The sequence below is a fragment of the Phyllostomus hastatus genome, unplaced genomic scaffold (assembly GCF_019186645.2).
Source record: "Phyllostomus hastatus isolate PE091 unplaced genomic scaffold, TTU_PhHast_1.1 phas_contig_38, whole genome shotgun sequence".
In the NCBI taxonomy this organism is placed as follows: domain Eukaryota; kingdom Metazoa; phylum Chordata; class Mammalia; order Chiroptera; family Phyllostomidae; genus Phyllostomus; species Phyllostomus hastatus.
The window spans coordinates 11,292,402-12,445,834 of record NW_025333869.1 but is presented as its reverse complement, the minus strand read 5'-3'; the positions used below and the strand labels follow the sequence as shown (position 1 = coordinate 12,445,834).

Here is a 1,153,433-nt window from a genome sequence, read left to right as displayed (position 1 = left end):
GGAAATTTTTTCCCAGTTTTTTTTTTTGAGGTATAATAGATGAATAAAATTGTAAGATATTTAAAGCATCCAACACGATGATTTGATATATGTATATACTGTGAAAGGTTTCTTCTCATTAAATTAATTAACACATCCATCACTGAACATATTTACATTATTTTTGGTAAGAACATTTAATTGTTACTCTTTTAGGAATTTTAATTATACAATGCAGTGTTATTACTATACTCGTCATTTTATACATTAGATCCTCCTACCTTATTTGTCTTATAACTAAAGTTTTCATGCTTTGTTCTTTATTTCCATGTCTCTGGTTATATTTTGTTTGTTTGTTTTGTTGATTGGGTTCCACTTATAGATGATATCATATAGTATTTCTCTTTCACTGCCTGGCTTATTTCACTTAGCATACTGCTTTCCAGTTCCATCCATGCTGTCATAAAGAGTAGGAGCTCTTTCTTTCTTTCTACTGCATCATATTCCATTTTGTAAATGTGCCATAGTTTTTCAATCAACTCACTTACTAATGGGCACCTAGGTTGCTTCCAGCACTTGGCTATTGTAAGTTGTGGTGGCAGAAAAATGGAGACAATTGTACTTGAACAACAATAAAAAATATATAAATAAATAAATAATGTTTGTACACTTTTACCAGCCTCTCCCTATTTTCTCCACACTTAACCCCTGGCAAACAATCATCTATTCTCTATTTCTTCTCACATTTTTGTTTCAGACCTGTCTGTTTGCAAATAGCTTATATTATAGATTGTTTTTGTGTTTTGACTGTGAGGCATTACTCTAATAATTTGCATTATTTCTATAACCAATATGTTTTGGCTTACTTCAATTCTCTTATAATTTCTTACTGTCACTTTTGGTTTTCTTTCTTTATTTTTCACTCATGTAAGTGGTTTTGAAGTTGCACCTTTCATGGGTAAATCAAAACTGTGCTGAAACATTCTATTCAATTAAATAAAAATCCATTTTATTCAGATGGTGGATGAAAATCATGTCTGGGAATGTGCTAGTGGCCCAGTTTCCTCCCTCTAGGACCCCTCTTATCAGCCAATGAAATCACCACAAAAGTTCCTCACAGTACTTAGAAAAAAATGTCCTTCATTCTCAACCTCATTTCTTTTACCTTCCTTCACCTTTCTCCAGTCTATGTTATATGCCAGGTAATAGAGATTCATTATTATTTCAAACTGTTATTTTTTTTAAAAATTTAAATAACACAAAAGTTATAGTACAATGAACATCGGCATACTCTTTACCTAAATTAACCAAGTGGTAGCATTTTTCACATTTACATTTTATGTGTGTGCTGAATCATTTGATATATGTGTGTGGTATTTTAATGACCCTACATCTTTAAATACTTTATTTCAAATTTTCTAGGAACAAAAACATTATTTTCCATATAACAACAAAACAATGGACAAATAATGGAAAATTAATATTGATATATTTTTGTTACCTCATATACACCCCACATTTGAATGCTGCTAATTTTCCAAATGATGTCATTTAGACAAAATACAATCCAGTTATGTTTCCATCTCATGAGCACTCCCTAGCTAGCTGGCCAAAAGCAATATCAACAGCATTGGTACAAAACCATCCTAGGAGTTCTTATCACAGGACTTTTTCTTCCCCTTTTTTCCTGCTCTTTTATTATATCTATCTAAAGGAGATAGGTGTTAGCTGAACCTTTTTTGGTAATACTTTTATAATATACCTAAATCAAACTGTCCTGCTTTATGCCTTAAACTTACACTGTGATGTATATCAATTATTTCCCAGTATAACTAAAAACAATTAAAATAATAAGAATGTGTCACTTTTCATATAACAACAAAACAAGAAACAAATAATGGAAAACTAATATTGATATTAATATTAACATGCTTGATATGATGCACTAAAATACAATATAATCACTTCATTGCTATTCCTGCTCAAAATGCATAACATGAACTTAAATATGAGGGAACATCTGACAAAAATATGTTGAGTGAAATTCTACAAAATAACTGTCCTATGCTCTTTAAAAAATGCCAACATTAAGAAACACAGAAGATGAGGAACTAATACAGAATAAAAGAAATGTTGAGAGCCTGACAATTGAGTGCTTCACACAACCCTAAATGGGACTGAAGAAGAACAGCTCTAGAATAGAAGCTGAAAATCTATTTCTGTAAAGAGCCAGACAATAAATATTTTAGGCTTTATGGACCGTATGTTCTCTGTTGCAACTACTCAACTCTGTGGTTATAAAATGAAAGCAGCCATAGACAAATGTAAACAAATGGACATGGTTTTGTCCCAATAAAACTTATGGAAACAGATGGTAGGTAGAATGTATTTGCAAACCCCTGTTTTAATGGGGCTACTAGCAAAATTTGAATGTAAACAGAGGTTTATAGAATTTTATTTTATCAGTGTACAATTTTTTAAATTGATAACTGTGTAATAGTTATGTAAGAAAATGTCCTTCTTAGGAGCTGAGGAGATAGAGGAAAAGTTTAGATAGATGATGATAGACAGATAGATAGTAAATATATATTTTAATTTTTTCTTGTTATTCAGTTACAGTTATCCCCATTTTTCTCCCATTACTTTCCCCTGCCCTCCCCACCTCCCCACCTCCCACATTCAGTCCCTTCCTCCTGTTGTCTGTCCATGGGTTTTTATACATGTTTTTTGACTTGACCTTTCTCCTTCATTCCCCTACAGATTTTTAATCTGTATGTTTTTCTGTTTCTGATCCAGACTCCAATCTAGGACTATGTCTTCTATTCAGTCTTCTTTAATGGGCAGTGATTTCTCTTCTTGTTTTTCTCTTTCATGATTTTTGCATTTTTAAAGAGTCGAAATGTTTTTGTTTTTGGTTGGTTGGTTTGTTTTGCAGATTATTCTTTGACTTGTGTTGTCTCAGGATTAGAATCATGTTGTGCATTATTTGATAGAACTACTATAAAAACAATATTCTGTTCCATTCATCACATCACATATAATGTCAATTTTATTATAAGTAAGGTTAGAATTAATCACATAGTAAGTATTGGGTTTTCTGGATTTCCCCACTGTAAGGTAATTTGGTACATCATTCTTAATCTATTATTTTCATATCTATTTAAACAGCCCTCATATTAAGATCTGATATGTTCCTCTATTCATAGGAGTGTGTTTTATACACATAACACAAAAGAACCATTTGCTTTGTATTGGTTACCTTTGAACTCAAAAGAAGCTCATTAGATCTTCTTATAAAAAGAAGGGGAAAGGTCATCAAGAAACATGGATAAAGCACCTATGGACAAAGCCAAAGGCAGGTAGGATTGAGGGTGGGAGGTGGGGGTAGGTGGGGCAGCAGAGAGTGGTGGTGGGGCAAATGGAGACAACTGTACAGAAACAACAATAAAAAAATAAAAAAGAGTCAATATTTGTTCCTGCACATTAAAAAGTCCAACTTCTGAGGATATATCCAAAGGAAATCAAAACAGTAATTCAAAAGAACAGAAGCACCCCTATGTTCATTGCAGGGTTATTTACAGTCATCAAGATATGTTAGCAGCCCAAGTGTCTATCAGTAGATGAGTAGATAAAACAACTATAGGACATTTACACAATGGAATACTACCTGGCTGTACAAAAGAAGAAAATTTTACCCTTTGTCACAGTGTGGATGAACCTGGAGAACATTATGCTAAGTGAAATAAGTCAGTCAGAGAAAAACAAATACCATATGATTTCACTCATATGTGGAATCTAATGAGCTAACTAAACTAACAAGAAAAATAAAGACAGACTCATAGATAAAGAGCAGGATGACAGCTAAAATGGGGAAGGTTAGGGGGAGGAAGGATAAAACAAAAAGGAAAAGGACACAGACATGGACAACAAGGTGGTGATTGAGGGAGGAGGAGATATAAGGGGGCTAAATAGTAATGGAAAAATGCAATAAAAATAAATTTAAAGATACATTAAAATTTAAAAAATGATTTCCATTATATTTATACATAACAGTACAACACAGAGGTTGTGCCTCTTAATCATGTAGGTGGGCCTCTTGCAGAGTCCCTGTATGCTTATGAACACACTTCCTATTTAAAGGTTATTGTGCAAATACTAAATGACTACCACAGTTTTGTGTGAGGTGGTAGCTTTGATTCACAGAAATTTCAGGGCTGCTCTAATTTGCATTATAATTGGAAGGTTTTAATAAAACTTATACATTATAATAACCTAGATTTTTTAAAAAATGAACCTGAGTGTTAATATATTGATGTAGCAGAAACACTGCTAATTAAGTGTTCAGAAAACCAAAAATACCAAGTTTAAGGCTTTAAACATTTCAAATGATTTTAATAACTGAAAAGGTATAGGTTCAATCATAAATGTAACCCACCAAAATGATTTTCTTTGCTTTAGCTGCACATTTCACAAGACACTGATAAGAAAGTTAAGACCCGGGGAATTTTCATTTGGGTCAATCTCGGGCATACACATATCTGTCATCAGGTCTACTTTAATAACTCAGTATCCTTGCACAGTGATGGACATATGATGGGTTGCATGTGAAATGAATAAATTAATGAGTGCATTAAAAGAAGAGAAGGAGTGGGAGTCTTGAATTCAAACTTAGCAATGGGACTATGAGAAATAACACAAAAGGACACGCTCACCCACGGTGAAAAATGCCAAGCACCTTACAAATGCAGTGAATTATGAAAACTTTCAAACTTGCCACATTGAAGCTAAAATTAGAAATCATTTGGGGTTCCCTTGCCTGAATGAATGGAGTTTTCTAGTATATTGTGGCTTTGAAAACAAATATAACCAGATGAGTGAAAGGAAGGCAATTGCTGAAAGAGAGTTAACTCAGAAGCCAGTGTCCTCCCATTTTCCTTTGGAAGAGACAGAGATTTATAGAAGGATGTTTGTTCAAGATGTTCAATGGTTTCCTGTCTGGGTCTGTGTACAAAGCAGAAAATTATCATTTCCTATGGTTAGTGGAGGACACCAATTTATCTTTCTTCTCAAAGGCTACTCTTGACTGGAGGTGCAGAGAGTGAGCACACCTAATTTAGGCTCTTCCATCACTATCTTCATGGAAAGGGATTCAATAAATTCACCTTGGGAAAGTACCCAGCAGTGCATTTGCTTCCTATAGGAGGTTTTGTTGGCCACTGATCTCAGACCTGGGCCAGCAGAACCCTTGGGCAAAAATGAGTGTGGAAAGAATGGGAAAGGGTGCTGGGTTACAACCAGAGCACACAGTTGCCTAACAGGCTCTGAGGTCCGTGGGGCAGGATCAGTGTTGAGCAAAAATTAACTTGAGAAACCCAGCGCCACTTCAGCAAAAGCCGGGGAACCAAAGCTTCAAGCTGGAGCTGACTGTGACAAAGAAGAAAGATTAAGTGTGGCTGTTGCTTTGCTTTTGTTGTCCAGGCATATGTAAGTGGTTTTCATCCCAAGAGCATTGATTATTTCCCCAATGTCCACACCATTTCCTGTATTCCATGGAGGCCCAAGTCCCATTTGGGTAGCATTTCCCACTGTGGGTCTGGGAGGGGCCAGGGACTTTTGGCAACAACTGGTGGAAGGATATAAGAAAGATTTTCCAGCATGAAACTCCTGATAATAATGAGGATCCCTGCCCCCCAGGGAGTCTGTGCCACTTCCTCATTTCTGTCTATCTATCCTCCTTAACTATTCTCTCTTCCTCAAAAAACACACTAGCCTGGATAGCTACAGCCATTTCCATGTGCGTAATCTGCTTCTAGCCCAACTTTTCATCTAAGCTAACAAGACGAAGTGAAGTGAAACAACTTTACCTCGATCCTCAGTGATCTTGTGATTGAGTCTACATTCTATCTCTCTCCTCCCAGGGCTACTCACAACAGCCACTATATATCTGAGCCTTTCAGTTATCCTTAAATGGGTCCAGGATAATATTCACTTAAGCACCAGATGGATGTTTACTAACACAGGTCAGCCAGCAAGTCACCAAAGAGTTCCCCACCCTTTGCACCATCAATCCTTCTGTCAATCAATCAATCAATTAACTTTAATACATTAGTAAAACAAAATTTTCTGAAGGACATGTCTGTCTCTCAATCATTCCTTTTATACCCCTATCATTGGGGACATTTGAAACTTTTTTAATCTACCCCCAAGGATATGTTTATTGATTCTAGAGAGAGGAAAAGGGAGAGAAACATCAATGAGAGAAACATCAGTTAATTGCCTCCCATACACACCCCAAGTGGAGATCAAACCCACAACATACGTATATGCTCTGACCATGGATTGAACCAACAGCCTTTTAGTGTATGTAATGATGCTCCAAACAATTGAGTTAGCAAGCCAGGGCTGAAACTTTTTTTTTAAGCATGAAGGAGCAGGCATGAAAACCTTCAGAGGAACTTTCTTATTCATTGCCTAGGATAAGTTATTTTCCAGCCTATTATTCTATTCTTTTATAAAATTTATTTTTTTAAAAAGCAACAAAACTGTCTACGATCTGGTGCATAAAAATAGTTTTCCTCATTACCAATGAAACAAATTTTTAGAACTAGTTTTCAATTTGGCAATTTTAATTATGGACCTATTTCCAAATCTGATCAGAATACCTAAGACATATTAGACTTTGGCTTTATGTTTTATTCCAGGAGAAGTGTGTGTGGGGGGGAAGCCTGTTTTCATTTTTCTCAGAGTGCTTACTTAGCATAATGACAACCAAGAGCATTGGATTGGTGAGGGACATGGATAATTCAAACAGATTGGGATGCTGCCTTGAAGGGTTTAGAGACCCAGAAAGACACAGGCAGAACTGCAGACCAGAGGACAGCAAGGTGGAGGTCACCGAGCCTCCTCTAGGGAGGAAAGAATGGGAAATGAGTCAGAGACTCATGAATGTCAGAAATGATAGGGTGGGGGAGGGGAGGATTCAGTTTAAATCCTCTCCCCCACACCAACTCTGGATCTAGTGACATGGGTAGGAATGGGGAACATGTGACATGCGTGGAGTATTTCAGCTTCCTATGCCTCTGCAGATCACATTATCTGACAGGAAGTTCATTGCGTAAAAAAGCAGAACTTATTGGGGTAGGACATGTGGACCAAACTTTCTATGTATAGGGACTCTGGCCCCAGGGAAATGCCCAAACCAAGGAGCTGTGTACAGAAGACGAGACATGCAAAGCACTGAGACCAAGGCCTTGCATGGAGCACGTAATTAATAGGTATTTCTTGAATGAATAAAACAATGATTAGATGACTGGTTAAAGTTTATGTCCTTTGCAAATCCCAATTCCTACAGGCTCTGTGCTTTGGAGGCAAAGTAAAGATCAAAAGTGTTCCTGCTAATATAGTCAACCACTCCAGGGCTGAGAGTAAGTCTGAAATATCAGCCTACACCAACCAGATTCCCACTCACAGCACACTAATGGAGAAAGACAGGAAGCAGGGATAATAACTAAGCTTGGTCAAGAGTGCACTGTCTCCTAGGAACTCTTTCAAATATACTTCATGTCAACCTTTAAATCTTCACAATAAATCTGTACAGCATAGGCAAAAGTAGGTTTCCAGTTTTTTTATGAAAAAATAATACAGTAATTAATGAATAATATAAAAATAAATTCTGTGTTTTATATACTCAAAAATGTAAACCTACTTTTGCCTACCCCTTGTAATATAGACAGTTATTAACCCCACTAACAGAAGAGAAAATTGAAGCTCAGAAAAATTAAATAACTTTCTCAAGACATAACACTGGGACTGACCCCAATGATAGGAACAGTAGTCCAAATACTGTAACCAGTTAGAGTCTGGACAGGGGAAATGCATGGCTCACAGTCAGGTGGAAGGTGGTTTGTGCCTTAAGGCAATCCATTCAGTTTGGCAGGAAAACCCTGTCAGAGTCTGGATTTAAGGGACAAGAACTTCCCCTAAGAAGAGGCATGTGGCAGTGACTAGGCAGGAAATTGCAGCCCCAGAGAAGTGTGGCAAGCCAGAAAGCAAAACAAGAAATGAGGCAGAAGAACAAACATACTGGGGATACTTGGTGGAGATTAGTGAAAGCCTACAACCTACCACTAATAACAATGATCCAGGGTTAGGGCAGCAAAACAAATCCAGTCCTGCCTTCAAATGGCCTGGCCTGCTGAAACTCAAACAGCTTTATTCAGGGCCTCGATGGCTTGGATATAAAATTTCCAGGCCTCAAGGAGTCAGAGGGCACATGACTTTTGAGATCAGAACCCAACACAAATGTGCAAAGATAAGCACAAAAGCAAGTTGTCTGTTCCATGGAGGGGAGAACAGGTGGCAAGAAAGCAATGCTGGCAAGAGGCTGAGAAGAAATCCAGTATCCACGGTGGCCGTTCAAGCAGATCAAGAACAGACAAAAGCAGATGAGTGGCTTTAGTTTTCCAGAATATCTACAGGTAGGCAGCCAGGTGGTATCTATTGATTACTAGAAGTACAGGTGGAAAGACAGCTGGTAACAGGTGACTGTGGTTTACATGAGGTCCAGCAACTCACATATGAGGTCAGAGATTGCAGAGGCACAGGTGAATAGAGAGATAGCATCACAGGATGACCTGGCCATTAGATAACACTGTGGGATCTCATCAACGAGTACATGTATCCTCTACTCTTCAGATTCTCTTGTGTCCAAATCTAAGTATTGAATAAGGTTTGATGGATAGGAATTCTTACACAAGGGAAAAGGTCTTGTGGAGACTGGGTTTAGTGGAGTAGAGTATCCTGAAATTGGAAGGGCTGAGAAGAACCTAGATTCTAGGCCAGCGAATATAAGATTCCCAAACGAGTGTTATATGACATTTGCTTCATGAGGTTTTGGCTCTAGGGGAATGTCAAACAGGCTATAATGTCTGGACCCACTGAACAGCGGGTCTAGTTTCTAACTGAAGGTTCTAATTCTCTGTATGCCTATTCTCCACACTGCAAGTAGCCCCTCACAGAGAGGAGTGGGTCCAACCCAATAGAAAGTAATTACACCAGACACAAGAGGCTACTGTAGGGTTCCAAGGCATTTGTACTCCACCCTACATAGACTTCCAAGAAATTCTGATTTGTGAGAGTGATTAACTAAAGCCTCAGTTCCTAAAAGAGATTTTTCTAATTTCTATACAGCCAATGATAAGAAGGAATCAAACGGGGAAACTTCCCCACCACTGCACCCCATGCATGTGCACTTTCTCTGCCCTTGGGAATGGGGCCTCTGTCTCACACTTAGCATTTTTTTTTTCTTTACAGGAACACTACTTTTCTTGTTTTACCTGGCCATACCATTTTTTCCTATCAGGGAGGGTTCAGACACCCTTCCTCTCCTCCTCCACTAAACAAGCCTCTGCCTTCACTGTGCTCACTCTTCAGTCTCTCCCCAACCTCTGGAATAGACTGTAGACCACTCTGCAGAACCCTGAAATCCTAAGGAAGATGATAGAGCAAACAACAAGGCTGGGGGGCAGCACTGTGGTTTCAAGTGGCTTGACTAAGCCTGCTCCTGCTCAAACTCTTCAGCCTTACCTGGTCCCATGACTCCTTGCCACTCTCTCACATCTCTGCTCTCTTTCAGCTCTCCACATGAGTCTTCATCCCCCACCACCACACAGGGTCTCAGTACTTACACTCCTATCTGCTTGAAATAGTCCTCCCTTTCTTCTTCACTACCTTTGTTGTACCCTATATAGTTCAGCTCATTAGCTACTTCTTGTAATTAAGTAAATGCTCATGTAGAGCACCATGCCTGTACTTGTGACACTTGCAGTCATATACCCATTCATGTGGCTATTTGATTAGTGCCCATCTCCTTCCCTGAGAGGTAACTCCACCTATTTCAATCCCTGTAGCATCCAGCACAGGATATGATACTTTGTAGATGTCCAGTGAATACTCTTGAGTAGTCACATAAATAAGTGAATGTCCTTGAGGAATACACTAATAGCCCCAGACCTATATTTCCACATATGCAGAATGAAGATAATGAAAATGAGCTAACAGAGGGATTGTGGTGAGCATTAAATCTTGACGAGTCTATAAAGAGCATCACATGGTTCCTGGTATTTAATAGCATACCATACATCCAAATTCTCCTGTTTTCTTCTTCCCAATACCCAAGAGTTGTGAGGTCTCTCTACCCTGCCTAGTACTGAGAACACTGAACCTGATGTCAAATGCACCTATAGTGTGGACATGGCAATGCCTTCTCTCTCAAGCTTCACTTTTCTCACCTGTAAAATGGGAATTTTAATACTATTTACCTCATACAGATGCCATTAGTAATACATGGAGCAGTGCTTAGAACAGTCCCTGACATATGATAATCAGAAATTGATTGGTGTTGTTACTATATTTATCTTTATCACAGGAATTCAATTAGAAAATCATGGGAAAGGAATTATGAAAACTGGCCCAGAGTTTGCTGTATTCCAGATATTCTATTAGGCCCATACATCATTGAACCAGCTAGATGGCCACTTCCCCAGCCAGAAAAGAGGTCCTACAAAGCCAGGGGAACATCTCCACACTGTTTTGGCTACAGAATTGCCTTTTGTTATTTGGCTTCTCAGCCTTGTCATTTCAGCAAAGTACATTTTACTGAGATTTGAAAAAGCTCTCTTGATCACATTTCCACTTATTCTTCCTGAATACAGCTCTCTTTGAACCCTGCTAAGATTGGCAGTTGCATTTATCAATTCTCAAAGGACATCCAGAGTTTAAAGGAAAATACTGTCACTGTAGTTGGCTGTGTATTACTTAGAAAAGTGTTCATAGGGAACCAGCCTGCACTCTAGGTGAACAAGAAAAAAAATATTGCAAAGAATGAGCCAAGTATATGAACAAAGGCAGTGAAAAAAAAAAGAATTAAAAACATGTTTTAAAAGGAACACATACATGGAGAACAGGATGACAGCTGTTTGGGGGAAGGTCGGGGGTGGAGCAATTGAGCAAAAAAGAAAAAGGACTCATGAACATGGATAACAGTGAAGTGATTGTTGAGGGGAGGGGAGTTTAAAGGGCCTAAGGGTAATGTAAAAAGTGCAATAAAAATTAAAAAGGGCAGAAAAACAAAACAAAAAAATATTGTTACATTTACCTTGCAGGTTGCACTTTTTTAAAATAACATTACTCAAGGTACTCCTTTCAGTAGAAGTTCAAATGAATGGTGTCTCCAGGAATACATACTGTTTTAACACTTCTGCAATAGTGTTGCTCTAAAATGCTACTTTTGCAGTAATTTTGATAAAGAAATAGCTTCTAATTCCTTTTTTCTAATTTTATTTCAATCATTGTTCAAGTACAGTTTTCTGTACATTACTCCCATCCCAGCCCACCCACCCCTTCCTCTTCACCTCCCTCCCATTTTCACCCCACCCCCCTAGTTTTTTACAGTGACCAGAGGGGAGAGGGAAGGGAATTTTAGGGGAGAATGGAAAGGATTTGCAGGAACAAATATAAAGGACACATGGACAAGTTGCACTTTTAATCTAACAATGCATTTTTACTTAATATAATATAGCTACATGAACTCTTTAACATGAAATTAGGCAAACTGGAAATGTTTGATGAATGAATAACTTGCTTTTTATATAGGCAGAAACTGCAGGACAGCTCTAGTCTGTTCTTCTGGCATACTGTTATTTGTGCCCTACTATCCCATGAATTGAATAAATCATTTTGAATTTAAAAAAGGAACATACAGTTTTTGCCATCAGAGGATAGCCAGTATTTGAGTTCTTAAATAGAAGCAGGACCACCTTAATGGGGAGCACTAGGCAAAAGTCCATGCTAAAGTTAAGATTCTCCCAAGAGGTTTCTCCAAATAAGACATTACAAAGAAGAAGCTGGAGCTCCATTTAGGGAGCCCAACAGAAACTGGTTAGCCTCTGGCAGAGGGTCAGCAGCGTCAGACTGTCCATAAAACTTGTGCCTGTACATCCGTTAGAATACAAGGAATAGCTTAAAGAATCTCTGACCAACATATAGGACAGAGCAGGGAGAGACCAAGTAGGTCACTGGAAAGTCCTTGGAAAGGCTCTTATTGACAGCTCTGCCTTTAACGTGGACTTAACTTTGGGAGAAGTTTCTGTTCTGGGTCAATTAATGACCTTCCTTTGAGGAGTCTAGATTTAAGCACTGCCTTACCATAGCAGACATGGAATTTGTTTAGGTTCCATCTTATATTGGGGGAGTGGTGACCTGCTCTGCAAGCTGCATAGTCCACAGATTACAAAGACTTTAGTTGTTCTTCAGTATTAAATAGGGTCAAAGCAAAACATTGAGAGCACTGAACCATACATTAAGGAATGTATGGTAAGTAATTATATGCAGTTATTTTTGATGCACACACTCATCAAACTATAATTAATATACTTTGGGATTCTGTATTTGCTAATGATCATCCTTCAACATCAAATTAAAGAGATGCTTGATCCTCTTGGTCAGATATCTCCAAAGAAAATATTTTTCCTATTCATGTTTTCTTCCTTTTCTCTTATTCTCCCTTGTTCACTCCCTTTTCTATTTTCACTATTGCAGCCTGGAAAGTCACTGCAGCCTTTGGAACTATAGGGACCAGAGCTCAGATGCCTTCTATGCCGTCTATTAAGTACATAGCCTCTGGCAAGTTGTTAAATTCTCTGAGTCCATGTCCTCCACTAGAGAACCAGAACAACAATAATCACCCCCATAGCATTGGTACAGGATTAAATGTGATCTTAGAGGTAAAATACCTTAAAACATGCTTAGCAAGAGGGATGCATCTCCTTGCTTTTCTTCCCATATTCTGCTGCACTTTGGATTCATCTTGTATTTACTTCACAGCTTTACACTAAATAGAGAGAACTTTTCAACCTGTGCTTTCTCAAAGTTTGGATCTTAATTGGACTTTAATTTAGAACCTTCATCAACTATATAAAAAGCTCTAGTTACTGCTGTTCCTAATTTGCTGTTCTTCAAACATGTGTACTGCTTGAACTTCAAAAGCTATCTTCCTTAATTCTGAATTGAGTACTGGAAATTGGTTTGGCTTTCTCTTTTTTAATCTGCATTGTGTTGGAACAAGCTTTTGGATTTGCCAAGACTTTTCAAGGCAAAAGAATCACTCTCAAATTAAATACCTATTAAAAATTTTCCTCTAGTTGACAAAGTCATTGATTTTGTTACAGTTCCAAACATGGCCCTAGGTAGTTTAACCATCTCTTGGATTGCCATAGTGACATAGAAAAAGTAAGAAGGCACTTCTAGTCACACTGCTTTTGGACCTGAACACTCTTGTACTTAGAGCTGAGAACAGAGTCCATATGTTTGGAGTGGAATGGACAGGGCTTTGGAAATCAATCATTGTATTTGGCAGAGAAGTAGATCCCTGGCTGGTCAGGGCAGAATGCTCATATAATTGAAAGTTATTATGTTGACAAAAAGGGAAAGTGTAAGGGCATCTCATAATTACAAACAGATGTGCTTGAATAATGGCAACTGTCTTTCAGGGGCCCAACAGATTGATGTTTCAGTAGGGACTCATATCCCCAAAGGACAGAGATGTTTCAACACCCCTGATAACCCAAACATGGCAAACCAAAGTGATTGATCTATTTTCAGAGAAAACTATGCACAAGAAATCAGATGAGGCAGTGGGCAAAGAAAACTAGGCTTAGGAGCCAGATCAACAGTTTTAAATTGCCACATGTGAGGGGAATCCCCCCAAAATGGAATTATCTTCTGGAGGGTGGGTCCCTTGTAGTATAAGCTTCCCCCACCAGCTGAGTGTTCTAAGAACCCATCTGTATCAGTGAACCAGCTGGCATTGTTGTGAGAAGCTGCATTCAGCTTCAGTGAATATTGTTTGAAGACTCTTTCAATGCACGTGTTCATTTCATGGCAGGTGATTTCCTGTAAATCACCTCACTAAGTGTTCAGCAGTTTTTGACCAAAAATGGCATGGCCCCTGTGCCCCACCCTCCTTATTCACCTGATCTCACCCCAAGGTACTTTTTTTGTTTCCCCAGAGGCAAAAAGTCCTCAAACAGAAACATTTCCCAGTGTGGAAGAGGTGAAACAAAAAAAAGCAGAATCACTAAAAGGCAAAAAGTGACAATTTCAAAAACTGTTTTGAGCAGTGAAGAAAAGTCTCCATAGGTGTATTACACCAAATGGAGAGTACTTTGAAGGTAAGAATACCACTTAATACCTGTGTGACCTCACATAGCTATTTAAGCAGTTGATGCGTCAGTTTCCTTATCTCTAAAATGGCTAAATAATACCTGCCTCACAGAATTGTTAGTAAAAATTAGAATGTATATGTAAACTGTCTACCACATAACAGGCATACAATAGTTGCTAGTCCAAACAAAGGTACTCTGCTATTTGGTACTGACCCTCAGATTATCTGTTCCCCAGAGCACTTCGTTTTAAAACAGAAATCAAGACATACAACAGCTTAAAACTCTCTAACTGCTTCTTATTACATTTGAACAAATATCCAGGGTTCTCATTTTATAAAATTTGGCTCAGTTCTTAAGACACTCTGACCTCTTCTCCCAATTTCCACCTTTGAATGCCCTCCTCCTAAGACTCTCTCTTGATTCTTTAAGCATATGTCAAGCTTGTTCTACCAGGTGTTTGCATTTCTGGCTACTTCTCATCACTCACTTCCCAGCTTTAGAATAACTTAAAAGAGGTCTTCCTGGACTGCTGTCTTGGTTGGATTTTTTAAGAAACAGAGCCCAAGAAAGGGGTTTAAGAGCACAATTTATGTAAAGTATATGCTTAGGAAAACTTTTAGATGGGTAAGGATAGCAGGCAGGGAAAGAGGAAAAGAGAATAAGGATGAGGTCTTAGATGTGGTTTTAGGTAAAGTCTAGCTTGGACTGATCTATGCATTGTGATGGTGTGGGAAAGGAGGAGGGGGTAATCTGGAGCATAAATCAAGTTGGTCTGCCTTGAGGTAGGGAGCCAAGATTTTGTACTACCATAATCAGTAAGTCATTGGTTGCCTCACAGGTATATCCTACCTGCCAAGGACAATTCTCCTGAAAAGATTGTAGGTTTAAGCCACTAGCCACAAACTTATTCTCCAGCAGCTGAAATATGTGTGCACTGACTTGCAAATACGATCTAGCCAGGCATCAGTTCACCTGCCACCTAGACAGGCATCAGTTCACCTGGGTGACAGTTCACTTGTGCCCCCCCCCCCCACATTACCATCTATGCACTCTTACAGAAACCAAATTCAACTCTTTGGCTTAATTTTATTTTCTGATATTTTTCTTGCTTAATTATTTGTTGAGTTTTCTGTTTCCCAGACTAACATATAAGATTTTGAGAGCAGCAATCGTGTCTGTTTTGATCATGGATACATCCCTAGAACCTAGACCAAATGCAGGTTCAGTGAGTAAATGTTGATTGCCACTCACATTTATCTGCTGAAATGGGAAAAAAAGTTTATGTTCCAACAAAGAATGTGTCAAAAACAAAATGAGAAGACTGAATTGCCCTTGTCATAGTCAGCTGCTCTCTGGTGTTCCTTTGTTTCCCGTGCCATTTTTGTTTTCCAGCAGTGAAAATTTAACTGTGTCTTTTTTTTAAGCATTCAAAGAATTTCACTTAAGAACTGTGTTTTCTACAACAATGATAGCTGCCATCAGGGAGGCAAAGTCAGCTTTCAGCACCTATTCTGAAATACTTACAGAACATATTTGAAAAAAGGGAAAGGAAGGGAAAAACTGCACCTAGAAGCTTACCTTCACAGATTATTTAATATGACTTCCCCCAAAAGATATTCCCTAACAAGGTAATCTCTATTGAGGCCAAATTTTATGAATGATTTTCTACAGACAAAGTTACTCTCTGCCCAGCCCTCCCAGATCTTTCAGTATATCAAAGAACAATCTATTATGTGTGTTACTGTTGTCTCCTCTTCCCACTTTGTCTTTGGGGAAAAGAGGTTATAACCAAATAACAACATGTTAGAGGATTAATAGGATAATGAAATGTGTACCTCTGCCTCACACTGTGTCTATACAAACCAAACACACAGAGGCCCTGTTGAACAATAATGGCAGCCAACAGCTTTCATAGCAGCCTCTGTGAGAGTTCCAGCTTCCCATGGACCCTCCAATCACCAAAATGTGAAGATTGAGAAATTCTGGGCCAATTCATTAAGAAGCCTGGGACATGAGGAAAACAAAGCAATCCAGCTGTGTGAATAAAGGTACAAAGAAACAGTAATAAGGCCTGGAGCACTATGATATATAATAATCATATGCTATATGGAACATGTACAAAGAATCAAACATTATACTAAACAGTTTCAAACATTGTATCACTGGATTCTTAACACATGCTGTGACATACTGTGTTGCCACCATTCAAGGCCAGGCAGGTTCATAGTATTCATGAAGATGGAAAAATATTCACAGAGCCATTGGGATGTCTGGCATGCCTTTATTCACGGGTGGGCTAGCCACACATGCTGCAAGCTCATTGCCCCCAGCAGGGAGTCTCTACCTGTTTAAGTACTAGAGGGGAACAATGTCAGTAAGATGCCAGAAATTACATAATATAACATAATTCTGCACATGCGAGCCCACTTCATGTTGTGGGAACAGTTTATTGGACCCAGTCTCAAGGCTATGAGAACACTAGTTATCAGACCCCTCCAAGGCTATGGGAACACCGCTCCTCTCAGTTACCCAGACACCTGGGTCAGGAAGCCAGACTGCCTCCACTTACCATACAGATGCACAATACATGATCAAGAAACTGATATGCAGAGAGGATATGCAAGTTTTCCTATATCACACAGTTGGTTTGGTGGCAATTTATTATTTGTGTCTGTCTATCATGTATTTGCCATTATTCTGACCATAGTACCATGAGAAACCTTTCTTCAACTTTTAGTGCATGTTGTTTGGGAGGGACTGACCCCATTCCTTGACCTATGTCTGGCTAATTAAATTGTTCCATTATCCTGGTCATTTTGTGAATTCAGGATGGACACCTGGCCCTAGCCAGCCCAGTGAGACTCAGCTCCCAGATTAACCTGGAAATGTTAGCAAAGAAAATACCTCAGGAAAGATAAGTGTAGCTAATTAAGACCAACTTACCACCTCTAGGGAATTCCTTGGTGACAAAATGCTGACATGAAAGAAAATAAAGGCATGTTCCTGATGCCATAATTGTAGCACCTGCCTTGCACCAGTGCAAAAGTAGCTGCTATTCATGGGGCTTTTTAGGAAGCCAATATATTTTCTTTATTTCCTAAGACAGTTTAAAGTAGATTCCTCTCTCTATCAATCAGATGTGTCTCAACACAAATTAAATACATAATGGTTGACCTTGGATAATATCTAAATAATGACTGACCCCTCAATGTTTGCATACGTAGCTAGAATGCAGTTACACTCCAAGGAACATGCAGAAGAAAGGGATTGGATATTTAATATGCTTTTCCTTCTGAACCTTTGGCTATTTTAAATACAATCCTTATCCAGCTAGACCAGAGAAGAAAGAATGAGACTAGGAATACTCATTAAAACCCTAAAGGAATGTGGAGTTAGAATTAGACAGTACTTGGTTCAAATCTCATCTCTGATACTGCATATCAAATGACTCTGGAGAATTACTGAACCTCCCTGCACCTCAGTTTTCTCATCAGTACAATGTGAAGATAAAGCCTATCTCACAGGGTTATTTTGAGAAATAAATAGCAGTATGCATATAAAGTGGCCAGCCAGGGTAGTCTCTCTATAAATATTGAGTCCCCACTCCACCTCAGGTGCAACCTATTTGACTCTGACTCTGACTATTGAAGTTCAAGTGCTTAGGAGTACTCCACCCATGTCCAAACACAAATAATAATTCCTGGTTTTAGGACAAGTAAATGAGGAAAGTTGGGCTTAGTCTAAAGATTTCAATAACTGGGTAAATGTGTGCTTTATAGAATCTTCTTAAAGGGAAAGCATGTTTCTAAACAAAACCACTCCACCTGATAGAATATTTCATTTCAGCCAAATAACTGGTTATCTTTGCCACCTTGTCAAATGGCTGATTTGACTGCTTGTCTCTTCTCCTGAATAAAGATTGTCTGGATTGATCAAGCCAATGAGGTTTCTTGACAACTTGTAATAATAACAAGGTCACCCTTCATCTCCATGCTGGCCCTTGAATGGGGAACAGGCGTGCACAAGGTCACCTCCACTTTGAAGCATCTCTTAAAGTCAGTGACACATGGTAACGAAAAATCTAGTTAGAGTTGGGGTATAAATAATGCCTGGGAAAAAGTCTGAATTTACTTATTTCCTAAGTAATAGGGCTCTGCCTTTATCATCTTCCTGCTATGGAAAACCTATGAGGACAGTCAAGGGCCATGTGCACTACAGTAGGAGTAAAACTGCAACCAGGGGCGGGGTACAGATAGAGTTGTGGCCAGGTCTCAGGCTTGGCGGCAGTAATTAGAGCCCATTTACTTAACATGCATTTATTGGGGACACACTGTGTTCCAAGAAGTGTTCTGGGTGCTAGGATATAGATAAAATTTTCATCCTCATGGAGCTTAAAATTGATTGGGGGAAGACCAACAAAAATTTGTAAAATATGTAGTACTTTAGAAAATAGTAAGTACTGTGAAGAAAATAATAAAACAAGAAAGGGAAATAAGAATGATAGACACCAGAATGTAGGAGGTAAAAGTACAATTTAAAATAGGGTGTTTACTGAAGACCTCAGTGAAAAGGTGGCATTTTGGGGGAGAAAAAAAAAACAGAAAGAAAATGAAGAAAAGAAAAAAAATAACACCCACTGGATTTCTGGGGCAAGGGTGGTCTTCTGAAATAGTCTGTCTAGCATGTTGGAAGACGGCAAGAAGGAATCAAGGGGCAGAGTAGAAGGGCAGGAAGTGAAACCAGAGCTTGGGTGGGGTGTGATAGGGAAGGGAGGGGCTAGAATGATTGAGGCTATTCTTCCTCTTAAGGAAAGGGAGACATCAATAAACTTTGAGAAGTTTTCACTTACGTTTGAGTTGCTCTGTTGCTGCTCCTCTGAAAATAGACTCTTGAGACCCAGGGCGGGTGGGAAAGAAGACATGGGCAGACACATCAATAAGTATATATTACAATAATGTGCGTGGCCCATGAGAGTGACTTAAATCAGACTGCCGCAGTGGAAAGAATGAGGAATGGCCGACCTACATAATAACATTTTAGATTGTACTTGGGCCTCACTGAGGGATGAAGGCCCAAAAGGCCCAAAAAGAAGTTTAAAGAGTTACATAAAATTAACAGGGTCTCTCATATCAAGGGTCTTTAGGCAATTTAGCAGAGTGCCATGTTGGAATCATGGGCAAGAGTACACATTTATAATTCTTCAAGCCTTAAAAGTGAAGCAAAAGGAAATGAGGGAGTTAGGGGACATCTGTGAGAGTGTCATGGATCAGGAGCAAGACCAACAGTGGCGGCCAGTGTGTGAGGGATTAACAGAGCCCCATTTGAGGGCTAATGCACTTAGGAGGCAGAAAGGAGAGACCCCAGGGAGTCTCAATGGGTAAAACTGAAGTGTGTCTGAAGTGGACCACCTCTGACGAATAAGGTGGAAATGGGGTTGTCTCACCTGAGTTGACAGGCTGTGCTTTGTGTAGATAGAGGTGGTGTGAATTGGAAGGATGAGGGATGCCAAGGGATGACCTCATCAGTGTTTTCTTTTTGTGGCAAATTAACCAACATAAAAAGTGGCTCCTTTTCTTCCTGTGAATGACACTGATTGAAAATGATCCTCCCAAATTTCTTGCAAAAAAAAAAAGTAGACCAGCTCCAGGTGAGTGTGATTTCCCACCTCCCTGATGGGTGCTGAAAAGGGGTAAAGTTCATTCTTCACACTTCTTCTTCTGTAGCAGGAGGGCTGCACTCACCTCAAGGTGACACACATTTTTCTCTTGGACACAGTCCCCATTCCACTACAGTGAGAGCTCTACTGTAAATCTTCCAAAGTCTTCAGGCCATGTGGGGGAGCTTTGTCCACAGAGCCTCCCCCATCCTCCACAGATGAGAATAAGTCTACCAAGACGTGATCTGCTTGGGGAGGAAAGGTGGCCAATCTCTCACAGGAGAAGGACCAAGAGCCTTTTCCTCAATAACCTTTTTTTAAAAATCTTTTTAAAAAATATTTTATTTACTTTTTTAGAGACGGGAAGGGAGGGAGAAAGAGAGAGAAAGAAACATGAATGTATGGTTGCCTCTCATACGGCCCCCACTGGGGACCTGGCCTGCAGTCCAGGCATGTGCCCTGACTGGGAATCAAACCTGCAATGCTTTGGTTCATAGCCGGAGCTCAATTCACTGAGCTACGCCAGTCAGGGCTCCTCAGCAGCTTCTATTGGGTTCGTTTACTCAGGAATTCAGGTAAATCTCATTACTCATTGCCGGGAAGTAAGGATCAAATAACAAGGAACTCTGAGGGCCTATTTTGAATCAGGGTCAGATAGCTAAAGAGCTGTAAAACTTTGGGGAACAAACTTACTTCCTGTTTGGACCCTTATCATTTAATTGACAGCATTCTAAACAAAGCAGGTTTCACAGGATTTTACATATTCTTTCTTAGGTCTGATTGCCTGGGGAACCCGCCCTTTCCAGCACAGGGCTGCGCCACCCTCTGTCATTGTTTCAGGCTTAGGTGGAGCAAGGGAAGTAAGGCAACCAAGAGATTAGGAGATTTTATCACAGACAATGAGGACTCAGGCTACGTGGAAGCCGAGGGGCGAGAGTTCATCACCCCCTTTTGCTGTAGCCCCCAAAGTCCTTCCTTGAGGGCCTCCCATGTGATCGTGCCTGTCTTAAGTTGTTCCCCCCTTGGGGAATCTTACCTGTCATTGGCTAACCGACCAAGCATTGGGGACCAGGCAAGGTGAAGTGAAAGGAGCAGAAGCGGGGCTCCTGCCAGGGAGATAAGCTTCTGTCTCCTTGGTGACTTATGGTCCAAGGTCATTCCCTCAGCCTTAGCCTTGGCGGGGGTTACAGCTTCTGATACCAGGCAGGGTGGTTCCCAACAAGGCCAGAGCTCAACCCCTTGCAGAGGCCTGAATCCAAATGTGAAAGGAAATGAAGGAGAAAAGAGAGAGCTTCCTCACCTTAACCATTTCCCCTCAACCCAGCAACATCCCTATACTCCTCTTGTTTCATGGTGTATGACTCTCAAAACACCCCAGAGACAGTATCTTGAAGGTGACAATATAACTAAATTGAAAACAGTTAAGTGAGTTGACCCAAGTCATCCCCAGCCTAAGTTTCACATCCCAACATACTGATCATCCCAATTTACCCTGATGCCTTCATTGCAGTATCTAGGAAGGAGATATTGAACCTCTCCCTCTCTCTGGCTAAGCCACTGGAGAACATTGCACATGATGATGCTGCCCATGCTCCACCTGGCACAAGCCCACAGATTACTGAGGAGAGTGAATAGGGCAGGGGCTTATATTTTCTAGGCACATCCTTAGGGAAAGGTTTTATACTCAGTCTTTTACATACAAGATTTCATTTAGCCTTTGCCATAGCTCCATGAGGAAGATATTATTTCCATGAGGAATCTCAGAGTGTGTACTCAGCCCACAAGCAATTTTCTGGAAGGCAGGCCTAGCTCCCAGTATATTTCAAAATTTTATGTTCACTGGTGATTGAGTTCTGCAGAGACTTGTTTGTTTGGGTAAGGTCAAGGGCAACTCTGACAGCAAGAGTTACAGAAATTAAATTCAGAAAATCAGACTTGTTCAGAATACTGAGGTTCAAGGACTCTAAAAAGACATCCTGGGTTTGCTTCTCATGCTGATTTGTGGCCCAGGGCCGATTGTAACCTGCTCACTTTCAGTATTCAAGAGTGGCAAAACCTCACACACATTGCCTAGCCTTCTGGTTTCCTCAGCTATAACTATGTTGAGTATCAGGACTTGCTTCCTCACAGTTTTCTTGCAAGGACTAAAGGACACACTCTTTTACAGCATTTAGTATCATGTTTATTGTGTGCTGAATAAGTCTTAGCAGTAGTTCTTGTTTTTAAATAACCAGTACTGGTAAACACAGTCATTACGCTGTCAAAAGTTGCTCCCAGGATCACATTTATTTGGAATTGTTTAGAGTGACCATTGAAAGGAAGAAGTAAGAAGGCAGGAAAAGGAAAAGGAGACAGGAGAGAAAAGCTGTTGACAGTGCTTGAGAATGCTCATGGGACCCTGTGTGGGACTACATGTGAGAACACATGTGAACACAACTGGCTGCCAGCAGCCAGGATCAGCTTCTTAGGAGGTGACAGGGTCCAGAGGTGAGATGATGAGCATCCAGAACTGAGACAGTAATGATATAAAGGAGAGGAATAGGAGCCTTATCTTTTGTGCAAGGTCATTTTCTTTTGAAAAGTGTTAGAAGTCCAGAGCCCAGCCAAGCTTATGAGTGGTTGAGGAGTGATCTGGCTGAGAGACTTCACCTTTGTTTCTGCTTCATCAAGATGCCAAACCATCTCCTGTCTGACCAGCCAGCCCTCTACTGCAACATGTGCAGTGGGACAGGTTGCCTGGATATGTTTCTCATACAAATGAATTTTAAATGTTCTACTTGGCATTCCTCTCCCTTAACCCCTAGCCCTCACACACATGCTTCCACCCTTTCTGTAAAATCCTTTTCTGCTCTCATAGTTTTGAGAATCATTATTTCTATTGTGCTTTCTACAGAAAAAGACAAAAGAAAGAAGGCTAATCCTCAACTCAGGGTGGCTTCTAATTATCTTATTAAAATCATTTGAGTTCCATAAGCCTTTCAGTGGCCTCAGGACAATCTTAGTACTTTCTGATATCAATTTTAAGTGAAATTTTAATACCTGCTGATGAATGTGAGGTGAATGGAACTTTGCTTTCAAAATATATTTATCAAAACATGGTTATTATTTGCAAATAATTTCAGCTTTAAGAGGCTTGCAATGAGAAGGGGCAATTTGGAGTGTTTACCCTTCACAACTTGAACTGGTACAGATTTAGAAAACAGGAAGACTTGCTTGTTTTAACATATAAAATAACAAATTTTAAAAACTGCCTTTGTTGTCAGGCTCAAAGCAGCTCACCTTGCTCATTTGTCAAATTCATGATTCTTATTGCCAACAAAATGAGAGGAATAGGCAGAGGAAAAGGAAAAAGAAAATATTTATTTCAAAAGGGAACCATAAAGACAGAACCATCTGTTGTTGTTTTTTTTTTAACATAATCATCAATACTCCATCTCAGTGATGGTGGACAACACATCAGAAATTTGAGTAATTTTATGGCAGCCTCTTTAGATACTTCATATTTTATTTCATATTTTAAAGATTATATTTTTTTAGAGACAGGGGAAGGGAGAGACACATTGATGTGCAAGAGAAACATCAATCAGTTGCCTCTCACATGCCCCCAGTCAAGGACCTGGGCCACAACCCAGGCATGCGCCCTAACCAGGAATCAAACTGGTGATGCCTCAGTTCACAGGCTGGTACTCAACCCACTGTGCCACACCAGTGAGGGGAGATACATTATACTCTAGATACATCGTACTTTGAAGATTATCTAAGCAGATACAGGTTAAAGATGGAAAAGTAACATCATTAGAAGGTTCAGTAGTCCACAAAATAGACCACACTGAGAAACCCAGTTAAGTACCAGATGTGAATAACCCCTAAATCCGCCTTGCAAGAACATCATGATCCCATATTTCTTTGTGCAGCCTTGTCTCTTATCACTTCAATCCTTCTCTCTCAAGATTTGTGCTGACATCATATCAAGTTACATTGTTCACTTCCCCAAACCATTTTGTCCCTAATACTTCCAGGTTGTCTCTACTCATGCTTTCCACTCTCATCTCTATCCCTCAATCTTCCATCCCTTGTGCACCTAGCAAATTCAGCACAGATATGACCTTCTCTGTGAAATTTTTCCTGGCCCTACAAGTATCCTTAAGTTTGTCTTTATTGCTGTTTCTACCCAGCTCTGTTGAGCCTCAGTCATTGTCACACAATGGCAGAAAGAATAGTATAACAAAACATCCTGTCTTTATTTATTCCCAAGTATGCATTATTAAGGTTTATAAACTCCTGGGGTTTTCTTTTGTGCATATGGAGAAACTGAAGCAGAGAACTGTTTAGCATCAAGAAGTCAGGTACCAAAGAGAATGCAAGCTAAGATTTTAGTGTACTAGGCAATACTTACTTGCTGATTAACTATACTGACTAAGGCCAAAAGTAATTTTGTAAGAAACTGCCATACTGAACACAAATCAACACCAACATAGTGATTCCACTTAATGCAATTCCACAAACACATACCTGTCTCCTGCTAGGAGCCAGACACTACAGTGGCTGGCAGCTTGCGGATCTACCAAGAGCTCATTGAGGTGCTATAAATTGAATGAGGAAATAGATAAGCAACAAAATATCCCATTTGTTGTAAACACCAGTATATGGTGGGTTTTGTTTTGTTTTGTTTTCTGATAATGAGACCAACTGGATTTCTTGTATTTTTCATTCACAATCCCCAGTTATACCCCCTGGTGGGGCCCATAAAAAGTTCAATAGTCTATAATACAATAGTATAACCTGTTTTTCAAATGAGTATTCTTAGGCTATTCACTCCCTTTTTCCTCAAGCTATCTCTAATTGTATGAAACAACAGCCTTTCAGTTGTTTCCTGTTGTACAATGATGGCTTCCACATCCTGGACACTCTTTCCTAGACCCTTGTCTGGCAGTGTTACTGTCTGAATATGCTGGCCAGCTCTAGAGCCTGTGCCAGCTGTGGTCTGAACCATGCTCACTGTACCTTAACTATCACCGTTCTTTGTGTTGTAGCTATTTCCATAATCCATTTCATGATGGCACTGGCAGTTTTTTCCTGAAGGATTTGAACTGTGATCCAGCATATTACATATCTTCATATTAGAACCCTTTTCTATTCCTATCATGGAGAAATTTGGTAGAAATATCATCATTGTTTCTATAAGTCCATAATAAACAGGGAAAAAATATGTGCAGACTGTCTCATGAAAACATTTTTACTCTGAGTCATGGACGAAGGGTAGGGTATTAATGTAGAGTTTCCCAATATGTTTATTAAGAAATAAGGAAATTATTTATTTATTTTTAAAAAAGAAAGAAAGAAATGCCTCCATCTGCTGTCACCATTTCAGAAAAGGACAGGAATGTGCTCAGCTCTACCACCGTCAATGTGCTACATATCATGGTGCTGTAGCACACTCACAGCCAATATTTGTGAATAAATGAATGTAAAAATAAATATGATTTATAGTAAATGGGCTCTAGTGAGTTAAAAATTATCTCCAACAATTCTTTGGCTCAGTGTCTATTGATCTGGTTGCAAAAAATGTTCCATTTGTCAAGGGGCCATGACCAAGAGAACAGTTTACTGAACTTGTGTGACCTAGTTATTTGTCTTGAGCGACATGGTCTTCTAAATCCTGCATATACCCTGTCTTCCAGCAAGCTGTATATTCTAGTTCTGCAATCTTGATACACTACTACCACCAGCAGAATTCTCTGGTACCTCCCAATATCCACAGCTGTGAAAGCTCAGACATACCTGTAGTCATCCCAAGACTATGCATGCTACTGACTCAATGTCAGCTCTTCTTTTCTCAGCCCCAAATTGATTAACCCTAACCTTAGTCATCCCCAACTCCTGAATCTTCCACAACATTGCCTGTTAACATAGGCTCCTCCAACTCAAAAACCTTTAATGATTTGTCATTAAGCACAGAAAAAGCCCCAAGTCCTTAGACAAATATTAAAAGGCTTCCATAACCTTAAGGGTATATTTTTTTAATTTCAGTGTCTTTCAGTAGTTTGTCTTAATTCCCCTCTGGACTTCTCAATATCTACTTTACCTATTAGTAAGTGTTGCCTTCTTGCTTCTGCTAAAGAATGAGCTACATGCCTCCTTTACCCTAGCACAAAGCCCTGCAAATACTAATTCAAGTTACAACTATTAGACAAATAAATAGAATATGCAGGCACAGATAAATAAAGCTGCACCTTTACTCAACTACTCATACTGTGACCTGCCAGGGCACTTGGTACAATGTTAAGTACATCATCAGTACTCAACACATAGCATTTGAACAAAATAAGGATAGAAGATACCCCAGTTGGTGTGGCTCAGTGATTGAGTGCTGGCCTGTGAACCAAAGGGTCACCAGTTCTATTACCATTTTAGGGCACATGCCTGTGATGTGGGTGCCTGTGAGAGGCAACCACACATTGATGTTTCTCTCCCTTTCTTTCTCCCTCCTTTCCTCTCTCTAGAAAAATAAATAAATAAATCTTTTTTTTAAAAGAAAGGAAAGAAGATAGGAGGAAAGGAAGGTAGGTATAATGGATAAAGGAGGAATGAGCTCAAGGGAGGTCAGGATTTAAACTAAATGACAGTCCCATCAATTTAGATTTTTTCCATTGGGCCACAAGGCAAAGGTTGGGGTGGACAATACTAGAAGTGAGAGATTCAGATACTATGAATAAACTCTATCCACAATGAGTCAGGAAATGGGGTAATAAAGCCTCCAGACACAGGTTGTGGGAATCCCTGTCCTCAGCAAAGGAGAAAAAAACTGAATTTCTGAAGTAAAGGCAAGTGAAAGTCAAATGCAGAAGTGCCTGATGGCTTCCAACTGGCCCTTGTGTTTATGTGCTCTGTGTCCAGATAGTCTTCCATATGTGAGTTCTGCTAACCAATAATCCCAGACCAACATCAGATACTTGTTTTTAATCCCTCAAAGTTAACAGCCACACAAAAACAACAACTTTCCATAGACGGTTCTTCTAGAACTTCTTCATGATTTACTTTGGTGGTTTCTCAGAGTTTCAACATGTCCTCCTGCTCCATTTCTCCAGGACACCCAGTTTGTGACTTTACTATGATAATCCATCTTTCCCTTCTAGGCTTTGAACTAGTCACTTCCTCCCATAACTGTGGAAGTTTTAATTACTATAATGAATCTCTTATTCCACAGCAGTAGTGGATATCCTTTGTGACTGAGCCCTGACTAATAGAAATGAAGAGGCCTCTAACCCTCCAACCTTCTTTAAATAAGAAGCAGCCTGAGAAAGCTACTCCACTATTAATATTATCCATTTTTATATAAAAATAAACATATTAAAATGTATTCAGCATTTGTTTTAATCATATGTGGTAAGTCGGCAGACATAGAAACAATGGCCATGAAGGAAGAAGTTCATATTCACTGGTCCCTAAAGGCAGGAGAACTTCCATGGCATGAAGGGCCATATGGGGAAAGATAAGGGATGGTCAGAAGGCAGAGAAAGGTTAGAAGGGAGAGAATGACCCAAAGCCTTATTGGGTTTTTTGTAGAAAGGAATGTGTAAAGCAGGTAGCTATGGTGAGTAAGGCTGGAAGTAGATAATGTGAATAATTCTTGACGGGCTCTAGGCCATATTGGTGGTCCCAGGTTGTCCAGTGTCATGTTCTGGGTTGATTTAGGGCAGAGGAAGCATTTGCTTATTGTGTGTGATAGATAGTTTGATAAAGTAGATGTTTTGGGGTGTGGGCTCCAGATTGGTTATATCAAAGGCATATATAAGGAGAGAGGTTTACCATCTCTTGGCAATCTCTCCAGGATAAATATCCAAAATGCTAGACCATCAATACAGAAAATAAGAATATATAGTTAATATAGGAGAAATGACTCTATAAGGACCCACATGACAAAGCAAAGATCTGAGGAAAACCAAATCTAACAAAGCTAAGATCCAAAAAATTAAGATCTAGGGGAGTAAAACTGGGTTCTATTCAATATATATCCCTTGTCTTTAGACCAGGGGAAATTGTGACATGTGCCCGGGTAGATTTCAAAATTGTTGTGGAACAATGATCTTTATATGACTCATATTTCTCCTTTTTGTGAACATGAGTTTCCATTATAGTTGGCTATGCCTGTTCTACATTATAGCATGTTGGTTGTAGCTCTTTAATTTATAGACCATCAAGTCAAGGAAACCATGCTAAAGAACCCACCTCAAGAAATGATATACCAGGGTAAATTTCTCAAACACATTTGAACATGATTACATGACAAGATCTTGGACCTCATACCTAAATCTGAATGCTATCATTGAATTAGACTTTTGTACTTCCTGAGATGTGACAGAGTATATTTTGCATGGGAGGAGTGTAAATAATTAGTGGCCATGGGTGAAGTGTGAAAATTAAAGATGGTGTTTTTATTTGCACTCTCCCATCTACAGGTGAGACCTAGTATGCTCCCTTGAATCTGAGCTGGCCTTTGGACCTCCTTTGGTCATCAGAGTGTGGTGGAAGTAATCTTGTATAACTTGCAAATCTGCATTAAAAGAGCTTTTGTATACTAAGAGCACTTTCTCTTGAAGCCAAGTTGCTGCACTGTGAGAAGCTCAAGCAGTGTGAAGAGGTTGGCTAGAGGACCAGAAAGTTCTGTAGTTGCCAGCCCCAGCTGAGCTTTCAGCCAACAGTGCTAACAGATGTGAACCATTAAGTAACTCATCTCACTTTTCCCAGCCTAGTCAAGCCTACAGGTGATTGTAGTCTAAGCTAATGAAATGAGAGGCAAAAGCACCCTTACTATACGCAAACTGAAGTACAGAATTGTGAGAGATAATAAATAGTGGTTACTGTTATTAAAGTGTAAGGTAAATGAAAGCAGTCTGGCTTCCTCACCCAGGTGTCTGGGCAACTATGGGAAGCAGTTTCCCATAACCTTAAGAATGGGCCTAGTTCTGGCCAAGATGGAGGCATAGGTAAAAATCCTTCATGTCCTTGCACACCCAATAGGAGAATAACAACCAATCTAAAACCAATAAACAACCAGAAGTGCCAGAAAATCAAACTGCATGGAACTCAGACAACCACAGAATTAAAGAAACAGTCAAATAGAACAACCAGGCCAGTAAGGCAGCAGACAGAGAGAAACTGCAGTGAGGTGTGTTGGGAACCGCCCTGACTGGTATCAGAGGCTGAAACCCCCGCCTAAGCTAAGGCTAAGGGAACGCCCTTGGAACCGTAAGCCAGCAAGGAGACAAAAGCTTATCTCCCTGGCAGGAATGCTGCTTCTGCTGCTTTATTCATAACTGAACCCCCAAAAAGCTTGGTCGGTTAGCCAAAGACGGGTAAGATTCCCCACGGGGGAACGACCTAAGCCAGGCACGATCACTTTGGGAGGCCCCCCAAAAGAAGGACTTGGGGGGGGGGCTGCAGCAAAAGGGGGTGATGGACCCTCACTCCTCGGCTTTGGTAAAGTCTGAGTTCTCATCGTCTGGGAGAAAATCTCCTTATCTCTTGGTTACCTAGTTCCCTTGCTCCACCTAAGCCTGAAACAATGACAGGGTGGTACAGCTCGGTACTGAGAAGTGCGGATTTCCCAGGGTGATCAGGCCTAAGAAAGAACATGTATATTACTGTGAAACCTTCTTTGTTTAGAATGCTCTCAGTTGAATGAGAAGGGTCTTAGGAGGAAGTTAGTTCGTTCCTCAGTCTTACAGCTCTTTGACCCCCAACTCAATAGACAGGCAGAGTTCTTTGTTTTCTATAGTTCCTTACTTCCCCCTAATGAGTACTGTACTTTGCCTGAATTATTATGCAAAATGAGCCTAATAAAAGCAGGTATGGATGGTAAATCAGCGCGCTCCTCACTAGAAGGGGTGGCCATTTCGTCCCTACTTCTCCACAGAAACTAGTTTGTCTCTGTGCATGTTTTTTCTCGCGTGTTTATCGTCGAGCCATCCACAGCATTCCGTGGTCACCGCTGGCCGGTGACGCATGCGCAACAGAGGTGGAAGACCTTGGGGGCAGGGCTGGCTGTGGCAAGGTGGCAGGTTGCATGGGAGGGACTGATTTAAGAGTAAACTGAGACTCAGAGTTTGCTGTGGACTACAGAGATTGCTGCAGTGGGAGAAACTCCCAGTCTCACACAAGAGTTCATTGAAAAGTGGGCTAGAGATGAGCAAGGGAGCTGCATTATTCCCTTTCTGGCCCCTCCCCCACAAGCAGCTCCACAGCACAGCAAGGAGGGTTGCCCTGCACAGGTGAATACCTAAGACTCCTCCCCCTAACAACTTATCAGGAGCCCCAAACAAAGAAATAGGGCCAAAATGAAAGAAAAGAGCAAAACTTCAGAAAGAGAGCTAAGTGAGGAGGAGATAGCCAACCTATCTGATGGAGAATTTAAAGCCCTGGTCATCAAAATGCTCACAGAACTGATTGAGCTTGGCCGAAAAAATGAAAGAGCAAAGATACCCAAAATGAAATAAAGCAAAATATTCAGGGAACCATCAGTGACAGGAAGGAAACCGGAACTCAAATCAATGATTTGGAACAAAAGGAAGAAATAAACACCCAACTGGAACAGAATGAAGAAACAAGAATTCAAAAAAATGAAGAGAGGCTGAGGACTCTCTGGGACAACCTGAAACATTCCAATACCCGAATTATAAGGGTCCCAGAAGGAGAACAACAGCAAGAAATTGAAAACTTATTTGAACAAATAATGAAGAAAAACTTCCCCAATCTGGTGAAGGAAATAGACTTCCAGGAAGTACAGGAAGCCCAGAGAGTCCCAAAGAAGTTGGACCCAAAGAGGAATACACCAAGGCACAACATCTTTAAGTTACCCAAGATTAAATATAAAGAGAGAATCTTAAAAGCAGCAGGAGGGAAGGAAAGAGTTCCCTACAAAGGAGTTCCCATAAGGCTATCAGCTGATTTCTCAAAAGAAACATTACAGACAAAAGGGGCTGGAAAGAAGTATTTGAAGTCATGAAAGGCAAGGACCTACATCCCAGATTCCTCTATCCAGCAAAGCTATCATTTAGAATGGAAGGGCAGATAAAGTGCTTCCCAGATAAAATCAAGTTAAAGGAGTTCATCATCACCAAGCCTTTATTATATGAAATGTTAAAGAGACTTATCTAAGAAAACAAAGATAAAAAAATATGAACAGTAAAATGACAGCAAACTCACATCTATCAACAAATGAACCTAAAAAAATAAAAGAAAGAAAAACAAAAACTAAGTAAACAACTAGAACAGGAACAGAATCAGAGAAATGGACATCACATGGAGGGTTTTCATTCAGGAAGAGGAAGGGAAAAATGGGAGGAAAAGGTACAGAGAAGAAGAAGCATGATTGGTAGGCATTAAATAGAAAGGGAGAGGCCAAAAATGGTATAGGAAACAGAAAACTCAAAGAACTTATATGTACAACCCATGGACATGAACTAAGAAGCGTGAGAATGCTGGAGGGTTAGGGGGTTCAGGGTGGAGTGGGGATAAAGGGGGAAAATTAGGAAAACTGTAATAGCATAATCAATAAAATATAATTGAAAAAAGAAGTACAAATAGGTAGTTACACAATAGCCATGGAGATGTAGAGTACAGCATAAGAAATAAAGTAGCCAAAGAACCTACATGTGACCCATGGGCAGGAACAAGGGTGTGGGGATTGCCTGAGGGAGTATGGGGTGTTAGGTGGTGGGGGGAAAGGGGAAAAGTTGGGACAACTGTGATAGCATAATCAATAAAAAATAGCATAGTTAAAAAAAAAGAATGGGTCTGATAAGTACTTATCAGTAGTGTTCCCATGGCCTTGAGTGGGCTTGCATTCATAGTATGAAGCTCTGTTGCATAAGATCTGTTGGCATCCTGCGGGCTTTGCCTGTGCTCTAGTATTTAAGAAGATAGGAATTTCCCACTGGGTGCCATGACAGGTGCCACATAGGGGATAGGTGACATGCAGTGTGCCACATAGAGACATGCAAGGGGACATGCAGCTTGCAGTGTGTGTGGATCACCTACCCTTGAATAAAGGCATGTCAGACATCCCAACAGTTCCATGAATACTCTTCCATCTGCCCAAATACCATGAACCTGTTAGGCCTTGAATGATTGCAACACATAAACCATGGTTGACTGGGAATTACATAGCAATAGATAGCTGAAGCAACAAGAAAGCAGCAAACTTAGAAATGCTTCAAAACAATCTAAGTTATAGATCCCAGCCTATGATCTCAGGTTTTCCCACTACACATTTCTCTAAGAGACTACTTACCTCTACCCATCTCAAAACAAACCCCACCCCTACTTTCTTTAAAAGAAGGAGAGACACAAATCAAATCAGGCTTTTGAAAGCACACGTTAAATCTTTTCTCTATTTGAACAGAACTTTCTGTATTTAGGGAAGGTTTTTTTTCCAATTTCCTACATTAGCACAGACAAAGAAATACCTTTAAATAAAAATATTAAACTTTTGTTCAGAGATTGACAATCCTGGATAGAGTAGTAAGTAACAAGCATGCTATGGGCTCTAGTCACTCTGTTTTCTTTTCTGTTTTTATATTGCTACTGGAAAATCTACATAATAAAAAATATATATCTCCATACTCTTATACAAAAATTTTAAGTTTCCTGTTATAGATTGATGCCTCTGTGAATGAAGGGGTTGCATAATTTGTCTGGTTCTAGCTTCTCTGTTTTCATTTGTTATTGTATTGCTTTTGGCAAATCCACATATCATAAAAAAGGTTTTTGTGTCTGCTTGCCTGAAGCTTATTGATATCTTTCCAAAGTTGCCTAACACATGACTAAGATTATGCAGGAAAATCATCATGACTTGGGATCCGGATTGGGGCAAACTACTTTGACTGGTGCCCTTGAGCTCTTATATTCCTTAATCAGGTAAAGCAACTTAAGAGTTTGAGTTATATACACCAGTGAGTTGCTGAAATTGGTGAATAAAAATACAAGATAGCCAGTTAAATTTAAAGTTCAGATAAACAATAAATAACTTTAGTACAAATATACCCTATATAATATTTGGCCATATTTAAACAAAAGCATATTTTGTTAGATACTCTATATTTTACCTGACAATCCTGTTATATGTCTCAGTAAGGTATGAGTAGGGCAGGTATTTTACCTATGGTATACATTATTTTTAAAGTTGTGTCTCTTTTTCTGCTCTTGTGGGATCCACACTGATATGCTTTATCATGTAGCATAGAAAAGGTAATATAGAGTTCTGGGAATATTCCTAGCATTTCTTTGGCACATATAATACATATAAGTATGAAGGTTTCACATATGTTAAATCATGCAATCCTTTTCACAAGCCCAATCTCACCACTTGGCTATGAGAAAATGGACACTTAGAGAAGGGCTTACCCTGGGGCACATTGCAGGTATCTCAAGGCTTAGCTCTCTGACCAGAACTACCTGATTGCCAAGCACATATGCCCATAGCTTCACAATATGCTGATCATTAGTCAGGAAACTGGAGAGTGTGAGGAGGGAGTAAAGTTCTTGCTATTTTACTGTTACTCTTGTGCCTTTAGTGTGTTTCCTTGTTGCATGGCATTTAAGAGGCTTGTTTATAGCTATGTACTTTATTGAGGATAGATGATGGTAAGAGAGAATGAGGGAAGATGTGGAAAAGACATAAAATGTACCTCTTTTTTAAAACAGAAAGAGGAATATATCCTTGTCTGTGACTCAAACAGACCCTACCCACTTGGTCTTGTCCCATATAGGTGGCAACAGATCATTTTCTACAGACAGGGGGGAGGAGAGGGGGGGGATTGCTCTGCAGTAAACTTGCTGTTAAGTGATTCTGCTTGTCACTCAAATTCCAAGTGAAAGTCTATTTTTACATAAAAGGGCCCTTGACACAAAGTAGAAATAGTAGGACTCCCTTTCTGAAGCTTCGGAAGAGGTCTCTCTGTCTTAGAATATTGCAGGAGGGAACGAAGGGAGAAGAAAATGACACAGCACAATGTCAAGTAAATTATGGGCCCTGGAACTTTGTAGTTCTGACCTATGATGCTTGATGAGGAAGACAAGCTTTGGCAAGAAAAATTTAGAAATTTAATTATAAAATGATAGTGAAATATATCACCCCCATTGGAGGTTTTCTTTCCCAAAAGTAACAAGCCAAGACTTGGATCCAAGATGTTAGCAGATTGATATCTTTTTATGAAAGACTGATGTCTCTTAGCCAGGTTAAGTAACTCCAAACTTGGCTTCTATTTTCCATCACTCCTCTTCTTATACTTGAGAGCTCAGAATAAACCAGTCAGCATTTATCCTTGAGCCTGACCTAAATCATTTTCTGGAAAGGCGCTGACATGAAAGGAAAACCAATGGCCCAAAGCTGAGCAGAGCAAATGAATCACAAAATGATTTTGTCCCTGCTGAATCATGTGTCCCTGATGCAGTTGAGAACCAGGATAGAGAACAAGGTTCCTATATGGTCCTCAGCCATTCGGAGATGACATTCACTATCCTTTCCTTCCATGAATACACACTGCCTTATATTACCACCAGGATTAGGATTTGGGAATACTCACAGATGGCAAAAAAGCAAATTCACTAAATGTACATGTGCTTACATATTGATTCCCCCAAATAATTGTGGAAGTATCTCTTCTGCTTTCTGAAAGATATTTATTTGTATCTTCTGTGTGTATTTGTGAAATGGGAACTGGGATATTTCAATAGAGTTTCACAGGAATCCATGGCTCTCTGCATAGAAAAGTTGATAATTAAACTTTACTGCTTTAAAACACCTATATGAAGAATGATTTGATATTTTCACTAGATGAGAAACTCCCTTATTGTCTCATTTTAAGGCAGTTTTCAAGGTACAAATGAATTAATATTTTCAGTAGCAACTATATGCCCGGTAAATGCAGTGCAGAGATCTGACTGGCACGAGCCCTAGAGTCTCCTAATCCACTTTGTGATGTGAAGAAGAGTCCCTTTGTTTCACACATGACTTGACCTGGATTGAATAAGAGATCGCAAGCACATTATTCTAGGTCAATCATTGCCAGGGAATGACACAGGAAGTACATCTGAACAGGTCTAGCTGGTTCCAAAGCTATCCTTTCTGTTGCCTCTCCTTTGCTTCTAGGTTCATTGAAATCCAGTTTGTTCCTTTGCTATTGAACTGGTACCCTGCCCCTATCTTTACCACCTAGAACTGCCTGAGGGCCTTACCAAATCCATTTTGCTGTCCTCATCAAAAGCTGGAAGCATGGCAGAATTAACTCTGCCACCTCCAGGATTCCCCATTCATTGTTCTTCAGTGAGGCAATGCCATGTGTGTTGCATATACTGTTTTCTAGTTCCCTTCTGAGGCCATACCAGTCTCTAACATTGGTACCTGCTTTGTTAACTTATCCTTTTTTGGCTGCCTTACTCTTCTTATGCCATTTCTCCATCCCACTAGTAGTTCTTCTTAGATTATCTCTTATATTATAGCTTCATGGCCTAATTTTGAGGAAACTCCCAAAATGTGGTTTCAGAGATTGAGGGACTGAAGAAGTGTGGTGTGTTTGTGTGTGTACGTGTGTGTGTGATGAGAAGGGTAGGAGAGAGTGATAGTCTAAAACAAGAACTACTACTCCTGTCAGATTTATACTTTTTTATTTGTGAATATGATTTAAAACTACTTACCTTACATAGCTGTTGAAAGTATTTAATTGCATGATATATGAAAAGACGCTGCCCACAGTAGGTGCTCGAAAATGTTGAGCAATTGTAGAACTGAAAGGTCATGACCTTTGAGCTTCACCTATATTAAATACTTGGATGTAAACTCTGGGTCTGCCACTTTCTAGCTCTATGAGTTTGGGTAAATTGCTCATCTAAATGCCTTTATATGTGCAATGGGCATAAATATACACTCCCCACAAAGTGGTGCTGATGATTGAAGTGGACAAAGTGTTCAAAGTAGCTACAGACAGGACTGTAAACTCCCAGATTATGGGAGCACCTTTGCTCCTGTTTTTCCCACTTCTTCAAGGAGACAGATGGAGCCTCTGGGTAGTGTGGGTTTCCAACCTTCTTAGTCTTAATCTAGAAGGAATTAAAATCATGCTTACAATTTCTCTGAGTGATTAATAGGTGTTTCATGATGACTTTAGCACTTGGTAAAGGGTGAGTCACTCAATGATTAGCTGGGTTCCTCCATTAAAACCCAACCTCCAAGTATACTCTAATTACCCACAAATTTCTGTTGGGCTCTATAATGTAATTGCTATTCATGGTCCAATTAAGAGACAATTGCAAGCTGGAAAATATGTACATTGTTGCTTCAGTTTTGAAATTCATGCATCTTGGATCCTTAGTCTACTCTGGTCTGTAGGGTTCCATTATGGTGCAATGCCCCTGTTGCTACTATGAGGCTTGTGGGTCTACCTTCCCCTTTCTGGGCTCCTGCAGGAGAGCTGCTAGGCTAACAGCAGAGCCTCCACAGGGTCTGATGTTTTGCAATCTACATGGCAGAGGGACAGCTGAACAAGGGGGCTTGTCCTTTCTGGTGTGTTTAAGGCCTTGAAAGAAAATCATCAGGACTTTTTAGAGTTTAAGCTACCAGGGTGGGTAGAGATCTGCTAAAGTGGGAAAATGGCCATCCTATGAGGGAAGGCGGTTTGCAAATGCTTGGAAGAAAAGTAGGCCTGACTTAAGGGCCTGAGAATTCATGCACATCTGTGTTCAAATCCCTGTTCTATGTATAAAGGACACATGGACAAAGCCAAAGTGGGTAGGTTTGAGGGTGGGAGACAGGGATGGATGTGGCGAGAGGGAATGGTGGGGGGGAATGGAAACAACTGTGCTTGAACAACAAAAAGAAGGAAGGAAGGTAGGAAGGAAGGAAGGAAGGAAGGAAGGAAGGAAGGAAGGAAGGAAGGAAGGAAAAATTCCCTGTTCTACAAATCCCTGTGTTCCTACTGTTGTGCCATTGGCAAGATAGCTCTCAATATTCCAGTTTCTTACCTACTATAAATAGTAAAATTATAAGGATTAGATGAGATAATACATAGAAAGTACCTACACATAATAGTCTCTCAGTAAATGTTATCATTATCATCATCACCATCACCATTTCCACCCCCATACTACTTCTCTAACTTCTACATAATTGCCCTTTTCTGAGCACATAGCTGATAATGACAATGGTGGCTATGGAGCTCAACAAAGCTCTTAATATTGTTTAGTGTTAAGTGTCTATAAATAGCATTCTTTACTTAATACATCTCAGAGCATTCAATCTCTAGTATGTATGGTTAATATAAAATAAAAATTAGCAGCACAGAACATAGCGGTGAAGGGTATAGACTTTGAAGGCAGAGACATCTGGGTACAAAGGCCTGATTCTGCACTATCAGCCTATACATTCTCATTCTCTGCATCTATACAACATCTGTCCAGAAAGTCCAGGCATTGTTAATATAATGAGAATTGTTTGAAAAACATTGATGTAACCTGGTAGCCAAGGAGAATGGACTCAAATTCCTATCGATGAACAATGGTGACTTCACTGTATTAGTCAGTAGGGGTAACAGAAGCCATTGAGTGAGCATGTGTTTTGTGTGGCCATTGCATTCAAAATGACTGAGCAAGTAGAGCAATGAATCTACATCAAATTTTGTGTTAAGCTTGGACATTCCTCCACAGAAACTATTCAGATGATTCAGAAGGCCACAGCTGTGGGCTACTGTTGCGTAGCACCTTCACCATGACAACACACCCACTCGTGCATCATGTCTCATGAAGGGTTTTTTGGTGAAACATCAAATCACCCAGGTGACTCAGCCCCTAAACAGTCCAGATTCAGTGTCCTGCAACTCCTGGCTTTCCCCAAAACTAAAATCACCTTTGAAAGGGAAGAGATTTCAGGCCATCAGTGAGATTCAGGAAAATACAATGGAGAAGCTGATGGTGATTGGGAGAACTGTGTGACATCCCAAGGTGCTTACTTTGAAGGGGGCTGAGGTGTCATTGTCCTATGTACAATGTTTCTTATATTTTGTATCTTCTTCAGTAAATGTCTCTGTTTTTCATATTACATGACTAGATACCTTCTGGACAGACATTGTAAAATGGGAATAATAGTGCTTCTTTCATAGCTGTATATGTGACGATTAGATGAGATAATATATGAAAAGTGCTTACCACTGTATGTGTACTTAAACTTTCAGTAAAGGTTAAATCATAATTCTTATTCTTATTTTTATTTTTAAAGAGATGGAATCATACTATCTCATGGAAGTGGCCCCAAAACCTCTTTTTGGTAAATTTACTGAATCCTAAGAAGAGAATGAATATCTGCCCAGAAACTTCCTCTCAGAAAACCATAGTGTTATTACATAAAGTGGGAATGAATGCTTGGCGAGGGAAAACAAATTCCATTGTGTTTTCCATACATTTCATACTTCCAAGTAGATGCATAAGGACCATGAGGAAGAGGGACTCTTGTCTTGCCAATAATAGATCAATCAACTAATTCTTCATGAAGAAAGACACTTTTCTGAGGAGAAGTAGAATGGAATTTGCAAGTGGACAGGAATTTGGAATAAATTCAGAGTATGCCCAAGTAGGGACAAATGGAAACTGGCTGGATGATCAAACATTCTCCTAATCAACTAGAAACTGTCCCTTTGTCAGAAAGGATGGGGGCTTACTGAACTGTCCTTGTTCTGACAAGCATTGTATTGGATGCCATGTCCAACTTCCTGGGGTGGTTTTAGTTCCCTGTTCTTATTTTTAGAAAGAACCAGGAGTGTGGAATAAGTCATCTCCAAACACTGCCAAGTTTGCAGAGACATGGCCAAAGGTGTTCACCTTGCTGTAGAAGAATGCACCAAGAATCTACTTATATGCCCAGAGAAGTATGTTTAAGCATTCCCTCATCTTTCAGAACTCAAAAACCCAGATCCATAAATCTTATAGTCAAAGAGCATGTTCTTAAGCTGCTTTTCCCCTATTTTGCCAGAGAATTCATTTCATGCTGAACAGAATGGATCATTTTGCTATGAGTTTGGCCTCATGGTTCCCAATTTCCCATTGGCAAGGCATTATTCATTCACATGCTGGCCCATTTGTTTCCTCTGCAAATTTCCCAGAGACTTTTGCATGTAATGTTCATAGATTCTTTCCCATTTATGTTATTTCCTCTTGCATAACAATGAGCTGCCTGCTTTCATTTATTTTAATGATCCTCTGAATGGGGAAATATTTCCTTGTTTTGTCACACGTCTGAAGCTGACCTCATTTCAGAAGTAGAAATGGTCTGGCTTGATGATGACCTAGAAAGGGTCAGTCCCCACAATTTTTCAAGCTGGTGTCAAGCCTTCAACCAAAAAGGAGGGTATCAGAGGGAGGCAGGCTGGAGGAGGGTAAAGAGTGAAACTTTTGGAGTCAAATAGGCAAGAACATTGTTTATAGTTATGCCCCTTTCTCAATATCTGGAAAGTCATTTAACTGCTTTATGCCTCAGTTTCCTCGGCTGTACAATGGAGTTAATGCTTACAGATACAGGGCGATTGTAGTAAGGCTGTCAGTAATAACATGAGACCCCCAGAAATTATAAGTCAGATGCTCTGTCCATCCTGGTTTCCCCAGAGATGAACAAATGTCAGCAAATACCAACATCTCCAAATTATAAAGGACATTTAAAATAACCTGTTGTACTTATTTGTTTACATTTGTTTCTTTCTCTTCTAGATTGTGGGTTTCTTATAGGCAGGAGCTAGGTCTTATTTTCATTTGTATCCCCAGTAGTCACTAATCAGTAAATATTTATTGAACTAATGCAAATGCCAGCTATGTACTGAGGCTCAAACAAAGACAGTGGTCTCTATTACAAGAAACAGTTCAGCTTTGAATGGATGCCGTTTTAGTTTTGGTGGAGAAGGTGATAATCTGTTCCAACCAATGTCCTCGAAGAAGAAGCAGAACTTAGAAGCAGGGCCAGGGTAGGGAGATGGGGGTGGGGGTTAGTCCAGGGTTTTTTACCCACAGAAACCTGGGACTTCCTGGAGGGTTACAGTTTACAGTCTGAGAGAATGTGGGAGCAGAATTCTGAGGGGCTGGGCTGGGACAGACAAGACTGGTCATCTGGGAGAGAGGAGAGAGCACTGAGTAGACCCATGACTACTTATGCAATATGGGATTGAGCTATTTTACTGTGGCCCTTCTAGGAGTTTTGATAAGGAAAAAAATTCTTCACAGCAAAGGAGTTTTCCAGTCATTCCAGTGATTCAGGGGTTTCCTTGGAACCCCAGAGGAATCACAGTACATGAAGTCACTGTACTCTGAGCAAGTTCTCAAGATGCCTGACTGGGGTGAAAGGACAGGAGGCCCTGCTGGGCCACAGGGTTCTCATGTGCATACACAAAATGACAGGGGAAGTCATGTGTAGACCTGTCCAATCACTTTTCAAGAAACAGAAGCAAGCTGAATGGGACCACAAGCTTCCCATGATTCTCAATCACAGTACCCACACAGAGAACCCCTGTATTGTGGACCTCAGCACTCCCCTCAGTAAATGGCTGGGCTCCAAAAGCATCAGTGAACATGCCTCAGATATTCCTTTCTGACACCACAACAGATAGTAAAACCTGAGCAATGAGAGGAGGAAGGGAAATAGAAGTGGCAGGTAGGAATAGAGAGGAAAAAAATACGGAGGAAATCAGCCACAATAAAATGGCTTCTATGGTACAGCACATCCAGCTTCAGCCTAAATAGGTTTCCATTTACAAAGCCCAGTGAAGGGGAATTTATCTAAGTTATTATGAATGCTTTGCATAGAGGTACACCTTTGCTGGGAGTGCCTCTATGCACCAGAAGCCAGCTGCCCAACACAGCTTAGTAATGGGGGATGCTTAATAACTTTTCATTACCATCGTAGCTCCCATTGAAGCCAATGGGTGGGAATTACTTCCTTGCAGCCACTGAATCATTCAAGCTGCTGCCTCTCCTCTGATGATGCCCACAACTTAGCCTAGCAAATTCAGGCCTGCTATCTCCTGCTTTGTGGCTCCCTCCAGAGCAGCCAGACATTATCACCCAGTTACTGGGTCACATTCTATACAAGGAAACAGAGGTAATAAAAATAGTACCTCACATTTGAAAAATATTTTAAAATTGCCAAAGTGCTTTTCATACCTGTCATCTGGCTCAGTCTTCATAAGACCCTTCTCTGTGAAAGAGGACAATACCTTATTTGACAGTAAGGAGCATGTGTAGCAAAGTTACCTCCCCAACATCCTGCAACAGGTTCCCCAAAATCCTGCCTCCATGGTTTGTCTTCCTGAGTTTATAATCTGAAAGGAGATGGGGGTGAGGCACATCCTGTCTCCATGGAGGCTGCCTCCATTGTCCACGCACCTTCAGCCTCCAGTCTAATTGACTGCTGCATTCTGTTCATGGCTCCTCCTAAATATCTGTGTCACTGTGTGCCCCACCATTCTCTCCTGCTGCAGACTGCCAATGTCTTCCCCTTGCCCTCAGTCTTGCTCACCTCCACCCACTTCCCATGCTGCACACAAAAAAGAGTGAGATGACAGGTACTTTTCCTAAAACACAACTATGAACATGTCATATGGCTACCCAGTGGTTCCTGAGGACAATGTCTAGGGTGTGGCCTGGCCCACAGATCTGTTACTTGAACTCTCAAGCGTTGTCATTCATGCAACTCTGAATGCTCTGTGCCTCAGTGTTACTGACCTATGACCTTTCCAAATGTGCCCAGAAGGCTATGCCCCTCTGAGCTTTGCTCATACACTTGTCTTCCAGGCACTGGGGTAATTGTATAATTGTAATAATAATAACAGTAAGAAAAATAAGAGGATGATGGTGGTGATAATAAGTATATTTTTGATAGTTGACCACCATAGAATTTAACGTATATATCTATTAACATATTCACCCCATGGCATAGCCTACATGGAAAATATAGCCTCCTTCTCATTGTCCAGATCTCAAACCAAATGCTACCTCCTAGGGTGGCCTTCCCTGACAACCCTCCCTAAAATCATCTGCCCTTTTCATATCTTGCTGCCCTTGCCATTGTATTTTTATCTTGTCTCAGCTTATCTTATTCAGGCATCTGCATGGTAATGTCCTACCTCTAATCCCACTGCCACTAGCAAAGTGTGAGCTCCTTCAGAATAGGGACAGACTGTCAGGCTGTGGCCTTGTGCCTAGAACATGCCCACTGTCATGTTGTTATATGACTCAAGACCATTTGGTGACAAGGGACACAAGACACAAAGAACTTAATTAACATGCCCACGATCAGCCAGCTACCAAGGAAGTGGAGCCAAGAGCTGATTCAGGGTTTTCTGACCCTAAATCACCTTCTGGTTTCAAGGTCATAGGGGCCAGAAACTTGGTCTAATGTCCCTAAGACTCTATGTCTCAGTACACTCAGTACACAGTACACTGTGCACAAATACTCATATGCTCACTGTCCCCAGGAATTACTCTTGTCTTGGCATATAACCTGTCTTGTAATTGCCCATTCATGTATCTTTAAACTGTTATCACTTGACACCAAGGATTCTATATTGTTTACTGAGATACGTGTAGTTCTTGGCATACTAACTGAAATCAAGATAATGCTACATTTGCTGAATAACATATGGAGGAAATAATGTTTATCAGTGATCTTTGATTTAGTATTACTTTAGACAAGAGCTACTCAAAGGGTGGTCTCCTAGACCATTCCTGGGAACTTGTTAGAAATGCAGATTCTCAGACTCCAGACTCACTGAGTCAGAAACTCTAGGAAGTGGGGCTGACCATCTGGCATTTAAAAAGCCATCCAGGTGATTCTGACATAAGCTAAACTTTGAGAGTTGCTGCTTTATACCAAGGATTGACCCAATAAGCAAATTTAAGACAACTCTGGCTGAATTCCACATTCCCTTAGGTCATGTGGTCTCAGAGTTGAAGGCAGTATATGATGGCAGTATAAAACTCACCTAGACCCTGCTGGAAGAATCAGCTCCTGCTCACCCAGACTTGGCACAGACAGGCCCTTTGCTATGCAGTATCATGCTGACCTTCCTTGTATAAGAACCTCAAGCTCATTGGCTGGAGCACCAAGGGAAGGAGTCTTTCCTCTCCCTGAGATGCCCTTCCACCCTCCTCTACACCATTTGTGTCCAGGACACATCATCTCATCCTGGTTTTCTAGTATTCCAGATTCTTACCTGAACCTTAGCACTTCTTTAGCTGCATCTCTGACTTAATCTAGTATATCTTCCCAGAATGCCAAGCTGGCCCTCCCACTTCAGATTCTGCCAAATGTCCTGTTTTGTTTTATTAATTTATTTTCTCCATGATAAAGCGGATTCATATCACTACCCAGATTCCTGACACTGAGAACTACCACTACCCTCCTCCCATACCAGTACAGATTGCAATGGCCCTGAAGATAATGGGGTCATGCTAACTGTAATTTTTTTTCATAGTCAGGCGCCAGAACAATTTATTTCCCAGGGTCCTGTCTGCACTAAGCCTGGCTACTCTCTGGCACTGCACGTTTCCATAAAAACCTTAGCTTGCCTGAGGGCCGGGTGTTCAGGAGCAAGCCCTTTCCCAACAATCTTTTTTTTTAATTATTTTCATTCAAATTAACATTATTTTTTTAAGATTTTTATTTATTTATTTTTAGAGAGGGAAGGGAGGGAGATAGAGAGAGAGAGAGAAACATCAATGTGCGGTTGCTGGGGGTCATGGCCTGCAACTCAGGCATGTACCCTGACTGGGAATCGAACCTGCGACACTTTGGTTTGCAGCCCGCACTCAATCCACTGAGCTACACCAGCCAGGTCTCAACAATCTTTAAGTGTTAATCCAGCCTCACTCTCAATGATGGGAAGAAACTCACTACTTTCCAAAGTGGTCTGTTTCACCTTCCAACAGTTTTGGCTTTTGGAATTTCCTCTTATGACCACAATCTACTTCTCTTTAACTTCCTCCCGTGGCTTTTGGCTCTGTAGGCCCCTTTAGCCTACAAACCCCACTTCAATTTATTCACTGGGGACTCCCAAGTTATCACTGTTGCTTTAGTATGCTTAGTGCATTACCTGATTTGATCATTACTAACTATATTTTATCTTTAATGAAATGAAGCCTAAGAGAACCTGCACCAGTCACGGACTGCTACAAAACAGGCCACAATCTGTATTTCCAGGTTAAAGAAATACATCTCAGTGCTGATAAAAAAAAATGGAACAGGTCTGTGCAAATGTGTCAGTTACTGCCTGGAGCTCCCCAGAAGCTTAGCTCTGAGCAAATGAACATTCCTACCTAAGAATGGCTTTATATTATTTTTAGAAAACACTGGTGGAATTGCAAGCTTAAAGGGCATGTGAAAGCAAGTGAACTCACTCAGATCACTGCAGACATATTATGAGGACATGAGAGAGAAAGACTGCAAGGAGAGTGAAATGTCAGAGTAGGGAATGAGGAAGGTGAAGCTATGTTTCAGATGCTAGAAGTCCTGAGTACAACATAGCCCAAGTCAAGACTGTTAGTTCTACCATTTTGTATGGTAAAGCTCTCCATATGTATGAGCTCTTGTGGATTCCAGCCCTTTGGCCATATGGGACCTCAGTCACCTGATTAGTAAAACACTGCAAAAAGTCTGACTGAGCCATGCATCAGTAAGTTCCTGCCCCATTGGTTCATTAGGTTCGGAGACCATCTTGATTTCCAGGGATAAAACTGAAGTGCAGTCCCCTAAATATCTGGAATATTGTCATAAGTTCTGGAAGCAGACATATCTATATTCAAATCTTGGTTACTCATTAACTCTAAGACATTGGACAAATTATTTATTCTTTCTGAATCGCAAATTTCCTCTCTCTAAAATGTGTAAAATAATGTATACCAAAGACATATTTGGAAGAGAAAAAGAAGTAACATTTGTAAGGTGATATCAAATATTTTCATTAGTACTAAGTGGCAGGCTAAGCCTTTCCTGGTTTAACCACTTTTGCATCTATAGGGTTTCCTTATCACTGCATCCCAGAATCATGATGATGTTACCTGATTCTTTAGTCACATGATCTGGATTCAGGGTCCTGCTTCATTTTCTTCCATGCTCATTTCCTGGTGGCTGGCCCCAGGTACACTTTTCCTGCCTTCCTTTAAATCCAGATCTAGTGAACAAATGTTCCACCATCCCCAGTCAACACATTGGGACTCGCTCTTATTTTATGACTTAGATCAAACTTGACCCACCTACACTAGGCTGAGCTTCAATGACCCAATTTGATATTGTGATGAGAAATCTTAAAGGTTTAAAGTAGCAAAACACCAGTGGAAGGGGTGCTGACCTGTTTTCCTGCTAAAAGAATGTGCGTGCTGTTAAATTTTTGAGCTAAAGAATACGGTCTGATGCTACTTTGCTGAAGAGAGCTGGAAAACCAAGTTCCCACAACTTAGAGTTTGGTGAACCTGGCAAGGTGGGAGCTGAGTAGGAGGCAGAGACATCACAGGGCAGCTGAAAGCAGGAGATGAGGTATCCTTGGGAGCAGACTTGACATCCCAAACAAAGTATCTGTAGAGATTCCAGGTGAGACCTGGGATAATAACATGGGAAGGAATCATAAAGGAGGAAATAGAACTGTGAATGGGCACCATGCCTGAGCCTTGGGATAAGAGGTCATTCTTACATCCTGGGTTTCTCCTCAGACTGCTGTTGTATTTACATCTCTGCTCACATAGGAGTGTCCACCTGTATCTTGAAGTATGAGCTCCTAAAGTCTCTTTTTGACTTAGCCTGGTATTTTCATTCTGCCAGCACTATACCTGATAGAGAGATGCCAGTGTCCTAGGCACTGGTCTACCTGGAATGTTATGTGAAGTAGTTTAATTGAGTCATAGTGGCCAGGCCTGGGTTTAAGGATAAGTTCTACCACACACTACCTGAATGACTTCACAGCAAGTTTTTAGCATCTACAAATGTTTCTTCATTTGTAAAATGTTCACAATGTTAGATTAAATGAGAACATTAATGAAAATCACATAATGCATTCTGACCCACAATAGGATTATTAGATGTTTTTATCATCAATATGTGTTTACCTATAGTTTTAGAATAGGAACATCAATCAAAGTTATTATATTTTATACAGCTATGAATCATTTGTTAGGAAACTTTCCCATGGAAACTGTGTCAGATTCATGAGCAATAAAAGGAAACAAAGTGTGTTCACAAGGTCAAGGGATTTATGAATGCATAAGGGAAAAAAAGAAAAAATATGGTTATATAAAAAGTAAAGTGATACCTAGAGAAATAAATATAAAAATTTTATGTCTTTGAAGGAGGAAATGTGACTTATTTTTCATTTTTTTGTTGAAAGATTTTTATTTATTTTTTATTGTTGTTCAAGTACAATAGATTCCATTTTCCCTAATCACTCCCCAACCATCCCCACACACTACCCTTGATCCTACCCTCCTTTGGTTTGGTCCATGTGCCCTTTGTCTACCAAGTGGCTACTTTGTCTCAGGAACTATGCTAGAATCTTACAAACCTTATTTCCCATAATCTTCCCAACTACATTTCAGGATAGGTTCATTGTTATCACCATTTAATACTTGTGAGAACTGGGGCTCAGAAGGACCAGATGACTTTCCAAGAATCTCCAACTAGTAGATAACAAGAGGGATTTCATACTGTCTGACTCGTAAGTACTTCTCTTTCTGAAATACATCATTAACTTCAAAGAGAGAGAAAATAGAGAGGAAAGATGTTTACACTGGCCCTAGGGAAAAAATTGAATTACACTATTGCTGAACCTTTACACTGGGTTATATGAAAACTATAAGTAATTGTAGAAAAGAGGGGTAAGAGTCATGTGCATTGTTTTCCTCAAATGATAACTGAAAACCCAAGCATAGCTTCTCTCATCAGTGCTAAGTGTGAACAATATAAATTGTACCAGCAAAGTAACCTCATGTAGGATCTTTGATGGTTCAGTGAGGAAGCATCAAATGATGATTAATTGGAAATTGGCCCAGAATATCTTATGAATAAGTGGGCCATGGATTTTTTCTGAACTGAAATCCCAGAAAATGGATCATAGATAAAAGAATAATATAATAAATAAATAAATTTAAATAAAAACAAAGACTAAAATAATTTAGTTGGCAAGCATAAGAAATACAACCTTGTAGATAGAAGGTGAGAGGAGATACATTTACACAGCAGCTAGTGGGCCAGACATTGTGTTTGGTGTACAATGATTGGACTTTATACAGTAGAATATTGAGGTGGGATTACACTAGGCATGGATGAGGAAAAGGATTACCCAGGGAATTTGGTCTTGGTGCAATGAGGATATAATCAGGGAGTTGTCAGGGGTTCTTATATTGAGAAATCCTGCATGAAATGAAAACTGTATAGGAGCATGTGTCAGCACTTCATTCCTTTGTATTGCCAAACAATTTTGTGTAAACTAAGGAGCTGGGATAGAGAGATAGACTAGGTCCTGATGAAGCACTATTAACCTCTGAAACTAGGTGCATGTGAAGTTCTCCCATCCCTGCATTCTGGGGTTTTGTAAGCTATTGCATTTTCTCTTTGATTTAATTTGTCTGAGTTGGAGTTATGATTAGTTGTAACCAAAAGAGTTATTTTTTCCTTTTTGTTATTGTTTGCTTGCTTTTTAATTTTTTTCAATAACCAAAAGAGTTCTGACTAATGTGGAAGTAAACTCATTTTATATCTCCAGCAATGAGGACAATGCAGAGCACATAGTAGATGCTCAAAGATATTACTGGAATTAGTGAATAGTACGCTTGATCCTTACAAGCAATTATAAGCAATGACTCAGAAGTATTATGGCTACATTGAAAGAAATAAAAGTAGAATTTTTATCTCTTGATTTCAAATTTAGTTCTTCAGTTACTTTAGATGGACCTTTCTAATTAGAGGAAAACATTATTCCTCTATTATGTATAAGGTCTGTCCAGAATGTATCCAGTTATGTAGTATGAAAAACAGAGACATTTACTGAAGAAGATACAAAATACAAGAAACATTGTACATAGGACAATGACACCTCAGCCCCCTTCAAAGTAAGCACCTTGGGACGTCACACAGTTCTCCCAATCACCATCAGCTTCTCCATTGTATTTTCCTGAATCTCACTGATGGCCTGAAATCTCTTCCCTTTCAAAGGTGATTTTAGTTTTGGGGAAAGCCAGGAGTTGCAGGACACTGAATCTGGACTGTTTAGGGGCTGAGTCACCTGGGTGATTTGATGTTTCACCAAAAAACCCCTTCATGAGACATGATGCACGAGTGGGTGTGTTGTCATGATGAAGGTGCTACGCAACAGTAGCCCACAGCTGTGGCCTTCTGAATCATCTGAATAGTTTCTGTGGAGGAATGTCCAAGATTAACACAAAATTTGATGTAGATTCATTGCTCTACTTCCTCAATCATTTTGAATATGATGCCCACACTGTACACATGCTTACTCAATGGCATCTACCACCCCCACTGACCTACAGTAAAGTTGTCATTGTTCATGCATACACATTGGACTCCATTCTCCTTGGCTTCCAGGTTACATCACTGTTGCACAACACACTCATTACATTTCACAATGGCTGAGCTTTACCTAGAGAGACATCATATGTAGGGATGTTTCTTTTTTAAATACCTTCCTATGTTTTATGATTGAAAAATTTCTCCATAAGTACTTTTTCATCATAAGAGGTCCACCCACTCTACCGCACTCCTAATTCCATTCTCAATCACAGTGGGTATGTATACTAATTGACCTTCTTTTCTGCATTCAAATAAGGTTAATTAAGTATCAAGTTAATGATAATCTTTGAATTAAAAGTAACATTTATTTTGTTTTATTTTAATTGTTGTTGAAGTACAATTTTCTATCTTTTACTCACATCCCAATCCACCCACCCAGCCCTTCCCTCCTCCCTCCCATTTCCACCTGCCCCTAGTTTTTTATCCATGTGTCCTTTATACTTGTTCCTATAAACTCTTACCCCTTTTCCCCTGAAATTCCCTTCCCTCTCTCCTCTGAACTGTCAGCCTGTTCTCTATTTCAGTGTCTTTGGTCATATTTTGCTTGTTTCTCTGTTTTGTTGTTTAGGTTCCTGTTAAAGGTTAGATCATATGGTATTTGTCTTTCACCACCTGGCTTATTTCATTTAGCATAATGCTTTCCAGTTGCATCTATGCTGTTCCAAAGGGTAGGAGCTCCTTCTTTCTTTCTACTGCATAGAATTCCATTGTGTAAATGTACCATAGTTTTTGATCCACTCATTTACTGATGGGCACCTAGGTTGCTTCCAACACTTGGCTACTGTAAATTGTGCTGCTATGAACATTGGGATGCAAAGGTTCTTTTGGCTTGGTGTTTCAGGGTTCTTAGGATATAATCCTAGCAGTGCAATTTCTGGGCCAAAAGGCAGATCCATTTTTAGTTTTCTGAGAAAATTCCATACTGCTTTCCATAGTGGTTGAACCAGTCTGCAGTCCCGCCAACAGTGCACTAGGGTCCCCTTTTTTCCACAACCTCTCCAACACTTGTTGTTTGTTGCTTTATTTATGATGGCCATTCTGACTGGTGTAAAGTGGTATTTCATTGTGGTTTCAATTTGCATCTCTCTGATAGCTAGCAATATTGAGCATCTGTTCATTTGTCTCTGAATCATCTGTATGTCCTCATTGGAGAAGTGTCTGTTCAAGTCCTTTGCCCATGTTCTAATTGGGTTGCTTGTTTTCTTAGAGTAGAGCCATGTAAGTTCTTTATATATTTTGGAGATTAAACCCTTGTCTCAGGTATCACTGGTAAATGTGGTTTCCCATACAGTTGGTTCTTTTTTATTTTAATGATGTTTTCTTTAGCTATGCAGAAGGTTTTTATTTTCATGAGATCCCATTTGTTTAGTCTTTCCTTTATGTCCTTTGCTCTAAGGGACATATCAGTAAGAATGTTGATGCATGAAATATCTGAGATTTTATAGCCTATGTTTTCCTCTAGGACATTAATAGTGACATGGCTTATATTTAAATATTTTATCCACTGGGAATTTATTTGTGTGTATGGTGTAAGTTGGTAATCAAGTTTCATTTTTTTGCATGTAGCTGTCCACTTCTCCCACCACCATTTGTTGAAGAGGCTATTTTTACTTCATTTTACGCTGCTGCCCCCTTTGTCAAATATTAATTGACTGTAGAGACTTGGGTTTATTTCTGGTCTCTCTGTTTTGTTCCATTGGTCCATGTGCCTGTTTTCATGCCAATACCAGGCTGTTTTGATTACAGTGGTCTTGTAATACAATTTGGTATCAGGTATTGTAATCCCTCCTATTTTGTTCTTCTTTCTCAAAATTGCAGCAGCTATTTGGGGTCATTTATGGTTCCGTATACATTTTTGAAGTGTTTGTTCTATGTGTTTGAAATATGCCATTGGTACTTTAATAGGGATTGCATTGAATCTGTAAATTGCTTTGAGTGGTATGGGCATTTTGATGATGTTAATTATTCGGATCCATGAACATGGTATATGTTTCCATTTGTTTGCTTCTTCCTTGATTTCTTCAGTATTGTGTACTTTTCTGCATACAGGTCTTTTACATCCTTGATTAGATTTACTCCTAGGAATTTTATGTTCCTTTTTGCTATATCAAATGGAATTTTTTCTTGAGTTCTTCTTCTGCAGTTTCATGTTGGTATACAAAAATGCCTTTGATTTCTGGACATTGACTTTGTATCCCACTGTTTTACCCAATTCATTTATTAGGACGAGCAGTTTTTTGGCTGAGTCAATAGGATTTTCTCTATACACTATCATGTCATCTGCAAACAGTGACAGTTTTGTTTCCTCCTTTCTGATTTGGATGACTTTTATTTCCTTTCCTTGTCTGATCGCTGTGGCTAAAACTTCCAATAGTGTGTTGAATAGAAGTGGTGAAAGTGGACAACCTTGTCTTGTTCCTGATCTTGGTGGAAAAGATTTTAGTTTTTTCCCATTGAGTATGATGTTGGCAGTAGGTCTTTCATATATGGCATTTATTATATTGAGGAGTGCTCCCTCTATTCCCACTTTGCTGAGTGTTTTTATCATAAATGGGTGCTGTACCTTATGAAATGCTTTTTCTGCATCTATTGATATGATCATGTGGTTTTTGTCTTTGCTCTTGTTTCTGTGATGTATTACATTAACTCATTTTGGAATATTATACCATCCTTCCATCCCTGGGAAGAATCCCACTTGGTCATGGTGTATAACCTTTATAATGTATTGTTGCATGCTGTTTGCCAATATTGTGAGCGTCTATGCTCACCAGGGATGTTGGCCTGAAGCTTTCTTTCTTTGTTGTGTCTTTATCTGGTTTTGGGATTAGGATGATGCTGGCTTCATAAAAAGAGTTTTGGAGTCTTTCGGCATTCTGGATTTTTTGAAATAGTCTGTGAATGATAGGGGTTAGCTCTTCCTTAAATGCTTTGTAGAATTCTCCTGTGAAACCATCTGGACCAGAAATTTTGTGTGTTGGGAGTTTTTTTTATTACTGCTTCAATTTCATCTACTGTTATTGGTCTGTTCAGGCTTTCTGCTTATTCTTCATTGAGTTTTGGAAGATTATGTTTTTCTATAAATTTTTCCATTTCACCTACATTTTCAAATTTCTTGGCATACATTTCTTCATGTAATTTCTTACAATCCTTTGTATTTCTGTGGTGTCAGTTATAATCTCTCCTCCTCCATTTCTGATTGTGGGTTTTTTTTTTTTTTGGATCCTTTCTCTTTTTTCTTGATGAGGCTGCTTAAAGGTTTTTCGATTTTCTTTATCTTTTCAAAGAACCAGCTCTTGGATTCATTGATCCTTAGAATTCTGCTTTTAGTCTCTATATATTTTAATTCTGCCCTGATCTTGGTTATTTACTTCCTTCTACTTGCTCTAGGCTGTCTTTGTTGTTTTTCCTCTAGTTCTTGTAGGCATAGGGTTAGGTTCTTTGTTTGAAATGTTTTTCTTTTTTAGGTAGGCCTGTATCACTATGAACTTCCCTCTCAGGACTGTCTTTGCTGTGTCCCATAAGTTTTGGGTTATTGTGAGCTAATTTTCATTTGTTTCCAGAAACGTTTTGATTTCTTACCTTATTTCATTCTTCAATCCCCATGATTTTGAGTGTTTTGGGTTTCTTTCCTTGGTGTTGGTTTCTAGTTTTAGCCCCTTGTGGTCAGAGAAAATGCCTGGTATAATTTAAATTTTCTTGTATTTGTTGAGGTTTGCTTCATGTACTATCATGTGGTCTATTGTAAAAAATGTTCCATGTACATTTGAAAAGAATGTGTATTTTGCTTCTTTGGAATGAAGGGTTCTATATATATCAGTTAAGTTCATTTCCTATAGGGCATTGTTCAGTGCCACAATATCTTTGTTGATATTTTGTTTGGAAGATCTGTCCATTTTTTATGGTGGGGTGTTAAAATCCACTACTATAATTGTGTTGCTGTCAATATCTTTTTTGAAGTCCTGTGATATTGTCTTTATGTATTTGGGTGCTCCTATGTTGGTTGCATATATATTTATAATGTTTATGTCTTCTTGGTGGATTCTTCCCTTGAGTATTATGAAGTGACCTCTGGGTCTCTTCTTCTGGCCCTTTTTTGGAAGTCTATTTTGTCTGATATGAGTATTGCTACCCTGGCTTTTTTCCCCTGTTCATTTGCTTGGAATATTTGTTTCCAGCCCTTCTGTTTCTGTCTGTGCAGGTCTTTTGTCCTGAGGTGGGTCTCTTGATGGCAGCATTTGTGTGGTTCCTGCTTTCTTATCCATTCAGCTATTCTATGTCTTTTGATTGGAGCATTTAATCCATTTATGTTTAAGGTTATTATTGATAGGTACTTATTCATTGCCTTTTTTGTACCTGTGTTCCTCTCTTTCTCTCTCTTTTTCTTCCTTTCCTTAAAGCAGGCCCTTTAGCATCTCTTGAAGAGCTGGGTGGGTGTAAGTGTATTCTTTTAGACTTCTTTTGTCTGGGAATCTCCTCATTTGGACTTCTATCTTGATTGAGAGACTTGCTGGGTAAAGTAGCTTTGGCTGCAGGCCTCTGGTTCTCATTACTTGGAATATTTCTTGCCATTCTCTTCTGTCTTGGAGTGTTTCCACTGAGAAGTCAGCTGCTAACTTTATTGGGGCTCCCTTGTATGTGACTTCCTATTTCTCCCTTGCTGCTTTTAAGATTCTCTCTTTGTCTTGGTATTTTGCCATTTTAATTATGATATGTCTTGAAGTGAGCCTCTTTGGGTTCCTCTTGATTGGGACTCTATGTTTTTCTTAGATTTGTGGGACTTTTTCTCTCATCCAATTAGGGAAGTTTTTCATCATTACTTTTTCTAACTGGTTTTCTACCCCTTGCTCTTCTTCCTCTTCTGGTATCCCTACTATATAGATATTATTATGTTTCATATTGTCTTGCATTTCTCTTAAACCCTCTTCATTCTTTCTGAGCCTCTTTTCCTTTTCTTGCTCTTTCTGGTTTTTTTTTTTTCTACTTTGTCCTCTAGCTTGCTGATCCGATCTTCTGCTTCATCAATCCTGCTTTTCATTCCTTCTGCTGTGTTCTTCAGTTCAGAAATTATATTATTCATTTCCTCTTGGCCCTTGTTGATAGTTTCTAGTTCCTTTTTCATGTTGATATAGTTTGCAGTGAGTTCATTGGAGCTTCCCTGTATTTTCTGGTAGCTCATTATGAGCTCATTGATTTTCCTGACAATCATTGCTTTGAACTCAATATGTGATAGTTGAGTTGCCTCTATTTCACTTAGTGTTCTTTTTGAGGCTTCCTCCTTTCCTTTCATTTGGGGGTTGTTTCTTTGTCTTCCCATTATTTATGAGACTCTTCTTGTTAGCCTCAGCTTCTTAAATTGATCTGTTCTGGTTCCCTGAGTCTGTGGTGTGAACTTCTGTGGTAGAATACCTGTGAGATTCAGTGGTACAGTCTCCTTGGTCTCCCAGTCTCACTGGTCTTGGGCTGTCATTTAAATTGGCTCTGTGTTTGTCTTTGGGTTTTGATCGTTTTGGGGTCTTTCTTTGGTGATTCCTTCCTACCAGCTGGTTAAATGAGGGTCAGTCTGTCCACCACCTCTTCTCTTTTGTTGTGCTGGTAAGGGCAGGTTGTGTTGAAGCTGCTTCTTCCATGTGTATAAGGTTTTGAGGATTCTCTTTTGCTCTTGTTCAGTTGTTTGTACTGGGTATTGTCTCCACTGTTTAGTTGTATTTCCAGATAGGTCCTGGATTGAGGTTTGTGTGGTTTCTACTCCCTTCTTCACCTTCTATTATTGTCTGTTAGTGGTTCCTTTGTTGTTGGGTTTCCTCTTCCGATGGGTATCCTGGTGTTCCCACTTCCACCTACTCTTTTTTAGAAAGGATTGAAAGAAGATAAGACTCTTGTTGGGGAAGGAAGGATTGTGACTTGGATCTAGAAAGAAGTGAGGTTGTGGGAGGTCAGATTCTGAGGTAAGGTGAGAGTAAAGGATAGTAAATAGGTGTAGTATGTGAGAGAATAGAGTTAATCACTACAGTAATAGAGTTCAGGAAACCATGAAGTGGACTAAGTTCTGGAAGGGGTGTTGTGAAGTATTTACAATTGCATGGAAAAGCAATTATTTACAATAATATTATGGCAACAATCATATGACAGAATCTATGAGATCTAGATAACAAGAATAGAGACTACAGAACCTTTAGTAGTGTCTAATGGGACACAAGTGAAGTGAAGGACAGTAAATTAGCAATATACTATGAAAGAGATATCAGGAGAAACCTGTTAGGTTATACAATATAACCAGCATAGCAAAGCAGACTATACAGAAAGAAGAGGAATACAAAAATACTATTAAAATAAAAGATGTAAGAATAATGGAAAAAATAATAATAATACAAATATGCAATAACTTGCAGGTTTTCTGTAATAGCAGAGTGAAATCTGTCTCACTGTTGCAGGTGTTGTGATGCCCCTTCTTTGGGTTCAACTTTGGACTTGTCACAGTTCCAGGGGTTTTTTTGCTTGTTTTTGTTTTTTGGTCTCACTTGTAGGTATTTAAAAAAAGAGGCAGATGAAGGAAGGAAAGAGATAAAATTGAAGAAAGGAGGAATGCATAAAACAAGTAAGAAGGAAAGAGAGGAGAAAGAAATTGAAAAAGAAAAAAAAATTAAAATGGTTAAAAAATATAGAATAAAATTTAAAAGCTTCTTGGTTTCAAAGTGGCCATACCATTTTTCTGGTCTTGCTGGCTGAAGGAGTCTGAAGGCTGATTGGTATGGCTTTTCTTCTTTTCCAATTTGCACTCAGTCAGCCATTCAGCTGTGCACACCGTCTGGGGAGCTATTGCAGCACCTCTCCCCTGCGCCTTGGGTGTGGGATTCAGGCCTTTCCCCAGGGTTACCGCTGTGGGCTGGGGTGCAGGGGTGTTCTCCTGGGAGCGCCCTCTGCCAGGCTTCCTCACCCTTCCCAGTGCAATGGGGGTTCACAGGGTCTTCCACACAAGTACAACCTTCAGCGCAACTTCAGGAATGCTGCCTGGGTGGGTGGCAGAGAGGCAGGAGCGATTGCTGTAGAATTCCCCAAACAGTGTCTGTCTTTTCACTTTTTCTTTTTGAGAAATTCCTCCTACTCAAGCCTGACACTCCATACAGTAGCCTGGCCTCTTCCACAGCCCAATTCTCCAGCCAGACCCATGACCATGGGGGTCAGGGCCCATTGCAGGACTCTCAACTCTGCCAGTGTCCACAGACTTCAAGGGCGCTCACAGCCCCTGTGTGTTTGGTAGCAACTGGGTTTCTCCTGGTGCAAAAGTAACATTTTTATTTGCTTCAAAATAATACAAAGATCATATGGGAGGAGGTAATTTGTGATGTTAAGATAAAACAAAATAAACTGTGCTAATGGTTATAGCAGAATGGATACATGGAGGTTTCTCACTTTTCATATGTTTGACATACATTTACAAAATATACAAAAATCAAAATTAAATATTGTAAAATAATAAGGTGCACAGTGTAAAGAGCTGAAGAAAAAAGGAAAAATAAAATGCATAATATTCTTACTACCCTCAGTTTACCATAGTTAAGTGTATATTCTTATATTGTATACCTGTCCATCTTTGTTTATGTGTTGACAAACACAAACATTCACACAGAATTTGTATATTTTGTCTTTTACTTAATTAAATTTAGATAAAATTATACATTTTTAATCTGGAGTTTTTTCTGTTGTTGTTATTACTATTTGGGAGGAACAATCTCTATTTTTCCATGTTTCCATGTCAACATTTGATCTGTTTTATCTTAATAATGTTGCATTCATATTCAAATTGCTCTATCTTTAATAATTCATTGTTTACATACTTCCAATGCAAGACCAAATATTGCATTAAATTTTTATGACCTTTAAAACTCATAGAAAAGAACCCCACTTTATTGAGATTTAACAAATAATTCACCCATTTATGGTTAACAGTTTAGTGCTTTATACTATGTTCATAGAATTGTGCAACCAATACAACAATCTAATATTACAATAATTCCCAAAATTAGCAGTAACGTTCTATACCCACCTACTCCTCCAAGCCCTCAGCTAATGTCTATCTTTATATATTTACCTGTTCTAGAAATTTTATTTTTAAAAAAATTCACACAATATGTGGTCTTATGTGGTTGGCTTTCACTTAACATGTTTCCAAAGGTTACTTGTATTAGAGCATATTTCAGCACCTCATCCCTTCTTATTGCCAAATAATTTTGTTGTATAGATGTAACACATTTTGGTTATTCATTAATCAGCTTATAGTCATTTGAACTGTGTCCACTTTTTAAGTATTTATGAATAATGTTCTATGAACATTTGTGTCTAAGTTTTTGTGTGGACTTATGTTTTCTTTTGGATATATACATAGGAGTAAAGTTGTTGGGAATATGCTAACCCTACATTTAACATTTTCAGGAACAGCAAACTGTACAATGAAATGGGTAAAATATACGGTATGTGAATTATATCTCTATAAAGCTGTTAAAAATGTCAAATTATTTTCCTTCTAGGTCTGTTTTTAAATAGTTTAGCCTTACTAGTAAAATACTCTAGTGAGCTATTTCCACTCTGGCTGATTGGAACTATAAAGTATCCTACCTTGTGTGAGTTCTGACAGTTTCTCAGTTTTGCAGGTCCTTGGTCATTCTTTGCTTGGCTTTGTGGGGAATCATCCTATATATATGCACAGACAAGATTAAAAAAAACTATAAAAATTTCTGTTGTTTTTTCTCTCTGTGCCTTTCTCCTTTCTGGTATCTGCCTTAGAAATTCTAGCTGCCTCAGTCTCCTCCATGAATTCTTTTTTAAAAATAAGCCAAATATATAGCCTTTTATTTACATTTATTTTTATTAAATTTGTTGGGGTGACTGATATTGGTTAATAAAATTATATGTTTCAAGTGTGCATTTCTATGATACATTACCTACATATTGCATTGTGTGCCCACCACACAAAGTCACATCATCTTCTGTCACCATATATGTGCATCCCCTATCCTTTAGTATCCTCACTGCCCCTTTCCTTCTGGTAACCACCTTGCCATTGTCTGTGAATTTCAGTTTTATATTCTACATGAGTGAAATCATATGGTTACTAGCTTTTTCTGACTGGCTATTTTGTTCGGAACACTATTCTCAAGGTCTCTTTCAGAAAATTTAGATCAGATTAAGTATATTCTCTGGCCACAGAGCTTTGAAATTAGAAATCAACTGCAAAAAAAGAAACCTACAAATATATGGAGATTAAACAACATACTACTAAAAAATGACTGGGTCAAAGAAGAAATAAAAGGTGAGATCAAAAGATATAGAGAGACAAATGAGAGTAACAACACAACATATCAAAAGTTCTCAGTTGCAGCAAAAGCGGCAATAAGAGGTATCTTCATATCATTACAGTCCTGTCTCAAGAAACAAGAAAATCTCTAGTAAACAATCTAACATTACATCTTAAAGAACTATAAAAAGAAAAAGAAAACCAGCCCAAAAGCAGCAAAAAAAGGAAAAAATAAAACTTAGAGGGGAAATGAATAAAATAGAGAACAAGAAGACTACAAAACCATTAATTCAGTGGAGATCTACTCATTTTTCTGCCATTTGGGACAAGCTTTGATATGTATAGTGATACTGTTGTGAAGAAAGAAAGGAGCTTTGGACCACAGATGTGCAAAAGAATCCACAAAGAGACAGTTATGAATATTATGTGTGAGAAGAGGTCCAATATGGTGAAGGAGTAAGGGAAAGTCACACTAACCTCCTCCCAGGACCAATCTGGAATTACAACAAAATTGTAGAGAAATCATCTTGAATAACCAACTAATACTAGCTGGAGAGAAGCCTTAAAAACATGGGCAGACAGAAGAAAACACTTCAGTACAACATGACTGGTAGGAATTATGGAGGAGATGTGAAAGGGCTGGCTGGGCTCCCATGGGTAGCAGCTGAAGTCCCAGAGGGATAGGTCAGTAGCTGCGGGGTACTCCCTGCAAAGTGCAGGGCCAAAACCCCATGCTGGGCTCCCAAGCCAATAGCACCAGAAACAGAAAGGAACCCAGATAACAACCAGCTATGAAATATAGCAAGGGTTCTGTTGGCCAGGGAGAGACTGCTGGAGAGGCAGAGAGCCTTTTAAAGGGCCAAAACACAAAATTCCATTTGCAACCACTTACCCTGTGTGCTGGAAAAAGGTGAGAAGAGTGAAATAGAGACACTTGAGGAGCGTCTGGGGTTGGTGGCTCTTGGGATGAAATTGAGAGAATAGCGGTGACAACCCATGTGCTGATTTATCCCTCATACTGCAGAGACCATCTCTCTCAGGCAGAGCACCCCTCTCTGAATGGTGTCAGCCTGAGGGGAAGCAATGGCCCTGACCCCAGGAATTACCCTGAGCCACCCTGTAGTGCTTAAGTCTGACTACTGATCACAAATTGATTAATTAACAACTGATCAGTTTAGTGGCTGATTAGTTTAACATCTAAGGTGGAAAATACAAAGAGGCAGCCAGAATGGGAAGACAAAATAATAGACCCCAAATGAAAGAAGAGAAATTTCTGTAAGAACTAGATGAAATGGAAGTATGCAATTTATCAGATAGAGAGTTTAAAGTAATGACTATAAGGGTACTCAGCAGCATAAAAAAGACATAGAAACCATAAAAAAGGATCAGTCAGAAATAAAGAATACAATACCTGAGATAAGTAATGCACTGAAAAGAATGAACAGTAGGTTAGAAGAAGCAGAACATCAAATCAGGGTTTTGGAACACATGGTAGAAAAACAGTCAGGCAGAGAATCAAAAAGGAAAAAAAAATAATAAGTGAGCAGAGCTTGACACATCTCAGATAAAATGAAGTGTAACAACATCTGCATTATGGGAATACAAAGAGAGTGAGCAAGGGATTGAGAACTTTTTTGAAGAAATAATAGCCAAAAACTTCCCTAATCTGGTGAAAGAAAAGTCACACAGTCCAGAAAACTCAGAGTCCTAAATAAGTTGGACTCAAAGAAGCCTACACCAAGATGCACCATAATTAAAATGACAAGGCTTAAAGATAAGGAAAGAATTCTAACAGCCCCAAAAGAAATCAAGTAGATACCTACAAGGGTGTGCCAATTAGACAGTCATCTGATTACTCATCAGAAACTGACGCAGACACCAGACCGCAATGCCCGCAGCATCATGGATGAGACATGAGATAAATTCGCATGGACTACTGAGTCCTGTGGGAAAAAAAAGATGGCACAGCTACTCTCTCAAAGGAGAGCACCCTGATCCTTTTCTTCACAGGGTTTTTATTGGTTTTTAAATTGCACAGGAATACAGGTAAAGTTCATTAATCATTGTCAGGCAGTAAGGATCAAACAAACAGATAATGTTCAAAGAGCTAAAAGGGCTAACACTGAGTCAGGGTCTATCACTTAAAAAGTTACAAAACTTAAGAGACTAAACTCATTTCCTGCCCAGGCCTTTATAATCTAATTAAGGGCATCCTCAGTAAAGCATATTTCACAGGATTTTACATATCCTTTCTCAGGCCTGATCACCCCAGAAAGTCTGCAGTTCCCAGCACAGGGTTACACCACCCCTTGTAATTATTACAGGCTTGAGTCAGGCAGAGTAGACAAGACAGCCAAGAGATTGGAGACTTCTTGCTGGCAGATTGAGGACTCAGGCTTTGTCAAAGCTGAGGGGCAAGGGTCGATCACCCCCTCTTTTCATAGTCCCCCAAGTCCTTCCCTGGGGCCTCCACATGATCATGCCTGTCTTAGGTAGTTCCCCCCTTGGGGAATCTTACCTGTCATTGGCTAACTGATCAAGTGTTGGGGGCCAGGAAAGCAGCAGAAGTAGTGCTCCTGTCAGGGAAATAAGCTTGTCCTATTAGTGGCTTCTGGTCCAGAGGTCTTTCACTCAGCCTTAGCCATGGGGGGTTACAGCTCCTGAAACCAGGCAGGGCGGTTCCCAACAAGAAACATTTCAGTCCAGAAGGGAGTATCATAAAATATACAAAGTGATGAAAAGGAAGGACCTACAACCAAAGCTACTTTACCTATCAAGGTTATCATTTAAAATGAAAGGAGAAATAAGGAGCTTCTCAGACAAGAAAAAGGTAAAAGAATTTGTTAACAACAAACCAATGCTTCAACAAAAGTTAAAGGGCTTTAAGAAAAGAAGGAGAAGGAGAAGGGGGAGAGAAAGGGAAAGAAAGAGGAGGAGTAGAAGGAGAAGGATGAGAAAAAGGAGAAGGAGGAAGAGGAGGAGGAGAAGATAGAGGAAGAGAAGAAGAAAAACAGAGGAAAACAATCTAACAATAAAATGGCACTACATATGTATCTATCAATAATCACTTTAAATATAAATGCCTTAAATGCTCTGACCAAAAGACAGAGGGTAGGTGAATGGATAAGAAGACAACACCTATATATGTGCATCACTGAAAGACCCACCTCAGATTGAAAGGTACACACAGACTAAAAGTAAAAGTATGGAAAAAGTCATTTCATGCAAATGGAAAAGAAAAACAGCTGGGGCAGTGCTACTTATATCTGACATAATAACTTTAAAATCAAGGCTATAGTAAGAGACAAAGCAGGATGCTCCTTAATGAATGATAAAGGGAACAATCTATCAAGAGGATATAACCCTAGTAAATATTTATGTACCCAACATTATGAGCACTTAAATATGTAAAGCAAATCTTGATTAACATGAAAGGAAAGATTGACAGTGATATAGTCATAACTGGCAAATTTAACACTCCATTGACTTCAATGGATAGATCTTCCAGGAAGAAAATCAACAAGGAGATAGCAGCATTAAACAACACACAAGATCAAATGGATTTAATTGATATCTTCAGAACATGTCATGCCAAAGCAGCAGAATATACCTACTTTCAAGTGCACATGGAATGTTTTCTACAATAGACCACATGCTAGGACACAAAAGAATTCTCAATAAATTTAAGAAGATTGACATCATATCGAATATCTTCTGTGACCACAATGTTATAAAACTAGAAATCAATCACAAAAAGGACACTGAAAAACACACAAAGACATGGAAGCTAAATAACATGATATTAAACAATGAATGAATCAACAATGAGATCAAGGAAGAAATCAAAAGATACCTTGAAACAAATGAAAATGAGGACACAATAATCCAAAGTCTGTGGGACACTGGGAAAGCAATCCTAGTAGAGAAATTCATAGCATTACACCCATATCCTGGAAAACAAGAAATACCTCAAATAAACAATGTACCTTCACATTTAAAGGCACTTGAAAAAGAACAACAAAGCCCTCTGCTGCTATTTGTGCTAAATCATTTTGAGAAGCATAAAATACTCTTCACACATATAACACATATATGACTATATATAAACATTTACATAAATGTATACATATATGTGTATATGTATCTACAGTGGATTCATATCATTTCCTCCAATGTATTAAAAAAAATTTACAGGTACAACAGGAGACATTGAGCATTCATTTTCCACAGTGTAAAAAGGCACAGATATTTTCATCTATCTTAATTTTCTATGGTTCCTCAATGTCTAAACCTGAAAGAAAATGATGCATACACGATATAATCTATTGATTTGGGAGAAGGGGAAGAGGCACAGGTGTGAGAGAGAAGCACGGGTAGTTGGCCTCTTGTATGTACCTTAACTGGGGATTCAATCCACACCTAGAAGTCCTCTCAAGGCAAAGGATGTTGTGGCAGGGGCTGAACCCATCTGTCAGCCAGACAGAGGATAACTCCCATCAATAAACTGTCTCTCTCCCTTGGGTAGAGATGAAAACCCCTGGAGACAAATTCACCATCTTTTTTTCTCCCTTAGCAGGTCAAAGCACAAATTTTGTGTGTATGACTACCCAACTTGGGCCACAGTGAAGGGAGGGTGTTACAGTCTGGAGTCATGTGAGTAGAATATAGAATGTAAGGCACTGGGGAGAGTCTTGAAGGAGTAGTTCTGGGATTTTGGGAGCCCCAATATACCTAGGTTCCACAATAAACATCCCTCTTGATGTTAAATAACTCTTGAGAAGAGCTAGCCCTTCCCAGGGAAAAATCAATCACCTTACCCTATGAAATACCACTCCCCCCCACCCTCTGGAAATCCTTTCACCACAACATCTGTAAACTTGTTTGCTCCACTCACATCCTTTTTTTTTTTTTTTGCTCTATTGTAAATTTTGCTCTCTCTTGATGTTCTGTTGTTTGTTTGTTTGTTTCCTCTGCTTTCACTCCCATCCTTCATCTTAACCCTTGGTGAGGAAACTGCAACATAAACAGACTCAGAGGTCATCAGAGGCTGGTGGTAGGGTGAAGCCAATCCATACACTATCCTGGGAAACAGACCAGTACGCTCCTCTCCTGAGAGAGCTACAGAAACACTCTTCTGTGTGTTTCTAAACACACAAAATCTGGGCTCAGGAACCCTAATAGGGGCCCTGCCCTACCCAAAACAGGGAGATAATCCTAGAAAGACTCAGACTAGTGGTTCAGGGGAGGGAGAAAAAACTTACCATTTTCCTTTACATCTGAAAGGCATCTGCCATGGGAGATACAGGAATCACAGCTCATTGTTTCTTTGAGATGCCCTCCCAGAAATAGTCCGGTCTGTGACTAGGCTAAGATTGACAGCAGGCCAGCAGGCAGAGACAGACAGAGGTAGATCCTGTGGCAACTTGAAACATTTGCTGACACACACTTGGACCCAGTGCTGATAAAAGCTATCTTTGCAGAGCAGCTTGGCCCAACCTGAGAGCAGCCAAGTCCAGAGGAATTGTCCACAAATTGTGGATCTCCTGTAGCTTTAAAAACGTGTCTGAGGGACAGATATGTACAGCATCAGCAATTGGCTTATACCAGACCCAGACATCAGGAGAGTATCAAAGGGAGAAACCAGAAGTCAAGATCTAAACTGTGCTGAGACAAATCCATTTGGTTCTTTTTTCAATATCTTAGTTACTTTTCTTTTTCATAGCCATTTTATCTATACTTTGTTATCTATTTCTTCTCTTTCTCTTATTTGTAGTGCTCCAATTTTTCTTTCATATCTCCTTTTCTACTATTCTCTTAGAGTACTCCACTGTTTCCTTCTTTTCTCAATTTATTATTGTTGTTACCTTTACTGTGTTCCTTTTCCCCATTTTCCTCTTTCAATTCATCATGAGTAGTAACTCTCTTTCCTTTTCCACTCTCATAATCCCTTTTCTTTCTGTTGGTCTTCTCATATTCTTTTTCCCTTTCTCTTTTCCCTACTTTTCTATTTCTCTCTATGCTTTCCTTACTTTTTATTCTCTTATTATTGATATTGATGTGGTGGGCAGGTGATTTTGTTTGTTTTGGTGTTGTTTTGTGCTGTTTTGCTTTGTTCTCCCAGCACCTATACAACAGCATACAAGTGGTGGAGTTCGAGTCTCTTAGTGAGACAGATGGACAACAGTTCTCACCAATGAATGGGTCAGTAATAATCAGGACTCAAATACAGTAGAAGAGTCTACATAGCTCACACAGAACTCATTCATAGAACATCCAGATCAGGAGATCAAAGAGTCTGCACCACTGGGTCCCACAGGACTCCTAACACACAAGGCCACTCCACAAGGCATAGAGTCAAAGCATATCAATCTAATACATAGAAGCAAAAACAAAGAGATAACTAAAATGGGTAAAAATAGAAAAATCCTGAAACAAAAGAAAAAAAGGTATACCCAGAAGAAGACCTAAGGAAAATTGAGGCAAGCATCTTATCAAACATAGAGTTCAAAGTAATTGTTATGGGAATGCTCAAGGAACTTAGTGAGAGCTACAAAGAACTAAATGGGACCTACATCAGCATGAAAAAGTACATAGAAAACTTGAACAAGAACCAGATGGAAAATGAAGAATGCAATATCAGAAATGAAAAACACACTAGAAGGAATGAAGATCAGGCAAGATAAAGCAGAAGATTGAATCAGCAAGTTGGAAGACAGGGTGAAAAAAAACACACAGAACAACAAAATAAAAAGTCTCAGAAAGAATGAATTGAGTCTAAGGGAGCTTTGGGACAACATGATATAATATTTATATCATAGGGATACCAGAAGGATAATAAAAGGAGCAAGGAATAGAAAACCTGTTTAAAAAAATAATGATGGTAAACTTCCCTAACTTGGTGAGCGAAAAAGTCACACAAGTCCAAGAAGCATAGAGGGTCACAATCAAGATCAACCCAAAGGGGCCCATTCCAAAACACATTAAAATCAAAATGACAAAATTTTATATGAAGAGAGAATCTTAAAAGTAGCAATGGAGAAACAGCTAGTAACATACAAGAGCACTCTGATAAGGTCATCAGCTAATTTCTCAATAGAAATGTAAAAAGCCAGAAGGGGTTGTCAAGACATATTCCAAGTAATGAAAAGCAAGGACCTACAAACAAGACTACTCTGTCCAGCAAGTCTCTCATTTAAAGTGGAAGGTGAAATAAAGAGCTTTCTAGACAAAAGAAGGCTAAAAGAGTACACCTCCACCAAGCCAGCACTGCAAGAGATGCTAAAGGGACTGCTTTAAGAAGAAGAAATAAAAGAGAAAGAGAGTGAGGGAAAGAGAGGGAGAGAGAGAGAGAGAGAGAGAGAGAGAGAGAGAGAGAGAGAGAGAGAGAGAGATACAGGTACAAAGGGAAAATGGCAATGAATAAGTACCTATCAACAATAACTTTAAGTACAAATGGGTTAAATGCTCCAATCAAATGATGTAGGGTAGCTGAATGGATAAGAAAACATGATCCACAAGTATGCTGTGAACAAAAGATACACACAGTTTGAAAGTGAAGGGATGGGAAAAATATTGCACACAAATGGATATGAAAAAAAGAGCTGGGGTAGCAATACTTATATCAGACAAAATAGACTTAAAAACAAAGGCCATAACAAGAGACAAAGAAGCTCACTTCAAAATACTTAAGGGAGCACTCCAACAAGAATATATAACTCTTGTAAACATATATGCATCCAAGGTAGGTGCACCTAAATATAAAAGAAAATATTGGAGGATTTTAAGAAAGAGATAGATAGCAATACAGTCACTGTAGGAGATTTTAAAACCCTACTGTCAACAATGACTAGATCTTCCAAAGGAAAACAAGAACAACAAAAACTGTAGAATTGAATGATACTCTAGATCAAATGGACTTAATTGATATTTATAGAACATTTCACCCCAAGGAAACAAAACACACATTCTTCTCAAATGCTAATGGGTCATTCTTAAAGATAGACCACTTGGTAGGACACAAAACAAGCCTCAACAAATTCAAGAAAATTGAAATCATACCAAATACTTTGTTAGATCACAATGGCTTGGAACGAAAAACCAACCTCAAGAAAAAACTTAAAAACATCCGAATATAAGGAACCTGAATAACGCTTTTTAAAATAATGAATGGGTTAACAATGAGATCAAGAAATAAATTTAAAAAGATATCTGGAAACAAATGATAATGAATATATGACAAACTAAAACCTATGAGACAGAGCAAGGCTAGTACTGAGAGAAAAGTTCAAGAAAGACAGGCTTGTCTAAAGAAGGTATAAAAATCCCAAATAAACAATCTAACCCTACATCTAAAAGAACTGGAGGAAAAACAATAAACAAAGACCAGAGTCAGCAGAAGGCAGGAGATAAGTTCAGAGCAGAATTAAATGACATAGAGACAAAAGAAGAAGAAAAAAAACAATTCAAAGGAGCTGGTTTTTTTGAAATGATAAGCAAAATTGACAGTTAACCAGACACATCAAGAAAAAAGAGAGAGGACCCAAATAAATAAAATCAGAAATTAAAAAGGCAAGATTACAACTGGTACCACAGAAATACAAAGGATTATAAGAAATTACTATGAACAACTATATGCCAAGAAATTGGACACAGTGGGTGAAATGGATAAATATCTATAAATCATACAATCTTCCAAAACTGATACGGGAAGAAGTAGGAAACTCGAATAAGCCAATTACAACTAGCAAAATTGAAGTAGTAATAAAAAATATGGACACACAAAAACACAGGACCAGATGACTACACAGGCAAGTTTTGCCAAACTTTCAAAGAACAAATACTATTCCTCACAAACTATTCCAAAAAGTTCAGGAAGAAGGAAGACTCTCAAACTCTTTTTATAAGACCAGCTTACCCTAATCCTAAAACCAGGTAAAAATACAACAAAGAAAGAAAATTACAGGCCAATATCTCTGATGAACATAAATGAGAAAATCCTCAATAAAATACTAGCAAACTACAACCAACAATACATTAAAAAGATCATATACCATGAGCAAGTGAGATTTATTCCAGGGATGCAAGTATGGTACAATATTCACAAATCAATAAATGTGATACATCACATAAAGAAAATGAAAGAAAAAAGTCTCATGATCATATCAACAGATGCAGAAAAAGCATTTGACAAAAATCCAGCATCTATTTATAATAAAAAACACCCAGAAAAGTGGGAATAGAGGGAGTATACCTCAACATAATAAATACCATATATAAAAAACCTACTTTTAACATCATATTCAATGGGCAAAAACTAAAAGTGTTCCCTTTAAGGTCAGTAACAAGAGAAAGGCTACCACTCTCACCACTCTTATTTAATACAGCACTGGAACTTCTAGCCACAGCCATCAGAGAAGAAGAGGAAATGAAAAGCATCCAAATTGGAGAAGAGGAAGTAACGCTGTCATTAATAGTGAATGGCATGATAGTCTACACTGAAAATGTTGTAGGCTCCACCAAAAAACTACTCAATTTAATAAGTGAATACAGCAAAGTAGCAGGATACAAAGTCAAAATTCAGAAATCACTGACATTTTCATACACCAACGAGAACTATCAGAAAGAGAAACCAAGGAAAAAATCCCATTTACTATAGCAACAACAACAACAACAACAACAACAAAACAATAATAAACTACCTAGGATTATACTGAACCAAGCAGTAAAAATACCTGCACTTGAAAAACTATAGAACACTGAAGAAACAAATTAATGAGGATGCAAATAAATGGGAGCATATATCCTACTCATGGATTGGAAGATTTAACATCATCAAAATATCCATGCTACCCAAAGCAATCTATAGAGTCAATGCAATCCCTATTAAAATACCAATGTCATATTTTTCAGATCTAGAACAAATTCTTTAAAAATATATATAGAATCAGGTGGTGAAAGACAAATACCATATGATCTCAACTGTAAGTGGAACATAATCAACAAAGCAAACAAGCAAGCAAAATATAAACAAAGACATTGAAATTAAGAACAAACTGACAATAACCAGAGGGGAGGGGGTAAAGGGGTAATCAGGGAAAGAAGGGGAAGAGATGTCAAGGACATGTATAAAGGACCCATGGACAAAGCCAAAGGAAGGTAGGATTGGGGGTGGAAAGTGAGAGTGGGTGGGATGGAGGAAAGTGGTGGTGGGAAAATTGAGACAATTGCACTTGAACAACAATTAAATAAATAAAATTAATACCTCAGCAATCTTGAGAAAGAAGAGCAAAGTTGGAGGGATTAAAATTCCTGATATCAAACTATACTACAACTCTACTGTAATCAAAACTGTATGGTACTGACATAAAAACAGACACATAGATCAATGGAATACAATAGAGAGCCCAGAAATAAACCCAGATCTCTATGGTTAATTAATATTTGACAAAGGAGGCATGAAATTACAATGGAGTAAAAATAGCCTTTTCAATAAATGGTGTTGGGAGAATTGGAATTGTACATGCAAAAAAATAAATAAATAAAACTAGACTACCAACTTATGCCATACAGCAGAATAAACTGAAAATGGGTAAACAATTTAAATATAAGACATGGTACCATAAAAGTCCTACAGGAAAATTTAGGCAGCAATATTTCAGAAATCTCATGTGGTTATCTTTTTGTCAATATATCTCCTAGGGCAAAGGAAATAAAGGAAAAATAAACAACTGGGATTATATCAAATTAAAAAGCTTCTGTATGGCTAAAGAAACCATCATCAAGATGAAAAAGGAACTGACTTTATGGGAGAACATATTCGCCAATGTTACATTGGACAAGGGTTCAAATACCAAAATATACAATTCATGAAACTCAACACCAGGAAGACAAACAATCAAATCAACAAAAGGTCATATGATCTCACCTTTAAGTGGAGCCTAATCAACAAAACAGACAAGCAAACAAAATATAACCACAGACATGAAATTTAGAATAATGTGACAGTAACCAGAGGGGAGGGGGGATGGGATAATAGGGAAGAAAGGGTGAAGGTTTACACAAACAACTATAAAGGACACATAGACAAAACCAAGGGAGGTTGGAATCAGGGGAGTGAGGTGAGGGTGGCTGGGGCAGGGAGTAGTGCTGGGGGGAAAAGGCAGACAACAGTACTTGAACAATAACAAACAAAAAGAAAAGAAAAAGAAAATGTTCCATGTAAAACAAATAAATGGTCAGAGGACCTGAATAGACACCTTTCCAATGAGGATATACAGATGGTCAATAAACATATGAAAAGATTCTCCACATCACTAGCCATCACAGAGATGCAAATTAAAACCACAATAAGATATCATTTTCACACCTATCAGACTGGCTATCATTAATAAATCAACAAGTAAATGCTGGCGAGGGTGTAGACTAAAGGGAACCTTATTATACTGTTGGTGGGAATGTAGACTGGTGCAGCCACTGTGGAAAACAGTATGGAATTTCCTCAAAAAAATTAAAAATGGAACTGCCTTTTTACCTAGAGATCTCACTGTGGGGAATATACACTAAGAATCCTGAAACACAAATTCAAAAGAGCTTATGCACTCCATGTTTATAGCAACACTATTTACAATAGCCAAAAGTTGGAAACAGCCCAAGTGCTCATCAGTAAATGAATGGATTAACAAACTATGGCTCATCTACACAATGGAATACTAACAGTTGCCAGAGGAAAGAGGGTATAGGTGGGAATGGTGGAAAGAAGGGAAAGGGACTAGTCAAAGAACATGTATGAATGACCCATGGACATGGACAACAGGGTGGAGGTGGACTGTGGGAGCAGGGGTGGAGCAGGATGGGGGAGAGCAAAGGGGGAAAAACTGGGACAACAGTAACAACAAACAAGAATAATTATTTTAAAAGATAGAGACAAAATAATTAAATGTTTAATTTTAATATTTTATATATTAATCATAGATAAGATATTCTATAAATTAAGAAATCATACATTTTAGATATTGCTTTGTTCCACTTGATATTCATGGAACACCAAGTTAGACTTCCTGGGATTGAATCTCAGCTCTATAACTCAATAGTTGCGACCTCACACAAGTTTTATCACCTATAATGTGGTGAGAATAATGGTTGCTACTGTTAAGGTTGGGTGATGGTTATATGTGTGACAACAGCTTAGTATAAAGTAAGTGACAAATAAGTATTATCTATTACTGCTAGTTTATGTATGTGCATCTTACCTTCTAATGCCTTGGCTATCAAAATTATACATAGGAAATCACCTAACAAGCATCTTCACTTTTGTCTAACTTGTGTGAAATTCTTTTACAACTATAACATACTGCACTTAAATTTTTATTATAAGCAATAAATACCCATTTGCATCATTAAAAAATAAATAAATAGTTCTGCATTTCTTTAATTTTACTGTAAAAATTAGGTATTTTTAAATAAAACAAGACAGCACCAATTCCTATTTACCCAAAAGAAATTAAAAAAAAAACATGTTCACACAATAAACCTGTGCATGAATGTTTACAACATCTTTTTTTCTAATGCAGTAAGTCTGAAAAACCCCAAATTTCCTTTAAGGGGGAAAGGAATGAACAGAGAGTGGTTCATCATTACAATGGGGAGAAAAAGAGTGAAGTGTTGTTATACCCACAACTTAGACGTGTCTCAAATGAATTATGCCAAGTGAAGGAAGACAGACTCAAAAGACTACATATTATATAACTGTGTTTATATTACATTGTATAAAAGGCAAAATTATAGGGTAGAACATAGATGAGTCATTGCCAGGGCTGGGGATTGAAGAAGGAGTTCTCCAACAAAAAGAAATGGAGAATTTTTTGAGGTGTTAAAACTGTTTTATTCTTGTTTGTCATGGTGGTTACTAGGCTGTACATGTTTGTCAAAAATTATAGAATTATACACTAGTAAGAATAAATTTTATTCTTATTTAAAACATTTTATTATTAGATTTTATTAAAACATTAAATTTTATTCTTATTTAAAACATGTTTTGATAATTTGTTATAGTATAATTGGTTTCATTCTATTCATAATTACTTTATCACATGCATATAAAATTATTCTGAAATAAGATCTGTAAGCTTTATTGATGCGGACACTGGTCCACAGTATCCGCAGCATTGTGGATGAGATACAAGACAAATCACACAGACTACCAAATCCTGTGGAGGAAAAGGGATGGCATGGCCACTTTCTCAAGGGGAGAGCACCCCGACCCTTGCCTTGACAAGCTTTTATTGGCTTTCGAATAGCATGCCTCATAGAAGGTTTTCATTTATTATGCTTAGGTTTGCTTCAGGTAATTACTTTTTATAGATAGCAACAGAAGGGATGTTACTGATTACGTCTTACAGATTAACAAGGAAAAAATGTTGCAAATGTAAGGGAATGATAAGAATAATAGGTCTGGTTACACTTCAATCCTTGGGAGAATCAGCACAAACTTCAGGGAATTAAGTATAAAGGACACATGAACAAAAACAAGGGGGGTTGGAAATGGGAGGGAGGTGGGGAGGGCTAGTGGGTGGGCTGGGATGAGAGTAAAAGGCAGAAAACTGTACTTGAACAACAATTAAAATTTTAAAAAAAAGATATGCAGTAAGCATTTGATACCTCAACTCAGTGTGAAGGAGTTTTAGCAAGAGCAAGTCACAAAGCAGCCTAGTTATAATACTGGCCTGATTTCCCACGTAGAACCAATCCATGTGTTTGGCTCCTGCATGCCACAACACACCTATTGGGCTTTTCAATAGAGCTGAGCTACAATTGCCATCGCCAGGCAGATCAGTTCCCTCCATTTCATCAGTCCATGAAAGTGGTCCATGAGAGAAAAGATTAAGAACCTCTGAAGTATATGTTGTTACCTTTGGCTTCTGCATTTGGTGAATCTGAGCTCCCATCCTGTGAACCCTCTGTCAATCAAAAGCTCTGCTCACTCAGCTGTTACCAGGGATACAGATGGAGGTCAGAATGCGTGTGTGTGGAGGGTGCACAGACATTCCTGATGCAAATAGTCTGCTGCTGTGTGCTGCCCAAGTTCCTCCTCCAGGTCACCTCCCTCCTGATCCCTAGGAAGATGTCCACAGGCAGAGCATTCTGTTCTACACTTTGTGCTCCTATTTTCAGCCAGGTACATGGCCCATTAATCTTCAATATCTTCTTTGGTGTTTAATGGTATTAAGACAAATCTTTCTGTAATTTTTAAGCTAATCATTTGTTGTTACTGAAAAAATTCATTTGAAACATTGTCTGATATTGCATGGCCATGCTTTAAGGATATGTGAGATATCTTGTATTTTGCTTTTCAGTTACTGCGTAACATTTTGTATGAATTGATTCTTTTTAAGAGCAACAATGTGATATTCTTTTTTTAACATTTTTTACTGTTGTTCAAGTACAGTTTTCTGCTTTTTCCTCACATCCCTCCCCTCCACCCCACCTCCTCACCTCCCTCCCCTGTTTCCACCCCATGTTATTGTCCATGTGTACTTTTTAGTTGTTCACCTTTTTCCCCCATTATCCCATCCCCTCTCTTCTCTGGTCACTGCACTGTCAGCCTGTTCTCAGTTTCTGTCTCTTCAGTTATATTTTGTTTGCTTGTTTGTTTTGTTAATTAGTTTCCACTTAAAGATGAGATCATATGGTACTTGTCTTTCACTGCCTGTCTTATTTCACTTAGCATAATGCTCTCCAATTCCATCCATGCTGTCAAAAAGGGTAGGAGCTCCTTTCTACCTGCTGCATAGAATTCCATTATATAAATGTACCATAGTTTTCTTATCCACTCATTTACTGATAGGCACTTATGTGACTTTCAGCACTTGGCTAATGTGAATTGTGCTGCTGTGAACGTTGGGGTGCGTAGGTTCTTGTGGATTGGTGTTTCAGGGTTCTTAGGATACAATCCCAGCAGTGGAATTGCCAGGTCAAAAGGCAGTTCCATTTTTAGTTTTCTGAGGAAAGTCCATATAGTTTTCCAAAGTGATTGTACCAGTCTGCAATCCCACCAACAGTGCACTAGGTTCCCTTTTCACCACAACCTCTCCAACACCTTGTTTGTTGCTTTGTTTATGATGGCAATCTCAATGGTGCGATGTGGCATCTCATTGTGGTTTTACTTTGCATCTTTCTGATAGCTAGCAATACTGAGCATCTTGTCATATGTCTCTGGACCCTCTGTATGTCCTCCTTGGGGAAGTGTATGTTCAAGTCCTATGCCTACTTTTTAATTGGGTTGTTTGTCTTACTGGAGTGGAATCATATGAGTTCTTTATATATTTTGTAGATCAAACCCTTGTCAGAGATATCATTGGCAAAAAAGAGAACAGTTGGTTCTCTTTTCATTTTAATGCTGTTTTCTTTAGCCATGCAGAAGCTTTTCAATTTAATGAGATCCTATTTGTTTATTCTTTCCTTTATGTCCCTTGTTCTAAGGGACATATCAGTGAAAATATTGCTGCATGGAATATCTGAGATTTTCCTGCCTATGTTCTCCTTTAGGACTTTAATGGTTTCATGACTTACATTAAAGTTTTTACCCACCTTGAATTTATTTTTGTGTATGATGTAAGTTGGTGATCAAGTTTCATTTTTTTGCAAGTTACTGTCCAGTTCTCCCAACACCATTTGTTGAAGAGGCTTTTTTTACTCCATTTTATGCTGCTGTTCCCTTTGTCAAATATTAATTGACCATAGAGACTGGGGTTTATTTCTGGGCTCTCTGTTCTGTTCCATTGTTCTATGTATCTGTTTTTATGCCAGTACCAGGCTGTTTTGATTACAGTCGTCTTATAATATAGTTTGACATCAGGTATTGTGACCCCTCCTACTTTGCTCTTCTTCCTCAAAATTATTGCACCTATTTGGGGTTGTTTATGGTTCCATATACATTTTTGAAGTGTTTGTTCTATATCTGTGAAATATACCATTGGTACTTCAATAGGTATTGCATTGAATCTATGAATTGCTTTGAGTAGTATGGACATTTTAAAGATGTTAATTCCTCTGATCCATGAACAACGGTACATGTTTTCATTTGTTTGTGTCTTCCTTAATTTTTTTTTTCCTTCAGTGTCATGTAGCTTTCTAAGTACAGGGCTTTTACTTCCTTGGTTAGCTTTATCCCCAGGTATTTTATTTTTCTTGTTGCTATATCAAATGGGATTTTTTTTCCTGTTTTCTGTTTCTGATGTTTCATTGTTGGTATACAACAATGCCTTTGATTTCTGAATATTGAATTTGTACCTTGCTGTTTTGCCAAATTCATTTATTAGGTCGAGCAGTGTTTTGGTGGAGTCTATAGGATTTTCTATGTACACTATCATGTCATCTGTAAACAATGACAGTTTTGTTTCCTCCTTTCTGATTTGAATGCCTTTTATTTCCTTTTCCTGTCTGAGTACTGTGGCTAAGACTTCCAATACAATATTGAATAGAAGTGGAGAAAGTGGACAACCTTGTCTTGTTCCTGATCTTAGTGGGAAAGATTTTAGTTTTTTCCCATTGAGTATGATGTTGGCTATAGGTCTCTCATATATGGCCTTTATTATGTGGAGGAATGCTCCCTCTACTCCCACTTTGCATTTATGTTTTTATCATAAATGGGTTTTGTACCTTATCAAATGCTTTTTCCATATCTATCGATATGATCATGGGATTTTTGATTTTGCTTTTGTTTATGTGATGTATTATGTTTATTGATTTGTGAATATTGTACCATCCTTGCATTCCTGGGATGAATCCCACTTGGTCATGGTGTATGATCTTTTTAAAGTATTGCTGCATGCGGTTTGCCAAATTTTTTTTTTTTTGAGGAAATTACCTTCTACGTTCATCAAGGATATTGGCCTGAAGTTTTCTTTCTTTGTTGTGTCTTTATCTGGTTTTGGGGTTGGGATGATGCTGGCTTCATAAAAAGAGTTTGAAAGGCTTCCATCTTCTTGGATTTTTTGGAATAGTCTGTGAAGGATAGAGGTTAGCTCTTCCTTAAGTGCTTTGTAAAATTCTCCTGTGAAACCATCTGACCCACGGCTTTTGTTTGTCAGGAGTCTTTTGATTAGTGCCTCAATTTCATCAACTGTTATTGATCTGTTCAGGCTTTCTGCTTCTTTTTTATTGAGTTTTGGAAGATTATATTTTTCTAGAAATTTGTCCATTTCACCTAGGTTTTCAAATTTCTTAGCATATAGTTCTTTATAGTAATTTCTTGCATCCTTTGTAGTTCTGTGGAGTGGGTTGTAATCTCTCCTCTTTCATTTCTGATTGTGTTTATTTGGGTCCTCTCTCTTTTGTCCTTGATGAGTCTGTTTAAAGGCTTGTTGATTTTGTTTATCTTTTCAAAGAACCAGCTCCTGGATTTATTGATCCTTACAATTGTATCTTTAGTCTCTATGTTGATTAATTTTGCTCTAATCTTGGTTATTTCCTTACTTCTATTTGTTCTGGGCAGTTTTTGTTGTTGTTCCTCAAGTTCTTGTAGATAGAGGGTTAGGTTGTTTGTTTGAAATGTTTCTATCTTTTTTAGGTAGGCTTGTATCATTATGAACTTCCCTCTCAGGACTGCCTTCACTGTGTCCTATAAGCTTTGGTTTGTTGTGAGTTCATTTTCATTTGTTTCCAGAACTTTTTGATTTCTTCCTTGATCTTATCCTTAATCCCTTCATAGTTTAATAGCATGCTATTCAATCTCCATGAGTTTGAGTGTTTTTGAGTTTTTTCCTTGAGTTTGATTTCTAGTCCCAGTCCCTTGTGGTCTGAGAAAATGCTTGATATGATTTCAACTTTCTTGAATTTGTTGAGGCTTGTTTTGTGTCCTATCATACGATCTATCTTTGAAAATGTTCCATGTGCATTTGAAAAGAATGTGTATTTTGCTTCTTTTGGATCAAAGACTCTCTCTCTATATATATCAGTTGAGCTCATTTCATCTAGGACATTGTTCAATGCTGCGATATCTTTATTGATATTTTGTTTGGAAGATCTATCCATCTTTGACAGTGGGTGTTGAAATCCCAAACTATAATTGTGTTGCTCTCAATATCTTTCATGAAGTCCTCCAAGATTTTCTTTATGTATTTGTGTGCTCCTATGTTGGGTGCATTCATGTTTATAATTTTATGTCTTCTTGGTGGATTCTTCCATTGAGTATTATGAAGTGACCTTTTGGGTCTCTTTTTATGGCCTTTTTTTGGCAGTCTATTTTGTCTGATATGAGTATTGCTACCCCAGATTATTTTTCCTGTCCATTTGCTTGGAATATTTGTTTCCAGCCCTTTACTTTCAGTCTGTATAAGTCTTTGTCCTGAGGTGGGTCTCTTGTAGGCAGCATATGTGTAGGTCATGCTTTCTTATCAATTTGGCTACTCTATTTCTTTTGATTGGAGCATTTAATATGTGTTATTATTGATAGGTACTTATTCGTTGCCATTTTTTTGTACCTGTGTTCTTCTCTCTTGCTCTCTTTTCCTTCATTTCCTTAAAGCAGTTCTTTTAGCAACTCTTGCAGAGCTAGTTTGGTGGATGTGTATTCTTTTAGACTTCTTTTGTCTGGGAAGTTCCTTATTTATACTTCCATCTTAGTTGAGAGTCTTGCTGGATAAAGCAGCCTTGTTTGCAGGTCTCTGGTTCTCATTATTTGGAATATTTCATGCCATTCTCTTCTGGCTTGGAGTGTTTCCATTGAGAAGTCATCTTCCAGCCTTAGTGGGGCTCCCTTGTATGTTACTTCCTGTTTCTCCCTTGCTGCCTTTCAGAGTCTCTCCTTCTCTTGGAATTTTGCCATTTTAATTATAATGTGTCTTGAAGTAGGCCCTTTGGATTCTTGATCAGGACTCTGTGTGTTTCCTGGATTTCTGTGACTTTTTCTCTCATCAAATTAGGGGGGTTTTCCATCAGTACTTTTTCAAACAGGTCCCTTGATCCTCTTCTTTTCCTTCTGGTATCCCTACTATACAGATATTATTATGTTTCATGTTGTCTTGCATTTCTCTTAATCCCTTTTCATTCTTCCTGAGCCCCTTTTCCTTTTCTTGCTCTTTCTGGGTGTTTTTTTCTATTGTGTCCTCTAGCTCACTGATCTAGTCCTCTGCTTCATGTAGCCTGCTTTTGATTCCTTCTACTATGTTCTTCAGTTCAGAAATTGTATTCTTCATTCCTTCTTGGCCCTTGTTGATAGTTTCTATTTCTTTTTCATGTTGATATAGTTTTCAGTGAGTTCGTTGTAGTTTCCCTGTAGTTTTGGTAATTCTCTGTGAGCTCATTGAGCTTTCTGATAACCTTTGCTTTGAACTCAATATCTGATAGTTGACTTGCTTCTATTTCATTTAGGATTCTTTCTGAGGCTTCCTCATTTCCATTCATCTGGGGATTGTTTCTTTGTCTCCTCATTGTTTGTGAGATTCTTCTTGTTAGCCTCTGCTTCTTAAATTGTTTTGTTTTGACTCCTTGTGTTTCTCATTTGGATTTCTGTGGTAGAAGACTTGTGATATTCAATAGTACAGTCTCCTTGATCTCTTGAGCTCTCTGGTCTTGTGCTCTTGTTTATGTTGGCTCCCTGTATGTCTTTGAATTTTGACTGTTGTTGGGTCTTTCTTTGGTGGGTCTTACCCTCCAGCTGGTTAACTGAGAGTCCCTCTCTCCACCACATCTTGTATTCTGTTGTGCAGGTGTGGACAGGTGTGTTGAAGCTAATCTTCTGTCTGTACAAGGTTTTGAGGCTTCTCTCTTACCTTTGTTCAGTTGTTTATTCTGGGTAATTTCTCCACAATTTAGTTGTATTTCCAGATCAGCCCTGGGTGGTGGTTAGTGTGGCTTCCACTCCCTCCCTCACCTTCTTCCATTGTTATCTGTTGGTGGTTCCTTTGTTGGTGGTTTCCTCTTCCAGCAGGTATACTGGTGTTTATAACTCCCATCTATTCTTTTTTGTGATCATTTGGAGGGGGGAATGCAAAATGATTTAAGACAGCAGGAGTGTATTCTATGGTATTTAATGTACCAACCTGTAGGGAAGAGATAGGTATCCTTTGGATATGTGTAGTGTTAACTGTGATATTTCACCCAACTAGCCATTTTTTAGAAACGATAGAGAAAAGATAAGACTCTTCTTAGTGAAAGGGAAGGATTGTTAGTTTTATCCAGAAAGCAATGAGTTCATAGAGGTCAGATTATGAGGTAAAGTGGGAGTAAAGGATAGAATATAGGTGTAGAGTGTGAGATGATAGAGTTAACCACCACAGTAATAAAGTTCAGGAGACAGTGAAGTAAGCTAAGATTCGAGAGAGGTGCTGTGTAGTATTTACAATTGTATGCAACAGAAATTATTTACAGTAGTAATGGAGCAACAATCATATGACAGAATCTATGTGATCTGGATAAAAAGAATAGGAAGTACAGGACCTAAAGTAGTGTGCTATTGGAACACAAGTGTAGTGAAAGATGGAAAATTAAAAGTACACTATGAAAGAGAGAACAAAGGAAACCAGTCAATTTACGTAGAACAATTTAAAAAACCAAGCAAAGAAGACTAACAGAAAGAAGAGAAATTAAAATTATTAATAAAATAAAAGATGTAAGAGTAACGAAAAAATAATAATACAAGTATACAATAACTTGCAAGTTCTCTGGAGTAGAAAAGTGAAATTTGTCTCACTGTCTCATTTGTTGGGATGATCCCTTTTTGAGTCTAACTCTGGTATTTTCACAGCTCCATGTTTTATTGTCTCACTTGTGGGAATTAAAAAAAAAGAAGGAAGGAATAAGGAATAAAAAAAGAAAGAAGGAAAGAAAGGAAGGAGAAATTTTTAAAAACTTATTTTAAAAAAACCTTTCTGCTGACTTTAAACTGGCCAAGCCAGTTCTGCTCGTCTTCCTGGAAGCAGCAGGCTGAAGAGGGATTGGTTTCCCTTTTCTCCCTTCCCAAGCCACACTCTTCACAGTTGCCCAGCCTCCATCCCAGTTCCTGAGTTCACTGCTGGGCCTCCAGTGCCATTTTGTGCCCAGCCTACTCCTTCAGTCCACCATTTGTGCTGTCCTTGAGGTGTGCCAATTAGGGGCAACTTGCACACCACCTTCTCACTCTTTGCTGTCCCAGTTGCTAGGGACTCTCAGTGCCCATTCAGGGTAGTTCAGCCCCCACACTGAGTTAAGTCTTTCTGGGGATTGCTGAATCCCTGAGCCCTGAAACTCACCTCTGTGGGGTGTTTCCACCTTCCTCTTAGAGAGCCAGTCAACCCTGCAGGACCCTGGGCACAGGGACCGAGTGGGAGGTGCCTCAGGGGCAGTGGGGTCAGGTGCACAGTTCCCGGGGCTGCTGGTATGAGGGCTCAGCCTCCACTGCTGGGGAAAGATGGGCAACTGCCAGCTGTGGGATTGGGTGCACTGTCCTCTGTGGCTTCAGGTATGAGTGTAAAGTCAGGCAAGGTAGGGGTGCAGGAAGCGGGGGCAGCTGCTGTGGAGAATTCCCCAACAACCATGAGTGTCTCTTGTTTCTCTTTCTATTTTTGAAAAAATCCTCCTATTCAACCCCGCCATTCCAAACAAGCACCTGGCCTCTCACACAACCCCACTCTCCAACCAGACCCAGGACTGACTGGGTCAGGATCGGTCACTGCCCAACTCTTCCCAGCCAGTGTCCACAGTCTCAGTGGGTATACACCTCCCTTGTGGGTTTGCCATTTCATCCTTATTTTCCCCACCTCCCGTGACTTCAAGAATCCAGGTCCTTCCTGGTGCTGCTCAAACCTTGATTGGCAGGAGAGGGAGCCATTGACCTGTCTCTCTCCCTAGATTCCTGTAGCAGACCCAGTGGGCGACAGGCCTGGGGCTACAGCTGCCATGGTCCCCTTGCTTGTCCCAGGGGCCTTATTGTCCTGAAGCACACACCTTACTGTCTGATTTTTCAATGTCCTCTACAATTTTTTGGTCTCTAATCATCATATATGCTGGGATACCATTGGCTGTTCACTCTGTTCCTCAGAAGATCAGGTAGGTGTTTCACCTGTACTCAGGGAGAAATGGACTCCACTCCAACTTATCTTGCCTCCATCTTCTCCTCTGTGACAGTCCTTTAATCTTTACCTGAAATAATTGCAATAGTAGGAGTGTCAAACTCATTTTCACCAGAGGGCACATCAGCTTCATGGTTTCCTTCAAAGGGTCAAAAGTAATTTCAGGACTGTACAAATGTAACTATTCCTTAACAGTTAAGCGAGAGCTCGGCACTGCTGCCAGGTGGAAACAAGGTGCCAGACCAGATCGATGTGTCATTCTTTAAGTGAACATCAGTGATAGAGAGTGCAATAACCTCCATGAAGGGTTAAATCTCAGATAGACTCATATGGTTCTGAATATTCACCCAACTTCATTTTAATCTGATATTTCATTTCTAACTACATACCATGACCATTCAGAATAAAAATATTTTGTAAATCATGGTTAGAAATTTAAGATTGAAGTTTTATATATTATCTGATAATTATTTCTAAGCTGATTTGCAATTCTCTTTATCTATGGAGTTCTTAATTATACTTCCAGTCTAAATAGGAATTAAAGGCAAGTCTATGCTTTACAGGGCTTTTGTGAGGTACATAAATATGTTTTCATGTTGTACAGTGAAGTTGGGAAATTGGGAAACATCCTTTATCCAAGCATTTGCAAGACAGCATCATGACAATGAAGATTTAAGTACAAAGTTTTTACATTTATGATGTTACACTGAGACTGTAGTGAGGCAAAAGAAATCAGGAAAAAGAAAACAAAGAAGTTAAGAGGCCCAATACCCAAAGCCAGCCAGGAACCTTAAGGAGACAGATTATCAATCACATTTTGAAGATCTTTCTAGCACCCACAGTTACCCAAAGACAGAACTATCTCTTCTAGAGGTGGCTCTGAGGTCTTCAACACCCAAGTGCTCTGGCACAGGCAGCAAAGCCACTTCCTGGAGAGGTTTGACAGGTGATTCAATGTCAGGAGGCACAGTGGCCTTGAGGAATCCCTTCAACTCTAAGAATTTGTGAGTCTCTTATCCTGGAGTTCTTGACAATTTTTTGGTTTTATCATCTGAAGTACTCTGATTATATTTGATGGTATCAGATCTTCTTTCATCCCCTTAAAATGCAAAAGGTTGAGTTAATCATACTATTTAGTTCTATTTTTTCTTTTTTTCACATTATTTTCACATACAGTGTCTCCATTTTCCTCCTACCACTCCCCACACCCCAGCCATCCCTACTTCCCATCCTTAATCCTACCCCTCTTTGGTTTTGTCCACATGTCCTGAAAACCCTTCTGCATTTACCCCCATTATCCCCTCCCACCTCCCTTCTGGTTACAGTCAGTTTGTTCTTACTTTCAATGTCTCTGGTTATATTTTGCTTGCTTGTTTGTCTTGTTGATCAGTTTCCACTTATAGGTGAGATCATATGGTATTTGTCTTTCACTGCCTGGCTTACTTCTCTTAGCATAGTTCTTGATATATTATTCCCAAAGCTCGTCTCTTGTTTTTTTTTTTTTAATTCATTTACTTATCCATTTCTTCTTATCTCCACACAATTTGCTTTCATTTCCTTCTGCCACATTAGGCAAATTTTTAACATATTTCATGTATATCTTTCTGTTTATACAGAAAATGTATGTTTGCAACATAGGCATTTACTTTGCAAAATGCATACTGTTCTTTTACACACATACATTTTCAATTTACATTAATGATATTGTGCAGTATATCTTATTCTGTTTCTTTTTTCATCGAGTGCTCTGTCTATACTATCCAACCAGTGTGCTATGGTTGGTCCATTATTTCCAATTATGGTAGAGCTAGTTTTCCATGATGTGAATCATGTCATATTTTACCTAGCCACTGCCTCCACAAATAAAATAAACAGCCTTATCAGTGTTCTCTTGTAAGGTGGTAAATAAAGGCTTTGTCCTATGCATTAGTTTTGGGTTCTCCTAAAAATTATAACAAATAGAACATGTGTGTACATGTGTATGTATGTGTATTAAGAAATTTATTATAAGGAATTGACTCACATAACTATGGAAGCTGGTAAGTCCTAAGCATGACAGGGTGAGTTACAAATGGGAGACCCAAGGGAATCAAGGGCATAGTTCCGGACTGAAACAGCAGCAGGTTCAAGGGCCAGGAAGAATCAATGTTCAGTTCAGGTCCAAAGGCAGGAAAATTTTATATTCTCATTTGAAGGCCATCAAGCAAGAAAAAAATTCTCTTACTTAGGGAATGGTTAGTCTTTTTGTTCTAATCAGGCCTTCAACTAACTGGATGAAGACCACCCATATTATGGAGAGTAATTTGCTCTACTCAGTTTGTCAACTTAAATGTCAATCTCATCCAAAAATATCCTCACAAACAAATCCAGAATGTTTAACCAAATCTCTAATCAATTAAGTTAACACATAAAATTTTCACAGCATGTAAATCAAGGAGTGTGCATGCCAAACCATTCATGTGTATACTTAATTTGAACAGGTATTATCAGCTTACTCTCCAAGTTGGTAGACATAGTCTACTTCTACTCTCAGTGAATCAAAGTTCTTACTCCCAGTATTCTGAATCTCTGCTAACATTTAGCATCACCTAGCTGTTATCACCCAGCTTTCTAATTTTGCCAATTTACAAGTTTTAAAGAGCTATCTCATGTTATTTTAATTTGCTTTTTTATATTACTAATGAATTTGAGCAACTTGTCATATGCATGCTATCCAGTTTCCTCCCCTAAATTTTGTTTAAGATATTTAAATCTCCAATGTGCCTAAATTATCATGCCATTTTACATGGTATTTATTTGTGTTTTCTAAATTTTCTTGTGTAGTCTTACCTGTACTTGATCTTGTTATTCTTTTATTTATTTAGTTTTCACATTCAATTTTATTTTAATTATATATTTTTCTTCTTTAAAATGTATTTTATGAATATTATTATGCTATTACAGTTGTCCCATTTTTTTCTACCATTATTCCACTCTGCCTTGTACTCTCCCACCCACCATCATTCCTTCACCTTAGTTCATGTCTATGGATCACACGTATAAATTCTTCAACTTCTTCATTTCACATACTATTCTTAACTTCCCTGTCTATTTTGTACCTACCATTTATGCTTCTTATTCCCTGTACCTTTACCCCCATTCTCCCCTCTTCCCTTCTCCATTGATAACCCTCCTATCTCTATTTCTGTAAATCTCTCCCTGTTAACTTATTAGTTTTAGTTTGGGTTTTTTTTTCCCTTAGGTTTAGTTGTTGATAGTTGTGAGTTTGTTGTTATTTTACTGTTCAAGGTTTTGATCTTCTTTTTCTTAGATAAATCCCTTTAACATTTCATATAATAAGGGCTTGGTGATAATGAACTCCTTTAAGTTGACCTTATCTGGGAAGCACTTTATCTGCTCTTTCATTCTAATGATAGCTTTGCTGGATAGAGTAATCTTGGATGTAGGTTCTTGCCTTTCATGACTTTGAATGTTTCTTTCCAGCCCCTTCTTGCTTATAAGGTATCTTTTGAGAAATCAGCTGACAGTCTGATGGGAACTCCTTTGTAGCAAATTGTCTCCTTTTCTCTTGCTGCTTTTAAGATTCTCTCCTTATCTTTAATCTTGGCTAATGCAATTATGAAGGGCCTTGGTGGGCCAACTTTGCAATTCTCTGAGCTTCCTGGGCTTCCTGAAAGTGTATTTCTTTTGCCAGATTGGGGAGGTTCTCCTTAATTTTTCAAATAAGTTTTCCATGTCTTGCTCTTCCTCTTCTCCTTCTGGCACCCCTATGATTTGGATGTTGGAATGTTTAAAGATGTCCTAGAGATTCCTAAGTTACTACCCATTTTGGGGGTATTCTTATTTCTTCATCCTGTTCTTGTTGAATCTTTATTTCTTCCTTCTCGTCTAAACTATTTATGTGAGTCTTGGTTTCCTCCCCTTTCCTGTGCATTTTCCTTTATTTCACTTTTCATAGACTTCACTTTCCTCTGTTTTGTGACCATAGTCAACCATTTCTGTGAGCATCCTGATTACCAGTGTTTTGAACTCTGCATCTGAGAGGTTGGCTATTTCTTCTTTACTTAGTTTTATTTTTTCTGAAGCTTTGATCTGTTCTTTCATTTGGGCCATATATTTTTTTCTCAGTGCACTGATTACATAGTAAGGGGCAGAACCTTAGTTGTTCACCAGGGCAGGGCAACCCATGTCACTGCATTGTGGCACTGTATGTTGGTGGGGGGGGAGTCCAAGAGGGAACAATACTACTTGCTCGGCTCTTGGCCTGCTTTCAGTCACTTTCCCTGCTTCCCACAAGCTAATTGGGCCCTTTTGGTTCTGATTCCCTGGTGAGTGGGGTTGTGTATGTTCTAGGACCCTGTGGGTCTCTCCAATGAACTCTCCTGTGAGGCTGGGAGTTTCTCCTGCCACCCCAACCCCCACAGATTTTTTTCAGCCAGAGATTTTGAAGCTTCATGTTCCCACACTGTAACCTTGGGTTGCATGGTCTGTCTCAGTCCCCAGTTGTTCCTCCTGGTTTATCTGTATGCAAATGTGGGACCGCCCATTCTGCCACCTGCTGTCTTGCCTGCCTTGGCCCTCCAGCCATGATGTTGCTGCATGTCCTCTTTGCCCCAGCTGCCCATCTACATCTATCCTACAGGTCTGGACAAATATTTCTTTTTTCACTCCTTGGTTGTCAGACTTCCATAGAGTTTGATTTTCTTGTAGTTCTAGTTATTTTTTTATTTTTAAAATTTTTGTTGTCCTCCTTTTGGTTGTGCAAGGAGGCATTGTATATCTACCTGTGCCTCCATCTTGGCTGAAGTCTATTGTGTTTATTAGATTTCACATGTAAGTGGTATCATGTGGTATTTTTTTCCCGCTGACTGTCTTAATTCATTTAACATAATTTTCTTCAGGTCCATCCACACTGTTGCAAAATGTAAGAGTTTCTTCTTTTTACTGATGCTTAGTATTACATTGTGTAAGTGTGCCACAGCTTTTTTAGTCTACTCATATACTGATGGGCCCTTAGGCTGTTTCCCAATCTTGTCTATTGTAAATAGAGCTGCTATCAACATAAAGATGCATAGATACTTTTTGATATTGGTGTTTCAGAATCCTTGGGACATATTCCCAGAAGTGGAATCACTAGGTCAAAAGGGAGTTACTTTTTAAAGGATATCCCATATTGTTTTCAACAGTGGCTGTACCAGACTGCATCCCCACTAAAAGTTCACTAGAGCTCCCTTTTCTGCCCAACCTCTCCAACATTTGTTTGTTCATTTATTGAAGGGAACCATTCTGACAGATGTGAGGTGGCATCACATTGAGATTTTAATTTGCATTTGTCTGATGGTTAGTGATGTTGAACATTTCTTCATATGTCTATGGGCACTCTCTATATCCTTTATGGAGAAGTGTCTATTCATGTCTTTGCCCATTTTGTCATTGGGTTGTTTGTCTTCCTGGAATTGAGTTGTATTACATAGTTCTTTCTATATTTTGGAGATTAAACCCTTATCAGATATATCATTGGCAAAAATGTTATCCCATACAGTGGTTTCCCTATTTGTCTTGCTTATGGTTTCTTTAGCTCCACAAAAGCTTTTTAATTTGATGTAGTCCCATCTATTTATTTTCTGCATGTTTCCAGTGCCTTAAGAGATATATCAGCAAAAATATTTCTACATTGCATATCATCCAGATTGGAAAAGAAGAAGTAAAGCTGTCATTATTTGCTGATGACATATTATATACAGAAAACTGTAAAGACTCGACTAGAAAACTACTAGGCCTAATAAATTAATTTGACAAAGTGGCAGGATACAAAATTAATGTGCAGAAATTGATGGCATTGTTATACACCAAACATGAGCTATCAGAAGGAGAAACTTAGAAAACAATTTCATTTACCACTGCAACAACAAAAAATTAGGTACCTAGAAATAAATTTAACCAAGGAGGTAAAAGACCTGTACTCCAAAAACTATAGGTCACTGAAGAAAGAAAGATACAAATATTTGGAAGCATATGCCATGGTCATGGATTGGAGAAATTAACACCATTAAAATGGCTATTCTACCCAAAGCAATCTATACATTCAATGCAACTCTTATTAAAGTACCAGTGGCATAAGTCACAACACTAGAACAAACAGTCCAAAAATTTATGTGGAACCAAAACACCCCACATAGCCTCAGCATCTTATGAAAGAAGAACAAGGCTAGATGTATAAAAACTCTTGTTATCAAACTATACCACAAATCTGCTGTAATAAAAACAGCCTGGTATTGGCACAAGAACAGACATATAGATCAAGGGAACAGAACAGAGATTCCAGGAACAAACCTATGCCTGTATAAGAACTTGACATTTGACAAAGGGGCTAAAAACATACGATTGAGTAAAGATAGTCTCTTCAATAATTGGTGTTGCGAAAACTGGACTGGCACATGCAAAAAAAAATGAAAGTGGGCCACCAATTTACACCATACACAAAAAACCTTTATTGGAAAGGTTTAGATGCTAACATTCATTGGAATGCCTTTGGAGAAAATGACTTCAAAGATGCTGTAAAAATAAAGAATGCAGATACAGAAAGAGGGAGACAGAGAGAGAATATAAAATAATTTTTCTAACCAGACAGAAGTTATACAAAGAGACAACTGAAAAGAAAATTAATAGGACACTTCTAAATACATTAGATAAAAGAAAATGTGAAAATGACTATTGGAACAAAAACAAGAAAATAATTAAACTTAAACATGTAGACTATAAGTATAGACTTTATTTCAAGTTCAAAAGAAATTATTAAGTTAAACCCAAAGGTAGTAGAAGGAAGGACACAATGATGAATATAGCAAACATATTAAAATAAAAAATAAATTTATCATGTGCAAATAATCAAATGCAAAGTAATTTGAAAAGACTAAATTGATAAACTTCTAGAAGCAATGCATAAGCAAAAAATAAAAGGATGTAAAGCATAAACTCCATTGTTAGAGATGGAAACCATTCCAAGAGAATCCATAGTCACATTTAAAAGAGAACACCTTGAAAAATTTTCTGCCAAAATTTTGAAAAATGTGGTGAAATAATTTTGTAGAGAATACAGTTTAATCAGATAGATGAAAAATGCCATATATAACCTGCCTAGTCCTGTGTATACTAAATAAATGAAATCTCTAGGAGATATGTTATCCACAAAACATCCACACAACTACAGCACCTTCTGACATGACCACTGGCCTGCAGTGACTGCAGAACACTGTGGATGGCTCGTAGAAACACAAGAAAAACATACACAGAGACAACTGGGTCCTGTGAGGAAATAGGAACAAAATGGCCACTCTCTCTAGTGGATAGTGCCATGGCCACCCTCTCTAGTGGAGAGAGTGCCAAACCCCCACCTGAGGAGGCTTTTTATTAAGAATACAGACACAGTTTGTGGATTGACAGTCTGGCGGGGAAGATCAAAGGAATAGGTAATTTTCAAAGGTGCTGGTAAATATCCCACTGGGATTCTGGGCAGAGTTTGGGATTTTGTCACTTAAAAGGACTAAAGGACCTAAAAGGCTCTTCCTATTTCCTGCTTGAGCCTTCATATTCTAATTTAATAACATCCTCCAGCAAGCAGATCTCACAGGATCTTGCATATTCTATATCCCATGCCTGATTGTCCTGGGGGTCCACTGACTCTGGTGTGGACTGCACCACCCCTGTTATTTCTGCAGGCCTGAGTTGGGCAGAGGAGACAAAGGCAGCCAGGATACTTGGAATTCTTACAACTTAGAACAAGGACTCAGGCTTTGACAAAGCCGAGGGGGCAGGGGTTGATGTCCATCACCCTTTCATTTCCACAGCCCTGAGTCTCTTCCCTGAGACCTCCACATGATCATGCCTGTCTTAGGAAATTCCCCCTGTGGGAAATCTTACCCATAATTGGCTAACTGATCAAGCATAGGAGGCCAGGCACAGAACAGGCAACGGTCATGCCAGGGAAATAAGTTTTGTCTCCCTAGTGGCTCCTGGTTTGGAGGTCTCTCACTCAGCCTAAGTCACAGGGGGTTACAGCTTCCTGAGACCAGGCAGGGTGGACTCCAACACCTTCAGGTTGACAAATTAGACCAGGGAAACCCATCAAATTTATGAAAGAAATATGTTAAAAATATATAACTTGTCTAGGTAATAGAATAAGAGAGAAGTTTTCCTAACTCATTTTATGAGATCAGCATGACTTGATATAAAAGATGACAAGAAGTTTGCAAGAAAGGGAAACCTCTTCAATGGACATAAGTGCATAATACCCAAATGCTCATTATTAAATCAACTCCAGAGTTATATGAAAGCAAATGTACTCTTTTCACTTTTTTATTCCAGAAATTAACATTTTGTTTACCATATGAAAATCACTGTAATTTACCACATTTGTAAAATAAAAGAGATGCCATACACAACCACATTGAAAAGATATATAGGTTAAGGTTGGAAATATATTTTAAATTTAAAATTTTATTTTTCAAATACACTGGATGAATACAGCATAGTGGTGAGACAATGATATACTTTACAAAGTTGTCCCCAAATAGTTCAAGTACCCACCTGGGACCATAAATAGTTATTATAATTTATTGACTATATTCCTTATGCTATACTGGACTATAAGGGAGCCAAGTAACCTGGGTGATTTCATGTTTTGCCAAAAAACTCTGCATTACATTATGCATGGCTGGGAGCATTATCGTGATGAAGATGTCAATCACCAGTTGTCCATAGCTGTAGCCTTCTGAATCACCTAAATGTTTTCCATGGAGAAATATTCCCTGTGACCATTTTTGTAATTAATAATTTGTACCTCTTAATTAATTTACCTTTTTTATCCAATCACTCAACCCACTTCCATTCTGGTAACCATTAGTCTATTCTCTGTATCTGGGAGTTTGTTTTGATTTTGTTCATTTATTTTGTTCTTTAGATTCCACATATATGAGGTATGTCTGGAAAAAGTCCAGCCATTGTCAATATAATGAGAAAATTTTACATGACATTGATGTAACCTGGCAGCCAAGGAGAGTGGACTAGAATGTGCCTGTGTTTAACAATGACTGTACTAGTCAGTGAAGGTGGTAGATACTTGAGTGAGCACGTGTACTCTGTGCCCATTATATTCAAAATGACTGAGTGAGTAGAACAACAAATCTCCATCAAACTTGGCATTAACCTTGAACATTTCTCCATGGAAACTATACAAATGATTCAGAAGACTGCAGCTATGGGCAACTGGTGATTGGCATCTTCATCATGACAATGCTCCCACTCAGGCACCATGCCTTGTGCAGAGTTTTTTGGCTAAACATCAAATGACCCAATTGACTCAGCCCCACTGAAACCCAGATTTGGTGCCTTGCAATTTCTGTCTTTTCCCAAACTAACATCACCCGTGAAATGGAAGAGATTTCAGACCATTGATGAGATTCAAAAAAAAATACGATGGGGATGCTGATTGCAATTGGGAAAAAGGTGTAAGGTCCCAAGGTGCTTACTTTGAAGGGGACTGAGGCATCATTGTCCTATGTATCTTGTATCTTCTTCATAACTATCTCTATTTTCCATATTACATGACTGTATACCTTCTAGACAGACTTGTAAGTGAAATCATATGGTTTTGTCTTCCCCTGTCTGACTTTTTTCATTTAATATAACAGCATCCATGCCTTTGCAAATGGTAAGATTCCATTTTTTATATTCAAGTAATATTACATTGTACATATCACCAAAACATTTTTATCCAGTCATTCATTTATTAATAGGCACTGGGATTGCTTTCACATCTTGGTTATAGTAAATATCACTACAATAAATGCAGGGGTGCATATATTTTTTTAAATTAGTGTTTTGATTTGCATTGGATATAAACTGCAAAATAGGTTATAAGAGAGTTCCATTTTTACTACTATTCTGTTTTTGAGGAACCTCCATACTGTTTTCCATAGTGGCTGCACAAATTTTCAATCCAACCAACAGTATAAGAGGGCCTCCTTTTCCCAACATCCTTACCAATACTTGTTTTTTGATTTATTGATGACAGCCATTCAGACAGGTGTGAGATCATATCTCATTGTGATTTTAATTTGCATTTCTCTGATGATTAGTGATGTTGAGCATCTTTTCAAGTCTATTGGCCATCTGAATACCTATTTTGGAAAGTGTCTATTTAGGTCCTCTTGTTTATTGGGTTGGTTTTGGTGTTGAGTTGTTTGAGTTCTTTATAAATTTTGGATATTAATCCCTTCTCAGATGTGTTATTGATGAGTATGTTCTCTCATTCAGTGGGTTGTCTTTTCATTTTGTTGATGGCTTTTTTTGTTGTGTAACAATTATTTAGTTTGATGTAATCTCATTTGTTTACTTTTTCTATTTTTCCTTATACAAGAAAACTTATCAGAAAAAAAAACTCTAAGAAAAAGAGAGTTTATTGCCTGTGTTTACTTCTAGGAGCTTTGTAGTTTCAGGTCTTGCATTTAATTCTTTAGTCTGTTTTGAGTTTTTTCTTGTATATGGTATAAGGTGGTATTCTAGAGTCCTTTTTTTTTTTTGCATGTACTTGTCCAATTTTCCGATTGAAGAGACTTTCTTTATCCCATTGTATGTTCTTTTTTAGTTTGTCTATATGATAGTTCATAATTGATATACAAAAGTGCAATTAATTTCTGAATATTTATTGTATATCCTGCTATATTACTGATGCCACTTATCAGTTACAGTATATTTTGGTAAAATCTTTAGAGTTCTCTGCTTCTTGTATCATGTCATCTGTCATACATGATAGTTCCAGATCTTCTTTTCCAATTTGAATGCCTTTTATTTCTTGTCTGAATCTGTGGCTAGAACTTACAGTACTATGTGGAATAGAGTAGTAAAAGTGGACTTTCCTGTCTTGTTCCTGATCTTAAGAAAAACCCTTTAGTTTTTCCCAGTTGGTATGATGTTAGCTGTAGCTTTGTCATATATGGCCTTTATTACATTAAGGTATGTTTCCTCTTTTCCTTCTTTGCTAGTGATTTTTACCATATGGGTTCTGGATATTTTCAAATGCTTTTCCTATATCTGTTATTGTAGTCACATTATTTTTATCCTTTATTCTGTTTATGTGGTGTATCATATTAATTGATTTGTGAATATTGCACCAAAATTGCCTCCCAGGAATAAATCCCATTTGGTCATGTTGTATGCTTTTTTTTAATGTGTTGCCAAATTCAGTTTGCTAATTTTTTAAGGACATTTGTATCTATGACCATTAGATATATTGGCCTATAATTTTCTTTCATTTTAGTGTCTCTATCTGGTAGTTTTGAAATCAGGATAATGCTGGTCCCATAAAATGAGTTTGGCAGTCTTCCCTGCTCTTGAATTTTTGAAATTGTTAGAGAAATATAGGTGTTAGTTCTTCTTTAAATGTTTGGTCATATTTACTTATGAAACAATCTGGTCCCGGACTTTTGTTTATTGGGAGGTTATTTTTTTTATTATTACTCTTTCAATTTTGTTGGTTGTAATCAGTCTGTTCAGATTTTCTATTTCTTCTTGATTCAGTCTTGGAAGAATGTATGTTTCAAGGAATCCGTTTCTTTCTGATTGTCTATTTGTTGGCATATAATTGTTCATAATATTTTCTTATAATACTTTGTATTTTTGTGGTGTCAGTGGTTACTTCTCTTTCATTTATGATTTTATTTATTTAGGTCCTCTCTCTTTTTTTCTTAGTGAGTTTTGTTTATATCCGCTCTGGTCTTTAATATTTTCTTTCTTTTACTCACTTTGGAGTTTGTTTGTGTTCTTTTTCTAGTTCCTTTAGATGTAAGATTAGATTATTTATATGAGAGACTTATTTTGTTGAAGTAAGCCTGTATTGCCATGAAATTCCATCTTAGTGGGATTCTAGCTTTTACTCTGTGCTATAAATTTTATGTACCATGTTTTCATTTTTATTTGTTTCAAGGTATCCTCTATTTCTTCCTCGATAACATATTGATTACTTAGTAATTTGCTATCTAGCCTTTATATCTTTGTGTGTTTTTTATTTTTTTGTAAGTGTTCTAGTTTCTTACCATTATGGTCTGAGAAGATGCTTATTATGATTTCAATCTTCTTAAATTTACTGAGACTTATTTTGTGTCCTACCATGTAGCATATCTTAGAGTATGTTCCATGTACACTTGAAAATAATGCATATTCTGCCCCTTTGGGGTAAAATACTCTGAAGATATCAATTAAATTAATCTGATCTTATATGTCTTTAAGGCCACTGTTTCCTTGTTAATTTCTGCCTGGAAGATATGCCCACTGATGTCAATTGGGTGTTGGAGTCCCCTACTATGACTATCTAATTGTTGCTCTCTATCTATGCCCATCAAGATTAGCTTTACATATTTAGGTACTCTTATGTAAGGTACATAAATATATACAAGGGTTACATTCTCTTGTTAGATTGATCCATTTATTATTGTGTAATTTCTTTCTTTCTTTCCTTTCTCTCTTCTTTCTTTCTTTCTTCTTTTTTTCCCCATTGTTTTAAAGTCTATTTTGTCTGATATAAATATTGTTACCCCAGCTTTTTTTAAATTTTCATTTGCATGAAATATCTTTTTCCATCCTTTTACTCTCAGTCTTTGTGTGTCTTTTGATCTGAAGTGGGCCTCTTGTAGACAGTGTGTATATATATATATATCCACACACATACACACATGTATGTGTATGTAAATATGTATATGTGAATGCATGCACACACACGTGTGTGCACATGTGCATTCATGCATACACACATATACATGTGTGTATACATGCATATGTGTGTGGCTATATATATATATACATATATATGCTTTGTTTTCTTTTTTTAAGTTTTTTTTATTTTATTTTAATCATTGTTCAAGTACAGTTTTCTCCCTTTTATATGCTTTATTTTCTTATCAATTCAGTTACCCTACATCTTTTGTTAGAGCATTTAATCCATTTACAAGTAAAGTGATTATTGATAGGTATGCATTTTATTATATTTACTTATGTTCATTTTTTAAAGAAATTTCTTTAATATTTCTTGTAATCCTGCTTTGGTGGTGATAAATTTCTTTATTTTTTTTTCTGGGAAGCTCTTTATTTCTCCTTCAATTTTATTGTTTTTATTTTTCAAATGACATTATTATTATTATTATTATTATTATTATTATTATTATTGCTGTTGAGTGTTTGTATTATGAAAGTACTTAATGTAAAACAAGTACTTAATAGATTTTAAACTTCCCTACTATTTATATCTTTTTTAAAATTATATTTTACTGATTATGCTATTACACTTGTCTCAATTTTACCCCTCCACTCAGCACCCCCACTGCCTCAGGCAATCCCTACAACATTGTTCATGTCCATGGGTCATGCATATAAGTTCTTTAGCTACTCCATTTCCTTTACTGTATTTTAAATCCCCCTGGCTATTCTGAAACTATCAAATTGTACTTCTTAATCTCCTCACCTTTTCACCATTTCCCTATACCACCCTCCCATCTGGCAACAATCAAAACACTGTCTGTATCCATGATTCTGTCTCTGTTCTTATTGTTTGCTTGGTTTGTTTTTTAGATTCAATTGTTGATAGATATGTATTTATTGCCATTTTATTGTTCATAGTTTTTATCTTCTTATTTTTCTTAAGTCCCTTTAAAATTTCATATAATAGTGGTTTGGTGATGATGAACTCCTTTAGATTTACCTTGTCTGGAAGCACTTTATATGCCCTTTGATCACAAATGATAGCTTTACTGGATAGAGTAATCTAGGTTGTAGGTCCCTGCTTTTCATCTCTTTGAATACTTCTTGCCAATCCCTTTTATCCTGCAAAGGTTCTTTTGAGAAATCAACTGATAGTCTTATGGGAACTCCCCTGTAGGTAACAAACTTCTTTTCTCTTGGTGCTTTTAAGATTTTCTCTTTATCTTTAATCTTTGGCATTTTAATTATGATGTGTCTTGGAGTGGGCCTCTTTACACCCATCTTGTTTGGGACTGTGGCTTCTTGGACTTGCATGTCTATTTCCTTTTCCAAATTAGGGAAGTTTTCTTTCACTTTTTTTAATAGATTTCCAATTTCTTGCTTTTTCTATTTTCCTTCTGCTACCCCTATCATGAGAATGTTGGAATGTTTGAAGTTGTCCCAGAGGCTGCTTACACTATCCTCATTTTTTCTGCATTCTTTTTCTTCTTGTAGCTCTGATATTTTTTCTTATGTTACAAATCATTGATTTTATTCTCTGCTTCATCTGCTTTACTGTTGTTCCCCTGTAAATTGTTCTTTATTTCAGTTAGTGTATCCTTTGTTTCTGGCTGGATCTTCTTTATGCTGTTGAGGTCCTCACTAAGTTCCTTGAGCATCCTCATAAACGTGTTTTGAACTCTGTATCTGATTCTACTTATCTCCATGTTGCTTTGCTTTTTTTCTGGAGTTTTGATCTGTTCTTTCATTTGTGCCATGTTTCTTTGTGTCTGCATATTGGCAGCCTCCCTATGTTTGTTTCTAAATATTACATTCAACTTCTATGACTCCATGTCTTGATATTGTGGCCTAATGTAGTAGGTATCCTGTAAGGTTCAGTGGCATAGCCTCTCCTATTACCCAAGCTGTGTACTTGAGGTGCACCATTTGTGTTGGCTGAGTACACCCTCTTCTTGTAGCTGAGACTTGATTGCTGCTGGCAGGTAAATAAGAGGGATTTCCACAGGTCAATCTGTTGCAAGGAGTGACTTTGACCACCAACCTCCACCCTCCATGGAGGGTCAGCTACACAAGGGCATGGTGATGGTGTTCCAATGTGGTCTGTAGCTATCCACAGGGTTCAGAAGCTGTGGGGTTTCCCAGGTAACACAGGACAAGGTCAGTCCCTACTACCATTCTCTCTGGAACCACCATGCATGAGCTTTAAATCAATTTGAGATGGCTGCTACTTGTGCTGGGGTTGGAGATTCCTAGGTGAAGCCAAACTGTGAATCTCAGTTGACTACTGCTAGTGCCAGGCTTAAGACCACTTAGCAAGATACACAGGGCCTAGAGGACCACTGAAGTTGGCTATAGCTTGTTTGATAGGGTTTAGAAATTTGTGTAGCATAAGCCAAGACCAGCTATTCATATGGAAAAGCCATAGTTCACAGTTTTGGTGATCCCATAAGTTGGGTGGTATGAAGTCTCAGGGGATCTCCAGGGTGGTGCAAACCTGTTAGTCAGGTTGATGGAGTCTCAGATATGGCACCCACCTACCAGCTCTTTGGCTCCTTCAGGAGAAGGCTCAAAAAATGGACAATGGCCTCTGACTGCCTTTCACTCTGGGATAAATCTGTCCCCTAGCTCCTGCCTTGTTGCTGGACGTTCCTCCCTGTATGCCACTGGTACCTTTAACACTGCTACCCAAGTGCTAGAGCTCAGAGGTACTGAGTCTGAGTAAGTCTCTGTGTGGGTTCCCTAAGGGAAACTGCTTGGTGCTCCAGAAGTTTCTTCAGTCAACTCTATCCCTGTTGGTTTTTGCAGCCAAAAGTTATGGGGATTTATCTTTTTGCCATTGGAATCCTGGACTGGGGGACCTGATGTTGGGCTGGGACTCCTTGTTCCTAAGATATCCCTCCTGAATTTTTACCCACCACACATGTTTGTAGAACCATCTATTCCACGTTTCCACTCCTCCTACCTATCTGGATGTATATGTGTGTTTTTTTTTTAATTCCATAGTTGTCAGACTTCCATTCAACGTCATTCCTGTCAGTTCTGCACAATGGTTGTTACATATTTTAGTTGTAATTTTGATGTGGTTGTTCAAGGAGGCCAACTGTTTTTATCTATGCCCTTCTCCTTAACTTTTAAATGATAGCTTATTGGGTACAATAATCTTGGTTGTAGGTAATTGCTTTTCATTACTTTGAATATTTCATGCCAATCCCTTCTAGCCTGCAGAGTTTCTATTGAGAAATCACCCAACGATCTTATATTTATTTTTATTGTATTTTCCCATTACCATTGATCCCTATTAAATAACCCTCCATCTGATAATCAGCACACTGTTGTTCATGTCCATGAGTCCACTTTCCTTTTTGCTCAATACCTCCACCCCTAATCACCCTCACCTGAAGCTGTCAGCCTGCTCTCTCTCTCTCTCCAAGTCTGTCTCTGTTTTACTTCTTAGTTCAATGTATTCATTAGTTTTCACATATGAATGAAATCATATGGTATTTGTCTTTCTCTGATTGGCTTATTTCATTTAGTATAATGTTCTCTAGGTCCATCCATGCTATCACAAAGGGTAAAGCCTTTCTTTCTTTCTTTCTTTCTTTCTTTCTTTCTTTCTTTCTTTCTTTCTTTCTTTCTTTCTTTCTTTCTTTCTTTCTTTCTCCCTCTCCCTCTCTCTCTCTCTCTCTCTCTCTCTCTCTCTCTCTCTCTCTCTCTCTCTCTCTCTCTCTCTCTCTCTCTCTCTTCCTTTCCTTTCCTTTCCTTTTTCTTTCTTCTTCCTTTCTTTTACAGCTGAGAAGTACTCCATTGCATCGGTGTCCCATAGTTTTATTATTTACTCATCCACTGATGTGCACTTGGGCTGCTTGCATATGTTGGCAATTGTAAATAACACTATAGTGAACTAGTTAATTAAAAAATAAGCAAAGGACCTGAATAGAGGCTTCTTCAAAGAGGACCACAGATGGCCAGTAGACATATGAAAAGATGCTTGATGTCGTTAATCATCAGAGAAATACAAATTAAAGCAATGAGATATCACTTCACACCAGTCAGATGGCTATCACCAATAAATCAACAAACAACAAATGCTGGTGAGGATGTGGAGAAAGGGGAACACTTTTGCACTGTTGTGGAAATGCATAGTGGTGTAACCACTGCAGAAATCAGTATGGAGACACCTCAAAAATTAAAAAGGGAACTGTTTTATGAACCCTCCAAATCCACTTGTGGGAATTTATCCAAAGAAATCAAAACACTAATTTGTTGAACTCCTGACAGTCTCATGGGAGCTCACTTGTAGGTAGCTAATGTTTTTCTCTTGCTGCATAAGATTCTCTCTTTGTCTTTAGTTTTTGGCATTTAATTATAATGAATTCTGATGTGGGCCTCTTTAGGACTCTTTGTATTTCCAGTACGTGTGTGTCTTTTTCCATCACCAGGTTAGGGAAGAATTCAGTCATTGTTTCTTCAGATAGGTTCTCAATTTCTTGCTCTCTCTCTCTTCTCCTTTCCGTGTGCCTATGGTGCATATATTCTTACATTTGATGTTGTCCCAGAAGTCCGTTAAATTATCTTCTTTTTAATTTTTTCTTTTTGTTGTTTAATTTGGGTATTTTCTGCAGTGTTGTCTTTCAAATTGCTAATTTGATCTTGTGTTTCATATAATCTTCTCTTCCTTGTGGTGTATTCTTCATTTATGACTGGTTCTTTTTTATGGTTTTTATGTTGTTGTTTTTTGTGTTTACTATTTATTTTCTGAAGTTCTCACTGAGTATATCCCTTATTCTTCTAAGTTTCTTGAGCATCCTTATAACCATCGTTTTGAACTCTGCATCTGGTTGATTGCTTATCTACATTTCATTTTATTATTTTTCTGGGGATATCTCCTGTTCTTTTATTTGAAACATGTTTCTTTGTCTCTTTGTTTTGGCTGTCTCTCTGTACTTGTTTCTGTGCATTAGCTGGATCTGCTATTAGGTCTTCTAATTTTGGTAGAGTGGTCTTACTTAGTGCTCAGTGGCCCTGTCTCTCTCATCAGCTGAGCTGGGTGCTCTAGGTGTCCCTTGTGTGGTTTATGTGAGTCATCCTTTTGTAGTTGAGTCTTGCTATTGGCCCATCCATGGGTAAGGCTGACCATCAGGATGGTTTACTGTGAGGACTGACCCTAATAACCACAGTGTATGTGTTGCTGTGCAAGAGCTGACAGTGTGAAGAGAAATTTGTTCCAGCAGCATCTGGTTCTTGCTGAGATCTCTCTTTTTGGGAGCATCTTGTGGAATGAATTGGGTCCTGCTCTGATGTGGTTTGAAGCCAGCCATTGAGTGTGTTGGTTCTGGTTCTTTTTTGGGAGGGACTTCAGTGGAGATCTATATCAGACACTTCTGTGACCAGCCCTGGGTTACCTGTTAGGAACTACAAAGGGATCCACAATTGGTGGCTGCCTATGCTGGGTCTGGGTGCGTGCAAACAGGGCTAAGCTATGTACCTAGTTAAGATGCCTCCAGTACCAAACATGGGGCTGTTAAGCTAAAGGCCCAAGGCACAATGAGATCTTCTTCTACCTGTTTGCTACCCATTAGGCTCTGACAATGGAAGAGCTTCAGGCAGTATGTGAGTTGCATGAGGAAGGGTCTTAGTGAGTTAACAGGTAGGGGTGACTGGTGTTCCCCAGGGTAATACAAATTCAAAGTTGGTGCCTGCATTGGGTCTGAGGCCACCCAGCAAAGTATCAGGTTTTACCAGGTCAGCTGCCATCTTCCTGGGGCCTGAAAACCTTTTTGGGGAAGCAGGGCAAGGGAGTTCTCAGGGTAGAACTGGTGGAATTCATCAGAATAAAATAATTGAGATTTGACTACATGGGAGAACAAGAACCATGGCACTTATTAGGCTGTGAGAAGATGTCCCTCACCTTAAAGCCACACAACTAAGTATCTTCCTGTGTGTTTGTGGCACCTCCAGGCTTTCCAAGCTTTCCTGGAATTCTTCAAGTGTTGTTTTGTGTGTGTGTGTGTGTGTGTGTGTGTGTGTTTAAGAAAGACAGCAACACAGGCCCAGACTGGCTACCACCAGCAGCACATCCCACAGCTGTTTGTGAACTTGGCAGGGCTAGGTCTCAGGGAGTTGGCAGGGTATAGCTAGTACTCTTCCCCAATTTGATACTGTGGGGGTGGTGGAACCAACACAGGAATAGTGGTGTTGGTTGGACACTGGGGAAACACAGTCCTCATCCTAAAACCACACAACTTAGTCTCCACCTGTGTGTCTCTGGCTGCCCCTGACTTGCCTGGAATTACTGAAGAGTTTTTCAAAAAAGACTGAAATGTGGGCCCCAGCTGGTCTCCACCAGCAAATCCCAGAGCCATTGGGGAACTCAGCAGGGTGGGGCCTCAAGGAGTTGTCTCGGTGGAGCTGATGTATTTCCCCAAACTAATGCCTTCTAGAGGTAATTGTTTAATCCAGAAAAGGTGGTGTGTGTGGGCAGTGTGGGAAATGGACTTAACACAGGGACATTAGTGACTATTTTTCTTTTCCAGCCCTCTCCCCAAGGCCACACAATTTAGTCTCTCCCTCTGAGCAACCATTCCTTTGCTGGAGACCATGTGAGTGCCCAGAATGAAATTTTGCGTGCTGGCACTTTAAGAGGATACCTGGGTTTCCAGCAGTCTCCTATCTCATCCTGCAGACTGAACACCCATTGAATTTCACAGATAGATTTTATATGGGCTATTCTTCCTAGCACTGGTGCTCTAAGCTGTGGAACCCAGTGTATGGTTGAGACCCCTCACTCCACAAGGGGAACCTCTGCAGCTCAGATATCCCCTTAGATACTCAACCATCACACAGTGTCTGCTGGCCCTTTTTGTGTCTTTGCCCCTCCTTCCAGTCTCAATGTGGCTTCTGCAAATCCTTGGTTATAAGATTCTGTTCAGCTAGTTTTTGGATGGTTATCTAGGTTGATTGCTCTATAAATTAATTGTAATTTTTATGTGGTTCTGGGAGGAGATGAATGTGACTTCCACCTATTCCACCATCTTGGATCTGCCCCAGATTTAAGGGTAGAGAAAAATTTAATTAGTAAAATATAAAGGCTGCATGATCATGGGTATGTGCATGCACACACACACACACATACACACACACACACAGTCCCCTCATCAATTCTTTATTTCATGTGTATATTTTCAAAATCTTAGCAGAAAGAAAATTTAGATCCCTAAATTTTTTAGATGTTTTTAAAAACAATAATTTCAAATATGTAGTGGAAAGAAGAATCCACTTGACATAATAATGCAGATGTGGGGAGGTGTATTGTATTTAGTTAAACTTCTGGGTAAACTGCTACTTTACCCAGGGCAGAAGAGGAAACTCCAAGTGAAAGTGAGCTCATTTCCTCAGATGGAGTCCAGGGAAGTAAATCAAATCCAGAGCAACAATGCCCTGGAAGCATGTCAGAGTTCTTCTAACACTGAGGCTTATGCTGCAAGAGAACCTTCCTCTGAACCAGGCCAGGCTTATGTGATGACAGGTAAAATTTTCCTGTAACTTAAAAGCTACTATAGTAAACTGAGGAAGAGCTGCATGGTGAGGATACTGAAGACTAGACACCAGACCCTGTATCATCTCTGTAGACTGAAAACCAAAAACAATGTGAGTCATTAAGTCTGAGCATGTACAGTACAGTAGACAATTACCTCAGCAGATTGCTTCCCACCTGAACTTAAAATCTTGACATATGCAAAACTGAAAACCCAGACAGAACTCTGAGCAAGGGCAGTGGGTAGCCCTGACTTGACTATTGTTTTCATCTATAAGGTACTGAGATATCATGTCTCATTATAGAGAGAGAGGAAAAAAAGAAAGCTACACATTTCACAGGCCTAAGTTTGTAAATTGCTAAAGAAGCATTCTGGTCCCAAAGATCTAGGTATTAATTGTGGAGCAGATGGAATCACTGAACAACTTCAGGCTATAATCATACTTAGTAATGTGATCTGGGTCAAAGCATGGCCCTGGTGAGGAATAAGGATGTAGCTCAGCCTGTAGAGATGGGCTACAGTCTTTGGACCTGGGACATGAGTCCTGGTGCTAGGAATACCATGTAACATGGACTGTGAGAACTAACCCACTTTTATTCATGCAAATGATGTGGAAAATTTGCCTAATTTGAATTTTCAAATACATTTCGAATTAGCCTGACAAATAGGAAAGTCCCAGAGGTCTGTTGAGCTTTGAGTTTGGCCCCTAGAGAGCATTGCTTCTTATACTAGGGCCTAAGTGCTATCACTAGTCTTTAGCAACATCTGCCCTTCATTCCAGCACCTGCAGGGAACCTTCTACCAGCCCTGGGTTTAGAAAGGTTTCATTTCAGGGATACACTAAGTTGTTAAAAGTTGATTCTAGAAAACTATATTCATCAGGAGAAATAAGAACACTCCAGAAGTTATATAAACATCTATTCAGTATGCCGTGTACCTGCAACTAATATAATATTGTTAAAATATAGCTTAACCCTTCTTTTTATATCATTAATTATCAAAATATAGAAATCAGTGTTTCATTCTAAAAAAGGAATGGACCATATGTTGAGATTTAAATATAGAATATAATTTGCATGTCTTGCTCTCTCTTCCCTCCACATCTATCCCTTCTAGGTGGACATATTTTGTGTTTTCTCTGAACTTGGAAATAGAATGTTTGTGGTTCTGAAACTCCTCTTGTTTCCTTTTTTATGGGAACAGTATAGCATATACTTCTATTTTGGACAAAGACATTCTGTTATGAAAGTTTTGGGGAGAGAAAGGCCTGCAGCCCTTTGTCAGTACAGTATATGTTAGTATAAAAAAAGATTTTTTTCTGGGAAAAAGAAACAACGATGTGTTAGGTTTTAATTATTTAAGCAGTTGTGGCTGAGTACAGATGATGGTGCTGGGAATGTTATGGAAGCTGGATCTGTGGATGAGTAATTAAGTGGTGTGGTAAGAATCAATGTTGAGGTTTCTTCATAGGAGATAAAGGTGTGAAGGGGCAGTTTCTGTAGGTGTACTTCAGTGTGCTCACTAGAGAAGGCACTGACAAAGCAAATGATCTCCCATGTCTAAGACAGATGGAATGCTGCAGACTCGGGGATGGGTAGAGGGCTTCCACCATCCAAAACTGTGTCACCTCCTTGACAGGCCAACCTTATCTAAACAATAATTTCTCAAAAATTATGAGAATGCATTATGTTTTAACTCTTTGGGTTCTGGTTTATCTATTCATCCTTGGACAAAGAGTACAATGGAAAGTTCAAGGACTTTAGAATCAGACTGGGAAATTTGGGCACGCCACTTACCTGTGCTTCATTTTCTCCTTTTGTGTAATGGGAATGATACTTAATAATAATAATGTGATGTACAGATTAAACATGGGAAACACATAGCGTACACTCAGAAAGCAGAAGGCACAAAATATATGGAATATATGCTGGTTATATTTATTAAGAAAATACGATAGTTATCCTCTGAGAAAAACTCCAGCTATCCATCTGTGAGCATCATTCCTGACAACAATTTTTCATCATTGTAAGAAGGGTAACCATTCTCTTTTTTACCATTTATTTTATTAATCAACCAATTACAGGTCAAGATATACCATCTACTCATTCTTCTGTGGATAGCCTGCTGAATACAGCTATGTAATGTGTAATCTTTGGAAGTAATACCTAAGTGTAGGTTTCATTTAAGGACACACCACAGAATTGGTAGAAATCCAGGAATTAGATCTTCCATGGTTTAGGATAAAGCCCAAACTAAAGAAAATGAGAAAGAGAGAAGATACCTGTTGTGTTATATTCATACTTTTTAAAAAAACTGTTGCATAATTATATCACCTCAAAACTATATAGTTAGAACTTATAATTCTTATTATTGAAACTTTGAGCTTTAACAAATTTTAAATGTAAATAAATATTTTATGGCCTACTATGCTTATAAAACTAAGGCAAAAATGAAATATCATGAAGGTGCACCTTAAGTAACATTTTTTAAATTCATCATCTCCCATTTTACCACCATAGGCCAGAAGCTAAAGACAAAATTTCAGAGTTCTAGTTGCTTGCTATTGCTTGGCTATGAGTTTCCTTTTACTTATTCTTTTCTCTGTTAAGTCACAAAAAGGCTTCAGTAAATCATTTGAAATTTAATTTTTAACTCCTCATATGAGGATTTGTTTACTGGAGAGAGAGAGATCCATGTGAGAGAGAAACATTGATTGATAGATTGGTTGTCTTGTGTACAATCCCAGGCTGGGGACTGAACCTGCAACCTAGGCATATTCCCCGACAGGTATCAAACCTGCAACCTTTTGATGATGGGATGACATTCCTACCAATTCAGCCACCCAGTCACAGCTGAAATTTATTGTTTTTAAACATACCTTATTGAGGAACTATCAAGTAGTACTAATGTAGTTGCAATATCTGAGAACAATAGAGGCCTGTGCAGCTAATGGCAAGTATGAAATATCAAAGGCAGGGAAACAGGGCATACTTCCCCTTTACCAGTATCCTGAATCCTGGTCTGGGCAGAGCTCCTGCTTTAACTGGCATGGCCTATGGTGGAAGCGTGCTGGAAGCACCCAGCAGGAGACAGAGCCAGCTGAGGAAGATGCTAGATGCTGGAAGAGGTGTGTAGAAGAATGGATTCTTCCAGGGTGAAAGTAGGTAACACCCTTTGCTCAGATGATTGGAGCTGTAAACCTGACTCTACTGTAGACTAAAATTGTGTCTGTTTAAAGCTTCTGATCTGAAGGGACTGTGAGGCCACAGGGTTGGAGGCAAAGAAATTTCTGGTATCTGGTGAAAGTGAGAGGCACAGGCCTACATGAGAAGTTCTGAGTTGATATGAATGAGACTAGGAATTGAATCCAATCACAGGAAGAATGAAAGAACAGGGCTGAGTGACACCAACCCAAGATATAGACAGAAAGCCCATTAACAGACTGAAGGCTCATCAGCCAATTGCTCCTTGAAGTGTAGCACTGAGTGATGGGGTGCCCTTCAGGTTCCTCATGGCCTCATTCACTGCAGCAGGAATAGCTTGAGATACATAGCCAGTAGGGTGGACATCCACAGGCTCAGGGACTTGGTAGTAAACTTCTCCCTGCAGCTGGCAGAGCCCTGGGCCGGCTGAGGTAAACAGATTGTTCCTAGGCTCCCAAGACCTGAGACCAGGGTGTGGGGGCAAGTGGAGCAGCTTTTGCTTAAATGATAAGGAGTAGCCTTTGCCTCTTAATCTGATCTTTCACTTTCTTGCAACCTCATGGTACTTCTTTTGCTCAGATAAGACATTCATTCGAGGGTGCTGAAGATTATTTAGTGTCAGGAGAGTGGTATTTCTGATGATGAAGAGTTTCATGTAACTGCTAAGTATTATTATAATTAGGGAGCTAAGCAGATACATTTATCTTGCATCTACTAATTATATAGGGAAGCAAATTAATTTTCCCTATCTAAGCTCATTTTGCTTGTTGGTTATTTTTATTTCAAGTACAAGGAGAAAGTCTTATCTCTTTCAATATGGATTATATATGCTGTGCTCCTCTGTCCAGCCAATTTAGATAAAACTGTATCCACCCTAGAGAAATTTCATTTGGGGAGTGGTGGTGGGAGGAGGAGATAAGACTTTCTTGTCTGAGTGAGTTATAAATAGCAGACAAATAAATAGAAAATCTCAGCTGCTGTTGGGGGAAAAATGTGTCTGAGTTTTTTCTCCCATTCCTATATAATTAGCTTGAGTCACTGTCCTCCTGGCTGGGAGTGTGTGATGGGGAGGAGGAGGAGGTGTGGAGGAAGACAACCAAGCCAGGGGCTAGGGAAGGTGCTATTCTTCACTGACTTTTCTGGAGACAGGAGCTTCAGAACAAATGGGACACAAACAGCATTCTAGTCCTGGTTGGACAAGTCAGAAGGAAAAGAACACTATTGCTCAGTGGGATTCATAAACAAGACACTGTGGATATGTGTAGAAGATGTATAATACCTATAGTATCTTACTTCCCATTTGAGGACTCATTCTCCAGGAGGTTTAATTGCTGCCAATCTGTGAACTTACTATCACTTTTCCTTACATGTACCTTACAGGGCATGTTCACCTGGTTCTTGGTGGTGTCCATGCTGGCAAGATCTGAGGTAACCTCATTTCCCATCTGGCCTGTGCTCTTATTTTTAACACCTCTCCAAGACTGGCTCAATGTGAGTGAAACCTGCTCCATTCTGGGGTGTTACTAGACTGGGGTGTTACTCTTATGATCATAGGAAAGTATCGTATTTCTCTGAATATTTCTCCTTGTCTGTTACTCTGTGTTCTGCTATACATACAACACACACACTTAGGCAAAGGCATTCCAGCTCCTAGAGCCAGTAGGGACTCTACTGAACTGTCTCAGACCTGTTGCTTAAACATATCCCCACCTATTTCTGTCCCAGCTCTGCCCTGTGATGCTAGAGTACTGAGGCACTCAATTATAGGACCAGGATGAGGGTGAGGTGTCTAGTGCACACAACTTAAGGAAGTGCTGCTCATTTTTAGGAGCTGATTCCTCACTCAGAGTGACATGAAAGTAAGGACCTCCTTAAGTCACATGTCCTGAGTTCTCACTGGCCTCACCACAGTCAAGGCTCTGGTCCAGAAAATCCCCAGGCTTTATTCATAAAAACAGTGCTGGTTGGCTGAATCATAGCCCCCAAAGGTGGCTAGGTCTTGGAATTTTAAAATATATTATCTTAAACTGCTAAAACATCCTTGTAGATGTTGATTACTGAAAAATCTTGAGATAGAGGGATTATTCAAAAATATGTACTTGGACCCTAAATGTAATCACAGTGTGCTTATAAGAGAGTAATAGAAAGACATTTGACTACTACTGTCCTTGAACAGATAAAACAATGCCATGCTTTAGCAGAGAAAGGGGAATTGAAGAGTTTATGCTGTGGGCTTTGAAGTTGGATAAAGAAGACACTGGCCAACCTCAAGAATCTGGCAAGGCAAAGGAACAGATTGTAGTTGACAGCCATCTGAGGGACCATGGCCTCTTTGATTTTGCACCAAGAATTGTGAGAGAATAAATGTGTGTTCTCTTAAGCCACCAGTTTTATGGTAATGTATTACAGTAGCTATGGGAAATGAATCAGAAATCCAGCCCCTTCTACCCATGACTTCTCCAAAACTATCTGGATTTTTATCATTATGCCCCAAAACATGGAATAGAACAGAAGAACAAGAACTCTCAGATACACACACTGGAGCCTAACTCTTGCTTTCCCCTCAGATGCAAACTCCCCAAATTTTAGCCTATTGCTAGAGATTTGGCTTTTGCAACTCTAAAGCTCAGAATTCACACAGGTGGTGAAAGTGGAATGTCAGGGTAAGGGGGTAGTGATGAGGGTATCTTGGCAAATATTGCAACGTGCTTTATCTCTATGAAGGTAGTGAGAAAGTCACTTTATACATGAAGATATTTACCTATTGAGGTGTTTGGAATCACCCTGCCTGATATTAGAAGCTGTAACCCCCACCAAGGCTAAGGCTGAGGGAACGACCTTGGACTGTAAGCCACCAAGGAGACAAAAGCTTATCTCCCTGGCAGAAGCGCCATTTCTTCTCCTTTTACTTCACTCTACCTGGCCCCCAATACTTGGTTGGTTAGCCAGTGATGGGTAAGATTCCCCAAGGGGGGAATGACTTAAGACAGGCTTGATCATGTAGGAGGCCCCCAAGGAAGGACTTTGGGGGCTACAGCAAAAGGGGGTGATGGACCCCCTCAGCTTTGACAAAACCTGAGTCCTCATTGTCTGCAAGAAAATCTCCTAATCTCTTACCTGCCTTACTTCCCTTGCTCCACCTAAGCCTGAAACAATGACAGAGGGTGGTGCCGCCCTATGCTAGAAAGAGCGGGTTCCCCAGGTGATCAGGCCTAAGAAAGAATAAGTAAAATCCTGTGAAACCTGCTTTGTTTAGAATGCTCTCAATTAACTGATAACGGTCCAAGCAAGAAGTAAGTTTGTCCCTCAAAGTTTTATAGCTCTTTAGCTATCTGACCCTGATTCAAAATAGACCCTCAGAGTTCTTTGTTATCCATTGTTTGATCCTTACTTCCTGGCAATGATTAATGAGCTTTACCTGAATTCCTGTGTAAATGAACCCAATAAAATCCTGCTCGGGTGGGAGAGTGGGGTGTTCTCCACTATAGAGAGTAGCAATTTCGTACCTATTTCCCCACAGGACTCAGTTGTCTATGTGTATGTTTTTCTCGTGTTTCAAGGAGCATCTGCAGCCGCGATGGATACCACTGGCCTGGTATCCTCCACATTGAGACAGTCCAGTTCACCCTCAATATGCAAATAAGTAAACAGAGTATGAGAAAGTTATTTTGTTCTAATCTCATAGTTAATATAGTAAAAATTTCTCCTTCAAACCAGGAATTTAGAACCCCCTCCTGGAGTTTTGAGGATATGGAATTTAACATCTGCCACCCAAAATGTGCCCAGAACCAGAGAAAACAGAGCCCTGACAGCCACCAGTGAGGTAGCTTGTGTTCACATCTCCCCACCCCTGTTGGTTACCTGCAAGGTAAAATTAAAGCCCTTACCACCTCACAGGAAGTCCTCTAGGATATGGGCCCAGCTTTGCCCCATTGGGCACACTTGGTCTCCCATGATCATTGTATTGTTTCCCATGTTCTCCCCACAACCTCGGCACCAGGCTCTGCCACCAAGAGAGTCATGTGTTCACATATCCCTGGTTCTAGTTCATACACTTGTTTTTGTACATGCTCTCTTAATTTATTCTGCAAATGCTAAATCAAAAGTGCCCTCTCTGATTAAAGCTCCTCTGATACCCCTGGGAAAGAGTAAGGGTGACCTTTTTCATGATCCAGAGTTTATACCTGAAGCCCTATCTCACTGCTCTCTGATTGTTTATTTTCATTCTTCCTACAACAGAATCTGTATCTACAAATTCTATCATTTCTTTTAAGTAACTTTCCAAGTACTCAATACATAAAGGCCACTCAATAAATGTTTGTTCAATGAGGGAATGAACAAATACATAAGTATAACAAAGCACAATGTTATTATTGATAGAAAATTCTGGTATCTCCAAACAGTACAAATAGCTGGAAGTACATTTATCTTCATGATGAATTTCTGTGGCTATCATATGTGAGAGGACACACATACCATCCCTGACATCTGCAAAGCACATTGAGAAATCACAACCAGTCCCTTTTCCTGTAATCACATGTCTGCTAATTCAGAAATACTATTGTGTAGCATAAAATAATATGCTTTATTATTTTAATGTCATGACTCACCCTCCTCAACCATTTCCTGGGAGCTAATTTTAAATTTCTCTAGGTTAAATTATGGTTTTGCTACAAACATATTTTTTTCTTTTTTATTGTTATTCAACTGTCCCCCATTTCCACCCCACCACTCTCCCCTGTCCCACCCACCCCCACCTCCCTCACTCAATCCTCCCCCCACTTTGGCTTTGTCCATGGGTCTTTTATACACGTTTCTTAATGACCCTTCCCTTTTGTTCCTCTGTTATCCCCCTCCCCCACATTTCTATATTTTTTTGCAGTATTCCTGGGGTTAAGTTATGGGTTTGCTTTCCATATCCTTCTTTCTTTGGGTTTCAGTCCCTCAGAGGGTTGCATGGAGTTATGCCTGCATGTGACCAATACTGGCTTCCAATCTTTATTGAACCCTTCCACCAGATAGCTACTCACGAACATGTATGCATATATGTATATGTATATATGTATAGACATACATGAATATTCATGTATATATGCATGTATACATGCATGTGTATGTGTAAATGTGTATATACAGAGAGGTTAAATAAGTGACTCTTAAGCTGATGTGAGCCCCCAAGCACTAATCCTATATCTATTACATTTGGTCTCTCTAGTAGCTCTTGAGAAACTGGGATAATTATATATAAAATGCTGTCCCTTTTTGGTAGTGACATATGCTTTGCCAGGTACTTTCTGCTGCAGGAAGCAGAAACACACTTAAAGAAGCTTAAGGAAACAGGAGGTTGATAATAAGAGGAAGGAAAAGGGGAGGGTAAATAAACCCTTTTAGGGGTTTAAAGGAACGGGGAGGGGAAAGGCCCTTTAGATCTTTTGGATCTTCTATCTCTGTGCTTCTGGGCCACATTACCTGGTATCTCAGTGTAAACTGACTTTCTCTGAGGGCCTCCCAATCTCTCCCATTGTTGCTGTGTCATGGTGACACAGCAACATGCATGTGATGTGATGTGATGTGATGTGATTTGCATGTGATGTGATTTCAGCCAATAGTGGTACTACCTCTGGTCCCAATTCCACATACAATGCAGAGCAGCAGTCTAATGCATTTAAGGTTTATCAGAACAAAATATAACTGAGAGAGAAAGAATTAGCCTAGGCCCTATTTGCTGTATACAGGAGTAATTTCAAGGTCAGAGATGGTGACACATGTTCCATGGAAGACTCAGGCCTGAGAGGAATTAATCTGCATTTCTAATATAGGAGGTAAAAGTGCATGGTCCAACCATTTTGGCAAAAAAAAATTTTTTAATTTGAGAAAGGAGTTTTAAAATCACTCTGAATCTTTGATCCATACCACTGGTGGATCTGTAAGGCAAGAATGCTAAAGAATTCAGAAACAAATAGTCATAAAATGTTCAATTAAGCATTAACAAAAGTATAAAAGAAGGATAAATTCTAAATTCTAAGCAATAAAAAAACTATCACTAAAATTATAATATGCTTTCATTACATTACTTAACCATTTAAAATAAGTATGATGACCATCTGTTTAGTTTGAAAAATAAGATGCAAAATTGTATATACTGTAAAAATATAAAATATTCTAAGAACAAGCATAAATAAAATAAAACTTAACACATCAAAATGTTTGCATCTGGTGAGTTTGGTATATAGATCTATATTTTCCCCTTTTTTCTCTAAGTGATCATGTTTCATAAATTTTATATTATTAGTGTATATTATTTTATCCTAAAATAGACCTCAAGTCCTTTGACTTTCTAAGAAAACCTATGGCTTCTTCTTACATTTTAGCTTCTATATTGAGATTAGAACATAAACTTAGACATGTGAATAGAGGATGTAATAAGCAAAGTTATACTGATATGAGGTTTAAGAAGCTAATCTGGTATACTTCAATTTGTGGCAAGAAAAAAGTATCCTAAACAGCCTTAATTTTGCAAAATATCAATTAACCTTAGGCCTTTTTTAGATATGTTAATACTTTTTTGCCAGCTAAATGATGATTACTCAATCTGCTTGCCTCCAAAACCTCGTTAAGTCTTCTATTGAAGTCCTCACAAATCACAGCATCTGAGAAACACAGTCTGCTACATAATTGCAATAAACCTTAGAAAATGTCATCAACCCCTTGTTTCTTCCTGGGAAGGAAAAATTAATTACAGTTATTGTAGATTCATTAATATAGTGTACAGTAGTCACCAACCTTGCATAATTTTTAAGCTGGTGTCCAGAAAAGGCTGGTGATTATTTTGCCTTATAGCAATGCCTTCCCACCTCTTCTCCTGTCCCCATATACACTTCCCTGAAAAGCCAGACTTTTTTATGAGTGAATGCTTTACTTGCATACCCCATTTGGAAAGTGATGGTCAATACAGTAAATTTTAATACCATTGAAAAGCAAGACATGTTAATACAGTACTGTTAGAGGCCAAATCATACTTTTGCATCTCTCTGAAGCACACATAACACCCAGGCCACTGTAATTTGCAAAGTTTTAATTTATACATTCATGTAATCAATCATTTACTCAACAAACATTTGTATATTAGAGCTTAGGAGAGCTATGACAAACAACTAAAAACTATTAGAAAAACTATTATAACTATAAAGAAAATCTTGCATGCTGGTCTAGGTATTACTCTAGGTGCTGAGTGGATAGTAGTCAACTAGACAAAATCCTTGCCCTTGTGGAACTTAACATTGCAGTACAAAAGATACTATAAAGAAACATGCATACATAATATACATGGAATGTGTATGAGGTATATATGTGTGATGCATAAATATCATAATGTATACATATACATATATAATTGACATAATATGTGTAAACATGAATGTGCTTTTATGGGACCACACACTGTGGACACTCTGTGCTACTAGAATGGCTTTGGGAGTCATATAGACTTGAGTTTAAAACCTAGTTTAGTTAAGTACGAACTTCACAGACTTCAGCAAGTGACTTAACCTCTCTGAAGAATTCATTTAAAAATGAGCCAAAGACTTGAATAGACATCTTACCAAAAAAGATATACAGATGGTAAATAAACATTTGAAAGATGTCCAACATCAATGTCATTAGAGAATTGCAAATTAAAACAACAATAACAGATATATTCTAACAATACTCCTGTTAAAATGGAGAAAACAAACAAACAAACACAAATGCTGGTGAGGATGTGAAGCAACAGAAATTCTCATTCATTGCTAATGAGAATGCACAATGGTACAACTATATTGAAAGACGGTTTGGCATTTTTTTAAAAAACTAAACATATTCTCCCCATAATATGCATAATCAAGTTTCTTGGTATTCATACAAAGTAGTTAAATTTTATATCCACTCAAAAATCTGGTCATGGATGCTTATAGAGCTATATTCATAATTTTCAAAACTTAAATCAAGATGTTCAAGGTGAATGGTACATCCACACAATGGAATATTATTCAGTGCTAAAAAGAAATGAACTATCAAGCTACATAAAGTATGGATGAGCTTTAAATGCATATTACTAAGTGCAAGAAGCCAGTCTGACTATATCACATTCTGGAAAAAGCAAAACTATAAAGACAGTAAAAAAAAAAATCAGTGGTTGCACAGAAGGTTTTTAGGGCACTGAAACTCTTCTGTATGATACTACAGTGGTGGATATGTACCATTACATACAGTCAAAACCCAACACTGAAAGTCAACTCTAATGTAAACTATGTATATTGGGTGATTATAATGTTATGTGTTAGTGTAGGTTCATTGATTATAATAACATACCACTCTGGTGGGAGATGTTGATAAAAGAGAAGGGTATGTATAGAGGGGCAGGGAATATATGGAAATATATAGGAATATATGGTTCAATTTTGCTGTGAACCTAAAGCTACTCTAAAAATAAAATCTATTCAATAAAAAACAATTATTCACCTCCCATACTAATAAGGCAATAATAACAAATATTTATTTTGGTTATTATTTACTTATTTTGGTTACTTATTATAGACCAAGGTCAATGATTTCCATTTTCACATGAGGAAATTTATGTTCAGAATGGTTGAATCACTTGATTAAGGCCATGAAGCTAGTATTGAAGAGGTCCAGGGTTTAAAGTCTGTGTGAATCCCAAACCCATTCCAGGAACACACAATCTTCATGCTATGTGACACAATAGGAGCACATTAATCACATTAGTTAACAAAGAAATTAAAGCAGAAAAGTGACAGACAATACCCTATGCAAGATTCTCAGCATCTGAAGCCAGGCAAGATCTGACAAGTTGGAGTTGTACACACCAGAAGTACAAACTCCACCTGAGGTTTTATGCAATGCATGTACTGTGCCAGGTATTATTTTATTACTTCATTTAATAATAATAATGATCTGTGGTGAAGATGTAAGTATTCATTTAAGAGATGAAATAATTGAGATCCAAAATTTTGAAGTAATTTCCCAAAGGCCAAAGAGATGGTTATAGTAATGTTTGTCTTTGCTCACACCAAATTCTATGTTCTATTTTCCCTTGTTTAAATATTATTTGCACCTATATCACCCTGGCTGGTGTAGCTCAGTGGACTGAATGCAGGCTGTGAAGCAAAGGAACTCTTGTTCAATTCCCAGTCCGGGCACACGCCTGGGTTGCAGACCAGGTCCCCGGTTGGGGTCATGTGAGAGGCAACCACACATTGATGTTTCTCTCCCTCTCTTTATCCTTCCCTTCCCCTCTCTCTAAAAGTAAATAAATAAAATCTTTTTAAAAATAAATATTATTTGCACTTATAACAAATAATTATAACAATTTGATTACAACAAATTATCAGACACTTGTCCAAGGTACAAAAGAAATGAGATTTGTTCAAGGACACTGGAAGTTTAGATACAAAATGAAAGAAACAAGCCAAATGAGCAGAATTCTTACCTAGCACAAAATTTCCTATACTTATGTGTCCAGGCTGTGCTTATTTTTCTGATACCCCATGTGCTGGCTTAGGTATCCTTGGACACCTTATTGAGCAGAGCACCCAGATTTTCAATGGGTCCTCAAACTGCTCACTCTCTCTCAAAATTACCTGTATCATGGATTCTCTTGAATGGAAAAAATAATTGTAATTATTATTGTTTAAAAAATGTACACCTAGGTAACTTTCTTTCTTTATTGTTTTTTTTATTGTTTTTCAAGTACAGTTGTCTACATTTTACCCCCACCACTCCCCTGCCTCACCCATCCCCACCTCCCACCTTCAATCCTACTGCCCCTTTGGCTTTGTCCATGTGTTCTTTAAACATGTTCCTTGACAGCCTTTCCCCTCTCCTCCTCCATAAACTCCTTCCCCCATCCCTTCTGGCTACTGTCAGTTTAGTCTTCTTATTCATCATGGAAACTATAGAGCCCCTCTGAAAGATTGGCATGTCATTGCATAGGAAAATGGGAGTGTTTCAGCTGTTAAACTGTTCTTGAAAAATACTGGAAGTCATCTGCTGAAAGAGGCTTCAGTCAGGAAAACCAGTGGTCAATATCATTAGAAGAGACATGAAAGAGAAGGATTCACTGAAATGTTTAGGGGAAGCAAGTCTCTTTGGTTCCATGATAAGAACTTCCAGGATATTTCTCATTATCAAAGAAGACTCATAAGTGCTTTATAGATTTCAACCTGTGTACAAGTTTTTTAGGTGGGAAGGACTTTTCAAGAACACTCCCAACACATATACCGTGTTTCTATCTTCCAGTATTTAGGTTACTGAGATTTCTGATAGTCACTATTTTAAAATCAGTACTTCTGGTATTCTGATTTTCATTTTGATGGATCCCTATATGTAATAATTTTAATAATTAATGTTTCTCTTATTTGGGATTTCTAGTTTTGGAACTCAAAAATTTTTAGTATTTTTTAAAAGATCTCTTCATCTTAGTTACCTTTGGGGTCCTTCAAGTCCCTAGTTTAAATATATCACCTGCCTGCAAATATTCTTTCTCAGAACTTCTAGAAACATCTACAAACTAGGACAAATATAAGTCTAACTAACATTTTTAGTATTTGGTATTGAAAAATTATCAATAGACAGAATATTACCTCAAATATGTGCATGTTAAGGGCAAACTTCTCACTAAGTTTTTATTCTCCTTGTTTGACTATTGTGATAGAAGAGGTCAAATTTCCTAGACACCAGCACCTCTCAGCTTCACAGTGGAGCCTCCATCTGTCCCCAGGATACATATATCTCTAAGGAGTTTCTTTTAAAATATGGATTACCAGAGACTAAAGGTCTAACTATAGGGTTGACAAGTTGAACTCTAAACTACAGCATTTTGAATTTATTATTTTTGTCATCTCTTAAAAAATATTAGTATGGTGCTAGTGATCTATGACATAGTACAGATCTGACCACAGTACAAATATGACATATCTGACATAGTACAGATACGACATAGTACATATTCCTCCTCACTCTCTGACCTTGCTTATAAATTAGTGGGCTGAGTTGTGGTTCACTTAAAAGAGTTCAAGACTTTGGTATACATCAGAGTAGGCAGTTTTATATGCAGCAAAGACCACACAACCATTTGGCAGAATCTAGCTGTGTCCACATTTTTCACTGTCATTACTATGAAAATGTGCTGAAGTGGGCCATATTTAATTTTATAAAATGGAAAGTTCAAGACAATATTGTCCTTTATATGGCTTTCACCTTTCTTGATTTTGTATTACTCATTAAAGATAAGGAATATTTAGCAACTCTCTCCTTTGGGAGACCCCGAGAGTTGTCCCTAATCAAAATTATAGGTTGTCTTGCCTAGTTCAGGTTCTATTGCTATGGGATTGGTATAACTCTAATTCCTTGATCTGTTCCCATTTGGCCAAGACAAATGAGTTTGCATTTTTTATTTAAGAATGTGACAAAATCAAAAGTCACAATTGTAAATATAAGTATGCCACCTGAAAAAGATTTATTGCTATTGATGACAAAAGGGATATTTGTTTCCAAAGTACTAACTTTTTAGTTGTCAATCATGAATCAGGCCATAGCCACTGTTCAGCATATTGTCTGAATTGCCAGAGCACCCTGTTCTCTTGTACTCACATATGTTGTGGGTCCAAACAATTTATTCTCTTATTACAGAGAATTCAAAGAACTTATATGTACAACCCATGGACATGAACTAAGGGGGGAGGGGAATGCTGGAGGGTTCAGGGGTACAGTGTGTCAGGGGAATAAAGGGGGAAATTAGAAAAATTGTAATAGCATAATCAATACAATATACATTAAAAATAATTTGGGATTCTTGGATTTTCCCTTCTGGATCCCTTCTTGGATTTTCTAGAATAGTTTGACAAGGATTGGGGTTAGTTCTTCCTTAAATGCTTTGTAAAATTCTCCTGTGAAGCCACCCAGCCCAGGGTTTTTCTGTCCTGGGAATTTTTTGATTACTGCTTCAATTTCACTAGCTGTTACCAATGTATTCAGGCTTTCTGCCTCTTCTTTTCTCAGTTTTGGAGGATTAGAAATTTGTCCATTTCACCCTGTTTTCAAATTTCTTGACATATAGTTCTTCATATAAATTTCTTAAATCATTTGTATTTCTGTGGTATAGATTGAAATTTCTTCTCTTTCATTTCTAATTGTATTTATTTGGGCCCTCTCTCTATTTTTCTCAATGAGTCTGCTTAAAAGCTTCTCAGTTTTATCTTTTCAAAGAACCAGATCCTATATTTATTGATCCTTTGGTTCTTTTAGTCTCCATGTCATATAATTCTACTCTGATCTTCATTATTTCCTTTATCCTTTTCACTCTGGGTATTGTGTATTATTCTTCCTCCAGTTCTTGTAGATGCAGGATTAGATTGCTTATTGAAATTTTTCTATCTTCTTTAGGCAGGCCTGTATTGCTATGAACTTCCCTCTTAGGACTGCCTTTGCTTTATCCCATAGGTTCTGGACTGTTCTTTGTTTTCATTTTTTTCCAAAACTTTTTGATTTCTTCCTTGATCTCATTCTTTTTAAAAAATATTTTACTGTTGTTCAAATACAGTTGTCTACACTAACCCCCACCACTCCCTCCCACCCCAGCCATTACCACCTCTCTCCCTTGATTCTACCCCTGCTTGGTTTTTCCATGTGTCCTTCATAGTTGTGCCTCAAAACCCTTCCCCTCTTCCTCCCACCATTATCCCCTCCCACCTCACCTGTGGTTGCTGTCAGATTGTTCTTAATTTCAATGTATCTTTATATTTTGTTTGCTTGTTTCTTTTGTTGACTAGGTTCCACTTAAAGGTGAGATCATATGGTATTTGTCTTTCACTTCCTGGCTTATTTCACTTAGCATAATGCTCTACAGTTCCATCCATGCTGTCAAAAAGGGTAGGAGCTCCTTCTTTCTTTATGCTATGTACTATTCCATTGTGTAAATGTACTAGAGTTTTTTGATCCATTCATTTACTGATGCATACTTAAGTTGCTTCCAGCACTTGGCTATTGTGAATTGTGCTGCTATGAACATTGGGGTGCATAGGTTATTATGGATAGGTGTTTCCACTGCTGGGATTATATCCTAAGAACCTTGATCCTATTCTTAACCTATGGATTATTCAATAACATGTTACTCAGTCTCCATGCATTGGATTGCTTTTGAGTTTTTTTTCTTGAGGTTCCTTTTTAGTTTCAAGCTCTTGTGGTCCAAGAAAATAACTGATATGATTTTAATTTTCTTGGATTAGTTTAGGCTTGTTTCATGTCCTATCATATGGTCTATCTTTGAAAATATTCCATGTGCATTTGAAAAGAATACATATTTTTCTTCCTTGGGATGAAAAGTTATATATATATATATATCAGTTAAAACCATTTGATCTAGAGTGTCATTCAGTACCACAATATCCTTATTGATATTTTGTTTGGAAGAGCTGTCCATTGTTGACAGTAGGAGATCTCCTACTATGAGTGTGTTGCCACTGGTATCTTTCTTGATGACCTCCAATATTTTGCTTATATATTTGGGTGCTTCTATGTTGGCTGCATATATGTTTACAATGTTTATGTCTTCTTAATGGATTCTTCCCTTGAGTATTATGAAGTATCCTTCTGGGTCTCCTCTTATGACCTTTGTTTTGAAATGTTTTGTCCTTTGACCTTTGTTTTGAAATAAGTAATCCTATCCTGGCTTTTTTTTTTCTGTCACTTTCTTGGAATACTTTTTTCCATCCTTTCACTTTCAGCCTCTGTAGATCTTTTGTTCTGAGGTGGGTCTGCTGTAGGCAGCACATGGGCGGGTCATGTTTTCTTATCCACTCAGCATACCCTATGTCTTTTGATTGGAGCATGTAATCCATTTACATTTAAGGTTATTATTGATAGGAACTTATTCATTGCCATTTTTCCCTTTTATACCTGTGTTCCTCTCTCTCTCACTTTTTTTCCTCTTCTTAAAGCAGTCCCTTTATCATATCTTACAATGGTGGTTTGGTGAAAGTGTATACTTTTAGACTTCTTATGTCCAGAAAAGTCCCTATTTCACCATCTATTTTAAATGGGAGCCTTCTGGGTAGAGTAGTCTTTGTTGCAGGCCTTGGCTTTCATAACTGGTAATATTTCTTGACATTCCCTTCTGGCTTGTAGTGTTTCTGTTGAAAAATCAGACACTTGCCTTATTGTAGCTCCCTTGTATGTTGCTCAATATTTCTCCCTTGCTGAATGTTAGATTCTCTCTTTATCTTTAATGTTTGTTATTTTACTTATGATGTGTCTTGGAGCAGACCTCTTTGGGTTCATCTTGATTGGGATTCTCTGTTCTTTCTGCATTTACATGACTTTCCCCCTCTCCAAATTAGGGATGTTTTCTGTCATTTTTTAAACATTTTTAAAATTGTTGTTCAAGTACAGTTTTCTGCCTTTTGCCCCCAACCCTCCTCACCATCCCAGTCCTCCCCACCTCCCTCCCCTGTTTCCACCCCCCTTATTATTGTCCATGTGTCCTTTATAATTGTTCCTGTAAACCCTTCACTCTCTTACCCCATTATCCCTTCCCATCTCCTCTTTGGTCATTGTCAGCCTGTTCTCAATCCCAATGTCTTTGCCTTTACTTTGCTTGCTTGTTTTTTTGCTTGTTTGTTTTGTTGATTAGTTTCTGGTTAATGGTGAGATCATATGGTATTTTTTCAAATAGGTTTTCTATCCCTTGCTCCTTTTCTTTTCCTTCTGATATTCCTATGTGGCAAATGTTGTTACACTTCATATTGCCTTGATGTTCCCTTAAACTATCTCATTGTTTTTTAGTCTTTTTATGTTTTGTTGCTCTGCTTAGGTATCTCCTTCTACCTTGTCTTCCAAATCACTGATTCAATCCTTTACTTTATCTAGCCATCTTTTAATTTCTTCTAGTGTATTCTTTTATTGCAGATAGTATATTCTTCATTTATTCCTGGTTCTTGTTCATAGTTTCTACTTCTTTCTCATGTTGCTGTAGTTCCCACTAAGTTCCTTTTAGTTGTCACTGAGTTGCCTGAGCATCCTTATAACCAGTTTTTAAAATTCTATGTGTGATAGATTGCTTGTCTCAATTTCATTAGCTATTTTTCTAGGGATTTCTCCATTCCTTTTGATTGGGGATTCTTTCTTTGTCTTCCCCCTTTATGTGACTCTTTTTTTGTTGTTTCTGTGTCTCAGGATGCTCTGCTTTGCCTGCCTTACTTCATGGTGTGGACTTCTGTCATAAGAGTTCTCTGGGCCTCAGTGGTGCAGTCTCATTAATCTCCTGACCTGGGTGCTCTAAAGTTGACCTCTATTCAGTATGTGTTGGATTTTTATGTTGTATTTGGGCTTTGCTTGTTGGTGGTTCATTCACTGTTGTGTTCTCCCATTTAGCTGGCTGACTGGAAATCATATCTCCCACTGTGTCTTGCATGCTCTTGTATTGGTATTAGTTAACAAAGCTGTATCACCAACAAACCAAACACATAGCACCAAAATAACCCCCCTACCACATCATCAATATCAACAGCAATTGAGTAAAGATTAATAAAGGTGGAGAAAATTTAAGAATATCGTGAAATAGGAAATAAGGGATATGAGATGACTAAAAAAGGGAAAATGATTTTGAGTGAGAACAGGGAGGACAAAAAATAAGATTTGGGTATGGAAATGAGGAAAAGAGAAGGTAAGATATAAGTAAAACAGGGAGGGGCAACAGCAAAAAAAAAGGAGTAAGAGAAAGGAAGAGTGTCCTATGAGGTTTGAAGTAAAATTTAAAAAGCATTGAACCAATAGGAACAGTATTGCAGAAAAACCACAGCAAGATCAATAACAATGACAACTGATCAAATATTCATAAAGGTAGAAATGTAGTAAGAATGTTATACAAAAGATAAAAGTGAATAGGAGATGTCTACAGTAAAGAAAAATGATTTGAGAGGATGAGGGAATAAAACTAATAAGAGTAAGGAATAGAACCTATGGTAAGAAACAAAAAAAAAAGTAAAATAAACTCTTAAGGGCAGGGGGAGGGCAAAATGGAGTAAGACAGGGGGAGAGTACCCTATGAGATTTAAAGTACAAATAGTGAACAAATAGGAATTCCATTGGAGAAGAACAGAAATAACCATGATATTCTCACCCAATTAGCCATAATCAATAAAGGTTGAAAGGAAATAAGACTATTATAAGATGGGGGAAAATAATACTATTATAAGACAAAGCTGACTTAAGGAAGGAAAAATGCTTTTGCAAGGATAGATGGAGGAGAAATAGTAGGAGTAAGGAATAGAAACATGGCATAGCATGGGAGAAAATAAAGTTTACGACAACAATCAGAAAGATCAGGAAGAAGGCAAAGTGTAGTAAAACCAGGGAAGGGTGTTAAGTGAGATTTGAAATCATAATGTTGACAGGAGAGACTTAGTTCTTACTGATGCATGTAAAGAATTACAGATCAGAAAATCTATTACTGTAACCCCTCACCACACTTTGTTCTCTGTTATTAAAGTCTGTCCTGTAAAGAAAATGTAAGACCGTTTTTTTAAGGTGTGAACCCGCTGTCTTCTCAGATTGCTGGTCATCTGAATAAAGCGCCATTGAAGATTCAATGCCTGTCTCTGTTTATTGGATTTAGTATGTGAATGCCAGTGTCTTTTTTTGTTTTCATGGAGATTTCCCACCCTGGGATGGGAGGGAGTTTCTAGGATGCTCTCTCTGAGCAAGCTCTCCACTGATGCTGGTGCCTGGCAGCAGGCACCATGGCAACCAGGCTGCTGCTGGCACCCAGCTTATAAAATCTCATCAACTTCTATTTTGAAGTGTCCTCTGTACTCTTTGGCTTCCAAACTTCACATTAGCTAAGATTCAATTGACTACCCAGTTTGTTATTTTGAAAATCAGCTAAATGTCCAAATTTGGTGCAAGAGCAAGTGGACTCAGCTCCTACACACTTGACTGCCATCTTCTCTCTCTCTGAATGCATGGGTTTAATCATTGCTTTAATCAAAATTCTTAGCCCTGGCTGGAGTAGCTCAGTGGATTGAGAGCGGGCTGTGAACCAAAGCATTGCAGGTTTGATTCCCAGTTAGGGCACATGCCTAGGTTGCAGGCCATGACCCCCAGCAACCACACATTCATGTTTCTCTCTCTCTCTTTCTCCCTCCCTTCCCTCTCTAAAAAATAAATAAATAAGTTTTAAAACGAAGATTCTTGCTGATTTTCTTTCTTCTTACTCTTTTCAGTGACAAATGGTATGTTAATACCACCTATATTAATCTTAGCTATACCTGCGTGCTTTTCCTTTTTTATTGTTTTAGTTTCATTATTTATTTGTTTTGCATATTTTGAGGCTTTTGTGGGAGAACTGAGTCCCCCCAGAAAGATATGTTGAAGTCTTAACCCCTGGAACTTGTTAATGGACATTTATTTGGAAAAAAAGGTCTTTGCAGATAGGAGTAAAGAGGAGGTCATATTGGATTCATGTAGACCCTAATCCACAATGACTATCTTCATAAGAAGAGAAAATAGAGACATAGGAAGAAGACTGGTGCCACATGAAGATACAGATGCACACAGAGAGAATGTCATGTGATGATAGAGGTAGAGACCAGAGTGATGCAGTTTCAAACAAAGGAATTCTAAGGATTAACAGTCACCACCACAGGTTAGGAAGAGGCAAGGAAAGATTCCTTATTTTCAGAGGGGGACTGGCACTGCCAAAACCTTGATTTCAGACTTCTAGACAACAGAATTGTGAGGGAACAAGCTATTGGTGTTTTAAATCACTCAATTTGTTACAGTAGTCCTTGGAAATCAATAGAGAGTATATATTATTAGGTACATAGATATTTAAAGTTTGTATAATTTTTTGGTAGAATGAAACTTTTAGCATTCTTAATATACTAGTTTATCCAAGATTTTTGTCATAGAGTTGACTTTGATATTAATATTACTGTACCTATTTTCTTTTAAGTGTTTTTATGGTGTGTCTTTTTGCATCTGTTCACTTGCAAACTTTGTGTGTTCATTTACCTCCTATATCTTAAAAGATTTTTAAAAAATAAGCCCAATAATTTCTGTCACTTAATTGAATTATTTAGTTTTCTTACATTCAGTGTCAATTTTTGTATTTAATCTATCATCTTCTTATTTACTACTTAACCATCTCCTCATATTCTTTTTAATTTCCTTTTTTTCTTTAGGAATTATTATTGTTATTATTATTAATTACCATTCCCTGCATTTCGTTATTAGCTTCTTATCCTAGAAGATCTAACATGCATACATGCATTCTTGAATAAAATCCAAGGTAAACCAGTATCATTGATTATCTAAGCAAAGACATTATAGCACTATATCTATATTTAATCATCTCTTACCATACACACTTTTCTTTTAATTATTTGAATTATATATGTGTATATATGTACATATGTATATATGTATATATACCTATTAACTCCCATAATACATTATTATTATTATTTTAATAAACTTAGCATTCATTTATATTTATCTACATTTTACCCTTCCTATTATATTTATGCCTTTATATTTTCTTGTTTTTCTAACTGGGATAATTTTTTTCTTCTTCCTAAAAAAACTGATTTAGCTTGTTTTTTTAGTGTGTGTCTGTCAGTGATAAAGTGTCTCAGGTCTGTGTGTTTGTTTGTATTTGAAAATATTTTTATTTATGCTTTGTATCTGGAAGCTATTTGTATCAGGTATAAAATTCTAAATTGACAGAATTTTTTCTTTCAGCACTTTGAATATATTACAGTTGCCCTCACTCTTCCATTATTTATGTTGAAAAATTATCTTCTAGAGGTATTGCTATTACTTTAAATTAATACATTTCTCTGCCTCCAACTCCAAGCTACTTTTAAGATATTTTTCTTTGTCTTCGGATTGTAGTTTTACTATAATGAGCATATGTATAGTTTTAAAAGTACTTCTCCTGTTTCAGATTCAGCTTCATGAATATGCAACTTTATATTACTTGTGAATTTATGAAACATTCTAAACTATTATTAAAATATTGATCTTCCACATTTTATTTTTCATCTCTTTCTAGGAGTTGAATTGTGCATGTTACAACTTTTTACCATATTCCATATGCCTCTTACTCTTTTTTGTTTTTCCCTTGCTTTATTTCTCCATCTTTCAGTATGAATGAATAATTTATTCTGTTCTGTTTCTTTCAATGCTTGCTTCAGTTGTGACCAGTTTACTCTTAAACTCAAATGTGAGTTTTTAAATTCAGTTCTTTATTTGCATTTTAGGTTTTGTTTCTCCTTTTTTCCTGGCTGTATTAAAAGCCTATTTTCAGTGAGAGGTTTTCATGAAATCCTAGTGGCATTGATGGGAATCCATTACAGTTGGGTAAAGCAGACGGGAAAGAAATGAAAATCAAGTAATAATCAACTTTTGTAGGTGGCAGGAGTCTGGGCTAAGCCTAGCACAAAGCTGGAGGAGATCACACAATAAGAAGGCAGAGATATAATGCCTCTTTAATAGTCGTATCAGCAGAACATCAGAGAACACCCTCTCACTAGCTGCCCTCCAATAGGCTAATAAATATAGAGTAAATAATAACACTAAAATGGTAACTGTAGAACTGCAGGAGACAAATTCTTCTGGAGCACAGAACAAAGGGAATATTCAAAGCTAAGAAGAAATCAGACATTGAGAAATAACCTTTGGAAACCAAAAAATTACCCAAAAGAATTACCACATCTAAACCAAAAGAATTACCACAAAGGGATGAAACACTCTTCTGAGGCAAAACTATTTTGTTTCCTTATTGTGTTGGTGGTTACTTGAATCTAAACAGTAAAAAATACACCAAAAAGATCAGCTTTGCTGAATGGTAACTAAAAAAATAAAGAAAAAAAGAAAAACATTTTCTCACAAACAAAACCTAAGGTAATAAAGAGACTTATTCATCAAGAAATATTAACAGAAGTTCTTAAAGCAAAAGAAACATGATATTGTTTGGAAATTTAGACCTAGAAAATGAAATGTAGGTCATTGGAAATAGAGTATATAGTGGTGAAATAAAATTCATATTACTATTATTTACTTATTTAATTGCTATAGAAGATAATTGACATCATACAGTAATTTTAATTTAAATGCAGTGTGTTTATAGCAGGTGTAAAAGTAAAACACATGGTAATATCACAAAGGATGGGGGTTGGGAATATACTCTTGTACATACAAACCTTGTAGTTGATGTGAAGCAGTGTACTGTTGCTTGAAAGAAGACTCATATTAATTAAAGTGACTTTTTATAACTTTTTTTATTTTAATTGTTGTTCAAGTACAGTTTTCTGTCTTTTACTCCCATCCCAGTGCACCCCCCCCAGTGCTCCCCATCTCCCTCCCATTTCCACCCCCCCTAGTTTTTGTCCATGTGTCCTTTATACTTGTTCCTGTAAACCCTTCCACTTTTCCCCTGAAATTCCCTCCCCTCTCCACTTTGGTCATTGTCAGCCTGTTTTCTATTTCAGTGTCTTTGGTTATATTTTGCTTGTTTGTTTGTATTGTTGTTTAGGTTCCTGTCAAAGGTGATATCATATGGTATTTGTCTTTCACCACCTGGCTTATTTCACTCAGCATAATGCTTTCCAGTTTCATCCATGCTATCACAAAGCGTAGGGGTTCCTTCTTTCTTTCTGCTGCATAGAATTCCATTGTGTAAATGGACCATAGCTTTTTGATCCATTCATTTACTGATGGGCACCTAGGTTGCTTCCAACACTTGGCTATTGTAAATTGTGCTGCTATGAACATTGGGGTTCATAGGTTCTTTTAGATTGGTATTTCAGGGTTCTTAAGATATAATCCCAGCAGTGGGATTTCTGAGTCAAAGGGCAGATTCATTTTTAGTTTTCTGAGAAAATTCCATACTGTTTTCCATAGTGGTTGTACCAGTCTGCAGTCCCACCAACTAAAGTGAGTTTTTAATTAATATTGTAAACACTTGGGCCACCTGTAAGGATTTTAAATGGTATATAAATAAGTCAATGGAGGGAATAAAATTCTCAAATTACCTAACAGAAGTCAGAAAAAAAAGGGGAAAAAAGACAAATTGAATAAATAAAAACAGCAAATATGTTAGTAGATATTAATCACACTCTATCTATAATCACACTGAAGGTGAATGGTATAAACACCTTATTTAAAAGTTTTAAATTCTCTAATTGGACCTGACTATTGCTATCTACAAGATAGCAACTTAAATTTCAAAATATGTAGGTTAAGCCCTGGCTGGTGTAGCTCAGTGGATTGAGCGTGGGCTGGGAACCAAAGTGTCCCAGGTTCGATTCCCAGCCAGGGTACATTCCTGGGTTGCAGGCCATAACCCCAGCAACCACACATTGATGTTTCTCTCTCTCTCTCTCTCTCTCTCTCTCTCTCTCTGTCTCTCTCTCCCCATCCCTTCCCTCCCTAAAAATAAATAAATAAAATCTAAAAAAAATATATAGGTTCAAATTCAAAGAATGAGCCCTTGCTGATGCGGCTCAGGGAATTGATTGCTGGCCTGTGAACCAAAGGGCCCCCAGTTCGATTCTCAGTCAGGGTACATGCCTGAGTTGTGAACCAGGTCCCCAATAGGGGGCACATAAGAGGTAACCACACATTAATGTTTCTCTCCCTCTCTTTCTCCCTTCCCCTCTCTCTGAAAATAAATAAATAAGATATTTTTTAAAGGTCAAAAAATGAAAAAATATATCATGCAGATACAAGTCAAAAGAATGCTGGAAAATGATATTAATTTCACACAAACTAGACTTCAAATCAAGGGATGTTTTCAGGCACAAAGATGGACATAATTAATGGCAAAACAGTTGAATTCTTTGAGAAGATATACTAATCCTAAAAGTACATACATCTAACAACAGAGTTTCAAAATACTTGAGGAAAAATGAGTAGAACTGAAATGAGAGATAGACAAATCCATGATTAGCATTGGAGTCTTTCAACACTTCTCTTTCAGTTGATAGTACAAGTAGGCAGAAAATCAGTAGGTCCCAGCAACCCAAATTGTAATCTAGACTTTGACAAATGTTTCTAATTGCATTACAAGTGGATAACATAACCACACTAAACAGTGCATACAAAAAAAAAAAGGATATGACCTAATTACCTTTGGGAAACAATGATTTGAACCAGATATATCATGAGGCTAAAGACAAAAGAATTGTACATAAATACTGTATTTTAACTGGTCAATTTGTTTCTCACAGGGCTGTAGGTCAGTTATTCTAAAACTACTTTACATATACATTAGGTTTGGATTAAAATAATATGTATTTAGACAGTAAAAGCCAGGTTTTCACTGTATATATTTGTATATACATTGAAAATGTAACATTATATTATATAGTCACCTCCAATCCAATATCATCTATTCATTCCATTATTACCTCATTGCTTGTTTGTTATATCTTTCTCTGACAATATATGATGTTGGGAGCCTCCCTGCCTGGTTTCAGGAGCTGTAACCCCCCCATGGCTAAGGCTGAGTGACCAACCTTCAGACCATAAGCCGCTAAGGAGACAAAGCTTATCTCCCTGGCAGGGGTGCTGCTTCTGCTCCTTTTTCCATAACTGGCCCCCAATGTTTGATTAGTTAGCCAATGATGGGTAAGATTCCCCAAAGGGGAACTACCTAAGACAGGCATGATCACATGGAGGCCCCAGGAAAGGACTTGGGGAGCTATGGGGAAATCAGGTGATGGACCCTTGCCACTCGGCTTTGACAAAGCCTGAGTCCTCATTCTGTCTTCTCGAAGTCTCCTAATCTCTTGCCTGCCTTACTTCCCTGGCCTGACTTAATCCTGAAAGAATGACAGAGGGTGGTACAGCCCTGTGCTGGAAAGGGCAGGTTCCCTGGGTAATCAGGTCTGAGAAAGAATACATAAACTCCTGTGAAACCTGCTTTGCTAAGAATGCTTTTAATTAAATGATAAAAGCCCAAGCAGGAAATGAGTTTGTTATCTAAAGTTTTGTAGCCCTTTAGCTGATAGACCCTGATTCAGAATAGGCCCTCAGAGTTCTTTGTATGTTATCTATTGTTTGATCCTTACTACTTGGCAATGATTAATGAACTTTACCTGTATTCTTGTGCAAATTAAAAGCCAATAAAAAACCGGTGAAGGCAAGGATCGAGGTGCTCTCCTTTGAGAGCGTGGCCAGGATGCTCCAAGGCACTCTCCCCTTGAGAGGGTAGCCGTGCCATCCCTTTTCCTCCACAGGACTCAGTAGTCCATGTGAATGTATCTCATGTCTTATCCATAATGTCATGGACACTGCAGGCCAGTGTCTGCATCAATATATGTTATATACATATATGGCATATAATAAATAGATATAGTAAATTATATTCACATATAAGAGAGAAATACAATAGCTTGATCTGTACCATTTTGGACTTATTAAAGAAACAGACAAATTCAGTGCTTGAATGGGATTATAAAAATAAGTCTGGAGCACCTTTTGGTACCAGAGTTAAGAAAATGTTTTTAAAAAGAAGAAATATAAAAGCATAGGGGCATTCCAAAAATCAAAGTAACCAATTTGAAAAATCTCCCAGTGGCCAAAGTTAGAATTATTTGAGCAAGAAAATGAAAATTGATAGTATTGTGTTACAGCCCAAGGAATAAAATAAGTGTCCATAAGTCCATACTGATATAAACACATAACTAAATAAATAAATGAGTTGTAAAGGGTCACTTGTCCTTACAGAAAAATCTCAATTAATAAAAATAGAATAATGGATGAAATGGAAAGTCACCACTAGAGTGTCACAGTAATAATTGCAGCAAACAAAATTGACTGATAGATGATAAATTTAGTGAAAGAAACATTAAACAGAAATAGGACATTTTTGTATCTTCAAAGTATCTCTCATGAAATATTTATTTACTAGTATGAAGAATTTTACACATGTCCACAAATTCTTCAATGCTACTTCAAGATGGTTTAATCCTTCACCCCTTAGGCATGGGTCAGATTTAGTGAGTCACATCTAACACATAGAGTAAGGAAAGGGAAAAATAATAATGTTACAGAGAGATCCAACATTGTAAGGAGTGAGTGGAAGTTGTACTAACCTCCTACCAGGACCTGGAATTTCAACTAAATTGTGGAGAAATCATCTGTAACAAACAACTGAACAATAGTGAGAGAAAAGCTGTGTAACCATGGACAGACAGAAGAATCAGCTTCAGCACAACATGAGTGGTAGGGAATGTGGTAGAGACACAAAAGGCCTGACTTCATGCTCACAGGTGGCAGCTGAAGTGCTGGAGGGTTATTTAAGCAGCTGGTTGGATCTCCCTGAGAAGTGCAGGGTTGGAATCCTAAACTAGGATCTCCAGACTAGAACACCAGAGCCCAAAAGTACAGATATAGCATCCAGTGGCAAAAAGCTGCAGGGATTCTCTCTGCCAGAGATGAATGGCTGGAGACACAAAGAGCCATTTAAAGGGCCAACACATAAGTTTTCATTTGCAGCCATTTACCCTGGGCTCTGGCAAAGGGGAGGGGGACAGAATGAACTAGAGATATTTGAGGAAAGACTGGGGATGGAGGCTTTGGGGAGAGAACTGAAAGAGTAGTGGTCAGAATCCCAGTACTGAGTCATCCTTCATTTTGCCCAGGCAGAGCACTCTCCTCCGAGGGGCATCAGTCTGATGGAAACAATCCTCACCCCCAGGAGGGACTCCAGCCTCACCTATGTCTTAAGCCTGACTGCTGGGTGCAGAGTTACTAGATTAAGAACTGTAGGAATCAGCCAGAGATAGAAGATCCCTGGAAGTCTCAAACAGGCTGCCTAAGGTCAGACAGGGTCATCATTTGACATCACCAGAGGCAGATCCAGAAAGAAAAAATGGTGGTAAATACTAGATGCTACCAAGAAAATATCCATTGTAGTCTTCTCCATAATTAGTGATATTTTCTTTCCTGCATAGCTTTTAAAAAAATATTTTATTTACTTTTTTAGAGAGAGAGGAAGGGAGGGAGAAAGAGAGGGAGAGAAGAATCACTGTGTGGTTACCTCTCCCATGGCCCCCACCGGGGACCTGGCCTGCAACCCAGGCATGTGTCCCAGACTGGGAATCCAACCAGCGACCCTTTGGATCCCAAGCCATGCTCAATCCACTGATCTACACCAGCCAGGGCTCCTGCATATTTTTTAACATTCATTTCTTGTCCTTCCAGTTTGTGCATATTAAGTCCCTAGATTTTATACTATACTTTATTTCAATGCACATACTTTGCCCCTCCCTTCTCTCACCCCATTTACCTTCTTCTTTCCTCTTATTATTTTCATTTTAAATTTTGTTTTCTCTCTTGCTAAAACTTGTTTACATTCCATACTCTTACTATTTCTCCCCTGTCCAGCCTCTCAAAACCAATTATCTTGTCAATGGTCATCTCACATTCTTTGTTCTTCTCTTAAAATACCCATGTGCTCTCTCTACCTTTAGCAATTATTGCTCATTTGTTGTGGCTAGGGTAGTTGTTGTTGCGGTTTTTAAATTTTATCACTAGATCTTAACTAAGTTTATATTTCAAATCTGAAATTTTACCATTTCCCTCTCCTACTATTTTTTTAATCTCAAATTTACTTTTGCCCTGTCTTAGCCTTTTTTCTTTTTCCCTCTTTCATTATGCCCTTTTTTCCTTTCTTCCTTTTATCTTTTTATTTAATCTCAAATTTTAATTTTTCTTTCTGTTAGCCTGGTTTTCATTCCTCACTCTTAGTATTCCCTCTCCCTCTATTATCTCAAAGTCACTTCCCTTTTCTCTTGACATCTCTTAAGCTTTTCTTCCTTTATTTTTTCCTTATTATTCTCATCCCACCTATATTAATTAGCTCATTTGTTGTTGATAGTGCTGTGGTGGATATTTCTCTCCAATTTTGTTCTTATTTTTTAATTATTTATATATTTTTCTTTGTCTTACTATCTTTCACTTTATTTTATTTTATTTTATTTTGTTTAAATTGAATACTATATGCTTCCCTTCTCTTACTCCAGTCTGCCTTCTTCATTCCCTTCTTTATTTATGATGTAAATTTTACTTTCTCTCTTTGCATTACTGCAATTTCCTACTCTTATTAGTGCTCCTGTCTGTAACCTCTCAAAACCATTTTTCTTTCAGTAGTTCATCCCATATTCACTCTGCTTTCTTATAATATAGTCTTAATCTATTTACACCCTTATTAATACTGGTTGATTTGTCCTTGATAGTGGGATTGCAGGTGGGAGTTATTTTTGAGGGTATGTGTTTGTAACCTGGGCTTTGTGGTTTTAGTCTGGCAGCACTGGCACAACAGAATACAAGATGTGGTGGGTGGAGTGACCCTAGGTCAACCAACTGGAGGGAAGGACCCACCAAAGAATGGCCTGGCCATAATCAAAATCCAACTACATCCAGGGAGCCAACATAAATGGCATAAAGGGCACCCCAAGAACATCAAGTTTGGGAGATCAAGGAGACTGCACCACTGAATCTCATAAGCTTCCCACCATAGTTCACACCACAAAGTCAGAAAGTCAAAACAGATCAATTTAAGAAACAGAAGCAAACAAGAGGAGTCTCACAAACAATGGGAAGACAAAGAAACAATCCCCGATTGAAAGGATAATAGAATACTCAGAAAGAGTGCTAAATGAAATAGAGGCAAGCCAACTATCAGAGATTGAGTTCAAAACTATGGTTATAAGGGAGAGCAATAAGCTCAGTGAGAATTGCCAAAAAATACAGGGAAGCTACAAGGAAGTTACTGCAAATTATGCCTGCATGAAAAAAAACATAGCAACTATCAACAAAAGCCAGGAGGAAATGAAGAATATAATTTATGAGTTGAAGAACACAGTAAAAGGAATCAAAGGCAGGCTAGATGTAGCAAAGAATCAAATAAGTGAGCTGGAGAGCAAAGTAGACAACAATTCCCAGAAAAAAAACAAGAAAAGGAAAAAAAATTAAAAAAAACAACAACAAAAAAGAAGGGTTAAGAAAACTGCAGGACAACATGAAAAGTAATAATAGTCATATGATAGGGATACCAGAAGGAGAAGAAGAGGAGAAATAGATAGAAAACCTGTTTGAAAAAGTGAAACTGAAATCATCCATAACTTGATGGGAGAAAACGTCACACGAGTCCAGGAAGCACAGAGGGCCCCAATCAAGATAAACCCAAAGAGGCTCATTCCAAGACACATCATAATTAAAATGGCAAAATTCAAACACAAAGAGAGAACCTTAAAGGTAGCAAGGGAAAAGCAGGGATTAATATACAAGGGAGCTCCAATAAGGCTAGCAACTGAGTTCTCAGACAAACACTACAAGCCAGAAGGGAATGGCAAGACATATTTCAAGTAATGAAAAGTAAAGGCCAGCAACCAAGACTGCTCTACCCAGAGGGCTCTCATTTGAAATGGAAGTAGAAATGAGATTCCCAGACAAAAGAAAATAAAAGAATACACCTCCACCAAACTAGCATTGCAAGATATGCTAAAGGGACTGCTTTAAGAGGATGAAGAAAAAGAGTGGGACAGGAACACAGGTGCAAAGGGGAAAATGTCAATGCATAAATACCTGTCACTAATAACATTATTGTAAATGGATTAAATACTTCAATCAAAGGACATAGGGTAGCTGAATTAATACAAAAATATGTCTCACATATATGCTTCCTACAAGAGATCCACCTCAAAAAAAAAAAAAAAAAAGACATACAAGACTGAAAGTGAAGGGTTGGAAAAAATTATTCCAAGCAAATGACAGGAAAAAGAAGTTGGGGTAGCAATACTTATATAAGACAAAACAGACTTCAAAATAAAGGCATAAAAAGAGAAACATAATTACATTTCATAATACTCAAGAGAAGAATCTATCAAGAAGACATAAATTTTGTAAACATAGGCACCCAACATTGGAGCACCCAAATATATAAGGAAAATGTTGGAGGACTTCAAGAAGGATATCAATGGCAACACACTTATAGCATGGGGTCTTAAGACACCACTCTCAACAATGCACAGATCTTCCAAACAAAATATCAACAAGAATATTGAGGCACTGAACAACACTCTAGATAAAATGGTCTTAATTGATATATATAGAACCTTTCATCCCAAAAGAAGCAAAATACACATTTTTTAAAATTGCACATGGGATATTTTCAAAGGAAGACCACATGATAAGACACACAACAAGCCTCAAAAAATTCAAGAAAATTAAAACCATATCAAGCATTTTCTTGGACCACAAGAAAACTGGAAACAACCTAAAAGAAAAACCCTAAAAACATTCATATTCATGAAGATTGAATAGCATGCTATTAAATAAAGAATGGATTAACTATCACATAAAGGTAGAAGTCAAAAATTTTCTGGAAAAAAATGAAAATGAATGCAGAACAGCCCAGATTCTAAGGGACACAGCTAAAGCAGTCATGAGAGTGAAGTTCATAGAGATAAAGGCCTACCTAAAAAAGACAGAAACATTTCAAATAAACAATCATACCCTACATCTACAAGAACTGGAGGAACAACAACCATAAAGTCCAGAGTGAGTAGAAGGAAGGAAATAATCAAGATCATAATAGAATTATATGACACAGAGACTAAAAGAACAATTCAAAGGATCAATAAATACAGAACCTGGTTCTTTGAAAAGATAAACAAAATTGACAAGCCTTTAAGCAGGCTCATCAAGAAAAAAAGAGAGAGGATAGAAATAAATAAAATCAGAAATGAAACAGGAGAAATTATAACTGAAACCAAAGAAATACAGGGATTGTAAGAAATTACAATGAACTATGTGCCAAGAAATTTGAAAACCTGGGTGAAATGGACAAATCTCTAGATATATATAGTCTCCAAAACTGAATCAAGAAGAAGACTATCTGAACAGACAAAAAATAGCTAGTGAAATCAAAGCAATAATCAATAAAGTCCTGGCTAACAAAAGCCCTGGACAGGATGGTTTCACAGAAGAATTTTACAAAACATTTAAAGAAGAGCTCATACCTATCCTTCTCAAACTCATCCAAACAATTCAAAAAGAGGGAAGACTCCAAAACTCTTTCTTTAAGAGATTTTGCTTATTTATTTTTAAATGGAGAAAGGAGAGAGAAAGAGAGGGAGAGAAACATTCATGCTTGTTGACTCTCATGTGCTCCCCACTAGGGACATGTTTTACAACCATTCAGATGACATGATATTGTGTATAGAAAACCCTGTAAACTCCATCAAAAGATTGCTTGACCTAATAAGTGAATTTGGCAAAAACGGTGACAAAGTCAATATTCAGAAATTGAAGGCATTTTTGTACATCAACATAAAAATATCAGAAACAGAAATTAGGCAATAATCCCACTTGCTATAGTAATAACAAAAATAAAGTATCTAAATACATACCTCACCATGGAGGTAAAAGAACTATACACAGAGAACTATAGAACACTGAAGAATAAAATTAAAGAAGACACAAATAAATGGAAGCATATACTGTGTTCATGAACTATAGCAATTAACATCATCAAAATATCCATACTACCCAAAGCAATTTATAGATTAAATGCAATTTCTATTAAAATGTCAATGATGTATTTCACAGATATAGAACAAATATTTCAAAAATTTATGAAACCATGAATGACCCCAAATAGCCACAGCAATTTTGAGAAAGAAGAATAAAGTTGGAGAGATCACAATACTTGATATCAAACTATATTACAAGGCTGTTTTAACCAAAACAGTGTAGTACTAGCATGAGAACAGACACATAGATCAATGGAACAGAACAGAGAGCCCAGAAATAAACCAATGTATCTACAGCCAATTAATATTAAACAGCAGACAGGAGCATACAATGAAATAAAGATAGACTTTTCAGCAAATGTGTTGAGAGAATTGGAAAGGTACATACAAAAGCAAAATGAAATTGACCACCAAATTACACCATACACAAAATAAACTCAAGATAGATAAAAGACTTAAATGCATGTTGTGACACCATAAAAGTTCTAGGGAAGAACATAGGCAAAAAAAAAATTCTGACAGTCCACACAGCAATATTTTCACTGATATGTCTGCTAGAGCAAGGGACATAAAGGAAAGAATAAACAAATGGGACTTCATCAAATTAAAAAGCTTCTGCATGGCTAAAAATAATCAGAAAAATGCAAAATAAGCCAACTGCATGGAAAATTGTATTTGCCAATTATACCTTCTACAAAGGTTTGATCTGCAAAATATATAAATATCTCACATGAATCCACTGCAAGAAGACAAATAATCCAATTTAAAAAATGGGCAAAAGACCTGAACAGACACTTCTCCAAGGAGGACATACAGAGGACACATAGACATATGAAAGGATGCTCAGTATCACTAGCCAACAGAGAGATGCAAATCAAAATTATAATGAGATACCACTTACACATGTCAGAATGGCCATCATTAATAAACCAAAAAACAACAAGTGTTGGAAAGAATGTAGAGAAAAGGAAACCCTAATACACTGTTGTGGGAATGCAGACTGGTGCAGCCACTGTGGAAAACAGTATGGAATTTCCTCAGAAAACTAAAAAGAGAACTGCCTTTTGACCTGGAAATTGCACTGCTGGGATTATTCCCTAAGAATCTTGAAACTCCAATTCAAAAGAACCTATGCACCCCAGTATTCATAGCAGCAAAATTTACAATAGCAGTGATGAAAGCAACCCAAGTGCCCATCAGAGAATGAGTGGATCAAAAAACTGTGGTACATTTACACAATGTAATACTACACAGCAGAAAAAAGGAGGAACACCTACCCTTCAAGACACCATGAATGGGACTAGAGAGTATTATGCTAAGTGAAATCAGCGAGGTGGTGACAGAAAAATGACATATGATCTCACCAATAAGTGGAACCTAAATAACAAATCAATCAAATGAGATAAATAGAACCAGAGACATGGAAATAAAAAATAAACTGACAGTGACCAGAGGGCTTGGGGGAGGAGGATAATGGGGAAAGAAGGGAAAGTGTCAAGTCAAGGAATATGTATAAAGGACCCATGGACAAAGACACCAGGTTGGGGGAAGGATTGAATGTGGGAGTTGGGGTTGCATAGGGCAGGGGAAAGAAATGGGGGGCAGGGAATGGAAATAACTGTAATTGAACAACAATAAAAAATGAAAAATAGTTTGGATAGAGAAAGCTTGCAGAAAGGAATTTAATTAAATAGTCAATCAACATCACCTGTCATATCGATGTCACATGCTCCTGATAATAATGCATAATAAAAGTGCTATCACCTGCCCTGGCTGGTGTGGCTCAGTGATTTGAGTGCCAGCCTGCAAACCAAAGGGTCACCGGTTTGATTCACAGTCTAGGGCACATGTCTATTTTATGGGCCAGGTCCCCAATATGGGGTGCACAAGAGGCAACTACACATTGATGCTTTTCTCCCTCTCTTTCTTCTTTTTCCTCTCTAAAAATAAATAAATAAAATCTTTTTAAAAAAATGCTGTCACCTCTCAGATATTCTCAAAAATGTACAACCTCAGTCTAATAATGACAAACATCATACAAATATAAAGGATGGAACATGTTATAAAATATCTGGCCAGTAAATTTCAGAAGTGTCAAAGTCACCAAAGGAATAATTAAGGAATTATCACAGACAACTACATGCAATCTACAATGCAAGATTGGATCCTAGATTTAAAAAAACATTGGCATAAACACTGAGGAAATTTGATTAAAGTCTGCAGTTTAGTTATTAGTATGATTCTTGTGTTAATTTCTTAGTTTTGATGATTGAACCATGATTATGTAAGATAATAACATAAGGAGAAGTTGTATACAGGTTATACAGAAAGTATCTCTACAACTCTTCTCTAAGTCTGAAATTATCTTAAAAAATTAAAGAACTAAAGTGATGGGAGTCTAATAATACTTCACCTTGGAAATAAAGAACTCCTGGGTTGATGGCCTGTTTCATTGTCCCATTTTGAATTATTACTAAACTTCTTTCAACTTTAGTGGTTGCTATGAATTAACTGTACAGAAATTTTCTCCTCACTGAGCCACTGTTTTGTGTCATCCAAGTTGAAACAGATGCAATTTGTTATACCTTTTGGACCATCTGGATAGATTTTAGTTTCTGTAAATATGGATCATAAGTCTCACCAATTTAAAAATAAAGTCAGTCTTGCAGTCATTTTGTACATTTTACATGCCATTGTGCTGACTGTCTCACAAAACAGAGTACATTTTTTCTCCTAAATTGTTTAACAGTCATCTGTGTAATACATAGCACACATGCTATGTCTCACTAAAATAATTTTTATAAATATATACTGTATTGTATGTTTTATTGTTTGTATATGCCTTTTGCTTTACTTGTGATTTATCCTTCAATTAACATTTCCCAATACATATAGATAAATTCAGTGGCCTCTCTCTGTCTCCTTTTCTGAGGCTGGAAGAATCCCAAACACAATATATCCATGATAATATAAAAAGGATCTTCCCAAAATCTATTCCAAGGAATATTGTTATCTTAAGAAGACCCCAGATCAAAGTAACTCATGACAAATCAATAATAAAAATTCTGTATAATTTACTCTTTTCTTGGAAATTTCAAAGCCCATTAATTTCCCCTAAACTCTAATAATTAATTGACTTAGAGATTCCCAACTTAGTTTTTCATGTAATAACTATTAACTGTGGAAGCAACTTTGGAAATGATTGTACTGCAATAAATAATGTACCTTAAGGAACAAACTGGATTGTTGCAATCCCAAACTGGTTTATAGCTCACAGTGGCCAGTCCATGAATGAAAGTGCATTTCTGAGGCTGCAGCTGCATAGATAGATTAGATAGATACATAAAGGATAGATGGAGGGATGGAGAGATGATAGGTAGATTAGACAGATATATAAATAGGTAGGTATCCATGTAGATAGATAATAGATAGATGATAGATAGATAGATGATAGATAGATAGATAGATAGATAGATAGATAGATAAACTGTTTGGATATATCCCACAAGTACCCTACCAAATAAGGGGTAAGATATGGATGGGGGGGCACAAAGTAAAGTATTTGGGGTATGCCTTAGGGATGACATGAACAACAAAGCAAATAAAAATCAATGGGTAATATTTGCATAATATTTTATGGTGCTGATCAAATGTGCATCCATAAACAGTATCTTTTCTTTACCCATGTAAGCTCCAAATGGTAAGAATAATATCATAGTCACTACTGTATCATGAATGCTTAATAATGGCCTGGCAGAAACTTGGTTCACAGGGTCCTAGAGCATATACAAACCCACCCACCCAGGAATCAGCAGCAGAATGACCCAATTAGCTGTGAGTAGCAGGCGAAGAGACTAAAAGCCAGCCAAGAGCCTAGGAAAGGACACCATTTCTTCTCTGACCCCTCCCCCATAGTGCCACAATGCAGCGTGTGGGTTGCCTTGCCCTAGTGAATACATAAGACTCCTCCCCTTACTACATAACAGGTGCCTGAGTCAAAAAAAAAAAATATGGCCCAAATGAAAGAACAAATCAAAGCTCCAAAAATAGAACTAAGCAATGAAGAGATAGCCAAGCTATCAGATGAAGAGTTAAAAAAACTGGTAATCAGGATGCTCACAGATATCACTGAGTATGGTCACAAAATAGAGAAAAAAGTGAAGTCTATGAAAAGTGAGATAAAGGAAATTACACAGGAAACCCACAGTGAAGGGGAAGAAACCAAGACTCAAATAAATGGTTTGGACCAGAAGGAAGAAATAAAGATTCAACAAGAACAGGCTGAAGAAACAAGAATCCAGGAAAAATGGGAAGCAGCTTAGGAATCTTCAGGACACCTTCAAAGTTCCAATATCTGAATCACAGAGATGCCAGAAGGAGAAGAGGAAGAGCGAGAAATTGAAAACTTATTTAAAAACATAATGAAGAACTTTCCCAATGTGGCAAAGGACATAGACTCCCAGGAAATCCAGGAAGCTCAAAAAGTCCCAAAGAAGTTGGACCCAAGGAGAAACACACCAAGGCACTTCATAATTACATTAGCCAAGATTAAAGATAAGGAGAGAATCTGAAAAGCAGCAAGAGAAAAGGAGACAGTTACCTACAAAGGAGTTCCCATCAGACTATCAGCTGATTTCTTAAAAGAAACCTTGCAAGCAAGAAGGGGCTGAAAAGAAGTATTTGAAGTCGTGAAAGGCAAGGACCTACATCTAAGATTACTCTATCCAGTGAAACTATCATTTAGAATGGAAGGGCAGATAAAGTGCTTCCCAGATAAGGTGAAGTTAAATGTGTTCATCACCACCCAGGCCTTATTACATGAAATGTTAAAGAAACTTATCTAAGAAAAAGAAAATAAAAAATGTAAACAGTAAAATGACAACAAACTCACAACTATCAATACCTGAACCTACAAAAATGAAAGCAAACTAAATAAACAACTAGAACAGGAACAGAATCAGAGGAATGGAGATCACATGGAGGGTTATCAGCAGGGAGGTGGAATGGGGGAAAAGGTATAGGGAATAAGAAGCATAAATGATAAGTACAAAATAAACAGGGAGAGATTAAGAATAGAATAAGAAATGGAGAAGCCAAATAACTTACATGTATGACCCATGGATATGAACTAAGGTGGGGGACTGCTGGTGGGGGGAGGGGTGCAGGGTAAAGGTAAATAAAGAGGAGAAAAAGATGGGACAACAGTAATAGCACCATCAATAAAGTATATATTAAAAATAAATATGGTTTAAATAGATGAAATTTTCATTGTCGTTCAATTACTGTTGTTCCCATTTCCCCCCAATTGTTCTCCCTTGCCCTATTCACCTCCCCACCTTCCACATTCATTTTCCTCCCCCGTCTTGGTCCATGGGTCCTTTATACAATTTTCTTGACTTGACCCTGCCCCTTTTTTTCTCCATTATCCCCCTCTCTCCTCCCCTGTAGTCACTGTCAGTTTGTTCTCTATTTCCATGTCTCTGGTTCTATTTTGCTCTATTGTTTATTTTGTTGATTAGGTTCCACTTATAGATGAGATCATACGGTATTTGTCTTTTACCACCTGGCTTATTGATTTTCCAGAGTTGTATCTTCTAGCAAAGGTACATAAAAAGATGTGTTTTCAGTAATAATGACAATGATAAAATAATAATAACATTACGTTATGCACTGGAAATTTCAAAAGAATGGAGTTAGCAACAATAAACATAAAAATGTTTAAAAATTATAATATCCTTTAACTTCAAAAGTAAACACCCAGTGAAACAAGGTAAAAAATAGGAAAAATCTTCACATAAAGTGAGACGGTAGAAAGAAGATATAATGGTAATTTCAGAAGAAATCTTTAATTTATAATAAATTACAACAGCATCTATTGATTAATATGACATTTTTATGTAAAATATTATGTAAAATATAATTTCCATAGTGCACTAAAGATTTAAATTACCAAAGTTATTACAAAATGAAATAGAAAAACTGAAAAGCTATGTAACATGAAACAGTTGATAATTTTTTTTAAATGCTTCAAGTGAAGCCTCAGGCCTCATTGCTATAAAAACTAAATTTTAAAAAAAGCGTTTATTTTTAGAGAGAGTGGAAAGGAGGAGGGGGCAGAAAAACATCAATGTGTGGTTGCCTCTCACACATTTTCAACTGGGGATCTGGCCAATACCTCAGGCATGTTCACTGACTGGGAATCAAACCAGTGACTCTTTGGTTCACAGGCTGGAACTCAATCCACTGAACCACACCAGCCAAAGCTATAAAAACTAATAATTGCAAATATTCATCAGCAGGCAATTTCCATATAGCATGCCACGCTCTAAAACCCAGGAGATATTAAGGAAACCAATTTAATTTGTAAGGGAAATACAACCCCAATATTTTTTTAAAAATAGGATAAGTCAAACAGAAAACTATAGATCAATGCACATAGATTTTGAAAACCTCAATTGCTTCTTTCATCTTTACCTGAGGAGGACATGCTTATTGATTATATTTTTAGGTCTTTTTTCATTTTTTTAGTGTTGTTCAAGTACAGTTGTCTCTATTTTTGCCCCACCACTACCCATTGCTCCATCCATCTCCGCCTCCCACCCTCAATCCTATCCCCTTTGACTTTGTCTGTGTGTCCTTTATTATATATGTTCCTTGATGACTTTTCCCCTATTTTCCCCTATTATTCCTGTCCCCCCAACCCTTGATTCCTGTGAGTCTGTTTTTTATTTCACTGTCTCTGGTTATACTTTGCTTGCTTGTTTGTTTTGTTGATTAGGTTCCACTTAGAGGTGAGATCATATATTTTTAGGGTTTCCCCCCGGCCCCACAGGAAGTGAGGGGAAAATAGGTGGGATAGAAACATACATGTGAGAGAGAAGCATCAGATCAGTTTCCTCCCTTATGCACCCTGAGGACCAAACCCACAACCCAGGTGTGTGCCCCAATGGGAATGGAACACGTGACCCTTCAATTTACATGGCAACACTTCAACTAACTGAGAGCCATTCTGGCCAGGACATGGGAACCCTCAAATGTTTCTTAATAAAAGTTATTGGCTCACAAAAATAATTCCACCATAACCAAATAAGGTTCAATCTTTTAAACACAAACATAGTTAAATATTAGGAACTTTAATAAAACATCAGTTGGTCAAAGAAAAAAAAACAAAAAAATAAAATTCATCTCAATAGAAAACAAAAGCCTCATTAAAGTAGTTCTTTGTAATAAGTGGCATATTCTAAGAACCAATATTCAAAATGATAACTAACTGTGAAACAATAACTGTGTTTTCATAAACATGAGGAATCAAATATGGATGAATACTCTATTATGATTGCTATTTAATAGTCTCTTGGGTAATCAAGTTACTTGTAATAACAACAACAAAAATAGTGGTATTATCAAGACTCATTTCTTGAATATCCACTACTTTCCTGTTTTAGTTGTTATGTCCAGTATGTCATTAAAATGCCATATTTCTCTGAGGTTTATCGATGAAAAAACCAATGTGATGACTTTCCCAAAGTCTGGGAATCCAGGGTCAATACAGTCTTTGTGGAAAACTAATTCTATGACTTTTAGCAAAGGTAAATGGAGCAAAAACACCCAGATGATTCATAAGAGAAGTAGGAACTTATGAACATTATAAGCAAGAATATGAGAAAGTCCTTTACCAATAATCAAAGAAATGTACATTAAGGCTGTGATACATGTTTTCACTTATGAAACTGGCAAAATCTAAATAAGATAAATATCTAAGCCTAGGAAGAATAAGAAAAAGTATTTTCTCTTGTATAATGAAAGTAACAATGAAATGGACACAGAAAATGTCAAAATGTCAAGGAATAAAAATGACAATATGTGATAGAAGCATAAAAGGTTTTTAGGTCTTGACAGGATTAAATAAATTGTCCACTATTCAGAGGGGAAAATCTATTTTTAAATAGGTCCCCATGTATGTAGTTTCATAGTGGTGAAAGATAGAAAACAATCCATTGTCTCAATAATAGTGGTATGGTTGAATAAGTTATAGTCGATACACTTGAATATTACATTCAACTGTTTAAAGTATGTTTTCATAAACCATGCAAAGCACTGAAATACATTAATTTTAACTGAAAAAGGTGAAGATAGAATTAACATTTTGATTATAACGAAGATATTTGCACATAAAACCTACCATGATATTGATTATAAAACTATTAACCAGTGATGCCCTTGAGCTGTGCCTTCAGGGGGTTATTCAAAAGAAGAATGTAAAAAGCACCAGTCCTCTATACAATGTACATCTTTTTTTCATATCAACCTCTACCTACTAATGTTACTATAAAGGACTACTTCTATTTCAAAGCTGCAGCAGAACTCTGTTGATGCTGTTGATCATACAGTGACAGTATTTTCGCTTGAAGGAGAGCTGCACTTTCATCCAGTCATTGATGAGGAGTGGGAATCCAGCAGGTTGCAGTGCACATGGTAGGAAAACCAATCATTGTATGTGGCATGGCTTGAAAAAATGCTGAAAATTGAGATTAAGAACTTGCCCTGTTAGTGGGGATGCATATTGGTGCAGCCACTATGTAGTTAACTCAACAAATTAAAAATGGACCTGCTTCATGACCCATTTCCACTTCTGAAAATATTTCCAAAGAAACCTGAAATACGATCACTCCTATGTTCATTGCAGCATTGTTTAAAATAGCCAAGATCTGGATTACTACTGGACTGTAAAAAGGAAGGAAATCTTAACTTTTGCAACAGCATGGATGGACCTAGAGAGTATTATGCTAAATGAAATAAGTCAGTCAGAAAAACACAAATACCATATGTTTTCATTCATATATGGAATCTAATGAACAAAATAAACAAACAAACAACATAGAAACAAACTCATAGAGAAAAGACTGACAGCTGTCTAAAGAGAGGGGTTTAGGGTACTGGATGAATAGGTGAGTAGACTAAGAAAAAAAAATTATAGACACAGACAACAGCATGGTGATTACCAAAGAGATAGTAGAATAAGGGTTTAGAGGGAATAAATGGTGATAGAAGGAGACTTGATATCATGTGGTGAACACACAGTACAATTTACAGATGATGTGTTATAGAATCATATACCTGAAACCTACATAATTTTATTAACCAATGTCACCCATTCAGTTTAAAAAGACTTGAAAGAAAGTTCAGCAGCCCAGTGAAAATATGCCAACACAGAGCCCCAAAGAAGATCTCCATTACATGAAAAAAGATGAATTCAAATGGAACAATATTTTTATTAGTGATCTGATTAAAAGTGAATACCATTTTTTAAATACTGAGGCCAGTACTTGAGGACTGGCACCCATACAAAAAATAAGTAAAGATTAGCCTTTAGACACTAACTTTCCTGAGTGAAAGGATTTTTTATGTGTATTTTGTATAGAGGTGATTTGAATTATACAGATGGGGAGACCTGTTGTACGTGCATATGGGGGGATGTGTACCTATACACGTTTCTTCTTTTTAAGCAGTAGAACACATAAAAACAAAATGTGAGTTTGATGAAGAATGAGTTTCTGTTTGAATAGATGGAGGATTACAGCCATTGTGTTCTGGCATAAAAGTACATATGGCCCTACATTTTAGCCACAGTTGGTAAAATTTGGGCATATTGTATTCAAAGGTTTGGAATGTAAATATTTCAACATACAATGTTTTTGTTCCAGTTAGTGCTTTATAACTAACCACTACATTTTAAAATGTAGTGGTTTAAAACAGTAACATTTATTTTGCTCAGAAATCTTCAATTTGAGTATAGCTTGGGGAAAGTTGGCCCATATAAGCATCACCTAAAGTGGCCCCAAGGTAGAGGACTGTAAACATCTGAAAGCCTGCTTATTCATATGTCTCACAGTTATCGAGGTCTTCAACTCTTAATTTTCTCTCCACATGGTTTGTCCTTGAGACTTCTCCATGTGGTCTCTCCACATAAGTTAGCTTGAACTTCCTCACAGCACAATGTCTTCTTATCCAGAGAATGAGTGTCAGAGAAGCACAGAGAAAGAGAAAGAGAGAGAAAGGAGAAGAGAAAAGAGGGAAGAAGAGGCAGAGGGGGGAGGAAAGTGGAGTGGAAGCAAAGAGAGAAAGAAGAGACTAAGTAGAAGTCAGATTTCCTTTTGTGACCAACCTGAGAAGTCACAATGTCATGTCTACTGATTATTAGTTAAGGCAGTTGTAAAACTCATCTTTTGATGGAAGAGTGTCATTGTAGGAAGAGTGTGTGAGATCAGATAAACATTGATGCTCCCATCTTTACAAATTATCATCTCCCATACTCTACTCTCTGGCCACAATAATTCCCACCTGTCTCATATCCAAATTGCATGCATTCCTTATTTCAATAAGGCAGTATTTCAAAACACTGGTTTTTAGCATCCAAGTTATGTGTAGTTGCTAGTGAAGCTCCTCAGGTACATTTCTTAAGGACAATTTTTCAAGTAAAGTGTCTTTAAATCTAAAGATCTTTGAACTAAAATGGCATCATATACCCTTTACACACCCAACATACAATGGGGGAGCAGGCATTTGTTAACTGCTGTGGACTGTCCTGTTCAAACAAGAGACAAAGGGAGGCACACTGTAGCTACTATTCCAGTTCTGAAATCCAGCTGGACCATGATGCTGATATCCTAAACAGAGCCACTCCAAACACTTGCCAACAATTCTTAATGTTTGCCTTTTCATTTTCTAACCTCTTGATCCTATCAAGTTTTCATTCTTCACAACTGCTCCACCATAAGAAGCGACTGGTGTTTGTAGCTAGGTAGCTTTCCCAGAAGGCTTTCTGATAGTAGTAATTTAGACACCCAAAGGCCTATTTTCATTTTGTATTATCTTTCTCTTTCAGTATGAAGTGATATCACTCCTTTTAAATTTTGTGGATTGTTTGAATCAATTTATAATCAACTCTAATAGATAAGTGTTGCATCCATGAATATTTCAGAAAAGTTTTCCCTAGAATTTCTGTCAGTTGTATGACATGACCCTCATAAGGCCTTTTGTTGGGTGGAAGGGATCTTTCAGTCATGCCTTTTAACTGCCTGACTGATTCCCTCAAACACTATATCTTTCTGAGGGCTTAATAAAGCATATCTCAGTCCCATCCTGATTTTAATATTGTTCTTAAGCCCTTTCTTAGTTTGAAGCTAAGAATCCAAGATGAGCTGAAAATAAGAAGCAGTTGTATTGTTTAAACTCAGTAACCCCTGTTTTTTAAATATATTTAACAGTTACTTCTTTAGCTTATCTCTCTCTTCTTACATTTTATTATGGACAGATAAAAGTATTGTAATACCCTCAACAATTTACTTGGAAATTTCCCTAGCTAGATCATCCAGTTCATTAGGTGCATTTTCTACTTTACACATTATGACACTTAACAATGTTGCCAAACTTCCTGAAACTACTTAAAGTATCCCCTTTTCTTCAGTTTTCAACTATTCAATACATTTACTTACTTTCCTTTAAGGCCTCACCAATAGGCTCCAAAAGAACCATTATGCTTCTTCTAGGTTCTTCCAACTGCCTATCACTTAGTCAAAAAGCTACTATCATAATTTTAGGTTTTGCTTATGGACGAATACAACATCCAGCTACAAATATCTGTACCAATTAACTAGTGCTACATAGCCCAACCCAAAACTTAGAGACTTAAAACAATAATATTTAATTGAGGCATGAATCTGCAATCTGTGTGAGGCTCAGAAAAGACTGTCTTCACTCTGTCATCTGAGCAGCTCAAAACCTGGAGGCTGGTGTAGGAAACCATTCTGCATGGCATGGGACCAGCTCCCACTCAGAGATGCACAGGACTCACACCCACGGATAGGTTCTCCCATGGGGAATCAGGCCTGCAATATATGTAGGCTGCTTTGAGACTTGCTTTTGCTAAAAATCCCTCACCCTGAATTGAGACAGCAAGTGCTCGCCGTAACTTCCTAAAATCCATGCTAAAACTCCCCAGTATGGAGTGTAACCGGTTTAACTACTTTTCCCTTTTCATTTGCAAATATCCTTCTTCTATGATGTGATTAGCTTAATTGGCTCCTTTGTTTTCTGTAAAAGGTAACCACCTAAAGCCAACCTATGCATAGCAAATGAGCACCATCATGTAATATGCAGAAAAAAGAAATAAAGGCCTGTCATGGTGGAGGCCATGGCTTTTGGTTCCTCTTGAGAGTGAAGCTGCCCTCCCTTTTCCTCCACAGGACTCAGTAGTTCGTGTGAACGTCTCTCCCCCATCCACAATGTATTGGACCCCACGAGCCAGGGTCCACATCAGGCTGGAACCTCCTACCAGCTTGTTCACTCAGATGTCTGACATTTGATATTGGCTGTCAACTGGGGCCTTAGATTCTTTCTAGGCAGTCTCCAAATTGTCTAGCCTGGGCTTTTAAAGGGCATGGTGACTGGCTTCCTATGGAACACGCATCCCAAGACAAAAGGAAGGCCAAGCAGAAACTGTTTTGCATTTTATGACCTATCTATGATTGTCATGCATTGTCACTTCTGCCAATTCTCTTAGTTGTAGCTGTTACAAAGTTCTTCCCAGGTTCAATGGAAAGGAACATAGCCTAAACCTGTTAATGTAGGAATATTAACATTGCATTGTACAAGGAGTATGTGAGATGGAGTATATATGCGTATTGTTGTAGTCATCATTGGGAAATGCAACATGGACAGTCATTACTACAGATTATACATTTAGTCACCCTAAATACATCATTTTTATTCATTTACTATGCATTATTATAACAATCCCTAAACCAGGTGGCCCAACCAAATTCGATTTTGGGAAAAATCTGCACTGAATGTTTAATCAGTTATAACTTTGTCTAAATTTGTAACATATTAAAAATATAAAAACGAAGTTTGGAGAACACTTTAATGAAACTTCTCATGAAAGGATACTTCACTCAGGTTTATGATTCCCTCTTCTCTATTAAGTACCCATAAAAAAATGGGGAAGCCCTCCCAACCCCATCAGCCATGTTCATATTTTATGACTTTTCACCATCATGCAATTCTTATTGGTCCAAAACTGCATACCACATCCAAGATGAGCTGATCAGATTGTGAACTGAATCATGTTTATATTAACAATTGGACTGAAATTTGGTAAACTCCTGATATCAAAGAACTTGCTTTAGCCCTGGCTGGCATAGCTCAGTGGATTGAGCACGGGCTGCAAACCAAAGTGTCGCAGGTTCAATTCCCAGTCAGGGTACATGCCTCGGTTGCAGGCCATGTCCCCCAGCAACTGCACATTGATGTTTCTCTCTCTCTCTCTATCTCCCTCCCTTCCCTCTCTAAAAATAAATAAATAAAATCTTTATTTTTTAAAAAAAGAACTTGCTTTAGATAAGCTTTCATTGCTTCCTTTTATAATGTTTAATTCAAAGCTTTCTTTGAGACAGTAGAGACAGCAAAGTATAATTCATGCTTATATTAGTTATAATTGCTTAATACTACTTGAAACAAAATAACCTTTCTATATGTACATAGAGGTATATATACATACACACACATATATGTGCTATATATGTGTGTGTACAAATACGCATATACTTTTAATACCAAGTAAAAACAAATTTATAATTAAAATAAGTAGTCAAACTCTTACAGCCAGAAAAAATTACATATTCATAAGCCTTTATTATTATTGAAGGCTATGGAGTTAGCATATAGATTTATATCCTACCAAAGACAGCGATCTTGTTATAACTTTGGATATCAAATCAGACCTAGAAATGCCTTCAATAAATTCATACTTCAATTGCTATTGAGTGAGGAACAGTTGAATTGTGCATTTTCTTTGACAATATCATTCATTTCCAGAATTGCTTTCTCTCAGCCATGTTTCAAAATCAGGTCTGTTCTACTCCCATTTAAAAAACATCAATCACTGAAAGGTGCCATATTACCCGTTTTGATTTTTTTCAAGGTCATTGGCAATTGAAAGGTTCATTATACATTTAAGAGGCTCATCTCTTGTAAGGAATGACAATATTGCAGGCAATTTATTTTGCTTGTAAATTTGACATAATTATGGAATAACAGACCATGCACTTTAGAATTAGATGGATATAATATTAACCAGCATTGTAACTTTTGCCAAAGTCTTTAAATTTTGTAAGCTTCATATATGATTTGAAGATAATAGTGTCAATATAGTAATGTTTGTGTGTGGATTAAGTAAATAAAGTGTGAAGTGATCTAGATAATACCTTGTACTACATAATCTCTCACTAAAATTTAGCTTTATAAACACTCTTACTCCTTTTTTCGCTTTCTTCCTCCTTGGACCTAGAAACAAAAATAAGATTTGATCTCACCTTTGTGAGTACACAATGACTTTGATTTTCTTCCACAACAAGTGGAGTTGGGGGTGGGGAAGAATTTGGTAAACAAACAATATAATTTAGTAGGTGATATAATGGAGAAATCAACAAAAAGTATATAATCTCAGAACTGCAGGATATTTTGAATACCCAGAATACTACAAAAATATCCATTTAACTTTAAACTTATATGATGTGTATGAGTTTGTCTTGTGAAGAATGATGCTGAATGGGGGTAGGACTCCTGCTTGAAGGATCTAGTTTTAATCCAACTCTTAATACTTGTGTAAATCAAAGACTTGAGAAAGCTTCACTGCATTCTTCTCCCCTTCACTACAAAGGAAGAGCTAAGCAAGATCCTTTAGTTTAAAAAAAAAGTGGAGGATTGTACAAAATGAAAAAGGACTCATGAATATGGGAAAGAGCATGATGATTGCTGTGGTGAGGAGGGTATAAGGAGACTAAATGGTAATGGGAAAAAATACAATAAAGATTGGATTTAAAATAAAAAGGAATGGAAAATGGCCACTAGTTGTTAACTCTACTTCTACTTTAGTATATATATTTCAGAAGTAAAGGATATTTAACTTATGACTATATCTATTTTCATTTCTGGAAGACAGATTTTCATAGTATCTTTCTAAACATAGGGCATCTAATGGATTTTGTTTATTAAAATCAATAAATCCAAAGCACTTTGGTGTTTATTCAAGCCAATCTATTTTATCTTTCACTGTCTACTGAAAGAAACCATGTATCTTCTAGCGAGCAGGTGGATTTTGTCAATTCTTTGTGGTCCATTATCAGCCAGCCAAGACCCAAGGTCATTATTCTAGAGTGTCTGCTCTCTGGCAAAGTTCCCTCACCCTGATGAGGGCCTTTCAAGTTGGTAAATGGGCACAGACTATTTTGGGCTATATGAAATTCAATTCATCACCCTGTCCAATGTTCCCAGCTAGTCTTGACTGTGTCTGATCATTTGGCACTTTTAGCAGGTGAGTGGAGCTCCTCACTTTCTCTGGCACTTTATGAAGGTAAGATTGGTCAGCTGTGATTTTTTGGTATAGAGCAGTCAACTTCTGCCAAAGATTATATAACCCAGTCACTTCACCAAATGTCAGAACACTAACAAATAACCCCACATTGATATTTCTAATTCAAACACATTCATGTATATTGTTAAATTATTATTTACTAATGTTATAAATATTAATATAAGTAATTAAGACTTAATTGGGCTCTTTGGTTAACTCCATATTTTACCTTTTCATGTAATTTTTGGCTACTATCATTATTAATTCATTATTTGTGGTTTGTATCATTGAATTTTTCTTTCCAGCTTTTAAATAAAAAACTCAGTTCATTTATTCCTGAAATTTCTTATTTTTTTTATATTAAGGCCATAAATTATTCAATGTTTACTGGCTTTTTTATGTTTAGGTGCATCTTTGCTATAAGTTTTGAATAGCAATTTCCATTTTCATGTTTTCTCTAATTCAATTCTCTATGATTGTGTGTCTTATGTATGCTTTACTTTTCAGTGAGGGCAATTATTTGCTCCTAGTCTATTGTTAATTCTTAATTATATTGTGTTTTGTTTAACGGGTATAGATTACATGGAATCAAGTTTTATAATTTGTTAAGATCTCCTTTGGGTCTTAATACATAATCAATACTTTTTAAACCTTTTTTGATGTTGTTCAAGTACAGTTGTCTCCATTTTCCCCCCATCACTCTTCCCTACCCCAGCCATCCCCATTTCCCACCTTTGATCCTACCCTACTTTGGTTTTATATGTGAGTCCTTTATAGATGTTCCTGAAAACCCTTATCCCTTTTCCTCCCATTATCACCCCCCCACCTCCCCCTCTGGTTACTGTCAGTTTGTTCTTAATTTCAATGGCTCTGGTTATATTTTGCTTGATTGTTTGTTTTGTTGATTTAGCTTCCACTCATAGGTGAGATCATATGGTATTTATCTTTCACTAACTAGCTTATTTCACTTAGCATAATGCTCTCTTGTTCCATTCACGCTGTTACAAAGGGTAAGAACTCCTTCTTCTTTCTGCCACATAGTATTTCATCTTGTAAATGTACCATAGTTTTTGATCCATTAATTTTCTGATGGGCACTTAGGTTGCTTCCAGCAAGTGGCTATTGTAAATTGTGCTGCTATGAACAAGGTGGTGCATAAGTTCTTTCGAATTGGTGAATCAGGATTCTTAGGGTATATTCCCAGAAGTGAAATCAGTGGGTCAAAAGTTGGTACCATTTATAGTTTTTTGAGGAAATTTTATACTGTTTTCCACAGAGGCTGCACCAGTCTGCATTCCCACCAACAGTACATGAGGGTTCCTTTTTCTCCACAACCTCACCAGTACTTCTTATTTCTTGATTTATTAATGATTGCCACTCTGACAGGTATGAGGTGATATCTTATTGTGGTTTTAATTTGCATCTCTCTGATGGCTTTGGACGTTGAGCATCTTTTCATATGTCTATGGGCCATCTGTATATACTCCTTGGAGAAGTATCTATTCAGGTCCTTTACCCGTTTTTTAATTGAATTTGTTTGTCTTCCTGGTGTTGAGTCATATGAGATCTTCATATATTTTGTAGGTTAAACCATTGTTCAATATATCATTGAGAAATATGTTCTCCCATATAGTTAGTTCCCTTTTCATTTTGATGATGGTGTCTTCAGCTGTTCAAAAGCTGTTTAGTTAGATGTGGTCCCATTTGTTTATTATTTCTTTTATTTTCTTTGTCCTAGGAGATATATCAGCAAAAATATTTCTATGTAGGATATCTGAAATTTCACTGCCCATGTTTTTCTTTAGGACTTTCATGATGTCATAATTTATATTTAAGTCTTGTATGCATTTTGAGTTTATTCTGGTGTATGGTATAAGTTGCTGGTCTATTTTCATTTTTTTTTTTTTTGCATGTACAATTCCAGTTCTCCCAACACCATTTATTGAAGGGGGTATCCTTACTGTATTGTAAGCTCATGACCCCTCTGTCAAATATAATTGACCATGGAGACTTGGCTTTATTTCTGGGCTCTCTATTCTGTTCCATTGTTCTTTGTGGCAGTTCATGTGCCAGTACCAGGCTGTTTTGATTATAGTGACCTCTTAAGTATCATTTTATATCAGATATTGTGATCCCTCCAACTTTGTTCTTCTTTCTTAAGATTGCTGAGGCTATTTGGGGTCTGTTTGGTTCCATATAAATTTTTGAAATATTTTTTCTGTATCTGTGAAATATGCCATTGGTATTTTAATAGAAATTGCATTGAATCTATAAATTGCTTTCTGTAGTATGGACATTTTAATAATGTTAATTCTTCCAATCCATGAACATGGTATATGATTCCATTTATTTGTGTCTTCCTTAATTTATTTCTTCTTCAGTATTTTATAGTTTTCCAAGTGCAGCTATTTTTACTTCTTTGTTAGGTTTATCCCTAGGTATATGATTTTTCTTGTTGCTATAATAAATGGGATTTTTCCCTAGTTTCTCTTTCTGATAGTTCATTGTTGGTGTACAAAAAAGCCATCGACTTCTGAATATTGACAGTGTATCCAACTATTTTGCCAAATTCACATATTAGGTCAAGTAATTTTTTGGAGGAGTGTATCAGGTTTTCTAGGGACACTATCATGTTGTCTACAAATAATAACAGTTTTACTTCCTCCTCTCTAATTTTGATGCCTTTTTATTTTCTTCTCTGATCACTGTGACAATAACTTCCAATACTATGTTGAACAGAACTGGTGAAAGCAGACACTCTTGTCTTGTTTCTGATCTTAGAAAGATTTAATTTTTGCCCATTGAATGTGATGTTGGCTGTAGGTTTTTCATATGTGGCCTTTATTATGTTGAGGCATGCTCCCTCTATTCCCACTTTTATGAGTGTTTTTGTCATAAATGGGTGTTGTACTTTATCAAAGGCTTTTTCAGCATCTATTGATATATCATCATGTGATTTTTGTCCTTCATTTTGTTTATGTGGTGTATTACATTTATTGATTTGTGAACATTGTACCATCATTGCATCCTTCAGATGAATCCCTCTTGATCACGGTATATGATTTTTTTAATGGATTTCTGAATTGGGATTGCCAGTATTTTGTTGAGGATTTTGGTATCTATTTTCACCAGACATGCTGGCTTGTAGTTTTCTTTATTTGTTGTGTCCTTACCTGATTTTGGAATTAGGATTATATAGACCTTGTAAAAAGGGTTTAGGAGTCTTCACTCTTCTTGAATTTTTTAATAGTTTGAGAAGGAGAGGAATTAGTTTTTCCCTAAATATTTGTTAAAATTCACCTGTGAAGCCATCCAGTCCTGGACTTTTGTGTGCCAGGAGTTTTTTTTTATTACTACTTCAATTTCACTAGTTGTTATTGGTCTATTCAGGCTTTCTGCTTCTTCTTGATTCAGTTTTGGTTCACTGTATGTTTCTAGAAATTTATCTATTTCACCCTGGTTGTCCAGTATCTTAGCATGTAGTTTTTCATAGTAATTTCTTACAATCCTTGTATTTCTGTAGTATCACTTGTTACCCTTCCTCTATCATTTTTAATTTTATTTATTTGGGTCATCTCTCTTTTTTTCTTGATGAATCCACTTAAAGGTTTGGCAATTTTGTTTATCTTTGCACAGAATCAGCTGCTTGACTCATTGATCCTTTGAATTGTTCTACTAGTTGCTATATCATTTTACTCTGCCATGATCATGATTATTTCCTTCCTTCTACTTGCTTTGGGCATTATTTGTTGTTTCTCCAGCTCTTGTAGATGTAGAGTTAGGTTGTTTATTTGAGATTTTTCTATTATTTTTAGGCAGGCTTGTATTGTTATGAACTTTCTTAGCAGTACTGCCTTTGCTGTGTCCCATAGGTTTTGTGTTTCTGCTTGTTTTCATTTTTTTACAGATCCTTTTTTTTTCATTTCTTCCTTGATCTTATTATTAATCTATTAATTATTTAATAACGTGTTATTCAGTCTCCATGTGTTGAGCATTTTCAAGTTTTTTTTGAGATTGGTTTTCAGTTTCAGGCCCTTGTTGTCCAAGAAAATGTTTGAATGATTTCAATTTTTTTTAATTTGTTGAGTCTTGTTTTGTGTCCTACAATGTAGTCTATTTTTGAAAATGTTCCATGTGCATTTGAAAAGAATGCATAATTTGCTTCTTTGGGGTGAAAGTTTCTGTATGTATCACTAAGTCCATTTGATCCAGAGTGTTGTTCACTGACAAAATACCCTTGTTGATTATTTGGCAGATGTGTCGTGTATCCACTGTTGACAGTGGGGTGTTAAAATCCTCAATGATGACTGTGTTGTTGTCAATATTTTCCTTGAAGACCTCCAATATTTTCTTTATATATTTGGGTGCAATTCAATTAGGTGTGTATATGTTTACAATGGTTATATCCTCCTGTTGAGCTATTCCTTTAAGTATTATATAGTGACCTTCTTTGTCCTTTTTTATGGCCTTTGTTTTGAAGTCTATTTTGTCTAATATAAGTATTGCTACCCCAGCTTTTTTTTTCATATCCTTGTGCTTAGAATATTGTTGCTCATCCCTTTACTTTTAACCTGTGTAAATCTTTTGTTCTGAGGAGAGTCTTTTGTAGATAGAATATATGTGGGTCATGTTTTCTTATCCATTCAGCTACCCTTGTCTTTTGACTGGAGCATTCAATACATTTGTGTTTAAGATTATTATTGATAGATGCTGATTCATTGCCATTTTTCTGTGCCTGTGTTTCTCTCTCCCTATATCTCCTTCTGTATTTCTCTTTCTTCTACTTTTTATATCAGTCTTTTAGTACCTCTTGTACTGCTGGCTTGTTGGCAATGTACAAGGTGAAAGAGAGGTAAGACTTTTGTTAGAGGGGAGGATGATTGTGAGCTGAACCCAGAAAACAGAGCACTTTTGCAAGGTTGTATGATGAGATATAGTGAGAGTAAAGGATAGAAAGTAGGCATATTGTGAGAGAGAATAGAGATAACCACAATAATAATAATGCTCATGATTGAAGTGAACTGGCTAAGATCAGGGAGGGTTGTTGTGTAGTATGTACAATTGTGTGGAACAATAATTATTTACAATAGTACTGGAACAACAATAATATGAAAATAAATACATGATTTGGATAACCAGACTAGAAAGTGCCTGATCACGAGTTGTGTGTTATTGGAACACAGGTGAAGTAAAAGAAGGAAAATTAAAATGCAATATAGAGAGAATAAGGAAAACCAGGCAAACAATACAATTAAACAGAGAAATAAAATGAAGAAAACTAAACATAAAGAAGAGAAATTAAAAAACTAATAAGCTAAAAGTGGTAAAAAATAGTGAAAAGATAATAATAATACTAATAATAACTATTAGTTATACAATAATTAATTGTATAATTAATTATTAATTATACAATAATAATAATAATTTTATTGTTTATATAACAATAAAATGCCAGCTCTATGGGATAGCAAAGTGACATTTGTCTCAGTTTCTCAGTTTTTGGAGGTTAGCCTTGTTCTCGCCCTTTAGATGTGTCTCTGGGCCCTTTGTAATTCCATGTCTTATTGTCTCACTCAGGGGAAGGCAGGAAAAAAAGGGAAAAAAAGAGAGAGGATACAAAAATAAAATAAATAAATAAGCCTCCTGCCGACCTTAACTTATCCAAGGAGTTCTGCTAGTCTTCTTATATGCCACAGGAAGAGGTGGGCTGGGCTTCACTTTTCTCCCTTCCTATGGTTTTGGGAGGATGGGGACTAGGTCTGGGTCACAATTTCCTGGCCTCTGCTGGCCCAGGTCCTCTGTGACCTGCCAGGCTCAAATCAGCCACTCAGTCTCTGAGCACCCAGCATGAGTCAATCTCAAGTGCAGAGCCCAAGAAAAGCTGGGCATGTGCAGTTCTGCTCTGCTATTCAGTCTCTGGACACATGCAGCTGAAGTCTTCATTGCATGCCAGCTGTTGTGGAGAGTTCCTTAGGAAGCAGCTGCCCACCATTTTTAACAAGTGCATGGCTTTTCACACAGCCCAACTTTCCAGCCAGTCAGAGACTATCTGAATCAGGGTCCAACATGACCCAACTCCTCCCTTCTCCAGGTATCACCTGGCACCTCAATTTCTCTTGTGCCAGCATCCACAGTCCCATTGGATTTGTACCATCTCTGTATGTCTCCCACTTAGTCTCTATTCCCCCCAGTGACTTCCAGCATCTAGGTCCCTCCTGGTTCTGGGCTGCCCTCCCTGTTCTGGCAGGGGAGGGAGCTGGTGATCTAACTCTCCTCCCTATAACCTGCAGCAGGCACCAGGCCAGGAGTGCAGCAGCTTTGGTCCCCAACCAGGTCCCAATCTCCTCACCATTTGTTTTTCAATGTCTTCTGCAAATTTTTGCCTCCAAACTTCATATAAGCTGGGATTCTGTTGGCTGTTCACTCTGTTCCTCAGAAGATCAGCTAGGTGTTCCAGCTGGGCACAGGGAGAACTGGGCTCTGCCCCCACCTACCTCGCCACCATCTTCTGAAGCCCCAAATTATAACAGTTATTTTGAATTCTATGTCTGATAGATTGCTTGCCTCAATTTCATTTAACTCTCTTCCAGAGGATTCTTTCTTTCTTTTCAATTGGGGGGTCCTTTCTTTGTCTCACCACTTTAGGTGACTCCTTTTGTTTGTTTCAGTGTCTCAGGTTGTTCTTTGCCTGCCTGTCTTCATGGGATGGACTTCTGTGGTAGGAGTTCTGTGGGACTCAGTAGTGCAGTCTCTTTGATACCCTAACCTGGATGCTCTAGGGTTGCATTTTATTCAGTTTTTGTGGGCTCTCTTGTTGTATTTAGGTTTTGATTATAGGTAGCTCATTCATTGGTGAGTTCTCCCCTCCAGCTGGCTGACTGGGAGTCACAACCCTCTCAATATATTGACACCTTTGCATAGGTGCTGGTTAATAATGCAATACTACCCAGAACCAAACCCACACAAGCAAAAGCATCTCTCTACTACAGCAGCAATATTAACAGCAATTAAGCAAAGATGAATAAAGGCCAAGAGTAATTAAGAATATTACATGATAGGTAAAAGGGAATATGATTTGACTAAAAAAGAGAAAAATGGTTTTGAGTGGGAAGAGGGAGGAGAAATGGTAAGAGTAGGGAATAGAAACAATATTAAAAAAGGGACAAAATATAATTTAAAGCATAATTAAAACAGAGAACATTGATGTCAAAATTGCTTAAGAAAAAGAAGAGTATACTATGAGATTTGGAATAAAATTTAAAATGTGGTGAACCAAAGAGAATAAAATGGCAGAAAAAACACAATAGGGCCAATAACAATGACAGCTGAGCAAAGGTTAATAAAGGTGGAAAAAGGATAGGAATATTATACAAAAGAGAAAAGAGAGCCTGAGATGTCTACAGTAAAGAATAATGATTTTGCGAGGATGAGGGGAGGAAAAATAGTAAGAGTAAGGAATACAATTCAGGCTGAGAAAGGAGAAAAAAATTCCTAATTCAAATAATCAAGGGCAGAAGGAAGGCAAAATGGAGTAATACAGGGGATCATAACCTATGAGATTTTAAATTTAAAATAAATTGTGGACATATAGTATTAACCATGTTATCCATGCCAAACAAGCCACGATTTATAAAAGTGGGCAGGTAATAAGAATATTATAAAAAGGGGGAAAAGAATGGGAACAGACTACAGGAAGAAAGAATAGAGGGAAGAGAAATAGTAAGGGTAAAGAATAGGAACAAGGAGTAACATGGGGGAAAATAGAATTTACAATGAAATTAAGAAAGGGCAGGAAGAAGGCAAAATCAAGTAAGGAAAGGGTACAATGTGAGATTTGAAATAAAAACAAAATAAAAAATAACATTGTCTAAATAAAAAGAATAAAAAATAAAAGAAAAATAATGAATTAGTTGTAATACAATTGAAGCAAAAGAAGAAATATTAAAAGGTTGTGTGAAAGGAAGAAAAATCCCATAAATTCTGAAGAACAAGGTGAAATTCATCTCAGCAGTTTAGTGTTCATCTTCTGACTTCTCTTTCTGGTTCCACCTCTGATTTTTATTTTAATCAGCTCAAGGTCCTGGGGTAGATAATCCATCTCACAGCACAACCTGTATCTCCTTCACCTACCTCTAGAGGGAGCTTCTATTGCAATTAGGAGGGTGGGAGCCCTAGGTCTCCCCTGAGAGGCACTGGGAAAATTGGGAAAATTGTGGATGTGTTGCCCCTGCACCTGCAGCACCCACTGTGGTCTGTCCCAGCTTGTTTTCCAATAATGTGTAGATTTTTGGTGAATTAGCATTCCATTTCAAGGGAGGGGCCAATCTGTGTAAAAGGGTCAGCTCTTTCCTGCTTGGTGATGATGGCAGCTTTGTGTGCAAGTGAAGGCTGGATGCAACTCTGATTCCCCCTTAATGAACCCATTTCTGATCTCCCTGCTTTGCTGGCCTCAGTGAAATAGGGCCCTAGAAACCATTGTATTTTGTCTCCCTGAGAGAAGTTCAAAATGGAACCATTAGGTGTTCTTCTTTCTGTCTTTCTCTTGCAGAAATGCACTGTGCAGGAGGTTCTCGAGCCTGGCCTACCTGTTTTGCAGATCTTCCGTGTTGTGATGATTTCACTCTTGCAGGAGGTGGGGGCTGGGTGTGACCTTCCCTTCCTGGATATTCAATCTCTGCTAGGGAAGGAGGCTCTGTCTGGCTATAAATAATCTCAAGTACTCACCTCCCATTCCTCCAACTCCCAGCCCAATGCTGTCACATGCCGCGGCCAGCGAGGCAGTGGGTTCGAGACGCGCAGTGACGGACTGAAAAGAGAGAGCGACCAGTTGCTCTGGTGGCAAAAGGCAAGTTTATTGAAAACTCTTGTCATTATATAGTGAAATGTTCTAAAAAATAGAATGCTTGCTACACGAAGAGAGTCTTTGTTCAAGAAAGTTTACACACCCCTCCAGGTCACGTACAGAACATCCCGAGACATGACGAACATTCTGGTTTAGATTAACTCCAAGGACACGACGCATCGCCTCAAGGCTCCGGCACCTCCCTGTCCTTCTCTTGGGCACAATCCGATAGCAAACAAGGCCGGGGTGATGTCAGGTCACCTCCCCGAGGCCAAGGAACAGGCCCAAGCATCATTCTCACAATGCAGGACCCTAACTCTTGACCCCTTCCTGGGGGCTTGGTTCCCCACATCTCCCCCTTTCTTGTTTAGGACAAGGCAATAGGTGCCTCATGACTTTTATAATCCAATCTTTGTCTTTTTAAATCGAGGTATAGATTTTGGATGTGCCCAAGTAGATATCGCAAAATGCACGGAAGACAAAGCAGTAAGATAAGGACAACGACTCCGGTTCCTAGCCAATTGTACAAGAGTTGGTGAATGGAGGGAAAATAACCAGCTAAAGTGTTAAAGAATTTTTTCGGCATCTCGAGCAATGTCGACGTCCCAATGGGGGGGGGGCATTGACTAGATCCTGTATCTCTTTGTGCAAGGCGGCGAGGTCCAAAGAAGTGTTACAATTATGCCAGATTCCCGTCAGGTGATTCCGCACCTTATCCCAAGGGAATCGAGAAGAATTGTAAGGAAACGGGGTAACACAAATATGTGAGTATTGGAAGTGACATTTTAGAGAGGAGCGGACCTCGAGAGAGTTCAGTTCCTCTCCGACAACCCTTACGGTATCGTACAGAGCATTCAACTTCTGCTCTATTTTTTCGATCCCATTCCTCTTGGGTCTGAAATGCAACAGACACATTACGAGCTAGCTCGTTAACGAAGTCCGCGGTCTGAACCTCTTCTGTTAGTGCTATGGCGGCGGTGGCGGCCGTAGCTATAAGGGCAATTAAGGCAGATATTCCTGTAATGAGCATTCCTACGAACCGCTTTTGTGCGGGCCAACATTAAGTCATTAACCTTTTTGGATGATAGCAAAACCAGGGTCCTCATACCAAGGGGTGGAAAGGTTAACAGGTACAAAGGCAAAAGAAGGTTGTTTCAATACAGCAAATGAACTAACATTCATAGATAAATTAAGGCAGTTAGTTAGATAGCACTGATCACAGGTTAGGTTATATACAGTATTATGAGAGACCTGCAAGTCTCCAGCAATGAACGCGAAAGGGTCGGGTACACAAGCTATCACAGAAACATTCTTCTGATTTCCAGACCAAGAGATGGCGTCCTGGGCTCCTATGTGCATCCACTGGACCGCTCTCTTTGCTACGGTAATATACTGAAGAGAGGCCACAGCTTTCCACAACATAGTCTGATAGGTTCTATTGTTTTTGGTCCAAATTCCGTAGAGAAGATTTTTGAGGCCGCAACGAGCCGCTACGAAAGTCACTCCAGTCACAAACCCCTTGGTCGCAAACTGTTTGATTGAGATGGCAAATCCTCCAGGCCGGTCCCCATTGGCTGGGCGATGGGGTCCGACTTCTGCAAGTTGGAATGTCAGCAGGGGGGAGTTCCTACGCCAATCGTGGCGGAGGTATTGTTGCGTTTCAAATACAGCATATCAACACCCCAGTGAGTCCCATTACTAAAGTCACTGTCCCAGTCCTCATACCTCTGAATAAGAGTACAGTTTGCCAGGGGGTGGAGAAGCAAAGCGGCTGCGTCATAGATATGCCTGAATAATTGACCATCGCACTCACTGGTATCACGTGTCCGACGGAAGGGGTGCCCAGTACCTGGGTGTTGTTGACATAAACTGGAATGAACTCGTTGTCTTCCCAAGTGACTGGGTGCATGACGAACACAGCGTTCAGGCAGCCAACGAGGAGTCTCAGCGTCTGTAGGAAAAACACACACATACCCTCTTCCCCATACTAATACTGGGTCTGGGCCATGGCGTGACCCGTCAACGGGATCTCTCCAATAAACTTGTGGGTATTGACTCATACGTGGGCTCCAATGACGGTCAGCTGCAGAGCGCCCCTCGGCGTCTAGAGTGAGGAAATTTAAAACGAAAAGAGAATGGGCTAACAGTAATTTCGGGTTTCGGGGACCGAGGATCATACCATCTCCCCCCTTTTAGTTTAGTAAGCTGGTGTTTCAAAGTAAGATGGGCGCGTTCAACAAGTCCTTGGCCCTGTGGATTATAAGGGATACCGGTTTTGTGAATAATTCGAAAAGAGAGACAAAAATTGTGAAAAGTACGGCTGGTATAGGCGGGAGCATTATCAGTTTTCAGTACACGAGGGGTTCCTAAAATGGCAAAACAGGAAAGGAGGTGAAGAATAACGTTACGGGTATTTTCGCCGGGAAGAGCTGTAGCGCATAAAAAATGAGAACAGGTGTCAATCGTAACATGCAAATATTGAAGTTTTCCGAAGGAGGGAAGGTGGGTTACATCCATCTGCCAGAGATCGTTAGGGGCGAAGGCCCCTAGGGTTGACGCCAAAATGAGGAACAGGGGATAAGGGAGCACAGGAAGAGCATGACTTGACAATCTGTCGTGCGGCATCCTTGGTCAAGCGGAATTGATATCGTAACGAGCGGGCTGACTGATGGTGAAGGGCATGAGAATCCGTAGCTTGCTGTACCTGTGACAGATAGACTTGTGTATGAAGATCAGCAAAATGATTACCTTGCGCAAGAGGACCAGGGAGCTGGGAGTGACCTCGAATATGTCCGACAAAACAAGGGGAAGAACGAGATTGAAGGAGGGATTGAATTGTAAGGAATAATTGGAAAATAGTAGGGTTGTGAGTATGGATCAGAGGGACTGTTTCAAGGACAGATAAGGCACGAACGATATATTGACTGTCAGTGTAAAGATTGATTGCCTGCTGAAAAAAGCTCTAACGCGCGGGACACTGCATAGAGCTCAACTTCCTGTGCAGATGAAAAGGAGGTGGACCATACAAAAGTTTTATCAGGAGTAACTAAAGATGCTCTGCCATTAGAGGAGCCGTCAGTGAAGAGAGAAATGGCTCCTGCGATGGGGTCACTGACGACAACCTTAGGAAAAATGAAAGAGGCAACGTGCGCGAACTGTAGAATCTTGTCATGCGGGAGGTGATGAGCTATTTCACCTGCAAACCCTTCAAAGGCAAGAGTAAAGGAGTCATTAAAATTCATCAACCAAGAATATTGCTCTGCAGTATAGGGGATAATAATTGTGGGAGGATCCCTGCCTAGGACTTGTATAGATAATTTACGGCCTTGCTGAACGCGCTCCGCCACCAGGGTAGGGTAGGAAAGAAGGGCTTTCCGCGGGGTGGCAGAGCCATGGAGCCATTGCAAAACACTCTGTTGGTAGAGAACGCCTGTTGGTGTCAGCGAGGTGGGAATGATAATTAACTGCCAGGGCCGAGCGCGGCGACGGTCTCGGCTTCCTCGGCCCCGGGATGCGGCGAGCGCTGCTGCCGGGGGGCTGTAACACTCGGGAGGGCGGGCCCCCGCCCGACCCTCCCGCGAGGGGGGAACGAGACGGGGCCCCCCCAGCCACCTTCCCCGCCGGCCTTCCCAGCTGTCTCGGAGCCGGTCGAGGCGCACCGCCGCTGCGGAAATGCGCCCTGCGGCGGCCGGTCGCCGGCCGGGGGGCGGTCCCCCGGCGACCCCACCCCCGGCCCCGCCCGCCCAGCCCCACGCACCCGCCGGGTGGCGGGGGAGGGGAAGGGCGGGGGGAGGGACCGGGAGGCACGGGGAAGCGGGAAAGATCCGCCGGGCCGCCGGCACGGCGGGACCCGCCGCCGGGTTGAATCCTCCGGGCGGACTGCGCGGACCGCACCCGTTTACTTCTTAACGGTTTCACGCCCTCTTGAACTCGCTCATCCCTTAATTCTTTAAGCACAGACAATAATTCTTTCAGGGTTGGATCCGCCTCGCCGGCCGGCTTCTCATCCTCAGCCGAGGCGAGGAACACCTCCTGAGGGGGGGGGGTGATACGATGCTGTCTGCTCAGCAAGGTCCCCCCCCAATCAACTTCTGCTGGACCGGGAACCCGCGATTTCTCCGATAAGTTCACTTCTGACTGATCATAGTTCGGCGGTTCCCATTTTAGGGGGGTGCGGTCGGGCGGAGGTGGTGGGGAATATAGATTCTCCGCCGAGCGAGCAGCACGGAGACTGCCCCGCGTGCTGCGCTCCCACTTGGCAAGCTCAGAATCCCCCCTTAAGCAGTCTCGAACAAGAGACCAAAGAGAGAACGCATCTACAGGTGTCTTCTCAGGACCATTAGTTTGATAATGCTCTTTGATGCGCTCCCCCACTTTCTTCCACGTATCTATATTTATAGTCCCTTCTTCCGGAAACCACGGGCAAATCTGCTGAATGAAATCTACAAAGTGATGGATTTGCCCTTTCGACATGGAAATTCCCCGTCCCCTCAATAGGGAACATAATACCTGCTCAAAGAGTTCCCTCTCGGTAGAAAGTGAAACCCCCATTTTTATTAGCTCTCTTCGTCTACTCCCTGCTACTTTCGTTTTCTTTTTCTTTCGTGTACTTACTGGGCCCCTGTAGCAGCGGTCCTGTCAGGCTCTGCTGTCGTCAATCTCAGGACTCTGGTGGTCCCCCGAAGACCTCTGGTTCAGGTCCCTTGTTCGGGCGCCACTTGCCGCGGCCAGCGAGGCAGTGGGTTCGAGACGCGCAGTGACGGACTGAAAAGAGAGAGCGACCAGTTGCTCTGGTGGCAAAAGGCAAGTTTATTGAAAACTCTTGTCATTATATAGTGAAATGTTCTAAAAATAGAATGCTTGCTACACGAAGAGAGTCTTTGTTCAAGAAAGTTTACACACCCCTCCAGGTCACGTACAGAACATCCCGAGACATGACGAACATTCTGGTTTAGATTAACTCCAAGGACACGACGCATCGCCTCAAGGCTCCAGCACCTCCCTGTCCTTCTCTTGGGCACAATCCGATAGCAAACAAGGCCGGGGTGATGTCAGGTCACCTCCCCCGAGGCCAAGGAACAGGCCCAAGCATCATTCTCACAATGCAGGACCCTAACTCTTGACCCCTTCCTGGGGGCTTGGTTCCCCACAGTCACAGCAGTCAGAATCCCAAACTCACTACTCTGTGCATCCTCCTCCCTGTCTTTCTGATCTTTTTGCCCAGCTGCATTGAGTGGGAGCAAACTTCACTCTCAATCCTTTCCCCTTGCTGGCAGAGCAGTTGCATGGGGTTTCTGCCCAGCTTGCCTCAGCTCCCCTTTTTAAAAGTCTCTCTCGGTACTCCAATTGCAGCACTGAGTCAATGTCCAGCTTTATTTACACACTACCTCTCCAAAAAGCCCAAGGTCTCTCACTATCATGGTCTCTTCCCAGGTCTCTTCCCAGGTCTCTTTCCCAAGTCTCTCATGTGTTGCTTATAACAAGGATGCTATCATGGTTGACCAGCCTCCTCTGCCTGACCCATGTGCAGACAGAATCCCTGCCTCTTTCTGGCACTCTCCTACCGGGCATTTGTTGCTGTACCTATGGGTGTGCTGCTTGCTGTATGTACGTGTGTAGCCTGGATCTCCTGGACTTTGTGTATCCAAGTCACTTCTGGCCCAGGTCTGGGGATTCCCTTATGGGGAAAGGAGGGAGCCAGAAAGATATGATCTTTCACCAGGCTCTCCATAGCTGCAGGTGCCATGCATGTGCAATTTCTCCTTCCACCTATAAAATCACCTCATGGACCCTCATGAAATGTCTTCTGTATTCCTTGTCTTCCAAACTCCATATCAGCTAAGATTCTGTTGAATGTTCAATTTATTTTTCAGAAGATCAGCCAAGTGTCTGAGTTGAGTGCAAGAGCTAGTGGACTCAGCTTCTACCTACTTGGCTGCCATCTCTAAGATGTCCTGAAATAAATCTTTTAATTTATTTAAATATACCTCCATTGTCATTCCTAATGTTTTTTTTATTATCCCAGTCTCTTTATCTTTCCTAAATTGAGGTTGAATACAGTATATTACTGTAATGAATACTATAGGCAATAGTAAGTATTTTTATATCTAAATATATCTTAATATAGAATTATTATCACCAATATGTCCCTGAGAGCAAGGGACATAAATGAAAGAATAAGCACATGGGACTTAACCAAAATAAAAAGCTTCTACATAGCTTAAGAAAACATCAGCAACATGAAAAGAGAACCAACTCTATGGGAAAATATATTTGCCAATGATACCGTGGACAAGGGTTCAATCCCCAAAATATATAAAGAACTCACAGGAGTCCACTCCAGGAAGACAAACAATACAATTGAAAACTGGACAAAGGACCTGAACAGACACTTCTCCAAGGAGGACATATGGAGGACACATAAACATATAAAAGGATGCTCAGCATCACTAGCCAACACAAAGATGCAAATTAAAACCCCAATAAGATATCACCTCATACCTGTCAAAGTGGCCATCATAAGCAAAGCAACAAACAACAACTACTGGCAAGGCTGTGGAGAAAAGGGAACCCTAGTGGACTCTTGGTGGGAATGCAGACTGGTGCAGCAACTGTGGGAAACAGTATGGAATTTCCTCAGAAAACTGAAAATGAAACTGGCTCTTGACCCAGCAATTCTATTGCTGGAGTTATACCCTGAAACTCCTGAAATTCCAGTTCAAAAGAACCTATGCACCCCAATGTTCAGAGCAGCACAATTTACAATAACAGTAATGCAAGGAACCCAAGTACCCATCAGAATGAGTGGATCAAAAAACCATGGTACATTTACACAATGGAATTCTATGCAGCAGAAATAAAGAAGCTCCTACCCTTTGCAATAGCATGGATGGAACTGGAGAACATTGTGCTAAGTGAAATAAGCTAGGTAGTAAAAGACAAATACCATATGGTCTCACTTGTAAGTGGAACCTAATCAACAAAACAAGCAAGCAAACAAAATATAACCAGAGACATTGAAATACAGAACAAACTGACAGTAACCTGAGTGGAGGATGGAGGTGGATATGAGGGAAGAAGGGGAAGGATCATTGAAGAACATGCATAAAGGACCCATGGACAAAGCCAAAGGGTGGTAGGATTGAGGGTGGGAGGTGAGGGTTGGGTGGTGAAGGCAAAATGAGGATAACTGTACTTGAATAACAATTACATAAATAAATAAATAAACAGAACTTACAGTAAAAATACAGCATAAGAGTTTTATTTATGTATTTATTTATTTATTTAATATTTTTATTGATGTTTAAATACAGTTGTTTCCATTTTCCCACCACCACTTTCCCCTGCACTACCCATGCCCAGCACCTACCCTTAATCACCACCCATAGGCTCAGTTCATTGGTCCCTCATACATGTTCATTTACGTCCCTTTCCCTTCTTTCCCATGTTATTTTCCTCTCCTCTCCACTCCAGTTACTGTCAGTCTGTTGTTGATTTTAATATCTCTGGCTATATTTTGCTTGCCAGTTTGTTTTGTTAATTAGGTTCCATTTATAGGTGAGATAATATGCTGTATTTGTCTTTTATCATCTGGCTTACATCGCTTAGCTTAATACTTTCCAGTTCCATCCATGTTGTCTCGAAGGGTAGGAGCTCCTTCTTTCTGCTGCATAGTATTCCATTGTATAAATGGAGCATAGATTTTTGATCCATTCATGTACTGATGGGCACCCAGGCTGCTTCTAGCACTTGGCTATTGTAAATTGTGCTGCTATGAATATTGGGGTGCATATGTTCTTTTGAATTCATGTTTCAGGATTGATAAGGTATAAACCAAGCAGTGGAATTGATGGGTTAAAAGGTGATTCCATTCTTAGTTACTTGAGGAAATCCCATACTGTTTTCCACAGAGGTTGCACAAGTTTGCATTCCCACCAGCAGTGCATTAGCGTTCCTTTTTCTCCACAACCCCAAGCACTTATTGTTTGTTGATTTGTTTATGATGGCAATTCTGACTGTTGTGAGGTGGTATCTCATTGTGTTTTAATTTGCATCTCTTCATTGGTTAATGGTGTTGAACATCCTTTCATATGTCTCTGGGCCCTCTGTATCTTCTCCTTGAAGAAGTGTCTGTTCAACTCTTTTGCCCATTTTTTAATTGTGTTGTTTGTCTTCCTGGAGTGGAGTTGTGTGTGTTCTTTATATATTTTGAATATCAAACCCTTGTCCGAGATATCATTGGAAAATATATTTTCCCATAGAATTCGTTCCCTTTTCATGTTGCTAATGTTTTCTTTAGCCATGCAGAAGCTTTTAATTTTGATGAGGTCCCATTTATTTACTCTTTCCTTTATGTCCCTTGCTCTATGGGACATATCAGTGAAAATGTTGCTGCGTGGAATATCTGAAATTTTCCTGCAAACTTCCCCTCTAGACTTTTATAATATCATGACTTATATTTAAGTCTTTTATCCCTCTTGAGTTTATTTTGTGTATGGAGTAACTCGGTGGTTGAGTTTCATTTTTTTTTGCATATAGCTGTCCATATCTCCCAACACCATTTGTTGAAGAGGCTATTTTTATTCCATTTTATGTTTCTGCACCCTTTGTTGAATAATAATTGACCACAAAGACTTGGGTTTATTTCTGGGCTCTCTATTCTGTTCCACTGATCTATGTGTCTGTACTTATGCCAGCACCAGACTCTTTTGATTACCGTGACCTTGTAATATGGTTTGATATGAGGTATGCTGATCCCACATACTCTGTTCTTCTTTCTCAAAATTGAAGCAGCTATTTGGAGTCATTTATGGTTCCATGTAAATTTTTGAAGTGTTTGTTCTATATCTGCAAAATATGCCATTGGTAGTTTAATAGGGATTGTGTTGAATCTATAAATTGCTTCAGGTAGTATAGACATTTTGATGATGTTAATTCTTCCAGTCCATGAACATAGTATATGCTTCTATTATTTGTGTCTTCCTTAACTTCTTTCTTCAGTGATGTGTAGTTTACTGAATAGAGGTTTCTTGCCTCCCTGGTTATGTTTATTCTGAGGTATTTTTTTGTTGTTGTTGCTATAACAAATGAGAATTTTTCCTCATCTCTGTTTTTGATATTTCATTGTTGGTGTACAAAATTGCCTTTGATTTCTGAATATTGACTTTGTATCCCAGTTTTGCCAAATTCGTTTATTAGGTTGAGCAGTTTTTGGTAAAGTCTATAGGATCTTCTATGTACACTATTATGTCATCTGCAAACAATGACAGGGTTTTTTTTCCCTCTTTTCCTATTTGGATGTCTTTAATTTCCTTTTCCTGTATGATTGCTGTGGCTAAGACTCCCAATACTATGTTGAATAGAAGTGGTGAAAGTGGACATCCTTGTCTTGTTCCTGGTCTTAGTGGAAAAGATTTTAGTTTTTGCCCATTGAGTATGATGTTGGCTATAGGTCTCTCATATATGGCCATTATTATGTTGAGGAATGCTCCCTCTACTCCCACTTTGCTGAGTGTTTTTATCATAAATGGGTGTTGCACCTTATCAAATGCTCTTCTCCATTTATTGCTCAAGTGATATGATCAAGTGATTTTTGCCTTTTGTTTTGTTTATGTGAGGTATTATGTTTATTGATTTGTGAGTATTATACCATCCTTGCATTCCTGGGATGAATCCCACTTGGTCATGGTGTATGATCTTTTTAAAGCATTGGTGGGTCCATTGTGTCAATATATTTTTTTTTTGAGGATTTTATTGTCTACGTTCATCAGTGATTCTGGCTTGAAGTTTTCTTTCTTTGTTGTGTCTTTATCTGGTTTGGGGATTAGGATGATGCTGGCTTCATAAAAAAAGTTTGGGAGCCTCCCATATTCTTGGAGTTTTTGGAATAGTCTGTGAAGGATAAGGGTTAGCTCTTCCTAAAATGCTTTGTAGAATTCTGCTGTGAAACCATCTGGTCCAGGGCTTTGTGTGTTGGTATTTTTTTTTTTATTATTGCTTCAGTTTTGTCAGCTGTTATTGGCATTGGTCTGTTCAGGCTTTCTGCTTCTTATTCATTGATTTTTGGAAGATTATATTTTTTTTTAGAAATTTATCCATTTCACCTAGGCTTTCAAATACCTTGGCATATAGTTCTTTGTAGTAATTTCTTACAATTCTTTGTATTTCTGTAGTATCAGTTGTAATCTCTCCACTTTCATTTCTGATTGTGTTTATTTGGGTCTCTCTTTTTTTCTTGATGAGTCTGTTTAAAGGCTTGTTGATTTTGTTTATCTTTTCAAAGAACCAGCTCCTGGATTTATTGATCCTTACAATTGTATCTTTAGTGTCTGTGTTGATTAATTTTGCTCTGATCTTGGTTATTGCCTTCCTTCTACTTGCTGTGGGCTGTCTTTGTTGTTGTTCCTCATGTTCTTGTAGATGTAGGGTTAGGTTGTTTATCTGAAATGTTTCTATCTTTTTTAGGTAGGCCTGTATCACTATGAGTTTCCCTCTCAGGACTGCCTTTGCTGTGTCCCATAAGTTTTGGATTATTGTGAGTTCATTTGCATTTGTTTCCAGAAACTTTTTTATTTCCTCCTGGATCTCATTCTTAACACCTTCATAGTTTAATAGCATGATATTCAATTTCCATGAGTTTGAGTGTTTTTGAGTTTTTTCTTGAGGTTGGTTTCTAGTTTCAGTTCCTTGTGGTCAGAGAAGATGCTTTCTATGATTTCAATTTTCTTGAATTTGTTGAGACTTGTTTTGTGTTCTATCATGTGGCCTATCTTTGACAATATTCCAAGTGCATTTGAAAAGAATGTGTATTTTGCTTCTTTGGAATGAAAGATTACATATATATATATATATATATATATATATACACACACACACACACACACACACACACACACACATATATACACATATACATATATACATATATACACATATACATATATATACACACACATATATATACACATATACATATATATACACACATATATATATACACATATACATATATATACACACATATATATATACACATATACATATATATATAGTCATTTAAGTGCATTTGATCTAAGGCATTGTTCAATGCCACAATATCTTTGTTGATATTTTGTTTGGAAGATCTGTCCATTTTTGACAGTGGGGTGTTAAAATCTCCTAGTATGAGTTTGTTGCTGTCAATATCTTTTTCGAAGTCCTCCAAAATTATCCTTATGCATTTGGGTGTTCTTATGTTGGGTACATATACATTTATAATGTTTATGTCTTCTTGATGGATTCTTCCCTCGAGTATTATGAAGTGTCCTTCTGGGTCTCTTTTTATGGCCTTTGTTTTGAAGTCTATTTTGTCTGATATAAGCATTGCTACCCTGGCTTTTTTCCCCTGTCCATTAGCATGGGATATTTTTTCAAGCCCTTCATTTTCAGTCTGTGTAGGTGTTTTGTTCTGAGGTGGATCTCTTGTAGGCATAATATGTGTGGCTCATCTTTTCTCATGCATTCAGCTATCCTATTTCTATTGATTGGAGCATTTAATCCATTTACATTTAAGGTTATTATTGAGAGGTACTTATTCATTGCCATTTTACTCCCTTTGTACATTTGTTCGTTTCTCTCTCACTGCTTTACTTACTCTTTTTGCAGTCCCTTTAGTGTATCTTGCAGTGCTGCTTTGGTGGGGGTGTATTCTTTTAGACTTCTTTTCCCTGGGAAGCTCCTTATTTGGCCTTCCATTTTAATTGAGAGCCTTGCTGGATAGAGTAGTTTCAATTGCAGATCTCTGCTTTTCATTACTTGGAATATTTTTTGCCATTCTCTTCTGGCTTGTAATGTTTCTGTTGAGAAGTCATCTGCTAGCCTTGTTGGGGCTCCCTTGTTTGTTCCTTCCTGTTTCTCCCTTGTTGCCTTTAAGATTTTCTCTTTGTCTTTAAATTTTGCCATTTTAATTATGATGTGTCTTTCAGTGAGCCTTTTTGGCTTCTTCTTGATTAGGACTCTCTCTGCTTCCTGGACTTTTGCAGCTTTATCTCTCATGAAATTAGAGAAGCTTTCCATCACTAATTTGTCAAACAGGTTTTTTTATCCTTTGCTCTTCTTCTCCTTCTGGTATCCCAATTATATGGATATTATTCTTTCTCATGTTGTCCTGAATTTCCCTTACCCCTCTTCATTCTTTTTTCAGTCTTTTCCTCTCTTTCCTCCATTTTTTTGGACATTTTCTCTACTTTGCTCCCTGATGCAACCCTCTGCTTCATTGAGCCTGTTTTTTATTCCTTCTACTGTGTTCTTTAATTCTGAAATTGTATTCTTCATGTCTTCTTTGCCCTTGTTCATTATTTCTTTGTCTTCTTTTATGCTGATATAGTTTTATGAAGCTCCTCACAATTTCCCTGTAGTTTTCAGTAATTCACAGTGAACTCATTGAGCTTCCTTATAACCATTATTTTGAACTCAATATCTGATAGTCGACTTACATCTATTTCATTTAGCATTCTTCTGACGATTCCTCTTTTCCTTTAGATTGGGGTTGTTACTTTGTTCCCATTATTTGTGGGACCCCTCTTGTTTGCTTCTGTTTCTTAAATTGATCTGTTTTGACTTTCTGTCTTTGTGGTGTGAACACTTATGATTGGCAGCCTGTCAGATACAGTGGTGCAGTCTCCTTGATCACCTTAACTTTGTGTTCTTGGGATGTCCTTTATGCCTTTTATGCTGGTTTTCTGGATGTGATTGGGTTTTGGCTGTTGTTGGGTCATTCCTTCATGGGCCCTTTCCTGCCACTGGTTGACTAAGGGTCACTTCACCCACCATGTCTTGTGTGCTATTGTGCAGGTGCTGCTTGAACAAAACCACAGAGCCCAAGAAACAAACCCACACCTGCAATTATAATTCTCCCCACCACAATCCCACTATCAATAGCAAATAAACCAGTATTAATAAGGGTGTAATAAGATTAAGACTATTATAAGAAAAGGGAGTGGATATGAGATGACCTACTGAAAGAAAAATGATTTTGAGGGGGTAGAGGGAGGAGCACTAATAAGAGTTGGGAGTTGGAGCAATGGAAGGAAAGAAGGTAAAGTTTACCTCATGAATAAATAAAGGGAATGAAGAGTGTGGAATGGAGTATAAGAAGGGAAATGTAGAATATTGGTTTAAATAGAAATTAAAATAGTATAAAATAAAATGATAGGAAGAAAATATTAAATAATTAATAAAAATATAGGAGCCAAGTTGGAGAGAAATATTCACCAGAGTACTATCAGTAACAAATGAGCTAAAATTAATATAGGTGGTATGGGAATAAAAGGGAAAAAGAAACAAAGAAAAGTCTAAGAGATGTTTAGAAGAATGGGAAGTGTTTTGTAATGATAGAAGGAGAGGGAATACTAAGAGTGGGGAACAAAAACTAAACCAAGTGAGGGAAAAATTAAAATTTGGGATGTAAAGGAAAATAAAAAAGTAAACAAAGGAAATAAAAGGGCAGGATGAAAGGGAAATAGAAGAAAGACAAAAAAGAAAAGCAGGCTAAGATGGCATAATCAAAATTTGAGTTAAACAAAATAAAAGAGTAGGAGGGGTCCAGTAAAATTTGTTATTTGAAATACAGAATTAGTGAAGTTCCAGAGATAACCTTGAAAAAACAATGCAACAACTACCCTACCCACAACCAACTAGCAAAGTTTGTTATGGGTGTAGAGAGAACACGGGTATTTTAATAGTTTGGCTTAAAAGGATGTGAAATGATCCTTGACAAGAGAATTCATTTTGAGTATGTGGACAGGGGAAAAATAGTAAGAGTGTGAAATGGAAATAAGTTGTAGCTAGAGAGAAAATAAACTTTGAAATGAAAATATTTCAAGGAAAGAGAAAGGTAAGATGGGCTAAGAGAAGGGAGGGGCAAAATATGTGAATTGAAATACATTATAGTATAAAATCTAGTGACATTATATACAAATTTGCTGGACAAGAAATTAATGTTATAAAGCTATACAGGAAAGAAAATATCACAAATCATGAAGAAGACCACAGTGGCTTTCATATTGGTAGCCTCTTGTATTTACCACTGTCCCCCCGCCCCCTTTCTGGATCTGCCTCTGGTGATGTCAGATGTTGACCCTGTCTGACCTTAGGCAGCCTGTTAGATACTTCCAATGATCTGCTGTTACTGGCTGTCTCCTTCAATTGGTAATATGGCTCCTCTGTGCTCAGCAGTCAGGTTAAGTACCATAGGGCAGGGCTGAATCCCTCCTGCAGTGGGGGCTATTGTTTCCCCTCAGGTAGCTGCTGCTCAGAGGGCAGTAGTCTGCCTGAGTAGGATGATTGCTGCATATGGGAGTTGGCTCAGCACTGGATCCTGGTGGCTACTTTCTCAATTGTCTCCCCAAAGCTTCCAGCCCCAGTCTTTGTTCAAGTCTCTCTAGTCCACTCTGCCCCTCCTTTGCCAGTGATCTATTGTCTCTGGATGTCTCCTTTGGTTGTTTACCTGGTGACTACAACTCAGCAGTCAGGCTTAAGCACCAAAAGGCCAGGGCAGAAACCCTCCTGGGGTTGGGGCTATTGTTTCTCCTCAGGCTACTGCTGCTTAGAGGGGAGTGGTCTGCCGAACACGGAGGCTGCTGCCATCTGGTGGATGACTCAGTACCTGCATCCCTGCATCTACTTGGTCAGTTCTCTCCCCAAGGCTTCCATCCCCAGTTTCTCCTCATGCATCTTCAGTCCACTCTGTCCCTGCCTTTGCTTGAGCTCTGGGTAAGTGGCTGCAAATGAAAATTTGTGTGTTGGCTCTTTAAACATCCCTTGCATCTCCAACCGTCTATCTTTAGCGAAGAGCAAACCTGCTGCTTTTTCTACTGGTTGTTATCAGTGTACTTTTTGGGCTCTGGTATTCTAGGGGGAATCCTAGCTTAGGGTTTAGATCCCAATATTCTTTGAGGGATCCAACTAGCCACTTAATTATCCTGCTGGCACTACCACTTGTGGGTGCCCAGCTAGCCCTCTTGAGTCTCCACTGCACTCCATTTACCAGACCAGTTGTGCCAAAGCTGGTTCTGTATGTCCAAAGTTATATGCTTCTCTCTGGCTATTACTCAGTTTTTTGTTCCGGGTTGTTTATCCACAATTAAGTTGTAATTTCAAACTGGTACTGGGAGGAGGTCAATGTGATTTCCATTCACTCCTCTGCCATCTTCCTTCCTTTAAAAGTTATTTGAAAAGGTGCACCTATATAGGGTACTTACTATTAATGGGGTTTGCAAGACTGGAACTTCCTCTGGGTAAATGGTGAATGAATATGAAGGCCTAGTACATCACTTTAGACTTTATAAACACTGTAGCACTGCACTGCAGCATTACAACAGCTATGATGTCACTAGATTATAGGAATTTTTCAGCTCCATTATAATCTTACATGATTACCATTGTATACATAATCTCTTATTGACCAAAATATCATCATGCAATGCATGACTGTATTTTGTAAGCAAATACTCAATTTATTTTATTGGTTTTTAATAATAATAAAATCCAGTATAAATTTCCTATAGGTATACATGGGACAGAAAAATACTGTCCCATGTATTTTTGCATGTTCCTTTCTCCTTTTCAGATATTTTTAATTTTTTTGTTTTTTGTCATTAAATAAAATTTATTGGGTTATATTTACATTGCTCTCTCACCTAAATTAAGGCAAAAACTGAAAACAGGAAAAGCAAATCCCTGATAAGAGCCCCTAAAGAGTTCATAAACTATTGATTTAAAGCTCATAGATAATATGGTAAAGGCAGAAATTTCAGATTTGTGTAAAAATTCTTACAATTTAGGTAGATGTTTTCCTCAACCACTATAAGTCCTTACACCACAATATGAAGTTATGGTATTCTGAAATTTGTACCAACCATATAAAAACAAAAACAATGGACCATGAAAAAAATTTATGTGTTCTTCATGGCCAGAGGGAAAAAATATTTTTGAGTAACAAAAGGGTAACTCAGAGAACCTAACATTTTTCTGTATCCACTACTTCTCCTATCTTATAAATAAAAGTCAGTATGATCTTAACAGCAGAGAACACCCCTACCTGCCTCTTCTTTCTTTCTCTTTATTTAATCTTTATTATAATTTCCTTTACTATTTAGTTCCCTTATACACTGCTGCCTCTAGCAATCATCACACTATAGTCCATGTCCATGAATCCTTTTTCCTTTTTGCTCATTCCCTTCACTCCCTCAATTCCCCCACCATTAGATGTCATCCTGCTTTCCATCTATGAGTCTGACCCCGTTTTCCTTGTTAGTTCAGTTTCTTCATTAGATTCCACAGATGAGTAAAATTATATGATATTCACCTTTCTCTGACTGGCTTATTTCATTTAGCATAATGTTCTCCAGATCCATCCATACTGCTTCAAAGGGTAAAACTTTCTTTTTTATGGCCAAGTAGCATTCCATTGTGTAAATATCCCATAGGTGCTTTATCCACTCATCTGTTAATGGACACTTGGCAATTGTAAATAATGTTGCAATGAACATAGGGGTGCTTATGTTCTTTCAAATTAGGGTTTTGTGTTCCTTTGGGTACATTCCCAGAAGTGGAATTGCTGGGTCAAAAGGCAGATCCATTTAAAATTTTTTGAAGTATCTCCATATAGCTTTCCACAGTGGCTGCACCAGTCTGCATTCCCACTAACAGTGCAAAAGGGTTCCCCTTTATCCATATCCTCACCATCACTCATTGTTAGTTGACTTATTGATAATAGCCATTCTAACAGGTGTGACGTGATATCTCATTGTGGTTTCAATTTGCATTTCTCTGATGACTACTGACATTGAGCATATTTTCATATCTTTATTTGCCATCTGTATGTCCTCTTTAGAAAAGAGTCTATTCTGGTCCTCTGCCCATTTTTTTTAAATTGGATTGTTCGGGGATGGGGGTTGGTGTTGAGTTTTGCAAATTCTTCATAAATTTTGGATATTAACCCCTTATTAGATGTATTGGTGAATATGTTCTCCCATTCCATGAGTTGTCTTTTTTTTTCATGGTTTCCTTTGCTGTGCAAAACATTTTAAGTTTGATGCAATCCCATTTGTTTATTTTTTCATTTTTCCCTTGCCAGAGAGATATGTCTGATAAAATGTTGCTACAAGCAATGTCTAAGACATTGCTACCTATGTTTTCTTCTACAATCTTTATGGTTTCAGGTCTAACATGGATCAGTATTTGATCCATTTTGAATTTATTCTTATGTGTGGTGTAAGAAAGTGGTCTAGTTTCATTTTTCTCATGTATCTGCCCAATTTTCCCAATGTGATTTATTGATTAAACTATATTCACTCCATTCTCTGTGCTTACTTCCTTTGTTGAATATTAATTGACTATAAAGGTGTGGGCTTATTTCTGGGCTCTATCTGTTCCATTGTTATACGTGTCTGATTTTATGCCATGCTGTTTGATTACTATGGCCTTTTAATACAGTTTGATATTAGATAGTGTAATTCCTCCAACTTTGTTCTTCTTTCAGATCACTGTTCCTATGTGGGGCCTCTTGTGGTTCCATATAAATTTTTGAAATATTTGTTCTAGTTCTGTGAAATATGTCATTGGAATCTTTTTTTTTCTTTTTATTATTGTCCAGTTACTGTTGCCCAAATTTCTCCCCATCATTATTGGAATCTTGATAGAAATTGCATGGAATCATACATTGCTTAGGTAGTATGGATGTTAATTCTTCCCATCCATGAACATGGTATGTACTTCCACTTATTTGTATCTTTTTTCTTTTTCTCTCTTTGGTGTCTTAAAATTTTTAAGTACAGGTCTTTTACATCCTTGCTTAAGGTTATTTCTAGATTTTTTTTGTAGCAATTGTGCATAGGATTGTTTTCTTGATTTCCTTTCTTGTTAGTTCATTAATGGCATATGAAAATGCTCCTGATTTCTGGGTATTAATTTTGTATCCTGCTGCTTTGCTGAATTTATGTATCAGTTATAGCAGTCTTTTGGTAGAATCTTTGGAATTCTCTACATACAGCATCATGTCATTTGAAAATAATTACAGTTTTGTTTCTTCTTTTCCAATTTGGATACCTTTTTTTTTTCTACTTGTCTGACTGCTGTGGCTAGGACTTCCAGTACTATGCTGGAATAATAAAAGTGAAAGAAGACATCCTTATCTTATTCCTGATCTCAAGGGGAATGCTTGTAGATTTTGCCCATTGAGTATGATGCTGGCAGTGGGCTTGCCATATATGGTCTATATTATGTTTAGGTATGTTCCCCCTAATCCCACTTTCCTGAGAGTTCTTATTATAAATTGGCATCAGTTTTTATCAAATGCTGTTTCTACATCTATTGGTATGAACATATTGTTATCATTCATTTTGTTTATGTGGTGAATCACACTTTTTGATTTGTGAATGCTATACCAACCTTCCTGGAATAAATTCCACTTAATCATGGTGTGTGGTCTTTTTGATGCATTTCTGTATTCAGTTTGCTAATATTTTGTTGAGAATTTTAGCATCTATGTTCATCAGGTATATTGGCCAATAATTTTCTTTCTTTTCAGTATCTTTATCTTGTTTTGGAATTAGGATAATGCTGGCCTCATGAATGACTTTGGGAGTCTTCCCTCCTCTTTGATTTTATGAAACAGTTGAAAGGGAGAGGTATTAGTTCTTCTTGGAATGTTTGGTAAAATGTTTGAAGCCATCTGATCCAAGGCTTTTTTTGTTGGGAGTTTTTTTTATTACTGGTTCAATTTCGCTAGGTGTAATGTGTCAATTCAGATTCTCTGATCCTTCCTGATTTAGTTTTGGAAGACTATGTATCTAGGAATTTATCCGTTTCATCCAGGTTGTCTAGTTTATTGGTATATTCATAATACTTTCTTACAATCTTTTGTATTTCCTTGATGAAAATTTGTATTCTCATTATCCATTAATTCTTAAATCCTCATTTTCTTTTTTCCTTACCTTTTAGCTCCTCAGTTCTTTCCTCTCACTTTCCTCCAACACCTACCTATAGCCCTCTTCCTTCAACATCTCCTTTTCAAATCATCTCTCTTTCCCATCTCTTCCTGTCCATTAGATTCATCCCCTTTTCTCTTTTCCTTTATTCCATTTTTACCCACAATTCAAGAAGGCAAGAATCAGAAGTAGGAAGAAGACAGTGCAAGAATAATTGAGGTTTCTTTTCATACACTTTTATTTTTAAGAAAGAAATTTTACTGAGCTCCAATACTTGACTTGAGAAAATAATGAACATAAATAATATTCCAGCAAAAATCTATAGAGCAATAGCAACAATGCATGGCTCACAGTGGCCAAGCTGCATAAAAGCCTGACTTCAGCTGCAGTTTGCTTGCATCTACTGACTCTTGCTTTTACTGGAAAGTGCTCCTCTATGAAAGAGTTTCTCGGAGTGTAGCTGTTGAAATGAAAAGATCCACGTCAAGATGCACAACTGAATACATAGGATCAAAATTCTGCAAGTTTTCATTTTCTAAACAATATACTAAATATGAAAATTATACAAGTTAAATAAGGAAAACCAAGTGCCAAATATACTAATTTGGATGGTGACTATTGGAAAATTGCAGTCAAGTTTTACCTTTAATTATGAAATATTATGCAAACTTGAGTAACATTTGGATTTTTGTCAAGGAGTCAATCTGGGCAGAAGAGACATAAAAAGTTTTCAATCAACCCACCTTTTCATGATTCTTATTGTTTTCCCAGTAGTTTTAAAAACTGTATAAATTTTATGATTTTGAGAGGACCCTAGGCAAGAGGCTTGACATGGCACATTCCCAAAATGTCTATGGAGACTAGAAAAGGAACATAACTAAAATGGCTTATATTTTAATTCATATTTTGTGACCCAAGCATTAGATGGATAGAGAGCCAGAATGCTATACATGACATATTTTATCCATAATCACAAACACAGAGAATAAAAAAAAAATTAGGAGATGACCAGATTTTAACAAGCCAGTAATGAAAGTAAATATTCAAGAAAGGAGCTTATTGTGAAACAGGTAGTTGAAGATGAAGAGGCAATTGAAATTAATGTATTAAAAGGTATTCTAAAATGGGTGATTTTTGAGTCACATTAAAGGTGGTATTAGCATTCGCACAGAGAGAGTTGTTAGGGGACCTCTGGAAGTGTGGAATAAGCAGTACCTGAATATTAGCCAGGTACAATGAATTTCTGGTCTGTGGATTTGGCCTTGAAGATGAAATCATGATTGTAAACTATCATTAACACTTAAAATATCATCAATACTCCTCCCCATGACCCTTCATGACCTGTCCTTATCTATTTTTCCAGCTTCATCCCATACCATTAAGACCCTATTCATGTCATTTTAGTCATAGTGCTCCTCTTTCTGTTTCAGAAATACAATACTCTGAAATCTCACATTGATTCATTTGTTTGTATCTCATGTCAACAAAATATAAGCTCTTTGAATAGAAGAAACTGTGTTTCTTCTGATCATACACCCTATGTGTATTATAGCAGCCAACATATTATAACTTCTCAGGACATAATTGTTGATTGAAGGAATGAAGGCCATAATATAATATTGCATTTCCCATGACTAAAGACTAAAGCACAAGCTACATTCAAAGTTTTGAATGTAAACTTTTACTATAACATGAAAGAAAAACATATTATAGATTTTTTAATTCAAAGTCTATGATTATAGCCTTTTTTATTAAGGAAAATGTAAATGTCTTTTTCCTGTTTCCAAATTAATCCCTTTTCTGATTCCCACAGATGTTTATGAGTTTTTGTGTTCTCTTATCTGCTCACTTCCTTGTATTTTTCTGAAATTATGGAGTCGCAACTTCTGGTCTGTGCTAGCCTCGTATTAGTCTATATTCATCTGAGCAATGAATGGGCAGGTCACATCACCAAATAGCAAGCAGCCAGAGCTTGTCTTCAGCTCAAGAAGCAGCCACTGTGGAATGGGTCAGGCCCCCCAAAATACATTAGCAATTAGTTCTGGACCTCCAAGCACAACTTTATAAAAAGGACCTAGCATTGTATGATTCACAAAATCTCTTTCTAATTTTTTGGGGGGGATGATGTTTCTTTGAGGCCAATACATATTTAACTTAACCAATACTAGTGCCATTACCCCTAGTGAAGGAGAGCAATGTCCCCAGAGCTGGAGTGTATCTCCTCACAAGCACTAGTTATTTCCAGGGGCAAATCTACTTAATAAGTAGATAGTATTTATTTATCAAGGAAAAGAGAGACAGGGAGAGAATGAGGAGAGAAGAAGAGAAGAAGAAAAAGAAGGGACAGAGAGAAAAGAATGAAGGTGTGATGGCAAAGGAACAGGAAAAAAGGGGGATATAAAGAGAATGAAATGACAGACATAAAAATACAAAACAAGAGCATGTAAAATAAAAGATGAGAGTAATTTTTTTTTTTAATTTCATGAAGGAAGCTGCAAATGTCTTGGATTTCTGGGTTTCTCTTATTGGCTAGGTGGTGTTCATGAATGCTTCTTATCTTGATGTTTCTGTCTTTTTGTTATATACAGGGAGAGCTTGGGAATTCACCCAGAATTCTGATTTGCTTTAGGCACACACATTTTAGATAAGGGATTAGATGAAAGTATAAGTGATGACCTACATGAAGCCTTAAAGTTACTTTTCAGTTTTTCTCTAAGAATCTCAAGACCCTCCTCATACCTGAGAAAAGGCTTGTAGGAAAAATCCTTACCAGGTATTCGCCTAGGAAAGACAAGTACAAAGCTCCTCCATGGGGGTGGGGATCATACAATGAGGAAGACATTTAGTAGTAGACCTCAGGTGGTACTCTTTGAATAATTTACAATCCAACAGCTTATTGTGGTACCATGAAAAGAATGAGGTTGTCAAGTGATCGATACACCTGTGGGTGACTTGTGAGGTATGCTAGGTCTCTGCTCTCTGACTCTAGATACCATGTTTGAAAGAGACACACTGGGGATGACATGGATGAACAACAGAACAGTGACAGGCATTGGCCTTCCTAATGGTTCACCATCCTCTTAACCCAAAGTATGTTTCTAGGGGTTGATCATCAACAACATGGTGACCATGGGGAAAGCCAATTGGTTTACTATGATGAGAGCAACCACATCATTTATTATTCATATTAGAGTCTTTTGGGGGATGAGAAAGAGTGCTATTAATAATTAAACCAGAATGACAAATATATATAGGACCATTCTAGGCAAACAAGGATGCACAACAATGGTTCCTTAATTGATTACAGTGGATTAGATCAAAAGTTGGCACCAGACATAAGTCAAGCTAAACCAAGTCTTTCTCTATGCATTTGAGAACTAGTGGTAGGTAGGGCTTTCTTCTTCTTTTTGGTGGGTAAAGCTATTAAATGCCAACTTGTCAGTGGTTATGTTTCCCACAATGTGTCATGCAGAAACTAGGGGAATAGGTATCAGGTCAGAAAAAAAGAACCTGGAAAAGCACATGATATGCAAGTGTGGTACCAAGGTTCCTGCATCTCACCTCTATGAGGCTTCTTGTGCTCTTTTCTCCACATATCAACTTGCCTTTTGGAGAAGAGAAGAAAGTGGTGAAAGATATCAAAAAGACTGAGAATATATCCCAAAGATACTGACTTAACACTCACTAATAGTCACACTCACCTGGAATTTATACAAAAATGACCTCTAATTTAACTGAAGTGCTCTCTTATGTCCATCAATTCAATATTGAACAAAAATGTATTAAGAGCCTACTATGCTCCTATCTCTAAGATAAAGTGGTAAAATATAAACAGAACAGACAACTTCTCTGTGTTCATGCAGTTCACATTCTAGTTGGTTTGAAAATAGAAAATAAACAAATAGATAAATAATTCCAAATAAGGATAAATGTTAAGAAAATAAACAGGATAATGAAATGGAAAAAGTCAAGGTAGAGAATTTTTTTTTTTACTAAAGTGGTCAGAGTAGTCCTCTTTGAGAGGGTGACATTTGAACTGACATTTTGTTAATAGAAAGTATTATTTTAATTAGCTCTGCTGTGTGTTCAGACATGATAACATGTTTCAGACCCATTTCACAGTCTAAACAGGCATCTTCCTCTATACCTCTGATTCTTTATGTGTAGTTCTCACTAATGCCACCATCCAATTTACTTCCCAGCAGAAATCTCCCATTCCTTCTTTTTTTCACTTGAAACATTTGTCTACAAAATACTCTTGAATCTACCTCCAAAATATCTCATCAAATGTCAGGACATACGACAATAGCACCTGGGTTCAGTGCCCTTGTAAATGTTACAGGAAAAACACCCAGAAACTCAGTTCTCACCAACACAATAAACAATCAGTGAGCTTACTAGTGTGCAAGTGAAGTTTATTAGTGCTAAGTTTTAATGGAAAAGCAAAGGCAAAGGTGGCTAGAGCAGGGATGGCAAAAGCAGGGTGGCCAGGGCTCCCCGGTGTAGCAAAAAGGAGCCAAGAGGGCCAAGAGAGAGAGTTCTTTGTTCTGAGGACTTACATAGTTGGCGAGGTGAAAGTGAAGAAGTTACATATTGATTGACAGGTAAAGGTGCTGCCAGCTTTCTTGGGAGAAGGGACTACCCAAACATAGGTATGGGGTCTGATAATCTGAACCCTTGAGTTGTCCCAGACTATTTGTTCATTTTGTATACGTGATTGGAGGCAAGCAATTAATCAAAGCTGTTTTATGTGCCTTTCTTTGGTCACTGTAGTCCCCCTCCCTTTCCCCCTTCTAGGTCTTGAGGTGAATACACAATCTCAAGGTTTTCCTTTTCCTAGCTAGTGGAGATGATACACACAGTGTTTCAAGGGATTGCTCCCTGCACTATCATAGTTTACTTGTGCTGTTCAAACTGCCCAGCAGCCTTATCAGACCATACTCAGGACTACTGGGTCAACTGGTGAGCTTTTGCTTTTAGCCTCCTGTGTTAAGTTCTTTGTTAGATTGCAATGGTGAGGGCCCTGCATTTATTTGCCCTGTGACCACTCATTCCACCATAACAGATACCAAAATGCAGAAAACATTTTTATTTTCTTCACTACTGTATCTCTAGGGTCTTGCACAGTACCTGACACAAACAGGTTTCAACATGTTTTTGTTGATCAAAAGGACTTCTGATTATGGATATTACTTTAATCAATGTCCTATTTTCTATAGGATAAGAGCTAAGCAGTTTATGAAGGAATCCCAGCAAGTCTGTCCATCTTCCCTTACAACAACAGATACTCTAAAGCGACTGTTTTTATGCCTACCTTGTTCTTTCACAACCCAACACCTTTTAATACCAACTATGTTGTAATACTTAATCCATGTGAGAGAAAATTTGTTTTTATCTTGAGCATAAACATGGTCCCTTTTCTGAAGTCCTTTTTAAAAAATATATTTTCTTGATTATGCTATTACAGTTTTCCCATTCTTTTTTCTCCCTGTTATTCTCCTCCACACTATATACCCCCTCCCACCAGCATTCCTCCACTTTAGTTCATGTCCATGGGTTGTACATATAACATCTTTGGCTTCTCAATTTCCCATACTATTTTTAACCTCTATCTGTCTATTTTGTACCTACCATTTATGCTTCTTATTCCCTGTACTTATTCCCTCACTCTCCTCCCTCCCCCTCCTTACTGATAACCCTCCATGTGATTTCCATTTCTGTGATTCTGACCCTGTTTAGTTGTTTCCTTAGTTTTTTTGTTTCTAGCTTCAGTTGTTGATACCTGTGAGTTTGTTGTCATTTTACTGTTCAGTTTTTAAATATATTTTATTGATTATGCTATTACAATTGTCCAATTTCCCCCCTTCACTCCCCTGTACCCTGCATACCCTCTCCCACCCAGATTCCCCCCTTTAGTTCATGTCCATGTGTCATACTTGTAAGTTCTTTAGCTTCTACATTTCCCATACTATTCTTACCCTCCCTCTGTCTATTTTCTACCTACCATCTATGCTACTTATTCTCTGTACTTTTCCCCCCACTCTCATCCTCTCACTCCCCTGTTGCTAACCCTCCATGTGATCTCCATTTCTGTGGTTCTGTTCCTATTCTAATTGTTTGCTCAGTTTGTTTTGTGTTTGTTTTAGGCATGGTTGTTAATTATTGTGAATTTGCTGTCATTTTACTGTATGTTTTTTATCTTCTTTTTCTTAGATAAGTCCCTTCAACATTTCATATAATAAGGGCTTGGTGATGATGAACTCCTTTAACTTGACCTTATCTGAGAAGCACTTCATCTGTCCTTCCATTCTAAATGAAAGCTTTGCTGGATAGAGCAGTCTTGGATGTAGGTCTTTGCCTTTCATGCCTTTGCAATACTTCTTTCCAGCCCCTTCTTGCCTGTAAGGTCTCTTTTGAGAAATCAGCTGACAGTCTGATGGAAACTCCTCTGTAGGTGACTGTCTCCTTATCTCTTTCTCCTTCTAGGATTCTTTCCATCATTTTAATCTTGGCTAATGTAATTATGATGTTCCTTGGTGTGTTCCTCTTTGGGTCCAACTTCTTTGGGACTCTCTGAGCTTCCTGGACTTCCTGGAAGGCCATTTCTTTGCCAGATTGGGGAAGTTCTCCTTTATTATTTGTTCAAATAACTTTTCCACTTGTTGCTCTTCCTCTCCTCCTTCTGGTACCCCTATAATTCAGATGTTGGAATGTTTAAAGATGTCCTGGAGGTTTCTAAGCCTCTCCTCATTTTTTTGAATTCTGGTTTCTTCCTTCTTTTCTGTTTGGTTGTTTCTTTCTTTTTTCTTGTCCACTCCATTGATTTGAGTCCCAGTTCCTTCCCATCACTACTGGTTCCCTGTACATTTTCCTTTATTTCACTTAGCGTAGCCTTCATTTTTTTTTTTTTTTCATCTAATTTGTGACCAAAATCAACCAATTCTGTGAGCATCCTGATCACCAGTACTTTGAACTGTGCATCTGATAGGTTGGCTATCTCTTCATCATTTAGTTGTATTTTTTTCTGGAGCTTTGATCTGTTCTTTCCTTTGGGCCATTTTTTTTTGTCTTGATGTGCCTGTTAGATAGTGAGGGGAAGAGCTTTAGGTGTTCAGCAGGGTGGGGCAACCCAGTTCGCTGGGTTTTGATGCAGTATGTGGGGCAGGCATCCCAGAGTGAACAATGGCACTTGCTCCACTCTCTGCCAGATTTTAGTCACTTCTGCTGCTCCCCCAAAGCAAACTAGGCCCTTCCACTGCTGATTCCTCTGTGGGTTGGGTTGTGTACATTCTAGGACCCTGTGGGTCTCTCCAAGGAACTCTTCTGTGAGTTTGGAAGTCTCTTCAGGTACCTCAACCCCGAAGGTGTTTTCTTCATTTCTTTTATTTGAGTCCCAATACTTTTTAAAAATTATTTATTTATTTACTTATTAAATTTTATTTTAATTATTGTTGAAGTACAGTTTTCTGTCCTTTACTCCCACCCAGCCCACACACCCATCCCTCCCCACCTCCCTCTCATTTCCACCTCCCCCAGTTTTTGTCCATGTGTCCTTTATATTTGTTCCTGTAAACCTTTCACATTCTTTCCTGAAATTCCCCTGAAATTCCCTCCACTCTCCCCTCTGGTTGCTGTCATCCTGTTCTCTATTTCACAGCCTTTGGCTATATTTTGCATGCTTGTTTGTTTTGTTCTTTAGGTTCCTGTTAAAGGTGAGATCATATGGTATTTGTCTTTCACTGCCTTTCTTATTTTGCTTAACATAATGCTTTCCAGCTCCATCCATGCTGTCACAAAGAGTAGGGGTTCCTTCTTTCTTTCTGCTGCATAGAATTCCATTGTGTAAATGTACCATAGTTTTTTGATCCATTCATTTACTAATAGGCACCTAGGTTGCTTCCAGCAATTGGCTATTGTAAATTCTGCTGCTATGAACATTGGGGTGCATAGGGTCTTTTGGATTGGTATTTCAGGGTTCTTAGGATATAATCCCAGCAGTGGAATTTCTGGGTCAAAAGGCAGATCCATTTTTAGTTTTCTGAGGAAGTTCTATACTGTTTTCCATAGTGGTTGTACCAGTGTTCAGTCTCACCAACAGTGCAGTAGGGTCCCCTTTTCTCCACAACCTCTCCAACACTTGTTGTTTGTTGCTTTGTTTATGATGGCCATTCTGACTGGTGTGAAGTGGTATCTCATTGTGGTTTTAATTTGCTTCTCTTGATAGCTAGCAATATTGAGTATCTTTTCACGTGTCTCTGGATCCTCTGTGTGTCCTCCTTGGAGAAGTGTCAGTTCAAGTCCTTTGACCATTTCTTAAATCGGGTTGTTTGTCTTCTTAGAGTGGAGTCATGTGAGTTCTTTATATATTTTGGAGATTAAGCCCTTGTCTGAGGTATCATTGGCAAATGTGTTTTTCCATAAAGTTGGTTCTCTTTTTATTTTAATACTGTTTTCTTTAGTTGTGCAGAAGCTTTTTATTTTGATGAGATCCCATTTGTTTATTCTTTCCTTTATGTCTCTTACTCTAGGGGACAAGTCAGTAACAATGTTGCTGTGTGAAATATCTGAGATTTTCCTGCCTATGTTCTCCTCTAGGATTTTAATGGTGTCACATTTTATATTTAAGTCTTTTATCCACCTTGAATTTATTTTTGTATATGGTGTAAGTTGGTGCTCGAGTTTCATTTTTTTGCACATGGCTCTCCAGTTCTCCCAACACCATTTGTTCAAGAGGCTCCTTTTACTACATTTTATGCTGCTGTTCCCTTTGTCAAACATTAATTGACCATAGAGACATGGATTTATTTCTGGGCTCTCTGTTCTGTTCCATTGGTCTATGTGCCTGTTTTTATGCCAGTACCAGGCTGTTTTGATTACAGTGGCCATGTAATACAGTTTAGTATAAGGTATTGTAATGCCCCCTACTTACTCTTCTTTCTCAAAATTGCAGCATGTATTCAGGGTCGTTTATGGTTCCATATACATTTTTGAAGTGTTTGTTTTATGTCTGTGAAATACGCCATTGGTACTTTAATAGGAATTACATTGAATGTGTAAATTGCTTTGGGTAGTATGGACATTTTGATGATATTAATTCTTCCAGTCCATGAACACGGTATATGTTTCCATTTGTTTGTGTCTTCCTTGATTTCTTTCCTGAGTGTTATGTAGTTTTCTAACATAACATGTGTCTTGAGATGGGCCTCTTTGGGTTCCTCTTGATTGGGACTCTCTGTGTTTCCTGGATTTGTGTGATTTTTTCTCTCATCAAATTAGGGAAGTTTTCCTTCATTACTTTTTCAAATAGGTTTTCAATCCCTTGCTCTTCTTCTTCGCTTCCTGGTATCCCTATTATATGAATATTATTACGTTTCATATTGTCTTGCATTTCTCTTAATCCCTCTTCATTCTTTCTGAGCCTCTTTTCCTTTTCTTGCTCTTTCTGGGTGTTGTTTTCTACTTTGTCCTATAGCTCACTAATCCGATTTTCTGCTTCATCAATCCTGCTTTTTATTCCTTCTACTGTGCTCCTCAGTTCAGAAACGACATTCTTCACTTCTTCTTGGCCCTTTTTGAGAGTTTCTATTTCCTTTTTCATGTTTATATAGTTTGTAGTGAGATTGTTGTAGCTTCCCTCTAGTTTCTGATAGCTCATTGTGAGTTCATTGAACTTCCTGATAATCATTGGTTTGAACTCACTATCTGATAGTTGAGTTGCCTCTATTTCATTTAGCATTTTTCCTGAGGCTTCCTCCTTTCCCTTCAATTGGGAATTGTTTCTTTGTTTTCTCATTGTTCGTGGATTTCTTCTTATTAGCCTCTGTTTCTTAAATTGATCTGTTCTGGTTTCTTGTAATTATGGTATGAACTTCTGTGGTAGAATACTTGTGAGACTCAGTGGTGCAGTCTCCTTCATGTATCCTGGTGTTTGCAACTTCCCCCTACTCTTTTTTGTGATCAGTTGGAAGAGTAAGGCAAAATGGTTCAAGACTGCAAGACAGTATACTATGATATTTACATTAGCAGCCAGTAGAAAAGCAATGGGTTATCCCTTGGCTGCTTATAGTGTTAACCATAATCCTCCACCCCACTATCCATGTTTTAGAAAGGATGGAAAGAAGGTAAGACTCTTACTGGGGATGAAAGGATTGTTAGTTGGATCTAGCAAGCTGTGAGGCTGTGGGAGGTCAGATTCTAAGGTAGGATTGGAGTAAAAACTAGTAAATAGGAGTAGTGTGTAAAAGAATAGAGACAATCCCCACAATAGTATAGTTCAGGAAATTGCAAAGTGGGCTGAGATCAGGTAGGGGTATTGAGTAGTATTTACAATTGTATGAACTAGGTCTTATTTACAGTAATAGTAAAGCAACAGTCTTGTAGCAGAATTGATGAGGTCTAGATAACAAGGATAAAGATTATAGAACCTTGAGAGGTGTATTAATGGAACACAGATGAAGGATAGTAAATTATCATCACACTGTGACTGAGATACCAGGGGGAACCTATCAAATGACAGTATAACCAGCCAAGCAAAGAAGATTATACAGAAAGAAAAAAGAATACCAAAATACTATTAAAATAAAAAAAATGTCAGAAAAGTGAGAAAAAGATAATACAAATTTGCAGTAACTTGCAAGATCAAAAAAAAAGGAAAAAAAAGCAGAAGATGGAGTGCAGGAGATATAACTTTGAAGTGGAAGGAATAATACTAGGATGAATGGAAGAGAAACATAAGGGATTGAGAGATATAAAAATAATAAGAATTAAAAAAATAAAATGTCACTTAAAACACAAGATAAAATCAATCAACCAACAACAGCCAAAAAAACAAAACAAACAAAACAAAACAAAACAAAACAACCTCTTGTTGGTTTCTAACTTGCCATACCAGTTTTTCTGATCTTGCTGGCTTCAGCTGGCTGAGGGACATTTGAAATGCTTATCACTCTTCCCAGCCAAATCTCAGTAAGTCTCTCAGGTACTATCCCCAGGGCCAATCTGACTTTACCCTACAGGACCCTGGGCACTCCTGGGCATGCTGGCTCTCCAGAGCACACTGCAGTTGTCTCCCGGGGGTCCGGGGCCCTTGCAGGGCTCCTGCAACTTTTCAGTTTCAGGATGCATGCTCCCAGGATTGCAAGGAGACTTGCTCTTCCCCCAAATTACACCACAGCGAGCTCTATGATCTCAGGAATCACCCGTAACATTTTGGGATTCATGATGCCATCTCTGGGGATCGTAAAAGGGCATGCCCATCCACCAAATTTTTGAGTTTCGGGCTCTAGGAATGCTCTAAGCATCGCGTCCATTCCGGGTTCACAATGGGAGAGTCAGGATTCCCGAGGGGGTGCGCCCTTCCACAGTTCAGCACCGCAGGCTCCAGAAACCTGAGAACTCCCTCACCCTTTCCTGGATCGGGGCTGCGATGTCTGGGTTTTCCACAGATCCACACTCCCACTGGGCTAGGGGTGCGGGCGCACTTCCAGGCTGCCCCTGGTCATGCCGGCTGGAGGTACTCACTTCTCCCAAAGCTATGGGTGGGTCCTCACAGTCCCTGGGTGATTTTTTCCCAGTCCAACTGGCCTCTCTGTGCCTTCAAGCAATAAGGTCTCCCCTGGTGTTGCCCAACCCCATAGTCCGGGGAGGGAGCAGCGACTCCCCTCTCTTGGGTGCCCTGAGGCAGACCCGGGAGCACCGGGCCTGGGGACTGCAACCCCCCTGGTCCCCACACTGATCCCTGGGTCCCTTTTGTCCCGAAGCAGTCTCCTTACCATCTGGTTTTTCAATGATCGCTATAATTTTTGATGTCCTATTTTCAAAAATGTTTCAGTAACCTAGGCCACTTGCTCTGTTCCTCCACTGATCCGCTAGTTTCCCTCCTCTTCACAGATGCTGAGAATCACGCGGCCTTGAGTAAAGCCACCATCTTTCCCCCCTCTTATTCTCTATTTTTATAATCCCTATACTATGCAAACCATTTCAAAGTAGATTTATAAGATGAGAACTAATTTGCTCATGTCATTATGAAGCAAATATGACTTTGAATATCACAATAATGGTTAGGGCAAAAAATAACATTATACTCTAATCTGCTTATGATGATCAAAGCAAAATTCTCTTGTAAAGCTTATCTTAACCAACTTTATTTATCTACCACGACCAAACTGACTCATTCTCCAAATATAAGGCTTCTTTAACATAAGCACACTATAATAATGAAATTCAACTCTGTCTATGCTAGTTTGTTCATTTCTAAAGTAGAAATAATATCTCATACATATCCACCATGTTTTTAATAAATATTATAGTATGTGTCGTCCTTTAAAATAGTGCCTAACACTTATTAAATGCTATATAAATGTTAGCAATCATTATTGGTAGAGTAAATTAGAGTAAATTAGTCATAGTTGTAAACACTAATACATGCTATATAAGGCTAAAAGGCATGAATTAAAGGCATGTTCTGAATTAAATACCTGAAAAGGTATTTTTTTCATAGCTAGAAAGTGTTAAAATTGGATCTGAATGCTTGCAAGTACCTCTGTAGATGTTCACATTTGACTATTCAGTTACATTTTTCTTTCAGAGTAGAAGGGACTGAGCTTTAGAACTGAACTTCCCATTGACTATAATTATTTGGTAATTATTTGGTTTATTCCCCACATTATTATTATTAAATAATACTAATTTATAAAATTACTAATATGTGATATTATAAAGCAGTATTATATTTACATGTATTTTTGTACTGTGCACACATATATATCATTATGCAAACATAATTAGTATAATAAATAAAAGAATTGCAATGTAAAATATGTGAATAGATATTATATTACATAGACAATAGATAATAATAAAAATAAATAGAAACAATAAGATAAAAATAATATAACCAATGCTTATATTTTAAAATGTATTTTGCATAATATGCATAAAACCTCTTCACAGTAAATACTCTCATTAATAATAAAATTTTTAAAACAATGTGTTTTAATATGAATCATTACTTTTTAATATGTTTTTAAGTCTAGGTTATATAAAAATTCAAATCTCTGGTTTTAAGTTCAGTTTATTTTGATCCTGGGTTAAGTGGTTGTACTGTCTGAAAAACATGGATCACAAAGACTTATGAATCCAAAGGAAGAAGCTCATCATTAGTTATGTATAATTAATTGTAGTATTATTTTTCATCTCTGTTATGCAGTGTTATTTGCAGAAATTGAACTTGTATATTTCCATGATTCATGAAGTCTATCAGCAGTTCCTACACACTTATGAGAAAATATTTCATTTTGATATTTTAACAAATTTGCTCACCACCCATTGAAATTCTATAATTGGAATTTTTTTAAACATGGAGAAATTATAATCACATGTTTTGTGTGTATGTACCCATGTTCAGACACAATATCTTTTATGACTTTATTTCTTTAATTAACTTATTAAATATACTTACTTATTTTATGTTTTTAGTGCTTGCTTTTGGGTTTACAGTATGCAGCTTTAACTTAGCACAGTCTAGCTTCAAAAAACATTATAGCTTTTTACATGTTGTGTAATAACTTTAAAGCAGTACATTTTCATTTTCTCTCTCCTCACCTTTCTGCTATTGCTTTCATGCATTTTACCTCTACATATGTTATAAAATGCATAACATGTTTTTGCCTTAAATAGTCAATTATCTCATAAAGAAATTTTCATTAAACAAGAAAAATTATTTTATACTTACTCACATATTTGACCATTTCTAATATTTTCCATTATTTTATATAGATACAACTTCCATCTCATATAACTTTTTACTTCCGTTAGAAGAATTTCTTATAATGCAGGTCTGCTTCTTATAAATACTTTGAACTTCTATATGCCTCCTTCCCAAACAAAACATCTTCATTTTACCTTCATCATTATGGAATATCTTTTTGGACATAGACTTCCAGGTTGACAGTTTTGTTTTTTTTCATTAGAGTATTTTAAGGATGCTTCTCCACTGTTTTCTGCCTTATATTATTGATAAAGAGAAATCTATTTTTTTCCTTTAGAAGTTTATGTTTGTTGTCTTATCTAAGAAATGTTGCCTGATCCAGGTCACTAAGAATTAAATGTGAAGCACCAATCTATCAACTTTCTAGAAGAAAATATTGGAGAAAATCTTGTGCCTTGGGTTGCCTTTTCATTTTAAGTCCTTGCTATTCAGATAATGAAAAGTCAAGTTACAAATTCAGAGCAAATATTAGAACATAAATATCTTATCCAGAATACATAGCCAACATTTAAATGTAAATAAAGCAAGGAAACAATTTTTAATCAGGCAGATGATTTGAATAAAATTTTTACCAAAGAAGATATATGAATAGTAAATAAGCATGAAAAAAAGATTAACAACATAATTAAACATTAGGGAAATTAAAATCATGACCACAATGAGACACTGCTACTATATATTCACTAGAAATGTTGAACTTAAAAAGACCACAGCTGGATATTATTTGGGTTGCTTTCCCAGCTCTAGTGCCATAGGCTGGGGAGCCCAGCTTAGGGTTTAGACCCCACACTTCTCAGGGGGAACCCATGGCCACTGAAATATCTCTCCAGAACTTCAGCCGTCACCCATGGGAGCCCAACCAGCCCTCTCACCTCTGCACTCCCTACCAGTCTCTTAATGGTGAAGTGTTCTCTTCAGCCTGTCTAATTATAAGTCTTCTCTCCAGCTAGTGTTTAGTTGGCTATGCAGGATGATTTCTCCACCATTTGGTTGTAATTCCATATTGGTACTTGGAGGAGGTTAGTAAAGCTTCCACTTACTCCTCCACCATCAGACCCATAGACCAATGGAACAGAAAAGAGAGCCCAGAAATAAACCCACACCTCTACAGTCAATTAATATTTGACAGAGGAAGCAAGTACATATAATGGGCTAAATATAGTTTAATCAATAAATGGTGTTGGGAAAACTGGACAGATATGTGCAGAAAAATTAAACTAGACCACCCTCTTACACCACACAGAAGCATAAATTCAAAATGGATCAAAGACTTAAATGTTAGACCTGAAATCATAAATTTCATAGAAGAAAATATAGGCAACAAAATCTCAGACATTGCTGATAGCAATATTTTGTCAGATATATATTGCCAGGCAAGGGAAATAAACAAACAAACAAAAAATAAAAAAACAAATAGGACTTCATTAAATTAAAAAGTTTTTGTACAACAAAATAAAAAGGCAACCCACAGAATGGGAGAACATATTCACCAATACATCTAATAAGAGGTTAATATCCAAAATTTATCAAAAACTTGAAAAACTCAACACCAAAATAAATGAACAATCCAATAAAAAAAAATGGGCAAAGGACCTGAATAGACAATTTTCTAAAGAGGACATACAGATGGCAAATAAAGATATGAAAATATGCTCAATGTCACTAATCATCAGAGAAATGCAAATTGAAACCACAATGAGATATCACCTCACACCCATTAGAATGGCTATTGTCAATGAATCAACTAACAACAAGTGATGGTGAGGATATGGATAAAGGGGAACCTTTTTGCCCTGCTGGTGGGAATGCAGACTGGTACAACCACTGTGGAAAGCTATATGGAGATACTTCAAAAAATTTTAAATGGATCTGCCTTTTGACCCAGCAATTCCACTTCTAGGAATGTATCCAAAAGAACACAAAACACTAATTTGAAAGAACTTAAGCACCCCTATGTTCATTGCAGCATTATTTACAATTGTCAAGTGTCCATTCACAGATGAGTGGACAAAGCAACTATGGGATACTTACACAATGGAATGCTACTTGGCCATAAAAAATAAGAAAGTTTTATCCTTTAAAGCAGTATGGTAGGATGTGGAGAACATTATGCTAAGTGAAAATAAGCCAGTCAGAGAAAGACAAATGCCATATGATTTTACTCATATGTAGAATCTAATGAACAAATTGAACTAACAAGGAAAATGGAGTCAGGCTCATAGATAGAGAGCAGGATGACATCTAGTGGGAGGGTAAGTGGGTGGAGAGAATGAGCAAAAAAGAAAAAAGCCTCATGGAGGGCAGTGTGGTGATTGCTGGGGTTAGGGTGAATAAGAGGAATAAATGGTAATGGAAAAAATATAATAAAGATTTAATTAAATAAAACAAATGTAAAAAAGGCACTACAAAGTGTTAGAAATGGTCTCTAGTCACTTGCACTCTCCTATGTTGCTAATAGGAATGCAGTTTGATAGTTTCTTATGAAGTTAAGTATGTACTTGTAGTAGGATACCAAGGACTCCTATACTTCGATATTTATCTAAAAGAATAAAACTTATGTCCACTTAAAATCTTGCATACAAAAGTTTATAGAAGCCTTACTGAAAATAACCTAAAACTGGAATATTTCAAATTTTCATTCAAGTGGTGAGTAAACAAATTATAGCACATAGATATAGTAAAAGGAAATGGACCAATGACATGCAACCACATGAATAGAATTTCAAAAGCATTATTTTCAAAGAAATAAACCAATAGGAAAGATAATTTAAAATTACAAAAAGATATAAATTAACTTGTTGATATCAAACTCAAATTAGAGGAGAGAGACAGAAAGAAACAGAATGTAGCATAAAAAGTTTGAAGATATAATTTCAGAAATATTTTAAATTTGGTCACATGTAATAAAGAGTCTGACTCCATTATTTTTTAATCCTTACCTAAGGACGATTTTTTGGTGATTGCTTTTAGAGAGAGAAGAAGGGAGAAAATAAGGGAGAAAGGAAGGGAGAGAAACATCAATTGTTTGTCTCCCGTTGGTGTCCACATCAGGGATCAAACTCACAACATAGGTATGTGCTCTGACGAATTGAACCTGCAACCTTTCAATTTCCTGATGACTCTCCTAACAACTGAGCCATGCCAGCCAGGGCCTAACTCTATTTTTGATGTCTGATTGCTAATTGCTTTTACTCCCCTTCTTGTCTCATATCTGAGCAAACAAGGAAGCCATTACCCTCCTTTTGCATCAGTGGAAAGTTCAAGCAATGAACCACTAACTTGCACTCAGGAACATTCATCCTGGCTCTAAATCCTAACCACCATAAAAACCCTATGACAATATCCTTTTCCTGCTCTCTCAATCCATTTTAGAGCTGCTTGGGAAGCCTACCCTGCTTTCCTCAGAGAGCTTCATTATGTGAGTAATACATTTTTACATACTCTCTTGGTGTGTGTATATGGTGTTATTGGGCTTGAATTTGTACTATTTTTTTTAGGGTGGACTCCATCCCACTTTTGGGATAAGCAAAACATGACATCAAAACTTTACAAATGTAATTTCATTGAACTCCAAGCATGTTTGTAACACACACACACACTCACACTCTTAGGAATATTAGTTAACATGCAAAAACCAAAATGAAAGAGAAAACCTTAAGGCAACCAGAGAAACACAAAACAGCATATAGAGGAATAATGATTTGAATATCAATTATCATTTTATAAAAAATTATGGAGTTAAAAAAACAGTGAAAATATACCTTCAAATTAATGAGAGGGGAAAAAAAAGCTCAATTCTGTATCTTTAAAAGCACAAATAAAATACATTTTTATATAAAGAAAAATTAACAAAACTCATTGGTACTGGCCCAAACTATAAGAAATACCACAATTCAGAGGTAGGTGATATTAACATTTAGTGTTAAGTGATAACACACAGTATCATGTACAGATGATGCATTGCGGAATTGTGCACCTGAAGTCTATACAATTTTGTTAACCAATGTTACCCAATAAATTCAATAAAAACCCTGTCCCAGTGGATCAGTTGCTTGGAGCATCACCCTATAAAACAAAAGGTTGCAAATTTCTCTCTCTCTCTCTCTCTTTCATTTTATCTCTCTCCGTCCCTTTCTCTCTCTCTGAAAAGAAATGAACATATACTCAGGTGAGGATACAAAAATTTAGCATTTAGGATGCATCTAAACATCTTACAGTGCACAGGACAGCCCAGTTAAGAACAACCAGTTAAGAATATCAGGTGTGCAAATATTGAGTATTTAAGTTAAAATATTTATGAAGTGCAATTCTAATATAATTGACAAATGGACCAATAAAATAGACCAGTGATTTTCAACCATATGCCACAAAAAATTTAAAAACATGCAATACCTATTTAGTTACAGACATTGACAGTTTTCCCTTAGATGTCAAATTAGAAAATGATGACACACAATACAATAATAGCCATTCAGTGTAAAAATAATAAAAATTATACCTATTTTTGTCAGATGTCAAAAATATTTTTTGGTATACCACAGAATTTTAGTAATTTGTTTATGTGTGCCAAGAGAAGAAAAGGGTTGAAAATCACTGAAATAGACCAAATGACACAAAAATTTATCCACAGTTACATTTTTAACACTCACCAAAAACATTCATCAGGAAAAGAAAATTATGTTCAACAAATGGTTCTAGACTATCTGGATATCCCTTTAAGGAAAACAAAATGGACTTTACTGCCTACCTCCCACTATACACCCAATTAAGTTAAAGCATAGGTTTAAACATAAAAGTTCAAGCTAAACAATTTTTAATGGAAAACTTATTTTTGATTTAGGGATATTCATAGATAGGTCACAGAAAGTAGTAACACCAAATGAAAATTTGACAAATTAGATTTCATTGTTGTTTTAAAAGATCTGCTAATTAAAAAATACTGTTTAAATTACAGGAAAGCATAATCAGAGAGATCATTAAACAGTGTACTTGTAAATAACTGATCAATCAAAATAAAATAAGACAACACAAAGGAACATTAAAAATATTTGCAGTTAAATGATACAAAAACCACAGCACTTAAGATTAGGGGGATACTACTAAAGCAGTGTTTAAAGGGACAGTTATGGCTTTAGGGGCCTGTATTAGAAGAGAAGAAAGGTTCATTGAGCTAAACTTTGACCTATGAAACTAGAAAAATAGAAAAGTAAATACAAAGCAAGCAAAAGGAAGGAAATAATAGAAATTATACTGAAAATCAATTAAATGGAATACAGAAAATAAAAAAATCAATAAATCCAAATTTTTTCTTTTAAAATATAAACAAAATAGATAAGCCTGAACTGCCAAACTAAAACAGAGAAAACACCAATTATCAAAGTCAGGACTAAAAGAGTGAACATCACTACCAATCCTATGGAAATTAGACAACTTAGATGAAACACAAATAATTAGATACAAATTATCAACACAGGAAAAAATAAAAAATCTGAATAGACATTTAATAAGTCAATAAATTGAATTAATAATTGAAAATATTCTCACAGAAATAAGTTCATCCACCCGTGGGATCTATCAAATATTTAAAGAATGTTATTTTAAAAATAATACAAACTTTTCACAAATTGTTCCAAAAAATGGATCAGTTAAGGGAATGGTTCTTATTTTATTTTATCTGGCTAATATTAATTGTTATAGATAATAAAGCCAAAGATATGAGAATAAAGTGACAAACACAAAAATTTGTGAACTAAATCCAACAACACATAAAATGATCACACACCATAACCAAGTGAGATTTATGCTAGAAATGCAAGGTTACTTTAAAATCCAAAAAGCAGTTACTTTAATACACCACATGAATAGAATAAAGGATAAAGACTACCTAACCATCTTAACAGATACAGAAAACACATTTGACAAAAACCTATTTATGAACAAATCTCTCAACAAATTAAGAGTAAATAGGAATGCCCTGAACAGGACACTGAGCACCTAGCAGAGGTGTCCATCCCATGGCCATTGGGCATCATGTGTCCCAGAATGGCTATGAAGGCTATGAATGTGGCCCAACACAATATCGTAAATTAACTTAAAACTTTTTTTGCTCATCAGCTTTTGTTAGTGTTTGTGTATTTAATGTGTGGCCCAAGACAACTCTTCTTCTTCCAGGGTGGTCTGGAGAAACCAAGGGTTGGACATCCCTGGAGCTAATATCACATTCAATGATAAAAGATGAATATTATCTCCCAAGATCAAAAATAATGCAAGGATATCTGTTCTATCCATTTTACTCTATATTACACTGGAAGTTTTATCCAGTGTAATCACACTGAAATAACCCGCATTCAGATGGGAAAGGAGAAGTAAAACTGCCTTTATTTGTATGCATGGTCTCATATGTAAAAAATACAAAGAAATACACACATACAAAGACACACACACAAAACTACTAGGACTAATAAGAGAGATAAGCAATTTTACTGGGTTCAAAATCAATATATAAAAATAAAGTGTGTCTATATAATAACAATGAAAATTTTGAATATTAAATTAAGAAAACATTACTATTCACAAGAACATTATATACAACTTTGAAATAGGAAAATTTAATAATTTCATGTCACAGAAAACTATAAACATTGCTGAAAGAATTTAAAGACTGAATAAATTGAGTCATTCATGTTTATGGATTAGATGAATCAATATTATCAATATGGCCATTCTACCAAAATTGATATGTGCATTCAACACAACTTCTATCAAAATCTAGCAGCCTTTTAGGGAAGAATTATCAAGTTGATTGTAAAATTTAAATGAAAATTTAAATGAAAGGACCCAAACCAGCCAAATCAGTTTAAAGAGAAAAAAATAAGAACACTATGATGCAAATAACAGATTGTACTAAAATGGTTTAAATTGATACTGAATTTGTTCACACACACTTTATTTGTCACCCACACTTTTGTGACAAATAAATGTGAAAAAGGACAAATTCATGTCCAAATAACTTAATTCAATACATGTTTGTTGGGAATCTATTATAGGCTGGTTATTCTTCCAGTTGCTAGCATTACAGCAGTGAACCAAACAGACCAGATCCTTCAAGTAAGGAAATGAACAATAAGCAAATAAATAATAGTTATGTCAAATCATGGTAAGAGCAATGGAGAAAACTAAAGTCAAGGAAGAGATATGGAATATTATTTAAATAGAGTTGTCTGTAAAGCAGCACTTATAAAGAGATATTTGAGCATCAAGTTGAAGGAAATGAGAAAAGGTGACATCCAAATATGTGTGTTTGGAAGAGAAGTATTACAGGTAGAGGGTATTCAGACAAATGAAAAATCCCGGAGGTGAGAGTCTGCTATGGGCTAGAGAACAGGAAAAGATCACAGTGGCTCAAGCAGTGAGCAAGGAAACTTGTGGCTAATACATGATGAAAACATGATATACTTCCTAAACTACAGTTAAATCAAGCACTAAGAGTGAGTTTCAGAGAAAAATAGAAAGTATTCCAGAAACAATAGTTGATCTGGGTAATCAAAATTCAATGCCTTTCAATGCTGAAACCTAAGATTTGACAATTATGTTTGGTTTTATGAAAACTGTGTTACTACATGGGGAGTCCTTAACTTGGATGTTGACTCCGAGCAGTCAGTAGTTTCCAGGCATTGCCCTTAAGAACAGCAGGATACAAAGTCAATATTCAGAAATCAAAGGCATTTTTCTACACCGACAATAAAATATTAGAAAGGAAAATCAGGAAAAATATCACATTTGTTGTAGCAACAAGAAAAATAAAGTACCTAGGAATAAACCTAACCAAGGAGGCAAAAGACCTGTACTCAGAAAACTACACAACACTGAAGAAAGAAATTAAGGAAGACAAAAATACATGGAAGCATGTACCATGTTCATGGATTAGAAGAATTAACATCATCAAAATGTCCATGGTACCCAAAACAATTTATAGATTCAAAGAGATCCCTATTAAAATACCAATAACATATTTCACAGATACAGAACAAGCATTTCAAAAATTTATATGGAACCATAAATGACCCAAAATAGCTGCAGAAAGTTTGAGAAAGAATGACAAAGTGGGAGGGATCACACTACCTGACGTCAAATTATATTACAAGGTCATTTAAATCAAAACAGTCTGATATTGGCATAAGAGCACACACATAGATCAATGGAAAAGAATAGAGAGTCCAGAAATAAACCCATGTTTCCATGGTGAGTTAATATTCAATAAAGGGGGCAGAAGCATAAAATGGAGTAAAAATGACCTCTTCAACAAATGATGTTGGGGTATCTGGATAGCTACATGCAAAAAAATGAAACTCAGTCACCAACTTATACCACACACAAAAATAAATTCAAAGTGGATAAAAGACTTAAATATAAGTTGTAACACTACAAAAGTCCTTCAAGAGATCATAGGAAGAAAAATTTCAGACATTCGATGAAGCAACATCTTCATTGGTATATCCCCTAGAGCAAGGGACATAAAGGAAAGAATAAACAAATAGAACTTCATCAAGTTAAAAAGCTTCTGCACAGCTAAAGAAAACATCAACAAAATCAAAGGGGAATCAACCATGTGGGAAAATATGTTTGCAAATGATACCTCAGACAAGGGTTTGATCTCCAAAATATATAGAGAACTCACAGGAGTCCACTCTAAGAAGACAAACAATTCAATTAAAAACTTGGCAAAGGACCTGAACAGACACTTTTCCAAGAAGGACATACAGAGGACAGGGAGGCATATATAAGGATGCTCAGCATCACTAGCCATTAGAGAGATGCAAATTAAAATCACAATGAGATACCACTTCACACAAGTCAGAATGGCCATCATAAACAAATCAACAAACAAGAAGTGCTGGCAAGGTTGTGGAGAAAAGGGAACCCTGGTACACTGTTGGTGGGAATGCAGCCTCGTGCAGCCACTGTGGAAAACAGTGTGGAGTTTCCCCAGAAAACTATAAATGGAACTGCCTTTTGACCTGGCAATTCCACTGCTGGAATTATATCCTAAGAATCCTGAAACACCAATTCAAAAGAATCTATGCACCCCAATGTTCATGGCAGCACAATTTATAATAGCCAAGTATTGAAAGCAACCCAAGCGCCCATCAGAGAATGAATGGATCAAAAAACTATGGTACATTTACACGATGTAATACTACGCAGCAGAAAGAAAGAAAGAGCTCCTCCTACTCTTTGAGACAGCATGGGTGGAACTGGGAGCATTATGCTAAATGAAATAAGCCAGCAGATGAAAGACAAATACCATATGATCTCACCTATAAGTGGAACCTAATCAACAAAACAACAAGCAAGCAAAATATTACCCAAGACATTGAAATACAGAACAAACTGACAGGAACCAGAGGGGAAGAGGGAGGTGGATAATGGAGGAAAGAAGGGGAAGGGTCATCAAGGAACAGTATAAAGGACCCATGGACAAAGATAAAGGGGGATATGATTGAGGGTGGGAGGTAGGGGTGGGTGGAGCAGGAGAAAGTTGTGCTGGGTAAAAGGAACCTCCTAATAGGAGTCTATCATTTCCTGTTGCTCTTGGCAGTTCTGACCAATAAGGGAGATGGTGAGATGAGCCCCCACTGTTTGAGGATACACGCCATTAAGACTCTCTACACTTGTATCCTTGCTCTGTTTTTTAGTAGGCTGAGGCATTTTGGTTTGCACTAGTGAATAAGCAAGGAGAAAATATTTGATATAACATTCCCCTTGACAGTGCTGTTTTCATTGTAAATCATTCAATACACTGGTTTCTCAGTCTCTGAGCTTAATTAATGTGAGCATGATTATATTCTGGTGTTTCATTGCAAATTGTTGTTTATTTACCTGGTATCCATTTCCCTTCCTAATTGTTATCTCTTTCACAATATGAGAGGTCATCCCAACTCCTACTTTAGGACAATGGGCCTAACTGGTAACTCCCCACATATCAGCCCCTTCCAAGGGTTGTCTGGAGGCACTACAGGAATGCAGACTTGCAATAATACCCACATTTTCTGCTGGCATATAGTAGTTAGTTCAGAAATTTGGAAGATACCCATTTCAGTCCAATGAGACATAAGCGGATATATCTGAATGGGGTGAGAAGTTCTTTTTTTAAAAAATCCCCTTATCTTAAAAAAAAAGTCACTATACATTAAGGTCCATTCTTTAGCTGGGTGTTGTCAGATACAGAAGTGAAGCTTCAAATTTCTTCTTCTGGTTTCCTTCTAGCATTGAGTAGATACCATGAGGAAAATAGAGCCAAGAGAAAGGTTGAAAGATAGAGCTAACTAAGGTCCTGGTAAACAAAGAAGTGACCTAACTCAATAAATCTGTTTCTTAATATTAATCAGTCTGATTTTCTATTTCTGTTTTCTGTGGCTTAAAACATTCTAACAAATACAGGCTCTGACAAAATCAAATTTCTAGAATTGTGGATATTTGAATCTGATTCTGGAACACAGTGACTACTCTGTGACTTATCCTTGTGAAATTGTCTGCAGGTGCCAATCAACAAACCTAAATTAGCAAAACAAGTATAAGTAATAAAAAATGTTCAAAGTTAGTGTTGACAAGACTGGAGAAACGTGCACAGTTGCACATTGCTTTTAGCAGAGCAAATTGGTTCAGTCTTTCTAAGGAGAAATCGGTTACTATATAATAAAACCTTTAAGACTGATCGCAGTTTCGACCTAGAAATTCTAGTTCTGTGATTATAACCCAAAGAAATTCTCCTGAAAAAAAAATAAATAAAAATTTAGGTACTCATAGAAATACAATTGAAAATAGGGGAAAACAGCAAAACATGGAAAATAATCTAATTACCAAGTAACTGTAGAGGATGATAAATCAACATAAAGAAACACTTTGTTGCCTTTCCAAATAATGTGTTAGGACCATGTCCAAGTTGAAATGAATATGAAACAAAGTAAAAATGGAAACAGTAGAACACAAACTGATAAAAACATATTATTCTCTAGAACATCAGCCTTTGTATTCTCATAAACTATCAAATCAAATAATCTTTCTCGGGGGTGGGGAAGGTTACTGGCCTACACACACACACACACACCACTAGCTTCCAACAACACACACAATGCAACAATTCTAAGCAGCCCTGTGTGCCAGGCATTGAACTAAGCAATGGAGACAGAAAGAAGAGAAAGATAAATATGTATCTTTATAAACTTACAATGGAGTGTGGAGCACAGGAGATCAACATGAAAACACATAAATGAATAAAGTATTCAGGGTCATGGTAGAAATAAGAATGGCAATGGGAGTGTGTAACTGGGCAAATATTGCTCCTTTGGATTGGGTAGCAAGGGTACAACTCATCTAAGGAAAAGATATTTAAGTTGAGATTTGAAGAATGAAAATATCTTTTCAATGAACTAGGAGAAAAAATTGTACATAGGGCCACTAACAAACATGAAGGCCTGAGGTGAGGAAGATCTTAGTATGTGCCAGGAAAAGAAAGGGGATGAATGTGTCCAAAACATGTGATTTTCCAGAGAGGTATGTGTAGACTTCTGAGAAGAAGCAAGAAGCCAATCATGTGTGGCCTTCCCTGAATTTATATTAAGTGTAATAGAGGCCATCACATGGTTTTAAGCAGTGGAGGGAAATGATCTGATCCTTTTTTGGTTACCCAGAGTCAACTACAAATCTGAAAATATTTAGTGGAAAATTCCAGAAATTAGGCCCTGGCTGGCATAGCTCAGTGGATTGAGCACGGGCTGTGAACCAAAGTGTCACAGGTTTGATTCCCAGCCAGGGTACATGCCTGGGTTGCAGGCCATAACCCCTAGCAACCGCACATTGATGTTTCTCTCTCTCTCTCTATCTCCCTCCCTTCACTCTCTAAAAATAAATAAATAAAATCTTTAAAAAAAAGTTAGTTAAAAAAAGTATACTATAAAAAAAGAAAAAAGAAAATTCCAGAAATTAACAATTCATAAGTTTTTTAAATTTAAGTATATTTGGTATGCAATATTTTGTTGGCTATATTAGTTTTAGATGTACAATAATTTGACATTTTTATATATTACAAAGGTATAAAAAGATTTACCTTTTATACCCACTAATTCTAGTAATCAACTGTCATTGTATAAACTTATCACAATGTTGTTGACCATATTTCCCTTCCCGTCTTCATCCATCTCCATCCCTCCCTTTTACTAACCATGTTTTTGGTCTCTGTTTCTATAAATCTGTTTTTGCTTTATTCGTTTATTTGTTTTGTTCTTGGATTCCACATACAAGTGAGAACATACAATATTTGTCTTTCTCTGTCTGACTTATTACACTTAGCCTGATACCCTCTAGATTCATCCTTGTTGCAAATGTCAAGATGTCATTCTATTTTTAAAGGGATCACTCTAGCTTCTATGTAGAGTTAGTTTTAGGGGTCCACATTTGGAAGCAGGGAGATGATGAGGTAGCCACAATACAGTCCCAGTGAAACAAAATGGTGGCTTAGACTAGGGCAGCAATAATGGCACTTAGAGCAGCAGAGGCACCTTTTGGAGTAGTATCAATGGAACATATGAATGGATTCAAAATGGGTGCAGACAACGGGAGACTCACCAATGCCAAGCCCCAGAAACGTGAATTGAAATTCCTCCTATGTTACTTCCAGGGCAGAATGTGGAGTCTGGCGACATTTCTGATGAATAGTCCCATGTGATCTCCAAATGGAGTACAGAGGCAAGTGCTTTGTATCTAGGGCAATATAACCAGAAAACATATGATGAGAAGCATGAACTAAGACATGAAGCTAGCAGAGATTGGAATTGGGGAGTCAAAACCATGGATAAATAGGAGGACACAGGTACTCTGAGCCACAAGGAAGGAGCTGTGTTTCCTGCTATGGTAAGCAGAGACATAGGCTGAGGCAAGCTATTTGTCCTTGGACTAAAGTCCTTAATCAAGACTCCATCTCCAACCTTTGTGCTGAAAGCTTCCACACCTATACTTCAGACCCAGAACTCTTTCCAAAGACCTGGACTGAAATAGACAACTTCTCCTAGACATCTTTATCTGGCTGCCATACTGGCATCTGATTATCTTCATGTATATAAGACAATTAACATCTTTTATCACCTTCCACCAAATACTCCTCCTATGCACACAATTTTATTGAACAGGTATAAATAATTTTCATCTTGCTCTGCTAGATTTTTCTATTTCAAATAATATTAATGCCTGATGGACTTGTCACTTATGGACCACAATTGCTTCACAGTCCTCTCTGATTACAGGTCTTTTCTAGAAAGTAGAAGTCATTCTCTCCCATTTCCCATCATGAAAACGCATCCCTTTGTTACCTCCCACCATGTATCAACAGTTGCTTGTAGACTATCTCAACTTGCATCATTCATCTCTGTATTCCCAGAACCTGATAAGTGACTGAAACATATTAGATATTAGATGCTCAGTACCTATTTGCCAAATTGATGGAATCATGAAAATTTATCCACTAGAATGCAAGGACATGAGTCAAAAATGAAAAATCACATTTGGAAAATCACATTTGTGAGATAAATCATCCCAGGGATGGAGCTGCCCAAGAAGGAATTAGAGGAGGCTTTCATTGCAGTCATACCATAAAGATTCCTTATCCTGTGCAATATGGATCTTAGTGTACCCATTAGGGCTCAACCAGAGAAGTAAAATGATAGGGCTGTGAATATCCTGCAGAAGTCAGGATTCTTTGTGACAGAACTAAACACACACCTACCCCAGGGGTCAGAGAAGGAGAAGGTGGAATAGTTGCAGGCCCACACAGTGAGTGAGCTGATAAGACAATATGTGTGAGCTGCAAGATGACTGCTGCTTTGTTTCTGCCTCTAAGTCATCCAAGAATCTTCCTGTACCTGCCTCCCCAGCTGGAAACATAAAGAAAAGAGAGTTTGGGGGTATACAATTCAACCTAGCCAAGTTAGTTGACATCTTATTACAAAACAACCACACCCAGAAATGTTGATGCTAGAGTTAAGAAGAGGATCCTAAAGTTCTAATGTTTGATTAACTTTATTGGAGCTAGATACTTGATGCATCAAAATGATGTTAGATTTCCTGGGATAATTCCATGATCAGCTATCATTCATTAGATTTCCTAAGATAATTCCATGATCAGCTACCATTCTTAATAAGGGACACCAATCCTGGGCCTCACCTGAAACAGCTTCTATTAATCCTTATAAGCTGCTGAAAAGCAGGCTGAAGGTCAAGTCAAAGAGAACACTTCCTTCTAAAATGGAAAAGTTGAAGGCCTATAGGCCCTGTTTCAGAGAACAAGCCAGTGCTCCAAACACTGTGAAACAGGAATATCTAAGTCCAGTCCTACTAAGGATTTGCTTTATTATATTTATACTGAGGATTATTTTATCTATTAATTATAGGTAGATAGATGAATGGATAGATTTATATCTAATTATTTGCATAGCTCTGAGTATCCATACTATTAAAAAATAATAATTGCTCAAAACTATAGCCAATTAGAATTTCTCCTGTGTATATTTACACAGAGGACCTACCACATGAGATAAAATAGTGTCTTCAGCAATATTCTGACAGTACTCCCAATAATAAATTTGACAGGGCTAGTCAGCCCTTATAGTGTCCTTCAATTTAATCAAATGCCACCACACAAAAGCATAGTTTAATAAAGTGGTTTACAGGAGTCCAGTAGGATGTACCTGAACTAGAACAACATTTTAATATATTAAACAATGTGTTTCTTCAGATACTATTTTTTATTCCTTGGTCTTCCCCAGTTAAGCCTCAGAGAAGGTTATTATTAGAGCCTTTTAAAATTTCAAAAGCCTAATCCTGGGAAGACACAGGGCATCTTCCCTGTGTCTGCTCAGGAAAGAAAAAAAAGAAAAAAGCATGTTGCAGCAGAACATGGCTCCCACCTCCAGCCACATGCTAGACAAAGTGCCCCAGGTTATGAAGCAGAAAGAGGCTGAGAGTAATGGATGATAAAGTTGGGGTTGAGATGATCAGACCACAAGGAAACAAAGAGACAGAAGAGGAAACAATGAGTCAGTCAAAACAGACTAGGACATGCTGCAGCCATACCCTCTAAATATCAGAGGCTTAAATAACAATTTTATTGTTATTTTGCCATATATATATATGGATATATATATCTCTCTCCATATATAACATGCTTATCAAGGGTCATTTTTAGAACTCTGTTCATTCTAGTTATCCAGACCCTGAGCTAACAAGCACCTACCATCTTGAATGTGGCTAGTTGCCATATCAAAGGAAGAAAAATTTCTCTTCTGAACCTTAGAATTAATGCTCCAGTCTAGATAATATATTTCCCATCTGCTCCAAACTCACTGGCCAGAGCTGGTCATATAGCGCTGCACAATCTCAGTGGTCCAAAGGCACCATTCTAACATGCCTGGAAAGAGAGGAGAAGTGGCTGTCTGCAAGCAGCACTGATGACAAACCCAGTAAGCATCAAGAAATGTCCTGCCTCCATCTGAATAAGCATCGTGAAAGCACATCCCAAGCCTACTTGCCAGGAGTTCCTGTGATACTTAACTCCTGTGTCAACCTGACTAGCCTAAATGATGTTCAGGTAGCTTGTTAAACATTATTTCTGGATGTGTCTGTGAGGTTGTTTCTGGGAGAGATTAGCATTTGAATCAGTAGACTGGGTAATGATCTGCCTTTACTGATGCAGATGGGCATCATAAAATTTACTCAGGGTCTAAAGAGAACAAAAAGTCAGAGGAAGAGCATATTTTCTCTTTTTTTGAGCTGGAATATTTACTTCTCCTGCCCTAATATGTCTGAGTTCCTGATGTTCTCAGGCTTTCAGACTCTGGGACTTACACCAGTGGCTCTCCTGCTACTTGTGCCTTTGAACTCAAACTGAATTATGTCATCAGTGTTCCTGGTTTCTCAACTTGCAGATAGAAGACTGTGTGACTTAGCCTCCATAACACCAATTCTGAAGTTTGGTTCTGTTTCTCTGGAGAACCTGAATACTGTTTCTTTTGGGAAAATGTTGTATATTACCTACATGGAAGTGCTATTCTCAATCTCCTCCCCATTGTGACCCATAGGGCCCCTTAAGGACAGCAGTCAGCAAGTTGCTGACTGACTTTTAGGCAGGAGTTAAGTTCATCAGTCCTACATGATACTGCTCAGTTCTCTTCAAAAGTACCCAGGATTCTAAGTTATTCAAATGGGGGGGCGGGGGGTGAGGGCACTGTGGCAGTGATGAGAAAGAGAATGGTTATCTTAGGTGGAAATAGGTCCCCCCTTAGGTGAATTCCATTACTGTAGCTGTTATTCATTTATAAACATTAATTCAGAGTGGTCTTTATACCTCGATTTATGTGGTATCCAATGAGTCATTTTGTTATACTTTTTCATGAAAAAATATTCCAATCTTTAAATGATATGAAATGAGGTTATAGTAGTCCATTCCACAATTTTTTGTATTTCTAATAATTTTATGGTAAAATTGCAGCTGGTACTTTCTGTATGCACACAGGCCAGGTTGTGTGATAATGAAATGCATGAGCTTCAGTTAGGCAGATTTTAGTTAAATTCTGTCCCTAGAGAACCAGTGATGCCTCAGAGAATATATTTCATCTTTCTTAATTTTTCTCATCTAAAATGAGGACAGTTTTTATATCATAAGATTGGTGTCCCTTATCTTAAAATAGAGATATCATCTATATTACAGTGTTAACTGGAAGTTTAGTATTTATATATGTAATCTGATTGACACAGAGCATGGCACTTTGGACAAATTATTGTTACTGTTACATGATAGCTATTATATTTGTTAATATGCAAGATGTATACTGATTAGTTTCAACATTTATTCACTGCTAACATTAATGAAGTTTTACAGAGATTAATCAGATGTGGTTTAGCAACTCTTGGGATTCCCTATCTAGTGATGTTGGTTTGAGAAGAATGTAATACTATACTATGCAGAAAATGGGACACATAATGGAGATGAGCCCATATAGAGGAACAGGTGAGAGTGACAGTTACTGATAAAAGTGAATGAAGACAGGAGACTGATAATGACAAAAAGAAGACACTGAAATGTGAGTATATCCACTATGGAAGGGACAATGTATAGTTTAGAATTGATAAAGGAAAGAAATTATTAGAGACATTCAAGTTGTCTAAGTAATGTGGGAACAGACAGACATTATTTCAAATCTTTACAACAAAATAGGTAATTTGGGAGTTGAGGATATCCCTGAGACTCTGTGATATACCTAGAAGGTAGGAGTCCTAAAATCTATCTCACAATGTGTAGCATACAATAGGCGTTTAATAAGTGCATTTTTGTTATTTTTGAATTGGCTTTGTTAGACTATGAGCAGGTTAACAATGGGAAAGACATCATACATTAGGTATTAAATTTTTTTTAATCTTCACTGAGGATATGTTTTACTGACCTTAGAAAGGAAGGGAGAGAAAGAGAGAAGCATCCATGTGAGAGAGAAACATCAGTTGGCTGCCTCTCATATGTGCCCTTACCTGGGATCAAAACTGCACCCTAGGTATGTGCCCTGACCAGGAATTAAACCCATAAACTTTTGGTGTATGGGACAATGTTCCAAATAACTGAACCACCCAGCCAGGGCTAAAACTTTTATGAGTATTAATTTTTATTCTATAATAGTGCTTCTAAAACTTCACCTTTAAAATTAATCATATGTGTACTCAAATATTTAATGCCATGATGTTCACTCATCTCATCCTTACTTAGCAGAGCAAAAAACTGTAGAGTCTAAATATCAACCAACCCAGGTGTGCACATTTGGACAAGGAGGTGAGTGGGAAGGATTCCAGTAATTTATGGTACATTTGTTCAATAAAATACTGTGCAGACTTTAAAATTTAAGGCTTAAAATATTTAGTCAAATGAGATGTAAGACACTCTCCTCTTTCTGCCTCTATGAAACCATGTTCTCATTGTCCCCCCAACCCTAACACCCTGCCCTCTCCTTTTTCTGTCTTCTTCATTGATTTTTTTCTCTCCACAACTGCAGAACTCCTCACAGGGTCTTTGTTGATTTACACCCCATTCCTTCACTCTAGCAACCAGACCAGTGCTGAGGCAATGTTCCACCTTCATATCTCCAGTCTCAGCATCTCCTCAGAACTTCATATGAACAGAGCTAATAGCTTTCCTAAAAACTCTGCTTGAATGATTCATAGCATTTCAAAAAAAAAAACCAAATGCATAAAACAGATCTCTTGATTCCTCCCTTCCCCCCTTCCCCCTAAAGAAAGTAACTCAAAGTCTTTCCCCAACATGATCTGTATTAGTAAATATCACAAGAAACTTTGAAGATAGAACTGACACTCCCATCCAAGCCATGAGCATGACAATTGGTTTACTGCCACAATACCTCTCAGAGGCATGTACTTTTCTTCCTCTCTGCTGCTCTTGACACAGGACCAGCCTCACTGTCACTGCCTGGACTGCAGGAGCATCCTAAATTAGTCTCTGTGCTCCTGATGTGCCCCTACACCATGTTCCCCACACAGTAGTCAGAGCCATGTTTTATAACAGTTTATGAGATAACATAAACTTTCTTCCTTAAAATCCATTTGTGGGTTTCAGCTTTATATAAATTAAAATACTCCTGTGGCTCCCAAGGCCCTGGCCTCCCCTTCCAATTCATGTCTCTAATTTCATGACTTCCTAATTTCCCCTGCCTTGGCCACACTGCCCTCTCTCCTGTCCTTTGTGGATATCAAGTTCCTTCCTGCACAACAAGGCCTTTGGGTTTGGATTTCCTGTTGCTTCCACCTGGGACTCTCTTCTCATGGTCATTCCAATCTCTAATAGGTCTTAGGTGTGCCATCACCTGACTCTAGAATCCTGCTCCAGCATGGCTAGGCTTTTGGCCAGCACCAGATAGAAATCAGAATATTTGACTATTACACTCTGTGTACTATCAGCTCCAGGAGGTCATGGAACTGCTGATCCACAATGCATCACCAAATTCAGAAGGGCACCTTCACACAGGTGGCATCAGATGCACTTTATGAATGAATTATTAGTTAACGCTAAAAATCTGGTTTCTAACAGTACCACCCCATTACACCGGTAAAACAGTAAGTACAAAGTAAGTGTGTGCGGGTGTGTCTATGTGTGGACTGTGTGTGACTATGACATGAACTGAATGTGCGTGTGGGGAGGAGTGCGTATGTAAAGAGATTGGAAAGATTAACACCAAAACCATAACATTGGTTATTGCTGAAGAAGGTACAAAATTTTTAAATTTTTGTTTTCCTAAGATTCTGTACTACATATATTTCTTGAATAATAAGAAAAATGTTGTTTTTAAAGACATCAATTTTAAGTCAAAATTTTCAATAATCAGGGTCACCTAGCTAATCTCTGGAGGCTGTTGACAAACTACTGATTCCTGAGAATTCCTGTCTCAAACAGGCATAATGAGCATATCTTTGAGTTTGGCCGATTTGTTGATTTTAATTTGCTCAGGAGTGAATCCACTTCCTGAAGCCAAATTTCTTCCCCCCACATCTCCTTCTTAATAGAGTGAAAAGGTGCCAAATTCCTTATGCCTCTCTCGTTCAGGCTTTAAAAAAATTTTTTTGAAGAAAGATTGACCAAGATGAGAGGACAGAAAGGAGATAATGCCTTGAGCTTAATCCAACCTGCATTTTAACGGACTAGATACACCCCACTGAGATGATTACAGAAAACTGCCAGTCCTGCCTTGCCTTCTCCAGCTGAGACTCTCATCTTTCCAGCAGCAGGAGCTGGGCTGCCCCAATTCCCAGGGCAGTCAGGTAGCAGAACACTGAGTCACCCTCCCTGAGGGCTGACCTAGAACATGGAGTGCCAATGCTGATGTCCTGAGTCTTCATTCTGCAAGAAGCTCAGAATGCCCCCAGAGGGCTAGTATGGCCCAAGCTTCACATTGTCAGTTTCATCTAAAGATAATTACCTCCCCCACTTAATCACATCAGGAATATTTGAAGTTCACTGCAGGCTAACTCAGTTTGCCTCATGTGACTATGTAACTTTTTTAATTCTTCCTTCTGTAATATGCATAACATTTCCCTGCTCTTGATGAAATTAAAATTCTTTTTATCCTTAGGGCTCATCTCAAGTACCAGCCTTGTGGGAGCATACTGGATGGTGTCCTCCCTGACCTTTTTGTGTGCTCAACTTCCTAGGCCAGTGGAGACAGGTGGCCTTCTCACAGACACATTAGCAGTCACACATAGAAATTACCACCAACTAAGAATGAAGTGTCATGCCCTAACACACTGCCCAAGGTTGCTCTGCATGGCATAGCTCTTCCCACATCTCCCTGGAGCTCCACTCCCTAACATTCCACTCTTTCTACTTTCTCAAGTGTCCCATTCTCAATGACAGCCTTGGCCTGTCAGATGGGGGGACTTGTTTGGAAGTGATGGGTATGACTTGTGGCTAGACAATCAGCAACATTTGCTCTCTAGAATTTGGAATGACACACTGGGTAGCAGAAGCTCTCTGTGAAAATCATTCATTTCTCCACCAGTTCCCTCCCCCCTTTCTCTTGGCCAGAGGAGGGAAATTTGGCACTAAGGAAATAGTGTCTATTTACATATTTGACTCGTTCAGCACACTGAGTTTCCTGAAGGTAGAGACTTGTCTCCATTGTTTATCTGTCAACAGAAGGCTAGGGAGTATTCAGATACATTAAAGAGCAAAAAGGAGTTGACAGTCACTAGTGGCCCTTTCTGGAACCCAGACAACCCTAAGTTTCAGAGTGGGTCCTCAAGTTTCATCTTCCCAGCATATGAGATCATCTGCTTCATTTCTGTGACTCTGTGTGTAGGGAATGGAGCCCTTTTAAAGAGTCCTACATGTCCCTATGCCTGGCGTCATGGAAGTGAACCTCTGTCTTGTCCCCAGTGCTAAGATCCCTTCCATCACTGTGCATGCACGTACTTATGTGCATGTCCAGGTGTATGTGTGTGTATGAAGGGTGCTGCTACCTGAGAATCCCAGGTTTGCTGCCTAGACTCTAGTTATTGGCTGCCTGCATTTTAACCCTGCATTTAAATGTGTAGGCTCCCTGCCATGTTTTTTCCTAAGTCCCCAATGTTGACTGCTTCCCTGAAGCTAAAGACCATCATGAATTGACTTCTTTAAACATCCTCATTCTCTATAGGACAAAATTGTTTTTAGTATTAATCATGATAATAATAACCAGAAATTATTGACAATGAAAATTTTGCTTTGAACTTTAATTAATTATTAATTTCTGGAGATAATAAAACAACTTTATTTCATGTTTTAAAATTTAAACACAAAGTTCAACTAAATTCATTTGTTTAAATTACCCTTAATTTCTAACAGAACATTTAGACTAGATATATGGGGTAAACATATGGGTTAGAGATATGAATTGGAGTTGTAGCAAATATGAGCACAAATGATTTTGAACTTTTAAAACCTTACTCTTGTAGCTGAGGCAATGTGTGCCAGGGCCAAAAAAATAACTGGTGTTTCTCTAAATTAATTTCATTGTTAAATATAATATTTATTAAGGTCTAAGTAATAAAAATTCAATAACAACTAGATTAATTGCTTACCACTTAAATCACAAAGAGACTTTTTGGGGAATAAAATGTTATTACTGTAATTATTTGAAATCACTAGAGCATGAGAATAATATTGTTATGTGCTGGACTGTGTTTCTCAAAATTCTTATGTTGAAGTCCTAACCCGCAGTACATCAGAATGTGACTGTATTTTGGAGACAGGGCCTTTAAAGAGGTAAATTTAAAATGAAACCTTTAAAGTGGGCCCTAGTCCAATCTGACTGGTGTCCTTATAAGAAGAGGAAATGTGAATACACAAAGGGGACATCAGGGATGTGTGCTCTCAGAGCAAAGCCCAGGTGAGGACATGGCAAGAAGATGCTATCTGTAAGCCAAGTACAGAGGCCTCAGAAGAAACCAACCTTGCTGACTCCTTGATCTTGGACTTCCAAACTCCAGAACTGTGAGAAGTAAATTTCAGTTGTTTAAGCCATCAGTTTATGGCACTTTTCAATGGCAGCCCTAGAAAATTGATGTAAATATACAGCAGATACAGTTAGAAAGTTTCAGTATTGGTTTGAACTTCTCTCAGATAATGCAGCCCTGATTGCTACCCCAGATGGACTACACCTTCTGCTTCCCTCCTCAGAGTCTGCTTATCCCCTGAAGAGTTCAGCTGAGCCTCTATTCTCTCCAGGGTTTCCCTGGGTGCCCTTGCAGCCTCAACTGACAGGTCTGGTGCCAAGAAGAGGCCATCTCCTGCCCCTATCCAGGCTACAGGATACTATGAGTCCCTGATAAATCCAAAAAGATAACCAGCACATAAGTGTTCCCCAGAAGAAAATCCACCATAGCCACAGAGGGAAGGAAAGACATTTCCCAGAAAACATCCCCAGGATCCTGGTGGCTTGGGTGGATGTTCCATAGGACATGCCCATAGCAAGGACTCCAGAGCCATAGGCAGGCTCTTCACAGCTCTATTTCCACACAGGAGGTCACAATCACAGAAGCAAAGGCAGAATTTTCTATAGACATGTTCCTATACACAGACTTAGAGGAATAGACAGACCTTGTAGATAAAATGTCCTTATCTGCAATCACAAAAACACTTACAGATTTCTCTCAGATTTAAACTGAAGTGATCTTCTCAGACTGAAGTGATCTTTAGACACAGATGGGTATTAGAAAACACACTCTGGCTAGCAGATCAAAGAGGCCCAACAAATATTTCATTAAAGATGTCCTACAGAGATGACCTCCAAAGCTCAAGACAATGACACCCTAATGTCAGAGAGAGAAGCAAGGAGGCCACAGAGAGCAAGCCTCACAGAACCTCCATATAGATACCTGCCCCTCTATCTTCCCTCTTGGCCTACTACCCAGGTCTCTATCTGCCAAAAGATAGGGTACAAGACCCTTCAAAATCCTGTCCCTCTGCCATAAAACTTCAGGGTGCAGCCACAACATCTGGGTCTATTTCAGGGTGTTACAGAGCACACAGGGGGGACCTGGGACGATATACTATTATCGAAAGACGGCTCCGGGTCCGTTATGTCCGCCACCCGAGGAAAGATGTCTCTCAATCTCAGAGATTTGTGAAAAGGAAAGGAAATGTTTATTTAATGCTATACAAACTTCAAGTAGTGACCTAATGTCTTTATCAAAAATCCTAAAGTCCCTAAAAACACCCACAAACAGACACAGTCCTTCCTTCCTTCCCCCCTTTGCCCAGTCCAGAGTACCATATCTCAGGAAAGGAAATAGAAGTCCATGGCTCAGGCAGTCCTCTGGTTCTTCCCAGTTAGTACTCCATCTCGACTGGGAGACCTCCCTGGGTTCCCGGCACCCTCAGCTGAGTCGCCGGGATCTCTGCTAAAACCAGGTGGTGGTTCCTCCTTCTAAAGCTGAGGGGGGGGGGTCCCCACTCTGGCAAAGGCACGTGGTCCTCTCTCCCAGGGCCATGGGAGTCCCCACTCTGCAAGAGCCGCGTGGCTCTCTCTCTCAGGGCTGCAGGAAGGGAGAGTCCCCACTATGTCCAGGCCGCGTGGTTCTCTCTCTCAGGGCTGCCGTGTCTGGGTTTAAATCCCCCGCGCCAGTCTTCTTCTGCAGCCCCATTTCCGGCTCCTCCTACACTTGGGCACACTTGCCCTCAATCTGTTGTCTTCTCCAGCTTTTCTGGTTGCCATCGTGGGTCTGGGCAGGTGTGACCCCATGTCCTGGAGCCAATCTTCTCCCAGCTCCCACACAGGTGCTGTAACTCAGGGGACCTGCCCCCCAGGTTCCATCTTGAGGGGGAGGTCCCTTTCCATCCCCCTGGCCTTGAGCATGGCCATAGCTATTTAGCATATCTAAGTGACCAGCCAAAGGCTATAGGTATGCTGAATGACCATGCCATGGATTAGCTGCAAAGCTGCCCTGCATGCTCTTGCTCTGTGTGCCCCTTCCCCCAACTCACACCTGTGGGGGAAGGGGTGAAGACACCTTAAAATCTCCTGGACACCTTGAGTTCTGGACCCCATTTCAAATGCCTATTTGGGATCCTCCCTCTTGCTGCACCCTGTAACAAGGGTACTGTTCCCATGCCCCTGAGCATACATCGGAGGAAGTGAAGTCACTGTCACAGGTCTTGGTGCTGGGGCCATTTCATAAAGAACAAAGGTTTGCAGAGGACAGAGGAAGACCAGAAAACACACTAAAGTTGAGAGGGCCAGTGAGGCTTCCTCTGCAGCCTTTAACAAATTCCCTGCTTTCTTTTTAAGCAAGTATCACTTCTCTAATAAAACTGATTTGAATTAGGAATCTTACTGAGCCAAGTGAGAACTGAATGCTGAGAAAGGCAAAGGATAGAGAGTGAAACACCATTTAAGCAGGTGATTGCTGAACATCAAAAGGGGCTCACACCTTCAATTGCCCTCTCTTTTTCTCTCCTCCTCTCTCTCTTTTTTTTCTCTGTTCAGCCCCCAATAACTTAGCTACCTGCATCTGTACTCACCTGCTTGCTATCTCTCACTAATTCCAGCTGCTCTTTCACTGCTCCTGTACCCAAATCATCGTCCCTCCATTCCTTTCCCTGTCAATCTTTCTTTCTCCCTGCCCAGTGCTGCAGGGCAATAACCACACTTACAGTCTGGGTCATCATGCATCCATTGCGGGTCCCACTGCTGAGATCTTTCTAACAGGGAGTGGCTTGGGAGAGGTAACTGCCCCAAAGGGATCTCAGACAGCTTTCAATTATATATTCGGAACATCTGAGGGCAAGATGGAGGAGGGCCCAGCAGGTGGGAGGAGAGAGGGTTTCAGCTTCAATACCATGTAAGCATTGGAAATTTCTATCTGGCTCCTCATCACCTCTTCAACCTATTTTGAACAGACCTACAGTGATATAAAGGGTGAGATGGCCATGGGAGTAGGTATCTCCACAGAGAGAAGGGTTTTGTCACTGACATTGAGTTTAAAATTTCAGGAGCACAGTGGTAATATAAACAAGATCAACTTTCAGTCAGTTTTATTATTGTTTTTAAATTCTTTATAGACAGTATAACTCTTTACTGTGTATAAGACTCCCCCACTGCTGTCCACCAGGGCATTAGGGAACTTTCCTACTAGTAAACATAGCCAGTCCCTGTCTTAGGATCAGATTATTCAGATTGGTATGTCCTCACCCTAAGGTGTGGACAAATCATAGAGAAGCAAAAATTAAGAAGTCTCATGAGCAAGGAGAAAGGTAAGAGATCCTCTTCCCTTAGTACTACAGAAACCCTTCCAAAAAGAAAAAAAAAATAGTGCAAAGAGAGATAGCTAGTGGGATCTGGAGTTCACACTGCAGTAGCAAATATGGTTTCTCAGGTAAAACAGTGGTTTTCAAAACTTCACAGGTATTCATCTACTTACTTTCAGATCATTTCACTTGCCTTTTTTCATCAGGACCAATAAAGAATTCTGCTATGTGAATACTTAGGGTTTCACCCTCCTCTTCAGGGGGTCTGGGCTTTGCAAAAGAAAAGAAATCATAAAAACTAAGGACTGGAAGAGGTTGAAAGGACTGAAATTTAAAAAGGAGACCCAGTTTCTAATCCTGGCTCTCCCCCTCACTTAACTAGGTGACCATGGAAATTGTCTCCATCTTTTAGCTTGAAAGAAATGGGGACATAAATACTTGATTGGATCACCAGCAAGCAAGAAAATAATTGATGGGACATGTTAAAAATATATTCTATAATAGCAATTGAAGAAATTATCATCATCATCGTGCAAGATTCAGAATATCAAAGTTAGGTATTTTAAGGAATTAAACCTCAAAGGTTTATGAGTCTGATCTCCATAATGGAACCATGAGAAACCCAACAAGGAAAATTTAGTGTGAGGAAAATGGACTATGGTGTCAGAAAGACAGGTTTTCAAATCATGATATATTAGTGTAAACCTTGTTTTATTGTGCTTTGCTTTATTGTGCTTCTCAGGTATGATTTTTACAAATTGAAGGCAAGATCCTCCACCAGCAAAAAGATTATGACTGGCTTTATTGTGACACTTTCTTTATTATGAAGGTCTGGAACCAAAATCATATCTCCAGGATGTGCTATATAGTATTGTAATATCACTACATTTAGCATCAGTTGCCTTACTTGCATAAGGGAAATAACCCTTTTTTCACAATGGTGAAATAAAGAAATAAAAGTAAAGTAATTGTACCTCTTATTGTAGTATCCCGTAGTTTAGGTGGGATTTTTCCCATCCTACCTACAAGAGCTAGAGACCAAGTCTAAACCAGTCATTGCTCTTCATCTCTTTGGCCATAATGACTGGATCAAGTGTAGACATGTAACCTGACCTGATTCAATGAGTTACATGTACAAAACTTGCATTGAGAAAGAGACCATCCCCTTCTTCTTCCTGTTGTTTCTAGGAGGAAGATACTCTCTAAGTTTAGAACTGTGACTACTCTCTTGCCACCTCAAATGGAGAGTCACCTGAGCATGGAGGCAACACAAAGGGAAACAGAAGTGGAAGATCTGGAGATGTGTTCCAAATGACTGCATGTTGAGCCTAAGGGTCCAGCCATCTAATTCAGCTCTTCACTGGTATTTTCAGCTACATGAACCAATAGATTGATCCTCATCTTTTTCTTTTTTTAAGATACTTTAGTTTGGATTTCTCTTAATTGCAACAGAAAGAGAAACAAATAATAAAGTAATTAGTATAAAGAGTTAGCTATTGAAAGTGATAACCCCTAATATAATATTGAATGAATCATTGGAAGATGATGGAAACACCTCCATTCCTAGGTAGGAATTTGTCCACTTATATCATGAATATGTGAACCATGCAAGTTCACTTATATCCAACATTTTTATGTTTTACCTTTCTTTGTTTTTCATTTATCTTTGAGGGGGGAAAAGTGACCTAAGAAACATGTGTTTTCATTGTCAAAGGAATCAAAGAAAATTACCAACTACAAATCCACATTCATTTTACTTTTGCTTAGCTTCAGAGGTGTGCACCAGCTTTGTCCAAGCCTGCAGAGAGCAGGCCAGGACTCCAGGTGCTCCGGACTACTAGATTAGTACAGCTTGCCTTATGATGTCATTACCTCCCACAAGGACTGTCTTTAATGATGTTTATGTAGGGTCATGCTCTTCAGGCAAGGAGGAGCCTAGGCTTGGAATCTGTACTAAAGTCTGTGGGTCAGGGGAGGAGACCGGAAATAGGTCTGGTCTGTTCATTTATCTGAAGCTGAAGGGGAGCAATATGAATGAATGGACTATAACGGGCGAAATCAACCCCACATCCTAATTCTGAAGAGTTAATCAAAGAAAGGAAATCTCGCTGCTGATAGTAGTTTCCAGAGAAATCCCACAGGGGTCAGTGGATCCTTTGATGCTTTCCATTCACTTTCCTCAGTGCCCTGAAGGCAATGGATCAACAATGAAGGGGAGATGCTTCTAGGCCAGTGGAAGCAGACATTCTAGCCCAGCCATCCACGGGAAGACCCCTTTGGTTACCATGGAAACAGCTGTGCGAAGTGGAAGGAATGACATACTTTAACTTGGTTTAAATGCAAATTCTGCAGGTAATTAAGGGGCAAACCACAGTAAGTATACTACAGGAGATATATAGTCACTGGAAAGGTAATAAATGCTTGTCTTGAAATAGATATAATGAAAAATTTGACAATTTGTCTCAGTAAGCAATGCTGTCTTTAGAAAAACCTCAACCATTTCTATCTTCCTCTCCAGAGTTGGAAATTATCATTCTAGGGGTTTTTTTATTTCTTTTTTTCTTTTTATAATAAAAATTCAGGCTTACAGTGGTTTTAAAACTCTTCTCATTAGCAGGTGTCTCCTATCTTCCCTGGAGGCCTCACTGGAGCCTTTCATGAGCAAGGGTTCTATTAAGATTTCAGCTTCGATTTTCCTGTTGTTGAAGAATCAATTGATTTGAAGGGAAATTTTTCTCTATTGTTCATTTTCCCTCAGACCATTTTTTGGAGTAAATATGCATGGGGGCTCCTCAGTCAAGAAGCCCTGGGTGTATGGACCACCTGCCCCACCTGCCCCACCTGCCCCACCTGCCCCACCTGCCCCAGTGTGCCTCTACAGGCCTCCAGCACTTTCCCAAGTAATTGGGTAGCTCATCTCAACACACTCAAGTGAGAAAAAAGAGAGACCTATCAGGGCATATTTTGGCTGGGAATTAAAAGCTCCACAACTTGCTCACCTCTAGATGAAAGGTCTGAATCAAGTCTGAAATGGCAGCAGAGCAGGCCTGTGTGGCTGCACTTGAAAAAGACAGGAGCTTCTTAATTAGAGTTTCATTGCTTTTTGATGCATACATACCTAATGAGGGGCACTTGGCTCTGAGTGGAAGGGACTGTGATTGCTGAGAGAACAGCTTTCAGCAAAGTGGGCTCCCACCCCCACACTGCTTTGCACAGGTGTGATTCTTGCTTTCCCTTAGGCCTTTTTCAATGATAGCCTTGACCATTTTTTCTTACATTATTAAATCCACATTTTAAATTTCATATATGGAAGCTGGCTGTTTTAGAGTCAGCTTGAAGCAGTGGGATATTTAGAGTTGAACATGATAGTAGGGGTGAAAAGGAGTGTTTTGATTTTTAACTCTCTTTAGAAATATCATTATTTATATTTGCATAATTAAAATTTTAAAAGGAATCACAGGAACTAAGAAGTGAAAGCAATATTAGAGTTTATCTAGTCTGTGGTATCTTAATTTGGGGCCCATATATTAGTGTCAAGATAATCATAAAGATCTTGAAAAGTAGGATATTTCCTATTGCTGCCCTCGGGAACTAAAATGGATCTGTAACATAAAAAAAATAAAAAGATGAAGAACTAATGTTATATTATAAAGTGCAAACAAGTGGTCTCTGTTTATGAACTCCTGGATGAATGAATGACTAAAACTGTATGATTACAGTATTGCTAGTCCTCTGAAGACACTTTTCATTTAGTTCCATCTCATCTCTTCTCACCCCTATCAGGCAGACAGAGATAAATACATTACTAAATGAAAAGTGAAAAGGAAAACAAAATAACAAATTAGCGAGTAAACTGAAGATATGGATTTTGTTTTAGCATATCATTGATGCCCTTCTACAATCCTGAGAGTTTGGGACAAAAATACTGCTATCCACAAGGTACACTGTGGGTAGAAGAGTTGACATGGCGAAAACACAGATAAAAAACTGTAAATGCAATAGTCAGGGATGGCCTCAGCAATGATGTTTCCATTACCAAAATTACCAAACAATGTCTTGAATAGACAGATCTCAAAACTATGTGTATAGTTCATCCACAGGTCCATGCCCTTACTGGAAAAAGAAGCAGCTTCTGACAGAGTGGCACATGTGTCCTACCCAATGGGATTCTGAGCACCCCTGATGGAGCCTACAGGCTACCTCCAACAACAGGAGGGCAGGTTCGCCATCTCCAAGCACCCTAGAGATTTGCTTCAGATTTAGTTTTTCAACCTTTTAAAAAGTCTATTTCCCTAACATGATAGAAATTATTTAGTCAACCCTGAAGCAAGTAAGTGACATCTGTGTAATGAAGAAGTGTGAGAACCTACTGAATCTCTTTCTTACTAAAGCTGGCCCTACCATGGGCATGGATACATAGTCCAGCCTTTATGACCTGTGCAAGCACTGGGATGCCTGGGTTAAAGAACTTTTTTAGTAAAAGAAATGCACTGGTAATGTATCTGAAAGTGACCTGGTTAAAAACAAGTTCAGATAAGTAATTAAAAGGGAAGTTAATGATAAATGGAGACATGTAGTATGCCTTAATGACAAAGAGGTACATTATAAACCTAGCCTGTCTACAATCCAGTACCAAGATGAGGATGAAATAGTCAATGAAGGAGCTTTGGTTGGGGTGGGATAGGATGGGGTGAAGGCTTTTATTTACCTGCCCCTAAAAGACTGATCAAGTCCTAATAAAGAAGGACCTTGACTCAAAACCAGGAGAAACAAATGGAGAGCAGCTCTGGGAAGGACATTCTGTCACCTGTGTAAATGAGAGGTAGGTTAACTTTTGAGAGATGAGTATGTTTCCAGCTAGAGTGGATCAGCTGGAACTCCTAAAGTTCATTCAAGCACAGATCTTTAACCTCATCTCTACCTCAGTTTCATCATCTACCAGATGGGGATACTATAATTTCATTTTCCTAGTTGTTTTGTGGACCAAATAAAATATCACATGGAGAGATTTGATCCCATCACTTAATGGTAGTAAGTATTCAATGGAGGGTAGTCCACATCTTTCTCTATCTAGATATTTTGAAATAACCCCCAAAACACCACTGGAAAGCAGTGATTGAGAAGGATTGCTTTTGCATCTAAGCAAATTTTCTCTCTGGTGGCTCTAATTATAGTAAAAGGGTTTTTATTTTTATGACAAAAATTTTTCAATTACCTCTATTTGAAGATAAACTGGTAAAAATTCCAAAGAGATGACAGAGTGAGACGAATGTCATGGAATCTGTTCCCCCTAATGCTCATAATTATTAATATTAAATCATCTAATTCAAGGAGTTTTCAACAGCAACAGCAGTAGTAGCGACAATTATAAAGAATAACAACGGCTCATAGGAATGGAAAGAACATAACATTTTTCCTTTCAGCCATGTCACTTCCATAGCACTGGAGGGCTGTATCTGTATTCATCCATGCTTCCACATTGGTAGTGGTATCCCATACCAGGTTTGTGCCACTGCTGAGGATCTAAAAGTACATAGACCCCTGAGGAAGCATCAGGAGCAGCTCCCACCTCTCATCCACCTGCAGTCTAAATAGAGTTCCTACTGCATCCAGACAGTTATAAAGTCTTTGTGGCTTTCTCTTCTAGGCTTCCACAGCCACCTCTCCGGTCCTCTACTGTCTTTATTCCAGACAGTACTCTATGCTTCTGGTCACACTGGACAGATGAGTGAAAGAACTCAAGCCTCTACCTATTCTACTTTCTGCTTTTGGGTCTAGATAAGGGCATTACTAGACCCAAGGTATAAGAGAAAGAGAGAAAAGTGGTCTCTTTCATTACCTTCTGCTTTAGGACTAGACCCATGCAAGCTGGAGATGAGCTTTAAAGCTTACAAGAATAAAATCCTGTTCCTAATTCAAAGAATAAAATGGAGCAGCTGATCTTACAGAGAAAGTGTTTAGAAGAGATTGTGTTTGTTTTGGCATAACCTACTATCCCTGGAAATCATGGTGCTCTCCCCTAAGCCCTGTATCTTCAAAGACTCCTGGTAGCATGACTGAGAGCCAGATGTCTATGTCTTTGTGAGAGAAATGTGGGCCTCAAGATGCCTTGTCACAACTCTGAAGTCCTAGACTCCCACTGACTGCCTAGTGTCCCAGGGAGGACAGTGAAAAGAACCACCACAAGGACTGTGAAGGAAACAGGAACATCCCAAGTCTCAACTGTGATCTTTGAGAAGCCCTGCTTGTAGGGCATTGGCTGGTATTCAGGAACTTATATTTCAGGAGGGTTCCCACCATGTAGCCCATGCTGAGCACCTGTTTTCCTTCCGGAAATCTGAAATTTTAATACATTCCAGAGACAGGCTGCCTATATGATGAACCTCCAGTACAAATCTCTTCACTGAGTCTCTAATGAGCTTCCCTGATTGGCTACGCTTTACATGCTACTAGGGGAATTAAGTGTATCCTTTGTGATTCCAATGAGAGAGGACTCTGGAAGCTGGAAGCTTGGCTCTCCAAAATTTCACTTCATAGGCCTCTTTTTGCCAATTGTGTTTATAATCCTTTCACATATAATAAATCATAGACCTGTTAGTACTCCTGGAAAATTTAGTACCAAATCCCTCATCTTTCTACTCTACCATGATACTATATGAACTGATCTAACTGTCTCCATTTACATACATATAACAACCTTTAGGGTAACTCTATAAATTAAATTCTACATAAAGACAAGCTCAAGAACAGCATGGTAAAAGATGAAGGAACCAGAAAAAGTTTACCTCTAGGTTCCAGAACTATTGTATAGACATCTTAGGCAAGAGAGAAGCCTAGATGATTCTTGAAATCTCCACTTAAATGTTGAGCAGATACTCAACATTCTTCTTGAGCACCCTGGTGTTCCGTCAGGTCCTTGTGCATTCCTGCTGTGATGATAAAGAGCTTTATTGACCCCTTAAAGCATAGACATTTTTTTCCAGCTGTGCCATCTGGTTGTTTTTCTTTACAGACAATCATAAAAAGACTCATCTTTTGGGACATAAATGAAGCAGTGTGTGGGGGTGGGAGAGTCTATGTGTATTTATGTTTATCTGTTTATGTGATAGGCAGAGGAGTTATAGGGTGGGTGTGGCAGGGGAAGAGCACATGAAAAGCATTCTGACACATGAGAAAGATTAAGCCTCAGGTGTTTCCTGAGGTGCACTTGTACCAGTGCAAAGAAGGATCAGCCTCAGCCTCCTGCCTCACCACCGTTGCTGGGATCTCCCTACTGGAATAGCTTTGTTCCTGTTCTGAGAGCAAGTGAAGCCCAGGAAATCCAAGAAGTGGGATTCTCCTGCACCCATGCCTTTGCAAGTCAAAGCCAGGTGCCCCTGAGATGACAAAATGCTGTTGCCATTGGTATGGTCAAAACACAGTATTAGTATCTCTCAATCAACTGGCCATTATGATATCCTTTGCAAGAACAGATATTGTTAATATCTATCTAACAATGGGAATTGAAACACCATTTTTTTCTTAGAAATCTAACATTATAGATTCAAGGGACTCTCTAGAGATTATCTATGCCCATAACTCAGTCTGTATAATCAAAAATATCTCTGAAATATACAAAATATGTATCTGTATGTACAAGAATAGGCACTCAATAATGGGAATTAATTTTCTATAGGTCTCCAAGGAAGATGGCTCTTTGACCTTATTTCAGTTGATACCAAGTACTATTGAACATTTACTGCCTGTCAAGGCACACTGCTGATATTTGTTAGGTAGTTCTAAAAAGCAAGCAAACAAATAAACAAAAACCCCTGAAATTCAGACAGTATTGTAAGATGTTAAAGCAGTGAAATGGAATGATCATGGATTGACCACAAGTCAACCAGATTGAAAATTTGTGTTATTTCTCCTGTAGCAGAATTTCTAAACCTCAGCCTATTGACATTTGGGGCTAGGTAATGCTCTGTATGGAGACTGTCTGGTGCTTTGTATGGTGTTTAGCAGCATTCCTGGCCCCTACCACTATATGAAAGTAGCATTATGACAACCAAAACCTCCCAGACAACATCAAATATCCTCAAGGAGGGGAGATGAACCTCACTCCACCCATCCCACCTTCTGCTGAGAGCTGTATAGCAAGCTGCTTCTAAAACCTTAATACTCAAAGTGTGATCCAGGGACCAGCAGATTCTGTATCCATGTCATCTAAGAGCTTATTAAAAGTGCAGAATCTCATGCCTCTTCTGTCTTATTGAATCAGAATGTACATTTCAACAAGATCTGCATGATCTGAGTGCATGTTAAAGTTTGAGAGGTGCTATTCCAAGGTATCATGTAGTCAGTTGTTCCCCACAGATTCTCCTGGACAAATTCAGTCTCTGGAAGTGAGATTCCCAACAGAATATTCATAGTTTGAATCATATTGATTCAATCAAAGATTGAAAGATTTTTGTCAAAGGATCATAAATTTTATAACTGCCCTTGTTTATCACATTATTTTCCTAAAAGTAATTATACTGTGATAAGATAAGTAGGGGGTTAGGCTTGAATCAATTTGTTCATTAATTTATTTATTAACTATTATCAAGGAATTTTATTGTGCAGGACACTAGAGGTATGGTGTTTGCAGCAGGCTGGACTGCCATCTGGAAGCCCAGCCACTCTCCACAATGTCCAGCATGAATCTCAGCTGCTGGATGCACATATTTCTCTGCTTTTCTTTGACCTTAACCTATTGTTCACAGTCCATACAATTTGGAGAGTACAAACTGGATTCGTGTCTACATAGATGTCTACACAGATACCATTCCAGCAGTGCAGAAATCCATGGGAAGAGGATAGTGACTTTCGATCTGTCTATTCAGCTGCTCGAAATGTACAATAAGAGCCAGCCAATGACCTTAAGGTTAATGACTGATTCATATAGAGAAAGACTTAGTCCTCCATCCACTGTCCTGGAGAGGGTTTGGGTTTGAAAATCACAGTTGTTCCCTTTTCCCTATTATTAATTTGACAGAAACAGTTTGAGCATGGTACATTCACTATCTACTAATGCTATATGGTTTAAAAATGAAACCTAGAGTAAGGAGGGGGAAACTGTGTCCTTAGCATAATAAGGCCATTGTTATCATTTATTAAGCATTAAGGACAAAGATTAGGCTATTTAGGCCTCAGAACACACTTATTTTTATAAAAATTATTTTTTTATTTACAGCTAAGGTTGGACATTCCCCAAACCACTATCAATTTTCCTGTCCACAGTTCATTTAGAGTCAGCAGAACAAAGACAAGAGATCATTCTCTTCCTGCAGAAACTGGAGAATAAACTCTGAGGCTCCAAAACTTGTAAAACATAAGAGGACCTGAAGACTGAAAGGAATTACTGTCACAAAGCCAGAGGGAGAGTATACTTCAGGCACTTGGAGGCAGAACCATCAGACAGGGAAGGCTGCAAGGAAGAGGATCACAGGAAAAGAAGAGTAAGTGGGGAGGCCTAGGGAAGGAGGGATGCATTTCAGGAGTATGACAGTCCAGGGTTCCAGTGCCAGGAAAAGAAGTCACTGTAACCTCTGGCTGTGAAACTCCAGCTGGGATTATGGCTAAAGGAAATGGAGGGCTGCTAGAGCCCCAGTGTTCCTTTTAAAGGGCCCATGCACAGGCTTGCTTGGACTCACTTGCTCTGAGTTCTATCATTAGGGCAATAGATCAAAAGGCACCAAGGACTTACTGGGAGAAAATGAATTGTGTATCAGGACAAGGGCTGGAGGAGCAGATTTCTTTCAGACATAAGTGCTGACAAAGGCCATCATTTCCTTGCTGAGCCCTCACCCCACAAAGCCAACAGGCAGGTACCATATTTAAGTCTCCATCAACATAACAGAGTTGGCTCTACCAAACTGTGTTCACAGTTGATTCCATGAGAACCCACCCCACCCAATTTGTAGGGTCTACCCAAGCCATTTCCAGTGGCTCTTCCATACAAATGACCTGTCTTTGCTCATGCTGAAAACTTCCTTAAAATCCCAGAAACAAGCAGCATTTTGCCTCAATATCATCCATACTTATCACTAAGTTATCCCAGGTCTGGCACTAACAGCAGGCAGCCCAGGTTAAAAGCTTGGCTTCTTCTGGGTATGTCCATGTCTAGCACAAGTAGCAGCCATCTGAGGATCACTTTGTACCTTATTCCAGGTGCCTCTGGGCAGGGCACAAGCAGTGACCTTGCCTTGTACCTCCTGGGAAGCCCCAGAACCAGCACACCCAGTAAATAGCTTCAGACCATACCAAAGCACCATCCAACAACCTCCATGATAATACACTCCAGGGGAAGACTCAGCAAGCACTCGAGCTCTGCTGAATCAAGTCCTGCTTGGTATGTTCAGCTTCTGCACAGCAGATCCTCTACAGTGATGGTGGGTAGTCCTCACAGCTTGGTCAACCTGGAAGAAAAATCTCCCATTGACATGCCAACAACAATCAAGGCTCAACTACCACAAGAGGGTGTACACAGGCCACATGAGATAAAGGTATAATAAGGGCAACACCTGGAATGCTCAGCTCAGGTGATCGAAAGAATGTACCACTGGAACCTAGAAGACACATACAGCATAAGGCAACTCTACTAAGACCAGAAGATGTAACAGCTATGCCTAATACATAGAAACAAACACAAGGAGGAGACAAAGAAATGTGTCTCAAATGAAAGAATGAAACAAAACTCCAGAATGGAGACAAGTAATCTACCAGATGCAGAGTTCAAAATACTGGTTATAAGGATGTTCAATGAAATTAGTGAAAGAGTAGATGAACTTAGTGAGAACTTCAGCAACAATATAGGAAACAAAAATGGAGATAGAAAATATAAAAAAGAACCAGTCAGAAATGAAGAATGCTTTAACAGAAATGAAGAATACATTACAGGGAAACAACAGTAGAGTAGATAAAGCAGAAGATGAGATCAGCAGTTTGAAAGATAAAGAAGCATAAAACACCCAATTAGAACATCAAAAAAAATAAAATAAAAAAAGGATAATGTAAGAACTCTCTGGGGCAGCTTCAAGCACATCAACATTCACATCATGGGAGTGCCAGAAAAGTTCCCTAACCTGGTGAAGGAAATAAAGTCATAACTACAGGAATCACAGAGTCTCCAAACAAGATGAACCCAAAGAGACCCATGCCAAGAAATACCATAATTAAAATGGCAAAGGTTAAAAGACACAGTAAGTATCTTAAAAGCAACAAGAGAAAAACTTAGTTACCTACACAGGCACTCCCAAAAAACTGTCAGCTGATTTCTCAACAGAAATCTTTTAGGCCAGAAGGGATTGGCAAGAAATATTGAACATGATTAAAAGCAAGAACCTACAACCAAGATTACTCTACCCAGCAAAGCTATCATTTAGAATCAAAGGATAGACAGAGAGCTTCCAGACAAGAAAAAGCTAAAGGAGTTCATCATCACCTGTTCAGTATTATAAGAAATCACATAAAGAAGAAGAAAATGGCAATAAATACATATCTATAAACAACTACTTTAAATGCAAATGGATTAAATGCTCCAACCAAAAGACATACATTGAATGGATACCAGAACAAGTCCTGTATATATGCTGTCTGCAAGAGACTCACTTCAGATCAAAATACCTGCACAGACTGAAAGTGAAGGGATAAAGAAAGATATCTTATGAAAATGGAAATTTTTAAAAAGCTGGGTAGCAATTTATATCAGACAAAATAAAATTGAAAACAAAGGCTATAATGAAAGACATAGAAGGACCCAGCAATTCTATTACTGGGTATTTATCCAAAGAAACCCAAAACACTAAATAGAAAAAAAAATATGCATTCATATATCTACTGCCACATTATTTACAAAAACCAAGACATGGAAGCAAGTTATTTATCCATCAATAGATGAATGGATAAAGAAAAAGTGGTACATATGTACAATGGAATATGACTCAGCCATAAAAAAGAATGAAACCTTGCCATCTACAACAACATAGATGGACCTAGAGGGTATTATATTGAGTGGGACAAGTCAGACAGAGGAAAGCAAATGCCAGATGATTTTACTTATATGTGAAATCTAAAAAGTGAAATAAACAAACAATGAAAAGGAAACAGTCTCAAAGATACAGAAAACATTTTCACAGAGGCCAAATGGATAATAGATAAAATTAATAAAGGGAAATGGATAAAAAATATGAAGGGATAAAGAAGTACAAATTGATAGTTACAGAATAGTCATGGGAATGTAAAGTACAGCATAGGGAGTAGAGTCAAATATTGCAATAACTATGTATGTTGTCAAATGGGTACTAGATTTATCAGCATGAACACTTTATAAGTAATATGAATGTCTAATCACAGGGTTTTACAGCTAAACTAACATACTATTTTACATCAACTGTAATTGAAAAAATTAAAAATTATATAAAAATAAAAAAATTTTATTGGGCACCTATCTACCAGGCTATGTAGTTAACAGTAGGAATGCAAAGATGAGGAAATATCTCCATCTTGAGAGAATGTGATATATTGAAAAAAGTCAGAAGTGGGAACCAGCACACAGAAATGGGAATCTCCTTTTCAGTGCATAATACATGCTGGAATGAAGGTGCTAGAGATGTCACTGGCACAGGAAAGCCACTGTCCATATTTCTCATTTTTTGATAGTTAAAGACGGAGAGTCTTTGGTCATGCAGAGAAGATAAAAACTACTCTGTCTTGTAGTCATTTGGAAGTTTATTTGTTTCTTCTTTGTTTGGTTATTTGTTTCAATCTCATGATGCCAATTGCCATCAGGGGAGCAGATTGGGTCATGGCTCAAGTCTAGCTCAAAGTACTCCATTTCAGTGTATGTGTGTGTGTGTGTGTTGTATATGCATATACATATGTAGTTTAGATATGCACATATATATGTAAGTACATATATTTGTATATTAATCATCATGTAATGTGTATATTAAAATAATGAAAGAAACATAATAGATCCCTCCATATTGCGTAATCCCATTATAGTTCATGTTTAATCCCATCCTGGTTCAGGTTTCTTTCATTATTTTAATAACCATATTCCATATGGGTTGCTGGGGCATTATCCCCAGAAAGATGGGGGAAGTGGGCCTGAACTGTACATTTTACCACACTCTTTGACAATTTGTCTGTACTTGAGAGTCCCATCTGGGATCTAATTTGCCCATTTGAGGGCTTTAGGAAATTTTGAACTGTGGCATATGGATAAAGTAATTGGTTGGGTGGGGTTTTTTTATTTGTTTGTTTGTTTGTTTTAGTTAAGTAGAAACTATTAGTCTATTGGTATGGAGAAGAGAAACTCTTCCAAATTGAACATCAGTAGATGAGAGGGAGAAAAATCCATAGCATGGCCTGAAATCTAAGAGAAGTATAGGCAGAGCCTAAGATGAAAAACTTTGATGATCACAGGGTGATATTCTTTAACAGATAAGCAAATGATGACTGATACAGGGCAATGACACTGACCGATTCAAGGTAGATACATGTTAGCTGCCCAACACCTTTAGCATAGACATTAGCAGAGCCTCTCTACACCTGTCTGGAGCCATCCCAGCATGGATAAAATGCAATGGAATCAAAGGGAAGAATATAATATCTGAGAAGTCCATAATTATCTCAAAAGAAGTGACAATTACATCACCACTGTAACTGTTGCTAAGAAGAGATGACCCAATATGAGCAAAGGTAGATTTCAAATTGCCAATGCCTAAAAATTGTAACAGATGGTTTAGTTGGCACAACTAACCTTTTCCTTCCAATTAACTTCTGATGTTCTCAGGTGTCCTATACACTTTACTGGAGTTATGTCTTTTATCCAACATTTCCCACTTTCAATCTACTTTATCTTTACACAGCCTTTCCCTTCCAGGCCCCTGACTCACCTGTTACAATAAGAACAGTACCAGACTTGTCCTCATCTCCCCTCTGGGACCATCTTTTCTTCTTCCACACATCATTCAATTGCTCCACTTTGAACTATCCCTCTTCTCTTTTCCCTGTGTCCCAAACTCCTGGTACCTTTGCATAATAACTAAAATTCTCATGCAACTCTTAAGAGCTGGGCCTGGAATCAGAGGATTTCATACTTTATAGCCAAATTTTTTGAGATCAGTCACCTTTGCCATTTGAACTAGACTTTTACAAATAAGTAGGAATGTGTTGGGTGGAGAAAAGGAAGAGGGGCAGTGGAAGCAGTATGTTTAAAAGCACAGAGGTATGGGAACAGAGTGGGTTAGTAGGGGCTGAGGAAGTAGTAATGGCAATGAGGAGCTATGTCACAGGGCTTAGGGGAAGTAGTGGGTGATATAGCTGTAAAGTATAATTATGACATCCTAAAGAAAAAAGTCACTCAGAGGGCAACATAAAGAATGAACTGCAGGCAGGGAGACAAATAGAATGCTACTTAAATAATCCTGGGGTACCTGAAAAAAAAAAAACTGGCAAAGCAAGCTGGGCTTTAAGAAACACTTTTGAGATTAGAGCAGTCATATCTATAATAAAAGTTGTCAGTGGTTAAAGTGAAAGAGGACTTGAGAATGTTCCTAAGGCTATTAACTTGATTTAACTAACTCAACAAAAAAAAGGAGACTGCACTTTTTTTTTTTTAAGAATTGCCGTGAGATATTTAATGTCATCTCAGTCCTCCTCAATGCTAAAGATGTCCACTGGGACTGACACAGACTTGTTGAATGGTCAATATTTATGAAGTTTGGCCAAATCACCCAGCTGCAGTGACAATGACAGGTTGCACTGGAACTGGCTGGATTCCATTTCATTTGGGTCCTTTGCACCAGGGCTGTTGTCCTGCCTACAGGGATGCTGCCGGCAAGAAGCATCCCCAGACAGTTGCAAGGTTGTAAATTCTAGCAAGGCTATTCAATATTCATGTAATTACCCCAGAAAGCACTTTTGACATTTCATAAATACAGCAGAATATTTATCCTTTGTCTCTTACTCTCTGCTACCAAAGCATACATAGAAAAATAATCCCCAGGGATCCCTGTTGTCTGAAATGGCAATAGTTATTGAATCCATAAATTTGATGGATCAAAATCTTCCTTCTTTATTCCTTTCATAATTTACAAATGGAAGTGAGACTATATAAATGAAGCAGTCTGCTGCCCTGGATGCAGCACAACTATTCCGCAAAAAGGGCTGTCTCCTGCCAGCTCTGCTTGCACCTCCAGTCCCTTATGTTTTAGTGTCTTTTCAAAAAGGAGTCATGCAAACCTACAGATCCTAGACAGACTCATGGCCATGGCTCAGAGTCCTAAGCATGGAGGGCCCCAGGTGCCCAGGTGGCTATAGGCTAGGATGATTACAGCCTTGTTCTCCAGTCTCAGAAAGACCAAACATGAATGCAATTTCCCAAGGAGTCTGGGACTCTGCACATTGATTGAGAGGACTCTGACTTGCACACTGTACCCCCACTGAACACACAGCTCCCCAATACAGACTGAGGTCTTCAGCAGTGATAAATCATAGGGTATATTACCAAGAGAAGAAAGGATAAAAACACCTTGTGCAAACCCATCCCAGTCTTCTGTGAGTCAGAGCTGAAGACAGAACTTCTATATGAGAAAAGCTCAACCCACAGTTGGCTGGTGGTGCTCCAAACATAGACAACCTCTTCATGTGGGGATGGGGGGGTGGTGAGTGGCTCCTCCTCCCAGGCAGGGAAGGGGGTGTCTCTCCTCCATAGCCAGACAGGAAGTGATGACCTTCTCCATCATCAACAGGCTAATAAAAATTATATAGTACATGTACACAATCTAGGTATTTCTAAGTATTTTCCCCCAAAAGAAGTAGTTTTTCATAAGTGAACTAATAAGATCAGCAAACCAGAGAATTATTTTCAGAACTATGAATTATCTTGATCTACCTTAGTATCAAAGATAAATTCTCACTATGTAAAATGTGTTTTATATTAACACACATATACAATATGTATATATCGTTGTGATACATATGTATTGCATGCGCATATACAGGATCCAGCAGAAGTAAGGCCTGCTTCAGTGTGGTTGATAGGGTAATAATATGGGTATAATAATTTATAGTTTGAATTTGATAATTTCACCTAAAATACCATATGGCATGCTTGGGTACAGAATTACATGCTTATCATTTTGTAATGAAATATTTTGTAATAAAAAAGGGGCATTATTTGTGCCAGACTTCCTTGTATATGTCTAATATGGGCTTGTCTAAGTTGATGTACCTTTACATATGTGTATGTTCATATATATGTATATGCTTATATATGTAAATATATTTATAAACGTGTGTATGTGTAAATATAAACATGTGTGTATGTTTCTATACATACATATGAATATATGTATAAACATGTATATGTTTATATATAAGTATAATCCAAGAGAATGGTTTGCATGACATCCATGTAACCTTGCAGCCAAGCATAGTGGACTGGAATGCGCATGTGTGAATGATGATGACTTCACCAGCCATGTAATATGAAAATTAGGGACATTTATTGAAGAAGATACAAGATACAAGAAACATTGTACATAGGACAATGATGCCTCAGTTCTCTTTCAAGTAAGCACCTCTGTGCTTTTAGACACACTGCTTCCACTGCCCATTCTTCCTTTGTTCCACCCAACACATTCTTACTTACTTGTAAAAGTCTAGTTCAAATGGTTAAGGTGACTGATCTCATATTTATATTTATGTGTAAGTATAAACATGTATACATATATGTTTATAAATATATTTATACATATATGTATAATATATAATACATATCTATGTCTATATACATGTGTTTGTATAAGCATATGCATCTAAACATAAGCATGTGCACATGTTTATATGTATATAAACATACACACACATAAAACAAGATTTGTTTAGAAAAGCCCAGCCATTGTTAATATAACAAGAATGGTTTGCAGGGCATCGATGTAACCTGACAGCCAAGGACAGTGACTGCAATGAACAAGTGTGAACAATGGCAACTTCACTATACTAGTTAGTGGGGGCAATAGATGCCACTGAGTGAGCATATGTACTGTGTGGCTATCACATTCAAAATGACTGAGCAAGTAGAGCAATGAATCTGCATCAAATTATGCATTAAGCTTGAATATTCCTCCACAGAAACTATTTGGATGCCTCAGAAGGCTGCAGCTATGGGCAACTGACGATTCGCAGCTTCATCACAACATGCCTGCTCATGCATCACATCTCATGCAGAGTTTTTTGGCTGAAAACATCAAATCACCCAGTTGACTTAGCCCCCTACAGCACAGATTTGGCACCCTGTGACTTCTGGCTTTTCCTAAAATTCAAATCATCTTTGAAAGAGAAGAGATTTCAGACTATCAATGAGATTCTGCAAAATATGACAGGGTAGTTGATGGCAATTGGGAGAACTGTGTGAGGTCCCAAGGTGCCTACTTTGAAGGGGACTGAGACATCATTTTCCTATGTACAATATTTTTTGTATCTTATGTCTCCTTCAATAAATGTCTCTAATTTTCATATTACATGGCTGTGAAGTCATCATCATTCACACATGCGCATTCCAGTCCACTCTCCTTGGCTGCAAGGTTACGTGGATATCACACAACCCATTCTCATTATATTAACAATGGTTGGACTTTTTCCAGGCAGAACTTATAGATAGATAGATAGATAGATAGATAGATGATAGATATATACAATAGATATACAAACAATAGATTTAGATTATATATAGATATATAGATATAGATAGATATACATAGATATGTGAATGTATGTGAATCCTCGTAAATGTCCATACTATCCATGGCTGTGTATAACACCATTATGTATATTGGTATTTATCATTGTGTTTGTGTTATTATATATGCAAAGATATATGTGTACAGAAATGTGTATGCATGCAGAATGAATATGTGTGTATGTAGGTCTAAGTACTGTAGTTTAATAGTAGTTTATACTTAGTTTACATTTATCCATAGTTAAATATGTGGTAGCCACTACATTTTTTTACAACCATTATCTCAGTTTTTTCTCACATTGTCTTCAAAAATTTATAATACTTTCATTTTATTGGTGCAAAACATGAGGATCAGAGAGAGAGAGAAAGATTTATCCAGGATCACACAGGTACAAAAAGGCAAACCTGAGATTACATCAAAGTCCCCAGTATGTAGATTCAGTGCACCTAATATATGCTATATAAATATATATATCACAAATTTATATACTTATATGTGTTCATGCATGTTGTGTAAGGATGTGTGTGCATGCATATATGTATGAAAGGGCTCTCTACACAGAAATCTCTGTGCTCAGGGCCTTTGACAATGGCATGCAAACATTCCCCTTAGGCTCCTATGAGCCTCCACTAATTGATCCATTTAGTTCTCTAAGAGCCCTTCCTTCACCAAGCAGCATCTTCATGGGATACTTGTCTTTCTGTGTCTCCTTGGCCCATTTAAGTGCTGCTGCTGCAACAGCAAAAGCAATACTCAGTTGTGGAGCCAGCTACCCTGGCAAGGCCACCCAACTCTTCAAGCACATTCAGGAGGTCTGCAGAGCCAGGGTTTAGGAAGGCCTGGGCCTCCAAGCAATGAACTCCAACAATAGAGGAGTCCTTTCAGCTTGTTCTTATTCATGAAGAAAGGAGGCACCTTCAGATTAAACTGTGATCCCACTCTAAAGTGTTATGAGGCTCTGGAGCAAGTCACTAATGGTGTAATGGGATCGTCATATCTCCTACCCAAAATGGCTAACAGGAGAAAGTTAGATCAGAGATAAGTGTCTGGCTTGAGGCCGCACAGACCCAGTACCCTAAAAGCTAGTGTTCTCTCTGCTGAGGAGCTACTAAACCCTCAAGCAGGAGGATATTTTCTTGTTAATATTATTTATTTCAAACCAGTTCATTTTGTATGTAAGAACCTACTTTCACGCTACCTGTTCCACTCCCAGGTACAGATGATTGGAAGGGAGGGAGACTCTGAGCCAGCAGCCAATCTGCATGACAAACCAGTGAGAGTCAGGCTCCCAGGAATCTGAACTGAGGTGAAGTCCTAGCCTCTGTGGAGCATTTGATTGAGGATTCCACACATGCTGGGGTAGAAGAAGTTGTCTGCAAAGGAAGATAGAAATACTGCCAGAAAAAGAAGAATCAAGAGACCACGTGACCCTTAAAGAGCAGGCAGTTGACTCCTAACTTTCCAGTTCTGTTTGTTTCTTTCCAGACCTGGCTCCACACCTTGCTTTAGGTTCCTTAAGGTAACTGCAATATCCTTCTTTAAAAACCTCCCTTTTGTTCATAGCACTTGGAGTGTGTTTCTGTTCCTTGCTACTTAGTGATGCCTGAATTTAAAACGCTTAGCCTTTTCTGAGGCACCATGAGTTCTAGAACATTCCTAGCATTTTGTTTCACTATGTTGGAGACACACCAAGTCTGGCACCACTGTGTTTGATACTATCTAGTTTATGGGCTTAGGGAATTAAAGAGGCCATGGAAAACTTGAAAAGTCAGGGTATCTTAACATTGCTGAGAAAGAAAAATGGCCATGAAAATGTAATATAAAGTTAAAGATCCCAAATTTTAAAATTTCAAAATACCCCCAAAATCAGTCATTCTCATTTCTCTTGATGCAATAGCTGCACACTGTGTTCTAAAAAGACATAGTACCTGTAGATCTCATGGGAGACATGACATACATGTGTAGCCAAGAGTGGTAGCTGGTGTCTCTCTATTCTTTAATAGGAATAAAATTGGTTTAAAAGTTTATGCTATTTTGATTTTGAACTTTAATACTTCCCCTATACTTTTATGACTTCCTGAATGTTTTTGTTTTTGTCACCTAATTTATACTCTCTGTCCCAACACCTCCCCTTCTTCAGTGATTTACCACCTCTACCCTGAGCTGACCCCACCTTGGAACTCAGCCCCTGTCCCTTGATTTCTTGAAAACACCATTTGTGCTGGCTGTTTGGCTATGAAGTTGCCTTTCCTGAAGAGACGTGAGAGCACCGCACAGCCAAAAGCCTAAAACCAAGTGATAAGAAGCTGGTCCTCTTCTCAGCAATCTTGTAGGCCTCTCCCTACTTTCAACTTTCTGCTTGGTGGGATCTTTTCCACAGTTTCCTGTGCTTGCCTCTCCCTCATCCTCTCTCCAGGCTTGCTCCACTCTGCACCTCTTCTCTCTTGCACCCACTTTTCCTGTAATTACTCTACTGCATGTTTATTGCTACTTGATATACTCCAACCCATTCACACAATTCCAACAGGGCCTCCAATCATATTCAAAAAAGCCCATTAAGGTGTGTTTTTAAACAAGCATAATTTTCTCCCTGAGTAGAATTCTGCTCCCAACATGCAAAATAACATTATTTTCCTCCCTCTTGCACAGGCAATCAAAGCAAACAAGACCTTCTCCAAAAGATCAGGGACCTACTTCTGTCCATAATGTTCCTTGCAATTCTACCTCCTGGCACTTCTGTCTTGACAACCTCTCTGTCTGATTCAGAATGTCTTCACATACCCCAAAACAAAACTCAGGTCTGCATGGCCTGACTCCTTCCCATAGGCCTTTCCCTCTGCCTGGAATAGTTGACCTTTTCAACTGTCAAATTCCACCTCATCCTTTCTAAACTCAACGCAAATATCACCTTCTCTGTGATTTCTCCCCCAATTCCCTAGACTTAGCAGGAATCATATGGTTCCCTCCCTGAACTCCCTCACACTTGTATTTTCATCTCCAAAACAATCGCCCCTTGTATATCACAGTGCACAATCAGAAGAGCCAGTCTCTTTGATTTATATCTCTGCATATATTTTTAAAAGATTTTATTTATTTATTTTTAGAGAGGGAAGGGAGGGAGGGAGAGAGAGAGAGAGAGAGAGAGAGAGAAAGAAAGAAACAAACAAACATCAATGTGCGGTGGCTGGGGGTTATGGCCTGCAACCCAGGCACGTACCCTGGCTGGGAATCGAACCTGGGACACTTTGGTTCCCAGCCCGTGCTCAATCCACTGAGCTATGCCAGCCAGGGCTTTATCTCTGTATATTTTGTAACTGGAAAACAATCATTGCTCTGAAAGTATGATTTAAACAAATGTATAAATGGTGAGTAGGTGATGTGTATTTTGTGTTTACTGTATGATAGGAGGAAGTATTCTGAATGTCTTAAATGTACTAATTTAACTACCTATGTGTACTGCCTCACCACAACACTATAAATATTACTGGGTATTTTATATGTGAGTTTATTAAAGTTTATCAATGATAAAGAACTTATACAAGATCACTCAAGTATAAAGTGCTGGAGCTGAAATCTGAATCCAGCTTAGGCTCCTCACAATTATGGTGATCTCTAAGAAATGGAAATTTTGTTTGAGGGGGTTTGGAGGAGGGTGATAGAGGGGTTCTTCATGGACCATGATTTCAGGTTCACTCAACCATGCAGGAGACATTTACTAGGGGACTATGCTGATACTGTGCTAGAATCAAAGGATACAAAGGCAACTGTAATCTATAGTTGGGACTAATAGACTGTCCAAAGTCAAGCAGCTTTGGTAGAACTCCTCATTCATCTTTCAACTGGGGTAGGAACTACCTATCATAGATACTTTTTAGCCTTGCTGCTGTGTAATATAAAGAAGTAGAAAAACGCACACATACTCTCACATACACATAAAAATTACATGAGGCCTGGTAAATGCTACAAAGCCCTGAAGGTTCATGTAAGGCCACTAGTTGTAACAGGGACTTGAGGTATGCCTCAGTCACTCAGAAAAGTACCCCCGTGCTTTGGCTATCACCAAGGAACAGAAGGCCTAACAAGGGCCCAGAACCATGACTATGGGGCACTAATTGTGTTGGGATGGCCAGGTTGGGAGGAAGATGACTCTTTCCCTAATACTTTAATGTCATTTGTATTGTGTTCTCTTTGCCAAAATGTCAGCCTCTTTGCTAAAATTAAACTCTAAGTCCCTCATAGAAAGATCCCACTTCCATAAGCCAATATTGACATAAAGACATTGAGAAGCATGAGTAAAGACAGTTTATTTGCACCCATGGAAACAAGTGTCTATTGCTCTCATTTAGTGATAGAATTAACATCTAGTTGCCTGTGTGGGGCTTCTCTTATGAACACATGAAAGAATATGAGCATGCCTATGGGAGGACACATGAGAGAGAACATTACTCAGGGGTAAGTTGAGTGTTTTGGAGCTTCTTTTTCTAAATAGTCTTAAAAGTATTTATTTCTGATAGCATCAGTTAGCTATTGCTGCATAATAAACCACACCAACATTAATAACTTAAATAACAATCGGGTCTTATTTCTCAGGAGTCCACAGAATGGCTGTGGGGTTGGCCTATCTCAGATGGGCCTGCTTATGTACCTATGGCCAGCTGGCCAGCTGGCTAGGGCTTGCTGGTTTAAGATGGCATCCCTCAGGTTGACTCTGTTCCTTTCCATGTGTTTTTTCATTTTCCAGCAGGTTAGACCAGGCTTGTTCTCACAGCAGCAGTAAGAATTCAAGAGAAAAAGTAGAAGTGTCCAAGGACCCCTAAAACTTGGAACTGATATACTATCACTTCTGTCACTTTCTTGTGGCCAAAACAAGCTCCAAGGCCAACCCAGATTCCAGGGTAGGGACATGTATGTCATCTCCTGATGGAGAGAATTACAGAATCACATGGAAGTCAATCTACCACACTTCTCAGTGGTGAGAGGATAAACAGGTTAACTACCATTTAGTGAACATGTAAGACCCAACATTATTATTATTCTCACATTTATGATGAGACAACTCAGATTCAGATCAGTTAAGTAACTTGGCCAAGACTACAGAGCTAGAAATGAAGAAGTCTGAGGTTTGAAGAAACATTTACTTGACTCTAAAGCTTATGCTTTTCCCATTTTACTGAACGGGCTTAATGACACTTTACGCTCTGAAATACTCATGTGAAGAAGCACCTGTGCCTGGCTCTGGGTGTTTATGAGGAATGTGTGATAGGAGAAAGGACTAGCCCAGGCTCTGGGGAATAGGCAATGTCCAAGCAAAGACACTGGCACAATGGAAAGAAAAATGGTTTTAGAGTTAGACTCCCCTGGGTCTAAACAGCTATGAAACTCTTTCCTAATCTGCAAGGTGTTGATAGCAGATACTCTCTCAAAAGGCTGTGTAGACCACCTGATTTCAGATGCAGGCTCTACTACTGGGTGGGTATTTGACCTCAGGCAGGTTGTGCTGCTTCCATGTCCCAGTTTCTTCAGTTATGGAGTATGTATAATGAGGAGCCTGTCTCCCAAGGTTGTTGTAAAGATTACATGAATTAATATTTGCACAGCATTTAAAACACCTTGCACCAAATAAGTAATGTATAGTAACCAACATGCAACGATGTACATGGACCTATGGTGCCACAGAGTTACAAGGGACATATAATGTCAATGTGTTAAACCCTACATGTAGGGCCTGGTGAACAGCTGAGCATAGAATGAGTGCTTGGTAAATTATGCCTGCACCTTTAGGGTCTAGCAGACAAATGGGCTGAGATCAGAACCGTATCTAGAAAAGAGTCTGACCAAAGGCCCTCCTAAGGAGTCAGTGCTTCTGCCCAGCACAGAGGGCAGTGATAAAAGTGTGCTTCAAAGCTGTTTTACATGACATGCCTAGAGGTACCTTGTTTCTCTGAAGGGTATAAATGGCATGTTCTATGAAGGTATATAGCTCAGGGGATGCTCATGGGTAATTGTTGAAAACTAGGGGAAATAAAGTATTATTAGGAAGAAAGGTAGTCATTTCATATTCATACATACATACATACAAACATACACACACACCATTTCTGGAAAGAGTTGATGTCATGGGCTGAATTGTGTCCCCCAAAATTCACTCCTAACTACCAGTAGCTCAGAATATGACTAAATTTGGAGGTGGGACTTTAAAAGGCATCTAGGTTAAAATGATAGGTGGGTCTACATCAAATATGACCAGTGTCCTTATAAGAGATTAGTACATAAACACATAGACACACACCAATGGAAGACCACATGAGAACACATTAGAAGGTGGCTAACCACAAACCAAAGGGAAGCACTTAGAAGAAACCAAACCTGTCCACACCTTGATCCTGGACTTCTAGCCTCCAGAACTGTGAGAAACAACTTCTGTTGTTTAAGCTACTCTGGTTGTGACACTTGGTTGTGGTAGCCCAAGCAAACTAAGACAGTCAATAGTTGGCCATTAACTTTCAATAAAATTTAAGTAAAGAATCTGGGACTCCCACACACAGCCTGCTTTTCCTAGGACAGATGAGCTATGGATCCTTGAAGAAGGTGGAGGTGGGGTGGTTCATAGAACAGTGAAGGAAAATGCTGAGCTGGAAGCACATTTCTATCTTCTTCACCCTGCAAGGCCTTTCTGATGCAGCCACCCTGGTTCTGCCAGTTGAACCCTGTTTCTTCCCTTGGTCTGTGCTCATGATCAGCCTTTGGTTGCATTCTATATCCTGGGTTTTCCACTGTCACACCAGTCCTGCTCATCCCAAGTCTGCCTTATGCTCTTCTCTCAAAGGTCGCAAGCAGATGTGACAGGGACACACTCCCATGAATTACTCTCAGATCTCTGTTCTGTCCAGACATTTGGCCTGAATAAGCATAAGGATGGATTATCACGTGCATGTTACCCACAATACCTGCCAGTTCTGCAGACTCCCTTGGTTTGTAACTCATTTCACACTAACATGAACAAGTTGACATTTTTAAGGTTAATGACCCAGTTGCTTATAACACAGGTAGGGACCTGAAAGCCTGTGAAACAGCCTTTATTATGCTGTTCAGTGGCATCCGAGAAAACTAAGTTGTCATTTGTCACTGATATAACCATCTAAGATCCATGTCTTCCATCTAATTTGCACTCTGAAAAAATTTCCCAAGTCTTCTCACTTCAGCAAATGTCTTATGATTTTTAAAATAATGTACATCATGACACAACTTGTTGCAGATGCTGAAGGTGAGCTACAGACTTGCTGAAACTGAAGAAAATAAATAAATTGTTCTATACAGAATGGTCTGCAATGGGCAACAAAGAAATTATGCTGAGAATTTCTTTTTTTAATATATTTTATTGATTATGCTATTACAGTTGTCCCATTTCCCCCCCTTCACTCCCCTCCACCCTGTACACCCTCTTCCACCCATATCCCCCCCTTTAGTTCATGTCCATGTGTCATACTTATGAGTTCTTTAGCTTCTACATTTCCCATACTATTCCTACCCTCCCCATATCTATTTTCAACCTACATTCTATGCTACTTATTCTCTGTACCTTTTCCCCCTCTCTCCTCCTCCCACTCCCCTATTGCTAACCCTCCATGTGATCTCCATTTCTGTGGTTCTGTTCCTGTTCTAGTTGTTTGCTTACTTTCTTTTGGTTTTGCTTTAGGTGTGGTTGTTCATAATTGTGAGTTTGCTATCATTTTACTATACATGTTTTTTCTTTATCTTCTTTTCTTAGATAAGTCCCTTTAACATTTCATAAAATAAGGGCTTGGTGGTGATGAATTCCTTTAACTTGACCTTATCTGAGAAGCACTTTATCTGCCCTTCCATTCTAAATGAGAGCTTTGCTGGATAGAGTAATCTGGGATGTAGGTCCTTGTCTTTCATGACTTGGAATATTTCTTTCCAGCCCCTTCTTGCCTGTAAGGTCTCTTTTGAGAAATCAGCTGACAGTCTGATGGGAACTCCTTTGTAGGTGACTGTCCCCTTATCTCTTGCTGCTTCTAGTATTCTCTCCTTCATTTTTACCTTGGCTAATGTAATTATGATGTGCCTTGGTGTGTTTCTTCTTGGGTCCAACTTCTTTGGGGCTCTCTGTGCTTCTTGGATTTCTTTGAAGTCTATTCCCTTTGCAAGACTGGGGAAGTTCTCCTTTATTATTTCTTCAAATAACTTTTCCACTTGTTGCTCTTCCTCTTCTCCTTCTGGTACCCCTATAATTCGGATGTTGGAATGTTTAAAGATGTCCTGGAGGCTCCTAAGCTTCTCCTCATTTTTTTTTAATTCTTATTTCTTTATGTTTTCCTGCTTGGTTGTTTTTTGCTTCCTTCTGGTCCACTCTATTGTTTTGAGACCCAGTTTCCTTCCCATCACTATTGGATCTCCGTGCATCTTCCTTCATCTCTTTTATGGTAACCTGCATTTTTTCATGTAATTTGCGGCCCAAATCAACTAATTCTGTGAGCTTCCTGATCACCAGTGTTTTGAAATGTGCATCTGATAGATTGTCTATTTCTTGGTCACTCAAAAGGATGAGTCCTGGGGGACTGATTTGTTCTTCTGTTGGAGACATGTATCTCTCTGTCTCTCCTTTTTTTTTTCCCTGTCTGGTCGCTCTTGTTACAGTGAGGGGCGGAGCCTTAGGTGTTTACCTGGGCTGGGCACCCCAGTCGCTAGATTGTGATGTTGTATGTGGGGACTGGTGCAGGGGCAGGAGGGAACAATGGTGTTAGTTCCATTCTCCTGGGATCACAGTCCCTTCTCTGGGATCCTGGGTTGGGCACTCTGCCCTGGTCCACAATCGCTGCTTCACTGGGTCCGCCAGCTGCTGCTTGTGTACTCAGGGTCCACCACTTCGATCTTGCGCACCCTGGATGGCTTACGCACCGAGTTCGCACCGAGTTAGCACTGAGTTCTCCCCGATCAACATGCGCTGCTGCTGACCCGACCCACGCCCACCCGGCTCCACCCCTCCTACTGGTCTGGATGAACGGGTCTACTTCAACTTCTTGGCTGTCCGACTTCCATTCAGATAAATTCTCTGTCAGTCTGGGTGTTATTCTAGCTCTAAATTGTTGTTGTTCTAACCTTGGTTATGCATGGAGGTACGGTGCGTCCACCTATGCCTCCATCTTGCTGGAAGTCCTACCTACCTTGAGAATTTCTAACAAAGATAAATATCATGAATATTTTTGACCAGTTCTAATTAAAATTAGGAACTTTTCAATCACATTTTGAGCAACATATCACCAATTTTCTCATTTCTTTTTAATGTTAACAGGTTGTAAAATGTGGAGGTTTTCTTCAAGATCTCCTCCAAAACCTGACATCTCTGGAGAGTTAGTCCCTCTTCCTATCTGTAAGGTGGGTCCTGAGTCTATTCAGCCAACTTAGTATTGAAATAACCAGGCCACACTCAGTTCTTTAAAATGCCACCTCTTCATAGTCTGGGGACTCAGCTGCCCACCCATACCTTCTTAATGCAGAGGAGTATGCTGAATGTTATCTCCCTATTTGACTTTCCACTTTTGTTATGTTGATTTTATAAATTACAAAAAAGGAGGTATAGTAGTTCTAACACATTTAAAAATTGCAAAATTATAAATAAAAATATTAATATTTCAACTTCTTCCCACCTCCCAACCCCACTGAATTGAGATAATCAGCATTAGCCGTTGGATCTGTGTGTTTTGTTCTTTGTCTTTCCCTCTGATCATACAAGTGCTGTATGATTTGTACTGTTTTACAGAAGTGTCAGAATACTGTACTCACAGCTCTTCACCTTGATATGTTTTCATATAGTAACTCCTCGTGGCCATCCTTCTGATTCACACACATGTATCTCAACAAAGCATAAAATTTCATAGTGAGAGTATTCTGTGGATTATTCAACCATTCCCCCTTCTGATATATATTTAAATTGTTTTATCTTTATACTTTATTTTTGTTTTGTATACTGCAAATATTGCTGTGATAAACATCCTGTGATAGTACACATATGTTTTACTACTGTATGTTTTTACTATCAAATTCCTGAAGATGGAAATAGATGTTTTCAATTGCACTTAATACCCTGATATTACTTTTCTACAATGTTACAGCAATTTACAGATTGGTCAGCAATGTGTGCATATGTCCCCATATATAAATTCATTCAGATTTTATCCAGCTGGACAGCATATCAAGACGTAGGAATTTCTAACATATTCAGGAATTTAATTATTAGTCCCATATGAAGTTAGGATTTCCAGCTACAAATGTCTCCAAATTTTCTTTTAACATAAGCTAGATTAATTTGTATTCTTTCAGTTGCAGGTGAAAGAGATGTAACATTACATATCTGCAAGTAAAACATTATATATTTTGCTTTTTTATTATAGTATCAACTTTGTTCTTTAAAATGTGCCTTCACCCAACAATTCTGTAATTATTCTCCTAAATTCCCACTTAGAGTTTTTATGTTGGGTAGTTTTTTTGTTGTTGTTGGTATATTGGGTTAGATATTAGTATCCTAGTAGTTTAAGATTTTAAGATTTTTAAGATTTTTAAGATTTTAAGTAGTTTTAAGAGAGGAAAGAGACATTGAGCATGTTTTAAGGTCTGTATGACCCTCAATGCCCTGTACTCTATATTTCATATAAGAGAGGCATTTGTGGAAATATTAGTGGAAAAAAGAAAGAAGAGATGAAGGAAGGAAGGAAGGAAGGAAGGAAGGAAGGAAGGAAGGAAGGAAGGAAGGAAGGAAGGAAGGAAGGGAGGGAGATAACAAGGAAGAAAGAAAGTCAAGTGGAAAAGAAGGAAGGAGAGATGGAAATATCTGATCCTTTAGAATAAAACAAATTTTTGTTCTATATTACCCAGGATGGTGATATTTTCCCTGAGTCTAACATAGCTTTCATGTTTGTTAAGCCTGGAGAGGGAATAGGGAGGCAGTTGCCTCTACTGACAGTGAATATTCTGTAATTCACTTCTCTTTTCAAAAATTCTAAAATGGGAGTCTGACATATTTGAGTTTAAAATTCTGAACTGAATTTATTAGCTGATTTTTCTTGGAAAAGTTGACTAGCATTTCTGGACTCCTCCCTACAGTAAAATGCCGCTGGCAGCACCACCCTTAGAGGTTATCCATAAGGTTCCTGTGGGTTTACAAGGCAAAGGGCTGACACAGAGGACACAGTAAAGATGAACCCATGCCAACATTGTTCAGTCAGCCCTTCCCAACGTTGTTTGGTCAGATTTCTTTTGACTTGTCCATTCTACTACAGACATTTTCAGAAAGAGAAGACATTTGAGCTGGAGGAGGTTCCCACACAATGCACCTCCTTGCTCTCACTCTTTCCAAGCCCATATTTATTGGAGCCCACAATGTGGCCAGGTACTAAGCTGCCATCTCTGTGTTGTTGATTATTATCTAGAATTTGACATTCCTTCCATTTTTCTGGATCACAGGGCTCTTTGAGAAACTGATTTCAATCCTTACCTAAGGGAAAAGAAGTAATATAAAAGCTTCTCATAAGTATATGCACACAATTTTGGTGTAATGGACATCTCATGTAGAGCTCATCCTTAGATCTCAGTTAAGGCCTGGATCTGGAAAGTAGTAGGAATTAAGCAAATGTAGCCCACCCCTGCACCCTCAGTAGTTGATATTTTATCTCAAAATGCAAGCTTCCATGGTAGCAGCATGTTCACCAGCTGGCAACAGCCCATAAGAACCCCAAATTTGAACTTTAGGGCCTCACTCCACAATGTGGGTGGTAACACATATGTTGGTCCTGGCAGAGTGTCTGCCCATTCTTCATCAGTGAGGCCTGGATAGAAGATTTTGCCTGGATAGGGGGTTAGGGAAGTGCTCAAAGGTTTTTCACATACTCTCTTTTTTGCTCTCTTGGAAGTTTTTCAATTAGTCCAAGAAAATGCAAAGTGACTATCTATCTTTTGTAAGTGACTATCTATCTTATTTAAACCCCACAACAATGCTGAAAAGGAAGTTGTTGTTCTTTATTTCAGATTATGGATGTGAGAGTCTGAGAGAGAGTGTGACTTGATCAAGGTGACATCAGTAGGAGGAATCAAGAACCAAATCCAGGCTTAAGTCCTGTGCTTTAATAACCTATTGTAGTTTATCCAAGACCAGACTATGACAAATAGTCTAGTACTTAACAATCTAATAATAAAAGTAGGACACTAACCAAAGAGAATAAAGAAGCATCCATCCTCAAGAGTGCTTTCCTAAATATCCAGAGACATATCCTGAAGAAATGACATTAAGGCAAAATATGTGGGGCCTCACTGATAGGATGACTCCAGGAACAAGAATCTAAATGAATAAAACTGAGAGCAACTTTAGGAGTAGTATCAGTGAATTTTATCAGAGATGCCACATGCCCTGTATAAGCTCAATCATCAAAGAGTTGTTATGTGACTTCCTTCTCAGAGCTAGGCCTATGCTGGTGCTAGGGATGGAGAGATAAATAACACTTGGTCCTGGTCGCCAAGAACTCACAGTTTAATGAGGATCAGATAAATGCAACACAAAGCAATAATAAGGTGTCCATAAAGTTCTGTTGGGGATTAAAAGAACCAGTAATTGTGCCCAAAGGTGATCAAAATCCCCTACAAGGTGGTGATAGGACAGCTGGGTATGGGGGGGGGGGGAATGTAGCAGTTTGTTATGCAGAAAAGGGAAAAAACTCAAGCAATAATTCCTGAAATATCAGAGGCTTAACACAAGAAGCATTTACATTAGTTTATTTTTTATGTCCAATAAGGATCCGGGGTGGGATTGGGAGCATGGATGCTACTTCACACAGTCACTAAGGCACTGAGACTGAATAGGTGACCCCTAAAGTTATTGGGCAGGAGAAGAGACTACATAGAGGGAAAACACTGGATGTTGAATAAGTCAGTCCAGAAGTAACTTTATTCCCATTCCTATTTAATTGATTAGAAACAGTCATTGGACCCCACTCAAATAAAAAGAGTATTTTCCTCCAAGTACTCAAGAAAGAGGGAAGAACCAGAGCTGGATAAACACTGGCACTCTTCATCAATTTGTTTAGGAAAATGTGAATCATCTGATTCATTGGATCATAGCCACATGTTGTGAACATACCAGGACAGTGTGCACTGAACAAATGTTTTTGTATCATTTTTGTCTCTAGTTTCTGTAAAGCATTTTGCCCTAATAATTTGTTAGAAAAATTATATGAGTTTGTATAAGAAAAAGTAAACACTTAATATTTACTTTGGTGTTCAGACTCTCAGAAGGTCAATCAAGATAATCCAGAGCCTACTCTAAGGAAATGCAATGTGGGAAAGGGAGTATATGACAAATGAAGAAAATAATACAATTTTGAAAATCTTTTTTAAGATAATGGCTTGGCTGGGTTGCAGGCCATAACCCCCAGCAACCGCACATTGATGTTTCTCTCTCTCTCTCTCTATTTCTATCTCTCTCCCTTCCCTCTCTAAAAGTAAATAAATAAAATCTTTTAAAAAAAAGATAATGGCTTGGAAAAATGATTTCCCAGCTTTGTAACTCATTTCATCTTCTCTGAAGTCTGCAACAGACATCTCAACCTGATATCTGTCACTGCACCAGGAGACATTAGCACCTCTGTATCACTTCCTAGCTACACCTGGGCCTCCTCAGTCCAGCAGCCCTGCCTCTCTCATCACCACTCCTACCCCCAGCACACTGTTTTTTTCCCCCCCTGGTTTCTCCAAAAATGCCTTGTTCTTCCTGCATCCAGTGTTTTATGCTCTCAGCACTGTTACTATGGGGTACACATGCTCTCTCCTGGCCTGAATCATCTTTATAGTCTCTGCCTCATACTTTAGGATATTTTATCATTACTCTTTTCTGCATTGTCCTCTCATTTTATCACTGTATCTTTTCTTCCCTGCTTCTGTCCCTCAGGTCAAGAGTGGTACCTTAGAGAAACCATGCCATGCTGTCAGCAATCCCCATTTAATCATAGCAGGAACCTCCTAACCAGCCTCTCCACCCTCAAGCATGCTCCCTCTTGTCTATTCTTCCCACCTCAACCAGAACAGAAGCTACAACACAGTGGTTAAAGGTCTGGGCTCCACAGTCATACTCAAGTCTTAGTTATTTAACTGTTTTGGGCCTCAGTTTCTTCATCTGAAAGAAATATGGATGATAACCAGACCTATCACATTTAGTTGTTGTGATTACCAAATGTAATAACGTATAAAGCACTTAGCAGAGCTCTGATAAAAGTGAAAGTGTTTCATATATTTTAATCATCATGATCATCATCATCATCATCACCACAGACCTCCTATGCTCAGAACACCAGTTTTCCCAGCATTGTAAGTCTCCATGGCTCTATATACCACAAATTTAGGATGGAGATGATCTTGCTCTGAGGGCCCACCCACAGGACCCACACTGGCATGTCAGCCCCTGAGACTGACCATCATTTTTAGCATCATCACAATTGCAGCAGTGTTTAGGATCAGACTTTATAATATAGCATAGAAGACCATTCCTGGGAACTCACTCAGAATCCCACGCATGTAAGTCAAGCTGAGTTTGAAAACTGCAGGAGTAAGTAGGTGTCAGAAACAAGATGTAGGTACTCAGATATAACACAACAGTAAAACACCTCCACAGTGATTGTGAAGTAGAGTATACTGTCAAGACACCACATTTGCCCTGGCTGGTGTAGCTCAGTGGATTGAGTGTGGGCTGTGAACCAAAGTGTCACAGGTTCGATTCCCAGTCAGGGTACATGCCTGGGTTGCAGGCCATGACTCCCAGCAACTGCACATTGATGTTTCTCTCTCTCTCTCTTTCTCCCTCCCTTCCCTCTCTAAAAAAATAAATAAATAAAATCTTAAAAAAAAAGACACCACATTTTATCTCAGATATACAACTAACCTCAACCCCTCAGTCTGCAAAGCTTCCTGAATCCTTCTCTCCAGGATGGATAAAATTCCTAGTAAAACAAGATCCAGGAGAAAGTTTTAAATGCATATAATATATCACTGCATTTGCCAGAAACACGTGATTAACCAGAATTTCTTTTGTGTGCTTACTCCTTGTTCTGAGGATAGAACATGAACAGGAGTGACCAGGGCTCTGTTCTCATAGACTTGCCCTTCAGCAGGAAAGACAGATAATAAACCAGTAAAAACAAAAATAAGTAACAGAACTTTGGAAAATGGTAAGACCTAGAGATAAAATATAACAAGGTAATGGCTGGGGTGGGGGGAGTGGTAGGAGGGAAATAGAGACAACTTTACTTGAATAACAATAAAAATAATAATAAAAATGAGGTAATGAGATTGAGAAAGCTAGAGGGAGAGTGGGATTGTTCAAAAGGTGAAGTGGCAATGGGAAGGGGGCCACTGGGAGATGAAAATTATTGTTATCCAAAACTTGTGCGCACAGGATAAGGACACACAAAAACTGAGCAGTGTGGAGGGAAGGCACAAGTAATGTGTGTTGTTGATATAATCACTGGCCCGCAGTGTCCATGGCATTATGGATGAAATGAGACATTCACATGGACTACTGAGTCCGGTGGAGGAAAAGGGACAGCATGGCTTTTCTCTCAAGAGGAGCAAAAGCCTTGGCCCTTGCCATGACCGCCCTTTTTTGGGTTTCTTGGTACATTACATGATGGCCCTCATTTACTATGCACAGGTTAGCTTTAGGTGGTTACCTCTTACAGAAAACAAAGGAGCCAATGCTGCTAATCACATCACAGAAGAGGGATATTTGCAAATGAAAAAGCAAAAGTGGTTGAACCAGTTACACTCATCCTTGGAAGGTTTAGCATGGATTTTAGGAAGCTACTTTGTAGTACATGTCCTCAATTCAGGATGAGGGAGTTTTTTAACAAGGGCAAGACTCAAAGGGGCCTGGGCACATTGCAGGCCTGATTCCCCACAGGAGAACCTATCCATGGGCATGAGTCCTGTGCATCTCTGAGTGGGAACTGGGCCCACACCATGCAGATTAATCTCCTACATGTTGTCATTTAGAAGAAGCTCAGCAAAGTATGGGTGTTATTATGTCAGAATCAATTGGGTAGCCCAGGGACAGAACTGTTGGCCTGGGGAGGGAGGATAAAAGCCAGATGGTAACACCAACTGCAGGCACCTCCCCAAGAGAGGTCATATGAGTGAGCAAGTGGCAGCTGTCTCCTGCATAAAATATGGTGCTGCTGTTGCCTCTGATGCTGCCTGGACTGCCAGATTTTAGATGCATAGGGCTGGCTGGGAACTGAGGGGTCCATTTTTGCATTAAAGCACAGACAGGGTCCATTCTTATTCTGTTAGGTCGTAAATAAAAAGCCATTGATCTCAAAAGATGGGAGTCCTTGGCTTTTGGTGTGAACACATTGCCTGAGGACAGATGATTGTAGCTGCATAGGATAACTGAGAATAGAGGAATGTGGCCACCTCAGTAGATCAGAGCATGTTCTGGAGAGAAGCAGCTGGCAGCCGTCAGTGTGCTCCAGGAAGCTACATGAAAATGGCCAGGCTAGAACATCTGGTGAGGTCATCACTCAATCCAGACACCTTGGAGCTTTTTTCTCCCTCACTATTGTGCTCCTGCTGATGTCACAGATCAGAAAGGGCTACGGGGCCTAGGAAGCACAGGTTAACAAATATATGTTTACATGCAAGCACAAGAAACCCAGTTAGGGAAGGCCAGCAGGCAACCCACCTGGCCTTCAACTGCTTTTCTAAGAAGGTTTTCCAGTTTTCTGTGAACTGAGTCATAAGCAGCTCCATGAACTCTCAAGAGCTGTGAGGACGGACACACAGGGCTTTCCAAACCCTTCCCTTCTGCAAGGACAAAGATGCCACTTGAAATGTGTGGTTGAGATTTCAGGAGGGATGATTTCTAAAAGTGTGAGCCACTGTTTATAGCTCAGTGCGATTCTTTTCTGAAAAAGAACTGTAAAAATTTAATCTTGTCTCAAAAGTGCCTACACCCCCAAATAACTTTAAGAAGCATAGCTCTTACAGTTTCCCCAAGCCAGACATTACCTAGAGCCTGTGAATCACCTCTCAGGGGAGAAATATTTCTCCTGAAGGGACGTGAAGTGAAGAAGGGAAAAGGACACCACACCAGACCAAACACTGCATCAGCTGTTTCACACCAGTGTCTCATTCAATTATCCCCATTAGCTATAAGGTTGCATTATTTCCCCCAATTTGTAAACAAGGAAACCAAGGCCCCAAGCAGTTGAGCATATTTCCCAGGATGGAAACACACCATGACAAAAATTGAACCCAGAGTTGTCCCAGGATGGACACACACCATGACAAAATTTAAACCCAGAATTGTCCAATTCCAAACTGTGCTTTTCTCACCTCATCATAGTGATTCTTCCATTCAACTGGTACAGAGTAGATGGGCCTCAGGGTATGACCACATTAGTGCACCAGGTCCACACAGCCCCCCTCTCAACCCATAAGAATGTTTGCCTTCTTTAAAAACCTCTCCTGTCCTTGAGGTCCTAGCATGGGCTTCCACCCATTGCAGGTCCTTCTAAACCTATAAGTACCTAAATGGCTCAGTAAGTAATATTCTTTCTGGCATGAGATTTTAGCAAAGGAAACCCAAAAAACAGAGCTTTAATTTCATTTAAGTTCTCATTTACAGATAAGAGAATTGAAGCAGAACTTGCAAATGACCCATCCCAAATTATACTTTTTTTGGTGCCTTCACTTAGCCATACTGGAAAGGACATCTGGACTTGACTTGCCCAATGGAAATAGTTTCTTCCTTTTTGCATGCCTTGCCTTCTCTCACCCTTTCTAGAGTCTGGATGGAGCCTAGAGTGTCTTGTCTCACAGTGCAAGCATTATCTCTGGCCTTGCAACAAGGTAAATGGACAGTCATGGATTTCAAGTCAAATCAATCTGGACTGAATTCATCTCTGCCATGGCTGACCTATATGACCTTACATAAATGTCTTAACTTGTCTGACCCTCCGTCTCTTCTTATAGAAATGGAGAAAATATTTATTTTACTGGGTAGTTGTAGGATTCAATAAAATCAAGAATATAGAGCACCAAGTAGGTGTTTGATACATGGTAGATACTTCTTATTATATTCTGACAATACTCATGTTTGTGGCTGAGCTAGCAGAGCTAACCAGGACTCAGAGAGACTACACTGCTGGCCCCAAGTGTAATCTTTTGTCCCTGGGCTGGTCATGTGCTTTTCCTTTGCCAGTTGCTCTTATAAGAAGAACCAATTTCACACTTCCAGATAGATCCACATTCCAAACTGTGTTTGTTTTAAAATAATGAATAGTGGCATTATTATCCCCACTGTTTTCCTGGGTGCTCTGTGCTGAATTTCTTTTTAATTAATTTATTTTTTTCCACATTAGCAGAGCTTCACTGCAGCAGATAAACAGGGAAGTGCCTGAAATGAATACCGGGAGGGAAGGATGGCCCACCCCACCTATCTCCCAACTCTCAGTGAAACTTTCTCCAGAGGCTGCCTTCTGCTGCCCAGGAAAGTGGGCAAATGTTTCAGCAGGCTCTAAGAGCACTGGACATATAAGAAAGGAGGGAACAGCCAGGTCTCTGCCATCCCCTGCTTCTTCCTGACTCTCAGGTAACAGTCAACTGTGAGTCCTGTTGAGGAAGTCATAAAGGAACTGAGGGAAAGGCAAAATAGTATCGTGCATAAAACAAACCAACTAAAGCATCACCTGTGGCATTGAACATCAGGTAAACTTGAGTTGTTCAGATATGTGACAATGACAAGATGTGTTTATTCCAAAGATGTCAGTGATGCAATGCCCACTCAAAAATCACAAGCCAGAGGAGTCCTGGTTCAGTCATGTTGCTTTTATTTTTGTGACATCAAACTATATGCCACATCTCTACTTTCCTGATAGTGAGGGTGAGGTTGAGGGTCTTCTTCTTGCTTTCTATTCGTTTTCTTTGAGTGAATGGGGGGTAGGAAATTACATACAACCCTCCAGTTGGACAGGCATTAGTAATGGATATAGTCAAGTGCTGGGTTAAGGATTAGTAAATGTGTGCTATGAGCTGAATTGTGTCTCTGCAAATTCAGTCTTAACCCCCAGTACTTCAGAATGGGACTAAATTTGTAGATAGTCTTAGAGAGGTAATTAAGTTACAATGAGGTCATTAGGGTGGACTCTAACCCTATATGATTAATGCCTTATTATAAAAAGAGGAAATTTGGACAAAGGAACACACAGAAGGAAAACCATATGAAGACACAGAGAAGACCAGCATGTACAAGACAAGGAAAGAGGTGTCTGAACACACCAACCCTGCCAATGTCTTGATCTTGGACTTCAGCCTCCAGGCCTCTGAGAAAATATATTTGTGTTGTCTAAGCCACCCAGTCTGTGGTAAACAGTTTCCCAGCCTGGGAAAACTAATACAAATGCCATCTTCTTTGCCACACTGCAATGAAGGGCATGATTAGAGCAGCTCTGAATTTATCATGAGTCTGGTAATACAGGAAGACCATTCAGTTAATGCATCAAATGATATAGAGGTTTCCACCTGAAGGAGGGAGACATCCATCATACAACTTTAAATGTGTGCTCATCTTTGGACTACCATCCTGTGATATCTTCTACATGCGTATGGTTTTTAAAATTCTGGGATTATATTGCACAACTTAATCTTTACTTTTGTTAGATATTAATTTATTTCAAAGAAAATTTAATATATCTTGTGTTTATGAACCTTCTCTCAATTTTTTTGTGTTTAGCCCTGTGAGAGTTTGCCTCTCCTGCTTTTTTCTCAGCTGCCTTTCCTGGCATTTGTTTCATAGGAAAAATACTTCCCACCACTGGCACTACTCCACTTCTTCCTGCATGTGTGACCTTCCCATAACTGTAGAATGAAGTTCTGAAAGTCATTTAGGTTTTCAATTGGAGGAGGTTAGAGCTGGTTACCTGCCCAAGGTAAAAGATTCTCCCAGGTGTAGGTGAGAAATCTGAACTTATTCATTGTGGTTGGGGCTAAACTGTGTCATGAATAAAGTGCTGATTTGCCTAGCTTTGTATTATGCACACATATCTCCCATGAGGACCTGGCAGAAGGAGGTGACTTGTCAATGGCATCTGTAGCTGATTTGATTTTTCCTGGATTCTCTTCCAAATATCACAAAATATCAGCTGAATATCTTCAAATAACCCTGACATCCAACAGAGTAACAGCTATAACATAATTAACATTTTGCATCTGTTCAAAATCCCCAATAAAATAATCTCCAGCCAAGCTGAGGGATTCTGAGGATGCAGAGCTGAGCTTTTAGTGGTCTGTGCATTGATTGCTGTCTGTCCCATGTCATACATCAGCTGATAGAAACAGAGCTGCATCCACCTAATGAGACCCAGAAGAAGAAGCAAGGGAGAATGAAAGATTTTCCAGAAGCAATACCACTGTAATAATAAACATACCTAAACCCACATTTTGGTATGTGAATACAATCTCAACTACAAGGAAACAGGATTCTTTAGAAAACAGAGGTAATACAAAATAAACCTGGATCATTAGTCTGTCCCACAAAGTGACCAAGTGCCAATAAGGACATATTTTTTTATTGAGATATAATTCACATACCATAAAACTCACCATTTCAAAGTTCAAAAGTGTACAATCAAGTGGCATTTAGCGTATTTACAACATTGTGAGCAAATCACCACTATATAATTTAATAACATTGTAATCATCCCCCTCATAAAAAATGAAATCTATAGCAGTTACTCCTAATATGCCCTTCCTTCAGGCCCTGGCAAAAAGTAAACCACTTTTCTGTCTTTATGGGTTTGCCTATTCTGGATTTTTTTACAAGTGAAATTATATAACATATGGCCTTTTGTGGATGGCTTCTTTCACTTAGCATAGTGTTTTCAATATTTATACACAATATAGCATGTATCAGTACTTTATGGCTGATTTTCAATTAATAATATTTCATTATATTGATATATCTCTTTTATCTATTCACTAGTTGAGTTGTTTTCACTTTTTGGCTTCATAACTAATGCTGCTATGAACATTGATATACTTTTTTGTGTGTAAGCCTATGTTTCAATCTTCTTGGGTATATACCTAGGAGTAGAATTGCTGAGTCATATAGTAACTCTAGGTTTAAGTTTTTTAAAGATTTTATTTACTTATTTTTAGAGACAGGCAAAGGGAGGGAAAAAGAGAGAAATAGAAATATCAATATGGGAGGAAAACATCAACCAGTTGTCTCTCATACATGCCCCAACAGGGGACCAAACCCACAATGCAGGCATGTGCCCTGACCAGAATTGAACCAGTGACCTTTCACTTTGCAGGACAACACCCAACCAACTGAGTCACATGGGTCAAGACCAGTTTTAATTTTTTGGTAAGCATTTTGAGGATCCGCCAGACTGTTTTCCATAGCAGCTACATAATTTTACATTCTCATCTAATATGCATTAAGGTTGCATTTTCTCTATACTCTTGCTAATACTTGTTAATATCTGTCTTTTTAGATTAAAACCCAAAGAGTGAAGCTGTATTTAATTTTTATTTGATTTGCATTTCCCTAGGAACCAGTGGAATCAAACACGTTTTTCATGTATTTATTGCCCATTTCTACATCTTCTTTGAAGAAGTGTTTATTCAGAGACTTACCCATTTTTAAATTGGATTATTTATTTTTTGTTGAGTTATAAAAGTTCTTTATATCTTTTGGATACCATATCCTAATCTCATATAAAATTTCCCAATATTTCCTCTCATGTGAAGGGTTGTCTTTTCATTTTCTTAACATCTTTTGATTCACAAATTTCTACTTTTGATGAAGTTCAGTTCATCTGTATGTTCTTTTATTACAACATGCTTTTGGTGTCATATCATAGAAATTGTTTCCTAATCCAAAGTTGTAAAGACTTACCCCTATGTGTTTTTTGTAATAATTTTATAGTTTTAGATTTTATAGTTAGGCCTTTGATCCATTTTTTAGTTAGTTTTTCTAAATGGTGACAGGTAGTGTTTCAACTTTATTTTTTTGCATGTAGATATCCAGTTACCCCAGGATCTGTTTTTAAAAACAAAACAAAATAGCCCTAACTAGTGTAGCTCAGTTGGTTGGATGTCATCCCACAAAACAAAATGCTACTGGTTCGATTCCTAGTCAGGGCACATACCTGGGTTGTGGGTTCAGTCCAAGGTCAGGGCATATACAGGTATCAGAAGCAACAGACAGATGTTTCTCTCTCACATAGTTGCTTCCCTTTCTCTTTCTTACTCCCTCCTCCTCCTCTCTCAAAAAATAAGTAATAAATAAAAGCTTTAAAGTAAACTATTCTTTCCCCTAGTGAATTGTCTTGGTACTGTTATTGAAAATCAATTAACCACTAATTTGACTGTTTCTTTATGGACTCCCAATTCTCTTTCATTGATCTAGTATCTATATTTGTATTAATACCATTGTACAGAGTTGATTATTATAGCTTTGTAAGAAGTTTTGAAATCCAGAAGTGTGAGTTTTCCAACTTTGTCTTTCTTTTTCAAACTTATTTTGACTCTTCTGGTCTTGCATTTTCATATGAATTGTAGGATCTTCTGGTCATCTTTACAGAAAACAATCTGTTAGAATTTTGAAAAGTTTCAGCTTAAATCTTTTGATAAATTTGGAGAGTATTGCCATTTTCACAATAGTAAATCTTCCAATCCATGAACACAGGGAGCTTTTCTATCTATCAGGTTGGACAAAAAGCACATTTGGATTTTTTTCCATAAGATGGTTCTAGCACCATTTAGTTGCATTTTTAAAATATATTTTTTAATTTTAATTGTGTTTTTAAAATATATTTTATTGATTATGCTATTAGTTATCCCATTTTTACCCCTTAATTCCCCTCCACCCTACACACCCACTCCCACTTGCATTCCACCCCCCTTTAGTTCATGTCCATGGGTCATACATATAAATTCTTTGGCTTCTACATTTCCTATACTATTCTTAACCTCTCCCTATCTATTTTCTACCTACCATTTATACTACTTACTCCCTGTACCTTTCTCCCATTTTCCAATCTCCTTCCCCGCTGATACCTTCCATGTGATCTCCATTTCATAATTCTGTTCCTGTTCTAGTTGTTTGCTTAGTTTGTTTGTTTGATTTTTTAGGTTCAGTTGGTGATAGTTGTGAATTTTTTGTCATTTAACTGTTCATAGTTTTGATCTTCTTTTTCATAGATAAGTCCCTTTAATATTTCATATAATAAGAGCTTGGTGACAATGAACTCCTTTAACTTGACCTTATCTGGGAAGCACTATATCTTTCCTTCCATTCTAAGTGATAGCTTTGCTGGATAGAGTAATCTTGCATGTAGGTCCTTGCCTTTCATGACTTGGAATACTTCTTTCCAGCCCCTTCTTGCTTGTAAGGTCTCCTTTGAGAAATCAGCTGATAGTCTTATGGACATTCCTTTGGACGTTACTGTTTCCTTTTATCTTGCTGCTTTTAAGATTATCTCCTCATATTTAATCATGGGTAATGTAATTATGATGTGCCTTGATGTGTTCTTCCTTGGATCCAACTTCTTTGGGACTCTCTGGGCTTCCTGGACTTCCTTGAAGTCTATTTCCTTTGCCAGATTAGAGAAGTTCTTTTTCACTACTTTTTCAAATGAATTTTCAATGTCTTGTTCTTCTTCTTCTTCTCCTTCTGACATCTTTATGATTCAGATGTTGGAACATTTAAAGTTATCATGGAGATTCCCAAGGCTCTCCTCATTTTTCAAATTATTATTTCTTCATTCTATTATAGTCAAATGTTTATTTCTTCCTTCTGGTCCAAACCATTGATTTAAGTCCCAGTTTCTTTCCCTTCAGTGTTGGTTGCCTGTATATTTTCCTTTATTTCACTTTTCATAGCCTTCACTTTTTCCTCTATTTTGTAACTATACTCAACCAATTCTGTGAGCATCCTGATTACCAGTGTTTTGAACTGTGTACCTGATAGGTTGGCTATCTCTTCATTGCTTAGTAGTATTTTTTCTGGGGCTTTGATCTGTTCTTTCATTTGGGCCATTTTTTTTCTCAGCCTGCCTGTTATTTAGTAAGGGGTGGAGGCTTAGGTATTTGCCAGGGCAGGGAAAACCACTTTGCTGTGTTGTGGCACTGTCTATGAGGGAGGAGTCCTAGAGGCAACAATGCCACTTGCTCTGCTCTTGTCAGGCTTTCAGTCACTTCTCTGGATACCCATAAGCAAATTGAGCCCTTCTAGTGCTGATTCTTTAGTGGGTGGGTTTGTGTACATTCTAGGACTCTGTGTGTCTTTCCAATGAACTGTCCTGTGAGGCTGGGAGTTTCTCCCACCATAGCAACCCCCACAGGTTTTTTTCAGTCAGAGATTTTGAGGCTTCATTTCACCACACTGAAACCCTGGGTTGTATGATATGTCTCACTCCCCAGTTGTTCCTCCCTGTTTATCCACACACAAATGTGGGACTGCCTGCTCTACCAGCCATCACCTCACCTGTGAGTCCTCTCCACCTGCCTGCCCATCTCTGCTCCTCTTACTGGTCTGGATGAATGTTTCTTCTTTAACCTCTTGGTTGTTGGACTTCCATACATTTTGATTTTCTGTCAGTTCTGGTTGCTTTTTTTTTTTAATTTGTTGTCCTTCTTCTGGTTGTATGAGGATGCACAGTGTATCTACCTAAACCTCCATCTTGGCCAGAAGTCTCCACACTTAGTTATCTTTAACTTTATTCAAAACGATTTTGTCACATTGTATTGTGACAGCTGTTATATCAGAGTGCATTTTAAAAAAAACATCAAAATTGTAGAATTTTTGTGTAGCCATTTTAATATTGAATACAGAAGAAAATACACAACATTTTCCACATACTGTGTTTTATTATTCCAAGACAGGTAAAAACACAACTGGAATGCAAAAAAAAAAAAAGGTTTATGCATTGTGTGGAGAAGGTGCTGCAAATGATCAAGGGTGTCAAAAGTGGTTTGGAAAATTTCATGCTGGAGATTTCTTTCTGGAAGATGCTCCATGGTTGGGTAGACAGGTTGAGACTGATAGCAATTAGATATCAATTGAGAACAATCAATGTTATACCACCCAGGAGGCAGCCAACATATTCAAAACATCCAAATCAATAAAATTATTGGTGAAAATCATGAGGGATCTGGATGCTGGAAGTCACTGAGGGGAATAGGGACAAAGTGGGAAACACACAGAGTTGGTACACAGTGATCCCTCACTTATTGTGGAAGTTACATTCCAGAGACCCCCACAATAGGTGAAAATTTGCCACGTAGAGGTATTATATTTATTTTATTATTTATATATATTTTAAGGCTTTATAAACCCTTCCCACACTCCTATAAACCTTTCCCACTCTCTTGTTAACCTTTCCCACACTCTTACAAACACTTCATATGCTCTTAAACACTTTCTACACTCTTAAACCTACATAATTTTAACAACATATAAAATTCTATATGGGTACTCACCAATGAAGCATACTACAACTTGAATGATGAAGATATGAATTATTTAGATAGCTACTGATGGCAATGAAGGTGATGACTATGAGGTGAATGTACTGCACAGCTAAGAAGAGCATTACAGCTCTTCTGAAGGCACCACTTCATCAGGCGCTTCATCAGTTGGTGCAGTATCTTTGCCCTGGACCATAACTTCTATTTCCACTAAAGGCATAGGCATAACTGATCTCTTCATCCAAGTGATGAACATAGTTATGGGTAGTTGCTGGCACTGCTTTTTATCTGCAGAGACAGCTTCTCCATGTAGAGAAACACTCTTGAGTCCAAAGCATCTCTGAAATTTGTCAAACCAGCCCTTGCTGGCACTGAATGGGGTTGGTCTGGTGGGAGAAGCACTTGATAGTCCTGCTTCTGCGTTGTTGTCCTCGTCTTCACTCTCATCACCATTGTGAATGTCCTTGCATCCTGCAAAACTATCATAAAGTTTCTTGGCCTTTGTCTGGATGGTGTTGGTATCCAGCGAGATATTCTTCTTCCTGCAGTCATTTATCCACAGGGCCAATGCAGACTCCATTCTCACAATGATCTTATTGCAGGAAGTGACCACCCTCTTTGCAGTCTTGTTAAAAGTCATTGTTGCTGTAGACCTAATATTTTCATCTTTCTTTATGTAGCAAACAGTAGAATCATTGATCCCGTAATGGCAGCCTACAGTCACATAGCTTTTGCCTTCCTTTAACATGTCGAGAAGTTCCACCTTTTCTTTGATGGTAAGCATATTCCTCTGGTGCTTGAGTTCACTGCCAGAAGCCTAAGAAGTCACAGAATGTTTGGGTGGCATCATAGGGCTTGAAATAAATTTGAACTTCTACAAAAATTTTGCAAAAACACAACACTGCAGAGCAACACTATGAGCAGTGATCAGACATGGATGTGAAGCAGACAAGGAGAGATGCTGAAGGTATGGGAACATTGTGGGAGAGAAAACAGACTGATGCTATGGTCACTGAGCCAGTCAGTGCCCAGGATATAGAACACAGTGCTGTGGTTTGTCGCCTTCCATTCCATCAGCCAATAATGTGCCATGTACAATCTCACGCGGGCAAACTTGCACAAGGGGTAGTAGTGTGCTGCATTTCTTTGTATACAGTACTTCTTTGTGTATAGTACAGTATTCATCTGCTAATGAAATACACACTGTATTTTATTTCAATTTAATGTTCTTTTAATATGTTTGAACTAACATTTTTAATATTTTTATATTGTTTTAAATTTTTAGGCAAAAATAATTAAAATCATAAATATTATATAAATACCTATATACTGCAAAGTCCCTCAATATAGCAAAAACTCCACAATACAGAATTAGATATATATATTTTTAAAAACCCGTGATACAGTGAAGCTGCAATAAGTGAACTGTGATATAGCAAGGGATGACCGTACATCCATTGAGACTGTGGATGCTGGCACCAGAGAAACTGAAGTTCTGGGCTGGTGACATCTGGAGAAGGGAGGAAGTGCACTGTCTCAGACCCTGACCGTATTGTCTTCAGACTGGTTGGAAAGTTGGGCAGGGTAGAAAGCTGTGCACTTGTTAAGAACAGCAGGAAGCTGCTTTGTGAGGAACTCTCGAGCAGCAGCTGGCTTGCCTGCAGGTTGATTTAAACTGCACACCCAGAGATTGAGTGGTCAAGTGGACCGTACATCCAAACTTGTCTTGCACTGTATGCCCAGAGACTGGGTGACTGATTGGAGCCATGAGCCTGAGACTGAGTGGCTGATTGGAGCTTGGCAGCTCACGGAGGACCTGGGCCAGAGGCTGGGCAACAGTGAATATTGTGGCCCAGACCTGATCTCCATCCTCTCAAAACAATAGGAAGGATGAAAAGTGAAGCCCAGCCCCCCTCTTCCTGTGGCATCTCAGAAGACCAGCAGAACTTGCTAAACAGGTTTAAAGTCAGCAGGAGGATCATTATTTTTTCCTTCCTCTCTATTTTTTTCCTTTTTTTTTCTTCCCCCAAGTGAGACAATAAGACATGGAGTAACGGGGGAGCACAAGGCTAACACACAAAATTGAAAAACTGAGACAAATGTCACTTTGCTGTCCCATAGAGTTAGCATTTTATTGCTTATGTGTATTATTTTTTTATTATTTTTACTTTTTATTTCATTACTATTTTTTATTTCTCTTCCTCACATTTAGTTTTCTCTGTTTTATTTCTCTGTTTAATTGCATTGTTTGACTGGTTTTCCTGTTCTCTCTTTAATGTATTTTAATTTTCCTTCTTCCACTTCACTCATGTACCAATAACACACAACTCTTGATTGGGTACTTTCTATTCTGGTTTTCCAAATCATATATTTCTTGTGGTATTGTTTTTGTTCCAGTACTACTGTAAATAATTGTTGTTCCATGCAACTGTACATAATACACAGCAATCATCCCTGATCTTAGCCCACTTTACTTAATTCTTGAGCATTATTATTGTTATGCTTAACTCTGTTCTCTCTCACACTATGCCTACTTTCTATCCTTTACTCTAACACTCTAACTATATCTCATCATCAAACCTTACACAAGCCTCTGCTTTCTGGATTCAGATCACGATCCTCCTCCCCTCCAACAAGAGTCTTATCTATCTTTCACCTTTTATAAAAAGTGGCTAGTTGGGTGAAATATCACAGTTATCGCTATACTTATCCAAAGAACCTCCTATCTCTTCTCTACTTGCTGGTACTTTAAATCCCATAAAATACTCTACTGCTGTCTCTCTTTTTTTTTAGTATTCTTTCCTTTATTTAATAATTGAGGAAAATGTGTTTTTCAATTGTGTTCTCACATATTTTTTGCATGTTCAGTAGGCTTCGGTATTATCTAGATGAAGTTGATTTTTTATTTTGGTGGATATTTTTATTTTAGTTCTTGTTGCAGTACAATTTTCTCTCTTTTACTCCCATCCCAACCCACCCACCCAGCCCTCACCTCCTTCTTCCCATTTCCACCCACCCCTAGTTTTTATCCATATGTCCTTTACACTTGTTCCTGTAAACCCTTCTTTTTTTCACCTGAAATTCCCCTGAAATTCCCTCTCCTTTCCCCTCTGAACAGTCAGACTATTCTCTATGTCAGTGTCTTTGGTTATATTTTGCTGTTTCTTCATTTTGTTCTTTAGGTTCCTGTTAAAGGTGAGATCATATGGTATTTGTCTTTCACCAACTGGCATATTTTGCTTAGAATAATGATTTCCAGTTGCATCTATGCTGTTGCAAAGGGTAGGAGCTCCTTCTTTCTTTCTGCTACATAGAATTCCATTGTGTAACTGTACCATAGTTTTTTGACCTACTCATTAACTGATGGGCACTTGGGTTGCTTCCAGCACTTGGCTATTGTAAATTGTGCTGCTGTGAACATTAGGGTGCATAGGTTCTTTTGGATTGGTGTTTCCGGGTTCTTAGGATATAATCCCAGCAGTGGAATTTCTGGGTCAAAAAGCAGATCCATTTTTAGTTTTCTGAGGAAGTTCCATACTGTTTTCTGCAGTGGTTGTACCAGTCTGAAATCCCATCAACATTGCACTAGGGACCCCTTTTCTCTGCAGCCTCTCCAACACTTGATGTTTGTTGCTTTGTTTATGATGGCCATTCCGACTGGTGTGAAGTGGTATCTCATTGTGGTTTTAATTTGCTTTTCTCTGATAGCTAGCGATACTGAGCATCTTTTCATGTATCTCTGGATCCTCTGTATGTCCTCCTTGAAGAAGTGTCTGTTCAAATCCTTTACCCAGTTTTTAATTAGGTTGCTTGTCCTCTTAGAGTGGAGTCGTGTAAGTTCTTTATATATTTTGGAGATTAAACCCTTGTCTGAGGTATCATTGGCAAACATGTTTTCCCATACCGTTGGATCTCTTTTTATTTTAATACTGTTTTCTTTAGTTGTGTAGAAGCTTTTTGTTTTGATGAGATCCCATTGTTTATTTTTTCCTTTATGTCCCTTGCTCTGGGGGATATATCAGTAAAAATCTTGCTGCATGAAATATCTGATATTTTATTGCCTATGATCTCCTCTAGGACTTTAATGGTTTATATTTAAGTCTTTTACCACCTTGAATTTATTTTTCTGTATGGTGTAAGTTGATGCTAAAGTTTCATTTTTTGCACGTAGCTGTCCAGTTCTCCCAACACCATTTCTTGAAGAGACTGTTTTTACTCCATTTTATGTTACTGCCCCCTTTGTCAAATATTAATTGGCCATAGAGATTTGGGCTTATTTCTGGGCTCTTTGTTCTGTTCCATTGGTCCATGTGCCTGCTTTTATGCTACTACTAGGCTGTTTTGATTACAGTGGCTGTATAATACAGTTTGGTATCAGGTATTGTGATCCCTCCTACTTTGGTTTTCTTTCTCAAAATTGCAGCAGCTATTTGGGGTCGTTTATGGTTCCATGTAAATTTTTGAAGTGTTTGTTCTATGTCTGTGAAATATGCCATTGGTACTTTAATAGGTATTGCATTGAATCTGTAAATTACTGTGGGTAGTATGGACATTTTGATGATGTTAACTCTTCGAATCCATGAACATGGTTTTTGTTTCTAATTGTTTGTGTCTTCCTTGATTTCTTTCTTCAGTGTTGTGTAGTTTTCTGTATACAGGTCTTTTACTTCCTTGGTTAGACTTATTTCTAGGTATTTTTTTTTTTTGCTATATCAAATGGGATTTTTTCTTCATTTCTGCTTCTGCTGTTTTATTGTTGGTATACAAAAATGCCTTTGATTTCTGGATATTGATCTTGTATCCCACTGTTTTGCCAAATTCGTTTATTAGGTCAAGCAGTTTTTTGGCAGAGTCTACATGATTATCTATGTACACTATAATGTCATATGCAAACAATGTCATATGCAAACAATGACAGTTTTGTTTCCTCCTTTCCGATTTGGATGCCTTTTATTTCCTTTTCTTGTCTGATCACTGTGGCTAAAACTTCCAATACTGTATTGAATAAAAGTGGTAAAAATGGACAACCTTGTCTTGTTCCTGATCTTAGTAGAAAAGATTTTAGTTTTTGGCCATTGAGTATGATGTTGGCTGTAGGGTCTCATATATGGCCATTATTATGTTGATGAATGCTCCTCCTATTCCCATTTTGCTAAGTGCTTTTATCACAAACGGGTGCTGTACCTTATGAAATGCTTTTTCTGCATCTATTGATATGATCATGTGATTTTTGTCTTTGCTTTTGTTTCTGTGATGTATTACACTTACTGATTTGTGAATATTGAACCATCCTTGCATCCCTGGGATGAATCCCTCTTGATGATGGTGTATGACCTTTCAATGTATTGTTGGATGCAGTTTGCCAATATTTTGTTGAGGATTTTAGCATCTATGTTCATCAGTAATATTGGCCTGAAGTTTTCTTTCTTTGGTGTGTCTTTATATGGTTTTGTGATTAGGATGATGCTGGTTTCATAAAAAGAGTTTGGGACTCTTCCATCATTCTGGATTTTTTGGAATAGTCTGTGGAGGATAGGGGTTAGTTCATCCTTAAATGCTTTGTAGAATTCTCCTGTGAAACCATCGGGACCTGGACTTTTGTGTGTCAGGAGTTTTGTGATTACTGCTTCAATTTCATCTGCTGTTATTGGTCTGTTCAGGCTTTCTGCTTCTTTTTTATTGAGTTTTGGGAGATTATATTTTTCTAGAAATTTGTCCATTTCATCTAGGTTTTCAGATTTCTTGGCATACAGTTCTTCATAATAATTTCTTACAATCCTTTGTATTTCTGTGCAGTCAGTTGTAATCTCTCCTCTTTCATTTCTGATTGTGTTTATTTGGATCCTCTCTCTTTTTTTCTTGATGAGCCTGCTTAAAGTCTTATCAATTTTGTTTATCTTTTCAAAGAACCAGCTCCTGGATTCATGGATCCTTAGAATTGTGTTTTAGTCTCTATATCATTTAATTCTGCTCTGATCATGGTTATTTCCTTCCTTCTGCCTGCTCTGGGCTGTCTTTCTTGTTGTTCCTCGAGTTCTTTTAGATGTAGGGTTAGGTTGTTTGTTTGAAGTGTTTCTATCTTTTTAGGTAGACCTGTATCACTGTGAACTTCCCTCTCAGAGCTGCCTTCACTGTGTCCCATAAGTTTTGGCTTGTTGTGAGTTCATTTTCATTTGTTTCCAGAAACTTTTTGATTTCTCCCTTGATCTCATTTTGACCCATTCATTGCTTAATTGCATGTTATTCGATCTCCATGGTTTTGAGTGTTTCAGGTTTCTTCCCTTGTGGTTGGTTTCTAGTTTCAGTCCTTTGTGGTCAGATAAAATGCTTCATATAATTTCAATTTTCTTGAATTTTTTGAGGCTTGTTGTGTGTCCCATCATGTGGTCTATCTTTGAAAATGTTCCATGTGTGTTTGAAAAGAATGTGTATTTTGCTTCTTTTGGATGAAGGGCTCTGTATATATCAGTTAAGTCCATCTCCTCTAGGGCATTGTTCAATTCCACAATATCTTTGTTGATATTTTGTGTGGAAGATCTGTCCATTTTTTATAGTGGGGTGCTAAAATCCCCTAGTATGATTGTGTTGCTGTCAATATCTTTCTTAAAGTCCTCTAAGATTTTCTTTATGTATTTGGGTGCTCCTATATTGGGTGCATATATATTTATAATGCTTAAGTCTTCTTGGTGGAGTTTTCCCTTGAGTATTATGAAGTAACCTTCTGGGTATTTCTTTATGGACCTTTTTTTGAAGTCTATTTTGTCTGATATGACTATTGCTACCCTGGCTTTTTTCCCCTGTCCTTTTGCTTGGAAAATTTTTTTCCAGCCCTTCACTTTTAGTCTGAGTATACCTTTTGTCCTGAGGTGGGTCTCTTGTAGGCAACATATGTGTGCATCATGCTTCCTTATCCATTCAGCTATTCTATATATTTTGATTGGAGCATTTAATCTATTTACGTTGAAGGTTATTATTGATAGGTACTTATTCATTTCCACTTTCATATCTGTGTTCCTCTCTCTCTCTCTTTTCCTTCCTTTCCTTAATGCAGTCCCTTTAGCATCTCTTGCAGAGCAAGTTTGGTGGAGGTGTATTCTTTTAGACTTCTTTCCTCTGGGAAGCTTCTTATTTGGCCTTCTATCTTGATTGAGAGCCTTGCTGGGTAAAGTAGCCTTGGTTGCAGACCTCTGGTTCTCATTACTTGGAATATTTCTTGCCATTCTCTTCTGGCTTGGAGTGTTTCCATTGAGAAGTCAGCTGCCAACCTTATTGGGGCTCCCTTGTATGTTACTATCTGTTTCTCCCTTGCTGCTGTTAAGATTCTCTCTTTCTCTTGGTATTTTGCCATTTTAATTATGATATGTCTTGAAGTGGGCCTCTTTGGGTTCCTCTTGATTGGAACTCTCTGTGTTTCCTAGATTTGTGTGACTTTTTCTCTCATCAAATTGGGGGATTTTCCCATAATTACTTTTTTAAATAGGTTTTCTATCCTTTGCTCTTTTTCTTCTCCTTCTGGTATCCCTATTATACGGATATTATTATGTTTCATATTGTCTTGCATTTCTCTTAATCCTGCTTCATTCTTCCTGAGCCGCTTTCCCTTTTCTTGCTCTTTCTGGGTGTTTTCTTCTACTTTGTCCTCTAGCTCGCTGATCCAATCTTCTGCTTCATCAATCTTTCTTTCATTCCTTCTACTGTGTTCTTCAGTTCAGAAATTGAATTCTTCATTCCCTCTTGGCCCTTGTTGATAGTTTCTATTTCCTTTTTCATGTTGATATAGTTTTCAGTAAGCTCATTGTAGCTTCCCTGTAGTTCCTGATAGCTCATTATGAGCTCATTGAGCTTCCTGAGAATCATTGCTTTGAACTCATTATCTGATAGTTGAGTTGCCTCTATTTTATTTAGCATTCTTTCTGAGGCTTCCTCCTTTCCCTTCATTTGGTGATTGCTTCTTTGTCTTAGCATTTTGTGTGAGTCTCTTCTTGTTAGCCTCAGCTTCTTAAATTGATCTGTTCTAGCTCCCTGGGTTTGTGGTGTGAACTCTTGTGGTAGAATACCAGTGAGTTTCAGTGGTGCAGTTTACTTGATCTCCCGAGCTCACTGGTCTTGGGCTGTCATTTAAGTTGGCTCTGTGCATGTCTTTGGGTTTTAATTGTTGTTGGGTCTTTGCTTGGTGGGTCCTTCCCTCCAGGTGGTTAAATGAGGGTCAGTCTGTCCACCACCTCTTGTATTTTGTTGTGCTGGTGAGAGCAGGTTGTGTTGAAGCTGGTTCTTCCGTGTGTATAAGGTTTTGAGGATTCTCTCTTGCTCTTGTTCAGTTGTTTGTACTGGGTAGTGTCTCCACTGTTTAGTTGTATTTCCAGATAGGTCCTGGATTGAGGTTTGTGTGGTTTCCACTTCCCCCTTCACCTTCTTCTGTTGTATGTTAGTGGTTCCTTTGTTGTTGGGTTTCCTCTTCCAGTGGGTATCCTGGTATTCACCGCTTCCACCTACTCTTTTTTTTTTTTTGATCAGTTGGAGGGCGAAGGCAAAATGGTTTAAGACAGCAAGAGAGTATTCTATGATATTTACAGTAGCAGCCAGAAGAGAAGAGATAGGAGATACTTTGGCTATGTATAGTGTTAACCATGATCTTCCACTCAGCTAGCTGATTTTTAGAAAGGATGGAAAGAAGATAAGACTCTTGTTGGGGAAGGAAGGATTGTGAGTTGGATCTATAAAGCAGGGAGGTTGTGGGAGGTCAGATTCTGGGGTAAGGTGAGAGTAAAGGATAGTAAATAGGTGTAGTGTGTGAGAGAATAGAGTTAATCACTACAGTAATACAGTTCAGGAAACTTTGAAGTGGGCTAAGATCTGTGAAAAGTGTTGTGAAATATTTACAATTGCATGGAACAGCGATTATTTACAATAATATTAGAGCAACAATCATATGACAGAACCTATGTGATCTAAATAAGAAGAACAGGGAGTATAGAACCTTGAGCACTGTGCTAATGGGACACAGGTGAGGTTAAGCACAGTAAATTAGCAATACCCTATGAAGGAGATATCAGGGGAAACCTGTCAGGTGATACCATATAACCAGCCTAGCAAAGCAGACTATACAGAAAAAAGAGGAATACAGAAATACTATTAAAAAAAGATGTAAGAATAATGGAAAAATAATAATAATACAAATATGCAATAACTTGCAGGTTCTCTGTAATAGCAGAGCAAAATTTGTCTCACTGTCGCAGCTGTTGTGATGTCCTTTCTTTGGATTCAACTCTGGTCTTTCCACAGATCCAGATTTTTGTCTCACTTGTAGGTATTTAAAAAATAAATTAAAAAGGCAGATGAAGGAAGGAAGAAGAGACAAAATTGGAAGAAATAAAGGAGGAAGTAATAAAACAAGAAAGCTGGAAGAAGAGGAAAGAGAAATTAAATGAGAATAAAAATAATAAAACTTTTAAAATTCAGAATTGTTTAAAAAAATAGAATAAAATTTAAAAGTCTCTTAGTGTCAAAGTGGCCAAACCGGCCATTTTGTTCTTGCTGGCTGCAGCAGGGTGAGGGCTGATTGGTATGGCTTTTCTTCCTTCGGGATCTGCACTCGGTCAGACAGTTCTGGGGAGCTTGGCTCCTGGTCCCTGTGCCCTGGGTGTGGGAATCAGGTCTTTCTGCAGGGTTACTGCTGTGGACTGGAGTGTGGCAATGCACTCCCCCATGGGAGTGCACCCATGCACCCTTGGCCAGACTGTCTCACCCTTCCCAGTGCTATGGGGGTGCACAGGGACCTCCACACAAGCACAATCTTCTGTGCAAACTCTGGATCACTGCCTGGCTGGGTGACAGGGAGGCTGTCAATTGCTGTAGAAGAATTCCCCAAACAGTGTGTCTTTTCACTCCCTCTTGAGAAATTTCTCCTATTCAAGCCTGCTGTGCCATACTGTGGACTGGCTTCTCCCACAGCCCAACTCTCCAGCCAGACCAATGACCATGGGGTTCAGGGCTCATTTTGCAACCCAACCCCACTGGTGTCCACAGACTCTGAGGGTGCTCACAGCCCTTGTGTGTTTGCGAGCAACTTGGTTCCTCCCAGTGCCACTCAGACCCTGTTGGCTGGGGAGGGAGCAGTTGTCCCGGCTCTCTCCCAAGGACTCTGTGGCAAACCCAACAGCAGGCTCTGGGCCTGGGGCTGCAGCCCCACAACCCCGCACTGGTCCCTGGGACCCTACTGTGTTGCAGCACTCCTCTCACTGACTGTTTTTTTGGTTCCACCACAATCCTTGGTCCCCTATTTTTACATATGCTTAGGTATGTTGGTTGCTTGCTCCTCCACTCTGTAGACTGGCCAGGATTTTCTCCCATGTGCAGGGGGAAGCCAAATCTGATCCCTCCTACTCCACCACCATCTTCCTTCTCTCTCTTCTGTTGTCTTAATCCATTTTGCCTACCCGTTGCTACTGACCCCATGAAACAATAGGTGGGAGCTGCAAAGACCAGTACACCTGCTAGAGGAGAGAAACCACCAACAAAGGATCCACCAAAAGATAAAAACCCAAGTACAATAAGAGAGCCCACACATACAGAAGAAAGGGCAAATCTAGAGCATCCAGACAAGGAGACCAAAGAGACAACACCACTGAACCCCATAAAATTCTTATCATAGAAGTTCACCTCCAAAGACAGCTAGCAAAGAGAAACATCACAAAGAGCAAAAACAAACACAAAGATTCCCCTAAAAGGGGGAGACAAAAAAAGAACATATAATCAAAAGAAATGGAAGACTCCCACTAAAAAAAGCTAAGCAACATGGAGGTAATCAAACTATCAGATATAGAATTCAAAATAATGGTTATAAAGATGCCCAAGGAGCTCACAGACAACTACAAGAAACTAAGTGAGAACTACATCAGCATGAAAAATGAAATAGAAACTTTAAATGAATACCAGGAATAAATGAATAATAAAATGTCAGAAATAAAAAAAAAACACAGTGGAAGGAATTACAAGCAGATTGGATGAAACACATGATTGAATAAGGGAGCTGGATGACAAGGTAGAAAAAAACACCAAGAAACAGCAAGAAAAGGAAAAGAGATTCATAAAGAACAAAGAGGGGTTAAGGGAAATGCAGGACAACATGAAATGTAGTAATATCCATATACTAGGGATACCAGAAGGAGAAGAATAAGGGATAGAAAACCTATTTGAAAAAGTAACGATGGAAAACTTCCCTAATTTGATGAGAGAAAAAGTAACACAAATCCAGGAAACACAGAGAGTCCCAATCAAGAGGCACCCAAAGAGGCCCACTTCAAGATACATCATAGTTTAATGGCAAAATTCCAAGACAAAGAGAGAATCTTAAAGGCAGCAAGAAAGAAACAAGAAGTAACATATAGGGGAGCCCCAATAAAACTAGCAACTGACTTCTCAATGGAAATGCTACAAGCCAAAAAGGAATAACATGACATATTCCAAATAATCAGAACCAGAGGCCTACACCCAAGGCTACTTTAACCAGGAAGGCTCTCAATTAAGATGGAAAGCCAAATAAGAAGCTTTCCAGACAAAATAACTCTAAAAGAATACACCTCCACCAAACCACCCCCTCAAAAAATGCTAAAGGAATGGTTTTAAAAAAAGGAAGAAAAGGGGTGAGAGAGAAAGGAACACAGGTACAAGAAATGGCAATGAATAAGTACCTATCAATAATAACCTTAAATGTAAATGGATTAAGTTCTCCAGTCAAAAGACATAGAATAGCTGAATGGATAAGAAAGCATGACCCACACTTATGCTGCCTACAAGGGACCCACCCCAGGACAAAAGACTTACATAAACTGAAAGTGAAGGGCTGAAAAAAATATTCCAAGAAAACAGACAAGAAAAGAAAATCTGGGGTAGTAATACTCATATAAAACAAAATAGACTTCCAAAACAGGGCCATAAAAAGAAACCCAGAAGGTCACTTCATAATACTCAAGGGAAGAATCCACCAAGAAGACATAAACATTGTAAATATATATGCACCCAATATAGGAGCACCCAAATACATAAAGAAAATCTTGGAGGACTTCAAGAAATATATTGACAGTAACACAATCACAGTAGGGGATTTCAACATCCCACTGTCAAAAATGAATAGGTATTCCAAACAAAATATCAACAAAGATATTGTGGCATTGAACAATGTCCTAGATCAAATAGACTTAACTGATATATTTAGAGCCTTTCCTCCCAAAGAAGCAAATACACATTCTTTCAAAATGCACTAGGAACATTTTCAAAGATAGACCACATGATAGGACATAAAGCAAGCCTCAAAAAATTCAAGAAAATTGAAATCATAGAAAATATCTTCTTTGACTATAGGGACTGAACTGGAAATCAACCTCAAGGAAAAAACTCAAAAACACTCAAAATCATGGAGATTGAATAGCATACGATTAAATAATGAATGGGTCAAAATGAGATCAAGGGAGAATTCAAAAAGTTTCTGGAAACAAATGAAAATGAACTCACAACAAGCCAAAACTTATGGGACACAGTGAAGGCAGCTCTGAGAGGGAAGTTCATAGTGATACAGGCCTATCTAAAAATGATGGAAACATTTCAGATAAACAACCTAACCCTACATCTACAAGAACTGGATAAATAACAACAAACAAAACCCATAGGAAGTAAAAGGGATGAAATAACCATGATCAGAGCAGTATTAAATGACATAGAGACTAAAAGCACAAGTCTAAGGACCCCAAAACCAAGGAGCTGGTTCTTTGAAAAGATAAACAAAATCAGCAAGCTTTTAAGCAGACTCATCAAGAAAAAAAGAGAGAAGACCCAAATAAACTCAATCAGAAATGAAAGAGGAGAGATTACAACTGACTGCACAGAAATACAAAGGATTGTAAGAAATTATTATGAAGAACTGTATGCCAAGAAATTCAAAAACGTAGGTGAAATGAACACATTTCTAGAAAAATATAATCTTCCAAAACTCAATGAAGAATAAGCAGAAAGCCTGAACAGACCAATAACAGCAGATGAAATTGAAGCAGTAATTAAAAAACTCCTGACACACAAAAGCCTTGGACTGGACAGTTTCACAGGAGAATTCTACAAATCATTTAAGGATGAGCTAACCTATATTCTTCACAGACTATTCAAAAAAATTTAAGAAGATGGAAGACTCCCAAACTCTTTTCATGAAGCCAGAATCTTTCTAATCCCAAAACCAGAAAAAAACAAAACAAAGAAAAAAACTTCAGGCCAATATCACTGATGAACACAGATGGTAAAATCCTCAACAAAATATTGTCAATCACACCTAACAATACATTAAAAAGATCGTACACCATGACCAAATGGGATTCATCCCAGGGATGCAAGCACATTACAATATTTGTAAATCAATAATTATACTACATCACAGAAACAAAAGCAAAGACAAAAATCATATGATCACATTATTAGATGCAGAAAAAGCATTTCATAAAGTCAGCATCCATTTATGATAAAAAACACTCAGCAAAGTGGGAATACAGGGAGCATTCATCAACATAATAAAGGCCATATATGGGACACCTATAGTCTATTTCATATTCAATGGGCAAAAACTAAAAACTTTCTCACTAAGATTAAGAACAAGTCAAGATTGTCCACTTTTACTACTTCTATTCAACATAGTATTGGAAGTCCTAGCCACAGCAATGAGACAGGAAAAGGAAATAAAAGGCATCCAAATGAAAAAGCAGGAAACAAAATTGTCATTGTTTGCAGATAATATGATAGTGTACATAGAAAATCCTAGAGACTCTACCAAAAAAAAAATGCTCAACCTAATAAATGAATTTGACAAAACAGAGGGATACAAAGTCAATATTCAGAAATCAAAGGCATTGTTTTATACCAATAATGAAACATCAGAAACAGAAATCAGGGAAAAAATCCCATTTGATATAGCAACAAGAAAAGTAAAGTATCTAACAATAAACCTAATTAAGAAGGTAAAAGACCTGTACTCAGAAAACTACACAACACTGAAGAAAGAAATCAAGGAAGACACAAACAAATGGAAACATATACTGTGTTCATGGATTGGAAGAATTAACATCGTCAAAATGTCCATACTACCCAAAGCAATTTATAGATTCAACAGCGTTCCTATTAATGTACCAATGGCATGTTTCACAGATATAGAACACTTCAAAAATTTATATGGAACAATAAATGACCCAAAATAGCTGTAGCAATTTTGAGAAAGAAGAGCAAGGTAGGAGGGATCGCAATACCTGATATAAAACTGTATTACAAGGTCACTGTAATTAAAACCATCTGGTACTGACATAGGAACAGGCACATGGACCAATGGAACAGAACAGAGAGCCCAGAAATAAACCCAAGTCTATACAGTCAATTAATATTTGACAAAGGAAGCAGCAACATATAATGGAATAAAAATAGCCTCTTCAACAAATGGTGTTGGGAGATCTGGACAGCTACGTGCAAAAAAATGAAACCTGATCACCAACTTACACCATACACAAAAATAAATTCAAGGTGCATAAAAGACTTAAATGTAAGTCGTGACACCATAAAAAGTCCTTCAGGAGATCACAGGATGGAAAATCTCAGATATTTGATGCAGCAACATCTTTACTGATATGTCCCCTAGAGCAAGAGACATAAAGGACAACAAGAAACAAATAAGGTCTCATCAAAATATAAAGCTTCTGCACAACTAAAGAAAACAGTATTAAAAGAGAACCAACTATATGGCAAAACATATTTGCCAATGACACCTCAGAAAAGGATTTGATCACCAAAATATATAAAGAGCTCACACGACTCCACTCTAAGACAAGCAACCCAATTAAAAAATGGGCAAAGGACTTGAATAGACACTTCTTCAAGGTGGACATACAGAGGGGTCCAGAGACATATGACAAGATGCACAGAATCACTAGCCATCAGAGAGATGCAAATTAAAACCACAATGAGATACCACTTCACACTGGTGAGAATGGCCATCAGAAACAAAGCAACAAACAAGTGTTGGAGAGGATGCGGAGGAAAGGAAACCCTAGTGCACTGTTAGTGGGATTGCAGACTTGTGCAACCACTGTGGAAAACAGTATGGAATTTCCTCAGAAAACTAAAAATGGAACTGCCTTTTGATCTGGCAATTCCACTGCTAGGATTATATCCTAGGAACTCTGAAACATCAATCCAAAAGAACCTATACACCCCAATGTTCATAGCAGCACAATTTACAATAGCCAAGTGCTGGAAGTAACCTAAGTGCCCATCAGTAAATGAGTAAATCAAAAAACTATGGTACAGTTACACAATGGAATTCTATGCAGCAGAAAGAAAGAAGGAGCTCCTATCCTTTGTGACAGCATGGATGGAACTGGAGATAAGTAAAATAATCCAGGCAGTGAAAGACAAATATTATATGATCTCATCTTTAACTGGAATCTAATCAACAAAACAAACAAGCAAGCACAATATAACTAAAGACACTGTAATTGGGAACAAGCTGACAATAACCAGAAGAGAGAGGGGAGGGGGTAATGTGGGAAAAGTTTGAAGAGTTTACAAGGACAACTATAAAGGACACACTGACAATAACAAGAGGGGGTAGAAACAGGGGAGGGAGATGGGGAAGCCTGGGGTGGTGGGGAGGGATGGGGGAAAGGTTGAAAACTGTACTTAAACAATAAAAATCAAAAGTATTTTTAAAAAATTATTGGTGAAAATGTAAAATGTGTCTTTCATTTTACAGAGAAAAACTATACATACTTTTGGTCAACCTAATATTTAGATGTTCTTTAGTTTTTGTTTTTTAAATAGTTTCTTTTGCAATATTTTGTGGTCTTCACTATACTATTTTTACACCTCTTGTTAAATTTAAAACTATTTAATATTTTAATACTGTATTAATTTCATTTTAGATTATTATTAGAATATGTGCTGTATGGAAATACAAATAATTGTTATGTGTTGATTTTATATCCTGCCACATTTCTAAACTTATTTATTAGCTCTTATAAGCATTTTTGTGGATTATTTAGTATTTTCTATATTTAAAATCATGCCATCTGCCAACAGAGGTAGCTTTACTTCTTCCTTTTCAATATATATGCTGTCCATTTCATTTCTTACCCAATGATACTGGCTAGAACCTCTAGAACACTGATGAACAGTAGAATAAAGGACACCCTTATTTGGTCCTGACAACCTTTCACTATTAAGAATGATGTTTATCATAGGTTTCTCATAAATATCATTATTTGGAGTAAATTCTCTTCTGTTACCAATTTGTTATGTGTTTTTATGATGGAAGGGTCTTGAGTTTTTTCAAGCACTTTATTCTGCTTCTATTGAGATAAGCATGTGTTTTTACCTTCATCCTACTATTAATATGGTATATGACATTCATCGATGTTTATATGTTGAATCAACCTTGCATTCCTGGGTTAGATGCAAGGTGTACAATCCTTTTCACATAGTGCTTAATTCAGTTTACTAGTATTTTGTAGAGAATTTTTACATCTATATTTGTAAGAGACATAATTGTTTACTTTTTTCTTGTGATATCTTTCCTGATTTTGCTATCAAGATAATAATGGCCTCATATAATTAGTTAGAAAATATTCCTTCCTCTTTTACTTTTTTGGAAAAGTTTGAAAAAGACCAGTACATCAGTGTTAATTCATCCACAAATGTTTGGTAAAATGTACCAGTGAAGTCATATACTTCATGATAAAATTTTTTTTTATTACTGACTAAATCTGTTTACTTATTATTAGTCTATTCAGATTTTCTATTTTATGTAGAGTCAGTTTGTGTCTTTCTAGGAATTTGTTCATTTCACCAAGGTTATCTAATTTATTTGTACACAATCGTTCCATAATAAACTTCATTATTTCTTTAAGTTTGTTAGTAATTTTCCCTCTTCCATAGTACTATCCCCCTCTTCATGGTATATATTTAAGGGTCCTAAGAGCCAAACTGAAGGGCTCCTACTAGCCAATTCTGGTACAAATTGAGCACCAAATATATAATGACATAATGGGTTTCACCCATTAAAAAGAGTAAGAAATAATGAGTTTATATTAATATAACTAGTATAAGTAAATAAATAATTAAATTAGTAAATACAGGAGAAGGGAAAGTCTTTCTTACAGGAGCACACCAACTAAATATAGAGGGAATTATGAAGTTAGAAAATCTTCATTGATACTAAAACTAGTGATTTAATGTTTAATGGGGTAAATTATATTTATATGGTCTCAAAGTATCTTCTCAAAAACTTTTTTGTAAAAGAGAAGATAGTAATTTTACAGTTAAGAAACCTGGTGAACACCATGTTCATATTCAATTTATATCACTAATACTGGGGATAGGTAATTATGTGATTACTGATTTCATATTTTGAAGACAGTACAACACTCCTATTATTGCCAACAACAAAAACAACCTGAAAATAACTATGAAGAAACAGTAGACAAATACAAATTGATGGGCATTCTATAATGCCTGGAGTCTTCAAAAACATCAACATAAGCAACATAAAGACAATCTCAGAATTCTTTCATATTAAAATAGAATGAAGATTCATGACAATGAAATGCAATGCAAGGTCTTAGATTAGATACTGGACTGAGGGAAGTAACCTTGTAAATTACATTATGGGACCAGTGGATGTCACTTAACCATTCTGTCTCATTTTCCTGAACTGCCAAAAGGAGGTAAATCTATGCATCATCTCAAGTTATTAGTGTATGAAATGAGATATCATTGTAAAATACATAGTGTAAGACAAGACACTATAAATATTTAATACAAACTCATTGATAATGTAGTTTCTTTACCCTCCATAGCCCTCTTATTGTACTCCATGATTTATTCTTGTTAGGCTCATCCTAAAAATTTAATCTATGTTTACCACATAATTATAGCCTTAGGGTCAATTTTGCAACTCTCCTAAGCAATGTCAGGTTGCAAAAATTTTGTTTCTCATATTTGCTTCTAAATATGACTGCAAGAGGTGCAACTCTGACGCCTCTCTTTCTAGATTTACCCAGGCCTCCAGGCTATACGAGATGATAATGTTACAATTGCATTTCCATCTTACATACATACTGTGTGTGTGTGTGCATTCAGACTACATTTAAAATGGTAATTTGTTACTATGCAGAAACCTCTAGCTTCTTTTTTCTTCATTTTTTCCTCATAATACTTATTACACTTTAACATAGCATATGTGTTTAATAGGTTGCTTTGAGTATTTTCTTTCTACCCTGACTGAAATGTAGCATCCTTGAGGGCAGTTTGTATTGGCTGATTTTTCACTGACATATCCAGACAACATCTAAAACAGTACCTGACACTTCCTAGAGTCCTGATGATATTTGTGAATAATGAATTTTTCTTCATTTGTTAGCTTGATGCTCTTCTGCTGCCTTTGATGAAACCTGAGTGTCACACACAGCAGCCACCATGAGAACCTATGATAATTCATTATGCTGATTAGTATTTTTCAAACTCAGCTTTACCAATAAAAACTCAGAAGTTCATGAGATCATGTAGAATTAAAAAGACTTGGAACAAATTCCCTAAGATCCTGTTTGAGATACAAGAATTATAGAGAAAAGAGCAAACATTTGGGATTATGAGGAATATAAGAAAATGAAACATGTCAGAAAGTTTCTACTAAAAAAAGTAGATTACCTTGTTACCAAGATACATGGGATCACTGGACAGTGTCTTTATTTAAACATTAGGGACAAAAAGGAAATAGAAATGAAATGATTTTAAATGTGGGTGATGAACTGTGAGGGGTTAAAGTCAGTCTCAAATCAGATCTGATAATATAGTCTCTAAATAGCATTAAGTCCCCACAGTGATCTTTGATTTACAATGATGTGGGTTCTAATTATACTCTATAGTGTGATCCAGGAAAAAAAAAAGAATGCCAGAAAAACTAGAAATGTACATGTGTTTTCTAAGTGTTGGTGTGCAGGGCAGACACTGAGTTTTATAACCATGTGGGCTCTTTACAAACTTGTGGGAGTAAGAGGTTTGGAGATAGATAGCTCAGATTTGGAGGTGCTGGGAACATGCACTGTTCATTATACCATCTTCTTTGACATTCTGTACTGGGCAATATGACTGGACTTAATGTGTGATGGGAAATAGAATCATGGGTAAACCATTTACCAAGAGCAAAACTTGACCTTAAAATTTTAATTAATTTAATTTAATTTAATTTAATTTAAGTAATGGCCCATTCTAACCCATTTCAGTTTCCTGGGTAGGGAAGCCTATCTAAGCTTCCACCTCTAATAAAGAGTGACCTGATGAAAGAAAAGACAGGCCTACTCCAAAGTCATATATATCCAGCCTCAAAAATAACAACTGTATTGACCTAAGTGACTGTAGACTCTCAACTCCAGTATATTAAAATTGAATGTTTTGGAGAATGTCAGAGGAAAACAGCATTTCCCTGTGTTCACTTTGTTCATAGAAAGGGAGACTTTTATTTAACTTCCCTGAAGGAGAAAATATTGGAATCAATACTTTTGCCTCTTCTCTGAACACTTACATTTTTCTCTTTCTGCACTTAATTGGAGTCCAGGGTCCTCACTAGCTTAGAGAGAGCATTTAATTTGTTTCAAAACTGGAATCTGATGCCCCTGCTCTTACTTCCTGACATCTGAGTCTATGATAAGGACATTGGACTCTGTTTTCTCAAATCATACCTTAAAACATCAAGGCAAGCTTCTGCTCCTTATCCCCTGCTTCATATAAAAGAAAACCAGTGGCCCTATTTTGGCTTTACTTAACTATAACACCTATATTTAAGGATTACAGGTGTACCCCAAAAACACATCAGTCATGTACAGGGGTAAGCAAAAGTAGGTTTACAGTTGTGAGTACAGAAACATAGTTTATTCTTTATTATATATTAATAATTTTGTCATTTTCCATACAAATAACTGTAAACCTATTTTTGCCAATTCCTGTATATGCATATATCCATGCTTTTTGCTGTTACTTTGTTAGAAGTCAAGACAGAAGAAGATCATATCTTAGTTGCTCACCCTAACTTCAACAAAAACAATTGTATAATTCAAGCTTTCAGAGATTTCAAATCAAAATTTGGTATGCAGCAGTATTTTAATATCCAAAACACACCCCTATATATCGAATTTGTCTTCCATCAAGAATAGAATGAAGGACTTCCAGCCAAGATGGAGGCATAGGTAGACACACTGTGCCTCCTCCCACAAACAAATTAAGGACAACAAAAATTTAGAAACAAACAAACAAAAAAAACCAGACCTGACAGAAAATTGAACTGTATGGAAGTCTGACAACCAAGAAGTTAGACACATTCATCCAGTCTGGTAGGAGGGGCGGACTTGGGCAGCCAGGTAGAGTTGGGCGCTGGGCACAAAGGAGATGCAGCAGAGGCTTGTGGACTCAGGAGCACAAGGCAGTGGCTGAGGGACCATGGGCACAGGGTGGCAGTGGGCAGACCCACTGAGGCATGCAGGGTGGCTTGCTGACCGAGTAGTCCCACATTCGCACACAGACAAACCAGGCAAAGTTGGAGAGCAAGACATAGAGTACAGCCCAGGGCCCCAGCTCAGGGAAGTAAAGCCTCCAAAAACCAATTGAAAACACATGTGAGGGTTGAACTAGTGGGAGAGACTCCCAGACTCACAGGAGAGCTCCTTGGAGAGACCCACAGGGTCCTAGAATGTACACAAGCCCACCCATCTGGGAATTAGCACCAGAAAGTCCCAGTTTGTTTGGGGGAAGCTGCACAAGGGACTGAAATCCGAGAGAGAGTGGAGCAAGAGCCATTGTCCCCTCTCAGACCCCACCCCCACAGACTTCACAACTCAGAGACTGGGCTGACCTGCCCTGGTGAACATCCAAGGCTCCGCCTCTCATTCGTAACAGGCACGACAAGACAGAAAAAATGGCCCAAATGGAAGGATAGATCAAAGCTCCACAGCAAATACTTTTAAGCGATGAAGAGATATTCAACCTATCAGGTGCACAGTTCAAAGCACTGGTGATCAGGATGCTTACGGAATTGGCTGATTTTGGTCGCAAATTAAATGAAAAACTGAAGGCTACACTAAGTGAAATGAAGGAAAATTCACAGGGAACCAATAGTGATGGGAATAAAACTGGGACTCAAATCAATGGAATGGACCAGAAGGAAGAAAGGAACAACCAAACAGAAAAGAATGAAGAAACAAGAATTCAAAATAATGAGGAGAGGCTTAAGAACCTCCAGGACATCTTTAAATGTTCCAACATCTGAATTATAGGGGTACCAGAAGGAGAAGAGGAAGAGCCAGAAATTGAAAACTTATTTGAACAAATAATAAAGGAGAACTTCTCCAATCTGGAAAAGGAAATAGACTTCCAGGAAGTCCAGGAAGCTCAGAGAGTCCCAAAGAAGTTGGACCCAAGAAGGAACACACCCAGGCACATCATAATTACATTACCCAAGATTAAAATAAAGGAGAGAATTCTAGAAGTAGCAAGAGATAAGGGGACAGTCACCTACAAAGGAGTTCCCATCAGACTGTCAGCTGATTTCTCAAAAGAGACCTTACAGGCAAAAAGGGGCTGGAAAGAACTATTCCAAGTCATGAAAGGCAAGGATCTACATCCCAGATTGCTCTATCCAGCAAAGCTTTCATTGAGAATGGAAGGGCAGATAAAGTGCTTCTCAGATAAGGTCAAGTTAAAGGAGTTCATCATCACCAAGTCTTTATTATATGAAATGTTACAGGGGCTTATCTAAGAAAAAGAATATAAAAAACATGAACAGTAAAATGACAAAAAACTCAGAGTCATTAACAACCACACCCAAAACAAAACCAAAAACAAACGAAGCAAACAGCTAGAACAGGAACAGAACCACAGAAATGGAGATCACATGGAGGGTTAGCAACAGGAAAGTAGGAGGAGGAGAGAGGGGGGAAAGGTACAGAGAATAAGTAGCATAGATGGTAGGCAGAAAATAGACAGGGGGAGGGTAAGAATAGTATGGGAAATGTAGAAGCTAAAGAACTTATGACACATGGACATGAACTAAAGGGGGGAATGTAGGTGGGAGGGGGTGTGCAGGGTGGAAGGGAATGAAGGGGGGAAATGGGACAACTGTAATAGCATAATCAATAAAAGAAAATAAAAAGAAAAAAAATAGAATGAAGAGAGAATGAGGGAAAACCTAAGAAAGAGCTGGTAGAAGGTAAGACTGGTTGTCAGGAAACTTGATTATTTAGAGGAGTAATACTTCCTAGTCTTGCCTTGGCCAGGCCTGGAAGGGCATGTGTGGGCAAGCTGTTTAATTAATTGAATTTCACAAGTGCACTCACATTCCTGCTGACCTAAAGTGCCTTGTAAGAAAGGAAGCATCCCAAGAGGCCAAAGCAATGGTAAGACCAAGGCTAGCCACTGCTGTGAGCCTTTTTTTATCCAGCTCCTGGCTCAGAATAGCTTACCTTTTAGCTCCCCAGAGAGAGGCGCCACAGGCAAGGGAGGAAAAATTGTGTGGTGTTTAAGATACAGGCTGACCTCTGCTCCAAGATAAGGCCATCAACCTGCAGTAACCCTTTCCCTCTCAGGGCCACAGAGGCCTCAACTATAAAGAATATATTCTGAATACAGGAATTTTAAGTTCCTCCCAGCTGTAACACTGCACTTATCTAAGGGTTTGACGGTCAACTCAACCTTTCCTTTAGCATCAGTCCCCCATCCCCATTAAAATGCATAAATCCTGCCTCATTTATCCACTTAGTTATTAACCAAGGGAAGACACAGCTCTGCACCAGGCATCTTATGAGCCCCTACATAAGTTACTGTGTACAATCTTCAGAAAAATAATATAAGGGATAACTGAGTAGTCTTATTTTACTAATAAGAAGATAATAGCTCAATTCATTTAGAGGGCATCCAATGCTAACAAATTCATAAGAAAATGAGATTGAATTAAAATTTAAACTGTAAACTCCAAAGACAGGCTCTGTTTCCTCAGAACTCTTTTACCTGCACAAAAATTTAATTGCTTCTGTGACCATTCCCACAATGTCATTACTAAATGCATATTTATTAGTAAATGGCTGTCTAAATGAGTATGTGATTTACTGAGTAATATTTATTAGAGCATTTGTTCAGTGAGCATAAACATTATTGCTGATAATATTTCTTGCCAACAAATTCTGACTTCTTCAAATAATATTTCTAAGTATATTCTGCATGACCTTCATTTATTCATACATTCATGCATTTTCTTTAAAAAAAATGGTACCTACAAGATGCTAGGCACTGTGCCAGGTATTGGTCCAAAGAAAAAATACTCCCTGAATACACAGCACATACTCTCTTGTGGAAGGACAGCCCAAATTAAATGAATATGGAGAAGTCACAAGAGGGCTCTGTGCTCTGAGAGAAAGTTGCCCTGGGAACTGAGAGTGTGTCCTGGACAAACAGCTCAGGTTTTCCTGCTTGCATGTTGGTTCAGCTGAGACTTAACAGGATGTGCATGTATTAACCAGGTGAGGGGGGCCAAGAGTGCAATCAGTCTGTGCAGCAGACAGCACATGCACAGGTGCTTCAGTGGGAAGGAACATGGTCCACTGCAGAAAGAGAAAGAAAACTACAGAGGCTGAGATGAGCCTAAGAGAAGGCTGAGGTCCACACTTCACTAGAGCCTTCTAATACTCATACCTATAGAAATTTCTATACTCACACTCATCAAGACCTACTTCAAGCACCCTTTCTCTGGGGAGCTCCTTCTTGACAGGCTGATCCTTCCATTCATGGTCTGCAGCTCACTCACACCATCTTCCAGGACATTACATTGTGTAATTTTCTCTGGGTTCAACCTCAGTGATGTCTCTTTTTTCTTCTGCAGAATTATCATTAGTGCACAAACATACCGTAATATTCCCTGTCTTAAAAACCTACTTCACTGATAGTCACAATTTCTTAAAAATTGCCATGATGCTTCTCTTTTTCTTCTTATAGATAAAATTCTTTTTAAATTTGTCTGCACAAGCAATTCCTCACATCTCCTCTCTCTTTTTCTCTTTCTCTCCCTCTCTCCCTATCTCTCTCTCTCAATACATACACAGGCACAATTTTTTAATTGGAAAACACAGGGTGGGGTAAAAGTAGGTGTATAGTTTTTCATATGTAAAATAATATAATAATTAATAAATAATACAACAAGAATAAACTGTTTCACATACTCACAACTGTAAACCTACTTTTGCCTACTCTTGTTTATCACACAGTTTCAAAAATACAACAACCAATTAACTGCCACCCAGGTGAAAAATAGAACAATAGAATGCTGTCAGCACCTCTGAGCCTCCCCTTCGCTCTTCTCAATTCTTCCCTCTCTACCCTTCAAAGTTAACTATTTTTACTTTTACTTAAGCACTCCCTTAGTTTACTATGTAGCTTAGCCACCTAGACTTATATCCTTAAATGCCATAGTTCAGCTTGCCAGATATTTTAAATTTATATTAACAATTTTAACACCTAGTTTCTTTCTATCAACAATGTGTCTGTGAGACTCACCTAGTTATTGCACAAAGCTATAATTTATACATTTTCATCATTAAAGTTTTACATTATATAAACATGTTTCTTTATCCATTCTATTTTGATAGACTTGAACTTTTCACATCTTAGGACTCTTAAAAATAATGTTGCTATGACCAACCTTGCACATGGATATTGGTACATACCTACAGACTTTTTTTGAATGTGCAGATAGATATAAAAGTGAGGAATATAGGCTTTATATATCTTCAGCTTTAATGGATAATGCCAAATGTTTCTCAATATATTTACCCTAACTTATACTTCTACTAGGAGTGTATAAGAGTTTCTTCTGTTCCACATCATATTTTTCAGCATTCTCTTTCTTTTTCTGTTAGCCATTCTGGTGAGTAAAGTGTTGTATTATACTGTAATTTAAATTTACATTTATCTGCTTATCATAAAGTTGGACACTTCTAAAAATGTATTTATTGACCAATTGTACAAAAACTTTGGTAAAATATTAGTTCAGTTTTTTCACTCATATTTCTATTGGGTAGTCGTTTTTCTTAATGAACTAGTTATACATTCTATATGTGAGTCCTTTGCTGGTTATATGGGCTGCAAATATGTTCTTTCACTCTGTAGCTTTGTTTTTTTTTTTCTTTCTTAAGAGTGTATTTTGTTAAACAACATGCTTAACTTTAATACTTTCCTATTTTTTAATATTTTCCTTTATACTTACAGATATTTATGTACTATTTTTCAAAGTTTTTTCTATACCAAGATTGCGAGCATATTTTTAAACATTATCTTCCAGAAGATTTATTGTTTTGAATTTATATATAGATTTATAACCCTTCTGAAATTGATCTTTGTATTTTTGTACTTTGAAATTTGTTGAAATTTCCTTTACCACCCAGAATGTAACTAGAGTTGGTAAATGTTTCGTGTATACTTAAAAGTAATGTTTTTTTCTGTGTCTTTTGGGAGCAGTGGTCTATACATAACATATTCTGTCAGATTTGATAATCATTTTGTTCAAGTCTTATATATGCTTGCTGATTATTTTGCCTGTTTCTTTTATCAGTTCTGAGAGAGGCATGTTAAAACTTCCAGATATGCCTTAGATTAGTCTATTTCTCTTTGTACTTCTGTCAGAAGTACTGACAGAAGTACAAAGAGAAATAGACTAATCTATTTAGTCTTTGTCTATTTAGTCTTTGTCTATTTAGTCTTAGTCTTTGTCTATTTAGTCTTTAGTCTTTGACTAAATCTCTGTTATTAAGACCTGCATATTAGAATTGACAGTTAAGCTATTAGCATTATGAAATGTCTCTCCCTAATTATCTCCGGGCCTAAACATTTTCTTGAACTTATACATCCAACTGTCCACTCAATAGCCCTACTTGATGATCTAATGGGCATCTCAAATATTACATATCTGAAACAGAAGTCCTAATCTTTCCTCTTAAACTTCCTTTTTCTCTTGATTCCTGCCTTTTAACAAATAGCACTGCCATTATTCCAGTTACTCAATTTACAAACTTAGAAACATTTCATGATTTCTCCCTTTTCCCCCCAAATTTACTAGGTTAAACCCAACATATTAACCAAGCTATGATCTTTGTAATTTCCAAGTCTGTAAGATGTTACTTTACCTGTAAAATGACCCATTTAACAATTCTGAACTCTAGAATTATAAAATAATAAATCTGTACCCTTTTAAGTCACTAAGTTTGTGGTAATTTTTTTAAGGTTGGTATCATAGATATTTTATTTTCCTTTTCTGGACATGTTTAAGTTTTAACTTTTTTAAAGTATATTTTATTGATTATGCTACTACAGTTGTCCCATATTTTTCTCCCCCTAATCCTCTTCTAACCTGCACTCCCCCTCCTTTGAGTATCCGCACCCCACAAATTTGTGGTGCTTTATTAGAATAGCAGTAGAAAACTAACATACTGACATTCCCAGGAATCTAAACTGATATGTAATTTTTCATGGTCTGCAATCATAAGAAATGACTCTTTTTAAGGAACACTTTCCAAGGACTCAAGTCCCTGGATGCTAACTGGGGTTTGCCTTAGAAAACCAGGTAAATATTTACACATTAACTTTAGAATTTAAAGCAATAAAAAGGGGAGGAATTTGATTCCACAAAAATTATGTATTTGCAACACTTAGCCATGAATTGCTAAATTAGAAATAAAATTCAAATTTTCTTTTGTCCCCATTAATGTTCTTTTTTTCTGCTGGCTTTTATTTACTCAACCTCTGTGTATTATTCCAAATCAGCTAAGACCAATCAGTTTGAAGATTTAATTCCTTTCTAGAACTATTGATTTATCATTTATATTAGAGGGCAAAAATTAATAGTTAAAGTGTTGGGGGGGTGTGTGGGCAGGACAGAGGAGAGCCATGGGGGAAAATGGGGACAACTGTAATTGAACAACAATAAAATTATTTTTTTAAATAACAAATGAAATATTTTTTTAATTAAAAAATAAATTTTAAAAATGTAGTTCATGGAATAGAGAATTTCTAGTGATTTATTTATTTAGCCATTTATGTAATTCATAATCTATGTATTTATTCATTCATTTACCAAGCAATTATTGAGTGGTAAGGATATGAAAGTTATAGAGATTGAACATGGGATTGACTAAGGAAAACAAGAGGTCTCACAGAATTTTCATTCTAGAATGAGAAAACAGATAATAAACACCCAAAGTAAATAATAAAGTGCCAAGTAGTGACAATGACCATTACTGTGATAGAAACTACTGGGGGCTTGAAGTGGTCATAAGAGGCTCTATGAGGAAATAATATCTAAGTGTATGTCTCAATGAAAAGAAGGATCCAGTCACAGGGAAAGAGTTTTCCAGGTAGAGGGGAGATCACGTGTTGCAGGGTACTATGTGATCAAATGGGTTTAATTTGCACTGTGGAATGCAATGCACAGGGTAAGACAGACATGGTCATAAATTATGATTTTATTATAAAATGGGTATGTAATTATAAGCATGTTACTTATCTGATTCAATTTTTTACCTCTAAAATGGGATAATAAAACATACTCCAATGAATTGTGGTAAAGAATAAATTAGATAAAACTTGTGGAAATGCTTAGCATATATTATAGAGGAAATACATTCTGTTTTCTTTTCCTTTAAAATATAAATCAAATCATGCTTAGTCTGATGCAATTCTTTATTTGAAAGACACCCCCTGAGTCTCAAAGGGGCATAGGGGAGTGCAGTCAGAGAAGACCCAGGAAAGTCTATTTGCAACTGAGAAGAGAGATTAAATGATGAAGCTAAGGAAACATCCCCACTCAGAAAAGACAGAGCATTGAAATGAAAAATACTTACAAAAATAGTGTGGCTATGCTGATCTGGTGATCAACATCAGAGAGAAAAGGTATAATTTGTAGAGCATCCAACTCTCATTTGTCCATTTAGGAACAATGTCCTCCATTTGATTATTTTCCCAAACCAACTAATTAAAAATGCCTTTGCCCAGTGAGAGACTATGATTGACAGCACCCTGTCTTAAACTTACAGCTGTTAAACAGTGTGTTTCCTTTATTCTAACATTTTCACTTATAATGGATGAGTTGTCGTCACTCTGTGAAATTATCTAAGCAAAACCTATGCCCTCTCTAGGCTCTTTGGGATAATAAGCACCAAGCCCTCACTAGTGAGCAGGCTAAGGGCAGCCAGAGTGGAGATGGGGTCAATGGCTTAATACCAAGAGCTTACAATGGTGTGTGTCAAGCACCATCAGGAGGTGCAGCCACTAGGCTAGCTGCAGGAAACCTAGCAGTTATTCCTAGGAAGAGTGCCCAAAGCAGTTCCCTAGAGGAGGCAGAGAAACCCAGACTCCAAGGGGGCAAATGAAGATATTAAACATCTGTCATGTGCCAGGTTCTTCACAGGGGATTATCAGGAATGCACATTTCAGCAAGAAATGCTATCTTTCTCCAAAGATCAGACATTTTTATCTTATGATTATTGCTCAATGATTGCAGTTTATCCTACATCCTCACAACCCACTGGAACTGACGTTCCCATTGCCCAGAGTATTTACATCTTAGACTCTCGCAAGGGCAAGTCCTTGACCTTCTTTATCTTGGGTAACATGATAAATAAAATACCATTTTCTTGCCATTGTTTTTCTGTTCTGTATTAGTCCCCATTCTCAGGTCTTTGTCTATGTCTATTCCTTAGATACTCTAGTTTCCTGAGACTGCTTTTGAGTCTCTTCTGTTCTCTCTTTGCATGTTCCTGCTGGCAATACCAACCACACTCAGGACACCAGCTACCAACCAAACACTGAACATTCTTTCTGGAAAAAATGTGTTCTCCAACTCAAAATTCAGACATGTGCATGGGTTTTGAATAGACAAATGAGCATAGATATAAAATCTCTTGGCAACTCAGGTCATCAAATGGATAAATTATATCACCTGGCTACCTTACAATGCAAACACAAACATCACAAACACAAGTGATTATAATGAATCTAGAGCCACTTTATCTAAATTTCTACTTATCTCCAAATAAGGCAACAATTTTACAATTTGAAACAGCACAAGTCCTGATCCCATGATAAGGAAAAGCATACTAACTCAAACATTGACTGGCATCTCCTAGCTTTTTGATAACTTGTTAAGGTTGCCTAGATCCCCATCCCATATTTTGTAAAACAAATTTCAAAGATTATATTTATTTATTTTTAGAGAGAAAGAGGAAGGGAGGGAGAAAGAGATGGAGAGAAACATTAATGTGTGCTTGCATTTCACACACCCACTACTGGGGACCTGACTTGCAATCCAGGCATGTGCCCTGACTGGAAATCAAACCAGTGACCCTTTGTTTTGCAGGCCCATGCTCAATCTACTGAGCCACACCATCCAGCACTATTTTGTAAGACTTTTAGCTTTGTCAGACACTGTTTTTAAATATACAAGAGACAGATTATCATGATGACCTTTGGCATTGATTTCAGCTGCTACTGGATTTAAATAACTTCTGGGTTACTTTCTATAAATACTGTTTCCAGCTCCATAGCATGTATCTATGAAGAACATTCTCTTAGATTCTCTCTCTCTCAACACACACATACATGCACACCTTCATTCTTAGATGTGGATTTTACTGACAGTTGTGTTTGTATATTACAGACTTTGAGAAAATTGGTTGTAGATGGTAATGGAGACATTAAGGAAAGTTTTAACCTAGCAACATGCAAAACAATAGACATCTCTGTTTTTAAATGTTTTTCTTTTAGAGATTTCCTATTCAGATAAAATGTAGACTAGTTGCTCTTTGATTCTTCTCACTAAAAACCATAACTCCTGGAAATAATGCAAGAGCCAATCAAGAAGAACTCTGAAAGGTGGAAAGAGAAAGTCATACTGATTAAGGAACCCAGAACTAAAGGAAGATTATTGTAGTGTAAATGGAGGCAGTCTGGCTTCCCCACCCAGGTGCCTGGGTAACTAAGAGGAGCAGTGTTCCCGTAGCCTTGGAGGGGCCTGATAAGTAGTGTTCTCATAGCCTTGAAACTGGGTCCAATAAACTGTTCCCATAACATGAAGTGGGCTTGCATGCACAAAATTATGCTATGTTACGTAATGTTCTGGCATTTTTCTGGCTTTGTTTGCCTCTAGTATTTAAACAAGTAGGGGATTCTCACTGGGGTGATGATGAGAGACACATGCATGGGGACAGGTGCCACAATGGGTGCCACACTGGAGAGGAAGGGCCATGATGTGTGACATACAGGGAGACATGCAGCTTGCAGTGTGTGTGGCTCACCCACCCATGAATAAAGGCATGGCAGACATCCCAACAGCTCTGTGAATATTATTTCATCTGCGTGAATACCATAGACCTGCCCAGCCTTGAAGGGTCACAACACAATCATAAAGGCAGGTCACCTTAGCCCACCCAATAATGGAAAGCAATTTAGATCCAGTTTTTTCAAACCCCCAACCTACCAACAGAAAGCAGCATGGGTAAGATCATTTCTCTGCCAGACTGAGTGAGAGTCAGGTGAGTTTGAAAACAAAGTATATCATGCTATATAAGCAGCCTGGTCTGGGAAGCGCTCTTCATTCCTCTGGGCTTTGGATTCCCTTTGCCCATCTAGAGGCACCAGGCAGCCCTGCCTGCAGAAACCACTCCAGCTCCCCAGGAAGTACCAGCAGAAATTAATGAGAGTCCCACCAAACAGGATAAACCAAGCATACCAAAATAATACTGCAAATGTACTGACAAATGGAATTGTCTTTGAAACCAAAGTAGTACAAAACCTGGATGCTAAATCTAAACAGGGAGACTGTCTGCTGAAATGAGGTTTACATAGGGTTAGAACTTGATACAGGGTGCAGCCAAGAGGGGGGCCCCTAATAGGGATTTAGAATGGGGTCCATAATTCAAGGTTTCCAGGAAATATTAGGATGTCCTAACCCCTTCCCCCTGCAGGTGTGAGTTGGGGGAAGGGACACATGGAGCAGGAACATGCAGGGCTGTTTTGTACAGCCACAGCTTTGCAGCTAATCCATGGCATGGTCATTTAACATAACTATAGCCCTTGGCTGATTGCCGAGATATGTTAAATAGCTGTGGCCATGCTCTGAGCCAGGGAGATGGAAGGAACTTCCCCCCAAGATGTAACTGGGGGGCAGATCCCCAGAGTTATAGTACCTGCGTGGGAGCTTGGAGAAGATTGGCTCCATGACATGGGTCTACCTCTGCCAAGACTCAGGATGGAAGCCCTGTAAACTTGGAATAATAACAGGAATGCTGGCAGGTGTAACTGATTGTAGGAGGAGTTGGAAATGGAAGTACACAGGAAGATTGGTACAGGGATATATACCCAGACACAACAGCCATTAGAAAGAGAGCCACACGCTTCTGGCAGAATGGGGACCCCCACAGCTTTAGGAGAGGGAACCACCATGCAGCTTAGCAGAGAATCGCCACTCAGCTTTGGCAGAGTGGTGACCCCCACCTCGCAGTTTTGTGGGGAGATCCACATAGTTTTGCCAGAGTGCAGACACCTGCAGCTTTAGTGGAGAGAAGAATCATGCAGTTTTGGCCAGAGTGGGGACCCCTGCAGCTTTGGTAGAAGAGGACCACACAGCTTTGAGGTGCTCCCTTTGACCACGTGGGTTGGGAAGAAGGAGAGACTTCGTCTGGAAGAAGGGTGAAAGAACTCTTGCCAGTAGGCCATGAGAAAGTGCCACAGGGCTAATTAAAGATCCTGCCTGGACAGCAATACAGCTAACGGTGTCAGGAGCCTGGATCCCAGATGTTTGCTTCTTTTCCTGAGTTACAGTACCCCGAATTGGAGCAGTGGGAGAAGGAAGTACTTTGGGTGTCTATGGGTATCCTAAAGGACTTTGATATTTTAATGAAGACATTAGGTCACTACTTTAAGTCTGATAGCATTAAATAAAGATTCCCTTTCCTTTTCACAAATCTCTGGCATTGAGAGATGTCTTTCCTATAAGGTGGCAAACATAATGAACCTAGTATGGGTTTCTTTCAGTAACAGTCTACTGTCCTCACCCCCCTTGGGCCCAGCCTGTGCTCTGTAACAAACTCACATGACTTCACTCAAGAAAGGCAAACAGTGCAACTAAAAATGAACAAAGGACCTTCTCCTAGAACATAGTTCTTCTAGAAATTACAGAGGGCTCAGAGACATATGAAAGAATGCTCAGCATCACTAGACATCAGAGAGATGCAAATTAAAAACCACAGTGCGATACCATTTCACACGGGTCAGAATGGCCATCATAATCAAATCAACAAACATGTGATGATAAGGTTATGGAGAAAAGGGAACCCTAGTACACTGTTGGTGGCCATGCAGACTGGAGCAGTCACTGTGGAAAACAGTACAGAATTTCTTCAGAAAACTAAAAATTTAACAGCCTTTTGACCTGGTAATTCCACTGCTGGGATTATATCCCAAGAATCCTGAAACACCAATTCAAAAGAACCTCTGCACCCCAATGTTCACAGCAACACAATTTATAATAGTCAAGTGCTGTAAGTGACCTAAGTGCCCAGCAGTATCTTGCTGGATAGAGTAATCTCATTTGCTGGCCTTTGCTTTTCATTACTTGGAATATTTCTTGATATTTCCTTCTTGCTTGTAATGTTTCTGTTCAGAAGTCAGCTTCTAGCCTTATCGGAGCTACATTGTATGTTACTTCCTGTTTCTCCCTTGCTGCCTTTCAGATTCTCTCCTTGTCTTGGAATTTTAACATTTTCATTATAATGTGTCCTGAAGTGGGCCTCTTTGGGTTCCTCTTGATTGGGACTCTCTGTGTTTCCTGGATTTGTGTGATTTTCTCTCATCAAATTAGGGAAGTTTTCCATCATTACTTTTTCAAACAGGTTTTCTACCCCTTGCTCCTCTTCTTCTCCTTCTGGTATCCCTACTATATGGATATTATTATGTTTCATATTGTCTTGCATTTCTCTTAATCCCTCTTCATTATTCCTGAGCCTCTTTTCCTTCTCTTGCTCTTTCTGGGTGTTTTTTTCTATTTTGTCCTCTAGCTCACTGATCTGGTCCTCTGCTTCATGTAGCCTGCTTTTGATTCCTTCTACTATGTTCTTCAGTTCAGAAATTGTATTCTTCATTCCCTCTTGGCCCTTGTTGATAGTTTCTATTTCATTTTTCATGTTGATATAGTTTTCAGTGAGTTCATTGTAGTTTCCCTGTAGTTTTGGTAATTCTCTGTGAGCTCATTGAGCTTCCTGATAACCTTTGCTTTGAACTCAATATCTGATAGTTGAATTGCTTCTATTTCATTTAGCATTCTTTCTGAGGCTTCCTTCTTTCCTTTCATCTGGGGATTGTTTCTTTGTTTTCCCATTGTTTGTGAATGTCTTCTTGTTAGCCTCTGCTTCTTAAACTGGTCTGTTCTGACTCCCTGAGTTTGTGGTGTAAACTTCTATGGTAGGAGACCTGTGAGATTCAGTGGTGCAATCTCCTTGATCTCCTGAACTTGCTACTCTTGGAATGCCATTTATGTTGGCTCTCTGGATACAATTGGGTTTTGATTGTTGTTGGGTCATTCTTTGGTGGGTACTTCTCTCCAGCTAGTTGACTGAGAGTCACTCTGCCCACCACATCTTGTATGCTGTTCTTCAGGTACTGCCAGAACAAAACCACAAAGCCCAAGGAACAAACCCACCTCTGAAAAAATATCTCCCTCCCTGCAATCTCAGTATCAACAGCAAATGAACTAGAATTAATAAGGGTATAAAGAGATTAAGACTATTATAAGAAAAGAGAGAAATAACCCATGATATAAATTCTAGTGACTTAATAGTATCAAACTTGCTTACCAAGCAATGAATGTTAAAAAGCTGTTCAGGAAAGAAAATATCAGTAATCATGGAGATGACCACAGTGGATTTTGTGTCAGTAGCCTTTAGGATTTACCATTGTTTTTTGTTTCTGAGTCTGCCTCTGGTGAAATTAGATGTTCACCCTGTTTGACCTTAGGCAGAGTACTCTGCGACTGCCAGAGATCTGCTGTCTTTGGTTTTCTCCTTCAGTTGTTAATCTAGTCACTCTGCACTCAGCAGTCAGGCTTAAATCCCATAGGGCATGATAGAATTCCTCCTGGGATTGGGGCTATTGTTTCCCCTCAGGCTGCTGCCACTCAGGGGAAAGTGGTCTGCCTGAGCATGATGGCTGCCACTGTTTGGGGGCTGACTCAGCACTGGGATCCTGGCAGCTGCTCTCTCAGTTCTGTCCTTAAAGCTTCCATCCTCAGTCTCTCCTTAGTTTTCTGCAGCCCACTCTGCTCCCTCCTTTGCCTGAACCCTGAGTAAGTGACAGCACATGAAAATTTGTGTGTTGGCCCTTTAAACGGCTCTTTGCATCTCTAGCAGTCCATCTCTAGCAGAGACCAACCCTGCTGCTTTTCACCACCAGTTGTTATCTGTATACTTCCTGGGCTCTGGTATTCTAGGCTTAGGATCCCAGCTTAGGGTTTAGACCCCACTCTTCTTAGGGGGATCCAAAAGGCTGCTTAATTATCCCACTGGTGCTGCCACCTGTGGGTGCCCAGCCAGCCCTCTCAAGTCTCCACTGCACTCCTTAGGAGTCTCCACAACTCCTTCGATTGTGCCAAAGCTGGTTCTTCTGTCTGTCTGAGACTGTAAGACTTCTCTCTCACTAATGTTTCATTGTTTGTTCTGGGTAATTTCTCCACAATTTAGTTCTAATTCCAGATTGATCCTGGGAGGAGGCTTCCACTAGTGTCATCCTAGTGTGGCTTCCACTCACTCCTCTGCCATCCTCCCATGTTGTTTTGAGTGAGGTAATAATTTAACTTAGCACCACAGCTGAGCAATGTGGTGCTAAAATTTACAGTTCATTTCAGAAGTCAATAGACTATACAAAGCCACATTTAGAAATAACAGAGAAGATGACGTATCACCTGGAGATGCTAGACCTTGAGTTGGATACAGTGAATAATATGACATCTTGTTTTCCCTTTTGTCTCATGAAATTGCTAATGTATGCAAGTTAAATAAGGGAGATATTGACTGTGCATGTATTACATCTATTTGCTTTCATACCTATACTCTGACCAGAGTCCAGAAAGATGCAATGTGAGGGCATGAACTAGGAAGAAGCAGAACCATGGACAGACAGAAAGAGAGTTTTCAATAATGGGAGGAGGATTGAAGAGAAAAAGCCAAGATTATAATTTCAATAATTTGTCAGGGCAATAGCAGACCATCAGTAACTGAGCAATTACTGAATAGCTCTTACAAAAACTCTGATGGACATTCTAATCAGGATAGATTAAGACCAGAAAAAGCATGGGCATGATGTGCTGAGACAGAGAAGGCTGGGCTGTGTGTGCTGTCAGAGGGAGGGATCATCATGGTGGGATGGAGAAAGCATGGACTTTGGAGTCAGGAAAGTTTACATTGGATTAAAAAATTAATCACTCTGTCAGTGTTTGCCTTACTTGCCTGGATTTTGATTTTTTTATGCTCAGATGAGAATGTTGTGAGTTCATACAAGGATGTGAATTGTGCAACTGCTGGCTTATGAAATTTCAGTATAAGTGAGAGTTGGCTTGATTAGTAGGAGCAGTTAGGGGACTGCCTTAACAAGACACAGGACTCTTTCACTTGAAATCTAGGCACTTAAGAACAAATTGAGAGAGTGATGGGGAACTAGAGGTGAAGCTCCTTTCAGTCACATACAGAGGTTTGTCTCAGTCCTTGAAAAATGACAAAGGAATTAGGTTTTTTAGACAATGGGAACCTATAGGGGCTAAGTTTTGGAAACTTATATGTTTCCAAACTCTATATGTTAAAAGAATTATGTTAGCTAAATTACCAGGTAATATTAGAAGCACACAGAAAGATATTTTCAACATTCTTTAGGTAAAAGGAAAGGCTTCAGAGAACAATTGACATGTGAGCTGGATCCTGAAAGTTACAGAGTTTCAGGAGGTGCAAAAAGTAAGGGCTGTGGGTGTTCAAGGTTGAGGGAACAGATGGTGCAAAAGCCAAAATATAAAGCACACAATACTGATTTCAAGAACTGCAAATGGTTCTCTTGGTCAGACCCCTTCCTCCATTCCCTCCTCCCAGGCATGAACACTAAGGAGGGGTAGGGATGACAAGGAATAGGTTAAATCTGGAGAAGTAGTTTGGAACTAGTTGCCCCTTGACTAACCCCAGCCAATGCTCCAGCTCAGGGAGTATTTAGAAATCCACAGGGCTTAAGCTGTGAAGCCACTGCTCTCTGTCACAGGCTTGCCACTGGCCTTGTCAACAGCACTCACTGTTGGTGTATGTGTGTGGCCTCTGATGCTAAAACAAGAACATGTTTCTCCCACTGCTTTTCCCTGTCTCTACAAAGTGGTCCAGATACCTCCCCATTATCCTTTTTCCATATAAGGGAGAAACACAAAAAGAAGTGGCTTGTAAAGAATGATGTCATGCCACAGACATGTCAGATGTTATCCTGGAGACATGCCAGATGTTATCCTGAAGACATGCCACATAAACAGCATGCTTTCTGACCTGTTTCACTCCAGAGCATCAGGGGAGGGAAATGCTTGGAGGACACTGAGGGATTGCAAAGAAGGGCAGGAAAGAGAAGGATTTGGAAAAGGTGCTGGGGGCGAGGTGGGGCAGGGGTCATGAGGGCACTGTCAGCTGATACATTTTTCCTTTTGCTTTTCTGTTCATTTCCAAATTCATCGCATTGTCACATACCCAGCACATCCTCTAAGGTCTATGATGACTATTTCTAAATATATTACCTATTTTTCTGGTCACTTTTCTTTCAATCCCATTTGACAAAGTTTACCCAACTTCATCCCAAATCCAGGAACTATGCTAAGAATTGGAATATAAAAGAAAATAAGTCATGCATTTCATTCTCATGAGACTCACAATCTAATGAGGAAGAACATCACATGATGCAGCCTGGTAATAAGGGACTGTCACGACAACATGCCCTGGGTGGTGTGGGTCAGTGGATTGAGTACTGGCCTGCAAACCTAAGGGTTGCCAGTTCAGTTCCCAGTCAGGGCATATGCCTAAGTTGCAGGCCAGATCCCCAGTAGGGGGCATGAGAGAGGCAACCACACATTGATGTTTCTCTCCTTCTCTTTCTCCCTCCCTTCTCCTCTCTAAAAAAATAAATAAAATAAGTTTTTTATAAAAGTACAGCCAGGACAAGAAAAGACTGAAGCATAGCAGGTGGAGCAGATATAGAAAAGGGAGTCTGGGGGCTCAGGGCAAGGCTTATTTGCCCTGAGGAGGTGCTTCCTGGACTGGACACTTAAAGATAAATAGGAAGTGTATAAACAAAGTATTAATAACTTTATGGATAATGATAATTGCTCTTCATAGATGGGTCATATATTATTTATGTGAAATAACACTGTATCAATGTAAACATAACTGCTCTAATATGAAGAGAAATAAATGGAACTATAATCAAATTAGGAAACTAAACCAATTCTCTAAATCTTTAACATACCAAATAGGCAAGAATAAATGAATTCGAGGGATAAACTGAATAATACAGTAAATAAAGTTAATTTGCCAAATGTATGTATTTTGTACTCTACTTTCTTTTTAAATGACCACAGGGTTCTGGGAACAAGATAAAACATAGTATTAAATTCTAAACACACAGACCCTTTGTACAATTGAGTTAAATGACCAAGGCAATATTAAAATATTGTATTAAATTAAGATAATTTACATTATAAATAATTTAAATTATATTAAAATAAAACAAATTAAAATTAATACCTTTATGAAAGCCTTTATAAATATCAGTAAGAGAAACAACATCTTGAATTTAATTAAGGGTTAAAAGATAAATACATGAATTTTGAGAATGAGAAAGCAGGCCCAACTAAAGACAAAATTAACTAATATTTTAAGGACTTTTGTATATAGGTTTATGAAGGAGCCTAGTTGCATAGTTTTTTTTTTCAATAATATATGTGTCGGGTTTTAGACTCAGGATAATGCTAGATTTATATGAGGAAGGCGGCATCTCCTTTCCCTCTGGTTTCTGTAAAAGTTCTTAAGACTGGAATTTTTTCTGCCTTCAGTGCTTGATAGAATTCATGGGTGACACCACATGAGCCTGGAAATTGTTTGTGTCTCTTGTAAAGAGCATGGGGGTGCATCCTGCTTTTTTTCAGTTTGAGAAGCTCTGACTTTTAATCAATATTTAGTTCATTTACATTTTTTGTGGCTATTCCTGTGGTTGGTTGAAATCCACAATTGTGCTATTCATTTCCACTTGTGCCTTTTGTTGTTCTTTTCCTCCCCTTTTTCCTTATTGAGGGAGAGGGGTGAAGAGGATTTGTTGACTACTGTACAATAATATCTTGTATTTCATCTCTTCTTACAAGACCTCTTTTGTTACTTTGTTAGCAGTTGCTCTAGAGCTGATAAGATGCATTTTTCAATTTCAATAACTACCGAGATTACTATTGTACCACTTCACCTTTGACACTTTTCACTTGTGATGTTACAACTTTTCACTTCACTCTTCACACCTCCCATGTATCACCTTTCAAATGGAATTAACTAAAGAACAGTATGATTTTATTTACATAACCACTTTCTCTAGTACCCTGTCCTTTTGTTTTCATTTAAATTATAAATCCTTCCTTATGATGTTATTATTATTACTTAAAAGCCAATTAATATTTATAAGAATTATAAGTAGAAAAAAGTGCATAGTCTTTTGTGTTTAACTGTTAATTTTCCATTTCTGTTGCCTTTCTTTACTTCTTAGGTATCTGACTGAGTTTTTGTCTGACATCATTTCCTTTTGGCTTTAAGGATGTTATTTAGAATATCTTCTATTACAGATCTGCTGGGAACATATTCTCTCAGTTTTGGCTTATCAGATTTCTCTATTCAGCCACATTTTTTAGAGATGTTTTTTAGTTTGCATAGAATCTGATGGACTGACACCCCCCTGCCACCAACCAGTATCCTGAGGATGTCATTCTGTTGTATTCTGGCCTTCTGTCTTCATGATGAGAAGTGAATGGTCCATCTCACTTTGATTACCATGTGCATAACAAGACTTTTCTTTCCACTGTATGCTTTCAAGATTTCCCCTTACTTTTGGTTTTAGTAAATTGACTATGATATACATGAAGTGGTTTCCCCTGTGTTTATCCTGCTTGTAGTTCATTGAGCTTGTATCTGTTAGCCACTTTTTCATCACATTTTGTAACTTTTAAGCCACTATATTTCAAGTATTTTTCTATGTTATTATTAGTCTCTTCTTCTGAAAATCATATTATATATATATATATGTCAGACTATATGATATTGGTCAACATATCCCTGAGGTTCTGTTGAATTTTTAATTTTTATTTTATCTCATCTTCAGATTAGATGGCTTATATTTATCTGGAGTCAAGTCCACTGCTTAATTTCTTTTCTCCAACTCAAGTCTGTTAATATCTCCATGCAATGAATTTTTCATATCAGTCAATTCCAAAATTTGTATTTTGCTATTTTTTATGGTTTCCATTTCTCTGAGGAGACTCCTGATCTCTTCACTCAATAAGATATTTTTTTAATTATTTGAACATTTTTTTAAGTTCTTGGAACACTTTCATAGAAGCTGTTTTAAAGTTTTGGTTGCTTTCTGCTAAATCCTTAGTAAGAGATACCATGTGGTCAGTATCTATTGATGTTTCCCCCTTTACTGTGTGTCACATTTTCTTAGTTCTATCCAGATTCAGTAGTTTTATTTTGTTTGTTTTGCTTTTTTTAATACAGGACATGGTTGTGTTAAGTTGTATGGACTTTAGATCCTGTTATCTGCTTCTGAAGAGTATTGGCTTTTGTTTGAGTAGGTAGCTTGAATACTGTCTGCTCATTTTGGAAATGAGTAAGTTTGTTTTACCTGTTATTATGGAAGATCTGTTGAAAGCCAAACCTGTTCTCCTAGACTCTCAAATTTGCAAGACTCCACCTCCAATCTTGTTCTCTCCTCAGAATCTTGTTAAGTTTGCTTTTAGACTTTGTTAGAGTGGTCTAAGGTAGGTCTTACTTGAGAATGCAATTCTTCCTGGGGAGGGAAGGCCTTTATGTTGTGTTTTTCCAGATGCTTCCAAGTAACCCTGAGCACTGCTTGAACTGTCATGTCTGCTCCATTGTCCATCTTGTAGCAGCTACCTCTTTCTTCTAAGTGGTAATCTTACTTTACAAGTACACAACCTTCACTCTTAATGGCAACTCATGAGAACACAAGGGGAAACCCCTGCTCATCCTTCTTCCCTCTAATATCTGCTATCAAATTGCAATATCTTTAACTACCTCAAATCTCAATATCTTCCTTCTCTGAACAGTGATACTGCTGTTTTCTCTTTGGACTGCAGCTCACTGCAGTGCTGGTACAAACGTATCCACTGGTAGAGACCTGAGCTGTGATAATAGGTTGCTTAATGAATTACCATTCTTTTCTAGGTGCTGTGTTGCTTTGGCTGAAAGATTACCTCATATATTTTGTCCAGTTTCATGTTTTTGGCAAAAGGGGCATAATGCCAGTTTCTGTGTCATTGTCAGAGCAGAAGTTCCATATATATATATATATATATATATATATATATATATATATATATATATGATATATTTTTCTATTTTAACCATGTCAGGTTGGTGGCATTGAATATATTCACATTATTATGCAACCATGACCATCATTATCCATCTTCAGAACATTTTCACTTTTCCAAACTGAAACTCTATATTCATTGAACAACTGTTTAATTTTCATTCTCCCCAGCCCCTTGCAACCACTATTGTACCTTATATATTTGAATACTCAAGGTATCTCATATAAGTAGGATCATATAGTATTTGTCCTTTGGTGACTGCATTATTTTACTTGGAATAATACCTTCAAAGTTCATCCATGTTATAACATGTGTCAGAATCTCCTTTTTCAAGACTGAATAATATTCCATTTGCATGTTAGTACCACATTTATCTATCTATTCACCTGCCAATGGACACTTGTATTACTTCTGTCTTTTAGCTATTGTGAATAATGCTGCTGTGAAGTTGGATATACAACTATCTCTTTGAGTCTTTTCTTGAAATTATTTTATATACTCGGAAGTTGAATTGTAGGATTGTATAGTAATAGTATGTTTTTTAGTAACAGCCATACTGTTTTCCATTAGTTTACATTAGTTTGCTATTTTATATCCCCACTAGCAGTAAAAAAGGGTTCCTACTTTTCCACATTCTTGACAATCCTTATTTTCAATTTTGATTATATTAACCACCTTAATGTGTGTAAACTATTAACTCATTAGGGCTTTGATCTGCATTTGTGAGCATATTTTCATGTGTTTGTTGGTCATTTGTTTACCTTCTTTGGATAAATGTCTACTCAAGTCCTTAGTCCAATTTTAATTGGGTTGTTTGTTTTTAGTGGCTTCGTTGTAGGAGTTCTTTATAAATTAATCCTTTATCAGGAATCCCAATTTACACAGTAACCAAATAAATATTTTCCCCAAATAAATATTTTAAAGGTAGTAATTATATCCTACCTCTCCATTGCTTAAAATTCTTCAGAAGCTACCCACTGTGTGTATCACAAAGAACTTGCCCTTGCCTACCAGGGTATGGTCAAACCCCTCAGCCCCTCTAGCTAAGAGATATTATGATGCTTCCTAGAACATGGACAATTTTTAACTTCGGAATACTTACATTGCCAGATTCCTGAATTTGTACGGTCTCAGCTTTCTACATGAACAACTTCTCATTTTCTAGAATTCAGCTTAAATATCAGAAGAATTCTGCCACTGATCCTCTTATAAACATAGCAACTACTCCTTCCATATCCCATTATTTTTTATCACAGAATTCTGTTTATTCTCTTTGTGATGTTGTACTTATTTTCTTGTGTATTATCTATTTATTCTACTACAAGGAGAGATGAGTATGTACCTCACTATGATTTCTGATGCATCAGGGAATGCCTATATATGTTTCATTCACTCTCAGAACACAATGACTAGAAATACACAAAGCTTCAATATTCACAAGTGTATTGATATTATCAACCATATTTGTAGGTCAAAATAATCTGAATAGTTCCTGAGACTTTGGTAAAAGTAAGCATCTATGCTTATTAAAACTTTGAAATCTGAAATGAGGTAAGGTTATGTACTACTGCCAATGTTATTTTTCCCAGTTTTATTGAGATAAAATTGACATACACCATTGTATAAGCTTAAGATGTATAACATAATGATTTGGCTTACATATATTGTAAAATGACTACCACAATAGGTTTAGTTAATATTCATTACCTTCTATAGATACAAAAGGATATGTTTTTCCTTATGATGAGAACTCTTAGGACTTACTCTCTTAATAATTTTCAAATATACCATATAGCTGTATTAACTATAGTCATCATGTTATATAGTACATCCCCTGTACTTATTTATCTTAACTGAAAATTTGTACCTTTTGACTATTTTTATCCAATTCTCTCACTCTACCCCTACTCTTGCCTCTGGTAATCACAAATATGATCTCTTCTTCTATAAGTGAGAATTGGTTTTTGTATTTATGTTTTTTAATTCAGCATATAAATGAGATCATATGGTACTTGTCTTTCTTTGTCTGGCATATACCCAGCAGTAGGATTGCCGAGTCATACAGTAGTTCTATTTTTTTATTTTTTGAAGAATTGCCATAGTGTTTTCAATACTGGCTGCACCAACTTACATTCCCACAACAGTGCACAAAGGTTCTTTTTTCTCCACATATTTGCCAGCATTTTTTATCTCTTGATTTTTTGATGATAGCATTCTAACAAGCACGGTTTGGATTTGCATTGCCAATGTTATTAAATATCAATCTGAAAGTGGAGTCCAATGCAATTGGGGTTAACATAAGAGTTGTAAATATTAGAAAGAAAAAGGCGTACTAACCAAAATGAGTTTACAGTGTAATAAATTGGCCCTTTTTCTTCTTGGCAGAATATATGAGTAGCTAATATACTTCACTATGAAATTAACACACCTTGATTAGAATCCTAGTGTACCAGTTACTTGCTCTCTCACCTTGGTAGCAATCTCTCCAAGAGTTGACAGCAATGAGATGTGTGATTCCTATATAGCACTTTGCTCAGGGCCTCACCACCAAGTAGGAACTTAGTAAATGTGGCTATTATCTTTTTAAACAATGTTTCTAAGATGAGTTTTTATTTTGTGCATAAGAAGAAAGTCTATTAAAAATGGAATGAAAAGAGAAGAATCTTAAAATAAAGAATTGACTGTAATTTTGTCTGCTGCAACCTCTCCTCTCTTGTTTAGACCTCCTCCATCCATCAAGTTTTCAAACTTTTGATGCCACTGAATCTGGGAGCTCTGAGGCATAGCAAGTAGAGGAAAAGCTTTGCATCACTTTTCAGTGACTGGCAGAGGACTAAACTGGGTCCCTTCTGTACTGTCTCCTCTTCCAACTAGCCTATGAACTAGGGCAGGGTATTGTTTTCCCTTATTTTCTTGTCCTCGGTACCTAGCTGTGACCTGGTACAAGATAAGTTTTGTTTGAGAAAGGAAGGAGAGGAGGATGCATGGGAAGAAGGGAGGGAAGATGGGAAAGTAGAAGTTTTCACAGACCCACTCAGTCATGTTACTAGTGTTATTAAATTGAATTCCTTGTCTTTTTCTTCTTCAGGAGAAGTTCTTAAAATAACCTGAACCTATGATCCATGAAACTGAAAAAGAAATGAAATCAGAGATAATCTGGTTTTGCACTGAGTCCCTTTTCCGTTGTCTCTGAAGCAATGAGGAACAACTGAGAGACTGTTTTAAGTGGAGGAAATGAAATGTGCTGTGTCAGATTGTCTTTGTTAGCTTTGGGATAAGCCTGTGTTTAAAGCAAAACTTGTAGAGGTTTCTAGAAAGCACCTAGGCTCAAATTTTCTCTCAATCCTCCAACACCGGGAGAGTTATACCTCAATGGATTAGTGCTTTTATTACCTTTCTTCTTTATTGCACATATCTGAAGTGGCCAAGAGAAAGCATCAGAAGTCAGAGCACTGTGCAATTAGCCAAACCCTTTGAGTGGTCAGACAGTGACAAGATCAGCCTGAATTGTTTAGATAAATTACTTTATAAGCAAAATCTGAGTTCATAACAATAGAGACTCCCAATAAACTGCTTAGGAGAAACCAGTTGCAAAGCTTTGCTGCAGTGAAAGAGAGACAGTCCTGAGCTCTGTTCTATGAAGGTATAAGTGTGTGTGTGTGTGTGTGTGTGTGTGTGTGTGTGTGTGTGTGTGTGAGAGAGAGAGAGAGAGAGAGAGAATCAGAGTGTATTTCAGGACTTGGGGTGGTCAACAGGAACAAGAGGAATACAATAGCCAAAGTTGCTAAACATCTCTATCTCTCTGTCTTCCATATTCTATGCACTGTTTTCTGGTCTGGGAAGTGCCGAAGGAGAACATCCTAGTTTTATTCCCGTGAACTGAGGCCTGAACTCATCTATGCTGGGAATGAAAGCTGTTTCCTTAAGGGCCTTACATTCCCTCAGTGAAAACAGCTCTAAAACTTCTAGAACAGATCAGGCACTCATAGAGCTATTAGTAAACCAACAACTGTACAGGTAACAGCAAAGAAAGCAGAGATCTATGGGCACTAAATTGGTCAAACAGGGGTTCTCTGAGACTGGAAACAGTTTAGACGGCAGAAAGTAGTAGAAAGGAGAAGAACTCTGGAGATTGAATTGAGAGATGTGTGCATGTGGGTGGGGGATGAACAGGATGAGGGGTGTGGAGAGCAGGTGGGCTGCAGCAGAGCTCCTGGGGAGGCAGCAGCAGGAAGGCAGCAGGTAAAGAGAGGCTGGAGGAGAAGGGGAGACAGAGTATAGAAGGACTTGATCTGGGTTCGCAATGTTTTAGATTTTTGACTCACTCTGAAAGTTGGACTATTTTATTAAACTTTCATGGTGCATTGACAGAAATTTCATTAATTCTTTCCATGACAGATATTATGATTCCCTGATTACAAATAATAAAACTGAGAAGTTTGAAAGATGTTAAGAAACTTATCTGTGGTCTGTCACAAAATTTGTGTCATCCCTTGAATCTCCAAGAGAGATGAGCATTTCTTGCAAACGCAGTCCCAGTGAGGGCTTATGATTGAGAGCTTATTCAGAATTCAGAATCACCCTTAATTTGTTGGGCAATGCCCATGCATTCTTGGGGTTGGTGCCTGGTGGGAGAGTTCCAGAATGGCAGATGTCATACAGACCAGAATTGTTCAGAATGCCCAAGTATTTACCTCTGAAGGAGGAAGCCAGGTTGATACTACCTCTAAAAGCCTAGATTCTTATACCTCTAGAAGCCTAGTACCACTGGCTGAATCATCAGTGAATCAGGAATGATCATTAGGAGTCACTAACAGGTGGCAAACTTCACCCACATTCTGCCACAACGTCAAAGACAAATGTTATGGGCTTAACATTTGTGTCCCCTAAAAGTCATATGTTGAAATCTTACCACCAAGTGTGATAGTATGAGGATGTAGAAACTTTAATGGGGGTGATAAGGTCATAAGGGTGGAGTCCTCATGAATGGAATTAGTGCTCTTGTAAAAGAGATGCCAGAGAGTTCTCTTGCCCCTTCTGTCACTTGAGAACACAGCAAAAAGACAGATGTCTCTGAACCAGAAAGTGGGCTCTCACCATGTATCAAATCAGCTAGGATCTTCATCTGCTACTTCCCAGCCTTCAGAACTGTTGCTTTTCAGCCACCCAGTCTATGGTAATGTGTTATAACAGTGCAGACTGACTAAGACAGAGAATGCCATTGCTTTTTTTATTATTATTTTAATCATTGTTCAAGTACAGTTTTCTCCCACTTACTCCCATTCCAGCCCACCCACCCAACCCTCCCCTCTTTCCCCCCATTACCCCCCACCCCTAGGTTTGTCCATGTGTCCTCCAAATTTGTTCGTGTAAACCCTACCCAGTCCTCCCTGAAATTCCCTCTTCTCTCCCCTCTGGTCACTGTCAGTCTGTCCCCTATGTCAGTGTCTTTGGTTATATTTTGCTTGTTTCTTTGTTTTGTTGTTTAGGTTCCTGTTAAAGGTGAGATCATATGGTATTTGTCTTTCACTGCCTGGCTTGTTTCACTTAGCATAATGCTTTCCAGCTCCATCCATGCTGTTGCAAAGGGTAGGAGCTCCTTTCTTTCTGCTGCATAGAATTCCATTCTATAAATGTACCATAGTTTTTTGATTTATTCATTTACTGATGAGCATCTGGGTTGCTTCCAGCACCTAGCTATTGTAAATTGTGCTGCTATGAACAACGAGGTGCAAAGGTTCTTTTGTATTGGTGTTTCAGTGTTCTTAGGATATAGTCCCAGCAGTGGAATTGCAGAATCAAAAGGCAGATCCATTTTTAGTTTTCTGAGGAAGTTCCATACTGCTTTCCATAGTGGTTGTACCAGTCTGCAGTCCCACCAACAGTACACTAGGGTACCCTTTTCTCCACAACCTCTCCAACACTTGTTTGTTGCTTTGTTTATGATGGCCATTCTGACCGGTGTGAAGTGGTATCTCATTGTGGTTTTAATCTGCATCTCTCTGATAGCTAGCGATATTGAATATCATTTCATGTGTCTCTGGATCCTCTGTATGTCCTCCTTGGAGAAGTGTCTGTTCAAGTCCTTTGCCCATTTTTTAATTGGGTTACTTGTCTTCTTAGAGTGGAGTTGTGTAAGTGCTTTATATATTTGGAGATTAAACCCTTGTCTGAGGTATCATTGGCAAATATGTTTTCCCATACACTTGGTTCTCTTTTTATTTTGATATTGTTTTCTTTAGCTATGCAAAAGCTTTTAATTTTCATGAGGTCCCATGTGTTTATTCTTTCCTTTATGTCCCTTGCTCTGGGAGACATGTCAGTAAAAAAGTTTATGCATGAAATATCTGAGATTTTCGTGCCTATGTTCTCTTCTAGGACTTTAATGGTGTCATGGTTTATATTTAAGTCTTTTATCCACCTTGAATTTATTTTTGTATAAGGTGTAAGTTGGTGCTCAAGTTTCATTTTTTTGCACGTGGCTGTCCAGTTCTCCCAACACCATTTGTTGAAGAGGCTATTTTTATTCCATTTTATGTTGCTGCTTCCTTTGTCAAATATTAATTGACCATAGAGACTTGGGTTTATTTCTGGGCTCTCTGTTCTGTTCCATTGGTCCATGTTCCTGTTTTTATGCCAGTAACAGGCTGTTTTGATTACAGTGGCCTTGTAGTATAGTTTATTGTCAGGTATTGTGATCCCTCCTACTTTACTCTTCTTTCTCAAAATTGCAGCAGCTATTCGGGGTTGTTTATGGTTCCATATAAATTGTTGAAGTGTTTGTTCTATGTCTGTGAAATAAGCCATTGGTACTTTAATTGCATTGAATGTGTAAATTGCTTTTGGTTGTATGGACATTTTGATGATGTTAATTCTTCCAATCCATGAACACGGTATATGTTTCCATTTGTTTGTGTCTTCCCTGATTTCTCACCTCAGTGTTATGTAGTTTTCTGAATACAGGTCTTTTACCTCTTTGGTTAGGTTTATTCCTAGGTATTTTATTTTTCTTTTTGCTATTTCAAATGGAATTTTTTTTCTTGATTTCTGCTTCTCCTGTTTCATTGTTGATGTACAGAAATGCCTTTGATTTCTGGATATTGGCTTTGTATCCCGCTGTTTTGCCAAATTCATTTATTAGGTCAAGCAGTTTTTTGGTGGAGTCTATAGGATTTTCTATGTACACTATCATGTCATCTGCAAACAGTGACAGTTTTGTTTCCTCCTTTCCTATTTAGATTCCTTTTATTTCTTTTTGTTGTCTGATTGCTGTGGCTAAAACTTCCAGTACTATATTGAATAGAAGTGGTGAAAGTGGACATCCTTGTCTTATTCCTGTTCTTAGTGGAAACGATTTTAATTTTTGCCCGTTGAGTATAATGTTGCCTGTAGGCTTCTCATATATGGCCTTTATTAATTTCAGGAATGCTCCCTCTATTCCCACTTTGCTGAGTGTTTTTATCATAAATGGGTGCTGTACCTTATCAAATGCTTTTTCTGCATCTATTGATATGATCATGTGGTTTTTGTCTTTGCTTTTGTTTATGTGATGTATTACATTTACTGATTTGTGAATATTGTACCATACTTGCATACCTGGAATGAATCCCACTTGGTCATGGTGTATGATCTTCTTAATGTACTGTTGGATGCAGTTTGCCAGTATCTTGTTGAGGATTTTAACGTCAATGTTCATCAGCGATATTGGCCTGAAGTTTTCTTTCTTTGTTGTGTCTTTATCTGGTTTTGGAATTAGGATGATGTTGGCCTCATAAAAAGAGTTTAGGAGTCTCCCATCTTTTTGGATTTTTTGAAATAGTCTGTGAAGGATAGGGGTTAGCTCTTCCTTAAATGCTTTGTAGAATTCTCCTGTGAAACCATCTGGTCCAGGGCTTTTGTGTGTTGGGAGTTTTTTGATTACTGCTTCAATTTCTTTTGCTGTTATTGGTTTGTTCAGGCTTTCCGCTTCTTTTTTATTGAGTTTTGGAAGACTGTATTTTTCTAGAAATTTGTCCATTTCATCTAGGTTTTTAAATTTCTTGGCATACAGTTCTTCATAATAATTTCTTACAATCCTTTGTATTTCTGTGGTATCTGTTGTAATCTCTCCTCTTTCATTTCTGATTGTGTTTATTTGGGTTTTCTCTCTTTTTTTCTTGATGAGTCTGCCTAAAGGCTTGTCGATTTTGTTTATCTTTTCAAAAAACCAACTCTTGGATTCATTGATCTTTAGACTTGTGCTTTTAGTCTATATGTCATTTAATTCTGCTCTGATCTTGGTTATTTCCTTCCTTCTGCTTGCTCTGGGCTGTCTTTGCTGTTCCTCGAGTTCTTGTAGACGTAGGGTTAGGTTGTTTGTTTAGAATGTTTCTAATTTTTTTAGGTGGGCCTGTATCACTATGAACTTCCCTCTCAGGACTGCCTTGGCTGTTGCCCATAAGTTTTGGGTTGTTGTGAATTCATTTTCATTTGTTTTCAGAAACCTTTTGATTTCTTCCCTAATATCATTCTTGACCCATTCATTGTTTAATAGCATGCTATTTAATCTCCATGAATTAGAGTGTTTTGGGTTTTTTTCCTTGGGGTTGGTTTCTAGTTTCAGTCCGTTGTGATCCGAGAAAATGCTTGGTATGATTTCAATTTTCTTGAAATTGTTGAGGCTTGTTTTGTGTCCTATTATGTGGTCTATCTTTGAAAATGTTCCATGTACATTTGAAAAAAAATATGTATTTAGCTTCTTTGGGATGGAGTGTTCTGTATATATCAGTAAAGCCCATTTTATCTAGGGTATTTTTCAATGCTAGAATATCTTTGTTGATATTTTGTTTGGAAGATCTGTCCATTTTTGATAGTGGGGTGTTAAAATCCCCCACTATAATTATGTTGCTGTCCATATCTTTCGTGAAGTCCTCTAAGATTTTCTCTATGTATTTGGGTGCTCCTATGTTGGGTGCATATATATTTACAATATTTATGCCTTCTTGGTGGATTCTTCCCTTGAGTATTATGAACTGACCTTCTGGGTCTCTCTCTATGGTCCTTTTTTGAAAGTCTATTTTGTCAGATATGAGTATTGCTACCCCGACTTTTTTTTTTCCTGTCCATTTGCTTGGAAAATTTGTTTCCAGCCCTTCACTTTCAGCCTGTGTAGATCTTTTATCCTGAAGTGGGTCTCTTGTAGGCAGCATATGTGTGTGTCATGTTTTCTTATCCAATCAGCTATTCTATGTCTTTTGATTGAAGCATTTAATCCATTTACATTTAAGGTTATTATTGACAAGTACTTATTCATTGCCTTTTATGTACGTGTGTTCCTCTCTCACTTTCTCTTTTCCTTTCTTTCCTGAAAGCAGTTCCTTTAGCATCTCTTGCAGAGCTGGTTTAGTGGAGGTGTATTCTTTTAGACTTCTTTTGTCTGAGAAGCTTCTTATTTGGCCTTCTATCTTGATTGAGAGCCTTGCTGGGTAAAGTAGTCATGGTTGCAGGCCTCTGGTTCCCATTACTTGGATTATTTCCTGCTATTCTCTTCTGGCTTGGAGTGTTTCCATTGAGAAGTCAGCTGTTAGCCTTATTGGGGCTCCCTTGTATGTTACTTCCTGTTTTTCCCTCGCTGCCTTTAAGATTCTCTCTTTTTCTTGAAATTTTGCCATTTTAATTATGATGTGTCTTGAGGTGGGTCTCTTTGGGTTCCTCTTGATTGGGACTCTCTGTGTTTCCTGGATTTGTGTGACTTTTTCTCTCATCAAATTAGGGAAGTTTTCCATCATTACTTTTCCAAATAGGTTTTCTATCCCTTGCTCTTCTTCTTCTCCTTCTGGTATCCCTATTATATGGATATTATTACATTTCATATTGTCTTGCATTTCTCTTCATCCCTCTTCATTCTTTCTGAGCCTCTTTTCCTTTTCTTGCTCTTTCTGGGTGTTTTCTTCTACTTTGTTCTCTAGCTCGCTGATCCGATCTTCTGCTTCATCAATCCTGCTTTTCATTTCTTCTACTGTGTTCTTCAGTTCAGAAATTGTATTCTTCATTTCCTCTTGGCCCTTGTTGAGAGTTTCTATTTCCTTTTTTATGCTGATGTAGTTTTCAGTGAGTTCATTGTAGCTTCCTTGTAGTTTCTGGTAGCTCATTATGAGCTCATTGAGCTTCCTGACAATCATTACTTTGAACTCAATATCTGATAGTTGAATTGCTTCTATTTCATTTAGCATTCTTTCTCAGGCTTCCTCCTTTCCTTTCATTTGGGGATTGTTTCTTTGTGTTCCCATTGTTTGTGAGACTCTTCTTGTTCGCCTCAGCTTCTTATATTGATCTGTTCTGGCTCCCTGGGTTTATGCTGTGAACTTCTTTAGTAGAATAGCAGTGAGTTTCAGTGGTGCTGTTTCCTTGATCTCCCAAGCTCACTGGTCTTGGGCTGTCATTTAAGTTGGCTCTGTGTTTGCCTTTGGGTTTTGATTGTTGTTGAGTCCTTGTTTGGTGGTTCCTTCCCACCAGCTGGTTAAATGAGGGTCATTCTGTCCACCACCTCCTGTATTTTGTTGTGCTGGTGAGGGCAGGTTGTGTTGAAGCTGGTTCTTCTGTATGTACAAGGTTTAAAGAAATCTTGTTCATTTGTTTGTATTGGGTACTGTTTCGACTGTTTAGTTGTATTTCCAGATAGGTCCTGGATTGAGGTTTGTGTGGTTACTACTCCCTCCTTCATCTTCTTCTGTTGTTATGTGTTTGTGGTTCCTTTGTTGTTGGGTTTCCTCTTCCAGTGGGTATCCTGGTGTTTACCTCCTCCACCTATTCTCTTTTGTCATCAGTTGGAGGGGGAAGGCAAAATGGTTTAAGACAGCAACAGAGAATTCTATGCTATTTACAGTAGTAGCAAGTAGGGAAGAGATAGGAGATTTTTGACTATGTATAGTGTTAACCGTGATCTTCCACCCAGCTAGCTGATTTTTTGAAAGGATGGAAAGAAGATAAGACTCTTGTTGGGGAAGGAAGGATTGTGAGTTGGATCTATAAAGCAGGGAGGTTGTGGGAGGTCAGATTCTGGGGTAATGTGAGAGTAAAGGATAGTAAATAGGTGTAGTGTGTGAGAGAATAGAGTTAACCACTACAGTAATAGAGTTCAGGAAACTTTGAAATGGGCTAAGATATGGTGGGGGGGCTGTTGTGAAGTAATTACAATTGCATGGAATAGCAGTTATTTACAATAGTATTATGGCAGCAATTAAATGACAGAATCTATGAGATCTAGGTAACAAGAATAGGGAGTACAGAACCTCGAGTAGTGTGCTAATGGGACACAGGTGAGTTAAAAGACAGTAGATTAGTAATACAGTATGGAAAGAGATATCAGGGGAAAGCTGTCAGGTCATACAATATATCCAGCCTAGCAAAGCAAACTATACAAAAAGAAGAGGGATGTAAAAATACTATTAAAAAGATGTAGGAATACTGGAAAAATAATAATAATACAAATGTGCAATAACTTCCAGGTTCTCTGTAATAGCAGAGTGAAATTTATCTCACTGTCCCTGCTATTGTGATGCCCCTTCTTTGGGTTCAATCTTGGTCTTTTCACAGATCCAGGATTTTGTCTCACTTGTAGGTATTTAGAAAAAAAAATTTAAAAAGTAAAAATAGAAAAGTCAGACGAAGGAAGGAAGAAGAGATAAAATTGGAGGACAGGAAGGAGGAAGGAATAAAACAAGAAATCAGGTAAGAGAGGAAAAAGAAATCAAAAGAGAATAAAAAATAAAAATTAAAAAATTAAAAATTGTTTAAAAAAATAGAATCACATTAAAAAGTCTCTTGGTTTCAAAGTGGCCAAACCGGTTTTCTGCTCTTGCTGGCTGAGGCAGGCTGAGGAATGATTGGTTTGGCTTTTCTTCCTTGGCCAGGGGAGCTCGGAGCTCGCACTGGCTCCTCAGCCTTGCGCCCTGGGTGTGGGAATCAGGTCTTTCCCCAGGGTTACTGCTGTGGACTGGGGTGCGGGGATGATCTCCCTGCATGCCCGTGCACCCGTGCGCCCTTGTGCCGCGCACCCACGGCTGGGTAGCAGGGAGGCTGGAGCCACTGATCACTTTAGGAGAATTCCCCAAACAAGCGTCTGTGTCTATTCACTCCTTCCTCTTGAGAAATTCCTCCCACTCAAGCCTGCCGCTCCCCACAGTGGCCTGGTTTCTCCCACCACCAAACGCTCCAGCCAGACTGGTGACCATGTGTGTCTGGGTCCTCTGCGTGACTCAGTCCCTCCGGTGTCCACTGCCTCCAAAGGTGCTCACAGCCCCCGTGTGTTTGCCAGCACCTGGATTCCTCCCAGAGCTGCTCAGACCTTGTTTAGCTGGGGAGGGAGCAGTTGACCTGGCTCTCTCCCAAGGACCCTATGGCAAACCCAGTAGTGGGCCCCGGGCCTGGGGCTGCAGCCCCGGGACCACAGGCTGGTCCCGGGACCCTACCTTGTTGCAGCACTCCCCTTAGGGTCCGTTCTTTGGTCTTTCGGTTCTGCCACAATCCTTGGTCCCCTATTTTCAAAAATGCTGAAGTATGTTGGTTGCTTGCCTCTCTACTCCATAGATCGGTCAGGATTTTCTCCCCTGAGCAGAGGAAAGCTGAATCTGCTCCTTCCTACTCTGATGCCATCTTAGCCCCCCACCATTGCTTTTTAAAGAGGAAAGAGAACATCCAGTTCTCGACCCCAGAGAAGCCATCCTCTGTACCTTCATAACATCTGAGCTAAGGGGAAACATCTTTGTATGTGAAGAGAAGCTAAAGAGAGAAAGATCTCATGCAGAAGTCTTCTCCTCTTGGAGTATTTCTGCCGAAACAGGAGTGAAGGAAGGAGCCTATGAAGATGCAGGGAGGTAACCGGGTACCATAGTGAGCAGATGTATCAGCTCTTAGACCCAGGGCATTGTCTATCTAAGACCAGGAAGGCAAGACTTCATGAGGACTGCTAGGGAGCCTTACAAGACTCCGTTTTCACACCCTGAGAAGACTATTGTCCCCCAATAGTGACAGGGTTTAGGAAGGCTCAGACTTCAGATAGGATACGGAATGGTAATAGCTATGTACAGTAATTGCACTAATTGTACACACATATTACCTAATTAAATACCACACTAATACTTGGAAGAGGTGATGAGGCTTCAAAGTCAAAGAATGATTCAAAATCATGCATCCCATAAGCTCTGAACAAATATTATTTGAGTGGATAAGTAGGATTGTTTTTGGTTGGGGCTAAGGCTCAGACAGTTGCCAGGTTACAACCTAACTCTGTGGCCAGGGTCAAAGTTAAAAATGGTGGTTTTATCAGAGCTTAGTGAGCCTGGGACAAGTCCAGTTTGTGACTAATGTTAATGCTTTGTATGTGACTAAAATCAATGCTTAGGCTAAGATCTTGGTTCCATCTGAGGCCCAGCTCTGATTAAACTGTGGACTTATCAGATTTGTGCTTCAAGAACTTCCTTCCACTACTTGTAGTCTATTCTGAAGACAACGGCTCATTCCTATCTCCATGCCTCTTCCCTGCTCACCTCTAAGCTGACAGTCAGTATCACTGTGCCCAACACCTCTCCCATGTGAATCCTTCCTCCATTGCTGATCATGAGCTCCCTGGGTTCTTCAACAATATGCCCTTCCTCATGCCCAAGACAGAGAAGACTCTGCTTAAACTGACATTAACAGGGTGATACAGGAAGCTGTCAGGTGTCATAGGACACTGTCTCCTATACAGCCCATGCTATTCTCATGTCTTCCACAAGGAAATATGTCACAAGACATGTGATTTAAAAAACAACATAATACAACCTTGGGGATGGGAAATGGTCCACAATTAAATCACAGCCAATTTAAATGCAGTTAAACTTAACTGCAATTAAATTACCACATAATCAAAATGGACCCAAAAAAGTCAACCTTTGATGGGCCTTTGTACTCAGTTCCCTTCTGCATATCTTCTCATGGCCTCCTGGGATGAAGTGTGCAGCTGGAGATATGCGGCATTGGGCTCCCCACATCACTGGTCCCTCATTCTGTTGGCTCATTTTCATTTCCTTCCCCGAATACACACAAACAAAATTCCCAAACTACCATGACCCAAATGTGTAACATACAGTGCAATTAGTAAAAGTGCATTAAGAGCCGAATTGGTCCTCCACTGCCACTTTTCTGATAATAAGAGGAAGGAAAGCCTGGGAAAACAATTACAAAGAAAAAAGCGAGGGCATGGTGTGAACTTTCCTCAGGAGGAAGTTTCTGAAAATGGGTTCAGTCACATAATCCAAGGTCATATCTTGAAGAAGACAATCATAAAATGTCCTTTACAGAATACAGTGTTTCTGGAAAGCAATATACAATATGTAACCCAAATCTCAAAAATGTCTAAAACCATCACTCCCCTAACTTCACTCCTGGAAGATTATTATAAGGAAACCACACAAAAATGTATATCAAGATTTCTTTCAACATTGTTCAGTACAGTGAAAACTTGAAAATAACTTGAAAGGACAGAAGTATGGTAAGAGTTAAAGAAATTATGATTGGGAACAAGCTGTGGAAAATTTTGCAACTATTAAAAATAATGCCTATGAAGAATCCTTATTAACATAGGAAGATGCTTTTAGCATAACTTTATACCAACTGTTTTATTTATCAGCTGATATCTTCATCTAGCTGGAAAAACTCATTATAAATATATGAAAATTATAAATAGTGTTTATTGCTAGGTTTTGAAATAAGTGAGTTTAATGGTTTCTTTATTATTTTAAATATCTTACAAGTGATTTGTAAAACATATATGATGATTGGATAATCTGAGGGGAAAATACACACTTTAGAATAAAAAAATTGCATCTACACCCCTGCCTCATCCTTTTCCCATACCAAATAAAGTTGCCTTCAAGATAAAGGGTCCTGACCTTTTTTTCTAGAACCAATGCCCTCCACAGGGCCCAGAAAGAGGAATCCTGGTGCCTCAAAATCAGATTATCTGAGGTTCTCCAGTAATTGCTCTTTGCCTTTTACACAGCCAACTCAGCTGCCTATTTGAAACAGTTGACTTCAGGGTGGTCATTGCTAGCAAGATGAGGGCCAGGTGGCAAAAATCCTCTTTTGAAAGTGATTTTTAATCTTAGGGAACTGAAGATTGGGGTCACATCTCCAATCTCCTAATCTTTGCTACTATTGCACCTGTGGACACAGGTCACAGCCTCAGCATCATCCAGGACATTATAGAAATAAATTATTGGGCCTTACCCCTTGACCTACTGAATTGAAATCTGCATTTAATAAGATCCACAGGTGATTCTGTGAACATTAGAGTCTGAGAAGCACTGTTCTATAAAATATGTTTGCAGCAACCTGGCCTTATAAAACAAGCACAAACGATGAGGGCACCTGATCTTTGATACTGACTGTACACAAAGAAAAAAAAATCTGTCTACCCACTTTAAGTTTATTGGCTGAGGCCCTATAAATTAGACTAACAAAAAATAACAAGAAAAAAACAGACAGAAGTTTATTCATATGGGCAGCTCAAATACACATGGGAGTCCTCAGCCATGAGTAACTCAAAGGAGTGGTTAGAAATTGGGCTTATACAGCTTCTTAACTACAATAAAAAAATACATTTTTAGAGAAGTGACATGACACAAGAAAAGGACTTTCAGAGTCTAAGGGCAAATTGCAGGAAAGCAAATGTATGGGGAAAGCTATGATACATAAGGAACACTTCTTAGCAAGATTTGTTATATAGAGTTCTCTAATGCTATCTTTGGGCTGATAATGATCTAGAGTTACCTCCAGCGATTAACTTCTGTCCTTCTTGGTGAGGTGAGTACACCTTTGTAAATGTATGTCCTACATTTAGGCAAATAGAGGGAAGGCAGAGAACTTGTCTTGCATCTGCTTCACAATTGCTTTCAGCTCAAAATAATCCTTGTGCAAAATGGTATATTTTGGGGTGATGTATTCTGTAACCCTACACAGCCATGTAACCAAAAAGCATTATGACTTTGAAAAACTGGATACTCTTGTCTGAGGGACATAACATATCTAGTTTCCACATATGAAAAATGGGGATAATAAAATCCCTCCATTATAGGATTTAATAGAATTGAATTAGGTACCATAAAACCTCTAGAACAATGCCTGGAACAGATTAAGTATTAAATAATTTTTATCATCATTATAATAATTATAGATGACAGTTGTAAGCATCAAATGAGATCATGAATATTCAAGCCTGCTCCAGATGCAGGAGATTCTAATGTATATGTGAGGAGAAAATATTTTACAGATGTTAGGAGTGATTTTTATCCAGAAAGTCAGCTGTGAAGTGATAGATAGGGGTCATTGGTGAGTTTGGATTCCTGGGGCCTGATCTGACAGAGACAATCAGCAGGGGCAAGGGCCAGTTGAGGGAAATGAAGCTTCCCCATCTCAAGGCTGCCTCACTGTTCTCAGTTCCTTCCTGCTAAGGGAGTAGGAAGAAGAATTCCCTTATTAGGACAGTCAAGGGAAGTTTCAGTGAATCTGCCCTTTCATATCCCTGACACCATTGCCGCATATTCCACTTACCCCCAAGGCTGTTGGTGAGTAATCTGCACATTTTTTCCGTTTTCAAATCTTAGGAGTCCTTTCAAATCTTGATGCCCTTGAACTTGAAAAAAGAAAATGTGTCTACATTCCATAGGCTTCATCAGCTTTCAAACAAAGTGGCCAACTGCCTTGGACAAACAAATTCATAAGAGAAAAGCTTCCAGAAATGGTTCAGATTAACTCAGCCTTGAATTGAAACAGCAGGAAGATGCCCTATGGAGGGGTCTTGAGCTTGACAGGGAAACAACAGAATGGGTTCAAGTTAGGGAAAGTAGACATGAATAATAAAGCTCTTAAGGGTGAATGTAAAGCCAGATGGATGCCAGTGGAGCTGGATGGAAGCTCACTGGAAAATTAGGTGACTAGTGTTCTCAGTTTAGAAATGGTTCTTGACAATTTAAATAAAATTTCAGTCTTATTAATCATAATCCTGGTGGAGAAGTCAATAATGAAGCAAAGTAACACTAATAAACTTAGTTCTTAAAATTCAGAACTTCTAACAATGCCATAGGGACCATACATTAGCTGATTTGGTTTTACTCAGTCAGTGCTACACTCAATGGATTCTACAAATAGGCATCTTGCCTGATCTTTCTCTGACATCTGAATGTTCACTCCTTCCTCTCTCTGCTAAGTGACCCGGCTTTCTCTAGGCCTCCCTCATCCCCCTCTTACTGCTCTCCCCCAACCCTTATTAGGTCACCCCCAAGCTGACCTGGTGTCTCCTGGGGTTCCATTATCTGTTTTCTGTCAGAGACCGTAAACCCCTTGAGTTTCAGGGGAGGAGGGTGATGTGTTAATGAACTGAAATTATAGGGAGTGGTGTAGAACATGCAAAACTGGAAAATAAATGTTGTAAAAAGGATTCAGATTTCTTTTTCTAACAATTTTCCCATCCAGATTTGTCATTCTCCAGTGTCTGGCTGTTGTCTCTCCCAAATGCTTATCCAGGTGTTTGAGACAGGATCCCACCCTGTCTCAAAAAAGAACCAAGAGTTGAATTTCTACTAAGGTCAGTAAGTTACAGAGGAGCCAGCAGATGCAGCCAGAGCAGGGGTGTAGCCATTTATCTAACATGTCTCCACTCCCTTTGGACTTTTGGATGGACTATTTCAAGCCCCATTCTGCTTTAATCTTGATCTCACCTGGGCTTCCTTGGCTTCCTGGCAATATTTGGTAATTCAAAGGGACCTAAAAGTCACATGCACAAAGCATGTGCAACAGAGATTCCTAATGCTGCCTACCACATCATTCTGGCCTGCCTCTCATTTCAGCCCCAGTTGCAGTGGATTGTCTCATGCTAGCTCAGCCTAACCTTACATTTCAACCAGGAATGAAGCATCTGTCAGCTTTGCTTCTTGGCCAGGTCATTGTTAGGCACCAGGGTAGTCTGCTCAGCCTATGTGTAAGCAAAGCCAGAAGTACATCAGAATTATCCTGACCTTTCCATCTCCTTCTCATGCTTTGTTCCCACCTCAATCAGCTATGTCTGAGGTTCTCAATATGTTCCTTAGAACATCAAACCCTCAAAAGCATGTGCCTTGTCCTTCACTTATTCCTTTATCCACCTGGATAATTCCAAATCATTTTTCACAATATCAGTTATTTTTTTGACCACTCTGGAAAATCATCATTCCTCTACCCTCTTCTTAGTGGTCTTCAGCATGATTAAAATTCTACTGCCACTAACTATACCATTTTGCATACGGCCAGTATCAAAATTAATAAATACTTTATGGGAATTTATTTGCCACAAAGAAGATATTTAGTAAAAGCTGAACTTTCATTTGAGCTACCAAAAAGAAAATACTCAAGAGAATGAGGGAAATAAATATACATGAAGCAAACATGACCACAAGAGTCTTAATTATTTAATGAGTCAGAGTAGGGGATGTATGATTGACTACATCATAGAACCCATAAGGTTATGAGAAGGGTCAGAGTTAGCTAGAGATCAATATTATTAATTTAAGAAATACTTATGGGATGCTTATTTTATGCCAGATGAAGTATTTAGTAAGACTGAACTTATATTATGAACTACCTCAGTATTCACCAAGCTGTAATTACTGTAAAGTAAAAGAATGCTTACTTGGCTCAAATAAATATTAAAACTTTTAGTATCCTTAAGATAGTTTGAGTTCAGGGCAATAGAATATCCTAGCAATGAATGGTTCCTATTTCCACTGTCAGTTTTGATTGACAATAGGCTGTTTGCACTTAACATTTCTCTGCTTCAGCTGAATTCTGAGTCTGAGATAGGATATGTGGCAAAACAGCTACAATCAATAGAAGCTACAGAAACTATCAAGAAATAACACTACATCCCCCTGCCCACTGGACTTATGACTTAAAACAAAGAAAGACCAGCTCAATCCAACAAGATGACTGGAGTTCATCTTGCAGTAATGCTTAGACGCATTATATGTTCATTGTAATACATTAGCGTGTTAAATAACACACCCTGTGCCACCATGAGAAGAAACAAAAAGCCCATATAAGGACACAAAAATGGACAGTAAAGTTCCTTTTAGAAATCTCCATCTCTTTACTGGGAAGATCTTGAACATTCTCCCCGCTTACTGAATACCCTAACCCCTGATTAAATAAAAAGCTATTTCTCAATAAAGGAAGTAAATTCTGCTAAAGAAGGGGCTTCTCTCTTTGTGGAGTAGCCCATTCTCTGTCTCACTGCTTCACTAATAAATTCACTTCTACTCTATGCTGGCTCATATTTGAATTCTTGCCTGCATGAAGCCAAGAACCCAGAATGGGTCACAGACTCTCAGGTCTCTAGACCCTCAGAAAGCCTACATAATAACCATTAAGGATAATTGTGAAAATTATTAGGACTAACTATCATTTAGTTGATATGTATAGGAGGAGAAAATATCAAAGGACTGGGGACTCTTTTAATCAAAATTTTTAATTTGTTGCTACCTGGTCAGAGTCCTAAGGTCACTGTTATAAAGGTAAAATTGATGTTGCTCTTATAACTTCTCTTCATCACCTGTTCACATCTGCAAATGTCTGGAGAAGCAGCTTGTGATAACAGAAATGACAGGAAACCAAATTGAGTCTGCACTTTATTTAAATGTTTATAAGCTTGAACAAATTGTTTTTTCTCTCAGAACCTTCATTTATTTATCTAAAAGGTGAGGTGGGAGGTATTGTGTATCTTGCAGAATTAAATGAGATGATATAAGTCAAGTGAAGCTATCCTGGTGACAAAGATTCTTTGGTTGATCAAACTTCAGTCAAGTTTCTGAACCTTCTCCTAGTCCATCTATGCATCTACTAGTAAAATCCAATTTTATCAAGAACCCTGCTAAGTCAGTTTAGCAAGACTCCCCAACCCTTGATATTTGACTATTGCTAGTAGAAATGCGGTCCTTTCAGGGAGTCATGAGAAAAGCATTTCTGGGGACCCATGCATGGGAGTTTGAGATACAGTAGTAAGATTTTTTTTTATTTTATTTCAATCATTATTCAGAGTAGTAAGACTTTTTAGGGTTGCAATAAATGACTGCCCCCAAGTCTCAAGTCTCCTTTCCATCCATCTGAGTGTGGAAAAATTCCAGCCTTGTCTTCATCATGCCCAGAAGAAAGGCTAGTGTCCAGAGATTCTGTGCCATGCCAAAACTTAGTCCAGTTCAGTCTCTGTCCCCATCTGCTTATCTTCTGTTCTCAGCTATCTCTGACTGCTGCTGCATTGCCATACCCAGGATCATACTTGGAGCCTGTGCTTGGAGTCTACACAGGCACTGAGCTATAGGCAGTTGCTAGGCCCATATGGCTGCTATAGAGAGAGAATGCACAAGTTCATGGGTGAGCACATGTTACTGAGTAAGAGATTGTCTTTGTTAGGCTCAGATTATATTACCCTAAACCTGGGAAAGACCAGATGCTCTATCAAACTAACCACCTTTCAAATCCTCCATGAGCTTATGTTAAGTCCTCCCTCTAACCAGTCCATTTCCTTGATCTTCCAAGGTTCTGTGTCCCTTATTCAATCTGATCCTTTTCCCATGCTAGACTGACAGGCTTCTGTGGTTGCCATCTTGTTTCCTACTGTACATGCCTCATATTAGTACCTCCCATTGTGCCATCTTGTACTTGTTTGGGCATATACCCAGTAGAGGGATTTCCCATTTGTTCTTTATTCCTCCCCCATAGTGTGGGCAAATGGACCAGTTGTACCCTGGGAAATTGAAAAGCTGGTCCTTCCTACACAGTGGAAGGAGAGGTGTTAATCCCCTTGGTGGGACAATACTGCAATCCCCTGGGGTGCCTAGGAATGCTGCAACTTCCTAGCAAGACAGGCTTATTATCCAGTTCAGCTCCCCAGATTATTATGCTTAATAATGTCTGGTTCTCTTTGATCCCTTCCTTTATTAATATCTAGCTACCTACACTAACATGATTTGGTTCCTCATCCCTTACCAAACCACATATGATGTCTGATCACCTTGGCCTGCCTTTAACAAGAATACTGCTAAGTCAATTAGCTAGAACCTCTCCTGCTCCTGATATTTCTTAGTAATTTTCCATTCACTGGCCCCACTCTGCAACTTGGCTATAAATTCCCACTTGCCTATCTGTATTCAGAGTGGACCCCTATCTCTTGCTCCCTGTAAAATTCTGTTGCAGTGATCCTAAATAAAGTCTGCTTTACCACATTTAACAAGTGTCACTGACCACTTTTTTTTCTTTACCAGCAGTCCCTGGGAATAAGGTTTCCCCTTTGCCTTTCCTGAAAATCAATATCCCTGTTTTGAGGTTCTTCATTTATTTTCTGAATTTCTTGATATTTTTCCTCCCTACCTGCTCTTCTAGTCAAAAGTTCAGTGCTAGAAAGAATTAAGAGGCAAAATAGGTTGGAGAAAAGAGCCCAAAGGCAAAAATTCCTTGGCTCCTCTTTTTCTTCTAGGGCCTTCAGAGCTGTATTCTCCTGATCACACTAGATGCAGCTTTAAAAAGAGCAGGTTTCCTGGAGAGAGCTGGGCCTTCTGGAATTTTTGCTTTGTTATGTAAAATGGAAATAATTTAAATACATGTGCAAATGTCCACTTGTTATTGTTATAATCTCATAGTTTATCTTCATTTCTGATTGCTATTTAATCAGCAATAGCTTGGAACACTTCAAGCTTTTAAGTTTCTCCTGTTAAGCAAGTAATGATCTGTAAACAAACACTTGAATAAGTGCTACTTAAAGCAAACTTTTCACCTTTTTGTAATGTAAAGAATTCTTTTACCACACCACTGAGCTCACCCACTAATTGAGTTTTGGTAAGTAGGTTATTCAGGGACTCAATTTACCTCTTCTATTTAGAATTTGATTACTCATGAAGGGGTATATCGGCTTCCCATTGCTGCTGTAATAAATTACCACAGATTCAGCAGCATAAAATAAAATTTTTTATTAGCTCACAATTCTATAAGTCAGAAGTCTGGGAAGGCTCAGCTAAGTTCTATACTCTGGGTCTCACAAGCAGAAAGCAAGATGTGGCCCAGCTAGGACAATTTTTGGAAGATGTTGGAAAGAATCCATTCCCAAGCTCACTTACTTTGTTGGAAGAATTCAATCTTAGCTGTCATTAGGGGGTGCTTTCTGTTCCTAGAAGATATCTAGGTTCTATCCTACATAATCCTTCCCATCTGTATACTAGCCAAGGTGCATCAAGTCCTTCTCACTCTTCACAGCTGTGTAACTTTTCCTTCTGCTTTCTCTTCTGCCACTAAATAGAGAAAGTTGTATTTTAAGGACTCACATGATTGGATTGTTACAGAATGGACCCATGGGGGGATGATATACTATTACCGAATGGACCCCCCTCCTTTCTCCCAGGGTCCCCTTGTACTATGGTTGCCTTGCCCACCACCAGGGAATTATAGCTGTCAATGCCAGAGATTGGTTAAAAGGAAAGGAATTATTTATTCAAAAGTTATACAAACTTAAGAGTAATGACTTAATGTCTTCACTGAGATCCCAAAGTCCCTTGGAATACCTACAAACACACAGAGTCCTTCTTTCCCCCTCTGTCCAGTCCAGGGTACCATATCTCAGGAAAGGAAACAGAAGTCCATGACTCAGATGACCCCCAGTTCTTTCCAGTAATTTATATTCAGCTGGATGGCCAGCCTCCTTTGGTCCACAGCACCATCAACTGTGTCACAGTCCATGATCTCCAGTTAATCCAAAACCATGTGGCACCTTCTCATGGCCCACCAGCAAGAGTCCCTTCATCTCTTTTCTTCCCTGCAAGGTCTCTCCTGCTTCCTAAGCCACATGGCAAAAGGGAGCACCTGAAGCCACGTGGTCCCAACCTAGCATGACCACTGTGCTTCAGTTTAAATCCCAGCACCAATCTTCCTCTGCATCCCTATTTCCAACTCCTCCCACAATCGGCTACACCTGCCAGCATTCCCATATTTTTCCAGCTTTTCTGGGCTGTAAAACTGTTGATATGCAAAATAACTCAATGGCCTTGCTCCACGTGTCCAATCCTCCAGTTCAGACTTGTGGGGTTGAAGACATACTATATTTTTAATATTTTTTGGACTCCCTGAGTTCTGGACCCCATTAAAAATCCCTCTTAGGGGGCCACCCTGGCTGCATACTGTAACAAGTAGCCTTGCAGGTATAAAGTTGGGGCCTGCAGGACAGTGAGAGTTGAAGGCAGGCATGTGTCAAGTGCTGGAGCTCATGCAACCGGTCAGAGTAGCAAACAAAGCCAAGGTGCTGTCCTTGTTATACATGAAGAGTGCTCTATTGCCTCCTGGAAATGCCAGACTTTACCAGTGATGGAATCACTGGAAAGGTGGTGTAATCAAATAGGAAGATTTAATCTAGAGACATCTGACAGTCTTGTCTGAGCTTGCAAAGAAACACCTGAGCCAGCAAGACAGGATATTGGAACAAATAGGCCAGGGTGGGACAGCACCCAAGTAATCGGTCAGGGACAGGATAGTTCCAGGAACTAGAAAGACATGGAAACAAGTTCCAGGAGCTAAAGAACTGCAGGGTATAAATATCCAATAAGAGAAGGAAGAAAGTAGAGAGGTTCAAAGTAACCAGTTAAAAGACTACTTCCCCACAGTTCACAGTTTTTTTTTGTTTGTTTGTTTTTTGTTTTTCAAAAACCCTATACAGAACCACCTAGGTGGGAACTGGTCTGAGCTGGGCACTGGCCTGAGCTGAGAACTGGCCTCAGCTCAACTTCTTCCCCTCCCTTGCTCCCAAGAGACCCCTCTTCCAATAAACCCCTTGCTTTGTTATTAGCTCGCTGTCTTCTGGTGGTATCTCAGCAGCTCTGATATCCCAAGATCAAGCAGGCCTATCTAGGGGATATATGAACTCCATATCATTAAAAAAATACAGCAAAATTTGGTCTTGCTTAACAATTTAGGTAAGATAGTGACTTGAACACTATCTCAGGAATCTGCCTTTATCTCCAGTAATTTAATTAGAAGTATTGAAAGATAATAAAAATAGGGAAAAATGTTTTTTCAGGCCTGGGTTGCAATCAAATGTGAAAAATAAACTTGAGGGATTTCTAAAGTACACCTTATTTTCATCCAGTGGAAAGTAAGGAGGCATGCCTAAACCTTCAGAGTGGCATGGAATAGGCTGATAAAATGTAGTCAATGAGAGAACTGGTTCACAAACTAACTTCACAATGTAAATTTGACCAAATCCTCAAGGGAAAAATGGGGGAAGAATTGAGAAATACTATCTTGAATCTAGCACAGGAAGGAGAAGAGTAAGGAAATCTCCCTGAAGCCAAGAAGGGAACACAACTGCCCTCCTGAGACTGGAGTGTATCCCTGAGGAAGGTGAGAAAACCCCAGTGGAGCTCCACTCCCCAGTCACCACAAGAGGCAAGGGGCAAGTCTGTGAGGCAGGGTCAGCCTTGGGGTAGCTCTCCATGCCTTTTTATTTCCTTATTTCATTTTTTAAATTATTTTAAATTATATTTTATGTATAATATTACATTAGTTTTAGGAGTACAACATAGTGATTAGACAGTTACATACCTTACAAAGTGATCATCCCAATAAGTCTAGTATTCATCTGGCACCACACATAGTTATTACAATTTTGTTGACTATACTCCCTATGCTGTACTTTGATTCCTTTTCAACCTGAGCAGGCAGTATTTGAAAACAACTGCACTGAGTGTCCCCAGGCTCATGAACTTGGAGAAAATGGCCAGTGCAGTCAACCTCGGCTTTTCCCTGATATAGTAAACAGCAAAGCAACACAACAAAAGGAGTTCTCACTTTCCAGCACACACTACATGAGAAAATGGAGACACATACAAAACCCTCCCAGTAGTATAGCATCAGTGAGTAATAGAGCTAGGACTCTGAATGAGACAGTGGGATTCTGGAGGCCCAAGTCTTTCTGACTATCACATTGCCTCTTTCAGAGAGGACACTGGGCACTGCTATCACAGGTGGACAGGTTCAAGTGGAAGCCATGGCAGAAAGCTGGCCTTAGTGCTATGTCACCAAAGGGAAGAGAATCAGAGGGATGACACAGATATAATGAAATTATGGAAAGCTAGGGCTCCCTCTATACTCTGCTCAGGATGCAAAATTGCTGAATTTTTTCATCAATTACCCACAAATATCCATCTTTCCTTTTTGTGTGAATTGAGAGGATTTGGACAGAGGCCATCATCATTCTCTATCAGAACCCATATCAGTTATGATTCCACTAGAAGAAAATATAGATTAATTATAGTATTTGGGTTCTAAGGATGACCAAAATAGAGAAATCATACTTGGGAAAATAGCACTGGAGAGTCAAGAATAGAGAAAAGCTCTTCCTTGTGGCTGGTGACTCTTTTTTTTTCTGGGGGGGGATTTTAAAAATTGTTATTCTATTATAGTCATCCCAGTTTATTCCCCTTTGCCCTCCTCCATACATCCCACCCCTCACTCCAACAGTCAATTCCCACACTGTTGTCTATGTCCATGGGTCATTCATCCATGTTTTTTAACTAGTCCCTTCCCCTTCCCTTCTGGTCACTGTTAGTCTGTTCCATGTTTCCATAACTGTGATTCTCTTTTGTTCATTAGTTTATTTTGTTCATTAGATTTTTCTTATAGGTGACATCATAATGGTATTTGTCTTTCACCACCTGGCTTATTTCACTTATCATAATATTCTCCAGTTCCATCCATGCTGTTGCAAAAAGCAGGAGTTCCCTCTTTCCTACCGCTGTGTAATATTCCATTGTGTAAATGTACCACAGATTTTTAATCCACTCATCTACTGATAGGCACTTAAGCTGTTTCCAATACTTGGTTATTGTAAATACTGCTTCTATGAACATAGGGATGCATAGGTTCTTTTGAATTGGTAACTTGGGATTTTTAGGGTGTATTCCCAGGAATGGAATCACTGGGTCAAAAGGCAGTTCCATTTTTAGTTTTTTGAGGAAATTCCATATTGTTTTCCACAGTGGTTGCAACAGTCTCCATTCCCACCAACAGTGCCCTGGGTTCCCTTTCTCCATAACCTTACCAGAACTTGTTGTTTCTTGATTTATTAATGATGGCCATTCTGACAGGTGTAAGGTGATATCTCATTGCAGTTTTAATTTGAATCTCTCTGAAGGTTAGTGATGTTGGACATCCTTTCATATGTCTCTGGGCCCTCTATATGGCCTCCTTGGAGAAATGTCTGTTCAGGTCTTTTGTCTATTTTTTAATTTGGTTGTTTGTCTTCCTGGTGTTGAGTTGTATGTGTTCTTTCTATATTTTGGAGATCAAATCCTTGTCCAAATTATCACTGGCAAATATATTCTCCCATACAGTTGGTTCCCTTTTCATTTCAATGATGGTTTCTTTGGCCATGCAGAAGCTTTTTAATATGATGTCATCCCATTTATTTATTTTTTCCTTTATTTCCCTTGTCCTAGGAGATACATTAGCAAAAATATTTCTACATAAATATATTAGAAATTTTACTGCCTATGTTTTCCTCTAGGACTTTTATGGTGTCACAACTTATAATATATAGGTCTTTTATCCATTTTGAGTTTATTTTGGCGTATAGTATAAGTTGGTGGTCTAGTTTTGTTTTTTTTGTTTGTTTGTTTGTTTTTGCAAGTAGCTGTCCAGTTCTCCCAGCACCATTTGTTGAAGAGGTTACTTTTAATCCTTTGTATGCTCATATCCACTTTGTAGAATATTCATTGACTGTAGACACATGGATTTATTTCTGGGATCTCTATTCTGTTCACATATTGATCTTTGTGTTTGTTCGTGTGCCAGTACCAAACTGTTTTGATTACAGTGGACTTATAGTATGGTTTGACGTCAGGTATTGTGATCTCTTGAACTTTGTTCTTCTTTCTCAAGATTTCTGAGGCTATTTGTGGTCCTTTCGTTTCCACAGAAATTTTTGAAGTATTTGCTCTAGGTCTGTAAAGTATGCCATTGGAATTTTAATAAGAATTATATTGAATTTATAGATTTCTTTGGGTAGTAAGGACATTTTATGTTAATTCTTCCAATCCATGAACATGGTATATGTTTCCATTTATTTGTAACTTCCTTAATTTCTTTCTTCAGTGTAATAATTTTCCAGGTACAGACCTTTTAATTCCTTGGTTAAATTTATTCCTAGGTATTTTATTTTTCTTTTTTTAAATACATTTTATTGATTATGCTATTACAGTTGCCCCATTTCCCCCCTTCACTCCCCTCCACCCTGTATACCCTCTCCCACCCACATCTGCCCCCCGTTTAGTTCATGTCCATGTGTCATAAGTTCTTTAGCTTCTATATTTCCCATACTATTCTTGCCCTTCCCCTGTCTATTTTCTACCTACCATCTATGCTACTTATTTTCCATACCTTTCTCCCCCTCTCTCCTCCTCCCACTCCCCTGTTGCTAACCCTCCATGTGATCTCCATTTCTGTGGTTCTGTTCCTGTTCTAGCTGTTTGCTTCGTTTGTTTTTGGTTTTGTTTTGGGTGTGGTTGTTAATGACTCTGAGTTTTTTGTCATTTTACTGTTCATGTTTTTATCTTCTTTTCTTATATAGAGTCCCTTTAACATTTCTTAAAATAAAGGCTTGGTGATGTTGAACTCCTTTAACTTGACCTTATCTGAGAAGCACTTTATCTGCCCTTCCATTCTCAATGAAAGCTTTGCTGGATAGAGCAATCTGGGATGTAGATCCTTGCCTTTCATGACTTGGAATACTTCTTCCCAGCCCCTTCTTGCCTGTAAGGTCTCTTTTGAGAAATCAGCTGACAGTCTGATGGGAATTCCTTTGTAGGTAACTGTCCCCTTATCTCTTGCTGCTTCTAGGATTCTCTCCTTAATTTTAATTTTGGGCAATGTAATTATGATGTGCCTTGGTGTGTTCCTCCTCGGGTCCAACTTCTTTGGGACTCTCTGAGCTTCCTGGACATCCTGGAAGTCTATTTTCTTTGCCAGAATGGGAAGGTTCTCCTTTATTATTTGTTCAAATACATTTTCAATCTGTTGCTCTACCTCTTCCCCTTCTGGTACCCCTATAATTTGGATGCTGGAATGTTTAAAGTTGTCCTGGAGGTTCCTAAGCTTCTCCTCATTTTTTTTTAATTCTTATTTCTCCATTATTTCCTGTTTGGTTATTTCTTTCTTCCTCCTGGTCCACTCTGTTGTTCTGAGCCCAGTTTCCTTCCATCACTATTGGTTCCCTGTGCATTTTCCTTCATTTCTCTTATCATAGCCTACATTTGTTCATCTAATTTGCGACCAAAATCAACCAATTCTGTGAGCTTCTTGATCACCAGTGTTTTGAACTGTGCATCTGATAGGCTGGCTATCTCTGAGTCACTTAAAAGGATGGATTCTGGGGCTTTCATTTGGTCTTCTGTTTGAGCCATCTCTCTATATTTTTGGTCTGGTCACGCCTGTTACATATGTGGGGAGGAGCCTTAGGTGTTCACCACGGCAGGGCACCCCAGTCGCTGGGTTGTGATGTTGTATGTAGGGGCGGGGTCAAGAGGGAACAATGGCAGTTGCTCCATTCTCCATGGGACCTCAGTCCCTTCTGCTGCTTCCCCCAAGCAAACTGGGCCCCTCTGGTGCCAATTCCCATGTGGGTGTGTTTGTGCATGCTGTGGGACCCTCCAAGGACCTCTCCTGTGTGGCTGGGTGTCTCTCTGTGTGCGTCAACTCCCACAGGTGTCCTCAATCAGTGTCTCAAGGTTCTATTTCCCAGCGCTGGGATCCTGGGTTGCGCGCACTGCCTTGCTTTACAATCGCCGCCTCACTGGGTCTGCCAGTTGCCACCCCTCAGCCGGGGTCTGCCAGCTGCCGCTTGTGCACTCAGGGTCCACCCGCTGTGGTCTTGCATGCCCCGGATGCCTTATGAACCCCTGGATGCCTTACGCACCCAGTCCCAACTCTCTCTGCTCTCCGAGCCACAACCCGTGCCTGGCTGCTTGTCTCCACGCCTCCTACAAGTCTGGATGAACGGGTCTATTTCAACTTCTTGGTTGTCTGACTTCCATTCAGATCAATTTTCTATCAGTTCTGGATGTTATTCTATTTCTAAATTGTTGTTGTTCCTATCTTGGTTGTGCATGGAGGTACGGTGCATCCACCTATGCCTCCATCTTGGCCAGAAGTCAGTGCTTTATTTTTCTTGTTGCTGTAGTAAATGGGATTTTCCCCCTCATTTCTTTCTGATATTTCATTCCTGTTGTACAAAAATGCCATCGATTTCTGTGGCTGGTGTCTTAAACATGGAAGTAATCCCAGGAGTAAGGAAGAGTGTTCTCAGAGGGCTGGGTTCACCTGATCAGCACATGTGTTTTCTGGTGACCATTATGGACACCAGGAAGGGAGCTGGTGAATGTAGGCATGAAGGCACAAAGTAGCTGACAGATTTAACCATGAAAATGTGACAAACTCATCTTGTCTCTATTGCCCAAGGAAGGAAATAACATGAATGGAAAGGAGACTACAGAGAGAATGGCCTTCCTTGATTCTCAAAAGTAAAGCATCTGCAATCAGGCTATTTACAGGATTATAGCAGACATGAGGAATGAGGCAGCCCTGTATTCAAATACCAGCTCTGCTGTTTATTTCATGAGTCACCTGGACCAGCTTGCTAATTCATTTGAGTTGTGGGCTCTGCTGCCATGTGGAGACTTTGATCTCTCTCCCATATCACTGTAGAAATCAGATGTTATGGGTGTGTTAGCCTGGCAAGTGACTGTCACTTAAACACAGACATATTCTCACCCTTGTCCACCCTAGTTTATTCTCCACACATCAGCACAGTATCCTAAGTGAACTTTTAAAATCATAGACAGGATCATGAAATCCCATTTCAACTTTTCCATGGTTCACCATCACCTTGAGACTACCACAGACCTCCCCACAGCATGCATGTCTGCCCCTGGCTGCTGCTCCAGCCTCACCTTGTGCCCCTCCTCCTTGACTGTTGGGATCCAACTCCATTGATGGAATCTCTGCCTTTCCACTAACCAAGAATGCCCACTCATGACCCTTAATGTGGCTCACCCCTTCAGTTCATAAAGGTTTGTGCTCAAAGGCCACATCTTCAGAACACTCTTCCTTAGCAGTCTATCAAAAATAACCATCTCTTTATGTTTCATTTCCTTAGCCAAAGTTAGTCCTTTTCTTAAACATTACATTATCAATTTATTTACTTATCTATTGTCTATTTTCTGTATCTCACCATGGGTTCCAGTCTTTTATAAAACTCCAAAACCTAGACCCGTGCTGGGACACAAAGATAATCATAAATGTGAGTTACCTTTGTCCTCCTTTTTTTATTCCCTATCCTCTCTTATTACTATGGAATCTTATTTCAGAAAATATGAGAATCAGAGTTCTGTTTTCATAACTGAAGGAGTTAAGCCACAATGCTATTATAGGAACCACCACCCTCACCTATTAAATCTACATTGTTTTTGTGCTTGATCTAATTCCTTCTTTGTGTTCTTACTGTTTCCTGAGCCATATATCCATTTCCATGCTGGAGGCACACAGGATGGAACAGATTGCTCCCAGAACTGCCTGCCCCAGCTTTGGGCCTCCAGCTCCGGAGCCTCAGTAAGTGTCCTTGTGAGGCAGTAAGTTCTGTAGCCAGTGACTGGTATCACTAGAGGCACCTAGTAAGCTTTATGGCATTTGATACATAATAAATAATAATTTACTTCCAGATGATTATTGTATGACTACTGCCATGATGAACCATTCAGGAGGAAATAATAATGAAGAGTAAATAGAAAAGCAAACAAACAAAAAAATCTCTTGTACTGCACCTAAAAATAAATCTAGGAACACAGAGATATTCATAAGGGGTTGAAACACGTTTTTGTCAAAGCCACAGGTATAATAGGTGTGTTTAAATGTGCCTTTCCTGCACAGCTTCACTATGCTACGCTAGCACACCTTTCTCCACCCTTCACAGTCACATGAAAGCGGGGGGGGGGGGGGGCAGTGGGACTACAGAGAAAGCACACATTGACCCCCATCATAGTTTGTGACCTGAAGTTATGACGCAGGTGTACTATGTTCTAGAAATCTGTTTTATTCTGACTCCTGCAGGCCAGCACTTGGGAGCTCAGAAATGAGCAACGATGGGGTATTTGGTCTCTTAACAGACCCTAGTCACTATATATATAAATATACCCTGGACTATAATGTCTTTAAAAATTGTTATACTTATTAGAAGAATTTGAGCAGAGGGGAACAGTATTTTACAGTTTTTGTCCCAGTAAAAGAATTTTGCTGGATGCCTGAATACTTAATAGCAGCAAAACACATGGTGCCAAAGATTGGATTCTGTTAAAAGCTCATGGGTATACTGAATGATTCCACTTACATAATAACCTTGAAATGACAAAATTATAGTGATGGAGAACAAATCAGTGGTTGCCCAGGGTTATTTTTAAGGGAGGCTATGACTTTTCAGAGGTACCATAAAGGAGTTTCTTTGTAGTGATAGCAGAACCCTATAGTTAACAAAAGAAAAAACCCTGATGAAACCCATATAAAATCTACTTTAATCAATAGTATTGTGCCACTGCCAATTTTCTGGTTTGAAAATGCACTATGGTATGTAAAATGTTATCAGTGGCAAAAACTGGGTGAAGAATACACCTATGCTTTTTGCACCTTCTATGAGACTAAGTTTAGTTTAAAACAAAAAGTTTTTTAAAACCTGCAAAAAAAAATACTACAAAACTGGATGGCAGAAGTTTCAGTTCTGTTATGTAAACTAACCACACTTCCTGTGTCTATCTCACTGTTGTGACTGCCTTGCCTAGAGAATCCGATGCCTGAAGGAACTATTGTAGGACTCTGAAATACAAATAGCACTAGGTAGATTGAGAAAGACGACCAGAATCCAAAACATCATGAAAATACTGGGGAGTTTACATGTTTTCCTCCAGGATTCCTTGACCTGAATGCAATTCAAACTGAAATCTAGAGGTGACCATCAGCTCAGAGACACATTTGGGAAAAGCCCTTCAGTTATCACTTCAGGAGCTGAAAATAGAACTCTGAAATCTCAGATAACAAATCCCAGATAATAAAAAATAAAAATTAAACAAATGTAAAACCTCTAGAAATAATAATAAATACATATAGCAAGGTTACAGGACATAAGTCAAATAAGAAAAAGTCAATCTTTTTTCTACACACAGTAGTCTCCCCTTACCAATGGGGATATGTTCCAAGATCCCCAGTGGACACATGAAACTACATGTACTGAGCCATAAATATATGTATACACACATATATGCCAAATATATATATGTTTGATTTTTATCAAGCATATATATACACATACATAAATGATTTTTCCTATACATACATACCTATTACAAACTGTATTTTATAAATTAGGCACAGTGAGAGATTAACAACTAACAACTAATAAAATAGAACAATTATAACAATATACTCAAATAAAAGTTTTGTGAATGTAGCATTAAGCAAAATAAGGCTTACTTGAACTCAAGCACTGTGATACCATAACAGTTGATCTGTTGTGAGTACAAAGTGACTAATGGTGGGTAGTGTACATGGCATGGATACAATAAACAAAAGGATAATTCATGTCCAGGGAAGAACGGAAAAAACAGGTGAGATTTCATCATGCTACTCAAAATGGCACACAATTCAAAATGTATGAATTTTTTATTTCTAAAATTTTTTATTTAATATTTTCATAACTTGGTTGACTAAAAGTAACTGAAACTATGGAAAGCAAAATTGCAGATATGGAGGGACTATTGTACTAGTAATGTAAAATTAAAAGAGAAATTAAAGCTATTTAAATAGCTCTAACAAAAGATAAAATAGTTTGGTTTACATCTAAAATAATCAAGTATGATATTTTTTTATACTGAAAACTACAAAAAAATGATGAATTAAAGAAGACAAATAAATGGAGAGGTCCATCATATTACTTTGGACAGAATGTTTGCTTTTCTCTCAAAGTTCATATGTCAAAGCCTAATTTCCAGTGTAATGATATCTGGAGTTGGAGCCTTTGTGAGGTAATTAGGTCATGAGGGCAGAGCCCTCATAGATAGAATCACCATTTTGCATTTATAAGAAGAAACATGAGAAATGGTCTCTCTCTCTCAGCCACAGGTAGGTACAGTGAAAGGTAGCTGACTACACAGCAAGAAGTGGGTCTTCACCAGACACTGGTACTACCAGCAGGTTCATCTTAGATTTCCCAGCTCACAAAACTGTTAGAAATAAATGTTTTTTGTTTAAACCATCCAGTCTATGCTATTTTTGTTATAGCAGCCCTACAAAGACACATGTTCATGGTTAGAAGCTTCGATATAGTAAAGGCATTATTAATTTTTCCCAACTTGATCTGTAAATGAATGTAATACTGACCAAAATTTCAGCAAAACATATTGTAGATTTACAGACAGATTTTAAAACTTATATGGGAAGTTAAAAAAACTTGAATATCTATAAGAATTTCAATAATAAAGAATAAATTTGTAATGATCACACTGTCTAATTTTAACACTTCCTATAAATCTATAGTAAACAAAGCACTGTGTTATTGGTGAAGAAAAAACATACAGATGAGTGAAATAGAGTAGAGTGTTCAAAAATAGATCCACATAAATGTGGCCTATTGATATTTGACAAAGCTACAAAAACAATTCAATGAAGACAAGGTTGTCTTTTTCAACATATCATGTTAGAACAATTTGATATATATGAACAGAAAATACTTTACCTACATCTCACATTTTATACAAAAATTAATTTAGAATTGATCACACACCTAAATGTACAATGCAAAACTATAAATATTTTAGAAGAAAATCTTTATGGCCTAGGGCTTTGCAAAGAATTAGAATTCTTAGATATAACACCAAAAGTTTGGTATATGAAACAATTTTTTGATGCACTAGACCATCAAATTTAACAATTTTTACTCTGCACTTTATCAGAAGAGTGAAAAGACAAGCTAAAGATTAAAAGAATATATTTATAAATTATATATCTGACAAAAGACTTCAATTCATAATAATAAAGAACATTAAAAACTCACAGTGAAAGAACAAACAGCATATTTTTCATGGGCAAAAGAGGTTGACAGAAACTTCACCAAATTAGCTATATAGATAGCAAATTATCACATAAAAATGTTGAACATGAGGAGACCTGAATGCAAATTAAAACCATGATGAAATATAACTGTCATCTGTTGAATGTCCAAACTAAAAACTACTGACAACACCAAGTGCTGACAAAAATGTGGAGCAAGTGTGTCTCTCATACAATACTGGTCAGAATCAAATATGATGCAGCCACTATAGAAAATTGTTTGGTAGTTTCTTGTAGACTTAATCATATATTTATCATATGGCCCCACAATCTCACTTCTAGTTACTGACTGTAGAGAACTGAAAACATGTTTACCCCCACACACACACGCACACACACACACACACACACACACACCTGTACATAGATATTCACAGCACCTTAACTATTAATCACCACACACTGGAAATAATCCAAATATCTCTCAACTAAGGAATACAAACAAAATCAAACAGTGCTACATCCACACCACAGAATACCCCTTAGCCATACTAACAAACATCTATTGAATACACTCAAAACAAGGATGAATTTCAAAAGCATTGTACATTTTCTTCCAGGACCAAACTGGAATTACAAACAAATGTTAGAGTTATCATTTTGAATAACCAACTGAAGACAGCTGAAGAGAAGTCTTAGAACCAGGGATTTACAGAAGAAGCCACATTGAGACTGGTCAGAAGAGGGAGTACAGCTGAGGTTCTGGATAGGTAACTCAGCTATGAGGAATTAAGCCTGAGAAGTGTGGGGTCTAAACTCCAAGCCAGGTTCCCCAACATCAAGCACCAGAACCAAAAAGAGGCACCCACATAACATCTGGCTGTGAAAAGCAGTGAAGTTTCTGTCTACCAGGGAGAAGCAGGTGTCTGCTACAGAGATATAGGCGCCTATTTAAAAGGCCAATGAAAAAAATTATGTTTACAGACACTTGCATAGGCTCTGGCAGAGGAGGGCATAGCAAACTAGTCATGTGAAGAGAGTCTGGGGACTGTGGCTCCAGAGAAAAAATGAGTCAACTGCCAGGATCTCTGTGCTGAGTCATTCCCTCATACAACAGATGCCATGATTCTTGGGTGGAGCACACCCCCAATTAAGCATCAGCCTGTAAGAAAGCAATAACCCCACCATCTGGACTCTCTCTCACACCACCTTGTGGAGCTTATGCTTAGCTGAAAAGTACAGGAAGAAGTTCTTTTAGTGACTGAGGCTAACAGGAGGCAGGCAGGAAGCAGACAGGAGGAGGACAATCTCATCAGGGTACCTTGGGATTTTTGTTGGCCCACCTCTTAGCATGGTGCTGGTTAAAGCTGGCCTTCTTGTACAATGTGGTCATTCCCATGTACACCCAGGCCAAGCAGAGGCATCCACCAACTGTGGAATAATTGTAGTTCCAAATAGGTTGCCATGGGATCACTGACAGGCAGCATCTGACATTGGCTTGCATCAGAGGTCCTCCTAAGAAGCCCAGAACTAACACACTGAGTAGCCAGCTCAGAAAACATCAAAGCTGGATCTAATAGGCTTCATAAGTGGAATAGCCAGAGGGAGACATCAGCAGGCACCAAACCCAGCTGAGGCAAATTCCATTTCATGTAGTCAATACCTGCACAAAAGCTCACATGCCATGGTCAGAGCTTAGCCTCACAGCCAGCCAGCCTGAGGATCAATTCCAACACATACAGGCCAATAGCAATCAAGATTCAATTCCATGAACAGGGTCACAAAATTCATACAACAGACATCCCTATAGCACCCAGGTCAGGTGACCTAGGAGACTACACCACTGGATCCCACAGGACACCTACTAAATAAGGCCATCCTATAAAGACTGGGAGTCATGGAAGATCTATCTAATAAATAGAAACAAATACAAATAGGCAAAAAAAAATGGGGTGATAAAGAAACGGGCTCCAAATGAAAGAATAGAAGAAATCTCCAGAAAAAAAGGAGCTAAATGAAATGTACACAAGCAATTCATCAGATATAGTTCAAAGTAATGATTATAAGAATGCTCAAGAGCATAAAAAAGGACATAGAAACCATAAAAGAGGACCAGGCAGCAATAAAGAATACAATATCTGGAATGATGAATACACTGGAAGGAATAAACAGTAGCTTGGATGAAGCAGAGGATCTAATCAGCAATTTAGATAACAAGGTAGAAAAAAAACCCAATAACAACAACCACCACCAAAAAAAAAAAAGAATTAAAAAAATGAGGATAGGTAGCAGGATCTTTGAGACAACATAAAGCATAACAACATGCACCCAATAGGGGTACCAGAGGGAGAAGAGCGAGAGAGCAAGGGAATTGAGAAATTATTTGAACAAATTATTTAAAATTTCCCTAACCCAGTGAAGGAAAAAAGACATACAAATCTGGGGAGCACAGAGAGTCCCAAACAAGATGAACCCAAAGATGCCCCCACCAAAACACATTATAATTAAAATGGAAAAGCTTAAAGACAAAGAAAGAATCATAAAAACAGCAAGAGAACATCAGTTATCTACAAGGAAGCTCACATAAGACTGTCAGCTGATTTCTCAACAGAAATATTTCTGGCAGAAAGGAATTGGCATGAAATACTCAGAGTGATGACAGCAACAACTTACAACCAAGACTACTTTACTCAGAAAGATTGTGATTTAAAATTGAAGGATAAATAATTTCCCAGACAAGAAAACAACTAAAAGAGTTTGTTACCACCAAACCAGTGTTAAAAGAAATGTTAAAAGGACTTTTTTAAAAAAAATTTTATTTATTTATTTTTAAAGAGAGGAGAATGAGGGAGAAAGAGAGGGAGAGAAACATCAATGTGTGGTTGCCTCTTGCACACCCCTGCATCCAGGGACCTGACCCATAATCCAGGCATGTGCCTTGACTGGGAATCAAACTGCTAACCCTTTGGTTCACAGGCTGGCATTCAGTCCACGAAGCCACACAAGCCAGAGAAAAGGGGCCTGTTTTATGAAGAAGAAAGGAAAAGAAACAGAGGAACATAGTTAAAGGAATAAAATGTCAATATGTATCTATCAGTAATTATCTTAAATGTAAATGCCTTAAATGTTCCAATCAAAAGACATTAGGTAGATGAAAAGATAAGAAAACCTGACCCATTTATATGCTGTCTACAAGACATACCTCAGGACAAAAGATACACACAGACTAAAAGTACAGGGATGGAAAAAAGATATTTCATGCAAATATAAAATAAGATAAGATATAGAAACACAGACTAAACAGATTAAAAGCCCAGGGATGGAAAAAGATATTTCATGCAAATATAAGATAAAGAAAAAATAAGAAAACCTGACCCATATATATGCTGTCTACAAGACACACCTCAGGACAAAAGATACACACAGACTAAAAGTACAGGGATGGAAAAAGATATTTCATGCAAATATAAAGGGGAAAACACCAGTGACAGCAATACTTACATCAAACAAAATATACTTTAAAATAAAGTCTTTAGTAAGAAACAAAGAAGGGCACTACATAATGATAAAGGGAGCAGTCAAACAAGAGGATATAACACTTGTAAATATTTATGCATCCAACATAGGAGCACCTAAATATGTAAAGCAAATCTTGATGAACATTAAGGGAGAGACTGACAGTAATACAGTCAGAGTAGGGGATTTAAACCTCATTGGCATCAATGGATAGATCTTCCAGACAGAAAATCAATAGGTAAATGGCAGCTCTAAATGACATATAAGATCAGATGCATTTAAATGATATCTACAGAGCATTTCATCTCAAAGCAACAGAATAAACATTCCTTTCAAGTGCACATGGAATATATTCTAAGATGGGCCACATATTAGGACACAAAACAAGTCTCAATAAATTTAAGATTGAAATCACATCAGGCATCTTCTCTGACCATAATTCTATGAAACTAGAAATCAACCACAAAATAAAAACTGAAACACACACAAAGATATGGAAGCTAAATAAGGTATTGCTTTAATGAATGGGTTAATAATGGAATTAAGGGAAAAAACCTAAAAGATACCTTGAAACAAATGAGAATGAGAACACAACAACCCAAAATCTATGAGACACAGCAAAAGCAGTTGTAAGAGGGACATTCATAGCATTATATGCTTAACTCAGATAAAAGGAAAAAATCTAAAATAAAGAATCTAACTTTACACTTAAAGGAACTGAAAGAAGAACAACAAACAAAGCCCAAAGTGAGTAAAAGGAAGGAAATAATAAAGATCAGAGCAGAAATAATGAAATACAGTCTAAAAATGCAATACAAAAGATCAATAAAACTAAGAACCTGTTCTTTGAAAGATAAACAAGATTCACAAACCTTTAATCAGACTTATCAAGAAGAAAGAGAGGATCCAAATAAATAAAATCAGAAATGAAAAAGGATAAGTAACAACTTGCAACAGAGAAATACAAACTATTGTATTAAAATATTATAAATAACTATATGCCAACAATTTAGACAATCTGGAAGAAATGGATATATTCCTAGAAACATATAATCTTCCAAAACTGAATGATGAAGAATCAGAGAATCTGAATAGACAGATTACATCTAGTGAAATTGAAGCAGTAATACTAAATCTCTAAACAAACAAAAGTCATGAACTGGATAGCTTCACAGATGAATTTTACCAAATATTCAAGAATAACCATCCACTACCTTTCTCAAAGTATTCCAAAAAAATTCAAGAAGAAAGAAGTTCCCAGTTTATTTTATAAGGCCAGCTTTATCCTAATTCCAAAATCAGAAAAACAACACAAATTAAAAAAATTACAGACAATATGCCTGATAAACATAGATGCTACAGTCCTCAACAAAAGGTTATCAAACCTGCTCCAGCAATATAGTAAAAGTATAATACATCCTGATCAAGTGGGATTTATTCTGGGGATGCAAGGTTGTTATGACACAAATCAATACACATGATATACCACATAAACAAAATGAAGAATAAAAATGACGTGATAATATCAATAGATGAAGAACAATCATTTGATAAAATCCAGCACACATTTATGATAAAAACTCTCAGTACTTCAGAATGGGAGGGATATACTTCAATGTAATAAAGGCCAACATTATACTAAATGGACAAAAATACAAGTGTTTCCCCTTGTATTTGGGATTGGGGAACAAAACAGGGATGTGCACTTTCACCATTCTTATTCAACATAGTACTGGAAGTCGTAATCACAGCAAACAGAAAAGTAGGATAAATAAAAGACATCCAAATTGGAAAGGAAAAAGTAAAAATGTCATTATTTGCAGATGACATGATACAGAGAAAAGATTCCACCAAAATTTACTAGAACTGAAAATTAATTTGGTAAAGAAGCAGAATACAAAATAAATATGCAGAAATTGGTTGCATTTTTTATACCAATGATGAACTATGAGAAAGGAAAATTGGAGAAAAGAATCCCACTCACAATTGCTTTAAAAACAATAAAATGCCTAGGAATAAATTTAATCAAGGCTGTAAAAGACCTTTACTCAGAAAATTATAAGACATAAAAGAAAGAAAGTGAGGCACATGCAAATAACAGGAAGCATATATTGTGTTCATGGATAGGAAAAATTAACATCATTAAATTATTCATACTACCCAAAGAAATCTATATATTCAATCCAATTCCTACCAAGATACCAATAGTATATTTTAAAGAAGTAGAACAAATATTCCAAAAATTTATATGGAATCAAAAAGAACCCAAATAGCCACAGCAATTTTGGAAGAAAAAAAAACGAAGTTGGAAGAATCACACTGCCTGATATCAAACTATACTACAAGGCTATAGTGATCAAAACAGTTTGGTTCTGGCATAAAAACAGACACATAGATCAATGGAACAGAATAGAGAGACTAGAAATAAACTCACACCTTTATAGTCAATATTTGACAGAGGAGGCAAAAACATATAATAAGGTAAAAACAGTCTATTCAGCAAATGGTGTTGAAAAAATTGGATAGATATGTGCAGAAAAATGAAACTAGGCCACCTTCTTATACCACACACAAGAACAAATTCAAAATGGATTAAAGACTTAAATGTTAGACTCAAAACCATAAAAATCCTAGGAGAAAACATAGGCAGTAAAAGCTCAGACATTTCTCATAGTAATATTTTTTTCTGATATATCTCCTCAGGAGAGGGATCCCAAAAAGTAAACAAATGGGACTACACTCAACTAAAAAGATTTTCATAGCAAAGGAAACCATCAATAAAATGAAAAGACACCCCACTGAATGGGAGAACATATTTGCCAAGGATATATCTCATAAGGAGTTTACATCCAAAATTTCTCAGGAACTTCAATACCAAACCAAACAAACAAAACAACAACAACAACAAAAAAACAATCCAATTAAGAAGTGGGCAAAGGACCTAAGTAGACACTTCTCTAAAGAGGATATACAGCATACGGATGGCCAATAGGCATGTGAAAATATGCTCAACATCACTAATCATGACAGAAATGCAAATTAAAACCACAATGAGATATCACCTTATACATATCAGAATTTCTATCATCAATAAATCAATAAACAAGATGTAGTGGCAAGGATGTTGAGACAAGAGAACCCTCATATTGATGGGTGCAGCCACTGTGAAGAGCAGTATGGAGTTACTTCAAAAAATTAAAAATAGAACTTCCTTATGACCCAGCTATTCCACTTCTGGAAAATTACCTAAAAAATATCAAAACATTAATTTCAAGGAATATATGCATCCCTGTGCTCATTGCATCCTTATTTACAATAGCCAGGATTTTGAAGCAGCCCTAGTGTTCACCAGTAGATGAGTGGATAACAAAAACTAAGGTACATTTACACAATGGAATATTATGTGGCTATAAAAAGAGGAAATATTGGGTTGGCCTGAAAGTTCATTCGTTTTTTTTTTCCATAAGATGGCTCTAGTAGCACTTAGTTGTCTTTGATTTCATTTAAACAATTTTGTTAGATTTTATTATGTCAGGTATCATTATCAGTATGCATTAAAAATAAACTTTAAAATTGGTGAAATTTTTGTAGCCATTTTAATATTGGAGATTGAAGAAAATGTGCAAAATATGCACATTATGCTTTATCATTTCAAGAAAGGTAAAACCACAACTGAAATGTAAAAAAAAAAAAAAAAAGATTTGTGTAGTGTATGGAGAAGGTGCTGTGACTGATCAAATGTGTCAAAAGTGGTTTGCAAAAATTCATGCTGGAGATTTCTTGCTGGACAGTGCTCCACAGTTGGGTAGACCAGTTGAAGTTGATAGTGATCAAATCAAGACATTAACTGAGAAGAATCAACATTGTACTATGTGGGAGATAGCCAACAATACTCAAAATATTCAAATCAGTGAAGTTATTGGTGAAAATTTAAAATGTGTCTTTTGTTTTATGGAAAAAAATATATAGATTTTTTGGCGAACCCAACATTACCCTTTGTGACAGCATGGATAGACCTGGAGAACATTATGCTAAGTGAAATAAACTAGTTAGATAAAGACAAGTACATGATTTCACACATATGTGGAATCTAGTGAATAAATGAATAACAAGCAAAATACTGATAGACTCATAGACAGAGGAAAGGATGATAGTTGTTGGGTGAGGGGGTACAGCTGAGTAGGTGGGTATAGGGATTGAGCAAATAAGAAAAAGAAGAGAAAAAACTTGTAGACACAGACAACAGTATGGTGATGGATTAGGGTATAGTAGGAGGTGGAGGATATGGGGGGATAAATGGTGATGGATGGAGACTTGACTTGGGATGGTGAATAAAATGATACAGTATATAGATAATATGTTGCAGAATTGTGCACCTGAAACCTGTATAATTGTGTTAACAAGTGTCACTCCAATAAATTCAATGAAATTGGGGGAAGCAATATGCTGTGTGACAGACACCAACCTTAAAATACTACATATCACATGATTTCATTAATATAACAGTCCCAAAAGGGCAAAACTATCGTGATAGAAAACAGATAAGTGGTTGCCAGACATTATGAGTGGGTGGGAAATATGGATATAGAGAAAAAACATCAGGGAGTTATTTTGGAGTGATGAAATTGTTTTGTTTGCTATTATGATGGTAGTTATATGAATCTAGATATGTATTAAAATTCATAGAAATGATAGTAATTAAGAAACTGTGGTGTTGACAAAAGAATAGACAAATAAATCAACGAAACGGAATAGAGAACACACAAAATTGGCCCACACAAATACACTCTATTGAACTTGGACAAAATCAAAGGCAAATTAATGAAGAAAAGATAGTCTTTTCAGCAAATGCTGTTGGAACAACTGTACATTCACATACAAAAAAAATCATGAATCTAGATACAGACCTCACACTTTTCACAAAAATTAATTCAAAATGGATATAGATTTAAATGTAAATACAAAATTTTGATAACATAACAGAAAATCTAAGTAGCTAGAATTGGTAATGATTTTTTAGATACAACACAAAAGCAAAATCCATAGGAAAAAACTGATAAACTATACTTTGTTAAAATTAAAAACTGCTCTAAGAAAGACTGTATCAAGATAATAAGAAATAACTATAGACTGATAGAAAATATTTGCCAAAAACATATACGATAAAAGACTAGTATCCAAAATATATGAAGAACTTTTAAAACTCAAACATAACAAAGAAAATAAAATTAAAATGGGCCAAGATTCAAACAGACAACTCATCAGAGATAAAGAGTTGGCAAATAAGCATATAAGAAGATATTCCACATCATATGTCATTATCAATGACAAATTAAAATAACAATGTTAAGAGAGGAAGATGGTGGCAAGGTTGGTGGGAGCTGAAACCATTTGCTTATGTACCTAAATGGGAGACCTAGCTGATCTTCTGAAGAACAAAGTGAATAGCCAACAGAATCCCAGCTTATATGAAGTTTGGAAGCCAAAGATTGCAGAGAATTTGAAAAACAGACAGCAAGGAGACTATGTAGGCATGGTAAGGTCCCTGGGACCTGTGTGGGGACTAAGGCTGCTGCAGGCCTCACCTGGTGCTGGGAACCAGGAAGGCAGCTGCCTCAGGAGCTTTGGAGGAGAGCTGATCAGCCATTGTAACTTTGCAGCTCCCTCCTCTCACAGAGCAGGGAAGGCAGTCCCTCAAGAGGAAAGACCTGGATGCTTGAAATCACTGAGGGGAATAAAGATGCAGTAGGAGGCCCACAGAGGTGGTGTTCTCCCCACTGGGACTGCGGTTGCAGGCTGGGACAGTACCAGAGAAATTGGGGAGCCAGATGACACCTGGAAATAGGAGAAGAGGTGGGCCACAAAGGACCCTGACCCAGAACTACCTGGCTCCAGACTGGTAAGAGAGTTGGGCTGTGTAAAAAAAACCAGGGGCTTGATAAGAATGGTGGTAGCAAAAAAAAAGGAATTTACTCAAAAAAAGGCTCTCAGCCACTGTTTAAGGAACACTTGAGCGGTGGGCAGGGCCAGCAAAGAGGGAGGAGGAGGGGTGCAATTTGCTCCAAATCAAGGCGCCTCAAGGACTGATCAAAGTGGGGCAGAGAGGCGCAGCAGTCTCCAGAGAGACTTAATTTAATAGGGGGCCTAAACTGCCCTGAAGGGACTTCACATGCACAGCACCCAGACCAGCAAAGAGGGAGGAGGGGTGCAAGTTTCTCCCACTGGGTATACCTCACAGACTAATCAAAGGGTGGCAAAATGAGGTAAATTAAAGGCACCAGTTTGGTGAATATGGACAGGAGGGTCGCACAGAGCTGTTAGGGCTTCAGTTGGAGGCTGGACACATGTGAATATTGGAACCCAGACCAAGCCCCCAGTGAAGAACCACAGGGAAGGAAAAAGAAAATAAATGCAACCCAGCCCCCCTTTGCCTGCAACATCCAGGAAGACCAGCAGAGTCCGCTTGATGGGTTAAAGGTCAGCAAGAGGTGTTTGGTTTTTGTTATTTTTCTTCTTTTCTCTTCCAAGTGTAAGACAGTAAGACCTGGAGCTGTGAAAGTATAAAAGACAGATCCAGAGAGATATCAGAAGACTAACACCAACAACTGAGACAAAATTCATTTCGCTACCCTACAGAACTTACATTTTATTTTTTACTTTTTATTTTTATTTTTTATTATTATTTTTGTTATTATTTTCTTTGTAGTGTAATATTCCTTGATTTGTTTGTTTGATTTCATTGTTTGGTTTTCTTTGTTCTCCCTTTCATATTGCATTTTAATTTCCCTTCCTTCACTTCACTCATATTCATATAACACACTACTTGTGGTCTTTTATTTTTTATTCTTTTTATTCAGATAACATATTTCTTTTCATGTTATTGTTGTCCCCATTCCCACATAGCACCTTTCCCTAGTCTTGGTCCATTTTACTATGTTCCTAAGCTTTATTACTGTTGTGGTTAACTTCATTCTCTCACATACTATGTCAATTTTCTATCCCTTACTCTCACTATATCTCACCATCTAACCTTGCATAAGCACTCTTCTTTCTACAGTCAGCTCACATTCTTTTCCCCTCTAGCAAGAATCTTATCTCTTTTTCACATTTTAAAAAATGTGGCTGGTTGGATGAAATATCTCAATTACTGTTGTACTTATCCATAGGATCTCCTATCTGTTCTCCACTTGTTGGTACTTTAAATCCCATAGAATAATCTAATCTACTGCTGTCATAATCCACTTTCTCCCTGCCCCAGATCACATACAAGATAAGGTGGGAGTTGTGAACACAATTTAACCTACTGGAGGAGAGAACACACCAACAAAGCAGCCACTAATGTGTAAAACCTAAGTACAAGAAAGTCCACTGAAATGGAAAAAGAAGGGCAACTTTGGAGCATCCAGACAAGGATATCAAACAGAACATACCACTGAATCCCACAGAACTCCTACTACAGAAGTTCACCATATGAAGACAGCTATGAAAGCAGAACAACAAGAGTCACAGAAACAAACAAAAAGAGTCACCTAAAATGGGGAGATAAAGAATGAACCTGCAGTCCAAAGCAATAGAGAACTCTCACTACAAGAGCTAAATGAAGTGGAGATGAGCAACTTTCATATATAGAATTCAAAAGGATGGTTATAAGGATGCTCAAGGAACTCACAGACAAATACAAAGAACTGAGTGGGAATGACAACAGTATGAAAAAGCAAATAGAAACTATAAACAAGAACCAGGAAGAAATGAAGAATACAATTTCTGAAATAAAAAAACACTAAAAGAAATTACAGGCATGCTGGATGAAGCAAAGGACTGAATTAGTGAGCTGGAAGACAAAGTAGAAAGAAATACCCAGCTAGGGAAGCTGAATGAAAAAAAAAGACTCAAAAAATATGAAGATAGCTTAAGGGAACTGCAAGATAACATGAAATGCAACAACATTTAAATCATAGGAATACCAGAAGGAGAAGAAAAGGAGCAGGAGATAGAAACTCTGTTTGAAAAAATAATATCAGAAAACTTCCTTAACTTTGAGAGGGAAAAATTCACCAAAATTGAGGAAGCACAGAGGGTCCAAATCAAGATGAGCCCAAAGAGGCCTACTCTAAGACACATCATAACTAAAAAGCCAAGTTTTAAAGACAAAGAGAGAATCTTAAAAGCAGCAAGGGAGAAACAAGAAGACACATACAAGGTAGCTATGATAAGGCTAGCAGCTGACTTCCTAACAGAAACACTGCATGTGAGGAGAGAGGTACAAGAAATATTCCAAGGAATGAAAGGCAAAGGACTGTAGCCAAGACTGCTATACCCAGCAAGGCTCTCAATTAAAATGTAAGGCAAAATAAGGAGCTTCCCAAACAAAAGAAGGCTGAAATAATACACCTCCACCAAACCAGCACTGCAAGATATGCTAAAGGGACTGCCATAAAAAGAGGAAGGGAAAGAGGGAGAGAGAGAGAAATACAGGTCCAAAGGGGATAAAATGGTAATGAATAAGCACCTATCAATAATAACCTTAAATGTAAATGGATTAAATGCTCCAATAAAAAGACAGAATAGCTGAACTGATGAGAAAACATGACCCACACAAATGCTGTCTACAAGAGACCCACCTCAGAACAAAAGACCTTTGCAGACTGGAAGTGAAAGGTTGGAAAAAAATATTCCAAGCAAATGGATAGGGAAAAAAAGCCAGGGTAGCAATGCTTATATCAGACAAAATAGACCTCAAAACAAAGGCCATAAAAAGAGACCCAGAAGGACATTTCATAATACTCAAAGGAAGAATCCATCAAGAAGACATAAACATTGTAAATATATATGCACCCAACATAGGAGCACTCAAATATATAAGGAAAACCTCGGAGGACTTCAAGAAAGATATAGACAGCAACACATTTATACTAGGGGATTTTAACACCCCACTGTCAAAAATGGATAGATGTTCCAAACAAAACATTACAAAGGATATTTCAGCATTGAACAATGCCCTAGATCAAATGGACTTAACTGATATATATATACAATTTTTCATCCCAAAGAAGCAAAATACATTTATTTCAAATGCACTTGGAACATTTTCAAAGACAGACCACATAATAGAATACAAAACTACCTTCAAAAAATGCAAGGAAATTGAAATGATATCAAGCATTTTCTCAAACAACCAGAACCTCAAACTAGAAACCAACCTCAAGGAAAAACTCAAAAACATTCAAATCCATGGAGACTGAATAGCATGCTATTAAACAAAGAATGGGTTATTAATGAGAGTAAATAAAAAAAAATCAAAAAGTGGGGGGGGATCCACCCACAGAGCCCCCCTGGTCACCACAGATGAGAATAAGTCTACCGAGACATGATCTGCTTGGGGAGAAAAGGTGGCCAATCTCTCACAGGAGAAGGGCCAGGAGCTTGTTCCTCAATGGGCTTTTATTGGGTTCATTTACACAGAAATTCAGGTAAAGCTCATTAATCATTGCCAGGAAGTAAGGATCAAACAATAGATAACAAAGAAGTCTGAGGGCCTATTTTGAGTCAGGGTCAAAGAACTGTAAAAAACTTTAAGGAACAAACCTACTTCTTCCTTGGACCCTTATCATTTGATTGAAAGCATTCTACACAAAGCAGGTTTCACAGGATTTTACATATTCTTTCTTAGGCCTGATCACCCGGGGAACCCGCCCTTTCCAGCACAGGGTTGTACCACCCTCTGTCAGTGTTTCAGGCTTAGGTGGAGCAAGGGAAGTAAGGCAGGCAAGTGATTAGGAGATTTCTCGAAGACAATGAGGACTCAGGCTTTGTCAAAGCTGAGGGGTGAGGGTCCATCACCCCCTTTTGCTGTAGCCCCCAAAGTCCTTCCTTGGGGGCCTACCACGTGATCGTGCCTGTCTGAGGTTGTTCCCTCTTGGGGAATCTTAGCTGTCATTGGCTAACCAACCAAGCATTGGGGGCTAGTTATGGATGAAGTAAAAGGAGCAGAAGTGATGCTGCTGCCAGGCTCCTGCCAGGGAGATAAGCTTTTGTCTCCTTGATGGCCTATGGTCGAAAGTCATTCCCTCAGCCTTAGCCTTGGCGGGGGTTACAGCTTCTGATACCAGTCAGGGCGGTACCCAACAAAAAAGTTTCTGGAAACATGAAAATGAATTCACAACCCAAAACTTATGAAACACAGCAAAAGCAGTCCTGAGAGGGAAGTTCATAGTGATACAGGTCTACCTAAAAAAGACAGAAACATTTCAAATAAACAACATAAACATACATCTACAAGGACTGGAGGGACAACAAAAACAAAGCCCAGAGTGAGTAGAAGGAGGAAATAACCAAAATCAGAGCAGAATTAAATGACATGGAGACTAAAAGAATAATTCAAAGGATCCATAAATCCAGGAGCTGGTTCCTTGAAAATATGAACAAAATCAATAAACCTTTAAGCAGACTCATCAATATAAAGAGAGATAACCCAAATAAATAAAATCAGAAATGAAAGAGGAAAAATTATAACTGATACCACAGAAATACAAATGATTATAAGAAATTATTATGAACAACAACAAAAAAAGAAAGCTTCTGCACAGCTAAAGAAAACATCAGCAAAATGAAAAGGGAACCAACCATATGAAAAAAATATATTTGCCAATGGTACTTTGGACAAAAGTTTGATCTCCAAAATATATAAAGAACTCACATGACTCCACTCCAGGAAGACAAACAGCCCAATTAAAAAATGGGCAAAGGACCTGAAGAGACACTTCTCCAAGGAGGACATACAGAGGGCTCAGAGACATAGGAAAGGATGCTCAGCATCACTAGCTATCAGAGAGATGCAAATTAAAACCACAATGAGATACCACATCAGACTAGTCAGAATGGCCATCATAACCACATCAACAAACAACAAGTGCTAATGAGGCTACACAGAAGAGGGAACCATAGGGCACTGTTGGTGGAAATGAAGACTGTTGCAAGCACTGTGGAAAACAGTATGGAATTTCCTCAGAAAACCAGAAATGGAACTGCCTTTTGACCCAGCAATTCCACTGCTGGGATTATACCCTAAGAATCCTGAAACACCAATTAAAAAGTACATTTGCACATCATATTAGTAAGTGAACAAAGCCAATTTAGGAAGAATACATACTGTATGATTTCAACTACATGACATTCTGGAAGGAAACAACTGTAGAGGTGGAGAACTAAGGATTTTCAGGGCAGTGAAAATTCTCTGTAAGATTTTGTAATGGTGGATACATTTCATTATACATTTGTCTAAACCCATTGAAGGTACAACACAAAGAATGATCCCTAATGTCAACCACAGATTTTGGATGATTATGATGTATCAATATATATATATTTACCAATTGTAATGAATTAACCACTATGGTGAGGAATACTGATAAGAGGGGAGGCTGTGCATGTGGCGGGGATAGGGGCTATATGAATTACCTCTGTACCATTCTTTCAATTTTTCTGTGATCCTAAAACAACTCTAAAAAATAAAGTAAAAATAAAAGTATTTGTACTACATGATTGAATGGTTGAGTTCCAGTAATGCACATCTCTGAGCCTGAGATACAGTAAAAGATTGATACAAATAAATACACAGTAAACAATAAATAGACAATCCTTTCCCTACCACACACTTACCCTTTAAAAATATTGATTTGCCAAAACTGAGGAAGCCTTGTGAACAGCCAAGGTCTATAATTTAGGTAATTTTTGTTCAGCTTTTTAAACTCTCTACTAATATAAATAAATAAATTTTATGAGTTCATACAATGGAATATTATGCAGTAATAAAAATGAATGACCTAAAGTTTGAATGAAACAATGTTGACTCTTACAAATATATTGTTGAACAAATAAGCCAGACACAAAAGAATGTCTGTATGATTTCACTTATAAAATTTTAAAAGCTGACAGGACTAATTGGTGATAATGTTATAAAAGCCTGAATAGTGGTTATATTTGAGAAGGGGTAAGAGTGTAATAACTGAAAGAAGACATGAGAGAGATTTATGGGTGTCTGTTAACATTTTATTTCTTGGGGGAAAATATAGTAATCACACAAATATGTTCATTTGTAATTATTCACTAGGCTATATTCTTATCGTTTTTATATTTTTCTATATTATAATCAAATACAATATTTTTTAAATTTACAATCCAACAAAGTACAGGACAATTTGTAGAATTCTGTCTCTTGTGTAAAAAGAATGGGAAATTAATACTTATCAACCTAAATTATATATCTACATACATACACACACACACACACATCTATGTTAGAAAAGGAGAGATTGTAAAAATGATCATAGTTCATTATTTTTAAAAGAAAAAAAGAATTAAAATAAAATTTTTCATATTGTATTTTTATACACTTTTGGTTTTGAATCAAATAAATGTTTTACATATTTAAAAATAGGCTTTAAAATGTTAACACTATAATAAAAAAATCAACTAACACTTTCTCTTCCTGTTCTTACTTAGAAAGTCGCAAGATATCATTTTTCTTACACTATCAATGAAACAAGCTGATTATGCAACAAAACTATACTTTTAAAAAACTGTCAGAGAGACCTCTGGCCAAGATGGAGGCTTAGGTACACACACACTGTGCCTCCTCACACAACCAAAAGAAGGACAACAACAATTTAAAAGCAAAAAACAACCAGCACTGATAGAAAATGAAACTGTATGGAAGTTCAACAACCAAGGAGTTGAAGACACATTCATCCACACCGGTAGGAGGGGTGCAGACAGGCAGCTGGGCAGAGAGGACTCCTGGCAAGGGGGTAGTGGAGGACCCAGTGAGGCAGCGGATTGTGGAGCAGGCAGTCCCACATTTGCACAGAGATAAACCAGGAGGAACAACTGGGGAGCAGGACAGACTGCACAACTGAGGGCCCAAGCACGGGAAAATAAAGCCTCAAACCACTTACTGAAAACAACTATGGGGGTTGAGGCAGCAGTAGGAGAAACTCCCTGCCTCACAGAAGAGTTTGTTGGAGAGACCCACACATCCCTAAAACATACACAACTCACCCACATGGGAATCAGCACCAGAAGGGCCCAATTTGCTTGTGGGAAGTGGGGAAAATGACTGAAATCTGGCAGAAAGCAGAGCAAGAGTCACTGTTCCCTCTTGACCCCTTCCCCACATACAGCATCACAACACAGCCATGTGGGTTACCCTGCCCAGGTGAATACCTAAGGTTCTGCCCCTACATAACAGGAGCATCAAGACAAAAAAAAATGGCCCAAATGAAAGAACAGATCGAAGTTCCAGAAAAAAATACAATTAAGTGATGAAGAGATAGTCAACCTATCAGATGCACAGTTCAAAACACTGGTGATCAGGATTCTCACAGAATTGGTTGAATTTGATCGCAAATTAGATTTAAAAAATGAAGGCTACACTAAGTGAAATAAAGGAAAACATGCAGGGAACCAATAGTGATGGGAAGGAAACTGGGTCTCACATCAATGGAGTGGACCAGAAGGAAGAAAGAAACATCCAACCAGAAAAGAACAAAAAAAAAAAAACAAAAAAAAAAAACAAGAATTCAAAATAATGAGGAGAGGCTTAGGAACTTCCAGGACATCTTTAAATGTTCTAGCATCTGAATTATAGGGGTATCAGAGGGAGAAGAGGAAGAGCAGCAAGTGGAAAAGTTATTCAAACAAACATTAAAGGAGAACTTCCCCAATCTGGCAAAGAAAATAGACTTCCAGGAAGTCCAGGAAGCTCAGAGAGCCCCAAAGAAGTTGGACCCAAAGAGGAACACACCAAGGCACATCATGATTACATTGCCCAAAATTAAAATGAAGGAGAGAATCCTAGAAGCAGCAAGAGATAAGGGGACAGCCACCTACAAAGGAGTTCCCATCAGACTGTCAGCTGATTTCTCAAAAGAGACCTTACAGGCAAGAAGGGGTTGGAAAGAAGTATTCCAAGTCATGTAGGCAAGGACCTACATTCCAGATTGCTCTATCCAGCAAAGCTTTCATTTAAAATGGAAGGGCAGGTAAAGTGCTTTTCAGATAAGGTCAAGTTAAAGGAGTTCATCATCACCAAGTCCTTATTATATGAAATGTTACAGGGACTTATCTAAGAAAAAGAAGAAGATAAAAATTATGAACAGTAAAATGACAAAAAACTCACACTCATTAACAACCATGCCCAAAACAAAAACAAAAACAAACTCAGCAAACAACTAGAACAGGAACAGAACCACAGAAATGGAGATCACATGGAGGGTTAGCAACAGGGGTGGAGAAGGGGAGAGAGTGGGGAAAGGTACAGAGAATAAGTAGCATCGATGGTAGGTAGAACATAGAAAGGGAGAGGGTAAAAATAGTATGGAAAATGTAAAAGCCAAAGAACTTATAGGTACAACTAATGAACATGAACTAAAGGGGGGGGGAATGTTGGTGGGAGGGGGTGTGTAGGGTCGAGGGGAGTAAGGGGGGAAAATGGGACAACTGTAATAGCATAATCAATAAAATACATTTTTTAGAAACTGTCAGAACCTTGAGATCACAAATACACTAAATTCCAGAAAAGAAAAAATGTATTATAGGATAAAAGGAGCTGATGGCTCCTGAAAAAGTGTGAAGAGGAAAAATCCATCATGGAGGAGGTTTAGGGGAATGCACAAAAACCTGCTATGGATGAGTGGGCGGGTCTGCATGGTAGTTTGAAATTCTCAGCTACCTTAGCCATAGTCTTCTTCACCCACCAACCCTTTCCTGTGGGTCTTCCCTAAATACCCAGGGTTAGTATGTAAATTATTGGCTATAGGGCAAGACCTGACAGAGGGCCCAGTGATGTGTGTGGACCCACACCCAAGTGTAAGTTAAATATCCCCCAAAAGCGGAAGCAGGAAAAGAACTATGAAAAAATTATTAATGAAGGCAACTCTGGCTTTCAGTAACTGAAAGACTGAAGGCAAAGCAGGAGAGTTGAGAGAAACTGTAGTTGGGTTGGTTTATACTACTCTTTGAGTAACTGATGAAGTATATAAAAATCAGTAAAGACAAGATTTGAAAAGTGCTGTCATGCAACTTGACCTAATTTGCATTTATAGGACAACTCACCTCAAAACTGTAGTATACCCATTATTTTCAGATGCAAATGGAAGTCACCAGGACAGACAGTTATTCTAGGTCATAAAATGAGTTTCAATATAAATTAAGTACAGAGTAGAATCATGTAGCATATATTCTCTGACAAAAAAGATTTCAAATGGGAAATGAACAACATTAAGATATCCAGATAATCCCCAAACATTTGGTAATTTAGTAATATCACTTTAAATAATCCATAGACAGAAAATTGAAAAATATTTCAAAATGAGTGATAGTGAAAAATCAGCATCTAAATGAGTGGGTTAGAGCTAAAGAGGTACTTAGAGAAAAAATGACACCAAAAATAAGTAGAAGGAAAAACAATAGATATTAGCAGTTAATAAAATATAAAAGCGATAAATTTAAAAAAGATAACTTAGTGCTTTAAAAATAGTGATAAAATTAGTCAAATTCCAGCAAAATTAGTTACATAGAGAAAACACGATTTGCTGGCATTTGATTAAAAGGATAATAAATCATCAACTGCAATTTATTTCAGGAGTGCAAGGTTGTTTTAACATTTGAAAATCAACCAGTGCAATTCAGTATATTTAAAGAATGATAAAAAGAAGAAATTATCACCTTGGTCAACGAAGAAAAGCAAATGATTGAATATATTACCTTTTCATGATAACAACTCTCAGGAAACCAAGAGCAAAAAAGAGAAATCCCTCATTTTGATAAAGTACATTTACAGAACAAAAACAAAAGACCCATGATAACTAACACCATGCTTAACTGCAAAATACTGGATCCTTTTCCAGTAAGATCAGGAAGAAGAAAAAATATCTGCTCTCCTAATTTGTAGTCCACATTGCACTGGACATTCAGACAAGTGAACATGAGGAAAGGCAAGAAAGAAGGAAAAGGGTGTTGGCATGGAAGGAAGGAGAAAGGGTAGGAAAATAAAGATTGGAAAAGAAGAAGTAAAATTGTTGCCTACTAGTATTTTCAGATGATTGTGTATGTAAAAACCACCACTGGAATCTACCAAAACACTACCAAAAGTAAAAAATACATTTATCATAGTCACAGAAGACAATGTCAATATATGAAAAGCAAATATAATTGAATTCTAGCAAAATATATTGACAAATAAAATTTATAAAATAATAACTCCTCCAACAATATTATAAACATATATAGGGAAAAATTAATAATATGCAAATCTTCTATATTAAAGATTTCAAAATATTACAGCAAGAAATTAGATAAGATGGTCCTGGCCGGGTAGTCCAGTTGGTTATAACATCATCCCAACATGTCAAGCTTGCAGGTTTGATTTTTAGTCAGGGCACATACAAGAATCAACCAATGAATGCATCAATAAGTAGAACTTAAATCAATGTTTCTTTCTCTTTCTCTCTTTCCCTCCAAAATCAATTAACTAAAAAAAGTTTTAAAAGTTAAAAAAAGAAATTATAGAGAAAAACAAGATCATAGATCTGTAGATAGATATATAGGTAGATAGATATATAGGTAGATGATAGATGTTATCTATCATATTCCTGTATTAGAATACTCAGCTTGGTTAAGATGTCAATTCATTGCAAATGATCTAGATTCAATACAATCCCTATCAAAATCACATCAGGTTTTTATTATTTATTTATGTATTTACTTATTTTAGAAATTGATAGTATGGTGCCAAAATTAATATGGGAAACAAAGGGCCTAGAAAAACTAAAAGGGCCTTGAGAAAAAACAACAAAATTATAGAACTTGAAATCCCTAATTTAAAAACTTCAAAAATCATAAGAGTCCATTCTTGGGGTAAAATACAGACAAATAGGTCAATAGGTGAAAAAGTCCAGACATGGAGACAATTAATCAATTGATTTTTAACAAAGTCACTATGTTAAGTATCTATTGCTATGTAACAAATTATCACAAAACTTAGCAGCTCTTGCAATAAACATTTATTATCTCACAATTCTTGTGGATTTGGAATCTGAGCACAGAAATCTGGGCACACACAGGTTACTGGGTTCTGTGGGTCAGGGTCTCTCACTGGACTGAAGTCAAGGTGTGGCTGGGGCCTCAGTAACTTCAAAGTGCTACTGGGAAAAATTATGATTCTATATCACTCATGGGGTTATGGACAAGATTCAGTTCCTAACAGGTTGTTGAACTGAGGACCTTAGTTCATTATTAGCTATTGAACTTCAGTTTCTTAACAAATGGGTCTCTCCAAAGGGAAGGTCATAATACTACAGTTTGCTTCAACAGAGCAAGTAAGAACTGAGCAGGTGAGAGGGAAGAAGAAAGAGAGGGAGGAAGGACTAATTAGGTTAAATACTTTTGTGGGGGCATACAAATCATTCTAATGTCATGTTTGTAATGTCTTTGTTCAATTTTTAACTATTTCCACTAGGTTTTAGTGTTCTTTATGTATATTGGATGCTTTTTTTTTCAGTTATATGTGCTATAAATAAAAATATTTTCTCCATATTTTTGGCTTGCTTACACATTTTATTAAGAATGTCATTTGATCAGCAGAACTTTGATAAAGTATAATTTATCCATGTTGTTTTCTGTTATGGATGTTCCTATCTATGTCCTAAGAAATGTTTGTCTATATCAGGTCACAGAGTTATTCTATGTTTTCTGCTAAATGCTTTTTATATTTAACTTTTACACATTGAATCTTGATCCTTTTTCAATTCAGTTTTATAAAGTAGAAGTTGATGCTCATTTGTAAACATTTTTATTATGCTTATGTCTTCCAAGTAAACTGACATTATTATAAAATATTTCTCTTTTTCATGGTAAGTCTTCATAACTTGAATTCTATTTGGTCTACTATTAATATTGCCAGCAGTGTTCTTTTGGCTATTGGTTTCATAATATTATTTTTATCAATATTTACTCAATCAATCTAAGCGTATATTTATTTTATTATTCTTGTTTACTGTATTACAGTTGTCACATTTCCCCCCTTAGCCCTCCTTTGCCCAGCCCACCTCCCACTCCCACAGTTATTCCCCACACCGTTGTCCATGTCCACAGGTCCTTCATACATACTCTGACTAATCCCTTCACCTTTTTCAACCAGTCCCCACCCCCTTCCTTCCTCCCTGGCAACTGTCAGTGTATTCCATGTTTCCATATCTCTTGTTCTGTTTTACTTGCTAGTTCATTTTGTTCATTAGATTCTTCTTATAAGTGAAATCAAATGGTATTTGTTTTTCACTGACTGGCTTATTTTACATAGCATAATACACTCCAGTTCCATTCATGCTGTTGCAAAAGGTGGGAATGCCTTCTTTCTTTCTGCCACATAGTTCTCCATTGTGTAAATGTAGCAGTTTTTTTATCCATTCATCTACTGATGGGCATTTAGGCTGTTTCCAACATTTGGCTATTGTAAATAGCACTTCTGTGAACATAGGGGTGCCTAAATTCTTTTGAAGTTTCAGGATTCTCAGTATAATCCCAGCAGTGGAATTGCTGGGTCAAAATGCAGTTTCATTTTTTATTTTTTTGAGGAAATTTCATACTGTTTTCCACAGTGGCTGTGTCAGTCTACATTCCCACCAACATGGTACTAGGGTTCCATTTTCTGTACAACCTCACCAGCACTTGTTGATTGATTAACGATGGCCATCCTGAAAAGTGTGAAGTGATATCATACTGTAGTTTTAATTTGCATCTGTCTCTCTAATGGCAAGTGATGTTGAGCATCCTTTCATATGTCTGTGGACTACCTGTATGTCCTCCTTGGAGAAGTGTCTGTTCAGGTCCTTTGCCCATTTTTTAATTGGGTTTTTTCTCTTCCTGGTATTTAGTTGTGTGAGTTCTTTATACATTTTGGAGATTAAACCTTTGTCTGATGTATCATTGACAAATTTGTTCTCCTATACAGTTAACTCCCTTCTCTTACAGACAAAATATTGCCAGTCTTGTCATTTTTCAAAAAATTCTAAATTACATTTTATTTTATTTTATTCAATTTCATTTTTGAATCTTTATGGGTACTTCATTCAGATGCTGGCAATCTGAGAAGACAGCAGGTTATGAACCCTAAAAACCATCTTAACATCCCATCTCAATCTGATCATTTTATAAGGAGAAGAAAAGGGTAGGTAAGGAGTTTGGGAAAAGGTTAATGAGATAAGAGATGCCATCTGGCAGTAATTTTCCTAGTATTTCTTTATGTACTGATAAACAATCTTTAAAGTTATTTTGTTGTTGTTCAAGTACAGTTGTCTGCATTTACTCCCCACCACCCCACCCCAGCCATCTCCACCTCCCTCCCCTGATTCCACCCCCCCTTGGTTTTGTCCATGTGTCCTTTATGGTTGTTCCTGAAAACCCTTCCCTCTTTTCCCCTCATTATCCCCCCTCCTCCCGTCTTGTTACTTTCAGATTGTTCTTAATTTCAATGTCTCTGGTTATATTTTGCTTAGTTGTTTGTTTTGTTGATTAGGTTCCACTTAAAGGTAAGATCATATGGTATTATTACTCTTTCACCACATGGCTTATTTCACTTGGCATAATGCTCTCCAGTTCCATCCATGCTGTCACAAAGGGTAGGAACTCCTTCTTTCTCTCTGTTGTGCAGTATTTCTCTGCGTAAATGTACCACAGTTTTTTGATCCATTCATTTACTGATGGGCACTTAGGTTGCTTCCAGCACTTGGCTATTGTAAATTGTGCTGCTATGAGCATTGGGGTGCATAGGTTCTTTTGGATTGGTGTTTCAGGGTTCTTAGGATATAATCCCAGCAGTGGAATTGATGGGTCAAAAGTTGACATTTTTAAATAACCTAACCTATTAACTGTATCTTTTCATTGGAGTGTTTCATTCTTTTCATTGAATGTATATATTGACATGCTGGCTTTAGTTGCATTACTTTATTTCTTTCAATTACGTTTTTTGTTCTTCTGTCACTCTTTTATCTTTTTCTTGCTTAAAAACTCATTTTTAGTCATTAATTTTAATTTCTTGTTTAGGTTTTCAGTTATACCTCCTTGTATTACATGAGTGGTTATTATTAAAATTACAGTAAGAATCCTTAATTTAAAAGTTAAATATACCACTTTACTACTACAAGGAAAAGTTCTGAGCACCAATCCTGACATAAGTAGAGGTTTTCTTATACCAATATCTTATAATTCAAGTCAATTCTGATAACATCTACTCAGATATAGTATCAGATCCCAAAGATTAAGGGTTCAGACTATAAGACTGCCTCCCCCTTCACACACCAATGGTAAATCCAGGTTGTCATATGAGGTTCTGACCAACTAGCTATAGATCAGAGATACCAATAAATTTGATTAATTTGCTAGAGTGACTCATAAAACTCAGGGAAACATTTTACTCACTAAGTCACTGGTTTATTATACAAGGATATAACTTGGGACAGCCAGATGATAGAGATGTATAGGGCATGGTATGTGAAAGGATGAAGACCTTCTATGCTCTCTAGGATTTAGCCACTTTTCCCAACACCACCACATGTTCATCAAACCAGAACCTCTCTGAAATCTTCTTCCCTTTGAGGGTTTTATGGAAGCTTCCTTAGTTGGGCATGATTGATTAAATCACTGACCTTTGGTTATTGATTTAACCTCCAGCCATTCTACATACTCTGGAGGTCAAGAAGGGTGGGACTGAAAGTTCTAACCTTCCAATCACATGGTTGGTTCTCCTGGCAGCTTACCCTCATTTTTAGGTGCATTGGAAAAAAACACCCCTTTACCATAACATGAGATACCTTTACCCTGTTATAAGAAGTTCTAAACATTTTTGGAGGTCTGTGACAGAATGGGGTAAAAACCAAATATATATTTCTTATGATAAATCACAATATTACTAACAAGAATATAAAAACCTTGCTGTAGTAGCTTAATTTACTTTGTTCTTTGCATGTTTATTGTCATATGAGTGATGTAATATTGAATTTATACCTACAGTCTCTATAATTGATATCAAGTCAGTAATATTTGTCACTGCACAAATTTTTCCCCAAAAACATTTCCCAAAGGTTTTTCATCCATTGCTAACATTTTTTGAATAAATTTCTATATCATAAGTTGCAGATTGGTGGTTCTAATTCTACACTGATTAGCTGTCACTTTTGCCCTGCTTAGAAAATTTTTCTCTACAGAAATTGAAAGCTTTTGAATAAAAAATTTAAAATTATCATTTTCTTCTCTGATTTACTTATTGCGCTTAGCATAAAACTCTCCAGCTCCATCTATGTGATCACAAAAGACATGATTTTCTTTCTTTATGGCTGAGTAGTATTCCATTGCATAAATACACCACCTCGTTTTCATTTACACATCTACTGACGAGCACTTCGGCTACTTCCAAATCTTGGCTATTGCAAATAATGCTGCAATAAACATGGGAGCCATATATTCTTGCAAATTAGCATTTCTAGTTTCTTTAGATATATTCCCAGAAATTAAATTGCTGGGTAATAAAGTAGTTCCATTTTTAATTTTTTGAGGTAACTCCATACTGCTTTCCTCAGTGGTTGCATCAATCTGCATTCCCATGAACAGTGCAGAAGCATTCCCTTTTCTCCACATCTTCACCAACACTTGATTTATTCTGACAGATGTGAAGTGATATCTCATTGTGGTTTTAATCTGCATTTCTCTGATGATTAATGATGCACAGCATCTTCTCATATGCTTATTGGCCATCTGTATGTCCTCTTTGAAGAAGTGTCTATTCAGGTCCTTTGCTGATTCCTTAATTAGATTGTTTTTTTGGGGGTGTGTGACATTATTTTTAAGAGTTCCTTACAAATTTTCAATATTAAGCCCTATCAGATATTTTGGTGAATATGTTCTCTCATTCAGTGGGTTATCTTTTCATTTCATAGATTGTTTCTTCTGCTATGAAAAATTTTCTAGTTAGATATAGTCCCATTTGTTTATTTTTTCTTTTGTTCCCCTTGCTTGAAGTCATATATCAGAAAAAACATTGCTATGAGCAATGTCTGAGATTTTATGGTCTATGTTTTCTCCTAGGATTTTTATGGTTTCAAGTCTAACATTTAACTCTTTAATTTATGCATGGTTTATTTTTTTGTACAGTGTAAGAAGGTGGTCTAGTTTCCTTTTCTGCATGTGTCTGTCCAATTTTCCCAACACCATTTATTGAATAGACTGTCTTTGCCCCATTGTATATTTTTACCTCCTTTGTCAAATATTAATTGACTATAAAAGTGTGGGTTCATTTCTGGGATCTCTATTCTCATTGATCTATATCTGTTTTTATGCTGGTACCATGCTGTTTTGATGACTATGACCCTGTTGTATAGTTTGATACCAGGTAGCATGATTCCTCCAAATTTGTCCTTTGTTCTCAAGATCACTGTGGCAACTTGGGGTCTTTTGTGGAGTATTTGTTCTAGTTTTACCTGTATGTGAAATCTGATGAACAAAACAAACTAACAAATAAAATAGAAACAGATTCATAGATACAGAGAGCAGATTGTCAGCTGTCAGAGGGGAAGGAGGTTGATGGCTGGGAAAAAATGTTGAAGGGATTAAGCAAAGAAAAACAACTCATAGACTCAGACAACAATATAGTGATTGCAAGAGGTAAAGGGAGGTGGGGGATGTAGAAAAGGGATAAATGGTGATGAAAAAAGCTTGACTTAGGATGGTGAACACACAATACAATACACGTATGATGTATTATAGCATTGTATCCCTAAAACTTACATAATTTTATAAATCAATTTCATCCTAATAAATTCAATTTAAAAAATCAACACAAAAGAAGTATACATTATTAAAATAAAGGCAAGTTAATTAACAGAGACATGAAAAACTTCTTATGCCACCCAAGAATTAAGATGTCTCAATTCTCCAAAACAGGTATGAGCCCTCCAATAAACTGAAAAGAAAGCTCCCACTAGGAGCTCTCTGGTGAGCGTGGAATCAGAGCCTGCTGACCCAAAGAACTGGTTACCAATGCCAATCAAGAATACAAAGAGAAGAGGAAAGTGTCCCCAAAAAAACTTGCAGCTAGACTGAAGAAAAGTCCTAATATTTTCTCATACTCTTGAAAATTATTTTTGAAAAATTCCCATCCTACTGTCTACTCCCACAAAATCCACACTTGGAAGATGACTATGATACTTTTTCTGGCACCACCTCATGAATACTTGCTCATGGACTTCTCTTTTGTGACCACCCTAGTTAGTCTTCGAGGCTGCCTCTCAGCAGGCTTGGGGCACAGGCTTCTAACAATGTCATATCACATTACGATAACAAAGTGAACAGTGGGAGACCTCCAAATAAAAAAACAAACAAACATAAATAAAATATAAAATTATCATTTCAAAGATCAGAATCTCTATGTTATTTGTTCCTTTTAAGATGTATAATGTTGGGGCACTGAGTGTGAAAACCACTCTGGCTGGAGTTTCCTACATCAAAACAGGATGGCAGATCCAGGCTTCCATGAAGTTCTGAGTGCCATGATCCAGAGATCTCTCAAGGAGCTCTGCACTACAGAGTTGGTTTTGGAAAAGTTAATTCAACGAGAAATGATTAATTTCCCAATAGAGATTGTGAACTTCTGGGTTTCAGTGGATTAAGGTATGTGTATCTCCACCTGGTTAAATGCTTGCCAACCAGCTTCTGTGAAAACAGATTTCATACCCAAAGGCATCTTCTCTTTTCTGAGATGATTTTCCTCTTTCAAGCCAGGAAGAAATAATCCCTGACAAGCATGCTTAGGCATTACTGCAACAGATCCTACTCCATTTTATCTCTATTTGCTTGGAATGACTAATTCTCTACTTAACAGAAATTCAAAAGAGTAGTTATTTTTTTTCTTAAAAAATACAAAATTTCAGGTCAAAAGGGTCAGCTCTTTTAAGAACCATCAGGCACCCTGTAGCTCAGACACTTCAAAATGGAGTAACTTCACTCCCGGCCACTCTTCTCAGTAGAAGGTGAGATGAGGTTTGTGACAAAATGGCTACATCTTGTAAGGCCTACAGAGACTATCATGAATACAGTAAGACCAATACCCCAGTGAATTTGTTGCTTAGAACCAGTAGAAGACCAGCTTGCTACACCCAACATGTCCATTAATTTCACCTTGCAGTAACCACTAGCCTCCTCATACACCTATTGTAATGCATTGGCGTGCTTAACAGCACCCTGTGACACCACCATGACACCTTCCTGTGATCAGGAAGGAAAGCCAATATGAGGACACAAAATGGCTGACAAGGCTCCCTGAGAAGTCTTCAACCCCTTTCTGGAAAAATTCTGAATATTCCTCCCCCCTACTGAATGCCCTACTCCTGGATTAAATGTACCTCAATAAAGAAGTAAATCCTACTATGGAGGGACTTCTCTGTCTGTGGAGTAGCCACTCTCTGTGTCACTGCTTCACTAATAAACTCTCTGACACTTCAAACTCTAAGCTGGCTTTTATGTGAATTCTTTCCTGAACAAAGGCAAGAATCTACAGTGGGTCATGGACTTCAGGGTCCATAGACCTTTGGAACACCTGCATCAAAAGGACCTACTTAGGCAGTGGGGCAACCAACCCTGGATTTTTTACAACCCCGCTTGCAAAGAATTTTTTTTAGCTATATGTAATTTTTTATCCCTACTATCTTGTTCTCAAATGAAACTCTACCACCTTCATCATATAGCTTGGGACAAGTGACTTACTGCCTCATTAACTCATTTTTTCTTATCTATCAAATAAGAAAAATAATAATATTACAAGTGAGTATTAAAGAGACACTGTAGTGTCAGCATGGTTCATAGAGAATGCTCCATGATTTTAGTTCCTCCTCCCTTTTAGTTCCAAACCCTCACACCAACATGGAGTACCTTGGCATGAGGTATCATCAGCATCCAGGGCCTTGACTTTATCCTTGTTGCCTCCAACCAGGTGGCTGCTACCAGTGTTAACCAGATGAAGGACAGTCATGTCAAGATGTTTAAGATGAGTGAAAAAATCTTACTCCTATGTATTTGAGAGGCTGGAGACACTGTACAGTTTGTAGTATATATTCAGAAAAAAAAACTGTGCAACTTTATAAGATGCAAAATGGTTATGAATTGTCTCCCACAGCAGCAGTTAATTCCACCTGCCAAAAGCTTGCTGACTGTCTTCAGAGGTGAACCTCATATCATGTCGACCTCCTTCTAGCTGGCTATGATGAGCATGAGGGTCTGATACTCTACTACATGGACTATCTGGCAGCTTTGGCCAAGGCCCCTTTTGTAGCCCATGGCTGTGGTGCCTTTCTGACTCTCAGTGTCCTGGACCAGTACTAGACACCAACTATCTCATGCAAGATGGCAGTGGAGCTTTTTAGGAAATATCTAGAGAAACTCCAGAAATGCTTCATCCTGAATCTGCCAACCTTCAGTGTTCAAATAATTGACAAAAATGGCATCCATAACCTGGACAACATTTCCCTCCCTAAATAAGGCTCCTAACTAATGTTATACCTCTCTCCCACTTGCCAGGGAACTTTTTTTGATTGGTTCTTTTACCTTTTTCTGTTCTTTGGTGTGCACTCTTCACAGTTGGTTAATTCAGAATAAAACTGAATATGGATAAATTGCAAAAACTTCTCATCAGTAACCACACAAGAGAGGAATCCTTCTCTCCACTTTATAATTAAAAACATAGAGGCTGAGAAAGATAATTGATTACAGTTACAAGCACTTAGATGCCCTACCACTTCTCCTTACCCCCTTCCTGAGCCTGTCATAGAATCTGTATTGATGACTAATTCCAGGCTGTGAGATTTTCCACATGATGGCCTTTCAGTTGAGAACCAAGACAATTCTAGTCAAACTGGATGGTTGAGTACCCTACATCCAGACTCCTGCACTTAATTTCTGTTTTATTTTTGTAATTTTTCCTGATGAGAGGATAGCTCATTGACTTTATCCATTATCCCAGTGAAATCATTCTTCTACCAAAATCTCTGTAACCCTCATATGCTAAATCCTATTACCACCCCTGTGTCTTCTGGTCTTCATCTTTCTTCTCACTTCATTTCAGGCTGTTTAAGCCAAAAAGAAAGATGGTCATCACTTCTGAAGTGTGGTAATATTCTATTAGATACAACTGACAGAATTGGATTTCTGATCTTCCTGAAAATTTCCCAGAAAAGTCTCTCATCACCTTTTATAGGCAACTATCAGTCCCGATTATTCTCATTATCACCTTCCCAATAAGCCTTGGGGTCCTAGACACCTAATACCCTGCTTTGACATACAAGAATCTTACCTTGGTCCTGGATGTTCCCCCCATAGACAGTCTATTAAGCTACAAATACATAATTCATTATGTAATGTGTTCAAATTTCCCAGTAAGCCCTTAAACCACCCCCACACACACACATATACACATAGGAAAAAACAAAAACCCACTAGTAGTCCCATAAGCATGTGAGCTGTAGACTCCATAACACTTGGGTTCATATCTCAGTTTCACCATATTGTGTGACCCTAGACAAGGCATTTACTTCTTTGAGCCTAGTGTCTTTGCTATAAGACACAGTAAAATGATTTTTCTATCAGTAATGCACTTAGAACAGTATCTGGTACACAGTAGGCACTTATTAACTGTTAACTTCCTTTCTTTTCTTAAGCTAGGCACCATTATTTATCTTCCCCAGGTCTTTTAGGTGGCACTGCAGACCTTGATGTGGTCTTTAATGGGTTTCCAACTGGACTATAGGGGCCTTGCAGGTGCTGATTGTAGTCAGTGTCCGCAGAAGCAGCACAAGTGCCATCTTGCAGATGCAAGAGTCTCTCCATCTTCTATGCAAGACATGTGGTGACTAAATACTCTTGGGAAGTGTTCAGAGTCACTCACAAGCCCACCTGAGTCCTCATTGACTACACAGTGCTGAATGCACACATGGGCACTAATTGAATAAAGCTTTCTCAGAATCAATATGGCTTGACTCCAAATAAGCTGACTATTTAAATAAGCAAAGGGAAATGCTATGGACTGGCCTCTGCTGTTTGTCTCCTAATTAATAGCATATTTGGCTGACTCAGAACCAATTTATGGGCAGAAATAAAACAATTAAAAAAGGTCTCATTACTGAAACCTGAGCGTACTTTTCTGCAAATGAAGCACTGTGATATACAGGGAGTGACTTCAAGCAATCAAAACTGAACTTGGCTGTGCACGTACTTGCAGTTGTAAAATGGTCCCAGTTGGAATGGGCCTTGGACTTCCTTGGTTAAGTGCTGTTTGTGGGAAGGGGAAGCCAAGAGCACCATCTCTAGCCTATAGTCATGGCACCCATATCAGTTATGAGACAAAGCAAGGATATTCTTATCCATCTAAACAGCCATATGAATTACTCTTCCTATACCCTAGTTTCCGGTCTTTTCCACTCCAAAATCCTGCACTTCTGGACATCTTCAGCCACTCAGTTATAGCCACACTCTGAGGTCATAGCATGATCATCATGAAAGTAACAGTACAAATATCCACTTGCTTCTAGAGAGTGTACCATCTTTTAAACTGTGCTAAGTGCTTCATGAGCACTATCACATTTAATTTTCACTATAAGCTTTTGACATCAGAATTATTATTATCTCTACTTTAAAGATTAAATAATTGAGTTCCAAGTTTGTACAACTATTAATTAAAAGAAACAAGACTCATACACAGGTGTGTCTAACATCAAGTTATGCATTTTTATTGGTTTCACATTACTGCTTCTTTTCTACAGTCTGTAATTTAACCTTTCAGTGCCTGACTAAAGTTTTCCTCTTAACCTGTCTCAATAAAACTACCCTAACTTAAGCCTCATAGTACTATTTCATCTTCTGAGTGCATCATCAACTCAGCCCAGCTTCATTTTCTATCCTGTCAACTTGGTTGCTGTCGTCAACCATTTCAACTACATTTTTACCAATTCCTTCCCCTGTCCTGATTCTTAATATTTCTCTGCATAGACTCTGATGATGTCCAGGCCTAAAATGACACAACCCCCTATTTTTACCTTTGCTTCCCTGAGGATGCATGGTGCTAATGGGTAAATTCCACTACACAAGTATGGCTTTCAGTCTCACTCAAAAATCCTTTCTCCTGCTCTAGTTGGTTCCCTTTCCTATTCCCCACAGTGATGGCTCTCAGTCTTATCTTCATCTTCAGCTTCCCTACCCTGCAAAATGTCCTGTCCTTATTCTCTCAACTGATGAACTATGTCACTGAGAAAATTTAGGTCATTAAGCATGATCTCCCTCAACTTGCCTCTGAATTCCCTTTACCTTCCCTATTTCTGTCCCCCCAGGTTTCAAATATCCTGTTCTTAAGTAGAATCTCACTTTGTCACAAAGTTCCCTGGATCCCATCTTGCCATCAAGTGTCTACTGTGTCCTTCTGTTTATTATCAATCACTTCATTCATCCCTGAGTATCCTGCCATCTCCACAGGGCCTCTATGGAAAGACTAACTCCACAATTCCCAATTCATTCCTCATATTAATGAAAATTTATAGCTTCTAACACCCCCTTCTTTTGAAACTTCCTCTTCCTGAGACTTCTATGATGACACATTTTAAATCTTAGGGTACACTAATCAGGGTTTTATCTTCGACCCTCCTTTCTTCTCACTCTATTTGTTCCCCCTCTTCCACAATATAGATCCACATTTAAGACTACAAATACCATTTATAAGCTAGTGACTACAAAATGAATTTACTAAGTCTGGACCTCAACTGAAGAATTAGATCTGTACTTATTTAGTAAACCTTATGTATATGTCAAAAAATAAGACCAATCTCCTCCTACTAAATAATTTTTGTAATCTCTTTAGTCAATTGCACCAGCATCAACAAAATTGCCCAAAATCAAAACTTAAGAATATTTTACTTTTTCCTTTTTAAATATATTTTATTGATTATGCTATTACAATTGTCCTATTCCCCCCCTTTATTCCCTTCTGCCCCACACACCCCCCCTTCCTCTGACACTGCCCCCCATTAGTTCATGTCCAAGGGTCATATATACAAGTTCTTTGGCTTCTACATTTGCTATACTATTCTAAACCTCCCCCTATCTATTTTCTACCTACTATTTATGTACTTATTCCCTGTACCTTTTCCCATATCTGCTCCTCTCCTTCCCTGATGATAACCCTCTATATGATCTCCATTTCTGTTATTCTGTTCCTGTTCCAGTTGTTTCCTAGTTTGTTTTTGTTTTTGTTTTAGGTTCAGTTGTTGATAGTTGCAAGTTTTTTGTCATTTTACTGTTCATATTTTTTATCTTCTTCTTTTTCTTAAATAAGTCCCTGTAACATTTCATATAATAAGGACCTAGTGATGATGAACTCCTTTAACTTTACCTTATCTGGGAAGTACTTTATCTGCCCTTCCATTCTAAACAAAAGCTTTGCTGGATAGAGTAATTTTGCATGTAGATGACACAACCACTTGCCTGCAGTGACCGCAGAACACTGTGAGTGGCTCGTCAAAACACGAGAAAAACATACACAGAGACAACCAGATTCTGTGGGGAAATAAGGACAAAACAGTCACTCTCTCTAGTGGAAAGTGCCCCATTCTCCTACCTGAGCAGGCTTTTATTGGGTTCATTTACACAGGAATTCAGGTAAAGCTCATTAATCATTGCCAAGAAGTAAGGATCGAATAATAGATAACAAGGAGTCCGACCATTTTGAGTAAGGGTCAGATAGCTAAAGCGGTGTAAAACTTTGAGGAATAAACTTACTTCTTCCTTGGACCCTTATCAGTTAATTGAGAACATTCTAAACAAAGCAGGTTTCACAGGATTTTACATATTCTTTCTTAGGCCTGATCACCCGGGGAACCCGCCCTTTCCAGCACAGGGCTGTACCACCGTCTGTCAGTGTTTCAGGCTTAGGTGGAGCAAGGGAAGTAAGGCAGCCAAGAGATTAGGAGATTTCTCACAATGAAGACTCAGGCTTTGTCAAAGCTCAGGGGTGAGGGTCCATAACCCTCTTTTGCTGTAGCGCCCGAAGTCTTTCCTTGGGGGCCTCCCATGTGATCGTGCCTGTCTTAGATCGTTCCTCCCTTGGGGAATCTTACCTGTCATTGGCTAACCGACCAAGCATTGGGGGCTAGTTATGGATGAAGTGAAAAGAGCAGAAGCGGCGCTCCTTCCAGGGAGATAAGTTTTTGTCTACTTGGTGGCTTATGGTCGAAGGTCATTCCCTCAGCCTTAGCCTTGGTGGGGGGTACAGCTTCTGATACCAGGCAGGACAGTTCCCAACATGTAGGTCCTTGCTTTACATGGCTGTGAATACTTCTCTCCAGCCCCTTCTTGACTGCAAGGTTTCTTTGGAGAAATCAGCTGATAGTCTAATGGGAACTCTTTTGTAGATAACTATCTCCTTTTCTCTTGCTACTTTAAGATTCTCTCTTTATCTTTAATCTTAGGTAATATAATTATAATGTGCCTTGGTGTGTGCTTCCTTGGGTCCAACTCCTTTGTGACTTTTTGAGTTTCCTGGACTTCCTAGAATTCTATTTCTTTTGCCAGATGAGGGGAGTTGTCCTTCATTCTTTTTTCAAATAAGTTTTTTCTTTCTTGCTCTTTCTCTTCTCCTCCTGGCACCCCTATGATTTAGATGTTTGAGTGTTTAAAATTGTCCTAGGGGTTCCTAAGCCTCTCCTCATTTTTCTGAATTCTTGTCTCTTCATTCAGTTCTGGTTGAATGTTTATTTCTTCCTTCTGGTCCAAAAAATTGATCTGAGTCCTGGTTTCCTTCCTTTCACTGTTGCTTCCCTTTATTCCACTCTTCATAGCTTTCACTTCTTCCTCTATTTTTTTACCATACTCAACCATTCTGTGAGCATCCTGATTACCAGTGTTTTGACCTGTGCATGTGGTAAGTTGGCTTTCTCTTCATCACTTAGTTATATTTTCTCTGGAGCTTTGATCTGTGCTTTCATTTGGGCCATGGTTTTTGTCTCAGAGTGCCTGTTATGTAGTAAGGGGTGGAAACTTAGGTATTCACCAAGGTGGGGCAACCCATATTGCTGCACTGTAAGTAGTGGAGGGGTCCAAGAGTGAACTATGAGGCCTGCTCAGCTCTCTGCTGGCTTCCAGTCCCCTCTGCCACTACCCACAAGCAAATTGGGCACTTCTGGTTGTGATTCCCAGGTGGGTGGGTTTGTTTACATTCTAGGACCCCATGGATCTCTCCAACGAACTCTCTCATGAGGCTGGGAGTTTCTCCCATAACCTCAACCCCCACAGATTTTTTTCAGTCAGAGGCTTTGAGGCTCTATTTACCCATGCTGGAACCCTGGGTTGTATGGTCTGTCTCACTCCCCAGTTGTTCCTCCTGGTTTATCCACATACAAATGTGGGATGCCAGCCACTGCTTCTCCCACCCCAGTCCTCCAGCTGCCTCCTTGCTACACGTCCTCTCTACCTGGCTGTCAGTCTCCGCCCCTCCTATTGGTGTGAATGCATATTTCTTCTTTAACTCCTTGGTTGTCAGACTTCCATGTAGTTCAATTTTTCTGTCTATTCCAGTTGTTTTTGTTTTTAAATTTGTTGTTTTCCTTCTTTTGGTTTTGTGAGGAGGCACAGTATATCTACCTGTGCCTCCATCTTGGCCAGTCATTTTTTTTTTCTTTTTCTAATGAAAAATAGAGACATTTATTGAGGAAGATATAAGATACAAGAAACACTGTACATAGGGCAATGACACCTCAGTCCCCTTCAAATTAGGCACTTTGGGGCCTCACACAGTTCTCCCTATCATTATCAGCTTCAGTGTCGTATTTCCCTGAAACTCATTGATGGTCTAAAATCACCCTTCTAAAGGTGATTTTAGTTTTGGGAAAAGCCAGAAGTCACAGGGAAACAAATCTGGACTGTAGGGGCACTAAGTCACCTGAGTGATTTGTTTCTACCACAAACTCTGCAGGAAACATGATGCTTGAGTGGGTGCATTGTTGTGATGCAGCTGCCAATCACCAGGTACCCATAGCTGAGGACTTCTGAATTGTCTGAATAGTTCAGGTGGAGGATGTTTAAGCATAACACAAAATTTGATGTAGATTTGTGGCTCTACTTGATCAGTCATTTTGAAGGTGACGGCCATACAGTACACATGCTCATTCAATGATATTTACTGTCCCCTCTGACTAATACAGTGAAGTTATTGTTGTTCACACATGTGCATTCCAGTCCACTTTCTTTGGCTGCCAGGTAACATAGATGTTGCACAAAGCATTCTCATTAAATTAACAATGGCTGGACCTTTTTCAGATAGGCCATAGTATACATAAAATATAAATGCTTTCTGATTACAAAGCAATTTATGACCATTTGTTGTGGCAATTTCCTTCAGCAAAGTTTGTTAAAATCTTTAGGTGTTGGCTTTCACTTTGCTGAGATAAATAATCTAGAACTTGCCGTAACATGTTTTCTCAGACATCTTCATTCTGTGTCAAGACTAGGGTGATACTGAATTAATACTTCACAGGTGTCTCCACATCCACCCTGTATACATATATCCAAAAGGGTTATTCCATTTTTATCTGGCAGATATTTGGCTCCTTGTAAGAGAAAAATCTGTGCTGTGTCACTCTGACCACGACTGCAAGCAAAGTACAATGGAGTGGCTCCTGATACATTTGGACTGTTAATATGAGCACCACTGTCTAGAAAGCACTGCACTGTTGTCTTGTGATCATTCTGGCAGGCTACATGCAGCACTATCTGCCTCATTGCATCCTCAACATTGACATCACTCAAGTGTTGTACAAGGTCATGGAATAGTTTTGTCCACCTATTCACAGACAGCCAGTGTGTTGCTATAAGGCCTTCATTATTACAAATGTTGACATCAGCACTGTATTCTAATAATTTACTCATGCACTTGTTATAAATATATCTAGTTGCCAAAGGAAGTAGAGTGCAGCCTGAAATATCTTGACAGTAAGGATTTGCTCCTCTCTTTAATAGAATCAAGTATTCCACAGATTCACAACTTGCTACAAAGTGAAGCAAGCTTTTTAGATGTCTAAATGCATAATTAACATCAAACTTGGATTTTATGGTAGTTCAGAAACAGACCTGTGTTCTGTCAGCCATAATCATTGGTATTAACATATAAACAGCAGATTCATTATCACCCCATAGCACCATAGTCCTAGCGCTGTGCAATTAGTCAGAAGGCTGAGTTGCTCCATCACACTCTCCATCCTCGGTGCACCCTCTGCACCTTTCCAGCCACACTGGTGGCCTTCTTGCTGAGCACTGGTACATTCCTCCCCCACCCATCCCGCAGGCGCAAGCACCAGCTTGCCCTGAGCAGTGCCCTGGGCTTTGAGGACTGATCCCTGCTGCATTCTCTGAGTCTCAGACATTTTACATTTTCATATCAATTACTCCCATACATATGCCTAATTCATATTAAGTCCCATTGATTTTATCTCATTCATTTATTCTAGAATATGTATTTGAATTCCTTTGCAAATGAAGTAAATATCAACTACAGCATTTTGTGCAACACATTCTGTGAGGTATTGCGCTACACATGGGGAATATAAGGACAAGCAATAAACAACATTCTATGCCTCATGACTCTTAAAGTCAAGTGCAGAGGTAGAGACATAAATAAGATAAGCATCAAACAAATGAAACACTGCTAAGGTACAACAGGAAATGACTGAGCCAGGAACTGAAAGATGAGGGAAAGATAAAGAGTTTAAGTACAGGAGGATAAATGGGTTCATGCAGGAAAATGACCTTCATTGAAAAGCCAGTGTGACTGAAACAGAATTGAGGGAGAATTGTGCAAACTGAGACTCTTCAGACTCTCCAGTCTCATTGATGGAGTGCAAAAGCTGACCATATGGAGCTTTAGACTACATGACAAGTTATGTCTCTGTTCTAAGAATATTAGCAAGACAATTGAAGACATCTATAAATTTTAAGCATGTGAGTATGTGTGTGTGAGAGAGACAGAGAAAGAAGGAATGAGAAATAGAGACAGAATCAAATTTGAATTTTGAAAAAATTACTCTGGCTGTAGTGTGGTAACCAGATTGGTAAGGAACAAGAATTGATGTAGGGAAATATTTAGGCTACTGTGGCAGTAGCTGTGGCAGGAGAGAGATGATAGCCTTGTGAACAACAACAAAAAGTTTAATCTGTAATAGAAAATACAAAGCATTTATTTGAGTAAGAAAAGGGGGGAAGGCCCTGATTGGTGTGTCTCAGTGAGCTGAGTGTGGTCCCATATACCTAAAGGCCACCTGTTTGATTCCCATGCCAGGGTTGTGGGCCCTGGTACAGGGCATGCAAGAGGCAACAGACTGATGTTTCTCTCACACATCCATGTTTCTCTTCCTCTCTTTATCTTTCCCTACCCCTCTCTCCAAAAATAAATAAATAAAATATTTTTTAAAGAGAAAGGAGGAAGGAAGATTGTGTTGCAGAAGGCACAGATTCAGGTAGCAACCTAAATTGTGATCCAAAGAAGACAAAGAGAGGCAAGACTTATAAGGTCAAAAACCACAACTACAATTGCATTGAAGTTGTCTTTGCAGATACAGAATTGGCTAGGTTAATTAGTTAGGTCCATATGTACATGAAGGGTGCTGGCTGGTAAAATGGTTTGGTTCCTATCAAAGTGAAGAATGCAGATGGTCTAGTAAGGACAAAGTAAAGTTCAGGATGTGGTTTCATGGTTGCCTTAAAAATTAAAAAATTTGTGGGTGGTATATACATAAGGCAAACTTCTTCACAGCCTCTTGCTTCCATTGTGTTCTCTTGACTTTCTTCAATGAGTGTAAGGGCAGTGGGACTAGAGGCAAGTGGAAAGGTTAGTGTGTTACTTGGGAGGTAAAGTCAACAGGACACAATGATGTGTTGAATATGGGAGATGAAGAAGAGAACAGCATATCTGATTGCTACATAGGTTCCTGGCTTCTATGATTGGAGGGATAATGGTGTCATATACAAACTAAGAGAACAGGGGAAGAGCGTTATGTGATGGGGAAGGGTACTAAGGGATTGTTGGGGAGATCTTGATTTCAGTTCAGGACATTTTGGTTTGTAGGGACTTTCAGCTTTTCAAGAAGAATTATAGATGACAAGTATGAACCTTAGAGGATAAATATGTAAATAACTGCATGTAGTTGTTTAATGAAGTCATGGAATAGATGAAAATATGCAGGGAGAAAGACTTGAGTGACCTGAGATGAGAGCCTTTGACCAAACTCTGAGAAGTTCAACATTTATTTGGTAGGATAGAAGAGAATGGGTTCAGAAAAAAGACAGAGCAATGGCCGTAGAAGTGGAGGAAAACCAGAATAATGCTGTCTCATGGGAACTAAGGGCAGAGAATATTTTAAGAAGTGGGACAAGATCATCAGAGCCAAAAGGTTCTAAGAGTTCAAGAAAGATGGCACACACAAAAAATTCCTCTATTTAGTAGAGCTACTTGGAAGTGGAATTAGGGGAACCAAAAGCACTATGGAATGGTTGAGGAGTAGATGGGAGATAAATAAGGGCATTTTCTCTTGAGAAATTCAATGAAAGAAGAGGCAAGCCAGAGCAATAGCTGTAGGGAATGTGAGGCCAACATTTGACTTGTATTTAATGGAAAGGGGCTGAGCACAATAAAAACTAATAGAAAAATCCAGTTAACAGAAGGAAGCTATGTATAAGGGAAAAGAAAGATAATTAATCTATTTTTAATGTTCCAGTGGGAGCAGGGGTAAATGGGACCTAGTGTTCAATAGCTCACAGGTGGGAAGGCTTCTTTATTATAACAAGAAAAAAGGAGGAGTAATTGGGAAAAGAACCAGGTCATTTCACAGGTCTATAATTGGGAAAACAAAGAAATTCTTGTTTCATAAGTTCTATTTTGTTATTCCTATGAAGTAGATATGGAGTAAAATAAGCTGAGCAAGGACTTCTTGCTTCAAGGAAGTTGGAGAAAACATATTTCCCAATTCTTCCATCTAAATACATATATATATATGCATGTATGTATATGTATATGTATACATATATGAACATTATATATGTCAATTTATGGTCTTTAGTATCAATTCAATGCCAACAGAAATCACCAATTAGTATGTGGTGAAGAAGATAACTTTATTCAGTGCACACAGCTCAACTGTGATACAGCACAGCTGTCAAAATAGCATGGCTATGAGGCATATAGGCACCCCTAGATGCCTAGGGTATCTAGCCCTCTCTAGCTAGAGAGCCCTCTGCTTTGTGCCAGTGATGTGTTGCTCTGCACTGGTCTGTTCCAATCTGCTTCATTCTGTGCCAGTATGCTCTGGCCTGTGCTGGTCTGCTCTGCCCTGGCAACTCTTTGGTGTTTCAGTTTAGCCAGAGAATCACAGTCTTCAGTCTCTAGTGAAAAGGAAAAGCACACTCCCAAAGCTAGAAGGGAGCTGACTTATATAAACAGAAGTCCTATCTCCTGGTTCTTAATTGCTCTGTCTTCATGCAAATGAGGACTCCAAATTCTCTCAGTTTTATTGATCCAAAGGGCATTGTCCTGATTGGTCAGAATGAAGCTGTTCTTACTACTGTATGTAATTAACTAGTTATTAATGAGAGAGCGAGCAAGGAGATTAGACACTAAGCTTAATAGACTGGAGAGCATGAGTCGGTTTGCTTTACTGGGAATCTACAGTTTCACACTATGGGGATTACAGCATTTCTCCACCAAGGGGATTAATACTCCTCCCTTCCCCATTTTGGTACCAGATTGCTGGGCGAGCACAAGGGGAGGTGCTTTACCTTAAAAGCCTATCAGTCTAACTAGGGGGTGTACCTATCAAAAGCCCATGAAATATTGGAATTTGCTTGGTTATTTTAAAGAGGGTCCTGGATATAATCTTAGGCTAACAAAGAACAGCGCTCTCTCTCTCCTTTGCTGACCCACACTTGCCCCATTTCACTAAACACCTCTTCTCTGCATAGCCATGTGGCCTTAGCAGGCATATGGCCACTGGTCACATGAACTCCAAACTCATGCTCCAGGCAGGAGCCAGGCTACAGCAGCAAAGCAACAGATCACAGCCAAGAATGCAAGGTAAGCTAGCCAGATAGGGACTGAGACCACGAAGTAGCTGCTTGTGGGCTATACTGGATTAAACTTAAATATAGCACAGAAACTCTGGGCACTGGCCTTTGTTTTGGTCGATTTTCCATGGCAGATTGGAGGGAGATGAGAAATTGGAAACCCAGTGGCAGATTTCCACCTGAATAAACCATCTTGCCACACTACAATCTCCTGTACATAGGTGCTTGGAATAATTTCCTCATAATCCCATGGAAGAGCCTGATTTCCACTGGCAATACTTTGGTTTGATTGGTTAGTGAAGACATTGCTGGGAATATAGCTGTGTAATTCTGATTGAATGGGGGAAAGCTTCAGTCCTACTGGTTGAGATAGAATTCCAGGGACTTCCTTATAAGGGCTGACTGAGAGGACAGAAACACAGTACAGGCAGGCAGTGCAGTGAACAGGTAGGTAGTTCAGTGCAGCCTTATCTCTGAAGAGTGGTTTGCATGAAATGCCTGCACTGTGTTTCTGCCATCTGTGTAGAAATGACTGTTAGACTCTGTTTTACCAGGAGCCCTTCTTAGTAGGTATCTTCTTTCTCAGGGTCCACAAATGTAAAACACATAGAAGAAGACTCTGAAAGGTAACAAAGTATCAGACTAGCTGGATTTGGGAATGAGAAGGAACAACATAATAGTGAGTTTCTTTTGTTTTTGTCTTATATATCCCAGACATAGAGCTGAAGAAGCAGGCAACCTGAGAACACTAATAGGCATAGATTTAAAAAAAAAAAAAAAAACTTCAACAAAAGCATGCTCTCTCTAGCCAAAGGATCAGGAAATGGGTAGTCTAAGAAGACAGAACACTATAAATAATAATTTATTATAATAAAATGTAACTGAAAAAAATCGTGGCCCACCTCTACACAAGCCAACAAAAGCCAAGTGCAGAGTCTAGACTTTTACCCTTGTCAGGTTGCAACAAAACACCTCTCCACAAACTGAGGTACTAACAGATAAGGCCAATTAGAGAACCAAAAAAAAAAAGTTACGCATTTTCCCTAGTAACTGGGGAAGTAGCCAGGGAGACCTAGGAGTCAGGACTTTCATGAGCAACCAACAGTAAAAGGCAACACCCATCACAGTGTCAAGGAGGACTAGTGGGAAAACTTCTACCTCTGCCCAGAAATAACAGAGCCCCTAATCTTGGATGTCAATGGAGGCTAAGTGCTAAACCTGAATTTTAATTCTTACAAGAAAGTAACCAGGAAGTGCTTATACTGTCTCCTACCAGAGCAATATCAGTAAGACAAAGCCAGCTAAAGTAGAAGTTTTAAAGACAACTCAGAGCTTCAAAGCATAATACCCCAAATATCCAGATTCACATAGAAAATCACTCATTATACAAAGAACCCAGAAGATCTCAAAGTATATAAAATAAGATGATCAATAGATGCCAATGCTGAGATAACAGAGATGTTAGAATTATCTGACAAAGGTTTTAATACAGCTTTAACTAAAAAATGCTCTAATGGCAATTAGGAATGCTCTTGAAGTAAAGAAAAATAAAGTCTCAGCAAATAAATAGAAAGTTTCAACAAATAAGTAGAAGACATAGGTTAAATAATTATTTTGTTTTTACCTATGTCTTCTATTTCCTCATACCTATTAAGGAAAAAGTAATTTGGATAATAGTGAAATTCTCATCAGAAACCATGTAGACCAAAAGGTAGTATTTATACATTTTTCAAGTGCTGAGAAGGAAAGAATTGTCAACACAGAATCCTATACCTGGCAAAGATATCCTCAGGAAAGGTGAGGAAATTGAAACAGAATCAAATAAAGGAAAAATTAAGAGAATTTTTTATCAACAGATTACCCTAAAAATTATTACCCAAGTTTCTCTATAAAGAAAGAGAATGATAAAAGAGTGAATTTCAGAACATGAGGAGGAAGAAAGAACGTATAAACACAAGTTTTGGTACATGTAATAAACTATTTTTCTCTTGAATTTATGTAATTATATTTTATGGTTGAAGCAAAAATTGTAACACAATCTAATGTGATTCTAAACCTATGTAATGAAAATATTTAAGGTGATTATGTTATAAATAGAGAAAGTAAAAATAATGGAATAAGGCCCTGGCCAGTGGTCAGGCAACAACTTTCAGTCTGTTGGAGGCAACTGATCAATGTTTCTCCTTCACATCAATGCCTGTTTCTCTTTCTCTTTCTCCTCTCTTCTCCTCTTTCTCCCTCTCCCTCTTTCTCTCTTTTTTTCTCCCACCCTCTCTCTAAAGTTAATAAATATATCCCCAGGTAAAGATTTGAAAAGAAAAGAAAATAGGTAAAGATACAAGAGACATACATTTCACCCAAAAGGATATTCAGATGGCAAAATAAGGTTTGATACCATTTAGCCATCAGGGAAATAAAATTAAGATCACAATGAAATATCACTACAAACCTATAAGAATGGCTAAAATAAAAAATATTGACAACACTAATGCTGGAGAGGATACAGAAAACCTTGGCCACTGCTATATTGATGGTGGAAAAGCATTTGCCCATTTTTTTAAATAAAACTAACATGTAACTTGTATAGCAACTACAACCTGGTAATTATAATTCTGGATATTTATCCCATAAAAATGAATACTTATATTCCCATTAAAACCTGAATGTGACTAAGGGGAGGGTGGTAATGGGAGGGAAGTGGGGAGGGTGGGAGGGGGGACTGGATTGGGAGTAAAAAGGAGAAAACTGTATTTGAACAATGATTAAAATAATAATAATAATAATAATAAAAACCCTGAATGTGTATGTCTATAGCAGGGTTACTTGTAATAGGCAAAAACAGGAAATATTCAGATGGCCCTCAATGGTGGACAGTCAAAATAACAGTGCTATATCCATATCATGAAATATTACTCAGCAATAAAAAGAACCAAACTATTAATACACACAACACAACAACTTGGAAAACTCTCCAGAGAACTATGCTGAGTGATAAAAGCAAATCCCAAAAAGGTACATACTGTATTAATTCCACTGGGTTGCTGTCATGAGAATTACATGTTGATTTTATAAGAAACTGCTGAATTTTATCATTCTTAAAATGACAAAATCATGAAAATAGAAAACAGATTACTGGTAGCTAGGAGTTAAGGAAGGGCAGGGGTAAGTGGGCATGGCTATAAGTGTCCGGCAGTAGATGAATGGATAAAAAATCTGTGGCACATTGACACATGGAATACTACATGGCCATAAAAAAAGAAAGAAATCTTACCTTTTGCGACAGCATGAATGGACCTGGAGATTATTATTCTAAGTGAAACAAATCAATCAGAGAAAGACAAGTACCATATGATCTCACTTATGTGTGGAATCTAAGGAACAAAATAAACTCACAAACAAAATAGAACCAGAAGCATGGACACATGGAATAGACTGACAGCTGTCAGAGGAAAGGAGAAGGGAGGACTAGATAAAAGAAGGTGAAGTGATTAGCCAAAGAACATATATGTATAATCCCTGCACAAAGACAACATTGTGGTGATGGCCAGAAGGAAGGGAGGGGAAACAGCTGGGTGCAGGTGGGTAAAGGCAGGGGAGGGGAAATGGGGACATCTGATTAATGTCAACAGTAAAAATAAAGTTAAAAAAAGAAAAACAGATTAGTAGTGCTAGGAGTGAAGGAGAGGCAGAGAGAAGTCAATAAAGGGATAACATGAAGAGTCCTATGATGATGAAAATATTATCTATCTTGGCTATATCACTGTCAATATCCTGGTTTATAGTGTACTACTATTTTGTAAGATGTTACCATTGGAGGAAACTGACTAAAAGGTACATTGGATCTCTCTGTATTATTTCTTAAAACTACATGTGAATCTATAATTATCTCAATTTTTATTTTTTATTTTTTCCTCATTTTATTTTAATCATTGTTCAAGTACAGTTTTCTGTCCATTACTCCCATCCCAGCCCACTCACCCCTCCCTCCCAACCTCCCTCCCATTTCCACCCCTCCCCCACCCAGTTTTTGTCCATGTGTCTTTTATATTTGTTCCTGTAAACACTTCCCATTCTCCCCTGAAATTCCCTCCCCTCTCCCCTCTGGTCACTGTCAGCCTGTTCTCTATTTCAGTGTCTTTGGCTATACTTTGCTCATTTGTTTATTTTGTTGTTTAGAAATCAAAGGCATTTTTGTACACCAACAATGAAACAGCAAAAGCAGAAATCAAGAGTAAAATCCCATTCGATATAGCAAAAAGAAAAATAAAATACCTAGGAATAAACCTAACCAAAGAGGTAAAAGACCTGTATTCAGAAAACTACATAACACTAAAGAAAGAAATCAAGGAAGACACAAACAAATGGAAACATATACTGTGTTCATGGACTGGAAGAATTAGCATCATCAAATGTCCATACTGCCCAAAGCAATTTACACATTCAATGTAATACCTATTAAAGTACCAATGGCATATTTCAATTTTTTTAAATTTAATTAAAAATGCCCTGGCTGCTGTGGTTCAGTGATTGAGCATGGACTGCAAATCAAAGGGTTGCTGGCTCCATTCCCAGTCAGGACACATGCCTGAATTGCAGGCCATGTCCCCAGTGGGGAACACGTGAGGCAACCACACATTGATGTTTCTCTCCCTCTCTTTCTCCCTCCCTTCTCCTCTCTCTAAAAACAAATAAATAAATATAAAAATTTAAAAGTTTAATTAAAAATGTTGAGTGAGGGAAAAAGAGGCATGTTCATGGCATTGAAAAAGTGTGAACAGTTTCTGGGGAAAGTGAAGATTGAATTGGCCAGAAAGTCCTAGCAGAATTTTCAGGTCTCTTTGAAACTGGTGATTATGAATTTATAACAGCAATCTGCTCTACTGTGTAGCTTTTATCACCTGAGCTCCACTGTCTGAGCATTAAAATAGAGAAAACAGTTGGGTTTATTTAGGATACAGGCATCACCAAACAGGTGCAACAACAAGAAATGAAGGACAATTTTTCTCAAATCCATCTCTGTCCTTTCCATCCTCCCTGCAGCTGCCTGGACTTAGAATGGTGTTCTGACTCTCTGAGCTATGGAAAACATGTCCTCACTCTTATCCCTATTGTCACCCTTTCCTCCATCCTACCACTTCATCCACAGCAAGAGAAAGCCCTAGGAAAAAGTAAGTTGACCTAGGTTTTCCCCTAGTTGCTCCTCATTACCTAGGGAACATTTTATCAAGAGTGCAAACTGCTTTGGTGCTGCAGAGTTCACCCACCACTTCCTCTTCCAGACCCTGCCCACCAGTTCTCAGCCATACAGTACTCCCCAACATCCCCAAGCTCTCCCCTCATCTACAGAGCCACCCCCTCATCAGCCTTGTTATTGAGACAGCTTGCTCTTCAAATTCCTGGGCTCAGGAGAAAGAAAGCCTCTTACAGCTATGTCCTCCTAGTCCTTTATACGTAAGGTCCATTGTATTAGTCAAGGTTCTCCAGAGAAATAGAACCAACACTGTGTGTATGTGTGTGTGTGTGTGTGTGTGTGTGTGTGTAGAGAGAGAGAGAGAATGCTAGCAAGTCTGAAATCTGTACGGCAAACTAGCAGGCTGGAAATCCAGGGCAGTTTGTATCTGAAGGCAAAATGGAGGCAGCATTCTCTCTTCCCTTGGAACCTTGATCAGCCTACTCATACTATGAAGGTCCATTTGCTCTTTATTTAAAGTCTATTGAATTGAATTTTAATCTCTTAATCTCTTAAATTAGCTAGTCTGATGCTTAACTAAATATCTGGTTGCCATGCCCTAGCCAAATTAACACTTAAAATTAACCAGCATATCCATGATAGCTAGAGTGACCACATAAATTATCCTTCTAATTGAAGCTACTAATAATTCTGCTTAAACAGCAAGCATAAACTGGGACTGTCTCTAGCAGACCAGCATGTAAAGACACCCTCATGATACTCTGATATCCCCATGGGGTGTCATGTTGCTTTGATATCTGTATAGGAGTTTCTATGCATCTTTGCATCACCAGAAGAAGCTGGTGCCCAGCATGCTGTTGATAAATGTTAACTACCTCTCTTAGCCCATCCTGTGTTCCATTTATCTCACTATGTAGTCCATTCAGTTTCTCCCCATCCATCTGATATCTCCTAGACTCATCCAACGAAGGATAGCTTTTGTTATGCCCTGCTAAGACGTCTGCATTTCTCATGCCTCCAAAGAAACAATATTCACTAGCAATGAGAAAAGAAGTTGTCCCAACCTAAGCACACAGAGGTCATGACCCTATCTTCAAGGATAGCTGCCATTGGGTTGATGGCTACTATATGCAGGTTCTTGCTCTGCCTGGTCTGATTATTGCACTGAGTCCCTCAGACCCTTAACTTGGGGTCCTTATGTCCTTCCTCAGTCTTGCTGTTAGGTCTGCTCAGTCCTTAGAATGTTTTCATGTCCTCTTACCTCAGTGTTCCAGTCTTTACAAGGGGTTTCTTCATAAGTAAGAATATCTGACGCCCTACCTTGCAGAGTCCTTGTATAATACTGAAGCAATTGGACACAATCAGTATCTTGATTGCTGGTTCTATTTTGACCAAATTGCCTCTCCTGGATACAGGAGCTCCCAGTCATGCCCATGTATCAGACTGAAAAGCATAACTAGAACTTCAAATCTTTGAGACAAATTCTGACTCTTAAAAATTACTCATTATGAGTGCAGAGAGCTGCCACTAAGCCCCATGATTAGGTTCCTGCTAACCGCTAGCATGCATCCTTCTCATATTGCTCATTCTAGTCTCCCATATCACTGTGCTATGCCCATTAGTCAAAGAGGTGCCTAAGACTAGTTATTGCCTCCCAACTTCCTAACCTTGCTCTCCTGTGACTAAGCACCTGTAGCACCTGCATTTTTATGTGGTTTAACTGTGTGCTCAGTTTCAGCATCAGTCTTAAACCTTCTCCACACTACACTGTCTGCTCTCAATAACTAGACAACTTTCCAGGTTTCAAATCTGGAACCTGTCCTCCCATTTTTTTTGCTACACAGTAGATATTTAGTGCACTGGTTAAGCACAATAATTCAGGGTTCAGATGAATCTGTTTTGCTATGTAATCTTGCACAAAATCTCCTAGCCTCCATGATTGTGTCCTCAAAACACTGTATGCATGTTTTTCTGAGATTTAAATGGTGAAGTGTATGCAAAGAGTTTCTCACAGTGCCTAGAACTGAGTCACCCTCAGTATAGACACCTATAGGGCTTGAAATATGGCCCTAGTATTCTGCCACATGTCCTTCTATCTGGATGGTAGTGTGCTGGTATATGTTTTATAAGTAGTTATTTGAATAAAACAAAGGTCTGATTTATAGTGTTTCCTGATTTCCATGGTGTAAATACTCCCATCATAGCTAATTTCATGTCACTACACACAGAATTGGGAGAAGAATATATACACAATATACTCTTGTGAGCTGGTAAGGTCAGTTTCCAACACACCACTGATAATGGAGCTGCCCTGGCCCTGTGGGTCTGCTCTGCCCTGGTCTTTTTATGAGGAATTCCTTTATAATCCATGACCAAGAAGCTATTGTATGGCTGTCAGAGAACTGCTTCCTTCACTCTATTGGGGGTGGCCCTGTATCAAGTACATAGTCTCATCTTTCCAAACAACACACTACAAATGATTCTCATCTGAAAGGAAACTTGTCCTCTTCTATTGTGGCTACAGCTCACTTCATGGATTTGATGGTAAGATCTGCCCCTCTAGGAGCTTTCACAATTCTCTACATCACCTTTGTTTATCTCACAGTTTCTATGAACATTTGGCTGCAACTTCTACTTTTTCTAAGTAAGTGGTCCCAAGGTGTCCATTCTTGCTTATTAAGACAAATATTTCCAAGAACAACAATTAGGAAAGTTGAACAAAATAAAAGAACCATCTTTCTAAAATTTTTAAAGAGCTACTGAAACAGTCAAAAGCCAAGAGCCAGCATCCCATGGAGAACTGCATGAGGCTTTTCCCCTTGGCTGTTTCCAATTTGGAGTTCAACAAGGGACTGAGAAGCCAGTCTGAAAACTGAGTAGAACCTAAGGGAGGACTGTGAGTTAAGCAAGTTTTTCACATCTCAGAACTGGGGAAATGAAAGTTGGAGAATGGGCCAGTCCAGGCAGCCATTTTTTAGGAAACCAAGATCCTGGAGAGGCAGAGCACAGTGAGAACCACACTCTGTGCCAGTTTTTCTTTTGAAGGATTTGTTTATTTTTAGCTATGTAGAATAATAGACTAAGAAACTGAGGAAAAGTGGAATGAAAAGTGTGAGTGGCATCTTTGGTTATATTATTGTGTGATGGGGAAACAAAAAATGAAGATAATAATAAGCCATGAGGAGGGAGTTGGTAAACATTCCAGGACTTCTGTTGTGATCTCTGGGAAACTACAGAGCCTAGGAGTGGAATGAACCAGTAGTATACATGATCTTATAAAAAATGAAATGCTGGCTCAAGTCAGTTCAGTTCCTGATTGATTGAGGTTATCTGTCTCATTCTAGTTGTCTGCTATATGATAGAATGAATTATCTCTGGTAAAAGTGAATATCTTTTTGAGTCTCCATATTTTGTCATATACAATGTCCAGCTTTCAATAAAAAATTGCCAGGCATAAGAAAATAATAATAACTTCTGGATTCTTGTCTGGCACATAAGAAGCTTGGAGGTTATCATTCCATCTTAACAAGTAAAATTCTGAACAAACTGAAAAATCAACTCTTAGATCCATCAAAGAAGTGAGGTTGTTACAGGGCAATTTGGGATTTGGCCACCTGCCACCATACACAACTAAAAAACAGAGATTGGTGGGAAAGGAAACAGGTTTTTATTAACAAGGTGCCCAAATTGGGGGAGCTGAGATCTCCCCTACTCCAAGCCATTCACTTTTGCAAAACACAGAAACCCTCTTGTTCCCAAAAAGACAAATCCAAAGCTATGCTCAGAAGTCTCCCTCCATGCTTATCTGTCATTTTTGAAGTGCAAGGCCACTATACAGGTAGATCTCCATCTCTCCAGCTCCAGGATCTCTGTCTCTTCAACATGTGCACTTATGAGGCCAGCATCTCCATTGCTCCACAGCATCTTTCTCCCTCTCTCAGTGCTGGGCACACTTTCAGATCACTACAGCCAGTCATACTAGGGGCTCCCTCTGTGCGGCTTCAATGCTCAAGGCAGCTCATGTCCTTGGGGCTGAGGAACTTTCCTCAACTGCATGTCCATGTGTTGCTCTCAAGGTGAGAGGATGGAAACAGTTCAGGACATGAGCTTTGCGGTGCAGGGTCGCAGTGTCCTGCCAGCCCACTGCTGAAAAAGTGTGCATCCCATGCAGGCCTGCTCCAGACCGTGAGAGTAGAGCAACACAAGAACCATGACTGGGGCGTGGCACCCTGCAGTTCCTGAGAATGCTCTGCACACCACCTTGACTGGGAGTGAGGGGTGAGGAAGAGAGAATGAATTTCTGCATGCTCACTGTTTTAAATCTTCCCCCCCAATCCCACATGCTGCCAAAGCACCCAAATCCCAACCAATTCCAGGCAAATCTCCACCATGAGCATCAGCCCACACAGTGTCTTTGCCCCTCCTCTGGCCACCATGATCTGGAACAGAATAAGAGTTGCCCAGATGCATGCAGGGGCACAAGAGTCTTGGCCAGGGGCAAAGCATCCAGCCTACACAGCCCATGCAGGCTCTGTGCAAGCAGAGTCATGAGCTGTGTTAGTTGTTTACTGTTGCCTGAGGATATGGAAGCACAAGGTGGCTGCTGCTGCTCAGTTGCCAGTGCTACAGCAGCACTAGCTTCTTTGCTGTTGCCTCGAGCAACCTCCCTTCTGTAGTAGACCCTAACCCTCCAGGAGGGAAGATTTTCCTGCCACTTCAGGGTTTCTCCCTTGCTCCCCCTCCCTTCTGCAGGGGGAAGCCTCTCATGCTGGACTGGAGTTCCCCCAGGCTGTGGTCTCCCCTGCTCCCCAGTGATCTGGCCAGACTACCCTTACAAAGTCACAGGGCAAACTACTGTACAAAAACTATGGAGACAAATTAGCAGATACACAGAATCACAACTTACCAGAGCAGAAATCCATAAAGCAGAAAACTCCATGGGAAACAACACAGGGTAAGAAAACTTGAACTGTAATTAACAAATTGCTAGAGGCTCAGTGTGTACAAGTCAGAGAATTAGGAACCCCAGAGTCTCTGTAAGAGGGGTCCCCTTGTAAAATTGGTGGCCTGGGTGCTTTGCTGGGCAGAGGGGCTTGAGGAACCCAGGCACAGCAGATTGCACCTCGCCACTGGTAGGGCAGGTGGGGTTAGGAAGCACTGAGAACTGTGCATGAGTAGTTGTCCTGGCAACCAGGCAGAGCAGCATGGTGGAGAGAAATAGCTGCCTATATGCTTCTGCCATGCGGAGGATTTTGCACACTGCACTATATGAAGCAGAGAGCACAAAAATATCACTCTTTTTGTTTTCCCCTCGTTTGCACTGTGAGGTCTGGGTGGGGTGGGATGGATGGGGCTAGATTTCTTGGGCTGGCAGGCCCTGGTGACCACATGGTCTGGGAATTCCCGTCCAGTGCCCCTCCCAGACTGCTATGTGGGCCTGCCTGACCAGGAGTACAGCAGGCACTGGGCCAGTAGGGCAGAAAAAGAGGAAGCCGGGTGGTGTGTCCAAGCAGCAAGTCCCACACCCTTCCCCAGCATAGCTGGGCTACAGGGGGTCCTGCCCAGCCAGGTATAGAGACACACCAGAGGGCAGCAGAAGAAGGAAGAGGTCAGTGTTGTGAGTAGGATGCCAGGCACAGACTCTAAAAGATGCCTGAAGCCAGACAGTGACTGGAAACCAGCTAATCAAGCTGCAGTTTCTTAAAGGATATACTTTTGGGTGACAGAAGTAGTTCCTGGCACAGCCTTGAAATGAGCCTGCAGAGGATGGCAGGGTGATTTTCTTTGGGTGTCTTAGAGGAAATGAATGGGTTTTGTGGTAGACTCCTGCCATTATTTCAAACTGCATATAGCCTTTGAATAAAAGATTTCTCTCTCTTTCCACCAAATTCTGCCCCCAGAGTTTTTGCTTGTTGGCAGTGAGTGGTAGGACCCCAATGGTTGTTAGGTTACACCCTCACAGTTTATTATTTTTATATAATAATAATAATGATCTTCCCAGGTTCTTATAATGAATACAAAGAAAAACCTTCTTATGCTGCCAGCAGGGAAAAAGAAAAAGTAATCATTTTGAAATACACTAGAGCATTCTTTTCTTTTAAACAAGACTTGAAGTTAAGAGAGGCTATCTTACCAAGCTTAACCTATTGGGGTTTTAGCTGAACCTAACTAACATGGGAGAAGGGAAATACATAACTCCAGCCCACTTTAGCCATCCTATTGTAGGTTATATCATGGCTTTGATGATAATAGCTGCTCCTCTAGGGCTTCCAGAATTCTGTACATTACCTCCTCTGTTTCTCTAACCTAAGAGGGAAGGGGTAAAAAGCACATTAAATTCACATACCAAGGACAGAGGTTCACTAAAAAATGTTGAAACCTAATTATAGGACTATAGAATAGTTCCCCTATCCTCACAACCTAGCACCACATTATTTAAGGCCTATTTACTAGTTTCACTTATCAAGTACATCATGTATAGATTTTAGCAAAAAATAAATTACACATTATGCTAAAGGGCAAAAAATATTTAAGAGATAGGGCAATCATCAGAACCAGCATCAGATATGGCAGGGGTATTTGAATTATCAGACCAAGAATTTAAAGCAACTATGATTAATATGCTAAGGCTCCAACAGAGAAGTATACAATATACAAGAACAGATGGGTAATGTAAGCAGAGACAGGGAATTCTTTTAGAAAGAATAGAAAAGACAGAGATAAAACACATAACAGAATGTTGATGGTGGAAGAGGCTGTGCATGTGTGGGGATAAAGGGTATATGAGAACTCTGTACTTTCCACTCAATTTTGCTGTGAAACTAAAATTATTCTAAAATCAAGACCTAGTAAAAATAATATTATTACACCAAAAAATGAATATATGTAAAATGTGGAAAAATTTAAAGAATGAAAAAGCAAATTAAAACCACAACCAAATGAAAAAAAAAAAGATTATAAAATCAGACCCATAAGTGTAGAATTTAGACAAAGAAAAGCAAGATAGGTTCAGTCCATTAAAAAAAAAAAATCTAGATTGAAAAAGTTAAAAAGGAAAAATATGTAAAATACACCAAAGAGCTTAAGGGACTTATGTATTGTTCTTTTAAAAATATTTAAATGCACACAGAGGCACAGAAGGGAAAGAAAAAGAGAGTGGTTGACAAATGATAACAGCTCATAGATTCAAGAAATTTAAAAAAAGCAAGCATGAGAAACTCAAAGAAAACCACACCTAAACACATCATAGTAAAGCTACCAAAAATACAAAGACAAAGAGAAATCCTAAAAGCAGTCAGATGAAGAAACAATCCTTCCAAAAACAACCCTATAATACTGAGAAGTGACTTTAGCACAAACTCTGGAAGCCAGAAAACAAAAGATTAATATCTTTAAGGTGTTGAAAGAAAATAACTACTGACCTAGAATTCTGTAGCCTGTGAAATTATAATCTGAAAGGAAAAATAAAATAAAGGTGTATTTCTATCCATCTTCCTCACCAAAAGAGAGTGATGTTGGTCACCAGAAAACAGCCAGCTAAAGAAATTCTTAAAACAGTCACTGAGGCAAAAAAATAAAATAAAATAACATTATAAAGAAACAGAGAAAGAGAAGAAGAAATGAAGAGACACAGAAAAGGTAATTGTATTGGTAAACCCAAATGATTCCTGACTGTATAACAATGATAATGTCTTGTTGAAAATATATGTAGAATTAAAATAATAAAAGGTTGGAAATAAAATAATAAACAGATTTAGAATGTTTTAAGATCCTGATCTTGTCATGGACCTGGAAAAATATGTATTTATATTTTTAGGTAATTTCTTTAAGAATTTTGATCATATAAGAATGTATAACCAACAAACTAACAGAATATTGAACAACAAAGTATTATTTTAAGTAATACTTGGGAAAAATAAATGGGAAAAAAAGGAGATAATTAACATTGAACAAGAAGGGCAAATAGAAAAAAATGACATACTTCTAACCCAAATACATAATCAACTACATCAATGTGAATGAACTAATTACTTCAGTTAGGCAGATAACTGTACTTGAATAACAATTAAAATAAAGTAAAATTTTTAAAAATCATATTAAATTTGACACACACACACACACTTACACAGAACTTTAATCTGTTTACAAATGCCACACCTTAAGCATAGTAACATGGAAAAGTTGAAAAGAATGAAATGGAAAGATGTCAATTTCCCCAAAATTTATGTATAAGATTAAATGCAATTTCAATAAAACTCTCAAGAGGATTTTTTTGTGAAAAATAGGATGGAGATTTCAAAAACTGTGTGTAAATGCCAAGGACTAACATACATTATCAGGTATCAAGACTGATTACAAAGCTACAGTAACTAAGTCAGTGTGGTATTAGTGCAAAATGGACACATGGGCCAAGAGAACAAAATATGAAAACAGGCCAACACAAGCAAGATCACCTAATTTATGATAAATCTGACACTGCAGTGCAATGACAAAAGGAATTTTTTTCTATGAATGGTGCTTAAATAATCAAATATCTGTATTTGTATTTTCACTGTATCTCACATCCAACTCAAAAATCAATTCCAGAAGATTGTAGAATATATGTAAATGTGAAAGGAAAAACAACAACAAAATATCTAGAAGGAAGTTTAGGAGACTATATTCTGGCTTGGGTTAAGTAAAGCTTTGAGATACAGAATAGGACATATTGAGCACTGAGGATAGGAGAAAGTCAATACATAAACCCTCACTTAAATTAAGAGTTTCTGTTCTTCAAAAGATACCAGAGAGAGAATGAGAAGGCAAGTCATGAAAGAAAAGAGAGAGTTCACAAAAGCAGAAATTCAGATAGGCATATGTAAAAGTCTCAATCTTGTTATCAGGAAAATGGAAATTAAAACCATGGTTAGCTATATTACATTCCCACTAGACGGGCTGAAATTAAAATACCCAACAGCACTAGTGATAGTGAGAATGTGGGACAATCTCAACTTTCAAGCATTGCTGGTGAATTGCATAAATCAGTACCACTATTTCTGCAAACATTTTAGTAGTATTTACATAAAGTAGAACAGATGTATGCCTATGACCCAGCACTCCAACACAAAGGCATACACAAATTCACCAAAAGGCATGCATAAATTCACAAAAAAAATGTTCATAGGGAGACTGTGATTATGCAAAGTGAAAACAACCCAAAAGTCTACCAACAGTAAAATGTATAAATTGTGATATTTGTGTAATTAAATCTTTGATAGCAATGAAAATGACTTCACACAGAAACAGGGATAAATCTCTAAAGGCAATGTTGAATGAAAAAAAAGCTGAACCATCTTTGGCTGAGTGGCTCAGTTGGTTGGAGCATCACATTGTCCTGTGCACCAAGGGGTTGCAGGTTCAATTACTGGTTAGGGCACACACCTAGGTTGTGAGTTCAATCTCCAGTTAGGGTGCAAATAGAAGGCAACAGATTGATGTCTCTCTCTCTCTCTCTCTCTCTCTCTCTCTCTCTTTCTCAAAAATAAGTGAACATGTCCTTGGATGAAGATTTTTTTTTTAAAAAGCTGGATCAAAAGAAGGGTAACTGATTCCATCTATACAAATTTCAAAGATATATGAAATTAGTCAGTAGTTATAGTATAGATTAGTTATGGTTAATTTTGGGGTGATGAGGTTATCAATTGGGAAAGTGGTAATGTTCTATTTCTGTTTTGGATGGTGGCTATGGGAGAGAAATCAGCTTCTTTACTTGAATGAAGCTGTGTACACTTTTGATTTGTGCACCTTTCCAAGTGTGCTTTTTTAAAAATATATTTTTAATTGTGGCTTTGGAGTTGTGCCCTTTGCCATCATATTTCGTACACTAATGGTGGTCATCACTGATTGAACATTTGCTATGTGTTACCCACTGATGCTGGTACTAAGTGCTTTATTCCAATTTTTTAATTTTATGCTTTGTGATGGCATTGCTGCCCTCAGTATATTGATTTCATAGATGTGGGAACTGATGCCCAGGGAGGTTAAGTGATTTACAGTGATGTAGCTAAAAAATAGCAGAACCTGACTTTAAAAGCACAACTTTGTGATTCTGACACATTGCTTCATATATATTTCTCCACATTGGTATTTGGAGATCCTTCAAAAGACTGGCCTCTAACAACTAAATTAGAATTCTGCTGGATACAGTTTGCTCTACCTCAACTGTGTTTTCTCCACAAAAGCTATATACTCCACTCTGCCTGCCTTAACTCACAGTTTGCAAAATCCTTGATGGCTGTGTCCCAAATCTGGGGAGGCAACCCCCTCCCTGCCTGAAGGTGTCAAATCACTACAACTTCTGAACATGCAGGGCAATCTACGGTGGAAAGAGCACAAGTTTTATTAAGACAACAGTCTACTTGGACCACCTTGAGGAAACAATTTAAATTTTGTATCTCATTTCCATCATTTGTCAAAAATTTTTCTTAATTTTCCAAGATAAGAAAAGATAATTCTCATAAGACATCTTGAGCATATAATCCATGTAAGTCCCTTTATTTCTCCTCTGGACCCACTATATTAAATATATTTTGTTTTCCTTCCTCCTCATACCCTCATAAGCATTCATTTTTCTCCACCCTGCTTTCTGCTCCAGGAAGCTGGTCAGTGTGAACATTCTCATTGGGCTTCCTGCCCTGTGGTTGGAATAGGCTGAGAGTAAGAGGGAGAAGGGGCAATGAAGTCAGAGTTGGTGTTTCCGCAGCTCTCTGCTTCTGGAGTCACCATCAGTTGGCTCATTTCATGGAGGTGGATTGAGGCAGCCCCTTTCAGTTGCTTCTCTCCCATTTGGAAATCATGCCCCTCCTACTACAGTGAATGCGTGCTGCTGTTGACATTCACAGGCTTCTTCACTATCCTTATGGTTCTTCATGACAACTTTCTGAGTGGTCCCTCCTCAAATTCTTGTTTCAATGTGTCCTCTCTTTCTTACTGAACTAGATTCTTACTAATCTAGCAGTCAGCTATGTCACTTTTTACTGAATGCAAGAAGCACCTTCTTTCCACCTGAGACAACTTAGCTTGTCCAGACAACGGGTTGCTGACTGAGGATGATTCAGCTACTGTGAATTTCAGACCTAATGTAGTGGTAGAACCTAAAAACAGGCACAGAATAAGCATACAATTATATCAGCACACACACTCTTTGTCACTCAAAATTATGTGTTTATTTTTCCTATCAAACACGTGGAACTTGAGTCTTACTGCAAGAAGCAAAGGGCTTGCACTCCAGGAAGCCACTGAAAGTCCAAAGACTTATGGCATATATGACCATAAACCTCAAGCTATATTCCTGCAGACTCATCAGTGCCTTGGCAGCTTTGGAGGTGCTCCCTCCCCAGACCCTGATTCTTTCTGTCTGCATTTCAGTATTAGCACACCTGGAAGTCAGGCTTTGAGAGCACTGATTGACAGCTCACAGTCAAATCATGCCTCTCCAGGTAAGCCAGGCTGCTTTTCATATGCTTTCTGGAAACAGTCAGAATCATTACATGAGTGGATCTCAGGAAGAGAAGCAAGGGCTGCCAGCACTGTCATCTCCCAGAGGCACAGGGATGGGGCACATAGCAAAAAAACCAGTGTGGGGTGAAAATGGAAATGTTGCTTTCTCTGCCCTGGCTGGCACTCTGCCTGCTGCCCAAGCTGGCAGCAAGTATTGCATATGTGAATGTTATGGATGAGATGGTTGGCTGAGCTCAGAGGCTGAGCAGTAGGTATGCAGATCACCCCAAGTGCTGTCATTAATAAGGATGTATTTGTGCAGGCACCTTACCTGAATTATCATTGATCCTCACAGCAGTTCAGGACTCAGATCCCATTCTACAGGTGAGGGGATAGAGAGGAGGCTCTGAGATGATAGTGATGCAATTAAGGATACCCATCTGGTAAGCAAAAATGACCAGATTTTAAGCCAGATCTGTCTGGTACCCAGTTTGTACCTATTCCACAAGCAGTAGAATATGCATATGGCTCTACCTTAATGGAGAGAAAAAGTAATTTGACCTCCAAGAAAAAAAGGCAAACATGCTCTTTCTTTGTCAAGACCAACCCTGTTCTTTTGGATCTGTGTAGTGTCCACAAGGGACTCAGATGTCAAAATAGGAGATCTTATGAGCTGAGAAAACTTCATTCTAGCAATCACGGATCACAGATAGCTGTATAGATTCATTCTCTGCACCTCATATCCAAGATCACATAGCTGGAAAATCCAGAATCAAAATGAAAAACCAGGTCTCACTTATTTTATTAACACAGAACATTTGTCTAGTTTGAGGTCGAAGGGATACCAATCCCTTCTTCCCGCACCTGTGACAGCATGAGCCAGGACTTGAAGAACAAGGCAAGTACAGATTATCTCAGTCCCTGCACTGACATTTGCAATATAGAGTACTAATACAGGGTCATGGGTAGAAGCACAGGCTCTGCACTCCAACTTCCTGAACATCTCATCCCTTCTACACAATATTAGCATGGCATTCAACTTCTCTGAGCTTCATTTTCCTTGTTAGCTACCATGCATGGTAACAATAGGAACAAAGGAGATGATTTAGGGAAAACTTTGACACACAGTAAATACTCAATACCTTCCAACTATGATTATTATTTTAACTATGGAGTTCTCACAAAAGTCAATGAGATAGGTATTATTATCATTAATATATGAAGGGACCAGTGGGACTCAAAGAAATAAAAAACAATGTGCTTAAGATGTCATGGTCAGAAGTAGGATTTCAGTCCAGACTCAGCCGGCTTCAGTATCTGTTCCCTCACTTTGTCTGGACTACCTTCCCATCCATGCACCAAGTTTAAGGCACCTATCAGCATCATCCTCTGCCCCTGTGTCTAGCAGTTCCCTATGTGTCCTGCCAGTGGGACTTCTCTGCCTCTGTATTAGTCCCAGAGGCCCTACTTGCAATGCGTTTTCCACATTCTCTCCTCTCATCACTGTTCTGTAATTATTCTCCCCTCAGAGGAGTACTGAAATGGAATTACACTTAAACACAGGCCCTGGGAGAGTGGAATACAGGGGCTTGTCTGACTCCCAAATTTTACATGCATTGATTTAGAGCTTTTACAAGAGAATTTAAAAAACATATTGGAAAATATGGACACTGTTTTGGGGGGGAATGCACACACCCACAGTACTCAGCAATATGACAAACAATTTTAGAAGTTTCTCAGGCACCTCTGAGATGTATCCAGGGATTTCAGGGATGGAACTCCTGCTCTGAGGGAGAATGCTAAAGCTCTTCAGAGCACTAATTGGCCCTGGAGCTTCCCTTGGCCTGGTGCACAGTTTGCTCTATGCAGAAGCAGGGTCTACTGGAGGAAGATATTCCCTTAGAGAAGCAGCCTGTTTTCTGACTCTGACTTCCTGCCTGGCTAATGGCAGCTTCAGGGCAGCAGACACCCGGCCCAGACTCTGGTTAGGCATGATCCTCTTAATCTGGGGTAGCCACACCTCTTCAGGGATGCACGAGCATATACTAACCAATGCTCCCTGAAGCCACCAGAGAGGAGGCAGCAGATGCAGAGGCTGAGGGATCTGGGGGAGATGGTGCCACTGCATCTTGGGACAGAGCAGGCCAACATGGGCCCAGGGCTAAGAGACAGCAGATGTGTTCCTACCAAGGGAGATCCACCTGTGCAGACAGGGACATATCCCAAGAAGTCAGACAGACAAGGAACTGTGAGTGCCAGCACTGCCACTTACCAGCTTTGGGGCCATGCCTTTTTGTCTCATGTTCCCTTTCTATGAATTTTAGATAGTAATTTCTGCCTTGTAGGGCTGGCCTCAGAATGAAAGAGCATCTGTATATAAAGGGAACAGAATAGTCCCTCAGAATAATATACCTAATCAATAAATGGTTGCTGATGTCAATATGATGATAATGTGTATTCTTATTCAGAAACAATTAGCATGCCTTTGGGAATGCCTGAGGCTTCTATGCATATTTCAGGAATTCTAATTGAAAATCAGGATGATTTCAGAGCAAGGGTTATTGGACAGTTTGCTGTGCATACCTGGGTGCTTGGCCAGAAGAAGGCCACTTAGCAAGAGATGTGTCCCTCTGTAGCAACTGATTACAGAAAAGTGCTTGGTTGATTGTTGCATTAAGACTGTAGTAAACAGGGAAGCCCTGAAATGGCCTCCTTCCTTCCCTGTGCTGTTTTCCAGATCTGATGAGTAGAAATTTATCTGCTTGCATCACTCAAGCATTGCCATGCTTGTTAAATTCTGCATGTGTGTGCCTGAAAGGGGGTCTATAGGGACTTTAGTGTCTGTATATGTGTGTATATGCTTGCATGTACCTGCGTATGACTTATTTAGTGTGTTGGCAAATATTTCATTTTCCTCTGAGCTTGGATACCTGGTTGATCCTGGCAACTGTATGCTTGAATCTGCCAGTGACCCAGCACTTCCTGAGGCATATTCAGTCACATATCCCCTCTTTCAGATCCTGTACATTGGCCATTGCAAATTTTTCTAGCAGGAGTTTGTCTTGCTGTAGAAAGAACCTCTCCTCTCTCTGGAGCTCAGCACCCAATATCAAGTTCAGGGGTGAGGGAATGAAAGCTAGCAGGAGGATCTGATATCATTGACAATTGTCCCTCCTTTGTCAACTGTTAGCTCACCTGGTTTATCTAAAATGTGTGCACTTCTTTCAGAAGTAATATAACTACATACCAGAGAGGTGGGAAAAAAGAAAATATTAAAAGTATTGGAATAGGGAATTGTTACCTAACTGGAGTTGCCTGGTATGAAGGGCGAGTATAATGAGAATCAAGCACAATTCCATGCATTAAAAGCAACTGCAGGCATGAAATAAAATAATGGTTTCATTGTAGCAAATGTTACAATAGGAACACAAATTCTCTCTCTTTTATTATGTCCAAAGCAAGGAAAGGTCAGTTCAGATTTTGGGGAGCTTTATCAAATCTTGTGTTGTTAAAGCAAGCAGCACAAAACAAGGCTTTTGTTAAGATATAGAAGTTCATCTGGGAGCATGTACCTTTGGGAGAGAAAAATGAGTTTCTCAAGGATCTTTACCCAGAATGATGGCAGAGGCCCATGAGTAAGCCTTGGAAGCATAAGTTCATGCATGCATCCAAGCTCTCCATGGGAACTTGCCCATATCTGTACCTATTAAATGAGAGGGCATAGGCCAAAGAGTGTTTTTTTCTCTTCTTTTATGTGTCCTTGGTCTTTTCTTTCAGTGCTTGAAAAGATACACTTGGGTATGGAATTTGTGTCATTTTGGTAAGATTTGGAAGGATTTAGAATTTAGGAACAGGGCTGCTTTTCCTTTAGAAAACATAGCCCTGTCCTGACTGGTGTGACTTCGTTGGTTGGGCATTGTTCCACAATGCAAAAGATGACTGGTTTGATCCTCTGTCAGGGCACTTGCCTGGGTTATAGGCTCGGTCCCTGATCGGGACACATGTGGGAGGCAACCGATCAATATTTAACTCTCACATTGATGTTTCTCCGTCTCTCTTTATCCCTCTTTTCCCCTCTCTCTAAAAAGAAATAAATACAAATCTTTAATAATAATAAAAGAAAACATAGCCCTTTGGGAGTCCCATTCAGATTCATCTGTCCAGATAATCTGGTAATGTCTGCCAAGTTCCCACACCCCCAGCCTTTGGAGTTTGTCCCCAGCATTGGACAATGGGAGAAGTCTCTCATTGATGCAGGGATGGAGGGATAAGGGCTGGATACTCTACTTTCACTTCCTGGAAGTTAAGATCTTGATCATGAAAACCACACTCCTCAAGTTAGTTCTACTTGACCCAGGGATAACAGTGGAGTTGTTTCTCCTATGAAGGCTGAGAAGTCAGAGGGGATCCTTGTGATATAAAAGGTAGAACTGGGAGCATATGAATGTGGGAGTCCAGGGACCAGGCTGGTGATCAGGGGCTATAGAAATGACTGGGAATATGGGAGTTCATTGTGCAATGGTACACAAGACCCTCTGAGAGCCAAATGCTAAGGAGCAAGTTGTACATCCTTCAAGATAGCCACTCCCTTAAGGCTGAGGCCTAAGCACAGACAGACAACTTATTTTAGGTCTAAGTGCATGTAGAGATGAGAGAAGAAATGAAATCAGCTAACACTTAAAAAAGAATTCATTCCACAATGCCATGTGAACACTTCTCTGTGTAGTGCAGCCAAATTCTATTCTAGGAGATTTCCAAGAACTCACATGTTCAAGGAAACTCACATGTTAGGATAACTAAAAATTAGAATTGCTTCTCAGCAAGTCCTTACATAGCCCCCAGTCAACGTGGAGGACTCTGGATATAAAGGATGAGGAGGACATGCCTCCACCTGAAAGCATATCTGAGACCCACGTAATCAGCAAAGTTTCACTCATGACTGCCCACACTAATGGGACAGAATCCAGCTCTTGGCCAGAGCATGCAGGAACAAGCAGCTAACATTTCTTCACCCCAGAGAAGAACAGGGTAGGGAACAAAGTCAAGTTTTATTATTAAACAACTTTAATCCAAATGCTGATTATTATTTGCAGTGTCTGAAGGCACAAAATATACCTATAGTGTATGGAATAGTCTAAACAGAGTTATAAATCCAAAGAGCAAAGCATGAAAAAATGATACATTCTGAGCTGAGACAGAATCTGAGTTGGGAAGATTTTTTTCTAGAGAACTTCCTTGAATATTAATCATTTTCCCTCATGCCAAGGTTAGGAAATTTTTAAAAATAACATAAACATGGTGAAGGGTCACACCATGAGGATGCGCTTGTACACTCTCTCTCTCTCTCTCACACACACACACACACACACACGACGTGTGTCATCTCCCTCCTCTCCCTGACACCCATTCTTAGCAATGCTGTCCAAGAAAACATCCATGATACTCCCCAAAGACAGGTCATCTTGGGAGAAAAACAGACTTGGGTGTGAGATAAGGCAATGAGACAATTTGATTAAAAAAATAGATATATATGAAAAATGACCATCCAGGGCAGAGCCCCTCAAGTGCTGATGGAAAGAAAATGGAGCCTTATCTTCCTCAGTGTAACAACCACTCACCTGGACATCACCGTGAGCATGCACCCAGCTTCTGGTTTACTCTGATTGGAGAAATGTCAGTCAGTGCATCTCCTAGTAGCACTGATATCAGGCCATTCTTAGCATCCAGAGATAAATAGAATAATTATAAACACTCTCCTCCCCAGGGTGCTTTCAGCTGACTTTGTGATGCAGCCATTCCTTACTGCTCAATCATGTCATTCAGGACTTCAGGGAAGAAATCAATCCTGTACTAGTTATCACCCTCATAAATACATCTCTGGAGTAACTCTACAAGGCTATTGGAAAGGCAATCAATAGGACTTTATATTTCTCCATGACCACAGACCCAGGCTCTCATCTCCCTGATTCCTGCTGGAGAGGGAGCCCTACCTCTTGGTGCCAGCTGTAGGCTGCATGCACCATTCTGGCAGGGGAGGAGAACAGAATCACCTTAGTCTGTAAGAGGAGAAGAAATGAAGTGATACAGCTAAGATCACTCAACTTACTCTGCTCCTAGTGGTGTTTTCTCTGATTCTACAGTTTAATTGTCCCAGAAAGGGCAATAGAGGGAGGCAGACTGCCGGGTTACCCTAACTTTAAGAAGCAGAGTTTCCCAGCAGTTTCACCAGCTCAGCGATAAGCCTGGGAATCTCAGAGATTATAAGATGTTCTCAGCCAGGAGGGCCCCTGCTAAGAGCTGTATCATGGCTTGTAGGCTTCTGGAGTTCAAGAGAGATGGCAAAGCAGGGAATGAGGATGCATGCTGGGCCTTGGCTCTGTTTAGAAGACTATCTTCAGGGTTCAAATTCAGAGACATCCTTTTATTTTGGAGATCTAGTTCCCTGGCAGATGAGAGTTACTTGCCCTCACATTGCATAAAGTTATGCTGTCCCTTCTCTAAGAGCCAAGGCTCCTTCCCACCTGAATGCACATGGTCCATTTCATCATTCCCAGCTTGCCATCACCTAGAGCATTAGTCTGCTTACCTAGGGCCCTCCCTCCACTCTAACAGCATCCTTTTACCTGAAACCACAAAGCTTATACTCCTTGCATCTATGACCAGTTTTCTCTCTCACCTGGGACCATGGGTACCAAATCCAACAGAACATTCTCCCTTTACCTGGCCTCTCCTCCCACTACCTCACCCGGTCTATCCACCATACCTTGAATTTCCTTATACTACAAACCTTTCACCAGGCCAAACCCACCTCTGGCCTGCCCTTTTCAAGGCAATGTTGGGGCCTGCCCCCCTTCTCTCGTATTCTATCACTTGATTCTTCTAATTAGGAAAACAAAGTAAAAAACAAGGCCAATAGTAGAGCATGTCAGCACAAAGCCCTCAGAGACCATCACATCAGTATGGGCACTTCTCTTAGGCCCACAGCACACTGTGACACACAGTAGGGTGACCAATGGGACTGTCCCATGTCCTAGGAGCCTCCGATACAGGCTGGGTCACAGTGGGCCAGGCCAATGCTGGTTGAGGCTCACAGTTTATCTACCCATGAGGATTAAAAGCAGAACAAGGTGTCAGGAGTGGAGGAAAGTGGGAGGAAACCATGGACACAACAGCAAGCAGCATTTGGGGCTCCTCTAAAGGGACCTGCTCCTCACTTTCCCTTCTCCCAGCAGGAAGGGGCTCTTTATCTGATTACCCCTCCTGCCCTCAGAAAGGCTCAGGAACAGGGGGCTTCTTTGGCACTTCAGAATGATCACAAGTAATTTGCCTTTTTATTCATATAGAACAAAATTTACAAAGCCATTCATACAGTTTTTGTGTTTTTTTTACTGACTTCGAAAATTGGGAATATTCAAAATACACTTTTACCCCACTCCATTCTGTCATTATTTACAGGTATGTACAAGAAGAATGAAAGTCTCTCTGTGTGTGGTTTGTGTTCCTTGTATTAAAAAGCTCTGCTGGTCGGGTGGGTAGATGGGCGGGCGGGAGGGCGGGTGGCGTAGTCAGATGGAGGTGCCGTGGGAGGTGTCCAAGGCCTCTGGAAGGACGCCTCCAGGCACAGGCTGGAAAGACATGGGGATGGGGGTCTTCACTGGGCTCTGGCGGAACAGCCCCCCATTGGGCGACCTGTGTTTGCACTGCATGGGGGGCATGGTGGCCGAACTGCTCAGTGGCAGTGGCAGGTTGCTGCTGGGCCCTGATGAGAGTGTCCGGCTGGTGCCGTGGCTACTTTGCTCAGGCAGGAAGGTGCTGACTGAGAGCTGGGTGTTCTGGTACTCGCGTGTTGGCTCCAAGGCCTGGCTGGGAGCCAGACCCCCCATCTCCAAGGCCGAGAGCTCAATAGATGCTGGGGAAATCTGCTTGTGAGCAATGTCTTCATCCATTAGACTGTTCATACGCCGATGAACCTGCTCCAGATTCACTTCTTTGTCCTGGAGGGAAAGCATAGGAAGGTCAAGCTGAGCCCTATTATGAGCCCAGGCTGGCTATCTACAACTCTTAAGGCTTGGAGACCCCAGGCCTCTTTGGCTGGTTGGACAGTGGGTGAGCATGCTCCCATTCCTCCCATCTCTCCCATCTCCCCTCAGCTGTGTCCAGCCCTCAGCTACCTGAGACCAGCAGCCTAGGACACTGCCCCTAAGGAGCAAGGATCCCACCAGCCAGCTTTGGCAGCATGTTCTTCCCCTTCACACTCTGCTTCAAATCATTGCCTTCCCACCCAATAATCTTGGGAGAAGATGTTTTGAAGAACTGGCAGACACGGAAGGAAGTTTACCTTGGGAGCAAAAGGGAATGATCCTTAAGCTCCTAATGGGCCCCATATGTTTGCCATTTAGAGTTTATAATGCCCAACAGACTTGATGTACTCATGTCCACCCTACACAAAGAAAGCTTGGATTCAGAAAGATAAATGAGTCCCCAGAGACATACCCCAGTGAGAGGCAGAGGTAGTGCCTGGAGCCACAGGAGAGGTCTTGCTTTGCTCAGAGGATTTTCTCCATGAATAAAATCTCCAAGGATGTCAGGGAGGAGCATGCCCCTGTTTTAAAGCTCAGGGGGCCTGGTTCCAGGATGAGGATGGGGGTGAGGAGTGGGGATAGTGAAGGAAGGGACTTCCCAAGGGTCAGCTGACTTTTCTGGTAACATAAGGCCTTGGCTGTCAAGATGGCTATGTCCCTAACTCCTGAGTCTCTCCATATGATGAATGACATCAAAAAATTATTTTATTTATTTATTTGCTTAAGAAAGAAAATAGAACAAGTGTCATTCCTTTCAAATAACTTGATGATTTGTTGACAATGTCAGAATAAACCAAGGACATCACACTGCTTTAAAGCTCCCTAAAAACAAATACAATAGAATCCGCTTCCTCAGTTTCCCACAGTGAAGTGGGGCACAAGACCAGCTGCCTGGTGGAGGAGCTACAACAGCCCCTCAATGAGGTGTTAGAAGTTGCAAATTTACTTTCAGGCATCATGAGTGCTGATGTGCCAGACAAGGTCAAAGTCATGCCTCCTGCATGAGATGTCAAACTCCAAGAGAAATACCATGTCAAAGCCCAACTCTGAGATGAAACACCACAGGCTGTCTAATGTTGACATCCATACAGTGGAAAGAAGAACCGGTCCACTGCCCATTTTGTAGAGTTGTTAGAAAAGCCAAGATATGTGAAAGTCCTTAATGTGCTTTCAAAAGAAAACAGAAGAAACCACACAAATCTAAGGACCATTCCAATGGCGTGTTTGAGATCCTATAGCGCTGGAAGGAGAGTATTTACCCCAGGAAGTGGAAACCCTAAACAACTAACTTGAACTCCCTCTCACTTCTGTACAATCACGTGACTGACCCCCATGAAGACTCAATCCAGCCTTTCTCGAGAAAGAAGGTGCTTCTACAGTTCACTCCTTTCTCCCAACACCCAATGGGGTGGATGAAACAGAGCCACTGCTCTCTCCACACCTTTGTCAAGTTCATGACTAGCACAGATAGCGTGGCTTCCAGTGTGACACTTGCTGTTTTTTCCAAGAACCTCCCCCAGGAAAAAAGATTATAATATTCCAATCCAGGAGTAAACCTGAGAATAAGAAAGCCAACTAGTTTGAGGGTAGTTGAGACTATGGGTATGGCTTGCTGTCATAGATGAAACTGACATCAGATATCATGGGCACATCTCTGTAGACAGAGCCAAGATTCCAGTGATCTGAAGTCCCACAGAGCAGAACTCTGCAAGTTGATGTTGAAAGACCATCTCTGAGTTGGGATCACCTTTGGGAGGCAAGTGTCATGGGTAAAATTGGGGAAAGTGGCTAGGGACCAATAAACCTTTACATTGCCCAACTAAATATGATGCATGCAATGTCTTTCACTGACTCCTTCAACAGTTTGTAAAATATATAACAAAGCAAATTGAATTTCTCTTCTTAATTACATTACAGCATGGTTGATCCTTTTCTCTGTGTAATATTTCTTCCATTTTATTTATGTTTGTTTTTATTCTTGCATGTGAAACTATTTCTAATAGTATTTTTAACTGTCATATTGAGTATTGGCTGTTTCAGGGCCACTCACCATCAATTCACCCAGTCTAAGAAAACTGTGGTTTACTTGCTTTGGGGAAATTACTTCTTCCCTTATGGATAAGAGTTTAAGTTGTCTGACCACCTGTAACCAAAATGCAGGACCATGACCCAAGCAAAGACTGTATCTGAATCCTGAACATAGGGATAAAGAGACAGAAAGTAGTTGATATTCCATCCATTACAGCAGTAGTGCTTCAACAAACTTTCTCTTCCATGACCATCATCCTGGATCTTGCCCCCCCAGCTGTCTGGACAAGCCTTGGCTCCTGCTTATTACCCAGCCCACTTCTGCCTTCTCATGGCTGCTGTGAGATCTGATAAGCTTATGATTTGGCTCGTTTATCTGCATTAGCCAAAGTCAGTACCACAGCCATGTTGGGAAATATTTGTATCTACAGATTGTTTTCATTTCAAAATATGTGAAAGGCACAAGACTGAAACCAGAGTTCCTTGAAGCTAGAGAAACTGAGAGATAATTTCAGATATTCTTAGGATTTAATAATATAACCTTCCCTTCTCTTTGCAGCCAGCAAAGCTTGGAGAAGGCTTGGAGACAAACAGAGTGCCTCTCTGGCACAGCCTTTAGTTTCTGTTAAAGGAAAACTGATGACCAAGTAAGTGGTTCTGGGATCATTGGGAAAACTAGTTAGTTGCATAATCTTGCCTTTCCTGCTTTCTATTTTCCTTTCAGGGCTTTAAAGATCCCATTAGATATGGAGAGAAGTCAAGTTTCAGAGCACACTAACAAAATGGGAGGCAAGTGTCTTACTCCCAGATGTGTTAGCTCTGGATTCTGGCATTTAGAAGAAAGGGCTTGGCCCTTTTGATCAGTCAAATGAGCACTGGGTCAGGACAGGTGTTCATGAGATGCTCCCTGTTTTGCTGGGGTCTAGAGACAGAGAAAGGAGAACTTCCTATCAAAGAAGACCACAGGGAGGCAGAGAGCTGAAAGTAGAGGAAAAGTGAAAGGAGCCTCTGTACTGAATGCCAGGAGAACAAACATAAGGGAGTTTTGGGGGAAGACCCACCAACAAAAATCCTCTGAAAAATGTGAGCAAAGTAGGTCTTCAAAATGAAATCCTTCACTAGTAGTGAAGGACAAGGAAGAGGAGGTTTGGTGGGGAGGAGAGGAGGAGTGTGATAAAGTGGTAGGGAACCAGCACCAATCTAGCATAATAATCACAGCAGTGAGGAGCGGATCAGGTAACATCAAAGCTTTTACAATAAAGACCAACCCAGAACATTGTTGTGAAGATGATCCAATTACCCTACAGTTAGTATTTTTGGAAGAAAGAGCTTGAATATATAGTTTCATCAATCCATATTTTTTTGCCTTAAATTAAGGGCAAATGAAGCAGTTCCAAGGACTGCTAAGTGTGCAGTGGGTATCAGCCCCAACTTGAGGTTATTTATTAGCCTATAACCTGTTCATGTTAAGACAAAGAGAAAAAATATCCATATCACTTGAACAAACTTTCAAGGGTTACCTTCCCACCCTGAATGGCAGTCAAAAATTCATCCTCTCTGTACCAATTGGACCTCATTCTATCGAAATTCTACTCCTGGTAGTAGCCCCAACACAAAGCAAACCCTAGAGGAAGGGGATGCCATCACAAGCTTCCTGCATTTGTTGTTTAACTGAACAAGAAAATAAGTGGAACTGTAGCAAATGCCTATGCATTCTCTTCTGGAAAACACATGCAGCCTGTTTCTCAGTCTCCCAACATACCCTCCATGCTGCCTGCTTCTGCCAGAGCCAGAGCTGCAGTGCAGAGAACTGGAGAAAACTACCTTGTTTGGAAACCCTGGGAGCACTGTCTTCTTGGATCACCTGGGGCCAAAGACTTAGCACACACTGTTATTTTTGGTGGCCCCCAGGCCAAGAAAAGAGGCTGAAATAATCTACCTACTCAAGGAAAGAGTGATCCAAATAATCATCTATATTTTAGACAAAATGGGGCATTATATTATGTTATGCAAATTCAAATAATGAGCTTTTAAATGTGAACTACATCAGTTTATACCTTCATTATCCCAGAGTTTCAGTGTTCAACCAAGTAATAACAGCTATAGAGAGATACTTGGAAACTTGCTCCTCCCTTCATTAATTTACCATAGGTAACTAACCTAGAGAAATATCCCTGACTATGACATAAAATTTACTAATGACATTAATCCATGAATCCAGCTGAATTCCAACTCTGTGTTTCTCACTTCATATTAAACATGATGACAGATGTCCCAGCAGAGGTTACTGGGGACCCTTTCCCAGACGTTGTCTTGCAGAGAGATAAAGTTCTGTAATTAAGCTGCTGTTCACCAATGTAGAAATAACACAGTGTATTGGAAAACAGTAATTAACTAAACTATCATCTATGTAATAGCCAGGCACACATGGGACTCATTAGAACTTTGTTTGGCATCCAATGGCTTCTACTTTAAGTTGGGCAGGAACAAAATGTATTGAAGGACTTCCCATCTGGGATGCTTGTAGGAGGTGTCCTTGAGACCAACCAAGTGGTAAATGAGACCCAACAGCTGGGAGAAACACCATCAACATAATCTTCTTTAGTGTGGCTCCAAAGATGTTCCTGACCCCAAAGAGCTGGGCTGGGAGTCTGAGATTAATGGTTGTGTAAGTGCAAAGAAGCTGAATGTTAGTTAAGTCAATGAAGTGGTCTCAGGGAATGCTGGGCAATTTTTCAGAGCATGATGAGAAAAAGTTCTGATGGGCTCAACTAAAGATTTTGTAGGGGAGGGCAATGAGAGGAGGGAGCCAATGATTGCAACAAGTGTACATGGGGTGAACCAAGGCTAGGGGTGAACAGTCTTGCTCAAGGTTACACAATTCCACGGTAAGTGGAGTGTCAGGATCAGAGACATCTGCCCAGCTCCCAAACCTGGGCTGCATGTTCCCAATCTCCCCTTGGCAGGATGGTGTAGACCAGTGTTTTCAACCTTGCCAGGACATCAAAGCACATGTGAAGCTTCTAGAAATTACAGTTGTCCAGACCTACCTAATACAACCCTTTGGAGAATGGATCCCAAGCATCTATACTTTGAAAAAGCCCCAGGATTAATGACCCCTGATGTGCAGCAAGAATTGAACGCCATTGATTCAGCTGCAATGATTTATACAACAATTGAATATTAATAACATTTTCTTTATAGGCACCCAGACTGGCTTATTCCTTCAATAAATACTTTTGAGCTCCTACTACCAGATGAGCTAATGTTCTTGGTAAAGCATCCATCTTGGTCCCTGGCATGTGGAAGGTGCTCAATACTTCAGTTATATTCATCATCTCTCAACAAGAGATCCTACTGTTCCAGAGACTGGACAAAGTGATGGGAATGCAGAGGTGGGAAGTGCCAGCAAACCTAAAGCAGAGACAGGCAAGTATAGCATCAGTGGCAATTTGGCATTACCCCTGGCATGAAGATGGACCATGGAGGTAGGCAGAGGAGGTTTTATAGAAGGGAGTCATATCCGAGCTGCTTGTGAGATAGATATGGTGTATGACAAGTGTTAATGCCTCCTTCCTGGAAGTCCCTGGGCTAAGGGCATGAATTTCCTCTCACTCTAAGTGGTCTGGTATCAACAATGTAGCCATTGAGCCCAGCTTAGTTTTCAGAAGAGAGAAACTAGGGTTCAGTTTCTCTCTGGCACAGGGAAGAATCCTCAGTTACACTCTTCATTCTCGAAAACCTCTGAAAAAGGCTAAGGAAACTCCTGCTCTTCTACACACCTGACGGAAGGCCCAGTGACAGACACTTCCCTCATATTCCAGTTCTTCCCAGACCACTTCTGAGTTTCATTTTCCCAAGGGTAAGGAGGCCTCCCTCAAATGTTGAAGGGACTCAAAGGGAGTTGAGAAAGTAACATGACATTTTCTTGGCACAGGGAAGGTGACCTAATGATGTCACTGGTCATCCTTATATCCCTTCCTGTACAACACAAGGCCCTTTAAGGGTGTAGTCCCTTGGCTACCGTTCACTAAGCACATCCCATGGGACACATGCTGCATATGGCACTTCACACACCTTACCTCTTTAAACCCCATGGCTACACTGTGAGTTTAGCATAAATGAAGAGAGAAGAGGAACCAGAGAGAAAAATCTCTATGTGGAGTTTACAAAGCATCAAAGGCATGGAGGCAAGGAAGGGTGTAGAGTCAAAGAATGGGTCCCAGGATCAAATCTCCCACAAAGAACAAGTAGGCATGCAGACTGAGGCCAGCACACTGGCCACATGGAGGGGCCCAACTGCTCCTCTGCCACTGCTGCCTGGCCACCATGGCCTCTGTCAGTTCCTGTTTGCAATGGATGCAGGGGCCAGGGAGGGCAGGCAAGGCAGGAGGCAACAAGAACTCCAAGCTTCCAGCCAGTGATGGATGATTCATCCCTCAGTCTTTGTGTCATCTCCCATTTGTGCAGTTCTCATCTTTATTTCATGAATATTTTATTCTGAGAGCAATGATTCCACTTCCCCCATAAATCTAGCAGGTGGCTTTTAACTGCATCTACAGAGCTTGGTGTGCTCACCTGCATTGGGTAACTATATAATCATATGATTCCTTAGAAAAAATATGAGCTCAAATCCACATGAGTATTAAGAGGTTGAATGCATATTACTACTCTTCCTCAAGCAGTGTCTAAACTCTGAAGACATCTGTAGAGGCCATTAAATATGACTAGGACTCCACCCAAAGACAGGTTTCTGTCTCTTAAGAAATATGGCCAATGCCCCCCCCCAAAAAAGCATTCTAAGATAAACCAGACACTCTCACCCAATTGCAAATTCTGCTCCATAAAATACAGCCAACCAGTAACACAAAGATCTGGATTAAATACCCTCATTACTTGTTGAAGGTTTTAAAGGTATGCTTCTAAAATCCTGTTTCTACTGCTTTCCTGGTTCCTACTCCCTTTATAAGATTCAAACCCCCTGGCATCTAAGTCCTTCAGAGAAAGTCCCTGCTTCCACTCCAGCACCCTCCATACCTACCTCCTTGCTGGTGCTGACACTGCAGCCCCCAGAGCTTTGAGAGGTATAATGACTATGTTTATCCCCACACTGTTCACCCTTTCTGAAAGGCAAGTTAGTCTCATCCCAGGTTCTAGGATTTATACAAGTCCTTCAGCACTCAGCTCTAACAACCCCAACCCCCAAGAACTCATTACTAACCTGCACCCTACCCTTGATGGTCCCACCATGCCCAGGCTGGCTGCATGCCCCTCAACACTTGACAGAACCTGCTGCACACTTCAGGGTGGCCCTGATCAGCAGGACGGAAGGTAGACCTCTGTCCCACCTGCCCATGTGGAGGTGAGTCCCTGAGGACAGGACCTGTGTTCCTAAGGGCACATGTATTAGAGGAGGAAGAAAAGGTAGGGAGAAACTTCATTTGACAATCAGAAACCCTTAACAATAGGAAAAGGATGGTACATTTCCCTTTTTTTCCATGCAACACCCAAAGGGGCTGAAGGAAAGGCAGCTACTGTGCTTTTCCAACCTGCCTCTCCATTGCTTCTCCTTCCTATCTGGAAGTGGGTCAACAGCAGCCTGGACAGGAAGTTGCATATTTTGTAAGCAAGAATGATATATTTTGTCCTCACTCTCATGCCTGAGATCTCAGGCATATATAGAAACCAGAATGGAAGACTACGTGTTTTCTGGTCAAGAGGGAGTTGCTTCTCATTCTAGGTCATCCCTTGTTTCCTGGTCTTTCTCAGCTCCCTCTCTTTTCACCTCTGCCTTCAATGTCTCTCTAGCCTCTCTCTCTCCCCACCCACACACACACTCACAAACACACACATTCACACACTTACATCCTGACAGTTCATTCTGGGCTGTCCAGGCCAGGCCTGTCACTAAACACTAAGCTGGGGGACCTGGCTGAAAGCAAACAAGTACTTCCAATAGAGGAAGGATGGCATCTCCCTGAACCTGGCTCACAAAGAACATTTTGGAGGGCTGAGCCTGAGTCTCTTTCCCCTGCATCCCTACTCCACTACACCAGCCCAGGATAGTGCCTCCATGACAGTGTGATGCTCACCCACCTACCTAGAAGCCTCTCCAGCTCCCCTGACCCAAGGGAAATTTGCACAAAGGAAAATGGGCTGGTGGCTTAGGTTTAAAAAAAAACATGGAGAATGGGTACAATGTGAGCTGGTCCTCCCTGGTCCAATGGGAGTGGTTCTAAGAGCACACCACCCACCTGCCCATTGCTGTGCTTATAGACCTGGGTGGGGAGAAGCAGGTGGTAAGAGTCTGTCCTCACCTCCAGCCCAACCAGGGCTTCATAACAGACTGATGTATGGCACGTGGCCAGCCAGTCTCTCCAGGAGGCAGAAATGGCAGTGATGCCTCTGCTGCCTCTTTGGATTTGGCACTGGTTACTTTACTGCCTCTTGTTTGAAATTTATACCTGTTTGTCTTCATGTAAACTATAAATGGAGCTGTGCTTCGAGAAGTAGCCAAGGTACATATACCTGCAGTGACAGCCCTGATGGATTGGCTGGGCTTGTGCTACAATGTCCGTGTATAGGTTTCTGATGGCAGAGCATCATTACAAACCACACTCCTCACCACCCTTCCTTAAAGGAGTTTTCTCCAGGAGACCTTAATGAAGGCTTCATATTTTTTAAAAATGAGCCTGGAGAAGAGCAAAATCCCAATGAGAAGGAAGTGTGGAGGGCAGAATCAGCTTGTGGTTGATACACACAGGAAGGAAAGTGTTCCCAAAACCTGACGTCTGAACAGACTCACAATATTCCCTGTGCAGGGTGTGCCTAGTAGGAAGAGGGCAAGGCTAGGTCCTCCAAGGAAGAGCCAGAGAGGAAGGAAGGGACAATAGGAGGGGCAGGAGCTGGTCCTCATATGCTGGGGGCACAGGCCTTATGGGCCTTGGTGAGAAGCCAAAGAGAACCAGGAGGGAATGCGGTCTCCTTTCTTACCCTATAGTGGGTCCCTCCACTTGAGGAGGAGGAGGCACATGGGTAGGGTAGGGTGGGGAAGGGCTCTCTGGTGCTGCTTATGCTATACCCACTCTACAGATAAAACCAGGACTTGTATGGCCATGGTTGATGCCTTGATACTTTTTTCAAGCATGAATACACCCCCTACATTTTTTTCTGGCTTTAAAATCAAAATAAAATGATGACACCACCCCCCAATATAAAATACTGCTACCTCCAGACAAATGACTCAGGAAAATACTAATGGGAAGAAAACCACCCATCAAATAGACCAATAGCACTGCCCAGCCTCTAGACTATGAAGGAGAAGCAGAACGCAGGGCACGGACCTCTTTGGGAGTCTCCTGGTGGCACCGGTTGCTGCTCCACCACAACTCTAGGGCAGCCACCAGGCAGGCGAGGAGAAGGCCAACAGCTAGGATGCAGAAGACACCAGCAAAGCTGTGCAGCTTGAGGGACTTGCCATCAGCCTGGGCACTGGCATGGCTGATAAGGTCACAACGGCCTGTGTGCGGCCACCACTTCTGCTTAAGCACATCCAGGTCCCCGGTATCTTGTAGCTCCAGGAGTCTGAAAGATATAATCCACATAAGCCATGGGTTCTCAGCACCTTTCCCACCACAGTGGCCCCACCAAAGACAATGCTAAACCATAATAGCAGCTTTCTGCCTCAGCTTTCCTCTCCACCCAATCCATTCTCCACTCTGCAGGCAGAATGCTTTTTCCAAAATCACATCAGGTTTTGTCACTCTCCTCCTCAAAAGCCTCTATGTCCTCTCCCACCCTGTCCCCCTGGCCAGGGATAAAATCCAACAGCAAAACACATAAGGACCCTTCACATGGGATCCTGGGGCACTCTCAGAGGATGAAATCAGGAAATACAGAAATGGATGAGACACACACTTAGGCTGTGGACTCAGGATGTTCATGTTTACAAAATGCTTTCTCTCAAACTTCAATACCTGTATTCTAAGTCTCTCTTACTAGGATTCACCAAATTTTCCATTCATTTATTCGATTTAAGGAGCATCTTCATTGTACCAAGCATGATGTTCAATACCACTGTGCTTGTGGTCTGGAGATACATACACAAACATGAAAACAATCAGACTATCAATGTAGAGACAGAGCTGTGGCCATACAATGAATGAAGGTAGAGTGCTAGGAAATAGCATTGGGATGATGGCCTAAACTGGAGGCTTAGGGAAAACCTCATCAAGGAGGTGAGAAGAGAGTATTAAGAAGTATTCTAAGTGCTTAACAAATCATATGCAATCCTCATGTCAACCTTTTGACATGGTTACTTCCATTTTCCCATTTCTACCGAGAAGAAAATTGAGGCACAGAGAGGTGAAATACTTTGCCAAAGTCCCTTTATGGTTGGTAGCAGGGTTAGCATAAAGTCAGGAGAAGGAAGAACCTTCTGGAGACTAGAACCACATTTGGAATAAGATAAACGTTCAGTGTGTCTGAGAAGCTAAAATGTGGCCAATGAGACTGATGAGGGGTGTGGTGCATGAGAAGGAGGATGTTGGAGATAAAGAAAAGGAAGCAGGTGGAACCAAGACAGATCATGAGCTCTGAGAGGGTGGGAAAATGTTTGGATTGTATCCTGAGTGCAAATGTGCGGCAACACCCACTGTTCCCATATTCCCCAAGTAAATGGCTTGGGGGGGGGGCAGTTTTCCTTTGTTGTGCTATTTTAAGGGCTCCCTCTATAATCCAGTAGTCTGAACAGCAAGCTAGTGGTAGCTGGTAGCCCCCAGGCTCCTCATACTCAAGCTTTTCCATTTGTGGAGGGGAATCTTTAAGCCCAATCTATGGTAATATATTCAGCTGACAACACTCTCTGGACATCTCTGACCCCTTTGGGTATATGCAGTTTGGTGGTTCTTTATAACCAAGAGAAACTCATTGTCAACTGCCCAGTTGAGCAGTCTCTGCCCTGAACCTGCATTTCAGGCCAGCTGTGATGCAGGCTGAGGCTGAGTTCAATGCCCATGCACAAGCTGTCATGAGTGAACAGGGAAGGTAACAGCCCAAGAGGGTTCCCTGGCCTGTCAGCATCATGGGTACAGCATCACATGGCCTCTCACTGGCTGGGATTAGTCCAACTCAGTGCACAGAGTAGGTAGGCTTTGGGAGCACCAGATCTCAGTTTGCTGCCCTCAGATAAGTGACTTGTCCTGTTAATCTCAGCTTCCTCATCTTTGCCACAAAGACCCTAGATTCCCAATAAGTGAGTAGATCCTTTGGGACAGGAGCTGTGTGTTACTCTCCATGATTTCCCCTAACCAAGCACAATGGCCAGCATAATTTGGGTCATCCATTGGATGTTTGTTGTATCAATAATTATGTGAATTTATTAACTGAATATTAATAATAAACCTAAACTAAAATGGCCATGGTGAGATAATGAGATAATGTCCATTAAGTGCCTAGGGTATAGATTGGTACAAAAGATTTAGAGTGTGGCTGTGCATGTAGAAGCTTGGCCCTTAAGATAAACACATGATTTACATGCTGTATTTGTGTGGTATGGGATCATGCTCAGTATGCGGCTGAGGCCAGAGATCTCTCACATGGCACTTCCCTTGATTAGCTGAGCAGCCGCAGTGTCCTGCTACCTCTGTGCTGAGGATGTGTTAGGGAAGTTACCTGTCTATATGTCCACTGGTCCATGCTGGCCAGCCATTCATTAAGTCTCTGTTGGTAGATATGAGTATGCTGGGCCTCTGAGCTGTTACAGAAATGCTGAGCTGGATATGCAGGACCGCAGGGCCTCTGAAAAGACTTTTGGCTGAAGTACTGGCTCACCATGGAGAATCAGCCGAGATTCATGTTCATTGGACAGATTAAACTCTGATGGACATCAGCTCGTACCCAGATTCTTACATTGTACTAGCCATATTACCAAACCTTACCACTTGAGCTGTCTCATCATCACAATAGATGCATCTACCTCGCAGAATTCTTGTGACAAAATGAAAAAAGGGAACACATGACTACTGCTCAGGTAAAGATCATAAAAGTTGGTTAATAGTTACAATCTAGTAGCCATATTGACCACCAGTCCTATTGGCCCAGTATTGATGTGAACTGCCTTTTACTGAGAACATAGTAGGAACTCATGAATTCATATTGCTTTAATCCTCATAAGAGCCTGCAAAGTAATTCTTACTGTGTCTGTTTTACCTATTGAAGACCTGAGGCTCAGAATATAGATGACTTGTCCACAGCTGCAGTTAGAAAGTAGCAAAGCTCCTCTTCAGAGCTGGGTCATGCTGACCTAAGAGGCCATGATCTCTCCAGAACATCAGGTGATGGTGCAGCCAGCCTGTTCTCTGAGATTCAGATTCTGGCAGAGGGGATGATGAAACTGGCCACAGAGAGCACACTGTGGGGCCAGATACCACTGTCCTGCTCATTGACTGCAGTGTCAGGCAGGCTGTTTCATTTTGCTGATGTGTCTCTTCTTTTGGCTCCTTATAATTGTAGGTATTTTTTATGCCCAATATTATTCTAGGACAAATGTAAGGCATTTATATGAAAACATCAAGTAAAATAAAAACCAAATAAATTGAAAAGAAAATTTAAATATGTAAGCAACAGAGGAAAGATAAAGCAAGTCACAGGCATAGAATGATTCCTAGAATGAGGCTAAACTAATGGACAGCATAATAATCTATACTGCTTATGAGGGAGCCAGAGTGATAAAAGCCACTTCCTGAAGCCAATTTTTCTACTTTCCAGACAGATATAATTGCAGGTGTTTTCCTTCAATCAATAGGTGTGGAGCCTGCTACACAATAGGTGTTCTACAAATGGGTATTAAGTTGCTAAACATTTATTGAATGCCCACTCTGTATGCCATGGTCCATAAATGGGCTGTAGCTCTTAACCCCCACCATACACATAAGTTGTAGCCTATAGAACCTGTCCTTTGCAAAGGCAAGGGACCATAGGCAAATTTAGAGAAATAGCTTAGTTCCCAGGACTAAGGGAAAGAAGATAATAATAGTTCCAGACAAGACTGGGATCTGTTATTTACACAAGACCCTTTTTTCTGTTCATGGCATGGAGCATTGATTTCTGGACCTGCAGCCTTGTTCCTCTCAGGCATGACCCAGCTGGAGACAGCTCACAGTTCTGCATGCACCAAACAACAGAGCCTCTTAAAGAGCCATTGGCAGCAGTCAATTGACAACCTGAGATTAGAGCATCCCCCCAAGTAGACATCCATGTGCCCAGGCTAGAGAGGGTGGTGCTTCCAGCCCAAAAGGGGCTGCAATATAGAGACAGATGACATAATTGAGGAGGCCAGCATAATCCACAGGCAACATTTACCTATAGTCATAGAGCACATGGCCTTCTGATTCAAACAAAGAGTAATAAATTGCTTCTTGCCAGGATAACAAGGAAACTGAGGTAGCTACTTTTGTTTATGATGACCCCTGGGACTGGGGAAGCAGTCTCTATTGGGAGAAATTTTTAATAGAGCCTTGCTGTCAGTAAGTGGAGAGAAATGCACAGGCCTATTCCAGGGCAAGTCTGCTTCTCTGGGACCCCACACTCCCACGCTGGTCCTGGTCCATTGCCCTCTAGAGGCACACAAAGGACATCAAGTTCCATCTGCATCCAGCAAGTTTTAGATACTGGGGGTGAGCAACCACCTCTCCCCACTCATTTCCAGGTGGAGTATTCCCAGGTCCACCTCTAACATTGTTTGAAACCCCCACTGCCCTGACTCTTTTGAACAATCCAGCTAAGAGTCAAGATCTCTCCTTTCTCTGCTCATCAGCATTCACTTCAGTAGACTTGCAGGAGATCTCTAAGCAGCAGTGTGAATGCACAGGGACTCCATGCTTCCCTCCCCGGGGACCCTTGTGCTTCTCTGAGCTCTCTCCTATGGCACATTAGCTACCTGCTGCTGCTGCTGCACTGCTCCCCAAGCTCCCTAACCATCTGCTCCAGAGAGGTGCCCACAGGTTGATGGTCTGTGGAATGCCCTGAGCCTCCTGTCTCAGAATGCAGGCTGAGGTAAACCTCAAGAACAGTAGTGTGTTATACATCTGGAGAGAAGCCATTCTCCCATCAATTGCCTTTAATCTAAGCAATTGATAAATCACTACTCCTTCTTCTCTCTTGTCATCTCTCTCTGCTCCAGGGAGCAAAGGGAGGCATAGAAGGTACACTTGATTAAAATCCAGAGAAAACACAAAGGCCTCATTTAACTTAATTAGTTCTATCCCTTTTCCCAGTTTTGCAAACAAGCCTCTGAATGAATGAGTCAGAGGCCCTCCTCCTTGGCCTTCCCTAATGGGGCTTAGGCTCAAGTGCTCATGATGAAAAGATGCCAATCAAAATCTAGGAGGTAGGAGATGGAAGGTGGTAGACCTGACAGCAACATGGGCAGCGCACTGGGGCTCAACAGACCTTCATTCTTCTTCCAAATTTGACAGCAGCTGGCTGAGTGACCCCAGGTTAAACCAATGATCTCTAATGATGCCTACCCCTCCAAATAGGTGAACCTCAGTTCTAGAATGTGTGCATTAATCAGGCAACTGGGGTTTACCCCTAAGCCTGACCACCCTCTGGGCCTTTTCACTTGGACACCTCTGCCACATTTTGGGTTTTGGTGGACCAAGGCAGAGCCTGTCCATATGGACATTTCTCTAGGCTCTATAGTTCTGCCCCTTCACCCACCAGGATGTCACCTCACAGACATGTATGAGTGGACTTAAGGCTTAGATGTCCCTAGGAATTAGAGCTCCTGTTATCAGGCTGCTTCCTGGCAAAAGGCCACTGAGCTTACCCATACTCTTCACTTTCACCCTCTCTGCTAAAGGTCACCAGATCAAGGACAAAGGTAAACAACTGTGGCAGGAAACAGGGTTGGTTGATAACAGAATATTTTACTCAAGGGGCTAGGGGTATATTGACACCAGCAAATAACATGGGAAGCTAATTAAAAGGCAATGCAAGCTAGATGTACTGTATTCATTTCTGGTGGAGGGAATCCATGTACATGGTCTTAGGCTGAATACTCCTACCTATACAGCCCTCCTCCCCACTTCCACCAACATGCCTACCATTTGCTAACAATAATTACCAGGAAGCTGATCTGGGGAGGACCAAGACGAGACATGTAATAAGGGCTGGGCCCCTCTCTGCCCCAGTAGAGAACATCTATCCCCTAGTCTATGTACAGATAACTATGGAATCCATCTGCTTCTCTGACCTCACATTTTTTCAAGCCTTCATATTGACTCTTCCTACTTTGCATTTATCTTAACAAGTAGATAATGGTGGAAAGAAGGGACTAGTTAAAGAACATGTATGAATGACCCATGGACATGGACAACAGTGTGGAAATTGACTGTGGAAGTGGGGGGTGGGATAGGCAGAAGAGAACAAAAGGGGAAAATTGGGACAACTGTAATAGAATAACAATAAAAAATCTTAAAATAAAAATAAGTAAGTACTGGGCCCTTGCCAGATCCCATTAATTATTCATTAATTTTAAATTACTGGGACTATCTAGCTAACTTCTTCTCATCCACAGGCTACAGGTGTCATTTCCTCTGGGAAGCCCTCCCTGATCTTCTGGGTCTGATCAGATACCCTCCTTCATCCCCAGAATATCCTCTCTGTCACACTTACTGCCCTATGCTGACATCACCTTCTCACATCACATTTTGCAGCGAGACCATACAACTTCATGGGAAGGGATCATATACTTCCTGCTGTGTAGCTCAGGACCTGGCATAGAACTAGTGTGGGTGAGAGGAGGATCAAGTACTGGCACATAGTCAGTGCTGAGGAAAAGGTGATAAATGAACAAGTTTGTGTTGGCTCTCATCTCCTGAGAGGAGGTTATATCCTCCCACCTCAGCAGAGGGGGCTACCAGAGCAGAGTTGATGACTGTGCCTACCTCTGGGAGAAGAGGTCTCTGTAGGGGCTGCCATGCTGCAGGGCAATCCCGTAGCCCTTGCTGCTGACACTGTTGCTGATGACGGTCACAGAGCAGTCGTCGTCAGTCAGGGCCGCATACTCCACCACAGCTACATCCCATAGAAAGGCATAGTTCCCCTTCTTTGCCTGAAAGATGAAAGATATCATGCAATCAGACAGACCTGACCTGCTGTATTAGTTTCAAGCAGTAAAGCATCTCAATGGTGAGGTTTTTAAGGGACCCTCCTAAATAGCTCCTCCTGCCTACCAGCCAGCACCACAAACTCTCCTCCAATTTTCTGGTCTACAGATTCCACCACTGGTTGATAACACTGACTGAGGTTAGACAGAAAAGCATGGGATGCTGCCTCTAGCAGGCTCAGTGCAGCACATCTCACAGTGGTATGGACCTGTTTCTCAGAGAAGCAGGCTCACCCTGGAGACAACAAAATGTCTGACCCCAGGGAACTGAGATTTTTTCCAACCAGAGAATTAGGGGGAGCATAATAGTGTCCATTTAATATTGCTACACAAACCTGGTCTGGACCCTGCTTAGGGTGAACATGGGAGATACTCCTAGGTTCAGTGGCCCAAAGTGGCTGTGACTGAATATCTAAATTAGGAAAGGAAAGAATAAACAAATGGGACCTCATCAAACTAAAAAGCTTATGCATGGATAAAGAAAACAGCATTAAAATTAAAAGAAAACCAACTGTATGAGAAAACATACTTGCCAATGATACCTCAGACAGTGGTTTGATCTCCAAAATATATAAAGAACTCACACTACTCCACTCCAGGAAGACAAAAAAGAAACACTGAAAAATGGGTAAAAGACTTGAACAGACACTTCTCCAAAGAGGACATACAGAGGGCTCAGAGACACATGAAAAGATCATCAGCATCACTAACCATCAGACACATGCAAATTAAAACCACAGTGAGATACCACTTTACAATAGTCAGAATGGCCATCATAAACAAAGCAACAAACAAGTGTTGGAGAGGATGTAGAGAAAAAGGAATTCTAGTGCACTGTTGGTGGGAATGCAGACTGGTGCAGCTGCTGTGGAAAATGGTATGGAATCTCCTCAAAAAACTAAAAATGGAACTGCCTTTTAACCCAGCAATTCCACTGCTGAGATTATATCTTAAGAACTCTGAAACACCAATCCAAAAGAACATATGCACCCCAATGTTCATAGCAGCACAATTTACAATAGCCAAGTGCTGGAAGCAACCTAAGTGCCCATCAGTAAATGAGTGGATCAAAAAACTGTGGTACATTTACACAATGGAATACTATGCAGCGGAAAGAAAGAAGGATCTCCTACCCTTTGGTACAGCATGGATGGAACTGGAGAGCATTACGCTAAGTGAAATAAGCCAGGTGGTAAGATATAAATACCATATGATCCCACCTTTAAGTAGAACCTAATCAACAAAACAACCAACCAAGCAAAATATAACCAGAGACACTGAAATTAAGAACAATCTGAGAGTAACCAGGGGAGAGGTTAGAAGGGATAATGGGGACAAGGGTTTTCAGGAACTACTATAAAGGACACATGGACAAAACCAAGGCAGGGGTGGAAGCAAGGGAGGGAGGTGGGTTTGGCTGGGGTTGTGGGGGAGTGGTGGGGGGAAAATGCAGACAACTGTAATTGAACAATACAATTATTTTTTAAAAAGGTATGCACATACATACATGCACAACACATATGTATACACACCTGCATGCACACATTTATGTATATACATACACACATACACATGACCAAATTTTTGGTGTCACTGTTTCTGTGTCAATGCAATAGTTGCAGATTATCCCTTTAGGAATTTGCCTGTAGCCACAGCTGAAGTCCCACTCCAGCACAACCATCCACAGCAGACTCTTGATTCTATCCTGAGCCATTTTGTCTGGAGTTTGGACACTCAGAAAAAAATGTAAGCTGCTCTTTCCAAAATATTTCATTTTGGAAAGAGATGCAAACCAGAAATCATCACTTGGCCAGCTTAAAATAGAGCATAATATTCTTAATGCAGCAAAGTTTTTGGTTTTATTTCTATAGTGAGCATAAACCTGTTTGCCTTTTCCTTCCCTCCCACCATAGCTCCCACAGATCCTAGAGGACCTCAGTCTGGGGTTGGTGTCTGGGCTGAAACATCTCAGGCAACAAAAGGCCATGCTGGCAACCCACCAGATTCATGATGTTGTCAAGGGCATGCTTCTGTCTCCTTTCTTTATTCAGTTGAGTTTTTATGTCCACTGAGACTTTCCAAAGAGCACCATAGCTGCTTACATGAAGCTAGTCAAGGGTTGACTTCCTTTGGGACCCAAAGTGCCAATTGGCCAACATAGCTCATTTTCTCATCACAAGTTTTTCATCAGAAGGATTTGTGAGCAGAATGTGGCATCCCTGAAACAGGCTGCTCCTAGCCATTCACGTAATTTTGTCCAGTGACACACTTGTGCTATCTATTGACTTTCACCTCAGGAAGCAATTCAAGGATTACATCAAATTCTCATTCCTGGCCATCCAAATTTCAGAAGTCCCTAAAGGACTTTGACCCAGGTCGCAAAATTACACTCATCTCTCTCCCTCCACATGGGAAGATAACGGCCTTCAGAACATTTTCCTACTGACAAACAAGTTTTCTCATGAAAAGATATACATTTTGCATCTCTTAGTAACCAAGCTTCTCAGCCAAATGTTGACTTATGACCTAGTATTTCGCTTTAGTCTGACTTTGGAGCATTTTACATCCATGTTCACAATTCAACATGCCAATCAGACATCGTTATTTGTACAATTTCAAAAGGGCATGTCATGCTGAAGGAAGGATTAAGATCAGGTTTGCTTCTACCTTTCAAATGATGTTCCACAAAGGAAAAAGAAATAAGCTGGACTAGACCAAGTGGAAACTGACTCTGACAAAAGCCTGGCATGGCCGTTATAATGGGACTCTTGGATTTCTTCAAGCCTTAAGCATTTGTGGCTCCAGTTTGGGCTGACAGGTGAGTACAGTTGCATGAAGGAAGTTGCATTTATAGTCCTGTCAGCCTAAGCTGAAAAGGCAGAAAACATATGGCATGGATACTGGCAATGTCTCAGTGGCAAATTCCTGCTAACCAGGAATGCAGCTGAGAAGAAAGGAGAAAGTATTGTAGAAATTCTCTTGTTGAAATGCTGATTACCCCAGACCTTCAATCTCCTAATTTGTAAACAGGGACTAGATTTACTATTATATTTCTTATGTCTGCTTCAATAAGCATGTGGCTGATACCTAATCTACCTGACAATGCCAGAACAGGGAGGACTCCAAGGGGCTGATGTGCCACATCTTATATGTGGACCAATCAGAAGCTCCAGCTCCAGTGGGGCTCTACTCTTATGAAACATTCTCCATTCCAACCTCCCTTCCTTACTTCCTCAACATTCTAGGGCTTCCTAGGTCCTCCTCACTCAGCTCCAGGCTGAGTAAAATGCAGCACCAATACCCTCCCTGGGGTTCTCAAATTCATTAGTTTCAAGTAAAACTTTCTGGACCTTGCACAGTCTCCCTGATCTTCTTGGTGTGTCATAGACCCTGGGTGAGACAAAAGGCTTCTTATATCTGACCATGTACTCAGGAACATTTTAGATTCCATCTCTAAGAAGTCCAAATACCCTGCCCATCATGACTATATTGCATAGACCTTCTTCTTTCATCATTAAGAATAAGCTCTACAATCCCCCCAAATTCTAAAATGCACCTCTTCCTTGTAGGATTAGAAGAACTGGTTTTTCATGTGTCCCCTTATAATTAGGATAATTAGGTATCCATCTTCTTACTCTGTGATGCTTATCCACAAACTTCTCTATATGTAAGAGACAGCAAATAATATTAAACACCTACCTCCAGGAAAGCCAAGAATTTCCTCTTGCTCCTCTCTTCTCACAAGCTCATCCTCTTCCTTTTCTGAGTCTGTGTATTTCCCCCATTTTGTTCTGAGGTCCAGCTCCCTTTTTCATGGGCTCAGCCTCTGATCTATTATCTACTTTCACTGGGAAAGCATTTCATTTCTACCCCTGTTCCTCCAATCTCCATCCCTTCAATTCCATGCCAGAGACCTCTCCCACTTTGAGACAATTCCCTTTCCTATTTATATTAACTATTCCTTTTTGTTGAGGATTTTTCCTAGTCTCTTGGGAGGACAGAGTATTGGCAGGAATCTAGTCTTTTCTCTTGTGTTCTATTTTGTATTCCTCAGAGAGAGAGAAGCATGAATCCAAACACCTTCCTGCAGGAGCTGGGAGTCCCTTGGCCAAGTGGCACAACAGATCATTAGGGTTGGCTGTTTTGCCACTTCCTGTTCATACCAACTTGCTCTTCTTTGTATCTCCCAGTCCTGTCTTTCCTCACTTCCCAGGTGGCTATAGAGAGTGAATTAAAGAATAATGTTATCTGAGAAGAGGTATGATAAATGGTGAGCTATTTGCAAATAGTTTGTTGACATTTATTTTGTAATGCCTTAAAGGTAAAAGTGATATCAGATTTGTGTCCTGCATTAAAACAAAAAAATACTGTATTCATTTCTTTAATGGGTTAAATTTCCCTTACCTGGCTTGCTCATTTACAATATTAAATGTATTCTGAAATTCTAATTACTGACTTAGCATGCATCAATGCCATGGAATGTGCCTGTCAGAAAGTAAGGCTGGAGACAAGACCAGTGGATTCAGCTTAGCCTTCCCTGAGCCTTTGACTCTATACAAAGCCCAGGTGGGCAAGACAACCCGGAAAGCCCTTTAAGGCTAGCTCTGTGGTCCTGGACTAGAGCTCAAGGTTCCTCCAGAAACTGTGGAAAGCATTTACAGATTATCTAATAAAGTAGAAGGATGAACGTTAATATCACCTAGAAATGTAAGTTACCATTTCCACATTTTTAAATTAACAATATCCAGTGTTAATGAGGTTTTGATAAACTTGTCATGATTCTTCATGGCTATAGGCATCACAGAAAGCCATAATCCTAAGGAAAGTAATGCAGTGATACATAACATAACCATTTAAGTCATATCCTTTACCCTATCAAATTGGGAATTTAACTGAGAAAGTAAGCCAAATGCATCTATGTATCTTAAAGACATGAAAGATATTTTAAATCCAATATTGCCTACAAAATAAGCATGGGATCAGTTTAAATATTTAATTTAGGGAAATAATCTAATAAATTATGGTTCACAAATTTAATGAGAGTTTAGGCAACAGATAATAATTATAAAGACTAAGTAGAAACATATATGTATGGTATGCAGCCATTAATATGAAAAAGAGACATTTACTAAAGAAGATACAAGAAACATTGTACACAGGACAATGATACCTCAGTCCCGTTCCAAGTAGGCACCTTGTGACCTCACACAGCCCTCTCAATCACCATCAGCTGCCTCCTCATGTTTTCCTGAATCTTATTGATGGTCTGAAATCTCTTCTCTTTCAAAGGTGATTTTAGTTTTGGGAGAAGCAAGAAGTCAGAGGGTGCCAAATCTGGGCTGTAGGGGGTCTCAGTCACCTGGGTTATTTGACAATTTGCCAAAAAACTGCACAAGATGTGATGCATGAGTGGGCGTGTTGTCGTCATGAAGCTGCCAGTCACCAGTTACCCACAGCTGTGGCCTTCTGAATCATCAGAATAGTTTCCATGGAGGAATGTTCAAACTTAACACAAAATTTGATGCAGATTGGTTGTTCTACTCGCTCGGTCATTTTTAATGTGACGGCCACACAGTACACAAGCTCATGCAATGGCATCTACCACCCCTACTGACTAGTACTATGTATGTACTAGTACTGACTAGTACAGTCATCATAATTCATACATGTGCATTCCAGTCCACTCTCCTTGGCTTCCAGGTTACATCAATGTTGTGCAAACCATTCTCATTATATTAATTGTGGCTGGACTTTTTCCAGACAGACCTCCTTTATACATAGAAAGTAGTTGAAAACAGTAGAATATGTCCACTATCATTAATGTTCTGTATACATGTGATATATAATATGCCCAAAGATAGACAAGATTGTTACAGAACTGAATGGGATTAGTGATAAGTCTTAAGACAAATTGATTAAAATGTCTTCTTTAACCTTGTTATACCATCTATGCTATCACACACTACATAGGCACCAAAGCTGATCTTCATCTCCTGGTGTGCCCCTGCTGCCTGGAGGTGCCCTTGCTTATCTACAGAACACAAAAGCCTGGCAGAGCACTCCCATTTCCCAGGGCACTGGCTCCCCGACACCAACTGAACACTTGGGAAAGTATCCTTTATATGCCTGACCTGCATCTAAACATTTTGCTTCATTTCACTCTCCCGTTTCCCTTAAAAAAATAAAGAATACAAGAAAACAAAAGGCACTTGGTTCACACACACACAAAAGAACAGATATGAGGACTTTAGAGAAAGGAGCAAAGAACAGTTTTGACATTAGAGAAAGTCAAAGGCACCTGGGCATCCATCCCTAGGATGTCAGGACAGAAGCAGGTAGACAGGTTGCCCCTGGCTAATCTCCCAGCAAGTGTTTTAGCAAACAGGACCCAAGCCCCTCCTTGAAGTCCATGCCATCCCCAGTCTACCCACACACTAGAGTGCTATAAATGGAAATGGATTGAGACCCTGAGACTGTCTGGCCCCAGTGCTTGGAGCATCCTCCCTAACATTAGGGGAAAACACTCAGCTTGTATTACTGGCTGGAGGAAAACTGAGCACCACAAACCCAGCCACGAGTGAGCTGGATATTCTATGACTCACTCTGCTGCTCCACATTGATAATAAAATGAGACTGCATGGTCTTTCATTGCACAACTGATTCTGTCCTGCTCAGAACTCACTTGGAGCACAAACTTTCAGAGACAACAGCCTTCAAGGCAAGAACTTCATTATATTCATGTACTCCATCCTAACTGCTTTTGGAAGGAGTAAGCAACCATATTGTTCCCAAAACAAGCATGCTGGTACTGCCAACATCAAACACAAATGCTGTCAGAAAAGATTTAGTACAGAAGGAAATCAGGTGTCTGCAGTGCCAGGTACAGGGTAGGTATGGGGCACCTGCTAAGTGCTGGAGCCTCAAGAAACCTGATTCCTTTTCCAACCACCATACACTTCCAAAGGGCAGAATGTGAATCCCATTTTATAGATGAAGTAACTGAGACTCAGAAAAATGAAGTAATTTGTCCCAAATAAACCCAGACAGTGAGTGGCAGAGCCAGGTCAACCTGAGATCCATCTGCTTACAGAAAAGCCTGTGCTCTCCCCTCTGCCCTACTGTGACTCATGGGGGAAAGACAGGGAAATTGCTCCCAGTGTCCCTGTCCTCTGAGCACATCCCAGGGGAATGCTGCTGATGACAGGACATACTAGAATGGTAACAACTGTCTTCCTCTAGCTTTACAAACAAAGTTGGTTCATGGAGCTGCTGAAACACCAGACAAGGGAGGACAGTGTAGCCTGTGCCATCTCTGGATGGGGTCATCAGGATACTAGGACTCTTGGAAACTTGATGAATTCTCCTGTGTTTTAACCATCCAGCAGCACGCCTACTGCCTCTCCTTACCCAACCTTCATGCCAACAAAGCTGGGCTTGACCCTCTCGAGCATCCCATAATTCTGCTCCTCTGGTCATATTCAGGAAATGGTAACACACTGCCACATACAGCCTGCACCTTGGCTACAGTTATACCTGTACATGCACTGTGCCAAATCAAAATAAAACAAACCCAGGTCTTCTCTGGAGAAAAGGATGATTTTACAGTCTGCTAGCAGGCCTTTGGGCTTGCATGTATTTCTGGAATGGCAATTCAGAGGGGAGAATCAAATGCTTTTAAAATGTGCATATGTAGCAATTCCACTCCTAGGGATTTATCCTAAGGAATTATTCAGTTTCTGAAAAGATGCTGGTGCAAAAATTTTCAGGGCAACAGTGTTTAAACTAGCAAGAATTAGAAACAATCTGAATATTCAACAACTGAGAATTATCCAGGTAAATGACAGCATTAGATGATGGAGTATTCTGCTAATGTTACTGTTGTGTTTTACAAGAGCATTCATTGCTAAGGGAAAAAACTGTTCATGGTAAACAAGAGCCAGCCTGGATTGTGAAGCTCAACTGTGTGAATTCAAATTCCAGCCCCACTGCCTGCTGGCTGTGTGAGTGCAGGCAAGTTGCTCACCATCTCCAGGCCTCGGCTCCAATGGATATGAAATGGTGCATCCCTCACAGAATTCTGATGAGGATTATATTCTTCAATAAATGTGACATATGTAGGGCCTTGCAAGCATATGCTAAGTGCTAAATAAATAACCAGTATTATACTGTTTAGTGTAAAAAGATCTCTTACAACAGATTAATTATACTGTGATATCCTTTTTAAATCACTATGTAAAAATCTTGTTTATGAAGACTCAAAACCAAGTACCAAACACTCAAACACTCATATTTGGGTGATGCCATCACAAGTGACTTGTTGATTTCTCTCACTCTCCTGTATTGCCCATGTTTTCTGAAGCTCAGCAGGCATTTGTTCTGTGATTGCAGCTGACCAAGAGGGTAATGTTAGTGATTCAGCCTCGTTCCTTGAGCATAGTGTAGTGAAAAGAGCAGGATTCTGGGTGAAGACCCACCTACTCCACATCTCAGTTCTTCGGTGAGCCTCAAGTTTTGAGAGCCTATAATCATTTCCTATAGGATTACTCTGAGTATAAAATTAACAAGATCCAAGGCACTCTGCCTGGCACATAATGAGAGCTAAACACAATTTCTGTCTCCTCCTTCCTATGGTCCTTGCTGGATTCAGATCAATCTGTCAGCTGTTTTTCCTTCACCTTGACCAAGTCAGAAACCACTCTGTGAGAGTGTGTGGATAGTATGTGTGAGTGTGCACAGGAGAATCTGTGCACATGAATGTATGCGTTTGTGTAAATGTGTGTAAATGTGTACATGTGTGTGCTTGGGAATGTGTGTTTGTGCACATGTGATTATAAGCCCACAGCTCCCAGGGAAGCAGTAGCAAAGTGAATATAGGTGTGAAGCACATGGAGAGCCACAAAGGGTTCAGGAAAAGCAGACCTTTAGCTGGAGATAAGAGCCTATCTTTCTCTGGCTTCTCAAAACAATAGAAACACAGTCCAAAATGACATAAAATGTAGGACAGACCATCAATCAGCAGGACCCTCAGACTTGTTCATAGCCCACCTCAGGAATCTCTAGGGAAACCTTCTACCCTTTACTTGGATCAGTCCCTAGACCAGCAAGAACAGGCACACCACCAGGCTCATGGGAGGGTCAGATGGCAACTGAGCTCTCCCAGAATTGTATAATGGCTGCTTTCTTCAAATGTCCACAGGACACAAAGTCATTTTGGCTCCTGGCTTCAAATCAGAGTAAATAGAATAGAGCTGGGCAATGAGATAACACAACCAAATGGGAGGCAAGGCCATCTGGTAGGATGGGTGCTATGTGTGTGTGTGCGGCCATAAGAAATCCATCATGGTGGTTCCAGGGAGGCTACCCATTACCTGGGCAAGAAGACCTAGATGATGAAAATGTTCTAAGGTTATGGCAGCAGACAGTAGTTCCTGATGGCCAGGCACTAGTTTTGCAAGACAATTTTTGCAAATAATTTCCTGTCTAATCCTGGTAGTCCCATGTTCCTGAGAAATACAGTCAATAGTGAGGAGCACTGCAAGGGCTAGAGAGGGTGAGAAGTAATTTCTCATGCCACCAATGTCCTTATTTTTACAGTACCTTCTCTTTGATTTCTTAACCTTCTTTATAGTCTTCAACTCCATTTGATAGACAACACTGCATGGTATGTTGGCAAGAGCAAGGGTATGGAGATGGGTAGATGAGACCTTCCCCCTAGTATCTTTGGCCAGCCACCTGAACTCTCTGGGCCTAAGAGACCTCATCAGGAACTCAGGAAGAGCAAGTCCTCACTGGCTCATCACAGAAACAAATAGCATAGCAAATATCTGATGCATTGAAGAAACTCAAATAAGACACTATCCTACATTCCACATTCAGTATAGGACAGTGTAAAAGTGGGGGTGTGCAGGGAAGGGGAGAGTAATGGGGAGGAAAGGGGGACAACTGTAATTGAACAACAATAAAAAAGAGTTAAAAAATACATTGTTCTCATGATCATGATAATCACTACCAGCATCATCCTTACAGCTTAAGGGTTGGATCCTCATTAAAATGCAGTTGCCTTGGGGGAAATAATACTTGAACTTGTCGTCACTCATAAGCCTGGTAAATTAGAAAGACTATTAGACTGGGCCATAGTACTGGCCCAGTTACTGACTCACTACCAATTTATATAAATGGAAAACAGTCCAGAAAGTCCTTAAGGTCTTCTCCAGTTTTAACATCCTCTATACCAGTGGTTATCAAATTGCTTTCCCTGGACCATCAGGAGAACTTTTCTCAGGCTCCATATAAGACCCACTGAATAAGACTCTGTAAGTGTGTGGCCCAAAAAATCTGTTTTAATAATCTCTCCAGGTGATCCTGAGGTGTGCTAAGTTTAGAGCCAAGGATATAGACCACAGTATCAATTAATTTCTGATCGTCTTTTGAGAGTATACTTAGTATTATGTCTCAAGGGTCTTGGGTTAGAGCACTAAATACAGGAGGAAAAATCATAGGGTTGAGAGACCAAGGCTATTGACAACAAATATTAAAGGAAAGTCACAACAATGACTTCTTCCCACAACATCCTCTACTTGATTCTTTCCCATGCACTCTCTTTTTAGTAAGTTCAGGACAAACTTCCATGGTACAAATCATATCCATTTTTCAAGGGAATCAAGGCTCTGAAAGGACAGACTATGCCCAAGATCAGAAAATCAGCTACTGGCAGAGCTTTAATATCTCCCCAGATCTACTTGACTACAAATGGTCTTCCTGTCTTCCACATCAGAAGTTCAACAACAGTGTCCTGGAAGAGCCATACAGAGTCCCCAAGCAATTGCCTCTATCACACTGCTGCTTTTTTCCTCTTCTGCTGCTTAATCCTGGCCAAGCTTTTGCTAATGACATTTGCCTCCAGCACCTGACCCCATAGAAGCTTTGTGGCTGCATTCTCTTTCAGGGCATATGACACTCTGGAAAGAAACAATCTTACTTAGTAAGCTGAGTATTGTCTTAGTGGGAGGTAGTTTCTCATATTTCCAAAGGAGAAGGAGTGGGTTTGGTAAAAGGAAAAGGGAAAGCCCTCATTAGGAAAAATCAATGTCTCTTCCCTTGAAGTCTGAAATTGCACACCATCAGCAGGGCAAAGGAACACATTGATTTTCAATGATTTGTCAAAATTTAAAATTGTTCAAAGACCATGATAAACAGTATTCTAGTCTTAAGTATTCCATGAAAAAGATTAAAAATGATCTAAAAGAAAGAGTAAATTGGGTTGCCCAGATACAAAATAGATTACAAAGAGAAAATAGTACAAAATGAAAAATGTCATCCTAGAGAAGGAAAACAACCTAAGAATACATGAACAGAGGTGCCCATGTGGTCAAACATCCCATAAACAAGCGCTGGGATAAGGCCATGCAGATACTCCCCATGCACGTGCACATGCACACACACAGTAGCTTTTAAGTCTCTAGACCATTCATGTCTTTTCACTGTCCAAACATGACATCTGGCATACAGTCAGTGCTGAATAAATATGTATAAAATGATTACTGAAGAATAGAAGGGATGAATACTAAAATCTGGAAAGCCTGGGCCTTGAATCAAAGTGAGCTGGGTAGGGTATGTCCTGTTTGCCCCTCTGGGTCTGCCTCCTACCCTTGTCCTTTCTTTTTGCTCCTTCAGAGGTGGCCCTTAGAAACGGCATCAATAAGCACCTTCAGCCTCTGGCTAGGAGTCACTTTCTATGATTCCAGAACAGGTGAAGTAATAATATAACAACAAACATAACAATAAGCACATTCATTCAAGCCTATGTCCTCAAACTTAAGAGGGCATGAGAATCACCTGGGGAGCAAGTTCAAGTACAGATTACTAATTTCCCCCAACCCCCGCTCCCATACTCAGCTTCGCATTCATTAGGTCTAAAGTGGCGCCCAAGAATTTCATTTCTAACACATTCCTAGATAATGCTGAGTTTGCTGGTCCAAGGCCCACACTTTTAGAACTCCTGTTTTAAAATATACTCTTTAAAGCATTGCACTAATCGTTTTAACATCACCTATAATCTTTATCATGACTCTGGAAGACCCAGTACTGTTATTCCTATTTTTCATATGACTTTGATCAGTAGTTAACTTGCCCAACACCTCATCTCTGGCAAAAGATGAATTGCAAGAACCAAATCCAGTTCTTGTTAATTCAAATCCCACACTATTCACGACATTAAGTTGTCTTTACTAAGCATTTTACTTCATTGAGACAAAGCTCAAGCGAGACCCATTAAACTATAACCTGAGGTCAGGGTGGCTTTCCTCTCAGTGTTTGTTTTTTAGCCATAAAGGGTTGTTGGAAACTTACAATTCAAACTATAACACTGGAAGGAGAGAAGTAGTAAAATTGCATGTGATCACAATTAATATTAAAGATTACCCCTTAATGTGTTGAGAGACCATCCCTGTGGCTTTATGTTGAAGAGTCTCATTTTGTAACTCCACTTGTGGCTAAGTATTCCTTTATGGTCTTTGCTAAAATGCCAGCCTTGAGAGTGAGAACTAACACAATAGCCTTAAAGCACTTTGAGGAGCGACAAAAGAGGTCACATTCTGCCCTAAAAGATCCTAATGGACTCCCATTGCTCACAGAGCAACCTCTGACATCCATCCTACTGTCAGGATGTACAGCTTTTTAAAGTCAAAGAATCAGAAAGATTTGCCACCAGAGGGGCCTGCCAGGGGCACTGCCTTAATAGAAACCTGCCACATAGCCCAGGGATGACAAACACTTACTACAAAGTGTTGTGATCACCCCTCAACACCTTATGTATAACTAACTGAGGTCTGAGATCTGGGTCTCACAGAACAGACCCAAGACCTTCTCCATGTAGACAGTCTTGTAGATATACCCAATTCACTCTGTCTTCGCCATTTCTTCACCATTTCTGTTTTCTTTATCTGATCCTTGGGAGGCATGCTTTTACAGTTCTCTCTACTCTTCCTGATTCGAGTTAATCTGCTTCACATCTCTTACTCTTCTTTCTCTCCCTGTTCATCTCTCCTCTCTCTCTCTGTCTGTCTCATGTGCACATGCACACACACACATACACACACACACTCTGAAATGTTAAAACACAGAGTTCAAAGACAATCTTAATACATGTATGTTGGAGAGTAAAGAAACTCTTAGAGCTACCTATCCCAGTGGAGACCATGACTCCTACTCAAATAGTTTCCTATTATTGATGATGACAATGGTGATGGTAATAATATTAGTAATAATAATAAACACATGCATGGTAGAAAGAGTCTGATAATCTTTGGGCAAGTTTTTTAACCTTTTTAAGTTTTGCATTCCTTATTTTCAAAAGAGAAATATCATAAAATACCCTGGTGAAGATAAAATACATATGATAATGCTTTATAAATGTTATTTCCCTTTTTCTCCATTTTTGCTCCTGGACAAACAAAAAATATATAACAACAAGAATAAAATATACTAACAATAAAAGTAAGCTAAAAAATTTCCAAGAAACTGGCTGATGCAATAAATCAAAATTGTTTTCGTTAGCAATCACTCCTTGATTTTAATTTAATCAAGTAAACAATTCAGTTCAAAATGTAAAAACTTAAGTCACAAAGCTCAAAGGCAATAATACTCAGTGGAACAAATAAAGTAAAATCAGCTCATATTTATAGTCAGCACTAAGGTGAAGCATATCAGACTTGGGTACAGAGTAAATTACAGGACATAGGAAATCTGAAAAATAAAGTCACATTTAAGAGGAGTGAACATCCTCCCACTTCTCTAATGAGGAGTTTGAAAATAATCAAAGTTAACATGATGGCACAGATATTGGTTTGAGTCCAAAGCTTCCCCTACCAAATTACAAATTGCAAAAGAAAGTAATTAAAGAATTCATAATGAGATTTGTTTGGCAATGCTTGAAACTCAAAGCAAAGCAGTTTAATAAGGGAGTCACAGTGGGGGCTTTCCTTGTTCTTTAGATTGTGTTATCCCAAACCAATCAGCCTCAGAGTTATGCAGCAGAGTATTATAAGTCCAACATAGTTCATTGTATGGGATCCTGCTCCAGGAGAATGACTAGGCCTCCCTGCCTTCCCTGTCTTTCCTCACTCCTTGCTCTCCCTGCAACTGGGTGCCAGCATCCTACTCATTCACAATAAAGAAAGATTGCACACGGATGCATTTCTGCACACTCTCATCTCTTACTCATTGAACATTTATTTTGTTTGATTTTTTTAAAGGATAGAAGGATTTGGATGTCCAGGTGCTTTGCTGCTGTGGCTACCTCTTCTCTAGGCCCTGGACACAGACAGACAAATTAATGAGGGACAGGTTGGGCCCCAGGGAGGCTTTGAGTCTAGTGAGGAATGTGATAGAGCTGGACACTGAGAATAGAGTTACATCTGATCAAGTGGTACTCTAGGATACACAGTGTCTTAGGAAAGCCTCTGGCCCTATGTAGAGGATGGAGGAACTTCAGGTGGGACACAGGAAGTGTGAATACTTTGGCTAAGACTTGAAAGATAACCAGAAACCAGCTTGGCCAACAAAGGAAGGAAATGGTATGGCATGCAGCACACATCATGGTGTACAAATGTGCAGAGACAGAAAGGAACTGTCAGCTTTCCCTCCTGTGAACAGAAAACACAGTGATTGGCAGGAGGGAACTAAAGCTCCTCTTTGATCATGTATCTCCTCCATTTTTGTTGAGTCTCACAAGCTAATGCTACAGGTACTGGTGTAACAAAAACACTGAGTTCAAACCTTGGGTCCAGTACTGACTAAAGCTTGATTTTCAGAAATCTCTTGCTCTCCTCAAACTTTAGTTTCCTCATTAATAAGTGAGCTGTGTTGAAGCACAACTGAGCTAATACATGGGAGAAAATACCACACTCAATCCATTCCAGGCCTCTCTATTGGAAGCCATTATGATTAAATTATTGTCCAAACAATGACCCAGGGTCCCAAAGGAGGGAAGGCTTCTCAGTAGAGTAAGAAAAAAGAAAACAACTTTTTTTTATTTCTGAAATAACATACTGTCCAAGGTCAGCCTTTGTTTTCACTTTGACCTACACCAGTTCTAACTCTATGTTAGGAGGAAAGGATTGAGTACACTCTTACATATTAACTGAGCTCAATACTAGTAAATGAGTTGATGAAATAAATGACTGGATAAAAGATACAATATTTCATATAGTAAATCACTGTAGAAATACACATTTGCCAAAGGAGTCTATGTGCATGAATTCTGAGTATTACTTGAAGATATCTAACTGTGACCTTACTCAATTTCCTTATACCCACTAAAATTCATGGATCACTGATGGCAATGTTGAATGTGGGCCAATAAAAACATGAGTTGAAATAAAAGTGATTTCTTCTGAACTCCAGTCTCCAGAATAATAAAGTAAAATATAGCAAAAAAATACATGTATATATGCATCTGTACAAAGAGGAAAAAAAGAAAAATCACAATAAAGGACACAGAAAAAGTAAAAAAAAAAAACAATTTATAAAAAAAATTCTACAAAAATCCATAGGATTTGATTTTTTAAAAAAAGAAGAAACGCTGAAACCTGAGTATTTTTTTGATCCCAAAGATAAGAATAAGCCCCTACTTATTGCAATTTGCAGGAATATTTTATCAAGAACTTTAAATGTTTATATACTTTTTTGATATCATAATTCTACTTTTAAGAATTTGACCTGAAGCTCTTACTGGTGTGGCTTGGTTGGGTGTTGTCCCACACAGTGAAAGGCTGCCAGTTCTATATCCAGGTCAGGGCACAGATGAAAGGCAACCATCGATGTTTCACTCTCACATCAGTGTTTCTCTCCCTCTATTTCTCTCTTCCCCTCTCTCTAAAATGAAATAAAATTTTAAAAAGAGAATTTGACCTGAAGAAATACATGTAGCAAATCCATTGTCATGATGAGGTTCATTATAATGTTTATATTTGTGAAAAAGTGGAAATGACCAAATGACAATTGAGAAGGAAATGCTTAAATAAATTATTTTATATGTATTTGATGAAATATTAATTAGCCACTAAAATGATTTTTGTAAAGCTTTACAATGGTGTTAGAAAAAGGCAGGACAAGTTATATTTTTATAACATCATATTTTTTACAATTTTTGAAACATTCAGAAAAGACTACACAAAAACAAGAGTTCCTAGTACTTTATTTAGGTGGTGGAAAAAAACATGTTTGGTTGGTTCTTTTCAACTTATTTTTAGGAATATTCTAAACTTCTTATATTGGTAGCATATTACATTTAAATTATAAGTGTGTAACCTAAAATTTCCTCTCAAAATCTATTATTATTTTAAATATTAACATAGATGAAGGGCTATTTAACCTTAGTGCACTTGGAGTTGGGTTGTAGAAGAGTTAAAAGCATGTGAAAAAGACTCAGGCATGTTAGGTAGCCAAAACACCTGACAATAAGCCTGAGACCCAAGAAGGGGTTCTGTAAACAGTGACTGTCAAGCAGAGAAAATATAACTCCCCACAATCCCCTACAAGAAAACTACACATTTAGTAGAATTAAAAATGGGTTTTGCTCACATGCCAGGCAACTTTTTTTTCCCTCTGGTTTCCCTTATTTTTCTGTGTATTTTATTTCCTGTTTGCCAACTTTCTCTCACATTCTCACAATGGTATCTTCAAAACTGAAAAGAAATTTGGCATTTGGGTTGCAAAATGCTTGTGCATGATAAGACTACCTTAGAAAGCTTTTCTCAACCTCACTAAGCAGAATAAATCCCAGTTCTCTGTCCCAGAAGCCTTCTCCACATGAAGTCACAATCATTTGCTGTCCTTGAGAACTTAGTAGGGATACCTTGAAGAAAATGACTAAGTCTGATGCTTTACATTTAGAGCTGAATGATAATGTAAATGCAACATCTAAAGCTCCATGGGAGTCAACTAAAACAGTGCATGGAGGGAAATTAATTTATAGCTTTAAATACTTATGTTAGGGAAGAAAACAAGAATAAAAACAATGATCTAAAGTTTCAACTTTAAGAAGCTAGAAGAGGTAAGAACAAATTAAAACCAAAGTAAATAGAAGAAATAAAAAATCAGCAAAAAAGCTGAAATCAATAAAATATAAACACAGATAAAATCAATAATGTCAGAGTTGGTGTTTTGAAAGGAAAAACTATGTCTGTGGATTAGAAGACTCAGTGTTGTAAAGATATCAATTTTCCCAAAATGATCTATTGATTCAATATAATAGCTATCAAAATTTCAAGTTTTGTTAAAGAAATTGACAAAGTGATCTAAAATTTAAACGGAAATGCAAAAAAATCTAAAATTGCCTAAATCTTATAAAAAAAGAAGTTGGAGAACCTATAATACATGATTTAAAGGATAGAATTAAGGAATAATTATGAAGCTACAGTGATCAATACATTTTTGTATTGACATAGGAATAGATATATAAATCAATGGAACATAATAGAGAATCCAGGAATAGACAAACACATATTGCCAGTTGATTTTTTTATCAAGGCAGCTAGTCTACTTGTTAAGTCTTGTTAAGTCTACTTGATAAGTCTTTTTAATAACTGGTACAAAGTCAGTGAATTGGATATATGTATAGAAGAGAAAAAGTCAACCTGAACCACTTCTTTATTCCATACACAAACCAAATTTTAGATGCAGCATATATATAATGTAAAAACTTCTAGAATAAAACTTGTAGTTTTCTTAGACATGTCACAAAAAAGCATTAACCATAAGTAAAAAAATTAATATATGGGTTTTTATCAAAATTAAAATTTTCTACTTCTCAAATTATGGCATTAAGAAAATAAATGGGAAAATTACAGACTGGGAATTACATTTGCATTATTTATATTTCATCAAAGACCTATATCCATAAAATATACTTTAAAAAGCTCACCTAAATCAACAGTGAAAACAGGAAGTTCCCAGTAAAAATTAACAAAAGACTTGAGCATACAATTCATGAAAGAAACTATTTGGAAGGCCAATGAGCACATGAAAGAGAGCTGGACATCATTAGCCACCAAAGGAATACGAATCAAAACCATGAGATAGCCTTCACATCAGATATTCTTGAATTATATAGTCAAAAACACTGACAACACTAACTGTTGGCTAGGATGTCCAGAAACTGAAACTTATAAGTACCTAATAGGTTATTACTAGTGGGAGTGTAAAATAGAGTAACCACATTGGAGGTGGTGAAGCAGTTCCTCATAGACATGGGAATTCTACTCTTTCATATTGTACTTAGCAAAGAGAAATGAAAACATATCTCCACAAAAGATATGTAAAAATTATCATGTTGTCTTATTCATAATAGTCATGTTATCAACAACTGAAATGTATGTTACCTGGAGAATAAAAAAACAAATGGAAGTTTGTTCATATAATAGAACACTATACTACTCAAAGGGAAAAAAGAACTAAGTACTAACATCCCCAACTACGTGGATAAATCTCATAGGGATTTTGTTGGGTGAAAGAAACTAAACACAAATATACATATTTTATGTTATCCTATTTATCTGAACTACAAGAGCAAGTAAATTTAATCTGCAGCACTAGAAATGTGTAAGTGGTTGCTACTGGGAGTAGGGAGAGATATCTAGAAAGTGACTTGAGATATCTAGAAAGTGACTTGAGAAAACTTTTCAAGGTGATGGAAATGTTCTATATCTTGTTTTGGTTGGAGATTACATTGTTATATACAATTGTCTTAACCCATGAGATAAACAATATATGTGCATTTTATTGTATTTAAAATATACCTCTTAAAAAAAAACAATATTTTCCTTTATATTTTTATTATCTTCTTTTCACAACACAGAGCAGGTACTAAATCAGTTTGCTGACATCCACTGAATGTCAGCCTTGTGCTACAATCCACACTGTCCATTTTATGCATTGGTGAACTCACAAGTCTGGGCAGGTTTTCCTTAGTCTCACAGATAGCTGAAAGGGCTGAATTCACTTGACCAAAGCCATGAATTAAATTAGGCTAAATTGGAACTTAAATACAAAACTCCTATGTAGAAGCTATCCAAACTACATTTATTGAATGGGTAAATTAGTGAATAAATGAATGAATAAAGAGAAGAGACTATCTGACTTACAAAATGGATATAAGTGGCTTTTGAGCAAGTACAGAAGACATTGAGATAAATTATTATTACACATGAGAAGGAAGGAGGCATATAGAACCCCTGATCTGCATTGATTTAGAAACAAAGAAAGGACAAAACATATGCCTTAAAGCATGGCTGCAAGATCCATAGCTCCTTACTGCTTTCCACTACATAAGGCTGTCTAGTTTGTATCAGTCCATTTTCTAGGCTATCGGACCTGTGTTAAGGACCCCTTTCATCAACTTGGCCAAACCCTTCTGATAATCCCCAAAATGCAAAGGGGTACCATCCATGAAAGCTTCTTCTTCCACCTCAGTAGAACTCCCAGCATGCTGTGGAACCAGGATGCTTCCTCACCTCACTCCCTCCAAATGGAGAGCACTGTGGGGCACAAAGTTCCTGGTTCTTGAGTGGGAGGTAGGGTCCTCCCGGGACCACTCTCTCTTTCAAAGGGCATGGTCCCTGACACTCCAGAGGGAGTGTGTAGAATGAAAGCAGCCCTCGCCACAGAGCAGAGAGCAAAGGGAAGGAACAAATGCAGGTGCTAACAGGCAATACCCACTCAAAAGCTGCTGCCAGGGCAAGCACTGGATCAGTGTGGAAATAAATAAGATTTGTGAGCACATTTTCCCCCTGCATTTGTATTCGTACTTTATGACCTCAGAGATATTTACTGAGTGGAAAAAACCACCTTCTGTTACAACTGCTGGACTCAAAAGCTACTTCCCTCTGAAAAACACTATCTCCAGCTTCAGGGTCTGAAGTGAACTATTTGTCTATTTATTTAAAGAGCTCAATGAGCTGTGAAGACTGACATTTAAACTATTAACACTGTATTCCATTTGACAATGTTATTAAATATTAGATCTGATTTATGGAAAGGCTTAATAAATTGGCAGTCTAGGTCAGCCCTTGAATTGCACAGAAATTGTGTTATACTGGATGTTACTTGATAGAGTTGATAAGCTAGAGAAAATAAAAGCCCACCGACAACATTAAAGTCTGATTTATTGTAACAAAATTATTATCATATAAATTTGAATCACTTGCCAGTTGAATTCTGCATCTCAGATTTTTTCTAATTGATATTTTAATAGCTTGCAAATCAAAAGATAAAATCAAAGACTTAAAAAACCTTTGCTGTGATACATGGAAGGAGAGCTAAGCCTTTTAAAAATGAGAGCCAGGCATATATCTTACTATTTTGATGTAAAAGAGGAAGGGAAATAAAGGTGTAAGTAAAGATTATGCACAGGGAGGGGGGGCATGGAGACATGCTGAGGTATAGAAATGGGGATGTCCCTGGGAAGGGGCAGGTTGAAGTGAGACTCTGATGACTATGCCATGGTTTACTCTTATTTATGTGACCTTCAACAGCCACTTAACCTCTCTGAGGCTCAGGTCCCACTTCTACATGCTGGAGACAATACTAAACAAGTAGTTTTGTTCTGGATGAAAGGAAGAATCTATGTACATCATCTAGAACAGTGCCAGGGACATAGAACCTGCTCAATAGATCCCAGGGAGAGACTAGGCCAGGCAGGAACAAAGCCAGGTGCTGGTGCAGTGAGGGGGAAGCTCCTGGGCCAACAGAGTTAGACCTGAATAGGACAAGAAAGGACAGTCTGTAGGCAGAGTCTATATGCTACTCAATGGTGTAGAGCTAGATGATACACCACAAGGCATGCCTACACGCTATTAAGTGGTATCGAGCTATATTATGTGCTGCTGCATGTGCCCATGTGCTGTTAGAGGATATAGACCCAGGGTCAGTATTCCTGGACCACCCACTGCTCAAATTTTTCCTGTAAAGAGTAGGGAAATAAACTATTTTAGGCTTCAGGGACCTTATGATCTCTGTCACAACTGCTCAGGTCTGCCAAAGTAGCAAGAAAGCATCCATGGGCGTTATGGGAATGGATGGGTATGGCTGTGTTCCAATAAAACTATTTACAACAGGTGGTGGGCCAGACTTGGCCCATGAACAGTAGTATGCCAGCCCTTGGTTTAGTCTTTCCTCAAGTCTGGCAGGTGCAGGTGACTAAGGGGAATGAAGGCAGCTCTCCCTTCTCTCTGAAGATCAAATGGTCTTCCCTAAGAAATGGCTATCCAGAGATAATCCTGAAAGGGACCCCAGAGCTATTTCTCTTGTCCCTTCCATTACAGAAGCCATGGGGGATAACCAGCTAATTGATGGCACTAACTACTTCCCCAATTTATGTGACTCTACTCAGTCAGACAGCAAATAGATGCCTCACTCAGGGACAATCCAGTATTCACTAAGATTTTTTTCTTCTTTTTTTATTTTTTATTTTTATTTTATTTTAATCATTGTTCAAGTATTCATTGAGATTTACTGGGTGCCAGGGAGGTTTGTTGAAAAACGTCTATGTTGTAGGTTCTTAATAAATAAATGAAACTTCCCTCTCCTTCCAAATTCCTTCCTGCTCTCTTCAGCGAGCCCAGAAAGATCTGCCCTTCCTTGTCTGGGTGGACAAGGGAAGAGAGAGTGGGTCACAGTGGTAGGGCAATCATGACACTTGTAACCCCTTCTTTCAGTTCTGATTTGGTGGAACAGTGATCAATTCTTGCTAAGCAGTTTCCCACCTAAACTGGTGTCAAGTCATTAAAACAGTATTCCCAATGAAAAAGTAATAACATCTCTCCAAGGTTACCCTCCATACCAAGCTTCTTAACTTTAGCAGCAATTAGACATCATTTCACTACCAAGCACTCTCCAGAAATGGAGCAGAGTCACCAAGAAAGAACTGAAAGTTAGAAGTGGGGTCATCTTCCCCTGGCTGAAGAAGTTTCCTGCAACACCCCTCAGGAGCATCCCCTCCTCACCTTTGCAGATGGCCTGCTCCACATAGAAGCAGATTCTGTTTGGTATTTAGAGAAGCCACTTGTCCTTGAATATCAGAATTGGGCCCATATTTCCCAACATGCTGGATTTTTCCTTACAGTGCCTGGATTCAGAACACTCAGGACATGGCCATTGCCAGCCTGGTCCGCCAATGCCCAGGATTCACAAGGTTTCTGAAGCCATGGACTGGGGGTTAGGGGTAACTCTGCAGGGGCTGGGGATGGGAAGAGTTTCAGAAAAGCATTTAGGTACAGTAGTCATCCAAACAGTCACAGGAAGGAGAATCTGAGAGTGAATCTGAGCTCTCCTTCTAGTAAAAAGTGCAGTGCACTCCATTTCAGACAGCACTATAAACTTAATTTTATGACACTAGTTATAAAATCCTTAACATTTGTCTGCTGCTGGAAATAAATTTTTTTTCTTAAAGATCCAAATGCAAGAGAAAGATTTGTGACCCCAAAGCCAGGTTGTGAGTTATAAAACGAAGTTTTCATAAAAGTAACATATCCCATGTACTGAAAAAAAAAAGAGTAGGTTCAACATTATGAAGCTATAGGCATTTGTAAGGAGTCCTATACTTACATCTTCCATTATGTATTTTTCTTAACCTTGCTTTATTGATGAGTAAGGCCCTAAATATTACCAGAAAGCAAATGATTTCTAATTGTCAGCAACAGACAAGGGGTAAGTAGTGTGACAAAGAGACATTTCCCTGATGACCCGTATCCAGATTTATCACCTCCCAGAGGGGTTTAATAGTGGTGTCTGCCATTGTGACATACACCAGGAGGAGAAGTAGGCAGCACAGGGGAGCCTGAAAGGAGAGAAGGAGCTGGCATGTGAGAGCCAGACTTGGCCTGCCTTGGTCTGGACTTATTTATTTCAAAGAGCAGGTTGGTGCACAGAATGGGATTGATCACAATTCTTGGTTCCAGACACCCATCCTTTTGTCCAGGAATGGCCAACTTTTTAAATTAACTCATTTATTATTTATTATAATGAGAAATACACTGTTTAAAAAGACCTTGAAGCTAAAGCCTACACTGAACTTGACTTATATCCATGAATAGGCTTTTCTCCCCACCCTGTGGCTCTGCCCCTCCCCTCTGCAGTAACCACTTTCATTAAGCTTGTGTTTTATCATTAGTATGGATGTGTGTATGAGCCCCATATATTTTTTAAAGTGTATTGTGTTGTAAGTTATTATTATATAACCCATATGAAATTACATTTAATGCCTTTCATTTACTCATTGTTATTCTGTTAAGATTCATCCATACTATTACATGAAGCTAGAGTGGATTCATTTCATTGCAGGCTATATATTTTTTACCTTGTTAATGCTCACTTGGATTGTTTCCAGGGATTTGGCTCCATAAGCAATGCTTTTTTTGTCTCTGGAATGCATATGGAAGTTTACTTGGGATGAATACATAGGAGTAGAATTGTTGGATCATAGGGAATACAAATACTCCATTTTATAAGAGAATGACAAACTAGTTTGTAAAGTGGTTATACTGAGTACACTCCCACTGCAATTGACCACCTGCTATTCCCATCCTCTCCACCACCTCTTATTTTGTGCAAGTCTCATTGGTATAAAATGAAATATCTTTATGGTCTCAATTTGCATTTCCTGGATCACTAATGATTTTGAATATCTCTTCAGGTAATTATTGGCCATATACGTTGTCTCTTCTGTGAAAGGCCTTGTAAGTCTTTTGCCCACTTTTCTATTAAATTGTTTGAACTTTTCTTATTGATTTGTAAAAGTTATTCATATAGTCTTGATACTAATCTCATACAGGTTTTATGCACTATATCTCCTCCCAATATGTTACTTGCTTTTCTATTTTTAGTGTTTTGTAATTAATATAAGTTTAGTAAGTCAAAATTAGCTATCTTTTCTTTTATAACAAGTGCTTTTTATAGCTTTGTTGCAATGAATCTTCATAAGCATCCTATGTGGATGGGAGTACTGGCTCTCTATGAGAGACAAAGAAAGCAGACAAGAGGAACTCTAAGGCCATTTGGCCCAGGACTTACATTAATGAAAAGCCTTAAATCAACTTTGTATTCATTATCTCCAAATGAGGTCACCTACATCCATGAAGATTCCCTGTCAGGGATGAAAGAAGACCAATGGCTCAAGGTCAGAGCACCATCCTATGTAGTGCACTAAAAATGAAGAGGTTTTAATAAATCTTGTAAGCATGGGAATAGCAACATTTATATTGCACTTTATTATATTTGCTAGGGTATTACTTCATTAAATGTAAACATTCAAACTCTATCATAATGTGAACTTTTCAATGTTTTAAGCATTGAAAGAAACCCCAGAGTTGCCCAGGCCTCTCTCAACTCTGAGGGTTTCCGGACAAGAAGAGTGGTGCTCCAGTTCACACAGCTGGTGAGCAATGGAACTGGGACTCACACTCAGATGTGTCAGGCTCCAGAACCCAGACACTTTCTGCTGTTCAAAGTGGCTCAGGGACAAGAAGCCATCCTGAGCTAACTGCAATGTGAGGACACATGCCTGTGGGGTTCTCAATATGCCCAGGTGCTACAGCCAGCCATCATGTCCCTCCCCAGGACAGAGGCCATGCTCAGACAGAATGCCCACTGCTTCTGAAGCAGGACTACATCTCTGCCTCTCTCCCTGAGCCTCCTTGGGGTTCTCCTGGGAGGGCTGGAAGATTGCTGAGGATCCTTGTCATCATAAAGAGCAGGGTGGTAGACCCTGGTGGCCCTGAAGCATTCCCCAGACTGTCCCTTTATATCCATTGCCTTCTGCATTCAGGTCAAGTGATCTCCAAGCAGCTGGGGATACTGAACCCAGGTGTGTGTGTGCATAAGTGTGTGAGTATGTGGCAGAGTGTGAAAACCTATGAGATGGTTCCACAGACATAGATAGATACCTGAGGCAGGCTGGACAGGGGTCTGTGTGTAAGATCATGTGTGTGAGTGTATGTGAGCCTGTCTGAGTGTGTGTATGTGAGAGAGAATGCACACGACTTTGTGTGAAAAGTGCCACAGAAGGGGTGGGCAGGTGGAGGGGAGCTGAGGTACCCTGGACAACCACCCTGTTCAGAGAGGCAGTGGTGCTGGACATGAGGGCACATCTTTCTCACCTCATTCACTAATGGCCACAGGGACAGTAGCCACTAGATGTGAGGATCACTGGACAAAGGATGTCACCACCAGCAGCATGCTATGACACCTGCCTTCATTTCATTCTCTTCCTCCTCACTGATCTCCACAGCATTTGGTGGAGAAATGCCAAATACCTCAGCCTGAAACCCCTGGCGTTGGCCCTAACAGGAGGGTGACCTAGTGTCTCTGATTCTGATCTGTATAATGGGGTAATGATGATCAATTCAGTTCATAATGGAAATTAACTGAAATAAATGAGCAAATTCTGAGTGCTAAAGAATGTGATGACTTCTCTCCACCCTCCCTCTCTCTTGGCTTCTTCCAACCCTATCCTCCCTTGTTTTCTCCAAGCACAGCCTCCATCCTGAGCTTGATGCCCTTACCACCATCTCCCAAGCACACCCCTTCTCCACAGCAGAGACCCACAGTGTACCACTCTCTCCTGAACTTTGTTTCCTCACTTCCCCCACCTCTTGACTGGCTCTCTGCTTTTTCTTTTCTGAGTGTTTTTACATGGGGTAAGAAGGCACTCCTAGGTCACCATCTTATGAGCCCACAAGGAAGGAGGTTCTTGTCTCAAGCTTAACCAGCCTGCTCTGCACTGACCCCTTGAAAACCAACCATGTGGTACTCAGGCAGCCTCTTCTTCTTCTGTTGCCAAGAATGAGCACCTACCTAAAGAATACGTGTGCATTTCCACTTGACACTCACAGGCCAGGGAGAAATGCCTATCTGACCCACTGAAGATGGATGACTCTGCAGGTGACAGGGCTGTTCAAAGAAGATGCCCACCTTGGGGATGACTATGCCCACAGCACCTATCACAGCACACATATGCCCAGATGGCCAGCTCCCGCCTACCTTCCTGATGCCTTCTGAAGGACTGGACACACAGTTGTCAGCCCCTCCATTCTTGCTGATGGTCCTCCAGAGCTCAGCAAATGTACTGTCCTGCTCCAGGGGGTTGGTACCCTTGGCTCGGAAGTACTCATACACAGCAGAGTCCCGGACGGTGCCATAAGATATCTCCACTTGTTTGGACAGGTCCTGGAATGTCCTGAAATGCAAAAACATTGCAAGCCATGGGTCCAGGCTGCCACTGAATGGATACAATGGGCTGCAAGGCTCTCCTGAGATCTGAGCCCAGCTGTGACCCATGGCACACATTCTTCACCCTTAATCCCCAGCAGCACAGATCCCTCAGCCCAGAGTGTGACTTGCCAAGGCCTCATTCTATCAAAGTTATATTTCCTCAGCATACAATAACTCAGTAAAGTTATCCACACCTAAAACCAGGTCCTGTGCTAAGTTCAAGGGACAAAAGGATGAATAAGACATGATTCTTGCTTTCAAGGAGCTTATAGTCTAGCTTCAGAAACATATAGACAGACAATCACAAAGTGGGAGTCAGGACAACACGAGAGGCTGGATACTGACGGCCTCAACTCAAACACCTGCAGCACGGGAAAGAAAAATATGTTCACAAGAGTGATGACAGTGACTGCTCTCTGGCCCTGAGTGCTGGAGTGGGTCAGACACACACCCAGGGATTATACCAATTAAGAGGCACATGCCCCCAAAGCTCACAGCTCTTCTGGAGTTCTAACCTGTTGTCAGCTTTTGGGCATTTCCCACCAATTTGTTTGTCAATAAAAAAATAAATTTGGGTTTTTATATGAGATCAATTGATTTTCTTGTGTTGACCATTACTTAAAAGATGGCAAAGATAAAACCAGACATTTCTGAGGGCCTTGGGTTTGTTGTACATGGAAGAGAAGCAGGTAACTCAGGTCAGGTATACACTGAAGGAAGGGGTGTATCAGAAAAGCCCAGAAACAGCTCAAGACCCAGTGGCAGAGGAGGAGGAGGAAAGCCCTCTGGTGTAAGAAATGGAGTCACACTAGAAAGGACTAATGGGCACAAAGTTCTTACTTGCCTGAGATGAGCCGCACCTGGCTTAGTGTGTTGAGAGAATGTCACACAAAGAACAGAATTTCAAAAAACAAAAAGCTTGGTAGTGAGCCAGGCTCTCACTATAGGCTTCAACTGATTGCTCTTTGCTTATTTCTCTTCTGGAAATTGGTATCCTCTTTTTTATCAACTAGAATATCATCCCCACTTCTCACTGAATCATTGTTCCAAGGAAATCTGATCTTCTTGACATGACCTTCAAAATCCACCATCCCTGGTCTCATCTGCAGCTGTTGCTCACCCTACACACAGCTCCATAGTCAATGTTGAAATGAGAACTACCACACAGTCCACCTCTATAGCACCAAGCCATGGATTCCCTCTGCCTGGAATCCCTTTATCTCATTCATTCATGCGATACACTTCTACAAACCTCTTGGTGATCCAGCTACTACCTCTCCCCACAGGAAGCCTCTCCCCATGGCTACCCCTCAACTCCTGGTGCCATCTCTACAATTTGCATGGCTCTAGGACAGCATGATCTCCCTGACTTCAGAGTGTGGCACACCAGGGTGGGATCAAGCAGGGACTCTGAAGTCCAATAACAGGCCTTACTTCCCAACCATCATCACTAAATACTGAGGGCCTGGGCAGGTTAGCTAAACTCTGTGCCTCAGTTTTCAAATCTTTTAAAAATAAGGTTAGAGTAACAAACTATAGAAATGCTCCCTGAAAGTATAGGCACTGAAAGACAAATACCATATGATCTCACCTATAAGTGGAACCTAATCAACAAAACAAATGAGCAAAATATAACCAGACACATTGAAATAATGAACAAACTGACAGTAACCAAAGAGGGGGGAGGGGATAACAAGGGAAAATGGGGAAGGGTCATCAAGGAACATATAAAAGGACCCCTGGACAAAGCCAAAGTGGGGTAGGATAAAGGATGGAAGGTGACGATGGGTAGAGAGGGTGGGAGGTAGGGGTCGGGAAATGGAGACAACTAACTGTACTTGAACAACAATACAAAATTTTCTGCCCTGGTTAGTATAGCTCAGTGGATTGAGTGTGGGCCTGCAAACCAAAGGGTTGCCGGTTCAATTCCCAGTCAGGGCACATGCCTGAGTTGCAGGCCAGGTTCTCAGTTGGGGGCACATGAGGAGCAACCACACATTGATGTTTCTCTCCCTCTCTTTCTCCTTCCCTTCCCCTCTCTCTAAAAAATAAATAAATAAAAATTTAAAAGAATTTTCTTAAGAAAGATACAGATAAATGAATGAATGAATGGTTAGAAGCAAAGCCTACAGCAGAGGGCTGCAGTAGAGATTAAATGGGATTATGTGTATTCAGCTCTTAGAGCAGTGCCTGATGCAAAGTCAGTGTCCAGTAACTAGCAGCAATTATTCTGCACTATTATTATCTATATATGTCCTCCATTAGAGTTTAAGAATTTGGAAGGCTGAAGCTGAAGCTGCCCATGTTTGTATCTGAAAACCTGGACCCAGGCTGACACCAGCCTTCACAGCATGTGCACTGAGGAGCCAGCAATGAATACTTCCTCTTGCTTTGGGGACATACTCCGTAGCAATCTTTCAGGCCCTGCTACACAGTCCAGAATCAGAGTTCAGTACTCCTTTCAATACATTACAAATGAAGGGAAACATAAAATAACAAATTTGATGAAGAACTATTTCTAATTATTGTTCATTATTTACATCTAATTGAAGCAAGATGTTGCTGTGCTTGAAGGGCCCCAAGGGCTATAACTCCATTGTAATTTACCTGCAAAGGAGGGGGATCTTTCCCCCTACATTTTATTTTTTTCTCATATTAATGCAAACAAACACAAGGCTTTGATGAATGGGAAACATCAGAATGAATTACACAGTTGAGTCTAAATACTGAACTGCTCTACATGACTGCAGTTTCCATAAGTATGGATTCAACGGATTACTTCCAAGGGGTGCAGCACTACTGTTTCATCCCCACATTTGAAATGGATATGTCTTCTTTTCCCTTGGTATTTATTCACAACTGTGCCCCTGCACAGAGGTTCACAGAGCATCTCTAGATGACAAACAGGCAGCCCAAATGCTTATGGCTTCACCTCCATTTTCAGTAGAACTTAGTGTTTCCACCCCAAAAATATTCCCCTCATCTCTGCTATGCCAACCTCATGGTTCGGACCAATCAACTCCATCCATCACCTCCCATAACCTTTAGTCTATGTAGAGGGATCTCTCTCATCTCAAATGCACACTTTTTCTTTCAAAGATTTCCAAGCTCAATAATGTGTCCAGCACACAGTGGGTTCTACCATATTTCAGAATGACAATACCTATAAAAAGCTATTTAGAGGTTTGAACAGGAAAGCCCAACTATTCACACACCAAAGCTGCCTTTCTGGAGCACTCATCATCTTGTCAGAGTGCACAGTTTTGGAAGGGACACATGGGGAGAAATAAAGGAGAACATGGGCATCCAACCACCCAGGCTCCAAGCCAACACTGGCAGGCAGCAGAAAGCAGATGTTTCTATTAAATAGGATGGCCCTTGAAACAAGCCAGGGTACCTAGCCTGGAGAAAGCTGCACTAGCACACATCTAATTTAGCATCTTTGGCAAACTAGTCTCTTCAGCAACAACTGCTAGAAAGTGCCTCCCCCACTCCAGAAATAAGAAGAGCTGCTCATCATAGGTAGGGCTTCTATAAACCTTAGGTACCTGATTAACTAGCTGAAATAATTCAACCAGTTGTTCTACCTACAGTCACTGAATACCTACTAGGTAAGTCTCAGCAGCACATAAAGCAAGGACTATCTCTCTCATGGGGTCCACAGAGAGAGATAGGCGAATGGTCAGAGGAGCAACTAAACAACATGAGAGAGACTAAAAGCAGAATTCTGCATGGGGGAGCCTGGAAACACAGAGGAGAAGCAGTCAGTGCCTTCAGAAAAAAAAGAAATACTTCCTAGAAGTGAAAACATTAGGCTGAGTCATGAAGGATGGGTAGAAGGAGCCAGATAGAGAACCAAGGGGTAGAGAAGGCACTGATATGTTTAAACACAAGGTTCATTTGGGACACAGCATGGAGCAATTTGTATCAGCTAAAACAATATAGGTTTTGGAATCAGACAGTCATGGGTGTGAATTCTGGCTCTGAATGGCTGGACTGTTTTAGGTAGACCAGTAGCTCTCAAGGTGTGGCGTCAGGGCTGTGACATCAGCACCATCTGGACCCTTTCAAGAAATGCAAATTCTTGGGCCTCACACCAGATCTACTGCCTCAGAAATTTTAGGGTGGCCCTGACCAATTTGTGTTTTCACCACCCTCCAGGTGATTCTGATGTATGTATAGGTTCTATAAGCACTGACTGAGGCAAGCCTTTCAATGTCTGAGGACTTCATTTTCTTAATTCATATCTTTCTAACGGGATGGGTGAAGATTAAAGATCACAGACAAATATCCAGCATGTTCTCAATGTTCAATAAATAGGCTCTTCTGTTAGGCTACCAATAAGTCATTCAAATCATTGAATGACATATCAATATGATAAGTCACATAAGGCCACATGAAAGAGTGACAGGTGATGGCACCCAGGTGGTCACACCTGGATGGAAGTAGTTGTGGGCAGGCAGCATGTTTCCAGTGCTTCCAGGCTCGTGGCATCTTCCCATCTGTCTCCCCAGTAAGATACCTGTGGTAGATCTTATTTCCCCCTTATTGCCAAGGTACATGCAAATGATTGACTATCTGTGTCCAATCTGCCATCTTCATGCATCTGCCTAAAGTGGTGATCTGATCTGAGAACATCTGAACCCCAGGATGTGCATGGAAACACCAAAATTCCCTGGTAGGCAACCTGGACCCTAGTTTTTATAGCTCATGAAGGTACCTGCTTACAAGAGGCCTCCCTGAGGAAATTCTGAACATCTGGGCAATGAAAGCTGCTAGAGGAGATGTCTTTAAAGGCATCATCCCCAGGCTGCCCACCTGCTCTGGATTCACTAATTAGGTGTCAAGGTGTAGGCGTGTGCACATTGTACCTTACTCTTTACCTCTCTGGTCTGCTGCCTACCTCTGTACTTCACCTTTCAGAAATCTTCTGTGTTGGCATCCTCCCATGGCAAACCTTAGCCTCCCCTCTAACTTCAGTCAATATTTTTCACTCAAACGTACACTAACTGAAACTACATTTGGGACCAATGGGAGCTGCTCTTTTGTATCTCCTGGCCTAGAGTGCTTCTTTTTGGGGTCTCTCTTAACCAAAGCAAATCAGCATAGCTGATTCCAATAAGAACATGAGAATGCTTTATAAAAGGACTTTGAAAGTATCCCTTTCCTCTGAGAGCAGTTTCCTCCAATTAAATATGCACCTTCTGATAGACCCACAAGTCTCCTTCAGCCATGGCCAAGGACAGTTTATCCAGCTCAGCACCACCTCTCTTCCTCCCCATACCTTTCTCCATAAATCAATCTTACTATTTCCTAGATACATTTTCATTAACAAAGAGATAAATGTGTTTGCAACATGAGAAAAATGAATAATGCAGCATTTATAAATACATCTTTGCATGTTACAGAAATATTTACATTGTCAATGAAGATAAATACACTTGCAACAAGATCAGAATCAATATACACCATATGTAAAACAGATTTCAACAACTATGGGGTTGCCATAATATTGGCCCTGATTAATTTAAATCCCGAAGTCCTATTATTCTTCCTTATGTAGAAAAGAAGGTAGTGGAGTGACCTAAAGGCACAGGAGAGTGGAGTGCTCATTTTTGTTATTTTCTGGTCTTGACTACAGCCCCAGATGTCTTCACTATCATTCCAGCATCTCACTTTTCTATCTCTCATGTCTGACTCCACAAGAGATGATGCTCACAGATCAGTGGGGATTGCCTGGCTGTGTTTCCACAGCCTGCTTACAGGACCTTCAGATACCAGAGCTGCCATCCCTCCATCTCTCCTGGGTCTTCTTCCCCAAAACTCCCACTGAGCCTTGTGTGCTCTCTCATATTTCTCTCATGTACTGTTCTCCTAGCCCAAGCTTTGCCACATTCACCATTCTCTTCTCCCCAAGACCCAGGCTTTTCAAGGATCTGAGACACTCCAAGAAGCAAGTTCAACCCTGGACTCTGAAAGGCTTTCCAGGAGCATTCATTCATTCATTCATTCAAGAAAATATTTCCTAAGCATTTGCTAGTGTCAAGCACTGTGCTAGATCTAAGAATATGGCATGAACAAGACAAAGTTCCTGCTCTTGTGGAGTTGACCTGGTGGAGGTGAGCACAAAAAATAAACATGTAAATATCCACAATAAAGATACAAATAATTATGCAATCCCAGGGTCAGCAAACGTTTTAGAAAGGCACAGATAGTGCATATGTGAGTAATGAGAGCCATATACTACTCTGTTGCATATTTCTTGGTTTTGTGTGTGTTTTTTTAATGGAAACACTTTAAAAATGTTTTAATAAAGAAAATGTCTTAGCTTTCAGGCTGGAGGAAAACAGGCTGTAGGTCAGATGTGACCTGTGGGGGGCACAGTCAATGGACCCCAGATGTCACGTAGTCAGTGATAAAAAGTGCAATGAAGGTAAATAAAGCAGAATGAGGACCATGGAAAACAATGCAATGAGAGATAATATAAAGTATGCAGGGGGTGTGTTAGCCATTGGAGTGGACATCCAGAGCATGTATTTGCCTAACATCTTTCTTTCCTTGGGCTGGGCTGAGAGGAGATGAGAGAAGAGATTGCGAGCTAAGACAGTAGAAGCCTGGCCTTCTGCTTACAAAGGCCAGCAGGTCTGGGGCTTGCCAGCCTCTCCTCCTCAGGCACAGCTCCCTCAACACCTGCAGGGTACCTTCTAGGAACACTGGGGAAGGTGATGCTGGGGTCTCATACCAGGCTCCTTGTATCCAAAATCCATCATCAGAGTGACTGCAGAGCAAATCCCAGCTAGGGACACTGTGAGGTTCATGCAGTATGAGGACACAGGATGAGAGCTGTGTGGCCCATGGCAGGAAAACACACCATTACAGGACATGGGAGTCCACAAAGCCCTTCTTCAAACATGTGCCCCACAAACTGGCCACAGAACACCTTCTGTGTACTAAGTGCCCAGATAAGATGTGCTCAACCCCTACCCCAACTTTCCCTCCACACTTTTCTCTCTAAATCCCATTTCTTTGATTACTGTTAAAATTAAAAGATAGCCAAAATAAACTCTGTGAAAAAAACTCAATGTATTTGTGTATTGTAAAATGAACCATTAATAAATGTAAAAAAAAATACAGGACAAAAGTAGGAGAAATAAGCACCAAACAGTTGTGAAGCTTCTATTTTTTACAAATGTATTTCTGTATTTACAAATTTGTATTTTTATTACACTGTAAACACAAGTGCAATCTGAATGACTTAAAAAATCCTTCTGCTGCCTGAAGAAAGTCAGTACCAGGCCTTGAGAACTTAGCTCTCTGCCATCCTATCTCCTCCATGTCCCCTTCCTCAGCCCAGTGCAGTCAAGATCCACGAAGAGCAGAGACTCCTCTCTTGCTCCCCATCAAACATCTGCCCTGCTGGCTGTAGGGAGCAGGCTCCAGGGAGCTGTAATAGTTGTATCTTCAGTCCCCAGAGCAAGACTAACCCAGAGGGACCCAAACCATCCCAGACATCCAGGGCCCATTAGGATACAGGCTCCATCACCAGTGCAGGCTGGAATTGCCCTCACCTGTGAACCTCCTGCCTGGATTTAGCCTGGGTCTGGCGTCCTGGCTGCTAAAGCAGAGCAGGGTAGACCAATATGAGTTTCTGAAAGGAAGGCAAGTGTGTACATGTGCTGCTGACTTGCCAAACTCAGCCTGGACCCTAGACGTGAGCAGGGTGCAGTAATAGGTGCTAAGGGCAGGGGCTGTGAGCATCAATCACCTCAGTCAAGTCAAATAACAGTGGTCAGGTATTAGGCCAAATCCATGGCATGCAGTAGAGGCTGAGTGTCCTCATCCCTCACTAAGTGAAATCTAGGGAACTCTAATGTGCTTGGCGAAGGGTCTTTGGCCTCAGGAACCCTGATCTCAGGTGCCAACCTGGCAGGTGCTCCACTCTCTTAGACCTCCCAGCCTTAACTGAGGCTCACTGATCATCTGCCATGCAAGTATCCTGCCTTCTTTTATTTATTTTTTATTGAATTTATTGGAGTGACATTGATTCATAAAACCATTCAGGTTTCAAGGGTACAACTCAACAAAACATCATCTGTACATTGCATCATGCACCCATCACCCAAAGCAAAGTCTCATTCCATCCTCATTTTCCCCTTTTGCCCACTTCCACCTACACTCACCTTGCTTTCCCTCTGGCTATCACTACACCGTTATCTGTGTCTACGTGTTATATATAAGTGGGGGTTTTTTGCTTAGTCTCTTCACTTTCTTTCATCCAGCCACCCCAAACCCCTCCTCTCTGACAGCTATCAGTCTGTTCCATGTATCCATGCATTTTTTTCTATTTTATTCATCAGTCTATTGTATTCATTAGATTCCACATATAAGTGAGATCACCAAGATGAACCCAAATAAGCCCACACCAAGACACATCATAACTAAAATGGCACAGATTAAAAACAAAGAAAGGATCTTAAAGGCAGCAAAAGAGACTGTTACCTGCCAGGGAGCTCCCATAAGACTGTCAGCTTGATTTCTCAACAGAAGCACTTCAGGCCAGAAGGGATTGGCATGAAATACTCAAAGTGATGAGAAGCAAGGACCTATGACCAAGACTACTCTATCCAGCAAGGCAAAGCTAAAGGAGCTCATTACCACCAAACCAGTATTGCAAGAAATGTTAAGGGGCCTACCCTGCCTTATTTTTGTGGCAAAGACCCACCTTCCTTCCAAGAATCAGCTCAACTCTCATCTCCAAGAGTAAGACTAGATCCTTGCATACCCCTGCCCCTCTCTGTGTTCTCATCTTAGCCTATCTTAATGTGTGGTTGTTGATGTGTCTGCCTTCCCACGTCAACAGTGGGATCCCTCAGAGCTGAACACTGTGTACATCTCTATCCCTGTCACTCCACATTCAGTCTGACAAACAACAGGTACAGATTTCAGGTTTTCTGAAAGAATCAAACCTGGTTTAAAACAACTCTGTTTATAGTGTCTATGACAGGGGAAAATCCAGGTTGAAGACAAGCATGCTAATGGATCTAACTTTGGAATCATGACCACTAACCTCAATGTATCCTTATGCTGCCTAGAAATATTCTAAATTCTTCTGTTTAATTCATCTTCCCACCCTCTTAGGTGACTTTCAGAAAATGACCCTATTTTCTATTTCCTAAAAGAGTAGAAGCAATAAGTAGAGAACTTTGCCTTTGTATAAAGAATTTCCTTTTCTAAAACCACAAAAATACCTGCCTGCCCCCTTTTAAAGTGGTGGCTCCACCCTTTTCCTATGCAAGTCTAACTCTACTTGTCTCCTGGATCCCAGATTTTCTTCCCTTCTCGAGTGCATTGCTCTTCCAGTTGTCAATTCAATTTCCTACATCATGAAATTGCTTCTCTCTATGGATCATTTCCATTGGCATGTCCACACATACATCATCTATCACTTAAAAAAGTCCTTCTTTGAAATTAGAGGTTCTTCCAACCACTCTCTAGTCTTCCAGGGAGTTATCTATGGTTCCCATCTCCATCACACTGTTCCCATTTCTCATGAACCTACTTTAAGTTTTCATCCTACCACTAATCTGAAACTGCTTTTGTCAAGGTCATTAACGGTTTCCCAAATATGAGGGCCAATCCCCATTCTCACTTTAACCCCACCAGAGAATGACAAACTTTATTGCACTGTCCTTGATAACCTTCCCTCACTTGGCTTCTCGGACATCACCCTTTCTTAGTTCTCCAACCATTAAGATGCTTCATTATCTGTCTGCATTCTTGTTTTTTTTTTTCCCAGATTGAATTTTGGGGTGTCCCAGGCTCAGTTCAGAGATCCTTTCTCTTCTCTAGTGAAACCCTTTTCCCCATGCTAGTTAAGCTAATTGGAGATTATATATACATATATATAATATATAATAATTAATTATATATAAATAAATATATGTATGATCTGTCCAGAAGGTATTCATTCAATCATGTAATATGGAAAGTAGAGACACTTATTAAAGAAGATACAAGATATAAGAAACACTAAACATAGGAAAAAAATGCCTCAATCCCTTTCAAAGTGGGCATCTTAGGACCTCACACAGTTCTCCCAATTTCCATCAGCTGCCCTGTCACATTTCCCTGAATCTCATCGATGGTCTGAAATCTCTTTCCTTTCAAAAGTGATTTTAGTTTTCAGAAAAGCCAGAAGTTGCAGGGCACCAAATCTGAGCTGTAGCAGGGCTGATTTGATGTGTTGCCAAACAAATCACCTGGGTGATTTGATGTGACGTGATGCATGAGCAGGTGCATTGTTGTGATGAAGCTGCCAATCACCAGTTGCCCATTGCTGCAGACTTCTGAATCATCTGAGTAGTTTCCGTGGAAGAATGTTCAAACTTAATGCAAATTTGATGTAGACTGGTTGCTCTACTTGCTCAGTCATTTTGAATGTGAAGGCCACACAGTGAACAAGACTCAACAGTGTCTACCACCCCCACTGCCTAGTACAGTGAGGTCATCATTGTTCACATATGCACATTCCAGTCCACTTTCTTTGCCTGCCAGTTTACATCGATGTCACACAAACCATTCCTGTTATATTAACAATAGTTGGAATTTTTCCATACACACACACTGTACATTTAAGGCACCAATGGATGACCCCACCCCTGCCTGACACCACTGACTCTATCATCTCCAGGCAACTGCCCACCTAATATCTTTGTATGGATAGCTAATAGGTCCCTAAACTGAACATATTTATACTCAAGCTCTTGAATTATAAACCCCAAAACCAGCCACCAAATCTGCTCTTCTCTAGTTCACCCACCTCAGTCAAATGTCGTTCTATTCTTTGACATGCTGTGCCCACAAGCTTTAGGATCTCTGCTGATCTCTTCATTTCTTGGTTATGTCACATACAATTTCAGCACATTGAATATCTGCTATCATCAAGATAGATCCATAATCTGATCACTTTTCATTACCTTCACCATGAACCCCTCTGCATCCTACCTGGATATTGAAATCATCTAATTGTCTCCTGCTTCCACCATTAACTCTATAGTCTGTTCCTCAGGGGAAAGAGTGATCCTTTGTCATATCATGTCATTTCATTCCTAAAAACCCTTTAATTGCTTTTCATCTCACAGAGGAACATCCAAAATCATCACATGACCTAAAAAGCCCATACAATCTGGACCCCAGTACCTCTGCTCTCACCACCCTGGCTTCTCTGTCATCCTGTCTCAGGATTTCTATAACTGTTTTCCCCTCATCCAGGCACACCCTTCCCTCACATCTCCAACTGGCTCAGTTCTTCTGTGTCCTGAGTCTCTAATTAAATGTCACCTTTTCTATAAGTTTTTTTCTTACAACCCTACATAAAATACCACCTTCCTGAAATTATGTGATAAAAACAAAGAAATATATCCCTGGATGTTTAATATCAGTTCTTACCCTAGAATTGGGCTGAGTTGTTTGGTTTATTGTTGTATCACCAGTGCCGATAGCCACATGACCAATCATCCTGGTTTGCATAGGTCAGAGAGGTTTCTTGGTCACAGGACTTTCAGTGCTAAAACCAGGCACGTTCCAGTCAAATTGAGAAAATTTGTCCCCTTACCTACAACAGAGACTGGAACACAGGGTTGTATAAACAAGGGTTATATGCATGAGTAATATATGAATGGATTAGCCATTTTTTCACTTTTCAAATATATAGATTGTATATTCTGTTGGAAGTCTTCATCTAGGGTGGATGAGCCTCCTTTCAGGACAAGTGTGGCTCAGTCATCTGCAGCCATAGTGATGGCTTGAGGAACTTGAGTGGAAATGCTTCAGGTCTGGGCCAGAAGGCAGAGCACAAAGTCCTGTGACCAGAGCCAGCCAAGGAACTAATAACTATGGAGCCCAAGTATGAGGCCAGGTTCTCCTCAAGCTCTTGAAGCTTTAAAATTCAGGTTTCTTGTGGATCTAACAGAAGTTAATATTAACTGAGAGAATATTGTTGGGCCTGAACCCTAGCAACCTCTGTCTGCTTCCCCAGTTCCCTGACTAGCTGCCCTCACTCCCCACTTCAGGGGAGCCTTGCACAAATAGCCTTGTGAAATCATTGCCAGCCAGCAATACCTCCATGCCAAGAACATGGCTGGCTCCCAGCTCTCAATAACCACAACTATTTGCTGCCACAAATCAATGCGAAAGCAGTATGCACCATTAACCTTTAATATATCCACACTAGGGCTCTTAATCCATTTTGAGGCTGTCATAAATGTGACTGAAATGCAAATTGGAGCAGCAGCCCTTCCGGAGGCTGTGAAGGTGTCTTCACAGCCTCCTGTCACAGCCTATATCCTCCTCTGCCCCAAAAGAACAGCCCAAACCCCTTCTTTCCCTGCTAGCTTTTATTTTCACTATCCTTACCTCACATTTCTCTTTTTTCTCACATGTCTGATTGAGCCCCTCTGTTGTGGCAACTTCCTCAGCAGGCAGTAACTTGCTATGCTAGAAGAAAGCTATAATAATGCTAACTTGCAGGTACTGTGCTAATTCTTCATTTGTATTGCTTTGCTTAACCTCGGCAATACTTTTTCACAAAACTAGTATTATTCACCCATTTTACAAATAAAAAAATAAAGTATAAAGTAAATGAAGTAAGTGATGGAAGGTCACGGAGGCAGCAAGTAGGAGAGCTGTCTTCCCATTCGGGACTACTTGATCCCAAAACCCATATACTTAGTTGCTAGTGATGGTAAATAGTTCATAGGTGACTAAGGAATGTTAACAAGTAAACTGATCATCAAAACCATTGTGCAAAATACATTGTAGGAAGTAAGCTCAGAGTCATTGGAACATGATGTGAAATCATTTCCAGTTTGGCAGATGAGAGACTGGGGAGAGAACAAAGAGAGTTAGTAGGAAAGGAGAAAGTAAAATTGACACATAGAGGAGAAGAATTAAAGATGGAAACATGTAACAATTTACTGTGAAAAAGCAGAAATAATGAAAACTAAGAAGCAGTAACAATAGGATTGAGGGCATAATTTCAAAATAATTACAGAAGTATATTATAATGAAAGTGCAAAAATGATGGTAAAATGGGCCTACAGTCTTGATTGCCAACAGCAATCAAGGCTCAACTACAACAGGAGAGTACACAGAGTGCACTCAGTCCACATGGATGGGGAGAGGTGCACCTGGAGTGCCCAGCTCAGGTGTCTGGGCAGGCTGTGCCACTGAGTCCTATAGGACACACACTACATAAGCCCATTCTACCAAGACCAGGAGACATAGAGGCTTTACTTGACACACAGAAACAAACACAGGGAAGCAACCAAAATGAGGAGGCAAAGAAATATATCCCACATGAAAGAACAGAACAAAATTCCAGAAAAATAAAACTAAACTAAACAAAGTGGAGACAAGCAATCTGCCAGATGCAGAGTTCAAAACACTGCTTATAAGGATGCTCAATAAACTTAGGGAAAGATTAGATGAACTTAGTGAGACTTCAACATGGAGATAGGAAAATAAAAAAAAACACATCAGAAATGAAGAATACACTAACTGAAAATAAGAAATTTTACAAGGAATCTATAGTGGAGTAGATGAAGCAGAGGATCAAATAAGAGATTTGGAAGATAAGGAAGCAGACAACACCCAATCAAAACAGAAAAAAAAATCTGAAAAAAAAAGGATTGTGTAAGTAGCCTCTGGGACAACTTCAAGCGTACTAACATTTGTATCTTGGGAGTGCCAAAAGAAGAGAGAGAACAAGAAATTGAAAACCTATTTGAAAAAAATAATGATAGAAAACTTCCTTAACCTAGTGAAAGAAAAAGACATACACATCCAGGAAGCATAGAGAGTCCACAAATAAGATGAGCCCAAATAAACTCACAACAAGACACATAATAATTTAAAGGTCAAAAATTAAAGACAGAGAAAACCTTAAAAGAAGCAAGAGTAAAGTAGTTTACCTTCCTATAAGGGAGCTTCCATAAAACTATCAGCTAATTTCTTAACAGAAACTTTGCAGGCCAGAAGGGATTGACAAGAAATATTCAAAGTGATGAAAAGCAAGGATCAGAGACACATGAAAAGATGTTCAATATCGCTAGCTATCAGAGAGATGCAAATTAAAACCACAGTGAGATACCACTTCACACCAGTCAGAATGACCATCATAAAGAAAGCAACAAACAAGTGTTAGAGAGGTTGTGGAGAAAAGGGAACCCTAGTGCATTGTTAGTGGGATTGCAGACTGGTACAACCACTATGGAAAACAGTATGGTATTTTTTCAGTAAACTAAAAATGGATCTGCCTTTTGGCCCAGCAATTCCACTGCCAGGATTATATCCTAAGAACCCGGAAACACCAGTCCAAAAGAACTTATGCACCCCAATGTTCATACCAGCAAAATTTACACTAGCCAAGTGTTGGAAGCAACCTAGGTGCACATCAGTAAACAAATGGATCAAAAAACTATGGTACATTTACACAATGGAATTCTATGCAGCAGAAAGAAAGAAGGAGCTCCTACCCTTTGCAACAGCTTGGATGGAGCTGGAAAGCATTATGCTAAGTGAAACAAGCCAGGCAGTGAAAGACAAATACCACATGATATCACCTTTAACAGGAACCTAAACAACAAAACAAAGAAACAAGCAAAATATAACCAAAAACACTGAAATGGAGAACAGGCTGACAGTGACCAGAGGAGAGAGGGGAGGGAATTTCAGGGGAAAGGGGAAAGGGGAACAAGTATAAAGGACACATGGACAAAAACTAGGGACAGGTGGAAATGGGAGGGAGATAAGGAGGGCTGGCTGGGTGGGATGGGATGGGAGTAAAGGATAGAAAATTCTACTGGAACAACAATTAAAATAAAATTTTTTAAAAAGCAAGGGCCTACAACCAAGATTACTCTACCCAACAAAGCTATGATTTAGACTTGAAGGACAGATACAGAGCTTCCAAGAAAAAGCTAAGAGTTCATCACCACCAAATCAGTACTATAAGAAATGTTAAAAGGTCTTCTTTAGGAACAACAAGAAAAAAGATCAAAATATGAATAATGAAATGGTAGTAGATATACATCTCTCAACAATTACTTTAAGTGCAAATGTATTAAATGTTCTGATCAAAAGACACAGTGTCTGAATGGATAAAAAATACAAGACCCTTACATCTACTGTCTATAAGAGACACACTTCAGATCAGAATACACACACAGACTGAAAGTAAAATGATGGAAAAAGATATTTCCTGAAAATGGAAACAAAACAGAACAAAACAAAAGGCTGGGTTAGCAATACTTATACCAGATAAAATAGATTTTGAATAAAGGCTATCAAGAGACAAAGAAAAACCCAGCAATTCCAATTCCAGATATTCATCCAAAGAAACCCAAAACACTAAATCAAAAAGTGTATGCATCCACATGTTTACTGCAGCACTGTTTACTATAGCCAAATATGGAAAAAACCTAAGGGTCCATAAATAGATGAATAGATAAAGAAGTGGTCATAAATACAATGGAATATAACTCAGCCATAAAAGGGAATGAAATCTCACCATCTGTAACAACATGGATAGACCTAGAGGGTATTGTGCTGAATAAAGTAAGTCAGACAGAGTAAGATAAATGCCAGATATTTTACTTATATGAGGAATCTAAAAAAAATGACAGACAAGGAGAACGGAGACAGATTCATAGATATAGAGGGCATTTTTATGGTTGCTAGATGGGAGAGGGGTTGGGGGAATGAGTGAATAAAGAGATTAAGAAGTACAAAGTGGTAGTTACAGGATAGTCATTGGGATGCATAGGGAATAGTCAATAATATTGTAATAACTATGTATAATGCCAGGTGAATACTAGATTTATTGGAGTGTTCACTTAGTAAATTATATAAATGTCTAATCACGGAGTTATACACCTGAAACTAATATAATATTTTATGTCAACTATAAAAAGAAGAGATCTTTTTTAAAATTATGGAAAAATGAACTACTAAAGTTCCCTAGACAATTACAGCGTCTGTGTATGTGTGAGATGAGCAAGTAGGTATATCCTGTACACTGGGTAGTGGGAAGGTACTTCAGAAAGCTGTCACATGTATTTTAAGGCAGAGCTAAGGAGCAGCATGAGTCCATGTGCTTGTACATGTGGGTGAATGCATGAGTGCACACCAGTTTAGGGCCTGAGTGTGCTCATTTATGAGTGTACATGGAAGAACCCCAGGACAGGAAGAACAGAGGAAAGAAGGAGGAGGTATTGTTGGAGGGCTGGAACACTCAGATTACAGCTTGCTATGACAAGCTTTGAAATAAAGGAGAAGCTATGGTGAAATGGTGATGATTCCACAGGAGGCAGAACTGTGTGACAAAACAACCAAACACAGCAGCAGTTAGTGCAAGGATCACAGCACATGAAACATCAACCCCTCAAGCTTGTTTATGGGCCTGGGCAACCAGTACTCACAGTGCAAGAAAAGAGAGACTCCAGCCCCTCCCTCCTTGGGGAAGCTAACAAGAAAGTAGTACACGTGAGACTATTACTGAACACCACAAAACCAGCTGTAATTAAATATGGCTACAACATGTGAACCACTTAAAAATATTTTAACAAGGATATAGACTCTGATGGAAAAGTTAGGCAAGAGAGTAAGAACAATAAAGGTATATTCTATTACTGATAAGTCTTATTTGGGTTCAGGGGAAGGAGGAACCCTACTTTGCACCAAGTGCCAAATGCGGGTTGGCTTGTTTAATCTTCAGAAATACCCTCTGTGGTAAGCTATTCACCTGCCTTACAGGTGAGAAAATGGTGAGATTTTTTTAGCTATTCCAGGCCACAGAAGGTTGAGCTTGCTGGCCTGCTATGTTGAGCTTTTCCATGCTTGCATCTCTGCAGTACCTGAAAGACCTTCCCAAACCAACTCCAACTAAGGATGATTGGACCATTCAGTTACAGCTGGTGTTCTTTTGGACAAAAGCTCTTCTAGCATCATTATTGATGATAAGTGCCAGCCACCACCCCAGGAGCCCTACAAGCCAAAAAGTCTCCACTTGGCACTCTCTCTGGCTGGTGACAGAGACTATCTGCTGCACTCCCCAGGTGGGCACCATTGTGCTGCTCAGAGGAACACTGCCTACAGCTGCAGCACCAGAATGCTGGCAGAACTCATCATGGTCCTGGTTTTTATCTTCTAAGATAATTATTCATCACATTAACTTCTTAGAGGTTGGACAAGCTACTCAGGATAACTCTGCCCATGTACACCAGTAGACTGTCTGAAGGGAACAGAATGCCCAGCAGCTGTGGATGGAACACTACATAAGCCAGCATGGAAGATGATGCAAAAATAAACCATGGCTTCTGTAGCTCCATGGGGGGGCGGGGAGGATGCTGGTAATTAGGGGGCATCCAAACAGACTCAGGCCTTGTGCTAGTCACTCCCGTATTGGATCTTCCCACTAGCCCTGGAAGGAAGTTGTTGCTGTCCTTATCTTGAGAGGGGAACTAACTTCTCCAAGAAAAAGATATGCACCAATTTACTCAGGACCCTCCTGAGCATGTGTACTCGTCTGCTCTGGCTCTAGAGACTTAGCTCTACACCTTGACCTTTTACCTCTTGAGAAGCAGGAGCACATGAAAGAAGCCACACAGTCCAGTTTGGTGCTACCATACTGTGAGTCCAGGACCTGGGTTCTGAATCTTGCTGAGGCAACAGGATGCCCCTTGTGCTCTGAGGGGTGCCTGCACTGATGTAGCACTGCAGAGAAGAGATCCAGATTTTCTGTAATAGTCAGACCATGGTTGTAAATCTCACTCTACCACTTGCTAACTCTGTGGGTTGGATTAGGTACCCAACTTCTCTGTGCATCAGTTTCCTCCTCTACACAACAGGGATAATCACAGGTTGAACAAATTCAGGCAAAGCACTGAGACTAGTGCTGGTCCATGGGAGACACTCAGTAAATGGGTGCCTCAGTTATCCCAATTATTCTATGGGAGAATTATGGTGTATCATGGCTATAAAATGCCAGTCTTCATGACAAGTCTAGAAGTAGCTTGTTGGGCTAGTGTAGTGTTTGTGTTGAATTTGAATGCTTTTAACTTGTGCATGATTTCTGGGTCACTGCAAGCCCTAGCACTCCATATGGTCTTAGACCCACATTAACATTCTGTCCTGTAAACATTTGGGATTAAAACTCTTAAGCAAGATAATTTCTCAGGTCTTCCTTTGCTGTGATATTTCATGATTCAATGACATAGAGTGGCACTAAAAACCTTATCTTCCTTAGGACTCCCTTCCAACAACGCAGCACTGTGGACTGTTTTCTCCAACACATGGTAGTTTACTTCAAAAACTGAATCTTATTTTGAGATCTGTTAGGATCTCACAGCAACTGTGGAGAGGACCTCACAAAGAACAGGCAACTAGTAATTAAAATCCAGTTTGTCTGGATGCCAGGGGCTTTGTACCTACAGGACCCTTGCAACCACCTCTACAGAAATAAGGGCTGCAGAATCTTGCTTCCAGGTCACACCAAGACTGCAGCCATAGCATACCTGACATAGCAAAGCAAATTAACCATCCTCAAAGCCATCCACACTTAGCAACATAATATTGTCCCCATGGTGGGTTAGGATGAAAGAAAATGTGCAAAAACCAGCCACAAATCCAAAGCAAAGCCAACTCCTTCCTCCATGGGGTAAGAGTATCTTCTGGCAGGGAGAGTAGATGAATTTTAGGAGAAAGCTGCCTGCCACCTCCTAGAGAAACAAGAGTTCCATGGGACTCCTCAAAGGACTGTGTTATTCAAATATGCTGTGCCCTGAGCCTGCTGACTCTCTAGATCACTGTGTCTGCCAGAAACAAGGTTCACCCTTTAATGTACCACTCCTGCTCCATTCTCTGGGCATCTTGCCAGGCAGGATGGAAGCCATGACTCCTGTCTCCCAATATTTTGAGCCTAGAGCACCAGACCAGGCTGTACCTGGATTTGATGCCCATATCACAAGAATTACCCTATAAACAGCACATTTCCATTTGTTTGAGTAGATGAATGATGTATAAGCCACATATCTCTGTAGCCTCATCCTTTTCTCCTATTCTGGAGGTTCTAGTCAGGTAAACAACTCAGGAAATGCTCACAACTCTCTGTAAAAGCATTTCTGAAAATACCCTTCATGGGTCTGACCAGTCAAGCTAGAAAAAGCAGAGGCCAATGAATTAGAGGGAGGTGGCATGAGGAGACCACAAGGCAGAAGAGGGTTCAATAGGGATATGAGAGGCTCCACGAGCCATGGAAGAACCCAGTGAGGAAGCAGTCAGAAAACAAGGGCCATCCCTAGGGAGACACATCTCCCTCCATCCCTGCACATTGTTTTCCCATAACCCAAATGCTTATTGCCAACTAGAAGACAGTCTCCCTTCTCTTTTCAAACCACAGGACTTGTCTCCCAGAGAAGAGGCTATGTCCCCACCATGCTTGAACTGAGTCATGTACAGTATTTTTCTCATGTCAGACCTAATGGGAAAACTCAGCTGACCAGACCAGAGCTGCACCCTGCATTGTGGGAGGCACAACTCCCTGCTGGTGTGACAAGGTTCTCAGTAGAGGCTGTGGTGAGTTCTGACCATGAAGCTTGCCTGAACAACCTTTCATGGCTCTCCATTCCCCTTCAGATTTACCTCTCCTAACACAATTCTCTGAGCCTTACAGGAATATTTATGCTCACCTGATCCTCTTGCCACCACACCTACACTTTATGTTCTGTCCATACTCCTTCCCAAGTTCACTGTGCTTTCTCTCACTTCTGGTCCTTCCCTTCTGCCACAAGGACACTTCTTTCTAAATGCACAGCCACTTCCTCATATTCTGTGTCATGATTTACATATCACTATTTCAAGAATTCAGTCTAAGATATTTCCCCTTTCATGGGTTGAATTGTGCCCCTCCCCCACCAAAATAGATATATTGGAATCCTACCCCACAGTACCTAAGAATGTGACTTTATTGGCAGATAGCATTTTCACAGAGGTCATCATGTGTAATGGGCCATTAGCATGGGCCCTAATCCAATATGACTGATATCTTTATAACAAGGGTAAACTTGGACACAAACAGTCATACACAGGAGGAGAACAGCATGTGAAAATGAAGGCAGATATCTACAATGTAATGTATCTACAAGCAAGAAATGCCAAAGATTGTCAGCAAACAACCAGCTTCTGCTGGAGAGACACTGGAACAGATTCCCCCTCACAGTCCTCAAAAGGAATCAAACCTACCAACACCTTGATGGTGAATTTCTAGCCTCCAGGACTGTGGGACAATTTCTATTGTTTAAACCACCCAATTTGTAGTGCATTGTTACAGCAGCCCCAGAAACTAATATACTGCTATGTGTTGACAGCCCCCAACACTTCTCCATACAGCACTTGTCTCATTGATCTGTATTGAGTCACCAGTCTGCTGGCTCCCCTGATTTGCCAAATGCCACTCCATAAAGGTGCAGACCATGTTTTTCTCATTCAGGTTTTTTAAACTGTAAAGCCTAACACAGGGCCAGGCACATAATAGGAACAAATGATCTTTGCTGTAGGAATAGATGAAAGACAGAGAAAGAAAGAACAAATGAACTGAGGGAAGGAGGGAAGGAGGGAGGGAGGGAGGAAAGAAGGGAGGGAGGGAGGGAGGAAAAGAAGGATGGAAGGAAGGAACGAATGAACAACCCTTGCTTACGGGCAACCCTTAATGTATGGCCATATGTCATTTACATGGTGATTTTACTGGAGTGCTATTACCTCACCAATTCCCAACCCAGTATAGGTATAGTAAGTGCTCAATGGCTGCCTGAGGAATAAGGAAATACACAAGTCAGTTAACCTATGAAGAGACTTGGGCTTTCCTAGAATGTAGAAGACACAGTTCCCCTCTAGCATGACATGTGCATTCCTGGTACCAGGCTCCTTGAGATGAGCCCAGCCACATGGAATAGTGACTTGATCTTAATGTGCAGCAGAGCTGAAGCATGGATATGTCAAGATGCCTAGTAGGCAGCTCCTGCCTGGAAGTCTGAGGTCACAGCCTCCTCTCACAGTTAGTCTGAAGGACCATATGTATGAGCTTCCAGCAGGAGCACTCATGCTATTTAAAGAATGCCTACTATGTGTCAGACACTCTTGTCAAATCCTCATGAAAGCCAAGAGTGGAAATGTATATAAACATCTCCATTTTCCTGTGAAGAAGCCATGGCATATAGGACAGGTTCCCAACTTCTCAGTGGTCCTATAGTCAGAACTGGTGTAAGCAAAGGTTTCCTAGCAGTGTCTAGCTCCAGAATGATCTTCCCTGGGAATTGGAGGATAATTTTGAAACTAGACTTATATCTAAGGCTTTACAATTTATGTTTCCAGTTTTTTATGTCTTATAATGTCTGAAAGTATTTGTTTTTTAATTTCACATGAGCTGATGAAGCACTTTCACAGTCCCAGCCAAACCTCGCTGTGCTTAAGGAACCCAAGCATGAGCTCAGCCTCTTCTCTACAAGCCAAGCTTGAAGCCACAGCTATGGGTACCATGGTGGGTGTGATGGCAGCAATATTGGAAGCTGAGGCTTTATTTCCCCTGAAGAAAATGAAACTCAGCAGGACACAATAGGTCCCCCCTAAACCTGGAAACTTTCCTTTCAACTTTGAACATGGATATTTTATTAAATGATGCATGTCTGTGAAAAGCAATGGTTTTGATTCAAACAAGCTTACATTTGAATCCAGGCTCTGGTGCTTATCAATTGCATAGACTGGTTCTCTGCCTCAGTTTCCTCATCAGCAATAAAAGCTCAATATAGTGAAAATTAAATGATAAAATTTATGTATAGTACTTAAGCAACTCTTAGCACATAATTATACAACACAATGTATATATTATATATGTATATATATTAAGTATATACATATATACACACAAAAACAGAGTATATATAGTATATTGTATAATATAATAAAATAAGAGTAATTTAATAAATGATACTCACTGATATCATCATCATTATCATCATTATATAATTACTATTAATGTTGTTGAAGTAAATTCCCTATCAGAGTCTGGGAAGTGGGTGTGACTTATATTTCAGTGAACTCCTTCTCTAACAGGCCCATACACTTCAGTTTCCTTTCCACATAAGCAAACATAAGCAGCCCCAAGATCACATCTGGGCAGTGATCAGCCCACATGCTAAAAGCTCTGGGGCTGAAAATAAAGGAGACTAATACATAGATCCAACAGCCTCTAAAGAACACCTTCATCCACACTTCTATTTCCCTTCTCTTCCCATGATTGTAAAGGGTTAACATGGTAATTAAAGCATAAGATCCTAATTCTTATGATATTAATTAAAGGGAAAACTACAGATGGTGTTTCATAACAACTTAGTCCCAGCAGGTTCCAGGCACTCTACCTAAATCAAACATATCATAAAGCTGGCATGAGAATCACAGAGCCTGGCACTGCCACATCTGGTTGGGGACACATGTTCTCACCTAGAGTGAAACTACCAGACCATCTCTATTATTTATGCAGATGTAGCCTTAAATTGCTTGACAGCCTGATTCCACTCCACCACCTCCTGGAGCCAAAAATAAAGTAGTATTGATTGCAAAGATTAATCATGAAACTCAAGGAGAAAAATGGTACAAAATACCTTTTTCTCTCCCATCATGATATAAATGCCTACCACCCTTGCAACCCAATTTTGTCACCTAGCACACAGAAGCATATTAATTAAAGTGACACCAAGGACAGCAAAATTTGAGCTCTTGGGTGATGACTAGAAACACATAAATATGCATCTCCAGGCTGTCTCGGGAAGGGAGGCGCATTGCCAGGCAAGATCAGCATAATTCCCTCACAGGGAGGGTGTAAAGAAGTGTGCCCAGCTCACCCATGGAGGTAATGGCTCTGGTTCCAGCAAATTCCTCCTAAAACCTGACAAAGAAACTAGACCAAGAGTGACCATCTGATATCCCACCCCTTTTGTAAAGAACTAGACATTAATTTTATAAATGTCTCCTCATATGGCCTATGGAGTAGCTAATATTTAATGGGTAGTTATTATGCATTCAATTTTCAAAATATACTGACAGAGTGGTGCCATTTATAGATGAGGAAACTGAGGTCTAGCTAGTCAATGGCTCAGCCAGAATTCAAAACCATGTTTAACTAAAACCACTTGCCCACAATGCTATGATGAAACAGGAGGCATGGAAACCAGGGTAGTATAAACAGGCTTTGTCCAGAGTACCAGTCCTGGGACAGTTCTCCTGGTGGGACAGCCCTCCCAGACTCAGAGCTTCCTTCTGCAAGATCATCACCTCTTGCAGTCCCTCCCACAAGCAGAGGCTACACTGGGATTCTGATTTCCCAACCAGTGAGACTCTTCTCCCCAGGGAGGACAGGTACTCTCAACTTTGGATGGATGAGTACAACATTTAATTAGAGTTAGCTTATAAGGCATGAGGAGATAAAGGGGGATGATTTCAGAAACTCTCATGTTTGTATTTTTAAATTCAGGTCAATTCCACTCTAGTCAGTAAATTGGTCTTAACAGTCAACTGTATTGTATGCCCCAATTTCTTATACTATAGGGGATATGACCTCAGGCCATCCTGAGCTTCCTTACAGTCATTACCTGTTAGGCATCTCCACAAGCATCTAAAATTTATCTGTCCCAACTGGACCTTCTGGTGGCACCCGAGTCTGCTCTTTCCCTGTATACATCATGTGAGGTGAACCATCACCAGCTACCCAGGCCTTTGACCAGGACTGGGGCTGCCCTGCCTCTCACTTCAGCTTTTCTCCCATATGTCATATCCTAACAGGTGTGATAAAGCTGACATCCTCAATGTTTCTCAGATCTATGTTTTCCTCCAATATTGCCAATACCCTAGTTCAAAAGAGCACGTTTATTGGGCTATAAGAACGTGAGAAATAAGCAGAAGCAGAGAGGAACAGACAGATAGAGAAGAGTTGAGTCTCAGCATCAGAAAAATAGAATAGCCCTAGCTGGTGTGGCTCAGTGGATTGAGTGCTGGCCTGTGAACCAAAGGGTCACTGGTTCAATTCCCAGTCAGGGCACATGCTTGGGTTACATGCCATGTCCCTAGTTGGGGACATGTAACAGGCAACCATACATTGATGTTTCTCTTCCTCTCTTTCTCCCTCCCTTCCTTTGTGTCTAAAAATAAATAAATAAAATCTTTACAAAAAGAAAAGTACAGTAGAATCCCACCCTCAGCATCCTATATGTAGCATGCTCTTCTTCTTTAACCAAAGTCTTATATATAATACATGTCTCATATTTGCTTGCTTACTCCCCTAATAAGCTGTTATTTACAAAAAGAAGAAATATAAATAAGAGATTATTTGTGAGTGCTTACTAAGTACAGAGCAGTGTTCTGAGTATTCACAGAACAACCCTTTTAGGTAGGTCTATTATTATTTGTAATCTACAGAAGAGGAATCGTGGGCCCAGAAGGTTAAGCAAGTTGCTCAGAGTCACACCTCCATGAAATATTGGGTCCAGAATATAAACTCAGGCAATCTGGCTCCCTAGCCTGTACTACTAACAGTACTTCTATGTTTTAAGTTCCATGAAAATAATGGATAGGTCTAATTTCTCCCTCACTGTGTCCCCAGAACTGAACACAATGCCTGTAATATAGTAAATAATCAATAAAGAGTGGGTGAATGGATGAGTCCAGCTTGTCCTATTGCAGAGTGTATCATTACTATAAACCCTAATAACAGTTCAGTGATACTCTGCTCCTGGTCCTGCTACCTGACTCCACTTGCTTCCCCTATAAAACATGGCACCTCCTCCTTCTCTGTGTCTCCACTGATCCAGGCACCCACTATTCCCACCATTCCCCAGGTCCCAAGCAAAAGACAACCTTGCAGAGATCACTCACATCTTGCCAGCTGAGTGCTCCCAAGTTCAGACAAAAAGCCTGTGCTAACTTGCTATGTGTCTGGACCACCATTATTAAGATAGAAGGTACATTAGCCATGTTACCCAGGGCACCAGGCACCCACACACCTCCCACAAACTATCAGACTTAGGCATAGGAAATGCTCCAACACAGAGGTATCAAGAGAAATCCTAGAGAGGACAGTACAGCACCAGCCTTGCACTTCTCAGCCAAAAGCAGAGAGCAAGAATATAAGAAGGCAATGCACAGAGATCTGATTCCCTTCTGTGTGTGAGCAACAAAATGTGTGGCTATGACAGTGGGGTGCGTGAGGGGGCACCTCTTGTGGGTCTGTGTGGGCTGACATGCATCCTCTCAATGTAGAGCTCTGCAGCACAGGGAAAAATTCTGTTTTTGACCTTACATTAAAGAATGTTTTTCTTGGTGTGCTGAGCCAGAAGCCACTTCTGAGATGCTCTGTGGAAAGTAGGAGGGAAATTTGGAAATCATGCAAAATTACCTCAATTCATAGTCCAAGAAAAGGAGGCCCAGAAAGGACCGTCACTTTCCCAAGGGCACACAGCTGATGAGTAGCCGGGACTCTCAGCCCCTATTCAGTAGACTCTGCATCTTGCCTGGGGTGTGAGGCAGAACTCACTACTGCTGAAAGGTGAACTTCATCCTCTGTTTCAAACATGGGTTAAGACAAGACTCCTAAGGGAGGGCCACCAATATTCACACTCCATATGGCACAGCAAAGAGTCACATTGGTCAGTGTATCCTCAATGGCTCATGACTCTTCCCATGAGTCCAAAAGTCAAGTCATGACAATGGAGTGTGGTGTAAGAAGTCAGGATCTCAGGCGGGCAAATGGGAAAACAAAGTGACCCAGAAGACACATTGGCAGCCCCTGAGGATTTGCACTGGCAGAGTCAGGTGCTCGGAAATCACTACCCAAGTTGGGACCCCCCTAATTCCAATGTAGGATAACACAGAGCTAATCAGAGGATTCCCACTCAAGGCCTAAACAAGCTTGAGGCCCCATCCCATCTTGCCATGGCTAACGGCTATTCCATGGCCAAAATCCAAGTCCAGGGCATTATCTTTTCCTCTGGATCCACAAAGTCCACTCCATGTAGGAAAGTGGGGAAGTAAAGGTAGAGACTGTTGGGTGACTCTTATCTTTACTAAATACCCTCGTGTGCCAGGCACCATGCAGAGTGCTTTGCAGATAGCATCTCTTTTTGCAATCATGGAATCATTGGGAAGCCAGTGTTAACCTCACAAAGGAGGGAACTGGGGATCTGGGAGGACTCTGAGGGCTTCTCGAGGGGACATGAAGAGAGGCATAAAAGTCAAATGATGTCCAATGTGAATAAGTCAGTTGAGGAAAATAAAAATCAAAATATCCACATATAACAATGCTCACACTCTCTGAAGCCCCTAGTTCATTTTCTACATCTCCACCCGTCACATGGCTCTTGACTAAATTTCCACCCAAGGCTTCCTTCTGCTTCTCAGTGTGACTCCCAGCCATGGGAAGCCTCCTGGCTTCCTAACTCTGCCCTGCATCATAGGTCCTGGTTTTGCCCATCCTTAGATCAGGTTATCTAAGGAAGGACTGCAGGCTCTCATCTCCCAGAATGTGTTCTGTTATGCTTTGGCCCACAGTGAGGAATACTGGCAAAATTGTGTCATTAAAAAAAAAAAAGACTTTTATTTCCTTTAAAAATGTGATGAAAAATATTTGTATTGAGTTTATTGAATTGTCTTTCTCATGTTCTTTAGAAAATAAACTTTTATTTTTTAAAGCAGAGTTCATAAAAAAAATTCATTTGAGAAATGCTGAACACCATGGCTTTTTCTTGGAGAATTAAACTGCATAATAATATAGTAAAGACTCAGAGACATCCTTTAAAAGAAAACTTTTAACTTTATTTAGCCCCACTATTTCTATCTCAGGGAAATAGCATTACTGTAAATTCACTTTGGAAATGCTGGTGTACAGATTCTCCCAAAACCAGAAGGCTCCAAAATGGGCATCAAATGCTGAGTCAGTAACAAGATGGGTGTTAGAGGAACTGCCAGGGATGTTTTTACCATTTACATGCTCATTGTATTTCCACATTGAATAATTAACTAAAGGAATACGGCCCCTCAAAAAAGAAAGACTACAAAAAAGATACCTCAGAAAAAGGTCCAAAAACATCACAAGGTTAAAATGGGACCCAAGCACAAGAGAATCTAAAGACACATTGTTGAATCTATAAAGACAAAATTGACTACAACTACAGCATGAAAAGCACATGTGAATCCTCCACAGTCCCCTCAGGTCCTTCACCTTCACCTTCTGCTCCCACCTCTCAGTCAGTGGGGACCCTACCATGCTGCAGCAGTGGACTCTGCAGACCACCACCTCCTGGAAATTGCCTTCTCCTTGGACATCTATCTTGGTAACATGCTGGTTTACCTTTTCCTTTCATCTCAAACCATTACTTCTTCCTTCTCCTCTTTCTCATCTCACCCACTTTCAGATGGTTTTCTGCTTCTTTCTTATCCATCAGATCCCCTCACTTTCATAGGGTTGCAACAAGCATGTCCAGAATACCAAAATAGGGATCTTCTACTCTGAGAACTCCACCACCTAACCTTATTTCAAAGCTAGCTAACTTCTCTGTTTCCCTAAGGGCACTGCCATCCCTTCAATCCCCCAAACATAAAGTCCTAGGCCTATTTAATAATCCTTTCCTTTCTAGTCAATATTTAATCAATAGAATTATATTGCAAACCCTTTCTTTTTTCCATTTCTACTTTCTTTCCCTGTCACCAGCTAGTGCAGCATTCTCCTCTCAGGCCCCCATGACTCCAATCTCTCTTTGCTTTAGTCTGGCTATGAATTCCTCTCAGATCACTCTCATGCATTTATAGACCCACTTTTTAACTTGGCTTCAATTAAAAATTGTTTACTCTTCTTTTCCACATTTCTACCTGTCCTACTTGCCACACTATCCTACTTCAGATGAGAATTCCTTTGTGCTCCCTTTATCATCCGCCCTTCCAGACCACATGCCCTTCTCTTTGGGCCTTTTCTCTGGCTTCTGTGCTATGACATGCCAATTAATTATGAAGCTACGGGGCTAGTCTGTTCTCTCCATGTAGTCACCTACATTAAAAAGTCTGCATCTTCCTCCACATGGTTCTACATGTCCCTCCAAAAGCCTCCCACAGACCAACTATCCAGGAAGTGTGTGCTCAGGAAAAACCAAATCAAAGAGAACAGCTTCAAGGTACCCTGCTACACAGCTCAAAGCTCAAGAAAGACATGTTATAAAAAATTTCACAGATTTATGGGTTATAAAAGCTTATATATCTCATATGACATTTTACAATTTTCCAAGAATCAGATTACATTGATTAAGGTGACTATCCTATGAAATCAACTGCAGCCATTATCTTTTTTGAATGATGAGGAATTAGAAACTCAGAGAGTTTTAGGGTTATTCAGGATCACAGAGAGTATTTTGTGAACCCTTCCACACAAGTTAACACAAGAGAAATTAAGAGTTAGTTGACACTGCCCTGGCTGGTGTGGCTCAATGGATTGAATGCCAGCCTGCAAATCAAAGGGTTGCTGGTTCGATTCCCAGTCTACAGCACATATCTGGGTTTCAGGCCAGGCCTCCAGTAACGGGCACATGAGAGGCAACCACATATTGATATTTCTCTCTCTCTCCTTCTCCCTCCCTTCCACTCTCTAAAAAAAGAGCTGACATTGTAGATTTTGTAAGAGCTTCATATATCTATCCTAACAGAGAAGAGACAAATGGATTACCTGCCACTGACACACCTAGTGTAGGTTAATGGGAAGTTCATTCATTACTCATGCAAATCATAGCCAAAGATACACTAGGTCCTTCATTCCAGGAGGAGATACAAAAAGGCAAACTCCATATATAAAATTCAGGAATGTAGAGAACTGGTCTATATAAACTGATGATATACACTATTGAAGTGTATTAAAAAAATTTATAGCTCATTTCTGGGTTCATATTCAATGCTCTATGAATGGCCTAACAGCTGTTTTGGAAGTGATAAGAGATTGTCCATCAGGCTCAATGCTATTGGTTTGTGACATTTTCTTTTAGGAAAATTGCCCCCCAAAAGAGAAACCAACTCAGGAAAAGTTTTCAGAAATTATTCACACTATTACAGGGTCCATAAGGAACCTAATGTGAGTGTCTACCCTGGGGCAGTGCACTCATAAAAGACATGGATTGAAAGGAGGAATGAGCTACAGTAGAGCTAGCAACTGACCCTGCATGGACAGCCTAGAATGCAAATGCCCTTTTCTTCCACCCCACCTCCTGCCCAGATTCTTCCAGGTTAGGGACAATAAAGAAGTCAGCCTGTTTCAGGGTTCTTAGAATAAAATCCCAGCAGTGGAATTGCTGGGTCAAACACCAATTCATAAGAATCTATGCACACCAATGTTCAAAGCAGCACCATTTACAATAGCCAAGTGCTAGATGCAACCTAAGTGCCCATCAGTAAATGAGTGGATCAAAAAATTATGGTACATTTACACGATGGAATACTATGCAGCAGAAAAAGAGAAGGAACTCCTACTCTTTGCAACAGCATGGATGGAATTGGAGAGCATTATGCTAAGTGAAATCAGCCAGGTGGTGAGGAACAAATACCATATGAGTTCACCTTTTAGTGGAACCTAATCAACAAAACAAAGAAACAAGCAAAATATAACCAGAGACATTGAAATTAAGAACAATTTGAAAGTAACCAGAGGGGAGGTGGCAAGGGATAATGGTAGGCAAGGTGAGGAGGGTGTTCAGGAACTACTATAAAGTACACATAGACAAAAACAAAAGGAGGTGGAATCAGGGGAGGAAGGTGAGGATGGCTGTGGTGAGGGGAGTAGAAAGGGGAAAATACAGACAACTGTACTTGAACAACAATAAAACAATTAAAAAAAGAAGTCAACCTGGGGCAAAATACTGCAGGAGGACCCTGACCTTAGAGCAGCAACACATGACTGTACGTGGGCAAGGCTACTTTGAGGAATGACATTTTATGTGTGTCACTTGGGGGTTCCCTGATCCAATTCTGTAGACTATGGCTCAAGATCCTTAATGGAGATGTCTGAGAGAATGACAAAGCAAGTGAATCAAAATGTGTTTATGTAGTCAAAAGTGAACCCCTACCACTCTTTCCATCTTTATGTTTCCCAAACAAGGGGAAGATTACAAGCACAATAAGTCAGCATTCAAACTTCTGAGACAAGAGGAATAATGTTTCTTCAGTGTCCAGCAGGTGCCCTAGTATAGAAATGCTGTGGAGCCTAGGATAACATTAACCCATGCAGAAAAAAAATTGGAAGTGTCAGTTGTGCAGATGTCTGCTTATGCTGGGTTCTTGATCCCTGAGGCAGTATCAGAGGCCAAGATGGAGTCCATGTCAGGGAGAAATGGGGTGAGGGTGAGGAGAGCACTATGAGCATCATCCCAGGTACCCTGCAAAGGCAGGGACCTACAGGGGAGCCATGGCTGGAATGAAGGTCCACACTCAGGCTCTAGGTTCAGAATCCAAAGCTTGGTCAAGGGCATATGGCAAATGGTGCCTCCTGCCCTGCCTGTCACCAGGTGGTTTTTACTGAAAAAGGCTGGACAATGCCACAGGGGTAAACTACAGTGCGGGGGGATGGGGGAGTGGGGGGGTATGGCAGCAAAGAGCAAGGATTTATTCAAAATCCTTTTCTCAAAAAATTATTTTACTGTTGTTCAATTATAGTTGTCTGCATTTCCCCCCCACCATTCCCCTCCTACTCCAGCCAAACCCACCTCCCTCCCTTGCTTCCACCCTCCCTCTTGGTTTGTCCATGTGTTTATAGTAGTTCCTGAAAACCCTCCCCTTCATTATCCCCTCCCACTTCCCCTCTGGTTACTGTCAGTTTGTTCTTAACTTCAATATCTTTGATTATATTTTGCTTGTTTCTTTGTTTTGTTGATTAGGTTCCACTAAAAGGTGAACTCAAATGGTATTTGTTCCTCACCACCTGGCTGATTTCACTTAGCATAATGCTCTCCAATTCCATCCATGCTGTTGCAAAGAATAGGAGCTCCTTCTTTCTCTCTGCTGCATAGTATTCCACTGTGTAAATGTACCACGCTTTTTTGATCCACTCATTTATTGATGGGCACCTAGGTTGCTTTGAGCACTTGGCAATTGTAAATGGTGCTGCTATGAACATTGGGGGGCATAGGTTCTTTAGGATTGGTGTTTCAGGGTTCTTAGGGTATAATTCCAGCAGTAGAGTTGCTAGGTCAAAAGGCATTTCTATTTTTAGTTTTCTGAGGAAATTCCATACTGTTTTCCACAGTGGCTACACCAGTCTGCATTCCCACCAACAATGCACTAGAATTCTCTTTTTCCACATCCTCTCCAACACTTCTTTGTTGATTTTTTATGATGGCCATTCTGACTGGTGCTAAGTGCAATCTCATTGTGGTTTTAATTTGCATCTCTCTGATAGCTAGTGATACTGAGCATCTTTTCATGTCTCTGGGTCCTCTGTATGTCCTCCTTGGAGAAGTGTCGGTTCAAGTCTTTTGCCTATTTTTTAATGTTTTTGTTTTTTTTGTTTTGTTTTTGTCTTCCTGGAGTAGAGTCGTGTGAGTACTTTATTTATTTTGGAGATCTAACCCTTGTCCGAAGTATCATTGGCACTGTTTTCCCACACAGTTGGTTCCCTTTTCATTGTAATGCTGTTTTCTTTAGCCATGCACAAGCTTTTTAATATGATGAGGTCCCATTTGTTTATTCTTTCCTTTATGTCCCTTGCTTTAGGGAACATATCAGTGAAGATGTTGCTGTGTGAAATGTCTGAGATTTTCCTGTTGATGTTTTCCTCTAGGACTTTTATGGTGTCACAACTTATATTTAAGTCTTTTTACCACCTTGAATTTATTTTTGTGGATGATGTAAGTTGGTGATCGAGTTTCATTTTTTGCATGTCCAGATCTCCAAACTCCATTTGTTGAAGAGGCTAATTTTACACTTCTTCCCCACTTGTCAAATATTAATTGACTAGAGACTTGGATTTATTTCTGGCCTCTCTGTTCTGTTCCATTGGCCTACGTACCTGTTTTTATGCCAGTTCCAGACTGTTTTGATTACAGTGGCCTTGTAATACAGTTTGATATCAGGGATTGTGATCCCTCCTTCTTTGTTCTTCTTTCTCAAAATTGCTGCAGCTATTTGGCATCGTTTATGGTTCCATATAAATTTCTGAAATCTTTGTCCTATATATCTGAAATATGTCATTGGTAGTTTAATATGGATTGCATTGAATTTATAAATCACTTTGGGTAGTATGGCTATTTTGATCATGCTAGTTCTTCCAATCTATAAACATGGTACATACTTCCATTTGTTTCTGTCTTCCTTAATTTCTTTCTCCAGTATTATGTAGTTTTCTGAGTACAGGTCTTTTACCTCCTTAGTTAGGTTTATTCCTAGGTACTTCATTTTTCTTGTTGTTATATCAAATATAATTTTTCCTGATTTCTGTTTCTTATATTTCATTGTTGGTATACAAAAATGCCTTTGATTTCTAATATTGACTTCTTTGTATCTGCCTGTTTTGCCAAATTCATTTATTAGGTCAAGTAGTTTTTTGGTGCAGTATAAAGAATTTTCTATGTACACTATCATGTCCTCTACAAACAATGACAGTTTTACTTCCTCCTTTCCAGTTTGGATACCTTTTTTTTCTTTTTCTTGTCTGTTTGCTGTGGCTAGGATTTCCAGTACCATGTTGAATAAGACTGGTGAAAGCAGGCATCCTTGTCTTGTTCCTGATATTAGTAGAAAAGATTTTAGTTTTTGCCCATTGAATATGATGTTGGCTATAGATCTCCTGCATATGGCCTTTATTATGTTGAGGAATGCTCCCTCTATACCCACTTTGCTGAGTATTTTTATCAGAAATGGGTGCTGTACCTTATCAAATGCTTTTTCTGCATCTATTGCTATGATCATGTGATTTTTGTGTTTCATTTTGTTTCTGTGGTATATTATGCTTATTGATTTCCAAATATTGTACCATCCTCGCATCCCTGGGATGAATCCCACTTGATCATGGTGTATGATCTTTTTAATGTATTGCTGGATGGAGTTTGCCAATATTTTGTTGAGGATTTTAGCATCTATGTTCATCAGCAATATTGAACTGAAGTTTTCTTTCTTTATTATGTCTTTATCTGGTTTTGGGTTTAGGATGATGTTGGCTTCATAAAAAGACTTTGGGAGTCTTCCATCTTCTTTAATTTTTTGAAATAATCTGCAGAGGATGGGGGTTAGCTCTCCTTTAAATGCTTTGTAAAATTCTCCTGTGAAACCACCAGGTCCAGGGCTTTTGTGTGTTGGAAGCCTTTTGATTGCTGCTTCAATTTCATCAGGTGTTATTGTTCTGTTCAGGCTTTCTGCTCCTTCTTCACTGAGTTTTGGAAGACTATATTTTTCAAGAAATTTATCCATTTCACCTAGGTTTTCAAATTTCTTGGCATATAGTTCTTTGTAGTAATTTCTTACAGTCCTTTGTATTTCTGTGGTATCAGTTGTAATCTCTCCTCTTTCATTTCTGATTGTATTTATTTGGGTCCTCTTTCTTTTTTTTTTTCTTGATAAGTCTGCTTAAAGGCTTGTTGATTTTGTTTATGTTTTCAAAAAACCAGCTTCTGGATTCATTGATTCTTATAATTGTGCTTTTAGTCTCTATGTCTTTTAATTCTGCTGCGATCTTGGTTAGTTCCTTCCTTCTACTTGCTCTGGGTTCTCTTTATTGTTCCTGGAGTTCTTGTAGGCATAGGGTTAGGTTGTTTATTTGAAATGTTTCTATCTTTTTTAGGTAGGCCTTTATTGCTATGAACTTTCCTCTCAGGACTGCCTTTGCTGTGTCCCATAAGCTTTGGGTTGTTGTGAGTTCATTTTCATTTGTTTCCAGAAACTTTTGATTTCTTCCCTGATCTCATTCTTGACTCACAACATTGTTTAATAGCATGCTATTCAATCTCCACGATTTTGAGTGTTTTGGGTTTTTTCCTTGAAGTTGGTTTCTAATTGCAATCCCCTGTGTTTGGAGAAAATGCTTGATATGATTTCAATTTTCTTGAATTTTTTGAGGCTTGTTTTGTGCCCTATCATGTTGTCTCTCTTTGAAAATGTTCCATGTGCATTTGAAAAGAATGTGTATTTTGCTTCTTTGGGATGAAACACTGCATATATATCAGTTAAGTACATTTGATCTACAGCATTGTTCAATACCATAATATCTTAGTTGATAATTTGTTTCAACGACCTGTCCATTTTTGACAGTGGGGTATTAAAATCCCCTACTATAATTGTGTTGCTGTCAATATCTTTCTTGAAGTCCTCCAAGATTTTCTTTATGTATTTGGGTGCTCCTATGTTGGTGGCATATATATTCACAATGTTTATGTCTTTTTGGTGGATTCTTCCCTTGAGTATTATGAAGTGATCTTCTGGGTCTCTTTTTATGGCTCTTCTTTTGAAGTCTATTTTGTCTGATATGAGTATTGCTACTCTGGATTTTCTTTTCCTGTCCATTTCCTTGGAATATTTGTTTTCAGCCCTTCACATTCAGCCTGTGTAGGTCTTTTGTTCTCAGGTGGGTCTCTTGTAGGCAGCATATGTGCAGGTGATATTTTCTTATCCATTCAACTATTCTGTCTTTTGATTTGGGACATTTAATCCATTTACATTTAAGGTTATTATTGATAGATACTTATTCATTGCCATTTTTTCGTACCTGTGTTCCTCTCTCACTGTTTTTCTTCTTGTTCTTAAAGAAAACCCTTTAGCATCTCTTGCAGAGCTGTTTTGGAGGAGATATATTCTTTGAGGCTGCTTTTGTCCAGAAGTTCCTTATTGGGCCTTCCATTTTAATTGAGAGCCTTGCTGGTTAAAGTAGTCTTGATTGCAGGCCTCTGGTTCTCATTACTTGGAATATTTCTTGCCATTCCCTTCTGGCTTGTAGCATTTTCATTGAGAAGTCAGCTGCTAGTCTTATCGGGGCTCTCTTGTGTGTTACTTTCTGTTTTTCCCTTGCTGCCTTTAAGATTCACTGTTTGTCTTGGAATTTTGCCATTTTAATTCTGATCTGTCTTGAGGTGGGCTGCTTTGGGTTGTTCTTGATTGGGACTCTCTGTGTTTCCTGGATCTGTGTGACTTTTTCTCTCATCAAATTAGGGGAGCTTTCCATCATTACTTTTTCAAACAGGTTTTCTACCCCTTGCTCTTCTTCTCCTTCTGGTATCCCTATTATATGGATATTATTCCATTTCATGTTGTCCTGCATTTCTCTTAACCCCTCCTCATTACTTCTGAGTCTCTTTTCCTCTTCTTGCTCATTCTGGGGTTTTTTTTTCCTCTACCTTGTCTTCCAGCTCACTGATCTGACCCTCTGCTTCATCAGGTCTGATTTTGTTTCCTTCTACTGTGTTGTTTAGTTCAGAAATTGTATTTTATTTTCCTCTTGGCCCTTGTTGATGGTTTCTATTTTCTTTTTCATGTTGGTATAGTTTGCAGTGAGTTCACTGTAGTTTCCCCGTAGTTTTTGGTAATTCTCTGTGAGCTCATTGAGCTTCCTTTTTATAACCATCGCTTTGCACTCAATATCTGATAGTTGACTTGCCTCTATTTCATTTAGCATTCTTTCTGAGGCTTCCCCCTTTCCTTTCATTTAGGGATTGTTTCTTTGTCTTCCCATTGTTCATGAGACTCTTCTTTTTAGCCTCTGATTCTTAAATTGATCTGTCTGTCTCCCTGGGTTTATGGTGTGAGCTTCTATGGTTGAAGATCTGTGACACTCAGTGGCGCAATCTCCTTGATTTCCTGAGCTTGCTGGTCTTGGACTGTTGCTTATGTTCACTCTCTGTATGTCTTTGGGTTTTGATTGTTGTTAGGTCTTTCTTTGGTGGGTCCTTCCCTCCAGCTGGTTAAATGAGGGTCACTCTGCCCACCACCTCTTGTACTCTGTTGTGCTGGTATGGACAGACTGTGTTGAAGCTGGTTCTTCCGTGTGTACAAGGTTTTGAGGATTCTCTCTTGCTCTTGTTCAGTTGTTTGTTCTGAGTAATTTCTCCACCATTTAGTTGTATTTCCAGATAGGTCCTGGGTTGAATCAGTGTGGCTTTCACTTCCTCCTTCACCCTCTTCTGTTTTCATCTGTTGGTGGTTCCTTTGTTGGTGGGTTTCCTCTTCTAGTAGGTATCTGGTGTTCACAGCTTCCACCTACTCATCTGATTTTTCTATGTCCTCTACAATTTTTGGTCTCTAAACTTCATATATGCTGGGGTACTGTTGGCTGTTCACTCTGTTCCTCAGAAGATTGGCTAGGTGTTTCACTTGTGTGCAGGGGGAAGTGGACTCTGTTATGACCTATCTTGCCACCATCTTGAGAATCCCCTATTTAAGTCTTTTATCACCTTGAATTTATTTTTGTGTGTGGTGTAAGTTGGTGATTGAGTTTCATTTTTTTTGCATGTAGCTGTCCAGATCTCCCAACACCATTTGTTGAAGAGGCTATTTTTACTCCATTTTATGCTTCTTTCCCATTTGTCAAATATTAATTGACCATAGAGACTTTGGGTTTATTTCTGGGCTCTTTGTTCTGTTCCATTGGTCTATGTGTCTGTTCTTATGCCAGTACCAGGCTGTTTTGATTACAGTGGCCTTGTAATACAGTTTGATATCAGGTATTGTTATCCCTCCTACTTTGTTCTTCTTTCCAAGTCCTGGCTCATGGAAGGAAAATCAGCTAGACCTGCTAATGGCACAGGAGAATTACCCTCCATAAAGGGAGCTGCCTCTCCTAGAAATTACCTCCCTCCCATCTCCTCTGCATGGGGTAGCTACAAACAACAGAATGACATGAGACCATAAAAGATCAGCCCCTTTGTCTGACTGAAGGTAGGGCCAGCTCTCTGGGGCTTTTGTGGACCACTAGTTTCCAGCTGCTAGCATATCCTTGCTTAGCAATGCTTCCCTTCCTTACCCTATTTCCTTCATTCTACTTTTCTTGAGATTCTCCCCCTTTCACCTACGCCTCTCTAAAGCAATTATCCTCAGCTGAGGCTCTACTTGTAGGAGTCCTAACAAGAGGCAAGAGGCCTGGATCTGTGAGTTCAAACACACCAAAATGGAGATAGGGACTCCAAGGAGCCTGTCCCTGCCCTAGGCTGGCAGATGGTAGCTTGAAATGCATCCACTTACAAGTTACAGAAAACTCTGAGGCACAGAAGTGAGGACATCATAAGTGCCCATTGAATCCTGACTGTCTGACTTGATTGATAAAACTCCACATTTTCATATGGTTGGCTCTCTGAAAGCCTGCATTTCTGCTCTCCCCCAAGTCCTCAGGATCCAAGCTCTGCAAGGACAATTAATTTCACTTATTCACCAGGTTCAAGCACAATTAGTCACTGAGTTTGCTATTAGTTAGTGGCAGGCAGAGTTATCAAAACAATCATTTTTCTTTTAGGGGAAGAAATGAAATAAATAAGGGCTAGGCTCTATAGTGGCTGCTGCTTTCAGACAAGATGAAGAACCAATTCTTCAGCTCCCATGTTTGGGCTGCACATTCTTAGCTCTCCTGATGATTTTGGACTGTGCAATGCATCTTGCCTCCTTTGATAACCTCTGATCCAGACTTCCTAACCCCCAAGACAGCCAGAGTCACCTCAATATTAAGCCTGGAATCTATTACTAAAATGGGATCTCAAGATCCTAAATGTTCACCAGGACAAGAGATGAAGTGGAACTAAGGCAGGTAGGTTTTAATTAAGACCAGGTCAAGGCAGACCAAGCAATACCAGCCAGTCAGCATACCAGCACAAAGTTTCCAGTGAACAAAGGTGTTGGGTCTGGCTTGAGTCACCTTTGTGATTTGGTGGTTGGGCAAGGAGGAGGGATCGTAGGTCAGAGAGTTCCTGGATGCATCAAGAATTGGGAATTTATCAAGGTGGATAAAAGATTTAAATATAAGTCATGACACCATAAAAGTCCTAGAGAAGAATATAGGCAGGAATATCTCAGATATTCCATGCAATATTTTCACTAATATATCCCTCAGAGCAAGGGACATAAAGGAAAGAATAAGCAAATGGGACTACATCAAAATAAAAAGGTTCTGCATGGCTAAGAAAAACATACACAAAATGAAAAGGGAACCAACCTGAAGAGAAAATATATTTGCAAATGGTTCCTCAGACAAGGGTTTGATCTCCAAAATATATAAAGAACTCACATGACTCCACTCCAGGAAGACAAACAACTCCATTTAAAAAGTGGGAAAAGGACCTGAACAGAAACTTCTCCAAGGAAGATATACAGAAGGCCCAGAGACATATGAAAGGATGCTCAGCATCACTAGCCATCAGAGAGGTGCAAATTAAAACCACAATGAGACAGCACTTAACACTGGTAAGAATGGCCATCATAAACAAATCAACAAACAACACATGCTGATGAGGCTGTGGAGAAAATGGTACTGTAGTACAATGTTGATGAGAATGCAGACTGGTGTGGCCACTGTGGAAAACATTATGAAATTTCCTCAGAAAACTAAAACTGGAACTGCCTTTTGACCTGGCAATTCCACTGCTGGGACTATACCCTAAGAACCCTGAAACACCAAGTCAAAATAACCTATACACCCCAATGTTCAGAGCAGCACAATTTACAATAGTCAAGTGCTGGAAGCAACCAAAGTGTCAACCAGTAAATGAGCATATTAAAAATCTTGGTACATTACACAATGGAATACTATACAGCAGAAAGAAAGAAGGAGCTCATACCTTTCATGACAGCATGGATGGAACTGGAGAGCATTATGCTATGTGAAATAAACCAAGCGGTGAAAGACAAACACCATATGATCTCACCTTTAAGTGGAACTTAATCAACAAAACAAGCAAGCAAGCAAAATATACCAGAGATATTGGAATAAAGGACAAACTGACAGTAACCAGAGGGGAAGGGAGAGAGGGATAATGGGGTAAAATAGTGGAAGGGCCATCAATGAATATGCATAAAGGACACATGGACAAAACCAAAGGGGGTAGATTTGAAGGTAGGAGGTGGGGATGGGTGGGGCTGGGAGGGGTGTGGTGGAGTGAAAATAGAGAAAACTGTATTTGAACAACAATAAAAAATAAATAAAAAAAAAGAATTGGGAATTTAAGAAGAGGGGAAAGAAAAGACCTTCAGTAATCCTAAAGGAGGATCCACCATGTGTTAGGTGTACTCATATAGTGTTTGTATCAATCTTTTCAACAGCCTGTGGAGAAGGGATTCATATTTCTAAGAGTCCAAGAAAATGGAGCTGAGAAGATACAAACTTACATTCATTGAGTATCAAAGTCTAGGTTATTTTTACCTCACAGCATTCGGCACTTAATACTTTTCTCATATCCTAGCTGTATGGGACCTTCCCTGGAGAGAATAAAATCTTGGGTCTGAACCTGAGTCTCTCCTAGGAGGCAGTGCTTATGAGCTGAGCCCTAAACAAAAAGCAGGATGCTGGAGGTAAATAAACCTCAAAGAACATTCCAAGGAGCAGGAACAGCATGAATAATGATTGACAAAGAAGGCACAATGTATTTTGAAGACTGATGATGTTAGAAAGAAGTGAGTTGACAGAGCTGCACCTTGCGACATAAGAAATAGGCAGCTCTAGAGAGTAGTGGTACCAGAGCCTCCTCAAACACCAAGAAAGCACTAGAATCTACAGAAGGGATCTCAATAGGACATGTGCAGTTAAGGTGCTGTTTCTTATTCTTTAGTTAATGGCATTCAAGGACTAAGAATCCCATTTCTCCAACACTCCCTACTGTGCCCCCACACCCAAATTTTAAGTTGGCCAGAGCTTAGGAAAAGCCTGGAGTAGGCTTCCTTGCAAGAACAGGATTATCATTACTGTCTCTGTTAATTGAGGCCTCAGAGTGAGGGGTCTCAAGCCTGTGCTGGGTGCCAAGAGGAATGATTACCTTCCTCCTGGCCAATGACCCAAGAGAAATCTCAACTGGGATGATTCAGCAGAGAATTTTTTTGTTGTTGTTGATGTCGTAAAGGAAAAGATCAAAGGCTGGATATAATGCCCTTATTTCTACTCCTGCACCAGCCTCCTTCCAACATGTTCAAAGACAATTATGGCTCAAGGCTTCTCTTTTGCCCTTTCTCAGCCCTAGGAGCTGAAATTGTAAACCTGGAATAGTGTACATCTAAAAGGATCTATACCCAAAGATGAGCTTGAAGCTGGGTTTTTTCTGCAGCTGGTTGCTTGTGGAGAGGTCTCATCACCTCAAGTGGTCTTTGCACCTCTGTTTCCCTTTTTTACTGGAATCGTTCCTTTAATCTTATTTTCTCTATTCTTAAAGACTGCCCCCTAGATCAGCCCCTTTCTCTTATCTCTGGTTACTCTCAAAAGCATGATTAGGCCTGCCCCATCTGAAAACAGTAACTACAATATCCAGATATTCCTGGACAGCTCTTTCCCCATCGTAAACCCTGCCACCACCACAGCTGAAAGCTACCGCCTTCTCTCTCTTGCTTTCCATTATTGAAGTTCTCAATAATCATATAACTTCACTTCTTCAACTTTGATTTGTATACCTGAAGTTTAAATTATATCCTTAGTATGCAACTAAATTTCTCTCTCAGTGGATAAAAGAGAGGGAACTACACTCAGCCAAGTCCCACGCTGCTGTTTTACATGCATCATTATAGGTAATCTACACTTGCCATAAGAGAAAACAGGTTCTGAAAGAATGTTGATGATTTAATTTGTCATTTAATCCAGTGTTCTTTCCAATCTTAAATGTCCCATCACATTTAGAGATAAACTATCCTCCTGTTGGCAACAAGGCCTAACTATCATGGAAACAATTCTCAGTGGTGGTCAGAGACATAGTTTCAAGGTTCCCAGGGGATTCTGATACCAACCCCAGACCAATCGGCTCCACCACCCCTGCTGCATCCCCACAGTGCCTACTCCCTGGAACCCCATGGCTATCCCACTCCCTAGACCTCTCCCCAGCCTCCCTAACCACATACCTTTCTCCTTGTCCTTGGCCATCTCCTAGAACGTGACTCCTGTCCAAGGTTCTGTGCAAGCCCTCCTGGGTTTGATCTATATAGCATCTCCACTGGGAATTTATTAACTTCTGCAATGATACATGTACTTCTTGGTGGGAGACTCTAAAGGCTCTGGGTTTAACAGGCCTTACTTTTCTCAAGTCAGCAGTTACACATTTCCATCCTTTCCTCAACCCATCCTAGAAGTATCTGGGAAGGCCTCTTAGAGGATGTAACAACAAAAGTAAAGGGGGAAGCAGTGTCCTGGAGAAGCAGGACAGCAGGGTCTTCCAGGAAACAGAAGAAAGATGCAGAACATAGGACACAGAGCCAAGGAGCCCTGGTCTGCTAAACAAAATATGTTACTGGTAGGATAGAAATGTGCAAGAGGCAAAAATATGTCCCAAGAAAATGTCACCCATATAGCTGAAAAGAAACTAAAAGAGGATCAAGTGATATAACAAAGGCAGAAAGTATCCATAATTAAATTAGAGACACAGAGGCAATCATCTATAAGATCCCCTACAGTAACCTTAACACACTCTAGTGCCTGTCATTGATGCAGCCCTACTCCCTATAAGGAGTAGTGTGAGAGTTTTGAGCAGGCAATGGTTATAATGGCCTAGGGAGGGGCAATGGATCAGCATGGGTGGTTTTATAGAAGGTGTCATGTTGCCTGAGAGGACATCCTGGGTTCCACTGCATCTGCTGTAAACTTGACCATGCCAGGCCATGTAATAGACAACAACACTGCCTTGTTCTTGCTTTAGATGCCCAGGCTTGCTCCTCCAGCCATTCCCTGGAAGTGCTTGAGTTCCAACATTGAAGGGTAAATGTGAGAATAAGTCTATGTTGAGTGGGAGAAGAGTTCAGAGTATGGCAATGGAACTAGGCAGCAGGCAGATCTGGAAATGCCAAACTTAATACCCTTCACCCAACTCTTTTTAACAGGCCACAACCTCCCAGCATCCAAATTCTGCCATCACCTCCCACTCTATCTTCTTCCACTGGTGCTTCTTCCTCCAGGGACGCCCCCTGAACACCATACCCTGACCCCTTCTCTAGCCCAGGATCTTACAGCTTCTCACTCCAGTATATTCATACAAGCATATCTCCAAAATGTGTTACCATGATCACAGCCAATTCCTGAAACCCTTTTTCACCTAGACATTAACTGCAGAAATACCTGATCTTATATGCAAGGCCCTCCATCCAAGAACCTGGGCCAACCTCAGGTCCAAATTTATCCTCTTGGCTCCTCTATGATCCCTGTTCTCCACCTAGTCTGAACCCTGGAATAGAGCAAAGGCACACTGAATGAGTTCTCTCCTCTTCCTGGGGGTCCAACACTGCATGCAACATTTTTAAATGCATTAACTGATGCTAGTATTTTCATTGATTTCTGGGTGGAAAAAACCTGGATCAGAAAAGTTGCACAAGTTTTATTAAGTTCCAAGGCATGGATTCAGACCTTTGTCTAACAGCCTCCATATTTTTGCTCCTTTCACTCCAACCTGATGTGCCCCCAGAATACACTGTTGATTCCCACTTCTGTTTTTACCCAACAAGCATTGCCTCTTTACCTGGAATGCCCTGCTGCTTGCCATCACTTTAAATCTTACACCTCCTTTACGGCTCAGCTCCTTTCCTGCCAACTCAGTGGAGAATAATTATTTCCTTCATGCTGCCTTTGGCCCACGCACCTGACATATCACTCTGGTTGTTCTGTTAGAATTGTTACTTTTCTTTTACTTTCCATGTCAAACAGAAATCTCCTTGATGGAGAATCTTTTCTTAGCATGACAGTATGTATGTCCCACTCTCCCCACACATGTTTACATCTTATACAGAGCTGATGATCAACCAAGTTGAATAGATGTCAGGGTACCCAAGGCAATTAGTTCTAAAGCATGTTCTCAGTGAAATCCCCGGCAGAGATCATGCACTAGCAAACATGGAGAAAGCATCCCATCTCCTTCCACATCCTGGACTGGAGTATTTTTTTTTATGTGGGAGAAGCAGGAGAGAGCAATAAGTCCTAAGTGATGAAGACAGGAAGACAGACTTGCCCTGTCAGAACCAATGGGCTTCTCAGTGGCAAGAGACAAGGGTCCCAAAAGGTTTTGAGGATGGAGGGAAAAGGTAATGAACTAATATGAGAAGAATGAGGGGTGAACCCCAGGACCCAAGCTTGCATGAGTTGTCAGGTCATAGTGAGCAAGTTTCTAATTTCTTAGATCCTCTATTTTCTGCTCAGTAAAACAGGAATACTATGGTACCCACCTCATACAGAACTGGAATGATAATAAAATTGTGAGGCATAATAACATTATGTTTTAAGACATTTACTAGCAAGTGTAGCATATAGTGGTTGTACAGCAATTATAGCACATGGTCTGTGGAGTGACTGTTCAACAACAGACTTTCAAGAAAAACCTAAATAAATAAATAAAAAGCCCTGAACCATAAAGTATGCAAATTTCCATGGTATGATACTGCCCCCATGGCCAGTTTTAAGTTAGAAACATAATGTTACTGAACTATTGCTAGTTGGGTCCAGCACACTACTGCTTGTGGCTCACAAAAAAATGTGAATCCTATTTGCCATTCTCTCCACCTCCCTGTAAAATGCAGACTTCTTTGCTGAGTAGAAAAAGAAACAAAAATTGTGATTCCAATTTGGGTGTGAAGAGGTGGCTGAGACCTCAGGCAACCTTTCCCAGCAGAGGCTGAGGTCTCCTCCAAGTGTACCTGCATGGACTTAACATAGACTTGACTGGGTTGAGTCACTGCGTGTGGGATGCAGCCAAGATCATTAAAATAGTCACTTGAAAGGAATTACAAGCTTGCCTGTTCTGAGAATTCTCTTCAAATGCACAAGAAGAGCCTTCTTATAGCATTCTCTTCCAGGAAAGATGGCTCATGGCTAGACAGCCTTTTAGATGTGGTCATTTTTCAACTTCCAAGGATGTGAAGAACATCCTACATTTTCCCTCATGATTTATTTCTACTTTGTTCCTCAGTTTGCCTCAGCTAGTCTGGTAAAGCACCTCTTTTCACAATTAGTACTTCAGTGATATTCATTTCCTACAGCAACATGTTGGGCAAGCAGCCCTCACATCCAGCTCATCACCACTCCCATATAAACAGCAATTCCAACAGATATTCCTTCTGTCCAATAGATATTCCTGAAACATACTCAACATTAGAGACCTCACTTTATAGAAAGTTCTAGAGGCCTATTGTAGACATGAGAAGAAAAACAGGAAAACAAAATTTCCCTGGACAAAAGTGAAGGAGATCTACAGACATTTTGAGGGATCTGTGACTATCAAAGTAGATAGGGAGGGCTTCAAGTCTTTCTCAATTACAATATACAAATTTGATTGAAGAAGTGATCTCTAGAACTTAAGAGAGGAATAGATAGTCCCATTGTAAAGAAAGAAATTGGAAGAAAAAGGCATAATGGGTCCCAGGCAAGTTCAAAGCCTAATGGTAAGTTCCACTGGGTCTTAAGGCTGAAGAATAACCCTCTTTGGCTTAATACTCTTTCACTGGAGTTGCCACCACCCACCCTGGGGGCTCTGAAGGACCAGCCTTCCCTGTTAGCTGTCTGTGAGGCTGTGCCCAGGAAGCTCTCGAAGAAGGTGGCCGCACCCATGAGGCAAAGTGGGATGATTTCAACTCAAAGGGAGGTGGGCCCCACCCTTTGAAAACTGGTAGAAAACAGCCTTGCCCCCTTGGCCTGTGGAAGGAGTGACAATCAAGATCATCTTTAAATCACCTTCATGTGATCCCCTTTCCTTGAAGAACAGTATACATTCACAGCCAAATAAACCCATTGGCCAGTCCTGTAGCATCCAAGAAGTCCAACTGACTTCCTCCATTCCATTCTATTCCTGGCTTTTGCTGAAAGCTGATTAAGCCCATGAGCCCCACCTGTGATCTCTTTATTAAATGGTTGTTTAGCCATACCCTTTGTGTTCTCTTTATAACAAGCCTTCTCACTTTTGCAATACAGATAAATTGAGAATTTTCTAAATCTTCAAGTTCTGGTTCCTCTTCACTTAACAATTCCTTCCTCTTTCCTGTCACATTTTACTATAATCAGTTAGGAGAAACCAAGCTTCTTCTCCAACACTTTGCTTATAAATCTTTTCAGCTAAATATCTAATTTCATTGTTCATAAGTTCTACCTTCCACAAAACACTAGAACATAGTTCAGTGAAGTTCTTTGCCACCTTGTAGCAAGGACTGCCTTTCCTCAGTTACCATTATACATTATTTTCATCTAAGACCTCACCAGAACTTCCCTTAACATCCATATTTCTAGCATGTACCTCAAAACTCTCCCAGCCATTACTCAGTTCCAAAGCCATTTCCACAAGTTAGGCATGTGTTACAATAGCACCCCACTCTCAGTACCAACATCTGTATTAGTCAGCTCAAACTAGCATAACAAAATACCATAGACTGGTGGCTTGAAAAACAGAAATTTATTTTCTCTGTTCTGTAAGCTGTGATCAGAGGGCCAGCATGGTCATGTTCTGCTGAGAGGTCTCTTCTGGCTTGCAGATGGCACTTCTCACTGTGTCCTCACATGTCAGAGAAACAGAGAAAGAGATAGAGAGATCTCTCTACCTTTCCTTATAAGGCCACAATCCTATTAGATTAGAGCCCCAATCTTATGACCTCATTTAACTTTATTACCTCTTAGAGACCTTAGAGACACTAGAGACATATCTCCAATACAGTCCCATTGGAAGTTAGGGCCTCAACATATGAATTTTGGAAAGATACAATTCAGTATACAGCACCCATTAACATTGCTTTTATTCAGCATTATACTGGAGATCTTATTTAGTATATTAAAGGAGAGGAGGGAATGAAACTCTAAGGAATACAAAAAATAAAATCCTGATTTTTCACAAATGATATAATTATGTACATAGAAATCCCAAGAGAATCTATAATTAAATTATTAAAATTAATGACTTTTCTGAAAAGTTACTAGATATAAAATCAAGATACAAAATAATTTTATATATACTAGTCATATAAAAGATGTGTATAAAACATACAAATCAAATAAAAGTTAAAAATTATAGATACCATTTAAAATACCATGAAAATTTCAAGAACCAAGTAATAAATCTATCAGAAAGTATTTATGTATTTATGGCAAACATCATTAGATAAATTAAATTGAGAGGAGGAATGCTTAAATAGAGAGATTGCATTTACAATGATTAGAAAATTCAATATGAAAGAAAGAAAAAAGAAGATAAAAGAAGAAAGAAAAGAAAAAAGAAAGAGGAAGAAAGAAAGGGAGGTAGGGAAGGAAGGAACAATATACTATGTTCATGACTAGAAAGACCCGTGTCATAAAAAGGCGAATTACCCCCAAAATTTATCTACAAATATCACATGATTTTGTTTTTGTAAGATCTAAGAAGCTTATCTTTAAGTGTATTTAAAAGGATAATGCCTCCTTTCCAGATAAAGCCAGTTCTGGAAAAGAAAGCCAAAGATGAATGTGGCAATTACAAAAGTATTACAGTGCATAGTCACAGACAAAAAGATCACTAGAAGGGCAAAGAAAGTCCAGACAGAGTCTCAGAAACATACAAAGTCTGCTTACATAGAAGAGGCACTGGAAACCAGTGGGGCTTGTCAAAACTCACAGAACTTTAGAGCAAAAGGAGTGAACTTTAATGCCTACACATTTTAAAAATTGATCAGGATTTCAGGGCAACCTCAGATAAAATATAAATTGTGACAGGAATCTAACTGCAATACAAATAAATATATGACATAATCTTTGAAAGGTATAGGGAAGGATAGACTGACCTAAGTAACTTTAGAAAACAGAGTTGGACTGGGAAGTGTAAGCCTCAAGACAAAAGAAAGTGCCTGTGAACAGTGTTCTGGTTGCTAAATTTGTCTCAAACAGGGGTTGCCTAATAATTCTGAGACTGTTGTACATATACACTGGGATGAAATGAATAAATGAAGCATGGAGAACAAGATCCAGGTTTCTGACTGTTGGAGAGGAAAATTACAGATAAGCAAAAGGAGAAAACTAGAATAAACATGTGCTACTAGATTAGGATCAGAGACAACAATATGAGTTCATGTTTAGCTTAGTAAAGAAACTGATGAGTAGACAAAGAAACAATGATAGTTACATGAGTTAGTATATATATAGATATAGATATAGATATAGATATAGATACAGATATAGATAGATAGATCCTTCCTGATCTCTAAAGAGGTCTAGAAGAGTCTCTAGAAACAGTGATACCTAGTAGCAATGAACTCACCTAAAGCCCACATCTTAGATTCTAATATGTTTCTTAAACAAAAGGAATAAGAGTACTTGGAGAAATGGCTTATTCTAGAGTTGGGGCAGGGACTATACAAGATGGTCATGTAGCATCTTTTACTGCATCCAAAAAGCAAGGAAATGCTAAAAAAATTAAAAGAGTGTGGGTGTTCCTTAGAGGCGAACCCAAAAGAGCTACCAATGACCGAAGCTGAAATAATTTCAGTAACAAAATACATACAGTAGTATTGCATTATTTTTTAAAGAATAAAATGTTAATTCACACTAATATAAATTAATGACTGAATAAATACATAAAAAGGGAGAGAAGGGATAAATCTCCATTAGAGAAGAATTCCAAAATAACTTACATAGCTATTCCCTCCACCAGAAAGGGAACTTAATATTCTCTTCCATTGTAATGGAAGATGTTAATAATATGGGAAACTGGGTTAGGAGTATACATGAATTTTCTGTATGATTTATGTAACTTTTCTGTAAAAATAAACTATTCTAAATTAAAATGCTTATTTAAAAGAATCAGAAGTCAAAGCATAGAGTCTCCAATAAATGGTACTGTAAAAATTGTTTATTCATATAGATTAAATGATACTCTCCAAAATAAATTCAAGATGAATAAATGACCTGTATGTGGAAAATCAATACTGTATAATTTTTAAAGTAAGTTATACCACTTGGAGTTAAGGATGATAATTTTAAATAACACACAAACATAAAAACCCTAAAGAGAATAAACTATAAATTTGACTATATTACTATCAAAATCTTCTTCACAATAAAAAATACTGAGAAGAAAGTATAAGCCACAGAGAGAAAGAAAATATTTTTACACATAAAACAGACAAATGTAATCTTGATAAAATTAAAATAATCCACTTTAACAAAAGCAAAAAGACATGAATAGGAAATGTGCAGAAGAATAATCCCAAGTGGAAATAAAATTATGAAAAATGCTAAGGACACTGAAAAATAATATAGTCATAAAATATGACATCATACTCATCAGATTTTCAAAAGGGAAAACTATGAAATTATCAAACATTCACAATGTTGATAAACAATGAGTACTCTCTTCCACAGATATTGGGAAGGTAAATCTGCAAAACCACATTAGAGAGCAATATGTCAACACTTAATACAATAGGCCTATATTAATGAGTCAGCAATTCTGCTTCAAGGTATGTATCCCAAGAAGTACATCCATGTGCTCAAAAGATACATACAAACATGCATACTGCAGAACTATCAATACTGGCAAAATAGTGAAAACTATCCACATGTCTGTAGAGAGATACACAAATACATATGAATATATAGTTAAAATATACTCCACTGTGGCATCTAAATAAATGGACTAGACCTTTATGTATAAAATATTGATTGTAAAGGGCATTACATAGATTTTCTACTCTATGTAAATTACAGACAGTATAATACTATTTACTTAAAAAGATTACATTGAATATATTAAAGATATAAATATATTAAGATATCTTGAAATAGACTTCTGGCCAAGATGGAGGCATAGGTAGACACACTGTGCCTCCTCACACAACCAAGATAGGGACAACAATTTAGAAACAAGATAACAACCAGAACTGACAGAAAATGAACTGTATGAAAGTCGGACAACCAAGGAGTTAAAATAGACGCATTCATCCAGACCAGTAGGAGGGGCGGAGTCGGGCAGCTGGGCATGGGTCTTGGAACTGAGAGTAGAAAGTGTTGGGACCAGGCACGTAAGGCAATCGGGGCATGCAAGACCGCAGCTGGCAGACCCCGGCCGAGGGGTGGCAAATGACAGACCCAGCAAGGCAGCTATTGTGAAGTAAGGCACTGCGAGCAACCCAGGATCCCAACACTGAGAAATAGAGCCTTGGGGCACTGATTGAAAACACCTGTGGGAGTTGAGGCACAGGGAGAGACTCCAAGCCTCACAGGAGAGGTCATTGGAAAGTACCACGGGGTGCACAAGCCCACCCACACGGGAATTGGCACCAAAGGGACCCAGTTTGCTCAGGGAAAGTGGCAGAAGGGACTGAAATCCGACAGAGAGTGGAGCAAGTGCCATTTTTCCCTCTTGGACCCTGCCCCCACATACAGCATCACTACCCAGTGACTGGGGTGCCCCACCCTGGTGAACACCTAAGGTTCCCCCACTCATATGTAACAGGTGCGACCAGACCAAAGGAAAAAACGAAGATGGCCCAAACAGAAGAACACATGAAAGCCTCACAATCAGTACTTTTAGGCGACCAAGAGATAGCCACCCTATCAGATGCACAGTTCAAAGCACTGGTGATCAGGATGCTCACAGAATTGGTTGATTTTGGTCACAAATTAGATGAAAAAATGAAGGCTACAATAAGTGAAATGAAGAAAAGTGCACAGGGAACCAATAGTGATGGAATGAAAGCTGGGTCTCACATCAATGGAGTGGACCAGAAGGAAGAAGAAAAATATAATCAGAAAAGAATGCAGGAATAAGAATTCAAAAAAATAAGAAGAGGCTTAGGAACCTCCAGGACATCTTTAAACGTTCCAAAATCCGAAATACAGGGGTACCAGAAGGAGAAGAGGAAGAGCAACAAGTGGAAAACTTATTTGAACAAATAATAAAGGAGAACTTCCCCATTCTGGCAAAGGAAATAGACTTCCAGGAAGTCCAGGAAGCTCAGAGAATCCCAAAGAAGTTGGACCCAAAGAGGAACACATCAAGGCACATCATAATTACATTGCTCAAAATTAAAATGAAGGAGAGAATCCTAGAAGCAGCAAGAGATAAGGAGACAGTAACCTACAAAGGAGTTCCCATTAGACTGTCAGCTGATTTCTCAAAAGAGACCTTACAGGTAAGAAGGGGCTGGAAAGAAGTATTCCAAGTCATGAAAGGCAAGGACCTACACCCAAGATTGCTCTATACAACAAAGCTTTCATTTAGAATGGAAAGGCAGATAAAGTGCTTCTCAGATAAGGTCAAGTTAAAGAAGTACATCATCACCAAGCCCTTATTTGATGAAATGTTAAAGGGACTTATCTAAGAAAAAGAAGATAAAAAACATGTTCAGTAAAATGACAGCAAACTCACAATTATTAACAACCACACCTAAAACAAACAAACAAAAAACAAAGAGAAACTAAGCAAACAACTAGAACAGGAACAGAACCACAGAAATGAAGATCACATGGAGGGTTAGCAACAGGGGAGTGGGAGGAGGATAGAGGGGGAAAAGGTATGGAGAATAAGTAGCATAGATGGTAGGTAGAAAATAGACAGGGGGAGGGTAAGAATGGTATGGGAAATGTAGAAGCTAAAGAACTTATGACACATGGACATGAACTAAAGAGAGGGAATGTGGGTGGGAGAGGGTGTACAGGGTGGAGGGGAATGAAGAGGGGGTAATGGGTCAACTGTAATAGCATAATCAATAAAATATATTTTAAAAAAGAAAAAAGATATTTTGAAATAGATATTAAATATGTTAAAAATAATGATATATATGCTCGATACTCTGAATTCATATCAGTAAATGCTCATGGGTAGCATACAAAAAAGAAACCTGGGCATAGGTTCAAATATGTATCTATAAGATTTTACTTTAGACACATAATTTGAAGCAAATTGATTAATATTTGTTACATGTGGGTGGTGGGGCATAAGTGCTTGTAGTATTATTTTTTTTAATTTTTTACATTCAAATACTTGTACAAAAGCCAAGATAACCCAGATGAGATGTTACCTCTGATAAAAATATAAGCCCTGAGCAAGCTCTAAACTCATCAGTTATAGAACTAATATTAGACAATTCTGAGTTATTGTGGTTACAGAAAAGAAATGCAAATGTCATAATTTTAACAATGTAAATATAATAACTAGCAAAAAATGGAAACAAATGGTTATGGAAATGAGATGACATCTATTTATGATAATTTTATTTTCTTTCTTACTAGAGATTCAAATAATTGGAGCAGGTAGTTAAAAAGTACTTGAATTTTTTTAATTTTTCTGATTTGATTTTATAATCACAGAAGAATAATTTAGGAAGTAATAATTCCCTTGATGAAGAAATATCTATCAAATTCCAGTAATATCTTTAGTTCTATTTATATTCACTTTTCCTCAAAGTCAAGTAAAAATAAATAATGATTTTACTAAAAATATGTTTGGTCATACAATTCCATTTTCCTAGATTGCCTCTCTAAATCTATCTATAAATATGCAGAGCCAGACACATAGAATGATTTTCTTCAGATAAAAATATTGATTATTTTGGAACGAGGAGAACTTTTGTGATTTTTTTGTATTTACATTTTTATGGTAACAATAAGAAATATTTATTAAAAATACAATTACTATTTTGAGACTCATAAGGCAATGAGAATAAAATACAACATACTAGAAACAGATAGTCTATGATCAGAAATTTTAAAGGAGGAAACACAAACTAAATTGGAGAAGTTCAAGAACAACTCAAGGAGAGCAGATTTTAACTAGATCTGGAACAGTAAGAATTGAAGGACCTAATGTATGATGGGGAATGGGGGCAACTAACCTGAAAATGATTGGGTCACACAATGTATTTAAAATTGTAGGGAATATAGTATCTATTCATGACACATTTTCAATAGAAGGAGTTGGCCATTAATACTACTGTGTGAAAAGTTCTGCAAAAGCACAGAAAAATGGGACTGTCCATAGTATCTGGTAGATCTCAGAAGGATTCACAGAATTTGAATCATTCAAGTAGGTTCTCAGTTGGAAAATCATGAGGTTTCCAGGAAGATTAAAGGGGTAAAGTATTCTAGGATGGAGAAAATTGCAAAAACACAGAAACGAGGCAACTTGTTGTGATTAAAATATCAAAGCCTGAGAGGGAACAGAGAAAGGTGAGGTTGCAAAGGCAGGCAAGGGTGGTAATGTTACTACTACCTTCGATGATTTCCAAAACAGCTTACACTTCTAGCAGAGAATCATTAATAAACTTTTCCTTGGAGAAGGGTGGTGTTGGGAAATAACATGATCAAATTTTTCTTTTAAAAAGATACTAAGCAGGAAGTGAATAAAAGAAGGAAAAAAATAAACACATCCAAGGCAGGGAGGAAGCCATCTAGGTGTTTGAGCACCTGCTCTGAGGGAAACATTTTGAGAAACAATTATGAGGCAGACTGAATCTATAGGTGGCAAATGATTTCCTGTGGGAAACAGGAGCAGGTTGGTCTAAGGATGAGTGAGTGACCATGTAATTTGGGATGCTCTTCAACTAATAAATAATGTTGGTGAACAGTTTGGGATCAAGCTAATGAGTTCAGTGTTAAACAGGCTGAGTGTAAGTGCCTGTCTTGGACAAGGGCCACAGATGTCACATCTTCAGCATTTGGTGGTAACTGAAGTCTTCAGAGTGGACAGATTGCCTGGGAAGGGCAGGAGAATAGGCTGAGCAGTGAGCTGAATGTATAAGCCTGGAAATATACCAATTCAGGCATCCCCTATCCTGTCCTGTACTTAAGTGGCTGATTATTTTTAGGCAGCCTGTCAGATTATATTTATCTATCTTGCTGGTTTCAGCACTTTGTTCCATCTTGTTGATATCATCTAGAGTCTTAATTCAATCAGTCAACAGATTAGCCATTCCAGACTTTCAAGTTTAAAGTGGTTTCTGTCTAGTACTCACTAGTCATCCAACTTCTTAATAAAATAACCATAAAAATGATAAAATATCACACAATCACTCAAAAATTACAACTTGATAAAATAGCAAATGTGCCATTTCTTTACAAACATTTTTGAAACTAGTACAGAAAGTCTAAGAAGAAAACAGAAACAAGGTTAAGATGTAAAAGAAAATAGTTTATAAAATGAATTGTAGGGGGAAAATTGTAACCACCCAAATGAAAGCCACACTGATGATTAAGAACACAAAATAAATTATACAAAGAATACACTTTAAAAGTTGCTTCTGAATCTATATAAAAGAGCAAAGAAAATAGAAAGATGATAGCTGCAGAGACAAGAGCACCATCCTTGGAATGCAGGGATTGCTAAAATTTGTGTAAATAACTTTAGAAGGAATAACAAAAGCTATAATTGAAGAAAAACATCCTCAAATACAACAAAACAATGAAATATAGGAACATGAGAACTGAAAGGGAGGAAATATAAAGAAATGTAACATGTACTACTTGTACACAAACTAAAAAAATCTGTTAAAGATACCCTACAAAAATTCAAGCTCAAAGAAAGAGAGAGAAGGTAGGGCAGATCTAAAGGGGAAAAAATAAAGCTAGTCATTCATCTCCTGTAGAATCTGCATGCTAGAGAGCACAAACTTGGATCCAACCAGTATACTTCAATATAAAAACCACAATGGAATACTGCACAGCAGAAAGAAAGAAGGAACTCCTACCTTTTGTTACAGCATGGATGGAACTGGAGAATATTATGCTAAGTGAAACAAGTCAGTAGGTGAAAGACAAATACCATATGATCTCACTTATAAGAGGTATCCAATGAACAAAATAAACTAATGAACAAAATAGAACCACAGGCATGGAAACATGGGACAGAATGAAAGTGATCACAAGGGAAGGGGAAATGGAAGGGGTATAATGGTGGAAAGAAGGGGAAGGGACTAGACAAAGAACATGTATAAACGACCCACAGACCTGGACAACAGTGTGGAAATTTACTGTGGGAGAGGGGGGTGGAGGAAGAGGGTGGACTGGGTGGAGGAGGGCAAAGGAGGAAAAATCGGTACAACCATAATAGAATAACAAAAAATGATTTAAAAAATAAAATAAAACAAAGAACAGAAACAAAATGTATCTGTATAAACAAAGGACTTTAGAAAAGAAAAATATGTTTTGTTGTTGAGATATCTATCAAAAGCATTCTGCAAATAATAGGAGTTAAATTGATGGTAAGAGACTAAATATGGAAAAACTGTATAAAATGACTTTCAGATTTTCAAGAAAAGATTATTGGCATACACAACTTTATCAAAATTATCTTAGAGAGGAAGATTTTAATAAGCCATATCTGTCTGAATGTCTCAGAAATTAAATCTGCAATAAGATAATCTTATATTGAAATACCCATTCTTGTATTTTTGTACTTTGATTTTTTATATTTAATTGTCTTTAATCAGTAGGTACTTTCATAATAACTTTTACATAAAACATATCATGTCTTTTAAAATTTACATCATCTTTTACTCCTATTCCAGCCCACCCACCCATTCCTCCCCAGAGTAAAAGGCAGAAAGCTGTACTTGAACAATGACTAAAATAAAATTTAAAAAAATAAAAATAAATAAATCATAAAAAATTTTGCATCATCTGTGAAATTGATTACCATGTCTTTGCTCTCTTAATGTAAGTCTTTGATGTTATTGAACACAATGGTTTCAACTGTCTGTCAAATTAAATCAAATATTATTTTATTAATGCTCTGCAACAGTTTTAACCAATTACAAGTATATTTTAACCATAAACCATGTTTTCCATATTATCTACAAGATTACTATGCAAGACCATCAAATATACTGCTGAAACCAAGATATACTATTTCTATAGAATTATTCTCATTGCTAGTCTAATAAACCTATCAAAAACAAATTGAAAGATGTTAGCCTAAGCCAACATGACTTGTTCTTGGGATGTTGGCACCTAAGGATCACTTTGTCCTTTCTAATTATTCACTAATCTCCTTTCAAATAAATCATTTATAAATTTTTTGTGGCTGAACATCAAATTCACTAGATTCCAAATCAAAAACTGAATAATTCAACTGTTTTTCAAAAATTTAGAGTTCTAACCATCTTTGATATTCTGATACCATTCCCTTTTTCAAATATTATTATCAGTGCACTTGTATATAATTCAGCAAATTTCCAGTGTCTTGTGATAGTTATTCAGTTGAATCTGGGAGCAGATTTTAAAAAGGTGTCAAGGGAAAGATAGATTCATTTACTTATCAAGGAACAACTGAGTGCCCATATCATGCTGGATCTTACGAAGTTTAATTTAGTTAAAGAACATAACATACCACTGAACTGGTGTTGAACTGAATCCTATGTATTTATTTTGGAAGTGAAAAGACTAAGTCTTTGATCCATGAAGTGACCACTTAAAATCACACAAATAACAGGCCACTTTGTTAGCACAAGGTTCTAACCCAATATTTTTTACATTGCAGCAAGATTCTGCTTTACTTTATCATCTGTTAATACCACATGGTATTCCTGAAGCACTGATATTCTCTTTCCTTATGACATTTTAAAAATCAAAACTTGAATTTAAAAGTCAATTCTGCCAAAAGTTTACATTTGTTTCCTCACCATTTTTCCTCAATTGAAGCTAATTTATGTAACTTGGCCCTATCTAACATGTCTTCAAGTGATATCCTTGTTTTTTGTTATTACTGCCTGTACACTGCCTCCCAACTTCTGTACTTGTCTGACACCACGGGAGAGACCCTGGGCAGTCACCTCCTGTCCCCTACTTACTGGGATCATTTCTGAGTTAGATAATTACCATTTCATTATTTAAAGACCTTTCCTCCTAAAATTTTAGAACTTTTCTTTCATGTAGTCTGAGCTTTCAAGTTATACTTAGCTTTTCCTTATATTTCATGTCTATTATAATACATTTAAATAAAACAGTTTCTCTTTCTCCCAAACTTTTTTTCCTTCTGCAATTCCAGTTACCCATGGTCAGCTACAGTCAGAAAATATCGAAATTTTCCAACCATCAACACTGCCTGCTCCTGACATCCGCCATTGACACCATCATGGCTTGATATCCCAGAATCACTTGAAGCAGATAATGCTCCTTCTGATGTATTGTCAGAAGGTCAACAGTAGCTTAATGCTATGTCGTAGTGTTTATATTATTCACCTCACTTCCTCTCATCACGTAGGCATTTTATTAGCTTACATCATCATGATATGATACTTGGAGAGAAAGACAACACATTCACAAAACCTTTATTATAGTTTATTATTTTTAGTTATTGTTAATCTCTTGTACTTAATTTATAAATAAAACTTTATTATAGCTATATATATAGAGAGAAAATGGTATATATAGGGGTTGGTACTATCTACCATTTCAGTCATTTACTAGGGGTCTTGAAACATATCATGCACAAATGGAGGGTGCTGCATTATCAATTAATTATTTTCTTTCTGAAATAATTACAATCATAACAGCTCCACATAGTCCCAAATTTTACATAAATATTTTTGTTGTTTTCAAGATGCTTAATCTGGGCATGGTAGAAGGCAGTCCCTGAAGACCAAGAACACCTGTATTGGCTAGAAGATAGATGATTCTACAGTCACTGAACACCAAGAACAACAGCCAATTCATCTAAACTACCTTGTTTCCACTTCAGAGGATTCTTGGGTTGAGGGCCCCTTATACACTGGGTGGTCTCACTTTCACATTGTCACTATATCCTTCTTGGTATTTCTTGAGATAGCCTCCCTGGCACCCAAATATTCCACATCAGACTGTACGAGTCCAGTGAGGCAGTTCATTCTCAGCAGTAGATATTCTTTTCCCTAGTTTCACCAGTACCTCATTTATGCTCTTTGATCTCTATGTCCATTCATTTCTTCCTCCATCTTTCAATGCTCAGTTTTTAACTATTTATTTCCCTACTCACTCTAGGTTACCTGAGTCTGCCAATTTCCTTTGGACAAGGGAACTTACACTCACTCAACTGCTACTAAGTCCTACCTATGCCAAGCCCTTTGTTACTGTGAAGAATTCTAATATGAATATGACACCATTCCTACCCCCCAAACAGCTCAAGCTCTAATGAAAAAGAGATTTTATAAATAAATGTCAATAATTCAATGTAATAAGTCTGATGATAGAAATATAAAGGGAACAAATGAATGAACAGTTAAAATTCAATTTAAGTTTTATACAGAATCTGCCATAGAAAATAATAAGGGAAAGAAATTCCTAAAGATAAAAATCAAAAGGAAAAAAAAACCCCACATCTTGAAAAATTCAATTCTTAAACTAGCTAAGTACAGGATGTATATTGAGATATCCAGTGGGGAATCACTGGAGATTTATAAAGAAGAACTGTTTGATAAGCATTTATCTTCAAAAAGCTGTTTCCTATGGCAATATAGGGAAAGGTTTGAAGGAAAAAGAAAAGAGAAAAAGAAAAGTCAGCAGGCTATTTAATAATCTAAGTGGTCATCAGGACCTGACAGTGGCAGAGAAATGACAGATATTTGGAAGATTTAGGAGGTAGAATGGATATAATCTATTGACAGAGTAGTTCTAAAGAACACGGAGGTAATTATTCAGAATGACCCTAGTTTCTGCTTAGTTAAAAAATTATTTCAGGGGAGAGAAAATAGGATGGATAGGTGGAGCACAGGGGATTTCAGCACTGTGAGACTACTGTGTAAGCTCCTCTAATGGTGGATACATCCCATTATGTATTTATCAAAATCTCTTGAATATACAACACAATGAGTGAGCCCTACACACACTATGACCTTTTGTTAATAATAATTTATGGCATCCTGTTGGCTCATCAAATTACCAACTAGTGCAAAATGTTAAGAGCAGGAGGAAATGGGGGGAGAAAACATATGGGAATGCTACACTTTCCACTCAATTTTCCTATAAACATAAAACTTTTCATGAAAAAAAGTCAGTTATTTAAAAAATAAATAAAATGGGCCCTGGCCAGGTAAGCTTGGCTGGAATGTTATTCTGTACACTAGAAGTTTGTGAATTCTGTCCCTGTAGGTGTTCATACAGGAGACAACCAACCTCTTTCTTTTTCTCTCTCTCTCTCCCTCTCCCTCTCCCTCTCTCTCTCCCTCTCTCTCTTTCTCTCTCTCTCCCTCCACCCCTCCCTTTTCTCCTCTCCCTAAAATCAATAAATATATTCTCAGGTAAGGATTAAAAAATAATAATAATTAATTAATAAAACAGGAGTGATACCAATTTGAAGTCTCCCAGCATCTTGGGTATGCCACTTGAGGTTAGCCATAGAGGAAGGTCTTCTTCTTAAATACAGTCTACAGAGTAAGTATTTGGAAGGCCTGTCTCTACATTTCCTTTGGAGCCCAGCGTTCTGTTCTAGAGGGCTAGATTCATGCCTTTGATGTTCCTTTTGTAACAGGATGCTGCAGTTCTGGATGTGACAGGAGAGAGGGGGCATGCTCCCATCACAGGAGTTGCACAGAATGTTTTTGTCTCTTACAAACCCGGATTTGCTGAATGATATAATTCCTGTTAACATATTATACATTCATAAACCTGAACATAAATACAAAGCCTACAGCTAGTTTGTGCATACAGATTTCTGACTTATCACAGCTATAGGATCTGGAGTTTTTCAGTTTATATATTTCATGGTTCAAATGTGAATCAGTATCTAGACTGCAAATTGCATTTCATAAAATTCTAATGGACACATGAAGACAGGACCAATAGAAGAATAAAAAGGAAAAAAAATAAAAAGATGTCAAAAACCTCCAATTCAACATTTAGAGAAAGGTGTCCTGTCAACTCCTTGCCAAGTAGATCAATACATTACCAAACATAATATCTGCCCCCAAGATAAAAATAATTAGAAAAAAAGCTACCTCCTCCCTTGCATGTAGAGATATAAATGGAGTGTTACCCAAAAAACAAGGAACACACAACACATGAATTTAGAGTACAACAGAGACAGTCATGATTCCTAGCTGTTGTAGCCACACCTCTAGGAATAAGCAATTCGTCACTTCCAAAGGGTGTTTACTCAACTTCAGACACATCTGATGCCAAGAGAACCTAATTATCTATGTACAGATCAAAAAGAACAGATCTACCTTCAATAATTAATTCATTCACTTAATCTATGAATTGGGTATACACACTGTGTGCTATGGACTTAATGTTTGTGTTTCCCCCTATATTCACAAGTTTGTAGTCTCTATCCTCATGTGATGGTGTTTGTTTAGAGGTGGAGCTTTTGGGAAGTAATTAGGTTTAGATGAGGTCATGAAGGTGGGGACCCCGTGATGGGATTAGTGACCTTATCAAAAGAAACACCAGAGCACTTTCTGTCTTTACCAGCAGGTAGAAGGGGGCCATCTGCAAACCAGAAAGAGGTTTCTCACCAGGAACCACACCTGCAAGCACATAGACCTTAGAATTCCCAACCTCCAGAACCATGACAAATCATTCCTGTTGTTTAGCACACCCAGTCTATAGGATTTTGTTATGGTAGCTGAGCTGTGTCAGGTACTGTGTTGTGTTGAGCATTGGTTATAAAATGGGAAAAAACAGTCCCCAGATCCATGGAGTTTATTATCTGGAAGGATGGGTTCATAGTAAACAAAAGTAAACACATAAATACATAGTTACTCAATGTGATAACTGCTAAGAAAGAAAAGTACTGGAGTCTATGAAAGGGAAAAGTAGAAAAGGGTGATTTATATTGAGAATTTTTCTTTAACATACAAGTTTAGAATTATGTTTTTGAAATTTTATTGGGGATTTTCTAGATTAGTGATTTCTAATTTAACTTAATTATAGTGGTATAACATGTTCTTTAACATTTTACCCTTTTGAAATTTCATAAGATTTAACTCTGTGGCCAGTGAATGATCTGTCTTGTTGGATGTTCAACAAGTACTTGAAAAAAATGTGTACTCTGTAACCGTTGGATATAGTGTCCTAGTCTAGAAATGTCAATTATGTCAAGTTAGCTGATAGTGTCATTTAAATTTTCTATAGCCTTACTGTTCTTTAGTTTATGTCAATTTTTAAGAGAATAAAGTGGAAATACTATTTTAGATTTTTGTTTCCCATGAGATTTGTCAGATTTTACCTCATAAACTTTTATATTTCATATTTAGAATTGTTGTCTTTCCAGTGAAATTGAGCCTTTTATCATTGTAATTCCCAATGGCAGTGATTTTTCAACTGGTGTGCTGCAAGAATTTTTAAATCATGCAATACCTAACTATTTAGTCAGGGGCACTAGACACTTTTCTTTTAGATTATCAAATTAAAAGATGACAACAGCCCACACAATACTAGCCATCTGCTGTGAATGAATCAAAATTATACCTACTTCTTGTAAAATCAGCAAAAAATATATTTTTGGTGTGCTGCAGAATTTTAGTTATTAGTTTACATGTGCCATGAGATGAAAAACATTGAAAATCACTGTGCATGCTGTAAAGTCTACTTTGTCTGATATTAAATGAGCCTCACCATCTTTCTTTTGCTTACTTGTTTTCACAACATATTTCTTCTCTTTCCTCAAAACATATGTGCACCTTTATGTTTAAAATGCTTGTAGACAGCATATTTATTCTCAGTCTTATGTTTGTTAATGATAGGAGGTCTGATTTGATCTGACCTGTTACTCCACCATGTCATGTGAAGGAAGTGCCATGTTCTTTGTTATGAGTACCATTACTATGCAATGCCTTCCTTTTCCAGTTTGTAGTGTCCCAAAGGCAAAAACTGATATGTAACTGTTAAAATGCTTTTGTTAGATGCAACCAGTTGCTTTAGGCTATTGAGATTTTAAAGATCATTTTTCTTTTTTCTAATCAGAAGCAGAGCTTTACAGACTTCAGTGTGAATATACATCATTTGGAGACCTAATTACATGTGGATTCTGATTCTGGAGATCTAAGGCAAGGCTCCAATTTACTCCAGCAATGAGACTGTGTCTGCCACACTTTGAATAACAAGGGTCTACAGAATTTGCTAATTCACAATCACTAAGGTCTTCTAATTCTGAGGTTACAAACTTGAATGACTTGATGGTGGAAAGTGGGCATGTGAGAGTGTGAAGCCAGCAGTGGCCAGTGAAGAGAGCTAGCACAATCAAGAATAAAATTTAAACATTTTAAACATTATGCTACCCCCAAAAGTTGATAAGGTAAATTCAGATCATACTCATTTGGTTATGATTACTGTTCAATATCTTTATTCATATATTAGATTTTCTTTTTATTAATCATTTTTTTAGTTTTTATTTGAATACAGTTGTCTCCATTTTCACACCACCACTTTCCCCCACCACACCCATGCCCACCTCCCACTCTAAATCCTACACCCTTTTGGCTTTGTCCATGGGTCCTTTATACATACTCCTTGAGGACCCTTTCCCTTCTTTCCCCCATTATCTCCTTCCCCCATCCCTTCTGGTTACTATCAGTTTGTTCTTTATTTCCACGTCTCTGGTCATATTTTGCTTGCTTCTTTGTTTTGTTGATTAGGTTCCACTTATAGGTGAGATCGTACGGTATTTGTCTTTCACTGCCTAGCTTAATTCACTTAGCATAATGCTCTCCAGTTCCATCCATGCTGTTGCAAAGGGTAGGAGCTCCTTCTTTCTTTCCATTGTGTAGTATTCCATCATGCAAATGTAACCACAGTTTTTTTATCTACATATTTACTGATGGGCACATAGGCTGCTTCCAGAGATTGGCTATTGTAAATTGTGCTGCTATGAACATTGAGGAGCACAGGTTCTCTTGATTTGGTGTTTCAGGATTCCTAGGGTATAATCCCAGCAGGGGAATTTCTGGGTCAAAAGGCAGATCCATTTTTAGTTTTCTGAGGAAATTCCATACTGTTTTCCACAGTGGCCACACCAGTCTGCATTCCTATCAACAGTGCACTACAGTTCCCCTTTATCCACATCCTCTCCAACACTTATTGTTTGTTGATTTGTTTATTATGATGGCCATTCTGACCGGTTTGAAGTGGTATCTCATTGTGGTTTTAATTTGCATCTCTCTGATGACTAGTGATGCTGAGCATCCTTTCATATGTCTCTGGGCCTTCTGTATGTCCTCCTTGGAGAATTGTCTCTGTTCAGGTCCTTTGCCCACTTTTTAAATGGAGTTGTTTGTCTTCCTGGAGAGGAGTCATGTGAGTTCTTTATATATTTTAGAGATCAAAATCTTTTCTGAGGTATCATTGGCAAATATGTTATCCCATACAGTTGGTTCTCTTTTCATTTTAATACTGTTTTCTTTACCATGCAGAAGTTTTTATTTTGATGTAGCCTCATTTGTTTATTCTTTCTTTATATCCCTTGCTTTAAGGGATATATTGGTGAAAATATTGCTGCATGGAATATCTGAGATTTTCCTGCCTATGTTCTCCTCTGGGGCTTTCATGGTGTCACAACTTATATTTAAGTCTTTTATCCACCTCGAATTTGTTTTTGTGTATGAGGTAGGTTGGTGGTTGAGTTTCTTTTTGTTGCATGTGGCTATCCAAATCTCCCAATACCATTTGTTGAAGAGGCTATTTTTACTCCATTTTATGCTCCTTTTCCATTTGTCAAATATTAATTCACCATAGAGACTTGGATTTATTTCTGAGATCTCTGTTCTGTTCCATTGGTCTGTGTGTCTGTTGTTATGCCCGTAACAGACTGTTTTGATTACCATGGCCCTGTAATATAGTTTGATGTCAGATATATGATCCTTCCTACTTTGTACTTCTTTCTCAAAATTCCTGAGGCTATTTGAAGTCATTCGTGGTTCCATATAAATTTTTGAAATATTTGTTCTATATCTGTGAAATATGTCATTGATATTTAATAGGGATTGCATCAATTCTATAAATTGTTTCTATTTCTCACTTTTTATTCACAAATATATCTTTAAATTGACACAGGTCTCATTAAAACCCATATATATTTCTCTGTCTTATATATATATATATATATATATTTTAAATATATTTATCAAAGACTTTCACTTACCAATGTATAAAGTTCCTCCACATGTTTTCATGGCTTAATAGTTCATTTCTTCTTGGCACTGAATAATATTCCATTGTCTGGATGTATCAAAGTTTATTCATCCATTCACTTACTGAAGGACATCTTGGTTGCTTCCACATTGTGGTAAATAAAGCTGCTATAAAGATTCATGTGAGCCCTGGCTGGCATAGCTCAGTGGATTGAGCGCGGGCTGGGAACCAAAGTGTCCCAGGTTCGATTCCCAGCCAGGGTACATTCCTGGGTTGCAGGCCATAACCCCCAGCAACCGCACATTGATGTTTCTCTCTCTCTCTCTCTCTCTCTCTCTCTCTCTCTCTCTCTCTCTCTCTCTCTCTGTCTCTCTCCCCCCCTTCCTTCCCTCCCTCCCTAAAAATAAAATAAAAATAAAATCTTTAGATTCATTTGAATGCTTTTGTGTTCATGTGTTTTTGATTAGTTGGGATAACTACCAAGGAGTGTGACTTCTGGGTCACACAGTATGAGTACATTTACTTTTGTAAGAAACTGTCAAACTTTCATCTAAAGCAACTATACAATTTCGAATTACCATCAGCAATAAAACACAGTTTCTATTGCTCCACATTCTCACCAGCATTTGATGGTATCAGTATTTTGAATTGTGGCCATTCTAACAGATGTGTAGTGGTATCTAACTTTTGGTTTATTTTTCAGTTCTTTAATGTTATATGATACTAAGCATATTTTCATATGCTTTTCTGCCATGTGTATATCTTGTTTGGTAAGGTTTCTGTTCACATATTTTGCTCATTTCTTAGAAATGGGTTGTTTGTTTTCTTCATTACTATATAAATAGTTCTTTGTATATTACTGATATGTATTTTGCAAAGATTTTCTCCCATTCTATAGCTTGTCTTCTCATTTTAAGTGCCTTTGTCACAGAATTTTTTTATGTTAATTAAGTCTAACATCAAGTTATTATTGATCCTTCTTTTGGTTTTGAGTCTAAGAAGTCATCTTTAACCCAAGGTTATCTAGAATTTCAGTTTATCATAAAACTGCAAAAGCTGATACACCACTTAAAATCAAAAGTTTACAGCAAGAAATAGTGGCTATTTCTTTTTTTTTTAAAGATTTTATTTATTTATTTTTAGAGAGGGAAAGGAGGGAGATAGATAGAGAGAGAGAGAGAGAGAGAGAAACATCAATGTGTGGCTGCTGGGGGTCATGGCCTGCAACCCAGGCATGTGCCCTGACTGGGAATCGAACCTGCAACACTTTGGTTCATAGCCTGAGCTCAATCCACTGAGCTATGCCAGCCAGGACTTTTTTAAAAAAATATTTTACTTATTTATTTTTAGAGGGAGAAGAAGGGAAAAGAGAGGGAGAGAGACATCAGTATGTGGTTGCCTCTCACACATCCTCTACTGGGGACCTGGCATGCAACCCCCAGGCATGTGTCCTGACAGGGAACGAAACCAGCAACCCTTGGGTTCAGGGGCCAGCACTCAACCAACTGAGCCACACTAGCCAGGGCTGGTTATTTCTTTATAACAAGATGACTGAAAGGAAAACTAACTTGGGATAAATTAGGCTACTGGTGAGTTCAGTTTTTTTTTTTTTCTCCTCTGAAAATGTGTAGATATGTGGGCACAAGAAAAATTTCCATTAAAAAAATCAAGAAGGAATTATTCCAAACTCACTCTACAAAGCTAGCATTTCCCTAATAACAAAGCAAAAGACATTATAAAAACGAAAAAAGAAAATTATAGGCCTATGTCCTTGACGAACATAGATATAAAAATTCTCAACAAATTATTAGCAAACTGGATCTGACAATACATTATAAAGATTATACACCATGACATAGTGAAATTTTCCCAGGAATGCAAGTATGGTTTAACATCCATAAATCAAACAATGAGATAGCACATTAACAAAATAAAGTATAAAATATTTATGTGCAAAGTAACTATAAATACTTATAAGAGGATTATAATTATTATTAGATAGTGTTATATTAGTTTGAAAATGTATAGGTTGAAGATCATTTGGATTAATAAGAAAGATACATTAATAGAAGACAAACATAAATCATTCATTCTTCAGGGAACCTAACGAAATGACTAGGCTTTTTTTTTAAATTATAGAGAATAACATCTCATAAACCTAGGGAAGAATGCTATCAACTAATCAGATATTTTGGGGAGATGGGAGCAAGTTAATGGGAACAGTAATGGGAGATTCAAATTTATCCTGCATCATCTCAGGGAATTTTCTTTTATATCTATATAGACAAAGTAGTGCAAAGTAGCAGCAATGGAAGGCCCCTAGTTTGCTCTGGGCTTTGCAGGGTATAGTATACAGAAATCCCAGTTCACTGTCATTTGTCACTGCTACAGACAATAGAAATACCAGAAAAAACGGGTTAAAAAAAACTACACTATGGATTTTCTTACTGTTAAAGGGCAGGATCAATCAGAATTTGAGAAACAGAAACTTTGTCTCCAGGAAAAAAACTCAAATGAGAAAGTTCTCTACCTAGGCACAGGACTGGTCATAGCAATTTACATCATAGCTTCTACCTACACTTCCAAAATTAAGTCCTGAGAAGATGACTCTACCTGCAGCCAGGTGCACTATTGGGTGATTCAAGGAGACCCTATCTACCCATTTATGAAACGGTTCAGAATCAAGGAAAAGCAAACTAAATATCAAAAACAACTATGTGAAGCCATAAAGAAAAGATGCAGCATTTAAAATAATGTATAAATATACCTATATTATATTTCATTTAAGGCACTAAAAACAGATTGTAAGAAAAATATACGCTAAGAAAATGAAGTCAAATTTTTAAAATATTTGTTTCTCTATAGGTATAACTCATTATAGTAAGAACAAGTGGGGGCTAAGATGGCATCAGTGTAGGAAGGAGTACCTTCGGCTTCCTTCTGCTCAGGGGAGAAAATCCTGACTGATCTATGGACTAAAGAAGCAAGCAACCAACATACTTCAGCATATGTGAAAATAGGGTACCAAGGATTGTGGCGGAACTGAAAAACCGAACCCTAAGAAGAGTGCTGAAACAAGATGAAAAAAAAGAATAGGTGGAGGCGGTGAACACCAGAATACCCACTGGAAGAGGAAACCGAACAAGAAAGGAACCAGCAACAGATAACAACAGAAGAAGGTGAAGGAGGGAGTGGTAACCACAAAAACCTCAATCCAGGACCTATCTGGAAATACAACTAAACAGTAGAGACAGTACCCAATACAAACAACTGAACAAGAACAAGAGAGAATTCTTTAAACATTATACACACGGAAGAACCAGCTTCAACCCAACCTGCCCTCACCAGCACAACAAAATACAAGAGGTGGTGGACACAGTGACCCTCATTTAACGAGCTGGTGGGAATGAACCACCAAAGAAAGACCCAACAACAATCAAAACCCAAAGGCAAAGACAAAGCCAACATAAATGACAGCCCAAGACCAGTGAGATTGGGAAATCAAGGAAACTGCACCACTGAAACTCACTGGTATTCTACTACAGAAGTTCACACCACAAACCCAGGGACCCAGAACAGATCAATTTAAGAAGCTGAGGCTAACAAGAAGAGTCTCACAAACAATGGGAAGACAAAGAAACAATCCTCAAATGAAAAGAAAGGAGGAAGCCTCAGAAAAAATGCTAAATGAAATAGAAGCAATTCAACTATCAGATATTGAGTTCAAAGCAATGATCGTCAGGAAGCTCAATGAGCTCAGAACAAGCTACCAGAAACTACAGGGAAGCTGCAATGTACTAAGTGAAAACTACATCAACATGAAAAAGGAAACAGAAACTATCAACAAGTGCCAAGAGGAAATGAAGAATACAATTTTTGAACTGAAGAACACAGTAGAAGGAATGAAAAGCAGGATCAATGAAGCAGAAGATCAAATCAGCAAGCTAGAGGACAAAATAGAAAAAAACACCCAGAAAGAGCAAGAAAAGGAAAAGAGGCTCAGAAAGAATGAAGAGGAATTAAGAGAAATGCAAGACAATATGAAATGTAATATCCATATAATAGGGATACCAGAAGGAGAAAAAGAAGAGCAAGGGATCAAAAACCTATTTGAAAAAGTAATGATAGAAAACTACTCTAATTTGATGAGACAAAAAGTCACACAAATCCAGGAAACACAGAGAGTCCCAATCAAGAGGAACCCAAAGAGACCCACCTCAAGACACATCATAATTAAAACAGCAAAATTTCAACACAAAGAGAGAATCTTAAAGGCAGAAAGGGGAAAACAGGAAGTAACATACAAGGGAGCCCAAATAAGGCTAACAGCTGACTTCTCAATGGAAACACTCCAAGCCAGAAGAAAATGGCAAGAAATATTTCAAGTAATGAGAACCAGAGGTCTGCAACCAAGGCTAGTTTACCCAGCAAGGCTCTCAATCAAGATAGAAGGCTGAATAAGAAGCTTCTCAGACAAAAGAAGTCTAAAAGAATACACCTCCACCAAACAAGCTCTGGAAGAGATGCTAAATGGACTGCTTTAAGAAAAGAAAGAAAAAGAGAGAGAGGAAAACACGTACATAAAAGGCAATGAATAAGTACCTATCAATAATAACCTTAAATGTAAATGGATTAAATGCTCCAATGAAAAGACATAGAACAGCTGATTCGATAAGAAAACATGGCCCACATATATACTGCCTGCAAGAGACCCACCTCAGGATAAAAGACCTGCACAGGCTGAAAGTGAAGGCCTGGAAACAAATCTTCTAAGCAAATGGAAAGGAAAAAAAGTCGGGGTAGCAATACTCATATCAGACAAAATAGACTTCCAAAAAAGGTCCATAAAGAGAGACCCAGAAGGTCACTTCATAATACTCAAGGGAAGAATCCACCAAGAAGACATAAATATTGTAAATATATATGCACCCAACATAGGAACATGCAAATACATAAAGAAAATCGTAGAGGACTTCACGAAAGATATGGACAGCAACACAATTATAGTGGGGGATTTTAACACCCCACTATCAAAAATGGACAGATCTTCCAAACAAAGTATCAACAAAGATATTGTGGCATTGAACAATAGCCTAGATGAAATGGGCTTTACTGATATATACATAGCCCTCCATCCAAAAGAAGCTAAATACACATTCTTTTCAAATGAACATGGAACATTTTCAAAGACACACCACATAATAGGACACAAAACAAGCCTCAACAATTTCAAAAAAATTGAAATCATACCAAGGATTATCTCAGATCACAACGGCCTGAAGCTAGAAACCAACGCCAAGAGAAAAAAGCCAAAACGCTCAAAATCATGGAGATTAAATAGCATGCTATTAAACAATGAATAGGTCAAGAATGATATTAGGGAAGAAATCAAAAGGTTTCTGGAAACAAATGAAAATGAACTCACAACAACCCAAAACTTATGGGACACAGCAATGGCAGTCCTGAGAAGGAAGTTCATAGCAATAAAAGGCCCACCTAAAAAAGTTAGAAACATTTCAAACAAACAACCTAACCCTATGTCTACAAGAACTAGAGGAACAACAACAAAGACAGCCCAGAGCACACAGAAGGAAGGAAATAACCAAGATCAGAGCAGAATTAAATTACATAGACACTAATAGCACAATTCTAAGGATCAATGAATCCAACAGCTGGTTCTTTGAAAAAGATAAACAAAATCGACAGGGCTTTAAGCAGGATCATCAAGAAAAAAAGAGAGGAGACCCAAATAAACACAATCAGAAATGAAAGAGGAGAGATTACAACAGATACCACAGAAATACAAAGCATTGTAAGAAATTACTATGAAGAACTGTATGCCAAGAAATTTGAAAACCTAGATGAAATGGACAACTTTCTAGAAAAATATAATCTTCCAAAACTCAATGAAAAAGAAGCAGAAAGCCTGAACAGAAAAATAACAGCAAAAGAAATTGAAGTAGTAATAAAAAAACTCCCAACACACAAAAGCCCTGGACCAGATAGTTTCACAGGAGAATTCTACAAAGCATTTAAGGAAGACCTAACCCCTATCCCTCACAGACTATTTCAAAAAATCCAAAAAGATAGAAGATTCCCAAACTCTTTCTATGAGGCCAACATCATCCTAATTCCAAAACCAGATAAAGACACAACAAAGAAAGAAAACTTCAGGCCAATATCCCTGATGAACATTGATGCTAAAATCCTCAAGAAAATACTGGCAAACTGCATCCAACAGTACATTAAAAAGATCATACACCATGACCAAGTGGGATTCATCCCAGGGATGCAAGGATGGTACAATATTCGCAAATCAGTAAATGTAATACATCACATAAACAAAAGCAAAGACAAAAATCACACGATCATATCAATAGATGGAGAAGGAGCATTTGATACGGTACAGCACCCATTTATGATAAAAACACTCAGCAAAGTGGGAATAGAGGGAGCATTCCTCAACATAATAAAGGCCATATGCGGGAGATCTATAGCCAACATCATACTCAATGGACAAAAATTAAAATCTATTCCACTAAGATCAGGAACAAGACAAGGCTGTCCACTTTCACCACTTCTATTCAATATAGTACTGGAAGTTTTAGCCACAGCAATCAGACAAGAAAAAGAAATAAAAGGAATCCAAATCAGAAAGGAGGAAACAAAACTGTCGCTGTTTGCAGATGACATGATAGTGTACATAGAAAATCCTATAGCCTCCACCAAAAAACTGCTGGGCCTAATAAATGAATTTGGCAAAACAGTGGGATACAAAGTCAATATCCAGAAATCAAAGGCATTTCTGTACACCAACAACGAAACAGCAGAAGCAGAAATCAAGAAAAAAATCCCATTTGAAATAGCAAAAAGAAAAATAAAATATGTAGGAATAAACCTAACCAAAGAGGTAAAAGACCTGTATTCAGAAAACTACATAACACTGAGGAAAGAAATAAGGAAGACACAAACAAATGGAAACATATACTGTGTTCATGGATTGGAAGAATTAATATCATCAAAATGTCCATACTACTCAAAAGAATTTACACATTCAATGCAATACCTATTAATGTACCAATGGCTTATTTCACAGACATAGAACAAACACTTCGAAAATTTATATGGAACCATAAACGACCCCGAATAGCTGCTGCAATTTTGAGAAAGAAGAGTAAAGTATGAGGGATCACAATACCTGACACTAAACTATACAAGGCCACTGTAATCAAAACAGCGAGTTACTGGCATAGAAACAGGCACATGGACCAATGGGACAGAAGAGAGAGCCCAGAAATAAACCCAAATCTCCATAGTCAATTAATATTTGACAAAGGAGGCAGTAACATAAAATGGAATAAAAATAGCCTCTTCAACAAATGGTGTTGGGAGAACTGGACAGCCACGTGCAAAAAAATGAAACTTGAGCACCAACTTACACCTTATACAAAAATAAATTCAAGGTGGATAAAAGACCTAAATATAAACCGTGACACCATTAAAGTGCTAGAAGAGAATGTAGGTAGGAAAATCTCAGATATTTCATGCAGAAATTTTTTTACTGACATGTCTCCTAGAGTAAGGGACATAGAGGAAAGAATAAACAAATGGGACCTCATCAAAATAAAAAGTTTCTGCACAGCTAAAGAAAACAGTATCAAAATTAAAAGAGAACCAACTGTATTGGAAAACATATTTGCCAATGATACCTCAGACAAGGGTTTAATCTCCAAAATATATGAAGAACTTACACGACTACACTCTAAGAAGACAAGCAACCCAATTAAAAAATGGGCAAAGGACTTGAACAGACACTTCTCCAAGGAGGACATACAGAAAATCCAAAGACACATGAAATGATGTTCAATATTGCTAGCTATCAGAGAGATGCAAATCAAAACCACAATGAGATATCACTTCACACCGGTCAGAATGGCCATCATAAACAAAGCAACAAACAACAAGTGTTGGAGAGGTTGTGGAGAAAAGGGAACCCTAGTGCACTGTTGGTGGGACTTCAGACTGGTACAACCACTATGGAAAGCAGTATGGAACTTCCTCAGAAAACTAAAAATGGATCTGCCTTTTGACCCTGCAATTCCACTGCTGGGACTATATCCTAAGAACACTAAAACACCAATACAAAAGAACCTTTGCACCCCGATGTTCATAGTGTGGCAGGAAAAGAAACTGCTCTCTGTAACACTTGCAAGTTTTGTCGGGACAAAAGCTGAGTAAAAGTTATTTTTAGGTAAGGTGCCAGCTAGCAAGACGTTGCTATGTAACGTTATCTGAAGGTCACTAATCTTGCTCTTGCTTCTGAATGCTTGCTTTCAGCAGCTGGTTCCCCCTCTCTTTCTGCCTGTGTAACTGGTATATAAAAAGGACCCCTAACCCAGCCTTTTTGGGCTCAGAATTTGGGATTCTCCTCTGAGTCCCCCTGGGTAATAAAGTTTGTGCTTCATTATTTCCCCATGTGTGGGTGGATTTTCCACAACAATAGCAGCACAATTTACAGTAGCTAGGTGCTGGAAGCAACCTAGATGCCCATCAGTAAATGAATGGATCAAAAAACTATGGTACATTTATACAATGGAATTCTGTGCAGCAGAAAGGAGCTCCTACCCTTTGCAACAGCTTGGATAGATCTGGAAAGCATTATCCTAAGCGAAATAAGCCAGGCAGTGAAAGACAAATACCATATCATCTCACCTTTAACAGGAACCTAATCAACAAAACAAACAAGCAAAATATAACCAAAGACACTGAAACAGAGGACAGACTGACAGTGACCAGAGGGGAGAGAAAAGGGAATTTCAGGAGAGAATGGGTAGGGTTTACAGGAACAAATTTAAAGGACACATGGACAAAAACTAGGGGGAGGGTGGTAATGGGAGGGAAGTGGAGAGGGTTGGGTGGATGGGCTAGGGTGGGAGTGAAAGGGAGAAAACTGTACTTGAACAATTATTAAAATAAAAAATAGAAAACAAAGAACTTGTGCCATAAATAGTAGCTAAGAAATAAAAGAGATACTAACAGAGTGAGAGGAACAAAGAAAAAAATGGAAATAAAACCACAGAATTTATATATTCATTCATATTGTTGACAAAGCATATGAACACTGGAAAAAATCTAATCAGAAATATGGAAGACATACTGAAAAACTCCTCCTCCTGAATAAAAATGAAATGGATTGTGAGAAAATGATCAAAGAGGAAACAATGGAGATCGAGAACTAATAGCACCAATATATATATAATAAAAAATTAATGCTCCTGGAAACCAGACAAAGATAAATGGGAAAGATAAAGTAGATAGGAAAAATTTAATAGATGCCAAAATTATGGAGCTAAAGTTCAAGTTTCTTTTTGCATGTAAATAGGAATCATAGAATTCCAAGCCTAATTAATAACATGTAGGTTGACTCTTTATTAAATATTGATGGATGTTTTAAAATTAAAGGATACTAGTAAGGTTAATTACAAAGAAGAAAACACATGAAATGAGCAGAACAAAGGAGAAGAGGAAGAGGAAAAGGAAATGAAGGAGAGGATAATAGAAAAAGGAGAAAAAGTATCCTAAAGAAGAAGTGAAGAAGAAGGAGGGTAGGGAGGAGATGAGATGGGAGACAAGGAAAAACTTAAAAATGAGGGGAGGAAGACATGCAGGAGGAGGAAGAAAGGGGAAAGGTAGGGAAGAGGGAGAGGAGAAAGAAAAGGGGGAGGAGAAGGAGAAAAAAGGGAACATGAAGAGGAAAGTGAGGAGGTGAGGAAGGAGGTGACAGAAGAGAAATGGAAGGGGAAAGGGAAAGGAGGACAGAGAATAGAACAGATGAAAGAAGAGAATGGGCAAGAAAAAAGAGAAGAAGGAGAGAGCAGGAAGAGAAGAGTTAGGGAGGGAGGAGGAAGAGGAAAAGGGGGAAAGGATGGATAGAAAGGAGATGGAGAAAAAGAGGCAAAACGAAGGAAGTAGTGGAAATGAAAGAGAGGAAAGGAAAGGTGAGTGGGATATTCTCATGCTTCTCTGTAGCATTACATATAGGAAGAGCAATGGAACGAATTCTATGGAATTCAAGTAATGGAGCAAATTCTATGCAATATTGGAGAAAAAATATGACACAAAAATATTATATGCCCAGATAAATTTCATTCATGTATAAATGCAACAGGAAAACATTCTCAGATGTATTATCTCAGAAAATATATCACTCTTGCTAAAATATATTGCTCAAAGGGCTACTCTAGCTAGACAAAAATTAAGCAAAACAAAGATATTAATAATGGCTATATCATGGAATAAAGAGACAGTCAATAAGCATTGAAACCATTAGAACATAGAATTCAATCCAAGTAATGACTATAAATATGGATGGGATAAAATAAAATAATGAAAATGCCATATATAAATCTTAGAGAAACCATAAAAAATTTCATAAAAAAAAGAAGAACCATAGTAAACTGGATCTAAAATCTTAAATTCTATCAACAACAAAATGGTTAAATGGAAAGAGAAAAGGAAATAAAAGTATTGTAGTATCATCTTATATAGGAAGAAATATAACTACATGGTCTCACTCTTGATTCTGAAAGGGAAATAGCAGTGTACAGTGTTACCTTGATATCAAAACAAACTGAAAAAAGCAGCACAAAAGTAAAAGTACAAACTAATATTTCTAATGAATTTAGAATAGAAAATCCTCAACTAGAATATTAGCAAAATCCAACAACATATGAAGAGAATTATAAACCATGACCACATGAGATTCATTCAAAGTATACAATATCTGGAAAACAATCAGTGTAATCTGTATTTACAAGCTAAAGAAAAAAATCACATGATCATGTCAATCAATGTGAAAAAGGCATTTTATAAAACTGAATACTTGTTCATAATAAATATTCTCAGCAAGTTATAACCTATTGGTTTAATGCAATTACAACTATAATTAGTGCAACTCCTATTAAAACCACAGAAGTTTTTTTCTTATAGACATAGGCAAGCTTATTCCAAAATTTACATGGAAATATGCAGGTCCTAGAATAGTTAAAACAATCTTAACAAGGAAGAGTAAAATGGGAAGAAGTACTCTGACCAATATTAAGCCTTACTCTGTAGCTACAGTAATCAAGAAGTTTTGTATTGGCAAAGAGATAGGCACTTAGATCAATGGAACTAAACAGGGAACTTAGAAATAGACTCACACTAATATATCCAATTGATTTCTGACAAATTACTAAATAAAAGGTGATGGCCTTTTTAATAAATGGTACTAGATCAATGAGGCATCCATAGACAAAAAAAAATAAATGAATACATAGAACTTAACCTATATCTTATACAAAAATTAACTCAAAATTGATTGTAGAATAAAATGCAATACTATAAAATTTTTAGTGAAAAAGAACTTCAAAACAGGAGATTATCTTCAGGGTCTAGGGCTAGGCAAAGAGTTAGACTTGACACTAAACACATGACCCACAAAATAATAAATTTATAAATTGGGCCTCATAAGAATTAAATACTTTTATCTACAAAATGCCTTGTTCAGGGATTGAAAAGACAAAATATAGAGGTGGGAAATATTTTCAAACCCCATATCTGGCACAGGACTGGTATTTATATAAAGAACATTCAAAACTCAACAGTAACAATCAAGCAATTCATTTAAAAAATGGATAATATAAATAAAGAGATATTTCACTGAAGAGGATATACAGATAACAATAAGCACCTGAAAAGGTATTCAGCATCATTAGTCATTAGGGGAATGCAAAGTAAAATATCACAAGATATATCTCCATGTCTATCAGAATGGTAAAATACAAAAAATAATGACAATACTAAACGCCAGCAAAGATACAAAGAAACTGGATCATTCCTACATCACTAGTAGTAATATAAAATGGTAATTACTGTGGGAAGTAGTTTGATAGTTTCTTATAAAACTTAGCATGAAATTACCACACGACTCAGCATTTGCACACTTGGACATGAATAAAAACAAATGTTCACACAAAAACCTACACATAAATGTTCACAGTGGCTTTATTCATAATTGCCAGAAACTGACAACTACCCAGATGTCTTTCAATGGGTGAATCATGGGTAAAGAAAATGGTACATTGGATACTACCGAGAAACAAAAGGCAATCAACTATTAATATACACAACTTAATGAATCTCCAAATAAATTATGCTAAATGAAGAAGCCAAGCCCAAAAGGTATGATTGCATTTAAATAACATATTTAAAATGACAAAATTTTAGAAATAGAGAACGCACTAGCAGTTTCAGGGGTCAGAAACAAAACTGGAGGGGAAGAAATTTAAAGGAGGGGAGTGTTGTTATGAAGGGATGACACAAGGCATCCTTACAGGGATAAAATTGTTTAGATCTTTGCTGTGATGGTAGGTACACAAATCTACACATAAGACAAGCTTGTATAGAACCAAATGATGGCCCAAACACACAAACAGTACAGAAATGAACACAAGAAGAGAACTCCAAATAGAATCAATCAAGTATATTCAATAAAATCTTAATAAAATAAAATTGTTGATAAAATGATACCATCAGAGGAAACTAATTAAAGAATCAAATCTTGCTGCATTATTTCTACATCCACATATAAATCTGTAATTACCTCAATAAAAATGTCAATTTAAAAAACTTAGATATATCATACTAAATTTTGAATTGTACTTAAGGAGTCGGAATGCTTATAAACAAGGCAGTTGGATAAATGGTAACAGAAGAAGACTTGACTTTGGGTGGTGAACACACAATACATATACAGTTGAAATTCATATTGAAACTTATATAATTTTGTTAACCAATGTTACCCCATAAATTCAATAAAGATTTTTTTAAAGTAGGCAGTTGGGAGCCATAGAAACTGGTTGAGGATGAATGACTTGATTAGTACTGTGAATCTAAAGAATCCTTACAAGGATAGTGAGTATGATGAATTAAAGGAGAAATCACTTAAGGCAGGGACAAAGAAAACCGACTATAAAGGACACATGGACAAAACCAAGGCAGAGTGGAATCAGGGGAGATAGGGATGGCTGGGGTGGGGGGAGTCGGGGGAGGAAAAGGCTTGCACAACTATACTTGAACAATAAATTTTTGTACATTTTTTAAAATTTTAATTGTTGTTCAAGTACAGTTTTCTGTCTTTTACTCCCATCCCAGCCCACACCCCAGTGAGAGGCTTCCCACCTCCCTCTCATTTCCACCCCCGCCCCTAGTTTTTGTCCATGTGTCCTTTATACTTGTTCCTGTAAACCCTCCCCCTTTTCTTCTGAAATTCCCTCCCCTCTTCGCTCTGGTGATTGTCAGCCTGTTCTCTATTTCAGTGTCTTTGGTTATATTTTGCTTGTTTGTTTGTTTTGTTGATTAGGTTCCTGTTAAAGGTGAGATCATATGGTACTCAGACAAGGGTTTAATCTCCAAAATATACAAAGAACTTACACGACTTGACTCTAAGACAAGCAACCCAATTAAAAAATGGGCAAGGGACTTGAACAGACACTTATCCAAGGAGGACATACAGAGGATCCAGAGACACATGAAAAGGTGCTCAATATCGCTAGCTATCAGAGAGATGCAAATTAAAACCACAATGTGATACCATTTTACACCGGTCAGAATGGCCATCATAAACAAAGCAACAAATAACAAGTGTTGGAGATGTTGTGGAGAAAAGGAGACCCTAGTGCACTGTTGGTGGGATCGCAGGCTGGTACAACCACTATGGAAAACAGTATGGAATTTTCTCAGAAAACTAAAAATGGATCTGCCTTTAGACCCAACAATAAATTTTTTTTAAAAAAGAAAAAGAAACAGAAAACTATAAGGGATCAAGTAAGAAATGATACTGAAACAGATACTATACCCATGGAAATAGAGGACAGATCTGTGCCTCTGGTCACTTCAGCAACCACATATCCAACATACATTCACTTTGTCCAAGTTCTTTGGTAATTTACACAGTTGGGAATCTGATCATAAAAGAAAGGCATTTCCATATTTTTAACATTTTGGTAAAATGAAGAAACATTTTTAGTCCTTGGTTTCAATGTTTTATATTTTTTTAAATATAAGTTAAATAAGTTTTCTAATCCCTGAGATAATTAGCATGCCTTAAAATAATTTTGAGGTGTTTGAAGTTTCAATAAATATATTAGACTTGGGGTTTTCATTTTAACTGAATGTTTAGAAAATTTGATTAAATTAGTTTGTAATTAATGTTCAAATATCTCAGAAAATCTAATTTGTTAATTTTCAGTGTTTTGATTTATTAGTTAAGAAGCCTTATATGTTCATAGAAATATTATTTAATGATTCTAGACATTTATTTAACTGTGCATGAAATAAAATACAACAGGAGTGAAGCTCTTCATGGATTTAAATAAGAGCTTCTCTGCCTCCATGGCACCAAGTTCACATCCTCTCTCTACAGCCTCCCAGAGGTGAATGGCCCAGTTCTGGAAGGAGCCTGGAGTTGTCTTACCTTATGGGGTTGTCCATCCTAGACACTGTAAGGAAGGCAGCAAGATTGGCTGTGTAGGAGGAGCACACAATGAGGGTGAAGAGCCACCAACTTCCCATCACGATGCGCATGGCCATGGAGTTTACTGAAGATTCTCCACCTGTGGGAAGCAGGCAAAATAGATTGGCCCTGGGCTTCCACTCTCACTCTCCTCCCCACAGAGTTTATCTGGACAAAGGGAGCCTCCACTGGTGATGTGCTGGGAAGCAGCAGAGTGATGCCAGCTTATTATAGGGTCTGTGACAATTTGGGGAAAGAACCCTAAGACCACCAATCTTGGAAAGGGATGGAGGACCAAAAAATATGGAAAAGCCAAGAATGGCCTTTTACTAATATAACATTTGTCAAAACACCATGTATAAAGTTCTAATATCAAATCTTCCAGTGAGGAGACTCTACCTCACTGTGTTGAGAACTTCCATGTCACAACCTGGTTGATGTAAGATCCATTTCCAATGTCAACCTCACATAGAGTAGTCTCATGAATCCTATAAATCTAGAACTACCTTATTCCTGGCTTTCTTTCTTTTAAACCTCAGAAATAAGATGTATGAAATCACATTTATTAATATTCAGCCCTCACTAGATAATCTTTTGCCCTAGGATTTTCAGAAATTACTGCATGTGGCTTTTGGGCAGAAGCTGCCTCTTTGAGGTCAGCTTTTTTTTCTCCTTGGTCCCTTATGTGGTAGCAGGAAAAAAGCTCACACTGAACATTCTCATATAACCTCACAAACAAATGATGCACAGCTGCCATGGTGCAAACGGAGTCAAGACTCATATTCAGAACCCAATTTGTTGTTTCTGGTCAAAATTGCACAATCCTGTAACTCTGCAGGTATTTCTCTGACTTATCAGAGATAGGAGACATCATACCTCAAAAATGTCTGGAGTACTGCTTAGATGATTGGAAAAACAATTGTCATGTTTTTCCCATGAAGACTTCCAATTTAAGCAAGATTCAGTTTTATCTTACGACCTCATGTACATGGCAATCAATCTAATGTGGGAGGGGAAGAAAGTGCCAAGCAGAACTCCAAAGTTAATTTTATCTAAAGTGGAGAATCAGGATTTGAAGTTGAGTTCCTTGTTATCATTTCATTTAATTTTTATTTGATGTTACTCAGAGAAATTGGATGCAGCATAATAGTACTGTCCTAGAGATTAAATCAAATTGCATTTACAATGGCTTTGGCAACACACATCTGAGAAATTTACCAGTGGATAAATTCTCCCAGGCTCCTGGGACTACTCTATCAGGAAACAAGGGAGGTACCTTGCTGTACAAAGGCCCCATAGATGATCCAAATGGCACTGTGTAAAGTGGCAGATGCAGATGGCCGGGGCTGGGCTGCATTCTGAGTCCTCACAGCCTGTATCCGGTTCAACACAAATATCAGCACACCAACCACAGGGATGGCTGCTGCAATGCAGGCCCAGACCGCAAAATCAAATGGAGCAAAAAGAGAGAAGATGCTGATTTTCTCCTCGGGCTTCTTTATTAAGATCCCCACTGAGTAGTCCATGTATCGCTTGCTGAAGTCCACAACACTCTCCCTCTCTGGGGTGATGGTGATGGCGGAGATGGCCAAATCTGCTCTCTGAAAGGCAGAAACATCTCATCAGACCACAGTCCTCAGCTAATTGGAGGGTTTTACCCTGTTTCAAGGTCTGCCTCTGTCCTTTGAGTTGTTCTGTTCAGAGGAAATGGGATTTTTGAGTTGACACTCTGTGACCTTGAAATTTTTAAGGCAAATCCAACAACACTAAGTTGTCTGTTATTACTTCCTTTACCTTGCAGATTTCTCTGCTAAATGGGAAGAGGTTCTCCTGGGAACCTCTTCTGGAGAAAAGAGTCTATATAACTTCTTAATTTCTGTAAAACTTATAGTTTTTTTTCTTCACTTCCTTATTGTTCCCCCTAGCAAACTTTAGCTATCCCCTTTCTTATGCTAGTATTTTACTCTGATACCACTGACACCACCACCAACAACAACGACAGCACACCCCAAGAAGTTCCTTTTATCTTCTTCTAGCTATATCTGCATCCTCCTTATTCAAAGCCACAAAGACACTCCATTTTTCTATCAAGCCTCTTCAAACTCCATTAACACACACTAATGTCTTTCTTTTCTAAAACACTTTAGAAGTTGTATTGTGAGTTTTACAACTACCTTGAACCTCATTAATGTATCAGTCCCTGATTGTTTTATATGCAGACTCTATGACAGAGAGTAACATCCACCAAGAAAAAATAGGTCCTCTGCTTCTTTTGTTCTTCCACCTCCCTTAACTCATGGCCTGCAGATACATGGTTGATTCTTCAAATAGTAATGCTATGTTGTAAAGGGACCCTTTGGGCATGCTGTACTGAGACCTTAAATGTACCTGGCAGGATTCTTGATTTCTAAGATGGGCTAAATTTTAAGGATAATCAAAGATCCCCATTAAGAAAGAACTAGACTAAGAAATAAAGGTGCCAAGACTGGCAGAGGTTAGGACCCCTATGTCTAGATAGATGTTGACAGGTAGTCATGGGCTAGAGTAGCCCCTCAACCACAAGAGCACTAAAATGTACAGTGATCATCTTGATCTTGGCTCTTGGGCCTTGAAGTAGGAGGCATCCTCATAATTAGGTTCAGTTTAAAATGACCAATAATCAACAAAACAGACAAGCAAGCAAAATATAACCAGAGACAGTGAAATTAAGAACAAACTGACAGTAACCAGAGGGGAGAAGGGAGGGGATAAAAGGGGGTAAAAGGGGGAGGGTTTTCAGGAACATGTGTAAAGGACACATGGACAACACCAAAAAGGGGTAAGATTGAGGGTGGGATGTGGGGATGGTTGGGGTGAGAAGAGTGGTGAGTGGAAAATGGACACAACTGTAATTGAACAACAACAAAAATATATAAATAAATAAAACGACCAATTATAACAGTAGCTCTAACCTACATATTCAAATTGGGGAAGCATATATAGAAAGATTTTATCGGGTTCAATATGTGGGCTAGAGGGACAGATATATTGATGTTCTACACTGGAATCCAATGACATATCTAGAGAAAAGAAAAAGATGTTGGAGGTGATAATGTTGGCACTCTCTTCTTATACTTGTCACATTTTTATCTCCAGCCTTTGCCCTTGCTTCTCTTAGCACATACCCAAGATCCAGGAGTTTTGTTTGTTTTAGGATCTAGAGAATTTGGAGCATAGTTAAGTACTGAGAAAGAGATCTAGTGGAGCATGATAGGTCTACAATATAGGATGGAGGGAAACTATATGAAGCCAGGTCTACAGGAGACACAAAGGAATTGACAGGTAGAAAGATGACCTATAGCAGAAAGAAAAACATCCCCCCCTCTAAAATGGTGGTGAGGGCCTGTATCTGCAGATGTGAATTTCATAATTCACATCTTCTTTTTTTTAAATAGAGGATAGGTTATTAGGTTGCTTGAGGAAAAAGGTAAACTTTTGAAACATTTCCTAAGAAATGTTGCCAAAGGACCTGACAAAGAACAAGTTATGGAAACTCAGCCTGTCTTGAAGGTCCAGCTGAGGTAGGAGCCACACATTGCTAATACATCCATCTGGATATATTTGTGGTTTTCTTCCCTAATTATATGCAACAACCTGAATACCAGAGTTACAAGAGAGATAACAGAATCAAGTCAGGGTTGGGGTGGAAGAAGAAATCAAAAACAGAATCACAAGGAATAAAGGGGATCACAGGGGTTTGTCTGATCAACTACAGAGGGCACACCAGTCAGGAAAGAATGAAGTATAAGAAGAACACAGAAACCTTAGAGGAGGATGAACCTCAAATGCAAATGCTAAGTGGAAAGGACCAGACACAAAAGACCACAAATATATGACTCCATTTATACTGAATGTTCATTAAAAGAAGTCTATAGAGACAGACAGTAGATTGATGATTGCCTAGTGCTGGGGTTGAGAAGGGGATTAACTATACATGAGTATGGGAGATCTCACTGGAGTGATGGAGGTAACCCAAATCTATATTATGGAGATGGTCACACAACTCAGTAGATTTTCTAAAAATCATTGAACTGAAATGGGTGCATTTTATAGTATATAAATTATACTATGATAAGGTTTTATTAAAATCCTGGGAAAAATTGGAGAATTATGGGCCCCTGCTCTGCCTTTATGGATTTATAAAGCAAAAGAGATGTATTTTAGGAGCAAAGGCCCAAAGACTCCAAAGTACACTAGGTTGTAGTCATAAAATGGGACAGTGACAATAGCCTGTAAGGTGCTAACAAGATGTGTGAATGTGGGTGCTAGAGTGAAGAACAAATAAAGGTCACTGGAGGTGAGATGTTCAAAGTACTGTGATCCCAGTTGTCCATAGGGACATTGAAAACATCAAGGTCAGTGATAACAGTAACCATGAAGAGGGAGAGCTTGAGTCAGTCGCCCCCATCAACAATGGTTGTAAGGAAGTGACCCAGTGGACATGGGATGACAGGGACAAGAATGTGAACACTGTGAATTGGCTTCATGTCATGGGTCTCAGTGAGGACTCAGGCTCGGCAGCAGGGAGGAAGAATATTGACTCTAAATTAGTATGAGGAGCTGAGGAATGCCATATCACTTGTACATATCAATGCAAGCAATGCAGACACGCACACACATGTACACACATCCCACTGATGAGCCATGTGGGAGAGAATAGGCACTCACCAGTACCCACCCTCTTTGAGAACTAGGTTCCTATTTCAGCCCAAATATGGGGATGGGTTTCATGAAGGGTGTATTACAGAGCAGGCACAGTGGATAGACTTTAAAGGAATGAGAATAATGGGTACAGAAGGAAAATGAAGAGTACCAGGAAATGAGAAAATAAAAGAACAGAAATGGGTATGGTGGAGAGAAGAGGTGTTGAAACAAAGACTTCAGTGTGTGGAGAGTGGTAACTGTGGTTTGATTAGTTGGTTCCAAGGTTCCAACTGTTCAATGGACCAAATGTGGATATCACCCCAGAGGCAGACTATGGTGCCCCATCCCATGGACACGCTTCTGGGACCTACCTTGCTGATGAGCTCCCCAATCATCCCGTTCCAGGAGGTGTTGTGGAGCTGGTGACCGTACCTGCCATCAGGGGCCTGGTAAATCTCATATTTGAAGCCCAGAGCCTTGGCTAATGCATCCAGGACATCTATGGAGAAACCTTTGTAGCGCTTGGGCTGTCCAAGGATGTTCTCAGCCACCATCACAAAAGGTTCTTCCTGAGGACAACAAAATGAATATTTTTCAATTAATTAACAGGTTAATTAATAAACATCTTTCCAGAGTACTGCTGACTCTTCAGCAGCACTGATGAATTGCAGCTTCAGAATGTTTACAGACATGTGCATGTATTTATTTACCCAATTTAGGCTTGAAGTCTGAACCTCTTGGCCTTTCCCTAAAGCACTTTATGGACACTCAGCATACAGTAACAGAAAGATCCCTCTGGCCAGCTTGTTGATGGAGGAACAAAGATTTACTTGTCCTATGTTATGTTATCTAAGGCTCTTCCCAGAACTCCATCTCCCAGACAATATGGCTTGCTTTCATTCTTTCATTTGTGACATTCAGCACTCTGTCCTTAGGAAATGCCATAATTCTTCAGTACCCACATAAGAAATGTATATATTTCTCTCCAAGATAATAAATAACAATAAAGTTCTATGCTATTAGATTGAGAGAAGACAGTATTACATCAGGTTGTACTAGAAAACAGATGCTGATTAATGGACCATGATCATATCATAAGTCAAAGAATAGGATAAGATTAAATCCCAAGTCCCAAGTCCAAAATCATGCCATATTCAGTCACATGTGCTCCTGCAGGGCATGTGGGCATGTGGAAAACACCTCAGTCTTCCCCACCACACCTTATGAAACTGAATAAGAATAAGCCTTTTGGCAAAGAACCCAAAGAATGTATCTCCTTAATTTAATATTTTCGAGGGAAACATGTTTGTTTGGGTGTGTGTATAGGGAATACCTGATCACCATTACTGAAGGTTTCTAGAGCTGAGACACTAGTGCCTGCTACAACAGAGGGAAACATTTGGACTGTCTGTGACCAGCTAATAAGAGAACCCACTGGCTACAGTTCTAAAAAGATTTTAAAAAGAAACTGAAAGCAAGATGTTCTTAAGGTCACTTAAAGATATAAAAGTCTATGATTCTAGGACAACTGTGCAGAAAAAATTGCAACCAATAGTCTTTATTATGAACTGTGTGTCACATAGGCCCATCAGTGGTGTTGGGTGCTGAGAAAATATCCTCCTCCCAGCATCTTTCTAAAGATGCTGGCTGCCAGCAAAGCTCTCCTAAGGACCACCAGTAGGTCAAGATCCTGTTTACATCCAAGAACAAGTAGAGAAGCTTTGCCTGCTCTAGTGCCCAGCAGCAGATCTGGCTCAGTGGTCCTTCCCTACAGAAGCCCAGTGACCTCCACAGGAGTCCTCAGAGGCAAGAGGTCCTAGGACAGAAGCTCCAATGTACTCTTCTTTCCTTACTGACAAAATTATTTGAGTGAAATGTCTTACAAAAACTCAGGCCACTAGTCAAGATCCCCATCTCTCCAGACCCAGAATTAAATCCAACAGAAAGAAACCTCTGCCTCAAAAGCCCCATTGGCCCATTATCCTACCAAGACAGTCACCACTTTGAGAGTCAGTCCTTGGAGGCGGCTTCCCATGGGCCTCTCTTGCAGGCTGCCATTCAGGCCCTTCTCTGAGTCCCACGTCGCCAGCTGTGAAGGAAAAAGAGAGTGTGAGGGACAGAGCACATGTGCCTACTGTTGGAACTTGCTTTTTAAACCAGGATTCTGAATCAGACAGGTAGGGGGACTACACCTTCTGAGTTTCTCAAAGACCCAGAGCCATGTTAAATCCTTAGAAAGGCCAAACTATGACAGAGAAGTTTAAATTCCCCATCAGCCCATCTGGATCTTGAGGGCTTACCATGTCCTTAAAGTGAAATCAATGGGTAAAAACTTGTTTCTGGCATGAACATCTATGTCCAGTTTTATTCTGTCCACTCACTGAAGCCATGTCTCTGTGTCTCCTACAAAGTGTCCTCTTTCTTTAATGATTCCTTGGACTCACCCAGTCCAGAGAGCTCTTGAGTTCAGCCATCGTCACCACCAGCCAGCATAGGATGATGCTCAGCAGTGAAGCTGGTAACAAAGACCCAAGTGTACAGCTTGGCTTGCCCCGTAGTACCTACTGCCAGCAGAGTCAAGAGCTCACTGCCTGTCTTCATTGTAGTGCAAACTTCATCATTCTCCCTGACATGCACATAGATGCCAAGAATACATGGGCTCTGGATCTTCCATACCTTCCTGAGCCTGCAGGATCTAATAGTCCAATGCATCTCTGACAAGCACACTCACATGGTTGCAGGGACCCCGTCTTGGCTCATAAACAATAGGAAACAGGTGTTCTTGCCACTGTTTCCCCTCCCTTTATCTCTGCAGGGCCTGAGCAGCAATGATGAAAGTTTCATCTCATTAAAGATTCTCAATTGTTAACTGGTGATATGTAAAAACATACAGATAATAGCCCCCATCTCAATCCAACCTAATCAGGATCTCAGCACTTCCTCATGTGGAAAGTTAACACCTCCTCGTGATCCTGGTTGACAGCCCCTACTCTTCCAGGTCATTGGACCTCTAACTCAGTTTCATGTTAGAATTTCTTAAGAGGACTTTTAAAACATTCTGAAGGTCAGACCCCATGGATTCAGATTTAATTAATCTGTGGTGAACTAGATATGGATATTTTAGCTCTCCAGGTAATTCTAATGCATATCTGAGATCATGAACCATGCTACAGGCTAACACGGTGATCCTCAAAATGTGACAGGCACACAAAACACCCATGAACTTTTTACAGGCACTTTCTGATTCAGGGCCCAAGATTATTTGTCTGATATGCTCTCAGGTACTGCTGCTACTGATCCATGGACCACCATTTAAGTAGCAAGGGGTTAAAGATTCAGACTGCCACAGATGACATCTACTCTTCTGTATTTTACATAAAATACAGAATAGCTCTAGTGAAGCCAAGAAGAACTACCTATCTGCAGGAAAGTGCTACCAGGGGCCCTAAAGGTGACACCAACAGTGCCATTTAAAGATACTTGCACTCTCCCAGCATTTACCATAGTCTTGACATCTGTGCACACTGAGCCATGCCTATGAGGCCACAGTTCCAGAACTGTGGAACCAATACACCTGGAAGATACTACAACCCTGAGGCCTCAAGTGGGAACATCAGAATGATATACATAGTTCTAGATCTAGCTTAAAATGAACCTGGAAACATGCTGTCACTTAGGACATGATACCAACCAAGATGCACTCCTTCCAAATTAATAGGATACTTGGCAGTGATGAATGAGTCATTTAGTTAAAAGCATGGCTGTGTACTATGAGGAGATCACCACAGCCACCATTAAATAATTTTAGGAATAGTGTAGTAAAGAGAAAAGTTAAAATCTCCCCAATACCCTGCTTAAGAACTTCAAAGACACCAAACTCTGGGAACTGGAATAGTGAGAAGGAAATCTCATGGCTCTTTCTCCACTGGGTCTCAGAAAATAGCACTGGGACCAGATTTAATTCCTGCAGCTGGATTAAAATGCTGGTCAAAGGGTAGAGAACAAACTCAGCCAAAAGGAGTCAAGGTATTGAGTCCCTGCCTTCTTTGGATGCTCCTACATGGACTCAGGGAACTCTTGGTGTATATTTGGGTTACTTGAATCTTCTCCACTTAACCCTGATGTGTGGTCTGTTGCACAAAGGTGCTGCTGCCCTGATCCAGGCTGTGAGCTAGAAGCATAGGGTGGTGTGGGCAGGCATTGAGAGGCAGAGACCTTTTTGGAGCTGAGCTGAAATCCTAGAAGGACTGGCTTCATCCCAACAGCTTCTTCCAGCCTCCATTTCCTATTCTCATGGCTAATTACAATCCCAATGTAAAGACAGATAGAGCCTGGTTTATCAAGGACACACAGAGCCCCATTGCAGGCACCTTCCAAGCCAGGGCATCATATGATCGAGATATCCCTTCACTCATCCCAGGAAGGTTTAGCAGCCCACCTCAATGACTCACAGTATTGAAATGGAAGCAATCTGGTCCTCATGATCATGTAACTGTTCCAGGGAGTGGATATTCTGCCTGCACCAGGACTTGAATTTCTAACGCCTCCTGCTGAACCTCCCTGGCATAGGTGAAGGGACATCTAGACTCTGTGATGCCCTGGCTTGGAAGGTGCCTACAATGGGGTTCTGTGTGTCCTTGATAAACCAGGTTCTACCTGTCTCTATATTGGGGTTGCAATTAAGTCATGAGAATAGGAAATGGAGACTGGAAGAAGCTGTTGGGATGAAGCCAGTCCTTCTAGGATTTCAGCTCAGCTCCAAGAAGGTCTCTGCCTCTCAATGCCTGCCCATACCACGCTATGCTTCTAGCCCACTGCCTGGTTCAGGGCAGCAGCACCTGTCTCAGAGCATTGCAATAGTTTCCCCATTGATTACCCTCAACTGCCATCTCTTATGGCCCTTTTCTAATGTGCTGAAAGGTACCTTTATAATAAATAAACTTAAACATGAACTGTGTTAGTTAAATTGTCCCAATGACTTCCAATTTTCTACAGGATAAACCCTAACACTTTTAAGCTTGGCCTAAAAGAAAGGCTTTCCTATTTCAGACCCAAGCCTGACTCATAGCTTCACTTTAGTTTATATAGCCACAGTGCGCTCCACACCCCTCTAAATGCCTAACATTTCTCACATGCATCATGTTCCCTCCTGACTCTCTATATCCAGTTCTTTTGCCTGAAATGCCATTTCTCTTCAGATGCCTGGTAAACTCTTATTTTTTAAAAATGTTTTCACATTAGAATAGTTTTTATTTGCAGGAGATTTGTGGGCATTGTCCAGAGACTGTCCAGTAACCCCCTTTCCCAGATTCCCATTATTGTTTCATTAGTAGGATACACTCCTCACAGTTTATAATGAGCTTAGCCCAGTCATCACTGTGTATGCAAGGCTGCAATAGAAATAATCTCCAGTGCTTTCCATTCTGGCCCTAATACTGATCCAATTGTGCTATCTGGGTTTCTCACCCTGCCCCCTGGGATCAAAATCCTGTCTTCCTAAACTCTCTCAAGTCTCAGACTTGCAAACTAGATCTTGCCTTGCTTATTCCCATCTCAGGGTTTCCAACCTTGCCTTGAATGCCATGTTCTCCTAAAGATCACCTAATTACACAGCTGAGGTAGATTTGTAGAAGAAGATGAAAACTTGGTGTGGAGTTAGCATATGTTTATGATTCAGCAGAGGTTCTAGCTGTAGTCCACCACTTACCTGAATGACCTCAGACAGCATATTTTACAGCACAATGCTTACAAAACAGAAGGTAGTGAACAAAGATTTGTTGAATAAATTTAATTTCACTGAAATTCCATTTTCATATCTGTAAAAAAAAAAATGCCTTCCCTGCCTACCACGTTGAGGAGATATTCCAAGGAGAAAATCATTTTGATATAAACTATTACAAAATAAATTAATAATCACAAAATAAATAATCAGGGTATAAGACTATATATACAATACAACCTTAATTATGTTTTTTAGAAAAGGTGGTAACAAAAGTGGGAGGAGGTATGTTAAAGTGTATTATGTGAATATGTCTAGCTGGTAGAATTATGAATGGTTATTGTTACTTCTTTATGCTCTTCAAGGTTTTTAGCATGTTTTTTACTACTTTCACAGAATGGAAAATAAGCTTTTAATAAAAATAAGTAGGTCAGACAATCAACCAAAATCCTATCATGTGCACTTAGTTGTATGCTTGGCTGAGTGAAAGAAAACCAAATGTATTAAATTATCTGTTGATATGTCAAGGCCAATCTGAGAGTCAGAACCCCATAAATCAGTCCATTGGTTGCAAGGAGCTGTGGCTGAGGGGTGCTCATCTCCTAGAAGAGGCACATTGATAATTGGTCCAGCATGGAAGCTCATTCTACAAGCTCTCCAGGGCCCATGAGCTGATCGAGTTTGGAGACAGGGAAATGGCCACTGTGGAGGCCCAGCTTTATGAAGACAGGCACTCTTTTGCCATAAAGGAAGAGGGATAGCACCATGTTAGTTACTACTCAGACAATTCCAATATAAGGCCATTGAAATCAAAGTAGAACTTCATGAGAGGGAAAAGCATTCCTCTAAGTATGTTATTATTCCTATTTTTTGTCTGAAAATAATTAGGGTTTAAAGTTTATTTTTTATTACTTTTAGTGTTTTTTTTTTAAATACAGATTTCTCTCTCACTGGCCTTCAGGCATTCTATATTCTGACCAAAAAATAAAAAATAAAACCCACTTCAAAATGAACCAAAATTCTGCCTTCAAACATATCAAATGCAAGCATGTTTCAGGATCTGGGATCCTTCGAGTTTGGCAAGACTTTATTACTCCCTCACATCAGCCCAAAGTTGAGAATCACAGGCTGAGTAAACCCCATTATTTCCACAAAGCTTTGTGCTTTTGCCCAAATCTTAAGGCCAGTGAGGTAAACCTTCATCATTTCTGAGAGAGGCCATCCCTCTGAACATGTGATACATAAGACCAGAACAGAGAAAGTCACAATCCGAACAAAAGACTCCAGTGGAGTCTTTTAAAATTAAATAAAGCCTTTAAATGGATTCCTAAACTTGTAGCCTACCAAGAACAGGAGAGACTGTATCCCATCTCCCTGCTGTGGGTACCTGGTTCTCCCGGTTCAAAACACTGAGGAAAAAGTTTCAGTCAATAAGAGCCAAATGAGGCTGATGGGTTTGATAAACAGGGAGCCAGAAATACCTTTTACCCAAAAAAAGGTCTGACATTTCATCATACAGCCACAGGTCATTTCATCTGTACACATGTGCTTCTGCTCTGACTGCCCCTTGTATTTCACAGAAAGAATTTTGTTCATGGGATTGATGAATTTATGGCCACAGACACCCACTTTTGACAGCTGACCTGTCAAGATCAGTGCCTGAAAAACTAATTTCCAGCACTGTTAAACAAAACAAGAACTGCCAGTGTTTGATAAGACGGCTACGGTTTTCGCTCGTCACCAAGATCTTCTTTGCCCAGACCAGAGGTGCACATGGAGCCAGAGGTTACAGCACAATCATCAGTTGAAGGGAGATATACGCTTTCAAAATCTGATTATGACAAACAACTGTTCGTGAGATCAGCCAATTGGAGAATAAATTTCATAAACCACTGGCCTTGGGCCAATATATTTTCTGAGTCAATTGGGGTGTTCATGTTAGTATTTGAACTGTGAGATGTGAGGATTTGGGACTTTGTGGCCCTGTCCACAATAAACACAGGACTATTAACTCTCAATGCAACATGCCTCTTGTAGGAGATTGGACTTTTTGGACTGTAATCTAATAACAGAGATGTTTTAAAGTGCTAAAAAGGAGCAGAGAGGCAATCCAACTGCTTTATAGCTCTGAGACTGAAAATGATCAATTTCACGTAAAGAGAGAAAGAGGGAAGGAGGGAAGGAAGGTTGGTATGCTTAATCCCAAATGTCATATTTAACTATATTCAACAAGGCAATAGGTCAATAACCTAAATTGTCACATTTTACAACTGAGTGAACCATACTTTGGTGGTAAGCTTGTCCAGAGTGAGTGTTGGAAACAGGAAGTGAAGTTTTTATGACTGTGTCTGTACAACTCACAGCTATAGTGGGAATCCCATGTGAACTGTATCCTCACCAACCAGTAACTGCCAGCAGCTGAGATACAGGTTTCACTAACTGCAGCCACAGTGCCTTTATCATCACAGTGGTGCATGGACTTTTCTAAAACACCACACTATCATCTTTTGTTCATTTTCCATTGTTATTGGAAAATAAACGTGTTCACTGTATGCTTAAAAGGATCACAGCCTTTGGTGGGGATCAGGTAAAATGGGAACCTGCATCTTGAATCAGCTTGAATTGGGCATTTGGCCCACACTGATTCCAGGTCATCAATTTTAAGTTATGGCTAACTGCAGGGATAACACAAACACAGTATCTCAGAAACAAAGTATAAGCATTTAAGGATAGAATACTAACATTTTTAGCCAGGGCTCCTGAAGTAAGGTCTAATGAAGAGTTCATTTTTGGATACAGAAGGGCCAGCCAAAACAAGGTTGTAGGTAGATATACTGTGCCTCCTCGTACAACCAAAAGAAGGACAACAACAAATTTAAAAACAAAAAGCAACCAGAAATGACAGAAAATCAAAACTGTATGGAAGTCTGACAACCAAAGAATTAAAGAAGAAATATTTATCCAGACCAGTAGGAGGGGTGGAGATGTGCAGCCAGGCAGAGAGGACTCACTGCAAGGTGGTGGCTGGCAGGGCAAGCAAGGTACCAGCTGGTGGAGTGGGTAGTCCCATATTTGCATGCAGATAAAGTGGTAGGAACAATTGTGGAGTGAAACAGAACACACAATCCAGGGTTCCAGTGTGGGGAAATAAAGCCTCAAAACCTCCGACTGAAAAAACCTGTGGGGGCTGATGTGGTGGGAGAAACTCCCAGGCTCACAGGAGAGTTTGTTGGAGAGACCCACAAGGCCCTAGAATGTACACAAAACCACCCACCCAGGAATCAGCTCCAGAAGGGCCCAATTTGGTTGTAGGTAGCAGCAGAAGTGTCTGAAAGCTGGAAGAGAGCTGAACACGTGGAATTGTTCCCTCTCAGATCCCTTCCCCACATACTGCACCACAATGCAGCAATGTGGCTTGCCCCACCCTGGTGAAGCAACCTAAGGCTCTGCACCTAAGTATGTAACAGGCATGCAGAAACAAGGAAAAATGGCCCAAATGAAAGAACAGATCAGAGCTCCAGAAAAAAAATACAACTAAGTGAAGGAGAGATAGCCAACCTATCAGGTGCACAGTTCAAAACAAAATCAGCATGCTCACAGAATTGATCGAATATGGTCACAAAATAGAGGAAAAAATGAAGGCTATGGAAAGTGAAATAAAGGAAAATGTAAAGGGAGACAACAGTGACAGGAAGGAAGCTGGAACTCAAATCAACATTAGGACCATAAGGTGGAAATAAACATTCAACCAGAACAGAATGAAGAAATAAGAATTCAAGTAAATGAGGAGAGGCTTAGGAAACTCCAGGACAACCTTAAACATTCCAACATCCAAATCATAGGGGTTTCAGAAGCAGAAGAGAAAGAGCAAGAAATGGAAAACTTATTTGAAACAATAATGAAGGGGAACTTCCCCAATCTGGCAAAGGAAATAGACTTCCAGGAAGTCCAGGGAGCTCAAAGAGTCCCAAAGAAGTTGGACCCAAGGAAGCACATGCCAAGGTACATCATAATTACTTTACCCAAGATTAAAGAAAAGGAGAGAATCTTAAAAGCAGCAAGAGAAAAGGAGACAGTTATCTAAAGAGGAGTTCCCATAAAATTATCAGCTGGTTTCTCAAAAGAAACCTTGCAGGCAAGAAGGAGCTAGAAAGAAGTATTCAGTCATGAAAGGCAAGGACCTACATCCAAGTTTACTTTCTCCAGCAAAGCTTTCATTTAGAATGGAAGGGCAGATAATGTGTTTCTCAGATAAAGTCAAGTTATAGGAGTTCATCATCACCAAGCCCTTATTACATGAAATGTTAAAGGGACTTATCTAAGAAAAATGATATGACCAAAACTATGAACAGTAAAATGACAAGAAACTCACAACTATCAACAACCGAACCTAAAAAAACAAAAAACGAGCGAAACAAACCACTAGAACAGGAACAGAATCATAGAAATGGAGATCACATGGAGGGTTATCAGCAGGGAAGGGGAGGGAGGTAATGGCAAAAAAGGTACAGGAAATAAGTAGCATAAATGGTAGGTAGAAAATAGACAGGGGGAGGGTAAAAATAGTATAGGAAATGTAAAAGCCAAAGAACTTATATGTACAACCAATGGACATGAACTAAGGTGGGGGAATGCAGGTGGGAGGGGGTGTGCAGGGTGAAGGGGAATAAAGGGGAGAAAAAAAGGGACAACTATAATAGCATAATCAATAAAATATATTAAAAGAAGAAAAATAAATAAATACAGAAGGGAATTCTAAAAATGTTTGTCAATATACTATTTAGATAATATCACCTATGCAACAAAAAGGAAAAGCCAAAAAATAACTTTATATAGAGCAAATTTCCTAATTATGAAAGTACATTAAAAAGTGTACCAAATGGCATTTTTAAATATTTAATCTTTATTGTAATTTTTTCTTTACCATTTAGTCCCCATATATCTACTTCCCCCCAGCAATCACCAATGGCATTTTTAATCATTAAATAATAGAAATTTGAATTAAATGCTTTATATCTGTTATTCTGGGGAAAAAAGTTTATTTTTGGAAGTGCAGTATATCAGGGCCCTAAAATGTGGGCCTGAGAGTACAAACACCACAGGGGATGATCATCACGTCATATGTACCTGCTGAGAAAGGGGCTGGGACCACAGCCAAAGATTAGACACAGGGTAAGAGGGAGGAAGAGGCTTACTCTGAGGCAGGGGACAACTTGAAGTCTCAGTCCAGGACCATTTGCACAGGAATTTGAGTATTTGGTGAAAGTTGTACTCTCTTAAAACAAGCTCCAGCAGAACTTGTGCTAAATGTCCAGACAGCTGAGCCACAAGACACTGAAAGGACATAAAACAGACTGGAGCATTGTCACATATGTGGGCTTCATGAGAAAACTGTAGTAAGGATGAAAGAAAGATACACCCCCAGTGGTGTTGGGGTGGAAGACAAAAAAAACTAGCAGAAGTGTCACTGATGCTGGCAACGAGGCCATTCCAGATGGAGGCTGTGGACATGTCCAAACCCTAGCCTCTCCTATCTAAAAGTCTGGAGCACGTGGAGTCCACTGGGCTTGGACAGGGATAGAAGGGGTAGATTGCAATGGAACCAGCAATGGAGTCTTTCCATCACATTCACAGGGAGGATGGGGGAGGTTCTAATTCTGTTATCATACAGAAAGCAGGAAGATGATGTTGGTTTCATTGTAACAAACAAAAGGTCAGATAATCAGCAAAGGAAATGAGAAGCCCCTCCAAAGAGAGATAGGGTACAAGAAATGTTTCATTTCTGACAAAGGATGGGACAAAAGAGTGGTAGTCACACAAGTGAATAAGAAGAAAAAAAATTAAATTTTATCATATTCTTCAAGGCCAAGTATGGGCCAGCAAAACAATGGTGTTCCCTTGGTGTCTAGACACAAACACATGGTCATCAGCTCTTCCATCAAACCTCTACCAGGTGGAGAGAGAGAAAAAAAGATGGAAGAGAGTATCCAAAAATTATGGGACAATATTAGATACATATATAGCCAAGATAAGATTTGTATTCAATATATGTAAAGAAATCTTATAATTCAATTATAAGAAGACAACCCAATTTTTAAAACTAGAAAAAAGACATTTTCTAAAGAAGGTATATGAAAAGATAAGAAGCACAGAAAATATATATATGTTCAAAATCATGAGTTATCAGGGAAATGCAAAATAAGACCACAGGATATGGCATTAAAACTCACTAGAGTGGCTTAAATCAAAGACTGACACTACCACGTGGTGGTAAGGATTTGGAAATCAAAAGTTACAGCCACACTGGAAGACGGTTTGGCAATATACTATCCAGTTAAACATACACTGAACATACATACCAACCAGCATTTCTCTTCCTAGTCACTTACCAGAGAGAAGCAGAAAGTATGTCCACACAAAGATCAGCATATGAATGTTCATAGAAGCTTTATTCATAATAGTCAAAAATGGAAATTCTCCAAATGTCAATCATGGTGACCAGTGAATGGATAAACAAAGTGTAGACTATTTATTTAATGAAATACTACTTAGCAATAAAAAGCAACAAGCTATCCACACATGCAACATCCTGGGTAAAGCTTAAAAGCATTATACCAAGTGACTGAAGCCAGACACAGAAGATCACACACTTTATGATTCCATTTATATGACTTTCTTGAAGAGGCAATATTATAGGTCCTGAAAGTAGACCAGTGGTTGCCTGGGGCAGGAATGGGAGAAGGGTCTTTAATGCAAAGAGGAAGGAGGACTATTGAGGGTAATGGAAGTATTCTGAATTTTGAGTGTTTTGGTGATTATACTGCTGTATACATTTGTCAGAGCCAATCAAACACTGTACACCTAAAATGGGTAAATTTATTACAGATAATTGCATCTAAATAAACCTGACTTGTTTCACACATATATACAAACTTATTGATAGTCATCTGAAGAAAGAATGGAGCCATATGCTGGAGAGGCCAGGTAATGGTTCTGACCTGTACTGTCACATGACCCAACTCTGACTCTTTGGCAAAGATGATGACCTTATGGCAACAATAATGATGATAATAACCATGACCAATGTTAGTGCCCTTGGGTCATCATGCTTGAACTAGCTAGAAATACAGGGTATCAAGGGACCAAGAAATTATCTGACAATCTAGAAAATCTGAATGCATCTTTTTAAAGGTTTAGGAAGAACATAAGTACAGTTTAACCTTCAAAGAGTTCCTTAGTGTGCATGGAATAATAGTTTTCACAACATTAAATATAGTATGATCCATTTTCTCTTAATGTTTATTTCTTTTTGTGAGATGATGTCTGTGCATGTCTAAGACAAAAAAGTAGCTTAAGTGGCTATTACTGGCACTAGGTAAAGTGATAGGATTGTGGGAATGTTCATCTTTTGTTCTATACAATCATATGTTTCAATTGTCTTACTAAGAGGAAGCATTGCTTCTATAATCAGAAGAAAAACAATAAAGCTATTTTTATTTTGAGACTGCATTGCAATATAGCTTATAACTGCAATGTTGATTTTGTATCTCTAATTGTTTTAGGTATATTGGTTTTGTCTCTCTAAATAAACTGCAAGTTCTAGCAAAGGCAGTATCTGCAGTGAGATATGCCAGGCTGGAATTCTGGTCCTTCTGCTCTCATGTTGAGTGACCTCTGGCAAGTCACTTGAACTGGTCATATTCTTTCTCTGGGCTAAAAGTGTCCTCCTCCTCTGTTACTAATTATTAATAGACATTAGTTATTGTTATTAACAAAACTTTCTTTTGTCTCAGATCTATATTAGGCTTGGATCCATCAAGCAGCATAAGAAATTCTTGCTAGTTTAAGTTGACTAGAATTAATGTTACTACACACACTATATACACTATACATAAGTCTGAAATCTGACAAGATACCTCAGACAGCCAGTTCTATGAGACCTTGCATTGAAAAAAGCAGCAGGTGTCTCTCCTCATACTTTCTGTAAAATCTGGGCCACCTCCTCTCCCTAGAACACTTTCCTCTTCCTTTGTTCTCTGAGTCTGCTTACCCTCTGGAGATCACTATAGAGATCCTTTCTTGTACCTTTTAATAAGACTGTCTCCCTCTGACAATACTATCCCACACAATATATTAAAATTCATGTCTATATATTCTCAAATATACTATATCTCTTTTAAGGCAGGGACTGTCTCTTCTTCATTTTTATTCACTCAATAAAGTTTTATTAGAAAAATTAATAAAATTAACCATCCCCTGGGCACCTCCTTATCAACTGGCTGGAATAATGGGCTTTTCTTAAATTCTGGTTCCCTAGTTACATCACATATGTGAAGCTCTGTAAAAGGCACTCTCACTCAACACTCATTTATTTATGACAAAGTGCCTGGGCTGGATTTTCTCTTTTGCATGGGTGTTTTTTGTTTGTTTGTTTGTTTGTTTGTTTTTGCAAACTTGCTTTATGACTTCAAGTCACAAAAAAAGTTAGTAAAATGAATGATTCTGAAGACATTTTTTAAAATCCACTTATTATTCCTTTACCTCCTGACCCTTGTTACATAAGTGTGGTCTATGAAATAGGTCATCTGGGACTTGTTTAAATCAAAGAATCTTGGCTCCATCCCATGTCTGTAGAGTCAGTGTCTGCATTTTCATAAGATTCCCAGGCCATGCACAGGCACAAGAAAGTCTAAGAAGTACAATTTCTAGATCATACCACTATTATTTCTTGCTCAGATCTTTATAAGCTGTTTTACTTCTCTCCCAATTCCTCTCTTATCTGCCTCCTATCTAATCCCCACCTCACAACCAGAGTTTTCTTTCTTGCTTTCTTTCATTTTTAATGAAAATTGTTTAATTTAACCTCCTTCTTAAAATTGTCAGGTCATTTCTTGTTAAACTCAGATTAAAGAACACATATTTTTCATAGCTTATAAGACTGTCCAAGATCTGGCCCATGCCTACCCTTCAATCTTGTCTTATGCCACATTTTCCCCCTTGCTCACTGCACTTCACTGACACTGGCCACCTTTCAACTATTCTCTCAAGCCAAGGTCTTTCCTTGACATACTTATCTCTATTCTTCACACCCCATGGTTGGCTCTTTCTCATCTGGCAGGTCTTACCCAGTGAGTTGATGAGCTATACTCCTGAAAAAACCTTCCCAGATCACTCTTCCACAGTATGCTTAATAGTCATAAGCATAGGATTTTGTCATTTTCTCTATACCTCTCATATATTACAATTTCTGATACCATGCCCTAAGATAAAAATTGTCTGTTTTGCTTGTGTTTGCTCAGCATCATATATTCAGCATCTGATTAATTTATGGCATGTAGTATGCACTTAATAAGTATTTGTTGAATAAACAGATAAATCAATGAACTAGTCAAAGGGTCAGCAAACTTTTCCATAAAGAGCTAGACAGTAAATAATTTAGGATTCTGGGGCAATATGATCTCTATGGTCCATTACTCAATGAGTGTGGTTGGGTTCCAACAAACTTTACTGGATTTGGCCCAAAAGCCATACGTGACTGATTCCTAATAGTTGACACCTTCATTTCCATTGTTCCCTCCATCTAGAATGTTCTACCCCCCACCATGAACTTCTCCTTTTTTAAAGAGATATGTTTATTTTATTATTATTCTTTTTAAATAATTTTATTGTTGTTCAAATACAGTTGTCTCCATTTTCCCACCACCACTTTCCCTTACCCCACACAGCCCCATGTCCTACCCTCAATCCTACCCCTCTTTGGCTTTGTCCATATGGGTCCTTTAGACATGTTCTTTGATGACACTTGCCCTCCTTTTCCCCTTTACTTCCCTCTCCCCTCCCCACTGATTACTGTCAATTTTTTCTTTATTTTAATGTCTCTGACTATATTTTGCCCGGTTGTTTGTTGATTAGGTTCCACTTATAGGTGAGATCATATGGTATTTCTTTCACTGCCTGGCTTATTTCACTCAGCATAATGCTCTCTAGTTTCATTCATGCTGTCATGAAGGATAGAGCTTCTTCTTCCTGTCTTCTGCATAGTATTCCGTCATGTAAATGTACCATGGTTTTTTGATCCACTCATTTACTGATGGACACCCAGGCTGCTTCCAGCACTTGGCTATTGTAAATTGTGCGTCTATGAACATTGTGGTGCACAGGTTCTTTTTTTTAACTTTTTTAAATTGTTGATCAAGTACAGCTGTCTCCATTTTCCCCCCACCCCAGATGTCCACACTTCCCACCCTTGCTCCTGACCCCTTTTGATTTTTCCCATGTGTCCTTTACAGATGTTCCTAAAAACCCTTCCCCCTTTCCTCCCATTAATCACCTCCCCTCTGATTACTATCAGTTTGTTCTTAATTTCACTATCTCTGGTTATATTTTGTTTGCTTGTTTGTTTTGTTGATTAGGTTCCACTTAAAGGTGAGATCATATGGCATTTGTCTTTCACCACCTGGCTTATTTCATTTAGCCTAATGCTCTCCAGTTCCACCCATGCTGTCGCAAAGGGTGGGAGTTCCTTCTTTCTTTCTGCTGCATAGTATTAGATCATGTAAATGTACCATAGTTTTTTGATCCATTCATTTACTGATGGGCACTTAGGTTGCTTCCAGTACTTGGCTATTGTAAATTGTGCACCTATGAACATTGGGATGCATAGGTTATTTTAGGTTGGTGTTTCGGGTTTCTTAGGGTATAATCCCAGCAGTGGAATTGCTGGGTCAAAAGGCAGTTCCAGTTTTAGTTTTCTGAGGAAATTCCATACTATTTTCCACAGTGGCTGCACCAGTCTGCATTCCCACCAACACTGTACTACAGTACCCTTTTCTCCACAACCTTGACAGCACTTGCTGTTTGTTGATTTGTTTATGATGGCCATTTTGACTGGTGTGAAGTGGTATCTAATTGTGGCTTTAATTTGCATCTCTCTGAAGGCTAGTGATCCTTAGCATCCTTTCATATGTCTCTGGGCCCTCTGTATGTCCTGTTTGGAAAAGTGTCTGTTCAGGTTCTTCATCCATTTTTTAATTGGATTGTGTTCCTGGAGTGGAGTTGCTTGAGTTCTTTATATATTTCAGAGATCAAACCCTTGTCCAAGATATCATTGGCAAATATAATATCCCATTAAGTTAGTTCCCTTTTCATTTTACTGATATTTTCTTTAGCCATGAAGAAGATTTTATTTTGATGTAGTCCCATTTGTTTATTCTTTCCTTCATGTCCCTTGCTTTAGGGGATATACTGGTCAAAATATTGCTGCATGGAATATCTGAGATATTCTTGCCTATGTTCTCCACTAGGACTTTTATGGTATCACAACTTATATTTAGATCTTTTATTCATCTTGAGTTTATTTTTGCATATGGTGTAAGTTGGTGGTTGAGTTTCTTTCTTTCTTTTTTTTTTTTTTTTTGCATGTAGCTCTCCAGATCTCGCAACACCATTTGTGAAGAGGATACTTTTCAAAACACTATCCTTTCAGGTTTAATTTGTTATTATAAAAAATTGTTTAATTGTCATGCTTTTGGGAAACCCCATTTTATCCTTCTGACAGAAAGTGACAAATCCCACTGCATCCTTATAGCATACACTAGCCCCTTTTCATGGCACTAATCACATCCAGATTTTTCTGGTAGTTCCTCCAGCATATTGTATTTTCTAAAAGTGATTGTGACAATATTTCCCATCTCATGTGCTCTTCTATAATGTGATTTCCCCCTCTTTATCAATAAGTGAAATTTAATTCTGCTCTTTTAAAATCTGATCTTAATCTGAGGCTGCATGTCTTTGAGATTCCATTGGAACAGGCCATCAGGATTCTGCCTGACTCTTGGGATGCTTATTCTAGGACAGGGATTTTCAGCCTTGGTTTCAGTGATACAAATAGCATTCCCCTTTCCAGTATACCAATCAAAAATATTTCCAGACCTTACCAAATATCCCTTGGAAGACAGAATCACTCACTATTTAAAATCTCTTTTCAAGGAGAAGTCAGCCACCATGGAAAAAATTCAACTGCTCTGAGACCACCATGCTGGAAAAATCACATGCAGTTACTCTGGCAACAGTCCCCAATGCATCCAGCCTTCCAGCCACCTCTATGAAAACACTAGACTTGTGAATGAAGCCATTGTTGATCCTTAGGATCCACCCATCAGCCAGTGCAGAATCATCAAGTGATCTCAGTTAATATTAAAAGAACCACCAAGCCAAGCCCTGACCAAATTTATGACATGCTGAATATTTAAGATATAACAAAGTTTATGTTTACAATAGCAAATTTAGGGCATTTGAACAGAGCTTGATACATGGAAGTATAGTGGCATTATAAAGAAAATATAAGTGGGATTGCCTTTGGGACTGTGTAGAAGGAGGAACATAGAGGGACCTTAAACTTTTAGTAGAAACAAAATGGGCTTCAAGGAGACTGACTGTAACAGTTTAAAGGAAAGAGGAAAATATTATTCAAAGCTAATGGAAAGAGTACCCTTGTTACACTGTGGCAGAAAATTTAGCAAAACTGTCACCAACAGCGATATGGAAAATAGAACAACCTACTTAATAAACTGATGGTTCTTGCTAAGAAAATATCAAGCAGAATATTAAAGTACTCTGTTTTCTCTTAGCTGTATACCAGAATGTAAACATACATGCATAGATAGTTCATAGAGAGACTAAAAGACTTTTGTTTCAAAAATTTAGAGGAAATATATAGAAACCATGATTTGCTGAATTCAACAATAAAAGTATTTCTTGGAGGCAGTCTCGTCTAGCAGAAAATTCTAAAACAATAGAGGTTCTTGATGCAAAGAACAAACCCCACAGGCTACTCAGAAAATGTGAACCCATGAAATCAAAAGTGCAACTGTAAAACCCTTTTTTAAGGCCTCAGAAAAACTTAAGAATAGTGTCTTATAGACCATTCAGAGAGAAAAGTGGCTTTCTACAATCTGAGGAGTATGTGACAATAGCTCCTAAAATTCCATAGCAGCCTGTTAGGGAGCCCAAGGGAGAGAAGAACCTGTCTCCAAGAAATCTGTGGAGGTGGTCTTCATCTAATGTAGTGAATAACCAATAAACTTAATAAAAACACACAATTTTTAAAAGAACTGTAATGACAGAAGCATAGCCAGTTTAGACTAAATGAAACCAAAAAATGTAAAATGAAAGAGAGACTTTTAGGTCCCTGACCTTCTTATGTACAGGAAGTAGCTAAGAAAACTGTTCAGCTGTAAACACAGTATGCATTCTTATGGAAAAGTAAGGATGGCTTAGATGGCAGAATCAAAGTTTAGAGGATGGGTAAGGTGGAGACTCATTTCCAGGTTGTAGGAACAGGCCCTAATCAAGATGTTAATAACATTAGTCCAGATGGATAACAGAATTACTCTCCAGACAAGCAAGCATTATGTGCCTCCCATCACCTCTTTCCCTTATGAATGGTAATGTTTATTGTAATTATCCTATCACTGTCTTACCTTAATATATTAAGTATGGAGAGGTAACATAACTTGCCGTTTTACACTGAAGTCTTCAGACAGACAGTAACTTTACTTGAAGAGCCAAATCCAAGAATCCGCAATCAAAGAGCTTCATTCTCTCCTTGACCTGATTACATAATAAAATCCTGGACTTATTTCTGATGCCATTATGGAGTGAGACTCTGGGATTCTTGAGGGAAGGAGTAAGAGTAGTTTGCATTTGGGAGGGGTGTGTGTCATAGTGCCCAGAGGAAGGACTACAGCAGATTGTATCTTCCAAGGGTAGAAACAACATCATCTATCTCCTATGTTCTTCTAGAACATGGCCTTGTCACTTATCCATCATCATGTAGAGCCTAACCCCTCTTCTTCTCCTTGAATTCTGACTGTTTTCACTTGGAATTTATTCATTATGGTGAAAATGACACTGTGATTTCTCAGGTTACATTCCAAGTGGCCATGTGACATCCAATTTGTTCTCTTGTAACAATTGCTCATGTAATATATCCAATAGCTCAGAGACTACTGTGCTGACAAGGCCATATGTAGGAGCTCTGGAAGATAGTTCCACATGGGCTCATGCTTCTATGGCCTTTTCAAGGTGTGAGACATACAAGTGAAGAACTCTTGAGTATAACTAAGTATACTCAAGAGTATAACTAAGTATAACTAAGTGATCTCAGTTGATGCTACAAGAAGCAAAAATCACCCAGCTAAGGACTGCCCAACCAAAGCCCTGACCTGCAGAATTTGTAAAATATAATACAATGGTTTCTATTCAAAGCCACTGAGTTTGGGATAGTTTATTGTGCATCAATAATAAAGTTTCTATACATTTGTCCTCATGCTCATCTTAAGGAAAGTGCTGATTCATTCCTCTGTGTTCCCACAGCATCTAAAGTAATGCCTCCCATATAATAGGTGGACTTGTTTTTACTCTGCAAAGCATTGTCATACACTACATCTCATTTGACTGCCGCAAACACTTTGTGAGGTAAGCAGAATAGCAATTACTATCCTCAGTTTTGCTAGTAGAGAAACTGAGACTCAGACTTGCTGAGTATCTACTAAATATTGCAGGGAGGCTGTAAACTCAAGACTTCTAAATCCAAGACCACTGGACTTTCCTTGTAAAATGTTCCCTCTGCACATAGTAGGGCCTACATAAGCATTTCCTTATTTCATAAAGGAAGGAAGGAAGGAAGGAAGGAAGGAAGGAAGGAAGGAAGGAAGGAAGAAAGAAAGGAAGGAAGGAAGGAAGAAAGAAAGGAAGAAAGAAAGGAAGAAAGAAAGTAAGTAAGTCCCAAAGGTTGTTAACTTCCATGGTAATGGAACCCCATCTAAACTGTGAGGCTACAGATGAGGCACAGAAGCCAAATACATCCCTGAGGTCAGCATTCTCCCATTCTCTCAACATTTTATTGACCTCCTGGGAGCAAGATGATTACACTGGTGCAACCTGGAATCTTCACTGGCCTCATATGTCTTTCTCCCTGTCTCTTCCTTCTAGCCCTACACTTCAGAGATTTCTCCAATTGCACAAATGGAAAATGGAGCCTCATTCCCCTCAGCACTAGAGTCAAACAGTTAATATTAACTGTTATGTTAATAACAGAAAGTGTATTATAAAGGTAACAATAAAAAGTTAAAATCTACTCATAAAAGTGATTAGTATATATAACCTGGGAGTGATATTAGGAAATAGAAACCAATAGACAGAGTTTTGAAAACTTTACATGGGAGAGTAAATTCCTTGATGACTATATTGACAGTATAGGAGAAGAATTGTTACAGAACACAACAAGGGGGGCCTGAGACAATATACTATTATTGAAAGAAGGCCCCGGGTCCGTTATGTCCGCTGCCAGAGGAAAGACGTCTCTCAATGCCAGAGATTCATGAAAAGGAAAGGAAATGTTTATTTAATGCTATACAAACTTAAAGTAGTGACCTAATGTCTTCATCAAAATCCTGAAGTCCCTTAAAACACCCACAAACAGACACAGTCCTTCCTTCCTTCCCCCTTTGCCCAGTCCAGAGTACTGTATCTCAGGAAAGGAAATAGAAGTCCATGGCTCAGGCAGTCCTCTGGTTCTTCCCAGTTAGTCCTCCATCTCAACTGGGAGACCTCCCTGGGTTCCCGGCACCCTCAGCTGAGTCACCGGGATCTCTGCTAAAACCAGGTGGTGGTTCCCCTTCTAAAGCTGTGGGGGTCCCCGCTCTGTCCAGGCCTCGTGGTTCTCCCTTTCAGGGCTGCGGGAGTCTCCACTCTGTCAAGGCCACGTGGTTCTCTCCTAGAGCAGCACGGTTCTCCTCCTCAAGGCTGTGCATGGCTCTCCTTCTCAGGGCTGCGCATGGCTCTCCTTCCTAAAGCAGCATGGTTCTCCTCTCAATGGCCGAGGTCCTCCCCATTCTGCTAAAGCCGCATGGTTCTCTCTTCTCTCAGGGCTGCGCATGGTTCACCTCCTCAGGGCTGCGCATGGCTCTCCTTCTCAAAGCAGCATGGTTCTCCTTCAATGGCTGCCAAGTCTGGGTTTTAAATCCCCGCAGCCAATCTTTCTCTGCAGCCTCATTTCCAACTCCTCCCACACTCGGCTTCACATGCCAGAACTCGTATCCTTCCAGCTTTACTGGGCTGCCATCTTGAGTCTGGGCAGGCGTGGCCCCATATCCTGGAGCCAATCTTCTCCGAGCTCCCATGCAGGTGCTGTAGCTTGGGGGATCTGCCCCCAGTCACCTCTTGGTGGGGAAGTTACTTCCATTCCCCTGGCTCAGAGATGATCACAGCTATTTAACATATCCATGCAATCAGCCAAAGGCTATAGATATGTTAAATGATCACGCCAGAGGGTAGCTGCAAGGCTGTTGCTATGCAAAACAGCTCTCAATGGCCTTGCTCCATTTGTCCCTTCCCCCAACCCACACCCTGGGTGGGGGGATGGAGTCATCTTAAAATCTCCTGGACACCTTGAGTTCTGGACCCCATTTTAAATGCCCATTTGGGGTCCCCCCTCTTGGCTGCACCCTGTAACAGAATGGCTGTTCCCACCTCTTACTTTCCCTTTCATAGTCCATAATCAGAAGGTAAATGATATTTGCTTCCAGTACTGGCAATTCTTCTTTAGATTACACATGTAACTCAGATCTGAAGATAACCCAAATAAAGCATCTTTATTTCCACAACAACAAAAACAGAAAATGATCAATACACTACCGTGTAAGATTTGCAGAGGGCTCTGCCTCTGGTAAGCTAAGGCTATGTGCAGGGAAATGAGTCTCAAGAGTAAGGGGCATCTGGCCATCTCCACTGTGTGCATCTGAGGTTAGCAGCTGAGCACATTTGCCTATTTCTGGCCTCTAAATCCCAGAGCAAATACTCAGTAAGGGCATCTGTAATTGAATGGAAATGAATGAAATGGAGTAAAATGTTCACAGAACTCCTTTTTGATTAAGAGGCAATACAGTATAGTATAATGCAGTAAAGGTGAAAAACTTGCAGATTGAGAATAAGGTTCCCTGAGAAATATCATATGACCTTAGACAATTACTTTGAATATCCTATGTCTCATAGTTAGCACCTGAAAATTGATGGTGGGAATTTTTTCATATACTTTCTCCACTAGTGAAACCATGTATGAAAAAAAGAGGGTTGAGAGCTATAAAATGGAACAATAAGTTGACATTATATAAGTGTTCATCAGTAGATGAGTGGATCAAAAAACTATGGTACATTTACACAACGGAATGCTATGCAGCAGAAAGAAAGAAAGACCTCCTACTTTTTGTGACAGCATGGATGGAACTGGAGAGTGTTATACTAAGTGAAATAAACCAGTTGGTGAAATATAAATACCACATTATCTCACTTACAAGAGGAATCTAATGAACAAAATAAACTAATGAGCAAATAGAACCAGAGACATGGAAACATGGAACAGACTGACAGTGACCAGAGGGGAGGGGAGAGGGGATAATGGTGGAAAGAAGGAAAAGGGACTAGTCAAAGAACATGTATGAATGATCCATGGACATGGACAACGTAGTGGGGACAGACTGTGGGAGGGGGGTGGGCTGGGTGGAGGAGGGCAAAGGGGAAAAATTAGGATAACTGTAATAGAATAACAAAAAAAACTAAAAAAATAATTCTAAAGCAATCATTATCTTTGGCAGAATGAGTTTGGACAGACTTGAATTTGAACACTATCTCAATCACATGCTAATTATGACCTTGGGCAAGGTTTTCCTTCTTTAGAAAATAGAGAATATAATAGCATTGATGGCAGGTTCTTATTAGTTTTAAAATCCCCCTGTGTTCTGTGTTGGGAACTGCCCTGACTGGTATCAGAAGCTGAAACCCCCGCCTAGGCTAAGGCTAAGGGAATGCCCTTGGAACCATAAGCCAGCAAGGAGACAAAAGCTTATCTCCCTGGCAGGAATGCTGCTTCTACTGCTTTATTCATAACTGAACCCCAAAAAGCTTGGTCGGTTAGCCAAAGACGGGTAAGATTCCCCAAGGGGGGAACGACCTAAGACAGGCACGATCACTTTGGGAGGCCCCCCAAAAGAAGGACTTGGAGGGCTGCAGCAAAAGGGGGTGATGGACCCTCGCTCCTCAGCTTTGACATAGCCTGAGTTCTCAGCATCTGGGAAAAAACCTCCTTGTCTCCCAGTTGCCTTAGTTCCCTTGCTCCATCTAAGCCTGAAACAATGACAGGGTGGTGCAGCTCTGTGCTGAGAAGTGCGGATTCCCCGGGGTGATCAGGCCTAAGAAAGAACATGTAAATTACTGTGAAACCTTCTTTGTTTAGAATGTTCTCAGTTGAATGAGAGAGTCTTAGGAGGAAGTTAGTTTGTTCCTCAGTCTTACAGCTCTTTGACCCTGACTCAATAGACCGGCAGAGTTCTTTGTTTTCTATGGTTCCTTACTTCCCCCTAATGAGTACTGTACTTTACCTGAATTATTATGCAAAATGAGCCTAATAAAAGCAGGTATGGATGGTAAATCAGCACGCTCCCCACTAGGGGGGGTGGCCATTTCGTCCCTACTTCCCCACAGAAACTAGTTTGTCTCCGTGCATGTGTTGTTTTTTCTCGCGTGTTTATCGTCGAGCCATCCACAGCGTTCCGTGGTCACTGCTGGCCGGTGACCCATGCAACAGTTCTGATCACTTCCAAATTTATATTCCTAGAACAGATTTCTTCCCTGGGCTCCAGATTCCAATGTTCAGGTTCCAACTTGACATCTCCATTTGAATACCAAATAGAAAGCTCAGAGTCAAAAATCTCCAAAACATATCTTTTGATCCCCAAACTCTCTAAATACACATCATCCAATAATCTTTTATTTCCTTCCTCACCTCAGTTACAAGTACCATCATTCACTTAGTTGCTTAAGTCAAAGACATCACAGTCACCACTGATTTTACCTCCCACATAAAAGCCTCCTGCTTTTGATTCTACATCATCCTGAAATATATCCTGAAATTGAACCATCTCTATTGCTGCCTCCCAAATCCCAGCCATCATTACCATCAGGATCACTGAAGCTGCCTTGCAATGGGTATCCCTATTATTAGTAGTATTTCCATGCAAGCTCACATGGTTACAGGTAGTTACTGTTTACCAAATAACCATATGTTCCCTTAAATTTCTAAGTCTCTATTTGGTAGGTTTGAGTCACTTCTAGAGAATATCTTTTCTATGTAGTGACTCAGGGATTCCGACAACATCTATCTTGTAATTATAGGCTACAAACATGCGACCTCCATGGCACTAAAGAAGAGATAGAAGGATAAACACACAACTCTTATGCCCTCTGGACCAAAAGAAGAAACACTTTTGCAAACATTACATTTGTTAGAACTCGGATGCATGGCCTCATTACTGCCATGTGGATTTTACATGGAAGGTGAAGTCAAGGACATCTCTGAAGTCTATGCTTAAGCAACTAGCTTTGCATACACACAAAAAAACTCATACTGTATTAAGTCTCTGACAATAGTACAATCCAACTTATCCTGACTCTAGTCTATCCTTCAAATATCAGGCAGAGTGATGTTTCAGAAACATAAATGATTTTATATCACTCTTACTTTAAAATGCTTTATTAGTTCCCAATTAAAGAAAGATCTATACTCCTAAGCATGACCTACAACATTCTCCATGATCCCTGCTCAGTCCTCTAATAACATCTTATCATTTCCTAGTAGTTATCTAAAACAGCCACTCTGGCCTTGTCTCTGTTTCTCAGACATTCCAAAATTGTTCCTAGTTTAGAGTCTTTGTACATGTTTTTCCTCTAGAAACATTTAACCTTGAAGTATTTTGCACTGGTTTCTTTGCATCAATCTGTCCTCATTTTCTCTAAAGGGAATCCATGTCGATCCTATCCAAGTAGACTCCCCAAGTTCCAGTCTCTTTTATTCTCTTGTTTCATTTCTGAATAGTATACATGAAATTATTCAAATTATTTTATATAATTGCTAAAATTTTATATGTGTATAGTTTATCCCCCCTCACTAGAATATATGATACATAAGGACAGAATATTTTTGACACATTTTCAGCAGTACCCTCAGCACTTGTTAAAATGCCTGGCACAGAGCAGGCACTCAATAGAAGCTAATGATTATTACTGTCATTATAACAAATAATGCAGTTATGCATGCCTATTTTTATAGCTAGCTAAATTCCAACAGGAACATCTATCTCAGTGCAGACAGGTGAATAGAGTATGGATCTGGAAGAATCCCAAAATAAGCTCATACAGTGCTTTTCCTCACCCAAAATTCAGAGAATATTCAGCTGAGAGGTACAGGCCACTTCCGACCCATTTTCACTTAAGAACTTGTTCATCTGATCATTGTGGTGGACTCCGGCCAGCAGAGTCTGCCTGTTGTGACTGGAAACGAGAATAAATGCACAAGCAACAGCAATCCTGTGGAGAAAAACGGAACGGCATGGCTACTCTCTCAAGGGGAGAGTGTCTATGAATGCCTCGGCCACTCCTTCAAGAGGAGAGAGCCCTGACCCTTGCCTAGACAGGCTTTTATTGTTTTTTCTCAGGGCTTACATCAGAGAAAAATTTATTATCTATTACATAGAATATTGTTGTCTACATTGTAGGTACAATCAAGGAAATGAAAATAACATGCAGAGGGGAATGGCGGTGAGCTGATTAGCTCTGTCCTTGGGTGAATTCACACAGGCTTTGCAAATTACCTTGAAGATAAATGATACACATTTGTTATTTTAGACCAGGGTGATGGAGTTTTAACAAGAGCAAGCCATAACAGTCAGTATGCATTTTCTAGGCCTGATTCCCATGGGAAAACTCAGTTTGAAGGCCTGGCTCCCACCCACCACTTTGCTTCTGTAGGTTTTCAATACAGAGCTGAGTCACATTTGCCAGACTGAAACAAATCGGTCCCCTACCGATCATCATCATGATTGCTTGAAAGGTGTAATACTTTTGTGTCAAAAACAGGGCATCTGTCCTGCCTTCATAGACAGAACACCTTGCAACATAAAATATTTGTAAAACTAAAAAGGGAGGAAACCGGTAATTATGTGGAAAAAACTACAAATATTTCCACAAAAGAGAATATCCAATTACCTAACAAGTGTGAAAATATGTTCAACCAAACAACACAAGATGAGTTGTAGTGATAATGCTATCTCTTGCTTATAAAAATATTTTCTGAAAGTGATATACCTAGTGATGATAAAGTAGAATGAGAACAATATAATCCAGGGTACAATGATGCTCTGTAGAGGGTACTTAGCAGTATGCATCAAGAGCCTTACAACTGCACCACTTGACCTGTCATTTCAGTTCTGGGAGACTATGGGAAAGGGAGCTTACACATTAAAGAAATAAAAATTACCCACAAATATGATCATCAGGGAACTAAATATAATGATAAAAACAAACAAAAAATGATAATTTAAAACCCAATTTAGAGAACTGTTAGTTAAGAGATATAATTATTGTGCAGTGTTAAAAATTATTATTAAAGATTATAACATTAGAAAATATGATGCCCCTAAAAGTGTTAGGTGATACAGACCCCGGCTTGTGTGGTCCGCCACATTGTGGATGAGATACGAGACATTCACACAGACTACTGAGTCCTGTGGAGGAAAAGGGCAAGCATGGCTTCTCTCTCAAGGGGAGCAAAAGCCTCGGCCCTTGCCATGACCGGCCTTTATTGGGTTTCTCAGCACATCACATAATGGTCCTCATTTACTATGCACAGGTTCACTTTAGGTTGTTATGTTTTAGAGAAAACAAAGGAGCCAATGCCACTAATCACATCACAGAAGAAGGATATTTGCAAAAGAAAAGGGAAAAGTAATTGAACCAATTACACTCATCCTTGGAAGGTTTAGCATCGATTTTAGGAAGTTATAGTAAGCACTTGCTGTCTCAATTCAGGGTGAGGAAGTTTTAGCAAAAGCAAGTAGTAAAGTGGCCTAGGTACATGGCAGGCCTGATTCCCCATGGGAGAACCTATCTGTGGGTGTGGGTCCTGTGCATCTCCGAGTGGGAGCTGGGCCCACACCATGCAGAATGGTCTCCTACAGTTAGGTAGTTATAATTAGAAGGGAAATTTCATAACTGTTGAAGAAATGTTTAGTCAGCAGAAATAGAATGTGTTGTGTTAGTGGACTGAGGGAAGGCTCTGGGAGAAAAGCACATGGCAGAAAGGGGGATTCTGGGTGTGTACATTCTTACCATATCAAGAGAGAAGGGATCCAAGAGTAGATCAAAACCCAACTAAGCAGAGCAGAAAGTCTGGCTAAGTCTGAATTGCAAAAGCATCCCTTCTGGTTGCCCTGGTTACAGGCCTCCTTCTCTTGGTAACAGTATTATAAATGGGCCAAATCACATGCAAATGAAATCAGCAGATATTAGGGATAAACAGAGCTGGCTCTAACAAGCTCTGTACTGGGGCAGGTCTGGGAAAGAATTTGGAAAGGGTTTATACAGTAGACAAAGGTGACATTAAGGGACAATGTCACATTCAAAATAAAAATGTATGACTGCCCATCACTGCAGTGAGTCCACATGCCTTCACTTGTTGAGCTTTGTAACATGGGAGAGGAAACCTCAGATCCAAAAAATGGTACAGAACAGTCTTTTCAGTGGTTTTTGAGGTCAGTAGAGGTAAGAGGTGGGGAATTGAGATTACATGATTTTAAAAAGAAAAAAAAAGACAAATGATAAATACATATTCTTATTACAACTATATATATTTAATATTAATATATGTTATGTAGTATGGGGATACAAAATAGATCATAGTAGGTAGATTAAAATAAATAGATACATACAAAAGTTAACAATGATCCCTTTAAGGAATGAAATTATTGCTGGTTTTTGTCTTTAGAATTCAATACACTTTTTAAAAATTTTCTTATTAAAGTGTAGTTGGCCCCCATGTTCATTGTAGAATCATTTACAATAGACAAGATATGGAAGCAGCCTAGGTATTATTCATCTATAGATAAGCGGATTTTAAAAAGATGAGAATACAATGGAATATTTCACCTCAATAAAAAAAAGAATGAAATCTTGCCATTTGTGACAACATGGATGGGCCTAGGGGGTATTACGCTAAGTGAAATAAGTAAGACAAGAAAGAAAAAGATCACATGATTGCACTTCAACATGTACTCTAAAAAAAAGCAAACAAAACCAAAACAGACTCATGGGAACAAAGAGGAAACTGACAGTTGCCAGAAAGAAGGAGGTTATGATGGGTGAAACAGGCAAAGGAGAATAAGAAATACAATCTTCCAGTAATAAAATAGAATTTAATATATTTAAAAATGTTTTATAATGAGCTTGACTTGCTTTTACAATGAGAAAAATAAACTGTAATTTTAAATTAAGTCGTGCTTTCATGCAGGGAGGCAGTGTTTGGGGCTGAGAAGCCCACAGTATGGCCATGTCAGTGACCCACTGAAAGTCATCATCATCACCCCCTCGTTTATGCAGGTCAGCTTAGTCTGACTACCAGGAGAGAGGTACATCGGCCTTCCCACAGTGGCCTTTCTTCAATCCACATTCTTTAATGAAACTTGGAATAAACAAACCAGAGAAAGAGTCAATGAGCCCCTTGAGTCTATCTTTATGATCCCTGTAATTGGTACAAGACTGAAGCACACAATCCCAGACCTCAGGCCCTTTATGATGTAGAATTGTTGGGAAACACATCCCTGGGCCAGCACTGAGCTCATGCTCTTGGAGACACACTGCAGATGGATCAAGTCCAGAAATGCTGACCTGGGCCTACAGGGTAAAGGCTGAGATGTGACTGACCACCTTCTCCAAGTTTTGACAAAGCCTTGTAGGTGACCTTGTGCCATGGTCTCACACTTCCTCGGCACTACTCCATCAGTGAAGGAGTGTTAAGCCTCAAAACAATATATGAATGATTATTTATGAATACTATATATATATTAACATCTTGTATATATTATATATATAAAGTGGAATTTTACAAGTGGAGATACAGATACAATAAATTATTCTAAATGTCTTGCTAGACTCAATAGATCGTATTATCATTAGGGAATATTTTAAGACCCATTATAAATTGAATATAATACCTTAAATAGTTCTATTAATAACTTGGAATTTTTAACCAACTTCCTATAATGTAAGAATATATTATTATTGTTTTTACCTTATAATATAGCTGACAGGGAGCTGAGACTAAGATCTGGAGAAATGTCTACTCCTCCATTTTTATATGGTTATCTGTGTCTGCCTTATTAGTACTATCTCCAATCTATAAATTATAACAAGTAACTTTTAAACTGTTTTTAGAACTCAGTATTACCAATTAATCCCTTAACTTGCAAATATGAATTATAATACATTATCATTTATTGAAATCAAATAAAAACTTGAGCACTCAGGCAAACCATCTGTTTTCTAAAATCCCTACTGTTCCCTTGGGCACCTCACATTGCACACAGCAGTGCTGTGTGGAGTGTGGTCTGTGGACCAATGCCAGCCCTCAAACTGTTTCTAGTCCTCAATAAGATAAGTAGAAAAATAAGAAGTGTTTATAAACATCTAGCAATTTGACAAATTACACTGAGTAATCTAACTTAACTAAAGAGGGGGGAACTTCTCTATTTTGTATGTCTTTTATTTCATTTTATCTTTTAAGAAATTCATGTTATTATAATTCCTGCAAATAGTGGTTGGTGGCAGACTGAAAATCAAAGGAAGCTGTTCTTTACTGCAGATCACTGGGCAGCTCTGCCATATGTAAACAGGACTGTCAGGCATACAGGCAAAGCCTGGCCAAGCCTGATGGATTAGGTTGGTAAAGATACAACAAGGCATTTTTAGATTCATACAGTTTTATTATTTATACAGGCAGAGAAAGAAGAGTAGCCAAATGTGCTAGCTTCCTGGGTGCTTCTTACCACATACCAAACATGACGACACTGAAACAAAAGGGTCTGGAGGACTGTGACACAGAGGTAGGGTGGCCCATTGCTGAGGAGCCAGTTCTAGACTTCAGCTAAGCAGTTATATAGCCTACAGCTAAATCCAGTGTACGAGAGTCTCATAACTTATTAGAACCTGAGAGGCAAGGAGAAACTGTCTCAGGACAGCCTCACAAAACAAATAGGGAGGAGAGTGGGAGGTGACTGCAGAGCTACTCCTCACAGGCCTTTCTTTGCTCATGTTGCAAAAGGATCACAAGGCCAGTAAGACTTACCTTAACTACAGTTCAAGCCTTTGCCTTAGTGGCCTGTCTGGACACATGCAAGACTGTCAGGGCATCATGGCAGAACCATTCCCTTACAAGCACCAGTGTCAATCTAGATAGTAAATATTGAAAGGTGTCATTTCCGTCTCAAGTTTTAGGAAATGAAAGACCTATAATAAAACATTCACTTAACGGCCTATTTCACTCATGAGATCACTGATCTAGTGAAATCCCCATATGATGTTAAAATCCACATCACAGCAGCTTAAATGACTATTTAGTCAACAGATGGAGGGGAAGATGACCTCACTTCCATCAAAGGTGTCATTTTCCAAATCTGGGCAATGATTCACAGAGTGATTCTTCCACCAAATCATCAAAAGATTGATTAATTAAACATTTATTGAAGTGCACCACATGCCAGAAACTGGCAAGCACAGGTCACAGAGATGAATAAAGCATAGTCCCTATCCTAGAGAAATTTGTGGACTTGGAGGGAAAAAAAGTACAATAATAGAAAGTAATTAAAATCATGGATTGCTCATCAGAAGAGAGTTTGTAGAATGCATTGTGGAAAGACAGAGGAAAGAACAATCCTCTGGGCCTAGAAAGCTCACAAAAAGTATGACAAAGAGAAAGATACATGATGTTAAAGAGTGATTAGGGGAGAGGGGAGGGAATTTTAGGGGGATTTCAGGGGAAAAGGGGAAGGGTATACAGGAACAAGTATAAAGGACATGTGGACAAAAACTAAGGGGGGCGGTGGAAATGGGAAGGAGGTGGGGAGGGAAGGGTGGGTGGGATGGGCTTGAAGTGAAAAGCAGAAAACTGTACTTGAACAACAATTAAAATAAAATAAAATTTAAAAATTATATATATTATATATATATAATATATATATAAAGAGATTGACAGGCTTAAAGAGAAAGGGGTGCAAAGCCCCTGTGACTTCTGAGTTAATCTGGTTTTCCAGGCAGCAAACCCAAAATTGGCAAAGTGGCTGATATGTCAGGCAGAGTTCTAAGCACATTATCTCATGTAATTTCATCAAATTCTTCCAAGAACCCAGGAAATAGGTGGTATTGTCTCCATTTACAATTGAGTTGCTTAAATAATGCATTTAACAACAACAACAACAACAACAATAATAATAATAATAATAATAATAATACCATCTGCCATCTCCTGAATGCTTACCATATGTAGCCATATAATAAAGCTGAATTATATAAAATTGCCATCCGTATAGGTCATGAACAGTTGAAGGTCAGCACTTTCCAAGTTTCTCATTTGTGGCTGAACTAACTTAAGTCAGACAGGGCTGTCTAACTCCAAGTTTTCTGTTGTATCACCATTTTCCAAGAAGGTAAGCTAGCTACAGAGCTACCAACAAAAATGGATGTCAGAATTCTGTTTTATATACTTATAACAACAATGGTGATGATCAAAGGTCCTACTGAGAAGGCTTAGGACTGGGGATTGGAGGAGGAGGCAGTGGTATGGGGCAAGAAAGCAAGTCCCAAGGTGCCATGCTTTGGGGACCATTTCTTTCTTGCACTCATTCTTTACCTGGCATGGTAGGGTGCCCTCAGAGGGAGAAGGCATTTTAATGTATTAAGTTTAAGATAAATACCATATGATCTCACCTATAAGAGGAAGCTAATGAACAAAACAAACAAATGAGCAAAACAGAACCAGAGGCATGGAAACAAGGAACAGACTGACAGTGACCAGAAGGGAGATGGGTAATGGTGGAAAGAAGGGGAAAGGACTAGTCAAGGAACATGTATGAATGACTCATGGACATGGACAACAGGGCGGGGATTGATTCTGAGGGATTGGGGCAGTGGAGAGCAATTGGGGGAAAATTGGGACAACTGTAATGGAACAATAATAAAATATTCAATGAAAAAGAAGTCATCAGTAATTAGGATTTCAGGCTGAGGTGATACTGCACCAGGCCTGGGGAATTCACTTTATAGACATAGAATTGAAGGGGAAATACATTTTCCAAACTCATTTTTAAAATAGTTTCCCTTGGAAATTAAAACCATTAAATGTACATCATTATGCAGATTAGTATTCATGCTTCAAAGACACATAATTTTGCCTTCACTTAATTTGTTTCTCCAAGACCTAATTATGGATTGGGTGAAAACAATGTGTTTTTTTTTCCTATTACTCTGCAAATCACCTTTTACCACCCAGGAAGACAGTTCTCTCTGGTTATTGAGTGTTGTTTCCATATAGTGATTAGTCAAGAGAAAGTCAGGGAGATGTATTCTAAGAGGGACTTGATTGTTCATGAAGACAAAGAAACAAGTGTGATCATTGTCAGTAAAGCAGAGTGGTGGGGACTCTCTGGGGGAAGTTGCAGACCTTCCCCCAAGAATAGAAGCATTCAGCTGCTTGACCAGGCCTTGGGGGTATAAGGATGCTATTGGGCCAAGCTGGTTCTGGAGCCAACAGCGAGTCCCATAAGACTGGACTGTCTGGCAGTGAGCAGCAGGGTGGCAGAGGGCAGATGACCTTGATTAGTACTAAGGTACTAGGCAGAAGACAGGGCTTCTGTAGAAGTCACTTTGCTTTGTGGGAAGTGCTGATGCTAGTGACTTGATCCAAGGAAAGACTCGGAGATTTTATTTGGCTCTGATTAGCATTAAAATAACAACAAACGCTCTGTCACATTTACTGTGTCAGGCACTTTAGTGCACCAAATGATCAAAAATTAAACACTGGTGTTAAACTTCAGTGTTGTTAAAGTGTTTCAAACACTTTACAAACATCTACTTATGTAATTCCTACAGCATTCTTGAGGCAAGTGCTTATTAATATCTATACCTTACAAATGAGGACTTTGAGGCTCGTAGGGGTTAAGTAGCTTGTCCCAGGTCACATTGCTAGTGAGTGGTGGGATACCTGCAGTTTGGCTGGATTCTATAGATTTGGCACTCTGCTGTCCTACCTTTCAGTATAAGAGGGTCCCTCAGGACTGTGCAAGTACTATAGACTCATAAAGACATTTAATCCCCTCAACTGCCTTCTGAGAGAGATGGGACTGTGGTGAGCTGTCTTTCTGGTGGTCCTCAATGATTCATACCTACAGAGAGTCACACCCTTTTCTAGCTCCCTCCCCTTGAACCTGGGTGGCCCTTTGACCTGCTTTAATCAACACAACAGGACAGAACTGATGCTGAGGCAGTTCTGACTTCAACCATCAGACACCTGACAGCCTTCACTTTACACTCTGGGGGACACCAGCAGCCATGCAAGAAGTCTGACTGCCCTGAGGCCACCATGCCCAGCAATGATGAGAAACTATATGGAAGGAGTCTGAGGCACCCCAGCCAGTGGCTCCTGCTGAGCTCCAGGCAGCCCCACAACCTGTCCTGTCATGTGAGTGAAGCCATCATGGAAGTAAATCCATTTATCCTCTCTGACTAATGTTTCATGGAACAAAGATGAGCTACTGCTTGAACTCTGTCCAACAGCAAAAACATGAGAAAAAAGTAAAATACTTCAAAATGATTTCTATCTTAAGCCACTAAGTTTGACAATTGTTTTAATGTGGTAAAGGATATTTGAAACAGCTATTACCTTCACTTTACAGGTAAAAAATCCTAGGTACAAGGACGCTGTGGAACTTGCCCAAAATGATCAACTAGGAAGTGGCAGATGCAAAGATTGAATCAGGAAAAATCAGTGCAAAGATGCACTCTAACCACTGATCTGTACTCCCCCGATGGTGCATCTGTAAGGATGTCCTCGGTGTCTGAGAGGCTGTGCAGAAAGTGCTGTGGCACAAACAGGCTGTCTTGGCCTTCTTGGTGCTCCCACTCCCCCTTAGAATATTTCTTAGCATAGGGGCATGCTACAGGCTTTACTGAGGTCCAAGAATGCATCAGGCACTTTTTTTTAGCAGCTTCATCATATAATCTTACAGCAGATAAGATGATAGTCCTCACCTTGTAGATAGGGAAACTGAGGCTTGGAGATTTAAATAATTTGCTTAGATTCACATAGCATGTTTGGAGTACACCTAGAGTTTGAACCTGGTTCAGCTCTACCTCTGTACACAGTACATGGCTCAGCTCTGTCTCCTGTGCCTACTCTTCAGCATCCCTGGCATGCTCTGTCCCACTAGTCAAGCTGTTGCTGAGCTCTGTCCAAATTTAGCTCCTTCCTAGCCTTCCTTCAACAACAAAGTCAGGCACTACCTGGGGATGCTTTGAAAGTTTGTAAGACCACCCACACCTAGTAGTCCCCTCTCGCCTCCTCAGATCATAGACCATGTGTGTTTTCTGTGCGTGCCAGCCCCCACAGATGACAACTGGGGGGATTTTCTGCCCTCACCCCACCTGAGTGCATAGTGGGCAGCAGTTTCTCTAGGCCTCTGGACACTGTTCTCTCCACAACTGCAGCAGGGCCAGGTTCTCTTAGCTAGGTCAGGATTGGGCTGGACCATGGGAAAGTCTTTTCTTCTTACCCATAGATAATGAGCAGGTAGTTGTTCCAAAGCAAGGGCTGGTTTGTCCTAGGAAACAGGGACAACTGAGCCTCAGAGGGAAGTTAGAGGCACTGAAGCTGTGCCAGAGAGCAATGAAAGAGCATCTGCTGAGTAGGGTGCTGGAGGGGCCAGCATGGGAGCCCTCATCACATGTGTTTGCAGGTCTGCTCTGTCATCAGGGCTCCATAACAAGTGTCCAGGTGTGCCTGAGCGGAAGTACCATGTCAGAGTCCAAGAAGAGAGGATAGCACAGTCACCTGCTGTGTTCTGTTCTATAAGGGTGGCAGGTTCCTCAGGTTAGCATGTGTGCCCCTTGGAAAAATGCCTTTGCTGCTCCTCCCTTCCAGACAGGGGGAGACTCTGAGGGCCCCATATATTGGTGACTTAGATGAGAAAGTCCTGAACAGGCTCATGTGAATAGCACAGGCCTCTCTCCTGGCTCTGGCCCCAAGTCACCCCATTGTAAAATTAGACCGTGGCACCCTGACCTCTGAGAGCCCTTCCCACAGCCACAAAGACATATCAATACCCAGCCATGGGCTGAACACCACTGGAACCTTCCTCACTCAGGTGATCTCTCCCACACCCTCCATCCCTCTACCTCTCATCCCCCACCTACATATATACACAGACATCCAGCCACTTGTCCATTTTTCCTGTGCACTGAGCTATTCATCCCTTCTTGCTTCATTTAATTGGTAAGTATATGGTGCTGTTCTGAGCACTGTACAAATAATAATTCCTCTAACCCTCAAGAGGCCCTAATGAGGTAGGCACCATTATCAGCTTTGTGGACAATGGGGAAGACAGAGGCCATTAGAAGCTCTCCAGTTTAAGGAGAGGTGGCTTCACTTGTTGATCAAAATGTGCTTACAGTCTGCCAACTACTTGTGTACTATACCTCCAGGGATCTACTAGCTGTTGGGATGTGCCCTGAGCTAAGAGCAGGATCTAAGGCATGAGAACTAAACCAAGCCAATAGAGGAGAAACCCAGGGACTAAGGGTTTCAGTGGATGCTCACTCACTGGCCTCTGGTAAAGCTGTGCTTTGACCAATACACTCAAATGATTTTGCAGGAGTTCTGCAATCTCAGGGGGTAACTTAGATTCACCTTTGTGCTCTGTGACCCTACTTTGAGCTGGACACACTGGAAAGAGCTCAGGATGAAAACCACTTGGAGAGCAAGGCTCAGTCCTTTTGGCCCCTTGCTGATCCAACAGCTGAATGAAGTCCCACAACAGAGTCCCATTTGTCCATGTGTCCTTTGTACTTGTTCCTGCAAACCCTTCCCCTTTTCCCCTGAAATTCCCTCCCTTATGCCCTCTGGTCACTGCAGCCTGTTCTCTATTTCAGTGTCTTTGGTTATATTTTGCTTGTTTCTTTGTTTTGTTATTTAGGTTCTAGTTAAAGGTGAGATCATATGGTATTTGTCCCTCACTACCTGGCTTATTTCACTTAGCATAATGCTTTCCAGTTCCATCCATGCTGTTTAAAAGGGTAGGAGTGCCTTCCTTCTTTCTGCTGCATAGAATTCCACTGTGTAAATGTATCATAGTTCTTTGATCCATTCATTTACTGATGTGCACCTAGGTTGCTTCCAGCACTTGGCTATTGTAAATTGTGTTGCTATGAACATTGGAGTCTTAGGTTCTTTTGGATTGGTGTTTCAGGGTTCTTAGGATATAATCCTAGCAGTGGAATTGCTGGGTCAAAAGGAAGATCCATTTTTAGTTTTCTGAGAAAATTCCATACTGTTTTCCATAGTGGTTGTACCAGTCTGCAATCCCGCCAACAGTGCGCTAGGGTTCCCTTTTGTCCACAACCTCTCCAACACTTGTTGTTTGTTTAAGTCTGTCAATCTCTTATAAAAGCAACTGAGGCTTTTATGGTCAACTGGTCATATTCATTGCATCAGCTAGTGAAACAGAGGTCAACAACAGATGTATATTTGCAACACTCTCCATGATTTCTCAAGAACAGCCTCCACAGTGCTCCCGTCTGTGAGATGGGAGTTATGCCTGGATTTCCTGTGTAGTAGCCATTCTTGGCCATAGCAATTTGAAGGTAAAACCCCCTGTCTGGGGGAAAAAATGCATCTCATGGATACCAAATCCCAGCAGGTCATCAAAGTCCACCTGTGGCAGTGAGGTTCTAAGCTGAAAGCCAGGAAAATGGTTTTCTTCAACATGGGCATATTTGCCCAGTGCCCACTCCTGCCCCACAGCACTGATAGTGCAATAACAGCTATTCCAATCTGAAGTTAGTTTCTAGCTTTGGATCCTTAATTAATTCTTAGCCAACTCTTCAAAAGATAAAGACTCTGAGCTCAGCTCAGCAAATAAAAAGTAACTTTTCATGGGTATCCCAGGAAGCACAGAACACCTGCCACCTGCCACCTGCCAGGCACTTACCACACATGATTTCAGTTTGTTACTTCAAGGATACCCATGCCATGGGTTTCACATTGAGACCCAGATAAGCTAACTCACTAGCTCCTGATCACAAATCAAGTGGAAGATTCACATTTCAGACACTAATGGTTTTATCTTCAGAATGTTATAGATCACACCCCCAAATCAAAGAAAGCAGCTCTGGAGGCAGCTTGTTTAGACTTCAGCACAGTTAGGGATGTATAGAGAGAAACTGATTTCTTTTCTTTCTGGTTTTTTATCATTTATCAAACAAATATTACTGAACCTTTTACAAGGCAGGTGCTGTGCTGGGGGCTGAGCAAAGGATATCGTCACTGCTCTCATGGCAGATGCCCATAGTGTAGAAAGGTAACAGGTATATAAATTAGCAATGATACTGTTCTGCTGTGCAAGTTAGTGCCAGACACCCAACCCAATCTGGGTTCATCAGGGGAAGCCCTCCAAAGAAGAGGTGAAGCAATATGTTCTACAACAAAAGGGAGGAAGCTGGGAAAACCAGTACACAGATAAACCTGACACAGGACCCCAGTAGGTCAGCCTGCAATATCACAAACTCCAAAAACCTTCAGATCCACACAGTTATGGTCCATCTGCCCACCAGACACCCCTGGATTTCCCTTGTGCTCCCAGAAACACACACACACACACACACACACACACACACACACACACACTTTCAAAGTCCCATTGAGTGGCTCATTTGAGCACTGCAAACAGAGTCCTGCAATTCAGAAGAGATGAGGATACCAGGAGAACAGAGAACAAAAGAAATGCTTAAGACAGGGAAACATTTTTATCAGCCTACTTGAAATGTATTTTGCTCCTCTCCAATATGTTGAAAATATTGAAAAGCCTTTCCAAATATCTCACATATCTGCTGAGTGTGCCAAACGCCCTCTCCCATTCACTCCACCCACAATCTCTGTATGCATCAAGCTGCATATTAAGTGACACTCAATTATTACATGTATAATTTTGTGCCACATTCCTCAATCAAAGGCCAGTACTGGGGCAGTCTTTTTCCCATTGTCCTCTGGGTGTGCAATGTGTGATGTCGATGAAATGCACGTGCGTGATAATTAAATTTGGCATAATTACTTCTCCAAATGATCACTGACACTTCATTGTTCTGAAAGGATTAATCTTCAGAACCTTCCCAACACAGTCTGTTTCCTGGGTCTAAATGAGATTTCAAAGAATGTGATTTATAATAACTATAATCCCTAATGCACACTTTAATATATCCTTTCTTTGTTCCAGTGATTTGCTGGTAAATCCTGCTGAATTAGAATTCTCCGAGGGTGATGAGCTACCTATCCTCGGATGCCAGCTGTGCTGTCACAGACATTCCACTGTGGAGCTGGAATGAACAAGTCACGTCCGATCTGCCTGGATGTGAGGATTCTGACTCAATCACCTTCCTCCTTCCAGCTGAGCCCTGGGCTATGCCACATGCCAGGGTGAGCAAGAACAGACTGCTTGCTCCCTTCTTTCTGACCAAAAAAATAGTAACTGGACTTTTCCAGGACAGAGGGTAGGGAGGGAGGAAGGGAAGGGAACCCCCAGTCTAGACGTAAAACTACAGGTCAGGTTGGAGCATGTGGGAGGTGGAGTGCCTGACATGTACCAGGTGATTTCCCAGATGCCTGATATACATCAGCTCACTGATTAAGCAAAATGATCCCATGAGACAGCTATGCCCCACTCCACCCCAACACATGAGGCCTCTGTGCAACCTCAGCTTTAAAAGCTAACCTAAAGTCACACACCTAACATGAGGCAGGGGTAGAATTTGCAACTATAGCTTGGGGGCTAGAAATCTCATACTCTCTCTGGAAACAGAAGATGGCATTTGGGGAGAGGGGGTGGTAGACAACAAACTGGCAATGATCTCCTGTGGCCAGAGGAAGAGGTGCCACTCTTCTTCAGAAATCAAGACTTTACTTTCCAGAGGACAGGCAGATCCTCTAAGAATGAAGTCTTGGTCCCCATTGTCAGTAACCCCAACCCAGCTGCCCACACTGCAATCCTAATCCCCATTCCTCTGGGTCCCTGCCCCTCCGTGTTCTATGTTCTGTTCCTCTGAAGAGAGGGTGCTATGGCCATCAGCCCAAACATGCCCACGGAGCCACAGAAATAACAGTTCTCATCTACACACTTTCTCTTATGAAGTAGAGAAGGGACAATGATGAAATTTCTCTGGGAGGCTGTAAGAGGGGAGCACAGGGGAGGCCCACCTGCCACCCCCACTGAAGGCTCCTGCTTACTGATGTCTGATGCTCCATTTTTCCATCACACACTACCCCACCACCTTCTGATTTACAAAATGCAACCAGTCACAAAACCATTCCCAAATGCTGGGCCAATGACTCATAGCAGTACCAATTTATCTGGCTAAGAAAATTCTAAATGACAAAACAGTACCCACAGACATCACCAACATGGGTCTTACCTATAATACAGTTTACCTGCATCACTGGAAATGGATAGCACAAATGACATTTGCAAGAAAATATAGATATTCCTGTTATTTTAAAACAGTATCCTCTGCATTAGTTAGAATCTTGAGTATTTAGACAGATTTGAATATGTATAACATTTATTAACTGTAACATTAGCTCTGACATTTCGATTTAATCAGTGTTACTACAGTCAAGTTAAGTAATTCTCTCATGCTCATACATAAACAGCATTATCTTTTCATTTCCAAAAGGTACCATTTTGTGATCTAAGATGTTCAGGGAATAATTTCATTTCTTTGTGGGGAGGCAGATGAGGAAAATCCAGCAAAGTCTCAGTGAGATTGCATTTGTGATTAAATAATACATAAACTGCAGAGGAGGCCACAGAAAAGACCTCTGGAGACTGCTGGATGCTTCCAAATCAGTTCTTAATAAAAGTTAAATAAACATGTTTTTTGTTGCAGAAATCCAGTTTGTACAGGATCAGGATGATATGGTGAGCCTTTTCAAAAAGAGTGATGAGAGGTGACCTGAAACACTCAATAAGTCCTTCCTCAGCCAAAGAGTGGCAGAATTTAATAATCAGAGAGGTCCAGTGTCTTTTTACACTGCTGGGCCCTGTCCTCAAAGTGATCATTTCTAAAAGGGCAGCAGAGTCCCCCTAATGATTAGTAAGGGTACATCTGGCAAATCAAGCCACTACAGAGCCTCAGGAATAAATATGGAACTTCTCCCCAGTCCCACCTAGTGCTTTCTGGCAGCACTCACAAGCTCTCAGTTACACTATACAGGGACAGGGAGAAAAAAACCTAGGTGGAAAAGGCTTTACTAATTCCCTTCACAGCCAGCCTTCTTGGAGTGAAGAAACTTGGCCACCTGGGCCGGTGCAAGTAGCCCATAGGCAGCAAAGGGTTCAGAGCAAGCTAGTGCTCAGGACACAGTGGGTAGACAGAGGCAGATGAATGTCCAACCCATGCTAACGAGTTGTCCAAAACCCTTGAAAACATATTTGGACTTTATTCCCCAATCCACTCTGATTAAGTTAGTAAACCTGTGACCCTCAATTAGTCCTCCACTCAGGCTAGGTCAGTGCCTTCACTCCAGTCACAAAAAGCAGCTATAATTTGCTCTAATCTTGAGCTTACACTTCTGGTTAATGTAGCCAGAGTGTGGACCCAAGCATGGTTCAAGGAAAATTGAAAACAAAAATCGGAACCACTAAATTCAAGATTCTACTTATCTGAAGGGCATACCTTTATGGCTCTAAAATATGAAAGGTCTTTGGATTATAATGCAGCAGGATCTCTTCTTGGTCCCAACGAGGACAAGCAAGTAGTTGGACAGTCTCTTTCAGGATGCCCAGTGTATTTTTACACTTAATATTTATTTTAAGCTTATGATGCTCCAAGTGCTGCACAAAGCAACTGACATATGCCATTTAATTCTCAGGACAATCCCATACATTTGTATCATCTTAATGATCTCAAGTTTGAAGCTGAGTCTCAGAGATGTTAAATAATTAGCCCAGGGTCCCACTGCAAAAAAAAAAAAAATGGGACCTGGTGCCTGCCTCCAAATACCATATGACAACCCCCACCCCCAGGAGGTGTGGGACATAATCCTGGCTACCTCGTGGAGCTCTGGAGGCAGAGGAAGATTTAACAAAAGGGAATGATTTTGGCCTCAGGGCCTTTTTGTTGCTCTGGCCCCACCAACTACTGGCAATGGGCCCTAGCTATGGGCTTTCATGTTACTTTGATTTTGTAGAATTTGCAAAAGTTAGATACTTAACTGAAATCAATTAAGACCAATGTTCCACTCAAAATCCCTTCAGCTACACTTCCTTTTACATCTACTGCTGTTGGAGAAACTAGTATAAATTTGGGGAAGCTAAGCTTTTATATGTTTGGTTTGAGTTTAGCAGGATACATTTCTATGGTGTGATGTCACTTCTGTGCATAGTTAACTTATTGCCCACTGTCCCAGGGTGGCGATCAGGGTTTCTTTTAATCACCCTATGTGCCAACTCACCAGGGCTCATACGAAGGTGCACAGGTGAGGCTGTGTCATGGCAGCATATGCCCTGCAGCCTCTGGCACTGGAAGCATGTGGCAGTGGAAAAGAGATAAGATTTCAAATAAACCCAGTCAGAATCCAGCAGTGGAAAAATCTTACACATCTTATAACTCACATATGAAAACCCTAATTTGACAATAATCATAAATTTACAAGACCTTAACAATAATGAGAAGCTGAATAAAACTTTTCTTAACAACTATTAATTTTTAAAAAACTTTTAATCAACTGTACCAAAGGATTTAATTATCTTTCTAGTCTCATGATAAAAAAAATAAAATTCAAAAAGGTCATGTGAAAAGAAGGTCAAACAGTAGCCAAAAAAATAAAGATAGGGGAAAGAGTATTATATAACTGTGTGCCAGGTAGTTTGTGTGTGTATGATTTGTTGTATTTGTCAGCATTTCCACATATTTTAATGATATGTTTTATGAATTTTATTCTCAGTAAATATTCATTTTCATGCCTGATTTTATATTTATATTTCATTTCCTTCTCTTTAAAAAAACCCTCTTGAATTGGACACACTCTATGTTTCACTAAACCTGGACCCACCCTGCCAGCAAAGCTAACCAGAAGTGAAGGATCTTCTCCTTCACCAGGTTAGGACAGACACATCTATGCTCCTCCTGTTTCCTATAATCAAATCCACATAGACAACTGTCAACCCACTAAGGTGTGAAATTTCTTTATAGTGACCATTTGGAGCTTTGTGAGAATTAGGCCCCAGGACTTGGGTCCTTTAACTGATTATAAAGATTGTAACTAATATTCCCCTTTTCACTTTGTCCAAATGTGGAGCCAAATTTGTGTGCAATGTTGCTCTTATTCTATATTATAGAGTTCACACTTCCTAGTCTTCTCCCGTACCATCACCTCCCACCCCCAGCTTGATTAATTTCTTGTCCTTCATTATCTAGACTCTAATTTTACCAGTTATTTTCTAAAATTTTTGGTGTCTTTAGATACTTCAAATTCTTTATTGAATCATATTTATCAAAAATGCAAATTCATAGCAGCACAATTTGCAATAGCCAAGTGTTGGAAGCAACCTAGGTGCACATCAGTAAATGAATGGATCAAAGAACTATGGTACATTTACACAATGGAATTCTATGCAGCAGAAAGAAAGAAGGAGCTCCTACCCTTTGCAACAGCATGGATGGAACTGGAAAGCATTATGCTAAGTGAAATAAGCCAGGTAGTGAGGGACAAATACCATATGATCTCACCTTTAACTGGAACCTAAACAACAAAACAAAGAAACAAGCAAAATATAACCAAAGACACTGAAATAGAGAACAGGCTGCAGTAACCAGAGGGCATAGGGGAGGGAATTTCAGGGGGAAAGGGGAAGGGTTTGCAGGAACAAGTATAAAGGACACATGGACAAAAACACAGAGGGGGTTGGAAACAGGAGGGAGGTGGGGAGGGCTGGGGGGCATGGGCTGGGATGGGAGTAAAAGGCAGAAAACTGTACTTGAACAATTAAAATTTTTAAAAGTTCCTATTTTTAAAAAAGGATATCTATACACAACAAGCATGCTTGGTTTTATAAAGAGGAAATAAACTTTATATAAAAATGCACAGATAGAAAAACAGGACTTGGAAGTCCCAAATTGTTTACATTTTGCTGGAGTTTTCAGCTTATTGTTAAAATATTCCATCCACAAGAGTTGCTGTGGGGGGTGGGAAAGGGGTAGGTAGAGCAGAATTCAGGGGAGGTGAGTGGCCACCTCCTGGGTACTTCCATACACCCAACTGCTGGCATTGTCCTCTGCTTTTAAGCTCTCCTTTCCCAGATACAGACCCAGTCACACCTGCAAATATTTCGTTCAGCTGGCAGCACCCATCCTGTCCTGAAGCAGAATTATCCAGTAGAGACTAGTAAGCCTTGAGCTATCTGTTAAGAGCTCTCTGCTTGCAAATGGTAGTGGCTGGCATTATAACTGTAGCCACCAGGAAAGCACATCAGACACAGTGGGCCTTTAAGTTGCTTTTTGTAGAGAAGAATCCCTTTTCCAAGGATAACAGCCTCAAAGACTTGGAAAGGAGGTGACACAGCTAAGAAGTGCATAATAATACCAAACAGAACTGGGAATGCAAACACCAGAGCCCTTGACAGAGAGATTTATCACCTTCCTTGGAAATCCCAGGCTAAAATCCATTACAGCAGGATGAAAGTTCATAATGTTTTGCCCTTAACCAAACCCTAAGAAAGTACAAAAAATATGAATTATTCAATAAATGGTGTTGGGACAACTGGGTGACCATCTGCAAAAATATTATGTGGGATCCAGTCTTCACACAAGGCACACTGCACACCAGAAAAAAATGGTAATTGTACTACATAAAAAACCTTCCAGCCCCAGCTGGTGTAGCTCAGTGGATTGCGGGCTAGGTCCCCAGTGGGGAACATGTGAGAGGCAGCCACACATTGATGTTTCTCTCCCTCTCTTCCTCCCTCCCTTCTCTTCTCTCTAAAAATAAATATTTTTTAAAAAAACTTCCATGTGGTTAAAAATATTAGTGACAATAATAATGATAATAAGTAAAGTAAAAAAATCTATCAATATTCTGGGGTAAATATTGGCAATGTTGAGATTACAACACAAAGGTTAATCTCCCTAATCCTTAAAAACATGTAAATATCAACAAGAAAGAGACACATCAACAACCCAATTGTTGCCATGGAAAAATTATATGAATAGTAATTAGTGGAAAAGGTAAATCAAATGCAACAGAGTGAAATGCTTGTTGACTTTGACTTTGTCTTACTTTGTCTGCAATTTTCCCATGGCCTTCATGCTAATAGTTCCTGCTAGAGATGTGCTAATTACAAGAGGAATTCTGCTTGAGGCTTGAATTTTTAGAAGAACAGCCCCTTGTCAGAAGGTATCTCTCCCAAAGAGGTGAGGAAACCTGTATAAAATAATGACTGTTTATCAAAGATTTGCAAGAGCCTCAAGACCAGATTCACATCAACAGAGTTCAATAGACAGGGAACAAAGAGATTTAGAAATTTCCGACTCTTCCTTGGATCCTTGTTGGTGCCCAGATGTATGGAGTTGTCAGTCGCCTCTTGCCCCTTCCATTCTCCCTTCCCTTGATGAAAATAAGCCTGAATTCTGGACTCTCTTAAGATGGATTTGAGGAACCTTGGAGGCCCCCATGTTCTTATCTGGGCAACTTCTTAATCAATAAAACTTTCTTTGTTCCAAACTCTGATGTTTTGAAATGTTGGGCAAATAGATTTTGGGCTGGTAACACAAATGTCCCTAAAAATCTTTGGAGATATACACAGCCTTATGCAGGATAACCAACATACAAATTTTGATTATTCCACATTACCATTTTTTAGGTTCTCATTATCCATCTTCATGGAGATAGTAATCCAACGAAAGAGGCAGCAAGGATTCTTATGGCAGCTAATACCCAACTCTATCTGCTTTTTTTCTACTAATGAGGCTTCTCAATTATCCACAGATCAGGATAGAAGGATGAACCAACCCAGGTTTGGCAGGGAAAGTCCCACCTCCCAAAAAGCTCCTTAGTCCCAGGCAAATCAGGAAGTGATCTTAGCTCAGGATATCACATCACTCATCTGTAGTAGGCAGACATTTAACAATCATTAGATACTCTGGTATGCAGAAGATATTGAGGGAAGAATGAATCCACACCCCAAGTATATTTGACCATAATTTGTCATCTCAGGACTCATTCATTTAACCTGGGTATCTACAGGCCACATGCCATGTTGCCACAGGATCTACCAGAAGATCCCCCTTACAAAATTTCAGAGATGAGGAAACAGAAGACAGAAGCAGGAAACAATGTATAAGGGCTAAAACAGAGAAGTATGGAGAGCACCAACTCTGGCAGAAGGCGTCCTGGAGGTATGAGACCAGCTGTGAGCTCAGATTCATGGGATGAGCCCACATCTGACATTGCCTGTGAGGCAGGAAGGAAATCCATGGGGCTCGTGGGTGGGAAGGAGGGGTACAGAGTGACCAGAAGATGAGCAGATGACTCTGTGAAATAAGACACAGGCAACAAGGGGAGCCAAGGTGAGATGACAGCTAATAACACCTGGCAATGTGCCCCCTGGCCCAGGTTGTCAACAACTGTGTAGTTATTCACAAAAAAAATGAGGTTCTCCTCTCTGCTAGTTGCTATGGGTTGCTGTAATCAGCAAAAAGATGTGGTTCCTCACCTTAGGAAGCTCACTGTCTAGTGCAGAGTGTCAAACTCATTTTCACTGGAGGTCACATCAACCTTATGATTGCCTTCAAAGGGCTGAATGTAATTTTAGGACCGTGTAAATGTAACTACTCCTTAACAGGTATGCAAGAGCTTGGCGCTGCTGCCAGGTAGAAACAAGGTGCCAGACTAGATAAAACCAGGTGGAAGGCCAGATTTGGCCAACAGGCCTTGTGTTTACCACCTGTGGTCTAGTGGATAGGGAGGGACCTGTGGGAAATAATATTAGCAAATGGACACAAGACTACCACATGTGCTGTGCTGAGGTTGTGGATTTTAAGTTATAGTCAATAGGAAACCAAGGATTCCTAGCAGGAAAAATAAAAGACTTCAACAATGTACTTTAGGAAGATTCCTGAGGTAAAAATGAGGAAAATGGAAGATCCTCGAAGGTGGGTCATGACAGGTGTCAACTGAGAAATGGGTGGGGTGATACAATATTCTCAGGAAATAGTATTTAGAGAGATGTGGAGGAGAAAGCATCTAAGAAGTCTGAGAATGAGATCACTATTGCAATGGAGTTCTAGAAATGTTTTGTCATTTTCCAAAATATTTTCTGAGAAATAAAATACCTCTCTTTCTTCCTGTTCATATAACCATGTTGCTGCTGGAGAAAAACTTAACAGAAAAGTCCGTACCTTTCAAGTGAGGAAAATGTGTAGCTCAGACACCCCTGGCCCTGGAATGCCTTGTCTCATTTGCTGGTATTTCTGCTTTGTGAATGCCTCCAGGCAAGCACATAAAACACATCAAAAGAAAACAGGGCTTGATTTCTCTTCCCCCGCCTCACTCAATCAGAAAATCCACAATCTGCCTTGTGGGGTGGAACCTCTCTCACTGGTGGGAGCCAGCTCCGTTCTCCTGCCAGGGTTTCCTCACTGCACTTGCCTCAGTCTGAGGCTTACTAAGCACCTGCTTGGTGCCAGACCCTATGCTCCCAGCAGACCCTACTCCCAGAGCTTTCAGAAAAAGAGACAAACAGGACAATGAACTCCTCTGAAAATTCAAAAGGACAGGCTCAACTGTTCCTCTCCCTGCCCAGTCCATACCTTTCCATTTTAATTAAAACATGTTGAATACCAGAAAGATTGGACAGCATCTGATAGTGTATCTGTTCTACAAGCACAAACATGATGAGGTTACTTACAGTATCTAAAGAGGTCCTAACTGCCCCTTCCAGGCATGTTTTCCTATCACTTTGCCCCTGAGTCATCAGTCAGTAATTCCAGCTAATCTCACCCAAGAGACACTGACAAAGAAGCTGCAGAGATGAGGATGGACAGAGCACAGGGGAAGTGAAATGCAGAAATGGTAAGTGGCTTCACTGATGCCAGTGTGTTCAGGAAGGTGATCTTTTGCACTGGGACCTGGTTGGCTTTGCACACTAGTCTGGGATGATGGAAAGATGACTGCCAGGGAATGGGAAGGGGTGACAACGAGGGCAGTACAGCTTTGGGCAAAATCTCATTCTACCTACTTTCCAGAAGCACTAGCCCAGACTTGCGTACTCTCTCCCTCACAACTCAAGTGGTGCCAGATCAAAACAGGTTGAAACAAAAGGAGCAGGGGTTTCTGAGCTCCACATATCTGTCATGTCCTAAGTGCTTAAAAAAGAGTTGCTGCCATTATAATTTCCCATGTGCATGGTCTTCTCAAGAGAGACTGGATGTCCTGCTTGACCCAATGGGTGGTTCCATGCTTAGACACCTAGAGGGCAAAGAGCTGAATGCTTCTCTGTATCCCAGTAAATATTGCCTCCAATCCCTGCAGAACATCATTAGGAGCCTCTACCAAGCTCCGCCAGCCAAAGGGGAGATGAGAAGAGAGTAGGTGTTTATAGGATTAAAAGCCAGCATTTGAATCTCTGCCCTCAGAGTAAGTGTGAAAGCAGCAAAACACTATTTAAAAAAATCAATATCAAATCAGGTGTAATTTTTCCTCTACTAACAAAGAAACAAAAGCTAATTCCCCTGGACTCCTGAGTCATAATTTCATTTGGGGAAGAACATTTCTCTTCAAATATCAAGAAACCTCTAGATGCTCCCGCTACACCACATAAGCATTCTGGTGATTCATAAGTATCACCAGAAATTAATTATTTGTCTTCTTAAATCCATAATGTTATTTTTTATAGTGTATCTCTGACAAATGAATAATCTTTCATTTTGTAAAATGAAGCACTGTCAATGACATAAGCTGTAATATAGTGGTGGTTCACCAGTGTAAACATGTACTTCAGTTGAGAAAATTCTGGTATGATGTACTTAATAGGCAGATTACTGAGGTACAGACTTTCCAACCACAGGGCTTGGCTTGAGAACTGCTCATGTATTCCTTTAAGCCTCTTGAGTAATCATACAGTCATACAAACAATCATATTTAATAAGTCAATGAAGTGAATGCCATTGTCTCAATTGTCCAGAAAACAAACATACCAGGGTTTTTTGTGCATAAAAAAACTAATTCAAACTGGTTTTCACATTGTCAGTAACTGGTTGGGCCTGAATTTGAACCTCAAAATATCTGGTCTCAGAAGCCATGAATTTAATCACCAGGCCCTGACAAGTTCTTATAAACTTGCTGGTAATTCAGAAGGTCAAAAATTCTCCATAGGTTAGCATGGGTTTGACCTATTTTTGTTAGTCTTTTGCTTTAAAATTAATCTTCCTCAAGGCATAAATTAAAAGATTGGTTAATTATAGAAAACCCAAATTAATATTCTTTTAAGAATGGCATGACATTCTAAGTTGAATATCCAGCTAGGTCTACTACAGAAGGGAACTACTAGTCAGGACAGAGTGATAACCACTGCAACAGCACTAATATAACCCTTAACAACAAACCTCACCCCAGAAATGTGTGTGCACATGCACACACATGCACACACCAAGCAGTCTGAATCCACATCATAACATCCTGCCAAGGAAAGGCCTAAATTATTGATAATCAGTGTATTTCATAGGACCTCTGTGGAATGAGCAGTATTATCTATTGACAGCTTTTCTTGAAAACAGAATTTCTTCATTTAGTCCACTAATGTTGACTTAGTATTCCAGGCTCTGTTCTAAACCTTGGGGTCCAGAAATAAACATACAAGCAAAAATTATAGCTCCTCTGTATGCTACAGTCTAGTGGAAGAATATAGATGAAAAGCAAAACAAAGCAAAATAAAGAGTGTGTTAGTATGATGGTTAATGTTGTGTCAACTTGACTGGACCACCAGGTAGCCTGATAGTTCATTGGTCAAACATTGGTTTTGGTGTTTCTGTGAGGGTATTTTTGAATGAAGTTAACATTGAAATCTGTAATAAAGCAGATTCCTCTCCTCAATGTGGGTCAGCCTCATGCAATCAGTTGAAGGCCTGAATAGAACAAAAAGGCTGACCCTCTCTGACTAAAAGAGAATATCTTCTGCCTGACTGCCTTCAGACTGGGACATTGTCTTTCTCCTGACTTTGTGCTTGAACTAAAATATTGATCTCTTAACCTGGCTGGGTGCTCATTTGGTTACAGCATTGTCCTGATATGCCAACATTGTGGGTTCGATCTCCTGTTAGGGCACACACAAGAATCAACCAATGAATGCATAAGTAAGTAGAACAACAAATCTCAATCTCTCTCTCCCTCTCTCCCCATTTTCCTCTCTGTAAAAAAAAAATCAATATATAAAAAAATTTTAAACATTGGCTCTTCCTGATTCTTGAGCCTGCAGGGCTTCCTGACTGAAACTACACCATTAGCTCTCCTGAGTTTCATCAGCTTGACAACTAACCCTGCAGATCTTAGGACTTGTCAGCCTCCATAATCACACTTGCTATCTATCTATCTATCTATCTATCTATCTATCTATCTATCTATCTATCGCTTCTCTGGTGTTTCTCTGTAGAGCCCTAACAGACAAATACAAATGATCATATAAGAAGAGGCAGAGCGCATGTTTGGGTATTGAAATTTTTTTTAAAGATTTTATTTTATTTTCATTTTTAGAGAGGGAAGGGAGGGAGAAAGAGAGAGAGAGAGAGAAACATCAATGTGGGGTTGCTGGGGATCATGGCCTGCAACCCAGGCATGTACCCTGACTGGGAATCGAACCTGCAACACTTTGGTTCACAGCCCATGCTCAATCCACTGAGCTAAGCCAGCGAGGGCTGGGTATTGAAATTTTTTAATCCTCATCCGAGGATATGTTTATTGATATTTTTAGAGAGAGGAAGAGGGGGAGAGACAAAGAGAGAGAGAGAGAAACATCAATAGGTTGCCTCCCACACATGCCTGGACTGGGGATCAAACCCGCAATCTAGGTATGTTCCCTGCCTAGGAATTGAACTCACAACCTTTTGCTGTACAAGATGAAGCTCCAACCAACAAAGCTACCTGACCATCTGGCCAGGACTTGAAGTTTTAAGTAAAGTGGGCAAAAAAGCCTCACTGAAAAAGAGATATTTGAATAAAAACTTGAAAATGTTGAGAAAGCAAGCCATGTGAATATGGGGTAGGAGAGCATTTCAGGCTGAGGAAAGAGCAAGTGCAAGGTCCTGAGGTGCATGCCTGGTAAATAAAATGAGCAGCAAGGAGGCCAGGGCAGCTACAGTGGAATCAGGAAGGTCAAGGGTGACAGGACACATTAGCCTTTAAACCTATTCTATAAAGATTCAAGTGTAAGTTAGTGTGTTTGTATGTGCATGTCTAAACCTTCTTCCAGGAGAGATTTGAGGCAGCTTACAAAATAATTGCAATAAAATAGCACATATTGACATGAGATCTAAAGAAGAAAGAAAATAAATAAGAATAGAAATAAACTGGAACCAGAACCTAACTAGAATTCAAAGATAATCTCCACATCTCCAATAGGTGAGCCTCACTTTTGCTCTCAACCTCCTAGGAGTTGGCACAGATAGGAAAAGCCTGTTAGTCACCTAATTCCTTATATCCTGAAGATACAAGCAAACAATTTGCTCTGGGTATTACACCTGTCTTTGCCGTTATCATTCAGAGAACTGTCTCCTGGGAGATCATAAACTCAGACTCTGTGGAACAAAGTGGCCAACAGCATCATTAGCAGCAGCCTTGAAATAAATGCAGCGAGAAGCTTCCCATATTCTGTTTCTTTGGTGCCAAAGTACAAGGCACTCAAACCAGTCCTGATGAGGGTATAGGGAGGGCTGGGCATTTAAGGGGTCACCCTCAAATACACAGACTGACTTTAGAATGTAGTTTATAACATCAAGAAGAGAGGAGAAACCAATCATCCTTCATGCATTCCTCAATGAATGGACTTTCTTGAAGTTGATTTATAGAGAGAAAGGTCAATGGTATACTTGTGATTTTCGTGGTACTGCCTAGCAAACTCATGGAGTACAGCTTTTTGGCCACCAGTTGAGTAGTGACCTCTGAGACTTAGGAGGAAATAGAGCAAGGTGGAGATGAAATCCTTTTGTAGAAGCCATAGGTCCTAATAGGAACACACCCCACTTGCGTCATGAGATGAGTTGAGGATTACCACTGGCAAGGCCAGGAATCACCTCTGAAAACTGCTTCAGGGCACAAATGGGCAATCAGGGTGGACCCAATGTTCCTTTTCTTCTAGAAAAACCAGTACGATTTTACTCTGAAAAAATATAAAGGCATTGCCACCAGACATTTGCTTGAGTCAAAATAAAATCTCCCAAGAGCATCCAGAAAACTGTGGCCTTTAAAAAAGGACAGCTATACCAGCACATAATAGGAAACACAGATTATGTGGATGGATTGGTTCATTGAAGTCAGTTGGTGTCCCTGGCATCACAAGGAGCTTAGGGACTTTAAAATCAAGAGCATGCAGCTCTGGCCAGGCGGCTCAGTTGGTTGTAGCATTGTCCCATACACCAAAAGGTTATGAGTTTGATTCTGGGTAAGGGCACACACCAAGGTTGCAGGTTCAGTCCCCATTTGGGGCATGTAGAGGAGGCAACCAATCGATGTTCCTCTTATATCAATTTTTCTCTCTCTCTCTTTTCTTTCCTCTCTCTCTAAAATCAATAAACACATCCTTGGGTGAGGATTAAAAAACTAAAAATGAAAAAATAAAAACAAGAACATGTAATGTTCAGTGTCTGTGTGGTTTCCTACTTGGGTCTGTAATGTAACTTCCCTCCATCACATCAAACCTTCAGTAAAATCTGCTCCAGATTAAAAAGAGCTAGAGGACAGTGAGCAAAGATAATAACATAAATTTTAGGAAAGCTGAAGAAATATGACTCTTCTCTTGGAGCAATTATTTTGGAGAATTTATTGTTTAACTAGGAATCTCCCAGTTCAAGATTTTAAGTATGTCAGCTCTGTATTTGTTGACTTGCACCTTGTCATGTGCTTACCTATTTATATACATATTAATATATACAGGGTCCAGCAGAAGTAACACCTGCTTGAGTGTGGTTGGTAGGGTTATAACATGATTACAATAATTTATAGTTTTAACTTGAACATTTTGGCTGAAATGTCATATGGTATGCTTAAGTGTGATACTGTTATGTTACAGAATTACATGCTTATGATTTTGTGATACAAAGGGGCATTATTTGTGCTGGATAATTGAGATTATATATATATATATATATATCAAACACCAGCCCTGACTATATAAACCAGTCCTTGAGCCCATATGTAGTCTACATCACCCACTTCAGATGTGACCATAGCAGCTGGTGGGTAAGGAACAAGCCTCTAGAGAGGGACTGTAGAGGACATGGATCAGGACTCCCCAAGAGAGTAAAACCCCAAAACTGAGCTCCACCAGATAACTTCATCCACTGCCAAGGAAAGGACCTCATAGGGGCTCCCAGGAATTTGGCATTGCTCTCAGTGAATGCTGGGTACTTCTTTTTCTTCTTTCTCCTGAGTAAGAGTGTTTGTTGCATTTATCTGGTCCCAATTTGAGGACTATATATCAGTGGTTTGAGAAGAGGGTTGCTGACAACCAGAGGTTTCAGTTTTCCTGTTTTAGCTCCATCACAGGACCACAAGGAGTCTCAGGGTAAGCTGACATAGTTCAGAATTTCTGGCCTTTGGGCCAGACCCAGAGGCCTCATGAGATTTGGGATTGTTGTCTCCTTTGAGGATGGAGTATACATATTTTGTGTGAGGAAAAGATGAAATATTATAATGGTGACCAGAAGGGTTAACTGTGGCAGGGGTGGCAGCTGATTACCAGATTCTCTTCCTTTTCTCTCTGCACACAGTGGGACTTCATTGCCAGCCTCATTCCCATTTTAGCATGGCCCTGTGACTGAGTTCTGGTCAATGATATAGGACATGTGACACTTCTAAGCCTAGCAATGATTCTCCAAGGAGATCCCCAAACTATCCTCCTTTGTCTGAATACAGGCTAGTCTTGCCCAGCGTTGGGACAAGTTATTCAATCTGTGGCCCAGCATGACTAGGAGGAGATCTTTCCCTCTCTCTCTCTCTCTCTCTCTCTCTCTCTCTCACACACACACACACACACACACACACACACTCACATGTGCCCCCACACACTGCAAGCAGTCAGGAACACTCATTGTGGATAAGAAATAAACTCGACTGGGGTGGAAAAGATTTTAACCTTGGAGGCTGAAAATTGAGATAAAGAATGTCTTATGCTGGTCTCTGAACATCCCCAAACCTTTACTGAAACTCTGCTATAAATTATTATAGTATAAAAGGAAAAGAGTGTGGTTACACAGTGGTTCAGAGCAACACCAAGGAAAGAGACCACAGCAGGAGATAAAATAAACATCGGATGAATTTAATGGAAGCAGGAACAAATAACACAGATGGGTAAATGGGACAAAGCAAGGTTCCCTGAGATGCCCAGCATTCCTGGTATGGAGCAGGGGAGGTTTGAGGTTGCCACCAAAATTTGGGTGAGGACTCAGGCACTTTTACATATTGACAGAAGCATGACCTTCAGAGTCTGAGGCTTGCAAGCTAGAATGAAATCATCTGTCTCTACCAGTCTCCAAGAACAGGTATGCTGACTTCATCTGTCTCTGTTGGTGATATCTAGTGAGTTCGATAAAGAAGCCCCATTGGACTTCATAGCAAAGCCTCCAGTAATAAATGGATTACACCCAACTTTCCAGCACCACAACCGCCTCTGTCCCCCAGACCTCTAAACCCTAGAAAGGAATTACAAAATTTGTCTGGCTCAGAGTGAGACAAGACAGAAGATTAGCTCCCCTCCAATAGAAAGAAAAGGAAAAATGTCCACAGAAACATATCAAACAAGTGCACACATACACATAAAATACAACATACCCACACACAGACTACACTTGCCTACACATGTGCATGCACACACACACATGCACTGTCTCTGGCTCCACCACATAACGCTGTGTAAAATAAAATGTTTTTGTTAAATAACATATTTCCCCAAGTAATCATCTTCCCCAGGTTACAGAGGCAGGAGTCTGGACTCATGAATAGAAAGCTGCCTAGATCAATGGCCATTGTAAATGACACAGTATTTTTTTAAATGCTACTTTTATGACATTCACCAAACACTCATTAGACACCTACCATGTACCAGACTTCATATTAGGCAGTTGAAAAAAGTGTGTGTAGAAGATGCTATCCCTACCCTTAAAGGATTTTGCAACCAGACTACAGTGGCCACCTCCTGGGTGCTGTAGCCAATGGTTGCTCTGGCTATCAGGTCACTCCCTCCCTAGAGTGACCTGAGTCATTCCACCTAGAGTTGACATGATAATCCTTCCTCTTTCCCTGTGGCTTCATGGCCCAGGCCCTGCAGCATGATGAACTCCAGAGGAGAAAGGGGTGTTCCAGGAGAGCAACAGTGGCCTTGCAAAGGTAGTCTCCACAGCTGTGAGGCAGCTTCTCTGCACCCCACACACCATCCCCACCCTGCTGCCACACCCAGGGGCTTAATTCTATTGGCAATCTCAGTAGTGCACATCCACATTTAGATAAGTGGCACTAAAATAAAATGGACTGTAATTATTGCTATAGATTACAGTAATTACAGAGGGAGAAAGGGCCAATTAGATTAGCACGCTCACTCCCCCACCAGGACCCAGCCAATGAAGGAGATTTGTGTAGAGGCTGATGTACCTGCTGTGAGCGCTGGAAGTCACTAAGGCCTCCCAGGGCCCAGGTTGCAAAGGTCAGGGCAGCTGAGGAGGGGCAGTGAGAGGTAGAAGCTTTCAACCCTGAAACAAACCAACCATTAGAGAATGAGGCCTCCTGCCAGCTCGCCTGGGGGTCACACCCAGCCAACCAGGCTAGCCCTGTGAAGGGCAGAGTCATGGCTGGGCTTCCTACCATGCCCAATGCAGTCAGGGACCATCACATCCTCCGCTGTGGAGGGACACTCCCCCCTTTCTCTCAGCTGAGGTCTGCCATCTCCCATCAGGCCACAAAGGCCTACTTAGAAAGCAGCATCTACCAAGGACTGCTGAGACACTAGCAAGTACCTTAGATTCTCTCTGAGCCTCACTGCATTTCTGGTGGGTAGGGAGACCATTCCCATTCATGTAGCATTGTAGTGAGATCACAGACATACAACATCCAGGACAGACTGTGTCTGGTGAGAAGGAAGGTCTGGAAAATGTGACTGGCCCTTCCCTGCCCTGGCTGGCCATTCCCTGTCCCCCAAGAAGTCTGCCAGTGCTTTCATTCTCATGCCCAGCCTAGGCTGAACAATGCTGACCTTGGGTAGAAGGACTTAGCCTATGGCTGACTTGGCTATGAAATCTGCAGTGCCCTCTGAGTCACAGCTCTGCTGTACACCTAGACTCCATTAAAAACAAGTCCCATGAGTAAGGCCGCTACCTGAGTAGCTCCTGATTTGTCCACAGTCTGGGTACTGACCTCAGTATTAGCTTCCAATGTCTAGGCCTCATTCCCTCTCACTAATCTCTCCTGTAGGAATTAAAGCCTGTAGGAATTTTGAATGCTGGGGTAAGATAACTGGGTGCTGATGTCATGGATATCTCCTGCCCAACCAACCCAATTTCCCTGTCCACAGCTGCCCCAATTCCATGACAGCACCACTACTCATACCCCAGGACTTCCCACTTCTCAGAACCATCGATGGAGCCAGGCATATAACCAGCTGAGTGCACAGCTCCACCATTAGACCTCTACCATCTCCCTAGCCAGACCATCCCCAAACAGGTAGGTCTACCAAAGCCTAGCCCTCCTCTGATTTGTCTGTCCAGCTGACAACCAGCAGCCAAGGGCCTGTACTGCCAGGCATTCCCCACTAGTTTTTTCCTGGGTCTGAGAAGCATCCATAGGACTCATGGAATCCATTCCACAATCACTCTCCAGGGTTTGCTCCCAGCTATGCTCTCTGTTTTTTATCTCCTATTAGCCCTGCAAAATACTTATCACATCATAACTATCTGCTTACTCATTGGTCACCCTCAGGAGGCTATAAAACTTCATAAAAAAAATCATTTTGCTTTTAATTACCCCTTAGCAGAGTGTCTGACGCATAGTAGATTCCAATTAAGAGCTGATGAATGAAGGAAAAAATTTTAAAAGTATTAATGCCTACAAGCTTGCCAGCTTTTTACTTTCTAAATATACTCCTTCTTTATAGGGAGAAATTTTCCTTATGGAATACAGTCAGGCCTGGCTAGAAAGACAGGTGCTCATTGCACTGTTGAGCGTTGAGTTGGGCCCATCAAGGCAGGAAAGAAAGAGTGTTTGGCAGATTGCAAACATGGCCCCTATTCTGTCTGCGTAGACACTAGGAAATAACACATTTGAATGGAGCCCAAAAGTGCTGAAAAGCCTTGACTATGGATACTGGTGTTAGTGTAAGTAAACCAGTAGCTTTGTATTTCCACATAGTTTCCTCTTAGCTGGTAGCCATTCCTGCAAAGGTGAAAATCCCTGGACTTGACATGGGGCTTACACAGCTCAGCCAGTGCTGCTAGATTATTATCTCTGTTCCCTACATTCACCAAGAAAAACTGAATCCAACTTAATGCTTTTCTGAAAATCTGCAAGGTGCTACCAGGCCAGCTTTTGCTTTTCAGCGCTAAGTTTGCCTGTTGGCTCCTGCCTTCTGGATAGAGAACCAAAGTACAGGTGTATCCATGAACAGAGACCAGTCACAATGCTGCCACATGGCCCAAACAGTTGAGCTCACACACCTATTTCCCACTGTCAGGCATCTGAAGGCTTGCACTGTCAAAACCCCAACCCACATCAACTCGGGGAGTATCTGCAGTGATACAGAGCCTTAGAAGGAGAACCACTCAGCATGGAACAGATCCCGCCCAAGGCAGATGCTCTAGTGGCATGCTCACAATTCCCCTGTTGCTCTCTTTCAAAGCCTGTATCTGATAAGATGAAAGCAGAGTAAGCATGATCTCAGTCCCTGCATACCACATACTGCCAATGATCAGATCTCACTGGTGGAGGAAGCCAGGCAAGGTCATTTTCTTACAGGTCCTAAATATAATGCTAAGTTTGGTCCTCCATCCTCTGCTTAGGGGACCAGAAGTTTTCCAGTAATGGGTAAGCTGAAGCAATGACTAGATGGTCCTTACATGGAGGTCCTTTCCCTGAAAACCATAGAGACATCATGAGTTAGAAACAAGAGCCATGGACACTTCTTGAAGGAAGCACCTGATCTCTGGAGTGTGAGGGCACCTATTAGAGGATACCTGGTTCTTGCCCTTGGTTCTTTCTTCTAATCCTTATCCCCAAACTCTCAGGCATGCAGACCCTACTCCAGCTCTTCTCCCCTCTCATCAGGTAAGGCCAATCCTGACTGGAAAAGAAGTCTCTTCCGACACATTGCTGCCCTAACCCCATGTCCACTCAGGACTCATGAGCTCCCTCTGCTTTAAGAGGCAGAACTGTTGGATCTACCTGAGCCACTCCTACCTCCACCAGGGACAGCCTCTCACCTGGACTAGTCCAAGCCAGGCTTTCTGGTACAGGCCCTTGGAGCCCTAGGACAAAAATAGAAATTGTGAAGTCAAAGACATCATTGAAACCACATAGACCTCCATCAATCCCCAGAACTCTCCAAGGTTGGTCACACCCTGGTGCCTTTGCCCTGTCCTTTCCTCTGCCTACAACATTTCCCATGAATCTCTATGCGGCTTTCTCCCTCTCCATGTTTAGGTTTCGATTTGTACATTGCTTCTTCAGAAAGACCTCTGCAGAACACATCCCTGCCTCCAGCACTGCTCCATCTCTACCAGGGCCCTTCCTGTTACCTTCCTAGCATCTACCTGACCTTTTATCAGTATATTTATGGGTTTTCTTGCTGTGGAAAGTCTCCCCATTGTCCTCTCCTTGAGAGCACCTAGTAGGGTGGATTACTCAGAGGCAGGTCAATGAGGACTTGTAGGCTGGCCACAGGAATTCAGTCTCTGGTGAAAGGCAAACACTAATGTTTCTTAATATAAATCATTCACTGAAGATTTCCTCAGTCCTCAGTATCTGGAGGGCTCATATTCTCTAATGCCTGATTTATGTTTGCCTTAGGACAGCCTAATACTGACAGCAACTGTTTCCTTCTCCTCTGTGGCTAGTAAGTAGCCTCTGAGCACAAGAAGAGTATCAGGTGCTGACCTCCAGTAACTGGTCAAGTTCTTAGCAGTCACTGAGCATCGCCTATACCAGTTGGGAGGATGTGACTGCTTTCCAGGCTTCAGCCCAAGTCAGGACTCACTACAACTGGGCTGGAAAATGCCTGAGGTAAAAGGATTAGGAGTTGCGTGCATTTTATACACTAATCTTTCCACGGCCTCATGTTGCATCCCTGACCTCATTTCCGGTTTTTCCTGATTTCCTCCATTCCTTGATTGGAGGAAATTCCTCTGCCACATTTAAAGTAGCAAATGTTCTTAAGTTTCAGAACATAGGTCCTGAACCAGGCTGATTTGAGACCTGAAGAAACAAAAACAAAAGCCAAACAAACAAAAAAACCCTCTCGTTGTACATTATTTCTGTAAGCTGCAGTTAATCCTTTCCTGATATGAGGCAGGATATAAATAAATAAATCTACTCTGTCTTCCCCCTTGGTGCCCCACTCCACTTGGATTTAGGTCATCTATTTATTATCTATTTTTGAATTTCAGAATTCTGACTGTGTAAGCAGGAACCACAGAGCCGGCTCTGGGACCAAAACACCCGCCAACACCAACACTCCACAGAGCTCTGCCACTCATGTGCAAGTTGAGACCAGCCCAGGGACCTGGGGAAGATGTGGGAGCTTCCACGGAAGGACTGCCAGCACGCCAGGCCTAGGTAGCACCATGAATCAAGAGGAATAGTCTATAGTCACATCTCCCCCTGGGCCTCAGCTTAAACTTATGGAAAATGGGGGGTTTGAACAAAGATCATTTCTGAAAGTGAAAAGAGGGTTTTTCAGAGCACCATGTCTGAAACAAGGTATGGTTCTAAATATCAACCCACCCTTCTAGCTCCCCAGTGGGCTTCAGATGATGAGGCCTTAGAGGAATTACAAATTCCTCTGCCACATTTAAAGCAGCAAATGCTCTTAAGTTTCAGAACATAGGTTCTGAACCAGGCTGACTTCAGACCTGCATAAGTGGGGTAGACAATCCCCAAGGCACCGAGGCAATTTCAGCACCTCATGATACAGGTGGCAGAGGCACAGTGCAGAGGTGCAGCAGCACCCCAGGCTCTAGGTTCAACTGGTCCTAAACATACCCACACGGTGGTACAGTAATCTTATAAAAATGCAAACCTCCCCACTACCCTTGAATATAGTCCACACAGGTACAAGTGTAAGAGTTAGAGTGACTGGCCCTGCTAATCTCCCTATTCACACACACTGAAGAGCACCCAGTTCTTTAATGGCAGCACCCACCCTTCTCATACCCCTGGCCATTCACACCTACTCTCCCATCTGTAGGGAGTACTCTGCCTTTTCTACTCCTTTGCCTAACTCTGCTTCAGCCTTCACCTTAGATGTCACCTTGTCAGGAAGCTCCCCCTAAGGCCACACCCAGCCAGGCTGTGGGCACTGCTCTGTGTTCTCCTATAGCAACTCTGTCCTCCCCCAATCACAGCACTCAGAGCATTACCAAGAGTGTCTGCTGGACCAAACACCAGACTCCAAATGTGGGAGCACAAGGCTGTGTCTCCTTTTGTCCTTGTCATTTCCCTAGCACCTAACCCCATGACTGGCAGATACCAGGAACTTAATAAACACAGATTGAGCAGAAGAATGATAAAATGAGATGACACTAAGTTCGCCAAGCACCAGCAGTTTACTATTAGTCAATTGTCCTCAGGGGACCTGGTTCTATACCCAGGGGCCATTTCAGGCCTTGAAAAGGGGAAACTGGCAAGAAACAAACAATGTCTGCATCTGACAGGACACTGCATTCAGGACAGAGAAATGATAAGGGAAATTCAGAGCTGGGTCTAAGGAAAGCTCTATCCTAGGAAATGGGTTAACTGGGTAAGGGCAACAGATAGGACAGGATAGAGAGGGTTCAAGCCCTATCAGGATGGGGGACTAGGACACACAGGGGTCATTGGCTTTGGGCTTGGTCCTGTCCTGGCTGGTCAGGTATACATAGGGTGGATACCTCCCTGCTTGGTAAGTGGACATCCAGAGACATAGAATGGAGGTGTGCCCAGCTCTATTGGTCAGGTCCTTGTGTCCAGGCCCATGGAGTAGGATGGTCCACATAGGGCCATCCCAGTGTGTCATTCCTCCTCCTCCACCCTAACCCCATTGCAGCCCTCCTTACAGGCTGCACAGAGCCCTGTGCCACCCAATCCCTGCTCTCCTATCAGAGAAGCTCTCCAAGATGCCAACCACAGCCTGAGGTTTTCTGAAGCAGAGGTGACAAACTCACTGACATTGGCCCTAGTTTCCCTGAGGCCCTGGGGATGACACTCTGTTGCCACCCCCATAACCTGCTCCCCTTCTAATCTTGCTTTTCCCAAAGACAATGAGTGACTTTCACCTCAGAAACTGCAAAACACAGTTCCAGGAGCACACCTGTGGGGGTACACCTGAGTGAAGAGACAGATGCTCATGAGCAGAACACAGGTATCCCTAGAGGAGAGGATCACAGGGATTCCACATAAGGTATGGGAAGGAGCAAGGAAAAGTCCATGCTGTGGTCTCCCATCACACCCCAGCCCAGAAAGATGCCCTGAGATGGGGCAGAGTAAAGGAGCTGAGGGCAGAGAGCCCAAGTCACAAGAAGAATGTAGATCTTAAGGGCATTGTCTGAAAATCCCTTCATATTTTCAATCCTGGAAATTACAGGGAGACACACCCCCATGACAAAGTGAATTGCAGACTTGTGAGAGTATCAGCAGAGTGCAGGGATGTCCAGGGAAGCCCCACCCCTATACCTTCAGTTCCTATCTTCCCCTGCCCCACTTCCTTTATCAGGAAGCAAGTGCTCCTCAAAGATGGATGACAACCAGAAAGGGAGCAACAATGAGCATATGAACAGAATTTACCTCCAAAATGGGTGGTGGGTGGGAGTAGGCATGGAGGAGAAAGAAACATCAGAAAGAGCAAATAAAGAAAATGTGAAATCTATCACTAGAACTATCTCTTAGGGGAAAAAAATAAAAAGATAAAGAGTTCAGACAAATATCCTCCCCTGCCTCAAATAAGTTACTGGCCTCTCAAAGGAAAAATAAAATCTAGGAAGAGAGAAAAAAAGTTCAAAGAGGAGATTTTAAAACAACAGACACAGATGAAAAGCAAATTGTGAAGCTTGGGAAAGAGCTGGGCAGAGGACAGGCCCGGAGAAAACTCATTTACAGGCTAGGACATAGAAATAGTTCTCTGTCCACCCAGCCTTTTCCAAAACCTAAGCCAGCCTAGAACGGCTCCCCATCTCACTGGGCAATCATGTCCCCACTGCTAGCATCACCAGAAAGACATTTTGACAGGTAAAGTTCCCCATGGCGGTGGCGGTAGCAGAAGTGGAGAAACAAGCTGTAGTTGTCAGTTCCAAAATGCAGACTTGTTGTCCCTGCCTCTGGATGATGCCTTGAGACTCCAGGCCTCAAACTTCGTATTGCTATTTCCACCAGTGGAAGGAGCCCTGGTGAGGTGCCTTTCAACACTTTTTAAATGATTTTTCCTCTTGACTCTACATTATAATAAGTTATCAGACACTAGAAGCCAGAATCCTCTTTCTTGCTGAAATTATTTGTTCTCTGGCAGGAGACAGGGTTAATTAATCAGGAATCCAGCTCAGCATCTCAGCTGAGAGTTACTGAAGGCCTCAGGACCCTGGTCTCCCCACCCCCACCCCTCACCCTCCTCATATACAGGCTAAACAAGACAACAGTTGACAGCCCTGAGTTCCCAGATCCACAGGGAGGCTCAGAAGCCTTCTCAAATGAAGTTTTCTCCTCCCCCTTGAAGTTGAAGTCTCTGTTCCTGATATCCCAATAGAATGACAAAAGTAACACCCCAGAGTTTGGCACTTGCTATCTCACAAGACATGTGCTGTCTTCTGGCCAATTTGTTAGAAATTTATGTTAGTGCCAAGCTGTCTCCCTATAATCTCTCCCTTCTGGAACAACACAGAGCATACCCCTATTCTTCTATAAGACATACTGTCTCAACACCACTTCTAGACCAATGTGTACTTTTAAAAGGCAAGGCCTCAATTACTCATGGTAATGTAGTCATCCTAAGCAGTTTCAAGTCCCATCTCCCTTCTACAATTCCTCTGTGGTCCTTTCTAGCCTCCCTGCTGGAGCTTTGGCTCATCCTCTCAATATCTCCCTCTTAGAGTATTTCAATGACCTCCTTGCTTCCAATCTCTCCTCTCTTCAACCCCTCACCACCTGGAATGATCTTTCTAAAATGAAAACTGACCATGCTATGGTCCCTTTACTATCCTTCAGTTGCTCCCCACTGCCTTTGGAGAAACCCACATTCCTCTGTAAGAATTTCTATAATGGAGAACTAGCTTTTATATAATATAGGCAACCTACAGAACTCAGATGGTATGCCAGGCACTGGGCTAAGCCCACACTGTCTTATTTAAGCCTTGCAAAAAGTCTTATGAGGTGAGTTCCACTTTTATCCCCATTTACCAAGTGAAGATAAAGGCCTTTACCAACTCTTTGAGTAGATTTGGTGTTAGATCCCAGTCAATTGTGTCTTGCATAGAGTGAATACACACCTAGTCACTGTAGTTTAGCACAAGGATGGGCCTTGGCAACCTCTCCAGATCCATCATCCATCTTCCTCTCCCCAAGGGTTCTGTGGTCCAGCTACACTAGCTTCAGTGCCTCAAGCAAAAGTAACTGTTGGAAGTTCCTTATGTACACCTTGGTGCTGCAACCTGCAGGGACATGGCTTGTGTATTGCCTTCTGGAATCCTTAGCATGCTACCAACCTGGCAGCTCCTGTCCATCCAACAGCCAGCTCAAGTGAGCTCTTCTCAATCAAGTCTTACCTGAACCTCTATATCATAATAGGTCATCAGACACTAGAAACCAGAATCCTCCACTAATCACTTCCTCTTTTGGAGTCTTTTTTCCCAGTTCCTGTCACATGTGGGGCCCTTGTATGTTCATTTGCCAGTTACCACTCCAGATATTAACCCTTTGGAGACAATGCTTATTTCATAGCCATAAATGTATTCACAGAATCTAGGACAGGCCTAAACATTTTTGAGGAAATGGAGGTTCCTCAAAAATTCAAAAGCTAAACAGCCTTATGATCCAGCAATTCCACTTCTGGATATTGAAGAGACCCAAAACACTAACTAAAAAACTATACTATGTTTACAGCAGTGTTATTTACAATAGCCAAGGTGTGGAAGCAGCCAAAGTGCCCATCAGTAGACAAGTGGATAAAAAAAGAAAAACAAAAAACTGTGATACATGTGCACAATGGAATACTGCTCAGCCATAAAAAAAGAATGAAATCTTGGACCTAGAGGGTATTTTGCTAAGTGAAATAAGTCAGAGAAAAACAAATATAATATGATTACACTTATATGAGAAATTTAAAGAATATAAACAAACAAAACAGAAACAGACTCATAAATACAAAGAACAGATTGATGGTTGCCAGGTGACAGGGGGATAGAGAAGTACATATTAGTTGTTACAAAATACTGATGGGGATGTAAAGTACAGCATAGGGAATATAGTCCTTAATATCATAATAACTCTGTATGGTGCCAGTTGGATACTGGAAATATCAGGGGGACCACTTTGTAAATGATATGATTGATTGTCTAACCTCTATGCTATACACTTGAAACTAATACAAAATAATATTGAATGTAAACTGCAATTGAAAAATGTTTTCAAAAATAAAAGAATCTAGGACAGACTTGAAGAAGGTCAGTATAAATATGAATGAAGGAATCATGTCCTGCTCATGGACCCCCAGCTGTCCCATGGAGTTCCGCAACCTGAACAGTACTGAATGGTCACCCCAAAGCCCCATCTTTCAGCATTCTTGTTATGCTCATTGATTTAACTTTATACAAAGTATAACATGTCCTAGGCACTCTGGAAATATTAACTATTACCACTATTGTAAAGAAAAAGTTCCAGGCAGATAATACAGAGTGCATGAAAAAGTAAGAGCATTATTCTAATGGGAGAGACAGTCAATGGTGTGAGGAAAAACTCATTGGTCTGAAGTGGAATGACTTAACCCAGCACTTTCTAAAGTGAATTCCACTAAGCAGTTCTCAAACAGTACTAGGTCCTACAGGGAATAACAGCAGCCAAAAGAAAGTCCTGTGGGAGAAAAAAAGAACAGATACAACAGAAATTAAACAGATTTCTTTATTACAAACTTTAATATGCTAATATGCGTTGTGACTCATCATAAGAAAAATTTAACATATAATGATTCCCACACTTACTTTTCCCCAGGGTCCCCTTCCTTTGGGAAATATTTCCTTCCAGTACTGTTGCTCAAAACACATTTTTGGAAATGCCTAATTAAACTCTTTGTCAGGACAGGTGTTTCAATTGATTGTTTTCATCCAAATGAAGGCTGTTGATTATCCCCTGCTAAGGTTACTCAGTTAGCCCCTATCAGCCTGCTATAATAATTTAAATATCAACTCTGTCACCCATCATTTTAACTACTTAATATGATCAGTAACCTAATCATTTACATGATTTGTAATACTATAGAACAAAGTAAACATAGCTATTTCTATCCCTGAGACTGAATGTCAGTGCTTCAGTGCTTACAGAGAAAATGTGTCAGGCATCAAATGTTTCCAAGATCATGCTCACAATAAAGTCAATAATGAGTTTTTCTAACCATGTCCCTCAGTGACAACCAATGACATCACACCAAAAATGGGTCTCCGTAGAGAAACAATTCTCAACAGAGGAAGCTCACTCTATACCCAGTTTCACCAGATTATAAACTTTAGTGTCCAAATGATTGACAGATTGAATAGCTTTCAGTAATCCACTAGAAGTATTGTTTCTTTCATTCTACCTTTTATGGGGGTTAAGTAGTAGCAAGTTCCAGTTTTACTTCTAAACAAGTGCCAGATGTGCAGCCAATATTACTGCTGGGTGCCAATAGATCCATATACTACAAAGGCTGCTGAGCCAGAGATATGACCTTGCATTTTCCTGCTGCAATCATGAGGCAACAAAGCCCTGTTCGTAAGGTCACACACTCATGGAAAAGTATAAAGCTGGCATACTTACAAATGATTGCTTTTCCTGCTCCCAAAGAAATAGCAAACTCAATGTGATGATTCACCAAACTCTTGTAGTGTTTATGTCTCTAGTTTAATATGGAAGATAGCACATTCTCTCCCAACTTCTTACTAAAATATTTACAAAGACAAAGAAATGATAAAAGAAAAGATCAAAAAGAAAAGAGGAAGACAATACTGTTAGTCATTTTATTGTAAATATTGGGAGAATTTCCATTGAATATAAGGTTTATGGATATGAACTGAGAAATATAGTTAGGACTACCTATGTTTTTCAGCAGAAGAGAGGACAGCCTTGCCTTCTGAAACACCAAGACAGATATTCTAACTTCCCCCTGCCCTCTTTGCCTGCTCTGGAGTCCAGGGTCTATGCCAACTTGAGTGGTTTCCATCAACTCCCATAGTATGTGCTTCCTGCTCCTGGGCAACTAGACAAATATCTACATCAACCTAGACATGCAATGGTAATGTTCCCAAAGGTGTTCTGCAGAACACCAGTCTCACAAGATGCACTTCAAAGAGCTTCCATCTCAAGCAGCTACAGAGCCATCAAAGGCTCTGAAAAACCATTCAGTAAAGAATTCTTGACAGTTTTGTTTCAGTCAACGTTTCTTAAAAGCATTTGAATGCGCAGAATTTTATTTTTCACTTAACATTATACCCATTTGGAAGAACTATTGTTCCTTGAATCATATTTTCAGAAAATGCTCTGAATCCGTTCAGGGAAAACAATTCCCAGAGCACTATCAGGCAAGATGTGAAGAAGAAAGGGAACATGCAAGGCCACTCTCAACCCTGGGAAATGAGCACTTGTCACTCATGTAGAAAAAATCTTGCCCTCTTACAGCCAGGATGGTGGCTGCTTACCAAATAATTGATTAGAGAGCCAGACAAAGTGACTATAGACAGTGCAATAGACAATGTAGTCAACCACATCTGCAAAGTCATTCTTAGGACATTTCTTTATGAAACTGTTACAAAGAACTAAAGAAAAAGTGAACTAAGATGGAAAGTCATAGGAAGAGAAAGAAAAATAAGCTGACCTTAAAAGTGGAGTTTATTAGTCAAGGAACGGAGGGTTGCAAATAAAACCAAACTTCTAATTCCCACATTCAAGTTTACATTGGAACCAAAGAAAAGAATGCTGAATTGGTGAGGAGACACCTCCTCTTCCTGGCAAGGTGAGGGGTATGACTGAGACAGCAACAACAAGGGCCAAGGTGAAGAGTATGGAGAGGATAGAGAAAGGGAGCAACACCAGAAATGCATGTGCTTAGGAAATACATGCACATACCTGCAAGTGCACAAAAACTTTAGCAGAACCAAAACAGACAGAATAAACAATTGTAAATCAAAGGGACTTAAAATGCTCAAAGGAAAATTATTTAAAGTAAATATTGACATATTCTGGTAAAACAAGGCAAAGGGAGAGGTTTTCCTGACATCCACCCCCTCCAGGGAGAAGAGAACATGATCAGATTCCCTCATTGTTGTGTCTTTTGTGTCTTGAATAAACACTGCTGCTGCTTGAAAAAAATTAATTGAACAAAAAATACATACTACCACAAATTTGTACAGATAAAAAATTATGTTGACTGAAGTCAGTTTGGTTTCAGACTTTCACTTTTTTATACACTAAAAACAGAAAAAAGAGTAAATGTCTCCTCCAGTTCATGTAATGACACAAGAAGTACAATCTAGGTTAAGGAAGATGCTGCCAGATTTAAAAGGCTCAGAAATTAATAAAAAGTGATATACTTGAAAAATTACATGAATATATAATCCAGCATATTAAAAAAATAGCGTGACTATATAACCTAGCAGCCTAAAAGAGATAGCAGAGCTCAGAAATCAAGATGAGCAAATCATGGAGAAAAAGCAACAACACCGAACATTGAAATGATTTAAGCACACAATTTATACATCTGAACATGAATTTTTAGATGTCTAATAATTATATGCAATCTGCCACTTTCCTCTCAAAAGTAAGTAGACTATCAAGAAGCAATACTGTTTTCATCTGGACCACAGTAATGCAAGGCTTAAGGAAGTAGCAGAAGAATCCATGGACCATGTAGGACACCACAGAAAATCAGAGGAGGGAGGCTAAGGAAGACAGACAAAAAGGCCACTATGGGTGAGGTACTGAAGCATGGTAAGGAGAAAGTAAATGAGGGAATTCCACAGTTAAGTTTTTAAGACTTAAAGAAAGATTTACAACCTTAGGTTGAAAGTGCCACAGGATGAAATATAGGGAAATAAGGAAGTATTTATATGAAATTTAAGAAAATCCAGAACAAATGAAAAATTCAAACCATTTTCTGAAGAGCAAATAATCAATCAGCACCATTTGACAGCAAACTTCTCAAAAGCAGCACTGGACTCACATGACAATGGAGTAGTATTTTTAAGGCATTTGAGACAAAGGAGCACTAAACCTGGAATTTTACATCCCACTAAAATTGCCTTTCAAATGTCATAAAAAAAGCCTCAGACATACAAAGCTTTATTAGGTTTGTCACACAAAGGTCCATTCAAAAAAAATTTTGTGAGAAAACACTAAAATAAGAAAAGGTACAAACCTAGCAGATGTTGCAGGAGATTTATAAAATATGGATGAAAATATACCTGTAAAGTTTCCTGTTGTCTTTCAAAAGGCTAAGAACACCCCCCAAAAGAAAAGGCAAATGGTCCCACAACAAACCAAAGTTAAATTCTAGAAAATAGCAAGATGCTGTGGGTGACAGGGAAATTAATGGTGTAAAGCAGCTACACTTCTTATCATTTGAGAAAAGTAAAAAAAAAAAAAAGATTTAAAAATGCAAAATAAGTTGGGTTAAGTTATGATTCAAATGTCTTAATCATAATAATTATTTCTAATTTAAAAGCAATGATTGGGGGAAAATCTGTTGGGTGTCATTTATAAACTGTTTTAAAGACACAAAGAGGTTAAAGTAAACAAAAGAGAAAAGGAATGCCAAGCAATCCTAATTTAAAAAAAAAACCTAAATCAATATCAAAAATAGAAATTCAACATCAACATGGAAATTAAGGCAAAAGTATAAAGAATACACAGAAAGTTACTAGAAATGTTAATTAATCACAGAGTTTAATTAATCAAAAATATGTCTAAGCAAGCTTGCACCTAATAAATTAGCCTTAAAATGTATAATGCAAACATATAGAATTGCAAAAAGAAATGTAAAAATACAACAACATAATGACCAGTTTCTAAGCAGCTTTCTCAATCACTGGTCAAGCAGACCAAATAATCACCCCAGATATAATAAGAAGATGTGAATAACACAATTTAATGAACTTATAATTATGCACTGGATAATGTAAAAATACACATTCTTCTCAAACACACATGGCATATTTCCAAAAACTGATTACATACTAAACATGAACAAGCTTCATTCTTAATCAAAGGTTACAAGTTAATGAAAATAGCATAAGTAATCTATCCTTATATATGAAAAATTAGGTACTTCTAAATAACTCAGAGATCAGAGATTTAATAATACTAGCCAAATAATAATAATAACAACACAGCAACCATAGAGCAAAAGTGGTAATTTAAAGAAATAGTTTCCAATCTATATATTAGAAGAGAAGCAAGACCTAAAAATTTAGGAAGAAAACAGTAATCCCCAAGATATTTAAGAAAGAAGATAATAGAGATAACAGAAATAAAATATTTATTTTCTAAAACATTGTTAATATATCACTGTTTATTTGCCCAGCACTATTCTAAGTGTTTTACAATTACCAATTCATCTTATCTTCATAACAACTATGTGATGTAGGTACAATGATTACTTCCATTACAGAGGTGGAAACAGAATATCAAAGAACTTATGTAATTTACACAAGACAACACAGTTAGTAACTACTTCTGGCAGAATCTGGTTGCAAAGATGGACTATTTGCTTTGTTAAAATAGAAAGAATCAAGGATAAAGTTAATTTTTAGAAAAGAATACCAAAATAAGTTTCTATTAATAAGACACTCATAAGTGACTATTAATTTTTCAAGAAAAAGAAAGGCAGAGAGAGAGAAGGTACAAATAAATTCTATCAATAAAAAAGTAACAATTACCAATATAGCAGAGATAAAATATTAGAAAATATTATTAATTCATTTATGCTAATAAAATTTAAAAGTAAAAATATATTTGCTGAAGCTGGTATATAAATGACTCAAAAAGAAATAAAACATGAAAATTCCTATAGTCTTTGAAGTAATTTTAAAACAGTACTTAAAAATTTTTACACAGAGCAGTTTTTGACACTTTAACCAGCAATTTCTAGTAAATTTATAAAGTCTCTGTCTTTTTAGAAATTATACAAAGAAAAAGCAGACTCTCAATCAGCTTATGAATCCATAAGATGATCCCCCAATAATTTTGGTCCCCAAAGAAACAAAATCAGTACCAGAAGGGAATTTTACAGAACTGCTTCATTCATAAATAAAGATGCAAATATCTAAACAAAAATATCTAAAACAAAATTCTAAATAACTAAGTATAATAGCATACAAGTTAGAGTAAACAAATTAATAGAGAAAGCCCATGTCATCATTTCACAAAGGCAGAAGAGTTTCCATACTGTTCATATCTATTCATGATGAAGAAAATCATGACATACTAAGAATGTAAGGAAAGTTCTTTAATCTGATAAAAGGTATTGCAAAGTACATTTAATAAATGTAAATAATTAATTAAGGAAAATAATCTGAAATAGGAGAATAATAAAACAATTATTTTAAAATTAGAAAGATGGAAGATACTATTATCAAATTTATTTGATATTATACTAGAAGTTCTAGAATATGCAATAAGAGGAAAAAAGACATAAGAAATATAAAGAAGAAAATGAGTTATTATTTGTAGTTTACATGTTAATATATATATTAAACAAATAAAATAACCTTGAAGAAAATTATTAGTTGTAAGATATGAATTTAGCAAGATGAGTGAATATAAAATCTATTTCATCTAAAGTCAAATGTACATTTATGCCCTAAGCAATTAGGAAAAAATATTTTTAAAAGACAGCATTTACAATATTAGATAATCTAATGAAATATATGCAAGATCCATGTGGAGAAACATATAAAAATTACTAAAAGTCATTAAAGACCTTTAAAAAGTTAACCAATGATCAAGGAAAGACATATGTTAGATAATATGATATGATTATGATCAGTTCTCTCTAAATTTATCAGTACAGGCCAAAATGCTAATCAAAAAAACAATGTTTTCCCAGGAACTTGGAAAAATAGAGAATCCAGTACTGTGTATATTTGTGTATGTATAAATCATTAGGGAAAGGCCTATTCAATAAATGCACTAGGGTAAATGGTTAATCATAATTTTTTAAATATGAAATTATATCCAATTCATGTTATACACTAAAATCACTTCCAGATAGACTGAGACCTAAAGTTTAAAAGGGAAAATTTTAAACTTCAAAAAGAACTCTTAATCTTTATTATAACAAAGTGATTGACATCACATAAGCACTTCCAACATAAATAACTAAAAAAGTGGACTTAATATTCAAAACAACTATTTTAAGATATTAAACAAGAGGCATTATAGGGCTGTGACCCATGAGAGAAAAGTGACAGATGAAGAGAGCCATAGAGACTCACCAGAATAACTAGGCAGGCGCACACACACAAACACACAACCACTAAAGCACATTATAATCAAATTGCTAAAAAGAAGAAATTATCTTTTAAAAATCTGCTAAAGAAAAAATATTCAGAGTAAAAGTAAAACTATAAAAATTATTGCAGGCTTCTTACCAATTACAATGTAATCCAAAATATAATGAAAATTATTAGTGAAAAATTAATCAAATTCAGTAAGGTAGCAAGATACAAAATTAATATTCAGAAACTGGTTGCATTTTTATACACCAATACCTATCACAAAAAAATTAATATATATTATTGATTATGCTATTACAGTTGTCTCATTTTTTTCTCCCCTTTATTCCCCTCAGCCCTGCAACCCCCTCCCACTAGCATTCCCTCACCTTACTTCACACCCATGGGTCATACATATAAGTTCTTTGGCTTCTCCATTTCCCATACTACTCTTAACCTCCCCCTGTCTATTTTGTACCTACCATTTATACTTCTTATTCCCTGTACCTTTTCCTCAACCCTCCCCTAATCCCCTCCCCACTGATAACTCTCCATGTGATCTCCATTTCTGTGGTTCTGAACAAAAAAAATATTTTAAATGCCATTTACGATTGCATCAGAAAATAAAATACCTATAAGTAAATTTAACCAAGGATGTAAAAGACCTGTATTTGAAAAATTATAAGGCAGTGAAGAAAGAAATTGAAGAAGATACAAATAAATAAAAGCATATACCATACTCATAGATTAAAATAATTAACATAGTTAAAATGTTTGTACTATCCAAAACAATCAGTAGGTTCAATGCAACCCCTATCAAAATACCAATGGCATTTTTCACAGAACTAGAAAACTAATCCTAAAATTTATATGGAAGCACAAAAGAACCCAAATAGGTACAACAATCTTGAGAAAAAAGAACAATGTTGAAGGTATTATGCTACTTCATAGCAAACTATACAAGGCTATAGTAATCAAAACAGCATAGTACCAGCATAAAAACAGACACACAGGTCAATGAAACAGAACAGAAAGTCCAGAAAAAAACCCACATCTATATAGCCAATTCATCTATAACAAAAGAGGAAAGCATATACAATGGGGTAAACTCAGTCTATTCAATAAAAGGTATTGGAATAATTGGACAGGTACATGCAAAAAAAAAATATGAAACCTGACCATCTTTTTATGTCACATACAAAAGTAAACTCAGAATGGATTAAAGACTTAAATGTAAGACACAAAACCATAAAAGTTTTAGAAGAAAACATAGAGAATAACCTCTTCAATACTGCTCTTCATAATTTTTTTTCTGACATATCTCCTTGGGCAAAGAAAACAAAAGAAAAAATAAACAAATGGGACTATATCAAACTGAAATGTCTTTGCATGGCAAAGGCAACCATTAACAAAATAAAAAAGCAACCTACTTAATGAAAGAACATATTCAACAATGATAGATCCAATAAAGGGTTAATATCCAAAATTTATAAACAACTCATACAACTTAAGACCAAAAATAATCCAATTAGAAAATGAGCAGAGGACTTGAATAGACATTTCTCCAAAGAGGACATACAGATGGCCAATGGACCTATGAAAAGATGCTCAATGTCACTAATCATTAGAAAAATGCAAATTAAAACCACAATAAGATATCACCTCACATCTATCAGAATGGCTATCATCAATAAATTAACAAACAGCAGGTGTTGTCAAGGATGTGGAGAAAGGGAAACCCTCAAGCACTCTTGGTAGATTGCCTATTGGTGCAGTCACTGTGGAAGATGGTACAAAGGGTCCTCAAAAAATTAAAGCATAGTACTATAATATGACCCAACAATCCCACTTCTGGGTATTTAGCTGAAGAAATCCAAAGCCCTAATTCAAAAAGATGTATGTGCCTCTATGTTCCCTGCAGCATTATGTACAAGAGCCCAGATATGAAAGCAACCTAAGTGCCCATCAATAGATGAGGGACAAAGAAGATAAGGTACTTATATACAATGGAATTACTCATACATAAAAAGAAATGAAATCTTACCATATGCGACAACATGAATGGACATAGAGGATATTATGCTAAATGAAATGTTAGAGAAAAACAGTAATATGATTTCACTTATATGTGAAATCTAAAGAACAAAGTAAACAAACAAAATAGAAACTGACTCAGATATACAGAAAAGACTGATGGTTGCCAGAGGAGAGGGAGTTTAGGGAACTAGATGAAAAAGATAAAGGGGTTAAGAAGTACAAATTGGTGGTTACAAAGCAATCATGGGGAAGTAGAGGCTAGCATAAGAAATACAGTCAATAGCAGAATAATAACTGTGTACAGTGCAAGGCAGATACTTGAAATAACACAAAGAACACTTTGTAAAAGATATGCTTGTCTAACCCCTATTCTGTACACTCGAGTAACAGAAATTAATTTTAAATGTAAACTGAAATTGAAAAATAAAAAGTAATAAAAATAAAATTAATGATCAAAGTAGAATTCTATATGCAGCAAAAATAAAATACCTCAAAAAAAGGAAAAATAAAATACATTAATAGACAAACAAATGCCCAGCAAAAAATGTTAAATGAAGTTTTTTTTGGCTACTTGAAAATAATATCACATGGAAATGTTAATTTAATGTCAATAAAAAGTAAATTGTAAATATATAATTCCTTTTAATTTTTTCACTTTTAAAAGGTATTTGAGTGTGTAAAGCAAAATTACTAACAATAAACTGTGAGTATAAAATATAAATAGAAGTAAAAATAATAATAGTAATAAAGTATGGGATACTGGAAATTGCAAGTATACAGTTGTAAGGTTATTACATTATGCATTAATTGGTATAATATTACTTGATAAATTAATGATGCATATAATAAACACTAGAACAAACACTAAAAATACATTTAAAAATTGAAGACACATATCTAATAAACAAAGAAAGGAGATTAAACGGTGAACTAAAACATAATACAAAGAAGATAGTAACAAAGAAAGAAAAGACAACAAAAACCCCAGAAGGGACTTTTGGTCAAGATGGTGGCATAGGTAAATGCATTATTGCATCCTCCCTCAACCACATCAAAATTGTAACTAAACTACAGAACAATCTTCATTTGGAACCACAGGAAATAGAGCTAAACAAAAGTCCTACAATTACACTTCCAGCCAAGATGGAGATGTAGATAGATACACTTTGCCACCTTGCACAATCAACAACAAATTTAAGCAGACAACAAATTTAAAAACAAAAAATAACCAGAACTGCCAGAAAATCAGATTGTATGGAAGTCCAACAACCAAGGAGTTAAAGAAGAAACATTCATCCAGATCAGTAGGAGAGGCAGAGAGAGGCAGCCGAGGAGAGGACTCACAGTAAGGCAGCAGGTAGAGGACTGGGTTGGCAAGACAGTGGCTGGTGGACCAGGAAGTCCCACATTTGCATGTGTATAAACCAGGAGGAACAACTGGAAAGCAAGTCAGACCACCCAACCCAAGGTTCCAGCATAAGGAAATAAAGCCTCAAAACCTCTGGAGGTAAAAACCCGTGGGGGTTACAGCATTGGGAGAAACCCAGCCTCACAAGAAAGTTTGTTGGAGAGACCCACAGGGTCCTAAAACATACACAAGCTCACCCACCCAGGAATCGGCACCAGAAGGGCCCAATTAGCTGTGTGGGTAGTGGCGGAAGTGACAGAAACCCAGCCAAGAGCTGAGCAAGTGGCATTGTTCCCTCTTAAGGCTCTCCCCCACTTACAGTGCCACAATGCAGTGATGTAGGTTGACCCATCCTGGCCAGTAGCCAAGGGTCTGTCCCTTACTATGTAACAGTTGCACAGAGACAAAGAAATATAGCCCAAATGAAAGAATAAATCAAAGCTCCAAAAATAGAACTAAGTGATGACGAGATAGCCAACCTATTAGATGCAGAGTTCAAAACACTGGTAATCAGGATAATCACAGAATTTGTTGAGTATGGCCACAAAATAGAGGAAAAAGTGAAGGCTATGAAAAGTAAAATAAAGGAAGATGTACAGGGAACCAACAATGAAGAGAAGGAAAGCAGGAATGGGGAGAAATGTACAGGGAATAAGTATCATAAATGGTAGATATAAAATAGACAGGGGGAGGTCAAGAATAGTATAGGAAATGGAGGAGCCAAAGAACTTATATGTATGACCCATAGACATGAACTAAGGGTGGGGGAATTCAGGTGGCAGGGGAGTGAAGAGCAGAGGGAAACAAAGGGAGGAAAAATGGGACAACTGTAATAGCATAATCAATAAAATATATTTTTAAAAACTGAAAATCCCTAGTATGACAGTTTTAAAAAAGTTCTACAACTAAGGATATAAAGAAGAAGCCACATGGAAACTGTAGGTAAGGCAGAGACACAAAACAGGCTGGTCCTACACCCACTTGTGTTGGGTAAAAACTGAGAGGGATATCTTAGATGCAGAGGTCCCCTCCAACAGGGAGGGTTCCCAGCCCCACATAAGGCTCCCCTGCCCAGAGTTTCAGTGCCAGGAAGAGGAGTCTGTATAACTTCTGGCTGTAAAAAACCCAGCAGAGATTGTGGCTAAATGAGAAAGAAAGCTTCTTGGGTTCCAGATTTCCTCTTAAAGGGCCCATGCACAGACTCACCTGGTCTAACTTGCTATAAACTCCAGCAGTTGGGAAGCAGCTAGAAAGGCACCAGGGACATACAGGAGGAACTAAAGTGTCTGGTATCAGGACAAGAGCTGGAGTGGTAGCTTTCTCCCAGACAGAAGTATAGGCACAAGCCATTGTTCCTTTTCTGAGCCCTCTGCCTGCAGGCAGGCACCATATCTGAGACTCTATCAACCTGGATAACACTGTTAGATCTGTCCTGTTGATTCCCTGAGACATTGCCCCACCCAAATTGTAAGCTCAGCCAAGTGCTTTCCAGTCACTTTTCCGTATGAATGGCCTCTCCTGGCTCATGTTTCAGATTTTCTTAAAATCTCTCAAACAAGTAATATCTGGCCTCAGCATGGCCCATACCTCTTGCTAAGTGGCCCTAGGCCTGGCACTAGCAGCAGCCAGCCTTGGTTTGCACCTTGGCCCTATCTGGGCATCTCCAAACTGAGCACAAATAGCAGCCATCTGCAGATAACTTTGTAGTTCATGCTGGGAGGCTCTGAACAGAATATAGGTAGTGGTTGACCTTAGCCTGCACCTCCTGGGAGGCCTCAGAGCCAACGTACCCAGTGGACAGTTTCAAATCATGTCAAAGTACCACCCAGACACCCCATAAGCAACATATTCAAGGGGCAGACTCAGTGGGCACAAGAGCCCTGCTGGAGTAAGTTCTGCTCTGTGGAGAGGGCCCCTGCACAGCTGATCCTCCTTGGTGGTCACATCAAACCCTTGTAGCTTATCAGTCTAGTAGTAAATCCCTCCCATGGACATGCCATTGACAGTCATGCTCAATTACAACAGGAGGGTATAAATAGCCCAAACCAGGCCAGTGAGTGGTGGGGAGCAGTGCACCTGAAGTACCCAGCTCAGGTGATCAGGAAGGCTGCGTTACTGGACCCTACAGAAAATCTACTACATTAGGTCACTCTACCAATCATGGAAGAAGTAACAGCTCTACCTAACACATAGAAATAAACACACACACAGGGGCTGCTAAAATGAGGAAACAAAGAAACATGTCCCAAATGAAAGAATAAAACAAAACTTCAGAAAAATAAAACTAAAATAAAATAAATGGAGACAAGCAATCTTCTACATGCAGAGTTCAAAACACTACTTAAAAGGATGCTCAATGAATATAGAAGAGTAGATAAACCTAAAACTTCAACAAAGAGATAGAAAATATAAAAATGAAACCAGAAAACCTAAAAAGGTACCAGATAGCAGAAAAGAACACATTAACTAAAATGAATAATCCATAAGACAGAAGATGGCAGAGAGGTAGGTGGGAGTGGAGCCCATTTCTCCCTGTGCCCAGCTGGAACACCTAGCAGATCTTCTGAGAACCAGAGTGAACAGCCAATGGAATCTCAACTTATATGAAGTTTGGAGGCCAAAAATTTTAGAGGACATTGAAGAACAGACAGTAAGGAGATTGTGTTGAGATGGTAAGGTCTCTGGGATCTGCACAAGGACTTAGGGTGCTTTGGCCTTCCACCCAGCGCCCGCCACAGGATACAGGGAGGAGAGTTAGATGATGAGCTCCCTCCCCTACCAAAGCAGGGAAGGCAGCCTGGCACCAGGAGGGACCTGGATGCTTGAAGTCTCTGGGGGGAATAGAGACAAAGTGGGAGACACACAGAGGCCGTACATACCCATTGAGACTGTGGATACTGGCTAGGTCATTACCAGAGAAACTGGGGAGCCAGGTGACACCTGGAAAAGGGAGAAGAGTTGGGCCACGTTGGACCCTGACCCAGATAGTCTCCAGTCTGTTTAGAAAGTTGGGCTGTATGAAAACCCGAACGCTTATTAAGAAAGGTGGGCTTAAACAAGAGCCTTTTACTCAAAAAAAAAAAAAATGCTTGCAGCTGATTTGTAAGGAACTCTCCTGCAGCAGCTGGCTCAGCCAATGGCTGATTTGAGCTGCCTGCCTGCATTTGGCTCAGGCCACTAGCCTGGCAGCTGAGTTGAGCCACTTGCCTGACTTGCAGCTGATTCTGGATGTTTGAGGTACCACTTGCTCAGAGGCTGATTTGGGCAATGCGCACAAGCTTGACTCATGCTGCTCACCCAGTGACTGACTGGCACTGCTTGTTCAGTAGTAGTATCCCAGGCCATGGTGGGCTTACAAAGAGCAAGGAAGAGGTGCACCGCATGGACCTCCATGCAACTGGTGAATTAAAGGTGCAGGCCTGGTACGGATGGACATTGAGGACCCAGCGGCTCATGGAGGACCTGGGCTGGAGGCTGGGCAACTGTAAATATTGTGGCCCAGGCCTGGTCCCCATCCTCAAAAAACCATAGGAAGGGAGAAAAGCAAAGCCCAGCCCACCTCTTCCTGAGGCATCCAGGAAGACTATCAGAACTCATTTAATAGGTTTAAAGTCAGCAGGGGGCATTTTTTTTTTCACTCCTCTCTGTTTTACTTTTCTTCCCCCAAATGAGACAATAAGATCTGGAGTTGTGAAAGGTCCAGAGACAGATCCAAAGGGGGAGCACAAGGCTAACCCGGAAAGCTGAGAAATTGAGATGAATTGGACTTTGCTATCCCACAGAACTGGCATTTTATTGTTTATTTGTATTATGATTATTATTTCATTATTTTTATTTCTTTTATTTTATTCGTATTTTTATTTCTTTTTTCTGTTTAGTTTTCTTCACTTCATTTCTCTGTTTAATTGCATTCTTTGACTAGTTTTCCTTGTTCTCTCTTTCATATTATATTTTAATTTTCCTTCTTTCACTTGTGTTACAATAGCACACTACTCTTGACTAGGTACTTTCTAATCTTGTTATCCACATAATATATTTCTTGTCATATTATTGTTGTTCCAATACTATTGTAAATAATTGTTGTTCGATACAATTTTAAATACTACACAGCACCCCTCCCTGATCTTAGCCCATTTTACTTTATTCTTGACCTTTATTATTGTGGTTAACTCTATTCTCTAATACTCTACTCCTACTTTCTATCATTTACTTTCACTGTATCTCATCATCTAACCTGGTGCAAGCACTCTTCTGGATTCAGCTCACAATCCTCCTCTCCTTTAACAAGAGTCTTACCTCCCTTTCACCTTTTATAGAAACTGCCTAGTTTGGTGAAATATTACAGTTAATGCTATACTTATCCAAAGAATCTCCTACCTCTTCTCTATTTTTTGATACTTTAAATCCCATAGAATACTCTCCCGCTGTTTTAATCCATTTTGCCTACCCCTGCCACTAATCACATACAAGAATAGGTGGGAACTGCAAACATCAGTATACCCGCTGGAGGACAGAAACCACCAACAAAAGAACCACCAAAAGGTAAAAACCCAAGTACAACAAGAGAGCCCACTCTAACAGAAGAAAGGACAAACCTAGAACATATAGACAAAAAGATTAAAGAAATCACATCACTGAATACCACACAATTCCTACCATAGAAATTCACCCTACAAAGACAGCTAGCAAAGCAAAACAGCAGGAAGCACAGAAACAAACAAAAAGAGTCACCTAAAATTGGGAGACAAAAAAGAACATGCAATCAAAATAAATGGAAGACTCACCACTAAAAGAGCTAAATTAAATGGAGATAAGTGAGCTATCAGATATAGAATTCAAAATAATGGTTATAAAGATGCTCAAGAAATTTGCAGACAACTACAAGGAACTGAGTGATAAGTACAACAGTATGAAAAAGGAAATAGAAACTATAAACAAAAACCAGGAAGAAATGAACAACAAAATTTCAAAAAATAAAAAAAAAGACTAGGAAGAATTACAAGCAGGCTGGATGAAGCAGAGCACCGAATTAGTGAGCTGGAAGACAAGTGGAAAAAAACACCAAGGTAGAGCAACTGTACCAAAAAAAAAGACTAAAAAAAATATGAAGATAGCTTAAGGGAACTCCAAGATAACATGAAACACAACAACATTCAAATCCTAGGAATACCAGGAGAAGAAAAGGAACAAGGGATAGAAACACTGTTAAAAAAAAATAATGACAGAACACTTTCCAAACCTGGAGAGGGAAAAAAACATGCAAGTTCAGGAAAGACAGAGAGTCCCAATCAAGATGAACCCAAAGAAGCCAACTCCAAGATATATGATAATCAAAATGCCAAGTATTAAAGACAAAGAGAAAATGTTAAAAGCAACAAGGGAGAAACAAGACGTAACACACAAAGGGGCTCCAATAAGGCTAGCAGCTGATTTCTCAACAGAAACAATCCAATTCAGAGGAGAATGGCAAGAGATATAATAACTAATGAAAAACAAAGGTTTGTAAGCAAGATTATTCTACCCAGGGAGGCTCTCAATTAAAATGGAAGGCAAAATAAGGATTTTCCCAGACAAAAGAAGGCTGAAAGAATACATCATCACCAAATCACCCCTACAAGATTTATGAAAGGGACTACTATAAAAAGAAAAAGGGAAAGCATGAAAGAGAGAGTAACACAGGTACAAAGGGGGAGGGGGGAAAATGAACAATAATAAACCTTAAATTTTAATGGATTAAATGCTGTAATCAAAAGATAGAGATTAGCTGAACAAATAATAAAACATGACCCACACATATGCCGCCTACAAGAGACCCACCTCAGGACAAAAAACCGACACAGACTGAAGGTGAAGCATTGGGGAAAATATTCCAAGCAAATGCACAGGAAAGAAAACCAGGGTAGCAATACTCATATCAGACAAAATACACTTCAAAGCAAGGGCCATAAAAAGACCCAGAAGGTCACTTTATAATACTCAAAGGAAGAATCCATCAAGAAGACATAAACATTATAAACATATATATACCCAACATAGAAGCACCCAAATACATAAGGAAAATCTTTGAGGACTTCAAGAAAGATATAGAAAGCAACACTATTATACTAGAGGATTTTAACACCCCACTGTCAAAAATGGATAGATCTTCCAGAAAAAAGTATCAACAAGGATATTGTAGCACTGAACAATGTCCTAGATCAAATGGATTTAACTGATACATATAAAGCCTTTCATCCCAAAGAAGCAAAATACACATTCTTTTCAAATGCATATGGAACATTTCCAAAGACAGACCACATGATAGGACACAAAACAAGTACCAACAAATTCAAGAAAATTGAAATCATATCAAGCATTCTCTCTGATTACAAGGGACTAAAACTAGAAACCAACCTCAAGGAAAAAAAACAAAAACACTCAATCACATGGAGATTAAATAGCATGCTATTAAACAATGAATGGATCAAGAATGAGATTAAAAAAGAAATCAAAAAGTTTCCAGAAACAAATGAAAATGAACTCACAACAATCCAAAACTTATGGGGCACAGCAAAGGCACTCCTGAGAGGGAAGTTCACAGAGATACAGGCCTACCTAAAAAAGATAGAAACATTTCAAATGAACAACCTAACCCTACATCTACAAGAACTCGAGGAACAACAACAAAGGCAGTCCAGAGCAAGTAGAAGAAAGAAAACAACCAAGATCAGAGCAGAATTAAATGACATAGAGACTAAAAGTACAATTCTAAGGATCAATAAATCCAGGAGCTGATTTACTAAAAAGATAAACAAAATTGACAATCCTTTAAGCATACTTACGAAGAAAACTGGAGAGAGGACCCAAATAAACACAATCAGAAATGAAAGAGGAGAGATTACAATTGACACCACAGAAATACAAAGGATTGTTAAGAAATTACTGTGAAGAACTGTATGCCAAGAAATTTGAAAACCTAGGTGAAATGGACAAATTTCTAGAAAAATATAATCTTCCAAAGCTGAATGAATAAGAAGCAGAAAGCCTGAACAGACCAATAACAACTGACAAAATTGAAGCAGCAATCAAAAAACTACCAACACACTAAACCCCTGGACTAGACAGTTTCACGGGAGAATTCTACATAGCATTTAAGGAAGAGCTAAACCCTATCCTTCACAGACTATTCCAAAAAAACCAAGAAGATAGATGACTTCCAAACTCCTTTTATGAAGCCAGCATCATCCTAATCCCAAAACCAGATAAAGACATAACAAAGAAAGAAAACTTCAGGAAAATACTGCTGATGAACATAGACACTAAAATCCTCAACAAAATATTGGCAAACTGCATCCAAGAATAGATTAAAAAGATCATACACCATAACCAAGTGAAATTCATCTCAGGGATCCAAGGATGGTACAATATTTACAAATAAATAAACATAATAAATCACAAAAAAACAAAGACAAAAATCACATGATCATAGCAGTACACACAGAAAAAGCATTTCATAAGGTACAGCAGCCATTTATGATGAAAACACACAGCAAAGTGGGAATTGAGGGTGCATTCCTCAACCTAATAGAGGCCATATACAAGAGACCTAAAGCCAACATCATACTCAATGAGCAAAAATTAAAAACTTTCCCACTAAGATCAGGAACAAGACAAGGTTGTCCATTTTCACCACTCCTATTCAACATAGTATTGTAAGTCCTAGCCACAGAAATCAGACAAGAAAAAGAAATAAAAGACATGCAAATTGGAAAGGGGGAAACGAAACTGTCATTATTTGCAGATGACATGATAGTGTACACAGAAAATCCTATAGACTACAAGTTCAGCCCAATAAATGAATTTGGAAAAAACAGTGGGATACAAAGTCAACATTCAGAAATCAAAGGCATTTTTGTACACCAACAATGAAATATCAGAAACAGAAATCAGGGTAAAAAATCACATTTGATACAGCAACAAGAAAATTAAAGTACCTAGGAATAAACCTAACCAAGGAAGTAAAACATGTATACTCAGAAAACTACATAACATTAAAGAAAGAAATTAAGGAAGACACAAACAAATGGAAGCATATACCATGTTCATGGATTTAAAGAATTAACATCATGAAAAAGTCCATACTACTCAAAGCAATTTATAGATTCAATGCAATCGCTATTAAAGTACCAGTAACATATTTCACAGACATAGAACAAACACTTGAAAAATTTACATGAAACCATAAACAACCCTGAATAGCTGTAGCAATTTTGAGAAAGAAGAACAAAGTAGGATGGATAACAATATCTGATATCAAACTGTATTACAAGGCCATTGTAATCAAAACAGCCTGGTACTGGCATAAAAACACACATAGACCAATGGAACAGAAGAGGAAGCCAAGAAGTAAACCCAAGTTTCTATGGTCAATTAATATTTGACAAAGGGGTAAAAAGTGTAAAATGGAGTAAAATTAGCCTCTTCAATAAATGGTACTGGGAGACCCAGACAGCTACATGCAAAAAAAATTGAAACTTGATCACCAACTTACCTCATATACAAAAATAAATTCCAGGTGGATAAAGGACTTAAATATAAGCCATGCCACTATTAAAGTCCTAGAGGAGAACATCGGCAGGAAAATCTAAGATATTCCATGCAACAATATTTTCACTGATATATCCCCTAGAGCAAGGGACATAAAGGAAAGAATAAACAAATGGGATCTCATCAAAATAAAAATCTTCTGCACAGCTAAAGAAAACAGCATTAAAATGAAAAAAGAACTAACCATATGGGAAAACATATTTGCCAATAGTATCTCAGACAAGGATTTGGTCTCCAAAATATATAAAGAACTCAAACAACTCCACTCTAGAAAGACAAAAATCCCAATTGAAAAATGGGTAAAGGACTTGAACAGACACTTCTTCAAGGAAGACATACAAAGCATCCAGAGACATATTAAAAAGATATTCAGTATTGCTAGCCATCAGAGTTGCAAATTAAAATTGCAATGAGATATCACTTCATGGTGAGAATTGCTATCATAAACAAAGCAACAAACAACAAGGGTTGGAGAGGATGTGTAGATCAAGAAACCCTAGTGTATTGCTGGTGGGATTGCAGACTAGTGCAGCCACTGTGGAAAACTGTGGAATATCCTCAGAAAACTGAAAATGGAACTGCCTTTTGACCCAGCAACTCTACTGCTAGGATTATATCCTAAGAACACTGAAATACCAATCCAAAAGAACCTATGCACCCCAATGTTCATAGCAGCACAATTTACAATAGCCAAGTGCTGGAAGCAACCTAAGTGCTCATCAGTAAATGAATGGATCAAAAAACTATGGTACATTTACACGATGGAATGCTATGCAGCAGAAAGAAAGATGGAACTCCTACCCTTTGCAACAGCATGAACAGAACTGGAGAGCATTATGCTAAATGAAATAAGCCAGGTGGTGAAAGACAAAAACCATATGATCTCACCTATAAGTGGAACCCAATCCAAGCAAGCAAAATATAACCAGAGACATTGAAATGAAGAACAAATAGACTGTAACCAGAGGGGAGATGGGAAGGGATTATGGGAAGAGAATGGTGAAGGGTTTTCAGGAACAACTATAAAGGACACAAGGACAAAACTAAGGGGTTGGAATCAGGGGAGGGAAATGCAGATGCCTGGGGTTGGGGATAGAGGTGGGGGGAGAGACAGACAATTGTAATTGAACAACAATAAAATAAAATAAATGGGAAAATGAATAATCCATTATAGGGAATCAACACTGGAGTAGATAAAGCAGAGGTAAATAAGTAGATAAAGCACATTAGAGATTTGGAAGGTAAGGAAGCAAAAAACAACCCATCAGGGCAGCAAAAAAAAAAAAAAAGGAATCTAAAAATATGAGGATGGTGTAAGGAGCTTCTGGGACAACTACAAGCATACTAACATTCACATCATGAGGGTGTCATAAGGAGAAAAAAGAGAGTAAGAAATAAAAAACCTACTTGAAAACAAATGACAGAAAACTTCCTTAACCTGGTGAAAGAAATAGGTATACAAGTTCAGGATGTGCAGAGGCCCAAACAAGATGAACCCAAAGAAACCTACACCTAGACACATCATAATTGAAATCCCAAACATTAAAGACAAAGAATCTTAAAAGCAGCAAGAGAAAAGCAATTAGTTAACCACAAGGGGGCTTCTATAAGACTTGTGGCTCATTTCTCAACAGAAACTTCATAGGAAAGAAGGGATTAACAAGAAATATTCAAAGTGATGAAAAACAAGGACCTACAACCAAGATTATTCTACCCAGCAAAGCTATCATTTAGACGTGAAGGACCTATAAACAGATTCCTACACAAGAAAAAGCTAAAGGAGTTCTCATCACCAAATGAGTATTACATGATATGTTTAATTGTCTTCTTTAGGAAGGAGAACAAGAAAAAAGACAAATATATCAGCAGCTGTAGATAACACATAGAAATAAACACAGGGTGGCTGCCAAAATGAAGAGACAAAGAAACATGGCCCAAATGAAAGAACAGATCAAAATTCCAGAAAAGGGGCTAAATAAAATGGAGATAAGCAAACTATGAGATGCAAAATTCAAAACACTGGCTATAGGGATGCTCAAAGAACATAGTGAGGACCTCAAAAGAATAAAAAATATCCAGTCAAAAATTAAGGATAAACTAATTGAATGAAAGAATAATTTACAGAGAAACAACAGTAGAATGGATGAAGCTGAGATTCAAATCAATGATTTGGAACATAAGAAAGCAAAAAACAACTACCGAGAACATTAAGAAGAAAAAAATTTAAAAAATGAGAATAAGCAGCCTCTGGGACAACTTCAAGAGGTCCAACATGCTCATCATAGGGATGCCAGAGGGAGAAGAGAAAGAGCAAGAAATTTTAAATCTATTTGAAAAAAAAATAATGAGAGGACTTCAGGCCAAGATGGAGGCGTAGTTAGATACACTATGCCTCCTTTTACAACCAAAAGAAGGGCAACAACAAATTTAAAAACAAAAAACAACCAGCACTGACAGAAAATTGAACTATATAGAAGTCTGACAACCAAGAAGTTAAAGAGGAAACATTCATCCAGACTGGTAAGAGGGGCAGAGATGGGTAGCCAGGAGGAGAGGACTTGTGGTAAGGCAGTGGCTGACAGTCCAGGTGAGGCAGTGGCTGCTGGAGTGGGCAGTCTCATATTTGCATTCGGATAAAATGGGAGGAACCACTGGGAGGGACACAGGCTGTGTAACCTAGGATTCCAGTGCAAGGAAATAAAGCCTCAAAACCTCTGACTGAAAAAAATCTGTGGGGGTTGAGGTGGCAGAAGAAATCCCCAGCCTCAAAGGAGAGTTCATTGGAGAGATCCACAGGGTCCTAAAATGTACACAAAACCACCCACCTAAGAAACAGCACTTGAGGGGCCCAATTTGCTTGTGGGTAGCCGCAGAAGTGACTAAGTGCCAGCAGGGAGATGAACAAGTGGCACTGTTCCCTCTTGGACCCCTCCCCGAAATACAGCACCAGGTTTTCCCACCCTAGCAAATACCTAAAGCTCAGCCCCTTACTGCACAGAGAAAAAAAAAAAGGCCCAAATGAAAGAACAGATCAAAGCTTTAGAAAAAAATACAACTAAATGAAGAAGAGATAGCCAACCTATCAGGTGCACAGTTCAAAACACTGGTAATCAGGATGCTCACAAAATTGGTTGAGTATAGTCACAAAATAGAGGAAAAAATGAAGGTTATGAAAAGTGAAATAAAGGAAAATGTACAGGGAGCCAACAGTGATGGGAAAGAAACCGGGACTCAAATCAACTATTTGGAATGGAAGAAAGAAATAAACATTTAGTCAGAACAGAATGAAGAAACAAGAATTTAATAAATTAATGCAGGCCTAAGAACCTTTGGGACAACTTTAAACATTCCAACATCCAAATCATAGGGGTGCCAGAAGAAGAAGAGCAAGAAATTAGAAACTTGTTTGGAAAGATAATGGAGAACTTCCCTAATCTGGCAAAGGAAATAGACTTCCAGGAAGTCCAGGGAGCTCAGAGAGTCCCAAAGAAGTTGGACCCAAAGAAGCACATACCAAGGCACATCATAATTACATTACCCAAGAGTAAAGATAAGGAGAAAATCTTAAAAGCAGCAAGAGAAAAGAAGTTACCTACAAAGGAATTCCCATTAGACTGTCAGCTGATTTCTCAAAAGAAACCTTACAGGCAAGAAGGGGCTAGACAGAAGTATTCCAAGTCATTAAAGGCAAGGACGTACATCCAAGATTACTCCATCTAGCAAAGCTATCATTTAGAATGGAAGGGTACATAAAGTGTTCCCCAGACAAGGTCAAGTTAAAGGAGTTCATTATCACCAAACTCTTATTACATGAAATGTTAAAGGGACTTATCTAAGAAAAAGAAGAAGATCAAAAAACATAAACAGTAAAATGACAAGACACCCACTACTACCAACAACCAAACCTTAAAAAACAAACAAACAAAGCAAACAACTAGAACAGGAACAGAATCACAGAAATGGAGATCATATGGAGGGTTATCAGTGGGGAAGGGGAAGAGGAGATGGGGGAAAAGGTACAAGGAATAAATACCATAAGTGGTAGGTACAAAATGGACCAGTGGGAGGCAGGGGTCAAGAATAATATAGGAAATGTAGAAGCCAAAGAACTCACATGTAAACCCATGGACATGAACTAAGGTGGGGGAATATATGTGGGAGTGGGTTTGCAGGGGGGAGGGGTATAAAGAGTGGAAAATGGGACAACTGTAATAGCAGAATCAAAAAAATATATTGATTAAAAAAAGAGAAAAATAACAAAAGAAATCCTCCCTAATTTTATGAAGAAAATAGACATGCCTTTTCAGGAAGCAGAGAGAGTCCCAAACAAGATGGATGCAATGAGTCCCACTCCAAGACACATCATAATTAAAATGCCAAAGGTTAAAGATAAAGAGAGAATCTTAAAAGCAGCAAGAGAAAAGAAGTTCATTACCTACAGAGGAGTTCCCATAAGACTGTCAGCTGATTTCTCAAAAGAAACTTTGCAGGCTGGAAGAGATTATCAAAAAAAACATTCAAAGTCATGAAAAGCAGGGACCTACAGACAAGATTGCTCTACCCAGCAAAGCTATCATTTACAATCAAAAGGCACATAAAGAATTTTCCAGACAAGATAAAACTAAAGGAGTTCATCATCACCAAACCAGTATTATATGAAATAAGAGACTTATTTAAGAAAAAGAAGATCAAAACTATAAATAATAAAATGGGGAAAAAAACATATCTATCCACCGTTAAATCTAAAAAACAAACCAAGCAAACAAGAAGAGCATAGATAGAATCATGGATATGGAGTACATTTTCATGGTTGCCAGATGGGAGGAGTGTGTGGGGGAATGGGTTAGGATGTGAGGGGATTAAGAAGTACAAATACGTAGTTACAGAATAACCTGGGGGAGGGGGGTAAATTACAGTATAGGAAATGGAGCAGCCAAAGAACTTACACACAAGACCCATGGACATGAACAATGGTGGGGACATTGTCTCAGGGAGTAGGTAGTACTGGATAGAAGAGGGAAAACTCAGGACAACTGTAATATCATTATCAATAAAATATAATTTTAAAAATATTTATAATAAAATGGCAATAAAGACATATCTATCAACAACTGAATCTAAAAAACAAAATCAACAAACAAGTGGAACAGATACAGACACAGATACAGAGAACATTTTAACAATTTCTAGATAGGAGAGGGTTAGGGAGATGGATGAAAAAGATGAACGGATTAAGAATTACAAATTGGGCCCTGGTTGGTACAGCTCAATAGATTGAGCACTGGTCTGCAAACAAAAGCATCACTGGTTCAATTCTCAGTTGGGGCACATGCCTGGGTTGCAGTCGGGGTCCCCAGTGCCGGGGCGCATGAGAGGCAACCACAGGTTGGTGTTTTTCTCCCTCTCTTTCTCTTTTCCTTCCTCTTTCTAAAAAAAAGAAGTAAATACAATCTTTTTTAAAAAGAATTACAAATTGGCAGTTACAGAATAGTCATCCCTTTACAGGGATATAAAGTACAGCACAGGGAATATAGTTAATAATATGTAATTACCATGTATAGTGTCCCATGGATACAAAATTTATTGGGCTGATCACTTGGTAAGTTATACAATATCTAATCACTGCTTCCACACCTGAAACTAATAATATAATTGAAATATAAAAAATTATTTAAAGTCAAAAAACCAGATGGTACAAATAGGCACACAGCAAAGTTACAGACTTAAACCTAACGATGTAAATAATTATTAGTACATTAAATGCAAATAAAATTAATACACAAATAAAAGAAGATTGTCAGAAGAATTTTTATAGCCAAATGTGTTATCTATAAAAAATGTTATTTACATTTAAATAAACAGGTTAAAAGTAATAGGATAAATAAAGAAAAGCAAACAAACCCACTCACAAAGAAAGATCCAGTAGCTATATTAATATCTGATCAAGTACCCTGCAGAGGGAAGAATAGGAGTTTTATAATAAAACTAATAAAAGTGAAAGTAATAATTCACCAAGAAATCATCATAATCTGTGTATCACATATGATAAAAATATAGGAGTAATACAGGAAATGGGACAACTGTATCAATGGGACAATTGAAATACATGAACCAAAAAATGACAGAAAATGACAATACTCTTCTCTCAGTGATTGGCATTAAAAAAGAACACAATATTGGTAAATATATAGAAGACTTGAACAATACTATGTACAAACTCAAACACATCTAACAAATGCAGCACAAATGGACTACTCACCTAGAAAAACTATTGTTTTCCCATCAGTCTCAATAAATTTAACAGGACTAAAATCATACAGAGAATATTATGTGATCAAGACAAAATCAACTTGGAATAACAATCTTTTCCCAAAAAAGCTCTAAATTATGAATGTTTTAAAATATATGTGTAAGTATCCAATATGTAAATACTTACATATTTTAAAAAGAAAAAGGCATAAAATCACTAAACCAAGATTTTGATAAAGGAGCTAAAAAAAAGAGCAAATTAACCCAAAGTAGGTAGAATCAAAGAAACCCACATAGGTTGAAATAATAAGGAAACATTATAAATAACTACATGCTCATAAATTAAATAACTTAGATGAAAAGAACCAGTTCCTTAAAAGATATAAACTCTCATAATCCATTCATAAAGAAACAGATAACTAGGATATATCAAATATCTATTAAGGATATTTAACTTGTAGCTAAAATAAAAATCTTTCAAAAGAGAAAACTTTAGGCACAAATGGCTTCATTCATGAAATCTACCAAACATTACAGGAAGAAATAATACCTACTTTATACAATCTCTTCCAGAAAATAAAAGAAGAGGGAACACTTGCATGAGTATAATACAAAAAACATTGACTATATAAACCAAATAGTAATAATTTATAGGGTTTAAAAATATATGTAGATTCCAGAGTTAAGAAAAATAAAATAAAATATTTTAAATAATTTATATAAAGTCAAGAAAGAAGAGAAAAATAATAGGAAACATATAGATCCAATAGAAAACACATAGGAAAATAATTATCATAAGCCCAAATAAATTAGCCATTACTTTGTATGTAAATAGACAAAATATCCCAATCAGTAGTCTAGAATTGTCAGAGTGAATTTAAGAAATCAACAGTTACAGGAGTTCCAGGAGGGAGGAGTCTGGCAGTTTGGGTGAAAAAGGTGAAGGGATTAAGAAATACAATTTGGCAGTTACAAAATAGTCATGGGGATGTAAAGTACAGTATAGGGAATAGAGTCAGTAATATTGTAATAACTACGTATGGTACCAGGAGGTACTGGAATTGTTGAATGGATCACTTCACACATTATATAATTGTTTAACCACTATGCTATGCACCTGAAATTAATACAAAATAATATTGAATGTCAACTGTAATTAAAAAATGGATAAATAAGTAAATAAATAAATATTTAGTTAAAATAAAATTTATAATTTCAAGCTGCTGAAATAAAACATTCTTTCAATATGGAAGAAATGTTTAAAAATAAAATAATGGAAATGATAGACCAACAAACATTACCCATTATAAATAAAATATACCAGGTATATTATGAAACAAATAAATTTTAAGGCAAGAAACATTAGTACACATAACAAAAAACATTTCATAATGATAAAAGATCAGTCCACAAACAAAATATCAAAATTTTAAATCTGTATGTACCCAATAACATAGCTTCAAAACATATCATTCAAAATTAGACTAATATAAAAGGAGAAATAGGAAAATTCATAGTTACTGCAGGAGAGAATAAGACAAAGTACACAGTCTTTTCAAGGGCTTGTGGAACATTGGCTCAAGTAGACCATGGGAGGGTCACGAAGTAAGGCCCAAACTTTCAAAGAGCAAAACTCATTCACAATTTCTTTGATCACATTGGAAACAAGTTAGATACTATTAATAACAATGACTAAAAAATTTCCACTTGGAAAATAAGCACTGTTCTAAATAAAACCATGGATCAAAAAGAGCATTAAAAGGAAATCAAGTAATGTTTAAGTGGGATAATATTTAAATATGTCCAAATTTGTGGAATATATCTAAAACAGTACTGAGAAGAACATTCATAGATTTAAATGAAAAGAAGAGAAACAAAAAAATAAATTATCTAACTATACATATCAAGAAGCTATTAAAAATAGCAAATCATAATAAAATAAATTAGAAAATAAAATAAGAACATATATATAAATTTAAAAATTTTAAACATAAAAAGTAATAAGTCAAAATTTGCCTTTTGCAAAGACTAAAATGACAAAGTGCAAATAACAAAAATCAACAATAAAAAGGACAATATATTTTGTGCCTTGATACTTCACAATTTAACGGACAGATTCCTTAAAAATCACAACGTAAAAAATTAACTAAAGAAAGATTATAAAACCTAAATATACATGCTAACATGTGTGTGCCTGTGTATTTGTGTGTTGTAATCAGCATGAGTTTGCTTCATAGTGAGTTCTTTCAAACATTTAAGGGGGAAGTTGAAGCAACTTCACACAAACTCTTCCAGAGATAGAAATAAAGAAAATGATTTCCACCTCATTTCAAGAGTCCCAGCCCTCTAATATTGGTACTAAAATCTAACAAGAACATTACCACTAGGAAAACTACAAACTTTCTATGAACATAAATTATTAACAAAATATTAGAAAATTAAATGGGATGATATTCAAGGTTAAGAAATTATGACCAGGCAGGGTTTATTTAAGCAAGAAAAAATGGCTTAACTTTCAAAAATCAATCAGCATGAGAGTTTCTGAACAAGATGGGGCAGTCACATTTCTCCCCACTCTTCTCTGTTAAGTATGACTATTAAACCCTGGGAAATAATGCAGGAGGCAACCAAAGGACAACTCTGAAGAATAAGATGCCAAACAGGTTAGGGAACCCAGGACTGGAGGAACAACATAGTGACAGAGTGTTTTGATCTCCAAACAACAGAGGAAAACAACTTGGACCTGGAATTGGGAACTCCCAGTCTAGCAGCAGAAGGTAGCCTGAGTAGGGTCATTCTTCCCTGAGCCAGCCCAGCCCAGGGGTAGCTGCAAAGTTGATCTTCAGGAGACCTTATGGCAACAAATGGCCCATCCAAGGAAATACTCTCCTTCCACACCAGCCTGAGCCTCCCATGACCCACCAAGAGACACTTGGGTACCTGGGCAAGGGAAATTCCATCACAGCAAGTAGCCAGTCCATAAAGTCTCTTCATTTTCATAGACCTGAGAATACCCTCCTCCACTTAGACCCACCAGAGAGCATTAGCAAGGTGGAACCTGCCATAAGCAGAACTTAACCAGGGAAGTGCTCTGGTCACAAGTGCCCAGCCCGGAAAGTATTCCTCACCTTACATTGGCCAGCAATTCCCTTCCTTCAACCAGAGATACCAGTTGGCCCATCTTTACCCTCCTCAGGAAGCAGGGAGAGAAGAAATAATATGGATGATGAAGAAGCTTTTGTCACCTGCCAACAACTCACTTGTGATCCAGGCTTCTCTAAGCTGTGTGTCACCCCCCTGAAGTAGAACTCCAGTAAGCACTCATGGGAGGAGGTTGAACATTGCCTGTGAGGGACCTTTTCCTCCAATCTCAAGGGACAAATCGATTGAATCTAGCTTGAGCTACATCAGCAACTTCAAGAGATTAATCAACTCACTGAACAAGAGGTCTTTCAGACCCTGCATGAGAACTTACAATGGCTCGATCCAAATACTTGGTTTGAAGAACTAAATTTGCATGTCTCGGTCATGGGGGCTATGGGATGCCTCCTAATCATTGTGGTCTTTTGTGCCTTGAAATGCATATACAAATTGTTTTCCAGGGCTTGTATACACTTCATTGGATTTACCACCATGTCCACCATAACAAACAAAAAAGGGGGAAATGTTGGGAGCTGTCCTGCCTAGTTTCAGGGACTGTAGCCTCATTAACGGACAAAAGAGTTCTATGGCTATGGATGAGTTTAAAGGCCTTGGGGCCATGAGCCACTAAGGAGACAGAACCTATCCTCCTGGCAGGAGCACAGCTCCTTCCTCCCTCACTTCCCCATCCTTGGCCAGGGGGGATGACTGGCTAGCCAAAGACAGGTCAGATTCCTCAAAGGAGGGGAAACCTAAGACAGGCACAGTTACAAAGGGACTATCAGAGAGGGACTTAGGGGATCATAGAGAAGGGGCAGAAAGACTCTCACCCATCAGCCTTGTCATAGCCTGAGCCCTCATTCTATCTATGAAAAGTCTCCTAATCTCTTGGCTGCTTTGCTTCCCCTACCTGACTCAGCCTGAAAATAGTGTCAGAGGCAGCTTCAGCCTTGTACTAGAACAAATGGCTCCCATGGGCAAATCTGGCCTGAGAAAGAATGTACCTTTGTTCTTTGAAGCCTGCCTAGCATAACCCCACTGATTACAGTGGCTCCAGTGCCTTTGTTTATGACTCCACAACAAACAAAAAAGGAGGAGATGTTGGGGACTACTCTGTGCGGTTTCGGAGATTGCAGCCCCACAAGAGCAGGGTCTGAAAGGGGCTAGTAAGTCTCTCTGAAAACTAGGTAACTTACTTTCCTAGATAAACTAGGAAACAGGTAGCAGACATGACCCCACTCTAACACTCAGGGTTCTGGTGGGAATCAGGCCTGATAAATACATTGTATCCTTTGAAGCTTGCTCTGCTTTGTTTTGTATAGCCTTGGTAATATAACTGGATGTTTAAGTTCAAGGCATAAGGAATAAACCCCTTATCCCATGAAAAATATCTTAAAGACCATCTGACATGAGCATGACTAACAGGCCCTGACCTATAACAAATCTCTGTGTTCCTTCAATTGTTATTTATAGATAATACCTGTTTTTGTGTGACTATAACCTTTTGACATTGACTGATGAGCTATGCATGTATTCTGTATACCCCTGCACATACCATTCCCAATAAAAGCCATTTGGGAGAAGGGCTCAGGGCATTCCCCACTAGAGGGAATTGCCACCCCCTTTCCCACTGGAACAGCAAAATTGTGTCCGGGACGACTTATTTCTCACCTGTGGCGGACAGGAGAAATTCTGTGGAATGGAGTTCCTCTCACATTGAAAGCATCCAGACTGGGGAAATCTGAAACTAGTACAAGTGCTTTAGAAAAGTGTATCATAGTATCTATTATGCATATATCTTTTGACCTAGTAATTCTGAGAACAATAGCCTGCCTGGCCAGACCATGGAGGGGAAAAAGGGACCCAAGGCAGTGGATGAGTCTGCATTGCCCAGGTAACCAAGCAACGGCCTTATAAACACTCAGCCCCAATGTGTTGTGTCCCGCTCCTAGTGACAGATTTCCCACCCCCAGGCAAGAAGGCCACAAGAGAAAGCACTACATTGAGCATGTAAAGCTAGAAAAATAATTGGGTTATAGAAAAATAATTGGGTTAGAGAAAAGCCCTCCTATTCCCCTTTCTGGTCTCTGATTAGGGGTGGGACCAGGGGAAGGCAGGCACATGTGCCATAGAGGTCAAAATGGTGGCAGAGGGGGAGGTGCTGAACCAGAAAAACCTATCAATCTGAATCTATCCAAAACCTATGGATTGGTTGGGGGACCTGGACCCTCCCAGAGCATGTGAAAGTTTGGGCTGGGACAATACCTGACATGACCCAGGCAGGTAACTTATATAAACCCAGGGGAATGACCCACTTCTTCACCCCCCTTGCAAACACACTGGCTGGTACATTTGCAGGACCTTATACCCTTGGAAGCCACATGGCCAATGGCAGCTTCGGCAACACACACAGACTCCAGGAGGTAGCCTGAAACTGGACAGCTGCCCACTTAGCCACCTCCAGTTCCAAAGAACAGATAAGGATGGGGTGGAAATTCTGGGCATTGCCTTGGGTTTTGGTCTTGCTGGTAATGGCTGGACTTTGCCTGTGTTTTGCAGAACAGATGAGCCTGAAGAGCCCAGAGATGGGAAGTCCCCCATCCTGCCACTTGTGCAGAATTTTAATAAAGACCTCATACCTTTCTCACCAACCTCTGCCTCTGGGATTTGTGTATTGGTGATGGTGGGCTTCCAAATCCCACTTTCATTCAGTAACAATTCCACTCTCAGGTATATAACCAAAAGAAAGACATACATATGTTCCCTGAATGTTTATGGAAGTATTATTGATAGTAGCAAAAATATGGAAACAACTCATGTCAACAATAGGATAAAGTATGAAATATTCATCAAAAAATATTACATGTCAACATGTGTTAATCATTTTTAATGTTATTTTCTGCATTGCTGATGCTTTGATATCTAATATCCAGGTCCTTCCTAACCTTTAGAGAGATTGCCCCTACCAGGTTTAGTCAATTCCTAGAGATAGTGCCTTTTATACACAAACTAATCAATCCAGAGCCTGTACTAACAACCACCAACTTTATGGAGTTCTTATATAATGGGATACTACTCCCCTGCCCTAACCATCCCAGAGCCAGGGTGTCATATCAGACAACCATGGGTAGTCCTTACAACCCCATAGCCCCCTGAAATTATCCAAACCAGCCAATCCTAAATTTGCTTACCCTGTCTCCCACATCCCTTCCTGCAAAAAAACACAATAAAGACTCTTGCCCACATTTTCTCCTGTTTCCTCTGCCTCCTACTGGTCCCTGATGCTTTCCAATGTGGTCCTATGTGGTGTGGTGTGGTGTGGTGTGGTGTGGTGTGGTGTGGTGTGGTGTGGTGTGGTGTGGTGTGGTGTGCCCCTCCATCTGGGAACTGTAAGTAACAATCTTTTCATGGCAGGCATAGGCTGATCACTTGGCCTCGCCCTGGAGGAATAATAATAAAATCTACATTTAAAACACAATAAGAATGAATGAACCAAAAGTACATACAATAATCACAATGAATCTCACAAACATGACGTTGAGCAAAAGGTGACAGTTATATAAGAGTACGGAGTTGTGCTTTAGCTGTCAAGTGTTTCCATCAGAGAGATGCAAATTAAAACCACAATGAGATAGCACTTCAAACCAGTAAGAATGGCCATCATAAACAAATCAACAAACAAGTGTTGGAGAGGATGTGGAGAAAAGGGAACATTAGTGTATTGTTGGGATTGCAGACTAGTGCAACCACTATGGAAAACAGTATGGAATTTTCTCAGAAAACTAAAAATGAAACTGCCTTTTGACCCAGCAATTCCACTGCTGGGATTATATCCTAAGAACCCTAAAACACCAACCCAAAAGAACCTATGCACCCCAATGCTCATAGCAGCACAATTTACCATAGCTAAATGCTGAAAGCAACCTAAGTGCCCATCAGTAAATGAATGGATCAAAAAACTATGGTATATTTACACAATGGAATACTACAAAATGGAAAGAAGGGAGGGGCTCCTACCCTTTGCAACAGCATGGATGGAACTGGAGAGCATTATGCTAAGTAAAATAAGCCAGGCAGTGAAAGGCTAATACCATATGATCTCACCTATAAGTGGAATCTAATCAACAAAACAAACAAGCATGCAAAATATAACCAGAGACATTGAAATTAAGAACAAACTGACAGTAACCAGAGGGGAGGTGGGAGGGGATAATGGGGGAAAAAGGGGGAAGGGTTCTCAGGAACAACTATAAAGGACACATGGACAAAACCAAGGGGAGTGGGATCAGGGGTGGGAGGTAGGGATGACTGGGGTGGGGAGGAGTGGGGGGTGGAATGGAGATGACTGTACTTGAACAACAATAAAAATTAAAGAAATTTTTAAAAAGTGTTTCTGCTGGTGAGTATAATGACCAGAAGGGGGCACCAGAGAGACCTTTGGGGCACTGGGGATGCTCTGCTCCTTGATGCTAACTATTGATTGTGTGAATGATTGATCACTTCTGAAAATTTAATTCACTGTGATTTACTCATGATTTCGGCACTTTTCAATATTAGTTTACATTAGAAAAACTACTAGGATTCAGCCACAATTTTATCCAAAATAAAATAGCATTGCAAAACTAGAAAGAATAAAAATAAATTATCTAACACCTCATATAAGTTTTGAAATTAACAATAAAAGGAACACTAGAAAGCAGGAATATAAAAAGATCCATTAATTAGAGTAACACACAACAAAATTGATTAAACAAATCAGACATTTTTTTAATCAATAAAAAATATTCTGTGGAGCCTAATGAAGAAATAAAGGGAAACAACACAAATACACAATAGTAAGAATGGAAAGAGAGATAGTTTAAGGGAAATATTTTTTACATTATTTGCAAACACTATATGGAGCTTAATAATAAATTTGAAAATGCCAATGATATGCAAGATTTTCTGTAGATTACTAAAAATGACTCAAGGAAATCTAAAAACCAAGGGAAAAAAGTCTCCAAAATATCAAGTTAATAGCCCTAAGATCAACATCCAGCTGAGATAATCTTACAAGTTAAATTCTCTCCAATTTCCAAAGGCTCTGTCCATATAAGTGCAGAACAATGAGTGATTTCTTATTCATATTATGAAGGGAGTACAAGCTCAATATAAGTTGAACACAGGTGTCTGAGAGAAAAACTATAGGTCAATGTCACACATGCATCTAGGTGGAAAACCTCAATTTCAACTGCAATAACAAAAAAGCAAATGATCATTATACGGGTCAACTCCTGGGAAAGGTTTCCCCATTTACATAAAGAAGATACTCAAAAAGAAATCACCCTTTTCTTCCAGGTGCTGCTGTCTTTAGGGGTACAGCAACTAGAACTGCCTGCCGCAGCCATGGTGAAACTTAGGCTACCTGAGACTTGCCCTGAGAACAGGCAAGTAAAAAGATGAAAAAGACCAGAGCCTTTGATCTGGGCACTGAACACCTCAATTGGGCAAGCCGGGAGCCATCCTAGCTGTAGGCCTCTCTTAAAGTGAGATACTAAGTTTATGATAGTGTTTAATGCACTTGAGGTAAGCATTCTGTTACTTGCAGCAAGTGCATTCTGACAATGTTCAAAGACAGAATAAAATGAAACTGAGAGGGAAAAAAGGAGAGGTGAAAAAAGACTGAGATTTTTTTTAATCAATGAGGAGATATGTAAAATTTAATAGAGCATATGATAAATGTGGCATTCAAATCAATGGGGAAAGGCAGGATTCTAGATAAATGGTAGTAAGAAACATAGCTGAAAAATGTAAACTCTAGGTCATCACATCACAATCTATCCTAAATTAATCCCAAGTGGATGGTAGATTTCATTGAAATGACACCAAACCACAAAACTACTAGAAGAAAGTTTGAATGAATAGTATCTACTTTATAAGTTAGGAATGACTTTCTAAGAAATACAAACACATAAATATTAAGTGTTTATATGTGAAAATCTTTTCTTAGGAAGATTTTGTCTTTTCAAAGGCAAACAATTTATGAGTATAAAATATTTGACACAAATAAGTACTAACTCCCTTCAGAGAGGTTGTATGAGTTGGCAAGAAAAATTTTACCCCTGATATTAAAGAGTAAAGGGCCTGAGGTATAATTTACAAAATATGAAGTTCAAATGACCAATGATTATATTTTTAAAAATATAATCCCATAAGAAATATAAATTTAGCAACAATGTTTTTCATATAGCTACCAAGTTAGCAAAAATATTTAATATATATCACTCAATTTTTTGAGCACAGGATATAACAGAGATTTCCATATACAACTGGTAGATGTGAAATTATTAAATCTTTCTATAATCAATTTGAAAGTATGTATCAAGTACAGAAAGAACCAAAAAATTATTACCCTTGGTTTGACTTTACTTCTTCAAAAATACAAGGATATAAACATAGATGTAATGAAATTGTATATATTCTAGATGTTCTTTACTATACTATTCTATAATAATATGGTAAAAACACCCCAATGATTATCATATAGGAAGATAAAATAAATGATGGCTCCCTGTAAATTGAGTAACATGTTCCCATTAAAAACCATAGTGAAAAAGGATAGAGAAATGAGAAAATGCTCCCGATATAGCATTAAGTGGGAAAGTCAGGCCATGAAACATATGTACAATAAATACCAATTTGAAAACCATACTTATCACTATCTCTACCTCCATGTATAGAGGATGGGAAAAAAAGGAAAAGAAAGGAAAATGCACCAGAAATTCTAACAGTATTTATTCCTTAGTTCAGAGATTATAGCTGACTTCTTTATTCTTATTTCCATCTATCTGTATTTTCTAAACATTGTCCCCTAAATAAGCATGTATTGGTGCTATTTCAAAAAAATGAAACAGTACTTAATTGTATCTTTTCCTTATCCCTTTACTCAGATGAAGTAGCATTTGTTTTGGTTCTCAGCTCTGTTAAAAGCCACTCTGCACAAGAGTTTGGAAAGGCTGACATTTTTCTTGAGAAATATACTGAAAGAATGCTAATCCATGAAGAGGCTGAAGTTGATTTCTCTTCTGTGACTTGCTGTGCAGAGTTGAGAGTCTCTATCAGAAGCTTAATAGAGACCCCACACAATTCTCAGGCTGGATCCTCCTAGCCTCATCACCACTCACCTCCCCATGCTCAATCCTGAACCCACTGCACAGCTTCTGGCACCCGCAGCTGGAGCCACCAGGTAAAGGATTCCACCCGTGCTGTGTGAGGCAGCTTCTTTTCATTACTAGGAGCTATCCTGTCTTCTGACTGCTGCTTTTTCCACCTGGACTCACTGCTTAGACCTTGTGACTCACTGCTTAGAACAATGTGGGACAGTTTGTAACAGAGAGTAACAGACCTGGGCCAGAATGTTAATGGCATATGCATTTCTAAGCCCAGGGAGGGCTGGGGTCCTATGATATGGCAATCACTGCATGATGAGCAATTATTTCTCTAAATTATCAGCAGCCACAAGGCCCTCCTGAGGACATGACCTCAAGGGAGCATTTGATTCCTGTGCAAAGCCAGCTTTTATGAAGAATCTAAATTGACAGAGCAAGCAGAAGTATCTTAAACTAATAAAGGAAAATGAAGCCCTCCCATTTCCCTAGGTAATTGCTTGGACAAGAAGTCTGGCCCAAGGCACAGTGAAACATCAAGTCAGCAGGCTCCAGACCAATGGGGACAGATCATGAGGCCTTAATATTGGCTGGGGGAGTGAGGAGGACAGGAGCATGGAGTGGAAAGTGAGCTGAGGGGAGTGAGGGAATTCAGGAAGGGTATTATGGGTCCTGTGTCACAATCATCCCCCCTCCGCCCCAGTACAATATATCTTCCTTCCAGCCCAGCACAGCCACTTGTGGGTGCTGCATAATCAGGGCTTTCCAGTCTCGGGGGTCCCAATTTCCCAGGTAGAGATGCCCAAAAAACCACAGAGATGCTGGGGCTAGGGGAGACTGTGCAGGGGAACCTCAGGCCCACTACTGCAATTCCCCAGCTATTTTAATAACCACATGTCCGCTTCTGCCACTATTTAATATATTAAGGTTGCAGTAAGATTCTGCTGGAACAGATTTTTCTAGGACTAGAGAGAGGCTTGAAAACCATCGAACAAATTTCTTTCTCAGTGTCTTGGTCCTAATTCAATTCTATTCCATCAAAAGGAGTAGGATACAGTCCTGTTCTCTCTTACCAGGGTGTCCTTTGTCCTGGAATGCCAACTCATAGAGCAGACCCACAGGTCTTCCATATGCTGCTGCCCACTTCCCCACTCTCCTGCCTAAGGAGTCAGGCTGCCTTCCACTGAGCCAGTGAATCAGGTGGATGGTGCCCATGGGAAATAAGATTCAAAGGACCTGCAAGAAGTTGGCAATTTTCCCAGGATTTCACTACATCAGAGACCCCGTGTTAGTGGAAAGAGGGAAATGAGTCTCCCACACCAGTAGCATTAGGATGGAGAAGGGAAGACATCCTTAGCAATCATGTCATGAAGAAACGTTTCTGCAGGGCTGTAGTGGGTGCTATACTCCAGGCAAGTCATGCTTATGGAAAAAAATACAACTGTGTTTTCCTTCTTCTGTTAATCACATCAAAATAGTCCCAAAATAAAATCTTATCAGAGGTGAAGCTCCCAGGTCCCTCTTGGTCCTTGGTCTTTAAAACGAGAGGACATCTGCTCATGGGCATGGAAGCAGGGCTGGGCACTGCCCAGGCACACAGAGCCCTCCTCCTTCCTCTGGCCTGAGGCGTGGACACCTGGTGTGGGGAGGAACTGCACGCAGTCCAGGGCACTCTGAGGCACAAGGCCATGTTCTAAGCCTGCCTGTGCCTCCCTGCTCTTGTGGGGTCTGGGGTAAAATGCTCAAGAAGGAAGCCCCATCTGCCCCAAGCTAGTGTTTCAGGCCACATGGGAGAGTCCTCACTGCCAAATTCTGTAGCAGGGTCATTATACTGACCCTTCTCTTCAACCAGGAGATTCCTAGCACCTGTATCTTCCATCTGAGAAAATACAGAGTCATTGAAGTGTTGGGAGTGGGGGCAGAGCCAGGAATAATGCAAAGGTTCCCAAGATAATGAGAGGACATACATATGAAGTGCCTTTGCCCACTGTAGGTGGCCCATTGTCCCTGCTCAGCTTCCTCTTGTCCTGTCCTAAACAGCTTTACATGCTCCCACCATTGGAAACTGTCCTAGAGAGGCCCTCCAACAATCCCATCCCAGCTCAGGTCATAAGCCAAGGATATTTGCATGGACAGATACAGGTCCATGGGAACCCCCTTTAGAGATTTCTGTCTGAACAAAGAGAAAGCCAAATAGAAAGCTGTAAGGTTCCAACAAGAACAAGCATGTACCCACAAGATGGATGTCAGGACAAATCCTGTGGGAGCTGGACTGGACTTTCCAAAGCTTGCCCTTGGCGGGGTTGCTTGGTCATCTCCCTTGCCCGAGAGCAAGCAGAACGCAGACATGATTAATGTTCTGCCTAGAGTTACACAACAAGCTGGAGACACAGACCTCTGCTTCTGTCATCCAGCACACCCTCAACAAGAACACACTTCCTGGATGAGATAATTTCATTAGTATTTGTCCATCACTCTGCAGTGAAAGGTGGTCACCCATTCATTCCATCCTCTGAAAGGGCGGAGTAATCACCATCTCCTGGTGCCACTTAATCTAAAACATCTGGGTGACTCACCCTCCCTGAGATCTCCCTTCAGACTATTTACTTTGAAAAATGATCCATTTGCATCCATTCAAATGAGCACTCTTGGTTTAAATCTTAAAGAAGTTACTTGATTTGGGCTTTTGTGTCTGCATTTGTTTGTTTGCTGTAGTTATTTTTAAATTAACATATGTATGTAGACACAGACTGACACAGATGATAGATGAATAATGTATTATGATATATACATATATTAAGATACATGTGATCTTTGCAGGGATCCCCTGGCTCTGCTTCAACATGACAGCATCTAATAATCCACTCTGTTGGCTGTTCTAACAGCTCCACACTGGGCATGACCACAGACATGCAGTTGAGAGAGCTCCTCAGAGTGCCCCTGCCCCCTTAGGTTGACTGATCTTTGCACAGCCTCTGTGTGCCTCAGGACCCTAAGCATATCCTCAAATCTGCTGCCCACCCCGACTTCATTTTTATGCCACCCCAATTTCCTAGCCTTACCCCTCACAACCCCATCTTCCACCAAGAAGCCAATCTCAGCCCTGCCTTTAAATGATGGATAGCCGTGACACACTTTGCCCCAGTGCACTCTCCTTGCTTCATCCTGACACCTCCCAGACCTCTCTTTAATGTGCTCTGGGACTGAATAAATAACAAACATAACAAACAAACATTTGCTATGGTAAATCCATTCCTGCTTCCCAGATAACTTCTCTTTAACCATGATAAGCTGCCAGGCAGGCAGATAACAATTGGGATATGTAGTTATTAAAGGCAGATTTTAAAATGACAAAAGGATACATTTAAAAATAAAGCCCACTTGAAAATCAGCTTCTCTTTCAACTCAATTACATCCAGGCTTTGTGCTCAGAAGCTCCTTATACTGAGAGATTCCAGCTCCCATTGGCTTTAGGGTACTGGAAGAGTGTTGCCATGGCAACACAGAAGACCCAGACACCTGAAGCAGGAAGTCAAGGACACTGCCTCCTGCTGTCTCAGGTCCCTGGAGTGGTCAACATGTCCCCCATCAGCTGCCTAAGATGAGGCAGAGACCTCCATAGCCAATATTCCACCCACTAGGGGGGCCTTGATATTAGAGTTGAGCTGACAGAAGAGGACAAGGCAGCAAAGGAGCCAGCAGACAGAGCCTGACTGTCATTAACAGCAGAGGAACACTGAGGAGTGAAGGCAAGTACCGTGGCAGACGGGAATGGTCGCTGCTTCAGGCAGCTATGCTTGATAAGCTCCTTTCCTATCAGAGTGACTGAAATGGTGTTGTGTCCTGCTTTCCCCTGTCCAGGTGGGAGTCCCAACACAAGTCAACTTCTTTTGTGGCCATAAATGCCCAGACCAATGCTGACCACCTGTCCCCAGCCCTCTACCAGGCCTCACAGCTTTGGATATGCCTAACTGACATCCCTGGCACCCTTAGCACTACAGGTCCCACTCTGGCCCACCAGGGTATCACACCAGTCATCCATCCCATCTATGATGCCATAAACAAACCTCTGAGCCTCCAATTGTCATCAAACCATATGCATCACCATTGCATCTCAATCAATTATTGAACCTTCCATATTGTTATGACCAAACCATGACTCCACCTTCTGTCACGGGATGGGCTGAAAGTGCCCCTACTCACATCACACATGGATCCTCAGTCTCCCCAGCCTCTCCCTGGGGAAACAGTCCTCCCATGTTGTAACTGATGACAATCCCTAAATGCTCTCACACCCTCCACAGCCTCACACATGCATCCTTCCATCTGGCCCTCCAGGAGCACAGCAGAGAATCCCTCTCCTAGATTCTCAGTACCCCCACATCATGGAGCTCTTTTCTGCCCCCAGCCAGTGCCAGCATCCAGGGTGAAGGGATCTCTGCCAAGAGTTTACCCTGCCCTGCTGAGAGCTCACCATGCTCTTTGTCTCCTGGGTACTGTCATTAGAAGAAACATCTTTCTCTCAAGTGTATGGAAATGTGAGTGTGACTCTGTGAATGTGTGTGACCACTGTGTGAGTCTGTACCTGAGTGCATGCCAACCAACCAATATTTTGATGCTATCCTCATTAGATTAAGCCTGTGGCCCCTTCACATCATGAGCACATCCATCTGTGCCTTCACTCCAGGGATCCCAGCTCTGGGCAATGCCAGCCCCCAGTCCTGAATCCTAAAATCCCTCATAAGAGAAGGAAAGTATCATTGGAAAAGCCCCCAGGCCCACCACTTGCAGGAGTACCAAATGAAACAGCCAAAGCCCACCCTGAGTGATAAAGCCCATGTGCCTCTTTCTTCTCTCCAGTGGGTCCTCGCACTCCCAGCTTCTTACCCTCCTTCTGTGTCACTTGTCTGCTCATGGCCTTGTCTCACTCTTGGATCTAGAGAATACTCTCTGGCTATAGCCTCTGACTCCTGCCTCAGCCAGTCACACCTGTCCCTGCCATTGGGCTGATTTCAGCCATTCTGGAGAAACGCACTGCCCTCCCAGGCTTGCCCAGGACCACAGGGCTGGCCCTCCAGGCCCCTACTGTACTCAGAGACTATATCAGCAGCACTTTGGCACTTTCTGTTGGAACTCTCTGAGCCTCTTCCCCACGTTGGCATAAACACCACCACCATGGCAACATCAGCAGAGACTGGGGGTAGGGGCGGAGGCTCTGTGCTGGTCAGCACTGCTCGGAACACAGGGCCTATGCCACTATAGCAGGAGGAGGAGGAGGTAGGCCCCTGAGGATTACCTTACGCATGTCTTTGCCAAAGGTCTCACTGTAGGTTGTGCCGAGGATTTCAAACTGGACATAGGGATTGGAGCTATCCTCCCGAAACTCCATCACCCCTGTGAGGCCTGTGATGTGACCCTGCAGAGAGAAGGAAAAATCATTCAGGGTAAGGCAGATATGGACAGGGGAGAGGAGGAAAGCCCAAGGCAAGAAAGAAAACAGAAGTGGTCACCAAGAAGTGAACAATCAAGGTCTGGGGGAGTAGTGGGTACACTGTAATGAGAAAAGAGTCAGTGGCAGTCCTAGGGCCTCGGAGTAAGATCAACAATTCCCAGGCCATGACTCACAGGAAAAGTCCCTAAGGCTTGCACCTGTCATTTATGTAGTCAATATGATTAGAGGACCTGCTCTGTGCCACACACTGTGCTAGCCATGAGATTAAAGAGTGACAGCTTTTATGCCCTCCCACTGAAGCTTACAGTCTACTCTTGCAGCCTGCCCCAGGGGCTCACCTTAGCTTGAGCCAAGCAGAAAGTCAAAGGTCAACAAGAGCCATGTTAGGCACATGGTGGGAGTTGCAAAGCAGCAAGCATGAGACCTGGAAGCCAAAACCCAGCTCCAATCCTGGCTTTGCCACCTGTGCCACCTTAGGCAAGTCACTGCTTACCTCCTAGCATCAGCCTAGATTACTTAGATCCACATCACAGATCCTGCAAGGACAGAAGGAGAAACTGTGCACAGGGCATGGTGATGGCCACAGACTGGGGGGGAGGGGGGGGGGCGTGTGACCACTGCCTCTCTCCAGTGGCTCAGTGGGCTCTGTAAGAGCAGGTGGCAGAGGGGCTGAGCTACCCTGTGGTAAAGCCACTTCTTTCTTCAAGACTTGGAAAGGGGGTCTCATTGAGGCTTAATCCCCCATAGTCAGTGAGCTGGGAGAGTCCCAGGGCCTGAGCTAGCCCAACATGACACCCAGGTCTGGCTTGGGCTGCAGTAGATTTAAACCAACACCAGAATATGTTTGCAACTACTGAAATCACTCACAATTTATTGTGACTAAAACTCCTAGCACTGCAGATTTCCTTAAACGCTCTTTTGAAGCCTCTAAAAGCCAATTCAAACTAACAAATCTTCTGTGGATTACCCAATTCACTTCAAATCTAGCTTTCTAACTTGGTGTTGTGCTTTAGTATGTCATGGGACACATCACAAGTGCAGAGTATCTGCACATGCACATTCACAGCCACACCCAGATGAACACACCCACATGCACATGTATGTACACACACAGAGGCTGTGGTCTTGACTGATAAGCACACCTATGATAAGCACTGCCAACTGAGACAGCCTCTCTCATAAACCATGGAAGACATGAGCTAGGCAGTTGCTTCCATTTTTTTACTTACAGTAGTTCCCCCTTACCCATAGGGAATATATTCCAAGACCCCCAATAGATGCCCCAAACCATGGATACTACCAAACCCTATATATACTATGATTTTCTCCTGTACACATGTACCTATGATAAAGTTTAATGTATTAATTAGGCACAATAGGATATTAACAACAATAACTAAGAATAAAATAGAACATACTGCAAAACAACATACTACAATAAAATTATGTAAATGTGGTCTCTCTCTCTCTCCTGAAATATCTTATTGCACTGCATGCAACCTGCTTCTTCCTATGATGATGTGAGATGATACAATGCCAATGTGATGAGATGAAGCAGGTACTCATAATAGTGTGCTATTTAAAACTTATGAATGATTTATTTCTGGAATTTTCCATTTAATACTTTGCAATCATCATTGATCATGGGTAACTGAAACTGCTAAAAGTAAAACCATGAATAAGGGGAGACTACTGTACTTATTATCTTGGGCAAGTTACTTAACCTCTCTAATGTCCAATCTTCACATATGAAAACAGAGACAATCATAATAACACAGAGACATGAGCCCTGGCTCACTCCTCCCTCAAACACTGATACAGGAAGAGTGGCAAAGAGAGGAGCTTGGGAGGGGCCTGCCAGGACAACCACGAAGAGAGCTCCATTCATGACACCTGCTGCAGGAGGCAGGGGTGAGGAGGGGTGCGAGGAGGCCTTGGCCCAGGAGGGTTCTCCCTCCCACATACCTTTTTGATTGTGTCCAGCATAGACCTCCCTCCATTCCATGGCTTGGTGGACTTGCGGATGCAGTTGAGGCTTGCCATGCTGTGCCATTTCCGGTCCTCCAGCTTCCTGTGGAAGGCGTTAGCCAGCATCAGAACACTGTCATACAGGTAGAGGTTGGAGATCTGCAAAGATAAAGGTGGTGAAACCTTTTCCACTGGTACACTTCCAGAGAGAGGAGAAGAAACCAATGGAGGGCTAGGGTGACTCTGAATGGTAACACTAAGAAGTGGTACCCACTATCTATGCAGCAATCCTCTGCCTTCCGGGTACGCATTCAAAACACCAGGCAGGAGGTGAATAGAGTAAGACCTAGCCCTGCTTTAGGAGCTAGAATTGGGGGTGGATCTGAACATAAACAGGAGAACCAGAGTGGTCATTGTCACAATTGAGTCTTGCATGCAAGTTCTGCAGGAGACTGGAATGGGACATCCTGCTCAGGTAGCAAAGGTGGGAGGGAAGGATGGGGAGAAAGCTCAGTCTAGAAGAATTATAGGATAAAGAGTGGAGAGGTTTTTAGAAAAAGCACAGCATTATGCAAAGGCATGACTGTGCAAAGGAATAGGGCCAGGTAGGGCATAGTCTATCAGAATATCCTGTAAAGGACCAAAGGTAAAGATTTTAGGCTTTGTAGGACTTACAGTCTCCTTGAAACTGCTTGATCCTGCTGTTATAGTATAAAGCTGCCATAGAAAATACACAAACAAAGGATGTGCCAATAAAATATTCTTCACAAAAACAGACAATGGGCCAACCCCGGTTAAGAAAACAGTTCAACAGGTTCAACTGAACCAACGAGTAGAGTAGGTAGGGAGTGGGCTTAAGAGAGACACAGGGACTGAGCCACGCTGAGCCTGGTCTGTTGTGCTAAGTAGTAACAACACTGGGGACTTTAGGGAGAAGGGTTCCAGTGGAGGGTCTATGCCAAGAAATCACATTTCTGCCTTAGAACTGCTCTGGTCCCTGGCTGGGCCTGGGGATGATGGTGGCCAGCGTGATCTGTGGCAGCTGTGTGGATGGAGATTCAGATGCCACAGACCTTGCTCACAGTGGCATCATGGCCAGCCAGGGGTCACTTTGGGGATTTGCAACTATGCGCATCTGAGAACTTGCCCTCTGCTTAGCTGTCCACAGTACAGCTGGGCCCTAGAGGAGACCTGGCCATCTCAGCTCTTGAGAACAAGTTTGTGAGGGAGAAGCTGGAATAACAGCAAGAAGAGCTACACGATGGCAGTGGGGTCCAGGGGTGGGCCAAGGCTCACTCCCCGACCATAATCTGGAGGAGCCCAAACACCCACATCTGCCTTCTCAGGGACCCAGCAAGGGCCCTCCGTAAGGAGCGGGGCAGCTTTGTTCTCAGGTGTTACCCCTCAGGACACCCTCTCCTCCCAGGAGCTATTGCACAAACAATCATCAGCCAAAGTGGGTCAAAGGGACAATTCTCTGCATTTCTAAACAGCAAGGTGTCTGCCAAAAATATTTCAGGAAAACAAAATCACCAGATATAAATAGGACAATCTGTTGGCCTCACAGGACTCCTGGGAAGATCAAATAAGATCCTTGGGCTTCAGGAAAAACCACAGCTGCCTCGCAGCCTGGCCCTCACCACTCCCCAGAATGTCCCTTGCACTCCCAACACTCCCATACCTTCTTCTCAGCCTGGAATTTCTGTCTTCACATTGACTGGGTACCCTCAAAACAGACAAGAGCTTGTGTTAAGGGAACTGTCCTCTGCAACTGAAATCAGACACAGGCCAAGGGAGCTGGTGCAGGACATCAAAAACATCTGCTATATCATGCCTGCCCAGACACTCATTCTAACTCTCAAGCAGAGCAGACTGTTTCGATGATATCCCTGTGCCCTGACCATTCCCACAGAGCCCTGGCCGATCTGCCTTCAACCTGTGTACTTGCAGCAGGCACAGGGATGTATGCCACTAAGGCCCATGTTCCTGGCACCTCTGCAAGCTGCAGGGGTAAGAAGTAGATGGAGGATGGACAGGAGATACCTCAGTGGTGGCAGGAGGATGCCTGGGATGACTGACCCCTGCTGACTTAAACAAGAGCCTCAGGCCAAAGGGAAGCAGGCATGTCAGCACCTGGCAACCTTTCTTAGGGTCCTGCAATACACAGGTGCTTATCTGACAGCAGAGAGAAATGATTCCAACCACCTGGAATTCACCCTCTGCCCTACAGGGAACACCAGGACAGAGCCATGTCTCCCATCCCTACATCCCTGGGAGAGTATTTCTTCAGGGCAAAAGACTAACCCACTCCCTGCCCTTGTCAGCCTCCCCACAACTCCAGCTCTCAGGAGCCACTGCCACTGCAAAATTATTTTTGACATGTTGGCCTTCCCTCTGGAATACAAAGCCATAATGGAGATGTTTTATAAGAGAATGTAAGCCACTTAGAATTAGCTTGGTTTTATTTTTTTAAATCTTTTTCTGAAAGGATAACTCAAAGCTGAGACTCCTTGATGATGTGAAGATTTCTCTTCTCAAGACGTTCATGGATCTCCCAACCACCCACTCATAGCTGATGCTATTCAACCAGTGGGATGCTCTGACACATCTACACCTATACACACACTCATACACAGGGGCAGCAGCACCCCAGCTGTGGCCCAGACCAGCACCCAGTGGTACTTCCCTTCTTCCCTCCGGCATTTCAATTCACAATGAATTGAGGTATTTAACAAATGTATGAATACAGAGAGGTCTGAAATGAAGAGGGAAAAACAGGATGTGACTCAGAAAGGCCAAAGGAAGCCCTGAGCCCTCCCACAAGTGTGTCTTCTGGGAAGGGTTAATGCATTTCAGTTCAAGGGAACAGGCTTGAGCAATGCTCTTTCCCAGGTATGGATAGGCCTTCCCACTGCCCCACTTCTATCACCCTGGGCACCTTCTGCCATGATCTACACACTGTCAGTTCACAAGTGCATTTACTCACCAAACTCTGAGTTTCTTAAGCATAGGGGATTTTTTTTCCCCACTATTCTAGATATCTCCCTCTATATACACATTATCTCTAGAACCCAGCATCCAGCATTACCCAAGACCATGACTGGTACTTAATGCATGTTTGATGGATAGACACATGGTGGATGGATGTGAGGATGAATAGATAGATGGATGAGTGTATAGGTGGATGAATGGGTATGCGTGGGAGGGGAGATAGGGAGATAGGGAGATGGATGGGTGGATGGATGGATGGATCTCCTGATAAGAAGACATACTAATCTTGGTTCACAAAGAGAGAAAATATAAAGACAGGAAAATTGTATATATAAAACAAATATATATATATATATATATTTCCTGCTATATATATATACACACACATATATATAATAAAGAGAATATATATATATAAAGAGAAAATATATGTATAAAACAAATGCATATATACTTATATATATATTTTCCTTATATATATAAATATATCAGGAAGAAAGATTTGCTGCCTCCATCTGTGACTTGGGGGGGACCTCCTTTGTTTAAACAACTATTTGCTTCTCATGTATAGCCTACTCAAAATGTCTTAATCTTTACTTGGAGCTTGTCCAATCTTCTCCACTCACTGCCACCCCTTCTCCTGGTGAGGTGCTATCTCAGTAGTTCCTGCCTCAGACAGAAGCTGACACTCTGCATTGTTCTGCAGCTCCTCCTCAACCTCAGTGTCCTAACTTGAGTGACCTGCTGGGTTCATTGCTGGGGATCCAAAGGAAGGAGTACTACCCTCACAATCTGGCTGTCCAGAGAGGGAAGTTTTGGGGAAAAGATCAAGAATGGAGAGTAGAAGGGCAGCTTCTATTTGGGGCTCCCCTGAGTCCTGAAAAATGTAGGAAATGCCTTTCCTCAGGGCAGGTTGGTGAAGACTAGGGTCAGGGCTTAGTTATGCCATGCCTTGAACCAACAGGGGCAGTCTGGAAGGAGAGAGGCTCCGAACTGTGTGGACTCTCCTAACCATTGGTCTTGAGGGCTAACAGCCCAAGCTGGAGCTACTGAGGACAAGGTCAGGGGCAATAGCAGGGAGCTGGTTAAAGAAGTCCTTGCCTTTCTCCCTCACATCTCAGGTAAGGCACAACACAAAGCTCATTTGCAAAGAAAGGTCAAGCAGAGCAGATACAGTCATTATTTAAACCCTCATCCTCCTGCAAGTGAGAGCCTGAGGTTCTGGCTAGCCTATCTATACTGCAGCACAAAAGGGACAAGGAACCAAAAACAGCATTTCAGTGAGAGTTCTTGAGAAGAAAGGAGAAACCAAAGTATTGGGGCCAAGGTTTTGACATAGGAAAGACCTGGATGCAAAGCAAAGGAACTGAAACCAGGTAAGAGATACCAGTGGGAATTAAGTCAGAAACAAACAAGAACCAGAATCAGGAGAGGGACCCAAGGCTCTCCTTGAAGCCTGTGACCTCATTCTAGGTGGGGACAGAACTGGCAGGAACTCAGCTGGTTCAGCTGACCACCCTAGAGATACAAGGTCTGTCCAGAAAACATCTAGCCATTGTTAGTATAACGAGAATGGTTTGTGTGACACTGATGTAACCTGGAAGCCAAGGACAGTAGACTGGAAGGGACATGCATAAACAATGATGACTTCACTGTGCTAGTCAGTGGGGGCTGTAGATGCCATCGAGTGAGTGTGTGTACTGTGTGGCCATCACATTCAAAATGACTTGAGTCAGTAGAGCAACCAATCTGCACCCAATTTTGCATTAAGCTTGCACATTTCTCTGCAGAAACTATCTGGATGATCAGAAGGCTGTTGGGGATGATGCAACCAGTGCAGCACAAATAAAAGTGTGGCACAAACACTTCAAAGATGGTTAAGAATCTGTTGAAGGTGATCCATGTTCTGGAAGGCAACAAGCAGAACATCTGAGAATGTTGAATGTGTACAGGCTGCAGTCAACAAAGATCAGTGACTACAGTCACTAGAAGCTGGTCTGGGGATTCCAGAAACTACTGTGCCTGAGATTTTGATGCAAGATCTTGGCATGAAATGTGTCATCACAAAATTTTCTCTGTGGCTTCTGCTACCAGAGCAGAAAGAACATTGTGCTACAGTTGCCAATGGCTTGATTCAAACCACTACCAATGAATGAGATTTCCTCAAGAAGGTCAGAACTGAAGATGTCTCATGGGTTGATGGCTATGAACCAGAGATGAATTAAGAGTCCACACCCAAAGAAGGTGCAGCAAAGTCATAGCAAGATCAAGACCATGTTAACTGTATTTTTTGATTGGGAAGGTGCTGTCCCTCCAGGCCAAACAATTAATGAGTACTACCTCAATGTTATTTGTCAGCTGAGATGCAATACAACAAAACTGCCAGCTATGGACAACTGGTGATTAGCAGCTTCATCACGAAAAGGTGCCCAACTTATGCATCATGTCTCATGCAGAGTTTTTTGACAAAACCTCAAATTATCCAGGTGACTCAGCACCCCCTACAGCCCAGGTTTGGAGCCCTGCAACTTCTAGCTTTTCCCAAAACTAAAACCACCTTTGAAAGGGAAGAGATTTCAGACCATTGATGATATTCAGGAAAATACAATGGGGCAGCTGATGGCGATTCCAACAAAGGATTTTGCAGAGGATTTTCAACAGTGGAAGAGCCACTGGGAGAACTGTGTGAGGTCCCAAGATACCTACTTTGAATGGGACTGAGGCATTATTATCCTATGTACAATGTTTCTTGTATCTTGTATATTCTTCAATAAATGTCTCTATTTTTCATAGTACATGGTTGGATACTTTCTGGACAGACTTTGTTGTGTATGTAAAGTTCCTCTCTCACTGTCATACTGTACAACTCTTACTCTACTGTCTATGCAGCTTAGCCTGATGGCATGGTAGGATGAGGCAAAGTTTTGGCTTCACCACAACCTGAGTCAGCTTTGTTCACTGCTGTAACCCCTATCTGGACAGAAGTACATAGATATAGAATGTGCTCGATAAATAATTACTGAATGAGCAAATTGAATCTCCACTTGCACTCACTTGCTGAGTGCTATTGAACAAGTCAAGACTTGTTCTAGTCTTACGTTGATGATAGTAAAATACAGTATGTTCAGGGGTCTTGAAGAGGTATTGTGGGTGGCCCTGACTTACCCTCTATGAAATGCAGGTAGCAATGTACACCAAGTACTGTCCTAAGCAATTTGCATGTGTTTTCCATTTGGGAGGGATGAAGACAGAAAGAAATGGAAGAGGAAATAAAGGACCCAAGCAGGATTTTCCATCTGACTTCAATGTGGGTGAGCTGAGAGCTCCTCCAGGGTTTCTGCAGTTTCTGGGGCCCAGCACATATCTGGTGCACACAGCATGGGACCTGTTGAGGAAATGAACTTGGATCTGCCTACACCACTCACCCTCTCCCCCAAATCATCTTAGTCCAAAAGCTATTCAAGGGCAAGCAGGGGTCACATCTGACTTTTGCAGGTTGTAACCAGAAGACTGAGCAAGGATCAGCCCTGAGCATTCTATTCCTAACACTGCCTAAAATCTGCTGACCTGGACATACATCCCTGGCCTCTTCCCAACCCCAGGTACTAAGTCACAGCTGCCACAGCCCCTTGCGCCTGAGCAGGACCTTTTCAGAGCTGCCTGCACTGAGGTGAGGGAAAGGCCACATCTCTGCCCTTGGGATGTTCCATAAAAGGTGCCAGTGCAGGATGGCCCAGAGTGGGGTCCTCGATAATACCCTGACCCCAGTTCCTGAAAGAGAGGTGGCTTGATCCACTGTAATCAAAAGCCTGACATTTGCACTGTAGGGCTGGTTCAGCCATGGGAGATTCCAGCATAGGCAACACTGCAATGAGACCACCCAGGTGTGCAGGAGAGAGAAGCAGGCAGGCAGAGTATGACTAGAACAAGGACTAGCTACCACCCAACCCTGTGGGAGGCACCACGTTCCCTGTCTCCTGCTCAGGCTTAGATATTTCAGTCCCCAGAAGCTTCCTTATTGTTCTCTCTACATGGTCACCTCCCATCACCACAGCATGGTTTGAGTACCCTCATTTCTCCTCAGGGAGATGGTAACCACTAGTGACCTTGTCTACCAGCCTCAGGCTCTGCCCCTCTGCCCAGTACACAAGTGTCTTTCTTGGATGCACAACCTGCCCTGACACATCTCCAAAGGTTACACCCTGCCCTTGGCGCCCTGGAAGCTGCCCTGCTCTCCAACTGACCTTCTTCTCTCTCACCTCTTGCCTCAGACACACAGAAATCTGCCCCTGATCGCCTGGGCCTCTGGGGCCTTACATATGCCATTCTCTTAACTGGAACACACTACAACATACTGGCTAATAGTCCCAATTTATTTGGGATTTGTGAGAATTAAGAAAGAGAACATTTGTGAAATGTCAACATATAAGCTGGCACCAACTAAGTAGATAATTGATATTTGTGGAATTAATGAATATTGGATGAATAGTTTTAAACCTGTTCTTAGGAAAGAAAAACACCAAGGTAAAGAGATGTCAAGGTATTTGCAAAGAGGTTGCCTCTTAGAATATGAATGATAGAGGGCAGAAACTATGCTGGGAAAAGGAAATAGGAGCTCTAGACCAGCATGTTCCATGTGGAATTGTCACCTCCAGTCAGAATCTAGATATGCATTTCCATGATATGTGGGATCCTGGCAAGGCTTGGATTTCCAAAGTCATTTACCTATAAAAGAGGTGGGTCCCCAGATGGAAAATAGGGAAGGTGAAGCCACATCTCTGGGAGGCAGAAAAGACAATCCAGGCGAGAGCTCTTAACTGGACCTTGCAGCTCTTAAGATACCTAGGTACACCCTCCTGGATAATTAAAGATCAATCACACAAGGCCAACTGAGAACCAGGGATGGAAAAACAGGTTTGATTTTTTTAAAATAGAACCAGCATCCCCATTTCATCAGTAACTATATTTTATTTAGAAATATACCTTGGGTCAGCAGGAGCAAAGGCTACCAATAAGATTGTTAAATTGATCTTCATGAGAAAATAAAGAGAATTCACTTTGGTGTGAAAACCCAGAAGGATAAAATAGAGGGTGGATAAGGAAGCCAGCAAAATGGACAGAGGGGACTTAGCACATCAGAGGCTGTTTGTGCAGCTATAGTGCAAAGCCCACCAGAGATCCCTGACCTCTATGTGTGACATCATCTCTGAGACTCCGATTTGTTGTCCTGTTGGAACCAGGAAAGGCACTGATTTCCCAACTGGGTCAGCACTGGGTGGGGTCAAGGCAGCCCCATCAGGGACTCAGATGATCTGTTTACTTACTCTGTCCTCAGAAGCAGGATTAGAAACAGGAGTAATAAAAGTATAAGCTCCCCCACCATGAAATAAATGTGCTGAGCAATTCAGGAGACCTGTATGTTTCCAATCCTGTCTACACTTCAGCAGGCTGAGACCTGTGCCCACCCCCATCACACTGGAAGGGAGAGGTCCTAGAACCTACCTGTAGCTGGCTGGCTGTACTCCTGGTGCTCTGTGCTCTGAGAATTTATACAAATCAGATTAAGGTGTTCCAGCATTGACTCATTATACTGTACTCCAGGGGCCCTGGAAAGTGTTGTGCATACATATTATCAGGGTAAGAGTCATCCTTGGAGGCAAAGGAAGATGAATAGCAGGCCACAGTGAGGGCCACATGGGCCAGCTGCATCTTGCCATCAGACAATTATCTACCCCACGCCAAAGCCGAAACCCTGGGAAATGCTTTCATTAGGAAAGGCTGCATTTCCTCTAGGCTTCTAAAATACCCAGTTTTCTCTTCCCTCTGTCATTAATCAAGCCAAGTAGACTGTTCAGGGAGACCTCAAAGAGGCAACCAGCAGGAACTGACCTCAGACTAGATCCTCAGACAGGCTCTGGTCATCCAGAAAAGTCAGACAGGCAGCCAGCAGAGGGTCCAGCTGGGAGGACAAGCTGATGTCCAGATGTCACAGCTTGAGAAATCCATCCCCAGGCCAGGCCTCTCTGCCAAACTGCTGCCAGCCCACCTGTCTAGAGAGAGGGCACCACGGCCAGGCCTAAAGGAAGGAGCAGATGGTGGCAGAGGGCAAAGGGGATGGGGAGCTCTGCTCACAGCTGAATCAAGGGGAGGGAGTGGAAAGTGAGGAGGAGCATTTGTCCATACCAGAGAATTTCTAGTTCCAAATGCACAAGTTGCCACCTGCAGCCAGAATGGCAACCAGTTGTACCCAAGGAGATTACCTGTGCAATTGTCTCTAACAAAGGCATCAATGATCCTGCTTCCCCACTCTAGTTGTTAAAGGTTCCATCTAGGTCTTTAGGATGAAATAACCAATGAAAGTGACATGAAGTCCAAGGTACCTCTGGAGGGGATTGCTCCAGAGGAAAGGATTCTACTTGCAGAGAACAAAAAACTTGTAGCCACAGAAGGATACAAAAAAAGCCTTAAAGAAACAAAGACACATGCAGGAAGTGAAGTTTTGAAATGTTTTAAAAGATTAAGGAGATGAGGATCCATCTATCCAGCCACTCGATTTTAAATGCGCAAGGAAGAGAAATTCCAACCTGAGGGAGCATTTTATCATAAACTACATCAGGCCCCACAACTTAATTCAAGGATCAGGCTCCACAGTTACCAGACAACACAGCTTATATCATTTGCCTGTCCTCCTTTGGAAACACATTTGAATATAAATGGGGTGTCAATATGACAATATGTCTGTTACTTCAAATTACAGCCTGGAAGTTGCCATGTAGTGCAGTTCTGAAGACCGAGTTTGTTATAGATTCTCCTTGGAGCACCGCTGCCCGTGGAATCTTAGCAAAGTCTCAGGGTTGTTAGGGACTGGTTATCACTTTTATTACTGGCTGAATCAGACAAGCCCTAAACTAGCTTGTCAAGAAAACAAGAATGGAAACACCCAAATAAGACAGTGCTTGATACGGAAAACTATACAACAGCACTGCACATTGGCAAATTCAATGCTTTTAAAGCCACTAGAAGACACTGATTTAGGTATTTTCTTCCAAGGGACTTCCTCTGTACTAAATAGGAACCAAATTGATTTGCTATAATAGTGCTTGGTTGGCTTTACAGCACAGAAAGCCTTGACCACAGGCCTAATAGAAGAAGATGGAGTTTCTGAGGCCAGATCCACGGCAAAACCAAGAGATGGATGATCTTATAAAAGGTCCTTTTCTTGATGGTCCTCATAAAAACTTCTAACCCAGAATTATCATCCTAAGAGCAGCTGTCAGAAGTAGAAACTGAAGATGGACTTGAGAGCTCCATTTCCAAAAGGATTTTCATTAATTTCATCAAGACAAAGTTAATAACCCATAACATAAACGTTTTTTTCTTCAGTTGGTTGTTCTAAACATGTTAGAATCTCCTCGATAAATCTCACAGCCAGAGGCTAGTAGAAATTAGTTTGCCTTCTACACCATCATTGAGAAAAAAAGAAAAGGTAATAGCTACTAAGGAAACTTGAAGAGATTGGCTTATAAATGGGATGAATCTACAAGCTGCCTAAATGGTTACTGGGCAGGACAAGTAAATAAATCCACATTTCCCTTTCATCATTGTCCCACACAAGGAAGCAGATGCAACAAAGATATTCTTTTAAAAAGGCATTTTATTTATAAATCTATAAAAAGGCTTCTAGAGACCTTTTAACTTATGTTAAGACCTACATTCTTAACAGATCCATTCCATTTGACCTACTGAAGGTCTCTGGTGAGCAGGGTCTTATATATGAAGAACTCAGTGGGTCTCAAAGACATGCCTTCTCCTCTCCCACAGAAGGCAACTCTAAGTACCTGCATGAGTGATGTGGACAGTAAGTGGTACATGATGTCTATAATTTGGGGCTTTGAACAGATGAGAAATGCTCTCCCAGCTGCTGTGATGTTTTTAAAGACCATATCCAGGAAGATAGGTGCACAACATCATAGAAAAAAAAATGAGGCTATGTTCAGCTTTTCCATGGAAACCCTGTGACACACCTGGCCAGCTCTTCCATAATGATATCATTAATAGCTCAGTCTCACTCAAAATGCTTTCTATATGTTCTCTTATTAAGTTTTCATTGTGACACTAAGAGGTAGGTAATATTCTAATCTACAGTTTACAGAGAAGGAAACTGAGATACAGAATGGCAAATAAATAATAATGATTAAATAATTAGTACTAGAGTTGTTGAAACTTGAACCCAAGCAATCTCACTCCTGTTTCACTGCTGCTGCTATAATTACTACTACTGCTACTACTGCTGCTGCCTCAACTGCTGCTGCCACAATTACTACAATTACTACTATGCTGCTGCTACTGCTGCTACTAATAATGCTACTACTACTGCTGTGCTGCTACTACTACTTATGCCACCACTGCTACTACTGAGGCTACCACTTAAAGATCTCTGTGATGTCACTGTTAAATCCTGCCTTCTACATAGTACCTGAGTCTCAGCAGGAACAGAGAGAGGTATGAGGATAGGGTTCTAGGGCTGATATTGCATTGACCACACTTGATGATGACTAGCCACACACCTTTGAGTTGTGCCTTTGTTGATACTTTTATTGGGTGTGGGTGATTTTAGTATGGCCTCAGCTGGATTCCTCATCAGTCTCCCTTCCTATCTTATGCTCCAGGTTAGATTCTTTACGTCCAGTGTGTCTGCTGTGTAGCTAAATCCACCTGTACCTTTTAATCCATGAAAAACAAGAAATCATAGGCCTCAAGGAGAACTGCTTTTCCCCTCTTTACCCCAAATTGTGTAGTGCATGTTTGTGCAGTGGGAAGTGGCCCCTCCTTTGCTCAAGTAAAAGAAGTGCAGTATGACTAAGCAAAAACTGTACAAATGGCTGGGTACAGGCCAGGTATGGTAGGGATAAGGCTAGCATGTGTTTGGAGAAGAGTGAAGCCCTTCAAGGAGAGAGAATGTGGCTCCAGAGACTGACAAAGTCCCCTCTCCCTCCTGCCCTGGTGGGGATGTAGGGGTGGGCGCACACTGCCTGAGCGACATCATCCATTGCTCTTCCTCCCTTATGGAGAGTAGGGGTGATAAATACAGAGGCACACTGAGAGGGATGTACTTAGCCCTCAACCCTTCTTCAAAACTCCAGAACAGAGGAAAGCAGAGCAGACCAGCAGCATCCAAAAATACAAAATCTTGCATCAAGCACCTGCCTCTCTTCTTGGCCCTTATGCCCAGAGCTCTCAAGTCCATGCATGGATCCTAAAGAGGCCTTTGGTCTTCTCTTGGCCAAATCTTTCATCAACTTAGAAAGACTCAGACCTTCTGAGGGCTCCTTGGAGCAGTGAACACAGAGAGTGGGAACTACTCCAGAGAAAAATCAGTGTCTTCTGTACTTCCTTAAGAACCCATTTCTAGTGTTTACCATCTGTTGGGCATGTTTCTTCCCAGCCCTCACCCCCCACCAAATATAAGATTATAGAATGGATTCTATGCTTTGGCAAATTACACAGTACCTAGCCTACTCCAGAGAATCTAACAATTCCCCTCCCCAAAATGTGTATCTCCTGATAGGTACCATCAAAATGCCTTGCAATAGGACTGAAACTCAAATGGCAGGAATAGCCTGTCTCTGTCCCGCAACCCTGATTTCTACTCCTCATGCCTGGCTGGGAAAAAAGATGTAACTAGTTTTAAATGTTTAATGGCAAGCAAGTCACATGCACAAACTTCTGGGCAATTTTCGCAAACCCTATTGGAAGAAATATTACCTGGCTCCCACCAAGTACAAAGGAAAGTTTTCTGTGCATGATATTTTTAATGGAGAAGCAGATACTAGGCTTCCAATGGACATTTTCCACAGTGCTACATTGTTACCCCCAAGAGAAAACCTCCATTCATGATAGGTGCACAGCTCCACATCCTGCTCCTAGGCTGCACCTCCGCTGAGGGACAGGCAGAAGGGCGGACCATAAATACTGTTCTTCTTGACTTAGAAGGAATGGAATGGGTAGGCAGGTGATGGTCCTGCCCTCTTGTCCCTCCCTGCTCAGCTGGGATGCAGCAGCATCCTGGTTGACCTCAGTATTCAGCAGATGAGTTGGTCATCTGAATCCCTAGTTCAGGGATGTCAAACCCATTTTCACCAGGGGCCATACCAGCCTCACAGTTACCTTCAAAGGGCCAAATGTAATTTTAGGACTGTATAAATGTAACTACTACTTAACTAGGGGCAAGGAGCTCTACATTTGGCCCTTTGAAGGCAACCATGAGGCTGATGTGGCCCCCAGTGAAAATGAGTTTGACACTCTGCCCTAGTTGTTTCACAAGAGCCACATCCATATAACTGTCTTTCTACAGGGAAGAACCTAAAGAAGGTTCAAAATGATCACTTCCCACAGGAAGGCTCCATCCCTAGTCCTGCCAGATAACCCATCCCAAATGAAAAAGTCATCACAGAAGCCTAAGAGACAGGAAGCTCCTTACGTCAGCATGTAACTTTTAACTGCACGAGACACACAATGAGCTAAGAGGACCTGTCTGCGGACAATAGCTATGACTGCCGTCTAATGCTGCTCAGAGGCACTACCCTGTGGACTGGTTGCAAGGTCATCAAATAACAGAGTTCTAGTAATTAAAGAATGTGGGCACACCAAGAGCATGGGTGTGACTCTGTCCTGGAGGGAGTTTGAGAGGTGAACACTGACCTGTAGCATCTGGAGGTAGCCCTCCTGGGGGTCACAGAGCAGGGAGGAGATGCGGTGGTTGTTCCTCATGCATTTCTGGTTGTCCTTGGCAGACGGGAAGATCTGTCGGACCACGGTCATCCTGCCAAGGGCACTGTGGACCAAATCCAGAATCTCCGGGTCACTGATTTCCTGGAAAGATAACCAGATCCATGCTTACCATTGACTCACAAACTTTTTCTGCACAAGGCCCATTAGGAGGCTGACCCCCTGAACAGCTGATGCCAAAGGGACTAATGGTTGGTCTCAGGTCATACATTGCATTAGTTGCTTGTTTACAAATAATACTTGCTAACCCTAAAATGCAAACAGGATTATTCAATGCTTTCCCTGAAGCCAGAGAAAGATGTCTGTGGCTAAACCACTGATGCATTGGCTTCCACAGAATCAAGCTCTTAAGAACCAGTGATGTCAAAAGTCATGGCAGGCATTAGCTGGAAGTAAAGGCTAAATTTTCTGTTGGGAGTTATCAATCTGATTTAAGCAAGGAAAATTGGTTTCCTCTGACACAATTTCCTCTGACAAAAAATGCAATGAGTTCCCTCTAAGTCTTCAGTAATTAGATTCTTTTTTAAACTTGCATACAAATTTTGAAAATTTATTCACCCATTCATTTGTGGCATGAAATCTACTCAACATCTCCTCTGTGGTTTGTTCTGTGCTAAGCACTGGGGATATGGCTGTGAATGAGTCAGGTCTAATCCATGCAGTGAAGCTCAAGGTCATCACAGGATGAAATATGCTGGTGATGCAATAAGAAAACACAGAGACAAAGAAAATCCATTGTGTGTCCCATGTTAGAGTGTGCACTAAGCTCTTAACACACATTATCTTATTTGGTGCTCACAACAGCCCTAGGAATTCCACAAGGTAGATCCTATTATTATCCCATTTAAAATGAGCACTCTTGAGCATAGAAATAGCAAAGGGAGCCAGCCACAGGGAGCTTTTTCCAGGACAAGGATTCTTTGAGGAATTAGCACTGAAGCTGAACCTGTAGGATGAATTTGTTAAGCAAAGTGCTTACATGTAGGGCAGAGAGGGTGTGCAGCAAAGCAGAGCTGAATTGGTGGTGCTGCTGAAGATGGGGGAGCAGCTGCATCCTGAGAGGCAGTAGGATTTCTGAAACATCACAGGCTTCCAGGGCTTAGAAAGGGGCAGGGCTGCTGGCAGAAAGGAGGGGTGGGCAAAGGCAGCCCTCAAGCTGTGTCCTGGGACAGATGTGGATGGGGGATCAGTAAAGCTGGCTAAAATGCCCACACTAAGGACGATGAGGAGCCCTTGAAAAGTTTTAGGCACATACAAGCCTAAACAATAAGATTTACATTTTTGTAAACCTCTGGCTGCTGCACAGAAGACAATTCCATAGGCAAAAAAAGTGTTCCATGGCTGAGAGCAGCACAGAAACTACAGTCAGGGAAACTGGCATGAGGTTTCAGCAGTGGGAGTCAGATTGCTCTGTTTCACTGTCTCTAAAAAGTGCCCTAATTGGTGGTTGGCTGCAAGTCAAGATTTTAACTGTGAATAACCATGTTTTAAAATAGCTCTTCAGTCTTCCTCTTGCAGATGATACGTTCTAGCTTTGAGACAATGATGTATTATAATTAGAGCTAATGAGGTTAGATATTAGTGATCATCTGTTTCAAAGTCACTTGAAGAACAAGATGTTTAACAGTAAAATGGTAAACAGTGTATTTTAGGAACTGCCTTAGGAATCTGACATGAGTGCAAAGACTGGCCAGTTGAAACCATGTGCTGGATCTGGGAGAAGGTAAGAAATTAAGAGGTGCATCCTTTTAGAATAATCAATAGTTCTCAAATATGCTGAAATGCAGTAATCTCAAAAGAATTAAAGTGCTATTACATATTGAATTGAGTATAAACCACTGACCTATATATTTCTGAAAAAAGTCTGTTGAAGGGAAGATGATCTTGTTGGGTGGGAACCAACTGACAATCAAAAGCAGGGAAATAACAAAGTGTTCACATCTCAGAGCCACAAGGTGAGATGGGCCCAGAAACCAGCTGGGTAAAAAACAAGAGCAGATAATGGAGTTGAGCCTGGGCCTGGGTGCTCTGCTCTGGGCTGCCCTGCTCGCAGAGGCCGAGCTTAGGCTAGTGAGGTGAGAAAAAAACCCATTCTGATCTAATAGTAAGGATGACTATAAAAAGAGCAAAGAGAAGAGTAGCTAATTTTACTTGGAAAAGGAAAGTAGATTTGGGGAGGGATTTTTATGTAGAAAAAAACATGAGGTCATGAAGAACATAATTTGACTTATGCATAAGGGGTTAATCAGAGCCCAGATACCTTGGAGAGGAAATGGATATGTTGCACACATTTGCTTTTCTCACTTATTTTTGAAGTTCTCTTATTAAATCTTTCCTGCATCCTCAGCTTCCTAGAGGGAAAATCAGTGTCACTGAGTATTCCCCATTGCACCCCAAAAGGACCCTGGAAGTCTCCAGGGAGTCTGACTTACAGACACACAGTACCTTTCTAGTTAAGTGTAACTATCACTTTCCCTGACAACCTGCAGCAGCTCCTGGGATGAGAGAGCCGGTGGCAGTTATGACATAAATAAGAGGACTCGGCCCCTACCCTATGCTGCCTAATCTCCAGACTGTTCCTTTATCACTCTTCCCACCCAGGATTATGGAGACCCTGGCATAGCTCTCCCCAACTATTTCCTTGCAGTGAGGATCTGCTGGATCTCTGGAGATCTTCCTGTCTCCCATGGCCCAGTTCTCATCCACTCACTCTGGGTCAAACACATACTCTGCCTGCCTGCTAGTAATTCTGGGCCTATTCTTAGTATACAGTACAGAGATAGCTACAATCAGAATCTAAGAAACCAAAGAAGCAACTCCCTAGATTCCTTTGAGGCAATGAAAAGGGTCACCTCTTTTCCTAGAGATGTGCCCTTATCTTTGGAGAATTCCAAACCCACATCACCAGTCAGTTTCAGCAGCTCCATGCCAGGCCCTTTCCAATCCTATTGGTCTCACTGGGTCTCTTTACTACCGTAGGGGTACAGGCAGGGATCTGCTCACTCCTGCCGGGCAGTGCCTCTGTGCTACATACCAAATCTGCCTCTGGGCCACCCTGAGGGGGCCCAGTGTCTGGGTTCCTAAGGACACATGGGACACTCCAAGCCACCAATTTATACAACTCACTTGAAAAATGAACTTGCCCTTCTCGTTGAACATTCCTCCCAGATACTGTTGTTGATGAGCAGAAGAAGCAAGACAGAACATACTGTGTGACCTCCCCTGAAGTCAGCAAGGCAGCACTGGAGACAACAGTAACAGTCATACCCGGCCACTCACTGGAGTGCATAGGCTCAAAATAATCTTGCTTATTTTATTACTTTTTAAGTTTATATTGTCAAACATATTTAACTTGCAAATATTACATACATTAAGATATGGGTAATAAAACAATTTCAGTGTGCCTTCCATCAAGCTAAGAAATAAAATATAAATTGCATCTTGGTCAGATGCCTCCTCCCTAAACACTGAACCTTCCTGCTCACAAAGAGCCTGCCTTTGTCATGTTATAACTACATATGTAACCCAAATATTGTGCAACTTGTACATTTTGCTTAGCTTTGTGTGAGCTGACCAGTCTGCATGCAGGCCTCCTGTAGTTGTTTTAACTCAGTGGCTCTGTTGTACATCAGGGTCACCTGGGACATGATAAAACTGCAGAGATCCAGCTCTCCATTAGCCCTCCAGATAATTCCAGCACTCACCAACATTTAAAACCCACTAGTCTAACTTTCATTTTCTGCTATTTATTCATGGGGATGGGTGCCACTCTAGTGTAGTCATTTTCACAGCTACATACAATTGCATTGTGTGACTCTGCCACCATTTATTTACTCTATCATGGATTACCATTTGAATGTTTTTGTTTGATTGCTATCATGAACAAAGCTTCAATGTATGTATTCCTGGTATATGCATCTTGGTGCACTTGTAGAAGAACTTCTCTAGGGTACCTACCTAGAACAGAATTCCTTGACAGGAGAGTATGAACATGTTCAAATTTCCTAGATAATACAAAATTTCCAAAGTGATTGTACCAATTTATAATCACATACAGTAAAGAGAGTTCCAGCTGCTCTGTATCCTTGCCTTCATGCGACAGTGTACAATGTCCTAATATATGCCAATCTGGTGAGTATAAATGGGCACATAATTGGATTTTAATTTCCACTTCCATAATTCTTAAAAGGGTTAAGTATCTTTCATACATTTTGAATCATTTGTGCTTCCTTTCCTGTTTTTGTATTTTTGTCCAATTCCTATCAAGTAGGGTCTCTGGCATATTTATTTGATCGACTTTTAAAAATTCTGGATGATAAGTATGTCACATGCTACCAATATCTTCTCCAATTTCTAGAATGTTTTGTAGAACTAGCCCATAAACTCATCTAACCTGGCATTTTCTTTGTAGAATCATTCTTATTACTAATTAAATTTCTTTATTTTATAGGGATTTGCTTACTTTTCCTCCTTTGTCCTAAATCACTTTTTTCTAAAAATTCCATCATGTTGTCCAAATTTTCCTATGTGATTGGCACTAGTTCATGTAGCAGTTTGAATCAAGCCATTGGCAACTGTAGCATAATGTTCCTTCTGCTCTGGTAGCAGAAGCCACAGAGAAAATTTTGCCATGATAGATTTTATGCCAAAATCTTGCATCAAAATCTCAGGCACAGTAGTTTCTGGAATCCCCAGACCAGCTTCTAGTGACTGTCAGTCACTGATCTTTGTTGACTGCAACTTGTACACATTCAACATTCTCAGGTGTTCTGCTTGTTGCAGGCCTTCCAGAACATGGATCACCTTCAACAGATTCTTAACCATCTTTGAAGTGTTTGTGCCACACTTTTATTTGTGCTGCACTGGTTGCATCATCCCCAACAGCCTTCTGATCATCCAGATAGTTTCTGCAGAGAAGTGTTCAAGCTTAATGCAAAATTGGGTGCAGATTGGTTGCTCTACTGACTCAAGTCATTTTGAAAGTGATGGCCACACAGTACACACACTCACACAATGGCATCTATAGCCCCCCCACCCTAATTAGTACAGTGAAGTCATCATTGTTCATGCATATCCATTCTAGTCCACTGTCCTTGGCTTCCAGGTTACATCAGTGCACACAAACTGTTCTTATTATGATAACAATGGCTAGACTTTTATTGGGCAGACCTTAACAAAGTGTTGAGTTAATCACTATTTTTACTCTTCTTCTTCAGTGTTTATCTCTAATCACCATCTTCCCAACTAATGTGATAACAATGTCCATTATTTTAATTCTATCTTTCTTTATGGCCTCATAATATAGATAATTTCATTACTTTGAACAGTTGATATTTGTCTATTGAACCAGTATGTATCAACATAATTGTTAGACATTCTTTTCTGGACATCAAACCTTATATCTGTGATCATTTATTTCTCCTGAAATACTTCATTTATAATTTCCTTTCATGTGGGTTTGTTGAAGACAAACTTAGTTTTTATTTGCTATTTTATTTATTCTTTATTTAAAATAAAGAAAATATCTTTATTTTAATTTCATTCTTGAAAAATAAAATCCTAAGTTGACTGCTATTTTCTCTTAGCACACTGAAAACAATATGATGTGGTCCTCTGGCTTCCATTTTTTGTTCAATGTATTAGTTTCCTACAACTGCAATAAAAAATTATCACAAAAAGTGAGGCACTCCTTCCAGAGGTTCCAGGGGAGAATCTGTTCCTTGCCTCTTAGAGCTTCACTTACAGTGACTGCCGGCATTTCTTGGGTTGCAGCCACATTATTCTAATCTCTTCCTCTGTGCCCACATGACATTCTCTTCCATACATAGATCTCCCTTTGCCTCCCTTCTATAAGGACATTTAGGGTTACATTTAGGCCTAAAGGCCCACCAGGATAATCCAAGATAATTTCCCCACCTCAAGATCATCAACTTAATCAATTCTGCAAAATATCTCCAGCTATATAAGGTAACACACAGTATCCAAGGATTAGGCCCTGGATATCTTTGGTGGTCATTATTCAGCCCACTACCACAAGGTATTAGGGATCAGTCTAGCTGCCACTCCTTTGAAGATGACCTGTGTTTTCTCTCTGGATAGTCCTTAGATTGTTTTGTCTTTGGTGTTCTGCAGTGTCACACTATGAGGTGTCTAGGTGTGAATTTTTAGATTTTTATTCTGCTCCTGACCCTTGGGCTTTCCACATCTTCCATTTGTTTTCTTTTAATAACTCTAGAGAATTCAAAACAATATTATCATTTAATATGGTTTCTTCCCCCATTATCTTCTATTTCCTTCTAGAACTCCAGTCAAAGTATGTCAGATATTATCATTCTTCCATGTATTGACCTTTCTTTCATATTTTCCATCTGTTTGTTTCTTTGGGCTGCATTCTAAATAACCTCTTCATGTTTTTTCAGGTAATTAATTCTCTCTATATGTGTGTCCACTTTGATGCTTATTTTTAACTTCAATTATTAGGTTTTTAATTTCCTGAAGCTGTTTCTTTCTTAATAAAATGTATTTTGTTCCTTGATCATATTTTCAAGCATCTTTTTATGTTTTAAATGTATTTAAGCCTATTTATTTAATATTCTATGCCATTTAATTCTAGTAAATAAAGTCACTTCAAATTTCTTTAAATTGTCCTTTTCTTTTTCTGGCTCTCACTCATGATGGCTCTTTTATTTCCTTCCATCCTTCCTTCCTTCCTCCTTTCTTTCTCCCTCCCCTTCTCCCTTCCCTCCTCCTTCTTTTCTCTCTTTTTTTCCTTACATATACAATATTATTTTTCTTAGAATTTTCTTATATGTTCTGTGAAGTCTAACTGGAATCTGCATTACTTCAGAAAATATTATGAGCACTGACAATCTGTAACCATACAATTTAATACTCTGTATTCCTTTGAGCTTCGATAGGCAGCACAGGTGTGACGTGGCCCACAATCCTGCATGCATGAGAGTTGCCAAATTTCAAGAAAATTTCTTCCCTCCATGCAGCTCCAAAGTCAAGATAGAAAATTTTCCTTGTTATTCCCTCTGCATGGTGAGTTCATTTCTAGTTAACCCTTACAATGAGTTCTAAGTTTCTAACTTTATGGGTAAATTTTCATTAGCCTCCACATTTCATTGGTTCTTACCAATCAAATCTCATGTGTTCTATGATCTCATGTGTTCTATGCCCCACATAGCCAGAAGAATAAAAGCTTAACATCTCCACAGTTTGGCCAATAGATTCAAGGCAAAAAACTAAATTCGAAGCTCACATATTTCCTAGAGTTTTCATTCTCACTCTAATTGGCCTCTGAGCACATTATTCTTGACTGCTCAGTGATCTGTTTAAAAATATAATATCCAACTTTTTAGGTCTTTTCCTTTTGAGAGTATCACTCAGGCTAATTATTCTTCCATAAAAATACTACTACAGAATCTTATATATAGAATTTTTATTCTTTAGCATGTAATCTTCCCCTTTTCTGGAATATACACCTATCTCCCAAACCCCATATATGTCTTGGCTGTGAGACTAGTTAAACCTCAGTTATTATGCTAAAATTTATATTTGCTTCATTTAAGTGTCTTCTCCTAAGTTTATTATCATTAATATCAGCAGGAGGACCCTTTCTGAGGGGCCCAAGAAAAGAATGTGTAACCTTGTCCATTTGATCAGATTCCAATTATATTCTTGAATCATCTCACTATTGTGGGTACAAAACTGTAAATATTCTTCAGGTTCCACCTCTTTTTGCTGTCCATCCTGAACTTCTTTGTTAGCTTACCTTCCTACAATCTAATAGGTTCCACCCGTAAATCTCTCATCAATACTGTTCACTTAAGAGATCATCTCTGAGAGATGATGGAGACTTAGATTATTATGGTTTCAAATGGACCATCCTTATAAAGAAAAATATAGGATCTACAGTATATACTGATTGGTGGAATTGGAATAGAATGATAGCAAAATACTGCTGAATCTAGCTCTTTTTTCAGTGGATGGAGTACCTACAGACTGATAGCAAAAATATTATAACAACTAAAACAAGTAGAGAACAGGATAGAGCTTCCAATTAACCTTGCATCCTTCTTGCCAGTCATCGGGGGGAAAAAGATTCTTTTGTACTGTGTAACATACTTAAAGAGAGATTTCCTATGAAAACAATAAAATGTAAGATGTGTTTCATGCACTGAATAATAAAAATACTCACCGCCTCTAAATTTGTACTAAGAATGCACATTGAAGCTTAGACAATCTTCATTTTTAGTCAAATACATTATCAGGAAACTCTACAGACCTCTACTTCACTTACAAAGAGTTGAGACTAAAGAAAAGTCAGATAAATTCTAAAGGAAAGCCAATCCTCACATCCTCCCTGAAGTCATGTACTTAATTCAGTGATTAAAAGCAAAACTGTCTTTCTTAGAGAGCACAGCAAGAACAGAATAAGACCTGACTGCCTCTACTCAGAGGCAACCTGTGTCTTCATCCAAGGCCTCCGGCTGGCTTCAGGGAACCCACCATTCCAAAAAGTATAAAGTCTCCAAGTACACATTTTCCTGTTGAGAATCTGAGAATGTGAAGATCAGCTGTATTAGATCTTCAAGAAAGACTTTGACTCAAAAAAGGTGATGAAAAACTGATATGGAAGTTAGAAATGATCCTTAAAGTCCTATTTGTTGCTAACTATGTGAAAAAAAATTTTAAATGATGACAACATCAACAGGATTAATTTGGAGACACAGGAGTTTCAGTGTTCGTCAAACTCAGCTGCTTCTTCCTCACCTACACTCAGGTCTCTGATGTAACAACAACAAAAACATAATTGAAGAAGCAATGGAAAAAAAAGAAGCAATGGTATTTGTATGATAAACTACTAAGCAACTATAAAAATTACTGAACAAACCTATAATATTACATTGCCTTAAAAACATAGATCAAAGAAGTAAGGAAAACAGAAGAGAAACAAAGAAAAGGAAGAGCAAGTTACAGAATTATACACCTAATAAGCTACATTTATAGTTCAGATTTATGTAATAGCATAATACAAATTTAAACGTAAGGAACACACAACAATTTCAGGCAGTTAGTGCCAGTGGGGAAATAAAGAGAGTAACAAGCAAATTTGCTTCCTACCTGACAGTCTTTGCCCTCCTCTTCTACACTGGAATAACCCTAGTGTGAAATGGTGCCCTTCCCTGTACCACATGGCATTCAAGGGATGAGAGGTGACTCCAATACCCCAAAGCAGAGATACATTGCTTGGTCTGAGCCAAAGTAAGTGGCCCTACTAATTTAGGCAGTTTTAGAGAAGGATATATGACTTCATTTATGGTTTTGATGTGTGAGGGGGTTCTGAGAAAGTTTGCTTAATCCTAAGAAGAAGACCAAGAAAACCTAGGCCTTTTTTGCCTGAGGAGGTTTGAATCATGGGGAGATTCCACCTGAGAGCATGCCCAGCACACCTCAGACAGAACAGGGTCCTGAGAATACTATTCAGCCTCTGAATCATTCTGCCCTGTAACCTCGTGACCTGTCTCTGAGCCGTTTCTAATAAATCTTCAGACCATTTAAGGAAATTGGACTCAGATTTTTCTGTAGCTTATAGTAAAAAAACAAGCTGACTGATAAAGAATTTAATGTGACTGGTGAGTAGACATAGAACAGACTTCAATTATATCTGAAATAGTCCATATTTTAAAAATTGAGATCTCAAAGTGTTAACAATTGAATGGTGAATATGTAGGTGTTTGTTATAACATGTTCTGCACCTTTTAAGCTTCTAAGAATATTGTAAAATTGAAAACATGGGAAGAGTCACTGCAGAAGTCTTGATCCAAGTCTATTTGAGTAACAAAGTAGATAAATTTTTATAATGAGAAAAAATCTTCAAAATAGCAATTAAAATGGAAAGATTCTCCTTTTTCTAAGTATATATTTTGACAAAACAGATATAAAACTTATGCACAAATAAGTATTTGTATGTTCTTTAAAGGAAGGGAGATGGGTGAAGGTGGAAGAGGGTATAGAGGGAATAAATTATGATGGGAAAAATTGATATAAATTAAATTTTTAAAAAAATCAGTAAAATTTCTGAACCTTCTGATATGAGGGGAAAATATTTTTAAACATTTATATAGAACTCTAAACTTATATAGGGCTGTAAGTCATTTCCTTTTATTCCTTAGAAACACCTAGGTCTATCAAACACCTATGTGTTATCAGCATTATTCCAACTCTAAAGAAATAATAAAGTTTATTATTTCCCCCCTAAAAAGCATGGTGTCAGTAATCTAAAGTTAATGATAGTAAATAAACTTCATAGACAAAGCTGGCTTCAGAGAAGCTGAAAAGTACAAAGAGGACTCGATTGAGTTGTGATGAAAGAATTACTCCCACTAATTCTCGAAAGGTTTTTTAGACTGTCTGCTGTGTTCAGATCCCTATGGAGTGCTTAAGGCAAGTCAAACTAAGGACATCCAGGTGAGGAAGAGAGAGTGGGAGGAAGCTGCCAAAGCTTAGTACTGGTTACACATCCGAGACAAAGGATGACAGTGGGAGAGCACCTTCTGAGTGGTGTTTCTGACCAGGCACATGATCTGCCTCATTAGTCATCCCCTAAAAGCTCACAGAGTGTGTATGAAGTCTTCCTATTTTGCCTGTAGAAAATAGCCAGAGAAGATTCCACCACTCTTAAAAGTATGGTCCATGAACCAACATCAGCATCATGTGCAAACTTGTTGGAAATGCAGAATATCAGCCCCTACCCCCAGATGAATCTAGTCAGCAGCTACCTGATGACAAGATCTCTGAGTGATTCATAGGCATGTTAACATTTGTTAAAATTTATTTTAATTATAGTTGACATAAAATATATTAGTTCCAGGTATATAACACACTGATTCGACATGTATATACCTTACAAAGTGATTACTACAATAAGTCTAGTAACTATCTGTTAACATTTTCGAAGCACTGGTCTATTACATAAGGAAGTGAAAAGAGGATGATCTGGAATCAGATGGGTTTGAGTTCCAATCCTGGCTTCTCCTCTCTTCTGGTTGTGTAACAAGGCACTTAATTCCTTTGAGTGTCATCTATGAATAGAATAATAGTTCTTACCAGGGTTTTGACTTTGATTGAATGAGATTCAACATGTCTAGCACACAGCCTTGCAGCTAGTATTCTTTATCCTTACAACTCGAAACCTAAAACTTTTTCTACAATTACTGAAAGCCATCAAAAGACCTGCCTTAGCTTGGCCTCCAGGCAAGCCAGAATAGCCCTTTTCCTGACCCTCTTCTCACTCCATTGCTCCTGCAGCCTCTTCCAAACCCCTTTTGGGGAGCATACATCAGACCACCCAATCTACATTTAGCTCTTTCCTGCTCCTCATCTCTGAGAGATCCCAAGATACACTGGACTCCCTGCCAAGGTATCAAACCAGTATTCAACTATCTTACCATTAAGTAAAATGGACTCTGATTGAAAACTTACATGGACTATTTTATTTTTATAAATTATACAAATATTTTCTGTTTACAACAAAGCTAGCACCCTGCCTGTTCCTTTTACCCTGGGCTTCCCAGGGTACAGGTGACAGAGCTCTCCTCCCATCACACCTCCTTATCACAGCCCATTTCCATGACGGGGCTGTCAGATCAGCCAGCAATAAGCAGCTGACCTTGTTCCCTAAAGATCTGCACCTGGCTATGGTCACAGGCAGGCCAGATGTACCCTCAGGCTCTCTGTGCAGTGCTGGGAAATCCTCCCCACACCTACTGGTTTATCAGGAGAATCTACTATCTTGTCCAGAGAAGCCCAAAGAAAGTTTGTAGTGCTTTGCATTTTTAGTGGTTCCTTTATTGTATTTCACTGATTTTGTATTTCATTACATTTTATTTGATTTTATTCTTTCATTTGACCATGAGCACAAAGTGGAGATCTGCCTTCCAATGAGCCAGAGGACCCAAAGATGTTTCCAGAATTTACTAGAGAAGGTCACTAAATCTCCTCTAGCTGGCTGGTTATTTATGGATGATGGATAGGCTCGAGTGGGTTGTGTGGAGACCTAACTACTTTTCTCCTCAGCTCTCTTCTCTGTTTTTTTTTAAATTTATGAATTCTTTTTATTTTCTAATTTTTATTAAATATGTTTAAACTGAAAAAAAGTTCACTCATTTCTCCACCCTCCCATCACCCCCCAACTCAACCCCTGCCTCTTATACTCCTGGAACCACCAATCTGAATCTATTCTCTGTATCTATGAGTTTCATTTTATGTTGTTTTTATTTTTGTTTTAGATTTCACACTTAAGAGAGATATATGGTATTTGTCTTTCTTTGTCTAACTTATTTCACTCAGCTTAATGCCTTTGAGTTCCATCCATGCTGTCACAAATGACAATATTTCATTCTTCCCTATGACTGAAAAATTTCTTTATCCATTCCTCTACTGATGGGCACTTAGGTTGTTTCCATATCTTGCCTATTATGAATAATGCTTTAATGAGCATGGGTGTACACATATCTTTTTAAATTAATGTTTTCATTGCCTTGGGGTAAATGCCCACAAGATGCTAGGTCATGTGGCAGCTCTATTTTTCATTTTTTTGAGGAACTTCCATTCTGCTTTCCATTATGTTGCACCTATTTACAGCCTGACCAAGAGTGAACAAGGTTTCCATTTTCTCCACACCCTAATACTTTATTTCTTGTCTTTTTGATAATAGCCATCTTAATAGGTATGAGATGATATCTCATTATGGTTTTTAAGTATATTTTATTGATTATGCTATTACGATTTTCCCCATTTTTTCTCCTCTTTATCCCCTCTCCAGCATCCACCCACTTCTTTAGTTCAGGTCCATGGGTTGTACAAATAAGTTCTTTGGCTTCTCTGTTTCCTATACCATTGTTAAACCCTCCCTGTATATTTTATATTCTTGGGTCCTTTGTCATAAATTAATAGACTATGGGTTTGTTATGGGGCTCTCTATTCTGTTCCACTGGTCTATGTTTCTGGTTTTAGGCCAAAAGCATTATGTTTTAATTATTATAGCTTTGAAATATAATTTGAAATCAGGGAACTGATGCTTCTATCTTTGTCCTTCTTTCTCAAGATTGTTTTGACTATTTTCTTTTTCTTCTTTCTTTTACTTTTACTTTCTCCATGCCTGTTTCCACTATCTCCTTTTTTCTCTCACTCTTCCTCCTTCTCCCTCTTTTTCCTCCATTCCCCCTTTGCCTTCCTGCTTACACCAACCTTGCAAGTTCTGCATTCTCACAAGCCATGACCATCCACTCTACCTCTGTCCATGCAATTTCCTTTCATTCTAATGAACTCAGAACATCTAAGGCAGGTCAAATCAATTCCCAAAAGTGGGTGAGTGATTACTAACTTTACACTTGTTTTCTCAGATGTGATATTCCTGAAATATGCTCTAAATTGAACCTGAAATACATACTACTGCAGGGCTGGGCCTGGATATTAAAGGAGCTACAATACCTATAGGGATGAGCTAAAAATAGCTTTGCCTGACATTTGTAGGGCAAGGCAAATCTAGAGTCTTCATAGTTTAACAACTCAGGGCTGAGTTTGAGTAGGAGTCCCACAGGTAACAGCACTCTCAGTCACAAGCAGTGAAAGGGCCCCTCATGCAATCCCATGCCCCCAGCAGAAAAGCATGAAATTCACCTGGAAAAGAGCTGCATAAGGAAACTCCATTTACTCAGATCCAAAATCTTCTGGTCCTTTATTATAAACCTACATTTCTGACTCAGATCTGAGAGCACAGTGAATTCTCAGTGCTCTCTACACATAATCAGAAGGAAACCTGTCATTCCACCTACACAAGAGATAGAAACAGAACCAGCTCTTAAGTGCAGGGAATGTGTTTCTCACATTCTTCCCTTTTCCAAGTCCAAGCTCAAGGTCTGGTAAGTGCTCATGAGGGAAGGAGGAAGGAGTGAAGGAGGAATAGAGGGTAGAGGGGAGAAAAAGAGCAAAAGAGAGGAAAGGAGAAAGGAGTTCCTCAAAACTGCATACCAAAATAATGAGAACCTCAAAAATTATGGTATCTAAAACTCCTACCTAAGTAACGATCTCTGTAACAAAAAGCCATTGTTTTTTATTCTGTTAAAATTCTACAAGGCTATTGGGGATTCATTTTGCACCTTACTCCTCATACACATATTCAACCAGAAAAATACATATAATAGCAGATGGATTTGCTTACCTGTTAGAAACCACTTTAATTATTTTGTTTGCAATACCTATTTGTTTGTCTCAGGAAAATATTTAAATCTGATTTTATTTGTGCACAACTACCTCTAACACTACGAAAATGAGACCTTATGTTTCACATTAACATCACATGTCTTTTTATCCCCAGGGAGCTGAAAAAATATAATTTTTAATTTCATTTGTAATTTAATATCCTGAAATAATGCAAAAAAATCCAAAGATTATTTGAAAATAAAAGTCCATGGCCCATAGCACTGGAGAAGATGGTTCTGAAATTTACAAGCCCTGTGTTGACCATATCAAACCCTTTACATCTAAATGGATCTAACTGTGTAGACCCAGTGTAAGATGTGAGAATATAAATTCAGGAGAATAGAGAGTATACAGCATGGTATTTAAGAGTTTAAATGCTGACCATAATGAAATTAATAGGGACTGGACTCACCTTGCATTTTAAATAACAAAAAACAAAAACAAGTTTGTTTTCAGATACTGGACAGAGAGCATACCTGAACAGTTGTATGAGGCCATTCTGCATGGTGTGGGCCCAGCTCCCACTCAGAGATGCACAGGACCCATGTCCACAGATAGGTTCTCCTGTGGGGAATCAGGCCTACAGTGTCCCTAAGCCACTATGAGTCTTGCTTTTTGCTAAAACTCCCTCACCCTGAACTGAGGACATTTATTGCAAAGTAACTTCCTAAAATCCATGCGAAACCTTCCAAGGATGAGTGTAACCAGTTTACCCACTTTTGCCTTTTCATTTGCAAATATCCCTCTTCTGTGGTGTGATTAGCAGCATTTGGCTCCTTTGTTTTCTGTAAAAGGTAACCACCTAAAGTGAACCTGTGCATAGTAAATGAGGACCATCATGGAATGAGCAGAGAAACCCAATAAAGTCCTGTCATGGCGGAGGCTGCAGCCTTTTCTCCCCTTGAGAGAAAGCCATGCTGTCCCTTTTCCTCCACCAGACTCAGTAGTCTATGTGAATGTCTCATTTCATCCTTAATGGTGTGGATACTGCAGGCCAGTGTCTGCATCAAACAGTGATACTCAGGAGCAAAAAAACAGATAAGTGAGCCTGATGTTCATGCAGAGGAAGCTCAGCAGAGGAAAGGGAACCTAAGCAGAACGTGGTGGTATTTATGAATTGAAAAGAGAGTGTGAGCTTTGAATAGGCCAAGACAATTAGAATTCATAAGGCAGAATTTTAGTGAAGACAGAGTTACAAAGAAAAAGCCCTCCAGAAATCTGCAGGAAGTTCACTTTGAGTCTGTAGCTGAGTATTAATAAGCACATGTGTGTGAGAAAACTACCTGAATCCATGGAAAGAATCACCTAAGAAAGATTACATCTGATACCACAGAAATACAAAGGATTGTAAGAAATTACTGCAAAGAAGTATATGCCAAGAAATTTGAAAACCTAGGAGAAATGGACAAATTTCTAGAAAAATATAATCTTCCAAAACTGAATGAGAAAAAGCAGAAAGCCTGAAGAGACCAATAACAGCTGATGAAATTGAAGCAGTAATAAAAAAAACTCCCAACAAACAAAAGCCCTGGACCAGACAATTTCACAGAAGAAGTTTACAAAAAATTTAAGGAAGAGTTAATCCCTATCCTTCACACACTATTCTAAAAAATCCAAGAAGAGGGAAGACTCCCAAACTCTTTTTATGAGGCCAACATCATCCTAATCCCAAAACCAGACAAAGACATAACAAAGAAAGAAAATTTCAGACCAATATCACTGATGAACATATATGCTAAAATCCTCAACAAAATATTGGCAAACCACATCCAGCAATACACTAAAAAAATCATACACCATGATCAAATGGAATTCATCCCAGGGATGCAAGGATGGTACAATATTCGCAAATCAATAAATGTAATAAATCACATAAACAAAAGCAAAGACAAAAATCACATGATCCTATCAATAGGTGAGGAAAAAGCATTTGATAAGGTGCAGCATCCATTTATGATAAAAAACAATCAGCAAAGTGGGAGTATAGGGAGCATTCCTCAACATGATGAAGGCCATATATGGGAGACCTACAGCCAACATCATACTCAATGGGAAAAAACTAAAAACTTTCCCACTAAGATCAGGATCAAGATGAGGTTGTCCACTTTCACCATTTCTATTCAATGTAGTATTGGAAGTCCTAGCCACAGTGATCCGGCAAGAAAAAGAAATAAACAGCATCCAAATATCAAAGAAGGAAGCAAAACTATCATTATTTGCAGATGACATGGTAGTGTAAATAGAAAATCCTATAGACTACACCAAAAAACTACTTGACCTAATAAATGAATTTGGCAAAACAGCAGGATGCAAAGTCAATATCCAAAAATCAAAGGCATTTTAGCACACCAACAATGAAATATCAGAAACATAAATCAGGAAAAATATCCCATTTGATATAGCAACAACAAAAAAAATAAAGTACCTAGGAATAAACCTAACCAAGGTGGTAAAAGACCTGTATGCAGAAAACTACACAACCCTGAACAAAAAAATTAAGGAAGACACAAACAAGTGGAAGCATATGCCATGTTCATGGATTGGAAAAACTGACATCATCAAAATGTCTACTACTCAAAGCAATTTATAGATTCAACACAATCCTTATTAAATTACCAATGACATATTTCACAGACATAGAGCAAACCTTTCAAAAATGTATATGGAACCATAAATGACCCCAAAAAGCCACAGAAATTTTGAGAAAGAAAACAAAGTAGGAGGGATCACAATACCTGATATCAAACTGTATTACAAGGCTACTGTAATCAAAACAGCCTGGTACTGGCATAAGAACAGACACATAGATCAATGGAACAGAACACAGAGCTCAGTAATAAACCCAAGTTTCTATGGTCAATTAATATTAGACAAAGGGGGCAGAAGCATAAAATAGAGTAAAAATGGCCTTTTCAACAAATGGTATTGGGAGACCTAGACAGCTACATGCAAAAAAAAAGAAGTAAAACTCGACCACAGACTTATACTATATCCAAAATAAACTCAAGATGGATAAAAGACTTAAATATAAGTCACAACACCATAAAAATCCCAGAGTAGAACAAAGGCAGAAAAATCTCAGATAGTCCATGCAGCAATATTTTTACCAGTAATGTCCCCCAGAGCAAGGGACATAAAGACAAGAATAAACAAATGGGACTTCATCAAAATAAAAAGCTTCTGCACAGCTAAAGAAAACATCAACAAAATGAAAAGGGAGCCAACAGTATGGGAAAATATATTTGCCAATGATACCTCAGACAAGGGTTTAATCTCCAAAATATATAACCACAGGACTCCACTCTAGGAAGACAAACAACCAATTAAAAAATGGGCAAAGGACCTGAACAGATACTTTTCCAAGGAGGGCATACAAAGGGCCTGGAAACATATGAAAAGATGCTCAGCATCACTAGCCATCAGAGAGGCAAATTAAAACCACAATGACCAGTCATACCACTTCACACCAGTCAGAATGGCCATCATAAACAAAGCAACAAACAACAAGTGCTGGCGAGGTTGTGGAGAAAAGGGAACCCTAGTGCACTATCAGTGGGAATGCAGACTGGAGCAGCCACTGTGGAAAACAGTATGGAATTTCCTCAGAAAACTAAAAATGGAACTGCCTTTTGACCCAGCAATTCCACTGCTAAGATTATACCCCAAGAACCCTGACACACCAATTCAAAAGAACCTATGCACCCCAATGTTCATAGCAGCACAGTTTACAATAACCAAGTGCTAGAGGCAACCTAAGTGCCCATCAGTAAATGAATGGATCAAAAAACTATGGTACATTTACACAATGGAATACTACTCAGCAGAGAGAAAGAAGGAGCTCCTACCCTTTGCGACAGCATGGATGGTTCTGGAGAGCATTATGTTGAGTAAAATAAGCCAGGTAGTGAAAGAAAAATACCATATGATCTCACCTACAAGTGGAACCTAATCAACAAAACAAACAAGTAAACAAAATATACCAGAAACATTGAAATTCAGAACAAACTGACAGTAACCAGAGGAGAGGTCGGAGTGGGTAATGTGGGGAACAAGGGAGAAGGGTTGTCAGGAACATGTATAAAGGACTCATGGACAAAGCCAAAGTGGGGTAGGATTGAAGGTGGGATGTGGGGATGGCTGGGGTGGGGGCAATGGTTGGGGGGGGGGGAATGGAGACAACTGTATTTGAACAACAATAAGAGAAAGAACTAAAAAAAAAGAAAAAAGATACATATCCAGCCATGAAGACATGAAGGAATATTAAATACCTATTACTAAGTGAAAGAACCTAATCCGAAAAGGCTACATGCTGTATAATTCCAACCCTGACATTCTGAAAAAGACAAAACTGTGACGATAGTAAAATATCAGCAGTCACCAGGGGGTTTGGGAGGAGGCATCAGTGAACAGGTGAAGCAGAGGGGAATTTTAGGGCAGTAACACTACTCTTTAAAAGGTATATTATAATGGTGGATACATGCCATTACACATTTATCTAAACCCAGAGAATGTACACCACCAGAAATGAACATAATGTAAATCATGGACTCTGGGTAATAATGACATATCAGTGGAAGTTCAGTGACTGTAGCAAATGCACCACAATGCTGGGATGGTGATGATGGGGAGACTGTGCTTGTCATGGCAGAGGGTGTGTGGGAAATCTGTGCCTTCCACCTATATTATCTGTGAACATAAAACTGCTCTAAAAATAAGTATTAATAATTTAAAAAAAGAATCACCTGAAAGGATCATGTTTAACAATCCTCATTAATGGGTCTAATTAGACAAGGTAGCACCAACTAAAGACTATTTTTGACCCGCCTAGCAAAGCTTCAAAGCAAGTCTTGAAAAATCAAAATGTTCCAAAGTAATTTAACTGTGTCCTTGGGAGGGGGTGAGTGGTAGCTAAAGGAATAAAATGGGATCAAGGACTCAGCACCCAAGCATATAAAATTCACAATGTCTGGCATCTAATTAAAAATGATCAGGTATGCAAAGAAATGGGAAAATACAACTTATGATGAGGAGAAACAAGCCCAGAAATAACCCAGATGGTAGAATAAGTACAACAGGACATTAAAACATATATTATAAATACACACCATTTGTTTAAGAAGTTAAAGGAAAGTATGTACATGTGAGGGAGAGAAATTAAACACATAAATTGAATTTCTACAAATAAAAGATGTGGTGTCTGAAAAGTACTCTGGGTGAAATCAACAATAGATCAGACACTACAGAAGAACATTTAATAAACTTAAAACTTTGGACAAAAAATCTCCAGAATGAATCATAGAGGAAAAAAATTAATACAGCATTAGAAAGCAGCGGAACAACTTAAGCAATCCAATATTATACATGTCATTCAAGTCCATTATGGGAAAAGACAAAGAAAAAATATTTAAAAATAATGGCCAAGCATTTTTTAAATTTGATGGAATCCACACCCAAGCACACAATCAGAGAAAAAAAAAATCTTAAAAGCAACTAGAGGAAAAGGACACTTAATACAGAGAAAAATAAAGATAAGAATGACAGCTGACTTCTCATCAGAAGCAAGGCAAACCAGAAGTCACTGACATGACATTTTTAAAGAATAAAAAACAAAAAGTGGATAATATATCACAAATAGATTAGATGTGGATAAAATGGACAACTCACTAAAACAATAAAAAAAATCACTCAGAGAGAAACAGGTAACCTAATTATCGTTATAACTACAAAAAGAATAGATTCGTTGTTTAAAATCTTCCCATGGAGGGGACCCCTCCAGGCTCAGATATCATTACTGGTGAATTCTACATATGTTTAAGTAATATATAATATCAATTTTACATAATTTTTTTTTCAGAAAAGTGATGAGAACAAAACATATCCCACCTTATTTAAGGAAGCCAGCATTACCCTGATTACAAAACCAACCAAAGGGTTTACAACATTAAAAAAATACATACTAATATCCCTCATGAACATAAATACAAAGCTTTTTTAAAGTATCTAATACTTTAGCTAAAATACTTTAGCTACGTTAAATCCAACAATTAAAAAAAAAGAAAATGAAAAACATCATGATCAAGTGGGGTTTATCCAGGACTGTGAGATTAGTTTCACATTTTAAAATGAATCAATTTAGTTCTCCACATTAAAAGAATTTTTAAAAAGACAGGCCATGTGATTATCTCAATAGATGCATAAAAAGTATTTGACAAAATCCAACTTCCAATTATGTTACAAACCCTCAGCAAACTAAATAAAATTTCTTCAACCTGATTAAAGGTATCTATGATGAACCTGTACCTGATATCATAATTAAAGGTGAAGAGATACAAAAGAAAGTGATATAAGGTCAATATTCAGAAACTAATTGTATTTTCTACATGGTAACAACAAACAATTGCAAATATAAATGTGAAAAGCAATGCTATTTACAATTGGATTAAAACTATTAAATAAGAATGGAAGATTTGAACAAGCCAGTACACTGCAAAACACTACTAAAAATAATTAAGAAAGATATAAATAACTGAAAACATATACCTTGTTCATAGATCAGAAGACAATATTGTGAAGATCTCAATTCTGCTTCAAATTATCTCTGGATTCAACACAATAGAACTTAAATCCTGAAAACTGACCAATTAATTCTAACACTGGTATGGACAGTGCAGGGCCAGAACTAGCCTGAGATGCTTGCATAAACTAGTGAGTAAGTCTCTCCTCAATTCTGAGCCTCTGGTGCCTCACATGACTCACCTGAGTCCCAGCACTATGACAGTGTGAAGGACCTAGAAGGGTGCAAGTATTTTTTTTTAGAAAATAAAGAGATAGAGAACTTACTTCACTTGATTTCAAAACTAACTAAAAAGCTATAATTATACAGTGTGGCACTGGTGTGAAGATATAAAAGTAAATTGAACAAAACAGAGTCCAGGAAGACAACCAAATATTGAAGGCCAATTGATTTTCAGCAAAAAATACAAAGGGGAAAGGATGCCATTTTCAACAAGTAGTGCTGGAACAATTAAATATTCATGTGCAAAAATAAAATACAAATTAATTTCAACCCTTATTGCATACCACATACAAAAATTAACCATCAATAAACACAACAGCATGAACAAATTTCAAAATCATTAGGCTCAATTAAATAAATTAGACAAAAAAGATAATGTATTGTATGATTCCATTGATATAAAATTCTAGAAAATGCAGAGTAATCTATAGTGACAAGAAACAGATCAGAACTTGTGTGTGATTGGGTCAAGGGAGAAATTGATTACATGGAGGCAGAAGGAAGATTGTGTGGGTAATGCGAACGTGCACGATCATGATTTTGGTGCTAGTTCCATGGGTGTGGGTGTGTCAAAACTCCAAATTGTAACTTTGACAAAAAGTTTGTAAAATGATAAGACTGTAGGCACTGGAGCAGATTGCCTGGGTTCAAATCCAGAGCACCCTACATAAAATCACATACCATAAAACCCCCATTGCCCTTCCCCTGCTTTAAACACCTGCTAGGAGCTTGCTCTTGGGCTAGTCATGTGCCCTCTCTGTACATCAGCTTGGTGAGCAATGTCTGCCAGCCTGACCTTCCAAAGTCCAGGATCTAAGCATACCTTAGCACCACCACTCGTACCACTCCTGGTCCAAGTCACTACCGTCTCTAATTAAAGCCCTTAATTTTTCTTTTTTTTTTTTCCTTTTTTCTGTTCTTTCCTACCCCAACCCCCACAGTGTATTTTCAACACAGGAGTCAGGGTGAAAATATAATCCAAATCTCATCACTCCTCAGTTTACTCAGAATAAAAGTCAAAGTCCTTGTGCATCAGTCTCCTCACACTCTCTCTCACCTACTAACACCTTATACTCCAAGGCTTTATTCAATTATTAGATGTCTGTTCATACTTCCATACCTAATTATCACTGCACTTCCCAGTCCAAGTAGCTTACTGCTATTACTACTTTTCATCCCATACAGGAAGACTATGTGATGTGAGCTGAGGTACAAAAACCTAACAAATAATAGATCCCCTTTTCCTAAAACCAATATATGTGGGAGGAAACAGCATTTTATATTAAATTGAATTGTTATGCTAAATTGGAATTTCTCTTGGAGGACCAAGCTTTAATGATATGAAATTCCATAATGAAGTGCCTGACACACATGCAGACTGGTCAAGGAAAATGACTGAGAATCAGTATCTAAAAACCCTCAACCCAAGGAGGCTATAAAAAGTCCAGAAGAGTCAAAATTGAGGAAAAGAGGGTTTAGTGGGGAACATTTCTTTGAGGGGAAAGAGAACTTGTGCTTTCCACTCCTTGTAAGAGTGAGAAGAGTACCTGCTCCTTCCCTGCAAGTCCTCAGAGAGGGGCCTACTTTAGAGCCATTGGAGACTCCCACAGAACAGAGGCCGGGCCTCAGATAAATAGCATTTCTTGGGTTTAATCATAAACAGACTTTACATTGTTTTCCATAGCCTTTGACCTTGCTCATTCCTTCTATTGGATGAAAATCAGGGTAGCTTTCATGATTTTGCTGTTAATTAACTAAGGTTAATAGAAAATTTTATGTCACTTTGGGTTGCAAAACCAAGCTTTGATTCAAAATTTAAAATGATCTAATCCAATGTAACAACTGGAAGACTTACTTGGCTTGGTGCAGAAAAGTTGACCTTTAAAATACATAAATCAACATGTGTCTCCCATTAAGGCAGTACTACAGGGAGATAACACAGGCTTTAAAATGAGATGAACTTGAGCTTAAAATTCCAACTTGTCTTTATACAACAGTGATACCTCAGACCTCTTCTGAGCCTCAATTTCATCTTCTATACTCCAGTGTTAATAATACCTTTCTCAGAAGGTTGTTGTAAAAATTAGCCATATAGTAAAACACTAAAGTATCTTCAAAGAATATAAGCAAACAAATCACAAATTTCAAAATAGACTTGATCAATAAATAAATGTTCAAAGTGTTTGACTTGGATAGCAAGCAAAAGAAAAACAAATTAAAACAATGTAGTGAGCTTTTTTCACCTATAATATTGTTAAAAATGAAAAATGTGGATTATATTCATATTCACAAGACACAAGAGTAAGATGGGACAGGCACACTGATAAAAGAGGCTCTTTGAGAGTTCCCATACTTAAAAACAATACTTCTACCAGCATGAGGAGTCGGAGACAGCAGCAGATACAGGTGGAAGGATTGCAGTATTATTTACAATAGCAGTAACCAAGCTAGGTTTCAAAAAAATGAGATTTGCATAAATTATGATTCTTCCAATGAGAGACAAATACAAGGCCATTAAATATTATCTCAAATACTATTTACTCACATGATAAATGTTCATGATAATTATTAATTGAAAACAGTTGAACACAAACTGAACATAACAGGAAAACCTCAATTTGGCAAAATAAATGACATATGTAAGACTGTTTGAAAGGATAATTCATTGGTATATTAATTTGCATTTTGTTCTACTATTATAGAAGAATCGGAAAGAATTACAGCAATTTTTCTCTGCTTTCCTTCTATCCCTGTCCCTCCCACAACCACAGAGAGATCAACAACACTCTATGCTCTAGAAAGTTTGTGCTTTTCTTTATCCCAAGAAAACATTTCCTTTTCATAAATAGGTGGACTGAATGATGGTTGGCTAACAGGCTTAGAGAATGAAGGTGGTCACAGCAGCCTGAGCAAGGAAGCTTCCAGTTTCAATGGAGAGGGGGTCCCTGCCCTCATACATATTAGCCATAGGGTGTGATATCAGAAAGGACTGCTGGTGGCCATTTAGGAAGGCTGGGCCCCAAGCATGCCTCTCAAAAAAAAAAAAATTGCCATGCCAAGCTTGAGACCCAAAGTAAGTTAAAGCTTCCTGAGTGTCTACAGAGATTTTCTATGATTGACCTTGACGACAGTATAAAACCCAGGAACCTTTACCCAACCTTTGTGAGGGCAAGGAGGAAGCAATTCTGTTATAATTGGGATCAAATTTCTTGCTGTCCCTGCAATGGGATTTCACAGACAGATTTAATTGGCTTTGAAATAAGGTCTATAGAGCATGGAAAGCAGCACCTAGCACACAGCAGACACAGCAATGTGAGTCTCCTCACTTCCAAGGGCAACCACATGAGGAGCTGTTCTTCTATACCCACAGCAAAAGCACAAATCTGAGGTCAAGAAGGGTGTAGTTCAGACCCTACTGACCTCACAAGATGGGTTCTTCAGCAGTGCTTGACCAGGAGTTGCTGCCTGCACCTGGCCAACACGAATGCAGGCCTGATGGTGACAGCCGTAGGCTCCTTAGCCCTCCTCACTTCAGCAGCTGACAGGCAGTCTCCAAGGCTGCTGGAAATGGCATCCTAGCTCTGATCACTGACAGTTAGGGATTTCCTCACCCCCTTTTCTGAAATTGCACAATATTCATTTGGGATTTTTCAACCAGCTCTAAAAAAACAGGCTGCCCCAGTGCACATAACATCCTCTGGTTAGAGACAATGAAAAAGAGAACCAAAGCTGAGTCCAAGGTCTCTGTGAGCCCTTCAAAATCATTTAAGACATTTCACAAGAAGTTCTGGTGGCTTGAACTTTATCCTGCCTCTGTTTCTGCTTCCACATTCCAGGTCTGAAAGGATGATCTTTGGGGGCTCCACTGGAGGCCTGCTATCCCCCATGCTGCATCTGAAGGCAGCAGGAGTGTGTGTGTGTGCACTTCCTCTCACCTCTCCATGCAATGCATGATGATTATCTAGCCTGGCAAAGGAGGTGTAATAACAGAGAAGGAGGCACAGATAATGGGGTCTTTCTGAAACAAGTGGCAAGTTATATGAATCCACCAGAATCCATTTGAAGGAAGAGCGATGGATAGGAATGCAGAAAGGTAGAGACACTAACCTTTAGTTTTCATACACATTTGCTGCATGTAGTAATTACAGCTATTTTTAAAACTCCCTAAGTGTCAGCACTCCCTTTCTTGAGCAATTTTCTGTCAAAACTCTACAAAACAACAACGCACTTGTTGGTAACAACTGACTCACTTCTAAATCACGGAGTTTGATTCCCCAGCAGTGGTAAGGGTCTGTCTGAGCTGTTCTGTCTGCAAGGAGCAGGGATCTGGAGTGGCTCCTACAACCCCTGCCTAGCTGTAGTTTAGTGATCCAGTTTAGTAATCTACATGTTTCTAAGCCATGATACCATACGCTCTCTGAGGGTGAGAAACATATCTCTAGGATTTTCCTGACCATCCTTAGTGCCTCATAGGTGTTTGGTGCATATGTGATGAATAAATGGAAGATTGTTAAGACTTATAAGTCCTGGTTTGGAGACAGGACATAGAGGAAGAAATGAAGGACCACTGAAGAATCACAGCCTCGGTTCCTCGGGTGATGAAAGAAGAAAACGTCATGGAAGAAATTAACAGGTATTGCAGAATAGGGGGATAGTAATTTGAACTGGGTCTGAAAGGATGTATAAGAGTTTAAAAGGCAGAGATAGGGAGAACTAGGATACCAGTAAGTCCAAAACACAGAAATGCTGTAATTCACATTCCTACAACTGATGCATCAAGCCATGTTCCAATCCCCCTATACTCCCCATGAAGACATGCATTGACCTCTTATCAGCTCCTTAAATATGGGTATGTTTGATTAAATTCCAAAGACAAACTTTTCCATAAGACATTCGTTATTTATTAATAAGACAAGCTATCCTTTAAGAGTGCTTGCTGTAACCAGACCTCAGGCTGGGTCCCTTCAGATGAGTTATCTAGTCTAATCTTCACAACTTTCCTGTGAGGTGGCTATCATGAATACCACAGAGTAGATAAGGAAAATAAGGTACAAAGAAAGAAGTAAAACAACTGGCCTAAAGTCACAGAAGTGGCAAGCATTGGAGCCAACACATATCCATAGTGTGTGTCCCAAAGACTGGTCTAACACAACAGTCCATCCCTAATTTTTTAGTTATTGGTCCCCAAACCCCCCATCTGTGCAACAACAAATACCTTCCCCAGGGGGCATTGAAAAGGATGAAGAACAATATTACATAACAACTTCCTCATGTATCTATAACTATGAAAGTGAAATCTCATAGACACATTTCTAGTGAATATAGTTTGTTCCTTTCACACGCTACTCATGTAACAAGTATTAGCTTATTTCTGTGACTTTTGCAGGTTCTTTCACCTTTTCCATAGGAGTTTTTAAAATAATGTAAAATAACATAAAGGGAATAAACCTAATAATAAAAGTTTTATAATAAGACTTTCTACAACAAGAACTTATTACTACTTTTATTTTTTGTTTGTTTTAAACATTTTAAGTTTTTTTGTTTTTTAATTTTATTTTAATTGTCATCGAAGTACAATTTTCTATCTTTTATTCCCATCCCAGCCCACCCACCCAGTCCTCCCCAACTCCCTCCCATTTCCATCACCCCTAGTTTTTGTCCATGTGTCATTTATACTTGTTCCTGTAAACCCTTCCCCTTTTCCCCTGAAATTCCCTCCCTTCTCCCCTCTGAACACTGTCAGCTGTTTTCTATTTCAGTGTCTTTGGTTATATTTTGCTTGTTTGTTTGTTTTGTTGTTTAGGTCCGTGCTAAAGGTGAGATCATATGGTATTTGTCTTTCACTACCTGGCTTATTTTACTCAACATAATGCTTTCCAGTTCCATCCATGTTCTGACAAAGGGTAGGAGCTCCTTCTTTCTTTCTGCTGCACAGAATTCCATTGTGTAAATGTACCATAGTTTTTTTATCCATTCATTTACTGATGGGCACCTAGGTTGCTTCCAGCACTTGGCTATTATAAATTGTGCTACTGTGAACATTTGGGTGCATAGGTTCTTTTGGATTGGTGTTTCAGAGTTCTCAGGATATAATCCTAGTAGTGGAGTTGCTAGGTCAAAAGGCAGATCCATTTTTAGTTATCTGAGAAAATACCATACAGTTTTCCATAGTGGTTGTACCAGTCTGCAATCCCACCAACAGTGGACTAGGGTCCCTTTTTCCCACAACCTCTCCAGCACTAGCTGTTTGTTGCTTTGTTTATGATGGCCATTCTGACTGGTGTGAAGTGGTATCTCATTGTGGTTTTAATTTGCATCTCTCTGATAGCTAGCAATATTGAGCATCTTTTCATGTGTCTCTAGATCCTTTGTATGTCCTCCTTGGAGAAGTGTCTGTTCAAGTGCTTTGCCCATTTTTTAATTGGGTTGCTTGTCTTCTTAGAGTGGAATCATGTAAGTTCCTTATATTTGGAGATTAAACCCTTATCTAAAGTATGATTGGCAAATATGTTTTCCCATACAGTTGGTTCTCTTTTTATTTTAATACTGTTTTCTTTACCCATGCAGAAGCTTTATATATTGATGAGACCCCATTTTTTTCATTCTTTCCTTTATGTCCCTTGCTCTGGGGGACATATCAGTAAAAATCTTGCTGCATGAAATATCCCTGATTTCCCTGCCTATGTTCTCCTCTAAGACTTTAATAGTGACATGGCTTATGTTTAAATCTTTTATCCACCTTGAATTTATTTTTGTGTATGGTGTAAGTTAGTGCTCAAGTTTCATTTTTTTGTACGTAGCTGTCCAGTTCTCCCAACACCATTTTTTGAAGAGACTGTGTTTACTCCATTTTATGATGCTGCCCCCTTTGTCAAATATTAATTGACCATAGAGACAAGGGTTCATTTCTGAGCTCTCTTTTCTGTTCCATTGGTCCATGTGCCTGTTTTTATGCCAGTACCAGGCTGTTTTGATTACAGTGGCCTTGTAATACAGTTTGATATCAGGTATTGTGATCCCTACCACTTTGCTTTTCTTTCTCAAAATTGCAGCAGCTATTCGGGGTCATTTATGATTCCATATCAATTTTTGAAGTGTTTGTTCTATGTCTGTGAAATACGCCATTGGTACTTTAATAGGTATCGCATTGAATGTGTAAATTGCTTTGGGTAGTATGGACATTTTGATGATGTTAATTCTTCCAATCCATGAACACGGTATTTGTTTCCATTTGTTTGTGTCTTCCTTGATTTCTTTCTTCAGTGTTGTCTAGTTTTCTGTATACAGGTCTTTTACCTCTTTGGTTAGGTTTATTCCTAGGTATTTTATTTTTCTTTTTACTATATAAAATGGGATTTTTTCCTTGATTTCTACTTCTGCTGATTCATTATTGGTATACAAAAATGCCTTTGATTTCTGGATATTGACTTTGTATCCCGCTGTTTTGCCAAATTCATTTATTAGGTCCAGCAGTTTTTTGGTGGAGTCTACAGGACTTTCTATTTACACTATCATGTCATCTGCAAACAATGACAGTTTTGTTTCCTCCTTTCTGATTTGGATGGCTTTTATTTCCTTTTTTGTCTGATTGCTGTGGCTAAAACTTCCAATACTATGTTGAAAAAAAGTGGTGAAAGTGGACAGCATTGTCTTGTTCCTGATCTTAGTGGAAAAGATTTCAGTTTTTGCCCACTAAGTATGATGCTGGCTGCAGGTCTCTCATAAATTACCTTTATTATGTTGACGAATACTCCCTCTATTCCCACTTTGTTGAGTGTTTTTATCATAAGTGGGTGCTGTACCTTATCATTGCTTTTTCCGTATCTATTGATATGATCATGTGGTTTTTGTCTTTGCTTTTGTTTATGTGATGTAATACATTTCCTGATTTGTGAATATTGTACCATCCTTGAATCCCTGGAATGAATCCCACTTGGTCATGGTGTATGATCTTTTTAATGTATTGTTGGATGTAGTTTGCCAATATTTTGTTGAGGATTTTAGCATCTATGTTCATCAGGGATATTGGTCTGAAGTTTTCTTTGTTGTGTCTTTATCTAGTTTTAGGATTAGGATGATGATGGCTGCATAAAAAGAGTTTGGAAGTCTTCCATCATTCTGGATTTTTTTTTTTTTGAATAGTCTGTGAAGGATAGGGGTTAGCTCTTCCTTAAATGCTTTGTAGAATTCTTCTGTGAAACCATCCAGATCCAGACTTTTGCGTGTCAGGCGTTTTTTGATTACTGCTTCAATTTCTTTTGTTGTTATTGGTCTGTTCAGGCTTTTTGCTTCTTTTTTATTGAGTTCTGGAAGATTATATTTTTCTAGAAAGTTGTCCATTTCACCTAGGTTTTCAAATTTCTTGGCATACTGTTCTTCATAGTAATTTCTTACAATCCTTTGTATTTCTGTGGTATCAGTTTAATCTCTCCTTTTTCATTTCTGATTGTGTTTATTTGGATCCTTTCTCTTTTTTTTCTTGATGAGCCTGCTTAAAGGCTTGTCGATTTTGTTTTTCTTTTCAAAGAACCAGCTCCTGGATTCACTGATGCTTAGAATTGTGCTTTTAGTCTCTATGTCATTTAATTCTGCTCTGATCTTGGTTATTTCCTTCCTTCTACTTGCTTTGGGCTGTCTTTGTTGTTGTTCCTCGAGTTCTTGTAGATGTAGGGTTAGGTTGTTTGTTTGGAATGTTTCTAACTTTTTTAGGTGGGCCTGTATCCCTAAGAACTTCCCTCTCAGGAGTGCCTTTTCTGTGTTCCAGAAGTTTGCGTTGTTGTGAGTTCATTTTCGTTTGTTTCCAGAAACTTTTTGATTTCTTCCTTGATCTCATTCCTGACCGATTCATTGTTTAATATCATGCTATTCAATCTCCATGAGTTTAAGTGTTTTTGCATTTTTTCCTTGAGGTTGGGTTCTAACTTCAGTCCTATGTGTTTGGAGAAAATGCTTGGTATGATTTCAATTTTCTTGAATTTTTTGAGGCTTGCTTTGTAGTCTATCTTTGAAAATGTTCCATGTGCATTTGAAAAGAATGTGTATTTAGCTTCTTTGGGATGAAGGACTCTCTCTATATATATCTTAAGTTCATTTTATCTAGGGCATTGTTCAGTGCCACAATATCTTTGTTGATATTTTGTTTGGAAGATCTGTCCATTTTTGACAGTAGGGTGTTAAAATCCCCTACTATAGTTGTGTTGCTGTCAGTATCTTTCTTGAAGTCCTCCAAGATTTTCTTTATGTATTTGGGTGCTCCTATGTTGGGGGCATGTATATTTACAATGTTTATGTCTTCTTGGTGGATTCTTCCCTTGAGTCTTATGAAGTGACCTTCTGGGTCTCTCTTTATGGCCCTTTTTTGGAAGTCTATTATGTCTGATATGAATATTGCTACCCTGGCTTTTTTTCCCTGTCCAATTGTTTGGAATATTTGTTTCCAGCCCTTCACTTTCAGCCTGTGCAGGTCTTTTGTTCTGAGGTGGGTCTCTTGAAGGCAGCATATGTGTGGTTTATGCTTTGTTATCCATTCAGCTATTCTATGTCTCTTGATTGGAGCATTTAATCTATTTATGTTGAAGGTTATTATTGGTAGGTATTTATTCATTGCCATTTATGTACCTGTGTTCCTCTCTCTCTCTCTCTCTTTTCCTTTCTTTCCTTAAAGCAGTCCCTTTAGCATCTCTTGCAGAGTTGGTTCGGTGGAGGTATATTCTTTTAGATTTCTTTTTTCTGGGAAGCTTCTCATTTGGCCTTCTATCTTGATTGAGAGCCTTGCTGGATAAAGTAGCCCTGGTTGTAGGTCTCAGGTTCTCATTCCTTGGAATATTTCTTGCCATTCTCTTCTGGCTGGAGTGTTTCCATGGAGAAGTCAGCTGCTAACCTTATTGGGGCTCCCTTGTATGTTATTTCCTGTTTTCCCTTTGCTGCTTTTAAGATTCTCTCTGTCTTTGTATTTTGCCATTTTAATTATGATGTGTCTTGAGGTGGGTCTCTTTGGGTTCCTCTTGATTGGGACTCTCTGTGTTTCCTGGATTTGTGTGACTTTTTCTCTCATCAAATTAGGAAAGTTTTCCTTCATTACTTTTTGAAATAGGTTTTCGATCCCTTGCTCTTTTTCTTCTCCTTCTGGTATTCCTATTATACAAATATTATTATGTTTCATATTGTCTTGCATTTCTCTTAATTCCTCTTCATTCTTTCTGAGCCTCTTTTCCTTTTCTTGCTTTTTCTGGGTGATTTTTTCTACTTTGTCCTATAGCTCACTGATCCCATCTTCTGCTTCATTAATTCTGCTTTTCATTCCTTCTACTTTGTTCTTCAGTTCAGAAATTGTATTCTTCATTTCCTCTTGGCCCTTGTTCATAGTTTCTACTTCCTTTTTCATGTTGATATAGTTTTAAGTGGGTTCATTGTAGCTTCCCTGTAGTTTCTGGTAGCTCATTGTGAGCTCATTGAGCTTCCTGATAATCATTTCTTTGAACTCAGTATCTAATAGTTGAGTTGCCTCTATTTCATTTAGCATTCTTTCTGAGGCTTCCTCCTTTCCTTTCATTTGGGGATTGTTTCTTTGTCTTCCCATTGTTTGTGAGACTCTTCTTATTAGCCTCAGCTTCTTAAGTTGATCTGTTCTGGCTCCCTGGGTGTGAACTTATGTGGTAGAATACCTGTAAGATTCAGTGGTGCAGTCTCCTTGGTCTCCCAAGCTCACTGGTCTTGGGCTGTCATTTAAGTTGGCTCTGTGTCTGTCTTTGGGTTTTGATTATTGTTAGGTCTTTCTTTGGTGGTTCCTTCCCACAAGCTGGTTAAATGAGGGTCATTTTGTCTACCATCTCTTGTATTTTGTTGTCCTGGTGAGGCCAGGTTGTGTTGAAGCTGGATGTTCTTCTGTACAAGGTTTTGAGGATTCTCTCTTGCTCTAGTTCAGTTGTTTGTACTGGGTAGTGTCTCCACTGTTTAGTTGTATTTCCAGATAGGTCCTGGATTGAGGTTTATGTGGTTTTCACTCCCTCCTTCACCTTCTTCTGTTGTTATCTGTTGGTGGTTTCTTTGTTGTTGGGTTTCCTCTTCCAGTGGGTATCCTGCTGTTCACCACTTCCACCTACTCTTTTTTGTGATCAGTTGGAGAAGGAAGGCAAAATGGTTTAAGGCAGCAAGAGAGTATTCTATGATATTTACAGTAGCAGCCAATAGAGAAGAGACAGGAGATCCTTTGGCTATGTATAGTATTAACCGTGATCTTCCACCCAACTAGCCGATTTTTAGAAAGGATGGAAAAAAGATAAGACTCTTGTTGGGAAATGAAGGATTATGAGTTGGATCTAGAAAGCAATGAGGTTGTAGGGGGTCAGATTCCGAGGTAAGATGAGGGTAAAGGATAGTAAATAGGTGTAGTGTGTGTGAGAATAGAGTTAACCACTACAGTAATAGAGTTCAGGAAACCGTGATGTGGGCTAAGATCTGGGAGGGATGTTGTGAAGTATTTACAATTGTATGCAACAGCAATTATTTACAATAATATTAGAGCAACAATCATATGACAGAACTTATGTGATCTAGATAATAAGAATAGGGAGTATAGGACCTTGAGCAGTGTGCTAATGGGACACAAGTAAAGTGAAGGACAGTAAATTAGCAATACACTGTGAAACCTGTGTATCAGGGGAAACCTGTCAAGTGACACAATATAACCAGACTAGCAAAGCAGACTATACAGAAAGAAGAGGAATACAAAAATACTATTAAAATAAAAGATGTAAGAATAATGGAAAAATAATAATAATACAAATATGCAATAACTTGAAGGTTCTCTGTAATAGCAGAGTGAAATTTGTCTCACTGTCACAGCTGTTGTGATGCCCCTTCTTTGGGTCCAACTCTGGTCTTTTCACAGTTCCAAGGGTTTTTTTGTTTTGTTTTGTTTTTGTTTTTTGTTTCACTTGTAGGTATTTAAAAAAAAGGCAGACAAAGGAAGAAAGAAGAGATAAAATTGGAAGAAAGCAAGGAAGAAGGAATAAAACAAGAGAGAAGGAAAGAGAGAAAAAAGGAACTGAAAGAGAAAAAATAATAAAAATTTAAAAATTAAAAATTATTTAAAAAATAAAAATAGAATAAAATTAAAAATCCTCTTGGTTTCAAAATGGCCAACCTGGTTTTTCTGGTCTTCTGGCTGCAGCAGGCTGAGGGGCGATTGGTATGGCTTTTCTTCCTTCCAGATCTGTACTCAGTCAGCCATGAGAACTGTCCTGGGAGCTATCCTGTCACCTCTCCCCTGCACCTTGGGTGTGGGATTCAGGCCTTTCCCCAGGGTTACTGCTGTGGGCTGGGGTGTGGGGGTGTGCTCTCGCACATGCCTCACCCTCCCCAGTGCTATGGGGAAGCGCAGGGACCTGCACACAAGCACAACCTTCCGCACAACCTCGGGATTGCTGTCTGGCTGGGTGGCGGGGAGGCAGGTGTGATTGCTGTAGGAGAATTCCCCAAACAGTGTCTGTCTTTTCACTTTTTCTTTTTGAGAAGTTCCTCCTACTCAAGCCTGCCGCTCCACACACTGACCTGGCCTCTCCCACAGCCCAATTCTCCAGCCAGACCTGTGAGTATGGGGGTCAGGGCCCATTGCTGGACTCTCAACTCTACCAGTGTCCACAGACTCTGAGGATGCTCACAACCTCTGTATGTTTGCTAGCAACTGGGTCTCTCCCAGTGCCACTCAGACCTTGTTTGGCTGGGGAGGGAGCAGTTGACTCGGCTTCCTCCCAAAGACTCTATGGCAGACCCAGCGTGTGCCGGGCCTGGGGCTGCAGTGACCTGGTCCCCAAGCTGATCTCTGGGACCTTATTGTCCTGAAGCACTCTCCTTACCATCTGGTTTTTCAGTTCCACTACAATTTTTGGTCTGTTATTTTCATATATGTTGAGGTACTGTTGGTTGTTTGCTCTGTTCCTCAGTAGATCAGCTAGGATTTTCTCCCATGTGTCGGGGGAAGTGGAATCTGCTCCCTCCTACCTCAACGCCATATTCCTCTCTTATTACTACTTTTAAATTATGAGAAATTTCTAATATTTCTGGGAATCAGTCATGTATTCAGCATTTAGTTAGTGCTGAGTGTGAGAGGGACAGGTAAGAGAGGGGCAGCATGACATGGGGCATATATGAGGTATTTCTTAAATTTGGAGTCACTCATACCCATCTTCAAATCCTGACTCTGCCATTTACTAAGTGACACTGAAAAGTCAATCCATCTCTCTGAGCCTCTGTTTCCTTGCCTGTAAAATGGACTAACATAAATTGAAGTACCTAAGGATTGGTTCTCTAACCGTTCGCAGCATCACCCCCTAGGTGATCACATTCCCATGGTGGCAGCACGTGACATAAGTGAGCTCCCCCTCCCGTTTGACTCCACCCTCTACTAACAATATCAACACTCACATTAAATGTAAATTATCTAAGCACTTCCATTGAAAAGCAGATTGTTAGAATGGATAAAATAACTAGATCCAAGTATGAAAGGATTTCAATAAACATACTTTAAACATAAAGAAACAAGTCAGTTAAAAGTAAAAGAATGAAAAAAGAATTATGCTAACACTAATCAAAACAAATCTGTAATAGCTACAGTAATATCAGATAAAGTATATTTCCCAGCAAAGAATATTTCAGAAGTAGAGAGATAAAGTCACTTCATAATGATACCAGATCAATTAATCAAAAGGAAATAAAAATTCTACCCTGGCTGGTGTGGCTCAGTGGGTTGAGCTCCAGCCTGTGAACTAAAGGGTCTTTGGTTTGATTTTCAGTCAGGGCACATGTCTGGGTTGCAGAGAGGTTCCCAATAGGGGGCACGCTAGAGGCAACCACACATTGATGTTTCTCTCCCTCTCTCCCTCCCTTCCCCTCTATCTAAAGATAAAGTAAATAAAAATATTTTTTAAAAAATGACATAAAAATTCTAAACATTTACGCCTCATAACAAAGCTTCACAATATATGAAACAACAACTGGTTAAACCTCAAGGAGAAACAGACAAGCTCACAATTAAAGTTGACTATTTTGCCTTGGCTGGTGTGGCTCAGTGGATTGAGTGCCAGCCTGTGGCCCAAATGGTCATCACTTCAATTCCCAGTCAGGGCACAAGCCTGGGTTTCCGGCCAGGTCCCCGGTAAGTGGTGCACTCGAGGCAGCCACACATTGATCTTTCTCTCCTCTTTTTCCGTCCTTCCCCTTCTAAAAATAAAATAAAATAAAATAATAAAAATATAAAGACTGTTTTGATACCTCTCTCAATAACTGATAGAACAAGTAGACAAAAAAATCATCAAGGAGACAAAAGGTATAAACAACACTATCAACTAAATTGACTTAATTGACATTTATAAAACAGCAACAGATTACACATCTTTTTCAAATGCACATAAAACATTCATCAAGTACAACAATATACTGGACTTCAAATAAGTCTCTGTGAATTTAAAAGGAATCAAGTAATAGAAACTATTTTCTACCAACTACAATGGAACTAAATTAAAAATCAGTAAGAGAAAAATCCCCAAATATTTGGGAACTATGTAACATACTTCTAAACAACCCATGGGTCAAAGAAGAAATCAAGAGGTAATATACAAAGTATTTTGAACTGAATAACAATGAAAACACAACATACCAAAATTTGGGGGTTGCCATTAAATCCCTTAAGCAGAAGTTTATAGCACTAAGATCAATAAATAAATTTCTCAACTCAATTATCTCAGACTCCCCTTAAGAAAGACACAGATGTAGATGCATCTAAACACAGGAAAGGATGCTCAGTATTATTTCTTACTAGCAAAATAAAAATTACAATGAGGTACCATACACACCACCACAATGACTAATGCCAAAAACCCAGATCAAACCAAGTATTGAAGAAGATGTGGAGCAACTGAATTCTCATAGAACTAGAAGTTTCTTAGAAAACTAAAACATAATTCTATCATATGAACCAGCAATTTTACTTATAAATATGTACCCCCCCAAAATGAAAGTATATGTCCACACAGACTTGTATGTACATGAATGTTTATAGCAGCCTTTTTTATGATCATCAAAATCTAGAACCCAAATACCCATCAATGGTAAATGGATATTCAAATTGAGGCATATCCATATATTTGAGTATTACTTCTCAACAAATAGAGAGTAACTATTGCTATCTATTGCAATAGGCATGAATCTCAAAATAATTATCTGAAGGGAAATAGCCACAGAAAAATAAAAAAATATACTATGATTCCATCTACATAAAACTCTTCAAAATAAAAATAAATTATAGTGCCAGAAACAGATGGCCAGGGGAGGCAAGAGGGTAGGATCACAAAGGGACACAAAGACACTTTGGTGTCTTCTATGTTCACTACCTTCACTATAGTTATGGTCTCATAGAGACATATGTCAAACATAAGTTGTACACTTAAATACATGCATTTATTGTATGTGAATTAAACTTGAATAAAGCTGTTAATTTTTAAAGTTCAATACAGATAAAGAAAGTGATGCTCAAAAAAAAGTGCCTGGCTCCATCTAATGTCTGATATATGGCAACCCTGATTATTTATTTTGAGTTCTCAGCTGGGACTACAGAGGTGGGTAAGATATGATTCCTGTCTTCAAAGACTCCTCAGTAGGACTGGAGAGAAAAACAAGTGAATAGATTAGAAGAAACATTTTTTGAGTGTTACTAAATTAATTTGAAGATGGTAGATGAACAGGGACTTAATATCCAAACAGAATTGGAATATTCAAAATGAAAGGAAGAAAAATTAAATCTTTTCCCTTCCTCTCTTTCTCTATGACCCAAGTAGAGAATTCTTTAAGCTATTCAATTCAGTATTCATCTCATGGTCTTTTTATGTTCAGAGGGCTCTGAAGTCAGCTTGTGAACAGCCTCATGTGTCACATGGAGGACACATGGGCCCTGACACTCCACCACCTGCCAAAAACCTATTCAGCAGAGGTGAGCAGGTAACAAGAGAAAAGGCACAGGAGTGTGTTGGAACACAAATGTATGTGGCAGACAGTGTGCACTGCCTCATTCTTGGAAAGCACTGCATATATGAGAGACAAAAGATGCCTGCAGGAGACACCTGCTCCTTGCCATTTAAATTATCCACCCTCTTTGATCACAGAATCCTATTCCCACAAACACCTATGAATTGGCACAACATGTGTTCCCAAACACAATTTGGAGACTGCTGTAGGAAGCCTGGCCAGTGCTTCCCCTGCCCACCTCCCAGGATACTCCACTACCTGACAATGGCCTGCTCCAGGCTGAAGGGATCATGCATGTGCCTCAGAGGAAGTTTGTACCCCATGGGACACATAATGCAGGTGCAGGAAAATGTGGGGCCATGAAACAAAGGGGGCTGACACACCACAGCTGTGGCTCATAAAGGAGGATCACAGCTTTCTGAGCCCATGAAAGACCGAGGTGATTATAAATGCCTCTCCCTCCATGTGTAGGTCATTAAACTAGCAGCATCAAGGTGAGAAAGCAACAGGCAGATGCTGTAATGGGAGCCTTCACCCAGCACCTCTTCTGTGGCTGAGCCCCTCGCATGGGGGACTCAGGACCTTAGAATTGCCAGGTCAGAAAGGAAGTTCAGCTCTTACTTACAGGCTGATCAGGGAGTCAGGTGCTTGTATCAGTCCCCAGCACAACAGAGTGAGTACTTCTAATGGGGTAAGTGAAGGAAGACCTCTGGGCAGAGGCAATGTTTAGCAGACCCTTGCAGGAAAGGTATGTCCTTGACAATCAAAGATTCATGAAAGGCATTCCAGGCATAAAAGGAAATCCTGGCAAAGGTTCAGAGTCAGGAGTGGATAATAAATATAGGACACAGCAAGTCACCCATTGCTTGCTGGGATGACCCATGAGTTAGTGAGCAGAAGGCTGAGAAGTAAATTAACATGCACAGATGTGGTCAAGGTCATCTTGCAGTGGGCTTGAGGCAGGCACATGATGAAGGATTTTCTCTATTAGCTAGGGAGGCAACAAGAAGGATGGGACACTGGCCCTAAGATTGGAGCACTGAGTGAGAACCACATTGAGCCAGATGATTCAGATAAAGATGCACTGAGCTGGAAATGGTCATAAGGCATCTAAGCAGCTGAGTAAAGAAGGCATCTGGATCTCTGGGTCTAAAGCTCACAGGCAGGGTCTGGAATGGACATAGGATATGGAGTCATCAACATATGCTGGAAACAGGGCAGAGATGCTAAGGGCCTGTCAGCTGTGTTTCCTCCCTACTTAGAACCCACCGACCCCTTGGGCCCCTGCTGAGCCACAGGTCATAACTCAGAGCTTCACTTGCTGAGAAAACCTAAGCACCTCATGAGTTATACATGTGCTTCTGCAGTGCTTATTAAGCAATCTGAACCATTTCCATCAAAGTGTAATTTGGTTCCATGTTTGGAAGGAGTAGACTAACAATGCAAGCTGTCCAACAACAAAGAGCTCCAAGTCTGCATCATGGTTGGCTGTAGAAGAAGCTGGAAGTTATACACATATTCCATAAAATAATTTCCTCCAAAAGGTTCCCAGGCAGCCAGATCATGAGATACATGTCTCCTGCCTGGATGCAGAGACTCACAGAAGGCCACTCCTCTCTTTGTACAGATTCCACCCAGCACTGAGCACATCAGGGAATCAAGGGGCCAGAGAGAGGACTGGCTCACCTGGTATCTGCTAAAGTCCACCCAGGTGGAGAGGCAGCACTCCAACCTAGCTGATAATGAGGTTCCAGAAACAACCTAGCTCATCCAAAGTCAAAGCTGTCTGGTCCTGAACTGGCAGCTTCTGATGAATGACCCACAATGGTCCCCACCATCCCTGAAACTCTGGTCTTAATTACTGCCACTGTCTTCTCTAAGAAGACCAACTGGAAAGTGCTTATCAAAGCAACTTGTGCTACCCTGTGTACACCAGTCTGACTTCAAGCAAACCTTTTCAAAAATCTACACTTTGCATGGGGCATTGGGGATTCTGGCCCCCTTGACTAATGGTTCATTTTGCTTCCCTCAAGTTCTTTTGAATCTTCTACCCTCCTCCAAGCTAAAATGTAACATAATCAATGAAAATATAGTTTATACCCCAAAGCACTTGTTTGCCATCTCCCCAAGTGGAGTCCAGAGACCTGAAGAAACTATCAGTGAGGCTCACAGACTCACCAGCCTTTGTACGAATCCAATTTTCCCTTCTCCAAATGAAACAGGCCTACCATATGCAAACCAATATTCATTAGTGAAGGGAGGCATAGTAAGAAAACCACTGCATAAAGAAAGCAAACAAAAACATGTGCTCTTGAGTGTTTATCTTGAATCCAGGAAAATACATTAAGCAAGACAAATAGAGAGAAGGAAACCAGAGGACAGATCCTGTAAGGACTGAGGTAGGCACAGGCAGAGCTGGGGACCCACTGCAGGTCTCTTTGGAAGAAAACATAAGAGGCCTAGACCTCACCTCCTCTGAGAAACTGAATTTCCTTTAGTCCTGGAAGCAAAATGATGGAGCCCCAGTATAGTTGCTGAATCTTAGAGCCCCCAAGTGCCTGCACGTGACTCTTTTTTCCCCACCTTATTTTATCCTAGCCAGCAACTGTCTTAAGAGTAACAAGACTTTTGTGTTCAATGAAGCCATGTTATGACAGGAAACAGTCATTGTGAATATAGCTGGCTCCTAAGAACAAGTGTGTGTACAATTTAGAGAACAGCTCCATCATTAGCCAGAGGCCACACAGGGGTTGCTGGGATCTATGGGTTCAAGCTTTGCAAGAGGCCCCCTTGCAGACTTCAATAATGTCCATATGTGTCCCTGTCAGTGTGCATACCTGAGACCCACTAACTGGCCTTACTGAATTAGATCCTGTCCACCAGTTCAGGATCTTTGCCAAGGCCATGTGCATGATGATGCCACTTGGTAAAAGGCTTCAGAGCCAGAAAGTCATCATGTAGAATACCAAGATAAACCATTTAATAGCTATATGACCTTGAACATGTGATTTAACCTCTCAAGCTTCCCTTTTCCCATCTGTAAAATGGGGATGATAATAACTGCCTTCAGGGTTGTTGATAAGGACTAAGGATGGTAACAAGTGTAGTAAAGTGCCTGGCATATATAATAGATGATCAAGCAATGGTAGCTGCTATCCCTTTATTTCTAAAAAGGAAGGGCCAAGGGCCTCCCCATAGAAAAGGAGGCCCAGAAAGAGGCAGGTCCCTTTTGGAAAACACACTCAACCCAGGGTGTGCTGGCCCAGGGTGCACTGCTGACCAGTGAGGCACAGATATTCTCTTGGGTGAGCCTGCTCCAGTGTAGCTCTAATAGGTGTGCCTTCACCTGATTCCTCCTGATGAAGTGAAATAAACCCTGGGTTCTAGTGCCCCAGCAATGCCCTGGGAGTGCCTTACACAGGACAGTATGAAATGAACCCCAGCTCTGAAGAGGGGATCAAGAGGGACAGAGGGCCCTGGGGGTGAGTTGAGATGTAGGGAAGAGAAAAGGAAACAGGCTAGAAACATGAAAACAGAGCACTTTTAAAGACTGGCAAACAGAGAAACACTGCCTGTCCAATTTGGAGGAGTCACCAAAAAGTAAACTCAGCAGCAGATATTTGCCTTAAGGGACACATGGAACACAGCCCTTCTCGGGAACAAAAAAACTAGACTTTGAAGAGCCTGTAAAGAAGCTTGCAAAACCCAGGGGATCAAAACTTCCTGAAGACCAAGGAGGACTCTACACACTCCGAATAATAGCTGTCTCATCCCTTCTCCTAATTACCAGCACAGCCATCAGCAACTCAAGGTCAATGGATAGCTATTGCACATGTCTCCAATTGGCCCACGGGGACATGGAGCTAATAAGACATAAATATATGGAGGAAATCCATGACAAGTAGACCTTGCAAGCAGCTACTATCAGATATACCTGTGAAATTATTAAAATAAGCTACCCAAAACTATTCCAGCCATATTAGCGCTGAGTTAAAGAAGAAACACACATCATAAACAAATAAATTACTCACACAATAAACTTTGCATCTTCTAGGATGAGGCCATTAGAAACTGATCAGTTAATTTAGAAGCAGCTGAGGCCAAGGCCCTGATGAAAGCAGGCACCAGAAAACATCTTCTGAAGTCAGCTCTGGTAATAGTCTCAAGGCACCCAGGCTGCCTGGGTCAGTGCTTCCAGAATGAATGTGGGAGAAGAGGGAATTCTTCAGTAAAGCTAGGGCATGGTTACAGGACACACCTGTGCCATGCCTGCAGCACGGAGGAGGCCAGGGTGTAATTAGTGAGAACTGACCAAGCCACCTTGGAACTTTGGTGTTGACATTTCTCCCAGGGTCAAACCAGAGGGTGGCCAATCAATGGGAGAGATCTCACCTCCACCAGCTGCATGGGGAACATGCACACATATATACAGTCACACACCCGTACATGCACACTCTCACACACTCACATACATATGCACATACTTATCCATACACTCACACATGCATTTCTACATACATATATGCTCACACACATACTCTTACATATATGCACTCACACAGAATCACAAAACACACACACCTTTAACCTCCTTCATGAAATGCAACCTCTGTCTCCTCCTCATTCTTTTGCCCCATGCCCTCTGTACCCCATTTTCTAACCTACCCTACTCTCTTCAGCCCCTGACCTGACCAGCTGCCTCCACTCACCCTACACACCAAACACCTGATACAACTTCTCTTTGACTTCAGACTTCCTTGTGGACTCAAGTCTAGATTCTTTCATTGATTCACACCTGCTTCAGGTAAGCATCTTGGCAGTCAAGTCCTAACCTCTCTAACCTCTTATTTGGGCACAGTGGACCCTTGGAATCATTCCAGCACCCCAAGTCAGAATTGGACCTGAAAGGATCACTCCGAGCTTTCCCAAGGGGCAGGGCTCAGAGAAGGCCACGCCCCTTACCATTCTGATCTCTTACCTCATTGACAAAGACCCAGTGGCTGTCCTTGGAAGCCAGGTTGGTCTCAACAGCCTGCATAGAGAAAAAGAAAATGAACGTGAACAGAAGCAAGCCAGAAGTTGGCAGATACACAGGACGACTGTTGAGACAGGGTTTGATAAACACTGAAGAATTTTTTCCTCACAAAACATACTGTCCCCCTGGGGCCATCTCTGGCTGCCTGAGCTACAAGACAAGTCATTTGAACACAGACATCTGATTCCAGCTATTCTTCAGAGCTTTCACGCACCAACCGTGAGCAAGGTTAGAAGTTTCTGTTCCTGTGGGCATCACAGGGCCCCAGTCTGGGCACCTCTCCCCTCTTGGAGAATGCCTGCAAACTCCTTTCTTGAGGAGCACTTAGAGGATATGTCATCATTGCTCGAGGCAAGAGTATCAGAAATCTGGAAGAGGGGGTTACAACAGCTTTCTAGCCACCTAAATGACACCCAGGAAGACAACAGCTCATAGCTGAGACCCTAAGCTGCCTTCAGTTCTTTAGGACCCAGAGAAGTGGCTCTTTCTATTCTGGGCAGTAACCCTACTCCTATTATTCTCTCTCATAGCACATTGTTCTATTTCTTTATAGTACCTGCCATCCTTGTACTTGAATAGTTATCAGTTTATTTATTTCTTATTGTCTATCTCCTCCACCATGTGGGGGTCTCCATGAGGTCAGGGGCCATGTCTGTTTTGGTCACAGTTATGTACCAGAAACTTGACCATAATTAGCACAGAGTATGTGTTCAATAAGTGTTATTGAATGTGTGAATGAAGTGTTGGAGGGCAAAGTGAATAGGACCCAGTAACTTATATTGTTTCTCAGACACTTTTTAGTGCATTTTTGAAAGAAGTAGAAAGTGTTGGGAATGCCCTGCCTGGTTTCAGAAGCTGTAACCCCCCATGGCTAAGGCTGAGTTAAGAGACCTTGGGACCATAAGCCACTAAGGAGACAAAGCTTATCTTCCTGGTAGGGGTGCCACTTCTGCCCCCTTTCATTTCACTCTGCTTCGCCCTGTGTGGATGACTGGTTAGCCAATGCCAGGTAAGATTCCTCAAGGGAGGGATGACCTAAGACAGGCATGGTCATGAAGGGGCCCTCAGGGAAGGACTTGGAGGCTAGGGAAAAAGGGGTGATAGACCTTTGCCCCTCAGCTTTGACATAGCTTGAGTCCTCATTCTGTCTGCAAGAATTCTCCTAATCTCTCGGCTGCCTTACTTCCCATGACTGACTTAAGCTTGAAACAGTGCCAGAGGGCAGTGCATCCCTGGGCAGAAATGGGCAGTTCTCCAGGGCAATCAGGTCTATGAAAGAATGCATAAAATCCTATGAAACTTGCTTTGCTAAGAATGTCCTCAATTTTCTGATAAGTGTCCAAGCATGAAATGAGTTTGTTTCCCAAAGTTTTATGGCTTTTTAGCTAACTACCCTGACTCAGAATAAACCCATAGTTCTTTGAATGTTATCTATTGTTTGATCATTACTGCCTGACAATGATGAGTGAAGACCTTCCTTGTGGTAATGCTCCCAGAAAAGCAATAATAGCTTGTCCAGGCAAGGGTCAGGGTGCTCTCTCACTCAGAGAGTGGCCGTGCTGTCCCTTTTTCTCAACAGGACTTCTGCAGTCCATGTGAATTTGTTCATCGTATCTACAACATATGGACCCTGCTGGACAAAGTCTGCATCAGAAAGAACTGATAGTTTTCAAACATGTTCCCATAAAAATACTCATTTTGCATGTGCAAAGCACTTGCTTAGCTCCAAGCACTGTGCCAGGCCATCTATGAAACTGGCAAAGAGCTATCAGACCATAGCCCTCTTTCATTTTTATTTTTTTATAATTTTGTAATGTAATTTTTATTACTTTTTATTTGAAAAAATACAGAAAAATAAGAATGTTCAATATCATCCCATAACCCTGCCCCATTTTTAAACATGCTGAAGTAGTAAAAATGCCCCATTATCCCCCCAAATTCACCCCCCGAGAGGTCATTTGAGGTGTCTCCATCCAGAAATATTTAGTTCCATCTGCAAGTACTATCTACATACACATATCAGACAGATTTTTTTATTAAAACAGGATCATGAAATACACATCAGGATATAGCTATCATTTTTGACTTATTGATATACCAAGAATAGTTTTCCTTATCAATATGTAGAGATCTGACTCATCCTTCTTAACAGATGAGGAATTGAAGGGTAAAGAACCTCCCTCCCCAGTGACCAGCCATAGGTGAGACCCATTATTACACAACACTGTTATTACATGGGGTTCTTTTAGAACCTCACTTACATAAGCAATGAACAAGTTTGTTGACCAACACAATAAGCATGTGGAAATAAGAGCCTAGGGAGCACTCAGGGCAGCTCTAGTATCACACATCTTTGCACCAAGGGTGTCCCAGGGGGCTTTCCTGGGCCATGTCAGGGTGAAGAGTACAGACTCCTTCTCCAGCCTGTGAATATGAGGCCAACCCCTGTGAAGACAAGTAGACAGGAGTCTGTACTAGCCTGGGCACCTCATGGGGTACTGTCCTGAAGACACCTCCTGCCTCATTGTATAAATTGGTAAACCAAGCCCTCTCCACAGAAGCTAGGAGGATTTCAGATGCTTAGAAGGGGTGGTGATGGGAAAGCACCTCAGGGGACAGTCATGGCCACCCAGCCCACAGCCTCTCTCCTCTCAACATGCAGACTTTCATGAGTATCTTCAGGAGCTCAGAGGCCCAGGGAAGGGATGGGTGGGGGAGGAAGACATGGACTCACAGTGCTCTGAGAACACTCCGAAGCTCCCTGCTGGGCTCTTGTCTGCCTCATTCCTAACCCCTCAGCACCTCCTTAATGCTCTCAGGAGGACACCAGTCATATGCCCATCAAACCTGCACATGACACAGAGCTGTAAGGAGGCCATAACACCTCAGAAAGCCAGAACACTGAACTGAATCTGAAAAAGAGATGTGGTTTAACAAGGCTGATCTCAATGTCCTACACTTGTTTCCAGGAGAAGGGTAAACGGGGAGATGAAACTTGAGAGCAATAGTGTTGAATAAAGACCCATGAAAGGTAAAATGCTACAGGTCCATTCTGCATCCTGAGGGATTGGCTACTGGGCCTGAAGGAGAACACCGCAAACTGGAATTGATCATGGAGTAGAGCAGGGTAAATTAGTGCCCAGTTAAAGTGGCTGGAGAAGCTTAGAGGCCAGTTCAGTATAAGTTTCTCTAAACACATAAAGAACTGTCATGTGCAAGAGAGATTGGAATTACTCTTTGAAAGTTGATCTAGGACAAAGGCCTCCAGTAATCAGGAAGGCAGATATCAGCTCAATGTAAGAGAGAACTTTCTGACTTTCCAAGTCATCCAAGATGGAATAGGCTGCCTCAGGAGTAACAAAGTCTCATGGAAAGTGCCTAAGTGGAAAGCGAACAGCAGTGCCCTGAAAGGTTTTAAGTATAGGCATGAAGGTTGGTCATGGGTGAGGGCTAAGGCTCCATCATGCACTGACATTCTGCAGCAGTGGTTCTCCAGTTTGGCTGCATGTAGGTTGCTCTTCAAATCTAGCCAGGAGCTTCCTCAGTATAATATGAAACCAGCCTCTATATGCAGAGGGCAGGAAGAGACTGGAGAAAAGAGAAGATCACTCCAGATTGGTAGATGGCAGATTTAATAAGCAAGGGTAACTTATAAGGCCTGTATTAGGTGGCGGCAGGACAGTTTTCTACACCTGCCCTCCAGAATCTTAAAGTTTATTCAGAGACCTTAACTAGATTGTTATGCACATAGGGGCCTTAACTGGGTTCAGTCATGAACCCAGTACAGATAGTCTCATCATCACATTGCTATCTCAAGGCCATGTCCTCGGGTAGCTTCTAGCACTGGGAAGGCAAGCAGAAAGTACATTCCAAGCACAGAAGAGGGAGTAGGAAGCCTGGGTTTAGCTCACAGTTCAAATCAGCAGTTACATCTTCTGGATGACCTTCCCCAACAATCTAAGGCACAGCTGGCAAACACAAGGCCCACAAGCCAAATACAGCCCTCCACCTTGTTTTATCTGGCCTGGCACCTTGTTTCTACCCAGCAGCATGGCCAAGCTCTCACTTAACTGTTAAGGAGTAGTTACATTTATACAGTCCTAAAATTACATTCAGCCCTTTGAAGGCAACTGCAAGGCTAATGTGGCCCCCGGTGAAAATGAGTTTGTCACTTCTGATGTAAAGGCTTCCTAGGGAGCTTTTTAAAATGTAGACACCTCAGCTCCAGTCCTAGAAATCCTAAATCACTGAGAATGGTGATCCTGCGATGTTTCAGAGCCCCAACCATCTCTTGACCTTCAGGACTGGGAACCCTGCTCCAGAATGTGTAGGGACTGAAGATGTGAGTGCACTTGTGCAGGTGACAGAGGTCCTCTGTATGTCCCCACAGGAACCAGCAGCACAGAGACCTGACTTAGTTGTAGGCACTTGTCAGTTGTGAGCAGGTGGGAGTCCTGGCTACTCTAAGAAATCTTCCCACCTAGTCTCAGACTCATGCACAGAGAATATTGATGAAGAGAATTGATCAGAAAACCCCACAGGACAACTGGCCAACTTTTCTGTTCTACTTTTTCTCACCAGTTAAGCATCAACTAATTTGTTAAGCCTCTTTTCCTCATGTGGAAATAAATGGCACTTGGCTGCAGCTTTTTCCAGAGGGTGCAACTCATACAGAAGCTGAGATGGATGGTGAGAAGAAGCTACTGCAGATTAAGCAAGAATACCCCTCACTCCCTTCCTAATTACCTGAGAGCTGCCAGCTCTGTGGGAAGAGCCCAGCAGGCAGTGTCCCTCCCAGGACCAAATTCTCCTTTGAAGTATTGTGTATCCCTGTTTCTCTCCAACCTTGACGCACTCGGAGGCCAATACTTCCTTTTCCTCTCAGAGTGAGCAATGAAAGGAGGAAGCAGGCAGGCGGAACATGTCAAATCCCAGTCTGGCCATTGCTTAGCTGAGTGTTCCTAGGTGAGCCATTCCACCTTTCACAGCAGCAGTTCCTTGCCTAAAAGGTGGTCCAATGCCAACAGTGCTATCGCTGCTCTGTCCCTTTCCCTCAATTCCCACTAGGATCTTGAGCACACTGGCTCATTCCCAATGGTAGACGCCTGTGGGTCAGGCTGCCAGAGCCTGCTTGGCATTCATGGTGCCTGAAAAGCTACAACCCTAACCAAGCACTGAGGGCATCACACACACAAATCTCCACTGTCCTGTTCCCAAAGGGGACAGCTCTGCATGCAAGCTTAGCAGTTTTCAGAATCCCTCTGTAGGACAAGCCAAAACTGCTTCCTTGACCTTGCTCACTCCCTGGCTTCTCTCATGTCCCTATTGCAAGTCTTCACTCCCTGCTGTCTTCCTTTCATCCTGTGGGTAACTTCTCAATAAATTCTCACCTCCTAATCTGCTTCTGCAACCCATCGTGGCACAAACACCTTCCACCTTGGGGTTGTGTGAGAACTAGATGAAATTAAATATAAAACTTTCAGCACTATAGATGAACGGTTAACACGAAGGTCCTCCCATTCCTTCCACTCACATCTCCTACCTGGTTGGCATTTGGTGGTCTCTTTTGAATGTATAGAAGTGCACAACCTCTCGTTTCTTCCTCCATTCAACAAACTAGGCCCACCACACACTAGTATGAGCCTGTTTCATTTTTGCCTGGCCTAAAGGAATAATAAATGGAGTAGAAAAAAAGCCTCAACATGGAAGCCTTCCAGCCACATTACTGAGGATTTATTTTACAAAGAGCAAATGTCACCAATTGTTTATGTATGTGTTAATTCTTGGTCACTTATCTAGGCACCCCCTCCCAACACTGGGAGCCTTGAGATAACAGAAGGCTTGTTGCCAATAAGGATCTTTTTAAAACCCAAGCCCTAACACTTCAGAACTCCCCTCTCCCACCCAACCCCCACAGTGGAGCCCAGGGCCTGACGTTTTCCCAAGGGCAGATATAGAGCTAAGTTTAAAGACCCACTGCTATCTGAGCAACAACATGCTACTTGGGAACAATGTCCTCTGTGCCTTGTCACCCTCTGAAGCATGAGGGACTGTGATGCCCCACCCTCCACTTGCAGGCAAGGGGAGTAACTGGCTGCAAAGCTATGGTTGATTTGAGGAGCCCGTTTACAAGTAAATAAGAAAAGCAACTACCATGGGGCCTGAGTTTCAGAAGCTATGCCAGTATCACCAGGAAACCATGGTTATTACTGAACTATCTCAGGCCACTCCAGGTCCCAGGGCCTGCCTTCTAGGAGAAAAGAACTCAAGATTATAGTGTAGCTAATTCTGTTCATCCCAGCCTTATCTCCAGAACCTCTGGGGCCTTGCTTTCACAGGAAAACTGCCCTAACATTCTCCCCAATTCTGTGGCTCCTAGCTCTGGGGAGATCACACTCCTAGGTCCCATTGGGGAATCTTGGACTCTATGCAAATCTCTTTTCCAGATTCTTCTCCCAGACCCTTCCTAGAATACAGCCTCTCTTAAGCAAGTATAGATTATCTCTTTCCACCTCAACCATTGCTCTGGAAGCTGTATAGCTTCCAAACCCACCTCTGGGGAGTGCAAAGAAGACTCTTTTGCTGAGGAAGATCTGAGCCTGCCACCCGGAAGTCCAGAGAAGGTGCTGGCAGGAAAAGGCTGGAGGTGAGGGCTAGTCCAGGATGGTGCAATCATTGGCACTGAACAGGTCCAACCCCAGACCCTGAGCTAAGCCTTCTGCACATGATATTTCACTGAGCCCTCACAACAGCCATAGATATGAGCCTACAGTTGGAAAAAATTGCCCAAAGTCACCCAGCAGGTTAGTGCAACAAGGCAGCACAATGCAGCCTTTCGGAGGCAAAGGCCATGCACCTACTAACGCTTCATGCCAATGTGGAGCTGAGAGAAGACAAACTCACACTCTGCATTTTTGGTAAATAGTTAATGCAAAACAATAAGGGCTGAGTTGGAAAGCAATGCAGACAGTGGTGAGGCCTGTACAGTGGACCTGGGGAGCCCCAGATGCTTCTGTAAAGTCAGATCCTAGATTCTGGGGTCAGATTCCACCACCACCCTCCAACCCCCCAGAACCCCTGGGTCAGTTGGTCATCTGGTTGCTGAAGGATTTCTGTACATGTAGAGCAGCCTCCAGTCCCTCCAAAAGAGGTGAGTTCCTCAAGGGCTAAGGCCTGGTCTAGTTATCACACAGACCATTGCCCAATACAGTGCCAGGCAGAGTGAACTTCAAAAGATGTCTATGGAATGAACAAGTGGGTGCATTAACACTCCCATATATTTCCTATGCTGAGTATGAGAAAGGTCAGGGACATAAACAGGAAGCTCCGAACAGTGAAAAGGGATACTGACATACAGGCAGTCTTGCTGCACATAGTACCGTATTTACAAAAACCCATGCATATGGGACTGTGTCCTCGCTTTGCATGGCTTCAGTATGCACTTGATTTTCAGTTAACACTACGTCATGCAAAGTAAGTACTGCCTGTATTTGAAAATAGCACTCTTTCCTACACATCTGAGAGAACTTGAAGATGAAACAAAGTGAACTTGAAAGGTGGATGAATGCAAGATATTATGACCTTTTGGAAGCTGATAAAAACATGGTCAAAGTTTAGAGCTTTTCTATCAGAATGTAATAAGTTTCTTCATTTGTGCTGAGTGCTGAACCTCCTGATACAAGTTCCCATATATCCCACTTAACAACAATGGAAGTTCTGGACTAGTTTGGTCAGTTGATGGCATTTAAAAAAGTATTACCATAACTGGAGAGATAGTGTTCATCAATTCTTTTTGACAATGGCTTTGATCTCAGAGAAACTATTATGTTGCTATTGAAAAAAGAAAGTATAATTAATTAAATGCATATAAAAATCTGATAGATCTGAACAGTTTCTAGTCAATCATTAGAACTCCCCAATCTTAGTCCTATTTACCAAATTTAAGATAAACAGCTCTTCCAAACCACCTTCCACTTTGTGCAGAGGGCAGAAGTTCCCACTCATAGCCTCTGGGGAATGAAGATTCATTACACATCATTTGTGGATCCTTAAGATGAAATAGAGACAGGTTCCAGGGCCGTGCAGAAGGTGCAATTTACTGTAATAAAAAGTGAGAATATGCTACATGTGGACAATTTATGAAGAAACATTAATATGGGCAGAAAAATGAAATGGAGTCTGCTCTCAGGCACAATCCATTTAATGAGATAAACTCAAAGAAGTACAGCCAGGCAGTGACAATGATATCACCTGATGGATACTTGGATTTTAACCAATGGTCGATAATTTCCCTGCCACCTGGAGGGCACAGAGGCCAAATAAGTCTCTCCATGTTCTCATTCTTACAGACATCTAGGCTGTGTCCTGACAGAAGGCCACAGGAGCCAGCTGCTCTATCCCATCTTGTCTCATGCAAGAGAAACACATTCCTGGCCCTTGGTCCCATGGATGCTACCACACAATCCCTTTTGAAGATCATGATATATAATAAAACAAATCACTTCTGAGCCTATTTACGCCCTGCTCTGGTTTGGCAAGAGCAGCTGCCAACCTCTGCAGTAGGCTGTGAACAATCTGGAGGACAACATGGTCCTCCAGAGGGCAGAGGACACGGCTCTTGGATGACAGGTAGCTGTGCTGAGCCATTTCTCATACACTCTGCTGTTCAGCTCCAGCTTCAAGTGATTTTCAGATACAAGCAAAGCAAGTCCAAAACTGACTAGAAATGTTTTCTTACTCCTCACACCAGTATTTGCACATATATACTGGAGCTTGAGAAGGAACTGCCTGCATCCAAAGACTGGCTCCTGGGATCCAGAGCATCAGAAGCTATTGAAGGAGAGGATGGGCACCATTTAGGGCAGAAGAGTCCCTCCCAGCACTTCTGGGTCACACAAGGCTCCACAGGTCTGCCTTCATGTGTAGCTGTCAGCCTAGAGACCCAGACCCACAGTGGGATGTCCCTTGGAGGAACTACACTGTCTAGGCTGCTCAGTTAAAGCATCAGCGGCATTCAAGGCTAACATTGCAACCAGCTCAAATCATCAAAACCAGGCAAGCCACAACTGCACATAGATCTAATTCCTTTCTTCAACCTAAATTGTTTTTAAAAGATGGAAGCATCTGAATTCTTTTTAAGGCAATAAAGTTGAAAGGAGCAATTCTTTACCTAGGTGATAAGAGCTACTGGGTATAATTTGTATTCTTTTTTATGAGTCTGACTCTTTAGAAAATGGAATAGAAAGAAAAATATCTTCTTTTCAACTCTGGAGACAAGAGTTAGAAGAGTTTCCTGGCTCAGTAATTGTCAGGAAAGGAGTCCCTGATGTGTGACATGGGAAAGCAGGGAAGTACCCTGCATTGGAGGACCAGGGATGGGGAGGAGGTGATGCACAGAGGCTCACCTGGGTGCTCAGCTTGGGACTCTGGCTCCACTGAAAATGACCAAGAGAGGCCATGGCTGGAGCTCTGAGGTCTTAGAGAATATGGAATAAAAAATATTGCAAACTCAGTGAAATGGGAAGAGAGAAAAAGAAACTTCTTTAGAATCCATAGTATAAATTATCTTATAGCCTTTAAGATGGCTTCCCTCCAAGTTCAATGCAAAGCCTCTGAGCTTTGTGCAATGTGAAGCTGGGATGCAGACCTGAGCATAGCCAGCAGTTGAGTTTTTGCCCAAAGCCCTCTGGGCCCAATAGTAAAACAATGTCACCCCAAACTCAGCTGCTGGGAAAGGAAGAAGCAGAAGCCCAATACTCATGTGCTTTGTGCTCAGGGCATGGCCCACCTGCCTACTCTCCATCCTCACAAGCCTGCCTTCACCTGTGGCTGGCTAGAAAGGCCTTGCCCATGGATAGTATTGCTGGGCAAGAAACCTGTGAACACAGGACTTCCAGGATCAGTACCTGGGGTAGAAACAGCAGTAGGACAACTCACCACCAACCATGTCTTATAAACTGTTTTGCCAGCTATCCCACCAGTAGGAGGCTCATTGGGGGTCTCAGCCCCTCCCCTGCATCCATTCAGCATAGACTTGATGCTTCTTGACTCTCCTCTCTAGCACTAGATTGGCTGTAGCCCAAGGGTAGGGCAAGTTCTGATTAGTGCTGGTATGGCTGTACAGAACCCATGGAAAGGGCCACTAAAATAAATTTTGGGGCTGGAAAAGAACCCAGCCCATAGGCCACTGGAGGAATTTACAATGTCTAGAGAAAAAGCAAGGCATGAGGGAGGCCGAAGGGAGAATGAAAGGCTTCTCTGACTCATCTAATTTGAAAATTATGGGATTAAAAAGTCAAAGAAGCAGGTGTCACACTCAGGAAAAGCCATGAGCAGGCCAGATGGAGGCAAAAGCAGTACCTACTCACCCATTTAACAAGCATGCCATGGGCTCCTACAAGGTGCCGAGTACTATGGCCAAAGCAGGGCATGGAGGTAAGGCAATCTTGGACTCTGTCCTTCAGTAAATCCAGCCTACTAGGAGAGAGAGACCCATACAGAGAGAATTCTACTGGGTAAAGGGAGAAAGTGCAGTGATAGTGATGTGCTTAGCAAATCAGAAGCCAGACAACAACTGTCCTGGAGAGTAGAAGTTGCCATGTTGGGGATGGCTAGTAGTGGGACAGTAGGGTCCCCCAGTCTAATGTAACAGCATGTATAAGCCTAGAGGTGAGAAAGGGAATTAGGCTGGGGAATGGTGATTGAGTAATAGCATGTGGATAAGGATTTGGTTCTATTAGATGGTAAAAATAATTATAATTAAAATCAACCAAAAAGATTTCTTATTCTTATAAGAAATAGATAAAGTATAGCACAGAAAATACAGTTTGTGTAAAGAGCCCCATATCTGTTCCTCTAATCCTTATTAACCAATGTTTGTCTATGGCCCTCAATCAGAACTTCATCTTCTTTCCTGAGCATATGGAGTAAATATACTCAAATATTTATCTTGCTCCCTACCCTGTCACGATAGGTCACTATTCTATCCAAACAGTCAGACCAGACAGCTTTGGAGCCTCTTCCTACCTTGCAAATTAAGGTGGAAAGTGCATAGTCATATCTGCCTTCTGCATTTCTATTCCTACCCTGAAGAATAGCAAAGGACACTAACACTAATGTCCTCAGGACATTATAGGCTGAATTCTGGCCCCTCCAAATTCATACATTGAAGTCCCAACCCTCAATACCTCATCATGTGACTGTAGACCTAAGGTTCATGTTTGGGAAAGATGGCGGCTTTACTCTAGGCAGCGTGATTCTTGGCTTCTGTGAAGAGGGGGGAAACTCACGGATCGGTGGAGGAACAGAGCAAGTGGCCTAGGTTACTGAAACATTTTTGAAAACAGGACATCAAAAATTATAGTGATCATTGAAAAACCAGACGGTAAGGAGACTGCTTCAGGACAAAAGGGACCCAGGGATCAGCTCGGGGACCAGGGGGGTTGCAGTCCCCAAGCCCGGTACTCCAGGGTCTGCCTCAGGGCACCCGGGAGAGGGGACTGGGAAAAAATCACCTAGGGACTGTGAGCACCCACCCATAGCCCTGGGAGAAGTGAGTGCCTCCAACCAACATGACCAGGGGCGGCCAGGAAGTGCGCCGGAACCCCTAGCCTGGTGGGAGTGTGGATCCATGGGAAACCCAGACATCCCAGCCCCGATCCAGGAAAGGGCAAGGGCATTCTCAGGTTTCTGGAGCCTGCAGTGCTGAACTGTAGAAGTGCGCACCCCCTTGGGAATCCTGACTCTCCCACTGTGAACCCAGAAGGGACACTGCGCTTACTGCCTTCCTAGAGCCCGAAACTCAAAAATGTCGTGGATGGGCATGCCCTTTTACGATCCCCAGAGATTACACAGTGAATCCCAAAACCTCATGGGTGCTTCCTGAGATCATAGAGCTTGCCCTGCTGTAATTTGGGGGAAGGGCAAGTCTCCTTGCAATCCCTGGAGCTTGCATCCTGAAACTGAAAAGTCATAGGAGCCCTGTGGGGCACTGGAGCCCAGGAGAACACAGCAGTGAGCTCCGGAAAGCGAGCATGCTTGGGAGCGCCCAGGGTCCTGTAGGGGAAAGTCAGATTGGCCCTGGGGATAGTACCTGAGAGACTTACTGAGATTTGGCCTGAAAGAGTGATAAGCATTTCCAACGTCCCTCAGCCAGCTGAAGCCAGCAAGATCAGAAAAACTGGTCTGGCCAGTTAGAAACCAACAAGAGGTTTTTTTGTTTTGTGTTTTGTTTTGTTTTGTTTTGTTTTGGCTGTTATTGGTTGATTGATTTTATCTTGTGTTTTAAGTGACTTTTTATTTTTCAATTCTTATTATTTTTATATCTCTCAATCCCTTATGTTTCTCTTCCATTCATCCTGGTATTATTCCTTCCACTCCAAATTTATCTCTCCTGCACTCCGTCTTCTGCTTTTTTCCTTTTTTTTTAATCTTGCGAGTTACTGCAAATTTGTATTGTCTTTTTTCTCACTTTTCCGACATTTTTTATTTTAACAGTATTTTGGTATTCTTTTTCTTTCTGTATAATCTTCTTTGCTTGGCTGGTTATACTGTCATTTGATAGGTTCCCACTAGTATCTCAGTCACAGTATGTTAATAATTTACTATCCTTCATCTGCGTTCCATTAATACACCTCTCAAGGTTCTATACTCTTTATTCTTGTTATCTAGATCACATCAATTCTACCACAAGACTGTTTCTTTACTGTTACTGTAAATAAGACCTAGTTCATACAATTGTAAATACTACTCAACACCCCTACCTGATCTCAGCCCACTTTGCAATTTCCTGAACTATACTATTGTGGGGGTTGTCTCTATTCTTTTACACACTACTCCTATCTAATAGTCTTTATTCCAACCCTACCTTAGAATCTGACCTCCCACAGCCTCACAGCTTTCTAGATCCAACTAACAATCCTTTCATCCCCAATAGTAGTCTTACCTTATTTCCTTCCTTTCTAAAACGTGGATAGTGGGGTGGAGAATCATGGTTAACACTATAAGGAGCCAAAGGATAACCCATCTCTTCTCTACTGGCTGCTAATGTAAATATCATAGTATAACTGTCTTGCTGTCTTAAACCATTTTGCCTTACTCCTCCAACTGATCACAAAAAAGAGTAGGGGGAAGTTGCAAACACCAGGATACATGAAGGAGACTGCACCAGTGAATCTCAGAAGTATTCTACCACAGAAGTTCACACTATAATTGCAGGGAACCAGAATAGATCAATTTAAGAAACAGAGGCTAACAAGAAGAAACCCATGAACAATGAGAAAACAAAGAAACAATCCCCAATTGAAGGGAAAGGAGGAAGCCTCAGGAAAAATACTAAATGAAATAGATGCAACTCAACTATCAGATAGTGAGTTCAAAACAATGATTATCAATAAGTTCAATGAACTCACAATGAGCTATCAGAAACTAGAGGGAACCTACAACAATCTCACTGAAAACTATATGAACATGAAAAAGAAAATAGAAACTCTCAACAAGAGCCAAGAGGAAATGAAGAATGCCATTACTGAACTGAGCCACACAGTAGAAGGAATGAAAAGCAGGGTTGATGAAGCAGAACATCAGATTAGTGACCTAGAGGACAAAGTAGAAAACAACACCAAGAAAAAGCAAGAAAAGGAAAAGAGGCTCAGAAAGAATGAAGAGGAATTAAGAGAAATGCAAGACAATATGAAACGTAATAATATCCATGCAATAGGGATACCAGAAGGAGAAGAAGAAGAACAAGGGATCGAAAACCTAGTAGAAAAAGTAATGAAGGAAAACTTCCCTAATTTGATGAGACAAAAAGTCACACAAATCCAGGAAACACAGAGAGTCCCAATCAAGAGGAACCCAAAGAGACCCACCTCAAGACACATCATAGTTAAAATGGCAAAATTTCAAAACAAAGAGAGAATCTTAATGGCAGCAAGGGAGAAACAGGAAGTAACATACAAGGGAGCCCCAATAAGGCTAACAGCTGACTTCTCAATGGAAACACTTCAAACCAGAAGAGAATGGCAAGAAATATTCCAAGTAATGAGAACCAGAGGTCTGCAACCAAGGCTACTTTATCCAGCAAGGCTCTCAGTCAAGATAGAAGGTCAAATGAGAAGCTTCCCAGACAAAAGAAGTCTAAAAGAATACACCTCCACCAAACCAGCTCTGCAAGAGATTGTAAAGGGACTGCTTTAAGGAAGGGAAGGAAAAGAAAGATAGAGAGAGAGAGAGAGAGGAATGCACGTACATAAAAGACAATGAATAAGTACCTATCAATGATAACCTTCAATGTAAATGGATTAAATGCTCCAATCAAAAGACATAGAATAGCTGAATGGATAAGAAAACATGACCCACACATATGCTGCCATCTACAAGAGACCCTCCTCAGGATAAAACACCTGCACAGGCTGAAAGTGAAGGGCTGGAAACAAATTTTCCAAGCAATGGACAGGAAAAAAGGTTGGGGTAGCAATACTCATATGAGACAAAATAGACTTCCAGAAAAGGGCCATAAAGAGAGACCCAGAAGGTCACTTCATAAGACTCAAGGGAAGAATCCACCAAGAAGACATAAATACTGTAAATATATATGCACCCAACATAGGAGCACCCAAATACATAAAGAAAATCTTAGAGGACTTCAAGAAAGATATGGACAGCAACACAATTATAGTGGGGAATTTTAACACCCCACTATCAAAAATGGACAGATCTTCCAAAAAAAATATCAACAAAAATATTGTGGCATTGAACAATACCCTTGATGAAATGGGCTTTACTGATATATACAGAGACCTCCATCCCAAAGAAGCTAAATACACATTGTTTTCAAATGTACCCAGAACATTTTCAAAGACTGACCACATGATAAGACACAAAACAAGCGTCAACAATTTCAAGAAAATTGAAATCATACCAAGCATTTTCTCGGACCACAAGGGACTGAAGCTAGAAACCAACCTGAAGGAAAAAAACCCAAAACACTCAAAATCATGGAGATTAAATAGCATGCTATTAAACAATGAATGGGTCAAGAATGATATTAGGGAAGAAATCAAAAGATTTCTGGAAACAAATGAAAACAAACTCACAACAACCTAAAACTTATGGCCACAGCCAAGGCAGTCCTGAGAGGGAACTTCATAGTGATACAGGCCCACATAAAAAAGTTAGAAACATTCCAAACAAACAACCTAACCCTACATCTACAAGAACTCAAGGAAAAACAACAAAGACAGCCCAGAGCAAGCAGAAGGAAGGAAATAACCAAGATCAGAGCAGAATTAAATGACATAGACACTAAAAGCACAATTCTATGGATCAATGAATCCAGGAGCTGGTTCTTTGAAGAGATAAACAAAATCGACAAGCCTTTAAGCAGACTTATCAAGAAAAAAAGAGAAAAGACCCAAATAAACACAATCAGAAATGAAAAAGGAGAGATTACAACAGATACCACAGAAATACAAAGGATTGTAAGAAATTACTAAGAAGAACTGTATGCCAAGAAATTTGAAAACCTAGGTGAAATGGAAAAATTTCTAGAAAAATATAATCTTCCAAAACTCAATGAAAAAGAAGCAGAACGCCTGAACAGACCAATAACAACAAAAGAAATTGAAGCAGTAATCAAAAAACTCCCAACAAACAAAAGCCCTGGGCCATATGGTTTCACAGGAGAATTCTACAAAGCATTTAAGGAGGAGCTAACCCCTATCCTTCACAGACTATTCCAAAAACTCCAAAAAGATGGAAGACTCCCAAACTCTTTTTATGAGGCCAACATCATCCTAATTCCAAAACCAGATAAAGATACAACAAAGAAAGAAAACTTCAAGCCAATATCCCTGATGAACATTGATGCTACAATCCTCAACAAAATACTGGCAAACTGCATCCAACAATACATTAAAAAGATCATACTCCATGACCAAGTGGGATTCATTTCAGGGATGCGAGGATGGTACCATATTTGCAAATCAGTAAATGTAATACATCACATAAACAAAGCAAAGACAAAAACCACATGATCATATCAATAGATACAGAAAAAGCATTTGATACGGTACAGCACCCATTTATGATAAAAACACTCAGCAAAGTGGGAATAGAGGGAGCATTCCTCAACATAATAAAGGCCATATATAAGAGACCTACAGTCAACATCATACTCAATGGGAAAAAATTAAAATCTTTCCACTAAGATCAGGAACAAGACAAGGCTGTCCACTTTCACCACTTCTATTCAATATAGTACTGAAAGTTTTAGCCACAGCAATCAGACAAGGAAAAGAAATAAAAGGCATCCAAATCGGGAAGGAGGAAACAAAACTGTCACTGTTTGCAGATGACATGATAGTGTACATAGAAAATCCTATAGACTCCACCAAAAAACTGCTTGACCTAATAAATGAATTTGGCAAAACAGCGGGATACAAGGTCAATATCCAGGAATCAAAGGCCTTTCTGTACACCAACAATGAAACAGCAGAAGCAGAAATCAAGGAAAAAATCCCATTTGAAATAGCAAAAAGAAAAATAAAATATCTAGGAATAAATCTAACCAAAGAGGTAAAAGACCTGTATTTAGAAAACTACATAACACTGAGGAAAGAAATCAAGGAAGACCCAAACAAATGGAAACATATACCGTGTTCATGGACTGGAAGAATTAATATCATCAAAATGTCCATAGTACCCAAAGCAATTTACACATTCAATACAATTCCTATTGAAGTACCAATGGCATATTTCACATAGAACAAACACTTCAAAAATTGATATGGAATCATAAATGACCCTGAATAGCTGCTGCAATTTTGAGAAAGAAAAGCAAAGTAGGAGGGATCACAATACCTGATACTAAACTATACTACAAGGCTACTGTAATCAAAATAGCCTGGTACTGGCATAAAAACAGGCACATAGACTGATGAAACAGAACAGAGAGCCCAGAAATAAACCCAAGTCTCTATAGTCAATTAATATTTGACAAAGGAGGCAGCAACATAAAATCGAGTAAAAATAGCCTCTTCAACAAATGGTGTTGGGAGAACTGGACAGCCATATGCAAAAAAATGAAACTTGAGCACCAACTTACACCATATACAAAAATAAATTCAAGGTAGATAAAAGGCTTAAATATAAACCGTGACACCATTAAAATCCTAGAGGAGAACGTAGGTAGGAAAATCTCAGCTATTTCATGCAGAAACTTTTTTACTGATATGTCTCCTATAGTAAGGGACATAAAGGAAAGAATAAACAAATGGGACCTCATCAAAATAGAAAGCTTCTGCACAGCTAAAGAAAACAGTATCAAAATTAAAAGAGAACCAACGGTATGGGAAAACATATTTGCCAATGATACCTCAGACAAGGGTTTAATCTCCAAAATATATAAAGAACTTACACAACTACACTCTAAGAAGACAAGGAATCCAATTAAAAAATGGGCAAAGGACTTGAACAGACACTTCTCCAAGGAGAACATACAGAAAATCCAAAGACACATGAAACGGTGTTCAATATTGCTAGCTATCAGAGAGATGCAAATTAAAACCACAATGAGATACCACTTCACACCAGTCAGAATGGCCATTATAAACAAAGCAACAAACAACAAGTGTTGGAGAGGTTGTGGAGAAAAGGGGACCCTACGCACTATTGGTGGGACTGCAGACTGGTACAACCACTATGGGAAGCAGTATGGAACTTCCTCAGGAAACTAAAAATGGATCTGCCTTTTGACCCTGCAATTCCACTGCTGGGACCCTATCCTAAGTATACTAAAATACCAAGCCAAAAAAACCTATGCATCCCAATATTCATAGCAGCACAATTTACAATAGCTAGATGCTGGAAGCAACCTAGATGCCCATCAGTAAATGAATGGATCAAAAAACTATGGTACATTTACACAATGGAATTCTATGCAGCAGAAAGAAAGAAGAAGCTCCTACCCTTTGCAACAGCTTGGATGGAGCTGGAAAGCATGATGCTAAGGAAAACAAGCCAGGCAGTGAAAGACAAATACTATATGATCTCACCTTTAACAGGAACCTAAACAACAAAACAAAGAAACAAGCAAAATATAACCAAAGACACTGAAATAGAGGACAGGCTGACAGTGACCACAGGGGAGAGAAGAGGAAATTTCAGGGGACAATGGGAAGGGTTTATGGGAACAAATTTAAAGGACACATGGACAAAAACTAGGGGGAGGATGGTAATGGGAGGGAAGTGGGGAGGGTTGGGAGAGTGGGCTGGATTGGGAGTAAAAGGGAGAAAACTGTACTTGAACAATGATGAAAATAAAAAAAAGAGCTGAGGTTTACAAAGAGGTGTTAGGTTAAAATGAGGCCATTTAGTAGGCTTACTTCAATGTGACTGTTGTTTCAAGAGTGAAAGACACTAGGGATTTTGGTCACAGAGAAAATGCCAAGTGAGGGCACACAGAGACAACAACACCATCTGTAAGCCAAGGAGAAAGCTCTCAAAAAAACACACACACACACACACAAATCAATCTTGCCAACACCCTAATCTTGAATTTCTAGCCTCCAGAACTATGAAACAGTAAATTTCTGTTGTTTAACCCAACCAATCTATGGAAACACTAGTACACTAATGCAGGGTATGCTAAAGGTTCTGTCAAAAAAAACACACACACACACACAAATGAGCCAGCTGGTAGAGCATCATCGCATAAACCAAAAGGTTGTGGGTTCTATTGCTGGTCGGAGTACATGCTTCACTTGTGGCTTTAGTCCTAGTCAGGGTGTGTAAGAGAGATGAGAGACAACTTTTGATTGATGTTTTTCTCTCACATTGATGTTTCCCTCTCTCCTGCCCTTCCCCTTTCATGCCAAAAAAAAAAAAATTCAATGAATATGTCCTCAGGTGAAAATAATTTTTAAAAAAGGAATAAGAATATGTGGTCATAAGGTTTAAGATACACTGCATTTACATCCCTACCCTGAAGAATCACAAAACACTAACAGGAAAATCCTCATATCACAGAAAATTATTGAATTTGGCTAAATCCAGTATTTACCAAACTTATCTCCCAGACTATTGTTTCTTTGATCAAGGAAAACATGATACTTTACAACACACTAAGTTTACAACAGAACAGTGTCAGGTGAATGGCACTTCAGGTTTCAGCAGCCCAGGATAGAAAGTTCAGATAGGAAGTGTATGGTCAGATCTGGAATTCACATAGGTCAGATTAACCACAGGGAGGAGAATTTCACAAGTGTGAGTTTAGGAGATCAAGTAGAAAGCAGTTACAGTGGTTCAAAAAGTAGTGATGAAGTCCAAAGAAGAGTGAAGTCACTAGGCTGTAGAGGAGGGGAAGTTTAAAATATTTAGAATAAAAACACTGACAGGATATACTCATCAGTGAAAACCAAGTGAGCTGTGGAGATAAAAGAATCTGACATGACTGCTACATGAAATTACATAAAGACAGAAGGCATGTAAGGCTAAATAAGGAAGATGATGAATTCCAGTGTAACTTCCTATGCAGCAGGAAGTTGGAGGAAAAAGTCTTAGAAGTTTGGGAGAGAAGTAATCATGGGAAGAAATCAGAGTAAAGCAAGGTGAAGGTGTGCACACAGCACAAGGCAGATTCCACAGCACCAAGTTAGCCTAGAGGACCCATCTTCTGGTGTAAGAACTGGTGATAGCTGGCTTCATCTACAAATACATGCAAGTAGAACCAGTGACACGGGAAGCCTGGGAGCCAGGTGGAATGACAGGAAGACAGGAACTTCTGCACTTTCACTTTTGGACCACTATTGCTTCTAGTGATGCAGGCCAATCCACCACACCCCAGGGACATCAGAGCACATACCCAGCTGTCTCATTTTCATTCCCCAAGGATGTATTTTTTTAAATTATTACTTGTATGCATATGTATGTGCATACCTACACACTCACACATATACCCCTACCTTCCCTCTACTCCATACTGATTCAGAGGTTTCTAAGCCCAACTGGAAGACTTCATGTTATCCTTGTAAATTCCACGTGTTGGAAACTGTCCACTGCACCATTCAAACAGTTCAGACAACTTTGGAGCCTCTTCCTGTCTGGCAACATGATCCTCTTCACTTCAGATTTGTTGAACAGGGTGGTGGAAATTTTACCAGCTTAGGCCGATGCCGATTAGCCAAGGGAGATTCTGTATGTGAACAAGACCTGGGTCCTAGCTGTTTCTTTTCTTCTATCTCATTTTACTTCTTTAGGTTTCACTATCTTCATCTGAAAAGTCTGAAAGATTGACAAGACTGATGCTTGGGTCTCAATATATCCTAAGGTTCTATAGACAGGTTCCCTGTGGTTAGGGGAACCCACTGGTTTGGGGGAGAAAGAAAGGAGTAAGAGACCGTAGGAGTAAGAGACCATCGTAGCATTTTGTCCACCCCATATAAGAAAATCCTTGATTTGTGGAGACACCCACTGTGTGTGTATCTTAGCTAGTTAAAAGGAAGAAGGTCCCTCTCTCTAGTGACACAGGTCAGTGCAGGACCTAGCTTATCTCAGTAGATTCTCTGACTCTTGAGAGAGTGAGGCAAAGATCTAATTTGGAGTCAATTCCAGTGACAAGGGAATTGTATAACACATTAGCTAACGATAATGTCTTGTCCAGACTTTTGCTAGGAGTAACCTTGATCATGTCCCCAGTATTCAGCCTCCCATAGATTTCCATTCCTAGTTCTCCAGCTTTCTACCCACCTCTGTGAGTTGCCTAATATTGAGTAAGTTCCTTTTATTTCTTATTAACTGTGTTTTAAAGCTTTTTATAAGCAATAGAAAATAATATTTATTTTTTAAATCTGAATATCAAACACTGGTAAGACCAATGTGATGAATAAAAACAATCAACATTTTTTAAAGGGAGAAACAAAAAAGTGATTTCAAAGCACAATTGACAATCATATGCCATAGTTTACAAAACTATTATTTCATACTAAATCATAGTTTAAAAATCAAGCAGTATTAAAAGCCCTCTGTTGACAAATGGCAGTCCCTGATCCTAGTCCTGCCCTCCAGAGGCAAACACTTATAACTCTTCCAGCTATTTCTTCAATATTTTCTTCCATTTCTTAATCATATGTTCATAGTTCTCCAGTTTGATTGATCAATTTTAGACATTAGCATTATCAATTATATTTCTAAGGATTTAAATCTCTTACACGACCCCTAATCTTTTCATTTCCCTTCACAATATTCCCAACCTAGTTGTATTGCAATTTTTAAATTATATCATAAGTGTTGACTTTATTATGAAAATACTGGACCCTACTCAGCCGAGTAGTGGATGATGATCATATTATTTCCTTGCTTATATAACTTTTGCTTTTTTTGTGTGTTTCTTGCTTTTCAAATCAAAGATTTGCCTTCATTTGTATGTATTTATACCAGTTCCATAATGTATTTGTCCAAATGCTCAACAACATAAAATAGCCTGTTTTCTTCCACCATGGAGACAGCCTCTCAGAGCCCTCTGTTGCCTGTTGTCCAGATGAATGACCAGAGGCTGTCCTGAGACTTTCCTTTCTTCTCTACTACAGGGAAATCCTGTACTTGTTGCTTTTTGCTTTTATTTATTCATTTATTTTTATTTTTCTGAAACCCATACTAAGAAAATGTGCACGGTGTATAACTGTTTGAGTCTTTGCATATATGAATTTTTAAAAATATGCTATCATATTGACTGATTGTTTTATTTACTACAAAATAGGGTAATACTAATTCTTCCACAGCAATCATGTTTCTCCAGTATCTTCTATAATCCAGTCTTACTTTTAAGCATCCTAATGCCATTCTGATTCCTATTCCTTGTATTTCACTTGCCCACCTTCCTTTTCTTCATCCTCCTCCTTCTTTTCTTCTTGTCTCCTTCACCCTCATACTTTGAAACTTGGCATTAAAAGGCCTTGATGCAGGTGTTCTTTTTATTTATTTGGCTAAGAATTAAATTGTCAGTGGGACTTTGTAGTCTGGAAAAACATGTCCTTTGGTTCTAAGACAATTTTGTTGTGGATTGTTGTTGTTGTTGGTTTTTTTTTTGATATTTGCCTTTTCTCCATTTTTGTTCTGTTCTCTCTAGAAGTTCTATTAGAAAAATACTGAAAAACCTAGATTGAGTCATTCATTTTTGTCAACTTTTTGCTCCCATTTTATACCTCTTTACTTTTTGTTTTATTTTATCAACTTTATTTTCTAATACTTTAACTGGATTTTTTTACATTTCAGTTATTACTTTTTTATATTTGATGGCTCTTTTGTGCTCTCTGTTCTTTTTCATATTATCCTGTTCAAACTAAGTTAGCCCCAATTCCTTTTTTGTTTATTTTGTACCCTCTCCTATGAGTTTCCTGAAATGCATAAGATACTTAGTTGTCCTTTCATATTCAAAGTGAGGCATTCAAAAGCTACTGTAGGGCATGGTGTGCCTGTGGATGGATGAACTGTTGGGCTTCCTTGCCTTTGTAAAGATACCTCTCTCCTCTACAATATCAGCACCTGGAGGTCTTTTCCCCAGAGTTGTTCAGATTCTCCAGAAAGGATTCCCTCTACATCCTGCCTGAAATGTCTACTCCAGCTGCCAGGTTTTGGGGAACAGACAAGAAAACTGGAAATAAAAGTCCCACTACCCACCATGCAGATCTCTGCTTAATTTTCTCTGGTCTCTGCCACCTGCCTCATTCCACTTCCTGGGGCCTGGTGGGGTGCAGTAGGGACTGAAGCTCTCAGAGAAGGTAGGAAGACCTCACTTCTCAATAGCATCTATATTATGAGACACTGCCATTAAAACATCCTTACTCTGCTGAGCAAGTCACTCTTCCTCCAGATACTTCCTATTTTTCAAAATCTAGCCACAAGCTCCCAACTGCTGTTGTCCCCTCCCATGTACTCTCTGACTTATGGGTTTATAACATTTAACTTAACTCTCAGTTTAGAATAGTTCAGGGGAAAGAAAAAATAAACAGGGGCAACCAATCAGAATTGTTTAATCAATCGTAAGTCCATAAATTCCCTTTTTGCTCAAGCCAACTAGAGTAGGTTTTTGTTGTTGCAACTAAGAATACTGACTGATAGAGGGCACTGAAGGAAGGCATGCTGGGGATAACCATGGCCTGTGCCAGAGTTGACAAGAAAGGGAAAGTCAGAGGCAAAACTAGAAATAAAAGAAATATTATTTTTCTGCACCAAGCTTGGAAAGCTTGTAAGAATCCAAACTCCAAAACTTCTTATACAGAACTTACAAGCTGTAGGGTGGTGAGGCTGCCTGCCCAGACTTCAGAATGAGAGAAGGACAGCTCCCTTCTCTGTTCTAACCCTGCAGGCTCTTTGGAGCAGCATGTTCTTTGGAAGATCAAGCAACTGAACAGGTACGATTTCACAGAGAATTTTTGAGCATGTCCACAAGCATACATTGGACTCAGGTTCTGTTTATCACTCCCAGGCAGAGAGAACATCGGATTCTTATCCTGCAACTTCATCCCAGAGCCCATTTAAATAAACATACTTCAGGCAGCCCAGGGTAAGGACAGGGGAGGCTCCATCAGTTCCATCAATTGGATGTGCGTGAAGTCTAGTGATTTCTAATAGCCTGTTCAAAGAAATAGTTCAAACACACTGGCTTCACTTTGATCAACACATCTCTCTAGAAGTGTGAATGATTTAAACATCTACAGAATACAGGGATCTGGGCTCCTTCCACCTAAATCCAGGCTGAGGGTTTCTTAGACGCCCTGTCCTCACAGAGGGTGGGCAGAGAGCAGCAAAGGAAGCTGTGGGAGATCAGACCGGAGTTCTGTTGGGAGAGTCCATGAGGGACAAGTTCATGGATGGGTGAGTTGTCTGGAGGGGCCTTAAACAGATGAGTAAAAGCAGTTGAAAGAATGAAAAAGGGTCCATGGAGGGGCTGGTCTGGAGGGTGAGGAAGTCTAGATAAACTTAAAGGAAAAAGGAGTTCATTAAAGTCCTAGGTAGGAAGTGAGGATGAGCAAAACTGTGAAGGTCAAAAACATCCCCTGTCCTTAAAAATAATAGTAAACACATAGACAAATTGCTCTGAGTCCAAGTTGCCTACAATGACCCAAAATACTGGCTACAAGTACTCCTAGTGTGATCCTTCCTGCACAAGTTTGATGGGAAGTACTTAACTTTTTTCTTAATCCTTTTCTTGTAAAATACTTGTGTGCCTTTTAAAGTAAAAAATTCAGTTAGCATGAACAGGGCAGTGAGAAGCCTGTTTTGGCCTGGATGTCCACAAGTAGCTGGAGGCTGGCAAGGCTGGCTGGGGTTGCTGGCCAGGTCTGGGCCCAGTGCCAGGCTACCTAGCTGCTGTGAGAGGGCCAGGTTGGTAAGGGTTGTGCATAAGGCCCCTATAATTCCAGGATCAGATTAGTGAGCACTAATTCCTGCCCACAAATAAGTCCCAGGGGCCTTGATTGGGATATAGCTGACTTAAACCTTTAAGGCCTTCAGAATTTTCCTGGCCGTGTTCCCAAAGTTGAATTCTAATGTGAATTAATGGAGAAATGGCAAGGGATTGACTTCAGAGAAGTGAGTTTAGCAAAGTCTAGAGAAACAGCATCTAACTTCGAGTGTGTGCTGACCACATGCAAAGGTCCTGGCCCAGCACCCTGCATAAATAACCTCATTGAATCCTTACAACAACCACCCCATCAAGTGGCACCATCATCTCTATTATTAAATATGAGACAGTTGGGGCTGGAGATGATGTATTACCCACCCAAGCTCACACAGGAAATAAGAAACTGACCCAGGAAAGGATCCCAAGGTCTCTGCCAGCTGCCTCCCAAAACAGTTCAACTGCCTCCCGAGAGAAAATAAGACCAGGTAAAAGGCCACCAAAGAAGGCTGGAAAGCCTCGGAGACAGAGTTCCAACTCGGAAATCGCAAATGTCCTTCCACAGAAATGCTCCAGTGTGGCTGCAGAGGGAGCTCTGAGAAAGACGGGTGAGGCTGCCTCTACACAGAGGTGGCCTGAACTGTCAATGAGTGGAGTGTTAGTTCAGTTCCCTGGCTGCCTGCAGGCCCATGAGCCTGGACACAGGAGCTGCTTTCGAATGACCAACAAGTGGCTCTATGCCAAGCCCAGCAGAGACCACAGCTCAGCCCATTTGCTCACTAACCTTGGCAAAAGAGATTCTGGGACATCACAGATACCACTCATCATAGCCAGTTACACACAGCAATATCTATGCACCCAGACTGTACTTGTACTAAGAACATTTCATATATCAATTTCCTTAATTCCCTCAGCAATCCTCTGAGGCAGCTACTGTTATTAGCCCCATAATTCAGATGAATAACAAGGCACAGAGTGATTCTTTAATTTGTCCAAGGTAGTAGAGCTCGATAGTGTAAGAAGCCCAAAATGGGACCCAGCAATCTGATGTGAAAGCCCAGAGCCTAACCAGCCTGTATACTACCTGCCCTTATACTAACAACTACCCTGAGTTTTGGTATGCTTAATAAATATATGCGAAGGCCTACTATGTTCCAAAGCCACTGTGTAAGTTTGGAATAGAAACATAACTGAGGTCATGTCCACCTTTCAAGATCTCACCATATCTAAAATGCAAACACATAACCAGGTATAATGAGGTAGACTCTATGGAGGAGGTATGCACAGGGTATTAGCGCAACACATAACAGGACATTTAACTCAACCTCAAGAGTCAGAGAAGGTTTCTTGAAACAGATAATTCTGGAGCAACATGTTAAAAATTAAGGAGAAGCTAGCCAGCAAGACAGCCTAAGAAACACTGCATTTTAATTCTTCTAGAGTTTCTAAGCTCTACCTCATGCTAAGTCAAATCCCTCAGAAGCTCCAAGTGTGGGTGATATCATTTCAGCTTCCCACAGAAAAACTAGCACTGAACTAGAATATCACATTGTTTATGCTTTTGGCTTTCAGCCAGGGCTAATATAAGAAGCAGCCGTATGAATCACATTTGCATTGTTTGTAAATCTGCTAGCAAAGACATTATCCATTATGTTGTTCTGTGTCCCTTATCTAGAGACTCGTGTGATAAATGTCTCTCAAAGCACTAAACTTAAAAAATAAAATAGGAACTAGGAGCCTATCTCGCAATGGACTGACATTCTTCTTTGTAGTGGGCACAGAACGTTACACTGTCTCGTTCTGTTGTTGCCTTTGACTACCAGGAAGCTCAGAACTGAGGTCAGGAACCAACAGGCAGAAACAGCAGGCAGTTAATATAGATCATCCCTTCATATGCTCTTTCCATGCTAAAGTGCAATCTCCCTGAGGGTTAGGGGACTGTGCATGCCTTCCTGATTATTTTAATCTCCAGTGCCTAATACAATTCCTGGCCTTTAGGAACTACCCAATAGATATTCATGCTTAGAACACTACACTCACTCAACAAATATTGAAAACAAGCAACAGATCTGAAGAGATGACATGATATATACCTGAATCACAATTACTCCCCTCTTTACTCAGATATGCAAAGATAAAATAGACTCTTTATTTTCCAGAACTATCTTCACAGGGCTCCATCCCCAGCCTTGAGCACCAGGGAAACACACATGTCCATGCTTTGTGTTTCGGTCACTTTGGGGGTTTACAGAAATACAACACTTTATTGCACTTCAGAAATGTTCTGGGAGTTTTCCCCAATTTTTCCTTTACTTTTCCATATTAATATTTCTTAAAATTTTTGGTTGACTTTCAATATTATATTAATTTCAGATGTATAACATAGTGATTAGACATTTATATAACTTATGAAGGAATCTCCTGATAAGTCTAGTACTCACCTGGCACCATACACAGTTAGTACAGTATTATTGACTATATTCCCTATACTTTACACCCCTGTTACTATTTTGTAACTACCAATTGTACTTCTTAATCCCTTTACCTTTTCACCCAGCTCCCTAAACCCCTTCCATTTGGCAACCATCAGTTTGTTCTCCTTATCTATTAATTTGTTTCTGCTTTGTTTTTTCATTTATTTTGTTTTTACACTCCACATATGAGAGGTCACATGGTATTTGTCTTTTTCTGTCTGACTCATTTCCCTCAGCATAATACCCTGTAGGTCCATTCATGTTGTCACAAGTGGTAAGATTTCATTCTTTTTCATAGCTGAGTAATATTCCATTGTATGGCTGTACCACATAGTCTTTGTCCATTTATCTATTGATGGACACTTTGGTTGTTTCTGTATCTTGGCTATTGTAAATAATGAACTTAGGGCTGCACACATCTTTTTGAATTCGTGTTTTGAGTTTCTTTGGATAAATACCCAGAATAGATGCTCTGTTTTTATAAACTGAAGGCAAGATCCTCCACCAGCAAAAAAGATCAGGACTTGCTTTATTGTGATACTTCCTTTATTGCAGTAGTCTAGAACTGAAGCCACAATTTCTCTGAGGTATGCTTGCAGTTGTCTCTTTGGTGGATTCTGGGCCTTCTAGATATCCTCCCTTTTCCCCTGCTCTTTCTTCCAAAGGCAGGTTTTCATGACTTAGTGATACGGAAGGACCTCAGAGCTAAGCATTCTCCTCTGATGCAGCTGGTCTGGTTTGGTCCTTTGCCCCATGTGCTGGTCTCACTGGCGGTGTTGATGGTTGGTTTTCTGGCTGGGAAAGGGCCTGGTGATCCTGCCTGGCTGATTTGGCTCCTGTGATACTAAGACGCCTGTCAAGTTTCTGCCATGTCCTCCATTTGACCATAACCTTCATAGTCCTCACATGGCTGCAGGAAGAACATTTCATCCTTTCCCATGTCACTTCTAAATGCCTTTTGCCTTCCCCAGAGGACATTTGAAAATGCTCAGATCCCTTACCTATTCCACCTACTTCCTGGCCTAGCCCTGGACAGACTGATTGATGAACCAAAGGCACAGTTTCTGTTCCTTATATGTCTTCGGTACACATTCCTCAAGAGACTGTTCTTTAGACATCTGCCTCTCAACCTCTAAGATTGTGCTGGGCACATAGTAGGCACCACAGAGGTCTCTTAAACTGAAGCAAGCTGCACTGAATACAGTGGCATGATTGACTTGGTTATGCATCACCCCTCAGTTCTGAGTTTAAGGTAAGGAGAACTGGTTCTTTTGAATACCAGCTCACAGAATCTATTCAAGAAAAAACACTTGACTCTAATTTGAGAGAAAAAGCCCATGTTCAGTGTTTTTACTGAACCATTTTTGATGTTCAATTTAAAATAGTTAAAGACAGCATGTTTAAAAATAGCATTAATGAAATTTCTGGTACTAAGTTTAAAGATTGGTTTAATAAATTAATTTTAATTCACATTTGTTTTTCAAATCAATGGAGTTTATTTTATAAATTAAAGCAATGCTTTGGGGTTTTTGAAGTTGTCATTCCCTGGTTTTATTGCATGAACCAGCCCAGCCCTCCCTGGAGAGCTGATTTCGAGAGATGCAACAAGCCCACCTGGTCCACTTTCCTCAAACACTCAGTCAGTCTCTTCTCTTTTCCTTGACACCAGTGACTCTCAACCCTGTACATAGGCTTACCCAGGAAACCTTTAAAAAAATGTGTATACTCAGGTTTTACCCCTGGCAATTCTGGTGTAATCTGGGTGGAGCCTGAGCAAGAGTGCCAGAGCCAGACTAGGAACAAGAAGGGAAAACTGCCTAATCTAACATATGAGAAACAGATTCAGAAAGTAAAAATGTAGACTGGTTTGGGGTCATTTGCACTAGGGTCATCTGGCCCCATGGGCCTCAGGAAAACAAAACTGATATTCAAAATACTGACCTGTATTTACAAGAAAAGTATCATTTGTCTTCCTACCCAGCAAAGCCACAGTGGTGAATATACAGCCACCCCTTGCTCCTCTTGGTCTTTCTAATCTTCTGCCACATGTATTCAGCCCTGCACTGTCATGGACCAATTCTCATGGGGGTTCCCCTCTAAAGTGTGAGATTTTTAGTGGCAAAGCCTTAGACTGATTAATTTTTGTAACCCCATTTCCTAGTTCAGTGGTTCTCAACCAGGGGTAATTTTGCGGCCCCACCCCAGAAACATTTGGGAACATTAGGAGACTTTTGGTTGCCAAAACTTGGGGAGTGAGGCAAGCTACTGGCATCCAGTGGGCATCCAGAAGTCAGGCATGCTGCTAGACATCCTACAATGCACAGGGAAGTCCCCCAACACTAAGAATTGTCAGACCCCAAAATGTCAGTAGTTCCTAGGTTGAGAAACCCTGGTTTAGTCTAACCTTGACATAGAGTTGACACAAATATCAGAAAGTCAAGAACTTTCTTCTTCACATATGTATTCATCATATAGATAAGGCTAATGTGATCTGTGAACATCTAGACTCTTTATGTCAGGTTCATTAGCTATATGGTCTCAAACTAACAAGCCTGTAAGCTTAATATATTAACCAACAGAGTTTATTCAGAAGACCTGACTGCCTCCCTTCTGATGACTCCAAAGCTCTTGATAGACAAAATGTGGTGGGGAACACCAGCTCCCTGGGGCCAGTTCTCCAAGAAAATATGCCTGAATTAAGAAGGAAAATATCTGGACAGATTTTTCTATAAGTAGGCCTGATATTGAGGGAGAGCTCTCAGCTACACCCATGATCTCTACTGGACCACCAGCATCTAAATGCTCAGATGGGCTTAAATCCCACCCTCTACTTTTTATCCTGACCCTCAATACAGCCTTCTCCAATTTTCCAGAGTATATATTCCAAATTTCAAATAAAATATAAAGAAATTATTATTTTTATTTGAGGACTTAACTATATATGCTAGACAATGTGCTCAGAGTTTATATGGCTGAGCTCCCAGAATGCTCACAGCAACCCTGTGGGGTAATTTCTGTCCCTATGCCCACTACACAGATGAGAATAATGAAGCTCAGACACATGAGAATACACTGTGGTACAGCACAGCCAGGACTTAACTTCAGGGGTAGTGACTACACATGCTGAAAATGTATAAGAGCCCCTCTAACTCTAATCTGCAGTATTTGGAAGTCCAAACGTTTGCCAACAACTCAGCACTCCATGGGACATCACCTGTAACAACATAGCAATAGGTTGGAAATAGGCTACAAACCAATTTTATTAGCCCTCCTAGCTGGACAATTGAAATCAGACACTTAATCCTTGACACAGGAAGCTTTAAAAAACTAAAGTATGCTAAAAATAAATAAATAAATAAAGTGTGCTAATGCCAACAATAAAAAAAATCTGTCATATTGAACCCAAAGAAGTCACACAGAAATACACTCTGTATAATCCCTTTTAAAAATTTATTTTCTCAAAAAAAAAACAACAAAAATTAATGAAATAAATTTAGTGTGGTTGTTAAAGTCTGCCCAAGGCTGGTTATCTTAAGCATGGACTGTGATGGTTGTAGCCCCCTAGAAAACAATGCCTGGCCAAATGGCTGTGCCCTGAGGCCAACCCTCTACAGATGGTTCACAGCTCATCCCTACTTGGAACCAAGTCTGTAGAATCACCTCTCTGCCAGCTCACCTGAACTGCCTCCAGCGCCCATGATCCTGCTCATTCGAGTCAACAGCTTAGTCAAGTTTATGCCTTTCCCCCTCACCCTACCCACAGAGGTCTTACTGGCCCCAATGGGGCAGACTGAGATTTCCTTATGGTTCATAGAAAAGATACCATCAATGTTAGTTCTTTATTTATGCTGCTACAAATTACTCCAAATTTAGAAGTTCAAACAACACAAATTTATTTTCTTGGAATTCAAATGTTAGAAGTCTGATATGTGTCCTGGTCTGCTAGGATAAAGGTGTCAGCAGGGCTATATTCCTTCTGAAAGCCCTAAGGACAGAGCCCATGTCCTTGCCCTTTCCAACTTCTAGAAGCTGATCTCTTTACTTAGCTTGTGGAGCCTCCTTCATCTTCGAAATCAGCAACACTGCATTTCTCTGTGCCTTTCTTCAGTAGTCACATCTTCCACTGCCTCTTCTGCCTCACTCTTCCACTTTTGAGGACCCTTGTTATTACATTTGGCTCACCTGGATAATCCAGAATAACTTCCCTATTTTAAGGTCAACTGTTAGCAATTTTAATTCCACCTGCAACTTTATCCCTCCTTTGCTTTGCCATGTAACCTCACATATACAGGGTGGGACAAAAGTATGTTTACAGTTATTCATATGAAAAATAAAACAATAATAAATAACAACACAAAAATAAACTGTTTCACATACTCAAAACTGTAAATCTACTTTTGCCCCACCCTGTATGTATATTCACAGGTTCCAGAGGTTAGGGCAGAAATGTATGGGGGTGGGGGGAAATTATTCCGCAAACCACATCACCTCTTGGATGGAGTAGTAAATTGTCAGGGTTCTTTGGCTCCCACAATAATTTCTTAATTGCATTTGAAAGCCTTTTTAAGGGATATGCCCTTTCTAGTTTGTTTAATCTCTACCACTCTTGTGTGTCTTTCCCCAGCCCTTTGCCCTCATTTACACTATCTGCCTAGAACAAGGAGGCATTTAGGTTTTAGAATCTAGAATTAGTAAATCTGTGAGAAAGGGTAAAATCTTGCTTAGCTTGGATTCTTCTCTTAGGAAGCCAAGCTCAGAGGAATGATCTTGTGAATGGACCCCAAGAATACCCAGTACCGTGTGCATTCCTTTCTAAAGCTATTAGAGTGAATAATGAATGTAGATTCTAGCTCAGTGGATTGAGCACTGGCCTGCAAACCAAAGTGTCGCTGGTTCGATTTCCAGTCAGGGCACATGCTGGGTTGCAAGGGCCAGGTCCCTAGCAGGGGGCGTGAGAGAGGCAACCACACATTGATGTTTCTCTCCCTCTCTTTCTCCCTCCCTTCCCCTCTCTAAAAATAAATAAAATTTTAAAAAAATAATGAATGTAGATTCTGAGACACACACACACACACACGCACACACACACACACATTGATGTGACTTCCAAATAAGGAACTGGAGAAGCATTTGTTTCTATTGATGTCTGGATGACTTATAGTTCTAGATATCTTCAGAATGATTTATGTGAATTTTATAGACCCTAGACTTTTCCTAGCTGAAATCCAGTTACTGCTTCCACAATAACTCATTGGATCGATCATTTAAATTTAAAGGGATGCTGGAGAACTTTGTGCCTGAACTATTTGAATCTTATCCTCTGGGTAAAGTTTTGTTATACTTCTGGACAACCTGGACACAAAGCCCTGCAGAAGCATGGTAATAACATGGTGTCAGTGGAGGAAGGAAATGCACAGGAGCCACAGCCACAGCCAGGCTGGAGAAGAGTGCCTGCCAGACCCTGGAGAGCAGACAAAGGCAGAGACCCAGGTGCCAAAGGGAAGAGCTTCAGAAGAGCTGAAGCAAGAGCTTCTGTGGAAGAGAATTGCCCTGCCCAAGGAAGGCAAAGCAGCACGGTTGAAGAATCTTATTTATTAAGGACCTACACTTGTCAGGTACTTTAGATCAAACTATGACATTTATTCAATTATTCATCCCACCTTGCCAGGATTGGTCTTAATAATCAGGAAGATACAGGTTCAAATCCCAATTGTACCATATGCCAGCTGTGTGTTCTTAGGTAAGCTTATTAACCTTTCTAACCCCCATATTCTCACCTATATATAGAAATTGTGTGTGTGTGTGTGTGTGTGTGTACATGTGTGTATATAAAATTAAAGTGTATACCTCACAGAGCATGTACCTTCTTTTACAGTATATTTTCAAAGAATATTTAATAGCATGGGAAAATGCTCATTAACAAGATTAAAAGGGAAAAAGTAGATAGCAAATACCAATATAATTTTGATTGTGTAAAAAGACTGTATGTGCCCTGGCTAGTATGGCTCAGGAGATTGAGCACCAGCCTGTGAACCAAAGGGTCATGGGTTCAATTCCCAGTGAGGGCACATGGGTTGCTGGCCAGGACCCCAGTAGGGGGCATGCAAGAGGCAACCACACATTGATGTTTCTCTCCCTCTTTTTCCCTCCCTTCCCTTCAGTCTAAAACTAAATAAATAAAATCTTTAAAAAAGTCCTCAGGTGAGAAAAAAAGACTGTATGCACTTTGAATATACATATATGCCCATCTATACACTTTGAATATATATGCATATATACATATAAAATAAAATAAATAAAAATATTTAAAATAGTTATTCTCCTGGTGGGAATTCACATTATTTATTTTTAAATGTACTTTTTGTATTTTCCAAATTGCCTACAATGAACATGACATACTTTGAAATATTTTTCTAGATTTGCATTTTTATTGCAAAAGTGATCCGTGTTCAGTACAGGAAATTAAACTTTGTTAACACTGGGAACAGCTTGTTATGAATACTTCCAGATGTTTTTCTATGTATATCTAAATATATATGCAGAGGGCATGAGTTTCACAGGCTGCAAATGCAGGTGTGCAAAGGGGGCAGCTTCAGTTTTAGGTAACTGAGTGTTGTTTCTGTCTCAAGCCCCCATTCTACCTAGTGGCAGAAACTTCACTTGAAGGAATGGAGAATAAATTCAGGCAAATAAGGATTTTCTCTGTGGATTTATCACCTGCTCTCTTCTCCTTGGACATGCATCTTCAGTGGAACATGTTATTTAGGTGTGTGTGTGGTGGGGGGGTCTGGTGCTGATTTATCTTCTGACCTTGCTAGTGTGTGCTGAGATATACCTCTCACCTGGTCTTGGCCTGCAGGATCTATCCCAACTGTCAGACTCCAAGGCATCAAGTTTCCACAAGTTTCCCAAATCATGTCAAACACTCTGAGACATCCCTTTCTCCACTGTGAGCCCTCTTCTGCTGCAGCAGCTTTGGTCCTCCATTTTTCAAAACCTCTTTCAAGGAGCCACATGGAAAACTTGATGCTCTCCCACTCATCCCTGAGAGGGGCTTTCTCAGGTTCTCTCTGCCACTGAGAGAAATTTTTGTTCTCCTTGTGCTGCAGCCACTTGACTCAGGGGACTTCTGTAAGGGCTACCACTTCGGCTGAGTTCAGGCAGGGTTTCCCTGACTCTCAGATATCCCTCACTGAAACTTGTGACCCAGACCTCCCTTCTTCACCCTGAAGAGCCTCAAAGATACAAAGCCTTTTCAGATGCACCCCCTACACTATGAGATCACTCTCTGCTCAGATTCTCCTCTCCTGGGCTGGTGTAATCTATGATATTACAGCCTCTATGTGGGTTGGACGGTGCGTTTGGGTAGCTGAGGCTTATGTCACAAACCTGATGTCAGGAGCCCTTTGACACAGCCTGCACTACCCTTCCTTTCTAACCAGTTTTGAGGTTCCAAAGCTGATAATTAACTTTGGCTCTGAGCTCTCCTGTTCTGCACTAGCACTATTGTCCCTTCCTCATAGCAGGAGCAGGCCATAGTTTAATTGCTGCCTGAAACTGAAGGAAGTCAGGTACTTGTTATAGAAAGAAAAGAAAAACACATCTGTATTTTAAAATATTACTGACTGTTTCTTTGGATGTGTGCAATACAGGTACACAGATAGTTTAATAACAGTCAGATCATACCACACATGCTTTCTACAGTGTTCTTTCCCTCACTGAACAGTATGTCTTAGAGTTATCGGGCTAATACATTCTCTGAAACAGCTGAGTAAAATTCTATTATCCTACAGTATTACCCTCTTATCTGCAGTCCTGTTTTCCACAGTTTTATTTATCCATGGTCAAATAGTGGTCTGAAAATATTAAATGGAAAATTCCAGAAATAATTCATAAGTTTTAAATCACCCTGTAATAGTGTGATGAAATCTTGAACCATTTCACTTTGTCCCACCTGGAACATGAATCATCCCTTTGCCTAGTGTATCCATGCTATGTACCCTCCTACTCCCCATTAGCCTTCTAGTTATCAGATCAACTGTCACGAGACCAAAATGCTTGTGTTCAAGTAACCCTTAGTCTACTCATTTAATGGCCCCAGACTGTAAGAGTAGTGACACTAGCAATTCTTATACACCAAAGACAAGCCATAAAGGTTCTCCACTAATAGAGTTTAGTACGATCGTGGTTTCAGGCATCCACTGGGCTTCTCAGAACATATCCCTAAGATATGTATTCAATTATCTAATTCTATGATTCAAAATAGAGTAGTTCTCAATTTTTCACTATTGTAATGCTGCAACAAACATATTTGTCCATAAATCTTGTTTACTTGATTAACTATTTCTGCAGGATAAACTCCTAGAGGTGGAATTTTTATGTTGTATTGGTATATGTATTATATATACATACAAACAAAATATATATAGGAATATTATAGATTAAAAATAGCACTGGGTGGTATAGTTCAGTGGACTGAGTATCAGTCTGTGAACCAAAGGGTCGCTGATTTGATTCCCAGTCAGGGCACATGCCTGGGTTGAAGGCCAGGGGGGCACATGAGAAGCAACCACACATTGATGTTTCTCTCCCTCTTTTTCCCTCTCCCTTTCTCTAAAAATAAATAAATAAAATCTTTAATTTTTTTTAATTACATTTGAACTTCATGGGAAAATAATGCTCTATTTAATAAATAAATTTAATAAAGGATGCTGGAATAAATCAAAGATACATAAGATATATACCATATAAAAACATATGCCAGAGAGATTAAAGCTCTAAATGGAAATAATAAAAAGGCTAAACTATTAGGGAAAACAATGTTAGAAATATGAGTATTACTTGAGAAAGAACTTCTTAAACCAGATCATTTTTAGTACTGTGAAAGATACCACAAACAAAGGCAAGAGATGAATGACAAGATAATATATTTGCAATGTATAAAACAGGCAGCTGGTTGATATCACTAAACAAAGAGCTCCTTTAGGATTGATTTTAAAAAGGGGCAAAAGATTGCAAAAAGATGCAGAAAAAAATTGAAAAGGCTAATGTGGTTGATTGCAAACAAAGACCCCTCCCATCAGAGGTGGAGTCTACTCCTCCACATTCTCCCTGTCTTTAATCAAAAGGAAATGCAATCAGAGATATATATTTGGTATTAAGGCTTACCCTGCCTTGCTTCTCTGAGGATCCTGGCCACAGCAACCCTGTGACAGGCCCAAAATAGCCTGGTTGAAGATGAGAGACGAACGGCCCACTCACCTACCTCACCCAGCCAGCCAAATGCAACCACCATAGCCGGTAAGCTGACCAGAAGCTAACTATAGCCCCATAAGGGAGCTGAAGTAAGACCAATAGTAGAACTGCCCAGTTGAGCCCAGCCCAAAGTGTTGATCCAAAGAAATATAAGGTAAATAAATGGCTGTTGCCTTAGGCCACCAAGTTTTGTGCGAGTTTGTTATGCAGCAAAAGCTAACAAAAACAACTAATAAATAAAAAATGTTTTCAAATTCACAAGCAGCAAATTTTAACATAACATCAGTTTTACCCATCAAATTGACAAAAATGAAGATGAATGATAACTTTAGTTCAGGCAAAGATGCAAAGGAATAAATACTGGGTTGGCCAAAAAGTTCATTCAGTTTTCCCTGTAAGCTGGCTCTAGTAGCATTTTGTTGTCTTTAACTTCACTTGAGACAATTTTGTTAGATTGTACTGTGACAACTGTCACATCAGTATGCATTTTTTAAAATTTATCAAAGTTGGTGAATTTTTGTGCAACAATAGTTGAAAATTATTCAAATAGTTGAAAATAGTTCAAAATTTTTAATTTTGAAAATGGAAGAAAATAAGCAACATTTTTAGTATACTATGTTTCATTATTTCAAGAAAGGTAAAAATGCAACTGAAACAAAAAAAGAGATTTGTGTGGTGTATGGAGAAGGTCCTGTTACCGATCTAATGTGCCAAAAGTGTTTTGCAAAGTTTCATGTTGGAGATTTAGAACTGGATGATGTTCCATAGTCAGGAAGACTAATTGAAGTTGACAGCAATCAAATGAAGGCATTACTTGAGAGCAATCAATGTTACACCACAGGGTCAATAGCCAACATACTCAAAATATCAAAATCAAGCATTGAAAATCATTTGCACCAGCTTAGTTATGTTAATCATTTTGATGTTTGGGTTCCACATTAAGTTAAGTTTTCTAGTTAAGTTAAGAAGGTTAAAAAACCTTCTTAACCATATTTCCACATGTGATTCTCTACTTAAACCTAATGAAAATGTTCTCTTTTTAAACCAAATTGTGACAGGTGATGAAAAGTAGATACTTTACAATAATGTGGAAGGGAAGAGACTGTGGGGCAGGTGAAATGAACCATCACCAACCAGACCAAAGGCTGGTCTTCATCCAAAGAAGGTGATGATGTGTTTATGGTGGGATTAGAAGGGAGTTCTCTACTATTATTCCTTCCAGAAAACCAAATGATTAATTCCAGCAAGTACTGCTCCCAGTTAGACCAACTGAAAGAAGCCCTCAACTAATTCTAATGAAAAATATTCAGCAGAAAACACATAATCTTCCATCAGGATAATGCAAGACTGTATGTTTCTTTGATGACCAGGCAAAAACTGTTACAGTTTGACTGGCAAGTTCCAACTAATCCTCCGTATTCACCAGACATTGCACCTCCAGATTTCCATTTATTTCAGTCTTTACAAAATTCTCTTAATGGAAAAAATTTCAATTCCATGGAAGACTGCAAAAGGCACCTGGGATAGTCCTTGCTCAAAATGATAAAAAGTTTGGGGAAGATGGAATTATGAAGTTGCCTGAAAGATGGTAGAAAGCACTAGAACAAAATGGTGAATACATTGTTCAATAAAGTTATTGGTGAAAATTTTTAAAATGTGTCTTTTGTTTTGAAATCTGAACAAACAAGAGTGTAAATTGCTGCAAATTTATTTGAGAAGTAGTGAAAATAGACATATCTTTTGACTAATTTAGGGAATCTATCTTATAGAAATAAAAATGTATAAGGATATTTACTAGAGCTTTGTCTGTATTGGTGGGGGTTGGGGAGAATCATCAAGGAAAGAAGGAAAGAAGAAAGGAAGGTAGGGTAAAGATAAAATGAGACAGAGAAAGATGGAAAAAAAGGAAAAGAACCCCTGAGAAAAAATGATATCTCTCAATACAAAAATGTGTAATAACAGGTAGTACATGCATATATAAATATTTTAAATGAATTAAAGCTCTAGTTACTAACTTAAGAGGAATGAATTTGATTTACTCTTGAAAATTTTAAAGTAGTTGACAGTGTAACTGATATAATTTGATTTTTCTAAAATAAAAAAGAGGATATATGTGTACATGCTTTAGCAGAAGAATACTGACATGTTTTTATTTCACAATTTACTTTTATCCAGTGGTCTTCTGAAAGACATGGAAATAATGGATTGCACAGAAGATCATAGAAAGAGAGGTTAATTCATGGCTTTGAAGTTTCAAATTCTTAAGTCTTCATCTAAACCATGACTACCAAACATCCTAACTATGTATACCTATCAGTAAAACTTTTCAAGCAAGTGCCATGTGTATGTAGGTAACTTAAAAATTACAGACACGAATTGTTACAGATTATGAAACATATACAATAGTATGACTATTGAAAGGACAGCCAAAATAGGAATTAATCTATTTTAAATATTATATATTATTATTATGTAGTTATTAAAGAAAATCTTTTTGCTATTACTAAAAACATTCTCAGTCACAAAAAATTTTAGTTACAGCAATGTAATTGAAATGCTTTATTTTTTAATTTTGGTTTAACCTTTTGTGATACAGTAATTCAAAAACCTGATTCCAGTTTCAATTTATTTCAATACTTGATTCTAACAGTTATTGTAGCTAAAAGAGGCTGCTCTCAAAAGTTTCAGTTGTCCAAATAGAAGATGTTCATCATCGGTGGCATTGCTTTCTCACCATCTCAGAAGCAAAGAATATGTCAAAAGTTGGCTAAAACATTTTCATCTTCCCAGATGTTAATCAGTTCTTCTTGCAAAGGTTTCAGAACATACTGAAATTTCATGTTTTCAGGAAGTAATTTCAAAGCACACTGAAATTCTTCACTCCAGAAAATTTTTATACATGAATTAGAAATGTGTGTTCCTTAGCATTCAGAGATTGGATTTTTATATTTTTAAAAAGTAGTTTCTAAATATGTTGAAAACTCTTCACTCTGGAAAACTTCATAATACAGGTTAGAAAATACTGTTTCCTGTTTGTTTGTTTGTTTGTTTTTAATTTACAGATATGAGGGTTTTTAAAGTATTATTTATGGGTGATATGTTTGAAAACATTCATTTTCAAAATGCTTTCTCAAGAGCAAGATTTGTTTCAAAAAGCAATTACTTTCTCATGTCTTCCATTGAAGGAACAGATTAAATATATTTAATTTTTCAAAACTTAAAATTAATGACAGGTAGCATTTAATACTAACATCTCAAACAAAGGTCAATAAACTTGAATATCTGTCTTTTTGTGAAAAAAAAAAAACTTTAACATCACTTTCAACAAGCCATTTAAACACTTTGCCATGAGGTCATTGTGAGTTGTATTCAAAAGGTTTCAAAATTTTTTCCCATTTCATTAGAAAGTGCTGTAAAGAATTTAAAGGTCCTGTTTTGTTTTGGGGGCAGGGGAGTTGTCAAAGCAAACAACCAGGGGAGTCCCATGGCAGGTTTAATGGGATGTGCTGCGTTAGAGAGACAGGTGTGCTCACCACTCCAAATTCACTGAGCACTCCATTGGCCCCAATGCCAACTTAAATATTAGGAAAGCACAGCTCCTTTATTTTTTAATTAAAAAGAAAATATAAGTTTTAATATTTTCTTTTCATATACCACGGGATCAACTGTGCCACACACTTAGAGACCACTGCTCTAAGTAACCCATTTGAAAAATTACTTTCTGTGCCATAAAAGATAAAAATACCTCAGTAAGGCAAGAAAAGAGAGCAAGAGAGACCTGAATGCTAGAAACCAGTAAGGTCTCTGAAGGGTGTGCTGTCTTTGTTCCTTAGGTCTTGGGCCTCAGCCCAAAGCCAGCCCTGGGGAGGAGTGATAAGGCAAATGGCCAATCAGTCTTGAGTGGCCCTGAGTAAAAGGGAACTGGTCTTTGATTTCATTGGGAGGCTAGGGTTCCTAGGCACCCAGGAAGCTAGACCTCAGGCACCTCACAGAACTGTGCCTACACTTGCCAGTGTGGTGCCTGGAGCTGCCTGGTGACCTGAGAGTCATGGATGAGGACAATCACGGCTGCATATAAGGACACAGTTTAAGTGTCAGTGACTAAGGACATGAGAAAGTGAATACAGCAGGAAAGATGACAGTACTCAATTCTGGAAGAAATGGGGTATGGCTCAGAAGAAGGGAGGCAGATGATAACCTTGGATTAGAGCAGTCCTCACTACCAACGTTTCCACCGCCACTCAGAGACTCCTGGAGAAGGGAAGACAGGGAAATTCAACAAGGCTAGGACTGCTTTCTCTGCCCCCCAGCAAAATGCAAGCTCAAGGTAAAAAATAAGTTCAGTCCTGGCTGGGTGGCTCTGATAGTTGGAACATTACCTCATACACCAAAAGACTACAAGTTCCATCCCTGGTCAGGGCACATACCTAGGTTTTGGGTTCTATGCCCTGTCAGGACACATGCTGGAGATGACCGATCTGCTTCTCTCTTACATCAATGTCTCTCTCTGTCTCTCCTCTTGTCTCCTTCCTCTCTTTCTAAAATCAGTGAAAGCATGTCTCAGGTGAGGGGGGAAAAGTAAATTCATCTATAGACATAGAAATAATTTTTATTCAATAACTTTTAGTGCAGCAGGCTAGAGTTGGGAGGTGGCATGGTGTTTGGGGAGGGAAAGAAATCACCAATTTATGTTTCTTTATATTCCTTTATATTCTTTTACTTGTTCTGATAGCCATTCATAACTTTTATTATTCAGATTAAATATAACTTAAAAACTAGAGAGTGTTTGCCAGCAGACTGCTCAGTTTTTTTATTTTAACTGTTGTTCAAGTACAGTTTTCTGCCTTTTACCCCAGTCCTCCCCACCTCCCTCCCATTTCCATACCCCCACCTTGTTATTGTCTATGTGTCCTTTATACCTGTTTCTGCAAGCCCTTCCCCTTTTCCCCTGAAATTCCCTTCCCTCTCCCCTCTGGTCACTATCAGCCTGTTCTCAATTTCAGTGTCTGGTTATACTTTCTTGTTTGTTTGTTTTGTTGATTAGGTTCCTGTTAAAGGCGAGATCATATGGTATTTGTCTTTCATTGCCTACCTTATTTCGCTTAGCATAATGCTTTTCAGTTCCATCCATGTTATTGCAAAGGGTGGGAGCTCCTTCTTTCTTTCTGCTGCATAGAATTCCATTGTGTAAATGTACCATTGTGTTTTTTTTTTTGATCCATTCATTTACTGATGGGACATAGACCAATGGAAGAGAACAGAGAGCCCAGAAATAAACTCAAGTCTCTATGGTCAATAAATATTTGACAAAGGGGGCAGCAACATAAAATGGAGTAAAAATAGCCTCTTCAACAAATGGGAGAGCTGGACAGATACATGCACAAAAATGAAACTCAAGCACCAACTTATACCATACACAAAAATAAATTCAAGGTGGATAAAAGATTTAAATATAAGTTGTGACAACTTTAAAGTCCTAGAGGAGAACATATGCAGGAAAATCTCAGATATTTCATGTGGCAATATTTTCACTGATATGTCCCCTAGAGCAAGGGTCATAATGGCCAGTTTTGTGAATGAAGCTGTGGTCACAGATTGCTCTGGAAGACCCAGGTGATGTCCTAGTGTGTTGTGGTTCACCCCCAGGCTGCCACTGAGCATTCCTGCATGGAAAATGTTACAACATTTCTACGGGACGTTTACCACAGGAAGACACAGAGGAAGCATCACCCCAATGCTTCAGTCAACTTCACAGAATTTTCTGAAAAACGTTTAGTGAATAAAAGAATCACCATGTCTTCTAAGGAAAAAGAAGAACTTGAAGACATGACAAAAGTATACAAATCTGATTACAGAAGCCTCTAAATGGAAAGAAAAGAGGTTCAAAAAATTTAATACGCAAAACAGCTTCCTTTAACCTGGTTCTTGCTTGTTCTGCCTATGACAGCCATCAAGGAGCAGAGATGTTGCAGAAGAATTGGGAGAACACTGAATAACACTGAAGCCTTATAACTCTGCCAAGCTGAAGAAAATTTTGAAAATGAGATTGCTTTCCTGGGTTAAAGGAGAGCCTGGCATAGGAAAAAGGAAGTTGCCCCACATGCAGAGTGGTATCCCTGATGGGATCCTGGAGCAGGAAAATGACATTACTGAAAAAACAGATGAAATCCAAATAAAGTCTGGGGTTTAATTAGTAGTAATGTGCCAAGTTTTGTCTCTTAGTTTTTGAACATGCATGGTAAGATAAGATTTTATTAGATTGACCATTAACATTAGGGCAAGTAGGGTGAAAGGGTAGATAACTCTCAATACTAGGTTTAATAAACAAAAATTATTCCAAAATGGTGTTTTTTTAAATTTTTGTAACTTTTTATTGTCAATTACAGTTGTCCCCATTTTTCCCCATTGCTCTCCCTTCCCCTGTCCACACCCTGTCCTACATTCAATCATCCTTCCTCATTGTCCTTGTCCATGGGTCCTTTATATACATGTCCCTTAACTTGACCCTTCCCCTGCTTTCCCCTGTTATTCCCTTCTCCCACCCCCCTGGTCACTGTCAGTTTGTTCTTTATTTCCATGTCTCTGGTTCTATTTTGCTTGCTTGTTTGTTTTGTTGGTTAAGTTCGGCTTATAGGTGAGATCATATGGTATTTACTTTTACCTACTGGCTTATTTCACTTAGCATAATACTCTCTAGTTCCAAGGTAGAAGTTATCAAGGGTAAAAAGAGAAAGACATGGAAGAAGAGAAGAAGATGAGGATGAGGTGGTTGAAGATAAGTTGATGAAATGGCTCATTCTAGTGTAGGTTTTCCTTGTCTCCAAAGGAATTAACTGCCTTACACACATCTCACTTGTTTTTTTTTTTAGAACAATTGAATTATAAGGATATGTAAGATCATTTTTAATGGTAAACCTAATAGTAAGATAACCCTGTCTTTCAGTAAGGTTTTCAATAGCCATCAGTCAACCTAGTACACTACAGTGTGGGGGCTGTAAATTACATGGAAATCTAAAGGAGATCATGTGTTGTATAAATTATACATGAATGGTAGTTTTGCTTTTGACACAGCTTAAGTTAAATCATTGTTCTGTCAACTAAATACAAGCTTATATTTTTTTCCTTTTTATTGAATTTATTAGGGTGACACTGGTTAACAAAATTTAACAGGTTCCAGGTGAATTCCACAACCCACCATCCATACACTGTACTGTCTGTTCACCACCCCAAGTCTCCTCCCATCACCATTTTCCCTCCTTTACCCTCTTCTAACTGCCCCTTTCCCCCCTTTCCTTCTGGTAATCCCATACTGTTGTTTGTATCCATGAGTTTTTTTCTTTTTTTCTTTTTTGCTCAACCCCTCCATGCCCCCTGCACCCAATCCCACAACACCCCCACCCCAGAGCTGTCACTCTGCTCTCTATGAGTCTGTCTCTATTTTGCTTATTAGTTCATTTCATTAATTAGATTCCACATTTGAATGAAGTAATATGGTACTTATGTTTCTCTGACTGGCTCATTTCACTTAGCACAATGTTCTCCAGGTCCATCCATTCTGTCACAAAGGGTAAAATTTTCTTCTTTTTATGGCTAAGTAGTATTCCATTGTGTAAATGTAGCACAGCTTTTTTAATCCACTCATCTACTGGTGGACACTTGGGCTGCTTTCAGAACTGGGCTATTGTAAACAACACTGCAATGAGTACAGGGGTGCATATATTTTTTCAAATTAGTGTTTTTCTTGTTTCTTTGGATTAATTCTCAGAAGTGGAATCACTGGGTCATGGGCAGTTCCATTTTTAATTTTTTGAGGTAACTCCATACTGCTTTCCACAGTGACCAATCTATATGAGGGTTCCCTTTTCTTCACATCCTTGCCAGCACTTGTTGTTTGTTGATTTATCAATGGTGGACATTCTGACAAGTGTATGGCGATATCTCCTTGTGGTTTTAACTTGCATCTCTCCAATGATTAGCAATGCTGAACATCTTTTTATATGCCTATTGGTTATTTGTATGCCCTCTTTGGAGAAGTGTCTACATAGGTCCTTTGTCCATTTTTATTTGGTTAAGTTTAAGCTCTTTATAAATTTTGGATATTACAAAATTTACCTTATTAGGTGAATCATTAACCAATATGTTTTGTCATCCAGTGGGTTGTCTTTTCATTTTGTTGATGGTTTCTTTTGATGTGAGAAAAATTTTCAGTTTGATCTAGTCAGTCCCATCTGTTTATTTTTTTCTTTTGTTTCCCTTGCCTGAGGAGATATATCAAAAAAAAATATTGCTATGAGAAATGTCTGAGATTCTAGGATTTTTATGGCTTTGAGTCTAACATTTAAGTCTTTAAAACAGTTTGAGTTTATTCTTGTGTATAATGTAAGAAGGTGGTCTAGTTTCATTTTTTGATTTGTTGTTCTCCTTATTTATGCATTCATTGGTTGATTCCTGTATGTGCCCTGACCGGGTATCAAACTCACAAACTTGGCTTATTGGGACAATATTCTAACCAACTAAGCTACCTGGCCAAGGCTAGTGTCATTTTTTCTTTTTTTGCATGCATGCATCTGTCCTATTTCCCCAACACCATTTACTGAACAGACTTTCTTTACACTATTGTAAGTTTTTGCCTCCTTTGTCTAATATTAATTGACCATGAAGGTGTGGGTTTATTTCTGGGCTCTATTCTATACTGTGCTGTTTTTATTACTATGGCCGTGTGGGATAGTTTGATATCAAGCAGCATGATTCCTCAAACTTTGTTCTTCTTTCTCAAGATTGCTGTGGCTATTCAACATCTTTTGTGATTCCATATAAATTTTTGGAATCTTTTTTCTAGTTTTGTGAAATACACCATTGGTATCTTGATAGTAATTGCACTGAATCTATAGATTGCTTTGGGTAGCATGAATATTTTAATGACATTAATCATTAAGAATCATGTTCTTCCTATCCATGAACATGAATGCTAGCTTATAATTGAAAAACAAAAGTTGCAGCTGCCTCGTTGATATCCTGAATACTTCTAAGTATATGCATTTCTTTTAAATTTTAAATAAAAATGTGGTTTATGGAAAAAATTATATATTATCATTCTGAAAGGTAATATATTACATTGTTGTCTCAATTTACATTTTTATTATTAAGTATTACCTTTATAATCAGGAAAAGCATTCCAAAAAAGCTTCAGGCTGACAGAAATACACAAACTGGAGAGGAGTGAAACATGTGGACATGATATCTGAATCTGGGCAGAGTGAACAAAGGAAAAGCTTTGACTTTGAGATGAAGAAAAATTGGGGGGAAGAGGAAGAGATATCACCTCTTCATTGCTATTGGGTGTGATAGTCAAAAGCTAGCTTTAAAATTTTTATAATAAAAATAACTATTATTAAAATAATATTGATTAAAATTTCAAACAAGTTTTAATTGAAAACTCCTTTCTATTCCGCAATCTCACTTCCAAGCAGTAACCACTGGTAACTGCACACTTTTGGGCATCCTTCCAGATACTTTCTATGTATATATAAAGATAATCTTAACAGAAATGGGATTGTATTATACATACAATTGTATAATTTGCTTTCTGTTTATGAAACAATAGATCATGAATGTTTTTCAACCCTTTGTGTATATAGGTCTAATTCATTCTTTTGAAAAGCTGCATTGTATTCCATTTCATGGATAAACCTTAAATTATTCATCTAATCTCCTATTGATTTTCATTTACAGTGCTTTCAGTGTCTTGCTGTTATAGATGATGATGCCACATTGTTTGTGTCTAATGAGCACAATCTTTTTTTTTTAATTTTAATCATTGTTCAAATACAGTTTTCTCCTTTTTACTCCCAATCCAGTCCCCCCTCCCACCCTCCCCACTTCCCTCCCATTACCACCCTCCCCTTTGTTTATGACCATGTGTCCTTTAAGTTTGTTCCTGTGAACCCTTCCCACTGTCCCCTTAAATTCCCTCTACTCTCTTCTGTGGGCACTGTCAGCCTGGCTTCTATTTCAGTGTCTTTGGTTATATTTTGCTTGTTTCTTTGTTTTATTATTTAGGTTCCTGTTAAAGGTGAGATCATATGGTATTTGTCTTTCACTGCCTGGCTTGTTTCGCTAAGCATGTTTTCCAGCTCCATCCATGGGCAGGAAGGGTAGGATCCTTCCTGCCCTGTATCCTGCCTTGTATCCTTCCTTCCTGCCTTCCTGCCTTGTATCCTGTTGCAAAGGGTAGGAGCTCCTTCTTTCTTTCTGCTGCATAGAATTCCATTGTGTAAATGTACCATAGTTTTTTGTTTGTTTGTTTGTTTTTATTTAATTTTTTTTATTTTAATCATTGTTCAAATACAGTTTTCTCCTTTTGTACCATAGTTTTTTGATCCATTCATTTACTGATGGGCATCTTGGTTGCTTCCAGCATCTAACTATTGTAAGTTGAATGAGCACAATCTTTACATCAAGCCATCTGACCTACCCTCCTGGCACCTCCAAAGACTAACTCTGTGATTTTGGACAGATTATTAACCTCCCCGAAACTCAGTGCCCTCATTTTAATTGGAGATAATATTTACTTTAGAGAGAGGTTATATGGATTTGATGAGTTTATGTTAATGAATGAAATTAAATGAACAAAAACATCTGGTAGTTCCCCCAGTGTGTGTGTGTGTGTGTGTGTGTATGTACAGATGGAGATAGGGGAGAGAGAAACAGACAGGTAGACAGACAGAGATCAAGGGATACAGAGATAAAAATGGATGGAGGGACAAACTGATGGATGGACCAATGGATAGATGGATGGATGGATAAACACATAGACCAATAGACAGACAGAGAGATACCTGTTTGGTAAGGAAGTCTAGCAGAAATTATTCCTTGCTAACGAGGCATGGGGGAAATTTCATAAAATAATGATCAATAAATTTAAGTTGCTTCCTTTCCACTTGCAGAAATAGGAGCAGACAAAACACAGAAGCTGTGGAAAATTTAGATCCTCTAAAATATCTGCTTGAGGAGCCATTAAACCAAGAGCAGTTACACCTGAAGTGACAGTTGCCCACCTCAGGAGGTGGAAGAAGTGATGGAAGAGAAGTCACTATTCTGGATTTAAGGACAAGTGGTTCAGGAAATGAGTGGTAAGCGCACTGAGGGAAAAGTAGCTTCATTGTTTTAGTAGAATGTGTTAGCCAGGGAGGGTAAAGCTCTATACGATCATAAGTGCATCCCAGACTTTGGCCAGAAGGATTGTAAAACACCCAGCGAAAAGCAAGGCTAATACTAATGACAATGCTACAGATGTGAGAAGCTCCCAGAATCCAAACCTGACCAGACTAAGATAAATAGTCCTGATGAGGAGTAGGAGAGTGTATCTCAGAAGGCCTAAAAATATTTAAAAGCAGGAGCACAGACTTGCAGTCACCTCTGACCTATCCTCTAATTCAGTCAGTTCTCAAATCTTATAAACCATATGTCTAGTACAAACTTCCTGCTGTAGTGATCTTCATAAACCCACTGTTGATCATGCAAAGCCCCTGAGTCCTCTGTGGTTTATAGAATAAAGTCTAAAGTCCTGGCCTGGCATTCAGCATCCTCCCAAGTGTGCTCTGAGCCTGATTTGCCCCACTCCTTTCCACATACCCTACACTCTGATCTCATAACCACTCAAGGGTTGCCTTCCATGGTAATGACTGCCTGACTTGTACCCTGGCCTGTGTACCCATGGTAGACACCTGGAGTTTGGGGCCTGTCTAGACCAACAGATAGATGGAGGGATGCACGGACTTCCAAATGCATTCCATTTGGAACTGGTTCCTACATGACTTCATCTGGTTCTGGTTGGATACCACTCACAAGATCCCACTCTACTCCTGGCCATTGGAGGTTTCCATCCTCATGTTCAGTGACCAGCTTACATAACAAGAATATAGTCCACCCAGACCAAACCTAGCCTTTCCAAGAGAGGTGGCAGATAAATGTAGGGATAGACTCAGCATCTATTTTCCTTAGGATCAGAAACCATTAAAATGTGGGCTGGGACTGGAAGCCACCATCCTATGCACCATGGGGAAAATTGGCCTCTGAACCCTGGAAGGGCAGGGGGTTCTATCTGGAACACAGTACATGCTTATTTGTTCAATGAATGAATGAATGTGACAGAATCTAATTAGATCAGCAGGCAAATAATAGGACAGGCTGAATCGATGTACAGAGAAAGAGAGAGGCAGAAAAAAAAAGAGATTTCTCAAAGTGTATCCTTTAGACATCACAATTAAGTCAACTCACACGTTCCATTTCTGAATTTCTCCTTATGCTAACTTTAGTTAGCATTCTGTCACAGAAAACCATGTGCAAAATTTCAAATCTCTCCAGATTTGTTTCATATACTTCTCCCATGCAGTTCCCAGATTCACCCAGATCAAGGTACCCTCTGTGCCTTCTGAACTCCAATTTCATGTTATCTGAACCTCTAGGGACACTTCTTATTCTTCTACTTTGATTTAAGGCTCTTTATGAACACAGCTGCAGAAGACACCATTGGTGCACACTCCAGGATCCCTTTTCCTAGTCTAGTGGCCATGGCCTTGCCCCTGAGGCTACAGATGCTGGGCTAAAGGCTCTCACCTACAACCTTCCTAGGAGGAACCAAAGCCCAGGTACCTGGGAGCTAGTTACCCGCAGAACCACATTCCCATGCCATAGCCATTGGCTGGAAAACAAAAGCTGGCTCTCTCACCTAAAGGTGACACTCTGCAGAACCATTCATGCTCCTCAGGGTCAGGCCAAAGCTTGGTTTCTGCTGAAATCACATTCTTGAGTAGCTTCACCTCATCCTCCATCCCATGTCCTTCACTCCTTTCCAAGTTTCTCCCTTCATCAATAAATCAAGTGCTCACAAATATCCCTGCCAAGCTCTGCTCCTAAGGAATATGATCTTAGGTAACATGCCAACTTTCCAACCAATCTCTTAAAAACATGTTTGTTGAGTCCCCTCCTATTTCTTGTAGGGCAGGGCCTTTGAGGCACTCTAAAAAACAAAAAGGAGGGGGTTGTTTGAGGGAGCACATGAATGGAGTTAATAATTTTTAGTAAATATGGAGTAAATATCACAAACCTAGAAACATCACACAATAAACCAAACTTCTAGAATAGGCTAAAATTTCAAAACAATTCAGAGAACAACAAAACAGCCTATTTTTAGTTCTATACAAAGAAAAAGCTAGACAGAACTTTGCTGTTTTAGAAATTTTTGTTTTCTTTTACTGATCTTTTTCATTATTTCCTGAATCCCCCTACACAAGTCAGTTCCCCAATTCATCTGTGATGTAGTGGGCACTCTGATATTAATCACAATATTATTGAAACACCTTCAGTATATGCACAAAACTTATATTTAAGGAGGTTTGTTTTCCTCCAAAACTTGCCTCCCTTTCCAAATAAAATCTTCAAAGGAAAGGAGGGAGGGAGGCAGGGAGGGAGGCAGGGAGAGAGGGAGGGACTGAACTACATCTCTGCAGCTCAGTTCTCTGAGCTCACTGGTATACATTTTTTTTTACTTCCACCGATCTAGGCTATCATTGAGAGAACAATAGAGTTTTCAGGACATTTTGTAAGAAGAAACTTCTAGACTACACAAAGCTGGAAAATCTTCTCCATTGTGTAGACTCCATGGGCCCTGGGATAATCCTGGCTTCCCAGCAGTAACTCTATCACATACCCCTCTCCCTTGCTTTAGGCCTATCATTTTAGTCTCTCTGTGTGAGTATATCAATAATATGCAATAAGACACAGGCATAACTCCTTCTCAGCACAACACATGTGCACTCTGACAGAAACCCTCACACAAAAACATCACACTTTCTGGTTTTAATATTCATCAGCAACTTTTCCACCCAGAGTTCCAAATTCTCAGTGTGGGACAATGTTTTTCTATTAAACATCTTCCCCTAAGCCTCATTAACTCTCTGTGGTAGAAAATCATTGTGGTGCTTTGGCTGTCTTTGCAAGAAAAAAATTAATTTACAAAAGAGGGCTAAATAATCTCCAAGTAACAAGAGCTTTTGAACTTGGATTTGGCACTTCACAACCAGTCTGCTCCACAAAGTACAGGAAGCAACTGAAACTGACCTGACATTAACAAACATATACAATGGAGGAAAGAACGAGCTGGGGGAAAGCCCTGGCCCCACCAGGAAATGCCATTAATGAAGGTAATAATTGGATGGCCCTCTAATGATAAATGAGTGACAACAAGAGGAGGAGGGATGTTCAATTAAATATGAACTGTCAGAAAGAACTACACCATCACTTCCACTATAAATCAATGGCTGCCAATTATTGTATCAAACAAATATGCCAAGTGATACACTATGTGCTCTAGTATAAACAGAAAATTGGGTGTTATTTGTTCCTATGCCTGCCTCCCAGGTCCTTTCAATCTTGTTGAACTGTGTTAAATGCTCAAAATGCAGATAAAGGTAGTAAATTTATTAATAATTGTTGAAGTAGTGTGAACTCAAACACTTACTAATTGTGTGATCTAGAATAAACCACTTAATCCCTCTGAGCCATAGTTCCCTGTGATGTTGGAGTTTAAATGAGGTCATGGATATCAAATGTCAACCCCACTTCATGTGCTTGTTGAACTTCAGTGTTTTCTCTCCTTTTCTAAAACATTCTCTGAAACAGGTGTAAAGAATTGGAGTGCATAGATACAAGTATACTCAATGCTTTAATACATGATTGTCAGCTCTCAGCCCCTTCCCTGGGCAAATCATGCACATGATGGAGTGCAGAGGGCAGTGATCCCCTCAGTGGCTCAGGCCTTCAGATGATGAGCTGCTAGAACTGGAAGGAAAGAATCCTGTTCCCTGTCCCTTGCATGGTACAAAGAGGAACTTGCTCACTCAGCAGGATCTAGGGCACAGAAGCTTTTCTGACCTTGCTCCAGAATCCCAGCCCACAAGGACTAGGACCACTAGGTCAGCATCATGGTGGCAAAGCCCTAAGCCATGAGCAAGCAACAAAAAAAAATGGAGATCCCAACAGGCCCCTCAGAAAGTGTACCCAGGTTTCCAACCTCTAACCAAAAGAGACCTGGAAGTGCTAAGAACCTGAATGCAAGGCCCCCCTTTAGAAGGTGAAATTAGTAGAGAAGGGTCTGGCAGGCTAGCTACTCAGCCCCTGGCCTAGAAGGGTCTTTGCAGTCAAAGCAGGAACAGCGGGGCCTAGGAACATGAACTCATTAAGGGTATTATTGCACTACTGTAAGACCCAGGGCAGAGTGAAGAATAGAAAAGTGTTTCCAGGACTCTAGCTCTGCCTGGGATAAGAAAAAAGAGAGCTCTAACCAGCTACCAAAGGGTCCAGTGACACAGAAAGGTCTGTATCAACAGACAGATGGAGACTTCAGGCCTCCATGATTCATTCACTTAGTCCCTCAGTCAACAGTGTTACTGAGGATTCTACGTACCAGACACTTTGCCCCTGTCTGCAGTGGCACCATGAATAGTGTTGAAAGAGACACTCCTGTACTTCTCACCACCCAGCACACATAAACTGCTGGACCCCCATGAAGCTACTCCAGCTCAGCTTCCACAAGAGGGCCTGTTGGCTGCCACTGGCCATGTGGGCTGTCAGGCCCTTTCTAATTCTCAGTATAATAAGGAAATTGTATCTGACACACACAACAGCTTCTTGTGAGCTTGTCTAGCTTGAGTCACCTCCAAATACCCTGGCAGAATTGAGTCTCAATTCTGGCCCTTGAAGTGGAGGGCTACAGTCCAGCTATGGTTACTTAGGACCCAGGGTGCTCAGCATTCTGGGCAACCTCACTACCAGCCAGACAGCTCATACTCTCTCCCTTCAACACCCATTATGCTCATGTTCCATTATCCCCATATTTTTCCTGTTTTAATTTTAACCAAGATAATTTCCTGAATCAGACTGTAAACTACTGCCTCAAATGGTCTGGCCTGCTAGAAAAGTCCTTACAATTGGGCACCACTGACCATCTGAGCCTTTAGTTGGTTGTGCCAGCTCCCTTCCCAAACAATGTCTATTCCAGCTCCTTCTAACCCAAACCTTCCCCACAATCTTCTCTGGATGCTCATTCCTTTCAAAATTCAGGAGGATATTTGCAACTTCAATACACTACATAAGTGTCATATATTAAGAAAGTATAAAATAGATACTCAGGATTTTTCTTTTCCGATGAATGTGGGTGGGGATTAAGTGCAGGTATTTTTTTTTAAATCCTCACCCAAGGATATGTTTATTGATTTTATTTATTTTTTTTTTGAGAGAGAGAGAAACACTGATGTGAGAAACATCAATCAGTTGCCTATCTTACGTGCCCTGACCGGAAATCAAACCTGCAACCTAGTTTTGTACCCTGACTAGAGATGGAACCCGCAACCTTTTGGTGAACAGGACCACACTCCAACCAACTGAGCTACCGGCAAGGGTTAAGTGCAGTTCTGACCCCAAGGGAATCTTAGCTTGGTTTGGGCCCATGGGTGTGGCCTGATGCCCATAAGCTGCCCACATATGTAATAGTAGCACAAGAACAGCCCCTTTACAGTCCAGTACTCTACAAACTCTAATTAATAGAAGTGCACTGAGCTGATTTAAAGTGCCCTCCTCACACTGATGATGTAAGTGCAGGGCAGGATAGGAATGGGAAGCATCAATTTGAAATAGGTCCAGGAAGTTACAACCACTACAGGGTTTTCTAGTGCAAACATTAGGAATTAGTTCTAATTAAAGTCAGGGAATTATTGGAGGGGATACAGGAGCTCACAGAATCCCTGCCAAAGGCATGAGAATGAAGCTGGGATATGAGGCAGCTCCAGGGATTAGAGATACAAAAATGACTTTGGAGCAGGAATGGTATGACAAGACTGTCCCCCAGCTGCACACCCACAGATGAGTTAACTCTAGCTGGGTGGGTCTCTGATCCTCCAATTTTCAAAGCCCCACAAAAAAGCATGCGATCTCCAGGTTGGGTCTTGGTGCCTTCTCTGATTGTATAAGGCAATGAGGAAAAATATCAGGTCCCTATAGCATCTGTAAGAGGGGAAATCCCCCCAAACAACACAGAGGAAGAAGCAGCTCTCCAAAAGGAACACAGCTGCAGGAGGAGGAAAAGATAAATGTGCACACCCAGGGAAAAGGAAGATAAGAACGTCCTGACACTCTGAGGCCTCCTGGTAGGTCATACCTGCCTCAGACATTCTAGTTCACAGTCACAGGTGGCCCTGCAAGACCTCTAGTCTGCTGTGCAGAACACTCTTTCTCTGTACCAGTCCCGAGGGTCAGCCACACTTCCTCAACACACTTTCCCCAGAATTGCAAGATGAAGGGTAAAGGAAAAGGCTGGTAGGCTTGGGAGGTCTATCTTTTCTGGCTCATCAGGTACCAGAACCTGCCACTCAGATGCATCTTTACAAACCCAGTAACTGCCACAGCAAACCATCAGGAAAAAGGGACCTTTCAGGCTGGTGATGGCAGAACTCGGCAAGCTGACAACAAAGGCAGACCTTCAGACCCAGGGCCATCATCCTCCAGAAACCCCTCCTGACACACCTCTGGTCAGGCCACCCAGGGCCAGTCCTGGACTCCACACGGCTCCTGCATGGGCATTACGAGACTGAATTTTACTTCTCTGGGTGACTTTTATTTACAATGGCCCCTCTTATTGGAGCATAATCTTTTCAAGGGCAAGGACACCACAAATGTCACCAGCATTTAGTATCTAGCACACAGAAGTAGGAACTCAGTAAATACATGTTAAATTAGTCAATGAATAGATGAATGAACAAACTAAGCCTTACTCACTCATTTTCCACATCCCAATTATTCATGTATCACTCCTGTTTCAGTGTGGTCAAGATTCTATAGGAAATACTGGTTTTCTTTTTCCAATAGTGCAGCAGAGATTCTAAATGTAGATTAAGGGCTAGTGGGGTGGAAAGCATGTGTGCCAAGAGGGAAAAATCTGATTCTATTTTTGGGGGGCAGGACGGTTGTTCCAAACTACCTCCCTGCCCCACAAGTACCTTGGAACACTAAACTGTGTACACAGACCAAATAATACAACATCTGTCTACTGCTCCAAGGCCCCAGAGAGACCCCTGTGGTGGTTAATTTTGTGTGTCAACTTGACTGGACCATGTGGTGGTACCCAAACTGGTCAAATGAAAACATTATTCTGCAAGTGTCTGTGAGGGTGTTTCTGGATGAGATTAACATTTGAATCAGTAGTCCCAGCCAAGCTGACTGTCATTCCTGATGTGAGTGGGCCTCATCCAATCAACTGAAGACTAAATAGAATAAAAGAGCTGAGTAAAAGGGAACTCCTCCTGCCTGACTGTTGAGCAAGGATATCTGTCTTTTTCCTTTGGGCTTGAACAGAAATATCAGATCTTCTTGGGTCTCAGGGCTCTGGACTAAGGCTGGAACTACACAATCAACTCTCTGAGGTTTCCAGCTTGTTGACTACAGAGCTGGGGATTTGGCAACTTCGATAACTGTGTGAGCCAATTCCTCATAGTAAATCTCTTTACATATATAAAATATTATATATAAGACATATATATATTATTGTTTGTGCTTCTAGACAGCCTTAATACAACACCTCTCAGTAACACCTCTCTACTGACTTAGCCACACTGAACCCTCTCCTGGGAACCCTAGGCCTCCCAATATCTGTCAGATAAAGGAGTTAAGACATGACATAGCAGGAAGTCTCCAAGATGTTTCCCAATGCTCTTCTAGCTTGTGTTTTGAGGTATGCAAGTCAGTGAGCTGACAAGTATATACACGCCTCCCACTATCATCATGATATAGCACATTTTCTTCACCCTAGAAAGTTCCCTGTGCCCTGTCCAGTCAGCCTCCCACTCACCTCACCCCAGGAAAACACTGATCTGCATTCACCATAGATCAGAATAGTCCTCTCTAGGGTTTCATGTGCATGGAATCATATACAAAGTACTCTTTTTTTAATCTCGTTTCTTTTACACCACATGGATGGATATTTTTGAGATTCATCCTCATCATTGTATGGATCATCAGGTTTTCTTTTACCATTGTGTAGTTTTTTATTATCTGAATTCATGACAGTCTCTTTATCTATTCACCATGGATTGGGAATCTGGATTATTTCCAGATATTTTCTCTTATGAGTAAAACTGCTCTAAACATTCACATCCAAGTCTTTGTGTGGGCATATGATTTCATTTCTTCTGGGTAAATATTTAGGCACAGAACGGTAGACTCATGAGGTAAGTTTATACTCAACTCTAAGTCTTCCACAGTGGTTGCACCACCTTCCACTCCTAGGAGCAAAGTCTTCTTACTACTCTTCTCCCACAGCCAGTGAAGAGGTGTTCATGTGGGGCCTGCAGGTGTGCAGACTGGAAAAGCTTCTTACTGAATCACAGTGCAGTGGGCCTTCCCAGCCAGGTCTGGAGGCCCCTCCTGGCTGAAGTCTTCTCTAGCCCTCAATTCTGAACTCTCCTCTGTGCCTTCAGTGTGCACAGTGACATGCAGTCATGTACACAACACTAGCCAAGCTGAGAAGGGAGAACACTCTGTGCTTCTAGTAGCCAAGGGCAGGGCTCTGTGTTATTCATGTGGATGTCTCTCTTCCTGACCTCCAGCCCTAAGAATCTTGCACCATGCCTGGCATTACCATTTTCTGGTACATGTGTGATGAACAACTAAATGAATGAATGAGTAAATGAATGAATGATTAATGGAGCCTGGTTTAATCACTTCTACTTCCATGCCTCCCTCAGTCAATTGGAACCCCGCTTTCTCTTTCTGGGTGCACAATTTTGAGCACTGACCTCTCTTAGGCAAAACATTTCTTTCAGTCTTTTGAGGAAAATGCTGATTCCTGAAGTAGATGACTTGGGGAGGGAAGAGAGGCTTCTGCAAAGCCTCCTACTAACCCTTGCCTTTGTTGGGAACAAGGAAATTAAGAACTAAATTTAACCTTAATAGACAAGAACCACATTGTAGCTAAAAAGAAATGATGAAAGACACAAAGTACAGTTAAAGCAAACATCCTGTGTCTAGCAGACGCTCTCCCCTGGGTAGGCTAGGTAAGCAGTGCTTTGTAGTTTTTAATGAGAAAATAGAAAACTAGCTAGCTAGAGCCAGGAGATTACTAGGTTAATGAACAAACAACCTGCCTTCTCGCCTTATGCAAGAATGCTTGGTTTGAAATTCCCGCGCGCGCGGTCTTTGTAAGCGAATTACTAACTGCCACGTCTGCTTCTGTATAATGCTTGCTTGCCCGCTCATATATAAGAACATAGTTGTAAGTGCTCGGCGCAGCTCTCGTTTGCAGCTCCTTGTGGGCACTGTGTCGCCGGACACTTTCAGAGTTCGCCCCTGAGCAGGTTAAACTTGGCCAATAAAGTAACATCTTTGATACCCTGAAAGTCTCCGATATTTGTTCTCGAGTTTGCTGGATACTACACCTTCACCCAGTGGACTGACAAAAGCCCACTAGAGGAGTCTCTCTTGCATACACATGTGCTGGCAAACAGCAGTCCAGTGAGGCTGTCTGGGCCTGGAAGTGAAGGACTCCAGGGCTGGGTGTCATAAATCTCAGGAGTAGCCTTGCCTCAGCTGAGTGGCAGGACTGTTCTAAGCCCAGATTTTCTCCTCTAAAAAGAACAGAGTGGTAATAACACATTCATGATATTGCTGCAGATAAAATGAGGTAATGTATATGAAAATGTTTTTTGAAAAATAGCAAGTGTTCCCCAAAGGTAAGGCCCATTTGTCTCTCCTCACCCAGTCTGCTCCCCACCCATCAGCGAGCACCACCAGGCTCATTAGCTCTGCTGAATAAGTCCTTGTATCTGTCAGTCTAGAAGCTATGAACAAAACTAGTCAGCATACACCAGTGACGTTGTATGAGGAACACAATGAGGCCCAGACCAGTTAAGGGGGTATCCCACCAACGGGGCTCTGGGACAAATGGAGGCATGTGTTCCAGGACCTCAGGCTATAGGACCCAGAAATTCTCCCATCCTCCCTCCATCCCTCCCTTTTTTCCTTCCCTTCTTCCTTCCCTCTTCCTTCCTCAATGCTCTTTCCGAGCATTCACAGATTCACTTTTCTGACTATAAAGATGCTCAGCATCCGGAGGCTGGACCTGACTGGGAGGAGATGCTTCTGCCAAGAAGCCCTGCCTTCATTCAGCCTTCTCCCCCAGGTCTACTTTGCTTCTCCACTTAAGGAGACAACCTGAAGCTGCCTACCTCTAAATCAGGAAAAGTTCTGCTCAGCTAAGTGGAATTGCCAAGTGCCTAACAAACTCTATAGCTGCTCTAAAGCTCCACTCAAAAATGATGCCCAGGGAAGTTATGTTGCCTCGAGCCACATTAGCTCCCCAGATGAGGAGGGAAGAAAGAATGTACCATCACAATGTTGTTTCCAGTACAGGGTGAGCCCACAGGTACCTGGGAGCTCTCAGGGAGGACAGTGGCAGACAAGGAGGTGGCTCTGGAGAAATCACTATGCATCAGGGAGCAGCTTTCTCTGGGAGGTATCTCACACACTGAGGAGGGCTGTGACAACTTCATGCCTAACCAGAATGCAAGAGCCCAGTTCCAGAGGGTGGACACAGTCCTGCTAAGCACATGACAACAAGTATTGGAGCACTAGTTCAGTGAGCCTTGCACCACCAAGTCAGTGCAGGGACCTCACAAATACCTGGGGTAAAAGAGTCAACAGAGCTGGGAGAATGGATGAAGTGTTAATGACTTCACCACCTAAATAAACAAGGACTGGCAGTATAAGCTAGGGAGAGGCCAACTCACAACTGGCCATCCTGAATTGGGAAGCTAAGTCTCCTTGCTCAATAAGCACTCATGATGCTATCCACTGTTGGCACACTGATCACTGGGCACCAGATTCACAATCTGTGGACTCTCAGCTCTTTGAGGACACTAAATACACTGCTCAAGCTTGGGAAGTCCTAAACTTATACAGGGATTTAGGAATTGATGTAACCACTAGGTACTAGCTTGATAGATTCCCTTTTCTTCCCAAACCACCTCCAGTTCAAAACACCATTGGGAAGCTCTTATTCTGGCATAAGCCAGCAACTCAAAATGGTTCTCATGCTTAAGGCACTCACTGTTTCCAAGGAAAGATAGGCACATAAGCAGATAATTTTAAAATATTGTGGTAAGGGTTCACTGGAGACAAAAACCAGGTTCTGTATGGACCTAGGAAGAGCCTTGCAACTAGCCAAGGGAGTCTTGAAAAATGATCTGTGTTGCCAAAGCCTGTGCTGGGGACTGCTACTCCCACATTCATTTCTCCTGCTGTACCTGCATTATGGATTCTGGGGCACGTTCCTAAAACCAGCTGAAACCAATAGTCTACAGCATTCTTCATGTGGAACAAGCTCCATCTGTCAGACACAAATTGATTCTTCTGACTTTTTCCTTCACATACAACTAGGTCCCAAGGCCTTGGATTTCACTACTGAATTCTTTCTCCACTCCCTCCCTTCCTACTTTCCCTTACTTAGCCACTGTCACTGCCTTAGTCCCAGGTGCTGGCTATCACTTCTCTGCATAATCTGTATGACAATAATAGTACAAAAGAGGAGGAAAAAACAGCTATATTGGAGCAAAGTTTTGTATAATGTGAAAATTAAGCTACTACTGACTTCTGGTCAAGATGAAGGCATAGGTAAACATAGCTTGCCTCCTTGCACAACCACAGCAAAATTACAGCTAAACTACAGAATAAATGTTACTCAGAACTGTCAGAAAATTGAGCTGCATGGAAGTCTGACAACTAAGGAATTAAAGAAACCACATTTGTCCAGATAGGTAAGAGAGGCAGGGGCAAAGACGTGGAGATGCAGAATGGGCTGGTCTCGAACCCATGTGTGGTGGACATAAAATGGAGGTATATCTTGGGAACAAGGGATCCCAGTCCCACACTACACCATGCAGACCAGGGTTCCAGTGCCAGGAAGATAATTCTCTAAAACTTCTGTCTGTTAAAACCAGTGTAGTTTTGGTGGGCAAAAGAAACTATGGCGTCTCCTCTTGCAGGGCCCTGCATACTCACACTCACTCCCTCTAGGGTCCATCACTGCAACAGCAACTTAAAGGGCACCAGTGGCATATGAGGAGGAACTGAAGTGTCTGGCATCAGGGCAAGACCTAGGAGACAGCTTCCTCCCAGACAGAACTCAGACAGCAGCTACTCTTCTTTTTCTGAGCCCTCCCCTACACAGAATCAGAGTACAGAGGCACCATATTTGAGTCTCCATCAGCCTGGCTCACAAAGTTATTCTCTCCCTGATGATTACCTAAGACTCTGCCCCATCCAACTTATGGGCCCACCCACACTAGTAACAGGGACTTTTTCATTTGAATGCCTGCACTAGATACAGGCCTCAGACCTTCCTAAATCCACTCAAACAAACAACAGCTGATCCCAGACCCTGTACCTATTACTGAGTGGCCCCAGACCCAGCACCAGCAGCAGCCATCAGCAGATCACTTTGTAACTTACACCAAGAGGGTGCCAGAGAGAACACAGGTGCAGGCTAACTTTAGTCTGCACCATCCAGGAAAACTCAGAGCCTGTGCACCCAGTGAAGAGTTATAGACCATATCAGAGCACCAACACCCAACCACCTCCACAAGCCATGGAGGGAGGTGGTTGCTGGCCAGGAGTCAGAGCCAGTCCTACCAGCTGACTGGCCTGGGTAAATCCCTCCCATTGTCCCACTGACAGCAATCAAAACTCAACCACAAGAGGAGAAAGTACTCATCCCACAGAGAGGGTATACCTCAACTACTCAGCTTGAGAGATAGAGGAAGCTCTGCTGCTGGACCCCACAGGATACCTACTACATTAGGCCATGCTACCAAGACATGGAGTTAAAACAGCTCTACCTAATACATAGGAACAAACACAGGGAGGCTGCCAGAATGAGAAGAGAAAAAAATATGGCCCCAATGAATGAACAGAACAAAACTGCAGAAAAAGAACTAAACAAAATAAAGATAAGCAGTCATCAAATGTAGAGTTCAAAACACTGGTTACAAGGGTGCTCAAGGAGCTTAGTAAGGACCTCAGCAGCATAAAAAGATCCAGTCAGAAATGAAGGATATACTAATCAGAACAAAGAACAATTTACAGGGAAATAACTGTAGAGTAGATGAAGAATTAAATCAATGATTTGGAACATACAGTAGCAAAAAACAACGAATAAGAACAATAAGAATAAAGAATAAAAAAAAATGAGCATAGTGTAAGCAGCTTCTGGGACAACTTCAAATGATCCAATATTCTCATCAAAGGGATGCCAGATGGAGAAAGAAGGAGCAAAAAATCTGAAATCTATTTGAAAAAAATAATGAAAGAAAACTTACCCGATTTGGTGAAGGAAACAGGCATGCAAGTCCAGAAGCACAGAGAATCCCAAACAAGATGGATGCAAAGAGGTCCACACCAAGACACATCACAATTAATATGCCAAGGATTAAATAAGGAGAAATCTTATAATCAGCAAGAGAAAAGAAGTTAGTTACCTACAGGGGATTTTCCATAAGACTTTCAAGCTGATTTCTCAAAAGAAACTTTGCAGGATAGAAGGGATTGGTGAGAAGTATTCAAAGTGATGAAAAACAAAGACGTACAACTTAGATTACTCTATCCAGCAAAGCTATCATTTACAATCAAACGGCAGATAAAGTGCTCCCCTGACAAAGCAAATCTAAAGGAGTTCATCATCACCAAACCATTATCATATGAAATATTAAAGAGAATGATATTAGGAAAAAAGATCAAAGCAATGAACATTAAAATGGCAATAAACTCACAACTATCAACAACTGAATCTAAAAAACAAACTAAGCAAACAAGCAGAACAGAAACAGAATCACTGACATGGAGACCATTGGGATGGTGGCCAGTGGGGAGGGGAGTCTAAGGGAATGGGGCAAAAGGTGAAGGGATTAAGAAGTGCAAATTGATAGTTACAGGACTGGCAGGGGGATTAAGAGTAATTATAGAAAACTTACATGCATGACCCATGGGCATGAACAAAGGAGGGGGGATCACCAGAGGGAATGGCGTAGGCTGGGTGGAGGGGGCAAAGTGAGAAAAGTTCAGACAACTGTAATAGAATAATCAATAAAAAAAATTAAGCTACTATTTGTAGGAGACCGTTCTGCATGGCAGGGGCCCAGCTCCCACTGGGAGATGCACAGGACCCACGCCCATGGATAGGTTCTCCCATGAGGAATCAGGCCTGCAATGTGCCTAGGGTGATATGAGTCTTGCTCTTGCTCTTAAAACTCTCTCACCCTGAAGTGAGGACATTTACTGCAAAGTAACTTCCTAAAATCTATACTAAACCTTCCAAGGATGAGTGTAACTGGTTCAACCACTTTTGCCTTTTCATTTGCAAATATCCCTCAAAATATGATTAGCAGCATTGGCTTCTTTGTTTTCTGTAAAAGGTAACCACCTAAAGCAAACCTGTGCATAGTAAATGAGGACCATCATGTAATGGGCAGAGAAACCCAATAAAGGCCTGTCATGGCAGAGGCCAAGGCTTTTGCTCCCCTTGAGGGAAAAGCCATGCTGTCCCTTTGCCTCCACCAGGCTCGGTAGTCTGTGTGAATGTCTCATTTCATCCAGAATGACACGAACACTGCAGGCCGATATCTGCATCAACTATTAACTTGAACTACGTTGTTTTAAGATCTTAATTGAAATCTTCAGGGGAACCAGTAAGAAAATAACACAAAAATGTATGATAAAAAGGGAATTAAAAGTTTACACTAGTAAATATATATGTAATGCAAAATAAGGTAGTAATGATATAATAGTAGAACAAAGACATAAAGCATATAAAAAACAAACCATATAAAATGGCAAAATAGAAATGCAAATTATACTTTACCAGTAATACATTAAATGTAAATAAGTTAAACACCTCAACCAAAAAGCAGAAATTGGGGCCTGGCTGGTGTGACTCAGTTGGTTGGAACATTGTCCCACAAGCGAAAGGTTACAGGATTGACTCTTGGTCAGGGTACATATCTAAATTGCACCTTTAACCACTGTCCAGGCGAATTTCGGAGGCAACCAATTGATGCTTTTCTTTAGCATTGATATTGCTCTCTCTCCCTTCCTCTCTCTCTGAAAGCAATGAAAAAAAAATGTCCTCAGGTGAGGAATTATTAAAAATTAGAGATTGGCACTTATGAGTTTTTTAAAAGATCCAACCAGATGCAGGCTATAATAGACGCACTGTTGGTTCAAAGATACAATACTTTGAAAGTAAAATATGTGCATTGATACAACAACCAAAAGAGAGTAATATTAGATAAAATAGGCTTTTAGATATAAAGTGTTACTAAAGGCAAAGATGGATATTTTATAATGATAAAATAGTCAATCCACCAGGAATATATAACAATTATATTTAAATGGATATGTATAAATATGCATCTAAAAACAGAGTCCCCAAAATACAAGAAGCAAAAACTGAAAGAATTAAGGTAAAAATGGATCTTCAACAGTAATAGTTGGAGATTACAATACCTCACTTTCAATAACTGATAAAACAACTAGATAGAAGGTCAACAATGAAACAGTTATGAACACTATAAACCAACCTGACCTAACAGAATTCCAAAGAAAACTCCATTTAACAAGATGAGAAAATATCCATTCTTCTCATGCACACATTTCCCCAGGATAAATCCATCATATGCTGCCTCATTAAATAAGCCTCAATAAAACTGAAAGGGTTAAAATACAAAGCAACTTATTTTATTTTTTAATATATTTCATTGATTATGCTATTACAGTTGTCCCATTTTTTCCCTTTATTCCCCTCTGTCCTATATCCACCCTCCCACCATAATTCCCCCACCTTAGTTTCTGTCCATGAGTCACACATATAAATTCCTTGGCTTCTCCATTTCCTATACTATTCTTAACATCCCCCTGTCTATTTTGTATCTACCATTTATGCTTCTTATTCCCTGTACCTTTCCCCAATTCTTCTGCTTCCCCCTCCACACTGATAACCCTAAATGTGATATCTATTTCTGTGAATCTGTTCCTGTTTTAGTTGTTCGCTTAGTTCATTTTTTTGTTTTCTTAGGTTCAGTTGTTGATAGTTGTTTGTTTTCATTTTACTGTTCATATTTTTTATCTTCTTTTCCTTAGGTATGTCCCTTTAACATTTCATACAATAAGGGATTAGTGATGATGAACTCCTTTAACTTGACCTTATCTGGGAAGCACTTTATCTGCCCTTCCATTCTAAATGAAAGGTTTGCTGCATAGAGTAATCTTGCAGGTAGGTCCTTGCTTTTCATGACTTTGAATACTTCTTTCCAGCCCCTTCTTGCCTGTAAGGTTTCTTTTGAGAAATCAGCTGATAGTCTATAAGAACCCCTTTGTAGGTAACTGTCTCCTTTTCTCTTGCTGCATTTAAGATTCTCTCCTTATCTTTAATCTTGGGTAATGTAATTATGATGTACCTTGGTGTGTGCTTCCTTGGGTCCAACTTCTTTGGGACTCTCTGAGTTTCTTGGACTTCCTAGAAGTCTATTTCCTTTGCCAGATTGGGGAAGTTCTCCTGCATTATGTTTCTGAATAAGTTTTCCATTTCTTGCTCTTCCTCTTCTGCTTCTGAAACCCCTATGATTCAGATGTTGGAATGTTTAAGGTTGTCCTGGAGTTTCCTACGCCTCTCCTCATTTATTTGAATTCTTATTTCTTCATTCTGTTTGGTTGACAGTTTATTTCTTCCTGCTGGTCCAAACTGTTTATCTGAGTTCCAGCTTCCTTCCTGTCACTGTTAGCTCCCTGTACATTTTCCTTTATTTCACTTTCCATAGTCTTCACTTTTTCCTGTATTTTGCAACCATGCTCAACCAATTCTGTGAGCATCCTGATTACTAGTGTTTTGAACAGTGCATCTGATAAGTTGGCTATCTCTTCTTCACTTAGTTGTGTTTTTTCTAGAGCTCTGATCTGTTCTTTCATTTTGGGCCATACTTTTTTGTCTCAGCGCACCTGTTATGTAGTAGGGGGCAGAGCCTTAGGTACTTGCCAGGGCAGGGCAAACCACATTGCTACGTAGTGGTGCTGTATGTGGGGGAGGAGTCCAAGAGGGAACAATGCTGCTTGCTCAGCTTATGCTGGCTTTCAGTCACTTCCTCCGCTACTCATAAGCAAATTGGGTCCTTCTGGTGCTGATCGCTGGGTGGGTGGTTTTGTGTATGTTCTAGGATTTTGTGGGTATCTCCAACAAACACTGCTGTGAGGCTGTGAGTTTCTCCTGCCACCTCAACCGCCTCCCCCCCAACGTTTTCTCCAGTCAGGTTTTGAGGCTTTATTTCCCCACACTGGAACCTTGGGTTATGAGGTTTGTCTTGATCCCCAGTTGTTCCTCCTGGTTTATCTGCACACAAATGTGAGACCATCTGCTCTGCCAGCTACTGCCCACTGTCCTCCAGCTGCACCTTGCCGAAAGTCCTCTCCACCCTAGCTGTCTGTCTCTACCCCTCCTCCCAGTCTGAATGGATATTTCTTCTTTAACTCCTTAGTTGAAGGGCTTCCATACAGTTTGATTTTCTGGCAGTTCTTGTTATTTTTTGTTTTTAAATTTGTTGTCCCACTTTTGGTTGTGGGAGGAGCCAAACTGTATCTGCCTACGCCTCCATCTCGGCCAGAGGTCCCTCATACAGTGATTTTAATTAGACCTTAACAGAATTAAAATTAAGGTGCAGTCTTTCTCTTCTTCTTTCCCCAGGGTATTCTCAATCTCTCTCAATTTCTTTCCCTCCCTCTCTCTCTCTCTTTCTCTCTCTAAGTTACAGAGGCAAAAGAAAGGCAGAGAGAACCCACCTGTGGGGACAGAAACAGGGGAGGTGTGGGCATGCACACATGCAAGGTTATTTAACATCTAAAAAAATAATTAATGTGATATACTATATTAACAGAATAAAGGACAAAAAACACATGATTATCTCTATACAAGCAAAAAAAAAAGCACTTGAAAAAAATCCCACACCTTTTCGTGATAAAAACACTCAACAAATCAGGACTAGAAAAAAGTTTATCAACCTGATAATAAAAGGGCATCTATAAAAAATCCACATTTTTTCATCCTTAATGATTAAGGATTGTGTGCTGTCTCTCTAAGATCAGAACACAACATGAATATCCACCCTTGCTAATTCTACTCAACATTGTACTTCAGCTTCTAATCATGACAATTAAGAAAGAAAAAAAATTAAAGTCACCTATAAGTAGGAAGGAAGAAGTAAAACTATCTCTGTTTGTAGATGACATGGACTTGTGGAAAGATAATCCTAAGGTAAGCACAAAAAAAATATTAGAGCTAATAAACTAAGGCAGCAAGTTTGCAGGATACAAGATCAACATACAAAACCAACTGTATTTCTATATGCTGCTGGCAGTGAACAGTCTGAACATGAATCAATAAGATGATTATACTGACAAGAACATAAAAAGATAAAATATTTAGGAATATCATTAACAAACCTAAGTGAAAGGAGATACAGCAATTCCCCAGTAACAACCTTCCCCAGGAATCATTCCGTTTCAGACCTAAATGTAAAGGGTAAAACAATAAAGCTTCTAAAATAAAATACAAAAAGGTAGCTTCATGATCTTGAAGTAGGCAAAGATTTCTTAAACAAGACACAAACTACAGTAACCTTAAAAATAATGATCTATTGTGCTTTATTAAAGTTAATAACTGCTATTCATCAAAAGATACCAGAGAGTGAAAAAAAACAAGTGAAAGACAGGAGATATTTGTAATACATACACCCAAATAGGATTTCTATCCAGAATATATATTTTAAATAATTCTCCTAAAATCAAAAAGAAAAAGACCAACAACTCAAGAAAAAGTAAAGCTGGCAAAAGATCTGAACAGGTCCTTTACAAAAGAGGATATCCAAATGGTCTGTAAGAATGTGCTACCTTAGGCATCCCCCCTCCTGTCACATGCAAGTCCTAAGTATGAATTTGTCCAGAATCTCCATGTGTGACTCTGCTGGTTTTTCCAAACTTCCCTGTCTCCTCTGTGGTCATTCTGATTTTTTTGCCTACATTCAGTTCAGAGTCTCTACAGCCCGAAAAGCAATCTTCCCTTATTTTGATAAAAATGCTGAAATTTCTTTGGTCTTTGGAAATCCCTCTTACCAAGGTCTCAGGTGAGCATGTGCTTGTCCAGCCTTCTATTGCTGACTTCAGAAACTGGAAGGTCATCTGAGCAGCCTGTCACAAGATTTTTCTCACTTCTACTTCACCAAATAACTGGTTTGTATGTCCTAAAATCTGTTGATACTGGTCTCCTTTATTGTTTTCTGTTTCCTGAGTAATTTTGTATTAACCAAATTTCTCTTTCCAGTGCAAATGTCTAACCATTTTGTTAAAGTCCAATAAAAATGTTGACTAAAATTTAAAAAAAATTTTTTCAATTACAGTTTACATTCAATAGTATTCTGTATTAGTTTCAGGTGTCCAGCACATTGGTTAGACAATCATATACTTTACAAAGGGTTCCCCCTGATATTTCCAGTACCTACCTGACACTATACACTGTTATTACAATAATTATTGACTATATTCCCTATGCTGTACTTTACATCCCCTGGCTACCCTGTAACTGCCAATGTGTTACTTCTCCATCCCTTCTCCTTTGTTACCACCCAGTCCCTCAACCCTTCCCCCCTGGCAACCATCAGTCTGTTCTCTGTACTGTATCTATGAGTTGGTTTCTGTTTTATTTATTTATATTGTTTATTATATTCCATATATAAATGAAATCATATGGTATTTGTCTTTCTCTGACTGACTTATTTCATTTAGGGTAATACCCTCTGGGTCCATCCACACTGTTGCAAATGGTAAGATTTTATTCTTTTTTATGTTTAAGTAATATTCCACTGTATTTATGTACCCCAGGTTTTTATTCACTTGTCTACTGATGGGCGCTTTGATTGAGACCTTGATAGATATTTAACTATAATTATAAATTGAGAATAGATTTTTTTTTATATTTAGCCAAAAGATTATACCTGGGAATATAGTAAGTCTCCTCAATTATTCCTCCCTATTTCTTTCAATCAATCATGATGACATGCCAAAGAGCAGGGGCTCTAGTGTTACATTGTCTTCATTTGAATCACAGCTCAGCTACAAACTGGAGCTATTTATCAGTCAGCATTGTTAAGTGTCAACCACAAGACCTTGCTGACTTATAATATTGAGGATATATTTTCCCCACTGGCAGGTCTCTGGGGCAGCTGGATGACCCAGTCCCACATGTTTCATTCTTGGGCTCAGTGAGGAAGCAGTGAATACCTGGGACATGTGCTTCTTCTCATAGTCAGAAGAGGAAGGGCAGGTGGAGACATGCCTTTCCACTGAAGGCCCAGGCTCAGAACTCACACTCACTTTTGCCCACATGTCATTGGCTAAAGCAAGTTCATGGTCAGGTTCATTACTAATTGTGCATAGAACTAAACTCACTGATGGACATTTAGGGAAAAGAATGGATATTTGATGCACAGCAATTTACTCTACCACACCACATGACCTAGGGATAGTTACTTAGGGGCCTATCTCATGGGGCTGCCATGAGGACTAGATGGAGTATGTCTGAGAACCACTCAGCATTATGCCTACTCAGTAGCAAGAGCTCAACAAATGTCATATATTGTTATTGTTTTTATTTTTGGACCAAATACTGCAATTGACCTTTGAACCAAGGTAGAATACTCTTACTTTTTCCATGTCAGATTTTATCTTTTCTCTGACATATTGTTTCAGACACTGGAGATAGTTGGGATCGTCACCCATCAAGTAAGCAAACTCTGAAAGCACTGCACTAAGTAGGTTTTCATATATTAGCTGGCACATATTACCGGAGAAATAGCTGTCCCTGCTGATTTGCTGTAATTTGCATGTCTAGTCATCATGCCACTGCTCTTCATAGATGGTGGACATGTTGAAGGAGACAGGACCAACTCTGAAGCCCTCTTCTGATTGACATCAGTCAGTAAATCAATAACCTCTGGGTACATATGTTTAAAATTACACATACATCAACTTAATTTTCCTGCTCAAAGTGCTGTTTCTCCATTTTCTCTACAAGACCTATATCCAAGGCATCATATAAATCTGAATTTGCTACGTTAGGCATCCCCTAAGAGGGATTTAGAACATGGACATCCCCATTGTATGTCCATGTCCTAATTGTGAATTTGTCCAGAATCTCCACATATGACTCTGTCAGTTTGCTCCAACATTCCCTCTCTCCTCTGTGGGTATTCTGATCATTTGCCCACATTCAGTTCAGGGTCTCTACAGCCCAAAGAACCATCTTCCCTTATTTTGACAAAAACACTGAGATGTTACCTTGGCCAGTATGCACAGCAGTTGGAGCATTGTCCCCTAAACAAAGGGTTGCAGGTTCAATTCCAGTTGGGGAACATGCCTGGGTTGTGGATTCATCCCCAGTCCAGGTGTTGCCAGCATGTGCAAACCCTGGTGCAGGCACATACCATCCCCAGTCTGGGTGCATACAAAGGCAACCAACTGATGCTTCTCTCACATCCATGTTTCCTTCTCTCACTTCCAATCTCTTTCTAAAAAGGCAAAGGAAAATGTTCTCGGATGAGGATTAAATATACACACACACACACCGAGATAACTCTGGCCTTTGGAAATCCCTCTTATGGAGGCCCCAGGTGAGCATGTGCTTGCCCAGCCTTCCATTCCTGACTTCAGAAACTGGAAGATCATCTGGGCAGCCAGGCACCAGGTTTTTCTCACTTCTACTTTGCCAAACAGTTCCTCTACATCATCCACATTTAAGCCCAAGGTAGCAATTGTACTCATCAACTCTTCTGTCATATGGGAAATGAAATCTACAGGATGCTCCATTAGACCTAGTAGATGGTGAGTTTCTGATTGGGATCAGCATGGGGATCAGCCTAGAATTTGCAGACAGAGGAAGTCAACATGCCTCCCTGTGGACAATGAGTTGGGGCCAGTTTGCAGTAGGCTCAGCTAGAACCCAAAATTCCAGGAAATAGCTTATCCTTATCCAAGCTTGTGCTTAGTGGGTTTCCAAGTAGCTTTCTTCAAGCAAGCTCCCATGAAGCAGTAGATGGCCCAATGAGTAATCAAGGAAGTCAGTACTCAAGGTTAAGCTCTTTCATAGGCCATAACCCCACCCTCTAAAAAAAACACAATGGTGATTTACTTTCTTATAAAATATATGTCACCTACATGACAAATATCAACAATACATATGTATTTTTTTATTCCTCCAAAATCTATCATTTAGAAATAATGTATCATATGTCAGTGTGCCAGGAAGCCATGAGAGAGCTCACCTAAGGCTCAGAACTCTCTCTGCCTCTGTTCACTTCACCAGCTAACCATTGTGTGGGCAAGTGTTGTCTAGTGGGTGCTAATGTTTCCATATTATATGTCCTGTCTTTCTTAGAATCTGAATATGTTTGTGCTATGCTCTTCCCTTTTCCCATAATATAAAAGCATTTATTTCCTCTAATTTGATTATTGTGTTTTTGTTTTGTTTTCTAGTAAAAACAAAATAACCAAGATCCTACTGTGATCATTCCCTGAAGCAATTAATCTATCTGTAAGGCTGAGTTTTGCTGAGCACTTTGATCCACACTAATCACTAGGGGCTCTGCTCCATCAATACAGCACAAAGTGCTGTACTGCTAGAGTGGCCTAAAGTCAAATGATTTGGAGTCACTTCCCAGAGGAATACAAGTTCCTCCAGTCTGAGTGAACACAGTCTGAACTATCACTCAACAGAACCATGCCTGGCTCTCTGCAGAGAAGGGCGCCCCCTTCCCAGATTTCACTGACCTTAAAGAAAGTTCCAGATTCTGGCTCCCCCCATAACTCACAAAGGGAACAAGCTTCTGCTTCCTGCTTTTAGAAAACTTGACCCATCCATCTGGCCTCCCTGGCCTTCACCACCCCAGGCCCTCCCATGCATGCACCAACAACAGTGATGCTCACATTCTGGGCTGATACCTAGGAGACACAGCTGTTCTGTCTCCCAGGGTACCTACAGCAGCCCAAGGAAAAACAGCAGCTATAGCTCAAACCCCTTATCTCTGTCTTGCTCTTTGAAAATTTCTGCCTTCAGGACTGACAGCCTTTATAAGCTCCAGATAACAGGCAAAAGCAGAAATGCAGAGTTGCTGAGCACCCAGGAAAATGTAGCACATTGGCACAAGTTTGCCAAATCTGGAACTGACCAATGAGCTGTGGGACCACAGTGATCTGAAATCATCAAAGGAACCACTGTCCTTCTCCTGCCCCATACAGAAGGCCCTTGGAGAACAGGTGTTCTTAAGCAGGTGGTGCTGGCCCATAGATCCCAGACTGGTCTTTCCTGTGACAAAATGCAGCCCCCGCGGAGAGATGGCACCCGCAAAGCCTGTGTAGAATCCAGGAATACTTAAAATACTGGAATATGCTCTGCTTACACAATTGATTCAGGGTTCAGCCCCTCCACTGTAAATACAATTAATGTCTACACTGTAGGATTGAAATCCCATCACTGTGGGAAAGGAGACTAGAGTTGTAAAAATGCTTAGGAAAGTGACTGCTCAGTCAGTGTTTTCCTTCCATCCTACAGCCTATGGTGTCAACCTACAGGAGCTGGAGGAAGCACAGACTCTGACCCAGGCAGGTCATATAGTGAGGAGTGAGGGGAACAGGCAGGGAGGACTCCAAGAGGGGGTTGAGGCCTGTGCCTGACCTGAGGGTGTAAGCCCACCTAAAGGCATTCCAATGTGTGTTGTAAACACACCATGCAGCCACACAAACACATCTCTGAGTGAGGTTCAGCCCATGGACAGTGAGATCTCAACTCTGAAGGAGAAAAAAATCTGGGAAACAAGGACATAAGAACCACTGTGGACATTTCTAGCAACATAAAGTGAGCAGAGCAGAGCAAGGCTCCCACAGACACCTGCAGAATCTAGAAGCACTCCCTTTTGCATTCACACACTCAAGGATGCTCCCTGAGGACACAATGCTGTAACATGGTCTCCATTTCTTCCCCAAATTATACCACAGGCCCCCAATGCCCCTGCAGAAATTCCAGGCCGTGGCATCTACCCACTGCCCACATGCAGCATGCTCCCACCCATCCTGTGATCCAAAGGCTAGCCCCAAAGCCACATCCTTGCAGCTTGAGCTCAGTACCATGCAGAGGCCAGGCTGTCACTCGCCTCTATCTGTCGGCCAGGCTAACGTCCCCAGCATGGCCAGTAATGTGTCTGTCAATGTTGGGAAAATATATTGCATTTACTTATAAGCATTTTCTCCAGAGGAACTGGTGTGGCTTACCACAAAGAACATATTTAATCACTGGCACAACATAAATAAAGCATAATAAATTAGAACAAGGGAAAGGGGAATACAATTGTGCAAACATCAGAATTAATAGCCTTGACCTTCCTGACAGTGAAAACAACAAAGGAAAATATGTTCAGTTTCATGGATCATGTTGTCAGGGAGGAGGAAGCAGATGTTCACTAAATTCTGAAAGATATTCCTCCAAACTGTGCAATGAACAATTTCCTTGAGGGACAAAGCGAATGTTTATTGACCATCAACTACATGCTGGGAATACTATGAGACCCTTGATATACAGGACCACCTCAGCCCACAGACACTTAGAAGAACATGACCCAGCATGGAATGGGTGCTGACCAGGTCCAGCCTGGACTCACCCCACACCAACCATCCACCCTGTGCAGAGCAATCTGCTCTATGTGATGGCCATCTTTATCACACCCTCTCTGCATCCTTATGGTGACTTGGCAGAGTTTGCAAAGCCAACAAGTGGCAATGAATGATACATTCTCTGACTCCCACATTCAGCTTCGTTCTACAACACCTGTATCAATAATAGTGACAGCCAGAGAGACTGAGGCAAATCTCACTTGGCATGTCTCCTTCAGAACCCTTGACAAAAGCTGTTACTTTGTGTAAGAGACTCTAAAGAGGCCTGAGGGCATAAGGAAGGCCAAGTGCAGAGCTTCCTGATGGTCTGGTTTCCCTAAGGATAGAGCTGAGGACCAAGGGTGCTGGTGCACAGCAGGAGGCCTACATGAGCCCTCCCTACCCCCAGGATGCACACCAGCATCGCCTGCAAAGCCCCATCATCACCACTGTGTCTGAATCTCTTACAGCAGAAGCCAGGTATGCTGATGTTTTGGTGGTCCCCATGTTTTTCATAGGAAAACTGAGCTTTAGCTACAAGGATAACTTTTATTTTCATATAATGGATGACAAAACTGAATTTCTGAGACTAGAAATGATTGTTCAAGGTCGCCCAGCTAACAAAATCTAACTCCTACTCTCAACTTCTCAACCAAAGCTCTACTGGCTCCCAGGCTGGGGCCTACCAGAACAACCCTGATTCCTCCTTCAGAAACTTATCTCCAGGAGTCTCCTAGCCAGGAGACAAACCTCTCTGCTCTTTGCTCCATGGGAAACACTCCTGCTTTCCCACCCAGACATTATGGGGTAAAAGACTGGTAGATTATTAAAGAAAAAAGCTGAGAGTGCTAGGCAGATGACTTCATGCTGGCCTCCTTCAAATGGTGCCCCAGCTCCTTCATGCGAGGCCTTCTTGCCTTAGGCTCCCTGGCAAGCTGGTATCCTTAGGCCCAGGTATCCACACTTGGAAGCTTTGTCTAAAAGGCCTGGTCTTCTCTTTATTGTCACTTCTGTGCTTCCCCTTCCTGACTGCCCTTGGATCCTGGTTTTCATTCAATGAGTCCTTCATTCATCAAGGAGCCATTACTGGCATAGATGGTGCAATTGGGGCAAGACCCCTTTGATCTCAGTCTGGTAGGAGAGACACATCAACTGACCATCAAACTAACATGTGATAGAACAACCAGTCGTTCAAACACTGCAAAGTAAAGCAGGGCAAGGGCTGGAAGGAAGCAAGAGGGTGTTATTTTAGGAAGGGCAGTCAGGGACTGCTGCTCTGATGAGGCAGCATCTCTCAGAGTCCCAGCTATCTGGGTAAAAGGTGATCCAATTAGAAAGAACAGTTGGTGCAAAGGCCCTGAGGTAGGAGCTTTCTTGACATGTCTGAGAACCAAAAAGCAGGCGCCAGGTAAGCATGGGGAATGGAAGTCAGAGATAAGGCCAGAGGGAGCAGCAGACATTTCATGAGGGCCTTACAGGTAACAAAAAAATAAAAGACTTTGGGTCTTATTCTATGTGAGAACAGGAACCACTGGAAGCATTTTGAGCAAAAATGATCTGTGTTATATTTAAGAGGGTGAGTCCAGGTGTTTTTGGTGGTTTTGATGGTGCGGGGAGGAGGGCAAAGACTTCTAGTAAGCCCAACCCTTCGAAGCTGCATGATTTGAGACAGATCAGAGACTTCTGGGAACCTCAGTGCCTGTCCCTGGAGAACCCCAGTGCCACATGGGTCTCTAGTAGGAGTGCAAGGTGATAAGATGTGATCTATTTGGCACAGCACCTGGCTCACACCAGGACTTTCTTTCCTCCACTACCATCTCCACCCTGTGGGGATAATTTCTCCCCGTAAGTGTTGCTGCAGCTAGGAAGGAGACTCCTTCCAAGAAGTACAAGTTTCCCAGCAACAGCAACCCACGGGCAAACACAGGAAATCTCTAGAATCTCTTAAATAGGACCTTAAAAACCACCATGAAGAACATAGCCTGGCATTTTTATGGCTCCCTAAAGACACTTTAGAAACACACATGGTGTTCTCTCCCGAGGCCCTCTATTTTGGAGCCAATTAGCCAATTTGAGAACCAGAAAGATCACAAATTCCCAGGGCCTGACAACCCCCAGAGAAGGGTTAAGCTGCCCAAGTGGAAGTGGACACTGGCCGTGACCTGCTTCCAGAGGAGCAGGTGGGCATTCCTGTCCTGTGCCCACCACTCTGTCTGAAGTGTGACTAGACAGCCTCTGCTGAGTTGTCAAGTGGGCCCTGGCTTGGGGTAGGACCCAGCTCAACTAGGAAGGCTGTGGGAGCCACATGCAGAAAAAACGGGGAGGGGAAGACAGGAGGAGGGTGGATGTGCAAATTTATGGAGAGAGACAAGCTGTGTGCCCCAATGCAGTGGCCCTTGAGAGGGCCCTCAGCTTGGTGGTAACTACTGGATTCACAGCACTGCATTGCCTCAGAAATGAGCCCAGTTCATTTTTACAGCTGCCCTGTGAGAGGCAGAAGTGATTATCCCATTTTAAAGAAGAGAAAACTGAAGCCCAGAGAGGGGATGTCAAGACTTGAACAGAATGAACCTCCTCCAAGACAACCCAAAAGTCCTGCTTGCCTAACCTCTCCTGGACCAGTGTATCACATTCAGGGCTGTCAGACCAATAAGCCTCTGGACCCTATGGATGGTCAGTAGGAAGTAGGAAATTCAAGGAAGGACTATGGAGTCTCTCAGGTGCCCAGCTTCTCCTCAAGGCCATGTCTGTCACTCAAGAAACTTCTTTTGCCAAGTCTCCATCAAAGGAGGGTGGACTTCATCACTAGACCTTGGGATTGGGGACAGCCAAGAGAAGAGGGCTCCCTCTCTCCATTCTTTACCACACAATTCTGTTCTCTCCAGTGCTCCCAAGACCCCTCACTCTCAGCATGTCCAAACTGAGCTTTTCCCATGCCTGCTTCACCTCCCTTGGTCCCTTGTCTCCTCTAGGTGACAAGGGATGACAAGGTGACAGAGGTGTCAGCCTCTGTCCTCCACACCCTACCAACCCCCACACCCTGGCCCAAATCCAGCCCTCCTCTCCACAACCCCCCCATGACCTTCAGTGGCCTCACCTCTCCCTGACCACAGAGGGAGGCCCAGCACATCCCCCTGGCATTCTCCCTGCCCCACTAATATCCTTTGTACCTGCCGCCAGCAACTCTAACAGATGCCCTTTGCCCCTGGCTCCCCTACCTGGTGGCCTCAGAGAAAACTGGAACCAGCCAATGTGGAACATAGAAGAGACAAAAGAGTTCCCCTTTTCCTTGCCACCCCCAGTCTAACCTCAAGGGCCTCCTTCACCATACCTGGTACAGTCTGTTGTCTATCTACCAACTGGCCACCTGAGGCCAAGGTACAAACTGCTATGCCAAGAACAAAGCCCATGATGAGCGTTCTGGGAAAGAGAGCCCTCCCCCAGCTGCTGCAACTTCTCTCTAGCAAGTGCAGGCAGGTGTGGTCTGGAGTATGCCTAGTCTAGGCTAGGAGCTGGGAGGGGTTGGTCCCTCAAAAGCATTGGTCCTGGCCGGTACCTGCTGGTCCCTGGAAAGAAACATCAGACCCAGATAGGCCTTGGAAGCTGTTGGATATGTTTTGTTACAGGTGGTGGAAACAAGGCCCCAAAGAGGAAAGGAACTGTCCTCAGTTAGCAAATTGCAGGACCCCTCATGCTGCCTGACAATGAACACTCTTACAATCTCCCACCTCCACCCTGGGTCCCAGCAACCCACTGTGGAGCATCAGGGTACCTGACAGGACTCCCAGCAAGGAGGCCTCCACTTTTAATCCTCTGATCTAATTCATCTTAATTAACACCCTCCTGGGTACTCAGCACTAGGCGAAGCTTATCACTGACACCCGGGTTTCTCAACCTCAGTACTACTGACATTTGGGCTGAATAAGTTGCTGTGGTGAAGACTGCCCTCTGCACTGAATAGCACTTAACAGCACCTGGGCTCTCCCCACCTGTTGGGGACTGCCCTGCCTGGTCTCAGGAAGCTGTAACCCCCCCCCCCCCGTGACTTAGGCTGAGTGAGAGACCTCTGGACCAGGAGCCACTAAGGAGACAAAACTTATTTCCCTGGCATGAACGCTGCCTGTTCTGTGCCTGACCTCCTAAGTTTGATCAGTTAGCCAATGATGAGTAAGATTTCCCACAGAGGGAATCGCCTAAGACAGGCATGATCACTACAAGGCCTCTGGGAAGAGACTCAGGGCTGTGGAAATAAAAGGGTGATGGACATCAACCCCTGCCCCCTCAGCTTTGTCAAAGCCTGAGTCTTTGTCCTTAGAAGTGAGAAATCCAAGTGTCCTGGCTGTCTTTGTCTCCTCTGTTGACTCAGGCCTGCAGAAATAGCAGGGGTGGTGCAGCCCAGACCAGAAACGGTGGACCCCCGGGGTAACCAGGCCTAGGACATAGAATATGCAAGATCCTGTGAGATCTGTTTGCTGGAGGATGTTATTAGATTAGAATTTGAAGGCACAGACAGGAAACCTAAACTAGCCCTTTGAGCCATATCTTAAAACTCCAAGCTCTGCCCAGAATCACAGCAGGGGTTCTGTCTATACCTTTATAAGTCACCTACTTCTTTTGATCTTTTCTGCCAGACTGTGAATCTACAAACTAAATCTGTATTCTCAATAAAAATCCGCTCGAGAATGAATACGGGGAACTGTCCACTAGAGAGAGTGGCCGTTCTGTCCCTATTTCCCCACAGGACCTGGTTGTCTCTGTGTATGTTTTTCTTGTGTTTCGACGACCATCCACGGCAGGGATGGATACTGCTGGCCGGTATCTACCACACCCACCAGCTGTCACAACCAAAAATGTCTCTAGATATTGCCAAATGTCACCTGGGGGACAAACATCTTGAGTTGGGAATCACTGATATACACCATTTATTCTTCATGATAGCAGTAGATACTTCTATCCCAAGCTGCAAGTGAGACTGAGAGAGGCTTCATTGACTTCACCAAGGTCACCAAACAGGGAGCAGACTTGTGTTCAAAACCAGGGTTTTTTGATTCAAAGAAAGCACAGGGCATCTTCCACTACATAACTCTATTTCCTAATGCAAAGAGCAACACTAAGTTGCCGCCTACTTCAGACTTCCCCAACAGTAACCATGAGAAAAATGTCTGAACCTGAGTAATAAAATCGAAGCACCCTCCCTGTATCTACCTAGATTATGGCATTCAGAGGCCACAGGCAGGGCCTGTAGCATGCTACAGTGAGCTTATGGGGCAGCCCCTCTTTGCAGGAGCCACTATCAGCACAAAGCCCACATTCTCAGGGTCTCAGCATAGCTGCTCAGTGCCTGCAGAGCCCCCCGGAATGCAACCCCCCTATTGTCACCGCCTGGTTGAATAGTTGTGTGTGTTTCTCTCTCCCACGCACCCCCATCTGAGCTCCTCCCTTCCATCCACCTTTCTATCGCAGGACCTAAAGCAGTGTCTGGGAGAGGTCCCATCTCCAGAAGTAGCCCCACCTGCTCTCCCAGATCTGGCTGCCTGGCCCGCAGGGAGAGACAAAAATAGAACAAGTCAGCTATCATCAGCCTGTCTCCCCACTGTCAGGGTCACAAGGGGAAAAGAGCAAGGCCCAGTTCCTTGGTACAAATCCTGACAAATTCTGAAGAATTGCCTTCATCTCTTAAAGAAAAAAAAATAATAATACCTCACAGGGATATGGTGTAAATAAAACAAGATGTTGGGGGCTAAATGTCTGATACAGTGTCTGTTGTACTCAAGGTGCTTGATAAATCATTTAATAAAGTTATAAAACACTAACCATGACTAGAGGGAAAACTTTGCATGTCTGACGGGTGTTTTTGAACTTACAGATAAATTGAATGCACATAGACTGTACATTAAGTAGTCCATGGTAGGTCATACTTCCATATTTGAGGCGGCCCAGATTTAATAAAGAAAAACCTGGCAGGTAATGAAGTTGTCTCAGATTGCCTTTGTCTTAAAGGGAACCACCTGCAGATGGCAAGCCCAGAATATTTCCTAGTGAGATGTCCATGGAGACCCCTTGGCGAGCACCAAAGCAGTCAGTTCAAGTGAACAAAAAAATAATAATGCAGGTTGTTGTCTAAAGCATTTATACGTTCTGCTGGGGGAAAAACTTTAGCTGCAGAGAGAGGCCTGACAGCAGGGCCAACTGTGAGAAGCATCCCAGCCAGTCCTGCCTGCAACTGGCCCTGCCTGTCAGCTACACTGGGAGAAAGAAAAGGTCTGAGCAAGCGAAGGCATGTCAGCATCTAGCCCACAGAGGTGGGGAAGTGGGCAGGGGTGCTGGAGCCTTCTGGAACTTACCTTGGCTCCTTAGTCAGCTCAACCTGTCTCTGCCCCTGAGTCTAACATATGTGGAATAGTCATTTGTTCAACAAGTGTTTGCTGAGCACTAAGCCCAAAGGATCATTCTAGGTACTGAAATGCAGAAAAAGACAACACAGAAAAAGCTGCCTTCTCTCTCAAAGCCTCCATGAGAGTGGGAATAGGGACAGTCCCCATTTGCTCCATTCTTTCCACAGAGCCCAGATTCTGCCCATGCCCCTGTTCAGTTCCCTTGTCAGACCAGCCTCTTCCAACATGGCTGCATCTCCCAGCTGTGGGTGCTGATTCCTGGGTGAGGACGCAGCCTCAGCTTCAGAATGGGTCAGAACTTGCCTCTCTGCCCCACCCTAACCACTCCTTCCATCTAGCATCAGTGCCAGGGTAGGGGGATGGAGGGGGATGGAGCACCTCAACAGACTCCAGAGCAGCCACCCTTTGCTAATGCCCAGGCCTCAGGGGGTATTACCAGTTCCCCAGCCTAGAAGCTAGAGTGGTCTTTCTAAAACCTGCCCCAAATGGAGTCATTGTTCTCACCTTCTAAAGCCTCACTATGAGGATCAGGACATCTCTCCCAGCCTTACTTCACTCATAGCAAGCCTCACCTCCCTCCCCTCAGCCTCTCCTCCCTCCCTCTCAGCCTCACCTCACCCCTTTCAGTCTTACCTCAGCCAGCTCTTTCTTTCTCTGGAACCCAGGATGCTCTTCCCCATGACTTCCTGTTTAAAAAAAGCATCCTTACCCTTCATATCCAAGTATAAGTGACACTTCTTCACATTCCTTTCCAGAACCTGGATCTGAATCAGATCCCTAACAATACCATCTCACAACTTAATATCCTTGACTTTTCCTTCCAGACATCACAATTTGTACTATTTTGTGTGACTGAGCAATTATATGCCTGATGTCTATGTCCCATAGTCACTGAAATCTTCATGAAGGAAGGTAAAACATTGAGTTTGTTCACCATCGAGTCCCTACAGCTAACACACAGACTGTGAGGATTCAGGTTTCCTTTTAAGTTTAATAGAAAGCCTCTGAACAGTCTTAAACAGGAGGTTTGTTGTCATTGGCTTATTTAACAATCAGAATCCAGTGAAATAAAAATATATAAAGCTTTCTTTTCCTTCACTCATCCTCCTTGGTTTCAGAGTCACACCCAAAACTTTAAGCATTGTTAGTTATTTTAAAAATCCAGACTCTTTCTACCCCATTTAATGTTTTTACACACTGTCCCCCAAGGCATGACTAATCTTTGTCCTGGAGGAGGAACTATGGTCCCCTATGAGGCTCCTCTTACTTCTCAGGCCTCCACTCCTCCAGCCTACGTGGGCAGGGAACAGATGTAGAGATATGGCCAGCATTGTCTGAGGTATCTAATCATCTGTCATTGAGGTGCGGGCCCCTAGTTTCCCACTGGCTAGATATAGTTCCTTATGATATTGGAGGGTCCATCAAATAGAATGCAGAGTGTGAAGGAAAGGAGGATTGGGGATGACTTCTGTTTAGGTCTCAAGCATCCAGATGGCTGTAGGACCATTTTGTGCAGGGGGACAATTGGGGAAAGAGGAGTTTGGAGAATTCTCTTTGGGGTCTGTTAGGGCCTCGGTACCTGTGAAACATCCTGTGAAACATCCAAGCAGATGCCAAGGCTCAGAGGAAGAGCCTGAGATAGAGACTAACATTTGAAGTAGTTTAACGTGCAAATATTTAAAGGCACTGGTATAGATGAGATTACCTGGGAGAAGTTGACAGGAGTGAGAAGCCGCACAGCCCTGCTCCTGGGGGACTGCCAACAGTTCAGTTTGGTAAGAGAAGGGGCCCTGTGGATGGCAGAGAAGGGCCTGGGAAACAGATGGGCAGGCTAATGGTAACAACTTAGAAGGACAGAAAAAGAAAGTGTCAAGAAAGTGATGTTCAACCCTGTCAAAGGTTCCAGAGAGGCAAGAAAGAGGAAACCATGCTGGACTAGAAACATGAAGACATTAGCTTTGATGAAGCTGTTAGTAGCCACACTGTGGTGGGTTGAAAAGTGGATAAAAGGAGAGGGAATGGAGATGAAAGAAACAGGGCAGTAGCTGGAGGGGAATGTGAGAAAATGTAGGAATTTTTTTGTAGTTTTTGTTTGTTTTTAGATAGAAGATTCTAAAACAAGTTCCTAGGCAAAGCAGCAATGAACAAGTGGAGAAGAAGAAACTGATAATATAGGAAGGATATGTGAAAAGAAAAAGCTCCCTGGCTGGCGTAGCTCAGTGGATTGAGCGCGGGCTGCAAACCAACATGTCGCAGGTTCAATCCCCAGCCAGGGTACATGCCTGGGTTGCAGGCCATAACCCCCAACAACTGCACATTGATGTTTCTCTCTCTCTCTATCTCCCTCCCTTCCCTCTCTAAAAATAAATAAATAAAATATTTTTAAAAAAAAGGAAAAACAAAATCCTAGAGAGGAAGAAAGGGGATGGATCCAGAGACCAGGGCAGGAAGTGGCTTTGCAAGAAGGGACACTTACTCCCCCTGGAATAACAGGTTGGGGTTGGGAGCCTAAAGGTGTGATTCAGTGAGGTTATAATTTTGGAGATGGATTTGATGATGCTCCCACCTAATGGCTGAAAAGTGGGAAAAGAGGAGGAGGAAGGTTTGAGAGCAGAAGACAAGGTATGAAATAGGGATTTAAGGAGGAAGAACACATGAACTGAGATTTGTGATGGAAGCTCAGACTAAAACCAGCCACCTGGTTTTCGGATTCTCTATGGCAATACTCAGTGCTCCGACACATATGCAAAGGTGGTGGCAGGGTTCAGCTCCTGTGAATGTTTCAAAGGAAAGGATTCAAGAAGTTGGGTAGGCAAGGAAGGGAGTATTATAAAATTATTATTTTGAAGTTGAACTCAGAAGACATGGAGACAAGGGTTTTGTGGAAAAGTGTGGGGTTAGAGGCCTCACTAAGTTTGAAGACTATTTCAGTTCAAAAACTGGCAATGCTTGGGGAATGCCATATTGTGTTTGCATTTCAGATCCAGTGTAGTTAGTTCTGGTGGGTAGGTCTAGAGTATGATACCCATGAAAGTAGAGGTTCATTCAGGTGGGTAGTGAAATGTAACTGGAGATATCAAGTTTAAGAAAATGAGAGGCCACGATGTGAAAATCATTAGGAATGAGCCAGACTTGGGATGGAAAGAGAGTGAGCCTTAGTGTTCAGTGAATAGAAAGGGAGCAGGAGGGAGGGAACTGACCTTGAGGGTGGAGAGAGAGCAGTAGAAGCAAACAGGCAGAGTCCAGAAAGAGCTGGGGTGCTGGAGGAGGAAGGCAAAGATATGGTCTGCGAGTAGTGATATGGAGCAAAGAAGATACCTCTTGGGGAACACGGAATGTAGGGGAAAAAGACCTTCAACTTGAAGGCTGCCCACAGAGGACAACAAGGCTTGTTAAGGTAATTAGGAAAAGAGAAGAGATGTAGGTCAGGGCATGTAGTTGGACAGGGAGAAAGAAAGGGTTTAGAAAGGGACAGAGAATATCAATTGTGCAGGTTCAGGGGTAGCCAGATGGGATTTGACAGATACATAGTAGAAAAGGATGGTTTTAGAGATGAAGTCTCTGATTCTCTGGTTGATGGTGTGGTTAATCCCAGGACACTACCTCACTTGGGTACTTCTCTGTACAAGGGTCACCTTTTTTATATATTAGCAAATGTTTCCAATACATAGACATGTATATAAATGAAGGAGGGTTAGGAAGACAATTAATTATATTTGTACCCCATTCACTCCTCTCACAAGTCTGCAGAGAAGTTATTACTGTTCCCACTTTACACATGAGGAGAAAATTCAGAGAAATTAGGTATCTCACCCAGGGCCCACAACTAGTAAGTATTAATAAGTAAGTCCTTATTCCATGGCAGACCTGTGGCTGATTGCTTTTGCATGCATTCTTATTTACTCTTCATGACAAAGCTACAAATTAAATTAAGTTACATACCCATTTTAAAGATGAGAGAATTGTAGCTTAGTAATGAGACGCCCAAAGTCAGTCATGCAACCCTTTTCTGTTGTTGGACATGATGTCTCCTTGAAGGGCAACCCTCCTGCAGAGGGTGCTCCAAGCCCTATCAGGCAGCTGCCCAGCAACATAGAGCAGATGTCCCTGCCACAGGGATGGGCATTGCATCTTTTAACCTCACTGGACTCCAGTCCTGTTGAGTCATCTCCATGATGAATCAGCTAATTGGACATGTTTTGGGCCAGGGGCTGCAAGCTGTTTCAATTTTTCAAACACAACAAAAAACAGGAAAGAAAAATGAGCAAACTAGACCCAGAAAGGGGCTCAATCAATGCCTCCAAATAGCTCTTCCAGCCAAAAAATAAATGCTTCATCTGGCCTTACAGATGCTGTACAGTGACCCTCAGTTGGGCAGCCAGGCCCTCAGGGGAAGCCATGGGGACCACAGTCACTGTGTCTATGAACAGGCAGAAGTAAGGCAAGGTGGTTTCCTTGGGGGAAAGCTTACTCAGATTGAAGTTGCCTGAAATCCAGCCAATAATTGCTAACAACTGTAGTCTCTGCACACAACACTGCTGCCCTTGAATTGCACACCTGGAGTCAAGGTCTGAGGACTACACAGACCCCCAGCTGCCACTTCTATGTATCTATAAAACCAACTGAAACCAAGACATATTGGGAAGCCTTGAAATGCAGAAATAGATGTGTATCTTGGCCAGAGCACCAGGCATCCACTTCATTTACTGGTGGGCTATTACATGCTAGGCACATGAGGTGCAATTGTGACAGTGGACAAAACACTGGGGTCACCCCAGTGGTCAACTGATGGTCTGGAAACCATGGCTGGAACCTTATCTCCAGTTACCCAGGCAGGATTAGGAGAGCAGCCTGTGGTGTTTTAAAGGGAGAAGCTTCTGTGCACAAGAATCCCTTATTGTTTAACGCAGTTTAAAGTTTCTTGAACAATGAAATAGCACCTAATCTATGAGATTTATTAAGAAGAGAAAATGGTATCTTCACTCCAAATGCCACTGGGCTTGTAGTTTTCAGCATTGCTGCCAGCCCATATCTAGCTGAAACAGAGGCAAATGTCAAATTAACCTTTATAGACCCTGTTTGGTTTCACAAACTCACTATAGATGTTTCAAAGGCACATAATTGTGTTGTGTAGTCTTTTCATTTATTTTTATGTTAGACTTAAGGGTCTTTATGTTACAAAGTGATTTTCCAGAAGTGGAATCTTGCACCCATAGAAAAATATTCTGCACCCATAGGAAACTGAAGCTTCACATGTAACAACTCGATGTGGAGGCCTCACTCAGGAACAAAGTAGTTCTCAATATGGTATTATGAGCCAATTCTTTAATTTCCCATCTACTGGCTATCCGGTATTTTGTTTCTGGGTAGACCAAATGTCCTAGGAACATCTGGCTAGCAGAGTAGTCCCCAACTAGTGAGCAGCTGGATCCCCTGCACCCTGTCTGTTGGTTCTGTCTCAGTTTCCAGGGACTTCCCCATCATGACTACATTGTTCAAGGGTCTGCAGTCTTAGGGGTGAGGAAAGTTTGTCAACCCCACTTAGAGGGCTCCATAAAAACTACAAAAGGGAAGAACATTCCATAGCAGATTTAGAAGTACACATCTGGTTAAGAAGCACTGATAGAACATGATGGAGTAATAACACACCACCCTGATTCTCCCCTTGAACATAGCCACAAAAACTGGACAGAATGCATGCAGCAGCTATTGGAAGAATCTGAAGAGTAAATAGTGGCAGACAGATATAGAAAGGGAACAAAGAATTCGAAGTACCACCAAACTAGCTTTAAGTTTATCAAGTTTTTTCCCTCTGTTTCTCTTACCACTTGGCCCTGGACAGGGTAGTCACAAAAGTATACAGCAGGTTAAAAGCACAGAAGTCACAGATATCTGGCTGGAAGACCATTAAAGGGAATACCCAGGAACAGAAAAGTACTAGGAATGTCACAGAGAGGGAGGAACTTAGGAAAGTAGTTCCATCAAGCTGTTTATGAACTCCTGGGCTCATCCTGAGCTCCTCGTGCATGGGTAGGATGCCAATCAGAATATAAAACAAACAAACAAACAAACAAAACACTAAAAAACTGTGAGAACAAAATTTAAAAACAGATTACGACTAAGTTGCAGACTGGCCACTGGGTGGCACATACATGGGACAGATCAGAAGAACACTGCATATGCTTTGAAAACAGAACTGACATTAGAAATAACCTACAAGCAACATGCTAGAACTTGTGGCCTTATCTTGACCACTAAAACAAAAATATCAACATCCTGCATAGGATGTAAATGAGACCAAGAACCTCATAACATAATATTCAGAATGTCCAAGATACAATCCAAGTACGGTCACAATAAAAAGAACCAGCAAAATCTCAATACACATGGGAAAAGATAATCAACAGGCCTCAACTCCAAGATAACAGATGTTGGGATTTTTTTGGCAAAAGCTCTAAAACAAGTATTTTTAAAATGTTCCAACAAGCAATTGTAAAAACCCTTAAAATAAATTGGAAAGTTAAATGTCAACAAAGTAGAAGAAATAAAAAAAAAACAAATAGAAAAGTTAAACTGAGATATACAGTAGCTTAAAAAAAACTCATTGGATCAGTTCAATAGCAGAATGGAGACGATAGAGGAGCTATCATACTGAATGAACTTGAAAACACATCAGTAAAAATTACCACTAAGAGAAAAAAATAAGATTAAAAAAAATGAACAGATCCTCAGCCCTGGCTGGTGTGGCTCAGTGGATTGAGTGCCAGCCTGCAAACCAAAGGGTCACCGGCTCGATTCCCAGTCAGGGCACACGCCTGGGTTGCAGGCCAGGTCTCCAATTGGAGGCGTTGGAGAGGCAACCAACAGATCTATCTCTCGAACATCAATGTTTCTCTCTTTCTTCCTCCCTTCCCTACTCTCTAAAAATAAATAAAATCTTTGTTAAAAATGAACTCAAGTATTTGTAGAATATAAACAAAACATCTAGTCTTTCATGTATACTAAATTCCCAGAATGAAAAAAGAAAAAAATATTTAAAGAAATAATGGCTGAGTTTCTGATAATGTGTAGGTATAGCATGTAAGACAACTATAACATAAATTGGGGGAGAATAAAGGAAACTAAAAGAGGGTAAGACTTATATACTCATTTAAAATGGTAGAATACTGAATCTCAGTACACAGTACAATGGTCACCTTATCTCAAACTACTAGTGCCAAAATCACAGTACATAAATCCAAAAGAAATACTAAAAAGAAAAATGTTAAATTAACCCAAAAGAAGGCAGGAAAGGGAAAACAGAGGAACAAAAATGACAAGAATAAAACAAAAACAAGAAAATGATAGACTTATATCTAAACAAATGCATTAAATGTAAAACCCTGAACATACCAATCAAAAGACAGGTGGTAATAATGAAGTTTTACATACAAACTAATCATATGCTCCCTAAAAAAACTCACTGCAAGTATAAGTGAATGAAACATATAACAAGAAAAACACATAATCAGATGAGAGCTGCAGCAGCTATATTAATATTAGACAAAAGAGACATAAGAGCAAAGAAAATTACCACAGATAAAGAGGGACATTACATAATAATGAAAGGGTCAATTCCCCAAGAAAATATAACACCCTTAAATGTGTATGTATCTAAAGACAGAAACTCAAATGTATCAAAACATCCCTGGAGGAAATGAAGTGAGCAATAAATAAACTCTATATTATAGAGACTCCAACACTATTTTCTCAATAATAGAATTAGTAGACAGAAAGACAGCAAGGATATAGATCATAGTACCATCAACCTACTAGATTTTATTGACATTTATAGAACACTTTACACAGCAACAGCAGGATATATTTTATTATCTAGTGCACATTAAACATTCCCCAAGAAAGACCATATCCTGCTCATAAAACAAATATTTAAAATTTTTAAATAATTGTATCATAAAAAGCTTTTCTCATTATAATGGAATTAAACTAAAATTCAATAACAAAAATAATATAAAAACATTCAAATACTTGAAAACACAATTATAAATAATCCATGGATCAAAGACAAAGTCTAAAGGAAAGTGGGAAAACATTTTTAACTAAACAAAAATAAGAACACAACATTTTATAATTTATGAGATACAAGTAAAGCAGTGCTTAGAGAGAAATGGTAGCATTAAAATACTTACATTAAAAATAAGAAAGAATTCAAAGCAAAAATCTAAGATTCCATTTTAAGAGAGTAGAAAAAGAACAGCTTTCTGAATTCAAAGGAAGCAGAAGGTAGGAAATAATGAAGATAAGCAGAAATCAAACAAATTGAAAACATGATACAACAGATAAGATAAACAGAACCAAAATGAGTTCTTTGAAAAATCAACATAATTGATAAACCTCTCAGAAAAAAAGAGTAACAAAACCAAAAAAGAAAAAAAAAAGAGAGAAGACACAAATTACCAATGTCAGGAATGTAAGAGGATTCACTACAGACTCTGCTGACATTAAAAAGGAAAATAAGGGAATACAACAAATGACTCTACACAAATTCAGTAACTTAGATGACACAGACTAATCCACTGAAAAACACAAACACCAAAATTCACCAAAGATGAAATCAATAACTTGAATAGTATATAAGTACCAAATTAACTTAATGCATAGTTAAAAGCTTTCCAAAATATCCTCAATCCTAGATGATCTTACTGGAAAATTCTACCAAACTCTTAAAGAAAGCATAAAACCAATTCTACAAAATCTCTTCAAGAAAATATAAGAGAAGGTTACATTTTCCCTCATTTTATGAGACCAACATACCCTACGACAAAACCCAAAGACAGCGCAAAAACAGAAAACTAAAGATCAACATTTCTCCTGCACATAGACAGAAAAATATTCAAAAAAATTATTTTTAGCAAATTGAATCTAGCAATATACAGGATCTGATGCAAATAATGCCCCCTTTTTATTATAAAACCTTTTATTACAAAATCATAAGCATGTAATTCTGTAACATAATAATATCACACTCAAGCACACCATATGACATTTTAGGTGAAATGTTCAGATTAAAACTATAAATTATTACACCCATATTACTATCCTACCAATCACACTCAAGCAGGTGTTACTTCTGCCAGACCCTGTATTGAAAGAATAATAAATAATGATTTCATGAGATCTATAAGACTAATTCAATATTTAAAATAAATCAACATAATATACTATATTAGCAGTCTAAAGAATAAAACCTGTATCCCTGGATCATAAAAATCACTTGAAAAAATTCAGAATGCATTTATTATAAAAACCTCTCAGAAAACTGAGAATGAAAGAGAACTTCCTCAACTTGATAAAGGGTATCCAAAAAACCTTTTCAGGCTATGTCTAACATTATACTTAATATTGAAAGACTGAAAGCTCTTCCTTAACATCAAGAAAAGACAAAGATATCCACTCTTACCATTCTTATTCCACATCTCATTAGTAGTTATAGGTAGTGCAATAAGGCAAGAAAAAGAAATTAAAACACATGGATTGAAAAGAAATAAAACTGACCTATTCACAATCATGAGATAGTCTATGTAGGAAGTTTCAATTTCTCTACAAAACAATTCCTACAACCAAAAATTAAGTTTATCAAGTGCACAGAATGCAAGATCAACACACAAAAATCAACTGTACTTTTATATACAAGTAATGTAGAATTGGAAGACAAAATTTTAAAGCACTGCTATTTACAATAGCTCCAAAAAAGAAATAAATTATAACATTAACATAACTTGTAAAGAATCTCTATGAAATGCTGATACAGAAAATCAAAGGCCTAAATAAATGGAAGAAAAACTTTGATCAAAGATTGGAAGACTTGACATAGCAATGATGTCAATTCTCCCAAAATATGTCTATAAATTTAAGGAAAATGTGATCAAAATTCCAGGAGTACTTCTTAAATATGGACATGTTTTTCCTAAAATGTATTTGAAAATCAACTGAAAGGCAAAGAAATTAGAATAGCTACAACAATTTTAAAGAAGTTGAAAGAGTCACTTTATCTAATTTTACGACTTACTAAAGAGCTGAAGTAGTCAAGACAACATGATATTGGTGAAGGGACAGACAAACACATCAGTAGGACAGAGCAGAGTCCAGAAATAGACTTACATGAATATGGCCCGTTGATTTTAATGGTGAAAAAGATGCTCAATAGAGAAAGATATTCAGCAAAGGGTGTAGGAACAATTAGACATCCATGGACCCCTTTCCCCTATAAAAATCTTCAACTAAGCCTCACAATTTATACAAGAGCTAACTCAAAATAAGTCAATCATTCTGGAAAAGTTTGGCTGTTTTATTAAGTTAAATATACACTTACTATATGACCCAGTAAACCCAATCTTGGATGTTTACCCAAGAGGAATAAAATCTTCACACAAAAACATGTACACAAATGTTTTCAGCAGCACTGTTCATAATCACCAAAGCCTGGAAACAATCCAAGTGTCTTCAGCAGGTGAGTGGATCCAATAAAATACTACTCTGCAGTAAAATGAGTAGAGACTATTGACACATACAGGAATGAATCTCAAAGGCATTATTCTAAGTGAAAAAAAAAACAATCTCAAAAGACTACATACTGTCTGATTTAATTTATATGACAGTCTTAAAATAATAAAACTATCATGATGAAGAACAGATCAGGGGTAATGCATGGGGAAATGGTGGGACTATAAAGGAAGAGTATGAGAGAAATTTTTATTGAACTGTTGGGTATCCTGATTGAGGTGGTGACCCCATGAATCTCCATATGTGTTAAGATCCAGAGAACTATTAACAAAAACAAAAGAAACAACAGTAGTAAAATAACACAAACCAGATGGGGCACAGTGGCATGCGTCAATCTGTCTCCATGGCCTTGCATGAGAGTTTCTTAGGTTAAAAATTTACAAATAAAACAAAAAAATACATGGAAACCAGAAGACATAGAAGAGGAATGATAAAGTATTGATGGAGCAGATGTGGTCTCCTCCTGAGCCTGGAGCATTCAGGTACTTTTCCCTGAACTTGGTGAGTTCTTACAGCACTGATCCCCAACCTTTCTTGTATGCAGTCTGAAAGGGTTTCCTAAAGGAATCTGTTCGTGCAATGAAAGGGCATCTGTTATAAAAGCAGAGATTTGGCTTCAGTGGTGTCTGATTCTGCTTCACAGTTCAGCATCCCATCCAGTGATTCAGAAAGTCCCCTTATCCATAGGATATGTCTGATATTGATTATTGAAACTACAGCTACATCAAGTGCATTAGTTTGCTAGGGCTGCTGTAACCACGTAAACACAAAGTGAATGGTTTAAAACAAAGAAATGTATTCACTCACAGTTCTGGAGTCTACAAGTCCAAAATCAAGGTACTGGCAGGCCCATGCTTTCTCCAAATCCTCTGGGGAAGGATCCTGCCTGCTTCTCCAAATTACTAGTAGCCCCAGGCATTCCTGGGCTGGTGGCCACATCACTTCAACCTGCCTCCATCTTCACATGGCTGTCTTCCCTCTGTGTCTATATTATCATATGATGGTCTCCTCTCTGTGTGTCTGTGCCCAAATTTCCCTCTTCTTCAAGAACAACAGACATACTGGATTAGAACCTCCCTAATTAAACCTCATTTTAATTTTATCAAATCTGGAAAGACTCTATTTCCACATAAGTTCACATTGACTACTTAGGTAAATTAGGACTTCAACGTACCTTTCTGGAGGATACAATTCAACCTATAAAATCAAGATTTTATAGAAAATAGGAAAAATCAGGTAAAACAATAGCTTTGCATTAATTTGTTCAAGTACTAATTGCAATTGATTCTAAAGCGCTCCAGTGGCATTAATTCTCTGTGCCCCTTATCTGAATCACATTTTTGAACTGCTTAGAAAAAAAAAAGAGCCTCCCTGAGTTGTATGTTTAAGATTTTTTAAAGATTTTATTTATTTTTTTTTAGAGAGTGAAGGGAGGGAGAAAGAGAGAGAGAAACATCAATGTGAGGTTGCTGGGGGCCGTGGCCTGCAACCCAGGCATGTGCCCTGACTGGGAATCGAACCTGTGATACTTTGGTTCGCAGCCCGCGCTCAATCCACTGAGCTACACCAGCCAGGGCTGAGTTGTATGTTTTTATACAGAATGGGGCAAAGCAGGTTTATAGTTGTTTATGTGAAAAATGATACAATAATTAATAAGTGATAATACAAGAATAAATTCTGCTTCACATACAACTGTAAACCTGCTTTTGTCCCACCCTGCATAATATAGGCTATACCTCTTATAAAGTTTTGAACCAGCCTTCACAGATGTAAAATTTAATGGTGTTTTTGTACTTGCATTCTCCTGTGTTTAATCTTCCTAAGTCTCAGTGAAATCTTTATTTAGCTGTCTGGCCTTTTCACAAAATAATAGTGGTAGTTACTGGGCCTGGGAGGGGTATAAACAAATCTCTTACCCCTTACAAGCCCCCAGATTCAGCCACATGTTCTAGGAAGAAGGAGACATGTTTACTACTGTGTTCTTTTGATTAAAGTGACTATGTTGAATTATACATACAGTAAAAGACTGTAGAATTTAAATTTTATAGTATATAGAAACAAAAGCAGCATTTCAAAACCACAGTTGATGAGAATCATTGCATCTTCCTTCAATAGTTTATTTATTCACCTGACAAATATTCACTGAGCATGTACTATGTTCCATACCCTATATATTCTGCTGAAGGTACAAATATGAATAGGATAAGCCATAAACTGATTTAAAAAAAAACTGTTTTAAGCCTCCTCATTGAAGGTAAGTACCTTGGAACCTTGGGGCTGCCCTTAACTTCCTGGAGAGTGAGGGGTGACTGCCCTGTAATTAGTTAGATTCATTTTGCCATGTCAGTGGCAAACCTATAAGGACAAAGGCATATTCCCCTCCTTCTATCCTCCTTCCCAGTGCAGCTCATAACAGACCAGAGACACTTGGCACATTCAATTAACAAATGAAAATGCTCAACCACACTATGCCAAGTGCCCTGTAGTGTAGCAGAGCTGCAGTGGCAGTAGAGAGTTGCAGGCCCTGAGCCTGCACCTGCACCTACTCTAGACTTGCTCCCGGGAAGCAGAATGCTGGAAGATTGGGAGCCCTCAGCACATCAGCTGGCTAGGAGAGCCCGTGAGGCAGCCGACAGCTGCTCATCCAGATATAGCCCTGCTGTCCTGAGAACATGGCAGCTTCCTATTCAAAAACAAGAAGTATTTTTAATTCTCTGGCACTTGTGCCCCACTTAGAACACTACTTCAGTCACTAACCAGGAGAGCCTATCCACCCTGAACTCCAAAGAGCTCATGCAGCTTCTCAAAGCTACCAAGGCCTCTGGCAGCCAGCAGGACATGGGGCAGCTGGCTTGTGAAGCCCTGGCTGGCCCTGACCACTTTGCTATCTTCACCAGTCCCAAATATGTGCAGAAGGCTGCCATCAACAGACACCAAATGTTAGGGTGGCTCTCTTTCCACAGGGCTTTGAAACTTAATGACCTATGGATATCTGAAAATACATTCAAACATCTGCAAACAAGGAGCTACATGTGATAACAAAGCACCATTTATACATATCTGATAGGCAGATTTTAAAGTCTAACAATATCAACCAAGTGTTAGGGTATAAAAAATAAAGTACAGCTAACTTGGAGAGTTCTTTGGTAATACCCAGAGAACTTCCAACATGCCACCCTAACTGCAGCCCATCACACACTGGACACAAGGAAAGCCATGGGGTGCTTTCATCACAGCGCTGCCTATTATAGTGAAACATTAGAAACTGTCCAACGTCTAGCAACAGAGGTCAAGGAAAGTCAACTATTCACACAAAGGAACCCAATCAGTAGCTAAAATGAGATGAATCTCTATATATCAGAGTTGTTAAATCCCCAAAACATTAACTGAGTAAGAAATAAAGCAAGTTACAGGATATTATGTATAATATATCATATTTCATCACTTGAAACACAGAAAACATGACTATATCTTGTTAATGGATACGTAGTTAAGATGCAGAAAAAATTAGATGCCAAATTCAGGACAATGCTGCCTTTGAGGAATGAAAAAGGGAAGTGAACTTGAGGAGAGAAACATAGGAGTCTTCAACTATATGTGATTTTTTATTTTAAAAGTCTGACACAGGCCCTGGCTGGTGTGGCTCAGTGGACTGAGCGCCGGCCTGTGAGCCAAAAGGTCACTGGTTATATTCCCAGTCAGGGAGTATGCCTGGGTTACAGGCCAGGTCAGGTCCCCAGTAGGAGGCACATGGGAGACAACCATACATTAATATTTCTCTCCCTCTCTCTCTTCCTCCTTTCCACTCTGTTTAAAATAAATAAATAAAATTTTTTAAAAATCTGAAGCAAACATAGCATGTTAAAATTTATTAGACCTAGGATGTGATAGAAACAGCCATGTGTCAGGCACTGATCTATGCTTTACATATATTACATCATGTAACCCTCACTATGACTTTGAGAGAACAGTACTATTTACCCCTTTTACCAGTGAGGAGACTGAGGCACTGACAAGGTAAGTAACTTGCCTAAGGTTACACACCCAGAATTCAAACCTAGGCCATCTGGCCCCAAATCTGTACTCTTACACTCTGTAATTCTGCCTCTGTGAAATGAACATGGTGGTATATTGCAATTCTCCCTGATGTTTACATATGTTTGAAAAATGTTCTAATTACTGAAGAAGACATACAGGTGCTAAAAGAACTTCCCAAAGCCCTTCTGTGATGGTTAATTTTATGTGTCAACTTGGCTGGGCCACAGTGGACAGATATTTGGTCAAACATTACTATGGATGTTTCTATGAGGACATTTTTGGATGAGATTTACACTTAAATCAGTAGACTTTAAGTAAAGCATATTACCCTTCATAATAAGGGTGGGCCTCATCCAATCATTTGAAGGCTTAAAGAGAACAAAAGGCTGACTTCCTGGGCAAGAGGGAACTCTCCAGCAGAAGACCTATAAATTTTATCTGCAACATTGGCTCTTCCTTGGTCACCTTGCAGATTTTAGAGTTTCAAGCCTCCATAACTGTATGAGCCACTTATTTAAATAAATAAGTAAGTAAGTAAGTAAGTAAGTAAGTAAATAAATAAATAAAAATCATCCACATATGCATATCCTATTGGTGCTATTTCTCTGGAAGACCCTGACTCATATACCCTCTCACCAGCCCTTGCTTGGCAGAGGTAGCCCAAATACAGCTGTCAATGGGCAGATGAAAAAAGGCCTGGGTGGGTTGCTCCTATTCCCTCCTGTTTAGAGTCTCTTGAAAGAACCACAAGGAAGTCATTAATTATCAGAACACCACACTCTCAGGTACCTATTATTAATATTAATCCCATCTTATAAGGAGGAAAACTGAGGCTTACAGAAGCTAAATAACTTGTCCAGGTCTCCCATCAGGATACACAAAGAATTTCGGACTCAAATCCCACACCTTTCCCTAAAGCATACGGCACACAAAAGCCAAGACGGCAGACATGGCTTGGCTCTGCCAGCAATCAAACACAAATAGCATACAGGTCAGAAATCTTAAAAGCTGATCAGTTTCAATGTTAGGACTGCTGTTTTGAACATGCTTTTCTCTGCAGAAGACCCTATGCTTGGCCCAGAGCTCTAACCAGCTGACCCTGATGGCTCTGCGCTGAGCTTCCTGGATACCCTCTTCCCCCAGCACATACATCAGTGTATACCAGTGGTCAGTTCCACTCAATAAACACTTACTAAATGAATGAAACAAAGAGAACCTTCAACCCTCCTACCACAGAAGGGGCTTCCCTTAACACACTAAGAGAAACCAAGGACAAGGCTAAATGCTATTGGGGAGTGTCCTTGTTAATCATGCAGACTAATCAATTGGTTAATCAATTAGGTAGCAGGTGAATGAGGGTGTGGGCATGATTGAAATATCTAACAAAGCACAAGATACCTGGACTACCAGGAAAACAGTACCAAGAGAAGTGAAAATAAACACCTATAGAAACTATTGATAAATTAACTGCCAACGTCAAGTAAGGGATCTGTGGTCAAAATCCTGATGGAGGGACACAGTTATGGCTGCAACAACCAAGCCCAGACTCCTTGATGTCAGATAATCATTACTTCCTGGTAGTATTTAGTAACTGATCAGACATTGAATTAAGGCAATATACAGAAATGTATAATTATGGGGTATGGCTTCTGTTATGACTGTGGAGGAATAGATGAGGGCTTCTCATGGCAGCAGCCAAGAGAAGTTTTGGATACAAGGTTCTATCTGAGCTGTGAAAACCTTAAATAAATGAAAATGCATACCATTATGTTGATGTAAATTCTTCCCAAATTTATCTGTATAATTAATGCAATTCTACTCAGGACCCTAACAAGATGTTCATGGACCCCAATAAGTTTGCTCTCAAATTTACATGGAAGTATAAAGGACAAAAATAGCTAACGTGCTACCAAGAAACAAGACTAATGAGAAAAGGCTTCTATTACCAGACACCAAGAATTATTATGAAACTACATCTTGAGACATTGTGGCACAAGGGCAATAACAGATAGACTAACCTATGAAATAGAATACACAGCCCTGAAATAGATACTGTAGGCATATGGAAATGTTCTAGATGACAAAAGTGGCAGATCAGGCCATGGGACACATGAGGGACTATTCAATAAATGGATCCAGTGTTGTATGAAAGGAGAAAAGGTTAGCACTCCCCTTGACAAGGATGGAAGAGGCCCTTGGGCCTAACAACACGCATACAGTTAAGGCATTGCCACCTACTTCATGGCATCTAACCACTGTTTTTAATAAATAAATAAATAAATAAATAAATATAAATGGATCCAGAAAATATGGCTATCCATTTGGGAGAAAAAGTGAATTTCAATCCCTAACTCACTCCAAACATAAACATTAACTGTAGTTGGGCTAACACCATTAACACCTTTATATAGGTAAATATCTTCTGCTCTAGGTACAAAACAACTATATAAAATAAATGGTTGATAAATATTGACTACATCCAAATTAAGAACTCCTGTTTATCAATGGAAACTTTCAAGAAAGTAAAAAAGACAAATAAGAATATAATATTTATAAGTTACAACTGACAATGGATTAATATCAATAATATATAAAGAACAACAAAGAAGAGTCTTTAAACAAACAGAAAAATGAGCAAAAGACAGAAATGGGCAATTCAGGAAAAATAAACACCTGTGAACAATAAAGCTGTGAGATCTTTCCTCTCCTGGGTAATCACAGAAATGAGCATGAAGACCATAATAAAACAGCATTTACACACATTCCATCAGCACAGATCAAGGGCCCTCCATGTACTGCAGAGCAGTGAATTGAGAGCACTTCCTATGCATTCCTGGGAGGAAGATAAATTGATACAGCCAATTTAGAAAACAATTTATAACTTTCTTGTAAATTACACATTTAGTCCTGACAATCCAACAATGCCACTCCAAGACAAAGTTACCCATGTATATATGGCAGGAAACATGCACCAGAATGTTCACAGCAGCACAGTTCATAATAGCAAAATCTAGGCATCATGCCTAATGCCCATCAATAGGAGAATGGATTAGAAAGGAGACACCATTTACAATAGCATCCCACTGTAATATTATATAGCATTCAAAATGCTATATAACAAACTCTGGCTACATAAAGTAATAATGAGAATGTGTCATAAACCAGGGACTATGACTAATCCAATTGTGAGTCCAAAATATAAATGAAAAAATGTAGTAACATTTTTTTGAGAAGACACCTGTCTTTCTCTGGTCAGACAAATGCTATGACCTCATCCTTGCAAGGGGCATAAATGTTTATTGCAGGAGAATTCTTTAACAGCTAGTCCCTCCTGACATTCCTCAAAGCAATAGCATAAATGAGGTTTCTATGCCAGCATCCCAGAGTGAGATAAATGGGGATTTAAATGGCAGAGGATCGGGGCTTAGCTGCAGCCATTTTTATTTATGCAAGCATTTGAGCAGAGCAAGAGAGAATTCTACAGCCCTAATGATGAAAGTTAACAGGAACATCAAGATACTGAATTTGGGAAGGAAATGGCTTGTAATCAGTCTATCTGCTGGAACCGATTTGCCTGAGATAAAGCCAAGCCATGCTGTTGAAGATGGATAATGGGGAGTTTATTGGACAAACGAAACAGCAGTGATAAAAGAGGTGACCTCATCGCCTAGAGAAAAGGTAAAAATAGCTAGAATAATGGAATAAGCTGTAGTTATGTTCTAGTTTCCAAACACTGTTTATGCTCCTCTCCTGCAAAGGCTTTCTTGCTCTCCAAAAGGACTTGGGAGAATGAGGGACAGGGACACATAACCTAGAAGTTTCCTAACCCAACCTAAGCTGGGTTCTGTAAACTGCCTAAATTCTCTGTATCAGAAACCAGAAGGGACAAAAAGGAAATAAACCCAAAAAGCCAGATCATAATCATTAGCAGATAAATGAGCAGGAAGTTTACAGGCTGAAACCCATGTTCACTGGTCTCTAAAGGCTGATATAAAAGTGCTACTTCTTTCCATTTCCTTGACTCCAGACAGTGATTCCAAACCAACAATTACTTCATCCAGGTTTCAATATTAGGCATAAAACAGGATCTAGAACAAAAAGACCTAAGCTACTGTGAAACACTCATTTAGAGACAAACTTAGTTTACTTCTTGGCTCAAACTGTTTCTCTTCCAGGAAGCCATCCCTGATTGCCCCTGAAATCCTGGCAGGAGCCTCTGGCCCAACTGACAGTAGTACCAGTACTGTCCCTGTTTTGTCATCAACTGAACAGTCTTTAGAATGCATATCATGGTGTTATTAATTCATTAGGCAATCTTCATTGAATACTGCTACATTGAGACATTGTGCTGAGCACTGGGAATACAATGGTAAACAAACACCAACATGGCACCTGCTGTCTGGGGCCCCACTTGTTTGTTAGCAAAGGAAGAACCCTTCATCAGACAGTTCTAATGCCAGATGCTTGATCACATACACAGCTAAGGGCTCTAAAGAGCAGGTAGGGTGCTGAGGGATCAGGTCATGTTGGCAGCAGTGTGAAGGGAGTCAGGAAATGAGCTTTAAATTCTTTATGAAAGATGAAAAGGAAGTAACCTCTTAAAAGTGTGTGTGTGTGTGTGTGTGTGTGTGTGTGTGTGTGTATGTGTTTGATTAAAGGAACAACAAAGTAGAGGAAATATGTGCAAAGTTAGGTGGTAGATAAACCATAAAGGCCTCAAAGATTCTGGTCTTTAACCAAATTCAATTAAAATCTTAAAGGGAATTTTGGATAAGAGAGAGTAGGTTCAGGAAATGACTTTTACATTTTGCCTTGGAAAAAAATCACTCTGAATGAGGATCGGGGGTGGTCACAGTGAATATGTAAGGACAAGTTAATAGTCTATTGTAATAAGAAATAATGAGAGATATCTGGAACTGACAATCTGGCACCACTAGGGGTAAAATAATGAAATTCTCATTGGAATTCAGGAATGAGAAGCTGAAAACCAACAGTACTTTGCAGTGATGAAGTAACAGCTCATTAAATTATTACCTATGACCATCTGAAATAAAATGTCTACTAGACTGAGAGCTCCATGAGGTCAGGGATTTTTCTCAGTTTCTTTTTGTTTTGTTTTGTTTTGTTTTTGTTTTCCTATGCTATATCTTAACACCTAGAATAATACCTAATAATAGATACTCATGAAGTATTTATTGAATGGATGGATCAATTAATTAATTGATTGACTAATTCATGGAATGATTGAATAGTTAATAATGGATTATTAAATGGTCACTTAACAGACTATTAAATGATTAATTAATGGATTAATGAAATGATTAATGACTTAATGGATTGATTGATTAATTAATTAAAGGCAAGGCTTTGGGGGACTAAGGCTCCACTCCCAAAAAGCAGTATGAAAGGCATGAAGAAATTAATGATAATTAAGTCAGTTAGAGTGACAGTTTCTACCTGTACTGTAAAAATGAAAAACTCAGATCTCTGAATTTTAGGCCTTACAGGTGTTGAAATATAATATTAGTTGCAGTCACAATATCACTAAGTCTCTTATGGTGGAGTTGGGGCAATGACTGAGAATGAGTAGGGAGCAAATAATTGAAATGGGTATTAATGGAAGAATTTAAGAGGACTCAAAGTGGCCTCATTACTCTCAATCCTGCTCAGCCTCTCATATCAGCTGAAACAACCTCTCTTCCCTTCCCCGTAAGCATAATTCTCCTTTGTTTGTAGGGCTCAAACTCCTTTGATTGCAGCTTCTACTCTGAAACAAGAAACTCAATTTCATCGTGCCCTAACACAACTGCAAACTATCACTCTCTCTCTCTCTCTCTCTCTCTCTCTCTCTCTCTCTCTCTCTCTCTCTCTCTCTCTCTCTCTCTCTCTCTCTCACTGCCTCTACATCTATAATTAGAGTCCCAGCATCTTTGAAGGACCAATTACAAAGTTAAGCCTGCAAGCGGGAGGCTTGATCACACACAAAATGTCACAGGGCTTAGCTAATTTACACCAGGAATACATGTATAGGAATGGACCCTGAATGGACTAGACCAAAGACACCAAAATACAATCTCAGATCAGATTAAATTCATTGAAATGGAGGTACTTGCCAGACTTCTTTATTTAATGTTCTAACTCAAACAGCTAGAAGCCATCTAATTGTTTGCTCAGCTATTTGACAGACATCTAAAGTCAACAGTGATTCACTCCAAATGAAGGTGAAATGCCAGAACGTCTCTGACATAATGCAGATAGAGTATTCCAAAGACCATAGATTACTAAGATCAGTTTATCATGTGCCATCTCCCTCTACTCACCCTCAACCACACTCCCATAAGCCACTCCCTTCACCAAGTGTTGAGAAATATTGAGATACAAAGGTGAAGGGAGTACCAGCAATTTGGGAAAATATTTCAGAGCACAGTCTCTATAGGCTATAGAGTTCAACTGCAGCTATAACTGGACCCCCAATTTCAACAGAGACAGTCAGAAAACAAGTGGCAGCACCCAAACACCAAAGGTAGTGAACCTGGTGACTGGAATAAGCAGCAGGACCAGATAGGCATCATAACGTTCTCACTTCCAGGGATAGCTGATGGTTAATTAATTGACCCTGAGGTTTCCAAAACAAAGTAGACTGGTGACCCACCAAGACCTTACTTAATTCATATAACTGGGGCAGGGGGCTGAAGGAATAAGAAACCTATTTAAGCCATAAAAATGAAAGCACTGACTATTTTCATTCAATGTCCAAACCCTGCACCCCTGAATGACCCTGAACTCTTTAAATGAAAGAAAGACCTGGACTTCCTGAATCATCACAATTAAGTATCATGACTGTTCTTAGCCTTTTTCAAAGAGACCTGAAACTATTTATCAGGATAACTTTTCACTGAAGAAAAAGAAATAGTTTGACCTGCTGGGTATTATTGGATGCTGAATTTTGGCTAACCCTAATTCCTAGAAACCTGGAACATCACTGGTGCCCATCGGTCAGAAACAGGCTAATGGAGGTCAAAGGAAAATTGAGTTTTGACCCAAGTCAGCCTCATAGGAAATCCAAGGAACCCACACTTACTCAATGGTTGTTTCTCCATTTTCTGAATGGGTGTTTGGAATAGATATCTTCAGCAATATGATGAACTTCCTGATTGACTCCCTGAAAATCGACTAAGGGCTAATAAGACAGAAAGGGCAAAGTGAAAACCATTTCACTCTCCCAGACAAAAGAAGAAAATAAAAACACTACAATATCCCTAGGGAAATCAGAGAAATTAGCATCATCATTAAAATTTGAAAGGTGTAAAGCAGAGGATTCCAATTACATCCCTATGTAAGTTTCTAGATTGGCAGATGCAAAAGATAATGAGTCATATGGAGTGACAGTGGATTATCATCAACTTAATCAAGTGGTGACTCCAATTATATCTGCTGTTCCTGATGTGGCCTCCTTACTGGATCAAATCAATACAGACCCTAGCCACTGGTACACAGTTATTGATCTGTCAGTATGTTTTTTTATTCTTTCCCAACAAACAAAACCCACTAGAAGCAGTGAGCTTTCTCCAGGTAGATACAGAAATAAATTTTCAATGTCCTACCTGAGGGCGATATTAACTTTCTGGCTCTGAGCCACACAGTTCACCAGAATTTGACTGTCTGACCATCCAACAGAACATCATGCTAGTCCAATACATTGATGACATTATGTTGATAAGCTGTGAATTATAAATTAGCAGGTACCAAGTGCCTTGGTAAGACATGTGTATATATCTAGAAAATAATTTCCATGAAAGTACAGAAACCTTCCAAACATGGCCAAGTTTTTTTGGGGTGCCAATGTTCTGAGTGCTTTAATAACATGTTCTGCAAATAAAGGATGAGATGTTGCTCCTTATATCTTGTGTCATTAATAAAGAGGTACTGGTACAACACTAGTGGGCCTCCTGGGATTTTGGAAGCATTAATATCATCTTTAGGTGTATCACTTCCAAGTACTTAGTGAGTGAGTTGAAATTCTGACAACATTGAGTAGTGTCCATAGAGAGTGATCTCTCTGCTTTGTCCAAGCTGCTGTGCCAACTCCACTCCCATAACTCAGACTCAACATAGCAACAGTAAAGAGTACAGAGCTCAGGAAAGTAGGGCCTGTCTGGAGGTTCCTAGGGTTTGAAAGCAAAGTTATGCCCTGTTGGAAAATAGCTATTCCCATCTTACAAAATAGTATCTGACTTGCTATGAGACATAGGAGAGAATGGATGCCTAACAATGAAAACAATATCATCACTTAGGCTGAACTTCCCAATGTATAAGGATGTCTTCAGATTTCCTGAGTCAAAAGAGTAGATAGGTGTACCAGCATCCTCTCATCAAGTGCAAGCGGAATATCCCTGGTCATATTTGATCAGGTCCTGAAGCAACAAGAAAACCACCAGAACATCTCTCACAAACATCACATTTGGCCCTACAACAGTCCTTCTCTCAATCCATACTGGACATCAACCCATACAGGCCTGCCTTCAGTTGAGAATGGAGGAACAAATTCAGGCATACTGTAAAGATCACTAGCCAAAATATACAGATGCTAACCAAAAGTGAACTATGATAGCACTAGTTACACTCAGTCAGTATCTTTCTGTCCATATTGTCAGAGACTTAAAAGGAGCAAGTTTTCAGACTTGGCACTGTTACCTGCCTTATTTTATGTCCTATTACTCTCTGCCTGTCTCATGTGGCTCCAGCCATATTGGCCTCCCACCTCATTAGACAGCATTGCATTTGAGTTCCCATATCTATTCAAGCTCCCACATTAAGGTCTCCTCACCGGCTGCCCTCTCTGCTCAGAATACCCTTCTGCCAGTGATTCAGATAGCACACTTCTCCACCTTTTGGGTATTTGCTCAAATATCAACTTCCTAGTAACACCTTCCCTTACCACCATATTTGAAATTGAGTGTCTCTAAACATTTCATATCTCTGTCTCCCGTATTTTTAAAAAGATTTTATTTATTTATTTATTTTTAGACAGGAGAAGGGAGGGAGAAAGAGAGGAGAAAGAACATTAATGTGTGGTTGCCTCTTGCACACTCCATACAGGGAACCTGGCCCTCAACCCAGGCATGTACCCTGACTGGGAATCAAACCAGCAACACTTTGGTTCACAGACCAACACTCAATCCACTGAGCCACTCCAACTGGGGCCTTTTCTGGTTCTTTTTTTTAAAATAAAATGTATCAACACAAAATATACCATATCCTTATTTATTGCATTTGTTGTCCATCTCCCCAAAATTTCATGTGAACAGGAATTCTTCTGTCTGGTTCACTGCCCAGCCCTTAGAACAGAGCCAGTAGCATGGCAAGTGCTCAGAAATAGTTATTGCATAAATGTATCCGGGCTCTAGTCAGTGAAAACAATGAAATGTAGTGACCATTTGGGTTTCATTTGGCTGTCCAGCATCTAAACTCCCTTCAAGTCTGGGAAAAATTCCACCATGACTTTACCCTTATTAGAAGAAAAGGTCATTCCTCTGAATATTGCATGGGGCTAGACATTTCCTCTCCCAATACCCTGGCAGCTACTGTAAAAGCAGAAACTAGATGGTCTTTCCCAACTCTCCAAATCTAATAAAAGTGGTAAAATATGCAAAAAATCTAAGAGTACTGACACCATGGTGGTACAATTAAGAGAGTAATTGTGGTAACAGAGGTGGGGCAGAGTGCAACTAACTGGCAGTGGGACTCTAGCAATGGCCCTGCTGTATAACCAGACTGTTGTCAAGTGTGTGACTTAACAGTGTCCTCTATGACCCAACTCACATGGTTGATGCCTGTTTCCTCAAGCTGATTATCCAGACTTCCCATTGATTCTCTGAGTTTCCCAATATCCTAGCAATTCACTATATTCACTGGTTACATTAGCTAGAGCTGATTTCTATTGTTTGCCATCAAAACCCTGAAGGTATAGGAGGTGAAGGTAAAGAAGAGGGGAGTATTAAGGATGTGGTCAGAAAGCTGAAGCTGGGAGGTGGAGTAGTTTAAGAAGATGCTAAGGACTACGGTGCAGCCACAAAAGTAGGAAGCTGAAGGCAATGGAGGAGAGGGTCACTGAAAATAAGGTCAAATGAAATGTGAAGTCACATAATTGAAGGGTAACCACATGGTCAGTGAAGACACCCAACATTATGTCTGAACTTGGGCTGGCGAGAAAGAGCTATCCAGGGGCCAAAGTCTCAATAGATTGGCCCCAAAGAGCAGCATATCTTATAAGAGTGTCAGAGATCACCATTTCAGAATCCCTAGTACATGGAAGAGCACATTTTTGCTGAGGAATCAAAGAAAGCAAGCCCTCTTCATTTTCAACCACATAGGCAAAAGTTATAAATAACTTTATTTCTATGAGTCCTCTCTAAAGTGTGCATACATGAGCGAGATAAGTCAGACAGAGAAAAACAAGTGCAACACTATTTTACTTATATGTGGAACCTAAAGAACAAAATAAATGAACAAACAAAATAGAAACACTCTTAGATACAGAGAACAAATTCATGTTTGCCAGATGGGAAGGAGGTTGGGAGGATGAGTGGCAAAGATGAGGGGATTAAGAAGTACAAATTGGTAGTTACAGAATATTCATGAGGAGGTAAAGTACAGCATAGGGAATATAGTCAATAATATTGTAATGACTGTGTATGGTGCAAGGTATATAGTACACTTATCAGGAAGATCACTTCATAAATTATATAAATGTCTAGCCACTATGTAACAGGGTGCAGCCAAGGTGGGGGAGCAAATAGGGATTTGAAATGGGGTCCAGAACTCAAGGTGTTCAGGAAATATTAGGATGTCCTCACCCTTCCCCTGCACAGGTGTGGGTTAGGGGAAGGGACAAATGGAGCAGAGCCACTAAGAGCTGTTTTGCATAGCAACAGCCTTGCAGCTAACCTCTGGCATGGTCATTTAACATATCTATAACCTTTACCTGGTTACATAGATATGTTAAATAGCTGTGGCTATGCTCTGAGCCAGGGGAATGGAAGTAACTTCCCCACCAAGACATAACTAGGGGGCAGGTCCCCTGAGTTACAGGGACTGTGTGAGAGCTTGGAGAAGGTTGGCTCCATGACATGGGGCCACTCCTGCCCAGACTCACAATGGCAGCCCAGTAAAGCTGGAAGGATATGAGAGGGCTAGCAAGTGTGGCTGATGGTGGGAGGAGTTGGAAATGGGGCTGGAGAGGAAGACTGGTGCAGAGATTTAAACCCAGATGCAGCAGCCATTGAGGAGAGAACCACTGGTCTTTAGCCAAGTGGAGACTCCCGCAACCCTGTGAGAGAGAATCACCATGGGGCTTTAGCAGAGAACCCCGCTTCTTGCAGCCATTGAGGAGGGAGAACCACACAGCTTTGGCAGAGTGGGGACCCCCGCAGCTTTAGAAGGGGGAACCACCACCAGCTTTAGCAGAGATCCCGGCGACACAGCTGATGGTGCCGGGAACCCAGGGAGGCCTACCAGCTGAAACTGAATACTGGGAAGAACTGGGAGCTGCCTGAGCCATGGACTTCTATTTCTTTTCCTGAGATATGGTACTCCAGCCTGCGCAAAGTGGGGGAAGGAAGGACTGTGTGTGTTTGTGGGTGTTTTAAGGGACTTTGGGATTTTGATGAAGATATTAGGTCACTACTTTAAGTTTGTATAGCTTTAAATAAACATTTTCTTTCCTTTTCACGAATCTCTGATATTGAGAGATGTCTTTCCTCTGGCGGCAGACATAACGAACCTGGGGGGTTCCTTTTGGGTAATACTATATCGCCTTTGCCCCCCCACCTCATTGTTCTGTAACAACTATGCTGTATACCTGAAGCTAATATAAAATATTGAATATCAACTGTAATTAAAAAAGAAAAAAGAAAGAAAACAAAATGAATGAATGAATGCAAGCCTTTCTTTCCTCCATTTCACATCGTTCATGCTTCTGTGATATTTCATTGTCATTGAGTCTGAAGAGTGTTTGACCACATACCTTGGTCCTCTTCTCTCAGAGCCTGGGCTTCCACCCCTAAACTCAGTCCCTCTTATATGTGTACTATTCTGTCTCCCCACAAAACAATGAGCACTTTGATGGGCAGAACCATGAGGCTGAGAGACCACAGACTAGAGTAGAGACCTCACCTCTTACACTCAATATACACAGGACCAGGGGACTTTGGTGAGGGACAGTATCAATCTTAAGTCTAGCAATGGCTCATCCATTCACTCCATAAACTTTTTTTTAATTTTATTTTAATTGTTGTTCAAGTACAGTTTTCTGTCTTTTATTCCCATCCCAGCCCACCCACCCAGCCCTCCCCACCTCCCTCCCATTTCCACCCCCCCTAGTTTTTGTCCATGTGTCATTTATATTTGTTTCTGTAAACCCTTCCCCTTTTCCCCTGAAATTCCCTCCCCTCTCCCCTCTGGTCACTGTCAGCCTGTTCTCTGTTTCAGTGTCTTTGGTTATATTTTGCTTGTTTCTTTGTTTTGTTGTTTAGTTTCCTGTTAAAGGTGAGATCATATGGTATTTGTCTTTCACCTCCTGGCTTATTTCACTTAGCATAATGTTTTCCAGTTCCATCCATGCTGTTGCAAAAGGTAGGAGCTCCTTCTTTCTTTCTGCTGCATAGAATTCCATTGTGTAAATGTACCACAGTTTTTTGATCCATTGATTTACTGATGGGCACCCACTCCATAAACTTTTACTGAACACTACAATGTGGTGGTGTTCTGTTAGGCCCTAAGCTAGAAAGGGTCTGAAAGCCCAGGAAGAAGTTACACACATGTCACTGTGAAGATGAGATGGTATGGAAAAAAGGACTGGATTTGCTGGCAGGTTCTTGGGTTCAAATTCTATCCCAACATTTATTTGCTGTAGTGAGACACTGAGCAAATGAGCCAGACCTCTGAGGCTCAGTTCCCTCATTTACCTATGACAGTAACAACCAAATGTTAAAGTCCAGGCATGTGGATAAGTATTAAGAGATGTCTATCACCTTTCCTTGCTCTCCAGCTCCTTTCTCTGAAACTCCCATGGGACCTAATGCATGGCTGGTCACAAAACAAGTTGAGCTATCAGAGAGAGCTGGGTTGAAAGGCACCACATCACATCTGAGTGAGCACTGACTCAGCCCCAGAACAGACTAACCTTTTGCTGCCCATTGCCTCTGCCTTGTTTGTAGAGATGGAGGTTCAGCCACCACCTTCCCTGGAATCTTTGAGCAGCCTTCCCAGAGTCATTACTCACTGTGACAGTGAGCCATGCTGTCCCTAATGTCCCCAGGACAAGGGGTAGACATTCAATCAGAGTCCAGCTGCCTACTCAAATGTCCTTCTACCCTGAGTCACTTGAATCAGCGTAGCTTGTCTTGAAAAAAGAATGATTTGCTAACAGCATGTTGAAGCAAGAAAGGCAGTTGTAGGGATTACATGCAGGGGAGATGAGGAAGAAGTGGAAAGAATGCAAGTCTTTTGTGGACTCTGGAATGCTACCAAGTAAGAAGGAGACTGGCCCCCTGCACCAGTGCCTGGCTCATTTCTGAGTCCAACAGTCCAGCCCCAGACTGGCACCACCTCACCACACACCTGCTGCATCCTTCTCACTCCTCAAGCACAGACTCTCCCAGGCACCTGAGCTAGGAAGGGCCTGAAATCCCAGAAAGAGGTTACATACATGTCACTATGAAGATTAGAGGGTACAGAAAAAAAGATTGGAGTTGCTGGCATTTGGTGTGAGGCAAACACACCATCTCTCAGCTGGTGATGTGTTTGCCTCATAAATGTGGGTAAAGGGGAAAAGTCTGGGGCAATGATCACATTCCAAGCAGAAGGATCAACACTATCATTTCAGGGGTGACTGTCCCTGAGCCATCCCCCTCAGCCCTAGGGATATAGGCTTCTCATGAGCTGCTTCACACCATAAGCCATAACCAAACCCTGGCATCAGAAACCTCTCCTTGAAACACCAAAAATGCCCCAGGTCAGTCAGGATTTTGTGAGCACCTGTGGTAGATGCAAGTGAAACAGTGACTTACTCTCCAGCCTCCCAAATTCTATAGGGAGAGAGAAGACAGCAGTGAGCAAATACTACAGAACAGACGCATCCTACAGTGCAACATCAATTGCACATATGGTGTTGTCAGCACAGCTCAACAACCCATCTCTCACTCCAACTTCCAGGTTCTGTATTACAGTTCCAAGGCCAAGAGCAAACAGCTGGCTTTGATGCGTGCCATGTGACAGTAGGGCCCACACCAGCTGCTGGGCAGCAGAGGCTATTCCTTTTGAGCTCTTGGAGCCCACCAGATCTGGAGAGAAAGCTAAATGCTGGGGCCACAGACTCATCCCCAAGGTGTGCAGCACTGGCCTCTGATGTGTCACTGAGAGGAGCAGCCCTGTCTCCCAGCCCCATCAGAGGCTGAGCGGCAGGAGTTTCCACCAGCCTCAGACCCAGGGTTCTGCCACCAGCCACAAAACACTACCCTCTCCTTCCTCATGATGCAACCATATATTTTTCTGTACTTGGCACATCCCAGGAGATCCAGTCCACAAGGGACCTCCTCCCAAAGACACTCAACACATGGAATGAGAAGATGGCAAAGCCCCAAATCAAGATGCATGGTCAGCAGACCCAATACTGAATCCAGACTCAGAGATGATCAAGGACAAGAAGGGGTCTCTCTCTAGTCAAGTCAGGGGAAAGGGAGGGACATAAGCAGTTTGAGCCAAAGGCCTGGTGGTCCTTGGAAGCCCACTAGGGGATACATCCAGACAGGTTTGGCTCCTGATCCACAGAGGGATCTAGGGACCAGCACACAACATACTCCCAGTGCTGACAACTGCAAGCCTGCCTCACAGCTGCTGCCTCCACCCCAGCTTCCCTCTGTACAAACACTGTGCTCCAGTAAAGTGACTGTGCTCCCACAAACACTGCAATAGCAAGCTCCCCATGCTTACCACAGGTTCTCACGAGGATGGTCACAGCGCCCCATCAGGGAGGAGGTAGCAACCTTGAGCTTCTGCAGGACCAGGGGCTTCAGGACACAGGATGCTTCCCCTTTTCCTGCCCACGAGCACAACATCACTCTAACCTGCTCACTCCAGCCTGTCAGGGTAGCAGGTGGACCTCACACTCTCACTTTACAGATCAGGAAAAGCAATTTACACATATGGAACACCCTTGATTGGCCCTTGTCAGATTGTCCTCTGGATCCTCCCAGAAGTCCCTGAGTGGAAGTTAGCATTCAGGTGCAGAACAGGCACAAGGCTTGCTTCAAGCCATACCCCAATGTGGTAGGTAATAATGAACAGCAGGTTAGAACTCAAATATAGTGCTTTCTGTTTCCAAGCCAGGTCTTCAGGGGTCAAAGAAGGCAAAGGCACCTCTGGTCAGGGCCACAGGACATCCTGGGCAGGCATGCCAAGGGTCAGGGGGCCTAAGCAAGCATCCTGGTGGCAACGGCCAGCTCACTCACAGACCAGAGGGCTGTGGCTCCATCCTAGTAATAACAGAGGGAAGATGGCAGCCTCAAACACTCCGAAGGCATGGAAATGCCCAACCTGAAACAAATTAGCTCTCCTCTAACTGTCCTACCATGGAGGAAAATGTGACAGACATCGTACATCACCTAAAGCCAAATTCAATTTGTACCCATTTATAACACAAACACATCTCAGGTGTAACATCAAGGGAGCTCATTTAGCATTCTGCACACTCACATCTGAGGGCTGGCAACACACTGGCAGAGGTGAGATGCCACAGAGCCACTCATGAGCAAATGTGATCCAATGTGGGAGAAAAACTGATTTACATTATATGGTGGTGGGGTCGGGGGGGCTGTCACACATTTGTAAAGTGCCAGACAGGAGCAAGGACGGAACCTAGTACAGGAGAAGAACATAAGTTGATCCCATGACTGGTAGGATGGCTCCTGGACACTGACAGACTAGCCCACAGTATGGGCAGCCCACCCACTTAGCTCCAGCCTATGGGACCCCATGTAGCCCTGGGCATGGTCCCTGGCACAGCCTGTGGGGCCCAGGGGACTCAGATTGAACTGAGTTCAAATCTTTGCCCAGTGACCTTGTTGAAGTCTCTTGGCTTCTCTAGGCCCGTTTCCAGCCTCTTAAAACGAAGAAGTCTGTGAAGGTGACTATAGGTCAGAGGGAGTAGCAGACGGTGAAAAAAGAGTGAAAAGTACTTGGCAATCCATCATCATTAACTCTATCCTCTCCATTTGCAAAATCCTAAAGCATCATGTCATTTCAGCCAGCACTACAGGCGCTTGGCAAGCAAAGCCAGCAAGGACAGCCAGGCCTCCCTGGGGAGGTGGAAAAGCCCCTTGGGCAACAGCACCCTCCAGCTCCTTGTGGGTTTGGTGATGGTGACAGCCACATCTGGGGCCTTTTGTTAAGTATGCTATGTTTACTGAAGTATAATATGCAAACAGAAAAGTAAAAAATTCTGACTGATGATTTTCATAACTGAACACAGAGATGAGGAAATTAAATATTAACAGTCCCCCTAGAACTCTTGAGGGCCACTTTGTAAGATATTCTTGTCCTTTCTGACTCTCAAACATGCTTAATTCAACCCTGGGCCTGGGAAAAAGATCAGTGTCTGAAATTGCCTCTACAGTGCAAAACCATGTCCCTGAGCAAAGCTGGGGGGGAGTCTGCCTATAATCACCAGGTTTAATTTTAGGTCTTGTTCTCTAAAACAGAGGACAAATTAAGAAACAGCATTCCCTTCACTTCTGGCCCTCTCTGAGTTTCCTGGTGAGAATCTCAAGAGAAACTCCTCACTTTATGGGCAGGCAACTCCTGCCTGCATCTCAGCTTTGTGTGCTGTGACAGGCAGTCTCAAGGACACTCAGATGATGACAAGCTTTGATAAGCAGGTGTCTTCTTTGATTAGTAGAGATTAATTGAACAAATTTCTTTACCAAAAAAGCATTGATGGCATGCTGAGATGTCTGGTTTTGATTTTTGTTTGTTTCTTGTTTTTTCCATTTCTCTGCTTGAAGTTTGGTATTTTTCTTAAATACACTATTTTTTAGAGGAGTTTTAGGTTCACAGCAAAATTGAGTATGAAGTACAGGGAGTCCCCATTTTCTCCCTGACCCTGTCACACACAGAGCCTCCCACCTGTGTGGGAGGCCCATTTGTTACAACTGAGCAGCCTACATTGACACATCACTATCACCATAAGTCCGTAGTTTACCATACATTATGATTGCCCTGTTTCAAACCTGCAAAACTTCCACATTCACCCCATGGCATATTCTCTAAGTGAAACCTAGAGCCGTGGGCTTCTCAGACCAGAAGCTGAGTCAGTCTCCCCTGTTTTCTAGTAGCTACCTTAACAAGGTAAAGAGAAACAGGTGAAATTAATTTTAATAGCATATTTTATTTACCCCAGTAGATCCAAAATACAGTAGATCCCCCCTTATCCATGGAGTATATGGTCCAAGACTCCCGGTGGATGCCTGAAATTGTGAATAATACCAAACCCAAAAATACTAGCTTTTTTCCTATACACACATACCTATGATAAAGTTTAATTTATAAAGTAGGCACAGTAACAGATTAACAACAATAACAAAGTATAACAATATATTGTAATAAAAGTTATATGAATTTGATATAACTCTGTTTCTCTCTTTCAAAATAACCTATCATAATGCACTCACCTTTTCACTTGTAAGAAGCACTTGATGGCTTTTCTGTGGCATATCTGAATTGCCAGTATCACTACTCTTGCGCTTTAGGGCCATTATTAAGTGAATAAGTATTTTTTAAATGATTTTACTTATTTATTTTTGGAGAAAAGGAAAGGGAGAGAGAGAGGGAGAGAAACATCAATGTGTGGTTGCCTCTCACGTGCCCCCAACCAAGGACCTGGCCCACAACCCAGGTATGTGCCCTGACTGGGAATCAAACCAATGACTCTGGTTCGTGCACAGGCACTCAATCCACTGAGCAACACTAGTAACTTAAATACAAGAACTGTGGTACTGGGACAATAGATCTGACAACTGAGATGACTACTAAGCCACTAATGGGTGGGTAACTTATAAAGCCTGAGTACACTAGACTAAGGGATGTGATGACCCAACACAAGACTTCATCATGTTACTTAGAATGGCACACAATTTATAACTTTTATGTAGTTTATATCTGGAATTTTCCACTTAATATTTTTGGGTTACAGTTGACTGAAACCACACAGAGTGGAACTGTGGATAAGGGGAAACTACTATATTACCATTTTAACATGTAATCATTATAAGGTTATTATTAATAACATAGCTTATATTTGTATTGCCTTCTAAGCTGGTGTATATTTTTACATTTACACACACAATTTAGCACATCTCAATTTGAATGCTAAATTTGTATCAGAAATACCCAATCTGATTTAGATTTCACAAAATTTACCTTTAGAAAAGTAGATTTGGGTAATCAGTTGTCCCAAAATATCTAAAATTTTTCTAATGCTTGAATTGTCAGTTTTTTTAATTTAAATTAATCACAATTAAATATTATTAAAAAGTCAGGTCCTAGCCATATTTCAAGTACTTAGTAGCCATATGCGGCTGGTGGTTCCCATGTTGGACAGAGAAAGACTATAGGACATAGCTAGGGAAGTCTCAGGGGCTGGCCAATGCCAACCCCCAGGACCCCAAAGTCAATGAAATGTGGGAGAATGAGGAAGGTTCTGAAGTTCTTTTAACTCCCAAGTTCTCCTTAAAGGGGCTAGTTTGAAGCCATTAGTCAACTAAAGAATAGATGATATCACAAATATCTCTTTCAAGACCCATAAGATTATTAAGAGACCAGGGCCCAAACTAGAGTCACATGTTGGGCAGACCCACAGGAGATTTTAACCACTGTTCCTGGGAAGACCAACCCCAGCTCTCCTGGCCTTCCATCTAGCCCTGGGCACTCAGAAGTCCCACCTTCTTGTACAGCCACCTCCCACTCTGTCCCAGGGTCTCCACTGACCAGCTGAGGAATGTGATCCAGAGTCCCAGCTCCCTTCCTCACTGACTGAGTACAAAGGTGAACAGTGTGCCCAAGAAAGGCTGGATAAATCAAGACAGACACAAGACAGAGCAATAGTTGCCACTACAATCCACCACAACAACAAATACAGCCTGCAGCCTCACTGTGTTCTGTGCTCTGCTGTAAGCACTTCAGTCTACATCACTTCCTAGGATTCTCACAACTCCACAAGCTAAGTACTATGAACTCATTTTGACCTCCCACTGCCTTTGCCCATCCATTTTACTCTGGTTGTGTCCCTAAGTCCATTTTCCTTCTGAACCATCTCTCTGAACAACTTACTCCAAGCACAGTGCTTCTACCATGAGCTAGAAACCCTGGCCTCTAGGGTTTCAGAGGCACAGTGCTTCTACCATGAGCTAGAAACCCTGGCCTCAGATCCCTCTCTTGAACACCACTTCTTTACTACCATCTGCTTACTGAAAATGCCTGCATGTGTATGCAGCACAAACAACTGCATGCTCAAGATGTCCAGGGCTGGACTCTCCCTTGCCCCCTGGTCAGACACGTACTTCCTCCTGTCATCTTATTCTCCATGAATCACACACAATTTACACAGCCATGCAAGCAAGCAGCTAGGCCTCATCCCAGCCTCTGTCTTATGTCTCATCTGTCCCCCGCTTCTCTCAGCTCAAACATATCTGCCCCCTTCACATGACATGTTAGTTCCCTTTCCCATCCCTGCACTGCATATGATGAGGGCCTCACCAGGTCTCACTGAGACTACAGCAATAAACAAACCAGTGTACACACACACACAAAATAATAATCACAATCATGTCTGAATGCAAGGCACATAGTGAATGAGTGCTCATTAACTGTGCTGAACTCATACCTTCCTCTTCATTATGTCTCTACAGTCCCTCAGGGGGAACAAATGATATGAGTTATCAGTTTTCCTTGTCAAGGGTCCCCACCCTTCAACAGAGGATGAGGAAAAGGTGGGTGTCCATTCTCTGACAGCCTACAAGCCATGCATAAGCAAAGCAACAGATGTGATGGTCAGTCTGGGATGAGGCAACCCAGTTCCCAGATCCATGGGTAGAAACAGATAGACCTGGTTAGCATCCTGTGAAATAACTTTCCTGATCCCGCTTTACCACCCCTCTTCCACTATCACGCAGCTCTCTGGTGGGAACCACCGATGTAAACATCTCCAAAGTGATGACGAAAAGCAGGATAATGAGGTAGCCAGCCCCTGGCCCCAGAGAAGCAATCACTGTGCACAGGGAAGAGTACACGGGCCTCTCATCACTCTCATCTGCCACATATTAAATGAGAAAAGATCTATTTTTTCCCCAGGCAGTGTGCCTACAACTTCAATTGGCCCAAAATATACTTGGCTAAATTCGCTTGTGAGATGCTCTAGTCTAAATGGTACACAGCATTCTATAAGAAGGCATAGTGAGGAACCTCAGCATGACACAGTAGGGGCCAGGGCTCTGCAAGGGAGCTGACCTGAGCCAGGTGCAAGGCCTCTCCCAGCAAATGGCTCCCCAGCACTGAGTCAGCTTCTCCAGCTGGCTACAATCCAGACTTCCCTTCTGTCCACCACATGACTTCCCAGCAGATGGGCCAGAGTGCCTCTCCTCCCTGCCCCTGGCAGTTTCCTCTCTGAGGACCTAGCCCAGCCCCATCACTCACTGCTGGTGCAGGCATGTGGGGGCTGCCAGTTTCCCAGCACAGAGGGACTTTGGGAGCAGAGAGATCCTCAGTCTCATCTGCCAAGACATAAACAAGGAAAACACCCAAATACTAGGTGAGGTGAGGCCAGGCATCCTAAAACGTCATCTGAGGCCCAGTGGTCCTTATAACAGAAAGTTAGGCCTGAGAGGTTTGCACTCTCAGTCTTAATGAGCAGAAGCTTGAAATAGCACCAATGGTTTTGAAATTGCTTTAAACGCAGAGAATGTAATGAGAAGGGCTCAAAATGCAGAAACATGTCCCCATGTGGACAGCACTATTTGGGGAGAAGCTGCACTGATGGAAGGAGACAGCCACAGAGCAGCGTAGTCCAAACTCAGACAGGGCTAGACTCAAATCCTGGCTCCTTTTGATCAGCTCTGTGACCTGGGCACATGGCTGCCACTCTCTGAGTTACAATTTCCTGGAATAGTAAAACAGAAATAGTAATAATACCACCCCTCCAATTTGGGAGATTGGACAAAAAAAAATACATGCAAAGCATTTGCCTAGCACACAGTAGGTCCTCAAAAATCGTGATGATAGCAGTCCCCCTGTGTCGCAGTGTGGTGGCAGGGCCAGCCTTAATGGGGACATGTTGCATTCTGCTGCATTGCTCACTGACACTGCCATTGCCATCACCTGGCTCTGATAAGGAGACCAGGCAGTCTTCTCACTAGAATCAGCATCCCCTGTGTCTTTCCTACAATCATAGCCACAGTCAAGGGCCCACCAACTGAGCTTCATTATTCATGCCACGTTCTTTCCAAATGGTATCACTTTGATGCCCACTACAACCCTGAGAGTGGACCCATTCTCTCCACATTTTACAGAGAAAACAGACCCTTATAGAGGGTTCATGTTTCCCCCAGGTGTTTCACACACACAGTCAGTAAGTGAGAGGGCTGGATTTTGAACCTGAGAAGAACCTAATGTCTATGCTCTGCACTGAACCCATGCAACTCAGCCAGGGTGAGACTCTAGCCCAGTGGACAGTGCAATTCTCATTATGAAGAACCCAGTCTCAGCCCTTCAGCTAATGTAAAACAGTGCCTCTGGCTCATTGAACTCCCCAGGGCCCCTATAAAACTGAATTTCAGGACTACAAAACTGAAAGCCATGCCCCTGCCTAGGGAACCTATCTCTTAGCCCTCTGCCTTAGGGTCTAGCCACTTCTCTTGGTGCCCTGAGGGGCCACACTGCTCTCCTGAGCTCCACTGCAGAAAGACCATCCCCCGTGCCCCTATCAGGCCTGTAAATGTGTTGTTAACGCACCCACCACAAGCCCAAAGTTTCAACGATAATTAGCTCAAACTAACATATGTGCAACATCTATATTATTGTATAATTTATACACACTTCACACTGTTTGTGGGGGATTCATGCACCACATCACAAACTCTTTGCATATAGATGACAGGTTCTAGACATATGCTTTGCCGTCACTCGGTAATATCTGAAACTTATATGTGCGCACAATGCTCTCACAAGAATGGAAATGCTTGCTTTCTGCCATGACTTGAAGTACACTGTTTACACTTTAAGAGTTTGTTCATTTTTAACATTTACAATACTGAGCTGTTCATTTCTGCACATAAAAGTGATTTTCAACTGCTTGATGAGCTGTGGCTGCCAAGTATCAGGAGAAAGGAAGATGATGGTTTTAAGAAGCTTTATTTCAGAGAAGTTAGGAGGCAGGCTCACAATTGCTGAAATCACTCACATTAATGGTGGTCAAAGAGAAAACCCCTCCCCCATCCAGTTCGGTTAGCCATCAACCACCAAGTCAACAACCTCAATGACAAAAAACCTGTCACTTATTTATCAAACACTCAGTTTCTACCCTCCTTCAGAGGTCACACTATATTAGGCATAGGGGGTTCAGAAGCAAACCTTGGCAGTGAGAAGGCAGCCCAGACCTTGCACAAAGCCAGGCACATATTAAGTGCTCAATAAATGTCAATGACTATAATGGCTGACAAGAAACCAGCATTTATGGTGGCAAGTCTAGCCATATCACAGAGATGGACACAGCTAGACTTTGAACGCCAGCTCAGCATATGATGGCTCTGTGACTTGAGGAAATGAATGACATTCTCTCAGCCTCAGGCTCCTGGTCTATAAAGCAGAACTCGAGAGCTGCTGTAAAGATCAAGAAATAACGTGTCTATGCCCTGGCTGGTGTGGATCAGTGGGTTGGGCATCATTCTGCAGATCAAAAGGTCACTGGTTCGATCCCCAATCAGGTCACATGCCTGGGTTGCAGGCCGGGTCCCCACTTGGGTGTGTGCAAGAGAAAACCAATCAATATTTCTCTTCCTCTCTTTCTCCCTTCCCCTCTCTCTAAAAATAAAATAATTTTTTAAAAAAAGAAAGAATGTGTCTAAAGTGTCCTGTCCCATGTCTGACCCATGGAGCAACAGTAGTGGATGGTGGTGGGGGCAGAAAAAGAGCGCCACGCAGTGGTGGCAGTCTACCCTGAGAACCTCCTAGGATGGAATCCAAACCTCCCTTATCTGATTACTTTAACTGCGGTAAAATACATGTAATATAAAATTCACCATTTTAGCCATTTAAAAATGTACAACTCAGTAGCATCTGGTATGTTTACAATGTTGTGCAACCATCACTTCTAACTAGTTCCAGAAGAAATTTATCTCCCCAAAATGAAACCCTGTACCTGTTAACAGTCACTCTCCATTTCTGCTCCCCCCACCACACCCAGGTCTAGCAACCATTAACATGCTTTCCATCTCTGTGGATTTGCCTATTCTGCACATTTCATATTAACAGAATCACACCCAAATCATATTTGTCCTTTTATGTCTGGTTTCTTTCACTTAGCATAATGATTTTGAGTTTCATTCAAGTTGTCGCATGTTTCAGTACTTTATTCCTTTTTCTGGCTGAATAACATTCCACTGTATGTATATATGCCACATTCTATTTCTCCATTCAACACCTAATGGACATTTGGGTTGTTTCCACTCTTTGGCCATTGTGAACAGTGCTGCTATGAAATGCTTATCTCATTTTAATGGATGGAAACAATATTGCTTCAGTTTCAGAGTTTTATTCATTAACTCAGATAAAAATGTCATCCTTAGGGGGTCAGGAGATGCTCCTCCCAGTTTCCCCTGAGAATAAATTCTTCATGTGAAGCCAGCAGCTGATGGCTGTTCCATTCATAGATGTTGTCTTTGTTTTGCCTAAACATCAGGCAATCAACACAACATCAACACAACATTCCACCTTGTGTTTCCTCAGTTCTGGTTTTCTAATCAATTAATTGGCATAAGATGCATGCTCACATTATTATAATAGTCATTACAGTAACTGTTCATCATTAGTGTGACTATCATCATCATGAATTGTTGGCTATGTAGAGTTGAGGAAAGAGAACAAATGTTAGGTTTGGCACCAGGCTCTGTATTGCCTCCTTACCTGACTTGATGCATATATCTACCTGTTGAGGTAGGAATTAACATCCCGTCACATGGATGAGAAGAGTCAGGCTCAGAGAGCTAAAGTGACTTGTCTCAAATTATACAGTTACAGAGAGGCTGAGCAATCACTCAACCCCTAAATATGTTTGGCCCCAAGGCTGCCGGTGTCACAACACAATGCTTCCTTGATGGAATAATTATTAACAAAGGGCCATCTTAGCCTGCTGCTGCTTGTCTCCAATAGAGTCTCTTTGCTCCCTGACCCATCCAACTAAGTAGTCCCACATCTTTGTGAGAGAACAAATTTCCCACCCTTGTATGCTAAGTTTGGGAACAATTCTGCCCACTTAATTTTGGGAAGATAATGGAATTTTATAAACTCAGCAAGGTTACAGAACTGGGGTCGTGGGCCAAAGGACTAGAAGCCCAGGTCTCTGATCTTCTTGATTTACTGTCTGACTTCAGGTAAGTAGTGCACTGGTCTGGCCCTGACCACTACCAACAAAATGACTATTTGTTGTCTGCCCTGAAATAGTCTATTAGTGATGAGAATTATCTTTAGATATAGGTATCTTCACTAATAATGGAAATTCAACTCATCCGAATTCTTCTAGCTAGAGAGTCAAAAAGCCTGATGTGAGCCCCACAGCAAGGCTCTAAAACCTGCACTCTGTCCTCACCAGTGTACCACTACCTCTCTGGGCCATACTCTTTACAAAAATGAAATCACTGTCCTGAGTCAAGCAGAGCTGGAGACAGATACCATGTCTAAGAAAAATGTAAAAAATAAATGTTATGGTAACAAATTGCCCATGATCTAATTACCATCATCAAACATTTATTAAGGGTCCAAGAGCACATGGTGCCCTGCTTGGCAGGCTCCTCAGAGGGAGAGAGAAAACTAGAACAGCAGACAATAAGAGGCTCATTAATATGAATAATGCTTCAGCCTCTGTCAGTAGGGTGAGAAGAAAGCAGAGTTGAAGAAGGTTAGGAATTTGGTACAGCTGAGATGGGACTTAGGCTTCCTTTTTTTTCTTTAATTATTTTATTATTGTTCAATTACAGTTGTCTGCATTTACCCCTCACCAATACCCACCACCCCAGCCAATCCCACCTCCCTCCCTTGCTTTCACCCCCCCCACCTTGGTTTTGTCCACGTATCCTTTATAGTTGTTCCTGAAAACCCTTCCCCCACCCCTGTTATCCCCTCCCACCTCCCCTCTGGTTACTGTCAAATTGTTCTTAATTTCAATGTCTCTGGTTATACTCTACTTGCTTTTTTCCTTTGTTGATTAGGTTCCAGTTAAAAGTGAGATCATATGGTATTTGTCCTTCACTGCCTGGCTTTCAACAAACAAGTATTGGAGAGAGTGTGGAGAAAAGAGAACCCTACTGCATTGTTAGTGGGAATGCAGACTGGTGCAGCCACTGTGGAAAACAGTATGAAATTTCCTCAGGAAACTAAAAATGGAACTGCCTTTTGACCCAGCAACTTCACTGCTGGGATTATAACCTAAGAACCCTGAAACACCAATCCAAAAGAACCTATGTACCCCAATGTTCATAACAGCAAAATTTACAGTAGCCAAATGCTGGAAGCAACCCAAGTGCCCATCAGTAAATGAGTGGATCAAAAAACTGTGGTACATATTCACAATGGAATTCTACACAGCAGAGAGAAAGAAGGAGCTCCTACCCTTTGTGACAGCATGGATGGAACCGGAGAACATTATGCTAAGTGAAATGAGCTAAACTTCCTTTTTTAAAAATCCTACCTAGGCTTGCATGGAAACCTCCTCAAGCTCTGTAGGAGGACTACAGCCTTGCCCTACAGAAGTATGGACTGAAATCAACCACCAGGAGCACCAGACAGGGAGGCACTGCCCAGCCAGGCAACCCCTACCCCCACTCCCAGCCTGAGCCCTCAGTTAGAGGCTGGAACTCCAAGCTAGCCTGGCCACCAGGCAAGAATATAAGCTCTCTCCCATTGTACCCACAGAACCAATGGCCCTCTGAGGGCCCCAAGATGGAAATGGTAATAACTCCATACATGCCAAATTCCCACCAACTGGGCTTCAGTGTTAAAACATACTAAGTCCATTCCCTCTGAATTAGGTGTCATCCTGTATCACCTCACCCCACTTACCTGGGTTCCACCCTCACCTCCCACCACTGAAATGCATTCTATGTCTACAATTGGATTCATCAGAAAAAAGTTCCATGAGAACAATGTTATTTAAATTTACAACTTCAGAATTACAAATTAGTTCATATTAAGCAAACTTACCATTCAGAGTAATCAAACAGGAAGGCCAAGGCTCCTGCTACATGTGTTAGTATTTAATTTTTTTTTAATGAGGCACTTATATGCGTGCTAAGGAAGCTAATGGCATTGAGGTAACAGATGTCCTCCTGAGTTGTCCAGGAAAAGGCTTTAATATTGAATTAAGAATTGTCAATTCTATGGATATGTGTGAATGTGTATGTGTTAAATAAAAGATGTATAAACATCCTTAAACAGTATCTGTATCTTATAAATAAACTAACTAAAGGGAGACCTAGCACAGGACAAGCAAAGGGAAAGATGCCAAAATTTACCCCTCATCCCCCAGCTCCTAATGGCAGGCACTCTGCTGAGCCCTTCACCAACATCATCTCACCGACTCCCCACAGGACCCACAGGATGTTCTTGTTTCCATTTTAAAGGTGAGGAAAATGAAGGCTCTAAGAGGCTCATAATTTGCCCACAGTCATTCACATTGTAAACAGTAAAGCCAGTATTCATGTCTGTTTAGTTTCAAAGCAAACATTCTTTCTACAGTATGATGCTGCTTCCCTGGGAACCAGCTGAAGCTTCACTTCCTAGTAAGAGGTCCTCCCCAGGGTTCCCATAGCATCTGGAAGGTTCCCTGCAATCACTCTCATCATGCACTATTGCAATCGTCTGTTTTCAATATGTTCTCCCTTACTGGGCTGTGAATTTCCAAAAACAAGAGCTTCATCTATGTTTTCACCTTTATGTCCATGTACTGTGCCTTGATGGAAGGATGGACAGACAAGCAAGTGGGACGATGGATGGATGGATGGATGGATGGATGGATGGATGGATGGACGGACGGACGGACAGATGGGTGCATGAAGAGACAGGCAGGCAGATAAGCAAATAGATGGATGCATGGAGGCATACATGCATAGAGTCATAGGGGACTTATTGAGTGTAGGTCCTAGCCTTCAGGGATCATGGTTATTTGTTCAGAGGCTTTTGGGGTTGGGCTGCCTTGCATGTCAGAACCTCTCTCCCCCACCAGGCAAAGGGAAGTAGTTACAACCTCCCTCTCCCCAGCCCCCTTTATTCATCTACTCTGTTCTAATGGCCTGTTCTCCCTTCATCACAGCTTGTGGTGAGATCTTACCTAACAGCACTGGGATGGGTTTCTCTGGAAAGGGAAGCTCCCTGATATCAGATGCTATTCTTATTCACAGAGGTTTCTAATCCCCTCCTTAGTCATGCTGAATTATTTGTCTCAATGATATCCTGCAGGATTGACTTCCAAAGGTTGATTAATTGTACGTTGCCCAAAGAAGGGTTCCCACATATCTATTTTAAATTTGCAGCCTTTCAATTTCACCAAGCACCCTCTTGACTATGGAAACACTGAAGATGGGCGTGTGCTGTGCAGGATCCAGTGGCAGCCGGATGCCCACAAGTCCCAGGCAAATGACATGAATGGGTGTCCAGAACCAAGGGCCGGCAGCACAGAGGTCTAAGAGGTGTTCCCAGGGTCTCTTCTCAGGGCTGAAATTGTGCATTCAGCAGCTATTTTATTAAGTACCCATAGATGCCAGGCCTTGAGCTAGCCACCAAGCATGCCCTGGTGAGCAAAACAGATATTATTCATTAAAAAAATAGACAATAAGTATAAAGTAAATATTTCTACAACATGTTACATAAATATATAAATATTAATATAGATATTTATAAGCTAATACACACTGCCAATGAAAATAGCAGTTGTTTTAATAGAATAACATGGGGGTGGAAAACTGATGTCATCAGACACTGAGGTGAGAGCCTCAAACCAAGAGCCTTCTGTAGCCCATCCCAGTATAGCCAACCTGGGGGTAATCTCCGAGCACAGGGCTGTGGGGGTACCTCACCAAATGCATCATAATCAGTTTGAGAAAAAGAAAGGGGAAGTGATCAACCTGGAACATGGGGAAGGAAGCCAAAAGGGCCAGAACATGGTAGCACCCATGCAAGTGCTGTCAGGACCCCAGACTTGAGCCCCCCAGACCTGGGGATGATGGCTCCGACACTGGCATTCCTGCTGAGACAGTGGTCCCTAGGTGGGCAGGAGGTGTGGGCTTTGCCATCCCAGGTGTCCTGGCCTAGGGTCACACTTGGGTTTCCTTGGCTGGAAGTTTCCTTGCTGTGAGTGTATCCTGGGAAGGAAGTCCCTCCAAAAGTACTAACAAAATCAAGCTTCTAAGCAGCCAATCCAAAGACCTGCCCCTGTACTGGTGCATCTCCCAAGGAACACTGCCCCCCAGAAGTCTTGGAAGCCAGCCTCTGTCTGGCTGTGGCCACCCTGCTGTTCCCTTTGAGCCTGTCACCCCCAACCCTTAGAAAACCCAGCCTGAGGTCTAGAGCCAGTTCCTCTGACACTTCCCTGTGGCCAGCAGAGGCCCACAGGGAGTGACCCTGTCTGGCATCCCAATCCCAGGGGGAGGAGGAGGAGTGGGAAAATTAGGAAACTAAGGGCTTTGATGTTACCCCAAAAGCCCCTCCTCAGAATATGCATCCCAGGTGGGAGCACCCAGCAGCCAGCTGACCAGCAGGGAGAGGAACCACCTAGAGGCACACAAGGAGTCCAGGAGGACTTCTGGCCTTACAGGGAGAAGTGGGGGGGGTCAGCTGAAACACACACTCTTTCAGAGGGAACCAAGACACTGGGCCCACGGCTTCTACAGCCTGGAAGAAAGGCTCCACTCTCCCACACTCTGCCACTTCCCATTTAGTAGTTCAAACAATGTAGAATACATTACAGATCAAAATAAGTAACACTGCATTTTATAATTAGTCACAACTTGACAAATTAATTAGTACAGCAGCACAATATGTTCCCCAAAGCATGGCTTACTATATTTTGCTTAGAGAATATATGTCATAAATTACAGATGTATTATTTAAAGTTCTTATGCAATGAGAGTGGATTCTAAAGGAACCCTTTGACACCAATTTCTGGGACAGAACAAGGGGCTCCAGAACAACAGAAATATCACCAAACCCACCATCCAAGCTTCAATCACTGAAAGATCTACTTCTTTTCTTGAAAGAAACCAAAGGCTGTCAAGGACCAAGATCTACCCTCTGGGGAGAGTTAATAACAGTTAGTCACTTGAGGTGGTGTGACCTGAGAGAAGTGGGGCCCAGGAGCCTAAGGGTCAAGGGCATGGACATCAAGGGCCTAGAATCTGGCTTGGCTGGGTACTAAGTGTGCTGTTAGGCAAGCTTCTCATCCAGAAACTAATATGGTAGTAATAATAATACCTACCTTGTAGGGGTCCTGTGAGGACAAATATGTTACTTCATGCCAAGTGCTTACATCATGCGTGGTCCATAGGGAGAAGCCAAAAGAGTTGCCAGTATTATTCCAGGATACATTTCCATTGGAAGACTTAAGAGGGTGTCATCTTGGAAAACCTTGCACACTGGTGGTCTAGATGCCTCAAACTTTCCTTCATGAACAGTCTAGAGCAGGGGTGTCAAACTCATTTTCACTGGGGGCTACATTAGCCTCATGGTTGCCTTCAAAGGGCCAAAATATTTTTAGGACTGTATAAATGTAACTACTACTTAACTGTTAAGGAGTTGAAATTACATTCAGCCCCAGTGAAAATGAGTTTGACACCCCTGCTCTAGAGCCTGTTCTTAGCCTTATTCATGAAGAAATTCAGAAGCTGTTTTTCTCTGAAGAGTCACCAAGCTCACTCAGATGGATGTACACCAAAAGGCTGATGAGTTGGCAGTGAGAGCCACAACCAGTGGTCTGCTGGTAAATGTTCATCAATCAGCTCGCAGGTGGTGAAAGAAGAGATGAAAAGGGAAGCCCATTCCATGGAGTGCCCACCCCATTCCAGGTAGAACATCAGCTGTTGTGGGGCCTAACACTAAAAAAGAACTGGGCCAAGCTGGGTTTCTGGGCCAACCTGGGCCTCTGGGCTGCAGGACACAAGTCTTCTGCAGTATGGGGCAGGGACACACTCAGCCTGGAGGGCTCCAGATACAGCTCAGAGGACCACTCTCTATGGCTCTGCTTCCCTCTGCAGTCTGCCCTCTTACTGGGTTCCTTATCATTCCTCTCTTGTGCTCACTGCATGTGTGATCTGTGATGTGGCTGCCCATTGGTGCAGGAATGCCAGCCACTCCTGGATCACACAGGGATAATGTCACACTCCATGCACTCATCCCCCTCCCAGAATACCTTGGACCAGCAGTTTTAAGGGTGGGTCTACTCAAATCTGCACCTGCACACCAACCCAGGGTGTCAGTCAGCCTTTGGAGCAAGGCCTTGAGCCCCTATAGAGCCTCCTGCAAGGCCTGAAGTCTTTCAGACACCACAGCAACAGAACAAGAGGCCCACCTGCTTGCACCATCTCCACCATCAGGGGCTCAAGGAGAAACCCAAGGGCCTTTGCCATGACCCTGGGAAAGAGGCTAACCTTGTTTAGAAACCTCCCTGGCCGGTTTTTTACTGGGGGTGGTGACTTGAAATGGAATGAGAGGGAGGCCTGAGGGGGCCAACTTCGATTCCACCTGAGGCAGCCTGACTTTCCCATAGAACATGAGCCCTTTCAGAGTCTCTCGTCTCTACACACCCTGAGCCCTCCATCTCTGTGGCTCACTCAAAAGACTATAACGAATCTGAGAACCAAAATCAAGAAAAGCACTCCCTCTCCATCCAGAGGGAATTAGATCAGCAAAAGGAAGACTTTCATGACAGCCAGGGGGGTTGGGCCATTCATTAAGGAAGCCAGAGAGCCCCAGGCAGGCCTCCCCTAGGGCTGTGTCCTGAAGGCTCTCCTGCATGCCTCCCTCTGACCCCAGCCTGAATTACCAGTGATGGGGCTGGATGTGCAGGAAAGGGCACAGGTGGGCAGGCTGCAGGCTATAGGTGACCTACCTCAGCTCTGCATCCAGCCAGAGCTTCAATTTGATCTCTAGCAAATTCATAGCTCGACTGTATTCAATAAACCCTCTCCAGAACTATAACTGTATCATAAATAACTCGATCACCAGATTCTGACCATTCTTACAAAAACAATTTCTTCTCACATCTCCCATTTCTCTTCCCCAAATGTCAGCCCTTACATTGAATTTCATTAATCTACAAAACTTGTACTTTCTGGAACTTCAAATAACTAGATCTTTACCTACGAGGTGAATTATATGATGTGATATAAGCCTACAGGATTTTAAATTTCAGTGAGAATTAATGCATGACAATAGAAAATAAAAATAAAATACTTTAATATGATTACTGAAAGACTTAATAAACATCATCAACACATGTATTCAATATTAAGAAAGCAAGTAATATATTAATATGTAATACCACTTTTACATTTCTTTTTAATCATTCACTGAAAAATGTCAGAGAAAGAGAGAGAGAAATGTCATCTATGTTACCAAGCTCCAGTACACTGGAGCTCTATAAACACTGCTCAAGAGAGTGGAGTCCCAAAGGTCCAGAACTGAACTGTGCTGTGTTCAATTCTCTATGCCAGTGCACATACATGTTTGTTGAATGAAGGAATTAATGGCATTCCAGTGTGTCCAGTGTATAATTTTCAAATCCCAGGCAAACACCCCCACAACCTTCCTCCTTTCCTTCTTGGTAATCACAGTGCATAAGCTTATAAACCTACATTGGCCTAACCATTTCTGACGTGCCAACAGGTGATTTTAACTTTGCTTATATTTTAATGCCAGTCCTTCTGCCAAGCCAGAAAGGCCTGAAACTTTACTGTTCTACAGAGGCTATGTGATTTGCTTAGAGAAGAAGGAGGCATTCATAAAAGCAATTCTGTATCTGAGCAGGCTTCTCTCTATCGCATGTCCACAGAGAATGTATTATAGCCCACCCAATTTTCCTGACCTTCCATAGAAAGCCTTATTCAAAGGAGACAAACCTACTAATCACATCACATAAGTGCTATTACAACCCCCCACCCCTCAGGGAATTCCCAACTCCTTGGGATGTAAATCAGCATCAGTATGGAATGGGGGGAGTTGGACAGGGAGAGCAACATGAGTAATTTCCAGGCTTTCTGGGAGCCTCATTGAAAGCACACATTCCTCTGCTAAAGAAGTCTAAACCCTTTGTTCTTGGGTAGAACTTGGCAGCTCATTTTGACAAGATATTTCATACAAGTCAAAAAAACATCTAGAAAGCATTCTTGGCTCAGTTGGTCTTAGAATCAGCCAAATTTATCATACATTCATTCCTGTAGTAGACCATTCTGTGTGGCATGGCCCAGCTCCCACTGGGGGATGCACAGGACCCATGCCCATGGATAGGTTCTCCCATGGGGAATCAGGCCTGCAATGTGCCTAGGGCAATGTGAGTCTTGCTTTTTGCTAAAACTCTCTCACCCTAAATTGAGGACATTTACTGCAAAGCAACTTCCTAAAATCCATGCTAAACCTTCCAAGGATGAGTGTAACTGGTTCAACCACTTTTGACTTTTCATTTGCAAATGTCCCTCTTCTGTGATGTGATTAGCAGCATTGGCTCCTTTGTTTTCTGTAAAAGGTAACCACCTAAAGTGAACCTGTGCATAGTAAATGAGGACCATCATGTAATGGGCAGAGAAATCCAATAAAGGCCTGTCATGGCAGAGGCCACGGCTTTTGCCCCCCTTGAGGGAAAAGCCATACTGTCCCTTTTCCTCCACCAGACTCAGTAGTCCATGTGAATGTCTCATTTCATCCATAATGACGCAGACACTGCAGGCCGGTGTCTGCATCACATTCCTCAGATGTTTATTGGGCAACTGCCATGTTCCAGGTCCTCTCTCCACATTGGGATACAGAGACTTACAAATTCTTTTCTTGTGGACCCTAGTCTAATGGAAATTATTTCAATATTGATAACATTTACTGAGTGCTTATCATGTGCCAGGTGGTATTCTTAGAGCTTTATCTGTATTAATTCATTTAATCCACAAACAACCCAATGTGATAGATTCTGTTGTTATTTCCATTTTTCACATGAGGAAATTGAGGCACAGAGAGGTTAAATAACTTGTCCAAGGGTCTCACAACTATCATTGGCAGAGCTGGAATCCCAACCCTGACTCTCTGCCTCTACAGCAGCTTGATGGGACAGAGGTCTAGAGGTGCTGATTTACCACATCCACATGTCCTCTAGCAGTTACTGCAGAGCAAAATGATCATATAATGAGGAGATCGATAGGTGGTCAATAGGTAATGAAGTGGGAAAAATTATCTTGACAAGTAAGACTGGGATTTTTCTTAGGGAGAGACTTATCTAGTGAGGGCAGCATTTGACAATTGCTTAGGGCAACAGATGAGCCACAGAAGTCCTGAGTGTTGACTAGTCCCAAGCTTCAGAGGAGGGGAATGCAGTCCATTCAATAGAGGAAAAGAGTATGGGAGCCCTGGAACAATCTGGGAAGGAAAGAATAAGGAGCAGAGATGGAGAGAGGGAGAGGAGAAGAGAAAGCAAGATGGCAGAAGGAAGGCTAGGCATCAAGTGATAGCTGATTATCTCAGGATGCCCCAACCAGCAAACCCTGAGGAAAGTCTCCCAATCCCATGACTGATTGTTGTGGTGACTGTTGACTGATGTAAGGTTTGTTCTGGTTATTGTTGGAACCAGAGGAGAGCAAAGGTTCCCACTGGGGAGACATGGGGCCAGGTAGAGGTTGCACATGCTGAAACCATGGCCCAGAGAGAAAGGAGGCCAGCAGATTATAAACCACTAGAGACATGTGGTTATCTCTGGGACAGCTTTGGACTTCCATTGACCATGGACTTATACAAGGGTATTAAGGTGATTTTATCTTGGTCTCAAGATACAAAGTAGCCTGTAGAAGAGTTCTCGGTTATAGCCAGCATGACCACATCAGGTAGAAAGTTAAGAATTTCTCTCTTTATTCTCTTCTTAAAGTTTATCCCCTCAAAGAGTTAGTTTGACAAAAATCATACATTATATTTAAGTCCTAAACTCACCTTCATCCATTTGGGTTGCTTTCCCCATGCCAATGGAGGAGGAAAGAGGGATTGTTATCTTGGCAAGAGACACTATCAAGGAAGGAAATACCATTTGTTCATCTCTGGACAATTACTCCCATAAAACTCCCAACTATTGATCACTGTTATGCAGCTGCTTTACATCTGTAAATGCATTGATTCCCTGCAAGACACTACAAATTGTTAAGCCCATTTCATATAGAGGACATGGAGACTCAGAGAGGTCTCCATGAGGCCACATAGTTAAAAAGCGGTCAAGTGGAAACATCATCCAGGTCTATTTAACAGCAAAGTCTTCATCCTGTCCCCATTTAAGACAGGCCACTGGAACAGTGGGTTACAGAACTTCTCCAGAGCTTAGTAACATGTTCTCTGAGCATCAGAACAAAGGATTGCCTTTAAGCTAATTAGCTGCTCATGGTCAAAACCAATTAATCTTAGTTAAGCTCACTGAAGCTTCACCATCAATGACCGAGAAGACCAAACCTGAATTCACCATCAAAGATGGCTCCCCAGCACAAAACCCACTCATCTAAATAACTCAGCCTCCTGAGCTATCCAGACCCTGATGGGAAAAGGGAGTATGACAACAGGCTGAACAGTAACCCACAAGCATGGACTAGAGCCAAGCCTTGAGTCCACAAACCTGAGCCAGGCACACATTATTAAAACATAAGCTAAAAATCATTTATTCTGCATCAAGTGATTAATAGTGCTGGCCCTTTCCTGTGACATGGCAGCAGCCTGAGAAATGATGCAATTACTCCCAGTGAATGGAGATGTTCAGGGACTCATTACTACCAGGGCAGTGTGCACAATTTCATGGTTAATTAGGACTTTTTGGGGGGAGCACCACTACATTACCTAGCCTAAACTAAGTTGCTAACCCTGCACTTCTCCCTGCCTTTATACTGTGATGAAGTAAACTTTAAGGACAGAGGAAATCAAAGAAGCAATGATTGCTGGAGATAATTTCAGTGGTGATCGTGCACCAGCCAAGTCCCGATGGTCTTTCATCCACACATGAGCCACCTCAATGCACTCCGCAGTGCAGCAGAAACACTGGAGACATGGTGTCCAGGGAGAAAAATGACTTTTAATCAAGACTGGGAAATGGAATTACATGTATAATTACATAAAAACAGCCACAAAACCACCAGCAAGTGAGCTCACTGTAATATTGAGCTTCTGTTCTCAGAAGCTGTGGAGAATTTAAGCATAAACTATGCTGATGAAGGCATTTGGATTTTCATTCTCTGGCTGACCAGGATTTCCCAGAAGAAAATAAATGGCTTCTCTGTCCTCCTAGGAAACACCCACGTGGCAATGAGATGGTTGCATTCCCTTTGTCCCCTCTAGCTTTTGCTCTCCTGGACCTGATCTCAATTTTATCATCCTGGAAGACAAATGAACATATTTATAGGTTTTCTCATTTTTGGATGCTAACTCCAAATGCCTAGGATGGAAGATAAACTATTTTGATGCTCCAGGATCAAAGGTCACCAGTTAAGGGCTCTAATTGGCATTCATTTTATTTCAAGTTCATAGGCATATCAAACATAGTGTCTTTTTTAAAAAAAATAGAGACACTGACTTCTTTGACCTCTGAAGGATCACTTGAGTGCCCATCTTAAGCAGAAGCAGAGCAGACAGGCAACCGCTGCCTGGGATTATTAGTCTCTCAACACAGTCACTTTTCTTGGAGCTTTACAAAGCCTCATGGGACCTCCAAGGGAGAAAACACTAAAACCCCAACTGCTGCAACCTCATATTCTATGTTAGAGAGACTGTCAGGGTAGGCCCAAGTGGCTCCTCCAGGCTCAGAGGCAGGGTACACAATCAGACTTGAAAATAAAGTCATTTCTAGGCTCAAGGTCCAATGTACAGGGTCCATGCCAATGCTTCCAGCTGACGCTAAAGGCCTCTTCCCTCCTAACCCAGGAGGCTGAGTAGATGCTTGTAGAAATGCCATTTGAGAGACAAGAGAGAGAGCTGAAAACTGTGAATCCACGTGGCCTAAATCGACATAGGCTTTTTATCCATGACATATCAGACTGAAGACTCACCTTGTTCTTAATGTCAAAAATAATCATAAAAACTTATGGGACTCTGAGGAATATCTGAAAAGCTCACCAGCTTTAGAGACCCACAGACCTAGGTATATATCTGTGATTCCTCTTTTCTGAGGCCCAGTTTCTCTGAAAAAATGGAAATAGTAACTCACTACTCTCAGAGAATTGGTGTAAGAAGTGGGAAAAAAAGAGCTCTTCTATATGTCAATACTGGTGCCAGCCTACTTATACATATTGCCTCAGTCTCAGTCATTTCCTGAACATAGCATTACTATTATTACTTCACAGATTGAAAGTTCATGTTTGGGAAAGTTAAGCAACTTGGTCCAAAAGCCATTAGCTAGTCAATCACAGAGCTGAGATGTGAACTTGGTGTGTTGACAATCAGTCAACCAATGAAAACCTAAATGCCTTCATCAGATCCTGGAGGTATCGCCACCACATGTGTACATGTGTGTGTGTGTATGTACAAACACCAGGGCCACAACAGCTTCTCATGTGAAAACCATAATCTTACTCCAAAGTTTGGGTCAGACTTCGAATAGATAGTTGGGATGGGGTGATGGGTAATGTCTCTTACATATTACATTGATTCACATCAAATTTTATCCCATTAGATCTGACCCAACGTTCCAGCAATGTAGATATTTTTGACCATACAATTTTGTACAGACATTATTCCTGAACAAGGAGGCCTGATAGAGGGGTCTACTGCATGGAAAAGGTTGGCCTTATAGTGAGGGTGGGAGATTGAGCCAAAAGGAGGAAAGCAAGCCTGATATTATAAACTAAGGACAGACACACTTGGTCCCTGGATAAGGCAAAGGCTCCTTCTCACTGGTCCTGAGCAAATCTAGCCATCGCATAGTCATAGGGAACTCACCAGAATCAGGGTGACCCCAGATGCCATGCATTTCCCAGGACTCCAGCCTGTTGGGGAATGGTTGCATTCCTTGATTTTGACCACCACTGAAACCAGATTTCATCCTATGAGTCTTACTTGTCAGCATTTAAAAAAATACAAAAGTCTTCTTGAAACATATTTGGGTCCTGCCTGCAGCTCAGCCCTTCCCCTTCTCCTGGTTGCCCCTCAAACCCATCACACTGTTGTCAGTTTTTCTTTAGCAGAATGGCCAAGTTGCCCCTTAAATGGCTGGTTTTCAGAGGTAAGACTCTCTTCCACCATTCCCATGGAGCACACACATGCATATTAAGCACTTGCTAGAGCTCAATCTCAGATTGTCTGTTTATCTAATTCTGCCAGAAACTGGGTTGGAAAGGGAGAAATGATAACATTGTTATTCAATGAGTTAAAGACAGTCTAGTCAATAAAAATGTTGAAAAATTAGACAGACACATGCCAAAAAAATGAAACTAGACTACTTTTTTACACCATACACAAGAATAAACTCAAAATAGATTAAAGACTTAAATGTAAGACTCAACCATAAAACTTCCAGAAGAAAACATAGGCAGTAAAATCTAACATTTCTCTCAGTAATATTTTTAATGATATATCTCCTCAAGCAAGGGAAACAAAAAATAAATAAACAAATGGGATTATAACCCATTCTTTTTTTGCACACCAAAAAAATAATCAACAAAACAAAAAGTCAATCTACTAAATAGACATTTCTCCCAAGAGGACATAGAGATGGCCAATAAACATATGAAAATGCTCAATGCCACTAATCATCAGAGACATGCAAATTAACACCACAATCAGATACCACCTCACACCTGTCATAATAGCTATCATCAATAAATCAACAAGCATTAGCGAGGGTGTAAAGAAAAGGGAATCCCTATGCACTGTTGGTGGGAATGGAGATTGGTGCGGCCACACTGAAAAACAGTATGGAGTTTCCCCAAAACATTAAAAATGGAACTCCTTTATGATCCAGCAATTCCACTTCTGGATATATGTGCAAAAAAATCCAAAACACTAATTTGAAACAATATATGCACCCCTATGTCCACTGCAGTGTTATTTTACAATAGCCAAAATATGAAAGCAACCTAAGCACCCATCAATAGACAAGTGGAGAGGGGAAAAGGAAGGGAGATAACAGGGAAAGTAGGGGAAGAGGCAAGTCAAAGAACATGTATAGAGAACCTATGGACATGGACAACGGGGTGGGGAGGCTGTGGGAAGGGGGGTGGGTGTGGCAAGGGAGAGCAATGGGGAAAAATGTGGGACAACTGTACTTGAATAACAATAAGAAAAAGTTTTTTAAAAACTGTGGTACATACATACAATGGAATATTACTCAGCCATAACAAAAAATCTTACTGTTTGCAAGAACATGGATGGATCAAGAGGGTATTATGCTAAGTGAAATAAGTCAGACAGACAAAAACAAATGTTATATGATTTTACTTACATATGGAGTCTACAAATAATAAATGAACAGACAAAACAGTAACAGATTCATAGCTGCAGAAAACAGACTGATGGTTGCCAGATGGGAGGGCATTGGGGAGTTGTGTAAAAAAGGTAAAGAGATTGAAAAGTACAAATTAGTAGTTACAAAATAGCCATGGAATATAAAGTACAGCACAGAAAATATAGTCAAAGTATTGTAATAACTATACATGGTGCCAGGTGGGTATTTGAAATATCAGGGAGAACACTTTGTAAAGTATATGATGTCTAACTACCTGAAAAAATACAGAGTAATATTGACTGTAAATTGTAATTCAAAATAAAAATTTAAAAGTAATAAAAATAACAATAAAGAAAAGATTAATCATTTTACTATAAAAAACTTGCTCACAAAAAAAGCAAAGTAACAACAAACTGGGTTCAATATTTTCAACTTATTCAAAAGATCAAAGGATAAATTCTGTAATGTAAAGAGCTCCCTAAAACCACTAAAAAGTAGGAAAAGTTCATGGCACAGAAAATGAAATACATATAACTCCTGAGCATGTGAGAAGATGCTTACTCTCACTCAAAAGAGAATTACAAACTAAAACTATTCTCTCATACTACTTTTATCTATCAGATTGACAAAATTCCAAAAGTTTGATAACATATCCTCTTGATGAAACTATTGGCAAACAAGCAGGCATATACATTGCTGGTGGTAGTATTCACAGCGGAACCCTTTTGGAAGGTAACTGTGCAATTTCTATCAAAAATTACAAGTGCAAACATCCTTTTACTCTGCAATTCCATTATTAAGACTCCAACTGATACTTGCAAGAATATAAACTGACCTCATTACAAAATTATTCTTTGTAGCCCTGTTTTTCACAGCAAAAGGTTGAACAGAACCAAAATATTATCATTAGAGCCCTAGTTAAGTAGGTTATGGCACACCAATACAATATTATACTATGCAACTGGGGAAAAGAATAGAAACATTCTCTATATACCAGTATGGAAATACCTCTTAGATGTGTTTCCAAGTGATAAAAGCCAAATGCAGAATAGCTACATGTAGCATGCACCCATTTGCATAAAAGGTGGGAGATGTGGATTTATATTCATATCTGCCTATAACTTATGAAAATCTGGGAGGAACCCACACACACACCACAATTACTCCTGTGTTTATCTGACAGACTGGAAAGGGATGGAGCAGAATAGAGCTTAGGAGAATTTTTACTGTCTACCTATTTACACTGCTAATTTTTGAACCATGGGAATGCATTATTTATTCAAAAGTTAATATGTTAAAATTATTTTTCAAAAGAAATAAATGCTAATAGAATAGATTATAGAGACCACAAAAATAAAGTGAAACTCTAGAACTACAGAGATAAAGGACATAAAAGAAGGAGAATGATGGGAAAGAAAAAGGGCCAAGCTCTGTAGGACTCAACAAACAAGTGCCAAGTACAAATAACAGGATTGTGAAGAAAGAAAACATAAGATATATGCATCCTAATGCTTTTGAACTCTTCATATATATAATATAAAACTCATGTGTGCATGTACCTATGCATATTTTATAATTCAAAACATTTTAAGGAGCAATGAATGCCCTTTGTCTCTAGCAACTAAATATCTAGAAGCTTTTTTAAGGAAAATCATTAAGAATGTGGTTTAAGACTTAGACACAAAACTGTACCTCTAAGTAAATGCTCAACAATAGAGTCAACAAATCATGGCCTCCCATACAAAAGAATGCCAAGCAAGCATCAAAATTATTCTGGCAAATATTTAATGATACCAAAAGATGTTTACTCTCTGCTGGCAAAGATATACACTAACATATTCATTGCAGTTATCTCTGGGAGCGGGATTATGGATAACTTTTATTCCTTTTTGCATATTAATTTTTCTAGTTTTCTTCAATGAATGTGTATTCTTATGTAATAAAAGTAATAAATGTTATTAAAAAGATGGAGGAAGGAAAAGCTCAGCTTAGTTGATTGATATCCAAGAGATCTACCCAGTGGACATCACTTGTCCAGATTCCCTACTCCAGTATTTTTTAAATTGCACTAATGATGAAATCCAAAACCTCCTCAGGGGCTATAGAGGGCAAGAGGGAGGAAGGCAGGATTTGAGGGTCCGCCCCACACTTAGCTTCTCCCTTACATATGCACATGAGCTCACGCACCCTTAAAGCAACTCCACTTGTTCAAACTTTACAAATAGGCCTGCCTAAGAGGTAACTTTAATGAGGGAGTCTTCAGATAAAAATAGTGGGATACTACCCCACAAAGTTCTGTCCCTGTGCCTCAGTCCAAGAACCAAGAAACCACATAACTCTGATTATCCCTGGAAATGCCTTCTCAGAACTCTGAGCCCAGGGAGTCTTTATCCCAGGCAGAGGAAAGCATAGATGAAGACCCAGAGGTGTGATTCAACAGGACCCATGAGGGGGACAGAGAGTGCCTGTGTCTGTCTACCAGAAAATGAAATGAGTGTTGGGGAGCTGGCAGGCAAGGTAAAACCAGAGTGGGCACTTGAGAAGCAAAGAAAGTCTGAGGAAGGGGGATCAGAATACCTTCCCTCAGCAGGTACCAGAGCAGAGTGGACTAACTTCGAGAATATGCTGAGCTGCACCTCTCATCAAAGATGACAATGTTGGAGATTCAAACTTTGGATGATCTTCCCTCAGCTTTAAAAGAAGGTCAAGGCCAGCATCCCACTGACTCCCCTTCTAGGAGGTGGCCCCTCACTCTTCCACAGCCTTTCTCCTTATGAGCATGCCCTGCAAAGACTGAGGCCAGAGAGGTACTTGTCACTTTTGGCCTTTGGTTACATAAAGTGGCTGACCCTGTACCTAGTCACAAAAAATCATCAATCTATTAATAATACAATAGCAGCCATCACTTAATGTAATTTTTACTCAGGCACTGCAATAATATGAACAATTTTTATTGAAGTCTACCAGCAAGGGTAGGAGGTAGTGTTGAAGACTCATTGTAAAAATGGCCCCATTCTCCACTTCTTCCTGTATGTGTGCCCTGTGCCATGAAGCTTTGCATTAAGAGGTAGAGTCTGTACTTCACCCCTTGATTTGGGGCAGATATTGTGCCTTTTTTTGGCAAAATAAGTAAAATAGAGGTGATAATGTGCCAATTCTAATCCTAGACCTCGATTCCATTCATTCTCTTGTAATTCTGCTACTTTCCTGAGAACAAGCCTGGGCTAACCTGCTGGAGGTGAGAGACCATGTGGAAAAGAGCCGCCCTGGCCAAGGCCAAATAGACTAGCCTAGACCCCCACTAACCACAGATGTGAGTGGTCCCAGCCAAGATCAGCCAAGCTGGACCCAGATCAGCAAAACCACCCAGCTAACCTACAGATGCATGAAAAATAATACATGATTTTTTAAACTGCTAACTTTGGGAATAGTTTGTCTCACTGCATTATTATGGCAATAGGTAACAGATACAGGTGAGTAACATTATTGTTGCCACATTCAAGTTGAGAAGTTTTCCAGTTGTGGAGTGAATTTATGATCTGTGTCCTCCAAAATCCATATGTTGAAACCCTACCCCCCAGTGTGTTGGTATTTGGAGATAGAGACTTTGAGAGGTAATTAGCATTCTATGAGGTCCTGAGGGCAGGGTGCTGGTCTGGTGGTATTATTGCCCATGTAAGAAGCACCAGAGCTCTCTAGATCTCTTTCTTCTTCCCTCTCTCTCTCTCTCTCTCTCTCTCTCTCTCTCTCTCTCTCTCTCTCTCTCCCCCACCCCCCACTCCGCCCCATGAGAATGCACAGTTAGAAGACAGCTGTCTCTTAGCCAGTAAAAGGGCCTTCATCAGAAGCCAACCATGCCATCACCCTGATGTAGGATTTCCAGCCTCCAGAATGATAAGAAAATGATTTCTGTTGTTTAAGGTCCCCCAGCCTGTGATATTTTGTCAGGGCAGCCCAAGCTGACTAAGATAAGATCTCACAGCAGTCCAAAGCCTGCACTCTTAAGGAACAGTTAAGGGCTGTAAGCAGAGCAGGTGGACTCCACTTCCAGAATATTTCTCAGCCATACCCAGGGGCTGCCCTCTGCTTCTAGCTATCCTATAATCCTAAATGTCTCAGGCACATGGAATTCCATAACTGGAAACAGACCTGGAAGTCATTAACTCCAACTCCTTCATTACATAGGTAATAACACTGAAGACCAGATGATCCAAATGAATCATCTGAGGTCAGGCTATACATAAAACAAAGAAAAGACTGAAGCAAAGCTTTCCTAACCCAAGGGAATTGCTCCTTTGTCTACACTGGTCTGCTTTGCCTCTCCAGACATAATAAGAACAAGGAAGGGTTATCCTTCAGGAATTTTCATCTTGCTCCCAACTCCAGTGCCCCAGAAACCCCAGTCTTGAGCTCTAGAAACCAAAATTCCTAGGAGCTGCTTATTCCTACCCCATTACCTACCTTTCCCCAAACCCATCTCCACAAATGTGCTTGCTGAGCCACACATTTAACACAGCATGAGCAGCTGGTGGGGCCTGGGTCCCTAGTGGACATTTAAGGACATGAGGCTGTTTCAGGTCCCCAGCACCATAAAGACACCTGTAGTCTATGCCCATGTAGAAGACAGAGCCCCTTACAGCTTCTCCGAGGCCACATGGTAGACCTTGTAGCAGAGGCAGTAGCTTCTGAAGGCAGTTTGACTATTGCCATGCATATGGTGGCCTGGCAGCTACTTCCAAGAGCTTGCAAACCACACAGCAATCAGGAGCCCTTGGGACTTGGGGCCCAACTGCTGTGCAAAGATAGTTTCATTTCAGATGTCATGAAGCATCAAAGGACAATATGTACTTCCCTCAGAGCAGGAGCAGTGCCCCAGCCTTTAGGCTGCAGTGGAACTCTTAGAAAAGATGAAATGCACTCAGGACACAGGCAAAGAGTCACTGTCTCTGGGGCTCTAGGAACACTCTGATGAATGAGATGTGGATATAGTCCTTGAAGAACTCCAGTCAAGTAGTGAGAACAGTCCTACAGCGGTTTACACAGTTACAGGTATGCATAAAAGGTAACCAGCTCTGATCTGGAGGGAAAGAAGAGGAGGAAGTGCCTTAAAGAGAGCTTCTCAGAAGACATGATCTTTGAGCTTCTATTTCAGGAAAATCTTTCCTGTGATCACTTCCCTAGAGATTGCCCAGGAGATGTCTAGGATTCAAGTTAGGAATGAGGTAGATAATGACTGTCTTCTATGCTACCCAAATATCAATCTCCTAGATGTGCCAGGCTAACACGTGGTCTTACCTTCTCCTTCAATGGCCATCAAAATGGCTTGGATCCCCACCTTATTTATTGCTACTATGCTGTATAAAACCAAGCCATGGTCTGTTGTTTGTTTTTCAATGAAGATTATATTCCTCAATACAAGATCCTGAAAGTTTGACTTTTGCCCCTCCATTGGCCTTCTCATGGGTTCACTCTCACCATCTCTTGCTAGGTTCCAGGCACCCTGGCTTTCATTCAGTTCCTGAAGCCACATCCCTCACACACAGGTGTGGCACATGTTTCCCATGCCTCAGCTCAAAGATCACTTCTCCGGGTAGTTTCTTCTGACCCTCCAGGTTGAGTCAGCTTCCTCTGATTTCTCTCTCATAGAACCACATCCCTTTCTTTCCCTGCATTTTAATGCATCTTGAACTCATATTCCTGTCAATGTAAATTTTGTAGTTAATTTTCACCTTTCTCATAAGTCAGTAAACCCCATGAGAGCAAGAATTGTGCTTGCTTCTGCTTATACTTGTATGCTCAATATCCATTTATTAAAAATTGTATTGATTTATTTTTAGAGAGAGGGGAAGGGAGGGAGAGAGGGAGAGAAACATCAGTGTGTGGCTGCCTCTCACACGACCCCAATCAGGGACCTGGCCTGCAACCCAGGCATGTGCCTGACTGGAAATCAAATCTATGACCCTTTGGTTCACAGGCCAGCACTCAATCCACTGAGCCACACCAACCAGGGCATGCTCAATATCTAACACAGTGCCAAGCATATGTTATACATTCAACAAATATTTGTTAAATGAATGAATGGATGGATGAATTGCAAGAATTCTGAGTTTTGCTCTGGGGAATGGAGGATCCATAGTGTCTTAGGTTGGCTATCTCCGTAAGCAGATCTTGGTACAAAAAGTTTAGTATAAGTCAGTTTACTTGGATAATAAAACCAGGAGGGATTATTAGAGAAAGAAGAACAGGGAGGGAGGGAGAGAGGAAGGAGAGAAGGGAGGGGAGGGGAAGGGAAGGGAAGGGAAGGGAAGGGAAGGGAAGGGAAGGGAAGGGAAGGGAAGGGAAGGGAAGGGAGCCCCAGGGTACAAAAATGAGTCCCCTGCACTAGAGGGCTAGGGGAGGAGGGAGAAACTAGAGGTTGGATGAAACACCTGTGTTCATGAAAAGTCAGGTAGAAGAAAGGAAGAAATCAACCCTTTTCTGCTTGGCTTTCTACTTGATTTGTGCTGAGCCCAGGCCCAAACTCTAGGCATGCTGATACAGAAACTATCAGGTCCAAACTCTGTTTTCACTACTACTGGTTCCTCATTTGCACTCAATTTCAGCTTCTCCATTACAAGAATCTTTTCAGATAACTCTCAGCCCTTTCCCTTGGCTCCATGTGATCCCCAAACTGGCTACTACACTCAAAGGTCAAACTCATTCCTTCCAAAGGACCATGACCAATGGATGGAGGCTCTGGGCATCCACAGGCATTTATTTCTTAAGCCCGGCAAATTTATGCACAATGACAGAAACCAAAAACTGCCAGAGCCCAATGGGAAGGCATTCAAGATACAGGAAGCAGGTCAAGATTATATGAATAACATGCCTCCTCCTCCATCAAATTTTTTAATCTGCAACTACCATGCACTCTTCCAAATGTCCAGCAAACATCATCTTGAGCACCTGCATTCTGTCTGGCACCACACTGAGCATGGGGAGCATAGCTGTAAAGGCAGATGAGGTCCCTGCTCTTAAGGAGCTTGTAATCCAGGAGAAGAAACATGCACCAAACAACCATCCAAATGCATGTTCGTTTATAATCTGAGAAGGAAAGGTACTCAGAATTGAGAGGAGATAAGCAGGAACTGACCTGCTCTAAAGACCTGGGACAACTCCCTGAAGAAGGGACACCAGAGATGGATATAGGAGTTAAGGAGGAGGGAGCCAAGGAAAGCATGTGTAGCAGAGGGAACAACATGTGTCAAGCCCTTTGACAAGAGGATCATGACAAAGTGGAGAGATAGATGATGAAGGCAGGTGTTGTCTAAGACAAGGCAGGCAAAGGAAGCGGGACCCGTTCAAGTTGTGAGTCCCATTGTGAAGGGTAATGTCAAAGGTCCCTGATTCTAGGGGGCCTGGCAACATCACATGTGACAGAGGTCAGGCAAAGGTGACTTGATGGTCACCTCTTTTTTTAACTTTAATTTTATTATTGACACTATTACAAGGTCCCCATTTTCCCCACCTTTGCCCATGTCCACCCAGCCCCTGCCCCCCCCCCCCCTTTCTATCTGTTTCTATGCTGGTCACCTCTTAAACAGAGAGGAGGAAAGATGCCATGGGACTGAGGTGAGTGGGGAAAGAACTGGCTTTTTCTGAGTACCTCCTACATGTCAGGCATTGTGCAAAACTTAAGTATTTATAAAATCCTTAGATTCATTCATTCATTCAGTTCAACAAATAGTGGTAGAGCCACTGATATTCTTTATGACCAAGTAGAAAGCAGGATAATTTTCTGCAAAATTATCCTTCAAAAAAAGAGTGAACTTATATTTAAATTCCTGACAAACTCTCTCCTATTAAAGGGTAGTTCTCTCATTTACTTTCTTTTAACCAACAAAGTACCATTTGGGGAAAAGACATTAGCCTGAAATGAACTCATTCAATGCTAGTTTTGGATGCTTATAAGAGGTTGCCTGATGAAATTATTAAAAAAAAAAAAAAGAGGCAAAAATACTTGACCCCTATTCAATAATTATTCCTGAGTATGACCTTGGAATTGCAAGCTGGGATGTTGTTCTAAACAAGCCTTTACAAATTGCTATAAAGGGCAAGACCATAAGTAGTTACACTGTGGAGAGCATGAATAAACCTACAGTACAAAAGACAAAAAAAAAAAACAAAAAACACTCTCCTAATGTTATGCAAATGATGGGGGTGGCTTGGGATAAAATCTCCAGTGATAGCATTTTACAGAGATCCACAAAGTGCTGGATCTCAAACAACTATGACAGAAACAGAGATTCTGTCCCCTGGAAAACTAGGTTAGTCACTGCATGCAGCGGCTCTGCCAGCAATGGAAGCTGAGGAAGCCTGGGAAGGCTTGGAATAAAACTGCTCTATGAAATGTGAGAGGGGAAAAAAGCAGTATTTCTAAAATCAATATATTATTTTACATAACATGTGAGTTTAAATATGGATGTGTAACTAAGTTAATAAATCCAATGCTACAAATAGACATCTGACTCTTTTATCTGCATCTCTAAGAGTTTATATGTTTAACTTCAAGTTGACCCTCCCCCCTAAAAAAAGGACATTCCCACTAGCAAAATGCAAAAAGTACTTCCTATTGGAAGCCATTCTGAATTCTAGCATTTATGGGAACTAGCTCTGGAGGCAGAGTGAAACTGGTCCAGTGCCACCCATCAGACAGAAGCCCTGCCAGCCCAGCAGCTGACATGCATACCCAAAATCTGAAGGTGGCATATCCCCAAGATCAGATCCAAAAGGCCTGGGAGGCTGACTGGCTCAAGAGCACAGGCATGAAAGGGCAAACCAGAATTGTAGCCTGCCTGCCCCACTCTGAAGTCTTATCTCCTAACTATGCCTGAAACCCCGGTGTCAGATGTTCCACCACAGTAGGGCCCTGGCCTCAGAGGCCCCCCTTCTTGTTTCAGCAACAGTACTCCAGAGTTTAGGGTGAACAGAACCCCTCCTGAGCCCACAGCTCCCAGTCTGGGTTCAACACCCTGATTCTCCAGGCCACAGGGAACTGCCCCACATCTGACAAGCCACTTAGAATCTAGGGGCCTTCTATGGGATGACATTTGAACCTTTGTCTTGTCCACCAGCAGCTTCTTCCTTCACAGCATCAAAGCCCTCCAAACAGCTACACCTAACAGAGTTGGATGATCAGGGGATCAATGGACTCCCAAGTGAAACCTTCCCAAGGCCCAAGGGAAGGGGCAAAGCAGCTGCCCACTCTGCAGCAGCCTCACATCATCCCCGCTGCCTGGGGCACTCTCTTCCTGTGGCCTCATGACCCTTGGCTGGCATGGCACTGGGTATCCTCATTTGGGGGCGGGGGGGGAGAGTAGCAGGCACCAGCAAACTATAACTCACAGGCCTATTTTTGGAATAAAGTTTTATTAGAACACAACCACACCAATCCATTTATGAATTTTCTCTGGCTACTTTCAAGCTATAAGAGTAAAACTGAGTAGTTGTAACAGAGACCACGTGTACTACAAACCAACAATACTTACTACATATTGTCTTAAGAAAGAATTAATTTGTTAGTCCAGGTCTAGAATAATAGATATAAAATGTTAATATTAAAATATTAATAATGTTTATTTTAAGGTAGTAGGTAGATATTTATAAAAACCATGTAGTTTAGAAAAATAATCTATTGACTTTTATATTAAAAATGATTTCAATAATAATCTTATTAATGCTCCCAATGATTTTCTCCATTTTATAGATGAGGAACCAGGTTTGAGAAAGTTATAGTAATCTGCACAAAGTCATACAGCAAGTGGTGAATGTGGGACCTCAGCCTGGGTCTGTCTGACCTAAACACCTTCTCAGGATCACAATAAAAGAAGGGACCCCAGGCTCCCATCCTGAGAAAGCAGGAACAAAGAGCCCTCTCATAGGAGAGTCATCACTATAAACCCAAGGCCCCTCCTGGAAACTGGCCTTCATGGGAAGCATGTCACCTAGGCAGGTGCGAGGCATCAGAACTCTGTGTCCACAGTGTCTACCTCCAACTACCAGGGCCATTGCAATGGTAATCAAACTGTCCTCTGTCTGAGACAGAAAAACTGAGGTCAGCAGGCAAAGCCAGCAATACTGGGATCAGAGATCAAATCTAAACCTTACACAGATTACAGAGGGCTGTTCCCTGCCTGCCTCTCTCCTTCTGCTCCAGCTCCACCCCTCCCTTTCCCCTCCAAGGGCATCCACTCCTGCTCCAGCCAATCAGAAGGCTTTGCACTTCCCCACTCAAGGTATTTTATACTTCTGGGCATTTGCATAGAAGATTCCCTACGCATGGAAAGTCCCCTCTCCCTGGCCACTTACAAATTCCTACTCATTCTTTAAGGCCCTGGCTGGTGTAGCTCAATGGATTGAGCGCAGACTGTGAACCAAAGTGTCGCAGGTTCGATTCCCAGTCAGGGCACATGCCTGGGTTGCAGGCCATGACCCCCAACAACCGCACATTGATGTTTCTCTCTCTCTCTCTTTGTCCCTCCCTTCCCTCACTAAAAATAAATAAATAAAATCTTAAAAAAAAATTCCTACTCATTCTTTAAAAGAAAGGTCGCAAACTAAGAACTTACTGGGCATGGGATGTCTGCAGATGTGTTTTCTCAGACCCATGTGGCGTTATAAAAATAAGCACCTTATGGAAAAAAAATTGAGACTCCCAGTCTTTCCAGACCAAATGGAAGATCTAGTAACACTCATCCCACATTCCACAGTCTGTGGCTGAGTAGCAGCTGTTCTCTCTTCATAGGGTGCATGCTTCCCAGTTGGCCACAGACCCCATGAGTGCCTCCACCCAGTTCCCTTGCTGGCCTCTGTGGGCAGCTAAGATTGCAATCCCTGCATTTAATGCTTTAGCGCAGTACACCTCATGGTGTGCCCCTTGGCCTTGCAGCAGTACCTGGAAACTTGTTAGAAATGCACATTCTCAGCCCCATCCTAGACCTCCTGAACCAGAAACTCCATGGGGGGGGGGGGGGGCAACAACCTGCACTGTATCAAACTTTCCACAGGATTCTGACTGACAGCTGATTAAATCTGAGTCTCTCTGCTGTAGCACCATGGGATCTCACCCAAGCAGCAGGCAGCCTGTGTATTCTCAAAACCAGCCTTCCCTACCCCTAACTTCCATTCCCCCACCCTCAGTCCCTGCAATGTTGAGTCCTGCATCAGCTCATGACTGAATTGGTTACCCTTATGTCTCATGCACTCCTCGGCCCTGTGTCCCCAGTCATTTAACTGTCCAACTATCTTCCTAGGGATGAGATTCCTTGGGGTGAAGACTATCCTCATCCCTCCCTCTGTAACACCAGGCACAGAGGCAGGCCCCCAGTGGGGACTCAGGGACTTCTACAGAACTGAATCTACTCACTTGGTGATTATTTGCATCCTCCTGATTTGTTGAGGCAAGAATAACCACGAGGTAGCCTCAGCTCTCCTCAGACATGACAAGACTGTCAAGAATCAAATGCTTGCCACTCCAGTAGAAGCTACGGTGTTTCAGCAGAAGATGAAGTGATTCCTATTCACAGCATCTGTTAATCACTCAAGATCCTTCTAGATGCGAGAGGCTATAGCATGAAAGGTGTTATTAATGAAACCACAGAGACAAGGAGGCAGTTCTGAATAGCAGTCCTCCTTCCTAACAATGCCTTCCCCTGCAAGTTAATCCCCTTCTATTATTTTAAATTCTTCAAGTGCTAGAGAAGTCATGTAGGTTGTTTTCCAGAATAGTCACTTAGCTGACAAGCATTTTCTAATCGACAGAACACTCTTAAAAGACAGTTTAAAGAAGGGGGAGAGCAATATTAAGATGGTGCAATTTCCCACACGCAGCAGGAGGCTAAGTTGACTGAAAAGTTATTCACCATCCCCTTCAGCACCCCCAGCCCTTCCCGGAGACGCTCCTCTCTGGGTGGCTCCTATCCAAAGACAGGCCCATAGGGATTACATGTTCCCCTACCTCTTACCACCACCATGAGCTCAATCCCAAGCTGAGAAGTAAAATCCAATAACAATAATAACATTTGTAACTGAGCAGCTAAAATGTGTCTGGAACTTTCCAATGGGCAGTGTGTGAGGCAAGGTTACTTATTACCCCTGAAAGAGGAGGATTTATCCCCATTTTCCAAATGAGGAGAGACAGGGAAACATCAAGTTCATACAGCTTCTAAGCGGCAGAGCAGAGGTCAAACCCAAGTTTCCTTAACTCCAGAGGCTCTGGGTACTCCTTCCTGCCATAGGGCCACCTTCTCCCCTTTAAGGAAATGTACTTTGGTGTGACTGCACAGCAGCAATGGACTCAGATGGCAAACATACACCCTGAGCCATAGCCCAGTTCCCATCAGGGCTGCCCATGGGCACAAGCATCCCATAAGTCAGCAGAGCCTGGAGTTTCCCATGAGCCATTGTCACTCCTACCCAGAGAGCCCATGGTGCTGCTGCAGAGCCTCGGCATAGGCCTAACCTATCAATCACCCTCCTTTAACATCACGTGGAGCTGATGGATTTCCCCCTGATGGCACCCAAACCACACACTCTTTGAACAGCTGATGAGGCATGCAGGATGGCTCTGCATCTAATGTTTCCAGGCTTTCTGGAGTGAGATCATGGTGCTGACAAGGGAGTGTACACTGAGTGTCCCAAGCACTGATAAAGTGTTAATGAATCTTAGCAAATGCTGATTAGAGGCCGCTCCAGCAGCACAGAGCTGCTGTTCCGGCACACACTGGAGGATTGGCCAATTAAAGGTGGGAACTTCTTGATTTGGAACTGATCCCAAGTTGGCAGCAGATACCCTCTCCAGGGCTTCAAAGCTGCCAGGCAGGTAGGCTTGACCTGTGGTTTGTCCAGGGCATGGAGATGGAACTAAGCACCAAGTGACAGGGTAAGCATGTTGTACCCCAAATGTCCAGGGAAATTGATACACATCCCTCATGCACCAAATAACCTTTTAAGTATCAGGTATTCAGAAACATAGTTAAAATTTTCTAAATGTGGATTTACAGCTGACACAAAAACTCCTGGGATAAAAAGTTTCAGAGTTGGCAAGGGGACTTTGTAGCTGGGTCTGTTTCCCTGCTCAGACCCTATACCAGCTGTTGTGCTGCAGGCTCTGTCTTACCCAGAAATGCCTGGAAGGTTACCTCCTCCCTTGGGGGGGGAGGGCCGCCCAGGGTGGGGGGGGGGGCGGGGGGGATAGGTGCTGTGGCCAATGGACGAGGGGATGCAAAAGCCCAGCCCCTCAAGCCGGATACATTTGTGGTACAATTCCTACTCCAGGAACCCCAGCTTTGCCCAGTATCTTCTCCTGCTCTGTCCTATTTCCTTCACACCCTGGAGGCTCTCACCTGACAGCTGCCCTGAAACAGTCACTGTGCAGCACCAGGTTCTACGTCCAGGGAAGGAGACGTAAGCAGGAGAGGTGACAGCTCAGAAGCACCAACCTCTGAGCACAGTAATGCACCAGGCACTGTGTTAAGACATCTCCCATCCACTATTTCACTAACTTTCCTTAGTAAACTTGTGAAATATGGAATAAGGCTATCATTTACAGATAAGAAAACCAAGGCTCTGAATGGGAAAGTAACTTGGACAAGGACACATAGTATCTAAATGGCAAAGGTGAGATCTGGCCCAGATCCAGTGAATGCTGAAGTCAAAGTGAGTCTGTTTCCATGACACCATGTTGCTTCCCCATGTTTAGGGAATGAAGTTGAATAAAGATACAGATCTGAAAAGACCCACAGACAAGGCTGACAGACCAGCAGGAAGAAAGAAAACCTCACCACACTGAGCAGAGGTGCTCAAATCACCATTCTGTGCACCCCATCACCCCCAGTGGAGCCCACACACACTGGTGGCAAGGAACTAACCACTGGCTGCCTCTCTGATTTCCCGTTGTAAAGCATGTCCCACATTTTAATTTAGAAGGCACATTTCATTGGTCGATAGATTGAGGAACACATTCCCACTTTTGGCTCCTGCCTAAAGGAAGTAACAGTTTCCATAAAGGTAAAGGAGGCTCCTACCAGCGACAGTGCCTTCTGACACTGCCTCACACTCCAGCTTAATTAGAGCATGCTCCATGATGAACCTCTCAGCAGAAGTAGTCTGCTGGGTGGTGTCACCCAAGGGTACCATCATTCCTAAGAGTCAGGTGGCTTAACCTTAATCTTCTCCTGTGTGGATGTTCATTCCTGCCCCAGAGGGTGACCCCTGAGCTGATAGGCAGCATGCTGTGAGCACGGGGTCATGAGTTGGGGAAGCTCCCTTCTCACAGTCTCACTTTTCTGTGCCCCCACCCCCTCCCACAGGTGCAGCAACTCCTGGCTCTCACAGCCACAGTACAAAACTCCAATCTAGTCTGTAGCCCCTCTGCCTCTGACTAGATTTGACCTGACAATTTCCTGGGGAATTGCAGGGTAGTGAAGTGTGAGCAAACAGCAGGGGAAGATTGGGAAGTGGAGGACTGAGGCACAAGACTGGAGCATGGGCATGTTTATGTACTTGAGATCCCTAATGTGAGCTACAGACAGGAGTGGGCCCCACTCACCCAGGCCAGGTTTGCAACTACGCTTGGCACTGCAGACTTGGGGATGGCTGCTGGCTGCTGGTGTACTCTCCCCAGGGGTGAGCAAAATTCTAAGCAACCCCCAGCTACTGGAGTTGGGGGTTACTCCAGACCACACAGCCAGGCCCCTGAGAATACTTCACTCCCTGACAGACATCCCAAACATCTGAGAAGCTTCATCAGTGAGATCATGCTGAATTCCATTTTCAGTGGGAAAATTCCCAGGAAGTCACAAGGTAAGCTAGTCCATTGGCATCTTCCTTTCCTGTTGATGTTGACCAGAGCACTCCTCTATGCCTCAGCTGAGGTCTGAAGAAGGGATCATTTGTTTCTGTTGCAGGAAACAAACCCAGCAAGCCCTAAGTGGATGGTTGGTGTGTGAAGGGAGTGAGGCTACTTGCTTGTGACCATGGAGAGACAGGGATGCCTGGAAGAAACTCCTGGGTTGCTGTAGGTCCTGATACAATGCCTGCCAAGGGAACGAGCTTGTAGGAGGAATGTAGGGAGCCTGGGTGAGGAGCCGTTGTGGTCATTTCAGTTCTTGGCTTTGGAGCATGAGACCATCTCTCAGAAGAATATGGAATGGCAACCCCAATATAAGCCCAGGAACACCAGCATTTTTATCTATGCTTCCTATACCCCATGCTTACCTCCTTATTATTTCCCCTCAGAGTTTGAGAAAGTTCGAAGAAGTTCAAGTCTCTCTTGGCTGGGCTGTCCAGAGCAGTACTAGACATGAGGCTTAGATGAGAACACCAGGGGGTTGGCAGTGTCGCTGCCAGCACCCCAGGGAGCAGCGAAAACAAAAGCATGAACCCCCAGGGAGCAGAGTCAGTCCACACCCTTTACCCAACCCCCTAACCCCACCTTTACCCAACAATCTCCTTCCAGAACCAAATCTGTCACACTGAGGCAATTTCCTCCCAGCATAGCCCTTGGGGTCTTATGCTTAAATTAATGTCATTATTTTAAACTCTGACTGGCCTGTCTGGGATGGGCACAGGCTTCAGAACCCTTTCTCTGACATCATTCTACATGCTCCCACAGTCCCCCAAAAGCCCCTCCCCAGGAATCCTCACCTACATTGGTGTCTGGACCAGAATAGGGTGAAGGAAATCCCAGAAGGTGCTCAAGTTCCCTTTTCTCCACAGTGAACAATAGGAACTATTATTCATTGGCCTCTCAGACCCCCAGAGCGGCAATGAGAGAGAGCAACTCCAGTGGCATGACACCACTAGTTTTCATATTAAATGATCTCTCCTCAAACATTTGAATGTGCCAGGCTCTGAGCTAGGCACTGCTAATATAGAGATTAACAGGATGGATTAGATTGCATTCTTTTCTTGGAAGAGCTCCAGGACTAACAGAGAGGACCCAACAAAGAATGAGTCTGGAACAGTCTGAGAGCCACTGCACACCCCCTCCCTTTTCACCTATAGCTACTGAGGCTGCAGCCTGCAGCCCTCTGCTCATCCACTTTAAGTATTAACTTTTGTAAACATTTTTAATCACCTGGCATGATTTTAACATTCCTACAAGAAGAAATGCTTAAGCATAAACTCAAATGGAGTGTCTCCCCAACAGGCACACACAAACTCTGCCGGCCCTTTCCCAGCTTGCTCTGAGCAAGCTCCTCTGTGGGAGAGTAGAGAAACTGGCCCATTGTCCCAATGCTTCTCAGAATGTCCACCTGGCATGAATGCAGAGTTCAGGTGCAGCAGCTGGTGGCACATGGACTTGGGTCCTGGCTCTGCCAGCAAACTCAGCAACTTAACTTCTCTGAGTCTCAGGTTCCTCATGCATAAAACAGGCTTCGTAGTGCTCTGAAGTGTGCTGTGACAGTATGCTGGGTGCTCAGTGAGTGGGAGCCCAGATAATGGCTTCTAACAGCAATGCTTGCCTTCAAGTCCAAGCCATTTACTTACTCTATTTTCAACCTCATTCCATTGAATTCATACATCTTCTTTTTGACAAACCAATGATTGAGATCTTTCTTTTTACAAGTTATGACAAACATTTTCTGAGCACCTAATATGTGCTGGGCTCTGTGCCCCATGTATACTGTGTGAGGTGGTGGGGAGGTGGGGCATAAACTCCCATGGAGTTTCTGGTCTACTGAGAGAGACCAGGGCACTGCTACACAAGCGATAATGTTAACACAAGATGGTAGCCGGTGAAAGAAGAGAGCCCAGACTGCCCCTGGGGGAGCCTTCCCAGCTGCTGGGACAGGTGCTGGGACAGCTTCCTGGAGGAGACCACACCTGGATGGGTGTTGGAGAATGTGCAGGAATAGTAAGGCAAAGAGGAAGTAGAAACCAGAGGGACCTGCAGAGGCCAGGGAAGGAGAGTGTGAGGATTGGACAGGGGTCACTTGGTGTTGCTGGCAGAGAAGGAAAGGCTAGAGGAAATGGGGGAGGGTGATAAGGAAAAGCTGGCAGCTGTTTGGGGACCCTACAGGGGATAGAGGAACAGGACATGATTCTGGGCAATAGAGAACCACAGAAGGATTTTATGCAGGGGATTAACAAGGTAAGTTTTATCTCTTAAACTTTCAAGTTTAAGACATTGTCTGGCAACAATCCATATGTCAGACAACTTCTCTCCAGAAAAATCTATGAAGACTCACACCAAGATGAAAATGGTAAATTAAGATTTATCACTAACTGAAGGCCAGGTGCCAGGAGAGACTTTTGCAATTTGTAATACCTACAGTGCTGAAAGAAGACTCATGGGCAAGCACTGCCTGGCCATTTTTTAGGCTAATTGTTGCTTTCTCTCTCAGACAGTAACCAGCATTTTCTCATCTTATCCAGAAGAATCAATTGCATATCTCTCTCTCTTTCTCTTTCTTTCTCTCTCTCTCTCTCATAAAGAAATACAGGTATGTTTCAGGAAATACAGATATGTTTTTAAAAATAGTACGGGTAATTAAAAACAATACTATAAATGTAAAATAAGATGTATTCATTCCAAATTACTAGGGAAAATAATCCTATGGAAACCCAAAATCACATATCAAAAAACAAAACCAGAAGAAACAGCAAGAAATATAAAATATCAGAGATAAAACCAAATATATCCCTTAGGATGACAAACATAAGTTCTCAAGCTGAGTCAAGAAATAAAATCCAACAACACGCCTACATTAGAAGTCTTACCAAAAACAAAGCAGCTCAGATACTGCCAGCATACTGCCTTTCTTACCTTTCCAATGTGTTTTCGTCAATCTATCCCATACTTTTTGATGGCCACAGACCTCAGTCTACACCAAAGATATATAGGAAAACAAGTGGCAACTTGTCCTCAGTTCACCCACATTGCTGCAGCCTGCCAAAGGTGCACATTCCTACACAGCACACACTGCATCCACACAGCACGCTGGTGAGGTGAATTATTTCAAATTCCATTCTATTATCTACCCAATGCCAAAATCACAATATTTGGAAACATCAAGATAATTGATAGGGTTTTCCTTATTATCCAAATGTAGCTTTGTGAGTCTTAAGAATAAGGAATTGATAGAGAGCAACAGCTTCATTCATATTTCCTGGAGGTAACTTACTAGTACTGGAAAAATCCTCGCTTGTTGAAGGGATTTAAGAGGATACATTTACAGCCCAGATATTTTAGTAAGTGAAATAAGTTCTGAATAAAATGACTGGTAAAACAGAGTCTATAAACATCTAATCAGACTAATACGTGTGTCCATAATGCAGCCCTTCCACCCATCAGATTGACCCTAGGGTGGGACCGATTCACAGTTCTGTGTGTCAGAAAACCCAGTGTTTAACTCCCTCGCACACAAGCTGGCTGAGGACAGCCTCCGTATCCTGGGAGAGTGGCTGCTGATCAGACAGGAGCCACTGCCTTCTTCATGGGACATCTTTGGTTCCCACTGTCTACCCCACAACAGAGCCGTGGCAGATTTCACAGGGATGTGGTTGTGCTGTCTGGAAACAGAGTTTTCAATGATACTATTTCCTTGCCTCCTGCTGAAATGATACAGAAGGAAAAGGAAGCTGGGTGTTCTATGCTGCAGATGGGAAGTTTAAGTATACATCTTTCCTCCAGGGATAACTGGAAACACTCTCAGGCCTCCAGCAAACCCCAGATCACAATGTGAGCACCACTCAAATGCCAGTTTGAGGCTGAGATAAGCACCAGGAACCAACATCACTACATCACTGGACCTGAATCCTCAGAGCAAGACTCAGAACCTACACAAAGCCATGTGCAGGAACACAGGAAGGAACACAGATGTCCTACACAGCTGACCAGCACCCAGAGAGATATGGACAGTTGGGGCAATGGCAGACAAGAGCTGGTTTCAAACTAGTAAAGCCCAAGGATCTGTGATGGGAATGCAGGACACAGAGCCACCCTTGCCAGTTGTGGGTCATTCCCATTCTTCCAAGTGGAAGTGGTCAAGAAACCAAGGGTACAATGTAGATCCATTCATCATCAAACCATTATTTTCCTTCAGTCTTGGGAAACCACACCACTTTGAAGACATGGAGCTAGTTCAACAGTTTAACTGTCAAAAGACAGGGGAGAAAAAAAAAATCCATTCTTCACCTTCAGAGTCCTGGAGAGTTCCTTGAGGGAAAGGCATGAGTGGGTGTTTTTATTTTTATTTTTTATTTAATTGTTGTTCAAGTACAGTTTTCTGTCTTTTACTTCCATTCCAGCCAACCCCCCCATCCCTCCCCACCTCCCTCCCATTTCCACCCCCCCTAATTTTTGTCCACGTGTCCTTTATACTTGTCCCTACAAACCCTTCCCCTTTTCCCCTGAAATTCCCTCCCCTCTCCCCTCTGGTCACTGTCAGGCTGTTCTCTATTTCAGTGTCTTTGGTTATATTTTGCTTGTTTGTTTGTTTTGTTGTTTAGGATCCTGTTAAAAGTGAGATCATATGGTATTTGTCTTCCACCTCCTGGCTTATTTCGCTTAGCATAATGCTTTCCACTTCCATGCATGCTGTCACAAAGGGTAGGAGCTCCTTCTTTCTTTCTGCTGCATAGAATTCCTCAACGGGTGTTTTTAAAACATGACCTCAGCTCCTGGTACAGTGAAGGAGCAGGACAAGGCTCCACTACCTTTTATGGGGGAATGAATGAATGAATGATGGAACAAGTGTCAATATGTGAATGATAGAGGGAAGAATATCCAAATATTATTGTGGCTGTTGAATGAATGAATGAATGAGTGAATGAAGAGACAAACTCACCCATAAATGTGTGAACAAGTGGGAATGAGTAATTGAATGGATAAATGAGTTTTACTGTACATGCTGAATGGATGTATAAAAAGAATGAGCTTCTATCTGAGCATAACATCCCACAATGAGAGATGTAGAGGGGCTGGGCCCTGGCTCAGCTCATCTGCCATGGACCTCACAAAAGGTCCCTCACACACCACCACCCCACCCTGCCTCTTTGACTCAGCAACAGTGGTTGCAGCCTGTTATACCAAATTGTGTCCCCCAACCTATTTACATGTTGATCTCATGCAAAAACACCCCCATAGAAATATCCAGAACAGTGTTTTCCCACACATCTGAGCACCACAACCCAGCCAGGTTGATACAAAAACTAATCATCATCCCTAGGGAATGAAAGTGTGAGTTGCTCCTGGAAAGGCCTGAAGGGCAACACCAAGTAGGTCTCCCAGACCTCAGGCTCATCAGAATAGTGGCCAGAACAGCACTGGAAAAGGGTCCCACTAGCACTCACCCTATGGACCCATATCAATGTCCTCACTGCCCTCCTGACTTCTAGCCCAGCCCCCTCCAATTCTTCCTCCAAAACTGACCAACAGTGCAGACTTTAGCATTCCCTCCACTGTCCCATTCATCGACACCTTTCTCCTACCTCCAAATGACCACAAAATAAGCCTCAGCTCCTCACCACAGTCTCCAAAGCCCCTTCCTCATCTGGTCACCACCAACCCTTCCATGTCTTCCATGTGAAGCCTTCTGATCCAATAATTCCAAAACACACTGCACTGTCCGAATGCCTCCTGCAGTCTCCAGCCACCATGCCTTTGCATACCTATTTCTCCCACCTGGAGTGCCCTTCCCCCTTCTCACTCTGTCCCATCTGGACCTTGTGAGCTGACTAGGTGGGCCTCCCCCTCCATGAAGCATTCCCTGCTCCCTGCAGACAGAATCATGTACTCTACTTTCTATATCTCTAGCTGCACAAACCCCCATCAAAACATGTATAGTGTGACTATGATTAGAGATTCGTGTATGTTAAAGGAGAAAAGAGGAGTCTGCCCCCATTTTGATGTGAACAATGCCTGAGCTGTCTCCACCTGTAGATTGGAAGCTCTTTGTGGCCTTCTGAGGACATATATTGAGAGACAGGTAGATGTCAGGAAGGGAGGCTGGGGAACAAATGTACAGAAGGCAGATAAATCATGGATGGGAAGGAATCTTGACCTCACACACCTCTACATGGACACCAAGTAACAGGGATATGGCTCAAGAGTCATGGCTAACAAGGCAAGCTCAGAGAACTTTCATTCCTAAGCTCACATGGAAGGTTCCTCTGAGGCTGCCCAAGGGGCTTACAGGAGCCAACATCCAGCTCCATAGCCAGCACAGTGGCCTTAATGTTCAAAGACTCTCAAGGACATGGATTAAAGAGAGACCTAGCAGTGCCAGGGCCAGTACTCATCACCCTTGGCAGCCCTTACCCTGAGCACACATAAGATATCTCCAAAGAAATGCATGGGGCTTGATGTTCAACTCCACAGCTAGATAAGGGCTGTGCTCACATGGCTTCTCTTTCCCAAAGGCCAGGATACAGCTACAGCTCCAAGGATATGCTTAGCAAAACCCTTAAATGAATTTCACAGGCAACACAACTGATCCTTTCCTGCCTGGGCATTCTGCCTCCTTCTCATTTCCTTCTAAAATGCATGGCTGTTTCTTCATTGCAAAACCCCAAAGTATAAAACGTATAAATCCAAAATGTCCCCTTGTGGACAGCAGTAGCTGCCCCTTGGCACAGTCAGGTGGTGGAGCAGGTACACCCTGTGCCTGCAGCAGCTTCTCCACATACCATCACCTTGCTGTTTCCCTCTCACTCCCCACTCTTCTCCCTATCATGTAAATTGGGGTTCTACCTTCTTTCTCAAAAGCCTTTATGTTGTTGAAAGCCTTGCCTTCTGTCTTCTGTCTTGCATGAATGTGGAATAAAACACGGGATGGATATGGGAGCACATGGGTCTGCCTTCACCACCATCCCATTCCACTGTTCACAGAGCAGCGAGCATGACTCAGGGCCCAGGGCTGACTGGGTCACAGGAACCATGCATACTGCTAGGGAGTGGTGAGCACATGTCCAACCTCAGCCTTCACCATGGAGCCCAGGTTCCTGGTGACCTGGGCATCGCAGCTAACCTCTTGGCACTGAGTTCACCTTCTCCCAGCATCAGCAGCAAAGAGGAGAGCCAGCAAAGCATTCTTCACATCTGCGAAATCACAGATAGCCTGGCTACACCAGGTCCTGCATCAGGTCTACCTCCAGGGGACTCAACAGGCATGAACAGTGAGCCCTTCCATGGTAGAGCTGCCCTGAGGGTACCACAGCCCTGAGAAACTCAGTGACAGACCAGCAGTTGCAGTTTCCTTCACACATGAAGGGACTTCTGCTTTGTACCCAGTGCCTAGTGCTCCCTCACAGGGCTGCAGCGCAACTGTCAGAGAGGCACAAGTGGGGATATGAGCACATCACTTCCAGGAAGCCCCATTATTAACTTCAATGCCTCAGCTTGGGCCAAATCACAGGGACCATCTGGAGTGGTCTGCTGAATTACTTAGCCCTGTTCCAGCCAATGGCCTGGATCCTTTAAACACAGTTCCAAAAAGGAATTCTGAAGTCAGCCTCATTCTCCCCACTGGAGGCTGAATGTTATAGGAAGGTGAGAGTGAGGGCCACCTGCGAGTGGCTAGGGTTCTACACTACTGATAATTTAATCTTTTCTTCCACCCTCTGGGGCTTATTCCATGGCTCAGCCAATTCAAGGACTCAGGGCACTGGGCTGGAGGGAAGAAGACATCCATCAGAGCAGAAAATGAGGAGGAAAGAAGACAAAAAGAAACCAGGGTCCCTTCAAGTCCAGCTATCTCAGAGGTAGCTCCCTCTGTAAAGCTGAAGAAATGGGACACGCCAAGGTTTGAATCACTCGGCCAAGCCATTCCACCTGTCCAAGCCTCTGTTCCCAACTCTGTACACAGTGATAAATAGCTCCTTTATTTATAGGCTGGTAACCAAGATCAAATGAGTTAACAATGCAAAGTGCCTGGCATATATTGGGCCCTCATCACCTTTCCCCTCAACCTATAAGCTAAAGAAAACTGACATCTGCTCTCTTTGAAGCACATGCAACTTCCTTTCTGAATATGTTGGCTGACCTCCATGGCAGTGGGTGCTGAGCCCTGGCAGCTAGAAAAGTTTGTGAAAGGACCAGCCAGTCACAGGGAGCATGTCCCACAGCGCAAGTGAAAAAGTGATCAACAGGGCCAGAAACTGTCAAGAAATGGAGGCAGATGATGCCCAGGGAGTGGCCCGGACCTGGGTCCAAGTGTCTGAGTTTGGGTCCCCAGAGGCAAACTTTGAGTCAAGCATTCAAGTGCTAGGGATTCATTTGGGAGGCCAGAGAAAATCAGTGGAGAGTAGGAAGTGATACAGGGAAGGGCAAGCAGCCAGTAGTGGGGTTGTTGATAAGCTTCCACATAGAGACTGGAGCTTTGTTCTGCTTGGAACCCCTGAAAAACAGTGTGGGCCTCAGGATTGTGCCACCCATGGGACAGGGGATGAGGTATCTACACCAGCTCCCATCTATCTTCAGTAAGGGCTCTCCCAGGTGTACTAGTTCTCTGGTACTTCTTGCCTGTGAGGAGTTGAAGCAGAGCATGGCCTTCTAGCTTCCAGAAAGAAACTGTGGGCACAGAAAAGCAGGTGCAGGCAGAGCCCACTGAAAGGGAGGGTTTGAGGGGTGTGAACCAGTCACTAACAGCACCTGCCACAGAGCAGCTCCATGATAGAATGGGAAGAGATGAAGTGCAAATAGCAAGTACAGATAACTCTTTTGAAGAGTTTTTGCTTAAAGAGGAGGTGAATGTGGGGTGGACAGAGGGTTATGCAAAGATGGGGAGAATTACAGCATGTTACATGATCCATTCGAAAAAGAGACATTGACAATGCAAGAGTTCCAGCCTTGAGTAGTTAACAGAATCTATCATCTCCTTGGAAATGGATTCCCACATCCAAGGAGACAGCTTCCTTTCTAAGAGCCTGCAGTGGTCACACACAGCATCAGGACAGAGGCCAAAGCTCATGGGTACCAATGATGGAAGCCTGTGTGTGTGGCAGCAGGTGCACAGATACCTCTGTCCTGTCCCCTGTCACCAAAGCTCCTGTCTTCTCGGTGCTTTTAGAAGCAAGGTCATTGTGTTTACCACAGCTTTATTCACAATTACCAAAACTTGGAAGCAACCAAGATGCCTTTCAATAGGTGAATGGATAAATAAGCTATGGTACATCTAGACAGTGAAATATTATTCAGTGCTAGAAATAAATGAGCTACTAAACCATAAAAACTCATGTTGGAACTTTAAATGTATATTTCTAAGTGAAAGAAGCCAATCTAAAAAGGATTCCAACTATATGACATTCTGGAAAAAGCAAGCTATGAAGACAGTAAAAAGATCAGTGATTATCAGGGGTTAGGGGAGAGGAAGGAAGGACTAGGTGGAACACAGGGAATTTTTAGGGCAGTAAAACTATTCTATATGACACTATAACAGTAAATACATGTCATTATACATTTGTTCAACCCCACAGAATTACAACACCAGGAGTGAACCCTAATTTCAGCTATGGACTTTAGTTAATAATAATATATCAACACTGGTTGATTATTTGTACCATATATACCCCACTAATGTAAGATATTAATAGGGGAAGTTAGGAAGGAGAGTGAGGGGGATATATGGAATTCTGTACTTTCTACTTAATTTTTCTGTAAACATAAAACTGCTCAAAAGAAGTAACATCTATTAATTTTTTAAAAAGCAAAAGAGAAGTAAAGAGTAAGTACATTTTGGAGAAATAAGGATAGGAAACATGTGAAATATTCATCTAGGAGAGTGGAAGAATGAATGGCCTAAGGAAGGTGATAGGATCCCTGGGTGGCACCAAGGGCCTATTTTAGGTGGACAGCCAGGTCACAGAGAGACCAGCTGCAGCCTGGTTGTGGGTTTTTCTTCAACTACTTCTGACTTCCCAGGTGCAGCTGCAGACGCTGAGTGCAAAGGAAGTAGATTTAAGCAGGATCAGGCTGCTCTAGGCAAGCAAGCTTCTTCAGATGTTCTCTTTGCCCTATCTTCATCATCTCTCACCTGGACCACTGTAACAGCCACTCACTGGCCCCCAGACTGCAGTCCATCCTCAACATTAGTGCCACAGGGAGCTTCAAAGAAAACTAAGCTAAGAGGGTCACTTCCTGGCTTTGCAATCTCTGCTGGGGCTCAGTTGCCTACAGGATAAATACCAGGCTTCTTCACACAACACACAAGGAAACCTCCAGCCACCCTAGCCCAGCCTGGCTCTCCAGCCTCCTCTCCCCATCCCCCCCACACCCACTGCTCCCGCCATGCAGAGTTCCCACAGCAAAGCATGCCACTGTGTCCTCGCACACATTGACCTGACCTCTTTCTTTGCTTTCATCCCTCCAGATCTTGTGTTCCCTCCTCTGCAGGCCCAGGTAAAGTTCACAGAAGAAATCTGTGCTCTTGCAGTTCTTGGCTCCTGTTTCTATCCCAGCGTTTATGATGGTGCAATGGAAGGGCTCACCTGCCTTTCTGCTCCACTAGACCAGGAGCTTCTGGAGGATGGAAGAGGTCACATTATTCATCTTATCACCACAGCCGACATAAAGCTAGGCACATCCTGGAGGCTCTAGAAAATCTGAGAACGACTGAGGGAAATGAGTGAATATAAGTGGATGACATGCCACCTGGCCCAACTTCCAGCTGAACTTGGAATTTAAAGCAGCATTTTCTTCTTCCCTTGAACAGTATTATTTCATGCAGAGCCCTTTCTAAAGCATCATTTCCTGGGTGCTCCTGACTCTGAGAAGGGCACCAGGGGCTTCAGTAGGGCTCAGCCCTGAGCCTGCCAGCTATAGGGGCCCCACACTGTCAGTGTACCTTTGTAAGCCCCATGTGGCCCTCTCTACCTCAGGCGCTGTGGGAGGCCAGTGAGGGAAAGTGTAGTGAGGGTTTGCACAGTGCTGACATGCAGTAGGCACTCAATTATGGCCAGTTAATCCCCTTCCTCAATGCAAGGGGACAATTTCTGCAAAGAAGTCTGCTCCTTAATCTCATTTCAGAAGCCAACATTCCCCAGAGTATGAGGACAGCTGCAACTCATAGTAAAAGACCCTCTAACATTCAGATCCAGGTCTCTTGGCCATTCTGAGAAATAAAGGGGCTGCCAGTAAATCACAAAGAATGTAAGTTGTGTTATTATCTTCATCACTGGAAAGAAGAATGATAAATCTACCACCATCAGCTTTGGGAATCAGGTCACTCTGGCCAGCACTGCCAAACACCTCCACTCAGCACACACCTCCCGTGCAGTTGTCTACCTGAATACCGCACTCCCAAGAAGGCCAAACTCCAATTCACTAAGTTGTGTTCAGTATTTTTAGCTGTGAGACCCTGTGGCAATATTCAGCTGCTTTCTAGGGTTGTGTCAGTGTCCACAAAAAGCTCCTCTGATGTCCTAGGACTGACCAGCAGCCCCAGGGTGAGGGACCAGGCTCTTTTTCCAAGTCTGCAGTCCCTGGAGATGATCCTAAATCTGAGTGTTATGCATTCATTCCACAAAGATATCCTGAGCGGCCCCTGTGGGTCAGACCCTAGCATGAACAGGGGGACAAGCACTGCATATTCATAGCATGTTCCCTCCACATGCTCACAGGCCAGGAAGAAACTGCATACACCCAAAAGTAATCACAGGAAGCAAGGGGCCTGAGAGAGCACCGAGACCAGGTGCCTGGCCAGACTGGAAGCACCAGGGAAGAATTCCCAGAAGAGGTGATGGCTGGCCTTTGTTTTAAAAAATGAAAAGGCCTCATACTCGCTAGATTGGCTACTATTAATTTTGAAAGGAAAAAAAAAATAGCCCTGGTCGGGTAGCTCAGTCAATTAGAGCATCATTCCGATATGCCAAGGATATGAGTTTGATCCTTGGTCAGGGAAGATACAAGAAGAACCAGGGAATACATAAAATAAGTGTAACAAGTTGATGTTTCTCTCTGCCTCTCTCTTTCTCCATGCTCTCTCAAGTCAATTTAAAGAAGAAAAAGAAAAAAACAGAAAGTGTTTGTTAGGATATGTATAAGTTGGAACCCTTATGCATTATTAGTGGGAATGCAAAAGTGTGTAGTCACGCAGTACAGTAGTCCCTCAAAAAATTAAAAATGGGACTTCCAGCAAGATGGAGGCATAGGTGGACGCACTGTACCTCCACGCACAACCAAGATTAGAACAACAACAATTTAGAGGCAGAATAACACCCAGAACTGATAGAGAATTTATCTGAATGGAAGTCGGACAGCCAAGAAGTTGAAGTAGACCCGTTCATCCAGACCGGTAGGAGGGGCAGAGACAAGCAGCCGGGTGTGGAGAACAGGGAGAACTGGGCCCAAAAGGCAACTGGGAGCCCGTAAGGCATCTGGGGCAAGCAAGATCACAGTGGGTGGTCCCTGAGTACGCAAGCAGCAGCTGGCAGACCCAGTGAGGCAGCAATGTGGAGCAAGGCAGAGCGTGCAACCCAGGATCCCAGGGAAGGGACTGAGGTTCCACGGAGAACGGAGCTACCGCCATTGTTCCTTCCCACCCCTGTCCCCACATACAACATCACAATCTAGTGACTGGGGTGCCCAGCCCTGGTGAACACCTAAGGCTCTGCCCTTCACCATAACAGGAGCGACCAGACCAAAAAAAGAGAGAGAGAGATAGACATGTCTCAAACAGAAGAACAGATCAATGCCCCAGGACTCATCATTTTAAGCGAACAAGGAATAGCCAATCTATCAGATGCACAGTTCAAAACACTGGTGATCAGGAAGCCACAGAATTGGTTGATTTTGGTCACAAATTAGATGAACAAATGCAGGTTACCCTAAAAGAAATGAAGGAAAATGCACAGGGAACCAATAGTGATGGGAAGGAAACTGGAACTCAAAACAATAGAGTGGACCAGAAGGAAGAAAAAAACAACCAAACAGGAAAGAATGGAGAAATAAGAATTCAAAAAAATGAGGAGAAGCTTAGGAACCTCCAGGACATCTTTAAACATTCCAACATATGAATTATAGGGGTACCAGAAGGGGAAGAGGAAAAGCAACAGATTGAGCATGTATTTGAACAAATAATAAAGGAGAACTTCCCCATTCTGGCAAAGGAAATAGACTTCCAGGAAATCCAAGAAGCTCAGAGAGTCCCAAAGAAGTTGGACCCAAGAAGAAACACACCAAGGCACATCATAATTACATTAGCCAAGGTAAAAATGAAGGAGAGAATCCTAGAAGCAGCAGGAGATAAGGGGACAGTAAACTACAAAGGAGTTCCCATCAGACTGTCAGCTGATTTCTCAAAAGAGATCTTACAGGCAAGAAGGGGCTGGAAAGAAGTATTCCAAGTCATGAAAGACAAGGACCTATATCCCAGACTACTCTGTCCAGCAAAGCTTTCATTTAGAATGGAAGGGCAGATAAAGTGCTTCTCATATAAGGTCAAGTTGAAGGAGTTCATCATCACCAAGCTCTTATTTTATGAAATGTTAAAGGGACTTATCTAAGAAAAGAAGATTAAAAAAAAAACATGTATAGTAAAAGGACACCAAACTCACAATTATTAACAACCACACCTAAAGCAAAACCAAAAGAAACTAAGCAAACAACTAGAACAGGAATGGAACCACAGAAATGGAGATCACGTGGAGGGTTAGCAACAGGGGAGTGGGAGGAGGAGAGAGGGGGAAAAGGTACAGAGAATAAGTAGCATAGATGATAGGTAGAAAATAGACAGGGAGAGGGCAAGAATAGTATGGGAAATGTAGAAGCTAAAGAACTGACAAGTATGACACAGGGACATGACTAAAGGGGGGGTGTGGGTGGGAGAGTGTACAGGGTGGAGGGGAGTGAAGGGGGAAATGGGACAACTGTAATAGCATAATCAATAAAATATATTTTAAAAGATTAAAAATGAAATTATCATATGACCTGGCAATTCCACATATGGGTGCTATTTAAAAGGAAATATATTTATAGCAGCATTACTCACAATAGCCAAAAGGTAGAAGCAACTCATATTTCCATCAATAGATGAAGAGATACACGAAATATGGTATACTCATGCAAAGGAATAGTATTCAGCTTTAAAAATAAGGAAAATTCTAACACATGCTACAACATGGATGAACCTTAAGGACATAATGCTAAGTAAAAGAAGGCAGTCACAAAAAAGAAAAAGCAGCCCTGGCTGGTGTGGCTCAATGGATTGAGTACCAGCCTGCGAACCAACAGTCGCCAGTTTGATCCCCAGTCAGGGCACATGCCTGGGTTGCAGACCAGGTCCCCACTTGGGGGTGTGCAAGAGGCAACCACACACTAATGTTTTCTTCCCTCCTTTTCTCCCTCCCTTCCCCTCTCTAAAAGTAAATAAAATCCTTTTTAAAAGGGAAAACAAGAAAAAGCAAATATTATATGATTCCATTGATATGAGGTACCTAGAGTAGTCAGATTCATAGAGAGAGAAAGTGGAACGTTGGCTGCCACCAGCAAGGGAAGTGGGAAATGGGAAGTTGTTCAATGGAAACATAGCTACAGCTTGAGGTAATGAAAGAGTTCTGGATATGGACAGTGATGACAGTTGCATAGCAATGTGTTAATGTACTTAATGCCACTGAACTACATACTTAAAATGGTTAAAATGTAAATTTTAGATTATGCACATATTACCCCAATTTCAAAAATAAATAAAGAAACAAATATGAAGAGGAGTCTCCATCCAGCGGACAGTGTTTCTGCACAAAGCACTGTGATAAGACTCACTGCTTCTGAGGAAAACAGAGTTGGAAGGATAGAAACAACTGCTCTTGGAGTGAGCAGGAATACCCTTCAGGGACAGTGGGGTGGTAATCCGGAGAGTCAACAAGCCTTCCAAGTCCTTGGTTTGACTTCCTGGGCTTTGGGGATGTACCCACATCCACCAGCCCACACAGGTTCTGCCTTGCTCTGGCCATTCCACAGGCCCTGCCATACCAGCCCCAAGAAGGACAGTGTGACACAGGTGACATGCAAGGACAAGACATTACAATAGGACTGGCAGATGCAGGCAAGTGTGAGAAAACACTGAAACCACGAGTAAAGTCATGTCAAGGTTGGGGGAGGATGGCTGGGCCAGTGTGAGGATACGCTCCACCCCACTGCAGCCCACAAGAGCTATACTCCCCAGGAGCTGAAGGCAATCCCCTGCCCACTCCTGGAAGACAAAGCCAAAAGAGATGAATCCTCCCATAGAACAAATGGAGAACCATAAGAAACCGCTCATGGTTCCTTCATTGCCGGGCCACCTAGGAGGGCCAGAGCACAACTGGGTGCTGTCACTTCCACCTGGAAGTCTCCATGTTCCTGTGGGCCTCACGGGTACACAAGGCTTGCAGAAAGAGAGAAGATGTGAGCCCCACACATCTTGCTGATCACCTACTTGTGGCACTAGGCCAGGCACAGGCTGAGGGACTAGACATGTCCTGATGCTCATGGCACTGTGTCATGTCCTGCCAGCAGAACCCAGGCTCGCCCCACAGCCACCAGAACCATCCTGCATTGGGCACTACACCCTGACTCTCCAGCTCTCCATACCCCAACCCCACTGGGCTTCTTTCTGTTCCTCAGTTTGCCAAGCCCTTCAGGGCCTCCCAGCCTCTACACTTGTCCCCTCCACCAGAAGTGCTGGCTCAACAATCCCAGGGCTGGCTCATGCTCACCCTCCAGGCCTCACCCCAAAGAGGCACTCTCTGACCACCCTGCTATTCTCTCACACATCCTCTGCATCTTCCCTCCACAGAGCTCGCCACTCTCCACAATCACCTACCTCACTTATGTTGTCTCTGTTTATTCGCTTATTAATTTGCCATCTCTCTCCCACTATCATGTAGTTCCATGAGGGCTGGGTCTTACCTGTCATGTTTGGCCTAGCACCCAATTCAGCACTGGGCACACAGGAGTCATACTTGGACTAACTAAACCAGTGAATTTTATCTGCCAAGCACTTTTGCACCTATAGTCTCATCGGATCTATCAGAAAATTGCTTTGAGATAGGAATTACTATCCCTACTTTACAGATGGGAAAGTGAGCCCCAGGAGAATGACTGCCAGTCACACAGCTAGGCAGTGACAAGCCTGGGATTCAAATTCTGTCCAAGGGTCCAGGAGAACCCACAGGGATCATAAGAGAAAATGAAACAGTGTGTGTATATATGTGTAGGTGTGCACAGGTGTGGCCTGCATCAGTGTGTGCATTGCAGGTGTGCGGGCCAGTACCCTGGGTCTGGATGGCTCCATCCCACAGGTTCAGGAGCTATAGGAAGAGAGGGACCTCACCTCTTTCATATGTTTATGCCCAGCACATTTCACAGGGCCTTCAACTGAGCTTCAGTAAAAGTTACCTGAACCAATTGCAAGCTGAAGAGCTATATATATATATATATATATATATGTGAGCTATCATTTTTCAAGTTCCTCTGCTTTTCTACATGGGTATGACAACAGAAATGAGTGTACCCAAGACTATAGAAACTAGATTAGCAATAGTTTAGGGTTAAAAAATGAATGTACTTATACGAACGGCATGGAGCCTGGAACCAACACAGCTGCCGATGTCTCTTCAATGGCTCTGCACAATTCCCATCTGAGCCTCTCCATCCTGCCTGCTACATCAACTCTGTATGGGAAAATAGTGTGTGTTTCTAGGTGGATGAAGTCTTGTGTGTATGTCTGGGAGTGTCTGTGCATTGCATGATATGTTGTTGAGACTCTTTACGGCTGTGAATCTACATGTAGACTTAAGTGTGTGTATGTGTGTATTCCCTGCCTCCTCCTCCAGACTATGAACTCCTGACAAGAGAGCGGGTTCTTTTCTATTTCCATCATTGGCCACTTACTAGGTGTCTGAGAAACACAACTAACTAATTTGTTAAATTAACAGCAGGTGAGCTTAGGTTGCACCTTTCTCCTGCCTCCCCATTCAGATGGCCTCTTAGCGTCACGGTGATGAGCACCCAGCCCAGATAGCACAAGGGAGACAGCCTCGTTTCTCCACTCATACCTGTCCTCTAGCACCCCCTGGACTGCTGACACCCCACCCTGAAAAGGCAGCCCAAGTTCTCAAGGGTGTGCTCAGGTTGGCTTGCAGTCACCAGCTCCCATTCTGGCTCCTGCAGAGGGTAGTCTTCCCACTCCCTGGCCTTCCATCTGCTCATGCAGGTCACGTCCTGCAGTCAGTGCAGAAGGAGGAACTGCCTGCAGAGTCCCCAACACTGGCTGCCTCTGTCCTCACCAACAACTGAGGACTGTTCCAGCCCCACAAATGCTTCCGTAGTTTTGGGTCCATTAAAGGCACAATCTTGCTCAACCAATTAATGAAGCACCTTCTCTCCTGCAATTCTTAAATTTCCCCAGAGCAAAACATAAAGTCTAAGCAATTACACAGCTCATGGTTTGATAAAGGAAAGCTTACATCTTTAATAATTCATAATTATTAAAGAACACCCTGTAAAGAAATTGTTTAATTAAAAGACAACAGTGGGACAAAAGGCAAATAAAAAGAAAAAAAAGAGGCAGATCACAACTGTTAATTCAGAACTAAATAAATATCCTTCACTTGAGAGTCCTTAAATACTTTCTTAGAGTCAGATAGCACTGGAATTCTAGCTCTGAGGCAGTGACTCTGCTCCTCAAAGACAAATATGGGATCTCTAGGAGAAACTTGGGCTCAACAAAAAAGGAGCTTTAATATTTCAGGGCTGGCCAGAGTGTAGCCTTCTGCTTCCAGGGAAATGAAACATATTTTTTCCCTATTCTTCCCACTAAACACAATTCACAATTCAAAATCCCAAACATTATACAGAAGACAAACATAAGGAAAGCCTAAAGAGCAGAGAGAAGTCAGACCACTGGCAAGAGACCCTGGAACCTAAAGTACATGGTAATGAGGTCCCCAGGTTTTCTTTTTGCTTCATATATTCCAGACTTGGAGCTAAAGATTGACAACCCAAAAACATCAACAGAAACAGGCAAAAATAAAAATAAAAGAGCCCCTTCTCTCTAACCAAAGGTCCATTAAGAGGGTAACCTAACAAGACAGAAAACTTTCAGGCAATAACCACCCTATTCCAGCCAAACACTCCAGAACAAAGCATCACCCCACATTTACCCACTTTGCTCTCCACTTTCACCAGGCTGTGACAGGTTCCCTTTTTCCCACCTGAATGATGCCAGAGGAAGCAAAGCTCAGTGGAGAGTCAGGACTTTCATTACCACCCAAGGATAGAGAGGTCAACTCCCTCAGGGTATCAGTGCACATGGGGAGTAGTAACAGGCACCCCTACTTCTTCCAGCCAGGGAGGGATCCATAAGGCCTTAGTATGGAGGCAGAACTCTCACATATGACCAGCAGTAACATCCTGAAACCACCTCCCAACAGAGGCCAAGAGGAGAACTTGGACTTTACTCTTCACTTGGTAGTAATCAGACAGCAGCCCCCTCCTTCCAGTGGAGTCAGAAGAAATCAGCAAAAAACAGAAGGTTTAAGCAAGACCCAGAGCCTCATAACAAAACCCCTAAAAATGTCCAGGATTCAAAAGAAATCACTATTCATACCAAGAACCAGAAAGAACTCAAAGTGAATATTAAAAAAAAAAAAAAGAAAACAAGCAATAGATTCCAGCAAGGAGATGATGAAAATGCTAAGAACAATCTGGCAAAGATTTTAAAGCAACCATCATAAAAATGGTCCAATGGGAAACTGTGAATACACTTGAAACAAATGAAAAAATAGAAAGTCTCAGAAAGAAATATAACCTTGTAAAGAAAAAAAAACAAATGAAAATTTTAGAACTGAACAATACAATAACTGAAAAAATAAAAATAAAAAAAGCTCAGTGGAGTTCTCAACAGCAGAGGTAACAATATAAATCACCCACTCTAAGAACAAAGGTAAAATAGGCTGGAAAAACATGAACGTACTCTCAGCATTTGAGGGACTTTTTTTTTAAAGAAAGATTTAACATTCATGTCATCAGAGTCATGAAAAGTGAGGAGAAAGAGAGTGGGACTCATAAAAAAGTACTTGAAGATATAATGGCTGAAAACTCAAACTGAGCAAAAGACATAAATCTATAGATTTTGGAAGCTGAGTGAACCCTAGACAGGCAAAGCTCCCCAATCCATATCAAAACACATCATGGTCAAACTTTGGAAAACTTAAGACACAGAAAAAATTATTTGAGACAGCAAGAGATAACAGCACCTTACCTATGGGGGAAAAACAATCTGTGTAACAGTAGGTTTCTCATCAGAACCATAGAGGCCATGAGGAAGTGACACATTTCATTTTACAAGTGCTGAAAGAAAAGACCTGCCATCCGGAATCCTATGTCCAGTAAAAACATCCTTCAGAAATGATGGGAAAACAAAAATATTTTCACATGAAAAGCCTCTGGGAGACTTTGTTGCCAGCAAACCTGGCCAAATAGTGCAAGGAAGTTCTCTAAACAGAAAGAAAATGATATAATAGTACTTTAGAATATTACAAAAATGAAAAGAATCCAGTAGGCAAAAATATGCCTAAGTACAATATACTTTCCTTCTCCTGTTAAGCTTTCTAAATTACGGTTGAAACTGGAAGGAAATTATAACACTGTCTGATGTGGTTGTAAATGTATGTAGAGTAAATATGTAAGATAAGACAATTATATATTATTAATGGGAAGTGTAAAAAATAAAGGGAGGTAAGGTTTCTATACTTCACTTGAACTGGTAAAATGCCAACAACATTAGGTTGTGACTAGATTGTGTGTGTGTGTGTGTGTGTGTGTGTGTGTGTGTGTGTGTGTGTGAAGTGAGAGAGCCATACTTACAGCAACCACTTCAAGTGCTAGGTAAAAAGATTCACTTTAAACCCCTATAGATTAATCAAAACTGAATTCTAAAAAATGTCCAAGTAATGCAGAAGGAGACAGGAAAAAAGAAACAGAAGCAAAAACCAAAATCAACAGAAAACAAAAAATAGTATGGCAGACTAAAGCTCTAACATATCAAAATAACACCATGTAAATAGTCTAAACACAACAACTAAAAGAGATTAGCACAGTACATTAAAAACCATTAGCAAGTATGCTGTCCATAACAAACAGGTTTGTTGTAGAAACATCATTCCTATATAAAAATTGAAGGTCAAAAATAAAAAATGGAAAAAGCTATGTCATGCAAACATTAAACAAAAGAAAGCAAGAGTGACTTCCAAGCAAAGAAAATTGGCAGAGACATTACAATAATAATAAAAAGGTCAATCCACAAAGAAGACACAGTATCCTTAATGCACATGCACTAAACAATAGAGCTACAAAATATGTACAGAAAAATTGATAGAACTGAAAGGCTAAATATTAAAACCTGTAATTATCATTGGAGACTTCAACATCTCTCTCTCAACAACTAATAGAACTAGACAGAAAATGAGCAAGAATATAGAAGTATCTAAGCAGTACTATCAACCAAAAGATTTTGATACATTTTTATAGAACACTCCACTCAAAGCAGCAGATCACACATTCTTTCAAGTGTTCAGGGAACATAGACCAAGAGAGACCATATCTTGAGCCATAAAGCAAATGTCAACAATTTCAAAGAACTGAAATCTTACAGAGTGCATTCTCTGATCACAATAAAATCAAACTAGATATTAATAACAGAAAAATAACAGTAAAAGCTTTAAACACTTGGAAACCAAACAACACACTACAAAACAGTTTATGGGTTAAAGAAGAGTCTCAAGGAAAACCAAGAAAATACACTTAACTAAAGGAAAATAAAATACAACATATCAAAATTTGTGGGACATGGCTGAAACAGTATTGAGGGGAAAATTTATAATGCCAAATGCACACATTAGAAAACAGGAAAAGTCTCAAATTAATAAACTAAGCTAATACCTAAACAATCTAGAAAAGGAAAAGCAAAATAAACCCAAAACAAGCAAAAGGAAGAAAAGCATAAAGATAAAACTCAAACTCAATGAAAACAAACAGAACAACCAGAAAAGGTAAAAAAGATAACTAAAAAAAGAGTTAGTTCCTTGAAAGATCAATAAAATTGACAAACTTTTAGCAAGACCAGCAAAGAAAGAAAAAGACACAATTACCAATACCAGCAATGAAGCAGGGGAGATTGCTGTAGATCTGGAATCATCAGAAGGATGATGAGGGCACTGTGAACAATGCCACACATCTAAATCTGATAACTTACCTGAGACAGGCAACTTCCTCAAAAAGCACAAGCCATACAATTTGCCCAATATGAATTAAATAATTTAAATAGCCTTATAACTATCAAGAAAATTGAATTCATAATTTTAAATTTTCCCCAAAAGAATTCTCCAGACCTAGATGGTTTCACTGACAAATTCTGTCAAATGCTTAAAGGTGAAATAACACAAATTCTATGCAACCTCTTCCAAAACATGGAAGAGGAGAAAATACTTCTCATATCACTTTATGAGGCTAATATTATCCTGACACCAAACCAGACAAAGACAGTTACAAAAGAAGAAAACATTAGACCAATATCATCATGCATATAGATGCACAAATCCTCAACAAAGTGTTAGTAAATGGAACCCAGTCATATACAAAAAAGACTCTACAACATGACAAAGTAGGGCTCTTTCCAGCAATGCAAGTATGTTTTAGTATTTGAAAATCAATCAGTGTAATAATCCACCACATTAACAGGTTAAAGAAAAAAACTTGCATGATCATATCCATCAATGCAGAAAAGGCATTTCACAAGTTACACTGTCTGTCCATGATAAAAACTCTCAGAAAAAAAGAATATAGAGGGGAGGGACTTCTTCGACTTGACAAGGAGCATCTACCAATAAACTTACTGCTAGCATCATATTTAACAGTGAAAACAACTGAATGCTTTCCTCTTTTATTTATTTCCTATTTGATAAGGAACAAAGCAAGAATATCTGTTCCCACCACTCTTGTGCAACATGGTACTAAAGGTTTCAGCCAATTCAATCAAATAAAAGTAAGAAATAAAAGGCCTACAAATGGGAAAGGAAAAAATATAACTGGCCCCATTTGCAGATGACATGATATAAAGAAAATCACAAGGAATCTACAAAAATCTTTTAGAAATCATAAATGAGTTCATCAAGGCCACATAATAAAAGATACACATGTAAAAATCAATTATTTTTATATACTAGCAATGAGCATACAGACACTGAAATTTAAAATACAACACCATATACAATTGCAAAACATAAATATCTAAGTATAAATCTAAAATAACAAGTATAACATGTATAGGACTTGTATGCTGAAAACTACAAATGCTGATAAATAAAATTAAAGGGGAAAGATCTAAATAAATGGAGAGATGAGATGTATTGTGTTCATAGACTGGAAGAATCAACATAGTACAGGTATCAATACTACCCAAACTGAAATATACATTCAAGTAATATCTAGCAAAATCCCAGCAAGTTCTCAATATACAGACAAATTTAATCTAAAATTTATTTGGAAAGGAAAAAATTGGAATAGCTAAAACAATTTTAAAGAAACAAAAGAGTGAGAAGAATCAGTCTACTCAGTTTTAAGACAAGATATAGCCACAGTAATCAAGACCATGTTGTGTTGCTGGAGAAACACACAGATCAAGGGGAAAGGACAGAGAGCCCAGAAATAGACCCACACACGTATGCCAAATGGATCCTTAGCAAAGTGCAAATTCAGTGGAGGGAGAATAGCCTTAACAGTGCTGGAGCAACCGCACATCCAGAAGCAATAAATAAATAGATAGATAAATAATCTCAAACTAAGTCTCATACCTTATACAAACACTAACTCCAAATGAATCACAGACTTAAATGTGAAACCTAAAACTATAAAGCTTTTAGACAAAAATAAGAGAAAGTCTTCAGGGTGTAGACCTAGACAAAGAGTTCTTATACTTGACACCAAAGACATGATCCATAAAGTTTAAAATCATTAGAAATTGATAAACTGGACTTCATCAAAATGAAAAACTTTCAGCAAAAGATCCAGAGATTTTTCAAACTACAAAGGGGTGAAAAAACAAACTACAGACTTAGAGAAAATATTTTCAAAACACGTATCTGACAAAGACCTGCTACCCAGAATATCAAGAATTAGCAAAACTGGACAGAAAAAAATTCAATCAGAAAGGGACAAAAGACATGAAGAGAAACTTCACTGAAAAGAATATACAGATGGCAAATAAGCACATGTGAAGATATTCACCATCATTAGCCACAGGGGCAATGCAAATAGAAACCTCAATGATATGCCACCAAACACCTATTAGAATGGCTAAAATAAAAAACAATGATGATGTCAAATGCTTGTGAAGGCGAGAAGAAATGAGATCAGTCATACACTGCTAGCAGTGATATAAAATGGTACAGCCATTCTGGAAAACAGTTTGGCAGTCTTAAAAAAAAATGCAACTACCTACCCTATGACCCAACAATTGCACTCCTGAGCATCTATTCCAGAGAAGTGAAAGCATGATCACACAAAAACCTACACATGAATGTTTATAGCAGTGTTATTTGTAATAGCCAAAAACTGTGGGGATGGTGCAGGGGGGACCCAGTTTTTTTAATGAATGACAAGTTAAACTGTGGTAAAATCATAGCATAAAGTACTACTCAGTAGTAAAAAGGAATGAACTATGGATACATGAAACAACCTGGAAGGATCTGCACAGAATTATGCTCAGTGAAAAACAAGTTAATTCCATAGACTACATGTTGTATAATTCCATTTACATAGCATTCTTGAAATGACAAAATTACAGAAATGGAGAACACATTAGTGGTTGCCAGGGGTCAAGAAGGGCTGGGGGCAGGAGGGAAGTGGGATCCTGCTGCTGATGGGAATATTCTGTGTCTTCACTGTATCAGCGCCAACATCCTGGTTTCGACATTGTGCTCTAGTTTTGCAAGATGTTACCTTTGGGGAAACTGGAAAAAAATACAGTGTAATATCTCTGCATTATTCTTAAAACTTCATTGGAATCTACAATTATGTCTCAGTAAAATGTTTAATTTAAAAAGAAGTTGAGGACAGAGCAAAGTCCAGCATCCAGAATGCCAAACAATATCCCTGATTGCCACTTGCAGGAGCCCCACAAAGTGCAAAAACAAGACACCCAGTTCCTGAGCCTCAATGGCTCATGGCACAGGAGGAAGAATGAAAGGGAGATGGACTGTCCTCACAAAAGACAACTTCTCTAAGGTGCCTGGATGGTGAAGGAGATGTTCCACAGCATCCCATTGTGGCCATCGACCTTTGCTGCCCATTACAGCACACTGCTTTAAAAGGAAGGACGCATGAGGCTGAGGCCATGAGAGGGAGATGATGGCAGAATCACCTAGTTCCAAGGGCAAAGCTCTAGCTCATGAATACACTGGCAAGATAATGACCATGAGGCTGGGTCACTCTGGGAGGTACCTTCCAGCCCAGCCAAAGACCCTGCACATGCCAAGTGCCAAGCAAGCCTCTTGTCCAGGGTACATTCTAGGGAACCCTAGGTTTATAAGATACTCTGGCAAAAAGGATTCAATGGTCAAATTTGTTTGCATGCAGCAGTGAGGAGCTCACCACCTCTCTAAGCAGGGGACAGTGCCATTGGGCATGGTTCAAACAGCAAAGGTTCTGAGGAAAAATGATTGTGTACCTGAATCCAACTATGCTACAAAAAAAGCAGCTATAAGGCCTTGGGCAAATTGTATAAACACTCTATTTCCTCATGTGTAAATGAGCTAATAATGCCTGCGTTACACAGTAGGCATGAGTGTTCATTAATAATAATAATAATGGTAATATCAAACTTTATGGATCACTTACTATGAGCCAGGTACTGTGCTTGGTGGATTCCACCACTCTAATAGCAGACATTCCTAAGGTCAGAGAAGGAAGCAGAGGCTCAGAGATGGTCAAGAACTCCCCAATGTTACTTACCATTGGCACTGATGACTGGCTCAGCTGGAATCTAAACTCAGATTCATCTAACATCAGTGTCTGTGCTCTTAAACAGGGTAAATATAAAGCACTCATAACACTGTGGATGCTCAGCAAAATTTCTGTTCCTTCTCACTTCCAACTTGCAAAGCCCTGTTAAGAATGCAGTGCTTGGATTTAAGCAATGCACCTGGGTGTCCCCTAGTCACCTTAACCACACCAGGGCTCTCATCAGCTAACAGTGTCTCAGCCCTGCTAAGCTTCTGTACAGCCTCCCATGGCTGCCCACAGCAAGCCTGTGCTGCCACACCCACATGTCCTTTGTCCTATCAAAGCAGGTGTTTTGATTCTCCAGACACCAAAGTGCCAGTGTGGGGTATAAGAGTGCCAAGTGAATGCTCTTGGCACTCCAGTAGATGTCTCCCTGTGGGAAGTATGTCTTAATTAGTTTGGGCTGCTATTAACAAAATAGCACCAACTGAGTAGCTTAAACAACATCTAAGCATTTATTTCTCACAATTCTGGAGGCTGGAAAGTCTCAGATCAACGGGGCAGCAGATTTGGTTCCTGGTGAGAGTCCCCTTCCTGGTTTGCAGAGGACACACTCTGCATTTTTGCTGTAGCTTCACATGGGAACGAAAGGGAGCAATAACCTATTCCTCTTCTTATAAGAACACTACCCATTATGGGGACTCCACCCTCATAACCTCATCTCAACCTAATTACCTTCCAAATACCATCATATTCAGGTTCAGACTTCAACATATAAATTGGGGGAGATGGGAGACACAAACATTCTGTCCATAACAGAGTATCTCTGGAGGATACATTCTCAGGAGTAGAGTCAACAGATATGAGAATTTTAAATTATTAATATAACATATATTACTAAACTGCCATCCAACATATTTATATGAATTTATATTCCCACCAATAGTGTGTGAAAGGGGACATTTGTCTACAACTTCTATATAACTGAAATAGAAAAATGTCCAAGACGACAAGGCTTTAAGCAGACTCATCAAGAAAAAAAGAGAGAAGACCCAAATAAACACAATCAGAAATGAAAGAGGAGAGATTACAACAGATACCACAGAGATACAAAGGATTGTAAGAAACTACTATGAAGAACTGTATGCCAAGAAATTTGAAAACCTAGGTGAAATGGAAAAATTTCTAGAAAAATATAATCTTCCAAAACTCAATGAAAAAGAAGCAGAAAGCCTGAACAGACCAATAACAGCAGATGAAATTGAAGCAGTAAACAAAAAACTCCCAACACACAAAAGCCCGGGACCAGATGGTTTCACAGGAGAATTCTACAAAGCATTTAAGGAAGAGGTAACCCCTGTCCTTTACAAACTATTCCAAAAAATCCAAAAAGATGGGAGACTCCCAAACTCTTTTTATGAGGCCAACATCATCCTAATTCCAAAACCAGATAAAGACACAACAAAGAAACAAAATTTCAGGCCAATATCACTGATGAACATTGACGCTAAAATCCTCAACAAAATACTGGCAAACTGCATCCAATAATACATTAAGAAGATCATACACCATGACCAAGTGGGATTCATTCCAGGGATTCAAGGATGGTACAATATTCGCAAATCAGTAAATGTAATACATCATATAAACAAAAGCAAAGACAAAAACCACATGATCATATCAATAGATGCAGAAAAAGCATTTGATAAGGTACAGCACCCATTTATGATAAAAACACTCGGCAAAGTGGGAATAGAGGGAGCAGTCCTCAACATAATAAAGGCCATATATGAGAGACCTACAGCCAACATCATACTCAATGGGCAAAAATTAAAATCTTTTTCACTAAGATCAGGAACAAGACAAGGTTTTCAATTTCACCACTTCTATTAAACATAGTATTGGAAGTCCGAGCCATAGCAATCAGACAAGAAAAGAAAAGAAAAGGCATCCAAATTGGAAAGGAGGAAACAAAACTGTCACTGTTTGCAGATGACATGATAGTATACATAGAAAATCCTATAGACTCCAACAAAAAAATGCTGGACCTAATAAATAAATTTGGCAAAACAGCGGGATACAAAGTCAATATCCAGAAATCAAAGGCATTTCTGTACACCAACAGTGAAACAGAAGAAGCAAAAATCAAGGGAAAAATCCCATTTGAAATAGCAAAAAGAAAAATAAAATATCTAGGAATAAACCTAACCAAAGAGGTAAAAGACCTGTATTTAGAAAACTACATAACACTCAGGAAAGAAATCAAGGAAGACACAAACAAATGGAAACATATACCGTGTTCATGGACTGGAAGAATTAATATCATCAAAATGTCCATACTACCCAAAGCAATTTACACATTCAATGTAATTCCTATTAAAGTACCAATGGCGTATTTCACAGACATAGAACAAACACTTCAAAAATTTATATGGAATCATAAACGACCCCGAAGAGCTGCTGCAATTTTGAGAAAGAAGAGTAAAGTAGGAGGGATCACAATAACTGATACTAAACTATATTACAAGGCCACTGTGATCAAAACAGCCTGGTACTGGCATAAAAACAGGCACATAGACCAATGGAACAGAACAGAGAGCCAAGAAATAAACCCAAGTCTCTATGGTCAATTGGTATTTGACAACATAAAATGGAGTAAAAATAGCCTCTTCAATAAATGGTGTTGGGAGAACTGGACAGCCACATGCAAAAAAACTCGAGCACCAACTTATGCCTTATACAAAAATAAATTCAAAGTGGATAAAAGACTTAAATATAAAATGTGACACCATTAAAGTCCTAGAGGAGAACGTAGGTAGGAAAATCTCAGATATTTCACAAAGAAACTTTTTTACTGACTTGTCCCCTAGAGCAAGGGACATAAAGGAAAAAATAAACACATGGGACCTCATCAAAATTAAAAGCTTCTGCACAGCTAAAGAAAACAGTATCAAAATTAAAAGAGAACCAACTGTATGGGAAAACATATTTGCCAATGATACCTCAGACAAGGGTTTAATCTCCAAAATGTATAAAAAACTTACACGACTACACTCTAAGAAGACAAGGAATCCAATTAAAAAATGGGCAAAGGACTTGAACAGACACTTCTCCAAGGAGGACATACAGAAAATCCAAAGACACATGAAACAATGTTCAATATCGCTAGCTATCAGAGAGATGCAAATTAAAACCACAATGAAATACCACTTCACACCAGTCAGAATGGCCATCATAAACAAAGCAACAAACAACAAGTGTTGGAGAGGTTGTGGAGAAATGGGGTCCCTAGTGCACTGTTGGTGGGACTTCAGACTGGTACAACCACTATGGAAAGCCGTACGGAACTTCCTCAGAAAACTAAAAATGGATCTGCCTTTTGACCCAGCAATTCCACTGCTGGGACTTTATCCTAAGAATACTAAAACACCAATCCAAAAGAACCTATGCATCCCAATGTTCATAACAGCACAATTTACAATAGCTAGATGCTGGAAGCAACCTAGATGCCCATCAGTAAATGAATGGATCAAAAAACTATAGTACATTTACACAATGGAATTCTATGCAGCAGAAAGAAAGAAGAAGCTCCTACCCTTTGCAACAGCTTGGATGGAGCTGGAAAGCATGATGCTAAGCGAAACAAGCCAGGCAGTGAAAGACAAATACCATATGATCTCACCTTTAACAGGAACCTAAACAACAAAACAAAGAAACAAGCAAAATATAACCAAAGACACTGAAATAGAGGACAGGCTGACAGTGACCACAGGGGAGAGAAGAGGAAATTTCAGGGGACAATGGGAAGGGTTTACAGGAACAAATTTAAAGGACACATGGACAAAAACTAGAGGGAGGGTGGTAATGGGAGGGAAGTGGGGAGGGTTGGATGGGTGGGCTGGATTGGGAGTAAAAGGGAGAAAACTGTACTTGAACAATGATTAAAATAAAATTAAAAAAAATACGCAAACACTAATAAAACCTAATGAGCAAAGAAAAAGAAAAATGTCCAAGACATGTTGCTAAATGAAAAACAAACAGGTACATATTTTGATCCAACCTTTACAAAAAGAATAAAGTATGATTACATGACATTGTATATGTTGGGAAAGGTAGACAGATATGTACTAACTCTTAAGGTTGATATGAACCCTGAATGTAAAAGAAAAGGAAGAAGACACCTAGTAAGAAGGGCTCCTGGTGACTAACTGGGCTCAAATTTTTTTTTAAAGGCAAAGTGGGGGGCTAGGGGCTAGCAGCCATTTCTGCACAGGAGCCTCTCAGACAAACTGCACTTCATGGAGAAGCCTGCACTGAATTGCCTGCCTCTGTACTAAAATGCCTGCCTGCACTGTGTTTCTACCAGCAGAGACAGCCCTTATAAAGGAGTTCCTGGAGTCCTATTTCAACCAATAGGGCTGAAGCTTTCTCCATCTAATCAGAGCTGTGCATGTTTGACCAATTAGGGCAGCTTTATTCTGACCAGACAGAACAGTGCCTCTGAACCAATCAAACTGTAAGGATTCAGAGTCTTCATTTGCATGAGGTTGGACTAATTAGGGACCAGGGCAGGGACCTCTGTCCATATAAGCCAGCTCCCCTCTATCTTCTGGTTCTGGAGCACACTTTTCCTTTTCATGGAAGATTGAAGACTGTGTTTCTCCTGAAACATCCAAGGAATCTCGCAGGAGCAGAGCTGCCTACCTGAAAAGGGACCTGGCCCCAGTACAGCCTCAGAGCCTTGCTGTAGCACCATTGAGCTGAAAGTTTTCTTCTTCACCACACTCCAAATTGGGGGTTCCCTTTGGCTTTTGAATGGGCTCCAACTTGACAATGGTTATCTCCAAAAGGTGGGAGACAATGCCTTGTTCCCTTCCAATTGCATGGAGATTGATCATGATTGAAGTGTATAAAACTGTCTCTTCAGTTTGAAAGCAGAACAAAAAGATTCAAGTTACATTTTAAGAAAAAGAGAAAGTAATAAGAAACTAAATGTGAAAAAAATTCACATGTGAAGAAAATACAATCAAGTGGTTATTTTCCAGCAGGACATATTCAGAATGCAGCTCTTTGTTTTCTGAAAAAATGAATTTTAATGATAATACCACATTAAAAAGCAGTTTCTTGACCCTGGTGTGCCAACCACAGCACCTCTATCCAGGTCGCCACCTATAGCCACTTAAAGTCAATGTAGTTATTCCACTACTCTTCTGATATGAAAAGAGTGAATGCTTAATATTAAGTGATGATGGCAAATTACCCATATTCAGTCCACCCTACCACAACCATTATTAATATTTTTGTTCAATCCTTCTAGAGTTGGTTCTATGCAAAGATCCCCAAGGTATGTACAATCTTGTGGCTTATTTTTTTCCTCATAGTCTGTGTGTTCATCTCATGCAATTTGGCAAATATTTGTAAAATGAGGGCAGGTGTGAAACTCCGTCACTTGGCTATGCCAATTTCCTTAACCATTCCCATAACATTGGCTCTTTAGATTATCACCAGCTGTTCTGAATTACATCATGCAGAAAGTTTTCTATGTAATTAGGATATAATTCCGTAGGAGAGATTCCTAAAAATGAAATCACAGTCAAAGGATACAAACATTTTATAGTTCCAGATACTCATTACTAAATAATCTTCCAGAAAGCCTTCCCCAGATATAAAACAGAAGCAAGTGTTCATTTTACAAAAGTCTTGCCAGCACTGGGTATTCTTTAACTGAGTGGTGAAAATGGCATCCTGTCTGCTTTTATTACAACTGGGATTTTAGTGGCTTTCCATATGTTTAACAAGCTGCATGTTCTCTTGTGATTTCTTTGACAGTTTTCTCTGCACATTTACCTACTAAGAATAATCAATATCATATTTAAGTTTCTCTAAGCTCTCTGTCACACTTCTACTACAACTCCCCTATTTATTGATGGTCACTGATGCCCATCTGAAATATTAATGGCTATGAAATCTATATTTTAGACCTACAGAACACTCAACACAAAGACACTCTGGTTTGATTTTCACAACAGTCCTATTTGTAGGCCTAATGAAATTTGTAATCCCCATTTTACAGATCAGAAAGCAGAGGTCCAATGAATAAGTTAGTTTTTCCAGGGTCACATGACCACTAATTAGCAGAGCTAGAACCAGAATAAGTGGCATGGCCACTTATCCTCAGGGTCTGACCACCTCAGAGTCTGCAGAGAACTACCCCTCTGGGGTCTCAGGGCACCGAGGCCTAGTGTCTTGATGTGGCACAGGACAGCCACCAGTATCCACACTGCACCTGGCTCCCAGGAAGCTCTTACGGGTATTTGGGGCCAACCTTCTGCATCCCCGAGGAACTAGGATCTGATCTGATCACTTATTCTGATTCCACAGGGACTCTGGTACAGGGAGAGGCCAGAGCCTGGTCATTGGCATGAAGGAAGGTACAGAGACAGCATGACATTGGGGAAATGCATGACCTTCGGATCAAAGAGACCCTGGCTCACCAGGTAACTCTGAACAACAGCCAGCCTCTCTGTGCCTCAGTGCCTTTCCTCTAAAGCCAAAATTAAAACAGATCTTCCTTCAAAGGCGTATCACGCATATTATTGCAGTCACAAGCATAACTGACGCTCTGCCTCTCTCAACAACATCCGTAGACTAATAAGACCCACAATTACGGAACATTTCTTGCACGCAGGGCTGTACTTTGACCATGTCTCATACATCATCTCAGCAATTTCTCAGCATAACCCATTCAATCATTTAGCCAAATATTTATTCAGCACTTTTCTAGGTGCTAGGGATATAGAAGTGAACAAAACAGACAAATGTCCCTGCTCCGGTGAAACTTACACTCCAGTGAGGAAGACAGAAAATAAACAAGATAAATAAATACAATATATAGTAAGTTATACCAGCATGAGTAGTGAGAAAAACAGTAACACAGAGAGGAAGGAGAGCAAAAGTCTGGCTGGGGGTTAACATTTCAGTAGGCTGGCCAGGGAAGGCCTCCCTGGGAAGGTGACAGTGACAGTTTTGATTATTAAAGATGTTACATGAACGAGAGCCTGAAATATGCTTGTGCAGGCACATGCCTTCTTGTGCTTCTGCCATGACCAAAATGGTCATGGATGGAGTATCCTCCATCCTTAGCCCCAGCCGGGATGCCAGGAAGCAGACCCACAGGTGGAAGCAGAAACCACCAAGTCTAGCCTACCTGAGCCACGCCAGCCAGCCTGCAGGGATGCATAAGATGCTGGGTGCCAGTAAAATCTGGGGTTGTTTGTAACACAGTATTATGTGGTCATCAGTGAGTGACAGCAGGACTTTTGAGTAAAGACATTAAGAAAGTGAGATAAGGGGCTATTTTTCTGTCTGGGGGTTGACTGTTCCAGAGAGGAGAACAAGTATAGATAGAGATCACATGCAGGGGCCCACCTTGCATACTTAAGGCACAACACAGAGGCCCATGAGGCTAGAACAGCAAGAACTAGAGGATAATAGATGAGGTCAAAGAGATGATGAATGGCTGGGTCAAGTAACACTTTAGAGTTTGACCATATAATTTATCATCTAAAACAGAGTGTCTCTAAAATTGAAGTATAATTTACATATAGCAAAATATATTCTTTTTGATGTACAATTCTCCCAATTTGATGAACTTAGATAGTCATGTAACTAACACCATAATGAAGATATAGAACAGTTCCATCACCCACCAAAATTCCCCGTGCCTCTTATAGTCGATGTCCCTGGTCCTGGTCCTGGAAAACACTGATCAGTTTTTGCGCCTATAGTTTTTGCCCCTATAGTTTTTGCCCATTTTCAACATCATTAAACAGACTCATGGAGTATAATAAAGTCTTCTGAGTCTGGTTTCTTGCACTCAGCATATGTTTTTGAGAATCATCCCACATTGCTGTGTAATCAGTAGGTTATTCCTTTTCAATGCTGAATAATAATATTCCAGTGTATTACTCAGTTTGTTATCCACTCACTGGCTGGGTTATTTCCAGTTTGGGGCTGTTATAAACAAAGCCACCATATGCATTCACATACATTGAACCAGGACAATTTTCAGAGTGACTATTCCTCTGGGACAAGAGGTGTAAATGGGAACCACCCCATACAGATGGGGAAGTGTGTTTACCTGACTCAGGTCAAGGTAGGGACTCCCACTGTTACCCTGACAAGATGTGAAGCTATGGGAAGATCCTGGGCAGAGGAATGACATGATCAGCAGACATCTTAGCAGGATCACTCTGGCTACAGTGGGGCAAGGACAGAAGCAGGAAAGCCAATTACTGATTGTTGTCTGAAAAATGCTGGTTTAGATCAGGGAGGCAGCCACTGTGTGGTGACGAGTAACCAGATTCCAGATGCCCTGAAGGTCAAACTGGCAGAATTTTGAAAGACTAATTACAAAATATGAGGGAAAGAAGCTTCAAAGACAGCACTAAGATTTTTGCCCTGAGCAACCGAAGAGAGGGTGTTCAGCCCATTTTACACATAAGGTCATCCAGGCTTACAGAGGATGAGACATTTGCTCATGGCCATCCAGCGAAGGCAGAGCCAGGACTGGTGTTCCAGAAACCAGTTGCTTAGCATCACCAGACCACGTGCCTTATGTCAGAGAAAGAACCAATCACTCTCCTAAAGAGAAGTGCACATCAGAATTCCTCCCAAAATGATTCCAACAGCACAAAAGTGCCTCAGCCCAGGAGAAGCTGCCCAGGAAGAGCCACCAAGAGGCCCCAAGGCTGGGAGCTGGGATTTCCCCTGGACCATTCATAACCAGAATACAAGTCCTAGGGATGGGCAGGGGAGCAGGGTCAAAGACAAACAGGAGGGGTTAGCAGGCCTGCCACACTCCATGGGCATCAGCCCCCTGAGCCTGAGTGCACTGCTGAGGAGCTTGGAGGGGAAGAAAGCAGTGCTAGAGTTGAGCGCCACTCTGCTACCCATGGCAGCCTGGATCCTTCTGAGGCCAAAGGCTGGAGCTGGCCCTGAATTCTGTATAAGGTTCAAGTGGGGAATTCTGTACCCCTCAGCAGTTCCTGGTAAACCTATGATGGGTGTCATAGCCTCCTGCCTACCCACCAGCCACAGCTCAGTCCCTAGGGCTATAGTTACAATTCGCCACCCAAGGAGACCCCACCTCATCCCAATCCACAGTCCACCATCCTAGCTCATGCACCCAGACTCCAAAGGGTGAGCAGAGCTGGGATCCCATCTGGATGAGTGATGACACTAGACAGGATTAGCAGGGAGGGCATTCTCACTGCTGGTCACGTATCAACTCTCCAGATGTGGGGTAAAGGCTCTCCTTATTCCACAGCATCTCACATTCTTTCCCAGCCATAGTTCTTAGGAAAGGATATGCCTTACACAAGGCTAGCAAAGCAGAGCACAGCTCCCTGATACACTGTCCACCTCCCCTGACCTCAACCACACCACTGGGAGAGCAAAAATCATTACTAAGCACTGTTGGGCCAAACCCTGCCAATGGGATGCTGGGCACATACCTCAATACTCCTAGCCCATCTCTAGACATTTATCACAAATTGTTCATCCCAAACCTCAAAGGGATGGCTTCTTCGCCTTACTTCTCTCATAAGCACCGATGCTCTCTGGGGTGGCCCTCAGGGTCTATTCTGGCCATACACCAGTCTGCTGAGAGGTAAGTGGGAGCCCATTCCAGCGGGTAAGGCAGCATCCCACTGCCACCGTGGCTCTTTTCAATACCACAGAGATGACAAGAGCAAGCTTAGAGTCACATGGACCAGGATTCAAATCCCAACCCTGCCACTCATTAGGGGGATGAAGGCCCCTAACTTAACCCATGGGGGTTAGGTAATCCATGCAACTCTGTACAGATTACTTAACTCCCAAACCTCAGCTTCCTCACCTGTAAGATGACTCTCTTGGTTTATAAGGAATAAATGTGCTCATGTATAAGTGTGCCTGACGTGTAGGAAGAGCTTGGTCCTCTTACAAAGCTGCCAGGCAGCCCAAGTAAGAGCCTAGGATGCACCTACAGCCAATTCCCAATGCAAACCTGCAAACCTGCTGGGTTCTGTGGGCAAGACCTCAGCAAGTGCAGGGGTGCCCAAACCACCCTGAAAGGCTCAATACAGGCCATCCACGCCTGTATCCTTTAACTTCAGTGGGGCATAGTTCATACCCATTTTCTTGGTGAGGACTTGGGGTACGCACCAAGGGGACAGGTCTCTGCTACAAAGATGGCCCAGACAGGGGCATGATTACCATGCTCGGAGCATCCCAAGGCCCCAGGGCCCAGCCCTAGCTGGCAGCAGACAAGCAGATAGGGAGGGCCAGCTCCTTTGTGTCCAGAGAACAGCTCATGCCACACATCAGAGCCAAACTCAGCAAGAGTGCCGAGAACCATCCATGTCTTCCTCCATGTACTCTCCACCCAAGGTCCTCAGGACAACAAGGATCTGCCTTCAGCTTCCAACACATGCCTGTACCCAGGCTCACACCCTACTCAAGCTCTGCTAAAATTCAGCCCTAACACCTTGCTCCCAGGACCCTCCAGAGCCAGAGAAAGTACACTGGGTCTTTCCATGAGGCCAATGGTCATGCAGCATATTGGAAAGCAGGTGCAGGGCTATAAGGTGAGGAAAACAGGAGGGCAGAAGGCAGAAGCAAGAGCTGGAAAGCAAACAAGACCGGCAGCAGGTGACAGGGCTGTGACAGGTCCTGTGCCCCCACACGCCTCCACTTGCTGCTGAGATTAATTTTCCTGATGAATCAATCCTGCCCACTTCTGACTTCATGATTTATTCACATAATTATACCCTAGGGTTTTTTTTAATACAGGGATTTACAGTTGCTCTGAACTCCTGGATGAGGATTTTACCACACTCCTTTGAAGTTGAAGGAACACTTTAAATTTATGGGCTAATTTCACAAGCATTATCCCAAATACATGGAGAGACAGCCAAATGACATGGGCACTGGAGTGGCTTTAATGTACCCAAGGAGGCAGTGAGGGAGGAAAGGTCATTCACAAGTCCATTGTCCAGGTAAGAAAACTGAGATCCACAGGTGTTGAGTGGGTCTGACAGTTACTGAGGTCCCACAGTTACAGAGGTCCTACAGTTACTGAGTACACAGTTGATCAGAAGCACGTCCCCTCTGCCACTGAGGCCCCCATTCATCTCACTGCACCATGCTGTCTCCCAAGAATACCTCCAATCTGCTCACTACTCTTGCCCCCTGTGTCTCTCACTCAGTTCTCAGGCCTGAGATATACCTTCCAAGGTATACATGTACACTGTGTGGGGATCATTTTCTTCAAGAAAAGCAGAGCACAAGGGGCCAGTGGCCCCTTACCAGCACTGTTCTGGGCACATGGGGCCTTCATTCCCTTGTCTTAGTGAGACCCTTCAGTATGCCAGACCCTGAGTGGTACTGGGGACAATGGTGGCTGTACTGCCCTCTGTAGTACAGATTAGAATCTAGAGGGTAAGACCGACATGGGTCAAATAATTATATGGCATCACAGAGTGAAATACACTCTCTGAAGAAAAGCACAGGTATCATGCGCATGTCTAACAGGCCTCAAGGGGTTGGGGCAGTCAAGCAAGGCTGCCCCAAGGAGCAGCAATTGGACTGATATGCAAAAAATGATGGGAGTTAGGGAAGCCTACAAAGGGGCACAAGCGTGAGGGCTGCTCCAGCAAGGGGAAGCCAGAGTGAAATTATTCTAGAAAGGAAGTTTTTCCATTTCTAAAAGGAGGGTGGTGATGCCCACTACTGGGCATGGGGGCCAAGACAAAGATGATGCCACTAAGGAGCCCACACACTGACCCTTCTGACCCACTTCTGGAAATTTCCCAGAAGCAATAATCCAAGGAGAAAATGAAACATGACATGAAGATTTTCACTGAAACAGCATTCAGAAAAAATTGACTGAAAAGGTGGAAATAGCCTCAATGTCCAATAACAGGAAACATTAGGTAGGTTATGGAACATCAATTCTTTGTCTCAACACAATCATTAAAAAGGATCATTAGGAAGGGTTTATAACAACACAGGAAATGTTTATACCAGGATGTTAGACCAAAAAAGCAGAAGACAAAATTGCATCTAGATTATGAGTACCTCTATGTAACACAGATACACAGGCAGTCAGAGAACACAGACAATGAAAAGAGTGGCTGGGCTAAGAAGAGGGTGATAAGAAATTATTCCTGATATGGTCATAATGACTTACAAGAAAACATAACAGGTGTCAGAGTATGAGGAAGAACCTGCCTTTGGGTGTGGGGATGGGAGGAGGGACCTGCTTTCAGGTGTTAGAGATGGGAACAGAGATTTCTGTTTGTGGGGACGAGAAGAGGGAGACTTAAGTTCAAGTTAAACTTCTGTTCCTTGGGCCAACTCATTTACCTCTCTTATTCCTAGTCACTGATGAGATTAGGATAGGGGCGTCTCAGTGAGGTCAAAAGACATGTCTAGGGAAGCAACGGAGTAGGATGGAAGGTTTGAATGGCAGAGCCCAGAAGTGGAGCCGTTCTGAGGCTGCCCAAGTTCCAGGTATGGTCATGGGAACTGGTAGCTAAGATGGTTGGAGAAAGGAGGTGAGAAGGTAAAGACATCCAGAAGTGAAGAAAAAATAAAAAGAACTGACAAAAGCAAAAAGAAGGTTAGGAGAGGAATGGGGAGGATCCCCATTTAAGAGGATCCCCATTTAAGAGGATCCTGAGGGGGGGAATCCCACCACCCTGTGGTGGGCTGGGCCAGACCTGCCTACGGAAACCCCAAGTGGACACAAATGGAGTGCTGCAGGACAGACCCAGGAAAAGGAGGTTTTCCTGGTGCAGGCACAGCAGGAACACTGAGACCTGGAACCCAGATGTCATACCTGCTGATGGCCCAGTGAGTGTGAGCACAGCTGCCTGAGGCAGCACCGGACACTGGGTGTCAGTCTGGGGCTGGCATGCCAGGGGCTGACAGGCCTTCAGCATGCAGGCTATCCCTCCTTCAGTCTGCTGGGCCTCTCCCTCCTCCAGGCAGCTCAGATGCCAAACTTCATGGGCGTCTCCAAGAGCTTGTGGGGCAGGGGGGCCTGGGGAGTTCCTCCATTTACTGCATCCCATCCAGGACCTCACATTCCTGTTGTTTGCTTGCTACTCTAGGAGGGAACCCAGGATAAGGTGGGAGACCTGCCCCAGCCCACAGAGCAATTCTACTCAAGACTGTTGACAGCTGGGAGTGTATTGTGATAACCATCCACAGCTACAGTGACCACAATCAGAAGGATGTCCCTTGAACTTGTGTTATATACAAGCAGCACAAATGTTAGCAGTAAGTTCTGAAGGCAGCCCTGAGCCACACTGCCATCCCAAATCCTGGTCAGGTTACCTAAACTCTGCATCTCAGTTTCCCCAAATGAAAAGGGGGTGGATTTTTAAAAAGAAATATCTGGAACTATAGGGACTCAGTGAGAAAAGATACAAAAAGTGTCTGGGAAGTGCCTGGCCCATAGTAAGCCTCAACAAGTATTACCTGTTATTACCACCTTCTTGGAATGGAAATTTCCTCACCAAATTGCCCTGTTCTCCTCTGGGACTGGAAACTTCCATTAGAAAAGGAATACACACAAACACGCACACACACACAGGTGATATTCCAGGACCCAGCTTTATCCCCTTCCTGCCAGGGAAGCCTCTGGGCTAGGGCAGTGCCAGCCCTCACACCCATCACCTGCACCAGACTCCCCTCATCTTTTCTCCACAGAGTTGTTTACATTTTCTTGTTTGCCTTACTTCTGGTCTTTCTAATTTCCCACACTCTTTGATTTGCCCATCCTGTGTTTAATAGGGGAGGTCTTTGATCACTTTCAAAATCCTATCAGCACCTTTGGAAAAGGCACTGCATCAAAGAGCCCATGAGTGCCTGGAGTCTGCCAGCTGCTGCATTTGCTCCCCCTGGTTTCCTGGGCTGTGTCAGGGCAGCTCCTGCCACAACTGGCTTCATCATCCCAGCCTGGCCCACATCCCTCTAGGAGCCTCTTCCCTTCCTCCACACCATTATCTGAGTTCTCTCCTCTGCCCAGCCCTGAATGCCTTCCACATTAAAAAAATCCAAACATTCATTCCACGTTCCCTTATTGTCCTTTTTTCTGCTTGTCTCCTGACCCTTTTCTAAGCAAACATTCCTCCACCCATGGTAGAGATTGAACACCTTTCACAACACAAATTTGTCTTCCTGTTTATCTTGCTTGCAGGTGGTTTCCCTCCTCTGTAAGTTAGAACAACCATTCCCTTAACTCCTGTAAGGGTCTCTGCATAGCAGTAACAGGACATGGTGAACAAAGAGAGAAAGGAACAAATGTGATGTGCAAAGAGAAAGAGAAACTGCCAAAATAATGCTTCATAACTAAAAAACCAAAGCTAGTAGCTAAAACAACTGTCACTTATCTCACAGATGTATAGGTTGGTTGGGGCAGATGTGTTTCTCACTGTAGGTTTGTGGATCTGCTCAGTGACTCTAGTCTGCCCCTCTGTTTCTCATCCTCTTTGGACCAGTGGGTTATCCAGGACTTTCTTCTCTTCTTAATGTTGAAAGTGGCAGAAACTCAAGAGGAGAGTGGAAACAACAGTATCTCTATGGCCCAGGCTCAGAAGTGGCACACTGTCATCTCTGCCTATACACTGTTGGACGAAGAAAGACACAGGCTGAACCCAAAGCCAAAGCACAGGATGTATACTGCACCCACCATGAAGTCACAGCAGGGTGTGATGAAGAACTTAGAGCAACTGCTCAGTGAGTCACACCCAGCCCCTGCCCTCCAAGATCTCCTCCTGGACTATAGAGAGAAAACAACACATCAAGAATAATTGCAGACAATATGGTTTTCCCCAGTCACTGGAGTCATTTGGAACCAGAGTCTTTTCTAGCCTGAAGGACACCTGTCCCATCCCATTCCCCTTATATACATGTCCTATAAATTGGACGGGACAGGTCTCACCCCGCTTGACAAGTGGAGAAGAGGTACATTGGAGAGATAAAAGGGCTTGCTCAAGACATACTCCACTACTTCAGTTTTCCACTGTATTTGCATTTTGGTGAAAATGTTCATGTGAAAAAGAAAGCAGATCTGGTGTGTACTATTTCCCAGACTAACAGAAACCAGATCTGAGCTGATCCAACCAGTCTTGTCATTTAAGGATGTTGAAAAATTCAAACTCAGCCCTGGCTGGTGTGACTCAGTGGACTGAGTGCCAGCCTGTAAACCAAAGAATCGTTGGTTCAATTCCCAGTCAGGGCACATGCCTGGGTTGCAGGCCAGATGCCCAGTAGGGAGCGTGTGAGAGGCAACCACACATTAATGTTTCTTTCCCTCTCTTTCTCTCTCCTTTCCCCTGTCTAAAAATAAATAAATAAAATCTTTTTTAAAAATTCAAACTTATGTTAAGAAGCACTCATGGTAAGCACAGCCTTAATCCACAGGAAGATACCATCTTTTTGAAAGAAAATGGAAACTTCTGGAGAACCTTCCATGTTACACACACTGTCTCACCAAATTCTCCCAAGAACCTGCACAGCACTGTGAGGTGCTAGATCTTTGTGATGGATGAGGAAATGGACAATCACAGAGACTAGAGTCCTTGCCCAAAGTCCCACAGCTTACACAAGACTGCAGACAGATGCCCGCTGTTGCAAACCTGAGCTGCACTAAATGCCTTAGATGGCAACATGAGTCATCCCTGTCAACCCAGGTGAGGAGAGAGCACAGGCCAGGCCAACAAGAAACAGATGGGCTTGCAGAGAATCCTCAGGCCAAGTCTGCAGGATGAGGGGTGACCCGGGTCTCACTCACAACCTCCTGGAACTGATCTCATTGACCAGTCACAGGGATATGCATTCTCTTTCCAGCTCCTCAAGTGAACATCTGTTTTCCTCAAAGCTGTGAATGTCACATCAAGAATTTCCAATTACCTTCCCCTTGGTTTTATTTAGCATCAATGTATTGGAGGCATAATTAGTCTGAGATGAAAACCTGTATTGTTCTTTTCTCCTCTGCTAGGAAATAGGTTTCCAAATGTGCTAACAGAGAGGATCCTTTTCCAAAAATGACAAACAGCAAGTGAAGGATGAAAGCAGGAGTAAAATACAGCTCAATGACAACTGTGGCTGAGTCGGATTGGGGGTGGCAGTGACAATGGCAGGATCTGCCATGGAACTCCTACTCAAATCTCATCTCCTCCCCTCTCCTAATGAGGATGAGCCTTTTCCACAACATAAAAGTGATGCTGATGAAGATGAAAGACCAATTTCCACTGATATATTTTCTAATGATACATAATGAGAATGAGGCATCGCTGGGGATTGCTGAAGTGAAGGTGTCAGGAGCATTCTTCTCCCGGGCCTGGCCACGCACAGAGCCCAGGAATAGTGGCTGAGGTGTGCAGGCTTCACATTGGCTAGGGTTACCCATAATTGGGGGTAAAAATGCATACAAATTTTACACTAGCAGAAAAAACTCTAGTAGTTCGGTATTCAAGGGACCAATACTTAGATGCTCTCATTGACCAGAGCTCTGCTGAGACACTAGAACTTTAGGCTGATTTGCCCAGTGCTGTCAAAGTGAGTCTTAGAGGGTCTTATTCATGCAATGTGTGCAGTGCTATCCATCTTGCTTCCCACAGAGCAGCCAGGGGAGTCACTAAATGGTAAATAGGTCATGACATCATCCTATAAAAACACTTCAATGACTTCTAATCACACTTAAAATCCATCTCCTCACATGGGCTGCAAAGCCCACGTGGCATACCCTCACCCTCCTCTCTCATGTCCCCACATCACCCTCTCCCTTCTTCTCACTAAGCTCCAGTCATACAGGTATTCTCTTTCTGTTCTTTGACCAACCAGTCTTTATTCTCAACCTTGGGACCTTGGCAATGGCAAAATCTCCCTTACCAAAGCAAAGGCCTGGCCACACAGGCACTTCCCTATTGCATCATCCTATTTTGGGTTCCTTAGGGAACTGTTCACTATTTTTTAAAACTCCTCATCCAAAGATATGTTTATTGGTTTTAGAGAGAGAGAAAGGGGCAGAGAGAGAGAAACATCAATGTAAGAAACATCAATTTGTTGCCTCTTGTACGCACCCTGACCAGGGATAGATATGTGCCCAGGCCTGGGATCAAACCCAAAACCTTGTGGTGTTTGGTACAATGCTCCAGTCAACTGAATGACCCACCAGGGCTCTTCACCATTTGATGTTACCTTACTTTTTCTCTCTTCCTCTTGTACCTATGATGTAAGTTCCATAAGTATGGAGACCTCACCTATGTTGTTCCCCACCATACCCGAGCACCTTGCATGGTTGCTTGGGTATGCACAGAAAGTGCTCAATAAATATCAATGGACTAAAGACCAGGTGGGGAGCTGGTAGGGTTTGGCTTACCAAGAGAACCACAAGGTAAATGCATGCTGTCTGCAGATAACTGAGGAGCTGACATGGGGAAAAGATAAATTATTATGTGGCCCCAGAACACTGATCCAGGAGTAATGGGACAGATTTGGTATAACATTAAGTAGAAGCTTTCTTACTGTTGAGCTACCTACCCAATGACAGAATGGGTTTCCTTAATAGATGGTGAGTTGCCCATCTCTGGAGATATGTAAGCAGAGTCCATAGCTGAAGTCTATGTTGAAGAGGTAAGCATCAGCATCCTTCTAGGTTCCTGAGTCTACAAGTCATGGCAACATCCACTTTGGTTTCTTCTGGCTCAGTCTTGTTCTCCTGGCCAAATCATACTCCCCTGATCAAGAACAAGGACTCATTCTCTGGTATGGCCCCACAGTACTTTGTACAAGGCAGGGCCAAGTTGTTGGATGAAGCACACAGGTCCACCAGACATGAAGTGGAGTAAATGTGCCTTACTCCCTTTAAGATAAAAGCAGGAGCTCCAGGCAGGGCTATTACTATGGGGCCCCAGGTGGAAGTAGGCACCCTCCTGGCAGGACTCAGATCATGGCCTGTGCCTTCTTCCAAGGACACAAGCCCAAAGAGTGAGCAGGGAAGAAGGAGAAAGAGAGGGCAGTCACAGAACACCACAACCTGCACCTGATTGCTTATCCCAGTCAACCTTCCTCACAGCCCTATAAGGGGCAACATGACTTCCATCCCCCAGATAAGGAAACCAAGGTCCAGGGAGGACAGGTTCATCCACGTCTTGCACTGGGTCTTGATGATGCCAGGGGCTGACGTCAGATCTGACAGATGTCACTGTCTACAATCCTGCTACCTCAACACCCAACATGCCAAGCAATTTCCTTCCGATTTTAGGTCTGCCCACTTAGAAACATTCTCAATTCATTCTGCCTTTTTGTCTTCCCTGTCTTCTGAGAAAATGAAGCCCCTTAATTCCCCTAGATGGAGCACAAGTCTGAACTGCACTCAGTTCCTTGTTCAGTCACCCAGCCCATTGGGAGGGAAGCTGATAGACCAAGTGCATTTGCATGTTGTCTGCTCCCAGCCCTGTGTAGGCACAGATCTCCTTGTGCATGCCACAGTCACCTTCCTATGACCTGGCACAGCTGCTCACGTGGGGCAGACAAATCACCACATGGCAGGACAAAGTCACGTCTGAATCCTTCTCCCTCCCATTCCACTAATAGAAATCCAATATCAGCCTCAGGATCTTCTCCACTTCCTCGGGCTTCTTGAGCTGGCTCCTGGGCTTTTATAGGGACAGAAAGGGAGTGGAGGGGAACAGGAACAGAAAGGAAGAAAGAGGAAAAAGCAAGAGCACACATGGACTATGAGCAGTGACACATCTGGAGAGTTTGGGGAAACAATGGCTTGTGAGAGACAAGGGGGAAGACAGACAGAGAATGAAGATTCTAAGAGGTTGTGGTATGAGTTATGAATCAGCTCCTCTAACAGTCTTCAAAGGACAACAGTAAAGAACTGTTGAGCAATCATCACTTTTCTGTTTTTTCCTCCTAATGTGACTCTACAAAGAGAGTGACATAACACACTACTGGTTATATATGATTACAAATAAATGAAACACCAGTATCCTCTGATAGTACCTGCGACTTACTCTGCTGGACATACTTAGAATCACATACAAAGAAACTTCAGCTCTTTTTTCATCTCTCCATAGAGGTTGTTGCCCCCACCACCAATTCTGAAACAGTAAACGTCTATTTGAATACTCAACTATAAAAGAATCTATGAGTATATGTATATATGCTTGATACATTTTATGAATGAATGAATGGGTGAATGAATGAATGAGAATCCCCAAATCCATTGCTTAGCCCACAAAGTCGTAAGTCTATCCTGTCCATGTTAGAAACAGTAACAGCTAACACTTTCTACATAAAGATTTACTAGGCACTTTTTAAAGTGCTTTACATGTGTTAACTTATCTACTCTTGGCAACCATCTATGAGGTAAATAAAACATTACCTGCATTTTGCAGGTGAAAAAGGCAAGATGTTCTCCTATGGTCCCACAGGTAGCAAGTGGCAGAGCCAGAACTGCACCTCAGGAGGATGCTTCCAGGCCCATCTGCTCAGCCACTCTACTGACCAAGCAGGGATCCAGCTTGCTCATAGGAAAGGACAGACAGAGCCAGTTACCCCACCACAGAGTGTTATCCAGGCCTGGCTGCTCCTGCGTAAAAGAGCCTGCTGGCTGACACTGGGAGCACAAAACATGTGCATATCTTCCAGCAGCTCAGGGATAAACAGTAGGAAAACCAACCAAGTGCACTTGTTACCTTCTTGGCTATATTCAATAAGTGCTTACAAAATTTTCTTTTACAGAAACACAATAAAAAACATGAAAAATAGGTATTTAGGAAGGAATGGGCATTGAATGTAGATGCCAAAGCATGTCTGCAATGCCTCTATCCCCAAAATGTCATGTAAACACCCAAAGCAACTCTATTCCCTTCTTCCCAAAAGAACACTCAGGGAGAAGCCCCAGGGGTGAGAAGATGGCCCTCCCAAGCAGACAGAAGGGGCAGAGATGGAAACACCAGCAAATTTGGTTTGCCTTAGAGAGAGGCCATGAGGCCAGAGACTGCTTGTAGGAGGAAGATAATCACCCACAGGTGATGGGCTTCTCAAGGGCTGAGAATATGTCTCACTCATCTTTCTATTCCTAGAGATCAGTTCCAGGTCTGACACACACCTAAAATTCAACATGCAAAAGTGCTTGTAGGTTTGACTTGAAATGAATTAAGTTCAATTCAATAGCCTTCCCCACTTTAAAGGGAGATGAGGAAAGAAGTAGGATGGATCACAGGGCTCTGGTATGAGGGGGTGCTGGGCACTCCTTACCGGGGAGGCCCAGAATGTGTCCAAGTCCTCCATCCACCACCAATCGGACTATCCCTTAGAGCTAGGCCTGAAGGGCATAGTTGGCCCAAGGAATACTTCTCAAGGCAACTATGAGTCCTCTCCTGCCAACCTATCCACCATCAACCTCACAGGCCACAACCAGCTAATTTTCCCTTCAAAAAGAGAACTGGACTCTTCCATGCCCCCCCCAAAAAAAGTCCTAATAATTAATGTATGTAGATACCCTCAAAGAGGTGTATAATCCCCTAGTCAAGTATGCACTGCACATAGTGACATCTTTCCAAAGCAGACAGTATGGAAAAAGGGATTGGGTTACTTTACAGTGAAGAAACCTGATAAACACCACCCTTGCCAATTAGTCAAGATCAACATCAGCAGGGTTGATAGCAGGCACCCTTAATATGTATGACATGATGAGAATGGCACTTTACCTCTATGGCCTTCCTCCCCAAAAACCATACCCCCAGAGAAAACATCAGACAAATACCAGTTGAGGGGCATTCTACAAAAGACCTGGCCAGCACTCCTCAAAACTGTCAAGGTCATCAAGGGCAAGGAAAGCCTAAGAAACTGTCACAAACAAAAGAAGCCTAAGGAGACATAGTGACTAATGTAATATAGTGTCCAGGATGGGACCCTGGAGCAGAAAAGGGACAATAGGTAAAAACTACAAAAATCTGGATAAAGCATAGACTTCAGCTAATAACAAATGTAACAACAATGGTTCATTAATTATAACAAGTGTCTCATACTAATGCAAGATGTTCATAATAGGGAAAACTGGATATAGGGTATATGAGAATTCTCTGTACCATCTTCACAGTTTTTCCTAAATTTGGTACAATGTATTTCCTGAATAGTCCTCCAAATTGTTCCCTCCCCTTCACCACCTCTACCTTCCTCAGTGCTATGTCTGTGCTTACTCGAATATTGACACCAGCCTCCCTGCCTGGCCCCAGATCTCCCTATGCAATCTATGCTGTTGTCTGAGGCCACCCAGAGCTTTGGCAACACAGATGTGATGAGGCACACTTGTACTGTGATGGCTCCCTCTGTCCACAGGATTGAGTGCAGCACCCAGCATGCCACCCAGGCTTCTTTCACAGCTTTGGTTCTGACCCTTCCTTTACATGCTTCTGTTGATGTTGTCATACTAAAATACTTACTGCTTTTTCCCTGAATGAAATTCCTCTAGCTCCCATGTGCTTCCCTTCCATGCTTCTGCATTTGCTGATCCGTCACCTAGGATCTCTCTCTCTCCACTGCTTTCCCTGGCTGACTCCTGCCTGTCCTTCAAGAATCAGGCCATATCTTGCTTCCTACAGAAAGCCTTCCCTCACCACAGGATGGATGTGTCAGCTTTTGTGAGCACCCCACTCACCCCTACTCTTGCACCTATCCTATACTGTTGATGGTTTCCTACGTTCCCTGAGGACAGAAAGGGTTGTCTCACCCACACACCTCTAGTACCAACCTTCACCAAATGTTTAATTAATGATGAGTGAATCCCCAAGAAAAAAGGCAGGATAAAAAATCACAGCCAGAAATCCACAGCTTTTGTTCTTGGGGTTTGAATTACAAATTCTACTCTTCAGAACTCCATTGTCCTCACTAGAATCCTATATAACCACATTCCATTATATGGCAATGTAATGGATTACTAGATTTAATTATAACTAGCATAATTAATTTCCAGGTATTGCCAAATTGGACATAAATATTAAACATCACCCTCAATGTGACTAGTCTCCAAATATGTGATTACAGAGCTTAGAAATACCAGTTTTTGATGAAAAGTGTCTTTGTCATGAGGAAGTCATGCTAAGAAGAACATCTGGTTTGCCAGCTGCCACTGTCCTCAAAGCAACATGCCTCTTCTCTGGCTTGAGCCAGTTTCCAGCACTCCTGGCCCTGATATGGACCCCATCCCTCATATTCCTTAAGGCGGACTCCCTAGTCTGGATGGATGAGCCAAGGACCTTAGGCAGTTGAATTTCTCAAGGTAGCTGTCCAACCCCATGTATCTCACATTCCTTCACAACCTCAATTTCCCTCCATAACAAGAAGTAAGAGCAACTACGAGGAATGAGGGGCCCTCAGAAGCTATGGAAAGGTGCAGGCAGCACTGCTAAGTCAGGGAAGGGATGCTGAGCTCACTGTGGACCAGGAAGGCCCCACCTTGTTCTCCACCCTCTACCATGCCCTCACCTCCAACCACCCTACAAGCTGGCTCTGGCTCCATCCCTTGAGTAACTGCAATTTCATTTCATGTCTTGACAAAAACATTGCCTTCTGTTACTCACTTTTAGGCCACTCTCAAATGGTAGGACCATGAAGGTTTACACCATAAAAGCCAAATATATGTGGTGCCCACCGTAGCCCAGTCTTATTGTGGATCCAACCAGGACTCTAAAACAGACAAGCCCAAGCTTCATTCTTCCTTGCTGCAGCCCTCATACCAGAGCCCTGAACAGCCACATAACCAGATCTTACCTCCACAAGGCCATCATGCTGTGGGGAAGCTCAAACCAGCATATGGGGGAGATCATAGAAAGGAGAGATGGCCAGCTTATCCAGCCCCTCACTCCTCTTGATCCAGCCACTGTGTGACCAGAAGTGCATGACAGATTTTAAGCTGAACCACCTACTGACCCAAGGAAAACATGAGAGATAATAAAATGATTTTTGTTTTAAAACACTACATTGGGATAGTTTATCACATAGCAATAGATAACCAGGACAAATGCCCAACATCAGAGCCACTGCAGTAAACTGTTCTTGATCCTTCTTCCAGGAGTCAAACTTGACTTCAGCTTTCCAAACAGCCCTGGTCCCACTGTGAGACAGAGAAGGATGCTCTGTCCCTCCCCCTGGTGAGCTCCTGAAACATTCATTCAGACTCCACAAACACAGGGCTTGGCCCCCAGGCCCCATTAACCCCATATAGCAGGGACTCCTCTCCTACTTCTCACCAATCCAGAAATGAAATAAAAATTTACTTGAGCACTTAGTGGTTGAGCTGAGATCTCTAGGTTATTCGTGTTTCCAAGCAAGACAAAGGTAATGCCAAAGACAGTGGTTCTGGTGAGAAGCATAGCTGCATCATCATCGTCATCACCACCACACCACCACCATCACCATCATCATCATAGCCACAGATATCATCATAATCACCATCACCATTATCATTGTCATCATCATCACTGCCACCATCATCATTATCATCCCCACCTTAGAAATCAGAAAACAAAGGTTTGGAGAAACTTTATAACTTGTCCACAGCCAGCAGACATAGAGCAACGATTAGGTTCTCACCTCAAATGCACTAATTCCAAGGCCATGCACACTTACCTGCTCTGGCTCCTCTCCCCTTAAGCCTACCCATGGCTCCTCATCCTCAGCCTTGCCACAGGCAAAGTTGGTCAAGAGAGAGCTTATAAATTTTGTAATTAGTTGCCAACATTTAAAAATTAAGAGATTTCATAGTAAAGCCCTCATTTCTGGCTCCTCCTGAAACACAGGAAGCAGCAGCCACACCGGATCTTCCTATGGAACCTCACTGGGGTCTGATCAGCCCCTTCAGGGAAGGATGTGACCTCCAGATCCCCACAGTTGCTATATGCTTCATTCTTATAGTACACCTGCTTCTTCACTTTGATATTCCTGCCTGGATGTCATGGGCATTCAGATTTGTGACATGCTATACCTGCCTGGCTGGAATCCCAAAGGGTGGATTTAGCCATTCTTATCTAATCCCTTGGCTATCTTCAAAATCCCCAAGTTACAGAATTATTCTCGAGTGGTTCATGTGGTTGTGTGGGTTGGATGGACCCAATGAGACAAGAGCTGCTATGCAGCACCCTTTCCCACTCTGCTGTGCTAGGCATGGAGCTCTCTCCAACTGGGTGCTCACAGCTGGGCACCCAATTCTCCTGCTTGTAATTCTTCCTGAGTGTGAATTTTCTCTCCATTTAAGCTGGCAGCTCTTTAGAGGCAGAATCTGTTTCTTTCTCCCCCAAAGCACCCAGTACATGGGGCCTGGGGGCAAGAGCCCCTTCTATCTTGGTTATGGTTGGCCACCTGAAGGAGACTTTCTTGTTTGAAGAGTAATACTACAGCCAGTAAGCACCTTCTTCTATCAGCCCAGCCACCAGCAGTCCTCAGAAACCAGTAGCAGCTGTGCCTGCTCCTACCAGCCAGGGGGGGCCCAGTTGAGAGGTTCCCTGAGTACTCCCACCCTGCTCCCGGGCCACCATCAGCAGCCGTCTCTTCTCCCATCTCCCATGCACTCTAATGTTCACTCCAGCCACATGCTGGCACAAGACTCTGGTGCTCAGTCCCAGCTGGGCAGTCTGAGGGCCATGAGCACTTGGTCACTTTTTGCTAGCCCGGTCCCCCACCACCCAGTGCAGGCTGCATCTGGTTTTCCTCACTTGGCTCTGAGAGCTATGCCTCCTGACACAGACTGAGTGCCAAGCCATCTTTCTGTCAGACTGGCCTCAGCAGTGCTTGCCAGAGCTACTAACACTTCCACCCATGACCCCAACAGCCCAGGTTTGTTCTACAATCTCAGCCAGACACCATTTACAGACAGAAAGATATTATCCTTGTTTACAGGCTAGTAAACAGGCTCAGAAAGATGGCACCAACAGTGAGCTGGGATCTGAGCTGTCTATTTGCTCCAAAGGCAATGCCCCTTCCTCTGTGCAGTCGGCAGCCATAGCCCCTGAAGAAGCATCATCGTGTCCCCAACCAAGTATTTGAAAGCTTCAGATTTCCCCTGTGTAAAAGGAAATGTCAGGGGGGACACAGAAGTGGGGGACATGCTCAGGTCTTCTGCCTTGTCTCTAGTTACTGCAGTTAAAGTGCCTGTAGTTCTGCCTTTCCTATACGGTGGAAACCCAACACCTGTCCTGGCCCCCAACATACCAGGGCTCTGTGAGTAGGGCTAGAAGATGCATGCATGTTTCCTTTGATGTTCTGCTTCCATCTCTTCTTTTCTCTCTCACCTTCACACTGATCTCCCACAGCAGCTCCTTTCTCCCCCAGGTCTTCATGGTTCCAACCGTAAACCACACCCCCGTCCTCTGCTTTCTCCCTGTCATCGCTCATGGCCACAGACACTAAAGATGTGCCAGTAATGCACAGGGGGAAGGAGATGCCATACCACTTCTACACAGCAAACAGCTGAGAAATGACCATTAGACACACCTGTTAGCAGTCCATCAACCATGTCCACTTCTCTCCTTCAGTCAATCAACCCAGCAGCAGGTTACCATGAGAATCCCTGATGTCAATCACTAGAACTTTTAAAAATTTGGAATACTGACCTTGCCCAAAGTCATTTTTCATTTTTCATTTTTCTCAATGCCCTCAGTGCCCCAAATCTTTACATTTTCTAAGACTCATCCATCTCCCCATTCACACAGCAGTTGCTAGGCACATTCTGGGTGCCAGCTCTGTGTTAGACACTGTGAGAGAGAAAAGGGGAGACCTGTAACCCAGAATGCTCCCCATGCTTAATTCTTAAGGTAACTTTGTGCATCAAGTGTCATGAAATCCACTGCACAGGTGAGGAAGCAGAGCTAAGAGAGGCACATGGTGAGGAGGTGGAATAGGAGCTGGGCCAGGTCCACCAGGTACTCTGCCCTTTCCTGCCCCACTGACCACACCACAAAAGGGTTACATAAAATTCCCTAAGACTCACTGGTGACCAGAGGGTCCCATGGAAGCTGTTCTTCCAGCTGCCAAGGAGAGAGGTACTAGAGGTCTGACCATCACCTCCCACTCTCTTCAGGTGTGTTAGTGAACACAGGACTGTGGTGAGAGAGAGTGTCCCCATTCCTCAGATGAGTTGTCAGAGGTGTCCAGTCCACTCTCCTCCATCCCACCTCAGTGGTTATGGTCATTGAGTCTTCGCTTCAACATGCTCTAGGAAGAAATGGGCAATAAGCTTCCTCCTGCCAATGGCACTAGTGGAAAACAGCTGGGCTCTGAGTCAAGGAGTCTGAATTCACATCCCTGTCCCTTTATCTGAGGGAGCAGGAGCAAATCCCAAAATCCTCCAGGCTCCACTGCTCTGAATAGCACTTTCCTTCTAGCACTGTTTGGAAAATTAGGTGGGTTAATTTGTCTATGAATGGAGCTCAATAAACAAAGGCCTGTTCTCCCCCCCACCCCCCGTTTCACATGCCCCTTCTCACCACTCTCACCCCAAAGATGAGCAAGGTTGAAAGAGAGTAAGATCATGTGCCTTTGCATATGATCCTGTCACCCACAGACCTGCAAGTTGTCTGCTTCTTCCCAAAAAGCCCATCTGCACACTGGGACATGATGGACAGATTACAAAATGGCCCCAACTTCCATTCTTTTCCTGTATCCACTCCCTGTATCCAATGTGACCTCACAATTCCCCCAGGAGGAGTTTCCCAGGAGTTCCCTCACTTGGCCCTTCAGTCTGAGCTGACCTCATGGCTTGCTTTGACAGAGATCATGGCAAAAGCAACAATGTACCAGGTCTGAGCCCAGGCCTGGAGTAGCCCTGAGCACTTGCATTTACTTTCTTGGAACTCTGCTGCAGCCATATGAGTTAAGTGTGGGCTAGCATGCCTGATGATGAGAGCCCTGTGGCCTGGTGACCCCATCACCCCAACTTACAGCCAGCCAACCACCATCCTAACCAGCCAGCCCCCACCAAGGGGCTAGCTGACCACAGATGCATGAGCAACTCCAGGCAAGATCAGTAGAGTCAAGTCTGCTGACTGGGAGACTCATGAGTAACAACAAAGGCTTGTTTCACAGCACTGAGTTGTGGGATGGTTTGTTACACAGCATCAGCTAACTGTTGCAGAGGCCTTCCCTTTTCCAAGCTGAATGGCAGCTAGGACACAGGTGGCCAAGGCCAAGTTCCTGCTGGCACTGACCAAGGGCTCTATTTGGGAGCATACAGAGGATGGCACCAGATGTGGGCTGTATGGCACAGACAGCTTCTCTGAATGAATCTGTTCCAGTTTAAATAACCTTGCTTCACCTCTACCTCTTCACACTCCCAGATTTCTGGCTTCCTGCAGTGCTGGGGGAGTTCTGCTGCTTCCCCTCTGGGCTCCTCACCCACCCCTTCAATCAACAAATGGCTGACTCACCACCCCAGGGAGGCCCCCCAATTTGAATGGCCTTGTAGATCCAGGAGCAGAAAGGTTAATTGAGTCATTTGACTGCTGCAGGCTGTTTCCTTTTGTAAATGTCTATTTCTCATTCCTGCTGCCTTCCTGACCAAAGGGGCTACCTGCTAATAAGCCACAGAGATTCCTGCAGGGAGGAACTGACACCGTGTTGCTGGCTATTTAATGACCCATAAAGGAAGAAGAGAACACCAGGTGTCTCCAGACTTACCCTTCAGGTTCACAAGCCCTCTGTTTGACCCTGGAAAGGAGCCAAGAGGCTTCCCAGGCAGCCCAGTAAGGCCTTCTTTGTCCCTGAGTTCATGAATGGGGTGGCATGATTCCTGGCATACTGGAAATTGAGACAACAATCAATCAAAACAAACACCAGGAGGTCCAGCAACATTTGGCATTTCCTCCTAATGAGGGCCTGGATGCTCCTTTGAAATATCAAAAAAATCAAACATTAAATACTTTCAGAATAATCAAGTAACTCTGCTTGGCTAAAGACTTATGAATGTGTTTAATCTGACCAGTGGGCAATCAGCGTCTACAGAATGTTTGCTTAGGGCAGAGGTTGGAGCTCCTGAATCCCACCTGCCTGCCAACCAATGGCCACAGAGCCCAGAAGGCAATGAACAAAGATGAACATGTCCCAGCTCCTGCCTTCACACACTCCTAGGTCCCATTGGGTGGAGGTACAAACAGATGGTCAGAGTGGGGATGGCAGTGGCGGTGTGTTCAGGGTGCAGCAGGTGGCCAGGATGTGAGGTATCATCACCAAGAAGGGGCAGTGAGCTGGGATGCACACAGATCCTGATAAGCCCAGAAGTTGTTGGTGTCCAGGGAAGGAGTCCACAATGGCTTCCACAGCATGCAAGAGGTTTGGAAGGATAAGCAGAGTGCGGGGACAGAGAAGGAAGGAGACAGTGGCCATGTGGAATCTGGGACAAGCCCTGGCAGACATCTCCCTGTTCCCTTCTCCATGTCAGCCAGGGCCCGAGTGCTGGCTGCCCTGAGCATCACTGAGCTCCAAATCTGCCAGAACAAACTCTAGAGCACAGGTGGCAAACACAAGACCCTCAGGCCGAATCCAGCTCTCCATCTTGTTTTACCTGGCCCAGCACCTTGTATCTACCTGGCGGCAGTACCGAGCTCTCACTTAACTGCTAAGGAGTAGTTACATTTATGCAGCCCTAAAATTACATTCAGCCCTTTGAAGGCAACCACAAGACTGATATGGCCCCCGGTGAAAATGAGTTTGATACCTCTGTTCTAGAGCATACTCCTTCTTCACCACCTCATTTCTAAGAATTTCTAAAATGGAGAGAGGCAGGGGGAATGAATTTCTCAGACTGGCAGCATTTTTGCTACAGTACTGAGGCTTTAAAATCCGTAAACAGTAGGATGTAATTAAATGCAAATGCAGGGCCACATTTAAAAATTAATCTATAATTAATTAGTAATTTAAAATATTCTGATAAATGATACTTAAATAGAACAGAATAATCCTAGCTCTGAGTGATAACATCATCTGCTAAAGAGTTACCGTGGTAGAGTGGGAAATATTTGCATATATCATGTGGGAAAACAGAGCATTATGATTACTTAATTTACCTTTGCTACAAATGAATTAAAAAGTGCACTCTTTATATTCAAATTGTGGGAGTGAGCTCACTCATTGCAGCATATTCTGAAAAGCAATTAGAAGCCAGGCTATGCTTCTATCAAAGGTTAAATTGCCTCCAGCCACACTCCTTGCTGGGGAACCAGCCTGGGTGGGGGTGGGGAGAGCTGTTGGGAGTGGCCCTTTCTACCTTTGTCCCTTCACATTCACTCACTCTTCCCAGCCTGGGTGGCAGGAGACCCCCACTCCCAGATCAATGGGGAGTTGCCCCACCAACAGGCCATTGCCCTCATGTTCTCTTTCCCATCATTCTCACTATAGAAAGAGATCAGTGGTATCTAACTGCAAAGTAAATGCCACCTGCAGCACTATCACTTAAAATGGCTTAAAATAGTTTACTTTTTCTACTCTTTCCAGTGAAACAAGAGAGATGGGAGGGGAGAAGAGAGGAAGAAATAAAGAGGACACAAAAAGAAAGAGGAAGGCCTAAGTACACCTAGAGATGGGGAACAGAAATGAGGAATGAGAGCTGAAAGGACAAAGTCCAGGAGTCCCCCACACACACCCAGAGGAGGCCTCAGTGAATAAGGGCCCTGGGCCTGCCCTCTCTGGCAGGCCACTGGAAAGAATGCCCAGAAGGACTATGGCCGTAGAGTGGGGGAACCTCTGTGTTCCCAGCTAACTCTTGATATGGTTGTTGGTCTGTCATAGGCACCCAATTCATATTGGATGGATGGATGACAGGGTGCCTGGGAGGATGGATGGATGGATGGATGTGATAGGGGTTTAAGACTTGGGAAAATTTAACTTAAGGTAAATAGTCATAAATCTAGCAAGTAATGTGTATGTTAAGTTTTTGTTTCAGCAACTACAGATAAGTCCCATCCTGGCCCCTGAGTTTTAAGCAGTTGACCTCCTGGGGCACTGACTGGGGATTGCCTCGTCTGGAAACATCTGTACCAGGAAGAAGCAAGCGACTACCCTTCCCCCTTGGAGGCAACTGTTGAATTTCAAAGGCTTTCGCTGACACCTTGTTCGCCCTCCCCCAACCCCCTTATAAAAGATCTGGCTGGGAAAGAAAGAGCAAGATGGTTTGTTAGGGTATGAACCTGCCATCTTCTCGGATCGCTGGCCATCTGAATAAAGCGCCTATAAAAGATTCAATCACTGTCATTGCTTATTGGATTTGGTAGTGACAGGCAGCCCGAATGCCGGTGTCTTTTCCTGTTACAGATGGATGGATGGACAGATGGATGGCTGACAGAAGGAATCTCCTCCAGGAAGATGAGATGAAGCCCAGGGCCAAAACAGACCATGAACTACAGATCTGCCCATCAAACCTGAACTGGAGAAGAAAGAACAGTAAGACACACATACTGCCCAAGAGCCCTGGGGCTATAGTTATAGAATGTACTCTAGGCCCTTAACCTCAAAGACCCTGAAAAAGACCCAAGAATAAACCATCCTAAAGTTTGGATTACCCTCCCTGGACTAGGGAGCCCCTTCCTGCTGACATCCCAGCCTCAGCTCTAGCAGCTCCGCACCATACACACCCCCTGCTGCAACCCAATGACACACAAGTCCCTGAACACCCTGGGGTTCTCTGACCTCTCTCCCCCCACGCCTGCCTTGGCTATGGGGTTAATGAAAGTTTGTTCCCATGGACCTGGCCACAATGTCACCTACTCCAGGAAGCATCACTGACCCTCTGGCCAACACTATATGTTGCTGGGCAGAGGGCATTGCTCTCATCCTTGGTGCTCTCCCAAGACCTAGCTCGATGGGCATGGACCATGAGAGCAAGGACAATAGCCTCAGTGTCCAGCACAGAACCTGGCACAGTGCTCAGGCTTATAACATGCTGGAGAAATAAAAGAAGGAACCCATGAACAGATGGGGAAAGGCTCCAGCATCCATAGGCAAGAGTCCCAGGGGCACAGCCTCCGCTCTTGGCCCCTCCTAGCAGCTGTCACCTTGATCACTTCAGGAGTTCCGCTGCCCTAGAGTGAAGAGAAGAAACACACTTGCCCTGGCTGGCAGTTCAGGCTGATGGGCTACATGAGACTAGAGCATCAGGGGTGCTTGTCACTGCCCAGTGAAGCCTCATGTAGCAGCCAACAATCCAGAGAGGGGCCGAGGCCCAGGTAAGGACAGAAAGACTCCAACTCCCTTCCCAGGTAGAAGGTAACTATAAAACTCCCCCACCCTCACTCAGCTCCCACACCAAGCCCAAAGCAAAGCTGCCTTCCTGCTAAGAAAAGAGTTCCTTCCATAGCCTGCATCCTCGGCAGCCCCCATGAGCAGCTCACAATGGGCTCCAGATATCAAGTCAGAGGACCAGATGGCTGTCACCCCTGAGTTAGGTCTCCCTGAGGGGAGCCTTTTAAAGATAATGCACTGATATGTGGTTGTCAAGGCTGTGATCAAAAGACCTCAAAGAAGGGGATGTGGAATCAAGACTGAGCAATAAGCCTCGCTGATATGGCTCAGTGGCTCAGTGGATTAAGCACCAGACTGCAAAGCAAAGGGTCGTTGGTTTGATTCCCAGTCAGAACACATGCCTGGGTTGCAGGCCTGGTCCCCAGTAGAGGGTACACAAGAGGCAACCACACATTGATATTTCTCTCCCTCTCTTTCTTTCTCCCTTCCCCTCTCTCTAAAAATAAATAAATAAAATCTTAAAGAAAAAGACTGAGCAATAAAAGGGATCTGGAAGTGGGCCTGTTATAGCAGCACCCAGACAGACCCCAATACCCCAGCCTGTTGCACCCCCCAACCCCCCACCTACCACAGTCCAGGCTTCCCAAACCTGTGGCTCCAGCCAGGATAGCTCCCCATAAAAGGGATCACAGAGAGGCTAGTGTTACATGGATCCCAGGCCAAGACCCCCACAATCATAGGAGAAGCAGTGGCTCCCAAAACACAGCACATAGACAGCCTGGCTGATCCCAGGCAGCTAAGTCCATGTCATGCAGAACTTGTCACCAATGACAGTATAAGTGCCAAGCTTCCCAACAATACACAAGTAGCAAAATATAAAAGGTTCAAGCAAAGCCATCTTCTTCTCTCACTCCCAACAGCCAGGCCTGCCTGCCTGCCTTCCCGCATTCCTTCCTTTCTTTCTTTAATGTTTCATTGTTTATGCTACTACAGGTGTTCCAATTTTTCTCCCTTTACCCCTCTCTACCCAGTCTGCTCCCCGACACTTGCACAGTCAATCCCCACACTGTTGTCCATGTCCATGGATCCTTCATGTATGTTCTTTGACTAATCCCTTCACCATTTTTCAACCAGTCCCCACCTCACCCCTGCCCTCTTACAGCTGCCAGTCTGTTCCATGATTGAACACCTCTGGTTCTACTTTGCTCATTAGTGTATTTTGTTTGTTAGAATCCACTTATAAGTGAGATGATATGGTATCTGTTTTTTACCAACTGGCTAATTTCACTTAGCATTATAGTCTCCAGTTCCATCCATGCCAACAGCCAAACTTTTTAAGTGGGGGAGGGGAGCAGGTACAGCTGGGAGGGCCACATAATCCAACTTTCCTGTGGTCACCCAGGCCAGCCCTGGTCAGGCACAACAGCTACCTGCCATCCATAGCAGTGGGGTGGGGAGGCATTTACTGCCCCATAACAATGTTTTGAGTTCACAAATTCAGGACATGTCCTGGTATTATGTCACCCTTATGAACATTGTCTGTCCTTGTCACAACAAAAAAGAGGTTGTGTCAGTCTACTCAAGAAGCCCATGGAATGCCTCCAGGTAGTGAACGAAGCTTCCTTGCTGGGATGGCATCCCCAGGTCTCTACCAGGGGACCTGCTGGGCTAGTCAGCCACATGGGTCATACAGATCATGTTCACCTCCAGGGTCAGATTCCTTCTCCTATGGCTCACAGTAGATGCCCTAAAATTCTTTCAAAATCAACACCCTAAACTTATGTCAGACCCTGGAACCATACTCTCCACATGAAGCCAGCATAGCCATCCTTTAGCCACTACTGTCACTGCAATCCCTTGTACTTCCTGTGGCCATCCCAGAAGCATGGCAGTCAGGACTCTGGGGTGAGTCAAATCTGCACTAGAATTCTGTCCAGTCCCCTGGTGACTACTTCCATGACCTTAAGCAAGTCCTTTAACTTCTTCAGCTTCAGTTCCCCAATTTGTAAAATGGGAGGATTAGGGGATGCCTGTGGTGGACACCCTCAAAAGGATAGTATACCCCTCCTGGTGGTAGACACATGGAACCAGAGACCAAGACTCTGACCAGTTGGAGCTGAAGGAACGAAATCCAGCTGCTGTCTTTCCCCACAGTCTCCAGCCACAACTTGCTGGGGCTTGTCACTCTTGCCAGATGTTCACTCCAGGGGCACCCCTAGCTCTGCAGCACCTAGCAAAGGCTTTGCAAAGCAATCTAGGGGAAGGAGAAGGCAACAACAGGCCAAAGCCAGACAAGCACATCCAACGCTGAAGGAGTCTGCACAATTAGCCACTTGGAAATATCCTTAGGCCATTCTTGGTTTTGTGTTAAATCCTTGCAGGTCCTAGGGACAGAGGAAGGGCTGAATTCTCTGGAAGGGATATGATGAATGCATACAGTGAAAAGAGAATGGGTGCTCCTTGAGAAGCTACACACCAAATGCTTTATCTGTACCTGTTATCTCCTTCATCTCTACTTGATAGACAAAGAAAGTGAGGTTATAAGGCGAGGCAAATTACCCAAAGCCACATAATCGGTAAGTGCAGGGGGTACTGGGATTTGCCCCCAAATTGTATAACTTTCAAACCAATATTCTTCCCACTTCCAAGCTTAACAGCAAGAGCAGGCACAAGGAGGAAAGAAAGCAAAAAGAGGAGGCAAGGGACTGGCGAGAAAAGAGAGGGAAGAGGCTGGCGGCAGAATTAGCAGACACCATCACGGGAGCTACCTCCAGCTGGGGAATGTAACGAGAAAAGCTTTCCTGTGAGCAAACACTTCTGGAAACATTCTGACAACACCTGGACACATTAGAGCTGCTAATCCTGGGCTACCCATGACTGGCCTGAATCCCCTCCTACAGGGAAATGTGTTCTGGTGAAAACGTTGAGTGCCAACAGGACATCACAGCCTGGCTGACCACCAGCATGATCCGAGCCTGATTAGCGGACTGTGTCAGGGCTGCTGGCCAATTGCAAAGTTCTACAGCAGTGGGCTTCACACTGGTTCCTGATGCATGAGGTAGCATTCTGAGTAATACTTAATTAGAGGGGAGAGCAGAATAAGCAAGCAATGAACAGCAAACAGAATTAGTATAATTCTGCCTTTCACTTCATTTTACTTTCAATCACAGAGGGCCAGCAAGGTGAAGAGCTAGAGGGGAAGCCGCAGGGAGCATTCAGCCGCTGGGTACTTCCTTCTGTTTGCCCCAGCTCCCAGGCACACTACCTCACTAGCATGGCCCCTGCCCCCTAAAACCAACCCAGGCCAGAGAGAAACCCACCAATTCCAGCTGTCATCTCTCTGCCATCAGACCACCAGGACTGGCACCAATCAGACAGTTCAGAGTGTTTTCTAGTTGTCTGTTCTAAAATTAATTGACTTTCTGTTAAACATATGAGCCCTGTCTTTATTAGAGGGCCCTAACCCCAATGGAGATGTTTTCTTAAAAAATTACTCATCAGCCCAGGCACCAACAAACTAAGTAAACATATACCATGTATCACCGGGCTATATGCAGCCAACACCTCCCCTAGGTGCTAACACATCCCAAGGCAGAGCTGCCCTTCTCTTCAGACAGCTGGAAATTTACTTTATCTCTAGAGGCTTACACCTGTCAAAAAAGAGAAGAAAAATAAAAGGAAAAAAAAACACTACCAGCCTGAGTTTTGCCTCAGAAATCTCTGGCAGTGCCTTGTAAACAGGCTCCGTACTCACTGCCCCAAACCTCTTAGCATCTGGGCAAGTCTTGGGTCACCTATTGGGGACCAGTCAGGAAGCCAATTTGCACTCAGTTTCCCCCTTCCTGGCATGTGCTGTGATCCCAGTACCCAGGGGTTCCCATGTCTGTTTGGGCCACGCACAATGAGAGGACCATGGCTACAGCCCACCTAAGCCACCTGTGTAGCCACTCCTGTGGCTGCAGGCCCCACCACCTACCTCATTGATGAAGGAGTGGGCCCCCTGTGGGCTGAGTAGCAGGATGGCACGGCGCAGCGTGTCCCGGTAGCGATTCAGCTCCTCTGTCTTCATCGTGGTGAAGAGGCTGGTGAACACATGGCTGATGTTCTTGTCCACCTTTTGTAAAGAGACATCAAGGCCAAGCCGGGAGGCCTGGTCCAAGAAGCTTTGGAGACCACGGATATCTGCATAGGAGGAAAAGAGGAAGAGGAGAGAACAATCTTTAAGCAGAAAGAAACTGTGGAAGGTCTAACTCCAACACTCCCACCCAGTACAGGCCACCACAGAAGTGAGGGCCCAAGTCTACCTCAGTGGTCCCCTGAATAAAGGCATGGATTAAGTCCCAACACCTGTTACTAGCATATAGCTTCCCAATACCCCCTTCTGTTTGCCCCAGCTCCCAGGCACACTACTTCATTAGCATGGCCCATGCCCCCTAAAACCAACCCAGGCCAGAGAGAAACCCACCAATTCCAGCTGTCATCTTTCTGCCATCAGACCACCAGGACAGGCACCAATCAGACAGTTCAGAGTGTTTTCTAGTTGTCTGTTCTAAAATTAATTGACTTTCTGTTAAACATATGAGCCCTGTCTTTATTAGAGGGCCCTAACCCCAATGGAGATGTTTTCTTAAAAATCACTCATTAGCCCAGGCACCGACAAACTAAGTAAACATATACCATGTATCACTGGGCTATATGCAGTCCCAGAGTGTGTCTTACACTATGGAGAGCACTTTCTACCACTCAACAGGTCCTGTGGCCAGAAAGTATCCTTTATGAGGAGTTCCTTTCTCTCCCTATTTCTTTCACCGAATGGGAGGAAAAGTTCTGGTAGTTCTGTCCTCATAGCTATACGTGCTGGTGGTCCCTGGCCCTGGCCCCTGCTCCCCTCCACCTCCCACTACCACCACAGCTGAGACTCCTTGACCCTCAGTGGTGATCTAAGGCCACTGACTGCCCTGACTGAAGCAGGCCCTGCACTACTCCTGTGACTGAATAGCCTACATATCCTCACACCCCAACCCTGAGGCTTCTTCCCAGGACCTGACTATCCTGGATGAAACACTTCTCCACTCTCTTTCCAGCCAGGGTGACTCTTATCCCAAGTCCAACAGGGAGAGCAGATGGTCCAAAATGGTCCACTAAGTGCCCTCCTGGCACTTTGGTGCAGCACCTGAAAGAGAGGACTATTCTTTCCCCTATGAACAGCAAAAGGGCAGGATGCAAGCCCTGGGCTGGAGAGAGGCCTCCTCTTCTGAGGGCCAAAAATGCTAAATATTTTTTTTTAGCCAGAGCCCAAATCTTCTCTCAGACCTGCCAATGAATGGAGCCCACAGAGGCAAACAGGTCCCAGCATGAGACTGGGTCCTGATGATGTCATTTAAGCCTCTGGGTCCATCTGTGTCCAGCCTGTCTCTCTTGTATTTTTCAGTTCCATGAGCCAAAGTCAAGTCGAGTGGATTTCTGTCACTTGCAACCCAAAGTCTCAACCCATAAACCACTTTTTCAAAGTCTGGGATGTTTCCTTCATCTCACTCATATCTGCCCAAAGGTCCCAAAGACGAGACCCACACCTGAGCCACTCCCTCTAAAGGACACTCTGGGCCTACCTAGATCTCATAAGCTGCACTCTTCTGGTACCTGAGATGCCCACGGGCTGCCATGGGCATGCAGGGGCCTAAGAATCAAATTCAAAGTAAATAGTGTTAATTCAACCAGATTTTTTTCTCAACCAGTTCCTCTCTCAAACTTTCACCTCAGGCCCATTCCACAAACTTCCAGAGCTCCACACATGCCGGGCACCATCAGAGCCCCACAGGGTCCCTGTGTTGCCTGTCTTACCATGCACTGGCTCACCAGTAAGTCTAATCCCAGCTGGACACGACAAGAGTAGCCATGGAAAACCAAACACAGCGCCAGGGAGGGGAGCAGAGCACACAGTTCTGACTGGGGTCCAGGGGTCAGTGCACAGGCCCTATTCCCCACCTCAGAAAAGCCCTCAGGATAGGGCCCCAGGGCCAGCAGTGGACAACCACACTTAGAACCAAGTATCGTTCCTTAAATACTCAGGCAAATCACCCATCCAGTCTGTGCTCATCTGGCTCATCTGTAAACTGGAGATGAAAGTCGCCAACTACAGTTTTCACAGGACTGTGAAAAACCATTCTTAAAGGTGCTTGTGTCTCAGGGGCCTACACCTGGGAGGCCCAGGGACACAACCTCCTTATGATCCACAGGGAGGGCAGAGAAGTCCCCAAATAGAAGCCCGACTAGAAATGGCAAACACATGACTGATACTCAAGCCAGTGGCACCTGTGTTCCAGTCCAGCCATATCTCAGGCAGCCTCATCCATAGGCAATGTGGCCCCTGGAGCACAGACGTGTGCCCAGAACTGCTTGCCTGGCAAAGCATGGGGACCTCAGTGTTGCTCTGCCCACTGAGTCAGACAGAAAGAAGGTGCCCAGTAGGATGATGGTACCTCTTCACCCAAAGCTGCCAAGTGAGGAAAGGTAACTGACGGAAGACCACAGAGTGCCTGATGCCTGCCCCAGTACTGGGGCTGCCAACACACAAGCCCAGTGGCTATCAAACCCCTCAGATTCCCAGAGAGGCCATGCCGTCTCCATCAACCTACCCTGGAGATCTGTGGCCCCGAAGACTCTGGAACAAAAAGTATGAAGAGGTTCTTCAGCATTTCTTCAGAGCTTCTTCACTGATCCAAGGGAATAGTAGGGCAAATGTGTAGAAATGGCCCAGGGAGCAGAAATGCAACAGGGATAGAGGACCCCCCAACTACAAAATCTCAGGGCTGGTGTCAACCCTGCACCCTCCCTCTCCTGAGAACAGCACAACTCATACCTGCCAGTTATTAGCTTGAACATCTCAGCACTGAGCAGACATCCATGATCCAATTAGCTCCTTTTCCACCAGTGCCAATGATGGTTCCTTCCTCAACCCAGGCTGCCCAACATAGTAGCCACTAGGCATGTGGGGCTATTTAAATTTAAACTTAAATTCATTAAAGTTAAATAAAACCACACATATAGTTCCTCAGTCACACCTGCCACATCCCAAGTACTCAATAGCCACATCTGGCTGGTGGCTATCATATTGGACAGCACAGATATAGATCACATATGATGGGTCATCGCAGAAAGTTCTATTGCATGGTACTGCCTGAGAAACTGTCCTTTCACCAGGCTGCTATAAATGTTTCCGAACTTAGGACAGTAGCTGCATTTAGGCCCCTAGCAATAGCTGTCCTATTTCCAGGCCTTGCCCTGTCACTCTGATGACCCTCCAACCCCAATGTGAGTTTTGCCAGATGGCCTGCTTTGTCCCACAAGGCCGTTACAACTTGACATAAGCAGAGGTTTGAATCAAGTTCTACACATTTCTGTTTCTGCTCCTGGACTCTAGCACTGCCACAGAACACCCCCAGACCAGCCTGCTAGAGGGTACACACACATCAGGAAGAACCAGGTTGGCCCCAAGCAGCCACCCCCAGCCACATGCCTACCAAATTCAGATGCACAACTGAGGCCAAAGCAGAATTGCCCGGATGATCAACAGACATGAAAAATAATAAATGAATGTTGTTCTAGGCCACTAAGTCATGGGATGATTTCTTTCTCAGCAATAATAACTGGTAGACCAAGTTCACCAGATGCATTATGTATTTCCTATGCCACTGCCCACATGCGGCTGAATGAGAGCCAGTCCCAGGGCAAGGCCACTGGTAGCTTCTGCAGCCCTATCCCTTTGGACACCAACGGTCCTCACTCTGATGGCCTGGGCTCTGACTTAGACCTGAAAACAGAGAATAGGACAGTGAGAGCCAACCAGGGCTGGCATGAAGGCAGCACCCTGAGATATGCCATCTATCAGCTCCCAATCTTCTTCCAGTGCCTTCCATGGCTATTGCAAATTCTTTAAAGTGGCGGAGACTGGCTGTGTCTGTGTCAGCATGCTTTCTGCATGTTTACATGAGCACATGCTCAGGGAGGGCTCCAGCAAGGCTCTGCATATGTGCCTGCAGCCCCACAAGTCTGGCAGGGCTCCAGGGACCTCAGCATCACACCACCATGGCCACTCCTCTCAGGCTCAGAGAGAAGTCCCTTCAGTCCCTTCCCTGAGGTCATATGCCTAAAGCTATTGCAACCCAAAGGAATGCTTCATTTCCTTGGGGAAGAGGATGTACTATGAGTAGGTAGGGGGTTGACAGGTGTCTCAAGTGCCACAAGAAGACATGAGGGCATGCACACACAGAAAAACCAAACCCTCAGAGCTCTTGCATGTCCTCAGCTGCTGCTGTCTACCTTCTTTTCCGGCTGCCCCTGACAGAGCCATCAGGGAGAAGTTAAGCTCCCTGTCAAGTGACTGCATCTTCACACCTAGGAAAAGTGATGTGGGCTGAAGGCAGCATTCCCAGGGGACCACAGTCCCTGGCTACAACTGCCTGCTCACCCTTGGCTGAAAAGATCAGCTCTCAGCCTCTGAAGCTTTTAATCAGCTGCACTTGGAGAAGGCTGGGGTGAGAATATCAGTTGAGAGCACAAGCTAAATTTAGCCCTCCTGCCATTCCCCATGAATGAGGCCAAGGAAACATGCTTCTCCAACAAAAATCTCTTCTTACAAGAGATTGAGTTTGCAATGCCACCCTACCCCATTCCCCCAGGAAAGTCAGCTATCCACTGCTGCTCCCCAGGAAGGAAAGATCCTCCAAGATGGTAGATTAGGGACAGAACTGAGGTTACTCCCATAGGCAGTAGAATGGATACCCTAGTATCCCCTTTGTTGCCCCCAGAGTCCTGGACCTTGGCCCAAGCCATCCCCTGTGCATACTGGCTGGCCCAGCCCACCATGCTGGTGTCACTCCCCAACCAGACCCACCTACACTGAGGAAGAAGCTGATGGGGCCACAGCAGGCCTCACAGCAGTCCCATTTCAGAAAAGGCAGGAGAAGGCAAAGACGCCAGCTTTCTGAGGCAGTAAGGAGAAGCAGGAACCATGTAGAGGGCATTGGCCACCCACAGGAACAGGGACAGGCCTTCTGCCTCCTAGGAAAGGAGGCAGCTCAGGGAGCATGGGCAAGCCCATCCTCGTGAGGAATCCGGTGTGACAACATCCAGGACAAGCCTCAGCTTCCCTGATCCTCCCTGTGGGCTCTCAAGGGACTCTATCACCAGAAGTCTTTGCAATACCCACACCCGACTGGGTTGTCCTGTCAAGGCTCATTCACTCCCTCCTTTTTCCAATATTCACTAGGAGCTTTCTCTGTTGATCCCTCTCCTTGGGTCTGGGAAACAAGAGTGAATGAGCCCACAGTGTTCCTGCTGTCATGGAACTCACATTTCAGGGGCTGGAGAACAGACTGGAACAAATAAACAATGTGCTAAATAGGTCATTTCCAACAGTGCTCAGAGCTCCTAAGAAAACAGGTGTTGGGCTGGAGGAAACTGTAGGGGTAGGGTGGGAAAGGGTCCTGGGAGGAGACCAGGGAGAAGCCTATGGAAATCTCTGCATCTGTGCCACCACATGAAGGGAGGCCTAGATCATGGAGCTGCCATGGAAGGAAGTAGACTCAGTGGGCATCAGGGAACATCCACACAGCACTAGAGAGGGGCAGGACACAGGCCCCAAGAGCCCAAGCCCTTGGCCTCCTCTGATCTGTCCCAACTCCCCACCACAGACCAGCTCCCTAATGCTGGGTCTGTGTACCCTCTGGCACTTCATGGCCTTCAACAAAGTGGGGGTCTCCAGAGCACCCGGCCTGTGATCACCTGTTCTTGAAGCCCTCTCTTCCCTGGGCTGCACTGGGAGACACTATGTGCTCCTTCTGCTCCCACCCATTTCCCAACCCCTCCCCTCATGGACTCCTGGGCACATTCCCAGCTGATCCTGGGCATCACTCTGGAAGGCTCAGAGAATAGCAACAGTAGACACCTAGGCCAGCCAAGGGCTCTCAACTTCTCCTCCTAAACATCTCTCAAGCTCATCTCCATGATCCCATCTTGGGTTCCAGCATCACCAACTTCTCCCTGGGACTTCTACACCAACCTCCTATGGGGCCCTCTCCCATACATCCCACCAGAATGTTTGTTAAGTTCACATCTGCTCACATATAGCCCTCCTCCAAAACCTCCATGAAAAACACAAGTTAATTTTAAAGTTGCCAAGAAATTAATATCCTCAAAAGTACCAATCAATCACAAACAAATGCAAAGTCACTTCTAGAGACTTTGTTATTGTACATAAAATATTGTACATATTGTGAACCTGGTACATAAGAATCCGTGGTCCCAACAGTTTTTTCTGTTTTTGACTTTATGCCACCATCACCTACTGCCACAACAACCAGAAATCATGCACCCAAACTCCAGAAAAGAAGCTCTGCCCTTCCCTGGATATCCCCCCCTACACACACACACCACACACACTACCACCCACACACACATACCACACACATGCATATCCTCTACCTGGGTGCTCCCAATGTGCAATTTACAGAACCCTACTTCTCCATCAAGACCCAACTGAAATCATACCTCTCATCAGAGACCCTCTCAGATCCAGAGTCAGAATTCAAACTTCCCCCAAGTTTCTTAACTTGAGGATCTGGGAAGCAGGAGCTAGGTCTTTCTCATTTCTCCATTCACTCTGTGGGGTCAATGGACATGGCCCTTCCCCCTCCCATGACTAAGGACTGGTCAGCCAGCCACTGGCCAGAAGGAATGTGTTTTGTTTTGAAAATGGATTGTAACTCCCTCCTTATCTCCTTCTGGGAATGGCTTCTTATCCTATGACTGCTTCTTGACCCTTTTACACACTGAAGTAATAGAGTTGAGAGCCATGAGTGGGACATGTGCCTTGTTTGTCTGAGGCCCCTTATAATGAGCCTCAGACTGGAGGAGGTGTGGTCTCTTGCACAAGCTGCCACTGTAGGTGCATTCCCTGTAATGTGAGTAATAAATGGTATGTTCACACCAGCAAGTTCACCAGGTGATTTTTGTCAGAATATCATGAACACTTAAGCAGCTCCCTGGTTTGAGGCTCCTATGCTACACACCCCAAGGCTCAGTGTGATGCACAGAGTCAAAGATAGTAGAAGTCTGTGGAATCAAATTGAACCAAAGTAAGAATCAGCTTGAAATGCAGAGCAACTTCAACAACCACACTGCAGTCACATATCTGGTAGAGTCAAAGCCCTACTGCTAGGAATTGAAATTGAGTAAAAGTTTTCTCAAAATCTAAGATTGTACCTGTGACTTCTCTAATACTCCTTCTGAAAATCAGATAGTCTCTGGGTATTTTAAATACTTTCTTTCTGGAAATAAAACAAAAGAACACATTTCCCATTGCTTCGTCCAACTATTTTCAATTTCCAAGAAAGGTCCAACAACTGAGAGTACCTATGAAGAAGATTTTAGCATTGTTTTATATATATATATATATATATGAGGGCTGCTTCCTCACACCCAGATGGAGTTCACAGTTACAGGTATTTGGGGATTGTTGGCAATTTTTCAAAAATCTGAGACACAATTTTGATTCTATGGACTTTTTTGAAACTTCTTATTTGGCCCCCAAATATATGCTTTGAATTCCCTCCCAAATGTAGTTAACCCAAATTCAAGTTCATTCCCAAGGCCCCTGCCCAGGGCCTCTCCTCCTTTACCCACTGCTGTCCCCACCACCTAGGCATGGAACAGCTCCAGAAATGGATATGATGGAGGCTGGGTCTGCAGGTGATGAAGCAGCCAGTGTTTCCAAGAAGAAAGATGGCAAAGACCCACCTGCTGTGTTTCCAATCAAAACTAATATCCCTTCCCTCTACTCAGAATCCATTTGGTGCCTCACCTGCCAAACCTGGGCTGCCCAGCTATGCATTCCCTCTCTCCTCCCTTCCTTCCACCCTTTCTTTCCTTCATCCTCAAAAATTCCTGGAGCACTATTCTGGGTCAGGCCTTGGACTGGGTACTAGAGCAGCAGAGTTGTAAAACTTCATAGACCTGTCCTCAAGGAATGTTCAGTCCTGCAGGTAAGACTGAGCCCGAAGCAGACCATGGCCCTCCTCTGCCATGTACTGAGCATTTCCTATATGCCAGACCTGTTCCATTCGCAGACTGCATTTCATGGATGAATTTATTCATGGCAGTCAATCCATATAGGACACCCCTGTGCCCCAGAGCCCACTGAAATTATTCAAACTGGCCTACTTACCCTACCTCACCCATTCTTTCCTGCAGAAACCACAACAAAGACGCTTGCCCACAGCTACCCTTCTCCTTCTGCTTCCTGACCAACCTTGGTGCTTTCCCCCCATGGTCCCCTTGGTGCTTTGCACCCCCTTCTCCTGGGAATTGTAGAAAACTACCTTTTCAGTGAAGGTTGTCTCTCGATCTGCTGGTCTCTCCATGTCTGCATAATAACAAGTCATACTCTCCCATGGTGACCTTGGATGCAGCTTGAGGTTGGGGTGAGGGGGACACAGCAGCAGTCCCATTGGCTGCAGTCCCCCAAGGCACAGAATAAGGACAGGCCTGGGTTTGAATCACCCCCTTCACTAGGCAGTGACTTTGGGTAAACCTCTCTGAGCCCATTCCTCCATCTGCAAATCAGCTAACCCCACCAGCCTCGTAGGAGTGCTGCGATTCTTCAGAGAAGGGCTCATCGCTGCTGCATGGTGCAAAATAGATATTCAGTGGCTGTCAGCTCCCTTCCAACATTCTCTCTCATCAGCCCTGGGAATGCCCCCAAAGGGTTCCCAAATGAATAAATCATCCCTCTTGTTCTAGAGGCTCATCAAGAAGGGAGGTGCCATCCTGATAGTCAGATGACACAATAGAAGACTAAAAAGGTCAGCTTTCTCTTCTGTGATAATGGAACTTCCAAAATTGTAAAGTGGTTGAAGGAGGAGGGCTATCATTGAAAACTCTGAGAAAGAGAACAAATTTCTACCCGTAATAGGAGCCCACAATATCGAGGAATCTTCTGCTCCAACAGGTTTCATTCAGACCAGCCAGGAAACCACCCAAGAGCAGATTCCGGAAAGAAGAATGTCATCTGTGATCATATTTGCACACATGGTATGTAACACGTGTGTCATTTCAGACATAACAGTCCATGCATGAGCCCTACCCATACTCCTGGCCTGAAGCCCTGGCGATGGAGAGCATCTCCTGATCATAACTTGTTCATTTCTCCCAAGTTCTGTTCCTTTCCATTTAAAAAACAAACACAAGGGGAAAACACTTAAAATAATCAGGCTGTAAGATCGAGATTAAAAACAATTTAAAATAAGCATCTACTCCGGCACTTTGGAAAAAAACATACCACGCTGCATTAAGTGCTTTGAATTAAGTAAATTACACCAAGTAACTAATTTACATAATGACCAAAATTTGCATTTTACACATGTTATGATGAAAATAAGTTCATAAAATAATTCACCAACTTCTGTTCCAAGTTGGGTTCCAATATTTGGATAAAATTCCATGGTGTTGATCTGCTATTGTCTTTATGTTTCAAATCTCTAGCTCCTTCAGTATTTTTTTTTAATCTAGCAGGTCCCTTACTCCCATTGCAATAAACAGTCCCTTGGATTTGCAATTCCCTTCTGCAAACTAAATAAGATCATTTTCTTAAAGAATCCATAATATGCTAATGATCTTAGAATTTTCACAAATAAAGTTTGATGTTCCTGTCACCTTTCACTTAAGAGGTATTTGATATTGATTTTAGCGGCTCTTCCTCTAAGATTGTAGAGTTGGTTTGCAAAGTCCTGCAGCTCTGATGCCATCTTTTCAGGATGAGGACCCAGGACTGCCTTTCTCAATAGGCTTCTTTCCTGTGCCAACACGCCTCTCAGAAAGGGAGCAAGACCCCTCCAGATTCATCTGCAGGAGACTGGCCTCCAGCCCAGAGAGGCCACTCCATGCCTCAGGTCCTTGGTGCCCGGCAGGCAGTCCCAGAGCCAGAATTCCCCCTCCCAGAGCCGCAGGATGCTTAGATGCTTCATTTCTTTTCTGTTTCTGCAACAGCCTATGAGGAAGGGATACACATCCTACTTCACAGATGGGGAAACCAAATTCGAGAGTTTGACTCCCTCTATTAACACCACACAGCAGGCAAGAGGAATGACCCACAGTCACACTTTAAGAAAGTTTGGGCTATTTTCCTGGACTTCTCTCTAATTTAAGTAAGATCCTGAAGCAAATCTAGAAAAGTGATTGATTTCCCAGTGTCTGCCCAAGACAGCCATGTTTGAATTTCCAATTTCACAGACAAATGACCTCCCACCATGGCAGGGCAGGACTCATGTCACAGGTGGTAACGTTGATGGCACAGTCATCACAGCACTTGCTTATTAAGGCCTGACTGTGCAGGCACTATGCTAAGCCTTTCGCAGTATTGCCTCCATGATACCCTGAGGTATGGCCCAAAGTCATCCAGCCAGTTAGAAGCAGGACTGTTCAAATCCAGGCCTCTAATACCAGACCCAGGACACTTTACCAACACTTGCCAATCAGCCAAAGGCACCTGGGAAGGGATGAAAAGGAGGCAGATCAGCTCCTCCAGTCACGTGCAGATGCTGAGGTTCATCTGAGCCTTAAGCACCTGTGGGGAATTATTAGATTATGCACATTTCAAAGGTAAGTCCTAGGCTCAGAACAGAGCTGACATTCAACCCCAGACCCATCTACAACCAGAGCCTCTGCTCTTGGTGCCACATCAGGCATGGGACTTGATAGTGGCTGCCAGGGCCTCTTCCCCACCCAGCCCTGAGTTGCCAGATCAGGCACATGGAGCTCCAGGGAGACTATGTAGCACACTGGTCAAGTGCTCGAGTCTAGCTTTTAAGAATAGTGACAAGATAAAAACGTGATGCATGCCATTACCAGCTGTTAATTTGCAATCAGTATTAATAACTGACATTACAAGTGAAATGCAGTGTCTTCATTAATTCTGTAAATTTTCACTCTGAGGAAAAGCCCATGCTTCTGGAAACAGCAGCCTCGACTGGGCTGGGTTCCACGTCTGCAGACCTTCCCAGGGACCACCTGGGGACACCACCTGCTGACCCTGGTCCTTGCTCACCTCCTCAGTGACAAGGATATGGTATGGCTATATGAACACCTCACTCACTCAGGCTTTTGGTGCCCACACTGCACCACACTATTGCGGAGGTAGAGAGATGGATCAGATTCTGATGGATCACACAAGGAGCTCAATGGAAACAGACAAGCAAGTGCTTCTCAAAGACATGCTAGGAACCCAGAGAAATGCATGGGAAGGACAGTGTTTGCTCATGTGCTGTCTGGGAAAGGAAAGGTCTCTAGAGCTCAGCACAGGAACTGGGATCTGCAGAAGAAACCAGCCTTTGCTGGGTTGACAGAAGGAAAGTACTCCAGGCCACAAAGATATCAGGATCAAAGGCCCCCTGGAACCCAGCAGCCGGGGGGGTCCTGGGGGATCCACTGATGGTCCTCTGTGGCCAGGAGGGGCATGAATCCTGAGGTGGCCTGAGGGAAACGGCCATGGTGGCATTCCTGGGACTGGCCAGAAAGCATCAGACAAAAGGAAGGGCATCAAGGCAGTCTGTGGGTCAGTTGAGACCAGGGTCTATGGCCCCAGCAGGACAACCCCACCCACAACAGCCCACCCCTCCTGCATACTCCCTGTCAAGTCCCTGAGGCAAAGGAACGACCGAGGGCCAAAAGAGTCAATGCTCTGGAGTCAGCCAGGAGCTCCAGTGTGTGCCTGAGTGCCCCCCATGGCCAGAGCCAGGCAGCCTGATACCAGGAGAGGGGCTCATCCACATTGCCATCTGTGGCTTGAACATGCTTCCTCAGCTCTCTGAGCCTCAGTTGCTGTCTCTGTGAAATGCTCAGGGTGGAGCCTCCTACATAACAGGACCATGTTCAGGGGCATAAAGGATGATGGACACAGCACCTGAGACAGAGTTCAGGTGTGGGGAGGGCTGGGAACCACAGCCACCTCTCCACTGCCACCACCACCCCCACTGCTATCCCTCACCTCCTGCTCCTTGACAGCCCTGGTACAGGAAGCCTCCGTCTTCACAGTTCTCCACTGACCTCATGACAGATGTTCTTTTACTTACGTATTTAATTTACATAATTACTCTCTGGTATTTACTTGGGTTTAATTTGTTTCCTCTGGAACGTTGCCTTTGAAAAGGCAATGCCAACCAGACCCAGGAGTGAAGCATAGCAAGGGGTCTCTGAACACCACTACCACTCCCTGGAGGTCCCTGAATGCCACCTCTGCAAAAGAATACAGTCCCGGCCAAGCCTGGGCACCATGCACAGAGCCTCACACCTCCCAGTACCAGATGGGTACTAGGTGGGGTGGATGGCTGCCCACAAAGACCTCACACCATCCCAGGAGTAACTCTCCATGCCAGCCCCTGAGGATAGTGTAGGCTGTGCCAGGCGGAAGGAAGGCAGGAGTCCTCTGCTTGGGGACTGCTGGGGAAGGGGTGGGGCTGGGCATCAGGCTGAGCTGGGGTCAGGGGCAATCAGTGGGTGTGCTGATGGCTTTGCCAGGCCCTTTTTGAGGCAGCAGAGAGTGGGTGTCCCAAGGATGTGGTGCAGAGGAGGCTGGATTCCAAGGCAGGGCGGACCACTGAGGACAGTGTGGACACACCCTGGGGTGCAAGAGAGGATTTAATTTTCAAAAGTCCACTTGGCAATTCTGTAAGAGGGAGTACGGTGTGGAGGGCAAATGTCTGGAGGCCATCAGAAGCCAAGGCCTAGTGGAGCCTGAATGCAGGCAGGAGACTAGGGCAGACAGGAGGGCCTTTGGCTTCAGAGAAGGACAGCAAGCAAGGAGTACGGGATGACAGACACTAGGTCATGCCTCCAGGATGGTTGGCTGGGAATGACATGGGACGGAAACATAGGAGGGAAGAGGGCAGGGACTCATCCTGGGCAGGCCTGTACTGGCAGTGCAGGGTAGCCTCCCAGCTGTCAGCTTGCACAGGCAAACTCACTCATACACCTGCTCACACTCACATGTGACAGTCATGTTCACACATACCTTCATGAACAGACTTGCTGACATATAAACTCACCTGCACACTCGTACTCACACTCATTCACACACATGCTCACATAGTGGTATTCCCGAACTGGCCTGAACTATCACATTAGTGCCAACTGTTAAATTTTCAGGAAATTTGTGAGCCAGTTATTAAACACAGCCACTATAAATTAAATTATATACACTTAAAATTAAACAAATTATATTACAAACAAAATTGATAAATACCCAAAGCTCATCATTTCCTATTTTGCTTCATTTTACCATCATCCATGCTCATGAGGCTATTAATGCCTATCATATCAGAAATACCACACAATGGTGTGCCATCCCTTCCCAAATCCATGTCCAGTGAAACCACGATGCTCAAATCAGCCACCTTGAGAGTATTTACACCCCAGAAGTCGAGGTTTTCTGTTTTCTTGGAGGCCAGTGGTTAAACATTTACTAGCATGATACTGCTTACAATGCTCACACATTCACACACACCACACTCACGTGCACCTGTGCATACACTCATTCACACATATACCACACCCACATTACACATTCACAGTGGCACTCAACTCACACACACACTTGCATGCACACACACACATCCACACACAATACAGTCTCACTGTTACACTTGCACCAGCATTTCATCTGCCTTAACATTACAGTCAGAAACCACGCCCAGGCCTGGAAGGAGAGCCGAGGCTGCACAGAGGCTGAAGAAACTGTACATCCTGTTTGCTGGCCCGCCCCCCCACCCGGGCTGGGGAGCTGACTCCTCCAGAAGGTGTGAGTGCTGCAGCTTCCCTGTGCTGCCTGGGAAGCAGAGGTTACCTCACCCTGGCCATTGAAAGCAAGACCATGGCAAAGATCAGGCATAATCAAATGGGTAGTCAGCAGACTAGGAGCTCTGCAAAGAGGGGATGACGCACCAACCCAGGCAGCCAGGCCATTCTGGGAGCAAACATAGTGGGCAAAGGCCTCTGTGGCCTCACACAGCCCTGCTTTCAAAACATGCCTGCTAAACCCCAAAATTAAACCCACGTCTATATTAATTAAGAGCCAGGGTCTGCAGTCTTAAATGGACTGCCAGTCCATCCATCACAAGCTAGTTAACACTAGCTTGATAAAACTAGCTGGTTAATACCAGCAGAACCTCTTGGTCCAAATTACAAATGGGATTCATGGTGGGGACCAGGGGAGACAGGGTATTATCCTGAAATATAATTTGAACTTTCATTCCAAAATGCGTCCTTGAGCTGATCCATCATATGCTTGCCCCTGCCCAGGCCTGCCCCAAGAAGTGAAGGCTGAACTGTGGGGTCATCCATCATCAGCCACCAAAAGGCCCTAGAAAAGCCAGGGCTACTCAAGGGCTTGAAGGAGGATAGAGACAACTGGGGACAACTGCAGATCACTGCCAGTGAGGCAACAGGGCCATGGCTGCCAGTGCCAATGACACCCCTAGACCTCTTCCCAAAGGAAAGTGCCCCTTCCTGCCAGGAACTTGAGACCAGAGGAGGAGGGGAGCAAAGTGCCAGCCATGCAGCACCCCTGTGTGCTATCCCCACATGCTGTCATTAGTGTCCTCTTCACAGCAAGCCTGTGAAGCTGTGCTAGCATTCCTGATTTACAGATGAGAAAACTGGAGCTCCAGGAGTATCAGTCACTCGAGTAATACAGGCTGGCCAGGTCTATCCATTGAGCCCCATACACTATAGTCCATGCCTGATCTGCAGGAGGGCCCCTGACTGCTGTCTGACTCTGGGCTGGCCTCAGTATCCCATGGGTTCCATCCCAGCTGCAACAAGTATGCCTGACCAGTGGCCCAGGACCCTGCACATTCTGAGCTCAAAGCACAAAGCCTGGTACCTACTAGCACTTCAATAAAGACATATGTGGAAGCTATGTGAATTAATGAAAAGTAATTCTCTGTCCAGGGGTGGAAGCTCAGGTCCAAGAAGATCCCCCTGAACTGAGGTGGATGCCCCAACTGAGGTGGCTGGGTCCACCCCAGGAACAGTGACCATGGAGGATGCCCTGGCATTGCAGCCACTGTGCCCAGCCACTTGCTTTCCCCATCTCATCTGCTCACCCCAGCAATTCTGGGAGGCCATGCTATGATTATCCCATTTTATAGATGGTAAAACTGAGACTTAAGAAAGGAACTGCTAAAGCCACAGCTCCAAAGCCCCTGACTTTAGTTAGCCTCTCTTCTTTATGGGGACATGTCTGCCACACAGAACCTCAGTATTGTTAGCCCCCTTTCTCTCCAGGAAAACCAATAATCAAAAGTAAATCCACATTCTTCACAGTGTCCTCCTCCCAGGCCAGCACTATATATAGTCTACTAAGGACTGAGGACTGCCCTACAGTGACCCAGGACAAAGATGCCACAGCCTGCAGGTGATGGCTCAGTGCCCATGTCATCATGCTGAATAGGTGAGGTCGATGGCCAGCGGGCCACTCTCACAGCAGCAGCCACTTAGCCTTTGCTTGGGACACCAAACGGGCTTTTTCACAGTCCACAGCTGCCTTTTTCACTAACTTTACAAGAGCAACTGGAGATGCAGATTCTAATTCTGAGTGAGTTTTCATTGCTATGGTAGTGATTTTCAGTTTAAAAGGAAACGGGCACCCCAGAAAGCACTTAGAATTAATCCTACCAGTCTAGAGTAGCAATAAAACTTTGTCAGGAATGAAATATTTGCAGGTCATAGCAAGCACTGTCCCCAGAAGAAAAGACAGGTCCCATTGTCTGTTGGCTGGCATGGTTTAGGCAGTCGGAGACGTCAAAGCTCTGGCAGGAGCTCTCCCTTCTCATCTCCACTCCCCTACCTTTTCCTGACTATATACATCAGCATAAAGGAGGGATAGGTTAAAATGCTGGTGCAAGTGTAACAGTGAGACTGTATTGTGTGTGGATGTGTGTGTGTGCATGCAAGTGTGTGTGTGAGTTGAGTGCCACTGTGAATGTGTAATGTGGGTGTGGTATATGTGTGAATGAGTGTATGCACAGGTGCACGTGAGTGTGGTGTGTGTGAATGTGTGAGCATTGTAAGCAGTATCATGCTAGTAAATGTTTAACCACTGGCCTCCAAGAAAACAGAAAACCTCGACTTCTGGGGTGTAAATACTCTCAAGGTGGCTGATTTGAGCATCGTGGTTTCACTGGACATGGATTTGGGAAGGGATGGCACACCATTGTGTGGTATTTCTGATATGATAGGCATTAATAGCCTCATGAGCATGGATGATGGTAAAATGAAGCAAAATAGGAAATGATGAGCTTTGGGTATTTATCAATTTTGTTTGTAATATAATTTCTCTCCAGTCCTGTGGCTTCAAGTACCATGCACACCTAACCTAAATCACTACTCTGGACTCTGCCAGGATTTCCAGACATATCTGTCCACTTGGATACAAGATTTCAAACAAACCAGCCAAAACAGAACTCTCAATTCTCAATCCTTATCTCAGTGAAGAGCATCACCTGGGAGTCTCCCTGGAGACCTCCCTTTTCTTCACTCGTCACCTCTAATCCACAAGATACTTCAAACTCAACCTCTCTATTGTCAATGTCTCCATTGCCACTGCTGCCTCCCTGTGCAACATCACGAACATCTCTCTCAGGCAGTGTTCTGACAGCCTTCTCCAACTGACCTGGCCTCCCTGCCTCCACCCCCACCTCTTGCAGTCTGTCCACCACATAACACAGACACCAGTTTTTCTATGCATAAAGCAGACAGGTCTCTATTCACTTAAAAACCCACCAGTGGCCTCATAACATGCTTAGAGTAAAATCTGAACTCATCACCCAGGACCTAAGAGGTTCTGCAAGACATAGCCCAACTGGTTCTCCAACACAACTTCTCTCTCTCCCCTCCTTCCCCACCCTCCAGCCACACAGCCTTCCTTTCTCTTTCTCAAAAACTCTTAAGCTTGTCACCACCTCAGGGATTTCACATGCACTATTCCCTCTGCTGGAAAGCTCTTCCCCAGCTTCTATCTACTGCCTCCTTCAATGCATCCCATTATCATTTCAAATGTCACTTCCTCAAAGGACCCTTCCTTGAGCTGCCAGGTGGCCCCTCTCCACCCTACCTGTGTCTCTGTGCCAACCCCTGCCCCTCCTCTTCATAACACTTCTCACCTCCTGAAATGATCATCTTCATTAATCAGTCCTCACATCTTCTCTTCCACTATGTCCCCAGGACCCAGAGCTGTGCCTGGCACATAGCAGACACTTACCAGATGTTAACTTAGGGGCAGCATGCTGCAGTGAAGAGAGCCCAGGTCTGGAACTAGACAGCTCTGTGTTTGAAACCTAGCTTGCTCAGTGCCCCCAGCCATGTGACCTTGGGAAGTTGCTTCAAACCTTTCCAAACATCAATTTTCTCATGTATAAGATGAGCATAATAATACCTACATAATAATCCAGAGCCCTCTGTTCCCATGCACTGATTCAGGAGAGGGCACATGATCTATGTAAGGCCAACAAAGCTGGTCCCTAACTTTTTTGCAAACTGTTTTGCAAACTCCATCACTATAGAAGCAGCAGCAGCAGTAGCAGCAGCAGCAGCATCACCAACATCATTATCATCGCCACCACCACCATCATAATCAGCATTACTGTTACAGAACAACAAGGGGGGCCTGGGACAACATACTATTACCTAAAGGAACCCCCAGGTCCACTGTGTCCACTGTCTATAGGAAAGATGTCTCTCAATGCCAGAGATTCATGAAAAGGAAAGGAAATGTTTATTTAATGCTATACAAACTTAAAGTAGTGACCTAATGTCTTCATCAAAATCCTAAAGTCCCTTAAAAAACCCACAAACAAACACAGTCCTTCCTCCCCCCTTTGCCCAGTCTGGGGTACCATATCTCAGGAAAAGAAATAGAAGTCCTTGGCTCAGGCAGCCCCTGGTTCTTCCCAGTAATCTGTCTTGGCTGGGAGACCTCTCTGGGTTCCCGGCACCCTCAGCTGTGTAGCCGGGATCTCTGCTAAAGCCAGATGGTGGTTCCCCCTTCTAAAGCTGCAGGGGTCTCCACTCTGGTAAAGGCACACGATCCTCTCTCCACTGCTCCAGCCGAGTGGTCCTCTCTCCCCCAGGGCCACAGGAGTCCCCACTCAGCCAAAACCGCGTGGTTCTTCCTCCAATGGCTGCTGTGTCTGGGTTTAAATCCCTGCACCAATCTTCCTCTGCAGCCCCATTTCCGAATCCTCCCACACTCGGCCACACTTGCCCTCAATCTCCTGTCCTTTCCACCTTTTCTGGCTGCCATCCTGGGTCTGGGCAGGTGTGACCCCACGTCATGGAGCCAATCTTCTCCGAGCTCCCTCGCAGGTGCTGTAACTCGGGGGACCTGCTCCTCAGTCACATCTTGGGTGGGAGGTGGGGAGGAGTCCCTTTCCATCCCCCTGGCCCAGAGCATGGCCATAGCTATTTAGCATATCTAAGCAACCAGCCAAAGGCTATAGGTATGTTAAATGACCATGCCATGGATTAGCTGCAAAGCTGTTACTGTACAAAACAGCCCTGCATGTTCTTGCTCAGTGTGTCCCTTCCCCCAACTCACACCTGTGGGGGAAGGGGTGAAGACATCTTAAAATCTCCTGGACACCTTGAGTTCTGGACCCCATTTCAAATACCCATTTGGGGCTCCCCCTCTTGGCTGCACCCTATAACATTACCACCATCATCATCACTATCATCACATTACCATCATCATTGTCATCGTCGTCGTCATCATCATCATCATCATCACATGGGCCAAAAGGACACCTCATCCCATATTTCTATGACACCAATCCCTAAGCTAGAGGATGGGGCTAGGTTGGCTCTTATGTCTGCAAAAAAGGACTACCATTTGTACACTATGCTCAGTCTTGCCAATGTCCCCAGCTGAGAATAAGTCACCCTGTAAGAGAGCACTATGTGCCTTCCTTTCTCCCCACTAAGCATACCTCTCGAAAGCACACATTCCATCTCAAACACACGGAACTCCCAGCTTGGTTTAGACCACCTACTCTGACCCTCCTCTCTAGCCACCGTGCCTCCTGCAGGCCAAACCTGGCATTGCCACTGTCAAGTAACTTTAAGAACAATGACTTCAACAGTTTACACAACCATCTCAAAAGGAGGGAAGTTGGATGTGTACCTTTGGCATTCAGATGAAGGGAAGGAGGCTAGGTCAACAAAGGATCTGGAAGTTATGTGGCCATGAGCCAGCAACCTGTTAGTGGTCACCACTGTCCAGCTCAAGTGACTGCTCATAGCTCTGCTCCATACATGCTAAGCAGAGAGAAGCTTATCAGTAACAACCCCAGCATTACAGGGAGAAAAAAGCCCTCTGCATGCATTGAAGACATACTGTGTGTCAGAAATCATGCTCTATCTCATTTAGCCCTCAAAACAACCCTAGGTGGGAATAAACACCCTCACTGTAAGATCAGTAGCCTGCAGCTCAGAGAGGAAAAGTAACCTTCCAGGGGTCACACAGGGCATATGTGGGAAAGCTGGAAGTGGAAACTGGGGGTCGCTGTACAACTTACATTAAAACAGCTCCTGAAAACAAAAGAGTAGCAGTTTTCTGTTCTTTGTGATATAGTTCTTTTCTCAGGGGCACCCGCTCCTCTTTGTTTCAAGTGATAGGTAATATGCAGTTTGCTGGTTACCTGGCCCCTCCCATACCTGGAGGACTTGCTCAAAAAAGGAGGAGGGAGCTAAACCTGCTGAGTCCCTACTCTGGGGCCAGGACATTGAAAGCCACTGGTCTGAGGTCTGTATTTTAATCTTCTTTCTAAGGAAGTATGATTATCCTTACTGAATGGCTGAGAAACAAAGAATGGTCCCAGGACCCCGGCTGGTGAGCAGCTGCCTGCACAGCCTCACACATCCCCTTGCATCACACACACTGTCCCTCTTAGAAGGCAATGGTATGGCAGGGATGGGTCTCCAGCCTGACATCCTGCATCACTCCATCCTGCTCACCCCAGCAGGCCCAGGCCCTGGTGCCCAGGTGGGGCCTGTTGTAGAGACAAAGCACTTTCCACCAGTAGTACTTTCATGGACACAGCAGGCCAAAGAGAGCAGGGGAGGCCATATGAGGTCAGTGAATAGATTACCCGCTTCAATTACTTTATCTAACAATGACATTTGTACTGTAAAAGTCAGCACAAAAATCAATGAGTTTTAAAGGACAAAATCTGGGGGAGGCTCCTGCCTAGTGACCTAAAACAGCAGCCTAGGAACCAGGAAGACAGAGGCTCAGAACTGAGGGTGGGTGAGGCTCCCAGGACTCCAGAACTGCCAGAACCTCACTGGGCTCACACTTATTGGCACCTTGGAGCACAGAAAAGAATGCTTGGCTTGGAGGCCCAGCCCTGAACCCCAAGCTCTATGCAAACGTGTATGGAGTTGCACCTGTGTTCCGAGCAGCCCGCTCAACATAGGCCTAGAAGACAGTCCCTGCTCACACCCAGAACAGGGGAGAGACAGTGTGTAATTAAACAGTGTGTAATCATTGCACAACCAAATAGTTACATTACATTAAACAAGGGCTCAGTGTGCTGGTCAGAAGGGTTAAGAAGGGCTGCCTGAGAAATGATTTTAAGCTGAAGCTTGGAGGAGGAGTTTGCCAGTTGTATAAGGAGGGAATGCATTTGAGCAGACGAAAGAACAAGAGAGGACCCGAGAGAAGCCCTTCCTCTAATCCACTGGATCCTAAACTTACTCAGCCCCTCCCTTGGGACCCCAACTAGACATAAAGGTGGGGTACAGACTTCCTCCTGTACATCAGTGGCATGGGAAGGCCATAAAAAGCATATCTATAAATGTTTGCAGGCCAGGAACCAGACCTAGGATCAAAAGCCACTGATCCTAGGGTGCAAGGAACAGTGGACAAAAACAAATGAGCAGTGATGGGTGGAAATCCAGGAGCCCAACGCTGCGGGGATGCCCTCAGCTGGCCTACCATGTGTTCTCTGAGGCAGACTGAGCACCTGGCAGGACTAACAGCCACAGAGAAGTCACCCATTGGGGAGTTCCAACAGCCCCTCTATGTCCAATAGAAAAACACAAATAATGCTGTGATCCTAGAGGGTTGCTCTTGGTGTACATTAACTAGTCTCCTTCATTGCATCCTAAGCAGGGTTCACAACAGCTCATCTGACTATGGAGTAAAAGCTCCCCATGAAATCAGCCTCAATAATGTGAGTTCTGTCTTTATCAGCAATCCTTTTTGTCACTGTCATTAGCATCATTTACTGGGCCTCAGGCCCAGCTTTACCATTTTCTCACTTAGTTCTCATGAGAATTCTTTAAGAGCTGTATTACTGTCCCATTCTGCAGATGAGTACACTAAGGCTCAGAGAGGATAAATAACTTAATGCAGCACCACAGCCAGGAAGTATCAAAGAGAACCTGCAGCCAAGATGGCCCAATTGCAAGTGAAAGCTGGTTTGGCTGATATTTGAAGTTCAGGTAGGAACAAATACTCCATCTTTGCTTTCCCAAACCAGAATGTTATGTGACAGAATGTATTTTCCATCGGTGCCCACCACCATATCTAAGTTTTTGCTGGGTGTCTCTATTTTCACACTGTGGCAGGGTTGGTTGCTGCCCTATACCCAGTTCCTCCTTACCTTCCAAAGAGTTAAGCCTGAGCTGGGACCCAAACCCAAAGTCCCAAGTTCCCAGGCTCAGAATTTGGAAGCATGTGGGCATCTCTGCCCAGCTGCTCCAGCAAAAACACTGGGGCTCTGTTGGCAGAGAGGCTGAATGACAGCATGCCCCTCACCAGCCCAGAAAAAAACCTGAAAAGTAGGGCAGGAGACTACCACCTCCTCCCTGTGGCACTGCAATCTTCCCCACAAACCCTGGTGCCATCTTGTCAGGGAGCTAAAAGGTCATTCCATAGTCTAAGAGCTGGTCCATTGGGGAGCCAACCTGGGGCTTCCAACAAGGCAGAACAAAGGGCCCAGCCCTGGAAAATGTTCAGCCACTGGACAGGATCTGGCCAGACCTTCCCTGCACCTGTCTTCCTGTGGATGGTCAGGGGCAGGGAGCCACAGAGGTAGTCTGAAAGCCTTCATACAGGCCTTGCCTAGAAATAGTGCCTGTCTTCCGACAGGAACTACTGAGCCAGCCTGAGACAGAGTACTTGTCTCCTCTGGAATAGAATGATGCAACTTCCAAAGATACAGAGGATAGATCCCAAAGGTCACACACATCACTCCCCTAGCTCTTCCTAAGGACACCAGAACTAGGCAAATAAACCCAAGGTTCTAAGGGGTGAGAGAAGTTGCTGCAGGGGTGGCAGGTGGGAGGGCTTCCTGGCAGCATCCTCCAGCTCTGGCCAACATGCTGGGCCTGGACCATCCTATTTAGCCTCACCAAGGCCAGGTGGGGTCTGTAGCATTGTTCCTGTTTTAGTGATGAGGAAACTGAGCCTCTGTTGACTTCTTTTCCTCATAGCTACTGTGGGTTCAGCCTCCCTAGCCTATTCCTCAGCCTCTGGCTTTTGGACACAAAAGAGGGCTGAGTGAACATTGGGCTTGGTCTAGGCCAGCAACAGCCCAGGTATCCAGCCTGAGCATCTCAAGGGACACCTGTAAGACAGAAGATACTTCAAGGGGAGGGGAGACTCAGGGTTGAACAGCTAGGATTTGGGGCAGGGAGAGGCCAGGCCTACAGTGGGTTCTCATGGGAGGAAGGAGCAATAAGAAGCAATGTGGACCCCATAGCTCCTGAGCACATAGCTCAGACTTAAGAAATGACTCAGTTCAGTGAAGGTAGAATAAGGGAACAGTCAGGGCAGGCTACCTGGAGGAGGTAGATACAGGTGTCAGTGTTCTGAAATCCCTCAGAGGCATGATGGCAGCCCAAGGAAGTCCAGACACTGTAAGAGGCACCACAGGGCAAAGTCAGCTTGTGCACATGTGGGCCTTCATTCCCCTGACTCAGTCAATATGGTGAGAAAAGACATGGGCTTTCAAGTCCAAGACAAATCTTTCCCCTGGCATTTATAGGCTGTGGGACTTTGGACAAGGACTAAACCAATCTGAGCCTCACTTTCCACCTGTGAAAAACAGGCACTGTGACACGTACTTCCCTAGCTGATGTGTGGAGCCAGTGAGAGAGCAGGCCAGGTAAAGCAAGCCGCCCCTTTCCCCGTCCCTCACACCAAGACGGCCAACCCTGCCTCAGCTGCGGGCTGTGTACCCACAGCGTGCCTCCCAGGCCTGGAGAGTCCTCAGGGACTGGAGTACCTCACCTTTTGTCCCAAGATAATTGGCAGCACCCAACAAGCCTGCTGTTCACACAGCACCTACTGAAGCAGCATCCCCCTGCCCTGTAAGATGTGGAGATTCCAAGCTAAGTGCCTGTCAACCATCCCCTGAAAAGCTGCCCTTCCTCACATGCTTTCACGCTGAGGCAACCCCCACAAATCCCAGGGAAAGCCCAGGTGAGCACATGCCAACACACAGACATGCATTTACATCCCATTACATAATAGGTGGGGGACCTGGGGAAGATGTGCATCAGAGAGATGGACATGAGAGGCAGCAATGTTCAAAACCCATAGGCCCAGAGACGTGAGCTGGACTTTGTGAGTTCAGCTCAGCCTGTATGGAAGGGGGGATCAAGCTAGAAGGGGGAGCAAAAGCCCACTGCTCCAGCAGATCCCTCATTTCCACCCTAACATGCCTCCTACATGGATGCAGAAGCTGCCAAAGTGTGAAGGCATTATAGGGAGGCTACAGGATGTGGGCTCTGACATGAGAGGTGGCAACCCAAGCCAGCCCAGGACCCAGGCAACAGCTATACATGACTGCAGTGAAGATGTTAGCCAGACCTGTGGATCCAGTCACAGCAGACCAATGACCACAAGTGCCCTCTGGAAACACTGGTCTAAGAAAGCTAGGTCCAAGTCCCACAGTGACACTGGCTTGGACAAATGAAGAATGACACAGGCACTGTTGGGCCATCCTGCAGCCCCAGGGGCAGTGGTGTGCTGGCAAAGGTTTAAGTAAATAAGGATAAATCTCTGACTTCTAAAGATTTCCATGGTGTAAATATTTCTACCATGGTCAATTTCATCCTACCAAAGTGACATCACTGAGCAGGGACTTAGGAAGCCAGCTGGTGTGAGCCACTTCCAGCATACCACCGCTCTGCAGGCACCCACATGTGCCACGCTCTATTTTGGAGGTGTGGAGTGCATGTCACCATGGAGAAAATGAGAGTGAAAACCAAAGAGAGATCACAGAGAATGCTAACAGGGCAACTGGTCAGGCCTGCAAATCGAGCAACTTAAAAGGAACTCAAAATTCCTCCACACATTTCCAAGCAGCAATCCAGGCTGAGGTTTCTAGAACATGGGTCCTTCCCACACTGAGGAAAAGACTTAGTTCTAGAGACAAAGCCCCACCACCCTCTATATACCCCATCCCAAGAGATTTACTGTCATAACAGTGCAGTGGCCATCCCTGTGGCTCCACCTGGGGCTCTGAGAACCCCCCTTCTTCAAGGCACAGTACCTAATCTGTCCTGTTGCTCAGGGCACAGATGGGGCTGGCAGGGGATAGAGGAGGCAGCAGAGGAGCCCAGTTGAGTTCCTAACCAGCATTCCCGGGGCTCTCAGGAGGCAGGACTTTCCTAACATGCTGGATGAAAAGCAAATTTCCCAACCCACCTCTCCAGGAAGTCTCCAGGCAAGCCTAGTATTTCAGGGAATCAAGGGTCCAAAGTGAGAAGTGATGTCCAAGCCTCTGGGGCTCTGGCCAGGCCCCAGGACTGGGGTCCTGCACCAAAGCAGCTGCAGATGTCACCTCCTCAGCACTCACCCCTGCCTGAGCAAGGGGGCACATGATGTGGTTCTCATCCTGGCTCTACCACTCACCAACTGTGCATCCTTCAACACAGCACCCCCACCCCAGCCTCAGCTTACTCCCTGTAAAGTGGAGCTAGGACAGCCCCCTCATAGGAGTAAGATTTGAAGCCCGCAGAGGACAATGGAACTTGTCAGTGCCTGCCTCAAAAGGAGCCTTCCCCAGGAGAGGCCAACATTCTGTTCTTTAATGAAGGGACCCTTTTCTCCTCCCTGTGGGCCTGCTCTTCTCCAGGAGGACACACACCTCCACTGCCTCAGCAACAGGAAACCACAGGGAAGTACTCCACAAAGAGCCCGTGGCTAAGCAAAATCTCCCTGTTGTCACCAGCACACACATGTCTGAGTGCCAGAGAACAACTGCTTATATGTTTGGTTGACAACAGAGGAAGAGTCCTGCACAAAGATGTGTCAGAGCAGAAAGAAAGCTATTTTGGTCCATGTTCGAAAAGCTGAATGGGTTACTGGACTCCTGCTTCCCATCTATTTTCAGAAGAACGCCAGACCGTTTAAAATAGCACATTTACTCACAGCTTTTCCTCTACACCGAGTCAAATGTTTACCCTCCACATTTCTTTCCTCCCCCCTCTAGTTAAGTACTCTTGATTTCTCTGCCTTCACACCTCCCATTTGGTGTGTCTTCACACTGAGGCAATGGTTCTCAAACTTTGCCACATATTATAATAGATCACCCAGAAACTTTTAATAATCTCTGCACCAAGTACCAGTTACATCAGAACACCCAGAGGCAGGACCCAGGCATCAGTATTTTCCTAACCCCCCAAGTAATTCTAATGTCAACCACCATGGGAAGCATGCTTTAGCTCTGCCAGGGCAGCAAAAGTACAAAGTACAAGGATTCTGCTCATTGACCTCGTACTCCAGAAAGGGACTGAAAAATGGACCTGGGGAGCAGAAGGTTCTTGGGCCTTCTGCCTACAGCCCAGGGATATGGCCTGCAAGCCTGGAGTTTGAAAAAAACAGGAAACCCCCAACCTCAAGGCCAACTCTCAGCCACTTCTGTGGTCTGGTCTCTCCATCTCTCTCACAACAATTTAGTTAATTAAAGGATTATTGAAGAAAGAGAGGATAAATTAGGAGATGATGAATCAATTAGATTAGCTACTAATTAGCTTTAAACCTGTTAATGGAAGTGAGAATCTAAAAGCCAACATTGTACCAACATTCAAAAAGTTCTACAACCTGCCCTGACCAGTGTGGCTCAGTTGGCTGGAGCATCATCCTGCAAAGCAAAAGGTCACCAATTTGATTCCTGGTCAGGGCACATGCCTGGGTTGTGGGTTCGGTCCCCCAGTCAGGCAGCATGCAACAGGCAACCGACCAATATTTCTCTTTCACACTGATGTCTCCCTCCCTATCTTTCTGCCTCTCTTCTCTCTCTGAAAATAAATAAAATAACTTTTTAAAAAAGACTTCTACAATCTGAAAAATTGGAGTATTGGAAGTAGACAGTCTAAGGAGGGAGGTATGGAGAGCAGGGGTGGGAGGAATAATGCAAGAAAATGCCAGTTTATAGACAGTCCAAAGTATTTGGAGCTTCTTTAAAAGAGGTTTTTTTAAAGACCAAAAATATAGAGAAATATAAATAATCTATTTTAGGGCTGTTTAGAAGGCTTTTAATTCCAGACCAGTGTGCGGTCATTATAACCTTGAGATGGTAATTCTACCTAAACAACTGACTTTCAGAATTTTCATAGCATGAATCATATTAAACATTACAGAAAGTAAATGCTGGAGGAAATCACTCCCAGTGATTTCAGTAAAGGATTTAGGATTATAAACCCTGTGCAACGCACCAGGCCCTTTTCCAAACCCTTTATGCACAGTATTGTACTTCATCCTCAACTAAACTCTATGATATGGGTGGGGTGTTTCAAACAGCTCTATTGAGACATAATTTACATGCCACACATTCATCCGTTTAAATGTACAGTTAAATGGTTTTTAATATATTCAGAGTTGTGCAGCCATTACTACAGTCTAATTCAGAACATTCCCACCATCTCAAAAGAACCCTCTTGTCCATTAGCAGTCACTCCCAGGTACGGTCTGAAGGTTTGTGTCTCCCAAGAATTAACATGTTCAAACTCTAATGGTATTGGGAGATGCTTAAGTTGTGAGGGTGGAGCCCTCATAATGAGAACAGAGCTCTTATAAAAGAGACCCCAAAGAGCTCCCTACCCCCTCCCACCATGTGAGGATAGAACCAGAAGCTGGCCATTACAATCTAGAAAAGGCTCTTCACCAGACACCATCATCCTGGACTTCCAGGCCTCCAGAACTATGAGAAGTAAATGTTCATTGTTTATGAAGCCACCTGGTATATGGTATTTTGTTACAGCAGCCCAAACAGACTGAGATATACTCTACACCCTACTCCCTGACAACCACTTATTATGTCTATGGATTTGGCTATTCTGAATATTTCACATAAATGGAATCACACAATATGTGGTCTTTAATGACTATCTTCTTTCACTGAACACAAAGGTTTCAAGCCTCATTCACCTTGTAGCATTTTTCAGTACTCCATTCCTTTTTGTGACTGAATAATATTCCAGCTGCTATCTTCACCCTCATTTTGCAGATGGGGAGTTATGATCCAAGGTCAGAAGACGACTGTATGCAGAGCCAGGCAGTCTGCCTCCAGAGCCCACTCTCAAGCCTCTCAGAACCTCCCACCACCATAAAGTACTGGCCCACTTAATTCCATGATATGAATCATTTCCTCATAAAAAATAAATATGACATATTATATGTATGTCACTTTATAAAGTATCTAGGGACAAAAGCAACCTGTCCAGGAAACTCAATTCATAGTTTCATGTTCTCTTAATATTTGCTCGTACTTATCCATTCATCCTGCCATCTGCTCCTCTCTCTAGCTGCAAGTGATAATAGCACCTTAAATTCCAGAAAAGTTAATGCATATAAAATATAAAACAAATAATATTCCTTGCATAACTAGAGAAAATTGCTATTATATGATTTTATTTTACTTTATATAATGAAAAACCTCAAATATTTGAAAAAGTTTCAACTCTTATCACCTGTATCTCAGCCACCCACATTATTTTGAAATTATTTGAAAAAATCTCTAATATCCTACCTTTCACATATTAATATTTCAAATCATATCCCTGAAAGACAAGGTTTTTTTTAAAAAATAAACACAATACTGTAACTACATCCAAGAAAGTGAACACTGCCTTAATAACTTCCAATATCAAATCAGTATTCAAATTTTGCAAGGCCTTATAAATTTTTTTCAAATCAGGGTCTTAATAAATTCCCTTACATACAATCAGTTGTTTTATGTATCTATTTACTAAGCAGCACACCAGTGTCCCACATGACCTTCAAGAATAATGAAAAGTTCCATTAAGACCGGTGTGAGTGGTGTGTGTGTGTAGAGAGAAACAGAAATAGAGACAGAGATAGCAGCCTGAACAGACTGAGATATACCCAAACAGATGTAGATACAGATGTAAATACAGACCATCCCCAACTTAGGATGGTTCAAAGATTTTTCACCTTCATGATGGTGCAAAAGTGATATACCTAACAAATTACATGAGATATCTGACCCTTTACTGTAAAATAGGCTTTGTGCAGGGCTCTGGCCAGGTGCTCATTCAGTTAGAGCATTGTCCCAATATACCAGTGTTGTAGGTTTGATCCCTATATGAGGCACATACAAGAAACCTATAAACTACTTCCGGCCAAGATGGAGGCATAGGTAGACACACTGTGCCTCCTCGCACAACCAAAATAAGGACAACAACAATTTAGAAACAAGATAACAATCAGAACTGACAGAAAATTGTACTGTATGGAAGTTAGACGACCAAGGAGTTAAAATAGACACATTCATCCAAACCAGTAGGAAGGGCGGAGTTGGGCAGCTAGGTGGAGGGGGGTCATGGCACAAAAAGCAGTGGCACCAGGCGTGCAAGACCGCAGCAGGCGGACCCTGGGCTCACAGGCGGTGGCTGGCAGACCCCGGGTGCAGGGTGGCAATAGGCAGACCCAATGAGGCAGCAATTGTGAAGTGAGGCACTGCACACAAGGCAGCTAGCTGACCAGGAGGTCCCACATCCGTGTGCAGATAAACCAGGCGAAACTGGGAAGTGAGACAGACCTCACAACCCAGGGTCCCAGTGCCGGAAAATAGAGCCTTGGGGCACTGATTGAAAACACCTATGGGGGTTAAGGCACAAACTCTCCCCGCCTCACAGGAGAGTTTGCTGGAGAGACCCACAGGGTCCTAGAACATGCACAAGCCCACCCACACAGGAATTAGCACCAGAAAGGCCCAGTTTTCTTGAGGGAAGCAGCGGAAGGGACTGAAACCTGACACAGAACAGAGCAAGCACCATTGTTCCCTCTCAGACCCCTGCCCCAGATACAGTGTCACAACCCAGCAACTGGGTTACCCCGCCCTGGTGAACACCTAAGGCTCTGCCCCTCATACGTAACAGGTGCATCAAAAAAAAGAAAAGAAAAAAAAAAGGCCTAAACAGAACAGATCAAAGCTCCGGAGCAAATACAACTAAGTGACTAAGAGATAGCCAACCTATCGGATGCACAGTTCAAAGCACTGGTGATCAGGATGCTCACAGAATTGGTTGAATTTGGTCACAAATTAGATGAAAAAATGAAGGCTACACTAAGTGAAATGAAGGAAAATGCACAGGGAACCAATAGTGATGGGAAGAAAACTGGGACTCAGATCAATGGAGAGGACCAGAAAGAAGAAAGAGACAACCAAATGGAAAAGAAGGAAGAAACAAGAATTCAAAAACATGAGGAGAGGCTTAGGAACCTCCAGGACATCTTTAAACATTCCAATATCCGAATTATAGGGGTACCAGAAGGAGAACAGGAAGAGCAACAAGTGGAAAAGTTATTTGAACAAATAATAGAGAAGTTAAGCATACTGACAAAGGAAATAGACTTCCAGGAAGTCTAGGGAGCTCAGAGAGTCCCAAAGAAGGTGGACCCAAGGAGGAACACATCAAGATACATCATAATTACATTACTCAAGATAAAAATGAAAGAGAGAATCCTAGAAGCAGTAAGAGATAAGGAGACAGTTATCTGCAAAGGAGTTCCCATCAGATTGTCAACTGATTTCTCAAAAGAGACCTTGCAGGCAAGAAGGGGATGGAAAGAAGTATTCCAAGTCATGAAAGGCAAGGACCTACATCCAAGATTGCTCTATCCAGCACAGCTTTCATTTAGAATGGAAGAGCAGATAAAGTGCTTCTCAGATAAGGTCAAGTTAAAGGAGTTCATCACCATCAAGCCCTTATTATATAAAATGTTAAAGGGACTTACTTACCTAAGAAAAAGAAGGTAAAAAACATGTATAGTAAAATAACAGCAAACACAATTATTAACAACCACACCTAAAACAAAAACAAAAAGAAACTAAGCAAACAACTAGAACAGGAACAGAACCATAGAAATGGAGATCACATGGAAGATTAGCATCAGGGGAGTGGGAGGAGGAGAGAGGGGGGAAAGGTACAGAGAATAAGTAGCATAGATGGTAGGTAGAAAATAGACAGGGGGAAGGCAAGAATAGTATGGGAAATGTAGAAGCTAAAGAATTTATGACACATGGACATGAACTAAAGGGGGACATGTGGGTGGGAGAGGGTGTGCAGGGTGGAGGGGAATGAAGGGGGAAAAATGGGACAACTGTAATAGCAAAATCAATAAAATACATATTTAAAATATCTATAAATTTAAAAAATAGGCTTTGTGTGAGATTACTTTTCCCATCTAGAGGCTAATGTAAGTGTTCTGAGTATGTTTAAGATGGGCTAGGCTAAGCTGTGATATTCAGCAGGTTAGGTGTACAACATGCATTTTCAATTTCCAAAGGGTTTATCAGGACATAACTTCATTGTAAGTCGAAGATAGATATATATACAATGTCTCCAAATGTTGACCTGGCTATTCTCTCTGTTTCTCTCCTCCTGGCTTGGAAATGTGGGGGCATTAGCAGAAAGCATTCCACACACAGTTTCTGAGAACTAAAGCAATCCAGCATTGCTGGAGACTAATAGCAAAGGTGGAAGAGTGTGGAAAAATGGTATTGGAGGGAAGAGAAGGCCTGAACTGGGAAGGGTCTTAGAGGTCATACTGCAAGGCTTGAGCTTGATCCTGAGTCAATCAGAGTCACTGAAAGTTTTCAGGCTGAGATTCAACTGATCACATTCATGTTCCCAAGTGTCCTCTGGTAGCCATTGATTAGAGAGGGAAAATACTGGTTGGGGAAACTTTGATAGGTTATTATGGTACTAATCTAGGTAAGAATGATGTGTGCCTGCAATAGTAGGGATGGGAAAAGGGCAAACTGAAGGATGTTCTGGAAGATCTGAGAGTTGTAAGTAAGAAATATCACTTGGATAACAGTGGTGCCACCAGCCAAGACCAAAGGGAACCAAATCTGGGGGAGAAATGGTGAGTCCATACACTGCATCCATGAAACAGCCCTGGGCACACAGATCACAGCTGCCATCATGTCACTGTCAGTGCTTCACCCCTGCAGCAGCAAAGGCCAGCAGCATGCAGGGTCCTCCGCCCATCCTGAGAGGAGACAGATGAATACATCCTCTAAGAACAAGTGCTTCCAAAAACAGTGAGAAAACCCAAGGGAGGAAGAAGCTGTGTCTGCTCCTGAAGAACTTATTTGCCTTTAACACTCAGTAAGAAGGGTTATTTAGACCGATTGCAGCGCATTGTCTTTTCCCCATTCCTTCCAATTATGGCTGTGATCTGAGCCACCCAGGGGAAAAACCCACAACATCCAACTGCCTTCTCCTCTGCAGGCTTCAGGCAGAAGTGAGTGAGTGAGTGTGTGTGTGTGTGTGTGTGTGTGTGTGTGTGTGTGTGTGTGTGTGTGTGTGTATGAGAGAGAAAGAGAGGGAGAGACTCCTCCATGTGCGTATGTGTCAGAGAAAAAAAGACAAAGACTCCAGTGTGAGAGAGAGAGTGTGTGTGTGAGAGAGAGACCTGAGACCTGAGTCCACAGTGGTGAAGAACATGCCCTGCTGCCCTCCACAAGGAGACTGAGTCACAGTCTTGAGGGTCACAATGGATGAGGTGCCTGTTTTGAAGGGAGAGGGTGTCTGGCTTCCTGCAAACCTCTGTGTGACATTTCACTTCAGAAATCAGTTGAATTCCACAAAAACTAAATTTCCAAAGTCAGTTCCCCAAATGACAAGATCTAGTGACCTGTTATAGGGGCAAACTCACCAGAAGCCAAATCTCAAGATCACTTGTTTCTCAAATACCAACTGGCATCACTGAGAATTGTTTCCCTACATGTTACATAGGGGTGAGCAAAAGTAGGTTTACAGTTTTGAGTACACAAAACACAGTCTATTATTTTGAGTTAATAAAGCTATAATAATTAATAATAATAATAATAATAATAATAATTGGCATATCTTTCTATAGGAACAACTGTAAACCTGCTTTTGCTCATCCCTGTATTCATCTTGCCCCTCCCCCTGCCTACATTTGCAAAGAAAACAGCAGTGGAGTAAGGCCTGGCCTGAAGAAATCACAGGGGCAGAGGCAGCGGCTGGGGTGACAACATACCTTGGAAAATATCTTTGAGCTTTCAGAAAACTGGCTATCCAATGACTACTCTAAAGGCAAACTGGCCTGACTTTCGGCTAATTGGCACAGTGCCTTTGGTGAGGACATCCAGGCTGCTCCCATCCATGCTACAGAACCATGCCCATGGGCCACTTTGCTGTTGCTCAGGGGCCCCAGAAAGAGTTTTATCCAACTGCCAAAAAGGACAGACCCAAGAGAGACTGCTCCAACATGCCACCTCTAGGTGACCATCAATTGGCTCATTCCTTAGAACTATGTTCTACACATGGTGAACCAGGGGCTCTTTAAATTCAGCAGCCTCCTGGCCCACACCTCAGTGCCTGGGAGCTGCAGCTAGGCTTTCCTGGGCCTTTCTGATTTTGAGAGACTATTTTCTCTCCCCAACCCCAACCCATTCTTCTCCCAGCACACGATTTCTCCCCAGCATCCCCATTAATTCTAAATGGGACCATCTATTCCAGAGACAGCCCCCCCAATCTGTGCCATGACTAGGGAAGCCTCAGTAAACATCCTGCGGTCAAGGGCAAGGGCCATTTGAGGAACCAGAGATGCCAGCCCCATGTGCTTCATGCTCCAAGCTGGGCTGAGCAAATGCCTGAGCAAGGGAGCCTCAAGGTAGAAAGCCCAAGTGTACCACCTACTCCAAAGGCTATCCCCACATTCTGCTGGGGCTTGTCCATGAAAGGCCCTGTCTCTATGTAGGCTACAGGCAGGAGCAAGGCAGTTGTTAGGGGATGAACGCAGGCCCTGGAGTTGGGCCATGAAAGACCTCTGGGACTAGGACAAAAATAGCAACAGGTGCTCCCCTGGCCCTGGCAGCACCCTCCTGAGAGGAGGCCGATGGAGTCCAGGCCAGACCAGAGAAGCCACAAGGCCCAGAATGGGCCTGGTAAGCTCAAGGTAAATTAACATGGAGTGTCCAAAGTGTTGCCGAGGACCCAGGCAGGCTGGATGGAAATCTTCGCTTGGATGCCGGACAACTTTAAGAGCTGTCCAGGAGCAGACTTGGTAACCAGTGGGCTCCTGACCAGCGTTTTTTTACCTGGACAGGAACAGGGAAAGCACTGATTTCTGAGCACCTGCAGGCCCACACACCCTGGCTCCAACCAGCACCAGCAGCACTGTGTTTTTCCAAAACAGAAAAAGTGTCCTTCATCATTTCTCAGGTCTTGTAAGCAGTTTGTTGTTAAGGAAATTTCCTGAGACCCTAAGCACCAGATGGCAGCAGGCATTCCATGGCTCCCTGGGACTCTCAAGACAAAAGAAATTCTGGCTGTGACCCATGCAGGTGAAAAGTGCCTTGGACTGGAGGTCCTACAGCCTTGGGGAGGTTTTCAGGGGGGGCACACAGGAGCTGCCCTGTTTGGAAGCATAGAAACCCTGGTGCATCAAGGTCATCCATACCAATACCACCAAAAAGCCATGAATTCATGGCTGCAGATATCTGCTCTGCAGCTCTTAGAAATGTGTGCCAGGGGTTGGTAAGAGACTCAGCATTGAGGATCTAGCTCTCTGCATGTGAGACAATTCTTGGCTCAGGATTCCTGGGGGCTGGGGGGATAGAGAGGGTGGATGACTCTGGCAATGCAACTACAGAGAGCCCCAGAGGCTGGTATGCAACAACCAAGTGGGGGTGGCAGAGATGAATGATCCCTCATCCAACTGCCACTAGCCCTGACCCCCAGGACCTGGACATCCCATGGTACATAGAGACCCCATTCTCATTACTACAGGGAGACTTTGTACTGGGCACAGTGGCCCCTGACACTCAGAAAGCCCAATGTGATCCCAAAGAGGTTGGCAACAGCTCAGAGCACAACTGTGAGACGGGAACACAGGCCTTTCTGGGAGTGAGGTAACTCAGAAAGACAGGAGGAGAGGGTCATGGTGGGCTCAGGAGAGAGTGAGGAATAGACACCTATGCCATCAACATGAGGGCTGTTGGTGAACTACAGTCATGGACCTACTCTTCCTTGAAACATGGACATTTTAAGTATTTGGTGAAAACTATACTTTGTCCAGAGACGAAAAGTAGAAACATGCATAAGTGTGTGCGCACACACACACACACACACACATACTTTTCCATACAATTTCAAGGGGCTTATGGAGTCCATGAACCCAAGAAGAGAACCTCTGAATGAGAGGAAATCATATGTATTTTGGGCATTAAGTAATAACAAGTTATTATTAATTATTAATTGGTATCTATCTTTTTTGCTTCCTTACCATTTATTCTCTGTCTCCTATGCTAGACTATAAACTCCATGAGAGCAGGAACTTTGACTCTGCCATTCTTGGTGAATGTCCAATACCTAAAACAGAGCCTGGCATGCAGCAGGCACATAATAAATACTTGTCAGATGAACAGATTTACAACTGTGTGCTTCAGTGCTTAGCTGCTATACCTTGCTCCCACTGGTCTGCAAACTAGCATGGAACAAAAAGAGGTAGACTTCTTTAAGAGCTTAACTCAGCAACCTCAGGCCTCACCACCCACCACCACTACCACCAGAACTTGGCATCAATTCCATACCAACCTGCATAGATGCAGCAAGCCCCAGAGCTGAGTGCCCAGCCCTTCCCCTGAGAGTTCGGGGTGACACGATGTGGGTGTGCAGAATTCCAGAGTCTGCCTTGCCCTGAAGAGCCTGCCCACTGGTTCTGGACAGCAGCCAGCAAACCAGCATGTACCTCTGCCTCCAGGCCACAGAGATGCTAGGCAGCAGTGAGGTGGGGGTTTGGGGCCTCCACACTGCTCACCATTGATCTCCGCTATGAATTTCTTTGTGGAAAGGAACAAACTGCTCCACAGTGATTTGAGCCAAGGCCTCCCCAGCACAGCAGCCTAGTGTCTCAGGCATGCTAATTACGGAGCTGTCTGGCTACATCTGAACAGCTTCTCCCCACCACTATTCCATAACTGACATGCTAATCTGTCCCCACCTGATGGCTTCTGAGCAGACCAGAGACTCACTAATCAACCTTAATGCAGACAGTTGATAAAGGAAGAAAATTATAACACTGAGATTAAGAACCATGATGTTGGCTTGTAGAAGATTTTGATTCACTTAGACTCTTAGTAGTGCATTTCAAGGACTATTAGTTGAAATCACTCATTATAAGGGGGAGGGGAAGGGGCCCTGATATAATCATCACAGCTCCACCCTTGCTCTTCCCTGTGAGACAGATTCCAGCAAGCCAGCACGACTCACTTATGTGATGGATGTTACACAGATGGATTATCAAACTAACATGCCTTTGGAGACCATAAAGAATATGCAATTGTTTGCATGAATTCAGGCATGATGGTTTCTTTGGCATGGGAACAGAACCACTGTGACAGGCAGCACAGTACCTGGAAAAGGCAAAGGAATTTGTTTAACAGCTTTATTGAAGTATAATTGATATGCAATGAACAGCAAATATATAGTATACAATTTAATATATTCTTCCTCTTTATATTTTTATTTAATCTTCATTGTATTTTTTCCATTACCATTCAGTCCTCTTATTCCCCCCTAACCACCAGCAGTCACCACACTGTTGTCTACATCCATGAGTCCTTTTTCCTTTTTGTCCAATATCTCCACCCCCTAACTTACCCCACCACTAGCTGTCATCTGCTCTCTATCTATGAGTCTGTCTCTGTTTTGCTTGTTAGTTCAGTGTGTTCATTAGATTCCATGTATGAGTAAAATCATATGGTATTTGTCTTTCTCTGACTGGCTTTTTTCACTTAGCATAATGTTCTCCATGTCCATCCATACTGTCACAAAGGGTAAAATTTTCTTCCTTTTTAAAGTCAAGTAGTATTCCATTGCAAAATGTCCCATAGTTGTTTTATCCACTCATCTGTTAATGGGCACTTGGGCTGCTTCCATATCTTGGTGATTATAAATAATGCTGCAAAGAACATAAGGGTGCTTATGTTCTTTTGAATTAGTGTTTTGGGTTCCTTCAGATATACTCCCAGAAGTAGGAATGCTGAGTCAAAAGAAAGATCCGTTTTTAATATTTTGAGTTATCTCCACATTGTTTTCCACAGTGGCTGCACCAATCTGCATTCCCATCAACGATGCAGAAGGGTTCCCCTTTCTCCACATCCTCATCAGCACTTGTTTGTTGATTTATTGATGATAGCCATTCTGATAGGTGTGATGTGGTATCTCATTGTGGTTTTAACTTGTGTTTCTCTGATGATTTGTGATGTTGAGCAACTTTTCATATGTCCATTGGCTATCTGTATGTCATCTTTGGAGAAGTGTCTATTCAGTGTCCATTTTTTAACTGGGTTGTTTGTTTTATTGGTGTTGAATTTTATAAGTATTTCATAAATTTTGGATATTAACCCCTTATCAGAAATGTATCAGCAAAAATGTTCTCCCATTCTGTGGATTGTCTTTTTATTTTGTTGATTATTTCATTTGCTGTGCAAAAACTTTTATTTTAATATAGTCCCATTTGTTTTTTCTTTTGTCTTCCTTGTCTGGGGAGATATATCCAATAAAAAACTGATATGAGCAATGTCTGAGGTTTTGCTACCTATCTTTTCTTCTATGATTTTTATGGTTTTAGGTCTAACATTTAAGTCTTTAATCCATTTTTTAATTTATTCTTGTGTGTGATGTAAGAAGGTGGTCTACTTTCATTTTTCTGCACATATCTGTCTATTTTCCCAACACCATTAGTTGAATAGTCTATCTTTAGCCCAATGTATGTCCTGTATGTTCTGCTTGCTTCTTCTGACAAATATTAATTGATTATAAAGGTGTGGGCTTATTTCTGGCCTCTCTATTTTGTTCCATTGATCTACATGTCTGTTTTTCTGCCAGTACTATGCTGTTTTGATTGCTATGACCTTGTAGTATAGTTTGATATTAGGTAGTGTGATTCCTCCAACTTTGTTCATCTTCCTCAGGATCATTGTTGCTATGCAGGGCCTTCTGTAGTCCCATATAAATTTTGAAATATTTGTTCTAGTTCTATGAAATATGTCATTGGAATCTTGATAGGAATTGTGTTGAATGTATATATTGCTTTGGGTGGTATGGACATTTTAATGATGTTAATTCTTCCTATCCATGAACATAGTATGTGCTTCCACTTACTAGTATCCTCTTCAATTTTTTTCTTCAGTGTCATAATTTTCCATGTACAGGTCTTTTACATCCGTGGTTAGGTTTATTCCTAGGTATTTTATCCTTTTTAAATAGTTGTGAATGGGATTGTTTTCTTAATTTCCCTTTCTGTTAGTTCATTATGGACATATAAAAATAAAAGTGATTAATTTTGTATCCTGCTACTTTGCTAAATTCATTTATCAGTTCTAGTAGTTTCTTGGTGGAATATTTGGGGTTCTCTATGTACAGTATCATGTCATCTGCAAATAAAGACAGTTTTACTTCTTCTTTTCCAGTTTGGATGCCTTTCATTTCTTCTTCTTGACTGATTACTTTGGTAGGACTTCTGATACTATGTTGAATAAGAGAGGTGAAAGTGGATATTCCTGACTTGTTCCCAATCTTAAGGGAACGTTTTTAGTTTTTGCCTGTTGAGTATGATGCTGGCAGTGGGTTTGTCATATGGCCTTTATTATGTTTAGGTGTGTTCCCTCTAATCCCACTTTGCTGAGAGTTTTTATCATAAATGGGTGTTGGGTTCTATCAAACACTTTTCTGCATCTATTGATAAGATCGTGTGTTTTTTATCCTTCATTTTGTTTATGTGGTGTATCACACTTATCGATTTGCAAATGTTTTACAAACCTTGATATTCCCAGAATAAATCCCACTTGATCATGGTGTATGATCTTTTCGATGCATTGCTGTTTTCAGTTTGCTAATATTTTGTTGAGGATTTTAGCATCTATGTTCATCAGGTATATTGGCCTATAATTTTCTTTCTTTTGGAGGCCTTCCTTCCTCTTGAATTTTATGAAATAATTTGAGAAAGAGAGGTAGTTCTTATTGGAATATATGCTAAAATTCAACTATGAAACCATTCTGTCCAGGGCTTTTATTTGATGGAAGTTTGTTTGTTTGTTTGTTTGTTTGTTTGTTTTTAATCAGTGCTTCAGTTTCACTAAGTATAATCTTTCTATTCAGATTCTCTGGTTGTTCTTGATTTACTTGTGAAAGATTGTATGTTTCTAGGAATGTATCCATTTCATCCAGGTCATCCAGTCTACTGGCATATAGATGTTCATAATATTTTCTTAGAATCCTTTGTATTTCTTTGGTGTCAGTTATTATTTCTCCTCTTTAATTTCTGGTTTTATTTACTTGAGTCTTTTCTCTATTTTTTTTCCTGATGAGTATGGTTAAAGGTTTGTCAATCTTGTTTATCTTTTCAAAGAACCAGCTCTGGGATTCACTGATCTTTTGTATCTTTTTTTTAGACCCTATTTCATTTATTTCTTCTCTAATCTTTATATTTCCTTCCTTATACTCACTTTGGGCTTTGTTTGTTGTGCTTTCTCAAGTTCCTTTAAATAGAAGCTAGATTGTTTATTTGAGCTTTTTCTTTTCTTTTTTTTTTTTTTTTTCTAGTTAGACCAATAATGCTATGAATTTCCCTCTTACGATTGCTTTCCCAGTATCCCACAGATTTTGGATTGTTATGTCCGCATTTCATTTATTTCAAGGTACTTTTTGATTTCTTCCTTGATATCATTGTTGACCCAATCATTGTTTAATAACTGTTATTCAGCTTCCATGCTTTGAGTATTTTTCAGTGTTCTTCTTGTGGTTGATTTCTAGTTTCATAGAACTGTGGTCAGAGAAGATGCTTGATATAATTGCAAACTTACTAAATTTATTGAAACTTGTTTTATGTCCTAACATGTGGTCTCTCCTAGACAACATTCCATGTGCACTTGAAAAATATGTATATGCAGCTGCTTTGGGGTGAAATGCTCTGAAGATATCAATTAAATCCATTTGATCTAATCGCAAGGGTGTCCAACCTGCAGGCTGCAGGCCACATGCAGCTCAAGGTGGCTGTGAACACAGCCCAGTGCAAAATCATAAATTTGCTTAAAACATTATGAGATTTTTTTGTGATTACATGCAACATATTTAATGTGTGGCCCAAGACAACTCTTCTTCCAATGTGGCTTAGAGACACCAAAAGTTTGGACACCCCTGATTAACATGTCATTTAAGGCAGCTGTCTCCTTGTTGATTTTCTGTCTAGAAGATCTATCCATTGAAGTCAATGGGGTGTTAAAATCCCCAACTATAACTGTATTTCTGTTGATCTCCCCTTTTATGTCCATCAAGATTTGCTTTACCTATTTAGGTGCTCATATGTTGGGTGTATAAATGTTTGATAGGGTTATATCCTGTTGTTGGATTGTTCCCTTTATTATTACGTAGTGTCCTTCCTTGTCTCCTACTATAGTCTTGGATATAAGTATGGCTACTTATGGCTGCCCCAGCTTTTTTTTCCTTTTCCATTTGCATGAGGTATCTTTTTCTATCTCTTTACTTTTAGTCTGTGTATATCTTTCGATCTGAGATGGATTTCTTGGAGGCAGCGTATACTAGGCAGGGCACAAATAACACCCCTTTTTTATTGCAAAATCATAAGCATGTAATTCTCTAATATAACAATATCACACTCAAGCATACCATGTGGCATTTTAGATGAAATGTTCAAATTAAAACTATAAATTATTACACCTATATTACTACCCTACCAACCACACTCAAGCAGGCATTACTTCTGCTGGACCTTTTATATGGGTCTTATTTTCTTATCCATTCAGTTACCCTATGTCTTTTGGTTGCAGCATTTAAGCCATTTACATTTAAGGTGATTATTGAAAGCTACATATGCGCCCTAGGCTGGCATAGCTTAGTGGATTGAGTGCAGGCTGTGAACCAAAGCATCGCAGGTTCGATTCCCAGGCAGGGCACATGCCTGGGTTGCAGGCCACAGCCCCCAGCAACCACACATTGATGTTTCTCTCTCTCTCTCCTTCTCCCTCCCTTCCCTCTCTAAAAATAAATAAATAAAATCTTAAAAAAGAAGAAAGCTACGTATGTAGTGCCATTTTATTGTTAGACTGCTTTCCTCTTTTTTTTCCTTCTCTTTTTCTAATTCTTCTTAAAGCAAGTTCTTGAACATTTGTTGAATTACTAGTTTGGTGTTAACAAACTCCTTTAACTTTTTCTTGTCTGGGAAGCTCCTTATTTCTCCTTTGATTTTAAATGATAGCCTTACTGGGTAAAGTAGCCTTGGTTGGAGTTCTTGCTTTTCATCACCTTAAATATTTTATGCCACTTTCTTCTGGTCTAAAATGTTTCTGTTGCATAATCAGATGCCAGTCTAATTGGTGCTCCATTGTAGGTAACTACCTGCTTTTCTCTTGCAGCTTTTAGGATTCTTACCTTGTCTTTAAGCCTTGTCATTTCAATTCTGATGTTTCTCAGTGTAGACCTCTTTGGGCTTAACTTGCTTGGCACTCTCTGAGCTTCCTGGGCTTATGTGTCTTTGTCCTTCACCAGTTTAGGGAGGTTTTCAGTCATTATTTCTTCAAACAGGTTCTCAATCCCTTGCTCACTCTCTTTCCTTTTGGTATTCCCATGATGCAGATGTTACACTTCATGTTGTCCAAAATGTTTTTTAAGCCTTCCTTGTTTCTTTAAATACTTTCTTTTTTTTTTTCTTTTGCTGCTCTGCCTGGATGTTTTTTTATACCTTGTCTTTTAAATCACTGATTGGATCCTCTGCTTTATCTAACCTACTGTTTATTCCTTCCAGGGTATTGTTTATTTTAGTTATTGCATTCTTTATTTCTGATTGGTCCTTTTTTATGGTTTCTATGTCTTTTTTCATGCTGTTGAGTATCCTTATAATCATTACTCTAAACTCTCCTATCTGATAAATTGCTTGCCTCCATTTCATCTAGTTCTTCTTCTGGAGAATTCTTTTGTTCTTTCATTTGGGGTCTGTTTCTTTGTCTTCATAGTTTGGCTGCTTCTTTGTATTTTCTGCCTTAGTTGTTAAACTAATCAAGCTGTGATCAGCACCAGATGGTGGGGCAAAGTAAGTCCTGCAGGCAAGCCTCTTGCTTCCCCCCAGGCTGATGCCAGTTAGAGAGGAGTGCTCTGCATGAGAAAGATGGCTTCTTCAGTGTGGGAATGACTCAGCACAGGGATCCTGGCAGCTGTTCCTTTAGTTCTCTCCCTATAGTCACCAACCCCAGACTCTCTTTAAGCATCTGTAGTCCACTCTGCCCTCCTTCTGCTGGAGCTCAGAGTATGTGGCTGCAAATGAAATTTGGTGTGTTGGCCCTTTAATAGGCTCTCTGCATCTCTAGCCATCCCACCCTAGCAGAGAGAAACCCTGCTAGTTTTCATAGCTGGATGTTATCTGGGTTCCTTTCCAGCACTAGTGCTGTAGGCTGGGGAGCCCAGCTTAGGATTTAGTCCCCACACCTCTCAGGGGGAAACCCCTGGCTGCTGAAATAGCCCTGTGGATCTTCACATGCCACCTGTGGGAGCCCAGCCAGCCTTCTCATGCCTCCTCCACACTCCCTACCAGTCTCGTTGTGGTGAAATTGTTTCTTCTGTCTTTTTTTGGTTATACGGCTTCTCTCCATCTAGTGTTCAGTTGGTTATTCATGATGTTTTTTCTACAATTTAGTTGTAATTCCAGATTACTCCTGAGGGGAAGTTAATGTAGCTTCCACTTACTCCTCCACCATCTGGGATCCTGGGAGTGGCAATGTTCAGTGCTATGTGGAAGTGTTTCCTCTTACATTCCTATCATCAGACCAGGTTCATTTTGAAAAGCAGCTTGCTGGTAGGGCTGTGCTGGATTCCAGTCATCTGATTCCAACTCCAAACTTATCTTCAACATTGGGACTAGATGTCCAGAGGCCTGCCTGAAATTGGAGCTCCCTTTCTCTGTCTTCTGGACCTGTTGAAATCCTCCCAAGAAGCCCAGGCCCAGACCACTGTTAGGGCCTACAGGGTTCCTGTAGTTCTGTACCCACTGAGTTGGGCTTGTGGAAGTACCATATGGTGCAAACCACACAGAGGTCATGGCACCAAATCCTGCTCTGCTATTTCATTTGTGTGAATATCTAATACATTTTTGACATATGTATCACCGCAATCACCACTCAGTCAGGATAGTGAACATATTCATAAAACCCCAAAGTTTCCTTGTACCTCCTTGTGGTCCCTCCCACCCACACTCATCTCAAGGCAACCATTGATTGATCTGCTTGTCACCACAAATTAGTATGCATGATCTATAGTTTTATGTAAGTATAATCATAAGTATGTACTCTTTTTTGTCTTCTTTCACTCTAATAATTTTGAAATTCATCCACACTGTTGCTTTTACCAATAGATGATTCCATTTTATTGCTGAGTAGTTATTCCATTTTATAAACACACCAGAATTTGTTTATCCAATAACTTTTGATGGACATTTCAGTTGTTTTCATTTTGAGGCTATTAAAAATTAAGCTGCTATATAAATCTTCAGTGTAGACATATGCTTTTACTTCTCCTGGATAAAATATATAGTGGAAGAATGGCTAACATGGTAGGTGTATGTTTAACAGTTTAAGAAACTATTAAACTGTTCCCAAAAATAGTTGTGTTATTTCACATTCACATCAACAGTCGTTCCATAACCTTACTAATACTTGATTTGTCAATCTCTTTAATTTAGCCATTTTGACAGATATATAGAATCTTTTCATTGTGGTTTTAATTTGCATTTCCCTAATCATTATAAGCAGCTTTCCATGAGCCTATTTGTCATCCATATATCTTCTTTGGTGTAGTGTCTACTCAAATATTGTGTCCATTTTTAATTGTGTTGTTTATTACTGAGTTTGTTTTTTCGTAAGATTTTATTTACTTATTTTGAGAGAGGGAAAGGGAGGGAGAAAGAAAAGGAGAGAAACATCAATGTGTGGTTGCCTGTTGCATGCCCCCTACTTGGGGACCTGGCCTGCAACCCAGGCATGTGCCCTGATGGGGAATTGAACTGGTGACCCTTTGGTTAGCAGGCCCATGCTCAATCCACTAAGCTATACCAGCCAAGGCACTATTATTGAGTTTTAAGGGCTTTTTATAACCTGTATGTGATTCCTTTATCAAATACATAGTTTTAAATATTTCCTACCAGTCTGTGACTTGTCTTTTCTCTTAACTGTGTTTTTCAATGAGGTTAATTTTAAAGAGGTCTAAGAATTCATTCTTTATTTTTTTATCTTATTGATTATGCTATTACAGTTGTCCTGATATTTCCTCCTATGCCTGCCTCCAACATTCCCCACTCCCTCAGATAATTCCTCCACCATTGTTCATGTCCATGGGTAATATGTATAAGTTCTTTGGCTGCTCCATTTTCTATACTGTAATTTATATCTTCATAGCTATTCTGTAATTACCAATTTGTACTTCTTAATCCCCTCACCTCTTCACCCACTCCCCCAAACCCTCCCCACCTGGCAACCATCAAAATACACCCCATACCCATGATTCTGTCTATTCTTCCTGTTTGCTTAGTTTGTTTTTTAGATTCAATTGTTGATGGATATGTATTTTTGCCATTTTATTGTTCATAGTTTTGATCTTCTTTTTCTTAAAAAGTTCCTTTAACCTTTTATATGATAATGTTTTGGTGATTATCCTTTAGTTTTTGCTTCTCTGGGAAGCTCTTTACCTGCCCTTTGATTCTAAATGATAAATTTGCTGGGTACAGCAATCTTAACTGTAGGTCCCTGCTTTTCATGACTTTGAATATTTCTTGCCAATCCTTTCTAGCCTGCAAAGTTCCTTTTGAGAAATCATCTGACAATCTTATGGGAACTCCCCTATAGGTAACTAACTGTTTTTCTCTTGCTGCTTTTAAGATTCTCTGTTTATCTTTAACATTTGGCATTTTAATTATGTGTCTTGGAGTGGGACTCATTGCATCCATCTTGTTTGGGACTCTCTGTGCTTCCTGGAATTGCATGTCTGTTTCCTTCACCAAATTAGGGAACTTTTCTTTTACTATATTTTCAGATAACTTTCCAATTTCTTGCTCTTTCTCTTCTCCTTCTGGTATCCCTTTGATGCAAACGTTGGAACATTTGAAGTGTCTCAGAGGCTACTTAAACTATCCTCATTTTTTGGATTCTTTTTTCTTCTTGTTGTCCTCCATGGTTGTTTTTTGCTTCCTTATGTTCCAAATCATTGATTTGATTCTTGGCTTCATCCATTCTACTATTATTTCCTTGTAAATTGTTCTTTATTTCAATCAGTATATCCTTTGTTTTTGACTTAATCTTTTTTATGTTGCTGAGGTCCTCACTAAATTCCTGGATCATCCTTATAAACAGTGTTTTGAACTCTGCATCTGACAGATTGTTTATCTCCATTTTGTTTAGCTCTCTTTCTAGAGGTTTGATCTATTCTTTCATTTGGGCCATATATCTTCGTCTCCTCATTTTGGCAGCCTCTCTGTGTTCATTTCTATGTATTAGGTAGAGCTGCTTTGACTCTGTGTGCAGGGGTAGGGTGGTGGTGCTCTGATGTGGTCTGTAGCCATCCACTGGGTGCACTGGCCCTGGTGTTTCCCAGGTGGTGCAGGCCAAGATCAGCCCTGACTTGTGTTTTTCTCAGGGCCACCATGCCTGAGCTATAAAGAAATCTGAGATGGCTGATACTCATGCTAGGATTGGAGATTCCTAGCCGAAGCAAGCTGTGAATCTAGGTTGGCTGCTGCTAGTGCAGAGTCTGGGGCTCACTAGGGCAAGCTGTTGCTTGTTTAAGAGGATTTAGGAAGTTGTGAAGCATGAACCAAGACAAGTCATTCATATGGAAAAGCAGCTTGAGTGGGCCTATAATTTGAGTGGGGAGGGTCTCTAGGGACATCCAAGGCAGGTCAAACAGTGTTAGCCAGAGTGATGGGGTCTCAGATATGGCACCAGCTTGCCAGATCTGTGGCTCTTGAGGGGTAAGTCCAGAAAGGGGACAATGGGCTCTGATCACCTTGATAGCAGACACCTCAATCTCCCCCAGCATGCCACTCGAAACTTCCAAGCTTCCACCCCGGTGCCAGAAACCAGAGGGAACAAGGCTGAGTAGGTGAGTCTGGGTGTGGGTTCTTTAAAAGAAACTGCTTGAGTCTCCAGCAGTCTCTTCCACCAACTTAGTCCCTGCTTGTTTTTGCAGCAAGAAATTGTGGGACTTATCTTCCTGGCACTGTAACCTTGGCTAGGGGGCCTGGTGTGAGGCTGGGACTCCTTGCTCCTGAGATATCCCTCCTGAATTTTTATCCACCACACATGGGTTTGGGACCAGCCCATTCCGAATTTGTGCCCCTCCCACCATACTGGATGGATGTGGTTTCTTTAATTCTGTAGTTGTCAGACATCTATTCAACTCAATTTCTGATGGTTCTGAGTGATGGTTGTTCTACATTTTAGTTGTAATTTTGATGTGGTTGAGTAAAGAGGCAAGGCATGTCTGCCCATACCACCATCTTGAGAGTTAATTCTTCGAGGTCTTGATTTTAATAAAACCCACTTATCAATTTTTTCCTTTTATGAACTGTGCCTTTGGTGTTGTATCTAGAAAATCTTTGCTAACCTAAGGCCAAAATGATTTCCTTTTGTGTTTCTTCACATTTTTATAGTTTTAGGCTTTTCATATGTCTGTGACCCATCTGTTACTTACTTTTTTTATATACAGTGCAAGGTTAGACTGAAGTTTATTTCTTACCATGTATTTACTTGGTCCAGCACCATTTGTTGAAAAAACTATACTTTCTCCAGTTAATTGCCTTTCCATCACTGTTGAAAATCAATTGTCCATATGTGGAGGGTCTCTTTTGGGTTCTCTATTCTGTTGCAGTGTTCTATTTGTCTATGTTTACACCAAAAACACAGTATTGATTATTGTAGCTTTTGAAAATGTTTTGATGTCATGTAGTTTGTTCTCTAAATTTATTCTTCCTGTTCAAAGTTATTTTTGCTATTCTGTGTACTTTGCATTTCCATATGAATTTTAAAATCAGCATGTAAATTTTACCCCCCTCCCAAAAAACATATGCTGGGATTTTTCTTGAAATTGCATTGAATCTATAGATTAATTTGAGGACTGATATTTTAACAGCAATGAGTCTTCCAGTCCATGAACATTGCATATTTTTCCATTTATTTAGATCTTTAATTTCTTATAGCAGCATAGTTTTCAGTGTAGAAATCTTACTGATTTTTATCAGATTGATCTCTACATATTTCACATTTTTATACTATTATAAATAGTACATTTTATTTTTATTTTGTCTTGTTATTATATTATGTAGATACAATGGATTTTTGTATATTGACTTTTTATGCTACATTGTTGCTGAAATAATGTGTTGATGTAATATTTAGTATATTTTCTGTGGGTTCTATTGAATTTTGCACATATAGATCATGTAATCAGTAAATAGAAAGTTTTGGTTTTTTTCTTTTCAACCTGAAAGATTTTTATTTCTTTTTCTCATCTAAATGTACTAGCTAAAACCTCACATACAATGCTGAGTAGATGTGGTAAGAATGAACATTCTGCCCTGGCTGGTATAGTTCAGTGGATTGAGTGCAGGCTGCGAACCAAAGTGTCACAGGTTGGATTCCCAGTCAGGGTACATGCCTGGGTTGCAGGCCATGACCCCCAGAAACTGCACATTGATGTTTCTCTCTTTCTTCCACCCTTCCCTCTCTAAAAACAAATAAATAAAATCTTAAAAAAAAAAAAGAATGAACATTCTAGTCTTATTTCTGTTCTTAAAGGGGAAGGGATTCAGTCTTTCACCATTAAGTATGGTATTAGTGGTAGGCTGTTCATAAATGCCCTTTATAAAAATTTGAGAAGGTTCCTTTATATCCCTAGTTTGCTGTGAGTTTTAATAGAATTGGATGTTGGATTTTGTCAAATTTTTCTTCTGCAATATAATCCTATGGTTTTTCTTTTTAAATCCATAGTCATGGTGAATTACATTAATTGAATTTTGAATGCTAAACTAACCTTACATCACTGGGCTAAGCCCCACTTGGTCAAAATGAAGCATCTTTTTTACATGCTGTCAATATTTTATTGAGGTTTTTTACGTGTCTGTGTTTATAAAGGATATTGGTTTAGTTTTCTTGTAACTTTTTTTGGTCAGTTTTAGTATCAGGATAATACTGTTCTCACAGAATGAGTTGGAAAATATTTCTTTCTCTTCAATTTTCTGAAAGACTTTGTGTAAAACTATTAATATTTTTCCCTAAATATATGGCAGAACTGAATAGTGAAGCCATCTTGATCTGGAGTTTCCTTCCCCGGGGTCTTTTATCTATAAATTCAATTTCTTTAATAGATACAGGACTATTCAAGTTTTCTTGAGCATGTTTTAGTAGTTTGTGTCTTTCAAGGAATTTCAGCTTGCTTGTCAAATTTGCTGGCATAAAGTTTTTTACAGTATTCTCTTATTACTCTCTTAATATCTTAGAATCTGTAGAGATGCCACTTCTCTCATTCCTGATATTGGTAATTTGTCTCTCTCTCTCCCTCTAATCAAGATAAAGGTTTATCAATTTTATCTTCACAAAGAACCACCTTTTGGTTTCATTTATTTTCTCCATTTTTGTTCTATTTATTTGTTTTCCATGCCTATCTATGTTACTTATTTTCTCCTACTTATTTCGGATTTAATTTGCTCTTCTATTTCTAGTTTCTTAGGTGGAAGCTGAGGTACTTAATTTGAGACCCTCTGCCTTTCTAAGAGGTAATGTAACTTATAGTCACATAGCCATCAGTTTCTGTAACTTTCTGGCTTTATGACCTTAGTCTAACTAAATAACTTGTCTTACCCTCAGTTTTTCCGTCTGGAAAATGGGAACAAATTACTTACCTTTCAAGGCTGTTATGACAATTCAATGAGATCAAATTTTAAACACCACACCTAATGCTAGCCCACAGTATTTGTTCATAAAGTGCTTCTTCTCTTCCTATGATAAGCAATCACTCCATCACCTCCTTGGATGACTTGCAAGGGAACATAAGTACCCCACAGTCACAAAATATAGAAGCTGATGCAGCTGCAAAGTCCAAATGTCTGGTTTATTCATTTACAAAGAAGCAAACAGGTGCAGAGACAAGCAAACCAAGATGCACAAACTAAAACCTAAGCAGAACCACCTGTTCCTTTGAGTTAGCTATAGAGGTCCAAGCTGGAAAAATCAGAAACCCAGACACAGCATTTCCATGTCTTCAGTGGTCCTAGTGGGTATCCCAGGGAATAATCAAGAAAAGGCTTCCCCTGGTCACTTTTAAATTTTACCTGAGCATGTGACCCTTCAATTAATGAATCTTCAGAGGACACACATCCAAACAGGTTGTAGTAGGAAAAAGTATGGTCTTTGAGATCAGACTTACCTGGTCTGCCACTTGCTGGATCTGTGACCTCAGACAAGTTTAACCTCCAGACTTAACCTTCCTGAGGCTCATTTTCATCTCTGGCAAATGAAATTAATAGTAATACCAAACACCTGCTAAGTGCCTTGTGTGTGCCAGGCATTAAGTATTATCTCAGTGGCAGCTCTTCTAAACCTCACTAGAATGCTATGCTATAGAAACCTATGGGCAATCAAACACATACACAGATTAAGCACCCCACCCAAGTTCACATTAGCTAAAAGGGTGGAGGTGGGATGTGAACTTAGACAGTATGCACCAGAGGCTGAGTACTAAATCATCATCTACTGTTGCTAATTAGACTATTCTACCAGTATTTTGTGAGAATTAACAAATATATCCAGGGAGCCCAGCACTGAACTTGGCTGGGAAATGTGAGATCCCTGAAAGAAGCCAGAGTGCCAGGCACCCCAGGCAGAACAGGTGATGCTCCTGGGCACTGAGGCCACTCGGGGCTGCCTCAGTTCCAGGGGAGGTATTTATAGTGCAAAGGCATCACATCTGCTCAAGTTGATCTAGGCCTAGAGCTCATTTGCACCTGGAATTGGTGGTTTTTGGTTCATTTCCATACAGCAGTTCCATGGGGAAATTAATTCAAGGAGAAGCACCCACCACCCATCTTCTAAGGTGCTTCTACTATGCGGCCACTGAGAGACACACAAGTAGAGCTGCCAGAGCCACAGGGACCACCCCTTGTCCTGATGAGTGGCAGAAATGAGTCTCACAGGAAGAGAGACCCACCCAAGGCCCAGGGGCTGGTTTCCAGGCCTTCACCCTGCCCTGTCCTACCCACCCCTTGCAGATCCTAAGAACAGACCCTCAATTAGCACTGCTGAGTGACACATACACACTTGAAGTGACAAACACGACAAAGTATATGGCAGTGTGGTCATGAGCAGCCCCTCTTCCCCAACACACACACTGGCTGTCCTGCTGCGAGACCCCTAAAGAAAATGTTGGTGGTAGCCTTGTGGACGAGAGAAATCTGGGTGCAACAGGAGGGTGTGAAAAGAAGAAATTTTATTTTTACTTTGTATATTTTGGTGTTGTTTGAAATTTTACAATCGGAAAATGCATATGGTCATTACTTGAGAGACATATTTACTTTTAGGAGTCACTGACAGCCCTCGCTTTTGTGCTCTAAATGGGGGAGAGTTTGTAACTGATGTCACAGGAGCCTGACCCCCACACCTCAGATAGTGGAGACAGACCCAGAGCTGCTCTGGAGCTGTAGGATACGTGTCTACTCCACCTACCATCCCCTAGCCACCCCTGCTAACCTTCTCTGTTAAAAAATTAATAATCAGCCCTGGACAGATGGCTAGGTTGGATGGTGCATCATCCTGTACAGCAAAAAGGTTATGGGTTCAAATCCCGGTCAGGGCACATACCTAGGTTGCATCCCTAGTTAAGGCACATGTAAGAGGCAGACGATTGATATTTCTTTCTTTCTCTCTCTCTCCCCCTCCCTCCCTCCCTTCCTCTCTCTCTAAAATCAATGAAACATATCAAGTGACAATTAAAAAATTAATAATCATAACATCCCACTCATTGCTACCCCTGCCTGGTACACCAATGATCTCATTTACTATTCTGATAATGCCACATGATAGATACTAGTGTTATCTCCATTTGACAGATAAGAAAACTGAGGGTCAGAATGGTTGAGCTAAAAAAGTAGCAGACAGAAGTTGTAGCTGTCTTTCTGAGATTCTAACCACAAGGAACACAGGAGAAATAGGCATCTGGGGCATGGAAGCCACAAGAAAAGCCACAGTCCACCAGGCCCAGGACTCTCCTGACACCTGCCCAAGAAGCAGCCATGATCTTATTTCTCAAGTACCATTTTCCACTGTCCAAAGACACTTTCCTCTAATTTTCTCCTGTCTCAAACTCCACATGCACATGCTGGCACTTTTTGAGGTTCCACTGCCTTCCTCTGAAAAGAAAGGGGGGTACACAGGGTCAGTTCTATAACAATCTATTTCCCTGGAAATCCATAATTCAAACTGGACTTGCCACTTCCCTCTCAGCTCTCTCTTGCTCTGTTCTTTTGGATCAATGAATCACTGCCTTTCACTGTACTGGGATCTTCAGGGAGCATCTGATACCTACCTCCCCTGGCACCACCCTAACCAATGTGCTTCCATCTCTTGTCAAACATGCATGTGAATGCACATGCATGCACAAACACAAAACACTTCTTCACTGAACTAAAAATACAACTTTACCTGGCTGGCATAGCTCAGTGGATTGAGCACAGGCTGCGAACCAAAGCATCACAGGTTCAATTCCCAGTCAGGGCACATGCCTGGGTTGCAGGCCACAGCCCCCAGCAACCGCACATTGATGTTTCTCTCTCTCTCTCTCTCTCTTTCTCCCTCCCTTCCCTCTCTAAAAATGAATAAATAAAATCTTTTAAAAAAATACAACTTTATACATCCCTGACCATGAATCTGCATCAGCTCCAATAGCAGGGTTTCCTAACATTAGTTTTACTGCCATTTGGGGCCAGAAAGTTCTTTGTTGTCAGGGGCTGTCTTGGGTGGAGGAGCACTGGATGTTCAGCAGCATCCTTAGTGTCTATCCATTAGATGCCACTAGCACTCCTCCCCAGTCTTGTTATGACAACCAAAAATGTCCTCAGACATAAGCCAATGTCCCACTGAGAACCACTGCCCTACAAGGTAAAAAGTACGAACTTCTAAGCTGGCTTTCCAGGCCCTTCATTTTTGCCTGCAAACTCACCTGACTTTAATTCCTATGATTCCTAGTCTCAGAACCTTGATGCCTTTCTATGCTCAGGTTGCTCCCCTCCTGAAGCCCTCACTCCATCCACCCAAACCTCCCTGCCCTTCAGGGTCCAGTGGGCCCCCAGGAAGCCTTCCCATCACTCAGCTCCATGCCACCCACCTTTCTTTCAGCATAAACTATATCCTTAACTATCCTCTGTTTTGCCACCTTGTCCCCCCACCCCAGGCAGACAAAAACCCTGAGGGTGGGACATGTGGCTCTCCAGAATAAAAAGCCCTGGTGCACAGACTTGCTGATATCTATGGTGTAAGTACTAATTTCTATCTACTGAAGTGCTGTCACTGAACATGGAGTTGGGGAGAGGTAGCTCTAGTGAGCCTGTGCACGCAGGCTCCAGGGCACAACACACACTCCTCCCCTCACTGCCCCTGTCCCCACAACAAATGTGGGAGCCCAAAGAATCGCACTGTGCCAGTGCCTATGCCCTCTGCAGTGTTGGAGAGAGGCTGGCAGTATAGCACAGCCTGGCCTTGTAGCCAAGCCTTTGACTGCAGTGTCAGTCCCCGAGGCTAGAAAGAGGCCCAAGGTGGACCCCTTGGGAAGAAGGAATGCTTCTCCTATAGCCCCCTCTCCAGGCCCCAAGGTGTCCCTGACACACCATCCCCATCCTGTAGGTCAGCAGTGCACCTGACTCCCAGTCTGATTTCTCCTCCCCAAGCAGTCCGTAACCAGAAGTCCTCAGGAAGATTTTCACCTTGAGCTGCCCTAGACCCTCCAGTGAAACCTGTGCCAAGTTAGAAGGAGGAAAACTTATTGATCTTTTTTGGTGACTGTTGGCAAGACACATAGCTGGCCACAAACTACATTCATCTGTGCTTCTGACTTTAATTACCACAGGCATCTGAAGGTAATTACCACAGGCATCAGAAGGGTCCAGTGTGGGGCCCACTGGACCCTTCAGGTGCCTCTGTTACAATTAGCCCTTTTAATACAATGAGTATTAGCATTAGCTCAGCGCCTCCTCCATGTTCCCAGCTCCCTTAGGGTGGTCCCTCTGGGAGGTCCCAGCCCCACTGGGTGGCCCTGACCCCAGAACCATCTCTTCCATTTGCCCCCTCAGCACTGGGTATGCCTTCCTACTCTAGTTGTTGGTCTGGGTTGATTCCACTACACGTTTCACCTCTGCCAACACAACTCAGTAGTCCCCCCTGCTAAATACCTTCCTCTCTGAATGACTGGTATGTCCTATGTAGCCAGCATACAGGGAGTCTGGTGTAATGACAGAAGAGGTCAGAGTGGGTGAGTGGCTGACCATAAGGCCTCATGGGCTACCTGAAGGGATCTGAACTCAATCATTGAGGAGACAGGTTGCCACTATCAGGCTCTAAGCAGGGCACTGAATTTAAGGAAGGTGACTTCGTTGGCAAAGTAAAGAATGAATGAATGTCATCCAAAAGATGTAACATACAAATGCACACCACACACACCACACCAATCCATGCCACACACACAGAGGTTCCCAAGTGACTACACTTTTTTTCTAATACCCTCAGAAAGCAAAGTAGACAAAAGGTGAAAACAACCCAAATGTCCATCAATGGGTGAATATGTTAATGAAATGTGGTACACACACTGGAATATTATTCAGCTACAATGTGAATGAAACTTAAAGACTTTGTGCCATACAATAAGCTAGTCACAAAAGGATAAATCCTGTGTGATCCAACTGATATGAGGTGCCTGGAGTAATCAAACTCACAGAGACAGAAAGTAGAATGGTGATTGCCAGGGGCTGGGGGAAGGGAGTTAATGTCTGATGGGTACAGAGTTTTAGTTCTGCAAGAAGAAAAGAGTTCTATGGATGTATGCTGGTGATGGGTGTACAACGGTGGGAGTGTACTTAATGCCACTGAACTGTACACTTACAAATGGTTGAAGTGGTAACTTTCACATTGTATATATTTTACCTCGGTAAAAAATAATAAAAAGTGAAAAAACAAAGTGGGAAGTTCCCAGCACACAGGCAGACTCCAGTACATGTCAAAAAGACTAATAGGCGACACCGACATTTGTGTCAATGCCACAGACTTGTAGGGATCTCCAGCAACAAAATCCTTACCTACCAAACAATGAGGGTGCAGCCTCTGAGTTCTAGCCCTAAGGTTGAGCTAGCTCTGTATGTGTCCCTCTGTGAATGGTGCCAGAGTGTGTGTCAGGAGGGCCTGGAGAGTGAGACACAGAAGGGCATAAAGAGGTGGTGGAGCAGTCCCAGGGTCTTGTTGCACTATAGCATCTCCTGACTCAAGGGCCTTCAGGCACCCCCTACCCTCAGTCCCCCACCTCCCTCCTCACCTGACATCAGCTCTTCTCCCAACCCTGGCCCCTCAGCTACTCCTCCTAGGACTTTGGGGTCCCTTCTCACTGTACTCATGTCAGCTTGGCTCAATCCCACCAGACAGATGTGGTCTCTTCAGAGCAGGACACACCACAGGGGCCACCTTCTTTCTCACCACCTACCTCCTACTGCGCTCCCCCACCAAGCTGCACCTGACTCAACTCACATCAGTTCTCACAAATACTGTCGCTAACCTAAAGGAACCCCTGTTCCATTTCATATGGTTCTCTTATTTTGGATTTTGTCCCTAATCACACTCTTTTTAGCAACATTGACATCCAAGAATTTCTCTTTCTCCAAGCCATAGATAAAAACAGGGACCAGAACAGGGTCTGTTCACCTCCAAACACATCCCTTCCTGCCTGCCTTATTTTGGTACCTAGCACCTCACCACTATCCTTCTAGATCCCTAACTAAAAACACAGAGTCCCCTACAACTCAGCAACTGCACTTTCTAGCAGTCCACCCCATCGAAATATTTAGATACATGCACAAAGCTCTACATTCAAGGGTGTGCATTATCCCACTGTTTATAACAGCAAACTAGAAACCACCCAAATGAGAAAATGGATGACTAAAGCTCACAGTCCACCCTGTGCAATGTGGTGCAGCAGGTAAGGTGAACAAAGTTGAACCAAATGGGCCAACATTGGGTGAAAGGTCCAAAGCAGCTCCAGTGAAAAGCATGGCACAAGCTACACATAAGGCATGATCCTCCTTCTGCTTTCAAGAAGCACCACATATGTGAATGTGGATGTGGATGCCAGGAAAGGCCTTCACTCACCTCTAGAGGAAGGCCAGTGATGGGGAGGAAGACAAGGCAGCCTCGAAGGCACTTACAGTTTTCACTGTAAATGTCTATGTTATTTACATTTTTTATTGTTGTACAAGTACAGTTGTCCTCATTTTCCAACATGCCCCTCATTGCCACCCATCCCTGACTTCCACCCTCAAACCTACTCCCTTTGGTTTTGTCCATGTGTCTTTTATACACGTCCTTTGATGGCCCTTCTCCTGTTTTTCCCCATTATCCTCCTCCAACCCCCTTTCTGGTTATTGTCAGTTTGTTCTTTATTTCAATGTCTCTGGTATATTTTGCTTGCTTGTTTTATTGATTAGGTCCCACTTATAGGTGAGAGCATATGGTATTTGTCTTTCACTGCCTGGCTTAGTTCACTTAGCATAATGCTCTCCAGTTCCATCCATGCTGTTGCAAAGGTTAAGAATTCCTTCTTTCTTTCTGCTCCCTAGTATTCCATTGTGTAAATGTACCAGTTTTTCAAGCTACTCATTTAGTAATGGGCACTTAGGTTGCTTCTAGCACTTGGCTACTGTAAATTGTGCTGCTATGAATACTGGGGTATATAGGTTCTTTTGTATTGGTGTTTCGGGATTCTTGGGGTATAATCCCAGCAGTGGGATTGCCGGGTCAAAAGCCAGTTCCATTTTTAGTTTTCTGAGGAAATTTCATACTGTTTTCCACAGTGACTGCACCAGTCTGCATTACACTTTTTAAAAGAAGAATATATTCATTTCATACTTTACATAGTAGAAAATAATTTTTAAAAAAAACTCACAGGTAAAAAAAAGCAAAGTGTACTACCCTTCCACGTTTCCACATTCCCTAGAACACACAGCACGTCCACCAGCTGGGTTGGGTGCCCCATGTCTCAGTCCCTGATCCCAGACACCACACTCCAGCCAGGCATCATTTCTTCCAGCTCCCGGAACAGCTCTGCTTCCTCTCTCCACTGTCCTTCCCTCTGCTCAGCCTTCCTCACTCCACCAGGGCTCAACTCCACTCCAAAATACCTTCCCAGGCTCTTCCAGCAAGCCCAGCTCCCTGTCAAAGCTCCAGGGTCCTCAAAACAGCCTTCATCATGATCCTCATCCCTTCTCATGGCAGTTACAGCTGGGCTAAAGACACAGAGACCAAGCCTGCCATGCTCACCTGCAGTTCCCCAGGGCCTCACACAGTACCTGGAGCTCAATGGGCCAGAGGTCTCACTCAGTGGCCAACAAGAAACACCAGAACAGGAATGCAAAAACTCCATCACCTCTTTAAAGAAAGCTCCCTGTGGCCATCCTAACCCTGCCCTCCTCCCAGAATGGCAAGCTCTACCTCAGGATGGGCAAGGCAGTCAGAGGGCCATACTCCACAGTCAGCGAACAATACTCAACTGAGAAACAAAACCACCTCTGCATCTGCTTTAAAGTTGAGCAGGAGTTAGCACCCATTCTGTCTTCTGTCTCCCTGTGTAGATCAGGTCCCTTTACAGAGCTGGAGAAGACTAGGCCCTCTGAGGATCAAGCTTCCTGCTATTTCTTCTTGAGGACCCAGAGGTCGCTGTAAGCCAGGGGTCCCCAAACCTTAGGCCACGGACTGGTACTGGTCCATGGCCTTTTAGGAAGCAGGCCGCACAGCAGGAGGTTATCAGTGGGCCAGCAAGTGAAGCTTCACTCACGTTACCCACCACCTGAGCTCTACTTTCTGTTCCTTCTCCCCAACCCCTCCATCTATGGAAAAATTGTCTTCCACAAAACCAGTCCCTGGTGCCAAAAAGGCTGGGGACAACTGCCATAAGCCACAGCTTCCTCCCTTTTCCTGGGTTTGCCAGGAACGTGTGATCACAGCATCCTTGCCACCCTCCCAGCCAGGGGAGCCACTGGAGCCCTGTCTTGATTTTCTGAGTGCACTTTCTTAACCTCTCTGTCTCTCTAAGCCTCATCAGAAGCCTCCAAAACCCTCTCTGAATGTGTGCAGGAAATAAACAAATAAGCAAACAGGCAGACCAGCAACCCAAAACAAACCCAAAATCAAAGGGCAGTGTACCAGGCCATTGCGGGGGGCGGGGGGGGGGGGGGGCGTGCGCAGCGGTGGCGGCAGCCAGCAAACACTCACAGGCACACATCTGGTGGCACTGGGGGGTTTCAGTCAAGGAATTAGATAAACAGAGGCCTGGAGAGGAGACAAAATGCTCCCCATAGGAACAATGGCCATGTCAGGCATGACCTCCATCTTCTGGTTCTAAGTGGCCTTGTCAGCACTCTCAGTGCCTCCACTGGGAAACATGGGGTGGGCGGCTGCCTCCACAATCCAAAACACTGGGCATGTTACAGTGGAAAACTGGCCACACCACATACAAGCAATTTCATCCTCTTCATACCCCCAGTGATGCAAGCAAGGAGGCCAGGCTTCCATTCCTGAGTGTCCCACTAGACAGGAGAGGTCCTGCAGAACGATGAGCCTGGTGTCACAGCACATGCTTCACATCAGACCAGGGTGAGTCCTACCATGAGCGTACACAAATCGGCTACTCAGATGCCCCCAAGTCTGGTGACTAAGCCTCACCCACCCATCCCACTGTCACCTCCTATCACTTCCCAGCTCTTGAAGGAAGTTGCAGCACTCTGGGCCCTCCTCCCTTGTGAGCATGCCACACTGTTTCACTCCCTGATGTTCTACACACAGGCTTCCCCTTACTGGCATTTCCTTCCTCCCCCCTCTACTCAACAAAGCTCTCCTTGCTTCCGGATGTAAGTCAACATCCACCACCTCCAGGGGCAGAGTGGGGTTTTTGGCTTCAGGACTCTCCGGGCAGTTTTATCCAGCACTCAGCTCAGTCAGAGGCCAGCACAGCTGCCCTGTCCTAGGTGCCAAGGAGGAGGAAGAAAAATGAGAAATGGTCTGGGACCACAGGGAGCTCAGTCCCTCTCAGATCCATCATTTCCTTTCATTTCAACCACCAAGAACCCCCTGAGGTAGGCATGTTTATATCTCCACTATAAAATGAGAAAACTAAGGAGGAGAAAGAACTGTCAGTGTGCCCAGAGATAAGTTAGAAAAAGGTTAAGGCAGAATGGAACCCAAATCCTAGCACAGGCTCACCCACAAAACTCTGGTGCCACTACTGCTACCACATTATGATATAAATATTTAGTTTGTGTTCATTTCTCCAGTAAAGCTGAACTTTCTCAAGGACTGTGCCTGTCTGAACTCTTACCAGACCCAGGTCCCATATATACAAGCCCTTCCTCCACACCTGCCAAGGAGTAAGGTACAGACGGAAACCCAGTGAGCTGAGCACACTGGTTCACTGGGAGGAGAGGAGGGCAGAGCTTTGCCTGCAAACATCTTTGGACTCCATAGTAAGCATGCATTACTGTTGTAATTAGAAATCTGAAATAAAGGAACAAATGCTTCCTGGAAGAATAAATGGACAATGAAACACCCCAAAGTAGAGATTCATTCACTCAATCATCAAATATTTCTTGAGCACTTATTATGTTCCAGGAACTGTTCTAAATGCTGGGTATGCAGCATCATTCCACAAAACAGACAAAATCCCTGCCTATGTGGAACTCACATTCTAGCTGAGAGAAGACAAACATGAAAAAAATAAATGGTAATAAATTCAATGAAAAAATAATAAGGCAGGGAAGGAGGCAAGGGTGTCAAGAGAAGACGAGTTCCATTTTTAAATAAGTTGGTGAGAAGAGGCCTCATTGTGTGAGTGGAATTAAAGCAAAGCCCCAAAGGTAAGCAAGCAGCCTGCAGATACCTGTGGGAAGAGTGTCCCAGGCAGAGGGAACAGCCAGAGCAAAGGCTCTGAGGCCCGACTTCATTTGGCATGTTCACAGAGCAGTAAGGAGCTGGGAGGGGAGCAGCTGGAGAAGGGGAGGTGACAGTGGGCAAGGTGTAGAGGCCCCTGCAAGGATGGTGGTGTTACTATAGTGCAGGGTAGAAAGTCTTAGTGGCCACAGTGGTCCTTTGGATTAACATCTAAGGTTCCCACAGGACACTTCACAGGGAAACATCTTAGAGTCCTCCCAGAGGCTTCCTGCCTCCTGAGACTCCAAAGGGGAAAAATGTTCCTAAAGGTGATTCAGAGGTGCTGCCTGGATACAAACAAGCAAGATCCACAGGCCTTCCCCTCACAGGCCCTTCCCAGTCAAGTCATGCTGAACAACTAGCCAGACAAACCTACTTTCCAGTCCTCCAAAAAGGCTTCTTCAGAGCTCAGTGGTATCGGGTGAGATCCCTTTGCAAAAGACAAAGAAAAACTTTTAAAGCATAAGGTTCTCACCCTGCTACTGTGTTCTGAGCACATGCTTGGCCTGGCTCTGCCAGCAGCCTAGGAGAAGATACAGTGATACACATCTCAGAGATTGGAAAAAACAGCTCTGGAGCACACATGGCTCACCTGGGATGCAGGAGGAACTGGAGCAGGAAATATAGTTCTTTTTGACACAGAAACTTGTCCTCCTAACCACCCAATGCCACCCCCCAAGGAGGGACCAGACATCACTTGGCAAGGGCTGAGTAGCCACTTCTGGCTAGTGAGCAGACGATCGAAACTCTCTTCCTGGCTGGAAGCACTTCCATCAAAGGCCTTTGCTGGCTCTGCCCCTGCCCCATGCCCCATCCTGTCCCCCCCAGCCCCCCACCCCCTCTGCCTTCCACACATCCCTGTCCTGCTCCCTCTCTCCTGTCCAGCCACACTCACACCGCAGGTCCCTGAGAATCCTCATAGGAGCAGAGGAGTGGCTACAGAGATGCTGCCCCGTGGACTCCAGGCACAGAGCCCGTGGCCACCAGACCAGTGCTGGAGCCAGAGGCAAGTGGCTGACAATTTTCTCTCTTCAAAAGAAAGTCATTTCTATACGTGGCAATGTTCTGGACCTCAGCTGCAGTGGTGGGTATGCTGGTACATACATTTGTCTAAACTCATCAAACAGCACACATCTAACAAAAACGTATTTTATGACATGCCAATTATGCCTCAATAAAGAAGGAAGGCACTCCCCTGACATTGCTGGATCCCATTAGAAAAGAGCCACTGCTCTCCCCGAAAGCAGTGTAGGAGACAGTTTTACCGAGACCCTGAAGAGCACACAATATTTCGCTTCACTAGGAGAGGGGAGGGATCCCATTTGGGCCAATGATCCTCCCAGATGGGGCCATATCTTGTGAGTGTCCTTGCTGAAATTCTGGTACTTAACAATAAAAGCTGTTTCATCTTGTGTCCAGGAGCTGAAGAGACCTAGAGAATCAACACCAGCAGAAGGGAAATGTCTTAGGGCCTTCCAAGGAACAGTGCAGTGTGGCATGGCAAGAGGGGAGCATAGAGGTCTGGCCGAGCTCTTGCTGCAGTCATGCCAACTCCCTCAGGGCAAGGTACACAATGGGGCATGTGGTGTGACAGGACAGAGTGGTCTCACCATCCAGTCCTTCCTCCACGCCTGCATCAGGTGAGACCTCACATCCCTAGACAGGCTCTGGAATCTGATGATTCGGGGGTGGTGAGGGAACTTCAGAGTTAATAAACTTTAGTCATATAGCAAACACTACAATTAACATGCCTGAAGTACAGTTGCTTTGTAATTAAATTGAAAAACAAAACCCAAAACACTGGCCCATAAAGTTATTGTCAAACTTCTTAGTAGGTGTCTTAGCAATTATACCCACTTACTCATTTGTTCTTGAAAAAGTATTTATTACCTCAATTTAAATTAATGCCATAATTATACCATGTGTTATTAATAAGATCACTCACCATTGAGGTTTAGTCATCTGGCCTGCTTTGCCAGGGGCCAGAAACTAGACATTGTCAGCATGGAACATTAATTAAATAGCATTTGTCCTAATAATTCTCTTTTTTTTTATGGGGGCTTTGCTTCAAGAAAGCCTGGGAATGAGGTCCAACAGCTGATGGCTACTTACTGTGAGAACCAGTCAGGCTGTCTGGCTGGGAAGGTGCATTGGCTCACCAGAGCCACCTGTGACCTTGCAGAAAGACTTCAGGGAGGGCTGGAGTGTCCTCTGCAGGAAAGAGGGCTGACCCCAAGCTCTGTTTCCCCAGGAACCAAGAACACACCAGGATGTGGTGTAGGCCACAGAACAAGCCACAGTAGAGATGCACCAGCTCAGAGGCCAAGAAAGAATGGGCAGCAGTGAGCTGCCACCAGGTGCAGTTCCTAAGTACAAAGTCTTACTGAGCACTTAACATGTGCCAGAACTGGTAATGCCCTTTGAGTGTATTAAGCCATTTAATCCACTCACAGACCACAGCAGGCAGGGACGACTATTTTATCCCCATTTTACAAGTGAGGAGATTGCTACACAAAAGATTGAGTGGCTTGCCCAATGTCACACAGCTAGACAGGCAGAGCCAGATTCAACCCAGGTAGACTGTTCCTGAGTCCATGCCCCTAACCAGGATAGACAGGCAAACTGGTGGGAACCGCCCTGACTGGTATCAGAAGCTGAAACCCCCGCCTAGGCTAAGGCTAATGGAACGCCCTTGGAACTGTAAGCCAGCAAGGAGACAAAAGCTTATCTTCCTGGCAGGAATGCTGCTTCTGCTGCTTTATTCATGACTGAACCCCAAAAAGTTTAGTTGGTTAGCCAAAGACGGGTAAGATTCCCCACGGGGGGGAACAACCTAAGACAGGCACAATCACTTTGGGAGGCCCCCCAAAATAAGGACTTGGGGGGCTGCAGCAAAAGGGGGTGATGGACCCTCGCTCCTCGGCTTTGACATAGCCTGAGTTCTCAGCATCTGGGGAAAAAACCTCCTTGTCTCCCAGTTGCCTTAGTTCCCTTGCTCCACCTAAGCCTGAAACAATGACAGGGTGATGCAGCTCTGTGCTGAAAAGGGCGGATTCCCCGCGTGATCAGGCCTAAGAAAGAACATGTAAGTTACTGTGAAACCTTCTTTGTTTAGAATGCTCTCAGTTGAATGAGAAGGGTCTTAGGAAGAAGTTAGTTTGTTCCTCAGTCTTACAGCTCTTTGACCCCGACTCAATAGACCGGCAGAGTTCTTTGTTTTCTATAGTTCCTTACTTCCCCCTAATGAGTACTGTACTTTACCTGAATTATTATGCAGAATGAGCCCAATAAAAGCAGGTATGGACTGTAAATCTGCGCGCTCCTCACTAGAAGGGGTGGCCATTTCGTCCCTACTTCTCCACAGAAACTAGTTTGTCTCTATGCATGCTGTTTTTTCTCACGTGTTTATCGTCGAGCCATCCGCAGTGTTTCGTGGTCACTGCTGGCCGGTGACCCACGCAACAGCAAACACCAAACCTTTTGTACCAAAAGGGTCCTGTGCCTACATCCAGCCCTGTAAAAAAATAATATTGCCACCCACGGTTCCCACACACGGTTTATTATCAGACCACTTGCCATGCACCAGGCACTCTGCCTGTTCCTTTACTCTTGTGGCCCAGAAATCCCCATCCCTGTTCCTTAGGCAAGGAGGCTGAAGCTCAGAGAAGTCACCACAGGCAGTAAGTAGGAGGGAGGGGAGGCAGCCTATTATTGTATTAATTTTTGCACTTAATATAAAACTCAAGAGGCATAAAAAATGCAGCAAAAAATATATCTTCCACCCCTGTCCCAAGTCACTGTGTCTCCCTCCCAAACATAACACTTTCTTATACTGTGTGTGTGCTCACATACCTGCACATACAAGCTTGCTTTTGTGAAGAGCAACACCATACCGCTGTTCTTGCACTGCAGTTGTCAGCTAACAGTACCATGTGTTGGAAGGATTGCCTCTTAGTACAAAAAGAACTACAGTGTTCCATTAAATGTATATAACATAACATACTTAACTAATTTGCTAAAGATGGACATATGGCAATTTCTGCTGTTACCAAAAATGCTACAATAAAACCTTATGCATTAAAAAAAAAGTCTACCTGCGGTGTTTGCTACCCACACCTTTGACACGAGGACTGGGAATCAGACCTGGCCAGCCCCACACCCTGCAGCCATGTGACCTAGAACAAGTGCCTTCACTTCTCTGAACCCCTTTCCTCATCTGTAAGACAGGGATCACACAAATACCTGGAAGGGTTTCTGTGAGGAGGATGTGAGCTGGTGCAGCTGAAGCGCTTGCAAAGTGCCCAGCATGGACTAAGGACTGCAGGGACATGAGCCAGCTCTCACTGACACCTGAGCCTCCTCAGTTTTCTAAGTCACCTGGGTCATCCAGGACATTCAGGCCCTGCCTCTGGCTTGGACTCTGGGCCTGGGGTTTGTCCTCAGTCAGATCATAGACCCTCTACCCACGTCAGTTTCTTCCCTTTCAGGTGCAGCCAGTGAGTCTGGACACAGGCAGTGGAAGGACCAGAATCCTCTGGAGATGAAGACCTCTAGGCTGTATGTCTGCCCTCAGGTCTCTGGAATGGGCATGTAGAACAGGGCCTACAGGCATCATCTGAGGTAGCATGAGATGGATCCCACAAATATCCAGTGATCCTGAGCTCATCAGTGAGACCCCTAAGGCCTGCCCAGCTATAACCACTGCCCACGGTACAGCCATATGATCTTTCCCTCTTCCCATTACCCCCCACCCAGCCTTCCAGCATGCTCTTCCCTCTGCCTGAGATATTCTTCCTATGCCCCTCCATCCCAGAGCCCTTTGTGTGCCTACCTCCTAATAGTCTTCTAGGCCCTGCTTACATGTGAGCATCTCCAGGAAGCTCTCCCTGACCACGTTGCCACAAGCTGTACAATCACCACCAAGAAAAAGATTGGCCCCAAGGCTATAACAAGGAGGAATGTTGGGCCACAGCTGCAGGGGAGAGGTGGCCTAGCATCGAGTGCCAGGTGCACCCTGCATGGGGACCTAACTACGGGCACCTAGCCAGAAGGGTAACATCTGCCCTCAGTGCAGCAGGAAAATATCTTTATGACATTTGAGTGGGGAAGATCTTAAACAGACAAGAAAAAGCTAAGCATATAAAAGATGAATAAGTTTGATAAGAAAGCAATAAAGAATTTTTGTGCATTAAGGTAGCTAACTGAAAGAGCAACACCCACCTTACAAAAGAAAATGTTCAATTTTAAAAATGGGTAAAAATTTTAAAAAATTAGTAGGCATATCATAAAACAGAAAATAAAAATAGCCCATAAAGACATGAAAAGATGCTCAACCCATCTGTTATCAGGAAAATGTACATTAAAATCATAGTAATACACCATTTTCACATGAAAATCTTAAAATTAAAACACTACCAGGTGTTGGAACGCTTAGGAACTTTGAGAACTCTCATATGTTGCAGATGGCAGTATAAATAAGGAGGATGGAAAACAATTTGGAATGACCTACTGAAGTGAAACATGCATAGATCCAAAGTCCAGCAATTTTTCTCCTCAGGAGAGACCCTCAAAAAACTCTCACAGGAACACCAAAGACAAATAAATACAAGAAAGTTCTTATTAACGATATTTGTAATAGCAAATATCTGTAAACAACCCACATGCCCATAACAATAAAATAGATAATAAGTCACATGACACTATACAGCAGTCAAAATGATTGAATATACCCACATCATCACAAGTGGATCTCAAAATCCTAACAATGAGTGAAAAAAGCAAACACAAAAGCATACAGAAGAGTCATTCCATGTATTTAAGTTTCACAAACAGGTCAACCTAAGCAATATGTATTTTGGTATTTCTCTTTTTTATCCTCTCCCAAGGATGTTTTATTAATTTTAGAGACAGAGGAAAGAGGAGAGAGAGAGAAACATCAATTGGTTGCCTCCCGTACATGCCCCGACTGGGAGTCGAACCCGGAACGGTTTAGTGTGTAGAATGACCCTCCAAGCAACCAAACCACCTGTCCAGGGCTGTATTTTTGTATTTCTTTATATGACAAACCATAAAGAAAAGCAAGGAACTGGTGAGCACATAATCAGGAGAGCAGTTGTCTCCAGGGTAGAGCTCCTTTGCATTTTTTAAACTAGTATGGGTCTATGAGAGTTCATTTTATTGTCATTCTCTTAACATATGCATTGTAATCATGTGCAGCTTTTAAGTTTTCAAAATAATTTTAGAACTAGCACAAATACACAATGGCAGTGATGTTTTGTTTCTGTGGAATTCTAGCAGCTGACAGATCCCAGTCCTGCCAGCTAGCCCAGAGGTAGAGGTGGAGACTCCAGGAGAAAAGAGCTCTGGGGTCTTGACTTCACAGCCCAGCCCTGTGCAACTTCAGCCAAATCACTCCACTCATCTTTTTCTTCACCTAAAATGAGTGTGTAGCAAAATAATTAAAATGTACATGGTAGAAACTCAGTGAATATTTGTTGAATGAATGAGTCAATGATTTCTAAAATCCCATCACAACTCCACCACTCATCCAAAAGTATTCACTAGGGAAGAATTATGGCTGCAGCTCCTAGCACAGCCCCTACCAACACACCAATGAATATCCCAGAATTTGCAGTAGCAAGTCAGAGTTCTCTGTTCTGTTCAATCCAAACTTTTGGTATTTTAATGTTACAGATTTTCTCTCCCAAATGTCAGCTTCTCTTTTATTTTTCCTTTCACTGTCATAACAAGCATACATGTATTTTCAAGGGAATTTCATCAAATGGCACATCTTGCATTTCGTAAACCATGCACATACAAACCCCTCTCACTCCTCTGCCAAGTTCTGTCTCAGGACCCACTGCTCTGCTTCTCTGACCCTTGACTCCTGACTCAAATGGCCAGTCCTGAGGCTCCACCCAGGGCAGAACATTCTTGGGTTTAAAGGAAGGCTGAAAGGCAAGTGAGGAAAACTGAGGCCTTGCCCAGCAAGGTTGGGACCTTACTTATGACACGCACTAAACTGACCAACTTCATCAGCCTAGCACATGCCAAGTCAGTTCCAAACCACCACCCTCCTTGCCATCAACTCTGCCTGACTGGAACAGGAGAGGGAAGTTGGAGCTTAGCAAGCCCCAGATTATAGAAATAGGATGGTACCTTGGCCAAGTAGAGGAGCATTACAGTTGGAAAAAAACTCTCTGAGACCTGTGTTCCTCCTTTGTAAAATGCAGCAATTAGCCCACCCAAGGGAGTCATCAAGTGCCTTAAATGAAATAATATATGTAAAAACACTTGCAGATCAGCATCCAAAAATGTTGCTATATCTTCAAACCACTTCTGTTTGACTTTGGAAGGAATAATACAATCTTTAGAGTCAATCTGCCTTTCATTGGGCTTATCTGCAGCTAGTGCTGTAGTGGTGGGGGGAGGAGTTGTGGAGTCCCTATTTGGGCATATCAGCAATGTAAATCCTCCCAAGGCCCTCAGACAGGCCAATACCAGCCATGCCAAGGGAGACCGAGACCCTGCACTCTTGGGGCTAAATATGCTGCATCAGAGCATGTGGGCTTCCACCTCCTGGGCTCACCTATCACCTAGCACAAGGCATATTGGGAAACAGGCCAGAGGCTGGGCTGTGAGTGAGTGACAGAGCCAGGACAAGCAGCGAGGTGGGTGGTTAAAGTTTTATACTAGAGAATGTCTTGAGGCAAAAGGCATTTGACCTCCAACTTTGTCAAATCAGTGTGGCCAATGACCATGGCAGGAAAAGGCAGGACGTCTCCTGCATGGAATCCAATGAAAGAGCTCTGGCCTCCAAAAAGTCTAAAGCAAAATTGGTCAGCACCCTGGACAGCAGCATTCCAATTACAGCAGGTTTGCACCACCCACCTCCTAGATCAGAATGGGCAAGCAGGGCAGATTGTCACTAGTCCCTCCCCTGTGCCATGGAGGCCTCACAGAGCAATCAACACTTTCTATTACTGCCCACATACAGCCTCAGAATTCCTCCCAACACAGCATTCAAGAATGAACCAACTGCCTGCAGTGGTCCACCAGAGGAGAGCTATTGGTCACTCTGCATATTTACGGAATTACTGATAAAGGCCAGTCTGTTTGAAAACTTACTTCAACCTCACCAAAGGTTGCAATAGTGTAGGTGTTTGAAGAGAGGGGCACGCACACCTTTTATTTTGACTGAAGGTTCTGGGTGAGAGAAGAAAGGAGAGGAGTAGGAGAGAGTGTCTGAAGAATGAAACATCTGTTACCTAACCCATCTCCCTACCTCAGAGGTCAGACTATCTATCCAGCGCCCTTGTATTTCCCCCTATTTCTACTTTGTCTTCTGCTAAAATTTTTTGAAAGCTCCATGTCCTCCTATATGATTTGGTTCATTCACAAGGACAATTTCTTAGGGCTTACTTTGTGCCATGCCCCACACTAAGCACAGGGACACAGCAGTGAACAGCACATAGCCCACTCTTCTGGGGCTAACAGCCTGGAACAGGAGCAGAGTGTTCATCAAAGATCAGCCCTCAAGAATATGTTGGGGCCAGCTGAGGGCAGACCATGAGAAGGAGACATGTGTCTATGGGAGCATATAACCAGGGAGCCAGCTGCATAGGAAAGGGAAGAGGCTTGGACAAGCAGAGGTCAGGGCACCATTCCTTGAGGACTTGTCTCGAGTTGAGTGGGGATTAGGGACATAATAAGATGAAAGCACAGAGTCTGAGCATGTGTCACCCAGTCTGCAAGAATTACAGAAGCCCTGCCCTGGCTGGTGTGGCTCAGTGGACTGAGTGCCAGCCTGTGAACCAAAGGTCACCAGTTCAATTCCCAGTCAGGGCATATGCCTGGGTTGTAGGCCAGGTCCCCAGTAGGGGATGCTTGAGAGGCAACCACACATTGCCATTTCTCTCCCTCCTCTTTTCTCTCCCTTCCCCTCTCTAAAAAAATAAATAAATAAAATCTTAAAAAAAAAAATAATTACAGGAGTCCAGACAGGATGGGCAGGCTGAAGAGCTGATCCCTACCTCCTGTGGTTAAAGTTCCTACCAAAACCATCTCGAAGCCTTAGGGAAAACCAGGGCTTAAAGAGTTTCTGTAGGTCAGAAGAGAAGGTGAAGATGCCAGGAGAAGTAAGGTGGGAAGGGTCCATAGACAGTGAGCCTCGGAATCCTCCAACCCTGGCCACATCCACATCTACTCACAGGCCAGCTTCAGAGCAGACCCAACACTGGGGTTGAGCCACCAACACTAAGAGTTCTCAGAGGAAGGCTGGTCCCAAGAGATGCCCTGAGGGCTACGCAGGGCTCTGACATGTCTCCAACTCCTCCCAGGGCCAGAGACTAAGAGGAGGTGGGAGGGAGAGGACAAGTCCTGGACAGAGTCCAGTTCCAGAACCCAGAGTCTCAGGCTGCCCTGCCCCCATCACCACCTCATGTTTATTTCAGCACAGTAACTGCCCCTTCAATTCCCCCAAGAAGTCTCCAACAGTATATTTGCTCAAGAACTGAGGAAAACACTCCAATCCTAGAATAGCAGAGTATTTAGGCAAATGCAAACATATGCTGGATTCTTTTCTTAGTTACATTCTTGGCAAAGGGATTATTTCACCAAGAGACAAAGTAAGACTTTCAAGGGTTCACTCACTCCATCCCAGCCCCAGCTATGGGGATGCCAACCCTCAACAGCCCCCATCCCCTTTAAAGGCACATAATGGGTGGCCGTGGCTATAAAACGGTAGCAGGGCAGATCCTTGTGAGGAAACCACTCGGTATCCTTACTGTGGGGCCCCATGAATACACACATGATAAAACAGCACACAAGTGAATATACATACTCAACTGCATATAAACTGGGAAATACGAAAAAGGTCTATGCATAGTGTCAATGTCAAATACTGCTTATGATACTGTATGACAGTTATGCATAACACTTCACTGGGGAAGCTCAGTGAAGGCCACATGGGATCTCTCTATATTATCTCTCATAATTGTATGTGAATCTCTATCTCAAAATAAAATTTTTTTTAAAAAACGCATAATGTGGAAACTACCTTATCTTAGAACTAGGACTGGTCTGTTTTTACAGAGCAGCCATAAGAAAACCTAAAGCTATTTCTCCAAAGCCTATTTTTCCAGTTTTCTAACAAGCAAATTATGATTTTCTTCATATGGCAAGTATTCAAAGAATCCATGTCCAGCCCTTCCCAGTGTCCCAAGACCCACACAACCCCAGCCTGGCTCTATGACACTAAGGGTGTTCCTCCCCCTGAAACTGGTTTGAGACCCTAAAACTCAGGACAGATTAGGGTGGAGAGAGGAAGGAGCTGGGAAGGATGGGAAACCAACCAGTGTAAGAGGCAATCTTTGCAGACTTCTGAGAGGACCCATGCTCACTGTTCTCCCACACCGCCTGCCTGCAGTCTTCAGATCCCTGCCAGCAGTTTATTAATATTTTATTGAAAACTCTAAGATGATTCAAATTTCAGCTGTCATGATAAGGTGGTGTTGCTAGGCAACTTCAGTGCCCGTCTATGGATCTGTTTTCACAGTTCTTCCCCCACTCACAGAGCTCCAGACTGGGCCCTACCACCCGAGACCCACTCAGCTCAGACCACCGCCACTTTCCACACCTTCCACACCTGCTCCAAAGCACTCAGCTGCCATGCGTGATGGCCCAGCACACAGGTCTCCTAGCACCCAGCTGTGCCTCCATCGGAGCCCCAGAGTGGCCCCAGCCCCCCTCAACTCACCATACTCACTGTCGTAGAACATGACAAACTTCTGCCAGCGCAGTTCTGTCACCAGCCTGAGCATGACGTCGTTGAGGCGCACGGGTGGTCTCGAGGCCAGCGTGTAGGCCTCACCATCAGGACTGGGGTTCAGGTGGCAGGCAGTGCGTGGTGACCCCCCTGGGTTGCGCTGGACAAAGAGGTGTGGGATGTGCATCGCATCAGTGAGGGACTGCAGAGCATTGGCAGATGCACAGCCAGTGGATGTGACCAAAGCCAAAATCCCCTGGGTCATGAGGTCACAAGCTAGAAAGAGAGGAGACAGGAAAGGGTCAGCATGGGGGTGATGCTGCACTGGCTAGGATCCACACAGCCTATGCCCAGCAGCTTATGCCTGGGCCCCAAGAAATGCTGCCCCCCTCCAAAAACCAAGACCCCACCCCAGGCGAGGCCAGGCCAGGCCAGTGGCTCCCACACACCCAGTCCCTCTAATGCCCTCAGTGATCCTGCAGCTTGACACCCTTGTGCCCATTCAACAGATAAGAAAACGAAGGTCAGGAGAGGCAGAATTATTTGCCCTAAGTTGTTCATGGGACGGGTAGCAGAATAGGGATCCAGCCCACATCTGTTTGAGACACCCATCACCAATACTAAATTAACCATCTTCTTTCCTACTTGGGCTGTAAGCTCCGTAAGAGTCAAGAACTCATCTTTTTGGTCTGCATATCCCCAAGGCTAAGCCCAGACCAGGAAAACAGTGTGTGCTCTGCTCTTCAATTGGCTGAACTGAACTGATTGGGCTAAAGGGAGTCAATTACATCAGAAAATCAGGGAGACACTTACCCCAGAGGGCCAGGTTGTCAATAAAAAGGGGGACAGAATCCTCTGCCTTCTGGCCAAGTCCACTTTATTCATATCATCAAAATACTAGGTCAAACCCAGGATGAAGCAGTTAGTTTCAGAAGCCCAGGATTATTCAAAAGCCACTTGACAATAACACAGGAAGATGCTCCCAATTGAGGACAGTTACAACAGCTCAAAGGACCAACACAAGGCAGCACCAGCAGCCCTTTCCAGGACAGCTGCACTTGCCTTTTGAAGTCACTCAGTGACCACAAGGGGAGCCCCTACACACCTATACCTTTTGGGCACATCAGACCAATGAACAGAAAGATACATCTCACCATACTGGACCCCCTTGCACTAGTTTTGAAGCAACATTTATTAATAATGCTTTATGTGATGGCAAAAATGTGGGAAAGCAGCTACAGTTTCAAAACACAGACTATGAATGTCAGCAGGCCATCTGCTGCAGACAGCCGACTTTTGAACAACTTTGACAATGCGGTTCTTTTGATTCAGAGCCCATGGTTTCATGTAATGCCTCAGTGAGGCTGGGTGCAGGAACCCAAGAGCAGGGCACCCCCAAAGAACAAGGTGGTGGGAGGCTGGGATGTGCAGGAAGGGGAAGATCACCTCCATGCTATCAAGTAGCTGCTCCCCATGCAAGAATACTCACATTGCACAGTCAGGACAATAATTCAAATGCCCATAGCTCTGCCTGCTGACCCCTCACCCTCCACACATGAGGCAGGGGTTGGGATAGTTAAACAAGAGACTCAGAAGTCTTTCTTGAGAATCAAGCAGCCTCATCCAAGGTTTTACACTGCAGAGTTCTCTGCTAAACAGAAATCCAATCATGGTGGCTCCCAAAAAGCCTTGGGGATAGAGTCAAACCTCTTAAGTAGTCCTGCAGGACCCCCAAAGATGTGTGGCTTCACACTATTCACATACCTCTGCCCACTACGCCCAACCAATGTCCCAACTTTTGGCCCATGGAATCTGCCCTGTTTTCTGTTGCCTGTAGAACCTCACATTAACTTTAGTTTCGAGACTCAAAGTCTACATCCCCAAACTGGCTAGGGACCCCTTGTCCAGTGCTCCCTCTGCACCCCCACATTTCCCTGCTCTTTCTCTCCTACATGAATGCAAGTTTCAGGGGACAAGGGTCATGCCCATTCTGCTCACCATCCTTCCCCAGACACACACCATGTTCAGCCCATACAGTCAATAAAGGCTGGCACAAAATACCATAAGCCTGGATGGTTTCATGCCTTCTGGCCAATAATTCCACTTTGAGCACTTATCCAAACTATGGAAATGGCTCTAGATACAAAAACACTATAAAGGACACTTGTGCATACTCTTGAAATATTGCTAACAATCTAGAAGATACAAATAAGTGAGTGATATGAAAGTGCTCCATTTGCTGAAAACATATGCAGACTTTAAAACTATTCACGAAGACACTACAATAACATAGGAAAGTGCTTGTCATAAAAGTTATGTGAAAATAATACATGGGTATATATTTTATAATATCAAGTAAATAAAAGAGCATGCATAAAAAAAAACAGAAGGAAATCCTGCAAAATATTAAAAGTGACCACATTTTAAAAGAGACCTAGAAATGGTTCTCCTTCTTTTCTGTATTTTGTTAAAATTTCATGTTGTGAACAGATAATTTCTTTAGCAAAAAAATATAATCCTGCAACAATGGATAAGTATGAAGCTATGTAAGAGGAGGGACCCTTCTGTGAGAATTTTCTCAGTGCCAAATATTCTCTCAAGTACTTTATATGCATGAATTCACAATATGCTCATGACATCTGTATAGAGTAGGAGTCACTGCACCCATTTTCCAAATATCAAGTTATAAGGCCACACAACTGATAAGGGACAGTGCTGGACTGAGATGCCATCTGATCTAAAAACACCTCTGAGACATGGCTAAGTGACAAAACCAGGACACGGAACTGTGAGCTCACTAGGATGACAACTAGGTGAAAAGCATGCTCACGAAAAAGGCAAGAGAAAGCACTCAAAGCTAAGGTACTATGATAAAAGGATTGCCCTTCCCTTTCTTGCACAAACTCTCTTCAATGACAATACATTGCACTTACAACTTTTAAAAAGGTAAACTTACAAAATAAACTGTGTATCACTGGGGCATAAAGTTATCCAGGAACTCCAGCCCTAGTCCCAGCCCAGGACACCAGTGAAAATGCCCTCATTGTGGCCCTCATTGGGTCCCAGGTCTCTGTTGCCAGGTCTCATCTGACTTATGATGGCAAACCCTGGCCCCACTCCAATACATTGGGTTCTTTCTGAGACTCAGTTTCCCCATGTAGGCATGCTTCCTACTCCTCACAGACTGTTCCTTACCTCCTATTTCATACACACACTTAGCACACCCCTATTTGAAAACCCCTGCACTAAGCACTGGTGAGGGGAGGACAAAGAGAAGAATGACTAGGGGTCCCATCTTTGATTTACCAAGGAGGCAGACCACACAATTCAGCCTGTGAGAAAAAAGAGAGGAACCCAGAGGAGGATGAACACATGTGGGGATGGTATCTTGGACCTCAAAGGAAGAGCAAGATCCAGACAACAGAAGATGGGGAGAGCAGTGTGATAAGGAGGCAGTACGACCAAACAGGGCCAGGCAACAGGGACATGCTCAGGGAACACACAAGCATCTGACTGGTCACCCTGCCCCATCCCTGCTAGCAGCCAGAGACGCCAGCTCTCTGGCTGGGCCTGGGTTCACAGGGACAGCAAAACTAGCTCTGGAATCTCATGGTTCCAGTCTGGGTTGCTCCACTCAGCAGCCATGTGACTGTGGCATGTCTCCTTTCTCAGCCTCTGGTTTCTATTAAATGAGGATAAGAATCTCTACCCAGCAGAGCTATGAGAACAGTGACTTAATGTGGACCACAAGTGTCAACCCCATGCTTGGCACAGGAAAGATGCTAAATAGATGTCAGTTTCCTGCCCCTCTCCCTCAGCACCCCCACCTCCCCACCAATGTCCCCACCCAAGTCATGCACAGAATCCTAATAAACAGTAGTTACAATAGAGGGTGACCTCACTCCTGCAGCTGACAGCCCTCCCCTCAGAGGTGGGCACCACCGACTCATGCTCCTATGGCCACCTGCAGCTGCATGCAAGCTCCTCAAGCCTCCAGGCTCAGCAAACAGGGTGGGTAATTAGGGATGGAAGCCTCTCCCAGAGACTAATGGAGAGGCCTGATGCAAGTCAATTTCCAATCCACTGTGAATGGCCTGCTAATTGGGGCACTCTTGAAATGATGGTTATTTAGACGGTTATGTTAGGCTCTTAACATAAAAATAATAAGATCAAAATACATCAGATCAAAGTGAGATCAGCTATTAGCTTAATCAAGGTTACATGCTCATTCCCAGGATAGGACATTACAGAACTCATACCATGGTTGTGAAGAGAGATGCTAAACACCAGTGTGGGGTCCAATAGCCTGAGTCTGAAGCTGGGCTCTGATATGGACACTCCATGGGACCTTGGGCAAGGGGCCGGGCCTCTGTGTCTTTTTTTTCCAGTAAAGGCAATGGCACCCACTTCACAGGGCTGTTGTACACATCCAGTGAAAGGTCTTTGCATGTGAAGAGCCATTTACACAGCCTAGTACATAGCAGGAATATAGGAGTCACCACTGTTATTTGCCTCTCCATCCCAAAGGTGTTTCTGTGGCTCACTAGAAGATAACCACTTTTGTTGTAATTCCTTGACTCCAATATCACATGGTCATAAAGCTGATCTCTCTTGATTACAACAATGCAGGCAGATGAATTGATAAAGGCTCCCTGAGAATGGCTCATCAACTGGGAAAGTAAGCAGAGATGAATGTAATGGGCAGCTTCAAACCCTATTACCCAAGCTTGGTGGCCTAGGAGACCAGAGGGTCACTCAAGAGCTTCCCAGGAACTGGGAAGAAAGGCCACTCAGAAGTTGGGGTTGAGGCCAAAGGAAAGGATTCCTGGGACTCAGCTGACGTTAGCAGACAGCTCCACAATCACATCCCACTAGTCTCTGTGAGATGTCAGCACCCTGCTGATCCAGGCTCTCCACACACAGGACTCAGGGCGAGACAAGTCAGGCACAGCACTGGCCACATCAGGTGGGATCTCCATAACTTGCACCCCTGATGAGTTTACTGATCCCCTGGTGAAGCACAGAGAGGGTTGGCGACTTGGCCGGGGCCACAGAGCCAGAGCAAACGGCACAAGGAGCCTCAGAACCAGAACACCAGGTACTTCCATAGCCAGTCCCAGGAAGACATGATAGCCAGCACTGGACAGAGCCCAGGATCCTGGAACATCTACCCCACCCGCCCTTGGATGGAAACTCCTGGGGCAACTCCACACTTAGCACTGGCCCCAGAGAAGAAGCCCACAAGCAGATACAAAGCCTCTCTTCTCTGAGGACAAATCTTTAGCTCAAGCGACTGGATGCCTACAGTGGGTGCTGGAGATAAGACAAGTGCCCCCAAACATGGAGGTCACTATGGCACCACTGCTAATTCATGTCCTACCTTCTTGTTCCCCATGGGGATTCCCAGAAAATTCCAGGGCCAGGGCCAGGGCCAGGGCCAGAGCCAAGGGAAAATATACCATAAAAGGCTTATACTGGAAGAGATGCACAATTTCTGGTGCCACTACCTGGGAGTGATGCTGGCCACAAGCAACCCAGCCCTTCCCTCCACCATGTGCCCTGAATGCGTCATTCCCTAGGGCACACCCATACCTGCTTCTCCTGTGGTCCCTGAATAGGCAACATCCGCCCACACAGGCCCTGCTACTCTAAGGCCACAAGCCCAACATCCTGTGCTATTAAATAGCCTTTGGAAAATCAGAATGACAGGACTTTTCCAGATGCACAAGGCACGAGAGGACACTCTACCTGGACACTCAAGCAGCCTATAGTAGAGGCGTCCTCAACCCAAAGAAGCTTGGTGAGGCTTCACTGGTCTCAGAGGTAGTAGAAGGGAGAGTCAGGGTCTGGGCAGCCCCAGGCTCAGCCCAGCCCTCCAGAAGGAAAGGCCTCTTTCTGAGGGGGTCCAGTAAGCCAGCTCAGGCATGCCAGCACCTCTGCCTGCCCCAGCAGGGGGCTCTCACTGCCACCTCGTTACTTCAAATAATCATAACAACCACAGCACTCACCCTCTCCTGACATCCTCATTACCTGTGCCCTTCCCCTCCTCCTTTTAGTTGGCACCAGCTTTATTAATATTTGAATTCTAATGGCTAATGCTTTTAAATTAAGGTAGCATTTATAAATACTTTATAGTCAATGAATAATTGACCAAATTTAGTATTGTCATAACTCAGAGTAAATTATTGATCTATAGAGAATAATGTTTTTTCATGTTTTATTAAGCCATTTAAAAGATAAACAAAACCATAAAATGGGGGAAGTCAGTGGCAGAGTTATACAAAAGCCACTCACTATGAAGAGCTGCCCCTGAGGGGAGGGTCACAGGGCCCCCCTGCCCTCTCTCTAGAGCATAGGACAGTCCTGACAAGCATACTGTCCTGTAGACCTTTGCTTAAGCCACCCTCCCACCAGCTACTTTCTGCCTTTATTCCCTGTCCCTTGCTCAGTTTACTTTTTGTCCATTTGTCCTTCCAGTCACTCTTTTGCAGACGTCCTCACTCCCTTCTTGCTCCTATATAGCCTAGCTGGTGAAATCCCAACCCAGGATCAGCCTGTGGTGGGGCAACCTGCCCAACCACTTTTCCATGTCTGTGAGCAATCAGAGGAGGGTCAGAGAGCTACACAGCTGGCGACACAGTGACCCTTGCCAAGTTGCACCGCTAAACTCAACAGGGCTCTCCACCCTGCCCTTCATCTTGCATCCCTCAACCACCTTACTTGCTGTTCTCCACAGTCCTCCTGGGCTTCTCCCCCAAGTTCAACTAGTGACCTTGCTCATTCTTCATAGATAAAAATAGAAGCCATCATCACTAGGAGTTCATCCCACTTCTTACCACCAGATTCTTCAACCTATCTGGCAAAAGTTGAGGAAGAGAGAGCCTTCTCTTGTCTTAGGCAAGCCCAGGCTCATGAGCTCTGAGTGGTCCCACCTCTTCCTTCTCCTAAACTCAGGCCCAGACCCCTCACTTATGTCCTCTTTCAATGAAATCATCAACCTTCCTTATATATCAGACCCATCCCATTAAAAGTTAAACCCCAGCCCTGTTGTTGATTCTATAGTTATTGCTCCAGCCCACAACCCTCCCCAGGCTCCTGACCCCCAGTTTGGGGGTCTCCCCTATTAAGTCCACTAGCAGCTCAAACTTAGCATGTCAACACTGAGCTTCCTGGGTGTGATCTTGTCCCTCTTAATCTGCCAATCTTGGTAAAATAGAGCCCCAACCACCCACTTGCTCTTGACCCTTCTCTCTCCCTGACTCTCTGCACCCAAGCCATCACCAAGTCCTGGATGTTTTATCTCCAAAATATATCTCAGATCTGTCAACTTCCCTCTGTCTTCACTGCCAACACCTTCATCTAAACCGTTATCACCTCCCCACTGGACCTCCCCCCAGGACACATGCCACCCATTCTACACAATATCGTGGAACAGCCTTCATGAAATACCAACCAGACTGTGTGGTCCCTGCTTAAAATCTGCATTAGCTTCCCATTATGCTTAAAATAAATTCCACACCCTCAACAGAGCCTGCAAGGTCCTGCCTAATCACACCTGCATCCTGTGTTGTGGAAGGCTGGCCATTGTGCAGTAACTCAGATACCCAAAGCTCTTGCCACTTTTGGGTCTCTTCATACCCCCTACCTGCCTGCAAGGCTCCTCCTGTATCTGTCTGGCTAACTCTCCTCATTCTGTACTTTTGTGGGTAACCATCACTCTCTCAAGAGAACTTTCTGTGATCCCAATCTTCCCTCACTGCATTTTGTCTGCATAGCACTCACCCATGTTTGCCATTGTGAACTATGTTGTCACTGCTGCCAGTTGTTTCATTCCCTAAACCACGAGCCCATGAGCAGAAGCACCTGTATACTGCTTATCCTCCCAACCCCTGGCCCAGCACTCAACTTGGCATTGCATAGCAACAAACTATGTAATTAATAATCCTAACAACTCTGCTAAGATAAGCACTGTTGGTGTCCATATTTCAGGGTACAGACACAGAGTTTTCAAACTTGCCAAAGTCCCCAGATGCTCATCGTCCCAAAAGTGAAGTCACCTTCCACAATTTGAACAAGGGGAGTTTCTGAAAGCCAACCCTCCATTCTGAAAAAGGATTTCACCAAGAGTTTAGATAATGCCAAGGAGACAATGAGCCTAATGCCTGGCCTGAGCAGCAGTGCCCAGGCAGGTGTCTCTCCTGGAACACCTCCAGGCTGGGAGTTCCCACACTCCACTGGTCTCACAGTCAGCCCAGCCCAGGGATGCCAATAGGCCATAGAGTCCCACTGGATGACAAACAGTAGCTAGAGGAAGAAGGACAGCTGTTGCAGGCAGGATGCACAGAGCCAAGCAGGATGGCAGGGAAGAGCTGGAGACACCACACTGATCTCTGGGACCTCATCCTTATACCAATTAATGAATCAAAACTGATTCCTTGCTCCCACAGACTAGAAACTCAGGGAACACTTTTTGGGTGGGATCCTGTTGGCTCATGTATAGTTTTGCAGCTCCTCATTCATGACTCTTACTGCTCTGACAATGGCACACCAGGCTTCCAGGCCAGGAGTCACACAGAAATGTACACTATGGAAGTGAAATCAGAACAGAGTCCTAGGAGACATGAAGAACCTCGAAAGCAAGCAAGCACCCAGGGGCCTCTTGTAGCATGCTCAGTGCCCTGAGCCAGATATCTCTCCCTGGGCTCCCCTCATGCTGCCTATGAATGCCACCCCCCCACCCACATCTGCCCAAATCGCCTATCAGTTCCCTGGTCTCCAAGCTCCCTGCTCTTCTTCCACCAACCCACTCTACAGGCCAAAGTTCAGCACCATATATACCCCCAAAATACCCACCATGCTCCCCACTTCTTGGGAGTCAATTTGTGAAGTTCCCCCACCACCCCTCAACTCCACATACCAGCAACGCACTGGTCTATTTCCCAACCTTCACATCTTCCATGCTCTCTGTTCATGTCTCTATACCCAGCCTGTGCCCTCTCTCCCTGATAGGACTGACTGGCCAAAAGGGACCAAGCCCCACATCTGTGGCTGGGCTCCCAGTCTCCATCCTGGACTGAAAGCTGACCCATGGATGCCTGCCTGCTAAGCACTTAGCACCACTGTCCTCCCACACTGGGGATTAGTATAGCAGGAACAAGAATCACCTCTCAGCCATGGCCTTATCCTGTAAACACTGGAGGGCATAGAAACAGCCAAACTCCAGCTGAGCCCAGCTCCAAGACCTTCCACTAATTCTGCAGCTTGGCCTGCCTGCTACCAGGCTTCCAGAAGGCAACCTCTAGGCTTCAAGGTGCAAAGCAGAGGTCCAGGAGATTCTAATGCATCAAGCTCAAATCTCTGCACCTGCATTCCCCTGCTGTCCCTTTATCATCACCCAGACCCAATTCAAGTGCTTCTGCCTCTCCAGAGGCCTTTTCACCCAGTCAGAACAACACAGGTCATGCCCCTACTGCCCCCCTGATTTGTACATGATTGCAGCTCAGTGTCATTGTCTGTTTGTGGGTCTCTTTCACCCCCTGGACTGAGGTCCCTCCCTAAGGGTTTCTCTACCTAGCACCCAGACTGAGATTGGACAGCCAGGTGCACCAGGAAAGCAGGCAACAATAGGACAATGTGAGGTAAGCATAATGCTGGCCCTGGCCCATCCCCCATCACTGGAGCAGCCTGAGATGGCTGCTCTCACCAGGCAAACCTTAGACAATCAGTCATCATTACCTCCCTGTGGGTCCATCTCTAGGGTGAGCATCCATAGGGACACTCACACACACCTCAGTCCCCTTCCAACAGCCTGGGAACATTGAATATGAGTAGATCTACCTCTCTGTGCTTCCCCCAGCTGGTCACCTGATGAGGACCTGAACTGAAGAACTGACCTGAAGCCTTCACACTGGGCAGGGATAGCCCACTCTCATGGGGAGAAAGCCACCACAGAACCCCTAGCTTCTAGGCTCTACTAACCCAGGGGAACCCCCATTCCATCCTGCCACCTTCCCTGATTCCATGGCTAAAAGAGCTGCATCCACCTGCCAGTACACAATGATCCTTATATAAATAAGGTCTTTGGGCTGCCAACCTCTCCTCTAGTGCCACCATCCATAGCTCAGCCCCTTCCTCACTCTGCCCAGCCTACTTACCCACCCCCTTGCTGCCATCCAGCCCCATGCTTTGTAGCCAAGCCCAGAGAAATGACCAGAAAGGGACAGCTCCTTCACACTCCCTCACATCTCTGCAGACCACTCCCCACAGCCCTCATCACATGACACCAGTGCAGGAGGGAGTAGCTGACAACACCCGGGACTGGTGGTGGCCAATTAACCTGTTACACCATCCAGGCCCTGCTGTGTTCTTCACATCCTTGTCATGGTCCTTGTGTGGAGAAGTCCAACCAGGCTGGTGCCTACACAGCTGTGGGCCAAACCCACAGATGACTGAACAAAACAGTGTTGAAAAAGTGGCCCCACAAATTACTGATGTGCCTCTTACAAACACACTTCTGTCCATCTAGGCACTGATGCTCCTCCAGGAAGGGGGCAATCATGAAGTCCAAGCCCCATCATGTCATTTGGCAACCAGGAGCCAGGGCTGGTCACTTGTCAGAACATCGGTGTCTTATTTTATCAAATGGGAGGAGGGCAGGAAAGAATAGGTCACAGTACCCACATCACACACAAGACATGAAAGTGCAGCCTCTGGCACAAAATACATATCGAATCATTAGCAATTCTAAGATGCTATTCCTTCCCTGTGGGAAGTGTCCATTCATTCATTGATCATTCATTCCCTTATCAGGTGCTTAGCACCCTCCTTCCCAGCCTCTTTTAAACTGAAACCCACATTAGTGCAGAGGATGCCCAATTACCCATAGGGGAAGATAGCAGGCTGCTATCCAGCCCTCTGGGAGCTAAAACTCAAAAGAATAGAGTGCTCACTCACACAGAGAAAGATGGAGCAGCCCAGTGGTAAGAAGCCCAGTAGGAAGAATACACATTCTGATGCAGGACTCAGGTGCCTGCTGTGAGTCTTGGAGCTACAGGTGACTATGGGCAAGTCACACCTGCTCCATGCCCTACCTCAAAACTGGGCTTTCAAACATAATCAATACAGTTGACCCTTGAACAACACAGGTTTGAACAGCACAGGTCCACTTATACATGGATTTTTTTTTTTGTAATTTACAATTAACATTTACTAATGTCTAAAGAAGAGTGATGTTGTATTAGTGGAAACAGTGTAGTATAATAAGAGGATACTGGATTCAAAGCCAAAGTGAGGCAATCATTACTTTTTTTTTCACTCCTTTCCCAGGAATATGTTTATTGATTTTAGAGAGTGAAAACAGGAGAGAGAGAAAGACAGACAGACAGACAGACAGACAGAGAAACACTGATGTGAGAGAGAAACGTCAATCATTGGCCTCCCATACACACCCTGACCAGGCATGGAACCGAACCAGGTACGGCCCTGACCAGGGATCAAATCCACAACCTTTTGGTGTACAGGACAATGCTTCAACCAACTAAGCCACCCAGCCAGAGCATGGATATTTTCAATAAATACCTGTACTGTTTTCAACCCACAGTTGGGAGTTCACAAATATGGACTGCCGACTGTATGTATTGATCTACACCATTTTATATAGAGAACTTGAGAATCCTCCATTTGGGGACCCTCAGGAGTCCTGGAACTATGAAGTTTTGGGGGAGTGAAGTTATATGCTGATTTTCCACTGCATGGGGGGTTGTCACCCCTAAACATAGTATTGTTCAGGGGTCAACTGTACATTTAATCAAGAAAAAGGGAATATTTCACAGTGTATAAGTATAGCAAAACACCACATTGTATACCTTTAACATATATAATTTATATTTGCCAAGTATACCTCAATAAATCTAGAAAAAATAAATAAATGAATAAGTAATTGTTAAATAAATAATTATACAATGTTAAACATAAATAAATCATTTCCATGTTTATAAAATAAAGATGCATTACCTTGACACTGCCAAAAAGAAAATGAAAAAGGGGAAAAACACATAGTAACAACCTCATAGAATACTAATGAGGATCAAATAAGTTACAACCCAGGAAGCAATTCGGCCACCAGTGGTAAGAGCAGCTAACCAATCACCTACTATATGCAGAACAAGCTAAGACCAGAGAAAAGTACTGCCCAGCCAGGTTCAAAAACACATCAAAACCCAGAACAGGCTGATTGTTAGTGCTGATCATGCCCAAGGCCATCCTCTGCCCAGTGCGTCCCAGGAGCAGCTCTGCTGATGTGGGGTGAGTAGGGCCAACACCCAGTCTGGAGTCCACCTGCCAAAGCCCACTGTTGCTCTTCCCACTCACCCCAAGATTTCTAACATATCATCTTCCAGACATCACAACAGCCAGTTGCACTAGCTTCTAAAATTGTAGAGACAGTGCCATCATTATAGGAAGCAGCTCCCCTGTGCCCAGTGGCCAATACCTGAGCATCTGTCAAGAACAGAAAAGGGGATAGTGCAGGTGCTGGCCTGATCCCCAAAGGCAGCTTTCCCAGCTGGGCCAACTCTGCATCCAAAGGAAGTGGAGGCAAAGCCGTCAGGACACAAGTGTGGTCACACCACCCTGACCATTCAGGCCAGCCCTGCTGATTCCAATTCAGAGATAGTTCATCCTGAGGACTGGCAGAAAGAGCCCTAATGGCCCAGGGACATTGCCCATCCCAGCTCCCAGGTGCTTTGGAGCAGATGCGGAGAGAAATCAGAAATCTCCTGCAGCCTGCAGGGATGAGAAGGGATCTCTGCCAGTGATAATGAAAATTTTCACAGTAGCAAATACTTAGAGAAAATCAAAACACAATACAACAAAATTGACAAACCAGAAACTTATGAGAAACCTGATTGGTGAGGCTCAAGTTTGCCATTGGCACCTTTCCAGCCATGAGAGGACAGACTAGGAGCCAGGTCCTCCCCGCCAGATAATCAAATTGCCCCCTGAGCCCACCACAAATCTCTCCAAGACCCTAGCCACTCCAAGGTCCACGTTGGGAACATGCAGATCATGCAGATCTGGCCCCAAGTCCCAGAAACGCCGTCTGGAGAGGGAGCTTGGGTAGGGTCAGGATGTGGCTCACTGTCCACAGGAGGATATCAGGCAGGAGAAGTGTAGTCATGGAAGGTGGTCATGTGGCCCACAGTGCAAAGAGGGTTTCACAGAGCAGCTGATGCTGGGGCAGAACATAGATAAGAAGACCATAAAAAAGGGCAACCACTTTAGCAGTCTGGCATGAGCCAAGGCACACACATGGCATTTATGGATCTGCAGGGAGCGAGCCTCTTATGCTGGGGTAAGGGGGACCCAAGGAGAGTGGGTTCACAGTGGACTTGCCCTCTGCTCAGCTGAGGGGCTTTGTTATGATCCCATGAGCACCACAGAGGCTTGGAGGCTTCCTGAGCACAGGTAAGGACTGCTCAGAGCTTGCCTTTACAAAGGTGGTCCCAGTGAGGATACAGTGAGAGGACAGGAGGCCTAAGCTCCCTCTTCTTGCTCTTTGCCCTGGGAGGATCTAGAGTAGGGAGTACAGGGGCAGGAGGCAGTAAGGACAGTCAGGGCCATTGTAGGACAGAGGACAGGGTCAGCTAAAAAGCACAGAGTGGGGCCAGGGGTGGGGGGCATGGCAAGCAGATGGGTGGACCTAGGAGCCCAGGCCCCACCCCAGAGCCAACTGGACTGAGGAGGGAAATATACCACCTGTGACACATGCTACCCCTACACACCATTACCTGGCATCCTCCACAGGCCTAGAACAAGGTCAACATACCCCTCTTTACTGAGGTGACAGCCAAGGCCAGGAGATGTGAGGTCTCTTGTCAAGTATGACCCACACCCCGCTGGTGGTGGACATGAGTTAAGTCCAAAACCCAGGCCTTCCAAGAGGCACAAGCTGCCCACTCCAAGCCCAGGCCAAGGGCCCAAAGGGCAGGGGGAAGTGATGCCAGCCCTTCAGCCCTCAGTCAGTATCTGGGGTGCTCCGGAGGTTTGAGACCTGAGTGCCATGGAAGGGGCTGGCAGAGGAGAATGGATCAGGGTGGAAAGGAAAAGCAGGGCTCTCACCCACCTCTGCCACTAATGGAAACCCCACATTGGCCATGTGTGTCCCAGGCCAGGCTGATCTGGAGATGTAGACACAACGGCACATCTGGCAGCCAGACCTGGTTACTGAAGGGGTAGGGGGCCTGAATGATTCACCCTAGAAGACACGGTCTGGCAACACAGGACATCAGTGATAAAGGGAGACCCTAAGTGCGGGAGCCCTGTCACTGAGATTGATCATGTCCAAGGCATCAGAAAGCATAAGCACAGGCAGAGCTGTGCCACAGAACTCTTAAGTCACAGTGGGCATAAACAGCACATGAGCCCTTCCCTGGAGCACAGCTGGAGGGGAGCAGGAACCCCCTGTCTCACCATCAGGCACCAGTAGATGGCAGAGCCAGGTGCACACAGAGAACAGCAGCGTCACCAGGTGGGGGCACACATGGCAAGCTCAGCTGGGCACAGGCCCAAGTGAGCTCCTGCTGGATGAGACACACGCAACAGGCCTGCTTCTGGGGGGCAGTGTAGTACATTGTGGTACATACACCAAACCAGGGCAGGGAGGCTCTGAGAGTAGATGAGAATCGCCCCTTTTCCCCTGCCAAATAAAAGCCCAATATGCCACTCATTGTGATTTGTGCTCCTTCAAGGCATTTTCCTGCTGTGAATGAGGCTCCACATGAAGAGCTAGGCCTAGAAGACACAGCAGACTGAAGTGGTGCCCAGCGCCAGCCCTGCCCTAGGTATGGAAGGCAGTGCTCCCTCTCTCTCCTCTGCCCAGACACCTTCCCTGAAGAAAGGCAAAGGAACAAGGGGATAAGACACAGCCACCAGTGTCTACATCAGAAGAAAGGGGAAGTTGTGGGACTGGGAGCTTTGCCCCTCTGAATGCCCTACCCAGCAAGCATGTATGTATGCACACCACCTGCACCCACGTAGCCCCACACAGGCACATACAGACTGCTCTGCCCTGAGAGGGAGTTCCCATGGCAATTCAAGCAGCTGCCCTAGCCACAATCCAAGCCACTGAGCCTCACTAGGATTTGGCAGGGGTGACTCCAGACACTTCTGGAGATATTTGAACTCTGTATCCTGCCTCAGCACTCTCTCTCCTCTCTGCAGGGACATACACCCCAATGAAGGGCAGCCTAAGACAGCCCTTTGGGTAAGTATGTACCTTCCCATAGGCCCATGTGAGTAAGCAGCCCTCAGCTAGGCCTGGGTCTGTTCTCCAAGATGTGGCTGAAGTGGCATGGGCAGCAACTGACAACCCCATACTGTGTCTAGTGCTGTCGGCAAAACAGGCTGAGGAAGAGCCCTGACATTGGTCAAACTACTCTGTGCATGGAAGCTTCTCTTTCTTCCCTCACTCAATCTGCCTGACAATTCTGTGGTAAGGAGTATTGTCTCCATTGTTCAGTTCACTGAGGCTCAGAGAGGAAAGTCAGTAGCCCAAGGTCATGCAGCAAGAAGGCAGTGGAGCCTGAATTCAAACTCAAGTAATTCTGTCTTAGCAGATCATGCTATTCCTCCCACTCTCCCAAGAATTATGGGCGAAGACCAAGAACCAGCAGGTAAACACCAAGGGCCACCAGGTAAAGAACAAGGACCACCAGGTGAACACCAAGAGGCAAGAAGTAAGGACATCAAGGACTAGAAGGCAACAGACTGATGTTCAAAGTCACATAAAAAAAAAGGAAGGAAAACCTTCCTACTCTCATCCCAAGCACATGTTCCCACTAACTGGGCTCTACCTCTCCTCTTCCCACCTCCTACTAAACCCCCCAAGTTCCCACTCTCTCCACAACCCCTCAACTTTCCCAACATACGCAGACTTACAAATCTATTCCCTGCATCTTTTTAAAGCATAATAGCATTGGTAGAAGGAAGGTGTTGCTATCCAGCTGAGTAAGCCTACACATCAGCATCTATCTGGGCAGAGCCTTATCAGAGAGGAGCACCACTCCCCACCCTGGCTCACTCCTCCCCCACTGTCTTCTCAAAGAGTTACCCACACTCCTACACAGTCAATGGGAAGATGACCCCTAAGCTTCAAAGCATAGGAATGTGCAGAGGGAGACACAAGGAGGTGTGGGCAATGGGATGCTGCAGCCCATCCTGTCTATGGTCAGATCCATGGCCACCCCACACCCATGGCCCCAGCCCTTCCTGGGCCCTCCCAGCATGGCTGTTTCTGTTCTGACAGAGCTGCATGAAGACTGGGCCTGATGGGATGTGGGGAGACACAAATAGAACAGTCACAGCTCATTCTTCCCAAAGACCCTACACCCAGACCCCCCCTTACCACCACCACCCACCCACACCTCCACTGTGTCCCAGGGGTCCTGATCTCACCTGGGGAGACAACCAGCTAATATCCTCAGTGCACCCAGGTGCAATCCCTCAACAATGCCTTCCAGAACAGTGGCCATTGTCACACCAACACCCAAGCTCCCTGTCCCCCTCCTCCCCTGCAAAGCTCAGCTCACACCTGCCTGCCTCCAGAAAACCATCTGGGACCCTCCCACCCCTGTACCCAGAGCTCAACTCAGCCTGGCACTTGTCACCCTCTGTCTCTGCTACCAACCTATGAGCTATTGGAGGTAAGGGGTTCCCAAGGCACAGGTGCCCAGGGAATGTTTATTGAAGAAGTGAGTGAAATTGTTGAGTCAGATCAAGTAAAAGTACTGAGGACTATTTCCATATAGAAAGTATTGATTTTGCCCTACAGAACCTCAGCTCCAGTTTTCCAGCTGAGAACACTGGTGTAAAGACAGAGGAGAGGGGAGGAAAGAAGGGATAAGCCATCTCCCAGTCCTTCCCACAGGCCAGGGGCAAGTAAAGGTGCCCAGTGACTTGCCTGGTCCCCAGGTGAATCACAGCACTGAGACCCACATAGCTGCTGTCTGCTTCCACTCACTCCCTGCATGTCTGCAGCCTGGCACCAGCGAAGGCAGCTGCCCACAGTGACTGCAACACTTTTTTTTGCCTTAAATGATGGCTATTAAAAGGATATAACACCAAGGGAAGCACTACTCAGGGCTGAGAACAACCAATATTTATAGTGTTTAAGCATAATCGTATTTAGATGAGGACTATGTATTGCTCATTGCAATTTGCACTCTCCTTGAAAAACATTTTGTATAAGGAAGAACTGACTCCTGGAAGTGCACCTGGACGTAGCAGGGTCCAGGAGGTGCATTAAGAGGTGCTGGTGTCCCAGTCCCCACCCTAGATATTCAAGGCCAGCCTGCCCTAGAGTGGAGTCAAGAAGGCCAAGGGGCTCCAGGTTGTAGGGAGAGGAGCAGAAAGATCTGCTAAGAATCTATCTTCACAACTTAGAGGTCTCCACACTTCTTTGAGTGACAGGACCTATTTTTAAAGTTCAAAAATGGCACTGACCTGATGTAGTTGTGCTTCTAGTCCCTACTGAAGGATAACATTCAGCAGCAGCAGCTGAGCCTTCAGTAAATGAACTGTTGTTAAATGAATGTTGTTAGATCAACCAGGGTCAGGCGGGGAGCACTGACCCTGATTCACAACCATTTGCTATAGAGCTGGGGTCCCATAGGGCCCATTCAAAGGGGCCTGTTTCACTTAATAGTTGCCCAATAAATGTGTCAAGACCTGCAGGTGGGAAGGGGAGCCAATGGGGCACAGGGCAGAGGCAGAGCAAGAAGAGGGTAAGGATGAAAGAGAAGAATCATATCACAGGCATCCTCCAGAGGATTCTCAGGGCCAAACACCTGGAAAGAGGGAACCATCTGCTCCTACCCACCCATCCCTGGCCACCACACACAATACACAACACACACACAAGCACACCACACACCACACACAACACACTGACACACACATGCAACTCATGCAAAACCCTTGGAAGAGCCACCTTCCTGAGTGACACTCCCTGGCACCCCACCCTAGACTCCACAAAGTAGTAGGGGTATTTGCAGCAGCAGGAGCCACCTGAGCAGGAACCCTGAGTCCTGGCCCAGCCTCTTCTCACCCGTGCACCAGAAGCAGCTCAGGGATCCATTGAACTGAGAAATGGCTGGATCTCTCCTCTCCTACAGCCCCCTTAACCAGACTCAGTGTCCCCTGAGCTCAGCCAGCTTGCAGCACTAATTAGGTAACCCACCAAAGGTCACCTGGAGGCTAGCACAAAGAACTACTGCACCTTGGCCTTGTCGTTTTCTCTGATTTGATGCTGTGTACCCCACCCACACAGGCTTCAGGGCCCACAGTTCCTCCTTCCTTATCAAACACCTGGGCAGGAGCCACCCTGAGCTATTTATGCAGCTCATGGAAAACAGCCAGCACACACACACACACACACACACACACACACACACACACACACGGACTGTCAGAAGAATAGAGTATGCCCCCTCTGGCTGCCCCTGGGCCTGAGTGTGGCCACATCAGGTCCCCCTCACAGTGAGGGAGAAGCCTGAGAGGAAAGACGAAGCCCAGGGGAGGGAGAAGTTGGAGGACAATGTATCAAGAAAAAGAGGTCAGAGGACAGTGGCAGCTGAAAACACCCATCCACTGGAAGGGGTGGGCCTTAGGTACCTGAGAGAGTCTACAAGCCTGGCATCGAGTCCCAGGGGCACCACCCTAAGCACTCCCACAGAGCTAGCTGCATAGTAGCAGGGTCTGTAGCCCTGAAGGGAAGAAAATAGGATGCCTAGCTTGAAGCAAGGAGCAGGGCTCTGAAGCAGAGTTCAGGAGTTTTCCTTCATCCTCCTGCCTCCAGCCTGGCCCTTTGACACATTCCTCACCCAAGCAATCTTTCTAAAACCCTCTCCTGTGTAAGGCCTCCAAAGATTCCCATCCCTGTGGGACCAGCCACACTCCTAGGCCTGGTGCAACACCTCCTGAGCTAAGCCTCATCCAGTTCTCCATTCCCTTCCCCAGCACCTGCCCCACACTCACACTGCATCACACAGGTGACTTCCTGCCCCCTGCTGCCCTTCCCCCTGCCTCTGAGCCCTCACCCATGCTGAACCCCTCTCTGCAGGACTGTCAGCCCAAGTCCCACCCATGAAGCCCCTATTAGTCCCCAACCTACAGCTTGAGCACATATCGCCTCCCAAGGCAAGCCGGTGCTGCCATGGTGGCCATGTTCCCCTCCACCATGGGACCTCAGTGCACAGTCCCCACCACCAGACTGTGAGTCAGGGGAGGGCAGGCCTCGAATCTTGGGGTCCTGACATGGTGTCTGGCATGTGATAGATAACCAGTGAACACTGAGGGTGGGAGGGAATGACTGGTGACAACAGGGGGATAGCTGGGTGGGTGGGTGCATGGATGGAAGGAGGAATGGTGAATGAACGGGTGGATGGGTGGGCAAATGTGTAGATGGATGGGTAGAAGGAAAGGGAAATGCAGACAACCAGGGGGAAGTGTGACCTTGCTCCGGCCTTGGCCCCCTGCCCTCACTCAATGTGCCAGAACACAAATGAACTAAGAAGGATTAAGCCCCCCTGATACAATTGGAGCTGCTGGAAATAGCTCTGTGCAGCCTGCAGTCGCTGCCTCCAGCAATCAGCCTCAATCAACACCGACTTGTCCCTGCCGCCAGTTAATTCCACCTGAAACCCTGGCCAGGAAACTTGGAGCCCCTGGGTGTTGGCCCCATATAAGGGATCACAGAAGCTGGGCCTGCCCAGCCAAGACCAGAGCAAAGTCACCCCTCTGACTCCCCAGTGCCCAATAGGGATATTAGTCCCCATGGGCAATAGCCCAAAGCAGAGCTTGGAGACCTTAGGAGACCCTACACTCCCAAGGGAGCTGGGTCAACCTCAGGAAATGAGCACCTGGGTCCCCTCTGCCCTGGCCAAACTCCTCCCACACTCACCAGCCACAGGTCATAGCTCTAAAGAGATGGTACCTCACCCTGGTCAGGTAGCTCAGTTGGTTGGAGCATTGTCCTATATACCAAAAGGTTGTGGGTTCAATTCCCAGTCAATTCTCAATCATTTTGCAAGGGAGTAAGGGAGAGGGGCACATTCCCTCCAGATCCTCTGCTTGCCCAAGGGTGTCCCATACAAGGGTGAGCTGTATGGAGGCAACTGGCACATCAGTGAGGAGGGTCTACCTTGGGCCAGAGAGAGGGTTCTGCATCCTCAAAAATAGAAACTATTTAAAGCTCAGGAAAGGGACCCATTCTAGGCACCATGGAACTTAATTCTGAGCAGATTTATAACTGCCCAGTCTGCCTAGAACACAGAATTATCCAAAATGTCTTCTCAACACCTGGCCTATCACTGTTTAGGTGGTAGAATTTTCCTGAGTTATGCTTTCTGGGGGTGGGGAGGGGGCCCCAGGGAGACTCCAAGTCATGCTCTGCTGAGTAGATGCAGTTTGTCCCCAACCCTTCCTTGATCCCTGGAGGGCTGCCTGGGACAGGTCAACAGAGATGAGCACTGTGCCCTCCATGCACCCCTGAAAGCAAGGCAAGCCACTCCTCCTGCTCAGGCCCTGGCACCTGTTGTAGCCTCCTCCATAGCCTCCACTTCACTGAGTCTGGCCTGGGCACCCTTCTCTGGGGACCTTCCTTGACCTGCCCAGGCCCCCAGTCCAAGTTACACAATTTTGCCACCTCACACTGCCCCTGTCTCTGAGGCACTCTCTTAGCATATGGCCACAGCTGTCTGGCTCACCTCATAATCCCCCACCACAAAGCCTGGCACACAGTAGACCCCTGCAGGTGTTCATCCATTGAAAAAAATGACAGTTGGTCCAGATATCCTGAGCTTCCAGGGCTCATTTCATGAAAGAGGTTCCTCATCCCAGCTTCAGCCCTCCTGCTTGTCATTCCCTCACACCCCTGCACACAGCCCAACTGTCCCAGCTTCCTAAATCTGGCTCCAGACCCTATGTGGCACTCACTGCCCTACATTTCCTGCCCCATCCCAGAGTTTCTGCTCACCAGGGCTGGGAGTTAATAACAAGAATGACAGAGGAGAAAGGCCACCACTGGTCTCCACTTGTCTCATGATCACCTGTGGAGTTTTCATCATAATCTCCACTTCACAGAAGAGAAAATGAGTCTCCGAGTATGGACAAGAAAACCAGGAATTGCTATGCCAGACCTCTATGAAACCTCATCCCACCCAGAAGCCAGTTGGTCATGTGATGTACAATGAAAGGGCAGCAAATACTAGTTCACTCTGGATGAGCCAAGCCCATGGCAAGGAAACAGGCCTTCACTCTGTCTCCACACCTGCACATCTTACTCTTCCCTAAACCACCTCACCTTTTAAGATTTTGCACTTCTGCATGCCGTTACATCCATCTGCAAAACTCTACGTTGGCCACTATGCACTCATACTTGAGACTTCAAGAATCTGTTCAGCTGTCTACTTCTCCAGAAAGTCTTCTCTGATTTCTCCCAGGTCCCTCCTCTGTATTCCCAGGGCTGGCAGGAGTCCCTGTAGACAGGCTCCTTCCACAGGTAGGTATAAGAATGATGCACACGCACCTCTTCCTTGTAGTGTGCACAGCGATGGGCCCCAAGTAGCCCTGCATCTGTCCAAGGTGCCATCCCAGGCTCTCTGTCCTCTGTCCTCAGAGCCTCTCAGCACTGGGCTCTATCCAAGATCCCTAAACACAATGCTGGCTCCAGCAAACCTAGAACCTTGTGTCAATGGTTAGAAACACAGGAGATGCTTCCTGCCTCGCCAGGCTTCCAGAAGGGGCCTATGATACATATTTTGCAAATGAAAGGAGGCACACATGTCAGAAAACCATCCACAATCAAGTTCAAATTCCAAGTGGAAATGGTTGGTTTGCTGAAGTCCCTGCTAATTTGCCTGAAACTTTGAAGAGAGTGTCCCCTGGATGGGTGACAGAAGGGCCTGGGGCTGGTTCCTAGAAGGCCATAGATGCCCTCTTGATCTTCCCCCACTATCTCCGAACACTTAGGGCATAGCCCTTCTGCCTCAGAACCAGTCATTCTGTACCCAGGACAGAGGTCCCAGCTCTGATGCCCCTGAGCCAGCAGGCCACCTGTAACCTTACTCCAGCCTCACTGCAAATCCCCATGGCCTGAGCCAGGAGTGGGCCGAGACTAGGTGGGCACAGAGGTCTATTGCTCAAACGTTCTCACATATCAGGGGCCCTCAAAGAGACCACCTCTCAGGTAAGCATCCAAGTACTGTCACACCCAAGGCTTTGTATGAATCACAGTGTCTTTAAAGACCTTAGTTTTCCCACTTGACAAATGGAAACAATAGCCTTTCCAACTCTGTCTCAAAAAAATACTTGCTACCATGGGAGGCAGCAGAGGATGAGCACCCAATGAGATCACTGGATATCTGATATTGACCCAATTCCCATTCTGTACCTAACCACTGTGTTTGAATTTGTTGATATTGTGTCTTCATTTTCTCATCAGCAAACACCTCTACAGTCATCTACATTTGCCAGTCTGTCTCCCCAGCAGGCAAGCCATCCAGGCCCTTTCACCGCAATTCCCACAGCTGGCACACAGAACACACTCCACAAATGCCTATGTGTTTGGGGTGCAACAAATGAAGTGAGGGTTGGACCCATGTTGCAAACCCTCCCACGTATCTGTATTGACATTTTTTTTCTCCCTCCCAAGGACTAGAGTGTCCTATTTTCATTGCCTTTGGGGATTACAGAGGAGAAGTTTAGAAAAAGGGGTCATGGGAGCCCTGAATTTTAGCTCCCTGTCCCTATAAAAACACAACTGGAAGGCCAGGGAGGTCCCCAGAGTAACACAGCAGCCATCAGATAGGGACCAAGCAGAAGGGAAAGCCGAGCAGCTCTAATCCTGAAAGCTCCAGACGTTGCTCCTCTAAGAACTGACACACTGAGCCCTCTCTAGCTGGCAGTCGAGGGCATCTCTCTTGAGCCTCAGTTTTCTAGTCTGTATAATGGAGACAGGGTCACTATAAAGGCAGGGCCTGCACAGTGCCCAGCATGGCCAAAGCAGTCTTGATATAGGTAGCTTCCTCCCAGGCTCCATGACCTGTCCACCCCCAGGATAAATCAGGCCAGGCTCCAAGGAAAGAGACATTGAGAAGCAGTGGGAACAAGAGGAAGGAGTAAAGGAAAGTAGAGAAGGACACAGTATACTGGTAAATGCCCATTTTTAAGTTTTTCTCAAAGAACCGGAAATGCTTAGCAGGGCTCAGAGCAAGGCTTCCTTTTCAGGGTATTAACAATTTGTATTTTTCTCAATCCACCTTCCTCATAGTCCCTTGAAGGAAGGGAGGCCTATAAATACATTTTTTTAAGAAATGACTGAATTTTGATGTACTTGGCTAAGCAAGTACTTTGCATATGAATGGGAACTGATTAGCCAGGCACTTTCCCACAGCCAAGTAGCCTGCAACTTCAAGATTCCACTGAGTTAAAAAATTGAAGCAACCATCTTTTTGTGGCTTCCCTAATAAAAAAAAATCATGCACATTTTATTATTAATGCTTGGCTCTGATAAATATCCTCATCAAAAATTCTGTACTTGCAGAAACCCTCTAGTATAATTTCTCAAGATAACCAGAGTTAGCACTTCAGATAAACCTTTGCATTGGCCATGGTGTCTCAGGACAGGAAGCCAGACCAACCTAAGTGGTAGGCAGGTGTGTTTGGGTGACAGGTGAACAGGCCCGGGCACCTTGAGAGGAACATCCGTCAGCCTCAGAGCAACTCTGCCTCTGCTGTCACAAGCTTATCCAGGCTCAGTGCTGCTTCTGGATGACTGGCATTCAGATTAAATACCTGCTTAAGCAGTAAGCAGCTGGGTTCTAATTCAGAGACATTTGCTAATTGACATCAGTCCACCTTTAAAGTCGGCTGTGGCATGGCAGCCTTTCTCTGAGTGGGCGGTGCTCCTACTCCCACTTGCTCGTGTTGGGATGCTGAGTCACAGCTGCTCCCTCGTTCAGCAAATTCTCCTCACCTGAGGGAGCCATCTTGCCTGAGGTAATGGCCCACTCCCCACTTAAGAGCAGCTCACACACAGTCATGGTAGTAGAGAATGGTGCCTCCTCCAGACCCCCAGAGGAGACAATCCTATGTCCCAGAGTCCCCAGATCAGGACAGGCTAGACCTACATGACAACACACCCTTGCCTGGCTCTTTCTCCTTCTCTATTCTGCTCCCCTCAACAGAGCACCGACCTCACCTCCTGCCCCAGGCTCTGCTCCTAAGAAGCCTGAGCAAAGACAATGTGCCCCTCCCTCTGGAGCCACTTTTGTGACCTGGAAGGCTAACTGCTGGCATCACCAGGACTTCCTTGTCCCCTGCTTCCTTTGTTGATCTGGCCATGAGGGACCCCAGAAGGAAGTAAGAGGGTGAGGGGTGGGTGAAGTGAGGGGTGCTCCCCTGCTCCCTCCTTGCTGCATTGGTGTGGCTGCATTCATGCTCTCACCACTGTCCCCTCTGCTCCCTCAAGACGTGGACAGTAACTGCTCCCCGGGAGTGCTGGCTCACTTGGTCTCCCTAACCTTGCCCACATTTGTAAAGTCAGGTCACTAACCTCACTCTGATTACCCTTTTTGAGTGCACCCTTCCTTTCCCGCCAGCCCTCAAGTGTGGTCTGGAGGCAATGAATGCTCCAGCTTCCCTCGCCTACTCAGGATGAAATGCACAGTATGATCAGAGGCAGCCCCATAAAAAAAGTATGCCGTTGCCAGGGTTATTGAGGCAGCCCTGGCCCCATACTTCTGCTCCCCACTAATTCACCTTACACAGAGCACAGCTCCCCACACTGTATAACGACCCTCCTGAGAATGAAAGCCAAGCAAAGGAGCTGGTTTTTCCAAAACCCACAAGTGTGTGTCCAAACACACAGAAGTACCCGCACCTTCAGCACGCCTGTTCCCCAGGAACTAACAACTTTTGAAGATGTGATGTAAAACAACAGATTAAAATTTCACGCATTTTGCTTCAAAAATCTATGAAAGCAAAGTTTTTGGAAGAAAAATGAAAACCCTTTTCTCCAAGCAACACAGAAAACAAGCCATGACCCAAGCCCTCCCCTGGTTAGTATTTTGGTGTAAATCTTTAATTTCATTTGCTGCTCCCATCCTCTGACCCCAGTAGTATTCCATAAATATTTAGGCAGCAAACACCAGGCTTGTTTTGCACTTTGGAATGCTAATGATGGGAATGGGAGGATGAGAAAGCGACCTCCATGGTCCTGCAGCTCTCCTCCCATCAGCAAAATATCACAAGCAGGGGTTCTGGAGGCCCTGGGACCCATGGGTTCCTTAATGAACTGAGATGCATTCTGGGGAAAATCTCTACACTCACTACCTGCAGGCTCATGGAGGGCCAAACCACCAGCCCAATGAATAGCAGTAGAGAAACCTTGCAGGAAGGGAGGAGAGAACAGTGGAGAGAACAGCACAAAGGATGCACATACAGACAGATTTTGCAGAAAGAACCTGGAGCTGCTGGGCCAGCCCGCTTAGCCTCTGGCTGCACCTCTTAGGCCAGACCCTTACCCAGCCCTACACATATGCACACATTCCCTTCCCCAAAATCTTGGCCCTCCAGAAGGCACTTTCCAACTTCCCAGTCCTCCAACCACTGCCAAATGTAATTATAACTTCACCTAGGGCTCCTATTCTGTGGAGGGCAGAGGCCTCTCAACTCCTGCCCAGCCTGACCTCTCTGTCCCTACCTAACAGTGTGGGCCAGAGGCATGGGCCTTGGAGAAGACTAGCCTTTGTTTAAACTCTGTCTGTCTTGGCCATTTGAAAGCTTTGAGGCCTTCAGCAAGATTGTTTAAACTGCTTTACTGAGATATAATTTACATACCATGAAACTCATCCATTTTAAAAGCGCATTTTGAGTTTTAGCAAATGTATACAGTTGTGCAACCATCTCCACTATCCAGTTTTAGAATGCTGCTATCACCCCCAAAAAGTCCCTCTGTGCCTGTTTGTAGTCAGTCCTTGCTTCCACCCCCAGTCCCAAGGAACACTTCAGCTTCTTGCTGTCTCTGTAGCTTTGCCTTTTCAAGAAATTTCACATAAATGGAACCATACAACATGAAGTATTCTGTGTCTGGCTTCTTTCACATAAAGTACTGTTTCTGAGGTTCATCCGTGTATTGCATGTCTCGGTGGTTTGTTTCATTTTATTGCTGAGTAGTAGTCCCCTGAATAGATATGCCCAGTTTTGTTTATCTGTTCCCCATTGGACGAACATTACGGTTGCTTCCAGGTTGGAACTATCATAAATAAGGCTGCTATGAATATTCCTGTACAAGCTTTTGTATGGACAGGTTTCCACTTTTCTTGTGTGAATTCCTAGGAGTGGAATTCCTGAATAGTATGGTTAAGTATATGTTTATCTTTTTAAGAAATTGTCAAACTGTTTTCCAAGGATCTGTATCATTTTTGCATTCCCACAGCAGTATACGAGGGTTCCAGTGGCTACAGAGCCTTGAACTACTTGTCACTGTCTGTCTTTTTCCCCAGCCATCCCCAGCAGGTGTGAAAGGGCACCCGTGATGTTGCTGTTGTTTGAATCCTCACCCTAGGATATGTTTACTGATTTAAGAGAGAGAAAGGGAGAGATAAACATTGATGTGAGAGGGGCATTGATTGGTTGCCTCCCATCTGCACCCAGATAGAACCCACAACCTCTTAGTGTATGGGACAATACTTCGACCAACTGAGCCACCTGGCCAGGGCTCATGTTTTGATTTGCATTTCCCTAATGACTAACAATGTTGAGCACCTTTCATGCATTTATTTGCAATCTGTATGTCTTCTTTGCTATTATTCAAATCTTTTGCCCATTTTGTATTAGATGGCTTGCCTTATTGCAGGGCTGTCAAACTTATTTTGACCAGGGGCCACATCAGCCTAGCAGTTGCCTTCAAAGGACCAAATGTAATTTTAAGACTGTATAAATGTAACTACTCCTTAAGAGTTAAGTGAGAGCTCAGCACTGCCACCAGGTAGAAACAAGGTGCTGAGCCAGATAAAATAAGGTGGAGGGCTGGATTCAGCCCACGGGCCTTGTGTTTGCCACCTGTATCTTACTGAGTTGTAGTTCTTTATATAATACAAATCCATTATCAGATAAGTGATTTGCAAACATTTCCCCTCAGGCAGTATTTCAAACTCTCCATTTTTTTCACGTGGAAATTGAACTCATCATAACACCTTGTCATGCTGTAATGAAGAACAGGGGTGATGTATGCAAAGTGCCTGGCATGAGACCTGCCACACATTAGGCCTTCAGTAATTGGACCCACCACCATCGACACCATCCCTGGAAGTCAAGTTCTGGCCTTTGTCTTTGACTTGAAGCACCCAGTGTGCTTCAGTCACCAGTGTGGTCCTGGTGCAGAGGAGAACCTCGGTCAGGTTGGGCCCACGGCCATGCTGGCATCCCCCACACATTCTCTCCAGGACCCCCATCTACTCTTAGCAGCAAAGCGGACTACAGGGCAGTAGGGGAGGACCCTGTGTGAGCACTGAGAAGAGGGCACAGCCTGAAAGGCACAGGATATTAATCAGGGGGAGGACAACAAGATATATTGGCAGAGGGGACAGCACAAGAACAACACAAAGAATGACAAGGCACATAGCACATTCTGGAATGGTTACAGACAAGATGCATTCATGAACGATGTTTAATTCCACATGCTGCCAGGATGGCACAGTCCTCTGCTTCTGCTTCTGCATTTCTTCCCCCTGGAAGGAACTGTCAGCACAGAGAGAACGAAAGGACACTACCATCCCCTCATTACGACTGTGACAGGAAGTGATGTTATCCCACAGTATGGTATGAGTTGTGTCCCAAAAATTCACATATTAAAGTCCTAACCCCTCAGCATCTCAGAATGTGACTGTATGTGGAAATAGTGACTTTACAGAGATAATTAAGTTAAAAAGAGGTCATTAGAGTGGACCTTAATCCAGTATGACTGGTGTCCTCCAAACCTCATAAGGAGAGGAGATTAGGACATAGATAAACACAGAGAGAAGATGCTGTTGAAAGATACAATGAGAAGACTGCCATTTATAAGCCAAAGAGAGACCTCAGAACAAAATAACCCTGCCAACATCTTGATCTCTGTCTCCAGGCTCCAGGCCCATGAGGCAATACACTTCTGTTGTTTAAGCACCCCAGTCTGAGGTGCTTCATTTTGATGGCACTAGGAAAGTAAAACATCTCATTTCCAGATAAGAAATTGAGGCTCAGAAGGTAGCACCATGCCTCAGGCTCACAGCTGGGGAGAGGCATGCCAGGCCATCTGGCTTTAGGACCTTATGTCTCCATCCTCTCCACCTCACCCCACCCCAGCACACACCCCTACTAGGACACAGAAACTTTCCTGGAACTACACCTGGCACACAGGGGCTCAGGGAGACTCTGAGGGTTGGAGGCTGAACACCCTCTCCCCCTGCACTAAACCCCATACTGGAGGTGCAGGGAACACCAAGAGGAAAGAGCAGAGAAGGCGGCAAGTTGGTGAGCAGATCAGAAGTAAGCTCCTAGTGAGAACTTAAGAGATTCCTTGTGAGTCTGGAGGGAAGACATGCCTCAGGGCCCTACCTCCTCAGCAGATGGAGCAACCAGCTGTGCTCTAGGGCCTCAGGGGCATAGCCGCAACTCAAGAGAGAATATTTTAGCTCCAGATGAGGAAAAACCAACTGACCACGTGTGCATGGGATGTGCTCCCTGGTAAAGAATTGGAGCAGCCACAGTGCCAGTGTGAGGCATGAACACAGGACGGAGAGCAGAGAGGGTGCTCTCCTCGAAGTCCTCTAGCTTAAAGGCTGTGCTGTCTCAGGACTCCCTACCTATCAGTGCACAGGAGCAGCAGCAAACTATTCCAGCATTCCGGCCACAGTACCATGGCCACCACCACAAAGTGGTTCCCCTGGCCTGTCCCCATGCCCTCAGCCTCCAGAGGCAGCAGGATGGGAACCCCAGACCAGACTCAGGAAGTCCAAAGCACAGAGCAGGAGGGCCAGGCATTGAGCAGTGCCCCACCACATGGAAAGGTATAAAAGGTGACCTTCCTTCCATGAAGCACCTCAAGTACTACCTGCCAGGCAGAGGCAGAGCCCCTGAAAAGCCCCTCAGATCCCTGAGGACCTAGCATCAGTGGACACTGTCTCTTTACAGATCCACATGAGGGGACAGTCTGATGTTGAAGCCCAGGCAATGGGGCTCTGGAAAAAGACCACCTCCTGTTGAGTGGGTGGCAGTTGCCTATGCTCTCATGAGTTGTCTGAGAGCTATGCTTTAAGTTGCTCCCATCTCCCACTACATGAGGATCAGTCACTTACTCACCACTCTCCTCATGATCTTTCAACCTACCTGCCCTGGCCTATCCCATCCCTGCCAACTGCCTTGCTTCCTGCTCTCCTCACCTGCCCAGGGCTAAGACATGTGCTCCCTGCAGTGACTCTGGCTCCTTTTGGTAACTCCAGCCCCTCGCCAATCCTTCTGAGGAAAGGCTCTGCCCTCTGTCTGGCCCTGGCCATTGGGATCCCTTCATCCCTGGCAGGCTAGGAATGAGGCATCCTTATAGAGCCCCCACAGCTCAGGCACAGGCTCAGCCCTCTAGGCAGCATGGGAACAGCCAGAGAGAATGCCACCATCAGTCTACACTCCCTCCCTAATGGACAGGGCCCCTAAGCCATGGCTAGTCCACACTCCCCTTAAGCAAGACTCCTTTTCAGCACTATCTGACCATCAGGAAGTTAATAGCACTGACTTAATCCCAGACAGAGTTTGTATAGTTATTTCCACTTTTTATTCAATTAATTATTGCAATATCAATAGATCTTTAATTTTCTCATCAGTGAGTAATGGAATGAGTCTCAATTCCACAATATAAATAATTAGTGATAAGTGTTCAAGTGCAAGTCCCTACTCAAATTCTACTGGAACAAGCTCCCGGTTGCTGCCCCTGGAAGCTGGTGCCGGCAGGCAGATGTCCTGCCAGGAGCTTGAGGGCACATAACCCAGGCTGGCCTGAGAAGGGGCAGATATCCAAACCCGAGCCAACCAGGCCAGAGCCTGAGGAGTGGCATTGTGCTGATTAGATCTTCAGGAATCACCTCCCATGTGCTGTTGCCCAGACAGAGGGATCAAGCAAACCTACAATGGCAGGGCCCTGCCTCAAGGGCTCACATGGAGAAGACAGAGACATGGCATAGACAGATGGAAAGAACATGTATTAATTCATTACACAAGTCTTTGTTGAGTACCTACTATGTGCCAACTCCTGTGCCAGTTCTATCAACACAGCAGAGTCTGATGGAGCCAATAACCTCACCTGGCAGGTGTTGGAGGTTTTTAAAAGCATGAACTGAGCTTTGAAAGCTGAGCTAGGCTCACCTAGTAAATAGGGTTAAGCAGAAGGAATAGTATGTATGAGGACCTGGAGACAGAAGGACATGGTGGCCCTGGGAAATGTGGTTAGTTTTTGGATCATCCAGGGAGTGTTTGGGCGAAAGCCCCATATGATACTGAGAAGGGCATGGAGGGACAAGGAGACCTGGGGAGCCAGGCCGCAGGGCAGCCAGGCAGAGGGACCTGACACATTTCTACTTCCAGAAGGGAATGAGGCTGGGGAGGGTATGGCAGCCTCCAGAGCCATACTCCTAAGGAATTTCCCACAGGAGGCCGCACCCTGGCAGACCCTGGCACAGCCTTTCTTAGGTCACTTCTACAAGTCCACATGGGTAAGACAGCCAGCTGACAGCATATAAGGTCTGGACCTAGGAGGACCCCAGTAAGGGGAGTGGCATGTGCCAGCCTCAGGACCTCGGGACCAGCTCCAGGCCCACTCTTCTAAGAGGCCCCCCGTGTCCCTTAGAAGCACATTTCACCGCATTCCCTAGACCCCAATAAGCAGAGCTCTCGATGTGCCCCATACAAGGCTAAGCATGTCACATGGCAAACTCGCCCGCATCTTCTCTGAGTGATAACACCCCAGGTCACAGATGAAGAAGCTCAGGTACACAGAGGTGATTTGCCCATTATCACAATATTAAGGGACAGGGCAGATACCCAACTCTCACAGCCAATGGACAGATGGAGAGATGGACATGGCCTCTCCATCAGCCCCACACCCAACCCCTACCCAGACCCAGGCGCACTTTCCCCTCCACCGGCCTGGCCTGGGACCAGGCTCAAGCTCCCTGTAAAACAAGGTCGCAAAGGTGCCCACTTCCCAGGGTGGAGGTGAGGAGGTCAATTCCAGGGACAGTGCCCAGCACATGGTACAAGGACAGCGTGGGTCACCTCTCACTTTAGGTGCCACTGCTATGGTAGAAGATGTGGTTCACAGCAAGGTTCACAGGTGTGCCATCAGAAACAGGCACCAATCCCAAGGAAGAGGACATGGTCTGTCCTGATAGACCAGAGCGTAGAAAAGCAGGGCTTCACTGAGGAAGGCCATAATTGAGGCCAGGTGTCCTCAGGTGAAGATCTGAAGGCTCAGTTACTCCAGAGTCCGTCCCACCACAGGCCAGGGAACCGAACCCTGCCAGGCTCTGCCCACCTGTCCCTATTCATCCATATGACCCCCAAGCCAGCTGGCTGGCTGGGTCCTATACACCAAGTACTGACAGACAATAACCACCCTGTTTAACAGATGAGAACCTGGAAGCTGAAACGTAAAGTAACAAAAATTAATAATGAAAAGAGTTAACACTTGTTGAGCAGTTGCTCCATGCTAGGCACTCGATAAAGAATTTCCATTGCATGATCTCCCCAAATTCTCAAAAACAGCCTCAGAATTGGGATTATTGCTGCCAGTTTGCAGATGAAAAAGACAAGGCTTAAAGATGAAAGGTACTTAGCAAAGTGCCACAGCCATTCACTCGCTGAGTGGGATGCCCACCTGCAGGTTCATGGTCACTCTCCTTCTGCTCATATCCCCCACATAACCTGGGCAGATGCCAATCCTTTAGGATGTTCACTCCAGCCTCCCCCGGCCCTCACTGCCATCCCACTGTACACACACGTGCATGCATACACACACACACACACACACACACACACAGCTTCTCCCTTCCTCTCCATGTCACTGTTTCCAAATTGGAGGCACTGTCTGAGTACGCACTGGATGGTGGGGCCAGGACAGGTAATTTTTATAAACCAACCCCACTCCCCATCAACAATACCTTCTCCCAGGTCCCCACAAGAGACAGTGAGGAAATGGGAACCTCAGCAAGGTCAGTAATCCTGTCATAGCCCCAAGTTGTTAGGAAGGGTCTTGAGAAGGAGCAGGCTCTTCTTCCAGGAGCCAGCTGGGTGTCAAGGCCAGGCTCAGCAGGCCATGGCAGACCCAGCCCTTTCAGAGGCTCAGGCAAGCACCAGAACAAGAACTATTATCTGGTAAAGAGGCATAGGGATTTGATGCTCAAGCCCTGATTTCTCTGATGGCTACAGATTAAATTGGGGATAATGTCTTCAATCTAGGAACCAGATCCGATAGGGTTTAAAATCTGCTCAGACAAGGCACCATTATGCTAAGCAGCTCAGCTGGAGGGGGCTGCACAGCCTAGTTTATCATCCCTGCAGCAGGACCCCAGCCAACCGCTCCCAAGGAAAGCAGGAGGGACAGCGAGACTCACAGCTTCCCCTCTCCTGGGCAGACAGACAGACGAAGGACAGGCACCACCCCCTCCCAGACCTACAGGCCCAGAGAAGCAGCCACAGAAAGAGGCTGTGTTTCAAGACATCATTTCTGAGCCTGAGCTGAACTAGTCTTCAATATCCTCAGAGATGTAAATTATGAGGGTTGAATTAATGAGCTATATATGTATCTTTCATCCCCTAATTAACTGTGATTTAATGAATTTCTCAGCACATTGCCGCCAGAATAGCCTTGTAGCCCAAAAGATTTTTCCTCTCCATTTTGGGTAAATATTTAAAAACCCCAAAATAAATGAAGTACCAGGGCCAAAATTGGAGGCCTGATGCTACCCAGGGCCATTAGCCCCCTGTCCCATTGTTTCAGTGTGTTCATTTTGTTCCTTTCCCTTCCCAAGGCAATGGCAGATACCTTAGACACCAGGAACCTGGCCTGGTAGTGGCCTGGGGCTCCTTGAAGACCAACAGGTCTGTGTCCAGCTTCTAATACCTGAAAACAACTCTCCCAGGCCCTCAGGGACTAGTTTCACCCAGGGGGAGAGAGGAGAACACATTCTCCACCCACCCGGCCTGGGGCTGACAAAGAAACACCTCAGGGCAAGAGGCTCACAACAAGGTCTAGGCAGGAGTCCTAGGAGGTCAGAATGCTGCCCACTCAGGGGCTCACATTCCAGGACCTGCCCCACCCCTCAGATGGTCAACTATTCCCAACGCTTGTTATTACTATGGCCATAACTCCTATCATCATCAGCTTTATTCAGTTACTCATAGCTAACATGTATCATATGCTTATGGCGCCATAATCTAGGGACCAGATCTGGCCAGAACCACCCCACCCCCAGGCCTCTGGCTTCAGCTCACCTCTCCTCACTGGCCCTGCCACTTCCCAGCACCTCTGACCAGAGCCACTCATGCAAAGGCAAGGGCCCTGGGAACCCACATGGCCCACCTAGGCTCACTGAGAACCTAGCATGGACACTCCTTCTCACTCTCTGTGGCCTCTCTGGTGATGGGGATGGTGAGTCTGAGACCCAAGAGAAGTCCAGGCTGGGATCGGACCAGGGCCACCACCAGAAGAAATAAGCAAGGGAGCTCCTGATGATGACTCCAGACAGCTCTCAGCCAACCTGGACACCCCTGGGCCAGCTCACAGCGCAGTGGGGTATGACCCTGGGAGGAGGCCGAGGGTCCCCCAGACACATGGGGCCATGTATACATGCCACCACAACCTCTATAAAGATGGCTAACCAAGGAATCCTGTCCCAAAGGCCTAGCATGGGCCTATCTAAAAACCCATGATTCCTTTCCCAAAGCCCACAAGTGAAGCAGGGAGACAGAGTAGAGAGAGTGGCTTCAGATGCAAGGCACTGCCTAATGAGGTGGCTTCTGCAGCAACCAGTCACCTTCACCCCACAGCAAGCTTATGGCTTCCTAAGTGCTGAGGCTGGCCCAGGTGAGTGGCCATATTCAGACAGATTTGCAGGACCAAACTGGAAGAAAGGAGAGGAGGCAGGGTGTGCTGCCTGGAGTGGTTGAAACAACAATAACAATATTATATGAATCAACAAAAAAATAGCCTAGATCTTTGGAATGAGCAGACTAGGAAGAAATCCCTACTTTCTGGGCTGGTCACAGATAAATCAGTCTTCTCTCTAGACCTCAGCTCCTGTCTGTAAAATGGGCATGACAATCCCCACATGCCAGTATTTGTCAGGACTGAAGAAGCCAAGAGAACTCTGGAAAGCGGAGCCACACTCATCCTCACTTTCCCGGTGCGGAGGAACGACACAAGGCGCTAAGGCCTGCACTTACTTTGATGCAGGGTAGCCACAAGGGCCCCCAGAAAACCCTCCTGCCCCTAATACCTTCCCCTTTGATACCATTAGATTGAGAGACAGACTGCCCCCATTTGAATCTTAGGAGATATGAAGGTTCCCAGGTGCCCATTCCTGACAGCAGGACCTGTGCCCTGGGTTGGAAATGGGAGTCAAGAAAGGACCCAGCATTTGGCCATGAGAAGCCAGCTGGGGTCACTATCCATCCTACCTTCAAGGTGCCCTTTGGAATTAAGTTCCTTCCCCCATCAACACCCCTACCTCACCCTCTCCAGTCTCTGATATCTGACACATCTACCTGAACACAGACCTAATTGTGCCACCCACCCACACTGGGCCCTCACAGCAAAACATCAACAGGTCACACCTTCATTGAGGGTATCACCTATGACCCAGGCTCTTTTCTCACCATCCTCCACCTCCATTTGTTCTCTGCTGAACTCCACTCACCTCCGTGTCTTCACCCCCTCCCCCACCGCAAATACAGAGCAGTTCCAGGCCTCTATGCCTTTGCCCAGTCAGTCTCCTCTGCCTGGACTCATTTCTGTCAATCACCACTTTGCCAGGTTAATGCCTTCTTGAACTTCAGACTTAGGGCAGCCAACCCCCACACCACCACCCCCCCACCCCCCCCACCCCCCCCACCCCCCCACCCCCCCCACCCCCCCCACCCCCCCCACCCCCCCCACCCCCCACCCCCCCCACCCCCCCCCCCCCCCCGCACAACAAGAGAGCCTTCAATTATCACCCCATTACTGGGCCTCCTGGTCAGGTCCCTTTTGCATAACTGCTTCTATGTCTGCCTCCCTGCAAGGGACCTTCCAATCCGTAGTTACTGGTACAGGGTCAGCTCATAGGCATCCCCATCAATATTGATGAATGGATGCATGAATGGATGGATCAGTGATTATATGATTGGATGAATAAATGATTGCAAGAATGGATGGAAGAATAAGTCTAACAAGAATGACCCACAAAGCATATGCACAGGCAGGAGCCAATAGGGACAGTGTCTCCAGTGACCAAGATTCCTTCCATGCAGACGCATCTCCACCAGTGAACAAATATGGCACACGTTCCTCTCTGCTCAGGGCTTTCAGGGCTGCCCTATGCAGAGGCAGAGGGATGGATGAGGTGACTTCTCCAACATCCCCTCAGCATTACGCTTTCCCCTTCTGCTGCCTTTGAACACCCCCTTCATTCCCACAGTTACTTTCTCCAAACACAGGCTTTCCAGGAAGAACAGTTCACGGAGGCCTCAGCCTCAGAGTATCTTTGGGGAACAAAGGGAAATGGTCTCAAGGAGCAGCAAGGAGCCGAGCCTCCGACTTTCTCTAAAGATCCAGCCCGATGAGTGTTCTGCATCTCAGTTCCCCAACGGGATCACTCAGTAAGCTTGCCAAAAATTGAGGGTATTTTTATATGCAACATAACAAAATTACCCTAAATAATGCACAGCCTTAGGACTACAGCCAACCCCCAAACCCACAGCTCACAGACCCCTCACCTCTGCCAGGAACTGGTCCCCATAAGACTTGCAGGGCCACCACCCAGCTTTTCCTGAAAAATCCTAGATTTGTACTCTTCCACTTGGGTCCCCAGAATGTCAGGTCGCAGATACAGCAGCCTGTGGATCTGGAGTTGGGATGGGTACTGCCGCCTGAATCTACTCAATCCACTGCTGGGAGGGCAACACAGGAGCACTGCCTCCAAAGGTCTGGCACTTTGGAATCTGTCTGCCAATCACTGCCGGTAAGAGTCAGAGTCAGAATGAGGTGATGGCCTGAGTGAAACAGACCCTCAAACACCCAGCTGCCTCTATGGTCACCCAATACTATCACCAAGATCAGGGAGCATGGACACCTGGCACAGACACAGACACCTCCCACACACCTGTGCAGCCAGGAGGCAGCTCAGGGTTGAGCACCTAGTGAGGCTTCTTTAGATCCACCTGGGCCAAGGGCTGTCCCAGAAAGTATTATAAGCACAGACCTCCCTGGGAAGTAGCCTGATGGGTGCTCTCCTTGCCTAAATTACCATATTTTTCAGACCATAAGACACACCTAAGTTTTAGAGGAGGAAAGTAGGGAAAAAAATTTTGAAGCAAAAAATGTGGTATAATATTTAATAACATAAATAACGTATTTCACCAATGTAAATGTAAACAGAACTCAACAGCAGCATTAACAACCATTCTTCCTCCCAAATTTGGGGGGAAAAAAACTACAGTACAAAAAATACAGTAGGTGCCTTGTACAAGACCTGCAGAAGCACCTGCATCTGGGTGCATTGTTTTGCGTCATCTTTACTGCCACTCTAGGAGGTAGGTATGAGTGTGCCCATTTATACATAAGGAAACTGAGGCTCTAGACTCACCTAAAGTAACCCCACTACTAAGAGGTGGAGCCAGGTATAGGGCCTGAGTCCAGCTGACCTCTGAACCCACTGGAGTTCTTCCCTCCAGACATGAACTTCTGAAGCAGTAATGGGCCCAATTGGAAGCAGGGCAATGCCAGTCTTCTCTCTGGCCAGAGACACTGGACTTGACCCAAGAAGAACTCCCCTGTTACGTCCAGCCTGCAGCAGCTTCCTTCAGTCTCAGGCTGCCCAACTCCATCGCACCACCTAGGCCCTGATTGAGCAGTACTTGCCCATGGGACTAGCTGGACTCCTCCAGGGAGTTCAGGTGTCTGCCCCACTGTGCCTCCTCCCATCCCAGCCCTCCTGGTACCCCTCCATCAGAATCCCCATTACACTGCACTGTAATAATTATTGATGGGATCACAAGGCCTATGAATAAATGGATGAGAAATGATTATGTGGTTTGGTGCCAAATCTACATTGGTGTGCAAATTCTTTATATCTCCAAGAACTGAGAGGAGATGTGCCTTCTTCCTAACAAGCTGCAGTCAGTGACTTCCATTTTCCTAGACCACAGACACTCAGTATGCATCCTCTGTGCTGGTAGCCAAGTGACACTGACACACCTACCATGGCTGGTGGTGGAAGGATGTATTTACATAGTTTGGGCTCCCTGAAATAACATTATTATCTCTGGGGGCCTCCGGCTGCACATGAGATATTGGTGCACAGTCTGAATTACCTCCATGACGATTTCATGCTGAATTTGCTGAGTCTCCAAGCAGAGTCATAATGTAAGGGAGAAGTGTTTCTCTGGGCCTTCACCACATCTTTCATCCAGAAAATAAGTGGTGATAATATTTGTAATATGTTTACTGACAGGCCCAGGGGCTCTGCGCAGATAACTCTTTTATGACACAAAGTACTTAACTAAGATGGAAAATGGCATTATTCATGATAATTCAAAATGAGCATTTTGTTCCAGATTGCTGGAAATGCAGTAAATGTCATTAGCTATCTGAGGTTACAATGAAATCCACAAAGGGTTACTCTTTGGTAATTACATTTACTGTAGCTATAGAAATGAGGGACATCAGACTCAGCCCGGCTGACAGCTCTGTCTTTTCCCCCAAGAACAGCTCATCTGCATGTTACTGGCTCCAAAGATTGGACTCCAAATCCTACTTCTGGTGGCCTGCTCTGGGGGAACTGTTTTTCCCACAGGCACCAGGCTGCAGCCCCGGGACATGAGGTGCCGCAATTCTCAATTAGAAACTGATGATAAAAAACGGAGATGAAGACGCTCTTCCTGTGGCTTCTGCATTGAAATGTGCCTTCTGAATACATGCTGGACAGTTATGCTTCCTGGGGCCATCCTTCTGTGGCAAATGTGTTATTTATGACCAGCACGCTAGGGTTCAAAACCCTTTCCACCACAGAGCCCCAACGCTACTTCTCTACCTTAACACCCCTCCCTCCCAGGCCAAGAAACACACCTACCTCAAAGGAGGCTGTGGAGCTCCACTGGCCTTCTCAGACCCCTGCTACACTGTAGCATAGGGGGACCCCACAGGCCAGGCTCAGAGGGCACTGGGAAAAAGGAAAGGGGAAGACAGGCAATTGAACTTGGGAACCAGAGGCTGCTTCCACCTGATTATCTAATGCCCCTATTAGCAAACTAGGAGGGCTAGCACCTTCCCTCTCCACCTATAACTGACAGCACCTTCTCTCATCCCATGTGCGTGACTGCCAACAGCTTTCCTCACCATCTGGTAGTGCAATACCTTCCCTCTCCACTTGGGACAAGCAGCACCTTCCCTCACCACCTATGATAGTGGACCCCTTCCTTTGCCATATTTAACAAACATCTCTTGCCACCTCTAGGTGGCAGACAAAAACACCTGCACCTATCAGCTGGCAGAGCTGATACCTGTCCTCACACCTGGAAGTACCAGGATTTTCCCTGATTATCTTCCTCTAGCCCAGTGGTTCTCAAATTGTTGTCCCCAGACCAACAGCATCCTGAGAATGTGTTGAAATTCAGTACCTTGTAAATTCCCAGGCCCCGCCCAAACCTAATGAATCAGAAACTTTTTAGGTGGGGCCTTAAAATTTGTGGGGTTTTTTTCAGAAGATTTCCAGGTAATCCTGAGACACATGAAATTTAAGAACCACTGTGGCTGCTCTTGAGAAGCACCTGTGAGGCTTTCAAAACCTCATAACCAGGTTTTACTCCCAGAATGCTGGGGCCCTGGCATCACTGCTTTTATATCTTCCAGGTGATTCTGATGTGCATCTGGGGCTGAGAGCCAGAGCTCTGGCATGGTGCGCTTCTTCAGAACAGCGGAGAGGGCCCAGCAAGCTCCCATCTGTGCTGACAGCAGAGTCACCTGATGCCTGTGAATGGCCATCATCTGTCTGGTGTCCAAGAGCTCCTTTCTAGTCCACAAAAATGCCCAGGGACCAGAAGTTTGGGCAGTAGACCTGGCTGGACACACATCTGCAGCACCGCCCCAGCCATGCTGCACAGGGGCCCACGCTGGCCGTGCCAGTCTCAGTACCGCTCATTAACTCACTGACCTGCACTCACAGTGGAAAGCCTCAAGGATACAGAAAGCCCAGATAAGGACCAGCCTCCAGCGCAGGAGCTCACTGTGGGAAGGAGCTCACTGTGGACAAGTCCTGTCTGAGCCTGGCCCCAGAAGCCCATGGCCAGGACTGTCCTTGGGAGCCAATCTCTCTCCCTGATGTTATCACCCTATCTTCTGCTCCGTGGGACCTCCACCCACCAAATGCCACCTCAGTGTGACTCCTGCACTCTACTCCCTCAGGAATCACAAATATTTGAGAAAGGCCTGAGAGGAAACAGCCCAAATGCAACCCTGGTCAGGTTACAGTGTGGAAGGGTTTTTTTCTTCTTCTTCTTCGAAGATTCTGTCATATAATTATATTACCTTTATACATTAAAATAATAATTAAAACAAACTATCTCCATACCTTATGACCTAGCTCAATGTCACACACACCAGCCCTTTAGGGTCACCTTTCCTGTCCTTTCCACCACCCCTCCCCCGCACCCACCAATGTCTTGGCTGAGCTCCTTTGCAGCCTATGGGCACAACTGGTCAGGCTCTGAGCACACAGCTAGACAGGATCTCCTCCTGCTGCCCTCACCAGCTCCCTAGCTCAGTGCCAGCCTTGAGCCTCAGAGGAATCCTGCACTGTCCCTAGGGATCCTGGGGCATCCTCAGCACTGTCCCCATAAGAACTCAACTTGGTCTTATAGGTCAGAGGCTCTGGATTTCACAGCTAGAGAGATTTCCTTACGTTCTACATACCCTCAACCACCACACCACCTCCCCAGAGTGCACATAACAGCTGCTAACCAGCACTCCTGGAGAGGAAACCAGGACCATTTAGATTGCAACTCCTCATTTCCTTTAAAAGCAGGCATGGACCAGAAACTTCCAGCTCTTTCAGAAGCTGACATAGCTCTCCTAGCACCACAGGTGTGTCTGTGATTTTATCTGTATGCCTTGCTCAGAACAGCGCTGGATAGAGGGGCAACTCCATGCGTACCCACCCAACCCTTCCCAATCTAGGGACTCTGCCTGTTCTTCCCTCTCTTTCTTGTTGGCCTGAGGTCATGTGTCTAACCAGGACAGGGCCTCTGCTCCCACCAGCAATGGTCTGGCTGGCTCTCACAGGCATCCAATTTGCAAAAAGGATGTAAATATCATCACATCCCACCAAATGCAATCAAATTCATCCTGTTGGCAAGCAAATACACAAACGACAATAGACAAGCTCTCTATTACAAGGGATCAGTCCCCAAACAAATACTTAATTCACAGGACTGTTTGGATCATTAATGAAGTAACTGTGTGTAGCACCACATGGAGGTTAGGCAGCACTTTTGTAGAAGTGCATGTGGTCACAGCCTGACCTGCTAAGCTACTTTATTCTACTAGTGCCTCCTGATCCATCCTGCTGTGTGCCCTCCAGGGCAAGGCTGGCCCCCAGGGACTCTGTTCCTAGCTCCCTTGCCCCTGGCTTTTACTTGGCTTCAACCACTGGAAGGCATCAGCAGATGCTCAGAGCACTGAGCTGAATTTGCAGTGGCTGTGCTCCCCCGTCAAAGGACACAGCTCACAACAGGCCGGCCCTCTCTGCCTGCTGCATCCTTGTCTAGGGCTCGCTAACACTGCCCCTGCCCCTTCAGGCTCAGGAATGGTAGAGCCATGTCTGTGATGAGTTCCTGTGTTCTGTACAGCTGGCCTGGCTGTCCTCTTTCACACCTTCCCCACAGTACCACTGTCCCTATGGGATGTGGAGCTCAGCTTAAAGCAGACATCTGGCCTGTTCAGCAGAAGTCTCTCCCTGCTTATCGTAGGTGTCATACTGTTAATCACCCGGTATTGTCCACATCAGTCTGTTGGCTTATATTTAACTTACAAGTAGTTGAACCCAAATCTGTCTCCCACAAGCTTCTCACTGAATCTTCACCTCTTCTTATACTATTGGTCTTCTAAACTTCCAAACCTTCATCTCTTTTCTCTGCTGAGATATATTTTGCTGAATATGGCCCATTATTCCAGATGGCTGATATCTTTGGGATCCCAAACACTGTCATTCATTGTACTAACTATCTCTATGGTGGGATCAGTAGTAATCAATGTCCTCTGCCAAGTCACTCATAAAAATGCTGGGTGAACAGGTCTGAGGACAGAGCCCTTAGGCATATCACTAGAGACACTTTGCTGTTTTTTATGAATCATTCTTCTTTGGATCTGGTTAATCCAATCTCTGAAGCCACCTAATTGTCCTGGCAGCCAGCCCACCTCAGAGAGAACTGTGGAATACTTTGCTGAAATTCAACTTGATATCAAAGCCTAAGTGTGCACATTCTCTAGGTAAATTAGTGTTGGACAAGAAACGGATCACATATTCCAAAGGATAACTGAGCAGAGCTGAATGAAGAGGAATCGACCAGGGTTAGGGAAATACTCAGGGACTCATGGCCCCAGGGCACTGCACCATTCCTGAGCCTGAAGGAGCAGGGGCAGGGGCCGTGTTAGCGAGCCCTAGACAAGGATGCAGCAGGCAGAGAGGGCCGGCCTGATGGGCCTGATGCGAACTGTGTCCTTTGATGGGGGAGCAGAGCCACTGCAAATCCAGCTCAGCCCTCTGAGTGCCTGCTGATGCCTCCCAGTGGTTGAAACCAAGTAAAAGCCAGGGACAAGGGAGGCAACCAGATAAAACCTGGGAATAGGTAGGCCAAGCAGGAAGGCAACAGGAGAGCCAATTCCAGACACCTAAAGTGATTATCTCTAGGAAGATAAAGAACTAGGGAGCAGTGCCAAGGACTTTCTCCCTTTGATCTAATCAAAACTGTCTGCAATTACGGAAACACAGAGCACCAGCAGGACCAACAGTGATGAACCAAAAATGTGCCCAGCTTCTAACCACATACTCTTCCCACCTCCCAAGGGTCCTGAAGGTGAGGGGCGTCCCCTTACAACCTTACAACCTAGCTTTTTACCCCATAAGGCTACCAAATCCCTCAGCAAAATAGAAAGGGACAATAGACAAAAACCAAAGATATGTAAATGGGTAAAAGGAATAAAAATCCCTACAGTTTCATTATAAAAAGCAGTACAACTTCAGAGTAGCCAACCCTAAAACCAGCAAATACATAGAGCATAAGATTTTAGAAATGTGCTACCAGTTGTTTTCAAAGAGAAAAAAAGGCATTGCATCAATTGAATAACAGAGATCAAAACAAAATTAATATCTCTGGTTCTATTAAACCACTACTGGAAGCAGTAAAAACAGAATTGGTACTGCCAAAAGAATTGTACTAGTAAGACAAAAAATATATTTGAGAAACATTTGTATCAGTATTGCATCAGTCAGTTTAAGCTAAAATATACTGTCATAACAAGCTAGCTCCAAATCTGAGTAGCTTAAATCAACAAAAGATTACTTTCCTCTCAGACTGCATGCATGTTTATTGCAATCAACTGCAGGTTTCCTCCACAGCATCTTTATCCATATTCCCCTATCTCTCATGCCAGAGCCACGTGACAACTCTTACATCCTTTGTGCAGAAGAGGCTTATGTCACTCTCATCTCTATTTCTTTGGCTCAAGCAAGTCACATGGAAGGGGACATCATCAGAACAGCCTTTAAATCCTTCTACAGAAAGAAGCAGTAGATGTTCTAAACAATAAGACCATCGACTACACATATGCAGAATACAGAATAAATGAGTGGAGGCTCTTTCTTAAATGGGGAATATGACAAATACAAGAGAAAGTACAGGAGAACCCAACTGCAAGGGCTATGATTCCCAAAGAAGACAGAGAAACACATCATAGCTATCTTTATAAGCCAAACAGAAGAGTTCCCAGAACTGAACAAACAGGTGAGGTTAGAAATCAGAAGGACAAAACCTGTCTAAGGGAAAGTTTGTACACAGGAAGTAATGCTAAATTTCATAACTGAATCCTGTTTACATTTCAAAGAAAAAGAGAGTGATACACTGATGGGGAAATGGTGAAGTTTTAGCCTCACACAGGTGGGTGCTGACAATGACAAGGGGAAGTCTGTCGTGTGCTCCACTGCCTTGCCCTCAAAGCCTGGAATCCATAAGAACATGGATTTGCTTCCTTTGACGAGCCCAGCCCCTTGCCCCAGGGGGTCAGCTATGCAAACTGTCAGTTCAATAATTTTCCCCAAAAGTGTAAATACAAGACTGGCCACTCCCAGACCACACAGTCTTTTCCGTTCCCTCTCTTTCAGTTCTGCATGTGCCCCTATTCACTGAGGACATTATAGTTCCATCCTTCCTATTCGTGTCTGTGAACTACCTGCAAGCAGAGAACAAAATATCTCTGAACCACCACAGAATATTATTAAGTCATACAAATACATAATTATATGAATATTAATATACAAATTATAAAGAGAAATTAGGGAAACTTGGGTACCACCAACAGAGGGAAAGAAATCTCAAAGTTTCAAATCAGAAAAAAAGTTAATTATTTCAATTTAATCAAGAGCACAGCACAGCTGGAACTGCATTCCTAATAGTGCCTGTCTGAGTGTTTCAGCACATGTGAGGAAGTGGGACAGGGGAGAGGGAAAGGAGGCAAAGGTAAAAAGAAGGATGGAAAGAGCCCAGTAAGAAAATGCAACCAGTACAGGAGCCAGGTTACGGGAGCACCCTGATGTCTTTCCCGAGCAGGCTCCAAATGGTGATCCAGGAGGCTCCTTAGATACACACAGGAGGCTCCCTCCAGTAGAGATGGGCAGGGGGTATGCCTGGTACTTGGCTCAGAGACAATCTGACTGTGATTGGACTCCCTACTGGGAATTCTCATTGGAGGAGCATGTAAGAGCCCAGGCAGGGGTTTCTCCCTGTGAATTAACATGCCAGCATGTGTTCAACAAAAAACTAGTCTCTCATGAGCCTGCTTGGTGGGAGTCAGCCCCACTTGGTCCTAAGACAACCATGAGACTGGCCCCTCTCCCAGCCTGTGGAACTCACTCCAAACAAGGGACACTCATGGAGAGTGACCTGAGCAACAACCACCCATCCATTTCTATGCCTTGTTCTCTGCTCTACCTTCAACAGGGAAATTCAGGAACTGTCCATGTGGCTTCTTGCCACTATTGAGCCAACATTTCTAAGCACTGATAATGTACCAGGCATTAAGCTACACACTGTGGATATCACTTCATGATGATCCTTATACCAACCCTTACAGCCACTGGGAATCAGTATCACTTCTCATTTTAGAAATAGGAAAGCAAGGATCAGAGAAGTTAGGGAAATTTCCCAAGGTCACACAGCAAGTGACAGAGCTAGATTTAGACGCCAGGTATGCTTCTGAGGTCTGCACTTCCCCCAAGTGCTCCACTGCCCTCCTCATCAGAGCTTTTTTCTTCTGTCTGGACCCCAGCTGGGTCTTCAGGAGTTCACGGTCTCAGTGGGGACACAGACAAACTGAAATAAACTATACCAATATCAGGACCTCACAGAAGGCTCAAAGTTGAGGCCAAGAAGACCCTTAAGGGGCTGAGCCAGTAAAATGAGCCGGCAAGTAGAGGTGGGAGCTATGCCTCCAGAAAATAGAAAATCACCAGCAAGCCTTGCAAGGGAGACTCTCACAGCCAGACTCCACAATTCCCAGCCAAGCTTCTCTCCCAATGTCTGCTTGGGAATGTGATAACTATGATAACAGACATGGACAGTGATGGAAAGTGAGCCTCTCAGGGGAGACTCTCACAGCCAGACTCCACAATTACCAGCCACGTGCTCACTCTAGAGCTGACAAGACAGACAGTTCTCATGACAAGACAGACTCACCGTGAAGGAAATGTTTTGTGTTTTCTGTTTGGGCTTTAATTTGGAGCTAAACAAAGATGTGGGGCAGGGGGGTGGAGAACTGCCTCAGGAGCCTTTCCATGGCTCCCAAACACATGTTCCCAAAACTGGAGGCATGGCAGGGGCAGGGATGGGACTACAGATGTCACTGCAATCTCCAAATCTGGTCCCCAGGGAACAGAATGCCCAGCCACATGGCACAAACCCCAGAGCATTCCAAGCTTTGTGCTTCGTGCTTCCTCCTCACACCCTGGCAGATCTTACAAGTATTATCTCAATTTTTTTACTGAAGAAACAGGCTCAGACAGGTTATATGACTTGAAATATAATAGGGCAGAGTCGAGTTCCAATGTACCTTGTCTGGGCCCAGAGCTCTATCCTGGCAGGGCTTGCAGGACCATAGGAAAGAGGGAGGGCACACAGGACCTGCCAGCATGGGAAGCAGGTGGGGTTCAAAGCTGGCCACAGACTGTCCACTTCCTGGTGAGTACTGGATGTGTAAAGCACCAGCACTGAGCCTGATGTAGGGAAAGTGCTTAGTACCTGTCATTTCAGAACAGGTACTAAGAAGACTGAAAGCTCTATGGACAGGGACCTCATCTACTCTGCCCACCTGGGACTCTAGGGCCTGAAGAGTGCCTGATGACACCTGCTAGGAGAAACTCCATCAACGATTAGGGGTCTGTACCCCACGGACCTGCAGCAGGCTCCATCTGACCAGATGTGGGCCCATGGCATTTTCTGAACTTTCCTTTTCCAAACTCTGGGCTGAATGAGTCAGAAACTCTGGTGGAACAGGTGAGGAGTAGGGGAAAGGCAAGAAGGAGGAAGGAAAAGGCAGAGCCAGAGAGAGGTAGCCCACTGCCCCAAAGGCCAGATACTGCCAGGATCTGTCCTCTGTCCCCAGTTGCATTCCCAGGCCCACACAAAATCCCAGATTACTCACCCTTGAAGGCCCAGGGCAGGTACGTATATGTAGCACATAAGGAAATGTATGCATCCTGGCAGCCACCAGCATACACGTCACCCTGCTCCCTGATCCAACCCCCAGGGGCCACAACACAGCTGCCTTGTTTACCATTGCATCTCTGGGGACCAGCACATGGCCTGGTACACAGTAGGCACTTCACAATGTTACAGAACATTACTGTCCAAAGAGCCTACTCTATGCCAGTCACTGCTCCAGGAGCTCCACACTTCATATCCAAACCAGGGGGAGTATTATTTCATTGCCTGCAGGGGGTGCAAAATTGAGGCTCAGAGAAGAAGCAATTTGCCCAGAGTAACACAGCTAGGAGGTGACAGCAGTGAATCTGCCCTCAAAGCCTGAACCCTTTCCACTACACTAAATGTTCTCTAGGAGGAAGGAGAGGGAGGAAAGGGCTGTTCTAAAGCAGAAAGCAGTTAATGTTCCCCTGGGTAGCTTCTCTGAGCCCCACCACTACAGAGCCCAGGGCACCCAAGACACCCAGGTCAGCAGTCCAAATTTACCTCAGAGCAAAGCCCAGTCTCCCCTGAGATTCTGATCCCAATTAGCCAAGGACCTGGCATGCACCGGGCTGACCTTGGGGAGCCTACAGGAAGCCTTGTTCCCCTAGCCTCCTTAAGAAGATTGAGTCCTTCAGTGCAGTACCCTGGTGAATGCTAGGAGGTCAAGGCCCAGCAGCAGCACAGCAGCTTCCTTGGTCCTGCCCACCTTGGGACTCTGGTTTGCTGAAAGAGGAGGTGGAGTCTTTGTGGGACTGTGCCCATGCCTCCACCCCTAAAAGTTGGCTGTGGCTGGCCCATTTCGAAATCCTCGAGTTAATGTCTGCATTATTTATCTCATTACTCCCCACAGCCCAGTAGGAGGGGCCACCATCCCTATTTCTGTGATAACTGGGCTCAGAGAGGTTAAATAACTTGCCTGAAGATCACATTGCTAGAGAGCAACACACAAACCAGGGGACCTTAAACGCAAAGTCCTATCAACACACACAGCCTCTCAACGCATATTCATTCCAACCTCATTCCTCCAGAAACTCCTGCATTGCCCACAAGACTACCGGTTGGCTCCCATAAATCCACAGAGTCCTGGAGACAGAGAGCCCAGTAGCCAGAAACCCCTCGGGCCAGTGCCCTCATCTGGCAGGAAGCACCCGGTGCCTGCGTTTCCAGGACTGCACGCCCTCCCTCCTCCTCCCCACCCATGAGCTGAGCGGAGGGGAGGACAAGTATAAGCTGCATTTGTGGGAAACCCAGGCTCAGCGCACTGAGAGGGAGTCAATTTATTCTGGAGAAAACATCTTTGTTCTGCAAGTGAAGGAGAGCCATTTCCAACAATTTAATGCTCTGTTCACGGGCCCGGGTGCTGGGGTTGCTGCGCGAGGCTTGTTCTTCGAGGCAGAGCAGCACATAATGAGGCTTCTCACTGCAGCTCCCCACCATCCTGCCAAAAACCAGAACAGTTATTTATCCATTAATCTGACATTACACCCCCTGCATTTTATCTGCTTAAATAAATTTGGTGGTTAGATAGAGTGTGTGCCTGGCGGAGAAATTCCTGCATTCAATTTCCTACACACCAACGCTTGCAATATTGCCTTTATAAACTCCACCATTGACATCGCAATGCCTCGGTGGTCTCAGCTGGAAAATGGGGAGAGGACAGCAAGGAAGATCTGGTTTCTCCCAACTGGTCCACATCCAGGTTCCACAGACAGAGACTCACTGTCTGAGACAGGAGCTTGCAGCAACAGGCCTTGAGTCACATACTGGGTGGCCTTTCTCCCAGGAGACAAGCCACCTCCTTATAGTGTCATCTACAGACACAGGGAACAGGTGGGAAAACTGAACCTACACTCCCCTTGCCTGGGCATGAATCCTGGTTGTGCCATTAAAGAGCCGTGTGACCTTGAGTTGTGACTCTACCACTCTGTGCCTCAGTTTCCCCACCTCCTTCCTTGGGTTGTGAGAATTAAATGAGTCAGTATTTGTAAAGTGCTTAGAACAGTGCCTGGTACATATCAAGTGCTTAGTAAAGGTTGGTTTAAAATGTGCATAATTTTAAAAATCTAGGACAAGTATGTGCAAGCATAGCTTTAGAAATAGGCTAGACCACTGGGTCTTAAATGTGTCCTCAATAGGCGGAGGTGAGCAGAGCACTGGCCAACTCTCCCATCCCATACCCTCAGATATTCCAACCATTACACTCAGTTAAGAAGAGGAGAAGTAATGGAATATTTCATTTAAACAAAGGATTCCACTGCTTCAAAGTGTTTGAAAGCCCTTATACCTCTCAATGGCTTGTACTTTACAGAGGAACATGTTGAAAGCCAGAGAGGAACTTCTCCAGGGCCTCCAGCAAGTTCATGACTGAGCTAGGAGCAGAGTCCAGGCCTTCTGCCCCCAGGTCAGGTTTTTTTGTTTGCAGCATGAGACCCCAAAGTACTCATACACCTCATGACCAGTAAGGGTCTTACCAGCCTCTACCTAATGCCAGATCAGGCTGAACCATGAATTATACCTGCTGGCACCCCCCTCTTCCATTGCAGCTGCAGTACTGCCCCACCCTGGAGCTGAAAGCCTAGCCGCACCAACAGGTGAAACCTCACAACCCTCAAACTTCAACATCCCCCATTCTGAAGGCTGGCACTTCCTTGTCCATTTGTCCTTCACTTGTCATTTCTTTTCATCTTCCAGTTTCTGCAGCATCTCCTTGGACTGTTTGTCCTCCCTACATCTTGTCTGTCCCTTAGCACCCTAAATCCCCACCCCAAGGGCTGGAGAACAGCCTAGGGGTTGAGTGACATCTGGCCTTGCTGTCCCTACCTCAAAGCTTTGGATGCAGGCTCACACCCATCCGCAGCTCACCACACCAATCTAGGGGCTGTCCCCCAGCCAGGCCCATTCCCTGAACACTTCCCAGAGCACTGGCTCCACCTGGAAAATGAGACTTCCACAATCTTCTCACTCAGAATAGGCTGGCCCAATGCGCCATATGGACTGTCAAGGTAGATGAGGAGCAAGGCGGTGATTCTGTAACCAGAGAGAGGAGCTGTGTCCCACAAAGGAGCTGCTCTGCCCAGGCAGCTGCAGGTCCAGCCCCTGCCTCCTTCAGAGAAATAAAGAGGCAGGCATGCGGGCAGACAGATGCCCAACACAGAGACCTCCCATACATTCGCTGCATCACTACTGCCCCTTCCTCCTCAGGCCCACAGATGAAGAAGTCCCTCCAACCTACAGCCAGCTACACCCTTTGCCACTCAGAAGCTCCTAGGAGAGGAGAGGATGGCTGCTTCCTAACCCCTGGTAAGTCCCCGAACATTGCCATATGCCACTGAGGCCTGAGACCAGCCAGGTGGGACCTGCATTTGCTCAGCCCTTTTCTTCCTAGCCACAATCAAGCAAGTAAAGTGCCATGGGCTAGAAGAAGCTCCCTATACCCTGGGGACAGATAGGTGTTGCTCATGCCTCCCCAGGCCAGCCTGGCCCAGACCTTTAGGCTGAATGGTCAACACTATCCAGCCCCCAGTAGTAGGCATGAGTTCCTGATGCCCCTATCTTGGCAAAGTCTCATCTTAATGAATTGTCCTCGCTAGCCTATTCTACTTCCCTGCCTTTTGACCTGTGTCCTGCCCTCAATCTAATGCTCACTCCTGATTGATGCTGCTACTAGGAAAGTGACCTGAGTCTTGGATCACATCAGCTTCTGATCATTTCAGCTACGCCCAGCCCAACCCCCTGACAACCCCTCCCCCACCCCCCATAACCCCAGACCAGCCAGGCACTGTTGCTGAATGCTATGAAGTCAAAAACAGCTACACTCCTCCGCTTCACAGATGAGGACACTGAGGTTTGCCCAGGGCACAAAGCTTCTAAGTGGCCTGGCCTGCTTTTCAGCCCAGCTGTATCTGAATCCACACTCCAAGTCTTACTACCAGCCCCTGCTGTGTGGCTGGTATGCCCACATATCTATTCTTGCCTTATGAGTGAAATCTGACCAGACACTGAGTCTGCTCCTGCAGTTACAGTAAATGGAGGGTAGAGACCTGGGCCCCATAGGCATGTTTTTTGCAGGTTCTGAATAGGGGTCTGTCTTTCTTCAGTGCCACTAAGACTCCCCTGTTTTGGCAGTGAGAGGAAATCAACATTTTACAGCAATAAAAGACTGCTCCTGGTTAGACATCAAACAAATCAATCTTCTCCAACAGTTAATTTTCATTTTGTAACTTTCTCCCACTAACAACAGTATGTAATGACCCTGAGGATCTGCAAAGTTGCTGAGCAGCAGCCTCCTATGCCCCAGCTGCCCTGACTCAGCCCTTTCACTTCCGTAACCCCCCTTGCCTCCCCTGCCCCTAAGACAGCCTGCAGAGAGGACCCTCTGCCCAATAACCCTTCTCAGAGCCTCAGGCCCAAGCTGTGAAGGCCCTAGGGTGCTGAGACAGGAAACACACCTTCAGAGCTAAAACACAAAGCCACTAGGACGGACACTGATGACCACCTGGCCACCAGGATCTACCCCATCCTCACTGGTCTGCAATCTGAGTACACTATGAATGATCCTCTCCAAATACCCCAGTGTCACAGACTCTCCAACACACCTATGATCCCTAGCACCTGCCATCAACACAGAGCACCAATGACCCATCCAAAAGCTTTCCAAGCACACCTCTCTCCCTCCCCAAATCCCATCATGGACAATGCACATACAGCATTCCTGAATACTCCAAAATTCTGTCAACAACCCCCAAACTACTGCATCTGGTCCCCAAACACATCACAGATTCCCAGCACTTTCATGTAGCTGAGGAGCCCCCAGGCTCTGCACCAGCTGCAGTCCTGCCTGAATCTGGTCCAAGGCTCCCACCTTTCTTGTGTGAGCAGGCAGTGAAGTCAAGGCAGCAGTGCCAGATGAGACAGGTCCTTTCCCAGGAAGGGACCTTTTGACTCTGTTCTCCCTCCCAGGTCTCTAAATTGGTATCAGCTCAGCTCAGAGCCCTCCCCAAACTGGTTCCCCACCCCCAGCTCTGTGGCCTGCTGGGAGAGATGGAGAAAGCCCCACTTTGCTCTGGGCTTTGACTCCATGGTGGGCCCAAAGCCAACTGCAGCAACCTTCACTGGCTCAGGAAATACCCTGGGACTCACAGACAGGACAGAGCTTACATCCACAGGGTCTTCCATGAGTTCCTCCCTCCCCATCTTTTTCAGCAGGGCTACCAGGGAGGAGGCTTCCCCTGTCCCTCCACTTCCCAGAAATGCTCTAAACCTGAGCAGGCTCTTCTAGCCCCCACAGAGTTCCTGACCTCAAGAACAGGAGCTCGCAATTACCATTTAGTGAGTGGCTCTGTGTGCCCAGAATGGTGCCAGCCAGACTGTTCACTCCACACAGGGCCATGTCAGCCTCACATCACTGCATGGAGTCCAGATCTGGGACCTGCTTGGCACATAGCAGACAGTAATAACCTTTACTGAATAGATGAACAGATGAAGGACTTTCCATCTATTCTCTCATGAAATATCTCAGCCACCCAGCAAGCTAATTAGTATTACCCCAAATAATTTGAGGAATCAGAGATCGGAAACCTAAACTTGTATAGCCACCAACTTGTTGAGCCACGTTCAAACCCAAGTCTATACAGATCCTCTGCTCAGCTCTGACCCACAGAAAACCCCATTCAACTAGGATGACATAGGAGAGGCACCTCCATGCAGCCCCGCCCTGCTCAGGACAAGACTCTGGAGCTCTGTGCCCATCTCTTCTTAACACCAATAGCAGCTCCAGGAAGTGCAGGCGGCAGCCCCTGCATCTCCCTGGCAACCCAGGAGCTTTTGTTCTCGAAGAATGGAGCTGATTCATGCCCCCAGGGTGAACAGCAAGAGCTGCCGTCAGGGAAGCAGGGTTTAGACTGGCTATGTAGCCTGGAGCAACCCAGGCTGGGCTGATACAGGTGGGGAAAGGACCTAACTGGGGTCCCTGGGAAGCCATTCCCAGTGCCCACCACACCCACAGGCTAAAATTCCAAAACTACAGCTCAGTAGGGAGACAGCAAAATCACTGAAAGCCTCACTCCTGGCCCTCCCACCCCTCTGGCCTCTTCCCCTTTCCACCACACTCCCAGAAGCCCCCAGGGCTCCAAACACACATGCTACTTGCATTCAGCTCTCCATCCTTTGCACACCCTGTCCTTCAGACCAAAGAGCCCCTTCCTTTCTTGTCCCTTGCTGGGGATTTCTTATCTTTGAATGTAGTGTCTAACTGTTGCTCCTCTGCAATTCTCCATATGCAGAATGCAACACTACTCCTATGTACCCCCCAGCCCCATGTTCACCTGTGTCAGACAAAGCTCCTCTGTCTCAGAGGCAGCCCATTTTGGAGTAAGGCTGTCTCTCCATTAGACAGTGAGATCCTGGTGGCAGAGAGCAGGACCCTTGTCCCCAGACAGCCCCAGGACATCCCCAGCTCTTGCAAAAAGAGACACCTTCAGGGGTTGTGAAAGTCATCACTGATGGGACAGCACAAAGCACCCACTGTAGACTGTTACTGTCACCAATGCCTGATTAACTCCCCTTTGCCACTGAGCCAGGCCAGGCACATAACCTGCTCTGGACAATGAAATGTAAGCAGTTGTGATATGTACTCATTCTAAGCAGAATTTTCACAGCTAGTTCTTGCTTCTCTACCAATATCATCAAGAGTGTTTTAGATAGTGGCTGTTCCTTGTCCTGGTCCCTGGAATGAGAAGATAACAACAAGCTCATAGTTCCTGAGACTGGAAGCTGCTTATTACAGCCACATAGGCTAGCCTGTTTGGGCAATGCAGTGAGTGAGAGAACAAATGCTTCCTGGACCTGTCCAGGACGGCACAGGTGTCAAGTCTTTGCAGGATACCATAACACACACCACCTCCTGCTGACTTCCTAAGCAGGCCTGCTTCTGGATATGTTTTAGAGGCCTGTGATGACCACATGACTAAATCTCCAAAAGAAAGGGAAACTGGGTCATGTCAGAAAGATTGAGGTTTGGTACTGACTAGTATGGCTCAACTGGGTTGGGCATCATCCCACAAACCAAAAGACCACTGGTTCAATTCCTAGTCAGGGCATATCCCTGGGTTGGGGGCCAGGTCCCCAATTGGAGGCATGCTAGAGGCAATCAATCAATGTTTCTCTTGCACATCGATGTTTCTCTCCCTTTCTGTCTCCCTTCCTTCCCCTCTCTGTAAAAATAAATAAATAAAATCTTATTTAAAAAAAAGAAAGAAAGATTGAGGTTTGGACGTAGATAAGTTAAATACAGACTAAGACACATCTTAGCTTGGACAACTCTCTGTGAACCTCATTTTCTCACTGTAAAATTGGTGCAACAATGCTTATCTCCCTGGGGTATTCCTAAGATATCAGGAGTACAAACACTGCATGTACAGTACCTGCACTTTAGGAGTCCTTCTTTGCTGAAGGCTGTCAGTCCCTCTGATTGGGTCCAAGATGTTTGGGGGTTAGGGAACAGGATGAGCCAGTCTGATCCCTCAGCTTGGCATGGGTAAGCCCAGGTACCATCCAGCCAACTTAGGACAGGCTGCATCTGAGGTGATGGCATCTGTCAGCCACACAGGGCACAAAAAGGCCCCAGGCTCCTGGTGTACTGAGCCCACCGCAGTCACCAAGCCAGTGCTCCATGTTAAGCCCCGCCCTGACACACATGCACATGGACAAATGGCAACACTCTGAGAGCTCCTATTTAGGGCTCCTCTGTGGCACCTGAACCCTGACTTACACTGATACCTTGTTCATAAGGAGTCCTCCTGTCCTCATCCTCATGCCTCGCCTTGTCCTCTGTCCTTCCTCTCTTCCTCTTTGCATCACAATGTCCTTTCCTCAGGACCCATCTAGGGATGCTTTCACTGTCCTTTAGTCTCCATTCCCAAGCAGAAGCCACTCTGTAGGCAGGTTGGCAACAACTCTTGGAGATATGGGCACATCTATTTGCCTCCTGCTGTCACATTAAGTCTTTAGACTTGTCTGATTAAAGGCCATAACAGTGGAGTGACTGCTATTGAACAAGGAGACTCATAAGAAACAGAAATTGCATCTCACAGATTGCAGTACATAAACCAAAGCCCCAAAGTTTCTGTCTGGGAAGGGTCCACCTCTGTTAGGTATGGGTACATGGGACTCACTAGAATATGCCCATCAGAGAGTCACACTGTACAAAGACACAAACCAAGGACTTATTCTGCATAAAGACATGAGAACCATTTACAGATCTCCTCCTAGGTGCTAGGCATCCTACTGGATGCTTACAAGTGCACCCCAAGAAAACCTTACAAGATGGCAGCCATGATCCACTTTACTGTGCATGCAGGCACTAAGGCACCCTGAGGAAAGAGCCAGAAGGGTTCATAGGTGGTTCTTCTGACCCCAGATCTCAAGCTCCTTCCTATAGTCTCCTCACAAAATTAACTATCATCTTCCCTTAAAGGCTGAACAAATTTATCTTGATTTGTAGGCCTTCCTGGAACAGCATTTATAATTGCATTAAGTGAAAAAAATGTTCTAAATAAATCTAATTCTTTAGAGTTTGGAAACATGAAACATCTTTGTGTCAGCAACTATGTCTCCTGATTAAAACAGCTATATACCATTCCCCCACCCTTTCAAATCATGGGCTACTTGAAGGAGGGGACTGAATTATTCCCCCAATACCCACAGGATCCTGAATATTAATCAATAGTAGATTAAACAATTAAATTTTCCCATCCCACCTCATTCCAACAATTGTCTCTGCCCCATCATCCCTCACATCTTCATCCTCTCCACTCCCTCCATCATTAAATAAACCTAAATTATCAATATTAAAAGCAATAGCAATTTGGGCTCCTGCTTCTGACCAAGATGGAGTAACAGAAACCAGAAACACTCTCCCTCCTGAAAACAAAACAGAGGACTATAATATATGAAAAAAATAGTTTTCAAGACACTAAACACAAGGAAACAAAGAACAATGATGTCTGAGAGACTAGAATAAAGCAAGGTGAGCCCTACAGGTGCCTCAGCTTACTATCTTATAAGAGTTTCCAGAGTGGCACAGAGTGGGGGTCATACAGGCAGAATCCAGCAAATGACTTGAGTTAAGGATTTGAAACTGAGAGTCCAGGAAAATCAAGGTAGCCAGAGTTCACAGAGCAGATACCAGAGAAGAGAAAGATGTACCCAGGAGGAAAAATTTGGACATTTTTCAGAATGTCCCACTCACATACTTAGTAGAGTAAAACTTTTCCAAGGCCATGAAAAGAACCATCTAAAAGTATTTGAAGGAATAGTGCCTGGCATTCACAGAAGGCTAAAACAGTGCCTATTTCCAACCAGACTAGAAAAACTCATGATTCAAAAGACAATGGGTAGATTACACAGAAATGTCCTGATTGAGCAGCAATAGGTCCTGACAAACAAATGATAAAAGAAAGACTCAAAAGGATCTAACTATTTTCAAGTATTTTAACTGCATCCCTGAATAAAGCTCAAGAGTATTTCTAGAAATACAGAAATATCATCACAATGTCTATAACCCAATCAAAACTCATGAGTATGTAAAGAAGCAGGAAAATACTACCTATATGAAGACAAAAATCAATTAAAACCAAACCAAAACTGGCACAGATGTCAGAATTACCAAAGATATTAAAAGTCATATTACATACATGCCATATGTTCAGAGGTTACGTACATCCCTGGCTGGTGTGGCTCCATGGATTAAGCACAGGCTGAGAACCAAAGGGTTGCCAGTTCCATTCCCAGTCAGGGCACATGCCTGGGTTGCAGACCAGGTCTGCAGTGGGGGCATGTGAGAGGCAACCAGACATTGATGTTTCTCTCCCTCTCTTTCTCCTTCACTTCCCCTCTCTCTAACAATAAATAAATAAAATCTTTTTTAAAAAGTTAAGTAGAGACATGAAAGATATAAAATAAGATGCAAATTAAACTTCTGGAGATAAAATTATAATGAGATAAAACATAAACTGAGTAAATTAACTTCAGATTAGATAAAGCAGAAAAAGACATCAGTGAACATGAAGACATGACTAAAAAATCCAAAATAAAATACAGAAAAAAGAGGAAAGAAAGAAAGGGAATATTAGTGAGCTGTGGAACAACTTCAAATGGTCTAACATATGTATAAATAAAGTTCCAGAGGAGAGGAAAAGAGAGGAAGAAGAAAATGAAATAATATTTACAGAAAAAATTAATGACATATTAAAAAAAAAGAAATAAAGGTTGGAGTATACTGTGATCAAAAAAAAGAAAGAAAGAAAAGAAAAAATTAATGAAAATTTCCAAATTTAATAAAAACTATAAACCAACATATCCAAAAATCTTAAAAATTCCCAAGCACAAGAAACGTAAAGAAGAAAATTGCATCAAGGCATATCATAATCAAAATTTTCAAAACCAGTATAAGGAGAACATATTTTAAAAAGCACCCAGAGAAATAAGATATGTTATATACAGTAGAACAAGCACAAGGATGACAGCAAATTTCAAAACAGAAGACAATGAAGCAATATCCTTTAAGTTAATAAAAGAAAAAATTATCAACCTAGATTTTTTAAACCTTTTATTTATTTATTTTTTAGAGAGAAGGGAAGGGAGGGAGAAAGAGAGGGAGAGAAACATCAATGTGTGGTTGCCTCTCATGTGCCCCCTACTGGGGACCTGGCCCACAACCCAGGAATGTGCCCTGACTGGGAATCGAACCGGTGACCCTTTGTTTCATAGGCCAGCACTCAGTCCACTGAGCCACTCCAACCAGGGCTGAACCTAGATTTTTATATCCAGCTAAAATACCTTTCCAAAAAAAAAAATGAAAGTGGAGCAAAATGGCAGAATAGGCAGTTCTTAGCTCTCACATCCCTACATAAATTAAAAAAAAAAAAAACAACCCCACAAGCAGAAACTCCTATAACCAACTTTGTCACAACTCTTCAAAAGAGCCAAAGGTATACAGAAACCAAGAGAACACTTAATCAAGAAAAAGGCAACTTTAAAACAGTAGGAACACACTGTGTCATTTTCACTTGCTCTAACCCCACTCCCCCTCCAATAAAGCAGCAATCTTAAAATTGTGGCAGCCTGTGTTCCCAGTGGAGAACCTTAATCCCTGGGTCCAAAGGCAGCAGAGCAGACCTTATTCACAAATTATTGTGTATGTCTATTACAGACTAGCTGGGGGCTTCCTGAAGAACTAGGCACTAGTCTAGTCTATATTTTGCCTATCTTGAAACTTAGATGAAAATGCAGCAGACATTAGTTGAAAAAGTGCAGAGTGAACAACAACCCAGAAACACCTGGGGCAAAAGATACAGTTAAGACAGTCTGCCTCAGGCTCAGGTAAAAAACACGGCAGGGGCAGGGGGATTCTTTGGAAAATTAGAATATACAAAAGTACCCATTTGTATGAAAAAATTTAGAAAGCCACACTATCACAGGGAATGATCCATGCTCAGAAAAAAACTGAAAAAACCCTAAGCTTTCACCTCAGGCTAATTCCTAGACTCAATGCAAGCCTGGCTAAGTGTTAAAGGAATTCTCTAGCACACCATAAATCTGTAAACCTCTCTCAGAGATGTTTCGGATCTTTTCATTTTTCTTATTTGTGTTTCTTTTTGTTGTAGTAGTAGTTGTTGTTTTGCTTTGTTTTGAACTCCTGGTATTGAAAAAATCTCTATCAAAATAGTAGCTGAACATAAGCTGAAGGAACAGACTTCAGTGACCACACACAAAACAAGGTATATGGTATTTTCAAAAATAGTTTGAAAAAATCACTAAGCAATGGACTACTCAGACATCAACAATTTTTAAAATATCAAACTTCTGAGAAAGAATATAATTTCCAGAGTTACTGCATTATAATATTGAAATGGTCCAGTTTTCAAAAACAACAAAAATCACAAGGTCTACAAAAAAATAGTCAAGTATGATCCATGCAGAGGAACAAAATTAATTTATAGAAACTATCCCTAAGGAAACAGGGTCATCAGAATTACTAGATAATAACTTTAAAGTAACTGTTTTAAATGTGTTCAAACAGCTGAAGGAAAACGTAAACAAATAACTAAAAAAATCAGGAAAATTATATATGAAGATATATATATCAAACATATATATGTTTGATATATATACATCAAACAAAATGAAAACATCAACAAATAAAATTATTAAGAAGGTATCAAACACAAATTCTAAAGCTGTTCCCTGGCTGGTGTAGCTCAGTGGATTGAGTGCAGGCCTGTGAACCAAAGGGTTGCCAGTTCAGTTCCCAGTCAGGGCACATGCCTGGGTTGCAGGCCAGGTCCAGAGTAGGGGTACATGAGAGACAACCACACATTGATGTTCCTCTCCCTCTCTTTCTCCTTCCCTTAACCTTTCTCAAAAAATAAATAAATAAACTCTTAAATAAATAAATAAATAATAAAAACACACAGGCAAACAAAAAAATAAATTGTTCCCCTCTCCCAATGTATATGTTGAAGCCCTTTCCCCAGACACATGACTGTATTTGAAGCAAGAACATTAAGGTTAAAAGAGGTCATAAGGGTAAAGCCCTAATAGGAATAGTATCCTTATAGTAAAAGACATCAAAAAATGGCTTTCTCTCTCTCTCCACCATGTAAGCCAGGTGAAGAGTCCTCACCAGGAACCAAATCTGCTGGTGATTTGATCTTTGACCTCCCCATCCTACAGAACTATGAGAAAATAATTTGTATTTTAAGCTACCCAGTCAATGGTATTGTTATAGCAACGCATGTTAAGTGTCTAAATTTTTCATTTTTATAAGGACACCAGTCGGTGATTTGGGGGGCATAATAATACCATTATGAGTGCCCCAGAGGGAGAAGGGAGAGAGAGAAGGAAGAAATAATATTTAAAGAAATAATAGCCAAGGACTTCCCAAATGTCATGAAATACATAAATTTACAATCAAAGAAGTGCAATGAATTCTGAGTAGAATAAACTCAATGAGAACCACACGGACCTATCATAAAAAACTGTTGAGCCCTGGCTGGCATAGCTCAGTGGATTGAGCACGGGCTGCGAACCAAAGCATCACAGGTTCTATTCCCAGTCAGGGCACATGCCTGGGTTGCAGGCCACAGCCCCCAGCAACCACACATTGATGTTTCTCTCTCTCTCTCCCCCTCGCTTCCCTCTCTAAAAATAAATAAATAAAATCTTAAAAAAAAAACTGTTGAAAGACACAGAATCTCAAAGGCAGCAAGAGAAAAGCAACTAACCATGTACAACTGATCCCCAATACATTGGTTTACTGGAGGCACTGTAACTGAATACCACAAACTGGGTGGATTAAACAGAAATTGTCTCACAGTTCTAGAGTACAGAAGTCTGAAATCAAGGTGTTGGCAGTGTTGGTTCCTTCTGAGGACAGTGAGGGAAGGATTTGTTTCAGGCCTCTGTCCTGGACTAGTATATGACTATTTTCTCCTTTTTCCCTTGACATTATCTTCCTCCTATGTATATCTGCCTAGGTGTCTAAATTTCTCATTTTTATAAACACACCAGTAATACTGGATTAAGGCCTATGCTTAATGATCTCATCTTAACTAATTATATCTGCAATGATCCTATTTCTAAATAAAGCAACCATCTGAGATACTGTGGACTAGGACTTTAACATATGAATTAGGGTGGGGGGGGTGACAATTGAACCCATAACAGTCAGTAAGATTAACAGCCAATTTTTTCATCAGAAATCAAGAAGGCCAGAAGGCAGTGAAGATGACATAGTTAAAGTACAGGAAAAAGAGAGAAAGCTGTCAACAAAGAATTCTATATCCAGCAAAACTATACTTCAAAATGAAAGAGAGATTATGCTAAGTGAAATAAACCAGTAATCAAAGGACAAATACTATATGATTCTACTTATATGAGGTGCATGGAGTAAATTCATAGAAACAGAAAGTAGATGGTGATTGTCAGGAGGAGAGAAAAAAGAGGATTGAGGAGTTATTGCCTAATGAGTAAAGAATTTCAGTTTGGAAAGACAAAAAATTTCTGAGATGAAGGGTAGTGATTGCACAACAATGTGAACGTACTTAATGCCATTGAACTGTATGTTTAAGTATGGTATAACCATGATAAATTTAATGTTATGTAATTTTTTTCTTCTTTGTCACTTGAAACAACAGAAAATGATTCTCTCACAATTTGGAGGCCAGAAGTCTGAACTTAAGATGGCAGAAGGGCTTCAATCTCTCTGGAAGCTCTAGGAGAGAATCCTTCCTTTCTTCTCTATGCTCTTAGCATTCCACATTGATGAATCACTACCAGATAAGCATTCATAGTCACTTTATATCCTGCTCTTCATGTGTCTATCTCTTCTTCACTTCTGTCTCTTATAAAAAGATTTGTCGTTGGATTTAGAGTCTACTCAGAAATCCAAGATGAGTTTCACTCAAGATAACAAGATAATTTAAATAGATAACATTCACTGAATCTAGGTATTAGGACATGGACATATCTTTTTGGGAACCACACTGTTTGACCCACTACAGGTATAAACTCTTTGACTTATGTCTATACAAAAAATATATATTTTATTAAAAATATAGTGACCATTAATGTGTGACAATATGAGACAAATTTACATTTAAAAAGTTGTCTATTAATATGCCCCAATTTTCTGGGAGAATTGGCCTGCCTTCCCTCCTTCCTTCCCCCTTTATTTTTATTTAAGTTGGGTTTATTAAAATGAAATTTATCATTTTCTAGAAGATAGTACAGTATTTTTTACTTTAAATTATTTTTTACTTTTCAATTACAGTTGACATATGTCAACATTGCATATATAATAATGCAACATTATTATATTGCATTCAGGTGTATGCCCCAGTGGTTAGAAATTACATAACTTACTAAGTGGTCATCCCAACAAATCTCACATCAACCTGACACCATACAAAATTAATAAAATATTATTGACTATATTCCCTATGCTATACTTTATACCTCATGACCATTCTGTGATAACCAATGTGTACTTCTTAATCCCTTCACCTTTTTCTCCATCCCCCTCCCCATCATCCTCCCATCAGGCAACTGTCACAGTGTTCTTTGTATCTATGAATCTGTTTCCACTCTGCTTGTTCATTTACTTTGTTTTTTAGATTCAGTTGCCAGTTTATTGCCATTTAATTTATTCATATTTTTTATCTTTTTTGTTCTTCTTAAAAAAGATCCTTTAAGATTTTATATAATACTTATTTAGTGGTAATGACACCCTTAGATTTTTCTTGTCTGGGAAGCTCTTTATATGTCCTTTGGCTCTAAATAATAGCTTTGCTGGGTAAATCTTAGTTGTAGGTCCTTGCTTATCATCAGTAGGAATATTTCTTGCCAATTTCTTCTGGCCTGTAAAGTTTGTTGAGAAATTAGCTGACAGTCTATGGGAGCTCCTTTGTAGATAACTGCTTTTCACTTCCTGATGGTAAGATTCTCTCTTTGTCTTTAACCTTCGGCATTTTAGTTCTGATGTGTCTTGGTGTGGGCCTCTTTGGGTTCACCTTGTTTGGGACTCTCTGCACTGCTTGGACTTGTATGTCTATTTCCTTCACCAGGTTAGGGGAGTTTTTTGTCATTATTTTTTCAAATAGGTTTTCCATTTTTTGCTCTCTCTCATCTCCTTATACCTCCATGATGCAAAGGTTAGTATGTTTAAAGTTGTCCCAGAGACTCCTTACACTATCCTCATTTTTTAAGTTCTTTTTTCTTTCTGCTGTTCTTATTGGGTATTTTTTGTTTCCTTATATTCCAAATCACTGTTTTGATTCTAGGCTTCATCTACTCTACTGCTGATTCCCTATAAATTCTTCTTCATTTCAAGTAGTGTATCGTTTATTTCTGACTGGTTCTCTTTTATAGCTTCCATGTCCTTTATATGCTGTTGGAGTTCTCTCTAAGTTCATCTACTCATCCCTTAAGTTCATTGAACATCCTTATAACCAGTGTTTTAAACTCTGCATGTAGTAGATTGCTTGTCTCCACTTTGTTTAGAGTATTGTTCTGTTCTCTTATTTGGGATATGTTTCTTTGTCTTCTCATTTATGTAGCCCTCTGTGTTTGTTCCTATGTTTTAGGTAGAGCTGCTATGACTCCCTGTCTTGATAGCATGACCTAATATAGTAGGTACCCTGTAGGATCCAGTGGCACAGCCTCACCTATCACCCAAGCTGGTCACTCAAGGTGTACCCCTCAGTGGGCTGTGTACACCCTCCTGTTGTAGTTGAGCTGTTAGAGCTGTTGGCACATCAATGGGAAGGATTTACCGCCCCCCCCCCAGGCTAATCAGCTGCAAGGACTGGCTGCCACCAATGACCACCGACCCCCAACCATCATGGACAAACAGTTGTGCAGGTGTAAGTCCCACAAAGAAGGACTTACTTCAGAGGGGCTCTGGCACCCACTAAGTGCCCCTCTTTAGTGCCTCACTTGTGGAAATGTTTGGGTGGTAAGGCTTTGATGTAGTGTGAAGCTGTCTGCTGAGTAAACTGGCTCTAGGGCTTCTGGGAGGTAGCTGTACCCTATGTTCTGTCCATAATCACCTGACATGAGCTACAATGTAATCTGAAGATGGCTGCTACTTGTGCTATGCTTGAAGTTGCGCAGGCAAGGCCAAGCTGTGAACCAAGGCCAGGTGATGCTAGTGCAAGGTCTGAATACACTTAGAGAGAGGTATAGGGTATGCTTAGAGAGAGGCCAGATGCTCCTTGTTTGAGAGATTTTAGGAAAATGTGAAACATGAGCCAAGAAAGATCATTCATACACAAAAACCACTGGAAACAGCTTGAGTAGTACCAAAAGTTGAGTGGTGTAGTGCCTGAGGGATTCACCAGGGTAGGGCTAACAATGTAAGCCAGGTTGGAGTCTTAAATATGGTACCCTACTGCTGGCTGTGTTTGGGGAGGGTTCAGCAAAGGAATAATGGCTTCTGCCAGCACTTCTTTATGGGAGAAAGCTTCCCCCACCCACAGCCCTCACCCTGATACCAGATAATTTAGTTCTTCCCTGTATGTATCTGGTACCTTTCAATCTGCTTCCCCAACAGTGAAGCTCGGAGGGAGGGAGTCTGAGTAAGTTCATACATGTGTCCTTTGAGAGAAACTGTCTGGGACCCCAGAAGCCTACCATCTCCCTCAGCCTCAATCCACATTGGTTTTCACATCCAGAAGTTATAAGGACTTCTCTTCCCAACACTAGAACCCTGGACTGGGAGGCCTGGTGTGGGGTAGGGACCCCTCACTCCTCAGGGGGTAACTCTGCAACCCAAATATTCCTCCTGATTTCTACCCTCCAGACATGGATGTGAGACCAGCCCATTCCTTGCCTCCACCCTCCTTCCAGTTTCCATATGACTTCTTTCACTCCCTAGTTGTAGGACTTCCATTCAGTCTGATTTCAGGTGGTTCTGAATGATGGTTGTTCTGTAGTTTAGTTGCAATTTTGATGTGGTTGTGTGAGGGGTGTACTGTTTTTGTGATATATAATAATCACAGTAAAAAACTAAATAAAAGAAACTTAATTAAAACAGTCCCAGATTTTAAAAAAATTAAAGCTGAGGGAGTTTGTTAGATACTCCCTGTAAGAAATGCTAAAGGAAGTCCTTGAGGTTGAAATGAAAGGACACTAGATAGTAACTCAAAGCCACATGATGAAATAACAGGCTCCAGTAAAGGTAACTGCATGGGCAAATAAAAAAAGACATTATTATTGTGTTTTTGATGTGTAACTCCATTTTTTATTTCCTACATGATTTAAAAGACAAATGAATTTTTTTCATTATAAATCTATGTTAATGGACCAACAATATATAAAGATGTGATTTATGATAACAATAACAAAAGGCGTATGGAGCTGTACAGGAGCATAGTTGTGTACTACTGAAGTCAAGATAAAATCAATTCAAATTATGTTCCTATAAATTTAGGACATTAAATGTAATTCTCATGGTAACCACAAAAGAAATATCTAAGAAATAAACACAAAAGGAAATTAAACAAGAACCAAATGGTTTACTACAAAAAAAATATACACAGCAAAGGCAGTAAAAGAGGGAATGAGAGACAAAATTGTATTTAGACATACAGGAAACAAAAAGCAAAATGGCAGAAGTCAATTCTTATCAATAATTACTTTAAATATGTGTGAGTTGAACTCCAATCAAAGGCAGAGAGTTGAGAATTGATTTTAAAAACACAATCCTACTAGATACTGTCTATAAAAAACCTCCCTTTGGCCCTGGTTGGTGTGGCTCAGTGATTAAGCATCAGCCTGCAAACAAAGGGATCACTGCCAGTTTAATTCCCAGCTGGGGCACATGACTGGGTTGTGGGCCAGGTCCCTGATTCAGAGCACAGGAGAGGTGACCACATGTGTTTCTCTCGCTCTCTTCCTCCTTCCCTTCCCCTGTCTAAAAAAGTAAATAAATAAATACTTTAAAAAAAAACTCCTTTGGATCCAAAGGCATATGTAGGTTGAAATAAAAGGAGGGAGAAAGCTATTTCCCACACAAAGTAACCACACAAAAAAGGGGGTGACTGTACTAATAACAGGAAAGAGTAGACTTTATGTCAAAACTGTAACAAAGAAAAACATTATATATTGTTTCTATCTTACAAATTTGTTTTAAAAAGAAAAGCAGGTTTCCAATCTCCTACTCTGCACATTAGGAGCTTGGAAGTTGTCCTTCTGTCCTAAAAACAAGTAAAAAGCTGAAAAGAGTAAAGAGTCTCTCTCTATGGATCCAAGTCTTCTTGGAGCAATAAGAGAGGGCAGAACACAGAGCAAGTGGCTGCCTCAAGATTAAAGAAAGAGGTAAACACAGGGAGTCACAGCTTCTTGCTGTGAGTGAAAACCACTGGGAGAACCAGTGCTGGGGTAGGAAAGCCTGAATTGTGATTGACAAATTGCTGAAGGTTCAATGTGGACAACTTTGAGGGTTAAAAACTCTAGGGAAACCCAATATTAGAGGAGCCTCCACAATCCCATGAGATTTACCTCCAGGAGATCAAATAAGTTCCCACAGTAAAAATAGAAACCTGAGAAACACTCACGAGGTTCACAGAGTACAGGCATAAGCTGAGACCAACTATAGGACTATACAACACTTTCCCTCCCCCAATAGACCTCACCACCACATCACTAAAAGCCTATTTACAGCAGTTCATTTTGCCAGGTACATCATGCCCAGCTATCAGAAAAAAATTATAAGGCATACAAAAGCAAAAAAAAAAAAAATTGGTAGAGACAGAACAAGTATCAGAACAAGAGATGTCAGAAATATGGGCAATATCAGACCAAGACTTTTTTTTAAGTTATGATTAAAATGCTAAGGACACTAATGAATAAAATAAACAGCATAAAAAAACAGATGAACAGTATGAACAAAGATTTAAAAATCCTAAGGAAGACCCTGACTGATGTGGCTCAGTGGATTCAGTGCCAACCTGCAAACCAAAGGGTCATCGGTTCAATTCCCAACAGGGCGTATGCCTGGGTTGCAGGCCAGGTCCTCAGTAGGGGACACAAAAAGCAACCACTTTGAAAGAAACATTGATATTTCTTTCCCTCTCCCTCCTTTCCCCCCTCTAAAAAAATAAATAAAATCTTTTTTAAAATCCTAAGGAAAAAACAAAATAAAATGCTTGCAATTAAAAAGCATTGTAACAAATGAAGAATGCTTTTGAAGGACTTATTAGTAAACTGAACATGGCTGAGGAAAGACTCTGAGCTATAGGATATACCAGCAGTGTCCTTGAAAACTGAAAAACAAGGAGAATAAAGCCTGGAAAAAAAAGAACAGAATATCAAACAACTGTGGCAAAACTACAGAAGGCATAATATACATGTAATGGAAACAGAAGAAGGGGGGAAATGTAACAGAAGAAATACTTGAAACAATAATAACTGAGCATTTCCCCCAAATTAATGTCAGACACCAAACCACAGATCCAGGAAGCTCAGAGAACACCAAGCAGGGTAATAGCCCCCTCAAAAAAACTAAACCTATACATATCATTTTAAACTACACAAAATCAGCAATTTTTTAAAATCTTGGGAGAAAATATCCTGAAAGAAGCCAAAGGGAGGGAAAACACCTTACCTATAGGAAGCAAAGATAGGAATTATATCTCACACTTCTCCACAGAAACCATGTAAGCAAGAAGAGTGAAATATTTTAAATGTTGAGAGAGAAAAAAATCAACCCAGATTTCTATATCCTATGAAACTACCCTTCAAAAGTAAAGGAGAAATAAAGACTTTCTCAGACAAACAAAAATTGAAGGAATATGTTGCCAGCAATAAATATTAAAAGAAGCCCTGACCAGTATGGCTCAGTTGGTTGAGCATTGTTCTGCAAAGCTAAAGGTCACCAGTTTGATTCCCCATCAGGGCACATGCCTGGGTTGCAGGTTCCATCCCCAGTCAGGGTGCCTACGAGAGGCAACCAATCGATGCTTCTCTTTTACATCAATGTTCCTCTCCCTCTCTTGCTTCCTCCCTTCCCTTCTCTCTATAAAAATAAACATATATAATCTTTTTTAAAAAATAAATGCTAAAAAAGTTCTTTAGAGAGAAAGAAAAAAATAGATAAGAACTCAGATGTACCTGGCTGGTGTGGCTCAGTGGATTGAGTACCAGCCGGCAAACCAAAGGGTAACCGGCCTGATTCCCAGTCAAGGCACATGCCTGGGTTGCAGACCAGGTCCCCATTTGGGAGCGCGCAAGAGGCAACCACACACTGATGTTTCTCTCTCTCTCTTTCTCCCTCCCTTTCCTTCTCTCTAAAAATAAATAAACTCTTTAAAAAAAAGAAACTCAGATGTACATAAAGTAAGGAAAAGTATCAAAAAAGGAATAAGTAAAATCAAAACTTTCTCTTATTGTTAATTCATCTAAAGAGAACAGTTTGTTCAAAATAAAAATACCAACAATATATTCAATTATGTAGTCTTTTTATCTTGTGTATAGTGTATACTTATGTATATGTGTGTATAACTCATACTGAAGGGAAACAGATGATAGTAATAATACAAGGATGGGATGCAAGAACTGGTATTTTTGCTCTTATAAGATACATGATCCATTAAGTGGCACAGTGTTATTTGAAAGGGACTTAGATTAGCTGTAAATGTATTTTGAAAACACTAGGGTAACCACAGAAAAGTTTGTAAAAAAGTATAACCAACATGCTAGGAAAGCAGAGAAAACTGAATCACATAAAAAGTTCCATAAAACCACAAAAGGCAGTAGAGTGGAAGACAAAAACAAAGAACAAGGGCAACAAATAGAAACCCAAAACAAATACGGAATGCAGTCAAACCTCAGTTCTCAAATGTCTTGGTTCTTGAACAATTTGGTTCTCAATCAACTTGTTCACAGAAAAAATGTCTCAGTTATCTAACAAAACTTCAGGTCTTGATTCTCTACTTGACTACCCTTTCATGCTGGTACCTGTATGATCAGTCATACACCTCTCAGGAGACAAAAAAGGAAATTTAGTTTTTGGACAAACTGCTTCTCAAACAGTTTTCAGAATGAATTAAGTTTGAGAACCGAGGTTCCTCTGTATATTAATCCAATTACATCAATAATCACTTTGAATGTCATTGATTTAAATGCATGAATTAAAAGACAGAGATTTTCAGAATGCATTAAAAACAGTACCCAACTAAATGTCTACAAAAAGGCCACTTTAAATATGAAGACACACAAATTTAAAGTACAATAAATAGATAAAGAGAAATAAACCATGCTAATACTAATCAAAGAAAAGCAGGAGTAACTATATTAATTTCAGACAGAGTATATGTGAAATTAAGGAAAATTATTAAGGATAAAAAATGCATTACATAATGATAAAAGTATCAGTTCTCCAAGAAGACAACAATTCTTAATGTGTGTACACTGAACAACAGAACATCAAACTATGTGAGGCAAAAGACTGATAAAACTACAAGGAGAAATAGATGAATCCATTATCATAGTTTGAGACTTCTACACCCCTCACTCAAAAATGGACAGATCAGCAGGCAGAAAATCAGTAAGGACATAGTTGAACTCAACAACACTATCAATCAACTGGCTAAAATTGACATCCATAAACTACATCATCCAACAACAAAACACACATTTTTCTCAAGCTCACATGAAGTGTTCAAGATAAATCACATTCTGGGCCATACAACATACCTTAACAAACTTAAAACAATAGAAATCATACAATGTCTTCTCTGAGAACACGATGAAATTAAAGTAGAAATCAATAAAAGAACTATAGCTGAAAAATCCCAAAATACATGAAGATTAAATAACACACTTCTAAGTAACACAAGTCAAAAAATAAATCTCAAGAGAAATCTGAAAATATTTGAAACTAAAAGAAAATTAAAGCACATCTTATCAAAATTTGTGGGATACAGAAAAAGCAGTGCCTAGAGGGAAATTTATAGCATTAAATGCATATATTAGAAAAGAAGAAAGATCTAAAATAAATTATCTCATTTTCCACATTTGGAAATTAGAAAAGCAAATTAAATCCAAAGTAAGCAAAAGAAAATAATTCCTAAGAATTAGACTGAAATCAATAAAATTGAAAACAGGAAATCAACAGAGGAAATCAACAAAACTAAAGCTAATTCTTGGGGGTTTTTTTAGATTTTATTTATTTGTTTTTTAGAAAGAAAGTAAAGGAGGGAGAAAGAAAGGGAGAGAAACATTGCTGTGAGGAAGAAACATTGATTGGTTGCCTGTTGCACACACCCAACTGGGGACCAAACCCGAAACCGAGGCATGTGCCCTGACCAGGAATTGTACCACTGACCTTTCCCTTTGTGGATGATGCCCAACCAACCAAGCCACACCAGTTAGGGCCCAAAGCTAATTCTTCAAAAAAAAATCAATAAAATCAATAACTTGCTAGCCAGGCTAAGTAAGAAAAAAGAGATCCACTTACCCAGCATCCTGGAAGGAGTGGAGGTCCACTTCCCCTGGACTCTCCTTAACATGGGTAGATGAGAAGAGGACTAAGGAAAAGAGGACTGTTGCTCTTTGTAATAATGGAAAGATGACCATTCTTACCTGATTTACATTGTATTTTGGACTTCCAGCCAAGATAGAGGCATAAGTAGACACACTGTGCCTCCTCATACAACCAAAAGAAGGACAATAACAAATTCAAAAACAAAAAACAACCAGAAGTGACAGAAAATCCAACTGTATGGAAATCCAACAACCAAGGAGTTAAAGCAGAAACATCCATCCAGACCGGTAGGAGGAGCGGAGACCGGAAGCCAGGTGGAGAGGACTTGAGCAAGGCAGAGGGGACTCGAGCAAGGCAGAGACTGAAGGCCTGAGGCGGGAAAGGCGGTAGCTGGAGGACTGGGCAGTCCCACATCTGTGTGCAGATAAACCAGGAGGAACAATTGGGGAGTAACACAGACCACGCAATCCAGGGTTTCAGTGTGGGAAAATAAAGCCTCAAAACCTCTGACTGGAAACACCTGTGGGGGTTGAGGCAGCAGCAGGAGAAACTCCCAGCTTCACAGGAGAGTTTGTTGGAGATACCCACATTGTTCTAGAACATATTCAAAATCACCCACATGGGAGTCAGCACCAGAAGGGCCCAATTTGATTGTGGGTAGCAGGGGAAGTAACTGAAAACCAGCAGAGAGTGTAACAAGCAGCACTATTCCTTGTCAGACCCCTCCCCCACATACAGCATCACAACGCAGAGACATGGGTTGCCCCACCCAGGTGAACACCTAAGGCTCTGCCCCTTACTGGGTAATAAGGCACACCAAGACAAAAAAAAATGGCCCAAATTAAAGAACAGATCAAAGCTCCAGAAAAAAAAATACAACTTAGTGACAAAGAGATAGCCAACCTATCAGATACACAGTTCAAAACACTGGTAATCAGGATGCTCACAGAATTGGTTGAATATGGTCGCAAATTGGAGGAAAAAATGAAGGCTATGAAAACTAAAGTAAAGGAAAATGTACAGGGAACCAACAGTGATGGGAAGGAAACTGGGACTCAAATCAACGGTATGGAGCAGAAGGAAGAAAGAAACATTCAACCAGAACAGAATAAAGAAACAAGAATTCAAAAAATGAGGAGAGGCTTAGGAGCCTCCAGGACATCTTTAAACATTCCAACATCCAAATCATGGGAATGCAATAAGGTGAAGAGGAAGAGCAAGATACTGAAAACTTATTTGAACAAATAATAAAGAAAAACTTCCCCAATCTGACAAATAAAATTGACTTTTGGGAAGCCCAGGAAGCTCAAGAGTTCCAAAGAAGTTGGACCCAGGGAGGAACACGCCAAGGAATATCATAATTACATTACCTGAGACTAAAGATAAGGAGAGAATCCTAAAAGCAGAAAGAGAAAAGGAGATAGTTACCTACAAAGGAGTGCCCATTAGACTACCAGCTGATTTCTCAAAAGAAACCTTACAGGCAAGAAGGGGCTGGAAAAAAGTATTTGAAGACTTGAAAGACAAGGACCTACATCCAAGATTACTCTATCCAGCAAAGCTATCATTTACAATGGAAGGGCAGATAAAGCGCTTCCCAGATAAGGTCAAGTTAAAGGAGTTCATCATCACCCAGACGTTATTATATGAAATGTTAAAATGACTTGTCTAAGAAATAGAAGATCAAAAACTATGAACAGTAAAATAACAAACACACAACTATCTACAACTGAACCTAAAAAAGAAAAATTAAGCAAACAACTAGAACAGGAACAGAATCACAGAAATGGAGATCACATGGAGGGTTATAAATGGGGAGGGAGAGGGGGACAATTAGGGGAAAAGGTACAAGAAATAAGAAGCTTAATAGATAGGCACAAAATAGTCCTGGGGAGGTTAAGAATAGTACAGGAAATGGAGAAGCCAGAGAACTTCCACCAGTGGATATGAACTGTACCACCAGTGGACATGAACTGTGGGTAGGGGCGGTGCTAGAGGGTGAGGGGGGCATTGCAGGGAGGAGGGGAAGAAAGGGGAGACAAAAATTGGGACAAGTGTTATAGCATAATCAATAAAATATACTTTAAAAATCAATGTAATCCATAACATCAACAGGCTGAAGAAGAAAAAGCACAAGATCATAAGTGCAGAAAAGGCCCTTAACAAATCCAATACCTAGTCACAATAAAAATTCAGTAAACTAAGAATAGAGAGGAGCTTTCTCAACTTGATAAAGACTATCTACAAAAACTTGCAGCTAACATCATATTTAATGGTTAGAACCTTGCAGCTTTCCCACTAGGATCAAATACATGTCAAGGATGTCTTCTCTCAGCACTCCTTTTTAACATCATGCTAGAAGTCCTTGCTAATAAAATAAGTCAAGAAAAGGAAATAAAAAATATATAGATTGGGAAGGTAAGCATAAAACTGTCCTTGTTCACAGTTGATATAATTGTCTATATGGGAAATTTTAGAGACTTCCAGCAAGATGGAGGCATAGGTGGACGCACTGTACCTCCATGCACAACCAAGACTGGAAAAACAACAATTTAGAGGCAGAATAACACCCAGAACTGACAGAAAATTTATCTGAATGGAAGTCGGACAGCCAAGAAGTTGAAATAGACCCATTTATCCAGACTGGTAGGAGGGGTGGAGACAAGCAGCATGGGCGCAGGGCACAGCACAGAGAACAAAGAGAGTTGGGCGCATAAGGCAACCGGGAGCGCGTAAGGCATCTGGGGCGCACAAGATCACAGCGGGTGGACCCTGAGTATGCAAGCAGCAGCTGGCAGATCCAGTGAGGCAGCCATTGTGGAGCAGGGCAGAGCACGCAACCCAGGATCCCAGGGAAGGGACTGGGGTCCCACTGAGAATGGAGCTACCGCCATTGTTCCCTCTCGACCCCGCCCCCACACACAACGCCACAATCTAGCGACTGGGGTGCCAACCCTGGTGAACACCTAAGGCTCTGCCCCTCACCATAACAGAAGCGACCAGACCAAAAAAAAAAAAGAGAGAGAGAGAGAGATGGCTCAAACAGAAGAACAAATCAGTGCCCCAAAACTCATCCTTTTGAGTGACCAAGAGATAGCTAACTTATCAGATGCACAGTCCAAAACACTGGTGATCAGGAAGCTCACAGAATTGGTTGATTTTGGTCGCAAATTAGATGAACAAACAAATGCAGTTTACCATAAAAGAAATGAAGGAAAATGCACAGGGAACCAATAGTGATGGGAAGGAAACTGGAACTCAAAACAATAGAGTGGACCAGAAGGAAGAAAAAAACAACCAAACAGGAAAGAATGGAGAAATAAGAATTCAAAAAAAATGAGGAGAAGCTTAGGAACCTCGAGGACATCTTTAAACGTTCCAACATCCTAATTATAGGGGTACCAGAAGGGGAAGAGGTAGAGCAACAGATTGAAAACGTATTTGAACAAATAATAATGGAGAACTTCCCCATTCTGGCAAAGGAAATAGACTGCCAGGAAGTCCAGGAAGCTCAGAGAGTCCCAAAGAAGTTGGACCCAAGGAGGAACACACCAAGGCACATCATAATTACATTAGCCAAGGTAAAAATGAAGGAGAGAATTGTAGAAGCAGCAAGAGGTAAAGGGACAGTTACCTACAAAGGAGTTCCCATCAGACTGTCAGCTGATTTCTCAAAAGAGACCTTTCAGGCAAGAAGGGGCTGGAAAGAAGTATTCCAAGTCATGAAAGACAAGGACCTATATCCCAGACTACTCTGTCCAGCAAAGCTTTCATTTAGAATGGAAGGGCAGATGAAGTGCTTCTCAGATAAGGTCAAGTTAAAGGAGTTCATCATCACCAAGCTCTTATTTTATGAAATGTTAAAGGGACTTATCTAAGAAAAGAAGATTAAAAAAAACATATAGTAAAAGGACAGCAAACTCACAATTATTAACAACCACACCTAAAGCAAAACCAAAAGAAACTAAGCAAACAACTAGAACAGGAACAGAGCCACAGAAATGGAGATCACATGGAGGGTTAGCAACAGGGAAATGGGAGGAGGAGAGAGGGGGAAAAGATATAGAGAATAAGTAGCATGGACAATAGGTAGAAAATAGACAGTGGGAGGTCAGGAATAGTGTGGGAAATGTAGAAGGTAAAGAACTTATGACACATGGACATGAACTAAAGGGGGGGAAGTGGGTGGGAGAGAGTGTGCAGGGTGGAGGGGATTGAAGGGGGAAATGGGACAACCGTAATAGCATAATCAATAAAATATATATTTAAAAAATTTTTAAAAACTGACAAAAAAACCCTATGGACCTAATAAACAATTATAACAAGATGGCAGGATACAAGGTTAATATACAAAAGTCAACTGCTTTCCAATATACTGACAGCAAAGAAGTAGAATTTGAAATTAAAAACATAATACCAATTACATTAGCACCCAAAGTATGAAATACTTAGATATAAACCTAAGATAATATGTATAACACTTACATGAGGAAAACTACAAAACACATAATAAATAAAATCAAAGAAGATCTAAATATATAGGTAGATATTCCATATTCCTTCCTTCCATGGGGATATTGTCAAAATGTTAGTTTTCTTCAAATTGCTCTGTATATTCAATGCAATCCCTACCAAAATTCTAGCAAGTTACTTTATAAATATTAACAAACTAATTCTAAAGTTTACATGGAGAGGTAAAAGACCCAGAAAAGCCAACATAATATTGAAGGAAAACAACAAAGTTGAAGTATTTATGCTATCCAACTTCAAGACTTATTATAAAACTACAGTAATCAAGACGAGATGGTTTTGTCACAAGAACAGACAAACAGATCAGTGGAACAGAATAGAGAGCCCAGAAATAGCCCCACATAAATATAGTCCATTGATCTTTGACAAAGCAGCCAATAGCAATACAATGAAGTAAAGACAGTCTCTTCAACAAATGGTGCTAGAACTGGCCATCCACATGCAAAAAAAGAAATAATCTAGACACAGACCTTATATGCTTCAAAAAATTAACTAAAAATGGATCATAGGTATAAATGTAAAACAAAAAACTAAAACTTCTAAAAGATAAGATAGGACAAAGCCTAGACGGCCTTGGGTATGGTGTTACCTTTTTAAATACAACACTAAAAACATGATCAATGACATAAATAATTGATAAGCTGAACTTCATTAAATTAAAAGTTTCTACTCTGCAAAAGACAATATCAGGAGAATTAAAAGAAAAGCTATAGACCAAGAAAAAATATTTGCAAAACACACATCTGATAAAAGACAATTATCCAAAATATTTTTTAAAAAAACTCTTAAAACTCAATAGTAAGAAAATAAAAAACCCAATTTAAAAAATAGGCCAAAGACCTTAACAGACACTTCACCAAAGAAGATAGACAGATGGCAAATGATAAGATGGCATATGAAAATATGGTGCCCATCATATATCATCAGGTAAAAATAAGATACTACTATGCATCTATTAGAATGACCAAAGTCTGGGACACTGACACCACCCAGTGTTGACAAGAATATGGAGCAACAGGAACCCCATACACTGCTAGAGGGAATGTAAAATGGTTCAACCACTGTGGAAAACAGATTGGCAGTTTCTTACAAAACTAGACATACTCTTACCAAATGATCCAGCAATCACACTACTTGGTATTTACACAAAGGAGTTGAAAACATATGTCCTCACAAAAACCTGCATAAGGATGTTTATAATGGCTTTATTCATAATTGCCACAACTTGGAAGAAGCCAAGATATCCTTCAGTAGGAGATCACTATATTGTTGGAACATCCACAATAAATTCAGCAATATAGATGAAATAGACCAATTCCTAGAAAGATACATAATACCAAAGTTCACTCAAGAAAAAGATATCCTGAACAGTCCTAATACCTACCAAAGAAATGGAATTTGTAGTTGAAAACCTTCCAACAAGAAAAACTTCAGTGAAGCAGGTGGCTTCACTGGTGAATTCTACCTACCACTTAAGAAATAAGTGATACTTATTCTGCATAGACCCTTTCACAAAATTATAAAGAAGTGAATACTACTCAATTCATTCTATTAAGTCAAAATAACCTTGGTAGCAGGTTACCCTGACAACACCAAAAACATTAAAAGAAAAAATAATAAATTATATGTTAATATACCTCATGAACATAGATTTTTAAAAACTTCAGCAAATCAAGTCCAACAACATAAAAATGATAATTCATCATGACTAAGTGAGATTTAATCCCAGGAATTCAAGGTTAATTTAACATTTGAAAATCAACTGCTATAAGTCACTATATTAACAAACTTATTATAGAGATAGAGATAGAGATAGAGAGATATAGTAAGTTTATAGTTGTGAGTACATGGAATATAGAATTTATTCTTTTATTATTATATTATTTTTCTATATGAATAACTGTAAACTTTCTTTTACCCACTCCTATATATATCTCAACAAACACAAAATGAGCCATCCTCATAAAAACTCTCGGAAAACTATACAGGGATGGGGACTGTTTGATATGACAAAAAAAAAATCTACAAAAATCTACAGCTAACATCATGCTTAATGATAAAAGACTGAATGATTTTTCTCCCCAAATCAGGAAAAAGATAGGGTTGTTCACTCTTACCACTTTTATTTAACATTTTACTGGAAGTTCTAGTACTTGAAATACAGCAATAAAATGAAATAGAAAAGTCATCCAAGTTAGAAAAAATAACTGTCTTTATTCACAGACAACATGATCATTTATGTAGAATATAGGATGTAAGAGACCTGAAAAAGCTGCTAAAACTAGTGAGTTTAGCAATGCAGCTAAGTGCAAGATTAATATACAAAAGTCAATTGTACATCTACATAGTAGCAATAAGCAATCACAAGTTAAAATTTTAAAAAATCCAAAAACTGTATTGTAGCATCAAAAATTTGAAGTATGTAGAGACAAGTTTGACAAAATTTCTGCCAAGATAATGTCCTCCTTTTCCTCCTCCCTCTCCCTCCTGTATATGCTGCTCCTTCAATGATCCCTTGCCTCTCCATTTCAGGAGCAAATTCAAAGCCAAGCTCAAAAATTCCTCAATGTGGCTGCTAAACTCAGAACAGCAATAGAATCGGTTGCAATGGAATTTTTAACAATTAACATGGGGATCATTCATTATAATAAGAATCCTTGTAGATGTCAGGGAGCAAGGCCCTCCTCTCTCAGTCACTGGTCACCTGCACTGTAACAGGGGCTGACTAGCTCTCTTCCCTTTCATTTATTTTACAAAAACTCATCATCCTGTCCCCCTACTAGAAACCCATCCAGACTCCATCATAGCTTTCCAGGTCACACCCAGCCCCCTACCTACCTTTCCAATGTTATTTCCTGTGACCTCCTTTGTTGACCCTTCCTATCAGCTAAACTGATTCACTGATGCCCATATATCCCCTAGGGTGTCCCTTGTCAGTGCATAAAATCTCATGTTTTCTCTCACCCCCACTCCTCCCTGTTAAGCTCCTTCCCCAGCCTCAATCACTCTTCCTTCTACTCACATCCAAGTCCTTCCCAGCCCTAAGAGATCAGCTAAAAATGCCTCTTACTTCAAGAAGTCTTGACTCTACCAGTCAAGTGGATCACACTGCCTCTGAGCTCTCAGGACATAATGTCTGTCCCTCATGGCCAGGAGTGGGTTCCCTTTGGGACATTTTTCTTTTTTTGTCTGATCTCTGTACTGAAAGACACTGGCAGAGACTATATCTGGCTCATCTCTACAACCTCCAAAGCACTTCTAACAGGGCCTGGCACAGACAGAAAAACAACATCAGTAAGTGCTAGAAGGAAAGAAGGGGAGGAAGTAACTTCTTGAAGGAGGAAGAGAATGAAACCCATAGATAAAGAAAGGCAGGAAATGGAGAAGGGGAGGGGGCCTGACATTTACCTTGTGCCTGCCACTAAACTACAGGAATTGTGGAAGAAGTTGAGGTGCACAGGGACTGCTAAGGGGTTATCAGGTGCAGTAAGGTGACTAGCTTTTCAGATAGAACTTCTAGCCAGGGCTGTGCTAGACTGGAGGGAAATTATGGCATTCTTTCTTCCACATCTATAGTCCTCTCCTGCCCACAAGCCAGGTGGTTGGGCCTAACACAGGCCTGTTCAGAGTTCATACAAAAACTCAAAATGAAGAACTAAGGTGAAAAGTAACTTTATTCTTTATGAAATTTTCCAGACTTGGGAGGACCAGGTTCAGCCATTAGAGGGAGGAAGCAGGGACTCTGGACTCTCCTGCCCACATACCTACCCACCTGAGGCCTGGGACCAATGGTCCTGATGCTTCACTGGGTTTCAGAATCAGCTTCAAGTAGATTTTTGTAAACACAGAAGCCCATGCTCCACCTTCAGAAATGGAATTTCAATTGATCAGAGCTTAGGCCCAGGCATGAGCACATTTTAAATGTTCCCCAGATGATTCTCCTGGGCAGCCAGGTGGAAAACTTGAGCCTGGGAAGGACTCCTCAGTGTCAGCACATACGTACTAAAGGAGAGTGCCCACAGCTAGAGGCAAGGCCTGTCTCTCCTCCCTGTACCCCTCTGTGGAAGGCAGGCTAGACCAGTAGTCAGGCACTGACAGGCCCTAGCATCCATCACCTAGGTTTACATCCCAACAACACAAGCTGGGACCCTGAAAAGTGACTCTACCACTTAGTCTTGGCTTGCTTAACAAAAAATTGAGAAGGCAGTTCTCATTTGGCATAGATGCTAGAGAATGAAATGGGAAGGTAGACTTCAAGATCCCCACAGAGATCCTAGCACACAGCACGTGTTCAAGAAGGGCCCTCACACTCCCATCTCAAAGCAGATCTGAAATAATGAATGTGGGACCTCCAGGCCATGCCACAGCATGGTCCAGTAGGCTACAAGTGTGGCAGGTGTGCTGGGCAGAGAGGCCAAGTGCGCTACTCCCTAGAAGAACCTGATGCTATGGGGGAGACTGAACCACCTCTGCCATCAGTGCCAACAACCTGGTCAGAATCTAAAGAAAGGGCAGAGTCACAGAAGAAAGGGTAAGGTTAGATGGCCAAGCTGGGATGGGCAAGACTTGTGGCACAAGGGAAGAGAAGTGGACCTGTGGTCACACAGGTCTGGCTCTGCCCCAATCCACAAGGTGGCCTGGAGTAGCTCAGTCACTCTTGGGCTTCAGTGTCATGACCTACACAACAGAAACATTAGCAGTGGTGTCACTGAAGGGTGCAATGGGACTTTGCTGTTCCTGAACCCAGCCCTACATGTTACTACACCAGCTTCACACTCCACGTATCAACAGTATCACCCTCTGAGTGAAGTGACTTTAGGGACCTTTGCCTCTGCCCCTACCAGGCAGAGTGAGGGCCCAAGGTGTTCCTGTAAACACTGTCCCCCAGCACCAGCAACATCAAACTCGGCAGCTTGGAGAGGCCCTGTGTCCCTCAAGCTAGGGCACCGTGGCCATCAGGATGACATGTTCCACACACCAACCCCCATTCAATCTCAGCTTGCCAGAAGGGGAGCTCCTGGATGGTGCCTTCAGGATCACCCTGCACGCAATATTCAGAGAAGCCTTATGGTGACATGCTCACCTAAACCAAGTGTGACATTCTTAATGACCCACAAAGGGGGTGCAGCCAGGGAGACTTCAGACAGAAACAAAGGGAGCACCTTCTAATAAACATTCTGTTTAAACAACCAGGGTCCCTGCAGAACAGGTCAATAAAACAGGAAACCTGGGCCACATGATCTGCAGGTCAGGCCTGGGGATAGTATAGGGCAAGGAGGTGGCAGAGGGCAGGGTGGGGTGGGTGTGCTTCCAGGTCCTCAGATAGACCAAGCACTGCACCCCAGCACTTGGCTTTAAGTAGTAATAACTGTAAGTCAGCTAACATGCACAGTGCTCACTGCATGCTAGGTACTGTTCTGAAATAGGGAGATACAGATATGCATGCAGGTATAGATATAGGTGTAGATATAGATTAGATGTATACATATAAATACATAAATATAGATATAGGTATAGATTACACATAGATGCAGATATAGATGTAGACATAGACATAAATGCAGATTAGATATAGGTGGAAATAGAGGTATTTAGAGTTATAAATGCATGTGCATACATATATCGCCCTGGCTAGAGTGGCTCAGTGGATCGAGCACTGGCCTGCAAACCAAAGGGTCACTGGTTCAATTTCCAATGGGACACATGCCTGGGTTGCAGGCCAGGTCCCTGGTAGTGGGGGGCACATGAGAGGCACCCATACACTGATGTTTCTCTCCCTCTCTTCATCCCTTCCCCTCTCTCTAAATACAAGTGAATAAAACTTTTTTATTCTATTTATTTATTTAGGAGAGAGGGAAAGGGAGGGACAAACAAAGAGAGAGAAACATCAATGTGTGGTTGCCTATCACGTGCCCCTTTTGGGGACCTGGCCTGCAACCCAGGCATGTGCCCTAACTGGGAATCCAACAGGCATCTCTTTGGTCCACAGGCCAGTGCTCAATCCACTGAGCCACACCAGCCAGGGCTAAATAAAATCTTTTTTAAAATGCATGTATATAGGTTCAATCTTAATCCTCATCACAACCCTGTGAGGATCATATATTCAATCTCCCCATTTTACAGATGAGGAATCAAGGATGGTGGTATGCCTGGATGACCACTCAGCAGTGACCCTAGAGCTGAGCCTAGGCCTTCATCAAGGACCTAGGAAGAGTGTCTTTAAGAGCTGCCTGTGTACCTCCATCTCTGGATGGTCAAGGGATGGAGATGGAGGCATTTGCCATGGCTCTGTCATCAGGGAAGAGATTCCCAGTTCAAGTAGCTCTACCTCCCACCATAGGCTCCTTGGGCCCAGCTTCCTCTCACAAGTGAAGCCACAAGGAGCCGGGCAGGAATTTGCGGCAGGGAATGCTCTCCACAGCAGGCAGGGAGAGAATGCTTCTCAGTAGCTCAGCACAGGGTTACTGTCCTGGAATCAGATCAGATAGGTATAGGATAAAATCACAGTCCCACTGGGCACAGCTGTGTGACCATGATGGCGTTACTGGCTTCTACCCTGGCTTCCTCATCTGTGAGATGGAGGTAATAGCAGTACATATACCTCATGATGGAGTCAACAAAGATCTCTACTCTGGGCCTGGGTCCCACAAGTGCTCCATCAATGTTGCCTACACTCCCTTGTGACTGGAAAGTAAGCTGGGCCCTTGTGCAGAACAAGAAGGGAAGAAACTGGGGCTCTGGGGACCCCATCCCAGCAGAAAGGCCCCTGGGATTGAGCCACCACTGTTTGGGCACCTACAAGATCCTGGTCCTGGGTCACAGACATGGCCACCCATGAGTGTTTGCTACAGAGAACCTTCTTTTTTCAATATGTAAATGAGCACAAAGTCTTCAAATGAAAGGCACCATTATTATCTTCATCAAGTCCTAACTGGAGACAACGGGTTCTTACCTCCTTGAGCATGTTCCTGGCAGGCATGCCTGTTCCTTCCCACTGAGGTGGTGATTTGTTCAGGCTCCTGTGCGCCATCAGGAGAACCCCAGCTTGGTGAGGCAGATGGACACTTCACTCCTGCTGGTGTCACAGGGGCTTGGAGAGCAGGACAGGGTGACCATTCCACCCAGAGACCAGCAGGCTACACAAAACAGGACCCTCAAGGATGATACAGTGAGATGCAGAAGCATACACAAGCCAGGTGTGAGGGCACAGGAGGCCCACTGGGAAAGGAGCCTAACTGAGGGTGGAGAAGAAACAAGGCCAGGCAGAAGTGGACATGCCATGTAAGAAGCTCTCATTGCAAAGGGACCCTAAGTTCTCCAAGGTATTCCTCAGGGGTTGGGGTTGGTTTGTCACTAATTCACCCCTAACTGACAATTGGATGCCCATCTCAAAGCAAGACATGATTAAGGGCAAGTCCAGGGCATTACCCCTGGCCCCAAAAAACTTACCACTCAATTACAGGTAGTTGCTGCTACTGTTTAATCAAGTGCATTTTGCAAGAGAAAAAAAAAATGAACAACTGTACAGTACCTGGCCCAGCCCCCTGATTCAAATAGGCCATGTGGACTGTGCCAGAAGCAAAGACAATGGTGCAAGGCTAGTCCAGAGGATGTGACAACTCAGGCAGACCTGCAGCAATCAGGGCCTCACCTTGGCTCCCTCCACAGAGCCTGCCCAGGCAGGGTGACACACGTCCTGGTTCACCCAGCACAGCACAGCTGCACTTGTTCTTTGGCATAATTTTTGATGGTACCAACTTTCACTCTCAGAAGTTTCCTGGTTTGGATAGTATCTCAGTGATCAACCTCAATTCTGAGCCATGTGCTTTTAATTCAGAACCCCTGTTGCTCTGGGATTGTTCCAAGGTTACCAAGCCACCCAAGTCATTAAGTGGCTGTGCTCTGGATCAATGGAGAATGTGCACACAGGCTCCAGGAAACTCCTCCTCCTCCCTGCCCCACCCGCAGCAGGGACATGACCCAGAACTTTCAGGTCTGACATGCGCTCCACGTGGGCCCAGTGCCATGCCCACAGCTCCCCAGTCCCTGCCATGTTCTGCTTCCACTACAGGTGCTGCTTGCTGAGTCATACTGCAGCCTCCTGAAGAAAGGTCCCCATGGCTGTGATCACCACACCAGAGATGCTCTACTGGACTGCAGGCCAGTGGACCCCAAGCCTGTGCACATGGAGGGAGGATGGGACTCTCAGTTCTGACCACGGGGCTGCATTCACCTCAGGTCAGAATTTCCCTGCCCATGCACCTCCCTGCCATGCCAGAGCTGCATTCAGCAGCAAACACCAAGAGGCCCCAGTATCTCCTGACCAATCAGCCCCTCAGCTGGAAGGACCAGGCACCCCAGGAACATGCTCAAAGAGGTAAGACCCATCGTCTCCAGTTAGGACTTGAGAAGGATAATAACAGTGCCTTTCACTTAGAGAGTTTGTGCATACTTACATGTTGAGGAAGGAGGTTCTCTCTAGCAACATCAGCTTAAGATCAGTTCAAGACATAGGTAATAGGCCTACAAATTAGTTTTTTATGGAGCACTTTATTCCAGAATGTGATCACCATTCACTTTAGAACCTTCCTCTCCAACTAACTCAGAAACTGGAAACACATAGGGCCTTATGAGGACCCAGAAGTTCTGCTGAACAGCCATCATGGTCCTTCAGGAGCATTCTAGAAGAAAAGAATCTTGGTTTCATCATAGCCTCCTCAAAACATCACCTTAGTCCTCAGGCTCCCCCTGACATTTCACCACAGCCAATACCACCAACAGCCCCAAAGCGGCAGCACACAAACTGCCAAATAACTTGGCCAGGGTTTTGCCTTGAACACCGCACACAGCTACACTGGCCTCCTCAGCAGCAGGCAGTGCGGGCACCAGACAAGCTGCAGAGCAAAGGCTTCAGGAGAGCAGCAGCCTCCCAGTTCCCCAGCACTAAGCCCACCTCCCTGGTCAGCAGCTGGAGCAGGCCCTGCACAGACTGCCCCAGCTCAGATATGAACAAAAATATGCTCTGCCCCACAGCTCTCACTGGGCCCCAAGAGCCCACCTTCACAAGCTTGACAGGCACATTCATAAGTCCATGACACTCAAGGTCAGCAGATGGACAAACCAAGGAACCCCACCATGCTAGCTGGGAGAAGCACAGTCTGTGAGGCCGAATGCACCCTCAACCCTCAATCTCTCTGCAAAGAGTAATCAGTACCCAGAGACATCAACCCTAGGCAATAAGAAGCAGAACTCCTGAGGTATACACTTGCATGAGGAAGACAGGAAGGTGTCATGAGACTGTCACTGGCATTATTTTCACTTACTTGGGAATCCTTGGTAAACAGAACAACAATGACTTTTACTGTCTATAAGTTATAATCCCTTTTGCATCCCTTCATTGCCCTTAGTGATTCCGTACAGGCCAAGATCAAGCTCTTACCTCAGCTTCTTCCACCCCTGCTTCCACAGACCCAGGATGCTACACCCAAACTAACCTACTCACCTAACTGTTGCTGGCTTCACCTTTCTAAAGCACAGCTCTGATCCCCTCAGTTCCCTGCTCACAAAGCTTGGATGGCTCTTACAGAGCCATCCACTGCCCAGCCTGCAGGGACACCTGCCTCCAGGCTGAGTGCATGACTTTTGGTAGGCTGGCCCCACTATCCTACTTGGAGGCCCACCCATACCAAGTGTCTGACTGGTTCTAGGATGGGCTAGTGGCTCAAGCTTGGCCAACATAACATCCCTAGGGTCTTTCCTGGAGCTTTCAGAACAGAAACCCTCAGCTGTGCTGCGACTGAGGACACCAGAGACCAGGTAAGCTGGAGTGCCTGGTGCTCCATTCCTGAGAATGAAGCCAAATGAGAGAAGAGAGGCAAGACACACAGAAGAAGCAAGAAAGAAAAAATAAGAGCAAGAGTCTTGAAGACACTGGACTTCCAGCCAAGACAGAGGCATAGGTAGACACACTGTGCCTCCTCACACAACCAAAACTAAGGACAACAAAAATTTAGAAACAAAAAACAACCAGAACAGAGACAAATCAACCAAACAGAAGTCTGACAACCATTCATCCAGACTGGTAAGGAGGGACGGAGTCAGAGGCCTACAGAGAGGGGTCGAGGGGTACTGGAAAAATCGGTGGCTGGCAGACGTGGGCACGCAGGGTGCAGACGCCAGTTGGCGGGCCCCAGGAGCACAGGGGCAGTTGACAGACCGGTGGCAGGCCCTGGGCATGGGAAGCAACGAGCAGACCCAGTGAGGTGCACAAGGCAGCTGGCTGTCCGCAGTCACACATTCGTGCACAGATAAACTAGGCGAAAATGGCAGCAACACAGACCACGCAACCCAGGGACCCAGAGCCAGGAAACAAAGCCTCAAGGCACCGACTGAAAACACCTGTGGGGGTTGAGGCCAGGAGAATCTATCAGCCTCACAGGAGGCTCCTTGGGGAGACCCACAGAGTCTAAGAAAGTACACAAGCCCACCCGCCCAGGAGCCAGCACCAGAAGGGCCCAATCTGCTTGTGTGAAGCAGCAAAGGGGACTGAAGTCCCAAAGAGAGTGGAGCAGGTGCCATTGTTCCCTCTCGGACCCCGCCCCCACATACAACGTCACAACCCAGCCTGAGGTGCCCCACCCTGGTGAACACCTAAGGCTCTGCCCCTTGTGTGTAACAGGCACAACCAGACCAAAGTGGGGGCGGGGGGGGGGGGCGGGGGGGAAGATAGCTCAAACAGAATTAAGAGCCCCTCAGTCAGTACTTTTAAGCAAATGAGAGATAGCCAACCTATCAGATGCACAGTTCAAAGCACTGGTGATCAGGATACTCACAGAATTGGCTGACTTTGGTCATAAATTAGATGAACAAATGCAGGCTACAATAAGAGAAATAAAGGAAAATGCACAGGGAATCAATAGTGATGTAAAGAAAACTGGGTTTCAAATCAATGAAAGGGACCAGAAGGAAGAAAGGAACAACCAAACAGAAAAGAATGAAGAAACAAGAATTCAAATAAATGAGGAGAGGCTTAGGAACCTCCAGGACATCTTTAAATGTTCCAACATCCGAATTATAGGGGTACCAGAAGGGGAAGAGGAAAAACAACAAGTGGAAAAGCTATCTGAACAAATAATAAAGGAGAACTTCCCTAATCTGGCAAGGGAAATAGACTTCCAGGAAGTTCAGGAAGCTCAGAGAGTCCCAAAGAGGTTGGACCCAAGGAGGAACACAAGGCACATCATAATTACATTACCCAAGGTAAAAATGAAGGAGAAAATTGTAGAAGCAACAAGAGACAAGGGGACAGTTACCTACAAAGGAGTTTCCATCAGAATGTCAGCTGATTTCTCAAAGGAGACCTTGCAGGCAAGAAGGGGCTGGAAAGAAGTATTCCAAGTCATGAAAGGCAAGGACCTACATCCAAGGTTGATCTATCCAGCAAAGCTTTCATTTATAGTGGAAGGGCAGATAAAGGCTTCTCAGATAAGGTCAAGTTAAAGGAGTTCATCATCACCAAGCTCTTATTTTATGAAATGTTAAAGGGACTTATCTAAGAAAAAGAAGGTAAAAAATATGAACAGAAAAAAAGACATCAAACTCAGTTAGTAACAACCATACCTAAAACAAGAGCACACTAAGCAAACAAATAGAACAGGAACAGGACCACAGAAATGGAGATCACAGGCCCTGGCTGGCATAGCTCAGTGGATTGAGTGCGGGCTGTGAACCAAAGCATCGCAGGTTTGATTCCCAGTCAGGGCACATTCCTGGGTTGCAGGCACAGCCCCCAGCAACCGCACATTGATGTTTCTCTCTCTCTCTCCTACTCCCTCCCTTCCCTCTCTAAAAATAAATAAATAAAATCTTTTTTAAAAACTTAAAAAAAAAAGAAATGAAGATCACATGGAGGGTTAGCAACAGGAAAGTGGGAGGAGGAGAGAGTGGGAAAAGCTATAGAGAATACGTAGCATAGGCAACAGGTAGAAAATAGACAGGGGAGGGCAAGAATAGTATGTGAAATGTAGAAGGTAAAGAACTTATGACACATGGACATGAACTAAAGGGGCGGAATGTGGGTGGGAGGGGGTGGCCAGGGTGGAGGGAAGCGAAGGGGGAAAATGGGACAACTTAATAGCATAATCAATAAAATATATTTAAAAAATAAAAAAAGAGTCTTGAAGACACTTTACCACTAGATTCAGCCATGCCTGAAGCGAGCCATATCCTTGGATCGCCCTGTCTTTAAGTTTCAAAACAAAATTTTGTCAGTTTTTCATTTGAACCAGTTTAACTTGAATTTCTATTGCTTACAACTGAAATAGTCCTGATTAGTACAATTTCCCATGCCTCTAATAAGCAGTGGACTCAGTGAAAGATAAACAAGTAATTATCCTAAAACTGGAGACCTGATTGAACAAAGAGGGACTGCAAAGCAACCTTGGGAGCACTGAAGAGGGAGTGTGCACCCTGTCTGAGAGTACTGGGGTGCTCCCCAGAGGAAGAGGCAGCCAAGCCATCCCTTAAAGTGTGTTCCAGGAAACAGCAATGACAAAGCATGAAAGGCTACAATGGGGAAAGGCAAGGAGGCAAAGGCTACAATGTGGGAAGCACTCATACTTCATTTCATAGACAACTGAGAAAGAACTTGCTATCAGGCCACACTGCATCCCTGAGGTCCAGGCCAGAGAGAGGAGCCCTGGAAAGAAAGCACCCCAGGGAGGATGGTGACATCCTGAAGGTCCAGTTGCCAGGCCCTGAGAGGTACAGAAGGAACAGAAAAGGTATAGGCCTTGAAAGACTTACAGGACCAGGACAGATTGTGGGAGTGCCAGCCACTCTCCTCCCAGAGGTTCAGAGGCCCCCAGGAGTGTGGCCACTCTGGGCCATGTACATGAGACCCATGAATAAGCCAGAGGAGACAGTGGTAAAAAAAATGGGAAGGGGAGCCCAGAAATCTCAAGGTCAACAATCTACACATAAAGTTGGGGTACAGGAAGATCAGAACCCAGGCCCCCACTCCCAGGCCCCACAGACTCTAATGCCCTCAGCTGGCTCAAGTCTTGGCCCAGAGATGGCATCAAAAGCTAGACGAAGGGGAGCTGAGGAGGCCAGGGAAAGCAGGAAGGAGTCACTCCCAGGGAAGGTGCAAGCTGAGTCAGGGTCCACGCCCCCTCCAGGTAGCACCAGCTTACCCAGCAATAGCCTTCTCAACACTGGACCTGCCTTAGCCCAGGGACATAGGACAAAACTCCCACTCAGCCTTCAGGCCTCAGTGCAAGCCATCCTCCTTGTGAAGGAAGCCCTAGTTACACCTGTTCCTGGGTGAGGGGCTACCTTACCCCTGCCACCATATTCATCTCAGCTGGTACAAGAATCAATGCAGGGTTGAGTTTATGTTTCCATGTCCATCACTTCCACCATATCCAGAGCAAAGTATTACTCAGTAAATGCCAGCACCATACCCCAAGACAACACAGACACAGCACACACCTGTGGTGGCAGCAGTCCAACAACACATAGTCCTTGATGGAGGCTTAGTGTCCCCATTTGACAGAGAAAATCAAAGGTAGTGACACAACCAGGGCCCCACAACCAGAAGGAGCCTCCCAAACTGGAGCCTCCTCCTCCCCTTCACTGTAATTGACACCTGGAGACTAGGGCAGAGGAGGATGCTGAGAAGTGCACATTGTTGGGGAAGCCCCTCCACAGATGCCCCTCCCTCCCTGGAAAGACCAGCAGAAACAAAGACTGCAGGTCTGTCCAAGGCAGGAGGCCAACCCCCAGCACAGACTCAGTGGTCTTACAGGCCCACTTACTCCCATTCTGCTGTGGCTCCAGCTCTGCTGCAGAGTGGGTGGCCCATCCATGGCTCCTATTTGCAAGATGCAGTTTCATCTACTCAGCTGCAAACTCCATTTCAAGAGGTTGTCAATACAAGGTAACAGAATGACAGAGGAAATAATTTTTGTGTCTCCCTACAGCCACATGCCCCAGGGAAGCATCACTATACTGGGAAGAAAGGCTCAGTTCTCAGGAAGGCAGAGCCTACTGCATTTGCTGGTAAGCTCCTGTTGACGTCCCAGAACATACCAGCCCTGGACACCTCCTCTGGGCCTCCAGAGCAAACAGAGATCTGCTGCCTCTGGGGCTTGGAGGGAGCCACCTGTGCCCAGGTCCATGCTTTCACCACATTCCCTCCTCCCTCTCCTCAGAGCACAAAGTGTTTCTATGAATGTGGGTATGTGAGTGTGAGTGAGTGTGGGTATATGAGTGTATATGCATGTGTGAGTGTGTGTGTATATATATATAGGTGTGAATGCATGAAAGTGTGTGTGGGGTAGATGTGAGAGTGTGTAAGTCTCTGTGTGCATGTGAGTGTGGGTATATGTGTTAGGAAATGGATGGGCTCAGAAAAATGGACTTAGTGAAAGATAGCAGACAGAGCTCTCTGAAAATCCCAGGCCTAAGCACCCCAGAGACCTGTCACATAGCAGCCCTGCTGCAGATCCAGCCCATAATCTGCTCCCAAGCCTCCCACTGTGCCCAGCCTAGAACTATCCAGAGGATGTTGTGGGATAATCCCATGAAACCAAGGGTCTCCCAGAGCCCAGGCCTTTTTCACAGACATGCAGTCACCCTCCCCCTTCTCTCTGGACCACTGTAGGGCTGCCCCATGGCCTCTGGGGCTCACATATGCCAAATGCAGACAGTGGCCTCGCCCCATGTCCTGTCCCAGCCCCCAAAGGGTGCCCATGAGGCTCCCACAGTCACCCCCACGAGCTTGCTCACAAAGACCCAAGGAAACTTTTTAGTGCCAGCAGAGGCCTTGGGAATTGGGTGGGCATAAAAGAAGAGCCATTTGATTTGATTAGTTGGCTCTGTTAAACAGAGCCAGTTACATACATGTTAAAGATTTTTTCCTTTATTGTTAATATTCTATACATTACATTTCAAACAAAAACCCCCAGGTCAGTGCCAGACCAAACCCTTCTGTGTTCTCCACAAAGCAAGCTGTTGTCTGTAGGCCTGGGCCCCAGTTCAGGGAGGAGACGTTGCTGGGAGAGTGGAGAGCACGTATTAACCTGCATCCACATCAAGCTTCCAGCAGGAAGACCAACCTCAGGAGGTGTGTATCACCAGCCATACAGAAGGGGGAGACTCTTGCTGGACTGAAAGGCCTTCATTCACTCACTATTCATTAATTCACAAACATCATCAGCACTCACTCTGTTCCAGGCACATGGTGCAGTCATTTCACCTAGGACAAATATCCCTGATGTCTTAGATGTTTACACTCTAGTCAAGACAACAGAAAATGATTTAGTAGATTATAGAGTATACTAGTTGGTGATCACCACTGTAGATAAAACTAAATCTGGGATGGGGTCTCAAAAGCCGTGGGTGGGGAGTTGGAGGAGTATGGAAAGGAGGCCAGGAATCCTTGTTGAGGGAGCACTTGAAGCAAATGCCTCTGAAGCTAGGGAGGGTGCCGTGTGGAGTTCCGGAAAGAGCACCTGGGGCACAGTCCCCAGAGGAGCCACACTAGTGCTGAGGACCCGGCAGGAACTGGGTCAGACAGAGAGGCCAGGCTGTGCAGGGCCTGGCACCACCATCACAATGTTAGCTTTTGCCATGTGACATGGGAGCCACTGGGGGTTGGGATCAGAGGAGTGGTGTGATTTGAGTTATTTGCACCAGCATCACTCTGGCTGCTGGGATGCAAACAGACTAAAGGGGTAAAGGCAGAAGCAGGGAGGCTATTAGAATAATCCAAGTGAAAGCCAGTGGCAGCTTGGATCAGAATAGCAGCTGTTTAGGGTTACTGGTTCAATTCCCAGTCAGAGCACATGCCTGGGTTGCGAGTCAGGTTCCCCAGTGTGGAGCATGTGAGAGGCAACCACACATTGCTATTTCTCTCCCTCTCTTTCTCCCTCCCTTCCTAAACTGTCTAAAAATAAATAAAATATTAAAAAAAAAAAGAACAGCAGCTGTGGAGGTATTAAGTGGGGTGAGCTGGAAGGATGGGTTTCTGAAACAAGGGAAAAGAAGGAGGGTGAGGCGATCCCACAACATTGGGCCTGAGAGCATGGAACAGTATTGGGCAGATGTAGTAAACTCAGGGAACACGCTTAGACTAGTAAACCAAGCTTTGCTGGGGAAATGCTCATCTGAGAGGCCTGTCAGCCAACAGAGTGGACAACTTGGACATCCAAGTGGACAAGCAAGCCTGGAATTGAGGACAGAGGCCAGTTGGATCTTGACACTTGGAAGTCATTGGTGTATGTGGTATTCAAAGTGATGAGCAGCGCCCAGATCACCAGGGAAGAGAATGGTCAAAGTCTGAGGCATGGGACACTGAAATATGTAGAGGTCAGGAAGATGAGTGGGACCAGGCAACAGAACTGGGAAGGCCAGGAGAACTGGGAGAAAGGAGCCTGCTGGCTCCCCTTAGCCCAGCGGAAAGGGGGAGGGGCTGTGTCAGTTGTTCCAAATGCCGACCTGGCTCAGGTAAGAAGAGGACTAAGATGATTGGATCACTGGACAGAGTGATGTGGGAGTCTTTAAGATGCTGAGAGGAACTGCTCTTTTTTTTTATTGGTTAAATTTCTTGTGGTTTTGTTGTTGTTGTTTAAGTATATTTTATTGATTATGCTATGTCACAGTTGTCCCATTTTTTTCTGTCCTTTATCCTTCTCCAGCTGGTACCCCCATTCCTTCCAGTATTCCCCCCCTTAGTTCATGTCGGTGGGTCATACATATAAGGTCTTTGGCTTCTCCATTTCCTATACTGTTCTTAACCTCCCCTTGTCACATTTTGTACCTACCAATTATGCTTCTTATTCCCTGTACCTTTTCCCTCATTCTTCTACCCCCCACCCTGCTGATAACCCTCCATGTGATCTCCATTTCTGCAATTCTGTTCCTGTTCTAGTTATTTGCTTAGTCTGTTTTTGTTTTTTAGGTTCAATTGATGATAGTTGTGACTTCGTTGTCATTTTACTGCTCATAGTTTTAATCTTATTTTTCTGAGGTAAGTCCCTTTCATATTTCATCTAATAAGGGCTTGGTGATGATGAACTCCTTTAACTTGACCTTATCTGGGAAGCAGTTTATCTGCTCTTCCACTATAAATGAAAGCATTACTGGATAAAGCAATCTTGGATGTAGGTCCTTGCCTTTCATGCCTTTGAATACTTCTTTCTAGCCCTTGCTTGCCTGTAAGATTTCTTTTGAGAAATCAGCTGATAGTCTTATGAGCACTCCTTTGTAAGGTAACTCTCTCCTTTTCTCTGACTGCTTTTAAGATTCTCTCCTTATCCCTAATCTTAGGTAATGTAATTATGATGTGCCTTGGTGTGTTCCTCAGTGGGCCCTGTTTCTCTGGGACTCTGTGAACTTCCTGGATTTCCTGAAAGTCTATTTCCTTTGCCAGATTGGGGAGGTTCTCCTTTATTATTTATCCAAATAAGTTTTCAATTTCTTGCTCTTCCTCTTCTTCTTCTGGGACACCTATGACTTGGATATTGGAATGTTTAAAGTTGTCCCAGAGGTTCTTAAGCCTCTCCTCATTTTTTTTGAATTCTTGTTTCTTCATTCTGTTCCAGTTGGATATATATTTCTTCCTTTTGTTCTAAATTATTGATTCGAGTTCTAGTTTCCTTCACTTCACTGTTGGTTCCCTGTACATTTTCCTTTATTTCACTTTGCATAGCCTTTACTTCTTCCTCTATTTTACATCTGAACTCAGTCATTTCTGTGAGCATCTTTATTAGCAGTGTTTTGAACTCTGGATCTGATAGGTTGGCTATCTCCTTGTCGCTTAGCTCTTTTCTGAAATTTTTATCTGTTCTTTCATTTGGGCCATATTTTTTTTTGTTTTAGAGCGCCTGTTACATTGTAAGGGATGGAGCCATAAGTATTCCCCAGGGCGTGTCAACCCACTTCACTGCATTGTGGTGCTGTATGTAGGGGAGGGGTTAGAGAAGGAACAATGCTGCTTGCCCAGCCCCTCACCCCTCTTTCAGTCACTTCCCCAGCTACCCACAAGCAAATTGGGCCCCTCTGGTGCTGATTCGCAGGTGGATGGGCTTGTGTATGTTCTAGGTCCCCATGGGTCTCTTCAACGAACTCTCCTGGGAGACTGACAGTTTCTCCCATCGCCACAACCCCCACACGTTTTTACAGCCAGAGGTTCTGAGGCTTTAGTTTTCTGTGCTGGAACCCTGGGTTGCATGGTCTGTTTCACCTCCCAATTATTCCTCCAGGCTTATCCTCATGTGAATGTGGGACCACCCAGTCCAGAAGCCATCGCCTCACCTACCTGGAGTGCCACCTTGCCATGCATCCTCTCCACCCTCGCTGCCCCTCTTGGCTGAAAGGAGCTCTCCTGACTGTCATTGTAAGAGCACGTGCCTGAGCAATTGGAAGGAGAGGCTTTGGAGATAGTGGACAGATGGTGCTGTAAAGGGGAGAGGGAAATGGGACAGTAATGGAGAGACAATGAGGCCTAGTGAGAGGCTTCTCAGGCAGGAGATAGCACAGTCTGCTTGGAAGCTGATGGGAATGATTAGCAGAAAAGGAAACTTGAGGATGAAAGAGAGAACTGCTAGAGCAGTGGCCTTGAATGAGCAAGAGGGGACAGAACCCAGTGCCTGAGGGCAGGCACAGCCGAAGCTGGGGCCCTGAGCAAGTCAGGAGGACCCAGAGCAGCATCTGTGGGCAGACTGGTGGGCAGGCTGACGTGGTGGTCAGCATGGGAAAATTACCTTCCATTGGCTTCTCTTCTCTCCATAATATTATATATGGGAAGCAATTCTGTTAGTGGGGGTGGGCAGCATGAATGGGATAAGGTGTCAGAGGTCTGAAAAGAGACAAGAAGGTCAAAGGAAATGGTAGAATGAATGGACTAGAGAAATGCACTATGATGGAGCCAGTATGAGTAAGTATCCTGTGAAGTGGGCATCATGAATTTAAAGTGAGACTGGTCAGCATGGAAGCTCATTTTTCTCCACCAGGAGCAGCAGGTTGGTGTTTTGCCCAAGGACACTGTAGGTCACACCTGAGCTTGTCTTGTTCATCTGTATCTCCTGCACTAATCAACATTCTGTAGGCACTCCATAAACATTTGAGAGAAGAAACAATGAGGGAGAGATACAGACATACCAGTGATATGCACTGTGCCCAAAAGACACCAAAGCCAAAGACAGCTGGTAAGTATACTATTCATCTGACTGTAGAGGGCAATTTCCATCAGTTGATTCAAAAGCTGCCTTCCCCATTCCTCCTGCAGATGGTACTTCTGATACTTGGCTCCTCCAGTTTCCAGGGAGATTCATAGAGCTGGGATCAGCCTTGCCCTGGCAAGCCCAGCTGGGAACCAGGCAGCCTTCCATAATGCTCACTCCACCAACCTCTTATTAATCACTGCACCTACCCACCATGGCCAGTGCCAGAGCTGACTTCCCATGCCCCCACATGCTCATTAGGATGTCTGAGAAAAAACATGCAGTCCCCATGGCTCACAATTAAATTGGACCATTAACAAAATTCTGCAGCATTATTATATTTCTCTTATTATATTTCTCTTATTATTATAAGAGAAATACTTATAATATAATATAAGAGAAGCCACAGGATGCCAAACAGATCACCACTGTGGTTACAGCTGTGCACAACGACTATTTGAAAATAAATTCTAGAAAGATCCACAGAAAAATTAAAACCATTTCCTTATTAAAATAGTGAGATTGCCCCAGCAAGGTAGCTCAGTTGGTTAGAGTGTTGTTTCAATGTACCAAGTTTGTGGTTTCCATTCCCAGTCAGGCAAGAGTCAACCAAGAAATACATAAATAAGTGGGTCAACAAATCAATCTCTCTCTCACTCTCTCTCTCTAAATCAATAAAATAAAGTAAAATAAACTAGTGAGATTGTGAGTCACTTCCTAGCTTTCTTTTTGAATTCTGCAATTACTGCCATCTTGGTTATATAAATTTTAAAAAATTAATTATTTTACTATTGTATTCCAGCCAGGCATAAATACAAAATAAAGTGAAAACAAAGATCTCATTCACAACAGCAACAGAGTATAACTACTAAGGAATAAACTTAACTGGAGATGTGCAAGACCTACTAAAGAAAACGACCAAACTTTATTAGGAGTTATAAAAAACGACTTGAATAAATAGAGAAAATAACTGTACCCCAATGGGAACACTATCTTATAAAAATGACAATTTTCCTAAAAGTTAATTTATAAATTTAATTCAACCCTAATTAAAATCTCAAAAGGATTTCTTCAAGGAATTAACTAAAATTATTCTAAAATCATTTTGAAAATAAACGGATAAGAATAATACATAAAATTCTGTAAAGAAAAATAACAAGAGGAAACTAGATCTAAAAATACATTATAAAGCAATAATAACAAAAGTACTTTAAAACTGGTACAAAGTAGAAATATGAACCTGATTTTAAAATCCATAAATAGACCTAATTGCGCATAAAAATTTAATGTATTACAAGGTGGGCCTCATCAAATAATGCAGAAAAGAATTTTGATGAATAAATTGTGCTGTAATAACTGGTAGTTTGGAAGAAAAATAATTAATTCTTAAACACACTTTACCTCACACAACAAAAATAAACTCTGGAGAGGTTAAAGAATCAAACAGAAAAGTCAAATAAAAAATAGCAGAAAAACTTTATCTGTTCTTTGGAGAGAGTTATAACTTATCAAGTTCCACACTGATTTTAAAAAAAGTACAAATAAAAAGATAACAGGTTCAACAATATAAAAGCACAAAAGCTTTGCAGAAAAGAAACAAGATAACTAAAATAAAAACAGTCTGGGAAAAGTATTTACAGCAATGTATCTGGCAGGGTATTGATAACTCTATTATAAAATGAGTTCTCACAAATCATTATGAAAACTTCCAGATGCCAATAGGTGAATGGACCGAACAAGAAATCCACATGTGAAGATTGAACCTTAGCAGCCACACAGAAAGGTTCCATCTCTCTGGTAATCAAATGGTGAGTCATTTCACATCTATTCAAATGACAACAAAGGAAAACAAAAGTTTGTAACTGCAATGCCAAATGCTTACTGAGTTGTAATAAAACTGATCTCCCACAGCTGATGAAGAAATTTCCTTTTCAAAAACAGTTTGGTGTTACCACTGCAAGTTCCATGAAAATACCCATAGTTTTTGGCCCAATAATCTCACTTTTCCTGAAAAAAATAATTCATTAGAAGGAAAAGACTACTTGAAGATGTTCAACAATACATGATTTAAAATATCCAACAACAACAAAAAAAATCTAAACTTCTAACAAAAGGGAACGTTTACATAAAGAACATCAACTTAGTACACCTTAAATTTATGCCATGGTATATGTTAATTATTCCCCAAGAAAACTGTAAGGGAAAAAAAAAGAAAATTACATGAAGTAAAAAAAAAGAGAGAGAGAGAGAACATCAACTTAATGGCCAATTTATGCAGCCACTGAAATGATGATTATGAAAAAACTTTGCAGCTACAGTGGAAAATGTTTACAGTATAATAAATAAAGTTGTAACCAAAACTGTAGTTGCACTGTGACTACAAATATGTCTGTGGACAAGGACTGTGTAGAAATATAGAAAATGAAAACAGACCCACGGGATTTAGCTCTATTATTTCCATTCCAATGGAATAGCATTTTTAGTTATCACATAAAAACTTGGAGAAAGAGATCTCTTTGGCTATGTGGTCAGCCTCATCTGACGTTCACCACTGAGTTCCAAAAACCGTGTAGGGCTAAGGACTCATGGTACCCTGGCCATTTTGGATCAGGCCCCCGGGCCCAACCAGGCCTGGCCTGCTCAGGCTCTGTGGAAGCCCCAGGCCTCTGCCTTGCTTCTCCTAGGATGCCTGAGCCACCCCACCTCCTGGAAAACTCCCCATCTTTCAGGACTCATCCATGGTCTGCACACGCTCCAGGAAGAAACATCCCGGGCTCTGCCCCAGGGGAGACAGTAATTTCCCACCACCACCTGGAAAATGGGCTTAGAGTCCAGATAGGACCCAGGAGCCCGGGCTGAAAGGAAAAAATTAGGAGACAACAGAACCACCATGTTATGGAGCAGCAGGAAGAGCAGGAACTTTGGAAGCAGAAAGACTGAGTTCAAATTTCACCTCCACCATTTACCAGTTGAAACTCAGTAAGCATGTGCAAGTGGGGAGCATGGCACTCCCACTCTCCACCATTGCTAGTTCACTCTATAGAGCTAAACCATGTGCAAGCCCTAGAGAGCCCTTTTGCCCTCCAAGGAAGGCAAAGAGAATAAATACTTACTTGAAAAAGAAACTAAACCCACCAGAAAAGCAAAAAAGAGACTGCTAGGCCAGCTCATCATCACCAAGCCACAAGTCACAGGTAAGCTGAGAGTACACACACCTACAATGCCTTCACTTGGCCCTGGTGCCAAGGCCCTGGCTGACTCTGGCACAGGCCATCTCATTGACTTTCCCCTTCAGGCTGCATTAAAGGAAAACCTAGATTCAATCAGCCCCATCTCTATCTCAGCCACTGACACCCTTCACTTCCATTCATTTTCCTCCCTGTCTTGCTAACAGTGTGTAGCTAGGCCAGAGCATAAAAGAAGATATAAAATCATACAGCATTGTCTTTCCCCTGAGCCTGCACACATGTGCTTTTCTCTCCAGTTCTGCCTACTCTTTAAAGAGGGGAGCAGGCACATCCAGATTTAGACCTGTTTCTCAAGGCACACACCAGCCCAACTGATGGACTCTCAAGCACGTAGTACCATTCAACCTGTAGACTAGCTTTGCCAGGGAAAGGGGCAGCAAGGACCCCAGAAGCCTCAGAGTGAGAGCCAATTCACCAAGCCCTTGGCTCATCTGGCCCCCGTGCAGTGTTTGCCTGAACCATTGTCATCACTGGTCCCAGGGGCTGACAATAATCACTGATAACCCACACCAAGTTCCCCTCTATGATCAGGCTATCCACCCTTCTTAAGGCCTTGGTAACTATTAAAGAGAGCAGCTGTTTATAGACTGCGGATACCAGCTATTCTGATTCAATAGAGTCAACATATTCTATAATTTTAGGTTGTTCTGTATCTGAAGCAGCCTCTTAAGCCATCAAGGTTGTTGCTGCACCCCCCAAAATGGGCTTCTGACACAGGGTGTGCTTTGCCACCTCTCTCCTGAGTCACTCACTCTGACTGGCTCTGACTCTACTCCCCACTCATCCTGGCTCCAGGACCAACTTTGTTGAAAGACTCACCTCACTCTGCACAGCTCCATATATTTGACCTTTAGCTTCTCTCCTCACACTGGCATCTGGCATGGACCACGCCCAGCCAAAGCTCCTGCAGGTGGATCCTAGAAACAAACACAGTGCCTTGACCAAGTTCCTGGGACTCGGTCCAAAGGTGTGAACATGCCTCCTTGGGAGACACAGCAGCAAAAGGCAATGGCCCTCACACTGCAACAGTACTTCTATGGGTGAGGAGATGGGTCAGATGGATGAACCAGGGACAGCTCTGATATCACTCAAGGGTTTGAGAAGCACTCTTGGGTGTCTTTTGTGACTGAAAACTTCTAACAACTCTGAGAATCTGACATAGCTAGTGAATCCGCAAATGTATACCCTTACATCTAATAGCATCTGCTACAATCCCAAGCGGTCAAGCACTTTGATGCCCAACCATAAATCACAATGAATGATGTTTTTAAGTGCCTCTCAATGTGATGCAATTCAAAGCACACAGCACCTCAGTGATGTATTTTTGCCACAAATGTCTTACCTGGATCACTCTTAACAGACCTAACTTCCAGTGCAATGGTAGATAAACAAGTAAAATGACACCAGGAGGGAACAATTGGCTAAATTTAGCAGAGGAAACATTTTACAGGGCAACCAGCCTATGCTCCACAACAAGTCATAGTCATGTGAAGGATATGTGGAGAATGTTCTAGACTCTTGTTACTCAAAGTGTATTCCATGGACCACCAGCAACAACATCCCTTAAGAGTTTGCCAGAAATGTTGAATCCCAGGCTCTTCTCCAGCCCTCTAATCAGAAGATGCATTTTAACAAAACTCCAGGTAAATAAATCACATGCACACATGAAAATCTGACAACCCCTAGTCTCAATAAAAAGAGACTTACAAGAAATAACAACCAATGGCAACATATAGTCCTTAGTTGAATCCTGACTTGAACCTATCAGCTGTAAGAGATACTTTGGGGGTGACTAGGGAAATTTCAATATGAATTGTTAGATTATAATAGGGAATTATGATTATTCAGCTAGGCATAATAATGGCTTGGTGATTGGATAGACAATGTCCTTACATTTTTAGGAATACATAAGTATGTAGGAGTAAAATATCATAATGTCTGTAATTTATTTTAAAATATTTCCAAAAAGAAATAAATGAAGCAGAAATGTAGCAAAATGTTAACAATTTTAATCTAAGTGATGAATATGTGGGTGTTTATTATACTATTCTACTACTTTGTATGTATGAAAAATTGTATAATACAAATTAGAAATAAGAGGAAAGAATATTTTACTTCATAAAAAGATTTTCTAAACAAAAAGTAGAGTCAGCTCGGGTGCTTCTCTGACTTTGCGGGGATTAGGTTCAGCAGGTAGGGAGCGAGTAAAGGACATGTAAGCAAGAGGAAAACACACTTCTTGAGCACATACTACCTACTAGGCATGAGAATAGTTGATATTTGTTTTCCTCATTTATCTTCTTATCACTTCAGAGACTGGCCTTATTAGCCTCGTTTTACAGCTAATATACTGAAATTGAGCTGCCTACTGGATACCACATTGCACCACATCACAGAGCTGGCAAGAGCTGGGGCCAGGATTTCTGTGACAACCCCAGTTATCTCTAACCCACCAGCAGCCCTCCTGGTTTCAGAGAGAGCTATTTGAGAAGCCTAGCCTGAATTCTCCCTGGGCACTCACTTGATGCTGGCTGGAGAGGGGACAAGGCTCATCCTGAGCTGTTCCTGCCCATGCTAGTACCTTTTGGGACACTCCGTCTAAGACCCACCTCTGCAAGTTATCTCCAGGCTAATTGACCTCACAGCTGTTGACCTTTCACAGACCCAACAAATTTTCCCTTTTTACTCTCAGATCATTACTTCTCATTATACTGCCCTTTCTCATCTTCAATATTCCTTCCCCTTCATCAGGATGCTTGCTTGTTCAATAGAGTGAACATATTCTAAAGTTTTAGGTTGTTCTGTATCTGAAGCAGCCTCTTAAGCCATCAAGGTTGTTGCTGCACCCCCCAAAATGGGCTTCTGACACAGGGTATGCTTTGCCACCTCTCTCCTGAGTCACTCACTCTGACTGGCTCTGACTCCACTCCCCACTCATCCTGGCTCCAGGCCCAGCTTTGCTGAAAGCCTCACCTCACTCTGCACAGCTCCATATATGTGACCTCTAGCTTCTCTCCTCACACTGGCATCTGGCATGGACCACACCCAGCCAAGGCTCCTGCAGGTGGATCCTAGAAACAAATAGCAGTACCTTGACCAAGTTCCTAGGACTTGATGAACCAGTTCCTGGTGAACAGGTGGTGGTGCCATGGGAAGATATAATGTTAAATCTTCTCAACCACTCTTCCCAGGCAGGCTGTTGAAGCCCCTGGCCCTGGTGGTAAAACTCTCTGTTCTTACCTCACTCAGAGGAGGCATTGAGAGGGTCCCCAGCTCATTTCACTATACTTCTGTGTCCTGCATTCATGGTCTGCCTCCTCAACACCTGCTTCAAAATGCACTCTGCTCAGTGACATACCACATGACTTTCCTGGGGAACCCAGAAGCTGTACGTTTAAGAGGCACCAAGGCAAAGGGAGGGTAGAGTGGGGACCTGATTAAGATGAGAAGGACATCAGCAGAAAGGATTTCTCACCCCTTCCTACAACTGAACACATACTCCATGTATCCCATCCTCAGCTACCACATCGGGCTTCCCATGAACTCTGGCCCTTCCCTACCCACAGTCTGCTGCTGAGGTCCCTCAGAGAATGCCACCTGCTCCTGGACCCCAGACATGAATCCAGCAGTCACCTGATAAGCCCTGCAGACCTCAGCTCCGTCCACTTCCCTCAGCCCAGAGAGCATGGCAGGTACCAGGGCTGCAGGCAGAGGCCCCGAAAGGTAGAAAGAAAAATTGGGAGTAAACTTAGACTGTGCCCCACCCATGATTTCCATGACCTCAACCTATCTTTAGCACTCCTATAAAATAATCTTCATTTTACAGATGAGAAAATTAAGGCCCAAAGGAGAACAAGGTAACATGTCACTTCCAAGAACATGGAGGAGCAGAGACCAGAATTCAGCCCGGCATACTCAGAACCCACTTTCTTTTCATGGTCAAGGTGTGGTTGTACCCAGATCTGAGCCTCTTGCATTTAAACATAACCACTGGATGGCACTGTCCCCATCTGTGATGGTTAATTTTATGTGTCAAATTGACTAGGCTACTGTGACCAATTGTTTGGTCAAACACTAGTGTAAATGTTACTGTAAATGTATTTTAAGATGTGATTAACATTTACCTCAGCAGACTTTGAGTAAAGCAGATTATTCTCCATAATGTAAGTGGACCTCATCTAACCCGCTGAAGGCCTTAGAAAACATGAGGTCCCCCAAGGAAGATGGTCCCCTGGGTGTCTAGCCTGCTGGCCTGCTCTACAGATTTGGGACTTGCCAGTGCCCACAATCACATGAGCCAATTCCTTATAAATCTCCCCCACCCCCCACTTGCTCTCTCTTTCTCTCTCTCTCTCTCTCTGTATGGGGAAAGAGAGAGAGAAACAAGAATAGCTATGTGTTCTCTTTTTTTTTTGGAGAACCCTGACAAATACACTACCTCCTGAAAAAAGCCCTCCCTCAAGATCCTGGAAGGTTCAGGGGAGCATGCTGCTGAGAGGTAAGCAGAGAGCAGGGCCTATGCCTGCCCTGAGGTATGTCCCATTGATCTTTCTTTATTTTTCTTAAAGTGACTAGAAGTAGCATGGCTAAGGATTGATCTGTCTTTATGATTATGTAAAACCTAGAAGAAAGAGCTGTTAGTTTACAACTATGGGATTCTCAGACTTCATTTCCCATCCCTCATTCCCTCCTGCCCTAGAAAACAATAGAATATCTAACATGTAGATCAGAAGCCCCAATGGCTGGAGGGTTGTGGAGCAAGGGGGGAAATGCCAACATCACTGGGATAACCTCTGCATGGACAGAGAGGCTCCTCAGTTCAGCCTCCCATGCACAGAGAAGTGGGTGGGGGTCTTCAATAGCCACAAGCACCAACTTTCAGAAACAAGGAATTGGGAATAACAGTCTGTCCTCCTCCAGGGCCGGGCTGCTGTGGCTCCCTCCAAGGATTTTTGAAGGATCACAAAATGTCTTGGTTCCTCTGAAATGGGAAGGCTCAGACTCCCTCTGATCACTTTCTGTATTTTGTCTCTTGTTTTCACAATTCTATAAGGCAGGCAACACTGTCCCCACTTACAGCTGAGGCACCTGGGGCTTGAGGAGCATCACAGCCATCCTTGCAAAGACCCTGCAACAAGATGGCAGGGAGCCAGGTTTACAAACAAGTGTTTTGACTTCAAAATCCAGCCCAATTCCTCCCACCATTTGTGGCTGATAAGCATCCCAATATTCACCCTGACTACATTTAGAAATGCTCCTTCCTCAGATGTCTCCCAGACATGGGAAATGCTGACTCCACCTGACAAGTGAATACAGAGAAGAGGGAATGCCTTGAGGGATCATTCCATCTAGACTCTTCAAGCAACTCTTTATACAAACAACTTGGGTCCCAGCCTTTTCTCCAAAACCAGAAAAAAAACTGGCCCATCTTGGGGGCCTCTCTTGCCACAGTCCCAGACCCAGCAGGTCTTGGCTCCCACAAGAGCTGTGAGTGTTAATGAGCCCTGGTGGCTTGTCCAGGGCTCTCTTGAGCTAAGGCCAGTGGAGAAGGCTGTTTGCTTGGGTAACCCTCCCAGTCACCTTCCTCTCACTGATTTAAAATAGTACCTAATCACATTTGGCACTCCTTTGTCTGCTTCAAGGAGACTTCCAAATCACAAGAAGAGGCCAAAAAGCTATCTAGAAACATCTGACTCAAACCAGAGTCTCAATTCTCTCCATTCTCTCCCTCCTGTCCTTGACATAGTCTGGCTTTCAGAAGCCAATAGTCACAGCAATGAAGAAAAAGAGGAAGAGAATGGTACAGGGAGAAAGAAGATCTGTTTCCTAGGCTAGAAAACAAGGGCCTTCCCTGAAACAAAGATCCAAAGTCCTGGGGCACATGTTGACATAAAGGGATCCAAGGTTCCCTAAGGACTAAAAGTTCCAGAGAGAAACAAGGCACTCGTGGCTATCTAGATTCAGAAGTGCTTGAGATAATGGCACTACACTGGCTGTGTCTGAGGTTCTGACCTACACTCCTGAAGTGTGCCTTGACCAGAGCTAGGAGGGGAAGAACCACCATTCTTTTTTTTTTCTTCTTCTTTTTTTTTCAGTTACAGTTGACATACAATATCATATTAGTTTCAGGTATACAATCCAGTGATTAGACATCTATATAACCTACAAAATGATCATTCCAATAAATCAAGTACCCATCTGACATAATATATAGGTATTACAATATTATTGACTATATTCCCTATGTTGTACTTTACATCCCCACGGCTATTCTATAACTACCAATTTGTACTTCTTAATTCCTTCACCTTTTCCATGCATCCCCCCAATCCCTCTTCCAGCTGACAACTGTCAAAATGTTCTATCTGTGAGTGTTTTGGTTTTGCTTGTTCATTTATTTTGCTTTTTAGATTCCACATATGAGTATAAGTGAAATCATCTGGCATTTGTCTTTCTCTGTCTGACGTATTTCACTCAGCACAATACCATCTACTTCCATACATGTTGTCACATACGGCTAGATTTCATTCTTTTTTTACGGCTGAATCATATTCAACTGTCTATATGTACCACTTCTTCTACATTCATCCATTGATGGACACTTAGGTCACTTCCATATTATGGCTATTGTAAATAACGCTGCAAGGAACATAGGGGTACACACATATTTTTGATCTAGTGTTGTGGATTTCTTTGGATAAATACCTAAAAGTAGAATTGTGGGGTCCCTCTTTGTCACTTGTTACAGCCTTTGCTTTAAGATCTATTTTGTCTGGCAAAAGTATTGCTACTCCACCTTTTTTGTTTGTTTGCTTCCATATTCATGAAATGTATTTTTTCATCCCTTTACTTTCAGTCTGTGTGTGTCTTTTGATCTGAAGTGAGTCTCTCATAGACAGCATATGTAAGGGTCTTGTTTCCTTACCCACTCAGCCATCCTGTCTTTTAATTAGAGCATTTAATCCATTTGCATTTAAAGTAATTGTTGATACATATGTATTTATTACCAACTTATTATTCATATTTTTATCTTTTTTTCTTCTTCTTAAAGAAGACCTTTTGTCATTTCTTGTAATACTGGTTTAATGGTGATGAACTCCTTTAGCTTCTTCTTGTCTGGGAAGCTCTTTATCCATCCTTCAATTCTAAATGATACCTTTTCCAGATAGAGTAATCTCAGTTTTAGGTCCTTGCCTTTCATCACTTTGAATATTTCTTGCCAGTCCCTTCTAGCCTGCAAAGTTTATGTTGAGAAATCAGATGACAGTCTTATGGGAGCTCCCTTGTAGATAACTAACAGCTTTTCTCTTGCCATTTTTAAGATTCTTTGTCTTTAACATTTGCCATTTAAATTATGATGTGTCTTGATATGCACCTCTTTGGGTTCATCTTGTTTGGGATTCTCTGTGCCTCTTGAACTTCACCAGGTTAGAAAAGTTTTCAATCATTATTTTTCCAAACAGGTTCTCAATCCCTTGCCTATATCTTCTCCTTCTGGTACCCCTATGATGCAGATGTTGTTACTCCTGATGTTGTCCCAGAGGTCCCTTAAACTATTCTCATTTTTAATTATTATTTCTACTCTGATAGAGTATTTTCTGCTACTTTGTCTCCCAATTCACTGATTCAGTACTCTGCTTCATCTAATCTGCTGTTGATTTCTTCTAGTGTATTCTTCATTTCAATTATTATATTCTTCATTTCTTACAGTGTTTTTATGGTGTATATGTCCTTTTGCATGCTGTTGAAGTCTCCCTAAGTTCCTTAAGCACTGTTATAAACATTGTTTTGAACTCTGGTAGTTTGCTTGCTTCTGCTTCATTTAGTACTTTTCTGGAGATTTCTCCTAATCTTCCATCTGGGGTATGGTTTCTTTGTCTCCTCATTTTGGCTGCCTCCCTATGTTTGTTTCTATATACTAGGTAGATCTGCTATGTCTCCCAGTCTTGGTAAGGTAGTCTTATGTAGCACATGTCCTGTAGGGCCCAGTGGTACAGCCTCCCCAAACACCATAGTTGGGTTCCAGGTGCATCCCCCGATATGGGCTGTGTGCACCTCCCTGTTGTAGTTGAGCCTCCAGTGCTATTGGTTTGTCAATGAGAGGGATTGACCCTTAGGCCCATCAGCTACAAGGACCAGCCACAACTCTAGCAGAGGAGCTACTGTGCAGTGGCCAACCTCATGGAGCGGAACTCACTTCAGCATGGTTCTGGTACCACTGAGTCTACCCCTTGAGTGTGTGGCTCATGGAGGTGGGTGGGTGGTGCTCTGGCATTGTCTGAGCTAGGCACTGGGTGCACTGGCTTTGGGGCCACTTAGGAGGTGCAAGCCAAGGTCAGATGCCACCTATGCCCTGCCCAGGACCACCCAATATGAGCTACAAAACAGATGGATACTAGTTGTGCTTTGCAGGGAAGTACCCAAGAGAGGTCAAGCTACAAACTGAGTCCAGCTGCCACTAGTACTGAGCCTGGAACCTCAGGGAATCACAAGGCCAGTGCAAAGAAACCATGAGCCAGGTTGATGGAAACACTGGAACCCTGGGCTAGGGAGCCTGCTGTGGGGCTGGGACCCCCTCACTCCTCAGTGGGGTACCTCCACAGCCAAGATATACCTCCTGGTTTTACCCACCACACATGGGTATGGGACCAGCCTGGTCTGCATCTCTGTCCCTCCTACCAGTATCAATGTGCCTTCTTCTATATATCAGAACCACCATTCTTTATCCCCATACCTGACTGCCATCTTGGAGTGAATTTTACTATCCAGAGTTCAAGTACCAGGTCTGCCCTCACCTCCTGCTTCAAGCCCTTCTCAGCTACTTTCCCCAGACACTTTGCTTTCTAGCCAGACCCTGCCCAAGATATGCCTTACCATAGTCTTCAAAGACCTGTGAAATCAGCCCACCTCTGAGTGATCAGATGTGTCCCTATATGCCCAAACCTGAACTAGGGCCATCAGACATAGGGATGAGGTCCTGACCCTTGGCAGCAGTGCCAGAGCCACTTCAGCATCTGTGGATATTTGGTTCAAACAGGCTGTTATTCCTACATATTCTAAAAAGTTGGGAAGTCTGTACCCAAATGTACTGGTGGACTATGAACAAAAAATACCACAAAATGTCAGGGTGACCTTGTGTCACTTTTCACAAGTCATAAACCCTCCTGTCATGTGATATTAATCAAATTATTATCAAAACAGAAATTGCTGTGCTGGAAAAGGAGAATGTATTGGATTCAATAGTAAGTATATAAAATATACTTGTTTGAGAGTTTCTAAAGATATAATTATTTTGTTATTTATGTTTGGAAACAGTCCATGCTTTATGTTAATAGTAAGATGATATAATAAACTAGCGGATTTAGGAGAACCTGTCTTAGAACTTAAGATTTATAAAATCACAGGGGAGATAAGGGGTGGTAAACTACAGAGCATTAATTTTCTTGAGATCACAGGAGCATCAACAGTCATAAACACAGCTGGATTTGACAAAGTGAAAAAAGGGTCCAGCTCACACAAAAAAACCTGCAGGCTCCATTCTCAATCACCCATGAAGGGGTCTCCTCCTTATACTAATGAATGATAATTAACAAAATAAGTAACCAGAAACACTCAGTTCTATAAGAACTATTCTAGAGGTAGTACTAGAATAGAGGGGTTGAATAGTAGACAAAGAAAAAGGGTGTAAGGGTGAGGGCCAGGTTATTTATGAAGCGAAACAACTGAGCACGCATTGTAGGGAGTTGTGGACATACCTGCCTGTTGTGTCTCTTATTCATATAGTTTCAAGTACAGTGGAAAATGGGAGGAGTCCGCACTACCTCATCTGTTCTACCTGGTAGCACCTCTACCTCAAGGGAACCCTGAATTGAAAAGGACACTGTTTGCTCTCCTGGTGGCTCTTATTATGGGCTTCAAGTAGCAGCAGCATGACCTCTGGCTCCCATGGTCACTACCATCAAAGAATCTACATAAGGGAGACCAATAAGTGGAGTGGGGTCAACAGCCTTCAATAGCCTTCCTTCCAAAATGTATCCTGTGCAGTGTGCATGCACAGGGTGCACTGAAGCTGCTCCTCCTACAAAGCCCTCATCCTCTCTAGTGCATCTTCGAAGCCAGTGCCTCAAAAAACTCAGCCTCTAGAGCTCTAAACCCCACCCTCCATTCCACCCTGTAATATGCACACATCCAGGACAGTCAACTCCATTCTGTCTCCTCACCCCATCCTCTCTCAGAACTCACAGACAGATCTGGTCAAGCCTACCACCACCCCTTCTTGTCCAAGCTGGCTGGCCCAAGGCCACCTGACAAGACCAGTAGCCTCAGCTTCACCATCTTCACAGCTTGAAATCCCTTCTATTGTCATCTGAGCTAGAACCCAAATGCACAGGGCAGTCCCCCCACCTCATCTCACTCTTCCACTGGCTCTACACTGATCCAGAGTAATTTAGGAACAACTCTCATGCCCTCTTCCCCATCCCCAAGCTTATATCCTTCTAACCAGGGCCGCAGCCATTAGTGGATTCCTGCTATAAATAGACACAGCCCAATGCTCCATATCTTCTCCCACCATTCCCTTCTCAACAGACTATACCCCAAGGTGCTGCTCGAGTCTTTATATACTTGCACTTGATGCCTCCTCATCACCCAGAACTCTCATCAGGGCCTTCAGTGGATGTTTCCCAACCCACAGTGGAGAGAGTGGTAAGAACAGGGCCCTGTCAGCTCTCAGCCTGTGCCTGATACCACCAGTGAGCCTTGAGTCTCCAAGACTCCAACTACAGTTTGATTCACCATCCTTCCAGTGCCCTTTCAGAGAACCCAGCTGTCTGAGTGTTAGGGGAGGGACATATACAGGTCCAGAATGCAGGCTTCCCACTGCCTGCTTTGTTTGTTTCTGCAAAGAGGCTAAAATTCTAGAAGAGGTAGCTGATGCCACTCAGACCCAGCCAAACACACCTGCTGCCCTTCTGCCATCTTGTACTAGAGACTTCAGGTGCACTTCAGTTGCTGGAGTCTAAAATGTCCCCATATTTATTTCTGGAGTTTCCAAAAACCCAAAGTCAGAGGAATTTACAACTTGGCCAGCTTTGCTAACACTGTGAAGAGGTCCGCACAATAATAACCTGTTATCTCCAAGCTCAGATTTCTCTGTCCCAGACAGCAGAGAGTACAGGAAGGCAAGCATGATAGATTTCCAGCCAACCCATCCTGAAAGAGCTTCATGGGTCAAGATGGAGGAGGAGGAGGGTAAGGAGGAGGTGAGGAAGAGGAAGAGAAGGGGGCAGTGGGGAATGTGAAAGAGGAAGGTTAGGAGGGAGAGACTAACATTTTCTGAGCACCTCCTCTGTGCCAGCCAGAAAGCTAAGACATATGTTGAATTTCTAACAGGCTCCCCAAGAACCTGTTAGAAATTCATTCCCTCTTTACCAGTGAGGAAATCAAGGCTCAGAGAGGTTATGAAACATTCTTGAAAGCACACAGCCAGTAAGTACAAACTCAGACTGTCACATGTGAAAGCCCATCCCCTATGCACTGTATCATGCAGTTTCCAACAGGAAATAGGAGAAACACTCAGGGCAGCTGGAAGGCCCAGTCACAGCAGATGGATGTCACCCACAGGCTTGCTCCCATAACGTTCCATCATATCACACATGGAGTGTGAACCCCACATGCAATACAACCTCCTTCCATCAAAACCTGAAGGTGTTACTTGTTCTCACATACACACAAACACACACACACACCACCCCCATACAACCAGGCAAGACAAACACCTAGACCACACCTTTCTCACTCAACACCTAGAGAGGTGTCGTGGGCCTCCTAACTCCTGAGAATACCAAGCCCAGAGTAAGGAAATGCAACATGATCCTTCATTCTCTCTCCCTGTCTGTCCATTCTTCCAAACTGAGTTTGGGGTTCAGAAGCTAAGTCAAAGCCCCATTGGCAGCACCACAATCTGTTTTAATTGGCTGGTTTTGCAATCCTTGAATCAACTGTTTTCCGGGCCCCTGATGACTCAGCCCAAGGTACCTGCCCCACCCACATCGACAGAAGTGGGAAGCCAGCTTCTCCCTTGGGTTGGCCTCTGTTTCCCAGCACTTGTAATTTGTGCAAAGTGCCTCCTGGCTGAGTGCCATTGTGTAGACTCTTTCTGCTGACAGGGGCACTTCTGTAAAGTTCGGACCACCTTGGCTACTGTGAAGTTAAATGTGGGTGAAAACAAAGCAAAGCTACCTCCTAATGTTTCCAGGTGGTTTAGCTCCATCAAGCCCAGATGACATTAGAGTCATTTCACTTTCAAAACTGAAATTTCCCCTACCTGGAAAAATGACTTTCTACAGTGTTACTGAGACATGAATAAAGAAAATGCACTCTTTGGTCCCCTGCCCCCGCCCTAAATACGCTGTCTCTTTCCCTGCTGGAGCTAATGACAAGAGCGTCCACTTATTGTCTCCCAAGGAGCAGGCTCACCCCTCATTAGTCAGATAAGGGAAAGTGATTGCTTTCCTTCCTTTCCAAGCTGCTCTTCCAGGGAGGGATTTCTCTCTGTCTGCCTCCAGCAGTGGATTCAGAGGCATTGGTCCTGCCTCCCTACAAACCATGGGGAAGGACCCACCTAGACCTTTGAACCTAGGGCAGGCTCGGCCTGGAAGCAGTGGGTTGGGAAGAGCTGGTGGCATGGGCAGGGCTGAGGGAGAGAGGTTCACATCTTGGTCCATCACTTACTAAACCTGCCACTCTCTGGTCTCCATTTCCTCATCTGGAAGTGACCACTGGCCACATTTCACAAGACAACTAAGGAGAATGAGCCCTTTGCAAATGGTCAAGTGCTTTCAGGACAGCCACCTCCCCCCATCCCCAAATGCATGATTCACCTAGACTGCAGTGGATGGTGACCAGGGTTTCTTCCCCTGCAGGAGGGGGTATGGGCAACCAAATGCCAGGGAAAACATCAGCAATGGTCCAGCAACTTTGGTATCCCATTCAGAGGAGCGAAGGGACCTCAAAATATCTCCATAAGACAGGAAACCAAGACAGAGGATGCCAAACTCAGGACTCTGTCCATGGTACCTTTGGGGGCAGCGGCAAAGGTTCACCAGGCTCAGCTACAGCAGGGCTCCAGGGCTGAGGGAGAGGCCAAGAGCAGAGAGCCAGGACAGAGCAGCCAGTCAGGGCCTGGGACAAGAAGGAGCCCAGATAAGAGGTGCCTCCTATGGAGGGGACCAGGGCTAAGGATGGGCAGTGAGGGGAGGGCTCCAGAACCTGAGGCTTAGCAGGCTGTCTTTCACTCCCCTGCCATTAATAATATAGTAATTATACTGGCAGCTGCCATTACCCTGCACTAACCATGTCCCAGGCACTGTGCCAGGCTCTTGACACACATCTTCTCAGAGTACCCTCACGACAGCCCTGGGATGTTGACAGATGATGACACGAATGTTCTGAAAGGCTCCACCACTTGCCAAGCCACTCAACAACCAGGTGGTGGGTCTGGAGTTGGAGCCCAATCCCTGTGGCCTTCCCCATCTCTTGGGCACATGAGCTGAGCACAGAAATGTCTATGTAATAAGCAGAGGATTCTCCAGGCCTCTGGGATTCCCTGCTAAGGTCCCCTATCTCCCAATCTCACAGTGTGGCACAAGAACCGGAAGAACTACCTGCAAGCCTCCTTTCTGGGTCTTTGTGACCAGGAGGTCTCCCCTCTAAAGGTGCAGTGCCGCATGACCTGGCATGGGATGCAACACTATCCTAGGACTGGTGGCATCCTGGGTCTTGCCCAAACCCCATGATCACCAAGGTTCCCCAGGGCCAGGTTCCAGGATCTGAAACCTCCATGCCGAAGCTCAGAAAAACCACAGGACAGAAACAGCCTCCTCCAGGCTGGGGTTCTCCAGGTTGAGGAGCAGCTGAGAGCTGGAGGCTCCTGCTGCCCCTAAATCCCTCGCCCACAGATTTGCACTCCTGGTTGCTGGCTTCCTGATGGACAACCAGGCCTGCTAGCACTTGTTGTTTCTGTTAAACCTGATGCTATTACAACAAAACCCCTGTATTTCTTGCAAACAATTTTCCCTTTGCAATCTCATAAATAAATGTCCTCCTTTCAAGCTGACCGGCTTCCTACTAATCTAACCACTATCCTATCACCATCCAAAACAAAATGATCCATAAACAGTCTCTCCCATCTAAAGCCTAATGCACTAAAATCACTTTTTTGTTTTTCCAGCTTTATCTTTCCTTGCTAAGACCAGCTCAGGTCCAGTTTTCTCTTCTTCCCTCCCAAACATGGCGGCTCCCTGCTCTTCATTCTTGAGGCTCCATGCTCTGCCCCTTGAACTTTTCCCTCAAGAGGTAGCACTGGCTGCTCAAGGTCTGAACTAATGAGGGCTGACACTCCCGGCCTGAAACCCACCATAAAATAAGCTCTACACGAGCATGGATGTGACAAATCCCAAGGTTGTCCCCAGCCATGATGTCAGAAGCTCCAGTGAGGGTGGCTGGCATAAAGATGGCTAAGATCCCTGAGACCAGGGCTCATCCCAGCCATTGAGCTCCTTCCTGTGTCCAGCAGTCCCTCAGGATGGATGCCTAGAGGGCTTGGCCTGGAAGGATCTGGCAGTAAATGTGTGAAACCTGGGTGGTCCTGGACACCAGGCTCTGTCACTCCAAGGTCATCTTTATGGACACTGCTCACAAACACAGAAACCCAACACTAGCTTGTTCAGCCTCCAGATAAGGTACCTGTCTTGGTCTTGTGTGGTGTTCTCCAAGACAGAGTCAGACTTGAGTTCAGAACCACCTTATTCCAAGCCAGTGCTTCTACACAGTGTGTACAGGGATCACAAGAACCAGCCCTGTTAAAATGCATATCCCAGGCCCTTCCCCAAAAGACTAGGTGGGGCTGGTGGGAACAGCAAGCTGTATGGAAATCCAGCCTTCGTGATTCTGATAGGTGGCCCCAGGGCCACTCACCAAAGAACACTACATATCTAAATTCTCTCAGAAGTGAACTGCCTAAGACCCCATCCTTTACCTCCTTATAAAAAGCAGACACTCCGTCCCCCACCCCCAGCCCACCTTGGTCCCTTGCTTAGGGACTCAGGGCTCAGCCCAAGGGAGCATAGCTGCCCCTTTGTTCCGACTTCCTCACTCCATGATTCTAAACACTGTGCTTGCAGTTCAGTGCTATGATCAGGCTGTGCCTTGTCCTGCAATGTTCAGATCCCTGACTGCAGAGCCCAGGCCTGCACACCCCTGCCTTCTGGGCTGGCCCACCTGCAAGCGCCCCCTGCCACCTGCTCTGAACAAGACAGACTCTACAGAGAGGAATACAGGGAGGGGGTACTCTGTGGGCACTAGGTTTCTGTGAGTGTTATAAACAATCCAAGGAGAAAGCACTTGTAAGAACTATGACAAATAGCTTGACAGTGTTTTCAATTACCCAAAACTACATCCACCTTCTGAAATGAATTCTCCACACTGCCATTGTTGGGGGGAGCACGCATCTGCCATGTTCACACCCTGCCTTCGCTGGGATGGCAAAGGAAAGATGGGCAGGCCATATGCAGCAGGCACCCTACACCCAGAGATCTCAGCCACTGCTTCTGGCTGGGCCATGCGGGTAATGGGCCCTCTTCCCAGGCTCTGACTTAGGGAGTAGGAGGCCAAGGGATACCTCCCAGGGTATATTCATGGCTCATACAGTCTAAAGGCCAGATGGAGTTTCCTGAGTAGGAAAAAAAAGCCCCAGGTGCTTGGGGCACCTCACACCACTGTGGGCCTGCTCAAAGAAAGGCCGTGGCCCACCTCAACAGGGCTGCTACTAGCAATGACCTAACACCTTGGTGCTGGTGTCAAGTGTGACCAGCCTGCCCACAATGCAGTGGGTGCTGGTTCTCACTCTTCACAGGTGAAGAACCCAAGGGCAGAGGTGCCCTTAACAGACACCTACCAGACCCTGCTAATGGACGTAGCCTCCTTCCAGCCTTCCCTACAACAAGATGCCTATACCTCTGTATTAAATAGCAAGGAAGCCAGCCTTTCACTCTTCTTTTAGTAGATTATAACCTCTCTTTCCAGCTGTGCCCATTGTTCTTGAGCAGGTATAGAGAGCTGGTTCTCCCTACAGTGCCATGCTCCTTGTTAAGAGTCAGCACAGCTGGGGAACAATAGGACTCTCAGGATAAGAGAAACAGGGGACAGGGGTTTGGGACACAAGGGACACACAGGAGCTAAGCAGGCAGCTCCCATACTGTCCATCAAGGTTCCTCTCGATAATGACACAAGGCTGACGCCAGAAATCATTTCTCACTCTGGCTTTAATTCTACATGTTGCATTTAACTCAGACATAGGCAAGGCCACCACTTCCAGGCAGAAGCCATACCAGGGTTAGAAATGCCCCCCTGTCCCCAATCAAGTTCTGTGCTCTGCTACAGCAGCAGCTCCAAGCCCCTGCTCCACACCTGCTGGGCCAGGCTGTGAGGTGTGAGTAAAGCCCACAATTCTGCCCCTCCTGCTGTGAAAGCCCCACTTCTGATGTCCCAGGGATGTACTGGAGGTGAGAAGACTAGTGTCCTGCCTGTCCAAATCCTGCTTAGACACATCTGAGCCAGGGGGCTAGGCCTAAGGACAGGGCAAAGGAAGGGAGTGCAGGAGAGGAAAGAACTCATTCTTCCTGAGACCCTATCACAGGCAGGACAACTTGCTGGACACTCTTATTCACTCACTCACTCATTGACTCAACTGAGTACCTACTGTGTACCAAGCATTCTAGTAAGAGAAAGGGCAAAAAATAAATAAATAACAAGTAGGGAGCATTTTCTCAATTTGTTGAGGTTTTGCTTCTCAGCAATTGCTGTCAATTTGGCTCAAATAAATGCACAAAACTTCAAGACAAATAAAAATAAGAAAAAACACAAGTAAATACAGGTGATAAGTGTCCGAGCAAGGAAAGAAAAATTGGGATTGGGGAATGGGCTTTAACTTAAAATAGGGGACTAGGATAGGTCTTACTGAAAAGGTGACATGTGAACAAACACTCAGAGATGGTAGGAAGGGAAGCCACATGGGTATCTTGGAAAGGATACTGAAGGCAAAGGGAACAGAGAGCACAAAGGCCCAGAGGCTGGGCCATGCCTAGGGTCCTCAAATAGCACAGAGGAGGCCATGTGGCTGAAGCACAGGGAACACACAGAGAGAAGAAAGAGATAAGGCCCTATAGGTATTAAGGGACCAGATCATGAGTGGCCTCATGGGCTTCAACTCTAAGAGAAATGGGGAGCCAGTGTAGGTTATAGCCAGAAGAGTGATGTAATCTGCCTTTGTTTTACAAGTCTCACTCTGTCAGCTGTGCTGGTAATAGAAGCACAGAGACCAGACTGACATATCGACCTTAGCAAAACTCACCGCAACCCAAGAGTGTGACAGCAACAGGGAACAAGGCTTCAAGGGGTTAAGTGGGTGATCCCAGGTCACTCATCCAGGATCATAGAGTCAGGAATCCAGTCTGGGTCTCTAGCTTTTGCCTCCAGGACCCTACGAAGACTCTGTCTACTGCACCATCACCTGGCTGGCCCAGTCTCGAACATTCCCCAGGGAAACCCCTACAGCGGGCAGTAGAAACAATGGTGCCTGAACTGGCATAGCTCTGCTGTCCCTGCTGAGGCCCAGGGAGGTAAGAGTGGTAGAGCAGGGAGGAGTGATGAGGACTCCCCCTCCCACTGCTTCCTCATGCCTGCTCCAGACCACATGGACCTCTGGCTGTCCTCACTGCATGGATAAAGCATACAACCTGCTACAAGGAACAAACCAGGACTGTAACATTGGGTGAGGAGACTCCATTTACCCACCTATAGAATGGCTGTGGTCATGGTTCCCTCAGAGAGTTTCTTGAGATGATCTGGGCAGAAGGAACTCTTGCTGTCTGCAGAAGTTGCTGATGAGGGCAGTAAGGGAGTAAGGACTCTGCTGATGGTTTTAAAGAGGGTTTGCTGGGTTTGGTGGTCCTCTCCCTCCCACCCTTGTACTCTGTCCTCCTAGCATCACATATCCAAGCATGAACTGCAGTGAGAAGCAGCTGGATCAGGAGCCCCTCACTCCCTCAGTGACAGTAATAAAGTAATAAAAATGCAACTTCATACTTAAACCACATCCCCTCACTGTCACCACCCCACAGGCACAAAGCATCATGGGGCCTACCCACACATGGACCTCACAGCCCATGGCAACAAAGCACCTGGCAGATGCAGGACTAACAGGGCAGGCAGAACACAAAAACTCAATGTACAGATTATGGTTAAGCATGTTTATCGGCACAAACTTTCAGACCAGCCCTTTTGGGAATGAAATTCCATTTCATTTGGCTCTGGCTCTGAGATGAATCACTAAGTGAATAAGGATGGCCATCTCCCGGAAAAGGCATTCTGTACACAAATGAAGAGGAGCCCAGGCCACCTCCTAAAAGCACTGTCGATTCCCAAACATGGGGGAGGGGGACTTTCAGGGAGAAAGGGGGACAGAATGGGCATTTTAAAACACACACTGACAGCATGAGTAAAGCTTGAAAACATGCTAAGTGAATAAGCCTATAACAAAAGGACAAATACTGCAAGATTTCACTGATACCAGGTATCTACAGTAGTCAAATTCATCCAGACAGAAAGTAGAACAGTGGCTGCCAAGCACTGGGGGCAGGACAATGGGGTTATTTATTGGGTAGAAAGCTTTGGAGGTACATGGTGGTAATGGCTGCACAGCTACATCAGCCTATGCAATACCACTGACCTATACACTTAAAATGGTTACAATGATAGATTTTATGTGTATTTTACCATAATAAACACACACACTTATCCACTTAAGACTCTACGGTAGGAAAATAGTTCCAAAGGTGGACAAAGTTTTAGGTACAAGACATTTGTTACAGCATTTTTTATGATAGCAAAATGTCGGGGGTGGAGGGAAGGGAAATGATTGAGTCAGTTAAGGTATAGCCACTAGAAAAAGTACCATGCAGTCATTAAAATAGTAGTTACAAAGAACCTTTGTGACCAGGAAATGATTACCCTACCATGGTAATTACATGGAATGGTGTGCAACATTGGAAGGTCCTTCTGGGACAAGGTCATTCATAAAAAACAGATATGGGATCAAAATGGTGGTCTGAGGACATCCTCTCCTTCCCAACACAAACCCTTAAAATGACATAAAAGGTAAATAATTTTTAAAAGCTATAATAGTGCTGGAAAACAATAATGGGGTTTTTGATAGGGCAGAAATCATGAGGAATCCTTGAAAGGCAGAAGACTGATGGGTTCAGACTGGAACGGCACCATAGTCCTAAACACACCCAAGAGAGGACAGCAGTGAAGGAGGCTTCTCCAAGCTGAGAGCTGAGGAAATAAGGACACAGAGGAAGCCTGTGAGGGTGGCTGATGGGAGGGTCTTAGGAGAGGCATACAGGTGTCCCTTCCCACAACGCCAAGCAGTGAACTACAAAAGTGATGGCCCATAGGAGCAAGGAGTAGGAGTACTTGATTCCCAAGAGTCAGGTAGCCCTAAAGGGGCACCAACACACAGAAGGAAAGTGGAACCCCCACACCCCAAACACTAGATTCTGGGGCCACCAACACAATACCCCAGGTACCCAATCCAGTCATTGCTGGGGATGGGCTTAGCCTCACAGTCCAATGGGAAATTTCAAACACAAATACAAGTACACTCAGAATCACCCACCTCTATTTAAGAGGATCTACACATTGAAAGAGACACACCAAACTCATCAGGTATAAGAACCAACACTGGAGGACACAGAGGGACTACAAGCAGAACAATGTTTTAAAACAAGTAAACTCAGAGTGATGGGAGAGGCCATCACACCCACAAAAGAAAAGGAGTGGACTATGTCTAGAAAGCAAACACTTCAGGGTTAAAGTATAAAAAGGGGGTGAATAGCAGCATGGAGCAAATGAAGGTCAATTTAGTAATCTGGAGATGGAGACTGAAATTCTCCCAGATGGTGGCCCAAAAACCCAGAGATGAAAATCAGCACTAAAGTCAAGTAAAGGGCAATGGGGAATGTAAACCACAACCATCATCTAAAAGGAGTTCCAAGAACACATCTGAGAGAATATAGAGGAAGCTAGAAAACAAATCCAGAAGGATACAAGTCCTCAGATTGAAAAAAAAAAAAAAACAACTCACAACATGCAAAGTAGGGTTATGTAAAAACATAATGTTTAGGCAGAGAACGGTGAAATTTAAGAACCCAGAGGAAAAAGAAAAAATGTCAAATTCTACCAGGGAAAAAAAGACACAGGTAGCTTACAGAGGAACAGATGTCAGAGTAATCCATGTCGACCTGAGAATCAGGCAGCCTGGCTGTGAACAGCAACCCCTCTTTCCTTGCTGCAGAGTGGTCCTCATTCTGCCTCACTGCCTCTGTCCATTGATGGGGAACAGTACCTCCCTCCCAGAGTGATGTCCAAGTTTGACGGGCTGACGTGTGTAAGGCCCTGGCATATACAGCCCACTATACAAGATTCAGCTCATACTGTTGTAAGAACAACTGATGCACACAAGGCAGTAAAACAGTGCCTCAGCACCAAGAGAGAAATGGTATAAACCTTAAATTCTCTCCTCAGTCTTTAAGAAGGGAACAGGCATTCTCATACACATGAGTACACAGAATGCTCATCTCCCACAGAAAAGTTCATCACCCACATGGAAAGAATTGCCAAGTGGTGGCACCATGAAAATGAATCCAGGCAACAGACAAGTAGGCAAAGGGGGAAATGGGGCATGAGGAATGACTGCTAATGGGTAGAGTTTCTTTCTGGGGGATAAAGATGTTATAAAATTAGATAGTGGTGATGGTCGTACATCATTGTGAGTATACTGGAGTCACTGAATTGTACATTTTAAAATGGTTAAAATCATGAATTTTATGTAAAATGAATTTTGCCTCAATGACAACAAAAAGAATATATGAATCAAAGAACAAGATGTGAAAAACAAAAGCAGAGGTGAGAAAAAATTGTGAATTCACTATTAAAACCATCTATTGGTTGTAAGTATTAAAATTTTGAACTAAAATCCTAGATTATCTCTTCTTAAGTGGCGACATGGTTGGGGTATGAAAGCAGTTAAGTCACACTAAAGTTTTTGATTTGCTCAGGGAGACCACAGAAACACTGCTACATGGTGAGATCAAATGTGAGCTCAAATAGTTCTTGGAATTATAAGTAATCACTACAAAACAAAAATACATTATTTGAACACTTATTAGATGGTTCTCCATAGGGAACAGAGGGAAGGGGACATTTTTGAGTTGTCTCGGTGATGAGCAGGGGTCTACCTGTGCTTTAGTGTCCAGGGCTAGGAAGGCTAAATGTCCTACAGTTCAGGAAAGAGGGCAACCTTCTAAGGACAGCCCTACCCAAAATGATAGCAGTGCCAGCAACAATTCTGTTACAGAGAACATTGCTTTAAGAAAGAAAAATCAGGACAAAGAAAACCCAATCAACCCAACAAAACACAAGAAAAGGAAAAAACTGTACAAGAAAGCAGAATAAATAAGAAACACAAAATAAAATGGCACAAAAAAAGTCCAAGCCTATCAGTCATCCCATTAAATGTAAATGGGTTAACTTCCCCTAATAAATACTGCAATAAATGAAGCAGATTTTTTTTATTTCACAAAAGATACAAAGGTAAATGCCTAGAAAGGCTAAAAATAATAGGATGAGAAACACAATACCAAATAAAAAATAATTCAGGAAAAGGAAGATGTTTATCAGACAGAATACAATTCAAGATGGAAAGCACTCAAAGGAATAGACAGGGACATTTCATACTGATAAAAGGTACATCTCATCCCAAAAACATAACAGGTGTGTTAGGAATTTCGCAACACAACTTCAAAATAGATAAAGCAAACTGACGCTAATTAAAGAGGAAACCAACAAATCCACTCACAAAGGTGAGGTCAACATTTTCATTTCAGATTCAATAGGAAAAATAATAGGCACTCTTGTGATGCCAATTTTACATGAATGAAACTGATTTCCAGCCACTACCCACCATTATACAGTCAGCAGGCTGGGCCCAAGTCCAGGCATTAGCCCCTGGGTCTGCTCTCAACCTCCACTTCCGCCCTCTTTTATGGAGCCCAACAGAGACAGCACAGTCTTTGCCATGTACACCCAGCTCTCTACAGTGAAAATCTCACTGGAGTACTAAAGGAGAAATTATTCATAAATTTATTGTACATTAACTGAATCCAATGCAATAGGATTGGGAATTACCAATGAAAAGAAACCACCTCCAATCTATATACTTAGAAAATTTAAAACATTCTTTTTCATAACTGCTGCCTTAAGTGAACATGACAACAGATATTCCAGACTAGTTAGATATGAATTTGAATTGGGGATCCTGCTGGATTTGACCAAAATAGTACTCTCAGTAAAACTCTTCCTAACTCTTAGTAAAATAGGGATTGAAAAGAACTACCCTAACTTGATAAAGTACACCTCCTGGAAAGCTACAGCAAGAATCATACTTAAATATGACACTTTGAAATACTGTACCACTATCAATATTTAACATTGTCCTAGACAATGTGATAACACCGGAAAAAGAAATGAGAGATAAAAATTGGTATATTTTGTAGAAATTATAAGCATCTACCAATAAGCCCAAAGAGAATGAATTAATAAACTATTAGAGGTCACAAAGGAGTTCAGCAAAACTCCTTGATGTAAAATCTATATACAAAATGAATAGCTTTTGTGTATGCCAGCACTCCCAATTAGAAAATGTAATCCACTAGAAAACTCATTCATATTGGGGGAAAAAATGTATAAAATCCCTGGGGAAAACCTAATAAGAAATGTGCAAGATCTATGTGAAGAAAAATGTAAAACTTTATTAAAAGCATCAAAAGACTCCAAATAAACAGAGAAACACACTATGTCCCTGCATGGTGACTATCAGGATATAAAGACGACAGCTCTTGCTTCATCAGCCTACATGTCTGAAGCACCCAGTGACAGACACACCTTTTCATTTACAATTACTGACACAAGCAAGTGACAAGAAGCTAATGATCACAAGAATTTTCGGAGCAGTCACTTACTTAATCAAATGTGTGTAAGTTTTTAAAAAGGGAAAAATGGTCTAAAGCATACAAACTGAGAAATCAGAGGAAAAAAATTAAATAGTACAAGGCAGTTTAAATAGACCATGAAACTAAAATTAAAATCTAATTTTAAAACACTAAAGGCCACATAAGATAGAGAAGAATGACTGGCCATTGGAAGGGCAGCAATGGAGCCCTACTAGACCAAGCAAGGGCAGTGCCATGCTCCACTAATCAGCGGGGTCCCTTGGATGCACTTACCTGGGAGGTGTGGCCAAGTCTGCAGGCACACTGCAGATTAGAGTCCAGAGTAAAGCATGTGCCCCATTACCTACAGATGACCAGCATAGTGGGAGGGGCTCTAAACACAAATAGGTTTCTAAAAGAATTTGATTTCAAATTAAGTCAACCTGAGAAAACTAACACCTTCACTGGACATCCTCACATTCATGCTGCAGTTTGGCACTGTTTTTATTTTCAATTAGTTACGAAAGTAGGACATCCTAAAATCCCCGTGCTCAGAGATCCCAAGGCTCACTATAACCCTGGTTAAACACTAGTTATCTATACCCAGAGCCCTAGCCAGTCCCTGTGTTCACTGCCAGAGACCTCACTCTTCAACAACAGCATCTTGAAGAATTTACACAAGCTCCAAAACAGTGCAGCAAATCTACCTTGAGAATGACAGTGTGCACACACATCATAGGCACCAATCTATCTATCACCAGCAGTAGCCAGTGCTGATTTCTCCACTGAGCGCACTAAGTGTTCTATCAGAGGATAGAGCCTTTGTTAATTATGTTTGCAGTGAACTATCTGGATAAATAAATTTAAATACTCTGTATTAACAATTAAAATCTGCTAGAATAACATATGTCATGTAGCCAGTATGAAAAGACTCACCATAATTAGGGAAATGCAAATCAAATTAACAATGAGGTGCTGCCTATGAGCCATCAGATTGGCAAAAATCAAAAGGCTGATAATATCAAGTGCTGCCGAGAATGTAAGAAAGTAGATGCTCTTCTTACACTGTCAGGTGGAAGTGCAAACTGCTTCAGCTTTCTAGAAGGCAATTGGGCAAAAGCTAAAATTTAACTGTGCATGCCATTCGCCCAAGCAATTCCACATCTTGGAATCTACCTAGACAAATATTCATAGACATTTCTAAAAATCTTAATCACAGTATGGCTTGTAATTGTGAAAAATCAGAAATAGCCTAGATAGCTATTAACAGATAAAAGTGTTACAAGAATCTATTTAGAATACAGTGTGTTTATATGAAATAGCACAGCAAGCTTGCCAAGACACATTGGTAAGTAAAAATAAACAAGGTCCAGTATAACACATATAGTCAGCCTTATTTATATAATTAAAACACACAAAGCAAAACACTGTATTCCATTTTGTGTGTACATAAATGTACACACAAAAAGAAAGTCCTGGAAGAATATAGAGCAACCTGCTTTCAATTTTCCCCTGATGAGGGAACTGGGACTTTTATTTCTTAAGTCTTTTATAATGGATGCATTTGTGACATTTAAAGAAATTGAAGTGTTAAGGTTGAAGACAAAACCAAGTGATTAGTATGAGCTCAACCATGTGAGGAGGAAGTCTGCAAGAAAAGAGGCTGGAAGCAATCAGAAAACTTCAGCAAACATTTTTATGTGCCGATGGCTGGAGCCCACTGCTCCACTGGGAGAGATTCCCTACAGGTTCTCTCATGTCCTGAGAATTGATTCAGTGCCCACCCCCTCAGAAGTCCTGCCATGCTAGGATAGGTGGATGGGTCCAAGGAGCCCCAACTAAGGGATTGACACAGGGGTGCAGGGTCCTTCACATGTGGCATTTCCACCATCAGAACTGAAGTTATAAGGTAGCTGCCTGGCTCACCTGCCCTCACCAGCCCTGCCAGCCTGGCATGCCGCTGCCCTGCCAGCACTGGGCTGCCTCTACCCCATCACTACAGCCTCACCGTGTCCCTGAGCACCCCCAACCATGTCAGGACTTCAGGGGGCTCTGTGGTTACAAAGGACCACCAACTGCTAACAAGCCAAGGGTATGTGATCCATGTGGTTGGAGAGCAAAGTACCCCAACATGTCCCCATGAAAACCAGGAATGTAGCTAATGTCTAAGAACCAGAGCCTGTGGGCTACCTTCCCTGGGAAGGGCTTTGGACAGGGACCCCTTGCCTTTGGGTCGGAGGATGGGAGCAGGCCAGGAGGAGTTCATTGCCCCATCTAACAATGTCAGAATGGCCCAAATGACCATCTCCTACAGTATACCACTCACCCCCTGACCAGCCCATTGGCAGAACCCAGAGATCCCAGCTGCAGATTCCCAGGGGATAGGGCCCTGCTGGGGTCTCTCTGTTCCACCCAGCACTCCAATCTCCTCCTTACCCACATTTTGGGCAACTCAAGATTCAACACAAGAACCCAGCGTCTTGATCTTTGTGGAGGAGTTGAAGGGAACCTCTTATGGTGCAAACCAGGCCACATCACAGCTTAGCAGACCCATATCAGTGGTTTCTCACTGCCCTCCCATTCAGTTCAGCTTCTGTGAGGAGCCCAACAGCCCAACCACAGCATCCTCCCCTGCTCCTGTCCCGCTCCCATGCTCTTGCCTCTATGATGGGCCCTCCCTCACAAGCTGAGCCTTGCCCACCCCTCCCACTCCCTGTCCCTGCAGCCCCTCTACCCCAATCCCAGCAGTCAGGCATCAGGACCTGTATGAGGATGTGACTATGAACTCCCCCAAGACAGGACCACATCTCTGTTTCTTCTGAGTCCCCAGCTTACTGGAGAGGTTCAAAATAATGTTGCTAAGTCAACCAGGTACACAGCCCTGCCCTCTGACCACAGACTCACTTTTCCTGCCTCAGGGGTTGTGTGCACACTTTCTCCCTTCTAGAGTTCATGAACTTTCCTTTCTCCCTCCACCCTCTCCATCCATTCCAGGGAAGCTCAGAGTCCCCTCTCTATAGTGCCTCAGGCAGGCACAGGATGCCCCTTGCAGACCCCTAGTTCTGCCAGCTGACAATACCACCTGGGCTGGGCAGGTCTCCCGACTGCCAGCACCCCCTCCACAAGCTTACCTGTAGCCCAGGGCCCAAGAAAGGCCACCTAGAGCAGACAGCTGGAGACTGCACACTATCACCAACAGGGCTGCATCCATTTCTCAGCCCTGACTAAGCATCATGAACATCATCGCATGCAGTCCACCCTTCATCAAGTAAGACGGTTGCTGTCACAGTTAACATCAGGTAGAGTAGCAAGGAGAGGCCCGGATAGTCTTCATGGCCTGTGTGAAGCCACAAAGCCAAGAAAAGGAGGAGCTGGGAACTAATCCTGGCATGGCTCATGGCAAAGCCCGAGTGAGGCCAGGTGTGAGGGTGGGGGAAGGGGGAGACAGACCAACAAGTACAGGGAGGCTGCCATGTGCCAAGCAGGCCCATTAAGCCCATGGCACCAGTCATCACATTCACATCATAGGGCAGGAACTGAGGCCCAGAAGCCTGGAGGATCAGTGCAAGTTCACTCAGCAAGAGACCTACAACCCCACTCACCCTGGTGAGCAAGGAGGAAAGAAGAGAAGAAAAGCACAGTGACAGAAGGGGATGCCAGACTGTGTGACACAGGCTCAGGCCTCCTCTAAGGACACCCCATCACAGAAGGATGGCAAGGGTCCTGCTGTAGACAGTCGGGGTAGGCTGTGGCAGGGCCAGCACATGCAGGCAGGGTCTGGCAGATGATCACTGTCACCAGTGCAAAGCTGGAGGCTTAGATTGTTCTTTGGAATGCCCTAAACTCCATTTTTCCCCAACCCCTCACCTCCCCAGCTACCCAGAACCCTGTGGTCTCTTTAAGCACCTTCCAAAATTCCCACTGGGCATTTTGGCCATGCAGGGCACCCCTGAACAAGGCAGGAAGCACACCCAAAGCCACCCTGAAAGGGTCTCCCACGCAGGTAGGTCAGTGCACAGTTGAGTCTGAGCAGCTTTGTGAATGGCCAAGAGGGAAGGCTCTGGAGCTCAGTTGCCATGGCTGTACCCCCAGTACCCCCTACCCTAGCACCATTTGAAACTATAGTGCCCAGGGTCAACATATGGAGACATTACCAGGTAGGGCTAAATGGGGAACAGAGACCTCTAATCTCCCCACAGGGTTATCTCAGGACCTCAGGAGAAGGTTAAACAGAGAGAGCCCAGACTTTGGAGTCACCAGACCTGGGTTCCCAGCTCAGTTGTCACTTCTGTTCCAGCTCGGCTCCCTGGGGCAGACACTGAGAGTCTCTGCCTCAGTTTCCTCATCTGCAGACAGGTTGTCCTGAGAAATAAACACGCTACTGCTTGTAATACACCTGGTGCAAAAGAGGTAAAACAGGCCCACGGCCTCTCCTCCAGAGAGATGGTAGTGGGCCCTCGGTCACCGTAGGATCTTATTGAACACTATGTGGTGGGCAGAGTTGAGACAGACACAGGTCCCCAGCTGGGAACTCTGGCCATCTTGTCAGATGGGGGTCACGCAGTGAGTAGAAATTGACTGCAGGGGGCACACTAAACAGAGGCCAGGGGAGCTTGAGGCAGGCCTGCAATACCACAACCACCTGCACATGTCAGAGCATGTGGGATCAAGACCATTCACTTCAGCCATGGAACACTGGAGCACAGGAAGGGATGCCTTTCCCAGATCACATAGCCAGCTAGTAGCAGGATGGAACATGGAGTTGTCTGCCCCTGGCCTTTCCCACCCTCAAGGCTGGACTGGCTCCTTCACAGCCCTCCCCTACACCTCTGGAATCAAGGTCAACTTCCTACCTAAGGATGAGAGGCTACCTACGTGAAGGAGAGGTGAGAATAGCCCATGGAGAAGAAAGAGATGCATTTCAGGAGGAGAATACTAGGCAAATGAGAAAAAGCAAGGGTGGTGAGGGCCTAGAAGCTGGGCTGGGATTCTCTTCTGGTCTCCTTCAACACCACGTGTGGTGGCACTGAAATGTGCCCCAATCCCTCTTTGGGAGTGAAGGACTCCTGGGATGCTGCTTTCAGATGCTCTTCACTGTCAGCCCCCAAAGAGGATCTCCCCAGATGATGATGTGCCCAAGCCATGTCCCCTTGCTGAACAGCTGCTCCTCAGAGCTGAGGAGCATGGGGTGTGCTGGGCCTGGCGTTCTGCATCCAAGTCAGAACACTGCTGCAGGGTCATCACACCTCATCTTGGGGTATCTGCTCCTGGGGTGTCTGCTGGGGCTTCCTGAAATGGCCTCACTCCTTATCTTGGCACCTGCCCAGGCCTGACTCTGTCTCCTTCCCTTCCCAGGCATGGATCCTAAGAGCACCCACTAAGAAGCCTCTTAAAAGCCAAGCTCAATGTATATTTTGGAAACTAACCCTTCATCTGATACATAATTCGCAGATGTTTTCTCCCATTCCATAGGTTACCTTTCACCCTGTTAATTATTTTCTTTGCTGTGTATAAGTTTTTTCATTTAATGTTCTCTTACTTGTCAATTTTTGCTTTTGGTATGAAACCTATGAAATCATTGCCAAAACCTGTCATGAAACTTTTCCCCTATGTTTTCTTCTAGGAGTTACACAGTATCAGGTCTTATGTTTAAGTCTTTAATCCATTCTGAGTTGATTTGGGAATTTTTGTATATGGTATAAAATAATGGCACAATTTCATTCTTGATTGTGGATATCCAGTTTTCCCAGCTGCATTTGTTGAAAAGACTATTCTTTCCCCATTGTATATTCTTGTCCAAAATCAGTTGGAACTACTGTGTGGATTAATTTTGGCATTTCTACTCTGTTCCATTGGCCAACAGGAAAAAAAAAATACAAACAGACAAAAACTAATAACCCAAATAAAAATGGGCTAAGGGCTTGAATAGACATTTCTCCAAAGAAGGTAAACAAAGGCAAATAAGTACATGAAAAGATGATCAACATAATCAATCATCAGGAAAATGAAAATGAAAATCACAAAGAGATATTACCTCATACCTATTATGGTAGTATTAAAACCCTAATACCAGCTGTTAGGGCTGGTGTAGCTCACTAGATTGAGTGCAGGCCTATGAACCAAGGGGTTGCCAGTTCAGTTCCCAGTCAGGGCACATGCCTGCATTGTGGGCCAGGTCCCCAGCAGGAGGCATGTAAGAGGCAACCACACATTGATGTTTCTCTCCCCTTCTTTCTCCTTCCCTTCCCCTCTCTCTAAAAAATAAATAAATAAAATCTTTAAAAAGAAAAGAAGAGTTCCAGCCAAGATGGATAGAAACACTTTGCTTTCTCACACAACCAAAAGAAGGATAACAATTTAAAAACAAAAAAAACAACTGGAACTGCCAATCAAACTTCATGGAACTCCAACAAATGAAGAGTTAAAGAAACATTCATCCAGACTGGTAGGAGGGACAGAGATGGGCAGCCGGGTGGTCAGGATGTGCAGCAAAGTGGCAGACCTTGCAGGCAAGGCAAATGAGCTGGGAGGAACAACAGGGAAGAGAGAAAGACTGAGAAATCCAGGGTTTCAGTGCAGGAAACTAAAGACTCAAAAGCTCTGGCTATAAGATCATGTGGGGGTTGCAAAGGTGCAAGGAACTCCTACTCTCACGGGAGAATCCATTGGAGAGGCCCATGGGGTTCTGGAACATACACAAACTCACCCACCTGCAAATCAGCACCTGAAAGGGCAAAATCTGCTTGTGGGAAGTGAGGGAAGTGATGGAAAGTGAGGCAAGAGTCAAGCATGAAAGCAAGCAACATTGTTCCCTCTCAAACCCCTCCCACACAGACAGCCCCAAAATTCAGCAAAGAGAGTTCCCCCATGCTGGCAAATACCTAAGACCCTGCCCATTACAAAGTAACAGGTGTGCCAAGACGAAGAAATATGACCCAAATGAAAGAACAGATCAAACTTCAGAAAAAGAACCAAGTGATGAGGAAATAGACAACCTTTATGATGCAGAGTTCAAAACACCGGTAATCAAGATGCTCACAGAAATGACTGAGTTCAGTCGCAAAAGGAAGGAAGAAATGAAGGTTATACAAAGTAAAATAAAGAAAAATGTAAAGGGAACCAACAGTGAAGTGAAGGAAAGGAGGACTCAAAGCAATGATTTGGAACAAAGGGAAGAAATATACATCCAACCAGAACAGAATGAAGAAACAAGAATTTTAAAAAATGAGGAGAGACTTAAGAACCTCTGGGACAACTTTAAACATTCCAACATCCAAATCATAGGGGTCCCAGAAGGAGAAGAGGAACAGCAAGAAATTGAAAACTTATTTGAAAAAATAATGAAGGAAAACTTCCCCAGTCTGGCAAAGCAAATAGACTTCCAGGAAGTACAGGAAGCTCAGAGAGACCCAGAGAAACTGGGCCCACTGAGGAACACACCAAGGCACATCATAATTACATTACCCAAGATTAAAGATAAGGAGAGAATCTTAAAAGCAGCAAGAGAAAAGGTGACAGTGACCTATAAAGGAATTCCCATAAGGCTATCAGCTGATTTCTCAAAAGAAACCTTACAGGCAAGAAGGGGCTGGAAAGAAGTATTTGAAGACTTGAAAGGCAAGGACCTAACATCCAAAATTACTCTATCCAGCAAAGCTATTATTTACAATGGAAGGGCAGATAAAGTGTTTCCCAGATAAGGTAGAGTTAAAGGAGTTCACCATCACCAAGCCCTTATTATATGAAATGTTAAAAGAACTTATCTAAGAAATAGAAGATAAAAACTGTAAACAGTAAAATGACAACAAACCCACAACTATCAACAACTGAACCTAAAAAACAAAAACAGACTAAGCAAATAACTAGAACAGAAACAGAATCACAGGAATGGAGATCACATGGAGGGTTATCATTGGGGAGGGGGTGGGGGAGAATGGGGGAAAAGGTACAGGGAATGAGAAGCATAATTGGTAGGAACAAAATAGACAAGGGGAGGTTAAGAATAGTATAGAAAGTAGAGAAGCCAAAGAACTTATATGTATGACCCATGGACATGAACTAAGGGTGGGAGAGAATGCTGGAGGGTCGGGGGAGGTGCAGGGTAGAGGGTGATGTGCAGGGTAGAGGGTGATAAAGGGGAGAAAAAATGGGACAACTGTAATAGCATGCCCAATAAAATACTTTAAGAAAAGAAACAAAAAAGAAGTGCTGGCAAAGATGTGGAGAAATTAGAAGCCTTGAACACTGTTACTAGAAATGAAAATGGTGTAGCCACTATTGAAAAAAGTATGGAGGTTCCTCAAAAAATTAAAAATAGAGCTACCCTCTGATCCAGCAATTCTACTTCTGGATATATATCCAAAAGGATTGAAATTAGTATCTGAAAGAGATATTAGCATTCCTATGTTCACTGCATCATTATTCACAATAGCCAAGATGTGGAAGCAACGTAATTATCCCTCAATGGATGAATGGATAAAGAAATGAGATATATCCTTACAATTCAACCTTAAAAAAGGAAGAAATCCTGCAATATGTGACCACATGGATGAACGTTGAGAACATTACGCTAAATGAAATAAGCTAGTTACAGAAGAACAAATACTTATGATTTTATTACATAAAGTATCTAAAACAGTCAAACTCATAGAAACAGGATAGAATGGTGTCATCAGGGGCTGGGAAGGAAAGGGAAATGGGGAGTTTCTGTTTAGGGGTATGAAGTTTCAGTCATGCAAAGTGAATAAGTTGTAGAGATCTGTTGTACAACATAGTACGTATAGTTAAAAATACTTTACTGTACACTTAAAAATATGTTAAGAGAATAGATCTCAGGTTAAGTGTTCTTACCACAATAAAATAAAAATTAAAAATAATGTAGACTACCAGGCAAGATGATGGCATAGGTAAATGCAGTACTCATCTCCTCCCACAACCACATCAAAACTAAACTACAGAATAACCATCATTCAGAACTGCCTTAAATCTGGCTGAATGGAAATCCTACAACTAGGGAATTAAAGAAGAGACATCCAGATGGATAGGAGGGGTAGAGATGAGGAATGGGCTGGTCCCATACCCATGGGTGGCAGTTAAAAATTGGGCAGGGTATCTTGATTGCAGAGGTCCTCCTTGAGGAGTAAGTGGTCCCAGCCACATAACAGGTCCCTCATCCCAGGGTTCCAGTCCCAGGAAGAGAAGTACCCATAACTTCTGGCTATGAAAACCAGCAGGGAGTTAGGCCAAGGGAGGCAGGGGGTTTCTGGAGTCCCAGGCATTCATCCCCACACACAGACTTACTTGGATTCAATCCCTCTGAGTTCTAATCCTAGGGAAGCAGCTTGAAAGTCACCAGAGACATACTGGAAGGAACTGAATTATCTGGCATCAGGGTAAGAACTGAAGGGGAAAGCTTTCTCCCATAAATAAGTGCTGGCAGGGGTCACTGTTCCTTTGGTGCTTGTACCCCATAGAGTGCAGCAGGCAGGTGCCATAGCTAAGGCTCCATCAACCTGGCGCACCCTGTTTGCCCTGTCCTAGTGATTCCCTGAGACCCTGCCCCACCCAACTTTCAGGCCCACCTAGGCTGTCTCCACTGGCTTTTCCATATGAAAGGCCTGTCTTGGCTCATGTTTCAGATTTTCCCAAAATCTCTCAAACAAGCAGCATCTGGCCTCAGCATGCCTGTACCTCTCGCTAAGTGGCCCCAGACCCAGCACTAGCAGCAGCCAGCCTTGCTCACAGCTTGGACTTGCCTGAGCACCTTCAAGCCCAGCACAAGGAGCAGCTATCAACAAGTCGCTTTGTAGCTCATGCCAGGTGGCCCCAGACAGAACACAGGCAGCAGCTAATCTTGGCCTGCACATCCTGGGCATCCCCAGAGCCAACGCATACAGTGTACAGCTTCAGACCACACTGAAACATCACCACCCCACCCCCTCCAGAAGCGACACACTCAAGTGGTGGACTAGTGTGCACCAGAGCCCCAGTGAAGTAAGTACTGCTCTGTGGGGTAGGCCTCTACAGAGCTGATCCTCCACAGTAGTCAAAGGTTGGTGGTCAGTGGACACAGCTAGTCCTTGCAGCTGATCAGCCTGGGAATAAATCTCTCCCATTGCCATGCCAAAAGTAATCAAATCTCAACTATAACAGAAGGGGGTACACAGTCCACACAGGTGATACACCTCAAGTGCCTAGCTTGGGTGATCAAGGAGGCTGTGCCACTGGACACTAAAGAATAACTACTACATTAAGGCCACTCTACCAAGCCTGGGAAATGTAGCAGCCCTACCTAATACATAGAGACAAACGCAGGGAGGCTGCCAAGATGAGGATACAAAGAAATATGTCCCAAATTAAAGAAAGAGCAAAAATTTAGGAAAAGAACTAAACAAAATGGAGACAAGCAATCTACCAGATGCCAAGTTTAAAACACTGGTTATTAGGATGCTCAGTAAACTTAGTGAGAACCTCAATAGCATAAAAAAGGAGGACTCAGAAATGAAGGATACACTAATTAAAATAAAGAATAAGTTACAAGAAATCAACAGTAGAGTGGTTGAAAACAAGAATCAAATCAGCAATTTGGAATATAAGGAAACAAAAAGCAACTAATCAGAACAGCAAGGAAAAAGAATTCAAAAAGATGAGGATAGTGTAAGGAGCCTCTGGGACAACTTTAAGCATATCAACATTTGCATTGTGGGGGTGCTGGAAGGAGAAGAGTGAGAGCAAAAACTGAAAACCTATTTGAAAAAAATAATGACAGTATACTTCCCTAACTTGGTGAAGGAAATAGACATACAAGTCCAGGAAGTGCAGAGAGTCCCAAACAAGATGAACCCAAAGAGGCCCACACCAAGACACATCAGAATTAAAATTCCAAAGGTTAAAGACAAAGGGAGAATCTAACCAGCAGCAAGTGAAAGGCAGTTAGTTATCTACAAAGGAGTTCCCATAGACTGTCAGCTAATTTCTCAACAGAAACTTTACAGGCCAGAAGAAATTGGCAAGAAATATTCAAACAGATGAAAAGCAAGGACCTATAACCAAGATTACTCTCCCCATAAAGCTATCACTTAGATGAAGGGCAAATAAAGAGCTTTGCAGACAAGAAAAAGGTAAAGGAGTTCATCACCACCAAACCAGTATTATATGAAACATTAAAACAGAAAGGAGAAGAAGGAGAAGGAGAGGAAGAGGAAGAGGAAGAAGAAGGAGGAGGAGGAGGAGAGGAAGAAGAAGAGGAATAGTAATAATAATAATAATGGGGGTCATCATCAAAAAATATGAAAAACAAATGGCAACTTATATATATCTATCAACAATTGAATCTAAAAAAAACAAAATAAATAAACAAGCAGAAAAGAAACAGACTCAAATACAGAGAACATTTTGACAGTTGTGGAGATGGATGAAAAAGGTGAAGGGGCCCTGGCTAGTGTGGCTCAATGGATTGAGTGCCGGCCTACAAACCAAAGGGCTGCCAGCTTGATTTCCAATCAGGGCACATGCCTGCATTGTGGGCAGGGTCCCCAGTAGGGGGCACTCGAGAGGCAACCACACATTAATGTTTCTCTCCCTCTCTTTGTCCTTCCCTTCCCCTCTCTCTAAAAATAAGCAAATAAAACCTTTGAAAAAAAAGAAAGAAAAAGGTAAAGAGATTAAGAAGTACAAACTGATTGCTACAGAACAGTCATGGGGATGTAAAGTACAACATAGGGAACATAGTTACTAATATTTTAATAACTATATATGGTGCTAGAGGGATGCAAGATTTATCAGGATGATCACTTAGTAAGTTATGTAATGTCTAATCACTGGGGTATACACCTGAAACTAATATAATGATGTATGTCAACTGTAATTGAAAAATAAAAATGATTTTTAAATGGAATAAAATTTTAAAGTTGTTTTCCAGATACCTACCTCATCCCTGCTGGGGCTTCCTAATCCCTGCCTTCCAACAATGACTCCCACAGTGCTGCCTCCAGCAGAGCCCTCTCATCCTGGATGTCTCAACCAGGAGGCCCCATAAGCACCCCAGATTCCACAGTCCAGATTAACCTCATTGCCTCCCTCTGCTCCTCCCAAACTTCGCATCTCAAGTATGGCCTCCCCTAGAGGCCTGAGCCCAGACTCAACCTTCACCCTGACCTTCCCCTTCCCTCACTACAATGTCCAGAATCCAGCCTCCATGTACCTGCCCTTGGCTTCATGAAGCTCCTCCCCATTTCTCCCCCTGGTTGCACCATCAGCCTTTCTATTCTATCTTCCACCAGGAAGATCTCCCAGAAACCCAAACCTCATCACATCACCCAGCTTCAAATCCCATCTCCTCTCTACCATCACACTGAGGTCCAGCTCCTGCCCTTGGGAGACTCCCTTACCAGTCAAATTTCCAGCCTCGTCTCTCACCAGATCTTCACTTATACCAGTGATCCAGAAAACCACTAGGCACTCCTTGCACATCCCACACAGCTTCCCACCTCTGTTTGGAATGCCATCCCCCACCACTCTCTCCTATCCTTATCCCTAGACAACCTCATCAAAATAGGATGATTCCTATTTACACTTCAAAACCCCAACACAAGTGTCCTCCAGGAAGCCTTCCCTGACTTCACTAGAAAGCAAAGCTTTCCCTGTAGTCTATGCTGCATCTATGATAACTTCCCATTTATTTCATGAACTATAATGAATGGTTTCCACATGTATCCTCCTTCCCCCTCCAGACCGGGAGCATGTTTAGGAAGAATTGTACTGAAGTCATTCTGAAATCCCTGCATTTAGCACAGAGCTTGCCTTGCAGCAATGTCTCCATAAATGTTTGTTGAGGTAAAGTAAAATGAGTAAGTATATTCTAGCATAGGATGCCAGCCACCTCCTCCTCTCTTCCCCTCCCTTCTGTCCCCTCCCTGCCCTCTCTCCCCTCCACTCCTCTTTTCTCATGTTGTGCCCAGCCCCTCCAGGGCAAGTCCCTCACCTCCTGCACCACTCAGGGCAAAAGCTGCTTCCCCCTCCCCTTGACCTTCTAGCCCCCTGGCTCCAGCCCATCACTTCCAGCCTCTCCATCTGCTTGACTAATGAATAGAACAACTTGTGCTCCTTTTCCAGGGAATGTGCTTCCTTAAACTGCTTAGAGGAGCACAACACCTGCTCACATATCAATTAAAATTATAATTAGGTGGCGAGAGTATATAATTAAAATAACACGTTCCATCTCCCTCATTTATCGCTGCTGCTGGCTGTCAGGATGAAGTAAACCAGTTCTCTAGAGTAGGGAAAGGGCAAGGAACACTACTGTCTCTGAACACATCGTGTTTCCCTTCCTGGTGTCTCTCTGGCAAGGAAGCACATTCCCACAGCTGCCCTAACAAACCTGAGTGAAAAGGATTTTCTGTCACTTTTCCAGTCCTTACATACTCCCCTGTGCCTCATTATACATGAGTCATTCCATGTCAGAGTTTTTTGAAACCTCCATGCCTTTGTATATGGGGTGCTCCCTGCCTAGAATGCTCATCTACTGTATGCATAAGAAACTCCTATTCATCCTTCAAAACCCAATTCTGATTTTTACCTGTGCTGGATTATAACAACATAGGAGGGAATGATGCAGTCCCTACCTCAAGGCAGAGATGATGCTAGGCATCATGGTCCCCATGTTCCAGAGACATAAATTGAGACTCCCTAATCCTGTACCATGACTAAGAAGCTGAAGATGTATGTGGCTAGGTCTGCAGAGCCTCCCATGTCCTCATCCCTCCCTACTGCAGTGGCTACAGGGACACCTCTTCCTTCCAGAACACAGACCTGGTAAATCAGCTGCCATCCCCAGCCAGCCAGTGGCACCAACAGGTAAATCTGTCAAGTGATGTATCCTGCTAACAAGAACAGAAGTGGCTTGGGCAGAGACATTTGCTATTGGATGGTGCTTTGCAGAGATTTTCCCCGCCAGGAGCTATGCGCAGCACCTAGCACACCTTGCTGCAGTATTTATGGAGTCCTATTTTGGCAAAGCATGGGCGAAATCACTCCTTGCCTTTTTACAACTAAACTCATTGACTGTCATTGCTGTAACCATTAAAACCTGAGTATGTTAACTACTATCAGCTCCACCAAGGTAATTTTTGGGCAGCTAGGGCCTGGTTTGTCCCTAGACCTCCTTCAAGGTAGAGACAGGGAGACACTCACAGTTACTGAGAGCCTCCCAGGTGCAGGGCACTCCCCAGGGTTATTTTGGAGATGCTGCCTTGGCATTTACAAAATGGGTTTCTGGAAGCAATAATTACATATGTAAATCCTGAGGAAAAAAAAAGACACCTAGTAAGAAGTGCTCCTGGCGGGTAACTGCACTCAAAATTTTAAAAAGCAGAGCCTAGCAGTCATTTCTGCACAGGAACCTCTCACACTGCAGGGAGAAGCTTGAGCTAAACTGCCTACCTCGCACTGAACTGCCTGCCTGCACTGTGTTCCTGCCATCTGAGCCAGCCTTTATAAAGGTTTCCTGGAATCCTATTTCAAGCAATAGGATTAAGGCTTTTCCCATCCAATCAGAGTGGCTTTATTAGAAACAATCAGGACAGTGTCTTTTGAGCCAATCAAACTGCAATGATTTGGAGCCCTGATTTGCATGAGGACAGACAAATCAGGGACAGAGCAGAGATGTCTGTCCATATAAGCCAACTCCCCTCTAGCCTGGGGAATGTACTTTCCCTTTCCACTGATTGCCTCTCCCTGGCTAAGCTGAAACAGCTATCTGTAGAGCCCAGCGTGGAGTGGAGCAGAGAAGAGCAAAGCAGATCATCCAGAAGCAAAGCAGAGCTATCTAGCTGGAGAGGGGCCTGGCCCCATGGCCTCCTGGCCCAAGAGCTGTCTCATAGCCATGCTGTTTTCACAGCAGCACTGTAACACTGTTGAGCTGTTCCACAGCAGTGCCGTTTTCACAACATGCCATATCATTGTTTGCACTGAATAAAGTTTCTTTCTTCACCATCCCTCAAATTGGGAATTCCTACTGGCATTTGAATTGGCACCAACAACCATGGGTTGACATACAAACTGTTACTAGGTGCTCTGCCAAAGAAAGTTTCATGTTCAACTGAGCCTGCAAATGCTGAGTTCACAAAAGTACTGAGCTTAACTGCAGGACTTCTCAGAGCCTTAATATGCCAACGTGCATGGCAATGTCTCCAAGAGAAATATCTGAGTCACATGTATACAACCACAAAGTCTGTTTCTCCCAAAACATTTTGCAGAATTAGTTCTATAGAACTCATGTTGGGATGTGCTGTTACTTCATTCCATTTCTTACCAGTCCTGGAAGGTAGCTATGGCTGTCCCCATCTTAAAAATTATGACACAGAGTCATGAGGCCTCTCCCATTCATTGCTATATCCCCAGCACCCAGCACAGACAGCAACACTCAGCAGGCCCCCAGCACACAGTTGGGAGTTGCATGAAGAGATGCCAAGTGAACTGGTGCACTGCAGAGAGCTGACAGAGCCCTCTGGAACTACCTGACTCCCAACTCCTTGCATTTCCCATGGCTGAGCCTCCCAAAATGACAGGAGGGCACCTCCCCCAGGAGACTGTGAAGATGGGCAAGGATGTACAGGCTCCTGACTCTCTCCTGGTCCTGGCCCAAAGCAAACCCTCAAGGGGCCTCCCTTAGGGTTGACAGAGTATGGTTTCCAGGGGGCCTCTGCAGCCAGTGAAGGGGTAGGAATCCAGGGGTCACATGAACATCACAGTAGCTGATCATAAATATCAGCTCTGATAGGAAACAGCAAGGTGGCAGCAGCTGTTCTACCTTTCTACAGCCTGGGTTGGTCATAGATACTAAGTTGTCCTCCTAGGAGCTGGATCACTGGACTAATAAATCCAATGTTGTGTCTAAGATTTTTCACTGTGTTTACAATGAGATGTACACATGTATATGTGCACATGTCTGTGTACATTAAGAAAACACTAACACCTGGCTGGCATAGCTCAGTGGATTGAGCGCGGGCTGGGAACCAAAGTGTCCCAGGTTCGATTCCCAGCCAGGGTACATTCCTGGGTTGCAGGCCATAAGCCCCAGCAACTGCACATTGATGTTTCTCTCTCTCTCTCTCTCTCTCTCTCTCTCTCTCTCTATCTCCCTCCCTTCCTCTCTAAAAATAAATATAAATAAATAAAATCTTTAAAAAAAAAAACACTAACAACGGCAGATGTGGACACTAAAAGTTAGTGTCCACTGTGATCTCTAGCCTCTATAACCCCCAGGCCAAGCCCACATTTAAGCCTAGTGACTGAATGAAAGAGCTATGACACCTCAGAGACAGGAAGGCAGGGAGTGAGGTCCTCCAAGAATGTCCGTGTTCCTAAAGCAGAGTCACAGCATATGAAGCCTGCTGACTCAGGAGGTCTTCTAGAGCCCAAGCAGGCAGCTACACAAGAAATCCAAGTATGTGTCCATAGCCTGGCCTCTCCACTGTCACAGCTAGGGCTGCTTCCCATCTACCCTGGTTCCACACCTTCCCAGACATGAATCAGCTCTCTGTACCACCCCCTGGGTGCCTGGAGCCCTGGGGTACCCCTGCCCAGCCAACTGCAGGGCTGGCTTTCACAGCAAATACTAAAGTGCAATGACTGGGTAACAAAGCTCATTTGCCAGGAAGCAACATGCAAAGTCATAACCAGGCCTGGTTCCATGGAAACATGGCTATAAATTGTTTCTGACAGTTGTTTTATTTCATGCAAGCATCACCCATCAGCTGTACACATTCTAGAAAGACCTGGCACAGCCAAGCTGACTGCCTGTCCCACTCTATCTAACTGACTGATCACTTAGCAATGGATGGCTATAAGCCCACCCACCATGAACACAGCCATGACAGAGGTCCCCAGCAAGCCAGCCCACCCCTCCAAACTAAGTGTGGGCAGGATGGAACCAGAGGCTTCTTCAGGGTATGCCAGGAGTGGGAGCCTCTGATCCTTGACTCATGTGCCAAGGAGGCTGTGGCCAGGCCATTCCCCCCAAGGACACTGTCCTGTAAGGGACAAGTGGCTCCTAAACACAGCAGGGCCCCAGCTATAACACAACAAAAGGCCCTGCCTAGGGAGACACTGACCAAACTTGAGACTTTCCCCAGAGCTATAAAGGAGACACATGCTATTCTAAACTAAGGAAACTCGCCACTAGGAGAGAAGGACCAGACCCACTGTGAAAACAACATGGTGAGGAAAACAGTGGCCCATGAGCATAGCTGCAGAAGCAGAAATGCTCTTGGGGTGGCCACGGCAGTTACAGTTCTGAATGAACAGCATATTTACTCATTCACCCTATTCTTCTAACAGTCTTACTCTTTCTTTCAAGGCACTTTTTCTTCCAATTCCATGCATTCCTGGAGAGGAGTGAGGTATATGGCTGGTCAATGAGGATGCCCCCATCTCTGGTAGCACTGATTGGCTCATAGGTGGGGCACATGACCTAAGCTGGGCCAATTAGAGTCCTCTGAGGATTGATCCCTTGGAGCAGATAGGGAATGGGTGTCTTCCCCTGCCATTTTTGCTAAGAAGGAAGAATGAGTGACAGATGGAGGAAGACTGGCAAAAGAAGAAAGTCAAGCAGAACCAACAAACTGTTCACTCTAAAGCCTAGGATCCAGCCCTTCCTAAACCCCCATTTGGCAAAGGCCAGGGTGAGCTGAACCTTGTCCCATACAACTGAAGGAGCTCTGACTGGTATTCATTTAAGAAACTTGCTGCTCCTACCCATGTTGAGGGTCCACCTGCCATAAGAACTCCATGACAATGCCCATCCCAACATCCCCAGAGTGCCTTCCCTGACCTTCTTTACCAAGCTCAGCTCAACCCTTAAGGCCAGCAGAAAGGGCCTCCCTGTAGGGACCCAGGAGGTCCCACTGGCCCCAGGACCATTCCTACATAAACTTTCAATTCTGTCCTATTCCTCTGCTATTTTGTCCAGTACAGCTCTCATCTTGATCTTTCCCCTTCTCCTCTCCCTTCCATGGTGAGTTCCTGGAGTTCTGAAGCCAGCTTGGGGAATGCCCCTGAATTCCTCAGAGCCACCCTGATGTGTGTTGGAGATGGGAACAGGGCCACTCCCAATAAACACCTCCTAGCATCCTGTTTCCACTTTAATTGATTCAAATACCTGGGCAGCAGGTGCTATGTTTATCCCCATGTGATTAATGAGGGAGGTGAAGATCAGGGAGCTTAAATAAATTATTCAAGGTAAAAAAAACTCTGCCTCCAAAGTCTCTCAACCCCTCACCATTAGACAGGGAGCTCCATGTGCCTGCCGCATCCACCACCCACTCCAGCACCCAACACAGTGGCTGACCCAGACATGACACCAGTGAACATCTGTGGAAGTGAACAGATATCCATAGCAGTACCATACCTGGGCATCTCCTAGGAGCCTTCCAGGAATCCTGCCCTCCAGAAAAGCCCCTTGGAGGAGCTGCAGGGAAGGCAAGGGGAGAGGAGAAAGTGGGAGTGTAGAGTAGAAGAAAACACAAGGCTGGCAGAGGCTGGGCCCTGGCACTACAGAGCCCCACACAGGAGATGGTACCTGTGCTTGGGGATAGATTCAGTAATTACCCAGAACTGGCTCCAGCTGCATTAATTAACCTGCTGCTCCCAGGGCTCGTGTAGTTCCCGCTGCACCTCAAAGCTGGGCCAGGCAGGCAAAACAGTACTGTACGGTACACACTGGGGAAGTCGTTCTCCCACTGGGGAGGATGGCCAGGAGATGGCCCTCAGAGGTGGACACACTGGGCACACTGATGGGCAGTGATGAGGCCAGCCACACATAGCTGAGGAACCCATGAGAACAAAAGAGGACAGGAGTAGAAGAGGAAAGTTAGAAGTCAGCACAACCGGAGGTGGCCTCAGAAGGGAGGTGACCTCAGGAAATGCAAGTGAGGGACTCTCAGGAAATCACTGACAGCATCTTGTGCCAGAGTCTGGTGACCAGCTCCGAAGCATTCAGTTGTTCATGCGAGCTGCACCGACAGGCATCGGCTGTGTGCCAGACCCTGTGCCAAAGACAGGGACTCGAAAGACAGCAGTGCCCACCCTCCTAAAGCTTCCACTCAGGATGGAAGTGGACAAAGAAGAACAAGATCAAGCATCTGGACAAATGGAACATTAGAGGGAGGTGAGTTCCACAGAGAAAAACAGGGCACCATCAAAAGTACCAGGGAGTGGCACAAGGAACAGGATGAAATTCTGAACAGGGGTTAGGGACAAACTCGTGGAAGCAGTGACATTCTGAGCAGAGACTGGGGAGGGTAAAAGTGAGCCTCACAGGTTATTTTGAGGGAGAGGCCCCTGTAGCAGTTGGATGCTCCAGGACACAGGTCATGAGGTGGAATGGAAGCCATAGCCAACGCGAACAGGCCAAGCAAGAGGGAATTCAGATGACTGGCCACCAATGTGGGGATAAATTAATAAGAAATGCATGGAAAACAAAGCACCAAACTACCAAAAAGTCAGTCATTAACATCAAGGGAAATAAAACATGGAACAAGAGATGCAAAGACTCTAAACAGTAACGTACCACTGATCTGACTACAGCAGGAGGAGAGGTAGGAAAGGGCAAGGTACAGGGGTCCTTGGCTTGGAGGGTCTGAGCTGGCAGGTTTCCAAAGTAGTTCTCTAGGCTACAGCCTTCTAAGGCTGCAGTTTTTATTTTGAGGGGTTGACTTAGAGATGCAGAACCTATGGTTTTGCCATGGGGATTCTTAGCCTGGGATGTTTTGCCATGGTTTCTGAGTCTAGTCAGGGTGGGGGGAGGTCCAGATTTAAGGACACTAATTCTAGAAGTTCTCCCATAGGCTGGGAAAGGGTTCTAAGCTTGAAGTTCTTTACTGGGATATCTGGTAAAGAAGAGTCACTCTGGGCCTTTCCAATGGAGGGGGTGGTGCAGGCAAGGGACAGCTGGTTCTTCAGCCTTGCCCACCCTGCTCACTCCTGAGTCCTTTAGGAGATTCAGGCCTTTCCCCATCCCAGTGTTAAGAGAACCTTAGCCAAAGGAGCTCCAAATACAGTGCCCATGTACTCCAGAAGCAGGGACAAGAAGAGGGTGCTAGGGAAGGACCAGGTAACACTGCTCTCATACTGGAGGGCACATCGCCCGAGATGCACCACTGCACATGCTGCCACAGCCAGCATCAGGAACAGAGAAGGCTGTGAATCACAAAAGTCACACAACACTTCCTGGTCAACCAAGTTCTGATCCCAGTGGTGCCTCAGGCCCAGGCCAGGGAAACCAAGGAGGCTGAGTCCCACCTGCCCGCAATATACACACACCATCTGAATCACCAGCCAATGGCCACCAGGACCCAGGAATCTTTTCTGGCAACTCCAATGGCCTGACCAGGGAAGCCTCACCCAGTTTAGAGGTCTACTGATGAAGGGTAGGCCCTTGTAGATCTCAAGGGGGTCTTGAGACAAGGTCAGGCCCCCCGTTGAGGGGAGCTGTGGGTCTGGAGAACAGGAGATTTGTTCTGGACCACTGCACCTCCAATAAGCCCCAGGGAGCCTGCACAGCTTCCTTGCCAAATACCCTCCTCAGCAGAGGGTGAGCCTGCCCAGCAGTTCAAGGTGTGGAAACACCATCCATTGAAAAGGTCTCACTTAGGAATAAGTATTCCCAAGTACAAATAAATGTTTGTTTCCCTGGAAAGCATCAGCTCTCCCAGAATAAAGATCATGGCTTTCCTTGCTGTGCATCCCCAAGTTGAGGGCCAAACCACAGTAGGTGCTCAGGAAATGAATGGATGGATGGATGGACTGATGAATGAAGGAAGGAACAAAGGAAGGAAAGAAGGAAGATATCCTTTCTCATATCTGTCACTGAAGGATCAACAGAGAAACTTATACAGCAAATGTTCTCTCTGCTGCTGTCAAAGCAATGCTAATAGTTCTGTATATCATTTGTATTCTTAAAACACTGCTCTTGAGATGGGGAGATACTAAGAATTCCAACCAGGAATCAGGGCTGGGTTTTCTAGAGACATTTATTTGCCTTCTTCTAACATAACAGAAACTCCCAATACTCATCTGAAGCTACCTCAAAGCTAATTTTCTGAATTTTATATATATAAAATAAATCATTTAACAAAAAAATCTGTATCTACAGAGTATGCAACAAAGGGAGATTTCAAAGCCCATTAACTCACAGAGATGGTATGTTACTGGGAGAATATGGGCTGTATAATTAAAACAATTCAAATTTGATTCTAAAAAGACAGCAGGCTTTACTGCCTGCCACCATCTCACTAATGGAAACAAAACCAATATCTTGAGTTTTTTTTAAATTACTATAAAATTATGAATTAGAACACACACATACCATCACTCCACTGCCTGATCAGATAAGACAAGATACTCCTTTCAGAGAAATATGCCTTACAGAGAATATAACCTGTCTCCACTTCAGAGCTCTGCTGGGTGCACACAGCATCTGGTGGCTGAGGCTCCCATGTCAGAAAAGAGGTGGCCCCCACATCAGCCAACATGAGAGGGGGGTCCTTTCTGGAGACCCTGGTCTCAAAGTTAGTGATGGCTGGTTCTCCTTTTGTCTCTCTCTACTGAACTCCAGAGTCCAGTGTCTGGGAAGGGAAAACCAAAGGGCCTAGGACAGGGGGATAGACTAAATGACAGTTCATAATCCAGCCAGGAACTTCTCATTGTGGAGCAAAAGTATGCATTTGAGTCTGAACTGAAGGAGCATGCCCAGAGCTCTGATGAAGAAAATCAACAGCTCTACATACCCCATCAGCTCATCTATTGTGGGTCTGGAGGGGCAGGGAGTGGGTAGAGCTGACTACCCCCTTGGGATCTCCACATCCCTATGGGTCTCTCCCCTCATAGCTCAAAGCCTAGACCTAGGTGTATGGCTCTGGGCCCTGATGTCCCCTCTATGGTCTGCAGCCTGCACCCAAGCAATGGCGCAATGCCCAGAAACTGAGCCACTACTACTGGGACCACAGAGAGGGAGCTCTAACACCCCTGCAAATCTCACCAGAATGTCAGCACCCTCCTCCTATGCCCAGAACCCTGGAGAGCTCACAGATCCTGCCAGGCCATGTTTCTGAGCCTGTCGCTCAAGCTGTTCCACCACCCAGAGATCCAGCTTCCCTTTCTTCACCTAACCAACCCCCTATTCCCCAGTTAAAACTCAGCTCAAAAGTCTCTTCTTCCAGGAAGCCTCCTCTGGTTGCTCCCAAGTTCATGCTAGCTTAGGCACCACATTGTGTCCCCACAGCCCTGAGATGGCTTTGTTCTGTTGTAGCATAGATCATATTCTTAGCCGACTGGTCTGTCCCTGACACACCCAGATCTGTTGCCACAGCAAGCAGGGTGGAGAGCCAGAAGGGCCAGGCCCTCACTGCTAAACACAGCCTACCAGGGTTCCCCCAGAGAATGGTCTTGATCTGAAACCATCCTCTTAGTCCTGGCCCACCTCATGCCCCATAAAGAGGCTCAAATTTCTTCTTCAACCCCTGTCACCTGTTTGCTCCAACTGCAGTTAATAATTTTAAAGCAATTAAGTCGAGCAAACTGTAACCAATTAAGTAAGGACTAGGGACTGGTGAACCTACTACAGCCTCACTTCTGCCTGGGCCTGTGTTTGGAAGGGGTGGCTGGACAGGGACCTGATCCCAGCAACAGCCTCCAAGGCCTAACCACCCCCTGGCAGAGATATGCCTTCTCTGGGCAGCCAGCCACCTAATGAGACTGTCAGGGGACTTCTTAATGAGATTAGGGAGGGTCCCAACTCTGTCTCACAGTGTGGAGAATTTCTATTCAATTAGTCTTCAGATTCAGAGCGAGGCAGACACTGCACAGGAGACTGCAGGAGCCTTTGACAATATGGCAGAACCCGGTCCTCTCCCTCCCCACTCCCCGACCCCCAATCCCTGCACTCCTAGTACTGCCCTGACAGCTCAGCCTCCTGTGGCTGGCCTGGGGCAGTACCTCCACCAGAGAGAAGGGTGAGCAGAGCTGGTCAGGGGGCAAGAGGTTGCCAGCCCCAGGACTCCTCCACTCCCTTGGATCCTTGACCAGAGCTCTCAGGAGTGGCCACAAATGGGCCATCTGGAAGAAGGGAGCACAGACCCCTGCCCACAATATGTATGTGGGGATAGGAAGGACCCACCCACGGGGAAGAGGCTGAATCTGAGGCCAAGGGCATGGGCTGTATCTACATATAAAGTGGGGGCACACACCCCAGGGTGGAATGGTTCAGCCACCTGGCAGGTTCCTCATAACACATGCCCAACAGGCCACCTGACAGGCTCCCCCAGGGAGGGGCTCTTTGTGGAGATGACCCCTGGCCCCACCAGCCCCTAGGTCTCAGCCCATCTGTAGATGTACGTCTGTGAGCTCACTGGGACACTCACTCCTGTGTGCCTCAGAGTGCTGAGAGGCAGAGCTCAAGGTACTCGAGTTCACAGGCCTCATACGCACCAACTAGGACACAATGGGACACATGTAGGACAGGGTGGCAGAAAAAAGGAGGCCCCAGACCCAGCTAAGGGAGCAAAGCAGCCAGGGAAGGCCTCCTGCAGAGCATACCAAACTGAGACCAGACCTCGAGGTGATGGGGAGACTGAGGTACAGGAGCAAGTGGGTGAACACAGAGAAGAGCAAGGCCCTCTCTGCTGGCACAGGGAGGGCAGCCACTTGCAGCAGGGATGAGGCTTGACACCTGGCCAGGGCCAGACCATGAGGGCTCAAATGCTGGACACAGACATCATCCTGCAGGCCAGGAGCCCAGGAGCTCGGCCAGACATGGGTGTCAGGAAGATGCCCTGGTAGGCTCTGAGGTGCAAGGCTGACAGGGACCCACCTGCTCTGTGCAGGTGCCTGAACTGCCATGCACACTACATGTTTGTGCAAATGTACAGGTGTCCCAGCAGCATGGCCAGGGCAGAGCACTTACCAGTACTGATCAATGGGTGCTAATACTCATCAAAGACCTGCTCTCCTCCCTTTAGCGAAGTTCATGTTCTTGACAGGAGCTAAGCAGTCTGACAGTAGGACTCCCGAGCCATGCTCAGGGTCTTCTCCTGATGTAGTTTTCATCATTAACAACAGAGCTTCAAAGCCCCTGCAGCCCCTGCTCACCAGGAGAGTTCTAGTTCCTGCTCCATCAGATGCCAATGTGGCAGGGGTGCCAGCTACATCCTGGCACATAGCCACTGTTTACCAGCCCCTGGAGCACCTGCCAAAGAGGCACTGGTAGGAGTGTTAGACAGTGCCCCACCCCACCAAGCTCAGAGTAGCTAGGATCCCTGGTTCCAGACCTGCAGCTGCTCCTCCCCGCCAACCTCTTCTCCTGCCCTAGTCATCCCCATATCACTCATGTGGAGACCAAGGCTCCCAAGACCACCAGAGGACACCAGGTAGCAGACAAGACTAGAAGCCCAGGTCATGGCTCAACCCAATACCCAAGCAGCCACCAGCCACAGAGTCCCCAACAGCTAGCACCTAGGCCCAGAGGAGCTTCTGCTTCCCCTGTGTAGCTCCCCTCCCCACCAAACTCTACTCCCACCCTGACAGGCACACCTCAGGCCTATAGTGGGTGTGGACAGGCCACTGGTCCTGAGCCCCTAACAGGGCAGCTCAGGCAGGGAAACACTTTTCCAAAATGAAGCCACAAAAACTATGTCCCACACCAGCCAGTGAGTGTGGGAGATCCCTCCATTCCAGCTGTGCCCTTCATGCTAGGCCTTTCACCGCCCCAGAGACATGCCAGGGAGGAGCAATGCCATCAGCTCCAAGAAAAGATCTTCAAATCCAGAACTGGCCAGGAGAGAAAAGCCAGCACAAGTGGGCTTTAGTGGGCAGGAGAGGACTGCCGTAAGTACAACAAGCCTCCAGGCCCATGTCACAGGGCCCCAAGTGGTCCTGAACAGGAAAGCAGGATCACAGTGAGCTTGCAGGGGTCTCAAGAGTGGAGGTCCAATATGTCTGTCCATTATGTCCCCCATCCAGAGACATTTACTGAGCACCCATGACCAGCCCAAACCAGGCTTGACTCTGGGAATTTGGAAGCAAATAAGACAGATACTTCCTTACCCTCACAGACCTGTTGTTCCTCAGAAATAAAATAAGAACTACAGATGGGAAGGCACACAAAGGAGGAAAAGAAGGCTTTGCTACAGAATAAGGGGGGCCCTACTTGGAGCCAAGAGGAGTTTCTCCAAGAAGGTGATATCTGGGGCACAGCTGAAGGCTGGAAAGGAGCATGTCAAGTGAGGAGCCTTCCAGATGGCAGTAACAGCACGTGCAAAGGCCCTTGGGCAGCAGCATGCTTCGCCTATTGGAGACATGAAGAAAGCCAATGTGGCTAAAACAGAGAGGTCAAGAGCAGGTAAGGTCAGCCCTTGTTAGGGTACTTAGGGGTTTGCAGTCTCTGGCAAGGGGTCTGGATTTTATTTTTAATATAGCAGGAACCATTTAAGGGTTTCTGCAGGAGAGGGAGATGATTGGATTGATTTTACAGGTAACTCTGGCTGCTCTGTGAACAAGGGCCTAAAGGGAAACGCAGAGGCAGGGAACAGTGAGCAAGTGACTGCAGAGATCCAGGCTGAAGCTGAAGAGATGGCAGTGAAACTAGAAAGAACTGGGCAAGGGCCAAGGATAAAAGGAGGGTCACGGATAAGTAACAAGGAGAATCCTGGCTTGGCTACCAATGCTTCATGTTTCCTAAACAACTCCTACTTAGTTTTGTTCCCTGTATAATTCCCAGTGGTGCCCAGGGTCATCCTGTGATGCTGCACATCCAGCCCTGGGCACAAGGTGTCAACAGACACCAGGTATCACCAGATACCTCAGCTTTTTAACAGGCCATCACCAGGAGCCTGTAGTAGAACAAATGTTACCGAGCCCACCCTATTCTTTCCCTTGGTGAGATTCCTGTGCTGGCTCCCAGCGCCACCCTGGTGACTGTGCCTGAGGCTTCTACAATGAAGGGAGGATGAACTGAAAAGGCTCAGGCTCCCAGAGGACTGCAGCATGCTGATTCGTGAAGGCTGTGCATAAGACAATGTGCACAGACAGAAACAGTACATGACTGAGTCAGGTGCAATGGTGCAGCGGCTAGTGAGATATCAGTGTTTCCATCTGATGCAACCCTGTGTCCCATGGGTGCTGGTCAGACCCAATATCAGCTCCACAGCAGACTAGGGAGCTGGGTAGTGGGAGGGGCTAAGCCCAGCATTTGGAGCATTTATGAAATCAGTGAAGACAGCACAGGCCTCCTGCAAGATGGCTCTGACCGGTAGGGAGAGCCAGCCCCCAGAAGGCATGAGTGAGAGTCACAAAGCCCTGAACAAACAGGACTTGAAAGCAGTCAGGGTGAAGGTGCACACTGGAGTCAAATAGCATAGGCTCCAGGTTGGGTCATCTGAGGTGTCACCCTTTCTTGGACACAGAGTCCAGGCTTAAGGACCAAAGTCTCCCCCAGAGCCACAGGGGGAGGCGGTGCTGACAGCCAGTGTTCACTCAGACTTCATTAACATCAGCAGAGAGTCCAGAAGAAGCAGTGACAGCCCCCCTCCCTCTGCACTGGCCAGATGATGTCATGAAGATAGTAACTGTGGCTCCTGTTTACTGAGCACCTCCGTGGTGCTAGGCACTGGCTGAGTTCTCTACAGTCACTACCTCACTTGGTCCTGAAGACAACCTGTTAAGGGAGGTGCCACTATCTCCATTTTATAGGCAGGAAAGCTGTGGTCAGCAAGTTAAGTCCCTCATTGAGGCACACCAGGAGTGTTAACGGGGCGGTGACAAATGGATGGATCCAAAAGAGAATCAGGTGAAACATCATCGGGCTCCAGGATGTGCAGCCTTGAGAAAGCCTTTGAGGGGCACAGTGGCTGTCTTCAAACATGTGGGTAGACACAGCCTGGCTGAATATAAAGTTAGGTTAGAGATGAGAATCTTTGATCCTCAGAGGTACCTGGATCTAATTTGACATGTGTGAGCCCCAAGGTTCTGGGAGGGGCAGGGCTGACCCAATTCCCTCAGTGAGTTTGCCCACAGAGAGCCTGGTGCCAGGCCAGGGGGCACCCACAGCCCTTCCCCTCCAGTCTTAGCTCAGACTGCCATAACAAAATACCATAGATTTGGGGTTTCAACAACAGACATTTATTTCTCAAAGACTGGATACTGGGAAATCCAAGATCAAGGTGTTGGCTGATCCAGTTCCTCATAAGATCTCTCTCTTCCTGGCCCACAGACCGCCACCTTCTCACACAGTAGAGAGAGAGAGAGAGAGAGAGAGAGAGAGAGAGAGAGCAGCTCTCTGGTCTATTCTTATAAGTAATCCTATCATGAAGCTCCCACCCTCAAGACCTCATCTAAACCTAGTCACCTCCCAAAGTCCCCACTTCCAAATACCATCACACTGAGAGCTGGGGCTCCAACACATGAATCTGGGAGGATGCACAACCATATCACCTCTAGTTTTGGACACCAGGACCCTTTGATTCTGCTTACCTGCATGGCTGGGACCACAAGAGAGTCACTCCCTGGTGTGGGCAGGCAGACTGGCTCCAACCCTCACCCCACTGACATAATGCCAAAGTGCCAAAGAGGACACCGACAATGAGGAAGGGCCCCAACCACTGCCCACAGCCTCCTCCTGACCTTGGCCAAGTTGAGCAGCTACCACCACAACAACCATTTCTTTGGGGTGATCTCAGAGGGACCCCAAGTCAGAACCACACATCTGGGTCCAAGGATTTCCCCAGAAGTCAGGGGGGAAGTGATATTTTTTGAATGCCTCATGAACTGCTCTGTCTTAGAGCTGAGGATACAACATGCCACAAAAGAGATTGAGTCCCTTTCTTCCTGCAGCCCAATCAACAGGGCAAGGGGAAACACATGACAAGGCCAGCCTCCTCTGGGCACTGGGGGCTCCCTTGGCATGCCACATCTGAACCAAGACCTGAAGGAAGTCCAAGAGGAGGACAAAGAGGGAAGGGCCTAGAGGGGCTCCAAGCAGCAGTTAGAACTCCTAGATAGTTCTGCTGAACGTGCTCGGACAGCATGAGTATCTGCACCACATGCACATACACACTCAAGCATACTCAAGTGCACACACTCATGCACACATGCTCAAGCACACATGCACATATGTGCATATACACTCACACATGCACAAATACTCAAGATCACATAGACACAGACTCATGCACTCATGCACACATAGGGCCAAGGATCTCTGCCCAGATTCCATAGACTGCCAAGGTCCTGACCCAACCTCCTTGACAGTCCTCCCTCCTCAGCACTGCCCACCACAACATGCTCCCCCAGGGTCATGGCCACCCTGCCTACTGTCCCTGGAGGAACACTGGCTATAGACACCCTGTATAGCCCCAGCTCAGTGCTGTGGGTGTGTAGTGTCACACCTCAGCCCCCCAAAGTCTTTATCAGGTACACAGGAAAAGCCCTAAGCCAGCCCTAAGCAGAGACTCCAGCTTGGGGCTCACTGACAGGGAGAGATGCATTGTCAGAGATCTGAGCCCAAAATAGGAGTCTATAGGACTTGGAGGTACCCCACCAGATTGTGTGGGCTACTTAGAGCTCTGAGCAGAGTCCTGAAAGTCCTAAGGCTGAGGAACAGTATTTGATGTCTGCAGCCATGACAGGAAAGGCAGAGGGGACCCTAGGTCCGAGCCAAGTCAAGACCACTGCAGTGCCTAGTGCCAGCCCACATAATTACCACTGCTGAGACAAGCACAGGGAGCCCAGCCCAGAGCCCCCAAATGTGGTTCCTCTCTTCTCCAGCCTCTGGGTGCTGAGAAGAAAGCCCCCAGCCCCAGTTCAGGAGAAAAGCCATAGCAAGACCTCTAGGCTCCACCTCTGCACAGAGCAGGAGAAGCTAAACAGGGAGGCGGTGCAGAGCCCACTGGCCTGGCCAGGCTGAGGCTGAATGTGCAGAGGCTCAGGCCATGCCAGAGCCAGCACAGAAATGGCTACTTCTAGGGGTGGGATGGAGAGGGGATGGAGTTTAGCCAGTGGAGTCCATGTCTCTGCCCTTACCTGAGAGTTGTATCACCAAGGGGCATCATATACCCTTGGCAGGGGCCCAGGACTCAGGGAGAACAAATGCCTACCAACACCCTTACATGCCACTACCCAAACCCTTAATCCCAGCATGAGGCTGAGCACACTTCTACTGGGCATCCCATGGGACTTCTGCTGGCTGACAACCTTCTTCCTGCCGTGCATGCATCACCTCTCTAGAATCATCACTACTTCACAGATGGTGAAACTGAGGTTTGGAGGACAGGGCGAGTGACCTCTCAGCTAATCAGTCCCAGAGCTGAAATTTGAACCCAGACCTGCCTGACACCTTTCCACCAAATAGAGCAAGTTATGTGTGCCCTATGGCAGGTTTCTGGGGGACTAGTCCATATGGGGCAGATTCCAGCCACTCTGTGCACTCAGAACAGCAAGATTGCAATACTGTTCAGGGGCAGTCTGCAGGTTCCCTGAGCCCCGTCCACATAGATGGCTCTAGGCAGCCTCCATAGGAACCATGTTGTCAGTACCGACCTCCTCCCCTGCTCCCTCAGGACACTGCAAAAGGCTGCAGCACAACTCCCAGCTCCCCTAAATGGTGCAGCAGCTGGAGGATCCTGCCTAGCCCAGGTGAAGAAGGGCAGGAGGCCAAAAGCCCCTTGGGACCACTCAGGCTGGTAATGTGACAACCATCCCTACCTTTTTGCCTGGTCCTTAGCTAGGCGTTTTAGTTCATTTTCTCAACTGACCCTCAAGGCTGTCCTGTGTTGTGACTCCCATCCTCCAGTCACAGAAACTTGCACAGAGTAAGAGAGCAGAGCAGGAACAGGAACCCCAGTCTGTAAGGGAGGGCAACAAGCCTCCTCCTGCCCCCATATCCTGAGTGCCACATCTGTTCTCATGTGGAGGCGTGGACGACCCAGGCTAAGCACTAGAAAAGGACAGGAGCAGAGATGCAGCTGTGACATCTGGCTGCCTCTGTCTGGATCTGATGAAGGACTGATGTGAGGGAAGCAAACTGGGTAGATTGGGCCAGCCAGGGCCACATGTCCCAGATCTGGCAGGAAGAGGAGATGCACCCCAGACTGAGGACCATCCTGGGCCCCCAGATGGCAGCCTGTGGCTTCCCCCACTGAGTGCCTGCCCCCGCCCCCACAGCTTAAGCCTAGAAACATAGAGAAGGAGGCCATCTAATCACCTCGCAGCTACCCTGCCGATGCTTCAGGGCTGGAAGGGAGAACTCTGGGTCTTTCTCTTCCCAATCCATGGCCATTGGCCAGAAAACTGGCTATTTATACACGCTAGGAGGAAGGTCTTTGAGAATCCAGCTGATGGGATATGCCTTGCTAGGCTCCTGCCTGTCAGAGAGGCCACACCCCCCAAGGGGCTGTAACAGACCAGCTCCTGGCAGAGAGATGAGTCTCTGCCCTGCCCAATGCTGTAATCAAAGAGAGAGGAGCTGCTGTGCAGGCACGCAGGGGTGAGAAGGGTATGGGGAGGGGATGAAGGAGAAAGCAGGGGAGGTCTGTAAGAGGAGCAGGGCCACAGGGAGCCCTGCTGCTGCCACAGGAAAGGCCAACTTGCTGAAGTCTAGCTGGGGGAGCTCACTGGTGCTGGCCCCAGCAATGGCAAGGCCTGGATGCCAATCTCCACCTCATTACTTAGGAAGCATTTGACCCAAGTCTTCTGAGAACAGGGACTGTCCAGGCCCTAGTTTACAGAGGACAAGATTGGTAGACACTGATAAAAGTATAGGTGAGAGCTCGGCTGGGGCTGAGGACCCAGGCTTTCTGACTTCCCACCATACCAAAAAGCTGCCCAGATCTTTTGGGGGCAGAAGGAAAAGTAAATGAACGGGCAAAGGGGAACTGATGGGAGCCATGGATTTGACTCAATAAGGATCCATTACCTAAAACTGTTGTTGTTATTGTTTTAATAAGTCACCAAGGAAATGGGAGGTTGTTTTGCATGAATAGGGCCACAGATATTTGTATCATTCACCAAATATTTCTAGTTCTTCCCTTTCCAGGCACATTGTAAGACTGTGCTTTCTGGACTCCTTAAGACTGGCTGGGATTGTTTCACCCAGTAAGTTTTAAACAGAAGTGACATGGATGTATCACATCCAGACTGAGTACCCCCAGAGCTCTTTTCTTCTGGCACAGGCACTGGAAGTATTCAAGCTGAGTGACCGTGACCAAGATGAACCAAGCTCTAAGCTGATCAGTGATGGCCATTGTAGCATGGGCAAGAGATAAATTTTTATGTTAAGCCACTGAGATTTGGGAATTATTTGTTACCACAGCATGACTTAGTCTATCCTGATTGACATAAAGTGAACCACAGAACAAAACCAAAGGGTAGGGACAAATAGTCACTGCACTAAGTAGCCAAGTCTAAAAAGATTCACATCCAGGGATCAGACTGGGTTAGAAATGGTTTAGGAACAACAAGTGCAGACTGAATGTTCCAGGTTTTTAGGAAACCATTTTCTGGGTAGTGAGAAGGCCAAGTAAAGAAGTGAGATGATGGCTAGAGGGGACAGGCTAGAGGATTTTGACCTGGCATTGACAAGAATTTGGAAAGACAATCTCTATCTGCCCTTAGAAGATGTGGCTCTGAGTGCTAACAGTCAAACTCAGCTACCCTCCAAGAGAAACCTGCAGAAGTGGCGTGAGGTGTCCACCTATTCACTGCCAGTTAAACCCAGCTTCCCAATCTGGGAGCAAGCACATGGCAATAAAAATACTAAAAGGGAGCCTCTAGAACCCAAAATATGTGGACATAGATGAGACAGGAGTATAGTCTATAAAAATTCAGAGTGTGTGTGTGCATGTGCATGCATGCATGTATATATGCACATGTGCGTGTGTATACACACAAAGGAGGGACCCTAGAAGGAAAGACAGCTCTGAAGCTTGGGGGTTTGGCAGGGAAAAGATGGCAGTCATTCCTTTACACAGCCACAGGCTTGTGAGGAATCAGAGAGAGAACTAGATGGTTCCCCAGCCCTAGCCCAGCCCTAGTGAGGGGCCATCCATACCTACAGCCATGGGCACAGCCATCTTCAGACTTAAAGCATCTCTGGCAGCAGCCCTTGCGGGGCCAAGAGAGCAGCTTCTGTGGCACCCAAGCAAGACTGACCTCTGCAAGGCCCCCTCAGGCTCTAGGTAGGTGGTGAGGCAGAGGAGAGGCAAGTGGGAAGGGTCTGAAGGAAAACCTATCCTGGCTAAAAAAGGAGGTCATTGGCCTGAGTAGTGACACAAATTTACAAAAGCATATTCTTTAGGAACTTCTTTAGGCACAAGCAGCTTCCAGGCTCAGGGAAGGATATCAGTGTTGCTGGAGAGCACAAATAAGTCTACAGAGGCCCACAGGCTTGCAGTGCGCCATTCTCCAGAGCAAGCTTGGCAAACATGAAAATATGTCTGTAAGTCCCCAGTAACTCTAATGGTCTGGCTAAGACAAGAGAATGCCACCCGGTAAGCAAGTGTGCAGTCAACCATGCAGAAGAAAGGGAAAGGGTGGACAACATGCACTGCCTACAGTGGGCACCAACATGTGTGCTAACATGGAAGCAAGTAACAGCCCACAAAGTTCCCCAGGTCCTAACCCCTGGAACTGTGAATATGTTAGGCTACATGGCAAAGGACCATTAAGGCTACAGATGGAATTAAGGTTGCTAATCAGTTAACTTTAACCCTGGATTATCCAAGTAGACTCAATGGAATCACAAGGGTTCTAGGAAGAGGGAGGCAGAAGAATCAGAGGTACACAGGGAGCTGTGACGACAGAAGCAAAATCAGAGTGACAGGCCATGAGAAGAACCACACCCACCATTGTTGGTGTGAAGATGGAGAAAGGGGACCAGGAGCTGAGGAAGGCAGGCAGCCTCTGGAAGCTGAAAAGATGAGGAAATGGAGCCTCTCCAAGAGCCTCCAGATAGAATCAGCACAGCTGATACCTTGACTTTAGTCCAGTGAGATCCATGTCCTTCTGACCTGCAGAACTATAAGATGGTAAATTTACCAAATTTTTCAGACTGTAAGATGCACCAGACCACAAGACACACCTAGGTTTTAGAGGAGGAAAATAGGGAAAAAAATTTTCTGAAGCAAAAAATGTGGTAAAATATTTAATAACCTGAGACCCCACTCCACCACTGCCCACCCCCACCCCTGACCAGAGTGAGCCAGGTAAGCTACATTCAGACTATAAGATGCACCCCCATTTTCCTCCCAAATTGGGGGCGCATCTCATAGTCTGAAAAACACGGTATGTTTTTAACCAAGTAAAAACTTTGTGGCAAAATCTGCTTCAATGCTAAGAGAAAACTAGTACAGCTGAGTGAATGGGAATGATGGCAGTGGGCCTACAGGCATCTTTACTGGCACTAACATCACATTCAGGGAGACCCTGACAGTATTTCCCAGGCAGGAACCAATAAAGCCACTCCCAGAGAGCCAGAGAGAACGGTGACTCCACTGCAGGGGTGCAAGGACATCGCTGCCACAGGACCTATAATTCTGAAGGGAAGCCAAGGAAAATACCAGAGGCATCAAGGCTCAGGGAGAAATACCATCTAGCAGAATGCCTCTGTACCAACACGGTGTGTGAGGGCAGGGTGACAACCCAGGAGTAACCAACACAAAACAACCAAGACCATCGAGGGCCATCAACAAGCTCACTGAGTTTATCTTCATATTATTTCACTGTTTCATTGTTTTATTCTGTGAACACTAAGCTATACTTTGGTGGATTTTTACCTTGTCTTCCTAAAACACTTGGGCTTAAAAGGAATATTGCCTCACATCTATTCCTTTATTCATTCTTTTCCTTAAACTGTTGTCCTTCCACTCTATGACCGATATCTTTACAGGATAACTCATAACTCGAGTTTTTTACTTATAGTACAAAATAATACTGTGAACAGAGAAGACTTGTATTCAATAAGTTCTTTTATTCATTTATGCATTTATATAATCTCCTCGAACAGACACTTTAAAACAATATAAATTTTTTTATTTAACAAATTAGCATCTCTTCTAGTATCTAGAAGACAAATGTTGACACTTTGTTAATATGAACTTTGCCAACTAAATCTAAGATACAACATTTTCAAGATGTAAATATAATTTGTTATTATTTGCTAACTTTAAATCTTCATCAAATGTCATCCATTTTTTAACATAAACACATAAAGACTGGCCAACTAGCTTAAAAGGTAGTTTGTAAGGAGCTTATATACAAAAATTGGCCTGAAGAAATTGTAGGTATAAATCACAGGAGCAAAACTCAAAGTAGTTTCTTATTTTCTTCAGTAATACTTAAGCATATCTCAGCATAAATGATTCCACTTTTACAACAATAAGTTGTTTTAAACAAACAAGCAGGCAAAATATAATGGAAGACGTTGAAATTGGGAACAAGCTGACAGTAACCAGAAGGGAGGGGGAGGAATAAAGGGCAAAAAGGATGAAGGGTTTATAAGAACAACAATAAGGGCACATGGACAATAACAAAGGGGGTGGAAACAGGGGAGAGAATGAGGTAAGACTGGGGTGGTGGAGAGAGGTGGGGGGAAATGGCAGAAAACTACGTGAACAATGATAAAAATCAAAAGTATTAAAAAATAATAAGTTGGTTTGAATATTGAAAAATATATGCAGCTGCTAAAAGTAATGTTTACAAATAGTTCACAGTGATTTCAGAAAAAGTCAATGATATGTTAAACGAAAAAAGGAAGACATACAACTAAACAAGAGCTCTCAGCATTTATAAAATATAGTGGGGAAAAAAAATAGAAGGAAATAACAAAGGTAGAATTCAGAATGATTTTGTCCTGTCTCTTTTTTTACTTTAAGAGAACTTATTTTATTATAAAACAAAACATTTTTTCAGTCTGAAAGAAGTTATTTACAGTTTTAATCATTTTAATTATGAGTCTGACAGAGTCCCCTGCTGAGAATCAAGCAAGACTAGAAGTAAGGAAGTTTTGGGTGAACTGCAAGGTTATAAATCTAATTTCTCCCAAATATAAATTGTCCTGTCTCTTTCCTGTACATTCCACATTTTACAGAATGAACATGCATTGCCCTTTCTCTTTTTACATTTTTAAATTAACACATGCTCATTGTAGCAATGCATTTCTTTTGTAACCGGGGGTGAGGGAGCTAAATAAAAAGTTGAATATATTGTAGAATGGTCAGTGAGGGTCTGCTCTCAAGAAATTCATTAGCTTAAGAAACAATGCAGCTGAAAACATCAACAGCCTCAGGAGAAGCTGAGATGAATTCACAGCTGGATCAAAGTAAGGAGAGAGACTCAGTGTTTACTGAACACCTAACACAGGCCTTCCACAGACAATGCACACACATCTCACTCATTTAATCCTCACAATAATCCCATAAGGAAGGTACTATGATTGTTTCCTTTTAACATACAGCAACAGAAGCTCAGGGCAGGGCCCAGACTCCCCCAGGGTCACACTGCAAGTGAGGCAGACAGGGTTTGAAAACAGTTCCTTTATGGTGCTATAACAGGAGGGTCTGACCAGATCGCTGGGGAGTGGGGGAGATTCCAATCCAGGGGAACCCTGACCCAGCACAGAGGCTGCACTCCCCCATTGCAGGGAAGAAGGGCAGGGAGAAATGCCAAGGCCACAGATTAAAACAGCAGCAGCAGGAGGAGGCTGTTGGAGGAACTGTAAACAACCCAGTGTGCATGGCTCTGGCAGTCGAGCTCATGACCCAGGGGGAGCTTATACTGAGGATGCACAGGCAGAAAAGGTCAAAACACCTGTGTATGGCAGAGGTCAGCAAGCCACAGCAGAGGCCAGAACCCCACCCCAGGCTGAGACACCACAGGCTAATGCGTGGCTCCGAACACTGCCCCCTTGTGGAACATGGTGGCCAGAAGAGGGGCAAAGACAAACATGGTGTACATTGGTACACATTGGTTGAAAAGCTGGACACTCCCACACTGGGTGAGACTTGGGGAGGGTACTTGAAAACAGAACACAAGCAGAAGCCTATTCTCTTGCTTGCCTCCCATCCTCAGTTGGAGTGTGCTCAGGGCTTAGGCCTTGCACAGTCAGAAGCCAGGTCACAGAGTCCTCAACAGCACCAGCCCTTGGGCTTACCCTGAGAGCAGCACACAGAGGCTTGAGCTAGGAACATTCCTCAGCCCCAGAGGCACAGGCAACCTTGGGCACCAGGGCCCCACGGATGTAGCCTCCCCTGAACGGCAATCTGGAGTTATCTGGAAGCACACCTCAGCAGAGAGAGCTGCAGCAAATGGTGACACTGGAACCCACATGTGCACCAGAAAGGCAGAGAGCCTGAGGATGGAGACCCATTTGTGTAGCTGCTGTGAGCTCCAAAAGGACAGATAAGATGGGGCAAGGTGGCTAAACTCTGACTCTGGCCCTGGGGGTGGCTGGTTTCCTGTGCTTTGTGGATGAGGTTGGCTCAGAACAGGAACACTCTAGGTCCCCTCAAATTGCATACCCTGTTAACAAAAACCGCCTTCCTTCCCCACAAATCTTCATGTTATTCTTGCACATGGTGGCAAGCAGCTGGACCCCGGTTAAAATGCTGTCTCTTGGACCAAAACAGGGACAGAATCAGCTCAATCCCCAATCCACAGGGGATCACTGGGAGCTTTTCCAATCCATGATGGAGATTAAACCCCAGTCTGTCTTTGCCCCCTTCATCTTTGGCCTCTCCTCCACCCCCAAAAATCCTTTCCTTTCCCACCCAAACTGTATCTACCACCCATGTTCTACTGCAATGAACATCCAGGCCCAAGAAAGATAAGATATCCATCAGGCAGGGCCAAGCCACAGATGGACAGCACCCCAGACAGCAGAGAAGGAAAGATTCTAAGCAAGTTGAGTACCTGCCCAGCCAAGCCCCAGGCTAGGGAAAAGGAGCCTCTGAGCACTTCTCTGCACTCCCTGAGGCCCTGGAGGGGCTGGTTCCTCCCATCCCTCATAGACATCCAAGGTTCTATATAAGGGCATGGGATAACACTCTGGATTTCTGCCCACACAGCTCATAAATTGAAAGCACATACCATCTTCAACCAGCACACACTCTTCTGGGCTGCAGGCAGCTCAGCAATACCTGGTCAGTACCCCTCTACCTGGACAACTGCAGCCATCAGAATCCAACTGCCTAGGACAAATGTTCACACACACTCACTCTCACACCATGTGACACTGGGTCAGCCTGTAATCCTTGGAGCCTGAGATATTTTTCAGTTACACAAATAGAGAAACTAAGACCTAGAAAAGCAAGGTTTCCATCAGAAAAAGTCTCTGGGTAGGGCCCTGTGTCTCCAGGAAAAAGTTGCATTGGAGTTTGAGGGTTGAATGCCCCATAGCTATTTTTGCTGGGCTTGTAATATGTTGGTAAATAATTTGATTAGTTAACAGTAATTCAAAATCAAATTTTACATTAAAGTCCTAGTTTTGGGACTCATCTTTTAAAAAATTCAGCTTATCTACAACACTAGGACTTTCATTTCCAGATGGCAAAATTGGCTAGGACTGTGGGACATAGGCAGGGTCCTGTCACACTGTGAGCTCCTGGGTGCAGGAAATGTGTGCTTCCCTACTCTGTCCTCAGCTCCCCAGCACAAAGAATGAATGTCCACAGAGACAAGAGTGTGGGAACAATACCAAGGAAGCAGGATGCTCTTTGAAAATTGTGGCATATAACTGGACAAGCTTCTGTCAGCCAGATCCCCACTCAAGGTAGTCACTCCTGCCTAATGAGGCCCATCATCACCTGGCTGGAGCCCACTTTCACGAGGGCTCACAAAAGAAATCCAGGGGTGGGCAATGTGGGGGCAGGGACTGCTGGTGGGACCACAAACCAAGGACAGGGATTCCTCCCCCAGGACTCCAGTGGACATCTGACCATGGGTACTGCCAAGGCCAGGAAGCAGCAGTTCTCATGATGGGCAACAGCAACCTCACCCCACTCACTACAACCCCCAAAGCACACTCAAAACTCTGGGTTTATATAACTACCTTAAAACATGCTTGTACTTGGACCTTCAGGCCCCAGAGCTAGGCCTCCTCCCGCTATTACACCTAGGAATAGAAGACTCCCAAAAGACCTATTTCCAATGCAAAGTTCTCCCTAACATGAGCTCCAACCTTCTGGACCCAGAACAGAGCCTTCACTGAGTCACCCTGTCTTTGCAAGTACCCAAGAAACCCGCAGCCAACCTATAGCCCTTGGCAGCAGAAGGACTCGGCTCAGCAGGCTGGGGGAGGGAGGGCCAGCCTGGAGCCCCCACCAACCCACCTCCTCCTTACACCCACAGTCCTGCCAGTTTCTCCTAGGAAAAATCCCCACATTCTGTGCAACCAGCCTTGCCCTTTATCCTCAGCACTCCTGGCCTCAAAGTCTAGTCCACAGATAAGAGAAGGAAAGCAGAGGAAAGGAAAGGGACCTGGTCTGGGCAGATGTCAGGGGCAAAAAGAGCCTCAGGCCCTAACCAGGAAGTGAGTAGTGTGGGGGAGGAACCCAGGTTCTAGAGCCAGCCTAGTGCCAGGTAGAAGAGAAAGAAGGGAATGAGAGGAGGGAACACCGAACACTGCTCTCCCCATCCTGTCTAGTGCCCTGTGCACTTGTTGTCCCTGACCCCAGGCCTGATCTAAGGCAGAGGCTGTGGCCCAGAGCGGCCCAGGCACAGGCTAGGATTTACCTGAACCAGGCCTGGACCAACTCCACTCCTTTCCTGGTCAAACAGCGCCTACCTTCGGCCCAGGGGTCCGCCTCCACCTGCGGCGGTGACAGCGAAAACTGAGAAATCGGCTCCTCCAAATCCGGCAGAGGTGCAAGGCTAGCCGAGAAACGAGGAGCCAGAGCACTGAGCAGACGAAGGACGCGAAATGCGGCGCGTACTGGGCTGTGTTCCGGAGAGAACAGACTGCAGGCTCGGCCTCCAAGCGCTCCTCCGTTGGCAGTGAGGAAGACACCATACACCGGCCCATCGAGGTCAGGGAAGGTGCACGGACGGAGACACGTCCACCCACAAACACTCAAGAAATAAACGCGGCCCTGAGCTACTCACTCCTGCGCGGCCAGCACAGGGCACACACACTCGGCAACCCAGCTGGAAAGCAGGCTCACGAACCCAGGACACGCCCCGCGCTCGCAAGCTCCCCTTCCCCCAGCCTCGCTGCTGCGCAGAGTACTACCAGCGTCATTGCTTTGGGGAGGCGTGGAGAACGCGCACTGTGGCTGGCACCGCGGCTGCCCAGGCACATAGGAGGCTCCGCATGGCCAAGCCCATCGCAAGCCAGCAAAGGCCGCGGCCCATTTAACCCTGGGCACCATGACCACTCACCTTCTTGCACGGCCTGAAACGGGTTGTTGGCCTCGATGACCTTGATGGAGTAGGTGATCTTCTCGCTCTGCAGGATATCATCATTGAGGCTCAGGTCTGATACGGCCAGCTGGAATACCCTATCGTCCTTGGCCGCGTTCTCCTCGAAGATGGCACCTGGAGGAGAGCAGGGGTCAAGACCCGGCCTGGAAAGCTCTCCCTCCCCACCCCATCCCCACTCCTGCCTCGGTCATAGGGCTGGCAGAACTTCTGGTTGCCAGGTGGTAGAAGTTCTGGACTAGCGTTTCAGAATTGTTAAAGGCTTTTCTAAGTCAACCAACACAGGATGCCACACACACACACACACACACACACACACACACAGCACACCTGTGCACACAGTTGACATGAGTTACACATGCACATCGCATATGCTCTCACCAGTTCACAAGGGTCTCAAACCAAGCCCCCTCATGATCCAGCCATGCCCCACACAACTGACTGAACCAAGCTGGAGTGACCTCAGGTAGCACACACATGCTCTGACATCCCAGAAACCAGGAAGATCCCCTACCCCAAACTCAAGAGGGAATGGTGACTTCCTTCTGCCCTGCACATTCCCCTGTGTGTGGAGCTAAGCAGGTAGGTCTGGGGTGGCTTTGTTGCTCAGGGGCTTCTTTACTCGGGGGCCTTGAATAACCAGCATTTCAGTGCCAACCTGGCTCCTGGGCAACACTGCCCAGCCCTGCCCATGGACTCCAACTTTTGCTCCCCATCTCTCCCCGCTTCCTCTTCCTGCTTGAATGTTGTGTGGAGGGGAATGTCCCCTAGACCCCTTGCCTTCTGACTCAGCAGGGCTGAGAAGCCCAAAAAGAGCTGATCTTAAAAGGGCCTTCTAGAATTACCAAAAGCTCTTCGAGGGTGGCCTCTGGCTGGCCATTTTCTCGCTTAGCACCACCTTGGTCCACTCTGAGCTTCTGTCTGGCCAAGCCTGGCCCTGCAGCCTGGCAACTCCAAAGTGCCCACCACCTCAGAGATGGGCCCAATGATCCTCCCAGAGCTGGTGGCCAAGGGAGGCCCCCAGTTCCAGGATGCACCCAGAGCGGCAATGCTGACCGCAACCCAAGCGCCCACACACCCACACTCATCCCACCCACCATGGAAAACTGATGCCCGGCCCCAGGCAAGGGGAGGGGGAACGATGCAGCCCACCAAACCCAAGCCTAGGTCCCTCATCACCCCTCTCCACCCCAAGCCCTCCTTCCTCGGCCGGCCTGTCCCACCATTCGGGCCTCCTCTCACACCTCCGAATCCCCAGTTTCTCTGTGCTCCCTGGTCTCCCCCAACTTCCGTAAAGGCGATGCACAGGGGCTCACCCAAATCAACAGCCGTCATCCCCCCAACCCAGCCCAACTTCCTAGGATTCTTCTCCTGCTACCAATTCCCACACATTCCCCCTCCGTCCGCCCCCTCCTCCTTTCCACTCTCATCTTCTCTACCCGCTCTCTCCCTCCATCTACCTCTTCCCACTCAGTGCACACACTCCCCTCACCACCACCACCACCACCACCGCCACCGCCCACACTCTTCTTCCCTCGGTTCCCATAACCCGGAGCGTCTGCTGGCGCCCAAGACTTGAACCTGAGGAAACTCTCGGACTGTCCAGGATTGGGCTGCAGTCGCCACAACCAAATACACACACACCCACGCATACACGGAGAGATACACTGACACACACGGGAGAAACAAACACTGGGTCCACTCAAACAGGCTGACTGACAGTCTCGTACTCACCAACACAGGCTCAGATAGCCCCACATACCCCAACGCCCTCTCGAAGACACACCAATACGGTGCCAGGCGCACACACAGTGGCACAAGCTGACAGCACCCACCCACAACAACACGGTTCTGGTTGGGCCTCTCTTGATTCTGCCCTGGCAACTTGGCGAGATCCCGGCCGCGTCCGTCCCCTGTTCCCCACTGATCTGAGCTGCGCCGAAGGGCTGGCCCGAGCCCGCCGATGGCTCCTCCAGGGGTGCCGGCCTGGGCACCTGTCCAGCACCCCGTTCCCCGCAGCTGCGGCCCTAAGTGTCGGCAGAGGCCGAGCCCCCCACCCCCCCACCCGGCGCAGGGATTGGAGCCAGGGGGAGCAGCGAGGGGCCCGCGGGACCGCGGCGCGGCCCTTCGATGGAGCACAGCCCTTGGAGCCCCTCGGACCCCAAAACAGCCAAGTTTGGATGCCGCGCACCTCCTGCGCTGCTGAGGCCCCCGCCCAGCCTTTACCCAGCCGCCTGCAGCTCTCACCAATGTGGATGATGGAGTCGGCCCGCACCGACACGCACTGGCATATCCAGGGGAGAAGCCACAGCGTCAGCGCTTCCATGTCCCCCAGGCGCGCGGCTCATCCGCCCGGGCCCGGGGTGAGGCCGAGGGCAGCGCGGAGCGGGGAGGCGCCCGTCCGGGTGCAGTCCCGGGCCGGTCCCCGGGAGAGCCGAACCCGCCCGTGCGTCTTCCCCGCGCGCCCGCCCCTGCTCCCTGTGCCCCCCCGCCCCCCGCCCCAGCCCAGCCCAGCCCAGCCCAGCCCTGCGCGGTCGGGCTCCCGCTCCGGCTCTGGTGGCGGTTGCGGTGGCGGTGGCAGCCCGATCCCAGGCCGGCGCGGCGGGGGCGGCCAGCGGTAGCGGCGACGGTGGCGTTTCCCGCGGCTCGGGCGGCTTCGGAAGCGGCAGAGACGGTGTGGGGGGGCGGGGGGGGGGGCGGTGGAGGTGGAGGTGGTGGAGGTGGAGGTGGAGGTGGCGGCGGCCAAGCCGGAGCGGCGGCTCCGGGTTCGCTGTGAGTCTGAGCCCCGGCCAGGAGCGAACTGCGGAGGACGCCCCCTCCCCTCCCCCTCCCTTCCCCCTCCCCCTCCCCCTAGGCTCCGCTCCCCCTCCCCTCCCTGCCCGCCTCCCACCCCACCGTCCGCCTCTCGACCACGTGACTGCGGAGCCTCAGCCTCAACCGCGCGGCTCCCCCTCTCCCTGCTCGGAGGGGGCGCCGGGTGCTCGGTGCTTCGGGCCTGGGGTACACTCAGAGACCGGCGCGTGGCGAAGGTCAGTCGGGCCTTAGACGCGCGGAGACTTGGCGGCTCTGGGCTTCGCGCCCCCCCTCTCACTTTCGCCAGGGGCGGAAGGAAGGATGGACGAGAGTCGGCCACCGACTGCCCTCGGAGAGTCTCGGAGCGCCGGCGCCCGCCGACCTCAGCAGCCGAGCGTCTCCGGCCATCCCCCACGCCTGAGGCATAGAGCCCCTCGAAGGGCCCACGGGGAGACGGGGCGGGGCCCTGAGACACGCACCGGAATGCGAGGGGAACTAAAGGGGACCCGCTGCGGCCGAGCATCACCTAGCAAACGAGCCACTGCAGGCTCGAATCCTAGCTAGCGGCCCGGACTTTGGCATGCACCCACCCCCCGCCCCGCGGGTCTCCCGCTCAGCCCGGAGGCGTGCAGGAGGCTCGGACTCTGAGGCCCAATTCACGGCCGGAAACCTGCGCAGCCGTGACTGCGGCGCCTGGACGTGAGGCGCCTTCCAAGCGGCCGCCGTTCTCAGTCTCAGGTTGCACCGAGCCTTCACGCGCAAACCGTGAAGTGGGGCTCCCCCTCTGTCATTGGGTAAATATCTCCAGCCGGCCACTACCATTGTTAGCGTTAAACTGTTTGGGCTTAAGCCCGGGAAGAGGTCGCAAGGCAGACGCGCAGCTCCATCTTGCCGAAGTCCCTGGCAAAGTGGGCTCCACGTGGGACACCCACGATTTGGGGGAGGCAGCTGAGCCTTCCGGAACCCGGATTCCGTGGAAGCTCGGTTTGGGTGCTCCTGACAGCGCCTCCTGCAACGGAGCGCTCCTGCAAGCCCGGGAGCGCCCATTGGCCCTATTGGTCTGATCCCAAGGCCCCTGCCGGGGTCCAAGCCATGCAGTGGGCACGCGGGGTTCCAAGAGGCTCGGCAACAACCCTTGCCCGTAACTCCCTAAGCAGTGGGAGAATCGGACACAGAAACAGATCATTAAAAGATGTGGCAAGTTCCTTAAATAAGCCATGTATACATAGGTGCATCCTGTGCTCTGAGACAGCCTGGAATACAGTCAGGGATGGCTTCCTGGAGGAGGTGACTTCTAAAGACTGAGTGGGCATTACCAAGGGACAAAGAAGGGAAGACTACAGACATTGGAGGTTGATTGTTAGCCAGCCAAAGCAGGAAGAAAAAGAATGTGTGTATGTGTGTGTGTGTGTGTGTGTGTGTACGCGTGCATGCACGTGTCCCAAGCTGTGAGCCATGGAGGTTATCAAGGCTTAAAGGGACTGGGCTGGCCCATAGAGGACTTACTGGCAAATTTCACTTTGGAAAGGTGGGGAAGGAGCCAGTGCAGATGGGGCCAGTCTTGGAGAGCAATAAGGCCATCTTTGCAGTGGCTAATGGGGTTGACTCAGCTAAGCAGGGGCAGCCTGGTGGAGAGGAGAAGCTGGGTTGGAGAAATTGCAAGGAACCACGTAAGCAGGTAGTGACTTCCACGATGAGAAGGCCAAAGTGTGAGAAGAGAGGAATGGCTATGCCTGTGGGAGGCTGGGCCACTAGGCTGAGTGTGACACCCACACAAAAGCACTTCCTCAAGAAACCTGCCTTAGGAGCCCTGAATTGTAAAACATGCCCCACTCAACCTCTCCACCCCGCTACCTCCAGCCTCTATTCTCATCCCCTTGAAATTCCACCATCCACTGGTTGTAGGGAGAAAAAAATAAAGGATTTTGTTATATAACAATTTGGTTCCTGTGGTGGCTGTGGTCAGGCATTCAAATCTGAGGTCAAGAGCCATAGGATGAAGGACCCCCAAGCTCACTTGTTTGAGCCCCTGCTGTGTCAGTAGAGGTGGCATGTGATAGTTGTAACCCAGCCTAAAGTTTTTCTTGATGTATATTATGCTAGGTAGAGGTAGCATGATTGCAGTGAGACAAGCTGTAAGACCTACTTCCAAACATTAAGAAGGCAACCCACCAACACACACAGTTTGGGGAATAGTTCTGTTTCTAGTTTGGATGGTGAAATGGATGATGAGGTCCCCCTGGTTTGGCACCTGAGGGTAATGACTCAGGTTGGAACCCCCTGGAAGCTGTTGGCCTGGAGCAACCTCACCTCCTCTCCTGGGTACCTCTTTTCCCTCCATCTCCCACAGTATGGGGTCCTTCACCATCCCCAGATGCTGCCAAACCAGGCCAGTTTCTCTGCCAGACTGGAATGCCTTGGGTACCCCTTTCCTGGCCACAAAGGTCACTCTGCACAGGTCCCATTTTTCCTAGAGCTGGGAGGCAGGCCCAGAGATCACTGTGGCCCTCTGCATACCCATCTCAAGCAAGACTATTTGAATCCTCTCTGCCATCTTAAGTTGGAATTGCTAAGTTCAGGGACACTATCAGGGCTTTATCAGGCTCATCAAGACCTAGTTACTTATTGATCCTGGCCAGCCCAGTCCCTTTAAGCCCTGATAACCTCTGGGACTGCAAAAACTGCCTGCCCAAAAACTAGCTTCTGGGGAAGCCACTCTACCCAATAAGCAAGTTCACCCCTACTGTAATGATCTGGTTGGAGAAGATAGATTAGCATTCTCTGGGTCATATGATGGATACTCATTTCACAGAGGGGAAACTGAGGCTCAGAGAAAGGAGGGACTTGCCCAAGGTGCCAAGTGACTTACTAGCAGATCCAGAACTCAGCCCTGTTGATTTTGTTACTCATTACACAAAGGTGTATCCACAGAAATTAAAACTGAGTCAATAAATCCTTTTGCACAGAGTTCAGCCAACACAGATCATTGTTTTTCTAAAGAGACCTTCAGTTATACTGATTCTAACCACAGGCAGGCACTGTGTGTAGTACCCTACATCTTATCCATGAGATGGCATTCCCATTTTACACACAAGAAAACTGAAGGAAGGTGCAAAAAAATAAACTGAGGCCATTGGGAATCTCAACTGGAACATTACTGACAACCAGGAGTTTGCCACTAAAGCTGCAGATTAAATATCAAGGCAAAAAGAGAGAGGCCACAGTGATCCACTCAAAAGCCAAAATCATTGTAACTTAACCTCTGGCATTCCATAATCTCAGAACTCGTCTTTCTCTGCCTCCTTTCTCACCCCCACAAAAACCAGGCTAAGGAAGGGCCAGCCTGAGTCCTGACCCTGTCAGTTCCTGGCACAGTCCCTGTTCCAGGGATGGAGCTACCTGTTCCATGTAGAACCATCAAAGCCCAACCCCTGCAGAGGTGTTCCCTCCCCAGTCATGTTTCTCCTAGAGAGCCCTGTACTAGACATGGTACTGTACCGTGAAAGATTGCCTTGCCCCTCTCTCTCCAGCATAGAGCTGACCCAGGCTTTATGGATTTCTAAAACTCTTCAGCCCAGGTTCTGCATGAGGGTACTGCTAGCACAAGACACCAAGGGCCAGCCTAGGGGATTCTCTGCAGGTTTTGGTACAGAAGACCAGGTCTCCTGAGTACACAGGAGGAGGCCAACCCAAGTCCTGGGGGTCAACTGCCCAGGGAGGGGCCAGCCAGCATCTTAGAAGGAACCAGGCATGGAGCCCTACAAACCAAGTTCCAGGCTGGGCCTGACCCCTGGACTCCAGGAAACCCACTCTCTGCCAGTATCTGAGCTCACGAAATCCCTCTTAACCCACCAGAGTTTTCTTTAAAAAGAAAATAAACACCCTATTTATTGCTTATTTCACCCTTCCCACAGTAGCTGCCTTTCCTTTTATGTTAACTGCCCACCTCTACTTTGTCTTCCTTACACCTGCTTGTCAAACTCTTTCATCACATTTTACTGTTTCTCAGCTTGTATTTGCTTTATTTGATCTTCTCTTATGTTGCCATATTCTTTATTTTATTTTTACTCTTAGTTAGTTTCATGGGTTTTTATTTTCAGTTTTCCAGGCTGGCAATCTTTTGCATTACTCATTCTACTATTCCAACCTTCTCTTCACTGGGTCTTCAGTTTTCCCAAGGTCAGGCATGAGGGGAGATAGCTTGAACGTGCCCTTCCTGAACACACCTTGCTGGAGCCATGCCCTGACCACACCAGCTTTTGTACATTGACAGGTACCCTTCCCACAGCACTACCCATGGCACGGGGCATGTGTTCATGGCCAGCAGCCCAGGTGGGGAGGGCTTCTGCTTGCTGGAGCCACATCCCACAGGCCAGTGAGGAAGAAGGAAATCATACACAGCATTTGCTCATTTTTGCAGGGCAAAATAACCCTCTTTATCTGCAGTATACAGTCTAGAAATGGGCCCAGGATAGGGTGCTCAGTCTCCTTAGAACCAAGGCAGTCTGAAAAGGTACCACTGTGACAAGATGCTGCCTTCACAAAAACAAGCTGGAACTACAGAAGTTGGTCCCTGGACCCATGTTCTCCAGGATAGGTGGCAGGACCAAACACCAGCTCAGGCCCATCTGGCTCCCCTGACCCAACAGAGTTCAGCAAGTTCTATCCCTCTCTCAGGCCAGAAGAGGCAGGCTGGAGTTTGCACAAATGCGTTACCAAATACCCAAGGAAAGCAAAAGGGAAGGAAGGTTCCACTCCCAGGAAGGCCCCCCAGGAGCTGCCATCTTAGTCTCAGGCCACTTGAGGCAGCCTGTGTCCCAATTTCCTCCTAAAGCAGTGATCCTCCAGGTGTGCATCCCCCAGCTGGGACCTAGGAGGTTTTTTAGAGGAGATTGGGGCTTCTGAGGCTCTAGACCTATGCCACTTGTGTCAGTTTCGCACATGGATGCCCTGAGTCCATTGTGTGTGAGGAAGATGTTTGGCTCCTGAGAGTCTAAAGTTTGAAAACCACAGCCCCAAAGTGTCTCTAAGCCCAAAGTCTGGCCTAGGCACCTCCTAGGCTGCTTGCTGGGGTCCCTGTTTCCTAGCTACAAGGCCTAGGGAGCTTCTCCCCTCTTTCCCCAGCCCCTGGATTCTGTAGCTCTTCCCTTTTTGCATTTGGGGAGCTCCTGACTCCCTAGGTAGGGCCAAATGGCAGGGAACCAAATCCTGGCCCATCTATCCCCTGAGCTAAAGCCACACCCCCCCCCCCCAACATGAGTCACAACCTTGCAGACCCAGGACATGGAGCATCACAGAGACCTCCTGCCCTTCCGCCACTGCCAAGTCTCCTCCTGCCCCTCGCATCTGCTGCAGTGTGTCCCTGCAGTGGATTGACTCCATGCAGGTTGAACTGAGTTAAGAAAAAGGTGCACATTCCAAGCAGAGAGACCAGCAGGAGAAAGGCATGGATGTAGAAGCCCATAAGGAATGCAGAGGTTAGAACAGGAAAATGTGAAGAAGAATCAGTGGCAGGGCTGGGGTGGAAGTTGCCAGAATGGCTCTAGTGGGAGATGCTGAGGCCAGGCTCACCCCTTGCCAGACAGGTCTCTACAGAGCTAGGTCTGGGGTAGCCCCACACAGCAGCTTGAGTCATGTCAACCACCGAGTCCTCAGTGGGCATCCTGGGGAACCCATAGGACCACTGGTACACAATAGAGAGTCAAGACAGAGTGGTAAGGCCCTTGTCCCCCTGGCCACCAGGACGCTCACAGGAGACTGACCCATCCTGGCTCAGTGCCAGTTATGTGCCATCTTCCCTCCCCAGGGAAGGGAGCTGCAGGTGTCCAAGGTAAGGTGGAACCTTAGGGCTCACTCCAACTTGCTTCATACCTGTGAAGGGTACTCAAGTGTCAGCCTGCACACCAGACTTGGAGCTGTATAGGGGAGGCCCCGACACTTGGTTAAATGAATGTGAGAGGCTCACCCATCTTACCTCTTCTCATCCTAAGTCAGGTAAAGCCCAGCAGCTCCCACCAGCCTGAGCCTGTAGCCTCTCAGAGCTGAGCCCCTCATCATCCTGGGGAGCAGAGATAGGGGGAGCTACATTTGCCTGGAGCCCTGGCTCATCTGGCAAAATGCCCCTTCCCCAGACTCAGCCCTTCTGCCATGCAGCCCCTAATAGACCTGATAGTGGACACGCCCATTCCCAAGAGCAGGATTTTTGGCCTGTGAAACTCTTCATCCAGCAATGAAATGAAATTTTTAGATTTTCTCTGTATGAGTGTCAAGGTGCATTTAGCACCCTGTAAACCCAAAGAGTAAAGGTGCTACTTCCCAGGGATGCTCCTGGGGACTCAGCCTGGAACAGGGGCTGCCCAGTGCTCCTCCAGAAGAGGCAGGGAGATGGCACAGGCCCTGTATCCACCACTGACATGCTGGGCAGGCTTGGGCAAGGCCCCCAGCTTCAGGGACATTTATCTGGAAACAGAGAGACCCAGGAATTTGGTGTTCGAGAACCCAAGTGGAATTAGGAGGGAGCAGAAGCCCCAAAGGGAGGCCCCCAGGGGAGGAAGGGAACCTGCATATGGCTAACCATTGCCAAGTGCCAGGCCTGTGCATTGTACCGTGGCACTGCATCCACCTTGCTGCAGGGAGCTGGCAATGCAAGAAGGAGAAATGGGTGGAGATGAGGACAAGCCTTTGCAGATGAGAGGCCATGAAGATGCAGGCCCCCAGGTCCTCTTTAGCTGTCTCCAGAATCAGGACAGGCCAATGTTAAATGGGGAGGGAGGAAGAAGCTGCCCTAGAAGATGAAAATAGCTCTCAGACCTCAGAGTGGAAGGGCAGGGCTCAACTGCAAAGAGGCCCAGTCCCATTGTCATCTGCTCATGGTTGGTGATCTATACAAGACCCTGTGAAACAGGGTTCTCATCCCCAATCTACAGATGAAATCATGGAGACTCAGAGAAGTAAGGTCCCTGGACAGTTAATGGGCGTGATGGACTGAAATGTATATGCCAAAGGACATCCAGGTCCTAATCCCCGGAACCTGTAAATGTGACCTTACTTGGAAAAAGTGTCTTTGCAGTTGCAACTGAGTTGAGAAGATGGTCCTAGATTGTCTGTGTGGGCCCTAACTGCCATCACAAGTGTCCACATAAGAGAAGTGGACAGAAGGCAATGTGACCATGTAGGCAGGGATCAAGCAGTGCAGCCACAAGTCAAATAATGCCAGCAGCCACTAGAAGCCAAAAGAGGTGAGGATGGATTCTCCCCTAGAGCCTCTGCCACATTTCAGATTTCTGGCCTCCAGAACTGTGACAGAATACATTTCTGTTGTTTTAAGCCACCCAATTTGTGGTAATTTGATATAACAGCCACAGGAAATAAACACAGTACAGAAGCCATGATGCAAACCCAGGTGGTCCTGGCATGGGCCACCAGGGCCTGTGCATGGGGGAAAACTTCAGCTTGTTTCCAGAGAAAGACCCAAGGGCCAGTGGGCCCAGCCCTGCATTAGCCCAGGCTGCAAACATCTACCCCTCCTGCAGACCAGCAAATGGAGAGAGCTAGGACAGACAGAAGGGAGCAGCCCTCACTCAGGCAGCCATGGACCTGCACCTCTAGTCATCCTCTCAAAGATGATGTGCTAGCCTGTGTTGGGGGTAGGTGTAGAGCCTACAAGACCAAAGGGGACAGGAATCAGTGGCAAAGGCCTATGCACTTCTCAGTTGTGTCTGAGCCCAGCTGCAGTTGCCTTCACTCTGCCCTGGCTTCCCCTGGAGCAATCCACACCCATCCTATGTCTTAAAACATAAAAAGCCCTTTTTTCCCTCTATACAAAACTTGTTTTAATATCTAGTTTGATTTAGAAAATGCCAGAAAACATGAAGAAAGAAATTACAATCACTCATAATACCACTTCCAAGTTCTTCCTGACCTCCCTTCAGCTAGGAGTAGGCTGGCCCTTTCTGACCAATCAGAAGATGGCTGAATTCTATTCCTCCACAATAAAGAGGCAACACCTCAGGAGGAAAAAGATTTCCCCTTCTGCCCACCTGGAATGTGGAAGGGAGACTCAGAAGAGAAGCTACTGTCTTATGGCTTTGAGAAGCCAAGCATGGGGACTGACAGCTTTGTCCCAGGGTGGCAGAAGCACCAGACACCAGGGATGGGCTTTCTCAATCCCGTGTACATGGGACAGTTAAGCCCTTACTGTTTGAAAGTTTTCAGTTATTAGTAACACAAATCCTAACTGATACCACCAACCAGAAATAACCACTTGGATATTATGATGTTTATTTTCCTGTCTTTCTTTCTACTCAGGTATAATTTTTAAATAGAACCAGACAAAAGTATCACTTCCTGAAATTAATTTACTTTTCACTTGCTTATTGTCTCTTTCCCTCTATAGAAGGCAAGCCTCATGAGAAGAAGGATACTATCCACCTTGTTTATAATTTTATTCCCTTATCTAGAACAATGCCTGGCATGTCTAGATGTTCAATAAATGTTAGTTAAATCAATGAATCAATTAATTAATAAATGAACATTTTAATGTGAGTACTTCCCCCTGCCATGAAATTGTTTCCTGAAAACGTTATTTTTAATGGCCAATTACAGTTCCATTCCATGAACCTATCAAACTTTATTTAACCAATCATTTGCTATGGGACATTTTTTCCAGTATTCACCATTATAAACAATGCTACTGTAAAAATACTTATACAGACATTTTCAGATCTTATGCAATTATTTTCTTAGGATAAATGCCTAGAACGGTTATGCATAGTTTAAATCTCTTAATGCGTATTTCCAAAATTGCTCTCGAAAGTTGTTTTCTAAAGCCAGTTTACATTTTCACGAGCAATTCATGACTGTGTTTGTTTTTCTGCACCTCCACTAACACTAGCCTGGCCTGGCACATTATTAATTCCCAGTGGTTTGGGTTCTTTTTTAAAAAGTTGTACTCAAAGTTGTTTTAATGTACATTTCCTGAACATTGGGGTTACTCAGGGTTCTTTTGCCAGCTTGTGGCTCTTTGGCAGGTCTTTCCCTGCTAGGGGAGTCCTGAGGGGGGCTCACCTGCATCTCTCACCATCTGCTGGAGGGATGTGTATGACCCCAAGTGATGAAGGTGGGATCCCCTTGGCCAGCGTTCAAGCTCTTCCTCCCTCGTGCCCAAATTGGCCCTCTCTTTGGGCCATACCACCAGCCTTGAGCGGAAACCTCAAGGCCACACTGTCCCTCAAGTCGGTCACACATTCCCAGGTAATTCCCGCCCCCGCCCAGCTCCCTCGCTAAGGAAGGCTCTGGTGGAGGTTGTTATCACAGTTCTTGCTCCTCATTCCGCACCTGGCCAGGCGCAAACCCAGCGACACCGTATAGTTACCCCCATTTCACGAGGGGGAGGTTGTGCACTGGGTGAGCGTTTCCAGGCTGCTCAGGGTGCCAAGAAAGAGCCTCCTGCCCCGAGGGCGTAGGGAAAAGGCGGTGGGGCTCCCAGGTCCCAACGAGCCCCGGGCCAGTCAGAGATGTCCGCAGTCTCCCCGCTCCTGTGCCAAGCAGCCAAGCCCGCCTGGCTGGAGGGACCACGAAAAAGATGCAGCCACCTAGACTGGACCAACTGCGTCGCCTAGGTTCAGCCGTGGTGCAATGCTGCCTTCTTCTGGCAGCCTGGGGAACAGGCCCGGCTGTGACGCTTTGAGAGCCCCGTGAAACCTAAGGACGCGGCTAAAGGATAAAAGTGCCTTGACTAGGAGAGCTGTGGACAGCTGAAGGGTCAGTCGAAATCTAGACAGGGCCTGATCTCAGTGAAAATAACATTAAAATACCCAATAGTTATTATGAGCCAAGCACCGTTCTAATGCTTTACATACATTATTAATTATTTTAATCCTCATTCTATCCTTTATAAGGGAGGCACACTAATTATTCCCATGGAACAAAGGGGGAAACTGAAGTAAAAAAAAAAAAAAAAAAAGGTTATGTAACCTTCCTAGCTGTTATGTAGCAGAGTGGGATTTGAACCCTGGGCAGTCTGGCTCCACAGCCCAACAACCTTTGAACCATCCCATAGTCAGAAAAGAGAAAAGAAGACTTTGCCTTCACATGTCCCAGCAGTGTCATTTCTACAGTTTCTAGAGCTGAGCCCTTATGACCAGACCACTGTTGCAGAAGAGAAGACAGGTGTACTGCATCCCCACTTATAACCATTCTCTGTTTGGGCCATGTGCAAGGACTGAGGCCCTATGATTCCCATGGGCCTAATGGGGCTGCCCTGAGCTTTCCCTAGGTCTGTAAAAGGCTAGATCCAAGCAGACCCCAGAATCCAAGGAAATGACCTGGGTGGCCTTTGTCATAGGCCACCCAAGATCCAGAACAGGAAGAAGCCCAGGTAGGCCTTTGGGAAGGCATCTGTGTGCAGCGTCTGTCCTCCCCAAAGCCAGCAGCTCTGGCCCTCCTCTCCTCTCACCACAATTACTCCAAAAGTTGCAAGCTCCAAAAAAGTTTTCCCAAATCATAGGTCAATTTATGACACCCTGTTTAAAACCCTTTACTACAACTCAATGATGACAACAACAACGTGTTAAAATTAGCAAAAGACCTAAGTCAACATTTCTCTGAAGAAGATATGCAAATGGCCAATAAGCACATGAAAAAATGTTCAACACCACTAATAAGGGAAATGCAAATCAAAAAATGAAAAATATACCTCACATCTATTAGTATCAAAAATACCAAAACAATAAAAATTAACAAGAATTGGTGAGAATGTAGAGAAAACTGGAAGCCTGTGCACTGTTGGTGGGAATGTAAAATGATGCAGCTCCCACTGAAAACAGTGTGGGAGTTTCTTAAAACACTAAAAATAGAACTACTGTATGACTCAGCAATTAAACTTTGGGGCATATACACAAAAGAATTGAAAGAGGACCTTAAAGAGATATTTATATCCATGTTTTTAGCATTCACAATAGCCAAAAGGTAGAAGTAACCCAAGTGTCCACCAACAGTTTTTTAATGTGGTATATACAGACAATGGAATATTATTCAGCTTTAAAAAAGAAATTCCAATACATGCTACAACATGGGTGAATCCTGAGGACATTATGCTAAGTGTATAAACTAGACACAAAAGGACAAATTCTGTATGATTCCACTCATACCTGGTATCTAACTAAGTCAAATTTATAGAGACAGAAAGTAGAATGGTGGTTGCCAGTGGCTGGAGGAAAGGAGGGAGGATGGGCAGTTGACATTTGATGGGTATTGTGTTTCAGTTTGGGAAGATAAAAAATTCCAGAGGTGGCAGGTGGTGATGGTTGCACAACACTGAATGCACTTAATGCCACTGAACTACACACTTAAAAATGGTTAAGGTGGTAAATTGTATGTTGTGTATACTTTATCACAGTTAAAAATAAAAGTAAAAGTAAATTAGGGAAGGAGGTTGGGGGGACTGGGTGAAAATGGTGAAGGGATTAAGAAGTACAAGTTGGTAATCACAAAATAGTCAGGGAGATGTAAAATACAGCACAGGGAACATAATCAATAATACTGTGATAACTCTGTACGGTGCCAGGTGGGTACTGAAATATCAGGCAGACCACTTTGTAAAGTACAGGATTGTCTAACCACCATCCTGTACACCTGAAACTAATACAAAATATTACTGAATATAAACTGTAATTGAAAAAAAATTTTAAGTAAATTAAATAAAATAAACCCTTTACTGAGCCCCCTTCACTGCAGAGCAAAGGTCGGACTCCTCGCCCTGTAGTGAACATCTGCAGGACTGATGCCACCTTAAGGCCCCCTCCCCTGGGAACTGCATCAACACTAGGGGCCATAGTGGGAGAAACCAAGTTCTTAGAAGACCCTAGGCTATGCCTGAGTAGTCTAGGGATGACTACTTCATCGAAACTAGACCAATCGGTGGAAGACCCAGAGAAGCAGAGAGAAGAAGTGGTGAGAGTAACCCTGCCCACCCTGCAGTTGGGGTGTGAGTTTCTGTCATCTGTTAGGGATGTATCACTGGCAACCAGAGATACACGCCTAAGACAGAAACCCTCCAATGGGGCCCCAGTTTCAGAAACAGTAATGAGCCACACTACAAAACATTTCAGAAACAGTAATGAGCCACACTATTTCTCACCTCTGAGCCCTTGCTCATGTAGATCATGTAGTTCCCTCCTAGGAATGCCCTCTCTCCTGAGAAGTGAAAATTTACTCAGCCTCTAAGATAAATGCAATCTCCTCCAACCACAAAGTCTTTGTTACCCAACCCCATGTAAAATTGCCCCCTCTTTGTACTGCCTTTGGCTGTAGCACATCCATCATTCATGCCAATTTATACATCTGCCTACAAACCAGCTGGCAGAGTCTCAGAAGCAGAGGCTTATCTTTGTGTTCCCCCTACCCAGGTTAAGGTCTGACACCTTCCAGAGTGTCAATAAATGTTTACTGAATTAATACATGAATTCAAAGTAAATATCACCAATCCTTTTTCACAGAGCCAACAACTGAGGCTCCAAGATGTGGGATCCCAGCCCCCTACAAAGCCTATACATCCCCTTGGCTGATCCTATCTCCCAGCCCTCCTGAACTCCTAAAACCCATTCGATACACCCTTGGAACTCAATCACATAATCAATAAGAAATCTACATCTGGATACCTCATAGTGAAATGAGAGAAAACCAAAGAAACAGAAAAATCTTAAAAGCAGCTAGAGAAAAAAAAGATTTCTTAGAGTGACAGATGACTTCTTCACATGCATATAAAAAACAGAAAATAGTGAAATGATGGCTTAATGAACTGAATGAACATTTTCAACCTATAACTCCAGACAGAGGGAATTATATTTTTCAAGAATGATGATGAAATAAGAATGTTCAGACAAATAAAAACTTGGAGCATTTATTTAGAAGCAGATATTCACTAAAGGATATGCTAAAGGAGATATTCAGGCAGATGAACATGATCCCAGATGGAAGGTCTGATACACAAGGGGGAATGAAAAGCAAAGAGCATCTGAATATGTGGGTAAATACAAATGAACACTGTCTATAACAGTAATTTCCATGGAGTTAAAAAAATCAGAATTAAAATACAAGACAATACATGTGTTGTCAAGGAATGTGGGGAAAGTATTGAGTAACTGTGGATTTGGGTAAATTAAAAATGTATATTTTAATTTTGAGGGAAAACACACACAGAAAAAGTGACAGAGGAAACTTCTGAGATGGGGAGTATAACAAAATGATACAATATAATCAAATTCAAGAAAAGAAGAAAAAAGAAACAGAAGTGATAAGTATAAAGCACAAAATAAAATGTTATTTCCAAACACAAATACAACAATGATTACTTTAAATGTAAGAGAATTAAATGCTTTAGTTAAATGGCAAATGGTAGTAAACTGGATTTGTTAAAATTCCAACTGCATATTGTTCACAAAAGTTATATCTAAAACATAAAGATATAGAAAGATTGAGAGTAAAAGGAATAAAAGCAGTGTGCTATATGAGCGCTAACCGAAAAAGAGCTAGGATGGCTATGTGACTATAAAACTAAATTTTAAGTAAAGAGGGTTATTACATGATGATAAAATGTTCAACTTACCAAGGAGACATAACAATTTTAAAATTGTATGCACTTAGTAATGGAGTCTTAAAATATATGAAACCCCACATTATAGATCTACAAAAATAAATAGATAAATCCAAAATCATAATGGGAGAATTCATCATGAGTCTACCAGTAAAAGAAAAAGGAGTCAAAAACAGTTTAAATTTAATAAAGAAACAGACAATTTGAACAATATTATTATTAACATACACAGGAGTGTCCAACCGGAGGCCAGCAGGCTGCATGCATCCCAGGACGGTTATGAATGCGGCCCAACACAAAATTGTAAATTTACTTACAACATTATGAGAATTTATTTGTGATTACGTGTCACAATGTACTTAATGTGTGGCCCAAGACAACTCCTTGGCTTCCAGTGTGGCCCAGGAACACCAAAGGTTTGGACACCCCTGAAAGGATACATCAAGAACTCTGCACCCAATGAGAGAAGACTAAATACATTTTTCAAGTATACATGAAACATTCACAAGAAGACCATGCTTGACTGAAATAGTATTAAAAATCATTTCTGGGACTTCCAGCAAGATGGAGGAATAGGGGGACGCACTGTACCTCCTCGCACAACCAAGATTAGAACAACAATAAAATACAGTCAGCATAACACCCAGAACCAACAGGGGATTCATCTGAATGGAAGTCGGACAGCCAAGAAGTTGAAGTAGACCTGTACATCCAGACTGGTAGGAGACAACGAGCCGAGCGGGCGCGGGGCTGGCGCGGGTCGGCAGCGCACGGAGGTCGGGGGAAATTTGGCGCGGAATCGGCGCAACAGCCATCGGGGCGCAGGAACGCAGTGGTGGACCCTGAGTACGCAAGCTGCAGCTGCCGGACCCAGTGGGGCAGCGATTGTGGACCAGGGCAGAGCTCGCAGCCCAGGAGCCCAGGGAAAGGTCTGGGCCCAGGAGAATTGAACTGCCGCCATTGATTCCCTCCCGCCCCCGCCCCCGCCCCCACGTATAACGTCACAATCTAGCGACTGGGGCGCCCAGCCCCGGTGAACACCTAAGGCTGCGCCCCCCACCTTAACAAGAGCAACCAGTCGGGGGGGGGGGCGGAAGGAGAGACAGGGAGAGACATAAGACATGTGTGCAACAGAGCAGATCAGTCCCCCAGGACTCATCCTTTTGAGCGACCAAGAAATAGCCAATCTATCAGATGCACAGTTCAAAACTCTGGTGATTAGAAAGCTCACGGAATTGGTTGATTTGGGGCTCAATTTAGATGAAAGGATGCAGGTTACCATAAAAGAGATGCAGGAAGATACGCGGAGGAGAGCCAATAGAGAAAGGAAGGAATCTGAGTCTCAAAACAATACAGTGGACCAGAAGGAAGATAGAATCAACCAAGCAGGAAAGCATGATGAAATAAGAATTAAAAAAATCGAGGAGAGCCTTGGGAGCATCCAGGACACCTTTAAACGTTCCAACATTCGAATTATAGGGGTACCAGAAGGGGAGGAGCAACAAGTGGAAAAGTTATTTGAACAAATAATAAAGGAGAACTTCCCCAATCTGGCAAAGGAAACAGTCTTCCAAGAAATCCAAGAAGCTCAGAGAGCCCCAAAGAAGTTGGACCCAAGAAGAAACACACCAAGGCACATCATAATTACATTAGCCAAGGTAAAAACGAAGGAGAGAATCCTAGAAGCAGCAAGAGATAAGGGGACAGTCACCTACAAAGGAGTTCCCATCAGACTGTCAGCTGATTTCTCCAAAGAGACCTTACAGGCAAGAAGGGGCTGGAAAGAAATATTCCAAGTCATGAAAGACAAGGACCTACATCCCAGATTGCTCTATCCAGCAAAGCTGTCATTTAGAATGGAAGGGCAGATAAAGTGCTTTTCAGATAAGGTCAAATTAAAGGAGTTCATCATCACCAAGCCTTTATTTTATGAAATGCTAAAGGGACTTATCTAAGAAAAGAAGATAAAGAAAAAGACATGTATAGTAAAAAGGACAGCAAACTCACAATTATTAACAATTACACCTAAAGCAAAACCAAAAGAAACTAAGTAAACAACTAGAACAGGAACAGAACCACAGAAATGGAGGGCACATGGAGGGCTAGCAACAGGGGGGGGGGGGGGGGGGAGGGGGAGGGGGGGAAAGGTATAGAGAATAAGTAGCATAGAATGTAGGTTGAAAATAGATAGGGGGAGGGCAAGAATAGTACGGGAAAGGTAGAAGCTAAAGAACTCATAAGAATTGCACATGGAAGTGAACTAAAGGTGGGGGGAACGTGGGTGGGAGAGGGGGTACAGGGTGGAGGGGAGGGAAGGGGGAAAAGGGACAAATGTAATAGCATAATCAATAAATTTTAAAAAAAAAGAAAAAAAAATCATTTCTAACAACAATGTTAATTAACTTGGTAATTGATAATAAAAAGATAATTTGAAAATCTCCATATGTTTAAAATTAAGAAATACATTTTAAAGAACCTAGTGGGCAAAAAAGAAATGACAAATTGAAATTTTAAAATATTTAGAGTAGAATGATAACAAAAATGCTGCATGTCAAGATTTGTGCTTCTATTTAAGAAGTCCTTAGAATACTTAGAAGGAGAGTTATATAGTCTTGAAGGAAGAAAGACAGAAAATTAATGAGAAAGCATCTATTTCAAATATTAGAAAAAATGAAATACTCAAAAAGGTAGAATAAAGAAAATAATATAGAGTAGAAACTGATGATATATAAAACACATTAAAAATATAATAGAGAAATTAAAACAAAACAAAAGGCCAAAAAGCATTCTTTAAAATGACTACTGAAGTTAAAATCCCCTGGCAAGACTGAGCACAAAGGAGGTGATAGTAAGAACACAGAAAGGTAACCAAGAATAAGAAAAAGAGAAATTAACTAAGCATCCTACAAACATTAAAATAATGAGAAATTATTATAAACATATATTGGAACATATAAACATAATCAGATGAAATGAATACATTTCTTTCAAAAATACAAATTTTATACCAAAAGAAATAGGAAATATGATTTGCCCTATAATTATCAAAGAAATGTAAATACTCCAGGCCCAATGGCTTCAATGGTGAATTCTACCAAATATTTAAGGAAGAAATGATGTCCATATTACAAAAACTCTTCCACAAAATTGAAAAAAAGGAAACACAAAGACAGAGAAATAAAAATTATAAGCCAACTACTTTCATGAAAGTAAATGAAAATTCTAAAAAAATATTAACCAATCAAATTCAACAATACACAAAGAGAATCATGTTATGACTAAATCTGGTCTATTCTAGGAATAAAAGTTGGTTCAACTTTAGAAATCTGTGGATGATACTGGCCAGCAGTATCCATCTCAGCTGCGGATGCTCGTCAAAACACAAGAAAAACATACACAGAGACAACCAGGTCCTGTGGGAGAATAGGGACAAAAGGGCCACTCTCTCTCGTGGAGAGCGCCGTTTGGCCACCCTCTCTCCTGGAGGGCGTCCTGTATCCATCCCCAAGCAGATTTTTATTGAGAACACAGACTTACTTTGTGGATTTACAGTCTGGCAGAAAAGATCAAAAGAAGCAGGTGACTTACAAAGGTGCAGGCAGAATCCCCACTGTGATTCTGGGCAAAGTTTGGGGTTTTATCATATTAAAGGACTACAGGTTCCAAAGGTTTCCTGTCTGTACCTTTAAATTCCAAGTTAATAACATCCTCCAGCAAACAGATCTCACAGGATCTTGCATATTCTATGTCCCAGGCCTGATCACCCCGGGGGTCCGCGGTTTCTGGTCTGGGCCACCCCTGCAGGCCTGAGTTAACAAAGAAGACAAAGGCAGCCAGGAGACTTGGATTTCTCACAAGGACTCAGGCTTTGACAAAGCCGAGGGGGCAGGGGTTGATGTCGATCACCCCTTCATATCCACAGCCCCATGTCTCTTCCCTTAGGGTATTCCCACATGATAGTATCTGTCTTAGATTCATTCTCTTTCTTAGAGAATTGTTACCTGTCATTGACTGCCAATCATGCAAAAGGGAAGCCAGGCATTAGAACAGGCAGCGTTCATGCCAGGGAAATAAGTTTTGTCTCCTTAGTGGCTCCTGGTCCAGAGGTCTTTCACTCAGCCTAAGTCACAGGGTGTTACAGCTTCCTGAGACCAGGCAGGGCGGTCCTAAACAGAAATTCACAGATGATATTCTCTACATTGTAATGGCTTGAAAGAGAAAAAGAGACTCCCACAGAGGTGCATGAATGACAGACACACAAAGGCCCACTGCAGCACTGTTTGTGACTGCTGAAAACCCAGATTTCCAGCAGAGTCAAAAACTATGATGACGAACCTATGCATTATATGGAAAAAAAAAAGTGTGCAAGGAGAAAACTATGAAACTATTGACAAGTACCAGAGAACACCTAAATAGATGGAAAGATATATGGTGAATAAATACTGGATCAGTAAGTATGGTATAAACGTCAGTTCCAACAGATATTTTTGTGGCAGTTGTCAAGTGACTTCAAAATTTGTAGGAAGTGTAAAGGGCCAAGATAGCCGAGACACTGCTGAAGAACACAGTGGGAAAATTTACTGTACCAGATAGCAAGACCTAGTATAATGCGACTGAAATTCAGATGGTGTGGTATTGACCTAAGGAGAGAAAAATTAGAACAGAACAGGGAGCACAAATAGTTGCTGTCTGGCAGAAGTGGCATGCAGAGCAGATGGGAAACTACATTCTTCTTAATAAATGGTACTTAAATATCCACATGGAAAAAAAGACTACTGCTTCACAACACACACTGAAGTAATTCCAGGTGGATTAAAGACATAACTAGGAAAGACAAAGTCAGAAAGCTTTTAGAAGTTTAGAAAGTTAGAAAGAAAGTTTTTTTATGAACTTGAGAGAGAGAGAAACATCTTAAACAAGATTCAAAAAGCATTAGTCACAAAACAGGAAAAAGACATAAAAAGAGTAGAAAGAAAGCCATGACGAAAGAGATCATTCCAGAACACACACACACACACACACACACACACACACACACACACAGAATATATAAAGAACTCCTCTAAATCAATAAGAAAAAGCTAAACAACTGCAGATGAAAGATGACTACAGATTCCCTGATATTTCTCTCATTGAGAGGTGGGCTCTTCTTTGCTTGAATGTGGCTGGCCTTAGTGACTTGCTTGGCAAATGCAACATATCTGGAACATGCAGCTTCCACCTAGATCTCTTGTAATGCTTGCTCTCAGGGGAAACCAGCTGCTATGTAAGAAATCTGACTATGCTGAGATGCCATGCTGTGAGAAAGCCATTTTTCAGCTGATCTACGTCCCAGCCTTTGACAGCCCAGCCCTGCTCAAATTGATGACTCATGAGGAAAGCTAGTGCTCCCTCTTTAAGCCACTAAGTTTTGGGGTGTTCTTTTTTAAATGCAGCAATAAAGAACTGGAATAGCAACCCAATAGAAAAAATGAACAAAAGATTTGAACAGGTACTTCTCAAAAGAGAAAATCCACTAGTGATGGGGGAAATGCAAATTAAAACTAGACAGAAACCACTGCATACCCTTCAAACAATAGGAGTGTAAATTCATATAACTAGTATGGAAACAGTTTGACATCATCGATTTAAGCTGAAGGTGCATATGCCTTCTGGTCCAGCAAGTCCACTCTCCCCTAGAGAGGCCCCCACACAGGTGCATGAATGACAGACACACAAACATCCACTGCAACACTGTTTGTGACTGCCAAAACCCGCAAACAACCCCAGATTTCCATCTCAGTAGAATAAATAACATGTGATCTATTTTTACAATGAAATACTATGCGGTCATGAAAATGAACAAGGTACCACTATAGAATACACAATGCTCACAAACATAATGTTGAACAAAAGGAGAGAAAAACAAAACAAAAAATACTATATGCCATAGGGTTCCTTTGAAACAAGTCAGACAGAGAAAGACAAAGACTGCACGATATCACTTACGTGTGCAATCCATAAAAAACAACTTAAGCCCTGACTGGTGTGGCTCAGTGGATTGAGCGTTGGCCTGTGAACCAAAGGGTTACTGGTTCAATTCCCAGTCAGGGCACATGCCTGGGTTGAGGTTCCCAGTAGGGGACGCTCAAAAGGCAACCACACATTGATGTTTCTCTCCCTCTTTCTTCCTCCCTTCCCCGCTCTAAAAATAAAATCTTTTTTTAAAAAGTTAAAATCACAGAAACAGGAGTAGAAAACTGGTTGCAAGGGGAGGGAGGTAGGAAGAGATTGGTAAAAGGTACAAACTTTCAGTTACATGATGAATAAGATCTGAAAATCTAAGGTATCACATTGTAGCTATAGTTGATAACACTGTATTGTATAACTGAAATTTGCTAAGAGAGTAGAGCTTAAATGTTCTCAACAACAACAAAAAAGGGGGTAACTGTGAGGTGATGAGTGTGCTAATTACCTTGCGGGGTCTTTTCACAATGCGTTCGTAATATCAAATCCTCAGTGTGCACTTTAAACATCTTATAGTTTTATTTGTGAATTATATCTCAATAAAACTAGACAAAATTAAATTAATTTTTTTAAATAAATGGCCCTGGCCAGTGAGGCTCAGTCAGTTGGGCATCTGCTGCAAATGGAAAGGTTGCGGATACATGCAGGTTTGGATTAGGTCCCTGGTCAGGGCGGGTGCAAAAGGCAAGACCGATGTTTCTCTCTCTTTCTCTCTCTCTCTCTCCCCCTCCCTTCCCTTCTCTCTCTATACAAACAAACAAACAAACAAAATAAACAAATGGCAGCCAAAAAAATGGTTTTGGAATGCATTTAAATGGTAAAAACTATTTTTTTAAATATTATCGGTGAAGTCAGAATGGTGGTTACATCTAGGGCAGAAGGAGAGGAATACTGGGAAGATTTTTCTTTAAGATTTCATTTATTTATTTTTAGAGAAGGGGGAAGCGAGGGAGAAAGAGGGAGAGAAACATCCATATGAGAGAGAAACCTGGATGGATTGCCTCTCCCACGCCCCCAGCTGGGGGACCTGGCAGGCAACCCAGGCATGTGTCCTGATCAGGAATCGAATCTGCCGCTTTTGGGTTCGCAGGCCGGAGGTCCGGCCACTGAGCCACAACCAGCCATGGCTCTGAAGATTTTTTAGGGTGTTAAAATATTTTCTACTAAGGAATTATCTTTATCTAACATACTATACTTTTTAAGCTCATTTATTTTATTTATCAGTCTCCCCACACTGGGCTGTAAGCAGCCAACAGCAGGTTTTTGTCGATTTTATTCACTACGGCACACCCAGTGTCTGGAAGAATGCCTGGCACTTAGAAGGGAGTGGGCCACCGTTTTTAAGATTAATAAACGTGACCTGCACACGCTGCATAGTAAAACTGCAGAACTGAGAATTTGCACCCATATGTCTGGCCACCAATCAACCTGGTTACCATCAAGGAAACTGAAGGGGCGGAACCAGCGGCGGGGCGGGGTCAGTATCTGCAGTCTGAAGTGTCTCCCCAGCTGGAGGCTCGCGATCTCCTGGTTCTGTGCGGTTAAGTGTGAAGCTAGCGGGGAATCCGGGGAGCGCTGCAGAACCTCCTCTCGCAGGTCCCGGACAACTCAAGGCATCACAGCACCTGTGAAGGAACCAGAGGGCCAGGTCCGCCCCTGCCGCCAGAGGGCGACAGATCCCGCTGGACGCACCTGATGTTGCCTCAGATCCCAGCCTCCCGCCCCTTCCTCCTGCGACCACAGGGACTGAGCCAAAGGGACTGGCAGTGCTGGGGACCCTGAGCCGAGGCCTTGCGGAGGAACCTCGGACTCTGGACTGACAGACCTCTGTTATTTGAGCTACAACCTGAAGGTGAGTCATTGTCCGGTAAAGAGCAAATCAGAGTCCGAGCCTGAGGCGTTTGGAAGCTAGGGCGGGAACATCTCTTGGAAGGACAGGTATAAGGCCAATGTGACTGGACTGAGGAGAACAAGGCTAGGACGGTTGCGGGAAGGAGGGGGGCTTGAGGGCTGGCTGAGGTTTGGGACTTTTCCCTTCGAAGTGCCACTGATAGTTTTACTATTTGTTAGCAGAGAGACAGGTTTGTTTTTTTAAATCCCTCTTTTAGATAAGAAGGAGTGAGAAATTGAGGAAAAGAGTGTGAGGTACGGACAGCGGCAGCGATGGTACTGATCAGTCTGTTTTGAATTTCAGTGGGACATGGGCATGAGTTGATTGCATGTGAAGTGAAGAAGGAAAGGGACACAGCAACCCCTCAGGGTTCTGGTTTGAGCAACTGGGGAGATGGAGCTGCTGCATGATCGGGGCGGGGGTGGGGGGTGAGGGGTGGAAAGAGTTCCAGAAGACAATTTGGGGCTAATTAAACCTTAGACAACTAGAGATTAGATAAAATTTGATCCACTTTCCTATTGAGGTCACTGACAAAAAAAATGCCTACCAGGGGACTTCCCCCGGAGCTGAGGGTATTTTTGCTCCAGCTGATGAAAATGCTCTTGCGTCTGGTGAAGTTGGACTGTTTACACTAGCGTTGGGCCTGGATAAAATGTTACAGCCAGCCTCATTCTTGGGACAAGGGGTCCAAGGATAGATAAATGCAGCAGCAAATGAGATTGTCAAGTGTATCTGGTGATGGCAGCCGTCATCTGCCTGCCTGTCCCTATACCAACCTATGCACAGCTCAAGAAGCTGACCGTGCCAGCCTTTGTGCCTCTCGAAGGCAGCAGCCTCGCTGCAGCCAGCGCTGTGGATATGAGCGCCATAGTCAAGCCAGACTGTCTGGGTGTGTAAATCCCAGCTCAAATTTTGCTACCTGCATGGCCTCAGGCAATTTTTTTGTGCCTCAGTTTCCTCATCTGTAAAATGGGAATAATAATATTTATATCATATGGTTGTGGTGAAGCACTTAAAAGAATGCTAGGCACATTATAAAGAATTTTGTATTTGATCAAGAGACTTGATCGTGTGGGAACAGTATCTTGGACAAGCTCAAGCTGCAAGCACAGATTTCTTTAATAAACACCAGATTTTACAAGTTGTTTCTTTCCACCCCACTTTATGTCCTGAGAAAGCCGCCAGGTGGCACTGTCACACCAGCAGCTGGCACTCAGCAGAGAAGTCAAGCTGGGAAGCAATCTGAGCATCACCTTCACCTGAGAGCTCTGAAAAAATACCGATGACCCCACCCCTCCCCTGCGGGCTCAGACTGAGATGACCTGGGATCAGCCTTGTACAAAGCTTCACTGGTAATTCTAGTGGACAGCCAGAGCTGAGACTCTGCCGTCTGGGCACGGCAGGCAAGGAGATTCTCCAAGATATGAGCAGTAGCAGAGAGGGCTGGTGTGCAATTTGAGGCCAGCTGAGGAGAAGGAGCCATCCAGGAGACTGAGGCCAGCAAACTGGAGGTCAAGGGCTCCAGGACTTGGACAAGGCCCTGGGAGGTCCCCAGTGACCTTAGCAGACAGGATACTGGGTAAAGATAGAGACTAAAGCATATACAGTAAAGGCACCAAGGAAGATGGGGAAAGGAGAGAATGGGTAGCAGGGCCTGTGCAGACAGTTCTTAGAAGCTTGCAGATGGAAAGGAAGAGGACAGCAGAGGGCAACTGCAGGGAGATGTGGAATCAAGGAAAGTTTGGTTTGTTTTCTTTTAGGGTGGGGCCTGCTGGGCCAGTTGGGGTGCTGGAAATCCTCCAGGAAAAACAGGAGAGAAGGAGGGGGTGTGGGAGCAGTCCCCTGAGCCCTGTGGGCCCACCTTAGAGTGAGGATAGGAGGGAGATGCTGGGCAAGAGCATGTGAGGAACCTGAAATAAGGGGGCAACACTGTGGTTTCCCTGTCCTCCAAAAACAAGAGTGGAGTATGGAACACAGGGGTTTAAAGACTAGGAAAGTCTGGAAGGAAAGGAGAAATGCTCCAAAAGCAGCAAGGAGAACAGATTACATCATCTCCCAGGCTGAGGTTGGATGGGAGGAGAAGAAACAGCCCCTCACCCCACCTACTCTCCAGAGGTGTGGGGCCCTAAGTCTGCAACGGTGAGAGAATACTGAGTATAGGGAAAAGAGGGAGGGAGGAGGGAGGGAGGGAGAGTGGAAGTGGAGCAATTAGAAGAGCTGCAAGGGACAAGATGGGGACCAGAGGGAAAGCATGCTCACTGGGGCTGGGCTCTCATACCTCCAGCCCTGCAGCCCCACCCTGCCAGGCCCAGCCAGGCCCTTCTTCCTCCTGGAAATCTTTTCACACACTGCCAGAGGAGCTCAGGTTCTCCTTCCTGTCTGTCCCCATACAAGCACTCTGAAACAAAGCTAGTGCCTGTGCCCACCTGCAACTCAGGTCAGACATAGCTCAGGACGGGCTGGGATGGGTGAATAAACAAAATGACTAAGTGAATGATGCTTAAAGATAATATTTGGGTGTCCCAGGGAATTCACTTGAGCAGCATAGGTGAAAGTCACAAGAACTTCCAAGACAAATGAAATGGGAAGGACTAAGTCATACTCCTGCCAGCTTTCCTCCCCACCTCCTCCTGAGTGGGGCCCCACACTGTCCCCTGCACTGATCCTCCCAGATGAACTGAAGATGCAGAAAAGTGTACAAGTGATATAGTGGTCAGTGAGCACAGCTCCACCCAAACACTGAGGTGGGGACCAGGAATATGGACACACCTGAGAGGAACACAGCTATTGGGGTGTGATTAGGGAGGGGGCTGCCACCAGTTTTTCTTTTAAAACACTCATTCTGTTATTGTGTTCTGCTAGTGAGTCTTCCTAAGACCTCACACATAATTCTAACACTGCCAGATAAGTAAGGGGAAACTGAGGGGGTGGGGGGTGGACAGGGCTGGAGATGCTGTATATAGCATGGAGGACATGCCTCTGAGCAGGGCCCCAGGATGGATTTGGGGTGGGCCCCAGCAGTAGGGGATGAGGCCAGCAGCAAGAGAAGCATCAGAGAAAAAAACATCTTTTGGGCACATGCCTGCTGGGCATGGGCCAGCCAGCCCTCCCCACAAAAAGCTGCTGGTAGGCTGAAGTGATTCTTCCAGTCACCAAGGACATAGCACTGAACCACAGAGCAATAAATTTATGTCCTTTTAATTATTTTCCAACTCTTCTGATTACTTCAATGGGAAAAATAGTACCGATGCAGAGCTAACATATTGTAATTATAAAACCTGTAAACATGCAGACAACTAAAGATATAACAGACATTGCTGTACCCATCATGCAGAAATAACCCACAATGTCCTTTTGCCTTGGAGCCTTACACTCTCCTGATAATTGAAATAAATCATTCTAGCCCTGGCTGGTGTAGCTTAGTGAATTGAGCTCGGGCTGTGAACCAAAGGATCACCAGTTCAATTCCCAGTCAGGGCACATGCCTGGGTTGCAGGCCAGGTCCCCAGTGGGGGGCCATGTGAGAGGCAACCACACATTGACGTTTCTCAACCTCTCTTTCTCCCTCTCTTCCACTCTCTCTAAATGAATAAATAAAATCTTAAAAAAAGAGAGAGAGAGAAAGAAAGAAATCATTCTAACTATAGCTGAGGCCCATCCCCTCCCTAAGCACTGAAGCTTTGCTGTGCAGGACCAGTTATTATGTTAAGTGTTTTGCTGTCAGATCTAATTGACTTTTCTATACTTTGATATATGTGTATATCTCCATTAATAATGTATATTATGTTTCCATGTGTTTTTTCAATTTGCACATTGCATGTTGCAGTGTAACTTGCCTGTTTTTTTGCACTGTGCTTTTGATGTTTAGGTATGATGCAGGTGGAGTTCTACCTTGCTGACTTTGCTGCTTTGGAGCAATTCCAGAATTCACTCACCCATTCCCCAACCACAGGAGAGTTGGGTCGTTTCCATTCTAGAATTATCGACAGTGATATGGTGAACGTCTTGGTAATGTGTCCTAATGAATATGGGAAAGGGCTTCTCTAGAACAGACATTTAAAAATGATGTCATCACAAGGTGTGCAAAAATCTATGTAGGGTTGCCAAGTTGCTTTCAAAGTTGTCAGCTGACTCATATTCCCCCAAGCAGAGTACGTGATTTCCTGCTTCCATCACAGTCTTGCCAGCTCAGTGTATTATCAGGCTTTGTAATTTTTGCAGATCTTATGGGTGTGTACAAGTGTACACTGTGTTTTTTTAAATTAGCATTTCTCAATTATTGGTGAGGTTGTGTTCTTCATGACCCATTTTGTTTTCTCCTTTGCAAACTGCCCATTCTTTCCTTCACACATTTTTAATTAGGTTGCATCTTTTTCTTATTTTATCAGAGTTTGTCATACATTGTATGTTAATTGTCAACAATAGGCATTGGAAATACCTTTTCCTATGCTGTACTTTGCCTTTTCTCTTTGTTTATTTTTGGTTTATAAGTTTAATATAGTCAAATTTATCATTCTTCCACTTTACGGGATTTGCTTTTTGTATCTTACTCTTTCTTACATCTGATATCATAAGCTAGTTTCCAATATTTTCTTATTAAATGTTTTATAATTTTGCTTTTAATGGTTAGATTTTTAGTCCATCTAAAAATATTTCTGAAACCAGTGCTTGAGCTGTATGCCTTAAGTGTTGATGTGATTTTTTACTGTGGGTTACTTTTAAGTCTTTTTCAATATCCATTCTTCTTTACCACTAGATAATCTAGAAATATATTTTTAATCTCCAAATGTATGGGAGTTTTTACAACTTTTGTTTTAAATTTTTATTAGAATTATATAATCTTTTTTAAAATATTTTATTTATTTCTTTTTATAGAGGGGAAGGGAAGGAGAAACAGAGGGAAAGAAACATCAGTGTGTGGTTGCCTCTTTGTGCTCCCTACTGAGTACCTGGCCTGCAACCCAGGCATGTGCCCTGACTAGAAATCAAACCAGTAACCTTTTGATTTGAAGGCTGGCACACAATCTACTGAGCCACACCAGCTAGGGCAGCATTACATAATCTTCATATTAAAAATTCTTTGGGATTTGTTGACACTTGTTAGGTCAGGTAGTATGTGATGAACTTTTGTGTCTTATATGGATTATATGTTACATTTCTTTTTTTAATATATTTTATTGATTATGCCATTAGTTATCCCATTTTTTTCTACCCTTTATTCCCCTCCACCCTGTATTCCCCTCCCACCAGCATTCCCCACCTTAGTTCATGTCCATGGGTCATACATATAAATTCTTTGGCTTCTCCATTTCCTATACCATTCTTAACTTCCCCTGTCCATTTTGTATCTACCACTCCTGCTTCTTATTCTCTGTACATTTTCCTCCATTTTTCCCACCCCACCCTCCCCACTGATAACCCTCCATGTGATCTCCATTTCTGTGACTCTGTTCCTATTCTAATTGTTTGCTTAGTTCATTTTTATTTTTGTTTTTGCTTTTTAGATTCAGTTGTTGATAGTTGTGAATTTCTTGTCATTTTACTGTTCATATTTTTCATCTTCTTTTTTTTCCTAGATAAGTCCCTTTAATATTTCATATAGTAAGGGCTTCATAATGATGAACTCCTTTAACTTGACCTTACCTGAGAAGCACTTTATCTGCTCTTCCATCCTAAATAATAGCTTTGTTGGATAG

General features: G+C 41.5%; 1 protein-coding gene, 1 non-coding gene and 1 pseudogene across 2 annotated transcripts; 2 read left to right on the top strand and 1 right to left on the bottom strand.

Annotated features, from left to right (window-relative positions):
• Window positions 1-360,510: 360,510 nt before the first annotated feature.
• Window positions 360,511-362,530, top strand: LOC123821143 (annotated as a pseudogene).
• A 35,841-nt stretch (window positions 362,531-398,371) lies between these two features.
• GRID1 (glutamate ionotropic receptor delta type subunit 1) lies at window positions 398,372-1,125,904 on the bottom strand. The gene is made up of 16 exons (XM_045842113.1): window positions 1,125,701-1,125,904; window positions 1,123,415-1,123,570; window positions 964,537-964,821; window positions 894,911-895,116; window positions 687,690-687,743; window positions 645,538-645,708; window positions 631,843-632,004; window positions 629,722-629,841; window positions 525,825-525,926; window positions 524,209-524,406; window positions 520,431-520,755; window positions 519,116-519,254; window positions 441,120-441,315; window positions 414,865-415,031; window positions 408,259-408,499; window positions 398,372-398,800 (listed from the first exon to the last, which is right to left on the bottom strand). Exons 1-16 carry the CDS (start codon window positions 1,125,777-1,125,779, stop codon window positions 398,372-398,374), a joined length of 3,030 nt encoding a protein of 1,009 aa, XP_045698069.1. The 5' UTR covers window positions 1,125,780-1,125,904.
• LOC123821202 lies at window positions 782,845-782,970 on the top strand. Its single transcript, XR_006786067.1, has one exon. It is a non-coding gene; the product is annotated as a U6atac minor spliceosomal RNA (small nuclear RNA).
• Window positions 1,125,905-1,153,433: the final 27,529 nt, after the last annotated feature.

Coding starts and splice junctions, on each gene's coding strand:
- GRID1 (XM_045842113.1), bottom strand. CDS start 1,125,779: ATGGAAGCGCTGACGCTGTGGCTTCTCCCCTGGATATGCCAGTGCGTG. Junction 629,842..631,842: donor TGCTGGACACAATCAAAAAG/GTATGTGGGAGG, acceptor TTCTCTCTGCAG/GGTCACATCACAGGCCTCAC. Junction 524,407..525,824: donor TCAAAGTGGTGACTGTCTTG/GTAGGATAATGG, acceptor TGTTGTCCTCAG/GAAGAACCTTTTGTGATGGT.